The following is a 1,153,433-nucleotide window of genomic DNA, read 5'->3' on the forward strand; positions in this document are numbered from 1 at the left end:
GCCACAAGTACTCCTGTTCTTTTTTCATGTAATCAATGACTCTGGGAGCTGGGGCATTCGGGAAAACACCAAATAATGCAAGACTCATAAAATTACAAAAGTTGAATGAAATCCATGAAGATTGTGCACAATTCAAGAAAGGCAAACAGAACCAAATCTCTTACTTAATTTTGTTATGAAGATTTTAGAAGCCAATTATTTGCTAGTGAACTGACATTTACTCTTTTTCCTGTTGTGCTACAAATTACATTGGAGGCCACTTACAGTGAATTTGGGAGGAGTGAAACTCCACTTTATGCTAAAGTAGAATGAATCTCTCCCCCCCTGCCCTCGACTGTTTAATGGATTGCATCATGCAAATTTCAGGTCTAATTCTGTGATTCATTTCTGACAGGGAACCTCTGTCTGGGGCAAAGTTTTTCTATGAAAAGTAGAACTTCAGTATAAAAGACTCCACTGTGTATATAGCTGTACTTGGAGCTTCTGAGCAGGACACATATGTTCGATTTTTTTCTCCTCTAATTTTTATTTCACAGATTTTTTTACTAACACAGAATCCTGCTCTTTAGTTCTGATAATATTTTGCACATGCTGCATGCACAATGCCTGCTGCTGTGTTCTAAAGGATAAGCCAAGCTTTGATCTCAAGGTTCTCAAATTACTCAGAATTCATTTCCATCAGGACATTGAGCCATAGGACATGGCTAAACATTCAAGAACCTTTCTACATTATCGTATAATTTACTAGGCAGTACAAAGGTATTAATTGCTGCTAGGTTAAAAACTAGGGAACGAGGTGTTTGGTGAGCCTAAAATTTTTTTCCCCAGTTGGAAGATTTGATTCTGAGACTGTAGCTGAAAAGATGTTTTCACAAAGATCAGGGGTTTGTTGCAATCACTGGGCCTGATTCTGCTGTGATTTTCACTGGAGTAAATTAGAAGTAACACCACTGACATCAGCGGGATTCTACCCGCAAAAGTTATTCTCAGAAGTCTCCGTGATAAATAACAGCATCCTTAACTGTGCAAAGAAATGCCACTCAAGCTATTACTGTTTGTAGGGAGGTTACAGCAGAAACAAACATCTAAACCACAAAGCTCTCCTTTTTACTTTTGACTATAGCTGAGAGAAAGCAAAACCCTGTGTCCAAATGATCCTCTACAGCTGCAGAGTTCAAAATAGGCATCTCAGTTTTGTGGTTTGGACTCAACTCTATTTTTGCCATTCTTGTTTTGTTCTTAGAAATTCAAGTTGCTGAGATGGGTGCTGAGTATTTACTGTAGTGTATTTTTATATTTAATTTTACTCTAAAACTAAGAAGTAATAAATGACCCTGACCAAATAGCAGCCCTAATTTATGCATATATGTTTGGGGTATACGATTTAACATATTGCATAATTTAAAAGGTTTATTTCATAGTAAGTGCTTCATCTTCCTTTCCTCTTTCTGTATCTCAGATCTCCCCATAGAAACCCTGTGCCTCTCTTTTCTCCTCTTCTATCCCTACACATTTTTGCTTCCATCCTCCTTCCGCCCCCAAACTTTTAAAATTTAAATCTTCATTTTGGTCACTTTCTTGTGGAAACATTAGGTGTTGAACAAATTTTACTGCTACTGACTGTGGGCTCGACCCTGCTCCTTAGTCAGTAAAAGGATGTAAGGAACAATTTTACAGGCCTAGTACAGGTTTTTCTGTATTATAAACAGACCAGTCAAAACAAAACTAGAGTCAAACTAGAGTCAAAGGTTGGGCACTCTGTCCATTACATATTTTGTGAGCTGAAATGTTACATCCCTAGTATGAGTAAGGAGAGAATATTTAGATTTATTTGTTTTAACCATTTCAAAGCCAGTCTATTCAGTTACTTTCTAAATGGCAAGAGTGCAAACAGCCTGAAAGTTTTCATTTCAAATGTTGTTGGTGTTTGAGTTATTGAAACACAGCCTCACTGCCAAAAGGCAAAGCTGCAGAATCCAGAGGCGCAGGGTTGAGAGGCAGGCAGGCCTAAGTTCTAATTTTGGCTCTGTGTCACTAACTCACTGTGTAGCCTTGAACAACTCATGCTACTTTCCTGGCTCTGTTTCCCTGCCTGTGAAATAGAGATAAATATACTAACCTGCCTACCTCTCTGGGTGCCGTGCGGACTCATTAGTTAATGTTTGGACAGTGCTCTATATAAAATGCTGCAAAAATGCTAAATAAGTATTAAAATCACATTTGAGTGGACAAGTGGTTCATAATGGACTAAAGACCTGATCCTGCACCATTGGAGTCAATTGGAGGTTTGCCTTTGACTTCACTGGGAGAAGGATTTGAATCTAATGCCTTTGTTTATTTTTAAAGGCAATTTAAATGGCCATGGTTTCTAATGCAGAAAAGCTATGACACATGTGCAGTAATATTTTCCATATGCACTTTTAAAATTAAAGGCTACTCTGTGGTGTTCGATACCTGGGTACCCCTAGATATAATATTACGTAGCAATTCTAAACGTGTCCCTCTAGGTGATCCAAGGATGACTGACGTTTCTCATATAGCTTTCTGTCAAGAAGTAAACAATTAAAAAAGGAAATAAAATACAAAAAGTGTGTGATTTTTAAATAACGCTTTATTAGAATTTGTGATAACATATAGAAATACACAGGACATGAAAAGTCAATTTCTCTCCTATAGGCCTGACAATTGCACTTCACTACAAGTCTATCCCCAATTACAGATCAGGACAAAATTGTTCAGCTGATTAACACGTGAACTAATCTGTGATAGGTTAACATTCATGCTTGGACTCACTACAATATTTTCTCAAGCAGTCTCTTTATTTTTGAACTTTGGAGTACATTCTGCATTGACTCACAGTTGTGCCATCTCACTAGCTTCACTGGGAAGGAGCAAGTGGGCAACACAGGCTGAATTTTGATCTTTGGAAGTGTAAAACAATCCCAGAATTTAGGCCTGACCCTTCCCATGTTGACATAAATGGCAAGCCATCGATTGACTTCTTGATCAGACCTAAATAAATAAATAAACCTGATTGGATAGAAAGAGGAGGAGTGGGAAGAAAACACATGTAACAATTAAAAGCAAATAAATGGTTATTTATCCTTCCCCTTCCTTCCTTTGCCACACTGTGTACTGAATTCAGTAAATTAGTGTCCTAGCACATCAGCTGTATTCTTTAGGAATTTGGCAAGCTCATCCCATATAGCTCTAAACTCAGCTGAGTTGTCTTCTAGCTAATTGTTTTGTATGCTGCCATCCCTGCTAAATTCAAATACCCGTCCTTGTAATTCTCATCTCTTCCCATCTTCTCACTAATAATCTCTTTGCACTTCATAGCGCAGTTGCTACCCACTTAAAAAATCCTATAGTTTCTTCTCTTAATACCAAGTTAACATACTTGCTGTAATAATGCAGTCTATGAAGGTTTTCACTTATACTCCAAAAGTCATGAAAGCCAGGGTTAGGCTCATCCATTCATGCCTTCCATCTTGTTTACTGGATTAATATGAGAACAGTTCCATGATCTCATGTATCATATTGCGATGCCTTTACACAATGACATGAATGAGGAACAGCATCTGACTCATTTCCACTAGAATAAAACAAAACATTCTTGGGGGGCCTTCTGTTGCTAAATGAAAGCTGAGGTGACGGAGGCATTTATTGAGAGTATTTCCCAGTGAGAGAGCGAATGTTTCCCTGTGGTAATGTTCTCTTACTATGACTCTTATTTATTTTTGTATGCCTTTTAATGATTGACCTTTTTGGAATCATTTTTGTCTGACAGAATTTGTTCTAGCAGAGGGATATCAAACCACTTTCCTATTGTTAGATTTGGTTCATTGCAGTTGTCTTTCTAAAATGGAATTTTTCTCTTCTTCTGTCAATCGGTAACCAATCTGTTGATAAACAGTACAGGTAACCTCCTACAGGCAGGGACTGTGTCATCTTCCGTGTCTAGTACCACACCAAGCATGCCTGCAGCACTCAATGAATAATAATAAAAGAGCAATAATTAATTATTTAAAATGCTAACTCCTCTCTTATGAATAGGCTGTTTTCTGATAGACTAAAGTTCCCGTGTTTTGATTTAGTGCTAAAGAAGGTTAAATGTTCTGTATAGGGTGGACTGATAGCTATTTCAATTGGTTAAATATTTTATGCTTGTTTTAAAACAGTAACTGTTTCATTTTATTTTATGTATTTCTCAAAAGGGTTGCCTTGTAGAGCCTTCCTGCTTTTAGGTCTACAACATTTTTACATTAGGGAGAAAATAGTCTATCTGTACTTGAATAATTCCACTGTATATTCTGTGTTGCTGTATCTTTGGCTGACTGTATTTGTAAATGGAAAACAAAAATGAAATGAAAGGGGAAAAAAACCCACAATTCCGAATGCCTTATCATGCAGACGCATTTCAAAACACTCCACGGCCATGATAAAAATTTAAAAGAAAAACCAGTTCATCCTTCAAAATTCATAATAATTTGCAACCAGCTAATGGCCAATGAAAACTAATGTGTCCTGAGTTTAGACTTTAAACCCAGGGAAGGTAGCGACATTGCTGATGTCAATAGGCAATGAGCTCCACGTGCACAATAGCTGAAAGAGCGACCACCCAAAGTGACACATTTTGGTATTGAAGATGCACAGAGACCTGTATCAGTTGACCCCAGCTAACCAGAAGAGGAAAGAGTTACTAACTCAGAAAGGTAACTTGGGCCCTGCTTGTGAATGGTTTTGTAAATCAGCATAAGCGCCTTATAAGTAATGCAAAACTTTCTCGGCAACCCAGTGCGACTGGGGTGGGATGGGTTGGCAGGTTTCACATGATCAAACCTCCTCATAACAAATCCTAGCTGCTCTATTAATACAGTACCATTTGCAAACTATGTTGGCGCATCCATACACAGTGCAACAGTTCCTTTGACAGTTAATGTGTGCAGCTTCTGTTGTCTTGACACCAATAGCAAGAGTGTCCATGTGGACCTGTGTGTGTGAGCAGAAGCCTTAAAATATGGGTAACAACAGAGGGAAAACATCACATTTATACCTAGTCATCAGGAGAGTGAGCATATGCTGTTTTAACAGACAAACCTGGATCTTAAGCTTCTTTGGCATGTAAAGACTCTTTGTGCAGCTGGGAAATCCTCGCATGCTTTTCCAAACTCTGAACAAGTGTCCTTGGACTGCTGAGAAAAAATGTTTATTCGCTTAATTTATGTCACCGTTGATTGTGCTTTTTGGCCCTCAGAGGGTTTTAATTTGTTTGTATGCGGCAGCTGTATCGCAGCTGCAACCACAACATCCTCTGTCTTTCTTTTGTGTCAACAGCGGCTTTTGCAACCTGCCCTGCGCTGCGCTGATCCCGGTGTTCTCCAAGCATTCAGGAAAAGCTTTTATTTCACTTAATTAATGTATGTGCATGGAGCAGTTCAGTTCTAGCTCTGGCTGCCTCTTTTTGACCCTCACAAGCACTTTTTACATTTTCACTTGTGTGACACCATTACAGCCCCACTTCACTTGTTCTTCTAATCTCCGTAGAGATCCACAAGTCACCTATTATTAGCATGTGAATTGCAGAGTTACTTTTTAGGTACCTCCCCTAAGAAAAAGAGGGTCTGTCTCATCATGGCTTTGGTTTTAAACTTGGTACAACTCTGTTGAAATCAATGAAGCTACATTAGTGTAAATTGAGGATAACACAGCGGTGAATCAGGCCTAGGATTTTTAGTGAATGTTATCCAATGTAAGTATGTACAATCATGTGCCAGTAAGATCACTAATATATTTTATTATAAGATATTATATTGACAAATAGTCATCCTGATCTCATATTCTTTTACATAAACTTACTGCCTTCTTTTTTTAAGAGGAAAAAAGAGGAGCAGCAAAAAATAAGAGTGAAGAAAGACTTAGATAATCCTGTGGAAGAAAATGAATATTGAATGATAGGGGGGTTTTCAAGTTAAGGACAGACCCACAACTGTTGTAAATTGGCATAGATCCCATTGTCTTCAATGAAATACACAGATTTACACTACCTGAGGATTTGGCTCTAAATTTTTATTCCTTTCTTTACCATTTCCCACACCAAGTTTACAGAACATCCACAGAGAAAGAAGGCTTTCAGCTCTTGACAAAGATCTGAAATGTTGCAGTGCTGTGTAACTGTCTAACTGCTCAACAAGGTTAACAATGTATTCAGCGTGCACACATGAGGGAAATCTTCAACAAATGAATTTACAAAAATGGGCTAAATGGGCAATTGCTAGTTGGAAGACAATTGCTTCAAAAATATTGCTATAAAAATAAATGTTGTATTAAACCTCTCTGACCATATTCAGATTTTGTAAGGAGAACAGATTACATGCTAAGAAAGTGAAGAGTTAAAGCAGAATCTCACTCCATTGTGCCTAGGTGTTAGAACTCTGGCACATAAGAAACTGATGCAACTGAGTGGAGAATCAGGTGATACCAATAAACCAATGGAGTTATACCAGCATAAAATTGGGATAATGCAGTGGAGAATCAGGCCTGGTAATGTGGCATGGAATAAGAATCTTACGGTACCTAGACGGGTTGAGTTAAAATCAGTTTTCATCCAGAACTCTGAATTTCCTTTCTTTCTCTGCATAAATTAGTCCTTAACATTATCTGAAAGTATTATATGAGAATTGGCACCACAGATCATCAGAGCCTGTTTAGACCTGTTATCGTCTAGAGCAGCGGTTCCCAAACTTGTTCCGCCGCTTGTGCGGGGAAAGCCCCTGCCAGGCCGGCGGGTTTGTTTACCTGCCGCGTCCGCAGGTTCAGCCGATCATGGCTCCCACTGGCCGCAGTTCACTGCTCCAGGCCAATGGGAGCGGCTGGAAGCAGCGCGGGCTGAGGGACGTAGTGGCCGCCGCTTCCAGCCACTCCCATTGGCCTGGAGCAGCGAATCGCGGCCAGTGGGAGCCATGATCGGCTGAACCTGTGGACGCGGCAGGTAAACAAACCGGCCCGGCCCGCCAGGGGCTTTCCCTGCACAAGTGGCAGAACAAGTTTGGGAACCACAGGTCTAGTGTATAAATATGTAAGATTTGCCAATAGGCATTTAGGCAAAAAATGGTATATCATTTACTCATTCTTCATAATCATAGTTGCACAGAAAGAGCTGTTTTATCATATAAATTCATCTTTTTTTTTTTTTTAAAGAGGAGCACCGTTTATCTGGTAAAGACTGTGCTAGATTGTGATTTCAGGCACCAATCTACATGTAGCAGCTGGAGGCATTGAGCCTCATTGACACACCTGAGACACAATTCCTTCTCCGCTCCCTCCTTGCTGGTAATAATTTACCTCTAAACCAGTGGGTTTCAACCTTTTTTCATTTGCAACCCTAAAATATTTCTAATGGAAGTGCAGACCCCTTTGGAAATCTTAGACATAGTCTCTGGACCCCAGGGGTCCGTAGTCCATAGGTTGAAAACCACTGCTCTAAATGATGCCAGCAATAGGTAACAAGCCCCATGCCAGCAGGCAGAGGGGGATGGACCCAAGGTGCCAGCTATTCCCCATCCTTTTCCAGGAAGGCAGTAAGTGGGCAAATAGACCCACTAATTTGTATATTCCTGGACGCAACTGCCTATTCCCTTGCCTGCGAGTATAGTCTGAGTCACTATCTAACCTATTAAGAAAAATGTAAAGCCCAACATTTCTATACAGAGTAGTTTAATACTACCTGTCAACATCTATGGTTATGGAGGAGTTATAAATCTCTGCAACCATGGGGTTTATATTGGAAACAATATACAACTCTTATCATTGCCTTTACTTATACAGGGCTGCTAACTGGTGTGGCTTTGGGCCAACATTTTCAAACCTGGGTGCCTCAAGTTAGGTTCTGATATCCATCATTAAGTATCTAACTATTATTTAGGGGCTTACCTCTGGGTTTAGGAGCCTAACTTTCAGCACTCAGGTTTGAAAATGTTGGCCACAATAAACGTAAATTTGTGAAAAGTGGCAATGGTTCTATGATACGTGCCTGATACAAGCACAAGAAATTGTAAGTTCTATCAACAGATGCTGCATGTCTGATTTACACTAAAGCAGTCCTGCTATCCTGGCTTTCAAAAGTCATGAACTCACCCCTTCTTCCCCTCCCATCATCATGAGATTGGCTTAAAAAACACATATGTGTTTTTTAAAATACATTTTGGGTTCTTTTTATTCACTCCCTGATTTTTGAACCTTTAGGGTATGCTTGTGTCATGTTTACAAGTTTTCCCTCTGCAAACATAAAGGCTAGAAACTTAATCTTTTTAAAAAACAAAAACTGACATTCTTAAATATCCTCATGATTCCAGGAATCGGGGCATTAAGAAAAACATCCAATATTGCTAGACTCGTGATAAAATTGTGAGAGTTGCCAAACCTGCTAAGGCCTCTTTATACTGCCGGAGCAAATTACATTTACATCCACTCTAAGGCTCCTTTACTGCCAGAGAGGGGGGCCCTTTGTGTAAATGAGAATCAGGCCTCGTATTTTTGCAGGTTGTTTAGTACAGCATCAACAGTAAAGATTGTTTCAGGCAGGTTCAGATTAAAAGACCTTGGGGCAACAGAGATATTCAGTGACTGAGCTATCAGATATCTGCTTCTAATAGGGCTCTATCCATTTTTTTTTTTTAAGAAGTATGTCCGATGTTTCCCTTTAACTTGGCCCATTGAACCTGCCTATCTCCAGTTTCAGGATTTCCACTAGAAACCCCTTGTGGTATATAGGCGCCCAGCCAATGTTTGGGAAGTGTTGTGTAGATGTACATTTTTGCATAGCAAGAAGGAAATTCATATTCTGTCCAGCCCTATTTGAGATAATGAGATATTAAAAGCTAGGCACCTACCTCACAATGGGAAACCAAGAGTAGCTAAGCCTAGATTCTCCAAGGTGCCTAAAACTATATGTTGGGGCACTGGGAGGAATGATGCCTCATCTAGGCCTTCAGGGATTACAGGATATGGGCTTCTACATAAGCAATGCACAGTGAGTTACCTTTGAGGTAACTAGTTTCCCCAATGTATGCTAGCAAAGAGAAGTGCCTGCATTCAAGAAAATGTGTGGATTATGATTGTGGCTGGTCCTGGGGACGTGGGATGAGGAAAGGAGGGAAGGTGCTTGAACCCTCACCTGCCCTATCACACCTACATAGGGGCCAGCTACAGTCTACTCCTAGGAAATCTATGATGAGGTATTAGAAGATGTACAGCACTGTTAACGGAATACTGTGCTTTTGACCCCTGGGTCACTGGTTCAAATCCAGCCCAGACTGATAGTGATTCAAAGGCATTACTATCTCATGGCTGTTGTGGGAGTCTATGTGGAATGAGCTGATGGTAACAGTCCATTTCTCTCTGAACTGAACATGACATCACAAGAGTCACCAGCACATTTGCCACTGATTAGAACCTTTTACTGGAAGCCTCAGCAGAGAACTCAAAGAAGGAGTGGGCCATGTAAACAGCTCATCCTCTCACGTACAGAGACAGTCACTTCACGTCCCTTGGGCATGTTATCAGTCAGTGGAGGGAAGATTGCAGTGCCACTGAATGGTACTGTATTTGTTCTGAGGATAAGGCAAGTGCTACATTTTCCAGGGTTGTCTATCTGGCATGGGCACTGAAATTAAGTTCTGTACAAAACAGGAAGAAAGCAGGCAGGTGGGACCTAGATAGTCCAAGACCCAGAGCATATTTTTCACCTTAATTGAATTTCTTTGTTTTGAATGACTTGTGTACTAATCTTAGCATTAGTTACATTGCCTTTTTTTTATGAGAATCTATTGAAATGTTTAGTAACTGTGTAAATAAAGACAATTATAGAGAAATGTTATTCTAAAAAGTTGTAGTTTTAAAGCATCTTAATCTTTTTTGTCACCACACAGAGTCCTTTTAAGTCCTTCTTGGAGCTGGAAAGATCGCCCCAGTTTTTCATTTATTTTCCTTTTCAAGCCCTACAACACTGTAACACTATCTAGCAAAGAATTCAACTCCTTCTGGAGTCCAGTACTTCTCCTAGAGTCAGCTGGAGGAACCAGTAGGCAGTGTCATGAATCCAGATCTGCAAATCAGGGCCTGCCAACCCCTTATTCCACCCACTTCCTGTTTCAGAGACCATCAGTAATCATTCAGTCGGGGACACAGGGTTTGTCTGTACATAGAACAAGTCATGGTTACACCTCCAGACCCAACAGCTTCTCACTGAATCTTGTGAATTGTGGGGGACCTGCAGAAGACCAGAACTATCTGTGTGCAGGTTCTGTGCCTCGGCATTAGCTGTAGAGCATCAATATCCTCTCACCCTCATCTCCAAACTCCCTGGCATGTATCTGGCAAATCACACAGGATTTTATTGCACTCTCCACCTGTGAAGCTATGCCTGGCTACCAAGATAGATCTCTGAGCCTTTGTTTTGATCAACTGATGAGCGTAAGCAGGGTCTGAATGATCTCTCCCTAACATCTAGTGACGCACTAGGCAAAACGACATCAGGAGCAGACTATTTCAAAGATGCATCTACTCTGCCTTGGTGTTTAGCAGGCAGACCTACTTTGCCAAAGCGATCAATTTTGGTTGGTGCTAGATTAAAATTCACTTTAGTAATGAATGCAGGGAGAGTGAAATGTTCTTATCCTTATTATATGAGTAAAGGGCAGCAGAACTGTACTTAGCATGCCCTGACTGAGTGGGTCACCCTAAACTGAACCTCATTCACTGAGCAGGGGGTAGCAATGCCCAATCCCACTGATGATGCTAGGGGGATGGGGACAGGTGTTCCTACCTGCTGGTGTGGATTCTGACTAAAGAGTCCTAGAAACCATCTTACCCTCCTCTCTCCATAGTTTAAAGACAGAGCTGATTACACTCAATCAGAGGGGGTGCTGGGGCAGGGGGCTTGTATGGGCTATAGCCACCCCAAAGTTTGCAGTATCACCCTCTTGAAGACCCGCCTCCCCCAGGGCAGCTGTTGCTCTCTGGCAGCCCAGTTCTGAAGGCAGAGCTGAGAGAGCAGCAGCTGCTAGCTGTGTGCTGCCCACGGCAGGTGGAAGGTCTGGGACTCCCCACAGTGGCATGACCTACCTAGGCCCCATCCCCCATGGGCTCTGCCACCCCCTGAGCCAGATCCCCCAGTGAGCAGCCAGCAGTGTGCACTGCCCAGCTCTGGCTTCCGGCCTCTGATGTGGTCAGGGGGGTGGGACCTTGGGGTGGGGGGAGATAGGAGGAGCAGGGGTGGGACTCGAGTGAGGGGGGGGCTAAGAAAGGCCCAGCTCAGCCCTCCCACCACCAGAAAGAGACTGGCGCTGCCCTTGGACTCAATTGAGAGTCCTTGTTTCACTAGAGCTGAAATCCCTGATGAGCTTAGCCCTAGACCTGCATGGGGACGATGCTGTAGTGAAGGACAATGAAGAGGCGGCTGCACAGAGGTTCCCCGCTACCCAGGGCAATCACTAAGAGCTGGACTATGTGGCATTGCAGAAGTGGTATTAAGCAGTAGCAGGGATAACAGCCTCTGGCTCTTCAGGGATTAAGGACAACCAACTCTGAGTGGAATGCAGTGGAGGGAAAGGGGAGTGGCATAGTAAACAGACATTCGTCAGGCTTTCACACTGCAAGGTGGGAAACTGAGGCAAAGGACACCGCCCAATGCACTGTGGAGCGGTGTTTGCTTATGGTTACACACTTTTGTGGTATTTTCCCAGATTAATGCTTGGTTCCCTTTCCCTTTAAATAAAAGTTTTTTCTTTTATTATACACAGACTCAGTGCTTGCGAGCAGGGAAGTATTGCCTCTTAGAGGCATCCACAGGTGGTGTTTAGCGTCCCCAGATTACTGGGTGTGGGCTTGTGTTAGTTCTGTTTTGTATTGTTAAGAGCAACCCCTCGGAGTTGATCCTAGCCCTTGTTGCTGCTGAATCCACCTGGCAGAAGGGTTTGGAACATACTGAACAAACCTGAAGCTCAACAGAAACCATCAGCCACTTATCTCATCTGTACTGTGTAGTGTTAACTCATCGCAAATGCAAACGATCGATACGACTTGGGGCTCAACAACTTGTGTACTTTCTATCCACCCGCTAGTTAGATAATTTCTAGTAATGGTTACATATTATTCAACAACTAATGTATTTGCTAAACCTTGCCACTATTTACAGAATATTTTTTTGCACTATTTTCACAGCTCTAAATATCATCTAGGATCTCTAAACGGTACTGCCTGAAAACACTGCAGGTAAGCAGAGTCACACTGACCACAGCTGACCCACAATCTAGTAGCAGTTCAGTGAAATGCAGCTCTCCTCCAGGAGTGCAAATGTCAGTGTAGCAAAGAGGTTTATGAACAAGGCGAGGCCAATGGCCATAATCAGTGAACCGTAATATATCTAGTTCACTGCTGGAGTGAGGACTGCAGCATGCTTGATTGAAATGGCCTGACTTTTCACACTGGTGGCATTAGGTACTGAGATTAACACTGCTACCAGGATGTAAAAAATGTACCCTATTTTGTCTGCCACAAACATAAGTGCTGAGCTGGGGATTGCACTGCTAATTAATTAACTGTTGGACATGGTCTGTAGTCCCCTGAACCAGAGCAGACTCATTCTGGCCAGCTATGAATACTGTACTTCTTTCTGTAAAAATTAGAGCTGTTTGGACAATTTCCAGTGGAACTAGTTTCTGTTGGAAAAAGCTGATTCAACAAAATAGAAACATTTCACTGGAACGTATTGATCCTGTTGAAATTTTCAATGAAAAGTTATTGAAACATTTCATTACAATGAGGTCAAAGTGCTTCATTGCTATTTTATGATTTCAACTTGAATAGGATAGAATAGTTGAAGTGATAAAGTCAAAATGAAGCCCTTTGATAAGGTCGTTTCACTATTTCTGAAACCATTTTTTTTCAGAAATTTTGTTTGAAGGGAAATTCTGCCATTTTGACTTTTTGCTCTGATTTAAGATACAAGGGAATTTTAAAATGTCAGAATTTCCACGGGATGGAAATTCCAAGTTTTCACCAGCCCTAGTAAACATAGTTCTGGCCCAAGAACAAATTGCTCAGATATGCACAGTATGGCTATTTCTTCCACAAACTCATCTTGAATTTTGTCACTGGGTATCTCCTCATAGAGATATGTAAAAACAAGTTCCTATCATGTAGCAACACAACCCTCCATAAGTTTATTGCCCTCTGTGTGAACACTGGAGAAATGTGTATCTTTCTCTGATCACACATGCTTTGAAAATGAAAAGTTATTTAAACAGCGTAGTAGTACGGACTGAAACAGCACAGTAATATGAAGTATAAATCCGGCCCTACCAATTTCATGGCTGTGAAAAACATGTCACGGACCATGAAATAAGCCCTTCCCTGTGAAATCTGATCTCCCCATGCTTCTGGGAGTGCCCCAGCCAGGGGCTCCTAGCTGCTAGTCCTGGCTGGGCTGGGGAGGGATGGCACTTGTCCTTCCCCTGCATGGCCATTCTGCGTGGGGAGATCAGATCTACCATCAGAGGCAGCGCAGCAGTGAGGGTGGTAAGTCCTCACTTCTGTGCTGCAGCAGCCCTGGAGCTGGGCTTGGGGCTTCTGGCCCCCACAGCTCCAGCTGCAGTTTGGGGCCCCCAGGCACGGGGCTTCTGCCCCGAGGCTCCCGGAGCACCCTTGCATTAATCCACCACTGGCTGGGGCTAGCAGCTAGGAGCCCCCAGTGGGGGAGCTCCCAGCAGCACAGGGAGATGAGATTCACCTCCACCTCTGGGAGCCTTTTCCCCCTACAGGAATCTCTGGGGCTGCTGCCCAGTTATGAAGGCATCACAGAAGTGAAGGTGGCAATCCCATGACTCCCCTACAACAGCTTTGTGACCCCTCCCCCCATCACAATCACCTTTTGGGTCAGGACCCCCATGATTACAACACCATGAAATTTCAGATCTAAACATCGGAAATAGTGAAACTGACCAATTAAAAAACCCTCTGGCTGCGAAATTGACCAGAATGGACCTTGAATTTGATAGGGCCCTAAGTATAAACTATAAATTAGCCTTCAGAGCCCAGGCAGTCAATGTAGCATCAGAAATTGATACCTGGCACCTAAAAAGTCATGCCTATTAATGGGAAGAACATAGGCAGAAAAGCAAAAAGAGGTTAAGTGGGACAGTCGCAATAACCATTACCAAACTATTATACACTACAATTAAGACACAAAAACAGCCTTGTTCAGCAAAATGACTTTTTAACCGAGGAAGTTCTCAGTAATAACAAAAATTATAATCCAGTCACATCAACACATGAGTGTACGCCACTGCCATCTTCTAGCTAAATGAAAAAGGTAACTTAGATCATAACAATAGGCCATACACTATTTCAGAACCTTGGCAAGAATTTGGTCTGCGTTCATTTTTTGAAACAGGTGAAGAGTTGTGCACAGGTATGTGGGAGAAGAAGATGGTATCCAGTTTCTAAAGCTGGTTTGCCCATGTCTAATTTCCTAGTGACACAGTTCAACAGGTTACTGGCAAAATAAAAGATACTGGAAAATATTTTGCAGTCCTAACTGCATCTCCTATAAAAGCCATCACTGCTTTAAAATGAATTAGCTTGTATTGATCTTTGGTAGCTTGCTATTCATTTGGAAATACTTTACTTTTCAAAGACGTATGACGGAAAGACAAATAATTCTAAGGTGAATCTGGAAATATATACCAGGTATTTCTATCTATTCATCTTTATTTTCTATTCATAATTTCTACATTGTCTGGAAAATTCTTGCCATTGCTTATGGCAATCTGTCTTTATGGCCTTTTAGAGGTCACAAAAGTACATTTAACAAAGATATTGTGAAGGATTTCTGCAACTCAGCAGCCACAGCATTCTTTATGGCCAAGACACATGTCAAAGCAAAATGAGATCCAAGGTAGCCAAGGACCTGACTTGACATCCCTAGAGGCAGTTCATGACCTTTGTCAAATGAATCAGTCCAGATGCCTGCCACAAAATGGTGAATCCTTTGTGTTGCTGCTAGAAACCATTGTTTCCAAATCTTACTCCTATGTCAGAAAACAACAAAATATGCTTCTCAGGTGATATAATTGTTAAATGTGAAAGTCTCTGTATTAGTTCAAGAGATACCCTCCTAAGTTCTGTTCATGTCTCAATAACAACATTTGGAAGCCAGAGGCCAGCCTTCTAGTCCCAGCCATCATTGCCCCAGTTAATGACAGAGGGTCGAATCCTGCCGGTAGAAAAAACTTGGACAGTAGGCAAAAAGTGAACTAAGTTAGATATGCCACATGCCTGAAAAAGGGGCTAAAAAAAGTCCCCATTAACTGAAGCAAAATTTGCCGCCATTAACATAACTTGCTCTATTTAGTGACCCAAGTTAGGGAAAAGCCCCTGGCACTGCCAGGCATGTGTGGTGATCCACGCAGAGAACACATTGCAAAGACATTGTTGGAAAACATACACAAATATATTGTAAAAGAGACATGTATATTAACTACCATAAAAATATCACCTGCAAAGTTGAAGGCCAGAAGGGCCCACCAGCTTTTCTAGTCTGACCTGCTGTATATCACAGGCCACCAGCACCATGCAGTACCCACACACTAAACCCAAAAACTGAAATTAGACCAAAGTATTACAGCTCATGGCTCAGGAGAGGCACCTAGCAAAAACTGGCTCCATTGGGAGTCCCGGGTGACTAAAGGTTGAGAATTGCTCTACTAGAGCCAGGGCCAACACTAGAAAGATCTGCTAGCTCCTGCCTTCCCCAACCCCTGCACAGCAGCATATGTGTCCATGCTGCTCATTCATCTCCTATGGAGAGCAAGCAGAAGTGGAGAAGGCAAGGCAAACCAGCATACATCATACATCAGTGCATACATACAATGCGCTCAGCATCATTTATACCCAGAATCTCTCTGTGACTGAGAGACAGAGTTTGCTATGGGGAGTGGGTATCACTTCAACACTATTCTGCTTGTTATGACATCTCCCCTTCATTCTTTCTGATCTCAGGTCCTGTACAGCACCTGTGGCAGGGGTCTGTGGAGCTGTAAACACTCTGCAGGGCTCATACTCTCGCTTCTGCACCTTTGTCCCTGACTCCATGAAAGATGAAGCAAGCACTAGGCCATCTGAACCTCACCTCTGGCAAAAGGAAACAAAGCGTTTCCCGATTAAGTAATTGCTTACAGAGCTCATATAAATGTGACATCTCAGGTATGAAATGTGGTTCTCTCGCTCACTGTGCGAAACAGACTATCAGATCAGTTCCAGGATTTGGCATCTAGAAAGGATTGCCTCTGCTTCAGATGTTGAGAGAAATGAAACAAATATTAGGAGATTTTTGTTTAAAGAAGATATTCTTGTTACTTCCACGGGAATCATTGTGGGACTAACCAATAACTTGTATCAAGTACTTCAGCTTTTTTGGCTTCTGTAAGTTTTTGCATTGGTCCATTGTTAACAGTAATTTACCTGCCTATCAACCAATTGCTCTGCTGAATGTTTTTAACTTTAGCGCAATCCAAGCCACAGGTCCTGCAAAGACTTACACACATGATTAATTTTAAGCACCATGTGTAGGCCCACAAGCATAAAGTTCAGGACCCAATATTTTAGCCTGATAATAATATGCTGCTAGATAGTAATAACCATTAGCCAATTACATGAAATGCATGTAAACATTACTTCTAACTAAAATAATATTTCCTGACATGTATTCTTGGTATTTTTTGCCATAAACAATTATTCACTCCTATTAATTACAAAGCAGTTTCCACAAGGTCCAGTGTTTCAAACTCTCTGTAAATTACAAGACAAAGAGAATGAGTGATCATTTCTGCTGTGAAGTAGGCCTTTTCTCCACCAGTTGCTGAGACTCACAAGTCTACAGAACCACAGAAGACTAAAATGCAGGCATCTTAATCTAGACACCCATTTTTTATTTAGAGAAGCTGATGGTAAGTTTCTCTGTAATTTTAAAAACACTCATAACACTTAAAAATAAGCCTCTTCAAAAGTGACACCGTGGGCCAAACTCATCCCTGAATTGAAATCCATTGATTTCATTAGGATTATACTAGGAAAGAATTTCATCCTTTACTTATATCTCAGCTACCTGTTTAGGAAATAGGTTATCTATTGAATGTTTAATCAAATATATGTGGTATTCATACCAAATTTGACAACGATGCTAGTTAATTCCACTACTGAAATACATAGTGGAATATGACAGCTAGCTTTTTCAATTTTGTACATATCTGAAGGTACAGCCATGCTTAAAAAATATCTAGAGGGATACAAGAGTGCCCAATTCCTTTCAAAATACAGAAAATGTTTTTTTTCTTAAATGCATACCCTGTAAAGGATCCCTATAATGTACTGTCATAATACATTGTTTCTAGCTAAAATCATATTTATAGTAACAGGGTAGAAAATTATTATTTAAAGGAAATGAGAAAAAAAATAGTAGAATAAAGTAGAAAATAGAACAAAGGTCATATATCCCCCTCTAGAGGTGAAAGTCTGAAGCATCCATCTCATGAATACAAACACTTTCTTGGACTATTTATGCTAAACAATCTGTTCCACCTTGTATGTAGCTGTGACACTGTAAGCATGTTTCCCAGACCTGCAGAAGAGCTCTGGGTAAGCTTTAAGGCTTGTCTCTCTCACCAATAGAAGTTGGCTCAATAAAAGATATTACCTCACCCATCTTGTCTCTCTAATGTGCTGGGACTTTTGCAGGCAGAACACCACCGCATGAAGCCGCTGTGATGGTCCACAGCTTTATAGCTGCTACAACACTAATATGAGTAACAGCTTCAGTCCATATTTATTCACTGCAGAAATAACAAGGCTGATTCTCCAGTGCCTTGCCCCTTATAGAGTCATTTACTAAGTGGGTATAAACTCCTACCATTCTGCTCTGGTAGCATTTTAGATACCCACTTTGCACAAGTGTAAAGAATTACACAGGATGCGGAACAGTGGTGAATCAGGCCCAGTCAGGGACAATATACATTAATTAGAAAACGTCATGTTCTATATAAATAATAATTGTTCATATTTCATAATAATTTTCTTTTTTTTTAGTTAATCTAGTTAATATCACTGTTTGCCTCTGCCTGAAAGGAACCATTACTATGCTTGGCTCTTTTATTCATTAATCACATACATAGTAAATATGGACAGTCACTTAATCCTACATGATAGACACCAGGGGTTCCATCAGACAGAAACTAGTAAGGTGACATGCGACCACAAAACAAAACAGTGTCTCTGGTGCCCCCTAGAGTTAAATCAAACAATCTGCAGTTGTCTGGATTTCCCTATGAAATCACTGTGGTTGTGGGAATGTGTTGTGTGTGACCAGATCTCAAACCCAACTGACCTTTGTAGGCTTGGAAGTAGGGTGACCAGACAGCAAATGTGAAAAATTGGGACAGGGGTGGAGGGTAAAAAGACCCAAAAATCGGGATAGTCCCTATAAAATCGGGTCATCTGGGCACCCTACTTGGAAGTTTTAGTGGCATAAACAAATGTAAACCATTGTAGTCTATAAATGTCTCCTTTAAAATATAAATGACATCAGTGAGGATGTTTGGCTTTCTTTTACAAGAGCTGAAGGCTCCAAAAACATTAGACTAGTGAGTTAAGTGTGCTGATAATTATCTTTCCTGAGACCTCTGTGGCAGCTAGATTTCCTGCAACACTGAAATCAGGAATTTTGCCCTTGATTTCTGTTGGGAATAGGCTCAGGCCCTAGGTGTGTAAAAACAAATAAATACACTCAAATCAGAGGAGGGTCAAGGCCTGGCATTAGTTTCAGGAAGGCATGCAGCAAACAGCAACAGCTAGAAAGATTAAAAGGGCCTGGATGGAAAGTGTTTTGAATGCAGAGGGCCTGCTTTTCTAAGCTGAAAATATGAAATTGTATATGCAAAAAATGTGTGCAGAGCTGCATACCAAATTTGGACAACTAAATCTATAAGCGGTCAGGTATGCACCCAACTGGCCACTTGCTGTTCAATTGCCTGTTCTGAATATAGAATCACATTTGTTAATTTTATGCACAAAGGATCTGATTGTGAGATTCCCTATAGTGAGCTCATGAGGAGCTCCACTTAAGTCACCGGAGTAAAGGTTGTATAAACCCAGGCTCACCAAGACCAGAATCAATCCCACAGTTTAGAAAATCAGGCCTAGAACCTTTTTGAAGTTCTCCCGTTTTTAGGACTCTGATTTTTTCCAAGATGGCAGCACATAAGTCCTGATCCAAAGCCTATTGAAATTAATTATAAGCTTTCAATTGACTTCAGTGAACTTTAGATCAAGCCCATAATATGCACGCACATTAAAGGAATATGCAAAATGTGGGGGCTCAAAAACCCATTACAATTTACAAAGAGCCTTATACTTTTCCCCACTGTACGGTGCAAAGGGGAGAAAACACTCAGGAAAAAACCATAGGAGGCCTTTGCCGAGCAGGGACAGTATCATCTTTTCTAGCTGCGATAGTCTCTGCAAAAGATCTGCACGGCCCATGGGCAGCAGAGAAAAAGATGTGTGTCCAGGGAGAGGCAAGAAGCTGGTGAATAGGTGCTCTTGGTGACTTCTTTCCAGGGTCAAATGGTTTGTGTTACATATTAGAAGTTGTTGGAAGCTAATGCTGCTTGTAGACTTTACGTGTGCTGATAATGCTGGTAGCAGCGTTAACTCCCTTGTGCATTGCGGTAGGGCCAGTCGATAGCACCAATGTTTGATAGAACGATGTTTGTGGGGAGAAGAGCCCAGGGAGGTGCACTGAGGGACAGCCCCTCCTTGTTTCTGAGCCAGAGATGGTTCAGACAATGCGGCCAACTCTAAGGCAGAAAGAGAACCCCTGGATCACAGAGATGGCACCTCACTGCTGCCAGTCTGAAATCTTAGTGTAACAGGAACCTCTTTGGGGCAGGGACTGTCTTTTTGTTCTGTATTTGTACAGTGCCTGGGATCCTGGTCCATGACTAATGCTCCTGGGCACTCCCACAACAATAATAAATTAATGAATACCACTCAGTCTCCAATGCCTCCTAGTATAGAGTACACACTGATAATCATGTAGAGACCCCCTCCTCAGCAAAACACTCTCTCTCTCTCTCTGTCCACATTCCCTATTGCTCTGTCACCAAAATAACAGCAGTTGAGGTGGCAAGGCAGTTTGAGGTATGCTTTAGGAGAGAGAGGCTGCACACTGAATCTTGGGCCTTGCAGCTGGTGCCTTTACTGATGAGGGCTCCTTTTGCTGAACTGGCTGTGATGGGAACTTAATTTCCCCATGAATCCCTGGACTCCGAGCTTCCCTCTCAGAAGAGAGCCTTCAGAAAAAACTCCCTGAGTGTGGGGCTAGCCCTTGCTCCAAGTTCCTGGACCAGGATACTGGAACAATCAAAGAGACTGCCCTTGGGTTTTACACTGAGCACAGTGCATGTTGTTGGGATGGGCATTTGGAAATGCAGGGTCTGAGCCAAAGCACATTGAAGCAAATTCTGTTTGATTAGGTAAATTGGAAGGAACATCCCTACTCCCCATTTAATAATTTATATCTTCTCTAATACAGAAAGATTACTTTGAATCCTTTCCTTCAGCATTTCTTCTACAGGGAGAAGATAAAGGAGGTGTCAGTCCAAAGTATGAATGGGGATATGAAATTGCGGTAGGCTACAAAGGCTAATCTTGTGCTCAGACGTCTAGGGCGGGTCTCTCAAAAACAAAGAAAGAAAAGGGGTAAAATATATTTTCTATAACTTATTTTAGAAAATGTGGTTCAGATATACCTACCAGGGCTAATCAGTGTGAAGAACATGAGAAAATATTCACCACCTACACACACATACACGTGGCATTAAAGACTTTCATGTAGGAAAGCAGAGTGCCTGGTTCTAAAAGGAAAAACTGGACATTTAAGTGATTTTGCCTGGCAGTGGAAGTTTCCCCAAAGGCAACATTATATCTGGCCAGGAAATATGATTGCATGAAAACATGCAGTTCTCTCAAAGTGATCTTATGTTCATATCAGGAAGTTCACAGGATCCTCTCTCAGAAACTCTTCTACTTCTCTGAATTCTCAGAGGAAGGTTAACATGAAAGAAGATTATGTTGGACTTATGCCAAGGGTCCCCTTACAGCACCATTTGTTCTCTTCTGAATAGAACCCTTCACCATGGTTTTTTTTTTAACATTTTATATCAAACATTAAACTATTCTAAAGGAAAATTTAATCAATTTTCTCAACAAAATGGAATGAGAAAATGATTTATTAGAAAGCAGATATACTGTGTCCTATTCCAGTGTGAAATATGCCTGTTTTAGGCTGAGAATACATTAATTTACAGAAGAGTTCTGTAGTACAAAGGAACCTAATCATGTGCTCCTATCTACACTATAGCTATGATATATAATACCAAAAACACACTGGGTCTGATCCTACATTCTCTGTACACCTTCTATTGTACGTCTGTTATTGAGGTCAGCGGGCCAAATTCTACCCTAATTTATAGCAAATGTAAACTCATTGGGTTAGATTCTCATCTCGCACCACTTTTATACTGCTATAACTCCACTGACTTGAATGAAATTACTGCTGCTAATTTGCAACTGTATAAGTAATAGGAGAATCAGGTCCATTGAAGTCAATGGAGGTACAGTAAGTGTGAACTGAGTAAGGCCTTGAGTTAGTGTTTCTGATTCTCCCGTTGGCACAATTTCTGCCATGACTTACACATTGTAAGCTAGATCCTTAGCTGATATAGATCCATTGGCCTTAGGGGGGGATCAGGCATGCACTGGACGACCCCTACCATTGGAGCTTGAAACTCTGCAAATGGAACACAAATTAGACACAGCTTTAGCTGTTTCTAACTCACATACCTGACTTTTTCTTCTGAAAAATAAAATGCTTGACATTATGAGAGTCTGAGCAGGATGCTCCAGCCTGGTTGTGTGTGATACATTCCTAAGATACATAATGACAATCTGTGCAGAGAGACAAAGGTTTAATGAGTTTCAGAAGGAACGTGGATTTATTTTAGGTGCATTAAACACTCTTATGAATAAAATACTTAGAAACCCCAATGCAAACAATGTGTAATGCTTTTATAAATCTAGCCCATAATTGTTAACATATGAAGCACACTTATTTTACTGCTACTTGACTTGCACACTATGAGCTTGATTCATTAAGGCATTATGCAATAATTATGTGGGTTTTCTGTGAACTTAACCAATAAAAAGTGCAGAACGGACAAGTATGGAAGTTCCACTGGTCATTAAAATTGCAGAACTTTGCAACACACACATAGTCAGAAAACGTGGGGCACTGGCCACTGCCCCACTTGCTTCTTTCTGGGAGGGAATAAGTATTTTAAGTACAAATTTACACACGATTACATTTCCTATAACATTAAAGTCCCAAAGGCAAGGCCAGTGGACTCAAAAATTATCTACCTGCGCAGTCACTGGCCATTTCTAAAATACTGATGGAAGCCTGACGGGAGAATGAGGAGCAAGGCACGAGGGACATAGTTACTTCACTGAAGTCATGCCTTCAAAATATGAATGAAAAACGTCTTGGGCGAATGGGGGTAGATAAAGGGGTGGGTGGTGGAGGTGTTGTAACCAGCTGGTGTCCCCACTCTGCTCTGAACAGAATCTGCTCTTAGTTGGCTCAATGACCAGGTCCAGCCAACCTGTACTCAGCACAGGGCCCAAGGACCTGGAAAAGGTGTTTTGACATAAGGAGTGCAGGCGTTCTTCTCCACAGCAGGTCAAACGGAGCATACACCATTCACTTTCCTAATAATTTTGCAAGCAATTAATTATTGTTGTTGGTACATTACCTAACACAGGAGCTCGTCTTCCACCAGCACACAGGGGAGGTATCAGAACAATTCCCACTAACACTAAATAGGACTCTGTGTATAAATCTCTCATGCACTGACTCTTCTTTCAAAAGCTTGAGGGATGCTCTGAGTTATTACCTTAAATATTGTTTACTTGTTAGGTAAGATATTAAAAGCTATAACACAAAACACTTTCCATTTCCAAAGCACCTTACAACCATGCACAGATCAATCAGTTCCAATTGGTTAACTGCTGATAGCACATATCTCCACATTGCACACCCATTAATCTTCATGGGAGTGCTGCAGATACTCTAGGAAGAGAATATATCCCATTATGTGTGAGGCTCAGGACCAGATTTTTAAAGGTATTTAGGTGTCTAAAGATGCAGATAGGTGCCTAATGGGATTTTAAAAATGCCATCACCTTTTTAAAAGGGAGATGTCATTTATATACAATTATCCTACAAGGATTTGGGTAAAAATTAGTCATACAAGTGTTCGGCTAATATAAACATTTTTCAAAAACTGAATAAAAATGGATGTTTTCAAAGATACGTTACATATAATTAATTATTTTTTTAAAAACACAAAGGAGACAGGTATAACAGAAACCATGTCACTCTCGTTTTACATGTCCTGAGAAGTTTTTGCATAGTGCATGTTCTAACCCATTCCTTCTTGTTTATTGCTGGTAGTCATAGAATGTAATACAGGATACTCCCGATTTTCTGAAACCCTACTGTCGGAACCTCCACATTGTCCAAATCCCCTCCTTGTCCCCATGCCAGATAAGGAAGGGGTTTGGATAATAAAGCAGAAACCCCGGGCTGGGGGGGGGAGGAGAAGTGAGTGGCTCCGGAATAAGGCTGCGAGTCTATCACAGAGGTCACAGATGTCATGGATTCTGTGACTTTCTGGCACCTCCGTGAGTTCTGCTGCTTCAGCTGCCCTTGTGGCTGACCCCAGGGCCGGCCGAGCAGCTGGCCGCACCGGCCACTGCTGGAGCGTCCCCGGCCAGCTGGCCCCCAGGCCGCCCCTCCCTGCAAGCACCAGCGGCGCCCCGGGCCGCCCCACCCCAGAGCAGCAGCCCCGGGGCTCCCCGGAGCAGCTGTGCCCCGCGACCCCAGGAGCAACTAAGATTAATCAGGGGTGCTTATAGTAAAAGTCATGGACAGGTCATGGGTCTTGAATTTTTGTTTATTGCCCATGACCTGTCCATGACTTTTACTAAAAATACCCAAGACTAACTCCTAGCCTTACTCCAGAGGCCGTGCAGAGAGCCCCCTGCATCCCGCTCTCGCGGGAGTGAGTGGGGCCATGACAGTGGGGCTGCAGAGGGCTCCCTCTGCTGCTGCAGGGCAGGTGACCCCCAATCCCTGCAGGCACAAGGTGCAGGGAAGGCTGCGGTCTTAGCAGAGCAGACCTGGCTGGGGGGTGGAGGAGGGGTCTCTGCTCTGGCCCACAGCCTCTCCCTGTCCCTGCCACAACTGTGCATGCAATTATTTGGAGGGCAGAAGTGGGAGTGCATGGAGCTGCAGCCCGGGAGTGATTGAGCAGGGACATGACAGCAGATCTGTGAGGGCTCCCCTGCAATACTGCTCTTACCCTCTTGGTTATCCAAACTTCTGATTAGCCAAATAAAATCCATCTCCCCCAGGCTATTCGGATAATTGGGGTACACTGTATAGGTAACAACTTGATCAGCATGGCACTAAGAATAACGGTAGGTTCTTTTAAGCTTTGCTGTACGGAGTGCCTACTTTCTCCAGTATAGACTACGCTGCTGTTGATAGCAGTATTGCCCACCCCGAATGTTCAAAAATCATGAGTGAGGGTCACCAGAAATCATGAGATTGTGTACAAATTATAGATCTGGTACCCTTTTTATCTGCCTTCTGCTTTTTGAGCCTTTAGGGTGCACTGGGATCACATTTGGAAGCTTTCGCCACAGCCACAAGGGCCAGTGTCATGGGGTAGGCACATCCCGTCACAGCTAGAAATTTACTTTTTCTTTAAGAATGAAGGCTGAAATCATCACATCTCCACTTGACTCCAAGAGCTGGGGCTTTAAGGAAAACAATCATTATCATGAGACTTATGGCAAAATCATGAGAGTTAGCAACATTATACTGTTGTCATAAATATAAAGGGAAGGGTAAACCCCTTTGAAATCCCTCCTGGCCAGGGGAAAGCTCCTCTCACCTGTAAAGGGTTAAGAAGCTAAAGGTAACCTCGCTGGCACCTGACCAAAATGACCAATGAGGAGACAAGATACTTTCAAAAGCTGGGAGGAGGGAGAGAAACAAAGGGTCTTTGTGTCTGTCTATATGCTGGTCTTTGTCGGGGATAGACCAGGAATGGAGTCTTAGAACTTTTAGTAAGTAATCTAGCTAGGTATGTGTTAGATTATGATTTCTTTAAATGGCTGAGAAAAGAATTGTGCTGAATAGAATAACTATTTCTGTCTGTGTATCTTTTTTGTAACTTAAGGTTTTGCCTAGAGGGGTTCTCTATGTTTTTTAATCTAATTACCCTGTAAGATATCTACCATCCTGATTTTACAGGGGGGATTTCTTCATTTCTATTTACTTCTATTTTTATTAAAAGTCTTCTTGTAAGAAACTGAATGCTTTTTCATTGTTCTCAGATCCAAGGGTTTGGGTCTGTGGTCACCTATGCAAATTGGTGAGGCTTTTTATCCAACATTTCCCAGGAAAGGGGGGGTGCAAGTGTTGGGAGGATTGTTCATTGTTCTTAAGATCCAAGGGTCTGGGTCTGTAGTCACCTAGGCAAATTGGTGAGGCTTTTTACCAAACCTTGTCCAGGAAGTGGGGTGCAAGGTTTTGGGAAGTATTTTGTGGGGAAAGACGCGTCCAAACAGCTCTTCCCCAGTAACCAGTATTAGTTTGGTGGTGGTAGCGGCCAGTCCAAGGACAATGGGTGGAATATTTTGTACCTTGGGGAAGTTTTGACCTAAGCTGGTAAAGATAAGCTTAGGAGGTTTTTCATGCAGGTCCCCACATCTGTACCCTAGAGTTCAGAGTGGGGGAGGAACCTTGACAACTGTACACGATATACTGTACAACATTGCACACTGTATTTTCTAGTGGGCATATGGGAATGAGGTCCTTAAGACATAAGCACCATTTTTAGTATTCCCCCAAATCCAAAGCTATAATGATGTTGATATCATGTTTATACCCTCCATGGACTTGTTCCAGCCTACCTCATAGACCTTTAGCTTCACTCTCTCCCTCCCCTCCATGTTTGGTCCATCTGCTTATCTAACACTGGGCTCTTCTTTGTTCCTTCACACAATCTTGCCATTGTTGGTGCAAGAGTCTTCTCCCCTGCAGTTCATGCCATCTGGAACAGACTTTCTGTATCTTTCTGCCTCATTGACAGTGACTCAAGAGCACGAGTACTAAACTCAGGGCAGGCCATTAAGAATCAGGGCACAAACACCAAATTGGTGGTGAATTCTATACTTAGATTTCACCAACCAATTAACAAGTGTAAACTCCTCAGGCATTATTAACAACATAACCACAGACAGTCATTTTGGGTACTCCTAATCTGTCTTGCCACCCAGGTAAGCATACCTTTGTGATGGATGGTCTCTTACACCAAGAATCACAGCAATATTCAGGTTACTCCCAGTCCCGAAGAATCAGTCACTTACCCAGTCAATTGCACTTTAGATCTCACACCAAAAACAGTGTTTGTACCAGTCCTATAATAAAATATCTAAAGGTTTATTATATAGGAAAAAGAAATAAGAGAGTGATTTACAAAGTTAAAGCAGGTAAACATATACACACAGATGAGTTCTAATCTTAAATTTCAAAAGGTAATAGAACCTTCTATAATAAGCAAACTCTATATATCTTTTAGGGCTATCCCAGGCTAAGCACTACGGATCTTTTGCTTATGCCTCGTAATCCTGGTGCCCCCCAGTCCAAGCAGCATAACGATCTAGTTCCTCCTTAGTAGGAGTTTTTATTCCCTTTCTGCCTGAGATGCTCTGGTGGGGCAGCTGCCCCTTACTGGCAGAAAAGGGGTTAAAAGCAGCCTGAGAGAGGCTGTGCTGGAGGCAGCCAATTAGAAAGGGGCTGAGAGAAGTAGCCAATCATGGCCCAGCAGGCTCATATAAGAAGGGCTGCAGGTAGAGCAGAGTTCAGGAGCTGACTGGAGCTTGAAGGGAGAAGACTAGGCTTCTAGCAGAAGGAAGAAGCTCTAGCACATGGGACAATTCAGTACTGCAAGCAGGGACTGGCTGAGGGAGCTAGACAGAGCTCCTGGTGGGCTGTTAAGGCCTGCAGGCTGAGGCCCTGAGGTGAGGGTGCTGAAGCTGCATGGGAAGTGGCCCTGGGACAATGGACTGCAGTTGCCACTGAGGGAAGTGGCTGGGCAGAGATTGCAGGTCCCCCAGAAGTGGGGAATACAGAGAGTAGATCAGCTGGAGGGCAGTGTCATGAAGAGGATGCTGCAGTCCTGGGAGTCACATGGGTCCAGGAGCAGAGGTGGTGGTGGGTGAGACACCACCAGAAGAGGGTGCAGAGCTAATTCCCAAGACAGCTAATAGGAGGTGCTGCAGTGGTCACAGATGCCAAACTCAGCTGAGGAGGACTTTGCTCTGTCTCATCTTCATGGGGTGGGGAGGGGGAGAGTAAACAACAAAGTCTTTTGTCCCTTTTAATGTTCCATTCTAGTCTGTCTGGCATCAATGGGCCTTCCTTGTCAGGCAGGACATAACAATTTCTGTTGGAGACCAGCATGTCACACTAGTTAATGTTTCTCTGCTGTCTGATTTACAGTTACAAAGGCTTACATGGCAAACATGCAAATATTACTTTATAACATGGGGTCCAGATATTATAAGTGAAATCAATGCAGGCAGCAACTTACAAGCTTTCCATAAAGTCTAAACACTGAACACATTCTTATCAATCTAAAACCTATTTGAACAGTACTAACACCCAGGTGAGCCAGACTGATTTCAGTTGAGGCATGGGGACATTGGCCTGAGCTGGCACCTGGTCTGCCAGGGTAACAGATGCTCCATCTAGTAAGTTCAACAAGCATGTTTTTTCTCCCTTGTCTTCACCTCTTAATTTCTCCCTTCCTTTGCCTTTATTTGTTGCTGAACGAAATGTGGGACAGTTAACTCCCCAAAGCATTTTGGGATACACTCCTATGACAATGTGCCACCAGATAACGCTGTATTTAGTGTCTGCTGTGCTCTTGAAACTTATTTTTTCAGTTCAGAAATGACAGGCCCATAAGGCACAAATACCCTGTTAATACTGGCGGTCTGTTTTTTATATTCAACTGGATTTGGAAAACTTATCTGAGGCACTTTTAATAGCCTTTTTAGTCACAGACGTAATGGGAACCATTTTAGAGACTCTCTAGTGTCATGCACAATGTGGCACATGTTTCTCCCTCATTAGGTGCCAATACCTCTTATAGATGCTGATGGAAATTACATGTGTGCACTGGTGGAGAATACGGAGCTATATTTGTTAACCCCTTCAGAAAACAAATTTACTTTCTGGACATGGGTTTTGGAGAGTTGAGCAGCTGTCTATTTCAAGCAGTGTTCTTTGCTTACCACTTAGTAAAGGAGAGAGAGAGGGATATTTGGGTTTTATAACTGCCCATAAAAACAACCAGAGAGGATAAAAGCAGCAGAATATTGACTAGCTTCAAATCCACTGCTCGCTTCTGGTTTTGATATCGTCAGTCCAATTACTTGTTTACTTGATGGAGTTAAAGTCTGACTTAAGGTCATTCTTTGCTTGTTAGTAAAGAACCAACAATAACTACACACCAAAGGTAACCATGCAACTAGATCACTTCCAGATGATAAGTCATACTCTGATGGTGAAAACAGACTGTACAGTTTCAGTGTGCCAGGTAATATATGGCAGTCACCCAGTTCCTATTAAGTTTTTGTAATATATACCCATACTACTCAGAGTCCGATTAGGGCTTTTTTTAATGGAATGCATGCACACAGTTGCACATTGCTGAGTTTGGTTGAAATTAGAAAAACATAATCAAACTAGGCAAGACATTTCTATATTGTCTATTACGCCCATAAAACTGTATTAGAAGAACATTACTAAGGCTGCAAATTCAAGCACTCTGAAGTTAGGAAATGCCAGAATAAATGTTGTGTGTACAGCCTTAATTTGGTTCCCTTGTACGTATGTTTTGATACCGTCTTTAATTATAAATCTGGTACTATTTTTACCACAGGATCTCTGCCCCTCGTTCAGTAGCAGCATGGATCCTGCTCTGGGGATAAATCAGGGCTGTGTAACAAAGGAGATTGCTGGCTGTAGGACCCCCTTCCTCATTTGTTGTAGAAGTTGGAAGGTGTTTTAATGAATGAAGCAAGGGATTGTAAGGAAGGGAACAGATGGTCTCATGCTTAAGGCAGTTGAATGATGCCATGGACAACTGGATGCTATGCTTGCCTCTGCCACAGTGTTTCTATGTGATGGTGGATAAGCCACTTAAACCAAACTTTTCACAAGTGGTCACTAACTGTGTTCCTCAATTTCTGGGTACCTGACTTTAGACCCTGGGGTCAGATCTGCAGATATATTAAATGCTATATAATGCTAAGTACACTGAAATATCAGGTCTCCTAGGTATCTCTAACTGGGCATACAAAATTAATGGAGACTTTTTAAATTAATTTCTCTGTGCCTCCATGCCCCATCTGTAAAATGGGAATAATAGTAACTCCTCATCTCACAGGGGTGTGTTGAAAATATATTATGTCATGTTTGTGATGCACTCAGAAACTTTAGTGATGAGCGCCACTGAAAAGCCCAGGAGGAACTTAATAATGGTGCAGTCCGAGCAGGGTTTGAATAGTGTGCTGTGGTACATAAAGCCAGGGGCCACACACACTGAACAATGACAGGAAAACACAATATTGACTAGCCACCCCAATCCCAGCTTCCCCATCCCAATCTCCAGCCAGTGCCAGTCTCCCACCCCAACTCCTAGTCCCAGTTTCCCTCTCCCCACTTCCCCCAGGCTCCTTGTCCAAATCTACTGCCCTCACACTGAGTCCGGCTCTTGTCCCCTCTACATTCAAATCAGGCAGTTTCCTCTTCCACGCTATCTGGGCACAGCTGGGGTGGGGGTATTTGTGTTTTAGATATGATACGAATGCACTTCTTCCTGACTGCAATAGGAGAAATGAAAGTGTATGTGGCATATATGTAGGTGTCATGGGATGGAGCCCAGATCGGTGTGCACCAGTGAGGAGACAGGGGAAGCAGAGATAATGCCTTGTGTTCAAACCATAAGGAACGGATCTTGTTAATGCTTTTAATCTGAAGCCTCAGAGAAGTGGAAGTTTACTTCACAGCTGAGGACCACACAAGGGACTGTGCCTCACTTAAACCCCATTTAAGCCCATAATCAGAGCCCAGCACTCAGACTGAAAGCCAGGCCAAGCGCAGGGTGGATGTCCATTGTAAAGCAATACTGTAGCTTTCATAGAAGCAAAACTGTGCTCACGTTACCAGAGGCTGTCCAGAAGAAAAGAGCTTCCACGTTCCGAGTGCAAGAACTAGTCCCACCACCTTTCTGTCCCAGCTGGTCCATCCATTGGAGAGAACATAGCACAACTTGAATATATGTTGAGTCCTTGGTAGGTTATCAAAAGCGCTAAGTCATGCAGGCAGTCACAGTACCTCTTCATGGCTTATCACTCTGGATGTAAGAGCAAGAAAGTAGCGCACACAAAAAATCACTGCCAGATGAAGGCCAATTGTATAGTGGAATCGTATAGCCAGGAACATGGGATAAGCAGAAGGTAAGGCTTGATCTTCTGTACAGACTTTTATGAATGTTACAAGTTGGATCAGGTCTCCTCCTAGGATGCTGCTGACAGTGATAGAGGGTCTCCCCCCCCCCCCCCCAGAGGTGCTGAAGTAAACTTAAAAAGATGCCTCTACCTGGGAGGGAAATGATATCTTTCCTTATCAGTTTTAAACCTCTGTGACTGCCTTCCATTATCTATCACTTCTTCCCCCTCTGTTCCTCTGTATACATTGGTAGTTACATCTCATTCTGTGAGTCTACTGACACTTGCCCTCAAGTATAAGAAATTTGTCACCTTTACCTGTAAATTTCTCTTCTTGGAGACAGTATGTCAGGCAGCCCTTACCCAACTCACTTTGGATAATAATCTTGGCAGGCCAGCTCAGGTTGCTGTGTTAGAAATATGTTTCTCTAACTGGAGGTGTTTGGGTCTAGAACTGCCTTAATGATGCCTGTGTTTTAGTGATTTACGGCTTTCTAGTGGGCTTTCAGGGGGCCAGTTCATATAGGACCAGGAGGACTGCTGCTGGGCTCATTTCTGAGCCGCTGCTGAAGAATGCAGGAAGAGGTCCTACCCATTGTGAGGGATTGCCACACCTGAAATGTGCAGGTAAAGGAAACAGATCATTTTGCTGGTTCTGTTAAAATATTTCTTCATTTGTGAATAACCCTTTACATTTTATATGTGATACAAACTGGAATATGACTGTATATACACACACTCATTCAGAGTTCAGATCTGTATTCTTCACTCAGACCAAACTGCCACTGAGTTTAGTGGGTGTGTTGCATGGAAATGAGTGCAAGTCTGGGCCTTGATGCATTTAAGGCTAAGACCAATTCCATTTAAGTCAATGAGAATCTTTTCATTGAATTCAGTGGGAGTTGAATTGTGTCCTTAGTCCCACATGCCTACATATACCAGATTCTAGGGGCTCAAGAAGCTAGCAACAGCACATAGAGTACCCATAGGTATTTTCTCAGAGAGATGGCTGCAGGGTCATCTCTTCAGGGGTGCCATGAAAAACTGGCTATTCGTTAATTTTACTGTAGACTTTGCACTGTTTCCCATGACATGTACAGGAAAATCAAACTCTGCCAATCACCTTTTTTTAAAAAAAACCCTGCACTCTGTGTGCCTGACTTATTTATGAGCTCACATGCTTTTATGAGCAAGTATCTAGAAACCTGTTGACTAGGAACAACCTACCTAGTCTTCCAAATGTTCCAAAAATTGTCAAAAGAAGGAAAAAAATAATGATCTGAAGTTACTTCAACGCAAGTTCAAGATCAGCCTGGATACCGATTAGAAAGCTAAAATATTTCATGAACTCCACTTTAAAAAAAAAAAAAGGGAGCTGGAAAGTGAGCTGTTTATGTGCCTCTTCCAAACTAAATTTGGAGAAGAGCTTAGTAGGCTAAGCAGGTCCCAAATGGTTTCTGCTGATGAAATAGTCTATTGATGCTTTGCTTTTCCCCTTATATTTTCCATTACGTAAAACACTATTTGATTTTTTTATTTTTTTAGCACGGGAAGGGAATGAAAAGACTATGGAATAATTTATAGCAGCTTCAGGAAGTAACATTCCATGTAAATCTAAATATTAGGAAGATGCATTTAAATATTGGGATATTTAAATATTTAAAGGGACATGTTGTGGTGTAGGTCTTTAAGCAGAACTTTCATTGATTTCAAGGGGAATTCTACTTTAAATCTGATGGAACAAGGTGGCTGTACAAGTCAAATAATCTCTGGGCCTAATTTCAGTGGCAATTTGGCATGCAGCTAACTAAGTTTCCTTTGAACCCCCTGCTGCAATTGATCCAGTTATCTTTGGTCAACTGTATGATTGGAGGTTTTCTCTGTTTACATTTGCTCTTCTCCTCCTTTTCTTCTTCAACCACTTGGGTGCTCAGACTCTTGAGTTTGTGTGTGTCCACCTCCCTGGAGTCAACATTCTCTGTCAAAATACCAACCCACCAGCTCCAGATGCCTAGATTCCTTCCTTCAAATTTTGTAAATGGCTAAAGACATTTTCAAAAGTGATTGCTGCTGGGGTGTCTCCAAATCTGGGACATGACCTGATACCCCTCTGGGGCAAGGGCAATATGTAATCACCAACCTGCATAGTCCCTGAGTGTTAAATATTTACAGCCATAGATCAAAATGTCTCAAAAATGTTTTCTTGTGCACTCAGACTTGATTTCCATGGGGGGGGGAAAGTGATTTTTTAAAAGAAAACATTGCTTTGATTATTTTTATATATTGTATATATTTGTAGCTCTAAATTTTGTCTTTATTGGGGAGTTTTTGCCATTAAACTCAATGTGCTGGAAAAAATGACAATTTTGTGAAAATATTAATTCCTTTTTATTTCTGTTATTAAATATAAAAAAGATATTGTAAGCACTTAATGAGTTGAATATGTGGTTTGGCAGGAAGCCATAAATGGAAGAGTCTTGAGCACTGTCTCTGCTAATCGGGCACTTCCCAGCCTCTGTAGATAATTTTGTAGGTTTTGCTCTGATAATTTTCATTGGGTATGTCTCCACTGCAATGTAAGCTGAGGGTTAGCAGGACTTGGTCAGCTGACCTGTGTTATGGAACCCTGGGCTTGAGCATCTACATTGTATTTTAACCCTAGATTAAGAATTTTCTGACCTGTGCTCAAACCTACAGCTCTGGCGTCCACACTGCAGAGTGCAGACCCCAGTCAAAGTAGCATATCCCAGAGTGTCTATGACTTCCCTGCCCCCACAAAATGTGGCCAGTGTAGCTCTAGGAACATGTGGCTCACTTGACAAAAGACTTGCTTTCCATGGCAAACCCAGGAGGCTCTCTGATAGTGTACTGCAGATCGGTGATCAGAACAGAATGGGTTAACACTGACCTGAGCTGCTGCCATTTCTTGGGGAAGGGGTGGGCTTCTATTTTCAATAGCGTGGGTTACAGATTGTTGCGATAGAGAGGACTAAGGAAGAGGTCCCATGGAATTGTGGGATGCTTCTGGATGAGTCCTGGGACTTGAGTCAAGCTGGGTGAGGTTACATTGCAGAGCTATAGGGCTCGGACCCTGGGTCTTGGCTTAACTCTAGCTCTGACCCTCCAGCCCTGCATGGTCCTGGGACCTTGAGTCCAAGTCCTGGGTTAGAACAATTTGCGTGTAGACACAAGGGAAGTTAGCTTTGTGCCCAGGCTCAAGCACAGGCCTACATGCAGTGTAGACAGATTGCGTATCTTAATGGTGTTCTTACAAAAAATAGAAAAAAATTAAGGGTGAATGTTTCTTTAGTGTACAATGTCCCCCAAGCTGCAAGCCCTCTGCAACATGAGAATTTTCCATGCCTTCCTTTTCTCATATATATGCTTGGGGATAGATTAAGACTAAACAGAGGCTGGTCAATACAAATGTCACCTTCTTGTGGCTCTTGGACAGACATTTTGACACAACACATCCTCCACCCTGGATGGACTCTGAGATCTAACCCTTTCAAAGGCTCTTGTCATCTTTCCACAAGTCACCTGTGGCTTTCTGGTCTTCCTCCCAGCTCATTTGGGCTTTAAACAGACTCTTCCTTCCAGCCACCCAGACATATTTCTTGATTTTCTCCACGCAGGCAGCCCAGTTGCACCCTGGCCACCTTGTGCAGGATCCTTGTTTCACTTTCTCTGGCCAGTGACTAGCCAGGGGAAGGGCAATCCCTCTCCTGGTCTAGTTCATTGCCACACCTGGGCCCCACCAATTCATGGGACATAGGTCCCAGGGATTCTTCTTTAATCCAACCCTGAAATCTGTAAGTCTATGTTGCAAATAAACTATGACTGTACATTCTGCATGGAGAAATTTAGCCTGATACATATGATTGTATGAAAAGAAATAATTTGCCACAGTTGAGTTTCTCCAGTAGGTACTCATCAACCCATATCCTACCAGCAATTACGTTCCCACTTATCTTGTCTATCCAAAGGGAAGAATATCATGCAGTCAGATCTGCTGAAACATAAAGAGCATGTGTGAATAAGCAAAAACTCAAACAAGGTTTCTAAACTAGGTGAGTTATTCTTTTTGTTTTGAACTATGTAGCCACAACCTGAGGTGATATGCATATGTTTCATTGTCTATTTCAATTGTGTATATATTATTTAAAAGAAGTAGGTGAGGGAGGGAAAGTGCTGGCACTCTGTCTAAACTCTGTCCAATCTCGGTCTCAACAATCCCAAACTCCACACACAATACAAGAGCAGTTGATTGCTTTTGCTAAAATTATCAGCATTTACACAGTTAACAATAATGACTTCTAACCTGTCATGCTGGGGCTTCAGTGTTAACAACCTATTGAGATGAATGATGCAAAATAATCTCTCTTACATATATCAGAACAATGCTTAGCATAATGGGGCCCAGATCTCAGTTGGGATCTCTAGGCCCTTCTGTTAATAACAAATCCTCATCCCTTTACATTTTTAGCCCGTCACATAGTCTTTGAAGTATTTATAGCATTTATTTCCTCCAGCCAGATGTATATTTGCACTGTATCTCATTGACAATCTTAGCATTATAGAAGAAAAATATGTTGATGTGATACTACACTGTATTTTCTTATGTTGAGCTCAATTTTGCCCACAAATGAATTTGTGCAGCCCCCATTGGACTCTAAAGATCTCAAAGAGCTTTTCAAACATTCAGTAATTTGCACAAAGTTCTGCCAGTTGGTTAGTATTATCTTCATTTTACAAAAACCCACATTCAGTCAATCTGCAAACAGAAATGGCACAGTGAGTTTGGGCGTTAAGATATTTAACTACCCAATTTGCATTTAGAAAACGTAAGGTGAAAATTTAGATGCCGTTTTTTGAAAATTTGGTTCCAAATCTAAGTCTTCTTTGAAAATAGAATCTGGACATGATCTTTCCCTAGCACACGGAAGCCTTTATGCTTATCTCTCAGGTTTTACAATTTGAAATGTGAAAACATATTGCCCTACTCCTTTTGTCCCTTTTTCTTTCTTAAATTTCTTATTAAGCCAATTTAGGTCCCAGTCCAGCAAAGAAGCTAAAATCATGTGCTTAACTTAAAGCATATGAGTAGTCCATTCAATTACTCACATGCTCAAAGCTCAGTACTTGGTTTGACTGAACAAAATTTGTTCTTCTGTCTTTGCTTCTTTGTTTGCGTATGAACTCCTCCTGTTTTATCAAAGCCAGACTGAGCCTGGCCTTTATTTGGGAATGCAGCTGTTGGGGAAGATTTCAATGCGTCTTTACACCCTTGCATGGCTCATGTAAGGGTCAGCACACTTGCAGTCCCTGCACTTCCTCTATATCCCCCCAGGGGCACACAGCATCCCAAGAGGTGAGGCAGAAGGCTGGGTGATGACTATACCCCCAACTTCCCCTCAGGGGACTGAGACCACACCCATGGGGGAGTGTGGTGCACCCCATAAAAGAGTGTAGCAGGAGTGCATGCCCTCTAAGTGCCAGAGAGCTCTGGGAGGAATTATGCTTCACTTAAATAGTTCCTTTCCAGTAAAAGCTCAATTGTATCTTTAAGACATAGCCACTACTGGTACAAGTGAGCCTTTACTAATGAAGGATAACACACAAGCTCAGGTTATAAAAATGTTAGTTGATTTCCCTGAGGTGGCCCAACAGTGTTCTTATTGCTGACTATTTGTACAGCAATTGAGACCAAAGGCCCCAGCCAGGATCAGTTTATTGCTGTACAAACACACAGGAAGACACAGACCCTGCTTACAAGATATTGAAGCCCTACATATGGGCTGTTTATGTCATTTTGTTAGTTCAGGGTGGCTGAGCTAGAGGAGCCAAGGGAGACCAGGAGATACATAGATGAGACTTTCCAGGACGCAGTAGAACTGTCCCACTCCCTGGTCTGACAGCCTCTGTGTTGCTGAGGAGGATGAAAGCCTCAGGGAAGGAGAATTTCCAACCTAAGCAGAGGGAAATGATCCCATAGTTGAGACCCTCCTTTCAGATGTTGTGGTATCCTCTCACGCTGAGGATACCTCTCCGGGGGAGAGAACTCCAGTTACTAGGAAGAGACAGGTATTAGTAATCGGTGATTCGATCATCAGAAACATAGATAGCTGGGTATGTGATGACTGGGAGAACCGCATGGTGACTTGCCTGCCTGGTGTGAAGGTTGCAGATCTCTTGAGACATCTAGATAGGCTAATTTGTAGTGCTGGGGAGGAGTTGGTGGTCATGGCACATGTAGGTATCAGTGACATAGGGAAGGATAGAGAGGTCCTGGAAGCCAAATTTAGGCTGCTAGGTAAGAGATTGAAGTCCAGGACTTCCATGGTAGCATTCTCTGAAATGCTTCCAGTTCCACACGCAGGGCCAGTTAGACAGGCAGAACTGCAGGGTCTCAATGCGTGGATGAGACGATGGGGTAGGGAGGAGGGGATTTATTAGGAACTGGGGAAACTTTTGGGAAAGGGGGAGCCTATACAGGAAGGATGGGCTCCACCTAAACCAAAATGGAACCAGATTGCTGGTGCTTAAAATTAAAAAGGTCATAGAGAAGTTTTTAAACTAAAGGCTGGGGGAAAGCCAACAGGTGCAGAGGAGTACGTAGTTTGGACATGCCTTAGGGGAGGATCTATAAATGGAGATTCCCTGTGTCCTAATAAGGAGGAGAGGAAGGAAGATGATGAAATACAGGTAGGATCTGATGAGAAAAACAGTCAAAAGAAAAAGTCCCATTCAATTACATCATGTAATGGCAGACAGCTAAAAAGTGGCAAGTTTTTAAAGTGCTTATATACCGATGCGAGAAATCTAAATAATAAGATGGGTGAACTAGAGTGTCTCGTATTAAATGAGGATATTGATATAATAGGCAACACAAACTTGGTGGAATGAGGATAATCTATGGGACACAGTAATACCAGGGTACAAAATATATCACAAGGACAGAACAGGTCATGCTGGTGGGGGAGTGGCACTATATGTGGGGAAAAAAAGCAAATGCAGTAAAAATATTAAATGAATCAAATTGTACCACAGAATCTCTACGGATAGTAATCCCATCTTCTAATAATAAGAATATAGCAGTAGGGATATATATGACAGACCACCTGACCAGGATGGTGATAGTGACTGTAAAATGCTCAAGTTGATTATAGAGGCTATTAAAATAAAAAACTAAATAATAATAATTAATAATAATAATGGGGGATTTCAACTATCCCTATGTTGACTGGGTACAGGTCACCTCAGGAAGGGATGCAGAGATAAAGTTTCTTGACACCTTAAATGACTGCTTCTTGGAGCAGCTAGTCCTGGAACCCACCAGAGGAGAGGCAATTCTTGATTTAGTCCTAAGTGGAGCACAGGATCAGGTCCAAGAGGTGAATATAGCTGGACCGCTTGGTAATAGCAAACATAACATAATTAAATTTAACATCCCTGTGGCAGGGAAAACACCACATCAGCCCAACACTATAGCGTTTAATTTCAGAAAGGGGAACTACACAAAAACGAGGTTAGTTAAACAGAAATTAAAACGTACAGCACCAAAAGTAAAATCCCTGCAAGCTGCATGGAAACTTTTTAAAGACACCATAATAGAGGCTCAACTTAAATGTATACCCCAAATTAAAAAACATAGTAAGAGAACCAAAAAAGAGCCACCATGGCTAAACAACAAAGTGAAAGAAGCACTGAGAGACAAAAAGGCACCCTTTCAAAAGTGGAAGTTAAATCCTAATGAGGAAGATATAAAGGAGCATAAACTCTGGCAAGTGAAGTGTAAAAATATAATTAGGAAGGCCAAAAAAGACTTTGAAGAACAGCTAGCCATAGACTCAAAGTAATAGCAAAAAAAAAACTTTAAGTACATCAGAAGCAGGAAGCCTGTTAAACAACTAGTGGGGCCACTGGACGATCAAGATGTTAAAGGAGCACTCAAGGACAATAAGGCCATTGAGGAGAAACTAAATGAATTCTTTGCATCGGTCTCCACAGTTGACGATGTGAGGGAGATTCCTAAACCTAAGCCATTATTTTTAGGTGACAAATCTGAGGAACTATCCCAGATTGAGGTGTCATTAGGAGAGGTTTTGGAACAAATTGATAAACTAAACAGTAATAAGTCACCAGGACCAGATCGCATTCACCCAAGAGTTCTGAAGGAACTCAAATGTGAAATTGCAGGACTACTAACTGTTGTCTGTAACCTAGCATTTAAATCAGTTTAGAATTGTAGAATATCAGGGCTGGAAGGGACCTCAGGAGGTCATCTAGTCCAACCCCCTGCTCAAAGCAGGACCAATCCCCAACTAAATCATCCCAGCCAGGGCTTTGTCAAGCCTGACCTTAAAAATGTCTAAGGAAGGAGATTCCACCACCTCCCTAGGTAACACATTCCAGTGTTTCACCACCCTTCTAGGGAAGAAGTTTTTCCTAATATCCAACCTAAGCCTCACCCCACTGCAACTTGACAGCATTACTCCTTGTTCTGTCATCAGCTACCACTGAGAACAGTCTAGATCCATCCTCTTTGGAACCCCCTTTCAAGTAGTTGAAAGCAGCTATCAAATCCCCCCTCATTCTTCTCTTCCGCAGACTAAACAATCCCAGTTCCCTCAGCTTCTCCTCGTAAGTCATGTGTTCCAGTCACCTAATCATTTCTGTTGCCCTCCACTGGACGTTTTCTAATTTTTCCACATCCTTCATGTAGTGTGGGGCCCAAAACTGAACACAGTACTCCAGATGAGGCCTCACCAATGTTGAATAGAATTTCTGTACCAAATGACTGACGGATGGCTAATGTGACATCAATTTTTAAAAAGGGGCTCCAGAGGTGACCCAGGCAATTACAGGCCGGTAAGCCTGACTTCAGTATTGGGCAAACAGGTTGAAACTATAGTAAAGAACAAAATTGTCAGACGCATAGATGAACATAATTTGTTGGGGAATAGTCAACATGGTTTTTATAAAGGGAAATCATGCCTCACCAATCTACTAGAATTATTTGAGGGGGGTCAACAAGCATGTGGACAAGGGGGAATTTTGTGTATTTTGATTTTCAGAAAGCCTTTGACAAGGTCCCTCACCAAAGGCTCTTAAGCAAAGTAAGCTGCCACGGGATAAGAGGGAAGGTTCTCTCATGAATTGGTAACTGGTTAAAAGATAGAAAGCAAAGGGTAGGAATAAATGGTCAGCTTTCAGAATGGAGAGGTAAATAGTGGTGTCCCCCAGGGGTCTGTACTGGGCCCAGTCTATTCAACATATTCATTAATGATCTGGAAAAAGGGGTAAAGAGTGAGGTTGCAAAATCTGCAGATGTTACAAAACTACTCAAGATAGTTAAGTCCCAGGCAGACTGCGAAGAGCTATAAAAGGATCTCTCAAAACTGGGTGACTGGACAACAAAATGGCAGATGAAGTTCAATGTTGATAAATGCAAAGTAATGCACATTGGAAAACATAATCCCAACTATACATATAAAATGATGGGGTCTAAATTAGCTGTTGCCACTTAAGAAAGAGATCTTGGAGTCACTGTGGATAGTTCTCTGAAAACATCCACTCAATATGCAGTGGCAGTCAAAAAAGTGAACAGAATGTTGTGAATCATTAAGAAAGGGATAGAAAATAGGATAGAAAATATCATATTGCCTCTATATAAATCCATGGTACACCAACATCTTGAATACTGTGTGCAGATGTGGTTGCCCCATCTCGGAAAAGATCTATTGGAATTGCAAAAGGTTCATAAAAGGGCAACAAAAATGATTAGGGGTATGGAACGGCTGCCCTATAAGGAGAGATTAATGGGACTTTTCAGCTTGAAAAAGAGACAGCTAAGGGGGGATATGATAGAGGTCTATAAAATCATGACTGGTGTGGAGAAAGTAAATAAGGAAGTGTTATTTACTCATTCTCCTAACACAAGAACTAGGGACCACCAAATGAAATTAATAGGCAGCAGGTTTACAACAAACAAAAGAAAGTATTCTTTCACACAATGCACAGTCAACCTGTGCAACTCATTGCCAGGGGATGTTGTGAAGACCAAGACTATAACAGCGTTCAAAAAAGAACTAGATAGCTATTGATGGACCTATCCTCCATGAATTTATTAGCCAGAATGGGCAGGAATGCTGTCCCTAGCCTCTGTTTGCCAGAAGCTGGGAATGGGCAACAGGGGATGGATCATTTGATGATTATCTGTTCTCTTCATTCCCTCTGGCATTGGCCACTGTCAGAAGACAGGATACTGGGCTAGATGGACCTTTGATCTGACCCAGTATGGCCGTTCTAATGTTCTTAGTTATTCACTTCTTGGTGACAGAACAAAGTTGTTAAAATAATAGCTATTTAGAATCCAAAGGATCTCACTAATTAGGGGCCTATTCTACCTGAGTGTCCTTATTAAAAAGCTAAGCACCCAATATACAAAAAGTCCAGTGGAACCAAATCTGAACTAGACCTAAAGCGCGGGACAAAATTATTGGTATGGCTTTTTCCGTATTTTTACCACCTTCGATGTTAAAGTTACATTAAAAAAATAAAGAAATTCACTGCAGTGAATTTGACAGCCCTACACGTGCATGGGCATCCGTGACCAACACCATCTTTGCTAATGCAGTGGAGATTGAACCAGGGACCTCCAGAGCTAAAAGCACCAGCTCCTACAGCTGTAGCTAAAGAACCACAGCTTCCTAACTGGGGAGGGGGAGTAACACCTCATATCCTCTGTATAGCAACACAGAGTGGGAGCTGTAATAAACACACAGTGGTAGGTTACATAGCCTAGGATAAACTTGCCCTCATATCTTCCAAAATATTGCATACGAGAGTCACAAATTCCAATGCAAACAAAATAACTCTTTATATTTTAGTTACTTCATATTTTTATGCATGCAGCTCCATATGTCATTCAGTGACTATTGAATACCAGCTATCCTATCTAGTTTAACCAGTTCTGCACTACCACTGACTTACTTTACAAATATTTGGGCTACAATGAAAAGTCAACAATAAAATAAAGCAATGGCGAGTAAAGAATCTCAATCATTAGTGCATTGACAATGAAAAAAAAAAATAAAACAAAAAGGAATAGGAGAACCCCGAAGTAACATTTATAACTTTCTGTAACAGATCCTAAGTGCTAGAATTAAAAGTTAATCAGAACTTTTAAAGGTTTTGTTCCATTTAAGAACATTAAAAGTGTTTCAAATCTTGAAGAATAGATTTAAAAGAAATTCTAAATCAGAGTCTCTAGATATTAAGTGGAATCCCATACTTTTCTAGATTCTTCCATCTCTAGAAGAAATGTACTTGTCTGTACAATCAAACGGCCAGTCCTGCACAGGGCTGAGCTGTGTTTGAGTGAGTACACTCTGATGTATTATACTCTAGAGTATGTGCTCAAGCATGCTCTGTTGATGCCCAAAGTAAACTTCAGATCCTTGCTCATTGTTTACTCATGCCCAATGCTAGCTGATTTTGTTACCACAAAAATAACATGGAGATGAGGAGATCTGGGGAGAGAAGGGTGGCTGGAACTTGGAAGAACTGGATTATACCAGATCCTGGGATGCATGTACATGTGAGTAGTAACCATTGTTTATAGCAAAATCTTATTCTTCTCAAGTAGAAGGTCTCTACTTAGATCCTAGCACTTCAGGTTCTGGTCATGAAGTGGAGGATAGGACATACAAAACAAAGGACACAGAGATCTAGTTCTCTGCCCCCAATATGTCCTTCATTTCTGACTGTTTTGTGAGGTTTATGACCCCATATTTGGGCTGTTAATCAATTAACACAATACAGGGCGCTCTGTCCACAGTACAGAAAGCCTGACCAGCACATACTCACATAACCAGTAAACAAGAAGCCAGAGCCAAATCTGAGGCTGCTGATTGGTGCAAAACATACCATAGGCACAACCCTCCCGCAGCCAGAGATCACATGAGTTACAGGCTATTGAATAGGGCTAATCATTATTCGCATTGGTGTCAATGAGATTAGGATCAGGCCCAGTGTTCTCTTTTCAAAGTGCAGGCTCAGGCCCTGATTTGTAATTGCAAGTGATTATAGGATTATTAAAATATGAGTTATAGCTAATAGCTACTGTACTGAGTGACACGCTACACATCATTGAGTTCCCAGTCCCGTTGTTTGAACTGTTACTAAGTTACAGTATTGTTACGCACATTTAATTTTAATACCTATTATGAACATAAGCTTTAGTTGGTGAGAGGTAGCTCTTTCCTTGCTATTTGGCAAGCATTTGTTCCGGGAATCTAGCTCGTTATTTTCTAGACATAACCTGGACTGAATGGCTAAACACAGCTGCCTTACAGTCACTGTAAACATTCTGTACAAAGGGCAGTTTGCAGTGGAGGCCCCATGGAATGTGACAGTTTGATACCTGGATAAACCTGGGCTGAAATGCTATTTCTACAGCAAAGCTACAGTCACCTGTAGATGTAGGCAAGGAAACCCTGTACTAAGTGTTTCATTCAGTGCTGAGTACCAGCAGAGCTCAGTACCTTGCAGTATGAGGGCCCTATGTGACTGAAATGGGGACAATGAGAAAACAGAAATCTACCACCGCTGGCTATAGAAAGAGGATGAACTGCGTGCAGAAAGTAAGGCAGCAGAGAAAAACTACGACTTGAATGGCCAATTATACATCTTAATCATTCTGCTGTTGCATGGGAACGGAACAGTCACATGGTAGCCATATAAACTCATGCCTGTAAGCACACATGCCTGACCCTGCAGACCTTGCACGTAATCCTACAATCCTGACCCACTCAAGTAGTTCCAGTGGGTAACAGTTGCAAGACAGACCACGCTCCCTACCTCCAAATGTTCACATATAGCTTTCATTGACTTCAGTATTCTGAAAGCCTAGATAAATCTGCAGGGAAGGTAAATATGAAACATCCCAATCTACATTCCTTTCTTCTGTTAGGTCAACATCAAAAGGATTTATCCTCTTGTTTCCTTTAAATAAAGCAGTAAGGTTCTTCTAGGCTTCTGGTTATTCTTTTGGTTCTATTTTTTTTAAATGTTTTTAAAATGAGACATTTTCTATGTATCCTTGTTAAACAAGCCTATTACATTTTCCATAAGTACGTCATTTGGGGCCTATCCTGCAGCCCCTACTCATGTGAGTAGTACCACTAAAGCCAATCAGACCACCCATGTGAATAAGGAATGCAGTTTTCGGCTTTTGTTTTAAAAATTCTGTTTAATTTGGTCTTGTTTATTATATAAACTGCCTGTTGCCTTTATCCTGAAATCAGAATATTTGTAATGCAAAGTCAGTGGCTAGAAAGCACTCTCTGACTCTCAGTATTTCCTTTAATATTTGGAATCACAAAGAAGCCTAAGCTAAGATGTGTTCTGAGAAAATATATTAAGGATCAACATTAGTAATAAAGAGAGATCCTAAAGAAAGAAATGAAAACAAAATAATATCGGAATAGTAATCATAGGCCCAGTCCTGCTCTCAGAGAGCAGATAGCTCTTTAATCTACCTGACAAAGGCGTAACAAAATCCAATGGCTGGAAACAAGCTAGACAAGTTAATACTAGAAATAGCAGGCATATTTTTAACAGTGAGAGTAATTACTCCTTGGAGCAATTTACTAACAATGGACCTCCTTGCTAAGTAAGGTACTACTCCCCAAGACTAATGGTGGCAGAATTGGGCCCATAGGGATTCATTTTTGGAAATTATAGGGCTCACCAGGTGAGGTTCTGAGCAACTCACAAGAGGGACCCTACATCCCAACACCCTTTGACTGCAACACCCTCTGAGGGCACTCAGCAATTTGGAGTCACATGCTCAGCAGGTCCCATGACTGGGCCCTGAGTCTGCAAAAAGATACTATAGTGTTTGAAGAGGTGGGGTGCATGGGGGCATTTCTCGGAACTCTAGTGGCATTCCTTCTGCATGCTGTAATCCACCCCTTCCAAGGACGGATCACTCTTAGGCACGCAACCCCCTGCTCTGGGTGTCCCTAACCTCTGACTGCCAAAAGCTGGGGCTGGATGACCGGGAACAGATCACTTGATAAATTGCCTTGTTCTGTTTATTCCCTGGGAAGCACCTGTCACCTGCCACTGTCAGAAGACAGGATAGTGGGCTAGATGGACCATTGGGTAACAGCTGACTGACCTAGTATGGCCGTTCTTATGTTTTATCCTTGGGTCATAAGGATAGCTCTAGACAAAGCACAGGTTTTTGCCCTTTGCATCGCATTGCACTCAATATTTTTTTCATTTGGGGGGATGTATCCAAAAGCTTCCCAAAAGAACTTCATCCGAATGTCTGCAAATCACTTCAATGAGTAGTTTGTCTGAGGATGATGCCTAGTTCTGTGCATTGTGATCGACTGAAAGGGGCTGTCTTGCAATGTATTGGAAGCTGGATTTCCACTTTTGGGGCCCTCCGGTACAAATGCAGGCACGTACAATTCACTGGAAACAGAGGAAAGACACCTCTTCTCAACGCCTAGAGAGCACTCCAGACAACTGGCTGGACCTCTAGCCAGGACCCCTGCGTGCAGCGCTGAGCCCCTGAGCAATCCCACGACAGTCAATGAGACTGCAAAGGTAAGAAAGACAGAGCCCACTAACATAGGTGCCCTTATTGATTTGGGAGCAGTCTGTTTCTACGAGGCTATTTAAAAAGAGCACAGGGCTATTGCTGTGGTTCTAGGCTTGGGCATGGGAAAGGAGCCGGCGAAGGGAAAGAAGTCAGTGAGAGCCTCGCCATTACTTTAAATGTGTATCGCTCTGGTTTCCTGCGGTCTTGCTTTAAAGTAAATAGACGAGGCACTCATGGTCACCACAATTATCCTGGGATTCACACTCTTTTACCCGGATGGTGCCGTGTGTAAATGGGATGAATTACAACGCTTTGCGCGATCTTGCAGGATTTATTATTCTCAAAGCTCTGGGGCTGGGATTCCAGCGCAGGGGGGACTGTCCCTCGGACGCTGCTCCGAAAGCTGCACCGAGCGCACGAGTGTCTGTCTGCTCGGTGACGGAGGGACCGGTTCTGGAAGCAGCCGTTCCTGGATATTTGCTTCGCATGCACTAAACTGCTCACTGCGTTACAAGTCTGTCCCGGACTTGATCCCGGCATTTCTCCACGAACGCTGTGAATGAGTTTCATTACAAGGACACACACATGCCCCCACATATGTACACCGAGGACTTTTTCCGTGTCGATGATTGATCTAAACCAACCGGATTCAATGACTGCTACCAGGATGGCACATGCTCAGAGTAATTAAACTCCATTACCTTTTTTCTGTCCTGAGCTACTTGGCAGACAGCTTGGCTTTCAGTCAGCCCGGCAAGCTGAGCTTCTGGTGGAAAATTAAAAGCGGCCGCTGATCTACTCTTAATCATGTAAACAAGCCGTTAACCGAACCGCCTGTTGATGGGTTCAGATCGCATTGCAGTGAAAAGGTCAGAGCGGTCTGCAAGCTTTATCTCTGGGTCTGTGTTTGTCTGGCTACGTGTGTCAGCCTCCTGATTTAGTGAGATCTCCAGAAAGTCAGCAGAAGGGAGGACAGTGACAAGGGCTCTAACTCCGGGGAAGAATTAAGTAGCTCGTAGCCTCCCTGTGTGTGTTTCATCGAGAGAGGGCGCCCCAGCCCGCTGATCTTTCCTGGGGGACAATGAAAGGAACACGCGGTGGGAACGCAGCTGCGGGGGAAATCTCGCTTCGCTCCCTCGCCTTTCCCACTCGCGGGGCCCCATTCGAAATTCACCTTCCCAACAGGACCAGGGGCCAGCGCGCGGCTTTTCCAGCGAGGCCGCGGCTTGTCCCCCGCAGCCCGGGTGGCCGCTGTTTGCGGTAATGCATTCCAGGTGACGGCCGCGCTGTCAGGATGATGGACGGTGAAGTCCCTTGTCCTGCTTCTCCCGACAGCTTGCCCGCAGCCCCATGTATATCAGAGACATGCACACATCGCCTCGGCCGCTTTTTGCAACCGGCTCGAGGAAAAGAGACCAGAACAACAACAACAACAAATCAACGACCAAAATGGGCCTGATTCTTTCCTGTCCGGCTCTAAATGGCAACCCACTGATTGCAACGACAGGGACCCCTTCATGCGCTGCTTGTTTGTTCGTTTGTTTGTTTCTATGCTGGGTGACCTTTTTAACAACTCTGGTCGTTTACGTGCAGTCGCATAAATCTACCCCACCAGGCAGGGTCTACACGTCTTTCCGAGCTGGACATGCCCTGGTTTTCTCCTGGGGGCAATCCATTGTTAGAGGCGGTTTCTAACCTATTAGTGTGGACAGCCGTGGTAAAGGGCCATTTCTAATTGATGTCCTCATTGTAAAGCACAGCTGGCTGTGTCAGAGCAATGCATACCCATGGGGAACTTGATTTTTTGCATAAAATCCCTAGGTCCTCCTTTGAGGGAAGACTTGTTCTAAGCGCGGGGGCGGGGAAAATAAATCCCCTCTTCCCAAAGAAACAAATATCAAGCACGGGAATCTAAAATCTGGGACATGTCCCGCATCACTTTCCTTTCTATATAGGGCCGATATGAAGTAGGTTTTTCTTAGCAGATAATAGAGCAAATGAAAGCTGTCTTGAAGTCAATACACTGTCTATATGGATATTTTGCTGGGTTAATTTTAAGGGGTTGCACTCTCCAGGTATTTCAAGAGTCTGTTAAATCTTGATGCAAGTGAATTAAGAGCTAGATTAGCGCTCCGGTCTGCAGTAGAAATAACACATCTTCTCGATGGAACTGGATCCTCTGTGGCCGTCTGAATAAGCCCGTGGGGGAAACGACGGTGCGGCTCTTAAATGGGCAAGGCTTTTCCTGAACTGCCAGGGAGTTTTGCCTGAATGAGGGCTGCACGCTGGGCCCCTTCGTCGGTGATACACTCGCTTCTGGCCGGGTTAGCAAAGAACCACTCATCCCGCGCGGATTTCACACCGCTTCCACGGTTCTGCAAGGATGCGCAGGAGTGTCCGGGCTCCCGGAGCTAACGTGGGAAGAGATTTCTGCCTTCCCCGTCGCAGGGGGCTTTGGCGCACAGGTTCACACAGAAAGCTAGAGAGCCCCAAGTGAGGTGGATGCTCGGGTGCATTTGCTGCTGGGCTCCTGTGCTACAAACAGCTTGTTTGTGGGGTCCAAAAAGCCGCTAAGCGGATCACTTGCCGAGAAAACAAAGACGCGAGAGCAACTGAATTCTGGTTGGTTTGTTTTTAGCAAGCACGGCTGGAAAGCTTCCTAACTGGAGAACTAGGGGCTGCTCCGCTAATTACTTCGGCCAAAATCCGCTTGAAATCACAAGAGCCATAACGCACCATCAGTTGACTCCATAAAACTCTTCCCTGCGCGTTCTGCTAAGAAGCGGCTGGGGTCCTGGGGTCCCTAATGCGAACAGGCTGCAGGAGCGGCCCTTGGCGTGTTCAAAATGAAAAAGCAGCCAGGATTTTGTAAGGCACAAAAGCGTACCGAGTCCTCTTGTCACGGGTGCCCGGCGTCTATTTTGTTCATGGCTTGGCGACGATTTTAACGCTTAATCGTATTAAGAATCTCATTTACAGTCGTCTAACTCTTCAATTAATTGGGACAGGTTGGTCTGGCTAAATATGGAGAAGCTGCCTTTGTCCAAACACATATACACATATATGTATCTGATGGTGTGCCTGTATATATAAACATATAGTCTTAATTGTTGAATATAAACAAATACACAGTCTTAATGGCTATCATCGCTAGGTCATAGAATCATAGACTATCAGGGTTGGAAGGGACCTCAGGAGGTCATCTAGTGCAACCCCCTGCTCAAAGCAGGACCGATCCCCAATTTTTGCCCTAGATCCCTAAATGGCCCCCACAAGGATTGAACTCACAACCCTGGGTTTAGCAGGCCAATGCTCAAACCACTGAGCTATCCCTGCCCCCAAAGTCATGAGGCTTTGTGACTTCATACTGTAAGCATTTTGTCGTATGTCATAGAAGTCAAAACAGAAATGGGGGAGGGGGGGAAGAGTCTGTATTAACTATCCAATACCGTATAGATCAGCTTTGGGCCCTTGATGGAGGAAACCCTTCCGATACAATGTATGGAAAGGAAAGTTCCTTTTTCTGACCAGGAAAGGAAACTACTCCAGTATAACAATATAATTCCTGGTTCCAAACACACATATGAGTAAATGCAGTAAAGGTTCTTCTCCTTGGGGACTCATTGACCTCACATCACCCCTAGTTACTCTAATGGCAACCCTTTGTGACGTCAAAGGGATGCTGAGTCCCAACCTGCTCCCACTCAAGTCAATGGTGGGGGGTTTACTTTTGTTCTTAGCAGTGCTTTGCAACAGATGCTTTGTGGGGGTGCTTTCGAGCCATCCTGACAGAAAGGTAGTGTGTTAAGGTATTAGAGGTATTGCTAAAGGGCTTCTCTGCGGGTTAAAAACAAAACCTTTTGGCGGGGGCGGGGGGGCACACCTATGCGGAATAGATTGGTCCGCGGTTCAGCAATGGGCATTTTTAAAAGTAAACGCCCCCCACAAAGGGCCCGATGCTGAACCAACAGTTGTGGGAATTCAGCACCAATCAGGGCAGCGCCAGTGGCGGGGGGGGGGGGGGTTCAGATCCTTCCATCATAGACTAGTAGTCATTGCGTACCCCCCACCCGCCCCGCAGATGCGCTCTGTTAATATCCCAGCACTCCATGGCGACAACAACTCTGCAGAGGAGATCTGCGATGGACGAACAGGCCGTTGATGTCTTCCTCATGGGTGACACTATCAGCCATAGGGCCTCCCTGTTAGAAGAGTTTTACCATCTGAGAGTCAGAACTTGGTGACCAAACTCTGCCCAGTCTTGAACTGACCCGATCGCATTCCAGTTTCAGTGTTTCCTGAACACACTTTCTGTTTGTTACTTGGGTGTGTGTGCGCAACAACACAGAAAAATGAACCCTCCAGCGTTACCGACATAGCGCGAAGGTCGGCAGATCTGGCCCTCCAGCGTAAGGAAATGCCAGAAGCCAAGGTTTTACCCGCCACATTAACTGGGCCACCTTTGACGACCTGCTTATTTTATGGACCGGCCCAACAACACAATATGTCAACGTTGACATTTAACACAAAGGAAAAGAGTGTGGATGCAACCTAGCCAAGTAACGTCGCTATTTTCGAGCGTTTGAGCTTGCCACTTTCATGTTGCATTTGTGCTTGGTTTTGTGTGTAATGTTTAAGGAAGGCGGACGGGGCTTGCTGGAAGTTTAAAGGAAAGAAGAAAAAGGGAACCTGGAGGTAATTCGCCAGGGCAAAGGAGCTTGCAAGGCCCTTTCTCTTCAGCGAGCCGGCTTGCTTATTTTACAAACTCCAGGCTGGGCCAGTCGCGCTTGCCATTTTCTTTCTCCACAACAATTTGCTGATACAGTCGTCTACGCTTGTAAATTCCGGTCTCCTTGTTTACCTTGCACATCTTGACGCTCCAGTGATTTTTACCAGCAAAATTTGCCATTTCTTTGAGCCAAGTGAACCCGTAGCCGTGTCATGTTTTAATGCGCACCTGTAGATTTACAGAATAAATAACTACTGGCCATGATGAGTGTGAAATTCTAGTCAACTCAAAACCTTTTTTCTAGCCAAGCAGACACTTATCCTCTTTAGCGAGTCTAAATCCTTGTGAAGTTTCAAGTCTCAAAAATCAGCCATTTTTATTCCAGCTCTAAATAGTATTCTTAGATTTTTGTTTTTAAATGGGAAACTGTATTTTCCCCACCATATGAAATCCCAAAACGTCTTAAAGGAACTTTGTCCAGCCTTTCCAGGGGAAAAAAGGTATCTTTTGCAATTGAAAATGAAAATTGAAAATTCAGCCCCCAAAGGCAAAGGCTTTTAGCAAGTTGTCAGCATGGTACCCTAAGAAGATATTCCCGACAGTGTTTTGCAGACTCCATAGAGTGGGCATTAGCAGGTGCCTAACTAAAATGTGATCAGGTATTATTAATAAATAATAACTCATTAATCATTGACGGTGAGCGGTAATTCTGGACTGTAATGGTTTGAGTCTTCCTTTTTTGAATATTCTCACGCATAACCTCACAACTTTCTCCACCGTGAAGGGAGTGAAATTTATACTAGATTATATTTTTTGACGGTCACAATTTACTTGTGAAGGCTGCCACAGGGTTTTAAGCAGAAAAATTAAAATCCTGCGTAAACTGACCCTGTGTACTAGCCTGCGAGCATAGTTTTTTGGAAAATTCTGTTTGCCAGAGACCACACGGAAAACAGCAGGGTATTGTTTAGCTTTTTTTAAAATGTACGTCCATATATTATCCTGGATCGGTGCACACGATGTTTGCACTTGATGATGGGAGATGCTATGTGGCTCATAGCGAATTGTGAGCTATTTGCACTGGGGAATGCTGGGATTTTGACACCACAGAGACATCAGGTAATCCCTATATAGTTTATTTAAATTCATTTACACGGGTACCTTAGTCCAATTGCTTAAATAGCTGTGAAAGCTGGTATGGAAAATGGTGTATGTACTTGCGACGCAGAGCGCTGGGTGACATCCCAGCGTTACACAGTCACTACCCAGCAATGAGCTGTTGTTCCCTACAGCTTGCGAGTTACTCACCTGGCTTAGGGGTTGTGTCTTGGACCTGAAACGTGCTGAGGTCCAATGAATTTTGGTGAGTTTTTGGCTACGCCCTACCCCAGAAACCAGATGAATTTTGCCTGATTTGGGATATTAGTTTGGCATCAAGCGGTGCAGGACCCCCCCCCCCCCCGCCGCCGCTTCAAAAAGCCCTCTTTGCCAACAGCCTCTGGGTAAGGTTCGGCCTTAACTTTTGACTCCTCCTGTGGGACTGAGGGGTTGTGTCTGGTGGCCTTCTATTGCACCCTCGCCATCTCTCTTCAGGGATGCTGCTGGTCCAGTCCTTCACCCTTCCTCTCTGCAGAGCCAGCTAGCAGAGTCCTTGCCCCACATATGACCACACATGGCACAAAGTTCCCATCTCCGTCCCCTCTGCCCCCTCAGTCAATAATATAAGGAAGCTCCCCCGGGACGCTAGAGCGCTGCAGCTCCAGGATATGTTCTCCAGCCCCACGGCTGTGCCCATAATCGCCCTTCGACTCGTTCTGGGGGGGCTGAGATGTCGGGCATTATTACATCACGCTTTTGGGAAAGGGCATTTTTCAGCCTCCAGAGTGAGGGCAAGTTCCATGGGACGTTACAGTAGCGGGCCTGGAGGAGCACATCCTAGGCCTGCTGAGCACTCCCACTGGGGGGCGCGGGGTCAGCCAGCACCACCGCTCCCCCTCACCAGGGTGAGGGGTCTGCCTTCAACAGGTAGCTCAGTGGAGGAGCATGAGCATTACTGGTGTGGCAACACTAGGGTACAGGAGTTAGTCTCCAAGGGGGCAATCTTCTCCCTTTCTTGCAGGACTGGAGGCCGGGGTTGGGCAGTAAATCTGTCTGTCCCAGGGCGGTGTTATCTGCACTCTCCTACCCCAGCAAGGGATGAGCTGAGCCCATTGCATTGCGCCTTAAACTGCACTGCAGACTAAACAGAGACCTTCTTCTCCCAACCGCGTCCTGCTTCGAAGCAGGGATAGGGAGGCAGGAGGAGGAGAAGCCCCAAGATCAGCCTGCGGGGTGGTGGGGGGCATTGCTTGGGCGAGTGAAGGGGAAAATGGACGTGTACATGGATATGCCGATTTACAAACAAGGAAGGAGCATTCCTTTCTGGCAGTACGGGGGCAATCGTGTGCGGCTGTCTGGGGCCTTGCAGATTGTTTAGCTCAGGATACCTACCGCTCGCAAGCAGGAGGCAGCCTACCCATTGGCTTAAACGATCTTTAAAACGTGAACCCCTAAAGGAAAAGCTGCGGTGATCTCAGGTTAAGGCCCCGAACCTGCCTCCCTCCAGCCCCCCACCCCGCGCTTCCTCTGGCAGCTCGTGGTCGCTCTGAGTGTGCCAGGAAGGTTCACCTGGCTGGGCACAGAAGGCTCCGCAAACCCTGGTTCTGCTGCTAGGTGGCGAAGAGGTCAGACAATGGCACTGCGCGCCCACTGGCTGCGTGCCGCCCAGCGGTGCTCCAGAATGGCTCTGTCTGTGGCCACACATCTAGCCCTTTGCGATGGAGTTGGAGGGCCCGAGGGTGGCAAGGCTGAGGCGGCAGCTGGTGGGATCCGCCATTACACAGATTCTCCGGGCAACAGAGAGGGGATTGTTGTTGCAGCCTGTGACCCCTGGCGTGGACTCTAGAACTGGTGCCCGGCGATGTACTCCAGTGGTTGAGCGGTAGTCACCGGGCACCAGTACTAGATCTTAAAGACCCCTTGTGCGGGGGCTATTCACCTGGGGGGCCAGAATGGAGCGCGCCTATCCTTTTCTACCCGAGACTGTAGGAAATAGGATTTCTGTTTACATTGTACCACGCCGGGGAATCTCCTCTCTACCCGAGACTCAAGATGCAGGCTGTGCTTTAGCCCGATTCTACTCCTCAGGGACTCACTGTAAAGACTGTATCTATTGTGGATCTGAGCTGTTGAACTCCGTATCTCTGTCCTGTGTTTTCAACACGCAGCCCTGAACCGCGGGGGGAATTCTCACGGGCTACAAGTAACAAAGGAGAAGCAGAACAAAATACCGCTTCGCTGGGCCTTTAGATCCTGTCGGTTGAAACAGTAAGAAAGATGTCAGACAAACAAGCGTTTCAATACTGGTGTTAATGGGGTCAAACTTTACAGAAATCCTTACATGTGGTCACACCGATTTTCCAGCGCTACCCATATATTGCTGTTTGTCCCTGGACCTAGACAGACAAAGTGAAGGTTTCATTCCGGATCTTTTCGTTGCATTTAATGATTAATCCTTTAGGGAATATCCTGCGCTTTTGTGTAAAGCAAACATAAAACAGAAGCCACTAATAAAAGTCGTTTTCTGAAGCCGCTAGAAATCCGAGCAGCAAATAACCTCTGTATTGAATCAATGGCTGACTCGAGTTCGCAAAGATATAGTATCATGCTACCCCCAGGAGTTATTTACATTTGATGAAAAATCACTTTATGTAATTAAAAACATGCAGCTGTAATAAACGTTTCATCAATAGGTTCGCTGATTTAGCTAGACAGAGAGAGATCTGTCCTTTTCAAAAGAATTAGTGTAGATGTTATTTCCTTCCTTTGCCGTAAGAAGCAGATTGACTCTCACATATAAGATAGTTGGTTTAATTTGCTGCCACTTTAAACTATTTTTCTCTTTATAATTGTAACACTAACTCTCAGGAGGACAAGTTTAAGCTAATGCAAAAATTTCCCCATCAACATAAAAGGACTAGTTTCTTTTATCCTTCCGGAAACAGCCAGTCTTGCGCAATGGAATGAACCCCGAATTAAATATTAATTATAATTAATTGATTAATGATATTAATTATAGTACATTATTATTTATGACCTAGAGTCTTTCGTTGGAGGTACTTAAATGGAGACGAAAGGTATTTTTAATGGGGTGACCCTGTGTGAGAATCAGCACTAAAATCTGTGTTCTCTCCTTTCTGGGCCAAATGTGTTACTTTACATGGGCTGGTTTTCTAACCAATTTCCTCTCTCTCCCCCCGCTCCCCCTCCTCAATTATTTGTAATTACAAGCCACATAAGCAATTAGACCCCTCGTAGCTAGATAAGTAAATTGGACAACAGCACTTTTTCTGATAAACCAACCGAACAGGTTACAAGTTTAAATTAAGCGGAGTATTTGTCTGTAATGCCATAAATAAACTCTCATTTCAGTCTTCCCCATCCCCCAGTGAAATCGGAGTACAAATGTACTTTTTGCACTACAACTTTGGAAAACACCGTGAACCTAACTTCGGAATTGTTCAAAATATGGATCCAGGCCCTTGGGTTATGAAGAAAACAATAACGGACACTGGAATCCACATCCGGGGACACCTTTGTTCTTTTATACGACAAATTAGTAAGTGTATGGTTAAAAAGCAATAGCCCAGGAAGAGTTCAGGTGAGTGCAATGGTGATGTGGAGCCCTCTTCATACCAGGTAAACCAGGCAAGGCAAGTATGATGCCACATAGCTAGAGACAGAGGATTTTATTTGCTCTCAAAAGGACTTTTTTTTTTCATAAAGAAAAAGAATTAACCCATCTCTTAAATCGGGAATAACTGTATCCTGCCCAGTTTAAAATTTTAAACGGTAGCTATCCTATAAACACTACAATGGTTAAAAGTCTGGGCCTGCAGGCCAAAATGTTATTTAAAAAAATTGCTTGGAATTCACCTTTCAAGTCATATGCCATTAATCTCGATTTAATAAAGAAGCATTTTGCATATGCACAGTCTCCACAATGTGCATATAACAGGTGGAAGACAAAGATAGGAAAGCTGCTTGCTTGCTTTCCTAATGCCTTTCCTTCCACTACAAATCCCTTTCTGTTGCAGTACTCAGCAGACCTTCTCTGTCTCCTACTCTTCCCTACAATACCCATCTGTATACGCTGCAGCATTATTCAGATGCACATGTACTCTTGTTCCCCAGAGTGCATACATACCTCGTGCTATCTCACTTCACACTAGTCATTGTAGATAAACACCAAAAATGCTGAATCATGGGTTTCTGGCTAAGATACTAATCATTTTGTTTTAAAAGCACCTCTCCTCCAGAGGGACTGCATAGTAAGAATTGAAATGCAATGATATATCTATATTTTAAAACGTATAAATATAATGTAAACCATTAAAAACCTTCCGATTACTATAAAAGAGAAAATTAGAGGGGCACTAATAGGAAAAAAAAAGAAAAAAATAAATAATGGACCAACGACGATCATAATAAACAAACATCTCAGCGGGAAATAGTTTTAAGGTGCAAAGTTCAACAGTTGGAAAGGATGAACTGAGATAAAAGTCCAGAGAGAGAAATTTCACACCAGTGGAACTCATGGGGGGGAAACACTATCACCTACCCCCTATAAAATCCGAAAAAGTCTAATGGTCTCAGTGTATCGGGATTTTGAATATATGGCTAAATTCTGCTAATTCCCGGCAAACCCACTGGAGTCAATGGGATTACATAGGTGTAAATAAAGACAGAATTTTGAACATAGTCAAGGCCTGCTCCACTGAAGACTTGAAAAGACACACTAGGCTTTTTTTCTCCCTGGATTGTGGGACATTCTTTATATACGATAGAGAAGCAGAAAAGGCCTAAAACTTCTTACACTTTTTCCTTGCAGTTCACCTTTAAAGTAAAACGTAGAAAAATAGACGCAGACAAATGTACACGTTGAAATTTTCCATCACGGATATATTTCCCTATCCTGCTAGTTTTGTTGGGTTCTTCCTTTAGAGTCTTTGTCGCTTGGGTAGACCTCTCATTTAGGATTTAGAATTGTCAGAGCGGATTGTCTCTCCCAGTTACCCACAAAACCTCGCCGCATAGTTGTGTCTTCCCTTTCTGGAATACCTTGTGCACGGGATATAAGTGAGATACTTCAGCAAAGTAATTTCTTTTTGCCTTTGACTTAGTCAATGGCACATACCTTTCCACCTGTCACGGCACAAATGTGAGGGAGACTCTCAGAAGGAACGCTACAAAGATAAATGACATTTTCTGCAGCCTCAGTGTTCTGAATGGCAAATCTGTTAGCCTCTAAGGTGCCACAAGGACTCCTGTTCTTTTTGCGGATAAGGACTAACACGGCTGCTTCTCTGAAACCAGTGTTCTGAATCAGCACCTCTCTCTCTCTCTCTCTCTGTAGAACTGAAAGATAATTTATAGGATCATGCCCTGAAATAAGAATGTTGCAAGAACAGTCATCTGAAATGTTTCCGTTTTGTTTTTAAAACTACTTGAGGAGCTATGTATTCCCGTAGATGGCGCTCTTACTAGGTGTTCTGGAAGGAACTGTAAAGATGGGGAAAATTACCTAGAAATTCCCAATTGGTTACTGTAATCTAGTACAGAACAATAGAGGGATTATTTTCATTTACTCTAAATTAATATAACGTGACACATGCAAACCTGATTTCTTTATTAGAAAAGAATATGTTTTTAAAATCTGTCTTTTTGCTGTTTTATAGCCGTTAGAATTGCCTATTTCCCCTTAGAGACTACGGCTGCTACTCTGAAACCTATTTCCCCTGGTGTCTTTAACCAAAAATCCTAGTGCAAAGACAAATTAACTCAGCACTGAGCATTTAAGTCAAATGTTTTTTCACAAGGAAAGCCCTAATGAGGCACTGTCTGGTTTCCACGGAGTCTGCTAAGAACAAAGTGATTAAAAGGGCCAAAGAAACTAACACATCATTAAGACAAACCGACAAATGGATCTGGATATTCAAACTAGAATGCTAGGCAGTAATATCGCTGCCGTGATCCCGGATCATACCACTTAACCCAAGTAACTAGCTCCTCCAGAAGCCTCGCCTTAAGCACCCACAGCCTGCTCCAAAGCCCACAGAAATCAATGGAAAGACTCCCACTGACTTCCATGGTTTTGGATTTGGCCTTAGCTGTAGCCACAGTGTCCTTTCAGCTGGAAGAAAATGTGGCATCGATAAGCTTAGGGGGGCCATTCCGTCCGCGTGGACAATTTACAATTGAAAAAATAAGGTTTTGGATGTATGTTACCCGCTTGTTTTTCTTAAAGAAATAAAGACATTGCACAATGGAAAAGCCTGGTTGCGTCCTCATTGAAATCGAAGGGAGAGTTGTCATTGCTTTCAGTGGAGGCGGGATGAAGTTCTAATGTAAAACGAATGGGTCTGAGTGAGCTCTTCCCCCTTCCCCCTCTTTAATTTCCCATCTCTTTACTCATGGGGAATGAAACCGATTAACTTATGCTAGCGCTAGCTGCTTGCTGCTCGCCTCAAGGTGCCTTGACTTTCATCAACGTTATAAGGTACCTACAAACTGTGTCCCCGAGGACTGATCAAGGCGATCTATTATTACACACAATAACACGGCTGAAATGAGCGAACCCCTATCAAATCGATATAGACTGGCCTTCCCAGGAGGGCTTTTAAGCTTCCTTCTCACTTACTTACAGCCACGATTCTATCCAGATCCCTTTTGGGACACTCTTTAAGGACATTACAGGAGGACTCAGGTTTAGGGCTGAGTAAGGAACCAGGCGATGGAAACTGTGAATCACAAAATCAGAAACGTCGGTCCTTGCACCGAGGTGGGACGAAATTCACCTTCGGTAGCAAACGCATCCGCAAGCCTGCAAATCCTGCAGCCCCTTCCTCGGGCAAGCATCCCACTTTGAAGTCAATGTGAGCTTTGCCCGAGCAAAGGCGGAAGGATTTGGCCCATACAGATGGCCTTCAGGAAAGCACAGGCTGAGGGCTCCCTACAAATCCTGCGAAAATCATATGCAACAAATTTACTCTTAAAAAGCGGAACAAATCCTCAGGTTTTTTTAAAAAAACTACCAATCCCTCGTGAGCTCGCAAAGTGCGCTTATTAGCCAAAGACCTTTACCCCCATAAATTCTTTGACAAGAGGGAGAGAGACTCCTCATTTATTGGCCGTTACTTTCCCCTCCATTTTGAACTTTGTGACTAAATAGATGAGTTTAAGATCCAATTCGATTTTGATTATTCTCCGAATGCGAACCAGTTTCCTTCGCGTTGTAACACGAGGGTGGAAAATGCAAGGTTATTGCTCAGATCTGATCTGGTTTGTGCCTTTTGAGATTTCACTCAACAAAAGCTCATCATATCAAGTCGCATCATGACACTTAGCCCTGAAAGCAAATCGATTCCTAAATGGGGGGTGCGAGTGGGGGAGGGGAAGTTTTTTTCTTCAGAAAGGATGCTTAGGGGTCTATTAAATCTGAAGTTCATTAATTGTTACACCCCAGTCTTTGGAAATATTTGCTTATACATTTGAATACTAGATTGTTTTCGATGAGTCACGTGTGTATATTATCCCTATACACTACTTTCCTCTAGGCACGTGTATTCAGAGAGTGCACATGGATTCATTTCAAAACAAAGAAACTACACGTGTGCACATGTGTATTCCTCACTGATGCAAAGGTGACTGCAGTGTAGAATAGAGACAACAAGAGAACAAAAAATAGTGAACTGAAACATGCAACCAGGATTACTATTACTTTTTTCCCGCACGAAGGCCTCTCCCCAGAAGACTAGAAAGCCATCCCAGTGCCGTATTAACCAGCCCAACTGAACTTCAGGTTTGTGGGGACTGAGTGATCACTGCAGTAAATACCTAGTTTGCAGCGTTCCGACCAAGAGAGGAACTCGATTTTGAAAATCCCCCTCCCATGATGTCGAAAGCCACTTTCAGCAGCAGGGGTCTGTCAGGGACTTCCTTGAAGTGCATTTTGTCTAAAGACAGCGGAGGAGGATTAGTACCTCTGAGAACTCTGTAAAAACACCGAGCTCGGGGAGTTCCCAGGCGGCGGCCGAAAGACTAGAGAGGCCCTGGGCGATTGCACAGCAAGACCCTTGGATCAGATCGCGCTGGTTCGCGAGGTGTCGTCTGCTCCGCATGCGCGCTCTCCCTCAGCCTGCCGGCATCCGGAGAGGTTCCGCTTGGAGCGGATTTCTCAGTATCTCAAGCACGGTACAGTGCCCGAGATCCCGCGACTATGCTGCGAGAGACCTGCTTTTATATATATATATATATATATATATATATATATATATATATATATACACACACACACACACACACACCCAGGTTAGCCACTGAAACGTGAAAGCCATTTAAACGCTAGACATTCCGGTCACCGGTGGAGCAAATGTTCACACTATTAACTCATCGCAATCCATATCTAACAGAAAATGCCGAACATAAAGGGGAGGCGCTGTTCACACTGGTATTTAAAGGAAAAGTCCCGTTTTATAGCTCACTGTAGAGACATTTTTAATTGCCTCTGCGAGCGGACCCGGCAGCATACAGTCCCACTCGTTCAGGGCTCGGTCGCTTTTCTAATGTGTTGGCAACACACCTTTTTTCTTTTTCTTTTTTTAAGGGTTCTAAGGTTTTGTATTCCTGTTTGCTAAAAATACCAGCCCTGTTTATTCATCTGCACGCTGTGGGCATATTTACACCACTCACCCACTGACAATGACAAAACCGAAGGTGTGGCTCTCCCCTGCACCTGAGAAAGCTAACCTGAGCACAGGTTTGCCTTGCCTTTCCCCCGGCACCAACCCTGTCGAAAGACTCCACAAACGCTCCCCCAGGCCTTCCCCCCCGTCACCCCTCACCCCGGTTGCTTGTTTTGGTGGAGTTTGTAATAACACTGCTCCCGGAGCAGCTCTAGGAAAATGTCTGTTAGGAGATCTCAAATACACACGCATCCTTGTCAGTTTCATCGAGCAGTGGCTGGGTGAAGTGTGCCCTTTTGATTGTATAAATCAATCGTCCTGAGTAGCATTTCACTGCAATAAGCTCACTCCCCGGCATGAATATAATATCTATGTGTCTATATATGCGCCAGGAGTTTCGGTATTAGCGGAATGACACCACATGAACGCTTTTTCTCTGCGGCCCCATGACATCCAGCCTTTAAAACACACATACAGGGGGCTTTGTCCTTTCTGAAGGTCAGATTTAGGCATTTTATGTACAGAAATGTTCTACTTACCATCCAATTATCCCTATTTGAAGGCGTGCTTTTCAATCGCTACGCTTATTGGGGAGTGGGTTGGAGGGGATTTAGTTTCTGTCAAAAGTCAATCAACACATAATGAACAATTAAAAGTAATTTTGAATGGATCGCTGGGGTGACTGTTTTATTTTACTTAATTTTTAATACGGTTGAAAAGTTTGGGATTTAAATCTCATTTAAACAACAGGGAGTCCGGTGGCACCTTAAAGACTAACAGATTTATTTGAGCATAAGCTTTCGTGGGTAAATATCTTAGTCTTTAAGGTGCCACCGGACTCCTTGTTGTTTTTGTGGACACAGACGAACACGGCTACCCCTGATAAATCTCATTTGGTGTCTGTTGAAATGTCATGGTGGAGAAAAGTATCTTTTTAAAGCAATATTTTTAAACATAGATTCCGGCTGAGATCTCTACAGAAAACGATAGACTGACAGTGTGAGTGTGGATGTGTCTTGTGTCACATGCGTCTGGGTTGCCATTCAAAACTAAGCAAGCCTCAACGATCTAGTATGAGGGATTGATGTGCATTTGGTCTTTAGTAGCCAGAGCAAATTCTTCGTGCAATTCCAAGTGGAGGAAAGATCTCGAGTGAGAACAGGAGGGAAATGCATTCACTAAGGGTCTGATCGAACTCCCATTGAAATGACGGGGAGATTTGCCATTTACTTCAGTGACTGGATCCTGTTCTAAGCCACCGGAGTTTAGGTGAGTAAGGACTCCTGGATTGCTTCTCGGTACCAAAGATATCGATGAAGGCCCTTCCCAAAGGCACTCACCGCCAGTGTGTCTATGCCTGCCCCTATCCGTCCCTATTACTGAAAGATGGATCCAACCAGGAGGCCAGATCCTGCATGCTCTGTGACCTCCAAATGCCCACTGACTGCCATGGGAGTTTCGCCCGAGTTCGGCTAGCAGGACTAGATCCTAAATTTGTAATTGAGAAGGATCAGACTTAAGACAGGAGGCGGGACCTCATTTTGGTAAAATAGGCAAAATCAGATAAATAGCAGCACTATGGAATTACTCCACCAGCCACGGTGCATGGGAAAAGATGATAAGAAATACTGTCAGGCACTCACTAGTGCTAATTCGGTACAACCTGTTTCCTACCGGAAATACATTAAAACAGGTATTGAGAACTGGACAACACAAAAGAGCCATGTGTAGCGAGACAAGACCACCGCACACAGCCTGGCTTAACTGTAGCTCAAATGCTCAACAGAGCAGACCCGTGGAAGCCTTTACAGTGTGATATTAGTATAATATATGCACAGACGCTGACCTTTCAGGGGAAACCATCCATTTAAACGTGGGGATCCCGTCGATAACCTGCGGGTGGCATGCAAAGAAAATCACTGGTCAGTCTAACGTCTTCCGCAGATATAATATACAACAACTTGGGCCTGATCTAAGGCACCCGCCAAACTCCCCTGGCCTTGAAACGGGAGCAAGATCCGGCCCGCACGTTGCTACAGCACGGTGCAGTTAAAAAGAAACAGATTTATTGCATTAGCCGGCCGGGCTTTCGCGTGTCACCCCTGGACATGCACCCACTCGGCGTTTCCGTTGTTCTTAGGTGCGTGTGCTGGCTGCTTTTCTACCCCACCTCTCTCTTATCGGTTCCCAGTAATATCCCTGGGATCAGCTCTGCTCCTGAAGCGGTGCGTTGCACCGATGCAGGTTTGCCTAACTGGGACTCTCCGACTGCACAGCTCCACTGGGAGCAATGGGATTTATCCGCTCTTTGGGTCTAACAGCCCCCTACATTCACAGTTATTCCGCTTGGACGCCCCCTGCGCTTTCCCCCAGGCGCCCCACGGACTGCTCGGACTCGAGCAAGAGCCACTTGTCCTGTTTTCTTTCCCGTGTGCAAGCCTGCTCATCTCAGCCCCACCACCGAGCCGCACAACGGCCGGGGAAACTTCCCAAGCGAGCGGCGGTGGTACCCGCTGCCGGTGCCGGCCTGCTCGGAAGGAAGCCCCCTTCCTTCAATTATTTAATTATTTTGTACCTGAAATTAATCTTTTGCCAGGCAGTGGTCAACAGGCTGTTGTATATGATCATGTTTTCCTATTCCTCTCGGTTCCCCCTGCCCTCTACCGACTCACTGTGGCTGTGACCTTTGTTATTTCAGCCCACACTCAGCAGTTAAATGGAAACAAGTTGAGCACGTTCACTTCTGATAAACATTATCCTTAAACCACTGGAGACCCAAGCAGAGTAAACGAGCTTTTCCGACAGGACCACATCAGGAACACACATTGAGAAAGGAAAAGAAACCGAATATCCAAGGGATCAGAGGCGGGGTCGGGGGGGGGGGGGTTAGACAGGTTGGAAGACACTGAGAGAAAAAGGCACAATGCGAATAAAATAGTCCACACACAGACCTAGATTGGGAGAAACACAGGCAGAGTTGGGGAGAAGACTCTAATGAAGTCAATGGGAGTTTTGGGGTGCTCAAGGAATGCAGGATTGGGCCCTAAATCGCAACGCTAACTGCTAGGACAACTCAGTCTGACACTCTTCATTGTCTTTATAATTAGAATAAGAAAAGACACCAAGAACTAATGGGTAACAACACAGAAAACGATCACACATGCGAGGAAACCTGAAGATTATCTGTGCACTTCGCCATACATTGTGTAAGGCCCTAGTTAGGTCATTACTTACACAGACATTTAGCAACGATCTAGCTTATTTAAAATACATTCAGTTGGTTAAAATGAAAATTGTGTTTGGAGAAAAAGCCAGTCTTGTAATGGATTAGTCTATATATTAGATTTCGGAAGGGAGTAGATAATTAATTCAGATCGGAAGTTTTCTGTACATGCACTCCAGTGTATTGTTAAATTACATAATTAGCTTTGATTAATGCTGTATAAGTGTTCCACACATCATTGCCTTCTCTTTTAAAAAAATACACAGAGCACATCAACATACAGTGGCAAAAGGACTTCTGATTCACATTAAAGCCTCTAGAAAGATCAATTTTAACAGCATGCAACGGCGATGGTAAATGTGTGAGAATTGTAGTGTGAGGTATTGGTGAACTTTCACAAACTGAGGAAATCCCACAATTTACAACTAAGATATTTTGAACGTGCAAATCACATTGCTGGCACATAAACGCAGTGCAAAATACGTATCAGAGATCAAATGTATCAATATTCCGAATCTTTTCAAAAAGTCCACAAAGTGACCATGATCGCCTCCCCTCCATCAAGAAATAGTTTCAACGTGCAATTGACTCCTGTCTTGTTTCCGGTATTATCCTACTCATTCCTGATTGTGCAGATTCACTAGGGTTTAAAATAATACTGCAAAGGAAGACCGAATATCCATGGAAATTCTATTCTGTCTTCTCACAACCTGCCGCCTTAAAAATCCTCCTCGTTTAATATTCCGTTTGAAAATGATATTTGGAAACAGTTCCAACACACTGCCTTCTGGGCCGATCCGATTTCTTTTATTTTCCGAGTTTATGTTTCAGTCTAATTAACGGATTCTATTTCTTCTCCATTATATAGCATTTACACATCCTATTCCTGCTAGATTCTACTTCTAAACGTAAATTTGAAAGGACAATATCAGAAAATCCTGGCTGGAATGGGAGAGTGCATAATCTATGCGTGTAGTATGACATATGTGCGGAGTGTGTGTAAGTATGTACACAAACGTATCTAATGAATCAGACAGGCAACAATGCCAAACAAAACACATTCGCACACACACACCCACACCGCATGAAACGCAAGTACTCCAGCGCCTACCAACTTTTTCTGGCGATTTTCTTCTATTAATACCAGTCTTAGTGTTTTTGCTAAAGTCAAAATCAGGCATTTACATCTTACAATTAAACAGAATGGAACACTTAAAATAGGAATGAAAAATATAAATTGTCTTTTTTTTTTAATCACGCAGCACGAGTCTATGGAGGTCACACACAATGATCCCCCTCCCCCATCTGAACACAGACTGTGGCATCCACGTGTTATGTATACAACTCACAGATTCATGTGGCTTTCGTACATGCTTTCAGTTCATGACAAAAATAAACTTACCTTTAACAATCACAACTCTCTGGGACGTATGCTAAATAATATATTCACTTGTTAAAAGGCTTTTATTTTAAAATTACAGCAGAATCATGTAAAGACACACAAATCTCCATTACCTGCAAAATAAATGATAAAGAGCTCTGCATTTTTCAAGACGTCGCTGTTATTCCTCGGTGAAACTGCTGACTCCAGTTATTGGATATCAACATCGACGTACTTCTCTGTCTGGTCATTCATTGTGCAAATAGCAATAGCCAGAGAAAACTTGCATGAAAGAAAAGGCAGGCGTACCTACAAACTTTGAACAGATTGCTTTCTCTAAAGAGATATGACCGAAATATTGGCACCGATGACAATAGCCTAGGAAAGGTATCACCAGCCCCGCAAGTATGTAAACTCGAACTAACAGATCGGATACACACGTAGAGACAGGACCAACTGATTTTTCTACAAAATAATGCCTTACTACAGTGCTATCATTAAACTATTCCTCAAATTTCCTATATTAATTTCACTCTCTGTGCGACTTACCACTACGTAGGTATTTAATATTCGTCTCTATTGTATTAGGAATCCAGGTGCTGAGCATGCCTGCAAAAGAAAGCGGAAGAGCCTTCCAGGACTATGCTGTCTATCATCATCGAGCACCAATTGGGAGCCCTCTTTTCCTTGGCTCCGCCCCGTGGAGGGGGTGTGCCTCTGGTGACTGATAGACTGAGATGCCCGGCCCAGCTCAGCCCAGCCCACGTTGCTGTGAGATTGAAATGCAGAACTCAAGTCTCTTTCATCGGGAAACAGACTTCCTTTTAGCCTTTTTCCTTACGTTCTTGCTATCTCCTAGAGTGGAAATCAGAGGGACCCGTGGACTTTTCCAGCCGGGATTGCAGGAGGCCGGGAGACTGAATCTGTTGTTAAATTCCCTTTTGGAAGATTAGTCTCATTGGTGTCCTGCTCAGAGCAATGGGTAAGTGGCTGGAAACTGCAGGCGGGTTCAAGGGCTGTCAAAAGGGAGAGCACCAGTGTGAGATCATGTGCAGCCGCAATTTGCTTATTGACTTTGTTCGTGTTCCTACAAGTTGTAGGAACACGTTAAGGGTCAGCAGCACAGAATGGAGCAAGCTAATGACTGGTTGGTTTATTATTAATGTTATTATGAGAGTACTGGACGGTTGCAGCCTAACGGATGATTTGAGCCTGTGTGGCACATTGTATATTGTTGCTGACATCGATAGCGCAGCGGTGTTAAAAAGTAACACGTTTGCTTCGCAACGCGGGGCTAGTCGTGCTGCTAACAAAGAAGTATGAACAGGAACAAACAGCACTAGAATTGATCTTTTTCTTTAATTACTACTTTCAGGTTCCCTCACCTTTCACGTTTTTGCAGAATTGTCCACTAATTTCGCTGGCTTTCCCCTCTCTTTTTAGGGGGGAGATAAAGAAACTTGTCTGCTTGGGTGATCTCATTTTTCACCTCTGGAATGTGCATTCTGGACTATTTTTAATGGCACAAATCAATGTGCATTGAAAATGTTGCCACGGATTTTTTTAAATGTCAGCCGCATTAGATTAAAACCATTGTAAGTGAAGTGACCGTGGCGCGTTCCCTCTAACCGGTGACATCTGCCTTTTGAGGATTAATAGTCGGGTGTGTTAACCGGCCCCCCGTGAACCGTTTGCCGTGTCAAATGTGTTTGTGTGTGTGTGTGTTTGCTTGCAGAACCTGCCTTTGGGGAAGTGAACCAGCTCGGAGGGGTGTTTGTGAATGGGAGACCCTTGCCCAATGCCATCCGGCTCCGGATTGTGGAATTGGCCCAACTGGGCATCAGACCCTGTGACATCAGCCGACAACTGCGGGTTTCCCATGGCTGTGTGAGCAAAATCCTGGCGCGCTACAATGAGACTGGCTCCATCCTACCAGGGGCGATCGGAGGCAGCAAGCCTCGGGTCACCACCCCTACGGTGGTGAAACATATCCGGACCTACAAACAAAGAGATCCGGGCATCTTTGCCTGGGAGATTCGAGACCGACTGCTGGCAGATGGTGTGTGTGACAAGTACAATGTGCCTTCGGTCAGCTCCATCAGTCGGATCCTCCGGAACAAAATTGGAAATCTCTCTCAGCAGAGTCACTACGAGTCCTACAAACAGCATCAGCCCCCTCCACAGCCTGCTCTGCCTTACAACCACATATACTCCTATCCCAGCCCCATCACTGCTGCAGGAGCCAAAGTGCCAACCCCGCCGGGAGTGCCAGCAATCCCCAGCACCATGGCTATGCCTAGGACCTGGCCCTCTTCCCATTCGGTCACGGATATCCTGGGGATCAGGTCCATAACAGACCAAGGTAAGAAAAGAACCGAAGACGACACTTCTTAGTCACATAGAAATACTATGTTGATAACAAAAGAGAGCCCCTTAACGCCTAATTTCTGGGCATTTTTCTTCGAATATTTCGACTTTTCTATTTCAAAGCAGGAAGTCTCCAATTCTTGCAACGTTTAGTGATACTTTCATTTATTTATCTCCACAGTTTGTAAACTATATTTTCTCCAGCACACACTAAAGATCAGGAACACATTTAATGGGCTTATGATTTTTGGACGTATAATACATAATGCAATGACAAAGGTTGACTTCAGCAATGATAATTTAGCTGAAGAACAGACAGCGTGGGCTAAAAACATTGGCACGTCCACATTAACTCTCTTTCTCTATATCATGTATCATCACATCTATGGCTTCCTTATCAGTCATTAATGATATAATGAGCTCGCATGCCTTCTGTGTATTACATATATTTGTTACCAAATCAGGCATTCGTAAGTGAAAGCATCTTGAAATTACAGAGAAATTCAGTTTCTCTAGTTTTTGCAATCAGGCCAAATTTGCTCAGACGGGAAGTTCAAATGTCACCTAATTGCTTTCATTCTTATGTTTTACTTTGTTTTCCTCCGAAGTGGTGGTCCAGGAAAACGAAACCACTGATACTTAACTTGTATTTGTCCCTTTCCAAGTGACTGCTTTTCTTCTACGCTCCTTCTTTTATTTTCGCTAGAAACATTAGCTTCTCGCTGAACAAGTCTGTGATCTGCATCAAAAAAGAACATTTCCAAGTTTAGTTTTTGTCAAGTAACAAACATTAAATGGGATGAAAGGAGTGTATTTCAAAAATAACTCTGGGCTGTAGCTGTCTCTGTGTCCTGCTCTTGGAAATAGAGTTTGGCTTTCTATTTTCATGGCATGTTTTCAACTACACCCGTTGACTTCACAAGATATCAATATAACACACGCTCCAAATGCATTGGTGTCAGAAGGTTTTTACAAGCAAAGGCAGCCCCCGCATGTTGGACACAGTTTCAGAATATAACCCCCCCCCCCCGAAACAAAAAAACAAACCAAACGTATATGCGTGTGGAGCTGGATTTAGAAAATATACATGCTAGAGTATGTTCATTACACGGTGGGTGGAATGTCTGAAATGAACATTACAGGCAAAATTAAATTAGAAATTGAGAAGGTTTTCATGTTTTCTTCCTTTATTAACATCAGATTGGCAACAGGGCCTCTTAAGGTACCATTGAGTGTTTAGATTTCTTTCCTCCTCTGTCAGACTTTGGGATTTACAAGATTTACTACAATATACATTCTCCTCTCCCCCAAGCCACGGTTTGGACTGCTGAACAGCAGAAACTGCATACGAGGGTTGTTTGCTCTTGATTTGTAGGATAAATTGACCTTGCTGACATTTAAAGGAAGCCCCTATTCATGGGAAAGTGTGAGATCAGCAGAAAAGGGGGCTCGCGGAGAGAGCTCAGTTTCTTCAGACAACTTCAGGCTTGTGCCACGGACTGCATTTTCCCTTGCAAGTTGGTTAGAGAGGTAGCTTCTGAACAGAAACAGTTTAACACGAGAGCTCGATCCAGCTCCGACTCAAGTCAACCAGAGGGTTTGCTTTTGATTTCAGCGGGAACAGGCTTGGGATCGCAGCAAGGCACACTTCACCGCTCGGGGAGGAGGTGTTTTCGGAGAACCGGTACTCCGGGTCACGCCGAACAATTTTCGTTGCATGTAAATGTTACAGCCCCGCGAATCCCTAACAGAGTCATAGGCGTTTCAAATCAATGCTTTTTAAAAGTTTTTTTTTACTGGGGAGGGGTCATAATTCCGCAGTGCCAGAAGTGCGAACAACACGGCTCTCTTTTCCCTTTGGGGAAAAAAAAGTTACATTGTTCCCTTAAATCTACCTTGGAAATAATTATGTCAAGCACCCAGTTATTCTTACGCAATTTTCTCCTCTGAAATGACTTGGTGTCAGGGAAAGGTGATGATGAATGGTTCGAAACAGCCCTGGGGCTAGTGCTAATCGGTTGATACTATATGGGTTTCTTTGTATTTCGATTAAATACGGAAATGAAACTTTGAAGGTTTCGCCCCTCTAACTTATGATCGATCTTGTCTCCTATTGTCTTTCTTTCCCTTTGTCTCTCCTGTTTGTCAGTCTTCAACCCCCACCTCCAAAGAGAAACCCAACAGATTTTCTATAGAGAGTGGGGTGGCAGGGTGGGGGTGTACACACCTAGAGGTATGCACGCCCACACACACTTATATATACCAATTTACACGTACAGCGATTACATGTATGTAAAATATATGTGATTTACACACATGCTATATACTTTACACATCAAGTATTTGTAAAATAAAATGTTATAAGGACTTACTCCTTTTTCCAAACAAGCACCAGAAGTCTCCTTCACATTACCGAAAGCTGTAACTCGGTTTCGGGCCATTTGGGGAAGACGAGTACCGCCTATTTAGTACAGAAGTGGAAATGCTATTAAAATATCTTTGAGGTTTAACTTCATAAAGCAGGAGACGTGCATACGTACCTGCATCTCAGTTTTCTCCCCAGGTTTTTTTTTATTCTGGGAGAAGAAGGAAATCCAGCTGTTGTAAATGTTATAAATAGGTGTCCGCTGGTGTCAGGCCGGATCAGTTCTTTTTCTTGATTGCGTGGATAGAAATAGGGAGGATTTGTCACTCAGCTGAGACGGTCTTGCCAGGAGCTGGAGCAGGAGCCCTTTTTATAGTGGGGGTGGTGAGAGCCATTGAACCAAACTGTAAACCCTGGCTATGATGGAAACCACTTCAAGTAAAGGGGCGCTGCAGCCCCCCCCCGCCACCCCCACGAGTTCCAGCACCTATGAACGGGAGTTCTGGCCTCCGGTTTACTGGGGTTCTGGGTCACAAGTACAGTTTCAGAGCGATTTCTGGTGTGTGTGTTTGTTAGTGGTGAGCAGAAGGCACAGCCTGTAATCACACATAGCAATTCCTGCCACAAGCCCACTGCCTTGGCACTTCCCAGCTCGTTTTCGGAATCTCTAACGAGCCGCGCCTGTGTCTCCCAACAGTGAGTGACAGCTCGCCCTATCACAGCCCCAAAGTGGAAGAATGGAGCAGCCTGAGCAGAAATAGCTTCCCCCCTTCGGCCCAGCATGCTGTGAATGGACTGGAGAAGAGCTCCCTGGAGCAGGAGGCCAAGTACAGCCAGGTAAAGGAGACAGCGCTTGCTAACCTCAGGCGGGAGGGCTGCACGGTGGGGGGAGCTTTTCTCCTTTCTGTCTGCAAGAAGGTTGCCCGGCTGGATTTCTAATGGCTGGCTGCAGACGGGCCCAAACTCTCCACAGGCTTCTGGGCTCAGCCTGGCTACAGTCTCAAGTCCCAGATCTCAGCACTGTGCTGATCTCTCCTTATTCACTGCTGTGTTCTGTACTGGGCCGGTTCCCAGGACCGTCCGGGCTGCTGCCGAGTCTGGGTGTCGGTACGATCCCTCCTCTGTACCCTGCCATGTTAGGTGCTGGCTTGTTTAAATGTGCATGAAAAGTCCGGGGAAGAATAATTATAACGCTCTGTAAAGGAACAAGGACCCCGTTCTCCCCCACAACCAAACCATAACCCAGCTGCCAGACCCTGGACTGGAGTCCTACCGCTTCCCAATCCGCCTCGTTACCACGTGCGGGAGTCCCCGTGGATCATGGCCCAGGGGGTGTCGAGCTGTATGTGGCTCAGGCTAGGCTCTGATCGCTGCAATGATAAATAATAATAATTAACAAGGTGCCTTTGCCCAGGCGTCTGCACTCTTCAGATTTAATCTCAGCCCCAAGGCCCGCTCCAATGGAGGGGGGAAGGGGGGTCAACTGCACGGGCGATGCGGACTCCGCCTTCCGCACAGGGAGCCCTGGGGAAGGGCCGGTTCAGGCCGCTGGCGAAACGTCACGAGGCCACTCCTCGGTGCCGGGCTGAAACACCCAGCTCGCCTAGGGCCCGATCCTGCTCCCATTGAAGCCCCCGGGAAATCTCCCCCGGGAACAGGATCGGGCCCGGGAGCGCGGAAATCCCGGGCGCCTTTCCGAGCCCCTGGGCGATGCTGACCCGACACATCTCGGGGGTGGTGTTAAGAAGGCGGCCTCCAGCTGCTTCCCTCTCCTGCCCCCCAGGCCTGGGCAGCGGTGGGACAGCCGCGGCGCCCCTGCAGCGCGTAGGAACCAGACACATCTTAACTCCCCTCCTCCTGCCCTTGGCGCAAAGGTCCCCGAGCTCTTCTGCGCCCCGCGCCCGCTTTGCCAGCCGGCCAACAGGCCGAGCTCGCTCCAAGCAGGGCCCGGGGGTTCTCCAGCCCCGCTCCGTATTCACGGCAAACACCCGGGCCCCGTTTTATCCGCTTCCGAGCCGCAAGCTCCCTTTGCCCCGCACCGAGCTCTGCCCTCTCCACTGCAGCCCGCACAGCGCGGGAGCCTGCTGGCACCCAGGGCACGCCAGCAGGGACCTGGCCTTGCAAGGAATCAAAAAGAAATAGCCGTCCCAAAGCTTGCTGGGAACGTGGGAACGCCACCCACAGGCAGTCAGTCCCCTGGGAAGCCGGCAATAGCCAGATCGGCTTGTGGGCATTTGTATAGCGACCAGCGGCTTCACCCCCTATTGTGAACTGGGTTGGGGGAGATGCACAGCGAGCAGCTGTGAGAGAGGCCAAGTTCCTACTGTCCATCTATCAATACACCTCACAGTTGGATGTTCACTAAGTGGATTTACCTAGAGAACAGAGCTAGATTTCTGACCCCAGGTATTTTAAGGGTAGCTTGGTTAGAATTCAGACTCACTGCCTTAAAAAGAATCATTCCCAATATGCATTTAAACATATTGAAAATTCAGGCCATATTCAGCAGGCGATGGAATAGCTTGGAAACAGGGGATACAAATTGCTTCTTTGTTTGGTTAAGCATTTTTACTCCTAAATATTCTATTTAATTCCTATGCTTTTTCTTACAGAACAATATTAGAAACAGTTGTCCAACTTTTACATTTGCTGATAAGGGATCAAATCATGCCCCCAGGGATAAGCTTTAAATATGACTGACCGGGGTAGCACATTTGTAACAACATTTTTTACACACAGTAAAAACACATTTCGAAACCACAGCGCATTTCCCAAAACATGTTAATTCTGCTCTCTGTGCAGAGTCTGAAATTCATGCAGGGGGTGACTCTACTTTGTTTTGGGAAATTCATGTCCTATATTCAAATTTTGTTATAGTTGGAGGGCAGCATTTTCAGAAGCGTTCAGTAAAGGTGTATGGCTTCATTTTTGGATGCCCACTTTGAATCACTTTTTGCCTGATTTTCAGAGCTGAGAGTTCTCCACCCTTTTGAAAATCAAGCACGAGGTGACTAGAGTTGGGCATCCGAAATGCGATGCTCACAAAATGAACGAACGCTTCTGAAAACATAACTGCATAGGTTTAATGGAAAAAGCGGTAGGCCCCAAATGTGAGCAACTTTTTTATTATGTTTGCTAACACTATGTACAGTGGTGCTGGAACTAAGGGTGCTGCTGCACCCCCTGGCTTGACACAGTAACAACAAACACCAAATACATGGTTTCCATCATCAGCACCCTCAATATAAAAAATGTTTCAACACTTCTGACTATGTAAAGCTTTTCTTAAAACTAGACTATTTTTCCCAATTTCAAATAATGCTAGCAGCCCAACTAAGAGTTGTGATTAATGAAAAAAGCTTTAATGAATTAATTTAATTTCCAAGCTTCTAGTTTTATTAAAATAAATAGTGCATATGCAAACCAGTTAGCGAAAAATATCTTGCCATTGTCCTTTTAAGAACAGCTCAGCCCTGTATATAATGGCTTAGGCCCCCGATCCTTCACACACTTATGCACATGGGTAACTTTATCGTGTGACTAAATCCACAGAAGTATTTGCAGGATTAGACCCTGGCCTTGTAAACTGCTGCTTCTATTAGGTTTTCAGTCACCTTAACAGATGAGCTAAAGAACCGTGCAACATAAATTGAACCTTACAATTGTTTTCCACACGAGCGTAGGAAACTGTATTTTATGTCTCATCCTTTCACTATATATGCTTTTGTATATGTATATAAATGTTCTGGTGGAAACACCAATATTATTTAAAAGTTACAAACAACCTAGAAAGTGGACTACAAAAATTACTTTCAAAATGTAGAAAATAAAAAAAAATGGGGGCAAATTCTACACTATTAATAAAGTTGTGTCCACTTAACACATGTATATTGTCCACAGGATATAAAGGCTATGAAAGGCCAAAAAATAGTTAGCAGTTGTGGAAAATGTCATTTTCAGAGCCGTGCATGTTCAAAAATAAAATAAAAATAAAAAGTACTGCTGAGTACTTTTAAAAATATCTTTTTCCTAGAATAGTTTGTGTAGATTAAATCTGTTTTTGGGAAGCCCTAATTTATATTCTGGGCTACTTACAGTATAGTGTTCTTGCTTGTTTACCATAGTATTAATGAAAATGTGTATAGCTGCCTTAATTCATAAATTGGCTACTTCTGTGACCCAGAGTATCCTGGAAAGGAAATAAATGCCCAAGAAGAACGTGAATTTTTTTTTTTGCAGTTTTGACAAGATTCGTGGTTTGAACAGAACTTTTCCAACAAGGTACAAAATGGATTTCAGATTGAAAGCTCAATGCACAGGCAATTTTCGTATCCGTTTGTTCATTTGGGTTGAAATTCACCCAGCGCGATATGTCTGTGGTAAACATTCTGTGGCAATTAAATCCATCAGCAAGACTGTGAGGCATCTCCACACCTGTTGCAAAGGGAGAACTGCCTGAGTAAACTGGCATGGGCAGGAGGAGAGACCCTTGGGTCTGCACTTATGTGGATGCAGGGTGAGGGTACCTAGAATCGATGGAGTAAGAAGTTTCAGCCGGTATTCATGCTGCACAGAGACTACAGTGAAATACATGCGCTGCCTGTGGGCTACTGGGTGAATGCCATTCCAAGGGGTTCCCTGCACAAATCCTGTTTACTGAAGCTCTATCCAGAGGGGGATGAATGTGCATTTTCACCCATAGAACAGAAGTGATTGGTCTAAAATAAGAGATTCAACCCTGTGCTCCAGTTTTACACCAACATAACTAAAGTCAACAGTGCTTCGCTGGCCTAAAACTAGAGTAAAACAGTGGGGAATCAGGCTCTAATGAGAGTTTGAATTGCAGAACAAGGGTGGGGAGAATGTGCCACACTGCATTTCCATAAAGGGTTGAGTGGGCGATGAGAATACAGCTATTACTGATTATCATTATTTATAATTTGTTACGCACCAACAATGTACAAGACACAGACTGTGGTTCCCCTTTGTACCATTTGCACGGGGGAGGGGGGGAGAATGCCTCAGTCTGATTGGCTACCCTTACTCCTGTGGAGTGCTTCTTCACTCCACAAGTAGACCAATGGAAAGTCACTCCACATGAGAAAGGGTGGCAGAATTAAGCCCGAAATAAGGTTTTTGTATACAGTGCTGCAGTTTTTGCTATATTTACTTGTTCCATTCTTGTATAAGCAACAGAGTCATTTTAATGGGCCAGATCTTGCAGCTTTTATTCAGGCAACACCCTTTGCAACATGTAGGTGGTGCAGAGTCTCCTTTGCATACTGCCCTTCAGTCCCCACTCGCCACACATCAATGGGAATTTTGTCTGAGTAAGGACTAAAGAATGAGGCCAAAAATCTCCAGATTTTTTGTCCTTAGCCATCACATGCACTTGAAACAAAATCTACTTTTCACATGTACAACATTTTAAGCTCTCCACATTAATAATTTTCTTGTGTCTTTGGAACCCAAAACTGTGTCCTATATTTGAGCTTTGACAGCTTGAAAACTTTGGCTGGCACGTTCTGATTTTGCATCAAAAGTTCCGTAGCAAATCACAGAGATGTCTAGTAATGCTCCTATTGATTTTTAATTAACTGATACCTCCAGTCTTAGATTGTATGCAAGCAATTGAATTATATTTTCCCAGTGCATCATTTTACACACTTTTATAGCCAAAGCAGCTTTGCAGACAGCACAGTCTGAGCACAGTGGAACCTGAAGTGGAAAATAGATTTTTCTGGGAATGTGACAGTTTTGGTTCACAAATGCCTCACATCTTTAAACTCAGCAACACAACCACATATATGCATGAAAACATACTTTATTAAGTGTTGAGGGTAATTATTGTCTGTGGACATTGATACAAAAAAGTGAACATACCGTGCATTTAAAGAAAAGTGATTTCAGGGTTAAGCCGCTTGTATACACAGTTGCTTTTAGGGAAACTAATTGAAATCCTTGTGGAGCTAAGATAAATAGAATTCCATTTGTACATTGCATTTGAAATGAAGATGTTTTATAAGCATGAACAGTTTGTAAACTGCAATATTAAAAGGCCTAGGTCTTGAACAGACTAATTTTATGGAAGCACAAATTGAATAGTACTAAAGTTTGTATTTGCACTTCTATAATAAAATTAATGCAAGGATTTGGGTTAGGTGTACATATAATTAGTGGAGTGTTAGGCAAATATTATCACAATACTTTTCTCAGAATTTATTGTTATGGATATTGCAGAAAGAAGACATGCACATTTGACTAGAATGGCTGCTACTTTCTTAACAGGCCAACATTAAGGACTAGTGTCTAAGGACAGCTATCCTGCAAGTTAATTCTGTTGCGGTTTAAATACAAGACAGCACAAAGCTTTAAGCAAGCAAACAGGCTGGTTTGCCAACGGACTGGTTTTGTTAGCTTTTTATTTTTTTTTTTTTATATTTTTTTTGCGCATTACATTTTTTAATAGATAAAAGGAATACATTGACTTTGTTTAATATTTTTATTTATTAATTTTTATTTACTGCATTTTTTGCTTTTGGGCCTTGAGCCCAGTTTTGGGAAGCTTTTCACGGTTTATGTTATTTGGGCGAGATTTTAAGGTTTATGCCTTTGAGAGGAGCTGTGTGTGCACTGCTCCTACACAACACTCCGGGTGTGCCCTGAATGTTGCCAAGTGCATGAACCTTGTATGAATTCTACATAATTCTGTTCTAAGATCTGATTCAAAACCCACTGGAGTTAGTGAAAAGACTCCCATTAACTTAAATGGGCTTTGGATCAGGCCCTGAATAAGGCCCCACTCTAGCAAATCAGAGACACTATTAACGGCTAGAGCTTACACATACTAATATGTAAGAAGCCCTGCTCTCATCCTGAGAGCTTCACTCACCCACAGCCAAACCTTTTATCAGCTATTGAGCATTCACTTTCACAGCCAAACCTTTATCAGCTGTTGAACATTCACTTCTGGAATTTTCAGGAGTTACTGTTCCATCCTCCCAATTGCACCGAGATTCGGAGGTCATGAACTCCAACCTCTTATATCGTAGGGGAGAAACTTTCATATCCAGGCCTCCATTTTAGGGCAATAGAGGGCAAATAACTGCAGATGCAATTCTGCACCCATAATTACTTGCACCAACAGTTTAGGCCATGTAAATATCTAGGATCCTACTCTTTGGTTACAGTGGACAGTGTATTGTGGGTGCGGTGGGCACAGCACCACTAATTATTTTCATCCACAATTATTTGCACCCACAAAAAATGGTGACCCTAGTAAGAGTGAGCTGAATATTTAGCCCTAAATGTTTTGGCCTATTATCTAATCCTCTTACAAGGGTTACTTGCCACAAAATGCCACCAGCAAATTAGTTAGCTGGCATCCTCCACTCCTAATCAGACCCTGAACAGCTGGATTCATAAGTGAAGGTCCAGGGATAGACAAGTCCCTGCTAATATCCTAGAAATGCACTTTCTCCAGGCATCAAGTGTCCTGGGCACTCAGAACATGTTCCCGTTGGCTTCCCTGCCCAGTTAGCTGAAGGGATTATGCTGCCTATTCCTCCCTGAAAAGGGAGGAGTTTAGACCAGAATAGTCTGGCCTGGGGAATGACCAGTCCTGCTGTACTCTGATTAATTGCTCTACACTGGTTCCCACCATCAGGACATTGTCACCAAGGTGGATGATGGTGAGGTCTAGGCATCCATGTCATTGCATGTTGTGGATGAGCGGCATGAGCTGATCCCACTACATACACCTGATTCCTTCCCAGGTGGTCTGGATCGCACCCCATTCGAATCCTATTTGTGAGACCTGCCTATTACTGGCCACCTGCTTCCACGCCCAAAACACAGTGCCCTGCCCAACAATCCACATGGCTTCAGGGCACTCCACCGGGATGAAACTAATAAAGAAAGTCAGAGAGGTGAGTGAATGGTTGGCACCCAGGTTGGCTTCTGAGTGCCAACTGCTTATTGCCTGGACATCACTGTCTGGGAACTCAGTCATGGTAGTCAAGATCATGGCACCTATTCTGAAGGAATGATGAGCTTGACTGTTGAGGGATCCTCATCAGGACCAGATCCTCAGAAACATGGGAATTTGTTAGAAATCCCATAAGCCTTCCTGTGTTTGGAGTGCAGGAGAATGGAGGCAGGAACCTACACCTTGTGCTTTACGGCTGCCATGGCAATTGGGTAGCCAGTTGGGATTGCCTATATTCCCAGTCACAGGCAGGGGGCTCTGATGTCACCCTCATCAGTTTGTCAGCACCTGATAATTGCCCCTGCAAGCTTGGAGCCTTGCTGGACAATGGGAATGCTGGCTTTGGGTGGCGGGTCTCCACTGGGAGGGCAAATTAGTAGCACTGTTAATAGCTCTCCCACCACTCCTATGAGCCAGCAAGTCCTGAGGGAGCCCCATCTCCCTTATTTTCTCCTTCCTGCTGACCCCAGCGTGGTCTGACTATATGGTTAAACATACTATATCAGATAGATATTTTCTATAGAACTTGTGAGAACAATAGACTTTTAACTATCAATGTAGACAAACAAAACATTCGTTCTTTACCACGTATTATACAGATTTCATGGAGGTGCCAGTTGCAGTCCCATAGTTGGGGCTGAGTTTTAAACTTCTAGCATATCTAATTTCTTTGGAAATTTCATATAACTTTGCATCAAAGGGGGTCTGTAGGTTTACTAGATCCATCTTAGGTATTGGGAGAGCACCCAGCAGAGTTTCAAAGAAGAATGGCCTCCACTTCTATTGTATCATGTTCTGTAAATCGGATTTTGAACTGAAAATGCACACTGGAGCGAATGCACAATGCTCATATGTCACCTGCCTTTTAAGAATGCCACTGTCATGTCTGATGTTAGTAAAGGATTCAGGACAGAGAATTAGAATTCAAAATGATCTGGACAAACTGGAGAAATGGTCTGAAATAAATAGGATGAAATTCAACAAGGACAAATCAATGGTGAGTTGGAGCCGGTTCGCACCGGTTCACGCGAACTGATTGTTAAATTTTGAAGCCGGTTTAGAGCCAGTTGTTAAAGGGGTAGGCAAACTCTGGCCCGCGGGCCACATGTGGCCCGCTGGACCATCCTGTGCGTCTCGCCTAAGCTCTCAGCTGGGGAGCCCCCCCTGTGAATTTTTACACACCCGAGCCTTCGGCAGCACTTCGGCGGCACTTCGGCGGCGGGTCCTTCAATCATTCCGGGCCTTTGGCGGCAGGTCCTTCAGTGCCATCAAAGACCCGGAGCGACTGAAGGACGTGCCGCCGAAGGCTTGGAGCGACTGAAGGAACCGGTTCTTCAGCTTCTGGCAGCTCATCACTGGGACAAATGCAAGGAAAGGAATAATCAATGGCACAAATACAAATGACTGCCTAGGAAGGAGTACTGGAGAAAAGGATCTGAGGGTTATAGTGGATCACAAACTAAATATGAGTCAACAATGTAATACTGTTGCAAAAAACCAAATATCATTCTGGGATGTATTAACAGGAATGTTGGAAGAAAGACATGAGAAGTAATTCTTCCATTCTACTCAGCACTGATAAGGCCTCAATTGGAGTATTGTGTCCAGTTCTGGGCACCACACTTCAGGAAACATGTGGACAAATTGGAGAAAGTCCAGAGGAGAGCAATGGGTCCAAATGATTAAATGTCTAAAATACATGACCTATAATGAAAGGTTGAACAAAAATTGGGTTTGATTAGTTCAGAAAAGAGAAGATGAAGGGGGGACATGATAACAGTCTTCCAGTGTGGAAAAGATTGGTATAAAGAGGAGGGTGATAAACTGTTCTCCTTAACCACAGAGGACAAGACAAGAAGTAATGGGCTTAGATTGCAGCAAGGGAGATTTAGGTTAGACATTAGGAAAAACTTCCTAACTGTAAGGGTAGTTAAGCACTGGAACAAATTAGCTAGGGAGGTTGTGGAATCTCTGTCTCTGGAAGTTTTTCTGAACAGATTAGATCATACTTTGTCCTGCCTCAGCGCACAGGACCGGACTTGATGTGTGATTGAGGTCCCTTCCAGTCATACATTTCTATGACTCTATGACTGACCTTACCTGTGGTGGACTATAAGTGTGGAATCCACTCCACTGTGAAATCCACATTTCTTTTCTAGAAAAAAACACCCTGACGATATTCAATCCCCTTTCTCTCTCCTCCAAAAAACCGTAAGTTTTGTTTTTTTTATATGACCAATATTGGGTCTCATATGTGTTACCCTTTTATCCTTTATTTCTCTTTTACTACACTGTTGTTGTCATGCTCTCCTTGGGTCTGTTTTTAATGTGTTTGGCTTTTAAAGAAGGTGGTTTCACTTTTATTTCTGTTATATTTTGTTTTGGTGATGTTGTGCAGTGCCCCTGGAAACTTTGGGAGGGGGCTGTTGTTGGTGTGCAAATCAAATTTATTATTACTGTTTCTGAGAGAAGCTTTTTGCTCCCCTAAAGAGACTCAAACTTGGAATTTGATAGCCAAACGTAATTAAGACACGTCTTGATGAATATTACAACTGTAGTTACAAAATTCAATTAGTCTGATCCGACTTTATGTGTTATTTGGTGCAGCTGGAGCTGTCTATGAAAAAAGGGAAACAACTTTAAGTTAATAAAAAAGTGCATTAAATATAGAGGGTGGAACCTGCTCATTATTAAGAGAGTGGACCACATTTTATAATGAAGTAGCGTGAATGTCTCTTGGAGTTGCATTACAAAACATTGCATATTGAATTCTAGTTACTATGAACCTATACTGACAGTAAAGTTCTGTGAAAAAAATTACCTCACTTCAGAGAGATCCACTGTGTCTGGACAGCTAGTTAATTAAATACTTGGACCCTGCTCCTGCAAACATTTAAGCATAATTTTATTCATCTGAATAATCTTGTTGAATTCAAATGTAGGTTTGTTAACCTTGCTCCATGTCATGTATATATAAAGAGTAAACCAAGTAAATCCCAGCTCCTGAAAAGCTGTCTTCAGTTTTCACAGCCAGATACTTTGGAAATCAATGCAATTACATTTCCCCTGAGCAATAGACCAAATATAAAGCTACCACACTTACACTGTTAGAATTTTTAAATAATCTAATTTCAAATCTATTGCAGTCTAATATATTTACTGTGCTGAAATTGAGGTAATTTGAATTTGAAGACAGTGTTCTACCTCCTACTAGATAATCCACATTCTTTTCATGTTGAAACTTTCTTTTGAACATTGAAGTTGTTGAATGAAAATTTCCTTCCCCAGTTTTTAAAACAAATCTTATCCTGCTCCCAGTGAAATTAATGAGCATTTGTCTTTGACTTCAGTTGGAAACAGGAGCATATCCAGTAAAGGTAACTATTTCCAATATGCTGGATACACTACATTATAAAATACGCATAGATTTTTGGATCAAGCATAGTAATGAAAACTCAGCAAATATGGGGTTGCAGAATCCACTCTAAATAGACTACGCATGTATATCTGGCTATATTAGGGGCACAACTTGTGGTCAAAATTATTTTTCAGAAAAGTTCTTTTATGACGAGCTTTGTCATAAAAAGGCCAAGTACTGCAGTCCTTACTTAGAGCTCAGCTCTGTAAACTCTTACTCATGCAAGTAATTTTGACTTACATGAGTATCCCCCATTAACATCAATGGAACATTCATGAGTGTTTGTAGGATCATGTAATTTCTCCCACCAATGCCAAAGGCCTTAGTAATGACTGCAGAATTTAGCCCTAATTCTATTTACAACAATCACAACCAAATTTTTATTTTATGTTATTTATTTTAAAAGGTTAGAAGAAATGTATTTGTATTAATTGCATCTTTAGGCAATCCACTCTCCTAAAAGATTTCCATTACATACCTGCTGATGATGTTTTACTTGGAAAATTTGTTTACCCGTCCCTCGGGGATCCCATATGTTAGCTTGATTTATAAATCATATTTACCATCCAATTAAAGGGAGTGATTTAGCATGTTTGCTTCCTTTATATTTACAGTTTGCTTTTGATTGCTTCTAGTCACATTCCTGTAACCTCTCTGACTAGTTATACGTACATCAGGAAATACGTTAAACATATTCGGGGCATTTAAGATGATTTACTCTTACTGTCGGAAGACTAGATATGCAGCCATGCTCTCTGCTGTAGTTTTCCTTTGCTGTGGAAAAATTTACTCCTTCAGCAGCTACTTTGCAAATGTGTTTTCAGCACATTGGACGCACATTTCCAGTTTGCAGAAATTGCTCCAGCTTTTCATTTTGAAAATGAGCAGTGAGAAAATGTATTATTTGTGGAGTTATGGTAGCATGCCTATAATTAAGGTTGCTGGCAACACTCCCTTCTAAAGGCTAACTGCTGCTCTTAGAAAACCTAGTGTGATAACTTTGATAGTTTGTTTAGTTTGCTTTTGGGCGATGGCTCTACACTGGAGGATAATGTTAATGTGTAAAGTTTGCTGCTCCAAAGAGAGGCATTACATCCACACTGATATTGTGGTTGAGAGATAGCAGCACTGTTTACCAGAGATCCATTCCTATTGACCTGACACAGGCAAAACTGCATCTGATTTCAGTGGTTTGAAGCAAGACTACTGGATCGAGCTCATTAGTGTTGATAAACTTGGTAGTCGAGGAAGGCACTGTTTGCCCATGAAAAATGTTGTTTCTCAAGGAAGTTACAATTTGTTTTTCATAGGTGTTTAAAACACCTCTTCAGAATGAAAGCTCCAAAAACACCTTAGCCTAATGGAATATCACAGCAAGCACCAGAAGGATGGGTTGATGAGACAGAATAATGGAGGCAACTCTGTGAAAATAATAACCACTGATATTGTCCATCCAGAATATTATGATTTACAGTAACAGACATGAATGTACTGCAATAACTTTGCATGGTATTTTGCATACATTTTAAATAGACACAGTTCCTGCTCTAAAAAGCTCACAGTCATAGAAATCAACAAGGAAGATTTTGCAGGATCAGGCAATAAAGCAGGCACCAACAAACATATGTGTAACAGACAGACAAGGGGGTAAGGGGAGAAGGGATAAGAATTAAATCAAGTAAAAGTAATTGGAATAATTCACCGGTGGAACTCTGGATTTACACTGGGGTAACTCAGAGCAGAATTTGGCCCATGTGGTTTCTACAACCCAAGACTGGAAAAAATGAAAACCATCTAATGGAGATGGTGGAGACTGTGAGCTAAATAGGAGGGATTGTCTGAGGAATTTGTTCCTTGTCGCTTCAGAAAACACAAGCTAGAGACTGACCCTGCCTCACTGAAGTTAATGGAGTTTGTCATTGACTTCAATAGGAATAGGGTTGATTCTTAAGTATGTCTACACTGTAATTAGACACCTGCAGCTGGCCCGGGCCAGCTGACTTAGGCTCACAGAGCTTGGGCTAAGTAAGGGGCTGCTTAATTGCAGTGTAGACATTCGAGACAGGCTGGAGCCCGAGCTCTGGGACCCTCCCACCTTGTTAATTAGTCTGAACCCTGTGAGCCTGAGTCAGCTGACATGGGCCAGCTGCGAGTTTTTAGTTGCAATGTAGACATACCCTGAGTGGCCAAATGGCCAATGTAAGCTACTTGTTCCAAAGATTATTGAGAGTCAAGTGTCAGTCATTGGCCCCAATGTAATCTCAAATATATATATATATATACATAAAGCAAATAAAATGATTTGGCCAAATCCTCAGCTGGCAAAAATAAGTGCAGCTCTGTTGACTTCAGTGGAAAAATTCTGAATTGCAACAGCTGAAGTGCGATGTGGCCAACTATTTTTAAATTATTTTTAAATTTACACTAGTGTAAATCAGGTGTAACTCAGAGGAGCTGCACCTGTGTAAATTTGGTGGAAGCCAGAGCAGAATCAGGCCCTGAATCTTACAAGCACAGTGAGAGAACTTGTTTTGCTAAATTTACAAACCACTAACAAATCGTGGGTTCTATATTTTGAACATAACTCAGAATTGCTGAGGTTCTAGTTTCATTTTACTCTTGCAAAACATGAGTTCTGGGCAGATGCAACATTGGAAAGCAAATGTTTCCCGGGGTCTTCCTCAAAACAGAGCAGTAATTACCTTCCAATGAGATTATTATTTGTATAGCATAGGTTTCCATTCAGTTAGAAATACATTTGTTTGTTTTTAAAATTAAATGTCCCTTGAAAAACAATGGTTTAAATTAAAAGAAAAATATTTTTGAAACTTAAAAAAGTTTCATGAAACTCAGTCCTTTAACAAAGTTCTAAAGGTTTTGCAAACCCATAAACACCACAGGGTTCTCCCCCTCCTAATTATATATGTTTGGATTTTGGTGTTCATTTCCTCCTATTGAAATACACAGGTTGAATTATTCGTCCAATGCATACAGGGTCATGGAATGTAATCCCTTCCATTTAATTTGTAAGTGAATGTAGTGCTTGTAAGAACTGCCAGATTGACAGATGGAGATTCAAGCTCTCTGTTAACCCATACAAAGCAGAATACAGGCAGCATCAATGAAAGCTTCCTCTCACTGCCCCACCTATGTGCCTCAAACCTAATTTGGGAGTAGACCCATTTCCATGACAGTTTGATCCTTGGTCTCTTTGCTGAAACTTTGGATTAGAGTGCCAATTAGTGCCTACGGTGATGATGGTTTTGTGAGACAAAGACTGGTTAGTTAGGAACTAAAATGAGGCCAATTCATTTCATCAAAGAGGCATCAGATTGTAACAGTTTTTCAGTCATTATCAAACCCTAGGAAAGGTTTGAACTGGTGACCAATAGGTGAAAGGCTCCATATTGGACTACAAGTCACTAGTGCAATTACATTTTAAATCCCAAAGCAATGTGTTTGGGTAATATTATAATATATCAAATCATCAGGGGTGGGGTTTAAGACGGGGGGGGGCATGCGGGCTTAATTTGACTTTTACAAAATCAGGGTATATTTTTATTATTTATCTTTTATAAAAATGAATGGATCTGTAGTCAAATTTTGTTAATGAACCACCCAGGTAAAATATGCAGTGTAATTCAATAAAACACTGGAACCCTTTCAATAATTAAAATCCATGATTGTCTGTTTTATTCACTGGCATGGTATCATGCTAGGGAAGGTCAATGTAATGATATGTAAGAAGATGAAGTAAGTGTGCATTTGGGCCTAAGCATTTATAAAAAAAAAACCATGCAGTCACCTATCCTTGAATAATGCCTGACAAACTTATTTTAATGACATGGCATATTTTATTTGGTTCCAATTCTACTTACAATGCCAGATTTGCCTCACACAATACACAGTATTCAGTTCTGGAGTGCCAGTCCAGACAAAATTCTCAGTGACTTCAATTACAGTTTTGCCTAGGCAAAGCCTGTAGGACTGGACCCAACAGACAGTGGTTCTTGAAGACCAAAAGTTACACTGCTACCAAGCATAATTATTTTTAATTGTGTGTGAATGGTGTGAAAATAATCACCGTCACTGTAAATCGAACAGCGCATTAATATAGAAATGACAAAGTATCAGAGCACATCTTTGAATGACACCTTTGAATTCTAATCATCTCTTTTTTCCCCCTCAAGTAAGATGATGCCTCATGCAGTAGAATCTTCAACATATTTTAAGAGGCACAAAGAGAAGCAGTCAGCGTTTGAGACATTCTCTGAGAACATTCTGGAGAATGATATTCTGTACAGCAGATGCTAAACATTCTGTTGTCTTCCTTGTTCACAAAACTGGAGCCTTGTTGTTTCCCCAGATCTGCACACTGTGGGGAATCTGCCTTGGCTTGTGCAGAAGAGGTGGGGAGGGGAGTGAAGTGGTGATGTGGGGGATTGGTGGGAGACACCTGTTACCCTCTAAAATCTGTGGGGAATCCTTGGAAAGGGAATATAGACTTTGGTTGTATAACTTCTGCACAGAGCCACTCATACTTTTAAAGGGAAGAGTTCCAGAGGAAGCCCCCGGAACAGCATTTCATAGCAGGTTTCAGAGTAACAGCCATGTTAGTCTGTATTCACGAAAAGGAGGACTTGTAGCACCTTAGAGACTAACCAATTTATTTGAGCATAAGCTTTCATAGCAGTGCAGCTTTACTTGGAGCTGTACTGACTGGGAACCATTGAGGGGCTCACTGGGTTCCTGAGCTAGTGCAGAGGCATAGGATATCCATGTTTTGTGGTTTCATGGGAGTTGAGGGATTGATGACCAGTTTTCCCCATGTGGTGGGCAAGCCCCACACTCTTATCAAAAGAATTCAGAGGAAACTCCATGAGGGGCAATTGTCAGAGCTCTTCTTCCCCCTAGACCCCTGTCAGGCACAATTTCCTTCTCCCCATTTTATACTCACATTATGTATCTTTGTGTTTCAGAGCTTTATAATACATATCTAAGGGCTCCCCTGCCTGTTTCACTCTGGCATGGTAAAGTGCTTTCTGTTACCTTTAGGAAAAGCCCAAGAACATGGTGCAGAAGTGCATTTTATAACACCAGAGCAGGCATGGGAGCCCTCAGATACCAGAACATTAACTGGGGCTGAATTTCAGATCAAAATTTAGATTTGGAAAAAAATGGCAAATTCAGTGTCAGTTAAACATTTATAAATTTGAAAAACAATATGTTATTTCCACAGCTGTATAATTTGTGTTAATATGCCTGTTAAATACACAAGGCTGGATTCCTCTCTCTCATGCTGGTTTTACTGCTGTAAAACTTTAATTTGACTTCAGTGGATTCACTCCTGAATTTGATTAGTGTAAGAGACAGGAAAATCAGTCCTAACGGAGTTACACTGGTGCTAAATATATATGTGTGAGATCATAACCAGACCTTTACCATTTAGAAAGATCTAAAATGTAGATATAAATCTGAAATTTGGCCAGATGAAATCCAGAGAAGAGAAAAATAGGCAAAGTAGAAAATTTTAACATTATGTGAAGTTTTATTCAAAACAAAAGTCTGCCCCCTTTCTTACATCTCTGTGTTACACAGCTTGGCCCTAGTTCTGCAGAGCACTTAAGCACGTGCTTAAATCTAATTGCAGTGAATGGAAAAACAACACATGCTTACGTGCTTTGTTGAATCAGGACCCTAAATGCAGTACCCTTATATTTGAATAGAAAACTTCCTTCCTGAAAAAAACAACACTGACACGAAAATAGCACTACATGAATCAAAACCTGAGCAAGATAAAGGACTTCGCTTTGCATGTACTCTGATGAGGAGGCATCTGCAGTGTGTGAATTAAAACATTGACCATTTTTTCATTTAAAAAGGGTGGCATTCCCTTGTGAATTCCTCCTGTGACAGACTGAATGTCTCTCCCTTTTTATTTTAAATAGAAATCCTTACCATCAGCCATAAGTGCTGGAACTAAGGGTGCTGCCAGACCCCCAGGCTTGAGTGATTTCCATCATACACAGGGTTTACAGTTTGTTTCAATGGCTTTCAGCACTCCCACTATAAAAGTTGTTCCAGCACCCCTGCCATCAGCCTATATAAGCACCTAGCAAAAAATGGTAAGGCTCTTGCAATTGCCCTGTAATTGTTCTGCTCACTAAAGTCCCATTGAAGTTAATGGGAGTTGTGAGTAAAGATCATTTGCAAGAGCAGGTCCCAAAGATGTAGAAAAGGTTTAAAAAGACACCACGAATAATAAAACTAGGCACACAGATATCACTTTTCAGCTATACATCTAAACATACTTTACAAAGGCAGGTAAGTATAATTATCCCCATGTTCCAGATGGGAAAACTGAGGCACAAAGGGTGAAATCCTAGCCACATTGAATTCAATGGGAGTTTTGCTATTGACTTGAATGGGATCAGGAGTTCACCCAAAGCAAGCTGAAATGAATTGTCTAAGGTCACACAGCAAGTCAGTGGTAGAACCAGGTAGGTATAGAACCCAAATCTCCTTATTCTCTCACTCCAGTATCCTGCCCACTGGCTCTATCGACATGTGTACAAGTTCACGAGTATTAGGAGTTCATTCTTTCTGAAGCAGAAAAAAAATGTATCTTTATATTTTAGAACCTTTTTTTCCCTCTTTCCCTTTCAGGCACCAAATGGTCTTCCAACGGTCAGCGGTTTTGTCTCAGGACCAACTATGGCGCCTTACCCTACACCAGCCCAAGTGTCCCCTTATATGACATACAGTGCTGCCCCTTCTGGTTATGTGACCGGCCATGGTTGGCAGCATGCTGGAGGCACTCCGCTCTCCCCTCACAACTGTGATATTCCTGCGGCACTGGCATTCAAGGGCATGCAGACAGCCCGAGAAGGTAGTCACTCTGTCACAGCCTCTGCTCTCTGATACGAAACTCATTCTAGAACAACTCTACCTTTTCCCTTTCACTGGCTCAGAGACTGATCTTTTGTGTTGGTGACATTTACAGATTTCTCCCCATGACTTTTCTCCCACAAAATCTTTGGATTGAACTAGCCAAAACAACATAAGAAACGGATCCATGGGTTGTTGCCCTTGCACTGTTTTAAGTAAAGAAGATCTTACATCCCTCAAAGGGCTCATGGGACTTTCATTGGTAAAACCACCCATATTTATTCTAAGTCAACAAGAACTCTTTAAATGTGCAATTGTCGTTGAGATTGTGTACAAATCAATAAAGAAAAATCAATAGGGAAAGATATGCTATGCCTCTAATCAACAAAAGTGGCCAAACAGAAGTTATTTGCTGATGATCTGTCTCTAGAGAACAAATCATTTATCGGCAAGGTTAAGTGATCCACTGTTATTGTTAAGATATTGTGGGTTTTTTTGTTTATCAAATATAGAACCAAGGCAATATGTGGCTCTCACATTCTTCCTGTATTTCATCCTGTTACAAAAACAGTAAGGTGTTTTCATTTCTATCTATTTGTAAATATAAGCTTTGGACAGCATCTGTGTTTTCATTCCACAGTACATTTCTGCTACTTTTTTTATGTTAAAAAGTGACTTTCTAGGTCGTTTCTGTTTCTTGCTTGGTGTTGGCAAGCACCTCAGGTGACTGAGGTTGAGACAGTTCTTTTGGCATGTTTTGTGCATACAATGGAGGCTTCAACATCTTAAGAAAGACATTTTGTTTCTTCAGCAGAGGACTCAAAGGCAATCGACCAAATAACTCTCCCAGGTCATACCCATCTTCCAGAGTCATGACACAACCACACATGTGCCAAGTGTACAAAACAGAAGCAGGTGGAAAATAGCTGAACAAAACCAAGAACTGTAGAGGAAAGTGATTTAAAAGTTTAATGTGAAACTTGTGAAACTTAAAAGAATCAATTTAAGTTAACAAAACCACTGTGAAACAAAACTGTACTGTCATTGTTGGCTTCCCTGTGTTCAGCAATTTCAGCCCCAACATTATGTTGTAACTTTTTGAAAAGAAAAAGCTGTCTTAAACTTTCTGCTTTATTGAATGTAAAAATGGCTCCCGATAAAGTTTACATTGTTGTACATAAACGTGTTTCACTCGTAGGTATACTGGTGGTGGTCCGACAAATACAAATTTATTTAATGTTAAACTCCCTTTTGGCGTTTCTGTATCTACTGGCAAGCATTCTGTCCCAATGATTTTGCTTTAAATTTTTCTACTTGACACTAACCCCCCAAAAGCTAATATTTTGGTCTTTTCAAACTTACCTGTTTTCCAAGGGCAATAATAAAGTTCTGAATATTACTCCAATAAGTCTTCCACATGCTTCCAGACATGTGTGGAACACATGCATGAAAGAAAAAGATTTGAAAATTGGTGTGACATTTCATATCCTTAATAGAATATTAATATATTGTGTACTTTTAGAATTCTTTTGTGCAATAACTTAAAAGAACATCACTAGATATAGACTTTAAAAGACTGCATTAATTACATCATCTTGATTTCTTCTTAGATATATTAAACATTGCTTCAATGGCATGATAAAATCCAGTACCTACTATGGGAATTTCATGCTTTTATTTATAACTCAAATGGCCATAGGCAGATTTCCATGGCACTGTAAAGGAAATAATGAGTAAATAGCTACATATGCCATATGATCAGCAATCCTACACAGAGGTACATACTCTGAGTAGTTCATTAACGTCAATGGGATTGTTCACAGTGTGTAGGTCTTTGCAGGATCGGGGACTAACAAGCAGCTTGAAACTTTGTGGAAAGCTTTCAGAAAAACATATTTCCACAGTAACCATTTGTAATTTCATAAACAGAATGAGGACTACAGATTAGGAATAATCAGCATGGCAGATGGACTCTAAGGGCTGTAGTTAGCTTTGATCTTTGCATAAAAAGACAGTTGAATCATCAGGACTTCTACACACAGAACACAGATATAACCTGGCCCTAAAGAAACAAAGATCCTGGAATTCAGCAAAACATCCACTGATTTAGGCCCCAATTCAGCAAAGGACTTCAGCAGTTGTTTAACTTTAACAATGTGCTTAAATCCATCTCTATTCAGAAAAGCATTTGAACATGCACTTAATTTTAAGCACATGCTTAAGCCCACTAAAGGCAATGGGATTTAAGCATATTCTTAAGTGCTTTGTTGAATTGGGAGGGCTTGATTCTGCTCTCATTTGTACCATTTTTACATTGGTAAAACTCTAGTGACTTCAATGGAGTTATTCCATATTTATGCCATTGTAGCTCAGGTCAGAATCTCGCTCAGAGATCCTTAATTCCATGCTAAAGATAATGGTGTCTTAATTCCAGGCAAATTCCCTATTAAAAAAGTAAAAGGGAGAAGAAAAAAATTGGGGAAAATGATTAATAAAAGATTTTCTTGGCAACATGTCATATTTTCCAAGTTTTTTAACTTTTAAACTAATTCTTAGACAAGATACTATAAACATTGAATTAAGAAGCCCATCTGTAATCAGCAACATACTAACACAAACAAGGCACAAGAAATGAAGACAAAAAGAGGAAAAGCCTTCCTGAACTACAGATTTTCCATCCCAAAGCATTAACAGGTCTGTGATAAAAATGCCCCTGTTTCAAAAGGCTGATTCCCTTTCTTTTCTGATCCATAGAGTCCAAGATGGTGTCCCAGTTGAAATAAGAGACTGCTTTCCTGTGACTCTCATGAGGCATGAGTGTGTCTTTAAATGATACTTAAAGGGTCAGATCCTCAGCTGGTCTAAGCTCTGTTGACTTCAGTTGAGGATATGGCCCAAAGTAATTATTCCATGTGTGGAAATGCAACTTTAATGCAAAGTTTTTTCCTGTATCTGCATTCCTTTGTTCAGGGCCAGATCTCGGTACATTTACTCACTCTGAATAATACCTTAATCTGTGAGTGGGAAGTCAGTAGGACTATGTGTGGAGTAAGGTGCTACTCAAGGTGAGTAAAGGTATCTGATGTTAATCCTTATTGAGCTGTTTATAATTGCTTCTTGGGGTAGTAGGGAGGTTAACATTGTTTTTTGATGTAAAATTACCATGCAGAATTTTCCTTTATCCAAGGACTTTTCGTACAGAATATACATATTGGTTAAACTGAAAGACTGTACATATTAGCTTAATGACCTAACACCTTTAAATCACTTTTAAAGACTAAATCCCCATTTTTATTTTAATGATAAATGGGTCAAAGTCTGTTCTCAGTTGCACAGATGTAAATCTGGAGTAATCCAAGTGGAGTTAATTTGGATTTACACCAGCATAAATGAGAGCAGAATTTAGTCCTCTAACAGTCAACATTTCCCACACTGTGCACATGAAGGGCCCAATCCTGAATTCTCAGAGTACCCAAATCTTTCAAAAGAGAAGCCTGGTGGAGCACCAGGAATAGTGAATAGTGTGGGCTTGAAGAGGTTAAAAAGACACATTTAAAAAAAAATGATTCCACGTTTTCTGCTAATGGTCCTCGTTTTACCAAATGATCAGGCTGAACTATAATTAAAAACTAATAGATCATGTTGAAAAATATGTACAACAGAAGGCTGTGTATGTATATACTGAATGTTAAAAGCCTTTTATTTTTATATTTTGAATGCTCTAAATTAATAAAAGAATAATTATAATGTATTTGGTTTTTCTTTTTTCAAAATGTTCCAAGCACTATCTCTTACACTGCGTAAGGGCTGATAATAAAATGATCAAATGAGGAATACTTGCCTAGGAATTGTAATAAAATTAAAAAAGGACCATATCTCATTTTGTTGGCTTTAGCCACTGAAGTAACACAGCTTTGAGATGTCAGTATGGTCAAATCCAGACAAAAGAGACATTTTCTGTGTGCATGTCAGTACAAGAATGCTTGAAAATGCTGAGAATGCATTTCTATTCTAACCTTTTTCCGTTTATAATGCATTTAAAAAAAAAAACATTGCAGATGCCAGACTTCACACCTGAGTTGTCCTTAAAAAAATAATCTGCAAAGATATTCTTCTAGGATTGCTGAAGAGAAAGTTTTGCAATTATCTAGAAGGAAGAACATCTAATATTAGCCAGTACAAATAATGTGTACAGTGATAACATAAATGTTTCCAGCCATTTAAAAATATATAGACAATAGTCAGCAAAACAGGACTAGATAAAGGTAATTGTTTATTGTGAACGAAATACAGCCCTTCTAGTATTTAAGAAGACAGCACTTGAACATCAACAGAGAGGTGATACACTACGTGAAGTTAGACTTTGTCTTCAATAAGCATGACAGAAATGTAGTATATCCTATTTCAAATAGCAATTGAAAATAGAAAAAAGTAGGAAAATATATTTGAAATATGAGCTAATTTATACTGAATATCTGGGAAAGCAAACATATTTAATTTCATAACAAAATTCAGTATTTGTTTTTCAGAAAGGCTTATGGTTATTGAATTAAGACTGCATATGGGATATCAGTATAGGACACTGTTTCTTAACCACAAGGGGGTCACGATAGGCAGTCAGGGTGGTCGTGAGGTGTTGAAACATTTATTACAATCTAAAGAAAAGAAAATCTTGATCCCCACTCCTCACCCACCTTTACCCTTCAAGGTCAAGTATTCTCTGTCAACTTCTTGAAACATATACACACACATATACACTGAAATGAATTATATAGGCTTACTGATATATTTTTTATTCTCACATTTACAGCAAATGAAAGGGTGTTCATGATCATTATTTCTCTTGTATCTTTTAATTTGATTTTTTTAAATCTGGAAATAAAAACACTTAGGGTGAAATGTTGGCCCCCCACTGACATCAATGGGAATTTTGTCTTGACTTCAGTGGGGCTAGGATCTCCCCTCTGAACATTTCTGTGAAATTTTCAGATGATTACTGTTGGGCAGGAGTCAATGGGACTACTCATGTGAATAACTGCTCACAATGTGAGTTCACAATCTGGCCTTATATGTCCAAAATGAATTAAATTACCTGTTTGTTTGTTTATTGTCTACTTCACTGACTTCTTTGGTTGTTGTACAATTTTATGTGAGGACAGAATTTAGGTAAATTGAATTATGCTCATCATCTTTCTATGACCTGTTTGAAGTAAGGATAATATTCAATGTATAACTGAGACTATGCAGAATGTTTGACAGTAGGTATTATTTGAGGTATGGGGGCAATCCATCCATCCTTTTCCAAGCATCACTCCCATACTGTGTTAGAACTGCATGATTGGACCCAGGATTTACTTCAGATTTGCAAAGTATGGGCCAGGTCCTCAACTTTAAAGTCAATGGAGCCATGACAATTTATACCAGTGTAGGATTTGGCCCAACATGATTAATGCACTTCTCCTGCTGAGTTCACCTATCAAGAAACTTAACCTGACATTTTAACAATCACTAGTTAAAAAATGGATGCATTTACTAAATGACATAATTTACTGCCCATTACATTTGGTTTGTTCTAGAGAAATTAACTTGTTCCTGTGTTACCTTTATATTTTTTCTTGATCACTGGGGCCCTGATTCAGCAAAGCAAATAAGCACATCAGTGCTTAAAGCTAAGCCTGTGCCAATGTGCTCTGCTGGATCAAGGCCATAGGGCCCAATCTTCCAAAGTGATCAGTGCCTTCAACTCTCATTCATATCAAAGAGAACTGTAGCATGAGTTCCTCTTATATTTTGCTTTATCTATGTCCTTTATATCATAACGTGAAATTTATCAGGTATACAATTTCAAACAGTACATTGTTTTAGAAGCAGTACTTCTGATCACCAGTTCTCCTGAAGCCATGCATAAGCATATTCATAAACCAGAAGCATCACTGCACCACCTAGAAAAGAGGACATTATCTTAAGTATCAAATTAGATCCCTTCGATATTTTGCAGGACATATATAGTGTCATTTCTCCTGAACTGAAATTATAAATTGAAATATAATGAAACTGCATTAGCAAAAACTCTCTGGATTCTACCCAATCACCAGTTCTTAAACTATACAAAATTTACCTAACACTGGAACACAAAGTCAATGTGAAAAGCTTGTAAATTAAACCAAGAGCACCCTTACTTTTAAATGTAATTTTCTTACATATTTTTCATACTTTGTTCTAAAAATTTTCAGCAGATGTTTATTTTATTTTTTTAGCTATGGTACAGACAAAACTCTTGATCTGCAAAAATATATATATATATATATATAGGGAGAGAGAGAGAGAGAGAGAAAGAGAGAGAAAGATTTGGACATGAAAAGAATTGAATGAAAAGACACAAATTCTTCACCAGAATTGTGAAAATCCTTGCAAGTAAGATTTGAAAAGGCTTATCAAATGTTTTGTTTGACATTTGGGTTGGATGGTTTAACAGGACCTGTTGTTTGAAAATCATGGTACTGGTATTGAATCTAGTCTTCCCATGGTTCTATCTCATGAATCCACAGGCAAAATGTGGGGTTGATGGATTGATATTGGTAGAATCAAAAGTGTGACTAAGCCCCAGTGCTAATGCAATGAGGGAACTCTGACCGGAGAGAAACAAGCATGACATTCTAAGACTGGGCTATAATTATTATGCAAGTTAAATAAATAGACCCGACACAGTTTCTAACAAGGGGGATTTTCAGAAGGCCTCTGCGTAGCCTCTGAAGAGGCCTATACATTGGGGAAATTATGAAAGATAATTGAAAGATTCTACCCAATACAAGTAAATGTAGCACAACCTCGACTGTAATAACCGAGTAGGGCCCAAAGCTTTTCTTTTTTCCCTAATTTTGCCTGTTGGATCAGATAGCTTAATTAGAATGCAGCATCTCTGAAAAGCCAAATAAAAACATCTTCTACTGAACTGAGTTGACCTTTCTGTTCCCATGGGATAGGCTCAGACAATCAGAGACATAGAAATGCCATGTGACTTGTCGCATGTGACTTAGTCCAGCAAACCATGCTCAGACTTGAAATACACTACAAATAGCAGCCTAATAAAGTTCACAGATAGCCAGACCGGGGAGCGGGGCGGGAGGAGGAGGAGGAGGAGGAGGAGAATTGCAAAAAGGCTTTCACAGACAGTTTGGCAAAGCCATACTAATTTGCAGTCACAAAAAGAACAGGAGTACTTGTGGCACCTTAGAGACAAATTTATTAGAGCATAAGCTTTTGTGGGCTACAGCCCACTTCATCAGATGCATAGAATGGAACATATAGTAAGATGATATGTATATATACATACAGAGAAGGTGGAAGTTGCCATACAAACTGTAAGAGGCTAATTAATTAAGATGAGCTATTATCAGCAGGGGAAAAAAACTTCTGTAGTGATAATAGCTCATCTTAATTAATTAGCCTCTCACAGTTTGTATGGCAACTTCCACCTTCTCTGTATGTGTGTGTATATATATATATATATCATCTTACTAAATGTTCCATTCTATGCATCTGATGAAGTGGGCTGTAGCCCTCTAATAAATTTGTTAGTCTCTAAGGTGCCACAAGTGCTCCTGTTCTTTTTGCAGATACCGATTAACACGGCTGCCACTCTGAAAACTGTCATGTGCAGACATAGTTTGAACTCACGCCAGGGCTGATTTCAAGTACTTAGAGAGTGTGAGTTTTTCGTACAGCTCTCTTACACAAACTATTTATGTTGTAGACAGATGGACTTACCTTTTCAGCCACAATTAAAATTGCTTTCTTATTTCATTCAGACAGCAAAACCTATATATTAGTCAATGGGACTATTCATGGGCTTAAAGTTAAGCACATGCTCAATTGCTTTGCTGGATCTGGGGCAGAGTGGTAGCACCTTCTGGAATCAAGTTCTTCATTATAAACTTAGCTACGCTGGCTGGAACAAGGAAAGCGGGGATCTTCCTCCTCCCTGCCCATTGTGGGGGCATTAGGCAGGAGAATGCTGTGTGCTCCCTGGATTGTATCTGGATTCCCTGTGCCCCACCTTTCTATGAAACTGCACAAAGGCCAGGCACAGTCTAGCTCCTGGCTGGAGAAAATCATTTACAGGAACACGCAAGCATTTACAGGAAAATCTCATACATTTTTTATAATGAAAAACACGAAACGTAGGCAGAACAGATACTGTTAACAGACACAGTTACCTATTGGCTTTTAAATCTGTGTAACCTTGCCTATTAAACCACCTACTCCAACTGGAAACACTTGTTTACATGGGAATAAGATCCTGGTCTATTTGCGGTACCTGCACTCTCAGCCAGGCGTGCCCGCTTGGAATGGCAAAACTCGAAAGGCCCCAGATCTGTTCAAACTTACACTCTGTTTCCCATCATCCCTTACAGGCACTGGAAGCAGAAAATAACTAGAGTTCAGTGCACTTTGGCTCTGCCTCTACATGTCTCTGATTCACCCCCATGCTAGGCTGGTGTAGAGCCCTTATGCCCGTACTGACCTGGCCAGGGAGGCTCCCTGCAGAAAGGGTGTTCTCAGGGAGCCACTTACGCCAACTTTATGGCGCCTTTACACTATCAAAGAACATGAAGTAGCCTTAATGTAACAGAATCAGGCCCAAGGGGTGAGGGACTGACACTAACTGTTTCTATAAGCATATCCTTCAAGGGTCTTCAAAAGTGTGCCTGAAAAATATGTGGACACATCCATTCGCACATACAACCGAACCTCCTTGTGCTTCATGATTTGTTCACTGATCAGGCATCTGCAGGCACCTAAGGTCATTGGGTGCACAGTATTCCAATTTAGACATGCAAATATGCTTTTTTGAGGGCAAATTTAGCACAACAAATCCAATTTTTTTAAACAAAAATAATGTAAATATTAAGGGCCAGATTTATGTACAGTATTTCATTTGTTTTATTGTTATTTATTGAGTCTTAAATTTAAATGGAAACAAGACACAGAAACAAAGAATAAAGAAGAGACAAAAATAATGGAGGCAAAATTACCTGGGCCAAGCCTCATGATCTTGGGAACCAACCCTTTGTACAAAGCCAGGAACCTGTAGCAGAAAGAACAAAAGTTTCAAACAATATTATTTTTCTACAAACAGAATGGAATTTTATCTTATGTTTGCTGAGATACTGGCATAGCACTTACATGCAATTATTTGGAATGACACATGTCCAATACCAGACAGTATCTGGATTTTAACATTTTGCAGAGGTAGATCAGACAAAGAGAAAAAGTTAATCAATGTTCAGTACAAAAGCTATGCTGTGATCCCTCCAATCAGAATCATGACTTTAATCAGTGAGATGCTTTTTACTTTCAAGACAAGTCTGTTAACAACAGCTGCATTACATGGATAAAATGACTGCTATAATTGAATATCAAAGCCACAACTCATTGCTCACTTGAGAAATATTTAAAAAGTTGGAGAAACTTATTGCCAAAAGGTTCTGTCCTCCATTCACTCATTTCATCAATCATTCTCAATGTATAACTGTATTCAGAAATTGCAAGTAGAGATTTTAACTGTGAAATGTTCTGTTGCTCTACTGATATTTTGCATTTGCAAAGCAAAGAGTCAGTTTTATCATTACCAAGCAAAAAATGCTGTGCTTGAAATGTAGTAGGCATGTATTTGTGGGTCATAAATTTCAACAACATAACAGTAGTTTTGCAAATATTAAAAAAGAAAAACCCTATAGCTGAAATAGGAAGAGGTTTCTTCTTACATTTAAAATACATCTCTAAAATGTTACATTGCACTCTCTCAACACATAAGTGCAAGGTAGCTTCATGTTCCTCATCAAATCTGACATATTACAACATAGCTTTATGGACCCATTTGAACTAAAACAGAGGCCTGGACATTTTAGTAAAATAAGAATGTTTTACCCTTCTTCCTTATAGACTGTTGCCATAGTTTTAAAACAGGTTCTATACTTGATCTCGCCAGGCTCTGGCTGTGGCCCTTGAATCCTACTTTTTGCAACATCAAAAGGGATATTAACCATTGAGGCTATTGTCCCTGAGACTAGCCCAATTCCAAATTTTCTCAAGAACTCCAAAGTTGGCTCCTAAAAAGAAAGAATGAATGAATGAAAAAGGAAACGGAAGCACCTAAATAGGTTAAACACTACAAAGTAATATGCATTTAATCAGAAAACTTGCACAACACGACACACTCATGTTATTCTAGCGGAACACATTAGGATTTCCTAGGCTGGAACTTGTTTTCTTGACAATCCTATTGGCTATGTTTTTACACATGGTCTAAATTGCTGAAGTACACATTTCCTCACACAGGATTTATAAACACAGTTCATAAAGAAAGACTGGTATGGCATATGGGGATGATTTGTATAATTGGGCTTCACAATGTACTTAGTATTACTGTATCAAAACAGGAGAAATCCAAGCACTCTATTAGCTAATTGGCCAGAATATTTTACAAATGACAGCAACTTCCACCATGAAGCCTACTAAAATGCTCATTTGTGTGTTGGACCCCCAAATGTTAAATTAAATAAAGGCTAATCTCAGTCTGCTGCCATTCCCCTCCAGGTTTTTTACATTTATTTTCAAGTGTAGCTGATCCACTGTACTGAGAAGTGCTAGCTTCCTGTTATTAACAATCCAACTTGGTGCAACAGCAAAACAGCCTTCAACATTCTGTGCATTATAAACAGTAGTAACTCACTAAACTAATTGGCTGAAGAATTTACAACTCATTGTTTCTAAACCCTACTATTCTTTCATGATAAAAGATAGAAACAGATTATAAAGCAGACCTTAAAACATTTTGTTCCCTCTCTGTTTGAGTCTAGATGATCCAATTGTGCTTTACTGGATTCCCTTAGAAAATCTTTCTACCTTGGCATTCTCTATGACATCAAAGTACTCAGTTTATTTGGGAGTCAAATTTTCTTTAACAAAGTCTAATCCCATTTCTGTGAACAGTGTTCATCACAGTGAACTCTGTCATAATGAATTTTCTAGGCTGTCCGCATAACTTTTTATGCCCCTGTTCTTCCATTCTACACCAACAGAGCAAAAATCCTTTTATATCATACCATGCACTGCATTCATGTTTTGCAAGAAGGCACTCAACACACAGCAAATCAATAGTAAAACAATATAGGATGATGCAATGTCATACATTCAGCTTAATATTAAAAATGTAATAATAATAAAATAAGAAGAAGAACAACAACGTTTCTTTTAAAGGTGTTGTTTGAGCCATACACATTCCTGAGGAAAAGAATTCTAAAAAGGAGGTACATAGTGACCTTACATTTGTTACTGAACATAGGAACAGTCAATAGGTTTTCCTTTGCAGATTTGCAGCTAGGAAAATTAGTTAAAACTTCATAATATAAATTGGACTTCCACGTGTTGTAAGTTTAAAGAGAGGCTTTTAAATCAACACAGTGCTTATATTTAGTTACAGAAAAAGTAACTCCATAATTTCACAATAGAGGGCATTTACTTGGATAATCCTTTTTAAACTAAAAGTAAAACAGCTTTTGTTATAATTAAACATTACACAAAGTTCTTGCCAGAATGCTAAGCAGCAAATTATTGTCAAGACTATCTGTACAAATCCAAGCTGTGTGCATGCAATTACAATTAAGGCGGGGGGAACCCTGCAACATTTCAGGTTTTACAAAACTTCTAAAACCAACTGTAGCCAGGAGGCGACAAGTGGCACATTTGTATTCAGGGCTGTAAAACAGTCTGAAACCCCCTTTGGGGAGGTAAGCTCTTTGGGGCAGGTACAGTACAGTACAGTACAGTTTGCATGACACCTAGCACAGTGGATTGCTATTCTAGGTGCTACTGTAATACAAATGTTAAGCAATAATAATTATATATTAAATGTTGAACCTGGGGCCAACTGCATTTGTGCTGTGTCCTGGCAGGTCAGCTCTTTTTGAAATGTTGAGCGTTCTCATGTGTATTGGGGTGTTTTGAATTTCAGGGTTATATGCTTTGGGATTAATAGTACCACAGATGCCATGATGCACCAGAGTGTAAAAGCAATGCAAATCTAATCAAAATATGACACTTTTATTTCAGAATAAGAGAACTCCTTGACTGAGATGATCCCAACTATTGAGGGAGACATCTAATTCAAAATGCAGCACTTCTGGATGTACCAATGGAATAACTGAAAAATCATATTAGACTATATTTGCCTGTCTTACCTCGAATACTAAATGTCACATGTATAATGGTGTTCAGAAACCAGTGTGGGAACCTGAACAACATGGGCATTCAAGAGTACTGCATTCAGAGACTCTGATTCTGCATCAAGCTGACTACTTGTGGAGAAAGGTCCTACTCAGTGTGGATAAAGATGACAGAATCTGTGCCAAAGAATCTTTAATTATAATCAAATCCTGTTTCTAGGCAAAGGACATGGACCTTACTGTAACTGTGGGAAGTGTTATTTTGTTATTACTTGTCTAATTGCAGCCAATATTTTTAAAATTGTCACTGATTTTGTGATTCAATTTTAGGGTGTTCCTCTTGAGACCCCTTGCTGATTTTCTGAGTGCTGAGGATGAACAGCTTAGAATAAATAATACTTTGCATTTACATAGTACCTTATATGCAAGGATGTCAACATGCTTTCCAAGCTTTAATTAATAATTTTTAACCCCTCTGGATTAAACTGTAGAAGAATGGTCTTCTGCTGTAAAGAACTATGTACAATTATGACAATATACATGATGAATAAATAGTAAGAATAAATTAGTATTACAGCCTGGTCTTTTCAAAGGAACCTAAAGGAATAATACACCAAACCCACTGATTTTCAATGGGATTCGGGCATCTAAGTCTCTTAGACTTCTTTGAAAATTCTAGTCATAATACTCAAGAGTTAAGTAAGACACAAAAGTGTTAAGTGATTTGAAATAAGTCATAAGAAATAAATACATAAACTAAATAAATTTGCCCCAGGTCACGGAGTGGGTCAGTGGAGAATCCAGGAATAGAATGTAGAGGCCAGACTCCTTCATTCTCTGCTCTATACATAGGACTACACTCCCTCTCTCTCTATATTTACGACTTGGTGCTATGACTCTACTAGGGATCAGGATAGGTCCATCAAATTAATTTTCACTCATGATCTGATCAGGATTTGAATCAAAGTTTCTAGAGCTGCAATATCAGTACACTGACCTTGCACCATCTAATCACCGTTGCCTGACTTTGAAGGGAACAGCTGTAGCAGCATGTCAGATTGAACCCACTATTTAAGGGAATTATTGGTATAAAAGAAGGAAGTTTTCTGATTTTTTAAAATATGAATGGACGAGACCAAATTCTGCATTGGTGTACACACAAACATTTCTATTGAGTTCAGAGGGATTGCAGAGGTATAAATCAGTGCAGAATTGCTAAAACAACTCTTCAAAGTTTTAAACATGTACTATATGTTCCAAAATTCAACCAAGAAATGAACCAATTAGGTTGGGAAACATTTGACCAACTCTGAAAAAAAGTTTTTCTTTAGTCTCTCAGATCCCTACCTTGCCCACCTTACAACATCCTAAATAATAGGGAGGTAGCGTAATCTAGTGGAAAGAGCATTGCACCTGGGCAAGTCTCTGAATCTTGGTTCCCTTCACACCCTTTGTCTGTCTTGTGTATTTACACTGAAACCTCTTTGGGGTACAGGCTACTGTGTGTTTAGTCAGACCCTCTAGGAACTAGTGGAATATAATAATAGTAAGTGAAAGCACCATGGAAGAGACTTGGTAACACAAGGTCTCCTACAATGCTCACTATTGCACTTCTATTTGCAATGAATGCTCTTGCTACATTTGTGCCACTTCAGAACCCTTCTTTGAAAGTCTCATTGCTAAAGTTGCTCATTTAAATTCTCTAAAATGACCGTAAAAAAAACAAACTGTGAAAACAGATGCACAACAACCTTGGGGAATGAATGTACTGCAGATACAAAGCTGTTGTCACAATCCTCAGAGTAACATTTCCACTTGCTCCTGTGGTGGACAGCTGCAGCTTGCTGGCAATCCACTCAGCCCTGGTCTACACTAGGAGTTTAGGTCGAATTTAGCAGCGTTAAATCGATGTAACCCTGCACCCGTCCACATGATGAAGCCCTTTATTTCGACTTACAGGGCTCTTAAAATTGCTTTCCGTACTCCACCCCTGACAAGTGGATTAGCGCTTAAATTGGCCTTGCCGGGTCGAATTTGGGGTACTGTGGACACAATTCAACGGTATTGGCCTCCGGGAGCTATCCCAGAGTGCTCCATTGTGACCGCTCTGGGCAGCACTCTCAACTCAGATGCACTGGCCAGGTAGACAGGAAAAGAACCGCGAACTTTTGAATCTCATTTCCTGTTTGGCCAGCGTGGCAAGCTGCCGGTGACCATGCAGAGCTCATCAGCACAGGTGACCAGGATGGAGTCCCAGAATTGCAAAAGAGCTCCAGCATGGACTGAACGGGAGGTACGGGATCTGATCGCTGTATGGGGAGAGGAATCCGTGCTATCAGAACTCCGTTCCAGTTTTCGAAATGCCAAAACCTTTGTCAAAATCTCCCAGGGCATGAAGGACAGAGGCCATAACAGGGATCCGAAGCAGTGCCGCGTGAAACTTAAGGAGCTGAGGCAAGCCTACCAGAAAACCAGAGGGGCAAACGGCCACTCCGGGTCAGAGCCCCAAACATGCCACTTCTATGATGAGCTGCATGCCATTTTAGGGGGTTCAGCCACCACTACCCCAGCCGTGTTGTTTGACTCCTTCAATAGAGATGGAGGCAACACGGAAGCAGGTTTTGGGGATGAAGACGATGATGATGATGATGATGAGGTTGTAGATAGCTCACAGCAAGCAAGCGGAGAAACCAGTTTTCCCAACAGCCAGGAACTGGTTCTCACCCTGGACCTGGAGCCAGTACCCTCCGAACCCACCCAAGGCTGCCTCCTGGACCCGGCAGGTGGAGAAGGGACCTCCGGTGAGTGTACCTTTTAAAATACTATACATGGTTTAAAAGCAAGCATGTGAAAGGATTAATTTGCCCTGGCATTCGCAGCTCTCCTGGATGTACTCCCAAAGCCTTTGCAAAAGGTTTCTGGGGAGGGCAGCCTTATTGCGTCCTTCATGGTAGGACACTTTACCACTCCAGGCCAGTAACAGGTACTCGGGAATCATTGTACAACAAAGCATTGCAGTGTATGTTTGCTGGTGTTCAAACAACATCCGTTCTTTATCTCTCTGTGTTATCCTCAGGAGAGTGAGATATCATTCATGGTTTCCTGGTTGAAATAGGGTGCTTTTCTTCAGAGGACATTCAGAGGAGCCCATTCCTGCTGAGCTGTTTGCCTGCGGCTGAACAGAAATGTTCCCCGCTGTTAGCCACGGGGAGGGGGGAGGGTTGAGGGGGTAGCCACGCAGTGGGGGGAGGCAAAATGTGACCTTGTAACGAAAGCACATGTGCTATGTATGTAATGTTAACAGCAAGGTTTACCCTGAAAGAGTGTAGCCACTGTTTTATAAAATGTGTCTTTTAAAATACCGCTGTCCCTTTTTTTTTCTCCACCAGCTGCATGTGTTTCAATGATCACAGGATCTTCTCCTTCCCAGAGGCTAGTGAAGCTTAGAAAGAAAAAAAAACGCACTCGTGATGAAATGTTCTCTGAGCTCATGCTGTCCTCACACACTTTTGACAGAGCACAAACAAATGCGTGGAGGCAGACAATGTCAGAGTGCAGGAAAACACAAAATGCCCGGGAGGAGAGGTGGCGGGCTGAAGAGAGTAAGTGGCAGGCTGAAGAGAGGGCTGAAGCTCAAATGTGGCGGCAGCGTGATGAGAGGAGGCAGGATTCAATGCTGAGGCTGCTGCAGGACCAAACCAGTATGCTCCAGTTTATGGCTGAGCTGCAGCAAAGGCAGCTGGAGCACAGACTGCCACTACAGCCCCTGTGTAACCAACTGCCCTCTTCCCCAAGTTCCATAGCCTCCACACCCAGACGCCCAAGAACGCGGTGGGGGGGCCACCAGCCAACCAGCCACTCTGCCACAGAGGATTGCCCAAAAAAAAGAAGGCTGGCATTCAATAAATTTTAAAGTTGTAAACTTTTAAAGTGCTGTGTGGCATTTTCCTTCCCTCCTCCACCACCTCTCCTGGGCTACCTTGGTAGTCATCCCCCTATTTGTGTGATGAATGAATAACGAATGCATGAATGTGAAGCAACAATGACTTTATTGCCTCTGAAAGCTGTGATCAAAGGGAGGAGGGGAGGGTGGTTAGCTTGCAGGGAAGTAGAGTGAACCAAGGGGCAGGGGGGTTTCATCAAGGAGAAACAAACAGAACTTTCACACCGTAGCCTGGCCAGTCATGAAACTGGTTTTCAAAGCTTCTCTGATGCGCACCACACCCTCCTGTGCTCTTCTAACTGCCCTGGTGTCTGGCTGCGCGTAACCAGCAGCCAGACGATTTGCCTCAACCTCCCACCCCGCCATAAACGTCTCCCCCTTACTCTCACAGATATTGTGGAGCACACAGCAAGCAGTAATAACAGTGGGAATATTGGTTTCGCTGAGGTCTAAGCGAGTCAGTAAACTGCGCCAGCGTGCCTTTAAACGTCCAAATGCACATTCTACCACCATTCTGCACTTGCTCAGCCTGTAGTTGAACAGCTCCTGACTACTGTCCAGGCTGCCTGTGTACGGCTTCATGAGCCATGGCATTAAGGGGTAGGCTGGGTCCCCAAGGATAACTATAGGCATTTCAACGTCCCCAACCATTATTTTCTGGTCTGGGAATAAAGTCCCTTCCTGCAGCTTTTGAAACAGACCAGAGTTCCTGAAGATGCGAGTGTCAGATTTTTTAGATAAAGGTAACGCAGTGGATCTAATTTACTTAGATTTTAGTAAGGCGTTTGATACTGTGCCACATGGGGAATTATTAGTTAAATTGGATAAGATGAGCATCAATAGGAAAATTGAAAGGTGGATAGGGAATTGGTTAAAGGGGAGACTACAACGGGTCCTACTGAAAGGTGAACTGTCAAGTTGGAGGGAGGTTACCAGTGGAGTTCCTCAAGGATCAGTTTTGGGACCAATCTTATTTAATCTTTTTATTACTGACCTGGGCACAAAAAGTGGGAGTGTGCTAATAAAGTTTGCAGATGATACAAAGCTGGGAGGTATTGCTAATTTAGAGAAGGACAGGGATACCCTACAGGAGGATCTGGATGACCTTGTAAACTGGAGTAATAGGAATAGGATGAAATTTAATAGTGAGAAGTGTAAGGTCATGCATTTAGGGATTAATAACAAGAATTTTAGTTATAAGCTAGGGACGCATCAACTAGAAGTAACGGAGGAGGAAAAGGACCTTGGAGTATTGGTTGATCATAGGATGACTATGAGCTGCCAATGTGATATGGCTGTGAAAAAAGCTAATGTCGTCTTGGGATGCATCAGGAGAGGTATTTCCAGTAGGGATAAGGAGGTTTTAGTACCGTTATATAAGGCACTGGTGAGACCTCACCTGGAATACTGTGTGCAGTTCTGGTCTCCCATGTTTAAGAAGGATGAATTCAAACTGGAACAGGTACAGAGAAGGGCTACTAGGATGATCCGAGGAATGGAAAACTTGTCTTATGAAAGGAGACTCAGGGAGCTTGGCTTGTTTAGCCTAACTAAAAGAAGGTTGAGGGGAGATATGATTGCTCTCTATAAATATATCAGAGGGATAAATACCAGAGAGGGAGAGGAATTATTTAAACTTAGTACCAATGTGGACACAAGAACAAATGGATATAAACTGGCCACTAGGAAATTTAGATTAGAAATTAGACGAAGGTTTCTAACCATCAGAGGAGTGAAGTTTTGGAATAGCCTTCCGAGGGAAGTAGTGGGGGCAAAAGATCTATCTTGCTTTAAGATTAAACTCGATAAGTTTATGGAGGAGATGGTATGATGGGATAACATGGTTTTGGTAATTAAATATTCATGGTAAATAGGCCCAATGGCCTGTGATGGGTTTTTAGATGGGGTAAGATCCAAGTTACCCGGGAAAGAATTTTCTGTAGTATCTGGCTGATGAATCTTGCCCATATGCTCAGGGTTTAGCTGATCACCATATTTGGGGTCGGGAAGGAATTTTCCTCCAGGGCAGATTGGAAGGCCCTGGAGGTTTTTCGCCTTCCTCTGTAGCATGGGGCACGGGTCACTTGCTGGAGGATTCTCTGCTCCTTGAGGTCTTCAAACTACAATTTGAGGACTTCAATAGCACAGATATAGGTGTGAGGTCTTTTTTAGGAGTGGTGGGTGAAATTCTGTGGCCTGCATTGTGCAGGAGGTCAGACTAGATGATCATAATGGTCCCTTCTGGCCTAAATATCTATGAATCTATGAGTCATGTACCTTTCCCGGCCATCCCACATTGATGTTGGTGAAACGTCCCTTGTGATCCACCAGAGCTTGCAGCACTATTGAAAAGTACCCCTTGCGGCTTATGTACTTGGTGGCTTGGTGCTCCGGTGCCAAGATAGGGATATGGGTTCCGTCTACGGCCCCACCACAGTTAGGGAATCCCATTGCAGCAAAGCCATCCACTTTGACCTGCACATTTCCCAGGGTCACTACCCTTGATAGCAGCAGATCTTTGATTGCGTGGGCTACTTGCATCACAGCAGCCCCAACAGTAGACTTGCCCACTCCAAATTGATTCCCAACTGACCAGTAGCTGTCTGGTGTTGCAAGCTTCCCCAGGGCTATCGCCACTCGCTTCTCAACTGTGAGGGCTGCTCTCATCTTGTTATTCATGCGCTTCAGGGCAGGGGAAAGCAAGTCACAAAGTTCTATGAAAGTGCCCTCACGCATGCGAAAGTTTCGCAGCCACTGGGAATCGTCCCAGACCTGCAACACTATGCGGTCCCACCAGTCTGTGCTTGTTTCCCGAGCCCAGAATCAGCGTTCCACAGCATGAACCTGCCCCATTAGCACCATGATGCATGCATTGGCAAGGCCCATGCTTTCAGAGAAATCTGTGTCCATGTCCTGATCACTCATGTGACCGCGCTGACGTCGCCTCCTCACCCGGTATCGCTTTGCCAGGTTCTGGTGCTGCATATACTGCTGGATAACGTGTGTGGTGTTTAATGTGCTCCTAATTGCCAAAGTGAGCTGAGCGGCCTCCATGCTTGCCTTGGTATGGCGTCCGCACAGAAAAAAGGCGCGGAATGATTGTCTGCCGTTGCTCTGACGGAGGGAGGGGCGACTGACGACATGGCTTACAGGGTTGGCTTCAGGGAGCTAAAATCAACAAAGGGGGTGGCTTTACATCAAGGAGTATTTCAGGCAGGACTTCACGGAGGGTTCCAATAAGAAATGGTGCACCTAAGTTATTGTTCTTATGGGAACAAGGAGGTTAGTCTGGCCTCTGATTGATACATGGCTAGATTTACCTCGCTGCACCTTCTCTGTGAGTGACTGCAGTGTGACCTAGAGGAATGAGTCCCCTAGACGGGGGAGGGGGAAGCAAATGAGTACAAAACAAAACTGGTCTATTTCTTGTTTTGATCCATTCCATCTATCTTTTACATCTTTGGCTGGCAGCAGACAGTGCAGAAGGACTGCATGCCATCCACATCTCATGGCTGCTCGGCAAAAGATGGTGCAATACGACTGCTAGCCATCCTCATCTCTTGCCTGCCCCGCAGAAGATGGTACAGTACGACTGCTAGCAATCCGTATCGCCTGCCTGCTCACCATAAGACGGTTCAATAGGACTGACTGCAGGACTAAAGAGAATGACCTGGTCAAGTCACTCCAAATTTAGTCCCTGCGCCCATGTCTGCCCAGGCGCTCCTGGCTGACGTGGCCAGGAGCACCTCGGACATGACGATGACAGCTACCAGTCATATTGCACCGTCTGCTGCCAGAAGGCAATGGGTTGCTGCTGCTGTGTAGCAATGCAGTACCACGTCTGCCAGCACCCAGGAGACATACAGTGACGGTCACCTGAACGGGCTCCATGCTTGCCATGGTATGGCGTCTGCACAGGTAACTCAGGAAAAAAGGCGCGAAACGATTGTCTGCCCTTGGTTTCACGGAGGGAGGGAGGGAACGGGGGCCTGACGATATGTACCCAGAACCACCCGCGACAATGTTTTAGCCCCATCAGGCATTGGGATCTCAACCCAGAATTCCAATGGGCAGCGGAGACTGCGGGAACTGTGGGATAGCTACCCACAGTGCAACGCTCTGGAAGTCAACGTTTGCCTCGGTACTGTGGAAGCACTCCGCCGAGTTAATGTACTTAATGCACTTAGAGCATTTTCTGTGGGGACACACACACTCCAATATATAAAACCGATTTCTAAAACACCGATTTCTATAAATTTGACCTTATTCCGTAGTGTAGACATACCCTCAGAGTGATTTGTTTTTCAGCCTTGGGAGTTTCTCACAGTGCAAATTCCCAGTGAAATACACAACTCCTTTCTTTTTAATCCAGATTTGGTATGAATTCAGTTTATTATTTATATTACTGTAGAGCCCTGGGAACCCTAGTCATGGACCAAGGACCCCATTGTGTTAGGTGCTGTACAAACACAGAGCAAAAAATTGTCCCTGCCAAAAAGTGCTTACAATCTAAGTATAAGATGAGACAAGAAATGAATACAGACAGACAGATGAGGTAGTACAAAGAAACAATACTGGTCAGCATGGGTAAGGCAGTGGTATCAATGCACCAGCAGCATGACCATTGTCAAGTTTTTTGTTGGAAGTAATGAAAAGGAAAAATAGAAGAAGGGAGCATAAAAAATATAAAAAGCAGGGGTGGGCAACCTCTTGCCCTCACAGCCATCAAAACCCTTTTGGTGCACTGCTCCCTGAGCCCATCAAAATCAATCTCTCCGAGTCCCCTCCACTAGAAAAAATGCCCTGGTTTTTCCACCTCGTCACCCTACATCCTATGTCCCTGTCTCTGCCCTCTGTCTCCAATGTCCTTGTGCAGCTGGTCAGAAAACAGAGACCACATTTTTTAAAAGGGTCTGGTTTGCATCCAATTTTTAGTTTGTCAAAATTTCTCTCTCCTCTATGCCCAGCTGTGCTTTGTCCTCTCCTTCCCCCATATGGCTGTGGGCCTGATTCTTCTGCTTTGCCATGCTCCTTGCCTAAGTAACTCTGTACTGAGACATCGGAACTGGAGTAACTGAGGCAGAAGCACTCACTAGCCAGACTCTCTTCCCTTTCAATATAGCATCTCCTGGTGGGGGGAAGACATGTTTGCAGACTTAAAGCAACCCAGGCTGCAGCTGTCACAGCTTGCAGGACGGTCGTGGACAAATGAGATGGTGGGTGACTATGTTTCAGGTACAACATTGTCTTAGTCCTGCTAATTCACATCACATGTGGGAATTTCAGGGTGGGCTGTAGCTCTGAGAAATACCATTCCTTTCCAGTCTCCTCCAGCATGCCTCATAATCATCCTCTGCCTCAGATTTTTTACAGCACTTTGCACCAACAAGAATTTCCCCCCCACATTGGGCTTCTCTGTTTCTTAAAATGTCCTGGGTAGCGTACAACTAAAAGAAAATTCTTCTGCTCTCATATTCTTGCATGACTTTTATTGTTTTTCAAATTTAGCACTCAGGTTTTGCTGCCTCTTCTTTGCGGGCTGAAACTGAAGCTCAACCTGAGCAAGACAGAGCTGATACTGGTGGGCAGAGGAAAGCATTCTGCAGAATGTGTGGCTCTGTTGATGGACGATACACACCCACAAATGATCAGTCCAGTCAACTGTCTAGGAATATTCTTGGATTCCTTGCTGGCACTGAGCTTTCACATAGCAGCATTCACAAGAATTGCTTACTATCTTCTTCTCTTGGCTAGGAGACTCCGTCCCATCCTGGAGGACAAAGACATGGCCTCTGTCATTCATCCCTTTGTCACCTCCCACTGGATTACAGAAAAGCAATGTATCTGGTCATAAAACCTTCAGCATTTAGAAAACGCCAACTAATATAGAATGCTGCAGAGTGTCTCCTCAGCAACACAGGCTCCTGTGAGTACATCAGACCTGTCCTCTGCTCTCTATACTGGCTGTCCACAGAATCAAGAATCAAGTTCAAGGTCTCAGTCCTTATCTTCAAAGTGCTCCATGGTCTGGGGAATCTAAAAGATCTGGGATGAAGACCGTGGTCAACAACTATGCTTCTCAGGCACAATGGAACTCTGAACAATAACAGTAAAGTTTGTCTGTGCAGAAGAAAGAACTTTCTCTGGGGGTGGTCGGAGACTGTGGAATGAACTCCCTCAAAACTAAGGGTCAGCACAAACTTCACCACTTTCTGCTTCAAGTGCAAGGCACATTTGTTTGACCTTGCCTTCTCTAATATAAACACATCACGACAGGTATAGATATATTACAAAGAACCTCCACCACACTATCAAAACAAGACACCCTCCTGAACACACTTCTCCCTCTGGGAAGCCAATGAGAGAAAAAAATGCCATGTGACAGATGTGTAATCACATTGCTTAATGCACTGTTGGAAGGTGCTCAGATACCACAGTGACGAGCACACTATAAGAATCTATGTAGAATAGAATAGATAGGGGAGCCCTTTCTGTGACATAGCAACTGACTCATCAGCTCCCATATCTGGGCACAAAAGCCCCTTTAACAGGTGACGCAGCATACACCTGCAGCAGCTGGATAGATCAATTTGTGCCCAGAAATGAATTTTTTTGGTGGCCACTTTTTAGGACTTATGAGAGTCTTAGGAATGCAGTGTTAAGGTGGGTGACTGCCACTTAGAGGTAGTAGTGAGCAAATATTTTACTTGTTATTCTGAAATTAACATTTACCAACAGATCTAACTATGATAAAAATAGCAAAGGAACATCTATTGGAAGTCTATGAAATGTGTAGCATAAACAAACTGCTATAAAATCAAGAAATTTCAAGGTGAAATAAATTACAAACCAATTCAATTGCTAGTGCAGATGTATAGAAGCTAATACTCTGTGGTGAATAGAACAAGTCTGATTTATTCTGTTTTTAGTAAACAGAGCAGGAGGTTGATTGTAAATGGCGTGTTTAACAAAATAGACTGAACATATGAAAAACTATTCACTTTGAAGACTTACAACCCACACATGTCATTTATATCATTCAGGCACTCAACACAAAAGATTTATTGTTTTTGGCAAAATAAGCTGCAAACATCCTTAATTGGGATGCAAATTTAATGCATAGCTTAACACTGTTGACAGCTAAAAGGCTTATATGGAGATTTCGATACATTTTTCCACTTACGTTACAGATGGTAAGCAGCAGATATATAGTAAAGAGCCAGAGCTATTTAAAAAGTGTACCATTTTTATTTCACAGTTTTTATATGCTTGTCAGCATTACAAGACTTACTTTGAGTTTTTCTTCTTGAGAAGCATATGAAATGAAAAAATTGGTTTTCACGATGAAATACTTGAGAATAATTGAAAAGATGAAACAGTCTAAACTTTTCAGCTCCAACTGAGAAACAGCTTATTTTATCAAGCCCGTCAGACATTTGATAATTGTTGGCATCTATATTGCTTTCCCACTGATGAAAAAGGATTAGATTACAAATTACAAAGAATTATTGATTTTTTCTGTTCTCCAAATGTTGGAGTTCTTTGTTCACGAATATGTGAGACATAACGCTTGCATATTAGACCACAGCTGGAATTTTAGGCCTGATCCAACTTCCACTGAAATCAGTGGAAAGATTCTCACTGACTTCAATGAGATTTGGGTCAGACCTATTGTGGTCAGGCCCTGTGCAAACTTCTCTACACAACTGTAGTTAATGCAACCTAATCCTGTAACTGGCTACACCCTTGAAGATGTCTGTCTTCTGATTGTGGTGTATTTGTACACTGAGGACAAGTAGGTGGATTCTGGCCAGCTGACTCACTTCCCTTAGATTTAAAATCATACATAAAATATATGTCTCCAGATCTGAATAATTCATTGCATCATACAAAATCTATACAAACTCTGAACTGTCCTCTCCCTCATAATGCAATAACAGCTTTTTATGACATTTTATTTTACTCTAAAAAGTTAGTAAATGGTTGTTATGCCAAATCCTATCACTATCCCTTGACTAGCAGGCAGGAACTCTTCATTATTTCCTAGAAGACACACCTGACCCTCCATGTCCTTAAGAGAATCTGACTTTTCATATTTTGAAATTTACGATACTCTAAAAATATGTAAACTGGTGAACGGTATTCAAACTAAGGAGCGCAATGTAAATATAAATGTAATTTACTCCCATTTCTTAGCATCTTTATGCTGCCAGAAAGGTGCAAAATGGCCTTCATGTAAATGAGAATTTGGCCATTCATATTTTAAAGAATTCCTTGTAGCTCACTTTGCTTAAAAAGTGAGAATTGCCAATTCTTGTTTTGCTACAGAAAATAATCTTTCTAATAAAACTTTGTAGGACTCCCAAAAATAGACAAAATGAAGCAAAATGTCTCTCTGAAAAGATCACAGCTTTGCAAGGAAAGGTAGAATTTCAATTAAATTGCCCTGTTTATGACTATCTTTTTGTCTTTCATACAGTACAAAACACTTACCTCATTGACTGGAATAATGTTTTTGACGTTGAAGTAGAATCCAAAGTAAACCATATTAAAAACTCCATGGCGGCCCAATGTTGCAGTAAGGCCTTTGTTGAGTCCACGGAATCCTAAGCCATCAGTTGTAATAATTCGCCGTGCTTGGACAAAGGTTGATGGTTGCTGCACATGTAAAACAAAAGAAAGAAGAAATAATTTTTACAAACAGTAAGTGTAGTAAACTATCCACAGAGCCTCATTTCAAACCAGACCACTATCAACGTGTTACCAACTCTTGTGATTTTATCACGAGTCTCAAAATATTTGGTGCGTTTTCTCAAAGCCCCAGCCCCTGGAATCTTGAGGTTATGTGAGAATCACAACTTTCATTGAAAAAAAAAAGTTTCTAACCCTCATGATTGCAGAGAAAAGCTTGAAACCATGATCCAAATGTGTCCTAAGGGCTCAGAAACCAGGAGGTGAAGGAAAAGACCCCAAAATTCTTATGTTTTGAAATCTCATGATCCTTATACCAATCTCATGAATTTTTGTTGTCCAACTCATAATTTTTGAATGCGTGGAGTTGGCAATACTGTTATCAGCAGAGACGCTGTGTTGCTAAGGTTGCAGTAGATGAAAAGCCACATACAAAGTGTATTTGAAAATGCCTCTGTATGGATTTAAGAGCCTAACTTTAGGCAAATTATTTTGAAAATCTTGGTCTATATTTATTATAAGTATATTGAAATTAGTGTTTGCAATCTAGTCAAAATGGTTCTCCATTTTCCTGCTTACACGTCCTAATGGAAATTATGGTTTGCCTCTCTAATGAAACATTTTACTTTAATGGGAGCTGTTGGATTTTGAAAATCAGGCCACTTATTTAAATTCCCTAACCTGGATTTAGGAATCTCATTTAAGATATCCTGTTCTGAAAATCCTGGCCTCAAGGGATAGAAACCTTCTTAGTTCAGGGCATAAGACAACCACTAACTAATGGACGCTAGGAAGAAATTTCCTCTATGGGCAGGTTATTACCTAAGTATCCATTACAAAGATTCTAGCACCTTCCTTTGAGGTATGTGGTATTGGCTGCTGTTTGACAGGCCATCAGAATAGATGCACATTTGATACCACATGGCAAGTCCAGTGTTCCCAAATGTATTGTACTAGATTTGGTACAGTGAATTACTTTCACAGGTTAACATTAACATTTTAGCTCTTTGCTTTAAGTCACAAGTATTAAAAAGGTCATTTAAAAAGCCTGTTTGCTGACTTGTCCTTGGTTTTCACTAAAACATAATGCCACTTTTGTATAACCAAATATTTAATCAGAAAGGCAAAACATTACTTCCACTAAGATGCTTAAACAGGAAAATGTAGAACAGTTTTGACTAGAACTCTGTAAACACTGCTGATGTCAATATACATATTTGTTTAATGGGCTTCCATTTTAAAATATCACCCTGGCAGATCAACATCATCAGCCAAATGATCCCAATTATACCCAACACAACAGGTTACTGCTTATTTAGGTTACAGCCAAGTTTTCTTTTCTTTTACTATTTAGGTTCATTTGTCCTTTGCATATTTAGTAACTAATATTGACCCGCTGATGCTCTGCTATCCATCTCTGTCTGTAGAAATAAAAAACAAACCAACCCTATTTTATCATAATGATTTACTTTTGTAGCTACACACAAAGATATCAAAGCTCTTTACTATAGATGAGCATCTATACACTGAATGCAGATATTCAAACTGGAATTTGATCAGGAGACTAGGATTAATGTCTTTGCTCTTGGAAAAATTCAGACTGGATCTTTAAAGATAACCAGCAGTCATGAACTCAGTTTCAAGTCTCTGCTAAAGAAGGCAACTTCAACAATACAGTGCCCACTGGCATTAAGCTGGATTATTGATTTACTAATGACTCAGAGGGGAAGGGATGCCAGCTGCTGAACACCTGATGCCAGTTTTGGCAGCAGAAGATTTTCGTTGGCAAAGCACAGCTCTGACCTTGGTTAGCTTTTGAAACCTGAAAAGATCCAATGTGTACGGCTGCTAGCATTTGGCCATTGATAAATACCCACTGCAGTGTTTCTATTAGGGGAATTCCATGATGTCAGAGTGCTGGTGTGTCAAATCTGGGGGTCTTCCTCTTTAAACCAACAGACCCCAGAAAGATGCTCAGATATCACAGAACTATCCAATGGTCAGCACACTATTGGTGTGCAGTCTCCCTTGTTCCTTGAAACAGGCTGTATTTCTTATTTAAAGGTAACAGCCAACATAATATGTAAATTGAATTAAGTTTCATCACATGGCATGAACTACACAATGGGATAAGTGCAGACACTGCTTAATCCTTTTAGAAAAACGCTGCGTTGTTACAGAGTGAAGCCACATCATATAGTAGGTAGTAACAAGAATATGCTACTCATGAGGAAATAGGTCTGGGTTTTGGTAAGTTAAGAATTTTTAAAAGAAAAAATATAATGTCTTCTATTTCTGACATCTCTTTTAGCATATCCAAACAGGAATGTGACAGATCCTCAACTGGTAGAAGTCAACACAGCTCTATTGAAGTCATAAAATCATAGAATAATGGAACTGGAAAGGACCTCGAGAGGCAGGACTAAGTATTATCTAGACCAATGGTGTCCAATAGAAATTTGATGCTAGCCACACTGCTAGCCATACTTGTGGTTTTGAATTTTTCTTATTAGCCACATTATAAAAAAGCCACATGCATTAGCCACAATTCAATAGCCTACTAGCCACATGTGGCTAGCGGTGAACGTATTGGACACCGCTCATCTAGACCATCCCTGACAGGTGTTTGTCCAACCTGCTCTTAAAAATCCTCAATGATGGAGATTCCACAACCTCCCTAGGCAATTTATTCCCGTGCTTAACCACCCTGACAGTTAGGAAGCTTTTCCTAATGTCCAACCTTAACCGCCCTTGCTGCAATTTAAGCCCATTGCTTCTTGTCCTAACCTCAGAAGTTAAGAACAACAATTTTTCTCCCTCCTCCTTGTAACAACCTTTTATGTTCTTGAAAACTGTTATCATGTCCCCTCTCAGTCTTCTCTTCTCCAGACTAAGCAAACCCAATTTTTTCCATCTTTTCTCATAGGTCATGTTTTCTAGACCTTTAATAATTTCTGTTGCTCTTCTCTGGATTTTCTCCAATTTGTCCAAATCTTTCCTGAAATGTGGCACCCAGAACTGGACACAATACTCCAGCTGAGGCCTAATCGGCACGGAGTAGAGCGGTAGAATTACTTCTCATGTCTTGCTTACAATATTCCTGCTAATACATTCCAGAATGATGTTTGCTTTTTTTTTTTCAACAGTGCTACACTGTTGACTCATATTTAGCTTGTGATCCACTATGACCCCCAGATCCCTTTCCTCAGTATTCCTTTTTAGGAAGTCATTTCCCATTTTGTATGTGCGCAACTGATTGTTCCTTCCTAAGTGGAGCACTTTGTGTTTGTTCTTTTTGAATTTCATCCTATTTACTTCAGACCATTTCTCCAGTTTGTCCAGATCACTTTGAATTGTAATCCTATCCTCCAAAGCACTTGCAACCCCTCCCAGCGGTATTGTCTGCAAACTTTATAAGTTACTCTCTATGCCATTTTTGAAATCATTGATGAAGATATTGAATAGAACTGGACCTAGAACTGATCCCTGCGGGACCCCACTCGTTATGCCCTTCCAGTATGACTGTGAACCACTGATAACTACTCTCCGGGAACGATTTTCCAACCAGTTATGCACCCACCTTATAGTAGCTCCATCTAGGTTGTATAGTGAATAGAGTTCAGCCAATTTACACCAGTGGAATATCTGGCATTATATTTTTAGTTACATAAAATGTTAGTAAAACTTACAAAGCACCTAAGTGACTCAGTCCCATTTACTTTTTTTTTCAAGAGGACAAATAAAAACTTATTTGATTTTCAATGGGAATTAGGTCCCTAGGTGCTTTTGAAAATTTTACATGAATGACTATGACATAACCATAGTACTGCAATTAGGGCATTGTTAGCATTTTCATTAATCATCAGTGTATTTTGATTCCTTTTTTTAAGCTCAAGAGCTTTGATTTCAAAAATTGAAGCTTTGATTTTCTAGAACAATTACTATGAGGAATATCACTGATTTTTTTATTTTATTTTTTTGAAGATCAGAGGAGAAAAACGTAGAGGATATAGGTTTCATTTGGGGGGGGGGTAATAATTAATTATAACTCACTGCAAAGAAAAGCAGTGAGGTGGATTAAAAACCCTGTGAGGGAGAATAAAGTCTCTGGAATTTATGTGCGGAGAGGATGTTGTGTTCCCATTTAGTGCTGCTGGAACTAGTTTGCTCACAATATGGTATTAATACATTTATACTCAAAAGGAAAAGTTTGTATCGAGGCAGGCCAATTATATCTGCAGAGGTATAGAGAAGGTCTGATTATTTGTTCATGGAACTGACAGATTGTAATACTGGTTCACGATTTTTTCATATTACAGAGCACGTCATACGAGAGAACGAGAGAGAGAGAGAAAGAACTTTTCATGAATCACCTTTCCAGCTCCCCAATTGCTTTACTTTCCATACAGTATTCTCTGTGGCCCTATTGACCATGGAGGAAGGAGGGTCCATGGGTTAGAGTGTTAACCTAGGCTACAGAAGACATAGGTTCAAGTCCCTGCTCCGTGTACTTTCTGTGTAACCTTAGGCAAGTCACTTAACCTCTTTCTATGCCCCAGTTCCCCATCTGTAATATGGTGATAACAGTATTTTCGTATCTTATATGGGTGTTGTAAGAGCATCACAAAGAGGAGTAAAACATCTGGCTCCTAATGTGCAACTAGGTACTTTCCCTATATTTATTATTTTGTCAGCAAAGTTTCCTATTCCACCTTTGTTAAAATAGCATTGCTTAGAGGGAATGGCATTATTTCATCCAAACAGCCTCAGAGAAAGTTTTCTACAATGAGCATAGAGAGTCTGATTAAATATTAAAATTAACTTTTAAAGTATTTCTTATATTTAACAAAGTATTGAAAAAATAATGGAATAGTTACCATACCTCTGTGAAAGCATTCCGATTTGCCTGTAAGCTAACCTTTACTACTTCAAATGGGTTAACCACAACTGCTTCTGTTAATCCAGATCCCAGACCAGCAACTGCAAACGTCTAGGGAAATTAAATCAATCAATACTTAAAAATCAAGTTTTCATGAGCACTGTTGTAAAATGTCTCATACATCACATGATGAAGCTGAATGATATGATGAAAATGGAGAGACCTTCACTAATGCAGCAGTATACCATTACTAAACAGCTTTAGCCCTTGATTCGATGTTGACAGTTCATGAAGAAGAAATTACAAAAACCAAAACCACATTCCAAAAATTCAAAATAAAACGTCAAAGTCCTATCAACAATGAATTCTCTCTAGCTGGAAGGAAAGCTGTGTTACTGATTTAAGATGCATACATGGAAAAATAATGTTCCCATGTTATATTTGGGTGGAGTTTGAATGCAATAAATAATAATTTTGGTTTTTTAAAATATAGATGTAGCTATGTAATACTTAAAAAAACTTCTGTGTATTCAGCATTAAATCAAATGCACTTAAAATATAGTAAAAGTAATGAATATTCCAGGCTAAATTGTGAAGCACTTACTCAAGCAAAATGCCCACTTAGAAGGAAAATTCTCCATAGGTAAATTTCAACCCTGAGATGACTTAAGTGGTACTTAAGTGGTGCAGAGGGCTGGTGCTGGCCCCCTTCACTGGGGTGAATTCACCCCATCTGCTCAAAAGATCAATGGCACAGTATGGCCCTGAGTAAGGCCTGTGCTTTGCACTCAGGTAGAATACGCCAAATTTAGAAAGATAAAAAATGGTTTACTTTGTTCATAATCGATAAACAACAGCTAAGTTTCAGAGCAGTTAAGAAAATTCAAAATAATTAATCTTGGGCTGTTTGTTTCTTTATTTTAATCTCCAGTGCCAGCCACGTATAAGCCACTCCTCTACCACCTTAAACCCACAGCATAGTATATGAGTAAACTGGCTGAAATAGGAAAAGAACCATGGTGGGAGGAAAGCAATAGTCAGGAAAACTTTCCATTCAGCTCACAGGGGGCCAGACGGTGACTGACTCTGAATGTTCAAGAAGGGAGAGGGTGGCAGGAGCCTTTAACCCTTTGTTCACTTATACAGAGGCAGTCTCTGTCCCAGTCATTCTGCACCCGGAACACTGGCCATGCTGCCAGTAGGGCTATATTTCCCTCATGGGATGGGAGCATGGCCCCACCCCTTCATTAGCAGTTGTCGGTCTGAAGCCAAGGGGAAGAGGGTGGGAACACTTGTTTCTCCTTTTCAGTGGGACATGAACTCCACCAGAAGACCTGGTGGTATTCCACTTGCCTCAGCCTGGAGGTATATAGAAAACCTCTAGGATTCCTCTTCTCCTCCCCACCCCCAATGGCTATGGCATTTAAGACACAAGAGAGCCCTAAGTGTAACTGAAAACGATAGCAATGTAATGAAAGCGGCATTATTCATTAAAAAAATTATTGGGATGTTTGTTGCCCAGTACAGCTGCTATACGAATCAAAGCTGCTCTTTGTTAAGAACGTACGCTGTTATGTTTACTAGTTTTCACCATGCTGTTCTTGGAAAAGGGTGGCAATACACCAAAAAACCTGAAACCTGCTCTTTCCACTTGCCAGGGATGCAAATGACAGCTTCTCCATTGTACATTAAGAAAGGGGGAGTTTGCTGACAACATGAGGGGACTGTAAACAACCATGGCACCAATGGAGTACTTAGGAGGAGGAAGTTTCATGTGAAGAGTTTACCGTCCTGCATGAGAAGGGCAAGAGCATGTTGTTTCACACAGACAGTACCTGGGGTAACGATAAACTAAAGGTTTCCTCTCTATTTTTACACCCTTTAGCAGGCACAGTATAGTCTAATATAGGGCACTTATTCTTACAAGACAAGTAACCATATATTTTCTTTGTCTATCACAAACTTCCATCCCAGGAACCAAAACTGTAAAAAGAATTCTAATCCCAAACTCACCTGACCACAAAATCTATAATCCAGATGTTCAGGATTTTATTATTTATTACATACCCTTTTCCAAGTAGTTCACATTTTTTTAGTCTTGCTTAAAACTCAGATACATGGATTATTATAAACAGAATACAGGTGTCTCTACAAAGTGTGAGGTGTTTTATGCATGCCAAAATCTTTTTAAAAGGGAGTAGACAGGAGGCAAGAGATTAAAAGTAGAAACATCGAAATGAAATCTGGTTGAAATTTTTCAGACAAAAATTTTCAATTAAAAATAGCCTTTAAAAAAAAACCATGAAAATTGTTGACATTCTTCATTTTCCCCAGAAAACAGCATCGTGCCACTTTTTCACATTTGTTATTGAAAATATTATAGAAAATGATATAAAAATGGTTGTTGACGTTTTTTGTTTACCAAAAAAAGTTGCTGAAAAGGTTAGCAAGATCTTCATTTAATGAAAAGCTGGGTTTTGATAATCAAAAAATGTCAATAACCATTTCAATCACATTTTCAATGGTGTCTTTGATAAATATATTTCCAAAAATATTGAAAAATAAACAATGTTTTGACCACTTCAAAATGAAAACTTTGAAACTTAGAAATTTTTTTACAAAATGAGTTTTTCCATTTTTTGACCAGCTGCAACTGAAATGTATTTACTATGGTAACTTATTGATTTTTCCAAGATATCACACATTATACTTTTGGACCCTTCCCATGTTTTCCAAGGCAACACCTTCATTTCTGCTATCTGCAGCTCAGATACCTGGCATGTTTTTTCTGTTGTATTTCACACGGGCATCACGCTAAGTATCTTGGTCCTTTTACTTTTGGGGAAGGGTAGAGGGACATCCAATATTTCCTTAAATGAACGAAAACCCTAATTATGTATTCACACTTACCAATCCTGGTGATAGTGAAGCATGTCCTAGTAATTTCTTGTATTGTTCAAAGGTGAAAAACTATAAATTAAATACAGTTACATTTAAAACTCAGCATTGTTTAGAAGATTTTATTACAAGATATTTATTTGATTTAGAAAAAAGAGACAATGAAGGCCTGATTCTCCACTGTCTCATACCCTCTGTAGGTACAAGTGTAAATGACTACATAAGCTACAAGGTAGCGGAGAATCAGGTCCTTCAGATGATTTAATGAGTAAATAAGGCATAAAGTTAACACAAACGGAATTAAAGACATTGAGCTATTGTACACAAGAGAAGATTTGCAATACATAGTTCTTGCTTTCAATTTACTAACCTTTGCTCTAATGGCTCATTTTCAGATGTTTTTATGTAAGTTACAGAATAGCTAATATAATCTTTTTTGTAATAAATTAACTATATTATTTCCATTTTTGTATGATATTAGTACACTTCTCATCAGAGAGATGCAAACTGATAGAATTGCAGAATGGAAGTTTGTGTATCTTTCTGTAGTCTTCCACCATGAAGTGATATTTTTCTTCCAATTTCTTCCCTCCTTTAAAAATAAGTCTCACACAGAACTGTTTAATTTTGCTTAAGGGACTGTCCTCAGAAGTGCTGGGCATATACAACTCCTCTGAGGATTAGTTTCACAATCAGTGCCTTTTGTATTGTAACTTGAGGGGAGAGATTGGAAACTGGGAAAGCAGGATTGGTCCTGCTTTGAGCAGGGGGTTGGACTAGATGACCTCCTGAGGTCCCTTCCAACCCTGATATTCTATGATTCTAATTTAGTTTTTCCTGCACCTCATTGTAACGAGCCAGCCAGGATTGAATGATACCCATTGTCACCTAAAACTTTCCTTGGATGTTTCAGCACACCAATTGTCCAGTGTTGCCAGATTCAAAGACAGAACAACTGGAGGGCCTTGTTCTTGAAAGAAGAATACACAGGGTGAAACCCTGACCCCACTGAAGTCATTGACAAAGTTCCTGCTGACTTTAATGAAGACAGGATTTCAGCCACAGTTCCCAACTTCTTGGGTGTAAATTCAGAAAGTTCCAAATCATCTAAATTTGCAAATGTACTGCTGAAATAATGTTTCATAGAATCATAGAAGATTAGGGTTGGAAGAGACCGCAGGAGGTCATCTAGTCCAACCCCCTGCTCAAAGCAGGACCAACCCCAACTAAACCATCCCAGCCATGGCTTTGTCAAGCTGGGCCTTAAAAACCTCTAAAGATGGAGATTCCACCACCTCCCTAGGTAACCCATTCCAGTGCTTCACGACCCTCCTAGTGAAACAGTTTTTCCTAACAGCCAACCTAGACCTCCCCCACTGCAACTTGAGACCATTGCTCCTTGTTCTGTCATCTGCCACCACTGAGAACAGCCTAGCTCCATACTCTTTGGAACCCCCCTTCAGGTAGTTGATGGCAGCTATCAAATCCCCGCTTTACTCTTCTCTTCTGCAGACTAAATAAGCCCAGTTCCCTTAGCCTCTTCTCATAAGTCATCCTTTCTGTAGTGGGGGCCCAAAACTGGACACACTATTCCAGATGTGGCCTAACCAGTGCCGAATAGAGGGGAATAATCACTTCCCTTGATCTGCTGGCAATGCTCTTACTAATGCAGCCCAATATGCCGTTAGCCTTCTTGGCAACAAGGGCACACTATTGACTCATATCCAGCTTCTCGTCCACTGTAATCCCCAGGTACTTTTCTGCAGAATTGCTGCTTACCCAGTTGGTCCGCAGCCTGTAGCAGTGCATGGGATTCTTCCGTCCTAAGTGCAGGACTCTGCATTTGTCCTTGTTGAACCTCATCAGATTTCTTTTAACCCAATCCTCCAATTTGTCTAGGTCACTCTGGACCCTATCCCTACCCTCCAGTGTATCTAACTCTCCCCCCAGCTTAGTGTCATCTGTAAACTTGCTGAGGGTGCAATCCATCCCATCATCCAGATCATTAATGAAGATGTTGAAGAAAATCGGCCCCAGGACAGACCCCTGGAGCACTCCGCTTCATGCCGGCTGCCAACTAGACATCGAGCCATTGATCATTACCCATTGAGCCCAACAATCTAGCCACCTTTCTATCCACCTTATAGTCCATTCATCCAATCCATACTTTTTTAACTTGCTAGCAAGAATACTGTGGGAGACCATATCAAAAGCTTTGCTAAAGTCAAGATATATCATATCCACTGCTTTCCCCAGATCCACAGATCCAGTTATCTCATCATAGAAGGCAATCAGGTTGGTGAGGCATGACTTGCCCTTGGTGAATCCATGTTGACTGTTCCTGATCACCTTCCTCTCCTCCAAGTGCTTCAAAATGGATTCCTTGAGGACCTGCTCCATGATTTTTCCAGGGATTGAGGTGAGGCTGACCAATCTGTAGTTCCCCGGATTCTCCTTCTTCCCTTTTTAAAAGATTGGCACTATATTTGCTTTTTTCCAAACATCTGGGATGTTACTAGGTTGCCTCCCTCATTCAGTAAGGGTCCCACACTTTCCCTGACCTTCTTCTTGTTGCTAACATTCCTGTAGAAACCCTTCTTGTTACCCTACACATCCCTTGCTAGTTGCAACTCCAGTTGTGCTTTGGCCTTCCTTCCATGTCCTGTATGCTCGAGCAATATTTTTATACTCCTCCCTATTCATCTGTCCAAGTTTCCACTTCTTGTAAACTTCCTTTTTGTGTTTAAGCTCATCAGAGATTTCTCCATAAAGCCACGCTGGTCGCCTGTCATATTTGCTATTCTTTCTGCCCATCGGGATGGTTTGTTCCTGCACCCTCAATAAGGCTTCTTTAAAATAAAGCCAGCTCTCCTGTACTCCTTTCCCCCTCATATTAGCCTCTTAGGGGATGCTGCCCATCAGTTCTCTGAGAGAGTCAAAGTCGGCTTTTCTGAAGTCCAGGGTTGGTATTCTGCGGCTCCCCTTTCTTCCTTTTGTCAGGATCCTGAACTCAGCCATCTCATGGTCACCGCTGCTGATGCCATCCAGAGTAACTACTTTAAGAACAGTAAATTCTTGCCAGAATGATGAAGTAGGACAGGAGAGAACTTTCAGGGATAGAGAGGGAAGGAGGGGGTCCAAGTTTCAGGTAGAACTTAGAAATATTACAAGTAATAGTCCATATAAGTTTCATGGTTTTATATTTTTGAGAGAGATGAGAATATGCCAGGCTTAGAAGGACTATAAAGCTCACCAGACTTGAGTCTCCCATAATTATCAAACAAGTGTCCAGTACTTCCCTGTCAAAGGATGGTGACTTTGACATGAGGCTTTCAGTACTGAGGGAAGAATAAAGCAACGAAAAATGGAGGTTCTCAGGGCTTTACCACAGATGTATTCTGGGACTTTCTGAACATTTATCAGAAACATGGGGCAAAAGTTACAACCTCCCCACCTCTAAAAAGTGAGTAACCAACAACCTCTTATCTTCCAGACTCCTGCCCAATGTTCCTGCTGCAGTGCTGAATGTGCCCTAGCATTCCATTATTTTTACGAAGCTGATTCAAGCCAACGTGGTATCTCTTGGACCGCTGTTCAATTGGATTCCAACTACAAGGCAAAGTTTGTGTGTGGAATCTTCTCCCACCCCTTCATGTGCAGCCAAACTATTCTGCCATGTCAAGGGAAGCAATGGGAAATGTGTCCAGAACTGATATATGTTTCTTGAGAGACACAGGGAATGGAGTTTTCCTGTTAAACACAAGGAGGTGCTTGACCTGTAATGTGCCCAGACCAAGGGAGACAACCTGATACCCCAAGGACTTAGTTTATCACAGAGCTCTGCATATAAAACAACACTTACTCTACAACACGTGTCACTGGAGCATAAGCAGTAAATACAACACTGGCATTTCAACTTGTTCCTGGTGATGTGGGGTCTTCCATGACTCAGGGCCCTGTGCTGCAGCAAGTTTGATAGCATTTTCTGGACCAGATCTGTTTTCTAGTTTCTAGAAAATTTACTAGAATCACATCAGGTACAACAAAGGACCAGACATGAATGGGCTAATGTAACAATGCCAAACTTAAAGCTAGAATAAAATACATATTACATATCTATGACGGCAAATGTAACCCACACACTTCCTGGGTGTGGTGTTCTGTCCTCTCTAGTGGCACCAAGACCACTTAGAGATTAATTAGTCTGTTCTACAGCCTTAGCTAAAAGCCAGTTGGCTTTTAGCTCATGCAGTAGAGACTCATGCACTAAGCTCCAGAGACCCCAGGTTCAATCTCGCCTGACGATGCCCGGGATCTGTCAGTGTTACACGCTGTTGAAACTGTGAAATCTTAGAGCCTGACACTCCAGCCACAGGATACAAATAGCTTCCTCTGTATTCAACAGGAATGACTCTTAGACTCCAGCAGGAGAATTCAGCCCCTAGAATTTAATTGCTTTCCAGACACTGTATTGACTTAACAGCAATCTACAGCACTTAGTGCAAATATGTTTAAGATCAATGCAATAGGTCTGTCAATAATCAAACAAGATAAAAGTGTTAGGCATAAACCTATAATTATCTTTATTGCTAAGTTAAATAACCATGAAATACACCTCTCTTAAACAGTATGCCATAATTTCCAGAGTCAATTTTACTTGTATGGCAAAAGAAAATCTCCGGAAAAATCTCAAGTACCGCAGGGTCCATTATGATACTAATTAAATTCATTTCTTATTGTTGTAAAGTTGCTTTATTCTCTCTCCAGTGTCTTTCTGTAGAGTGCTACCCTTCCCACCTTTCAAGGAATTTCTGCTATTCCATAATGTTTTCCACAGTCTCCTAGATCTGTGAAATGGCCATAAAAAAAGAAGAAATATACTACCTGGAAATGTTTTGGTCTTAAAAATTTTACCTTAGAGTACTGATAACTTCCTAAAGTCCCAAATAAAAGAACTGCTTAATAGTAACTCTTTCACATTATGTGAATAGAGGTTTTTTTTAAAGAAAAATAATCAATGCCAGTAAAAACTTAATATAAAATTTAGTTGGACATACCAAAATGACTCTGTGTGTGAATAATTTTGTCAAAAGGCTCTGCATAGATAGACAGGCTTCTATGTCCCCAGTCATTGAAAGGGATGAGCACCCGAAGTGCCTTTAATAACATAGAATGAAGTAATTTATTTTACTATACAATTATATTAACAGCTATCCTCACAAAGTCCAAAGAAACATATATTTAAAATATATGCATTCATATATTTAATAACCAATACTGCCCATCTGGCAAAGATACACTTAAATCTATGTTACACAGAAAAAAGCCAAAGTACTTACCATATGTCTCAATAACTTTAAGGTTAAAATATGCTTGAAACAAGATGTCTGGGAACATATGCACAATATACATTTTCCCAAAAAGTTCATCTGTTAACCATTGTACTGGCACCACCGATTTCTGTTATCCAAGCCCAAGCTAACTCAGGGTTATAAAGTTTTCATCCTTCAGAAATACCAGCTTTCTTTTTAGAAAGGAAAAAAGAGAGATGGAGAGAAAGAGACACAAAGACAGACAGACAGACAGACAAAGGATCAAACTTCTTCAAAGGTGAACCCAGGTCTCTGGCACCTAGCTTTAAAGTAAAATATTGCATCAGAACACTTTGGTTTTAATGGCTTTATTTTTACATGCAAATAGATGTATCCAGCGAATACATTATTCCATGCAGACAATGTTACATTTCTTCTCAGCAGGAACTCTGCCTTGTTTGTTTATCTTGGTGATCTTTAATTAGTGCAGTCATTTCATAATTCAAGACACCCTTCCTGTACAATTGGAGCTGTGAAAAATATTCACCACCAAACCAGAAACCACACTGCCAGAAACCAGAAAATGCCCTTCCCACTGTTGAGGCTCCCTCACTGATGGTGAAAGGGAAAAGCTGGAGTTTCCCTAGTTACTGCTCAAGCCTCAAAGTCTTTTGCATGGATGTTGTGGTCCAGATCACCAACAGTTTCACAACCCAGCATACCTAAATGGGAAGGATGTATCCCGAGGCCTGTTAGAGTGAGTGGGGGCTACTGAGGAAGGGAAGGAGAAAAATGAATCTAAGAAACCAGTGATCTTCCTTGGTGTTTCTTGTTCATATCCAAGAAAAGCTAAAGGAATTTTGAATCTACTTAGATTCTCTTTAGCCCAATGTCCATGGGTTTCACAGAGCTCTAAGCAGGATGCTATAACTTGTGCTGTCTGGTAACAGTTTGCAGCAAGTTGCTCCATCAGCCAGGATCTCTGGAGCATATTGCACTCCTATCCTGACCCCTCCTGCCACTGAAATGCCCCCTCTGTGGAATAGTGCTGCTGCATTTAGGCAGCTTTAGATCCTTTTTATGCCCACAGGAGCCGTGCAAAGGAACTTAACGGAAGCCAAGGATCTCAGCATTGCCAATTCTCACAATTTTACTGAGATTCTTGTGATAGTCGGTGTTTTTCTTAAAGCCTCAGCACCAAGAATCCTGTTATTATGTGAGCATATCAGCCTTGATTTAGCAAAAACAAAAAGGTGTAAGTTTTAGCTCTCATGATTATCAAAAGTATGTAGAAAATGTGCATCCTAACAGCTCAAAAACCAGAGAGCAGAGAGATCCTCACATTTATTATTCTTTAACATCGAATGATTTTTAAGACAATCTCATCACTTGGGGCCGGCCTGACTCATGACTTATGAATGATTGGGGTTGGCAGTACTGGAATCTAGCCCAGTGCCTAAACCTACCCTTTTACTAAGTATATACCAGTACTTGTGCTCAGAAGCAACCATCAGACTGACTTTCTGACCTTTTATCAAGTTAATGTGAAGAAAAGAAAGCACATGATCCAAGTCATTAGGAGGGTTTCAAAATTTCAACCTTCGACTCTGTACTGCAATTCCAAATTAAATACAGCCATAGTTTTTCTTTGTCATATTCAATAATTGTAAGAGACAGTGATTGTCTCATTTGTATCCACAATGATAATAACAGCAGGACTCTACCAAGAGATCTTCTTTAGGATTACGCGATGGGGCTACATTCTATCATTTTACACACATGTAATACCTACATAAGTGAAAGGGAACATTGTGTAATGACTGATGGCAGACTAAGGCCCAGATTGATCTGGGGCCTTTGGGGAAAGTAAAACAAAAAAGAGAGAAAATCCAATGAACAGCATTATGCACAGGAGGTCCTTCTACATGTACACATTCAACTGAAGAACCAAAAAATATTAATGCAGAAAACTCCACAATTGTGTGGTGAAAGGTTTTAAAACATCCTAATAAAAGTAAAGTTGTAAGAAGCAATGTAGAGAATGAGGGAAGCATATCAGAACAAATAAAGTTATCATTTAATAGTGAAGGCAATTTGATAGGCCAGTATTAATTTATTTCTACTATAACAGAGCTAAAGGGCATAATAACTGTTTGCAGGATTGGGATTTCTGTCTATTAATATGGGTGACTGTAATACACAGAAGGGTATAGGAGGGCTTGTTTTTTTTGAGTGATTGTTCTCAGAGTATAGGAAAACAGCAGGAAGAGGGCACTTGAACTGCACTGACATAATGCTTAATAAATGTTTACTTTGAAGAGTTTCCTTTATGTTTGCATTCATACACATACATATTCCTAGGATTAGTTCTTTTGCATGTTGCTGAGGATTCATAATGAAGTAAAACTTCTATAAAAAGCAAAACATATTAGGATAAAATATTACTTTGAAGTCATAATTTGTTCTTCAGTAATGTCATGCATCTTGCTTAACTATATACTTAGTAATTAAGAGCTTGATGCTTCAGTCCTTAATCAGGCAAAATTTCCATTCTGTCATCAGTAAGTTTTTTTTCCTAAGTAAAGACTAGAGGATCATGTCTTAATTCTAATATCAATCGGCACATTTCTTTGGTGAGGGACAAATAGGACATTTTACTGTTACCGATGTTAGTTACTATAACACTTATTTTTAAAAGGAGGAAATATAGTGCTTTACCTTCACTGCCCTTTTGGGTGTTTCAGCCATGATAGGAGGGAGTATGCCTTTGTAGAAACCAAACCATCTATTGGAGAAACAAACAAAGAGTTTTTTGTACACATGTATGAAAGAGCATTAGCCAACAGGGAATTCTATTTTCATTTCAGAATAAAGTAACTAATCTCAGAGCATTCCTAATTATTCAGAACAACCCTCACTGTCAATAGTGAAACTCTGTTTTCTTGCTTATTATGTAACTAACATGCTACCATTTCCATTATACAGTGGTGGAATGACAACTGGAAGCAGCAACGAGTTAACAAAAATGCAATCCACACAGCCAGTATAGTTTAGAAACCTGTTTAAAAGAAAAGAAGAAACTTCTTGTCAATGAAGAACAATCATTTTAGTTTAATCGTTCTTTCTGAACTTCTTAGCTACCCCTTCTTTCCACAGTAACGATGAAAATAGAAAAGTTAGGGCCAAAAATGTGGATATGAGGGGCAAAAAGCATATTCAGAAAGTTGCACACAAAAAACGGCAGGCCCTCGTTCAGAGGCTGGATAAAGGCCAATTTGGTTCTAAATGTTGGTTGAAATGTACTAAGGACATTTTATTTGATAATTTAATTTTAAAGATAAAATTTGTAACTACTTCAAAAAAGCATAACAAAGTTAGCTAGTCATATGGAATTGACTGAAATGCAAATTTTTCATCTTAAAAATTCATTTGGGTGATATAATGTAACTCCCTTAGTGTGGATCTTTGTCCCAATCTAGTGGCTGGTCCCCATAAGAGGTTAATGAGTTGTACAGCTAGGTTTGGGACTTAGTCCCAGTTTAAGTGATAGAGGTTTCTACTTTTTGCCCCCAATTTAGTAAGGCACTTATACACATGCATAATTTAAATCATGTTGTTAGTCCCATTGCTTTCCATGGAACTACTCACATGCTTAAAATTAAGCACATGCTTAAATACCTTGCTGAATTTTGGCCTTCATGCTTAAGACACAGGTTCAAACCTCACTGTAAGCCCAAGTGAGCTCAGTTACAACTACATAAACCTATATAAATAGTGTTGTTCTTACTGGTTTTAATACATCAGTTTTCAGTTTATACAAAAATATTTTAAATATGGTAATAATTAAAATTCATTCACCAGCACAGACTTTATGGTTTTTTCAGTGTAGTGAGAAGATACAGAACTAAAGGAGAGAAAGTGCTCCACAGATCCATTCCCAGATCTGCCTCCACCATAGAGAAGGGAGGAGTGCCATCTCTGCCAAAGGCCCTCTTTGTTAAGAGCTGTGTAATCAGGTAGCCATTTGCAATGGACAACAACAACTTTATTGGTCTTAAAAACTTATGAACGATGTTACATATTCTTACATGCCAGTAGATGGTGCTCCTTCTATGAACTAGTTTCATATAATCACATATATACAGTTATATACATAAGTCCTATCACACTCCCTGCCCTTTGTAGGCCTAGGGATAAGTGTGAGGGGAATGTGCATGAGGAGGATATGGAAGTAGAGTTGAAGGGAAATGCATTTGTTCCCTTAGCAGTGGGGAAACAGGTTAGGAAAACAATATTCTGCTATGAATCAAGCAATTTTCAGTTTCACACTCCCGGTCACACACTCTCCCTGTCCCCCCGCCCCCCACCTTAAGTTGAAAAGCAGCTGTCAATCTAGTAGGATGCCCATGGAACGATCGATTGAGAAACCTGCATCATGTGATGCTGTACCTGCCCCATGAGGCATTGCAAACCCTTCCCAAAGCATCCTGCAGCCAGTTGGACAGGGGGATAGCTACCCACAGTGCACTGCTCTCTGTGTCAATGCAAGAGCTGCTAGTGTGGATGCACATTGTTGACACAAGGAGCATAGAGTGGACATGCAACAGTGATTTAATTAAAGTGGAATAACTTTTGTTGACAAAACTCTGTAGTGTAGACAAAGCCTTAGATGCAGGCCTTCATCAGAAACTGATATTCAGAAAAATTACAGAGCAGCAGCGACAATCATTGCAACATGTAGTAAAAGAGAGAGGAAGTGACATCAGATCCCAAATTTGGGAAAATTGGAAAGAATTAAGAAGTAAATGTCTAACAGAAACATAACTACAGTGTTTTATTTTGTTTCAGCATTAAGGATCTAAATGAACATCACCATTCAATTGTATTCTGGGCAACAGCCCAAACTCATCTTTGGAATAGTTGATTTTGAAACATTACAGTCAATCATATCTTCTCAATTTGTTCTTCTTTCAGGCTTTAGGCATCCTTCTGGTTTCCATTTCTTGTTTGGAAGTCTTGAGTCATCTATCCTGGCAACATGACCAACCCAAATCAGTTATTTTCTCCAAATTATATTGAAATAGGGATCTTGCTTCATTTGTTGTTTTCTTCCCGTCTTTCACATAATTTTCCTTTTAAGGACCTAATACAAAGCTGAAGGCATGCATACAATATCCTCTTTCTTCTGCTGCTGTCAAATCCAAGTCTTTTACTCACATAGTTCTATAATTGAAACAATGACACAAAATACCTTTAGGGTCCTATTCCGCCTTCACTTACACTGCACCAATCTCAGAATTTGAATGAAAGGGCTGGATTTCATGGCTCTGTCATTTAAGGTTGGCAAGATCTGCAATGTGAATTCACAAAATTTCAGGCATCTTGAGGAGATGGTAATTTAGGTGGGATGCAGATGGATGTCCTTCAACAAAGGAGGGAAACATTCCCAAATGTGGTGAAAGTTACCTAAGTCTTTGCTACGAAACAAGGTGTGTTCTTATCTTGTGCTAGCTAACACATTGTACATTTACAACTAACACAAGGTAAAACCCTACTGATGACAAGGCAGTTGTATTTTTAACATGTGTTAGCAGGTTGAGGCAAGCTCTAGAGTTTCTCCCCTCCACTCTGCCCCGATCTCTACCTCAACTTGCAAACATGTATGAAAAATACATGTTATATGTTACCACGTTAGCAACCTAAGACAGCAAGTTACATAGATTATCCTATTGATACCATTTTAATAGAGACATATCAGTTAAAGCTTTCATTGACACATGGAGCCCAGAGTTAGTTAGTTCCCTTAGTTCTACCTCATAATTCCACAATCAAGACAGCCACAATCTTAGATACTTGTAAACAACATGACAAGTCATTTTTTTTCTTTTTTATGTACTTACATTGCATTTATTTGCCTTTAAGACATCATTTAGTTTATTATACCAGTACTCTCAACCTTTCCAGACTACTATATCCCTTTTCAGGAGTCTGATTTGTCTTGCGTACTACCAAGTTTCACCTCACTTAAAAACTACCTGCTTACGAAATCAGACACAAAAATACAAAAGTGTCACAGCACACTATTACTGAAAAATTGCTGACTTTCTCATTTTTACCATATAATTATAAAATAAATCAATTAGAATATTACTATTGTACTTATGACACTGCACCCCATATTGTTAATAAAATGTTATGATATGAATATGGCATAACTGAGATATGTTTTAAGCAAGATGGGTCATGTGAGGTATCATTGGAAAGTTATGATTTGCTGAATGTGGTTATCCAATTTGTATTCATGTATGAGTCCTGTATCTGAAGTTAGGAATATTGACTATGTAACAATTACAACTGTGTGTGTACTTGGGGAACACCCACAAGACAGTAGGCAATCAGCCTGAACAGGCCATTAGGAAAGACAATGAAATGGGTCTTTGAAGATGCTCCCATCTTCCTGGAGTTCCTTTCTTTGCACATTACAAGTAAACCTTGTCTCATGGTTGCTTTGACACTGCAAGATCATGTCACCTGGTACAGGGCACCATCTTGAGCTGGTACTTTTCCACTGAAGGGGATGGGGATCAGACTGGGAAACAAAAGGTTCCCACCATATGTAAATCCTATTTAAGGATGGGAAGGAAGTTAATCAAAGTGGCCAGCTCCTCTCCACTGCCTCCCCACCCAAGAAGCACTGGAAGAAACAAAGGAACTAAGCTCGGGAAAAGCAAGGGCTGAGTCCAGACTAAGCCAGGGGTCTAGCCTGTGAAGAGAAATAACTGGAACTCTAACTGCAGAGACTCTGCAACCTGCCTAAAACAACATTTAAGGTGAGAAATTGCTATTTGTAACTTGTTTCTTTAGTGAATTAAGTTTAGGTTGCGTGTTTTGTTTTATTTGCTCAGTAATCTGCTCTGTTCTGTTTGCTATCCCTTATAATCACTTAACGTTTACCTTTATAGTCAATAAACTTATTTTTGTTTATTCCAAAACCCATTTTGTGCAATTCATATTGGGGGCGGGAGGGGGGGAGAGGGCTGTGCATATCTTCCTCCACATTGAGAGAGGGGGCGATTTTTATGAGTTTTTGAGGGACAGATCTCTCTTTTCAGCTAAATCCTCCTACACAGAGCTGATTTCAGCCTGTGTCTACAGCTGGGTGTGGCCTTACCTGTGTGTATGCCAGAGAAGGCTTGAGGGCCTGGCACAGCAAGAACAGGGGGAGGAAGCCCGAGCTGGTGGAATGGGTGGGGTCAGTGGGACCCCAGCATATCAGGAGGCATCCTGGGTGGGGGGGGGTCCAACCCGTCACAGTACTTACACTTCAGTATCTAGTACATAGAGCAGTATAAACAAGTCGTTGTCTATATGAAATTTTCATTTGTACTGACTTCACTAGTGCTTTTTACGTAGCCTGTTGTAAAACTAGGCAAATATCTTGATTAGCTGATGTACCCCCCCGGAAGATCTCTGCATACCCCCAGACGTACGCGTACCCCTGGTTGAGAACCACTGTACTATACAAGCTTTCATGCAGCCAAATAAATATCAGTTTCAGGGCAGAAGATTAAAAAAATATCCACAACATATTTAAAGAATTATAATATGTGTTAACACAATCCTAATCTTTTAATATTGTGAACACAGTGCTATAAAGAGTCTTACAAAAAAGAACACAATTTATTTGTGTGACATTTTTTTCACTCCAGAAATACAGTTCAGAGGTATGTATAATATAGGAGGTGCCTGAAAGCCCATTTCCCGGAAAGCTGGCCTAATATTTGTAGTAGTGTTAATGTTGTGTTATATGTCCACCACAACACAAATGTCCATGATATAAGAAGCAGGGGAATCAATGGAAGAAGCCAAAGAGAAAGAAATAGGGACAATGTACAGCATGAAATAAGCAATAAAAGAAGGCGAGAATATCAATTAAATGTATTCTTAAAGCACTTCAAAAAATATAGAGCTTTGGAGGAAGTGGCTCAGAAACCATTGGATTGTCCATCATACAGATTAATAATCAGCATCAATCTATTTAATTCATTCAGAATGAAAGTCAGCAGTATATTCACTGCACGCAGGGCAGATTATGAAGTTGTTGAGAACTATCATCCATGTGACTTTTTTTTATTCTTGAAGAGAAATAAGTCCCTTCTCCATGAATCTTAATTACCTCTCAATATCTAGCTCAAAACTCTTGTTAATTTTTAGCTTTCTATACTGTACACTGAATTTAAAAGGGCTAGAGGACTCACCCATAAATAAACCCCAAACAATATGGAAAGATGAGAAACCTGGACCTTCCTCTCTTTTATCTAGCACAACAGAAAGTGAGAATGGAAAAAGGAGATCTATATTAAAAACTGGGCAATGTTCACATTAAAGTCAATTCTTCTCTCACACCATATATTACTCTCATATGTTTTCCATGTTTTGCCATACTCGAGTGCTTATAAAAACAATCCAGTGGGGAAAAAGTCTCATGATCTCTACTCTGTACCTCACAACATACCCAAGACATTCACTAGTGCTCAAAATGCAGATCTTATTCCGGCTTTTTGTTTCTAGGTTACTTATATTTTTTGCTTAAAACTTAACTAAACAATACAGTAAGCATACATTGTTAAAGTAGGTTTCAGAGTAGCAGCCGTGTTAGTCTGTATTTGCAAAAAGAAAAGGAGTACTTGTGGCACCTTAGAGACTAACAAATTTATTTGAGCATAAGCTTTCGTGAGCTACAGATCACTTCATTGGATGAAGCTCATGAAAGCTTATGCTCAAATAAATTTGTTAGTCTCTAAGGTGCCACAAGTACTCCTTTTCTTATTGTTAAAGTAGAAGCTTTCATGTATTTTAAATGTATTCTATATTCAAAAATATTTGTAAATACTTGCTTTAAAAAGAGTTATGTTTGAAAGTCTGATAAATTTAAATAAATGACTATCACAAGGCATATGATTTTTCTAATAAATAGGTCAGTCCGTCATGGAACTGAAAGCCATGACCTTCCATGGCTGCTGAGACTCGGCAAGGCTAGAGGCCAGATCTTCATCTGGCATAGATCAGCATATCACCATTTCCTTCAATAGAGCTACACTAATTTACACTTGCTGAGGATCTGGCCATAGGGTCTGGTGCAGCTCCCGCTGAAATCAATGGTAATCTTTCCATTCATTTCACTAGGTGTTGCATTGAGTCCTTACAGATCTCTTGTCTGGATAAAAGCACTGACTAGCCTGTAGAATGGGCTGAAATGCCTCACTTCTTTTAATGCACAGAGTTTTGTTCCCACAATAGACATTTCTCTAACTTCCCTTCTGTTTGCAGTAGGAACAAGTTATAGACATGCCAAAACAATTTTGCCTACAGCTTCTAAAACAGAAAAATGCTTCTTTACTGTTCAGTTTGTCAAAACTGGCAGAATGCTTCATTTGTTCCCTATGATTTTTAGCTGTTCAAACACTAGAAGAGAATTTAAATTAATTTCTTTCACCCTTCTGCTAACAGTACTGCCTTTTGCATAACAGGTACAACAGGAAACAATCACTGTTATAAAGCTGCACCACACCTAGATCTATTTAAGCCAAAGAATATACAAAAATACTTTCATTATTACTTCTTGTTACTAAAGGAAATTTAGGTGCTAATGGTTACGTTTATAGCTGTGTATCTATGTCTCTGACAGCAAAATAATTCAACATTGAGGGTACCTGCAGATTTGTTTTCCAGAATGTTTAAAGATAAGGGAGGGAAGTTCCACAGTTATCTAAAAAAGACTTTTGTTTGTCACTTTCCATGAAAAATGATGGCAAATAAATGTACATTTTGAAGTGTGACTGTCTTCATTGAAGATCTCTGAAATTTAGCATTATTTATGCATTTAAGAAGCTGACAACATTTTGTCTCTCCTAATCTCTAATGCCATCTTCTATAAAAGGTAGTTCTTATTTGCACAGTTTCCCTGTTTGCATTAGCAGCACCACCTGTTCTAACCAATAGTGAGATAATAAAAATACAACATTAAGCTGTTTGGAATCATCAGAAAAGTGTGGATCAGAAAGGAAAACTGTGATTGCAAGTTAATTCTAATCTTCATTGGAATAACTCACATTCTTCAGTATCCACATGTGTAGTCACTAGGGAGTTCTCTGGCTACATGTGTTCTTTCCCATCTGCCTGCTAAATCAAAGATCTAAAAGGCACTCAGAGTCATTATACGGATTTGTGACACTCCCAGGAGGATACTGGTTCCATAATGCAGTGAGTAATTTACCGAGATATAAAGCCGGATTTTCAGACAGCAGCCTCCATTTTTGTGGGCACAGCTTTGCACCTGCAATTATTTGTGCCTGTAATTTAAGTTACTTAGATGTCTCCAATTTGCAGGTGCAATCATTGATGTAGATGTCTAAATAATCTCAATTGCAGGCAAACAGAACTGCAGGTGCAAAATTGTGCCTGCAGTGATTTTCACTTTCAGACACAGAGACCTGCCTGAGTTCAGAATTAAAATTGGACCCATAGTATTTGCATCTATACCAAAAATTATCTTGCTTCAGTATTTTTCATGTTAGGTCAAGAAAACTGTACTTATTTCCTTCACTTTTAAATGGAAAAAGAAAGAAGTGCCTTTTGGTATGAACAAACTAAATATACATATGATAATTAATATGGTGCCATCTTTTCAAACTTTGTACTTTCGGGTACTGTTTTCTCTTAATTTTTGTTCAGCATCTCTAAATTATGAAAGATTCATGATCTTGTAGTAGTACTGCCCTCAACATCTGTGTTCCATAGAGGGTGACATGGTCATATATGCTTAGGGATTACAGTATTGTAGGCTGTGTACTAGTATTTAGCCAATAGAGGGCAATATGATCATGCACGCACATGTACACACACATTTGAATTTCCAACTACTAGAGGGCTGCGGTACACAGGGATATTGCGGGAGTAAAGCCTGTTACTGTACAGATGTGGAAGAAAACCCACAGTAATGGAAAATGTATATCAAAAATGTGAGATGGATATTTGTGGCATCTGCTATGCATGTCAATGAAATCAGATTCTACTTTGAGTCTTTGATCATTATATTAAAAATATAAATGTGTCTTAGATAGTGCTGTTCGTCATAAGGAAAATTATTAATGTATTTTCAGATCAGAAAAATTTCTAGGAGGAGTGTTGTGTGCCCTGAGGAAAGAACATGACTCTTCGAATGAACAAAAAGTTCACACAATGTAGTCCCAGATCTAGGGCTATAACCACATTGTGTAATAATGGCATGATATATAAAAGCACTGGTACAAGACTGAACTTAAATTCCTGACCCTACTCACCTGACTTGGTTCAGAGTTAAAAAGTTTAACAATTCTGTCACATGAAAGGGCTCATTATGCACTGAGTTTCATGGATGCACACATAACTGAAAGGTCAAAAAATGGAGCACACATTTGCAAATAATTTTGCTTAATTCTAGTTAAACCTAAGGCACAAACAGAGTAGATTGACAGTTATTAGAATTACACTTATTTTAGCTTTTTAATCATGATACGTTTCTAGTCAAGCAGCTTCATTTTCAGGCCATAGCCAAAAATGCTACTGAGGGACTTCTAGAACAGTCCACAGTTTTGAATTCTTTCCCACCTCCAACCCCTCCCTCAATTTGGTTATACTTCCCTTTTCTTTCCTTCTCACACAGTTTGTAAGGAAAAGACACCCACTACTATTTCGCATGACATGGGTTTCCCCTGGACTTTTTGGTAATCTTTTGGGCTGAATTTCTCAAAGAGGAAGAACACAGCCAGAGCAGATTTAGATGACGCAGCAGTAGTAAAAGCCTTGTGCCCTCTCTCCATTAGTGTCTGCCAGCTGGTGGGGAGGGAGAGGAAAAACTGGGCTAGAGGTGAAAAATAGATGTCTTTTGGTGTTTCTTATGTAATCTATGACTAAGCCTATCCTCGGCCTGCAATTAATTAAATGTTTACCAAAGAATACCAACCAAAGTTCTCTGTCAAGCTGTTAGAAGAGGAACTTAACCATATCATATTTGCAATTTGTAACCTATATTCATTACTCTAGATATTAGCTGAGCATTGAGTATATAACTCTGCATTACAGGTCTGCTAATGCCTTCTGCAGCCAGATTTACCAGCTGAGATGCAAGTTTGTGAAAGGAAAAGTCTGTAGAAGTTTGGTGGCCCTAATTAAAAGATATACTGATAGTTTGATGTAAGCCATAGCCCCCTCAATTGTAAAGCACAGAGCTTCCCTTTGCATGTTTCTTTCAGAAAGTAATGCAGTTTGTATCTCAGTGGTGACACATCACACCATGTGATGTGGCAGTCCTTAATGAAGTCTTTATTTTTTAAAAAAACCCTGCAATCTTTTCTTTGAGTAGCAAACCTGCCTTGGCAGGCCTAACTTGAACATCCCTTTTGAAATGTTTTCTTTTCTTCCTGAATATACTTTTTTGATCAGGCGCCCTTTCCAACTCAACCACTTTGGTGGAAAAGAAATGTTGCCATCTCAGCATGCAATAAAACAACTTAAATTAATCTTAAATGAGCATACAGTACTTTACTCAACAAACAACAACTGAAAATGTGTCACATGGCAAACCGTGTAAACTCATGACAAGCTCTTCTAACATGTGCATCATGCATTTTTATTCAAGTCTTTTTTTAATATCTAAATTGATAACACACTTTAAAAAGCAAGAATATTTCAAACTGAAGTCTATTTGAGTTTGTGTGATTTTTTTTGTGAGATTTCTATTTGAAATCTATTTTTTTCTCTGTGTGTGAAGGGACAATTTCTCTGTTCCTTAGTATCAGTTAACCTGACATGTCACAAACATCTGACTAAACTTGCTCAGTAATCAACTCTGTGCATTTATAGCAAAGCTAGGTTAGCAGCAGATTATCTTTCTAAACAGCATATAAAATGATCTCACAGACTGCAAGTGTAACTGCTGTTAGTAACCACAATGCTGTCATCATCACAGACCATTACAAAGCCAATATGATATTTGCCAATATGATATTTGGCATCATCACAGACCATTACAAAGCCAATATGAATAGTATTTCACTAGGCGTGACTAAATGATTACCTGTTATTGTACAATATTGATTTAGAGACATGCAAAAAGTTTGTCCACCAACAGTAAAACCAGAGATGCTGCAAGAACACTTTTGTATCATTTTGCCAAAGTAACAAGCACTTATAGATGCAATTTCCTTGCAAGCCCAGGCCTTTCAAAACTAGTGGAGTGAAAAACAAACACAGACTTGTATGGCAAGGGTGTGTCCATAGTTCAAAATGCCATGTTTTGTATCATAATTAAAACTGATCTTGAAGGACAAGGTTACAAGCAACTTGAGGGCTGCACACTAGGGGCTCCCACTGAACCTTCCCAAGGAAATGTGTGAAATGTTCTCTGTGAAACACACCATGAAAGACTCATTTAAGTGATGTGTTTTGTTATGAGCTTGAAACAGCTCATATCTTTTGAAAGGTCGGCAAATGTTTGTGCGTCTTCAGAACACCTGTGCACAGTTTCAGAAGAATCTGGATCACTTATGATTTTATATTGAAACCATGTGAAACTGGCAGTTTCATATGGCTTGGAGACTAAATCAGGTGAAACTCAACAGTTTTGAGAGAGTTTCACACTGTGTTTTGGGTTCAGGAAACTCAGAGGATGGTGTCAGCTCATGTGGACTGAAACTGAACTAAATACTCACATTGACTCTCTGAGCCATAATTGCAAAATTTACCACAGTTTTGATCTTTAGTCCCTGCATAACATGTTAAGTAGCTCATCCACTTGTCTAGCTGATGACTGGCATGACAGGAATTATAGTTCTTCTTCTTACTTCTTCATATGTGAAAATCAATAACTGAGTTTCAGGCTCTTACAGCATGATTCACCACCCACTAACATCAATGAGAGCCTTTCTCTTTACTTCAGTAGGCTTCAGATGAGACCTTTAGAGAGAAATTCAAACTTTTAGAGGAACCTTGAAATGAGTTTTATGGTAAGTTTAAAATCCCCTTCCTTTTCCTGACCACAGATTCTCTTTAGCAGCATAGGTTCCACTAGGTTGTCCAAGTTCTTTCCAGTTGTTTTCATATCTGATCATTTCTTCTTATTTTAGTTCAGCTTCTTGAGAAAGCTTGTGACTCCCAACTCTAGGTAAATAAATGGCCAGAAATAGAAACAGAGCTTTTTTGATGTCCATAGTTACCCAAAAACACAAACATAAAACAGAGCAGGCTAGTGCAATCAAGCACTAAGCAAAGTGTACCATACATCAGTGAAAAGTAAAGTGCAATCATGGTTTAGACTAGAGTGTAAAATAGAAATACACTTTGTTTGCTGAGTTGTGAGTTAAAGTGAAATTCTGATCATGAATATGTAAAACTTAGACATGATAATGTAAAAAGCCGTATGCAACCAATGGAGAGCAGAATGGTAAATGTGATTCTTTCCATTGTCAGTGGGGTTACTCTATTTCCATCTGATTACTCACCTTTTCAAAATTATACAAGCCTCTGGGTACACAGCCTCCATACAAAATTTATACCCAAATTGTACTACACCACAGCAAGCCAAGCACATAAAATCTGGTCAGAGATTATTCATAATTAATTGAACTCAAGAATTTTCCGCCTCCCTTTATCTCTCCATATTTGTCTGTGACGATGTAGTAAAAAACAATGACAAAAGAACCCTTGAAAAACAACCAAAAACACCAAACCAAACCAAACCAAACAAACATGCTTTGGATCTCAGTTTTAACCTTTTTATGGAAATCTGGTGCTTGCTGCTTAAAGTTTCCTTATTACCAGGGTCATTGTAATTCTATAAGAGCATATCTGGGCCAAATTCTGTAACAGACTTTAGTGAATTTTGTATCACTGGAAACATCTGCAGCTGTGTGCAGTTCCATATGTGTAGAATCTCTGGGTAGATTTTACAATATTCTTGGTCTTTTTACATTTCAGTGGCCATGTAATCACCCACAGATAATGAAAAATCTTTTCAGTACATTGTCATCTTCATAGAATGGCAGCATGGAAAAACCTCAAATTAGGCCTAAATTGGAAAATTCAAATCGCTAAGATTGCATTTTTGTTACAGTTGTCAAAGAAATAAAGGATTACACAAGCCTTATGTTTTTAAAAACACCCATGTCATTTGGGGATTTTTACATATGGGTGGATTGATGTGATGGTAACAGTTGCTCATTTTCACTGACAACCTTGAGAGCTGCCAAATCAGTCCTTTGGCTGCATGAGAAACTAAGAGTAACAATAACTCACCAACATCCTGCATCAGCACTGGACCAGACTAATGATCTTTAATTCTTCTCTGCGTGGTGACTTTTTTCCATCATCAAAGGTAAAAATAACTGATAAAGTAGTCATGGATTCCGACGTATCTGTGCCATGTGGTTAAGATGAAATCACTGAAGTTCACCAATTTACATTGGGCTGGATTTGGTTCAAATCTCTGTTGCGCTCAAGGTCATTGCTAGACCTAGGCTTCATTTCCAGGTGTACGACACACCACTGGCTGAGCCATTTAGACGAACCAGCCCAGCATGTTTGGTTATTTGCTAAGTCACAAGCAAGCCCTGTTTTATGCACAGGGATGGGCAAACCGACTCAGATGAAGTCAAAACTTCCCCTTCACCTTGCTGCTCTTCTTCCTTCTCTTCTCCATCTGCCCCTCTCGCCACATGCGCGCCAAGGACACCACCACTTATTTTTAATGTATAAACCTGCAGGATCCAGCAGCTTTGGCAGCCTCTCAATTCAAATATCACACACGTGGGGATTTCCTTATCAGGATTAACCCACAGTGAGCTGCATGTGAGATGTGCTTCCAACATGACAGCTCCAACACAAAGATTGTCACACCTAGTGAGCTCCAAATCTTCACTGATTTTCATTGTCCAGGTGCAGTAAGTGAGCAATGGGCATAAAGAGTGGCAAAATGCCTTCACTTTTAATAATCCAAGGCAGTGGCTATCAAACATTTTCATAATCTGAATAATACCTTGAGAGAAAGATTATAACATAGACCACCTTCTCTCCATTTCATGGTGACATGAACCACTTCCCTTCCCACTTGTGAATAAATAGCATCCCTGTGGTGACAACAGTACTGTAAATGTTTACATGGACACATAACATTAGGAATAATTTTTTTGCGCAGCTGCTGGAAATGAATTGAAGAGCCAGCCCCATGTGACCAGCCAGCTCTTTGAAGATCACCAGCAAGATCTCTGTGGACTATGATCCACAGTCAACAGTTTGGAATCAATCATCTAGATGTTACTAATAATAAAGGTAAATAAAGTGATTTGTTTACAACATACAAACTTCAAGCTGACAACATCCACTATTATTTCTACTGTTCGGTTCTTTGATATATTTTCTACTCATGTGCCAAATGCAGTTTTTTTTGTTTTACATTATATTTTATGCTATACTTAGCTGGACATAAATCAGTATGTAGGCTGTTATGTCTTCCTTCTTCAGTTGATTTTCTGATGTGTTCATTTTTTGCTGTATGTTGTATCCATCCAGCTATGCCATAACAATAGCTTTTTTACTCTCTCATCTAGCGGTAATTTTGAATGAAAAAGCCTCTTCTAGGGATTTCTTCTAAAGTACAACACACATACTTCCTCCTGAATGTGGTAACTGATACGTCAACATTCCACAGTGATAAATAGGTGAGGATGTGGGCTTTCAAGGATAATCTCTTGCCAGTTAATGCTTCATTATCTGACAGACTATTTGATCCCAAGTCTGACACTGCTATGTTTTTGAAGACTCCCAAACTATAGGGAAATCTTCAGTTCCCTATACTTGATTATTGCCTAATATTTCCATTAATTTGTAAATCACAGAAGTTAAAAGCAAGAGTCTTACAAAAACTGTAGAAGGCAAATCACCATTCAGTCATATGCTTGTCATTGTTATTTGTTGATGAGAGTCAAACAATGGATTTTTCAATGTTACCTGTGAATTCAAAGTATAGCATGCTCCATTGTTATCAGAACAAAGATCACTGACTTTGAAAGGTTCAAGATATGTAAACACAGCTGGCACCAGTGACTCAATTGGTAATGCCAGGCAACATACTGCTATGCAAGAAACCCCGGTTCAGGTATGACCTCAGGACTCTTGCCACTCCAGCTATTGGAGTTTGGGAGTCTTACAGAGATAATGTTCCTAGTCCACCGGGAATATATGAGGAATCTCCTTACTGGGACTGCAACAGGAAACCTTTGAATTGTAAATAAGAATCTCTATTGGATATTTCAGAGTAGCAGCCGTGTTAGTCTGTATTCACAAAAAGAAAAGGAGTACTTGTGGCACCTTAGAGACTAACAAATTTATTTGAGCATAAGCTTTTGTGAGCTACAGCTCACTTCACCGGATGCATTCAGTGGAAAATACAGTGAGGAGATTTATATACACACAGAACATGAACAAATGGGTGTTACCATACACACTGTAAGGAGAGTGACAGACTCCAATGAGAGATTGCTGAATTTGCAAACTGGATACAATTAACTTAGGCTTGAATGAAGACTGGGAGTGGATGGGTCATTACACAAAGTAAAACTATTTCCCCATGTTTATTCCCACCCTCCCCCCACTGTTCCTCAGATGTTCTTGTCAACTGCTGGAAATGGCCCACCTTGATTATCACTACAAAAGGTTCCCCCCACTCTCCTGCTGGTAATAGCTCACCTTACCTGATCACTCTCCTTACAGTGTGTATGGTAACACCCACTGTTTCATGTTCTCTGTGTATATAAATCTCCTCACTGTATTTTCCACTGAATGCATCCGATGAAGTGAGCTGTAGCTCACGAAAGCTTATGCTCAAATAAATTTGTTAGTCTCTAAGGTGCCACAAGTACTCCTTTTCTTTTTGTGGATACAGACTAACACGTCTGCTACTCTGAAACCTGCTATAGGAAAGGTGTCCTCAGGTACAAGCTCTTATCTGAAAATGGGCTCAAATGAAGTACAAAGTAAATGGGACTTCTTATTTTCAGTAAAGAGAAAAAACACAAACTCAGTGGGCACTTCTGACATCTCCATTAGCCCTATTAAACGTTACCAAACATGCATCTAAGTTGTTCCCATTTTTAGGGCTTTCTTCTGTCAGTTTTGTGCTTCTCCTTTGTGCGATTGATAAGAAACTAGCACGGGCCCCAATCTCACAAAGACACACATACTTCCCCTCTGACTGCAGTGGAATTACTCTCTTGCTTAAAGTTAAGCACACGTGTAACTGTTTGCAGGACCAAGGGCATTGATTGTGTACAACTGAACTAGAAACACACTGTTTTAGTGAGGTAGACAGAGAGACTGTCTTTTTATAAATACCAATGAATCGCTAGTGAATGCTTACTTTTAGCTAAAATATTTTTGCTGCTAGGGCTTGATCCTGGAAGATACTGAGTGCTCGCAAGCTTAAAACAAGAATCAGCGGTGACTAATTTTGTCTGGTGTTCAGTCTTATAAAACTTAGTGGATACCACAGTAACTGCATTAGTCGTGACTGAAGATACAGTTATTTATTAAAGAAGAGGTTCAAAAGTTCAGTATAAATCTAGATGCCCAAGGATATTCTACAGCTAAGTAAATATAAAACTCATAGATCAAATTCTTTTGAGCAAAGATGCTGCTCAAAATAAGGAAAATGCATAAATAATCAATTAACAGGAATGTTCTAAATCCCCATGTTCCTCTTTTTCCAGTTTCCAACATGCAATGTTGTTGTTTTTCTGAGAATACCCAAACCAGTAAGGTTCAAATTCTGCTCTCCAATGCTTGTTTGTGGCACCTTTTCCCAATACTGTGGCATCATCTCAAGCAAAACAAAAATATAAATATCAGCAGGTTACTAGACAAGAGAGACAAAACTGTTCTGAAAAAAAAAAGCCTCCACAATTAGATTAGATTGATGAGAATCACCCCTGGCTTAAATTTTATCCTAATTGTTCTGTACTGGTCAAGCGATACATGACAAAACAGGGCACAGAAAGTAACTCGGAAACCATAGTTTCCCTTGGCATAATATTATTCAGAGTCTAAGGGATGCCACTGAATTAGAGCCTATTTTTCATAAGCCATAAAGATACGATGATTCTATTTTTGGAACACTCAGGTAAATATTTGGCTAGAAATTTTGCCGGACACCACATGTGATTCTTGGTAATGAGTAGGCAGTCAAGGACTCATTTAGATCTGAGCTACACAGGGGGAAAGACGGTGATACACTACCACAGCTGCACTGCCTAAAGAAACCTGGACAGAGGAACCCCTTGCTACTTCTGTAGCGAGTGCTGCTCCCCACAGTGCAACTCTACTTTCATAGCGATGTCACGCAGAATCTCCTCTCCCGAGGTTGCAAATGCTGCCAGTATTCCAGTGGTCCCAGCTCCAGCTCCAGCTCCTTGAAACCCAGTCGGGATTGCACCCTTTGCTGGTGCGCTTGGTGGGACAAATTGCTCCCTGTACCCTCACCCCCAACCAGTGCACTTGCGCCAGAGCAACCATAACTGGCCCAAAGACTCTGCTGTTCAAAGGCTTTATGACTCAGCATCTGAAGTGCTATGATTCAGCATCTAAAGACTTTAAGGGCTTCGTTCTTTAAGACACACATCTTCAGCACACAGTGGATTCAGCACCTGTGTGTTTAGGGTCCAGAAGGGTGTATATTAATGGGAGAAACAGGCAGAGGGTATCTGGGGACAGGAAAACCTTGGAAGAAGTAGCTGGATGCCTTCTGACAGTAGTCAAAGTACTTGCTACCACATGGGCTGAATTGCAGAGTTCAGCATAGACTGTCTAATTGGGCATTCTGTGACTGCTACAGAAGGTATTAGAGGGACACGGTGGGTGAGGTAGTATCTTTTATTGGACCAACTTCTGTTTGTAAAACAAAAACATATCACTTCACCCACCTTGTCTCTCTAATGTCCTGGGACCGACACGGCTACAACTACTCTGTGTATAAAGAAGGTATTGTAATCTACATCTATTCAGTGTGGGGCTCTGTCCCCCTTTGGCTGTGGCTGGCTGACATAGAGAGGTTGATGACGCTGCTACGACCTTGGTTAATAGACCTGGTTCTTTTAGGTCAGATAGTAGAGGTTCATGCTTTAAGATACAGAAATCCTAGATTCGATCCCTGGTACTGACAATACACCTAGAGTTGTGGCATTACAATATTCACATTCATTACTTTTGGAGCAGGAAGAGGACTTTGCAGCTGTGGCAGATCCCTGGGCCATGAATAGTAGAGACTCAGTTTACTTTGAAGGGATCTATTGTTAGAGGGGGATTTACCTTTACATCTGAGGGACTTTGTCTTACCACTGACAAATGCAAACTTTCACTATCATTGGAATGGGAATGACTATTCATTAAGCTGCACGTGCTGTAGTACACTTCAAATATTCTATTTCATTCAGGGTCTTTATACCACACCCGTGGTTGTGGGAGTAGAAAAGTGAAATTTCCTGCAGGAGGGATTTATTAGAAGGTAGGAAATCTGACAAAGAACTGATGAAATCTGAATGACAATATATTAGCGAGTGGAGGGAAAGTTCCTGTTTTGGAGAACTCTGAATTTAGTAGAAAACACTGCACATTCCCATGAAAGAAATATTAATTTTCATGATATTTTTTCCTCTGAATTATTATTAATTATTATCATTTTGAAATGTCAGCTATGCTGACAAAAATATTGTTTGGAAAGAACAGCTTGATTTTGGTTAATTTTAACTTCTGTTTGGATGAAAGGGATTATAATGACAGCTTGGAAGATTAGTGGTTGACAGTCTGTGACAGTAGTGGTGTATAAATTCTACATGAAGGTATTTTCAGACTGGCTGACCTGTGCTGTCTGCAGAGCTGGAGTTTTGGGTGGCTTTAGGACAGCTTTGCAGCTCCCCAATCCAGGGGCTATTTTCGTTCAGAATGAAATTTAGAGCAGTTTTAGGCCTGCTGTAGATTGCAACATGCTATCTGTGGCCTCAAGGGACTGTTTCTGCAACTGGGGATCATCAGAGTACAGTAACGCTCCTTTCCCCCCACAACACTATGCCAATACCAGACCACTCAAGGCTTTCCCCTATATAGGGGGATTATCAGGAGGGCAGCTAAGCCAGCTTTGAGGTCTCTTTGCACTTCTATAGACAAGGCAGGATTTTATCCCATATGTTCAAGGAGGCTTTCTGTGTTCCACTGAACAGAAAATTGCTCCTTCTTTTCTTTTCTTTTCTGCTGAAATGATTATCAGGCACACAATACAAACTCAGTAGCAAACCTTGTAGGCTACCAGAACTCAGTTCAGCTGGTATTCAGCTGATGGTGAAGCCAGTGTCATTTAAGTATACACATTACTGCAACAAAAATATATCTGTCTAAGTGTTCTATAATTAACTTTTTCCTGTGAGAGACTTCCTATTCAAAGGTGTTTATAAAGTCGTCTCAGATGAATCACAGAAGCAGAAGCTCTGGTCATGCATCAGTTAAAATCAGAAATGAAGCAAGGCAAGGTTAATTGGAATTCTACTAGGCATGCTCATTTCCCATCATTGTTGAAAATATTTTAGATAGCAAAGACAATGGAAATCTTTCTAATGAGCAGGCAGGCTGAGGTCCTTTAATGAGATATAGGAATTGAAGGGTTTTAAAAGAAATGATCATGTAAGATAGTAAATAGAAAATTATGATTAGTTCAAATGTTTCAATTAGTTTCTATGTGGTTTTATTTGGACCCAGACTTCATGTATTTTACATCTGTTGTGATTTCAAGGGTGCAATCCAGACCAGAGAGGGGTTGTGTCACTACTTGCCCTGCATCCCTGGGTGCCTTACAATGCTTTGGTGCTGTAAAAGCACCAATGGGGGGAGGGGGGGAGGAATAGCTCAGTGGTTTAAGCATTGGCCTGCTAAACCCAGAGTTGTGAGTTCAATCCTTGAGGGGGCCATTTAGGGATCTGGGGCAAAAATTGGGGATTGGTCCTGCTTTGAGCAGGGTGTTGGACTCCTGAGATCCCTTCCAACCCTGATATTCTATGATTCTATGTAGCTCCCAGCCTGGACTGCTCAGAACTAACCTATAAGCATGCAGGTCAAACCCTGAGTGTCTGCATGCTAGACAGCCCTGGTTTAGCAGCTCTGACCCCAGCAGCTTGTGTACAGCCCTACCGTCCCATTCTGGCTTTCACTAGCCTTGGTTACAACCATCAAGCTGACCCCAACACACTCCCAGTCCTGAATTTCCCCAAAACCATGTGCCCTGAAGTGTCCAGTCCTCTGCTGGATAGCTCACAGAAATAATAAGATTCTTTACTCCTTTGAAGAGACAAAAGCACATTACAGTTTATTAACGTAACTGAAGTAAATACCCTTCCCTTCAAATACTGCACTGAGTTGGTTTATAGTAAAAATAAAACAAATTATTAACAATGGGACTTAGGTTAAGGGATGCCAAGTAAAAGGACTAAAGTTAGAAAGGGTTACAAGCAAATAAAAGTGAAGACACAAATCTAAAAGTCTAAAACTTAATTTGACAAGGTAAATGCTTTATTCAAGATGCTTTATCTCACCAATCTTCCTTCTTCCCAGCCATGGCTGATTTTCCCCTCAATCAGGACCTTCACAGAAGCACAAGATACTGGCTTCCCTTGTCTTCCTAATTGAAAGATCTTTGCCTAAGCAGGTTCCTCACCTATATTCAGTTCCCAGAGACTTCAACTCCCTTTCCCCCTTTGTTGAGGGACGTATCTTTCTCAGCTTGCAAGAGTTATGTTCCCTTGGCTCTTTCTAGTGATGTATGCCAAAGATGGCTCCTATCTTTGCTTATATCTTCCAAAGTTCAGTGACCTTGTTTCAAGAGGCAGGATGACCTCATACTGTTTTTCCCTTCCTGTGGGCTTCCAATCCCCCTGTATCTAAGTAGGGCTTCCTTTGGTTTGATTCCATCATGCTTAATTTACATAGGAGACAGGTAAATATCTGTGACATCTCTCCTGTCTGGAAGAGACCTGTTTCTCCCTTTGTTTGGATACAGACTGTAAAGTCTAATATCAATAAGTATCCATAATTCCTTCTATAGTGGTAATACATACATTTTACAATATTAATCACCAGTGTGTTATCGGTGTTCATAAAACACCTCAATTGATAAACTTTTATAATACAATAATATTGTATACAATTAGTTGTTTCAATTGCTTGTCACTTGAGATTCAGACCCCCATCTTTATAGCCCTGATAAAGTTTCTCTTCCCTGTTTGAAGCTGTGTCCTCTCCCACTTGTTAGCTTGATAATTTTGTTTACCTAATATGTAAATGGACCTTCATCATCTCTGCCTGATGACTGGGCTCCGAGAAGTAAATACACATTCATTTGTCTAGACCCACCTGTTTACCAACTCCCCATGACATGCCTGGTTTAAATACATTTTAGTCATCATTCCAGCATATATCCATAACTCTTAATACACACTGCATACATACATCACACAAGAATATTAATGATCAGTGAGTTATGAGCTTTCTGATGACATATTACACGACACCTTTTAGATACAGATTATAGCCTAGTGAGTTAGGGTATAATGAATTGATCAGGCAAGCCGAAACTCATTACCTGACACCAGTGACACCCTGGTCCTGTGGCACTGAGATGCTCTTAGGGTCACACCTCCCCTCTTACAAAGCTTCAGGAAGGTTAGTCACTGGCTGACCTCAAGGCAGCAGGTCAGAGCCCTCTTTCTTGCACAAGGCATCTGCCACCATATTTTCTTTTTCTTTTACATAGAGGAAACCTGTTTTGTCACCTTTGTCTGTTCAGTTTCAAAAACAAAATATCAGAGGGTATCCATAATTTCATCTATAGAGTTGCTATAAACATTTCACAGTGACATTAATGACCAGTGTGTTATTAGATCTCAAACAATATATTAGATGTCATCTTTCACATAAATATCATGACACCAGTATGTGAGGTGCAGTAAGTCAGGTCTGACAAGAGTTGCTGACACACAGTAGTGAACTGCCAATGGGCCTGTGGCACACCATCATCTGCAGAACTGCACATTAAACAGACACCAGCTTAGCATAATATATGTATAGTATTTATGGGAGAGAATTATATATGTCTAAATTCTGCTTTCCATTATGCCATTGTAAATTCAGAGTAATTCCACCAAAGTCAAGACATCTGCCATTTAAAGTCTTCTTAAACAAAGATTTAGATAATATGCCACAAAAATCTGTGAAAGAGTAATTCAGATGATTTTAGCAAATACTATGTATTTTTGTCATTAATGAATGCAGAAAAAGAATACTGTCTATAAAGATTGCTGAGGTAGCCCGTGACACTATAGACCACAATGACCATCTGAGAGGATATAAGGAAAATTCACATTGGGGCGATGCAGTGTCTTAAAAGGTAATAGGAGTTTCATTTTGAGCCAAATGAATTATCCAGGATGGGAAGAATCAAAGCAGGTTTTAGACAGAAGATAAGCAGCAAAAGTTTGTACAATTCAAAGGTGTTAGATTTTCTTATTGGAAAAATTAATTGGAAAGCATTACCATAGCCTAAGCAGTTGAATATAAAACATTATTAGCATTTTCACATCTTGAGTATATACTGTATTGACTATTTTCCTCTGCTTTAAAAGGCCTAATAATACTGTTTACTTGATTCATAAAGAATCCTGAATCACAGCTCTGCTCCAGCATATATCTCTGTTCACCTTTCCCCCTATTCTCACTTCTTACGTTCCTTTCAAGTCCACTTCCTGAAAATCTTATTTCTACCCTTCTCCAACTATTGGTTTCATGCCTTCTTCCATGCCATTCCTCATGATTGGAACTCTCTGCCAGCCCTTAAGTGGCAATCATTAGCTCTCTTCTCAGTCATATATGCCTCCACAAAACTTCTTCCATGAGGTCTTAGCATTAACTCATCAAACTGTCCACATTTTATGTGCTTTTCCCCCCACACACTCTATTGTCTAGATTTGATTTGTATGTTAGCTCCTTAGAGAAAGAGAAGTTTTGCTCTAGGTCAACTGGCATTTAATAAATAACTAGAAAAGAATAAATCCTTAAATAATACTACTATCAGTTTTTCCAAAAGCAGTGGGGCTGTCTGACAATTACCAGTTCAATTTATGAGGACAAATTACGTGTCAATTAAAATATAAAGTTGTAAATTTAGACTGTATATATTGTTGGCTGTATTATATTAAAATGATATACAGCATCCCAGATGTGGGATATATATTATATCACTTGAAGCAGGAGCTGTTATGACAAACATAGCAACTACTAAATGAAACAGTTGTACAAAACTTTTATGGATGTGGCCAGAGTGAACACTGGATCAGTCACTGTAAGCCTCTCTGTTTTAATCAAAACAGTTGTGAAAAACATAAAAACCAAGAAGTTAAAATAAAACAATAGGTGTATTAGGAGTAGTATTTTGTAAAGATTATTAATAGGTATAAAATATGTGCATAGTGAGAAAGGGGAAAATGTATTTTAATTACATACTAGGGTTCTGTTTCTCAAAAGAGAGGAGAATAAGGGCTTGATCCATAGGTCATTAAAGTCAGGGGAGGACTTTCCATTGACTTCAGTGGCCTTTGTATCAGGTCCTACAACAGAAACTTTTTCAGTGCTTCTAAATTTATTGTACTTCTTTATTTTCTTAAAGCATAGCAGCATCCATTCATCACACTGGAGTAACAAAGCCGTAACCCGATATATGACAAATATTACAAGCTTAATGGCTGATGTCCATTACTGATGGGACCTGCTTGCTATTTAGAAAAGTTTGGCATTGAAGGATTACTGAGCAAACATAGCACCTGAAGAAACTTGCAAGCAGGAGTCTGTCATCAGGTGTGTGATCGAGGGCATTACCTGAGAACGCTGGCTCTTATCTTAAGTTGGAAACTTCTGCAATTGCCAACAATTCTCAACAAAGAGCTCCTGTCATGGAAGGTTGATACACCGAGTCAGTCTGATGGTGGTTTACCTTCCCAAAGCTTCATTCCTCTTTATGGATCACCTGAGACCAAGCAGCACACTAATCTTTAATAGCTTAAATAGCAAGACAACCTAACAAAATGATGACAATCAAGAGAAAACTGATCTCATGTGGTAGAAAGACAAAATACCAAACATTCCCTCATGATAACTATGAATGATCTACCACTGAAACTGCATTTCCCCCTATCATTTAGCATAGTATTGAGGATAAATCTTCTAACATATCACATCTTAGAATTTTACAAAGGGTGTTGCATTCTACCAATATTAAAATTACTATTTTTCCATGAAGAGGTCTTCAGCTTCCCTCACTTAGAATTAAGTTTTCATCACTATCCCTCATGAAAAATAAGTCACCTTTACCACAATTTCCCTACTGTAACACTAAAAGAACCAATTAATTTCTACGGTATTTCTGAGAAAGCCAGAGAAACATGGCATTTTTATAAATATGTACAATTATTTTCATTGCCCTCTTACGCAGCAGCACATAACATTATTGTTCCAGTTATGTAACAGCATTTTATTATTTATAGTTTATTAACCTAAGTTGTGAGTAGAGCTGGTGGAGAAATGATTTTTGTTCCTGTGAAAATTTTTCACAATAATGAAAATTTTACATTTTCAGCAATGTTTTTCTTTGAACACTTTTTAAAATGACAATTTTTTAGTTTATAGGTTTTCAGGCTTTTTTTTTTTTATGAAAATCCAAACATTTTGGATGAAAATTTATTTCGGGGTGAAAATATCCATTTTAATCAAAAATCCATTTTTTTGCTGAAAAAAGTTCTGATGAAAATTTTTGAACCAGCTTTAGCTGTGATCCAATAAAAGTGCAAGTGTGAGTAAATATATGGAATGCATACTTTTAAAATTTTCAGATATAATGTAGAACCCTGCTAGAAACAAAAATTGCTGCCCATTAGTTGATACTTTTATTTTATCTATAATATTGTTTGATCATTTTAAATTAAACGTTAAAAAAAATGGGGGGAACGGAGGGAGATAAATACAGGCTGTGCCCTGCAAACTTGTGCTATCAGGCTAATAGAGCTGGTCACAATTTTTCAAACCATTTTTTCTTCTTGTTGTTGAAAAATGATCTTTTAACACATATTTTATGAAAAACTGTTGACATTATAAAAATGTTTTCCACAAAAGATTTTTTGAATTGATATTTTTATGGAACACATCATCAAAATTTATTGTCCACAAAAATCCTGGATTTGGATCAATGAAAAAGTTTAGTTTGTTGAAAAATGGCTTTTGGAAAATGAAAATGTTGGATGACTATTTTAGTACTGTTTTATAATATTTTCCATTAAAAATATTTAAAACACTTGAAAAATAAATAATTATGAAGGGCTTTTTTGAACCCTTGAAAATGGAGCAATGTCAACATTTTTTGTGAAGTATTTTTTGACCAGCTATGCTTCCTTCCTGACTAGTCCCCTCGCCTGTTCACAGTGTTAAGCGCTACCCTCAACAATAAGTAGTTGCAGGATCAGGCCCTATGATTGGCTCAAGAGGCATCAGAAACACGAAGATATTTGTCTGTGCCACAGCGTGCAACTGATACAGGAAAACAATGATTAAGTATTTTGGTTTTGGCTACCAAATTCCTACTACGCAGAAGAGGCAGGTTATTATTGAAAAGTCCATTTATCATACAAAACATTCTAAACAAAAAAAACCCTGAATGTCACTCAGTCGAAGAACAACACATAGGCAGGTTCAGGCAAAAACAAAGTATGTCAACATGCATTAAGGTGGAAGACAGGCTTTAAAGAACACCCATTTTTTCACACATGGGAACAGATCCCATGTGCATAGCCAGAATCTGAGACTTTTAGTAACAGTTTCTGCCTCACATGATACATAAGAACTTTAAAAAAACTTGGTTCTGGTTTACAGTGAAAGAGAATGTTCAAAACGAGATCAGAGTGACAGAAATTGACAACATTGTTTAATTTTGTGTTTCTGAGTATATGTTCCAGTGAGACGATGCAGTGTGTTTCACATAAATGTGTTGCAGAAACTGTTACAGTGTTTGTCATATAAATAATAAAAATAACAAAAGAAAAAAAATCAGAAATACAGAATTAAATAAAATAGTGACTACAGCAAAATGGAGCCCCATTAAAAATATTTCTCAAAATCATTTTTGAGTGTTGAGGTATTTTAGCCATTTAAAACAGGCTAATACCTTATTTTTCACAATTTGACTCCAATTATTTTTAGAATGCACAATCCCAGTGTGCTGCGGAGAATGATTTAGTTGTACATGGAAGAAAAGTGCTTCTATAAATAGGAAAAGGAAAACAAAAAGAAAACCCCAACAAACCCTGCATAAAATGTGAACTCCCCATTTTATGCCCTTTTGTTTAGTGTAAATTCCATTGAAAACCTGTGTGATTGTCATGGATGTATTACTAATTGCACCCACATTGTATTAATGTCACTGTCTTCTGATTTAGATTAATAGTCCTCCTTCAATGGTCAAGCATGAATATTTTTGGGATTCCTACAGAACCTGAGGGGTGAGATATATAATGTCTTCAAATGCTGCCCAACTTGCATAAAGAAAATTACAAACAGAACAGCACTTTGGAAATCTGGTCAGAGATGAAAGATTAGCACACTTTTAATAGTCATTGCTGCAGTGACTGCTGTATCTCTCAAAGGAAAAAAAATCTGCATGAGAATATTTGACTGACAATGACTCTTTCCTTTAAAACAATATTTTAGAAGTGTCTAATATGTGGATTAATCTCTAAACATTAATAAAACAACTAGCCCATTTACTGGAACAAAACAAGATGATACATATGTTTTCATTGTATATTGCATAATCCAAAGGCAACAGTTCATTAATAAAGGTATTTTATACCTTCTGAAAATTGAAAAATGAAATGTACCAAGAATGTGTATTGAAAGGTGACAGTTTACATTTCAGTATTATGAAATTTTTTACAATGTACTACTTAAAACAGGGAACAAAGTTTTTTATAAAATGTAAATCTCAAGTACATCTATTAATGTGAAAATGTGATCAGTGAATACAATACTACATTTTGCATAGGAACATTCATATACATTTCATCCCAAAATGCATTTTAGAATTAAATAATCAATTACTCTACTGAATTAAATAAGCACGGCAATGACAAATTGAAAATTATTATAGGTAGGGGAAAGCTGCTATGTTTTCAGGTGAGATTAGTAAAGAAACTGAAATGGTGGAGACACAGAGACTGACTAGAGGGAATTGTAATAGATTTGTTACAAATATACTTTAAGTCCGAAAACAAAAGGAACACTCTGAAATTATGTCTCCTAATTAATTTGATCAGAATATATAAAAAATTGATCAGCAAATAATTCCCCCCCCAACAAAAATATTTGTATTCCGCACCCTTTTACATACACATTTATGAAGTTTTAATTGAATTTCACAAAACATTGCCAAACATCCCTTTGTAATTTAAAAGGAAGGCTCTTCACCTAAAAGCAATGACTGTTGCTCATCATTACTTATATGCTTCCTGTAAGCTAAATAAAAGTGCTTTGCTTTATGTTCAAAGTACATTCTACACTGTCTGCCAGGTATTTCCTGTGCACATCCCACCTAAATTCTCCTGGCCCTAGTAACTAATGTCTGTGAAGAAAATACTGGCATAATTATAGTTCTAAGCTTCACAAGCAGCCATTTTAAACAGAAAATTGGCTTAGTTGTGTTGACAATCACATTTAAACTGATTCTTTCCAGATGAAAAGATACTTTTTCAAACAATGTAATAAAAATGCAAAGTCAGCTGTTTTAAAAGACATAAAAGTGATTTACAGTACATGTTCTGTGTGTACTGATTTCTTTCCCTCTGGCACAATGGAAGATTTTTTTAAAGGAAAAATTAATTATTAAGAGCTAGCAAAACCCAAAATTACAGAGGAATAAATAATATTGCTTCTTTTAAAAAAATAACATAACACAGGTTTGAAATAAATATTGCTTTTCATTATGTATTCTCTATTGCAATTATGTTTAGAAAATATTAAACATTAAGTTATAATTTTACACTGATGTAATTACACTGAGATAATTAACAATATGGAATATGGCCCCATCATTAGGTTTCAGAGTTACCACCCCAGTGAGAGGAAAAGGGCAATATACAGTTTTCAGAACTATTGTTTCAGCGGTCTGCAGACTACTTAGAAGCAACACTGCATTGGTTCAAATTTGAGAGGGTTTCTTCATAACCATTAGGGCTAGATCCAGTTTCCTTTCCTTTTAAGTGTACAACCTTCAGAAACTGTTTGCAGCACCAGAGATGCACAGATGTATGCAGTTTCAAAACAACAGAAGACATTTAATCATTTTGTTTCCAGGGCTCAACTGAGTTATTGTGCCACAGCCTGAAGTAGAGAATAGTTTGGAGATGACCTGCCCCATGTGGGAGCTCCAGTCAGCAGGACCAGCTCTAAGCACTAGCAAAGCAAGCACGTGCTTGGGGCGGCACAATTCCAGGGGCGGCCTTCCGGCTACCGGGTTTTTGTTTTTGTTTTTTTTTTTGCTTGGGCAGTTGTGCACTTGGAACTTGGGGCAGCAAAACACCTACAGCCAGCCATGCCAGTCAGGAGTATTATGCCAATTGAAGAACAGAGGAAGTGTTGTCACTGTACCACATTTGGAAAGCATGCACTTCCCTCTGTGGAGCCAGGGGCTGGGGTGATAGAAATTCAGGGACATTGCCCTGGTCTGTCTAGGAAGTTTAGGATTGGCAGATGTGCCCTTGTCCTTAGGAGAGCACAAGGACCATTGCACAGCTCTTGTACAGGTTTGTAAAGGATCAAGAATCACCAGACTCAACCAAGCCTTAGGGGCTGTCTCCAGATTTATGTCATGGAGTTACACCACTGTAAAATTAAAGCATTTAAAAACATGTCTGATAATGGTCAAAAATCTTTTCCAGTGTTCATGGAATGTGTGCTTTCTCTTGTTCTTAATTTGCATGCAAGAGTCACATGCTGCGGTGTAAACAGCAGCTTGTTAGAACACACTAAGACTATTTTATTAAATAAGAAAGGCAACTTTCAGTCTAAAATTTTATACCATTTTGGCAAATAAAACCTCTAGTATGTATTAAAAGTAAAGCAAATTCACTGTATTCTGTAAATATGCCAGGTTAAAAACAAAAAACCCACATAGTATAGAGAAAAAAAATCTAAATTATGTACAGCTATTAGAATATAACGTACCCTCTGTTATCCATAATGAATGGAAGCATACAATATATGAGCCACCTGCAGAGGTCAGGAAGGGATTCCCTCCCACCCCCACGTATTCTGATTTGTTTTTGAAATCTCCTTCTTCTGACGCATCAGGGATGTCTACAGTTGGAGATGGAACATTGGATGGGGTGAGATGGGGGCTCTGAGGTGGCACCAAGCATGCTCTCTCGCAGCTGCTTGGCTGGCTGGTTCTTGCTCACATGCTCTGGGTCTAACTGATCACCAAATGTGAGGTCAAGAAGGAATTTTCCTCCAGGTCAGACTGGAAGTTATCTTGGGGTTTTTTTCCACCTTCCTCTGCAGCATGTGGGTGCGGATCACCGGCCAGGATTACCTAGGTGTATCTCAATCAGTTTCCTGCCACTGGGGGCAAAGAGAGTGGAAGGGGGCTCTGGCATTGCTGCACCTTGGTCCCCACCTATCCTCTACCTGTGGCACATAATAATCTGGTCCCTGTGAGTTGTAATACTTTGGTGTAATTTCAGTTGTAGGGGTTACTGTGCAGGTGCTGGGTGGTGTTGATATAGAGGAGGTCAGACTAGATGATCTGGTGGTCTTAAACTCTATGACTACGTAGGGTGACCATATTTCCCAAAGAGAAAACAGGATACCCCCAACCGCTTGCCCGAGAGCCCCCCCATGCTGTTGTCTGGTTGCGGGAACCCTGTCTCTCCCCCGCCCCAAATATTAGGCTGTTGCCCAGTCATTGGAACCCTGCGGGGCCCCCACATGCCGAAACACTGCTTCCCTCACAACCCTGGCTCCTGCGGGGGGCTGGCATCTCTGCTTGCCCCCTCCACACCACACCCGACTTTTTTGACAAAAGTTGGCAGTCCTGTTTGCTCTTGCCAACTGATCAAGTCAGCAAGAACAAACGGGACAAATGCCTCCTTTGGGGGGAAAAAAAAACCCAAACAGTCAGGATGGCCAGGACAGAGCCTGTAAAAGGGACTGTCCCAGCCAAAATGGGATGTTTGGTCACTCTAACTCTATGATGACACAGACTGATCCTGCAAACCTTATGCATGTGAGTAACCTCACACATCTGAGTAGACCCACTGAATGCACCCATATGTTATCCACTTGCAGGACTGGGACCATAGATGTTAGGATCTTAAACTTGTATTCTACAGCCTGGCTTCCAAAACACAGAGCTTAATTAGTGCTATATGTTTTGTTTGCAAACCAAGCTTAAACTCATTGATTATAACACATAAAATGTTAATAATATTGTTCCTCTGAAAAAAGAAAATTCATACTTGAAAAAAATAGCACAACTAATAACAGCTGGGTCTATGAATAGATAAAATAATGTTGTAGATCATTTCTATGCCTGATTCAAAGGAGGGTTTGAAAGCACAATTATAGAATGAACCCATTTAAATAAGATGGCAAATACTGTGCAGCTGAGACAGATTAATTAACACTGTGTAGATAAAAATATAAATGTCTTCGTATAGCAAAATTATAAGCAAGGAGTGTAAATGAAGTGCTGCTGATGTTTTACTAAATACTGTAGATGGGAAAACTACCTTGTAAGCTATTTAAGGCAGGCACCATCTTTTTATTATGTGTGTACACAACTCCCAGTACAACGGAGCTGATCTCTAATTGGGGCTTCTAGGGGTTATCACAAGGCACTACTAATAAATGTAGGTCAGATATATGTTCTACTGATGCATTTGTGGAGGGCTTGCATAGAAATAGTTAGCACATCAGCAATATTTAACAGATTTTTAAAGATCTGATTTTAAAAATGTATGAAACTAAAAAAAATATAAGCCAGATAGCTGGTGTAAACAGGCATATCTCCAGTCACTTAATTGTTGTCACAATGATTTACACTGAACTCACATGTCTCCAGTGAGTTGTAATTACACCGACTTACACTAAACTGGCATATCTCCAGAGACTTTGTTGTTGTGAAACTAATTTGCACTAACTTGGCATATCGCCAGTGAATGCAATGTAGTTACACCATGTCACGGTTCCTCCCCCACTCTGAACTCTAGGGTACAGATGTGGGGACCTGCATGAAAAACCTCCTAAGCTTATCTTTACCGGCTTAGGTCAAAACTTCCCCAAGGTACAAAATATTACACCCATTATCCTTGGACTGGCCGCTACCACCACCAAACTAATACTGGTTACTGGGGAAGAGCTGTTTGGACGCGTCCTTCCCCCCAAAATACTTCCCAAAACCTTGCACCCCACTTCCTGGACAAGGTTTGGTAAAAAGCCTCACCAATTTGCTTAGGTGACTACAGATCCAGACCCTTGGATCTTAAGAACAATGAACAATCCTCCCAACACTTGCACCCCCCCTTTCCTGGGAAATGTTGGATAAAAAGCCTCACCAATTTGCATAGGTGACCACAGACCCAAACCCTTGGATCTGAGAACAATGAAAAAGCATTCAGTGTTTTACAAGAAGACTTTTAATAAAAAATAGAAGTAAATAGAAATAAAGAAATCCCCCCTGTAAAATCAGGATGGTAGATATCTTACAGGGTAATTAGATTCAAAACATAGAGAACCCCTCTAGGCAAAACCTTAAGTTACAAAAAAGATACACAGACAGAAATAGTTATTCTATTCAGCACAATTCTTTTCTCAGCCATTTAAAGAAATCATAATCTAACACATACCTAGCTAGATTACTTACTAAAAGTTCTAAGACTCCATTCCTGTTCTGTCCCTGGCCAAGACGACTACAGACAGACACAGACCCTTTGTTTCTCTCCCTCCTCCCAGCTTTTGAAAGTATCTTGTCTCCTCATTGGTCATTTTGGTCAGGTGCCAGCGAGGTTACCTTTAGCTTCTTAACCCTTTACAGGTGAGAGGAGCTTTCCCCTGGCCAGGAGGGATTTCAAAGGGGTTTACCCTTCCCTTTATATTTATGACACACCAATTTACACCAGCTGAGGATCTGGCCCATATGGTCCTAACAAATATACACAGATATATATATATATATATAATTTCACTGCATTCTGTTCCAGTGGAAAAACAAATGAGCATATTGAAAGGAGCACTGATGTATTTTGTCTTTCAAATGTTTGATTCTCCAAAGTTATTTTCTAAAAATGGTGTCCTTGTTTATTTTGCCTCTATGACTTCCAGATCAAATTTACTCATTTTCACAGTAAAATGTTTTTCCTAAATACCACCCTTCAAAGCCAACCTAGAATCTGAAAGTTGACCTGTGTTCTGTTTGGTTTGCATATTCCATCCATAATAAAAATTCTGTGAACCAAATTCTGCCCTCAATTATATCTGTGAAACTTCATTGTATTTAGTAAGGTTGTACAAAATTGAGACTAGAATTAGCCCTCAATCCAGAGTCAGAGCAGAATATTTCTCATGTGTTCGAGTGTTAATATTTGAAGGTGGTGTCAGGCAAGCTGTGGGCAGCAATAGAAGATAAATACTCTACACCTAATGACGAAACCTCCTGATAATAATGCCATTGTGAACAGTTAACTATTTGAAGGCAATGTGGCCCATTGGATCTAGACAGGGACTCAGAATATTTGGATTTTATTCTTGGCTCTACTACCGGCCTGCTGTGTCACTTCACTTCTTTATATCTCCGTTTCTCCATCTGTAAAATGGGGATAATTATAGTCTTGTAGCAAAGCGTTCAGAGGTCTACAGATGAAAAGAACTGTAGAAGAGGTAGGTATCATTATTATTGTTTCACTACTGATCATTTTAGCAGAAACAACCAACTATTCTGGGTTTGTTAGCTGAGCTTCTCTTGATTATAAATTCTTTTTTCTTTCCTTTCCTTTTTTCAGTAACAGACCCACACTTGCAGAAGGGATCACTGTGATCATTCAATTTGACCTCCTGTGTAACTAAAACACACACACACACACACAATGGAACATACTTTTCTATTGTTTGAAAATAAAAAAGTCAGTCAAGATTTTTTTGAGGTTTGTAATATCTGTGCGTGGAAATAAGAGACAAAATTGCTACATAAAATGTGAGTATGAATTTTCACAAGAGAGCATGGTGTTTTTCACCTACCTTACTAGGCTTGGCAGAATGTATAATTCTGACTGAGTATATCAATGTTTATTTTAAAGAATTTTCTATTTTTATCAATTTTGATTTTCACAGTTGCAGGAAATTATGGGAAGGTCAGGCAATTATTTAATGACAGAAAATGTTGAAGTTCAAAAAATTAAAGTTTCATGACGGTTAAAACACAAATTTTCAATCATATAAGACAAAATAGAAAAAATAAATATCACTAACTCAAAGTCTAGTAAGTTCTCAAGCAGCATTTTTCTTACTTTGCTTTTCTGTAAATTTCTATTATTGTTGATGGAAATATTTTTTCATGTGTGTGTGTACAGTGAAATTGACATTTACTGACTACCAAAAAATTGAATCTTTCCCAAACCTACACATAATCTAAAAATGTGTTCCTCATGCTAGCTACATTTGCTCTAATTTTTTCAAGCAACATATAAATAGCAGTCTCAAAACACAAAGAAAACTCTAAAAATCACAGAATCTTTCCACTTCCTTCCCCCAAAGTTAAACCTAATTTTAATACCCTCATAGACTCTATGCAATGCTTTAGAGTGGTTCTAATCCAAGAGTTTGACATTCATTCAAGCAGAGAATGTAAATGACATGGAGAACACACAATTCTAAAAAAGAGATAAACAACCAGCCAAAATGGAAAACAGGAATATCATCTGTATACCATATTGCATAGGAGTCTATTTAAAGCAGGGATGCAGATATAGCGAGTGCAAGGATATTGGGGAGTGTACTGAGAAAAATTACATCACATTGCAAACATATACAGAAACATTGTGAGCTATCTTTAAAAGGGCAACAATTTTTGTTAATTTTCCATCAGGAAGGCTGCAATTTCTTCCATAAAATGACACCAAAAAGCTAAAATCCATGCTATGGCATCTATTTTCCTTTCATTGTAAGAGCACATGATAAGGCCCCAGTCCCGAGATGGGATCCACATGGATGGATGCCTTCATTCCATGTGGAGCCCTACTGAAATCCGGTTGTAATATGAGGGTCTTAATTTTGAAAGGAGAACTGGAGAAACAAATAGAGATCTTCATTTCCAAGTGGTTAGTTTAAACACAGCTGAACATTTTCATTATGCACTAAAATAACTCTCTATGTCCCTACCCATAATTTGCAAGCATAAATTTCCTGTCAATAAATTCATGCTCACTGAAAATATGCAAACACTCATCTCATCCTGTGCACTACTTCTTTAAAGATATGCAAAGCAAGCACAAGGTTTTGAAAATTTAGCCCTAAGAGTCAAAGTTAAATCCACAAAAGCACAAGGTTCATAGTTAAAGCTGACATTCAGCCCTTTACACTTCCTGTTATATTTACTTACCTCACAGGGGTGTTCTGAGGTTTAATTAGTTGTTTGCAAAACACCTGGAGATTTTCAGGTGATAATATTTTACACATTAATATAGTTGCCATTTCCAATATTTCAAATCACACTCCTTTCGATGAAACCTGTCATTTCTGCAGTAGACACAACTGTATAGGAGAAGGATACATGTGCAGGTTATACAGTGGGTAACCCCCACACAGAAAGGTTAACAAATGTGCAAGGGCAAAGAGAGGGAAAATTAGCTATACGGAGAGGATCCAATGAGCAGTTTGGGTGGGTGAGGAGGCCAGGTTAATGGTCTCCAGGCCTTCTCAGCACCACACCTCCCAGTTCTGGGTCTATCCCTCTCCCACCAGCTGGGGTTAAACGAGTAGCACAAGTTGCTTAGGTGGGAAGTATACCAGAAGGGAGTGGGGAAGGATGGATCTTGGTCTGGTCTTTGGATTTCCGTGAAACTCCTGCCCCTGTTCAGTGGAAGTAAATCCCCGCTCTGCAACAGCCATTGAGGGGAGGGGATTTGGGGCATGGTTTTGCCATGCCACCTCCTCCGACTGGCAACTCCATTTAGGGCTTTGTGCATAGGGCAGCCAAGTGACATGCATCTGGTGTGACACTCACTCATTTCGCAGCTGTCATGCATTCCCACAGCCCAGCTGAGATGTCACACATCCAGCTGGGCTGCAGGAATGGGCAGCAATTATTGCTCGCAGCTGCCAGCAGGCTGGTAATCCCTCTGTCTTTTCGCTCTCTCTGCTCCCCTATTGGATCACAGTGAGGAAGAAGATGAGAGGAACAGCCAGAGCCAGTGGGGAGGGCCACACATCCAACTCTTATCGCCACCCCTATCTTCCAGGCACACAAGCTCAGTTTACCCCACAGCCAGCTCCCAGTTTAAACCCAGCTCCCCAGACAACCCCTACTCTCAATTTTATACCTACACTCAGCTTACCCCACAGACAGCCCGCCCAACCCCCACCTTACCCTGCAGATGGCCTAACCAGTTTCCACACACAGCTTTCAGTTTCTCCTCAGACAGACACCTCCAACTTCCCACCCAGCTACCTCACAACTTCTACCATGCATCTAATCCAAGAACTCAGACTCTCTCCAGCAGTTCCGGCCATCCTCCACCACCCACCCTCCTACCCAGAACCCCCAGACACCCTCCAGCATTCACCCACCCACTTACCTACCCCAGCCAGAGCTGCCAAGATTTGTGCAGTTCCATGTCCTACCTCTGCCACTGCCTGGGGCAGTTTATGGTCATATGCAAATTGCCATATACAGCAGGCTGGCTTGATGGACTCAAGAACAAGGCAGACATTGTTCTAAGGCTTCCAGATTCTGCAGACATGAAGGCAATTCTGAACAGAACAGCCTTGAGCATCTTTTGAGCCATATATGCTTAGCTTACTAACACTGTCAGCACTGTGCAGACCCAAAATGTTGTAAGTAGCTCTAGAAGATCAAGCTGGATTGTTTTCTGCCTGAAGGTATAATAAAAAAAAATTGCCAGATAAATTCTGGCTCCAGAGTTTTTACTGCTATTGATGTTCATGGAGCATGTATAATGCAGAAAATACACACCTTGATTTTCAGATAAACAGGCTTGGCAGTGGCACATTTAAAAAGTGACCAAAAAACCCCCCCGAGTTTAGAAGGGGCTTGTTTTGGCTTGCAGACTGTGAAAATTTGGTCTGGAAGTCATTGCTGGTAAATAAATATATAATACCAAAACATCCTTGTTCTCTAACACCACTTTAAAGGATGTAGTTTTTGGCTTAACTTAAAAGTAATGTAAAGAGTTTAGCATCTAACTTAAGCACCCAAAAGCAAGGAAAATTAATACTTATGTCTTCATTTTTTATGGTAGTGCACAGTTTCAAATCATTTTGTTTCATTGAGATCTCAATGGAAGTCTATAGAAAGCATAAGATAAGATGGTGTTTCCACTGAGATCAGAGTTTATCACTGTGCAATAAAATGTTATGAAAAAATAGTTCCCGCAAAAGCTCAGTAGCTGCTTTCTTTTAAAATTTATTTAATTTATTTAGTTTATTTTAACATCTTACAACATAGGAAAATGATCAGGGTTATATAACAGGAATGTAATATTATCATTAAAGGCAATTATGAGACAGCACAGTACATAATTCATCTCAGTTGTAGTGCTCGATATATAATTTTTTCCCCTTGAAGTCGTTAGTCCTGAAAATAAAATCAGAATTGTGGTTCCAGGTCTACACTTGAAACGCTTTACCAATACAGGTATACTTGTATACTACACTGGCAAAGCACTCCTATTATGGACACAGCTTATACCAGCCAGCATAACTGTCCATTAGAGATCATACCTCTTCACAACCCTGACCAACATAACTATGCCAGCAAAAGTTTGTAGTGTAGACCAGGCCAGTTGCATTCAGGTCCATCTGTGTATAATGTAAGCAAAATTTATCTCACTCAGCACACTGTATATAAATACACTTCTAAAATGAGCTACCAAATATACAAATATGCAATAAGTCATCTTTTCAAGAAGCTATCATCTTTTACAAGAGTAACACATCTAAGTTATCATTAGTTTTGGTAAAAAGACAGACAACTGAACCCTAAGCAAACTTTATTTCTATTCCCTCTCCCCCAAGTCATTTTTTAAAAAAAACCAACTCTAATCTTAGCCCTAGTGTAACTCTACTGAAGTCATTGGAGCCGGACCAGCAATAAATATGGCTCAAAGCTTAATGAAACTAAAAACAGATTCAGAAAGTGTTCCTTAACCAAATAGATTCAACGTCTAATGTCTCCACCAGGAATAAAGTCTTAAATAGACTAAGAGAAACAATTTCATTTTGCAAAAAGAAAAGGAGTACTTGTGGCACCTTAGAGACTAACCAATTTATTTGAGCATGAGCTTTCGTGATCTACAGCTCACTTCATCGGATGCATACTGTGGAAACTGCAGAAGACATTATATACACAGAGACCATGAAACAATGCCTCCTCCCATCCCACTCTCCTGCTGGTAATAGCTTATCTAAAGTGATCATCAAATTGGGCCATTTCCAGCACAAATCCAGGTTTTCTCACCCTCCGCACTCCCCACACAAACTCACTCTCCTGCTGGTAATAGCCCATCCAAAGTGACCACTTTCTTTAAAATTAATTTCTTTATCATACACATTTTCATACACATTTTAAAGAGAGTGGTCACTTTGGATGGGCTATTACCAGCAGGAGAGTGAGTTTGTGTGGGGGGGGCGGAGGGTGAGAAAACCTGGATTTGTGCTGGAAATGGCCCAACTTGATGATCACTTTAGATAAGCTATTACCAGCAGGAGAGTGGGGTGGGAGGAGGTATTGTTTCATGGTCTCTGTGTATATAATGTCTTCTGCAGTTTCCACAGTATGCATCCGATGAAGTGAGCTGTAGCTCACGAAAGCTCATGCTCAAATAAATTGGTTAGTCTCTAAGGTGCCACAAGTACTCCTTTTCTTTTTGCGAATACAGACTAACACGGCTGTTACTCTGAAATTTCATTTTGTACTCTCCAAAGACAATCCAGATTCAAGAAAGACTAAACTGCATGTCAAATTTTAATTTTTTACATTCAATGTTTTACTAAATTGGGAACCCATAAAAATTTGACTTTGCTCTCTTCAGACAAATCAACCAAAGTAACAGACTCCTCGACTGAGAACCGGCCAGTTATAGCCCAGAACAATATTTACTGATAAAGTTACAAACCCATGAAAATCCAGGTTTATAATAATGTTGTTACTCACAGACCTTAAACAATAGCATCTATAATTTTAATGCTTTTAACTCAAAATTAGGACAGTGCAGATGAGTATAATTTCCAATGTTTAATATCAGACATAATCCCAAGTGTGTTTAAATACATTTAACATATATATTCCAATAGACTGTTGCTTTATTCTTACATTTCATATTCAAATCGAAGTCACTATCAATAACATAGATGGATGCAGTGGTGAGGAAGACAGTGACAAAAAAAAGTTCATATAATTTGATGTAACCTCATATCTGGAGTCTGAAAAGAATGATTTTTTTTCTGCTCAGCAGTTTCAGTTAATCCTCTGTCTAAACATTTGCCCCAATAAACATCAGATTATTTTTATGTTGGCTATAAACCTGTCAGTCCTCAATAAACAGATATACTCATGGTCGTTTTACTTCTGCTGTCAAAGAACTGTCAATATACACACCAACTCTGAAACTAACCCAAACTGAGAAATCCAAATGTACAACTATTAATTAGATAAACAGAAAGTTGTTCACGGCATGATAGGATTCAAGAAGCTCTGGCCACCATACAATAGGCAGCAACTGGAAGATTCCAACAGAAGTTAGCAAAAGCCCTGAAGTTAATACTCCAGCTTCTCTTTAATAGAAAGCTATGTGACCTTTAATGCTCTGTCAGACGGAGCCCTACTTTAAGTAAATCTCAATTAAATTTTATGTTTTGTGGCTCCCGTTTTCTTGTAAGACAAGAAAAAAAAGTTCAAGGGATGGATCCTACTTTGAAGATTTTAATTCCCTGTGGGGACAATTTATTTCCACCTAGAGGGCCTTTCATAGATTTTTTTATTTCCACTTTTGTAGTTGTCAGACTATTTTGTGGATGGAAAGAATCTTGAAGGCCTTTGAAAGTGACAGTGTTCTGCAATTGACTAAATTTGAAGTGCTTTTTCTGGTGCTCTGACTTTTCCTTCTATTTGAGAAGAAGAGTGGAATGATGAAAAGTGAATGGTTAAAGAGACCATGGAGAATGTTTATGATGAGGTAGTGTTCTGTGCAACCATGACATTTCAATTATGATACAGCAGTAGCATAGTAGGGGTAACTTTTCATTAAACAGGCATGGCAGTAAATAAAGATGTAAACACGCTGGTAAATATTCAGAACATTGAGCAGCATTTTAGGGACTGACCCTGAAAACACAAACTCTTGGCAGAGGGTAGATCGTAACCTTTGAATCTGTCCTGAGTAAGAGATGGTGTGCAGCTGCACATTGCCTCAGGAGCAGATCACACAGTTACTCCCTTCCCAGGGCAAAGTTATTTTATCTCTTTTACATGGCAAAGCTTTCTTGCCCCTATGGGCACAGGCAGCTACTCTGTCCAGCAAGTGGTGAGGTGGTTGGTGGTGTTAGGGATGTGGGGAGTGCTGGATGAGTAGCCTCTGCTCTCCTTCCTATCTCCAGTGTCACAATCTGAGCACAGCCAAACGAGCAGGGCAGTACGAGGAGCTTACTCTCCCTTAATCCTCTGCACAGGCAAGTAAGGGCTGTGCCACTCTAGCTCACGGTGATAATGACTTGAATAAATACTGAGGATAGCAAGCACTGTGGCCAGAACTAAACATTTGTAGAAGCAGGCCCTTAGTAACAACATTTTGTTTACCCTGTTATTCCCTGTTCCCCATTTGGTTTATCCACTATGTTTACCTACCTTATGTGTAGTTACATTGTCAAAGTGTATTGGAAAGAAATGCCTTCTTTAATACGAGCAAAACTGAAAAGCAGTAATAAGCACTGATAAAGACAGTGGCTGGAATACAGAAGAAAAAAAGACAGGTAGAATGACTCACATGCTTTGGCTAATAAAGCTGGTCACATTTACTTTTTAAAAAGTAATTGAAAATAAGGGGGATTGGTAAAAGGCATGCAGGTTGCGCAGCTGAAGAAACTGCACCCAAAATTGGCAAGGTCAGATCAGTGCTAGATGCAATAAAAGAGGTTCTATAAATACAATGAGAAGAACTGGCTAGCCAAGATATGGGATTTTTTGAATGGGTAGCTCACGTTGCATAAATCAAGCTAATGCTTTGCACAACACCCACTGTTTGAAGTTCCAATTAATTCTTATTTCAGAAAACAAAAATCTCATGTGTCTTAATTACAAAACTTTGGACTTTATACACTTCAGGAGACTATAGAAAAATATAGTACTTGCCTTTAAAGGTCAGTCAGTTAAAAACATTCATTTGCATGACTTTTTAATTATTTATTGGTTCATGGAAGTACAAACATTGCCTAATTAAAAAATCTGGCAGTAACAAAACATAATGAAATTTAGCCTATGAAACAATTAAAATGACATTTAAACAAAAAAATAAAACCAGGCCACAACATATCTTTTAACTTTATGGTATTTTAATTTTTTAGATTTACAAAGAAACGTGCAATGAGCTAAGCATAGTTTCATCTGCACCCCAAAACCAGTTTTTTGGGGTGTTCTCTGCCATTTTAAAAAATACACACGCAGGGCCAAATTTTCAACTGAACAGCACCAATTTACAGAAGCAGAGAATTCTAGCCCTTAGTCTTTTGCTGTTTGATCCGACCAATCCACAAATCAAATCTGCATTGAAACCAAGGAAAACCCTTAAAGACTGTACAAACTGGTAATTTATATTTTATTTATGTACACAGCTTCTTTTTTATGAGATGGGCCAGTTGGGAAGTACTGTCACCATAGTATTTATTAGGCAGAAAAAAAATCAACTGCATACTACGGCATCTGGTCAAGATTTTGTGACCACATATTTCAACATATATTTCAATTATATCTGGCAGGATACCATTTTCTCTAAGATCTCAGCTCAGTGATTATTCAGTCAGAATAGCCTTATATGGCAAGACTATAAGGCCAGGAGATCACATGGTTTAACGATTAGAACAAAACAACTGGGGAGTTCAGATCAGTGTATCTAAACTTGGCTGACTTACCACGGGTGAAATTTGCTCCTGTGCAGAGCGCCAGCATAAGGCCCATGCACCATTTAAGTCCCACTTAAGTCTTCAGAATAGCTCCTACATAGCATTTAAGTGGTGCTTTTCATTGGCCGACTTCACAGAAGGGAATTTCTCCCTGGGTGAACTCAAATATTTTACTCTGGAATGAATCTTTCTCTGTCTCCTCTTTATGATTTCTGTCGCTCACGCTGAGCGAGCACTCTCATAATTTCTCTTTGGGCAGTTGCCTCCAGACTTGGGACTGACAGAGCAGCTCCTATATCATACATTTTTTTCTGGGTTATTTGTTGATATCTGTTTATTTTAAGCCAAAATTGCTGACTGTGTCTATCAAACTGTCTTTTCTACACCTTCTTCTCTCAGTTTCTTCCCTCTTTAAGCTGGTACTCATGGACAGATGACTGTGACAATGTGACCTCCTGCCTCCCTCCACGCCCCTGGAAAAATGGAATAATTACTTTACAGCTTAGGCATTTCATTTATTACTATAAAGAGCCTCTGTTACAGGGCAGTACATTTATTTTTTGTACATGCTGCTACTTCAGTTACTTTTTCGTACTCTATAAATTTGCTCCCTCCATATCCTCTTCCATACTTCAGTGCCATAGAACAACTGATAGTATTCATTGCCATCCCTCAGAAATAGCTTCTTCTTTGGGGCACTTAAACTGTTACTTCTTATGATCTGTCTACATTAGGGGATTTTTGCACTAGTGTAGTGCAAAAATCCCTAATGGAGACAGGCCAGTAGACTCATAGTTGAACAGAGCTCTGAGAAGAAATTATTTATTTTTGGTCTGTTGGCAACCCGCCCATTCCCCTCCCTCCCCAAATCATTTTGGATTGACTCAACAGGAAAACATGTCAAAATTTCCAACAAATCGAAAAGTCAAGAACATTTTTGTTTCAGATCAAATTAAATGTTTTGTTTGACCCTTTGAGTCTGAGCTTTGACTTTAAAAAAACCTGAAAGAAATTAAGAAACAAAAAACTCATCATTGTTTTGATTTTTCTCATAATCTTATTGTATCATTTTTAGATTTTTTAAAAATGTTTCAGCAACCCTGAGTCTGAATTTTTCACCAAAAAAAGTGTCAGCTGAAAAAATTCACCCAGCTCTACTGTTGAAGACTCAGGATGAAATCCGGACTCAGCTGAAGTCAATATAAACCCCCTTGTTTATCCAATCATGTAAGATGGGACAAAGGCACTGAGGGGCAGACTTTAAGTCTTTGAGCCTTCAATGCCATTTTAAGGACCTGTCTACATTAGAGATATTTGTTCTTCAGTTACAACACGAATCTCTACTACAGATAGACCATAAGTGGAAACAGTTTAAGTGTTCCAAGGTAGCAACTCTTTGTGAGGAACAGCACCGAACAATACCAGTTGTTCTATGTCACAGCAGAGGAATTACAAAATAACATCTCCAACCTTACCAGGGAATACTAGAAGGGCAACACAAAATGTCCTTTTTCAAGCAAACAATAGATTGACAAGAACACATGCATGCTTGATGTTGGATGAAAGAAGCTCATACTATAGAAAGTGTTCATCCCGTAAAACAATAAATCCCACAATCTTGCCTGGGTCATTTTCAGCTTTTGTTATTAGCTTGTTTAAGGTCAAAAGAAGGATCAGGTGAAATTCATAAAGAAATTTCATTTTTTTGCCTCTGAAAATCACCTTTTGTTTCTGCCAAAATATTAGAGACGAATGTAATCACGGTGTTTCACTGATGGCAAGAATTTCTCTCATAGCTTTAGCTAGAACCCACTAGAAACTCCGCGCAACGCACTAGTAGATTAAAATCTTAATTTAGAACCTTTCCCTATACAGTGCTCAAATTCTACTTCTGCCCACAGGTTCAAACATTAACACTTGAAAACATCAGAAATATTTTGCTCTGACTCCAGACTGAGGTCAACACACTTTCAAAATTAGAAAAATTCTCTACATTTTCTTCTTGTTAACACCACATAACTGAGATCCCTAATCAGTTCTCTTGAGATAATACCACTATCAAGGTTTTCCCTTATTGTTTGTTATCAGTTAAGCCCACCAAAGGACATGCAACAAAGAAGAAAACACTGGGTAGCAAAAGGCTATGGCAGCAGTATTAGGGATGTAAGTGTTATGGTCAGTTGTCTGTGATGTTGCTGATAGAAGAAAGACTGGGAGCAGATCTATTTTGAAAGTTATTGACTTTGTATTTCATATCAAGAACTAGAGATTTTGTAAAGTTGTTTTTGAAGGCAAGCTGCACCACAGGTGTCATAAATATAAAGGGAAGTGTAACCACCTTTCTGTATACAGAACTATAAAATCCCTCCCGGCCAGAGGCAAAACCCTTTCACCTGTAAAGGGTTAAGAAGCTAAGATAACCTTGCTGGCACCTGACCAAAATGACCAATGAGGAGATGTCATAAATATAAAGGGAAGGGTAAACCCCTTTGAAATCCCTCCTGGCCAGGGGAAAGCTCCTCTCACCTGTAAAGGGTTAAGAAGCTAAAGGTAACCTCGCTGGCACCTGACCAAAATGACCAATGAGGAGACAAGATACTTTCAAAAGCTGGGAGGAGGGAGAGAAACAAAGGGTCTGGGTCTGTCTGTAGTCGTCTTGGCCAGGGACAGAACAGGAATGGAGTCTTAGAACTTTTAGTAAGTAATCTAGCTAGGTATGTGTTAGATTATGATTTCTTTAAATGGCTGAGAAAAGAATTGTGCTGAATAGAATAACTATTTCTGTCTGTGTATCTTTTTTGTAACTTAAGGTTTTGCCTAGAGGGGTTCTCTGTGTTTTTGAATCTAATTACCCTGTAAGATATCTACCATCCTGATTTTACAGGGGGGATTTCTTTATTTCTATTTACTTCTATTTTTTATTAAAAGTCTTCTTGTAAAACACTGAATGCTTTTTCATTGTTCTCAGATCCAAGGGTTTGGGTCTGTGGTCACCTATGCAAAATGGTGAGGCTTTTTATCCAACATTTCCCAGGAAAGGGGGGGTGCAAGTGTTGGGAGGATTGTTCATTGTTCTTAAGATCCAAGGGTCTGGGTCTGTAGTCACCTAGGCAAATTGGTGAGGCTTTTTACCAAACCTTGTCCAGGAAGTGGGGTGCAAGGTTTTGGGAAGTATTTTGGGGGGAAGGACGCGTCCAAACAGCTCTTCCCCAGTAACCAGTATTAGTTTGGTGGTGGTAGCGGCCAGTCCAAGGATAATGGGTGTAATATTTTGTACCTTGGGGAAGTTTTGACCTAAGCCGGTAAAGATAAGCTTAGGAGGTTTTTCATGCAGGTCCCCACATCTGTACCCTAGAGTTCAGAGTGGGGGAGGAACCTTGACAGGAGACAAGTTACTTTCAAAGCTGGGGGGAGGGGGGACACAAAGGGTCTGTCTGTTTGTGTGATGCTTTTGCCGGGAACTGAACAGGAATGGAGTATTAGAACTTGTTAGTAAGTAATCTAGTTAGAAATGTGTTAGATTTCCTTTTGTTTAAATGGCTTGTAAATAAGCTGTGCTGAATGGAATGTATATTCCTGTTTTTGTGTCTTTTTGTAACTGAAGGTTTTGCCTAGATGGATTCTCTATGTTTTGAATCTGATTACCCTGTAAGGTATTTACCATCCTGATTTTACAGAGGTGATTCTTTTACTTTTTCTTTAATTAAAATTCTTCTTTTAAGAACCTGATTGCTTTTTCATTGTTCTTAAGATCCAAGGGTTTGGGTCTGTGTTCACCTATGCAAATTGGTGAGGATTTTTATCAAGCCTTCTCTAGGAAAGGGGGTGTAGGGCTTGGGGGGATATTTTGGGGGGAAGACGTCTCCAAGTGGGCTCTTTCCCTGTTCTTTGTTTAACACGCTTCGTGGTGGCAGCATAGGATTCAAGGACAAGGCAAAGTTTGTACCTTGAGGAAATTTTAACCTAAGATGGTAAGAATAAGCTTAGGGGGTCTTTCATGCAGTTTCCCACAACTGTACCCTAGAGTTCTGAGTGGGGAAGGAACCTTGACAACAGGTATGGTATATATTCTGAGTAAGGTAATTTACCACACATTTCCTTGCAAATCGCAATAATATCAGCATTAACTGAGTTATATTAATGGGATAAGTAGTCTTTGTGTCTTTGAGAAATGATTGAAAGTACAATATTTATGTGACAAAAACTCTTGAACAACAAACATGTCTGAGTCTCGCTGCTGAAGAGAAACTCCACAAAGACATATATAAAAAAACTCATTCTAAAGAATATTAGAAAGGGCTATTTACTTGAAATTTATGGTAGGTTATAAATTTGAGGGAAAAAGTCTACCTTTTTAATGTAACTTAATTGAAATGAATATTAGTTGTTCCTTTTCCAAATAAAAATACAGCAGGGTGAAGGGTTTGTACCTCCAATAATATATTCAAGTTCATATAGTCTCTGTTACTTTACACCCCTGGACTGGACAAAACTACCCAATGATAGAAGAGTTAAAAAAAGGCTCAACGTTGGCTAAATAGGAAACATTTTATTCACTTAGTCCCTGAACCTCCAGAGACTCACACACATGCTTAATTTTACACACTGTGAGTTGTCCCACTAAAGTCAAGAAAGACTTCCATTGACTTCAGTAGGCTTTGGATCAGACCCAAAAGACATCAAGCTTCCAGTCCTGCATTCATATCACACCCAAATGCCCACTGAATTCAAAATACTGAATTACTGGTGATTTATACCTGATTTATGCTTTTTTTTAAACAACTAGATGAAGGGATTATACATTTTTCATTTTTCTTTCAGAAGGGATAAAGAATAACACACACACAAATCAGGAAAAACCAGAAATCCTAATTATTTTAGCAAACTTTTGAATGTTTTTTAAAATGTCACATGTCTGATAGGTGTGATGCACAGCAGTTCTTCACCAGGAATCAAAAAGTAACAGAAAGCAACATAATCACTGCAGACGGATTTGCAGACTTCTATCTCACAAACTTAATGGAAACATTTGTAAAGATTTCTTCACTTAGTGATTGAAAACATTAGTTCTGCTACTCTGTACTTATGTAAAAGCACAATTCTATTTAATCCATAGTAAAGTCAAGTACTGAAAATCCATACAGTATAAAATCAGGTTTCTACTGTATTTTCAAAGTTCTTGGGAGTAAGCCTGCAAGCTGTATAAAACTGGGATTTGGCTAATTTGAGTCCCCTCTATTAAAGGTAAGCATCAATCATGCAGAGGTCCTGTTGCTAATGTACTTAACTTTAAACTTGTGAGTAATCCCACTGAACTCACTGGCATCAGTGAGACTGCTCATGTATTGAAAGTTAAGCACATGCTTAAGAGATCTGTTGGATTGGGGTGAGGAACCCTAGAAAAGATCTTATATGCTCCACAGAACCAAGAAGTTGCTCCTGTGGAGCATTAGTTAGGGCAACTGCTGGGAAGCTAATCCACCTTGGCTAACTTGAAATGCCAGATAATCAGAGTTCAGGAATTGGTGCTGCACTGGATTGGATTATATATTAAATAGAGAGGATTTTAATGACATAGGTTCTAGGCCAAATCAGTATTACCCTATTGAATTCAGTGAGTCCATATTGGTGTAACAAAGAGCATAATTAAGCATCCTGCATCTAAATGATGTGTAAGGCATTTCAGATTGTGTTTATTATGTCAAATAAAATGTTTGCCAAATTCTGACCACAGGAGAAAGGGTTAATTTAAAAGCAGTGTTCCAATGTCTGGAAAGCTGGGTGATTAGAAACAGCCACATAAAATTGACAAATATAACATATGTATTCTTACCCTTCGGTCCGGAAAATAGTCCTAAAACTGTCCCCCAAGCTCTTGTAACTGGTTGGATCAGTTTTCCCTCTTTGAATTTGGAACCTAAAAAATACAATTTATAACAGCATGTGAAGTTAAGGATTTTAAAAGCCACTTTCAGCTTTCCAATTTCTATATAAAAGGGATTTTAAGGTTTATTGATATATCTTATTCATTATTATAGACTGTTCCTGATATTTATTCTTATTAACGCTACTTTCATAGGAGTTATTAAACAAAGGAGAAATACAGTTTTAAAAGTAACTTTTTAGTAGTTCATAGTATTCAGATAGCCAACACTTTTACAATTTACACCTCTTTCTTGTTGTGTAAAAAATAAACTGCTAATCATGGACTTGATCCAAAGTCCATGGAAGTTCATAGGAGTCTTTCAATGGTCTTTGAATCAGACCCTGTTTTCAGAAATCTGAAGTAGCATATTGTAATGCATTTTACCACTGTGAAATGAACCTACCATACAATTTCTTATTTTTAGTGTCTGATCCAACTCCAACTGAAATCATCAGGAGATTCTATTGGAAGTTAGATCAGGTGCCTAACAGTCACTTTTGGACATTTAACACAGAGGCGAACAATATAAAATGCAGCTATCAATACTTTAATTAAGTCACCTTTCTTCTGCTCATATTTTGACACATAATGAGCATTCAGCAGCAGGCTGACAATGCTTGCAGCACACCAGCCTTAAGAAAAACAACAAGATTATGATTTAAGACTGCAAACATACATGCCAGTATTTATAAACTCTGGATAAAGGTGGTCAGCATAACTCACTGTGTTAATCTACTGAGTGCTCCAAATGGGGGTACACCTAACTTCTCAAAGTGCCAATAGAGAAAAGGAAAAAGAGGCTAGAGCGTACATTCCCCATCCCCTCCACCCTTTGTTTTAAAAGTGTGTATGCGGGGTGGGGGTTGGGGGGATCATGACATCTTTTTCCAGTTTGAGCCTTGGATATACTGTGCTTTTGTTCACAGTTTGATTACACTTAGAAGTCTTTGGCTACATCCTACACAATAAGGGGACTTTGTAGAAAAAATTATCATCTAAAACCAAAATGTGTAGTCTTTCATTATATCTCATTTTTAAAACTGTAGAGCTACAAAGATGCTCACTTGAGTAGCCTAGCCAAGTTCCACATCAAGGGAACTTCAAACAGAGTTGGAAGAACATAATTTCTTTTTCGATTTTTTCAATTACTATCCAGCATCCAAAACAACACAAACACAAATGTTAGTAATCTCAGTTCAGAATAGCATTGTTTGAGGCCATCTACAGACTGCCATTATAACTCATGTAACATCAGCCCTGTGCATTAAATAACGCCTGCTTCAAAGAATCATTCAGACATTAATTATTATAATCAAATACTGCTGGAAGTCCTAAGCAAAAGATAAAACAAGCATGTTTACCTTTTTATTTATATTCTTCACACATAGCATACAGTGTTTTAGTGTTTTAGACAGAAAACATACAAATATGGCTTCTTAGTCTGATTAGACACCATCAGCTTCAAATAATACCACCAACTAGTACAATTTTAGTTAAATGATATTAAACAGCAATTTTCTCTTCCATCTCAACTGGATTCAGCAGGATCAAAAAAGGTTTTCACATTTTAGCAAAAGGCATTCTTAGTTTTGCCTATCAGTGTTTCCTAAGCTGTTTGCACTAACAAATCTAAGCATTTTCTTCACTCTGGAAGACAAATTTCCAGTGATGTAATATAATTCTTTGGGCAATTATGAAGGCAAACCCACATCTTTTTTGAATGCATTTAGAAGGAAATGTTGGATCGCTCCATAGTCCTAAGAAAAGCAGTTCAGGCACATGTGGGATCTCCATCTGAGGTAACCTCTTTTATTAGTGAGAGAACTTGCTGCCAAGTTGGCAAAGCAGAGACTGCTGTTCTAGAGGTTTACACTCATGTGAGAGTTGATGCATAACATTTTGTCTGAAAAGAACCCTTGGGAAGGTTAATAGCTGAAAATGCCTCAATGGCATCGCACAAAGTCCAACAGTAATAACAGCAACGGAATGTTGTAAGTTGTTACATTACACTAGCCAAGAAATCAAGACTGAAAAAAAATCTTAGCACACACACACATGTAGGATTTATACTAATATTAGTATGTTTAAGCCTTGATCATTTATACCTCAAAGTTTAAATTCAAAAGTGATGGGCTCCATTTGTTGTAAAAAGAAACCTTGTAAAAATTCACTAGTAATTGAAAGAAATTGTAGACTAGTATTTACATAGAAAGACTGTCCTAAACCATAAAACTTTTTTCAGAAGTTTTTAAGACTTTCGTCCTAAGCAGAAATTTAGAATAAAGGTGATTGTTTCTAAAATACTCTTGGAAAAACGTAGGCCCCTATCCTGTAAATACCTATGTATGTGCTACCTGTACACATTCACATTATTTAACAAGACTACTCATGTGCATAATTTTAAGCACATGCATAAATATTTGCTGGATTGGGGCCTTAATCCTGGGCTACCCCAACAGAGATAATATATATTAAAATTATTTTACTTTAGCTTTATCCTATAGCCACATACAACTGTCCTGTATATTTCTTAATTCTTAATATTTCTGCTCATAAAATGCAGAAACCGAATAAACACTTTAATAAAATAATAGTTAATTTATTTGTATCAGTTTATGGGGTAAAAGGATAACTTCTTACTAAAAATGTTAAATAATATTTTTTACATTTATTTCAATTTCTTTTTTAAAGGGAGAGAAGATCTTAGTATTAAGTGAGTCCATTTGTAACACTGACACAAACAACATATTCCTTCCTTTAGGGTTTTTGGATTAATTCCTTCCCTAGTAAATCTTTTTAATAGCTTTAACAGCAATCCTAAAATATATGCCAATTATGTGCTCTAATGTAGATCTGTGAACTGGGTTATTTGATTTGGAATTGCTTGCCTCAATAAAATAAGGTTTAACTTTTTAATGTACTAGCTAACTGATCACCAGTACTTGTTAGAAGAAGCTAGAGGAAGAACTGACAAGATGTTTATTTGTTTTGCTGGGGGGAGGAGCAGCAGCCACAGCAGCACCCTGTAGTTGTACTAGTAATAATAAAGAAGGGTGAAAGCATTCACTTCAAAAACAACCTGGTCTGTTTTACATTATTCACTAGGGGATTGAGCACAACCTGGAGACACACAATGCTTTTTTTCTGCTTCAAATCTATTTCTCTCTGAAAACAGTATTAACTAAATGCTTATATTCAAGTGAATTTCTTGCGCTTTGGAAACCGGAAGACTGTGTCTTATACATTATTGGCTTGTTAGAATTACAGAAGCTAACCTGCCTGACTAAATAGAAAGGAGCACACATTTCTGGTCTGGTTAAGATTCCGAAGTCTAAAAAGCAAAACCTGCAACTAAACATTTTTCAGAGTCAGAGTGAAAGGACGCTAACAAGATAAGGCCACAGTCCTTTTCTAGGGCTCCATATGGGCACCTGGATCTGCCCATGCAGAGCCCTTTGAAGCACCTGGGTTAAGAGTGCATTAACAACGTTGCCACACAACAAGAAGCAATAGACAGTGGATGCTGCGACAAGGTGCAAGTTTATTGAACGTATCACTAGAAAAAGGTTCAAACAACTGACATTTTCCTCAACTGTAACCTCTTCTCCACCAGCTTTGCTGATTCTCTAGTCTGTTCAAAATGCTGCAGCAATAATTATCTCCCTCTCTCTCCTAAGTCTACCACAAAGGCTTCGTGATGTTTGTAAGAGGAGGCAGTAGCCACTGTCCTCAATCCACCCCAGAAGATTACATAAGAGGAGGGATTCCCAAGCTAGTTGAGGACAAGAGCCTGAAAAGGGAAAGGAAAGGACGGGTCCAGGAACGGTTATGGTTTCAGGTGGAAACCATGTAAAAATAGCCATTTTAAATGCTTTTCTTTTTGAGATTTTTGGTGTTTATTCAAAACCTAAACTCCAAGTTGTAAACCTCTGTGATCCAAAATCAAAGAAGCTATGATTAAATGACCCATATTTGTGCAGCTGTACAACTGCTATTTGTAGGACAAATAATCCCAGGTCCTTCTCACCTGGACATCGTGAAAGGGGTAATCTTTATGGACAGAAACTGCCCTTGAATGACTCCTCTAATGTCTTTTGCTTCATCACTCCATGAACCCCCTGGGGAATTAAATCCAGATAGACCGCATGGAAATGCTTGCATAGGTATTGTAAGCAGTTGATCAGGAATTTGTCTAATCATCTCTCTGCCAACAAGTTCCTCAGATCCATAATCCACATGTCTCACAGTTAGGTTGTTACCTTTTATGCTGCTAACTTTTGCTCTGTAAAGTTTTCCATCTTCACTATACTTTGCCATGCAAATATCACCACTTCTAATACTAGATCTGTTAGGCACAAATAAACTCCTCTTCAACACAAAGGATGCCCGTTTTCTTTTGCCATCTGTGCCAGCCATTTCCCATTAGTAATCATTGTACCATTCTGTGAAGCAGTTTCTGTGCAAAACCCTCTTACGTAGAGTGATCATATGTCCCTGAAAATCACACATCTGTTTCCACGGTCTGTCCCACTGTCCTTGCTGTTTTTACAAAATCCAGCGTTTTCTCCCAGTTTTTGTAAACTCCCGCAGTCCCCATATGCTTCCCAGTGACCCCTCCCTCTGCAAAAGTTTGCAAGCCAGTTTTACCCTGGATGCAGTGAAATCCACAGGATGGTGGGGAAAGAGAGGCTGAGGTGAGAGCCAGACACCTGGGAAAGAATTATCCGTAGAAACTCAGCACCCTCTCCATCTACTGCCCCATCGCCAGCTGTTGGAGATATTTGCCACAAGCTTTTCAATCAATGTTAAAAATACTATCATTTCCTTATTGTCAAAAAGGGGTAAATCAGTATTTGATATCTGTATTTAAATATACTGTCAGCAACCAAACCTTGTCCACACAGCACAGACTCATGGAGTCAATCCTGGCTCCATTCAACTCAATAGAACAGGGGTGGCCAACCTGAGCCTGAGAAGGAGCCAGACTTACCAACGTACATTGCCAAAGAGCTGCAGTAATATGTCAGCAGCCCCGCAGCAGCTCCCCCCACCTGCTCCCAGCTTCTCCCACCCACCAGCAGCCCTGCTGATCAGCACCTCCCCCTCCCTCCCCACACATCCCAATCAGCTGTTTGGTGGCGTGCAGGAGGCTCTGGGGGCAGGGGGGAGGAGTGAAGGCACAGCAGGCTCAGGGGAAGGGGTGGGAAGGGGTGGAGTGGGGGGAGGGCCCGTGGCAGAGCCAGGGGTTGAGCAGTGAGCACCCCCTGTGACACATTGGAAAGTTGGCACCTGTAGCTCCAGCCCCAGAGTCGGTGCCTATACAAGGAGCCGCATGTTGACTTCTGAAGAGCCGCATGTGGCTCCGGAGCCACAGGTTGGTCACTTCTGCAATAGAAGTTTTGCCCATTGTCTTCAATGGGGCCAGGATTTCACCCATGAATTCCAGAGATTCTTGGTGCTCAGTACTGTGCTGCCAATGTACCAGTTCTGCTGCTGAGAAGATCAAAGGGAAAGAAAAAATGGGTGCTTTCTCTCTCGCAAGAAAAAAATAGCATTTGGACCATATTCATGATCTTTGTTAATAGGTGAGTCTTCTGTCTCCCCTTTAACTTACACACCCTTATTACGTCTAACTGAGATGACAGCTGCACCGTGCAATTTTAAGATGTGAATCAAATCCTTGATATTTCCTTCTCTGACTGCAAAGTATGAAGGAGGGAAAGCATTTATATGCATACTGTAAATATATAACTTTGGGTACTCAGTCAATTTAGATGATAGATGGAAAATTGTTCAGCATAGTAACAAAAGCAAATTAAATCTTCTGTGCAATGTAAATTCTAAAAAAAGCTTTTAAACATGTATAGCTTTCTGAAATGTAAGGTCAACAGCTAGAACTTATACTTTAATTAATTTCCTGTGATTCCAGACATACATCATTGCAGTTGCTCCTATAAGCATAACTAGATTTGAAAATTGATAGTCTGAGGCTATATTTTTAGCAGTTTACATGCTTATATTCAAATATAACTAGATCACAATTTAAACAGCTATCAAATTTGTTAACTTAAACATTTACTCTGGTGCCATTTGTTAGGGCTGTATATGAATGCAGATTTGCACAACTACTATAAAGGCTGTATATGGCATTGCTAGTGCTTAAATTTCATGTGAAACCCGATATTATAAAATGGACCTTGATAAGGTAGTTTATTCTACTATTTGGCACAAATTCTTCAGGTTGTTTATATTACTTATGGGATAATAACTAAATTGAGAGTATAATTCTGCCGTTTATTTTAACAGTAAATCCTTCTAGTCACACAAGCTGTTGAACAAATGAACATTACGTTTCAGAACAAAAACCTAATTATTTTAAGCCATAGATATAAATTATGCAATATATGTGGTTATATTTTAAGTATTATAGGACTGCATTGATGATATTTTAAGTACAAGGCCATAAAGAAACATAGCAGAACAGTAACATTATAGAAACAGGCAAGGGGCAGAATTTTTTTAAAAACCATTTTGCATTTTAGACCTATATTTAGTTTTTACTCTCTACAGAGCTATCTCAGTTTTCTCTACTGTAAATTACTTGCTTCACAAATGATAAATCATTAGTACAGATAGACAAATACTACAAAAAAGTGTATTCTAACATTCATTTCAATAAAAACTTCATTCACTTTGATGGGATTCATAATCCTTCTTATTTACTTTCTGTGACATTTGGAGGAGCAAATATTTGTTTTTGGAAAGGCAAATTTTTTCAGTTATGTATACAAATATGTATTTGTATGAATATTCACAATGGACATACTTGTATAGCTATCTTGAAAGCTGAATGTGGGTTTGGGAATCCCCTAATTTGGAAGATGAATTCTATGCAGATTAGGTGACCAACCACAGAGTGTGAATAGCAAGTTACAAATACAGTAGTGAAAACTCATAGTAGAGTTCACAACCAATTCACAGATGGAAGTATTTTCTTGTCAATGAATAATTTCAAATAATGAACAAATCCTGAAAAAGCAAAGTCTGTTCAGAGATAAATTAGCTCCTATTTCTATCTAATAATATGTAGTTCCCTGTGAATAGTTCACCCAGTTCCAGTCATGAGAGTGAGATTACAGAACATTTTCTTTATGCACAATAAATTGATCCCACTTCATTGTAACCTTTTTGTATTATTACACTTTTTGGAGATTTTGTTGCACATCAGTTGCTCAACAGCTTGAGTGGTATTGCATGGTAGCTATCACCAACTGGTGTGCATGGGTTTTTTATCTGGGCAGGGAGGAGGACTGGATGTGAAGATATGTACTAGGGGTAAGGCCAGTGAGACGAAGGAAAAGTAGCAGTCATATTCTTGGGTAAAGGGTATTGTAAAAGTTAGGTGAATTACAAACAACTTAAAAGAGAGCACTGCCCCATATGGTGTCGGGGGCAGAGGGGAGGACAGAAGAAGTCAGGCTGAGGAGTAGCAGCAGACTTAATGCTTTTGTTTTTTGTTTTTTCCTTTGACTGGTAGTAACTACATGACCTGGCAAAAAGGTTTACAAATGTAAGTCACAACACTCAGCTCCAGGTCAAATCTTCTCATGTTCAAAAAAAAAAATGGACAGTGATAGGTGGCATGGATCTGGCAGAATTCTGGATGGTAAAAAATGGAGGAAGGGGCAGGAGGATTGCCTCAGACCTAGCAGGAGTGGAAAGATTCTTCCTGGAAAACAGGCAGGATGATCTAATTAAAGCCCAGGACTGGGACTCAAGAGGTTCTATTCCAGCCTCTGCCATGGACTTCCTGTGTAGCCTTAGGCAAGCCAATCAATGTGTCTTGATTTACCCATTTGCAAAGCACACATAATGCTTTCTTTCCACACAGGAGTGTACTGTGGCCTGATAAGTACTCTGAGAGATCCACGTGGAAGGTACTAGAGACATGTAAACTATAAATCAAACAATACAAGTAAACATTTGCCATTATTACATTCTCTTGCTGGGACCTGACTGAAAAGCACAGTGGTCAGTCCCAATGAAGAAAACAAGTTAAGAGGCTGAAGAAGAAGAAGACCCAGTTCCTGTAAAGTGGCAAAAAATTAACAATATATCAGGATAAAACCAAGCACAATTAGGTCTCCTCCGAAGTAACAAAATAAGGTTTAGAACTTGTATTCTATTACTAGAGCATGCTGTAGAGACTTGACATACCATCAGCAGGTTTCACTGAACTACTGTATATTTTATGTTTTGCATATACATGTTTGAGTATGTGCTTGCATATTCAAGGAAAAGAACATTTAAAGACATCTGAATCTGCCCTGGGATGTGTGTGGAGTTTGTCAAACCACAAACCTTGGTTCAGATTTCAAAACAAGGGCACAGAGTTTACTCTTTTATTTTCAGACTATAAGAGAACTCTGAAACCAATGCCCAATAATCACTCTGCACGGTGTTCATCAGTAAAGGAGGCAGCTTATTGTGTTGTTGTATATTGCACAGGAATTTTTAGCTTTATGGCTGCGTGGGAGTGCTCCATCAGTAAACTACTCATCACTTTGACAGATGAACTAGCTCAAAGGCAACATAATAACCAGCCCAAACAGTCTCCCATCCTGCATCGAAATACTAACTCTAACTTGTGCATACAATTTAAAAACAAAAAATTTTGTCTGGGAGAAATTCATCTCTGTGCAGAAGCAGAAAAGGCCTCTGCACCACCAAACTCCTTTTCTGAAGTTTTAAGTGGCTCAGCGGTGCGTGGAGTTGGCTCTCTGCATAGGGGTGAATTTCACACTTTGTAATTAGGTGCAATAATCTTATTCAGGAAGGTTCCTCATCCCTTTTATATTCCCCATTCATTTTAAAAACGCCTTTCCTTTATTCTTTGTGTTCCAGCTGAGAAGTCTTTTAGTCAGTGAAAAATCCAGGTGGGAGAAGGAAACCAGCACCGACATTTCTTGTCCATATTATGATAAATCAGATCAATTACTTTGCTCTTGTCCCTTCCCAGTTGAAGAGCCGTGAGAAGACGCTTGTTACAAACAAATCTTCTGACAACCTGAGATAGGTGAGGAGCAGAATTCATTCTGAAGTTCTCTTGGGCAACATCATGGTAATTTAAGTTATTTTATTTACTGCTGCAATACTACATGGATAAGGGCTCTAAAAATACCTCCGATACAGAGACAAATTTACAAATCCAAGTCTTCTCCTAGATGTTACCCTATCATAAACCTGACTCATTAAAAAACAAAACAACAATATGAGATCACCAGGAGACAAAAAAGTGCAATGACCTTCTGTTAGGATTGAAGCTCTGAGGAATTATTAAGTCTTTTTTTCTCCACACACTAATGTGACTTCTCCTTTATGTTGCACAATGCAAGACAAAACATACAGTAGCTTAAAAGGTAGAACCAAGAACTTTGTTCAAAAATAATTACAAAGCACTTAGAATATTTGGCAAAAACAGAGATGCATGAATTAAACCTGCCCAGGAGCAGGTCTAACTTGCCCATGGAACAGTTCCATGGAAATGTGCTACAGTAATTATGCTGAGGGCTAACAAAAGAAATAATTATAGCAGTCTCACCAGTTCATGACTCTCAAATATTTTATCATCTTCCTGAGAAAGAAATACAGCACAAGCCTCATTCAAACCATACATGTTTTTAATAATCTCATTCAGGAACTGCATTTTTCAAAACTAAATAACTCAAAGTTACCACTATTTTATTCCACATCAAAAACGGGCCAGAAAAATATCAAGCAAACTGCTAGCTGTGATGTTGTGCAAGTACGTTTTTAATTTTGAGGAATGAAATGAGAACATTGCTCAGTACTCAGTCAGTGCTGGTTATACAGTAGAAAAGATACCATATTACAATCTTGAACCTGCAAGCATTTGAGCAAAGAATCTACTGATTTCTATGAAGAATAGAACTACTGTTTATTTCCAAGTTCTGTACTGCACTTACAAAGAAAAGCTTTAACCTCTTATGCTAATTTCCTTCTTTGCAAAGAAAAACATTTAGGGTATGTCTACACTATGAAATTAAGTCGAATTTATAGAAGTCGGTTTTTTAGAAATAGGTTTTATATATTCGAGTGTGTGTGTCCCCACAGAAAATGCTTAAGTGCATTAAGTGCATTAACTCGGCGGAGTGCTTCCACAGTACTGAGGCAGGCGTCGACTTCCGGAGTGTTGCACTGTGGGTAGCTATCCCACAGTTCCCGCAGTCTCCGCTGCCCATTGGAATTCTGGGTTGAGATCCCAATGCCTGATGGGGCTAAAACATTGTCGCGGGTGGTTCTGGGTACATATCGTCAGGCCCCTGTTCCCTCCCTCCCTCCGTGAAAGCAAGGGCAGACAATCGTTTCGTGCCTTTTTTCCTGAGTTACCTGTGCAGACGCCATACCATGGCAAGCATGGAGCCCGCTCAGCTCACTGTCACCGTATGTCTCCTGGGTGCTGGCAGATGCGGTACTGCATTGCTGCACAGTAGCAGCAACCCATTGCCTTGTGGCAGCAGACGGTGCAATAGGACTGGTAGCCGTCATCGTCATGTCCAAGGTGCTCCTGATCGCCTCTGTGAGGTCGATCAGGAGCGCCTGGGCAGACATGGGTGCAGGGACTAAATCTGGAGTGACTTGATCAGGTCATTCTCTTTAGTCCTGCAGTCAGTCCTATTGAACCATCTTATGGTGAGCAGGCAGGTGATACGGATTGCTAGTGGTCCTATTGCATCATCTTCTGCCGGGCAGGCAAGAGATGAGGATGGTTAGCAGTCCTATTGTACCATCTTGTGCCGAGCAGCCATGAGATGTGGATGGCATGCAGTCCTTCTGCACCATCTGCTGCCAGCTAAAGATGTAAAAGATAGATGGAGTGTATCAAAACAAGAAATAGACTAGATTTGTTTTGTACTCATTTGCAAACCCCCCCTTGCCCCCTGTCTAGGGGACTCATTCCTCTAGGTCACACTGCAGTCACTCACAGAGAAGGTGCAGCGAGGTAAATCTAGCCATGTATCAATCAGAGGCCAGACTAACCTCCTTGTTCCAATAAGAACAATAACTTAGGTGCACCATTTCTTATTGGAACCCTCCGTGAAGTCCTGCCTGAAATACTCCTTGATGTAAAGCCACCCCCTTTGTTGATTTTAACTCCCTGTAAGCCAAGCCTGTAAGCCGTGTCGTCAGTTGCCCCTCCCTGCGTCAGAGCAACGGCAAACAATCGTGCATCTGAGTTGAGAGTGCTGTCCAGAGCAGTCACAATGGAGCACTCTGGGATAGCTCCCGGAGGCCAATACCGTCAAATTGTGTCCACAGTACCCCAAATTCGACCCGGCAAGGGCGATTTAAGTGCTAATCCACTTGTTAGGGGTGGAGTAAGGAAATCGATTTTAAGAGCCCTTTAAGTCGAAATAAAGGGCTTCATTGTGTGGACGGGTGCAGGTTTACATCGATTTAACGCTGCTAAATTCGACCTAAAGTCCTAGTGTAGACCAGGGCTTAGAGTAATGAACAGAGGTAGTGTCAGCACACTCAAAATGAAGGGTACAGATCTAGCTTTTGTCAAATTAACTCACAGCCTTGGGGTGCTTTTTGGCTCTTTGTTGTTCCTGGGTTCCCTGATATAAGCGGGGGGCCTTCAACAGCTATACCTGTCCAGGAAGCATCAACCATTACTTTCAGATGTGAACCTGAAAACTGTCCACAACTTGATTACCCTTTAGAAACTATTATAATGTTCTACCCCTGAAGTCCACCCAGATGCTCTAGACAGCGCAGATGAGGGAGGCTGAATATAGAGGCAGGCGGCCGAGGCAACTGCCTCGGGTGCCAGGCTTGCGGGGTGATGAATTCGCAGATTTATAGATCCTAGCTGCAAATGTATTGTCTTATATGACAGGGATAAACCATGCATGCAAATAGTATATCAAAGTTGTGAAATGGGCTACAAATGCAATAAAAAATAAGGTATTCAAAAGGTTATTCACAGAGGTTAGGGATCTATTTCAGGAGTAGCTGAGGTTCTGTGGCCTGCAATGTGAAGGAAGTCAGACTGTATGATCACGATGGTCCCTTCTGACCTTGAAGTCTATGAGTCGTGGCAGGTAAGATCAAGTGGGAAGCACTTGTTGTAAGAACCCTAGTCGTATTGGTTCCAGGATATCACAGAGATAAGGTGACTGAGGTAATATCTTTTATTGGACCAACTTCTGTTGGCCAAAGACATAAGCTTTCAAGCTGCGCAGTACTCTTCTTCAGGTCTTTACTAACCTAAAGATTATGTTGACACTATTGGTTGCTTCAATACATAAATAAACAAATAAATAAATAAATAAAATCAAAGCTATCCTCAGTTATTCTGAAAAGCCTGCTACCAACAAAGGCTGGTCTACTTGTAGGTGTCTAAAATAAAGCACACCTTTGATGAACCACTAGACTGCTGGCAAGTTATTCTAGTGTTCATACTGCTAATTATTTGCTAGTACATTCAAGCAGGAGATTCACTATGAAATTATCTCTAATATTAGATCAGTCAAAATATTAAATTATGTATCTCTAGTAAATCCTAATTAAGGTTTATATCCAGCAAGGAAAGGTTTCAGATTTATTTTAATTCTTACAAAAAGGGCTATGTATTTCTGAATCTTTTTCTTTATGAGGTTTCAATTTCCCTTTTGGTAATCACACAGCACCTTTCCATCTGACTCGGAGAACAGGAAAATGGCTGCTAGTCGATGGTTTTCTGGCAAGAGATTTTTTAAACTGCTATTGAATGAGAAATTAAGATCCCTTTTCAGTTTTCATTAACATTCTGAGTTCTTTTGTGAGATCAACCCCTCTACCCCCTGGTGCATTACTATATTTTTTCATATTGCAATGAATCGGCAAAGAAGAAGTTGTACACCACAACACAGCACATATTAAATTCACTCCCTACTGCCAATGCGGTATAGTCACATGAAGATTTTTTTCCCCTGCAAAAGAAAAGAAATAAGTCAAGACATTTTAAAATATGAAAGCAATATAAAATATGAAATGCATTTTAAGTGAAAAATTGCCAAGAGCAAGCTGCAGTAAGTAAAGTACTGTAAGTAATGTTAGTTTGAGTATTCACCCTGCTTTCAAAAGCTGTACTGAAAAATATATTTCAAAGGGGGGACAGGTTTCAGAGTAACAGCCGTGTTAGTCTGTATTCGCAAAAAGAAAAGGAGTACTTGTGGCACCTTAGAGACTAACCAATTTATTTGAGCATAAGCTTTCGTGAGCTACAGCTCACTTCATCGGGGGGACAGTATCATTAAAGTGTCGTGGTTGAGATTTTCAAAGCAGCAGAGGGGATTTAGCCACATACTGAAATGAGTCACTAAATCCCATGCATAGCTTCACAAATCTTAACCTGAGTGTCTATTGTTATCAAGAGACAAACCATTTTAAGTGACATACAGTATTTTACATAACTTATATGTTGCTGAGAGCAGTGGTTCTCAAACTAGGGCCGCCGCTTGTTCAGGGAAAGCCCGGTTTGCTTACCTGCTGCGTCCGCAGGTTTGGCCCGTCGTGGCTCCCACTGGCTGCGGTTCGCTGTTCCAGGCCAATGGGAGCTGGGGGAAGCGGCGCAGGCCGAGGGATGTGCTGGCCACCCTTCCTGCATCCCCCATTGGCCTAGAGCGGCGAACCGCAGCCAGTGGGAACCGCGATCGGCCAAACCTGTGGACGCGGCAGGTAAACAAACCGGCCCAGCCTGCCAGGGGCTTTCCCTGAACAACGGTGGCCCTAGTTTGAGAACCGCTGGCCTAGAGTAATCATGTTTATATTACTCGCTCTCTCCATAGAAAAATTACCTTTGTTTTTTATTATTAGCTGTAGATAGTTGAACCACCAAAGACACAATTAAAATAAAATTATAACTCTGAAACGAATCCCCTAAAGCAAGGAAATTTACCATTAAAGCCTGAAATTCTATTCTCACCCACCCAGCTGTGCCCCACTATTACAACTTATATGATACTCGTTATCAGTTTGTGCTTAGCAGCCGCACAATTCTTACCATACAGTAGGGCATAACAAGGCAAGTTAAGGGTAAAGTTTCAGGTGAAACTCAATGCCTTCCTTTGCTGTGGTGAATTTAAGTCAAACTACTAACAATATCTAAACAGTTTTAAAGGTTCTCTTATATATAATTTTACTCTACTTTTTAAAAAAAACCTCTAAGGCATTTTATTAGAATTGAAACAACAGATTACCTGTCTGTTTTAGAATGGATAGATGTGTAGCCACATTTTAAGGGAATTTTTTATGCAACAAATTCAATTTTCTCCTACAAAGTCACTAAACAAACCTCTGACATCATACATGATAATATCACATTAATCCATAGCATGAAGACATTACAGTGTTAATGTAGATGGATACTAAGAAATATAGTGGGGAAAAGATACTGTGCCAGAGCAGTGGCCAGCTACTTTTAGACTTCAGTAGCCCTGCTTGTATTGAGTTTTTTCAAAATTTCCCTTTTCCCGCCCCTCACAAAAAACCCCACTCAAGATAATCCAGTCCAGGTTGCACAGAAAATTGCAGTTTTAGTACCAAATGGCCAGAAAATTGCAGTTTTAGTACCAAAAACTGTTTGAATCACAGTTGCTAAAAAGGTGTCAGGGTATTATTTTTTCCACAAACAGAACTTAAAAAACCTCACCAAAATGGAATTTTTTGTTATTTGTAAATACATTTTGAAAACTATCAAAGTTCAGCCTTTTATGTTTTTTTACAGCCAAGTTATAAACTCCTGAAAACAGGACTTAATATCGTAATGGAAACACTAACAGACCCCTGACAACAGCAGAGCTAGCCTGCACCTCTATAACACAACACACTTTCCCAGCTGAAAAAACTAGCCAGTTGCCCAGGACAGTGTTGAAAAAGGAGCCCTGTTATTTTAGGAGAGACAGTTACTTGAGAATTGGCACAAAATGGTGAAAATTAAAAAGGAAGGGTTTTTTTCCCCCTAGTCAACCTAACTACTCCATAAAGTAATGCACAAATCATTCATTATAATGAGTCATAACAATGATTTGTGATCTTCCAAGTTTTCATTTTATGCCCCTCTGTTTTTCCTTAAAGACAGGAGGAAAGACAAAGACTGGAAAGTTTGGGTCATATGGATCACGGCACCACTGCTATGTCTGGAATTTTCTTATAAATATCCTATTGCTCTGAGGTTCATAGGCCTGACTGAAACAGCAGGGACAATCTCATTTGTACTTTTATAGTTGTAGAGGGATTTGCAAGAGTTAACATAATTTTCCATAATATTTCTTACTGACTTCAGGAATAAAAGGAGAGTTCCCTTTGTAATCAGTATCTGAAACATTGTGAAACCTAAAGAAAAACAGGACTTCTTTTAGGTTTAACAAGATTTTTCAAAGTGCTGATAATTTTAAAGGTACAAACAAGATAATTTTTGAAAAAGGGAAAGGATTACAGCCAAATGTTTGTGGGAAGCAGCCACTGCAGTATCTGAGGGACATACTTTGCAACAGGTTTTACTGCCTCTTTGCAACTTTATGTCTTTTTTAAGATTTTTTTTTAAACACTGTTATGCGACTGTTTCTAACCTCATGAAAATCTTCACATCAAAGAAACATCTTAAGGCTCCATTCACAATGGTTTTATACCTCTTTCACCCTCAAAAAACAAAATGTGTTATTTTAGTCATCAGCTGAAGTTGAGCACTATCTCACCCTTTTTCAGATTCACAGAAGTCTTTTAAAACCACTTTGTTTGTGTTCTTCTTCAGTCCTCTCCTGTGGATAGCCCACACAAATATGGTTCACTCTTGTCAGTTGTTAGTCCCATCTGCGAAGAATATATATATGCAAAGCTCATTCAGATGTTGGCATGTAACATTTGTAATGGACTAATGGTTTCTCCTGCTTTGGTTCTTCATCACATTCAGTACTTGTACCATCAACCCAGTGAACCAAACCCTGTGGGATCAAGTGGGTCAAATTAAAGATTCACAGATAAAGCTGCAGTGATAGTAACTCATTATCTTAAAAAGACACATACTTATTTTAAAAGCGATATCTGAAAACTAAATATTTCTACTTGTTCCTACTGGGGACAAAATATGGCTAAGAAGTGTATAAGGAAGAGAGTGGTGGCTTGTTGGCATGTTACATTCCAACCCCCCCCCACGCACACACACTTATGATAGAAGTGACTGGTCAGAAAACGGGAGGTGCTTCACCCCATACAACTTATGTGACCAATTGCAATATGAAATAATTCTGCTCATTGCAGTTAACTTCCTTTCTGTGGCTCCTCAGTTTTGCTGAGAGAGAGAGAGAGAGAGAGGCAGCGTGCAGTCGTGAATGGGAATCCAGTGGTACCACACCTTGCAAATTCACTCTGCTTCCCCAGTGAAGGGTTACAAGAACAGGGTAAGGGATGGACTAATACTGCCGATAAATGTTGTAAAATATTGGGCAAAGGAGGAATCAGATGGGCTCCATTTCTGCAGCCATGGGACCTAAAGATCCCCTGCCAATTTTGCAGTGTATCTCAAAGAACAATTGCTCTAGCCTTTCTCCACATCCTCAGGCTGGCCCTATTCATAGTGGGGTGATAACCGTGGACAGGAATTGGTTACACTGGGAAATCTGAGGAATTGGGGTAGCAAAACCATCACCACCTTTTTTTAAGGCCTACCCAAAAATGCTAGGCCAGCTCTGCCCCTTTAAACTTTTTGAACCTTTCTGGTGCCAGGACTGAGTTGGCTGCTGTTCACTTTGTGTTAGATTGCCTCAGGTCTCTGAGCAAGTGGACAGAGGCATGGGGGTGCAAGGAGTCTGCTTTCCTTGTGTGTCCCATACAAAAGCCAAACCAGGAGAGAGCGGAGGCTACACCCTGCTTCCTCCCTGCTCCGATTATTACGTCCATTCCTAAGGGAGACTTCAGGACCTGTATCCTTTGTACATCACTGGGTGGGAGCATGTATTGCTACAGAAGGGGCAGGGAGGAAGTGGGACATGGTCCTGTCCCTTCTCCACACTGGTCTACAGATCAAGCTTGACACACACATCCTTGTGTACCCAGTCCCATTACACATACACACACACACACTCTTATATGCAGGACAGTGTCTAATAAACACAGCCTAGCCCTCAGGCAGCTGCAGCACCATGGGTATTTGTCTATCATGGCTGCAGCAGCTACTTCAAGAAGAACTTCTCTCCTGCATCCTTTACTTAATGCCATTAAGGTGGACAAAGGGGATGCACCATGTAGATTCTCCCTTGCCCCACACACTCCAAAAGCTGCTCCAGCGGAATGATGAGAAGAGGTTGGGGCAAGCTGCAGCTGTACTGAGCTACAGTTGCTGCCATTTGCCTCTCTCCCTGCCTGCCTAGCCCCAGTCTGGAGTTTGAAGAGCTGGTACTGGGAAGGAGCCTGAAACTCCATTCCTCTGATCCTATACCACCAACCAGGAGAAACTTGCTTCTTCTCCTACCTCCCCACTAGGAATTCCATGCCAGCTTGGAGAGCTCTTTCTAAGTCCCCACCAAACACCCAACATAGGTTATGGGAGACAGTTAAACATCAGCCTCACAAACTTAAGGGGACACATTCCCCAAATGACCACTCAGCCCCACCAGCAAAGAAGATCCCCAGTTTCCAGAAGCTACCTAGATCTACTATACATCTCTGATCTTTACATGACATCAGCTGGCAGCTTTAGTATATCTTAAATTATTTCTTGGGATCAAAGTCACATCTTTTGCTTATCAGCCTCTTTAACATTCTCCTGTAACCCACTTTTTCCTTCCTAACACCCCAACACAAAAGGCTTGTTTAAAGGATCTAGTAAAGTAAGTTTTTAAACGATAGTGTCAAATGAGAATGTTTGCAATAAGTTCTCGACAGGATTTGCATCGCAGACATTATGGCCCACGTTGCACTCTCACATGAGGAGGAAAACACCAAGGTTCCTAATGCGTTTTCCTCACACTATCTTCTCTGGTGAGAAAGGCTTGGGAGATTGCAGATTTGGGAGGCTGCATCCCCACTCAAACTACAGACCTGAGTCCTCAGGACTGCACAGTTGGCTCCTGCTGCTTCACTGGTCCCCTGTCAGCATAGCTCTTGCAGAATATGCCTCCTGCTGTTGTTCAGTATTAACAGATAACAGAAGGCTATGACATCGAAATTGGATTGTAAAGCAGGAGATGCTGCCCTCTAGACCAGCACCTTTGCGGTTCCATCCCTTCTCCCTTTGCCCCCACCCCTTAAGAGGTATTCCTGTGTGGCGTTCCAGTGGAAGAGCTTTTCTGCAGGGGAGAGGGATGGTGTGGCAGAGGCAGTGCTTATTCCCTTCCAAATAGATAGGTCTTCAGCATGGATCAATATGAGTCGTTCTGGCCATGTATAAGGGCCAACCAAATCTGGCATCCTGCCTCTGCTTGTGGACAATTTCAGTAGAAGGTGAAAAAACCCACAGAGCACCTAGCCAATTGAACACCACTGTGTATAGAGGAATAAACCCTAAACCTCTAACTTATGGTTAGTTTCCTAACACAGAAGGTTTGATTGCTCTTGTTTTCACATAAGAAACTATATAAGTCTGGTTAGTCTTAAAATTATTCATCCCTTTAAAAAAAGATCACCCGCAGTATTGCTTTCAGTAATCTCTAGTAGCACTTAACTGCACTAATGCTATAGGTTTTTTGCTATGAGTGAAGAAGTACATCCTGAAAACTGCAAGCAGGCAGAACCTGCTAGTCGTTAAACGTCATCAGTTCCCCACATTCTGATCTCACCATTTCAAAACTTTTTCATGCTGGATATCAAAAAGATGTGCAAAACACAGTATAATCTATAAACCACAAATTGCTTCAAATATAAAAGACAGGGAACCCTGACAAGTTCAGAGATGCTTTTAATTTGGGTACTTTTATCTATTTTTTTTCCTTTCCTTTCTCCCCACAATCACAATAAGCTCTGTTTTAAGGCGTATCAGAAAAGAAAGGGTTTTTAGGGGTTTGGATAGAGAAAGGATGGTGGCCGGGTGAACATGTTACCACTTTAATATTACAGTTCAAATCTCCAGCCTCTTTGTTCTGCTCACCATTCTCTTATTCATTAATGTTACTCATCTAAGCATAAATCAATAGATTGACATGTGCCACAGAGCTTAGATACCAATTTAACACCTCTGCATAAATTTAGAGAGGAGAATAATAAAATCACTTAGAATTTATTATTTCTAGAATAAGCAGACACAAGTCTTTGAGGATTAATTTCATGCTGTGGGTTAAATTTCACTCTCACGATAGGCCAACTGTTGCCTGGGGCTCTACAGATAATGAACCTGCCAAGGGATTTGCAAGGAAACACTTGTGTTGTTATAAAGCGCATACACTTCCCTTTCTAACCAAGTTCATCCTACATGGCATTAACAAATTACTCTCTCTGTGTCCACGTTTCAGTATAATGTGAGCCTGTGAATGACCCTGAACCAATAGGACATCAGATAAGATCTTCTCAATGCATAAATAGCTATTAAATTTGTCTGAAAGACCCAAACCTCCTGGAGTGAAAACATGAGACATTTTATCTTTTCGGAACTTTATAAGAGCCACAGAAATATTTTCCATGTAGACACGTCTATAGTATGTCAGCTGGCACAATCTAAAACACCTTAAAAATAATTGCAAATGCATTAAATGCAAATGAATTAGCTGTAACGTTGGAACAATAGAGATTTTTTTGGAAGAATTAACCTACCCTAAACAGTCTAAGTTAATCTAACCAAAGAAGTTAAGGATTTGGCATCACTGTTTAAACAACTGATTTGCTAAACAGATCAGACACAGTAATTTCTAATATCTCTCTCTCTCTCTCTCTCTCTCTCTCTCTCTCTATGTATATATATATATATATATCCTACAGCAGTTTGCATGATCAGTGACCAGAAACTATTTTATACTTTTAGACTAATTGGAACATTAGCAGTGAAAATACGGACCTTTTTCCTATTCAAACCTTTCTTTCTTTTTAGCAAAAATCTTTAAAAGCTTCACCTATTTTTTAAAAAGCTTGTGTAAAGCCATTTCAGATTTTCCAGCCACCCTGTGCTGCTCTGTGTCAGTACGCACTGATAGTGAAGGTGCATTAGATTATTAGACTAGACTTAACCTGATATTATGGGCTAGATTGTGAGTGGCACCTATACAACCACAAAGGGGCAGAGGGACAAGAAAGAAGCTCCCCACTTTGTGCAGCTGCACAAAGCCTGCTCACAGCAGCCATCCCTGTGCCACCTGCATTCTGGGGACAGCAGGGACTCAGAGCCAAAAGGGGGTGGAGTCACGGCCCTGCAGCTCCTCCTACTCCAGACTAGGGTGACCACCTTTTCAAAAGGCAAAAGCAAGACATATGTAGGAGCCATACCCCCTCCATGGCCCTGCCCCCACCCTGTGTCTTCCCCTGAGGCCCTGCCCCCTGCTCCTCCTCTTCCCCCCGAAGTCCCACCCCCTGGTTGGAGGCTGCTCTCAGGCACTTCTGTCCCCTACCCAAGGCAGGTGGAGTATCCGGGGTTCCCCACAGCAGCCCAGGCTCCCTGGGCAGTTCTTACCACTGCCTGTCTCTGGCTTCTGGCCTGACCAGGTGGCAGGGCCTTGTGGCACGTTGGGGCTAAGGCCCACCTCAGCCCCTCCTCCAATCAGGAAGAGGCTGGTCCCTGAGTCTCGTGCTGGCACGGAGCGGCACCACAGGGAATCTGGGACAAATGGTATCCCGAAGTAATTCAGCTGGGGACTGGGACTTGAACTCTGCATTTCAGATTTGTCCAATTCAGTGAGCAGTTCTTGCTGGCGGGGGGCACACACTGCTACTCTTGGAAGAATAGAATGTGTGTCCCCCTCTCAGCCACCCTCAGTAATTCAGCCCTGTGCCATATGAGTCAGGCCCACCACATGGCTGGTATCCTCTGCTCTCCTCATGTGGCCAAAGAGAGGACAGGCCAGATTTTGCCCAATGTGCCACATGAAATCATTATGCATACATAAATAGGACCAGATCCTTGGCCTCCTCAAGTCTTTTTGCATAGCTCTAGCAGATTTCTAGAGCATAGGGGACTCCTTGGTTGGAAGAGTGAAGCCTATTGCAGCCTGTCGTGTTGCCAACTCACCACCAATATAGGAGGTACTCCAGGGTGGGGTGGTAGGGCCAAGCAGGATTAAGAAGTCCAAAAGATTCAATAAGGTCACTTATAGCTCCCCTATTCATGTGCTGTGAGTACTGCTCTGGGCTGCCTGGGGCTGCAGTCTACAGTCTTCTCAGCCATAGTTTTAAAAATACGTATACAGGTGCAGTTTTAAGCAAACACAATTTAACAACTACAGAGATTTCAATTTCTAATATTTATATCTGAGGCTTTGCAGATCATACATCTTAAGAATCTTTTTATTATTCACAAGTCAAAATCTGATGTTTGATGCACACGTCACTCCCATTTAAATTAATATAGTTATACTTCTAATTCATTCTATCTATGGTTTTTCTAATCCACTGATACTTGCTTCATGCTAGTGACAAATTCTGCCCTTGGGTACCTGCATAGCTCCTATTCAGGTAAATAATTCATTGCTAAATAATTAATGACAGCCAAGTATGTACATCTGAGAACTGAGACTAAGATTTTCAGAAGTGACCACAGTGATTCTGGGTGTCTCAATTTATGGATGCCTACATTAAGACCCTTTAAAGGGGACTGATTTTCAGAGGGTGGGTGCTGAACACTTTCTGAAAATCAGGCAGGCCCTTCAAAATGTCTAAAGTTGGGTATGCCAAAGTTGTAGCATCCGAAGTCTCTAGTCACTTTTGAAAACCTTGACCAGAATTTGGCCCTAAATGTGGTTAGAAAGCAATATATATTAGTAGTTAACAAAGCATAGTTAGGAGTTACTTCAAGCAAAAATGCATTATTTGCCTATTAGCATTATTAAATATGATTATTATTGTGGATATGCAAAAGCATTTCACTTTTCACAGCTTTAAAGTCATAAAACGTACAACCCTCTTAATTCAATATTAATCTTTGAGATCAAATTAACTATTACCATGTCCTGAAGCAATTATGTTTCATTTAAGCCAATCAAGGTGATTATTTTAGACACAGTTTATATATATTAAAGGACATTTATCCTCCACCGCAATTGCCTGCCTCACCCCAAGTTCTGTCAATATGGCATCTTTATATTTTTTCTAGAATAGGTTCATAGGAAAATGCTATTTTTCAAGGATCTACCTATTTAATATTGTAAGACTGCATAATCAAACAGACAGTAACACAAAACAGCTCTAACTCTTTCTGTTCAGTATTTTAATGCAATACAAGACACTGACAAACCACAAATGATATGGAATCAGTTGACATGACCCCTGAAGAGGAAAAGAATGTAAAAAAACACTAACAAGACACATGGTCTCCAGCAGGCTGGAACAAATGAGATTTCCTTTTTTCCTTTTACAGAACGAACATGGTTGGCATTAAGTTTTCCCAAAGTCTAACCAAAGTATCACCATCATCTCTATCTTCACTTCTTCCTGTATTAATTAAAAACTACAGATTACAAACATGCAGTTTTCTTCTGTTCTTGGGGGGGAAATTCACCTTTGTGCAAAGGACCGCCCAATGTCCTGTGCACCATCTAAGCCCTGAGTTACAGGGTTAAGTATTTCATAGGGTGTCATGCAGGCCCTGTGCACGAAGATGCCTTCCATGCTAATGCATTAGCAGATGTGTACTCCCTGCCCTCCACCCCAATACATTTATTCTTCCTATTTACTTCGAGTGACATCTTTCAGGTTATTAAAATGTACATTACACTACAGTCAAAACTCTGCCTCCAGACACTTGCGGCGCATTCACACTAAACTCAGTGGACGCTGTGTATATATACTACTTTGATTGTGAATTCTTTGGGGCAGAGACTCTCTTTTTGTTTTTCACAGGCCAGTGCTTGCTTACAGACAGCCCCCCCAACCTGAAGCAAATACTCACCAACAACTACACACCACACAACAAAAACACTAACAAATCCCTGCAACAAATCCCGTTGCCAACTCTGTCCGCATGTCTATTTAAGGGACACCATCATATGACCTAACCACATCAGCCACACCATCAGGGGCTCGTTCACCTACACATCTACCAATGTGATATATGCCATCATGTGCCAGCAATGCCCTTCTGCTATGTACATTGGCCAAACCGGATAGTCTCTATGCAAAAGAATAAATGGACACAAATCAGACATCAAGAATTGTAACATTCAAAAACAAATAGGAGAGCACTTCAATCTCCCTGGACACTCAATAACAGACTTAAAAGTGGCAATTCTTCAACAAAACCTGCAGAACTGGAATTGATTTGAAAACTGGACACCATCAAATTAGGCCTGAAAAAAGATTGAGAGTGGATGGGTCACTACAAAAAGTAATTTTCCCTCTGCAGATACTCACACCTTCTTGTCAATTGTTGGAAATGGGGGCAACGTCCACCTTGATTGCATTGGCTTCATTAGCACTACAAAAGTAATTTTTCCTCTCTTGATATTCACCCCTTCTTTGTTGAGAATAGGCCACTTCCATCTTAATTGAATTGGCCTTGTTAGCACTGACCACCCACTTGGTAAGGCAACTCCCATCTTTTCATGTGCTGTAATACTTATACTGCTCACTGTATTTTTCACTCCATGCATCTGATGAAGTGGGTTTTAGCCCACGAAAGCTTATGCCCAAATACATTTGTTAGTCTCTAAGCTGCCACAAGGACTCCTCTTTTTTTTTGTTCTGTGTTTGTACAGAGCTTAGCACAATGGGGACCTGGTGCATGAATGGAGTTCCTAGGCCTTATGATAATATATGTTTATGGTCACATACACATAAAATCTCAACTGCCTGTTCTCTCAATCTCATCTTTCTCTAGAATATAAAAATAAATGCAACCCTGTCTTCATTATTATTCTCTTACTGCACTGATATTAGCCTATTATGCATTGATACTATTTTTGTTAATATATTTGCATTACTAATAAAAACCTTAATAAGAACTTAATATAGAAACAGATACAAATCACCAATGACAATGTTAATTTCAATGAACCATTATGCTACATTTATATTACCTGTGGGACTATTTCATGATGGAGCCTAATCCAACCCAGACCAATTGTGTTTCTTCTATTCCATTTACTTCTAGGCAGAGGACTGCCTAGTTAAGGTTGTCTAATACTTTCTATTATAAGACCCTGTATTCAGTTTCTGATACCTCTGACACACTTTTGGGCTGAAATTTTCCCTGCAGAGTGTCTGCCTCAGGTTGATATATATATACACATTATTTTCCCCACATTAAAATATTCTTATAACTGTTTTGATGAGAAGCTCCAGTGTCTCCATGCTCTGGAGCAGAGACTTGAAAGTTGGCAGGAGAGTGGCTTTTGTATCATGTACATACCTTTTGCTGTTCCCATGAAAATTCATTCAAATGTGGCCACGTTATAAGCCTCCGAAAAATCTCAGTTTGCACATGCTCAGTGGAGACTTCTTTGGCAGCTAAAGTCTCCAAAGATTCCAAATGCATTGGGCAGGTTCCAGCCCAGAGCTGCAGGGGCCGAGCAAGACTCTCCCTACAATTGCTCCTTCCAGTAGCCGCGGGCACAGGAACTGGGAGCAGGGATACTGTCTTTCCTATGCTTTCAATGCTCTTCCAACTTGCACCCAAACAGAAAGGAGGAAAAGGAGGAAGCAGCCTGACTGAGATGCAGAGGGGTGAGGGAAGAGGGGGTTGCAGGAACCAGAGAGTGGGAAAAGCATAGGAGGAGGGGGACAGGACCTAGTGGGGTGGATTGGAGAGGAAGGAGAGGGAGCTAGAAGGTATATAGGTACAAAAGGGAAGGGGGCCAGAATCCAGGGTGGGTGGAGTGGATTGGAGCAGAGGTGGAGGTTGGCAGGAGCTGAGGTGGTGGACAGGAACAGAGAAGGAAGGGGGCAGGAGCTGAGGGTGGATTGGAGAAGAATGGGTGGGAAGCAGGAACTGGGATGGGAGGAGGATGCATATGAGGACAGGGGGACAGGGACAGGAGTTGGGGTGAGGCTGACAGAGAGAGGCTGGGAACACAAAGGTATATAACCACTGTGCAACCATAATTCGCCTCTTTTTATGTACGCACTATGATACAGACTTTAATTATATGATCACACACTATTAGAGGTGGCTGGAGAATGACAATTGCATTTTGTGACAACTTTCAAGGTTTCAAAATTTGTTTTTGTTCTGCATTGGAATGAAAACAAACCCTTTCAAATGTTTTCAGGAAACAGAATTGTGTCCAAAAGGTCAGTTTTTCAATCTTTCTCACTGTCACTCTTTTTTTGGAAGTGACCAGCAAGTCCGTACTGGATCTCAGAAACCTTCCCTGGAGAAAACTTTGTCAAAATTGATACATATCTGTGAAATGATTTGGTTTAGATGAAACAGCATTTTTGGATGAAAAAAGCTGAAAATATTCCACCAGTTCTTCATATTTTTTTTTCTCTGAGATCCCTGCCTCACTCTGTGCACAAGGTGGACAGCGCTCTGCAAATGAATCCGGGTTGTGTCATGAACGAGGTTGTATGAAGCCCATGTAAAGAGCAGAAGACAGGTTTGATGTGCTCACAAGAGCGTGTGTTGTTGAGACTCATTACTGAATAGTTGGCATTTCCTGAGGTATGATGGCTATATGTTCAGGTATACTGCACTGCTGTAGTTCAGCTAGGCGGTGACAACTGTGTGTACTACTGAGTCCAGGTCATTGTTAGATTATCAAATCCTATTCCAATGTCAAAAGAATAAAAGTGCTTTTCATGTTGAACCATTCTACTTTCTCAGCGCTGATTAAAAGCATTGTTGCCCTTAGCTCAGACAGTAGTAAATTGAAGAAAATCAAATTCATGTTTTTTCCTACCAGGAAATGGAATAAGAGAATCAAGAAAAATTTCCACTTGCTAACCATCACTCACTACCACCTATGTTTTTTTCAAAGGGAAGTCATACTCAGGTGAGTTGTATGAGGGAAAAGAACAGCCTTCCTAGGAAGAAATCTGTGATGGGTTGTGCCAGTTTGTTGCCATCTGATCAATTTGAAAAGCCACTTTTGACATTTATAGACCATGAGCTTTCTATCAGTGTATGCCATGTACAGAAAATGTTTTTCAATGGACGATCAGGTGGTTAAGAATCTTATTAGTCTCCAGATTAATGGCCACTATAACCCACTGGTACATTCAATCTAAAGCAATATTTACAATGTCGCATAAACACTGAAAACAGTAACTGGACAGAAGCAAAATAGACTCAAGACAATGTTAATTAAGTTTATCAAAATAAATTACTTAATTATCTGTGTCAGGTAAAAATAATTTCCCCAGCAACCTGTTTTTTGTCACGTTTTCAAATGTATAGCCATTCTAGCAAAGAGCTAGGCATCACTTGACAAGCTGAATTAATGCCTCTATAAGCATTAAGTCCATGCTACACAGTGACATCTCTCCAGTAGGTAAACTGCCTCGGAGACTAATGTGTCTTCACTTATTACTTTACTCCTCCTCGCCTAAGCGCTGACATGTCAAAGGGATATAAATGATCTTGTCCTCAAAATAATGTAAAGCTTGCTGCAGTGTAAAATGGAAAACAGAGTGTGCAAGGTCTTGTCAAAATGAAAATCAAGAGCAAGTATTAGGAGGCAGAGCCAGCTCTCTGTAATTTGATCCTTCCACACATCATAATCTCCATTTTATTTTGCCTAATGAGGCAGGAGTTGAAACAGTTGGCTTGATCAAATTCAGATGGCAGCCCTAGAGGAGTGAGCCCCCTGCTGTACTCTTGTCCCGACACCCTTTGTTACCTCCAAGTGAGCTGAGACCAGGCTGTGAACCATGTAAATAGGAGGTTTCCAGGTTAATGAAAAGCTGCAACACCATTTAAAAACCTGGACGGAAGGTTATGCCTTCCTAATCCAAAGAAACTTTCATGCACCTCAGTAATAAAGTTTAATGAATGCTGGTCATTTTGAATCATGGAACTAGAAGCTGAACAAAGGCTAATAGTTTCCTTATAAAATCTCTTTAACTTGTAACCAGTGCTCAGCATTACATTAAAAAGGTATTAATTCATTATCTGATGCCAAAATCAAATATATCAATTAAAAAAGGAAGTCTTTGAAAAGGGTAGTTAATGTTTCTTATGAACTGATGTTTTTATTAGGTGATGGCATGTTTTGTGTTTCATTTCATTAGTTATCTCCTAAGGATCTGCTTTCAACACCAAATCAGAACCTACATGCTACAATCATGTAATATAGTCAATGTAGGTCCACTTGCAGCTTTCAAGTATTCAGAAATGTAAATAAAAAAACTTATTTGCAGCTATATTCGAACAAAAAGCAATAAAAGTTAGCAAAATAAACTTTGGTACAGCTCCTCAGCTATTGTAAATTGTCACAGCTTCACTGAAGTTCAGCTGAGGGTCTGCCCCTTGATATGTAATGAAATAACACTTAATGTGAAATTATTTATGCCTTTGACACTAATATTTAATAATGGGCAGAATATAAATACTGTATAGATCATCTTCCAGTGTACTTTACAAATTAAGAGACTTTTACACAAAGGATGAAGAAATTGAATTCGTCGGTTCTCATCCTGCCTCTGTCACTCAAGACAGGATCCCACAAGATGCTGAGAACCCTCAATTCTGTTCCTCATCTCAGTCATCTCCAAAATGGGTAGAAAATACATAATCCCACAGTGTTTTTGTGAGGTTTAATGAATATATTTAAAGTGCTCTGAGATTCTTGGATGTTTATACAGTGCTTTGAACATGTAAGGAGCTAAGTGCCATGAACATTATCCTGTATAAAACATTAAACCATATAGTAATGTGTTGGTGCCGATGTGCCAGGAAAAATTTTAAAGGTTTACCCTGGCCTTGTGTGTGCATAGTTATTTTCTACATTGAAAATATATTAGTTTGATTAACTTGAGGAAAAGTAGTGCAGGCTTTTTAGTCTCAGTGTTTCCTTTTTGGGGGGTGAATGTTAATGTTTTGCAGGGTTCCCATTTCTGTGGGCTGTATTTGCAAAAAAAATCTCTCTTGTGTCTTCCCCAAAAAGATGCTAGTGACCCTATTTCCCAGAAATTCAAACTATCAGTTCTGAAGTCATTCATCAGTATTTCAGAAGCCAGTCTTGAAAAATGAGATACATGTGCTCAATGTAAATGAGAATTTGGTGATTTATGATGTAGGTCATTCTGAAAGCCCATGAGCTCTTCTCCAGTGACTTGCCAGAAATCATAACTCTTACTACAGGGCCATGATCTGTTTATTATACAGTTTATGGGTGGCGTGCAATGTCTAATTCATTTTTAATGTGTTACATTTTTTCTGGTCTATTTTTTGAAAACAAAGATTTATAACACTTCAGAGCTTGACAAGAATAGTAGACTGATGGTTAAGCAAATATGTTTCTAAAACAGTCCAATTAAACTATCAGCCTGTTTGAACTCAATGTTCCAACTAGGAGGGCAGTATTGTTTTATTTGTAACTACAACATTCAGCGGTTCTACAAATCATGTGGTGTTGTGTGTTCCTGAATGTCACTCCTTTCAGCCTGGGTCATGGGAGGAGACCAGTAGGGAGGAAAGTACTCCCTGGGGTCCTGGTCCGTCTGCAGAGGGAAAGGGGTGCCCACCCCTGTAGACACTGGGAGGCCTGCCTGCATCCCTTGTACAAGAGGAGAGCACCTGGGCAGGTTGGAGCAGATGAGCGGCTGTGGCAATGAGGACAGAGTGGTGTGCTTTCCCCATCCCTTCAGCTCCTGATTAGCTGGCCCTAGGGAGGCAGGCGAACATGATTGGTCAGGTGTACGCCTGCACCCTTCAGCTCAGAAAGCCTTCCCCTTATGCCACCTTTGGTGGTACCTGAGCAGCTCCAAAGTACCCTCCCTGTGAGTTAGTAGTCCCAAGAGTGGCAGAACTGGGTCTCCTGGCATGCTGTAGGCCTTGAGAGATCAACCTTTTGGTGGGGCATTGCCCCCTCACATTAGAACTGGCCATGGACAAAGGGCTTTTCATCATCCTCACAGCACCAGGGATGCCTGGGTGGGTATTCAGGGCATTAGAATCATGACAACTTTTGTCCAGTGCAAGGTTAGGGTAGGTGTCAGTTGGTCAGATCCTGGGGTAAAACAGAGCATAGAACCCAGGAGGCCTCTAACAAGTTTGGTATTAGTAGGGCAGAGGGAAGTCTCTTAGTCTAGGACAGATTGAGGCACCCCATCTCTCTACGGTCACTCCCTTGCACGAAAGGGCAGGTATTGGGGAACTTAGCAACTGGCTAGTTTTGTTGAGTGTTTATTGTGTAAAGACCTGCCCTCCCACACCAGACCACTCTTTTCCCCATAACACTTTGCAGTACCATTCATCCTGGTATTAATTCAATATAATAGAAGTTGCAGCCTGCTGCTTAGATCCCATCCTCTGTGTGTTGTGTCTTCATTCACATGCATGTCTAGGTCAAATGACAATTTTTTCAGTGGATCTTATTTTTTTCAATCACGATTTTCATGTACAGTAACTACTGAGAAAGTAAATCCCCAGACCGAAACTATACCTATTGCATACAGGGCCAAAACTACATAAGTAGCATTGATGCTCAGGATTTACATCTTCACCCAGGCATACCTCAAATGTAGAAATGGGCTAGAGAGCAGGCACTAAATTAACAAAGCTCCTCTGAAGTCCTAGTGTGCTCAGTATATCTCCTCCAAGTGGTATTGGAGATATATTGAGCACAGTAGGACTTTAAGCTTTAACGGCATAATGTGAAGATCATTTTTGTTTATGAGGGTCCTGTAACTTCCCCCTGCTCATGCCCATGGATCCACCCTACTTCTAAGGGTCATTCAAAAGAAATTTAAAAAGGTAATAGGACACAGATAAATAACCACATTATAAAATCAAAGATCCAAATAATTTCTCAGGCACCATCACACCTTATTATGACTTGTGTATGAATCTTTCATTTGTACATACGGGCAAGGAGAAACTGTGCTGTGAAGTGATTGCATGTGTAAGAGAAACCCCTTCTGTGTTTTACATATCCCCCTTTGTACCTGATCCAAAGAAAATGAAAATCTCTAACAACTCTCAGCTTCTGAGTCTGGCTCTTTAGCTTGAGATGTAGAGACTTAGGCCTGGTCTACACTACAAACTTATGTTGACGTAAGTTGCCTACTTACCCATGTCTCTACACTCAAATTTGTCTCCAGCTGATGTAAGCGGCCCAGGATGATGATGCAGTAAAACCACCTCTTAGAATGGCGCAGAACCATAATCGAACTACTTTGGTTGATGCAGTGCAAATGTAGACACTGCATGATCTGTGTCATCCCTAAGAGTCTTCCAGCCACTGTCTCACAATGCCCCAGTCTCCATTACTGTGACCACTTTGCTCACAGTTTTAAAATCCACTGCCCAGGGATCACAGAGACCGGAAGCTTGCTCCCCAACCCTGCTTAAAAAACCCAACATGTTTTTAAAATGCCTTTTCCTCATTGCCCACCTTCATGAGCACACCTCACTGCTCACCTTTGTTTGTGGCCAGCAGACCTTGCTGGCTCCATGCACCCATAGGGTTGCCAACTTTCTAATCACACAAAACCAAATACCCTTGCCCTGCCCCGTTCTCCGCCGCTTCCACAAGGCCCCACCCCCATTCACTCCTTCCCCTTCCCTCACTCCCTTCGTTGCTCAGTCTCCCCCACCCTCACTCACTTTCATCAGGCTGTGGGGTGTGGGAAGGGGTGAGGGTTCCAGCTGGAGGTGTGGGCTCTGGGGTGGGGCCAGAAATGAGGGGTTCAAGGTGCAGTAGGGGGATCCGGGCTGGCATAGGAGGTTGGGGTTAGGGGTCCAACAGGGGGTGCGGGATCTGGTGGGGGCTGGGAATGAGGGGTTTGGGGTGCGGGAGGGGGCTGAGGGCTGGGACAGGGGAGTGGGGTGCATGAGGGTTTGCAGGCTCCAGCTGGGGGTGCGGGCTCTGGGATGGGGCTGGGGATGAGGGGTTTGGGGTGCAGTAGGGTGTGTGAGGTGCAGGCTCTGGGAGGGAGTTTGGGTTTAGGAGAGGCTGAGGGATGGGGTAGGGCATTGGGGTGAGGGAGAGGGTGAGGGGTATGGGCTCTGGGAGAAAGGTAGGGTGCGGGAGGGGGTTCTGACCTGGGGCAGGGGGTTGGGGTGTGGGAGGTGGTTCAGAGTGCGGGCTCCGGATGGGCAGCACTTACCTCAGATGGCTCCCGGAAGCAGCTGGCATGTCCGGCTCCTAGGCAGAGGGGCCGGGGGCTTTGCATGTTGCCTGCACTCGCAGATGCCACCCCTGCGGCTCCCATTGGCCACAGTTCCTGGCCAATGGGAGCTGCAGAGCCGGCAATCGGGGTGGGGACAGCACATGGAGCCCCTGTGGCAGCCCCTGCGCCTAGGAGCCGGACATGCCAGCCGCTTCCAGGAGTCGTGTGGAGCCAGGGCAGGCAGGGAGCCTGCCTTAGCCCCGCTGCACCACTGCCTGAATTTTTAGCAGCTTGTTCAGTGGTGCTGACCAGAGCCACCTGGGTCACTTTTCAACCAGGCATTCCAGTCAAAAACCGGACGCCTGGCAACCCTCTGTGCACACAGAGATACTACGTGTGCTTCTGCTTGGAGCAGACAAGAAGTGTTGGATTTCGTGGGCATGTGGGGAGAAGAGGCTGTGCAAGCACAGCTATGGAACAGCCATAGAAACATGAACATCCATGGGCAGATTGTACAGGGATGCTGGCAAAGGTGTACAAACAAGCAGCAGTGTCATGTGACTGTGAAGGAACTTCGCCAGGTGTACCACTAGGCAAGGGACAGCAACAAGAAATCTGGTGCTGCCCCACAGACCTGCCGCTTTTATGAGCCATATGGCATACTAGGCAGTGACTCCAGCAGCACTCTGCAGACCACCATGGATATCTCGGAGGGGCCCAGACAGAGACTTTGGCCTTGAACAGCGAAAAGGAGGAAGAGGAGGAGATGGGAGATCCGGTGAGAGACTCAAACCCTGCAATGAACCAAGACCTATTTGAAAGTCAGCAGAAGTCTAGCCAGTTCCACCAGGTGAGCACAGATCATCCTGCTGATTAAGTGGAAGGGAGCTTGGGTAAGTGTGAGCATGCATTTCTCCTTACAAGGTGAGTCGCATCATACGCGCATTTAACTTACGCAAATTCAACTATACGTGCTCGGCAAAAAAAAAAAAAAAAGAAAAATATCAAGATACTTGTAAATCGTGCGGGTGATTCCGCCCACCATTCCACTCAATGTGCATATGCCCCAGAGTGAGCGTGAGATGGGAGATGTGAATCTGCTGTTCCCTCAGTCAGTCTCAGTTCCCGTGTGCTTCTCATAGTGTGAGCATCTCACCGCGCTGAGTGTGATTCTAGTGTTTAAAGATACTGTATGTATTTTTCATACAACATGGCCCCTTAACGCAAGCCAACTACTTCATCTGGTGCTCAACCAAAGAAACAGCGATCTGTTCCAACGCTGGAGGAAAAACTGGCTGTGTTGGACTTACTGAGAGACGGTATGTTGGTCTCCAACATGGCGCACAAATATGGCTTCAATGAATCTAGCATCCGTGCCATCAAGATTTGAGAGATAGAAATTTGTTAAGCTGTGGCATCAAGTGCTCCAATAACCGCTAAGGTGATGAGCCAGGTGCGTGATAAGACTTTAGTGAAGACTGAAAAGGCATTAAACTTATGGCTGGAAGACATGAACTGTAAATGTGTGCCTATCGATGGCAACACATTGCGAGAAAAGGCTCTTAGCCTCTACGCGCTGTTCAAACCTCCCGCCAAAGAGGGACAGCCTTCTGATGAGAAGGAATTCAAAGCCAGCCAAGGTTGGCTTAACAGTTTTAGGAACTGTTTCAACCTCAAAAACGTGCAGAGTACTGGTGAAGCTGAATCTGCCAATGAAGAGGCAGCAAAAGCCTACCCTGAACAATTAAAGAAAATCACAGCAGAAAAGGGCACAAGTTTTTAATGCTGATGAGACTGGGCTCTTCTGGAAAAAAAATGCCCAACCGCACTTACACTTAGAAATCAGAAAGACAAGCACCTGGCTTCAAAGCATCTAGAGACCGTGTGACTGTGTTGTTTTGTGGCAATGCGGCTGGGCATTTAATAAAGCAGGGCTTGCTCTACAGGGCTGCAAATCCCCGTGCCCTAAAAGGCAAGAACAAAAGTCTCCTGCCTGTGTTCTGGCAATCAAATAAAAAGGCTTGGGTGACAGCAGCATTATTTCTGGATTGGTTCCACAAGTGTTTCATTCTGGAGGTCAAGCAGTACCTCGAAGAGAAAGGACTTGACTTTAAAGCGTTGCTGATCATAGACAATGCTCCTGGCCACCCTGTGGCACTCTGGTTTGTGCATAATGACATTGAAGTCGTCTTTCTCCCCCCAATACCACCTCCATCCTCCAACCTCTCGACCAAGGCGTGATTCGCTGTTTCAAGGCCACGTACACAAGGCTTACGTTCTCACGGATACGTAGCACTATGGATGCTGATCGCAATCTTAATGTGATGGAGTGTTGGAAGTCCTTCAACATTGCTGATTGCATCACTTATATTAAACAGGCAATGGATGCAATCAAACCTGAAACAGCCAATGCATGTTGACGAAACCTATGGAAAGAATGTGTGAATGATTTTAAAGGTTTCCCGACCATTGACAAAGAAGTGAAATGCATTGTTCAGGGGGCCAGGCAAGTGGGTGGTGATGGCTTCGTCAACATCCTTGAGGAAGAAATTGAAGAATTAATTGAGGGCCATAGAGAAACATTGAATAACAAAGAGTTAGAGGAACTGATAAAATTGTCTACAGAAGGCGAAGATGATGACAACGAACAGGAAGAGCCAACAAGTTGGAATCTTCATAAATTTACTGAAACACTTCAATTGCCCTGAAACACTTCAATGATTTAATTTCTGAATACGATCCCTCTATGGAATGAAGCCTCAAAATCACACGTAGTATTATGGACTATTTGAGACCATATCAAGAAATGTTTGAGCAGCTCAAGAGACAACAGTGACAGCTGCCGATCACCATGTTTTTCACGGAAAAACAACCAGCAGCAGATGAGCCTACACAATCAACTTCTTGAGCTGAACCAGAGCCAACCACTTCGTCTATGACTCGCTCTCCATCACCCAAGCTCTCCGTCACCTCCGTCTCCTGGATCGACATCAAGTCCTGACGACCCCCTGTAATTACCCCCTGTAATTAAAAATACAGTACTGTAAAATTATATTTTGCATATGTACTCTTTATTATATACTGTACATTACTGTATACATTATACATTTATACATATTACTGTACAGGGTTGTATACACAAAACCATGTACAGTATACTGTACTTTATGGGCGATTTAAGGGATTTTCAAGGGCAATTTTGACTATATGCGATTTTCGCCTTACTCGCTGACTTTAGAACCTAACCCCCGTGTAAGATGCTACTCCACTGTACAATGTTTTATTTGCTTTTACTTCCTCTCTCTTCCCCCTTACCTCAACCATTTAAAGTTGGTGCTTGGTCCATCCTCCAAGATAAACATATTGACTTTTCATTGCTTTTCTCATATATTGTGAGAAAATAAAAAGAAAGTAAATTCAAAATACATTTGTGAGCATTATTATGGCAGTCTGATTACATGCTCCATATCAATTTTGTGTCCTGTGCTCAGGTAGAAGTGGAACAAACAGAGGTAGAGTTGGCATCTGTTTTTCATACCCTTGCTGGGCTAGGTAGGTGACGGTGTACGTGGAGCATCTGTGTATGTGGACAGGAATGCCTCTCTTATCTTCCTGAAACATCTCAATGAAACGTTTGTGGAGATACTCTGCATCCTCTCCCAAAGGTTTCCAGGGATGGTGTCCTTATTTCTACTTGCACAATAGGACACTTTCCTGTGTGATTAGCAAAGAGGCTAGGAGCATGTGGGCTGGGCAGCTTTGGGACACGAGTAGCAGCCGGGTTCTTCATGCCTTTGTGACCCTCAGGAATAAAATATCAGCCAAACTCACCATTGCCTGTGAATAACATTGCCATCATTCACTGCCATAGCCCTGTACTTGTACTCATGGAATAGAGGACAGAATTTTATAGCTTTATGCAACAGAAAATCCAGGCTCCCTTCTCTCTGCCTGGCCACCCTCATTATGGGTCGAGCTGGAGAGCGGTGCTGTGCTGAGACACTCCAAAGCTGAAGTGCCATAAACATTTCTTATTAAAAAGTATTTAGGGGAATAAAGGAAGGGAGTTTTGAAACTTATCTTTCCCTTTACACTGTGACTAAATCTAATGGTGCATGTGACTCTTTTTATCAACAGCCTTTGGCATGGTGTCTTGAGGGGTGACCCCTCCACACCCACAGAACATCTGACCCTGATGAGGAGAAGGAAGAGGACAAGGAAAGAGATCCTACAAGCAAGTGCTCCATCGCCCTGTGAACAAAGAGCTTGGAGAGCCAATATAACCGAGAGCATGGAGGAAAAACAGGAAGGCCTGGGAATCCCATCAGGAGAAGGAGTGGGAAATGTCTACACTGCATTGTAAACTGGGGTTCATACTCATATTTGAGCTCAACCCCCTATCGTCCACACACAAATCTGTCTGACTTGGGTCAGCAGCACTCAGAACCTAAGTCCTAGGACCCACCTGGGGGCAGTGGGTCTGAACCCGAGTCCCACTGAGACTCAGATCCAAGCCCTATCATTTTGCAGTGTGGACACAGCTCAACCCACAGACCTGAGTCAGAAGGTCTGTGTATGCAGTATTGACATGTTGGCATCGTTGTGAGACTCAGGTCCAGCAGCTATAAATCCAGGTTACAATGAGTGTGGACACTCAAGCAGCTTGGAAACACTGCATGCAAAAGTGCAGGTCCCACAGAACAGTGTAGATGTACCCACTGAATTTCCTCAGGCAGCGACCTCAAATGCTGAAGACCCTACAGATGGATGACCTACAGATCCAAACATCCTGGACTCAGCCCTTGCACTCAGTGTAGAACTCCATGGTCGCTGCTCCTTATCTCCCCTGTCCCCAAATACCATATGGGATCATAGACCACATACTTCCCCTACTGCTCCATTCTGGGAGACAGCCAGGAAAAACCACAGCTTTACATATGCTGACCTGTGAAAACCACACATTAGTGTATGAGTAGCCACAACAAATGACGGAAAACTACCTTTTTATTTACATGAATGGATATAAATGCTTACTTTCTTTTTAATAGGAACCCCGTTAAGTTATAGTGGAAGTTTTATAGTTGTTTGTCGGCATTGTGATTTTGCTCTTTGTACTCAATCAACTTCTGTTTTTGGAGAAGCAAAGTATCTTGATTCGTTCACAACAAATGTTACAGAATGCACATCGGACATCAAGAAATCGAATAGTACTTATAAATGCCCATGAAGCACCACAGAATGCATGGCCTTGGAAAAACACCCAGCCATATATATAATGTACAGCCAGCACCACACAATTCACAGCAGTAGGCAATGCCCCAGATCCAGCAGTATTAATAATTTGCAGCAGGCACAATGGAATAGATACCAGCAGCAAAACAAAATACATAATGTAAATTACACAAGAGAGACATTATCTCAAGACAGAACACTACTGTGGCTGACTGGGAAAATAAAACTTTAATGTCTCCATCAAAAACATAGCTCCATATTGGCTCTTGTAATAGCCCTGTTATCTGGCTGTTCAGAGTCAGCAGACAGCTACTCCACCTCACTCCTCCTCACTGGGGGCAGCTTTTCCCTCTTTGCCGCACATATATTATGAAGTACACACCTTGTAGCTGTAGCTGTCGGGATGTGGTAGTTGAACCTTTCACTGCTTGGGAAAGAACATCCCTGCATGCAGCTTTCTGGACAGACCTGCGTTCTCAAAGATGCGAGCATCATGCACCTTCCCTGACCAACCCACATTGATATCAGTGAAGCATCCCTGGTGATCAACAAGTGCTTCCGTAACAATGGAAAACTATCCCTTTCTGTGATGTACTCAGTAGCATGGTGGGCTGGTATCAAAACAGGGATATGAATACTATCTATTGCCCCACTGCAGTTTGGGAACCCATTGTTGCAAATCCATCATTATTTCTTGCACATTGTCAAAAATCATAGTTCTGCGTAGCAGGGGACGATTAACAGCCCTACATATTTGCATGACAACAGCCTCCACCATTGATTTCCCAAAATGATTTCCACTGACTGGTAGCAATCCCCCATTGCCAGCTTCCAAAGCATGATCACCACACACTATTCTCAATTGTCAGTGCAGCTCTCACATTGGTGACTCTGTGCAGGAGGGCTGGAGCAAGCTTGGCACACAGATCCAGGAACATGGCTTTTCACAGTCAAAATTTCTGTAGCCCTTGCTTGTTGTCCCACACCTGCATTACGATGCATTCCCTCCAGTCACTGCTTATTTTTCAAGTGGCGCTTCACTGTCTGAAGCTGCTCTGTGAATGCCCCCAGCACCCCGGAATATTTTTCTCCATATGTCCATCAACAAACTCTCCCAGTAGATATCTTCATTTTCCTCATTGTGATCCCAGCTGTTGTGGAACTTCCTGAAGATGTGCAATTATAGGAGAATCACATGTCTTGTATTTGCAATGTTCATGAGAATAGTGCTGAGCTCTGTGGGCTCCATGCTTTTGTCAGAGATGTCAGAGACCAAAAAGCATCTTGTGGGTTTGTGAGATTTCAAAAACATGTGTGAAAATTATGGGATGTGGAATGTATAATGGGATGCATCCAGGGAAATTGACGCCTAGCTCTTAGAAATCCCTAGGCAAATCATTATGATCCCACAAAATACTATGAAAGTGTCCCAAAAGTATTGCACTGGACAGTGGCGCATGGCACAGTGGGATACCTATTCATGGTTCAATGCAGTCTACATTGATGCAAGTACTTCTGGTGAATACTTGCAGCAGTGACGCTCGCAGACAGATATGCCTGCACCTGAGCAATATGTAAACTTTGGTGGCTGCAAGACAACGTAATGTGTGTCGACTGAATTTTGTCATGTAGACATGGCCTTAGACTTACCTCTGGAGGTCCCTTGTTCAATTCTGGTGAAGCCAAAATAGCCCCAATGACAGATATTGCAACCATTGTATTAAATTCCTGAATGGTTTACGTATGACTGTGTTCTACTGCATGGGGAAGGGTCACCACAATTCCTCCAGGAACTAAAATCACTGGGGGCTGATTAAAGTGAGTCACTAAGATTAAACAACTTCAGAGAAGTTCCACCTGGGGGTGGTTTGCATATACTGGTTCAAGCTGGGCTTTCCAGAGACTAGGAAACAATGAAAGTGCTTTTGGTATAAAAGAATGAGCTTTCACTGACTCGTGGCCTTCATTTTGAAAAACAAATCTCTGTGCAATGGGAGGTCCCAACCCTTGCTGAAAGTTTGGAAGGGACACTGGCCTGTCTGATTCTCCATGTGGAAAACTGGTGATTTCTGGTATGTTTCGTATAGGGCTTAAACTTTGTTTTTTTAATTTGTTGACTCTGTAATGCTTTTGCCTTCTAAATAAATGTGCTTGCCTGGAAGAGCTGTTTGGTCACTGGTAAAAACCCTGTTATTGTCCTCTGAAAGAAAGCAATGTACTGGGGCTGCCTTCAGGCAGACTGGTTTTCTGGGGCTACCACAGTGGATGGCAGGGGGCTGTGCCCTTAAAACCCCAGTCAGGAGGAAGAGATATGTGGGTCTCTGTCCAAGAGAGGTGAAAACTAGAAGCCTGAAACCTTAAATGAGTGCCCTTGAGGGACCCTGGATGGGGAATACAGGTGCAGTTACCCTGAACCTGTAACAGCACCCATCACATAAGAATAAAGACCAGGTTCAAAGGAGCAAGAGCAAACATGCTGCTACATTTTCCACTAGCTGAAAGGCTTGGCTTACGGGCAGCCCAGAGCAGAGGATGTTAAAATAGAACAGCAGTGATATAACAATCAGGATTTCGATTTATAGTCACCCAAAAGATAATAACAATGTTAACTGCTTGGATTTAAGCAAGCTGGGAGAATTAAAAGGAGCTAAAAGGATGCTATTGGGAAAACTTTTATGATGGGGCATTAGCTATCATGTACATTGGGTTCCACTCCAGTTCAGCTTCTGAGTATTTAATAGCAATCTTACATTTACACAGCACCTGTAATGTGTGCATGGGATTTTGGGGGGGTTAGTAGGAGAAACTTTGGGCAGCAGGAGGATGCCAGAATGATCCCATCCAAATTTCTTCTTTGTGAGAACACTCCTGTCAGTTGTGTGACTGCAGGGATATGTTCAGGCTTCTACTTATCGTTGAAAAAGCCAAATACTGCTCTCAGGGACTCTGGGACGATTGGATTTGCCTTTCAATCAAGAAACTAGCAGGGTCCAGTGGGTGTCTGAACACCGAACTTCTGTAGACTGGTGTGGGTGAAAATTATTCCTCCCTCAACTTGGCTAGGGGGAAAGGGAAGCTGTGTTTAGGACTGACTTATCTAACAGGTCTGGTTACCCTGATAATATATTTAGACTGGTCTCATCTCAAAAGGAAAGGGTCTTAGAACATTAGCCAGCTCATGTAGGAGTCTTGCCTATAACTTGGTTGGTCTTTGTTTAAACTACTTATTCCTTTGGCTTGAGTTAAGTTTTGCTAGCTGTACGAGGAAGAGTGATTCAAAACATTGATATTTTTATCTGAGTCACTAGCAGCATAGTACATGCAAACCACAGGAAAGAACATTTACCAAAATCTCTTGTGAGCTGCGTCTATTCTGCAATGCTGATCTTGGACCGTCTAAGTATCTTTTATCCCAAAGACTCCAAAAATGCTTTGCAAAATAGCCATTTAACAGTGCACAGCAGCATTACATAAAAGTTTAGGACAGGAAGGAAAGACAAATGACGTGGTCAGACTTTATATTAAGGTTACATTCATTAATAATTTATAAAGGGCTAACAAATAATTAACAGTTATAACCGTATTACAGACCACAGTAGTATGTGTTATAGAGGGTTAAAGACACATCGCTCAAAGGCGGTATAACTGATTATAAGCCATTATTATAGCTGATTATAAACCATGATAAAAAAAACTGATCGACCTGCTGGATTCTATAACAATTTAACCTTATTTCAAAGTGTGACCAATAGCTTATACAGCTGAAATTCCAGGCAGAATATAGGAACACAGAATAGAATGTTACTCAAATTAATATGTGACCAGAGCAATGATCTTTGTCTCTTTACTGACCACATGTAGCCACGACGTGGGTTTTTAAGTCTCATCTGAAAGATGTTGCCATACTGCCATCAGCACAACATCCTCTTTACTCTTCCCTACCAGCAGCATGCTGGGCATTGACAAAAAAGTGATTGAACGCCATCAGTGACTGAACCAAGGCCCCAGCGTAGTGCTGAAGGGTTGGGGAGGCACTTTTTACAAGTACAGAGGTACTAACCTCAGGATTCTGGTCAAATTTTCTAGATCAGGGTGCAAAAGCATGAACACCATTCCTCCTGACACCTAGGACTCACCACAAAACTGGTTCATGTAACAGCAGCAGGGCAGTCTCCCTCTACTTATTGTGGGAGGAGTTTCCTTTTGTAACTTCTTTGTAGTAAGGAAATTTAAGTAAATATTTTCCATGTCAGAAATTAAATTCAAACGGAAGAATCAAAGTATGCAAAAGACGGGAGAAACGAAGTAATATTATTTCTATTTTATAGATGGGGAACTGAGAGGATATGTTATTTGTCCAAGGTCACCTAGCAAATCTGTAACAGAAGTGGAAAGTGAATCTAGGTCTCTTCAGTCCCACACCAGTGCCTTAAGTATGAGACCATCTATCCTCCCTTAATTTTTACTACCTATCAAGCAACAAACATATGATCGGTAGTCAAGCAGCACATGACTGATCGTGGGCCAATCACAATTTATTTCAGTGACCATCGGGAAGAAGGACAAATAGAGCAAACTACAGTCAGATTCTGTTTAACAAAAGGGCAGAAACCAAAACAAGCTGGAGGCAATTCTTAGCAAATTGATCAGAATTCCTTTACCTTAACTACGGCTTAACTAATACATTGACTTCCATAATTTTCTGCAGTCAGCCTAAATGTATTTAAGAAATTAATGAAACATTTAATCTTGAAGTGTTCACTAAATCTTGAGCAAGTAACTTTGAAGAACATGTTACATATTTTTCCCCTTTTGGCACAGAGACAAACTAAGTGTTTTATAAACAAACCTTGTTAACTGAACACACGGACCAACAGGTAAAACATGCTCCTTACTCATTTTGATGCAATAGGGTTAAGGTTTTCTAATTTTCACTACCCACTTTCATAATGCTTTTTTGTTTTAATGTAGGTGATGTGGAAGCTTTTTTTGAGATATTAGTAATAAATCCACAAAGCATTTGAAAGAACTGTACATGTTTTGATGTTTGCTTTCCTGCCAGTGCTTTCTTTATAAATACTGTTTGTCCAATAGACCTTTTCCCCTGGATGGATCTATTTCCTTTAAGAGGCTTTTTCAAATCCCATACAAACAAGACATTCTGGAACCCTCCCAAACGTATTAGAATTTGGAAGATTTAATTAAAACAGGTTTCAGAGTAGTATCACACATTTTTAATGAATCTGATGTGACTTTCTTTCACCATTTACCAGATTACTTTTGCAGTAATAGACTGGCAAAATCTGAAAGTAATAGAAATGTGTTATTCACTATATAAATGTATATACTAAATTCTTTTTTTCCCTAGAAGCCCATGGTGCAAATCCTCCTAAGGGACAAAATATAACAAGAAAAAGATGGAGTCTGAATTCAAAGCAAACATAAAAGCCTTACTTACAAAAAAAATCAATTACACAGCCCAATTTGTTTTTACCAGCAGGCAAAGGAAAACCTAGTTAGCATGTTGCGGTATCCAAACACCTTCCCCGGATCTACATGTTTCATCAAACATTACATGATGGCTATTCTTAAGAAACAAACTAACAATTAGACACACCTGTTTAAAGTGCCTGTGCTCTGTTCACACTTCATGTGGTATCTTAAAGTGACAGCATATTAAAATGTCAGTGCAATTCTTTTGCATTACTTTATTATTTTTAACAGAAAGTGCAATTAAATTCACCACTACCATATAACTCTACTCTACTCATTCAGCATACAAGTGTTATAAGGTGTCAATATAGAAAATATATTGAAAATAAATATACATAAAAGCAAAACATACTATAAATTAATATATTTAATTTAGCCTGTGTATAATTCAGTGTCTAAATCCAAAAGTACATAATCTTATATCACATTCATTTAAGAAAAGAATATGGTCTGTCAAGATACTGACAATTATTATGCAACAACTGCCTGTTTATCTATGAAGTTTGCAAGGAAATGAAATAGAATTACAGTGAAAATATGTATTCTAAATTAGGCCTCCAAAGGTATGCCCACACAGCAAAGAAACACATGCAGCACCAAGTCTCAGAGCCCTGGTCAATTGACTTAGACTCATGGAGCTCAAGGTGTGGAGCTAAAAATAGAAGACACATTCCCACGCAGGCTGAAGCCCGGGTTCTGAGACCCTCCCACCTCACAGATTTTAGAGCCTCGGTTCCAGCCTGAGCCCAAACATCTACACTGCTATTTTTTAGAACCATAGCCCAAGCCCCATGAGCCTGAGTCAATTGACCTGGGCTCTGAGAGTTGGTGCCATCAGAGGCAAATTAGGGGGTTGTGTGGCCCTGGGCCAGACCAAGTGGAAGCCCCTCCCCACTCCTTCTGCCTGCAGCCCCTCCCCGTCCCCAACCTCCAGTGCTCCTGCCAGGGAGTGGGATCGGGGTGTGTGGGCATCCCCCCATTTCCCAGCAGGAACGAGGGGTAGGCGGGCAGAGTGGGGCAAGCCCTTGCGCCCCGACCCTGCTCCCCAACAAGAGTGCTGGGCGGGTGGAGCAGGTCGGGGCGCACCCATTTTTCCGGTGACCCCCTGGCATGGGCCCTGTTGGCCCACTGGCTAATCTGCCAATGGGTGCCGTGAGTTTTTCTTTGCCACATACACATACCCTAAATAGACAGCAGGACACAATATATACAATTTGTATGTGTTTGAATTGTACCTTGATATCCACCACCAAACCTGGAGCCGAGGTTTTTGTGTGTGGAAGATAGCTGGGTTAGGGGCAACATCCAAGTAAGAGCTTGCATTAATTCTGCAGTGAAGACATACCCACATGCATTATTAGTGGAGCTTTCTCGTAGAGAACTCTGAGACCATGAAACTTTGTTTGTAGCAAAGCAAAACGAAAGCTCTAGATTGTAATGTGCAAATTACAGTTCTGTTTGAAGTTTTTCTAAGAAAAAAACAGCTTCATTTTCAGAGGAAGGTTCCACTGAATATAAATAGCGACATTTATTAAAAATGAATTTCTCCACATGAGGTGATATTCACCTGTATGCAGAGGGCTAGCATAAGGCCTATGCACTATTAAAATCCCATTTAAACCGATTTGGAATGGGGTTTAAGAGAGATTTCAGTGGTGCTGCATACTGTTATGCTGGCTTCCTGAACAGGCATGAATTTAGCCCACAGTCTGTTAAGAAAGTTTCCTGTTTCAATCTACTGGAACTGTTATATGGACAATATGGATTTTAAGAAGATTCCTCAAGTAAAGTTGATCTCTCAGTACTGTATGGGAGTCTATCTGGTCTGCAAGGCCAGCCCTCAGTATATTGCTGCCCAGGGTGGAAAACATTTTTAGCACCCCTACCTCACCCAGCCAGGCATGCTGGTCTGGACACTTGAGTACGAGATTGAGAGAGCTCCACTCCTGGCTCTGCCACTGCAGGCTGTGGGCAAATCATGTCACCATTCTGCCTCACTTTTCCCCGTTTGTTAAATGGGGATAACATTTACCGCTCTTGGAGGAGTGTTGTAAATATTGTTTGCATTGCCCTCTGAATATGTGAAGTGCTTAATAGATGGTAAGTATCATTCTTTCTGCTTGTTTGCAGTGTCGGTGTAGCTATGTTGGTCCCAAGATCTGAGGTAATATCTTTTATTAGACCCCTTGGGGTTGGTGAAAGAGACAAGCTTCACAAAGCTCTCTTTCACCAACAGAAGTGTCCACTAGAAGATATTACCTCACCCAGCTGGTCTTTCTCATTATTTCTGTAATTTGACGTACACTGCCCAAATAGTAATGCTATTGTTTTGAACCCCATGAACATTATTATGGAAGTTTCAATAGTTGGTGTCCTAATTTCAACGAACGTTTCACTGTTGTATACTACTATCCCTGTTTACTTGAAGCATGGCTCATCAAAACTCTTGTTAACCAAAGCTTGTTTACGTCTCTCTGGTTTGTATTGTACCCTGGATAAGAAAGCTGGCCTGTTTTTCAGATACGGCAGCTTTCAAGAGGCTGTGCTCCAAGAAATTCTTGATTGAAGGCATCTGACCTCTCCTGGGACTATTGGCTAAATGGGGTTGCACTTTACCAGCTTCATGATTTGACTGTCCAGATGATTCTGCATTGTAGTCAAGCCATACTTTTAAGATGCTGTGGCAATTCAGCATTCTTGGGCTGGCCAGGGGCCCAGCTTGAACTTAATCACAAAGGGCTGTTCTGGCTGCCAGGACTAGTCAGAGTATAGAGATGTTTCTCTGTGGACTTTTCCCCACAGCAGTCCCCTGCCCCCTGTCAAATCCTGTGAGGGGAAGGAGATGTAGAGCCATTAAACCATCTCTGTATCACCCTGGGATTTTCCCTCAGTGGGGGAAATTCTCCAGGGGCTAAATCTTCTTCATTTTTGGGTCCTTTGTGCTTCCAGCATGGCATAAAAGAGTGGTAACAGAACAAAGAATCGGGCCCTCTATCTTTAACACATCTAGCATTCCCAATGTATACATTTCTTCAAAGGTTGCAAAGCATATAGATAACATTCTGCATGTAGTATCATTAATATATTCTAATTAATCTCTAAACAATGGTGAATGTCTCAACAAAACAGTGTCCAGGCTTTCACTAATGGTTACCAATATCTTGCAACAGCAGCTGGTCATTCAACAAATTACTTAGATCTCTTGCAAAATATTTGTTTCTTTTTTGAGCAATGCTCTGCCAGGCAAGGTGAACTTAGCCTGTTTACCACACTGAACTCTACTGACTGTTAGCTTTTACTTCTGTTGCTCTGGTGAGATTATCTCTTTTCCCTGTGCATGCTGTCGTTATACTTTTAAGGTTATCCAGGTGGCAACACTGCTTTCATCATCATTCTCACTACAATCACTTGTGTGAAGATTATTCACCCATATTTTTCCCTTCCTACTACTAAGAGCTTGTTTTTTATGTTTAGGCGCATACTTATCTCGTGTGTCCATTTGTATTTTCTGGGCATGAATGGCAGATTGCCTGGATATGGCCTATTTTCCTCATAAGTGGCTACGTGTTTCACAGCTAAATCAACGGCCCCTTGCAATGTGTGATAACTTCGCACGATATGAATAGGAAGTAACATGGTGCAATTCTGTTTATTTTATTCGCAGGCAACTGAAGAGAGTCTTATTCTCTTTTGTTTTCCAGTTCAGCAAAGTATTTAAGTACAGCTTTAAGGTTTACAACATTTAACTAAGCATGAGCTTAAGTGCTTTGTTGAATAGGGATGTATTTACTTATGAGCTTAAATGCTTTGTTAAATCAGGGTCTGTCTCTAGCTACATTACAGTACTGTATATACCTAGAATCCATGAGATATGTGCCACACACTGTCCTGCATGCTACAGGCTGCCATTATGAGTAGAACTAAGGCACTGCAAGCTGCTCCAGTTTTTTGGTTTGTCAACAAATGGTTTAGACACTAAAGCAGCATTGCAATAAAAAATGAGGAAAGGGGGCAAGGGGAAAAAAGGAAGTACACGATGACACCTTTAGGAGACAATGCACCTTCCCATGACCAAGCTAAGAAAGCCTTCCAGCACAACTGACATTCTGGAATTATTTGCTACTCATCTTTAAGGAATGGGGATGGAACTCAAACAATGTCCTTAGAGAAAGAACACTTTTGTCCAAGTGAATTACTTCAATGTTTTCAAGATGTGTTTTAATAACAGCAGGTATAATGCTGTGAAATATTGGCAATCAGGCAGGATACAGAAATTGGTGGTTATGTAAACTAGAGTCCTTATTTAATCAAATCAGAGGTAGAGTGAGATACGTGCCATACAGGCATTTGTGTGCACTGATTCACTTACCGGGGAACTGCAAAGGGAAAGGAAAAATAGGTTTCACCCTTTTTTGCTTCTTTATGATTTATAAGAAAGAGTGGAAAAGTGTATTTTCAACCTTTCTTTCCTTCCTACCTGTTTTTTAATTTAGTAATCTCAGGAATATCTAGTCTGGTCTTTCTTGGTTCTGCTAGTAGCCTCATTGGGATTCTCAGAGATGCATCTTATCATCTTTTTCAGTTGTTAACTGAAGGAAGGGAAGTGTTGAATCTTAACGATAGCGATCTTTCCCCTGCAAGTATTCCTCAGGCTTTTGAGTAACATAGGCATTGATAAAAAACAAACAAAAGTGAAGAGTTTTAAACAATCTGGATGTAACCTAATTTCTAACTCAATGAATCAGTTTTCACTTAGTGAGCAGCTGAGATGATAATCTTGCCAGTTCTCTACAGGTCCATATTGCTTTCAAGGCTGAAAAGACCAGAATTTCTAATGTAAGAAACATTGAAAATATAAAATTTCATTTTCAGAGAAAGCATTTCTACTGCCTACATTCAACATAAATAAGCAAGAAAGAGTTACAATCCCCCTTTTGCCTTTGCAGATTAGATCCAGGTTGATAATTGGCCAGATTGCCAGTGTCAAATGATGGTTTCTTGAGCACACACATGCTTCTTTAAGAGTGGTTGGCACTCTGCCCTCCTTAAACATTCTCCTCCAGCCAAGGATGTTGCACTGGCCCGCTAGCCTATACCAGCCAGGAAAGACACGTGGCCAAAGCACAGGGTTGTAAAATGAAGATTTGCCAGCCCAAGAATGTTGCAGAGGTCTTAACCCATGCGGAAAAGTCCTGGTCTTCATGCCGTGCAGATGAACAGCACAGCCTGAATCACAGTAGTTTTCTCTAAAAAACAATAAAACTAAGACACGCTGCTTTACCCAGGAAGCACTTGAATCAGCTCCTGGGAGAAAGCAGCCTGGATTAAGCCACTGCATGGAATGAGATTTGTGTAGATGCTAGATCGTTATTACATGAAGTAGCAATTTAAAAGGTTTCTCACTCTTCTCAATGACAAATATTGGGTCCGCTCGTGGCCCCGCATATGTGGCAAGGATATAGTGTGATGTAGGACACCCTCCTCCCACAACACTTCCACTGCAGGGTATAGCAGAAAGTCAGCAGGGGATGCTCATCTATTATTTCACCCCCAGCACAGGTGCACAGGGAATGGGCAGAGATGGGTGAAGGATGTCTGAGCCTTGGCTAGCGTAAGTAATTTGATACAGATATGGACCAGCTGTTCATTATGAAGGGAGGAATTGTACTTCAGAGAGGCATAATTCCCTGCTTAGGGTGATCTTGGGGTAGAACAGCTACACTTTGCCCCTTGCTCAGTGTAGGTTGTTATAAGCACAGTCTAGCCCACTGGGCTTTTAACCAGAGAGCCATCAGCTTACTACAACATATTACAGCGGTTAAAAACTTGCAGATATTTCATTAGAAATATTTTGCAACCTCTTGAGAAATAAATAAAAAACCAGAACTCTGTCTTGCCAAGATTATTTTGGATATGGTATTTTTATTTCCATGAAGACTCTTGTTTCTCAAAAACCCCTCTAGACCTAGAATACACACTGATACATCTGCTAGTAAAAACACACAACACATAGTTCCTCAAGTAAGATATTATCTCTATTTATTTATAGATTTATTTGGAACCCATTGGTCAAATGTAGTTATTTTTAGGGATATACAGTATTTAAACACAATATTAATGGCCAACTACTTTGAAAGAATTATTGGCCTCACTACGGTTATATTGTGTTTCCAACAGCTTTCTTCTTTTGGATCAGTAGCTTCCAAAAGTCAGCTCACCAAATAGTTAAAAACAATACTATTGTAAAGCGGTCAATAATTGTCCTTCTGTTTATTGTGCATGAAATTGTTAAGTAGTGGTATTCTATCCTTAAATTATCTCAGTAGTATTGCCACATGACCAAACACCAATAAAAATAAATAGAGTTTTTTGCTATTTAAAAAAAAATAAAGTGGTTCCTTGCTTGCTTTATTTCTGGCATGTTCCATCCATAGTTAGAAATCAGGCATGACAGTGGTCTAACCCTAAATTTTTGTCCCTGAGTTAGAAATCAGGCATGACCATGGTCTACCCTGAATGTGATCTTAATGTTTCATACCACTGACAAATCATTAACATCTGTTAATAACCCACCCATCTGCTCTGTTAAATTGTTTTTTTAAAAAATCATATGTATAGCATAGATGTCTCTAACCCATGGCCCATCTAACCTTTCCCAGCTGCTAAATCCTAATTTTAAGTATTCCTTTAAAAAAATAGGATACATTTTAAAAACCATTCCCTGTTCAGTTGTCTCCAGCCTGCTATTCTACATCAACATCTGCTCATTTCCACTCCCCAATTCCCATTTTAAATACTTAATTTAAACATATATTTTTCTTGTTAATATAATCCCGTGTCCTTTCCCAACACCTAGCCCTGTGCTTTCTGCCTTCCTCTCATTTATAACTGTCCCCTATGGTTTCCTTTTAAATACTTATATTTTAAATAGAAGATTTACATGCAGAGAGGATTTTTTAGTAAGCCTGTTTGTCTGATCAGCTCACCTTCATAAGGGGTTGGGTGAAAGAAAATGGGCTCATGCTAATAGTCTACACATATCGGGAGGATGTCAACACAAACGTGGGAGAAGAGTGATGTAGCATAGTAAAAGGGAATTACTAGCAGTAATGGGATGAAATTATGTTATGGAAAGTTCAGCCCAAATATTAGGAAAAAGCTTTCTAGCAGAACTGTATTAGACTGTATAATAGCCTCCTGAGGGACATGGTGGGAGCTCTGTCACTTGGCACATTTAAAACTTGACTGGACAAAACACTAGTAGTTGTACAATTGACAACAATCCTGTGCTAGCAGATGGATGGACATGACAATCTAATAGGCATCTCCCAGCTCTAGAATCTATGGGTCAAATTCAGAAATGATATATAAGGTGGTCTACATTGGATTCCATTACATTCAGGCTCCCCCAAACCTAATGACACCAACTCTGCCATGGAGTAAGGGGGGTGGTGGTCTAAATTGGTGTAATTTACACAACAAGGAGTTAGACAACGGTTAGACAAAGAAATTGACACCACTTCTATCTACACCTTCTTCTAGTTCCTTGGTGTGTAAGTTACACCAGTTTGGACCCCGTTACACAGGGATAGAATGGGCATCATCAGGTCTGAAGGAGTCTAAATGAGTCAAATAGAATATAATGTATACAACCCTACATATCACTTTTGAATTTGACTCTATGAACCAACCTAGCTGCTCAATCTCATCCCTTCTGACCAGACTCTCATTCCTCTCTTTTCCTCCACGATCACATTCTCTGTCAGAGGACAAACACTTGTATTATACCTGCATTGCTTTGTGACTCAATACCAGCAAGAATTCATCTCTGTAAAGGTCATTAATGACACTGTCATCATATGTTAATGTGTTTAGAGAGAGAACTACTTACCTGGATCAAAGTGCTATACACAAATCAAATGAACAATCAAAACTAAATAAGACACTGCTTACCAAATATATTTTTTTTAAAATCTTGAACTGGAAGGTAAATGGCTCAGGGGATTTGTAATGGGATATAGAGCTTGATCATAGCTAATTCACTGGTTAAAACCTACCTCAGGTAGATAGTGATCAAAAACTGATATACAATCTGCCAGCTATTGTGTGTTCTACTTTAAATTAGTTTGGTGGTCTCGATATATTTCCTAGTGGAATGGTGATACTCTAGAACCCCCACTATAACTGCCATACCTGTTATCAGTTGTAGTAGAGAGGCCAAGGACTAAACAGACTATAGAAACTGAACACCCATCTCAACCCTAGAGGTGGTTTCCCATAAGAACGGCCATATTGGATCAGATCAATGGTCCATCTAGCTCACTATTCTGTTTTCTGACAGTGGTCGGTGCCAGATACTTCAGAGGAAATGAATAGAACAGAGCAATTTTCAAGTGATCCATCCCCTGTAGTTCAGTCCCAGCTTCTGGCAGTTGGAGGTTTAGGGACGCTCAGAGCAACTTCCCCTTCTGAATCAAGGAGGATACTTTGTACCAGTGCAAGCATGGGGTTGCCATGGGTTTACCAACCCATGGATTTCCTGAGATCTGTCTGAACCTTGAGACACTACAGAAAGGATTGTCCAAGTATCCAAATGGCTCCACACTTCATCCTTTCCCTTTCTTTCTTGGTAGCATCACTCCCAGATGATCCCTGCCTGCAGCTGCATCAAAACCTTCTTCAGAGACTGAAGTGTATGGAGGTGGAGATATTCCTGTTATTTGTGGGCAGATTTCTAACTGGGAATGCTGCCATTCTCCACAGGGGCATGTTTTGGAGAGCACCTGCTCTCTGGCTCCTTCCCTTTCCTGCATCTGCCCTCTCAGAGCCACATATAGGAATTCTGTCATGTCTGGAATCAGGATGGGGCTGTCCCCTACTACCACAATTTTGGGCCATTTTTGTCACAGTCATACATGGCAAAGGATGCTATGTAGCCCTACATTATGAAAGGAAATATTTTCATGAACTTAAATTAAAAAAAAACAACAGAATTTTTTGGACATATACCAGGAGTACACAATGTGCAGTCCATGGAATCATAAAATGCAGTCCATGGCCGCCCTCTCCTTGTAACTGCAATATGAGGATAGAGCTAATCAACTGCAGGTTTTTCCACTGCGAGTGAACTCAAACATCAAGCAATTTCCCCTTCTGTATCAAGGAAGACACCCAACAACACAAGCAAACGGGTCTGTGTGCTTTCGTGTATATATATATGCAGATTATAGAAGGGAAACCCTCAGGCTCCTGTCAAATTACTAATGCTGCCCTAGCTGCCAGGAAATGTTAATACAAAAGGGGTACCTGATCTTTGCAAGTACTGGAAACACAAACATATAAAGAGCATTGTGCTACTGCATTAGATTGAAAGCAAAACATGCTTTAAAGGGAAGTAACATGGGCTATTCTAACTGTATTATCCAATCTGAGTGAAATGCAAGATAAAAAGAGCATAAAACTGTGAAGAGCAAATTCAAAGTTTAAAATTTACCCAGTGTCCATAATCTAAAGTCTTGTTAATGGTAAGCCAGGTAAGGAATTTAAAAAATACTGACTTGTTGAAAAAGGGTCCTTTTAGCATGCTTTCAATCTGTTCCCGGATCATCTTCAGTGAAGAGTACTTCGAGAGATAGGCCAAGTGTGCAAAAACCTGGCACTTGTGGTATTTTAAATAAAGGGAAAAGGGTGGCAGAGAGAGACCGAAACAAGAGCCCCAAGTCCAAATATGGCCAGGTTTGATTCAGAGCTCTAGATCTGGACCACTTCCTCTGGTTTAGGATTCAACAGGATTCCAAAACTGCAGGGGGACTTCTACACATCCAGGTCTGTGCTGGGGAGGAAATAAGTAAGAATAACTATCACTGATGTCTTGCCCTTAGTCCCAGCACTTGCTCAGAAATCCCCTTCCTCTTGCTCCTGTGAGAGACTTTTAATCTACTTCCCTTCCTCCCAAAAAGCTTACCTCACCACCTGCTAATGCGTCTCTCCCCATTTCTCCCAAGGGGGGTGTCAAGGTTCCTTCCCCACTCTGAACTCTAGGGTACAGATGTGGGGACCTGCATGAAAACCTCCTAAGCTAACTTTTACCAGCTTAGGTTAAAACTTCACCAAGGTACAAACTATTTTACCTGTTGCCCTTGGACTTTCGTTGCCACCACCAAACGTCTAACCAGGTTTATTATTGGGAAAGAGCCATTTGGAAACGTCTTTCCCCACAAAATCCTCACCAAAACCTTGCACCCCCCTTCCTGGGGAAGGTTTGATAAAAATCTTCACCAGTTTGCATAGGTGACCACAGACCAAACCCTTGGATCTTAAGAACAGTGAAAAAAGCATTCAGTTTGTTACAAGAAGAATTTTAATAGAAGAAAAAGTAAAAAAAGAATCACCTCTGTAAAATCAGGATGGTAAATACCTTACAGGGTAATAGATTCAAAACATAGAGAATCCCTCTAGGCAAAACCTTAAGTTACAAAAAGACACAAAGACAGGAATATCCATTCTATTCAGCACAGCTTAATTTCTCAGCCATTTAAAGAAATCCTAATCTAACGCATATCTAGCTAGATTACTTACTAAATTCTAAGACTCCATTCCTGTTCTGTCCCCGGCAAAAGCATCACACAGACAGACCCTTTGTTTCCCCCCCCCAGCTTTGAAAGTATCTTGTCTCCTCATTGGTCATTTTGGTCAGATGCCAGCGAGGTTATCTTAGCTTCTTAACCCTTTACAGGTGAAAGGATTTTTCCTCTGGCCAGGAGGGATTTTAAAGGTGGTTACCCTTCCCTTTATATTTTTGACAGGGGGTCCCTTCACTTGCTTCCTATCCTCAGTGGCTTCCCTTCCTGTCAGTGCAAGGAGACTGGCCACCTGTATATTTCTAATATGCAGATATCTGTTGAGGATTCTGGAGTTTTCATTTATTTTATGGCATTCCCCTGACAGCCCTAGAAACATGGGAAAGACCCTTTAAAGGGGAAATGGAGATTATTGTTCTATTTTGAGCATGTCAGGTGTGTGCAAGGGATATTTGTCAGACACTTCACATTGCTGCAAGTCACAGGTGAATCAGGAAACTAAAACCAAGGGTGTTTTTTGTTTGGCCATTGTAATGGCAAAATACAACAATTGAGGAGTTGCCAAACCCAAAGCAGAGTCCTGTGAGCCCTTTATCTCTAAAAGGAAGTGACTATTTTGCTAGATTTATTTCAGTTGTTCAGAAAAGCACTTATTATTTATAAAATCACACACTGAACAATAAATCTCCAAAACAAAACACTACATTTGAGCACTGTCCACATAAGGACCCCCCGCCAATAAAATAAAAGTCTCCCCCAGCCATCCCAACTCACTCATCACTCATCCCGCCCTGTCAGGGAAGGCCTGGGAAAACAGGTCCAGTAATGTAAACTGAGGGACAACGAATCTAGCTTCTTTTATAACAAGGGGAAGTAAATTCTAGAATCAAGACCCTGTGATAGGGTGCTATCAGCAGCACCCTAATGGCTGACATTGCTGAAGGCAATTATACACTTTCTATTGGGGGATTGTGAGCACCTGGGTGACAATCACTGGGTTAACAAGGTCATTGTGGGAATATAAGGGGACGAAACAAGAAGCAACTGGCAGCACAAGAGGAACTCAGAGTGTGAGCCTGGGCTGGAGAGCCCAGTGTGTGTTTGTAACTGTGAAACCATCTCAACTGGCTAGACAGTGAGGTTCTCCAGGTAGCAAGGGAGGTGCCTTGTGTCAGGGCTCTTCACCAAAAATACCCTGGTTTTAAAAAGGCAACTGTAAAGCTCCTCTGTTTCTTGATCACAAATGCCCCAGTATCACATGAACAGATGAGAAACCAGCATTTGTATTAACTACATACATGGTATGTCTGCGCATACAAACAGGAATCATTTTGCCCAGCACTGAAAAATGCAGCATCTGTTTAACAGTGCACACCAATACTGTTCTTCAGTTCTGGGCAGGATTTAAATTGGAATAGCATATCTCATTGGAACTATTAGTCCATATGCCCTTATTAATTCCTAACAGATTGTTTTCCTTTTTACAAAGCGCAAATGACTGAGCTCTGGAGCACATCCACATCAAAATTATTGTTAACTTGAGATAAGTTCTTATTACATAAAACCTGGCATGAATAATCTGTAAGGAAACATTCAAACTATTTAAGTGCTGAATCCTGAATGCCAAAACCAGAAGATCAACTACAGCATGCATGAGGATCCCATGAGTGAGTATATCCAAGTTCACTGATAAATCAAGAAAGATACTAGTGAAAAGCCTTGCGGTTTGGCAGAAATAAGTTGGTTAAGAACCTAATCAAAGCTGGTTGGTCAAATAACCTGAACCAAACCCAGGTCAACATGAACCAAGTAAATTATGATCATGTACTGATAGTAATATTGGGTAAGGACAATGCACTCAGGTACGTTAGAAAGAAATGGAAGTCAGATGACAATTGTTATCAGTCTTTTACTCTAAGCCAAGGCTTTTCAGAACAGGCTCCACTACTGCTCACTTGAATGAAAAAGACCCGAAATCAAAGAGGAATTAATGATATAAAAGGAAGGAGCTCTTGCAAAACAACAGATGGAATGAGATCGGAAACACATGTAGTAAGCTGAACTCTTCTAATATGAGCAGAAACAACAGAAATTGGAACAAGAGGCAGGGGGATGGAATCACCAGTAGAAAAGTTTCTGACTGGAGCTAGGAGAAAAGTTCATATCTGGACTTGGATCCTCTCTTAACTTTTCCAAAGCTCAGGGGGTTTTGAATCCAGGGTGTTGGTTTAGCTCGTTACAAAGATAACAGTCACGCATGAAAGCTAAATCACAAAATGGATCAAAACTTCCCCAAAATTTGTGGGCTGGAGTTTCAGTCTCAGGTTTTTGATGCCGGCCTGTGTCTACTCTTGACCACATAAGAGACAGAAGGGCATTTTCTCATTTACACTGAGGTGACTGTAACACGGCACCCTTTATCACTGTCCTCTGATCCGATGCCACAGAAACCCCTCAGTGATAACTTTGTGTGAATTTATTTATATTCCCATCACCAACACCAGTACAGCCCTGCGCAGCAAAGTATTTTCAGTGATTCTTTCCCACAGGACCGGGGAAGAACAGAGGGTCTCTCTTTCTCAAGATCTCAGAGCATACTGGGCTCAGCTAGCCCAGGGTCTTCTCCCCTTACTTCTTTCCTGTGTCTGCTTTTATATCCCACAGCTGATGGCTAATTGGTTCCTCAGTTCTCCCAGACTGACTAGCTAGTTAGCTGCATATCCCCAATGAGCCTTCTCCAGGGGAGCTGTTTGGTGCCTAAGAGATCAGAGTGCTGGCTCACCTGTTAGCTTCCAGCCCTCTGTCACACATCTTCCCCAATTGTCGAACGCTGAGGTTCCTTTTCCCTCATGCCCTCCCTTCTTTAGAGGAGGCACCAGGTGCCCTTTTCCTGCACTTGCCTCCAGGGTGGTTATCTCATCTACACCCACAAAAGTCACATTTCATAGGGGAGGAACATCCTCATAATTCAGTTTCAGTCTACTGGTCTTCATACCAGAGGCAATTCGAAGATCTAATCTCCTCCCGTTCACCCTTTTTATTTTGGGTCAGGGTGAATCCCTTCATCTCCTTTCTCTATGGTCTCTTGTTCTCCTAGTCCAGGGGTCAGCAACCTTTCAGAAGTGGTATGTCGAGTCTTCATTTATTTCCTCTAATTTAAAGTTTTGCATGCCAATAATATATTTTAACATTTTTAGAAGGTCTCTTTCTATAAGTCTATAATATATAACTAAACTATTGTTGTATGTAAAGTAAATAAGGTTTTAAAAATATTTCAGAAGCTTCACTTAAAATTAAATTAAAATGCAGAGCCCCCTGGACCAGTGGCCAGGACCCGGGCAGTGTGAGTGCCATTGAAAATCAGCTCGCGTGCCATAGGTTGCCTACCCCTGTCCTAGTCCTACCAACATATCTCAGGGTTCCTCCTCTCAAAACCATGGCAACAAACATTCTGTGGACAGCCCATCCTCCTCTGATACTTTTGGGCTTCCTTTCTTGCCTCCCCCACCCCCAATACCTGCTTGGCCAGTTCTTCCCTTTTTCCATTTTCTTCTGAGGAACGTTCATTTCCCTCTTTCAACCCCTGGCTTGTATCCTGTTGTCCAGGGTTCTTCTGCTTCCCTACTTCAAGCCATTTCTTTATCTTCCTCGGTGGCTCAGTTCCCTTCTGCTATGGACCCTAGATGCCTACTTTGTTCCTAAATGGGAAGGAGTTCCAGTTCATCCCTAATACCAACAGATGGGACAACCTAACCACAACTCCAAGTTGTTTCTATCTCAAATTAACCTGGACCTTTAGGGGTATCTTGACCATTGGGTAGAGTCTTCTCTCCACATGGATGCACTCCAGATTCAGCCTTTCCCTGGTAGGATCCAGAGTGACTTTACCACATCTTTCCTAGCCAACAAACACCTGGCCACTCTCTCATCTCCTCCCCCATCTTCATCAAGATGGTTGCTTTTTTTCTCTGGCATTCTCCCAAGGTTCCAGTCCAACCACAAAATTCAGACAGCGCAGAGTCTGTATAGGGGCCTGTCTCCCACACTGTCAGCAGATAATTTCCCACCTCCCCAAAGGAGTTCCTCTGTTCTCCATTTTCTTCTCTGCAGGCTTCACCCCTGCCATTTCCCCAAACTTCTTTTCCCAGTTCAGGTTTATTAAATGGACAATGTACCTGTCAGGGAAAATCTGCTTCCTCAAACTCCTCTGTCAGTTTGACCTTCTCCTCCAGGGTTTTGAATTGACGCCTCCTAACCAACCCAGGCATGGCCTTGTAGAAATTGCTCCAGAATTCTGGAGTCCATAATTTCAACCACACTCTGCATATCAGGCTTTAACCAACCGTTAGGCCAATCTGCTAATCTCTGAGCAAATATCTTGGGTCATACAGTTATGATTGCCCTGATAAGGAATGAGGTATGGTTTCCGTTCCCTGATAGGATGATTCACAACCATATGCAAAGCAAATACTTACACCCTAATCAAAAGTTCACAATTTCTGTGAATACTTGCACTTGCAACTTTGAAATTTGCTTTACAGGAACACTGATGCCAGTAAAACACAACTGCACAAATATTTGTGGGAGTGAACAAAAAGAGAGCAAGCATAGAGAATGTGAATGGAATTCATTTATAAATCTGAGCAAATATTAACATCATTTTTTATTTTTATTTATTTATTTATTTTGCATTGTTTACCCAGCTCTAGTCACAATCCCTGTGCATTCTAATGCTGCAATGTTGTTTTTGGATGTACCATTTCTTTAAGATGGTATATCTGAGAATGATGAAATTTCATGGTGGTGCCCACGAGTTGGAAGTTATTGGGCCTAATTCACCACTTTTTACACATCAACTTTACGCTGACAGGATTCCATTAGAAAATCTGGAATGGGGAAAGTGAAAGTTTTGTGCGGGTATTTTCTTAACCCTTTCAAACCTGTTTGTGAGGATGGCCAAAACTCTAACACTGGATGTAAAGCTACTCAAACACTGCTAAGTTTGGACCTCCAGTTACAGCTTGGCCTAACTTTATTTATTTGGCCCAAATCCTCTTCCTCCCAAACAATTTTCCATTAGCATTGGAAATTCCATTTTCCCCCCCAATTTCCCCTAACTAGCTTAATCATCCCTTAAACGGTTTCTGTCAGTTGTTGCTCAAGTGTCCATTTTCCCAACAATAAAACATTGTGAAGTTATGACATTGGTACATTTGTTTGAACTAACACATATACCAATCAGGCACAAACTACAGCTTTCTAGTTGGAAAAACACTTTACTATATCTACCTCAAAAATAATGAGTATTACAAAATCATTTCTTTGTCACACGTTGGTAAGTCTGATGGGTAAAAGGTATGATACCTCCCTTCAATCAAGGCTAAGCAGAAGGAGAAGCAAAAGTGATTATTCATTCAGACTAGGATACCCGTCAGCTCGCCAGTCTTCCATTCAAGTGATATCATCAAGGTTTATTAGTCAAAAAAACCTGACCTTCTGTATTTTGACAGCAGCCCTATCTGGAAGTTCTTAGCAATTGGAATCCAGGGGCTGTATCCTCACTCCCTACCCACCCAGAGGATACAAGTAACTTTTATTGACTTTAAGGAAAGTTTGTTGTTGCCATCAGGGAGACTATAGGGACCCAGTACTTTATTTATTCTACTGACTGCTGCATCTTCCATAAGGATAATCCAGTTAAGAAAAAAAAAAAAGGTAACAAAAGATTTGCTGTGAGATTAACAAATGCACCATGGGCTGTTTAGGCCTTCTTTTATTGGAAAGTACAGCAATAATCTTCCAACTGGGTATATCATTTCATTTGGAAGAGGAAGTGGGATGCACTGGGCTAAAATAACAAAGAGAGAAAGAGAGAGAGACCTTTCTGTTTTTTTAATATGTATAGTAATTTAGATGAATTCCTCAGATTTGAGATCTTCTTTGGTGTCCTAATGCAGAATGAAACACAATTATTTTCAAATGTACATTTAGCAAGAAATAACTCCAATGAGCACGTTGCTTGTTTATATTTTACAAGAACATAATTTTATATCTCATCCCTTCTCCAAAACCTTCCATGGATAAATGATCATATTATTATTGTACAGTACAATAATAGAAAATTATTAAATACAGCAGATATATTGCAAAATATTCTCACAAAAAATCCAAACCATTATCATAAGTGTTTCCTGATATTCAAAATAATCTCAGGCAGGAACTTCCTTCTCCAACGTATTTATTAAAAACATAGTCAAGCAAACAGAAAACACATAAGAATCAAGCAAGGATACACAGCCACAAATCCACAAGATGTGGGCCTCTGGCATTGTCTTGATGTTCCTCTGGAGTGCTAACCCAGTTCAACCAAAGATTCACTAATCTTAAAAAGTCACGTTGTCCCCTTTGTAAAAAATGTAGAGCAGAAAGTGCAGAACTCCACAAAAATGCACACTACATAGCAGAGTTGCATCAGTTTATATATGTACATAATGTTCCCATCCAGTCAAGAGGAAAACCGTTGTAGTAACTGAAAGTGGCTATGTTACTGAAGAGACCAAGAATTGTGGATACTGTGCTGAGGAAAATTCAGAGAAAATTCCTAATATGGAATCACTTCCTTCTCCACAGTCCTTAGCGTAATTATAAAAAACAAGCAGAAAATATCTTTACAAACTTTCAATATCACTGTAAGCATCCCAGAGAACTGCTGTCTCTTTTTCCTACTTCAGGCACCTTCTTCAATTCTCACTTTTCAACTGGCAATGCTAGCGCTTTACTACAGTCAGTTTCACAAAAAGTTGGTACTAGTAACGTCTACGTAGATTTGTTACATTATGAATTCAGATGTCAAGTTCCAATAGCCAGAAATCAAATACCATAGATTTTTTTTCTTCTAAATGAACAATATGATAGAACAGAAATTTTAGGACAATTTTTTTCAAAATTGGTTCACCATGTGTACTCACAAAAACACAAATTTGTATGGCTAATGCAGGAAAATGGAGGGAAAAATATAGTTGACGTGAAATAACCAATTTTCATGTGCTAATTTGGGGAACATCCTTTTGTACTAACTTTTGAAAGCATGACCCATTGCAGCAGGTCTCAAAATATTTCTAAGGCAATATGGCATTTTAGTTTAAGCAAATTTAAATGTTCAACTTTTATTTAATACGATCTCCTTTTGCTATTATTTGAAGACTGTATTTCATAAAAAGTATTTAACACCTTCAGATGACCTCTAACTAGAAATGCATCATGCCATTCAAATTCTGTCTATCAAGTGCTATAAAAAACAGTAAGTAAACACAAATGCCATTAAATGGAGAAGTTATCTTACTTGAACAAGTTCTAGCATTTTATTTTCTGACAGCTCCCAATTTGGACAGTTTCCAGTGTCAATAAAACTTGTTCAAGCACAACCTTACCTGGTTTTCACTACATCAAGAGGGTGCATGAGGCAAATTTCTACAAGACCTGTAAGATGATAAAGAAGAGAGACCTAATCAACATTTGTAAAAACAGCAGTCTTTGTTGTACTGACCCCAATAGTTTTCTAAGTGTGAATGTGAAAATAGAAAGCTGAGTACAATGAAGGAAACGGAGTTAAAAGCCGAAGTACAAAAACATATATTACATAGTAAAGATGCTCTTCTGAAATATATTGTATTTTAAAAAAATATTTATGGAAAAGTAAGCTCTTTCCTCTCAAAAAACTAAATAGATTAACTTTCAATGAACACTCAATAACAAGAAGACATAAATAAACATAGGGACTGAGTATTACTATTAGTATTAAAAACTCAGTGTACTGAACCATTATTCCCAAGAACTAAACTTGTTCTATGGTAACAGTTTTGATTATTTTTAAAATGACTGCTCTCAGCTTCATCATTTATAAAAGTGAAAGTTCTTTTTCTGTACCATTTTGGCCAATATAAATGCAACACTGAGATCAGAGGGCAGACCAAAGATGTCGTTAGTAGTCACCCTAGACACATTTTGAGGTAGTAAGTTTTGGTGATGAGCTATTCATGATAACAGTGGGAAAGTGGAGGATCCAAACTGTATGCTCCAGTTTGGATCCCCCACAGGCACATGTAGTCAGTCATTCCCAGTGCGGCTGCAATTACTGACTCTTGAAGTAAGAGCACTTCTCTTATCTACAAGTTGTTATACACTCTACTCTTCTAGCACACATCAGAGCTCCTTGACATCTGCTTGCCATTTTCTACATTCACTGCTCCATGCCCACCCATCCAGACGCCTCCATTCGAAACAACAACATACCAGAAACCACTGTACTGATCGGTCCACAACAAAAGTGCATTGCTGGGATTGTTCTAATGTCTATGAGTGAAAATTTAATTTTTAAGTGTTCACAACTCAAAGTATTAAACCAATTTAATGTAGCATTGGGCCTTGATGGTGCAACAGATGCAGCATGGCTGGACCCGTCAATGGGGCTCTGTACAGGTGTAGAGGTCTGCTTGCATGAAGTCTATTGTAGAATCGGGGCTGTGAGTTGTTTTTTCCCCAAATATTGTCTATAAACCAAGCTCAGTTCAATGTTTCTAGCTTCAACTACTTCTGAGCTATTAAAATACAAACTTTCAAGTAGAACAAATCAGAAAAGTGTATTTTCTTCACACTTGAGTAAATAAAATTGGATTCAAACTCCAGACATTATTTTCAAACTTCCCATAAAATCTAGGCATAGCAGTTCCTACATACAATATGATATATAACTGAGCAAAACATTTAAACTATTAAACAAATAGCATGGAGGAAATTATTTCCATCTTAATTGTTTTGTCAGCTGCTACACCATGATATCCTAATTTCCTTGTGGTTAATATAGAAGTACGGAGAAAATGCATAGCAGTACAGTATTATGGTATGGTATGATTTGTCCATGAAATTAAGGGACATTTTTAAAACATGACCTTTTGTTTTCCACCCACCTGACCAACAATTCCTCTCTGTCCATTTCAGCTAAAAAAAAAAAAAATCGTATTTTCTGTTGGTATATGTGCCTCAAAATATCAGAGATTTTCTATTTATATAATAATACAGATAATAATTCAGGCTCCAATCCTGCAAAGACTTAAGTATATACTTAATTATAAGCACATGAGTAGTTCCTTTGTGTCAGTTGCAGGACTGGAGCCATAAATCTGAAGTAAAGAAAGCTAATCACAGACACACCTGTACACCCCCATATGATTAGAACTTCCATCCTCATATTTGTTTCACATTCGAATCCAAAGGCCCCTTCAGGATCAGAGCTCCACTATGCTGGTGCTGTACAAATTAAGAGCTTAATCCTGCCCATATTTATGCAGGTATTCAAAGTTATTATGAACATAAATGGTTGCAGAATCAGGTTCTAATTAACGAAAAGCTGAGACAACTGGGTGTAATAAAAAACAGAGAAGGCACACAAGAAATTAAGACAAGGGGAAGAGTAATAGGAACACGTGGTTAAAAGACTAATTTAATTACATTGCACTGATTCTAAACTAGATTTTGTGGACTCATTTTATTTACTTTAGATTTCTTTTAAAAAACCTGCACACACTTTATTTTATACTTTTATTTCAAAATAATGATTACTCCGTATTTGGAGATACAAAAGTATTTGTTATATTTCCATGAAATATCATTTGTTCAAAATCTTGGTCAAAGTATTAAGCAAAACATCTCAGAGCAGCTGTTTTACATACTGCTGTTGAGGTATTTAAGTCTGTACACCTACACCAATTTTTGGACATACTGACAAAATAACAAGGTTTCCTCATTTCTCAATTATAGCTGTATGGGAAATTTATGGAACATACAAAACTTGCTAGATAGCTATTTTTACCTCAGTCATCAATACTATATCTGAATGCCTACATAAATTAATATTTAGTTATTGTTTTTTCATACTTTCTTCTCCCCTCTCCACCCCCACCCCCATATAAAATTTTATTTTTCAAGGCTGGATTAAAGGGAGAAAACACAAGTAGTATATGCCCAGAATATTAATATATACTGGCTGGGACATGCAGTAAAAGTAGCAGCAGTTCAACGTTGTTTTTAATCATATTTTTCTGGAAAGCAAGAATCGCACTGTTATTCCTAAGTCAGCTAGGTTGCTTATTCCCCCTGACTCCCCACTTATTATAATTCTCATTGCTCATGCCTTGCCTGTATTGCACTAAACTAAGAACCAAATTACATGTCTGATGGGGGAACCCAGAACCTAGGTTTTCTGTTCTTATTCTGTCCCACCTCCTGTACAGAAATGCTCCACAGCTGCCAACAGGTGCTTTACAAGTGGAGCTGCAGAAGAGTGTTTCAGCATTGGTGGGAGGGGTATGGCCTATGACTTTTCTTTCCCTTCCCCAATTTTTGATCTTCCATCTTGCACTGGCAGGAATGATTGGTGGTAGGGGGCCAAGCATTTGTTCACCCTACCCTGTTTTTACACATTAATGTCCATTTTGGGAGAAAACTGTACTGTGCCAGAATTTGGTTCTAGTTTCTTGGTCCTCACAGGACAATTTTTAATTCAGGCATTTTTCCAGTAATTGAATCCCATGAATTCCAAGTTCTTTGGCAAGAAATATGTTTTGATAACTTCAAGATTCTATTAGTTATCTGCGTTTCTCAAAGGATAAAAATCTTTCCTTTGTTCTCATCAATTCATTATGCACAAAGTTTTAAACAGTGCATAGGTAGTTTCACCAGACAGCAGTCTGCAAAATAGCTAAGGATTGTTACATAGTTTTCTAAAAAGCACTAAAAAGAGAGAAAACTGCAAGACTCCAATGGAACAGCTACAAACACAAGCTACATTTTTCCATTTACCATAGTAGTCATGCAAATCATTACAACATCCCACTTGATAGCTTGCCCAGAAATTGTGGTGGCCCTACTAAATTACAAGCAATCTGAGATGTGCACAGAAATAAAATATATTGCACTTTGTCACAAAACTTATGCACATTAGCTGGAGAAAGTCTGTCAGTGCTATGAATAACTAATTCGCTAAATATGCAATCCCACGCTGCAACGTAATCTAGCTATTCATACTAGATAGCTGCTGTTTACCAATTCTGATTCTATGATAAGATGGTATTTTAAGACTGCTAGGGACACAGATAGTCCAAAAGCATACTCTGATTGGCCTGTGGGAACAGTTTAGTGATGTCACATGCATCAATTAACAGCGGTGCACAGATGGAATCTCATCAGCAAATAAAGGGGAATCTACACAGGGTGTTAAAAACATCCTACTGATTATTTTAAAGGTTAGACCTGACCCTCTTCAAAAGTTCCTGGTCCGCCTTGGCATCATCCTGAGGAATTGGCCAAGGGAACCCTGTGATAGCCATGTCTGGCAACGATGAGGACGATGATGGTGCCCCGGGAACCTCCACATCCATTGGTGGTCAAGCAGCTTGCTCCCCTGGGTTCTCCTGGATCTGCAGGGTCTTACCCCCTGAAGTCTCCAGCACTGGACGGGGATGGGATACCAAGCCCGCTGGCCTCTCCAAGGCTCCTGACACTGATCGGGAAGCCTGGGAAGACTGGGTGAACCCCAAGGGTTCCACTGGTATCATGGCACTGGCCACTGCATTTGGGGCCATGGGGCAGGTTTCAGTGCTGATAATATAGTCAGCACCATTGGTACCAGCGGAGTGGTCAGTTCTGGGCGACCAGGATCAGGCTGAGCAGTGGCTCTTGTCCAACCGGTGCCGGTGGCTGCATCCCGAAGCCGACCTGTCCGAGCGAGACTGTGTTGGTCTGGCTCTCAGGGATCGATGGCATTAGGCAGATCTGCATCGGATATTCAGCGATCCACGCCTCACGCTACTCGACCGGTACTGAGACATCGAACGGGACTGGGTGCTATGATGAGCGAGTTGCTGGGAGGATCGTCCTGAGTAGGGAGACCTTCCTTTTGGAGATGGGCGATGACAGCCTGGCAATCGGTGGTCTCTGGTACCCGATGGGTCCCAGGATCGGTCCTGGGCCCTTGAAGATGGTTGGGGCTGGTCCTGGAGTTCTTGCCGGATGGCACATGCCTCAGGGGGTCTGCGCCAATCTACCGGTGAGGTATGCCTCGAGTCCCTCAATCGGTGCCCCCAGTGCAGGGACTGAAGAGGGCGCCACTGAGCCTGTCAGCTGCGAACCAGATGAGCGGCAAACAGCAGAGAGGCTAACAAAGAGGGAGTTTGCCTGGGATCTGTCTGAGAGGAGGTAAGCTAAGGGCTGTATTAGGGAGGCTGTGTTGGTGAGTATCTGAGTATCTGTTGTGGAGACAGTTTGACAGTGTGCTTGATTGGTTGTTTGTTTGAAAAGTTTGAATTGGGAGTGCTTTGTTCCAGGTGAGCCTTGAGTGGGCCTAATTGTTATAAAAAGCCAGTCAGCTGCGAACCAGCTGAGCGGCGAACAGCAGAGAGGCTAACAGAGGGAGTTTGCCTGGGGAGAGCCCACTGAGACTTACATCTTGCTGGCTTCTCTGAGTAGTTACTACAACTCCTGAGCAAGCTCGTAGAAGGAAGGTAATATGGATGGGGAGTGTTCAGCTGTTGTGACCTGCACTGGATGTGCCATGTTTGTCTTTCTTCCTCAGGACAGAAGCGACTTTGTCTGTACAAAGTGCAAGCTGGTCTCCATATTGGAAGAGAAGGTTCAAGGTCTGGAGAAACAAGTATCGACCCTGCGTTGCATAAGAGAAACTGAAGATTTCCTGGACAGATGTCAGGATATGCTTCTACAGACACAATGTTCTGAAGATTCAGAGCAAGCCGCGCAGCAGGGACAGGAGGACGGTGAAGAAATTTGGCAGCACGTGACCTCCAGAAGAAGAAAGGGGAGCGTCCATGTACCAGCAGCGCAGATACAGGTAAGCAACTGTTTTCATGTTCTCTCCACAGGTACTAATGCGGAGAGTGGACTAGATGATACATCTGAGGGAAGGGAACAGAAGGAGACTCCGCCAATTGGAAGGCATGAGATGCACTGTCCTAGGGATGGGGGTTCCATGACCACCGCTCCCAAGAGAAGGAGGTGGGTGGTGGTGGTCAGGGATTCTCTCCTCAGGGGGACTGAGTCATCTATCTGCCGCCCCGACCGGGAAAACCGAAAAGTCTGCTGCTTGCCAGGAGCTAGGATTCATGATGTGACAGAGAGACTGCCGAGACTCATCAAGCCCTCAGATCGCTACCCCTTCCTGCTTCTCCACGTGGGCACCAATGATACTGCCAAGAATGACCTTGAGCAGATCACTGTGGACTACATGGCTCTGGGAAGAAGGATAAAGGAGTTTGAGGCGCAAGTGGTGTTCTCGTGCATCCTCCCCGTTGAAGGAAAAGGCCTGGGTAGAGATGAATGGCTACGCAGGTGGTGTCGGAGAGAAGGCTTTGGATTCTTTGACCATGGGATGGTGTTCCAAGAAGGAGGAGTGCTAGGCAGAGACGGGCTCCACCTAATGAAGAGAGGGAAGAGCATCTTCAGAAGCAGGCTGGCTAACCTAGTGAGGTGGGCTTTAAACTAGGTTCACCGGGGGAAGGAGACCAAAGCCCTGAGGTAAGTTGGGACGTGGGATACTGGGAGGAAGCACAAGCAGGAGAATGCGAAAGGGGAGGCCTCCTGCCTCATACTAAGAAAGCAAGTTATCTCAAGTGCCTATACACAAACACAAGAAGCCTGGGAAACAAGCAGGGAGAACTGGAAGTCCTGGCACAGTCAAGGAATTACGATGTGATTGTAATAACAGAGACTTGGTGGGATAACTCACATGACTGAAGTACTGTCACGGATGGATATAAACTGTTCAGGAAGGACAGGCAGGGAAGAAAAGGTGGGGGAGTTGCATTGTATGTAAGAGAGCAGTATGACTGCTCAGAGCTCCAGTATGAAACTGCAGAAAAACCTGAGAGTCTCTGGCTTAAGTTTAGAAGCGTGAGCAACAAGGGTGATGTCGTGGTGGGAGTCTGCTATAGACCACCGGACCAGGGGGATTAGGTGGATGAGGCTTTCTTCCGGCAACTCGCAGAAGCTACTAGATCGCACACCCTGGTTCTCATGGGAGACTTCAATCACCCTGATATCTGCTGGGAGAGCAATACAGCGGTGCACCGAAAATCCAGGAAGTTTTTGGAAAGTGTAGGGGACAATTTCCTGGTGCAAGTGCTGGAGGAACCAACTAGGGGCAGAGCTCTTCTTGACCTGCTGCTCACAAACGGGGAAGAATTAGCAGGAGAAGCAAAAGTGGATGGGAATCTGGGATGCAGTGACCATGAGATGGTAGAGTTCAGGATCCTGACACAAGGAAGATAGGAGAGCAACAGAATACAGATCCTGGACTTCAGAAAAGCAGACTTTGACAACCTCAGGGAACTGATGGGCAGGATCCCCTGAGAGAATAACATGAGGGGGAAAGGAGTCCAGGAGAGCTGGTTGTATTTTAAAGAATCCTTATTGAGATTACAGGGACAAACCATCCCAATGTGTAGAAAGAATAGTAAATATGGCAGGCGATCAGGTTGGCTTAACAGTGAAATCCTTGCTGATATTAAACACGAAAAAGAAGCTTACAAGAAGTGGAAGATTGGACAAATGACCAGGGAAGAGTATAAAAATATTGCTTGGGCATGCAGGAGTGAAATCAGGAAGGCCAAATCACACCTGGAGGTGCAGCTAGCAACAGATGTTAAGAGTAACAAGAAAGGTTTCTTCAGGTATGTTAGCAACAAGAAGAAAGTCAAGGAAAGTGTGGGCCCCTTACTGAATGAGGGAGGCAACCTAGTGACAGAGGATGTGGAAAAAGCTAATGTACTCAATACTTTTTTTGCCTCTGTCTTCACGAACAAGGTCAGCTCCCAGACTGCTGCACTGGGCAGCACAGCATGGGGAGGAGGTGACCAGCCCTCTGTGAAGAAAGAAGTGGTTCGGGACTATTTAGAAAATCTGGACCAGCGCAGGTCCATGGGGCCGGATGCACTGCATCCGAGAGTGCTAAAGGAGTTGGTGGATGTGATTGCAGAGCCATTGGCCATTATCTTTGAAAACTCATGGCGATCGGGGGAGGTCCCGAATGACTGGAAAAAGGCTAATGTAGTGCCCATCTTTAAAAAACGGAAGAAGGAGGATCCTGGGAACTACAGGCCAGTCAGCCTCACCTCAGTCCCTGGAAAAATCATGGAGCAGGTCCTCAAGGAATCAATTCTGAAGCACTTAGAGGAGAGGAAAGTGATCAGGAACAGTCAGCATGGATTCACCAAGGGCAAGTCATGCCTGACTAATCTAATTGCCTTCTATGACGAGATAACTGGCTCTGTGGATGAGGGGAAAGCAGTGGACGTGTTGTTCCTTGACTTTAGCAAAGCTTTTGACACGGTCTCCCACAGTATTCTTGCCAGCAAGTTAAAGAAGTATAGGCTGGATGAATGGACGATAAGGTGGGTAGAAAGCTGGCTAGATTGTCGGGCTCAACGGGTAGTGATCAATGGCTCCGTGTCTAGTTGGCAGCCGGTATCAAGTGGAGTGTCCCAAGGGTCGGTCCTTGGGCCGGTTTTGTTCAATATCTTCATTAATGATCTGGAGGATGGTGTGGATTGCACCCTCAGAAAGTTTGCAGATGACACTAAACTGGGAGAAGAGGTAGATACGCTGGAGGGTAGGGATAGGATACAGAGGGCCCTAGACAAATTAGAGGATTGGGCCAAAAGAAATCTGATGAGGTTCAACAAGGACAAGTGCACAGTCCTGCACTTAGGACGGAAGAATCCCATGCACTGCTATAGACTAGGGACCGAATGGCTCGGCAGCACTTCTGCAGAAAAGGACCTAGGGGTTACAGTGGACGAGAAGCTGGATATGAGTCAACAGTGTGCCATTGTTGCCAGGAAGGCCAATGGCATTTTGGGCTGTACAAGTAGGGGCATTGCCAGCAGATCGAGGGACGTGATCGTTCCCCTCTATTCCACAATGGTGAAGCCTCATCTGGAGTACTGTGTCCAGTTTTGGGCCCCACACTACAAGAAGGATGTGGGAAAATTGGAAAACGTCCAGTGGAGGGCAACAAAAATGATTAGGGGATTGGAACACATGACTTATGAGGAGAGGCTGAGGGAACTGGGATTGTTTAGTCTGCGGAAGAGAAGAATGAGGGGGAATTTGATAGCTGCTTTCAACTACCTGAAAGGGGGTTCCAAAGAGGATGGCTCTAGACTGTTCTCAATGGTAGCAGATGATAGAACAAAGAGCAATGGTCTCAAGTTGCAGTGGGGGAGGTTTAGGTTGGATATTAGGAAAAACTTTTTCACTAGGAGGGTGGTGAAACACTGGAATGTGTTACCTAGGGAGGTGGTGGAATCTCCTTCCTTAGAAGTTTTTAAGGTCAGGCTTGACAAAGCCCTGGCTGGGATGATTTAGTTGGGGAATGGTCCTGCTTTGAGCAGGGGGTTGGACTAGATGGCCTCCTGAGGTCCCTCCCAGCCCTGATAATTTATGATTCTATGACAGCTATGGGCAGGTGAATGCTGGTGGGACATCCCTCTTGATGGGGAATGGTACCGCTGAGGTGGGGACACATGCATAGGTCCCAATGCGGGTTTTCCCTGAGACCGGGGTACTGCAGGAGCCAGCGAGGGTGGCACTGGAAGTGTCAAGATCTCCTGAGGTGCTTGAAGGGCTTCAGGAGTCGAAAGCACCTGAAGCTGGCTGGGGCCTGCACTGCTCTCTGGAGTTGCAGGTAAGGCATGGGATGTTGCCCGACATGGGTCGTGGCTCGCCCCCTGCCCTCTTCTTTCCCTGGTGGGAGGTAGCAGATCTCCCCCTCATAGTCTTTTTCGGCTTCTTGACTGGAGCTCATGGATGGTGCTGGGGGAGCACTGCGCATGGAGGCCATGGTGCTCGGTGCCAAAGCCATTAGGAGCACTCTTAGATGGATATCGCACTCCATCTTCGTTCTAGGTTTGAAGGACTTGCAGATACGGCACTTGTCACTTTATGTGCCCTTCGCCTAAGCACCTTAGGCAGCTGGTATGGGGATCTCTGATGGGCATAGGCTGTTTGCTGTGATTGCAGGGCTTAAAGTCTGGGGACCGGGGCATGCCCTGACCCCTGGCTGGGTCCCGTTCAGGACTAACTAAGATTTTGAGAACTACTTCTAAGGGTAACTAAGAAAACTACTATGTATAATTATTTTACAGGATTTCAAAGTTTGCAAGAACAGAGAAGAAATCAATGTTAGCCAAAGAATCAGATGTTCGAGCACCGTCACTGGCGGCAAGAAGGAACTGAGGGTGGGGGAGCCGGCGGGCACCACTCCAGAGGGCGCCAGAGCTGGTCCCCTACTGATACCTCTGAGGGAAAAACTTCTGGCACTGGTGCATGTGGCGAGCACACACCCCTAATATGGAATGGACATGAGCAACACATCTTGAAGAAGAGATGTGGTTCCACTCCAGTTGCAACACAGCACATGCCTTTTCCCTACTAAAAACTGTTTTCATTCTGGAAGGATACATACCCTTCCCAAATTGGCTGTTAAGATGTATTGTAATTTATATTTAAAATGAGCAAGCTACAGATGTCAACAGCAATATGTCACTCCATGCTGTGTATTAGTTAGTGATCGGTGTACATCTTGGATGATTGACTTCCCTCGGCTTTTATCCTTCTGCTTTGCAGCACACCTGAAGCTAACACCCATATAATGCACGACCTGAAGTGGTTTATTGCTGTATTAAAGGGGCTGGGAACATTGTGATTATGTGACTGGCTCTCTGAGTCTTTTGGATGATGTCATACTTACGAATGCTACCGATTCCCAATACTGCTAAGCTAAGAGCTCATCAGTGTAGAACTACGGGAACATAATGCTCCTATACACGTTATATTAATTGAGTAGGGAAAAAACAAACAAACAAACAATAAGTGGGGAATATAGATAACAGGAGTAGGTGGATTATACACATTTCAAACATGGAATTCTTTATGCTTCTCTTTATTCTTCTCTTGGGACAAACTCTGGCTCTGAACTCTGCATACACTCTAAAAGCTGTGGCCAGGAGGGAAGTGTGGGGTACAATTGATGCACATTAATATTTGCTCCTCAAAAGACTGTACTTGAACCTCCCCAGGCTTTCTGTGCATTGTTCTCTGTAAAGGATGCTCTACTGCAGATCTGAGCGTTCAGGGAGCATCATCCATGTGTTTTAGTGCAGACACCCCATTTAGTGCAGAAGTCATTAGACACCCTCCTCACCGTGTGTTACTCATTTTCCTGGAATAACATAGTCACCAAGGAAACACAACAGAATGGAGATTGCTCATAGAAAATGTGGCAATAAACACGCCAGACACTGTATAGCTGGAACACTACATATTTATCTTGGCCTTCGCAGAGACACAGTTACGATATAAGAAATGATAATAAATATTTTACTGTGTACCTTACATTTCCTTCTAAGAAATATGTCTGACACAAAAATCAATCCATCAAACAATCCTAAGGAAGTGTGAATTATATTGATCTTTCTTTCCTAAAAAAGGAAAACACAAACAAAAACAACTGTTACACATTTCCTTCTTAAAATCAGCTTACTTGTTGGCTAATGCTAGTTATCTGACAAGACAAATACTTCCAGCAGCCTCTAATTGACTGTAAAAAACATTGTTTGGAGAATAATCAATGTCTGAAACACAAGGGTCCCAGCAGTCAATCTTCCATTATGAGTTCTATCCAGACTACATTTTTTTCATGGCTGCTGGCCCACGGCATCTGTGCAGACACATAAAGCTTTAACCTGTTCCATCTCAGAAGCAGCCATAAAATGCCGTTTTCAGCTTTATAGATATGGCTGTCAAAGCCCACTCCATCCACATATTGTGCCTTTCCCGGATGTAATATGTGTTAATTAGGCTCAAAAGTAAAGAGTACAGGGATGCTCTGAGCATGTTGGAAAAGATTTACATGACATTCACCTTCATTTTAAAAAATGACATTTCCTTCAACTCTTGCCCATTATTCTGGTTAGCGGTGGGGTATGGGATTAGCTAATGGGACCCTGGAGCTTCTGGCAAACATTAATTAATCTTTTAGGTAATAAGCCAAATCAATCCTTTCCTTAGAAAAATGGGTATAAGTGGAAAGTTCTTTTAAAAAATGCTCCGTAATGGCAGTTAGCATTCAAGTAGAATGCGATCCTCAGAGGCCTTGACTACACTGACATAATGCATCATGGTAGAAAACATGTCAGCTAAGAAGATACTGAACCCAATTTGTCCTTAGCATGGACAAGAATGTGTAAGTCCCAGCAGGTCTAAAATCCCATCCTAGAGAGCTGCCAGGCAACCAGCATCTCCATGCTGCCATCCAGCAGCAGCTGTAACCAGCTTGTGCTCCACTACGCATGACCCACTGTCGGACACGGCCCATGGGAAGTCCCAACTCAGGAAGTCTGACAGGCAGCAGCCTCATGGCTCCTGCTCACTGCCTTATATACACCCCAGGGGCCTTCCAGGAAGTATCCAGGTAACTGTGTGGATTTCTTGCTGCCATAACCATTCCTTTTCCTGAACTCCTGGCTTCAACCTCAGTTTGATTTGGACTTTGTCTCCTTACCCAGACCCTGAAACCCGACTCAGACTCTAACTCTTGAAGTCAACCCTGGCCTGGAACCTGCAAACTCCTTCACAGTGTGGACACATATCCGGACACAGTCTTCCTCCCAGAATTTTTTAATGAGGACCACCAAAAATGGAGGGGATTTATAAACCAATGCGGCCTACTGTTTCTACTCCACCTCCAGTCCTACCCCACTCACCAAGCAAAAAGTAGGACTCATTATTAGCCTCCTGGTGGCAGATGCATTGGATTGGGCCTCACTAATACTCAAATGAGCGAGCTAGATGAAATTCCTCAAGGCATTTTCTGCCATATTTGACTGTATTCGCTCGGCAGAGGCAGCCCTGTGCAAACTCCAGCAGGGGCAAGGATCGGCTTCCTCCCATGCTGCCCACTTTTGGCAACTAGTCTCTGACACCAAGTGGAACAAAGTGGCACAGCTCTACCAGTTCTGTTGTGGACTACACAAGGAGAATAAGGACAAGTTAGCTCATGTGGTGGCCTGATGCCTTCATCAACCTTGTCCTACACATTGTCAATAGGGCTCAGGAAGCAACATGAGGAAAGGAAGCAGTCTGTGTAACTACCTGATCAGTGCCCCTTGGTACCTGTCTCCAAACCAGAACCAAACCATGCATCTGCATAGTGCCAACCACCATGTGACCCCTGAGGAAAAAGAGCACTGTTGCTGCCATGGGCTACGGGTCCACTGGGGAGGATCTGGCCATGGTCTTCCCAACTGCCCGCCTTGAGCTCTAGCAAGACGCACTTCAGGAAATTACCACACCCAGGACTGGTAGAAGGGGTTGGCCAGGATGAGCCCTGAGATAATGACCCCTTACTCTTCACTGAGACATACCCAGTTCACGGTGAGCTATCCCTGCACCTCAAAGTCCAGGTCTGTGTCTGGGTTCCAAGGGAATCTTACCGAATCTCACCAGAGTGGGCACTGGTGCATTCCAGGGCAGTGAACAACTTTATAGATGCTGAAATAGACCATGCCCTGGGTATTCAGGTTCAACCAAACAATCTCCCTGACCTAGTGAAAACTACAGATGGCTCACTCCGGTCATTGGGGCTAGTGACACAGAAGACATGGCCAAGGAAAACTACAAGTGGTATACTGACTGCCAGTGCCTAGAAGGCCCAGCATTCACCGTTGAGCAAAAAGTGTGGCTCTCAGCCCAAAACTTCTGCACCAACAAGCTGTGTTGTAAATGGGACTACCATACCATGGGCCATATTCCATCAGCCAGATAATCAACCCGGAGACCATGAAGCTTCTGTTACCCAGCTCCCTCAAAATACACCTAGTGTTTCACACATACTTGCTAAAATCCTCCACTGACAACCCCTTCACTCACTGGGGTCAGCTGCTGCCCCCTTGGGTATGGATCCAAGAACACAATGAGTACAAGGTCCATGGACTCAAAAATCAGACAGCTCCCTCTGGTACCTTATAGGCTGGAAGGGTATGGCCCAGAAGAGTGATCCAGAGAGCCCATCTCCCTAGTCCATGCCCCTGATCTCATGGTAGCCTTCCATGCATCCCATCCAGACAAATCCAGGCTGGTGGGAGGCATCGGTTATGTAAGACCCAGTTGGTCTATGACCTGAGCCTGTTGAGCTGCCAGGCAGCAGACATTTCCATGTTGCTACCCAGTGGCAGCTGTAAGCAGCTTGTGCTCCACCACTTGTGACCCACTGTGGACACAGACCATGGGAAGTCCTGCGTTAGGGGGTTAGACAGACAGCAGCCTCATGGCCCCTGATTGGCTCACCACCCTATATAATCCCATTGGGCATTCCAGGAAGCGTCCTGGCTACAGTGCAGATTTCCTGTAGCTGCTACAACCATTCCTGCTCTTGAACTCATGGCTTCAACCTTGGCTTGATTTGGACCTTGCCTCCTGACCCAGACCCTGAAACCAGAGTTGGACTCTAACCCTTGGTATCGACCCTGGCCTAGAATACAAACCCCTTCACTACTCCTAGTCTCAGGTTTGACCCTGCTCTGACCCTTGACTTCCACTGTTCTTGTTGGGATTTTGATAGGATGGTTAAGTTTAAAAATATTAGCTGATCACAGTTAACACTACAAAGATCATTGGTTAACCACAGCTAGCTAACACAGGTGCTAATACCAATATGGTACATTTTACCAGTGTAGACATGACTATAGAAAGTAGGGTAGAGTGAGTAGTTTCTGCATGAAAAGTGATGATGGCCTGGCCTCCTAGCTACACAGAGCCCAAGGATCAGTAGGAAATACTGGCCTCAGACCTTCAGCACCTGGGCCATGTACACTGAGTGCCAGTCCCTTTGCACAATGTACTAGGTCTTCTCACTCCAATGGCAGGACAGCCAACTTTGTGGCTGTGTTGCCATTGCTCACTGGTTCTTGACTGAACAGTACACTTCCACTTCAGTCCCCCAAAGGGGGGTTAAAACATAGACTGGAAATCAATGATAAGGGGGTCGCAAACTTCTGGGGAATTTTACAGCAGACCTTCCAAATGAGTTGACTCATGGAAACAACTGAAAACCAGAAAAGAGTTTCTCTGGGCAGCATGTCATCTAGTGTGGCTGTTTCTCCATTCTGACATTCCCATAGCATAAGCTGCAAATTGTTCATGCTTAAGCTCTATCGTCTGGCTTTGCTGGAAGGACAGGAGACACTGGATGTGGTTTAATGTTAGTCTCTAAGGGGCCACAAGTATGCCTTTTCTTTTTGCGGATACAGACGAACACAGCTGCTACTCTGAAACTTTATTCTTAAATGTCTGGTAGTACCCAGCAGATAAAAGTTTACAGTGCAGATAATTCCATAATCCACTCAGTATATACCAGGGGGCTTGCGTCAGCCCTCCCATTTACCCATCCTGTTCCCCAGCCAACCCACTGCTGAGACCTAACCAATCCCCCCTGCTGTACCAGTCATAGGAACCCTGAACGACCCCATTTCTGCTCCTTTAAAGAAAACCTTCTTTAAATCCTTTGCCAATCCATTTTATCAGATCACCATATCCCTTCCCTAGGGAGGACCTGCAGTGGACATCTGCCACAAGGAGGTGCCAGCAATTAGCTAGGCTGCCTCCCTTCCATAGCTACCTGGGTTCCCAGACATCTCCATTGCAGAGCGATGAGAGAAGTTTTAATGATTTTATGCAATTTCAGGATCTGGAAGGCTTATCACCGATATGGCCCATTACAGAGGAACGTGTGCTGCAGTATGTGGTGTCGTTAGCAAGCTGAGGACTGGGATCCTCAACCATCTCCACTCACCTATCGGCCCTTACGTTTGTCAGCAAGCTGAATGGTTACCCACATCCTTGCAGCAGTTTTGTAGTTCAAAGGTTTCTAGCAGAGTGGTCTCAAAGCACCAGCCCTAGAAAGGATACACGTCCCATCACTGTTAATACACTCAGGGATCTGGTGTCGATCTTGGAACCCATATGTCATTGAGGGCAGAAGGTGGCCTTGTTCAGGGCGACATTTCTGGTACTTTTTTTTGAGCTTTTAGGATTAGTGAGCTAGTGCCTGGGTCCTGTAGGGACCCTTCTGGAAGGCCTTTGGAACTGAGGGACATACAGTGGGAGGGGCGATTATTAACCTTATTAACCTAGAGGAGGTCAAAGATGGCTCAAGGAGGCTGGGATGAATCCATTATTCTGCAGGAGGGTGGTGAGCCCAGGATCTACCTGATACTGTGAGGGCACAGACCTATATAGTCCCCCACCCTCTTCCAGTCACCTCGGGGAGATAGGTCAGCATCTCCTGCTGAGCTGGTCTGCAGCTGCAGCAGAAAGTCACTGCCTGGCTCTCTAGCCCTTAAAGGGACACACACTTTTTCGTGCAAGCAAAGCAGAGGGAAGCATAAGATCCACTATTATTAACCACTAGTAAATTGGTCAGTTATGTTGCAAATAAAGCATGAGTAAAAATTCCTGTTCCGTGTTTGACAGTTGGAGTATTGCAGCAAAATGCAGAAATATAGAACACAACCTGGATCTTCCAAAACACCTAAGGCATGATTACAAGGCACCATACACTAAGCTGGCATTGCACCTTGCACATGTCCATGGAAATCTCACACTTACAAGTGGATCTTCAGAAAGGGAGAATTTGGCTTGTGATACATATAAAATTAGCTAAATGGTGTTATAGGAGTAACGCAGCATTTATACTGCTATGTTTGAGTTATTAAAAATATGACTAAGGTCTTTACCATGCATCTTTACTTAAATGTACATCAGACCTGGTTTGAAAGCAATAGGAAAATAAATAAAAGAATCTCTTAAATGACGTAAGCTTAGTGCTGCATTTTACCCTGGAATTCTGTATCGTATTATATTTCATCATCTTAATTCCCTTGTTGCCCATCTGCCAGATTTGTTTTATTTTTGTTGAGACTGCTTAAAAACTGAGGGGAATGTTCCTATTGGACTACTCTGACGTCCTCCTAAACTAGATCTACTGTAGGTAATTTGCATTATTTTAGCTATTTCACAGTAAAGGTAATATATGTAGATTTAATGCACCTGTGACAGGTGCAACCATGCTATCCATTATCTTTTGGCAGTGATCCAACAATATATTGCTATCACCTATCTGTGTGGCTCCCAGAAGCAGCGGTATGTCCCCCCCTCCGCCTCCTACATGTAGGGGCAGCCATGAGGCTCTGCACACTGCCGCCGCCCCACGCGCTGCCGCATAGCTCCCATTGGCCGGGAACCGCGGCCAATGGGAGCTGCAGGGGCTGTGCCTGCAGACACAGCAGCACGAAGAGCTGGAGGAGGGACATGCCACTGCTTCTGGGAACTGCTTGAGGTAAGCGCTGCCTGGAGCCTGGACTCCTGGGCCCCCTCCCGTGCCCCAACCCCCCTACCCCAGCCCTCATACCCCTCCCACCCTCTGAACCCTTCCGTCCCAGCCTGGAGCAACCTCCTGCACCCCCAACCCCTCATCTCCAGCCCCACCCCAGAGCCTGCACCCTCCCTCCCTCCCCCACCCCAACCCCCTGCCACAGCCTGGAGCCCTCTCCTGCACCCCGAACTCCTCATTTCTGGCCCCACCCCATAGCCCACACCCCAACCCCCAATTTCGTGAGCATTCATGTCCCGCCATGCCATTTGCATACCCAGATGTGGCCCTCGGGCCATAAAGTTTGCCTATCCCTGATCTAAGGTGTAGTCAAAAGAAGGCAATAACCATGGCCATATTTGAAATTCCTGCCTCTTCACACCTTTTCTGAAACCCACCCCTTGATCTTAAGGATCCAGACATTAAGTATATCTACAGGACAGAATACCATTAAGAGAGTGCACAAGTAGGTAATTGTACAAGAGATTATGGAGAAAACATATCAAAAATTAACAATAGGTCAGAACCGCAGGCAGTGTAAATTGGTGTAGCTCCACTAAGGTCAATTGAGCCACACTAACTAACAGCAGATGAGACGATCTGGCCCTAAAAATCTTTATGTTCAGCTCTACTTGACTATGTCTCAAGAGTGCCTTAACTTCTACTGACTATTGTTGGTATGACATTATATGCTCTTCCATAAGTCTTTACTTAACATGTTATTTAAAATTTGTTTGGTCAATGCCAAATCTGAGATACAAAATGAAAAATATTGGCAATAGTAAAATATCTCAGAACATGCATCTCACTCAGCTGACATTTGAACACTGTTTATGTGCAAAAATCACAGGTTTCCTAACGTGATTAACAATAGTGGTAAAAAGGCATTTATATGTCAAACCATTTTTTTTTCTCCAGTAATTAGACAGTATTTATGGACATTTTAGAGACTGCCCGTGTTGGCCTTAAAGATTTGACTTACAAAATAAATATCTGCATTTTAACATATTTAAGTACCGGAGTCTCTGCACACAAGTGAACTGCAGTTTATCATGTAACATTCTCCATACATTTCCCAGCAAGCATTACATATTGCTATGTGGCTCACAGATGACATATTCTTTCTATCATGTGTGACTGAAAAGGAAGTTTTTTAAAACATGATTGAAGGGATCAGTGAGGTCAACACTGGGTTACACTGTATTTGCGCCATGACAGCTTTTGCTGTTTCAGTGCATACTGAACCAATATCCTTGCAATGGAAATGTGCAAGCTATATTTTCTTTGCCATTATAGTAAAATGCTTCTCAATAAACGTGTTTTCACAAGAAGTTTGCCCACTCATGTGTCCCAGAGCTGTTGTAATCTTCATTGCTCAGGCTGATCTAAGAGTAGGGACATTATTCTAATTCTTGACATGTTTAAAGTTCTCTAATGAATAAAGCTAACAGCTTATGGCTTCTTGGACTGTCACTCGATTGCCCCTGAGCTCTTTAAGGTCTTTAAAACAGGCCTCCTAGTTTGTGTTTAACTACCTTGTCCACAGAGGTCTGAAGAGTAAAGCAGATCAAAGATGTGCTGGAAACATAAAGAGCAGCTGTCCTTCATTTACCATTAATTAACTACATCTGACCTGATTCTTTATGACCTCCTTGTCACACATTCAACAGGCTATAAGCCTTATGACCTGTCCCTAAGTACTGTACCATTGCACAAGTTTCAAGGAAATATAAATCTAAAAATATTAAATGTGGGACAGGAAAGAAATTTTTGGTCTCACACCATGGGGTTGCTGTTTAAGGAAATACAAGGCTTGACTCTGGATTTATATGCAACTATCACAGGCTGCTCAGTTGTTTGGGGAATCAAAATATTCTTTCAAAACTGGATGATTCTGGAATTTAGAGTCTACATTTTATCTATTTTATTTATAGGCCTTTGTATGTTACCTATCACTGAAGGATATGAGTAAAAATGACACAACAGGGATGCCTAAAGGAGACTTAAGACTAGGGCCATATCTGGAAATATTGGCCAGGATTCTGTGCTGGAGCCTCAGCACAGAAAGCCCTGGGGAAATAGGACCAAAGGTGGTTTTAAGCCACCTTTATGCTCTTCAGATTCTTGATGGCTGTGGTGGCCAGTACAGCTCCAGTGTAAACTAGAGCTTCTAGAAGCTTCTCTACTTTATGATACCCTTCCATACTGGGCTGTTTATGCCCACCACAGCTGAAAATCCCCCTCCAACTCTAACATGCCCCCTACTGTACCCACCATATTCCTTTTTCTGGGGCTTGTGAGGGGGTCTGCATAGGGCTGCCTGTGGCTATCATACACACTGCTGGTGTTGGGGAGATTCTCTCCTGGCATGATAAGGAGTTTTTATGGTCCTTGTACTACTCTTCAGTGGCAAATAGGGGCCCAAGCAGAAAGGTGAATCCTTCTTAATGTCTCCTTTTCAGTAACCAACAGGAGGCACTGCTTCAGGAAATGACGATTCAGTGTAACGATGCAGATGGACTGAAATAGTTATAGATTGGGAGTTACATAATTCATAAAATCAATACAATTACATAGATGAGAGTAATATGTTTCTATTTATCACTCCTGTAATTATTCTGGCAAATTACTGACAGGGTGATTAGGAAGGCAAATACCCCCTTTGCAGGCAATAAAGACTAGGGGCCATAACCTCAGTAGGTGTAAAGGTACATCACTCTACTGAAGACAATAGAGTTACACCCCTTTATACTAGCTGAAGATTTGGTCCTAAGAATCTTTATGTTCAGGTCTACTTGACTTTGTTTCAAGATTGTCCTTATTGGTTCTATGGTTAAAATCAAAATGCCCTTCAAGATCAAAGAAATAAATCCACCACAACACTGGCTTGGTCTGACATCTTACTACTATGAAATGGAATTTACAAATCCAAATAAGGCAATTGTTAGGCAGATGAATGTATTGATGTAAGCATGATAGCCAGTGCCCTGCAAATCCGTGGGTATCCGCTTCATATCCAGTGGACCATTTCTGCGGATAGCAACGGTGGATGCAGATACAAATTTAGTATCTGTACAGGGTTCTGATGGTAAGAGCCCAGCAGACAGCTGTGAGGAACCATGGCACAGATCCTTCACCTGCCCTGGGTGGGGGGCCTGAGGGGCAGGGACACTGGGCGGGAGCTGCTTGGGCCCCATGCCTAGGGCAGGTGGAGGGTCTGCCATGGCTCCCCACAGCTGCCTGCCCAGCTCTTACTATGGCCAGGCTGTGGCTCCGAGCCCCTAGCTCCCAGCCAGAGTTGGTTTGAGGAGACCCATGTGACAGCTGTGGGGAGCCTGGGTCCCTCCACCTGCCCTGGGTGGAGGGGCCAGGGGGCAGGGTCACTGGGTGGGGGGGCAGGGACATTTGGTGTGGAGGTCGGGGGGCAGGGACATGGGGTGGGGGGGCGCTGCCCTTGGCTGGGCTCTGGGTGTGGTGTCTGGGGGTCTGGGGTGCAGGGACATGGGCCGTGGCTGCTGGAGCACTCTGCCCAGGGCAGGTGGAGGGTCTGCTGTGGCCCCCCACAGCTGCCAGCACGGCTCTCCCTGGCCCGGCTCCAGCCAGGGAAGCTGCAGTCTGGCCATGGTAAGAGCTGGGCAGGCATCTGTGGGGAGCTGTGGATGACCCTCCATCTGCCCTGGGTGAGGGGCCCAAGCAGCCCTCGGGCATCTCCATAGGTCTCCCCCCCTTCTCCCAGCCAGGCCAGTGTGCAGCCCAGCTGGGGAGCCGCGGCAGACCCTCCACCTGCCCACGGTGTCGCATGTGTGTGCTGAGAGCAGTCCCTGGCCGTGTCCCTGCCCCCCAGGCTCCCAGCCCAGCCGAGGGCAGGTAGAGGGTCCGCGACTCCATGTGGGCTCCCCACAGCTGCCCACTCGGCTCTCCCTGGTGGGGAGTGGGGGGATGCCTCAGAGCCTCAGCCCAGCCCCTGGTATAGAGCCCTGCAAATCCGCAGATAATTTTTGCAGATAGCAGATTGCATGCAGATATGCATTTGTGTATCCATGCACGGCTCTAATGATAGCGAAAGAGGAAGTTCTATTCCATCTGGACCAGCAGTTTGCTTTTGGAAAATGTAGTGATGATAATAATTTGTTAGTGTGGACAGTCATGCTGTGGTATAACACCTCTCTGTCCCTACCTACCCAGAAACATTTCCAAACCCTGGGCCTGTTCTAAGGAAGATTATCTAAAATTGTCTGGGGACAGTTCCTGCAGCCCTCAGGCAGGCACAAATCCCACAGATGCCAATGGAAACTTTGCCTACACGAGGTCTGAGGGATCAGGCACTTTGTGAAAGATTCACATCTCTGCTTTTCAACTCACTTTTTTTGTATAGGTGCCCAAACGTTCAGTGGTCTGCCTGGCATCCTTCCTGATGGTGGTCTGTGCAGATAATGCCCTATAAATCCAATCAGCAGGGCAGCATCAATAAACGGGTTTTGTGCATCATCAGTAGCTAATAAGTGGTTTAGTGCACTGCCTCCCTCCAACAGCATTGTACTGTCTCATTGGTTCAGGAAGCTGCTGAGTGAGACATTTTGAGATTACATATTCTGCTACATGATTTAACATAATTACTGATAATTAGCCACATAGGGCCTGATCTAAAGTCTGCTGAGGTCAGTGGAATTCACCATGTTTTGGTTTAGGCCCCTATTCCCAAAGCATTAACTGAAAAAGATAAAATGAACTAAAAGTTACATTAATAAAAGGAGAGCTTTGAAAGCTGATACTGCAGCTTAAACTGTCCCTAGATGTTTTTCTGTATAAATCAGTTCTTATGTAATCTTTTTGTCGAATAAGAGTCCAGTGCTTTGCCCACAACTGTCAATCTTTCAGTCCTTTCCTAACAAAGTTCCAATTAATTACATCTCTAAACAAGTTAATAGACTTTCAAAGGCAGTCATGCAAATGTGTATATACTGGTAAGTATCATTGCTTAACATAAACATAATCAACTCCTTTTTATAATGGTTTATTTTCATTCACTGACATTTTACTATACAATAAAAACCTACTCAAGAGATTTTTGGAAAAAAGTAACTGGTAACCTATTAAAGGACCATCATAATTTATTGGGAATAATTTACCCTTTTGCTTAAAAAATATTTGGCAAGATCTCTTGATTCAGACTTTATGTTGACTATCTTGTTTTGTTAGTTAAAGTATTCTAAATAGGGTTGCCAACTTTGGTTGGATGAATTCCTGGAGGTTTCATCACATGACATTATCTTTATAATTAAAAATTAATCTTCAATTCCTGGAGACACCAGACTAATACTGGAGAGTTGGCAACCCTAATTCTAAAGAAAGCAAAACTAAAAAGTAACCAATATGTACTGATTTTTGTCTTTCACACTTAGGGCCAAATTCAGCTCATTGGCCTCAGAAGAAGGTATCTACATGTCTTAGTGGGTATAATTTGCCCTCAAGAAAAGAATAATTGTGTATAAAGCCATAGATGAATTCAGCGATTCTACTTGTGTTAGCTCTCAACGTGTCTGGATAAACAATTATATTAGCTAAAGGTATTGACTTAATGACAAAGTGAAAAAAAATTCCTTGTACTATATTGTATGTGAGCATTAGACTTTAAAATATTTCCTACAATATTTAAAATTGTGCTAATGTTCAGTCTTTAAATCAGGAAAAGATGGAGGAAGCTGTAAGCCAATATCTTTTCTTAATCCCAATATTCCATTTTTTCTGAAAATATAGAAAACAAATTTGAACAATTGCTTCAAAATGTAGGTTACAAAAATTAAGCTGGGTTTAAGAACATAGTTTCTAATAATAACAACTTTTAGCTGGACAGTATTCCAAAAGTAGACATGCCCACTACTTGTCATTGAGTATGTACAGCAACTAGCAAAGGGTTATGGCTAACAGCCGACTTCCATTTTTCAAAGAATGTCCACTTATCAATGTGAATGGTAAACCTCCTTCTATACTAAGAGCCAGGAAGGATTACTAACACACAAACTTTATTCTTCAGAAATCAATCCTCCTTTCTAAAAAGATACAAAATAGTTGGCCCAAACTGTATTGTTGAAAGCTATAATTATCCATTAGTTATTTCAAGCTGAATACATACTTCCCACTTCAGTTCATGAGGTTTTTGTCGAAGAAAAGGAATAAACTGTACTACCGTCCACAGTTAAGCAGGAAACTATGTGTAGGTATATACACACCCAAGAAGCGTAAAAATATAGTGGTGTTACAAAACTGCATTCCATACTTTTACCTTTCTTTACATTTTAGCAAACATTATTAATAGGTTAACATCAACCATCAATACATTTATTCTTTCAACCACATTTTGAACCATCAACATAATGTTATAATAAAAAATCTGGAATAGAGAACATGCTCATGCAACTGTAAATGGTGGGTCCTTTGTCTGGCAGGCCAGAAGAAAAGGGGTTGTTACCATTATAAGGGCTTCATCTCTAGTTGGTGGCAGAGTGGGAGGAAGGCAAGGGTTTATCTGGACAAAGCAGGGAGGAACAAGAAGTGGCTGGGCCAGGTGGAGGGGCATTCCCCTTCCAGATGACCATAGGAGCTGGGTAATTATACCATAGGCAGTTCCAGAGAAGACCTCTCTCCCTGGGATTGGGGTGGATGCACCCAAGATTACAGCAGGGATTGGGGACCAAAACCAGGGAAACAGGAACAAGACAGGCAGGGCTGGATTTCCACCTTACACACCCCTAGGTACAGCATTTTCGGCACCTCCCCACCACCAGCTACAGCTGACCTTCATGTTGCACACAGTTTCAGAGAAGTAAGGGGCCCTTGGCATGTGCCTGCTGTGCCTAATTGGAAATCCAGCCCTGAGCACAGAGTGGCTGCAGCCAATCTGTCAGCAGATATTGCAGACAGGCCTGGCCCAGGGTGGCCAAGATCCTAGCTGAAATTTGGGAAGCTGAGGAACAGCCCAATATGGCTGTATCCAAGATTCATGTGGAAATTGGGGAAACTGTGACATAGCCCAGTATTGCTACAGCTAAGACCCCAGCCAAACCTGGGGAAACTGAGGCATGGATTCCACATTACATGTGAAGCAACAAGGAGGCTGAGGTGTATAATAGAGGACTGTTTACAGAGGATTGCCATGGACATTGGGGGACACCTCAGTCAAGGGACCATGACTCACCACACACACTTAGGCAGGGCAGAGACAGGAAGCTATCCCTGCGGAAGGAAAGTAGGATTAATCCAAAAGAGGGGAGATGGTTTCCTCATACACACAGCCCAGGGGTAGAGATAAAACTCCAGAAAAGCAGGGTATAGAATCATAGAATATCAGGGTTGGAAGGGACCCCAGAAGGTCATCTAGTCCAACCCCCTGCTCGAAGCAGGACCAATTCCCAGTTAAATCATCCCAGCCAGGGCTTTGTCAAGCCTGACCTTAAAAACCTCTAAGGAAGGAGATTCTACCACCTCCCTAGGTAACGCATTCCAGTGTTTCACCACCCTCTTAGTGAAAAAGTTTTTCCTAATATCCAATCTAAACCTCCCCCACTGCAACTTGAGACCATTACTCCTCATTCTGTCATCTGCTACCATTGAGAACAGTCTAGAGCCATCCTCTTTGGAATCCCCTTTCAGGTAGTTGAAAGCAGCTATCAAATCCCCCCTCATTCTTCTCTTCTGCAGGCTAAACAATCCCAGCTCCCTCAGCCTCTCCTCATAACTCATGTGTTCCAGTCCCCTAATCATTTTTGTTGCCCTTCGCTGGACTCTCTCCAATTTATCCACATCCTTCTTGAAGTGTGGGGCCCAAAACTGGACACAGTACTCCAGATGAGGCCTCACCAATGTTGAATAGAGGGGAACGATCACGTCCCTCGATCTGCTCACTATGCCCCTACTTATACATCCCAAAATGCCATTGGACTTTTTGGCAACAAGGGCACACTGCTGACTCATATCCAGCTTCTCGTCCACTGTCACCCCTAGGTCCTTTTCCGCAGAACTGCTGCCTAGCCATTCGGTCCCTAGTCTGTAGCTGTGCATTGGGTTCTTCCGTCCTAAGTGCAGGACCCTGCACTTATCCTTATTGAACCTCATCAGATTTCTTTTGGCCCAATCCTCCAATTTGTCTAGGTCCTTCTGTATCCTATCCCTCCCCTCCAGCATATCTACCACTCCTCCCAGTTTAGTATCATCCGCAAATTTGCTGAGAGTGCAATCCACACCATCCTCCAGATCATTTATGAAGATATTGAACAAAACCGGCCCCAGGACCGACCCTTGGGGCACTCCACTTGATACCGGCTGCCAACTAGACATGGAGCCATTGATCACTACCCGTTGAGCCTGACAATCTAGCCAGCTTTCTACCCACCTTATAGTGCATTCATCCAGCCCATACTTCCTTAACTTGCTGACAAGAATACTGTGGGAGACCGTGTCAAAAGCTTTGCTAAAGTCAAGAAACAATACATCCACTGCTTTCCCTTCATCCACAGAACCAGTAATCTCATCCTAAAAGGCAATTAGATTAGTCAGGCATGACCTTCCCTTGGTGAATCCATGCTGGCTGTTCCTGATCACTTTCCTCTCATGCAAGTGCTTCAGGATTGATTCTTTGAGGACCTGCTCCATGATTTTTCCGGGGACTGAGGTGAGGCTGACTGGCCTGTAGTTCCCAGGATCCTCCTTCTTCCCTTTTTTAAAGATTGGCACTACATTAGCCTTTTTCCAGTCATCCGGGACTTCCCCGGTTCGCCACGAGTTTTCAAAGATAATGGCCAATGGCTCTGCAATCACAGCCGCCAATTCCTTCAGCACTCTCAGATGCAACTCGTCCGGCCCCATGGACTTGTGCACGTCCAGCTTTTCTAAATAGTCCCTAACCACCTCTATCTCCACAGAGGGCTGGCCATCTCTTCCCCATTTTGTGATGCCCAGCGCAGCAGTCTGGGAGCTGACCTTGTTAGTGAAAACAGAGGCAAAAAAAGCATTGAGTACATTAGCTTTTTCCACATCCTCTGTCACTAGGTTGCCTCCTTCATTCAGTAAGGGGCCCACACTTTCCTTGGCTTTCTTCTTGTTGCCAACATACCTGAAGAAACCCTTCTTGTTACTCTTGACATCTCTGGCTAGCTGCAGCTCCAGGTGCGATTTGGCCCTCCTGATATCATTCCTACATGCCCGAGCAATATTTTTATACTCTTCCCTGGTCATATGTCCTACCTTCCACTTCTTGTAAGCTTCTTTTTTATGTTTAAGATCCGCTAGGATTTCACCATTAAGCCAAGCTGGTCGCCTGCCATATTTACTATTCTTTCGACTCATTGGGATGGTTTGTCCCTGTAACCTCAACAGGGATTCCTTGAAATACAGCCAGCTCTCCTGGACTCCTTTCCCCTTCAAATTAGTCCCCCAGGGGATCCTGGCCATCCGTTCCCTGAGGGAGTCGAAGTCTGCTTTCCTGAAGTCCAGGGTCCGTATCCTGCTGCTTACCTTTCTTCCCTGCGTCAGGATCCTGAACTCAACCAACTCATGGTCACTGCCTCCCAGATTCCCATCCACTTTTGCTTCCCCCACTAATTCTACCCGGTTTGTGAGCAGCAGGTCAAGAAAAGCGCCCCCCCTAGTTGGCTCCTCTAGCACTTGCGCCAGGAAATTGTCCCCTACGCTTTCCAAAAACTTCCTGGATTGTCTATGCACCGCTGTATTGCTCTCCCAGCAGATATCAGGAAAATTAAAGTCACCCATGAGAATCAGGGCATGCGATCTAGTAGCTTCCGTGAGCTGCCGGAAGAAAGCCTCATCTACCTCATCCCCCTGGTCCGGTGGTCTATAGCAGACTCCCACCACTACATCACTCTTGTTGCACACACTTCTAAACTTAATCCAGAGACACTCAGGTTTTTCTGCAGTTTCGTACCGGAGCTCTGAGCAGTCATACTGCTCCCTTACATACAGTGCTACTCCCCCACCTTTTCTGCCCTGCCTGTCCTTCCTGAACAGTTTATAACCATCCATGACAGTACTCCAGTCATGTGAGTTATCCCACCAAGTCTCTGTTATTCCGATCACGTCATAGTTCCTTGACATCACCAGGACCTCCAGTTCTCCCTGCTTGTTGGTATAGCGAGGAGTGAGGGAGCATGAATCCCTTCCCCACCTGACACTGGATAATTGAAGTCCGGGTGTTACAGCTTACTTAATATCAGCTTTGTATGTGGTAGACCATTTGGATGCACTTTTGTTTGTAGCAAAGGTTGATTACAAAGATAAAAGCCTATTGACTTCATTGCATGTTGGCTGGTAGGTTAGGAATACTGCCAGCAAATGAAATATAGAACACCTCCCCGCCCACTAGGCTCGCTTGTCTGGAGATAAATTAGAAGGCAGGTATCTCTCTATTCACTGTTAAGAAGCTGGCAGGATCGTGGGACTTGAGGAAGAGGGCTGAGGCATGAATGATTACTTTGCATGAATGACAAGTTTGGCCATCTTCAATATCACACCTCAGGTGGTGCCCTTGGGGAGCGTGTTTTACACTTGGCAGTGAGCTGCCTCCTCAGTCACAGCCAGACCTGATTTACTGAAGAAAATTTAAGAAATGGAGGTTTTTACAATTCCTTAGTCTGGGCAATAGAGTTTCCTTGAAGGGAGGCTGGGGTGCCACACTGAGACCTGAAAGTTGAGTGGTGCTCATTGGATCTTGGCAAGGATGGGAGCATAACCTATGGCAGCTCATTCCCAGGGGCAAGGGAGGTAAATTAAAGAGGGGTGAAAACCCGAACCATTTTTCTGAGCTCCTTATCCTCAGATCACCACCACCACCAAAAACAACAACTTGGGGAGTTTGGCTACAAAATGGGATCTAGTTCTGAATAATCCTCATGGCATAATATGTGAAATCATTGTCCAGTCAAGTTCTGCAAAACCAAAACCATCCGCAGTTTTGTCCCATCTGTATTTTGAATGGAACAAACTATTTATAAATAAACATAGTACAAACCAACAGAGATGAAATAATGTTTTCAAACACTTCCACTCATCCATTGAAACATAAGGTGGCCCTTGGATTTGAACCACCCTTGGTTTTGGATCTGCTTTCCAAAACAAAAACGGCTGACAGGGTTTTGAAAAAACTAAGCTAAAACCAAAACCACGTCTGGTTTACGCTCTCTAGTGAAAACAGATTTCTGTTACAAGCTAAAGATATAAAACGTTGGTAAGCTATTGCAGTACAAATGCAATAGCTGATTTCCAGATGGATACTGAAAGATTTGATCCTTAGCACAAACAGCCTCTTTCTGCATTTTAACAGTGAACATTACATAAGAGAGAGATTTGGGGGAACATTTTTTCCCACAGTCCAATTGCCATAACACCAGACTACAATGGTACTGTCTTCATTCCATTTGACCTTTGCTATCAAAGATTGGATTTTTTGGGGGAATGGGTGGGGAGGGAGAGTTCCTGCAAAAACATAAAGTGACAACAAATCAGAGATAATTGCACCAAAATGCACTTGTACACCAGAAAAAATCCATCTTTTATAAAGAGCCAACACTAGTGTGTTCAAAAAGTGATGTCTTGCAGGAAACATTTTACTCTATCAAAAAGTAGAAAGGCTCAAGCTATAACAATTTGGATTGTGACCCAGAGTTTGAATGTCCTGAAGTTTGGACAGGTTTCACCACCAACATTAATTACTATCATGCCCTATCATGGAAAGATTTATTAGGATTAAAATTAGGTTAATACAGTATTGTTTATAGGTATGGGTATTTTAGGGGAGACTTTGGGTCAGATGTTGTATGCAACTCCCACTTATTTCACAGCTTGTTGTATATAAACCGTATAGGACCCAGAGGCTATTACAGAGTGATTGCTTTTGCAGAACAAAGGACCTGAACTTAGAATCATAGAAATGTAAGGCTGGAAGGGATCTAAAGATGCCATCTAATCAATTCCCCCCACACTGAGGCAGGAATAAGTATACCTAGGCCATCCCTGACAGATGTTTGTCTAACCTGTTCTTAAAAACCTCCAGTGACAGGAATTCTACAACCTCCTTTGCATTGCTTGCACACCTAAAATTCCCACTGAAGCCAGTCAGAGTGTCACTGTTGCAGAGTGCAGGATCAGATCCCAAATTACTGATCTATGCAAGAAAAAAAAGTGTGGACTGCAACTGTGAATGAAGACAAAATAGTGTAACCATTTAGAATGCAGAAGCCCAGTCCAGCAAACAAATCTGCATGCACAGTTCCTTATTCCCATCCAATGTCCCATTGATGTTAATGACACTTGCTGTGGGCATAAGATACATACATATGATCCACTTACAGGATTAGGTTCAAATTAATAGTTTGGGAGTGGGGGAAGACACTATGAGCCAAATTCTCTGCTGGCATAAATGGGCTCAGTTGCAATGCTTTCAGAAGTATTTCCACTGATTTATACCGGAAGAGAATTTGGCCCTGTGTGTTAAGGTTACAAAAACACAGTTTCTAACTGCGCCATTGTAGATTGAATACAAAATGGTAAAATATTTTCCTGATGATGACTTGCATACACAATGCTGTCAAATAGGCAACAGTCTTCTCTTTGCATGTGTTTTTTCCTTAAGTCTGTGTTGTGGCAACAGGTGATGACAGCACTACTATTTTGTGTTATTTTAGCAGTCACTGGTCTTCCTAGTATTTTTCACCACTCCCATTTGCTGGCAGTGTATCACGGCCGAGTTTCAACAGAAATCTACCATGAGCTATGTGCTAACTGGGAAATGTCAACATGCAAAGCCATGTCTAGAATTAACCTGTCTTTAACATTGGTAGGCTCCCACACCCTCTCTCTTTTCTGAAACTTCCACCAGCGTCACAGCAGCGTGTGCGGGAGGGGCGAGACATTGTTTTATATAACACAAATGTAGAGCAGTAATCCTTCATTAATCATGAACATTACAGCAGAGACATGGATTCACAATGCCGACCTTGCCAAGGAGCAAACTTCTTCAAGGAATAGCAATATGACCATCCAAGGAAATAACATACCACTGAAAAAAGTGAGGGGATTTAATACTCGACACTGCAGTGATGGATGTGCTAGCTTCTTCTGACTCTCATTGAAGGGGCACCAGATGTTCCTGCTGTACCATGATGAAAGCAATGTCACCTTCCTCATCTGAGACCTTCTTCCCTTGTGTTTTATATAAAGAGATCAACTTCCAGAGCAAAATGAGGCCTTATTGTGAGGGTCCTCCTGGCACCTCCACTTAATTTTGTGATACAGGTTACTAGCCAATGATCAATAATGCCTTACAAGGCCACATCCCCTATAGCCAGGCCATGTAATTTGATCAGCACCTCAGAAGTATTTTGCAGATCCAAATTCAAAATGTTATTTCCCATTTCTAAAAAGTGTCTAGCCTGAGACATATCCCCAGCTCACAGCTAATGATACTTCAGCACAGAACCTCACTACATTTCACATCTTTGGGCCAGATTATGCCTGCTTCTTACATGAATGTGCAGAGAGTAAGAGACAAGGTGTGGGGTACTCATAAGCATCCTCCCTTCTCTCCATATGGCCAGCATAAAAGCCAGGCACAATTACAGACATGGGTGTGCAGAGATTGTTCCCTCCTTATTCCCCCAAAGTAGGAACCAGGAGAAGCCATGGCCCTACTTCTCTGTCTACATGGGCCCATGGAGCACGATCATCACAGTGGCGGCAAAAAGCAGCTGCAGGTGTATTCTCCATGCACACAGGAACTCAGCATTGCACCATTAAATGCAAGATTGTGCTTAAGTGGGATCATTGAGCCCTCTATTTATTTTCTTACTACTTTGCATGATCTTCTTGTTAACCTACCTCTATATTTTTTCCACAGAGCCGATATACTGCCCATTTAAAAGTTTGTAGAGCTTCTAAAGCATTTTCTGTGTAACTTGAGAATAAAAGAAAATAGGGAAACTCAGCAAGAGGACGAGAATAACTTGAGGGGACTGAGAGCTGATCAGAAATCATCAAGTATCGCTTGATGTGCATTCAGAGGTTATAAAATATCCAGAGCTTTGGCTGAGGGAACCGTTATCAGTTGTAGGGTTTTAGGCACCGACCACTTGAGAATGTGAGCTCTGTAAAGGGAACCGAAGAAATGCTTTTAAAAAACAGGTACTATGTTTTGTCCTGATTTGGACTCATGGGCTCAGAAACTAGAGATGGGCCAAACATGTGTATGTAAATGAGGCCAATATTAACATCCTCTAAATTTGAGAGTTTAAATCTGCACAAAGCCTGGTGTATTCCAATGTAAAAAAAATATGAATATGAGGATAATAATTATTTATAGTTTCCAATCAGTTTTAGATCTATGGATGCCACAGGGTCACTTCTCTCTGAATATAAATTAAAAATAATGTAAGATTTGAACAGGCCCATGATATTCCTACTTTACAAATCCAAAAGCACGATGAATTAATTACAGTTCAGTCCCTAAACAATATTAAATGCATATTTGTGCAACCAAACCTACCAGGGATCTGGATTTAACAAATTTCACATACCTATTACAGATGTTTATAGCTGATCTAACATTTCTTGTAAAGCTCTCTTTTATAGTTAGTAATGACCAACAGTTTATGAATTTACCTAGTTATCATATAATGGTTTGACATTAAAAAGCTTGTATAAGCAGCTTCAGACTCTGACTCCCAGGCTCCTGAATGAGTTATTTTCATTCAACTGCTGGTTGCTATTTGATTGCATTCTTTAAAATTGGACATAAATTAGTCTTTCAGATTTTCCCATTTAGATTTGGATAAGAAGAAATTACCAGGGATTAATCACCTTAAATCAGGAATTTTACTATAGATCGATAGCTAATCAATACTGAAGTCAAAGTGCCATATGTCAGAAGCCATGGGCCCTGATTCAGTAAAGTCCTTCAGGAACATGCATAATTCTAAGCAAGTGAATTGTTATATTGAAGGCAATGGGAATACTCCTATGCTTGAAGTTATGCATGTGCCTACATACAGGCACAAGGCCCAATCAGGTCTTTAGGGAGCATCTTCTAATATTCCTTATTTTGCATGTGACCTTGATTCTACAAATTAGCAATCTCCTATCTAGCATATTTATTAGAACTGACCAAATCAACTGAGAAGAGGAATCATTTTAGGGTACATTAAAACATTGTATGTAAAGACTTTCTGGCATTTTGAGCACCAATTCTATTCTCAAAACTGATTTTCTAGAAATCGTTTAAGGAGCTTGTGCCTGGTCCACCATATGACACATAGGTCTTCAACTCATTTTAGGCCAAACCGGGTCATAAAGTTAGCGTTGGCTATGATGGATATTTTTCAGTGTAGACAGACTTTTGGTTCCCTGCTCCACTGAAACATCTATTCCTTCTTCCTCTTTTACTTGCATGCTTCATATCACATGTTCAGGGTGCTCACAGCCTCCTTTCTGTGCCTTCATCAGCTATATGGACTCCCAGCTACTTATTTTGCAATAAGCTACAGATCCTTATGATAGCCTATGGGAGATGTCCAGTCATCAGACCACAATACATATAGTGGCATCAGGAGGCAGGCTACTGCTGATCACAGAATCTGAGACTCCATCATAGGACCAGGCGGTAGACTCAGAGAACCCAACCATTGTTTGTGCCTCAGGCAGAGGATCCAGATGGACCAGCGCTTCTGGAAGTGGCAGAGGAGCCCATAAGTGAAGTGGTCTAAACACTGCAGAAAGAGCATTGTATTTATCACTCCTGCTCCACTGACAGTGTAGCCAAACAACAGAAAGGCATGCAAGTCATTGGTGGTGACAGAGGAGAGTACCAGAACTGCCAGCCACAGTGCAGTTCATACAAGCACTGAAACACCTATTGTGGCAGTATTGGGCAGTGCCACACATCAAAGTAACATTAGGCCCCTGTAAATACAATTGTATTAGTGTAACTAGGTTGTGGCATATTCATCTGACCAGTTACGACAAACACAATTGATGCAGACACAGTAGTGAAATGAGGATAGGCACATGCACGGAATTAAGCAGAAGGCCACAACTTTTATTAAACTTTAGCATAGGGGAGGGGCACTATCCACCCATCATCCATACTTTCTTATACCAGACATTTGATTGGTTCCAGTGCAGGGATTACTGGGTTCCTTACCACATAACCCATAACTAGTCCAAGGGTTGCAGGGCTTCTTACCAGATAATCTGTAACTCGGGGTACACTCTCCTCAGCCTATCCCTCAGGACTCAGCTCTCTCTGAGACCTAGCATCCTCCCCCCACACAAGGGGGAAAGAGGGTACAGAAGTGTATTAACTATGCTGGATCATTTTTAGAGCCATGTTCTTAAATGGTACATATGCATGTAAAATTTATGGTGTAGACAGGGCTTTAGTTCTGGACTGGGAAATTATCTAATGAAGATTAGCTCAACCTTAAATTTAATTCTGGGGATTACAATGGCTGAATACCATATTTTAAAGTGATATTATGCAGAAAACTATTTTAGGTCATACGTAACATTGTAGCATTCATGGAAACTGCATTCTGTTTATATAAACCAAATCTTATATTCTTATAATTCTTATATGCATTCTAAAAGAGCAGATACAAAAACTGTGAAAACAAACTGACCTATCACATACCTTTACTGTTTTAATGGAAAACAGTTAACATTCTGCAAGGGATATTGTACAGATCTTTTTCAGATCTGCCTTTTAAGTGTAAAACACATAAATGTATTTATTTATTTATTTTACAACTCTCCTTCTTTGACATAAGATTTTATTTTCAACAACAGTATGGTAACTAAGCCTGGTGAAACTGACAGGAATTTGGGGCACATCCATGTAAAGGTCAATCAAACACAGAGACATAGGTGAGTTCCTTAATTACACAGCTGAGGAATTATCTTAAGGAGATAATATCAAGGAACTAATAATGCTGAGGCAAACTTTCCTATCCTCAGAACTTACCACATCTCTATAAAAAAGGGTAAGGGTTGGTTTATAGAAGAGATGCATGTGTGAATTCACATATATCTCTAGAATGGAGTTAGGGATTGTGTACATATATAACTGAAAATAAATAGAACTCAAACAATTATGTAGAAAGACAGCCAGGATAGGTTTTATTTTAAATGATGCAACATGATGCATAGCTATCACCATCCTGATCACTTTGCCTGTATATGTCTGCCTTATGCCCTCCTTCGTCTCTCTTTAGAGAGAAAGGTCGTGAGATATATCTTTCATTTGTTGGTGACAGAGACAAACTTTCAAGCTTACACAGAATTCTTCTTCAGGACTTTGTCTCTCTCACCAACAGAGGTTGGTCCAATAAAAGCTATTACCTCACCCACCTCTTCTCTCTAATACCCTAAGTCCAACACAGCTACAACAACACTGCAAACGTCCACTTTCTTTGTCTTTTTGGATTGCAATTTTTGGGGTGTAATGACCATATCTTTCTTTGTCTTTGGAAAGTACTTAGCACATTTTGGACACTACCCAAAACTAACTAAATAACAATATTTAATTTTTAAGCTAATTTGTTTCAACCATGTTTATGCAAAGCTTTTGACACAGTCTCCCACATTATTCTTGCCAGCAAGTTAAAGAAGTATGGGCTGGATGAATGGACGATAAGGTGGATAGAAAGCTGGCTAGATTGTCGGACTCAACGGGTAGTGATCAATGGCTCCATGTCTAGTTGGCAGCCGGTATCAAGTGGAGTGTCCCAAGGGTCGGTCCTTGGGCCGGTTTTGTTCAATATCTTCATTAATGATCTGGAGGATGGTGTGGATTGCACCCTCAGCAAGTTTGCAGATGACACTAAACTGGGAGGAGAGGTAGATACGCTGGAGGGTAGGGATAGGATACAGGCGGCCCTAGACAAATTAGAGGATTGGGCCAAAAGAAATCTGATGAGGTTCAACAAGGAGAAGTGCACAGTCCTGCACTTAGGACAGAAGAATCCCATGCACTGCTATAGACTAGGGACCGAATGGCTCGGCAGCAGTTCTGCAGAAAAGGACCTAGGGGTTACAGTGGACGAGAAGCTGGATATGAGTCAACAGTGTACCATTGTTGCCAGGAAGGCCAATGGCATTTTGGGCTGTACAAGTAGGGGCATTGCCAGCAGATCGAGGGACGTGATCGTTCCCCTCTATTCCACAATGGTGAAGCCTCATCTGGAGTACTGTGTCCAGTTTTGGGCCCCACACTACAAGAAGGATGTGGAAAAATTGGAAAATGTCCAGCGGAGGGCAACAAAAATGATTAGGGGACTGGAACACATGACTTATGAGGAGAGGCTGAGGGAACTGGGATTGTTTAGTCTGCGGAAGAGAAGAATGAGGGGGGATTTGATAGCTGCTTTCAACTACCTGAAAAGGGGTTCCAAAGAGGATGGATCTAGACTGTTCTCAGTGGTACCAAATGACAGAACGAGGAGTAATGGTCTCAAGTTGCAGTGGGGGAGGTTTAGGTTGGATATTAGGAAAAACTTTTTCACTAGGAGGGTGGTGAAGCACTGGAATGCATTACCTAGGGAGGTGGTGGAATCTCCTTCCTTAGAAGTTTTTAAGGTCAGGGTTGACAAAGCCCTGGCTGGGATGATTTAGTTGGGGATTAGTCCTGCTTTGAGCAGGGTTTGGACTAGGTGATCTCCTGAGGTCCTTTCCAACCCTGGTATTCTATGATTCTATGTGATGGCATCAGGGAATGAACTGCGGATCTCCAGAGTTAAAAACATAAATCACCACAGCTTGAGCTAAATATGTAGGCACTGTTGCCATTAGCTGTAGCAGACTGTAGCTTGCAACTAACAAATTAATCTGGCAGAAGTAAGGCCCCACCAAATTCACAGCCATGAATAACACATCACGGACTGTGAAATCTGGTTTCCCCTGTGAAATCTTGTAGGGGGCCACAGTATTTCCACCCTTACTTCTGTGCTGCCTTCAGAGCTGGGCAGCCAGATAGTGGTGGCTGCTGGCCAGGCACCAAGCCCTGAAGACAGCACCACAGCCAGCAGCAGCACAAAAGTAAGGGTGGCATGGTATGGCATTGCCACCTTTACTTCTCCGCCGCTGCTGCTGGTGGCACTGCCTTCAGAGCGGCGTTCCTGGCCAGCAGGCGCCACTCTTCAGCCACCCAGCTCTGAAAGCAGCGCAGAAGCAAGGGTGGCAATTCTGCGAGGCCCCCCTCTTTTGGGTCAGGACCCCCACAGTTACAACACTGTGAAATTTAAGATTTAAATATCTCAAACCATGAAATTCAAGATTTTTTAAATGCTATGACCATGAAATTTACCAAAATGAACTGTGAATTTGGTAAGGCCCTAGTTATAAGAACAGAATATAAGTGCCTAATACCTGATAGTTTAAGGTTTAAAGCAGAAATGCAAGAAAACTACAGGCTTAGACCTATAAAAACTTATTTTAATCAAATTAGGATTTAGGATAAATTAGCTATATTATAAAGATAAATTAGCATAAGTAAATTGTTCATAAATCTGCTGATGTTAATGTTTGTAATATACTGATGTTTTGAAAATAACTGCCGAGTTTGGATAATAATGTCTACAATAGATTAGTAGATACCACAAGATGACCATTGGTAGCCAGGGTGAAATGTTAGAAACTTCCTCAAGGTAACCACATGTTGCTATGGTGATAAGGTGACATAAATGCTAACGAGTTAAAAGGAGAACTATCCAATTGGCTTAGCTGGTGAAAAGTCCCGCAGTACTACTGGGGTAACAGTCCCAAAAATGGACATGAAAGTTTCTACCTTCATGAATATTAACAAACTTTGAAGGCCATATGCATAACTTATTAGAAATGAGGGTTGGCTGATGGCTAGAGGTCATCGTTTTCATGAACCTCAACAGGAGCTGGCCACTTCCACTTTTCTTCAGGATTTCATATGGATATGTGAGTAAGAAAGAACTGGAAACACTGGTGGCTGGACACTTTGTACTTTCCAACTATTGCAATCTGTGTGGCAGTTCTATTAAGTGGGTTTTTCTGTGTGATAAGGCTTTTAATAAAGGTACATCTAATTAGGTGTGATATGACTGTTGTTTCTCTCATGCTCTTCAAGTCTCCAACCCCAACAATGATGCTAGCCCACTTTGGAGTTCGCCGTAATGTTTTGATTACTGGAGTAGCCATGGAGGTTGGACTTTTGTCTGATATTAGGGTTTACAGGGGTTATCAGTATAATTCAATACAATAATCAATAAAGGACACAAGACCCAGATCTTCTGTAGATTGAGGGAAGATAACACATATTGACAATCTGGTTACACACTCCCTCTGGACAGCAAAAGATCATCCCAAGCATGTGAAGGCCACAGAAGTTCAAATCTCAGCCCAGCCCCACTTTTGGGACAATTGCCACCTTGGTCAATATTGGGCACTGAACGGGGACCTCTAGAGCTAAAAGTGCAAATGGCTACCTCTTGAGCCAAAAAGCCAACCTTTCTAGCTAGAGGTTGTAAACTGGGCAAGAGGCGAACGTGCAGCAAACACTGACCAGCGGGTTACAATTAGTCTTTTTGGATTCACCTTCTGCAAACATTCAAACAATAGCTTTACTGGCGTAAAAGTTTGCAGAATGCAACTTTTAAAAGTTGCATGTGTGAGTATTCACAGAAACTGGTTTTTAGATCCACATGCATAAGTCTCTGCAACAGAAATTCTTGCTCATCTAATCAAAGAACAGAAACAATTCTATGTATCTTTCTTACCTAACCAGCCAAAACTAAACACAATTTGAATAGCTCTTGCAGGCTGCAGAAACAGTCTTTATTTTGTGTCTGATAACCAAGATTTTTCTGCTGTTTGTGGACGTTACACATCCTATGGCTCTCTCCATACAAACAGTGGCTTGCCCTGGGCGAAATGTACCTTCTCCCCAACCCACTGTTTTGCACTGTGGCGAGGGATCAGCTGTGCATTTGTCTGCTGTATTCTATTCTCAAGGTGGCAGCACTTTAGGATTAGGAAAAGTATAGTGGGTGTATCTTGAGCACTTTATGAAGGGATTTATACAGAAAGGAACTATATACAAAAGTCTGCATTTCAGCTAATATAGTGATGAGCGCAATACAAATGCCTAGGACAGATGGAGGTTTTCATATCTGTCTGTCCATCTCTCTGTCCCTTCATCTGAAACCTCCTCTTACAACTTATGCTCAGACAGCTTGAAAGCAGAATATATTTAACTTAGTTTCCAATATGCCAAAATACTTAATATGTCAAAAATAGCTATTAATTCATTTATCTAGAATATTTTTAGATGAAACAATTGATTTATATGTTTCATTACCTTTCAAGTGGATGTTACTTGATTCCAAACATACATATCATCATAACAAACTTACATATCATTTATGGAAAATATATTTCCATCCAAGAAGTCTTATATTTTATTAGTGAAAATAAAAATATAATGTAGTAAAAATAAAGTAGAGATTACATAGAAGATTATATCTTACTTAAAAGTTAAATAATGATGATAATCAAAAGTTCATTTTTCTAGAAAGCTACCGTCAAATCTTCAAGCCCCTAGAATCCTCTCAGTAAGTGAAATTACAACTATTTTAAAGACACCTTCAGTTATTACAGATACACTATAAATATTTCTATTGTAGGGTCTCCAGAACTTTCTTCTTGATTGCTCACTTCAACTTTTTCCCTTTGGAACTCAGTCAGGTAAAAAAGTGGTATAGGATATATGGTTGAAAACAATTTTAATATACCTCCTTCTAGACCTATTCTGGTCCACACCTTCCCCTTCTGCCGATTTTTTTTTATTAATGAACCTCAGCCTGGGCACAACCCCCCACGGCAGTGCATGCTTTTGTGTGGTAAGAATAAAGATCACCAGGCTCTGTGCCTGTCAATATGCTGGATACAGGACCAGATTCTGAAGCAAAATTTGCTTAAGTTGTGCAAAATGGACAAAACTGCCCACAAATCGCCAGCAGGGTTCCCCTGCACCCACTGGTGGAGGCGGTTGCACTAGCTGTTCCCTCGTCCCTTGGTGTATAGGGAGGGAAATGTTGTGTGAGGGCATGCTGGGGAGAAGAGAGGCAGAGTAGAATGGAGCTCTTCCAAACCCAATCTTTCACTGGTTTAAAGTCACAGAAGGACCTTATATCTGTGGTGTAAGTTAGCGGTGCTCCTCAGCAACTCTAATTTACACTGGCGTTTGGACACATGTGACCAGGAAGCTGCCACCATCTCCTTGATTCTCACTCCTCCACACAAGTCAAAGTTTTATCCATAATTAACATGCATCAACATTTTTCATAAGATAATGCCTCTGGGTATGTCTGTGCTGCAATAAAAGATCTGTTGCACTGAGTCTCAGAACCTGGGCCAATTGACTTGGGCTCAGGCTGCAGGGCTGAAAATGGCACTATAGACGCTTGGGCTTGGGCTGGACGCCTGATTGGGCTTGGGCTCTGAGACCCGCCCAGGTTTCAGCCCCTGGGCTTCAGCCCAAGCCCAAACATCTACACTGCAATTTTCAGCCCAGTAGCCTGACTCCTGCGAGCCCAAGTCCACTGACCCTGGCCAGCCACAGCCATGCATCAGGTATTTTATTGAGGCATAGATGTATTCGCTGAGTACAGAGAACAGAACATATATACAAAAGCATTCATACAGATTAAGAACTGATTAGCAGCGGCATATTATTATACGTGATTCCTTATAATAAGTGAGTCACATACAAATGAAAAGCTGCTTAGCAGAAAAAAATCAAACACAGAACAGATTCTTTATAAACATAGAAAGTCACTGCTAAATTATCTCATTACAGACATGGACAAGAAAACAGTTGCATAGCTTCTGGGCCTCATCTTTATTACACACTCAAAGTTTAGGGTGCAATGATACAGTTCTCAAGATGGTACTGACATGGCCTGCAAAATTTCGGTAGGTCCAAATTGGTAAGAAACAGACTCACGGATCCCTGGCCTTCTGCATGACTAGAGCCTTACTCTACAACAGTCTTGGGCCTCACTTCCACCTTCTAATAACATTTTGGTATCTGGTCCTCACTCTGGGCACATGCTGCTTTGAGTTATAAAAACCACAGAAGAAGTTACTGCTATTTGGGACAGCAGTAATGAAGGATGATAAAAGCATCAAATGTTGAGCTGTCAAATGTCAAGAGGTGTTTTATGATTCTTGAGAGAACTAATTCTCAGGGTAAACTAGAGAAACATGCTGTCGCTTTGTGCTCACACGACGCACCAAAGGGTGAGAACTCATACCCTAAGGCTTAAACAAATTAAATGAACTGTTAATTATAGTTTCTGCATTTTCTAATACTTACAACTATCTCCAGCTTCAACACTTCAACTCCAGCACAGATTCTTTTTTCTGCTTCTCCTCATCACCTTCCTCACCCAAGACCAGGGGGGAGAAGACAGAAATGGTGATATTCCCTTTCAGCTCTCCCAACAATTCTTACTCTGCTCACAATCCTAAACCAGTTGGATATTTCTGCATGAGATAATTAAGAATGCTGACTTGACATTATCATTATTAGGTTTCAGAGTCAATGTCCAATGGAGAAGAATTGCTCTCAGGACCAGTGCTGAAACCCAGGTAAATAAATGCAATTTTTGTGGAGGATCTAAGAGGCTTTGAAGGAAAATCCACCCCTGGAACTGGTGGATCAGCATGGACCACTTGGACAGTCTCTCTTCTGCCTCTATGACTGCTTCAGCAGCAGCCAAGGACTCCTTGGAATCCATTATACAATTTAGGCCTGAGGATCCACATAGCAGTGGATCTATAAGCCAGTCATGTGCCCTGTTCCCATCATGCCAAACTCCTCCATGTAGTGTCCCTCTCAGAAGCCTATTCTCCCCAACCCCATGCCCAGCGCAATAGAACCATCATACCTCTCAGACAGCCCTCATTTTGAGGAGTGCTATTCATTTTATTCCCATTTATCTATGTTCTTCACAGATTTGGTGACCCCATACTTTTATTGTAGAAAATTATTTCCCTCAGAAAGAATCATTTAACTGAGGTTATAAACAGAATTACTTATACTAAGGGAAGGAATCCTACAGCATATTAAATGTCACGCATGAATACTTTTTTGTCTTCCTCATTTTGGGTCTTTGTCACATATTGTGTCCCATATCTGTGCCTTGCCACATTGAGAGGTATGGGAACATGCCTGTTCTCATGTAAGATCTTCATTTCCAGTCAACATTTAGGCCTTCTACATTTGTTTTGATCTGGCTGTAGGCCCAGCACTGCATTGGTTCACATCCAGAACAGTAACCTGGCAATCTAAAGGGCTCGATACATAAGCCAAACTTTTCAAAAGTAACTAGTGATTTTTAGATGCCCCAATTTTTGGTGGTCCAGCCTGAGACTCCTTCAAGGACCTGAATTTTCAGAAATTGATGAGCCCTCAATCAGGCCCTTGTTAGTGTCTCAAGCTCAGCACTCCAAAATTGAGGTACTCAACATTACCAGCCGCTTTTGAAAATCTTGGCCTTAATTTTTTTTAAATGAAAGCTTAAATATGGCAGAAACTTTGAGGCCAAAGTAGAAGTGTTAGCACAGCGTGCCACTGTGAACTAGTGCAATATGGCACCTTTCCGGGAACCTACTAATATCACCCGTTACTGTATACATCTCCTGCCTACTCAACCAGACTGATTCCCTCTAACCCCAAATCCTCTCCTCTGCCTTCAATTCCCTCTTGCGCCAAATACTTTCCAGACTATGAATGGACACCACAGCTTGTTATGAAAGAATGGTGGATTGTTAATAGAGTGTCCCCCAGAAGTTACAAAACTATTACATTTTTATATATAAACAGGGTCATGTGCTTCAGATAAGGTTGCAATGCAATTTTCATTATAATCCCCTTCCAACCTCTTTTTAGATGTTGATAACTAGAGTTGGTTGGAAAATGGAAAGAAAGGTTCCTCAACAGCTTTTCCATTTTTTGGACAAAATATGTGAATGAAAATTTCCCCATCAGCTTTACAGCTGGCTGGAAAACAGAATATATCATAATGAACGTGTGCATGTACCTACCACAATATTTCATTGCAATGGAAATTTCCCAGCCAGCTCTTCTCAGAACTTTCTAATGCATCTGGATTCTTTGGTCCTAATTCCAAGGTAATTTTTAAAAAAAAAATCAATCGAAATCCCAGACTATTTATGCCAGACTACCACTGCTATCTCATAGTTCCCTAGACAAGGGGGATTTTCCTTGATACATACTGCCCTGCAGTCACTGTTGGAGCCAGAATTGGAGCAACAGTAAACATATGGGCAAAGAGAAGCTTTCAAGACTTTCCCAATTACTGTCTTAGCTTCCTGCTGTGAGGGCGTGCTTTGGCATATTTCTCCACTTCTGCTGGACCTTTGCTCACCATTTCTCCTGCTTCTTCCTCAAACCAATCACAAAGCTGTAATACTGTACAGACAGATATGCAATTACATTAGAGGCTGGATTTTTAAAAATACCCTTAAGCAAATGTACTGAGAATTAAAATGAAGTGGTCAGCTCTCCCAAGTGTGTCAGACCATGGGGTTATCTTGTTCTTTCACTTCCTTCCAAGTTACTGTTAGGTATTTCAGCTCAATAAAATCACCTGGTATGTCAGGGACAGGTCACAGGAAGCCAGACCTAGTGGTCAGAGCTGCAGTCCACAGTCAGGAGTCAGCCAGGTCAGGAACCAGGAGGTCAGAGGCAGGAGACAAACCAGAAAACAGAACTACAACTCAGCACTCACAATGCCAGGAAGTCAAGCCAGGGGAGTGGGAGCTACAAGGTACACAGTCCAGACTAGGGTGGATCCCAGTTGTTCAGACAGCTTCCTGTTCCCATTGCTGGCTTAAGTAGGGCCAGTGAGCCAATTGGCTGCTCTGGGATGCTGCCAATGGGGCACTGGGGATGGAGCCTCAAACTGGGGCTGGGCTTCATGGGTCAGCAGTTGTCAGCAGGCAGCCAAGTGGAGGGTTGTCGCATGGCTGCTCCTGTGGACCCAGGTTTGAGGCACTTCAGCAGACCTCCCAGAATCTAAACAATCTGTGTACTACACAATCCTTCTACTCAACAGTGACAGACATTGCAAAACATGTGTGAGGATGGTTTCTACCATGATGCCCACAGAATTCATCCGGGTGCTTTTGGCTCGACACATGGTGAGCCACATTGTGCATACAGCTAATTCATGCAAAAACATGGGGCCTGGGTAGCAGTCTCTGCCCCAAACTCTCCTCATCGCTCCTCATCCTCCCTTCCTCCCCACCCCAACCTGTTTATTGTTTTTCCACCCAAGACAGACCAGTCCTTGCCTACAGACAGCCCCCCAACCTGAAGCAAATACTCACCAGCAACCACATACCACACAACAGAACCATTAACCCAGGAACCTATCCTTGCAACAAAGCCCGTTGCCAACTGTGCCCACATATCTATTCAGGAGACACCATCACAGGGCCTAATAACATCAGCCACACTATCAGAGGCTCATTCACCTGCACATCCACCAATGTGATATATGCCATCATGTGCCAGCAATGCCCCTCTGCCATGTACATTGGTCAAACTGGACAGTCTCTACGTAAAAAAGTAAATGGACACAAATCAGATGTCAAGAATTATAACGTTCATAAACCAGTCGGAGAACACTTCAATCTCTCTGGTCACGCGATTACAGACATGAAAGTCGCTATTTTACAACAAAAAAAACTTCAAATCCAGACTCCAGTGAGAAACTGCTGAATTAGAATTCATTTGCAAATTGGATACAATTAACTTAGGCTTGAATAGAGACTGGGAGTGGCTTAGTCATTATGCAAGGTAGCCTATTTCCCCTTGTTTTTTCCAACCCCCACCCCCGGCCCAGACGTTCTTATTAAACCCTGAATTTGTGCTGGAAATGGCCCACCTTGATTATCATACACAATGTAAGGAGAGTGGTCACTTTGGATAAGCTATTACCAGCAGGAGAGTGAGTTTGTGTGTGTGTGGGGCGGGGGGTGGGGGTGAGAAAACCTGGATTTGTGTTGGAAATGGCCCAACTTGATTATCATACACATTGTAAGGAGAGTGATCACTTTAGATAAGCTATTACCAGCAGGAGAGTAGGGTGGGAGGAGGTATTTTTTCATGCTTTGTGTGTATATAATAAGATCTTCTACACTTTCCACAGTATGCATCAGATGAAGTGAGCTGTAGCTCACGAAAGCTTATGCTCAAATAAATTGGTTAGTCTCTAAGGTGCCACAAGTACTCCTTATCTTTTATTGGACCAGCTTCTGTTGGTGAGAGAGACAAGCTTTTGAACTCACCCACCTTGTCTCTCTAACATCTTTGGAACCACATGGCTACAACAACTGCATACAATAATAATACTCCATTTCAGCTTTTACACTCTATCTTGTACCCTATTTGTTATTTTTTTCTTTTCAGTTTAAGGCATAATTTTTCCTCATTGGCAGTAATTTTTTTCTCATTTATTAGATGAGACACTGCGTAGTTCCCCCAAAACACATTTGTTTAAAATATGCATATTCTAGTTGATCCATCAAGATTCCTAATCCTGAGCATAGAGCATAGTGCCACTTATTAGATTACCCCAGGCCTTTACATTACCACAGACTGTACTTACACTGGCCCCCTGCCAACCCTGACTATGGTTAAGCAATGTTCAACTTGAGAAGGCCCCCTTCTCTCCCACCCCCTTAACGAATATGACAACCATTCTGAAGAGCAGCTTTCTCACCTGGTATGTTAAACTGTGGAAATTCACTGTGAACATTGATGCTGTGCTCTCTATATTTAGCACTGAAAACTAAACTATTTTTTCAGGTGCAATAAGATCCACATGAAAGCCCCCTAATGTGTAGAGGCTCTGTACTAGTATTTTTAATGGAACGGGTCCATTAAAGTTATCTAGGAGTGTTAAAAATAAAAGCCTGGAAAACAGGCTTTGTTAATTGAACCCAGTGTTTATCATTGGATAAAAACTCACACACTTGCTATTCTGCCAAATACCATGTGGTACATTTCTCTTTCTGAATATTATTTCAGTTGTTTGTAATGTCATTGTTTCACTGCTGGCAGTTTCATGATTTAATTCAATGTTTTCCTTTTGTACACCGACTTTGACAAAAAAGTGACATAAACTGATGTTTTTACAAGTCTCTGTAATTCGGCCCTTCGGAAGACACTTCCTAAGGGCTGAATTACAGAATGCCCTCAGAATTACAGAATGCCCTCAGATGCATGCACATGGCTGCCATTTAAGTAAAGGGCAAATATTTGGCCCTAATTGCCTGTGGGCTGCAATGTCGTTTCTTATTATTTCTGCATATGCTAGAAAGAGCAAGGAGCTAGTGCAAAGGCACAAGTCCTTTGTACAGGCAGAACCTCAGCTGTTTTCCCTCAACAGAAATATATGCATCACAAGCTCCATGAGTACAATTTGGGACTAGCTGCCTATGTAGGGAATGGTAGGGCTCTGTTACTTCTGTGCTAAAAAAAATGTATATTTCCCAGTTGGTTTTCATTCATCTTTACAAGAACTATACATTTCAGTGCATATGTTTGTCCCCTCCACTACATTTTTAGGATGTTTGGAAGTTCAACGTAACAGATCATGCTGATTTAATTAGTTAAAGTATTTTAAACACTATGAAATGAGCTATTTTAATTTGGAGTCATCAAATGTTCATTATCATCAGCTTATTCTAAAGAGACATTCCAGGATTCCTTCTGCTACTGGTATTACATTTTTATCTGCTACAGCCTCAGTAGTATCAGTTTCTAAGTGTTTTCCATCGGCTCAATTCACAAGCCATGAATCACATGAGATAAAGACCAGATAGCCACATCAATGGGAACCAATACTAGTGGGGCACTAAACACCAGAAGTAAATCCGCATCTGCCTTTACCAAGCTGAATCACAAACAGACCCCACCCACTATGATCCTTCTTCAAATAATTTCCTCATTTACCTGAGGTACACTTCCTGAAAGTAACAAATAGTTTTGACTTGAGTTATTATCTCATTAGGACTTGTGAAGGAACTAAATGGATTGGAATGCTTTTCAATAAGACCCTTCCTTCCATCTCCCATAAACTATTACCTATGCTTGTCCTGATGTTTGCCTTCTCTTACTGTTTTCTTACTGGCCTTTAAACAGATAGGCTTTTTAAGCAATTACCAGTACTCTGTATTAGCTTTCCAAGTGGAATATGGAAATATATTTGCTATATATTTGTTAATGATGTTAAATAAGAAGCTAGAAGTAGATTTTCAAAAGTGTTCAGAACCCAGCAATTTCCCAAGTAAGCACCTAAAAAAAGTGTCCATATTTTTCTTAGTGGGTGCCAAACTCTTGAAAATCTGTCCTGACTGTGGGTGCTAAGCATGTTTAGAGCTCTGGGTCCTAAAGTCTATATGCACATACCTAGTGAGAAAATGGTATGTTTCAGGTGAAAACCTAAGTGATCAGTGTAGTTAAATTATCATTCAATATACTCTAAACAATAATCAAAACATAAACATGTATTTTAAGATACATATGTAATTTATGTGAATTTGTAGTTCCACCAGGACACATCCCATTAATTCCATGCTTAATTCTGATGCATCCTACATTTTAAAATGAACTTCTGTATAAACAGGAAAAAATCTATTTTTCTCATCATATTAGTATGCCTTAGGTAGAATTTTTTCTTTCACTCAGTAAGGGTAGATAAATACCATCTGAAGAAGAAAATAAGGCAATAACATTTAAAAATAGCCTTTTCTATTTTATGGCACTCATTATGGGTTTCACTAACAATGTGTCTGAGTTGCATGATGGAGCGGTCCCAGCCATCCGTTACTTTGTAGAATTTTTTAATGAGCTGTAACTAATTCTGATACACAAGCAGCTTACAAATTTACATAGGGCCAAATTTACATAGAAATCTCAAAGAATCTACACATTTACAGCCACATTTTTGCTTGCAAGTTCATTTCTGTCCGCAAGAGAAAAAGCGTATGTAGAAGCAGCATTTGGTATGCAATTCATTGTAGCTACTGTAGTTAATATGTCATTTGCATACATAGATTGAGTATTTTTTTTTTTGCAGGTGCAAATTTAGAGACTGTTTTTCAGCATGTGGTCATACCGCCTAAAGTTTCTGAAAACTAAACAGTGTATTGCATTAGACATTGACGTACTGTACCACTAAAGAGAAATGTGAACAGAGAACATCTTTCAGGCACTTTTCTCTTTTTCCCCCTCAAATTAGAATTGGCTCCCTCAACTTTTCTCCCTTTGCTACATTTCCTCTCTCCCCTTCTCCCTCCTCCCATCTCTATATCTGGCTTTGATCACTCTGTATCTTGTCTGACCACTGACTAGTATACCTGAAGGACAGAATAAAAACTTTGATCTAAAAATATCAATCTGGGGGAGAAGCTAAGGCATACAACACTCATCTGGGACACTTTAGTATAGCAGCACTTCTATGAAGTAGCAAATAATCTAAAAATGGGATCCATCCCTACAGCTATTGCAGTTGGGGCCCAACCTTCCATTATCAAAACCAGTCAAAACAGGTTTGGACCCTTATTACAGAGGAGCTTCCAGCATTATATGATAGGGAAGTGAGAGAGAAGCAATGGTGTCTTCTGAGGCTGAAATCACAGTTAAAGGCTGAAGGCTGAAATCACAGTTAAACTGAAATGAAGAAGATTTAAACATTTTTACATCAATAGTCTAAATATTTCCCCACGTTTGCACCCACAACATAGTAATTTGTGCATTCAGAAAGCCTGCATTTTTATGTACAAGTGGCACTTGTGGGAGTACAGGGAAAAGAGAAGATAGATGCCTGCTTTGCATGCAGAAGTACCTTTTATTTGAAAAAGAAAACACACCCAACATCTGGATGGAAATGATTGCAAGCGCAATCTTGAAGGCGGGGCTGAGGCCTATTCAAAATTTTGTCTCAGTGTGGTTAATTCCTCTGACCAAAATTCATATAACCTGAACAGTGAAAAATCAACTCTGGGAGCTACAGAAAAGAATTTCTGCAGCCAGTGCATAAAGAGACCTTAGATTCAAAAGCTGCAAGATGAAATCCTGTTGAGGCAGCATTGCTGGGAGTGCTGTACATTGACCACATTTTTATATTATTTATTTATTTATTTATTTATTTTTCATGGCTTACAGAAAGCCTACGGCTGTTTCATTGTGTACCCAATGAAATGCTGTGGTTGTTTTTGGAATGTCAGTTAATATTTTCGTTCTCTGGCTTCTGGACTTATTTTGCACCTGGACACTTGAATCATTTTTTTCACCTGTAAATGAAGTGTGCTTTTATATCACCGTTGAGCTGTTTGGGGTCATTCCTTACCTAGTCATTCCTGGATTGATGGGTCTGAACAACAGTTTATTCCCTTTGCTTTCTAGCTAATAATGGCACACATATTGCAATGCCAAACAGATTCAGGCACAATAGACCCAACTATAAAATAACCAGAATATGGTACTAAGTTTAATGACCAATGAAGTGACTCCAAAAAGATACATAACAGGAGTACGGTTAATTTAACTCTTTTGGCTAGCCCTAGGGATGTGGTCAGAGTGAGGGTGCACCTGGCATTCACTTGCTCATGGAACCCCACTGATGACCAAAGTCACAGGGCTGAGAGTCAAGATAATAATTTCAATTTTTTTAAATATAAAAATGATAGGGATGAAGGTCACAGGAATCTCACTGAAGTGGTGAGATGTGGGGAAAGAGAAAGGAGTGTGTATATGGGGAACTTTCTGATGGGGAAAGGTAGGAAGGTGCCCCCAAAATGGGTGAAACTGGCACTGGTAAATATTATAGTAATATTGTTACACTCAAATGGGTAGGTATAGGAAAATATTAAATGACACATTAAAATTGCCTAGGGTGACAGGTTTGTATTGTTTGAATTGTCACACTAGTAATATCACTCGCTCTTAACAGGCTGAAATGGGTCTGAGTACAAGCCACATCTGAGGCTGATCCTTTATGGAGTGGGGCCTGGAAGGTGTGGCATAAGAAGAATGTGATAGAATCTATGCCATCCTGATCTCAGCGTTATCCCTGCAGTTTACACATAGATCTAATCTTTTAAGTAAAAATTTGTGGAAAATCTATCCCCATGAAAAGTGGAACACTTTCCAGCTGCTATCATGCGACTGGATTTTGTTTCCAGCATTTTGCCTCCAGTCATCATTGGTAGTAACAGTACAGAAGTAAATTTTACATTACTAAATTCTTTTGAATATGAGCTTTCTGCCTTTTCTTTTTGTGGCAAGTATAGCTATAATGTGGTTGAATATGACCTGTCAAAGAGCAAATAAATGCCTAAGACAATATTTTCAGATGGCTATTTTCCAATATATTAAAATAGATAAATATATTTGCTGCCCCATCTTACTGTACCGCTTCCACATGTTTCACTCCAGTGCTTTGTACTGGGCTTGTCCTCTAAAATGTGATTACCTATTTCACAAAAAGGGATGCCATAGCACACCTCCCCTCATTTTTTAAATTTGGCAGAAATGAGATGCAGAGTAATGAGGAGAAGAAAGATGGTCCAGTGGCTAGGACTCCAGTCTAGGACTTGGGAGTCCCTGCTTTACCACAGACTTCCTGGTATGACTGCATGACCAGTCACTTAGCCTTCCTGTGCCTCAGTCAAAGGGGATAATAGTAATTCCCTACCTCTCTGGGGTGCTGGGAGGATAAATACCTTAAAGACTCTAAGGTTCTCAGAAACTACAGTAATGGGGGCCATATATGTATCTCAAACCAATAGGTTTGGCATAACAGCTGCTCCTGTCCCACCCAACCCGAGTATTGTGTTACTGTTAATAGTTCATGACAGGTTTCAGAGTAACAGCCGTGTTAGTCTGTATTCGCAAAAAGAAAAGGAGTACTTGTGGCACCTTAGAGACTAACCAATTTATTTGAGCATAAGCTTTCGTGAGCTACAGCTCACTTCATCGGATGCATACCGTGGAAACTGCAGCAGACTTTATATATATACACAGAGAATATGAAACAATACCTCCTCCCACCCCACTGTCCTGCTGGTAATAGCTTATCTAAAGTGATCATCAGGTGGGCCATTTCCAGCACAAATCCAGGTTTTCTCAGGGAGGGGGGGGTGGAGGGTGAGAAAACCTGGATTTGTGCTGGAAATGGCCCACCTGATGGTAATAGCTTATCTAAAGTGATCATCAGGTGGGCCATTTCCAGCACAAATCCAGGTTTTCTCGGGGGGGGGGGTGGAGGGTGAGACAGTGGGGTGGGAGGAGGTATTGTTTCATATTCTCTGTGTATATATAAAGTCTGCTGCAGTTTCCACGGTATGCATCCGATGAAGTGAGCTGTAGCTCACGAAAGCTTATGCTCAAATAAATTGGTTAGTCTCTAAGGTGCCACAAGTACTCCTTTTCTTTTTAATAGTTCATGTGACACAAATATTACTCATCCTTTCTCTTTCTGTCAGAATAGTATTTTTTTCTGTAAATATCAACATTTATCCAGCTATGTTTTTAGCAAAGAAGAAATAACAATTATAAAAAATAATTAGTTCTCTTTAAAAAATAAAATTGTATAGAAACCTATGGATGTTGATTCAACAGCATGAAAGTGCAACCTAATATAGAAATACAAGCGCAGAAAATATATAAAATTATAGATAACTCCACAGAATCAGAACACAATCCAAGAGTGACTTAAGTACATGCCAAACTTCACTTAGGTGAAGCTAATGGGACTTCTCACAGGAGTTGAATATGTGTGTAAGTATTTACAGGATCAGGATCTAGGGCCTTATTCAGCACCCATTTAAGCTGATGAAATAATTCCCATTGACTTCAATGGACATAGGTTAAAGAACCTCTATCTGGAACAGAGATACTCTATTTTGTCATTTCTGCTGTCAGGCATAAGCATAGCTGATCTGATTCTCTCTCAAAGTGGTATAAATCAGAAGTAATTCCACTAAAATGAATGGAGTTACATTGGTGAAAAACCAGTAAGATAAGCAACAGGTCCAAAATGTACATACAAGGGGCCATGTTGTAGAAGCAGCTTTTAAAGAGAACTCCCTACTGACTTCAGTGATGGCACGATATAGCTCACTGAATTTTGCTTCACAAAAAAATTACTGGCAAAGTAACGTGATTGTTTTTCTCAATTAGTATACTCAATAGTTAGTTACCATTGGTATTTGCTAAGAATTAATGGCTTCTAAAATTTCATTTAATAAAATTTAACTGGCTTTAGGTTATAGGTCGACAGAAATGTGTCTGAAACCACTAACATTTGTTTTTGTTTTCTTACAACTTGAAAAGGCAGAGCTATTTTTTCCAAATGTCTACTAAAAATTTCACTGCCAAATAAAGACCTCACAGCCTAGATTGCTTATTTTTTAAATGTCTGAGTTGAATTATAAACATCTCAACATAGAGGTTTATAGTGGAAATGACAATTTTAACTATAAAGGTAATGTCACAATACTGAAGCCTAAATCAATCTCAGAAAAACATAATGTATTGTAAATACATTTTGTTTACATTCTCCTAAGAGCCCTTATACGGTTAACAGTGCAATCATTTTTTCTTTTAAGAAATATAGGGAAATTATAGACATCATGGTTACACAATAGCTTACATTTTAAGGAATCAAAAACAAAGTAATCGCTTTGTGGTTTGGGCTAAATTCAGTATTGAGGCCTTTGTATTTTGTTTAGCTCTTCTACAAATAAATGAAAAAATTGAGAAGAGTGTCCAAGGTAGGTAGAATTTTATCGCAACATTATGTGGTGCAGACAAAGGATGCAGTATTTTGGCACATGCCTAAAATAAATTGAAAAAAATAAGGCAAGCACTTAGGCATTATATTCTATAATACAGTGTATCTGATCTTTCCTATGTTCTGAGACTAAACAGAAGACTCTGCTGAAGATTAAGAAGGATTTAATTTTTTTTTTTTAATGAAATGCTCTTTCACATTACATGTCGTAATGGGACCACAAGTAACAGAAATATATAGTATGTAGTAAATGTATAGAGAAATTGATGTCTCAAAAATGAACCACAACCGTTTTACTAGAAGTGTTGAAATGTGCAACAGCATTTAATGTCTCTAGAAATCCTAGCTCAAAGTACAAAGTGAACCTTTGTAATGCTCTATCATAAATTTTAAATGTGTAACACTTTCGTAGTCCTCAATCATTAAACATAATGGGCCAAATTCTGCCCTACCTTGCACCCTAATGGGGGATTACACGGAGTGTAAATCATAGCAAAGTTTAGTCCAGCAAGTGTTACTGTATGTCATACCGATGAAAATGTTCTTTTTCTTTTAAGAATGATGTTTTCTGAGTTATGTAGGCTCATGATTATAATTGGTTTTTGCTAAAATGTTTAAAATAGATTTTTTATAAGGTACATTTTGAAGGTGTTCTGTAAGAAAGTGTGTGTTGTGTATATCAGATCATTAGTTTATTTAATTTTCACTTTTCATTAAATTGTATCTTTTATTACTACTGTAAAAATGTTCATTTTGCTTATTATATTTTATAACTTTTGGGAATTAGAATTTTTTAAAAAATGGCTATTACTTTGTTTATTATACAGAGACATTTGTTTCCAGAATGTAATAATACCATGATAAAAATATGTCTGTTATGCTATGAGAATAGTTTTGTTCTTTCCTCTAATAGGAATCAGAGGTTTGTCAGTATTTACAAACAATATTCCAAGTGGTTTCAGCATTGCATTATAAATTAAAATAGCCTCTGCATACCTATATCATTCTAAAGCTCACTCTAAAATCTCACTGTAGTTACAAACACAAATGTTTAGTTCTTGGGATTTTTTATTACTTTACATGGCTCAGAGGAATAGTATAAAATATTGTAACTATTAAATTATAATTTTATATATTCATATCATCACACAATATGAGTAGCATGTAATTTTTTTTTAGTGTATGTTTTATCTTGTACATGGTAGTGGTTGCAGGACTGATCCTGTAAACATTTAGCCGTGAAACTTTACTCATGTGACTAGTGTCAATGAAATGCATGTTTGAAGAATCAGCCCTTAGAACATACAAAATATCACACTCCAGCACATTTCGATATACTATTTTTCCTTTACCCTACCTCCAGGATTTGTTCAAATAAAAATACCTTGAGAAGTATGCAGATGAAAATGGGTAGCAAAGGGGAACTCTGTTTTATAAAATTTTCAAATACAAAAAGAAACATTTAGTTTTATTGTGCATAAATTAAATATAAGCCATGTGGCAGAGTACAATGGAAATGCTGAAAATTAGTAATTTATTTTCATTCTTTTTAAAAACAGTTTAAATAACAAGTCATCTAATTCATAGTGTAACTGTTTATTAAAAGGGTTAACAATACTGTACATATTATTTTATTTAAAAGGAAACTTTAAAAATCCATCTTTCTTCTTGGAGATCACTGCTAAGATTCAGGGTTTATTTTGCATATCTTACTTTCAGCTGTCAAAAACGGGTTCATTTTCAGTAACTTTCAGTATTTATGTTTTCCATAGCTATTTATCAGTCTACAATTAAGATAAAATGTAAGGGGTCTTTTGGTTAAAAACAAACAATAGCTTTGCTTAATGATAAAGAACTCCTTTATTTGCATTAAGCAAATTAACTTATGAGAAATATTTCCTCACAATACCAAAATTATAAACAAAAAATTCACACAGAGTACATATTAATTTTCAACTGCCAAGAATATATTCTCAGAAGTTGTTTACATTAACTTTTTTCTTTTGCTTCAATCACCTGTGGATAATAATAAAAAAGGTAAAAGAGTTGTACTGTCACCTAGTGGATAAAGGTAGTAGAAGAGTCCACCTATAATATTACCGCAGCTACTTCCAGTGTTTAAGAAAAATAAAACACACACACTTACATATTAATTTCCTAGTGGAAACAATTTAAGATCAAGAATCAAACATCAAGGATCAAACAAAACTTGACTAGCTGCACTGGAGTTACAACAGCAGAGAATTTGGCCTCTAATGTACATTTTAATGATCCTTTGTTGACTAGTAAATCTTTAGTAATATTAATGTTATATTTCCATTTTTCAAGGGCCTGCGCTTGTAGTGAAGAAGCTAAGTAATCATGGAATTGGGAGAATGACACTAGAGATAGGAATAAGGTAAGGAGATGCAGTCCTACTTTTTTTCATCTTCTACACTGACCTACAAAACCCCGTTAAGCATCTACACTAACAGAAACTAAAGCCATCAAACTCAAATCACTTATTATCTAATTTAGAACTGCATCCATATCTCCATAGACAAAAGGCTGGATTAGTCCATTGCTTCCATCATTTTCTAAATTCTGAATTTTCAGCCAAAGAAGTTTGTTACATGTTGTGGACCTGCTGCTGTAGTCATAGATGGACAAACTCCCATCCCATTGAAACTTTGCAAATTTTGCTTACATTAGGACATCAGGTTTGGGACCAAGGATGAAATTCACCTAAGGATGTTGGTGCCATAAAAACCTTCCAGTGCAACAGAACCATAGTCAAAAGCTGCAGAACAGGTATGCAGGGGGACACCACTCCACATAGCTCAGTATGATGGGAGGTAGGCAGGTGACATAAGGAGCAGTCCAGGGGTGGGGACATGGCTGTTGGTTCCACGCTTAGTGGAAATAATTTAAAAAAAAAGAAGGCAAAGTATTATCACAGAAAGTTTAATAAAATGTGTAATTGTCTAATAATTACACACAAGGGTCTGTAACAGAAGCAGTGGAAGGGCTTTGGAGCTGCTTTCCCCAGATGATCATTTCTTACAAAGTTCTTGCTGCATCACACAGTGAAAACTCACATTCGTTTTGTAACAGTTATATAATTCTGTGGGAACTCACATTGGACCATGTTACCACAAGCTATTATTGTCATAAGAAACAATGGCATATGCACAGGAACATTCTCAGAAACGCCTCCTTGGTGTTGTATTACCTGCCATTAAAACATTTCAGCCAGTTTGCCTTAAGTGAAGCAAACAATCTTTTTATCTAATGCTTTTGTCTGAGTATTTATTCAATCAACTAGGATCAAGTTTGGAATAAATGACAACACCACACTTTTTGGAAGCCTCAAACTTGAAGTCTACAGCTTTCTTGTGACAAAGAAACTGAAAAACACCAACTGCAACAATAATAATAAAAAAATAGGTTTCTCTTCATATACACTATTTCTGTGCGTTTTAAACATAAAAAAAGAACCTTAAAACCGAGCTGGAATGGAAATTCAAATAAGACCTGAAATACAGATTTTGGATTCAGATTCCAATTCAGACATATCCGATAATTTAGGGATTTTCGGAACTGTGTTTTGGTACAGGCTCATCTCTGAAGAGAAAAGTGAGTTTTCAACGTACATATAAATACATTTACTAAAAGATCATTTCTCATACTTCATGGGAAAATTTTCACAAATTTATTTATGGCATAACATAATCATATTAGTCCCATCAGAATTCTTTTTTTGTAGTGGACATGCATCTCCTACATGGTAGGACACGTGGTTAGTTTAATGAAATTGTTTCCATAGAAAATCCAAAATACACAACTTGGAATAGAGCTGAACAGACTACCAGCAGCAAACACATTAGTCACTGAATTTAGAGCTTTTTCTTTTTAATTAATTAATTGTCCATGAACACAGAGTAATTCCTATTACCAGTAATTTGTTCATTGTTCAGAATTACTTAACAAATGCTAATAAATGTTTTATGCAAACATATTTCAGCCTATGGATACCACAACTGGTTCATGCATGTATTTGTATTTCCAATTGGAAATGTGTGCTGTTTTGCTTGATGATTAAGTCACATGGTATATTTCTTTGCATTTACTTGGTTGAAAATTTCTCCTAAATCAGATGGTTAGCAAAAGGGCTTGTGGTTACAAAGTCATAATCCACTTTATCCAAGTATTCAGCACTATGTCCTTACAATTTGTTCTTTCAATGAGTATTCCTACAAGTAAACATGTTTGCTAAAATATTCATGGAAAGCAAGCATCAAAGAGACATGATCAGCCAAACCAAATTTGTTGAAAAGTTTGAAAAAGTGCTCACACATTCTCTTTTGCAGCATTCACCCAGCTCATATCTGGATTCTACAGAATACATATTTTAAACTATATTAAAATACAGAGAGGTAGTCTGCATGGGTAGATAATTCATATATCTAAAAAGTATTGTGTATTATTTTGCAACTAAATATAATCTGTCGTTGGTGGCAGTATAGAGAATTGGGACACTTTAGATCTTTACAGTTCAAGGTGAACAAAATTCCCTCTTCAGTTTCTGCTTCTTGCCCACAAAAAGATAAGGAGAGCAATAAATGCCAACAGTTGCTCTTAACTAACCCCTTCCCCAAACCAAAAAATTGAGAAAAAATGTAAATGCAAACAATGTCTTGTTTTCTATTTTTACAGTATTTTGCGGCATACACAAGATAATTCAATAGAGCTGGATACCCTTTTAATGGCTGGAGTAAATGGGCCTGGAAACAAATGGGTGGAAGGAAAATAAATTTTGATCTGCTAGTGAAGTTGACTAGTGAAGTTGGACTGCTAAAGTTAATAAGTCCTGGACTGAACCATGAAGTAAATGCTAGTAGAACTAATGAAAGTTACAGTACCTGCCGCAGATGTGACTTATTCACCAGAGTTTTCTGAAATTTATAGAAAAGATATTTCGGGTAACTTTAATTCCTATGGATCTGGCTAGTTGCCTCAGATGCACATTGTCAGGAACTGGGAGTTGGAGATGTTACTTTTTCTGAGATATGTGAACAGTAGTTCACTCAGGCCCAAATCCTGCAACCCCTGAAGCACATATACTGAGGCTCAAACTGGCATAAAAGCTGCAGGTTTGCTATGCAGAAGGGCCAAATCAGTGGGGAAGATCAGGTATTAGACCCATTTCCAAGGTTCTCTGTATAGAGCAGACAAATGTGCCCAGTGTGTTTCTGCACTGCACATATCCAGCTGACTGTGTCCACAGTTCCTCTCAGTAAGTTGGAATGGTTGTGACTGGACTGTGGAGGCACCTAGGAGTGGATTCCTTTACTTTCAATCCCTGCACAGTTTCTGTGAGTAAACATTTTTTACTCAGATTTTGCTCAGGGTTCAGGATTTTAGATCTGTTTCTTTCCTCTCATACCTGATTAAAAGGCCTAGGGTTGAGAAATTGGGCTGAAAATCTCATAAGAAAAGACTTTCCTGTGAGATTTCCTGTCAGTGCTGATTTCAATAAGGCTGAACAGATTACAGGAGCAATTTTCTCATGGTATTTCCGCCTACTGTCCCAGCCAAACCAAAAAGTGCAGAGGCATGTGGAGAAGAAAGTTAAATAAAAGGGACATTTAGTAATCTTTAGGAAGGAAACAAAAACAAACGTGCCTTCCACCCCAAAAACAACCACCACCACCAAAAACCCAACCAGTTTCAGTTCAGACTGGATGAAGATTTAGGACTCTTATTTTATTCGAATGGACTCACCCATCTTTAAGGAGGAGCTGACCCTGAGGTGTTCTGTCTTACCTCCAAAGTGATGGCAGAGAACAAGCAGGATCAGATGGTATAGACTGGTGGATAATCCACCCTAAAATTTTACATAACATTATAGTTATTTTAAAAAAAACCCTATCCTCACAAAAGCCCTGGATGAGGACAAAAAGTAACCAAAGGATTGATTTATGGACATAAACAGTGCATAGAGCACCACACTGGGACTCAAGAAACCTAAGTTTAGTTCCCAGATCAAACAGAGACTTCCTGTGTGATCTTGGGCATGTCACTTAATCTATCCCTTATTGCAGTTCCTTGCCTAAATAATAGGGATGAAGTTCATTAATGATTGTGAGGCACTCAGATACTATGATGAAGGGGGGCATATGAGTAGACAGATATCTAGGGATGGTAGGGAATGAGTGCTGCAGTGTTTGATAAGGCTCAGAATAAAAATCAGAACTTCCGTAAGTGTGGGTATTTAGAAATTGCAGAATCTTTAAGATCTCCCATCTCTAGTACAATAAATAAATGAAATTAACTAACAACTTGTTAACGAGCTGATAATTATATAAACTTCTAACACAGAGACCAGGAAAGTTGTAAATACAAAATTACTTTTTGCAACTGTGTTAAGTCTGGACTTAGCCTATAATAATTTTAACAACGAACTAAGTGTAATTTATTCAAATGTGCTTGCCTTTTTATAAGTTCTGTCCCTGACACATATGTGATAAAAGACTGGTGTTAAAAGCTTTTAAAGCAGAATCAGGATCTAATAAACTGCTGATGCCTGCAAGGCTTTCTTCTACTTCCTAAAAAACACTTGCATTAGCCTGTGTAACAGACCTATCATCATTTTAGAAGATGACATTTTCAAACACTGAACAACTGCAAGTAAGATACAAAGTTAGCTGCATATATACAAATCAGCCATTTAATTAGTGACAAACATCTTAAGATGCAAAACATTTTAACTATTGTTTAAAACATATTTAAACACAAATAAGCAGTTGCAATTTTGCTTTTCTGTGTTTTTCTTGCCATATTTTTATTAGTGTTAATGAAAGGAATGAAAAACAGCACAGGGGTGAAATTTAAAAGAGTATCATCAATACTGGGATTCATTAGAAATCACCAGAAGTGTTCTGGGAAAACAATGGTGGGAATCAATTAGTAGCAGGCCAGGGTCTAGCTCTAACCAACAGACAGCTTATCTAGAGATACATTTACACTTCATATCAGTGCAACAGGTCAGTGGAAGAGGGCTACACTTCAGCAATCTGACTACATACCTAATATGCAGCCAGAGTATCGCTGCTCAGGCACTGGCTCTGTTTTGATAGATGTTCTTAGCATATTGTTAACGCAGGCTGACTTGCCCCGTCAAGCCTTTAATATTTCATGTATGTCTCTTCATGTTTCATTACATAACAGCTTCTTTTACTCATCTCACCTCTGATGACACTGTCAATAAGGAACCTATTTCCTCAGTAATAGAAACCTGTAAGATTCTCTTGAGTCAAAGGTCAAACACAGTCAATTTATTCTTAAAAAGAGATAGAGAGAGAGAGAGAGAGAGAGAGAAGTGCTCAGTTGCAAGTTACTGAAAGTTAGTCAGTACTTTACTCCAAGAAGTCTTATATTTTTACTCGTCCTTTGAAACAACCCGTAAGTGATAATGAAATGCTTAAAGGCAATAAGAAAGGGAATCAGATTTCATCTACCTGGACAGTCTGGCAGCATACTGTGCAACAATAAACAAGTGTTCTTAAGTCACAGCATTGCACTGGAAATGAGGCAGAACTTGTGTATTTTAACAGCTTTTTACAACTAGTAACCACTAGCGAATTTATTTTACTTTCTCAAGGAAGACCAGTGAATGTCCCTAATTTAAACTAAAGGGCCTTTCAGCCTTGAAGACAAAAAACACTTCTGCTTAGCACCTGAGTAATAACATGGAATATGTACAGGTGAGTCAAGAAGACTGGAATCAAAGATAGTTTGTCTTTGGCTAGTCTGAAAAGTCTGACTCATTTCCAGCCCTGTGATCATTTATTATCCAGAAAAGAAAGGCTGGCTTTTTGCTCTGCAAACACAGTGGTGGTCTTCAGCTCATGATGAATAGATTTACCATGTCCGGTCTGAAATGCATGACATCGAGTTTTCCAGAAGTGTCCAACACACACATGCACACAAACCCTGATGATGTTTTTAACGTATGTTTTAAGTTCTGCAGTATAGAAAGAAGTGGATATCTACCTACATGTAATTTTTCCTCAAATTATTACATACAATATACATTTTTGTAGGGTGACCAAATAGCAATTGTGAAAGATGGGGGTGGGCGTAATAGGTGCCTACATAAGAAAAAGCCCTGAATATTGGGTCTGTCCTTATAAAACTGGGACATCTGGGCACCCTACATTTTTGTGAGATATTATTTAAAATAACATTACTTAGAATAGTGTCATATTTTTCACAAATTATTTTGCTGGGTCATCACTGGCCAAATATAACATTTTCCCCTTCAGCCAGGAACTACTTTTAAATTAGTTAGAGCTTCTATTGAAATATTATTCTTTTTTAAAAGAAGAAAATAGAGCTTCTAACAAGCAAAATGCTAATGTAAGAAGCATTTTCAGGTAGCATATAAACTTGTGCTGTCAGATTTATTTTAAAATAAAATAATAAATAATAAAAAATGCTTACTTTTTAGTGCCAGAATCTGGTCTCATATATCCAGTGCATTTCACAGTTCATCTTTTAAAATCATTTCTCTCACATGTATCCACACAGATAGTAGCTAACGTCACAACATATACTTTAACTGATGTTGTAATTTACTATCACCACAGGTGTGTGTGGCACTTTGAAGACAAATTAAACAAGACAAGGTCAGTCTCTGACCTGAATATTTTACAATCCAGGATATAATACATCATATGTTTGAGACCGGAATCCTGTTGCCTGATCTAAAGTCCACGGAAGTCAGTAGAAGTCTTTCCATTGACTTTAGTGGGCTTTGGATAAGTTGGTAAAGCTACAACTTTATTATAGCTAAGATGCCCACATTATCAAAATGAAGGGGGGAAAAAAACCCAGATACCTGGCACTCCTTACCCAGTGAGGAGCCTGTTCTCTACATTCACACCCTCTCCTGACCTCCTGGGTTGGGGCTGCCGCCGGCTAGGCACCACACTTACCAGCCCTCAGTGGTGGTGCTGCTGCTGTTCTCTGTCTAGAAGAGCTCTTGCTGGTGCTCTCCCAGGGGCTAGGGTTGGGGCTGGGAAGAATGCTTCCCGAGCCCACATCAGCACCGTCTGTTGGGAAAGGTCAGGAAAGCTGCTGAGCATAACCGGGACATTTAGGTGTCCCATTTTCAGACTTCAAATTTCCAGAACTGACCACTGGAAAACTGGACATCTGGCTCCTTTTTAAACATCAGAGGACCAAACTGCATGCATCCAGTTAGGGCTCCCAAACACCTCAATGGATATGAATAAGTTGGTGGCACGTATATCTAAGGTGAGTGCATGTCCTTTTGAAAATCTGGCCCATTTTCTCCTTTTAACATGTAGTCAGTGTTTTGTGGTGCTCTATAACAACTTCCATACATCATGGAAATAAATCTGGTGTTGGTCCTAAGTGTCAGTTCTAGTATTTTAAAATTACACAGTGTACAAACTTTGCACAATGTTTGGATATAGATTTGCGCAGTAATGCTAAAGTAAGAGATAGTAGTGACTCCCTTGTCCAAGAATCAGCAACACTAGCAGTTTTCTCTATAATAATTTTATAAATAGTTGCAAGGACAGCAGATAGTTGTTCCTGAGCTTGCCAGGATGTGCCAAACGTAGTTTTGCAAGAGCTTCAACTGCTAATTAAAATCAGAGTTCTCCCCACAGGCATAATATCACAGAACTAAGAGAAACTTAACTGGCAACAGTTTACAGTTGTCAGCATGATAGCTTAACTGTTCTTTGCAGTTAGGATCATTTTCGTCAGTGCTTTGGAAGATGACAGTACCTTTTAATTTCAAAGACCTTTGTAGTTTTTGTTTCTTATGCCTTAAATCACACATAACCCAGGATGGACACAGGGCACCAGAAAAAAAATTCAAAACTATATAATCAAAGATTTTACGAATGCAAATATACTCTCTTGTTTTAAAAATCCTTTGAATTGGAACGAGAAAAATACAACTGATCACTAGGTTTCCAAGTAGTCTCTGACAAATTGGGGTGGGAGAAGAAGGAGAGAGAAAATCAGAACACTGTGTAACTATATTAATAAAGACGTAGGAAAATACTACAGAATAAAACAGATTGTGGTTTTGTCTACTGTAGCTCCTTTCATATCCAACTGTCTCAAATAGTAACCTCTTAATAGAAAGACATTTTTAGAGCAAATTCTGTATATTCATTTTGATTTTGTAATGAAACTTGTTTGGTAATTGATCACATGTTGGTTCTTCTTGGTCCAATGAATGCCAAAGATGTCAATCCATACAAAAAAAGCCAAAAAGTAGCTAACTTATTAAAGAAAAAAAAACTTGAGTAATGCCAAAATGGATCAACACTAGGGAGTTCCACACGGCATTACTCAAAATATTTAACAAAGTAATTTACTAGAATTTACTAGAACAAAGTAATTTACTAGATATAGTAATATTATATAATGTTAGCAAAAAGAAGCATCCACTGAGTGTTCAGCAATGTCGAGATGCAGTGTTGCACATCTATGCAGCATACTGAATACTTCTGGTTTCAATACTTTTATTTTAATCCCTGTACCATTTTTTTATTAATATTTCATAAAGTTAACACTTATTGATTCTGCTTCCAAGTGCAACTGAATTTGGCTCTTAGTTAAGAAACAAACTACCCAGAACATTTATATTTTCTATTTTAAAATTTCAGGTAACATTTATCAGTAAATGTAAACCGAATAGTTACTTTCTAAAGGAAGGTGTAAGTACAAATGTGTTATACTGTCCTACCAATGACCTGAGTTTTGCTCTAAAAATTCTACCTTTGTAAAGGCAAAAATGCACTATCCATATACTCTGCAGGTAACTTTTACCCCCTTTCCCAAAATACTTTTACAGATAAACCATTCCAAAGTTTTGTCAAGGATTTAAGTTGAGTATTACCCCCATTATCTCTCCATCCCTTACTCCATCCCCTATTCACACAACTTAATAATTTCCCTCCCAAATTCTAACTTTTTGTTTCTCCATCTCCACTATTCTCTCCAATCTCTCCAGCTGTCCACTGCACAAAGAGAAGGATGTATCTTGGGTCTTAGAGGGAGTGTTTTTTTTTACTATCCCTACAAGGCTGTTATCTGCATCCCCATCCAGAAGCCATTCTCTCACCTCTGAAGGCTGTTGTAGTAAGACAGGGGCGGAAGCCAGACAACGTCAGAGAGAAGAGAACGAGGCTAGAGAATGCCAGAGGATTTCTTTCCAAGCTCCTGGCTTTAGATATATGTTGGGAGGTTAGATGGGAGAATGATTTCCTAGTTAAGAAATAAAGGAGACACTACTTGAAGGAGAAAACTGAAAAACTTAGCCATGGAGAACCAGTTTCTGCTTGTGGAAAACCAGATAAGCAGTTTTGAAAACTAGGATCACAAGCTCCCACGTGAACTGAATGAAAACCATCAGAACCTGACGGACATCTGGATGGCATTCAGTAGGTTCAAAGGAAATCTGAGTACACAACTTTTAGAATTAAATTAAGACCTAGGTAGGAGGGTATAGACTAGATAGAAGATCATGTGGAAGAATCTAATTGCCAAAGGGTGAGACCAAACTGGAAAGCTATTAATGGTATGTTAACACTAAGTAAGCTAAGAGCTGAAGTGGCTGACAGCTGGCCATTATAAACCACATCTGCAATAAATCTAAGAATGTTAAGGAAAGAAGTCTTACATGCTGAAGTCTCTGGAACCTACTCCAGGCGGAGATGGTCTCCCAAACACCAGCGGAAAAAGGGAATTCCCTTCCTATGGGAATAAAGCATGGTGGAGAGGACACAATCTGAGCACCTCAGTATTTTCTAAAGGCTCTTCATAAAACAAGCTTTTAATCTGAATAAGGCCTGGAATGAAGAATGGGACCCTTATACAGGAAGTCTCTTTTTTCTAAGAGCTGAGTGCTCTGGACAAAAAAGAGGCCCACAGACCTATAACTTCTTGCATATTCTGGGGCCATTAGCATCTCTGTGGTTTTATGAGGACTTCCCAGGTCATGGGAAGCAGAAGGAATGTAAATAATATCTCCTTGGTCCAGTGAACCGAGACAACATCTTGGACTCATGCTTTAGGGTTTTCAGTATACCTTACAGTATCTGGGTAGGAGTTAGATGCAAAGTGGACACTCAATGCTCTTTGTGTATTGTTACTTATCCATTAGAATAGCTCCTTGTGTGACAAGACAATCTTCTTGAGTATATCTGGGCTTCTCTGAGCTAATCTACTTAAATAGCCTACTACATGAAAAGTTGTTCTGGATTCCAGATTTTGCTGGACCATCTGAACAAAGGGGAGTATTCTTTAAGAAGGGACTAGCTCTTGGTCCTTTCCATCCATGCCTCTGACAGGTCAAGTATGCTGAGACTGCTGAGTTGTCTGACCTAATGACAATATGTTGGTGGCCAAGAGAGGATTCAAATAGAAGGGCCAGGCATATTGCCCTATAGCTCCAAAATCCTGATGTGCAGCTTTCTCTTACTGGAAAAATGATTCCATTAGTTTGCCTTGATTGAGGAATGAACTCTCTAGCCCAAGGGACTGTCATATGTTGTGATATAAATGCAAGCCCACCCCAGGAGACTCAGAGAAGACAGAGTCAGAATCGGTTGCAGCTGACCTTAAGGGGCAAGGCTGGTATTAGGATTTGTGGGTCTTGATAGATTTTCAGATTTTACAATGTACCTAGTATCTTCCAGAGAAGGAGGTATTAGTGAGAGCAGTGAAAGATCATTACCCAGATTGGAGTAAGGAATGTGTTTTTCTTTTCAGAGATTTTTTTTAAAGGGTAATGTCAGAGTTTTGACCTGGTATCCAGGATCTATGAACAACCTGAGCCAAAGAAAAATGGATAAAAGCACTTAAAATGTCTTCATATTTCCATTTCCCTCCTTACATTAGCTTTTTTGTCTAGATTTAAGTTTCTGATGTCATTTGTCCCTTGTTGCCATCAAATATGTCTTTATTTTTTTTACTATTATCACCATCAAGTAACATATTAAAAAATACCACCAGCTAAATTCTGGCCCCAGATGCATGCACAGGGTTTATACTGACTTCATGGTATCCCTGTCCATACATTCAAGAACAGAGTTTAGTCCTAAAATTACCAAGACAATTTGTTCTTGTACACAAAGAGATCAGCTTATCCCATGAAATGTTAAATGGAAACGAAGACATTTCATCCTATTCACTCAAGTGGGCACATGAAAGACACAAAACTATTTTCATTACCCATTTTCCCAATTCCCCCATTTGACATAACTAAGTGATATACATTCTCAGCATTTTCCTTAAGTAAATTTCAAAAGAAAAAGTCCTCCATGGAGAAAGCATATCCATTTATACTAAGTGCTAATAACTGTAATTTTTGCTTTCAGTATAAATGTATATCACTTCAAACAAACAAATCAAGTTCTGTGACAACTGACATAAAGGTCAATCTTAGTATGCATTCTATAAATATTACTTGTTCTGAACTATACATCTAACATTATCAACTTTGGTAAATACTTTTCTTTTTAAAGGAAAATACAATTATGGAAAATAATACAAATAAAATACTCTAAGGCAACTACTGGTGATCAGAGGGGGGGAAAGAAAGAAAGAAAGAAATGATTCTAGAAAAAGTAGAAGAAACTCAGGCTGTACAAAGTCCCAGTTTGGTCATACATTTTGGTATTGGTCCGTAAACTAGACCACCATATTTAAACAAAACATTCCATTCAATATTATGTCAACCTTTAACAAAAAGTTTGTCATTGTAAATTAATGTTCTATGCACCTGTAAAATCTGATGTGCATTCTTTCAAGTTTTTATTTCAACACTATGTCTGTCTGAATTATCCCCCACAATAAACTTATAAATTAATGTTAGAAGTTTTCCAAATGTCAAAAATGAATTAGTATCACACTGAGCCAAAGAGTTAAAAGAGACACCATGTGCATTCATGTGTTTTCCCTACTGTAATACTGACACATTTATATCATTTCCATGTCTGTTTCAGGTCTGGCAGAGATGGGTTGTACGTGCAGATTATTTTGTTAGAACACAGTCACAAAAATAGAATGTTATTTGCATAAAGTTTGTTGAAAATGTGCTGGCACAAAAAAACTAAAATAATTTAAAAAACCCACTAGCCATAGTAAATCTAATAAAAGTTGTTGTGGAAAAATATGAAAAGTGTAGACTTTATTGAAGGCTCAAATGAGGTAAAGTACACATTGTGCTCTACATTGTGGTTCTAATAAGTAAAAGTTGGTTATGTGGTTTTAATAAAAAATACAGGCCAGTTAATGTCAAAGCAGTTCTGGGCCTGTGTCAAAAGTTAACCTGTTAAATATATTTATAAATTTTTAATCTACACATACATTCTGTGTATTTGATAATAACGGGATATTCCGTCTAGCAGACAAAGTTATAACAAAAATCAATGGCTGGAAGTTGAATCTGGACAAATTCAGATTAGAAATAAGGCACACATTTTTAACAGTGAGGGTAGTTAAACACTGGAATGTAACAAGGGTTATGGTGCATTCTGCACTGGAAATTCTTAAATCAAGATTGAATATTTTTCTAAAAGATATGCTCCAGCTCAAACAGGAATTTATTCAGGGAAGTCCTATGGTCTGCGTTATGCAGGTCAGATCAGATGATCACAATGGTCCCTTCTGGCCTTATTATCTTTGAATTTATATTTATTTTATGATTTGGATCTTATGGTTTTGGGGATTTTTTTAAATTAAAGCTTTACAGCTCAATTTGTTAAAGTATAAATTTCACTCTGTGAATCTAGTATCATTTTTGTTTTAAGAAATTAGCATTATTAGAATATTAATTACTAGAATAGTAACTAGATAACACTTTCTAAAACTGCCAATCATTATCATCAAGGTTTAGGGCGGGTTGTGACCTTTAATGTTTATTTTCCAAAGGTTACAGGTGGCATGCAGATATGTAAGAATAATAATTTAATCTGTTGCAGCTATAACATATGTATATAAGTAGGAACACATTATTACAAATAATTAGCAGGAGGTGAAAAGGATACAAACAAGTTGTGGGGAGGGAGACAATATCATTTTAAAGAAAAGTGAATGTTTTCCATTTAAGGCCCTGATGCAGCGAGGTACATAAACACATGCCTGACTTTAAATATGTGAATAATCCCTTTGATTTCAATGTATCGCATGCTTACAGTAAGATACGTGACTTAGGTCTAGACTACACCACCCGCTATTTTGGCACAGCTGCACCAATGCAGCTACGATGCTGTAGCACATCTGGTGAAGTCACGGTCTACTGATGGGAGAGCGTTCTCCCATCAGCATAATTCCTCCACATCAGTGAGAGGCAGAAGCTATGTCAGTGGGAGAGCGTCTCCCGCCAACTTAGAGCTGGTGTGGACAGCGCTTAGGTCGATATAACTTGCATTGTTCACGAGCGTGGCTTTTTCACACCCCTGAACAACATAAGTTACATCAACTTATGCGGTAGTGTAGACAAGCCCGTAGTACCTTGCTGAGTCCTATGCTATGATTTTATTACATAAAACCCAAGCAGTGCATCGTGATATTTTCCTCACAGTACCTGAAAACATATGCTGTACTCACTGACTTCCTCACCATATATACAATGTAAAAAAATTCCGAAAGCAAGCCTGTTAAATTTATTAATAGATTTGAATGTCCTATAATCTGGATAGATTTTCTATTTGTGTTATATGATCCTTCTCTTGCACTACTAATTCAATAATCTACTAGGGCAATCTATAGCAGTCATAAATTTATAGCAACTGAATGGTTACACTTTCTTCAGTCTTCATTTTGTACTCTACGCAATCCTCATTATGGAAAAAGCCGAGTCCTAGACAAATGAATGTTGATCCATATCTGAACTCTACTAATCTTTTTACATTGACAGAATCAGTAAAATACCTTAAGGTTCAGATCCTAACACCCTTACTCAGTTTTTACTCAGGCAAACTTCCAAATCCCATTGACTTCAGTGGGAGTTTTCCTGAGGAATAACTTAGTAAGGGCTTTAGAATTCGTCCTAAAGTGAAGAACGGTCACTTACTCGGTAAGAAGGAATGGACAATAAATAGATACAATGCAGGTATATAAAAAACAGAAAACAATGCCTCTGAAAGCAAACTTTATGACTTATCCGGTTTATGAATTCTTGCCTGGATTTTGGAATTGTTTCACTCAGACTATGTGTTAGGTGTCTCTCTACAGCTGTGTGAATCCTGCCAAGCTCACTTCTCAAAATGAACTCCTGAAGCTTGAGTCACAAGGACTGGAAGGGAACCAACTCTTCTTTGTTCACTTAGAGATTCCAGCTCACGGTCATCTCTTGATTTCTTAGCAACTGTGTTACAAGGTTCACTCCCATAATTCCTAGTGTGTGAATGCAAGGCAACCCCCAGGCATTTCCCAGATGCATTTATAAGGATTATAACTTATAGGTCTTCACAGCCCTTGAGCTCCTTAAGGAGCTGATTGGAAGCAGGAGGAACAGGAGTGATGTCCTGCTCCACTGTACTGTTGAGAGGGTTGAGGCCACACACATTCAGTCTCATCAGCAGAATCTGATGGATTTGTAAGGCAGAATGACCAATACTAGTGAACCCCAAACCAACTGATTCAAAGATCCTGAAGTGGGGGGGAATGACCAGCTGCTGCCCTCTGCAAAGCTCACTGAGAGAGCTATCCAACCACAAGAAAGCAGGTAGAGACAAGGACTCCCTTTGATTCAGAGAAGTTAAAGATTGGAAAGATTTATTAGGTTATCCAGACCACCACCAGAAAAAATTCTCTTAAAACACCTAAAATTAGCAAGAAGACTGTGAGGCTTCTTCGGTGAATAAAGGGGTTGACCGGGCCATTGGAGTTACAGGTTTTCCAGCAATGGGAACAGCCTCAACCTTTTTGTGAATTTTCACAAGCACAGACTGAAGTTCTCAAAACCCTCAATTCTCACACCCAAAGATAAATGCAAGCGAATTGAAGGTTTTACACAAAGCGTTTGCGCATCTTTCTCTCCCCCCTTCCTTTCTTCAGCCAGCCCATTCCAACTGCTTCCTCATTTCCTCTATTTTAGGAGACTAAAGATATGCCAAATAGTCCCAGTTCAGTACATATGCCTGAGCAAGTTAGTAATGACTTTTAGTTGATTGTGTTACTAACTCTGTTGCCTGTGGCTGCTTCATATCACAGTTTACTAGAACCAGTAAATACAGTATCAAATAAGTAATTTCTTTCATCCATCCCTCATACCTCTCACATCATCTAATTAAAGTGAAAATAATAGGTTACATTTGTAAATCATCTGTGCACCAATACTATGGCTAGGCTATGACTTACACTCACAGATCTCAGTATCAGATCACTCACATGCAATATTGGCTTCTAGCATTTCTACTAAAATGTTTGCAAAATTAGACAGACAATAATTGAGGACCCCCCTATCTTCCAATGAATGGGCTTGGGTTGAGTGGAAGATGAGGATGACCTCTTTCAGTGTGAACAAAATGTGTGAGCAAAATGCTGCTGTATATACTCTGGTTTCTGTTCATGCACAATCTTAACATTGCAGCAACCAAGGTGGGTGGAAAGACTTCTGAGATTTTGGACTCCAACAAGATAAGTTAACAAACAGTGGAACTTGAGGAAGTACACAATCCCTTCTCTTCTTGGGTCAGGAGAAGAAAGGAAAGAAAGGGTCCTTAAACTGAATTTTTTCTAATCTCACAATAAAGGTGCAATTGAAATGATGGGTATGATTTTAAGTGAACTGGTTTTCCTGTCCCTAGTGAAAATTTTCCACTTCAGTAGCTCGTTCAACCAGATGACCTCCAGACTGAATTATTGTAATATGCTCAGTGTGAGACTGCCTTTGAAAACCACCTGTAGACTGGAAATTTTTGTAAAATATGTCCATGAAATGCACTGATGTCTGCATTCCATGAACTGCACTAGCTGCCTTTTATTAGAAGGGAAAGCTCTGAGGCACTGAGAAATCTTTTATTTAAGATCAGTCCATCTGAGGAGCTGCCGACCCCACCACAGCAACAGATCTACTAACTCTCCCGAGAGACAACTGAAGAGGATGAGGGACAAATCCTTTTCTGTTGAAGGCCCACAGTCCTGGAAATTTCTATTGCTAAGATTCACCTTCTGCCTCATCAGGGCAAAGAGTTTTTGTTTCCATTGCAATTTTGTCTATGTGTTGGAGTTGTAATGGCTTTGTATGCTCCCATTCCAGAAGTTATGTGGTACTTGTTAGCCTCTGTGTGTGTGTGTACTATTTAATATTAAATTAATTTATGTTAAGGTGTCCACAGGTCCAAAGGGCATCAACACAGTGATAACAGTAAAAAATAAATATTAATTTATTAAGTCCACCTCTCCCCCAACATAAAAGGTGGGAATGCTGTTGAATCTTGGTTTTCATATTGAAAATTCCCCTCATGGTATAATCTGTCTGACACAGTTAAGGAAAGAAAACATCTCAAAATAGAGTCATTAGTTATACTGCTAGATAAAAATCTGCAAGCGGATACTGTACTAGAAGTTGCTTTCCTAACATGATAGGAATGTTGGTATTCAATCAGCTTATTTTGACACAGTTCCTGGAAGCATATGTGTTGCAGTATTTTTAATATTTTTTCACTGGAGACTGGATGCTGCCCTCACCATATGTGGGTGGACGGAAGACTACTAATGTGAATATATGATAGGGAGCATTTAGGAGGTATAGAGGAATACAGCAGAAGTGTTGCATGCTTCCTCGTCTATGTAAATTCTGTGTAATTAGAGCTTGAGGTGTTTAATCATGGTGAATCATCTATATCCAGTCATTAGCACTTTTGTTTTCTTTCTAAGGGCTAAATTTCGGTAATTGCTCAGGGCTGGTAGGTAGGGGAAGAGAGGGATAAAGAAACTTTCCCCAGGCATTGCAAAGCCATTCAGAAAACCTAGGCAAAAGGCTGCTACTAGTGTTTCTTTAGTTCTAGGGGAGGGTGGTGTATGTGTCCTGTAGCAAGGATAGAAGGATAGCAAGAATAGAAGTTGATAGAGTACAGGTAAGAACTACATCACATAATGGCAGACAAGTAAAAAGTGCTTGTACACAAATACCAGAAGTCTAAATACTAAGATGGGTGAACGCGAGTGTCTGGTATTAAATGAGGATTTTGATATGCTAGGCGTCACAGAAACTTGGTGGAACAATGATAATCAATGAGACACAGTAATTCCAGGATACAAAATATACAGGAATGACAGAATAGGTTGTACTGGGTGATGAGTAGCACTATATGTGAAAGAAAGCAGAGTCAAACACAGTAAAAATCTTAAATGAATCAAAGTGTATGATAGAATCTCTGTGGATAGAAATTCCATGCTTGAACAATAAGAGTATAGCAGTAGAAACATACTACTGAGCACCTGACCAGGATGGTGATGATGACTATGAAATACTCTGGGAGATTAGAGAGGCTATAAAAATAAAAAACTCAATAATGGGGGATTTCAATTATCCCCATACTGACTGGGTACATATCACCTTGTGATGGGATGCTGAGATAAAATTTCTAGACACTATTAATGACTGCTTCTTGGAGCAGCTAGTCCTGGAACTTACCAGGGGAGAAGCAATTCTTCATTTAGTCCTAACTGGAGCACAGGATCTGATCCAAGAGGTGAATGTATCTGAATCACTCAGTAATAGCAACCATAATGTAATTAAATTTAACATCCTTGTGAGAGGGAAAATACCAAAGAAGCCCACCACAGTAGCATTTAACTACACAAAAATGAGGAAGTGAGTTAAATGGATATTAAAAGGTGCTGTCACAAGAGTGACATGCCTGCAGCTTCATGGAAACTTTTTAAAAACAAAGTAACAGAGGCTCAAATTAACTGTATACTTTAAATTAAAAAACAAAGTAAGAGGACCAAATAAGTGCCACTCTAGCTAAACAACAGAAATGGTTAGAGGCACAATGGCATCCTTTAAAAATTGCAAGTCAAATCCTAGTGAGGAAACTAGAAAGGAGCATAAACTCTGGCAAGTCAAGTGTAAAAGTATAATTAGGCAAGCCAAAAAAGAATTTGAAGACCAACTAGCAAAACACACAAAAACTAACAGGAAAAAAAATTGTAAGGGCATCAGAAGCAAGAAGCCTGCCAAGCAAACAGTGTGGCCACTGGATGATCAAGGTGCTAAAGGAGTATTGTCTGGCTATGCTGAAAGAATGACAGGAGACATTAGATATTGGTTTAATCAGGCCGCAACTTTATTAGATGTCTGGGACTAACCTCGCAGATAAAATGTGTAGTGTGGGTGAAAACTCCCACAATTCACCGGGGGGGGGTGAGTACTTTTTTCAGCACCCTCCGCCACCCCCTCACCTTTCCGTTCATGTTCCTCCAGCAGATCCACTGCCAGGAACCTCCGGGAGGAGGAGGGGGCTTCCAATTCTGGGGGGAGCTTTCACCAGCTCCCCCCCCTTTTTCATCCAGGTCCCTCCAGCAATTCCTTTGCCAGGACCTTACCGATCACCCCTGCTCGTAGGAGGGGTTAAGGTGGACTATAATGATTGGGGGTTGGCTCCCTGCTGTACCAATCAGAGGAGTCCGCAGCTGCCCCCAGCTTGCTCAGTTACCAATGACCTCTCCTTAATGCCTTTTCCAAGCTATTTCCCCCTTTTTTTGTGTCTTAGTTTATGGAGTACCTGTACTGAACATCCGCTATACACTTAAATAAAGAGTTGAGATATATGGCCTACCGCCCGTCATGCTGTGCATGAACAGAGCCCACCTGAACCTGCTGCGAGGAAGGTGAAAACCCCACCACTGCCCCTGGCCAATATGGTGGTAAGGGAAAAATTCCTTCCCAGCCGGCCTTAACAGGGCGGCTAGTGTAATGCCCACAGCAGATATAGCTAATCACCCGGCATATTTCTGACATAAACAGGGAGGGAGGGTAGGTGCTGCCTAGCCTGTTTCAAGTGATGAGGGAAGGGTCCAGGCCTAGGATGACCTTTTAAAACCCCTCATTCCTAGGTGGTGAGTCATTCACCATGCTGACTGCTTTTCCAGAAGTTTTACGTCCCCCCTCCTCCCCCAAGCCAGAAAGCATTGCCCTCTTCTCCTGGCCAGCCAGTCAACAATTTAAAGTACAGGGCGGTGACTGTAGGAAGACAAAGCCATTGCGGAGAAGCTAAATGAATACTTTGCATCGGTCTTCACTGCAGAGGATGTGAAGGAGATTCCCAGAACTGAGACATTCTTTTTAGATGACAAATATGAAGAACTGTCCCAGATTGAGGTGTCAACAGAGGTGGTTTTGGAACAACTTGATAAATTAAACAGTAATAAGCAACCAGGACCAGAGGGTATTCATTCAAGTGTTCTGAAGGAACTCAAATATGAAACTGTAGAATTACTAACAGTGATATGTAACCTGTTGCTTAAATCAGCCTCTGTACTAGATGACTGGAGGATAGCTGATGTGATACCAATTTTTTGAAAAAAGGCTCCGGAGCTGATCCTGTGATTACAGGCCGACAAGCCTAACTTTAGTACCAGACCAATTGGTTGAAACTATAGTAAAGAACAAAATTATCAATTACATAAATAAACATGATTTGTTGGGGGAAGAGTCAACATAGCTTTTGTAAAGGGAAATCATGCCTCACCAATCTATAAGAATTGTCTGAGAGGGTCAGTAAACATGTGGACAAGGGTGATCCAGTAGATATAGTGTACTTGGACTTTCAGAAAACCTTTGACAAGGTCCCCCACTCAAAGCTCTTAAGCAAAGTAAGCAGTCATGGGGTAAGAGAGAACATCCTCTCATGGATAAGTAACTGGTTAAAAGATAGGAAACAAAGGGTAAGATTAAATGGTCAGTTTTCAGAATGAAGAGAGGTAAATAGTGGTGCCTCCCAGGGATACCATGATCATGAAGATTTCCCCAAATGAGGGATCTGTAGTGGGACAAGTCCTGTTCAACATACTCATAAATGATCTGGAAAAAGGGATAAACAGTGTGGTGACAGAATTTGCAGATGATACAAAATTCCTCAAGATACTTAAGTCCAAAGCTGACTGTAAAGAGTTACAAAGGGATTTCACAAAACTGGATGACTGGGCAACAAAATGGGAGATGAAATTCAATATTGATAAATGCAAAGTAATGTACATTGGAAAACATAATCCCAACTATACATACAAAATGATGCGGTCTAAATTAGCAGTTACCTTTCAAGAAGGAGATCTCGGAGTAACTGTGGATAGTTCTCTGAAAACATCTGCTCAATGTGCAGTGGCAGTCAAAAATGCGAACAGAATGTTAGGAACTGTGATGGGGCATCTGTCCCACACTAGTCCATAAAGGGTTAACAGAACCCTAGGGAAGCTGTGCAACAGGCAGCTAATTGGTGAGGACCCTAGGGAGGCAGTGCAGGACATAGCCAATTCGAGAGGGCTAGGAGGAGCAGCCAATCAGGGCCAGGCAGGCCAATATAAGACAAGCTTCAGGGCAGAGCAGGTCAGTCACTTCCTGCAGCTCGGAGAGGAAGAAGGACTGGCTACCTTTCAGGTAGAGGGCAACTAGCACCTTCGACAGAGCAGTGCTGGACAGGATCAGGGGTGTGAGAGTGAGCTCTCAGCCGACTGCTGACATGCTGGGGTCCTGAGACAAGGGTGGAGAAGGTGCTGGAAAGTAGACTGTGGGGCTAGAGGGGATACAGCACATGGCTGCCATCTACAGGGTCCCTGGGCCGGGACCTGGAGTAGTGTGCAAGCCCAGGTCCCCCCCACTGTCCCCACTCACCACAAAGGAAGTGGCTGGACAGTGGACTACGGTTCCCGCCGAAGGAGGGAGAACAGAGTGTGACACAGCCAGAGGGCTGTGTCCTGAAGAGTATTCTGTGTTCTTTGGGACAACACGCTTCCTGGAGCAGATGTGACATGGCAAGACATCACCAGAAGAGGGCGCACTGGCAAACTAAGCTAATTCCCAGCATTGCCGGCAGGAGGCGCCACAGTGGTCAGTCAAACCCCATCATAGGATAAAGGAGTTTGAGGCGCAAGTGGTGTTCTCGTCCATCCTCCCCGTGGAAGGAAAAGGCCTGGGTAGGGACCGTCGAATCATGGAAGTCAACGAATGGCTACACAGGTGGTGTCGGAGAGAAGGCTTTGGATTCTTTGACCATGGGATGGTGTTCCATGAAGGAGGAGTGCTGGGCAGAGACGGCCTCCACCTTACGAAGAGAGGGAAGAGCATCTTTGCGAGCAGGCTGGCTAACCTAGTGAGGAGGGCTTTAAACTAGGTTCACCGGGGGAAGGAGACCAAAGCCCTGAGGTAAGTGGGATACCGGGAGGAAGCACAGGCAGGAATGTCTGTGAGGGGAGGGCTCCTGCCTCATACTGAGAATGAGGGGCAATCAGCAGGTTATCTCAAGTGCTTATATACGAATGCACAAAGCCTTGGAAACAAGCAGGGAGAACTGGAGGTACTGGTGATGTCAAGGAATTATGACATGATTGGAATAACAGAGACCTGGTGGGATAACTCACATGACTGGAGTACTGTCATGTATGGTTATAAACTGTTCAGGAAGGACAGGCAGGGCAGAAAAGGTGGGGGAGTAGCACTGTATGTAAGGGAGCAGTATGACTGCTCAGAGCTCCGATACGAAACTGCAGAAAAACCTGAGTGTCTCTGGATTAAGTTTAGAAGTGTGAGCAATAAGAGTGATGTAGTGGTGGGAGTCTGCTATAGACCTCCGGACCAGGGGGATGAGGTGGATGAGGCTTTCTTCCGGCAGCTTGCAGAAGCTACTAGATCGCACGCCCTGGTTCTCATGGGTGACTTTAATTTTCCTGATATCTGCTGGGAGAGCAATACAGCGGTGCATAGACAATCCAGGAAGTTTCTGGAAAGCGTAGGGGACAATTTCCTAGTGCAAGTGCTAGAGGAGCCAACTGGGGGGGGGGAGCTTTTCTTGACCTGCTGCTCACAAACCGGGAAGAATTAGTGGGGGAAGCAAAAGTGGATGGGAATCTGGGAGGCAGTGACCATGAGTTGGTTGAGTTCAGGATCCTGACACAGGGAAGAAAGGTAAGCAGCAGGATACGGACCCTGGACTTCAGGAAAGCAGACTTCGACTCCCTCAGGGAACGGATGGGTAGATCCCCTGGGGGACTAACATGAAGGGGAAAGGAGTCCAGGAGAGCTGGCTGTATTTCAAGGAATCCCTGTTGAGGTTACAGGGACAAACCATCCCGATGTGTCGAAAGAATAGTAAACATGGCAGGCGACCAGCTTGGCTTAACGGTGAAATCCTAGCGGATCTTAAACATAAAAAAGAAGCTTACAAGAAGTGGAAGGTAGGACATATGACCAGGGAAGAGTATAAAAATATTGCTCGGGCATGTAGGAATGAAATCAGGAGGGCCAAATTGCACCTGGAGTTGCAGCTAGCGAGAGATGTCAAGAGTAACAAGAAGGGTTTCTTCAGGTATGTTGGCAACAAGAAGAAAGCCAAGGAAAGTGTGGGCCCCTTAATGAATGAGGGAGGCAACCTAGTGACAGAGGATGTGGAAAAAGCTAATGTACTCAATGCTTTTTTTGCCTCTGTCTTCACGAACAAGGTCAGCTCCCAGACTGCTGCGCTGGACATCACAACATGGGGAATAGATAGCCAGCCCTCTGTGGAGAAAGAGGTGGTTAGGGACTATTTAGAAAAGCTGGACGTGCACAAGTCCATGGGGCCGGACGAGTTGCATCCGAGAGTGCTAAAGGAATTGGCGGCTGTGATTGCAGAGCCATTGGCCATTATCTTTGAAAACTCGTGGCGAACGGGGAAGTCCCGGATGACTGGAAAAAGGCTAATGTAGTGCCAATCTTTAAAAAAGGGAAGAAGGAGGATCCTGGGAACTACAGGCCAGTCAGCCTCACCTCAGTCCCCAGAAAAATCATGGAGCAGGTCCTCAAAGAATCAATCCTGAAGCACTTACATGAGAGGAAAGTGATCAGGAACAGTCAGCATGGATTCACCAAGGGAAGGTCATGCCTGACTAATCTAATTGCCTTCTATGATGAGATTACTGGTTCTGTGGATGCAGGGAAAGCAGTGGATGTATTGTTTCTTGACTTTAACAAAGCTTTTGACATGGTCTCCCACAGTATTCTTGTCAGCAAGTTAAAGAAGTATGGGCTGGATGAATGCACTATAAGGTGGGTAGAAAGTTGGCTAGATTGTCGGGCTCAACGGATAGTGATCAATGGCTCCATGTCTAGTTGGCAGCCGGTGTCAAGTGGAGTGCCCCAGGGGTCGGTCCTGGGGCCGGTTTTGTTCAATATCTTCATAAATGATCTGGAGGATGGTGTGGATTGCACTCTCAGCAAATTTGCGGATGATACTAAACTGGGAGGAGTGGCAGATACGCTGGAGGGCAGGGATAGGATACAGAGGGACCTAGACAAATTGGAGGATTGGGCCGAAAGAAATCTGATGAGGTTCAATAAGGATAAGTGCAGGGTCCTGCACTTAGGACGGAAGAACCCAATGCACAGCTACAGACTAGGGACCGAATGGCTAGGCAGCAGTTCTGCGGAAAAGGACCTAGGGGTGACAGTGGACGAGAAGCGAGATATGAGTCAGCAGTGTGCCCTTGTTGCCAAGAAGGCCAATGGCATTTTGGGATGTATAAGTAGGGGCATAGTGAGCAGATCGAGGGACGTGATCATCCCCCTCTATTCGACATTGGTGAGGCCTCATCTGGAGTACTGTGTCCAGTTGTGGGCCCCACACTACAAGAAGGATGTGGATAAATTGGAGAGAGTCCAGCGAAGGGCAACAAAAATGATTAGGGGATTGGAACACATGACTTATGAGGAGAGGCTGAGGGAACTGGGATTGTTTAGTCTGCAGAAGAGAAGAATGAGGGGGGATTTGATAGCTGCTTTCAACTACCTGAGAGGTGGTTCCAGAGAGGATGGTTCTAGACTATTCTCAGTGGTAGAAGAGGACAGGACAAGGAGTAATGGTCTCAAGTTGCAGTGGGGGAGGTTTAGGTTGGATATTAGGAAAAACTTTTTCACTAGGAGGGTGGTGAAACACTGGAATGCGTTGCCTAGGGAGGTGGTGGAATCTCCTTCCTTGGAAGTTTTTAAGGTCAGGCTTGACAAAGCCCTGGCTGGGATGATTTAATTGGGGATTGGTCCTGCTTTGAGCAGGGGGTTGGACTAGATGACCTCCTGAGGTCCCTTCCAATCCTGATATTCTATGATTCTATGATAGGAACCAATAGGAAAGGGATAGATAATCAGACAGAAAATAACATAATGCCATTATATAAATCCACGGTGTGCCCACTCCTTGAATACCATGTGCAGTTTTGCACATCCCATCTCAAAAAAGATATATTAGAATTAGAAGAGGTACAGAGAAGGGCAGCAAAAATTATTAGGGATATGGAACAATTATAAATCCTTTATAAATTATGAATGTTGTGGAGAAAGTAAATAGGGAAATGTTATTTACCTGTTCACATAACACAGGAACCAGGAGTTACCCAATTAAATAAATAGGCAGCACGTTTAAAACAAACACAAGGGGGTACTTCTTCACACACTCACAGATAATCTTTGGAACTCGTTGCCAGAGGATGTTGTGAAGGCCAAAAGTATAACTGGATTCAAAACTGAATTAAATAAATTCATGGAGGATAGGGCCATCAATGGCTATTAGCTAAAATAGTCAGGGATGCAACCCCATGCTCTGGGTGCCCTAAGCCTCTAATTGCCAGAAGCTGGGACTGGATGACGGGATGGATCACTTGATAATTGCCCTGTTCTGTTACATAAGAATATAAGAACGGCCAGACTGTGTCGGACCAAAGGTCCATCTAATCCAGTATCTTGTTTTCTGACAGTGGCCAATGCCAGGTGCTTCTGAAGGAATGAACAGAACAGGTAATCACCAAGTGATCCATTCCCAGCTTCTGGCAAACAGAGACTAGGGCAGGGGTGGGCAAACTACAGCCCCCGGGCTGTATCTGGCCCATCAGGGCTTTGGATCAGGCCCGCGGGATTGTCACCACCCAGGGCGCTGTGGGCCCTGTGCTGCTACTGGAAGCGGCTGGCACCAAGTCCCTGCGGCCCCTGGGGGAGGAGGGGCAGTGGGCTCCATATGCTGCCCTCGCTTCTAGGCACCGCCTCTCACAGCTCCCATTGGCCAGGAACGGGGAACCATGGCCAATGGGAGCTTCGGGGGAGGTACCTGCAGGTGAGGGCAGCACACGGAGCCCTCTACTCCCCCTCTCCCAGGGGCTGCAGGGACATGGTGTTGGCCGCTTCCGGGAGCAGCATGGCGCGGCGCCAGAGCAGGCAGGCAGGGAGCCTCTCTTAGCCCCGCTGCGTGCCACTGCCACCCCAGACCTGCTCCAGGTAAGCAGCACCTGGCCAGAGCCCAAACCCCTCCTGCACCACGCACCCCAACCCCCTGCCCTGAGCCTGAGCCCCCTGGTACACTCTGCACCCCTCCTGCGCCCCAAACCCCTGCCCTGAGCCTCCTGCTGCACTCCACACCCCCTCCTATACCCCAACCCCTTCCCTGAGCCCCTTCCTGCACACCGCATCCCCTCCCACACCTCACACTCCCTCTTGCACCCCAAGCCCCTGCCCCATTCCTACATTCACAGCCCGGCATGCAATTTCCCCACCCAGATGTGGCCCTTGGGCCAAAAAGTTTGCCCACCCCTGGGCTAGGGACACCTGTCCATCCTGGCTAGTTCATTTCCTCTGAAGCATCTGGCATTGGCTATTGTCAGAAGACAGGATCCTGGGCTAGATGGACCATTGGTCTGACCCAGTATGGCCATTCTTATGTTCTTAAGACAGAGAGGAAAAATGGAAAAAATGTAAATGTATCCTTTATAATCAGTTTAATTTAATTAGGAAGTACAAACTCTATTATGTGCTAATCATAAATCTGACCTTAATATGTTTGAATTTCTTTTAAGTTTAACCATAATGTTGAATTTCCAGGGGGTTGTTTCACTTATTTTGGGGATAACTGCAATAACTCTGTGATGTTTTTACTCTGAAGTTACTAAAATATACTCAACTTTAACTCCAGTTTAACACAGGCTTGATCTACACTTAAAAGTTTAGCCAGTAGAGCTAAACTCCTATAGTTATACCAGCAACCCCCGCCCAGTGTAGACAGGTTATACTGGTAAAAACAGTGCTTTTGCTAGTATAATTTATACTGGTTCGATGAGTGAAGTAAGCTATACTGGCAAAAGCACTTTTATGCCATTATAACTGCATCTACACTAAGGATTTTCCTGGTATTGAAATTCTGAAAAAATATCATACACCTGACAGTGCTATACCAGCAAAAGTTTCTAGTGTAGACCTGGCCACAATTTTTATCCTGGTGTATTATTAATTTTGGGGCAATCAGTGGGGATCTTAAAAGAAAATTTTATATTAGCTTCATGTATTTGAGGAGTTACTGACAAGAATCCCATGGAAAGGTATATTTTAGAATGAGTGTTCTTTTAGTGTTATTTTTCCAATCATTTCCTGTGACATGTATGAATGAAAGATCCAGAATATGCATTGCAGTCGTCTGTACTGAGATGTCAACATTTATCACATAGTTAGCTCCGTTTTTAGTCTATAATTAAAATAGGAAATATCTCTGTAACTGTTGGCAAATGCTGCCATTTTAATGGGAGATCATTACCACTTATTACTACAGAACTCCTTAAGAATACATCCTATTTTGAGAACTATTTCTGAAATATATATATATATACACACACACACACAAAATGTTATGGCTAATAAAAACAAACAAAAAAAAAACAGCCACACAAACAAAAAACCCCGGAAATGTTTTTTTATATACAGAAATGTTGGCAAATTCAAAAGCATTTTAAAGTGGTGTTTGTTCATTTCATAAAGATTTGATTTTTTTAAAATTTTTTTAAAATTTCTACTGAATATTTTAAACACTATTTGGTTTCAAAATCAGGTTTTTTTATTTTGAAGATAAAAAATTCTGAAAACAAAATGATTTTAATTTTAAAAATGACCCACCCATAGACCAAAAAAATTGGCAACATAAAAAACAAAAAATCCAAAGCAGAAACAATAACTCGAAAAACATTTTTTAGGAAAATCAATAGACAAAAATAGTCTCATTAAACTTTTCCATCAGAACTTTGTGAAGAATACAAAATTTTGAAAAAAAAAATTAAATAATAAAAATGCTTCTTCTTAAATGAGACATAAACTAACACAATTCCTTAATTAGACAGAGAATTAACATTCATGTGAGCTAACAGGAGCTCCAAATTTAGTTGGAATTTTAATATTTTTTTAAAAGTACGTGCATACTTTAGAACATTATCTAATATTAAAAAGCAAGGAGTAATACCATGTACAATAGGTTTAAAGTAGACATGGGCCCAGATTCAGACATTGACTGAATATTGATGAAACTTGGATCTGGATCCACACTTTACGGATGTGTCCTTCACCATTTTAATGAGCCAAATTAAAATTCTGTATCCAAATACATGAAAACTTTAGAAAAGTTCAAATAGAGATCTGACCTTGGACCAGTTCCTAGTTAAAAGTACTTGCTGCTTTTAAATTGTAAATGGCTTATTTAGAATACTATTAGGACAAGGAATAAATTACTAATTTAACATTCCTATCATAAACCACAATGAAAATCACACATTGTCTGTTTTGGTATAATAAAACCTGAAGCCACTTTTTTTGTTTTTAATTCAGAATATAAATCAGGCAAAGGGTAACCAATATTTTGAAACCAAACTGGGTAGAGAAGAACTCACAGCATACCATAAGGAAAACCTCCCTGGCACAGGAAGTCCTTTCACTTTTCAGAATGTCATCCATCATGCTGGGGAAACTGCAGGAAAGTAACCTACTACTTCTTAATAGGCTTCTGCACAGAGAGTTGCTTTGAAGCCACAGCTGCCCATAGTAAATTTCACTGACCCTTAGAGCCTTTCTCCAAGTTCTCCAACTGTTTTGTCTCCCAAGCTACAACTCAGTGTTAGGTCCAAGTCAGAGCACCTGACAAAACTAAGGAGCCCCAACAACATGAGAATTTAAAGCTTTCAGTGATGTTGTCTTTTCCATATAGCACCAACAGAGAGACGTGATGCCATTACATCTACCAACAGAGTGAATTCACTCTCTGAGAGACAGAGCTCAATAAGAGACTTTAAAGTAAAGGATGGTATTTCATTGTACACATTTTCACTGTTAGAAAATGTAAAATGCATACAGGAATCAGTGGCTTCTGTCCCTTCCCAGCCATCGTAAAAGTTAACATAGAATTGAAATCAAGGGCATGTACCAAACTGAAGAAATAAATTATTGAAGTGTAATAATACTTTGAGAACTTCAGATGCAAGGCATCATAAAAGTGCTTTAAAACATCAGTTAATTAAGCCTCACAATACTAATTCAATTCCTTCTTCCTGGTCAAGCAGAATTCCTGTACTTTTCATTCTTTCTGACTCTTTTGCCCTCACTTCTGGCTACCTGTATTCACTCCCTTTGACTAACTCCTTATGTCCCCTCCCCTATCTTGACTGTGTGAAAAAGATTGACAAGATCCAGTGTGGCACCCCCACTATATCCTATTTCTCCCTGTCATAGATGCCAGTGTTTCTTGTCTCCTTTCCTCTTCCAAGCCTCCACCTGTCCCAGTGACCTGATCCTTGTCCCACCTCATGATCTCCCTTGATGCCATTCATACATGCTTCCTCCTTCCCCTTCTTAATATAAACATGCTATGGTCTCAGCCATCTTTCAAATGTTACAGGCCAGCGTTAAAGATGCTTGGGTGACATAACTGTGCAGTTGCTCATTTTATCATGTTTGAATTTCTTTCAAATAGAACCCTAACTCTGAATATCCTGGGTTTGTAATGTTTGTTTTTAGGATAATTACCACACCCCTGTAATGTTTTTAACTCAAGATATAGATCTGTACTCTTCACCTTAACTCTATCTTAATCTACTAAACCTGACAAATGTCCTATATATCACAACACACCACACAGCTTCCTTCTAGTGTAAACAAGCCATTACATGCTTGCTATTTTCTATCAATGTATATATACTAATTTGTTAATTGTGACTAATTATGAAGTTCTAATGGCCGAATTCTTAATGAAATGTAAGAATTGGGGATTTTTATGAACATATGCACTTGTTTCTGATGTGCTTTGCTGACCAGAATTTTGCAAGTTTTTCCCACTCGCAGCCTCCATACTTGAATAATATTTGAGTTTTACTGTGATTGCCTCTATAGTATTCATTTTATTTTGGACTAATCACAGGATAAAGTACTTTTTAGTGTAAGGATGCAGAATCTAGACCATTATAATTGTTTGGCAGGCTTATGCTAATGTTGAAATATTGACAACTCAATTAATGCTAATGGTTAAGGGGTTTGTACTGAATATTTCTATTTTTAATTGCACAGAACACCAAGAGTATAAGATCAGCACACTTAGGGCAAGATCATCATTTGCCCTTCACAATCACACAACATGTGATTAAGGAGTAAGGATTAAGGACATGGAGTAAGGAGATGTCAAGTGTCACCCTACTACCCTATATGGGCTACCCACATGTTGGGTCACACCTTGTGTAGAGTAGCCACTACAGAATCAGCACTCCCCATCCCTCACAAGTAGGCAGGGAATGGATTCCACCCCATTACACACCAGCCAACATAGTGGGACTGGTGGAGAGAAGGAAGCAAACTGCTACCAATATAGACAAGTAGCAGTTCATTTCTTCCTTGAACAAGGGCGAAGATGTGGAAACAAACTGTGACTCAGAATCATAGTTCATTGCCTTGTCTATTCCTGAGGCAGTGCAACTTTCGGCTGTCATCTATGCAGTGCACACTGTAAAGATAAAATCTAGTTCTAAATAAATAAAATGTGAAATTTTCTTCCTCCATTTTTTCTTCTGGAAGAGGGTTGAATGAACTGAAGAAATTAAAAGGACAGAACAACAACAAAAAAGAACTGGAAGAATTTACGAATGGTAGATTTATGCCCCATAAAGTTCCTTTATTCCAGAGCAGTCCTGCTGGCTGTGTAGTACAGGTCAGGTTCCTTTGTAATGGTCATAGGTTGTTATTATTACTATTATTACTTGTTTCATGTCAGTGTCCAGAGGCTCCGGTCAGGATCATAGACCCCCTTTGTACAAACACACAGGAAGGCATTGTTTCTGTCCCAAATTGTTTACTCTTTAGTTTAAATAGATTGGATCCCTTGCTGCAAAACGTTGTCCAACATAAGGACTAGAGCTGGAGGAGTATGTGGGCCTAGAGGCATGAAATGGATCAGCATTATCTTATAATGTTGCTGAACAGCCAGCAGGACTGCTCTGGTGCCAGCCCCCTGGAGGTGGCATTGGCAATACCTCCTCTCCCAGCACATTTTGAAGGCCATGCCTTTCCGTAGGCACAGTAACTACATCATCCTTCCTCATGATGAAAAACAAAGAATTTTCAGAACATGCTGAAAATTAGTCCTTCGGACAGGATAATTTTGTTCCTGATATACTACAACGATCTACTCTTGAGGAAACTTGGAAGCCATTCTTTTCTTATAAAATGGGAAGGACCTCAGATGCAAGAACTATGAAGGAAATCCGAGAACAGGTTATAAATAAATTTTAAACTGATCCTTAAATCTATTAATTTTACTTATATGGAGCTGGTTCAAATAGCAGCAAACTAACTCATGTATGTAGCTAATTGTAGGCAAATCAGAAATTCCCTTTTAGACATCCTGTGTCGATTTTCCAAAAATTTTGGGACAAAGATAAAACGGCATCTTTGTTTGATACCAGTGTTTGTTTTTCACCTCTCTTTAGTAATCAATTAGATACAATACGAACAATCAGTCTCTATTTCATGTATATCTGTAATTACCACAATATGAAAGACCTTCAACCAACAAACCTAAAAGCTGCCAACTCATGGAGAATGAAAAAGCACCAAAATCATTTGCAATTGTGGGTAGAAAACAGACAAGCTTTCTATTTATTAATCTTTATCAAGACTAAACTTGGTTTCAATTATGATGTCAAGTTAATGTCAACCCACAGAAAAAACATAGAAGTTCAAGGCCAATGTGTTATCCATTTTTCCAGTGACACAAATGAATACAGCATTATAAATACTTTCATGTAAAAATTGGTTTAATCTAGTGCTTCAAAGAATAAAAAGTAAATTCCTTAATTTTTAAATTACTATTAAAGTTATAGAACATTATAAACAGCAACAAGCTAGCCTACTTACGTCAGCATTGAATTTAGCACTTACTGTAATGTGACCTCATGATTAAACAAAGAAAATGTCTCTGAAGATATGAATTGTGGACAAATTCTTTATTCACAAAAGAAAATTTCTACACTTTATTTAATAAAGAAATGAAACTTATGCCCCAACAGCTGGAAGAGATGGGCGCTCCAGGGAGAGGCACACTTAAGTTTGGTGAAAAGAAGGCAGAAGAAAATAGGTTCCTTTAAATTGCATCGGAATTTTCAGTCTGTGATTCTTCCTGTTCCTATTCTGGCTACTAAATGACTAAGTACAACATGGTGCAAATTAAAAACATGATAAAATGGGCTATACTCTACTCTCAGTTACAGCCTTGGAAACCTAAAGTGGCTGAATGCTCACAAGCTCTACCTTAAGCGCTCAGGATTGCTAATGGGCATGATATTCCTAACTCTTACACTGTGCTGACAACATATTGCCTGCAAGACTGTTCTTGTTTCGGTCTTACCCATCTCACATAGAAATCCTACTGCAGTTTCCTTGCACTAGAATCCTATCTTATTCTTACAGGAAATTACACAGAGTATTTTTGTATAGAAATTCAATTTCTCACAATAAAACAATAACAGGACCCCATAAATAGACCCTGTGTACAACAAACTTCTACTAAGAGGTATTTAAGAGAGCATTATGAATACCTTCATGTCAGAGTCAGTAAAAATCAAGTGCTCCATAGTGGATAAAAATTAAATTAGTGTTACAGAAAATATGACAAAAATAACAACAGAGGCTACATATTTAAGGAAGCTTGCAAATTTCACAGACATTTTAGTACTGAGATCTGAAGTTAAAAGTTTAATTAACTATACATAACTTTACTTAGAAGTAAACTAGTCATGCTAACAAAAATAAAGTTTCCTTTCTCTTTTTTAAGGAGGGAAAGTAAATAGGAAAGATGACTACGTATTTCAGTTCACTATGTACAGAGGGTGAATCATAACAATGGTGGAAGCCCAAGCCAGGTACACCTGTCCTGTTTCATTACAAATACACACCGACACCAAAGAGAAAATTATTGAATCTGATGATAATGATATGGCATTTGTTACAAAGTCCCAGGAGGGAGAGACTTAGAAGAAAAAGTTCAAGGCACCCAGTAGGAGTGAGGGTCACAGAGGGAAAGAGGCTAAACAAGAAAGTCACAAAGAAAACATCTGCATGTAGTGCTACTGTTGAGGGAAGAGAGGGAGGCACATGCTCACGCACACCATTGCTAAGCAGCCTGAAACTTAAACCAAAACCACTGGTATGGGATTTTTCTTTCTAGATCAAAAGGACAGCAGCAATGCCATCTGCTGTTTGCTTAGAAAAATTGTTAGAGCAGATGCTCCAATGTGAGGGCTCTCATCCTTCTACAAAGAAGCCACTTGAAAAATAACCATGAAATAGCATGGGAGAAACATCTGCACCCTGTAGAGCAGCAAAGGAGAGCCAAGAGAGGAGGAGAAACAGGACTGGAACAATTCAAGCACGTCTAAGACTAGATCAGGGACAGGCTCCCCATTGAGTGGCATAACCTCCAAATGTATACATATGTATTACCACTCACTGGTTGTCTTTTCCTTTCCTTACTCAGCAGGAGGAAGCCAGATTTCTCACCCATCAACCTGAGGCAGGAAGGCACTCAGAGTGCAGTTTAGAAAACTCTGAACGCCACAAAGAATGTGTTAAAGGAGCTGCATGACAAGGCCTGAGAGAGCCTTATTCATTGCTTTCTCTTTCTACCTCGGTTCATTGCCTCTGGCACAATAAAAATATGGTATTGTGTCATTATAGATGGGGAATTGATTTGTTCGCCACATTTTAAAAACTGCTTTCATTTAACAATTTGTGAAATCTGAAGCAGATAAAGGAAAGTAGAAAAGTGCCTCCTCACTGCATGCAAACATGAGTCATGTCATTCCTCCACAGATGAGTAATACTTCAGCAACAGGTTGGCTCATATGGTACCTTCTATATCTTTATATAATTCTTTGGAGTTCAATAATTGCATGCACCTAGATATTAGTTCATTAATTGCATGCACCTAGATTTTATGGTGATTCACACCCTATAAACATCATAGATGGATGGATGCCTTTGTGATGCTGCAGAAAGAGGATAAGAAGGTCACTCTGTATCTAATTGTTCTGGAGGAGACATGCCTCATATTACATACCACAACAAAAGGCGTGCTGAACATTCTTGAGACTAGATAGATCGATTGTCTATTTGCTTGATTAAAATACATGCAAAAACATTCTGAAGAGCATGTGAAGGGATAGCAAATGATTTCTACTAAAGAAGACACATACAAAGTGATGCAATGTAGTAAAAAGGATTTTGAGATGTCACTGAATTGGCATTTAGTGGCACACGTGAAAAAGTGCGTTTGTTAGCATTTTTTTCAGACCACATAAAAAGATAAGTAGTAAATCCCAGTGGAGACATCAGAGTGGATTGACCACTTTTCTTGATCTTATCACCTCATAAAATTTTAAAATAATAAACATATTTCACAATAATCTATCTAGCAATACATCTGTTCCTCATACTTGCTATAAGACATTCTGGTTTGGCTTGTGTGGCAACACAAGGGAATAGGGAACATAAGACTCTCAATTATTTCCTTGTGCTGGCTAATGGAATGGGAGGGGTAGCAAGCTTTGCAGAGCTGCTATGTCTCTCATTGCTACCTTGGCTTCATCTTTTAAAGTGCCTGAGAATGTGGCTATGCCAGGTGTAGATCTGGCAGTTACTCTCTTCCTGGAGGAGCAGGGAGACCAGGAAGGAGATTGAGATCACATGAGCCACAATATCCTTACAGGGCTGCTGCAGAGACAGCACAACAATGTGCTACTCTTTACTCTGGATATATTGTTAAATCATAGTCTAGCCCAATGTAATGTCTCCAGCCTCCTCTTCATATGGTGTGATTGAAGAATTGGTGGCTTTTCAACCCCAAGGTGTATCTGGATGCCACCAGTGATATTCATGCCTGTAATGTTCTCAGTTTGGGACCAGATGAGGAGGCAGCTCAGACAGAGGCGCCAGTTCAACAAATAGAGCTTCACTGCAGCTTTTGAGAAGTCAGACACTACCTACCCACAACCAGTTCCAGCTGGTTCACTTCCTCATGTGTTCTCTTGTGGATCTCTGACTGGCACAATCCACTACAACGATATCCTGGATATATTCCAGTCTGAGTTAAGACTTTTTTTTAAATTGAGACTGCACTCATCAATAAATGATGTCCTCCTGACTTCACAAGGTGGCCACTTCATCATTTTCGCCATACTGGATCTTTCAGCAGCTTACGACACAACGGATCATGGGTTCTTGCTTCAGCAACTAAGGAATATCTTTGGTGTATCTGGGAGTGTCCTTCAATAGTTCTAATTAATGCCTGGAACACAGCAGTCAATTAGTAGCAACAGATGTGCCACCCTCCAAAGGTTCTCAGAAGAAGCAGCCTGCACAGACCTATATAATCTTTCCTGCTCTTCAACCCACATCTGAGGCCTTTTGTGCAGATGATTTCTAAACGAAGTGTGGCATATAATCAGTACAGTTTATTTCTTGACCGCCTGCACTGCTGCCTGCCTTGAAATAAGGCTTGGATGATATTGTGAAATAAATCTATCAGAATCAGCTCTTTTTCAACCCTGACAAGAAAAAGAAATCTTGTTGGTAAAGGGGTCATTATTAGGGACTTGTTATGTCCTCAGTTGAGGGAGTTTCATGAACATAACCATTCATGAACCACATTAAGAATCTTAGCATAATTTCAATAGTGCCCTTGAAAGGTAGTACAATATAAACAAAGTAAAATTATATTATTGTTAGCAATAGGTACAAGAAAGAGCCCCAGAACCGAACAACCTCAAGTTTGGGGACTGTTTGGATTTGGGTTTGAACTTTGCAGGCAAGGTCCATCTCCAAGTATAATTATTATGATAGGGACTCTCTTTGTGGAAGATAGATAACTGAATTTTTTACAGGTGAAATTACTTTTGGATAAGAACAATTTCCCTACCCATGTTTTAAAGTATTGTCTTGTCCCAATGCCATATACACATCATAGAACTTTTTACAGCATAATTTGAAACAATACAGTGAAAACCTAACCTGGGCTAACAAGCCTACTAATACAGTTTCATTTGGGGCCTGATCAAAAGCCCCATGATGGCAATAACAGTCTTTGGATCAGGGCTTTACAGAGGAAAGTATTCCTAATTTTGAAATTGATCTAAAACAGAAAGGGAGAAAACCCCCAAACAGAGGACACACTGGAAGTGGGAAAATAAAGATATTACAGTTTCAAGATAATCAGTTGCATACCACTAGGATACAATCTAGTAGATGTGAAATGATAATATATCATTTCTCCTTAGGAATTTTGACTGTTTGCAGTAGTTTGTGCATCATGCACACATATATGCATAAATACCAGCTATAGCACAAGTGTTAATAAAAATTTAATATGTCACTAAACAATAGAATATGCCACACAATTTACAGGAAGTGCAAAGCTGACTCACTGAAGTCCAGGGATGAATTTGACCTATTATGTTTCAGAGGAGTATCGCTCATGAATCTCTCAAGGATTACATATGAGCCAGTTCTTCAAGTAACAATAGAGGGCAGAACGCCACGTATACATAAGACTGTGCAAAAAAGGAAATACGATCAATTTAAAAGAATACGTTGATGTATGACATGGTACTCTTTCCACTCTACCATATCCAACTTTCTTCTCTGTATCATTCCCCTCTCTACAGATCCCCCCTATCTTCTCCATTAGCTGTTCTTCCTTCCTTATTACCCTTCCTGATGATTCTTTCTTTCTTTCTTTCTTTCTTTCTTGTAATGGTACAAGAGAGATCAAAATCAGCTTCACATTGGACCATGGTAACTACTGTAATTACTGAGAAGCTATCACTTTTCCTTAATCTCTCTCTCTTTGTCACATGCACACACACACACTCTCCTACCCCTTCACCCCACACCTGCACAGCCATAACAGGAAGCCTGATCATCAGAGATCCTAAAACAGATGGCTCTACTATCACCTGAGCGAAAATAATTGAATATTGTGATCTTTCAAAGATACAGCCATCTCATACAAAGCGATCTGCTCACATACATTCAGGGCCAGTTTTGCAAGAGTTCAGAACCAGATATTCAAATACTCAGCATGCAAAACTGGGGCCAGATTCTCAACAGAAATCAGCACAGGTCAACATCCATTGTGACACCAACATGCTGAGCTCTTTTGAAAAACCTGGTAATTTATTTTAATGCCTAAATAGGAACTCTTAAAAATCTGGTCCATGGTGCCCAATACTACTAATGTAATTTTTCCAATACGTGTTAAAGACGGGAGAAAACAAGACTTTAAAATGAAAGCTGGATGCAACTTTAATTGCCTCTAAATAATATGAATGGTATCTTCAGTATTTTATTATGTAATTATGGGGGAAAGAGAGCAAACCTTGGCTAATGCATACAATAATTGTACTAGTTTACTGAATGTAGAGAGTTTTTAAATACTTTTTATACTCATACACTTTGCACAAGTTTTCAGACATTTAAAAAGTAAGTACTTAAACATTATTTCCTTATGATATAATGTTTACCTGTAATTGTTGAACTAATACCATAAACCAAACAACTAGACACAATATTACATATGTATATTACATTTATATTTCCATCAATGGATGAATATTCAGGCCACAAAGGCAAGTGAGGGGCACTCTTAGTTCCATAAAACACATCTTCCCACCTAATAGATCTAGCCACAACACTTCCACTTACCTGTTAACCTTGCAATCTGCCCAGTAACAAGGAATTTTACCAGTTTCAAAAGGGAATAAGTGACAAAAAAGTGACACTTTTTGTGCCAGAAGATATTAGTTTGTACACGAACGCAAGGAGCCAAGATAATAAAACGGAGGAACTAGAGCTCCTGGTGCAGGAAGTGAAACCAGATATTATAGGGATAACAGAAACATGGTGGAATAGTTGTCACAACTGGAGTACGGGTATTGAACGGTATGTGCTGTTTAGGAAAGACAGAAATAAAGGCAAAGGTGGTGGAGTAGCATTGTATATCAATGATGAGGTAGACTGTAAAGAAATAAGAAGTGATGGAATGGATAAGACAGAGTCTGTGTGAGCAAAAATCACATTGGGGAAGAAAGCTACTAGAGCCTGCCCTGGGACAGTGCTTGGGGTGTGCTATAGACGGCCGGGATCCCATGTGGATATGGATAGAGACCTCTTTAATGTTTTTAAAGAAGTAAATACTAATGGGAATTGTGTGATCATTGGAGACTTTAAGTTCCCAGATATAGACTGGAGGACAAGTGCTAGTAATAATAATAGAGCTCAGATTTTCCTGGATACGATAGCTGATGGATTCCTTCACCAAGTAATTGCTGAACCGACAAGAGAGGATGCCATTTTAGATTTGGTTTTGATGAACAGTGAGGACCTCATAGAAGAAATGATTGTATGGGACAACCTTGGTTCAAAGGACCATGAGCTAATTCAGTTCAAACTAAATGGAAGGATAAACAAAAATAAATCTAACCAATTTATTTGAGCATAAGCTTTCGTGAGCTACAGCTCACCTCATCGGATGCATACTGTGGAAAGTGTAGAAGATCTTTTTATATACACACAAAGCATGAAAAAATACCTCCTCCCACCCCTCTCTCCTGCTGGTAATAACTTATCTAAAGTGATCACTCTCCTTACAATGTGTATGATAATCAAGGTGGGCCATTTCCAGCACAAATCCAGGGTTTAACAAGAACGTCTGGGGGGGGAGGGGGTAGGAAAAAACAAGGGGAAATAGGTTACCCTTCCCCATTTCCCCTTGTTTTTTCCTACCCCTCCCCCCCCCCCGACGTTCTTGTTAAACCCTGGATTTGTGCTGGAAATGGCCCACCTTGATTATCATACACATTGTAAGGAGAGTGGTCACTTTAGATAAGCTATTACCAGCAGGAGAGTGGATTTGTGGGGGTGGGGTGGGGTGGGGAGAAAACCTGGATTTGTGCTGGAAATGGCCCAACTTGATTATCATACACATTGTAAGGAGAGTGATCACTTTAGATAAGCTATTATCAGCAGGAGAGTGGGGTGGGAGGAGGTATTTTTTCATGCTTTGTGTGTATAAAAAGATCTTCTACACTTTCCACAGTATGCATCCGATGAAGTGAGCTGTAGCTCACGAAAGTTTATGCTCAAATAAATTGGTTAGTCTCTAAGGTGCCACAAGTACTCCTTTTCTTTTTGCGAATACAGACTAACATGGCTGCTACTCTGAAAAATAAATCTGTGTCTAGGGTTTTTGATTTCAAAAAGGCTAACTTTAAAAAATTAAGGAACTTAGTTTGGGAAGTGAATTGAATTTGTGGATCTAAAGGCAGAGGAGGTTTGGAATTACTTCAAGTCAAAGTTGCAGAAGCCTGAATCCCAAGAAAGGGGGAAAAATTCATAGGCAGGAGTTGTAAACCAAGCTGGATGAGCAAGCATCTCAGAGAGGTGATTAAGAAAAAACAGAAGGCCTACAAGGAGTGGAAGATGGGAGGGATTAGCAAGGAAAGCTACCTTCCTGAGGTCAGAACATGTAGGGATAAAGTGAGAAAGACCAAAAGCCAATTAGAGTTGGACCTTGCAAAGGGAATTAAAAGCAATAGTAAAAGGTTCTATAGCCATATAAATAAGAAGAAAACAAAGAAAGAAGAAGTGGGACCGCTTAACACAGAGTATGGAGTGGAGGTTAAGGATAATCTAGGCATGGCCCAATATCTAAACAAATACTTTGCCTCAGTCTTTAACGAGGCTAATGAGGAGCTTTGGGATAATGGTAGGATGACAAATGGGAATGAGGATATGGAGGTAGATATTACCACATCTGAGGTAGAAGCCAAACTCAAACAGCTTAATGGGACTACATTGGGGGGCCCGGATAATCTTCATCCAAGAATATTAAAAGAACTGGCACATGAAATTGCAAGCCTGTTAGCAAGAATTTTTAATGAATCTGTAAACTCAGGGTTGTACCGTATGACTGGAGAATTGCTAACATAGTTCCTATTTTTAAGAAAGGAAAAAAAAGTGATCCAGGTAACTACAGGCCTGTTAGTTTGACATCTGTAGTATGCAAGGTCTTGGAAAAATTTTTGAAGGAGAAAATAGTTAAGGACATTGAGGTCAATGGTAATTGGGACAAAATACAACATGGTTTTACAAAAGGTAGATCGTGTCAAACCAACCTGATCTCCTTCTTTGAGAAGGTAACAGAGTTTTTAGACAAAGGGAACACAGTAGATCTAATTTATCTCGATTTCACTAAGGCATTTGATATGGTTCCACATGGAGAATTATTAGCTAAATTGGAAAAGATGGGGTCAATATGAAAATTGAAAGGTAGATAAGGATCTGGTTAAAGGGGAGACTACAGTGGGTCACACTGAAAGGTGTCAGACTGGAAGGAGGTTACTAGTGGAGTTCTTCAGGGATTGGTTTTGGGACCAATTTTATTTAATCTTTTTATTACTGACCTTGGCACAAAAAGCGGGAATGTGTTAATAATGTTTGCAGATGACACAAAGCTGGGAGGTATTGCCAATACAGAGAAGGACCGGGATATCATACAGGAAGATCTGGATGACCTTGTAAACTGGAGTACTAGTAATAGGATGAAATTTAATAGTGAACAGTGCAAGGTCATGCATTTAGGGATTAATAACAAGAATTTCTGTTATAAACTGGGGACGCATTACTGGAAAGTAACAGAGGAGGAGAGGAAAGACCTCGGAGTATTGGTCAATCACAGGATGACTATGAGCCACCAATGTGATATGGCCGTCAAAAAGGCTAATCTGGCCTTGGGATGCATCAGGCGAGGTATTTCTAGTAGAAATAAGGAGGTGTTAGTACCATTATACAAGGCACTGGTGAGACCTCAACTGGAATATTGTGTGCAGTTCTGGTCTCCCATGTTTAAGAAGGATGAATTCAAACTGGAACAGGTACAGAGAAGGGCTACTAAGATGATCTGAGGAATGGAAACCTATCTTGGTTTGTTTAGCCTAACTAAAAGAAGGCTGAGATATGATTGCTATCTATAAATATATCAGAGGGATAAATACCATGGAGGGAGAAGAATTATTTAAGCTCAGTACCAATGTGGACACAAGAACAAATGGATATAAACTGGCCATCAGGAAGTTTAGACTTGAAATTAGACAAAGGTTTCTAACCATCAGAGGAGTGAAGTTCTGGAACAGCCTTCCAAGGGAAGCAGTGGGGGCAAACGACATATCTGGCTTCAGGACAAAGCTTGATAAGTTTATGGAGGAGATGATATGATGGGATAGCCTAATTTTGGCAATTAATTGATCTTTGACTACTAGCGGTAGATATGCTCAAGGGCCTATGATGGGATGTTAGATGGGGTGGGATCTGAGTTACTACAGAGAATTCTTTCCTGGGTGTCTGGCTGGTGAGTCTTGCCCACATGCTCAGGATTTAGCTAATCGCCATATTTGGAGTCGGGAAGGAATTTTCCCCCAGGGCAGATTGGCAGAGGCCCTGGGTTTTTTTCTCCTTCCTCTGCTGCGTTGGACACGGGTCACTTTCTGGAAGATTCTCTGCACCTTGAAGTCTTTAAACCACAATTTGAGGACTTCAGTAGCTCAGACATAAGTTAGGGGTTTGTTACAGGAGTCGGTGGGTGAGATTCCGTGGCCTGCGTTGTGCAGGAGGTCAGACTAGATGATCATAATGGTCCCTTCTGACCTTAAAGTCTATGATTCTATACTCTTGCTTACATAGAATGCCAAAATGACAAAACTCTATTTAAAGGAATCACATCTGTAGATGATTATTGCTATCACACTATCAATAATGACCTTTTGTCCTGTAGGGAAGTTTGAAATGTATCTTTGAGAATAAGATTCTGGGAATGGAGATCAATAGATATGTGTACATTGTTAACAATAGGCAGACAAAAATAATTGATTTCAACAAATTCACATAGTCTTTCTTTAAGAGTCTCATTAAGTATTAAGCAATAAACTGATGATTCCCAGTGTATAGAAAGAAGGCAAGCAATAACAAATGAAATTTAGTATTATTTTGGTATTATGGAGTGCTGCACTGAGACTTCCATATTATGAAATGGCACTCTGCTTTTACTCATTCAACAAATTTCTAAAGCTTTTCCCTTTTTCTATTTATTACCTTGATCCCGAGCTCTCGTTTTTTCTCTCAAAACAGCTTCCAACAGATTGCAGAAAGACAATTTTCTGTTTCTTTGGCTTTTAGCACAATATGTAGTGTTAATGCTTCCTGTTCACGCTGCTCACATGGCATTTCCTTAGTCACAAGAGACTATACTGGAAGAGCATGGAAAAATATAATATACAAGATACTGATAATATGCTATATATTATTGTTGATGAGGAAATGGGGTACTCTAGGTGATATTTGGAATTAGTAGTTCTAATGCTCGGGTTACAGTCTGATTCCAATCCTAATATTATCCAATTTGGAATCAGTCTGAACATACAAAACCCTGCTCAAAATATCTTTCTATATGTGGACCCTCCTCCTCCAGTTATCTGAAGTTGTATTCTGGCAGGAAGGGGACAGGCAGAGTAGCGGCTGCTGGCAGCACCATGGGCAAGTGAAACATATTACCATGTGAATTCACACACATGCTGATGGACAAACATTGCCGATATTTGCAGTATTTGGCAAATTGTACATTTGATTTGCACCTCCCTACGATCTACAAGAAATGCTGGTATATATCCTTGATCTTCCCTGTCGTCATTAATCTGAAGGGCCTCAGCTGGGGATTTCAAACTGTGAAGCAGATGTCACTGATCCTTCTAAAGGGAATGAAAACTAGCCAGGATGAATACTGGTGCCATTGTTTGCTCAGCTTCCTTATTTCTGCTATTGTGCAACCATGTTCTTGTCAGCCCTAAAAAACTGTGTTAAAGTTGGAAGCACTGTCTAGTGGATGTATACAGTAGGTAAAGCAACGCTCTTTGAATTGGTCTAAATATTTTGATCAAAAAACTTTTTCAATTAAGAATGGTCATTTTTGGGAAACAATTTTTTTTTTGTAGAATTACTTTAATTTTGATTTATTTATTTTGAATTTTTCCATTTTTTGCAAAAGGAAGAAAACCAGAAACCAAATATTTTCAGTTTTCAAAACAACCAAAAATTGAAAAAAAATATTTTTCTTTAAAAACACAGAAATTATACAAAAAAGAAGAAAATGACAAATCTTTATTTCAAAAAAATTACAAAGAAAATACTTAACATTCTCCAACTAGTTTTAATCTCTACTATCTGACCATTCACATAAATAGAAAATATTGGTTGTATGGGGACTTCAGTATGCCATTACACAAGTATAATATATTTAGAATGAAGAAATAGCCATGTTTACACTTGCACACAGATGCCAAAAGATAATTTAAATTGTTGATTGCAGGTAGGATCTCTCACCACAGTTACTGTTTCCAAGCAATAATTTACCAAAACATTCATGATATACCAGACACTAAAACACAATTCCATAATTTCAGTTCAGTTTAAACTGGCCAAAGATTGTTCATTTTTTTTGTTAACCTTGGGAGCCACAAAAGGGGGTAGAAAGAACTGGACCATATGCAGAACCTTAAGTTCAGAAAAATTTGTGTTTGAAGAATGTCATGAGTCTAAGGCCTATAAGCAAATCAGAGATGATGAAGCAAAATAAAAAGCCAATGCAATAAGAGCACATGATGAATGTGTCTAGCCATGTAAGAAGTCCCATCTGGTTCCATAACCCCTCTCCTCTCCAAGTCTGGTAACTAAAGAATAGCATGAATCCTTGACACAAAATTTTGATTACAGAGTTTACACCTGTAACACTTGAAAATATGCTCCCACAACCATCTGATTAAGGATACTATAGTAGAATGAAAACTAACAGCTGGATTGGACATCCTACTATTGTGGCTGAACTGAAAATAAAGAATAGAATAGAATTAAATACTAGACTGTACACTAATTAATATGGTTGTAAATTCAATAATCAGACATCTGAGTTTATGTGGCCAAATAAATGTTTTAATTTAAAAGTTTAAACTGTTCAAAAATCAGCAGAAACCCAAAAAAGGATACTCATGAGACCAAGATCTGACTAAAGAATGGTCTGCTACAGATAATGAAGTTAGTATAAAATCATTACAAACCCTGCATTGTTATGTACTCCGCCATATTCATATACTTATCCTATTGCTATGATTTGAGTGAGTCCAATTTTGTAAAAAATTAAATTTCAAGGTATAAATTGTTTTTCTCTGGATATAAAATGGCATCAAGACCTGTATTAATATTTCAGTTCAACAGAGAGTTTATCATTGTGCAGAACCTGAAAATATCAGTTCCCAACAATTTCTAACATATATGAAGTAACCATGAGTAAGGCACTCCTTCTATAGCACTTCTTTCACTCAGTGTGTAAGCTCTGTCAGGGATCACTTTGTTCTTGGAGCATGCTCAAACTTAACCTTAATACAGAATGCATGTGAGACATATTCTGCCTAAGACCAGCTTCCCTGGACTGAACACCAGGTAGCTGTTATATAATATTAAGAATGAATTCACCAAGAGGTTGTCATACAGACTTATCTGAACAGGACCTTTATATACTGATTTGCTACGATTGCTGTCTGGAAGCAAAGCAAGAATTGTCCCGAGTACTCACACATGAGAACAGCTAGCCCAGGAGCTGAGTGAGAGATTTTATCATTGGGGAATGTGCTAATGTTTGGCCAGTCAGACACTATCTTCTTCCATCTCTCTTCTGAAACAAAGATCGTCATGGGCAATACCTTAGATGCTGGAGTTTTGTGAGGGCTTCCACTTGTTTGTTCAAAGCCATATTTCTGAAAGCTTTTAGCAATAGCTGCTGGGCCCCATATAACAGATTGAGAAGATCAGATTGTCCAGTGTAGATATGTATCCTATTCACCTGAAGGGAGGGATGATATGGCATTTGTGAATACCCGTGGAGAAGTTATGAGTCCACAAAGGAAGTACTCTATATTGAAAATGTTTCTTGTAGCAAAAGCTAAGGGATCTCTAGATGACTCTCCTCTATTGTATCTTCAGTAGATCTCCAGAAGTTTTATTTTCATATTCTGAAGTTTTGGGAAGATAAAGCTGCAATAATGCATTTCAGTATTTTCACCTGGAATATTGATGATCTTAGGGACTTGCTCAGAGATCTGAGATATAAAATGGGATGCATGCCATTATTCTGCGAAGAACTCTTTCCAAAATCTCTCTCTTGCCACAGAACCGGTTCTGTCATTCCAATGCGCAAGAGCTGGATTACTGCACCTTTCATCTTTTGATGCTACAAAGTTCTCACCGATAGCGTTGGTTTACTTTAATTTACTTTGGTGAAAAGACAAACTTGTCCCTGGGACAATGAGTGAATTCTATTGAATATCCTTTCCTGATTATCTCAAGCATCCATTTTCTCAGGTTGTTCATTCCTAGGTGAGGGCTCACCCTGAAGCACCCATCATAGGACTGGGGCGTTGTGGGGAGAGAATCAGACTTGGGAAACCCAAAACCCAGACTTGGGAAACTCAATAATCAAGATATGCATTTGGAGTTAAATGGGTTTCCAGAGAAGACTCCTAGCTTTGACCTTTCAATTCTCAGGAAAGACAGCAATAACTTCCTCCTGATGCGCAGTCTCTATATTGGAACCTGAAGGAGCAGCAGCTCCAAAGGAAACACCTGCTGAGACAAGGTAGTTTGAAGATGCTGTCTCTGGGGAGTCCTATTCCCCGGTCAAAAGCCTCAGGCTATGGCTACACTGCAATAGAAGACCTGCAGTACGGCTCTGGCTTGCCCAGATCTGCTGACTTGGGCTCACAGGGCTTGGGCTGCGTGGCTAAAAATTGCAGCATAGATGTTTGGGCTCTGAAACCCACAAGGACAAAGAAAGGTTAGTGGGTTACAGTCTGGCACGTAAAATTGCTTGAGGCCTTTCCTTTCTGCCTGATTCAGGAGGTTCCAGTGAAGCATTTCGGTGGAACTGAATTACATCTATTTTCATTATGATTTTCCATGCTGTTTCACACATACGATTATTAATCATACAGGACCACATAAGGGACTATAGTCCAGGAAGACTACACTGTAAACATGAGATATACTTTTCTCACAATGAAAGTCCAACACAGAGTCTACGTAGAGATTTAAGAAACTAATCCTGAAATGTTTGAACATGTTTTGAGTTCCTAATGCGATGGGCAATGCTGTAAGGAAATAAAGGCTTAAGATTTCTTCATAAGCTTTACTATATTGGACGGTATTTAAATCCATATAGCTTAAACTCAGTTTGTTCTCAACACATCACATAGCAAAAAAACCCTGAGATTCTATTAAAGTCTCATTAAATTCTTCATTATATGATGTATGGGAACTCCATTGAATAAACAATCAAAAATGACATGGTATAATGCATTTTAGATGTTAGACTAGGGAAACATAAAAAGAAAAGGAGGACTTGTGGCACCTTAGAGACTAACCAATTTATTTGAGCATAAGCTTTATGCATCCGATGAAGTGAGCTGTAGCTCACGAAAGCTTATGCTCAAATAAATTGGTTAGTCTCTAAGGTGCCACAAGTACTCCTTTTCTTTTTGCAGATACAGACTAACACGGCTGTTACTCTGAAACCTGTCATTATGCTAGGGAAACATAGTAGTCAAACCCATAGTATATATAGATCAACATGCATATATGTAATTATGGTAGAATAAAAATAACACCATATACAACAGGAGCCAATAAAAAGTAATTTGTCAACAGTTATCACAGAAACAATGGTACCTGAGATATAGGTTTGCCTATGCTTAAGGTAGGAAATAACTGAGACACTTGTTGATACACAACAATCTTTAAATAATATTACTTTTTAATAAATAAGGATAAAATAGAGAAACAAATAGTTCTAGCTGTAGAATACAATTTTCAAGAGCACTCAGAAAGCTTATGCTCAAATAAATTGGTTAGTCTCTAAGGTGCCACAAGTACTCCTTTTCTTTTTAAGAGCACCTATGTGATTTAAGAGCATAAATCCCATTTTCAAAGTGGTTTAGGCACTTGAGAGCCTAAGTCCCATTGACTGTCAATTTTACTCCATATTGTTATTGAACAGTGTTCATCAAATCAAAACTTCAATGAATTTAGACTGTTTTGGTTTGCAAATCATTAACAAACTATTCCAGGTTTCTGACAATTAATTAGATATTGATCATTATTCACATAATAGTTTAGACAAATAGTTTTCTAATTATGGGTTCTTGGGAATTGTTCCCTTTAAATACGTTATTTGCCATTCTCAATTCATAGTGTGTGGTTGGTCATGTGCTATATATTCTGCTCCCGATTGGATGTCAAACTTTTCAATGGGAAGATAATGAATAACAACACTGAAATAAGAATAGCAAATAGTGCATCAGATTAACAAATGCTATAAACTTGAGATCAGGGTGCTGGAATAATTTTTATAGTCGGGGTGGTGAGAGCCATTGAACCAAATTATAAATCCTGCATATAATGGAAACCACTTCAAGCCAGGAGGTGCAGCAGCACCCCTAGTTCCAGTACCTACGCTTGAGATTCATGAATATTTGTTTCTGCCTGAATACAAGTGATCATCAGAATACTTGCAAATAACTATTATGACAACATAAATAGACTTCAATCTTTTGTAAGAGTTTATTCATGAATCGGTTTAATTATTCATGAGCTCAAATTGGATATTTCTATTGTACTGCGTTCCCAAAGACTTATTTTCAAACATACAGTAGAAGCAAACGTGTTTGAATAACAACCTTATTTAGGAGTACTTGTGGCACCTTAGAGACTAACAAATTTATTTGAGCATAAGCTTTCGTGAGCTACAGCTCACTGCATCGGATGCATTCTTAGTCTCTAAGGTGCCACAAGTACTCCTTTTCCTTTTGCGAATACAGACTAACACGGCTGCTACTCTGAAACCTAACCTTATTTAGAAATCTGCTAAACCAGTAAAGCAATATTTACCTGCTATCCATAACAAGCTGCCCTTTCCCAAAAGACAGGCCACATATACTAAGTCTATTTGAAAGGTATTCAGAAGAAACAACTCTCTTCAGGGGTTCTTGTAACCTTCCTAAACAATATCTTCATTGTTAAATGCTCAACAGCCAGATTAGGCTAAATCAAAGCCAGGAATGATTTAACTCACTAGGAAAGAGTGCTGGGAGAGTTGTGTATGTTCAGGGGTGAAAGTAACTTAAAGGACTTGCCGGTACTCCGGAGTCCTGAGTGGGCGGGGCCTCTACCGGAAGAGGCGGGGCCTTTAAATCCCTGGGCTCTTTAAATCAGGATTTAAAGGCCTGGGGCTAGGGCTTTGGTAGCAGCAGCTGAGAGCCCCAGGCCCTTTAAATCACCCCCTGAGCTCCCAGCTGCAGAGGTGGCTGGGAGCCCTGGGGCCCAGGGGCGATTTAAAGGGCCTGGGGCTTTAGCTGCCACTACTGCAGCAGGACCCCGGGCCCTTTAAATTGCTGATGGAGTCCCGGGGGTCCAGCAGCAGGGTCCAGGGCTCTGGCTGCCACTACCCTCCAGGGCCCTTTAAATCGTCCCTGGAGCCCTGCTGCCAGAGCCTTGGGGTAGCAGCGGTGGGGCTCCAGCAGCTACTTAAAGGGCCCAGGGTGGTAGAGACAGTGGGAGTTCCGGACCCTTTAAATAGCAGCCGGAGCCCCGCCGCCACTACCCCAGGACTCCGCCAGTGGGGCTCTGGCAGCAATTTAAAGGGCCCTGGGCTCCAGCCACTTCTGGGAGCCCCAGGCCCTTTAAATTGCTGCCTGGGGAAGCTGGTCTGCCCTGGTACGGCGCACCGGCTCTTGCCGGCAGGGGTGGCAGGTTTGTAGAAATTTTGGTGGTGCCCAGAACCTGCCCCTTCCCAAACTCTGCCCCCACCCAAACTCCACCCCACACTTTGCCCAGGCTCTGGGAGGAAGCTTGGGTGGGGGAGGTCTGGGGTGCAGGCCCTGGACTGTGGCAGGGGATTGGGGTGCAGAAGGGGTGCAGGCTCTGGGAGTTTGGGGATGTGAAGGGGTGTTGACAGAGGGGGTGCAGGTTCTGGGAGGGAGTTTGGGGATGTGGGGGGTGTCAACAGAGGGGGTGCAGCTTCTGGGAGGGAGTTTGGGGATGGGAAGGGGTGCAGGGGTGAAAGCTGTGGGATGAGGCTGGGGATGGATTTGGAGTGTGGCTGAGGATGAGGGGTTTGCAGTGTCAGAGAGGCTCAGGCCTAGGACAGAGGGTTGGGGTGTGGGGGGATGAGGGCTCTGGCTGGGAGTATGGGCTCTGGGGTGGGGCAGGGCTGGGGATGAGTTTGGGGTGCAGGCAGGCTGCCCGAGGACTGGAGCCAGAGAGGAGGACTCCCCCCAGCCCTCTCCCTGCCAGCAGCAGTGAACTCTAGGGTAGGGGCCCCCCTCTCCACCCCGGCAGCACACTCATCCCCACCACTGTCACTGCACATGCTCCTAAGGCCCCTCTCAGGTCCAGGAATCTCCCTTGCCTCCCCTGTGGTGGATGCCATGGCCAGGGGAGGGGGGGAAGAAGTGGGCTGCCATCACATGTGCACCTCGTCCCCTGCTGCTGCCCCTCACTGTAGCCTCATTGGGGGTGGGGGATGGGGCTTCCCCTTGCCCAGCGTGGGGCAGGAGTGGAGACTGCGGACAGGGGGGCGGCTGTACTGGTGAAGGGTCCAGCCGCAAAATGAAAGAGTCTGAGGGGGAAGGGCAGGGTAAGGGCAGCCTGTCCTGCCACTAGTGGCTGGGAGGCACTAGGACCCCGTGGCTGCAGTTCATGCAGGGAGGCAGCATGGAGCTGCAGGGGAGAGACAGGGACACTCTGCTCTGAGACCCAGGGAGGTGCGTGGGGGGCAGCAAGGTGGGGGGGGGGGTCAGGAGACACTCGGGGGAGGCATGGGGGGGCAGCAGGTGGGACCAGGGGGGATACCCGGCCCTGAACACTGGTGGAGCCGGGCCCCTGGGCCCTCAATATTGCTGGAGCCATGAGCCCATATAATTTGCCTCTGCTGCTTCCTGGTACACTGTCCTGGGGTGTACCGGCTTACTCTCACCTCTGTGTATGTTACAAACTTTTTCCATTTTGGTTCTTCCTTGGACAATATATATAAAAGTAAATAATCTATTTCAATAAAATGAACTATTCTCTTACACAAGTCCTCTCTGATTGAGCTCCATTTAGAGTATCTAGTTTGAAAGACATATAGAAGTTATAAGTAAGGTCCCACATTTCATCAGATAGTACACTGATATGTAAATTGGATAGCAATGACTGCCTTCTTTACAAACTAAGGGTATGTCTTCACTATCCACCGGATCGGCAGGCAGCAATCAATCCAGCGGGGATTGATTTATAACGTCTATTCTAGATATGATAAATCGACCCCCGAGTGCTCTCCCGTCAACTCTTGTACTCCAGCGCCGTGAGAGGCTCAGGCAGAGTTGATGGGGGAGTGGCAGCAGTCGACTCACTGCAGTGAAGACACCATGGTAAGTTGATCTAAGTACATCAACTTCAGCTACGTTATTCACGTAGCTGAAATTGCGTAACATAGCCCTGGTCTACACTATGAGTTTAGGTCGAATTTAGCAGCATTAGATCAATTTAACCCTGCACCCGTCCACATGACTAAGCCATTTTTGTTGACTTAAAGGGCTCTTACAATCAATTTCTGTACTCCTCCTCGACGAGGGGATTAGCGCAGAAATCAACATCGCTGAGTCGAATTTGGGGTAGCATGGATGCAATTCAATGTTATTGGCTTCTGGGAGCTATCGCAGAGTGCTCCATTGTGACTGCTCTGGACAGCACTTTCAACTCAGATGCACTAGCCAGGTACACAGGAAAAGCACCTGGAACTTTTGAATTTTATTTCCTGTTTGGCCAGCGTGGCGAGCTCATCAGCAGAGGTAACCATGAAGAGCTCATCAGCACAGGTGACCATGCAGTCCCAGAATCGTAAAAGAGCTCCAGCATGGACTGAATGGGAGGTACTGGATCTGATCGCTATATGGGGAGATGAATCCGTGCTATCAGAATTCCGTTCCAAAAGACAAAATGCCAATATATTTGAAAAAATCTCCAAAGGCATGATGGACAGAGGCTATAACAGGGACCTGCAGCAGTGCTGCATGAAAATTAAGGAGCTCAGGCAAGCCTACCAAAAACCAAAGAGGCAAACGGCCGTGCCAGGTCAGAGCCCCAGACATGCTGCTTCTGTGATGAGCTGCATGCAATTCTAGGGGGTGCCCCTACCATTACCCCACCCCTGTCCGTGGACCCCTGCTTGGGGGGAGTCTCATGCAACACGGATGAGGATTTTGGGGACGAGGAAGATGAGGAGGAGGAGGAAGAGGAGGATAGTACACAACAGGCAAGCAGAGAAACCCATTCTCCCCAACAGCCAGGAACTGTTTATCACCCTGGAGCCAATACCCTCACAACCCTTCCAAGGCGGGTTCCTGGACCATGAAGCCAGAGAAGGCACCTCTGTGAGTGTATCTTTGTAAATATAATACATGATTTAAAAGCAAGTGTTTTTTAATGATTAATTTGCCCTGAAGACTTGGGATGCATTCGTGGCCAATACAGCTACTGGAAAAATCTGTTAATGTGTGTGGGGATGGAGCAGAAATTCTCTAGGGACATCATTAAGGGGACATTCAGAGGCGGCCGTTCCTGCTGGGCAGTTTGCCTGTGGCTGAAAAGAAATCATCCCCACTTTTAGCCATATAGGGAAGGGTTGGGGAGGGCCCATTCACGCTTTGGCTGGCAGGGATCTTCCCTGACACTAGTCAAGCAGTGGGAGGAGGGGTGAAGCAATCATCCCAGAGAATTAGCTGGGGGGAGCGGTTAGTTGGGTTTGTGCTGCACATTAACCCGAAAACCACAGCCCCTCCTTTTAAATGGCCAACCCAATGGGTGCTTGGTATGGGAAAGGAGGGTGCTGCTGTTCGAAACCATTCCCACATGTTATGAAGGTTGAAGAAGCCAAAAGATTGTGGCTTACCATGGCTGCCTGCAAGCCAAATTCTGTTGCCTGGCTCCGAGTGTATGATCTCTCACACCAAACCTACAGGCCTTCAATATAAGAGGCAAAATGCGATCTTGTACCAAAAGCACATGTGCTATGTAATGTTAACAGTTTGGTTCATCGTGAAAGAGTCTACCCATTGTTCTCTAAAATGTGTCTTTTTAAATACTACTCTCCCTTTTTTCCTCCCTCAGCTGTAAATGTTTCAATGCTCCCCCTATCATCTCCGTCCTAGAGGCTAGCACAGATAAGAAGGCGAAAAAAACGCACTCGCAATGAAATGTTCTCTGAGCTCATGCAGTCCTCCTGCACTGAAAGAGCTCAGCAGAATGTGTGGAGGCAGACAATGGCAGAGTCCAGGAAAGCAGAAAATGAATGCGAGGACAGGAGGGACGAGCAAGATGAGAGGTTGAGGGAGCAAGACGAGAGGTGGCGGCAGCATGATGAGAGGAGGCAGGATGCAATGCTGGGGCTACTGGGGGATCACACTGATATGCTCTGGCGTCTGGTGGAGCTGCAGGAGGGCAGCAGGAGCACAGACCGCTACTGCAGCCCCTGTGTAACCGCCCGCCCTCCTCCCCAGGTTCCATAGCTTCCTCACCCAGACCCCAAGAATGCGGGGTGGGGGGGTCCTCCAGGCACCCAACCACTCCATCTCAGAGGACTGCCAAGCACCAGAAGGCTGGCATTCAATAAGTTCTGAAGTGCAGTGTGGCCCTGTCCTTCCCTCCTCCACCACCCCACCCCGTGCTTCCCTCCTCCCCCACCCCCTCCCAGGCTACCTTGGCAGTTATCCCCCTATTTGTGTGATGAATTAATAAAGAATGCATGATTTTGAAACAACAATGACTTTATTGCCTCTGCAAGCGGTGATCGAAGGGGGGAGGGTGGGTGGCTTACAGGCCAGTAGAGTGAACCAAGGGGGTGGGTTTTCATCAAGGAGAAACAAACAGAACTGTCACACCATAGCCTGGCCAGTCATTAAACTGGTTTTCAAAGCTTCTCTGATGCGCAGCATGCCCTGATGTGCTCTTCTAATCCCCCTGGTGTCTGGATGCGCTTAATCAGCGGCCCGGCGATTTGCCTTAACCTCCCACCCTGCCATAAACGTCTCCCTCTTACTCTCACAGAGATTGTGGAGCACACAGGAAGCGGTAATAACAATGGGAACATTGGTTTCTCTGAGGTCTAACTGAGTCAGTAAACTGCGCCAGCGCACTTTTAACCATCCAAATGCACATTCTACCACCATTCTGCACTTGCTCAGCCTATAGTTGAACAGCTCCTTGTCCAGGCTGCCTATGTATGGCTTCATGGGCCATGGCATTAAGGGGTAGGCTGGGTCCCCAAGGATAACTATAGGCATTTCAACATCCCCAACAGTTATTTTCTGGTCTGGGAAGTAAGTCCCTTCCTGCAGCTGTTGAAACAGACCAGAGTTCCTGAAGATGCGAGCGTCATGAACCTTTCCCGGCCATCCCACATTGATGTTGGTGAAACGTCCCTTGTGATCCACCAGTGCTTGCAGCACCACTGAAAAGTACCCCTTGCGGTTTACATACTGGCTGCCAAGGTGATCCAGTCCCAAGATAGGGATATGCATTCCATCTATCGCCCCACCACAGTTAGGGAATCCCATTGCAGCAAAGCCATCCACTATGACCTGCACATTTCCCAGAGTCACTACCCTTGATAGCAGCAGCTCAGTGATGGCATTGGTTACTTGGATCACAGCAGCCCCCACAATAGATTTGCACACTCCAAATTGATTCCCGACTGACCGGTAGCTGTCTGGCGTTGCAAGCTTCCACAGGGCTATTGCCACTCGCTTGTGAACTGTGAGGGCTGCTCTCATCTTGGTATTCTTGCGCTTCAGGGCAGGGGAAAGCAAGTCACAAAGTTCCATGAAAGTGCCCTTACGCATGCAAAAGTTTTGCAGCCACTGGGAATCATCCCAGACCTACAATGCTATGTGGTCCCACCAGTCTGTGCTTGTTTACCGGGCCCAGAATCGGCGTTCCACAGCAAAAGCCTGCCCCATTGCCACCAGGATGTCCAAATTGCCAGGGCCCATGCTTTGAGAGAAGTCTGTGTCCATATCCTCATCATTCTCATCACCGCGCTGCCGTCGCCTCCTCGCCTGCTTTTGCAGGTTCTGCTTCTGCACATACTGCAGGATAATGCGTGAGGTGTTTACAATGCTCATAACTGCCACAGTGATTTGAGCGGGCTCCATGCTTGCCATGGTATGGCCCCTGCAGGAGAGCAGAGTTGCAGCGGAAGTGGTGGCTGATGATGGATGCCACGAGAATAGATATTTATATAGAACGACGAGAGGACCTGCGAGGTGGATTCATGAGAGCAGCAGAGCAGAGTTGCAGCGGAAGCAGTGGATGACGATGGTTAGCACCGCACACATTTCCCGAAGAAGAACACATGTACCTGGGAGCCCATTACAGACAACATGGAGAAATTCGCTATTGAGACAATAGCAGCAGAGCAGAGTTGCAGCGGAAGCAGTGGATGACAACTGTTAGCAGTCCTACTGCACCATCTGCTGAAAGCAGTACGGCATCCACATGGAAAAAAGGCGTGAAACGATTGTCAGCTGTTGCTTTCACGGAGGGAGGGGTGACTGGTGACATATACCCAAAACCATCCGCGACAATGTTTTTGCCCCATCAGGCATTGGGAGCTTAACCTAGAATTCCAATGGGTGGTGGAGACTGCAGGAACTGTGGGATAGCTACCCACAGTGCACCGTTCCGTAAGTCGATGCTAGCCACGGTAGTGAGGACGCACTCCGCCGACTTAATGCGCTTAGTGTGGACATACGCAATCGACTGTATAAAATCGATTTCTAAAAATCATAATATCAACCTAATTTCATAGCGTAGACATACACTTAGATCGATCCCCCACCAGTGTAGACCAGGGCTAAGTTCTTACAAGAAGAGGTCATGTGCCACCCAAAAGGAAGAAACCTTATTCCTAGCACTCTATAAATCAGCTGTCTTTTCACTGAGGCGAAATATAACAAATTGGAATTATCTAATATTATCCTTAAAGGAAAGCTCTTAGCATACATTGGTACCTTAGGCTGAAAAGGACAAAACAACTCCACAGTTAGAGGCCTCACTCCTCTTACATGGTGACATGCAGCTGGTCTTCTAGCAACTCATAGTTAAAATGAGCAGTGTTACAAATTCCAAGATCCTGGCAAAAGGAGAAATGGACCTGTCTTTGCAATACTCTGTGTGAAATTAGAACAGAAGACAAGAACACTGGCATGCAACTAAATCTGAAAAAATACCTATCTAATTGTTCATTATTGGTTACTGAACATCAAGTAGTAATGCAACATGAAACAATGCAAGTGACTGACAGCCTTAGAATTGGTCCAAAGTCTATTCTGAATGGCATAGTTACTGCACACTTGGTTTGTCCAGGAAGCACCAACTTACCAAAATAAAATAAAAAATGTTTCAAAAAGGGGCAATGAAAAAAAGAGACATGTCTGACAAATATATGAGTCAGTCATATCAACCATAACAATAACAAAATTCTTTAGTCGGAAGGTCGGAATATACCTCTATCCACAATTAGTAAAATATTGATTTTGCTGCAAGAAATAAACTGAATTTGCTAGATTCCTATCAGCTCAACAAACCCAATCCAACATCTCCAATTTGTTTTTAACTTGCAAGATGTTGCTTATCTTTAGGAAGGGGAAGATGTGCTACATTCTAACCTGACACTGGATGTTATAGAACTCTGAGCCAGTTATGTACACACCACCACTTTGAATAATAGTCATAATATATTAGAAAGTGACACAGATGGTTTTATCCTTCTTTTGGATCATTTTCAAATTTAATTTAACAGTGTGGATCATGAAAGGAACAACAAAAACAAAAATTCAAATATATTTCAATAAAAGATGTGTTTCAGGAAATCTATGGTTTTGAAGAAGCCCCTCTATAGTTTCAAAGCATCGTGTTTATTGTTAGTAATAACTGTTTTATAAGATGATCGCAGACCCTGGAGACAATCGGAGTTTCCTATCTACAGCCCATGCCCTACACTTTGCAAGTTCAGCTCTCCTGATGATCCTCCTTTTTCCAATCATGCAATCCCATGTACTTGAACATCCTCTTTGTGCCAGTGTGTCTGCAACTTCAATTCTCCTCACTTTTCAGATACCATTATATGGCCTATCTGCACCCAGGTCTTAAATTCAAACATTGTCCCTAAATTTTTAAGTTTAAAAAACAAGATATACATCTTGTTTCATATACATCGCATCATCTTTCACTATTTAAACCCTCACCCTCCCAAGCTATTTCATCCACTTTCAGATAACTGTCAGCCTTGCTGTCATCTCTCTCTTATTTAGGCTGAAAATTACAGTACTCAGGATGAGCTTCTCATCATTTGTATGTAAAGTGCTCTGTATCTCAATGGTGCTGTAGATGTTAGATAAGAACCTTCTGCTGTGGGACCCAAGGCAACCCGCATGAAGAAAGTCAGGAACAGAAGCAATAGCAGAGGAGCACAACCCCCCACTCCCCAACATTTCTACAAAGAGAGGCCTTATTATAACCAAATGGCCACAGTCAGGGTCAGAGGTCACACTGTGGCTTCTTCAATGATGGCCACCTCCCAGGAAGGTAGCTCTGCCCACTGACCTCAGAGAGCTGATGCCCAAAAGCTTAAGTTTAATAAACCACATAGAACCATAGGGTTAGAAGGGACTACAAGGGTCATTCGTCTAGTCCCCAGGCAAGATGCAGGATTTGTTGTGTCTAAATCATCCAAGACAGATGGCTATCCAGCCTCCTTTTGAAAACCTCCAGTGAAGAAGCTTCCACAACCTCCTGAGGCAATCTGCTCCACTGTCCTACCGTTCTTACAGAAAGTTTTTCCTGAGATTTAATCTAAAGCTGTTTTTCCTAGTTTGAACCCATTGCTTCTTGTCCTGCCCCGTAGCAAGAGAGAACAACTTTTCTCCATCTTTTTAATGGCAACCTTTCAAGTATCTGAAGACCCCTATCATATCCCCCCTTAATCTCCTCTTTTCCAAAGTAAACATACTCAGTTCCTTCAGCCTTTGCTCATATGGCTTGTATTCCACCCTTTTGATCATCTTTGTTGCTCACCTCTGGTCCTTTCCAGTTTCTCTACATCCTTTCTGTACATTGGTGACCAAAATTGGACACAGTTCTCCATCTGAGGCCTAATCAGTGCCAAGCAGAGCGATACTATCACCTCCTGTGACTTGTGTGCTATGCCTCTGTTAATGCAACCTACAATTGCATATGCTTTTTTTGCAACAGCATCACATTCTGACTCATGTTGAGGTTGTGATCCACCACAACTCCCAGATCCTTCTCAGTAGTGCTGCTGCCTAGCCAGTTTTTCCCTATTCTGTATTTGTGCATTTGGTTTTTATTACTTAAGGCTAGCATCTGTCTTTGTTGAATTCCATTTTGTTGCCTATATCCCAGTTCTCTAATGTATCAAGATCCCTCTGAATTTTAGCTCTTTCCTCCAAAGTACTGGCAAAAAAGGGAGGCCCAATCAGTCAGAGAGGCTCAAGTCAGAGCTAGAGGATCAAGAGCTAATTTTTAACACAGCATAAACCTGCTACTGATACCACTGAATTTTTAGAAGGGGAGGATTCTTTCTGTGTGTTTGTTTGAGATGTTATTGGAAACCGGCATTTTCATTCTGTGGAAAATTTGACATTTTGGAAAAAAATTGAATTTCAAATCATAACAAAAACCAAAGTTTCAAATTTTCCACAAAACTAAAATTCTAAAAAAATTCAATTTGGGATCATTGTATCATTATATTTTGATAACATTGAATAATTTTGTTTCAACAAGGCAAAAACATTTCATTTTGACTTTATCATTTCAATTCATTTTGTTTCAAAATGTTAAATACAGTACAATATACTATAGTGGGGCTGGTAGCACCACCTGTTATTAAGGTTACCCATTATAAGACCTTGTTTTGAGTTGCTTATAACTGTGCCAAACTTCAACCATTTGGGCTGAAATTTTCCATTCTGGGTATCTGCCTCAGGTTGTATACTTTTGGAAAATTTCAGCCAAAACAGAGAATGTGGTTATGGAAAAATACATTGTTTTTCAATATAACACTCTAACCACAACACACCTGTGATTTAGAACATGGACTTGAAATAGGGAGGAAGGTATCATTTGTGTCAGGAATGTGCCTTGTGCTGTCTCTGTGAAAATTCACCTGAATTTTTCCAAGCTATAAGCCTTTAAAAAATTGCATTTACACACTCAGTAGAGACTTACTAGAAATTAACAGCTAAAATTTCTGAAGGTTAGGTCCTCACAGCTCCTAGTGCTGACCAGTCTGTGCATGGGCCATCTCCACCGAGCAAATGAGCATAGGCCATCTCTTCACAGCTCCTACATTTGACTGGACTGCACATGCCCAATCCCCACAGAGATAGGACTTCCTGGGCAACGCATGTGTTCATGTAATGAAAGACCATGCATAAGCACCTAGGGGCCCAATTAACGTTGCCCAGGCAGTCTTAATTCTGTAATTTCTTAATTTTTGAGGGCTGTACTTTGGGACCTTATTGTTCTTTTGATGTGTTTTTGCATATAATACTATATATCATATTTAACATAATAATATATTACCGTCATGATAATATAAACATTGAAAAAAATAATCTAAATACAAGTCAAAATGAAACTCTTTTATCTTATCAAAATGACATGCTGTTAGCTTATCAAAAAAATTCATTTTCAGTTTTTCCCAGCAAAAGAGAGGTGAAACTTCTCTCTCTACTCCCGCAACTGGTCTGTATGACAGTTTATTAAAAGAGTAGGCAAAGTTCAGGTGTGAATGTTATGTATGGAGAGATACTGCTGATCTGTGTCCAGCCTGCTTGACCTGATCTAAGTTCTACTCTATCTGACCTGTGACCATCGTTTTAATGCCAGTCTGACAAAAATGCTGGCACACAATTTACTGATGCTGACCTTTGATGACTTGGAGTATTACAATTCTTCTCACCATCATTTCAGCAAGGTAGATCTGACACAAAATGTGTATATGAGAACCTGGTCTGGCACAAAAAGTTAGACAAGGAGAAGGAGAATCATCTCTGTAACATCAGCATGATGCCAGGCTGTGCATGTGCAATATTAAAAAAACCAGAACATATTTTGCATATAGTCCTTTGCCTCCCCCCCCAGTTTGTACAACCGATGAATATGGACTGGATCTATTTAAGTGTGTGACCTCAGATAACAGGGAGATTGTGATGGGTGGGGACGTGTTTATGTGTGTATCCTAATGTGTACACGCCAGTCTTCCTTTCTGAGAATTCCAGAATTCCAGAAATTCAGAAAATGGACCACTTCTGGAAAAATAAAATTTAATCCCATTCATGTATACCATTGTGGATACATTCTCATTCATTAATTTTTTTAAATTTGGCTCCAAAGGTTAGATGTTTCGGCCCTATAAACACACGTTGCAGACCATGTGCCTCTATGTGAGCACTTGGCCAGGCGGATTTTTCTAAATAAGATATTGTTCTATTCTCACGATTCACATAAAAGAGCTCATACCATTGTGGACAGTTAAAAGGCTATCCAGGAAAATACCTAACTATGCAAAAATGTCTGCTTAATGTATGGATTCATTTTGGGACATCTTGGGAAACACAAGACCTAAAAATATCTTACCCGTAGGCTTTATGTTCACATTTCACGTGTACTGGGAGTGAATGACTGTACTAGAGGCCCTTGGTACCTACTGCTGCAGTTTCTTTACTCAGTATTTTTCTTGGATTGGATTTGCAGCCAACTGGTTGTAATTGACCCTCTATTGGGACAAGTTAGGATATGAACATATGCCTTTCCTTAAAAAAAAAAAAATAAAAGAGAGAGAAAGAAAAAGAAAGAGAGAGAGAAATACCATCAGTATTTATTTTAAGTTGCCTCCATTTCCAACTTTTCTGGCAGAAAGTCAAGCTTCTGTCATAAAGCAGAACTCCATCTAAAAGCAGCTCCTGGAAAAAAGACTATACATATACTTCAAACCTAAGTGAAATACAAAATGTAATGGAGCAGTGGAGTAATTTCTGTCCTTTAGGGTAGACAGTACACCTGAGTATTACCATAAGATTACTGCCTATGAAATGCCAGGCTGGCATTTCTCTTTAGGGCACTCATTAGTCAATTTGTCATACATCATGCAAACACAAATTACTAAATTATAACTGCAGATGTGCAAACCTCCAATGATTCTTTACCTCAGGCCAAGTATTTCCAGGCTAAACAAACTCGACACCAGGCTTAAACAGCAACAATCCCACAATGATCTCAATAGGAGTTAGCTGCTGTACCATGTGAAAATATGCAAATTCTACCTAGCTTTCCATGCATGCCAAAATGAAACTTTATTTTTGTTAAACTTTTACACAGAAAAAACATAAAACCTGATCAATATTATTCTCTGTTTACATTAATTAACCTCTGTACCCTAGCCTGTACAGTAAGCTTTAATAGATGCAACTGAAAACGGCTATTGTCTTGTCTCAGTTGGTGAGGTCATATCAACACTTATTTCATTCTGATTTTAAGCAGGTAAAGTGAGCCTTCCCCTGAGTTCTGCAATTTCATGCTCAACGGACTGAGTGCCCTCTGCACCTCCCAGAACCCAAATACAAACTGGCAGGAGTCATTCTATTAGACAGCTTCCAGGTTTCCCTTGAAGTTGGTGTCAGAAAGTTAAATGCTTCTGAAGTGTATTTTAAAATGATTTTCTTAATACAAAAATAATTATTTTAGCACCTTTATTGTGAGGCTATCAGAATGTTTCAGACTGTCGATTCATGCCGGGGCAATGATCCAATACTCAGAGGGCAGACAACCACCTTCTGAATCACCAACAGCACTTCTTGCAGCACCCACGTGTCCCTTGAAAGTAATTAATCACAGTATTAACCCAGCATGAGCCTGCTTAGCTTAGCACATTTCTGCTACATGAAAGGGAATATCTGTCATAACTTACTGGGAACATTGTACAGAACTAGGGTAGTCTAACAATGCGGCAGTAAATAAAAGACAGCCATTTTTACTCATTTTAGGGTCTATCCAGCTGGAAATATTTTCTATTTTCAAGGGTGCAAATGGCTGTTCTGCAACTGATTTATCCAGGGGAAAGTTCAGCCCATTGCAGCAGGCTGATAAAAGGAAAAGAACCCTATTTCCACAGCAGGTAGTTATAGAGCAGAGCCCACGTACTGTAAATGAGCTTCCTACCTCCTGCACAACTGCAGCTCCCTGTGCTGCAGTCATCTGTCTGTCTTCGTCTTTCCATTCTCCACTACTCAAGCTATGCAACCTGCAGGAGTTATGACAGAACTAAGACTAATATAACCCTGTAGGAGACCCCATCATGTGGGGTGAGGGCAGAGGGAAACAGACAGACAACATCTGGTCAATTTTGTTTTAATGTATCAGTCAGTCATGGAAGTACTTGCTCCCCTAATTGTTGTTGGGAGGCTAGGGACGGCCTCAGCATTGACAAAATTCCCGTGAGCCGGATTGCCATATATGGAGCCTGTGACTCCACCCCTGTAAGAACAGGCATAGAAAGCCATGCAATACCAGTTTAGGTATTATGCCTCTGCTACTGATGGAGAAACAACTTCCTGAAGGAGGAGTCGTCTTCACAATCTCAGCCCTTCATGGAGACTGTTTTAATCTGGAGAGTGTCCTACATGGATATTTTAACCTTAGATATACTATAAAAACACCAACTATATATAAATTCGCCCCAAATGGTTCTTCTGATCACTCTTTGCAGTGTAGGTAGCTTAGGGCAAACAGAAGAATGTTAGAATATACAGAATGAGAAACCGTCTCTTTTTTTAAAAGCAGAAACTTAAACCCCCTGCCTGTAACAAATTATGGCCTTAAATTCATGGAAGAGGTTATAAGAGCTATGTTATCGAAGCTGGAATCATCAAGAAATTGTATCAGAAGACACAGTGTTTAAGTATAAGTCTAATTACTGCAATCATTTCTTTTTTTGCTTCCTTTGCATAGATCCACTTAATCCCATCTCTTAGTGTGGGCAAAAGCTGACAGTTGCATGACAAAGAATGTTTCCCTTTATAAAGCCTACTTCCTCTCTATGTAGTTTTAGCCTAATTGAAATGTTTCCTATTAAGCTCAATCAAGGCAGCAACTATCTAATTACTCACTTATGCTTTTCCAGCCAAAAATTGCCCAAACAAGCATATTAGATTGGCTGGATACATATTTATTATTGTTTTTACATGTGTCTGTCTGGCTTTAAGCAACAATCAAACATTTTTTTACAGTTTTTTTTTGTGCTGTCCCTAATTCATTTTGCTTGGTTTTTTTTTGGTAGAAAATAAGTGCAGATCACCATATAAATGGTATGAGGCTGTGTCTAGAAATTGTATAGTAGTTAGGGGATCCTTTTAAAAATATGCTATTACTACAAAAGATAACAAAATATAGCAAATAAATTACAAACACAGCCCAGATCTAGAAAACATTTACTCATATGAGTCGTCCTTGCGTGAGTAAGGATTTGCGAGATTGGACCCAAATGGGAACCCACATAGGAAACCTTTAGAGCTTTGTAAATTAAATTTTTTGACTGAAAAAATTACAGAAAAGATTGGGCTCAACTCAGAGAGTAATTTTACAGGATCTTTTTTTAAAAAAATGTGTCCCGCATGTCCTGATTTGTTCTTTAAACAAATCCCTCAAATCAAGATGATCAACACCACAAGTGGTCTCTATTGTGTGTTTATATAAATTAGCGGCATCTCTCATTAAAAGAGAATTTTAGAGTAACTGAACCTGAGATCACCCATGATTAACTTCATATTGATAGGCGCTACAATAAAGTACAGAGATTACAGTATATATGAAACACTGGTAAACCGTATTCCTCACAAGACAGAAAATGTCTCACTTGTTAATGTTTTGTTTAGAAAGGGTAATATTTGTATTTTGTTTCAAAGAGTTTGGTTGCTCTTATATTAACTATAGTGACAATTATCTTTGTATTAAAACGTATTTTCATTTACTGTAATATACAATATGTAATCCTTGGAATTAATATGTGTTGATGTAGTCTAAACGTTGAAAAGTGACGAGTGATTTTGGATGCCTTTATTTTCAGGTGCCCAAATTGAGTTGCTTTAAAGCAGTGGTTCTTACATTTTTGTACTGGTGACCCCTTTCACATAGCAAGCCTCTGAGTGCGACCCCCCCCCCCACCTTATCAATTAAACACTTTTTTATATATTTAACATGAATATAAATGCTGGAGGCAAAGCGTGGTTTGGGGTGAAAGCTGACAGCTCGTGACCCCCCCCATGTAATAACCTCGTGACTACCTGAGGGGTCCTAACCCCCAGTTTGAGAATGCCTGCTTTAAAGTATTTAGATTTTCAGAATTGGTGAAAACCTGTGCTCTGAAGCTGAGGCTGCTTTCAGATATCTCAAGGTGGGTACCCAGAAACTGAGGTACCCAAAATAACTGATCACTTTGGGAAAATGTCATAATATTTATTCCCCCAGTGTGCAAACATCTTTGCTACTATCAAAGCTAATTATCAATGTGACTTTGGAGACTGATTGCAATGCTGGAATATGACTGACTGGTTGGGCCACTTGGGAGACGTCCTACCCATGTATATATCCCCCTTAAAAATACAGTATTATATCACCTGTCTGATCTTCACATCAATCATTTCTGTAAGTAGTATCTATACACCTACTATGTAAATGAGATGGATGCAGGGAGATAAGGATAAATCCTGTTCTGTGTGACATTGCTATACCAGATGGGCAAAGAGGGCATAAAAAGCTTCTTTTCCTTCCTTAAGGCCTGATCAAAAGTGCATTGAAGACTACTGAAAAACCCCCATTGACTTCAATGGCTTTGGATCTGATCCATAAGCAACTAGGCAGGATCTCTACATAGCATTTGAGAGCACCAGGAATAAGGGAAGATTAATACCCCAGCCCACTTTCCATTTCCACAATGTGGTATGGTCTGTATTATAAAGCCCTCTCTCCCCCACAGTAATTGTTTGCTAGGGGAAAATGCTATTCTTGTTCATAGGAGTGGCAGAATGAGCTCTGCAACATGTCTTCCCCAGCCAGCTGAGAGGAATCTTGCCCTGGCCTGTAGAATTTCTCTAACAGAGAGGTTTCAGAGTGGTAGCTGTGTTAGTTTGTGTTAGCAAAAAGAATGAGGAGTACTTGTGGCACCTTAGAGACTAACAATTTTATCTGAGCATAAGCTTTCGTGGGCTAAAGCCCACTTCACCAGATGCATGCAGTGGAAAATACAGTAGGAAGAATATATATACACAGAGAACATGAAAAAAATGGGGGTTGCCATACCAACTCTAATGATACTAATCAATTAAGGTGGGCTATTATCAGCAGGAGAAAAAAAAATGCGTGCAATGATAAGCAGGATGGCCCATTTCAAACAGTTGACAAGGAGATGTGAGTAACAGTAGGGGGAAAATTAGCATGGGGAAATAGTTTTTAGTTTGTGTAATGATTCATCCAGTCTTTATTCAAGCCTAATTTAATGGTGTCCAGTTTGCAAATGAATTCCATTTCTGCAGTTTCTCGTTGGAGTCTGTTTGTGAAGTTTTTTTGTTGAAGAACTGTGACTTTTAAGTCTGTAATTGAGTGTCCAGGGAGGTTGAAGTGTTCTCTGACTGGTTTTTGAATGTTATAATTCTTGATGTCTGATTTGTGTCCATTTATTCTTTTACATAGAGATTGTCCAGTTTGGCCAATGTACATAGCAGAGGGGCATTGCTGGCATATATCACATTGGTCGATGTGCAGGTGAACAAGCTTCTGATAATGTGGCTGATGTGATTAGGTCCTATGATGGTGTCCCTTGAATAGATATGTGGACGCAGTTGGCAATGGGCTTTGTTGCAAGCATAGGTTCCTGGGTTAGTGTTTTTGTTGTGTGGCGTGTGGTTGCTGGAGAGTATTTTCTTCAGGTTGGGGGGCTGTCTGTAAGCGAGGAATGGCCCGTCTCCCAAGATCTGTGAGAGTGAGGGATCGTCCTTCAGGGCAGGTTGTAGATCTTTGATGATGCGCTGGAGAGGTTCTATTTGGGGGCTGAAGGTGACAGCTAGTGGCGTTCTGTTACTTTCTTTTTTGGGCCTGTCCTATAGTAGGTGACTTCTGGGTACTCTTCTGGCTCTGTCAATCTGTTTCTTCACTTCCGCAGGTGGGTATTGTAGTTGTAAGAACGCTGGATAGAGATCTTGTAGGTGTTTGTCTCTGTTTGAGGGGTTGGAGCAAATGTGGTTGTATCTTAGAGCTTGGCTGTAGACAATGGAGCGTGTGGTGTGGTCTGGATGAAAGCTGGAGGCATGTAGGTAAGTATAGCGGTCAGTAGGTTTCCGGTATAGGGTGGTGTTTATGTGACCATCATTATTAGCACTGTAGTGTCCAGGAAGTGGATCTCTTGTGTGGACTGGTCCAGGCTGAAGTTGATGGTGGGATGGAAATTGTTAAAATCATGGTGGAATTCCTCAAGGGCTTCTTTTCCATGGATCCAGATGAAGAAGATGTCATCAGTGTAGCGCAAGTAGAGTAGGGGGTTTGGGGACGAGAGCTGAGGAAGCATTGTTCTAAGTCAGCCACAAAAATGTTGGCATACTGTGGGGCCATGCGGGTACCCATAGCAGTACTGCTGACTTGAAGGTATATATTGTCCCCAAATGTGAAATAGTTGTGGGTGAGGACAAAGTTACAAAGTTCAGCCGTCAGGTTTGCCGTGACATTATCAGGGATACTGGTCCTGTCTGTGACATCAACTCTGAAATCATAATCAAAAAGGCTGACAAAGGAGGTGCTGTCATCATGAATAGGTCGGAATATGAACAAGAAGCTGTTAGGCAGCTCTCTAACACCACATTCTACAGGCCATTACCCTCTGATCCCACTAAGGGTTACCAAAAGAAACTACAATATCTGCTCAAGAAACTCCCTGAAAAAGCACAAGAACAAATCTGCACAGACACACCCCTAGAACCCCAACCAGGGGTATTCTGTCTGCTACCCAAGATCCATAAACCTAGAAATCCTGGATGCCCCATTATCTCAGGCATTGGCACCCTGACAGCAGGATTGTCTGGCTATGTAGACTTTCTCCTCAGGCCTTATGCTACCCGCAGTCCTAGCTATCCTCGAGACACCACTGACTTCCTGAGGAAACTACAATCCATTGGTGATCTTCCAGAAAACACCATCCTGGCCACTATGGATGTAAAAGCCCTCTAAACCAACATTCCACACAAACTTGGACTACAAGCCTTCAGGAACAGTATCCCTTAATTGATTAGTCTCATTAGAGTTGGTATGGCAACCCCCATTTTTTCATGTTCTCTGTATATTTATCTTCCCACTGTATTTTCCACTGCATGCATCTGATGAAGTGAGCTGTAGCTCATGGAAGCTTATGCTCAAATACATTTGTTAGTCTCTAAGGTGCCACAAGTACTCCTTCTTCTAACAGAGAGCTGACTGGAGATCATCTTTTCCCCCCTCTCACAGCAGTGGCCAGCTTTAGATTAAGCCCATTGTGAAAATACAATTTTCCAGTATTTTTTTTAAAGGCACATTATACGCTTTAGTAACAAAGACTGTTTAAAAGCTATTGGGGATTTTGATTAATTGTTTTAAACAGGAGGCGTAAAAGGAGTAAGAAAAATGAACATTCAAGAAAACAAAACTAGAAAAAGTCCCCCAAATGAAGCATATGTGTCAGGCTGCAATAACTAACTTTTTCAACTAGCAGGCCATGCTGCTAGAATTATGATCACATTATCCCCAGTGTAGGAAAGCATGCTCACTTACATGTACTGCGGCTTTAAAGCACATACATACACAAGCCGTCTGGGAAAGCTTAAAGGTAATTGTCTTCACTGGCACACAGCAGACCCAGCTTTAATTCCTGGTCTGAGGACAGTTGGGACAACAGAGATACGAACTGCCATTCATTATACAGTTGATCTTGATTAAAAGATTGTAGTCCTTCTAATTAAAATGCTGTGAATATTCTTCTGTTTCTTACTTTTAAGAAAGTAGGTAAAAGCTATTAGGTAAAAGCTTATTTTACGAATAATAAGTAATGTCAGAGCTATGTTGTCATAATTAGGATTTAATTGGATGCCTATACAGTATTTCATAATTCATGAATATTTTATTTTCCTCCATACGTAATGAACTGTTCATATATCAACAAAAATACAGCTATCTGGGATTTTTGCAGGATATATGTATGTAGCACAGGCTCTCACCCCATATATATGGAGGTGGTATCCAGGTGAAAAATTAAAGAGGAATTTGATATTCATGACTGCATCACCTGCCCACTAATCCATCTCCCTGGGAGATATTCTATCTTCCAACCCTCCTGAGCAATTTCAAACACCTGCCAGTAATAAATATTAATCTAACAGAGATATATTTCCTTTTCCCTCCCCCACTTCCATGTAGTTTTTCCACAAAAATCACCCATGCTAGAATCCTAAGATGAGCAAAACTGAGTTCTGAGCTAGTAACAATTGCTCACTGCTGTATTATCCAATCTAGATTTTTAAAGTTAGTACTGGACATATGCCTCAGTGCTGACTATTTAAATACTTTGCACTTTAATCTGAGTGGAAAAGTAGCAACTGTTTAAAATGGGGCAGTGTGGTTTTTAACCTTTATATAACTTAAAACTGACCATGATGATCTTGTTCAAACAGTCACATGATGTGAATCATTCACTTCTTTTGTTGGATGGGAAATGGTTTTCCTGTCCCATAAGAATTTTCCAGATTTTGAAAACATTTCCCATCCAGACTTAATCCAAAAAGTCAAAATCACAACATTTTTTGGTGAATTGATAATCCAAAGAAAATTTCAGAGCAAATCAATGTTTGGTTTTGATAATTTCAAAAATGTTTCATATTGATTTCAACATTTTAACCTTTTAAAAAATTGTTTAGTATAAATTAATTAAAATTGCAAAACAAAAAAATCATTTGAAACCAAACAATGAAACTTCATTTAGAAAATATCAAAACTGGACATTCTGAGAATTTTGAAACTTTCTTTTAAAAAAAAATTTGAATTGGGAGATTTGTCAAAACCAACCTTTTCCCATGAACAATTTCAGTTTTAACAAATCAGCATTTTCAGTTCCTGACCAGGAAATTGTTATTATGAGAAGTTCTTAACCTTAAAAAGCATTTGGAGATTCAGAGTTCCTATTATGGAAAAAAATGAATTTCATATCACCACACAAGAAGCACAGGAGAGTGCTCTGACTATTAAAGGCCTTTCATGTAAGCACAGAACATACAGGGACTTCGACTAAAGATCACAATTAGAATCACAAAAGAATAGGAATAGCAACTGTGAAACATATGACATATACAGTCCATTCAGTTCCTTAGCAAGACCTTAAAATAAACATGTTCTTGCGCCTTGGCCACAATGGGCATGTCTTGACCAATGAAAGCAAGGTTCCCGTTACAGTCAATGAGAATTTGGAGGAAAGAGAAACAGAATCAGGCTCTATCTATAAACCAACTTCAGAGAGAATATGATTTGGACAGTATGAATAATACATTTCAACACTTAGCATAAATAGTTTGGGATAATCTTGCTCATGTTGAATACTATCCTACATTATGAGTACATCCACTGAAGTCAATAGGACTTCTTGTGGAGTAAGGAACTGCTTAGCCTGAACAAAGGTATCCCAATCTGGCCCTAATATCTTACATTATCAGTAACAAATAACAAGTGCATCATTTTATGATGGAGTTTGCTACACATTAAAACTCTAATCCTGCAATGTCTGAGTAATTCAGCCATAAGAGTGGTCCCACTGAATTCAAGTGGCTGAACCATCAGAAGCAGTATGATTTAGTGGACAGGGCACTGGATTTGGCATTAGAAGATCTAGGTTCTATTCCTGGATGTGTGTGTGTGTGTTACTTCACTTCTTTATCCATCAGTTTTCCCTCCCACCTTTAGTCTGTCTTGTTTATTTAGCTGGTAACTTCAGGACAGGGTTTGTCTCTGCTATGTGTTGGTGTAGCACCCATCACAATGCATTGGTTTGGGCCTCTGGTTGTTACTACAATACAAATAAAAAATAATAATCAGAGCCTAAAATAGGTCACAAAAAACCCTACCTACACCCAGCTTGAGCAATGCAAGATAGCTGTTTTGTTTGTTCCTCTAATTTCTTTTGTCTTCTTAAGAATCCATATCTCCTATGGCAGTGAAACAGATACTGGTATCCAGAAACTCATAAAAACGTAAAACTTTTTAGATTATAAAATGTAATGTATGAAAACCATTAATAAGGCTATTATTTATTCAAGGCTAAAAAAAAAGGCTTTGAATTATGAAATAAATGTCACTCCTTTCCCAAAATTCTAAATACTTGGAAAATGGTCTGGTTTAAGCTTGTTAAAAGTTTAGAAGAAAAAACAATGTAACCTAAAAAATACAATCCAAAACACAACATTATATCCCTGTATTTTATGATGATGTGGGTTGATGTGAAGGCATTACTAAAATAGCTGAATCGGAATCCTGTTTTTATGGCACACAGTAATACTTAGAGATTTTAATGAATTTAATTAGGACCAATAGCTACAGTAATACACAAAGTAGTATTAATTAATCCTTACAAATTCTCTGTATTGCAGAACACGTGCAAAAGAAATAAAACTACAATATTTATTAGAAGTAGCTACTGATCATTCATTTTTCTTGAGACACCATTAAAATCAAAGGTAGAAATGAAAATAGTATAAAGGAAAAAGTCTAGAAAAATTTAAATCCTTAAAATCTTTAAGTCATTATGAAGTCACAAAGCCAAGTAGGGATTGAGATCATTAAGAAAGAACAGTGAAAAATCCCAACTGTTCATACAAAATAAAAGAATGAATACAACATATGTAAAACCTATATGTTTTTGCATCCAGGGAGCACTGTTTCAATTATTGCTCTTCTGTCTGATTAGCAAACTGCTCACTAGTAAGAACAGTAAAGGGCTGGAAAGCATGATTTGTGCAATTTATCATACTGACTTTCAAGAAAAACATGATGTCAGAATCTTGATTGTAGGTGGTCTTTGAAGGCAATATGTCGATTTCATATAACACAGATTCAATTTTAAATATATGTAGAAACAGATAATAAATATGCAAAGCACAAACCACAATACATTACTGATGTACATAGATATGTAACCAGCACAAATTCCTCAAAATTAAAGGTTAAATTGCTCCCAGAGGAAGCATTGTCTAGCTAGTCCCACAGTCATATAATCACATGAGAGACCCAAAGGCAGTTCAAAGCCATCAGGAGACCAGCCAGTGAGATCCACCATACTGCTAGTAGCCCATTTTTCCACAGAAAAGAATCTGTTCCCTTTAAAAAAAAATTCTAATCTGTATTGCTATAAATGCCAAATTTAAGCTGAAAGATGAGGTGGCACATCATCATAGATAGAGCTGGCAGACACCTATAAAGGTCTAGCACCTTTGTCAATGAGGGATTGTTTCCTATTGTCCTAATCTTTCATTATACATGGGACATTATTGCACTTTGTTGATCTTACTAGGTGAAAGATTTTCCTAATTCTCAGCTCATGTATTTCATCTCATCACTTTACTTATCAATATCTTAAAAATTCTTCTCCCTCCTTGGTGTTCAGATCTTAAAAAGACTGATTTCTTTACTCACATGCATTGCTTAACCATAGGGCTGATTGCAATGGGGTTGCTTGTATAAGGACAGTAGGATTTGGGCCATGGTGGGTATTTTTCAGGCACTTGAAACAGTTTGGGTAGTTTAAGCCTATACTAAGACTGTTTCTCCATTAGTCTTATCAGGATTGATGTGGAGTGAATGGGAACATTTTCTGTGCAATTGCAAGGTTTGCTAGACACTGTTTGGGGGAAGGAAAAATATTTGGTGGTAACAGTGGTATATGCTGACTGACCATACACAGTATGAGTTTACCTAACCCACTGTCTGTTCCTGAGGTAAATCTGTACAATAGTTATAGTGCAAGAGGTCAAGTACAGAAGGACTCCATTCCAGTTTGACAAGTTGCTCCCTAAGATGTGCAAACACACTGAAAAGGAAATTCCACAAAACATGTACTGGAGTTCCAAAAGTTTCTTTAGTGGCTTTGCATTCAACTTGGCATAGGAGCTTCACTCTTCTTTGCCAGATTGTTTTTCACCAGTACTCAGAAAAACGTTGCTCCCAGACATTTTTTCCTCCTCTGCCATCCTATTCACTTACTTCGCCATATATTCAATGCACCACTCTTTCCATCTCACATGGGCCTCTTAAAACACCTACTCCTCTCATAAGGAGCCATTACTGGGGTTCATTATAAAAGTAATATTTTCTTAAGAATTAGCCTAAATGTGAATATTTGTCCATTAATACAGAAAATGCCACGGTATATTAAAATGTGATAACTGAAACCGTAAACACACAAAAAGAAAAGGAGTACTTGTGGCACCTTAGAGACTTTATTTGAGCATAAGCTTTCGTGAGCTACAGCTCAGTAACTGATGAGGTAAAGAAGCTAATAATTTATTCCCTTTCCAGGCACTTATTACAGCATAGACCCAATATTATGTATTCGCATATAATTTCAACTATGTCTAGAAAAAACTTTCAGCTGACAAATATGATTTAAAAGGGACTTTCACAAAGGCACTAGGGATGAGGGCCCTCAATTCCCATGAACTTTAATGACAGTTGAAGATTCTCAAACTCTCTATCTTTCAAACTGTTTAGGTAGTTGAAATGCACTCATCACTGTGGTAGCGGAGTATTAACAAACTTATATAAAGATACAAGCAGTACCTGTGAGAAGTAGGCAAGCCCACATTATCCTCACTGGATGGAAAGGCAGAGTATGAGATGTTATGTGGCGTTCCCCAGTAGCTCCTAGTCCTGCATTCACACCACCACAATAGGCTCTTGTTAACTTTATCAGGTTTTTTGTACACCTCACAGAAGTGCCATTCTTCATTTCATATTTCTGACAGTTCATCCAAAAATGACTAGAGAAGTTATCATCTATTACATTTGTTCCACAATATTTAGGGTACAAAAAGTTCTGATCACCATAAAAAAATATTGCCAGTTCCACCTCCTTTTCCAAAAAAAATGTGACACGATACTTAGCAGCTTAATGAGCACACCGCATGTATATCAAAATTACCTTAAAATAATTAAGATTCAGCTCTCTTTTCATCTTTGAGGAAATTAAAAGGAAATTATGTGAATTTTTTACTCCCAGGTTCCCAGTTTTGCATGTATAATTTAGAAGTCAAAAAATTGGCCATATATATTTTGCACACTGATCTGTATGAAGAAAAAAATAGTTTTCAAATACATTATATTATATTTATGTGAAAAAATAATTACAAGTCCATACTTAAATATTCTAGGTTAGATCAGATTGGCGAACACCAGTTTCAAGGAAAAAATATTTCTCTCTCTTGCTCATATGTTCTAGCTACCAGTCCTTACAACATTGAATTAGCTTGCTGTAATGAAATAGGCTCATTTGAACAAGCTGCTATAAACACCCCTGCTGCTCCAATTCCTTCACTGACTTCCATTCTAATACTGGGGATAGCCACTAGCTGGGAATTGAAGGAATACAGTATTTTTCAGCCACATCCATTCCTGCCCTATATACCAGGAGCTGCAAGTGTGGATGCAATGGGAACTGCTGTCTAAAAATAATTTAAATACTTGAGCTGTATGAATATAAGGGTCAAATCATCATTATAGCACAATAGATAATACAGTAATTGGGCCATACAAATTCATAGATTTGTGTATTAGATTCATAGATTCATAGAGCAAAGCCTACAAAAAGCAGTTTAATATAGATATTGTAATGGGATTCCCCATCCCCACTAGCTGGGTTGTACATAGATTTGGCATATTTTGGGGGGTGCCACCACCTGTTGCCAGCTCTAGGGAAGATAAGCACTTTTGTGTGAAGGCTCTGGCTGCATTAAAGTTAGTTGAAGTTTTTTATTTTCAACAATGTGGCCTTCACCATTCATTTGGATAGCCTGATGCTAGAGTATTATTAGTTAAAAGAAAAAGGGGAAGTATTTATTTTTGTCGCCTTATAACTAAAAATGGCTGAACAACTTGTTATACAGATTCAAAACAAATATTCCGAGGTGAGAACTGTACCAGATTTTAGCCTGCTGTGATGTGATATATGGCAGAGTTGTAAATCCTTGCCTATGTTTGGTTGCTGTCCAAGTAGAAATTGATCTCATGCCTTGTCTTTTTTTGAAGGGTGGAGGTGGGGGGGGGGAAATAATCCCTATGTCTTGGCCAACATTTCCTCTCTTAATAAAAAAGGACCTAAATACGTCCAAAGCTGTGTGAGAGCCTATTGCTCAGCTCAAGCTGGGTGCCACATTTGCCTACCCAGCGTACTACCAATAGCTAGCATGTTGCTTTGTAAAAGACTTTGGGATCTCTGAGGTTTGAAAAATAGTATATAAAACCAAATATTGTGTATATAAATCTATAAAATGGCTTTTTTTGAACATTTGCAGTTTTGTGTTCATAGGGCCCCTGACATATAAATTGTAAAAATAAAAGTTAAAGGTATGTTCACATTCCCAGTTCCTTATAGAAGTGGATTGCTAAAGTTGTTTCCAATAGTTTGTCAGTGTTCATTGTAATGGATAAAAATAAGTGGTGATTATTACAAAACAATGAGCCACATTTCAAATAATCCACCCAATCCGTGGTAAGGATTTTAGGCCTCCTGTTTTTTATTTGTGTGCAAACAGCTGTATTTCATTTTTCAGCTTCTTTGTTTTCCAAAGCTTTTTCTTTTTTTCAACTTCTTGTCAGATAAAATACAGTTGGTATCATGGCCAACACACTAGTAAAATTATGGGGGGGGGGGGGGGGGAAGTCCTTTAGTTGAGGTTTTGTTAAAAAAAAAAGAATCTAGAGAAAATAACAATAGTTGAAACAAAACTGCTTTTGAAAATTGTTGCTAAACACTGGTTACTGCAAAATTGCTCCAGTCAATATTGAATAATACATTACTACTGCTACCTAGATAGTCTGTGATATAACATGACAAATACATACAGACTTGGTACCTTGAAAAACAAAAGTCCCCAGCTTCCTAATTTTGACTGTACTTCATTACTTCCATGGGGAAAAGTTTGGATTTTTTTTTTTTTAAATACAGCAGAGCTGGGAAAGAATGAACGCTGGAAGAACTCCAATTACTTTCCATGTGCTTCTTAAAAACTAAAAATAATGACATATATGATATTTCTTTAAAGGTTTATTTCCCCTTTTGAGATTTACCTTAGAGTTTATTACTCTATAAAGATCTGGATAGCATTTCATCTGTAGGACAATGAGTAAGGACTTGACTGGTTGGAAAACAACATTTCTGTTTCATGAAAAATTCTGAGATTTGGAATTTGTTTTCATTCCAATTCAGAACAAAACTGAGTCTTTTTGAAATATTTTGCAAAAGTAAGACAGAGACACTACAGAACAGCCCAGTCAATCTCTCCTTTGGAGTTGTTCCATTGTCCAGCTATACCAAAAAGATAGGAGACATTTGATATAGATTTAATCAGGCCGCAACTTTATTATTAGATGTCTGGGACTACCCGGCAGATGAAAGTGTATAGTGTAGGTAACCCCATGTTTATTCCATAATTACCTGGGGGGCTTCTGCCAGCTCCCTCTTTTTTTCCATCCAGGTTCCCCCCCCCCCCCAACAATTCACTGCTGGGAACTTACTATGCATCTCCCCTCCCCCTCGTAGGAGGATTAAGGTGGGCTATAAGAAAGGGGGGTTGGCTCCCTGCTGTAACCATCATAGGAGTCCGCACCTCCCCCCTTTAACAAACCTGTCCTTTTTAAGTCCGTTTCCAAACCATTTATCTGGTCATTGTATACCTTCCCTATGGAGTATCTTCACTGTCACATACTTACCTAATGAGTTGCGACATATAACCTACTGCATGAACAGAGCCCTTCCTGAGCCTGCTGTGAGGAAAGCGAAAAAACCCCAACTGCACCTATGTCAATCTGGTGGTAAGGGAAAAATTCCTTCTTAGCCCCCCTAAAAAGGGGCGGCTAGTGTAATGCCCACAGCAGGTCTTGACCGAACCTGATATTTCACTACCTAAAGGGGAGGGAGGGTGGGTGCTACCTCAGCCTGCTCCGTGTAAAAGGGGGCTTCATGCACAGAGCTGCCCCCTTTAAACCTTTCTGCCCATCCAGTTCCCAAGAGATTATTCAGTTTTGCCAGGTTGGCCCCAGTCTCCTTTTGCAGCAGTTTTCCTCCCCCACAGGCCACCAGCCAAAAAGCACGGTTTCCTTCATTCGGCCAGCCAGCCAAATTCCCCACCCTGGCCCTTAAAGGTGTGGTGCGGTCATTTTGCATAAATAAATTAATATTCATTGGTCAGAGAGAGCTATAGTCCTAATCACTAGGCTATTGGCTATTCTGGGGTGGGTTTCTTTCTCACCAGAAATTCCACCGTGGCCCCAAGAATCCTTCCTTAGAAAAGTTTAGTCAAAACAAATATCTTTTCACAAAAAGTTTTAGTTTTGATGAATCAGCATTTTTGACAAAAAAAAGTTTCATAAAAAACTCCCAACCAACCCCCAGCTCTTCCAGAGAAAAGAGTCTAAATCTACTTTGAGCTCCAAATTAAAATGAGTTTGGTGTTCTCAATTTAGTCCCAAGGGGACAACATTTTATTTCAGAAGATTACGGCACATGGGCATGATCCAATCAGTGCTCAGCAAACAGGAAACTCATTTGCAGGTGCTCTGCATGTGGAGCGCTTGCTGTAGCAAGCTTATACTTTAGTATTACTTTAGCAATTCTGGAAAGGTGCAAGAAATGGATGCTTGGAAGATTTACATACTTCATATTCCGAAGGGGGTTCTGGCAGGTCAGATAACTGGGAGTGTGGGAGGTTCATGCTGCAACGTCTGTACACAGATATATCTGCCTTCTGCACTTCTTTTTAAAGGAATTCAGTTCCCATTACTGGAGAATATTTTTTGAAGAAAAGAAAAATTTTAAAAAGTAAATATTTAAACACTATGGGCCAAATTCAGTCTTCAAATGCATGCACACATAGCTCCCACTGACTTTAACAGGAGACCTGCCCACACATCCATAAGCAGAACTAGAACATAGGTTTTAAACACAGAGCTTCATCATTTTCATTAGAAAAAATTCAGTAAAAAAGTAATTTTTTTCAAATCTCACATCTCGGATATGGCCCGAGCTGACCTCGAATTCCATTGGACATTTTGCTACAGAAATGCAAAATGTACTTGTTCAAAATTGTTTATGTAAAATTGATTTTTTTTAATACTGAAATTTGGTCCATCTGTTGAGAAAACAAAATATTCTGAATATATACAAAGAATGGAACGGCTTTATTCCACTGGCTATATCCTGTGGTAGATGCATTTTCATCAGTATGTTTGTCTTGCAGACAAAATGAATATCAGATGGTGGTTTTGAAAAAGGGCAGACTAAGATGAGGTGATTAGTTTCAAAAACAGATTTTTATTCTTGATAAATTATTACCAAATACAATCATCCGTTGATTGAGGATATAAAACAGATTGGTCATACTATAACCCACAGGTTAAACGAAAAACGGAAATAATAAGTTTACTTAACATGGTCTTGCATTAAAGTTCCCAGCAGTGAAACTCTAAGGCAAATAATTAGATTTTCAATTTAAAGATATACATTTGTTAAACCAGACATTTCTTGAGGTCATCTATTTCTCTGTTGGCCACTATACTGCCTTTATATAAAGAAGCTATTTCCACATAGAACTCATGATTACTATGCCTTGTGTGATATAATTATCAACCAGAATTGCCTTTGCTGTTTTATTTAATTATAGTCTGTTCTCTGTTACACGTGCTGATTATTTGTGAAGACTGTTGATGAATCCACTAGCCCTACAAAGAAATTGTAGAAAAGTATCACAGACTAAAAGAAAGTCATTGCTACAGGAGTAGGAACAACAGAAGAAGAGAAGAACTTTGATTTATTAAAAGCAGCTATTCAAAATATACATCTAGTATCCCTTACTAAGTGATGGCATAATGAATACAGCCTATTTATTATGAAAGTATTTGTACTAGTGACAATTGACTTCCTTTCTCTTTAAGACAACTAAAGCTCTTCTGTGCTTACCTTCAAGTTAGAAGAAAGAAATGGAAAGAAATGGCCTTTACCTGGGAAAAACTCACCTGGGCTTAAATAGGAATGTTGCTTAGGTTAGTAGCCAGAAAGACTTGAATTGTTTGCTACGATCAATAGTTATTTGCTTTTTCATAGTAAGTATATTTTGTCATTTGCATTATATTCCATAATATAGGAAAGGAGTACTTGTGGCACCTTAGAGACTAATAAATTTATTTGAGCATAAGCTTTCGTGAGCTACAGCTCACTTCATCGGATGCATTCAATGGAAAATACAGTGGGGAGATTTATATACATAGAGAACAATGAAACAATGGGTTTACCATACACACTGTAACGAGAGTGATCACTTAAGGTGAGCTATTACCAGCAGGAGGGGGAGGGAACCTTTTGTAGTGATAATCAAGGTGGGCCATTTCCAGCAGTTGACAAGAACGTCTGAGGAACAGTGGGGGTTGGGGGGCAGAATAAACAAGGGGAAATAGTTTTACTTTGTGTAATGACCCATCCACTCCCAGTCTCTATTCAAGCCTAAGTTAATTGTATCCAGTTTGCAAATTAATTCCAATTCAGCAGTCTCTCCTTGGAGTCTGTTTTTGAAGGTTTTTTGTTGAAGAATTGCAACTTTTAGGTCTGTAATCAAATGACCAAAGAGATTGAAGTGTTCTCCAACTGGTTTTTGAATGTTATAATTCTTGACTTCTGATTTGTGTCCATTTATTCTTTTATGTAGAGACTGTCCAGTTTGACCAATGTACATGGCAGAGGGGCATTGCTGGCACACAATGGCATATATCACATTGGTAGATGTGCAGGTGAACGAGCCTCTGATAGTGTGGCTGATGTGATTAGGTCCTATGATGATGTCCCCTGAATAGATATGTGGACACAGTTGGCAACAGGCATTGTTGCAAGGATAGGTTCCTGGGTTAGCGGTTCTGTTGTGTGATGTGTGGTTGCTGGAAAGCATTTGCTTCAGGTTGGGGGGCTGTCTGTTAGTGAGGTCTGGCCCGTCTCCCAAGATTTGTGAGAGTGATGGGTCGTCTTTCAGGATAGGTTGTAGATCCTTGATGATGCGTTGGAGAGGTTTTAGTTGGGGGCTGAAGGTGATGGCTAGTGGCGTTCTCTGGCAAACATATTCTCTTTACAATTACAGATTCTTCTGTGGAGATCACAGATCTGTATATAAACATTCAGAGTTCAGTAACAGATTTCTTAAAATGTTATTTTGCAGACTTTAGGCAGATACAAGGAAAAATCATTATGAAAGTTCAAATTACAGTACAACACAGTGGGAAGTTTTTGGAACCAAAGCTATTAAAATATTAGAAGTTTATTAGCCATCCATTCTATTAATAGAAAACAGAGTCTACAGACTGCAAATATTTTGTTGTAAATCAAAATTTCTCAGGTCTTTGTTTTTCTTGTCTTATTTCTTCTCATATTTTAGAAATGGTAGCCTGATCTATAAGAAACCACTGTTTACTCCTGTTTCAGATAATTTTTGAGATTTTCGATTACGAGAAAATACCACACCTTTCTGACTTCAAGTTGTTATCACCAGGATCTCTCTTCTCTCAAAATTCTGCAGAGCACACATTAAGGCTATTAGACAGTGCAAGGGCACTTCTGTATTCTGGAGTAGCTAGGCCTCTTTAATTTGGGAGATCCAAAAGTACTCTCAATGCCACTTGTATTTTCACTTTTCTTATGTTCAGGTTGAGGTTTAAAGTCCTTTGCTTTGGATCACTCCCACAAATATGGATAAAATGTTAGGCTTATTCCAGACTCTCCAGCCATCACTCAAACACATCTTCATAGATTTCCATTAACTTGTAGGGTGTCAGGTCCACTGAAATAGTCACTGAAAATGACATGCATCCGATGAAGTGGGTGTTCACCCACGAAAGCTTATGTTCCAATATGTCTCTTAGTCTATTAGGTGCCACAGAACTCTTTGTCACTTAAAATGTTTCTCTCTATCTCTCAAACCCAAAATACCAACAAACAACCTGTAACTCTTCTAACACTTTGGTAGCTATTTCAATTGGAACTATGCGAATAAAAACAATCTTTGGGAAAAGGATAATTTTTACCGATATTATTAGCTTGTCCCATTTTATTCAATCATTCTACTTTTTTCAATAGAGACATGTAACATGAATTGCAGAATTTTTCCAGATGGGAGGTAATATGGACACTTACAAGCTTTATCAAGGTTTTTGCCGAATGGAATATAAGTTTTTTCTTGCACTGACTTTTAGGTATCTTGGTTTATTCCAAACGCTATTACTTGGGATTTGATATAATTGACTCTAAAGCCCTGAGATTTTTCTGAATGCCATCATTTGTTTCAGAAGACATGAGGCTCTGAGGTAAGGCAATCTGCAATCATCATTAGAACATCATGCACATTACATTAGTTCATTTTTTTCTCCCAAACCATCTGTACTGATTCCCAAGGTAGTGCTATTTGTTTCTGATCTTTTTGTGCAGGAGGATGGAAGCATTCCTGCTAAATGTTTAACTGAAGGGCAATTGAATGGAGCAAAAAGGAGGATCCATTTGCCTGAAGGTTTCTTATCTGGGTACACCATGATGGCCTTTCTGGGTTCCAGCGAGGACTAGAAACACTGAAAGGAGGTGTCCTGGTTTGGTGAAAGCAGAATAGGACTTTAAAAAAAACAACAACCCTAGGAGAGGTGCTAAGGACCATCTTGTGGCTATGGGTGACCAAATATGAAGGACTATAGGACAGCAAAGAGAGAGCACACAAACATGGCTGCTATCTAGAAACTATCTTCACAGTAAAGAATTGCAAAGCTACCAAGCAGAGAATCTTGAAGAGAGGTTCACAAAACCTGAGGAGGACTGGGTTCAGCCTTCTAGAGACATTAGGGAGCTCACTGGACAGTGGAGAAAAGTGCCTTCAGGAAATGGGACAGCAGGGGAAGATCTCACTGTTCCTTCATCTCCTGGACACTTAGCACAGAGAAAGCTACGGGAATGGATTTAGCCCTAAAACCCCAGGTATTTCCTGTTAAGTGTTTCTGTCAGTTAGCTGGAAAACTGTCCTGAATTGTATGGGAAAAAAATCACATGCTACCAATAGACACAGAAAGAGCAGAAAAGAAGAGGGTGCTCTTAAGAGCATGAAACTTGTTCACTGTAATTGGTTAACATCCTGCCTATCAGAGCGGGTGAGCTGTTGCAGGGTGAACCACAGAGTAAAAATAATGCAGCCCGAAATCCAGCAGCAGAGTGGGGGCTATACAGTTTATTGCACAGAATGCAGAATGTATAACTACCTGCTCTGTGGACAGTTGGTGTATGTGTGCATTCAGTGCAAGTAACTCATGGTCATCAGAGACTGAGTGTGGGCTCTTAAGACCACAGTGGCTGAACTGGAGGAGCTGCGAGAGACAGAGAGGTACATAGACAAGACTTTCCGGGACACAGCAGAGCAGCCCCTCCCCAAGCCGGACAGCCTTTGAGCTGTTGAGAAGATGAAAGTCTTGAGGAAGGAGAACATCAAGCTGGAGTTCAGGGAAATGATCCCATAGTTGGAACCCTCCTTTCTGATGATATCATGGTATCCTCTCACACAGAGAATATTCTTCCAGGGGAGGATATCCCAGTGATTAGGAAGAGACAGATAATAGTAATGAGGGACTTGATTATTATAAATATAGATAGTTGGGTATGTGATGTAGTGAATTCCCTGCCAGGTGTGAAGGTTGAGGACCTCTTGAGACATCTAGATAGACTTATGTGCAGTGCTGGGAAGGAGCCAATGGTCATGGTACATGTAAGTACCATTGACAAAAGGGAAAGTTATGATATGGGTTCTGGATGCCAAATTTAGGCTCCTAGGAAAGAGATTAAAGTCCAGAACATCCATGGTAGCATTCTCTGAAATGCTTCCAGTTCCAAGCACAGGGCCAGTTAAACAAGCAGAACTACAAGGTCTCAATGTGTGGATGAGTTGATGGTGCTCAGTGTATTTAAGTTTATTAAGAACTGGGGAACCTTTTGGAAAACGAAAAGCCTATACAGGAAGCATGGGCTCTACCTATTACAAAACAGAACCAGACTGCTGGCTTGTAAAATTAAAAAGGTCATAAAGGAGTTTTTTAAAATAAGGGATGCAGGAAAGCCAACAGATGCAGAGGAACACACTGTTTAGACAGAGACATCCCTTAGGGGAGGATTTATTAAAGGTGATATTCTATATCCTAACAAAGAGGAGAGGATAGAAGTTGATAAAATACAGGCAGGTACTGAAGAGAAAGAGTCAAATGAAAAAAGAGTCCTATTCTATTACATCACATGAAGGCAGACAACTAAATATTGACAAACTTTATAAGTGCTTGTATACAATGCGAGACATCTAAATAGTAAAATGGGTGAACTTGAATGCCTGGTATTTAATGGTATTGATATAGGAGGCATCACAGAAATTTGGTGCAATGATGATAATCAATTGGACATAATAATACCAGCATACAAAATATATAGGAATAACAGAGTAGGTCGCGCTGGTGGGGGAGTGCCATTATGTACGAAAGAAAGCATAGTCAAATATTGTAAAAATCGTAAATGAATTAAACAGTACCATAGAAACTCTATGAATAGAGATTCCATGCTTGAATAAATAAGACTATAGCAGTAGGAATATACTTCTGAGCACCAAACCAGGATGTTGATGGTGATTGTGAAATGCTCTGGGAGATTAAAGAGGCTACAAAAACAGAAACCCAATAAAAATGGTGGATTACAACTATCCTCATATTTATTGGGAACATGTCACCTCAGGATGGGGGTGCAGAGATAAAATTTCTAGACACCATTAATGACTGCTTCTTGGAGCAGCTAGTCCTTGAACCCACAAGGGGAGAGGCAATTCTTCATTTAGTACTAAGTGGCGCACATGATCTGGTCGAAGAGGTGACTATAGCTAAACCACTTGGTAATAGCAACCATAATATAATTAAATTTAATCCTTGAAGAGGGGAAAATACCAAAGAAAACCATCATAGCAGAATTTAACTTCGAAAAGGGGAACTATACAAACATAATGAAGCTAATTAACAGGAACAGTGACAAGAGTGAAATGGCTGCAAGCTGCACGGAAACTCTTTAAAAACACCATAATAGAGGCTCAAACTATATATAAACCCCAAATTTAAAAAGTGGTAAAAGGACCAAAAAAAATGCCACCATGGCTAAACAGAGTAAAAGTGGTGGTTAGTGAAAAAGTCGTCTTTAAAAAATTTGAAGTAAAATCCTACTGAGGAAAATAGAAAGTACATAAACTCCAGCAAGTCAAGTGTAAAAGTATAATTAGGCAGGCCAAAAGGGAATTTGAAGAACTATTAGCAAGAGACACAAAAACTAAGAGCAAACAAATTTTTAAGTGCATCAGAAGCAGGAAGCCTGCCAAACCATCGGGGGGGCGCGGCGGTGTGACTGACTAATTAATTAATTATTGTAATGCCCTACTGAGGTATGTAAGTAATAGCCCCAGCTCATCAAAATGTAACTCTAGCCCCTGTAATACATATGTGAGACCTACTTTTATCAAATATGAAAATGCCAGTTATGGACATCAAAATTACCAACTTATCTCCATCAGAACTTTTCAACCAGTGGGGCTGGCCTGGAAAAGAGTCATACCCATTTCCTGATTGTGTCATCATGTGCATAATTGCCAGGCCATTGCACCCAAGCATATCTGTGGTGTGAAAGGGTGTAGCATGTTGCAGTTTGTGGATAAAGCACCATTGCCATTCCCCAAAAGGGAGAGATAAGCCAGATAAATTGGGGGCAAGAAAATAAGACAGAGGGTGAATTTTGCCATTGACTTCAATGGGGCCAGGATTTCACCCAGAGGGGTTAGTTTTCATCATCCCTTTGGCCTTACAGGTGTACTTAGTTTTCTAAATCTATTACGTGTATTATGTAACATTTATACTAGGTAATGAAAGCATGAAACCAAACAAGCTGCTCAAGAGCCAGTTAATAACATCATAAAGAGCATGCTGGGAAACTTACAGAATTATTTTTAAAAGGATGCTAACTGCCCTCAAAAAGCAGAAAAGTACTTTTCAAAAGGTTAACGCTGTTTCAGAAAAAAGTCTTAACGTTTGCGGTATGCAGTGTTGTCGCAGCTGAGCCCGTGCCAGGATATTAGAGACATAAGGTGGGTGAGGTAATATCTTTTATTGCAGCAGTTCTCAACCAGGGGTCCGAGGTCTCCTGGGAGGGCTGCAAGCAGGTTTCAGGGGGTCCACCGAACAGGGCTGGAATTAGATTCACTAGGACCCAGTGCAGAAAGTCGAAGCCCTACCACCTGGGGCTGAAGCCGAAGCCTGAGCAATTTAGCTTTGCGGTGTCCCCTGTGGCACGGGGCTCTGGGCAAATGCCCTGCTGGCCTCCCCAGAATGCCAGCCCTGGCTTTTAGATGCAAAAAGTTAGTTGTTGTGGCAGAGGTGGGCCATGGAATTTTTATAGCATGTGGGGGAAGTGCGTGGGGGGGTTCAGAAAAAAAAAAAAGGTTGAGAACCCCTGTTTTATTGGACCAACTTCTGTCGGTGAGAGGGACAAGCTTTTGAGCTACACAGAGCTCTTCCTCAGGTCCACGAAACATACTCAAAGTTTGCGGTCTGTAAGAAATTGTTGAAGAAAGGAAACTTTGCAATGGTTGAGGGGCTAATCTTACCATCCATTACTGAAGCTGCTGAAATGATGTCCCACACACATGCACAAGAGAAAAAGAAATTGATATAGTGAAAATGTTACCAATCTCCAAGATTGCGGTCATATGCCAAATGGATGAAATAGGTCTTGTTGTTCAGTGTCAAGTGAGTGAAACACTACACACCGTAAAGTAATTTCCACTGCACCATGCTGAATCTCCTGATGTTGCTGTATTAGCAGAACTTATTGCTTTGTTTTTTGTTAATAAATTATAGTATTTTGATCATGCAGACCAATCCATTCAAAATTAAATCCTTGCTCCCGGGAAAATTTGATTTTTTTTTTTTTAAAGGAAACCAAAAATCACTGGGAATGGCATTAGTTTATCTGTACTAATAGTGCGGAAGATGGGGGAGAGGAGAGAGAAAGGCCTTATCACTCATACTGAGACCGTCCATCCTCAAATATAGCGGGTTCATTACACTATGCACAAAAACTACTTGCAGAAAAGCAATTGCCTCTTCAATTAAGCACAGCGTAATCAGATGCTGTAAAACTGGTACATTTTATCTATATACTTTGTGAGAAAATAGGGTATAAGAACCAGTTGCACCTTTTCCTTATTGATGGCTTTCACGAGGAAGTTTTGAGCTGGCCAGTTGAACTCAGAAATGAGTTATTCCTCTAAGAACATAAGAACGGCCATATTGGGTCACACCAATAGTCCATCCAGCCCAATATCCTCTCTTCTGACAGTGGCTGGTACCAGATTCTTTCAGAAGGAGTGAACAGAACAGGACAATTTATCGAGCGATCCATTCACTGTCCAGTCCCAGCTTCTAGCAGTCAGAGGTTTAGTGACACCCAGAGCATCTTGATCAATAGCCATTGATCCTTCATAAAATTATCTAATTCTTTTTTGAACCCAGATATACCTTTTGGCCTGCACAACATCCCCTAGCAACGAATTCCACAGGTTGACTATGTCTTGTGTGAAGTAGTACTTCTTTATATTTGTTTTAAAAATGCTGCCTCTGTACTTTTTCCAATTCTAATATATCTTTTTTGAAATGTGGTGACCAGAACTGCACACAGTATTCAAGGCATAGGCATACCATGGATTTATATAGTGGCATTATGAGATTTTTGTCTTATTTTCTCTCCCGTTCCTAACATTCTGTTAGCTTTTTGACTGTTCCTGGACATTGAGCAGATGTTTTCAGAGAACTATCCATAATGACTCCAAGATCTCTTTCTTGATTAGTAACAGCTAATTTAGAACTTATCATTTTGTATGTATAGCTAGGATTATGTTATTCAATGTGCATTACTTTGCATTTATCAACATTGAATTTTATCTGCCATTTTGTTTCCCAGTCACCCAGTTTTGTAACATACCTTTATAGCTCTTCACAGTCTGCTTTGGACTTAGTACTTTTGCAAATTCATATCAGAGTTCCTTCAGAACTCTTGAGTGAATACCATCTGACCCTGGTGAATTATTACTGTTTAATTTATCAGTTTGTTCCAAAACCTCTGCTATTGACATTTCAGTCCAGGATTGTTTTTCAGATTTGTCACCTAAAAGGAATGGCTCAGGTGTGGGAATCTCCTTGACAGTGAAGACTGATACAAAGAATTCATTTAGCTTCTCTGCAACAGCCTTGTCTTCCTTGAGTTCTCCTTTAACTCCTCAATTGTCCAGAGATTAAAAAAATGTAAAAAAAATTTTGCTCTTAGTTTTTGTGTCTTTGCTAATAGCTCTTTAAATTCCCTTTTGGCCTGCCCAATTATAATTTTACCAGTCCCACTGGTTGAAAAGTTCTGATGTACATAAATTGGTAATTTTGATGTCCATAACTGGCATTTTCATATCTGATAAAAGTAGGTCTCACACATGTATTACAGGGGCTATAGTTACATTTCGATGTGCTGGGGCTAGTGCTTATGTACCTCAGTAGGGCATTACAACAATTAATTAATTAATGCTTGGAAAGAGATTTGAAGCGGAGAAGTGTTATGTAAGTGCTACAATATTGATATTTAGTGCTTCACAGCTGCAAAGACAAGCAGCCAAGAGAGTCAGGACAAGTTAAAATGCTCCTCCTCCTGAAGAGGTGCTGACTTCACCTAGTATGCTGGAACACAAATAAGGAAGTAAACAGAGTACAGCCTTGCTGGGTGAGCTCCATAAGGAACCCATGCAATTCACATTTACCAAATGGAAAAGTGAAAATCAGAAAGCAGGGAAATGCTATTTTCAAGTTTTTAAGAATATTATAAACAATGGAGTGTAAAACCAAATTAAAAAACTATTTGAAGAGATGTACTTGGCAGTTTCCCTTTCCTTTGTCTGCCTTCCTAGTGGATGCATTTAGAATATTATAACAAAAAGCAGATTAAGACAACAGAAGCACTATTAGAATAATAATCACCACCTTATCAGAAGTCATCTTGACTCTGCAGACTGAAACACTAGCTTCAGAAAAAAAGTACATTGCCAAAATTTATTTTACTTCCAAACCTGAGACCTAGAATTCTTTTTACTTCCTAGAGTGTCCAATTTGTTTCCATATTAGAACTAGGATGTTTACTGAACTTCCATGTTACATGTGCGATAGTGGGGTGTGTAACTAACTGGAAGAAACCCTATGGAATGTTCTGCTTTTCAGTGGCAGTGTTTGTCCTGTGGTGCCCCCCTGCAAAACTCAATTCCGGAGCCCCTACTAGAGTGGCCACCCATCACACTGGTTAGGCTATGCATCACTGCCTCACCATGCTGGGCAGAGTTTGCATTTCACTTGTAACTGAGGCCCCATGTCAGGTGGCCCCCATGCCCCTCACCGCCTTGTGGCCCCCTGTGATTGCATGGGTTGCAGGTCCCTAATGCTGCCATTTGCTTTGGTGAGAGGGGATAGAATACATTGCACTAAGGGTGCCCAACCTATGGCCCACAGGCTGTACATGGCCCTCCAGAGAATTTCATAATGCCCATGGCCTGCTTCAACACAATATACTAACGGATGATTCATTAGCATTTTGTTGTCATCTTTACATCATTTTATTTTACACTAGTGTGTAAACAGATAATACTGTACCCAGAAACAACTTATCTAAATACATATGAAACAAGCTGAACTTAAAATATAAATAAATACAGGTGACTTTAAATCTTATTAAAAGATGTAGAATCTGTTTGGCCCACACAAGTGTCTGCTTAGGTATATGTGGCCCTCCTGGGTAATAAGGTTAGGCACCACTGCATTGCACTATAAGTACAACAATAATGATCTAGAGCAGCGGTTCCCAAACTTGTTCCGCCGCTTGTGCAGGGACAGCCCCTGGCGGGCCGGGCCAGTTTGTTTACCTGCTGCGTCTGCAGGTTTGGCCAATCACAGCTCCCAGTGGCCGTGGTTCACTGCTCCAGGCCAATGGGAGCTGCTGGAAGTGGCACGGGCCAAGGGACATACTGGCCACCACTTCCAGCAGCTCCCATTGGCCTGGAGCAGCGAACCGTGGCCACTAGGAGCCACGATCAGCCGAACCTGCGGATGCGGTAAGTAAACAAACCGGCCCGGCCCGCCAGGGGCTTTCCCTGCACAAGCGGTGGAACAAGTTTGGGAACCACTGATCTAGAGATTCTGGTTATCATTACATATAATCTTGGAATCCATAACAGTCAAAAATATGTTCATACAACCCAAAGTAAAAACAATAACAGAATGTTTTACTTCTTTGTATTCTCCTACCAATAACACTTAATTCAAATAAAGATAGTTCACTAGGAATGCCACAGTGCAGTGGTCATTTCAATTTCATGGTAGATTATCAAAAGAGGTCATGTCTTCTTGTTTAGGTTAAGGTTTGGGGTAGAGGTTGAATAAGGGTCAATGTTCAGGGTCATATTTGATAGCACCAAATTCTTGTGAAATTTCAGTTAAAGATGGTGGAAAGCTCATTATATTTGTTGATCTTTTGTGGTGATCTTGTAAGATTTTTGGGTGCATCCAAACTGAAATCAGAATGTAGACCCATTATGGTTTTGAGTTGAAAACCACAAGAGTAGGTTCAAATCTGAGCAGGTAAATTTGAACACTCCTATGATCCACGGAACTCTTAATGTCAAAGTGGTAGAGGGAATAAAGGGTGCATGAGGGTTACCAGAACACTTGGGATCTGGTACTTACATTCTGGTTCACCAAAAAGTATTATATGAGGTCTGTAATAAAAGCCTATGTCACACTGGTCATCAATAACATGCAAAACACATATATGGATATTGTGTACAAAGTTATGTATAGACACTGAAAAATTATGTTCATAGGGTCTGTATCTCGGATCTGGTCATTAGCAAAGGTGAAAAGCAGGTTTTCTTTCAGACAAGAAATGTTTATCTGTCTTTTTACATGTTAATTAAATATTTTAGGGTTCACAATGAGCCTCCACTCACAAGTGTGAGACAAATGCTAATGAAGGATTGTGAAATCTTCAAAGATAGGAAATTAACAGGAATAGGTGAACAGTAGCAGTTATCCTGTTTAGGGGTACCACAATGAAATTAAATGAATTTTGGAACTATATTTGGGTTACAGATGAACCACTAGGAACACATTCAATCTGTGAGCACAAGTGGTCAGTAGGCTTGATCTTATTGGAAGGGGTCTCACACAAGCTAATTGAAAACACCGAGGAAAGACTTTAGGGTAAGTTTTCTTGTAGGAGATATCTAACAAGGTATTCTCCTAAGTTTAGTCTCTAGAAAGTGTGTTATGATTTTGTTTAATGTGTAACCATTTCTTTCCAATATTCTCTCACTATCACTTGAATTTCTCTTCTTTGGTAATGAACTTCTTCTTTTCACTATAAATATATCTAAGAGCTGTGTGTTCAACAGAACTGTGTTCTTAGGTATAACTAATAAGCTTCAGTACTCTGTTACCTTGGGAACAGCAGGCTTGGTAATTCTATTAGTGTTCAGTGGATACGGGGCTGGGCACTACAGGGAATCCTTGAAGGACTCTGGGGTTGGTGTATGCCTATCACTAAACTGTACAGAGACAACGAGGCATGCAGAGGCCTAGAAGGTAATTGCCAGAGGTTGGTGGTGTTAGGGAGCTGATCCACAGCAAGCACAGAGAAGAAAGACAGCTTCACAGTAAGGGCAGGTGATGATGAGATGGTGCCTCACACTCTGGATACCCTTGGGAAGTGTCACAACCCCAACATTTAAAGTGGTTTGGATTCAAGGTTACAGTTTTGGCCCATCCGTTCAGTAAACATATTCACAACAGTGACTTGTCAACATCTGCAAACGGATTTTTCTTTTCTTAGTTTTCAGAGGGGGATGTAGAAATGGATTTGGGATTTCATTCTACCTGCATTGAAACTTCTACCTCTCATGAAAATAGCATTGACATAAAACTCAGCAGTAGCTCCCTAGCATGCTGAATGACTGTGACAGTTCATGCATACAATTTTATAGCAGGCAGCAAACAAGACTGGGAATTCAGGGTTAAAAACTCAAGTAAAATTTTGTATTCTACAGTAATGAAAGTTGACCAAGAGAGTAAATCAAATGGATCTCTTAACAAACTGAAAACAGCTGTTTGGCTGAGTTTGTTTCTGATTTAGGTTAGGTAATTATTGCCCTAGTGTGGTTCAAGGTTGTTCTGTATTAGTGAAATATGATATCATATGAAAATCATCCAACTTCTTTATTTACTGTAGCATCAGAAATTCCACTGCATAAAAAATTCCAGAAACGCAATCTTCTAAAAACGTACCTCTAAACTTTTTTAAATATCAATTTCTGTATTATTCCACCACATAATTACATTGTTATAATAAGCTAGAGTAATTAAGTGTTATGTATCTATACTGAGGAAATGATATTTTGATTCTAAACTGCTAAGTCACTTAAATTTTGTTTTTAAGCAATATATATAAACAACAACATTTTAAAGAAATGCAGCCAATATACACTATCTGGGCTTAGTCACCTAGTCATTCAATAGCTACTTTCAACCTTAATTTTGAAGAAAAACAACACTATCATTCTTACAATATATCACTTATACACTAGAAATTTCTTTTACAGGCTTTGCGTGCCAACAGTAACAAAAAATAAAGAGGTGCTAAACTTAAATGTTCAGAGTTAGAGAACCATTCTTTAAAGAAAATATGTTAAATGTTAGAGCAATTTAAAGTAAATTAAGTCATTCAAATAATTCCAAACTCCATCTTTGTTTCAGGAGTTACTACAGTATGATTAGTTGCTTTAGCACCTTTATTACCTACAATCAATATTCTGGCTGTGCTGGTAATTAAATTACTATTTTACTTCAACTATTTTATTGACTTGGCTGTTGGACACCATACAGTGCACAAGTATATGAAAATGTTTAAATGGCTGAAGCATCATTTTTAAATGACTGAATGGTAAAGAGACACCATGTGTGTTCTAAGTGCACTGTACTACAATTTCAATTCTGGAAAGTCAACAAAAAAATTGGCTTCCATTCTCATATTGGCTGCAATTTCTGAGTCAGTAACGATTACTGTATATTGCTAGACTGAATCTTTAATTTAAAGCCCAAGAAAATAACACCAAGAAATATTTTAATAACTATAATATAATCCCAGTAAAGTGCTACAAATTGAAGTGCTTATTTTTCTGAGGCTTCAGTTTAAGACCAACCAAAAGTTTCAAATAAAATGATTTGGGGGATTTCAGGTCAGCTCTTGGCAAACAGTGACTCAACATCAGTAAATTAATATACAGAAATCTGACTTGGAGGCTGAAATGGTCAGGGGACTGATTATGGATCCACATATTAGGAGTAAGCTTACCATGCCCAGCAGATAATACTGTTTTATTTCCAGTATTGCAATATTTTCCTAACTTTGATAAATGCTAACAATCCTGCTAAAACCAAACACAATAGAAGAAAAGTGCAATTTTCGTATACAAATATTGCAGTCTAATAATTCTGGTAATTAGTGTGTACCTCCAGACAACAAAGGAAACATCTTTCATACATTGTACACATTCAGTTGCAGTAAATTGTTCCATGCAAACGTCCCAATGAACAACAGAATCTGAAAAGGATTAGACACAAATTCAAGCTAAAACAGCATTAAAGTTATCTTGTTATCAGCCATTATCTTGCTTTTTAAAATATACAGGGCAACATTATACTTTTTTTTTTTTTTTTGAATATCCAAGCACAAGCAGGAGAATGGAAATCAATCTGAAACCCTTTCTGCATGATTCTCATTGTCAGAGAGATTCCCAGATCTAGGCTGTTTAAATGAGGGCCAAAGAGGTGCCTGGAGTATAAACTGTAATGGACAGGAGCTCCCAGCCAAATCCCCCCAAAATAGATATAGACAAACCCACTGGAAGCAGGTGAAGTTCCTCTGTTCAAAGCAGGGTTGGGCCTCATTCTTGATGCAGCTGAGGCAAAGAGGAAGGGAAAGATGAAAATATGACTTTAAGCCATCTTTCCTATCTCCTGATCCTGAAAATTACACCACTATCCTTTAGGCAACCTAAGAGACATCTCTACCAACAAAGAATCAGCCAGAGCACAATGAGCTCCAACCCTGTCCCTAACATGCCCCCAAATAGGAATTAAAGGCAGATGACATACAGCTGGCTCTTTCAGCTTCATGCTGCTTGAGAGATTGCCTTGCATCAGGAGAATCCTCAGCTACCCCTTAGGAGCAGCTTTCCAGCTGCTTCACACACTGAATATGATCTAGACTCAGCCATTTTTATAGTTTGGCTTTATTAGTCACTTAATCAACAACAAAACAAACTTCAGCCTAAGGTTCGTCCCCAAGTTTCACTGTCCTAGGGTCTTTGCTGCAGGGACTCTTCTATCCCACCACCTACTCCCCTCTGCCGAAAGAAACACTCCATGCACCTCAAATCAAGATGCCTCAACAGATATACTATAGGACTGCTGCAAATATTGAGGCAACCATATCTACAGAAAGGCAAAATTGGCCATATATCAACTGTGGTCCTTGTACTTTGATGATGGGCCCATAAGAACTACCCAGATAGATACCAATAGGCCACATCCTGCCTCTTTTCAATCTGCTTTGCATGACTGGCATCACAAAGCAGCCACAGCTGGTCTAAATTGTCAGATGAGGATTCTTCTACATAGGAGAATATTTCAGTTATGAAGAGCTGACTCAGCCAACCTGATGCCATCCCTCTCACAGCCTAGGGTAATGAGGCATGGCTGGAGCACTGCTGTGCTCTGGTAATCCCCAGCTCTTTAAATGGCCCTTTGGGACCATTGCAGCTGAGTGTAATTTAGAGCAGCCTTCAAGATACTCTACATTGGGCTGGGGGCTAAACTGACCTCAGAATCAGGAGGAAGGGTGCATAAAAGGTGGATTATAGACATCTTTGCCCCCATATACTCCAAGGCCCTGTATCTAGTGCAGCTCCTTGGTCAAGGATTGGGTCCAACAATAATATTCTTCTGCTGTGCCTGAAAATATCTAAAATCAGGTTTGTGCAGAAATCTTGTAGAATCTATATAATGAACAGCTAGCAGAGAAAACAGCTAGCAGAGTCTGCGGTAAGCATGCTCCTTTATGCAATATTTTACATAGACTCTCATCTCTATTGCTTTTAAAAACACTGCTTTTGCATTATACATCATTTAATAAATATATTTCACTTCTGCTGAGAAACTGATTGGCAATTTACATAAACTGAGTCAATAAGGTTTTGGCTTATGCTACCACTAATAAAAATAAACTGGCCATGTTAGAAAAATATCTTTCCTCAAGAAAACTAATGTAGTGCCAATCTAATTCAGAGGAAGTCATGCCACTGTTATATCCCTAGATATTTCTGAGTCCTTTATAAGATTAGGACATTCAAATCTGAAGTGAATAGAAACACAGATGTAATAAAAAGCAAGAATAATTAATTGCTTTAACTGCTAATAATGTAATGTACAGTTAATATTTTTGTTCTGTTATATTTACGTGGTGCCTTTCACCTGAAGGATCACAGTGGGGATTGTTTGTTTGTTGGGTTTTGTTTTTTCACACACTAATATACAAAATTATACACACAATTTTCCAAGGTCAACCTCAGTTTCTACAGATGCAGCCAACACAGTCATTGAAATGTCCCAAAGTCTACTACAGAACAATATCTGCATGAAGAGCAGTTGGCTCAGACTCAACTCAGGCAAGGCAAAAGCAATGCTAGCCAAGAGAAGGAAATGCTTTAGAGTGGTATGAATCCTCAAGGTCTTGGGGGTCTCACCTCCAACCCTGGGTGAGCAGACAGTGCAGACTGGCAAATATGCCTTCTTCTACCTTCAATTACTTAGGTGATTTAGCCCTTTTGTCTCACTTGAGAAGCTGACCACAATGATCCACACGTTCACCCTCTCCAGACTGATTACTGTAATTCACCATGTCTGGGGCAGAAGTAAGGCAGAGGCACCAGCATGGGTAGATTTCAGCAGCCTACCTTCTCAAGGATCATCTTAGCACCTACAAAGACAGATCGCCCTGACGCATCCAGCAACCTCCACGGGCTCCCAGACCACTTTAATTGCCAACTGGAAGTAGCCTCAATCCTAATTTCCAACACCATCAGGACCCAGAGAGACTTTAGGCCATGGCACGCTAAGACAGATCTGTTCTTCTGGCACAATATAGCTACCAGAACAAAATGAAGTACAAGACTGGAGACAAAGGGTTCTTGGTTGAAGGAGTTCAGCTATGGAATGAGTTAGCAAAGAGGATGAGATTTACCAAAACTGACCACTTCTACACACAGTGCAAGAACCTCTTTTTTTAAATAAAAATGTTTTCTATATATTTTTTAAAATAGATGATAAACATGTTCCAAGCAGAGCTTCCTGGAATCTGAGAAGGGTGAAAACAGAAAACTCCGTCAAATCTACTATTTACCTCACTATGCAAATCTAAATTACTATTGCAGTGCTCAGAAAATATAGAGGTGGGCTCAGAGAAGAACCTATAATAGGCCTCAATGTTTCATCTTACCTGAAGGATGGTACTTCTAGTAGTACTTCTCGTGTTAGTGCCCTCTAACACCCTAGTGAGCATTGGCTGATTCAGTACAGCCTCAGGGGAAGCTTGCTACTTACTAAATCACCAGAATCACTTTCTGAACCAGATGGTATTTACCTGCAGGTCTTCAATCTGACTAGCCTAATCCTGTATAGCATGTGAGAGCAGACTGAATAACAGCAGCACATGATACTAGCTGTAGGCCATACCACTGAACTAACACATTATTGCACATATGGGATGTCAACAGGAGTTGTGCCCATGTGTATGATGGTAGAATGAGAGCCATGGTACTTTTATTTAAGTCTGACATATTATTTAAATTTTTCAATCATGAAAATACAAATCTTATAAAAAAAACTAATAAAATTGTCAATGAAGAAGGATTGTATATAAAACCCAGCTAACAATGGGTTCATTATATCTGTGTTTTCAGCTTAAGACATTTTATTTTAGAACAATGACATTTTTTCTGCCAAACAAACACATATTTAGAAGAATGTGTATGGATAGCTGTACTCTAAAGGGTTACAGAAAAAAAATTAATAAAATAATAATTAAATAATAATAATAATAAATTGCAACATCCAGTATTCACACAAGTCACCTGAACAGCTCTTCACACTCAGTTTACAACCTTAGATTCACCCATTTCAAAACATTGAATTACGGTCAATTTTTCCTTCTCCAGGTTTTTCCTGTTATCTACAAAAATTCTGTTATCATTACAATACATTAATTGGTCTCCAGTTAACTCTTTGCTTCCAGATCACTTATAACTATACTCTGGGCAAGATCATCAGCCGATGTAAATTGATTTCTGTGGAGTAAAACTAATTTACATCAGATTTGGCCATCCTCAGTTTTCAAATTTCAAATGAAATGAGGCCACGTCAGCAGCTTGATATACAGTTTGAAAGTAATGCTTTGGGCAAAAATAAAGTGTGCTGACTGACTGTACAGATATGAACCCTGATCCTGCAATCACTTATGCTTGTGAGTAACTTTACACAAATAGTCCCACTGAGTTCAATGGGGCTACTTGCGTGCAAGGTTAGACAGGTACGAAAGTGATTGTAATACAAGGGCCATGGTGCTGGACCACATTCTCATCTGCTTGGGTCTTTTACTTCTCCATCTCTTCCCCTCCCACCACTGGTTTCCCCTCTACTCATCCCCTTGCAACTCCATTTTGTTTCTGAAGTGTTCACTCAGGAATAACTGTATAAGCCAATAAGCTATCTCCTCTATTAAGACACACTTTAAGCCACAAAGCTCTAAGGAAAATGGTCACTTCATCCACCAGTTAGCCCATATTTTCTTTCTCACACACTCTCAATGTACCCATGCTATGAAGAATTATACCCTGTGCTATTTGTGCCAAATATTATGTACGTATATCTGTAGATATAGATAGAAAGTTATATAGTTATAGTTATATAAACTCTCTCTATATATTCTGATATATATTTATTTTATTTTTAGATAGAGAGAGAGATAAAGTGTTATTTTTATTTTTGAACTTTGATAACTATAACAGAATATAATGCTATGATATCTAGCAATCTGAAAAGGAAACAATTTACCTCCTTTAAACCAAACTTAGATGGGCATTTGAAAGGATGTAAATGGTAACGAGGTTTCTTGTCACTGGATAAGGTCCACAGGGCAGACTCACCAGGACTAAAAGCAACGAGTTTTTTAGGAAGTGTCCAACTATTGCTGAATATCTTGGGCCTGATTCTCCTTTTATCTCCTTTTACTTTCACCAACATAACTGCATTGATTTCAGTGAAAGGAGAACAGGCCCCTTTACCACAAGTGTAATGGGAAAGCTTGGGCCGAGCCCAGTCATAATTTGCTCTAACTCCAGAAAACCCTTGACTGAGGAGATCCAAAGATCCTCAATACCAATAAATGTACTGTAATACAGTGATGCACTAGAACTTTGAAATACACAGTACATGAATTAGAGATGGACCTCAGTTAATAAATTCAGATCCACATACTGTATATACAAAGTTCAGGGCTGTCCACATGGAAGGGTTTAGTTTTGGCTCAGTTCTATTGAAGTGTGTATATTCATTAAAAGATTCAGACCCACCCACCCTACTGAAAACATACATTTTATGTGGCAACTGAACATACTAAGGGCCACATTCTATTTAGATTCTGCAACTGTCAATTACATAAGCAGTGCCACTGAAGTTAATGTGGACTGGATTGTCCAGCCCTTACCTCCATAGGCAAACAATTACTTGTACAAATAATCCTAGTGACTCAAGTGAGTCACTGGTCTCTAGTGGGAGTAAAGCAGCTCACAAATCTGGCCCTAATTAAGCAAGTGCTACCTGTGACAGTTTGCCTGCCCCCTCCCCCCCCCCGCTTCCAGAATGCCAACTAATGTACAGGGGTTCTACTGAGCCCACCTGTTCCACCAGCCTGGGCTCCATAACCCTGTCTTGCTGCGCACACACACACAGGTAGGAACACACCCAGCTGCACAATGACACCGATACTGAAATCAGTGCTGCATGGGAAGGCTTTCAGTGAGGGAATTACCCAGCACTCATGTACACACAACTTCTTGAGTGTAAACCCAAAATTATATTGTCTTGCACTGCAGAGAAATCTATACAGCATAAGCGCATGAAATCCACCCCTTCCCTCAGTGTGGAGGAAAATATTCACAGCTTTTTGCCCGCCCACCCCCATTCCCAGTTATGAATTACACAAACTCGTTTTAGAATAAACAAAACACAAGTGTAGTTAATTAACTATAAAAGGTAAATTTTAAGTCATTATAAGGGACAGCAAATAGATCAAAACAGATTACTGAGCAAATAAAGCAAAACACGCAATCTAAGCTTAATACACTAAATTAACTGGTAAATAGTAGCATATTCTCACCCTAAATGTTGTTTTGTATAGGTTGCCGAGTTTCTTGCAGGTAAACTGCACTGCTTGCCGTTTAAATCTCCATATATTCCTTTCACAGGCTAGACCTTCTTGCCTGGGCTCAGCCCCTGTCCCTCCTAGCTTAGTTCCTTTGACTCTTGTTTTCAGCAATCTTCCTTCTTGGGTGGGGAGGCAGTGGAGAAGAACCAAGATTACCTTACTTCCCCAGCCTTAAATAGGATTTGCATATGGTGGGAATCCTTTGTTTCCCAGTTTAACCCCCAATTCCCCTTAATGGAAAAATACCAGCAGTCCAAGATGGTGTCCAATACCAGATGACATGATCACATGGCCCTGCAGTGTCAAAGCAGCACCCCAGGAAACTTCTCAGGAAGGAGGGAGATGAGTATCTTCAAAGTCCTATTGTTCTCCCTAATGGCCCATTCCAGGCTCATTGCACAGTGTCTGGTGGGGGTTCCCCAGGTGAAAACACAGTTGTAATTGTTACATAATCAATGTTCCTAACTTCAGGTACACAAATGACACATGCATACAAATAGGATAATCACATTCAGTAAATCATAACCTTTCCAATGATGTCGCACATGACCCATCTTGCATAAAACACATCTTAGTTATGCTATATTCAGATCATAATATTTCTATAAAGAATATAGGGCATAATGTCACACTACCCGACATAAAAGATGAAAGAATGTGTCCTTAAATTTGCAACAGTTCTTTTTTTCAGTATTTCTTTCTTTACTTAAAAGAAGATTAAGGCTTGTGCCAATTTTTTTAGTTAACACCCCCACCGTAATACCAATACCTTAAAAAAAAAACCAAAACAGTTGATTCACATATATAATGTCAAATATAACTGCTGCTTCCTAACAACTATGAAACAAACTGAAGGTTTCACAATGAGACATACACCATTATTACAGTAATAGCTTCTCTAGTGGATTGTTCTTTTTTCTATTGGTATTCTATTCAGTGTTTTATATTTTCTCTTATAAAATAATTAGAATATATTCTATAATATAATGCACCTGAATACAATCACATGTATTCTGAAGAGTTGTGAATTATTGCAGAATTCAGTACTTTTGAAAAGCAATTTTAACTTTGCATTCTTACTTTCTATGTTAAAATTAAGGAGAGGTTGAGGTCCAGTTGAAAGTGTTTACTATAGAAAACTTGGTCAAGCTGGTGTTTGACCTTTGACAAGAGGCTGCCCTCAGTCCGGCTATTCCCAACAAACCAGGCCCAAGACAATAAGCTGCTTTATAGCTATTAGCTAGGCCAGTGTGTTTCTCCAGGAAGACCTCAAGCTGAAAAGCCAACATGCCTGACAACCACAGCCAAGGTACCAAGGGTCCAAGCACTAGACATTGGAAAACAAATGGAAAAAGCACACATGGCTACATCTGGAATCCTAATGGGCCACCAATGGTTCCCAGCTAAAGGAAGAATTACCAGTGTTATTTTATCATCCCTTGTGCTAACTTAGCTGTTTATGTACAGCAATAAATGATTTTTTAAAAACATATTTGGGTCATTATGTCATATACCACCAGCAAGTAGGGTTGTTTTATTGTGCTTGGAGTCAAAATACATTGCTATACCCAGATGTGAGGGAAGTTCAAAACCTCTAGTCCTGCTGTATTCATTCCTGTTGGACAAATGGATTAAGTTTTTAAAAAGGAAACTGAGAATTTTTATGGCCTGTAATCCCATCTCACCAGTAAAATTCACACCAACATTTTTTCTATATAATTTTGCCTTGCCAATGATAACACTAAATATTAACATAGTAAGCAAAGCAACATTTCAACCAACAGGAAATGCCAGATATCATTGCAAGACATCTCTCAATTCTCTTCTGCCAGGGCCACACTATGCAACATTCAAGAAACAACTTCTGGCTGAAATTTTTTTTGAATATTAGAGCATATGCTTTGTACCTGAGCATGACATAAAATTCAGAGGGGCGTGGGGAGGAGAGATTTCTTATTGTGGCATAAATATTTTAAAATGTCTATCCTATTAACATGCCAAATCATTAAAGGGGAACTCCTCAAAAGTGGCCCTAAATTTAGATCTTGTAAAAACAAGCTCTTCCAAAACCAAAGAGCAACATACTATACTTTCTTTCAAAATGCGCTGGAAAAAGCAGTTTACATAAAATGTACCTCCTGCAGGATTTCTAACCCAAGCATTCCAGTATTGGGAACCTGAAAGTGAAACAGATTATAAAGAACAGTGAAACCAGATTCATTGGCACTCCCTGCTGAAGTTGGGAGAAATGTCAAAAAATGACCACGCAGTATAAACAGCGAAAAACTAAATTGGATTTTAATTTTTTTAAATTGTAATTAGTTAACAGATTACCAGCAAGGATGTTTGTTTAAAGTAAGATTTCTGAATTGACATATCGGCACAATTTGATCCAACTTCCATCAGTAAATACATTCTGCCATTACCTTTCACTTCACCCTCCTTCAATAGATAGAGATTTGAGCTGTTTAAAGGTAAATACAATTTAGGCAGCAAGAGCGGGGTCCAACTCCAGCAAAAGTAAATGAAAAGATTCACATTGATTTCAGTGGAAGTTTGATCAGGGCCTAAGCTAAGTATATAAAATAATTCTCAGTCCCCTGTCTGTTTTTATTTTATTTATTTTTTATCTGTTCCACTCAGTTTCCTTTTCTCCATTTGTTGTCTACTCCTTATTCTGTTTTTCTTTCCTGTCCTTTCTCAATTTCCCCCCGTTTTTCCAGTGAAACAAGTTATGTCTTCACAAAAAGAAAAGGAGTACTTGTGGCACCTTAGAGACTAACCAATTTATTTGAGCATAAGCTTTCGTGAGTTAGTCTCTAAGGTTAGTCTCTAAGGTGCCACAAGTATTCCTTTTCTTTTTGCGAATAAAAGACTAACACGGCTGCTACTCTGAAACCTGAAGTTATGTCTTGCAAGTGATTCACAAACAGAAAAAAAAGACATGTAGTTGCAGACTAGATGACTATATGTGGGAACAGGGTTAGTCTTGCTTTTTCAGCACATGGTCTGTAAAATGACCTTGAAATCAGATTTAGAGAATAACATTTTACATGTCCCTCCAACACAGAATAATTATCATACCCTACATAATACACTATATTAAACAACAGGATAGGGGACAAAGGCAACTCCAGATGAATGAGCTGGTCAATAGCCTATAGTAAAGTTAAATTAAATTCACTTTAGCTGTAGGTTTTAAAGTAGGACAGGAAGGCTTCACTAAGTAACTTTTCATTCCTGTAGCCCACATCAACAAGAGAAGGTGTGATTAAAAAAATATTCACAGCAACTTAAATGCTAAAGTAACTGCTTTTCAAAACAGTTCTTCCTCCCTGTTTTCCCTTTCAAAATACACTCTGAGTAACCCTCATTTGCCATGGAAAAACAGACGTGAATTTGATACTCTGTACTTGTTGATGTGTTTTTAAAGCTGACTAGCAAAGTGCAGAATGTGAAGTTTTCTTGTTTCTGGTGCCACATGACAGATTAAAAACACAATTAAGTAAATAGCTAAATGTCTCTCGTGATTTCCAAGAACAGCAGAAGTATTACGTTGTACTGAAAGAGAAAGAAGAAAACCAACTCAAATTACCCCTTGATATTATCAAAAATCTGTTTCAAAATATCTATTTCTTGTGTTTGGGAACAAAATAAACTTATATATTCAAATGTAACAGTGTCATTAACTGCCAATTTTCAATATAATGGAACAGTATAAAATATATAAACCTCCCAAAGTTAATAATTAAGTAGAAAACAGCTAAGCAGGCTGCATTAAGAGTCGGAATACCTTTTTCTCACCACTTCCCCAGATGTTTTCTTACTTAATGAAAGGAGCAGAGCAAGGATTAGAGAACAGTTGCAAAGAAACACAAAACACCTTGACAAATACTGAAAAAAAATAATAAGGCTTCACTTTGTTTATGAAAATTATTTTCTATACATGTTAATTACACCCTGGTTTTGTCAGTATTAAGAAAATCCTGTCCTTGAAAAAAAAAAAAAAACTATATGAAATGCAACTCACTATGGAAAAAAGAACAGGAGTACTTGTGGTACCTTAGAGACTAACCAATTTATTTGAGCATAAGCTTTCGTGGGCTACAGCCCACTTCATCAGATCCATAGAATGGAACATATAGTAAGAAGATATATATATACACATACAGAGAATATGAAAAGGTGGAGTAAGAGGCTAATTAATTAAACATGAGCTATTATCAGCAGGACTAAAAAAATCCTTTTGTAGTGATAATCAAGCTGGCCCATTTAGACAGTTGACAAGAAGGTGTGAGGATACTTAACATGAGGACAGTCACTTTACTGACGCAAGCAAGAGTGCAGAAAAAAAATTAAAATGTACTGTACAATCTAAATAAATGGAAATATTTTGTCATTTTATGTTACAATTTTCCTTGATATATAAAAGTTATTTCCCTCTTCTCATCCCTCATTCTCCTCCCACCCCCAAACCAATCTCAAAATAGAGGAGAAATTAACTGGTGCTGACAAACAGGTTGAAACATTCTCTTGTGACAATGCTCATTGAAGCTAAGGTTTATGAACTAACTGCACAAGTGATTTTAAATGGCATGTCTGGTCAGCGAAATCTTGAGGGTGAAAGTGACCTTCCCATACTGACTCAGATCCTTGTGCAAGGACCCGTGCATCTCTTAAGTACTGTCAATTACACTAAAACAGCGTTTAAATCTGTGTTTTTCAACTACCGTTCCATGGACCAGTGCCAGTCCCTGAGATCTCCCTGACATAGCTTAGGATGACAGCAAGCTGGTCCCAGATATCAAAAAGGTTGAGAAAGCTGGTTTAAGTAATAGGGAAGACTTGGAGCAAAAGTTTTTCACTAACAAGAGTTTCACCATTGGTTGGTAACTTTTGAGAAAACCTAGATTCACAAATGATGCTAGTCTTTCTCTGAAGAGGCCCATGTGTCCTTTCCAAGCTTTCTGTGTTGCAATAGTATAAACTAACTAACTGAATGAACAATGAACAAATGGACAACAAACACCTAAAACTAGAAAAAAAAACCATAAACAAGGAACAGAAGCACTTTTCTTAGTGAGCTAAGAGCACTGAGGAACAGGGGCTCTGACTCTGGTCATGCGGTGGTAAGAGGGAACTGGAGCAGTGTCGATGCACCATGCGGCCGACGCATGTGAGGGTCAACTGACACTACTATGAACAGTTCCGGCTCTGGAGCATAATGCGCATGTGCACCGATGTTTGGAATCCACATAGGGACCATCGCTCAGAGAAGAACTACTGTTTTTCACTACACTGTATCAGCTCAACAAATGGAGAACTCCAGTTTCCATTTCTATTAGTCTGTCATTTTTCACAGAAACTGCATTTCATTGTGGAAAATGTCCTTTCCTTCTAATTGTGAACATTTGGCACTAAAACTGCTAAAATTGCTCAATTTTGTTTACTTCTCTTTATGTCCTAGGATTGCTAACAAAGTTAAAAGGAATGTACCAATTGGACAAGACTTACTTAAAAGCGTGATACAGAACAGCAGGAGGTGGTCACTCCTTTTCAGAATTTCTCTATGAGGATCTGAGCTGGTTATTTTCCTGAGAAAATAATTATTTAGAATTCAAGTACATTCCCTACTAGATAAACAAATCTAATTTAGGTTTAAAGTATGTCTAAGGTATATACATTTTAAAAGCATACTATATATTTGCAAAGTGTCATTTAATATTTCCATAGTGATTATTTCATATTAATTTTTGTGGTCAAATAAGATACTAGAGCCAAAAATATTGTAATTGTAAAGCAAAGCTTGTTGCAGCCTATTCCTTGGCAAGCTCTTCATACAGCAGATGTCGGGATTCCTTCCCAAAGCACTGCACATATTTGCTGATGCTCTTACGTTTTCATATTAGAAGTCCTGTATTTAGCAGGTTTCCTCAGTAGCAATAAGCAAACAGTTCATAAAGTCAGTTTTCAAATGTAGCTGTAAACATCCATTTTTGCTTCACCCAGCCATTTGTTTCATGCTCCCCTTTTGCCATAACAGGCGCAAGGCAAGACAATTATCTCTGGATGGTCTGTATCTTATGTTGAAAAACCTGCTCAAAAGCCAGTATGATCCTAAGTAGGATCTTGATTCAGCAAGGCACTCAAGCACATTCCTAACTTCAAGTTTAAATATAGGCATGTGTTTAAGCACTTTGCTGAACTGAGGCTTAAGTGCACCATCCATAAATAAATTTGTCTTACTGGAAATGAATTAAATTTTAGTCATCCAGAGATTTTCTAATTACTTTTTTCTAAAAATCACAGTATTTGGAAAATATTTAATAATAACAAATAATTGTTGATGTATTGAAATAACAAGAGTGAATCCAGAAATCAGTATACAACAGTATAGGAGTTTGCACTGCAAGTTAAGGTGCTTTCTGACTTACAGGCTATAACTAGAAGGTGAGATTTTCAAAAGTGCTCTGTGTCCGCCTAATGCTGCTCCCACTGACATTAATTGCAACGCAGGTGGGGGAGACAGAGTGTTTGCGTGTGCATGTACGCATATGGGGTTGTGGAGTGATATCGAGGTTTTATTGGAATTTGTTTGAGATGATATGCATAACTTACTAATGGCTTCACAACTCACGTTTAATGCATCCCCCTTTCATGCCAATAAAACACCTATACCACATTATCGTGTATTCTCTGAGTGGGATTTTCAAGTGGGCTCAGTGTTGGCTTAACTCTTCTCCCACTCAAGTCAATCCCATCTCCTGTAAACTCCAGCTCCTTTAGTATCATAAGTGCCACATAAGAGGGATAAAATTTATCTAAGTGACCTAAAATAGATTATTTTATACCTATAAATGTCATAATTTTAAAGTCTAATATCTCAAGAACTCCCAGAGCTAGAAGCAAGTGTTGTGCATCTCATTGGAAAGCTGAAAATCTCTTTCCAAAATGTATAACATTCCCATTTCTAGAACTAGTGGATTGCAAGGTATCAGACCTTATCACTGGTGTAGAGTTGATTATTGCCCATTGTGGGGCCCAACTTAGGCCAGTATAATTTTTGAGGCTGGGGTGATTCTTTGCTGGGATGCAAGAAGAAAATTTTTTTCTGACAGGTTGATTTTCTTTAAAAATAGCAGATGTTTGAAGCTGCTCCAAGGTTTGGAATGTTAGAATAAATCCCAGTGGAAATGGATTAGTGGGCAGAGAGCAGGTGAGATGGTCAAAGGTGGATGTAAATACAATTTATCAGATGACTGCAATTTGTCACACTGGTATCACCACCCCATATGTGGCATATATACAATTCTTTCAAGCAAAGAGCTAACAGTTTCTGTGCCCAGCATGCTCAAGGATGAATTACACAGTAAACCAGTGATGTGGTATCAGAATTTTAAACAAGGAAAATTCCTTCTTAGCTTATAATAAGTCTGTATCCTAGAATGCGTATCCTTGAAGGGAGGGAGGATAAGGGACAGGGGAATCTACTCATTTGTTTTTCCATTTAAATAATAAAAACACTCTTTCCCAACCATGGAAGCTGGCAAACAAACTTAGGTGAAGTATACTTTTTTTGGAAACTATTTATACTGCCTGAAAAGTATACTGATAGTATGCAGTCCCAAAGTCCTCAGTGATGAGACCCTTGTTGGCAGCATTTAGGGGTATTCTCCTGTGATAGGGTGTATAAACCCAACACAGACCAACGATGGGTTAACAGGAGCCTGAGAGCCCAATTAGCTCACCTTGTTCTACCTGGAGGCTGTGTCAGGCTCAATTTAGGAACACACCTAGAGGGGAACGAGCTGGGTAGTTACCATAAAGGAAGGCATTTAGAGCAACATTAAGAGGATACCCAGGGTGGGAAGGCCTGAGGAAGAGGCAGAGTGGAAGTCCTCTCCTGGGTGAAGAGACTGAAGAAGGACTCAGATATTGGTGGGGAGGGAAGAGAGGAATAAGCTATAGGAACCAGGATTAGTTTCTGTGGTGGGCCCCTAGAAAGTGGGGCGGGACCCAAGGGAAATGGCCCTGCAGGTCAGTGTCCTGACAATAGGACAGAGGACAAAAGGGAATCAGAAGAGAGACTAAAATCCCAAAGCAACAGGGGTAGAAGTGAGGTGGTGTTATCATTTTGATGTCAGTCGGTGAAGATACTGGAACTGAAGACCCACAAAGGGGGCAGAAGTCTTTATGGTTTGCTACTTGTGTTTTAAAAACTGGTGAAGGACATTATGTAGGACATTAATGCCCCGAAAGGGGCAGGACTCTAGAGGGACCTGGTCAAAGGGTTATGTACCCACTACATGAGATAGACAGCAATGCCAGAAGATGGTGCTGTGGGATGGTGGGTGACAACAATGCCATGAGGAGGTGTTCTGGGATGGTAAAGTCCATTACAGCTTCCCAGAAGCATTTTTGAAAATTCTAGCATCTGATGCCATCTGGGCCATTCCAAAAGCAACAACATTACTTTCAAGACCTGGGATAAGTCATTATTCACCCACTCTTGATCAGTTCAGTCCATAGTTTATGAGAACTCCTGGATTCCTCCCTGACACTAAGCTCTCACAAAGCAGTGTCCTCAAATAAAGCTTTTTACCATTTCAAGTTGGCTAGGAAATTATCTTATGGATAATGATCTGACCTGGCCTCAATTATACACCTCTCTCTCTCTCTCACACACACACACAGAGTGGGACTACAAGAAGGCACTATACCTGAGCGTGAAGCCACCAGCCCTTAGCCCTACTACAAAAAGCCATAGCACATCTCCTCAGCAAACAGGCTATCACAAACACATCAAATCTGTCCTCTGCTCTCTACTCTGGCTTCCCACAGAATATAGAGCCATATTCAAGGTCTTGGTTCTTATCTTCAAGGTGCTGAAATGGCCTGGGCCCAGGATACCTAAAAGGTTGCCTAAAGTTTTGGGACAAGAGCCCTAGTCAATAATTTATCTCCTCAGGAACACTGGAACTGTCACATCTGTACAGCAGAAAAAGCCTTTATGGGGGCAGGTATACAAGTATGGAATGAACTCTGACAGGAACTAAGAACCACCAGACACTATCATCTCCTATTCCAAATGCAAGATGCACGTCTTTAACCTTGCTTTCTCTAATGTAAACACACACAACTGTATACATATAACTTTTCTGATACCCACCAAAACAGAACACCACACTACTCACATAATTTTCCCTTTGTGAAGAATATGAACTGAATTTGGTGATGAAATTTAACAAGGAAATCCCAGGAGCCTGTAAAAGCCCCTGTCCAGCATGTCACTGGTTGTAAACTATTTTACAAATCAGTATAAAGATCCTGACTGTGCAGTAACATGATTATAACAAGGTTTATTCCACCTACGCATACAATACGGTTTGGTAAGACATCATCATCATACCAAAACAGTTTTGTTAACGTAGCTGGTCCCAGTAGGTTAGGGTGACCAGATGTCCCAATTTTATAGGGACAGTCCTGATATTTGGGGCTTTTTCTTATATAGGTGCCTATTACTCCCCACCCTCCACCCCCTCTCCTGATTTTTTCACCCTCGCTATCTGGTCACCCTACAGTAGGTTTCTCTAGATCAGCCAGGACAACCATGTTAGCACCTTAATTTCAAGAATGTCCCAGAACAGTTTGACCTTAAGTGTAGAAAGAGGCTAAAGAGAGAATGCCTCTCTCTGTATGCCATAATGCTACAGTTGAGATCAGAAGAGCCACTCGAGCTGAAGCTCAATTGGTATAAACAGGAAGGAGCTACTGGCAAGGTGTTCTTGGAAAGAGCCTTGTGGACATTTTGAAACTCACTCCCTGTTTTGGTCTGAAATAGCTCAAATGTGGTGACCTTCTTGGCACATTGCAAAGCTCATCTTTTTTTCCCTAGGGGAATTGTAAGGGTGGGGTATTGCTGGAGAGGAAGAGGAAAATGAGTTTTTAAATTGCCTGCCCTATTGGCAGCTGTTTATTTTAAATCGTACTGCTACACTTAGGGTATTATTTGTGATGTATTTTTAAGTGATGTTAAGGGTGCTTAGACCATGTATATGGGAGCCCTATTTTTAGCATTTGCATAAATCTAAATATATCAAATAAAGGGCATGAACACTTTAGAATGGAAATTGCACATTGAGGAAAATAAACTGTACTTTCACTTGGCAGTTTATTTTTATCATAATGTGCAATTTCCATTCTTTAAAGTCCACCTGTCTCCAAATCAAATAACCTTGTCTTTACTCTTTTCAGTAGTCCCTTCCCACTTATATACACACTCACCTCTTTGCTAGGCACTGTTTCACTCTCCCAAAAATAAGTTACTATAGTAGTCTTTGAGAATTGCGGGCCATAAGTGCATCTTGTCATCACTTTTTTTTTTTTAATGGAAGCCTCCCACTGACAAATGAGAGTTCTATTTGTGAAATTATGGCAGGACATTGCCCAGTGTTACATTACTATATCTGGCAACAAAAATACACCATGAGAGTATGAGTAAGGAAGGAAAATATTAAATGAGAAGAAAAGAAACCTAGGAATTAAGAAGTGACATTTTAAACTAGCAGCAATAATTAATCGTTTCACTGTTAATAGTGACAGAAAAGTGGAAGAAAAAGAACAAGAGCAGAGATAGTTACTGTATGTTCTTAATGAATTTGCTCTATCATTTGATGAGGCTTACATTTTTGGTAATGAAAAACACATCATAGAAGGTAAACATACATTATACTTCTAGCAGAAAGTCCTCTGCATTTCAGAAATCATGATTCAGTTTTCCTTTGGGGAAGCTCTCCAGTGGCAGCATTTCAGCTTCTTTGAAATGCCTTTCCCTAACGCAGACTCTGGAAATATCGTCACAAACAAAAGCATTATATTAGACTGGCAAATGCTTCCATGGGAAAACGGTCAGCTGTAACTTGGCTCTGTTGCAGAAAAAGCTGATGCATTGCCTTGTTTTATACCATTGTATCAGTGAATTACGTGGTGAACTGTGAAAAGAAACAGAATATTCTGACAACAAGAAACACTCACCCTGCGACTGATACAAATTAAAAAAGTATAAGATATTTTTGCTAATTTTAACGTCTGCATAAACATTAAGAAAGTTACTGCCTGTATCACATACATAAAAAGGAAATTTGACTATACAATCATGATGAAAGTTATGAGGAAAAGGAGAAAGATATGTTGTTCCTCTATGATACCAGAAGTAATTGAAGTACAGTAACAACAGTATTCAGACTAAGCTTTTTATGCATTCATTTTGTGGAAATTAATGATGCTCCAAAAACAGAGTACATTTCATTATTTTCGTATTGCAGTTAAAAATGTTTTTCTGTAGATTTATACTCTGACACATCTTGTAAAAGTGCATGTGAGAATGGAAATTATACCTTTATTTGTGAAGATAAAAAGTGAGAAAAGAAGTCCCATATACACTGTATTACTATTACTTTTTTAAAATCTAAATGAGTCTCGGGCTTCTTCTTCTTCTTTTTTTTTTTTAACAGGAATAAATTATGGAAGCAACTAATTCACATTGGGAGAGACAAAGAATGCAAATAACTTTTATTCATTAAAATACTATACAATTGATTCTATCACATTTCCAGTTTTAAAAAATTAAGAGATGAAGGAGGTTTCTCAAGAACATTTGCAAATGATCTGGTTTACATTAAACATTTCAAAAAAATATTTCCATTTTTTTTTAAACAATTGTGTCTTAGAGACAAAATTTTATTTTTCAGACGAACCCAAACACACTGGCCCAAACTTCATTACCTGTGGATGGCTCAGACATGGCCTATGTAATACAAATTGGGGGTCTCTATGCAAGTCCTAGCCAACTGATGTCCATGTCATGTATTTATTAAGGCCACAATCAGAGATCAGAGCCCCATGATGCTAGGCGCTGTACACACAGAATTAAAAGATGGCCCCAAACAGTTTATCATATAACTAAAATACATGACTGCATGAACTAGTAGGCCATGAAGACACTTTCATTAAAGAGGCACAGGACTGAATGGATATAGATATTTGGGAAGGGATAACTAATTGGGTTCATGTCATATTTTTATTTAGAGAGACTATTTATTTGTATATTTGAGAATATCTAACTTCAGAAAAAATACAGAATTGAAATAATGCGGTAAAACGTGAACAATGCTGGGTAGAGCAATGAAGTCAACAGGTACATCACAAGAGTCATCCTGAGGGAAGAGACAAACTGAGATTTCAAATATATATTATAGTTTTCTGTATCTTTCATTAGATAGTCATGGTAGCAGTGAGAGAGAAGAGAAACAGGCAGATTTAAAAGGACAGTAAGATGAGCAGCAGCAGCAGCAAAAAAGCAGACCAGGATTTTAGATTTTTCTTTTAATGATCCAAGCATTACACTGTCAATTATGTGACCAGGCATGATGCAACATCCATCCCAAAGATATATATCAAAACTCCATCAGTAATGGCAAGTACAATGCACAACTACACTGGCTCTCAGGGAACTAAGTAGTCCTAAATCCTAAAGCCTAGTGCTACAATGTGTCTGCCATGTGTCATTCTGCTAGGGGGCTCTGTTATGACAGATTTTTATTTATTGAAATATTTTATTAACTTTTGTAGGCCTCAATTCTTTATTTTCATACATAAGAAATAGGAATTACAAGATAAAGAGTATAGGAAAATTGAAATTGTACAAGTTACTCTATATGGAAACTGTGGATTCTGTGCATCATAAACATGTATGTGCACCTATGTGTGAATGCAAATTTGACTTTTGCACTTATAGTAATTAAGTGTGCAAATACACCACCTGTGCATGCAAAAATTGCCCATGCAAAATTAGAGGCCCAATTACAGGTCAGCAGATTAAAAGGCAGAAGAATTTTGTCTTAAAATTAAAGACATATGACCCTCTGGACGAAACCGAATAAAAGAGTCCCTTTCTGCAACCTCAGGGTCTAAAACAATAACTTGCAAACTAAGCCAAGCAGACTAATAGAGCAGCTGAACTTCACCCAACTCTCACAAGAGCAACCACCAAAACCCGGAGAGCAAGATGCAGAGTTTCCTGGCATGTAGGTGCCGTGCTGTCTGAAGTTTTCGTATCGGTCTACCTAGTGCTAATACTGCTCACCAGTGCACTAGCACTACAGCCAGCAGCAGAGACTGAGAAAGTGCCCTCTTCCCTCAGATCCTCATCTTATGCTATAAAAACAAACAAACCCGAGAGGATTGTGTGGGAGGAGGAATATTATAAAACAAAGGGGCATGTGGAAGTTTGAGAGAAAGTGAGGCTTTTTTCCTCTCTGCTTCCATCTTTCAGACACGCCAGCATCCAAAATGAGTGAGAAATGACTGGGAAATGGCTGTTCTACATGATGATACATTCTACATCTAGCTACTGACTAGACAAAATAGACTTGAATGTAAGACGTGAAAGTTTCCCTTGAACCCTTATTGCTAGTTGAATGAACATGCTCCCAAATATCTGTCTGCTATCTGGAAACACTTGCCTGACCAAACAGGTATAATTCTTGCCATTTGGCAAATTAATTATTCAGTTGGCCCCTTCTTTATGGAATCACATAAACAGTGCTAAATGCCAATGCCGTGATTGCCTTTGTTATGCTTGCTCTGGGGAGACAGAATATCAGTTTTTGGACTATCACTTCATAAGTGTTTAATTCACATAACCTCTTTTCATGGACGCATTTTAGAACCTCTCACATATAGATCATCATCAGTTTATATATTTATTAAGGACTTAAAATGTTTGTTGAAAGTAAAGTATAACACTAGAAAAGATTATCAAGGCTGTAAAAAAATCTCTATTATAAAAGCCTTTATAAAACCAACATTTTAGAATAATTATTTACAGGTTTAAAATGACTTTTCTGGAGCAATGCAAAGTCACATTATTTTGAGGTAATATAAAAACAATTAGGTTTAATTTTTACATTCTGAAAACATACAAAATATTTAAGCTGTTTAAAATTAATCTCAAAAGATCTAATCAGATAGGCTTTTGAAGGATTCAGACACTGCGTGTCTTTCAGCATTGTGCTTGCAAAGAGATACGGCTGGTTGTTTAACCACACAGATATCATTTAGTCTATAACTTAAACAAGCATTGATAAAGTTTTTTACATAAAGATGCTATCAATAAAACAAACAGGGTATTTTGTATTACTTCAAAGCTTATTTATAATGTGTTTAGGAAAATTCAATGGAAGCAGGAAAATAATGTCTTGATTTTCTAAACTTTTCAACATCTGCTTTTACTTACTTGAAGCATTGTAAAGTTCTCTGCCTTTTGAATGTATAACTTTTTTTCTTTTGTCTACTCCTGTATTTGAATATCTTCACATTATGTTACTCAGAAGATCATGTGTATGCAACCACAGGAAAATCTCTGATGCTTTTTAGCAATGGTGAGCACTGGTTAACAAAAATGTTTTAAGCAAGCACACTAGAAATATAATAAAAGTTATTTTCCTCAGAAGGCTAACATTACTATATCCTTATATTTTTCTCATGCACATATGTAACATTAGCAGAGATATTTTTAAGCTAAATATAGGACTGTTTACACAAATTCCCCCTCCCAAATGTGTATAACCCACATCAATTTCTATTCAAGGAAGTATCCTTTTTACAAATGGACTTCTTTTTAGTGTGCGCCATTACCCAAGCCAAGCTAAAGTTCCAAAGCCATGAATTTCTTCCTTTAAGGTTTTTCCCTTCCATAGTAATTTCCAGGTTGCTTCATGACTAGTCTACCCATAATCATCTTCTATTTTTGATTACAAATACTAGAAACTTAAATTCTGTGTAATCTTAGGAAATTAACACAAATAGAAAGAAACAAATTCATGAGTGTATCACGATTCAAACAGGTTGCTATGACCAGTTTGAATACTTAACTATAAACATATTATATGTCAGAGAACAAAATCTATTTAAGTTAAAGTTTAAATGTGTATCCAAAGGGACTTTAAACCATAGTAACAGAGTGAGAAATCAGGTCCAATGTCTTTAATTACAAGTTAACGTACTATTTGATAAATACATTGTAAGATAATATGTTCTTTCCCTCTACAGGCTTAGATGCTGGCATATAAGAGTATCTACTGTTGTTGTGTGTGCCTGACAGACCAAGACAGTGAAGGAGGCAAAGTTTCCTGTGGAGCTCTTGAATATGCAAAACCATATTTTATACTCAAGCTCTTAAATAAATGTACAAATGAACAGCTTGATGTATCTGAATACATATCTCCCTCCCTTTGACATTTTATTTCCATAATTGTAAATACTTAGTTTTTACTGTAACATTCCTCTTAATATTCTTCATAGGTATGTGTGGAATAGACTATAAAATGTATTGTTTTATATGGTCTTCAGTAAGGCATATAGATATAATTGGAATAGGTGACTTATGTGTCAAAAGGAGAAATGAGGTGGAACCAAACTTCTGGACTGGACCCCCTCATCCTGAATGTGTGTGAGAAGGCGGATTTTTCATCCAAATTCATATTTATATCCAAAGTTCTCCCTTCAGTCCATCACTTTTAATTGTAGCTGAACGAATATACTGGGCCCGTGCCCCCTAAAATTTTGAAAAGGTGTGGACCTCCTCTGACCCATGGCTAGCTAAAAGTGAAAGGGTTTTTTGTTTGTTTCTTTTAAATGACTTAGTATAACTCAATCCATAGAATGATATCTATAGCTTGGAGGATTGAATTAAGAAGACTTCAGGAATATCTAACATGAATTTTCACACATTTAGATGTTTGAGAGAATGTTTAATATTCTTGGCATGTAGTTTTCAATTATTAGGTTACTTGCAAACTAGAAGTTTAAGCTGAGTGTCAGGGAATTTCCTATTTTTTGTTAATGTATTATTGTCATGGAGCTGGGCCAACAGTTAAGGTTGTATTGGAAACTGCACTGCAACGGGAGGTTCTGGTGCTTTTACAGTGGATCACACAGGTATGTTGGAGAAAATGAAACATGGAGTCTCTTGTGATCTGAGGCCCAGATCCTCAAAGGTATTTAGGCTCCTAACTTCCATTGATTTCACTGGAAATTAGGAACCTAAGTACCTTTGGGGATCTGGGCCTGAGTGCTTTATTTTTTGAGGGCAGTAACACTTCCACAGGAGTTAGACAGTGTCTGTTCTTTGAAGAGAGAAACAACAGAATGTGCTGGAATTCAGCATCTAATCTCAGCTGCTGCAGAAAGCATGTGACAGGGGCCTGTTTTGTGGAGTGTGTGTGTGTGTGGGGGGGGAGGCGGGGCTCCTCTGATCTTACACTGTGTACCTAACTCCCTATAATGCATTTCCCCTCTCCTTGTCCCTCAAATAACTGATGGACTCTAAGCCCCCTGCATGGATTCCCACTTCCCCCAATCAGGGGACGTGGACTGTATTGCAGGATTGGACCTGGATGGAATGGAGTTCTGCAGTAGTTTGGGGATGTGGAGGCATAAGCCAGGAAGTTCTAACATCACTGGAGAGGCTAGAATTAGGACAGCCCAGGTCTGGTATACATCAAGGGCTTTCCTAGTGCCATGCACTGGCTCAGAATTGTCCAGCTGCAGTCTCCACAAAGATCTCTGGATCCCTCATCTCAGCCATCCCACCATCCACAGAGCCCTGTTCCCTTTCATTCCAGATCCGCACTTGACCCTCAGAACCAGCCTACAACCCCTCCATTATGAGGATGAGGGCTGAAGGAATGTGGGTTCAGAGATGACAATGCTGAGGGAAGCTGAGGCAGGAACTGGGAGTCTACAGAACATATGTGGGACAAAAGGAAAAGAGCAGAGATGTTGAAAGAAGGGGAGAAGAGTGGTATGAAAAGTGGTGTGAAAAGAGTGGTGTGGGCTGATGAAGTATAAGAAGTGGAGTACCAGTTATCTCTGCTCTGATGAACCAATGATGATTCATAAAAGAACAGAGAACAGATGTACCCACAAAAAGGTCATCTGACAGACAATTTGTGTGAAACATTTTCTCTGACTCATCAATCCTCAGATCCTCACACATGAGCCTTGAAAGGTTTACCAGGGTAGAAATAAACTATCAGCCAGTTCTTGTACTTCGAGAGCCTTCAATAAGCCCCACTTCCTCAGCATCTCCCTTACAACTCACCATACTACTGGCCTGCCATGCACTCCTGCTGTCACAGAGAAAGGCAATGGCAAAGCTGGGAATAGAATCCAGAATTCCTGACTTCCAGTCCTGCACTTTGACCACTAGATGGGTCTCCCATGCTAAACAAATAAATTCAACTTTTTAAACTTAATTCTGTTTGCTTCCTTTCTTTTTAGTTCACCTTCCTACATGTCCAATGGAACAGAAGCCCAGAGAAGCCAAACTAGCTCAGTTTACAACTTCCATTTATACAATGTACCAACATCATCAACAATGTCATGAGACACGTCCACACCCCTTGGAGTAGAGTTTGTTACTTAACTGTTTGTGGCTGAGTGGAAAAGCAGTTAACATATTTATTTTCTTACCGTCACATAAAAATAGCGGTTATTTAAAAAAAAATTCTCAGGTATTGTGCCAATTTAAAAAAAATAAAAATAAAATATTTTAAAAACAGAAGACTTAACCAGAATGGAATTTTGTTTTTTTTCCCACTGTCAGGAAGGGTACAAAACTGACAAAAAATGAGTACCAACAACATTAGCACACTACAATGACTGCACCTCACATTCAAGTGGGGGGGGGGAAGGAAGGGGGGGCAGTATTTGTCTGGCTGGCCAAATGAAGGGAACAGTGCTTTATGGCTTGGGGGTGGGGGAGGGAATGAAAACTGTTGCAAAAGGGGTCAGTGTGGTCGCTGACTCATCCACTAGGAATGCAGGGTTTAAAAGGGGCAGCCCTGTGCCTGAAGCCTCCCTTTTACAGGGAGCAGGATCCACCCTCCCTCCCCTTTAGGTGGTAAAATACCAGGTTTGGTCTAGACCTGCTGTGGGCATTATGCTAGCTGCCCTTTTTTTAAGGGGGCTGGGAAGGAATTTTTCCCTTACCACCATATTGGCCTAGGGGCAGTTGAGGTTTTTTCATCTTCCCCACAGCAGGTTCGGCAAGGGCTCTGTTCATGCATGGCATGACAGGCGGTAGGCTATATGTCGCAACTCATTATTTAAGTGTAAGGCGGATGTCCAGGGCAGATACTCCATAGGGAAGGTATACAGTGACTGGATAAATGTCTTGGAAAAGGACTTAAAAAGAGGTGTTTGTTAAAGGAATGAACAGGGAGTGGTGAGGGACTCCTATGGTTGGTATGGCAGGGAGCCAACCTCCCGTTCTTACAGCTCACCTTGACCCTCCTACAAGGGGGCGTGGATGATAAAGTCCCAGCAATGGATTTGCTGGAGGGTTCTGGATGGAAAAAGATGGGGGCTGGCATAAGCCCCCTGGATAATTACAGAAAAAACGTGCGGGTTACCTGCACTGTATACTTTTATCTGCTGGGTAGTCCCAGTCATCTAATAATAAAGTTGCAGACTAATTAAACCAGAGATCGGCAACCTTTGGCACGCGGCCCACCAGGGTTCAGTGGGAGCTGCAATTGGCCGAAGCTGCAGACGCGGCAGGTAAACAAACTGGCCCTGCCCACCAGGGGGCTTACCCTGGTGGGCTGCATGCCAAAGGATGCCGATCCCTGGATTAAACCGATGTCAGAAGTCTCCTGTCCTTCTTTCGGTATAGCCAGACAATATAATATTGGTTTATCCTAATCCTATTACCTCATTATTCATGTACTTGGTGGAACAGGGGAAGATCATGCAGAAATGCCAAAGCACATGGCTTGCAGCTCATTATATGCCCCCAAATCTTCACTATTTCCTACTGAAGTACAATTACAATACATTTTTTTCCAGCTAAGTTGCAGAATTTGGGCATGGGGAGGGGCATATTTGTCCACTGCTATCACCAGATTGCAACACTGCTTAAAGCTGGTCAGATCTGGGGCATAAGCCATTTGATAGCACCCCTTTGGAATACAACATGCTCACTGAACAGCAAGTACTTTTGGTTCTGGGTTCTCACAGTTTATTTTATTATATAACAGCATTTAAAACTTTAACCTAGGAGGATGTATGGAATACATAACCTATAGTTTACATTCCCCTGCAAAAGTTAGACAGTATGAATTCCCACAAAGGTCTTTGTCAAAGTTAAAATCAAGGACAAAAGATATTTAACATTGGCACATATGGGTAAACATACTCCGGCCAAATCCATTCTTCCCCACCCACTGCTACTTCTGGGCAAGGATCACAGTGAGTTCACTCCTACATTAACTGAACCAAACTATTAGAGTTGGTTAGTGTCATTTTCTACACCTTTTAATAATATTTATAAACATTGATGTGAACAGAATTATGTTTGGTGAACATGGCTGTTCTTCATGTAAATACCAATATCCACACACAAAGAGTATTTGCCATTTGTTAGTCACCATTCTCCTTTAAGACATCTCAGTCATTGAGTTAGGAGCAGAAACATCCCATTAGAAGCAGAAACAATACCACATGCCTGAGCTGACCACTCACACAGTAGGAATATTGAAGAGTCAAAGTAATCATCTCAAGCAATCCAAAAGCTGAAAATTATTCACAAATTGCTTAAATAATTATGAAGAGAAAATACATTTATTAAGAAAAAATCAGTCTGCTTGTAAACAAAAAAGTGTTGGATTTGTCAGATAATTTATTTGCAACAAATAATTTGATCAGCACTACTCACAAACAGAACATATGGAATCAGATAACTAACATACAAGCAACAAAGGCTATAATCCTGCAAACTCTTAACACATGCTTAATTTTTCTCCATTGACTTCAGTAAAGTTATTCAAATGAGTAAAGTTAAGCATTGTAATCATTTGCAAGATTGGGACCAAATTAATATTTTTTCTTTGTGATGGGCCCAAACAGAAATTTCAGATCCAAGCAAACCTTCCTGAATTACAGGGAATAAAGACCCAAATTTTGTGGTTGTGCCATATAGAATCTCTGCAATTGGTTGAGTGAAATCACAAATCTGAACAATCCTGAATGTTTTCAAAATCGTGATCCAATTTTGTATTTGAATATAGTTGTTTCTACAGTTGCATGTGTCTTATAAAAAGCAACTTGTAACATAATATATCAGGCCTTTGTCTAAAAAGTACCAGGAAAAAACACAACATTCAACTATTGGCAAAATAATTTGATCCACATATATGTTCAATATTCAAGAATATTAATTAATACAAAAACCAAACCAAAATGTAGATCATACAAAACTGATAACATCATGTTCTTAAAAATAGCATTTTTCTTGCTCCACTGATTTTTCATATTAAAGATTGAGATTTTACTTTGTGCAACAGAGCAGCTATGGATTGGTCCACTGTTATTCTCAAGAGCATATTTTATTTATTTTTGAAACACCCATTTATCATTTTAATTATCTGTTTTTGCATTAAAATTATGCACCTCAACCTGACATTGTTAATGCAGAAAACTTATATTTCTTTTATATGCTTTTCTCTGTCTGTCAAAACAAAAAATGCTTATGGGACTGACTATAAAGGCTGTTAACCAGAAAACATTTAAAAATCCATATCATTTTGTTTTAACCATTTTACCAATAATATTGTAGCTAATTATCCTAACAGTACTGTATTCCAAATATATTATAAGAGAGGCTACTAAGTCAGCACTGAAGAAATTGCTAATGTGCCTCAGACATCCAAATTAAGATTTGTTGAATGCTCATTTTATATCAACCTGCTGTGAAAATATTACTATACCTGCTGATTTTATGAGGTTGTTTTGGTTTTGTTTTGTTTGTTTTTTTAAAAGGAAGCTTAGGTACAAGGAAGTTAATGCTATAATTTTAAGATATTTAGCAAGTGGCTTAACATTTCAAAGGCAACTAATTAAGCTGCCATCTAATTAAGGTCATATTACAATTTATAATTTTAAAACTTTTCAGTTCACAGTTCATCTATTTTTTTCTGCTACATGCTTTTCTTTCCCTCAAAGGTAGAAATATCAGGACTTGACTAAAACTCTGCTAAGTCTCTTGAAACCTGTGGTTCAAAAATCTTAATTATCAGGAGGTAAATAAAGAGCATGTTGAAGCAGACCAGAGTTCTAATGAGTTAATGTAAAAAAAAAAAAAAAAAACAGAAAAACACCCTCATGCAAAAGCAATCTGCATCAAAGCTAGCAAGCTATAACCTGACAGTCATCCATCAAACCAAAAGTCTCCTTAATAAATGCCAATTATAGGGCAAATATGCACAAACGTGGATAGCATAAGCCATGGGATCATTTCCTTCCGAGAAAATTAGTGACCAGCAAAACACCCATGCAGTGTAAACTACCAGACTGCCCTACAGCAAGGCTCACTCCTGATCTGAATACTAACTACTATTATCATTTCACTCCTTTTTATTTTACTTCATGTTGTGCTGTTGTAAGAGTTTAGAACCACACGGAATTTTATTTGGGGTTATACAAATTCTTTCACAATTTGTATAGAAGTCTAACATAACTTTTTAAAAGCCATGACATGCCTATAATGTATACAGAGTCTCTGACTTCCGCCGTAAGCGAGCCTTTTTCCTAACTTAATCATACTCAAATTTCACCCCTTTTAAAGATCCTGATTCAAAAATGTTCACTCATTCTCCACAGTCCACAAATTTATACCATCTCTTCCTGTGGTATTATATGTGCATAAATTAAAAAAGAATGGTATTGAATAAAGCCTAAAAACTTGACATTGGTAGGTTTTTCTAAATTTAGATTTAGTTTACTAGGGAAAGTGCTCAATTATATGTTCTTATAAAATTATCTATTTATGTATGTAAAGGATGTTTTGAATTTGAGCTGAAAAAGTTATGATCCCAAATCTAAAACAAAGGGTAATATTGATACATAGTACAATATGTAGAAAATAAACTCACTGAACAGTATTAAATGGTTCTTCATTATTAACTATGCCAGACAACTGATTATTTTCAGGCCCTTTTGCAAACATCTTCTGCAAATCACACTTGACCATACCATGCTTTAGATTTCCCAACAGCAGATTTGTTGGTTTTATTGTAACTGATAAACAGCACACTGAAAAGTAGCAAGTTGTCTCATATATAATGTTACAGGTCCACATCCTGGCATTATAGTTAAGCTCCAAAAACAAAGAAACATCATGTTAATAAGGAAAAAAAAAGCTTTCCAAGTATTAATATTGTATACTAGTGTAATGACAGAGAGAATAAATTTCTTAGATGAAAATGCTCATGTTTGCTATATTTATACAAAATGGATTAGAAAATGCTGCATCAGTTCCCGGTTGATGTCTTACCTAATTGACCTCTAAAGTGACATCTTCCATGGCACAGGCTGGCCCGTGCTATATTCATTTATTTCCATCTTGCCTGAAATTATGATGAATGGTCTGAGCTCCATTCAATTATTGAAAATGTGCAAAGAAACAGAAACAATGAAACTGGCAAAGTTCTCCGCATTCTTAGGAACAATTTAGGCTAATTAGCATCAACTTCTCTCCCATTCATCATACCCCTTTAGAAATATAAACAAACTGTCAGCTCTAACCTAACAAACAGATCACTGAGCTACTTAACACAAATTATTCTTACATGAAAAGCTCCTTCTCAGGCAATATTCTCCTCTAGGGCATCTGGGAAGCTGAGCTATTAAAATTGAAGACATATGTTTTAGTCAAACTTAACTCCCAGATTGTAGTGATCACTGTTGTGACAGTTTTCAGTCAGGATACTGGCTGCTGGCAATGTACTACACATTTAGATGAAATGATGCAACAACAGATCTAAATGATTCATGCTCATTTATTGTAGTATTGATACTAGGTAATTAACATTCTGCATCTATAAATGCAAGTATTGATTTTTTCGGTAGAGCTCAAATCTTGGATTTTTTGGCTTATAAATTTCGTGTTTTCTTTTCTGCTTAATATAGATCATTTTAGCACTCATTTCATAGGCTATGGGACTAAGACACTAGCCTGTCAATTTGGATCAAGCAAACACAGAGGCTATGCTCTGAAGGGGCCAGATAAGGGAGCAGCTCTGGCTCGCCTGCATTCTAGCTAGACTTCTCCATATGTGCTACAGATAAAATGATAGCTTTTCAGGAGGAAGAGCAAAAGAGGAATCTTAACACTCAGAATTCTTCTGAACTGTTGAAAAAAATCCCAGTGTTACCTCCAATCTTAAAAGGATAATGAAAATATATTTTTAATTTATTCAAGTGCATGAGTAATTAAATGTGGATTCCTCCTTCATCTGACTACAGGCCTTTATATTCAAACCTTTAACTGAGAAATTCTTCGTTATTTCAGTAATGGTTCCAAATCCTGCAGAAGGGAGAATGAAATGACCTCTTTTCTACCTCAGAATGCTAGGATTGTGTGTAAAGGCAGTGTAATAGTTCTTTTCAAATCCAGTAACAGTTTATGCTGAGAGAGGCTGTACTAGGAACAGCGTTAACTGTTGCATGCATGAGAGCAAGCATAGAAAGGGAACTTCCAATATCACCTTAAATATGTAGTAGCTACAGGCGCTATTTTCAACAGGGTTGTTTTTGTTTGTTTCTTTGTTATTTTAATATATTTTTTCCTACTTTAAGTCTTTTCTTCTACTGTATCCATCTTCCCTGGGGTGGTTATATATGCAATGGGAAAACTGAGAATTAAGAGGAGAGACTCTTCAATCCCTTCTCCTTTGAACTTTCTGCTTTGCTACTTCTTCATGGGACTAACTCTGTTTTGTTCTGAATTGTTCTAGTGAATTGCTGGGATGGTCTGCTTTGGTGGGAGTGTCTTTGAGAAGGGTTTTGATAGAGGTACAGGAAAGCTGGTAGTTAAAAGGGAAGAAAAGGATACATATACTCCTTCTGCCACCATACTTCCCCTTCCATAATGAAAATGTGGGACACATTACTGTAAACAGGATGGAAGAAAATCGTTACTTTTTTCTCCAAACCAATGCCCCTCCCACTCACTCTCCCCCTTCCAATGTAACTCTTATGTTCCTTTTTCCTCCTTACCTATATATACTACCAAAATTCATGAACACACACAGCCCATTCTACCAACACGCCCCCACACATTCACCTACCATTAACTCTGACAACCCAACCCAACTCAAACCCTCCAACCTCACCCCCCCCACATCCCAGCAAGTTCAGAACACACTCAACTCCCCTTCCCACCTGATGTTCAGCATCTACTGACAGCTCAGACCCTCCGTCCTGTCGCTAAATTAGGTCTAGTTGAACATTTGCCACTGAAAATTTTTTTCAAATAGAAAAAAAAATTGATGGAAAGATTCACTTTCCATGGAAAATTTAATGTTTTCATAAAAAGATGAAGAAATATTTCTTTCCTGAACAAAAATATTTCAATTTGGATATGCACCCACAGTGTCTCTTGGGAGTTGTAGTTCAGTTGTCTCATGTTCCCCATTCTCCTCAAAGGACTGGGCTGTGTGATTGAACTACATCTCCCAAGACACCTCTACTCAAAATCCTGATACGGAGACCATGATGCACCATGGGAGATGTAGTCCAGCTAGGGAGCCTAGCCTATGCAGGAGAATTGGAGCATGAGGTACCCATATTAAAACTCCTATTAGACAATACAGCAACATTTCCAAATTGAAATATTTTGATGAAAAAAAAATCTAAATTTTCCATGGAAAAATATCTTATCAGCCCTACTCAAAATCCTTGCTGGCTCAACTCACCTCCTGCCCCCAACCCTTATACTTACCAAAAAACAGACTTCTCAAGACTCAAAAGTTTTTCCCTCCTGCCAGCCCCTCTTTCCCCTGAAGCAAGAGCAAAGACAGCACAAGGAATGGAGCAGTGATTGAAGGGAGCATGTGCAATTAGCTCCGTACCTTGTTTCTGTGGAATTAAATTGAATTAGCCCCTCACAAGCCTGCATTCCCTGCTCTGTGGCCTAGAAAGCATATAATGTGGTGAGTTGGGTTGACACCAGGATTACAACCACTGGAATCAACACGGGCAGAAGAAGCTACAAGCCCTCCAGGTATCCCCCAGTGGCAGCATATGGAGCTGCACCCAATACAATAGCCACATTAGATACTACAATGTCTATAATGTGACTGTTAGCTAGAATATAATATTTGGGACTGAATCCCAACGGTCTCTAATTAATAGCCCACCCTAGGATATAGGGAGGCAGGGAGATACCGAAGACTGAGAATCAGCTTGTTACCTCAAGAATGGTTACACCATATCCATATACGTTTTCTGTCAGGTTGGTGCAGTATGTCATGGTATTATGGGGTGTACTGGGGCTTTTGAGGCCCCCAGCAGGAGGCCTCCCAGTCCTACCATACCCTGTCTCAGAATAGGAGCAGTAAAGGTGGGTCCTCTAGGCCTGCCTAGAAAGGCTGCAGGGAAATTGCCAATCAGAGCCCAGTAGGCTCAATTAAAAGGAGGGCTTGAACAGGTCATTTGTTGGCTGGGACCAGAAGAATGAAGGAGGACTAAAAGGCTGTGAAATTCCACAAGTAAACAGACTGAGAGAAACCCTGCTCAAGCAGGGACAGGACTAGGAAGCTCTCCAGGCAAAGAGGCCTGAGAGAAGACCCTGAGACGTCAGGACAGAGAAACTCTCCAGGCAAGGAGGCCTGGGAGAGATCCTGCTCAAACAGGGAACAGAAAGAGAAACAAAGAAGGTGATGGGACAGAGTGGGAGGCAGCCCAGGAGATGCAGTAGTAATTAAAGAAAGCAACACGTGGCTGCTATTTGTAGGGTCCCTGGGTTGGGACCTGGAAAAGTGGACAGGCCTGGGTCCCCACAAAACAGAGTGGCCAAAGCCCTGAAAAGGAGAAGATGTTGTTTAGAAGCCCAAGAAAGCTAGAATTTAAAGGGGCTCAAGGATAGAGCTGAAGACCATGCAGAAGGCAAACCATTTGTTGAACTTTGTTACTCCCAGAAGGGGACTGAACTTGAAGGAGTGAGCAGGCTGGAGAGCTGGGGCGATAAGAATTGATGAAGGCAAGGAGTCCCCAGGGAGAAAGCCCCAGGGGCACTGCTCTATACCAGGGCAGGCATGGAATTAAAGCTAGCCCCGAAGAGGCTAAGGACTGAATCCAGAGACAAGGCTAAAGACATTACCAAGGGCACAAGGACAGGCCCTGTTGGACCTTTTACCCCAGAACGGGTTCGTTAATGCATTTGACTGTGTGACTTAGCTGGAGGCCTGCGCCACTGCAGACCTGCCCAACAAGGGCAACAGTTGACAGGAGGTGAGCATGCACCTGGCTTTGGTACATCTGGCTTTGGAAACAGTAGTATGGTTTGTGCTACATGGGCACAATCAACATGCCAAAAAGCACGTTTCACGATTCACTTTTTAGTATTTATTTCACAGTGTAATGGGTGTGGAAGTATAACACTGTATAAGTATAACGTTGTATAAGGGGACATGCTGGATACATTGTATATGAGAGGGCATGCCAAAACATGTTACAAAGTATCTGAGGGAGCACACATAGGGACAGTTAGCTTTTGAATGGAGAAGCAATTAAGATAGAGCCAGCATGTCTAAGAAGCAGGCATCAGAATGGAAGGTGTGAAGGGCAATTAGTTCAGTTAATTGTTAAGATTGTTAAGGGTGGCAGGTAATTGAAGATACGTGACTGGTCTCAGGGATCTCGAAGGGTGGTGACTAAAATCTTTTTCTTCTTTTGTCTGTAACTTCTCTGGAACTTGTTCTCCAAAAAACTGTATAAATTAAAAGACACAAGCCCCACTCAGGGGGCTCACTTCTAAATGTATTAGCAGAGCAGCTTTGCTAATAAAACAGAGTGGTCTGATAAATTGTGAGTCTGAGTCAAACTTTGACAATTTGGAGGTTCTACCGAGATGGCAAGTGGCTTCACTGAGGCTGTGTGATCCCTGACTGCCTTGCAGGACGATCGTGGCAGCCGGTGCCTGGACGCTTAGTCCAAGCGATCCTCCACAAGACAGAAAGGTACAAAGCAGCAGCGCAGTCTACGCCATTGAACTTGTTGGTTCCCACTCTGTTCGGGTAGGGGTCTTTGGATCCAGCTTCCGGAATCAGACGTCTCAGGTAATTATTATTTTTGTGCTTTAACCGGTTTGAGGACTGTCTTGTCTTTTTGTCTATCTGTCTTCCCTGTGGTGTGTGTGTGAATCTGGGAGCCATCTCTGTCCGGAGACTGGCTGACCAAGGGGTCCCCGTCCCCACGGTCTGAATAAGTGGAATCTGCACAGCTGCAGCCGCACCACGCCTTGGGTATAACCCCTGGTGTGAAAGCAAGGGCAGTTGAGGCAGTAGCCTGTGGGCTCCTTTCTGTGTGTTGCACCGGGCACCGCTCTGCTGAGCCTGAATTTCCTTCTTGTGTGAGTGCTGTGTGAAGTCCTCCTGGATGGGTAATCAGAAGTCTAAGGTAGAACAGTTCCCTAAGGGAACTCCAGCTTATTTTATGTATTTTAGGAGGGGTCCGGACTCTTGTAGGTTTCTTGAAAAATGGTCCAAATTAGCTCTAGAGAACCCCAAATTACAGTGGCCACTGTTAGGTTCTTGGGACAAGGATCGAGTGGACGCTTTAAAAAGCAAACTCGTCCTCCCAAAAACCAAATTGGAGAGAGGAGAAGTAGACTGCTTCATGCAGTGGTGGGAAGAGGCAAATTGTAGATGGACTGAGTCAAAACTCACCTCTCTTAAAAATTCTATCAAAAAACTAACAGTTCAATTGGATGCAGTCTCTCCCACCACTAGTCCAAGCGCTCCCCTTTGCCCAGTCCTGTGCAATGATCCGGATCAAACCCGACCCCCACCATACTCCTGCGCAAAGAAATCAGAAAAGGAAAAATCTTCATTGACTACAGATAATGAAAGTGAAGAAGATACCTTCATTGGCCTCGCAGCTCTGCAAAATATTATGAAGAAGAAATCCAAAGCAGACTGCAAAGATTCTCTTGACATCTCTTCTTGGAAAAGAGAACCTGATGGGAGGTTAATGAGAGACTCTGATCAAACTGTTGTGGCACCCTTACGAGTCCTTAAGATGGGAGAAAGTGAGTCCATATGGGTTTATAAGCCCTGGACTCGTACGGAACTTTTATCTATAGTTAAAAGTTTTCCCAAACCACAGGAAAACTCTGTCAAATTTGCTGAGGAGTTTCTGTTAATCTGTGAAACCTATGAACCCTCTGAGACAGATCTCCTCCAACTGTATAAATTGTTAGCTCCTGCCAGTTATTATGAAAAATGGTTGGCTGCCGCAGACTGGCCAGCTGAGGCACGCCACTCAACCATAAAAAGTACTGGCCCAGATTCAGCATACAGAGACCAGTGTATGGCTCTTTGGAAGCGCCTGCATCAAGCCATTCCCAAAGTGTGGTCTCCTAAAACAAACTGGACAGCAATACGTTGCTGTAAGCAAGGGCAAGGAGAAAGCCCAGGTGACTATAGGTCCCGGCTAACTGATATTTTCCTACAACATTCAGGAATACAAGAGCCCGATGTAAATGGGCAGGGGCCCTTGGCACATGCATTTGTTGATGGTCTTCTCCCTGCCACAGGCAGCATGTTAAAATGAATAAGTGTGGGATGGGAGACTGAAACCATGGACAAATTGCTGGCAGTAGCAGAGCATTGCCACCGCACTTTAAAAGGAAAGGAGGAACAGTCCTCCCAAAAGTTAATGGCTCTGCAGATACAGCATTATTCAGGACTAAGCAGACCACACCGGGGACAGGGACAGGGTTGCGGAAGGGGGTGGGGGGCTGGATTAACTGGGGTTTGTAACTACTGTAAACAGCCTGGACACTGGAAAAAAGAGTGTCCAAGACGACCTAATAATTGTATGGGAAATCAAGTGAACCCCCCGCTGGTTCCTCCAGCTGATCCCCAACCCTATTTTTCACCCCAACAATGACGGGATGCTGGGGAACCTCACAAAGTTTTAGCTCCCTTATTACCTCTGTCCCCTACTGGAGAATGTGTCCTGACTGTAAATGATCTCTCTCTCCCTTTCCTTGTTGATACTGGAGCTTCTCTTTCTACAGTCCGCACCACTGACTTGCCTGAGGTTCCCCGATCTGGAAAATCTGTGTCTGCTGTTGGCATTACAGGGATCCCTACCTCTTTTCCCCTCTCAAAACCTTTATCTGTTCAGGTCGGTCCCCTCTCTGAGGAGCATGCATTCCTCCTCTCTGATTCCGCCCCTGCAAACCTTCTGGGACGGGACTTGCTATGCAAACTTGGCTGTTCTATTTACTGCTCCCCAGATGGTGTCTATCTGCAAATCCCTCAGTCTTCCTTATGTGATTCTGTAGCCTCCCTGCTGTCTGAAACTTCCCTCTCCACTCCGGTCCCTTGCTGTCCCTTAACTCCATCCCTAGAGCACCTAATCTCTCAGGTTCCTTCCTCCCTATGGCCATTGCACCCATCTGAAGTGGGCCGATTAAATACTGACCCAGTTTGGATTACTGTAGACAATTCCAAACCTCTGCCTCGCCTGTCTCAGTATCCTTTGAATCCTGAGACAGAGGCTGGGATTGCTCCAGTTATATCTGCATTAAAAGAACAAGGAATTATTGTCCCTTGTTCCAACCCCTGTAACACCTCTATCCTCCCAGTTCAAAAGGCTGATGGCAAATCGTGGCGATTTGTTCAAGACCTTCGAGTTATTAACCGTATTGTTATACCTTCTTTTCCAGTGGTTCCTAACCCTGCTACAATACTAGCGTCTATTCCTCCAAATGCAACCCACTTTACTGTTGTAGATTTGTGCTCCGCTTTCTTCTCTGTCCCAGTTCACTCTGAATCCCAGTATCTCTTTGCCTTCTCCTACAAGGGTCAGCAATATACATGGACTAACCTTCCCCAGGGGTATACAGAGAGTCCATCCTATTTTTCTCAAGCCCTCGCCAGGGATCTCGCTGGTCTGGTTTTCCCATCAGGATCCACACTGATCCAATATGTGGACGACTTACTCCTGTGCTCCCCCTCTCTGTCTGCCTCAGAAACTGATTCACTAACACTTCTCACAGCTTTAGCGAACAAGGGTCATAAGGCTTCTCGCACAAAATTGCAGCTCTGCCAAACCTCTGTCACATACCTAGGCTTCCTTCTCTCCCAGGGCTCCCGTACACTCTCTCCAGCCCGGGTACAAGCCATCCTTAGCTTTCCCCAGCCTTGCTCTCCATGCCAGGTCAGAAAATTCTTAGGCATGACAGGGTTCTGTAGGCAATGGATTCCCCAATATGCTTCTCTGGCTAAACCACTCCAAGAACTCACTCGATCCTCTGTATCTAACCGCATGCCATGGCCACTTGAAGCAAATGCTGCTTTCATCTCCCTTAAGCAGAATTTAGCCTCTGCCCCTGCCTTAGGGTTACCTAACTATGACAAGCCTTTTACCCTTTTCTGTCACGAACAATCTGCTTGTGCCCTCGGGGTTCTTAGTCAGGAGCACGGTGACAGAAATCGCCCGGTGGCCTATTTTTCTGCAACCTTGGACCCTGTAGCCCAGGGTTTACCCCCTTGCCTACACACTGTAGCTGCTGTAGCGCGCCTGGTCGAGATGTCTGAGTCCCTTGTCCTCCGCTCTCCTCTCACGGTTCCCCATTCTGTGGAAACTCTCCTTCTGCAACGCAACACTGCTCACCTCTCTTCTGCTCGCCTCACTAGGTATGAACTTTTGCTGCTTTCAGCCTCACATATCACTATTAAGCGCTGTTCCCGGTTAAACCCTGCTACCCTCCTTCCTTTACCTAGTGATGATGAACCCCATGACTGCCTTGCAACTGTCTCCGCTATCACTGTCCCATGCCCCAACCTTTCAGATGTACCTCTCCCTAACTCTGACCTGGTATTATTCACTGATGGGTCCTGTTATAGAAATGACCAAGGCCACCTTCTTGCAGGGTACGCTGTGGTCTCTCTCTCTGAGACCATAGAAGCTGCGCCCTTACCCTCTGTGACCTCTGCCCAGGTGGCTGAACTGATTGCTCTAACCCGTGCCTGCTTTCTAGCCAAGGGGCTCTCTGCCATTATTTTTACTGATTCTCGGTATGCCTTTGGGGTTGTGCATGACTTTGGCACCCTCTGGCAGGCTCGAGGTTTTCTTACCTCTACTGGTACCCCTATCAAGAATGACCCCTACATTGCCGCCCTCCTGTATGCAGTTTTACTACCGTCTGCCTTAGCAATTGTTAAGTGTACTGGCCACTCAGCGGCAGACACCGAGGTGGCAAAAGGTAATGCACTTGCTGATGCTGATGCAAAACATGCTGCCACTATAAAACCTTCACCAGAAGTGTTTCTTGGTCCCCTCTCTGTCTCTGTAATGCCACCATCCCTGTCTCATCTCGCTCAGCTCCAGGATTCTGCCCCAGAAACAGAGAAAGACTCCTGGAGAGCTTTGGGTTGCTCTTTGAGTTCTGATTCCCTTTGGCGATCGCCCACCGGTACCTTTGTAGGCCCCCTCTCACTCTACCCGTCTCTAGCCGCCCTGCTACATGGTGTTTCGCATGTCGGCAAGGAGGGGATGGTCTCTGCTATGAGTAAGGCGGGTGGTGGGCTCCCCATTTCAGCTCCTTTGCAACCCGCCACTGTGCCGCTTGTGTTACTTGTCAAAGCCACAATGTAGGCAAATCTGTAAAAGTAACACAAGGGTTCCGGGGTTTGCCTCAAGCACCTTTCCTACACTGGCAACTTGATTTTGTACAAATGCCAAAGTGTCAGAAATATGAATTCATTTTAGTTATAATATGTCTGTTTTCAGGTTGGATTGAAGCCTTTCCCTGTCGCAAAGCTGATTCATTGTCCGTTGCAAAATGTCTGTTAAACCACATTATCCCTACCAAGGGAATTCCTGCCACTTTGTCTAGTGACCAGGGAACACATTTTACTGGAAAAATTGTTCAACATCTAAACCAGGTATTACATGTCACCCACCTGTTGCACTGCCCTTACCATCCACAGAGTGCAGGGGCAGTTGAAAGGCGAAATGATGTGCTTAAAAATAAGCTGGCAAAAATCTGTAGTTCCACAGGGTTAAACTGGCCAGCTGCTTTACCACTGGCCCTTTTGGAAATTCGGTCATCCCCATCCCAGAGACACAAATTGAGTCCATTTGAAATCATCATGGGACGCCCTATGCGAACAATGGCTACTATTACCCCAGCCCCAGACCTAAACCTAACTCACAGCACGCTCCTCCAGTACTGCAAAGGGTTAATGCAAGCTGTGAGCTCCTTCCATTCGCAGGTGCGAGCAGCTTGGCCGACGGAACCCACCTCTGCTGCCTGTCACACTCTTGAGCCTGGTGATTGGGTCTACCTGCGGCACCACCTTCGGAAGCACGCCTTGGAACCCCGGTGGAAGGGTCCATACCAGGTACTGCTCACCACCCAGACAGCAGTGAAATTATCCGGCATCGCTGCATGGATCCACGCCTCACAGTGTAAGCCAGTGCCACCTCAAGGGGACCAAGCACCTCTGCAAGACCACGCAGAACCAGCTTCAACCCCAGAAGACAAAGAGGAAAAGCCTGCAATACCTTACAATCTGCGCTCTCGTAAGGGTTGCCAGAAGCAGAGGGTAAGCAGACAGCAGGACCCAACAAACAAGAAGCAGTAGTGAGCCTAGCGCCTGCTGCCTGGTGGACGTAAAACCGTGACTGCGGTTCCCTCGAAAGGGGTTGTCGGAACCAGAAAGGGTCCTGCTTCCAACATGTGTCCTTTGAGAAGCTTAATCCTCAGCTACTGTGTCCTGAGGGTCTGGGGAATCCAGAGTGACAGTGACAATTCTTTCATCCAACAATAGGTGCAGATAGCCCAGATCCTGAATATTTCTAATTGCTGGGTCTGCAGCCACATCCCAGCTCACTCACTAGCTAGTATCCCCACCATGGCAATCCCTTTGAATTCCTCAGAGCTTGCTGGAGAACCCTATCCACTTAAAAGGACATGGAAGGAAAATGACACTTGTGGGCTGGGAAAAACATATGTTCCTAAACTTATAAGTGTGGTGAAAGGAAAGGGCCACTGGTGCTGGGTGTGTAATGGGACAGGGCTGAATCTAGGGAGGAGCAGCTGTCTCCAATACATCGTGTCCCATGGTGTATGGGACTATTCAAACAAAGTTGGAGAATGGCGAACCGGGTATGGAAAGATAAACTTCCTCTCAACCTGGGACCAAACCAAAGATTCAATCTCTTGCTCCCCCTACAGCCTCCCTGAGAAAAACAGCACCATCTACAAATGTCATGTGAATGCTGCCTTTTCTCCCAGTAGAAAATCATCCTGTGCCCTTTGGGGGATACTATTCCTCCTTCGTAAATTCTTACATGTCAAAGGGTTGCAGTCAACCCTTCCCAGCTTTAATGGGACATCATTGGGTTTGTGGGGAAAATGCTTACACTGTGTTACCAGCAAATTGGTCAGGTATCTGTTATCCTGCTCAGCTTTTCCCACAATTCCGGGTGCTTCAATCCCTCCCACGAAATCGCCTCCGTAATTTCAGGTGAAAAAGGAGGGACTTGCCAGATGCTAAATGGTATGTGGATAACATAAGCCCCATAACTTGGGAAGAAGCTGTTGGCATTTCTTTAGTCCCAGTTGGGGGGGGGGTAATCCACCATGCAAAAAGGCTTTTAAGGTTACAAGCGGTGGTTGAGATCATGCCCAATGAAACAGGAGAGAGCTTAAAAGCTCTAGCCAAAGAAGCAGGAGCAGTCTGACAAGTGGCCTTCCAAAACCGTCAGACATTAGATATAATACTGGCAGCCAAAGGAGGGACCTGTGCTCTAATTGGAACAGAATGCTGTGTATACATACCTGATAATACTAATGAGGTAGTAAATCGTGCTAGCCATCTGGAGCAAATTGCATACCTTCCCCACGAAGAACCAAGTTCCTTGTGGAAATGGATAAGTAACTTATTCAATTTCTCTAGTCTGGGAAACTGGTTGTTTCAAGGAATCCTGACTATCCTATTTGGAATTCTAATAATCTTTGTGTGTTTTCAATTGATTTCTTGTTGTATCCAAAACTGCACAAGACACACCATCCATCAGGTTACCCCTAACCAGAGTGCTAATCTAATGTTGTTAAATGTCACCAGTGAAAGTAATGAAAAAGAACGATTGATGTATGGAATCCAGTAAGTCATTGGTCATGGGCGTAGCCTTGACCAAAAGGGGGGATTATGGAAGTATAACATTGTATAAGTATAACGTTGTATAAGGGGACATGCTGGATACATTGTATATGAGAGGGCATGCCAAAACATGTTACAAAGTATCTGAGGGAGCACACATAGGGACAGTTAGCTTTTGAATGGAGAAGCAATTAAGATAGAGCCAGCACGTCTAAGAAGCAGGCATCAGAATGGAAGGTGTGAAGGGCAATTAGTTCAATTAACTGGAAGCTGTTAAAGGAGATTGTTAAGGGTGGCAGGTAATTGAAGATACGTGACTGGTCTCAGGGATCTCGAAGGGTGGTGACTAAAATCTTTTTCTTCTTTTGTCTGTAACTTCTCTGTAACTTGTTCTCCAAAAAACTGTATAATTTAAGAGACACAAGCCCCACTCGGGGGGCTCATTTCTAAATGTATTAGCAGAGCAGCTTTGCTAATAAAACAGAGTGGTCTGATAAATTGTGAGTCTGAGTCAAACTTTGACATGAGGTATATAAACCCCACCCTGGAACTGAAGGAGTTCAAAGGAGAAACTCTGGGTCAAGGCCAACCCTCCCATCCACACCTGCAGAGAATGCTCGAGCTGCAGGTCGAACTTAAAGGGAATCAGCTAGGGCAAAAAAAGAGAGAGACCTACCCTGCGAGCTCCTGCCTGCTGAGCCCAGAGGGGCTGAAGGTTCAGTTACTCTTTTTCTTTACTACTTTCTTTACTACTTTGTATCAAAGTGTAAGACTTTGGCAGGAGAGTGGGTAGTAGAAGGTGGCCAAGGGAGGCAGCCTTAAGACACTCCTGGGTGCTGGACATTGTTGCCTCTTAGAGTGTCCTGGGCTGGAGCCCAGAAGAGTAGGAGGGCAGAGGCTCCCTACCAACCCCCGTAGTTATGAAGTTACCCTACCAACCCCTGTAGTTACCTTCACCTCCAGATTTCTCCTTGGTGAAGCAAGGGCAGGGTAAAGACTTTGAAAACTGTGTGGCTGGGGGACTGGACACCTGCAGGGGTCAATAGATGGAGTGATAATCCCCCACAGTGGTCAGGGTGTGGGACCCCATATCTTCCTGGAGATTCTTTTAGTACAGAGAGAATTAAGGATAATTGATTACCTGACCAGAGGATTGAGTCAACACCCACCAAAAGGCAGGCTGCCACAGCATGTGACAACGGCCAGTGAGAGACATTGGAGGTAGGACAAGTAGAAACCTAGTAGCCTAACCATTAGGTGATGCTGCCAGTGAGCACTGTCCATCACACACAATATCAGCACTTTAGGCAGTGCGCCCTGTCCAGAGAGTTAATTTCCCCTCAATGGGATAGAATTATTGGGGGTGCCTACTAGAATTTCAGAAAATGCAAAGATCAACTTTCCTGAAAATTAGGCATCAATCTACCTTCTGTGCCAAAAGGATGTTGAATTTGCAAGGTGGCCAGAGCCTTTGTAGCAAGTTTCTGGGACTTTTTTGTCTAGTGTCCTATGTGGACTGATTAGAGAATTAAGTTTAAGTCATCTGGTTAATCCTGGAACATGTTAGGACACTCTGGATTCAAACAAAGAAAGGATGGGGTGAAGTGGGAGGGTCAGTGATAGCCCAGAGATGCTGTGGCTGTCCCTTCATTCACTACTGCCAGGACAGATTTATTACATCAAAACAACTCCTAAAGGCAATTTTAAGAAGACATGGCCACTGAGCCACAAGTTCTAATGTTTGTTTCTCGTTGCCCCCCTTCCATTTACAAAATATGTTTATCTTAAAGTTCAGTTGTTCTTTCACTGGTCTCTGGATTGTGCACTATCAGCATTGTTTAAAGTTTTTCAACTTTTTTTTTTAAATGACTGTGGTTCTTCTGTTTTGTTGTTGTTTTTAACCTTCTGCAGATGCCCAGCACAGAATAGGGTAGGTTGCCCCTATGTATGTCATGTGATTAGACAGATACCTGATATGAATCCAGGTTGGCTGCCTCAGCTACACCCAGCAAGATGATGCTTATGACTTGGTTCCGTATGTATAACTGCACTACTACTAGGTTTCTTTTACACAAATACTCACATAACTAACCTGTCAGGGGATCTGGATCTGAGACAATTATACCAGCACAATCCAATGAAACATTTCATACTAAGAATACGAGAGGGTTGCATACATTGTTGATTCAGTAGGCCAAGTACATTGCACACACCAGGAGCTCCTTGCATTACTTCATTCCACCTCCTCCCCCCACAGCACTCTGCATACCACCCTCTCATCCCCCTCTATTTCAGGCGTTAATGACTCCAATAAGAGGTTCTTTGATCTATAGAAAATTACACAGGCAGATGAAATTGCTGGCTCTGGTAACCAGATGTCAGGGGCTATGTGCCCCCCAAATCCCTCTTTTCGTTTTTGTCCATCAATCAGTAGGGTTCTGCCCACTGGTGCCTAGAACATCCCTTTAAATTCAGTAGTTGATCTTGTATGGCATGCAAGTTATCGTATTACAGAAGGACGGACAGAGAAATCCCATTGCGTTGAGTGTTAGATATTGCTTTGCTCTGCCAACCAGTTTATGAAACAAGATTACATTGAAACTCTTCCAAATTAACTGAATATTTGCTCAGAAAATGTTTTCTTTAATGAAATATGTTAGCAGTCTTTTATAATGCCTTGCATGAAAAGGTATTTGTAAAAAATCAAAAGACTGCAAGTCTGTATATAACATGGTATATTGCCGGGGTTCTCAAACTGTTGTATGCGATGTAAGACATCTCCAGGAGGCTACATGGGAGAAATTATGTAATGGTGGATTTTATGTATTAATAATTTTATTTATTGCATTTTCATAATAGGCTCAGTGGTAATTTGTTATATAAAATAGGATAGTTAATTTACTTTGGGATGGACCAATGAGCACACAGTTACACAGCTTCTGACGTACAGAACCTCCAATCACTGTACAGCTCAGGTTCAGTTACCCAGCAATTGTCCAGTCTACCTGAGCTCAGAACTTAGGGGTCTTTTTTTGGTTGTACACGTCACACTATAACTATATCTTTACATAACAGTGAAATATGGACAGATGGCTAAAGACAGGTAGTGTTAAGAACACACAAAGTATCAGTGATAAAACGCAAAGTGATGAAATTTGTCTTCTTAGTGCAAGTGCACTTGCTGAAATTGCTGGTGAGACAATGACTATTGACTCAACAAGTGGCTCTCAACCTATGAAGCGAAACATTGACACGAGGGACAAAACAGGATCTACCTCAAACAGACATAAACATGACGAAAACTACAACAAAAAGGGATTTTCTTAGACTGGTGACAGTGAATACACTCAGCCGCAGTGTGTGTTATATGGTGAAGTCCTGTCGACTAACAGCCTAAAATCATCTCTTCTATGCAGACACTTGGAAAAAAAAATGAACACCACAAGGACAAACCAGCAGAATTTTTCAAGCAGATGTAGGTGCAGATAATGGGTGAGCAAGAAAGTTTTGTGCTCTGCTGCTAACAATATTAAGGCCCTTGAAGCATCATACTTAGTGAGTTACAGAGTTGGAAAGTCAGGAAAACCTCCCACCATAGCAGAGGAATTAATATTACCTGTGGCTGCAGACATAGAAAGCACTATGCTTGGAGACAAGGCCCAAAAATTAATTCAGTCATTATCAAACAACACAGTGTTGCATCAAATTGATGACATGGCCAATGAGGTCCTAACTCAGTTAGTGAACTGTGTCACTAGGGGCCAGTAATTTGCTCTGCAGCTGGATGAATCCACAGACATGGTAGGCTTAGTTCACCTTCTGGTGTACGTGCAGTACATTTACGAAGGTACAATATAGGAAGACTTTTTTTGTTTTGCCAGTCATTGCCTACCAGAACAACACCAGAGGAGATTTTCCAGTTGCTTGACAGCTTCAAAAATCAACATATCATCATCTGGTCATGATGTATTGGCATCTGCACCAATAGAGTAAAGCCAATGACTGGTAGGAATAGTGGAGTAGTGACAAATATCAGAGCAGTCACTCCCAATGTGATGTGGGTGCAGTATACATAGGGAAGCACTTGTTGCCAAAAGCATGCCCACCAACTTGAAGGTGTTGAACAATGCTGTGAAGATGGTAAGCATTATTAAAGCTCAACCCTTTAATTCCAGAATCTTTTCCACTCTATGTAATGAGATGTGAATGCTCCACACGGAGGTTCGATGGCTGTTGCCTAGGCCTGGAAGCGACCAGAATTTTTTGTGATCTTTCTTGTATGGCAACCAACTATCACTAAGTTCAGCTTGCCTGGGTGACAAGATAGACTGGAATGTCCATGGGGACTGTCTGTGACTCCATGGTAAGACTGTTATAGTGCTTCAGGAGGTCACATTTGTTACCGGGTTGGTGAAATTTAATTATAGAACACACAACCAGTTTGGGGTGTCTGCCCTGCCTTTTGACAATCTGCCCTGAGGTTGGCACTCCCAGTTGTGAACCACTCCAGACACTGACAACTGGCGTAGTTGGGAGGATTCACATGCCACAGGTCAATTGGGTTTATAGATTATAACCCCAGCACTGTTAAAAGTTTAAATTAGATATTGAGAATTTTTAAAGGTTAAAGATTAGACACACTGAGTGAACCACTCCAGACAGCATGACAGAAGCAGAAGTTTCTGAAAAACCAATGGTGTTGTTCCAGTCTCACAGTAAGGACACTACCCTCTAATAGTGAATTAGTGGCCATGTCCCAGGCCTGGGCTACCCTGGGGCCGGGTTCGAACTAAGATATGCAACTTCAGCTACGCTATTCACGTAGCTGAAGTCGAAGTATCTTAGTTTGACTTATCTGGCCGTCCTCATGGAGGTGAGTAGACTGCGGCAGCTCCCCCGTCGACGCCACTTACTCTTCCTGCCGAGGTGGAGTACATGCGTCGATTCGGAGATCAATTTATCACATCTAGACGAGACGCGATAAATTGATCCCCGATAGATCGATCACTACCCGCAAATCTGGAGGGCAGTGAAGATGTACCCCTAGAAAGGGAAAGTCATACAACAGAAGATAAAAAGCCAAAGGCGTAATTTTCCAAGATGGGGATGGATTATGTATTTTTAGTAGGGTGGACTATTATAGTCAAAGCATCATTTCAATTTATTTTCACTGGAAGCAAGGAAGATTTTCCTTCCTGCTTAATATTTAGAATAATTATTAGATTTTTTTTTTTTTACAATTTATAGTTTTTAAAACAGTTTATTCTTTGACCAGAATTATATTTGCAACAAGACCAGAAGCATTTTATAATGAAACATTTGCACTGCAATAGCTTTTGACTTCTCATTACTCTAATCCTAACATGTCTAGTTTGACCATTATTTGTTACCATTTAATAATCTGATTTGGAGTAACAGTACCATTCATAAGTAGGAAGCTAAGCAAAAAACACTCCAAGTTGGAAAGCCTGTCTAAATGTGACAACTTCCTAACAGTTAAATCTATAGTCTGTGAAATAGGCTCACAAGTAAGTGGTGAAAGCCTCACTACTTGGGACATTAAAAAACATTATAAAATGTAATAAAAGGAACAATCCTGCATGGGCAGGGATATGGACTAATAGGTCATTTCCATCTCTAACTTCTATGAGTGAATAGTACTATTAAAAAGTTCACTACCACTCTTCTTAATAAGGGTTTTTCAACATTAGTCACATGTTCACACACCAAGACATCCAACCATCAGCTAAAGTAGAATAGAGAAGCATACAAGTACTTTTGTTTTAAATCATGTGGACATTGGAATAACAAAGCATATAGACAAGAGAAGTTCTTCTTAGGGCATAAGGAAGACAAATGGTCCATTGGGCTACCTGTGCCACAAGAAGAAAATATAAAATGGATTACAAATTGCATTAGACAAAAAAAGCACCAGAGTTTTCCAGTATGGTGCTGACACAAGACAGAGAATAGGTTAATAGTAGTCTTCACATGCCAGGAGGGGAGCACAGCTACCAGAAACTTTCCTAGGTTTATCTAGCTTTCACAAGGGCAGCAATACACTACAATCTGCATCCAGTCTGTTCTACCTCCTGCTCCCTGCTGGTGAAGGAATCCCCTGTGTAATATCTCTCTTCCACTTATTGGGACAAATAGTTAAACAAAATAATTTCAAAATATTTGTAACAACATCATACAAGAGGCTGTACTTACAAAGCTCAATATACAGACTATCCAGCCAGTTAAAGACACTTACTATTGCTGTGTAAAGGGTAGTTGTTGTGTGATGTACTAATCTTCATGATTCCCAAAATATGGATAAAGCTTTAGAACAACCTTTTCCTATTTTCTATATTTGACAAAGAGAAGATGAAGCTCTGTCTCTGGATTATGGAAAAATACTTTACATAACACAGTTTATAGATGCCAGCTTCACTATTGTAAGACCTAAGGAGCTTTCAGGGCATTCAAGGCTTTCTACTGGAGGTAGGCTTGACCTAGAAAATTCATATCTAGTTTGGGGTTCAATCTTTTATTACCCTCAATGTTAGCATACTCAGATTTGGAGTTCCTAGCCATGGCCATAGAAGCACATATAGCTCAAGTAGAGCTCTCTTTGCCTGAACACTCCCCAAACTGTTGTAGTGGGGGTCCTCCTCACTCGGCCCCAAGTGCTATTTAAGCCTTTTGTGTCAGAACAGGGTCCCAGTGGCTGGGTCTCTAGGCAAACTTTTGAGGTGTAGATCTTCTGTATATTACCCCTCCTGTGAGCTGGGACCCCATGGTCCAACTGCCTATCCCTTCGACCAGTTTTAACCCCACAGACTTCCCCATAGCTTAAACACACCCTCTCCCAGAACTTCAGCCATGTAGACACTCTTGGTTTGCACTTTCTCTTCAGGACCACATGATAGAGAGCCAACAAAACAGACTTTTACAAGATTCTAAAACATTTAGAAATTTAGAACTATTTAGAAAAGCTGGACGTGCACAAGTCCATGGGGCTGGATGCGTTGCATCCGAGAGTGCTAAAGGAGTTGGCAGATGTGATTGCAGAGCCATTGGCCATTATCTTTGAAAACTCATGGCGATCCGGGGTAGTCCCGGACGACTGGAAAAAGGCTAATCTTTAAAAAAGGGAAGAAGGAGGATCCTGGGAACTACAGGCCAGTCAGCCTCACCTCAGTCCCTGGAAAAATTATGGAGCAGGTCCTCAAGGAATCAATTCTGAAGCACTTAGAGGAGAGGAAAGTGATCAGGAACAGTCAGCATGGATTCACCAAGGGCAAGTCATGCCTGACTAATCTAATTGCCTTCTATGACGAGATAACTGGTTCTGTGGATGAAGGGAAAGCAGTGAACGTGTTGTTCCTTGACTTTAGCAAAGCTTTTGACACTGTCTCCCACAGTATTCTTGCCAGCAAGTTAAAGAAGTATGGGCTGGATGAATGGACTATAAGGTAGATAGAAAGCTGCCTAGATTGTCGGGCTCAACGGGTAGTGATCAATGGCTCCATGTCTAGTTGGCAGCCGGTATCAAGTGGAGTGCCCCAAGGGTCGGTCCTGGGGCTGGTTTTGTTCAGTATCTTCATAAATAAATGTTTTGTTCAATATCTTCATAAATGATCTAGAGGATGGTGTGGATTGCACCCTCAGCAAGTTTGCAGATGACACTAAACTGGGAGGAGAGGTAGATACGCTGGAGGGTAGAGATAGGATACAGAGGGACCTAGACAAATTGGAGGATTGGGCCAAAAGAAATCTGATGAGGTTCAACAAGGACAAGTGCACAGTCCTGCACTTAGGACGGAAGAATCCCATGCACCGCTACAGACTAGGGACAGAATGGCTCGGCAGCAGTTCTGCAGAAAAGGACCTAGGGGTTACAGTGGACGAGAAGCTGGATATGAGTCAACAGTGTGCCCTTGTTGCCAAGAAGGCCAATGGCATTTTGGGATGTATACGTAGGGGCATTGCCAGCAGATCGAGGGATGTGATCGTTCCCCTCTATTCGACACTGGTGAGGCCTCATCTGGAGTACTGTGTCCAGTTTTGGGCCCCACACTACAAGAAGGATGTGGAAAAATTGGAAAGAGTCCAGCAGAGGGCAACAAAAACGATTAGGGGACTGGAACACATGAGTTATGATGAGAGGCTGAGGGAACTGGGATTGTTTAGTCTACGGAAGAGAAGAATGAGGGGGGATTTGATAGCTGCTTTCAACTACCTGAAAGGGGGTTCCAAAGAGGATGGCTCTAGACTGTTCTCAGTGGTAGCAGATGACAGAACAAGGAGTAATGGTCTCAAGTTGCAGTGGGGGAGATTTAGGTTGGATATTAGGAAAAACTTTTTCACTAGGAGGGTGGTGAAACACTGGAATACGTTACCTAGGGAGGTGGTGGAATCTCCTTCCTTAGAAGTTTTTAAGGTCAGGCTTGACAAAGCCCTGGCTGGGATGATTTAATTGGGTATCGGTCCTGCTTTGAGCAGGGTGTTCAACTCGATGACCTCCTGAGGTCCCTTCCAACCCTGATATTCTATGATTCTATGATCATTACCCTTTACTTAGTTAATGTAAGAGATATACATATCTATAAAAAAATAAACACACCCATATGTGTTTTCCTGCCTTAGGTTCCTCACCACTCTGGAGGTTCTCTGGGCTTGGGCAGAGCCTACTGGTGTGTCCTGGATCCTTCCCCTGCAGCTTACAGCTTCTCCTCAGAATGATAGAGCCTTTTCTAGGTCTGCTAGTTTTCTCTGTTCTTGGTTAGTCATACAGTTAAACTGGACCCCCTTGCTACAAGAGTACGCCTGCCTCTTCCTTGTTCCTGTCCAAAACTTCCTGTCCCTCCAAAAGCCTTCCCCATTGTTCTTTCTGATTCCTTTTTAAATCCCTGATTTCCCACCTCTGTCCTGTTTGGGACTGTTCCACTCTCCAATTCTCCCTCTCTGAAGACAAGTTGAAGGAACTAGCTTCTCTCAGCTCCAGCTAACCACCTCAGCATACTCATTGTCTGGTCACAGCACAGTCATTAAGGTTAATGACTCTCCATTGTCCCTCGTCTGGAACATATGTGCTACTGCCCCTCTGAGCAAATAGTGGAATCCATGTAGAGGCATTCTGTGACATAATAATTTCACAATGACTTCATAACATCAATGAGAATTCGTAAGTTGTACATAGTCAAATTTCACAGGTGGTCACAACTCCATCTCTACCTCTTACAGTTTCAAATCTTTATAATTTATAAAATAAAAACCATAAGTGCTTCAGTATTAACCTGGAAATTAACAGTATTTCTACTATTTTCTTAAAACACATGGAAAAAATACAACTCTAACCTAATTCCACCATAAAATAGTCTGTTCCAATATATTTATTGTATGTTCTCGCCAATGGAAACAAACATACATTATAAATTATACTCTAGAAGACACAATGTGCTATGAGGGATCTATTCCCCGCCCCCATCTGACTTCAAATAATCTATTTTACAGCTCTAAAGATAAAATTCTTGTTGTAAAATCACATTGACTAGAATTTTATTTAGAACCATCAAAATAAAATAAGTATTCCATTTTTCACATAATATGGAAAAGAAAAACTATAAAACTGTAAATTATATATACACACCTTTCACTAAAGAAAATAAAATGCACACAAAACAAGTTTCTCAAGAAGATATACTTGCAAATGTTAATGGCTCAGACTCATAAATACCTATAATAACCCAGCCTAATGCTAATATATATTATTAAGATCATATTCAGGGAAAACATCAGAGAAACAAAAGGCAGAGAAGGAAAGAATAAAAATTATGTTTTTAAAAGCTGTGAATCAAATTCTGCCCCTACAATAGGATTGTCTGAGTGTAACTGAGAGCAGAGGGCCAAATTCTTTTTCCTTTACTTAATAAAGCAGCCCCCTGAAGTAAACTGGATTACTTCCATAAGAAAGAGAATGGGATTCATTCCAAAATTTGTCCCACAGTGTCTTTAGGACTCAATCTGTAACCTTTTAGTCAACAGAGTAAGGGGCTGCAGGATAAGAGTCCTTTATTTATAAGCGTGCTCCAAAGATTGGTGGAGGATTGTAAAGTTATTTTTGAAGAATTTAAACAAAAACGAATTGTGATAGGGCTTTAAGTATGTAATAATTTATTTCATTTATTATGCTTCTTTATTGTGTGTATCATGATTATTTCTTGAACCACAATGTCTGATTTAATGTGAGACCATGTTTTCTAAAAATGTTTTCTAAAAATCTGTTCAATACTTGGGGAAAACATAGTTAACAATCCCATATTGTTATATAAGAGCGTTTTTGTGGGAACATCAGGTTACTTCTTCAGACTTGTTTAATCATCCTCTGGGGAGCAATAGCACATTTCCTGTCTACTTCTATTACCTGATGCTGAGTCCTAAGAAAGCACTGCAATGAGGCAAAAAGCAACTTCTGAACTACAAAAAACATTTAAAAATGTAAAGAAAAAATGGAAGCAACAGAATTGTGAAGGAACAACTCATACTGAAAACTAGAAACTTAGCCTTGAGCATTACAAGATTATTCTACATGTATTTAGCAATAAAAAATAACATTTCGTAATGTTTGCCTGTTTAATATACAGCATGATAAAAATCTCACATATGTAAGGAACTTACATATAGATAATTTTTAGTTAGTATTAAAAGCTGTTAGTATCTCCATAGTACAAGACTGTTTAAAATTAGTCACATTTTCAGCTGCAGATACAGCAAGTAAAGCCACAAAGACACACCTACTGTACACACAGAATTGCATGTTTACATGAACACCTAACTGATCATATGCAGGAATCTTTGGTGTGCAAAGGTGTGGTTTCCCACAAATATGTGTGTAGGAATTTTCGCATAGTCCTGTTGCACTATCAATCCACAAAAACTCAACGGAACGAGATGTCTCACTACAAAACTATAGGTTTCCCATTCCTCCATATGAATCTAGAAATGCTAATTAGCGTATTAAAGGGATTGTTCTCCTGTTTACATCCCCATATTTGATATACCAATAGTTTAAAAAAATGTATAATCTTATGTGAAGAAGTTTATCCAGGATTTAAAGCACATCATACAGCAGAGATACAGTGAAGCTTGGAAGGATTAGATTTTTACTGGCAAGTGTTGATTTCACAGTACACACGAACCTCGGAAAAAATATTTCCATCTTTGCTAATCAAAATGTATAGATAGGCTAAGTAAGAAAAATGCTACTTGAGAACTTACTAGAGTTTGATTTAAGGATATTTATTTTGTCTTTTAGCGATTATAAAGTTTAAACTTTTTGAATTATTGAATATCTGCGAAAAGAAAAGGAGTACTTGTGGCACCTTAGGGTATGTCTACACTACGGAATAAGGTCGAATTTATAGAAGTCGTTATTTTAGAAATCGGTTTTATATATTCGAGTGTGTGTGTCCCCACAGAAAATGCTCTAAGTGCATTAAGTGCAGTAACTCGGCGGAGTGCTTCCACAGTACTGAGGCAAGCGTCGACTTCCGGAGCATTGCACTGTGGGTAGCTATCCCACAGTTCCCGCAGTCTCCGCTGCCCATTGGAATTCTGGGTTGAGATCCCAATGGCTGATGGGGCTAAAACATTGTCGTGGGTGGTTCTGGGTACATATCGTCAGGCCCCCCTTCCCTCCCTCCCTCCGTGAAAGCAAGGGCAGACAATTGTTTTGCACCTTTTTTCCTGAGTTACCTGTGCAGACGCCATACCACGGCAAGCATGGAGCCCGCTCAGCTCACTGTCACCGTATGTCTCCTGGGTGCTGGCAGACATGGTACTGCTTTGCTACACAGCAGCAGCAACCCCTTGCCTTGTGGCAGCAGACGGTGCAATAGGACTGGTAGCTGTCATCGTCATGTCTGAGGTGCTTCTGGTCGCCTGTGTGAGGTCGATCAGGAGCGCCTGGGCAGACATGGGTGCAGGAACTAAATCTGGAGTGACTTGATCAAGTCATTCTCTTTAGTCCTGCAGTCAGTCCTATTGAACCGTCTTATGGTGAGCAGGCAGGCGATATGGATTGCTAGCAGTCCTATTCCATCATATTCTGCCGGGCAGGCAAGAGATGAGGATGGCTAGCAGTCCTACTGCACCATCTTCTGCCGAGCAGCCATGAGATGTGGATGGCATGCAGTCCTTCTGCACCGTCTGCTGCCAGCCAAAGATGTAAAAGATAGATGGAGTGGATCAAAACAAGAAATAGACCAGATTTGTTTTGTACTCATTTGCCTCCTCCCCTCCCCTGTCTAGGGGACTCATTCCTCTAGGTCACACTGCAGTCACTCACAGAGAAGGTGCAGCGAGGTAAATCTAGCCATGTATCAATCAGAGGCCAAACTAACCTCCTTGTTCCAATAAGAACAATAACTTAGGTGCACCATTTCTTATTGGAACCCTCCGTGAAGTCCTGCCTGAAATACTCCTTGATGTAAAGCCACCCCCTTTGTTGATTTTAGCTCCCTGAAACCAACCTTGTAAGCCGTGTCATCAGTCGCCCCTCCCTCCGTCAGAGCAACAGCAGACAATCGTTCCGCGCCTTTTTTCTGTGCGGACGCCATACCAAGGCAAGCATGGAGGCCGCTCAGCTCACTTTGGCAATTAGGAGCACATTAAACACCACACGCATTTGTATATGCAGCACCAGAACCTGGCAAAGCGATACCGGGCAAGGAGACGACGTCAGCGCGGTCACGTGAGTGACCAGGACATGGGCACAGATTTCTCTGAAAGCATGGGCCTTGCCAATGCATGCATCATGGTGCTGTGGAACGCCGACTCTGGGCTCGGGAAACAAGCACAGACTGGTGGGACCGCATAGTGTTGCAGGTCTGGGACGATTCCCAGTGGCTGCGAAACTTTTGCATGCGTAAGGGCACTTTCATGGAACTTTGTGACTTGCTTTCCCCTACCCTGAAGCGCATGAATAACAAGATGAGAGCAGCCCTCACAGTTCACAAGCGAGTGGCAATAGCCCTGTGGAAGCTTGCAATGCCAGACAGCTACCGGTCAGTTGGGAATCAATTTGGAGTGGGCAAATCTACTGTTGGGGCTGCTGTGATGCAAGTAGCCCACGCAATCAAAGATCTACGATATCAAGGGTAGCGACCCTGGGAAATGTGCAGGTCATAGTGGATGGCTTTGCTGCAATGGGATTCCCTAACTGTGGTGGGGCCGTAGACGGAACCCATATCCCTATCTTGGCACCGGAGCACCAAGCCGCCGAGTACATAAGCCGCAAGGGGTACTTTTCAATAGTGCTGCAAGCTCTGGTGGATCACAAGGGACGTTTCACCAACATCAGCGTGGGATGGCCGGGAAAGGTACATGAAGCTCGCATCTTCAGGAACTCTGGTCTGTTTCAAAAGCTGCAGGAAGGGACTTTATTCCCAGACCAGAAGATAACTGTTGGGGATGTTGAAATGCCTATATGTATCCTTGGGGACCCAGCCTACCCCTTAATGCCATAGCTCATGAAGCCGTACACAGGCAGCCTGGACAGTAGTCAGGAGCTGTTCAACTACAGGCTGAGCAAGTGCAGAATGGTGGTAGAATGTGCATTTGGACGTTTAAAGGCGCGCTGGCGCAGTTTACTGACTCGCTTAGACCTCAGCAAAACCAATATTCCCACTGTTATTACTGCTTGCTGTGTGCTCCACAATATCTGTGAGAGTAAGGGGGAGACATTTATGGCGGGGTGGGAGGTTGAGGCAAATCGCCTGGCTGCTGGTTACGCGCAGACAGACACCAGGGCGGTTAGAAGAGCACAGGAGGGCGCGGTATGCATCAGAGAAGCTTTGAAAACCAGTTTCATGACTGGACAGGCTACGGTGTGAAAGTTCTGTTTGTTTCTCCTTGATGAAACCCCCCTGCCCCTTGGTTCACTCTACTTCCCTGTAAGCTAACCACCCTCCTCTCCTCCCTTTGATCACAGCTTTCAGAGGCAATAAAGTCATTGTTGCTTCACATTCATGCATTCTTTATTCATTCATCACACAAATAGGGGGATGACTACCAAGGTAGCCCAGGAGGGGTGGTGGAGGAGGGAAGGAAAATGCCACACAGCACTTTAAAAGTTTACAACTTTAAAATTTATTGAATGCCAGCCTTCTTTTTTTGGGGCAATCCTCTGTAGTGGAGCCTTTGCTGCAGCTCAACCATACACTGGAGCATACTGGTTTGGTCCGCCAGCAGCCTCAGCATTGAATCCTGCCTCCTCTCATCACGCTGCCGCCACATTTGAGCTTCAGCCCTGTCTTCAGCCTGCCACTTACTCTCTTCAGCCCGCCACCTCTCCTCCCGGTCATTTTGTGCTTTCCTGCACTCTGACATTATTTGCCTCCATGCATTCGTCTGTGATCTCTCAGTGTGGGAGGACAGCATGAGCTCGGAGAACATTTCATCTCGAGTGAGTTTTTTTTTCTTTCTAATCTTCACTAGCCTCTGGGAAGGAGAAGATCCTGTGATCATTGAAACACATGCAGCTGGTGGAGAAAAAAAAAGGGGCAGCGGTATTTAAAAAGACACATTTTATAAAACAGTGGCTACACTCTTTCAGGGTAAACCTTGCTGTTAACATTACATACATAGCACATGTGCTTTCGTTACAAGGTCACATTTTGCCTTCCCCCACCGCATGGCTACCCCCTCAACCCTCCCTCCTCCCCGTGGCTAACAGCGGGGAACATTTCTGTTTAGCCACAGGCAAACAGCCCAGCAGGAACGGGCTCCTCTGAGTGTCCCCTGAAGAAAAGCACTCTATTTCAACCAGGTGACCATGAATTATATCTCTCTCTCCTGAGGATAACACAGAGAGATAAAGAACGGATGTTGTTTGAACACCAGCAAACATACACTGCAATGCTTTGTTGTACAATGATTCCCGAGTAAATGTTACTGGCCTGGAGTGGTAAAGTGTCCTACCATGAAGGACGCAATAAGGCTGCCCTCCCCAGAAACCTTTTGCAAAGGCTTTGGGAGTACATCCAGGAGAGCCGCGAATGCCAGGGCAAAGTAATCCTTTCACATGCTTGCTTTTAAACCATGTATAGTATTTTACATATTTTATAGTATTTTATAGTACACTCACCGGAGGTCCCTTCTCTGCCTGCCGGGTCCAGGAAGCAGCCTTGGGTGGGTTCAGGGGGTACTGGCTCCAGGTCCAGGGTGAGAAACAGTTCCTGGCTGTTGGGAAAACCGGTTTCTCCGCTTGCTTGCTGTGAGCTATCTACAACCTCATCATCATCATCTTCTTCTTCGTCCCCAAAACCTGCTTCCGTGTTGCCTCCATCTCCATTGAAGGAGTCAAACAACACGGCTGGGGTAGTGGTGGCTGAACCCCCTAAAATGGCATGCAGCTCATCATAGAAGTGGCATGTTTGGGGCTCTGACCCGGAGCGGCCATTCACCTCTCTGGTTTTCTGGTAGGCTTGCCTCAGCTCCTTAAGTTTCACGCGGCACTGCTTCGGGTCCCTGTTATGGCCTCTGTCCTTCATGCCCTGGGAGATTTTGACAAAGGTTTTGGCATTTCGAAAACTGGAATGGAGTTCTGATAGCACGGATTCCTCTCCCCATACAGCGATCAGATCCCGTACCTCCCGTTCGGTCCATGCTGGAGCTCTTTTGCAATTCTGGGACTCCATCATGGTCACCTCTGCTGATGAGCTCTGCATGGTCTCCTGCAGCTTGCCACGCTGGCCAAACAGGAAATAAGATTCAAAAGTTCGCGTTCTTTTCCTGTCTACTTGGCCAGTGCATCTGAGTTGAGAGTGCTGTCCGGAGCGGTCACAATGGAGCACTCTGGGATAGCTCCCGGAGGCCAATACCGTCAAATTGTGTCCACAGTACCCCAAATTCAAGCCGGCAAGGCCGATTTAAGCGCTAATCCACTTGTCAGGGGTGGAGTAAGGAAATCGATTTTAAGAGCCCTTTAAGTCGAAATAAAGGGCTTCATCGTGTGGACGGGTGCAGGTTTACATCGATTTAAAGCTGCTAAATTTGACCTAAAGTCCTTGTGTAGACCAGAGCTTAGAAACTAACAAATTTATTTGAGCATAAGCTTTCGTGAGCTACAGCATCCAATGAAAATACTCCTTTTCTTTTTGTGAATACAGACTAACACGGCTGCTACTCTGAAACCTGAATGTCTGCTGTCATTCAGTAATTACTGTCTCCCCACCCCCAATTTCCCACAACTGTGAAAATTTAAATTGATAAAATTTAAAAATGAAAATCAATATTATCCATCAAAATTATAAAAAAAACACCTGCATTTTGCCAAATCTACAGTTAGTTGATAGCTCCCTCTCAGACAGAAAGTTTAGATGTGAACTTCCTGAAAGTTTGAGGATATTTGGATCTATGGGGTTTAGATTTTGCCCATCACTAACAAAATGACATTATATGCAGAAACAGAAAAAAGATATTTTAAATCATTGACTCATATTAATATGCAAAACAGTAATCAAATGCTGTTACTTTGCTGTAATCATACCAAAACATCATGGTCTGATTCTGATCTCACTTACACAGGAATAATCTTCAGTAACACAAAGGAAATTACACTGAAACAAGTGTAACTGAGATCAGCAACAGAATCAATGTGTATCTCGTTTGAGCTCTTCCTAGTTTTAAAACACGTTAGTATGTCCTCAAGCAAAGAAGCAGCAATTTCTGGAGTGCAAGGCAGTCTGTGATCACAATTAAATTTCCAGAAATTTTTTTAAGACTGCCAAAAAATGTAACAATAATAGTTAAGAAACAGAAGTCATGAAAGGCAGTCACTTTGGCTATGGCAGCATTAGAACAGCAGCAAAACAAAATGTTTGCCTAGTAGGGAGAAGAAAAAAACTGTTAGAGAAATAGATGCAAAGTTTCAAAGGAGATATGTGTGAATGGTAGACAGCAAAAAAAACCCATGCATGCACAAAAGAAGGAAACTTCTTTAATTTTAAATATTAAAGTCTTGGGGAGAGAGCCGAGTATATTTGATGCAACTGTGCAGAAGTATTCCTTGCTCCCTCAAGTTTAAGTTTACATTTATCTCTGGGCAATTCTTCTGAGCTGCTGAAGGACATGGACCAAAATCTGTGCAAATTTATACATATTCTTTCCATGTAGGGAACTTTAAAGGCAACATGAAATAGATCTTTATGTAGGTGTTTACCCCATCTTTTCTTTGGCCTGGCTGAGTCCAGAGCTTCTCACTACCATAACAACAAAATACAAACTAGACATAAGTTTCTTCAAAGTTTAAAAGTAATGCTCAAAATTGTTCTATCCCTCAAATTAATGACCTGATCCAGAACTAAATATCCATGCCTTCCAGGCTGCACAAGCCTCAGAAGACAACAGATGCAAGCTTTATAGCTAACCGAAGCTCTAGGGGAAAGCCAAGAAACTGCTAAAGTATTCCTACTCCTTGGTCAGGAGCTGTGCAGTTCTCAAAAGCAGGGAGCAGAGATGGAAAATGACAGCTTATGCAAATACCTCCCATGCTATGAAAGTCATGATTCCCAGGGAAGGCCATTTCCTCACTTGGGGTTACACAGCCTGAGCAAGCATAATACCTCTGAAAAGCCATGACTGGAGAGGCATGTTCTGGGTCAGCTTCTGGACAGAGATTGCTTTTATTTGTCTTTTAAAAAAAACAAAACAGAATACCCATCACTCGGGATAAGTGCAGGGAAGATGGGTTCAGGCCAAGGCATGTTTACAATTCCATCCCAGCTGACAGATGTTCCTTGAACCAAGGAAAACACCACTTATGCACTGAAGAGCTGATCTAACCTCCACTGAAGCGAATGGAAGTCTCCCCATTTGCTTTAATGAGTGCTGGATCAGGCCTGAATATGTCAGAGTCTCAATAAACATTATTCTCAAGTTTACAATTCCCATTTTAGTAACTATTTGCTTAGTGCCTAAAGCTTGCCAGGTATGTAAAAGAGGACACAACCCCTGCTCCGAGAGGCTTACAATTTAAGCCCCCAATCCTGCAATCAGATTTGTGCAGTCAGACTCTTGCATCCATAAGCAGCGTCATTCACTTCAGTGGAACTGCTCTGGATATAAGCATATGCCCATGTAATTTGACTGCAGGATCAGGGCTTACATTAGATCCAGACCGTACCCTGCAAGACACCAGGTTAAATCTTGCTCACCTTCCTCTCACAAGACTCCCACTGAAGCTAAGGGGAATTGTGCGAGTCAGGCCAGCAAGATTTTGTGTCCAGAATCTCAAACATACAAGACAGATGGATTGAGATTGGTATAGTAAGAGAAAGGCTTTTCAGCAGAGGTGATTGGCCTGGAAAAAGCATGACCATAAAATGTCTTCTCTGGCATTCTGTGGGTGCTAGAGGTGAGGGACTTACCTTTTAGAATAGGACAATGGCCTGCATGGCTGGCAAGCACAGGAAGTTCTCAGAGTTTCTGTTGACCAGCAGTCAACATGGTGGAGCCTTTCAGTTGGATCAAGCCAGAACTTCTCTGCACTGACTTAAATGTTATGACTATTTGGGAATGTCTGTACAAGGTATGAATTCTGTGTAAGATTATTAACTCTGTGTATTATTACCAAGCTTCAAACTCCATTCTAAATGTGCAGCATTTGGTTTCTTTATGGTCTTTTTTCCTCCACGTTGGGTTGAGATACAAAGGCTGGCGGCAAAAGAATAACAAAAGAGTCATTGACTTAAAATGCTTTGACTATTGAAATGTAACTGCTCTAGATAACAGACTGGCTCCCAACCAGGGGAACAGGTTTAGCAGGGGAGAGGTCGCCTTGGCAACAAAGTCACCTGGCAGAGGTTTGTGCTCATACAGGTGGATGGCAAGGATGTCACCTGACAGAAGGGGCTAAAAGGTTTTCAAAGAACAGAAACTGTTCTGCTCCAGGGCCAATTTTGCCAATACATGAAGGAGAAACCACCCAGCATGGGGAGCCTGCCTTCATGCCTGGACCCAGATGGTCTCACAAGGAAAGGGTGAGCTAGTGAGGTACAATGGTGTTAGAAGTTTATTGTTTTGTATCATCTGTACTCTTGTGCTTTATATGATTAAGTAAAAGAGCATTAAGATGTTGGACTCTGTGCAAAGTACCTTTCTCTCTCTGTGTTAAATACTTCTCATCCACTGCATGTGTCTGGAGAAAGTTAAATTGTAACCACACGCTCCATACCTTTGGGGTAGAGTTCTGGGACAGGATGCATTTAAGCAATGGGGGTGTCTTTGGGTTCAGCACCGGTCCTAGGAGCCTAAGGTACATGGGCTGCAGGACTATGTTTCCATGATAGGGTTGCAGACAGAGTAAGTGGGTAAGAAATATGCCAGAGAAGCCAAGGGAAGAAAGAGAGCCTGCATGATGTCTGCTGATGCTCCATAAGCTTAACATACCTAGGAATCCAGGGAACACAGAAGCTTGGATTCCTTTCAGAGCAGTCCAGTGAGTGGCTAGAAAGGAGTACCTGTCCAGATCTGTGACACATGTATCCAAAGCAGTAAGTTCTAAATAGCTACTGTACACCTGAAAAATATCCATCACCATCCAGTAAAACATCTAACATGTCTGGAGAAGAGAAAACCACTTTTTCTCCTACCTCCCCTGACCTCCCACCAAACACACAAGCGTCAAAAACTATTTTAAGAAATCTTGACTATTAACTGGGAGAAATCTAATAGTCATTCTAGGTAAACTTTCCACACAGATTCATAGAATATCAGGGTTAGAAGGGACCTCAGGAGGTCATCTAGTCCAACCCCCTGCTCAAAGCAGGACCAATCCCCAATTTTTGCCCCAGATCCCTAAATGGCCCCCTCAAGGATTGAACTCACAACCCTGGGTTTAGCAGGCCAGTGCTCAAACCACTGAGCTATCCCTCCCCCTAAAGTCATTTTAAGTGCCTGGACATGCTGATAGACACTATCACTATAGTCATAAAAGTGTCTTCTGAAAACCCTCCTCCTTCCAAGATGCCTACCTGAAATGAATTTCGTATTTTAACTTTTAAAACTATAATTTTTATTATAGTGCATATTTTTAAATTTTAATGGAACCCCATCACAATGTAGATAGGCCAATGCCACTCTGGCTAAACAACAAAGTAAAAGAAGCAGTGAGAGACAAAAAGGCATCCTTTAAAAAGTGGAAGTTAAATCCTACTGAGGAAAATAGAAAGGAGCATAAACTCTGGCAAATGAAATGTAAAAATATAATTAGGAAGGCCAAAAAAGAATTTGAAGAACAGCTAGCCAAAGACTCAAAAAGTAATAGCAAAACATTTTTTAAAGTACATCAGAAGCAATAAGCCTGCTAAACAACCAGTGGGGCCTCTGGATGATTGAGATGCTAAAGGAGCACTCAAGGACGATAAAGCCATTGTGGAGAAACTAAATGAATTATTTGTATTCTTTGACTTCTTTGTGGCTCAGGATGCGAGGGAGATTCCCCAACCTGAGCCATTCTTTTTAGGTGACAAATCTGAGGAACTGTCACAAATTGAGGTGTCATTAGAGGAGGTTTTGGAACTGATAAACAGTAATAAGTCACGAGGACCAGATGGTATTCACCTCTACACACACAAGTTCTTTTTTCAATTTATCTTATCCCACTTTAATTTGCTTTGGAAGTGACATAAATATTCCAGAATAATTATACAGTATGAGGTTCTAGTAGACACATCTCTATTTCGGACTAACTATGCTGCTTCTGGCAGCCCTTCTCACTATTATCCTAGAGTACATTGCTTCACTTCTGGATTGGCCTGCATGCCCTCTACTGCTCCAGGGTTATCCTGAGCAGATGTCACCTCCCCATTTAATTGCTGGCATACAGACAAATGTACACATTTGCAATTCTAGTTTGTGACAAGATCCCAAACCCGGAGTAGCATACACATTATAGCAGCCATGCCCTGTGCTTCTGTGTGATCCCATCAGGAGGTCCTTAACTTCCTTTTCCTCTTAGGAAAGGAGCTTGTCCAGTCCCATCTGAACAACAGTCATCAGAACATCAAGATCTACAAGTGGATTGCAGAGCAAGTGAAGAAGGGATATGTCCAGGACATGGAACAGTGCTATGTCAAAGCAAAGGAGCTTTGGCAGAGCTACAGGGGACAAGGACAGAACCTTTGGTAATGGTCCCAGCTACCTACTGAACTGGATTTTTGCAGAAGAGGCCACCACCAAACTCTAGCCTTAACTATGAATTAAGAATTAGTTGAAAATGCCCACTGGAAGCAAAGTCGGGGAGGTAATATGTTTTATTGGACCAGCTTCTGTTGGTGAGAGAGACCAGCTTTTGAGCTTACACAGACCTCTTCTTCAGGTCTGGGAAATGTACTCAGAGTGGCACAGCTAAATACAAGGTGGAACAGTTGGTTTAGCATCTGAAATTAACACATTTTGCAAGAAACTATTCAAGGTGAAGTGGGCAGTTAGTATCTCTGCAGTCAAAAGTCGGGGAAAATCCAGTGTGTCTATTCAGTCCATGATTTTTAGTGTCTAGGAAAATTATGAATTTAAGCTCCCAGGCTTGTCTTTTGAAGGTGTTGTACAGCTTTCCTTTGTGGATGAGGAGTAGAGGCCACCTCACCACTTTACACTAGCCCTTCTCTTTTCACTTAACCCTCCATGTCTTCTCTTCCTCCAGTATCAGACATGGAGGTATGTTGCCCTACCTAGATAGAATTGTCATGTTCTAGAGCAGTGATACTCAGATCTCAGTGGTTCAGGAGCCAAATTAGAGATCAGCATTACCCAAAAGAGCCACAGTAGTGTGAATTCATTGTTTTATTTACTATATATATTATTCTCATGGCAAAATGACTGGCCAAGTATTATTTTATCAACTATAATTGGTTAATAACATAGTAAAAGAATCTTGATTGGTTAATAATGAAATCACACAGTGTTTTAATATCACGTGAGGCAAAGAGCTGCAGGAGACACACTAAAGAGCCACCTGCGGCTCTCGCGAGCCTCAGTCTGAGTATCACTGTTCTAGAGCCTACCCTAGAAAGCAAAATAAAGTGAAAGACACCATAAATGGTTCTAAATTGGAGTTTCAATTGTCTTGTCTAAATATTGCTGGGAGAGGGTTTGGAGTTCTTTATTTTGGACCCTAATTTTCCTCTGACTTTTCTTATTATTTAAGGAGGATGCAATTACTACCATCCCATCCCCCATGGGAGGGCTTTAATTCTCCCCGCCACACACACCCAAAAGCCCAGAACTATTGTTAATTTAATTTTGTTTCAGGAGTACTCCATATTTATGTTTTAACATATTTTAAACAAAGTCTTTTTGCAGATGTGTATCTTCCAAATCCAGGCAGGTAAGTGTTAAAGGCAGTGGAGAAAAAATCAAAGGTTGTACAACTATGTGATGCAATAATAATGCTTAGCATGCCCTGACACTCCACTGTATCCCCCCTCAGACATCTAATTGTTTGCTTTTCCTCCTACATACAATAATTAAATGAACTACAATCAAAGTGTGATGACAAATGGTCCCAGGGTTTGCATTCTTCTGAATATATTGGCATTTGTAAACTGAAAAAAAAAATAGATGTAATCAACCACCCTCATACAAAAGTAGGATCTGGGGGAATATTCTGGCAAAATCTTCAAACCACATTAAGCAATAATTTGAAACTATGTTTGAAAGGAAGAAAGCACTGCATCTAATACTGGTTTATTTGTCTAACAACAACTAAAAACTGAACCCGCTAGACATATTTTGAAAGATGGAAACAATTAAAATACATTAGTGATCTAAACAGGCACAGTATTTTAAAAGGAAAAGAACTTTAAACAACCAAGGTTACGCATACCACATTGTGTGTGCTAATCCCACACCTTTCCTTGATCTGCTAATAACTCAGTAGTTTACTAATATTATATGAAAATGTTGCATCTTTGTTTATAACACAAAACCGTTCAAACAAGAATGTCACTCAAAAGCCTAAAATATCTGTAGAGTCAGGCTATGCGTACACTACCGCAGTAAGTCGACCTACCCTACGCAACTCCAGCTACACGAATAACGTAGTTGGAGTCGACGTACCTTAGGTTGAGTTACCGCGGGGTCTATACCGTGGGGGGGTAGATGGGAGAAAATCTCCCGTTGACTTAGCTTACTTTTCTCGTCGGGGGTAGAGTACAGGGGTCGACTGGAGAGTGATCTGCAGTCAATTTGGTGGGTCTTTACTAGACACGCTAAACCGACTGCCAGTGGATTGATCTCAGAGCGTTGATCCCAACTGTAGTGTAGACGTGCCCTCAGTGTGAAGCGATAGAAACAGCTAGAAGTATGGTCGAGAGCTTTTTTTGTTCAGACTATCCCAGGATCAATCATCACTGGCTTTTGTGGTCTATTACCATCCATTTTTTAAGTTTTAAGTGACTTTACAAATTACACCCATGCAGCATACTGCAAAAGTAAGGCATGTATCTATACCATGCCATCAGAGGTAACTCAACCAATCACCACCCTTACTCTACAGGTAATTTCCATGCAACAGTTTAATTGGTTGTATGAGGGAGAGTGCACAGGTGGTGGATTACTTGGCCCAAGTGCCACACCCATGCACCTCATTGCCACCTACACAAATCAACAGAACCAGCACAACCCCCCATAAAACCATGCACACAATAACCCGAAACTCACACAGCCCCTCATCACAGAACACACCCCACACAAATCAACAACTCTCCCAGCACAACATGCACATTCGTCTTCCTCACTCACTCATATTGTCTGTGAGAATCAGAAGAAATGTTGGAGTCCAAAGGCCCTGTGGCAGTTTGAATAATATAAATGCAGGGCTGAAAGGCAGCTTGAGAGGTCATCAAGTCCACCCCCTTTTGCAGAGGCAGGACCAAGTAAACCTATACCATACCTGACTATATTTGTCTAACCTATTCTACAGAAAAAAAAACCCCGCCAGTGATGGGGATTCCACAGCCTTCCTTTGAAGCCTATTCCAGTGTCCTGGTAGTTAGAGAGTTTTCCCTAATATGTAACCTAAATCTCCCTTTCTGCAGATTAAACCCTTTATTTCTTGTTCTGCCTCTTTATAACTGCCCTTAACATATTTGAAGACTGTTCTCAGGTCCCTCAGTCTCCTGTTCTCAAGACTAAACATGCCTAGATTTTATCATGCTTTCCTCATAGATCAGGTTTTCCAAACCATTCGTAATTTTTTGTTCTCCTCCTAACTCTCTCTAGTTTATTCACATCTTTCCTAAAGCACGATGATGCCCAGAACTGGACATAGAACTCAAGGTGAGGCCTTACCAGTGCCGAGTAGAGTGGGACAGTTGCCTCCCATCTTACGTATGAAACCCTATTAACACACCCCAGAATTTTATTAGCCTTTTGTGCAACTACGTCAAGTTGACTCACTCAATTTGTGATTCACTGTAAACCACAGATCTTTTTCAGAAGAACTACTGCCTAGTTAGTTATTCCCCATTTTGCAGTTATGCATTTGATTTTTTTTCTTCCTAAGTGTAGTACTCTGCACTTGTCTTTATTGAATTTCATCTTGTTGGTTTCATATACTTCTCTAATTTGTCAAGGTTGTTTTGAATTCTAATCCTGTCCTCCAAAGTGCTTGCAACCCCTCCTAGCTTGGTGTCATGCACAAATTTTATAAGCACACCATCCACTTCATTATCCAAGTCACTAATGAAAATATTGAATAGTACCAGACCTAGGATTGACCCCTGCTGGACCCCACTAGATACATCTTTCCAGTTTGACAGAGATTCATTGATAAATACTCTTTGGATATGGTCTTTCAACCAAATATGTACTCACTTTATTTTAAAGTAATTTAATCTAGATCACATTTCCCTAGTTTGCTTATGAGAATGTCATGTGGGACTGTGTCAAAAGCCTTACTGAAATCAAGGTATATCACATCTGCAGCTTCTCCCCTATCCAGTAATGCTGTCAAAGAAGGAAATTAGGTTGGTTTGGCATGATTAGTTCTTGAAAGATACATGCTGGCTATTCGTGTATAACCTTATTATCTTCTAGGTGCTTACAAATGGATTGTTTAATAATTTGTTCCAGTTATGACAGTTGATCAGAGATGGTGAGAGTAACACCTATGTGGGGTAACAATTAGGTGGTTGTGCCTCTAAAAAAGGGACAGCTCTGGGAAACAAACTCTGGGAAACACATACTTTTAAGTTCTCAGTCATTTTGACTTTATAAATTATATCCATGTAGTGTACAACTTAGTCCTGTATCTATGCAATTCCAAGAGTCCTAGAAAAACCATTGTGATATTAGAGGTAACTCAACCAATCACAACCCTTACTCTACCATTAATTTGTGTGCAGTAATTTCATTGGTTGGATGAGGGAGACTGCACAAATTGTGCATTACTTGCCCCAACTGCCACAGCCGTGCAACTGTGTATATACTAAAGGTGGACTTCTCACCCTGGGAACGGTACACCAATTCAGCTGAAGAGTATCAATTGTTCTTGACAGTCTGAGATGAAAACATTAACATACTGGTCCAAATGCTGGGTCATGGCCATCCTGCTATATATCATCACCTCAACCACTAAATATTGTATTAAACTTACTACCAAACCAAAACAGGTAATGTGTGGTGTAGGGACAAGCTGATCTCACACTTGTATTCTTTTCTTCCTTGGTAACATCCTGACTAGGAGAGGAGGCTCAGAATTCATAACGAGTTGTGAGTCTAGACAAGCAGCGCTGCTGAAGGTTCCCATGATGCATGGCTTCAGAATGTGTGTCCTTTCTGGTACTCTTCCTCCTCCTAGTTACTGGAGTGCTACAGAGAAGTCTGGCAATGCATATGGAATGAACAAAAAGCTCAAGCAACGGCCAGCAGAGAGCACAGTTAAGCACTGCTTAAGTCCGAGGCACAGGAAAGGCAGGAAGGAGAGAAAGCTAGCTAATTTTTACCTCATTATAACAGCTCCTCAAGAGTAAAATTATTGACTATTGTGTAGATATTACAGCCCTAAAAATCTATAGATTAGGCCAAATTCAGAAATTTAAGTCAATGGAATTGCACCGGCTGACACTAGGTCAGACTATGACCCAATATCCCTAAGGATCAAGGTGTTCATGTGAAAATAATGACGAAGTATTTCCCAAACTTGTGAAAGCTGAGAATCCATTTAGAAGAACAAAACTAGTCATGCCATCCTGAAATCCCAGCATATATTGTTAAAGGCCTAACCATCTTATTTTACACATCTTCCCAGCTCCCCTCTAGCAAGTCCTTTAAGACAACCCACCCCCATGTGCTCCTCTCCCACCCCCGACACACTTTAGGAAATGCTGGTGTAGATCTTCATAATACGATATTTCCTCTCCTTTCTTACATGCTTTGATGAGTAGCAAAATTGTTAACAAAATGTTGACATTTAAAGTATTATCATTGACATACAAGTTAGCACTTATTGAAATGAACGGATAGTTCACAACCCAGAGCACATTTCCAGTTCTCTGCAAACTCAGGCAGACATCATTGTATTGGCTAGAATCACTTCAGATTTTGAAAGTTTTCTTTGCATCCATAACAACTAGAGACTGACTTTTATTTTTCTTTAAGAAGAAAGAAAAGCTAAGGTTTGTCCATACCTCCCCGGTTAGTTCTTTGGCCCCTACACTTTAGGAACCCCCTGTTCTGATTTATTAGATTTGGAGGGGAACATTTTCCAGCTGTTTCAACAGCAAGACAATGTAAATATTTCTAAAGGCCATGTTTAAAAATGTATGGATTCTACCCATAAGCATCTCTTGCAACTATAATAGCCAAAAGAAAAAAATAGTATTTCTGGTTTTAAAATTAATATTTTCTTTGCAACCAACACATGATTTTTTAAAAAGCAGAACTAATGTTGCCATGACAGTAAGATTGCTATTTATTTTCTTAAATTGAAGTTAAGAAAACTGTCAGTTATTACAGTTGTAATAGAAGTTGTAATAGTAAGGGTTAAAATCTTAAGATGCTGATAACATCAGATATACTTACTTCCACCTGTATAGACTAGACTACCATAAGGGTATCATCTAATCTGAAAGAAAAGCAAACAGTCTCATCGGAATATATTTCACATTATTTATGTTTTGAAAGTAGTGCTACATCTTGTTACCTAATTGGCTAAAGCCAGTTGTCAGGAAATTCCTGCTTCAGCAGAAGAGAATGGAAAAAAGTAAAACAGACCTTGAATAAGTTACAAAGAACCAGGACTAAAAAATCTGAATGATGTCACCCCTTAAATACCAATCAAATTTATTAAGGTACATTAACTGCAGACAGACCTGCAGTTGTAAATACAGTTACAGCCATTAAAGAAACAAATAGTATATACAGAACATAAATGTATCATACTCAAGCCTTTCCAACTCTTCTCATGTATTTGTGGCTCTTCAAATGCCTAAGTATCAAAGACTTCACTTGTAAGATAAAATAGGCCAGTTTTGGCAGTAGTATAAACCCTGCCTGTGTATGTGTATGAAGGGTTACGCTCTTGCATCTACCATTTATGTCAATGGCAGATTCAAGAGGAATAGATAGCTCTAAAAATGCACGCACCACTACTTATATATATGATACATTAATCTTGTGTACTGTCTGCATATCATACTATTTCTAAAATATTTGATGTTGTTATGTTACACATGGTCTAACATGACTTTCAAAGTCATGCACTTGTTACTGAAGTCTTTTAATGGATACCTTTCAAAGTCACTAGACTATATCCTTTCAATAATAATTATAAATAAACCCACAAAGTTAAAAGAGTAATACCTACAATGAAAGAATCCAGCTGAGAATAAATTTTCTTGTGGGTTAAAAACAATCATTAAAAATATCCCAGAACAACTTGAAATGAAGATGTCATTACCACTACCATATTAGAGAATTCAAATAGTGTTGCCTTAGCTGCATTAATTATTGGTCAAATGTAGCATCAATTTAACAGCTCATCAAATATGATGTAGAGAAAAAGCTCTACTTTCAAAAACTGCAAAACTAACCAAATATAGTTGTTCTACCATATGATTTGTTAGCCTTTAATTTCAGAGGGAGTCATAATTGATAGCTTTAAAAAGTCAAAGGAGGCTCCACACAAGCAGACCCCTAGTTCAGACCCCCCTCTTGTCAATGGGACTCCAGGTGCAGGGGTCAGCAGGTGTAGAGCAGGTTGCAAGACTGTGGTCTGATATATTTCAATATGGGAGGTCAACATTTCAAATGACAATTAGTACTACTGTGGTTCTATAAAGTTTCACTTAAGACAAAGCATTGTATGAATAACTGATTTTTCAGTTTGCTGGCAGTTTCAAAAATTAAAACAATCAAACATCACCTTTTGTTTGTAGGCTGTTCTGAAATTATTTTATTTTTTTACACCAAACCAAAAAGTTAAAAATTTTTATTTCAGGTCAAACAAAATGTGTTGTTCAACCCAAAATGAAATGTTATTTTGAGCCTTTTTAAGGTTAATTTTTTAAATAATATGGTAGGAAACTTCAAACCAAGTCATTTAGAATTGAAAAATCAAAAACCATTTCAAAACAGTCAAAATGTAATGGTTCACTTTTTTTCCAATATTATTATTTTGCCTCCCGCCCTGAAATAAACAATTTGGTGAAATTGCCACAAATTCAATAAACATTTTGGCATCCCCAAATCTGTATTTTTTGCCCCAAAAAAGTTTTGGACAAAATTTTTCCCCAGCTCTATTTAAGCCAGGCTGTATTTTCAGCTTGGGTCTCCCATAGTTGGCTCAAAATTTAATATAGTAGATATTCAAGTTGTTTTTTTCACTGATCACCCACATTAATCATAAGGGAAAACTTTTTTTAAAAAAGACAACTAAAACTATTATAGAAACTTTAAGTTACTAGGCTATGAACACTTTGAAACTCAGAGCTTTCCTGTGTGTTTAGAACTACCAAAAGGAAAACTTATATGGAATAAAATTAGTACTAAGTCTTTTTGAAATATTTTAAATTATTATAAATGTAATACAAACAGATCTCAAAAGATTTTTATAAAGGAAAGAAAGTTAACCTTTCTTGACAAATCCTTTCAGAAACCATTTCAATTAATGAATTATTCTCCTTCCACACCAGGGTTGCAGAGTGGAGTTAACTTTTAAAGAACTATTTTCACACTTGTAATAATTTAATAATCTTACATTTATTGCCAGAAAATTAAATGATACTCAATATATTTTATAGTACAGACTACATATATACAAATACCTCCAAGTACTGAAGCTTCTGTATGCACACATGAATTCAGCAACAGCAGTTGCCAAAGACAGTCCCAAGAGGTAATACTGAACTTTAGCCAACTGGTATGTTACTTGCCTTTACATCTCAGGAAAACACAAAGATAGTGAACAGACAACACTGCCATCTCCATTTTAAATCCTGAAGTACAAGTATCATAGGCATAAAAAGAATAGTGAACATTTTAAGTTGAAATGTTCTGGCAACACAAAGCACCTTCAGAATGCTAACTTTTCTTGTGTGAATCATTTAAAATGGCAGGTAAAAATAGCAATGGCAGGTAAAAATAGTTTAATCAAAAATTATTTTTGAAAGTGTTTTAATTTAATGCTCCTAACAAATGCCAGATTAACAGACCAGAAGACTGGGGTTAACAGAGGAGGTTCAACACAGGCTACTCAAATCTCCTCGCACTCCCAACTGCCCTGGAGGAAATGGGGTCAGTGAGGAAAAAGAGGAGTGTTCAGTCTCAGTGTGCTTTCCTTCCTTGGCTTCTCGGCTAATATTGCAGATTAGTGCTGACCGTGATGGTGGCTTTTGTGATACAGATGCTTATGCATTGCGAAGCAAGATGAGACCACCAAACACATTCTACATTGTCAGCAACTAGTTGGCAAATGATTTCTAAATATTTTCAGTTTCCCACCCCATTGCATAAATTAATGAGCCAGCCCATACTTTGCTGCTGTCTGTGTTAAGCTTCACTGAGGTTCAGAATCTGGTGAAGTACTCCTACCACTCAGACCTTTATATGGAATTACCCAGCTGAAAGGGGACTGTTGAACTTTGGCATTTTCTTTTCCTCTAATTTATGCTGGTCCAAAACCAATGCATTAGCTTCTGACACTATGTCACGTCGCCCTGGTAAAGGGTCATTTTCTTCTAATTCTGAACAAGAAACTTCTTTAGATTAAAAAAACTCAGTATTATTCTAAACATGAACTTCCTCCCTCACACATATATACACACACTGTTGTTCTTGCTTTCCGTCTGCTTCACTTTATAGGTTTTGCCTAGAACTTTCCCCCCATCCATGCCTGTCTCTCTTCCTGCTATGGATTTAAAGAAACAATACACATTCTCACATAAGATTTCTAAGACAACTGTCCTCAGAGGCTAATTATTTCACCACAGAAATATAAATTAGATATGTAATAAATAGAATGATTTTAAAATGGGAAGAAAATTATTGCAAATTTATGGTATGTGGGAAAGCTGACTTCAAGAAATTTACTTCGGGGAGAAATTCATGGAATTTTTATTATTTATCGTAGAGCATTTGCCAACAAATTTTGCCTTATCTGCATATATACATGGAGATGCCATTAAACAGGCGAATTTGAATGTTTTCAAATGACTTTAAAGAAAAATCCTAGTAAACAATGTCAGAAGTCATGGATAATTTATTTAACACTGAAATAGCCATTTCCAATTTAAAAAAAAATCCCCTTTAGCTCATGTTTCATGGCATTTTACATATTTATGTGCTGATAACATTTTCCAGTCATTTTCTATCTTTCACCACTATATTCACAGTTACAAAGCAAAGTTTTGGGGAGAAAGCTATATATTTGAGTTTTAAAGAACTATAATCCATAAACAATTTTTTCCTTTTAATGTGTTCCTTTCTAAAACTAGGCACTTTAAAGGCAATAAACATGGCATGTGTGACAGGGTCTCAGAATAACATGGTGATATTTTTAACATGCTGTCCTATGGTCCCCAGCTGTGTTTTTGGGGCCCACGGTCAGAGTCTTGGGAGCAAAACTGTTGGCACTTCCTTTAATGATCTGGAGAATCATCTTGTTATGTTAGAGACTGTTATGAGAGCGCTCTATAAAAGAGATGTCTATATATGTGATTAGTCAGTTAATAGATAACGTGACTGTACATGGTGCCCAAGAATATGCAACTTTGTTCCTGGATTTTGTAGGCCCAGTAAAGCTGTTTGTTGTTGTGCTAGGGTTGCCAACTTCCTAATTGAAGAAAACTGAACACCCTTGCCCCACCCCTGCCGCAAAGCCTCGCTCCCGTTCACTCCATCCCCTCTCCCTCTGTCGCTAGTTCTCCCCCACCCTCACTCATTTTCACCAGGCTGGGGCAGGTGGTTGGGGTGCCAGAGGGAGTGAGGGCTCCAGCTGGGGGTGCGGGCTCTGGGGTGGAGTCAGGGATGAGAGTTTTGGGGTGCAGGAGGGGGCTCCAGGCTGGGGCTGAGGGGCTCTGGGATGGGGCAGGGGTTGGGGTGTGGAAGGGAGTGTGGGCTCTGGGCTGGAGGTGTGGGCTCCAGGGTAGGGCCAGAAATGAGGGGTTCAAGGTGTGGGAAGGGGCTTTGGGCTGGGACAGCGGGGTTGGGTGTGGGAGTGGGTTTGGGATGCAGGCTCCAGGCAGTGCTGACCTCAGGTGGCTCCCAGAAAGCAGCAACATGTCCCTCCAGCTCCTAGGTGGAAGGGAGGCCAGGTGGCGCCGCCCGCTGCCCCCGCCTGCAAGTGTTGACTCTGCAGCTCCCATTGGCTGCAGTTCCCAGCCAATGGGTGCTGTGGAGCCGGTGCTCGGGGTGGCCCCAGCAGACTGGGGCAGCGTGCAGAGCCCCATGGTCATCTCTCCACCTAGGAGCCGAACATGCTGGTCGCTTCCTGGGAGCCACATGGAGCCTGTGAGCCCTGCTGAGCTGCCAACCGGACTTTTAACAGCCCGGTCAGCAGCACAGACCCCTTTTTGAGCGGGTGTTCCAGTCGAAAAATCAGACACCTGGCAACCCTATGTTGTGCACTGAAAATGCTTGTTGTGTGCAGCTCTTTACATGAGACTCTGAACAGGGACCATGTAAACCAGCTTAATACTTATGACAAATTGCCCTGATGATATTTTCCCTCTTTATTTACCCACAGGTTTAGTTTCTGTATCCACCTCTTCTGGAAGGACCACAGAGAAAGAACAGAGTAGACCAAGCCATGTGTACTGGGAACTTTGCTATCTAGAAACTGTTAATAGTCATTAGAGAGACAGGGTGGGTGAGGTAATATCTTTTATTGGACCAGTTTTTGTTGGTGAGAGAGACAAGCTTTCAAGCTACACACAGCTCTTCTTCAGGTCTGGGAAATGTACTCAGAGTGTCAACTACAAGGTCCTACAGATAGCATATATGCTAACTACTTATGCTAAACTAAGAAATCAGTCAAGGTGAAGTGACCCATTAACATCCCTGTTGTCAGAGGACAGAAAGGAGGTGTAGTGGGTTATAAATTGTTGTAATAAGCCATAAAACCAGTGTCCTCATTAAGATCATGATTTTTAGTGTCTAGCAAAGTTATGAATTTAAGCTCCCAGTCTTGTCTTTTGAAGGTAAGGTTTTGTGCAGGTTTCCTTTGAGGATAAGGACTGAGAGGCCAGAGCTTTGTGATCACATAAAGTGATTGCTTTGTGAAGTGTTCACTGAGAGGTAATAAGGTGTTTTTGTCTTATTTTCCCATGTGAGTTCAATCAAGATCATAGTGATTGGTTTCACCCACATAATTGTAATTGGGGCATTTAGTACACTGGATGAGCTATACCACAGTTTTCATTAAAAAAAAAAAGTTATTCTGTGAACGAACACACACACACATACACACACACTTTGTAATCTGAGGGTCTACATGGGGACATAAACTACTTACAAAAATGTTTATTCCCTTCTCTTCTCTCTGAAATGTCACATCACCCAATATGAAGTAGTCACCTCACCATGCGACATTAAAACCAGTAATGACATACAATCACCAGATTTGGAGATCTCCTCCTCCAATTTTTATCAGAGCTGTCAAGTGATTAAAAATTATTTGCAATTAATTGCATGATTAAAAAATTAATTGTGATTAATCACACTGTTAAACAATAATAGAATACCATTTATTTAAATATTTTTGGATGTTTTCTACATTTTCCAATACATTGATTTCAATTATAACACAGAATACAAAGTGTACAGTGCTCACTTTATGTTTATTTCTGATTACAAATATTTGCATTGTAAAAAAACAGAGTATTTTTCAATTCACCTAATACAAGTACTGTAGTGCAATCTCTTTATCATGAAAGTTGAACTGAAAACTGTAGAATTATGTACAAAAAGAACTGCATTCAAAAATAAAAACAAACAATGTAAAACTTTTGAGCCTACAAGTCCACTCAGTCCTACTTCTTGCTCAGACAAACAAGTTTATTTACATTTGCAGGAGATAATGCTGCCTGCTTCTTATTTACAAAGTCATCTGAAAGTGAGAACAAGCATTTGCATGGCACTGTTGTAGCCGGCGTTGCAAGATCCTTACACGCCAGATGCAATAAAGATTCATGTGTCCCTTCATGTTTCAACCACCATTCCAGAGGACACGCGTTGATGCTGATGATGGGTTCTGCTTGATAACAATCCAAAGCAGTGCAGACTGACACATGTTCATTTTCATCCTCTGAGTCAGATGCCTCCAGCAGAAGGTTGATTTTCTTTTTGATTGTTTGGTTTCTGTAGTTTCTGCAGTGGAGTGTTGCTCTTTTAAGATTTCTGAAAGCATGCACCACACCTTGTCCCTCTCAGATTTTGGAAGGCACCTCAGATTCTTAAATGTTGGATTGAGTGCTGTAGCGATCTTTAGAACTCTCACATTGGTACCTTCTTTGCATTTTGTCAAACCTTCAGAAAAAGTGTTCTTAAAAAGAACAACATGTGCTGAGTCATCTTCCGAGACTACTATAACATGAAATATATGGCAGAATGCGGGTAAAACAGAGACATACAATTCTCCCCAAGGAGTTCAGTCACAAATTTAATTAACACTTAAAAAAAAAAACGAGCTTCATCAGATGGAAGCATGTCCTGTGGAATGGTAGCCAAAGCATGAAGGGGCTTATGAATGTTTAACCTATCTGGCACGTAAATGTCTTGCAATGCTGGCTACAGAAGTCCATGCGAATGCCTGTTCTCACTTTCTGGTGACACTGTAAATAAGAAGTGGGCAGCATTATCTCCCATAAATGTAAACAAACTTGTTTGTCTTAGCAATTGGCTGAACAAGAAGTAGGACTAGTGGAGTTATAGGCTCTAAAGTTTTGCCCTGTTTTGTATTGAGTGCAGTTATGTAACAAATAAAAATCTACATTTGTAAGTTGCACTTTCACAATAAAGATATTGCACTACAGTACTTGTATGAGGTGAATTGAAAAATACTATTTTATCATTTTTAGAGTGCAAATATTTGTAATAAAAATAATATAAAGTGAGCAATGTACACTTTGTATTCTGTGTTGTAATTGAAATCAATATATTTGAAAATTTAGAAAACATCCAAAAATATTTAATAAATTTCAGTTGGTATTCTATTACCATCACCCAATATGATTAACATTGCAATGAACATGGTGATTAATCACAATTAATTTTTTAATCACGATTCATTTTTGAGTTAATCGTGTGAGTTAACGGCGATTAATCAACAGCCCTAATTTTTCTGTGATTTAATCATTGAGTAAGACTAAGAGAATCTTCAGTCTAATGAACCACCATCAGCCACCACCACCTTTTGTCCTCAAGTACAAAGTCGATTATTTGTATTTTTCCTCTTTCTTTTTCTGTTCCTGGCACTTGAGCCTGGTCTGGGAGCGGGCCGCCACTGCTTCCCAGCCAGACTGTCAGGCAGAAGTGGCTCTGTCCCGTTCCCCACCCGGCTGTCAGGGAAAATGGCCGAACATACTGTGGGGAGGGACAGAGCACCCCCCCATACACACATGCACAAAACAGGTAACCTGGGGTGGGGAGAGCATGGTGGCCTTGGGCTGGACACAGGGTGGAGAGGTCACTGGGCAGAGGAGACATGTGGGGTGGTCACGTGTCCACCCCTTTAGATTGTGCCCCACCCAGCATGGGGAGGCATGAGTTGTCTATGTTTCTGTCCATCCCACACACTAGCTTCTCCCTCCCCCAATTTCTTTATCTGCAGTTTCCAGCATGATTCCAACTCCTGATAACCAGATGCAGCAATAGAATTCTGCTACCCGAGTATTGGGAGAAGAGAGATTCTCACAAACAAACCAACCAAATAAAGTCAAGTGAGCAATGTAATAAATTGTCTACTGTACAGTACAACCTAGGGCTAGCAGCTGAAGTTGGTTATTCATGTCATTCACCACTTGGTACTTCCCATGGCACCATTCCTCTGAGATAGCTTTTAGGCTCATTTTGTGGGGAGGGAAACCACAGAAGATAGTGATGGCGTGTGTGTGCAGGAGGATCTGGGTAAGTTTCTGGTTCACAGGCATGGGCCCCATGCATTCAGCAGGGATGCCTACCACACAGTGATTTTGGGAGATGTGTAGCCTGGGTGCTATAAGTAATCCATGGGTATGCACCTGGGCCTGTGCTTGGGAGAGAAATGGGAATTCAGGTTAGGATCCCTGAGCTCAGTGTCTATCCTCCATTTTAAGCCACTCTTGAAACTTTCAATCTTGGGAATCTAAACATAGGCACTTAAATCCATTTATATAAAAGCTGTCTATTTTCACAAGTGTCAGGCACCTGCAACTCCTATGGATTTCAGTAAGGGTTCTGGGTAAAAATCAAGCCTCATACTTAAATACCTAAATATGGCTGTAGGGGCCTAACTTTAAACCCCAAATTTGAAAGTTTTGACTTAGTCAGAATATCTTGTATTACAAGTTTAAATACTGAAATATTTACAAAAGCAGTTAGCAAATACACAAATAGTTCCAACCAAACTATAAAATCCAATACAATAAACAAAAGTGATTTGTTATTCTGTCTGAATTTAGTTTCTTAATCTAATAGTCTGTAGGCAAGATATAGACAAAGCAAGCCCACAAACACTAGCCATCTGTGCTGAATAAAATTTTTGCAAAATGGAGAATTACTACACATTTACATAAACTTCTATAAATGTCCCTGGGTAGAAACTTACAGAACTTCAAAGATTAGTCATCAAGTACTGTATTGTGGTGCAATTCAATAAGCTATATTTATGTTTGTGCTCACATTATTCTTATGTTTCAGAGTAACAGCCGTGTTAGTCTGTATTCGCAAAAAGAAAAGGAGGACTTGTGGCACCTTAGAGACTAACCAATTTATTAGAGCATAAGCTTTCGTGAGCTACAGCTCACTTCCTCAGATGCATATCGTGGAAACTGCAGCAGGCTTTATATATACACAGAGAATATGAAACAATACCTATTCCCACCCCACTGTCCTGCTGGTAATAGCTTATCTAAAGTGATTTCCAGCACAAATCCAGGTTTTCTCACCCTCCACCCCCCCCCCCCACAAATTCACTCTCCTGCTGGTGATAGCCCATCCAAAGTGACAACTCTTTACACAATGTGCATGACAATCAAGCTGGGCTATTTCCTGCACAAATCCAGGTTCTCACATCCCCCCCACCCCCATACACACACAAACTCACTCTCCTGCTGGTAATAGCTCATCCAAACTGACCACTCTTCAAGTTAAAATCCAAGTTAAACCAGAACATCTGGGGGGGGGGGGGTTAGGAAAAAACAAGAGGAAACAGGCTACCTTGCATAATGACTTAGCCACTCCAAGTCTCTATTTAAGCCTAAAATAATAGTATCCAATTTGCAAATGAATTCCAATTCAGCAGTTTCTCGCTGGAGTCTGGATTTGAAGTTTTTTTGTTTTAAGATAGCGACCTTCATGTCTGTGATCGCGTGACCAGAGAGATTGAAGTGTTCTCCGACTGGTTTATGAATGTTATAATTCTTGACATCTGATTTGTGTCCATTTATTCTTTTACGTAGAGACTGTCCAGTTTGACCAATGTACATGGCAGAGGGGCATTGCTGGCACATGATGGCATATATCACATTGGTGGATGTGCAGGTGAACGAGCCTCTGATAGTGTGGCTGATGTTATTAGGCCCTGTGATGGTGTCCCCTGAATAGATATGTGGGCACAGTTGGCAACGGGCTTTGTTGCAAGGATAAGTTCCTGGGTTAGTGGTTCTGTTGTGTGGTATGTGGTTGTTGGTGAGTATTTGCTTCAGGTTGCGGGGCTGTCTGTAGGCAAGGACTGGCCTGTCTCCCAAGATTTGTGAGAGTGTTGGGTCATCCTTTAGGATAGGTTGTAGATCCTTAATAATGCGTTGGAGGGGTTTTAGTTGGGGGCTGAAGGTGACGGCTAGTGGCGTTCTGTTATTTTCTTTGTTAGGCCTGTCCTGTAGTAGGTAACTTCTGGGAACTCTTCTGGCTCTATCAATCTGTTTCTTTACTTCTGCAGGTGGGTATTGTAGTTGTAAGAAAGCTTGACAGAGATCTTGTAGGTGTTTGTCTCTGTCTGAGGGGTTGGAGCAAATGCGGTTGTATCGCAGAGCTTGGCTGTAGACGATGGATCGTGTAGTGTGGTCAGGGTGAAAGCTGGAGGCATGCAGGTAGGAATAGCGGTCAGTAGGTTTCCGGTATAGGGTGGTGTTTATGTGACCATTGTTTATTAGCACTGTAGTGTCCAGGAAGTGGATCTCTTGTGTGGACTGGACCAGGCTGAGGTTGGTGGTGGGATGGAAATTGTTGAAATCATGGTGGACTTCCTCAAGGGCTTCTTTTCCATGGGTCCAGATGATGAAGATGTCATCAATATAGCGCAAGTAGAGTAGGGGCTTTAGGGGACGAGAGCTGAGGAAGCGTTGTTCTAAATCAGCCATAAAAATGTTGGCATACTGTGGGGCCATGCGGGTACCCATAGCAGTGCCGCTGATCTGAAGGTATACATTGTCCCCAAATGTGAAGTAGTTATGGGTAAGGACAAAGTCACAAAGTTCAGCCACCAGGTTAGCCGTGACATTATCGGGGATAGTGTTCTTGACGGCTTGTAGTCCATCTTTGTGTGGAATGTTGGTGTAGAGGGCTTCTACATCCATAGTGACCAGGATGGTGTTATCAGGAAGATCACCGATGGATTGTAGTTTCCTCAGGAAGTCAGTGGTGTCTCGAAGGTAGCTGGGAGTGCTGGTAGCGTAGGGCCTGAGGAGGGAGGCTACATAGCCAGACAATCCTGCTGTCAGGGTGCCAATGCCTGAGATGATGGGGCGCCCAGGATTTCCAGGTTTATGGATCTTGGGTAGTAGATAGAATATCCCAGGTCGGGGTTCCAGGGGTGTGTCTGTGCGGATTTGATCTTGTGCTTTTTCAGGAAGTTTCTTGAGCAAATGCTGTAGTTGCTTTTGGTAACTCTCAGTGGGATCAGAGGGTAATGGCTTGTAGAAACTCGTGTTGGAGAGCTGCCGAGCAGCCTCTTGTTCATATTCCGACCTATTCATGACGACAACAGCACCTCCTTTGTCAGCCTTTTTGATTATGATGTCAGAGTTGTTTCTGAGGCTGTGGATGGCATTGCGTTCCGCATGGCTGAGGTTATGGGGCAAGTGATGCTGCTTTTCCACAATTTCAGCCCGTGCACGTCGGCGGAAGCACTCTATGTAGAAGTCCAGTCTGCTGTTTCGACCTTCAGGAGGAGTCCACCTAGAATCCCTCTTTCTGTAGTGTTGGTAGGGAGACCTCTGTGAATTAGTATGCTGTTCAGAGGTATTTTGGAAATATTCCTTGAGTCGGAGACGTCGAAAATAGGATTCTAGGTCACCACAGAACTGTATCATGTTCGTGGGGGTGGAGGGGCAGAAGGAGAGGCCCCGAGATAGAACAGCTGCTTCTGCTGGGCTGAGAGTATAGTTGGATAGGTTAACAATATTGCTAGGTGGGTTGAGGGAACCATTGCTGTGGCCCCTTGTAGCATGTAGTAGTTTAGAAAGTTTAGTGTCCTTTTTCTTTTGTAGAGAAGCAAAGTGTGCGTTGTAAATGGCTTGTCTAGTTTTAGTAAAATCCAGCCACGAGGAAGTTTGTGTGGAAGGTTGGTTTTCTATGAGAGTATCCATTTTTGAGAGCTCATTCTTAATTTTTCCCTGTTTGCTGTAGAGGATGTTGATCAGGTGATTCCGCAGTTTCTTTGAGAGCGTGTGGCACAAGCTGTCAGCATAGTCTGTGTGGTATGTAGATTGTAGCTCATTATTCTTATGGTAACTTTATGCGAGTCTACTATGTTCAATATTAGACTGAGTTCTTCCGGATGTAACCCTTCTGCCAGATGTTGTCATGAACAAAAAGGGCCAGGTTCAATTTTCTAGGAGTTCCTCCTGAAAACAAACACCAATTTGAACCCCCACCCAGAAACCTGGCAAACTATATAGAATACCATAGGCACCCTTGATAAGCGATACTTCCCCACTTGCAGCACCAGGTCCAGGTGTCTAAAACAAATAGAATTTTACTTGAGGGGAAGAGAAGGAGGAACAGAGACAACTGAATGAACTTGGGAAAGCCGACAATTAATAAATTAATATTATCTATTAGGTAAAACTCCTCCCCCACTGCATCTTATCATTAGTAGTCCCAAACTCAGTTCACTGGGCTTCTCTTGCAGTTGTGAGTGGCTAATGTGTTCTAGGCATTTCCTGCCACCCCAGCTCCCCACTCAGTCTCTTGTCCAGGCTTCTTGCAGTCCATCTCCTCCCCCTGAGGAGTACTGCCTGGGCTGCTCCAGGAGCCCCAGCACCTGACCCAGCTGAAGCTATTTCAGCTTTGATTCCTGGATAGGGGGCCCAAACTTGAGTTCAGCTTGCAGGCTACTGCTCTTCATAGCTTCAGCCCAAGCCACTCAGGAACACTTCTGTGTTGTCTGCTATCTCACAGCCAGCTCAGCCCATTGACTTAGTTACTTCAAAGCTACCTCAGCTCAGCCTGCAGCCATCCACTATGTTGAAGTTGCGGCTATGCTGACTCTTTATAGAAAGTGTCCTTACAGAATCCTTAGCAGCAGCAGATCACTCCCAGAAGATAGTGGGAAGCCGTTTCCACTCTGTCCATTGGCATCGCTACCCAACTATGCCAAACTGTTGTTTTGGTCAGGGTGAACCCTCATCCCAGGTACATTTGGTGTAGTTCTCTTGTCAGTTCATTTCTCAACAGCATTTGATTGCTCCCAAACTCAAACCTGCCCCAAATGGTCATATAATTTAAATGCAAATGGCCCGTTCAGTCATTTCCCCTTGCTCATCAACAAATGTTGGCATGGAGCTCCCTCCCCTATCGAGCCCCTGTCCATCTGGAGTTCTCAAACAGTTCTGGGCTGCACTTTTCACCAACAGGTGCCAAGAGTGACTTCCCTAGTATCCAGGGCTTCAGGGCTTCCATGGTTATTAAAAAATAAATAAATAAATAAATAAATAAATAAATAATGTTCAGATTTCTGGAGAATTACTGTAATATCATCCCAGTGAAATGATTTTGTAGTTTCATAATAGGCTGTACAGCTCTTATAGTTGAGAAGTGTGTGACACTGTGGTTCAAGAGCTTACCACCCCCTCTTTAAAATAACTTATTTTCAAAAGATAGTAACTTTTATGAGTTGGAACGTAATCTAATCCAACTCTAAAGTAAATTGAGAAATGCAATTCCATAATAAATGCAAAGCCACAAAGGAAGCAGAGCTTGGGCAGCCAGTCAAAGCTCTGTATATGGAAATTAAGCATTACAAGTACTTAAGAAGTCCCTAATTTGCAGAAATAGTGCAGAGAATCTAAAGGACATCTCTTTTGTTCAGTTTCACTGTATACAGAGACCTCTAAGTAAGTCTTTTCTTTCCAATAAAAGAATATCCTGGGAATACTCTGGAAGAGCTTAAGTTTACATTCTTCATAGTGAATTTCATATAATCATTGATGCTTCTGTCCCTTAATTTGAAAAAAAAAAGTGGTTCTTAGTGCAAACAGTAGTAGTAGTTTATATATTACAGAAGCAGAAAGGTGCTTCAGCAGAGCAGCAAATTCCTGTGAAAAAGGAATATGAAGAGTGAATAAAATACTATCAGTTCTCAGATTCACTGGACTGTCTCATGCAATCAGAGGGGATGGGAAAGAATTTCAAGTTACACTGAGGTCGCCTTAATTCAAAGAGTGGAATTAAGTATAGAAGTTTTTCTTTTAACTGCACTGCTTTTGAAATACGGTTTCATACCATGAATAATAGTCAATTGTAAACTCTTTTGTTCCTCCATTGCAACAGCAGACAGAGAAATTTAGCTGTTCAAGCTAAAGGGAACAAGCATCTGTATTTACTAGCGCATACTCCCCTCCAGAATTTGGAATAGAATCCAGGAATAATGGAATCTCAACATTCCTCTGCTGTCCAGCAAATAGCTGTGAAATCCACTGACAAGGTATGGGTCTCTTTCTCCTCAAGTGGTTGGCCACACAGTGGAAAACAGCCTATTACTGCTGCCGAGTTTCTCCATTATCTCGGTAGGTATAGGGTTGTAGTGTAAATCTAAAGGTTCCAATCATGATAATGAGGCCGGGGGGAGGGGTGAGAGAGGAGGAGGAAGAGGGAGAAATCCATAAGGTTCTGCATTATGGAATTTCTTTTTTCCAGTCTTTTTTTTTTTTTTTAATTTCAAGATCTTAGAAAAAGCAGAGAGGGAGACTGAAGGAGCCCCAGCTCAGAATATCATATAGCTGAGTGGTTAGAGCACTCACCTGAGAAGTGTGGGATACCCTTGTTCAAATCCTCTCCCCCCATCTGGCAAAGGTGGGGAATTGAACCTTGATCTCCCTCGTCCCAAGAGAGTGCTCTAACTACTGAGATAAAAGTTCAAGCAGGCACTACTAATACCTCCAGAAAGGGACCTGATCTGCTAGGCAGCCTCTGACCATGCCTAGTGGATTGGGCCCCCTGGGTGAGATATACGTTCCCCCGCCTATCTTCCCTGGGTTTGTGGAGTGAATTTAGGCACCTACAGGGTAAGGCAATGTCTGAGCAGGGATTTTGTGTATCACCGTGGAGCCTAACACTGGGAATTAGGCCCCTAAGTATGAGTTTTAGGGACTTAAGTACGTTTGTGGGTCTGGGCCTCAGATATCATGGCAATAAGCTCTCATTAGGGTTGCCAATTTTGGTTGGATGTGTTCCAGGAGATTTCATCATCACATGACATAATCTTTAATTAAAGATTAATCTTTAATTCCTGGAGACTCCAGGCCAATCCTGGAGAGCTGGCAACCCTAAGCTCTACAGAAAAGTACATGAGAAAGTTAATAATCTTTGTTCATTGCAGGGTTTGAATGCTGTTCAGTAAAGATGACACAGGGTAAATATTGACAAGGATAAATGAATTATTGACTAGCTAGCCATTTAGTGGGCATGGTCCATCCTGTGCACCAAATGAGGCAAGTGTGCTGTGGAAGAACTAGTCTGTGAAAATGTGTGTATGTATTATGGTACATTCTTTAATTACAAGAAGGCAGAATCAAAGTTAGGGCATCTTCAATTCTGATATTTCCTAACTTTGGAGTGCTTGGCTTTGCAACCATAAGATCATTTTAGTGCAGTGTTCTGAGTTGGGATGGGTTTTTTTTTTTTTCCAAGTAATAAACAGTTTTCACAAACCCTGAAAAAAAGTGAACAGAAAAAAAGCCAGTGCTATCCATTAAAATTAACAACTTTTGATAAAACAGCAAAACGATGAGCAGCCCAATTTAAAAAGTCATAGAAATTTATCAATATTTTGTTGTACTGTAACTGTCAGATCATTTCTGAAAGTTAATCTATCTGGATGTTAATATTTAGATTCTACTGATTCCTCAAGTTTGGGTATCAATATAATCGAATTTCTTTGTATTGAAGGTTGTTCACCTTCGTAACACTAATCCTGATAACTGACATGTAAAATATTTTTATTGTGTGTTTTTGAAAGCTTGGCTGTTACTTAAAGTTATGAATGAAGATTTTGGAAGATAAAATAATTCTGCTGAAACAGAATTTTTAATTAACTTTTTTGTCCTTTTACTTCTGATGAATATCCATGGGGAAAAAAAAAAACTAACTTGTGTTTAGAGTTTGTGTGCTCCTGTTGCTTATTCCCCACCTGAAGTTATATTTGTAATATGTTAGTTGCTAGATGTCAGCAAAAATTATGGAACAAATTCAGAGGAGACTCTAAATTGGTGTTATTTATACCTTTTTCCAAATCAAGACATGCATCTTATATTAGTAAGTGTAAGGAAGTTTAAGAGAATCTCAAATATAGGCCTGGTTTACACAATGAGTTTATGTCAAATTTAGCAGCGTTAAAATCGAATTAACCCTGCACCCATCCAAACAACGAAGCCATTTTTGTCAACATAAAGGGCTCTTAAAATCGATTTCTGTACTCCTCCCCGACGAGGGGATTAGCACTGAAATCAACATCGCCGTTTCGAATTAGGGTTAGTGTGGATGCAATTCGACGGTATTGGCCTCCGGGAGCTATCCCACAGTGCACCATTGTGACCGCTCTGGACAGCGCTCGGAACTCAGATGCACTGGCCAGGTAGACAGGAAAAACCCCGGGAATCTCATTTCCTGTTTGGCCAGGCGAGCTCATCAGCACAGGTGATCGTGCAATCCCAGAATTGCAAAAAAGCTCCAGCATGGACCAAACAGGAGGTACTGGATCCGATCGCTGTATGGGGAGACGAATCTGTGCTATCAGAACTACATTCCAAAAGACAAAATGCCAAAACATTTCAAAAAAATCTCCAAGGCCATGATGGACAGAGGCTACAACAGGGACGCAACACAGTGCCGCGTGAAACTTAAGAAGCTCAGACAAGAGTACCAGAAAACCAAAGAATCAAACGGACGCTCTGGGACAGAGCCGCAGACATGCCGCTTCCACGCTGAGCTGCATGCAATTCTGGGGGGGGAGGGGGGAGGGGCGCCACAACTACCCCACCCCTGTCTGTGGACTCCGATGATGGGGTACTCTCCACCATGCCTGAGGATTTTGCGGACGGGGAAGATGAGGAGGAGGAGCTTGACGAGAGCACACCGTTCTCCCCAACAGCCAGGATCTTTTTGTTTCCCTGACTGAAATACCCTCCCAACCCAACCAAGCCGGAGAAGGGACCTCTGGTGAGTGTACCTTTTTAAATATAATACATGTTATAAAAGCAAGCATTTTTTAATGATTAAGTAGCCCGGAGGATTTGGGATGCATTCATGACCAGTACAGCTACTGGAAAAGTCTGTTAACGTGTCTGGGGATGGAGCGGAAATCCTCCAGGGACGTCTCCATGAAGTTGTGCTGGAGGTACGGTAAAAGCCTTTGCAGAAGGTTTCTAGGGAGAGCAGCCTTATTCCGTCCTCTATGGTAGGACACTTTACCATACCATGCTAGTAGCAAGTAATCTGCTATCATTGCATGACAAAGCCTGGCAGCTTATGGTCCTGGTGTTTGCTGGCATTCAAGCAACATCCGTTCTTTATCTCTCTGTGTTATCCTCAGGAGAGTGATATTGTTCATGGTAACCTGGCTGAAATACGGGAATTCAGCCTGTGGCTGAAAATAAATCCTCCCTGCAGTTAGCCAAGCGGTGGGGGGGAGGGGCGGGCATTGGCGCTGAGCTGTTTGCATTTGGCTAGCAGGGATCTTCCCTGATACCAGCCACATGGTGGGGGGAGGGGTAAAGCGATCATCCCAGAGAATTGGATTGGGGGGGGGGGTTAGTTTGGTTTCTGCTGCTGCACGTTAACACGAAAACCGCAGCACTAAACGGCCAACTCAATGGGCTTTGCTTGGTATGGGAAAGGAGGGCATTGCTGTTATGAAGGTTGCAGAAGCCGAAAGACTATGGCTTACCATGACTGCTTGCAAGCCGAATTCTGTTGCCTGGCACTGCATGTGTGATCTCTAACACCAAAGCTGCAGGCACTCAATATAAGATGCAAAATGCGACCTTGTACCGAAATCACATGTGCTATGTAATGTGAATAGTGCTGTTCACCATGAAAGAGTATAGCCATTGTTCTATAAAATGTATCTTTTTAAATACTTCACTCCCTTTTTTTCCTCCTGCAGCTGCAAATGTTTCAAGCCTCCCTCCTCCGTCCCAAAGGCTATCTCAGATAAGGTGGCAAAAAAAAAACGCACGCGCGGTGAAATGTTCTCTGAGCTCATGCAATTGTCTGGCACTGACAGAGCTCAGCAGAATGTGTGGAGGGACACAGTAGCACAGTACAGGAAAGCGGCCAATGAACGTGAGGACAGGAGGGACGATCGAGATGAGAGGTGGTGGCAGGAAGGTTAGAGGAGGCAGGATGCAACGCTGGGCCTACTGCGGGATCAAACGGACATGCTCCGGCATCTGGTGGAGGTTCAGGAATGGCAGCAGGATCACAGACTGCTGCTGCAGCCTCTGTTTAACTGCCCTCCCTCCTCCCCAAGATGCCCAAGAACGAGGTGGGGGGAGGCTCCGGGTACCCAACCACTCCACCCCAGTGGACAGCCCAAGCAACAGAAGGCTGTCTTTCAACAAGTTTTGAAATGGCCTTTTCCTTCCCTCCTACCCTCCTCCCACACCCCACCTGGGCTACCTTGTGAGTTCTCCCTATTTTTATAATCAATTAATAAAAAAATACATGGTTTTTAAACAATAGTGACTATTTCCTTTGCAAGCAAGCGGTGATTGAACGGGGGAGGGCGGGTGGCTTACAGGAAATTAGAGTCAACCAAGGGAGTGGGTTTTCATCAAGGAGAAACAAACAGAAGTGTCACATGGTACCCTGGCCAGTCATGAAACTGGTTTTCACAGCTTCTCTGATGTGCAGTGCTTCCTGCTGTGCTCTTCTAAATCGCCCTAGTGTCTGGCTGCATGTATTCAGCGGCCAGGCGATTTGCCTCAACCTCCCACCCCGCCACAAACGTCTCCCCCTTACTCTCATAGAGATTGTGGAGCACACAACAAGCAGCAATAACAATGGGAATATTGGTTTCACTGAGGTCTGAGCAAGTCAGTAAACTGTGCTAGCGACCCCTTAAACATCCAAATGCACACTCTACCACCATTCTGCACTTGAACAGCTCCTTACTACTGTCCAGGGTGCCTGTGTACGGTTTCATGAGCCAGGGCATTAAGGGGTAGGCTGGTCTCCAACGATAACTATTGGCAGTTCAACATCCCCAACAGTTATTTTCTGGTCTGGGAAGTAAATCCCTTCCTGCAGCCGTTTAAACAGACCAGAGTTCTTGAAGACGCGAGCGTCATGAACCTTTCCCGGCCATCCCACGTTGATGTTGGTGAAACATCCCTTGTGATCCACCAGGGCTTGCAGCACCATTGAAAAGTACCCCTTGCGGTTTATGTACTGGCTGCCCTGGTGGTCCGGTCCCAAGATAGAGATATGGGTTCCGTCTATAGCCCCACCACAGTTAGGGTATCCCATTGCAGCAAAGCCATCTAGTATGACCTGCACATTTCCCAGAGTCACTACTCTGATAGCAGCAGCTCAATGATTGCGTTGGCTACTTGCATCACAGCAACCCACACAGTCGATTTGCCCACTCCAAATTGATTACCGACTGACTGGTAGCTGTCTGGCGTTGCAAGCTTCCACAGGGCTATTGCCACTCGCTTGTGAACTGTGAGGGCTGCTCTCATCTTGGTATTCTTGCGCTTCAGGGAAGGGGAAAGCAAGTCAAAGTTCCATGGAAGTGCACTTACGCATGCAAAAGTTTCGGAGCCACTGGGAATCATCCCAAACCTGCAACACTATGCAGTCCCACCAGTCTGTGCTTGTTTCCCGGGCCCAAAATCAGCGTTCCACAGCATGAGCCTGCCCCATTAACACCATGATCTCCAAATTGCCAGGGACCGCGGTTTTACAGAAATCTGTGTCCATGTCCTCACTCTCATCACCGCGCTGCTGTCGCCTTCTCACCTGGTTTTTCAGGTTCTGGTTCTGCATAAACTGCACAATAATGTATGAGGTGTTTACAATGGTCATAACTGCTGCGGTGAGCTGAACGGGCTCCATGCTTGCCGTGCTATGGCGTCTGCTGGGGCAATCCAGGGAAAAGGACATGAAATGATTCTCTGCCGTTGCTTTCACGGAGGGAGGGTTGACTGACGACATTTACCCATAACCACCCGTGACAAATTTTTGGCTCCATCAGGCATTGGGAGCTGATCCCAGAATTCCCATGGGCAGCGGGGACTGCAGGATAGCTACCCACAGTGCACCGCTCAGAATGTTGATGCTTGCCATGGTACTGTGGACGCACACTGCCAAATTAATATGTTTAGTGTGGACGCATGCACTCGACTTTATACATTCTGTAAAATCTGAGTAATTTCGTAGCGTAGACATACCCTTAGACATATTCCCTGTATTTGGCCCTTTGCTTTTTATGAGAAAAGCAGGAACAGATGAACTCTTAGGACACTATAGATCCTGATTTCCATGCAAAGCTATTAATAAGAAATGAGGGTAAATATTAGGAAATTATTTGTAAACAGAATGTTTGCCAATATTTTTCAGCAGATATCAGCATCTAAATCCCAACTCTTGATTCCCACAGGAAAAGCCTGAGCAAAACCTCTTTGCCCACAGAAACAATGGTAGGTAGACACTACATTCACCCTCTCTCTCCAACCAGCAAGTGGATCCATGCTCTAGAGGAACCTACCGGCCATATTTGATACATCTATATTTCACACACCTGTAGTGAGCCACAGAAACATGATGTACAGAGGATGCAAATTCCCTCTGGTTTGGGTTTCTGGTGCTTTGTCCTTTGTGTGCAACACACATATAGCTTTTATGATGTTTTAGACACTAATATGCCTTTTTAAGTGAAAGAAGGGTTTAGCCCCAAGAATCGTAACATCACTAATGTTTTCAGATAATCTTTTCTTTTAGCTTACAGAGAAAAAACCTGAATCGTTTTATTATTCCAGTAAAATATTAATAATTTTTTCCAGGTAGTAGTGACAAGGATAACTACACATTAATCACTATAGTAACTTTAGTTACAACTGCAAATGGCTAAATGCCATTTATTGAATAACTTCTCTTTATCTAACAAAACACATTAAAAGGCAAAGTGTTGCCTAATGCAAGTAGTAAGTCACTTCAATCTTTTGAAGATCACTATTTTATCTGTCAATTAATACATATCCATATATTTTCAATCGGCCAATTTTGATAATTACTTTTGTTGAAATACTGATGATTTCATTATTATGGGCCACTGAACTGCCTCCCATGTAGAACAATCATACTTACCTACCATGATCTTGATTGTAACCAGGTCGACACCATTGTTCAAAGAAAGCAAATGATAAAATATTTGCTCTCATGGAGGTTTACAAAGCAATCTTCAAGTGATATTACATTATAAATCCTGTTGCAGGCTTTTACCAGCTTTTTAGGGAAGGTATAAATGACATGGTAAATTTGCATTTAAATTCATGGAATTTTAAAAATCTGTTTCCCATTTAGCTCTCCAGCCAGAAACAATATTTTCATTTGTAAACAAGCTGTTTCATAATCAGACCTTTTGTAGCATATAGACTCCTGGAAAAAAAACCTCTCTTTTATAGAAATACAGTAGTATCTTTCCAATATAAATTATTGATTACTTTCTGCATCCCAAACTACTCTAATATATAAGGAAAGATTTTAAGCAAAATTTAATCTGCTGTCCAAATACAACATTACTTTAAACATGAGGTCATCTAAACATCTGTCTCCAATATATCCCTAGGGATTTAAATCAAAAGTCTGCTAAACATGTACAATCATTTTGAAAATAAATAACAGAACAAATTTAGTCTTGATTATGATTATCATCCATTTTAAGAGGAAACATTTATTCTAATAAGAAAAGTCTGAACCAATTTAAATGTATTGACATTACGGTAAAATAGTTTCATACCCTAAAGACAACTTTTTTTTTCCATTTACTCTGATCTTTAGCAATATTCAATGTTTAATATTTGAGAGGGGAAAAAATGTCTGTGACTGTTTCCTCACAAATACCATTCTCCTCCTCCCCTTTATAGATATGTAGTGAACAACTGCTCAAAGAGACAATTTTAATATTTCTCTCGTCTATCACAAATACTGCGTACTGGCCCAAATACTTGCTTACAAGCTCCCTCTGAATTTTCCTTCCCTTTGGGCAACCACTACATGAAAGAAAAAAGTTATATATATTCTTTGTCAACATTACAGAGATATCAAATACATTTAGTGATCAATCTCCATTTTGTTCCGATGGGAAAGAAGTGAAGATGCAGGGGGTGGAGAGGGGAGTGGACACTACTTTAACCATTCACAAAGAAACAAAATATTGTGCAGGTTTTCTCAACGAAGCACCATCTCATGTCCCCATTTACATCCCAACTTTGATATATGATCATTTTAAGAACAGATACGAGTTAAATAAAGCTGCTATTTGTTCCTCACTCACTTGCAGCCCTGCTCTCATCCATGAGCAAAGATGCGGGGAAGGAAGTGATCGCCTCTGCAACATAATCCCCCAATCCCACAAAGTCCCCCTGCATGGTTCAGGCTTTACAAACCAAGCAATGAGAGGGGGGAATTGAGACAATGAAAAGTAACTGGGCTCCTCTATTGAATCTTCTAAAACCCTTTCCTCTCTGCACAAATTAATATATTCCAAGGCTACATTAACTTGTACTACTTCCCTCTCCCCTCTTTAGGTTGCCTCTTTGGTAGGGACCTGTATCAAAGGGCAGATGTAATCAGGGTACCTAGCGTAGCTCTGAGAGGAGCTTCTGGTACCCAGAGCAAGCTACCAGATATTTAGAAGAGACCAAATTATCCCCAACACTAACTCATATATCTACCCAGTTTAAGTATTGTGTATTTCACATATTCACATTACCACATTTAATAAGTTAGTAATTAGCACTATTTTATGTGTATATTTAAATACACACTTTTTTTTCATTTTTGTGCCAGTATTTGTCAGATTTTACAGAGAAGTAGCATCTTCTGTACTAGACACTTGGGAATAGTTTCAATAAGCATTAGGATGGTTATTTCACACTAGTGCTTTATTGGCCTCCATGAGACCAATATTTCCTTTATAGTGTATCTGTATTTCCACTAGCTCCAAGACAGCATTCCAAGCTTTGTCTGTAGATTATATCTTCATAGCTCCTGTTAATTAAAGCCGTAAATTATTACCAACCCAACCAGTCAAAAATCATGACTAAGACACTAAAAAAACAGTATCAGATTGACTTAATTATGAGATTTTTAATAAATAAATACATTTGAGGTTTTATTTGTCTTCTGTTTTTTAAGACTTTAGGGTTCATGCTTTCAAGCTTTTGTCCACAACCATGAGGACTAACAATTTATCTTAAAAAAACAAACAAACTAAGATTCTTACATAATCACATGACTCTAGCAGCTGAGGAAAACACCAAATACCATGAAACTCATGATAAAAATCACCAAAGTCAGGAACACTGCCTGATAATGTGGTAGTAGAACCAGAACAGGTGTAATAATCATTCTCTCATGGAAGATCAGTCAATCAAGGATGGTACCTGATGTCAACTGAAAGACTAAAGTTAATCTGCTCTTCAGTTTTATGAGTACCCTACAAATAAATATACATTTTGCAAACGTAAGCAACATTACACGCATTTTAACAAATAAAAGTTAAGATTTGCATTCAAAGTTGAGTTTACAAGAGAGCAGGGAAGTTTCCCAGTTCTGTGATAACATTTACAGAATGAGCATTTGAATATAAGTTAAATATGAAGACTTAAAAAAAAAAAGTTTTAAGCACTGGGAAAGCATCACATTTTGTTTTTGTCTGGGTGGGTCCTGGAGGAAACCAGTCATCAACACATTTCAGTGTAACACAAACAGAGTAATGTCAAGGAAACCATGAAAAGAATGTCCCAAACTGGGAAATGATCTATTAAATGAAGGATGAAAAGTGACCTGTAAATTACATTTCCTACCAAAATTAAAATTGAAGAGGGTCTAGAGAACAAGAACAGCAGCAACCATGTAGTCTAATGGATTGAACACAAAAGTCTAAGAGCCAAGAACATATGAATTCTAATCCTACAAAACAATTTTCAGGCACCCCCAAACAACATTTGTCCAGGACTACACCACTATACACAAGTTGGCCTAGGGCTTTGGAATGTCAGTGAAACAATCTTTGGGGGCATCACTTTTTAACTGTCTTGAGCTGCAGGAAAAATAGAGGCCACATGCTTGCATTGCAATCTTTGTATAACTGCCAGCATAAATAAATAAATAAATAAATAAATAATATAGTCCAAGGGACAAGCCACTAAATAAACTGGGATGTGCAGGCCACTAGACCTTCAGTCATGGAGAGTCTGGTGTTTACAGTGGTGAAATTTAGCACTTGCCATTAATGGCATTTTACAGCATGCTAGATGCTTAGAAGAACCAGCTTAGCTATAGGTGCAATCAAAAGCAGACTAAGACCATGTCTACACTACTAGAAGTATAGCTGTCTAGCTACGGCACGGTAGCTATGCTGGCATAACCGCATAGTGTAAACACAGCCTACATCGACAGAAGGGGTTTTTCCTTCAGGAATTTTACCTCCCTGAGCAATGCTAGCTATGTTGACTGAAGCATTCTTTTCATTGATCTAGCTACATTTACACTGGGAGTTATCTCAGCACAACTACAGCACTCAGGAATGTGTGAGTGCTGTAGCTAGTTGACCTAAATTTTAAGTGTTGACCAGACCTTAAGGGCACTATTACTCACAAACTGGTCCATGCTTCCCTTCCCCCCATCCCCCTTTGTTTTTTTAAGCAGATTCAGTAAACTTAGGCATAAAGTGTCAGGAACTCAGCTGCCTCTAGGCTCAGTCACCTAGCAACCCAATGAGTTCATCTTAAGGTTGCCAGGCATCCAGTTTTCGATTGGAACGCCTGGTCGATAAGGGACCCTGGCAGCTCTGGTCAGCACTGCTGACCGGGCCGCTAAAAATCCAGTCAGCAGCGCAGCAGGGCTAAGGCAGGCCCCCTACCTTCCCTTGCTCCGCACGGCTCCTGGAAGTAGCCAGCATGTCCGGCTCCTAGGCGCAGGGGCGGCTATGGGAGCTCCGTGCACTGCCCCCACCCCAGCACCGGCTCTGCAGCACCAACTGACCAGGAACCACAGCCAATGGGAGCTGCGGGGGCAGGCAGCGTGCAGAGCCCTCTGGCCACTCTGCCTAGGAAGGCGACATGCCAGCCGCTTCCAGAAGCCACCTGAGGTAGGCACCGCCTGGACAGAGCCACACCCCGAACCCCCTTCCACACCCCAACCCTCTGCCCCAGCTTTAAGACACCTCCTGTACCCCAAACCCCTTATCCCCAGCCCCACACAGAGCCCAAACCTCTCTGCCCCAGCCCTGAGCCCCTCTTGCACCCCAAACCCTCCAGTCTGGAGCCCCCTCCTGTACCCCAAACCCCTCATCCCTGGCCCCACCTCCAAGCCCGTGGAGCCCTCACCCCCTGCTGCACCTGAACCCTGCCCCAGCTAGATGAAAGTGAGTGAGGGTGGGGGAGAGTGAGCGATGGAGGGAGGTGAGATGGAGTGAAAGGGAGCAAGTCTTCAGGGAAGGGGAGGGGCCTTGGGGAAGGATCAAGGGTGTTTGGTTTTGTGCAATTAGAAAGTTGGCAACCCTAGTTCAGCTAGGCCCAATAAACCCGCACTAAATGACTGTGCTCTTGCCTGGCCAGAAGAGCCAACTGACCACCATTTAAGCGGCGGTCCTCAATGGGTTCCAGGCCTGCAGCTGCACTTGATTGCTTCCTGTCCAGCCCTTGCTCCCCCACCCTTGCCTGCTCTGCTCTAGCCCTAGTCCCTGCCACCCTCAGAACTCGATTCTGACTTGTCTTCTGACCCTACCTTTTGGTCCTGTTCTGACTCCTGATCAACTATTGGCTTGTCTCCTGACCATGCCTCTGGTTTTGACCTCTGATTCTGCTATGACCACTAAGTCAGCTTCCTGCTCTGACGGCCAGGTTGTGCTGCCTACCCATTGGTGGGTGACATAGAACAGCGGTTCTCAACCAGGGGTACATGTACCCCTGGGGGTACGCAGAGATCTTCCAGGGGGTAAATCAACTCATCTAGATATTTGCCTAGTTTTACAACATGCTACATAAGCAGTAGCAAAGTCAGTACAAACTAAAATGTCATATAGACGATGACTTGTTTTATGCTGCTCTATATATTATACACTGAAATGTAAGTACAATATTTATATTTCAATTGATTTATTTTATAATTAGGTGGTAAAAATGAGAAAGTAAGCAATTTTTCTGTAATAGTGTACTGTGACACTTGTATTTTTATGTCTGATTTTGTAAGCAAGTAGTTTTTAAGTAAGATTAAACTTGGGGTGGTACGCAAGACAAATCAGACTCCTGAAAATATCGTAGTCTGGAAAGGTTGAGAGCCACTGATAGATTAAGTGATTTTTGAAAGGTCACATGAAGTCTGTGGCAGAACTAGGTATAGAATCCAAGGGTGAATTCCTACTCTGTTAAAGTCAATGCAAAACACCCACTGATATCAATGGAACCAGGATTTCACCCCAGGTGTCCTGGTTAATAAAACAGTATCTTAATCACAAAACCATCCTCCCGCTTCTGGCCAATTATATATTACTATGTTATGTGATCTTTATTGTAGATTTGTTGTAAAACAGAAAATTTGATGTTGTCACTTTTATCTTCACAGTATGAACTTTTGGGGGAAAAGATATTGCTGTTTCTTAGACTGTAGAATTCCTAACAAAACAGAATGTTTAACTTAATTAAATTTAGGTATGCGTATATACACAGAAGATTATGTAGTATGTGTGTTTGTTTTCAGGCCCTATTGATTATGTATATGAACTTTTCGTTCCTCTATCTTTACAATAATTTTTCAAACATTTTTCATCTAGATTGACATATTGAAATTTTATCTCTCACCTGCAAAGGCTAAGTATACAACTTAATTTTTGTTCCTTCCATAACCAAATACTACACATTTAAACACAAGATGGCAGTCTTACACTGCCATCTTGTGGATAACGCAGAAAATGAGTGGCAAAAGTAAAAGCAGTTTTTTGTTTTAATATATACCTTAACCCTTTAATTTCAAGATTCCTTTTGCTATATACCCAAGCTTATTGTCGGTGTTTTTTTTTTAAAAAAAAACAATTTTACCTTCAATATAATTAGAGTCCTTAATTAGGAAGAAACCCCAACCCACCTGAAAGAATCATATTAGCTCTCTGATGTTTTAACATGTAGGTCGGACTAAAGGTATAAAATTTTAGGGACAAATGCTCCCTTCTGTCTGCATGAAGGAACCCAAACCTGTAGATCCTGACCAAGGAGTTGCCCAGGAAGTACGGACATCATTAGCTAACTTTGTGCCCAACTAGTTACTCCCTTTTCCCTAAGATCCCCTCTGTAAAGGTGGGATTAGGGATGTCTGGCTGCAGTCTGCTGCATTCTTCCCCCCTGCACCTCTTCAAGTCCACAGGAGGAAACAGTACAAAGTAAGACTGACTTAGTCATCAATACCAATAATGAACCTGCATAATCAGCTAGAAATTGTTTAGTGCAGATCACCCCCTGAACGCTGCCACACTTATTATTTATATGTGTTCGGAGCTCTGGCAGGTGGAAAGTTATGCAAATATTTCAAATATCAGTTTGTAAACTACTTTCCATAATTCCTTTGTGCATATAATGTACTGTTCAGAAATAATTGCAGACTCTGATCACCAAAGGGCAAATAGTCCATTTTTTTAAATGAACATGTGATAAGAAACAAGGTTGACAGTTCTGTGTAGATTTTAAGACGTATGTTGGAGTATGGACACTGAACGTACTAAAATCAAACTCTAAAATCAGTGGGACTCTCCCATGCTTAAAGTTAAGCGTTTTGCTGGATCAGAGTCTAACAGTGAAAGCTATGATGTTGTGGGAGGTACTAATCTCATTTATTATTGTCTTTAGTTTCCATACTTCTAAACACATTCACTTCAGTGGGACTACCCATGTGCTTAAAAGTAAACAGATGTTTGTGTGCTTTGCTGGATCCGGGTCTTAATGACATTATTTGCAGGGTTGTTGCAGCCATGTTGGTCCCAGGATATTAGAGACACAAAGTGGGTGAAGCAATATATTTTATTGGACCAACTTCTGTTGGTAGAAGGGACTAAAGCTAGAGGGCATACCAGGAAATTGTTCAAGGGCAATAAGTAACTTGTATGAGAAAAGGGATTTTAGCTAATATGGAAATGTAAAGCCTGAAGTCACATCTTTGTTTATTTTCTGTGTAACTTTTATACATTTGCTTTCCTTTACTATTTCATCTTTGAATCTGTGGTTTTTCTATTAAATAAACCTTTTGTTTATTCTTACCCAAGCAGATCACTGGTGTGCAAACTGTATGTAGTGTGTGCGCGCCAAACTGATAACTGACAGACGGTTTTCACACAACGGGGTGATGAACCAGAGGGGAATGGTATGAATGTCTGGTAGCTAAGAACTTGGGGGAGCATGGATTTTGGAGAGACTTGGGAAGAGAAGGGCTGTTGGTATCACCCTGCAAGGAGTAACAAGGCTAGTGAGAGCCAGGGTGACACTTTGTGCTTCTGGGATGGCTCCTGGTGTCAGGCCCCAAAGCATCCCAACGTTACAGGGCACATGGAGACAGAACCCTTTACCAGGTAGGGTTATCCCCAAAATGTCACAGCTTGTCCCTTCCACCAACAGAGGTTAATCCAAGATAAGATATTACCTCACCCTCCTTGTCCCTCATGATTTATATATGGATTATTTGTACATTACCATAAATGGTTTATTCTGTTCTATTTGAAGTACTGGAAAGAATAGACTTTAATGGTATTGCAAATGTATTGGCCCTCAAACTCTTTCATATCAAAATTTCCTCAGCTTATAAGAAAAATATGCTTTTGTGAACTGCCAACTTTGCAAACTCAACAGGCATCAAAGCCAAAATGAACCCTCTTAGGCTTAAGTGAAATTGCACAGGGGTTTCTGAGGATGGAACTTCACTTACAGCACCTTAAAGTGTAGGAGATTATGGTGCAGATGAAGGAAATAGCCCAGCTTGACTTTCAGATCCTTTGTTGAATTTGCAGGGCTGGTAGTTGGATGCTTACCAGGTCGCTGTACTTGCATTCACAACTCTGGCTCAGGGTCTTAAGATGCACGGTCAGGGTACAGATCCTCCATCTAGCAACTTCTGACAGACAGGACTCCTCAGTCCAATTGTGTACATCCTGAAACCAGTACCAGTTCTCCTAAGCCTCTCCAGTAGCCTTTATGGGCTCTCAGAGTTCCACTGAAGCTGTGGACCTTCCAAATTCCAGCTTCCACCTTCAAGGATACATGACAGTGAATGCAAGGGGCACTCAGACTTTGCAACAGAATGTTTAAATGAACCATACTTTACTCAAAGACAAAGCACAAGAGATATATAAATATGTAGAAAGTAAGAGACCTGCATGCAAAACCCTGCCTGTTTCCTCACCACTTTTACAACCCTTTTGGGTTTTGGTCAGTATCTTCTAGGGAGTCCAGGATCATCCTTTTCCTTTTACACAGCCTTACCTGGCTCTACGTCTTGTCTTCCTTCCCCCCACCCCCCCTGTTTTCCTTCTCATTCCTTGGCTCCTTCCCTTGATATGGATTCTTGGATAACATAATCCACTCACATGGTATGGCAGAGCAAAGCTGGCCCTTTAAGAGGGGATCAATTTCCAGCTCTGCCCTATTCCAAGTTTTACCCAGAGCACAGACATTGTGAGGAACAGTTGTTTCCAGGGTACTTGGGAACCGAAGGTTTGATAGCAGGCCAATCTAGGAAGAGAAATGAATCATAGAATATCAGCGTTGGAAGGGACCTCAGGAGGTCATCTAGTCCAACCCCCTGCTCAAAGTCCAATCCCCAATTTTTGCCCCAGATCCCTAAATGGCCCCCTCAAGGATTGAACTCACAACCCTGGGTTTAGCAGGCCAAAGCTCAAACCACTGAGCTATCCTTCCCCCTGGATGGTATAAAAGCATCCTTCTTTTCCTTATAGATAGATAGGGAGAAGGACTTGCTGTGATTCTTTTACTAGACAAAAAGTGAAATGTGCAGAAGAAGCACAAGTTCCTGTGGGCAGCAACCAGAAAAGCATTTAGTGGCTCAGAGGAAGCTCAGGGAAAGGTTTCTCGAACAAGTGGTTAAAGGAACTTTTTATGTCTGTTGGAACTTGATGTGAGGAGCTCGAAGTAGGAGACAGACTGGACACAAGGCGAAGGAAGCAACCTTTAGGAAAGTGTGGGCTTGTGGCCTAGAGTGGGTCCGCCTGGCTACTTTACAGGGACTTAAACTGGAAATTCAGAAGGCGGAAGTTCCCCTTCACCACTTCCAGGGAGAAGTCCATGACCCAGCAAAAACTGGGGTAGATCTGGTTGTGACTTTAGACTTTCAGTATACTCTCAAAAGGAGTAGAGCTTTCAGTCTAGCCAAAGAGCTAAATTATTTCAGCACCAAGAAAACCAAAGCAATGACTGCATCTGACATGGAAGAGGTAAGAAATCTTGCCACACATGAGTTTAACTGATGAACTACACAGGTGACTCAAATGTAATTCTGCACCTATCTCAGCCGACTTGCTGTCACGATCTAGATGTACACTCCTAATCTTTCCTCCCCATAAATCTTTGGATTACCTTCATTTTCCATTACAGGTGATCATACCTCTTCTTCCATTTCACCCTGGCCTGCAACCGGTGGGGGGTGGGTCATGTTTGATTTCCCATCCCCCTTCTCCTCCTCCCTTATCAAGGCCATGAGCAAGACCCAACACATCTGTCACCATGCTTCAAATTCATCCCTTCTTTTCTGTCCTGACAGCTTCTTTTTGTCTTTATCATTTTTCCATCTCACCCATTGGAGTCTGCTCTACTCAGGTCTTTTTGACACTAAAAACTCCCCTCAAGTCCATCCAACCCGCTGATACCAAAATAATCTCTCTCACCTGTTACTTTGACAATGTCATCCCCTCTGAGTCACTTCACTGCCTCCCCACTGCACAGTGCAATTAGTTCAAACTTCTTCTCCTGCTCACATTCCTACCCTCGTCTCTCTGCTCTGCCAACACCATCAGCTTCTGTGTCCAGTTTCCTTTTCTTATAATTGGCTCTATGCCTTCTTCCCTGCTGCCCTTTCTGACAGGAACACCCTTCCAAAAATATCTATGTACCAAAACACCAACCTGACTTTATTCAAATCCCCCGTAAGAACTCAGCTCTACAGCATCACCCACAAGAAGAATACTTTTACATTACAGTAACTCCTCACTTAGAGTTGCATTTTTCAGGACCATAACTACAATGTTAAGTGAAACTATGTTAAGCGAATCCAATTTCCCCATAAGAATTATTAAAAAGAAAAAGGAGTACTTGTGGCACCTTAGAGATTAAAAAATTTATTTGAGCATAAGCTTTCGTGAGCTACAGCTCACTTCATCAGATGCATTCAGTGGAAAATACAGTGGGGAGATTTATATACATAGAGAACATGAAACAATGGGTGTTACTATACACACTGTAACCAGAATGATCACTTAAGGTGAGCTATTACCAGCAGGAGAGTGGGGGGGAGGGGGGGAGGGAGAGGGGAACCTTTTGTAGTGATAATCAAGGTGGGCCATTTCCAGCAGTTGACAAGAACGTCTGAGGAACAGTGAGGAGTGGGAGGGGGGGAAACATGGGGAAATAGTTTGACTTTGTGTAATGACCCATCCACTCCCAGTCTCTACTCAAGCCTATGTTAATTGTATCCAGTTCGCAAATTAATTCCAATTCAGCAGTCATTCATTGGAGTCTGTTTTTGAAGGTTTTTTGTTGAAGTATTGCAACATTTATGTCTGTAATCGAGTGACCAAAGAGATTGAAGTGTTCTTCAACTAGTTTTTGAATGTTATAATTCTTGATGTCTGATATGTGTCCATTTATTCTTGTATGTAGAGACTGTCCAGTTTGACCAATGTACATGGCAGAGGGGCATTGCTGTCACATGATGGCATATATCACATTGGTGGATGTGCCGGTGAACGAGCCTCTGATAGTGTGGCTGATGTGATTAGGCCCTATGATGGTGTCCCCTGAATAGATATGTGAACACAGTTGGCAATGGGCTTTGTTGCAAGGATAGGTTCCTGGGTTAGTGGTTCTGTTGTGTGGTTGCTGGTGAGTATTTGCTTCAGGTTGGGGGGCTGTCTGTAAGCAAGGACTGGCCTGTCTCCCAAGATCTGTGAGAGTGATGGGTCTTCCTTCAGGATAGGTTGTAGATCCTTGATGATGCGTTGGAGAGGTTTTAGTTGGGGGCTGAAGGTGACAGCTAGTGGCGTTCTGTTATTTTCTTTGTTGGGCCTGTCCTGTAGTAGGTGACTTCTGGGTACTCTTCTGGCTCTGTCAATCTGTTTCTTCACTTCAGTAGGTGGGTATTGTAGTTGTAAGAATGCTGGATAGAGATCTTGTAGGTGTTGGTCTCTGTCTGAGGGGTTGGAGCAAATGCGGTTGTATCTTAGAGCTTGGCTGTAGACAATGGATCATGTGGTGTGGTCTGGTCTGGATGAAAGTTGGAGGCATGTAGGTAGGAATAGCGGTTAGTTAGGTTTCCGGTATATGGTGGTGTTTATGTGACCATCGCTTATTAGCACCGTAGTGTCCAGGAAGTGGATCTCTTGCGTGGAGTGGTCTAGGCAGAAGTTGATTGTGAGATGGAAATAGTTGAAAATCATGGTGGAATTCCTCAAGGGCTTCTTTTCCATGGGTCCAGATGATGAAGATGTCATCAATATAGCACAAGTAGAGTAGGGGCGTTAGGGGACGAGAGCTGAGGAAGCATTGTTCTAAGTCAGCCATAAAAATGTTGTCATACTGTGGGGCCATGTGGGTACCCATAGCAGTGCCACTGATTTGAAGGTATACATTGTTCCCAAATAGTGATGGGTGAGGTCAAAGTCACAAAGTTCAGCCACCAGGTTTGCCGTGACATTGTTGGGGATACTGTTCCTCATGGCTTGTAGTCCATCTTCGTGTGGAATGTTGGTGTAGAGGGCTTCTACATCCATAGTGGCCAGGATGGTGTTTTCAGGAAGATCACCGATGGATTGTAGTTTCCTCAGGAAGTCAGTGGTGTTCGAAGATAGCTGGGAGTGCTGGTAGCGTAGGGCCTGAGGAGGGAGTCTACATAGCCAGACAATCCTGTTGTCAGGGTGCCAATGCCTGAGATGATGGGGCGTCCAGGATTTCCAGGTTTATGGATCTTGGGTAGCAGATAGAATACCCCAGGTTGGGGTTACAGAGGTGTGTCTGTGCGGATTTGTTCTTGTGCTTTTTCAGGAAGTTTTTTGAGCATATGGCATAGTTTCTTTTGGTAACCCTCAGTGGGATCAGAGGGTAATGGCTTGTAGAAAGTGGTGTTGGAGAGCTCCCGAGCAGCCTCTTGTTCATATTCCGACCTATTCATGATGACGACAGCAGCTCCTTTTTTTTTTTTAATTATGATGTCAGAGTTGTTCCTGAGGCTGTGGATGGCATTGTGTTCTGCACGGCTGAGGTAATGGGGCAAGTGATGCTGCTTTTCCACAATTTCAGCCCGTGCATGTCGGCGGAAGCTTTCTATGTAGCAGTCCAGTCTGTTGTTTCGACCATTCAAAAACCAGTTGGAGAACATTTCAATCTCTCTGGACACTCGATTACAGACCTAAAAGAGGCAATACTTCAACAAAAAAACCTTCAAAAACAGACTCCAACGAGAGACTGCAAATTAATTCCAATTAAGCAAACTGGATACAATTAACTTAGGCTTGAATAGAGACTGGGAGTGGATGGGTCATTACACAAAGTCAAACTATTTCCCCATGTTTCCCCCCCTCCCACCGTTCCTCGGACATTCTTGTCAACTGCTGGAAATGGTCCACCTTGATTAACACTACAAAAGGTTCCCCCCCTCACCCCACGCTCTCCTGCTGGTAATAGCTCACTTTAAGTGATCACTCTGTTTACAGTGTGTATGGTAACACCCATTGTTTCATGTTCTCTATGTATATAAATCTCCCCACTGTATTTTCCACTGAATGCATCCAATGAAGTGAGCTGTAGCTCACGAAAGCTTATGCTCAAATAAATTTGTTAGTCTCTAAGGTGCCACAAGTACTCCTTTACTTTTTGCGAATACAGACTAACACGGCTGTTACTCTGAAACCTGTCATAAGAATTAATATAAAGGGGGAGAGGCGTGTTAGGTTCCAGGGAAATTTTTTTCACCAGACAAAAAACTTTACATAGATACACAGTATAAGTTTTAATCAAACAATTTAATACTGTACACAGCAATGATGATTGTGAAGCTTGATTGAGGTGGTGAAGTTAGAGGGTGGAACAGGGTGGGATATTTCCCAGGGGATGCGTTACTGCTAAACGATGAACTAGCATTCGGCTGATCCCTCACGGGTTAACACATTGTTGTTAATGTAGCCTCACACTCTACAAAGCAGCAGTAATGGAGGGAGGGGAGACAGCATGGCAAACAGAGACACACACGCTCTGTGTGTGTGTGGGGGGGGGGGGGAGAGATGCGCATTGCCCCTTTAAGTACATTGCCTTTTTAAGTACATCAGGAAGTTGAGACAGCAGCTGCTGTGAGCAAGCTCTCTCCATCCTGAGCCTTGTCCTGTCCCCACCCTGCCCTATATGGAGAAGGGATAAGCGGGGGGCAGGAGCAGGGGGGAGGGGCTGCTCTTCCTGCAAGCAGTGGACAAAGCAAGTGGCTGCCAAACAATGTTATAAGGGAGCACTGCACAACTTTAAATGAGCATGCTCCCTAATTCAGTGGTCTCCAAACTGGGGTGCGCGCATCTCAGGGGGTGCACGAGATGATCCCGGGGGTGCACAGCAGCAGTAGTGCCGCCGGACGGCACTCCACCATTTTTCCGTTCGGCGGCAGCTCTGCACATCCACAGCTGGTGTACCCTGCCTGCAGCAGGTCTACCGGTCTTCTTCCATAGGCAGCGCGCCTGCGGCAGGTCATCCTGGGGGTGCGCGAGCCAAAACGTTTGGCGACCACTGCCCTAATTGATCAGCAACGTAACAACGTTAAACAGAATAACTTTAAGTGAGGAGCTACTGTATATGAAAGTGTTTTTGAACCACCAAGGGACATATTCTGTTCTAATACAATTCACAAGTTCCGTACTTCTCTTCCTTTTTTTTTCCTTCCGCATCATTTTTAATAGTCTGTAATGCAAAGAAATTGGGGAAGCTTTTCTGATCACAGAAAATAGAGATTGAAAAGACCTATTCAGTCATCCACTCCATTTTCCTGTCAATGGTGGATAGTTCTGAATACATATTCTAGGGTTTTGGGAAGTCTAGTTTTAGATCCCAACAAAAGGGTTTTCCTCTCCCTAATTGCATCCTGTAGGTCCTAGTTATACCCCCTTGTACCACGCTGACAATATTCTGTCACCTTGAAGTTTATACAAGGGCCCTACCAAATTCATGGTCCATTTTGATCGATTTCATGGTCAGAGGATTTTTAAAATAATAAATTTCATGATTTCAGTTATTTAAAACTGAAAGTTCATGGTGGTGTAATTGTAGGGATCCTGAAGCAAACAAAAGCTGTGTGTGGGCAGAGTGGTGGTGGGGGTTGCCAGGTTATTGTAGGAGGGGGTTGTGGTACTGCTACCCTTACTTCTGTGCTGCTGCCTGCAGAGCCGGGCCCTCAGTCAGCAGCCATCACTCTCCGGCCACCCAACCATGAAGGCAGCAGCGCAGAACTAAGGGTGGCATGGTAAGCTATTGCTATGCTTTCTTCTGTGCTGCTGCTCACAGGGCACTGCCTTCACATCTGCTGCTCTCCGGCCACCCAGCTCTGAAGGCAATGCAGAAGTAAGGGTAGCAATACCATGACTGCCCCTAAAATAACCTTGCAACCCCACTGCAACTCCCTTTTGGGTCAGGACCCCCAATTTGAGAAATGGTGGTCTCCCCCGTGAAATCTGTATAGAGTAAAAGCATACAAAAGACCAGATTTCACAGTCTGTGATGTGTTTTTCATGGCTGTGAATTTGGTAGGGCCCTATTTATACCCTTCAGATATTTGTGGATACTTATGCCCTACTTTCCACACACCCAACTCTGACACACACACACTCCGCAACTCGTCACTTGCCAAATTGCATATTTAGTTTAAATCAGGTTGTTTTCTTTTCACAATGTTCTGCCCAATTAGATTACATTTTTCAGGTATATGAGGTGTCCACAAAGGAGTCAGGGTTGCCTTCAAGGGGTGGCGTAGGGGGGATAGACGGAGGTAGAACAGCTGGAAAAATTATCTAAGGCCTTGGCTGAGTAGGGGGCCTCAGTCCTCAGCCAGTAATTTAAGGTTAGATATTTACTCATGTTTCTGGTGGTAAAGTGCATCTCATAACTCTAGGAATGACATAGCTTTATTATTTTTCTGCCAAACTATTAATTCTATCTAAGGAACACTGCATGTATTTATTTTTTTTCAAATCAAGGATGGTAAATGAGTGTTATCTGCTTTAGCAAAGATTAAAAACAAAAACTAAAGAAAAAAGTGTGATAGTCAGGAAAAGAAAAATCCATTATATTTGGATAATGATCTGCGAGGGAAAAATCTGCTATTCCAGACTAACTGATGTTTGTTGTGTGTACGTGGTTTTGTTTTTGACTCTGTTTGATTTATTTATATTTGTCATATTTATACTGTATATTGTGGGATTTGAAATTAAACATTTATATACTGTACTATATCAGGGCCTAATAGACCAGTGGTTTCCAACTGCGGGTCATGGAATGTAAAGCACTGGGTAGCAGCGGCTCTAGTCAGCACTGCCGACCAGGCCACTAAAAGTCCCGCCGGTGGTGCTGCCCGGCTAAGGCAGGCTAGTTCCTACCTGTTCTGACACTGTGCTGTGCCCCAGAAGTTGGTCTGACTCCTAGGGGAGCTGGGTTGTGGGGGTGGGGGTGTGTGCCTGTGGAGGAAAACCACATGGAACCACTTGTGTGCCTCCGCCTAGGAGCTGAATCTGCTACTGGCCGCTTCTGGGGCACAGCGCAGACCACGGTGCCAGGACAGACAGGAAGCCTGCCTTAGCACCCCTGCTGCACCGCTGACCAGGAGCCGGCTGAGGTAAGCCTATGCTCCAATCCCAACCTCCTGCCCCAGTCCTGAGCCCCCCAAACCCAGAGTTCCCCCTGCACCCCAAACCCTTCATCCCCAATCCCACAGTCTTCACCCCCAGCCGAGAGCCCTGACCCCCACACACCCCAACCTCCTGCCCCAGCCCTGAGCCCCCCCAAACCCCCTTTTGCACCCCAAACCCTTCATCCCCAACCCCACTGCCCTCACCCAACCCTCTGCCCCAGCCCTGAACCCCTCCCACGCCCCTCATCCCCAGCTCCATTAGGTTGCAGGCATCAACAATTTTCCTCAATTGGGTCATCAGAAAAAAAAGTCTGAAAACTACGGTAACAGACTATAGTACTTCAATGACAGATTAAGCATTTTAAGCCAAAAAAAGATACTGTCTACTAGTTTAGGTCTAATAAAAAAAATATTTTAGACCACCTAATTAAAATACTTACATGATTTAAATAATCTAACTAAAAAAAGTAATATTTTCTTTAGACATGAGTGCACTCTGCACTATTTGCAACCCAGCACTGAAATATTCTACTACATGACAATCAGAAACTAGAAATACTGTCATTGTCCAAGCTGACTTAAATGCAAAAACTGAATATCATAAATTTGTGATATTTAAAGTTTACAGTTTGAATAATCTAATGAATTAGTGATCGGTAAATTTTTAAAAATAATGTTATTGATTATTATAGGTTGATTTTGTTAGTTTAATGCTATATTTATGTCAGAAAAGTGTAAGATGTTACTTTAATTTCTTCCTGGAGATGCAACAGTATATCTGATTTTAAAGATTACTGCTAAAGTACAAAGAGTAGTACAGTGTACTTCCATTTTAAATAGAGTAGTTACAGTTTCAGTGCAGTGCAATTTTTACTATTAATATTTCAGAATTGTAAACCCTGAACTACATAACTTCAAGTGCTATTAACAATGTGTCATAATAGTCTAGATCAGTAACAACAATCCAGAATCTATTTTAACTTAATAATATCAAATGTGCTACAAAAATGCTACATAAAATAAGTTTCTGAAGTTTAACACTGCTTTCTACATGGTATGAACACTCCAATAAGGATTTATAGACGATCATAGTATGCAAATATGGAAAGATATTAAATTAAGTCCATGCTTCTGCAAGGAAAAGATAAAGCAGTCACTTGTTAGAAGAGACTACAGTGGGCCAGTAGCACCATTATAGTTAAACAGTAAACCGATCTAAATCTTAGCAGCCTTTCAAACATAATCATGGTGCACTATATCCAAGCTTAGTCCAAAGTACAGCAGAGTCCTCAAAACCTCAGAGTTCCAGAAATTGGAACTGGAGGATAGGGGATGGATCACTCCACAAATTGCCCTCTTCTGTTCGTTCCTTCGGAAGCATCTGGCATCAGCCATTGTTGGAAGGCGATGGACCACTGGTCTGAAACAGTATGGCCATTCCTGTGTTTTAAGTATTTCACAATTGTTCCATAATGGCCTAAAATACTGTTGTAACACTATTGTAAACGTAGCTTTTGGGGCCTCAGACAGAATACTGTAATTCCTCGCTTAGTGTTGTAGTTATGTTCCTGAAAAATGCTACTTTATGCAAAATGATGTTAAGTGAATCCAATTTCCCCCATAGGATTTAATGTAAATGGGTGGGTTAGGTGCTAGGGAAATTGTTTTTGTCAGACAAAAGATTTTTTTTTTTTTAGTATCTATACATACACACACACACACACTATAAGTTTTAAACAAACAATTTAATACTGTACACAGCAATGATGATTGTGAAGCTTGGTTGAGGTGGTGGAATCAGAGAGTAGGATATTTCCCAGGGAATGCCTTGCTGCTAAATAATGAACTGTTAATGTAGCCTCACACTCTACAAGGCAGCAGTAATAGAGGGAGAAGACTAGGGTGACCAGATGTCTTGATTTTATAGGGACAGTCCTGATTTTTGGGTCTTTTTCTTATATAGGCTCCTATTACCCCCCCCCCCCCCCCACGTCCCAATTGTTCACATTTGCTATCTGGTCACCCTAGAGGAGACACAATAGACGCATGGCAGTGGCTGCAAACATTCCCTGTGGAAACTGAATGTGATGATGAACTCATGTTATCCCACTGGAGCGCACCACTCCCTCCACTTTCCAAAGTGCCTGGGGATGCATGTGTGTGAGAGACAGACATACACATGCACATTGCCCCTTTACGTATGCTAACCACACTCTAAGTACATTGCCTTTTTAAGTAGATCAGCAAGTTGCAACAGAAGCTGCTGCCAGCAAACTCCCTGTATCCTGAGCCCTATAGTGTCCCCCCTGGTCTGGGGAGATTGGGTACAGGAGCAAGAAGCAGAAGCGGGTAGAGGGGGACACCCTGACATCAGCACCCCTTTCCCCCCCCCCCACCTCCTGCACAGCAAGCAGGAGGCTCCCACCAGCAGCTCCAAGGCAGAGGGCAGGAGCAGCACACAGCAGTGCGGGGAGGGACAGCTGAACTGCCAGCAATTGATAGCTTGCTGGGCAGCTGCCACACAGGGAACTTAGGGGAGCTGATAGGGGGACTGCCAGCCCACCTTGGTTTCATGACCCCACCAGCTAGCTGCAATGGGCTGCTCTTCCTGCAAGCAGTGGACAAAGCAGGCGGCTGCCAAACTAGGAGGACATTAAGTGAGGAGTTACTGTATTTTACCAGCAACCTACAGTCCACTGCTATATATTGCAACAGACACTGACAGGAGAACACCACATGCTAATTTCTACCCCCATGCAGTTTGTTTGTAAAATCAAAGGAGAGGAAACCTAGTCGGTTCTTCTGGGTTAAGAGAGCTGCATCAGAACGCCAAGGGGGCTGGTTTAAACTTCCCAGACAGGGGAACTGTTGAAGCAGGGAACCAAAGAGCAGGCTGTCACCTCGCCTCCTTTAGTCAGTGCAACTGGCTGCAAGCACACACAGGGGGAGGAGCAGCCCACAGCCAGCGAGTGGGATGAGACTGGGCACTTGATCAAGGCTTTTTGGACTCCAGGGCCAGGACACATTTGGGGTGGGGGGAGGAGGCGCAGAGTGGGTTTTCAGATGCCCAGGCTCGGCTTCGCAGCGCACACACCAGGGGAGGTTGTGCCCACGACTAGCCAGAGTCAGGAAATGTTGGTGAACTGAATCACACCCTCCAATACATAATAATGAGAGAGCAGGGAGCGCAGAGTGCTTGCGAGGAAAATGTCTGACTTACCCGCTGAGCCGCCGGCCGTGATCTGGTGAGAAGCCTCCTGCAAAAAGCCGCCCGGCTTCCTGGACATCTTCACCTGCGCTGGGGAAGCAGCAGAGCGGTCAGTCCCGAAGTACCCGGCAGAGGCGGCCTGGGGGCAGAACTAGCGCCAGCCCCAGTGAGGGGAAAGAGCCCGAGACAGTGGGAAGTCGGGGGGAGGGGGGACTGTCGGAGACCGGCTCCTGGCAGAAAGTGGCAGCTGGAAGGGTGAAGCGCGAGCGCCCCTCCACCCTGGGATCGTGGCTGGGCGGGAGGGGGAGGAGGAAGAGGCAGAGGCTATGCGAGCGAGGAACGAGCCCAGCTACACGTGCAGGAACCTGCCTGTTGCGTGCGCTCCCCCAGCCCTTCCCCCGCAACCTTTATACCTAGTGGGCGGGGGGCAGCTACGGGCCAGAACCTGGGCCTAGAGTCCTTGCCCTGCTCGAAAGGCCAGGTCCCCTGTTGCTTTGCAGTCTGCAATTCAGCCCCTGCTGGTAGACTGAGAGGGAGCAAGTTTGGAGAGTGGAAAGGGGGAAGTCCTGTCACAAGGGGCAGGGAGGCAGGAGGTTCAGTAACTCCTACTTAATGTGGTCCTGGTTAACTTGTTATGTGGCTGATCAATTACAGAACATGCTAGTTTAAAGTTGTGCAATGCTGTCTTATAACAGTGTTTGGCAGCTGCCCGCTTTGTCCATTGCTTGCAGGAAGAGCAGCTAGTTGGCTCAAGCTGGTGGGGGCTTAGAACCAGCGTGGACTGGCAGCCCCCCATCAGCTCCCTTAAGTTCCCTGTGTGGCAGCTGCCCAGCAGGCTATCAATTGCCCGGCAGTTCAGCTGTCCCTCCCCCCACTCCCCTGTGCTGCTCCTGCCCTCTGCCTTGGAGCTGCTCCTGGGAGCCTCCTGCTTGCTGTGCAGGTGGGGAAGAGGGGTGCTGATGTCAGGGTGTCCCCACCCCCCCCACGTTCCTACACCTCATCTCCACAGAGCAGGTGGGGACAGGACAGGGCTCAGGACAGAGGGAGCTTGCTGGCAGCAGCTGGTATCTCAACTTGTTGATCTACTTAAAAAGGCAATGTACTTAGAGTGGGGTCAGCATACTTAAAGGGGCAATGTGTGTCTCTATCTCTCTCACACACCGTGTGTGTCTCTGTTTCTCTCTCTCTCACACACACACATACACACAGATGGGTATGTGTATGTCTGTGGAGGGAGTGGTGTGCTTCAGTGGGATAGCATGGGTTCATCATCACTGTTCAGTTTCGCAGGGAATGTTTGCAGCCACAGCCATGCATCTATTGTGTCTCCCTCCCTCCATTACTGCTGCTTTGTAGAGCATGAGGCTACATTAACAATAATGTGTTAACCCTTGAGGGCTCAGCCGAGTGCTAGTTCATCATTTAGCAGCAAGGCATTCCCTGGGAAATATCACACCCTCTTCCACCCTCTGACTCCATATATAAATGTCTTTTGTCTGGTGAAAAAAATTTCCCTGGAACCTAACCCACCCACCCCCCAACTCCCTTTACATTAATTCTTATGAGGAAATTGGATTTGCTTAACATCATTTTGCTTACAGTAGCATTTTTCAGAACCATAACTACAATGTTAAGCAAGGAGTTATTGTATAGGCAGCAGCCCCAGTGATGGTGATAGGACAGAGCATCCTAGTAGCCAGTGGAGCAGAGAACAGAAAGGGCCTCCACTTTCTGGTCTCAAACCCAATCAACTGAGCCAGCTCCCCTGCTCTTCTTCCCCGTTCCCCCCTGTCCCACCCCACTGTGCCAACTCCCTTGCTGACCCCAGTACCCTCCTCAGATTTCTAATCCCCAAATAACTCTGTGCTCCCTGGCTGCCCCCAATCTACTAGCACAACACTCTGCCCTGCCCCTGACCCCGACCCCTGCATCTGGCTGCCCCACCCCCTTTCTCCTCCAGTTGACCCCCATACTTTTTGTAACCCTTTTGCCCACATCCCATAGCTCCCCTCTCATGGGCTAGACATGGACCCCTCAGGCTTCCATCCCCACAGAGCCACACAAGCTAACCCAAAGCCAACCAACACCTATTTCATCACCCTGATGACTCTTGACCCAATTTGAATCTACAGAGGGGAGAGGCAATGCCTTTTGTTTTCTGGGGATGTCTGTCTAACTTCCTGTCTCCCACCTTCAGCTAGGTGATACCAAACCTCTTCCTCTAGTCTCTACCTGCTCAGGAGTCAGGCCTGGCAGGGCTTCTATATCCTGTACTTGTTTCAGATACACAAGTTGCACCTTCAGGTAGTTTTGAATGAAATTCAGTCATTTCAGCATACAAGCATCTGCGAGGTCCAAACTGCATATATCAAGTCACTCTCTTCCAAAAAACAGAACAAAACAAACAGAAAACAAATGTATGATTATCCTTACAGACACTGAGAATTTTCTTTTGCCACATGGAAATTGAGCTGTCTGTCCACCATGATAGGCCTCAGCCCTCATTTTTTTTAAGGATCAGGAAATACATATCCATAGACTTGATGCCTTTCTTTTCCAGGAGGGATTGGATTTCCTGAAATTTCTTATTGATTTTGTTGATCTCAAATATCAGAGGGGTAGCCGTGTTAGTCTGGATCTGTAAAAGTCGCAAAGAGTCCTGTAGCACCTTATAGACTAACAGACGTATTGGAGCATGAGCTTTCGTGGGTGAATACCCCTTCGTCGGATGCATGTCAAATGCATGTTGATCTTAGAGGCACTCTTGAACATAGCTCAGATGGTGAATTTGGTGGAATTTCTTTTAACTGAATTCTGTAGCCTTCCTTGGTAAAGCTGAGGGACTATTTATCCAAGGTGACTAGGGACCATCTGGGATAAAAAGCTTCCTATTTTCCTTCCATGAGGGACACCCTCGAAACTGGATACCAACTGACTATTAATTCTTTACCCTTTAAAACGCAAGAGGTTTTTGTTTCTTGGAATTAGGGATTTAGGAGGCCCTTTTGGATTATCTGAAAGGGATGATGAACACCCTGAACATGAGTGTCCTGACTCCAGAGGTCTAGGTTGGCTAGTGGCTTCTGGTGAAAGGACTAGATGACAGACATGAGGGAATGAAGGGTGGCTTTTGTCTCTGTCACTTTGAAGCTCTTAACTTCTCCCTCAAAAGGTGCTCACCATCATACAACAGGAACCCTAGCTTCTGCTGAACCTCTTGAAGACAGAAAATATTTGTAGCTGTGTGTGTCTGCATGCTCTTGCATCCCAGCCACCAAAGACCATCTGAACCTTAGTGCCAAGTCATCTCCAAGCCAAAACAGATCCTACAGTGGAGTTGCGTCTTATGTGGGGGTTAGGTTCTGAAGTCAGTGTGTAAGGCTAAAATTGCATATAGTCAAAATTACCCTTGAAAATCCCTTAAATCGCCCATAAAGTACAGTATACTGTACATGGTTTGTGTATACAACCCTGCACAGTAATATGTATTAATGTATACAGTAATGTACAGTATATAAAAAAAGAGTACATAGCTTGGGTGATGGAAAGCGAGTTGTAGACAAAGCGGTTGGCTCTGGTTCAGCTCGAGAAGTTGATTGTGTAGGCTCATCTGCTGCTGGTTGTTTTTCCTTGAAAAACAGGGTGATGGGCAATTGTTGCTGTTGTCTCTTGAGCTGCTCAAACATTTCTTGATACGGTCTCAAATCATCCGTAATACTATGTGTGATTTTGAGACTTCGTTCCATAGAGGGATCGTATTCAGAAATTAAATCATTCTTCATTGGCAGATGCAGCTTCACCAGTAGTCTGCACGTTTTTGAGGTTGAAGCAGTTCCTAAAACTGTTAAGCCAACCTTGGCTGGCTTTGAATTCCTTCTCATCAGAAGGCTGTCCCTCTTCAGCGGGAGGTTTGAACAGTGCATAGAGGCTAAGAGCCTTTTCTTGACACGTGTTGCCATTGATAGGCACATGTTTACGGTTCATGTCTTCCAGCCATAAGTTTAATGCCTTTTCAGTCTTCACTAAAGTCTTATCACGCACCTGGCTCGTCACTTTAGCAGTTATTGGAGCACTTGATGCCACGTCTTGACGAATTTCTCTCTCTTGAATCTTCATGGCACGGATGCTAGATTCATTGCATCCATATTTACACGCCACTTTGGAGACTGACATACTGTCTCTCAATAAGTCCAACATAGCCAGTTTTTCCTCCAGCATTGGAACAGATCACTGTTTCTTTGGTTGAGCACCAGATGAAGTAGTTGGCTTGTGTTTAGCGGCCATGCTGTATGGAAAATACGTTATCTTTAAACACTAGAATCACACTCAGCGCGGCGAGATGCTCACACTATGAGAGGCATGCGGGAACTGAAACCGACTGCGGGAACAGCAGATTCACGTCTCCCATCTCATGTTCACTCAGGGCATATGCTCATTGAGTGGAATGGTGGGTGGAATCCCCACACTTTTTATAAGTATCTTGTTATTTTTCTTTTTTTTTTGCCGAGCGTGTGTAGTTGAATTTGTGTAAGTTAAATGCACGTATGATGCGACTCGCCTGTATTTTTAAATTCTGCCTGCTTTCTTTTTGGGTAGAATTTCCTTTTGGGTAGAGCTGTTTTCCATATTCTGAACTGGTATTTACCCTTGTATGACTCAATAGATTGGTGTCAAAGTGGGTGGTACTAATACAGTGTTTCATTTACCTCCTGGTGCCTCTGATATGTTCATTCAGGGTGCCAACTTCTTGTCATAATTATGTGGCACACCAATAAAAGGGCAAGGCAGCTTTCAGGTGCTTGCCCAGAGATCTGCCAAGCCACAGTGACTTATAGGGTGAAATTCTGGGTGAAGTCAATGCCACTGATTTTAGTAAGGCCAGGCTTTCATCCAAAGCAGTTAGGCCCAGTCATTGCAGATACAGTGAGCCACAAGATTCACCAAACACCGGTCCTTTTAGCCTGCAGTGAATGTCACCACACATGGAAGAGTTTTTGAAGTCACTGTGATGTTTCTTCTCTTCCTTTTTAGCAGGATTTTGGAAGACATGGCTAAGGAATTATACACAAGACAAGTTTTAGGGAAAACTAGATTATTTTAAAGAGAAAACGTTCACATCAGAGGACTAAGGCACCAAAACTTCATTGAGTAAGTGTGAATAAGAGGCGTGTAACAATAAACAATGTAGTCACGCAACAGAAAGTAAAGAACACTTGGAGACACTTGGAAATTGCCATGGGATGTGGTAGCATGTGACACTCTTGCAGGAGATAATGACGTTAGACTACTTTAAAATGTGAGAGTTATGATAAGTCTGCTGCTAAGAGTATGGGCCCAAGTGTGGGGTTAAATGAAATCTGGTAGCTTTGGAGAAAATAAATAACTTTTCTTCTCCCTTCTTATCTGGAATGATTCTTTGGGTGTACAATCTGATAAATATATTTAAAGTGAAAAGTGTAATATTTTTAATAATGATAAGTATTTCTCTACCTCATAGGGGGTGTTGTGAGGATGAATACTTTAAAGATTGTGAAGTGCCCAGAAACTGTGGAAATAGGGTAATATAAGTACCTACACCAGATAGTAAGATTACAGCACAACTTAATTTTGTATTCAGTATTTCCTACAAACAGCACCCCAAAATGTTTTACAGAGTTAATACCTTCACGGAGTTAAATAATTAGTAACTGAGGAAAACTATGTTAAGTTACTGGAAAGGGAAAATATATTTTGAGCTAGGATTAAAGTGTCACAATAATGGCAAAATGCAATAGAGATAAAGGAAAGTTGTTTCACTTGGCAGGAGTTGCAGAGACGGTTCTTATACTACCAATGGAGAGATCGTATGGAAGGACTGTGAAGAGGCTAATCTTAGATTTATATAGGGAACAGGAAGGGAAATCAAGTTAGACTATTAAATCATTAGAAACCAAAATTCATCTAATTTTACCATTTTAGCCCATTTATGTGGCAGAAAAAGCAGGTCCTCTACAAGCAAAAAAGCAATATTTTTTAGACAAGTGGTATGCTGAAGAAGATACTTTAGTTGTCTATAGGTAGTTATTGTGCATGAACTTCTGAGATAAAGCACATTTTTCCCCCAGAAGCAGGCCTTTCTGAGAATTTGTCAAATCTCTCCAAAATGTGTTCTGCTACTTGGAAAATGACTAGCTAGTGTGTTATTACTTAGAAGCCAAGACCTGAAAATATGTTGTTGTTAGAAAGATATTTTCACCAAGCTACAGTACAATTCTGATAAGTTCATTTGCTGAGCCTCTCTTCTTGTGATAAAGTGTTACCAACAAGTTCTGGAATAAGTAGACACTTATTCCAATACAATAAGTAGACACTTATTCCAGCACTGTAAGAAAATGTAGCTGTTAATTGCTTTGCAAAACCTGTGATTGTCACTATACAGTATATGAACATGGATAGTATTAATTATATGTAAAAAAATTAATGCCGCATTAAAGCTTGAGATTTTAATTGTAAAAAAATCAGGAAATTCAAAATTATTCTTCACACAGCAAACATAGTTCGTCCCCCTTGCACGTATCAGGAAACAAATAGTAATGTGAATTCTTTAATATATGCATGTTATAAAGACTGAGTAATCATTGTGATGGGGATCTAGAGTAACTCCCGTAAGATAATAAACTTTGTTTGTGGTGACCTTCAAGTAATTAAAATCTCAACATTAATGTTTCATTAACATTTGCATTAGTTCCCTTGGTTTTTCTCAGTGAGAACATTGCTTGATAAATACTGCAGGATCATCAGGCCCCCAGTGTTCTAGGTTGTCAAAGAACTACTTGAGCATCACTGCTTATCCAGAGATGGAGAATCTACTGTACAAGATCCCCTTTGATACAAAGAACAGAAATAGAATTAGGACGGACTAACTGTAGCAGTTCAGCCTAACAGTATCAGCCGGGGGAGGGTCTACAGTTGATCAGATCTTTCTTCAGCAATAAGTACCATTGCAACAAAACAGGAATTTGTGTAGAGAATTTGTATATGTCTACAGAATAAAATTACATTTCAAAATAAAATACCCAAGGTGTACATAATTAACATTGAGATGCGTCTGTTGTGGATCCATGTCCCCATAATGTCATTCTCTTATATAAAACATTAACTACTACTTTAGGAAACCTTAAAGAGGATCTGCAATATTAAAATAAAAACAAATCCATTATCACTTTCGTACTAGGTGTCATATACCCCAAACAAACATGGTTAAACACCCCTGCAGGTTACTTTAACTTATAACATATACCTTTTCTCCTTTGACATCTATCTGCTCACACTCTCAAAATACTAATGGCTGCACCTCCACTGGACAGAGTTCCCGAAGTACTACAAGGTTTAATCCTGTGTTCTCATGAGCCTTGTCTTCTCCTGCCCTTCCCAAACACTGCGTCACCTGTGTTTACCGGGACCACAACATCCTCCTCTTTAAAAGAACTAGTTCAGTAATATTATTATCAAAATACAGTTTATTTGATTATTTCCACCTTCGAAGGTATCTGGGGTGACCATATTTCTCAAAGTGAAAACGGGACACCCAAGCCACCTGGTGTCACCAGTAGCCCAAGCCTGTTGTGCATGGCAGGTATCTCCTTTTCTCTCCCCCTCCACACCACACCCCCGCATCCTGATTTTATAGGGACAGTCCTGATTTTGGGGGCTTTTTCTTATATAGGCTCCTATTACCCCCCATCCCAATTTTTTATACTTGCTATCTAGTCACCCTAGGCACACCCCACTTTTTTGGCAGAACTGGGCATTTGTCCCGTTTGTTCTTGCCAACTGATCATCAAACGGGACAAATGCCCACTTTTGCCAAAAAAAAAGTCAAGATGTCCAGGACAGGGTTTAAAAAGGGGACTGTCCCAGCCAAAACAGAATGTATGATCACCCTAGGTATTAAATTATTAGTGAATGATCCCCCCTCTATACACACACACACACACACACTTCAACCAACTTTACTCTTGAAACCAGACACCTGTCAGGGCCTCCATTCCTGATCTCTTCAGACATTCCTCACATGCCATTAGTAAGAAACACATCAGATTCCTCCGGTCCCGTAACGTTCTTAACGTTCTTAACAAAACAAACAACAGTAGCAACACAAAAACAAACACCAAGCAGACAAACACAGGAACTTTGTCCTCTCCCGCCAACCCCACCCCCTCAAAAAAACCCCAGTGTGCTCCAGCCCTTTCCCATTAGCCATCTCTCAGAAATACCTAGCCTATGCATCCCTTCCCCCCAAAATCCCCCACAGGTCCACCACCACAGCACTGTCCAAAGCAACAAGCTACCAGCAATCACTCTCAGCCCCCAGTAAAAACATCCACCGAAGATTCCAGCCCCTACTTCCTCACCAGCTTCAGTAAACAGCTGATCAAATCCTAACCGCCGTCTCTAGCCCTGCTTCCCATCCTTGCTTATGCTCCTGCTCCTCTTTCCCAGCTGGGGCTCACCTTTCGCACTCCCAAGAGTTGTATGCCTTCCCCCCTCCACATCGGTGTCTCCAGAGCGTGCCCGCTGTCCTTGTCTGCCTGTGCTTGGGGCTTTGTTTGTTTGTTGGTGAGCTGGTGCCCACGAACATGGAGGTGGCAGTGTGGAGCTGTGGGTGCACACATGTTTCCCTAGAAAGGAACTATCACCTCCCTGATGATGCAGCCTCTTCCCATAGATCACTTTTATTTTATTTTTTTTGCTGCTCCGCTGCCTAGGGGATAGCAAATGAAATGTGATTTTTCTATCACCCAGTGTTTCTCCTTGACATCTAATCAGCTTTTTCTCTCTCATTCACTGTTTCACTTTATTTCTGTTCTGAGTTATTAGCTTGCCATTTTTTGTCCATATTTCTAGCTTCGCTGGTTCTCTGTGCCATTTCTCTGTTCTCACTGCTATTTGGTACCCTTTCCAGTTCAGTACCGTCTGAAAATTTCACTCTTGTGGAATTTACTCCTTTTTCTCAACCATTAATGAGCATATTAAATCAGATCAAACTTACCATTAATCTTTTTGGCATGCCATCTTGATACATGATAGTGTAGGGGTTGCTGTAGCACACTGTTATTGCCCTAAAGGAGAGTGTGTGATGTTGCTTCTATAAGGGTTCAAAAGTCAGCTCTGTTCTTGTGAAGCTCTCAACTGCTCACTCCTCTAATTTGGTGGAAAATTAAAGGAGAAGCTCGGCTTTCACTTAAATATATTAGCTTTTCTTTCCCCTCCCCATGTGCAGATAGCCTTGTGAATGTAAACTGGTCACCAGAGTTGGGCTCAACTTCTGCTGCAGGAGGCTGAGTGCTTAAAGTTTTGTCTCACCTGTGTGACCCACAATTTTATGTAAAACAAGTCAATTGCTTTTGATGTATATCCCCAAGCGTCCTCTGGCTAACTCTTCCCAAAATCATTAGGCCATCTTTGTGCATAGTAGTGTAGGCAGGAAACAGTTACATTTGTGGAAGGAGGCCAGTGGTAAAATATATTTTGCAGGAGCACCCAAAAATGCAAAAGCATAGCCTGTAACATGTTAGCTCAAACCTCTCAAACCTGTGCTGAGGCTTCCTTTCACTTGTGTGGATTAGTGACTAGTTTAACATTTATTTTAAAAACTTACTTTGAGACTAACGCTTATTTTAGTAAATTTCATCTCACAGCAATATTTCAGCAGCTAAATACTGTTGAAAAGAGGATTTCTGGTTTTGCCTTTTCCCTTCTCTTTAAATGTAAACTATTTGTGAAATGTCATGTAAACATCAGTGGAGACTGAGAAGTTCTGTTTATTCACAGAATAGATACAGCATGGAAAGCATCAGTGTAAGTTCCTTCATGCTTTTCCATCAGTATGCCTCAATGCTACCGTGGGTCTACCAACTCTTAAGCATGAGAGGGCAGTAACCATGCTGTCGGCTAATATAGTATTCCTTAACATGTACAATATATCCACTTTTTGTAGTTAAAACACTTTATAAATACTGATTTGTACAAACTACCACCAAGGATGCTTATCGCTACCAAATTGATTGTGGTTATTCGTTGTGGACTCCTATGCACTACGAACTCAACAGGAAAATGGGTGGTTGTAATGGAGATATTAGTAATATCTTCAGTGGACTGGCTTAGGTATGTTATAGAAATTATATGGATATAGTTAGATAACTTAAAATTAGAATGGCTAAAAGAGTATTGTGAACTTGAAGATGGCAGGAGGTGATATTTGATTATCCGTGCTGATATTAATGAGCTAAATAATATTAGTTGAAGTTTTAGTATGTGCTGATTTGTGCAGATCCAATAGAACAGAAACAAGTTAACAAATGCTTGAGAGTTTTTTACTGTAGCTGTTCTGTTTCCCTTGTAATAGGTGCTGTACAAACACTTAAGAAGACATGTGACCACATACACTGAATACCAAAGGTTATGTATTACAGAGCTGTTTGTGGCTTTCTTTATACTTAGAATGGCAAATAACAGTGACGCTGAAGTAAATTTAATTATGGTGGATGGTAAATATCATTCTTTTAATTGCACCAACTGTTTACAACATGATTGAAGGGATTTTACTCAAAATTTTAAAAAAATCACCTTTGAATTTAGAATAAATGTATTTTTAGTGTATAAGGATAACTTTTAAGAAATGTCATTAACAACTGAAAACCAGGTATTTGGGATTGTAACAGGGTGCTGGCCAGGAGGTCCTGGCCAGGCCCCTGTTAGCTCAGCTCCAATTAAGGGGCATTAATTGGAGCTGGCTGGGTATGGCTTGCCTAAGGGCTTGATGAGAAACACCTGTAGACCTTATTAGCCAGGGGCTATATAAAGCTGGCAGGAAGGAAGCAAAGGGAGGAGCCTGTGGCTGTAGGTCCCTCCTGGCTGAGGGAGCTAGCTGTCCCTCAGGGAGCAGTGTTGAACAGACTATATATAGATGGTGGTAGGAAGTGACACTGTAAATAAAAGGGCACTGGTGCTTGCACTCTAAGCCGTCTCCGGCTGATTTGTGGCACGAGCAGTGAAAGGCCTTCCCCGCTCTGAACTCTAGGGTACAGATGTGGGGACCTGCATGAAAACCTCCTAAGTTTACTTTTACCAGCTTATGTTAAAACTTCCCCATGGTACAAACTATTTTACCCTTTGCCCTTGGACTTCCCCTGCTACCACCAAACTTTATCTGAGTTCCCGAGAAAACGTAGTTTGGAAACGTCTTTCCCCACAAAATCCTCCCAACCCTTGCATCCCACTTCCTGGGGAAGGTTTGGTAAAAATCCTCACCAATTTGCGTAGGTGACCACAGACCCAAACCCTTGGATCTTAAGAACAATGAAAAAGCATTCAGTTTCCTTACAAGAAGACTTTTAATAGAAGTAAAAAAGAATCACCTCTGTAAAATCAGGATGGTAAATACCTTACAGGGTAATTAGATCCAAAATATAGAGAATCCCTCTAGGCAAAACCTTAAGTTACAAAAAAGACACACAGACAGGAATATTCATTCTATTCAGCACAGCTATTTTCTCAGCCATTTAAAGAAATCATAATCTAACACATACCTAGCTAGATTACTTACTAAGTTCTAAGACTCCATTCCTGTTCTGTCCCCGGCAAAAGCATCACATAGACAGACACAGACTCTTTGTTTTTCTCCCTCCTCCCAGCTTTTGAAAGTATCTTGTCTCCTCATTGGTCATTTTGGTCAGGTGCCAGCGAGGTTACCTTTAGCTTCTTAACCCTTTACAGGTGAGAGGATTTTTCCTCTGGCCAGGAGGGATTTTAAAGGGGTTTACCCTTCCCTTTATATTTATGATAATACCCCTGACTAAAACTTGGGCCAGGGGGCTGCAGGTGCTGCGGGGTGGGGGGCACCGTGGGTGCTGGGGAGAGGGCGACCTGGCCCCCCTGCTGGGAGGGGATGATTGGCGGGGCTGGCAGGCTCCTTACCTGGCTCTATGCAACTCCCCAGAAGTGGATGGCATGTCCCTACAGCTCCTAGGGAGAGGGAAGGCTAGGGGGCTCTGCATGCTGCCCCCTCCATGAGCGCTTTTCGCTGGGAATCGCAGCAAATGGGAACTGCAGGGGCATGCCTGCAGGCAGGGGCAGCATGTACAGCCCCCTGGCCCTTCTGCCTAGGAGCTGCAGGGACATGCCGTCCGCTTCCGGGCAGCCCCCCGAGGTAAGCGCAGCCCCCTGCCCCAGCCCTGGGTCCCCTCTGACACCCAACTACTGCTGCTGCTGGAGGGGGTTGGGGGCGATGGCCAAAGACTGCCCCACCAGCAGCCAGGGCGGCTGGCCCAGGGCAGCCCTGGATCCAGCTGCACCAGCTATTGCAGAAGTCACAAAGTCACGGAATTTGTGACTTCTGTGACGTCCATGACACACACGCAGCCTTATTGTTAATGCTTGTAGCAAACTATTATACTGTCATGAATGAAAACAAGTTACTCTGCATGCAAACAAATAGTGACTTTATTCTTGGGACACTTTTGAGAGAAAGCAGAAATAATGATTGTTTGAAATCTTCTAGAGCTGTCAGATGATTTTAAAAATTGCAATTAATTGTGAGATTAAAAAAATAATCACAATCACAGTTTTAATCGCATCGTTAAACTATAATAGAATACCAATTTAAATTTATGATAAATGTTTTTGATGTTTTTCTACCTTTTCAAATATATTGATTTCAATTACAACACAGAATACAAATACAATACAGTGCTCACTTAATATTATATTTTTACAAATATTTGCACTGTAAATCTAGAAGTTGAAGCATGACGGGGCATACAAATGTTTAACATATCTGACACGTAAATACCTTGCAACGCCGGCTACAACAGTGCCATGCGAATGCCTGTTCTCACTTTTAGGTGACCTTGTAAATAAGAAGCAGGCAGCATTATCTCCCATAAATGTAAACAAACTTGTTTCTCTTTGCAATTGGCTGAACAAGAAATAGGACTGCGTGGATTTGTAGGCTCTAATGTTTTACATTGTCTTATTTTTGAGTGCAGTTATGTGGAAAAAAATTCTACATTTGTAAATTGTACTTTCATGATAAAGAGATTGCACTTCAGTACTTGTATGAGGTGAAGTGAAAAATATTATTTATTTTTTCTTCTGTAGAGTGCAAATATTTGTAATCCAAAATAATAATATAAAGTGAGCACTGTACACTTTGTATTCTGTGTTGAAACCAATATATTTGAAACTGTAGAAAAAAATCCAAAAATATTTATCATACATTTAAATTGGTATTCTATTATTGTTTAACAGTGTGATTAAAAACTGCAATTAATTGTGACTATTTTTAAAATCTAATTAATTTGTTTTGCATTAATCTCTTGAGTTAACTGCAATTCATTCACAGCTCTAAAATCTTGATTTAGCTCGTTCTCATTTCTTCCTTCCAGTATTGAGTTTTCATTTCAGAAGGATGTGGGTAGGCTAATGCACAATTGAATTGATTCTGAGGTTGGAACCAGGTGTACTCTTTCTTTGGTGTGTGTAAATTAATGAAAATATTCTATTTAAAAAAGAAGAGGCTTATAGTTTTATTGGCATCAAAGAGGTAATGGTTACATGCAGGGCTTTACTTTCAATATGTGGTAGTTCATTATCCCGCTTTAAATCTCTGTTTAAAAGTAGAAGAAAAAGACATGCTGAAAAACAGTATGAGCAGTCATTGCTTTTCTTGTTTCTGAACTTCATTAAAAAAAATTCAGTGTTGAAAAGGTTCACAGAATTTTGTTGTGACTTTATTTACAGGAGTAGTTGCAAGTATTGTTAAAATGTTGTTCTCTGTTTTTAGTAGAGAATAAGGCTACTAGACTGATATTATAGATCTCCATTTGATGTCTACTTCCTAGTGAGGAAAACTGATATGCATACATCACAATTTATAGTAGTTGAATTAGCAAATTAAAGGCTTGATCTTTTTGAATTCAGTGGCAAAACTCCCATCAATTTCGATATTGTGGGACTGGGTCCTAGGTATGGAAGAAATAATAGGTAATGAGTTAATCTTCTCGCTGTCAGTATGGTTTTAATGATGCAGAATTTACCAAAATCCATATAACATCATAATGTCCAAATTCAACCCTTACTTTCATCCTGGGTAACTCCAATGAAGGCAGAATTTTGACTTCGTGTAATATGTTAATTTGAATAGCAATGTTGGAACCAAATCTGCAGTAAATTAAATGATACGCATTTCTAACAGGCAAAAAGGCAAAATCTAAATCTCTGCCAGTAGATTCTCTACTGCTAGTACAAAATGTGATGCTTTTGGAATGTAAAGATAATTAATATGTTAATAGAATGGGGAAAAAAGTTTAATTCCTTGATCATGAATGCCACTTACAAAGCTCAGTACTGAGTAAAAGCACAGGATTTTTTGGTGTCTGGTCTGAGTTTGTATCCAAATGCGAGAGAGCTTAATAGAAAGCTTCTTTGATGGTCCAGAATTGTGTACTTGAAGTACATTGGCTGAGTTTTTAATAGTATTTAGTAAATATGGAGGATTTCTGGTGATTTCTGCTTGCTCTATATTTTAACTTTATGAGGAAAAGGTGCAGTAAGCTCTGAAAATCTTATTGATCAAATTTCTGCATGGAATCGATTACTTAAATATTTTAAAGATACCGATTTAGCAAATGGTACCAAGCTTAGGGTATGTCTACACTACGAAATTAGGTCGAATTTATAGAAGTCAGTTTTGTAGAAAGCATTTTTATACAGTCGATTGTGTGTGTCTCCACACAAATACTCTAAGGGCGGAGTGTGTCCACAGTACCGAGGCAACCATCGACTTCTGGAGCGTTGCACTGTGGGTAGCTATACCACAGTTCCTGCAGTCTCTGGTGCCCATTTGAATTCTGGGTAGAAATCCCAATGCCTGATGGGGCAAAAACATTGTCGCGGGTGGTTCTGGGTACATATCGTCAGGCCCCTCCCCCCCCGTGAAAGCAAGGGCAGACAATTGTTTCGCACCTTTTTTCCTGGGTTACCCATGCAGACACCATACTATGGCAAGCATGGAGCCCGCTCAGCTCACCGTCACCATATGTCTCCTGGGTGCTGGCAGACGCGGTACTGCATTGCTACACAGCAGCAGCTCATTGCCTTTTGGCAGCAGACAGTGCAGTATGACTGGTAGCCATCGTCGCCACACTCCAGGGTGCTCTTTTAGCTGACTTCGGTGAGGTCGGTCAGGGGCGCCTGGGCAGACATGGGAGTGACTCAGCCAAGTCATTTCCCTTTTAAGTTTCATCTCATGGAGATTCAGTCCTGCCAGCAGTCATACTGCACCCTCTGCTGCCAGCAAGATGTATAAAGATAGATGAAGTGGATCAAAACAAGAAATAGACCAGATTTGTTTTGTATTCATTTGTATTCATTTTCTCCCCCCTCCCTCCCTCCGTGAAATCAACAGCCTGCTAAACCCAGGATTTTGAGTTCTATCCTTGAGGGGGCCATTCTATTTTTCCTTGATGCAAAGCCACCCCCTTTGTTGATTTTAATTCCCTGTAAGCCATGTTGTCAGTCGCCCCTCCCTCCATCAGAGCAATGGCAGACAATCGTTTTGTGCCTTTTTTCAGTGTAGACGCCATAGCACTGGGAACATGGAGCCTGCTCAGATCACCACGGCAATTCTGAGCACTATAAACACCACGTGCATTATCCAGCAGGATATGCAGAACCATAACCTGCAAGAAAAGCGAAACCAGGCGAGGAGAAGGCGACTGCAGTGCGGTGATGAGAGTGATGAGGACATGGACATAGACTTCTCACAAAGTATGGGCCCCTGCAATGTGCACATCATGTTGTCAATTGGGCAGGTTCATGGCGTGAAACACCGATTCTGGGCCCGGGAAACAACCACAGACTGGTGGGACTGCATAGTGTTGCAGGTCTGGGATGATTCCCAATGGCTGCAAAATTTTCACATGTGTAAGGGCACTTTCATGGAACTTTGTGACTTGCTTTCCCCTGCCCTGAAGCGCAAGAATACCAAGATGAGAGCAGCCCTCACAGTTGAGAAGTGAGTGGCAATAGCCCTGTGGAAGCTTGCAACGCCAGACAGCTACCGGTCAGTCGGGAATCAATTTGGAGTGGGCAAATCTACTGTGGGTGCTGCTGTGATGCAAGTAGCCAACACAATCACTGAGCTGCTGCTATCAAGGGTAGTGACTCTGGGAAATGTGCAGGTCATAGTGGATGGCTTTGCTGCAATGGGATTCCCTAACTGTGATGAGGCAATAGACGGAACCCATATCCCTATCTTGGCACTAGAGCACCAAGACAGCGAGTACATAAACCGAAAGGGGTACTTTTCAATGGTGGAGGAAGGAAGCACCGAGTGGGGTGGTGGAGGTGGGAAGGACAAGGCCACACAGCACTTTAAAACTTATTGAATGCCAGCCTTCTGTTGCTTGGGCAATCCTCTGGGGTGGAGTGGCTGGGTGGCCGGAGGCCCCCCCCCACCGCGTTCTTGGGCATCTGGGTGAGGAGGCTATGGAACTTGGGGAGAAGGGCGGCTGGTTACACAGGGGCTGTAGCAGCAGTCTGTGCTCCTGCTGCCTTTCCTGTAGCTCAACCATACGCTGGAGCATATGAGTTTGATCCTCTAGCAGCCTGAGCATTGAATCCTGCCTTCTTTCAGCAAGCTGACGCCACCTACCATCTTCAGCCCGCCACCTCTCCTCGCGGTCATACTGTGTTTTCCTGCACTCTGAGATTGTCTGCCTCCACGTATTTTGCTGTGCTGTCAGTGTGGGAGGACAGCAAGAGATCAGAGAACATTTCATTGTGAGTGCGGTTTTTTCGCCTTCTAATCTTCGCTAGCCTTTGGGAAGGAGAAACATATGCAGCTGGTGGAGGGGAAAAAAAGGGAGAGTGGTAGTTAAAAAGACAGATTTTATAGAACAATGGATACACTTTTTCACGGTAAACCTTGCTGTTAACATTACATAGCACATGTGCTTTCATTACAAGGTCGCATTTTGCCTCTTTTTGAGGGTATGCTAGTTTGGTGTGAGAGATCACTCATGCAGGGCCAGGCAACAGAATTCGGCTTGCGGGCAGCCATGGTAAGCCACAGTCTTTGGGCTTCTTTAACCTTCATAACATGTGGGAATGGTTTCAAACAGCAGTGCCCTCATTTCCAAACGAAGTAGCCGTGGGGTTGGCCTTTTAAAATGGGTTGGCAATTTAAAAGGAGGAGCTGCGGTTTCCGGGTTAACGTGCAGCAGAAACCCAACTAATCCCCCCCCACCCACCCACACACACAATTCTCTGGGATGATGGCTTCAGCCCTCCCCCCACCGCGTGGCTAACAGTGGGGAAGATTTCTGTTCAGCCACAGGCAAACAGCCCAGCAGGAACAGGCACCTCTGAACGTCCACTTACTAAAACCACCCTATTTCAACCAGGTGACCATGAATGATCTCACTCTCCTGAGGGTAACACAGAGAAATAAAGAACGGATGTTGTTTGAATGCCAGCAAACACCGGGACCAAACGCTGCAATGCTTTGTTCTGCAATGATTCCCAACTACGTGCTACTGGCCTGGCGTGGTAAAGTGTCCTACCATGAAGGATGGAATAAGGCTGCCCTCCCCAGAAACCTTTTGCAAAGGCTTTGGGAGTACATCCAGGAGAGCTTTATGGAGATGTCCCTGGAGGATTTCCACTCCACCCCCAGACACATTAACAGACTTTTCCAGTAGCTGTACTAGCCTCAAATGCCAGGACAAATTAATCATTAAACACTCTTGCTTTTAAACCATGAATAATATTTACAAAGGTACACTCACCAGAGGTCCCTTCTCCGCCTTCAGGGTCCGGGAGTTTGCCTTGGGTGGGTTCGGGGGGTACTGGCTCCAGGTCCAGGGTGATAAACAGATCCTGGCAGTTGAGGAAACCAGTTTCTCCGCTTCTTTGCTGTGAGCTATCTACAACCTCCTCCTCCTCATCATCTTCCTCGCCCCCAAAACCTGCTTCCGTGTTGCCTCCCACTCCTTGGATGGAGTCAAAGCACAGGGTTGGGGTAGTGGTGGCTGCACCCCCTAGAATGGCATGCAGCTCATCATAGAAGCGGCATGTCTGGGGCTCTGAACCGAAGTGGCCATTTGCCTCTCTGGTTTTTTTGGTAGGTTTGCCTGAGCTCCTTAATTTTCACGCGGGTCCCTGTTGTAGCCTCTGTCCTTCATGCCATTGGAGATTTTTGCAAATATTTTGGCATTTCATCATTTTGAACGGAGTTCTGCCATCACGGATTCTTCTCCCTATACAGCGATCAGATCCCGTACCTCCCGTTCTGTCCATGCTGGAGCTCTTCGGCGATTCTGGGACTGCATGGTTTCCTGTGCTGATGGGCTCTGCAGTGTGACCTGCGCAGGTGAGCTTGCCATGCTGGTCTAACAGGAAATGAGATTCAAAAGTTTGCGGGCCTTTTCCTGCCTACTTGGCCAGTGCATCTGAGTTGAGAGTGCTGTCCAGAGCGGTCACAACTGAGCACTCTGGGATAGCTCCCAGAGGCCAATACCATTGAATTGCGTCCACAGTACCCCAAATTCAACCCGACAAGGCCGATTTCAGCACTAATCCCCTCGTCGGGGGTGGAGTAAAGAAATCAATTATAAGAGACCTTTAAGTTGAAAAAAAAGGCTTCGTCGTGTGGACGGACGGGTGCAGGGTTAAATCGAGGTAACGCTGCTAAATTCGACCTAAACTTGTAGTGTGGAGGAGGCCTCAGACTAGCTTGGGAGAAGCAGAATAAGGCTCTTTCAAGCATGCTAGTGGATATGTGTGAATTTTAATTTTAAAAATTTGTCACAAAATTTGTACAATTAAAAAAATTATCATGCTGCATTCCAATTTTCAATGCATAAATCTTTTCAGGACAGGGGTCTTAATTGGCGTTTTCATAGTTACAATAGTTTATTTTCTTTAGGAGAATTGAGTTTCACTTCAGTTTTCTTGCCATACTACATTCAGCGTTACATACTAAGTACAGGATTCAAATGTGAACCCCTTCTTTGCATTCTACTCCATCAGCTAGTGCTAGTGAGTGGATTGCCCCATTCTTGGATGTACTAATAATACTTCTGACATAAGAATAAAATATCTTAGCACATACTTTGTTTTTTTGACAATTTTCCCCTGTGCATTGTAGATTAGCTTAATTTTGAGAGCTTGTTTGATTGGCAGAAAGACAAGTTTATAGACAGACAAGTGGCTGTTTCCCCGCAGAGTTGGAATGGATTAAAATAACATTGTGGAAGGCTCGCATTCATGTGTTGTTTCACTGGTGCAAGCACACCTCTCAGTGGCCTTTCAGTTCGTTGCAGCAGGATGCATATCTAAACATTTCAAAAGTAGGAAATGCTTACCAGCCACCCTCCATATGGGGAAAGTGTTACTTGCTCAAGTAACTTTATTTGGTTTGGTTTGTGTTATTTTAATTAATTTTATTCTGATTGTGTGATGGAGCAGTTTGCAACGTAAGAATTTACTGAGAAGCATGAGTTATAATATCCTGCTGTACAAAAGTGTTTGTGTTGGAAGTCTTATTCCTTCATATTTAGTTACAACATAGGCCTTTGTCTTGTATCAAATTAGTATTAAAGCACTTATCCTACACCTCATCTTGTATGTTTTGTTCTTGCTACATTTTTAATACAAAAAACTATTTTACAAATGTTTTAGACACTATTTTTAAGGAAGTGTTGTTAGAACTACTTTGTGTAATCTCTTCACCTGTAAAGCTAGCATGCATACTGTGAATGACATAGGACTTGGAAGAAGATAAAAATAATAATATGAAGTATTTGTTCATATCTCTTAGGTACATTACAATAAAATCATAATGTTGTGATGTTAAAATCCAGGATCTTGTCAGGGCAAGAAACAAGTGCTATAGACCATTGGAAAGAGGTGAACCAGCTCTCCCATTTTAAATGACTTTCCCATGGATTGTCACTCAGGATTCAACATGAGGCCGTCAGCACGAAAAGCACAGGCCTCTACCATTTGAGCCAGAGGAGTAACAGTACAGTATGTAGGAGCAATAGTAGGTTCTACTCTAGTCACTAAAGGGGGATATGACATGGTTATCCTGCATGTTACATGTTGTATATTTATTTCCAGACCAGATGGTTCACAAGGTACTGAATGTTAAATATTTTTCTTGCCCAGAACTAAATGCTGCAAGTACTGGATATCCTATTTTTGGGTGGAAAGAAGTAATTTTGTAGTATGTTATTTTCTGAAAAATACATTTATTTTCCTAAATGGTGGTATTTTACCTGAAAACTGTTTAGAAGCATACAGTGTAAGCATGTATGCCATGTGGAATGGTTTATTTTATACATTTTTAAGAAAAGAAAAGAGAAAATAGTTCTGGCTAAGGTGGATTAGAGGGTAGTGTGCAAGCAAGGTATACATGGTGATGCCATTTATTGCCTTCATGTCAACACAGTATACAGCTAGGGTTGTCCTGGAGTCTCCCGGAATTAAAGATTAATCTTTAATTAAAGATTGTCATGTGCTGAAAACTCTGGGACTACGTCCAAGCAAAATTGGCAACAGTGTAAATAGCATATACATGTATTATATTATGGTGGAGCAGTAGCTAAACTATAGGCAACATTATATCAGTTTTCAGTTCAATAGGAGTCTTTACCCTTTATATGATGTGTGTACTTTTGTATATATTATATTAATTTAGTGTATAGATAATGTATGTAACTATAATAAAATTTACCAATGCTAATATGAATGCTGGGCTTCAAGATAAGTGGCACTAGTTTCCCATCAATACAATTCTCCTTTTCCAAGGTTCTTGATCTGTAGTTGGATTTTTTAGAGTTCAATTCTTCAAGGTACAGAACTGCAACTCACATTCAGGTCAATAGAAATTTTGAGGTTGTTCAGGGCCTTGCAGTATTGGGTGTTCAGCAGTGATGGACCTACAGAGAAATTGGTTGGCTGGTTTTAGATGCAGTCCCAGTGAGTGAAAGTAGCAATATTTCTCATCCAGTTTATTTTGTATATATGTATTTATCTCCTCTGTTTTGTTTTTATTTTTCAGCATTATGTGTATGGCATTTATATCACAATTTTTCCTGTCTTGTTATACATAAATGCCATTCTCTGTTGCAACAAAATTTTGGGACATGGTTTCCCTTGACAGAAAAATCTCTGATAAAAACATCATATGAGCTGCTTGCTTTGTGGCAATGTGTATTGTAATTAAGGTATTGTGAATGAAGAAAAGAACATAAAATATCAGCAATAATTTCAACATGTATTCAATACATTTTGCCTAATTTCAAACCCACTCAAGTATCACAAGTTTGAAACTAAGAACAGAGCTTGAACCTTCTGAGGCTTGCGTTCTGTTTGGCACTGGAATTTTGCCAATTCCTGTCTTTTTGCTATCAGTACCTTGCCGTGGGCTAAGACACGTGGATTTCTACATCTGGCAGGGCACTAACTTTCATCCCATCACATAGTTAAAAAGGGGAAGAGAAGCATCTCCATGACCTTTGGGTAGGATGACAGATGAAATGCAACCCTTTTCCCTGCCCTATGTCAGGAAGAGATGGTGGAGATCCATAAATGCTTTCTGTCATTCAAGGGACCAGGGAGTGAAGTTCTCACAACCCTTGAGAGCCATGTCCATCTGCACTCACCCACCCCAAAAGGCTCCAGGTACCATACCCACTTTCTTACCAGTGTTGTTCGATGGGTTGGGTGTAGTTAGCATTTTATGTTCCCCTCTAGCACTTTCTATAGGACGCATATTGCTTTACCGCGCATTTTCTGTCTTCAAGTAGCCTGGCAAAAAGTCTACTACACCCTACCATCAAAGGGAGACTGTTCTGGTGAGCAGGCAGGGGAGGAAGACTGGTCGTTCAACACTTCATCGAGCAGCAGCAAAACACGGGAAAATAATTTTGACTATGTTCCACAGTGCTATGAAAAGCCCCAAGAGACCAAGGCAATTCATAGTGTATGAGAAGCTTAGGGAGATTGGGCAAAGTGTTGTGATATATTCACTCTTTTTTTTTCTCCAGCATGACTGAGGGTGCAGTGCAGTCCTTCCCTGCCTGATGATGGGGGCTATGGGAATGGTTTGAAAGCTTTGGATTTCCAAAAACACAGACTTACTTTGTGAAAAACAGAACTCTTGGAGAAATAGTTGGAAATTTTTACAAGGTTCACTTGTTCCTATTTAGATTTTTTTTGGAAAAGTGTTGATTTGTTTTTGTACTTTAAAATAAAAAAGAAAATTAAACCCTACAAAAATACAATACAATACTGTGGTGAAGGAACAATGTTAATGCCACAAATGAAATATGAACTTAAATGAAGATGTTCCTTTTTAAAATAAGTCGTATGGCTTGACCTAAAGTCCATTGAAGTCAGCGGAAAAACTTGCATTGACTTCAGTGAGTTTTGAAATAGGCCCTTTGTGAATTATATACAGTGTAAACCCAGGATTTCAACTTTCAGTAGTTTTCTTGCTTTTGTGAGAATAATTCAGGTACTCTACATTATCTAGACATAGTTTGGTAATTTAAGAAGGTCTGTGTACTTAAGTGTGCTATTTTTTGTGTGTGCACACTCTTTCACACCCTCTGGGCATATTAGTATGTAAATGCATACATTTCAGATAACACTAATAAACCTGTGTAACTTGTCATTGTGTAATGGTAAAAATGATGGTACGCTATGAAGCATGCTTGAAAGCCTGGTAAAATAATCCTATCTGGTGTATCTATAAAAATATATTTTCTCAGGTTAAATTGCTTTTGTTCTCACAAATATTATCTTTGAATGTGTAATAAAGTTAATACCCTATTGGATACATTGCTTTATAGTAATTAAAGTAAAATATTCAAGTATTTAGCCATTCGATTTTAATCTGTTTACAAACATGTTAATTCACAGTTGTTTTTCGTTGCTTGTTATGTCAATATTTCATGAGTTTGTTGACATTATATTTTATTTTTTAACAAATCTTAATTTAGAAAGATGCAGTTAAACATTTCAGTTGGCATGATTGTCTTTAAAGAAAAGCAAACATAATTTTTTTTTATAAATCTGCATTCTTGGCTCTGTCTCTAAAACTGTTTGTTTTTATTAGACCACAGGGAACTTTAAAGTTAAGCTTCTATGTTTGCACCTGACTACATATCATGAAAAAGGATATAGTTCCACACCTATATCCTTGTGAAGTAGAATCCTTCCTAATTTCACTGTGTTCCTTAAAGGAACAGTACGTAGAACAACAACCTTACGATTATTGCTACTCACATTTTAAAAATACTTTTTAGAACAAACTACAGTAATTTTAAAATGCCAACATTCGTGTTGAGATATTTGCTTGTCTTTAACTTAACGCCACCCCGAAAAAAAACAAACTGCAAGTTTTGTAACCTGTGATCTGATACTGCTCGTGTACCTCACATCCCAATTCTCTGATTTACTGTCCGCTACCAAACAGCAGATTACTTATGTGTTGAGCATAAGCAAGCAGTAGAAAACAAGTGTAGCACACTTTTTACCTGTATATGAGGAAAAATATTAAATTGGGATCATATTTACTGTTTTAAAAGGTAAATGCATGTTATGGAAGCATTTGCATTTCTATAAATTTGAAGAAATGAAGTCCATATGTGTCTAGAACAGTGCTACTGTGCCAATAATAGTTATCTGCTGTATGTATTTTTCTAGGACATATTGAACTTTACATGTGCATGAGGAATGAATACTTTATGATGGGTTTCAGAGTAGCAGCCGTGTTTGTCTGTATTCGCAAAAAGAAAAGGAGTACTTGTGGCACCTTAGAGACTAACAATTTGTTAGTCTCTAAGGTGCCACAAGTACTCCTTTACTTTTTACTTTATGATGGTTCTCATGTCTTGATTTGGGTACCCGTTAGACTAATGGTGGTAGTTTAGGAGCTTCTTGAAATACATTTTGAGAGTACATTTATTGGGAACAATAAAGGAGATCATACACTGATGAAGATTGTCATTTAACCTTTTTCTTTTGTTCAGTTGTTTTTCCGAGGGCCGGGCCCTTATTACCACATTTGACATGCTGAACTGTTAAAACATCTTTCAACAAATACAGCTTTTTTGAGAGTTTCTTTAGTATCTTTAAACACTAGATGGAGCTATGTGCCAACAGTGGATCTCTAAAATAACAGGTGACAATACTGGCTATCCAGTCTCCCAGAAACCCCGTATATATAATTGAAAGTGCTTTCATGCCTATGATTCTATATTACATGTTCAAAAAACGCATGAAGTATTAAAACTTTTTTTGAAATGTATTGTACAAGTCATGGACGCTGATCCTGCACTGAGACACTAAGGCCTGGTCTACACTGAGGGGGATCGATCTAAGATACGCAAGCAACTTCAGCTATGAGAATAGCGTAGCTGAAGTCAACGTATCTTAGATCGACTTAGAATCACTTGCTTCGCGTCCTCGCGTCACGGGATCGACGGCCGCCACTCCCCTGTCGACTCTGCTTCCTCCTCTCCCCCTGGTGGATTTCCGGAGTCAACGGCAGAGCGATCGGGGATCAATGTATCGCGTCTACACTAGACACGATAAATCGATCCCTGATAGATTGATCACTACCCGCCAATCCGGCGGGTAGTGTAGACGTAGCCTAAGGCTCTGATATCCATTTAGCCTTTGAGTTTTTAACTGAAAATGCAGATACAACTGCAGAAAATAGGTCAGCAAAAAACTGCGCACTTTGTTGTGCCTGATGCATATTCATACCCTCAACTTAAAAAACAAGTAGTGTGAATAGGCTCGAATGAATTTGGTTTGTTACCAAATGAAGCTAAATCCATATTGACCACTCTTAACGTGATTTAAGAGTGTCCACACAAGGGGAGTTATGCTAATTTAACAAAATACATTTTGAAACCAATTTAGTTAAAATGGTGCCATTTCTGTGTGTTGACACAAGCTATGAGAGTGAAACAACATCTAAAGAGCAGGATGATGTGGTTACAGTGATGCTACAGTTCTTTTATATTTTTACTCGGAGGGGGGGAACCAAGGTTTTCTTGAAATTGCTGTCTGAAAGAATGTAAATATATAGTATTGATTGGAAAAAAAATCTGTCGTTCTAAAGATCAGTTTCTAAAACTTTAAATTTGGACTGTTTTGGTGTTTTCTGAAAAGAAATTAAATACAGTGCATCTCTTATTTGATGCTCTTGGTCATTCATATTTTTCTCAGAAAATCTGGAAATTGATTGAGTCCCAACTGTCCTACATCTGAATAACATCATAGTACAATAACACTTTTGTACAGTATCTGATATCCCAAAAATAAGGGATTCATTTATGTCCAAATGTTACAGATTTGGGTTACTACTGTGCAGTAATAGTGAATTGCAAGCTGAAGTAGTGTCAGAAAGTGAGTCTCTGCACACTGCTATTTATGCAAGTAAAACAAATACATTCAAGGCATGATGTTACACATGAGACAGTGAAAGGTAATGTTTTGGCATTTGTCAAAAAGAAATTTAACAGAACAAGTTAGTTTTCTCAGAACACCATCTTTGGTTTGTGTTCTTTGAAGGTTGAAGCACACTTGCTTTTACTCACATATTACGATTTTGCAGACTAACTTTATGGAATATTTTTTGTAGCACAATTCAGTGCTATTTCACAGCAGCATTAGCCAGTCATATTTAGGAATTTGTTACTTTGAATAGAGTTTTGGGGTGAAACTATCATGATTTCTTATATGAAGCATTTCTTATATATAAAACATCCTTGTGCATGGGCGGGCAAGTGAAAAATGACATTTAACATTTTTCTAGGAGTGAAGTACAGAGACGTTTTTCTGGAAAGCATACTATTCTGAAAAGCTTTTCAGAACTTAGAAAAATGGTTTTAGAATTTTTAGTTGCATATACATCTTTTCTTAGAGAGAAGCTTATCTTGGAATGAAAACGAAGTATAAGGGTTTTCTTCCATTATTTCTGGCTTACCTTTGTCATAACATCACTACCTCTGGCTAAATGTTTTTTGTATTTTGTGAAAATAACAAAAGACTCATACCCAGTAGTTTGTCACCACTTAGATGGAGCTTTAAAAATCCCTAATGTAGCATTCATTCTAACAGATTTATTTGCCTGATTTAGAACCAAACAGGATTCAAAATGACTGTTTTTCTTCTTGGATCATAGCACATACTGCTCTTTTTCGACAATAATATGGTATGAAATTTAAGTCAGATGTTAATCTACTAACTGTATGCAGAGTGCTGCCCAATAACTGGAGGAAAGAACAATCTGAACATTATTATGACATCTTCAAGGCTGTAATATATTATTTGACTTCATTGTTCTGCAAGTTGCGAGTGAATTTAATGATTTTGAAATTGGATTCACTAACTGCGATGGCTTGGCGTAGACAAATGGCAGAGATACTGGGCAAGCTTTCCCTCTTAGCTCTACTAATGTACTTGAATTTTGACCTATATTGTTGGTGTTATTGCAGTGATAATCAGTTGTGTCAATTTTCTACATGTGGAAGTTCTGTGATGTAGAGACCTTGGATGAGGCCACAAAATTCATTTTTCATTTATCTTTAGCATTGACCTTGTGTGAAAAGATCACCTAAAATATCATCACCACCTAATTCCTCACGCAGTGTATGTACGTACAATCTAATGGGGAAAGGGTGTTCTTACTTAAGGAATTACCAGCATTTGTAGGCCCGGTATTTTCTGTCCCAAAACTACCTGTGGCTAGGCTACAGTTTTTGTAAAGTACTGGTATAAGGCACTGCCCAGAGGCAACACTAATTAATTATTTATTTTAGATTTATATGCACGTCCTAAAAATGAGCATCGATATGTATGCAGTAATTACCCCGGACAAAGGTTAAACTTAACTCCAAATTTAGTTTAGACAGGCCAGAAAAATGCAGGTTGATTTCTTGTCTCTTCTATGTTATTACAGAATTCCACTCCAGGACTTTCTTTAATGAATCTTTCTTAATTTGAAAAGAAAATTGCAGAACCTCTGTATCACTATCTTTTATGCATAGTCTAACAGTAATACTAAGAATAGATAGGTTTCAGAGTAGCAGCCGTGTTAGTATGTATCCGCAAAAAGAAAAGGAGTACTTGTGGCACCTTAGAGACGAACAAATTTATTTGAGCATAAGCTTTCATGAGCTACAGCTCACTTCATCGGATGCATTCAGTGGAAAATACAGTGAGGAGATTTATATACACAGAGAACATGAAACAATGGCTGTTAGCATACACATTGTAAGGAGAGTGATCAGGTAAGGTGAGCTATTATCAGCAGGAGAGCAGGGGGGGAAAAAAACTTTTGTAGTGATTATCAAGGTGGGCCATTTCCAGCAGTTGACAAGAACATCTGAGGAACAGTGTGGGGGAGGGGAGGAGGATAAACATGGGGAAATAGTTTTACTTTGTGTCATGACCCATCCACTCCTAGTCTTTACTATCTAACCTAAGAATAGATAGTATCAGACACATTCCCGCATCAGTTAACACTATTTCATTGTTTTCAATACTGTCTTTTGCAATAACCTAATATTTCAAAATATGGAATCGTCTATATATGTAAGGCTTGGGTGAGCAAATAAATGATTAAAATACCTTGTATCTTGTAATTTTTAGAGGTAATTAGGAAATGAGTGTATAGTTTTGGTTTGTATGTTTTTGTGGATTGGGTGTGAATTAATCACAAATATACAGTTCTGGTTTGAATGCTTAATTATTCAAATTAGCTCAATTCCTGTTTCATTATTTTATTTAAATGGCAATAGTTTGAGCAGGTCTTTTCTCTGAATAGTCTGAAGTGAGCTGTCATTGGAAAAAGCTTTAGTATGTTCAGGGTAATGGAAAAATTGCTTTCAGTACATCCTAGCAAAGATCCTGTTTAAAATGGATGACAGCCCGTCACATTCAGTAAAACATCAATCATCAGATTTATTCTAATTCTTTAAGCTGAACATTTCATTCAAGCTTGTAGCTTGTCTTGTCAAACAACCAAGAGCTTCATAGCTTTACCATGGAACATAGAGTTGCACCAGCAGTTCACAGATAAATGCTAAGCTGCAAAAATATTGTTTGTTTTTTTTAACCTTTTCTTTAGTTAACTACAGTGTTCTTTCATACTATTTCTCCCTCTCCTTGTTGGGTTTACCACTAAGGAATTCAATGGGCTTCTTCCTAACCATGCCTCACTCTGACCCAGGGCCACTTCAGACTCAAGGTCACTCATTCTTGGGAATGCTGTTTTTATTCAACAGTCTAGACCACCATGGTTATGACATTCCTCCTGCAACCAGGGAGGCAAGGTGAGCAGCCTCCTTTGATACTAATGCAATTACCAATCCACCATTGGTGCACAAGTGGCATTTACACAGCCAGCTTCCTTCCTTACCCCCTTCCCTTATCCATTTTAATGCCCTACAGCAGCAGTTCTCAAACTGTGTGTTGGGACCCCATTTTAATGGGGTTGCCAGGGCTGGCTTAGACTTGCTTAGGTTCGGGGCTGAATCCTGAGCCCCACCACCCGGGGCTGAAGCCTGAGGGATTCAGCCCTCAGATCACAGGCCCCTTGGCTGGGGCTGAAGCCCTTGGGCTTCAACTTTGACCCCTTCCCTGCCCAGGGTGGTGGGACTCGGGCTTTGGCTCCCCCACCTGGGGTAGTGGGAATCAGGCAGACTCTGGCTTCGGCCCCCACTCCTGGGGTCGTGTAGTAATTTTTGTTGTCAGAAGGGGGTTGCGGTGCATTGAAGTGTGAGAACCTCTGAGCACTACTTGTCCAGTTTCATGACACATAGCATTGTAGCCAAGCCACAGAGCAGATCTATTCTTCATTTTTATTTACTCAAGATTTTTTTGTCCATGCTGTTTGAGGACTTTCTATGACATCAGCACTGTATTTTTGTGTGTTCGAAGGGTGTGCCTAAATGGGGTTAAAGATCAAGCTCCTTGCCTTCATTTTTAAGGCTCGACTCAGCTCTGCCTTAGCCTACCTTCCCTCTTTCAAGTTTTTCTCCTAACTGCTCCTTTTTGTTGTTTCCTCCTGGTATTGGCTTTGTACTTTCTTTTATGCTAGCTTTTATGCCTCAAACTTCCCTTTATGACTTACTCACTAAGGACTAGATCCTTGAGGGTGCTGAGAAATCATATCAGGATTCTGAACACCCCCAGCTTCCTCTGAAGTTAGTGGGAATAGAATGTATTTGGCATCTTGGATCATTTCCCAACTGACCCCCCTTTCCTCTTTCATATAATTTTTTGAACAATACTTCTCTTGTGAAGCCTTCCAATGGTGGATTTTCCTCACTGATCATGCCAATGCCACCCATGCACCTCAACTGTTCACCACTGTTAATGCCTGAGCTAAATTGTAAGCTTCTTGGACAAGGACCATGCCTCCTCTGACGAGTGCTGTGTACATGTAGAGTCCTATATATAATTATGTAATCATAACATGTGTACAAGGTCATGTACTACAAGTTTGAAAAGGGCCATGACATTTTTGTAAAAATTGAAATTAACAAGATTGGCAATTTTTGCCCCCCCCACCCCACTCCCCCCCCAAAATTGGAAAACGGACATTTTTTATGTCATTGAAGGTTCTTTGTACTAGCTTCTGATGAAAATATTCTATTTAGAAATATGTAGAGAAAATTTGGAAGGACTATAAACCCTCATGCTTTGGAAGGACTATAAACCCTATAATTTGGAAGGACACTATAAACCCTCATAAGTCAGCCACTAATTGAGAGGGAAGAAACTTTTGTTGGCAGCTTATTCCATAGTCCTCTATTTTGGTATTTCATGTATCTGTACCTTCCTCAGAAGCATCTGGTACTGGCTGTTGTCAGAAGCAGTATACTAGACAGAGGAGGCAGTATGTTGTAGTGGATAGAGCACTGGACTGGGCTTCAGCAGATCTAGGTTCTATTTCTGGCTCGGCTACTTGCTTGCTGGGTGATATTGGGAAAGTTATTGCCTCAGTTTCGCAATCTATAAAATGGGGATGCATGATACTTGCCTCACTTTGTAAAGCTCTTTCAGATCTACTGATAAGAGCTAAGAATTGCTATTAAATGGAGCACTGGCTAATCTTATGTTCCTAATTGGGGAAACTTCTAAAAGCAAGGAAATCAATCAAAGCCAGTTTCTCTCTTTAATTCAGTTTGCTGTAGGCAGATGTTGAAGTACACACAGTATTCGGGATCATTGACATGCAGCACTACATATTCTTCTTTACTCTGATTTTTCCTTTACAATGAATTCCTTTTATTTCTTGATACTGTATATTTTGGTTTGCTAGATGGGAAATGTATTCTTTTAACAGGCTTATTCCTTGAACAGGTATTCTGGAAGAGTACATTGTTCATGGCTAAAAATCAACTGTGGGGTGGAAGCCCTAGATAAAGTAAAGCCTATGTATATAAAAAATGATTGTTAAAATGTCAAGATAATGAAAAGTCAGAAAATAAATTATAGCTGTTATTAATTTTGAATTGTATTCAAATATAGAAATGTGTAGCATAGACAAAAGCTGATTACAGAGAGATAAAATTCAATTTTACTCTAGGATAATTGTTTTATGTATTTTACATTTATTTATAAGATTAGATAAAGTCTTGGAATTCTCAATATAAATCACAGTATGGTCCTGATGAATGCCAAGGTCAGTAGATAGAAGCACCTTCATTTGCAAAATACATTTCTTTTGTTGGAAATATAAAGTGAATAAAATGAGATTGAAATACATTGCCCTTGTTATTATATACACTCCACATTTATCGTAACATTACAGAGTCAGGTATTTTCAGTGTTATAAGGGAGTGGAGATGTATTAATGCCCCTAGTGTCATCCCACATATCATTTGTAGCCAAAAATAAAGTATCTTTATTAAAAAGAGATTAACGTACATTTTGCTGCAGCACTAAGGCTGTGGGGGGGACACTTGGCCAGGACCACCTAGAGAAGATCAACTATGATACTTGTACAAGGTCAGTCAGGATCAGAGACTGCTGTTGACTGGATCAAATCTAGTATGGGCAGGTACAGCCTCTGATTTAAAGATATATTTACAGCAGGTTGCTGCTGTAAATATATAACAGCCTTTCTTGCAGAGAGGATAGCATTGCTAATTACAAGTTTGAGTTTTGGGAGAATATCATCGCTCTCACCATACACCAGATTTGAAGTTGCAATACAACCACTCCCCTTTGGAAATAGTTCAAGTGAACCAAATTCTGCTGAAAAATAAAACTCTAAGCAGTTGATGCCAGCAGACAGTAGCATCAGGTAGGCTTCCTGAAAACTAAATCTGATCACCTGTAATTTATATATTCCCTTCAATAATAGTTACATACTTGTTAATATTTTTAAGTGTTCCTGTATACTGTTACTGTATCCCTTTAATAGATCTCTTTTATATATACCATTGCCACATTCTTAGCCTTCTTTACAAGTTGCCAAATTAATGTTACCTGGAGTCAGACGGCTCTGTGAAGTTGTCTATCAGCATAGCTCAGTGAACATTATTTTACGAGGAGTGTGATTTCAGGTAACACGTTGCACGTAAGCACAGGTTCTTGGGACATGATCCTTCATCTTTATTTTGTCAAAAATTTGAGAGAGATATGTTGGTTCATATGCTACTTGTAATCCTTGAAGTAACACATTTACATGTTTTGCTGTGGCATTTTGGCAAATTATTTTTAACTAAAAAATGAAGAAAAAAAAAAACCTTTAAACTTCATAGTGATGTATTTCTTTCTTGATAAATATAGAACAACTATTGAGAATGACAAAAGTTTGTGCCCTCTTTTTGGTAGGAGCAATGATATGAGGGGGTTCCCAGGAGCTCACAAAGAACCCTTATTAATAGATATTACCTGTAAGCCTGGTAAAAGAGAATCAGTTGGGTCTGATAGAGAGAGCCTTGAAAACATAAACTGGTGTAAACTGATGGCTAAGATTGAAAAGAATTTGCAGCTCTGCTCTACTTCTGCAGCAGGAAGCTATGGGGACTAAAGATCCCCTCTGCATGTACCATTTTTGACAAAGAAGGCAGTTAAGTTTGAGGTAGATTCCAGAGAGTCACCTCTCTCACCCTCCACACAGTCCTTGAGTTGGCCCTGTGCACAACAGTGTGACAGTCATGGACTGAAATAGCTTACATTTTTGGGGGAGACAGCAAAAATTGCTTTGCAACCAACCCAGAATGCCAAGGCTGGCTCAGCCTGTGAAAATACAAAGCACTTGCTACTTGTGTGACCAACAGTTGCTTCAAATGTAACTTGTTTCTTCAGTCCCTGGCTGGTACCTCTAGGAACGAGTGAAGGATATTCAATCATATAATTCTGCTGTGCACTGCCCTTCCACTGCACCTCTCACACTGCACAGGCAGCTGGAGGAGAGGAGATGGAACAAAGCCTGCACTGCACTGTGTCCCATAACCACTGCAGCCCACTTTCCTTTCCGCAGGCCCAGCCTGGAGTCTTATGATACTGGAAGGATACATATGATACTGAAGTCCTGTCTTCTCCCCCTCTATACCAGATAGCAGAGACCCTTTCCCCTGTCACCACGTGTGCTGGGGTAGTGCCTCGGTAAGTCAGTGGAACCCACTTAACATTTGGCACTAGGATCCACACATAGTAATGGGGTAGGGTGTTCCAGCAAACACGAACAGCTTATCACATACCTTTTCTTCCTCTGCCGTACCCCATATCACGGATATCTCCATATTAATAAAACTAAACCTCAGGGAAAGGATGAGTTTGGATTCTGTAGACTGCATACTCAGGTTGGGAAAGGCCACCTACCTGCTTGATTTCTGAGGCTAGTTTACTGTATATTAGGGCTGTCAAGCAATAAAAAAGTTAATTGCGATTAATTGCACAATTAAAAAAATTAATTGAGATTAATCGCACTGTTAAATAATAAGAGAATACCGTTTATTTAAATATCTTTGGATGTTTTCTACATTTTCAAATATATTGATTTCAGTTACAGCACAGAATACAAAGTGTGTCGTGCTCACTTTATATTGATTTTTTGATTACAAGTATTTGCACTGTAAAAGAACAAAAGAAATAGTGTATTTCAGTTCACCTAATGCAAGTACTGTAGTGCAATCTCTTTATCTCTCTTGAAAGTTGAAATTAAAAATGTAGAATTATGCACAAAAAAACTGCATTAAAAATAAAACAATGTAAAACTTTAGAGGCTACAAGTCCACTCAGTCCTACTTCTTGTTCAGACAATCGCTCAGACAAACAAGTTTGTTTACATTTTCAGGAGATAATGCTGCTCGCTTCTTGTTTACAATGTCACCTGAAAGTGAGAACAGGCGTTCTCATGGCACTGTTGTACCCGGCATTGCAAGATATTTACGTGCCAGATGCGCTAAAGATTTGTATGTCCCTTCCTGCTTCAACCACCATTCCAGGGGACATGCTTCCATGCTGATGATGGGTTCTGCTTGATAACAATCCAATGCAGTGCACACCGATGCATGTTCATTTTCATTATCTGAGTCAGATGCCACCTGACTCAATTGATTTTTGGTGGTTGATTTTCTTTTTTGGTGGTGCGGATTCTGTAGTTTCTGCATCGGATTGTTGCTCTTTTAAGACTTCTGAAAGCAAGCTCCACACCTCGTCCCTCTCAGATTTTGGAAGGCACTTCAAAATCTTAAACCTTGGGTTGAGTGCTGTAGCTATCTTTAGAAATCTCACATTGGTACCTTCTTTGCATTTTGTCAAATCTGCAGTGAAAGTGTTTTTAAAATGAACATGTGCTGAGTCATCATCCGAGACTACTGTAACATGAAATATATGGCAGAATGCAGGTAAAATAGAGCTGGAGACATACAATGTGTAATAAAAAATAATAATATAAAGTGAGAAGTGTACACTTTGTTTCTGTGTTGTAATTGAAATCAATATATTTGAAAAAGTAGAAAAACATCCAAAAATAGTTAATAAATTTCAATTGGTATTCTATTGTTTAACAATGCGATTAAAACTGTGATTCATTTTTTAAATCACAATTAATTTTTTTCAGTTAATCACTTGAGTTAACTGTGATTAATCAACAGCTCTACTGTGTATATAATAAATTTGTTTCCATTTAAATACAAAAAAGTCCTCTCCGCTGTCCTATATTCCCTGGCAGTTTTTGAAAATCACAATTCACACAGCAGGCTAACATAAATCTACACACAACAAAATCAACTGCACTGGTCAGTAATTTTAAAATTGCATAATATACTTCAGGTTTCAGAGGAACAGCCGTGTTAGTCTGTATTCGCAAAAAGAAAAGGAGTACTTGTGGCACCTTAGAGACTAACCAATTTATTTGAGCATGAGCTTTCGTGAGCTACAGCTCACTTCATATACTTCATCTCCCTTCAGAGCCCCACCGTGCTCATATGCCCAGTCCTCCCCGCAAGTCTTAGCAATTGGATGGTCTTTGCTGTAAGCACTGATGAGAGAGACCTTTGAACTATTTCACACTGAGAAAGAAGAAACAAATTCCAGAGTCATCACTGAGAATGCTATGCTGGCAACTGCCTTTCTTCTAGAACAAGCTGGAGCACTTGTGCACCTAAGTTGATTATAACAATGGCTCTCCCTAGGTAACTAGATCCCAATGAGGCTGTCATATTTTACACCAGCTTGTGAAAAAGTTACAACTATAGCTGATATTTTTAATTTTGAAATTTCAGCAAAATTGGTGGGGTGGAAGAGAAATGGGGCAGCAGCTTGAAAAAAAATTTCCTCTGTTCGCAACCAGCTCCAATCACAATCCCCTAACCTTCCACAAAACTAATCTGGTCCACTTTGTAATATGGTCATCTAAAAGCTACTGGGGATCTAAAGATCCCTTCTCTTTACCCTCCAATCCCTTTTAAGATGTGAACTCATGCAACTAATGGTGGAAGAGCAACTTCAATTAAAGGGGCAGAAGTATCTCTGCCATATCCTCCTGCTGCTTCCCCCAACCTAGCATCTTTGCCTCAGTTTTGTATGGGTAGAGCTTTGGCCAGTTTACCTTCATCCATGCCCCAGCCCCAACAGTTCTAGCCCAGGGTGCCTGTATGAGTTGTCTGGTTCATGCCTTTGTAAGCTCTCTGGTTCCACACTTCTAGCTTGCTGACAATTACTGGCTCAAAGCCTCTCTTGTTTTCTGGACTGATGTGAAGGTATGAGCTTCTGTGAGGTCAGTGACTTGCCTCATCTAGCTTGCTAGGCAGAAGTCAGGAGATGGTGACTGTGAGACCTGTGGCTTGGCAACTCTGTATTGCAGATCTGATGTCTACATGCAGACACCTCTGTGAAGTTTACTAGCAGAGCGGCCACAGCTTGCTGCACTGGGTTAAAGATATGGGCCTTGGTGGGGGTCCACTGGTTCAGCTCACTTAGGTAGCTGGTCTGATGTCAAGGCAAGAGGAGTCTTGCTGACTTGGGACCTGTAGCCTGTTGGTCTGACATCAGGGACAGGGTTCTGTGAGCTCTTGGACTGAGGATCTCTAATTTGCTGGGTAAATTTCAAGGTTCACGTTTCTTTCAGGTGTCTGAGGCAGTTCAACATCTGTAGATAGTGGTGTGATGTCAGTACCCAGGCCTCTGTGATGTCACTAGCTCAGGAGTTTTAGCATGCTGGGCTGATGTTACAGTTCAGGTCTCTGTGATGTCTGTGGCTCAAAAAGTCTCGCTTGCTTAGATGACACAAATGCACAGACTTTGGCGGTGTTGCTGAGCCAGCAGCCTCATCACCTTGCTGGATTGTTGGGCAAATGCAGTTCTGTGTGTGGTTACTGGCTCAGCACCACACCTCCATGGTATAGTGGAATTTCCTTCATCAAAAGAGAGTTTCTATGATGGAATACAGTTGCTTTAGGGCCACCCTGAGACAGACTTTATCCACTGCACCAGCCTCTTGATGCCACTGTGGCAGCAAAAAGGGGGATGGAATAGCCCCCTGGAGATTTCTCCCAGTGCAGGGGTTGTTTGGGATGGAAAAGTGAGTGGAGAACACTCTGGTTATTCTGGGCTGCAGAGCAGCCTACGGGCAGTCATAGAAAGGTGGTGTAAGTTTGTTTGCCGTCCTAGAACTAGGGTGGCACTAAAGTGACTTGAAGCCAATTTTACCTTCCTGCCCCCTTCTTGCTGGGGCTCCAACTTCTGTGCTTTGCAGTGGCAGCCAAAGACCTTTGTGGAGTGTAACAGTTTTTCTCTCATTGCACTGAAGGTGACTGCTGTGTGGGTGTACTAGGTAACACTAATTAAAATACAGTTTCGCCTTGAAATGTAATTTTATTCCTCCTCTTTGCTGTCCTATGCTAGGCTAATATTTGTCTCTAGACTGTTTTCCAGGATTTGAAGTGGAATTACAGTAGCTGAAGGTTACTAAATATTAGGAAAAAATGTAATTCTGTTCATATTTTGAAAGTATCTATTTCACATTCCAAAAAAAGTTGGTGTGCATAAAATATTCCTGGTAGACATTCACTGTTTTTTCATATGTAACTTTAGCTGTGGGTCACAAATAGACCACAACATTATGTTTGAATATTTAGTAGGAAATTTTACTTGATGCTAAGGGAGCCATCATGACTTTGCCTGCCGGTACTTGTTTTTTGTTTGGTATTATACAGTTGGAAATCATATATCTTAACTGCTTAAAGAAATGGAAGGATATATCTATACTTTCACTATTGATATGAAAGTTCTAAAAGTTACATGAATTTTTCTCACTAGTATCCAGCAATAATATTGCTGTCCCACCCATTCAGAGGGATGAATGAAAATTAAAGAACTTGTCTACAGATCTACAGTTTTAAAATTCCACTTGTACTATAGAAAAAGATTGTCTGTTTTACAGGAATTCAAAGGTACACATGGTAATTCATGTTGCATTAAAAAAGTGGCATTTTTGTAAAGACAGTATAAGTGGTTTGGGTTGTTAATTGGACTCCATTCAAACATGCTTTCAATCTTAGCTGTGTGTTATTTAAGTTTTTATTTTTTGTGATCCTCTGAATGTTTTCAAGCTCATTCATAAAAACAATGCAGTAGTTTTCTTCTAATTGAAGAAGTAGGGGGTGTGTAATATGTAACCCATGCATCTAGCAATGAGCACCTGTGAGCAGGTGCCTTTCTCAACCTACTGTGACAAAGTTCCTCCTCTAACTTGGTGGGTCTTGCGCTTATTGGCAGATTTGCTCGCCTCGGAGATTCACGGCAGCCCTCAGTTTGGCCGTTTTCATGAACCCACAGTCCAGGTCAACTCCTCCTGTGTCTGACTAGGAGTTGGGAAGTTTGCGGGGAACCCAGGCCTGCCCTCTACTCTGGGTTCCAGCCCAGGGCCCTGTGGAATGCAGCTGTCTAGAGTGCCTCCTGGAACAGCTGTATGACAGTTACAACTCCCTGGGCTACTTTCCCATGACATCCTCCCAACACCTTCTTTATTCTCACCATAGGACCTTCCTCCTGGTGTCTGATAATGCTTGTACTCCTCAGTCCTCCAACAGTATGCGTTCTCACTCTCAGCTCCTAGTGCCTCTTGCTCCCAGCTCCTCACGCACACGCCACAAACTGAAGTGAGGTCCTTTTTAAACTCAGGTGCCCTGATTAGCCAGCAGGTCTAATTGAGTCTAGCAGCTTCTTGATTGGCTGCAGGTGTTCTAATCAGCCTGTCTGTCTTAATTGTTTCCAGAAAGTTCCTGATTGTTCTGGAACCTTTGCTGTTGCCTTACCCAGGGAAAAGGGACCTACTCAACCTGGGGCTAATATATCTGCTTTCTATCACTCTCCTGTAGCCATCTGGCCCGACGCAGTCACACTACTATAAAACAAAATTCTGACAATGCGTAGTATCAAAATCTTACCCCTTTCCTCTGACTTGGCTGTATGTTTTAGTGAATTTCTTTGTTAATAAAATTCAGCTCAAGACTTCTCCCCAGGCTTGGCTATTCCTGGAGTGCCTACATCAAGAATGCTCATCTCAGGAAAAGATCCTTTTTCTGATAGCCACTCTCCTCTTCCTTACATTTACTTCAGTAATAAGCCACTTGCCTCAGTGAGGAAACTGAGCTCACTTAACCCTTTTCCAGCAGAATCATCTTCTGACAGGGTGAAACATTTTAGGCAAAAACTGCCAGCTTGTTACAGTGTCCTCCATTCTCAAGCCAGCCTGCTGAACAAGTTCACAATCTGGGAGTTCAACAAAGAATACTTTTTTTAGATAGCCAAAGAAAGGGCATTGGCATATTTTCTTACAAGGCCAAACCATTTATTAGATGATACTGTCCTCAAAGTCCTGAAGAAATTCAAAGAATGGGGCTAAGATCCATTATAACAGCTCTGATGGCCTTACACATATTCACAGATCGTCTCTCAGACAACTCGAGTTCCTTTGCTTTAAAGTTTAGTTTTTGATAACCAGATAAGATTTGTGCTAACAGCTTGACAGTTTGGTTCATGAAAGTGAAACTTTTTAAAGAAATGTTGACTCCCTGGATAAGTGATTTAAGAATTTATCTCTTGCATCCCCTCCTCCAGTTTTATTGTGAACTCAGGGTGTGTGGTTTGATCTGGAAGTCTTTCATCATGCTAAGACTTGTCCTCACGACCATTTGAGACCATTATTGGTGAATGTTGTATATAGTCTCTTGTGCTTCTTCAGGATGGTTGGTAAGATCAAACCTAGAGTCCAGCAGATGCTGACAATGCAAAATACCAATATGTTTCTTAAGTATTTGGCCTCTAAGCTTGATTTTCCTTGCATTTCTGTCCTATAAGGTAGTATTCCTAGTGCTGTAGGCCTGGTTTTTAGCGATGCTGAGCAAAGGGAGTGGTGGATGCACAAAACCTCTGAAAAACAGGCTCCTAATGACTGACAAGGTTCAGCAAGACAACTCACACGAATAAATAATCCTCAGCATGAGTGAGGGTTTCAGAATTGTGAGCTGATCAAGGATCTACTTGCAGGTGGAGAATAAGCAGATATACAGCTCTCTCCTCCCCAAGAATGTACTCTTGCTCCACAAAGAGTAATTGTGTGAAGGTGCTTTGATATTGAGGTAGTAGTCCAAATCTTCAATCCATCAATACTTAATTTCTCCCTTTCCCCATGATGCCTAGGGCACTGCTAGTGAAAACATATCATTGTAGCTTGATGAAAAGGACAATCTCTATTTGTAAACTGGCCTTCTATGATTAATCAATACGCAGCTTGCTAAGCTGACACTATAGTTACAGGATAGAAGAGATTGTCCAACTTCTCTTTTCTAGGCAAATTTCAAGTAGAGAATCTTGCTGAAACAAGCTAAGTTGTCCATGTCTCAACAAGAAAAATGTTTGCTTCCGTTTGACTGTTTGCCATAACATATTGGTAGCAAAAACCTATTCTGTTTGGGTTTGAGGATCTGAACCATAGAGAGAAATTTCTCTGGCAATGGTGTATCCTAAAACTTATCTATACTCCACCATCAGGTAAATGACCTCAGAAGAATACTTTAAGGGGTTTTTTTTAATTCATTATGTGTGAATCATGATTTTCTATTCACATTTCTGGCCCAGGAAATATGCTTGTCGTGTGTGTGTGTCATATGCACCTTATAAAGGCTTGCAATTGATCTTTATTCAAGGCGCAATAAAGGAATGTTTTAACAAAGCAGGTCTGTTCAGCTTCTTCATGACCTAGGTTGTATAACTTTATAAATGATGGAAGAATCATGTAACTAGAAGGTTCCATTTATTCACACTATGTATTGCAAATAAGATTTAAATAATAAAATTTAATTGAGGATAAAAAGAAAATACAGAAATCATGAAATGAATAAATAGTTCTGTGATAGGTGGTGCTGGTAATGTCACCGATAGTTACGAGTGCCCACTGGTTCCCATTATAAGATTCTGTTCAGTTGCTTATAACTCTGACAAACTTTAACAATTTAAGCTGAAATTTTCCATGCTGGTTGTCTGCCTCCAGTAGATTTTTTTTTAAACCTTCAGCTCAAAAAGGTGTATCTTTTTCCAAGTATAAGATTAGGAAAAAATCCATTGTTTTACACGTGTAAAAAAATCATGTCATTGAGGAGCTCTAGCACCTCCATGTTATTCAGCAGCGGATGAAATTTGGCAGAGAGATCATTCTAGTCTTCAGGACGCACCTCTTGCTGTCCCTGTGAAAGTCTTCCTAAATTTGGTCAAGTTCTAAGCCTTTGAAAACAAATCTTTGTTCACACGTGCTCAGTAGAGGCTTGTTTGAGTTTCACAGCTAAATTATCTGAAGATTCCTTCTGCACTGAGCATGCTCCATTTTAGGACTGCAGGGGATGAGCATGGCTTTCCCTGTAATTGCTCCTCTCATCTGCCAGGTACCAGAACTGAGAAGAGGTAGATTTTCTTTTCTTTGCTCTCTGCTCCCCTTCCTGGTGTCCTGGCAGTGGGAACAAAGAAGAAGACATGCTGGAATTCAGAGAGGTGAGAAATGGGTAGAGACTAGGGGGTTGTAGAAGCTGAGGATGTGGAAGCAGCAGAGAAGGGATGGGAGCTGGTGGATTGGAGCAGAGGAGGTTTGGTGGGGCACTATAGCTGTAGAATGGGGAGCACGCACCAAGGGATGGGGTTTGGATATGAGCAGAAGGGGAAGGGGTTACAGAGCCAAGGGGCAGTTAGGGGCAGAATGGTCTATATCCACTAGAGAACACTCCCCTATAAAGCCTGAATCCAGGAGTCCTTCGTCTCTCCATTTGTCTGTTATCAGCAAATACTGGTGAGCACACAATCCATTGTCTACAGCCAAGCTCTAAGATACAACCTCATTTGCTCCAATCCCTCAGACAGAGACCAACACCTACAAGATCTCTATCAAGCATTCTTACAACTACAGTACCCAGCTGCTGAAGTGAAAAAACAGATTGACAGAGCCAGAAGAGTACCCAGAAGTCACCTACTACAGGACAGGCCCAACAAAGAAAATAACAGAACAACATTAGCTGTCACCTTCAGCCCCCAACTAAAACCTCTCCAGCGCATCATCAAAGATCTACAGCCTATCCTGAAAAATGATCCCTCACTCTCACAGATCTTGGGAGACAGACCAGTCCTCGCTTACAGACAGCCCCCAACCTGAAGCAAATACTCTCCAGCAACCACACACCACACAACAAAAACACTAACCCAGGAGCCTATCCTTGCAACAAAGCGCAATGCCAACTCTGTCCACATATTTATTCAAGTGACACCATCATAGGACTTAATCACATTAGCCACGCCATCAGGGGCTCGTTCACCTGCACATCTACCAATGTGATATATGCCATCATGTGCCAGCAATACCCCTCTGCCATGTACATTGGCCAAACCAGACAGTCTCTACACAAAAGAATAAATGGACACAAATCTGACATCAGGAATCATAACATTCAAAAACCGGTAGGAGAACACTTCAATCTCTCTGGCTACTCAGTAATAGATTTAAAGGTGTCAATTTTGCAACAGAAAAGCTTCAGAAACAGACTCCAATGAGAAACTGCTGAGCTTGAATTAATATGCAAACTAGATACCATTAACTTGGGTTTGAATAGAGACTGGAGTGGCTGGGTCATTACACATGTTGAATCTATTTCCCCATGTTAAGTATCCCCAGACCTTCTTGTCAACTGTCTAAATGGGCCATCTTGATTATCACTACAAAAGTTTTTTTCTCCTGCTGATAATACCTCATCTTAATTAATTAGCCTCTTACTCCACTTTCTTCTTACTATATGTTCCATTCTCTGCATCTGATGAAGTGGGCTGTAGCCCATGAAAGCGTATGCTCACATATATTTGTTAGTCTCTAAGGTGCCACAAGTACTCCTGTTCTTTTTGAGGATACAGAACAACACTCTGAAACCTGGCAAAGTGTATGTCTCATCCCGTTCTAGTTCACATTATAGGGGATAACAGCCTATTACTGTTACTAGTTAATCTTAACTGCATAGTTGAGGTCTGTGCTGTAGAAATGAAGATCAGAACCCTGTTGATGAACTGGGGATCAATATGGTTTAACATGATGGAATTTATTTTTCCAGTTTTTTTAGGAAATCACATTGTTGTTTTTCTCAAAGTTAACCAAATGTGAAGTTTGTCAAGTCAAACATTCCAAAGCTACAAAAATGCCAGAATTAAGGACCCCTGCCTTATTCAGTGAATGAGTAGTCATTCATGAGACAACTCTGGTTTATTCCCAGAGCACTGAGGTAGGGGTCCTGTGGAAAAAATAGTATGTGATCATTTAATTAAATACTGTATCATAATGCATGTGCTGATAAGGGTGCCAGATTAATGTGGCAGAGGTAACCTTAATTCTGGCACTTCCTTACTTTTGAGTGCTTGACTTTATATCCTACTGTTCTTTTAATGCATTTTTATGTAGTAGTAAAGTATATAGACAAAGTATTGGGCTGAGAGGGTGGAAAGTAAAACTTCATTATGTACCAACATGTTGGCTTTGTAACCAACTGCATTCACTTACTGCACTGACCTTTAGCTTCATTGTGTTTTAAAATACCATAATTACCTTTTGACAGGTTTTGAATAAATGGACACAAATCAGATGTCAAGAATTATAACATTCATAAACCAGTCAGAGAACACTTCAATCTCTCTGGTCACTCGATTACAGACCTAAAGGTCGCAATATTACAACAAAAAGACTTCAAAAACAGACTCCAAGGAGAGACTGCTGAATTGGAATGAATTTGCAAACTGGATACAATTAACTTAGGCTTGAATAGAGACTGGGAGTGGATGTGTCATTACACAAAGTAAAACTATTTCCCCATGTTTATTTCCCCCCCACCGTTCCTCAGACGTTCCTGTTAACTGCTGGAAATGGCCCACCTTGATTATCGCTACAAAAGGTTCCCTCCCCCCCCCCGCCCCGCTCTCCTGCTGGTAATAGCTCATCTTAAGTGATCAGTCTCCTTACAGTGTGTATGATAACACCCATTTTTTCATGTTCTGTGTGTATATAAATCTCCTCACTGTATTTTCCACTAAATGCATCCGATGAAGTGAGCTGTAGCTCACAAAAGCTTATGCTCAAATAAATTGGTTAGTCTCTCAGGTGCCACTAGTACTCCTTTTCTTTTTGCGAATAATTACCTTGTGAGTCTGAAGTCTTGGTGGCAATGATGGTGATTTCTAGATTCAGGTTTTCTTTATCATTCTCTTATCAGCAAGAAATACAGCCTTGTAAAAAGACATCTGATATACTTCCAGGTTTAACCCTACTAAAGGCAGGGTGTGTGAAATTACAGAATGTTGTTGGGGTCTTTTAAAAAAAAATGTCTTCTGTACACAGTCTGAAAGATAGATACCCCCACAATATGTGTATCTCATATACTATGTATTTGATATTCCTTTAAGTTAATATATATGTAAATAATATTGGCATGAAAATTTACCAGCCCAGCCAAATATTTATTCACCTACCCTATACTGGCAGAAAGCCCCTAACATTTAATTTGGCCATCAAAAAAGTATTGCTTGCAAGTGGGTGAGTAGGATTGTGCTAGGCTGGTGTCTGTATGAATATAATATTATTATAAAAAATGCAATGCAGGTCTTGAAAAACTTCTCAGAAACCTACTATCCAGGAGAGAGAGAGGGTATGTTTACACTGCAATTAGACATCCGTGGCTGGCCAGTGCCAGCTGACCTGGGCTCAGGCAAAGAGGCTGTTTAATTGTGGTGTAGATGTTTGCGCTCAGGCTGCAGCCCAAGTTCTGGGACCCTCTCACCTTGCAATGTGTAGAGCCTGGACTCCTGCCCAAGCCCAAATGCCTGCAGCACAGTTAAACAGCCCTTAGCCCGAGTCAGGTGGCATGGGCCAGCTGCTGGTTTTTAACTGAAATGTAGACATACCCAGAGAGATCATTGGCCTCACAGGGAGGTCCAGCAGAAATGCTCTGGTGATAAGCCCAGCCCCCTGCCTTTCCCAGCTGGATGTTGGGATTACTATCAAGGTGTTGTCTCTAGGCCCTGACCAGTGGGGAAGGAGGAAATGTGATAGTTCTCAGGATAGCCAGGACTGAGAATCACCTTGCTACTCTCTGCCTCCAGCATGAGGAAGTCTTGCTTTTTGCTTAACTGGGTGTCAGCTCCCTGAGACCACTAGCCTGTTAGCCACTCAAGCACAATTCATGGGAGGTTCTTCTTTTGTATTGGCTTCCGGCTAGTAGATGTAAACCTGAAGTTTCACCTGACCTTTTGCTGTTGCTGCTGTGGGACAACTCATGGCAATATGTATTTGCAGGATTGGGTCCTTTTGATTTTCATCATCCATTTAAATTCTGAACACTGTTTTCATCATATTTAATTCCTGAAGAGATCCAGCACTTATCTGCTGTTTTCATTAGGCTCTAGCTTGCTTTAAAATATCTGATTCTCCTGGGATGGTCCCAGACTGTCCTCCCTTCCCCCCCGTCTAAAGGTGTTCTTATCCAAGTACTTTTCCCCTTTTCCTTGTTAGCTCTCTTTAGTGGTATGTATAGTCTGTGAGAAACATCTGCGTTACATTTACAAAAACACTAGTCTGCTTATCATAGCTAAATAAGCAACAGCACATGACAGGGCATGTGTTATACCCTTTGCCTTAGGTGTGATATAAGGCACAAGGCTAATGTAGAGTGTTTTCAACACCTGTGAAGTGTTGTTAATGGAGTATAACACATGGACCCTGAAATGCATTACGCTTTTCATAACTTTGTTTTTTCTTGCCAATTTTAAAATGTTGGGCTATTTTTGTCATGAGTGGGGGAAGCATTTACTTGCTAGATGTGTTTGCAGTACTTATCAAGCATCTTAAATTGAGGAGAGGAGCCCAATAATTGCTATTGAAACTTTACAGATCTACAGACAAACGTATGCTTTCATTTACACCAGTGCACTCCTGTTGGCTTCAATGAGTCAGAAGTAGCATGTAAGTGAGGGAAGAATTCAGCACCTAAGTTTCTGGATTTTTTTTTCTCCTCAATCATTTAGTTCAGAATATGAAGTCCAAGTTAATTCTCCTCACAAAGCCACTTCATTTCAGTGGTAGTGTCTTTTTTTACTTGCCTGTGCCTCATTCCCTCTATAGATTTTGAATGACTGATTTAACTCTAGTGTGGCTGGCCTTTATAAGTGTAGTATGCCACAGAAATTGAGAGGATCAACCATTCTGGATATGTCCACTGCACATCCAACAGTTTATGATAAAAAAAGGAAGTGCATTCTTATTTGGAAAACCACCTGGAAGGCATGTGAGAAATACTGTTGTGCTGATTGTAAGGGATACAAAAGGGCTTCTAGTTTTTCTGTTCTATATCTAGAATGGATTGAGTACATGTAACATGACTGTATGTGTTTACAGTTAGTGGCAATATAGTTCGGGTTGCCAACTTTCTGCTCGCACAAAACTGAACACCCTTGCCCGGCCCCTCCTCCAAAGCCCCACCCCTGCCTCACCCCTTCTCCAAAGCCCCACCCCCACGCACTCCATCTCTCCTCACTCTGTCCCTCACTCACCCCACCCTCACTCACTTGCTCATTTTCACTGGGGTTGGGCAGGGCGTTGGGGTGCGGAATGGGGTGAGGGCTCCGGCTGGGGATGCTGGCTCTGGGGTGGGGCCAGAAATGACGGGTTTGGGGTGCATGAGGGAGCTCCAGGCTGGGGGGTGGAGCCGAGGGATTCAGAGTATGGGAGGGGGCTCTGGGCTGAGGCAGAGGGTTGGGGTGTGGGAGGGAGGTGTGGGCTCTGGGCTGGGGGTGCAGGTTCTGGGGTGGTGCCAAGAATGAGGGGTTCAGAGTGAGGGAGGGGGCTCTGGGCTATGGCAGGGTATTGGAGTGTGGGGTGGTGAGGGCTCCGGCTGGGGGTGCAGGCTCTGGGGTGGAGTTGGGAATGAGGGATTTGGGGTGCAGGAGGGGGCTCCGGGCTAGGACCAAGGTGTTCAGAGGGTGGGAAGGGGATCAGGGTTTGGGCACGGGGTTGGGGTGCAGAGGGGGTGGTCAGGGGTGAAGGCTATGGGCTTCGCTTACCTCAGGCAGCCTGGAAGCAGCGGCATGTCCCCCATCCGGCTCCAATGCAGAGGCATGGCCAGGTGGCTCTGTGTGCTGCCCTGTCAGCAGGCACCGCCCCCACAGCTCCCATTGGTCATGGTTTCCGGCCAGTGGGAGCTGCAGAGCTGGTGCTTGGGGCGGGGACAGCGTGCGGAGACCCCTGGCTGCCCCTATGCATAGAAGCCAGAGGGGGAACATGTCGCTGCATCTGGGAGCCACGTGGAATCAAGGCAGGCAGGGAGCCTGCCTTAGCCCCGCTCTGCTACCTACCAGACTTTTGACGGCCCTGTCAGCAGCCAGGGTCTCTTTTCAACTGGGCATTCCAGCCAAAAACAGGACACCTGACAACCCTAAATTTAGTGCAGAAATTAGAGACTGTTCAAGAACTGCGTGTTTGTTTTATGTTTTTAATAATTTGGCTTTCAGAAAAATGGAAGATTATTTGTAAAGAGGTGATTATGGCTGAAGAAAATTTGGATACTGTAAGTTTAGCCAGTAGATTTGCAGCTCCTCTACTTCATTTCTAAATTTGTCGTCTCCCCCCTCCCCACGTCTCCTCCAAATTTCTTCTGTCTCTTGAAACTACTGAAAATGACTGTGTTGTTTTGATTGTGAATTATAGGTTGTCAAGGTTCCTCCCCCACTCTGAACTCTAGGGTACAGATGTGGGGACCTGCATGAAAAACCTCCTAAGCTTATCTTTACCAGCTTAGGTCAAAACTTCCCCAAGGTACAAAATATTACACCCGTTATCCTTGGACTGGCCGCTACCACCACCAAACTAATACTGGTTACTGGGGAAGAGCTGTTTGGACGCGTCCTTCCCCCCAAAATACTTCCCAAAACCTTGCACCCCACTTCCTGGACAAGGTTTGGTAAAAAGCCTCACCAATTTGCTTAGGTGACTACAGATCCAGACCCTTGGATCTTAAGAACAATGAACAATCCTCCCAACACTTGCACCCCCCCTTTCCTGGGAAATGTTGGATAAAAAGCCTCACCAATTTGCATAGGTGACCACAGACCCAAACCCTTGGATCTGAGAACAATGAAAAAGCATTCAGTGTTTTACAAGAAGACTTTTAATAAAAAATAGAAGTAAATAGAAATAAAGAAATCCCCCCTGTAAAATCAGGATGGTAGATATCTTACAGGGTAATTAGATTCAAAAACATAGAGAACCCCTCTAGGCAAAACCTTAAGTTACAAAAAAGATACACAGACAGAAATAGTTATTCTATTCAGCACAATTCTTTTCTCAGCCATTTAAAGAAATCATAATCTAACACATACCTAGCTAGATTACTTACTAAAAGTTCTAAGACTCCATTCCTGTTCTGTCCCTGTCCAAGACGACTACAGACAGACACAGACCCTTTGTTTCTCTCCCTCCTCCCAGCTTTTGAAAGTATCTTGTCTCCTCATTGGTCATTTTGGTCAGGTGCCAGCGAGGTTACCTTTAGCTTCTTAACCCTTTACAGGTGAGAGGAGCTTTCCCCTGGCCAGGAGGGATTTCAAAGGGGTTTACCCTTCCCTTTATATTTATGACATAGGTTGTGTTTAAAATTATGGCCCACATGCATGTAGACATGTTTGTTATGATACCAACACTGAGACACCTCTTTGTGTGCTTGTGTGCGACATGATACCATGCTATGATGCCATCCTATTGCTTTAATTTCATTCTTTCAGTATATTGGGGTCGGGGGGGAATAAGACAGTATTGACTTGTTTTGCTGGTAGCGGAAGCTGTAATTAGGAGTATTAGGACATCTTAGATACTCTTGTGATCTATTGTACAGTGGATTTTGCAAAGAGAAGATAGTATAGCCATATTATCAGATGTCTCCTAAACCATTTCTAAAGTTTGTTTTAGAGTTTCACTTTAAGCATATCAACATTTTTTACCGGCTTTCATTTCAGTCTTTCTCTAAGATACAGTAAATGGGAAAAATCTCTGGACTTTTACTTTAATCAAATAGTTTCAGAAAGTCTGGTCAGTATTTCAGTTCTGTCTGCATCAGAGGTCAAACTGGGCTAGTTCATGGCTGCCCTACAAACCAGTATTCTTGGGGTCTGGTCTCATTACTCAGAAACTAACCTGACAGATCACTGTGAGAAGCTGATATTTATTGGGAACTCTGTTGATGGACCTGCTAAAACAGTGTTCGAAACAGTTACAGATTAATGCCCTTATTTCATGATAAAAGAAATATCACACACAGGTGGAAGAGTGTCTGCCATGCCATGTTACATGTGTCATCTTCTCATCATTTCCTATGATTCTTTTCCTCTACTGCCTTACAACATAAAGCAGAAAACAAATATGTGTTATTATTGTATGTCAGGAATATGACTTTATATTGTATCGTTGTGCTTGTTGTTAATTGTCAATAACTGGAATTTGAGCTGTAGCTCACGAAAGCTTATGCTCAAATAAATTGGTTAGTCTCTAAGGTGCCACAAGTACTCCTTTTCTTTTTGCGAATACAGACTAACACGGCTGTTACTCTGAAACCTGGAATTGTTATGTTACGCTTGTTATTATGAAGGGAAACCAAAACATTTAATGCTTAAAAATTGTCTTTTGAGCCTTCAAGGTTGCAGAGACGATTGTCCGGTTGTGGGGACAATGGAAACTGATGCACTAAGGCCTGTCTGACTGCATGACTGAAACAATAGCTTTGAGAATTTTCAACTGCCCATTTTCATCTCAAGGGGTGTTTTGCATTGAAGCCTAATGATGCCCATTTAGATGCTGAAATGGACTATTTCACGCTTGATCAAAGCAGGTTATGACCTCAGCAGTGGTTTTCCACACTGCCCTGGCATGGAGGATTTGGGGGTTTATCCAAGCTCAGATGCCAGGAAGCTCTTTGGGCTAATACTTGGCCAGATTGGAAATGTGGAGAATGGAGATGATGAGGCCTAGCAGGAAAAATACACTTGAGGGGGAAAGTATAGGGAGAGAGAAGATGGAATTTAAAGTAGGGATAGACTTTGAGGGGAAAGAGAGTAAAGGAAACCGCACAGACACCTCTTTCAAAACCTCAGGCCAGCGCTTGTTTGGAGGCAGGGGGAGAGAGGAGCAAAGAGCAGAAGACAAAGTGAGAAAAAAACAAAATAGGAAACAAAAGAAAATTCAGGAGAAGGAGGGCAGAACATATGGACAGAAGAGAATTAATGAATAAAGGTGCAAATGGAGTTTGTTATGGGGGTTAGAGGCAGAAAGGAGACAGAGAGTGCAAGTTTATGGTGTATAGGGTGTTTTTAAAAATCCCTTCCCCCCCCAAAAAAAACACCAGGGACATGAGGGGTCCTGATTTTAATATATCAATAAAATAGTAAAACAGTTCTATTGTATGTAAATGAAAACTTGAGTCTGGTGTTTTTTATTATATTTTTGATATGTATGTGAATTAGTTATTATAATTGTTTCTTATAATTTTTTTCTTTTGAACAATAGGGACTTTTCATACCAGCTGTCTTCATAGATTGATCTGAACTTGCTTTGGGTGCTTATAGACTTTTGATTTTCTGGTAAGTTTGTTGGTTCTATGGAAATATAAGCCTTTTGTGGAGGAGTGTGTCACTTCATCAAAACTTGGCTTCCATGTGAATACAAAAAAGCAAAACAAAACAGGCTGTTTGTTCCCTGGGGAAACTATTCTATAAGCTGACTTTTGTTTTTATATGCTGTACCCTCCTAGATTAAGTGATTTAGTTTACCTTGGCCTGGGGCAAAACGTTTCAGGATATTTTAGAAGATCCTGGTATCTAATTAACCCTATGAAAATAATCCTAAATTTCAAACTTTACTTCCTTATCAATAGAGCATATAATCTTCCCTCTTCTGTATCCCTCCCTGCACCCTCTAATATGTCAATGGTAACTGTCACTTACATCCAAGGTACAGGACAAATATTGGCTTGGAACTATTCCAAATGTATAGTGGCCTGATGAGGCTGGGTTGTTTTTTTTTTAAGTCTGTGTAAACTTTTCCTTTACTGTGCGATATCTAGACAGATCTACAAGGTCTTTCCAACATGGCAAGTAGCAAAACTGTGGCTGGTGAAAGCACACCGAGCCTTTGCTTTTATGGGTGGATGGTGTCAAAAATGGGGAGTTCTAGGTAACAGAGCATGTAAGTGCCATCCACCTTAGCATCAGATACTGCCACCTTTTCACAGGCCCACGGAAAGCTCTCCAGGTGGAATTGATGAGTCTGCAGTTTGGGAGAAGGCAGAGCTGGGGGGAGGATGGTCATTCAAGCACTGTGGCGGCCCCTTCCCCCCCCACGACCCCTGCAGGATTTTTGCTGGTAAGACAGTGCTAGCCTTATCAGCATTAACTTACACCCAGTCCCATGAGGTGGTTCGGGGGCAGCAGCAGCAGCTATCAGGAGGAGTCTCTACTCCAAGGCTGTTCAGAAACGGTGGTGCCAAGGAGCAAGAGCGGCCCTTGAAGGCACCATAGGTGGGAAAGGGCTGGAGGGCTGCATTGCTCAGCATTGCACTTTATGTCTACACTGCAGTTAGACACCCATGGCTAGCCCATGCCTGCTGACTCAGGCTGTGGGGCTGTTTAACTGCAGTGTATACATTCTGACTGGGGCTGCTGCCCAAGCTCTGGGACCCTCCCACCTTACAGGGTCCTAGAGCCCAGGCTCTAGCCTGAGCCCAGATGTCTACACTGCAGTTAAACAGCACTGCAGCCCAAGCCTTGCGAGTCTGAGTCAGCTGGCACAGGTGAGCTCCGGGTGTCTAATTGTAGTGTAGACATATACACAGTGTCTCCATTTTAAGTGTCCTGCTGCCTAGTGGAATTCACAAACCTAAGTTAGGCATCCAGGCTCCCTATACAATGCCTAGGGGAGAGTTAGACGCCTAAGAATGGGATTCACAAAAGCCAGCGTGCTTCCTCGGGAGCCACCTAAGCTAGCCAGGAGAAAATGCTGAGGGGAGAGGCGAAGCCTAACCCTTGCCTCTGAAAGGGACTTAGGTGCTGAAGTTTGGGACAGAAGGAAGTGTCCATTTCCACCTGAGGGTTCACTGTTGTGAATTCCTCCTGGAGTTTGGTGCCTAATCCAGGTCAGTTCTTTTCCAAGAAAAAATGAGAAGGTGGAGGTTGCCCCCTCCTTATCGCCTTAAAACCAGTGGATGAAGCACTCACCCAGGATGTAGGAGACCTAAGTTCAAATCCCCCCTCTGCCTGATACAGAGGAGGGATTTGAACTGGGGTCTCCTCCTTCTCAGGAGAGTGCCCTAATCACTGTGCTGTGGGATATGGTGGTGTAAGTTTCTCTGTGTCTTGTGTTGAAGCTGTTCCACTGTGTAGAAATACTTAAATATTCTTTGGGACAGAGGGAGAGAGAGAGAAAGAGAGATTGACTCTATAGCCCAGTGGTTAGAGCACTCACCTGGGAGGTGGGAGAATAACTTCAGATACCTGCTCCACATCAAGCAGATGGGGAATTTGAATTCAGCTCTCCCACATTGTGGGTGAGTTCTCTAACCATTGGGCTAAAAGTCATAAGGGCACCACCACCACCTCTTCTTCTTCCATGGATTTGGGCATGCTATAAGCATACCTACTGAACTGGGCCCCGAAGGCAAGATAAGTGGAGAATTCCTGATTTGTGAATCCCACTGGGGCTTAAGCATGAGTTAAGTGCTGAGCTACTGGGCAGTGTCAGGACTTAGTGACTATGTGCATGCCCAGATGCTCAGGACCCTTTAATGATGGAAACTTAGGCACCTTGGGTTAGGCAACAGCTGAGCAGGAATTTTCTCAATGCCAGTTGTGGCTAATTGTTGGACTTAGGTATCTAAGTTCCCCTTGTGAAACTCACCCTACGCCTCCACGTGGATGGTAGTAGCATTGGTTGAATCCCCAGAAATCTGCTGAGTTTAGGGACAGAATTCCAGACCTTTCTAACTCAAAATCTGCATTCTTCTTATCCCTTCTTCACCAAGGGAAAAATGCACTGGAAACTATATGAGTGCCAGCTCAGTTTCCTGTCACTTAAACAGGAGTTGTTTGCTTGAAAGACAATAAAGCCATGGAGGAGTGGCTGAAGATTAAAAGGTGTTTGTAATATGGGGTTATCAAGTTCATTGTGGAATGCACAAATTAAGTAAACTTTGTATTTTGCCCTTTTTATGCAAATATCTTCTTCCATCTAGTGGCCACATTTTCATGGCCAATTTGTAGTTCTAATGTTGACCTACGTCCATTTTTTTCTTTTAAGTACAAACTGCTTAGAATTTCACACTTCTGAAGAATGTTAGCATCTATTAATTTTATAGCACTGCATGTTTTAACAAGATCTACTGAGCTGTCTGTGGTATTTTCCTAGAGCATACAGCATTTCTATCAAAGATGTAACCCCAAGAGAACGTTTGTGTAGAAACAGCAGAATTTTACCTAGTGCAGGGGTGGGCAACCTTTTTTCTATCAGGGGCCACTGACCCACAGAAAAAATCAGTCGTGGGCTAGACAGCCCTGTGGGACAGGGGCATGGAGGCTCAGGGCTTCCCCTAGGCTCTGAGTGGGGCCAGAAATGAGGGGTTCAGGGTATGGGAGGGGGCTCTGGGCTGGGGCCAAAGGGTTTGGAGTGTGGGACAGGCTCAGGGCTGGTGTAGGGCGTTGGGGTGCGGGAGGAGGTTCGGGGTGTGGGTTCTGGGAGGGAGTTTGGGTGTAGGAGGGGCTAGGGCTGGGGCATGGGTTTGGGGCATAGGGTGCAGGCTCTGGGAGGGAGTTAGGGTGCAGGAGGGGGTTCCAACCTGGGGCGGGGGGTGCGGGCTGCGGTCAGGCGGTACTTACCTCAGGCAGCTCCAGGTCGGTGGGGCTAAGGGAGGCTCCCTGCCTGCCCTGGCTCCAGGCTGCTCTCAGACGCAACCACCATGTCCAGACCCTAGATAGAGGGGCCAGGGGGCTCTGCACAGTGCGTGCTTCCCACGCCCGCAGCTCCCATTGGCCACAGTTGGTCAATGGGAGCTACGGAGCTGGGGCTGGGGGCTGGGGCAGGATGCAGAGTTTCCCTGATCACCCCTCCGCCTAGGGGCCGCAGGGACATGCCGTTTGCTTCTGGGAGCTGTGCAGAGCTGACCAGACTTTAAATGACCTGGCAACCCCAGTTTCCTTCTGCAGCGGGCTGAGCCGGCACTCGCAGCTCCAACCCTGTGGGGGTGGCGCCAAGTCTCAGGGATTCCGGCCCACTGCGCAGAGACTTGCTGTGGGCCAGATGAAATGAAGCAGCAGGCCGGATCCAGCCCTGGTGCCAGAGATTCCCCACCCCTGACCTAGTGTAATGAACAATCTCTGGTCACGTATATAGAGGGAATATTAGCTAAGTATACACATTAGGAGTACAGTTCACAGCTTTTTGGCTCCAAACACACTCTACTTGTTCAGATAATGGAGCAATTCTACTAGTTCATTCATTACAGAAAAAGGATAAATACTTGATTTCAGTCAAAGCCTTTTAAGATGACTTGAGAATCACTATATTGAGTCCAAGGTTCTGTTTCTTGCTTCATGGGCTGGCATGGGAAGGCAGCTCATGTAGACTTGGGGTGGAGGGATGGAGCACTTATGTTGCTGTCTAGAGACAGCTGGTAACCACAGTAGGATAAGTTTTGGTGAGCTTTGAATGAAATCCTATTCAGCCTTACTCTATCAAGGAAGGTAATATGGCAGGGGGCCACTCTCTGTATGTAATTTCAGATTTTTCAGTACATGAGGAGGGTTATGTGACTTGTGAAAGGAGTTGGAGCCCACTATCAAGGAGAGAGGAGGAAAGGAGCGCTCCGTAGAGAATCCTGTCCTTTTCCAAAATAACTGATTGAGATAGTTATTCAAGAGACCGCAGTTAGACTGTCTGTCTTTGTCATTTGGGAAGGGGACATTGAGTTTCCCTGTGGTAGAGATGATAGAGATGGAAGCTGCAAGTGAATGCCCATTTTCACTTTTCCTACAACTCTCTCCATGCTGCCATGCCACCTCTTGCAAATGTAATACACTTCCTGAGTTAATCCATCAGTTAATCCATCCACTCTCTCCTTCAAACCACTCCTCAAGACCATAGGTGCTGCTGCACCTCCTGGCTTAAAGGGACTTTTATCATACACAGGGTTTACAGTTTGGTTCAATGGCTCTCAGCACCCCCATTATACAAATTGTTCCAGCACCCCTGTTCAAGACCCACATCTGGTGTGACAGCTAAAAGAAAATCAGCCAACTAATGACAGGCTGACCAGCACTTGCAGCGAATATATATATATAAAAAACAACCCCAAACAAACAAACAAACAAAAACACAATTCAGGAACATAAATATGTGCACATAAGATCACATGGTGACTTGGCTCACCTATAGCTTGTTTCAAGTTAGATGGTAAGCTCTTCAGGATAAGGACCATGTTTTATTGTGGGTTTGTACAGTGCCTTGCACAGTGGGGCCCTGATCCTGATTGGGTGTTTGGATGTTACTGCCATATGAACAGCAGTAACAAGAATGGTCTTAATACACTTCAAAAAGAGAAGCAGAATCTGGTACAGAAAATGTTCAAAGAAAATTATTTGTTGTGGATTTTTTTTTTAATCTTAAGCAATAGCACAAATCTGTGGTATCCGTATCCAAAGCGTGGTCTATGGATCACTTGCTATGGGTGTGTGGAGACCTGGCTGGTCACAAGGTGCTGCCGCCAGCTCCTCCTTTGTTAACATGGCTATATCACTGTCAAGGTAGTTATAGATAAATTAAAGGCTTTCCGAATATTTTTTATATAAATGATTGCTGTGGTTGCCCTGGCGTGCTATGCAGTTCTGAATGACAGAAGAGGTGTCCATGAGACACACTCTCGTAAGACCTTGTTTACATCTAAGGTTTTAAGAACCCCTGGCATGCGTCTCTCATAAGTAGTCAGTTTGGTTTAGGTAAATGGGTTTTGTCAAATTGCTTGGTCAGCCCACACATCCTAAATGAATTTGACTGTATTCCTTCTAGCACAGGAGAGTAGAACAACTGTGCAGAAATCAGTAGATCACACCTCTTCACATACCAACCTTCACTCAAAACAGTGCTTTGCAGGGTATCGGTGGTTCACCAATGTACATTCTAAGAGCTCAGAGCCCAATATGTAATGATATAATCATGTAACGGTACACGAAGAGACCAGGCCTAACCTTATACTGATACTGCCAAAAACATATATCTCTACTAAGTGAAATAAAAGAGTACTCTGCTAGTTCAGACAGTAGGGAAAACAGATAAGGAACCAGCTCAATTTAATAAGTCTGCAAAGCACCTAGCATGTTGTGGGCACCAAACCAATAAAAATTCATACTATAGTGAAGGACAGAGATATGCATACAGGCTGTAGAAAATCCTCATTAGCTGGAAAATTAATTTGTTCATACGTTGTAGAAAGTGACTGAAGTCTAAAAACAAATCATCCTCAGAAATTATTTACTCTGAAAGTTTAAACATTTTAAAATATTCTAACATATAACTTCTTCTGATAATGAGTGAATTAAATAATCTTGGTGATTAGTAAATCTAATAGTTAAGGCCCTGTTCTTGCAATGGAATCCATCTAAGCAAACGTTTATACCTAGGGCTAAAGATTGAAGGGGTCCCTTTGCAGGATTGGGCCCTAACTGAATGAGGTAAGTGATGCTTCTATTTCATATTGCATGATGAAAATAAAGTAACTTTTTGTTCTGGCTATAACACAGGACAGTTTGTCCCAATTTTTCAATCTGATGTCTGACAAAGCTGTACAGAACCTCTAGTGCATGTACATAAATCAGAGTTGCCCATGCATGTAGCTAAGGATTTGTTAGTTGAGAGCATGTGTGTACTTTGGCGTGACCCTGTTAGAAAACTTAGGCCATTTTTGAATGAGAACAGAAGTACACCAGATAAATGTTAATGTTGTTTAATTTGGGTGTCTGAGTATGGTTTTATATGTATTAAAAGATTGAAATCATTATACTTAAACTGTAATAAATGCACTGTGTGCATGTATTTGGTATTTAAATGTACATAACCAAAGATCCATCAATAGTTATTTTCCTTTAGGGAAACTTTAGGAATTCTTTTTGCAACTCTAAAACTCATATACATGAGTTAAGACTATATCATCTGTTGTTTAAGGTGAGTGTAAGGACAGACATTAGTATTTTATAATAGATCCTTAATCCTTTGTTCTGGAAAGTGTTGAAGTTTTCATTAGAGTTAAAATATGTTGCATGTTTACAGAAAGGTCCACATATTATGATTTCAGGCTATCGGTTTTAATTATTTGAATCATTAGATCATCTAATTTTTGCTTAAGAATACACAAATGTACCATTAAATCTGTTTTTTAAGATTTTTTTCCAGTTTAATATCTGAATCCAAATTCATAAAGAGTTGGAAAAATGAGATGTCTGAGCTATAGGATTCACAGGGATTTCATATGAAGCCTATTTAATCAGGATAACACTGTTATTAATATTCATAAAGTCAGCTGGAACACAAATGACAGACTATGGGGCCTAAAAAATTTTACTTGGTGAATTTATTAAAAGCAGCTTAAAAAATTAATGGAATTTAAGTAAAGTTGGCAAAAATGAAAATCTTATGTTAGCAGAAAAGAATCTTTATTAGAACTTTCTTTAAGACCATCTTGCATTGATATCTCTGACAGATTTCATCGGTACTTAAAGAAGAAAGATGCATGAATGGTCATTTAAAAGGATTTAAACACATTGGCACATTAATTTTTACATGAATAATAAGTAGTTTCCAAAAGCAATTAACTTACAGTGTACAAGATTTGAATAGAAAAATAAGACTGTGACATCAAAGGGCAAAGCAAGTGTGCTGTACATTTTAAACTTGGAAATGTGACTTCTTAAAAGAATTTGATTTATTTCATCTCGACAATGAGTATAGTGTCTGCAGATATTTGTCCATGGCCTCTGCTTGCTTTTAAGTGTGTAAAGATCAATAACAGAGACTTATTTTGCTAGCAAGAAATCTTATTAGTAAGGAACTATTCAATGTCTTAAAGAGCAGTAATCATGTTTTTGAATGTACTTTTTGTAAGTTTAGTGTTTGTGGAAAAGACCATATACAGGACATTTGCAAATACTGTTTACATATTCTCTGTACACTTTACTAGAAAGCAATATGTAAAGACAGGTTAGGGCTGGAATTCGTTTAAAAACTGGGACGTTATTAATAAATTTATACTCAGGTACATAAGTAACTTTTCACTTAAATTTGCAAAGCTTTGTTTTTGCAGTTATTGGATGTGGCATGCCACAGTTACAGTCAGTTTATAATTTTCCTTGCTTAATGTCCTGGTTAGTTGCTGATGTGTACAGGACGGAAGCTGTAATAGGATGTCATGATTATATCAAAACAGGATATGTATAATTGATACCACCTTGAATTGAAGGATTGTGAATAAGGAAAGAGCATTTTAAATCAATCTTGAATTGTGTCATTGAAATATGTTGTTTTGTGGCCTTAATTTCCTCTTACCATTTTTAGAATTTGATTTAACCTTTTCCCCAGTGGTATACTGTCACCTTCTTCTCGCCTTAGACCCATCTATATGGAATCGATGCTCTTTGAGTCCTTCTTCTTCATTCCAGTCTGTCTTGCAGCAGTTCCTTGGAAACTCTGGAGCTAATCAAATTCTTTTGTGTGACATCCATCCATCTAGTTTTGCCCCTTCCAACCCTTCTCTTACCCTTCGCTTCTAAGTTTAACACCCTGTTTCCTGTATATTCTTCCACTATTTCTTAAATTTTGATTTATTTTGATTATCACTTTAATTAGGTTAACCAGAAGACTGTTTCCTTAATAAAAGCACTCAGTGATGCCTGCGGTAGTAGATCAGTTACAAAACTTTCATTTCATTTCAAAAAGGAATTTAAGTAGAACACTGTATTGCAATTCTTTAGTGATTCATTCACAAAGAAACTTTTATGACCATGCCCAACTTCTTGTTGATTTGTATGAGTTACTCAGTGCTGTCAGAATGGTAGCATTGTAGTTAGTTTTGTTACTCAATGTCACTTAGAGTACCCTATGGAAACATATATTGTCTTGCTTGCAAATATTGTGTATAAGCTACGTTTTATGGTGGATTTTTTTAAGAATAAGCCTGGACACATACTTAGCAAAATTGAATAATGAGATATTTTGAAAAGTAATATTTTGTTGATAACAGAGGGAAAAAAACAAATAAAAAAACCAACTGCCTGGAAAAATCGTATTAGTTGACTTTTACCAGTAAGTTACCCAACATAATTTGATCACCATAGTTGACTTTCTCTCTATGTAAAACAAAACAGTTTCTATTAATTAATTATGGGTATTTGTGTATCATATGAGAGAAGCTACAACCTCTAAAAGTTATGCCATTCTCCAAGTTATGGAATTGATTATTCAGTAGATTTATTATTCACTATTATCTCCAGGAGAGGGCAGCCTTTTCCTACAACAGGTACATAAAAGAACATGCCCTGCTTAGACTGTCAATGTTTCTTGTAATTACTCCCAGTATATTTGTTGCTTGCTTATGAATTAACTTGCATTTATGGAACTAAATCATTCCAATCATTTAATTACACCTGAGGAGCTGAACTATAATTGCTTGCTTCCAGCTAGGATCTGATATGGCTTGAGCAGTATTAATTTGATGTTTACTTTTCTGAGTGCTAAAAGCATTAAAATGATTGTGCAATGGGATTACATTTTACTAATTGCTGGCATTCATTAGCTGGGTAAATCACGAGGAAGAATGACTGTATATTGTACAGGGATAAAATTATGGTTTTAAATAGTATATTACTAGGCGCATTAAGGCTCTAAGACATGTTTTAAAATACTCTGGAGGTTATTAAAGACTGTATTTTCTTCATGTCTTGCTATATGAATATCTTATTAAAAGACTGCAATTATTATGAATCTTTTTGTGCAATATGTAGGGAAATGGCTTCACTGACTGAAACATATTTCTTTGATATTAATAACCTTCTATATTTTCAGCTAATCCAAAAGTAAATGAGGAACTTAGAAAAAGGTTGCCAACTCCAAATCAACAGTTATACAGAATCTAAAAAGAAGAAGCTTACAGCTTCATTTGAGGACTTTTGTAAGGCACTCACTGTTCTAGGTATGCGGTAAAGTTATCTTTTCTTTCACTCTTAAGAAGCAAGCACATCAAATAAACACTTGCACTGCTTTCATCGTGTACACTTAGACTTAGGACAAATATGAGCTAGAGATACTACTAATTCTTGAGTGTTTACTGTAAATGTTAGTCTCAATAAATAAAGTCTTATCAGTTGTCTTCAGAATTAATTTTTTATAATCTCAAATGAAAAATGACAGACCCTTCAGTTTTTGATGTAGCATAGAAGGAAAACTCTCCTCCCCCTCCCCCTCCCCTTCTTCACTAGTAAGTGGGGAGGAGGAAAGAGAAACCTTTATCTTGGTATCATTTACTGGATTTTATACATTCACTTTTAAGGTTTTTCACCCTACATCAGATTTATTTGCAGAGATGGTAATTCTCTGTGCATTTTCATTAGCCCATACATTACCTCTTCACACTGTATTTTTAGACAAATGCAGAATACAATATAGTATTTATTTTTGGGTGTTTCACCAACACCTGTACTTGAAGGGTAAAAAATTGCTGTTGCTATAGATAATTTAAAAAGTTTATGGTAAACTTAGATGGTAAACAAAAAGCAAAGCTCATAAATAAAGTGTACGGTAAAGTGTTTAGACAAAGTATCATAAGATAATATGTTGTATGTAAAAATGAAATAAAATATTTTATAGAGAGAGTCTTTAAAATCCATCATATTAAATAGTTCATGAAAATCTAAAGAAGTAAAAGGTCTTATCAATACAGTAAATTTACCATTAACCGTAATTAAATATTGTCATGACTAGTTGAAAAGTTTTGTTTTATATTACAGTATATAATATGGAACAGTATATATACAGTGCAGTTTTTTTTATTATAGAGGTTTGAATTGTCTTCTTAAATATAAGCTTAAAGTACAAGTTGAAAATGTTCATGGTTATTTTGTGTGTTTCTCATGAAATTCACAAACGCAAGCACATTATAAACAGCTCAAGGACTCAATTCCGCAAGTACTTACTAGCACGAGTAGCACTTGCCACAGTGGTGAACAATGCCTTTGCCTTCAATGGAACTACTTGCTGTAGTAAATGCTGCATTTGGTAGCATGTGTTTGCAAGATCAGGACTTGAACAAGGAGGCAAACTAATAAATACTTCAACAAAGGCATTAAACTCAGCAGAAAGCTGAATAAACCATTTTATAAACTAAATGTGTGAAGAAAAAAATCTTTTACTGAGAAGCATAGCTTAGCATTAACTGTTAAAATACACAGAGTTTATTGTCCTACTATAAATATTTTAAAAATCATTTGTCTTGTAAATTCTCTGTCAAATAAAGGGTAGGCATAGGTGTGTTCTAATATATTGTTTCAAGTTTATTTATCTAGAGTTGGCTTTATTTTAGCTCTACAATCTTGGAGCAAAAACCAGAGTGAGTGCCAGATCAAACAAGTTCAGAAGTACAAATGGAGGACTGGTCAAAAGGTAAGGACTTTTAAGGTGTTAATGCGTAACCCCAGGTGATGTACCAGTGCTAGGTACTGACTGGAATGTATTTGTTCTTGCTGATATATTGAAGTGACTTTTTTTTCCACAATCATTTTGCTCTGCCTCTTGGAAACATTTGGGGTGAAAGAAAAGCAGCTGCAAGATTATGTCTTTTAAAATAGAATTGTAAAACTTCCATGAAAGACAAAATGTGTAAATCTTCAACCAGTGTAGTTTTTTGTAGATTACTGTAGCTTTTTGGTATTTTGCAATGTTAAGGGACTTCAGTTAAACTCTCAGTTGTGATATTCAGTATTATTATTACTTATGTGTATTACTGTAGTGCTAAGGAGTCCTAGGCACGGACTGGGACCTCATTGTGCTAGGCACTGTGCAAACACAGAACAAAAAGACAGTCCTTGCCCTCAAAATGCCATTACTTTCTAACTTAGTTCTTTCACGAATTTAATAAAAAAAAGTTTATCTTAAAATTAAGAGTCATGGTATTTTTTCTGTTATTCAGACCCTCATTGTGGTGGGAATCAAAATGTTGTTATTAATATTTAAAAAATTCTTAATATTACCTTAGTTCAAATCACATGACAGTGTAGCATTTGATCCAACAATGTGCAGTGTCTCCCCTGTTGACTTCAATGGGGCTTTGAGGGCACTTGGCACCTTGTTAGGAGTTGGGGCTCTTAGAACATGTCTACACTGCAGCTGTGAGGTGTGAGTCCCAGCACAGGTAGCCAGACTTGCACTAGTTCAGCTTCAGTTAGCATGCTAAAAATGTCAGGGTGGATGTGGCTGCACTGGCAGGGGCTTGGGCTCACCGACCAAGCTTGGACGCAAGGGGTCGGACGGTCTTGGACTCCGGGGGCTATCACAAGCCACTGCCATTGCCTCAACGTCCCCACTGCTATTTCTAGCAGGTTAGTTCTAGCTGAGGTAGTGCAAGTCTACCTGTGCTGGGAATCACACCTTCCCGCCGCAGTGTAGACATATCTTTAGCCTCCTGATTGGGAAAGGGAAGAGTCATCTTATATTGGAAAGAATCAAAGGGAGTTCTCAGTGGTGACATAGAGAGCTCTGGGGCAGAGGGTTATCTCATGGGGGAACTGCATGAGAATTAAGTGTCTAAGGTGGTATCACATGAATGAGCTAGATTCTTCGTAGGAACAGAATGCCTAAAGGGTCTAATGGAGAGATGGTAAGTCATGAGTGGCCCATATATCCTGAAGAAAGGAAAGGATGTGGGAGGAAGAGCCCAAGTGTCTCATGAAAGAGAGGAGCTCACAGGCAAATGACCATTACTGTGGGCATAGAGATAGGTTAGGAAGAGTGGGGCAGAGACGAATCAGGCCGCTAATGGCCTCAACCACAAAGACCTCTGCTATGGCAAACCCTAGTGGCACCTCATGTGTCTGTGACCCAAATTTTCACCTACCCACTGTTTCTCCAAAGAGAATAAATTTCAAATATGCCATAAAACCAGTCTTGCATTTGCAAGGCAAGGCAGAGAAAGCATTCTTTTTCTTTTGGGGGAGGGGATTTGCTTCTTACTGGTTTGGAGATTCCTAATTTTCTAGGAGTGATACTGTATGTAAAAACAATCTACAGGCATATTTTAATCCCCATTATGAAGAATGCCTGCTGAGGTAGCTGAAAAATATTTCGGAACCAAAAACTTATGAGATATTCTCAGTGCAGTAGCTAAGTGGAAAATTGGAGAACTGGTCTTTCACTATACTATATTTTCAATTTTATGTAGCTAATTCAAATGTAGTACCTTTAGACCTTTAGGGGTCAGCATACCCTAAGAAAGGTTCAAAAGGTTAACTGTTCCAAAGTAGCTAACAATGAGTACCGTAAATTTACTGTGCATTAAACATTTCCTGTCAAATTTCAAGAAATGGTATTAATTTCATAGCTTACAGAATCTTTAAAAAAACTGCTGGCTATTTAATGAGTTCCATTTATTTGAAATATCACTTCTGATTAAAGGATTTCAAAGTTTTATATTGCTTAGGAAAGGACATTATTTCATGCAAATGTTTATGTATTTGTGGGTCCAATAAAAGATATTATCTAACTTTATGAAATATTGAAGATGAAAGCATGTATAGCATAACATAGAATTAAGTTGTAATTAGTAATTTACAAATCGTATGATTCTTATTTACTTGTATCCATAGGAAAGTTAAGAAAGAGGTACTTACTATGAACAGTGTTCATAGTTTTTATGTTGTGATTTACGGAGATCAGTTGGACATACAGAGCTCCTTGTCATCACTTTGGTTTAAATTGAAAAATATTATTTCAAACAAATAACTCCCTGAAACTGTTTTCCAGTACTAAGAGTCTAGATACTTTATTGGAGTAATTGGCCTGGTTGCCATATTGGTAACAGGTAAAGGCCTTTTATGTAACCAAGGTGAACATCTGATTTTTTTTGGATGACCCACTACATCCAAAACGACTTCAGGTGTTCTACCTGGATAATTAAAGTAGTAACTTGCCATTGTTTGTGTACCTCAATCCTCCATGCTCTCCTCTTAGCTGTTTTTCCTTCCTGCATTGGATACTATACTGCCTCCAATATTCCCCTCCACATAGGTTGCTTCTAGAAATAGCTCCTAATGACTATTTCTGATTCAGAACCTGTTTTACAGCATAAGCAAATACCATTAGGCATGGCTGAGGTTAAATTCATGTGGTTAGAAGAAACTCAACCAAACAAAGAGATTGGAAAGATAAGTTATTACCTCTGGAGAAATGGCAGTTTTAATAATTACATGGTACATTGGGCAATTTGTTTATGTATTCCAGCAAATAAAACATTTGAGAGAGCAGTTTAAGCAGGACACTGTATTTTAAATTTTGTTTTGGAATTCAGTTGGTCTTTGAAACTTCCAGACTGTTTGGATTATAAATGTCTTCATGAATTGAAGACATGCTTTTGCCTCTGTTCATAAGTATTAGACAGGGTTAAAAACTAGTCTGTGTGTAAGGATTACCGTTTTGGTCTTGGGTCTAATTTAAATTTACTGTTTATGTCCACAGGACCTCGTTTTTAATAGGGGGATAGTGGTTTCTCACATATTTCTCTCAAGTATTCTTAGATGGAATGGTTTAGGATCATTGGCAGCTGGCCAGTGAAAACTGTTTAATTTCCAGATGAATGCTCAGATTCCAAGCCCGAAAGCATAGGACTATAGTCTATTCTAAAAAGAAATTTAATCTTACAAATGTATGTATAAAGTTTGCATGAAAATTAAAAGAAGTTGTAAATTGGGATGTAAAACTTTTATCTGGTGATGGCCTAAATGTGTGGCAAAGCACCAAAATATGGAGAACACACAAATATAAATAAATAAAAGCACATGAGGAGGCTTGGAACGGCATTGGCTCCTTTTAGGTATATAGGTTTCTGTGACCTAAACTTCAAGATTCAACATTTTTATACCAATTCACAGGAAATAGCAGGATTTGGAAAAACGGCAGGTAAATTTACTTGGAGGTAAATTTGTGTTTGAATTGAGTGATGTCCCATGTGAAGAGCTATATTTGAAAGGTGTGCTTGAAGGGTTCGGGGATGTTTCATTGTTAACTATAAATATGTTCACATTTCTTATACTTTTTGCAGTTGTGATCTTTTTGTCTATGTTGTGTTTTTGTGTGTGAATTTATTTGGTTTAAGGAAAGGAGGGAGATAACCCTTCTTGGATATGTAAGGTAGTTTTTGATTTCTTAACCAAAAATGACAAGAGATATTCTATCACTGACTCCAAACTGGAGAAAATGATCATGATAATCTGATTGCTGTGCATCTAGAATTACTAACTTTGTAAAAGTATGTAACTTAATTTGTCCCTTTTTTGTTGCTTTTAAAAGTGGCAAAGTGATTTGTTCACTTAACGGGCCAAAGACTTACAAAGCTTGTGGTTTTTGCTTTTGTTTTTTAATTTGGATTTTTTTAAAAAAGATTACATTTTATTATTGGAATAACTGAATTTCAAAGATACAAAGAGTCACCAGACCAACAACTTCTTTTGCCCCATATGCTTACACAGTAAAAAAAAAAAAAAAAATTAGTATGAGAGTCGAGTTACCAGCATTGTGTTATCAAACAACCCTGGAGTTTAAACTTCTTAGGAGAAGGAATTGTCTTTTAGTAAGTGTGCATGAAAATTAAAAGAATTTTCAGCATAATGAGGGCCTGATCCCTGATTTGGATGTATAGGTGCTACTGTAAAATAAATAATAACTCCCTCATTTATTTTATTTGTGAGAGTGGCCAAAAAGTATCCAAAGTTTTCACCGCTGTTTTCTATAACTCACATTCTGATTATTTGTATTTAAAACTTTATTTTAAAACAAATTATGATCCCAGATGGAATCTTGCATACCCAGTTTCTTTCTGGAGAAGGAGTTATGAGCACACAGTGTATAAGTTCTGAAAATAGGAGTTTTTAATTAACACCTTCAACTATAGTTATATAAGTATCACAGAATAAGATCAGTAATATAGTTCCCTCTCATTTTACATGTTGGTATAGTGAGCTAATGAACCAGTGTTTCAAAAGATCGGGTGTCAAATTCTAGTGTGGTGACAATTAAAATGAATACACTGATTTCATCTTAGTCCTTAGAGGACATTTGTCTGCTTCATCAAAAGCACTTTAATTTGTACCAAATTTAGCATGCATGTCACTGACTGTTGAGAGGCCCACAATTTAATCAGGTTGTGATGATGTAGGTTGGATTTGAGTTGCATTGGCATAGCAGCATGTGGAAATTGCCATAGAATTTACTGTGTGCTATGCTCATTCTAATTTACTATCATGTTCAAGAATTTCCCCCCTCACCCCCAGGAAAAACAGAAGAGGGGTGGAGGGAAGTAATAGACATGTGGGCCAGATTATCATAGTTAGATACATACAGTTCTTCAGATATATTTGTGTGTGCCTGGTTTATGCATTTAAATACTTAGTGTTCATGTACAGCTGCTTTGTGTGTGCACATATCATCTCAATAAAGATAAACTGGCATTAGAAAAGGTTCAGAAAAGGGCAACTAAAATTATTAGGGGTTTGGAACTGGTCCCATATGAAGAGAGATTAAAGATGCTAGGACTTTTCAGCTTGGAAAAGAGGAGACTAAGAGGGGATATGATAGAGGTATATAAAATCATGAGTGATGTGGAGAAAGTGAATAAGGAAAAGTTATTTACTTGTTCCCATAATATAAGAATAAGGGGCCACCAAATGAAATTAATGGGCATCAGGTTTAAAACAAAAAGGAAGTTCTTGTTCACTCAGCGCACAGTCAACCTGTGGAACTCCTTGCCTGAGGAGGTTGTGAAGGCTAGGGCTATAACAGGGTTTAAAAGAGAACTGGATAAATTCATGGAGGTTAAGTCCATGAATGGCTGTTAGCCAGAATGGGTAAGGAATGGTGTCCCTAGCCTCTGTTTGTCAGAGGGTGGAGATGGATGGCAGAAGAGAGATCACTTGATCTTTACTTGTTAGGTTCACTCCCTCTGGGGCACCTGGCATTGGCCACTGTTGATAGACAGCATACTGGGCTGGATGGACCTTTGGTCTGACCCAGTATGGCCATTCTTATATGTGACGTCTGTGCATTTCCTTCATGTATTTGTACATGCATGTGAGTTATACACATGTTGTTTAAGTACATGCAAATTTTGGTACCTAGCATTGAAAATCGGGCGCTTTTTCCTTATGTCAGCAAAGTTATGATATGTATTTCAGTATATTTATAAATATGTTGTTCCATTTTATAGCATACTGAAAATGTATTAAGAAATGAAACCTCTTTAGAAATATATATCATGTATGTATTGCATTTACTTCACTTGCAGATTACTTCCATTAGTTATCAATAATCCCAGATAAATTCATTGTAATTGATATGTACAGCTATACACATTTGGAACGTAGATGTAAAATGGGATTAAAAGTTAGCCAAGACACATTTGTTGTTGACGTTTTTATTAAAAGCAAACAAAGAAAACCCTCCATTTCCATGAAAGATATAGACCATGTTAGTAAGGAGCTCTGTCTGATTGCGGTGATTTCGTAGCATAAAGATTTTACTATGATTTCTTTCTTTCTAAATGGAATGAAATGTAAGTCCTGATGCAACGCTGAAAAGAAATACTAAGCCACTGAGGGAAGTCTGTGCTATTATCCTTGTGTTCCTGAAACTCCCATTGCATTAGTTACATATATAATTAGATGTAAATTGTCCAATAGACTGAGTGTGGGTCTGGGAGCCAGGAACTGCTGAATCCAATCCCACATCTGCTATTGACTTGCAGAGTCACCTTGATCTAGTCTCTTAATTTATCTGTGTCTGTTCCCCTCTCTCTGTAAAATGAGGATAGCACAAAGCTCTAAGTTGGCCATGGAATTACAGGAACTGTGTGGCTGGAGTCTCTGTGGTAAGGGATGATGAGCTTGTGCTCCACTGCCACTTAGCACTTTAGCCTTCTAACTTACTCAACGAAGCTCTGGGGGTAAGACACGGCTGTAAAACTGCTTCTCACCTCCAGCCAATGCCCTAATTGGCTCAAGAGTCGACTGGGTACAGACTTGAGGTGATGCTTCTTCTTTCTCCGAAACACACAGTGCTGCTGCGGCTGTTGTGGGGAGGTGGTGACTGATGCCCCTCATTCCAAGAGTACAGCTGATGTGTGGGGGCAGAGTGGAACCACACTCAACATGCTTGGCTCAGATCTTCTCCCTTCGAACGCTGCAGCAGGAGAAACCGCAGCCGTTTCCTCCTCTCATTCTGCCTTCAGAGATGGGAAACCCACCCTAGTGCTTACATCAAGATAAAGGGACCTCCAAAGAGTGAGCACAGGGGGAGCAGGATAAGCAGCATGATGTTAAAAGCAGAAGAGGCACAAGGGGCAAGACAAAACAACACAGGTGGAGGGGGTAGAAACAACGGGGCAACAGTGGACATAAGGAGGGAGACAAAAAAATCTCAGGTTGAGGAATGTGGAACAGGACACCCCAAAAGAACCCTGGGAAGAGAGAAGACATCTGAAGGTTGAGAGATCTAAAAATGAAAGTGAATTTAATTTTGTGAGGAAGTTGTTTTGTTCTCTTTGATTGTTAGACTTCTAGCCACACTAAATGACTGTCTGACTGACTGAACTCACATATTATCTGATCTGCCCTCCAAAAACAATCTTCCCTCCCCCTCCAGCCACTCATCCCCCACCCCATAAACTTTAAATCACTAAACTGGAAACTGTTTGCAAGTGTGTTGGATGGAGCATGGGGGCTGTAAGAGTGTCCCTAACTGCTCTCCACCAGACACAAAATTAAAGCTTTGCAACATTTACCTAATTCTCAGAGCAATATTGTGAAGATTGTTGTTAGTGATTATACACTGATTAGAAAACTCAGTGCTTTATAAGTACCACGCATTTATTACTTGGTTAAAGGGTTGGGTCAATGAACCCCTTAAAATATTTCACTTTGTATCATTTTAGTCTTTAAAATTGGGGGTACCGCTAACTTTAAAAAGACTTTAAATGTCCGCTCAGGGTAGTGGCAGTTATTACCACAGCCATCTTTTATACTATGCCTCAGAATCAGCTTTAGAAGAACTATCACAGGTACAAGAAGAATTGGTTGTTTCCTTCTTTAGAAACCTTCATTGCTAGTATTTTATTATCAACTGGTATGAAGCTTAAATCCAGAACAGGCCTGCATTAGCACAGGTAAGATGAGAAAAGACATAACAAAAAATTTCATTAAAAAACAGCCCTTGTTCTCTGGGGAGTGCATTGGAGACTAGCGTCAGAGATTTCACCTGCATCTTTAATAGACCATTTGCTCTGAATGATTTTTATTGGCATTTTATTGCCAAAAGTGACCTTTCCTTTCTTTTTTTTATGGTGGACACCTACAATTAAAAGAAATCTTTAAAGGAAAAATCATTTAAAGAGTAGTGTGTTTTTGTTTTGTTCAGAATTCTAAATACAATAGAACTTTAATTATTCAAATGTGATGGGGAACGTTGAATATATTGGTTAATACAGATAATTTTCAGTGTACTTAATGACCCTGCTGTAGATAAAAGGGAATTGTGAATAATCAAGATTTAGCTAATTGAGTTGGTCATATATAAATTGTAATTTTCTGGTATCACAATAACAGCAGAAAAATGAGATGGGAAGATTTACTTTATCCCATTTATGTTTTCAGTTGTTCTAGAAAACATAAATACTAGGGTGCATGAATAAACCTCTGCCAGTCAGTGTGTTTGGAAATTATGTAATAACTCCATATAGGCTGTAATGATATCCTGAAACCCTGTATTTAAACTAACCTGAATTACAATGAGAGATAAACAGAATATTTACCCATCCCTTATGAGCTGCTGCTGATATGTAAATTTATTCTTCTACTTTGCACAAATATACTTTTGAGCTACTGCTTAAACACTTCAAGGTCCTTAGCCAAACAGTTTTAATGATGCCTCCAATATTATGAAAGTGTGACATTTGATGAATGCCTTGTATAGTTGTGATATCGGGGAAAGTGTAAACAAAAAACGCACATAAAGTCATCGTGCAACACCTAGATAATTTATAATTTTACTGTTTATATCCATCTTGACATTTTTTATCTGCCAAAGGCAGGTTTCATTTGGAATCTTAATCTGAGATTTATTTGGTGGATCTGGAAGTCATAGCTAGAGTTCCCACAGGAAATGGTCCATCTACCAACAGATTAAATGGCAGTCCTGCAGTTGTTAAGGGAGCTCTGCATTTAACACACATGCATACTCATTCAGTCAGCACTGTGGAGAAAAATTAAAGTAGTAACCCAGGTTTAGGAACAATGTAGCTAAAAAGTCCCATATTTGCTGAATGACAAAGGGTTATATAGCAGCATTTCATTTTATTATTCGTGCTTGAATTTCTTGTTTGCTTTGTTGAGTCTGCTGACGAATACTAATAAATGCCTGCAACAATCCAGACGAGAGATGCCTGGCAACAAAGCTATGCGGTGGACCTCCCTGATCTTCTCCAGTTCACAACCTGACCTTTTGAAAAATTGGCTGGGCTAAGCTGCAGAATTTGGGTGTAATGGTTATTGTTAACTCCAGCTTTAGGATTTATTAATTTGTGTGATCAAGACTTACCTATACTTCAAAGTTTCAAAAGACCAAACACAATCATCCATCCATTAGAACTAACATTGTGTTTCAGTGAATCCCACTTAGTGTCTGACTAGAGATTCTGCTATTTTGATGTGTTCAGAATCTAAAAATGCTTTTAGAGTAAGAGAGAAACCAATCTAACAAAAATCGTTTTTCTTCTCAAATGCTAGTATTTTTTTTAAATGTTAATTGAAAAATGAGAATGGAATGCCAAAGGAAGTATGTCATATTTACCTATTAATATTTGCATCATGATTAACTGCAGTGAATACCAGACGTGCTCAATCTTGTAAATATTTAAGTCTTCCCATTTACTTCAGCATTTTGGATGCAAAGAAAGATAGTAAAAGGCTAATAATGAGAGAGAAAGAGAGAGAGAAAATATAATAGCTAAAATAACCAGTGTCCTTGGAGAATTGTAAAAATTGCCATTCTGCCAGAATAACTCCAACAGTTCTTAAGCTCTCTCAATTTCTTTCTTTCTAAAGGATGTTGCCGGGATTCCAAACAAGTACAGGTGAAATAAAGAAGCATTCTAAGTAACACAGATGTCCTTCTTTAAATTACTTACAGAGAATGAATTCAGTATTCTCTTTAGATTCCATCAAGATTTAAAGAAATGAACCATTACACTTTGAGTTTTGTCTATATTCTAGAAGACAAAGGACATCTGACTTTTTCAAAAGTTATTTTAAAAGTTTTTTTATCATGTGAAATAAAGTGACATTTATTTCAGAATAAAACTTATACAAGTTTTGCTTTGTGAACTATTAGCAAAAAACTTCCTTGTTTTAACAAAAATTTCTGTCCATTTCATCACCATTTTGGACTCTTAAAAATGCAAACCAAAACCAGAAAAGCCTCAGCCCTTAAACTGCAGTGCTGTACTAATGCAACTATCTGTCAAAGCAGTTTTGGTAGTTGAAAAGTTATATGTTTGAGAATTACAATTTCATTTTAATTAAGAGGATAATTATTTTTACACAAACCATTAAAAATTATAAAAAGTTTGTAAACGTGCCTCTTGGGTTTTTTGTGACAGATCATATTGTGATCTGGCATGTTCATGAAAGTTATGGCCATCCTGAGTTTTGGAAGAATACCACTATAATTATTTGAATTTCCTCTTTATTTCTTGGTAGGGAACCATTATTCCATGTTCACTGTTTAAAAAAAAATCATTATTCTTTGACTCCATTTTGTTGTGTCTCTTAAGGTCCTAATGAAGCCAATGAAAAAGAAAAGAGAAACTGTGGGAGTAATCTCTAAATGTCACCAGAATAGAAGGGGGCAAGGAGAAGGGCCAAAAATGAGGTAGTGGACAGAGCACTGGAGTGGAATTCAAAAGACCTGGGTTCTATGCCCGTTTCTGCCACTGGCGTGTGGGTGACTTGGGGCAAGTCTCACTTCCTGTATTTGTGCCCCAGTTACCACATCTGGAAATCGGGATGAGACTGACCTTCTTTAATGCAAGAGCTTTGATTTCTACTGATGAAAAGTGCTATCTATAGAAGAGCTAAGTGGTATTATTATTAATGGGTCCCTGTCACAGAGTGACTAGCTCTTTCAGGGGAGTCAGGGCCAGCCTCACTTGTGATCCTCCCAGCTGATCCTGATGGGCTAAAGATCAAATGACCCTGTTCAATTATTGACCCAGCTGGGAAGGAGTCAGAGGAATGAGGAATCTAAAAAGAGTGAGATAGAGCTCAGTTAGTAGAGGAGCTGGCTCCTCTGACAAGCCCTGGAGAAGGGCAACTCCTAAGCAGATGGCTCTGAGGAGGAATGAGGAGCAACAAGAGGGAGACGATGGTCAACTCTGAAGCAAGATGGACTAAGAGGGATAAAGAGGAAAAATCTTGTATCTGTTTCAAGGTTTTGCCTAAATTGTATTTTTGGAGAATAAAACTATGCTTGAATAAAGACCCTAGGTGTGGCACTGAATCCTCCATGGGCAGAGATGACAGGCCATCAACCTACAGCTTCTTAAACGTGTGTGTTTTCAAAAGAAAACAAACAACACACTAAATCTGCCTTGCATTGTGTTTGGAGGAATTCCTTAAGAGACCCTCGCCTGTCCCAGTCAATTGCCGGGGATTTTAGAGTCTTCAGCTAATAGGGGTCTCTTCTCCCTGACTAGCACCAGTTGTGAACCAGGTGACTGTCTTCAGGCCTTGTGGCCTGTTCAGTCTTTACCGGGCTGACAATTAGGGACAGATGAGGGAACTGGGATATACTGCACCTGCGCAGCACTTTCTCTGATGTAATTCTCAAGGGCCTGGCTGTCATCTGTGGAAGTCAGTCTAGGTGGAGTTACAGGAAAGGGAAGGGATTCAATTAAGTGACACATTGAGTGTGATACGAGCCCCCAGATGTCCCTAAACTTCTGTGGCTGCAGATCCCAGCCTCCCCATGGAGCTGCTCTGAACTCTGCACAGGTGATGCTATTAGGCCTCGTATGGAGTCCTAGTAAAAAGCATATTTTTTTAGTAGTCCCGATACAAGGAAGATACGTAATAGGGCCAAATTAAAAGAGAGTGTCAATGAAGGACAGTTGCAGGATAATAGCCTGGTGCTCCTAGACAAATGCCAAGTTTAGACACTCAATACTATGACTATTAGGTCAATAAAATGATCAACTTAGGCCAGTCTATGCTAAAACCCCTAGGCTGAGGTAACCTGTGGCTTTTATTTTGAAAATGGGAGATGTTGATCCTGTAGCAATATTCTGTATTAAATGCTTGAGCCAGCTGTTACAATTTTGCCAAACAGAAGTTGGAATTACTTTCATTATCCACTTGCACTGAATTTCCCAAGTCCTTCTCCATCTTCTCACTAATTTATTTGGGCTGAATCTTGAAGACTTCTGGTTTGCACACACATAAAGGACAACAGTACTGAGAAAGAGGCATGTCAACTGAGTAGAGGACATCAAAAAGTAGTAGAAGCTCTTTGCCAAGGTACTTTGCAACCTCATACATACTGCGCTTGTAATGACCCCAATGGGAATGAGGGAGGAGAAAGCACGCATATGTAGATCCTTGCATACAGCCCAAACAAACCCCGCCCCTCCCCACCTACACCAAGCAACGGAAGTAGATTCCTTCCCTCAGTGTCATTTTGTTTCACTGCATGTTTATTCAAGTAAAACCCTTTTATATGAGCTTTGCCCTCTTTTTCAGGATATAGGACCTCTATTCAGGAAGGGGGTGAGCTGTTTAGCAATCTGGTTCTCTTGCAGACATTCCGTTCGGTAGACGTTTCAGAGGTAATATGTGTATATGTTGGCCTTGACAAAAAATGCTGATTCATTCCTTTCTGATCCTTAAGTTACCCAGCCATGGTACTGGTTTCTTTTGCATCTATTAAAAATGGGTTAGTTACAAGTTTCAAGCTGAAGTGTTGTCTTTTCCATAAGACTTAATATATTGATTAGTAGAAGTGCAATAATGTACAGTCAAATTGCATTAGATTAGATTAGGTTCTGTAGCTAGGACAAATGGTCATGCTTATTTGGTGAATAAAATATTTCTGAAATTGATAAAAGTCACAATACACAGTAAACCTGACTGCATTTACAAAATTTTCCTCAAAGCACTCTGGTCCAGACGCGCTCAAATGAGGACAATGACATAGTTGTAGTGCCTTGGCAAAGAAAGGATGCAGCTTTATTGAACAAGCAACAACTTCACCCTTAATGCCCCATGACAGATAGTCCTTCCAATTCTGAGAGGGGGAGGCTGCCACCTTTCCTTTCTGTCTTATAAAACCAGCAAGGAAAGACCAGGTCCCATAAGCCGGATCAATTACAGGCCCTAAGACCAGCTAATTGAAATGTCCCATGCAAATTTGAATCCATTGCAATGATGACTGGCTTTGCTGATGACTCAAAGGAGACATAGATTTCCAAGTCCTAACCGCACCTAGATTGGGAATCAGAGAGCACCACCCTACTAGTGCCCTAAACAGTACAGTTCAGCTCACCCTCCTGCAAGAACTCAGTACATCCATTGATGAGGTTTAAAAGCTGCAGATGTGAAAAATAGGAAAAGGAAAACCTCTGCTATCGATCACCTTATGCCCTGGAGTATGAGAGCTGAGATCTCTTGAAATTTTGATCTGTCCCAGTGTAACTACAAAGGCTGATTAGCTTGTTATATACTTGGATGATAAGTATTTTAGGGCAGGAACCATCTTTTTGTCCTGTGTTTGTACAGTTCCTAGGGAGTCCTGATCCATGACTAAGGCTTCGAGGCCCAAAGGTAATACAAATAATAAATAGTAGGTGTGTGGTGGTTGGAGAGTTCATCGCAGTCACTAATCCATCCCTGCCTGAGGTGCTTCAAATAAATACTAGTTATGGAGTTTACTGCTAGAATACAGAAAGAAAATAATTACCTGAGATTGAACCAAACTATTGAGAGCAAGTACGAATTTCAGTAATGCAGCACCCATCCTATAATGTGCAGGGGGGTGGTTTGTATTACTTTGTATGCAAAGCAAAGGGTATCTAAAGTGGGAGAAGTGGAGGAGACAATGCATTTGCAGACAAGATTCGTCAATGTGTACTTTGGTAGATAGGGAAGCAATTAAAGGTAGTTCAAGGAGAACTCCCTTTAGTGGTTACACAACCAAAAGGGATTCCACCCCGCCCCCCACAACAAGGGTTTAAAGGCAATAAAAACTCCCATTACCTTAGTTCTCTAGCTAATAGTGACTGAATATACCCAGAATGTCCCACACCCTAGTGGGGGCAAGATCTGTACTCAGTGTCTCTGCTCTGCCTTGTTCATTACAGCGAGGTCTTCCTTTGCTATGTATTGTAGCAGGGAGAAAGAGGCTGAACCACTTTCCCCCAATAGCTCATAAATCCAGCAGCAGTTTCAATGAACGGCCAGTCAGAAACCAGGGGTGCGTGGGACAATGAGCACTAGTGCATACCTGATTCAGGAGTCCTGCCTGTCCTGCGTAAGTTCCGTAATAGTGCTGCGATAGCCTAACCTGAGGGAGCAAGCTTCAACCCCAGTGCTGAGGCAGAGTTTGCAGCAAGTGACTGTGTGTCATTGCTATTCCTCCCTCAGGAAAGAAAGAGTCCCACAATTTCAACAGATTTTAGGGAATTACTTTGAGTATTCTTGGATTAAAGTCTCTGCTTCTCAGTTTTATATGCAGTACAGTATCCTGGGTTTGTTTAATGGCTATTTTAAGGCTATTCATAGAACAGTAACAGGGCATAGACAGTTTTTTCTTGTATCTGTTTTGAGGGGAAATAATGAGTCCGATCAAAGTACAGTATGTATAGAATAAAAGTAATCTTAATAAACAGTGACACAAAACAAAAACCCTCCTCAAGAAGTTTTAGAAATAGAACTCTTAGTAGTCTCTATTTAATCTACATAAAACAGATAGCTCAGAGTATACCTGCTTCTGAAGATTTGCAAATATTATTACACTCTCTGGGTGAATGATGCACTGACATGCACTGGCTGCATATTCCAGCAGACTTCCACAAATTGTGGTGGCAAAACTATCATAGCATATGCTGGAGTATCATATTTCTATAGAAGCTGGAGAGCTGAGTGGAGCCAGGTGCTTTGGGAACTAAGAGGAAAATTAACATAAGCTTTGAAGTCAAGAGGCCTCAGTGTAAATGAAAATCAGGCTCATAACGCGCTGTAATACAGGCTTACCCTGGCTATTGCAGGTCATCTGTCAGGACCAATGATCTATCCTGTTAATAAGTAATTGAGAGGGAAGAGAAATCAGGAAATGGGGAGCAATTTTTGACTTGCATGTGAAATATCCAGTAAAAATCAGTAACTCCTGAATATGGACTGATCTCCTGAGTCAGTGCTTTGGATACACTCCTCTCCTTTCATCAGTAGGATGATGAGGGAGCAGTGGATCTAAATTGGTATGTTTCCTCCTTCTGTTACAAAGAAAAGTGTGGGTGGGTTTTAAAACTTCATAAATTATTTTAAGTGTATGCGTTCCTTCAATTTAAAAGGCAGTTCAAGGACAACTTTTTGTTAATTTTTATCTTCAAATAGAAATCTGTAGTCTGGAACAGCAAAGAGAAGACTTTTGTCCGAAATTTCAGCTTTATCCAAGTTCTTCAAGAAGCCTACAACCACAACATGAATTAGTCATCCAAGGCAATGTTGAAGCAATGAAGCTGTCAGATTTGCCAACAGCCACCTCACTCAGTGTTCAGAGTGCTAGCACCCAGAATGTGTGTCTAGATCATGTTATTGCCCCTTGTACTGCTGAAGAATCAAGGTAAATACAAGCTTCTTTTATATATTTTTCCTGGATTGAGAATATTTCACTATTATGGGTAAAATTTTCAAAGGCGATGAAGGGAGATAGCTGCCCAGGTTGCATTAAAATTCAGTGGTGTTTGGGTGCCTAACTCCCTTAGGCTTTGAAAATTCCAAAAATATGGAGCATTTCTGTGTAATTTGGAATGAGTGTAAGGCTGTTTATGTGTTGGATTCATAAAAATGGTCACCATGCTCTCCCACCCCTAGGCCATGTCTCCTGGAATCCAGTGTGTCTCCCACTCCTTTCAGCTGTTTCTCCTCTAGCACTAATCCAAAGCTATTGTGGTGCTGATAAATATTTACCTAGGGCTATAATAAACCTGCACAAAACACTACTGAAATTTAAACAAGGCATGGTCACTGCCCCAAAGAAGGTAAAATCTGCATCAGACAAACATTGAAAATGAAGCTAACTGTAGAAAAGGAGGGGTAGCAAAATGAGGTGCAATGGTTAAAACAAAGTCTCTTTATGTCACAAATGAAGTTCTCAAAAAGAAAAGGAGTACTTGTGGCACCTTAGAGACTAACCAATTTATTTGAGCTTTCGTGAGCTACAGCTCACTTCATCGGATGCATACCGTGGAAACTGCAGCAGACTTTATATATACACAGAGAATATGAAACAATACCTCCTCCCACCCCACTGTCCTGCTGGTAATGAAGTTCTGACACTAATGAAATGAAGTTCTGACACTAATTACAATTGAGTATTGGGCTGGGCAGCAGGAGAGAGAGCTCAGCCGTGTAGGTCACTTACGAAAACCAAGGCAAAAGAAATGGGTCTTGGAGAGAGGGCTTGAAGGAAGAGAATGAGGCTGTTGTTGGGTGCACTGGAAAAGGGGCTTTCATTCACGAGTGAGTTGAGTTTATGGGAATTAAGACAAGTGTAGGAAGAGGAGTAACCAAGGGAGCAATGATGGGTGAGGAGTGGGCAGACCACCTGGTGTGAGTTGGGGGAGCAAAGGCAGATAGGAGGTGAGATGTAGGCAAAGCCTTACAAGTGAGGATGAGGATTTATAACACTTTGGAGAAAGCACCCACAGAAGGAATCTAGGGGGCTATGGGAGAGGGAGGAATGGTCTGTGGAGTGAGAGAGAGATTATAACGTGGCTACAGAATTGTGGATAGATTGAAGATGGGAAGATCAGGGAGGCTGGGGATTAGGTGGTTGTATTATAGTTCAGGTCAGAGAGAGGCAGGGTGTGTGAGGCAGGGTATTAGCAATGGGGACTGAAAAGAAAGGATGGTTTTAGAAGTGGTGAATACTGGGGTGTGAGAGGAGAGAAGTGAAAGGGTCAAATGCAACTCTTAGATGTGAGTTGGGCAAGTGACTAAATTGTCAGTAGCAAAGGTGAAAGGAGGGGCAAGTTGATACGTGTTTACATCTTTCTGCCTTCCATGTAGATTCCCTCTTATCTTTTTCCAGTGTTAATAACGCTTCTTGTGTTCACCTTCATAATACCAACTTCTTACGTTGGTGAGTCCAGTTGAACTGATAACTGGTCCTACCACTTGCACAGCTTCCCTCTTGCTTCAGTGCAAGCTACCCTTGTTTGACATAATTGTGCTAACATGCTACTCAATATGGATGTCTTTGATAGAAAGTGATGAATCAACTGCGGTAACCCTAGAATTCCATGAATAGTCCTCTCAACACATTCCTGGGGGCAACTGATCTCTCCATGGCTCTATGGATCCAAGATTTGTTTCTTTGTGTGCTGGAGATAGGATCCATAGTTTCATCCTTGATCTATTCATGTTTATATATAATAAAAATTTCTGGGGTCTGTATATGTTAATCATTGTCTTAATGCAGATATTCTGTAAGGCCTTTAGTAGACTTATCCATATTATTTTCCATTCTTTATTTGACCTGTTTTGAGTCCCATGATAATCTATATTGCATTTTCATTATAATTAGAATGTAAAACGCTCCTTCATGTAATCATGTGTGTATGTACTTATGAGAAACTCTGATTTATTTACTAGGGGTTAAATTTTCAAATGCACCCTCATGACTTTGGAGCCTGAATCCCATTTCCAAAAGTGACTTAGGCAATCAGGAGCCATTGATTTAGGAAGTCTCATTGAAAGTCAGTGGGACTGTAGTGTCTAAGTAAATTTTTGAAAATGGGATTTCGGCTCCAAAGACACTTAGCCACATTTGAAAATATTTTGCTAGGTCTTCAGCTGTCTGGGAAAGATCACCCTTGGTTTTCTCCTATTTATTTTTGGGAAATGTATTGTATTTGAAGATAGCGTGCACAAAAAAAGTTGCAGAGTTGGTATGTCAAAGGTAATAGGTTATATTGTATAAAACTTAAGGTTTCTGTGCCTGTTACTTATAATCCATGAATTTCTCCCCTAATCCATGAACATGTCTACATTGGTTCTGCATTAGAGCTAAGATCTGAGTTATCTGGAAATAACAGGTGACAGAGTAAAAGGAATTTTTTAAATCTTACTTTGAGTTGGGTCCTAGAAAGGTAGACTACAAGACAATATTTTGTAGACATTGGTATACTGTTAATGAAGCCTAAATTTTTGTCTGATTGGTATAGCAAGAGTGCCCAATTCAGTTTTTAACCAGGAAAGGATTTCACCCCTTGTTATCAGCTCCCTACAGTAGCTGGTATCAGACCTTAGAAGCAAAATAGGTAGTATAAAGGTTCAGCAGGAAATTTCACCACATTGTATTCCAAAAATTAACCTTTTCAACTCTACCTTATCTCTCTTCTTTCCATCACTAAATAAATGCTCTTGGAATAGGGTGGTATAAAGTGGGAACATCCTGTGGTCTGATATAATATTCAGAATAACATAAAATCATTTTCTAGAATTCCAAAAATATGTTTTCCTTTGTCTCATATCTTTTGAATATTTTGAATATTTTGAATATATTTTGAATATTTTCATTTCTTTTCGTTGAGTGACCCATTCTCTTGGAATACATACTTTATCCTGAGCATAAATTTGATCCCCCAATATTTTCCTTACATTATCACTCCAGATTAAGCTCAGGATTTTTGATCTTTACTTCCTTTAAGCATTTCCAATTTATAGACTTCATAGCTTATTTAGCTTAGTTTATTTTATATACTAGCATTTTAATACATTTATTATTTCAAATACTGCTGCTCTTGTAGGTTTAAAAGGTGAGAAATAGCATTGTCCAGCTCTATGGCTAATTTATAAATCCTAAATCTGTGATAGTTTTGTAAACTTCAGATGCAGGTAGTGGATGTCTTGCTGAATGAGAGAATTTCTATTCTATTGATTGATGAATTTTTTTAATCTTTTTTTAAAAATCATAGTATTACAGAAAAACAAGGTAGAATGCTCTCTGACCTCATGACTTCTTGGAAGGAGACTGGAGACCTAGATAAAGAGATGAATATTGCATTCCTTTTAAAAGAATTGGATGTTGTAAGGGCAAAGAATAAAAAGGTACAATAGAGATATTCAGATTACAGTACTTGCTGTTTTATTGTTTCCCATTAAACCTTCATTTCAACCTTTTCTAATATAGTTTTTTAAATTATTTTATTTTATTGCATTATTAATCAATAGATCTCTTGTCATTTCTACTCTTAGTATTTGCATAATGAATGTTTCCAAGGAAGTGAATAATCTTTTATTTTTTTACTTTTTTAATCAGTGACATCAATTCCTATATCATAGATATAGATGCAAAATAAATATATCACTGTAGGGCCATTCATTAACATTTTACTAGGTTTCAGTCAGACTTGTGGAGACTGGGGAATTTAGAAACAGAAGGGCTAATCTGAAACCTACTGAAATTAATGGAAAGACTCCTGTGGTCTTCTGTGAGCTTTGGATCAGGGCCCACACTGGGCTAGTTTCATGTCAGTCATTCACGCTAATGACTGGGAGATCCAGTACAGATCACAGAATTTTGCAAATGAGTGATTAAGTAAGCACAGTACAAAAGCGAGAATAATGTGTCACAAAATGTGCTTTGTCCATTTATTTTTACAATAATTTGATATTTCACAGCAAACTAGTAGTAAAGGTATCATACAATATTTTGAAGAAGTAATAATATTTAGTAACATGAAATCTCACAACAGTGCACTCCTATTAAAACTTTTCTGAGAAGAGGGGAGAGACCAATGTTTTAAAAGCAGAACGTAAATAATTAGACATAGCAAATTGTTTCAGGCCCCAATCCAGCAAACATGCATATGCTTAACTGTACTCATTTTGGTTGTCCTTTTGAAAACAAGTACAGAAATGTTCACAGATTTGAGGGCTTAGTAAATTCCGCTGTATTTATTTTCCCTTTTTATTAGCATTTCCCCGTTGTCATTTAATTAATGAATTTCTGCATTGCAGCTGATTGACTGAACTTGATTTATTTAGCAGCAGTGCCTCTTCAGGTCTGTTACCATACCTGGCCTCTAACAGCACCTCTGTTTGTTTAATGCTGACCACATTTTTCCATCCCAAGCTTTAATTATCTACTCTCTCACATTCCCTCTCCTGTTTGCTTAATTCCACCTTTAATTAGACTAATACCAAAATAACAATTGCAATCTCTACATATATTTCTCCAAATTTCTCTCATTTTAGATAGAAAACATTTGAGATTTTTCCCCTACTCCCTCATGTCTTAATCTTGAGGGAAACCCTAGAGATTGTACAAATTCTTAAGCATTGATCATTTTAATATAACCTCTGCGTCCCTCTGTTTGTGTACTGTAATCTCCATTGGATTTCTCTCTCTAGAATTTGGAGGAGTTTGAGACTCTGAGAGTTCTTGGTTCCAAAGTTATTCTATCTACCAAATGAACCCCAATCCATGTTTTATTAGTGTTACTTTAATTCCCTCAGCCTCCATCACTACCTTGTCTTGGGTTTGGTTTTGTTTTTTTCGTGAAGACTAGACTTCAGCCTTCTAATATAACGTTGATGGTAGAGAGTTTGAATGATGGTGCTTCCACATTTTTATGAAAAGTTTGAAACCTACTTTCCAGAATGGCATTCATTTAATCTGTTCTGTTAAACAATTTATCCCCATGGATTTTCCCCCATTCTCAGACAGCTCAAGCATTTCATGACGCTATTATCAGCTGTTTGGCATAAACAGTGGCTAGAAGCTTATAAATAAGAGCAATAATTTATAAACTGGAGCTCTTGCTTTATGAATATAGTCAATCTGATAGGCAGGCCCAAATGTCACTTTGTTGTTTTAATGTAAGTTTTGGGGTAATTTCTGTTATTGGTTACACCAGGGATCGGCAGCCTTTGGCACGCTGCAACCTTTGGCAGGCTGGGCCGATTTGTTTACCTGCTGTGTCCACAGATTCAGCCAATCGCAGCTCCCACCGGCCGCGGTTCACCACTCCAGGCCAATGGGGGCTGCGGGAAGTGGTGCAGGCCGAGGGATGTGCTGGCCGCTGCTTCCCGCAGCCCCCATTGGCCTGGAGTGGCAAACTGTGGCCAGTGGGAGCTGCGATCGCCCAAACCTGCGGACGCGGCAGGTAAACAAAACAGCCTGGCCCACCAGGGGGCTTACCCTGATGGGCCGTGTGCCAAAGGTTGCCAATCCCTGGGTCACACGCTGCAGAGGTTTCTATTGTCAGTGAGAGTCACATGTGCATAACCAAATGGCAGATTCTGACGTTTCTGCAGGTACATTTTTTTACAGTTAAATGACAGCCACACTTTACTGTTTCCCAAGTACAGATCCAATTGATTCCCAAATAAAAGAAGGGCTCAATATGAGGAGAAAGAGTCAAAATTCTGGCTTGAAAAGAATACAGAAAAGAATGTATTGCACCTACAATCTTGGCCCAAACCTTTCCGTTTATCTGAACTGAACACCATTGCTATGAAAGGGCTGTAAGCTGAAAGAATATTCCAGGGAATAAGATGCATCATTCATCCCATGCTGCTTCTGAATTTCTTAATGTAACACTGTTACAGCTAGTAGTTTCTGAGTTGGAGTGTCCCAAATAAAAACAGTGCTGTCTGTCGTACAGAGTAGATGAAAACAAGGGGGTTGAAAACAGATGGTATTTTCTGCTTTAGTGTTTTAAATAAATAGAAGTACGTTAAACACCTGTGTTGTTTAATATTTGTTTTCTTTGGAAGGAAAGGAATCATTTTATAATGGGAAATTTTTATTTTGCTGAAGATTAATGGACAGGGTATATTTGTCAGACAAGAATCTTATTGTCCATTTGTTCAATTAAGCTTCAGGATAAGCTGTCTGAAAAAGACAAGGAGCTGAAGACAATAAAGCTGGACTTAGAACTGCAAGAGAGAGCTACAGAAGCTAAGATTGCGGAAAAGACTGCAGGTACAGTAGACAAGCATTTAACAGATGGCCCTATGGATCATACAGTACCCATGGTTGCTATATGACGTGGCCTAGTGACTGTTAGCTATGTTTGCTAAAGGAGGGAAGATTTGATAATTTTTTTTTTATGTGTGGCTGTTTAGAGTTGCTTAGAAAATAGGTGGCTTTAACATCCTGGTACTGGTATTAGTGAGAGCTTTACCTGTATTCATACTGATTTGGGCATTAAGTGCATTGTTAACACCATGTCAATCCAATCACAAAAAGGTTGTTTGTTTTGTTGGAAGGTCCTGAACAAACAAGAAGAAATAATGATTACCAGTGCCTCTACCTTTCAACCAGCAGTTCAAATACCACTTATTGTTTTAGCTTGTTCAGAGCAATACTACCCCCCCCGCCCCCCCTTTGTATGGAGATAGTCACATATTCACCTCAACTGGAGACCTGCACTTTACTTGAAAAATCTGTTCTTCTGGTAGTTAATGAATTTTCATCTCATGACATTGATGATGGTATGGCTCCAGAGGATGAGGTTTATAAAAGATTTCCAAAGTGCAACGATTTTAAAGTTTACAGTTGAAAGTGACTACTTTAAAATAGATTTTAAGAACAGTACAGATGTGAATATATTTAACCATTGTTCTCTGGGTAGGTATATAAAAAAAAACAGTTACCTTGTTAAGTTGCAAAAAGTTATATTTTAAGTAGAATATATTTACATTTGACAGTGATTTCTTATATAGAGCCAGTACACCGTGAGGCTAAAATATTATAGAAAGATGATGTTTAGTACCATAAAGAAAGATGACAACGTTCTTTGAGATCTTTCTCCATGTGATTTAGAGTTAATTGCACCAGAATTTTATGAAATGCTTCACGCAATTTATTCTCAGCCATATTTTATTAGGTTTAAGTTAGGTGCAAGGTGTAAAATTATGTGTCTAATGACCTGTCTCCAAGATATTGGTACTGAAAGGGAGATTAATCATCACCAGAAAAATAGTGGAAAAGAATGTAAGTAAACTCTCCAACTGAAAAATCAGATGGTTGGCTATCAGTTTAATGTCAAGCTCCTAAGAATACGATATTCTTTTGTGTGTGTATATTACAGATGGAAGAGGAGGTTTATGGGGATGAGGAGCTAGACAGTGTGAAACAAAATAAGAGAAATTCTGGATATTATTAAACTCTGCTAGTTTCTTTTTTTGAATGAACCCTCTTGTGTATATTCAGAAGAAACATAAATCTTCTGTGTGTGTCATGATAACATCTTTTGTTTGCATTAAATTCAAAGTTATCTGTTTGTTTTCTGGATGTTTGCATAGCGTCTTACCTATTGTATATAATACAGAAATATTCTATTTAAAGTAAACCTTCATTGCTCATTAAAGCCTATAGGGAAAAAGCCCCTGTAGATATAAAATACATAGTCAAAATCCTAATCAGTTTCCTGTAAGGATAAGAAGAAACAACTATTGGCAATCAGTTCCCATCTTAAGTTTTTAATTTTCTGTTTACTTTAGTAAATTTATTAATGATATCCTCTCAGAAGGATATGACATGATATGATAACTAGATATGGACATAGCAATAAACCATTGAAACCGAATGTGAATCAAAGCTTTGAAGTCTTAAGAACATTAGGTAACTTTTTAATAAATTTTCCCCCTCTCATCTTTTCTTTGTTTCTGCATCTCCTGTTCTGGAAGAGCAGAAGTGTCTAATTGCTGGGAAACTGGGTGTCCTTTTATTTCTAGCCTGACTGGAAGAAGAAAGCCTCCAATATCTCTCGAGTGTTTGCTTCCTGCTCGGTTTTACCAGTGTAAAAGTTTCAGATAACTCCAAAATTTGGAGTGCTTATCCAAGTTATCTAAACCAAACTGAACTTGTGGAGGTTTGCCGATTTGTCTAATAAAAACTTCAGGGGCAGACCTACTTTATCATTAAAGAGCATAATAATGAAGATTCAGTGTATTTAGACAAATGATTTTTTTCAATTTGTTAAGTTCATTGAGAAAAGGGGAACACATGGTGTTATGATTTCATGTAACTAGTTAATGTTTAATTGCTATTGTATTTAACACATCAAGAATGAAGCTTAGAAATATGGGTGTTTGCATTCTTCCTATTGCTTAGTATTGACTTTGTGATAAGAAAATTACTCCAGAAAAGTACATTGTAAAAAGCATCACATAAGGACATCATAAAAACATTTACCACCTTCTTTGGGAGGGATTACAATTCACTTTTTAAAAATGAACCTTCCAATTTATAGAAGGCCTTGCTGATTTAAAACCTGTGTCAGAAAGGCAGAAAAAGATACCTGACATCTCAGGCAGTCCAGTTTCTGCACTGATTATGGTACTTCTTCCCAGGTGATGGCAATTCACTCAGTGTTCTCACTTCCTGTGCCAGATCTTCCTTTGCCTTCCTTGCTTTCTCTTTCCTCTTTCAGGTATGCAATTCAGTGTTTGCGTAGCATGTTTCCCATCTGCCATGTGGTGTTCACATCCCAACCACCTGAGCCGTCTTACTTTTATAATATGTCCTGCTCTGTCATCAGCCTGGTCCTATAAATCCTGGAATGGTTACTAAGTCCAATCTGGAATCAGATCTACGTTTCTGTGTCCTTGAACTTTTCTCTTGCTAGAACACTGTCTGTGTGTCTTCATGATCTTTGAGTTTAAGTTGTAATGTGGACATTAAAATATAATGATCTGAGCCAACATCTGCTCCTCTGCTGACTCTGACATCCCTCAAAGAATATAGCACATTTTTGGTATACACACGTGCTCTGTCTGATGGATAGTTGCATAATCTCATGATCTCCATGTGACCTTGTGACTCCTCTTGTCCTCCTATCTTTAGAGTGTTTGTGCCACTGCGAATCGAGACCTATTCGTCATTATCAGTTTGGATGCCTTCCGCTGCTCTGCCTGTGACTACTTCCCAGCCAGTAGAGTTGTTACCAGTTTGTGCATTGAAGTTGCCTATCATCACCTTGATTTTGTGGGTAGGCACATCGTCCAGTTGTTGCTGCACCTCCTCATAAAATGTATCTATTTCACTGTGGCCTGCTGTGTTTGTTGGTGCATATACTTGTACAGGTGTCCTGTCTTGTTTGCAGCATGGCTGTCGTTATTCTGTCATTCACTGCCTCCCAAGTCAGCAGAGTCTTCGCTGTGATTTTATCCAGCATAATTCCTACACCTGAGTATAAGATTGTAGTACTATCAAACACCATCTTGCCACCTCCTGCCCATCTCATTTCACTGATATTAAGTATGTTCATATGGTATTTTCTCGTTTCTTATGTAACTTATGCCAGTTTTTCTGTACTATACAAAGTTCATAATTCCATGCACCTGTTCTTGTTACAAATTTGATCATGAGGATTTGATGTCTTGATTCTAGCTTCCTTTTGGCTTTCACTGAGATCTGTCGTATTTGGGTTTTAAGTTCCATTTACATCTACCATCCTCGATTTTTGGTTCAAGACAGGGGTGGGCAAACTACAGCCCATGGGCCACATCCGGCTTGCCAGCCAATTTAATCTGGCCCTTGAGCTCCCACTGGGGAGCGGGTTCTGGGGCTTGCCCCACTTCCGTACTCCAGCCAGGGAGCGGGATCAGAGATCACTCTGTATGCACATGCTGTGGCTCTGTGTGGCTCCCGGAAGTAGCGCCATGTTCCCCATCCAGCTCCTATGTGTAGGGGTAACCAGGGGGCTACACACTCTGTCCCTGCCCCAAGCACCACCCCCGCAGCTCCCATTGGCTGGGAACTGTGGCCAATGAGAGCTGTAGGGGTGGTGCCTGCAGATGGGGCAGTGCGCAGAGCCGCCTGGCCGCGGCTCTGTGTAGGAGCCAGATGGGAGACATGCTGCCGTTTCTGGGAGCTGCTTGAGGTAAGCGCCACCCGAAGCCTGCACCCCTGAGCCCCTCCCATGCCACAACCCTCTGCCCCAGCCCTGATCCCGCTCCAGCCCTCTGAACCTCTCAGTCCCAGCACAGAGCACCCTCCTACACCCCAAACCCCTCATCCCCAGCCCCACCCCAGAGCCTGCACCCCCAGCCGGAGCCCTCACCCCCCACATGCCCCAATCCTCTGCCACATCCTGGAGCCCCCTCCCACACTCCAAACCCCTTGGTCCAAGCCTGGAGCACCGTCCTCCACCCCAAACCCCTCATCCCCAACCCCACCCCAGAGCCCACACCTCCAGCTGGAACTCTTACCCCCCGCCCCAGCACTCCAACCCACTGCCCCAGCCCAGAGCCCCCTCCTGCACCCTGAACTTGTTTCTGGCTCCACCCCAGAGCCCGCAACCCCACCTAGAGCCCTTACCCCCTCCTGCACTCCAGCGCCAATTTTGTGAGCATTCATGGCCTGCCATACAATTTGCATACCCAGATGTGGCTCTCAAGCCAAAAAGTTTGCCCACCTCTGGTTTTGCCCACCAACTGTTACTGTTGCAGTAAGGCTTTACCTTAGTGGGTTAACATAAGAATGACCATACTGGCTCTAAGGTCCATCCAACCCAGTATCCTGTCTACCAACAGTGGCCAATGCCAGGTGCCCCAGAGGGAGTGAACCTGACAGGTAATGATCAAGTGATCTCTCTCCTGCCATTCATCTCCACCCTCTGACAAACAAAGGCTAGGGACACCATTCCTTACCCATCCTGGCTAATAGCCATAAATAGACTTAACCTCCATGAATTTATCCAGTTTTCTTTTAAACCCTGTTCTAGTCCTAGCCTTCACAACCTCCTCAGGCAAAGAGTTCCACAGGTTGACTCTGCGCTGAGTGAGGAAGAACTTCTTTTTATTTGTTTTAAATCTGCTGCCCATTAATTTCATTTGGTGGCCCCTAGTTCTTATATTATGAGAACAACTAAATAATTTTTCCTTATTCACTTTCTCCACACCACTCATGATTTTATATACCTCTATCATATCCCCCCTTAGTCTCCTCTTTTCCAAGCTGAAAAGTCCTAGCCTCTTTAATCTCGCCTCGTATGGGACCTGTTCCAAACCCCTAATCATTTTAGTTGCCCTTTTCTGAACCTTTTCTAATGCCAGTATATCTTTTTTGAGATGAGGGGACCACATCTGTATGCGGTATTCAAGATGTGGGCATACCATGGATTTATATAAGGGCAATAAGATATTCTCCGTCTTATTCTCTAAACTTTTCTTAATGATTCCTAACATCCCATTTGCATGTTGGACTGCCGCTGCACTCTGCGTGGACGTCTTCAGAGAACTATCCATGATGACTCCCAGATCTTCCTCCTGATTAGTTGTTGCTAAATTAGCCCCCATCATATTGTATGTACAGTTGGGGTTATTTTCTCCAGTGTGCATTACTTTACATTTATCCACATTAAATTTCATTTGCCATTTTGTTGCTCAATCACTTAGTTTTGTGAGATCTTTTTGAAGCTCTTCACAGTCTGCTTTCGTCTTAACTATCTTGAGCAGTTTAGTATCATCTGTAAACGTTACCACCTCACTGTTTACCCCTTTCTACAGATCATTTATGAATAAGTTGAATAGGATTGGTCCTAGGGCTGACCCTTGGGGAACACCACTAGTTACCCCTCTCTATTCTGGAGAGGAGTATAAACCCAACTGCAGAAGCCTCCTTTTTTATCCACACTTGGGACTGGCACTGTTGTTAAAAAGAGAGTTCATTTTTAAATGGAAATTTCCATAGAGTTCAGCAGCAAATAACCCAAAGCTTGTCACTTTATACTTTTCATTTCTAGAGCTTTGTACATGCATGGGAAGAGGTAAAGAGGAAGAACAGAAATATCTGAGGGGTTAATGGGAGAATAACAAAAGACTAAGTAAAAAAAAGTGAGGAAAGAAACACAAGGCGTGTGTTTGTAGTCATATATAAGAAATAATGTACTGTCAAATATAGTCTTTATCATTCCTTTTTGCAGCCCTAATGGTGAGTTTCAATCTCTGTCTTGGGTTCCTGTCTCTGCCCCAAGTAGCTGGGACTAGAAATAGGGAAGAATTTTGTTGTTGTAGTTCTTTGGCCACTAGAGGCTATTATTCCTGCTGCTGCTGGTTTCCATAGGCTCTGTCTCTGTCTCTCTCTCTCTCTCTTCTAATTCTTTACTATTCCCCCTGCCTGATTCTCTCTCATCTAAGCCATCATCTATGGAGGTATTGTTCACTTAATTATCCCTCGGGAGGAGGAAGTAATTGAAGAGGCAACAGGTGAAGGCAGAGGAAGAGAGAGCCATATAGGGATTGAGTGTAGGGTGATGGAGAGGAAAACAAGGAACTCTGTGGGAGGGAAGGTTGTAGGAGAGGAAGGAGGAACCTCACAGGAGGGGCTGTGAAGAGGAAGGAGAAACCTCTCAAAGTGGACAGAGGAAGGGATGGACACCAAAGGTGGAAAGGGAGAAAGGAAAGTTGCCCCCCAGGGGTGGGAGAAGGGGGGACCACACCAAAAAAGGTAAAGGGAGAGTGGAAAGTAAGGGTGGAGACACTGCAAGGAAGAGATGGGGAGACAGAAGGTGAATATCCATTCAAAGGTGTGAGAGGAGGGAATGGATCTCAGTCTGAACCAGGATGATAGTCCACTAGACCTTCCCCAAGAAGAAACAAATAGATATATAGGGGGCAACCATTGTCTGCTAACAGGAAGGAGCAGTTCTGTGTAAGGGAGAGTTTCAGCGTCTAGTTGAAGCCCCCATTGGTTTGTAAAAACTTCCTAAAGTGCCAGACGTTTGAGGGTTGCTCCTTCACTGGTTTTGTACTCTAGGTATATTTGCTATATAGAGAGTCTTGCAGGTTCTTTATTTTAGTAGGGCTACATCACTGCCACAAAGTGTTACTTAGTGACACAATGTCATGCTGCAGTATAAGGGGGCTAAGCATGTAGAATAAGACTGATGACCAAGAATGGCAACAGTGATGTCTGTTCTCAAGTCTCTCTAGAAGGTCTGAGCTTCAGGCTCATTGCATCACAGGGTTGCTCAAAACAATCTCATGGCCAATACAGTCTCTCTCAAGCACAAAAATACTTTTTCTCTCTCAGTAGATTAGCCTCCCCACTTGGAAATGGGAGATGAGACTTGGATCAATGACCGTGAAGAGTAGAAAATTCCTTCAGGGTGAGGAGGGGGAAGAGTCACGTCTCTGAACTCGTACTTTCCAAAAGGGGCAGTCCAACCATGCTGATTAAGCAAGTGGTCAGCATACTAATTCTAAAAACTGACTGGCTATTTTGACCAGCCATAAGAAGGCTTCCAGGTTATCTGCTCTATTCAGTGCATCTTGGACAAGGAGTGGTCTGTTCCTACATTCCTTTAGATCATGTAAATAACTTTCTCTCCCTCTCAAAGAAATAGGCCAACACATTTCTTGGGTGCCACTTTGGCGATCCTGTTATCTAGGTTGGCAAAGGAGGAGAATGTAGACTGGGAACTTCTTACTTGGTAACCTAGTTTCTCCAAGTCCTGACTATGCAACCTGAAACATCGTAACCTGTATTTGTTGTGTTGATAGGGTTGAAACTGTTTTTCTGAAATGCGAATAAATGAAATATCATGCTAGGTCAACAAAGCAGGGTTACTCAGCTTTACTAAGGGAGTGACATTGCAATCATTTTGCTTGTAGAAGGACTTGTATGTCACCCCAAACAATGGCTATAAGGAAGGACATGGAGCAATACGATAAACAGAGGGAATTACCACTAGCCTTTCTTTTGTGTTTTAATACATCATCAAAACCTCGTAATATAACTACAGCTTTGATGCACAATTTTAGATTTTGTGAAGTTTTAGGTTCCTTGTTCTGTGTTATGGAAGACAAACTTATTTTGAAAATGTTGGTTTATTGGGGGGGGTTTAAGAGTTGCTGATGAAGGAATTAACTACTGTTGGATGTGTGAGGCATGGCTGGTTGTGTTTTTATTTTCTGTTCTGGTTTTAGCTGTTTACTTGGACACGTTGCCTCACCTTAACATTAGCAGGCAGCATTTCCAATCTGCTCTACAAACTTGTAAAGTCTAACGTCACCCCCTTCATGGAACTCAGCTTTATTAATGAATAAAACAAGAAGATACTATTAAAGAGCTGATGAAACCTTGGTTCCTGCAAGGGTTCCTCCATCGCCACTGCTCAGCCCACTCCTTAGAAGACTCTTTATCTTTGAGAGCCGCTCCCGTTCTCTTATGTCTACATAGGGTAACAAGACACATGCCTCAGTGAATCAGCCAAACCCACTTATCTCTTTCTCAGCTGTATTAACACTGGCTAACGTGGTGAAGTGTTTCAGATAAACACTGCCAGCTCATTACAGTGAATGGTTGAAATCTTGGCCCAATTGAAGTCAATGGCAAAACCCCTATTGATTTCAGTGGGTTCAGGATTTCACCCACTATATTTCATTTAGCTATGTTGCCACTGGGAAAAAATTGCTCTGTATACCTTTTAAATGACAATTGCACTAGAATTGCTATTAATTAACAAAATTTACAATAATTTAACTCTTTTTTGGTTAGTTTTTATTGTATGGAAAATCTGTTCCCTTTCCCTCCCCGTACCATACACAATCCAAACTAAGGGCAGGTCTACACTACCACTTAAGTCAATCTAACTTACATCGCCCAGGGTGTGAAAAAGATACCCCCTGAGCGATGGAAGTTACAGCAACGGAAGTGCTGTCTGCACTAGCCCTATGTCAGCGGGAGATGCTCTTCCACCAATATAGCTTCCGCCTCTCATGGAGGTGGAGTAGTTATGCCAAAGGGAGAGCATGCTCCTATTGGCATAGGGCATCCTCACCAGACACCCTACAGCAGCTGAGCTGATGTAGTGCTTCTAGTGTAGACCTGCCCTCAGTTATCATGAATTCAGAAAGTGTGAATCAGCAGCAGAAAATAATTTGTACCATAGAATCATAGAATATAAGGATTGGAAGGGACCTCAGGAGGTCATCTAGTCCAACCCCCTGCTCAAAGCAGGACCGATCCCCAATTATATCATCCCAGCCCAGGCTTTGTCAAGCCTGACCTTAAAAACTTCTAAGGAGATCCACCACCTCCCTAGGAATGCATTCCAGTGTTTCACCACCCTCCTAGTGAAAAAGTTTTTCCTAATATCCAACCTAAATCTCCCTCACTGCAACTTGAGACCATTACTCCTTGTCCTGTCATCCGCTACTACTGAGAATAGTCTAGATCCATCCTCTTTGGAACCACCTTTCAGGTAGTTGAAAGCAGCTATCAAATCCCCCCTCATTCTTCTCTTCCGTAGACTAAACAATCCCAGTTCCCTCAGCCTCTCATCATAACTCATGTGTTCCAGTCCCCTAATCATTTTTGTTGCCCTCCGCTGGACTCTCTCCAATTTTTCCACATCCTTCTTGTAGTGTGGGGCCCAAAACTGGACACAGTATTCCAGATGAGGCTTCACCAATGTCGAATAGAGGAGAACGATCACGTCCCTCGATCTGCTGGCAATACCCCTACTTATACATCCCAAAATGCCATTGGCCTTCTTGGCAACAAGGGCACACTGTTGACTCATATCCAGCTTCTCATCCACTGTAACCCCTAGGTCCTTTTCTGCAGAACTGCTGCCGAGCCATTCGGTCCCTAGTCTGTAGTGGTGTATTGGATTCTTCTGTCCTAAGTGCAGGACTCTGCACTTGTCCTTGTTGAACCTCATCAGATTTCTTTTGGCCCAATCCTCCAATTTGTCTAGGTGCCTCTGTATCCTATCCCTACCCTCCAGCGTATCTACCACTCCTCCCAGTTTAGTGTCGTCTGCAAACTTGCTGAGGGTGCAATCCACACCATCCTCCAGATCATTTATGAAGATATTGAACAAAACTGTCCCCAGGACCAACCCTTGGGGCACTTCGCTTGATACTGGCTGCCAACTAGACATGGAGCCATTGATCACTACCTGTTGAGCCCGATAATCTAGCCAACTTTCTACCCACCTTATAGTGCATTCATCCAGCCCATACTTCTTTAACTTGCTGACAAGAATACTGTGGGAGACAGTGTCTAAAGCTTTGCTAAAGTCAAGGAACAACACGTCCACTTCTTTCCCTTCATCCACAGAACCAGTTATCTCGTCATAGAAGGCAATTAGATTAGTCAGGCATGACTTGCCCTTGGTGAATCCATGCTGACTGTTCCTGACCACTTTCCTCTCATCTAAGTGCTTCAGAATTGATTCCTTGAGGACCTGCTCCATGATTTTTCCAGGGACTGAGGTGAGGCTGACTGGCCTGTAGTTCTCAGGATCCTCCTTCTTCCTTTTTTTAAAGATGTGCACTACGTTAGCCTTTTTCCAGTCGTCTGGGACTTCCCCGGATCGCCATGAGTTTTCAAAAATAATCCTCCCCATGCTGTGCTGCCCAGTTCAGTAGTCTGGGAGCTGACCTTGTTCGTGAAAACAGAGGCAAAAAAATTATTGAGTACATTAGCTTTTTCAACATCCTCTGTCACTAGGTTGCCTCCCTCATTCAGTAAGGGGCCCACACTTTCCTTGACTTTCTTCTTGTTGCCAACATACCTGAAGAAACCCTTCTTGTTACTCTTAACATCTCTTGCAAGCTGCAACTCCAGATGTGATTTGGCCTTCCTGATTTCACTCCTGCATGCCCGAGCAATATTTTTATACTCATCCCTGGTCATTTGTCCAATCTTCCACTTCTTGTAAGCGTCTTTTTTGTGTTTAAGATCAGCAAGGATTTCACTGTTAAGCAAAGCTGGTCGCCTGCCATATTTACTATTCTTTCTACACATCGGGATGGTTTGTCCCTGTAACCTCCATAAGGATTCCTTAAAATAAAGCCAGCTCTCCTGGACTCCTTTCCCGCTCATGTTATTCTCCCAGGGGATCTTGCCCATCAGCTCCCTGAGGGAGACAAAGTCCGCTTTTCTGAAGTCCAGGGTCCGTATTCTGCTGCTTTCCTTTCCTCCTTGTGTCAGGATCCTGAACTCAACCATCTCATGGTCACTGCCTCCCAGGTTCCCATCCACTTTTGCTTCCCCTACTAATTCTTCCCGGTTTGTGAGCAGCAGGTCAAGAAGAGCTCTGCCCCAGTTGGTTCCTCCAGCACTTGCACCAGGAAATTGTCCCCTACATTTTCCAAAAACTTCCTGGATTGTCTGTGCACCGCTGTATTGCTCTCCCAGCAGATATCAGGGTGATTGAAGTCTCCCATGAGAACCAGGGTGTGCGATCTAGTAGCTTCTGTGAGTTGCCGGAAGAAAGCCTCATCCACCTCATCCCCCTGGTCTGGTGGTCTGTAGCAGACTCCCACCACGACATCAACCTTGGTGCTCACACTTCGAAATCCACAGACTAAATCACACTTTTTAATCCACAGACTCTCAGGTTTTTCTGCAGTTTCATACCGGAGCTCTGAGCAGTCATACTGCTCTCTTACATACAGTGCAACTCCCCCACCTTTTCTGCCCTGCCTGTCCTTCCTGAACAGCTTAAATCCGTCCATGACAGTACTCCAGTCATGTGAGTTATCCCACCAAGTCTCTGTTATTCCAATTACATCATAATTCCTTGACTTTGCCAGGACTTCCAGTTCTCCCTGCTTGTTTCCCAGGCTTTGGGGGAGAGAACGTTGGTGGTGAGAGGAGAGGAACAGGAATGTAGTAAAGAGATCCATATCCAGTGTACTGGCTGGGACAGATAAACTAATGTTAGGCTGGGATTTTCAAAGAAGCCCTTGAAAGTCCCAACCTGGGTCATTCCTTGGACTGTTCTTGTGAGTTTAAAAAAATACATTCAGAAACTGTTACAAAAATAAAATAGGTTGGCAAGTATTTCATACTTACATCCAGTTTTTGACTGTAGCAGTGTTCTTAAAATAGGAGACTCGTAATGTGAAGGTAAAATTTTTCACAGCTCTAGAGCACTGTAAGTTGTGAGACAAGTGCTTTGAGATCCCTGAATTTTCAGCAGGATAAATTATTTTGTTATTAAAAATCCAGTAGATAATTGCAAAACATTTGGTTTTGTGTTTATATATGAATGTATTGGAAAAAGATTGGTCCGTGAATTTTGCTATATGAATGTTTAAAATATTGTTTTATGTAAATTGTGAACTCTTTTGGAGGTTTTTCCTCTCTCTCTCTGCTTTTAAAAATAAAAAAGGAAAATTTCCACCTTTTTCTCAATCTATTATTTGCTGTTTGTGTTCCATATCACTTACTGTTATACTTGTTTTGCAGCTTTATATGTTTGTCTGTCTCTCTTTTTCTCGGTCTCAAAAAAAAAAATGTAGCAATGGAGTACAATACAGGAAAACTTACGTTTTCGTTTAGTCTGTTCAAGTAGTTAATATTGTGTATTCATGTTTGTGCAGTTCTTTGGAATACTCAGATGTGGTATAGGGTATGAACATCATGAAGTGCAGAGCATTATTGAAAATGTCCTTAATTTACTTGAAAAATTATAATTACTGAATAAATGTGCAACAGTTCAAACAGCAGAATTGAAGAAAACAAATCATCCAATAGGATGCTAGGCTAGACTTAAAGTTTAATTTAACATTACTTATTTCCTCTTACTTAAGTGGTCGTTTCACTAATTAAGTGCCAATGGTGGTTATTTCTAGCACTGAGAAAAGTATTTTCCATTTCTTTAAAAGCTTGCTGTAGAGTCCCCTTTTTAGATGTTAGTTATTTTTCTTTCTTGCATGTCATCCATTAAAGATTAGCTGAGGAAGGTTGGAGCATGGAGAGATTATGAATGACAGAACAACTCCTGTGGAATAATAATCAGTTTTTGGTATTTAATGCTGTTTGACTTTTGCAGACACATTTCTTATTAACCTTTGGTACAAAGAGAAATCCAGGTTCCTGATAACTCATGGAGAAGATGAATTCAAGATCCTCTTCCAATTAAACTGAAATAAGGCCAATATTGGGCTTTAGCCAAAAGAACTCACTAGTTCCCAACCCTTATGTTTATAAACCTAAATACATATGACATTCTACGTTTTTAAAAAGTATGTAATGCATATACTTTCACTAATTATTCAGCTCTCTGTGTATAATTATTCACTGTGTATACAGTATACATAATTATTTCTTGGTTTTCTTGTCATTAATGTTGCATTATGTAAACCCACTTTCTAAATGTTTTATCAAAATGTATCTTTATACATAGTAAAATCTTTAAAGAGACAATAGTGTTTGACTTACGAGAATGGGAAAGTACACAGCTGTCAAAAGAACAGACAACGTAGAGTTTTCTTTGCAACTCTGATGACTATTGGCAACATAATGAACGTTTCACTTTAAAGTTTACGTTGAAATGCTCAGAAATGTCAATAGTCTAAAAACAATATACAGGTCACAACTATCTAAAGTATAAAATTTGATTGGATGGAACAAGTTCAGTATTTTAGTTATTAAGCCATATACAGTTTTGCTTTTATGTAAAAATAAATCCAGCATTTATTTCAGATAAGGCCCTGTTAGTGAGTTTTTGCTCCATGATGCCAAGTAAACCATAAATATAAGATCTGTTTTTCCTTTATACACAAAAGAAAGGACTTCAAATCATCTTTTTTTTAGGGAATAGCGTGGACTACACCGGCTATAGTTGTTGAAGTGTAACACCCAAACATGACCATAATGTGCTTACATTTGTATACATACCCATGTTACTTACCAATCCTTTTTCCATTAAAATAATTAAATAAAGCTATTCAGGAATCAGTTACTCACAGAAAAAGGCTGAACAAGATTGCTGTGCAGTTTTTGAAAAGTCAGCTGTGTGGAATTCAGTATGTTGAAAGCAGAGAGGTTAAAGTTGTACAAGGATTAGCTTTCACAAGAGCCAGGTTAGGCAAGTCCTGTGGAGAGTCGGTATCTAAACCCACAAAAATTCTTTTTTCTTTTTTCACTGAATTGGATCTGAGTACACAGTGAAACCACGGTACAGAGCCACATTTGATAAGTGCCAACTAAATAGTTTTAGCCATTTAGTTAAATCAGTGTGTTTACAGCATTGGAAATTTAGGAGCAGATGAATACAACAAACTAAATACATATAGCAAACACAAAGCAATAAAAGTGTCAGTGCGTCTATCTGTGTTTGTACAGATTGCTTTATCTACAGAGTCACATTTATATGTAAATAGCTTGTAGTCGGTAACTCCTAGTATAGACCAGTCAAAAATGCTTTGCAATTTTTGTTCATCAGCATTGTGCTTCTAATTTTTAGTTACCTGACAAAATTTAAAATAAATTAATGGTAATTTTCAAAATCGCAATGAAGAACCTGGTCGTGTTGTCCGTTTCATAGCAGAACGTTAAAGATCATTTAAAAAAAAAAAGTAAGACATGGGAGTTTTGCCACTGAGTTCAATGAGAGTAGAATAGGTCCTTTAGGTTTACAACATTTCCAGGGATTATCAGCATTTTGCAATGTGTGTGTGTAGGCAGATTAATAGTACATTTTAATGACATTCACAGTAATGTAATTACTCTGTTTCAATTTATTTGACTATTATAAGTTCAATTTCTAAAATAAGAACTGGGGGTTAATGACTAGACCCAAACCTGAAAAAAGTCTGTCAATTTATTTTGATTTCTAAAGTAAATGAATAAAGAAAAGATTTTTTTAATGGAAATTGAGTTTTGGCAAGTGTTTTAAAACAAATATCAATAGTAGTGGTCCATCTAGAAATGGCATAGACAGGCTCCAAACCTACTCTGACCAGAAGGACAGGGCACCCCAATGCTGGGGGAGGCTGCAAAGGTGAAAATGAAGGTGGTTCTTAGTGACCCTCTTCCCTGTTTTTCTCCTTTCTTTCCCCACGTTTGCCCTCCTTCCAAAAACAAGCAAACACAAAAAAACCCAAAACCATTTACGCCCATTCCCCGGGATAAATTTCAGCTGACAGATCCTTCACAGAAACAACTAAGCAGAACAAACAAGAGACCCATTACTGGAATCTTAAATTCAAAGTATGACTTTACCAAGTGTTTCCTGTATTTTACTTTCACTTTAATATATGTTTGGTGGGGAGGGCGAAATAGAAAATACATCATTTACTTTAGAGACTAACAAATTTATTTGAGCATAAGCTTTCGTGAGTAGCTCACGAAAGCTTATGCTCAAATAAATTTGTTAGTCTCTAAAGTGCCACAAGTACTCCTTTTCTTTTTGCGAATATAGACTAACATGGTTGCTACTCTGAAACCTATCATTTACTTTGTTTTCTGACAAACTAAATCTTAACTCTCTATAGAGCTATATGAATTATCAGTGAAATCATATAGTAAAAAAGACTTAGAAATATTTTATTTTCAGATAGTTCTGAAAAATTTTAACTTTTAAATTTTAAGGAAACTCCAAGCATTTCTTCATAAAAATGTACCCTGTTGCCCCCAGCATTGACTATAACATTAAAAATACATACTATGCATAACCATTAAAAGTGATAATTCCAAAGCCAACTCTAAAGAAAAGCTTAGGTCATGCAGAGTTCAACAGCCACTAATCTTGAATACTAAATCCAAAACCCAAAGAACCCTCATATCATCCACCAATATATTAACAGCAAGTTGCTTTTGCCACTCTTATTCCATGAAAATGCCCAATAAACAATCACAACTAGAGTTAGTAACAAAATACTAACAAACAAATAAAACCTTTCAGTACTTCTTAGAGCTTTTGGTTTTTGTTCTGAGAGAGACATACACACGATTGTGTGTATATATATATATGGCAGAATTTTATTACTTCATTTATAAAATACCTTATAAAGTTCCAAAATACTGTACTGGTATATTTCATAACAGGGAATTATTCTGAAAGTCAATCCTTACAGTGTTGTAATATTTATTATATCTTCTGAGATAGTACTGTGGATAGCGATCTCATCTTTTTGTTATAAGGTCTTGCCTTTATTCTGGCTTTTTCATTTTTTTGATAGGAGTAATGTTAAGTGATTTCTGCTGAGGTAGATGTTTTAAATCCTAACAATTTCTTCTTTCTTGCCTTTCCTATTCAGCTTTTCTATTTACACAGATGACCTCTAGGAAATCAGCAAACAGTCTTCTTTCCTGGGAAACGTACTCCTTCCCTTCCCCCAAAGTTTTGTTGTTTGGAGAATCATGAACTAATGTTTAAACTAGAATGATTTCCAACACGCTCTCTTGCTACTACTGTATTTTAAAGGTAGTTTAAAAAGTGTGGAAGACAGGTTTGCCAACAGAATCAGGTTTAACTAAGAAAATATGTACACTACTTTGACTCAGTAAACTCATACTTGGTATGGTTCATCTTCTTCATATTTACTTTCACCCATATTAGAAAACAATTAGCTTACTAAACAAATTTGAGTATTTGGGGAAAAAATCTACTTTGAGTCTCTCATTTGACTAAGAATTACAGGATATTTGATAAGCTTGTTTAAAAATGGGCATATCCAAATATTATTGTAAACACCCAATGATTTGTTTTACCTGCAATATAAGTATTTTACTTAGCTGGCTTACATAGTAGCTAATAATATTTGTTAATGTAATTTAACTGCTGTGAACCTTTACTGAACAAATATTGAAATTTATACAAGTTAAAGAAAGAGACTCTCTAATGACTTTTGTAAAAGCTTCCATTTAATAGTTAAGGAGAAAAGTTTATATGACATACCAGAAGCAATTAACAGCAGATTTTACATTTAATAAAAAGAAAGAAGCATATGTATTTGCTTTATTCATTCCATCATAATTTGCATTAGAGCTGTGGGTGTTTAATGAGCAAATTCCAACTAAAATGGTATATTGATTTTCTAAGTGAACTTTGTAATAGCTATCTACCTTACCAAAGCTCTCTGTTTACAGTTGTTTTCTTTACTAAAAAATAAAAATGTTTTAGAGTTGATGGACTTAGCATAATGATCATTTTGAAATAAAGAGCTCCAGTATAATAAGTTTTTTGGTAACAAAGACAAAGATGTTATTACATTATTCCAGAGCAGATAAAATTTAGCTGTTCAATGTACTATATAAATATGTTTCAAGTACGCTTTTAGTAAGCATTGGAGAACAGAAAAGGAGTACTTGTGGCACCTTAGAGACTGTCTCTAAGGTGCCACAAGTATTCCTTTTCTTTTTACGGATACAGACTAACACGGCTGCTACTCTGAAACCTGTCATTGGAAAACAGTTGGGGGTGTTTTTTTCATTAGGTGAATTTTATCTAACATTGCAGGAATAACCTCTATTAACTCTTGCATGTCCTGAGATATACATGCTATTACTAAAAAATAAGTCTTCATTTTACCTTAATGCCTGAAGATACATGTTCAGTTCATGTATCATGTTTCAAGGGGGGAAATTGTATACAAAATTTTATTCTTGTTGGTCAGCTCTTGAGATAAACAGGGGAGGGTTGGTTGGTACTTCAATGGCAGGCTTCCATGGAAAACCCAGGAGGGTGGATTAAGTAGCTGGTTCTCATTTCTTAGAGTCAGGCACCGAATTAGTGTGCTAGCATGGAACTATGGGCCATTGTGCTGCTGGAGGTGCCATCTTTTGTAGTGGACATAAGAACCCGATTGCTTATGTTCATTCACAATCCCATGACACTTTTCATAAGCATAGATAGGGTTGTGGATCCTGATGTTCCAAACTGGATAACTGCATCCTTTCTGTCAAAATATCTCCCAAGGAGTTTTATTTGGACTCTCATTCTTCAGATCCTGTCCTAAATATAGCATTAAAATGTTGTGCTGTTAAACAGATGTTCTGTTTCACTCCAGAGGTGGCTGTGTTTCAGTGGGTGATGATTTCTTTATAAAGTTTGTAAAGCATTTTGAGATCCTTCTGGTTGAAAGATGTGGTATTGCTGATAGTGGTATTTTTCTGTAACAGAATGCTAAATTATATAAAAATACTCTCTTTTCCCTCTTCACTCTTTTGGTCCTTATTTATAGAGCTGTTTTCGATAAAGGAAGGTGATAAGTATAAGCCACTTACAAATGACATAATGCTTCCCAGAATTCTCCAATGGACACAGGTAGCATGGCCACCGCAACGGCATGTGAGGGTTCAGTGTGCCTTGCCCCTGGAGTGGGTGTGGCCATGGCTCCTCCGGGCCATCCGTGGGGTAACTGGTGTCATTCAGTCCTAGTCCCCATAGGATCACAAGGACTGAGATTAGCTCAACCCCTCCATTGGAGCTGGGGGAGGGAAGGCATACCTTGTCCCTTGCTCCACACTCTGTGCACATTCATGCAGGGGTAGTTCTAGAAAAAATCCTTTTTTGCTTATTTATCTTCAAATATGAGCTTGATAGTGGGTGGGAGATTTTTTTTTTTTTTTGCACAGTTGGGTGTTTCTCTTCGTTATTAACTTTGAAGAATTACAATCTTATCCTCCAGCTCTCCTGAACTCAGTAGGGCTCTGTGCAGCTGCAGGAGTCTGCCTTTGCCAAGTAGCTTGTAGGAGTGGGGCTGTACTTCTATACACGACTGTAAAGGAGCGGACACACCCCTCCAGCACCTCCTTCTGGTTGTTGGAAATTAGCTCTTTCAGCCCCAGAGCACCCTCTGCAGGCTAGTGATCCGCACAGCTCTGGCCACTCTGTCCCTCACAGCCCCCGGTGCCCCTGGCAGTACCCCCACACTCTGCCTCTGGGTCTCCCCTTCCTGGGGAACCCCCAATCCACTATCCCCACCTTGCCTCAGTCTGGGCTACTCCCAGTCATCACGAGCCCCTGCTCAGCCTGCTTCTTCCCCAGCACTGCACCACCCTTAGTACCTTGGCAGGCAGGCAGGCAGGCAGGCAGCCAAGCCCTGCTCTCTCCCAGCCTGGAGAGAGACTCCTTGGGCCTCTGGCTCACAGCCTTTTTATACAGGCCAGCTGGGGCCTGACTGGGGCGTAGCCCAGCTGCGGCTGCTTCCCCAATCAGCCATCCCCAGCCACAGCCCTCTCCAGGGCTGCTTTTAACCTCTTCTGTTTTAGGAGCAGGGTGGCCACCCCGCTACAACGACATATCAATAACTCTTTAAAATGTTGATTGTTGCTGTGAAAATAAATTTCTCAGCCCATTTAGCTACCAAAATAATTGCACCCTGTATGAAATTAAAGGATTTTTAGAAAGAAATATTGATATAATTGTAGAACTTTTTAAATTTATGAATACTAAAAATGATCTGATATGGTCAGAAATGAATGTACAAGTTGAACGTGAAAATATGTATGTAGAATCAGTAGATGATCTGGCCAGCAGAGAAATCTGGCAGATGGCATATAAGGCTTCTACAACCAGCCAAGTGAGTTCAGCAAGAGACACAAAGGCTCTAATGTAAGCCTCTGCAGTTGGCATCATGATGCCATCACAAATTTCAGAAATCTTATGTCCCTTTGGGAACCTGATAGGTGTAAGGACACAGTGCTTATCTGCGCCACACAACTGTCCAGATGTCAGAATCATTCTCCGCATGTGCTACTAATTCTGTCATCTCCAAATCACATGTGTAGATCTGGAGCTGCACGCTCTGCCCATCCACCTAACTTTATCCCTGCACAGTAGCAAGGATATCATCTCACAAAGAGACAGGTATCGTCTGGTGTTGTGTCTACATCCATCTGCAGCAGAAAAATTCTTTTCCTCTTGCCACCAAACAATATTCAGGTTGAAGATATCTAAATGAGTATTTGATGGATGCTCCAAATCTGGGCAGAATATTCTTGGACAATCGGGTATGGTTTTTCTTATGATACAGAAATTATTTTCCTGCCAGAAACACAATTTGGCATATATCTTCTGTGACCTCTCTAATGTGACTGAGTTGAGGGCTCCTCTTCAACCGTGAACAAGAGAGTAGACCATACCCCTAGAAGCAACTTGTGTAGCTGTCCCCATTCTCCTTGGCCCTCTCACCCTACCCTCAGAAGCACAAAAATCACATCTTTCTTTCTCCTTTCATCCACTTCCCAATAATGCTTCTGGTTCTGCTCCAGGGGTGACAGAAGTATTTCAACCCAGAATTCCTTTCTAGATGATCTGTCAGGATTAATTCTTCCACTCCTTCCCCCAGTGTCCTACATCTCTCAGCTGCCAAAGCTGCTCGTGGAAGGGGTCAAGGAATCTGCAAGTTAAAGGGTATTCATTGTATAGACTACATTTTCATCGAAATGTTTTGATATGCTTGTGGTTAACCCTTCAAATGACCTCATTTATTGAACAGTCCTAATGGCACAGTAGGCAGAACTGTAGAAATCATGGCATTTGTGATGCTCTATCTAGGGTGACCAGGGTAGGAGTTTCCCCTATGTCAAGCCTCTGTGGTTTGGACATTCTAGATCTTCCCTGCTCAAGTAATGCCAGGAAATGAATTGCTGCAGCACTTTTAGTGACCAAAAGAGTCATTTTATGAAAATGGATATCAGCTTCTTCCCATTTCATTCTTTGATTGGCTAACTGACCAAACCAACACCACCCTCTTGGAAAAACTGACATTAATCTATGGAGACATAAGATGCAACTATGAAGATGTTTGGTCTTTCATGAGAGTATTACAATTGAATCCAGGTAGATTAGGTGTCTGATGCTTCTCCACTTTTTTAGTTTTGTGGTGGGAGGTTGTTAGGGAATTATTTATCTTATAACACTCAGGAATATTTATCGGTGAATATTTCATGCTGTGATAGTGTTAAATCCATACTCCTGCTGTTTTCTTTGTCATTGTACTTGAATATATCTGTATGGATATATTAAAACTTCTGAAAAATAACTAAAAAATGACATTTCATCATGGGGTATTTTCTCAACAAAATTTAGTCGCGAGCAACAGTTTGTTCTGGTATTTTTGACTGCAGTGACATTTTATTGCTAGTTTGTCTTTTAAATATTTTCTGTAAATATTTGTAAATGTATTTATTTGGTACCAATGATATAAGTGCAGTAGTAAGCAAAAAGTGTATTATAAAATATAATTACAATTTTATAAAGTGCCATTCCCATGAAGTATCATAAAGTGCTTTATAGTAAATTGGATGGAGCCACTTTAATACAGACATAATAATAATGTACAAAGGTGAAGCAGGAAAAAAGAAACTAAGATAGAAAAAGCAGCAGAGTTGGCTCTAGGTTAAAGTGAACAGAATCTATTTAAGGTGAGACTTGAAGAAAGGAAATGACTCATCCGTGACGCAGAGAATGGGAGGGAATTCCAGATAGAGGGGGAAGGACAAATGCAATTGCCTTTGACTCAGCAGAATCTTGAGAATACTGGAAAACATGCCAGCATTTGGAGGCGTCAGAGTTGGGTGCAGGAGAACTATGTAAATTAAAGATCAGTTCATTAGAGTGAAAGGGGCCCACGGAGAACTTTGAGACCCAGGGGAAACAATTTTGATTTGAATTTGGAGATTCCATTCCAGTGCCATGGTAGAAGATATAGTCCTCCTTGGAATAAGAGTAGTCTCACTGCAGCGTCCTGAGTGCCCTGAAGTTGAGAATAGGGATTTAGGACGACTGCAAAGAGAGATCTGCAATATTAGAGAGGGGGAATGACGAAAGTGTGTGAATAAAGATTTTAGCAGAAGCAGGGTTGAGGTACGAATTCTGACGGTGTACCAGAGATGATGTCAGCCATGTTGACAAGGGAGATGCAGGAAGAAAAAGTAAGCCCAGTGTGAGGAATGACTTGAAGGTTTCTGTCCTTGGGAGCAAACTAACAGTAAATCTTAGTTTATTGGCACTTAATGCTCAAAGGTCCCTGAATGCTTTAACAGATAATAGAACAATATATTAACAATAAAGTAAAGGCTTGACAGGGAGAGAGGGGTGCTGACCATGTTATCTTTGTAATACCAGAGAGGCATCGTGCAAGAGCTAAATTGTGCACCACTTTGGGGCTAGTTAAAGGGTGGTGTTAAAAGCACCTTCAGGAGATCTTTTCTCTTAACCTGATGTCTTGCTGTAAGAGAACGGGGTTAGTTGTATCTGATATGAATGTGTGCATCAGGAATTAGCTTTGTATTCAGAGTCACTGCTTCAAATAAGTGATGGTTTCCTTGTTCTGTGTGATGAGTTTGAAGGTCAATCTTGAAACCTTGTCCCTTCCTTATTCCTCTAGGTATGTTAACTAGCAATAGCACTTTGATATTCTCAAAACTATAAAGCAAAATCTTGTTATGGTATCTTCACATTAGCAAATATTTTGTATAGGAAGTACAGTGAAGACCTGATCCAAAGGACACTGAAATGAGTGGAAAAACTATTGATTTCTATAGGCGTTAGATAGGGCCCCATGTGAAGATACAACTAAAGCAGTGCTAAACACACTGGTCATTTTGCAGCACTCGTGGAAGAAGTTTATACAGCTCAACGAGAACGTGATGAAGCTGTCATGGCTAGACTTAGGTTAGCCAATGAAGAGCGAGATGAAGCACTTCTTCGAGCCAAGGATTTGGAGCAGTCCCTTAAAGAGTATGTATGTTTTTTCTGCTATATGTGAAGAGATGGCTATTTATTGGAAGCCAAGGGAAACTTGATAGTACTCAAAAGTGAACATGTGGTAAATCTTAACATGAATTTCAGTGTGATAGAACGTAAGAGGATATCGATAGTCTAAATATTCCAACTGTGTGTGTAGGTTTTTTAAAAAAAAAAACACATGATCAAATGAGGTCATGTTTTTCTCCCCAGATGGAGAACAAGGTGAATGATTCTGGTTGCAAAAAAGTAAAGAAAAGAAAGAAGAGAGAGAGAAAAAGATCCACTATTGATTTATTCAGAGATAAATTAGGGAAGTGTGACATTTCATACAGTGGTTTCTTCACATGGAGTACAAGTTTGTCGGTCAGAAGTTGCACTGTATAGGAAATCAATCAAATCTTTTAGCCCACTAGACATTTCTTTTAGCAAAATATCTACTAATTACAGTGGAAGTGTGGAAAAAATTATCTGCATTACCCTCCTACTTGTTCTCATTTAAGCAAAAGTCATTCTTAATTTAGGAAGAACTATTTTAATTTCTCATTCTCTTTCTCTTTTCCTTTATATTTTTTTATCCTTCTTGTTCTCTTTTCTCTTTCTTTCTTCCTCTACTGTTTCCTCTTCTCACTTTCTTGCCCATCCCTAATTTTCTCCTTTTCCCTGTTTCCCCAGTACATCCTCCCTAGCTTGCCTTTTATTTCTCATTTGCCCAACAATTCCCACCTTCCTCCCACCCAAATATGCATGCTGTCATGCATGCATACACACATACCCCTCTTAATTACTCCCATTCCAGGATAGACCAGAACCCAGAATGCTGTTTCTTCATAATTATTGTTCTCTTCTCCTTGTGTTTTTTTGTCTCGACTAGTCTGTCAAGCACAAACTCGTTGGGCACAAGACTAGATTCCTCTCCCACTACTGCTGACCCCCAGGCTAGGCTCCAAAAGCCAGGTTTTTTTTAAGGGTTTGTTAGGGTCCTATGTCGCCACTGCCCATGGGACCTCTATCTTTCTGAGAAGACAACCTAGTATCAGAGTATGAGCGCTAGGGTTGGCTGGAAAACAAGAAATCTATTTCATGAAAATGTTCTTGGTTTTTGGTCCACATAGGAATGAATCAGAGACCTTTTTGAAATATTTTATGTAAAATATGAGAGCGGCTGTGATACATTCTGGGCCAATGAATCTTTAAATATTTATATAAAATGGAACAGCTCCAACAGGACAGATTGAGAGACTGGATCTATGGCCTAGCACAGAAGTGGGCAAACTACGGTTAGGGGACAGGGAGCAGGGGGGCTTGGATGGGTGTGGGATCCCAGGGGGCAGTCGGGGCAGGGGTGTGGATAGGGGTCGGGGCAGTCAGGGGACAGGGAGAAGGAGGAGGTTGGATGGGGCAGAGGTTCTGGGGCAGTCAGGGAACAGTGAGCAGGGGGAGTTGGATAAGGGGTGGGGTTCCAGGCGGCAGTTAGGGGTAGGGGTCCCAGGAGGGGGTGGTCAGGGGACAAGGAGCAGGGTGGGTTGGATGGGTCGGAGGTTCTGAGGGGGGTGGATAAGGGGCCAGGCTGTTTGGGGAGGCACAGCTTTCCCTACCTGGCCCTCCATGCAGTTTTCCAACCCTGATGTGGCCCTCAAGCCAAGAAGTTTGCCCACCCCTTGCCTAGTGGTTAGGGCACTGACCTGGGTTGTGGGAAAGACTGCCAGAGGCAGAGCAGGGACTTGAACTTGAGTCTCCCATGTCCCAGGAGAGTGCTATAACTACTGGTGGGGAGGTGTGTCTGACCAGAAACTGCATTCTGGACCTGAGGACCCATCCGAACAAAAGTTTTATTGAAACCAATACATTTAGACAGATCTGCATTTTCCAGTGAAAAAACATTCTGTCAAAAAATGCCAGCTCTAGTGAGCAAACGAGGCTAGTGTTTCCAACCATAGAGAGTGGCAGACTAGCTAAAGTGGAATGACAGAATAGGTAATGCTGGTGAGGGAATGGCATTATATGTGAAGGAAAGCATAGATTCAAACATACTAAAAATCTTAAATGAATCAAACTACACCATAGAATCTCAATTCCATGCTGAATTAATAAGAATATAGCAGCAGAAAAATACTATCGGCCACCTGACCAGGATGGTGACTGTGTTTGGGAAATGCTCAGGGAGATTGGAGAGGCTACAGAAACAGAAAACTCAATAATAATGAGGGATTTTAACTATCCATATATTGATTGGGTACACGTCACCTCAAGACAGGATGTAGAGATGAAATTTCTGGACACCATTAATGACTGCTTCTTGGAGCAGCTAGTCCTGGAACCCACGGGGAAGAAACAATTCTTGAGTTAGTCCTCAATGGCACACAAGATCTGGTCCAAAAGGTGAATGTAGCTGAATTGCTTGGTAATAGCCACTATAATGTAATTAAACTTATCCCTGTAGGGTGGAAAATACCAAAGAAACCCACCACAGTAGCATTTAACTTCAAAAAGAGGAACTACACAAAAATGAGGAGGAAATTAAAGGAACAATCATGAATGAAATCCCTGCAAGCTGTATGGAAACTTCTTTAAAATACCATAATAGAGGTTCGTACTAAAGGCACAACACCATGCTCTGGATGTCCCTGAACCTCAACTGCCAGAAGCTAGGGACACGATGAAAGGGGATGGATCCCTCAATAAATTGCCCTGTTCTGTTCATTCCCCTGAAGCATCTGGCACTGGCCACTGTCAGAAGATGGGAGAGTGGGCTCAATGGACCATTGGTCTGATGCAGTGTGACCATTCTTTTGTTGTTATGAATGCAGAGGTTTAGTGTGGGTGGGGAAAGATGTAGGACCCAGATGCCCCCCAATACACTCTCACTCTTTCTCTCTCTCTCTGCAAATGTGCTGTTGCATCTGAAGATAAAACAATAGTTAGCTTATAAGCCATTCCCCTTCCCTCTTTGCTTCTGTTGTGGACTCTGATGGAGCACATTGCAAGAGCCGCTTGTGTATGGTTCCAAGTGTCAGGCTCAGGCAGCAGCTTTACTCCTTTCATGACCCTTGTTCAGCCCTGGGTTTCACCAACAGACAACTCTCACAACAGCTGCATAAAGGCTTCTGGTGCGAGAGGACATAGGGAAGGGGAATAGAGTACTAGAAAGGAGGAGGGTATCGGGGCATAAGGGAAGAAGAGCCAACAAAGCACATGTAAAAGAGCAATAAGTTAAAAGGGTAAATAAAGAAAAAGTATACAGAAAAGAGAGACAAGAAGGGGGGGGGGAGCACATGGGAAAGGAGAAATGAGAGAAAATAGCCAGAGAGAAAGGAAAGATGACATCTGCTGAACTGGCAGTAGAGAGGTGTTCTAACAGAAAAAAGTTGGGAACCACTACTCCAGGGAGCTAGAGAGAGCCCTAATCATGTCTGTTTGTATGAAGCCACTAAAGGGCTCCATGTATCAGGCAGGTAAAGAATATCAAGATGATATATCTGACTCTATTTCCCCAGTATGATCCCTAGGATTGGTCCTTCTTTGCAGAATGAGAATTGAGTATTGGTCCAAATGTTCACAATTCTGGAAATTGTGCTGCAACTTGAATTCATCCCAAAAATACATTGTATCACTGAGAACAGACAGTATTTCACAGTAGCAAGGATAGTATCTGTAAGTGTTGTACCACATAAAGTAAAAAGAAAAGGAGTAGTTGTGGCACCTTAGAGACTAACCAATTTATTTGAGCATAAGCTTTCGTGAGCTACAACATCCAATGAAGTGAGCTGTAGCTCACGAAAGCTTATGCTCAAATAAATTGGTTAGTCTCTAAGGTGCCACAAGTCCTCCTTTTCTTTTTGCGAATACAGACTAACACGGCTGTTACTCTGAAACCTGTCACATAAAGTAAGTACAACAGATTTTGCATTGTACTTAGTTGCTACTTTTTAAATATTTGACCTTAGTAGAAAACCTCATTAACTGTTTCTTTTCTCTAGGACAAAATGGATATCTGCCTCTTGTTGGGTATTTTTATTAGCTGGCATTTTTTTCTTACTCTAATGCCCTAGCATAAATGTGGTTTCTGTATCACAGATAATTGGTAGGAAAGACTTCATTAGAAAAACTATTCTCATGAAGCTTCCCTTACAAACTTTTTTCTTGGTGGCACTGCTGATTTTTACACAGTAAACAACCTGCATTTTTCCAGACTGAAATGCCCCCATTATTTTTCCACTTTTGTATTCAACCTCTTGGTATTGAGAGTTGGCAATTTGCATTCATGCTTTGTTGTTTGTACTTGTTGATTGCATTAGAGAATAAAGCTGGGAAATGCCAGTTGCCACTGGCCAATGGGTTAAAATAAAACTAGATCCCTTGCAATAGTATGGCTGCCTTTAATGTGTGCTCTGTTAGTCAATTGATTTTTACAAGTTACTTAAGTATCATTGCCCATAAATCTGGCCCAAAATCAGATTTAGGAGATAGCCTTACCCACAAAGGGTAATAATACTCATTTTTCCCTTCTAGTCGGCTGGGTTCTACCGTTGACCCACCCTGTTAGCAGGTGTTGGAAACGCATAGGGAGCTGCCAGTTGAATCCTGCTGACTCACAGTGGCAGATGTAGATCATTTGCCTGCTCTGGAAATGATGATGGCCGCATTAGTCAGAGGAATCTAGGGGCTTGGACTGACCTGTTTGAAAGGAGTAACTCTAGGAATAACTAAGCTATGAGTGAGAGTTCAGGCTGGAGTTTACATTTTGTGTGTAAACTTGTTAATAAGGTCAAATCCCATCAAAGAGGTAAGGTTCAAACCTACTCAGCACATGTTTATTGTTTTGGGGTATGCTGGGAATACCATCTGCTCAGAACCTCCCAAATAAATGTCTTCCACTGCACAGCAGCAATAGAGCATTCCTTTCTGAATTGCTTCCCGTGATTACAAGAATTCGGGTGACTTTGTCTGACTATGAACCTGTACAAATTGAACAGAAAACACAGAGGAAATTCACTAATTATGATACTAGGTAACTGCACTAGTATTAAATGTCAAAGGTCAGATGGCAGGAATGGGTTGAGTTCCTAGCTTAGTGTGCATAAGAGGCTATGCCATATTTAGGGTCATGAAGACTAGTGCATTCAAAGGCACAGGGTTAGTACACTGTCAATTGCTGTGTGGCACAGGGATGTTTGAAGGGTGATCTCTGACAACAGCATCACAGTACAAATTACACCTAGTTCTTTGGCAGACATTGGAAGTGTGATGATTGCAGTAACTGTTTTTGAAATGTTACATTACAGCCTCTGCCAGAACTGCTTTTTCTTAAGCTACTTAATATGTACTGGATCCACCACTTGCTTAAGTAGCCATGAACTGGGAGAGGCTGCACTTCTTTAATGTTTAATCTTAATTTTTAACAAGGTATTAATCTCTGTATTTTGGACCCCCAAATGTTCTGTAAATAATCAGATGTTTTGATATTAATTATAATTAACTTGTTAATTATTATAGAAAAAAGTGTAATTTCCTGTTTAATCATCTCTGTATGCAGAAATTTGTGCTATTACTCATTGCTGTTGCAGAGCACAATAGCAGTTGTTCGACAAAGCAGTAAAACTGTTTACTGCTTCTTTACATATGAGTAAATGTGCCAGTGAAACAAAGAAGGAAAGAGTTCAATATTTTTGTTCCAGAATTAAGGAAGGGCACCACCGGAGGCTTAATTTAACTCCTATATTTTGTGATAGGATAAAACAAAATTTCTAAGTGAGGTTTAACTAAAATGTTTGTCCTCCTAGGTGGAGGGGAAGAATGACATTTTGTTAAAACAACCCCAACCCCAACCCTCCCCACCCACCCCACCCACCCACCCACACAAACCTACTGTCCCATTGCATTTTGGGGTGCAATAAAGACAACACGAATATAATTTCAGGTTAAAGTTGTAAGTCCAGAAATAAATAAAATAAGAGCACCAACGCCTTCTATCACTAGGGAACTTTCTTCATCTAAGCACATATGAACAATTGATCCTTGTAGTCATATATAGCAGTAAACATTAATAACTTAACAGTCTGAAGTCAGTGCTGAAGATATGGAGCATTATTGAAAGATGGAGTCAAGCAGGTGGCACTTTAATATGTTCAGTGTCATGGTTGACTCTAAAGACTAGTAGAATGAAATTACTTGAGGTTCTAAAGATTTAAAAAGCGAACTCATTTTGCTGCACTAAGGAAATGCTACTGATCAGGCTTTCTGTGTCCCTTTTTTCTAGGCTAGAAAATATTAACCCTGAAGAAAATGACATGGTAAGCCATTCTCTGAGGAGATTTCTTGATGTCAGTCTTATATCTTAGAGGCTTAAGTTCAATTGAGTGGGTTTCAAGAACTAAGATGTGGGAAAAAAGAAGAATTGACACACTAATAATGTACATCTTTGCTGCAATATGAAAATTCAATAACTTCACTCAGTCAATTTACAATTCACATGTGCCTATTAATTAAAACCCTATATTAAATAAAATATATTAAAACTTCATGTCTGACTAACATATAATGCTGTTGGTAGACATTACAGGAATTACTGAACAGAATAAACAATGCAGACACAGGGATAGCTATACAGAAGAATGGAGCTATAATTGTGGATCGAATACACAGGACCAAGGAGCGTAGAAAGAAAATAACAGCTGAGGAAATGAATGCAGTGATAGAAGAACGGGATGCTGCTTTGTCTCAAGTAAGTCCCTACTAGTCTATAAAAACATTCAATGCCAAACTCTCTCTCTTCCCCCATGTTTGGTGAAACAAAGTCTTCCATGTATGTTTCCTGTTCAAAGTTCACCTTTTAAAAAGTCCTTCCACATAGAGAACTCATGAACACTATGCAATTATTGTAGTACCATCGGAATGCTATTTAAAATGGCTTTAACAATGTTTGCAAGCCACTGTTCAAAGAGAAAAGATTATTTTTTTGCATCTAACACTCCTGGTTACAGAAGATGCTTCTCTGTGTTTTTTTTCTTTTTTTAAGTACAGCTTCCAAAGTACTAACCTTTATAGAACTGCTAAGAGCTCAGTTGTGCAGCTCATTGTCCGGCTATGCCGAAAGAAGGACAAGAGACATTTGACATGGATGCAACTTTATTATTAGATATCAGGGACTACCCAGCAGATAAAACTATACAGTGCAGGTAACCCCATGTTTATGCTGTAATTATCTGGGGGGCTTTTATCAACTCCCCCTCTTTTTTCCATCCAAGTCCATCCAGCAAATTTATTGCTGGGACCTTATCATACCTAGGGGCTCCCACCAGCTCCCCCTCTTTTTCCATCCAGGTCCCTCAGAAAATCCAATGCTAGGAATTTACCATCCATCCCCCTCGTAGGAGGGTTAAGGTGGGCTATAAGAATGGGGGGTTGACTCCCTGCCATACCAATCATAGGAGTCCCCAACTTCCCCTATTCATTCCTTTAATGAACATCTCTTTTAAGTCCTTTTCCAAAACATTTATCTGGTTACTGTATACCTTCCCTATGGAGTACCTGCCCTGGACATCCGCCTTACACTTAAATAATGAGTTGCGACATATAGCCTACTGCCCGTCATGCCATGCATGAACAGAGCCCTTGCTGAACCCACTGTGGGGAAGGTGAAAAAACCCGAACTGCACCCAGACCAATATGGTGATAAAGGAAAAATTCCTTCCCAGCCCCCCTAAAAAAGGGGCGACTAGCATAATGCCTACAGCAGGTGTAGACCAAACCTGGTATTTTACCACCTAAAGGGGAGGGAGGGTGGATCCTTCTTCAGACTGCTCCATGTAAAAGGGTGGCTTCAGGCCCAGAGCTGCCCCTTTTAAATCCTGCATTCCTAGGGGATGAGTCAGTGACCATGCTGACCCCTTTTTGCAACAGTTTTCATCCCTATTCCCTTCCCTACCCCAAATCCATAAAGCACTGTTCCATTCACTCAGCCACCCAGCCAAATTACCCCCACTTAAAGGTGCAGGGCGGTCATTGTGATGGTGTAAATGGGCACACAAGGTGCAGGGCAACAGTGCAGTGAGTCCTAAATATTTGTAAAGGGATAACCATTATAAATGGCAGAGAAATCCTGTCACATATAGCTACTCTTTAAGACAAGCAAATTCTTCCCTAGGGTTCTGCATTCAAGAGCTAAAAATCAAGTCCTTGATATACAGTCCTGGTATTCCGTGTCTTTGCCTCTTTTACTATACTCGGCAGAAGTTTGATGCCCTTCCTGCTCCTGATACCTCTGAACACACAACCCCTTCCATCTCCTTAACTCCACAAAAAAACACTGTTCCCCTTCCCTGAAGCAGGCAGAGAGCCCTCCTCTGAGAGAACTCAGTTGCTTCCATGGGCTACCAGTCGTACCTCACCATAGAATCGCTTTGGGTTCTGTGCCCAGTCTTGGCTGCTCCTAGACTTAGCACCTGATATGACCTGTTTCCACATTCCTGGGTTCTGTCCTTTGGGATCAGGTCATAGGAATAGGCAGATCATGTGGCAGCTGGGAGAGAATAAGGGGACTTTAGGTGGGGGGTACATACAGCCATTAAGCACTCATCTCATGCAAGAGCTGTGATCTGGCCCTGCCTCTCAGAGAGCCAGAAATCCAACATGCTCCCTGAACCTTAATTATCTAAATTATCCAGTCTCCAAGTAGCATCCATCTGGGGATTAACTAGTTTTTAAAGTCAGTTTATGGTCTTTGTTGGTGCAATGTAGATTCAACTAATGTTTTCAACAAGAAGCTACCAGGTAGGAGAGTGTCCTCTCCAAACCCTGAATCTTCCTCCTCTTCTGCTGTCACATCTGTTCTTATGTTCTACCCTATTTTACCCTGGCCAGGACCTCTACTTGGCATGCAGCCATGTTCATGTAGTTATGGAATTGCCACTGGCATTAATGTTGGGTTCCTTTATTTTTTGTGTTTTTGCATTTCCCCTCCACAGTATTCCAAACACAGAAGACAAACATTACAAAATAAATAATTTTTCTTTAAGATGAAATAATATCTCTGGGAATCTGGAAAGTTGTATTGCATGAAATGTCATGAATGAGCCAGGTGATTAAGAAATTGTTCAGAGATTTTTCACTACGCTTCCCTTGTCTGTTGGTTCATTCTTTGCTCAGGACAGATATATTAAAACGAGATAATTTCTGAGAACATGTGTTGGAGCAGTTGCTTTGCAGCATTGGATGGTGTGAATATTTTTTTTTATTTTTTTAGTTTCAAGGGGAGTAGGATCTGTGTCTTAATGTATATATCAAATAAATGATAGGCATTTAGAGACAAATTCTGCTCTTACTGTGCAAGAGGTTTCTGTGCAGGGGGTGTATACACAATGCAAAGAGAGGGCTCCTGCATCAGAGAAAGGGGTGGAGTCAGAGGACCTACTTCTATCAGAGTCTTTGTTCCTCGTTCCTGTTGCGGGAGCCTGCTGGAGCCACACAGGGCTACTTCAGTCAGTCTCATAAAGATGTCCAGAATCTATGTACCATTAAAACCACATGGTCTTGTGTTGGCCCTCTGCACAGGTATGGGCATCTTTCACAGACTAATGGGGTTGGGGTGTTCTACAGTAAATGGATAATAACTGATAGAGTACAATGGATAGACTAGCCGAGGAACACGTGTGACAAGAGTTTCAGGTAGAATTATAAAAAGTTATTTGAGCAAAGCATAAATAGTTTGTCAAATCACCTGTATTTGTATTGGCTTCTCAACTATTTTTAATTTGTTGATTAAATTTATACAAATTTACCTGAACATATCTCAGTCATTTCTTTCTCCTCAGTCCATCTTTGGCTGCTTCCTGTCTCCTCCATTCATTTGCCATTCCAGAATGTATTTGATTATATTTTGATTTTTTAAAAAAGCTTAGTAGCAGCATAGTTACTGGTGAAACACCCAACAGTCCTATGAACATTTTATGCTTGTTTTTTTTATTATTATTGACTTTTCTTACACAGGACATTGACATTTGGGCAACCAGTAAGAGAAAAGATTTTGGCAAAGGAGGAGAATATGTTTGGTATTTTTATTTTTGGTTTGTTGCTTTTATGGGTTTTTTTTTTCGTCCTTGTCCTTTCACATAGGAATTGTAAAAGGTCAGTAAAACCTATAAATTCTTGAATATCACCATTTGAGTGATACGGTGTGCACATGCGCCTATATATATATATATATATATATATATATATAATCTTTTTTTTTTTTTAAATTGCTTGTTTGAATAATCTCACAGAATCATGTATGATATGTTGCTCTCCCAAATAATTAAAGTAAGCATTAATAAAAGGTCAGTTATTCCACATAATAATGGTTTATGTGCCAAGAGCATCAAAGGCAATTTATACATCTGTCAGCATAATACACAGGTAGTTTTAAGTAGATCGTGCAGGTCATAAAAAAAATTGTGATGTGAATTATATTGTACTACCAACATTTGATGCCAAGCAGTACTGCTCCACTTGATGTTCATTAAAAAATGCTTCTGCTATGAATTGTAAATAATTATTACGAATAGAACTCTATGAAATTTACTGATGGAAAACCTAACTTATATTTTTACACGTAGTTTTATAACTAAAACTAATATTCTAGAATGTGTAAGAGAAATCTTAGAATTGTGGCCACCATTTCAAACCACATTTCTTAATTGATAATGGTTTGGGTACTTGTGCAATATACAAATTACTGGTCTTTTGTTAAGATTGTAATAACAGTTATTACAATTTATCAGCAAGAAGAATAGGAGAGGGAATCTTGCATTAGAGCACAACGGGACTGAAGGTAACTCAGGCAATATCTATAGTTATACTATAATAAACCCAAATTATTGTCATTTAGACCTGGCCCTGCCACAGGTGTTGGTAGCATCCGCAAGATGAGAGCTCTCCATTTTCAGTGGACATAAAATCACATTCACACAAAGGCACATCATAAAAATTGAGCCAAAACAGGGGTTACAATCAGTCACACCCATAGGGAGACATTTGTAGTCTGTGGTTGTCCCCTGGAGTGCAGCATTTAAGAGCTCAGTATTTGTGAGGCTCTGTGAAAGTTACATCCTCCTATACAACTTGCTAGTATCTGGTGAAGGAGCAACACTGCCACTTGAGTTACCAGCATAACTGATTTCACTTCCTCCCTGCTTTCAGGGTTTTACAGGGGGTATGTTTAATTAAGCTAATCCATTAACCTTCTGAATGAGTCCCTTCACAGCCTGACACTTGACTGTTAACTACAATTTACCTGAACAGCATCTAGCTCTTCTGGTATTATTGATAGTTTTTCAGATTTTCTGATTGAGAAACTGTAACACAGAAGACCATGAAACTTTAACTTATCAGTTTCGTTTCAGTTGGACAATATTTAATATTCTTAAATAATGGATGCACTGTAATAAATTGGGTGCCCTCTATGAGCATGTAAATATAGGCTGTTTGAAGTAGTCTTTCAGGTGTGATTTTTGCAGTACATTGTGGTGGCTCTATTGTATTTATTTAATTAGACTGCTATTGTACACATGCTTGACAATAGTTAATTAGTTATATTTTGTGACTTAGAATTTTACTTGCATATTTCACTGCTGCACAAACTAGAAATGCTCACTAATTTTTAGGAAATGTGGTTTTAAAAAAAACCACCCCTTTGTGAACCACAAATATCTAGATCACCATGTCTTAACAGAAAGCTGGACACTATTATCACCGTATTGAGTAGCACACATGTACGCAATCTTAGATCATTCACTAGATCGCTGAGCAAATACACAAACTACATTTTGTATGTGTGAAAACAAATAAAATGATATAAACTCAAATATTTGATACTACTTTTAGTATGTATTTTCCAATGAATAAAAAACAAACAGCTAAAGTATGGCTAAACATTGACATCCCTACCTTCCCACCCCACATACCAATGTCAACCCCCTTTTTACAAAAACCCAAACACAACGCAGTGGTTGCATTTGCCAAGATATATTTGTTAGTGAACAGATACTGTGTTATGGTGTGGAACTTGTATCTGTTTTATGGCTGCTCTTTAAAAAGAAAACAGAGATGCTGACTGCCATGAGAATGAAGAAATCAGTTTCTTGATTTATTTTCAGTTTAACCTTAACCCATTCATGGAAATATCCTGTCCATTCAAATGTTTGTAATGTAGTTCTTGTATTTCTTCGCAAGTCTTGCTTGTTTATTGAGTAATCAAATATATTTGTGATTAACATTTAATACAAATATAACACACTGTAGTCACAATTTGGTAATCTTCATTAAATTTTGGTAATCTTCATTAAATACTTTAAAGATAATAGTTACCAGCAGGAGGCAATATGGTGTAATAATGCCTCAAAGTAGCAACTGGCTGTAAGCCATTTTACACCTTCTGGACAGGAATGTTAATATGATTAAAGGTTTGGCAGCTGAAACTGGGGCACTGAGTAAGGCATTGCAACTTTTTTTTCTTCCCTTTTGAGGGACAAAAAGAGATGTTTTTATCAGTGCAGCTTGAAGGTGCTTTTAAAGGTTGTAAACCAAGACCGTGGATCATACTACAGAAGGGTCATGTATTTATTGTGTTTTCAGCCCTAACTTCCATTGAGTAGATATTTTGTAATCAAGGTATAGCCTGTTGCTACGCAAAGTTTAATATTAAAGGTGTAGAATTTGTTGTAGAAGAAAAGCAATAGTTTCATGACCAGTATAGCATTGTCTGTTTAATACCCTGGATTGAAGCAGTAACGTAATTGGCAAGCAACCCTGGTTTTACAGTTTTGAATAGTTTGATCACATCCTGCTGTGCAGGAACATGCTTATGACTGTTCATGTACAAAACTGGCACACTCCCAGTTGCTCATCTGAAACAAGTTAAAGTGCCTTTCTCCATTTCAAGGCACTGTTTGGCATCAGACAGTGTTTCATGGTAATTGAGAACAAAGATTAGAAACAGTACGCTTCACTGCCTACCATTATCAATTTCAGCTAACGACTAATACTAATAAATGTCAGTAGTCTCAGTGGGCCAACTTCTTATTAACCTTTCTGAGGCTGTTCTCAAACCGTTCTTCTGGTTTTAAACCAAATAAGGTGTAGAGCTCAGTGTTTTCTGTGGTTCCTAGAGCATTCAAGATTTCTTACCACACATCGGTGAACATTTCTCATTTAAGAAATACGCCTTGTGAGCTGCAATAACTTTAAAAACCACAAAAGAAGTGGTTATTTGAAAAATAGGTTGGGGCTGCACTCTAAACTAGGGAATCTGCATCCTCGGGTTGAGGGGGGCAATCGCGCATGGCCACACTGTTAGAACAGAGGAAACTACCTTTTGTTTTTTATTTTTATTTTTTTTAAAACACGAAATCTTTCACATTAGCATCTCTGTTTTACACTGTGGTGCTTATTCTAGCCTTTGCCAACACTTGCTGAGTTCACTTTGCTGGAGTTGGCATTAGCGCACCAGAAGGTACATCTGACAATGATCGAGCTACTGTGCTAGGACACTGCTCCTTCTACCCCCTCTTCTGCTGCCTCTAATACTAAGAGTCAGAGGAGAATACCAGATTCTTAGGTATGATTCACACTTGTCTGTGTGAAGCAGACAGCTGTGGGGGTGGGGGTGATTTTTCAAACTCACTGGCTTGTGTGGAGTGTGATTGCAATTTGATTAGCCCTAGGACTATCTTGGTTCATTTCCTCTCTTGTGCCAGCATACAGCAAGATCCCTACACCCACACATTTCCTGTGCTTTTTCTCTAGCTGGTAACAGGCAAGAGAATGGGAGGAGGAAACTACCACCAGGAAGAGTGAGCAGAGGGAGTTAATGCAGTAAGCACAAGAGAGTCAGTATAGGCTCAAAGACTCTGCCTGCAAGATGCCCCTTTTGTGCAGCTCATATTGGAGTGAGCCCTGCTTTCGGTTAGAGGGGGATAAGAGCTGGGGGAGATAGCACTTTCATTTTTTATTCTAATCTAAAAGGTGGGATTTAACTCCAAAAAATAACCCTCTGGGAGGGTAGAACAGGGGAAATGGCTACTAGACCCAAGTCATCTTTCTCACAGGTGGCTGTAGGGATACCTCCTTGCCCCCTCACTCTGAAGCCTAAGCCCATGAAGCTGGGCGGCATGCACCCTTCTAAGAAATTCACCAAAAAACAAAGCCCGGTCACACAAACAGTGATTTTTATTTGTAAGTTGGGCTCAGTTTTCCATTCAGTTCTGTTCCACAGAGTTAATGGGGTAAATACTTTAATTACACTGCAATTCTAATTATTTTTAAGAGTTTCCTTACAAAGATTCATCAAAACCTTCATTTTTGGGAAAGGTGAGTAGATCAACTGATTTATTGTCAGACAGCCAGAGGCAGCAGGGGCAGTCTTGTAGGGACACACTGGACACAGCTGATCCTAACAGGGGCTGCCTATTTGACTGTACTTCTTGATTGGTGGAGGGGTGGAGCTAACTACGATTTAACCCAACAACAGCCAGAAATGGCTGGCTGCTCAACACATTCCTGGTCTGCAGCTGCTCTTTGTCCGGCTTCCTGTGCCTGCTGCTGCCGCCTGCTGTAGCCCCTATCCTTCTCCATTCTTGACACCTCAGGCTCCTTTTCCTGACCAAGTCTCTGGCTCACCCATTGTCTCTGGCATTTGGCTTCTGATCACTGGTTCTAACGCTCAGCTCTGCTCTCGACTATGTCCCCAGGTGTCCCAAGGCCATGATTCTTGACTCCAGCTTAGCTCTCCTCTAGCCTCCAGGCCTAGCGACCCCCATTGATCTAACCATTAGGCCTGACTGCCAACATCCAGTCATGTACTTGACAATTTGAGCAGTGCAAGAGAGAGAGACTGAAGACTGTTCAGCTGTGGGTTTGACACCTGTTAAGGCCTCCCTCTTTCCGATGGATATAATGAACACCTTGCAGAGGCTGCAGTCCCAGATCTCAGCCTTGTAGGAACAGATCTTCCTATCTGGGACCCAGATCCCTCAGGACCTGAAGAGTCTGCTGCCAGCCCAGTTTGACGGTGACCATGGGAAATGCAACTTCATGAATCGATGCCAACTCCTGTTCATGCTACATCCCTGTCATTTCCCACTGATCAGGCCTGAGTGGAGCTCATTATCATCCTGTTAACTGGGGAGGCCCTGGCCTGGGCATCACACCTCCTGGAGACTTCCTGTCCCTTGCTGAGGCAACTGGAGGAATTCAGTTGAGCCATAGCAATTGTTTTGGATGATCTGAACCATTCCCATTCTGCCGAAAGCATGCTTCGGAATGTATGCCAGGGAAATAGACCAGTCACCAGGTTCGCTGTGGAATTCCAGTGCTTACCGGCCAACACTAGGTGGAATGAGACAGCGCAGAGCTACCATTTTCAGCATGGCTTGAATGAAGAGCCAGCACAGGTAAAGCCAGCATCTGACTTAGATCCCCTGGTCAAGCTGTACCTGAGCATTGGTGATCGCCTGGCTGAACAGTGACTATAAAAGGAGACCAGTTTTCGATTCCCCACAAGCCAACCAAATTCAACCCTGCCTTATTGATGCAGAAAGGAGCCACCAATAAGCCATAGACTTATGCTTATATTGCAGAGAACCTGGGAACTATGTCCAGGGGTGCCCCGGTAAGACTTCTGTCCTGTCCCAGTCAGGAACAACCAGTACCCTGGCAATGGCTGGCCAGCAAGCCTCCAGCTTCCTTTTTGGTTATGATAAACTGCCAGGTCTGAGATTGGGCTGAGAATGCTGGTGGATTCAAGGTCCTCAGACAACTTCATGGACATAGATTTTGCTTGGACCCATAACATCCCCACTCGACGTAACTCGATCCCCAGTTTGATAGAATCCATTGATGGGTCCCCACTCTCCTCTGGCCCAGTAACTCACCAGACAACACTGTTGACTGTGACCACCCTCCAGGGCCAATAGGAGGTTCAGAAATTTCAACTGATCTGCCCCCTCATTCCTCTATCATCCTCAGTATTCCTTGGCTGGTTGCCTATGACGCACATCTAGTGGAGCTGAGTCATGATGCCCTTTACCACAAGGTTCTGCTGCCAGTCAGGTCTTCCAAGGTTAAGTGTTAGTCCTTAATCCTCTTGCAATGCAGTTGCTGAAGGGGGGACTTAAAAAATAGATGCCACCATCTCTGTCACCCTTTTATCCCCTTCAGATATTTTAGAGAAATATCAAGACTGTGCTGATGTCTTTGACAAAAGGAGGGCAGATGTTTTGCCACTACTTTACACTGAAGATTGCCCCATTGACCTGCAGCCCAAGTCTGACATTCCCTTTGGCCATATTTACTCCCTCTCAGAACTGGAATTCCAGATGCTCTGGGACTACCTCCATGAGAATTTAGAGAAGGAGTTTATTCATCTTTCTACTTCTCCAGTGGGGGGCATCTATTTGTTTTGTTGTTTTTTCATGGCAAAAAAGATGGCTCCCTGTGCTCTTGTGTTACTAGCTCCTGACTAGAGTGACAGTTTGAAATCGCCACCCTTCGCCACTTATTAAGGAACTTTTTGAGAGACTTTGCTTGAGTAGGGTTTTGCCTAAACTAGACCTTCACACAGCCTATGGGCTGGTTTGTGTGAAGGAAGGTGATGGGTGGAATACAGTGTTTCACACTTGACAGGGACATTTTGAGTATTTAGTTATGCCATTTGAGCTATGTAATGCTCCAGCTATATTTCAGAGTTTGTGAACAATGTTTTATGAGATGTGATGGACCATTTTGTTATCTATTTAGATGATATCCTTGTGTTCTCTGAAAACCAGAAGCTACATGACACACTGTGACATGGTTCAGTCACAGAGACCCCCTTGGGACTGTCACCTGATGTGCTGAAATTACCTCTGAGCCCATTTTCCCTGATGGCTTGGGACTCCAGAACCCTGCCTTGTTGAACCAGACACACTAGCCTGCTGCAACACAGACCCAGGTCTGAACCACACCCCCAAAGCTCCAGGCTTTAACTGAGAACCACTCAGCAGGTTACCTATCTCCAGCACCCAGACACCCAGTTCCCAATGGGATCCAAACCCCAAATAAATCTGTTTTACTCTGCATAAAGCTTATACAGGGTAAACTCATGTCCTCTATAACACTGATAGAGAGATATGCACAGCTGTCTGCTCCCCCAGGTATTAATCACTTACTCTGGGTTAATTAATAAACAAAAGTGATTTTATTAAGTAAAAAAGTAGGATTTAAGTGGTTTCAAGTAATAACGAACAGAACAAAGTAAGTAACCAAGCAAAATAAAACAAAACATGCAAATCTAAGCCTAATACATTAAGAAACTGAATACAGGTAAATCTCACCCTCAGAGATGTTCCAGTAAGCTTCTTTTACAGACTAGACTCCTTCTTAGTCTGGGCCCAATCCTTTGCCCGGTTAGCTCCAGCTCAGGTGGTAATTAGGGGATTTCTCATGACTGGCAGCCCCCTTAGTTCTGTTCCACCCCCTTTTATAGCTTTGGCACAAGATGGGGATCTTTTGTCTCTCTGGGTTCCCACCTCTCCTTCTAAATGGAAAAGCACCAGGTTTAAGATGGATTCCAGTACGAGGTGACATGGTCACATGTCCTGTGAGCCCCAAGCCTCCATTCTTTCTGGCCTGACTCCCAGGAACACAGGAAGTCTTACAAGTAAACAGAGCCATTTACAACCAATTGTTCTAGTTAATGGGAGCCATCAAGATTCTAAGCCACCATTAATGGCCCACACTTCATATAATTACAATAGGATTTCAGAGTAATACTTCATATTTCTAGCTTTAGATACAAGAATGATACATTCATACAAATAGGTTGAACACACTCAGTAGATTATAAGCTTTGTAATGATACCATACAAGAGACCTTTTGCATGAAGCATATTCCAGTTACATCATATTCACACTCATTAGCATATTTCCATAAACATATGGAGTGCAACGTCACACACACATTCTCTTTGTCCTTGACAGACTTCACCAGGCTCGTCTCTATGCTTAACTGAAGAAATGTGAATTTGACAATGACACTATTGAGTTCCTCAGTTACAACATTTCTCCCAAAGAGCCTAGCAAATGACCTATGGAAAGTGTCTGCCATCACTAGGTGGAAGGCCACAAAAGATATTAAGGGAGTTCAGCATTTTCTTGGATTTGCCAGTTTTTATCCACAGTTCATTAAATGATTCTCCCAGCTAGTGGCACTCATAACTGTACTCCTCCAAAAACAGGTTCGTTTTGTCAGGTCAGAGGAGGAAGTCAGCCTTCAATCAGCCAAGAAAGCTTTCACTTCAGTTTCTGTTCTTGTGCATCCAGACCCTGCTAAATCTTTTACTGGGGAAGCAGATGCTTTGAAATTTGCAGTGGGAGCTGTACTTCTGAAAAATGTAGGCCACATAACCAACTCCATCCTTGTGTGTATTATACTTGTAAACTTACACCTGCTAAGGAAAAACTGTGATGTCTGGAACAATGAGCTGCTGGCAATCAAAACCACAATTGAAGAATAGAGACATCTTTAGGATGAGTCTCAGTTCCCAGTCCAGGTCCTTACTTATCACACGAACTTAGAGAATCTTTGAACAGCCCATCATTTTGAACAGCAGCAGATCCATTAGTCACTTTTCTTTAACAAATTTGATTTCATCATTACCGACTACCCTGGGTCATGAAACAGGAAAACTGACACCCTTTCCTGCAAGGATGAATAGGCCGAAACAAACACAGCTCCCTGAGATACAGTGCTATGCCCATCTAATTTTATTTGTGGAGCCATAGCCTGGGATTTAGTGTTCCTTATTCTGACATGACTCCCAAAAGACCTGCAAGTGACCAAAGTCTGTCAGACACTTGATTTCTCCCAACACACTGGCCAGCTCAGCTTTCTATTTGCACAATGGTCTTCTGTATCATGGGAAGTCTTTATATGCTAGAAGGTCAGCCCAGAATCAAAGTGTTGAGAATGTGCCATGATATGCTGATGGCCAGCCATTTTGGCTGCCATAAAACTCCAGACTTGGTGGTACAAAATTCACTGCTGGCCAGGGGCAAGTACTGACGTGAAAAAAATATGTCCGCTCCTATGACCTGCACTGTCGGAACAAGTGCCCACATGCTAAACCGTACTCCAGGCTCATCCCTTTCCACCTGAATCCTGGATTTTACTGTAGAACTATCTTGTTCCCAAGGTTGCGCCAACATCCTAGCAGTTGATCTTTTCACTAAGATGGCACTCTTTATTTCTTTTCACTCTCTCCCCACTACTCAGGAAACAGCTTGCCTTTTCCTAAACTATATTTTGGTTCCACGGATTGCCAGCCAGAATAGTGTCTGATCAGGGCCCGCTATTTACTTCCCAGTTGTGGTGCGAGCTCTGTAAACTCCTAGGAATTGAACTCTTTACCACCTCATCCTGTCACCTGCAGACCAACAGGCAGACAGAACAGGTAAATCAAATGCTCAAGCAATGCCTTCAGTGCTTCCTTAACTACTGCCAAGAGGATTGGGTCACTCTCCTGCCATATGCCAAATTTGCTTAAAATAATTCCATCCATACCTGCATCCAACACAGTCCATTTTATGCCAATTACAGTTTTCACCCTCATTTCCATCTAGTTGCACTCGCAAGTTACTGTTGTGACAGATCTCATTACCCACCTTCAAGTTCACCAGGAATTTATGGAGCATCTGGAGTCTGCCAAGGAAACATAAGCATCAGTCCCACTACAGCTGCCCGAATGTCCATCCAGTTTTTTGTGTGTCCCCCCTGAAGCCCTACACAGAAAATTACTTCCCTGACTGCTCTGCTCCATCACTTTCCTTCAAGGACAGGAAGAATGCAAAGTCAGAGAAATCCTGAATTCTAAGCAAATCAGAAGTCGACTTTACTACCTGGTGCAATGGCAATGTTGTGGCTTGGAAGAACGATCTTGGGAACCAGAAGGGAATGCCTATGCTCCTGAGCTTGTACTTGCCTTTCACCAAAAAAATCTGGGCCTTATGGCCCTTAGGAGTTGTCTTTGCGGGGAGAGGAGTGGTACTGTATGGGGAGTCTTGTACAGCAGGGCAATCTTTTAGCAACATACTGGACTCCTGATTCTAACAGGTGCTGCCTGTTTCCACTTCTTGCTTGGTGGAGGGGTGGAGGCAACAACTATTTAACCCAGCAACAGCTGGAGCTTGCTGGCTGCTCAACACTTTCCCTGCTCGCAGCTGCATTTGGTCCTGCTTCTTGTGTCTGCTCCTGCCCCACCTGCTCTTGTGCCCACTTCAGTCCCTGTCCTTCTCCATCCTTGACATTCCTGGCTCTGCTTCCCGACCAAGTCTCCAGCTCAGCCAGTGGCCCTGGCATTTGGCTGCTGATCACAGCTCTGCTCTCAAGTACGTCCCCAGGTGTCCCATGGCCCTGATTCTTGACTTCAGCTCAGCTCCACTCTAACCTCCTGGCCTGGCTGCCCCCAAGGCTCCAACCTTTAGGCCAAACCACCCATTTCCTGGTCATGTCTTTGATGTTTATATTCTGTGCTACTTCCCTTAGGGAGTAAAATAGGTAAAATGAGCCTCTTTGGCTGCAGAGTTTACAGAAGCTCCAAACTGGCTAGGTTCCTCAGAAGTAGCAATAGCCTCTATGGCTGTGAAGCACAGAATACCTACTTCCCTCATGCTCATGCTCAAATAAATTGGTTAGTCTCTAAGGTGCCACAAGTACTCCTTTTCTTTTTACTTCCCTCAAGGTATCTGAGGTACTGGGAATGGCATCGGAGAGTTGCCCAGTCCCCCAACATCTTACCAAAGGTCAGGTTCTTTCATACCTGACTGTATGTCAGTCTGTTCTTCAATAAATAGAGGTGTTTTTTATTCAGGTACCAAAAAACAAAAAAAAAATCAGAAATGGTCTCTGATAAACAAGCCAAAACATATGTGATTCTGGTATTTGTCAGTGTGGTTTTCTGCTGTATGAGTATGTCATGGAGTGACGTGCAATTAAACCTGAATGTTAGCTCACCCCTTGCTCTTTCCTAAATTTTGAGTGACATTGTATTAGATCACACTGAGTAAATGTGCAAAGTGGTGGTGGTGGGGACGGGGGGTTGTTGTTTTTAAAGTGATCTATAGTCCTCTGGAGTCTTGTAGTAAGTGAACTCACCAAACTTAATCCTCTCTATACCGTGGATTGGGTATGTTCACTTGTAATACCCCCACCCCCAGAGAAAATAATATTCACTTCAGTTTTCATTTAGTAATGTATTCAATCATTGCATATAGTTCTATAGTCTCAGTTTATATGTTGTTGCATAAAGGGAGGAAAGCTGAGACTGTCCAGAGGGAATAAGAGATCCTTAATACTTCCAAAAGGAAGTATTTTTTCACAATGCACAGTCAGTCTGTGGAACTCTTTGCCAGAGAATTTTGTGAAGACCAAGACCATAACAGGGTTCAAAAAAGAACTAGATAAGTTCATGGAGTATAGGTCCATCAATGGCTATTAGCCAGGATGGGCAGGGATGGTGTCCCTAGCCTCTGTTTGTCGGAAGCTGGGAATGGGCGACAGGGGATGGATCACTTGATGATTACCTGTTCTGTTCATTCCCTCTGCGGCACCTGGCATTGGCCACTGTCAGAAGACAGGATACTGGGCTAGATGGACCTTTGGTCTTACCCAATATGCCTGTTCTTGTGCCCTAGTAGGGCAGTTTGAGAAGATTTTGAGATCTGTATCTTTGGAATCTCAACTAGTTTCCTCACTTTGACATGGTAGAGGCTGTGATTTCTGTATTGGCAGATTTTTTGTGCCTTGCCATGAAACCCTGGCCCTGTTGAACTCAGTAGCCAAACTCCCATTGACTTCATTGGAGCTAGGATTTCACCCTAAGAAAGTGAATCTGTCACACTATCTCTGAAGCTATCCTCTCAGTTGACTACAGGTATGGCATTGACCCATGCCATTGGGAACCATGTTCCTCAGCTGGAAGGACAGGTCAGCATGTAGGACATGGAGGGAGTGAAAATAGAGGATTTGTAAGGATTTTCTAATCTTCCTTCAAGAAGTTCTTATAATAGACTCCTGTATCTAGTCTGAATGCTCAATATGAGTAAATATGTGAATGCATAACTTCCTTGAAAAGAGGGATTAAAATTTGTCTTTTTGAACTTTTGAAGCAAAATTTTAATTAATATTGCATTTTCTCCATTTAATGTCACAAACTTTTGGCTGGATTCTGCCCTGAGATACATCACTATTTGTATTGTTAAATCACCTGTTGTGCTTATGCAAACAATGTGTTGTGTAGAATTTACAAGTTACATATCTACATAGTATTTGAGGGCATGATTAAGCCTTGTATCTTTAATTATAAGCTTTAATAAATTTTCAGCTGGAACATTCATCTTCTATTCAGTACATAAAACACCTTCCCTTTTCGAAAATGACAGTAGGTAGTGCCCATAAATTTGCATACAAGCTTGTTTGATTAATTGCTGTTTGACTCATCTATCATAATGCTAAGCTCTAGGATCACACAGCTCAGACTCCCAAACCACTTTCTAGAATTAATTTAAATATTTAATGTCAAAACCTTAGGATGAAACAGGAAAAAATGGTTTATCATTGGTGGTCTGTTTCATTAACAACCTGTAGAGGAAATTCCCAATGTGTTATAAGTAACATACAGTACTTAGTCCGAGAGCAGAATTGTACTCACTGTGGTTGAAATAAGTTGTATAGGTGCCTGAAATTATATGCTTAGATATTTTTAAAGTAATGTTTCTACAGTACTTAGAAGATGTAAAGTGCTGTACACTTCCTAAATGTTAGGCCAAAATCTGATTTGCTTACAGAGCAGGTAAAAATCACATTGACTTTAATGAAAATTTTCCTTGAGTAAGGACTCAGGTCTTTTGGATTTGGCTCAGTGGGTATTACTTTTAAAAATATACATTATCCAAACTGCTGGGGAGGTTTTCCTGTTAAATTGTAGTATGCACAGGCAACATGCTTATGAAATCTGCCTACAGAAATACATTGTCATACATTTGAATTATCTCTTTGTTAAAAAAAAGAAATTATAAAAAAGATTGGTTTTGTTTTATTTTTATTATACACTCCCTTCCTAATAACATAAGTGGAATCCAGTATACGCATTTATATGGAAAAATTGGTACCTACATTGTGTGTGTCTGTCTTTCTATTACCCTATAAAAGATTTCTGAATGTAAAAAAAATTTGCATCTTTATACTCAGCCACCATAAATCCTGATGTCTATTTAAATAGTAATTGATTATACGTTTCTCAATTTAATATTGCATATGAGTACACTTTAGAAGTGCAAAGCATCATTATTTATTATTATAGCAATGAAAACTCGATCCATTTATTTTATGAAGACAAAAAATAACTAATTATATCAAGAGTTCTATATCAGTCCTGCCTAAATGAAATTAGGAAGGAGAAGGTGGGAAATAATTTTTATTTCCTTTTGTCGTAATGTTTTTTCCCCTCTTCTCCCCTCTTTGTTTTAAGTTATCACTGTTTATTCTAAGAATGAATCCTAAAATATTCCATATTTGCCATTTTTATTTTGAAATCTATGACTTGTATAAGAGGCTGCTTTTGTGGTCATAATTATCTTTCTGGTGGACATTTAGGGCCATATCCTCAGCAGGTATAAATCAAAGTTGTTCTATTGATTTCAGTGACTCATAGTTTTTCTGAAGTAATAGCAAAGTGAACAATGGATGGAGGCACCTTCAAATAATAGTGGCCAAATATATCTTTGTTCATGCTGCTATCATGCTGTTACATCTATCAGCTATCTTTGATATGGGTCATGGGGGTGATGGGGTGGAGTTGATTTGTCTACAGATCAAAGCAGAAAAAATGGATAGAGCTATTTTCTGGTAGCAATATTATTTCTTTTGAGAGCTCCCAAAGTGTAGTAATGTCCCGGTGTTGCTGCAGAGTTCTCCTTAGCCATCTTTGCTCTTCAATATGCCTGTGAGCCTATTAAGAGACTGAGCGCAGAAGTATTAAAAGAAGATTAAGTGCCTTTAGTATGTTGGTGACAACTAGGTTTATATCTCCAACTCATTTACAGTAGAACCTCAGAGTTACGAACACCTCGGAAATGGAGGTTTTTCATAATTCTGAAATGTTCGTAACTCTGAACAAAACATTATGGTTGTTCTTTCAAAGGTTTACATCTGAACTGTGACTTAATATAATTTTGAAACTTTACTATGCAGAAGAAAAATGCTGCTTTCCTTTTTTTTTTTTAAGTAATTTATGTTTAACATAGTGTACTGTATGGTCTTTGCTGCTGCTTGATTGTGTACTTCCGGTTCCAAATCACATGTGTGGTTAACTGGTCAATTCGTAACTTTGAGGTTCTACTACAGGGAGTGTGGCCAGGTGTTTTTTTATCATTGTCTGGGTGAGATTAGCTATGGATGAGATTGAGTTGGTTGAGACTGGTAAGAATGGGGAGATGATGATAATGACTTGGTGGAAACAATAGAATATATAGCAGAGGTTATATAGGCCTCTTTGATAGGTGACTTTGCAACTTGGGCATGTTCTTAAATTCCCACCTGTTTTTAAGTGGCCCGATAGAATAGTGACCAAGACATCTGCTATTGGTAAGGAGGTTGTGGCCCCTTCTCTATTCTTTGACCAAAAGACCTGAATGACTTGAGACCTGCCTACTCATGGGGACCCCACTCTTTCCTATGATAATACTGCAGTTGCAAACAATGGAATGGTTCAAGCTGAAGTCTCTCTGGCTCATAAGGAAGAGAGTTGTTGACAGGCTGTTCTCCATGAGGACTTGAGAATTGAATTCCCTCTCCCTTGGTCCAAAATGACTTGAATTGATCTGGACATGGCAGTAAATGAGGAGAAACACAAGCATGGATTTCTAGTGGCAAGCCGCAAGTTTATTAAACTTAACCCGGGGCAGAGTGCTACCTGCTCTGTTAACCATATTCTCAAATACCATTTTAAGTGGTTCTAGTGTGGGGGTTACAGGTCTACTACCAGATAACCCACAACCCAGGATAGACTCTTCTCAGCCTACCCCTGCTTGCTCTTCTACCATCTCCACCTCACTCTGCGAGGGGGACAGAGGTTAACTAAAAGGGGATCTCTGCCCAGGAAGGCCACAAGCTGTCCCTCTATACCGTAAGAACAAGGCCCATCAGCAAAATCCCAGGTGTTTTACTTCTGGCTACTGTTCCTCTGAACCATAGTGGAAACCTACTGTAAATTGTGATGAACCAACATCCTCACCAAGTACTACCACTAACTACTAAACCCTATTCCTTGTCAACTTAACTGTGCCTCTAGGGTTCTGTGAGGAAAGCAACAACCTCCTCAGGCCTCTGCCAATTTTGCCCTTATGGGAAGAAAAAAATTTCTCCTGTCCCCAAAACAGTCAATCAGTCACACCCACAGTATCTACAAAACACAACTCTGAAGCTATCAGCACAGGGTGGAGTGGCTGAAAAACAGCAAAAACAGGCTTCATGTGGCCTGAGCTAAAATTTGAAACTAATGAAAGGGGAGGCTGAGGGACCAATCAGCTTCTTTCCTTCAGTTGGCCAATTAGTGGCTAGAGATTCTGCTAGAGGAGGGGGCCACCCCTGCAGCTCCCTCAGCATATGTTCTCCTCCTCTGTTCAAATGGGGTATTCCAATCACCACCTGCCCCAACAAGTTTCCCACTTGATGAGGTGGATTGGTGGAATTGGTTGAGACGAATATGCAATCCTATCTGCAAATACTGGCCCGCCTTCCCCATTTCTTTTTGGCTAGGTTTAATGTAAAAGAAAGCTTGCACATCTTTATTAGAAGCAGTTGCCATCCTGCCCTGTATTGTGCATTTTTTACCTAACATATCAATACAGTATCAATTCTCTTTAAGGCAATTATAGAAACCCCTACACAATGAACACTTGGTTTTGTGTCCTATTTCTGGGACATCAACAAGTTGGAGAAACATTGGAAAACTACAAGAAAATGATTTACTGGTTAGATTGGGGTAGGCAAATTTTTTGGCCCGAGAGCCACATCGGGGTTGTGAAACTGTATGGAGGGCTGGGTAGGGAAGGCTGTGCCTCCCCAAACAGCCTGGCCCTGCCCTCCTCAGCTCTCCCGACCCATCCAGCCCCCCCTGCTCCTTCTCCCCTGACTACCCCCTCCCCGGACCCCCGCCCCTAACTGCCCCCCCAGGATCCCATCTCCTATCCAACCCACCCTGCTCCCTGCCCCCTGACTGCCCCAATTCCTATCCACACCCCCACACCCTGACAGCCCCCCCGGGACTCCCACGCCTATCCAACCCCCCTTGCTCCCTGTCCCCTAACTGCCCCCCAGGATCCCCTGCCCCTTATCCAACCCCTCCTGCCCCCTTACCACGCTGCTCAGAGCAGCAGGAGCTCACAGCCCGGCCAGAGCCAGCCATGCTGCCCACACTGCCCAACAGGAGCAGAGGGCCAGAGCACTGGTGGTGCGGCGGCATGGCTGTGGGGGAGAGAGGACAGCAGGGGAGGGGTCAGGGACTAGTCTCCCTGACCAGGAGCTCAGGGGCTGGGCAGGACGGTCCCGTGGGCCGGATGTGGCCCGCGGGCCGTAGTTTGCCCACCTCTGGGTTAGATGACCATCTAAGGTTAATGGTGACTTATGAGAAAAGGCAATCCACCTAAACTATTTGAAGGACATAAACAGTAAGGAAGAAGAGGAAGTGTTTAAGGTGGTAAAAAAAAGGGAGGGAGGGGAATATAATTGTGATGGAATAAAACTGAGCAAAAGTAAAGTTAAGTTGAATATCATGAGTAATTCCAAACCGGGAAGAATATTAAGCCATTGACTAATCTCTCTTGAGAACCTGTGGAAGCCCCATTATTTTAGCCATTTAAAGTTAAATAGCAATAAAGACTCAATTTTAGGGAACAATTCTACACTGGCAAAAGGACAAACCTACATGAGCTAATATTTATTTTCCACCTCTAACTTCTATGAATTCATGAATGTTGTCCTGGGAAGTCTTGAGTCATGTGTAAACTTTTTTTTTTTTTTTTAATTCTTGGGGGGATACTGGTTCTGCCAGGTATCCACTGGAAAAACTGAAAGGAGGAAGCATGTAATTGTGAGAGATTACTGTCTAAGAGATTTTGGACATTGTGCTCTATGCAGTTTTTATCACCATTCTTTTCTGTAGTGTGTTTTGACACATTTAGCATGGTGTATGCTATTGGTACAGTAGAAACAACAAATTCTTTTTTTAAAAGTTTTTTTAATTCAAGTTTATATATTGGTCGCTATAGTAAAACTATGATTTGCCCAATTTTAATGGACAAAGGTATTTGAAAGATTCTTAACAAAAGGTAAATTTGAAAAGTAACATATCCTCATTGACATTAATATTTAGAAGGCAGTAAAGGATATTTTAACCTTTAAGCAAAAATAACCGAACCATCTGTTAAATCTTGTATGTTTAGGGTCATTATTGATTTTACATGTAACTACAATAATTGCTTTTCACAATCATATAACAATGATCATAAATATTTAATATCTGAGGTAGCTAAACTAAAATACTGTAGCATAGACCTTATACTGTAGTACTGGATAAATATCAATAATATTTACTTCAAATTTTCTATGCCGTTGATAATATAGAGTGTCTCTTTGGAAGAAAAATTCAGCCATAATAAAATTTTTGCCCCAGAATTAATAAATTAAATATAATAAATATATTAACCAAAAGTTTTACTGGAATTAGTGTTTGACTCGTGATTCTCCTTACAGTCATTCACAAAGTTTCTATTTTCTTAGGTAATTTTGATTTTGTTTTTCACCCTCTTCTGCAAAGTAATTGAGCCTTAGGCATTCATGTCTAATTATTACTAAAGTTCACACACAACTAGAAAGCAAAGGTGAAATAATTATGTTGAATGAATGAGATCAGTTGTTTTACAGTCTCATTGGAAAGGTTCTAAGTTGTTACTGGTCAAGTGTTCTTTCCACGTAATCTTCAGAAGGTGGTGAGCTGATTTCGTATCCCAAAAGGGGATTACAGTGCACTGTGTGGACTGATGCGGTGTTGGGTAGAAGAGGAAGGCTTCCACTCCCCCTCTGCTTGAAGCGACTTGGATATCTCTGGCCTCCTGCTATCAAGCCTGCTTTGGGGAGCTCTGGTCAGGAAGTGAAAATCTTTATCCCTGTCAAGGTTCCTTCCCCACTCTGAACTCTAGGGTACAGATGTGGGGACCCGCATGAAAGACCCCCTAAGCTTATTTCTACCAGCTTAGGTTAAAACTTCCCCAAGGCACAAGGTCTTTGCCCTTAAATTAGGTAAACACTGCCACCACCAAGTGATTTAACAAACAATCAGGGAAAGGACCACTTGGAGTTCCTATTTCCCCCAAATATCCCCCCAAGCCCTTACACCCCCTTTCATGGGGAGGCTTGAGAATAAACAAGATGAGCAAAGACCAGCCTTGGATTTTTAAGACCCAAAAAACCCAATCAGATTTTTAAAAAACAGAACTTTATTAGAAGAACAAAAAAAGATAAGAGAACAACTCTGTAAGATCAGAATGGAAGATAATCTTACAGGCAGTCCGATTCAAAACATAGAGAATCCCTCTAGGCAAAACTTTAAGTTACAAAAAGACACAAAAACAGGAATACACATTTCCTCCAGCACAGTGAATTTTACAAGCCAAAACAAAGAAAACCTAACGCATTTTCTAGCTAGATTACTTACTAACTTTACAGGAGTTGAAGGGCTTGCATCCTTGATCTGTTCCCGGCAAAGGTATCACACAGACAGACAAAAGCCTTTTTCCCCCCCTCCATATTTGAAAGCATCTTGTCCCCTCATTGGCCATTTTGGGTCAGGTGCCAGCCAAGTTACCTAGGCTTCTTAACCCTTTACAGGTAAAAGGACTTTGCCTGTGGACAGGAGGGATTTTATAGCACTGTATACAGAAAGGTGGTTCCCTTTATATTTATGACAATCACTTTGTAGGTTGCTTCCTCTACCTTCTCAACTTCTCTAAGCCCAACTATTCTTTATCAATCTAAAAGCACTGGTTATAACCCCACTTCGGAAAGTCCCAATGACAACTAGAACATGTTAGGGTTTTGCATGGGGGTAGGGACGTTAATTTAAACCAATTAGCAAAACCAGGCTAATAAATCTCTTGATGAAACTAATGGCATCTAGCAGCTTCTTCTTAGATCTTTCTTTATTTCTCACTTGTAACCAATACTCAGGCCATTCTGCTTTCCATGCTGGGGCCAAATTCTTACTTAGACAGCTGCTGCGTGTCTCATTACACTTTCTCTTTTATGTGCTGCATACTGTCCTCCATGGTATATAGACGCTTCTCAACTGTTGAGACATTTATTCATTTTGTTTGTTTTGGCAGATGGATCCACCCCATTGCTTTCAGGAGATGTCATAACATTCTGTAAGCTTTCTGTTTTGCTTAAAATTTCCTCAGATCTCCCTCTACTTAGGGTGTCTTTCCCTGTAAATGTGAATAATGGAATTGCCTGGAGACCGTGAGGTGGGTGTGGGTGCTGGGGGTTGCACATGTTGCAGGCTGCACTTCAGAGAAATTCTCTCTGCTGCTTTTTAGTGTAGACCTGGCTTGACATGAATAACTGGACATGGGTGAGGCATCATTTTTTGGGATTAGGGAGGTAAACGAATCAGCAGGCTGGAAACAGAATATCTGTTCTAGCTAAGATAAAGGGGAACAGCCAGGGAAACTATTTACAATGGACAAGATAACAATGGATAAGTCAGAAATGTAAAGATGAGGTAAAGAGTAAATTGTACATGGTCAGTGTGTGGACAGAGCATGATGTACAGGGATTGGTTCCTACAGATTAACCAAGGCAATCCCAATGATGCAAGTATAGTATATGCAATGTAATGCCTAAATGTGTATAGAGGAAGAAGTTTTCTGTGTAGCCTTGGATGTGTCATACACCCTATGCTCACCCCCTATGCTCAGTGGTGCTGGAACATTTTTAATAGTGGGGATGCTGAAAGCCAGTCCCCTTATCCCTGTCCGTGTTCGCCCCTCCCCCGGAGCTGAGGCCGGGAGCAGGGCTGTGTCTCTGGGAGTGGGGACCTGGACAGAGGTACAGGGGCCGGGTCCACAGCTGGAGGTGGGTATGGGGTCGGCAGCTGGGACCCCACGTAAAACCTGGAGGTGCTGCTGCACCCCCCCTGCACCTGTACTTCCCCTGCCTATGCCTATGCTTCAGTCTGACCAACACCGCATAGCTTTGCTGTATCCAAATAAAACACCCTGAGTGATGAGACTGAAGTTGAACTGAGTTCTTGAGGAAACAAGTGAAGAGGTCTTGAGGGAACCACAGTGTTTAGTTTTAGGCTTTCTGCCTCTGTTAGTGGTCTGAAAGCTTTTAGGTGGATTTTCTGAAATAACAGCAAATTTCCATTCAGAACTGAATGCTCTCGGAAGCCCCCATCAGCTTGGGTAGCTAGTTCCATCCCCACAGATATAACATTAATGAAACAAGATTTTTTTAAATACATACACACACACACATTGTATATACATACACATATATAATAAATCTCATGTTGATAGTATACACTATTGTTGAAGCTGAGAAGGCTATACATTCTAAACCTATCTTTTCTGTTTTATATAATTTTTAAAAATATTTTCCTCATTTGATGTAACATCACAGGATTAGTCTCTCCATTTGTCATTCATTTTGAAAAGTTTGAGCAAAATTGATAAGTTTTGACCTTTGCTTGTACTAGAAAAAATGATTTTGGGGTGAATTTGATCAAATTTGACAAAAATATCTGAAATTTACATGTTCAGTTCTGTCCTTGTTCAGCTCTCTGTAAGGAACAACTGCAGTAATGTTCTGGAGAAAAAATGATTTAATAATTTTAAAGTTTGAAGGTTTATAGTTGTGTGTTTATGCATGCAGAGCACCTTTTCTTCTATATAATATAAGTTCTTGGCCTTTATGTAGCATTATGTAGAGTGTGTGTGTCAGGGGATAGGGGCTGTTTTCATTGAGAATAATGAAAGCAACATGTCCTATGTCTCCATTCCTCATTCCAAGGAGAAAAGAGGAACTACTCTTTGATTGTTCAAAAAGTACCTGTTACCACTGTTAGAGCCGTTGAAACTTTCCCTTCTAATATACCTAGTTAGTTATCTTGGCTTAGATCCTCATAGCCTGTCTTGTTTAAAGTAGCCTTTGTTAGGGTTTAAAGATGTTTGGGGAACACACATTTTCAATGAGAAAATCAAGACCAGGCACTTAAGCAATTGACAGCTCAACTGAGAGTACAGTACTTATCATCATGACAAACAGCTAGTTTGTGTACCATGAGGAAGCACCTGTGATCCCAGGATTATAATAACCGAACAAGGAAATGAATAAACTATGGCTATTGCACAGCGATCCCTGATACTTGTTTCCTGAACTAATGTGGTGGTATTTAAAAAAGGACAAGAAGCATTCTTGTCTTTTTATGTAATAATTGCCAACTTAACATTTAGGCAATAGTCTTGTTTGCATATGGATTTCAAGAAAATCCATTGAAGCTTATTTGAAAACCAGCTCATTAGAATGACACATTGTTTACAGAATTTTGTTTTCCTGTCCATCAATTTACATTAGTTGCATTCAGTAAAACAAGGTTACAGTTGTACAAAAACATACCTATATCAACAGCGGAATACTCTGCATTAGCCTGAGAATTAGATTCCTCATTCCTAGAAATAGGTGGAAAAGAGGACGGATTACGCTGGATGTTTGCTTCTATAGCCCTGAAATGTCTATAGAGAAAAGGCTAGTCTCGAAATGTGTTGCTCTAGCCAACCATTTAAAACTGTGGTTACCAACCTTTTCCAGCAACTCCCCCAGTTTACAAGGCTGGAACTCGGGTGTCCCAGACTCTGTCCACTGCCTCCATTCAATTCCTGTGAACAATGCTGGTATAGGTTGCTCAACTTTTTCCCCAGGGGGGAGAGGTAAAGCAGCTGTGTGTAAGGGGAGGTGCTGTGCCAAATGGTGACAAGCTGCCTCCTGCCTGTAAGCCCTCTGATTGCAGTGGAACCAGGCAGCATAACATGTGGCCACCAGAAGCAATAGCTAAATATCATATAGTCTAATGGGCTAAGCACAGTAGTGAAAGCAAGGGTCTTGTGTGTACTCATTTTAGTTCTAACATGGGATCCCTTTGATTTAGCCACTTGAACCTTCTCTTTTAACTTCCCATCCCATAAAACGGGCAAGTATTGCTGGCCCTATCTGCTAAACTCAGAAGGCTGTTGTAATGACTTATTAGTTTGACAGTCAGCTGCTATAACATTGGTGCATACTGTTGTTATAATGAGAGAGACTTATGAGGGAAGACATATAATACAGAGAACATCTGTGGGGATAGGGAGAACAGATTAGAGAGACCAAAGGGAAATAGACATTGTAATGTGGGGAGCACGGTGGGGTGGACAACACAAGACAGGGTGAGGATGAGAGGAAAGAAGATGCTGCTTTTCAAAGGAAGAGAGACAAAAGAAGAAAACAGACAAAATTGGGAAGAAAAAATGGGGCATCTGTGATTCACATATGGAAGGAGAGGAAAAATGAGATAACATAATAGAAGGGAACGAGCAAGTAAAAATGTACACAATTTGTAGGGTGGTGAATTTAGATGAATTTATGCTCCTTTCTGTTCTTCTCTGTCAGAAATCTCTGTGAATTTGAGGGAATAGGATGGAATGACTACTTCGATAAGGTCTGTTATATTAATATTGCTGGATATTCTGATGTGTGTACTTAAATAATTGGAGGAAAAAGACAATCTCAAATGTACTAGTTTGTGCATGTACACATCCAGTTGTTTGTGCTGTAATAGCCCTTCAACCCATAGGTTATTTGAAGAATTGTCCCTTGAAACTTTTAAAAACATTAGCAGATGTGAACGGAACTCAGAACAAACAGCTGGGCTCCACTTTTTCCTGCAGCAGAGGAGACTACTAGCAGCCTGAAGATCTTCACCTCTCTCTTATAGAAAAAGAATAATTTAAGTTTATGGGGACTCAAAACATGCTCCCTGAAGTCCTAAGGCTGGTCTTTTGTATAGTGCTGTGATCATGATGAACCAAAGTGAGTTAAGTTTTCAGGAAGTTAGGAAGTAGTTTTGGAGGTCCATTCCAAAATATTACAGCTACCTAACATCCCAACACAAGGAGTGACGTTTGCAGCAGCCATAACTGAATTTCAAAATAGTTTACAGACAACTAAATGGGGATAACTGATACATAGCAAATAGAATTCTCACAAAGGGTTTGTCTGCACTGAAGCTGAGAGTGGGTTTCTTGCTTTTAGCTTCTGGCTTTTAGCAAGCTCCCAGCTGCAGTTTAGATGATGTACCCCAAGTACCTGATTCTGATACCCATTCTCAATGTGCATTGCATTTTACCCTGCAAGTAGCCCCTTGCAATGAGACTAATGAAGTAAGGGTAGCAGAACTGGGCCTTGAGTAGTCAGTGGATTTATAGAGTATCAATACTGATACACATGTCAGTGTCCAGAAACACATGATTTACTCTAAGAATTAATTAGTATGTTAGACATATTTTTATCATTATATTCTTTAAACATTTTAAACGGTTAGTGCTGTTTAATATTCCAAGCTAATTACATTGGAATTGTTTTTTGTTCATGCTGAAATTCTTTTTTTGAAGTTGCTACTATGCATTGAATGTAATAAAGAATTCCCCAGCAAATATATTGTACTTCTAGACCTCTATCCTGTGATCATGATTTTTGCTAACAAAGATCTACAAGTTGTTTGGTAGAATAAATGTTTGTGCTTCATTATCAGTGACAGTGATGAATAAAAAACTTTGATTTTTAAATTATTGAGCCTTTTTTCTCCCACGATGAACTCTTAATTAAAATGTACAATTGGCTGAACTATTTGGGATCATTGGTAATGTTTTTTGTTTTGATATGTACAATGCAGAGAAGTATAAACTATTAAAGTTCATTGTACTATATTGATTTCCCATGCATGAGCTTACTAACCTATTACCATGAGCACTACTTATCAGCTTACATGTTTAGTTTATTATTTATTAGAATTATAGGTATGAAATTAGAAAATTGAATGAGTAATGTGACCTCCATGTAAAACAGAAGTCTCTTATTTATTTATATATGAGATGCACTTAAAAAACCTTAAAGATGGGTGAACATATTTTTGCTTAATTTCAAACCTTTGTGTGTAAAAGTTTCACTCAGATTCTGGAATTATTACTTTTTGCATTCTGCTTAGAAAGGACTATGAAGAAAGTAGCAGAGGGAGGGCAAAGAAAAAACTCCACTGGGGGATAAAAGGTAAGAGAGGAATATAATCCAGAGAAAAGATATGCAATATATGTGCCAAGTAGAAGGCACCCACTTATTCCAGCATTATTTGAAGGGAGTTTGTCTTTTTCCAGTACAGAGTATAGGATTCTCCTTTGCTAGAAAAAACTTATTGCTTTTTGTCTTTTAATTGAACGTTCTTAGGTAAATTGCAAGGGTCAAACATTCAAATGAGTTTTGCAACCCCTAAAAACAGTTTGAGAGGTTGCAAATCCTAGAACTTCACTGAGTTTACCCATTCCTTATACAAACCATTTCTATATACTGTGTGAAGAGAGAACACTGAGTTACATCTCGTAACCAAGCCCAAAATGCCAGAGAATTGAGAAGAATTACATTAATAGTTAGATATCATATATGTGGAAGTGAGATCCATGTGATAAATGGAAAAGTTCTGTGACAAATTGCACATGCATATGCAAAGTTTTATACCTGTAATCTCATTACCTACCCACTAAGACCCCAGTCCCACAAAGACTTATGCATGTGCTTAACTTTCTAGGAGTGGGTAGTTGAGTGAGACTGTTTACATTGTCTGAGACTAACATAAATCTTTGAAGGACTGAGGCCTAATCCATCTTCTGGGACTTCACCATTCCAGATCACTGAGCTGCTTCAAACAACAGCAATTAGTTTGCAATGAAAATCTTGTCTTTCCACCAAATGTGGAATTTCCCTCCAAATTACCTAGGTCCCCAATGAGTAAGATTCAGATGTGGGCCAGTGAAAGTTTTTCTACACCTAAAAATGACAACACTTGAAAGTCAGATACTTCATGGCCTTGTGGGGCTAGGAATAGAAGCAGTACCCCATTGAGAATGAGAGATTCCCTATTTTCCATTGGGACCGAGCACACCAGTTTTCTGTTCTATTACTTGCAACAAAATGTGAGAGTACTCTCTTCTCTTCCAGTGGATACTGATGCAATTATTTTATCTTGTGATAGCATGCATACAAAAGTATACATTGTATCAGTGCAAGAAAACAGACAAAAGTAATACACCTGCTGTGAAGGTTGGTGGTGTATGACCTGAGAATATCTAGCAAAAGACCTGTAGACTTGTCTCCAATGGATCAGATGCTCAAGTGGACCGAGCCTAGGGGCTCTAAACCATCATTCTGCCTCCAGGATCTTGGGGTCACTGTGGGCCCAAACAGCTTCTAGATAATTTAGAGCAGCATAAGACCTGTGGAGTTTGACCCCATACCCTCCTAGCTGTTATACGCTGCCAAAATCCTGACATGCCCCCTGAGCCAGAAGCTCTGCTGGCTTTATGCCAGGTTTGAATTTCCCTCACACTAGCCTTAGCAGGAGACTGATCTCTGCTTATATTGTTAATAGAATTAGATGTAGCTTTTTATTCAATCTAGCATATACAGTTTTTTTTTCAGGGCATGGCTAAAGATATTTTGGGTAGAATTATGCTCTGTTTATATCCCTGTAGAAATCCATATTAAATCCATTAGGCTTAATCAATAGTTTTGCTGTCAGACTAGGAGGATGTATGTGGTGAGGTCCCCTGGGTCGGTTCTGGGTTTGGCACTATTCAATATTTTCATTAATGACTTTGATAGTGAAAATTTGTCGGTGACATCAAGCTGGGAGGGGTTGCTATCTCCTTGGAGGACAGGGTGAGAATTCAAAATTATCTTGATAAATTGGAGAATTGGTCTTAAATCAACACTATGAAACTCAATAAAGCAAGTGCAAAGTACTACACTTAGGAAGGAAGAACCAAATGCACAAACACAACATGGGGAATAACTGGTTAGGCAGTAGTACTGCAGAGAAGGATCTGGGGGTTATAGTGGATAACAAATTGAATGGTTTCAGAGTAACAGCCGTGTTAGTCTGTATTCGCAAAAAGAAAAGGAGTACTTGTGGCACCTTAGAGACTAACCAATTTATTAGAGCATAAGCTTTCATGAGCTACAGCTCACTTCATCAGATGCATATCGTGGAAACTGCAGCAGACTTTATATATACACAGAGAATATGAACCAATATTACCAGCAGGACAGTGGGGTGGGAGGAGGTATTGGTTCATATTCTCTGTGTATATATAAAGTCTGCTGCAGTTTCCACGATATGCATCTGATGAAGTGAGCTGTAGCTCACGAAAGCTTATGCTCTAATAAATTGGTTAGTCTCTAAGGTGCCACAAGTACTCCTTTTAACAAATTGAATATGAGCCAACAACATGATGCAGTTGCAAAAAAGGCTAATAACTTTCCAGGGTGTATTAACAGCAGTGTTGTATGTAAGTCAGGGGAGGTAACTGTCCTGCTCTGTTCAGCACTGGTGAGTTCTCCAAACTGGAGAATTGTGTCCAGTTTCCCGCAGCTCCCATTGGCTGGGAACAGCGAACTGCAGCCACTGGGAGCTGCGGGGGATCATGCCTGCGGACGGTCAACATAAACAAAATGTCTCACGGTCCACCAGCCGATGAGCCTGATGGGCCGCGTGCCGAAGGTTGCCGACCCCTGACCTAGGTTTACTTGATCCTGCCTCAGTGCAGGGGGCTGGACTAGATAACCCCTGAAGACCCCTTCCAGTCCTACATTTTTATGATTCTGTGGTTCTGTTCCTGAAAGGCCAAGATACAATGACCTCTAGTTTTGTGGCCTTTTTAGACCTACAAAAGACTATTTTAGGTAATTTCTAGAGATACTACTTTTTAAAATTATTTTTTCTCTCCTTTTCATTGAAAGTCAATGAGACCTAGACTCCTAAATGCCAAATTAACTTTTGAAAGTGGAATTTAACACTAACTAGGTCACTTGGACCTTGCAACAATAAATGGAGCAACACTGAAAATTGGGGCCTGACACCAGTTTTGACTCTGTTACAGGCCTACTTAATGAAACTTTTCACTCATAGAAATAAAGTCTTCTGAAATAGCCTGTACTTGCAAGTCTTCGATCCTGACTTCCAGAACTTAACGGGTTTGGTTAAGCAATCCAAGCTTTATACTGCTTATTCAAATCAAACTACCATATCTCTTTAGGTTCAGCCATTACCAGTCTTTGCCCTTTGCAAGAACAAAGATAGTTTTGATCATTTCTAGGCCATGATTGTGGTCCTACATCATAGGTTTGACTCTGTCCCCACATTGCCAAATGTTGAGGGCTCATTATAATATGGTAGAAATGTACATTGAGAGCTTACTGAAGAGAAAATTTATCTTGTCATGGATCTTCCAAACTTCATCCTGAAAGGGAAAAAAAGCTGTATAACTACATAAACGTTACAGCTAAATTACACTTGAGGCCAAACAAAATTGCACAGGTGTGGCTGGTGGCACTATTTGGTTGTACCTATCTAGATTTTTAATGAAGAAGGACAGAAGTACTTAACCTACATCACCTGTGTACATCTTGTTTTATGGTATGAGTGTGACTATGGTTCCTTAAAGTATTCCAAAAAAAAGAAATAAAATCTTGATTTGCTGTTCTTCGTCATGTTCATAATTACACATTTTGTGAGGTTCATTGTGTATTATCTGGTTCCTTTAATCTGCCAGGCTCCAATTGGCTCACAGTAGCAATGCAGACGAAGAGTGTTTCATCTGTATTTTAATGTTTCTTTTGATGACTTCTGAGTGAGCAAGACCCCAATGCACAATTGCAAAAAATGTTTCTAGCTTGAAATGTTTCTCTTACTAATCAAATATAATTTTTTTTAAGAGGCAGCTGTTTCTGAGGCCTAAGCGCTATAAAAGCACTTCTCTTTCTTGAAATTCCGGTAGTTTTAAGCTGCTAGGCATTGTATAAATAATCATTTAAACACATTTGTTGAGTGTTTGCCAAGACTTTGAAGAAAACCTTTTCTTTCAGACAGTAGAAAATTTTAATTCAAAATTATAGTTTAATGGAAAAATCCTTCTAGGGATTATTGTATAGAAACTCATTTATTTTTTAACAAAAATAATTCTTCTACATGAAAAAAGATAAAATCTATTTATATAAATATAAGTGCGTCCAAACATCTGCAGTTCAATGTACATAATTCACATTGACACCAAAGGTTGGTTTGTGTTTTGACTGGAAGAGTTTGGTATTATTTTTGTCTGCAAAGGAAAGAGTTGTGTAGCATCCAAGTGGCAAGATGTTTGCCTCTCAAGCAATCATGATGAATTTGGGACAAGGAGCAGACTGTTCAAAAAGAAAAAAACTGTCAAAAACTAAGAATGTTTGCATTCCATTAGGACTCTCAAGTTGGGTGCTATTCTCATGTGAAGATCTTTTAAAAGAAAATAAAGAAAAAGATAATAGAATAATAAAACAAAAGTAAAATCAGTTAAACTGTTTCTGTCTCCTTCATATTATTGTATTCATTCATGTCTATAGATGACTGAGAAAAAAAATCACATGTAAAAAATAGCCATAGTTTCAAAAAAATATATTTTTCTAGTGCTTCATGTACAGATTGTCTGTGAGTTGCTTTTGCTACTGATGAAGTGATTGCTATTGTAAATCCTAGTATTTGTCACTTGCAGAAATACTACTCTGGCCAGTAGGAACATGATATTCAAAGGTCTGTTTAATTTCTCTCTTGTATATTTCTATTGAAATATATCAAAATTTATTTTTTAAATTGCTTTTCTCCGTGCAGAACAGTAACATTCTCTTGACTCTACATAAGGAGATAAATGCAATTCTGTCAAAATGACGTACATACGATTGTTTAAATGAACACCTAAGTTGACCATAACTGAAAGACATTAAAGAGGGAAATATTTCTCTCCCCTTATACATATTTACTTTGGGTATTGGCTGCAACCTATATGGTGACCAGACGGCAAATGTGAAAAATCGGGACAGGGGGTAGGGGGTAATAGGAGTCTATATAGGAAAAAGACCCAAAAGTCATGACTGTCCCTATAAAATCAGGAATCTGGTCACCCTAGCAACGTGGTTCTTGTCAGTTTCACTGCTTCACTTGTATTTCAGCAAGGTATTTAAGAACAGGCCTAACATAAAGCACTGAAGTAATCCCGTTGAGTTTAGGGAAACTAATTGCATGCTTAAAGACCGTGCTGAACTGGACCATAGTGATTTTGACCTAAATCCTATATCAGAATGCATCCTGCATCTATATGGAGCCTCAATGAGGTCAGTGCAAGATTGGGAATTTAGATTCTCACTTGTTTGAAAAAAAAATCCACATAAACATCAACAAGGGAGGGGAAAATATGCGACAGGGCTTTTTTTTTTTTAAGCAATTGTTTTATATGTCAGGACATACAATTAAGTGTATTCTATCAAACTGGATTTTTTTAAGTTATCAAATTTAAATAAATTTATTTAGATAATTATCCCTGTAGGTGCATTAGTATAATTCAGTAAAATGGCTTAGGTTAGTGACGATCACTTTTTATCTTTAAGGTTAATAAATATTATTGTTTTTTATCAAATACATAAAGAGAAAAAAGAGAATTACTATTCAAATATAGGGTCTACATCAAGATGGGACTGCAAATGCAGAACTAGTCACAGAATTATCAACAGTGTGGGTTCAGACAAAGACTGCAGGATCTGCTCCATGGACATGATATATTTTCATAGAAGAGCTAAATAAACAAAGGCCTTTTTGTTTTTGTTTTTAATTGCATTATCAATCTAATCTATCTCTTTTAGGTATTTCTGCTGAACTCCAGATATCAATAAAGAACTCTGGGCCAAGTTCTGCACTGGTTTACACCTGGTGCAATTTATTTAAACAAATGACATTGTAAACAGGTGTCAAATTTTAACCTCAAACCTGTGATTAAAAGGAGAAATCTACTCATAATTTGTGTCGCATCTGAAAGGTACAATGCATTTTCTTCTTTTGGAGCATCTTCCCATAACTGCTCTTTCCATTTTAATAAAAGCCCCACTCTGCACAAAAGTGTTGTGCAGCAATATAAAAAACATAAACAAAAGTTAGCAGGCTCAAATAGCCCTAAAAATTATATTTCCCCTCACACTACAAATAGTTTTCTTACCACAACCCCCTCCTATTCTGTTCAGCCTGCCATATTATTGGGTTGCTTCTCCAGCCAGTAAAACCTGGGTCTTCTCTGGGTTGATCTTAGCTAGTCTTAGTTGTCGTTCAGCCTCTGTATTCAGATAAGAAATTAGTAATTTGGTCATCTGCTGCATCTGGTTTGATGAAATAGAGACATAGGTCCTCATCCAGCAAAGCACTTGGACACATGATTATTTTCAAGCATATGACTAATCCCATTAAAGTCAGTGGGACTACTCATACTCAAATGTTTTGCTGAATCAGAGCTATAGAGCTGTGTGTACATTGCACAGGAGGGTGACAGGATGGCTCTTAATCCTGTATAAGCATTGCCTTGTTTCCCCCACACTTAAAACAACTAGTGACTTTAGCTGTTTCTCCAATTACTTTCACATTTCTCTTCTTCCCTTTGTAACCTTGTTGGTCTTAACTTTATTTTCTAGTGAAGGCATGTTAGAATCCAGCTTTGAGGACTCAGACTCAGTAATGTGATAGAAGCAATTTAGCAGTCAGTGTAGACAAAAGAAAGTGGTGTGTAACACCATGTTAGCTAGTTGTAGATAAACCGTGAGAAAGAGAATGCTGGGGGCTTCCCTCAGGTCATGCTTAACATGTTGTGTCAGCTGATCAATTTGTACTGACTATAAAGTCATATTTAGCATCATGTTAATGCAACCTCATTTTCTAGTGAAGACAAACAACATGAGATGGTTCCTTTGAATGCCTCTCCTCTAACACACCTCTGAGCCTATTCCAATCCATTTCCACCCCCTCCGTGCCACTGGAACTGTCATTACCGTAGTTCTAATAATTTCTTCCTAGTATCTAGGACTCTACACCATGCTTATCCTTCTTAACTTTCTGATGCTGTCAGTCTGTCCTTCCTGAGCATTTTGACACTGTCCTTACCTGGTTTTCTTCCTATCCCAGACTGTTCCGTCAATGTCCGCCTTCAGCAGTTCCTGCTCTGCCCTGTTCCCCACCTCTGTAGGGGTCTTCCAGGCTCTGTTCTCAGCTTTCCCATGTTTTCCTTCTACGCTTTTTGTCACTGTGTCCTCATTGGTTTGTGTGGGTCCAATTACCTCCTCTGTGATGACTCTCAAATCTACCTTTCCTCATTAGACCTATCTCACTCTGCTGAATCTCACATCAGATGCTGTCAGGTGCACAGAAAGAGCAATTGACCTGTAAGGGCCTCTAGCACCCTCAGAGGTGCTGGGGGTGCTTCCACACCCCCTTTCTTGAAGTGGTTTTTATTATATACAGGGTTTCCAGTTTGATTCAATGACTCTCAGCCCTCCCCCCCCCCACTATACAAATTGTTCCAGCGCCCCAGGCACCCACAGGAGTTTCAAGTAAGGGGAGGAAGAATAAGTATTTTTTTTAAAACATACTCTGTCTATTCCCTTCTCCCCACTCTGAATCCGTCCCCACCACTGCGTCTCCCTGGTGTGTGTGGGGGGGTTCTCAATGTCTTTTCTTCTGTCTTTGTACATCTCAGCTCCCCACAGTACTTCTCAACCTCCTTCCCGCCCCCTCTGAGCTCTCTCACTCTCGGATACATACCAGTTTCTTTCTCACACTTGCTTACATTTATTGTTCTCTTTCACACACAGTTGACTTTCTTACTCTGTTTTACTCCTGTGATGCTGCAGTACCACCACAGGGAAGATCCTCAATCCCTCCAGATGTGGGATGGGATATAGCCTCCGGAGGATGGAGACACACGCACACCCCCAGCCAACCCCCTTACTCCAGATCTGGAGGATGTTCATCCCCTTCCTGAGGGAGGGACTAATCTACAATGACCGCTCTTCCCCAAGCTCTGAGTTGGCACACAGCAGGGACACACAGCAGGAGTATCTCCACCTGCCTCAGGCCTGATAGAGGGCAAGACCTAGGACTTTCTTTTCCCTTCAAGGCGTAGTGGTGAAAAGCTCTCTGACGGATCCTTTTGCACTGCCCTGCTCCAAGGCCCTAGCAGGAGGGAAGAAGACTGGCTGAGCTGGGTGGGACTGCTTCAGCCCTTTGATGCATGGGGGATGGGAGACTGAGTGGCAAATGCTAATTATGTTGCCCATCATATCTGTCCCTTTCTCACTACCTCTCTGAAATTCATGGGTGTAAAACTAAAGCCCTCTATACATACGTAATTCAGAAGGAGGAATATAAAAATCTTGTCCAAAGTGATTACTTTTTGAATGAGTGTGTGGTGATCACCGTTAAAGTGTCACCATATTCCAACACTTACCATGCAGTGGTTCTCTAGACACTGCATTTGTTTCCTATTTTAATTATAGAAGAAAACTAGTACAATGGTGAGTGGCAAGTGTTGGGAAATGTTGCTGTTTTACTGGCAACTGCTGTACAAAACGGAAAGACTTATTGCTAAGGGAGCAGAGCTGGGGGGTGGAGTTAAAGAGGAGCACTGTTTGGGTTAGAGGCTGTTGGTGACATCGGCAAAGCCGACTTAAGCGTGGTAATTTTAGAGCTAATGTGTAGATCCAGATTTTATAATAGTTTGTTCTTTAGGAAAATGTCTCCTGTTTTCTATCAAATCCTTTCACCCTTTTTTGACATTACACACTTGATCTCTGCATAGGTGATGCATATCTTGACTACGCAGCTTTTCTTGGTGGTAAAATCCATTTACATGAGTGAGCTTTGATCTTCAATGGGTTACTTGTGTGAAATCTCCATGAAACGAGACATTCCTTCACCAAGGCTCTAATGACCCCTTCCTAGCTAAGTCTCTAGGAGTCTACTTCATGCTTATCACCCGCCCCCCAGCCCTCTTGACCTGCAACAACACTGTGCATATGTGCCATAATTGTGTCCGAAGTATGTAAGATATTCGATCTAGGAAAGAAACAGAATCCTAAATGATTATTGCCTTTTACATAATCTAGTAAGTAGCTTAATTCAGGATTTCCTCTATGTGAGCAGTTTTCTTTCAAATAAGAATCTGTAGACAGTCTAAAATCTACTTTAGTTGATATATCATTTTCAAATAGTTTTACATCTCTGATATTGCTAGGCTATAGCTTGAATGTTTCACAAATAAATATCTTCACATATTTGATATGGCAGGGTTTAGAAATTCTTATTTATAATACTAAAAATAAAAGACTTCCTCCATTAGGCCTTAAAGGCAAACATCTGATGCTTCCTTGTCAGTATTAAACTGGGCATGTCTTCTCTGCCCTACTCCAAAAAGATTTTTATATATGTTTTTAGAAGGAAGTCCAGTTTCATCCTTGCAGCTGTTGGCATCTTTCAGCAAAGCAGGGAACCAATAAAAACACATGTTCTTTTAAAGAACATCTATTTTTATTGGATCCTGCTAAAAACCAACGACACAGAAGTCAAAAAATGTTGGCTGAAATGAGTAGAAGGCCCACATTGTCTAAAACTGTTCTTAATGCTACTTCCGAACAGCAAAAATATTGGCTGCACAGAAATTCCAGATACTCTTGCCCTTGTGAAAAAGGAGTGTAGTTTTAGTACAGTATTGTTAATGCTAAAAATATTCTAACTGTACATTTTTGTAAAGTGATGATTTTTATGCCATATACACCATTAACATATAAATACAAAATTGTCACTGTAACAACAGTCCTTCATAGACAAGGCATATCTAGGTGCTATTTCCTGGACTGGTGAAAATAAATTTGATTTGTGATGTACCTGTGATAGGTCTGGTTAATGAATTATTTTAAATGTATCAGGTGACTTGTGCCTTCTACTTGGGTGACACTATCATAGATTTAATTAATTAGACACTTTTTCTCCTGTGATATGTAAATTAAGTCGCTAACTTTGTTTTGTTTTGTTTGGGGTTTTTTTTATGATACCCCTAAAATGGATTCTAGCAACACTAGTCCTGATTTTCTATTGTCAGTGTTTTTAGTGAAAATGAGATCATTTTATCCACTGAAGATGGAAAAGTGCACATCTAGCATATTTAAATCAACTTAGACACTGTTGAGATTGACATACATTTAATTCTACCAGCTGCTTTAATGTGGGGGTATGCATGCTTTGTGCTGCTTCTCTTTGACTTGCCTGCTTGCCCTGTGAGTAGCTAGGATAGTGCAAGAATCTTGCTGTTTCTGTTTATGTCAATATCCTGTCTTCATAAGAGTGGAACAAATAGAGTAGAATAATATTATGAAGTGCACACAGATGCCTGCAGTTGTGCAAAACATCAGGCCCGTGAGGTTTGTTATTGAATTATCCAATAACTAGTTTTAATATTACCCATGTACCAGCGTTATTTTTGGAGCCAGGAGGGCAGCGTGAATAAAAATGTGTGATATTTTTCAGATGGATTAAATTTTTGGCCCATCTCCTTATGTTACCCCAGTGTGTTTTAAGTGTCATTGGTACAATGAGTATAATGTTAAGAGATTTCAAGACAAAAGATTTTTTTTTAAAGGAAGGCATTTTTGAAAGGTTGAAATGGCAATTTTGCTGATGTTAAGTTGCAATTGAAAACTCATGATTTGTGATAATGAGTTAACTAACTGATTTTTAAAACTCTGGTGTTATGAGTCTGCCTGTCAGAGAAACTGTACCCATATATACATGGATTTAATTAGAACTGATTTAGAGTTGTTGGAGTTGTTTTCCTACCACCTTACTTCTCGCACACTTGTTATGAAAAGGCATTTTAGGGGCATGACTTGTGATTGCTATTTTCTATAAAATGAGCATTAAAATTATAATCAGTACTTGAACCATTGCTTTATACAAATAAACACAGACATACACAAATCAAATCAAACGTATTAATATGTCATCTTAGCCTTAGGCTTTAACAAGGAAAAAAAATCCACAACCACCATCCATCATGGTGCACTTTAACAGATTTTTTTTTCTTTTCTCTATCTTTTTCTCCTTTGTTGTTCACTATAAAAATGAAATAGCTGTGATACAGTTAGCACACTTACACACTGCCACCACTTCGAGAGAATATACTAGTTCCAGAAATATTCCCTCTTTTTAAAAAGGAGAAATTCAGTAGAGCTGGTGACTTTTTTGAGCTCAGGTTTCATATGCAAATACATAAAATAGACACCCAGATACTTCATTTGGGTGCTTAGATCAGCCCTTATTTGCCCATTTTGAGCAACTGCCGTTATTTGGATACCCATGCAAGCCTTGGGATTTGGCGTCCAGTTTAGGTGCCAGTGTTTGGTAATGGGGCCCAGAGTCCATTATTTGTAGTTAAGGGTTTAAAGAAGGAAATAAAATAGTGTTATCTAAACTTGTGTTGGAAAATGCACTTTTGGATACAGTTTTAAAATTTTATTTGGGACTGTAGATAGACTCACTTGCCTGTGGTCTTCTGGTTCAGAACCACTTACCCTTTTTAATCATTGGGGCTCACATGACCCATGCTTCCTTACTCGCTAGTCCTGCATCATGACAGATTATAAATTTGATAGGAAATTTGATTCTTTACATAGCTTCCAAAATAATCCAGAATCATATCTGTCCATAGTAATATTATTTGAGTTTAAATTTTTAGTTTTGAGATCACAGTGCTAGTGGCCATTATATCTTTGATCTTCTCCCTTCCCTTCATGTGTACTCTGAGTATCAGCAGAAGATGTTCCTCATCTTTGAATATTCAGATGCTGTGCTGTCAAGCTCCTCCATGCTTTGGTTTTCAATGGTGCTATCATAACTCCTTCCTTCTGCTTCCCAGTAATATGGTGTATGCTGAAAACATTTTGGTTTTGCTAATGTTTTCAGCTAATATGCTCTCTTACATGCCCATAGTAAGACATCTCTAGTTCCCCTTTCCCTATTTTTATAAGAGTTTTTTTCTGCTAACTGTTTAATTACTGTGGTAAGCCAGGGTAGCTGGGTTTTGCCCCTCATTGCTATCTTGAAAACTGGTTAAATCTGCTTTGGGTACCAATTTGAATATCCTAAATATTTTGGCCTTTAAAATACTTATTCAAGTTAACTCCTTTAAGTGTTTGTATGCACACACTCAGAATAGGAAAAACTAAAATTTTCTATCCTGTTCTTGGTTATTTTAAAAAGTTGATTATTAAAAAACAAACATTTTTTTAAAAAACTAGTTGTTGTCCAAGATCTGGTATTTGGGAATGCAGTCTCTGAGTTTTATTAATATGTACTGTATAAATCTATACATATATTTCCTTATTAAAAAGTGAGGGGTTTTGTGAAGGTACACGCTTAATTTTTTCATATTCAATTATATTTAAATATATAATGGGGCAAATTCTTCTCTGTTACACTAGCACAGCTGAGACCAGAATTTGGCTTAGTGTCATATTAATTTGTAAAATATATTTAAATATTATTTGGCAGAGTTTCTTGATATACTATACCTGATATATGAGTTTTTCCTTCAAACAATTGGATCTGAACAAGACAATGAATAAAAGATTGATTTACATGTGTGTGTGTGTGTATATATATATATATATATATAGTATAGATCTAATATGATTTCATCTCTTTGATTACAACTTGCTTTTGTTGGAAGCTTTTTCCGCTGCAAAAATGGTGATGGTGTTATTTACATTAATTCATTTGGCTTCTTGGGAAAAAAAATATGCCCCATCTCCTTTACTTAATGGAATTCTTTCCTCGTTGCAGTGCAAACGGCTGGAGCAGGAGCTTCATCATCTGAAAGAGCAGAACCAGACTTCAGCAAACAACACGAGACATCTGACTGCTGAAAACAATCAAGAACGTGCTCTGAAGGTAAATCTCCGTTCCTTCTTGCAGGCAAATTAAGGTTGTAAGCCCATGGTGCCAGCTTTCCGTGCTGCATATATCAATTGTGTACATTTCGGCAGAAGTGAGCTGTGCTGTTTGCCAACAACCCCTTCTTTAAACACAGATACAGCACCCTTCTGTTATGGTATTATTTTATTTTGTGTGTTGTATGAAAACAACAAGAAAGAAATAATATATTCTCCAAATCAATGGGCTGTGTTGTGGTAACTAGCACTAGATTTGGTTTTGGTTCTGTTCTTGCAATATTACATTTTTATCATGTGTAAAAAACTGCTGCTGTTTGTCTCAATTGCACAAAACTAACATTTTAAAGTACGGCTGTTTGATCTGCTCTCAGCAGCATGTGCTATATTAATAACATTATTGACCTATACTACTAGTGACCACATAGTTGAGACTACTATTTGCAAAAGGGTAGCTTATTTCAGTTGGAATTGGGAGGAAGAATAATAAGCCTTGTCAATAAGAATAAAAATTGGGAGAGTAGGAGGAGGGGGACAGAGAAAAGACAATGAAAAGATTTGACAGGGTTTTTCTACTTTGATTTGAGAAAGTGGCATTGTGACGTTGTTGAAAGTGGTAGCTGCCTAACTGCAGACACCATTACTTGCCAGCATAAGAGAAATTGCCCGGTGAAGATGCAAAAACTTGTAAGTGTGTTCAACCAATAAAATGTTCAGAAATCTATTTCCTGTTTATGTGTGAAGGAATGAAAATAAATCTTAAGTAGAAGCCAGTATTCCTTTATCTCTTTAATCTTGTCACTTTAAAATTGTGTTTTATTTAGGCAGAAGGAAATGAACATATCTCATTATAGCCAAATGTAGCCCAGCCTCTTTTGTTACTCTTGAGAGCATGAGAGAATTGTCATTCTTGCTTGGTAGATTTGGTCAGCTCAAGACAACTCATCTTAGATGAAAATAAAAGGAATACTTTTGGCACCTTAGAGACTAATAAATTTATTTGCGCATAAGCACCACTGAATGCATCCGATGAAGTGAGCTGTTGCTCACGAAAACTTATGCTCAAATAAATTGGTTAGTCTCTAAGGTGCCACAAGTACTCCTTTTCTTTTTGCGGATACAGACTAACACAGCTGCTACTCTGAAACCTGTCACCTTAGATGGTTTCTCTCTCTTTTACCCTTGGTCACTTTCAGGATACAGTGACATGTTCAACCTTCATGCTGCAACAAAGAAATTAAGAGTTGACCTTTCTGTTGACAAAAAAGTGGATCCACGGTTGTTTACTATGGAATGCACAAAAGGCACTTGAGTGTGAAGAAATTTGAGATCAAGTAGATCATAGTGACTATCAGCTGATTTATATACCTCTTGTTTAGTTATTCCTTCACTAATTACAAAAAGAAGGAACAGCACTTTATCACTGTGGATGTAGAGGGCTGAATTTTCAGAGCAGACTCCACTTAGTTTCTAAAATTTTGCATACATATATATTTGTACATGAAAACATTCAGATTTGCATGTAAGAATGAGAATAGAGGTTGCATACACAAATCCAACTTTTTGCTTGAGCAGAAACTTGGCCATATAAAACTGCATGCACATGAATTTAGTAGCCAAAAATTGCTGTGCAATTTTTGAGGATATTTTTGGAAACAGATTTTTATTAAATAGACTAGAAAAGACTTTATGCCACATAAATACCAAGTGTTGCATGAGCTTAAGGTTACCAGTAAAATCTTTGCTGAATATTGCAGAATGAAGTCTATGCTATCAAAAGTAGTACAGCCTTCTTCAAGATAACTGATGGTCATCATAGAGAGAAACCGTAGACTCCAGAATCATTTATGTTCACAGTAATGCAGGTGCCTTGAATCTGGAGTCACCACAAGCTAGTGTTGGACAGATACTCTGTTGAGTGCAAATAGGAAATGTTTAAAAAATATTAAGTAATTTCCCATAATTGTACTAAGTTACTTATTTAATGGCATTGAATAGTTACTGGCATGGGTGCTGGAACTAGGCATGCTAGGGGTGCTGCTGCAGCCCCAAGCTTGAAGTGAATTCCATTTTATGCCAAGTTTACAGTTTCATTCAATGGCTCTTAGAACCCTTGCTATAAAAATTGTTCCAGTGCCCCTGGTTGCTGGAGGGATTCTTTCCATCAGAAAACAATATTTTTATTGAGATTACAATTTTTCCTTTTAATATTATCTGAAATGATGCTTACTGTATAATTTTATTTTCAGAGCCATAAGAGAGACCTAATAGTTCAAATTGAAACTAGATTTTATTTTTAATCCTGCTATTGCTGTCCCTGTACCCAGTCCTCAAAGAATCTAAATTCTGCCTGGCCTTTTTCAGGCATATTTCATTTTGCAAAGTTAGAGGTTAATTGGTCAAGTTGTTTTGGATATATGAAATGTGGAAGGCTTTTCACTTTTGGAAAAGCTGCTTTTGGGGTCTTTTAATATTATATCTCCAGAAATCTAGTGAGTCCAGATTTGTTGTATTTTGTTGTCCTCAGAGAGAACTTGTCCCTTTTGAATACTTTTTGAAAGATTGGGTGGTTAATTTAAGTTAGGGACTTAGAACCTTTGAAAACTCCCATCAGGAGTGCTTGTGATCTTTGATATGTAACTAAGCTTTCATTTAGAACAAGAAGCTAATCAGCCCTTTTTCTGGTAAAAGTAGAAAATGTAAACCAAACACTAGATATAAAAGTTTATATCCGTGACTTTTCTTAAAAATCACAGATTATTCTCCTGCAGGTGCTCTTCTCTTGCCACTGCAATCAGAACCACCTGTCCCTATGACTATTAGCACCAGAGCTCACTGTGACAGAATTTTCACACACACCCTACTGGGAGACCGAGCATGACTGAAAATATGCTCCCATACTCCCCCCTCCCCCTTCTCATTCCCAACCACCAGGTCTCATCTCTGGTACACTTCTAACAGTGACCATAAACCTTCACCACACATAGAGTAGTTACAAATCTAAGAGCCCCTTCACATCAGCCACAGAACATCCTCTAGGTCACCTGACTGTTTTCAGAGAAGCATACCATATCTTTTATCCATACAATGTACAGCGCAAAAACAACATCCTCCCAACTCCTACTGTCCCACTCTGATCCAGGGAAACAAATTTACTTCATCCACCCTGTCACGGTGTCTGGAGTGGTTCATGACTGAGCGTGCCAACCTCCGGGCAGATTGTCAAAAAGCAGGGCTGACACCCCAAACTGGTATCTTGTGTGATTAAATTTCACCAACCTAATAACAAATGTGAACTCCTGAAGTGCTATAACAGTCTTACCATGGAGTCACTGATAGTCCCCATGGGCACTCCACACTATCTAGCCACCCACGCAAATTGGACTTAGTGATAGTTGATTGTCATATGCCAAAGATCACGAAAGATTCAGGTTGCTTCCAGTCCCAAGAGACCAGTCACTAACCCCAGATCAATTTTGTACCTCAGACAAAAAGACAACACCACACCACACCAAAGACAACACTTGTAGCCAATCCTATAGTAAACGAACTAAGCATTTATTAACTAGGAAGAAGAAATGAGAGAGTTATTTACAGGTTAAACTAGGCAACATATATACACAAATGAGTTACAGTCTGTGGTTCCAAAAGGTGACCGAGGTTTGTAGTAATTTGCCAGCACTGAATGTCTTTTAAGGCTAACCCAGGTTGACCCTGGGGATCTCTGCTTCTGTTTCCTAGCTCCAGTGCTGTGAGAGTCCAAACAGCAAAAAGAGAGAGAAAATTTTCTTGTGTCCCTGTTTTATCCCCTTCTTCCAGCATTCACGCTGATGGGACAGGCTTTCTTGCACATAGCAGCTTCAAGGGTGTGAGAGGGCTGTTAAGCACGTTTTTTTATTGTGATGTTCCACAATGGCCCATTTAGTTTTGATAGCCCTTCTTGACGGGTGGTGGACCATTCCTTCTGACTGGGTTCCCAGGTTCAGAGCAAGCATTTTGACAGTTATAAAGCAAAACTTCCATATCACCTTATAGCATGGGATATAGACATGACAAGTGAAATCAATGCATGCAGCGACTTGCAAGCATTCTATAGCGTCTAAACACTAAACACATTCCTGTAAGTCTAACACCTGTCTTGAATAATACTAACATACAGGTGAGCTGGTCTGGTTTCCAGCTATGAATCTGTCTATGCCCAGCTGACACCTACAACCTTGGCAAGAGCTGGCACCTGGTCTGCCAGCATCACATGCACCCCATATATAAACCACCATGTATATACTTAATCCATCCTCCAAATACGGCTGTAAGACCTCACACTGCAGAAACAAGGCTTATGTCCACCTTTACTCTGTCTACTCTGCACCAATTGTTTAAAAAAAAAGGGGGGGAATTTCTGTATTTTTCTAACTCCCATAAATTTAACTCTTCTCGTCCAATTCACCTCAAATTTGCCAAAATAATCTATTCTGATGAGAATCAAAAAAAAAAAAAGATGTTCATGCCTTTTGGATTTTCCTTTAAAAATAAAGGAGGGGTCAAAATCAGGGTGACAACAGAAAGATAGTTACACCCTTAAGTATAGAAACAATGGAGAGAGCAGGAATATAGGATTGGAGTTAAGGTTACTTATTGAACTTTTGTAATGAATTTTTCTACTTCCAATTTACTCTTTATAGTCCACATGCATAGTCAGATTGGGTTGAAAATTGTTATGACAATTCAGGGCCTGAGGTAGAGTTTGTGATACAAAGTTGAGATCATTTGCTCACAGGGTTTCTGAGATAAAACTCCTCAAATAATAACCGGTTTTTAAAATATCAGCTTCCTTACACTTTGTTATTCAAAGAAAGGGAAAAATCCATGAGCAATGCCGCCACTAAATATATAACACTGGATTGATTGTTGAGATTTAGTGATTGATACCTAAAACAAGCTGCCAAACTTCATAAACAATCATTCAACTTTATTTCCAGAGTAGTGAACAGGACTGCTGCAATCCTTGCTTGCATGGAGCACCAGCAGTGTGCAGGGACTGACTGAAGGAGAGGAGGATAAGGGGAAAGAGATAAGGAAAGAGCCTCTTAGCCTAGTGGCAGGTGCTCTGATTTGGGATGCCAGGGTATGGGAAGCAGGAAGCACTGTTGTGTGGCAGCAACCATAACTCTACCTTTGAGTAAGCGAATACTTGTTTTGTAATTGAGCAACTCTTTCCTTCATAAGATGAAAGGAGAAAATCTGCAAAATAATAGTAAGGCCCTGATCCTGCAGACACTCTCAAACAAGTGATTCTTCAAATGAATGATCCCACCGACTCATTTATGGAAGTAAAGTTACTCATGTGCATAAGTGTCTGTGTGATTGGAGCATTTCCTTACAAATGAATGGTAATAGTTCATATAAAGGTGCTGAGTTAGTCTCAGAGAAGGGCTACGAGGCCTCTGGTGTGTTATTGCTAAAGTAAAGAAGTGGGGGATTAAGAAAGTGAATGTACAGTATAAAGGCTTAATGGGGTTTTTTCTTCTTATGGATGAGCTAAAGAACCTTTCATACTATCTCTGCAAATTGCAAAGCGGGGAAGACAGACAGGGAATTGCAGAGTGCTTTAATGCTTCCCAGTAACGTCTCCCATGCCTTGCAAGTCTCTCTGGCTTAAAAAAAAGATTGGGTGTGTAATGTCTAACTTCATAAATGAGATAGAAGTACATAATTTAAAATGAATGTCTTCTCCTTCACTAATAGCTACTGAATACGCTTTCTAATGTGGGTCTCTTGTGAAATGGTTGTTTCTGTAAGATGTTTGGGGCACAGGCCACCTTCAGTAAGGTGCTAATTACCCTCACGTACTGGAGTGGGTTTTGAGGACTTTCAGCACTTCCTAGGATCATAGCAAAGGAACTGAATGGGGCAGAAGGCTGCTGTAAGTTGTGCTGGGGTGAACTACGCCCTAGCCAGCCCCAAGATCAGGGGGACACAAAAGTGAAGTAAAACCACCCTTGTGAGCCCTTAGGTCTTGTCAGACTTGAGAATCGTGCCTCATGTATGAAGTGTGACGTTATTGCATGTATACAGCTTTCCTCTAGTTCCATATCAGTCATTTACATTACCTTACGGTACAGTACATCTTATCTTCACCTTTTGGGTAAGGTAGTTGGTTTAAACCAATCTGTCTCATGCAGATCAGTTTATGGGGTTTAGGATTTACATGACTAATTAGTGTAATGGGCCAAACGCTCCTCATGGTGACAGTGATCCAATCCCACTGATGCCAAATTTGTGCTCTGAATTTTGTTTTACATTTTTTTCTCCACATACTAGAGGATTACACTCATTTGAATGAAAATGTCGGTCCCAAATCCTTCTCATAGTGACACCCAGAGTTGTGCTGATGCCACTGTGAGGAGAATTTGGATCAGTATTTCCATTTTAAGGTAATATAATCCTCCTCTATCTGAAACCATTTTAAAAAAATCTCTTACAATATTCCAGATTGAATTATATCTAAATCTTTTAGGAATAATTACTTCCTAAAAGCACAAATGTATATAGATCCTTTGTACATTTTCATAAAATAAGATCTGCAAAGTGCTTTACGGGACTAATATGTCAGGGTCTATATATAAGATTATTCATTTGTGTTTGGCCTTTGTAATTAACACTTGGTCTTTACTGATTCTGATAAATGTATTCCCACATTACACTGAAATACCTGACTCAGTTAAACTGTGCAGTTTTTCAGGAATCACCGTTTTGATCATCAGTATTAGAATACCACCTCGAGTTATTTTGTTGTTGTTGATTTTGTAGTTGATAGCTGTGGAGAATATGTTCAAAAAAAGAAAAGGAAATGTTTCTGCCATGCCTCAGTCACCATCATCATAACATTTCTGTATTTTTATGTGAATATCCTCTTTGCTCTGCTAAAGAAAAAATAGAGAAGAAGTCCTGTGAAATCATAAACTTCATGTGAAAACTCATGCAACATATTTAACTGGATTTGAATATGAAGTTTGGAGAGCTGATTTTTTTTCAAAGGCCTATGATTTATGTTGCAAATTTTAATTAGGTGGCCCATTCTTTGTAAAGCTGCTATTAATCTGCTTTAAACACGAAAGAGACACACTAATTTACTTTTAAGCTAAACCCTTAAAATGGGGAAAGGGATACACAAATCAGGTGACCTTTAATGACTTAATGAGTTTATTCCAGCCAAGTATGATGTCAGTAGACTTTCTAAAGGTTATACATCTCCTTCAAAGCTGTTAGAATGCTAATATTTGGCTGTGATTGTTTTATCATATTTTATTGCCTGGCCATCTCTCTAGTTGTAATTTTATGTAGAATTCATCCTATACACTTTCATGATTTTATTAAGAACTTAATACATTCAGGCCACATCCTCAGCTCCTGGTCCTGCTGCACAAGGGAGCCAGAAAGCTGCCCTAAAGGAGAAGTCAAAAGATTCCCCTGGAGTAGGTATATCCTACACTGCCTGGCTCTACACCTCCCGTTTCCTTCGCTCTGTGTGTGGTATGTGGCATGTGGCAGGGACAGGAGGCCCACTCCAGGTGGTACAATTTAGAGCACCCCTTAGGCTTCCCCAAGTTGTGTCAGAGGCCATTTTGGCCCCCAGCGTCCCAAAATTTTTGGAGTGGAAAGGTGTGCCAATCACCCTTAGTTATGCCAAGCACAAGAGCACCGCAGCTGAGCATTCAACCAATCGAGTGAAGCACATAACCCTTGACTTTATGATGAATCTGAAGGATCAGCTGTAACATAAACTTTAATATGCTCACTTCTATTGGAATTATTGTAATGTTAAGTAATATACAATGTGGAATATGATTCTTGTTTCTGAAGAGAGATTGTATTGCCTGCTTCTACCTTTAAAAAAAATGACTACAGTTAACACTGTGGGCACACATGGCCAGCAAAGCTTCACTTTTAAAGTGTCTAAAACTGGGTTGTTACTGCAAAGCAGCGGAACTGATATCAGTAAAGTGTGTGTGTGTATGAGAGAGAGAGAGAGAGAGAGAGAGAGAGAGAGAATGAATGTGTCTGACTCTGATGCCTGTAGCCCAGGTGAAAGTTCCCTGAGCTGGGAGAAAGAAAAGGTGAGATTTGAACTTCTGGTCTCCTAACTGCTGTTTAAATTCCCATGCAACTGACGATAGCCAATAACCCTAACCTAGAAGATAGTTCTGGAAGAGCTGCTGAACACTCCATTATCCACTTTTTTTTAATAAGTGATCAGAGAGCTTATGTAAGGCTGCTGCAGGCCCACATCCCAGGTCTGTTCCATGACAAAACCCCATATTGAATATCTAGTCAGTTTTGATTATCCTGGCTCTAACTACAATAAACTATAGTGCTCGCCCAGAGTCAGAGATCAAATCCAGGGTTTCCAATCACCAATATTCTCCTGCTGACAGGTAAATAGTTGTGTAACCCACTGAGAAGTTGAGTGTCAAGTCTTCCTCAAGTAGTAGTTCTACAAAAGGGCTGGCAATTACTCCTTCACCTCAAATAGTAAGGGTGAAAGATAGGGATCTGATCCAATTCTTTTTTGAGATGGGATGACCACATCTGTTGCATGCTGTATTCAAGAGGTGGGCATGCCATCAATTTATATAGAGGCAATATCATATTTTCTGTTTTATTATCTATCCCTTTCTTAATGATTCCCAACATTCTGTTCGCTTTGGAGGTTGAGATGTATGCTTCATTCTGCCATGGAAGTGGGAGGGCAAAAGGCAGATCTGCTGGTGCAATGCAGGAATGCACACCCTGCTGCTGCAGCTGCACTTGGCTGTAGCCAATTTCCAGAAGTCTATGAGAGGTGACAGAGAGTATTTTGGGAAGTGAGTGATTACATAGACTTTTTAATGGAAGTTTCTTCTGTGAACAGTTATGTTGTCATTGCCCATCATGGTGGATTGCTCTTTCTGTACTTATGTTGAGGACCTTTTCAATGGGGATGGAATGTTATAGACACAGAATTCACTGAGACATGTTACAACCTCTCATGCTCTTCAGCAGGATTGACAGCAGCAGCTTCAGTTTCTCCCTGATTCCCAGGCAGGTGCAGCTTTTCTTCTCTAGGGGAGCTATCCAGTGAGGTACACCGAAACTATGGAAGGCTTTCACTTCCATCTCAAACAGATACTCAAAAGCAGTATGTACCCCAGTTTAAGGCTTGCCATATGAGTGTAAGTTTAACAGAGATCTCAACAGTGTTAAGGCAAAATAATTTCACAAATGCACGGAATGTGTGACAGTCAGATGTGCTGATCTGTTGATATAATTAATGTAAAAGCATATGAGATCACTGTTAAGGTTTTGCATTATAGTGTAAGTTTGTTGAAGCAGGGATGCATATTGCTTTTGGGAATCTGCTGCAGATGGAAGTTAAAGCCTCGTAGAGCATGGGAGTGTGTTATTGATAATGTTGTAGGAATATGAAGGTGGAAAGGAATACACTCATCTTTTCCCTTAACTTTTTATTTCCATGTTTTAAGGTTTTGGGTGGATGGGGTATGTCCTGCCAGAACCTTAACGGTGACTAAATATAATGTTTGTTTGCTAGTAGACTAAGTTGTAATGACATGCTCTGTGTCTGTGTGGGATGTTACTACATCTAGGCCCAATTTGGTAACCCTCACTCAACTTGAATAGTGCTTACATGATCAGTCTTACTGAGTTAAATGCATTAAGTACTAGTCAACATGATTAATGGTTGGACTCTATGTAAGCAGTTCTATTATGCACTAGCGGAACTTTAAAGACTGTGCAATCTACAATTACTGGCATAACAAATTGAGTACATATTCAAGACCAATGTGAATTGAGTGTGTTTTCTTCTTACTGTCCTATAATTCCCATTAAAGATATGTCATAGACTTTTGGCAACCAGCCCGTGCATCATCATACACAGTGTGGCAGAAAATACCACCGATAACCACACAGCTTCAGGGAATTCTCTATCTATGTGGATCACTGAGTGGAGAAAGTTTGAGCATCAGTTAGAGCTTCCTCTGCCAGCAGTGTAAAGTTTTAAACACATCAGATACCATTCACCTGCTCTCCAGCTTCCTTAGCCCTGTTCCCTGGTCAGTTCGACTCCTGAGATCCTCAGCTAGTTGATTTCTGTCCCAATCCACTGTCATATACATATGTCTGGAACAACATTTGTTTATGTCTGTTATCTATGCACTAACTAATGTATCATATACATTTGACCATCTCACTTAATTCTGCCCAATAATCCATCATCAGTGGGATATACTCTGGATATTCCAAGCCTCCAAGCAGTTTTCAGTTAGTTTCAGTGCAATACAATCCAAAACCTGCTAAAAAAATGTTTCTTCCCTTCCCCCAAATGTAGAATTGCATTTCAAAATTATGCTGATCTGAGGTACAGGTCATGCAATTTTCAGTCTTCAGACAGGGGCAGGTTAAAGTCTAATATTTCTTGAAGTTTCAGGGCTAGAAATAGGTTCTTTATATCCAGGGTCTCTCCCCCACTCACCTTTTTCAGCGGTGTAAGGAATGTTTCCAGCACTAGTAGATTACAAAATATTGGACTTTACAACTGTCTCATTATTAAGCATGGAAGTTACTTTTCTATGTGATCTTTAGAGGAGTCTAAAATGTATCAGTTAACTTGTTCCTGTCATTCAGACAGCTGTACAGTTGGACTCATACTAACTGAGACAGACTTGCTTTATGTGGGAAGGACTACAAGAAATTTTCCCAAAATCAAATTTTAGAGCTTTATCTCGGTATAATATTTAAAAGTACCTAAGTGTCTCCTAAGCCACTTAGGTGTTCTGAAAACTTCCCTTGATCTTTGTTCTTTGGGGTTTTTGTTTTTATTCCTAACCTTCGAGACAAAAGCCAATTTGATGAGTCTGGAGCCAGTATTTGATAAAATCTGATAATTCTGAAGGTGAAGGACTTAACTTTAAAAGCAATGGTAAATTGGTGATTGCAGCAATGAAACAATTGTAATGTCACTCCAGTCCCAGACGATGCTGTGGCTGTCAGACATTTTTTATTTGGTACATCATTGCTAGAGATACTTGTCATGACACACACACACATGTGCATCGTTGACTGCTTCCGATACTTGTCACCACACACACACACACACACACACACACACACACACAAATAAAATGGGGATTTAAATGTCCTGGCGTAGGGGTCCTGACTTGATATGGGTTTGAGACAGCATGGAAGAAAGAAGACTGAATAGCATGAATCAGTCACCCCCACCATATCTTAGTCACGATAGTATAATCCCATCCTGTTGGATTAGTAAAATATTGAGTGCACCATGGTGTGCAGCTGCTTGCAGTTCTTCACTTTGAATATTATAGGTACTGTGAAGCTTTTGAATATTGTTGAAATCTGGACTTCTTTTGCATTGATTGTGTTTTATTTCTGCTCTTTCATGATCTGATCCTGAAGTAATTTCCTTATACTGGAATTTGGATAACTGTAATCACTTTGGGGATTTTCCCCTTTATATGAGCTATGATTGTCAGGTGGGAGCAGGTGGATGTGGCCATCTGGCTTTGAGTCATACCTTGTGCTAAAACTTTATAGAGCATTTTTTCTTACTGTTCCTTTTTTTTTTCCTGTTGCTGTAATGTGTTGGCTTTACTTCTTTTCTTTTTATTGAATAGGTCCATCACAAACAAACAAACAAAAATGTTTAGCTCAGTCTTTATTTTCCCTTTCTCTGAGGCTTCTCCTGGAGACAAGGTACCAGACCTATGTGAATGGCTATGACAAATAATATGTTGCTGTTAAGTATTACTTTATTTGTTTCATAAAACTTAATTTTGTATGTAAGTTTTGTTTCCATCCACCCCTGACAGTGCAGTGGATCCCAATTTCCATGTTCATGCACCCTTCTCATGCCCTATTTTACATTGTCAGCTTACAGGATGCATAGAGAAAATAACTTTTATTTGAGCAGTAACTGTAAACAACATCTGGAGCCTGAGTGCATGATGATACATTGGTTATTTGTCCTACAATAAAATGTATAAAAGGTAGTAGTAACCTAAGCCCTCACCCAAAAGGAGCGTTAAATAGCAAAGGTCTTGCTCTGACCCACCCATGACCTCCTTATCTGAAAAGGCTCTCAGAGTTAATAGAATCCACTTTAGGTCTGAGGTAGACACTGAGGAGACATGGGGGTGGGGTATCAATCTAAATATTTCTGAGTTTTACACATTTGCTAAAATGTCTTCTGGGGCTTCTTTATCTGAAAATCTGCCCGGTTTATCTCAGTCTTATGCACTATTGGATAGGCTTTTTATTGTGGTTTAAGAACCAATTATGAGGTAGTTTGAGTAGATGAGGGGGAGTTGGCAGCAGATGACACTAAAGCACAGGGCCCTAATGCAGTCTCAAGCCTACAGATCAGTCTTGCCTCAGAAGCCCACAAGATACTATATATCTGCTCCTACCCATCTTTCTTTCTCCCCTAATCAGAAGATCTTGTCTGTTCTGCTGTTGTGAGTGGGGAAGATCCTTTTGGTTTGCATACATAGATCAAGTCAGAAGGGCTACATCTAGGGTTGCCATATCTGAACATTCAAAAAAGAGGACACTCCACCCGGGGGGAGAAGGGGAGTATTTGCTCGCACCCCCCCCACCCCAACTCCACCCCTTCCCTGCCCCCATTCCAACCCCTTCCCCAAAGTCCCCGCCCCAACTCCGCCCCCTCCCTGCCCCATTGGACCCCTTCCCCAAATCCCGGCCCCACCTCCTCCCCTGAGCACACCGCGTTTACCCTCCTCCCTCCCTCCCGGCTGCACGAAACAGCTGTTTCACGGCGCAAGCGCTGGGAGCTAGGGGGGAAAAAGCGGGCACTCTCTCGAGTGATCAACATTCACTTTCTTTCTCGAATGATCAACTCTTCTTTGGGGAAAAATAATAATGGCAAAATCCCGGACATTTTTAGATATTTAAAAATTCCTCCTGGACAGTGATTTAAGAACCAAAAAGCCAGACATGACCGGGAAAATACGGAAGTATGGTAACCCTAGCTACATCAGAACTTGCAGTTTGGTTCCCAGTTGTCACTTATTTGCAGAAATAGCTTCTTGAGACCCTAGTTACCTCACCTGTTTAATTCAGTCTGTTTGTTTGTCCCATGTATTGTGCAACATTGGATAAAATGTTGTGGATAAATTGGATAAAACTTGTGCTCCTAAATCACTGAAGCACTTCTGAAAATCCCACCCATTTGATCATAAGTAAGGGTTAAATCCCACCTTTACCTTTGTGGGTGTGTGGGAGGAGTGCAGTTCTACTGTGTAAGTGTTTGAGGGTGCTACATGGGGGACATGCACACCCTGAAGGCTATGGAGTCCTGTTTTATAGGTGCTTCCTTCACAGTAGCACACAGGATGTGTGGGGCTGGGTGAGGGATGGAGTGGGGCTAGTGGATTTGCCTCTGTGTTGATCCTTTGGTTTTCCCTCATGGAGGGGGCCTGGGTGATGGACTCTGGCTTTGCTCCTAATAGTGAGCTTTTTAGAATAGTAAACATTTAAAAATGCAAGTAATTGAGCTGGGTGAAATTTTTCAGACAAAAAGCTTATTTGCCAAAAAATGCAGTTTCGAGTCAACCAAAACTATTCACAAATACAATATGAGTTTGAGGAATAATTTCAGTCAAAAAAAAAATTGGGTGGGGCGCAATTCACAATGGGCCATAGGCACTATTCAAGGAAGCTGTGATGGTAGTGTTGCCCTATAGTCCTGGGGTTAGCGCCCTCACCTGGGATGTGGGACACCCATGTTCAACTCCCCATGCGGCTTGATTTGAAGCAGGACTTAAACTTGGGTCTCTTGCATTTTAGATGAGCTGAACCACTTTGTATAATTAAGTGTTCATTGGAGGAAGTCCTGGATCCCAGGTGAGTCCCAGAACCACCAGGCTATTAAGTTTTCATTCTCTCACTCCGACCTGTCTGTATCTTCACATCCCAGGTGACTGCTCTAACCTTGGGGCCATGGGATATAATGGGGGGAGGTTCAACCGCCTCCACCAGTTTTGTGAAGAGCACCTTTGTGAAATTACCAAGAAAAAAATTCTTTGGCTGAAACTATTTGTTTTGTTTGACCTAAAATGAACTATTTTCTGACTTTTTGTGTCACTGAGAAAACTGAAAAAAATTGTGTTGGGTCAATCCAAGACAAAATTTGTTTTTGATATTTTTGGTTTGGCCAGCAAACTGAAAAATTGATTTGCATAACTCCAGTGAGTAATTCTATGAATGCAGTAGCCCTATTAACTTAGGCCTTGATCCTGTAAACATTCAGGCGAATGACTGTGCATGTGAATAGTCCCACTGAGTTCACTGGCACAATTCAAAGGCATGAGTACGGCTCTACCAAATTCATGGCCATGAAAAGCACATCCCGGACTGTGAAATCTGGTCTTTTGTGTGCTTTTACCCTATACTGTACAGATTTCATGGGGGGAGACCAGCGTTTCTCAAATTGGGGCTCCTGCCCCAAAAGGGAGTTGCGGGGGGGGGGTCGCAAGGTTATTTCGGTGTGGGAGAGGGGGGGTCATAGTATTTACACCCTTACTTCTGGCTGCCTTCAGAGCTGGGCAGCCAGAGAGTGGCAGCTGTTGGCAGGCGCCCCACTCTGAAGGCAGCACCCCACCCAACAGCAGCTCAGAACTAAGGGTGGCAATATCATATCATGACATCTTTACTTCTGCGCTGCTCCTGGAGGCGGCTCTGCCTTCAGAGCTGGGCTCCCCGCCAGCAGCTGCCGCTCTCCAGCTGCCCAGCTCTGAAGGCAGCACCACCGCCAGCATAATTCAGAAGTGTAGCAGTACCGCAACCCCCGCATACAATTACCTTGTGACCCCCACCTCCCACAGCTCCTTTTTGGTTCAGGATCCCTACAATTACAACACTGTAAACGTTTGGATTTAAATATCTGAAATCATGAAATTTAAGATTTTTAAAATCCTATGACCATGAAAGCAACCATGTGAATTTGGTAGGGCTCTAGGCATAAGCTTTGGCAGGATTGGGACCTTATTTTTTTTTCTACTTGCTTTGGAGTATTAAAGTTACTCACACACTTAATTGTTTGTAGGCATGGGCCCAGAGTTTATAAGGTCTTCAGGGAAGTGCCATGCACATTTACATTGGCGTAGAAAAATAAACCATTTAATATCCAGTGACATCATTAGAAGCTATGTGTAGACCTGTGTAGTAAAGTACATATGTATGTTGTACAATACTATTAGTTGTTGCTAGAATAAGTTGTGGTTCTATACAATTTTCAGAAAGGGCTCAGGAGAAGTAGGCATTTTATTGAGGAAAATGCTATATTCCAAAGTTAAATTACTGATCCAAGTCAGTATCCATTTCTCAAATATAAATATTGTATCACTTCAAACCTTCCCATCCAAAATGTCATTAGGAACCACTCTAAGTACAAATGGCACTCTTTGTTCAGTTAGATCTTTTATTCACTAGTTTGTACAAAAATAAAGTATGACTACTTAAAATCAGTTTCGGTCTAAAAACAATCATGTTTTCACTTAAAGATGTATAGCTGAGTGGACAGTTTGAGTACTACACTAGGTGTTAACCTCCTGCAGTTTTAAATAGTTAAGATATCAAACTCTATCCTGGGAGGTACAGTGCTCTATGTTACATAGTATAGAATATGGATTGACACTAAAAACATTATGAAAAACAATTTTTGCAGTATGTTTAATAGAATTTATAAAAGTAGTTAATGACCTATTAAAAAAATCAAAATACCAAATGAAATTTGTCAACTTGAATTGCTTGTCTACTCTTATTTCTCACCTTTGAGCTATACTTACCTTAGATGTTGGAGGTGTGGGGGGAAGTGTGAAATCTTGAGTGTGTGATTGCTAGGAATTCCAAGTAGAAGCAGTTATACATCCAACAATAATTTTCTGTACTAGATAAAATAAAATCTGTTTATCTAGCCTACTAGAGCTGTGTGCCAACTTTCAACCAGATGCAGTTTTAAGCTGCGTAGATACTTAATCCTGAAATATTCAATCTAGAAACAAAAAAGATGACATCAAACATAGCATTGCTACTACACATAGAAATGGTGCATATACTCTATTCACACACACTAGAGAAATGATTGTGTTTGTGTGTGTTGCTTAGGTTTTTTTCTTATGTTGGAGTATTAAAACAGATATTAAATTTTATCATTAATGCAGTGCATGGTCTCTCTTCAAATCCCCTTAATTACAGATTGACTCCAAGGATTAGACAGCATAGATTTTAATTTTAACTGAAACAAAAAGAAAAGCCGCTTAAAAATTATTCTTGCAGAGCGACTTGTTGGACCACAAAACAATGTTAACATCTTTTGACATGTAGCGTTGTCAAGTTTAAAATATTAGGACAAAGCTGAATGCACCTTTAAACTCATTGTGTCATGTCTACTTCCAACATAAAATGCTTTATTAGCTTTATCCTTACAAAGGAATGTCTGCCTCTCATAGTTTTGTTTTTTCTGTTATTCTTCAGGAAAAAAAGAGAGAGACTTGCAGTCTTGCTGGGATTTGTTTATGTTTGTAAGAAAATGACATCAGACTTCGTTTCCTCTCTTTAGTAACTTGAAAAAAATTGCCCAGCAGAGCTGACGTTCTAGCAGCAGCATAATTCACATTACTGAATTGTTTCCATTTTAACCCCCTATCTTTTGGGCTTAAGAATTCAACAGTAAAAACTTCATTCCAGACTGAAACTTAGAATAGCACGTCCAAGTCCAGAAACAACATTTTCACGAACTGGGGCCTAATTCAGTAAATTTCACTCATGGGATTATTTGTGTGAATAAGTATTACTCAAATGTATAAGACTTGCAGGACCGGGGCCTTCATTTAAAAAATCAGTTTGATGTTTTTTCTTGTTTCTTAAAAGATAAAATCAGCCAAGCATCTAAGATGGTTTTCTGTCATTTATTAAAAACAGTTTTGTTTTCATTAACAAAAATTGATTAAAATTTATTATAATATCTTACTTTATTCAGCACCATAGTACTGTGCTTTCAAGACACGTAGAAAATGACCAGTCTCTGCCCAAAGGTAATTTACAGATATATCCAGTAATTAATCAGATGTGCTGAGTATTTCCAACCACGGTTAAAGTTAGTGGCAGTTGTGAGTGCTCAGCACTGCAAAGGAGCAGGGCAGGAGTTTTTTTGCTTAGAAAATTGGTTCCTTTTGTGCACGGGTAATAACTTTGAGCACAAAGGCTTGGAAGGACTTAGTTTTCATCCAGGACGGCTGCATGGTGCATGAAAGATAATCATTCATTATTTAATGGTAGCCAGTGACTTGGCAAACTACACCAACTCCAGTCTGTCGGATTAAAAATACACTTTTAAAATGTTTTCAGACATACAGGTAAGTAATGGACCATAATTGCTGCTTCTCTCCGCTAGGTAAATATCACACAGTTTAAAACCACTGTTAAACAGTCATTTGTAAATTCTCTTGTACTTAATCCAAATTTTTTAAATTAGAGGTTTTTTCTCTTTAGCATCAAGTATGCATATGAGAGATGTGATTCACAATTCACATTGCATCTTGTAGTTCTATAATGTGAATTAAAAAAAATCAAAGAAGCCTGAAAAACCATCTTGTGGTTTTTTTCTATTAAAAACTCCCAGAAAGAGGGGTTGTGAAGACATAAATCCTTCTTATGTTTATGAAAAATTAAGTTTAAGACCAACCAATAAAACAAGCTAACTTATATATGTAAACTTGACATATTCTCCCTAACTTTTGCCCCATTATGTGCAGCGGTTTCAGGGTAGCATGTGATATTACAGACCGTATGTCTTATGCTTGGTGCAGGGGGCGGAGTTAAGGACAATTAATGCTAAATGAATTATTTATTTGCTGTTTATGGATTAGGTCACAACCTTAACATTATATATGTTTTGTCTCTTAACACCCTGCATGTGTGAGGTGATGCAAGGCACGGATGCTTCCCTGCAAGATGATGGAATTTTTATATTTGTTTTACTCTCATTTACATTCTGTTGCCTCTTGTTCCTGACAGAATGCATCTTTGAAAATACTACCCCTTCAGACTTTTAATACCACATTAGAAAATAATTCATAGGTTTTGTGAATCCAGCTTTCCATGAAAAATCAATATCAATCTAGCATGGCCTAAAAATGACTAAATGTGATAACTGATTTGTCTTGTATAATTTAAATTTCAGGAGTTACCTAGTGATGCTCTTTTAAGGCTTGATGTGTGACATGCTGAGCACCTTTCAATTCCCAGTTAGGTTAACTGAATGGGAGGGTGCTAAGGATCACTCAGCCAGATCTTTTGAAAGCAATATGTTCCCTTCACCATACTGAGAAATTCAAAAAACCCGACCCCAAACTGCTTGTGTTCTAACATAAATAAATGTATGCATGAGCACTGTCTATGTCATGAAGTACTGCACATGTTTGTTTAACTTAGAACACAGAACACACAGTAAGTCTGGTGTCTGGTTTATAAAACTGTTCAGGGCGTGTAAGCATCTATTTCCAAAAGAAAATTGTTCTGGAGTCCTGATGTGGAGACTGACCAGAAAAACCATCCTTTAAGATAAGTAATATTTTACCTCGTTTTGATAGGCATTGTTCTTTCAACAACACTAATTTTTGAAGTATGTCAGCTGCTTATGCAAGGAGGAGAGGAAGTTTTATTCAGTTTTGAGTATAACATTTACGGATGTCTTGGTTTATCTGCCGTATCTTTTCATATTTAGGTTATGAACCAATTATAGACTTTGTGGGGAGTGTTGATGGTTTTGGTCCAGGTTAACCACATTTGTTTAGTTTACCTATTTTTGAAGGTGAAATATTAAGTCTCTTTAATAGCTATTACATTTTTAAATGATTTTTTTAAACATCTTGGCTGCCTAAGTGGAGACTAATTACATAATTGGTGGGGAATTGTTCTACTTTTATTTACCATAGTTTTTTGCTAACTAGTGCCAATACCTCTTTGTGGCTGTTAAACAGGATGTGCAAATTCCTGGGATAGCTGACTTACAACAAGTTAGTACTTTTACAGTGTTGCATCTGTTCTTGCACAATGACCAAAAAGCCATGGATTTTTTTTATCTTCTTATCCATTGGATTAAGTCTATCTGTTAGGCATTGCAAAATTCCTTCTCATATTTTCTAGCTGAAACTGAAGCAAGCAGTCTAAACTGGTTTTAGGGAAAAAAATATTCAATTTGCAACACAGTGCTTGCAGTTAAACCAGAAAACTTATCTTGAAAATAAAATAGAAATAAAATGACTTTATTTTTATGTGGATAATTTTTAATTGGCTACATTTGAAAAGAAATGAAAAAATGATCTATTTGCTTGAGATTTGCCAAACAATGCTTTAAGCTCCAAGTTATTTTGAGGTGGTGAAAGGTGAAACATTTGACATTTTCTTTTTGGGCATTGCTTTAAAAAAAGGGAGGGCGGGAAAGAGGCGTTGCCACATCAGAGTTGAGGGTGTTTGTGGTTGTCCCTGACAGCGGCTCCAGTTTTAAAACACCTGTGTTTACTTTCCAGCTTTTCTCAATCTGCCTGAAAGTGGCCTAAGAATGACACAGACAGACCTGCATGATGGCTGTGTTGCCTTTGCAATACAAAAAAAAAAAAGAGAGAGAGAGAGAGAGATAGCAGACCTCTTTATGCAGCTAATCATTAACCCCAAGTTGAAAACACTTGGATTTTTTCTTACATTTAGTAGGATACCAGATCATATCTATCTATGTAGCTAATTTTAGTCTTACCAATATTTTATTCCTTTTACTAACATTTTATGTCTCTATTTGAAATTTTATTGCATAAAGTTGGGGACAAACCATGGATTTTTTTCTTTTTTTTTTTTTAGTACCTTACAGAATTGTATGGTAAGAATTAACTGTATCTTTGTCAATTTTATTTTTTAGAGATGAAATAAGAAAATATCTAAACTTGGCTTTCTGTCGAATGTTGAATATCATATCATAGTATTTTCAAAAGGTTAATTGTACACATTATCTTCCAGTAAAAAATTAATCTTGAACTCTTTTTAGAATGGAGAGTTTTATTTTAAAGAAACATTTTTTTAAAATAATGGGTAATACACCTGCCTCTATTTTATCATGTAGATGATATTTTTTCTGTCCTTTGTCAGTCAAAGAATTAAGCTAGGTGCCATCTGGATTCGTTTATCTCTTTAAAATTAATTACAGTACCCCTTACACTCTTTAAAAATTGAAATTCAACAGGTATTTTTAATGGTGTTGCTGGAGCTTTGAAAATGTTTTGTTTTGGCTTATTATTTAGAAATTCATATTGTGATAGGATGAAATTTTTGTCTATTGCTGCTTCCAGTTGCCGTTTATTGTTATTTTAAAATGTTGCTGGTGTGGTTTTGATACTATAGTTTTTTAAGAATTGCTTTCTTTAATATTTTGTACTTAATTAGACCTCTATTTTGCCTTTCTACAATGCCTAGTATTCTTGACTATAGAATTTGTTGTCTCATAATTGTAGTAATAGTTGTTTCTTAAGAACTATTCAATCTAGGTCAAGTTCTGTGCTTTTGAAGGAGAGTGAAAGAAAAAGTTACTTTGTTGGTCTTAGCACTATGCTCTGTATCCCTCTTACTCTTTGTTCTCCTTAGAATTTTGTGTTTGCTCGATAGTTTCAGGGTCAGTGTAGGGGAAAGAACAACATGAAACCCTTGATCAAAACCCATAGGCCAGAACACAGTTACTGTAATATTGTTGGTCTGACATCTTAATGGGACAACAGTGGGGGAATCTGCTGAACATCTTAGATATATATTCACAAATGCAAAGGAGTATGTGGAATAAACATGAATAACTGGGAGTCTCGGTACACAAGCTAGATTATGATTTAATTGGCATCTCAGATGACTCGATGAGATAAATCTCATGACTGGAATATTGGTATAAGAGGTTATAGCTTGTTCAGAAAGGACAGGCAGGATAAGAAGGGAGGAGTTGTTGCATTATACATCAAAAATATATATCATTGTTCAGAGGTCCTGAAGATGATGACAAGCAGACCAGGTGAAAGTTTCAGTGTGAAGAAAAAAGGGGAAAATAACAAAGGTGATGTCATGGTAGGGGTCTACTACAGATCTCCAAATCAAGAGGATGAAGTCAGTGAAGCATTTCTAGAACAAACAACAGAAATATCCGAAACACAAGACCTAGTGGTAATGGGGAACTTTAACTACCCAGACATCTCTTGGAAAAATAATATGGCAAAACACAAAATGTCCGTTAAGTTCTTAGAATGTGTTGGGGACAACATATTTCAGAAGGGGGAAGAAATAAACAGGTGGGCAGCCATTTTAGAATTGATTCCAACTAACTTTGAGGAATTGGTTGCAAATCTGAAGGAAAAAGGCAATTTATGTGAAAGTGATCCTGAAATGACAGGTTTCAGAGTAGCAGCCGTGTTACTCTGTATTCGCAAAAAGAAAAGGAGTACTTGTGGCACCTTAGAGACTAACCAATTTATTTGAGCATAAGCTTTCGTGAGCTACAGTCCACTTCATCGGATGCATACAATGATAGATTTTGTGATTCTAAGGAAAGAAAGGAGTGAGAACAGCAGCATTAGGACAATGCACTTTTTAAAAAAGCAGATTTTAATAAACTCAAGCAACTGGTAGGTAGCATCCCATGGGAAGAAAATCTAAAGGGAATAGTTGTTCAGGAGAGCTGGCAGTTTCTCAGAGACAATATTAAAGGCACAAAATCAAATTATCCCAGTGAGAAGGAAAGAGAAGAAAAAGTCATCATTGTCGTCAATGTGACTTCATCAGGAGCTCTTCAAATTAAATGGCCTGCAAATTAAAAAGGAATCCTTCAGAAAATGGAAACGTGGAAAAATTGTTAAAGGGTAAGTACGAAAGAAGAGCACAAGCACAAAGGGACAAAATCAGAAAGGCACAAAATGAGTTACACCTAGCAAGGGACATAAAAAGCAATAAGAAGAGACTCTATAAATACATTAAGAGCAAGAGAGACAAGGTGGGTGAGGTAATATATTTTATTGGACCAACTTCAATTGGTCAAAGAGTCAAGCTTTCAAGCTTACGCAGAGCTCTTCTTCAGATCTGAGAAAGGAACTCAGAATGTCACAGCTAAATACAGGGTGGCACAGATGGTTTAGCGTAAGCAGTTAACAGAAAAGAAAACTTTTTAGGTGAAGTGGGCAGATAACGTCTCTACAGTCATAGGACAAAAGAGGGTTAGTGTGTTACACATTGTTATAATTGCCATAAATCCAGTGTCTTTATTGATTCCCAGATTTTTAGAGTTTAGCAAAGTTATGAATTTAAGCTCCCTCGCTTGTCTTTTGAAGGCATTGTGCAGGTTTCCTTTGAGGATGAGGACTGAAAGATCATATATGGAATTATCATTTTTTGAGAAGTGTCACCCACAGGTGATACTGTGTTATTTCTCTTTTATTTTCCTGTGTGAGTTCATTTGAAAGCATAGTGATGTCTGGTTTCACCCACATAGTTGTTATTGGAGCATTTAATGCTCTGGAGAAGGTACACCACATGTTGTAATGGGCATATGTAGGACCCATAAATCTTGAAAGGTGTGTTGTGGGGGGTATTGATTATCATAGCAGTGAAGATATGTCTGTTGGATTTGCATCCATTGTCTTGGCAGGGTCTGGTGCCACTTTGAGTTGGTGTGTCGTGGTCTGTAGGGAGCTTACCTCTGATGATGAGCTTGGTGAGGTTTGGAGTTGTTTGAAGGCCCCAAGAGGGGGTACAGGCAGAAGCAGATTAAGCTTTTGTGGGGCCTGGGCCAGAGCAAGTGGGGACCCCTACCCACCCCTTCCGCCTGCATTTCCTCTTTCCCCCCCACGCACTCCTACTGGGGAAATGGAGTTGCGGTGCAGGGGCTTCCCCCATTCCCCAGCAGGAGCGCCAGGTGGGCGGAGCGGGGCAAGCCCCCAACCCCAGTCCCTGGCAGGAACACTGGGCAGGCGGAGCGGGTCGGGGCATGGAGGTGCCCATTTTTCTGAGGGCCCCCAAGTGGCCAGGGCCCCTGAGCACAGGCCCCGCTGACCCAGTGGCTAATCCACCACTAAGTACAGGAAAGATTTATTTCAGGATGTTGGCCCCAACAAGTATGGTTTGTAATTGCTTAATGATACCCTGTATGGGCTCCAGTGTAGGGTGCTCGGTGACAACTAAAGGGGGTGTTGTCAGACGTTTTTATTTTTTCTGTATTGAAGCAGGTTCTCTTGGGATATTTGGGTGGCCCATTCCATGATCCAATCTACTTCTCTGGTGGAGGTTCCTTTGTTTGGTGAAGCTGGTTTTAAGTGTGTTAAGATGTGTATCCCAGACTTTCTCCTCAGAGGACACCTTTTGGTATTTGAGTGCCTGACAGGCAATTATCTGTATTTTTTACAGATAATTCATTTCTTAATGTGTTTGGGGTGGTTACTGGATCCGTGAAAGTAAATGTGGTGACCAGTGAGTTTCTTGTATATATTTTTCTGTAGGCTTACATTGTTGCAGAGCATTGTGGTGTACATAAAGTTGATGCTGGTGTCATAGTGTTCTAGAGAGATAGTTTGATGGATGGATGGTGGCGGTTGAAGTTGTGGAATCTATGAGGGATTTTAGATTGTCTGTCACACTGATATTTTCATCCTTTGAGCTGAGAAATTTCTTTGCTTTTGTGATGCATTTGTCCAGAAATGCTTCCTCGAGGTGGCCTATGAAGAGGTTCGCATACTGGGGAGCCATTCTAGTCCCCAGAGCTGTTCACATGGTTTGCACAAAATGTTTGTTGTTGAATGTAAAATTGTTACGGGTGCGGATGAAATGGATGATTCTGGCAATGTGTTTGGGGTGGATATCTGAGCGGTGTCCTTTATCTTGTAGACATGTGTTATAGAGAGTGATTCTGTCATTGTGAGGGATGTTGGGGTACAGGGAGGTGACATCTGTGATGGCAAGGATGGTGCTCTGAGGGAGGTTGTTAATGCTGCAGAATTTCTGAAGGAAGTTGGATGCCTCCTGCAGGAAACAGGCCTGTTGCATAGTAAATTGTTTGAGAATGGTTTCTTTGAGTCCCAATATTCCTTCAGTAAGAGTGCTGGGGCCAGTGCCAGGGTCTGCCTGGTTCCCTGGTTTATGCATTTGAGAAGCATATTGAAGGTCCCTGAGGTGGATTCTTGGGGCATGAGGGTGTAAAGTTTCTCTTGGAGTTATTTGGGGATTATTTCATGATATCCTTAAATTCCTAGGTGAGTTGTGATGTGGGGTTGTCTTTGAGATCTTCATAGTAAATGCTGTTGGAGAGTTGTTGGTTGGCCTCGTTGTCATAGTTGTCATGGTAGAGGACTATGATGGTGCCCCTTTATCTGCTGGTTTGATCACTATCCGATTGGTGGATTTCAGGGATTGTATAACTACCCTCTTAGCAGCGTAGGGGATGTGATGTTTGTTAAGAGTTTCAGACATTTTTTTTCCTTTTAAGCAATCAATGTAATGATCAAATGGGTGGTTTCGTCCAATGTGGGGTGTCAAGTCAAGTGATTTTTTTTTCTTCTGACTGACCATGGGGGTGTGGTAGTTGTGGTGGTGTCACTTTGCTGTGAAAGAATTATTTGAGGTGGAGTCAGCGAAAGAACAAGAGAAAGACAAAGGAAAGTCCCCTACTTAGTGGGGAAGGAGAGCTAAATAATAGATGACACCAAGAAGGCTGAGCTGTTTAATGCCTGGTTTGCTTCAATCTTCACTAAAAAGGTAAATTGTGACCAGATGCTTAACACAATTTAATATTATTAACAGGGAGGAAGGAACACAAGCCAGAATAGGGAAAAAGACAAGTTAAAGAATATTCAGAGAAATTAGATGAATTCAAGTTGACATGGCCTGATGAAATTCAACCTAGCGTACTTAAAAAACTAGCTGAAGCAATACTGGAACCATATCTTCAAGAATACATGGAGGACAAGTGAGGTCCCAGAGGACTGGAGAAGGGCAAACATAGAACCTATCTTTAAAAAGGGGAACAAAGAGGACCTGAATATTTATAGACCAGTGAGCCTAAATTTGATAACTGGAAAGATGCTGAAACAACATATTAAACAGTTTGTAAGCACTTAGGGATAATAGGGTTATAAGCAATAGCCAACATGGATTTGTCAAGAACAAATCATGCCAAACCAACCTAATTTCCTTCTGCGTAGGGCTGTCAAGCGATTAAAAAAAGTAATCATGATTAATCGCGCTGTTAAACAACAATAGAATACCACTTATTTTAAATATTTGTGGATGTTTACTACCTTTTCAAATATATTTATTTAAATTACAACACAGAATACAAAGTGTACAGTGCTCGCTTTATATTTATTTGTGATTACAAATATTTGCACTGTAAAAAAAATGTATTTTTCAATTCACATCATACAAGTACTGTAGTGCAATCTCTTTATCATGAAAGTTGAACTTAGAAATGTAGAATTATGTACAAAAAAACTGCATTCAAAAATAAAACAATGTAAAACTTTGGAGCTTACAAGTCCACTCAGTCCTACTTCTTGGTCAGCCAATCACTCAGACAAACAAAGTTGGTTACAATTTTCAGGAGATAATGCTGCCTGCTTCTTGTTTACAATGTCACCTGAAATTAAGAACAGGATTTCGCATCACACTGTTGTAGCTGGCATTGCAAGATATTTACGTGCTAGATGCACTAAAGATTTATATGTCCCTTCATGCTTCAGCCACCATTCCAGAGGACATGCTTCCATGCTGATGATGGATTCTCCTTGATAACGATCCAAAGCAGTGTGGACTGACGCATGTTCATTTTCAACATCTGAGTCAGATGCCACCAGCAGAAGGTTGATTTTCTCCTTTGATGGTTTGGGTTCTGTAGTTTCAACATCAGAGTGTTGCTCTTTTAAGACTTCTAAAAGCATGCTGCACACCTCGTCCCTCTCAGATTTTGGACAGCACTTCAGATTCTTAAACCTTGGGTCAAGTGTTGTAGCTATTTTTAGAAATCTCACATCGGTACCCTCATTGCTTTTTGTCAAATCTGCTGTGAATGTGTTCTTAAAACAAACATGTGCTGGGTCATCATCCGAGACTGACATGAAATACATGGCAGCATGCGGGTAAAACAGAGCAGGTGACATACAATTCTCCCTCTCCTCCCCTCCCCCCAAAGGAGTACAGTCACAAATTTATTTGACGCATTATTCTTTTAATGAGCATCATCAGCATGGAAGTATGTCCTCTGGAATGGTGGCCGAAGCATGAAGGGGCATACTAATGTTTAACATATCTGACATGTAAATACCTTGCAACGCCAGCTAAAAAAGTGCCATGCAAACACCTGTTCTCACTTTCAGGTGACATTGTAAATAAGAAGCAGGCAGCAGTATCTCCCGTCACTGTAAACAAACTTGTTTGTCTTAGCGATTGGCTGAACAAGAAGTAGGACTGAGTGGACTTGTAGGCTCTAAAGTCTTACACTGTTTTGGTTTTGAGTGCGATTATGTAACCAAAACAAATTCTGCGTTTGTCAGTTACACTTTCACAATAAAGAGATTGCACTTGAAAACTTGTATGAGGTGAATTGAAAAATACTATTTATTTTATCATTTTACAGTACATATATTTGTAATAAAAAATAATAATATAAAGTGAGCACTGTGCACTTTGTATTCTGTCTTGTAATTGAAATCAATATTGAAAATGTAGAAAAACATCCAAAAATATTTAATAATTTTCAATTGGTATTTGTCAAGGTTCCTCCCCCACTCTGAACTCTAGGGTACAGATGTGGGGACCTGCATGAAAAACCTCCTAAGCTTATCTTTACCAGCTTAGGTCAAAACTTCCCCAAGGTACAAAATATTACACCCGTTGTCCTTGGACTGGCCGCTACCACCACCAAACTAATACTGGTTACTGGGGAAGAGCTGTTTGGACGCGTCCTTCCCCCAAAAATACTTCCCAAAACCTTGCACCCCACTTCCTGGACAAGGTTTGGTAAAAAGCCTCACCAATTTGCCTAGGTGACTACAGACCCAGACCCTTGGATCTTAAGAACAATGAACAATCCTCCCAACACTTGCACCCCCCCTTTCCTGGGAAATGTTGGATAAAAAGCCTCACCAATTTGCCTAAGTGACTACAGACCCAGACCCTTGGATCTTAAGAACAATGAACAATCCTCCCAACACTTGTGTCAAGGTTCCTCCCCCACTCTGAACTCTAGGGTACAGATGTGGGGACCTGCATGAAAAACCTCCTAAGCTTATCTTTACCAGCTTAGGTCAAAACTTCCCCAAGGTACAAAATATTACCCCCGTTATCCTTAGACTGGCCGCTACCACCACCAAACTAATACTGGTTACTGGGGAAGAGGTGTAAATCCCTCCCATTGCTGCTTCACCAACTGCAATGGCCCCTTAACCTCACGGCCATATACAAGTTCAAATGGGGAAAACCCTAAACTGGGATGTGGTACAGCTCTGTAGGCAAAGAGCAACTGCTGCAATACTAGGTCCCAATCATTGGAGTGCTCATTTACGAATTTACATATCATGGCCCCCAAAGTTCCATTAAACTTCTCCACCATGCCATTTGTTTGATGATGGTAAGGAGTGGCAACCAAGTGATTTACCCCATGAGCTTCCCAAAGGTTTTTCATAGTTCCTGCCAGGAAATTAGTCCCTGCATCTGTGAGGATGTCGGAGGGCCAACCTACCCTGGCAAAAATGTCTGCTAGTGCCTGGCACACACTTTTAGCCCTGGTGTTGCTTAGAGCTACTGCTTCCGGCCATCGGGTGGCAAAATCCATGAAAGTCAGTATGTACTGCTTTCCTCTGGGTGTCTTTTTCGGAAAAGGACCCAGAATATCCACAGCTACTCGCTGAAATGGAACTTCAATGATGGGGAGTGGCTGGAGAGGAGCTTTGACCTGGTCTTGGGGTTTTCCCACTCTTTGGCACACCTCACAAGACTGGACATAGGTAGAAACATCCTTGCCCATTCCCTCCCAGTGGAATGACCCCCCCAAACGGTCTTTGGTCCTGTTCACCCCAGCATGGCCACTAGGGTGATCATGGGCTAAGCTCAAGAGCTTGGCCCGGTATTTAGTTGGAACTACCAACTGTCTCTGAGGATGCCAGTCTTCCTGGTGTCCCCCAGAAAGAGTTTCCTTGTATAAAAGTCCTCTTTCTACAACAAACCTGGATCGATTAGAAGAGCTGAGAGGCGGTGGGTTGCTCCGTGCCGCCGTCCAAGCTCTCTGGAGGCTTTCATCTGCTTCCTGTTCGGTCTGGAACTGTTCCCTTGATGCTGGAGACATCAGTTCCTCATGGGATTGTGGACCTAGGCTTGGTCCCTCTGGAAGCGATATAGGGGATGGAGCTGTTTCTGTTGACTGTGAACCGCTCTCCGCTGGTGCACTATGTTGGGATTCAGGCTCCGGCTGAGCCTCTTGTGTAGGGTTATCGGCTGCTGCCAGTTCAGGTTCGGTGGGGCCCTCTGGTGTTGAGGTTGCAAGTACTGGATTCAGTGCTGACACGGGGTCTGGTGTTGGTTGTTTGGCTGGTTCCGGTTCTGGGACTGGTTCCGTCTGGGTCTCCGGGACTGGATCCACTACTGCTGTTGCAGACATTGGCCTGGGGTCCAGGTCCATCACCTCTGACTGGGTCCTGATAGAAGTTTCCGGAACAGAGCTAGGCCTCACGGCTTGTTTAGCCTGGTTGCGGGTGACCATTCCCACCCTCTTGGCCTGCTTCACATGATTGGCCAAGTCTTCCCCCAACAGCATGGGGATGGGATAATCATCATAGACTGCAAAAGTCCACATTCCTGACCAGCCCTTGTACTGGACAGGCAACTTGGCTGTAGGCAAATTGAAAGAGTTGGACTTGAAGGGTTGAATCGTCACTTGGATCTCTGGGTTGATTAAATTGGGGTCCACTAAGGAAGCATGGATAGCTGACACTTGTGCTCCGGTGTCCCTCCACGCGGTGACCTTCTTCCCACCCACACTCACAGTTTCCCTCCGCTCCAAGGGTATCTGGGAGGTATCTGGGCCTGTGGACCTCTGGTGTGATTCCGGTGCAATGAACTGTAATCTGTTGGGGTTCTTGGGGCAGTTGGCCTTTACATGCCCCAGCTCGTTACACTTAAAACATCGTCCAGCTGACGGGTCACTGGGGCGAGGAGGGTTGCTGGCGAACGGGGTGGTGGGACGATAAGGGGTCTGGAGGGTTCTTTGGGAGGTAGGTGGGGCTTTGGGCGGCCCCCGGTAATAGGGTGTGGTCTGGGGTGGTCCCTTCTGGTCTCCGCTCCAACTGCGACCAGTTTTCTTCTTCTCTGCCACCTCCACCCATCTGGCTCCAATCTCTCCTGCCTCAATTACAGTTTTGGGTTTCCCATCTAGGATGTATCTTTCTATTTCCTCAGGAACACCCTCTAAGAATTGTTCCATTTGCATTAGGAAGGGCAAATTTACTGGAGATTCAACACTTGCTCCTGATATCCAGGCATCCCAATGTTTTACAATGTGGTAGGCATGTCGGGTAAATGACATGTCTGGTTTCCACCTTAGGGCTCTGAACCTCCGACGAGACTGCTCGGGTGTTATCCCCATTCTGACTCTCGCCTTGGATTTAAACAGTTCATACTTGTTCATGTGTTCTTTAGGCATTTCAGCTGCCACCTCAGCTAAGGGTCCACTGAGCTGCGGCCTCAGCTCTACCATGTATTGGTCAGTAGAGATGTTGTACCCAAGGCAGGCCCTTTCGAAGTTTTCTAAGAAGGCCTCAGTGTCATCACCTGCCTTGTAGGTGGGGAACTTTCTGGGATGGGAAGTGGTACCTGGAGAAGGATTGCTAGGGTTTGTTGGTATATTCTGCTGGGCCTTTATCCTCTCCATCTCCTCCACATGCTTCCTCTCTTTTTCCTTCTCCTCCTCCTTCAGCCGCATGAGTTCTATCTGTCTTTCATGTTCCCTTTGTTTTTCCTCAGCCTGAAATTTGGCTAATTCCAGCTGTAGTCGAGCTGAGGATTTGGCCATTCTAACCTCTCTGTTTTTAACTAACTTTACACCCGAGGTTTAGAAATAAACAAACAAAACTTGGCTGTAAAATTTTGCTGTGCTGGAATAGAATACCTATTCTCTGATAGTGATTGTCAGCCTACAGAAAAAGACAATTCCCTTGTCTCTGCTCTGGGCCCAAATTAAAGCAAAAAACCTCCAACTACTTGGAAAACTGCTTACCCAGCCCAAAGAAAAAAAAAATTTCTTTTCAAACCTGTGCTCCTTGTAAAACAAAAAAAAAATCAAAATCCTAAAAAAACCCTGCCACTTTTGTCTCCAGGCAAATGGGTAGAGCACACACCCCCTATTTACTTTTAGGAAGAAAAGAAAAAAAAACCTCTGGGTTGGAAGACTGTGAATTTCCCTGCAGGAGTTAAGTACCCTGCCTCCAGGCAAAGAAAACCTGCAATTCACAAGATAATCCCCTTTTGTCTCTGCTTGGCCACAAAGCAGAGAGAAACCAAGCTGCTTTCAGTTTCAAAGCTGCTTCTGGACTTCCTAAAAATTCCTTTTTAAAATCTGTATTTCTAGTTCAAAAAATCTCAACTGGATCTCAAAATGATTTCAGGTTAATCCCACCACTGTGCCACCATGTCAAGGTTCCTCCCCCACTCTGAACTCTAGGGTACAGATGTGGGGACCTGCATGAAAAACCTCCTAAGCTTATCTTTACCAGCTTAGGTCAAAACTTCCCCAAGGTACAAAATATTACCCCCGTTATCCTTAGACTGGCCGCTACCACCACCAAACTAATACTGGTTACTGGGGAAGAGCTGTTTGGATGCGTCCTTCCCCCCAAAATACTTCCCAAAACCTTGCACCCCACTTCCTGGACAAGGTTTGGTAAAAAGCCTCACCAATTTGCCTAGGTGACTACAGACCCAGACCCTTGGATCTTAAGAACAATGAACAATCCTCCCAACACTTGCACCCCCCCTTTCCTGGGAAATGTTGGATAAAAAGCCTCACCAATTTGCATAGGTGACCACAAACCCAAACCCTTGGATCTGAGAACAATGAAAAAGCATTCAGTGTTTTACAAGAAGACTTTTAATAAAAAATAGAAGTAAATAGAAATAAAGAAATCCCCCCTGTAAAATCAGGATGGTAGATATCTTACAGGGTAATTAGATTCAAAAACATAGAGAACCCCTCTAGGCAAAACCTTAAGTTACAAAAAAGATACACAGACAGAAATAGTTATTCTATTCAGCACAATTCTTTTCTCAGCCATTTAAAGAAATCATAATCTAACACATACCTAGCTAGATTACTTACTAAAAGTTCTAAGACTCCATTCCTGTTCTGTCCCTGTCCAAGACGACTACAGACAGACACAGACCCTTTGTTTCTCTCCCTCCTCCCAGCTTTTGAAAGTATCTTGTCTCCTCATTGGTCATTTTGGTCAGGTGCCAGCGAGGTTACCTTTAGCTTCTTAACCCTTTACAGGTGAGAGGAGCTTTCCCCTGGCCAGGAGGGATTTCAAAGGGGTTTACCCTTCCCTTTATATTTATGACAGTATTCTATTGTTATGTGTGATTAATCGCAATTAATTTTTTTTATTTAATTGCGTGAGTTAACTGCGACTAATTGGCAGCGCTACTTCTTTGACATGATCCTGGCTCAGTGAGTCAGGGGAAGCTGTAGAGGTGATGTATCTTGATTTTAGTAAGGCTTTTGACACAATCCCACATAACATTCGCATAAGCAAACTAAGCAAATGTGGTGTAGATGAGATTACTGTAAAGTATCTGTGCACAACTGGTTGAAAAAACATACTCAAAGAATACTATTCAGTATTTTTATTAATGACTTGGACAGTGGAGTGGAGGGTATGCTTATAAAATTTGTGGATGATACCAAGCTGGAAGAGGTTGCAAGCCCTTTCGAGGACAGGGTTAAAGTTCAAAATGATCTTGATAAATTGGAGAATTGGTCTGAAAGCAGCAAGATGAAAGTCAATAAAGACAAGTGCAAAGTACTATGCTTAGGAAAGAAAAATCAAATGTATGAATAGAAAATGGGGAGTAACTAGCTAGGCAGTAGTTCTTCTGAAAAGGATCTGAGTATTATAGTGGATCACACACTGAATCTAAGTCAATATTGTGATGCAGTTGAGAAAAAGGCTAATATCATTCTGGAGTGTATTAACAGGAGTCTCATATGTAAGACATAGGAGGTAATTGTCCTGCTGTATTCTGCACTGGTGAGGTCTTAGCTGGAGTACTGTGTCCAGTTTTGGGTGCCACACTTCAAGAAAGATGTGGACAAATTGGAGAGTCCGGAGGAGAGCTACAAAAATGATAAAATGTTTTTATAAACCTGACCTATAAGTAAAGAAGACTGAGGAGGGAAACCTGATAAGTCTTTTAATATGTTACATGGTGTTTTAAAGACGACTGTCATCAATTATTTTCCATTTCCACTGGCAGTCGGACAAGAAGAAATGGGCTTAATCTGCAGCAAGGGAAATTTAGGTTAGATATTAGGAAACATTTTCTAACTACTAGAAAATTAAGTACTGGAATTGGTTACCATGTGAGGTCATCATCTGAGGCTTTTAAGAACAGATTAGACAAACACCGGTCAGGGATTGCCAAGCTGTCCTTGGTCCTGCCTTAGCGTGGGAGGGATGGACTAGATGACCACTTGAGGTCCCTTCCAGCCCTACATTTCTATGATAGCTCAGCATAGCAGTGTGGTAGCATTCCAACCCTCCATTCCAAGCATTCCAAAAAACTTACAGGTTGTATCACAATTATCTCAATTTACCAACACAGGAAAGTGGGAACATTTCTATTATGTTCCAGAAAGTGATTAATAATATAGCAGCCGTGATACAAAAAGCACTGTGTTCTACTTTGAAAAGTAAAGTGATATTAGTATTGGCAAATGCTTTGATGAAGTTTTCTCCAAGTTGCAAAGCAGCCAAGCAAGTGGGCTGCAATCTTAATTTACTGCAAGGAAAGGAACTCATGGAAAAAATTAAAAAATGGTTCCCAACCGAGTCAAATGGAAGGTTGTCAAAGTGACCCGTCTGAATCACCTTCGGGCATGGAGGACACATGATGGGCCTGATCCTCAACTGGTGCAGATCAGTGTAGCATTGTTAAAATTAATGTTTCTGTGCTCATTCACACCATTTTAGGATCTGATCCAAAAATTGGATTGAGAGCTAGGGAGAACAAAAAAAAAAAGAGCACTTAAACTCAGGAAGGGCTCTAAGGGAATTTAGGTGAAATGTCTGTATAATTAAATAAATAGCTAATAAAAGTACCAAGTGTAAAAGGGAGCAAGGTAAGGACAATATCTGAAAGGGAAAATATTCTTATGGACTGCAACTGTTACTTTAAAGGCTGGGTCAGACATAGATAGGTTTTAGAGCCGGATTTCCTAAGGCATTTAGGTGCCTAAAGAGGCAGATATTTGCATAGTGGGATTTTCTAAAGGAGGTTAGCTACCTTATGCCTATTGAAATTAATGGGAATTAGGTGCCTATCTTGCTTAGGTGCTTTTGAAAATCCCATTAAGCAACTGTGTGCATCTTTAAGCACCAAATATCTTTCAAAATTGGGGTCCCTGCTCACTTCCTGCTCACCATAAGTGTTGACAATGAAATAAGGCTGTCAGAGAACCTCTTGCCATCAAATGCGAGGGCTATTGTGCCATAGCATTTAAAATTGGAGTGGCTGTCAAATTGGAATTGCTTCTAAAAGATCATGAAATCTGATCTATTTGATTTCCATTGGGTGTGTTAATTTGGCCTGCTAGAAGTACAACTCTGAGCATGTCCTCAGGATGTATTTCTATAACTGACGTTAAAGCAGAATAAATCCATGTATTTTCTTATCATTTTTATAAATGTGTATGTTGCTTACATCATTGCCTATGTGAACCTCAGGTTGTTTGATCAGGTTTCTCATAAACAGGTCTGTTTTTACAAGATAGGAACACACTATGTAGCTAAATAATTCTGTCATGAACGAATCAGTCTCTTTTAGTCTGTTCTTCAGTGTAAGCTTATTTAATAGATTTTCCTAACTTCCATTCTCACTCTGCATACAGTAGTTCAGTCTCTTTTCTTCCAATACATAGAAAAGAAAGCCAAAAGCCTAAAGACAATTCTGCATCTCCTCTCCATACAGGTAATATCAGACTCGTCACATAAAAGATTCGGAACTTTTCATTCACTCTGCTTCTTGTTGAAGAAATGTTGGATTTGAAAATTAATTAGAAAGTTAGAAATTTCCTACATGTTCAAGGTGGATTCCATACAGACACTCTAGTTGTTCCTCTGTGGAATTTCTTAGCATTCCCATTCACCAACATGCTTATCTGTACTTGCGGATTGCTCTCCAGCACCAATTTTATCTTCCAGTTCTGCTTCTGCAATCTATACTTCCAAAACTAAGATCCTTCCTTTTGCTTCTCTTTAGCCCCAGTGTCTTTACAAATGCATGATAATTTTAAGAGAAGCAGTTAGTCTTTTAAGAAAAAGCACAACTTTGCTGACTCTACTTCAGACTTCTTGAAGTCTTAGATGACTGTCTGTTGTGCAACTCTTTGCATGAGATGCAACCAGTAGTGTCCAGGCTTTGTCTGTTCTGGTTCCTAGTTTTAAATCTCATCAAGAATTTTCACCTGGGAATCCAGTTCCACACAGAGGCAGCCTTAGCATTTGTGGCGGGCCTGTAAAACAATTTTTTGGGATCCCTTCCTCTCAAACTTTACTGACTCTTTTCCACCGTGATTACATCACTATTGAATGACCTCTTCTGTTGAAAAAAAGACAATTAAAGTCAGACATCCAGAAGTTCTATGCTCTCTACAGCATTGTTCACATCATCAGACAATGTATCCTGCCTTCATTTACATGTATCCTGCTCAAAGTAATCCTCTAGACTTGCTCACAGCTCTGACCTCTACAATTGTTTTGTTTATGAGCTAGAACAAATTAGAAGCCGAAGTTGGACAAATAGATAAATATTTCATGATAAAATGTTCTCATGGTGGATCCAAGACTTCAATCTATTAAAAGGAGAAACAGCCAGGAATCAGAATTTCTGTTCCATGAAGAAACCTGACATTGGTGGGGGGGAGGGTTCTGAATCAGAACAAAAAGCTGAAATTTCCCATTAAATGAACATTTTGGTTTATTTTATTTGGGACCATCAAGAAGTTTCGTTTCAATAAGGTAAAAATGTGGCATTTCAATAGGGTATAAATATGTCATTTTCATGAAGTCCAAATGAAATATTTTACCTTATTTGTTTTGACTTTTAAATATATAATGTGTATAAATTATATTTAATATTAAATATCTGTACTGTACAATTTAAATTAATATTTAATAGAATATAAAGTTGAAACAAAATCAAAATGATAAAGTTGAAATGAAATATTTTAACCTCATTGAAACAAAATGTTTTGACATTGAAATTAAAATGATTGAAATTAATGAAACAAGAAAGTCAAAAGAATTTTCTCAAAATGAACACATTCCGACAAAATGTTTCAGTTTCAACAAAACTGCATTTTCTGTGTTTGACTGATTCTGGGACTTCTATTAAGTCTTCGAAGAACTTTTATTGCAATAGATGCAAATCTGGCCAATTGTAGGGTCAATGACAAAATGGCTTAGAGAAAATAATTCTGCTTGGAAGCAAGGTTCTAGATACTTGTTCTGGAGATATGAGCTAAAAGAGATGGTGCCTCATGAAAATTGTATCAGGCAGGCCAAGGTTAGTCTGGACAGAGAATATATCTGTAATAGCATAACTTAACCAACAGGAGGCAGTTTTTCACATGAACTTCCAGTGACTAGCTCTGACAGCCCAGTGCATAAGAGGTAACTCTTCAATGTATCTCTAATTCTGACTAAGATTCACTGAGACCCTACTAAAATCTCAGGTGCTGTTCTATGTTCTTTTCCCATTCAAGAGTTTGGAAGAGATTCTAATGTAGAAGTAAGGAGAGATCCATTAAACCTACCAAACCCTCTCTCAGTAAGGTCCCAGGCTTTTTCCCAACAGGTTTTTTATGAAGGTAATTTAATCTGCTCCTTGAGGCATCAGCTTTGGGGATGAATAGGGACACTGCTCAACAATATATTGGTAATCATATTGTTTAGAAGCCCTAGTTCCATTTAAGCCTCCTGTGAACCTGGTATATCCTCTTTGCAGTCCTCATTTGAAGATCCTTTTTAAATGTTTAACTCTTAAGGTCCCGTTTCGAGTTGCATTTGTCTGTGCTCACTTGGTTTTTGAGATGGCCGCCTGCAATGCAGCATGCAAGCCACCATTCAAGGCAGGAAGGGGTTAATGGGTTACAGAAGGTCCAATCCACCCAAATTGAGATACCTGGAATAGAAGGTAGTCTTCCAGGGAGTAGCTTAAATAGAAGAGACCTGTGCAGCAGGAGGGGAGCTGATGTGGAGTTCTCACTACAGGAGAAAAGGCTGACTAAGGTCACGGACTGGTGGAAGACTGGTGCCTAGAAGATCTCCCAGAGGAATAGGAAGAGTTTTTATATTGCTTCATACTTGTGGATTTTGAGTATCCCAGAAGGGTTAGAAGTGAAAGTGACCTAGCTGAAGGACTAAGTTTCTGCAACCCAGAAGGCATTGGAGGTGGTGCAGAGCAGAGACCAGGTGAGCTGAGGCACTACATAACGTGGGAAGTGAGCAAGCTGGTAAGGACCTGCTATAACACACCCCTTTTCTACAAACATAGTTTTGTTTGTTTCTTTTTTAAGAAACAATCTAAATTTTCCATGTGGACAAAGTTGTTCTGCATACTGTTCCAACCGTGGTGCACAAGGGCCCTCTTCATATTCATCAGAATCAGTAGGTTGTCCTTCCTTCATTATGTCTATCTTCCTATAAGACTGGGACACATCTCCAGTCCTTGATGAGAGAAGGGAAATGAAATTCTCTTTAAAGAAAATATGACTTCCATGTTTTTGTGTTACTTTATTCAAAATAAATAAATTAACTGAAAAAGGCATAAAGCATGTACTGTGCCATTCAGGGATATCCTTGCCCCACAAGGATTACAGACCCTTTCATGAGAAGTTACTGCCTTTCTTGATTCTTCCTTTATCTTTTCCTCTATGACTTGACATTCAGGATCTTGTAGTGGGCCTGCAAATTTAAAGCTGCCAAGAGGTGTATATTCACAGTGAAGAGCTTCAGTCATTTCTTTATATTGCTCATTGTATGCTCCTTTGAAATTGGTGATATTAGCATAGAGTGAGGTTTCAGATTCCTATGAAATTCAAGTCTGCTTTTCATTTGTTTTTATGGCATAAAGAACAAGAGTACTTGTGGCACCTTAGAGACTAACAAATTTATTAGAGCATTCTCTAAGGTGCCACAAGTACTCCTGTTCTTCTTGCAGATACAGACTAACACAGCTGCTACTCTGAAGGGTCTCTAATCCTTGTGGGGCAAGGATATCCATGTTTTTATGGCATAATCATTGATTGAACATTGGCATTTTTTTGAGGCTGAAGGTGACCAGAGACACTTCTACCCTGCTCTTTGACTTCTGTGGACAAAGGTTCATTCAGTGACACTTTTGATCTTGAAAAATCTAAAGAACCAATTATGATTTTTTTTTAGAAGAGCACAAATCCTTGCTATTAATTTACCATTTTTGACAATGTTTACTTTTTATTTTAGAAGAATAATCTGTTTTCATTACTTGAGTCTATTCAGTAACTTGTTCTCTGCACTTCCTTTAATTTTCTAGGAACGTTGGGCCAGATCATAGAATCATAGTGTTAGAAGGTTTCAGAGTAACAGCCGTGTTAGTCTGTATTCGCAAAAAGAAAAGGAGTACTTGTGGCACCTTAGAGACTAACCAATTTATTTGAGCATGAGCTTTCGTGAGCTACAGTGTTAGAAGGGACTGTAAAGGTCATCTAGTTTTGCCCCCTGCCAAGATGCAGGATTTAAGATAAATTCATACTGACATTTAGTAATCACTAAATATTATTTGCCCATTTTCTGTATTGTAGCTTTCACATTTACTGCTGTTTAAATTGAGAAGTCACCACCTAGTGAATCCAACACTGAAGATGGAATTCCATCTACTTCTCTCCCTTGAATATCCACTTACAGTTGATTTGACTTGCTAAGCATGCCCCTCTCCAATTCCCAGTGATTCCACCATTCTCTTTCCTCTCAAGGCTTCTAGACTATTCCAAAACTTTTAGCCTAAAAGATGTAACAAGAACCTTAATATTTTATCACACCCCTTTTAACCATTAAGAATTGTTACTTGTCATTAACAGGTTACAATAACAGTCTAATGACCAAGCTTTTAAAAAATAATTCCAAGTTTGGCTGTCTAGGTTGAGACACTGATTTTCAGATTCTGGGTGCTCAGGAAAATCTGAAAATCGGGTCCATCTAAGATGTTTCAACCTGGACACTCAAAATCATGAGCCATTTTTTAAAATCTTGACCAGTAAGTCTTGTATCAAAAAACTTTCAAATCTATTTTATGTTCATGTAAATACCTCAGAGTGAAAAAGAGCACTAAAAACATAAAAAATCTGATAAAGCTGAATAGGTTTATTTATTATTTAAAGCACTTTGCATATCCCATTTTCTTTTCTCACTAACTTCCTTCTGTTCCTCTCTTTTTTTTTTTTTTTTCTTTTTGGCCCAGTTTTGAAAGGAAGGTGGTGTTGTTTACTCGTCCCTCTCTCTCTTTGCCCTAAACCTTCACATCATCTGTTTGGCACCTCTCAGGTCTCCTTTATTGTCCTCCTTGAAGTGTTCCCTCCCACATTCCTTCCTTGTAGGTTTTCTCCTTTGTTCTTCCTTTCCTTGGGTTCTCATGCTCTCTCTCACTGGCCCCCATCTTCCTCATCCACAGCCTACCCAAATATTGGGCCAGCCTGAACACTCTAAAGACCTTTCTCCCATGCTGGGAGCAGCAGCTAATACACTGGTAGTTTTGTTCCTCTTAGCTGTGCTGTGAAGCACAAAGATCACTTCAAGTCCACACTGAGCAACTAGAAAGTGGCCGGCAGTGGGCAGGATGAGAAAAACCTTCTGGTGTCCACTGGACACACTGTTGTGCTATATTCACAGTGCAGAAACCTCAGGGGACTTGAGTAGTGTAAGACAGGATGGCCAAATGTTCTTGGTTTCAGTAACCTAACTCTTATATAGTATATTTCATCCATAGATCTCAAAGTGTAGTAGAATTATTCACACAGTTCCTCATTCTCAGGAAAGCAGGTTATCTGGTCATATTATAAGTATCCTGCAGATTATGACTACCCTGCATGACTATCCAGATTATGACTATGTGTGGGTGAGTAAAAACTATGTTGAAAGAATGTTGTTATGGTTGCAAAATCAAGCACTCCTAGATTAGGAAATGCCACAATTAAGGTTGCCTTTTCAACCTTAGGCCCCCTTGTGTCAGGCTCTGGGTTCTAGATGATCAGGCCTGGTGGTTGGAGTGGTGGTTGAAGTCAGCCAGAGTTGGGACTGGGCCAAGGGCAGTGCTGAAACTGGGATCCGGGGTCAGGCTGTGGGTCAGAACCACGGTCGGAGTCCATGGACAAGCCAAAACAGGATTGTAGTCAAGAGCAAGGAAGCAAGTCAAAGGTTGAAGCCGGGTTGATCCAAAGATCTGGGGTTCAGAAGGTGGGTACATGGCTGGAACAGGCCAGGAACAGGGCTGGAGCAGGGTTAGGGTAAGGTACGAACAAGGCTGAAGTGAGCTGGAACAAGGCACAGGCGAGGCTGGGCACAGGAACAGGAACTGGATCAAGAGCAGGTTGGAAGCCTAGGAGTCTGTAACACTGCAAGGTAGCAGGAGGATTCCTGGCCATGTAGTACTGTTGCACAGATGAACTTTCAGCTCTGGCAGTCAGTGTAATACCTGTGCCTGGGGGCCATCTGACCGAGGGTCTGCTCAGGGATAGGCTGCTGCAGCATGCCTTAGGGCTGAGTCACTGCAGGCTGTGCTGGAGGGATGAGTCATGACAGGCAAGTGAGCAGTCCTGGTCTAGTTGCTGGTTTGCCTCATACCGTGTCCCTGTACGTTATTATAGTTTTTAATTACATGATTACATACTCTTTTTCCACAGAACACATGACTCATTCAGTGCACAGGATGGACGGTGCTCACTTAGTGAGCAACTATTCAATATTTTGTTTTATCCTTGTTCTTTGTGGCCCCAGGCTTTATTTTACTGTCCACTATTCAAATCATGCTCTGAAGACAGAATTATTAATTTCCTCATATGTCTATCTTGTTCATCACTATAGTATCTGGGTCCTTCATAAATATTCATGAATTTATTTTCACAATACTCCTGTTAGATCAGGATGCGCTAAAATCTCCATTTTACAAATGGGGAACTGAAGAAAAGAGAGATTAGAGTCAAAAGTAGCCACTAATTTTAAGTGCCCGATTTGAGACACATTAGACCTGATTTTTCAGAATGGTTAGCATTATATAGCACTTTGTATGTTCAAAGCACAGCTCCTACTGACTTGAGTTGCAACTGTGAGTGTTCAGCACTTCTGAAAATCAGACTTTAGGGTCTTATATCAGGCATTCAGAAACTGAGTGCCCACCTGTGAAAAGTTTGGTTTAAGTGACATCACATAGAAATTCTGTGGCAGGTGCAAGGATATAATCCAGTTCTCCAGAGCAGCATTGAACTGCCTTAACCATGAGTCCATCCCTTCTCTTCCTACAATTCCCTGCCTCAGTTGCTACACACCTTCCAACTACTGCAACAAATGAAGCAGTGGTCCTACAGACAACATCCTTCTTTACTTCACAACTCTGATTCATCACTAGAGCAGGTTAAGCCTGTGCACGGAATAAGGCAGGGGTTTTGTGGAAAAAATAGAATGCAATCATATAATTAAAGACTGTGCCATAATGTATACGGACAAGGGGACTGAATTAAGATTGCACAGGCAACCTTAATTGTGGCATTTCCTAACATTTCAGTGCTTGATGTTTCAGTCTTAATAATGCTTTTTAAGCATTATTTTTGTGTGCGATATATGTCTCTGTGTGTGTATATGCACACATGTATATATTCATCTACGTACATACTTAGTGTGTTAGCCTATTACTATATTTTATAGTAATAGTGATTTTCCGAGTTGCAGTTGAAGTATATTTTAGATCAGGCCTCAGAAATAGTACTTCAGTCATCCTATATTGAGCTGTAGAATCTAGCCCCAGTCTTAATCTGCTTCCTTAGTGTCTGGAGAGAACCACTTCTGTCCCCCAGATAGTCTCAATAATGTGATATGGTTATAACACTGATAAAGAGATTATCCTGGTTGATAAAGAATAGTATTTCACTTTGAATAAGCCCAGGGGTTTCAGGTGGGTTGTTTTTAATGGGTTTATATCTGAAGACTGATAACTTGTTAAACAATCAAGGAATGTCTGATTTCTGTCCTTCATTGTTTAAAATGAAACAAAGACAGTATGGTAAGGTGTGCTCTCTGGAAATCCAGTAGTATGTTTATTTTTACCTTAATCAGTTGCCAAATCTATCCACTTTTATAAGACATATGTTTAGAGGATTAGCCTAACCTTGAAACAGGTTTATTTAGCATTATGCTTCCTTTTTCTTGTAATTATAAATGTTAGGTACAAAAAGCATTAATACCTTTCTTAACAAAATGGTCGTCTTAACCATAATTAAAATCTAAATTGTGAGGCTAAATATGTCGTGATGTGGGCTTCTTCAAATCTATACACTGCACAAGAATTAATGAGACAATTTTGTGGCTCTAGCAAAAGATGATCTTTTTGTCTCTTAAGGTTTGTGTGTAGGATGAAAGAGTTTGTGTGAGATCAGCTAAAACTGAAGTTTAGATTAAATCATTTGAGGAACTTTTGGAAACCTCATTGTAAAATGAAAAATCCTGTGTTTTTGTTAATTTCTTTGACCCACTGTTGAAGCAAAAACTCTACACGATCGTTGTATCAGAGAGTAAATGTTTACTTTCTGTGTTTTTTCCTTAGTGGTAAAGTTTGTTGTAGATGCTAACTTCCAATTTGCAGCAATAACTCTCTCAGCCTAAATCTTAAATGGTGGTGGTAGTGGTGGTGATGATGGTTTTTAGCAAACATTAATGTCAGTCTGTTGATATCCAAAGACATTTTGAGGGAAGATTGCACAGCATGTCCAAAAATTAAGGTACCTTAAAAATATTAAAGTTGTTCAGAGACAGTAAAAGCAGTGGGCGCTGCTGGGAGCTCAGTCAGATGAGTGGTTATCTGGAGGTGAAAGATTGCTACCTATTATCAGTTTCTTGAGGTGGACATTTTTCGAGTAGTAATGTAAATTCTTTATTCTGTAAGTGGATGTGTTCAATGAAATCACCCATTTTCCTGGAGTCTTGATGCTATAAAGATGGGGGTGGGAAGGGTTGTGGAAGATTCTTAATCGGATACTTACTTTACAAATTCCCCCCTGTTTAAAGAGTACCACCATGAAGCAGATTAAAAAGAAAGCTAATGAGTTGCTACAAGAGGGCATTTTAGAGACTGGAGTCATAATAGATATTAGTATTTAAATAACGCTGCTGTGGCTGGAAAAGTATGGTATCCTTTTAATATGAAATATTAATGAAGCCTTGTGGAACATTTCTACTAATGTAGAAGACCCTTATTAAGTCTAATTTTGGGAATGTATGCAGTGTAGTTGTAGCCATGTTGGTTTCAGGATATTAGAGAGACAAGGTGGATGAAGTAATATCTCTTATTGGACCAAATTTTATGGTGAGAGAGACAAGCCTTCGAGCAACTAAGGTCTAAAGAAGAGCTCTGTGTGACTCTAAAGCTTGTCTCTCTCACCAATAGAAGTTGGTCCAACAAAAATATTACCTCACCTACTTTGTTTCTCTAATTTTGTGAAGACCATTGCGAACTAGCTAGGAAGGGCCCAATCCTGCTCCCACTGAAGTCATAGGGAAGACTTGCACTGACCTGAGAGGGAGTAGAATCAGGCCCTAAGTTAATAACCCCTGCAAAAGAGCAAATATATTTGGCTAACTTATTTTGACAATCACAGTTCAACTTTAATTACTTATGTCAACATTCCATGAAGTAGAATTAAATCTGTAGTATATTTTGTAAAATTGTACTCTAGCCTCTATCCATTAATAAATCTTTGCTGACAGGGAAAAATGACCAGTATTTTGTGTGCACTCCGAAAAGTGTAGAATAAATAGCAAGGTTCTAATGTAGTCAAAGAATCCATCTAAATGGCAGAATCTTTTTGAATAGAATTGACAGAATTTCAGTAGCTTATATATAATGAAAATGGGGATTTTAATTTCAGGGGGAAAACAATTTAGGGGTCTAACCCTTACTTTTGCAAGAATCTTTGTAGTAATTAACTTAAATGTAAGGTTTGCTTACTTTATTAAGTGCAATACTTGAATTATGTTTAGTTTGCATGTTTTACAGAAAATTCTGAAATGCAGTTATAGTGCATAGTAAATGTAACTTCTACCAATGTTTCCGTAGCAGTGTAAAACAGCATAGCATTACCTGGAAGCATGGAAATTGACATTTTAAAACTTTTATATATGAACTATGAGTCAATCATCTTGTGCATGTAAGAAAAAAATGCAGTGGTGAAGGATCTAATCCATATTTCACTATTTTTGTTCTTTTTTAATTTATTTTCTTTGAGGCTTCTTTGCTGCAGTGCCTCTAGCAATAGTAGTCCTGGATGTTAATACAATAGCAGAATTCACCCAAGGCTGTTGATGATTTAGTCATGCGAATCAACTTCATCTAAACAGTGTCACTAGGATCTAGTTCCTCCCTCAGAGGGGTGTGACCTTTTGATAGACATATGTAAATCTAGAAGCTCATTTATTACCAACACACTACTAATTCCTGTTGTAACCTGCAGAACCAGGAATTGAACCACACTTTTCTTAGGTACAGTAAACATTCGGAGCTACAGTATGGCATTCTCTTTACTGTCTTGATAGACTCAAACGAAGGAAGATTCAAATCAGTGAAGGATTTTCTTGCCACATTTTGCAAATCAACTTCTATCATATATTGATAAAAAAAAGTGTCCAAAACATCAAATTTACTTCAGCTTTTAACATAATGTTGAATGCAGATACACTGAATCTTAATTTTGATTGATTAAATAGTACTAAATCTACTATTTTACTAATACTAAAATCTCTCCTTTGTCCTCTTTATCCTTTGCTCACCTTTTCATTCTTTGCATGTCAATTATTAACATTGTGACGTTACCTGTTGCTGCAGTAACTTTGTTTCAATGCAGCTGTTGCCAGGTAAAATTTGTTGAGAGCTTGATTGATTGGAACATTTACCAACATTTGATGAGATATCAAAAAGGATTTGTTATAGTCACAAGCATCAGTTTAACATTTTATTAGGGAACTGTTCTTATTGTTTATGACATACTATAGATTTGGATAAATAGGATAACCCCATAGTGTGTACAGTGCTGACGTGTACATGTTTCATTAGCAAGGTAAAGATTAATTTGAGTACAAGAGATATAAAAATGCATTGGAATAAATTCAATGGGCCAGATTTTGTTCTGAGCCTTATTCAGTGGGATTGCATGAATGTAGCAGAAGACAGAATGTGGTCCGGTTGAGTATGAATTCAGAGCATATCATAGAAATGTTGGGCTGGAAGGCACCATGAGAAGTTGTCTAGTCCAGTCCCCCATGCTGAGGAAGGACCAAGACCATCCCTGACAGGTGTTTGTCCAACCTGTTCTCCCTTGGAAACCTATGCCAGAGCTTAACTATCCTTATAGTTAAAAAGTTTCTGATAATATCTAACTTAAATCTCCCTTGCTGCAGATTAAGCAAATTACTTCTTGTCCTACCTTCAGCTGAGTTCAGTTGATCACCATCCTCTTTATAACAGTCCTTAACACATTTGAAGACTGTTATCAGGTCCCCCCTCACCCTTCTTTCTCAAGACCAAACTTGCCCAGGTTTTTTTTTTTAACATATCCTCACAGGTCAGGTTTTCTAAACTTTTTATCATTTTTATTGCTCTCCGCTGGACTCACTCCAGTTTGTCCACATCTTTCTTAAAGACACATTTCTGCATCCGAGGCCTCACCAGTGCATACTGGCTCACAGCACAGTGACATCACGGTCTTATGAATGGCACAACTGTTAACACACCCCAGAATGATTTTAGCCTTTTTCTCAACTGCATCACATTATTGGCCCATATTCAATTTGTGATCCACTATAATCCCCAGATCCTTTTCAGTATTGCCTAACCAGTTATTCCCCATGTAGCGGTGCATTTGATTTTTCCTTACTAAGTATAGTAGTTTGCACTTGTTTTTACTGAATTTCATCTGGTTGATTTCAGATCAATTCTCCAATTTGTCAAGGTAGTTTTGAATTTTAACCCTGTCCTCCAAAGTGCTTGCAACCCCTTCTAGTGTGGTGTCATTCACAAATTTTATAAGCATACACTCAATTCCATTATCCAAGTCACTAATGAAAATATTGAACAGTACCAGACCCAGGACTGACTGCTGTATGACTCCACTAGATATTCCCTCCTGGTTTGACGGCGAACTCTTTATCCTAATTTCATCCAGATCACCTTTCCTTAGTTAGCTTTTCATGTAATTCTTAAGGCTAAGAAGGTTTGTCTTAATTGTGCAATGTTGCCTTAATTGTTCCAAGTTAGGGTGTGCCTTCCTGGACTATTAGGGTATGTCTACACTACAAAATTAGGTCGAATTTATAGAAGTCGGGTTTTTAGAAATCAGTTTTATATATTCGAGTGTGTGTGTTCCCACAGAAAATGCTCTAAGTGCATTAAGTGCATTAACTCGGCGGAGTGCTTCCACAGTACCGAGCAAAGTGTCGACTTCCGGAGTGTTGAACTGTGGGTAGCTATCCCACAGTTCCCGCAGTCTCCGGAAATGAGATTCAAATGTTCGTGGTTCTTTTCCTGTCTACCTGGCCAGTGCATCTGAGTTGAGAGTGCTGTCCAGAGCGGTCACAATGGAGCACTCTGGGATAGCTCCTGGAGGCCAATACCGTCAAATTGTGTCCACAGTACCCCAAATTCAACCCGGCAAGGCCGATTTAAGCGCTAATCCATTTGTCAGGGGTGGAGTAAGGAAATCGATTTTAAGAGCCCTTTAAGTCGAAAAAAAGGGCTTCATCGTGTGGAGGGGTGCAGGTTTACATCGATTTAATGCTGCTAATTTCGACCTAAAGTCCTAGTGTAGACCAGGGCTTAGTGCTCACCGTAGGACTGTTGCAAGCTATGAGGCCTCTAAGTCCAGGTGCCTTCAAGTGTCCTAGTAGTATGCTAAGGGCCAAATAGTACACATTATAAGGTAGCTTGTTACTGTTGGATTATGTTTCAGTAATTTATTCTATAGAGGTAAAGTGTTGGTTATAATAAATTCATGCAGGTGGTTTGGTAATCCCAGTTTCTAAGAACTTTAGAATGTTAGGCAGATCTCCCCAACCCCAAAAGGTATGCATCTACAGTCAAAGGTCATGGGTCCTGTCCCTGCTTAGGTGTGACAACTCCTAATGCTAATGGTGAATTCCTCGTCTTTCAGCTCCCACTTACTACTGCTGTTGCTGCTGCAGCCGTCAAAAAAAATAATTTTTTTTAAAACTGATAAAACTCGAAAAATGTCCTGATAGCAGCAGATCTAGCCTAATTTAACTAAAGTATCTTTCAGTCTTAGGTATAATCCTTCCCTGAGCTCTTCCTAGGGACTAGTAGTCCTGTGCTGTCCACTTCTCCACCAGATATCCCCTCCCAGTACCATCTAGATCTTAGTAATTTCTTAGCAGAGTGGAGCCAGGCCACAACTTGTACCCTTTCCCTCTCCTTGTCCCCGTCAAATCATACATGGATATAAAAGAGAATGTAGGGAGCCAAACCATGCCTTCTGAGGGGGAAAGCTATGTAACAGCCCAGAAACTGCAGGGATGTGTACTGTAGGGGAGAGGCATCTATGCAGAGGGAGGAGAAAAGAGAATGAAAAGTGGTGGTTTAAAACAGCTTATTTACCCTTCCACCCCACCCTCAGGAACCTTTAGGCAGCAGGTGACCATTTGTGACCATTGTGCCATTTTCAGATGTCATTTCCTACTCTAAAATCTAACTTGGAAGATATTTAGTATTCCTAATTTCATTTCTACAATAGAAATGGCTATGAAGAAACAAACTGCATCTTAAAGGTCAGCAGGAATCATGAGGAATAGGTACAAGAGGAGGAGTCCAAATAGTTCAGGCAGTTTGGGGAGTGCAAAGAAAGAAAAGTAAGAATACAATAGATAAGAGGTCTGTGCAAGCTCCAAAATAGTAAAGACAGAGTGTATTTTTTCCCAACTTTTTTCTGTTCTGTTTCTGCCACGAATCATGTTTTGTATTTGAAGTGTTTTGTTTTGGTTTTTAACTTCAATTACATTTAAAGTCTAATAGCAATGTCCCATCAATATGTGTATTAGTATTATTAAGCATTTGATACAATTCTTGGATGGTTCAAAAACACCTTGCTGTGGCTTATTGTTGTGGTGTTTGTCTACTCTCTAACACTGTACAATTGTTCCTAATGGAAATTAAAGTAGCTGAAGGGGGGGTTACTTTGTTTTAGGCATTCTTCTAAAAACAGAAAACTGATATTTATACTCATGCTTGATCGGGTGTTTCTTTTACAGTATGAACTGAAAGCATATTAATGGATGTAAAGGTGTATGTGCAGAGATCTGTTTCCATGACTCTTGATTCCATTAAAAGCACTTCTTTTTCTTTTGGAGTGGGAAAGTGGGGATTGGAATATACTTTGTTTTTACTTTAGGATTCTGTACCATGTAGTTTACAATGCTTCTTGCTTTATAAGTATTTAATATAGAATTAATATATTTGCAGTTTTACAAATACATTTAGATGAAACACTTTTGGTTGGCTGATTTCTTTAAGTTTCCTTAAAGTTTCTGTACTTCCTATGAATTGCCCCAATGCCTACTGATGAGGGCAGAACTGGTTGTCAAGCTTCTCTACTTAAAGCTGAGTGAACAAGCTGCTTATGATGACCCAACAGAGACATAAGGGAGGTCTATGAAAGGGCAAGTATTCAACCAGCCTTAATCCTTGTTTTCAGTAAGGCAGTGTCTTTAAGTGCAGACTAATTAGTGAATAGACATGGTTGTACATTGTTGTAGACATGTCTTTTGTTGGCCTGAGATGAACTGCCTGGCTAATATAAATGGTCTAAAAACTATTATTTTCCATTGCTTTTCTTTTTTTAATGCACTTTAATAGGCCATGGAGATGAGAAAATGTAAAACAAAGCAGGAACAAAATGAAATAAAAACCATATGACTATATACACTGATGTAGTATGATTCATTCAGAAATTTTCTTTTATGCAGGTGGCCACCACCAGTGTAGATCTGAATGGTGTTATGCCACTATATGGTCTATACATTTTGATCCTTTTGATCTACTTGAATTAGAGAAAATATTTAATGTCCCTTCACAAAAGCATACTGTAATACTTTGCATTTATATAGCACCTGGTAGACAACAATCTTAAAATAGTATACTAAACTGGGCAAGCATTATTATCCCATTTTACAGCTGAAGAAACTGAGCACAAAGTAAATTATTTGCCTCAGGAGTCAGTGGTCTAGTTTGGTCTCTTGAGAACCAAACCACTGCCCTAACCACTAGACCACACCATTTTCATTATATGTTGTATAATGCTATTTCCTAACACCTAGAATTAGTGTTTATATATATATATATATATATATATTGTTTAAAAATCAAGTGATGTACAGTGAAGTTAGGGAAAAGGTATATGGTAAGGATGTCCATTAAATGTAAATAAAAACCAGTCACAGAGCCAGCTGAGAAAGAGAGAACAGCCCTTAAAGATAAGCAGACATTTCAAATATGGCAAGCTAGTGAAAAGAATTTAAAGTGTCTGTTTCTGCTGTGTATTCCTCAGTTAGTGTTTGCATGACACTTTCCCCTTAAATGATATAATGCACATGGCAGCCATAACAAGTTACTATTTTTCTCATTTTCTAAAAATAACCATAGATTCCAGTAATATGTATTAACAGTGCCTTAGTTATTGAAACTCATAGATATAAGCTTTTTATTGCCTTTATCACCTGTATTATTGATTGGAGATAATTACTGCAAGGCAGCTGGCTGTTGGTTTTAGGGAGCATCAATTGTTCTCCTGCCCCAGCTGTTGGCTAATAAGCACAGTCAACACATCTGTTTCAACAGCTGGTAATTAACAAAAGCCTAATTGCTGCAACTCTTTTAACAACCAATCTATGAAAGAGTGAGGATGTGGAGGAATATTATTTACTTTGTGCTCTGCACTTTCTGTGACCAGTTTCTTTTTTCTTTTTCTACTTTGAACACCACTGCCTTTGTCTGACGCATTGAATAGCAGTAGAACACAATATGGTAATCCAGAGCTTAAGTTTTTCAGATCTTTGTTGGTGTTTCTTATTGCAACATTTCTTTGCTAAGTTGCAAGATAAAATGGATCAAAAGCATTTTGTAGAGTTCCATACAATGGCTGAAATCCACAGCGGTGTGCCTAGGCAATAGGGCTGCCAACTCTTGCCGCCTCCAAAAGAGGATGGTGGGTGTCACCTTTTCTATATATGTTTTATATCATTGGACCCCTTTCCCCCACAAAAAAAAAAGAATGTTGTCATTCTAAAGGGCTGGTCATCTGAAGAATTTTACTCTTGCAGTCCAGGTCCTTCATAAATTGGGTTGTGCAAATGGACCCAGGATCTTTTCATCGCTCCATAAAATCTATGTGTGTTGGTCAGTTTAAAAGTGAAAATCCTTTACCACTGTGGAATAGATAGCATCTCAGCTTTCATAATATAGATTTGGAAAGAATTCTACAGTCTTTACATTTATAGTATCTGTTAGTAAACATAAAATCAGAGAAAGAAAGAGAGCATGCACACATATCCTATCCTATCTATTTTTCCCTTCATACAATACAGCATATGTATATTTATTTGATATATCTATGTCTAAATAGAAGTTGTGTGAATGCATATGTAAGTTAATGGCAAAACTCCCATTGACTTAAATGGGGCAGGATTCCTCTCTCAGAACCTAATTTTCTTAAATCGAGGCTAAGATTTGCATGCATTTAAGTACTTGCTTCATACATGCAAAAGAGGTGCTCAAATATTAATGGATCTTGTGCCTCAAGTATTATGAAAGTTAGACCCATATTACAGATTGTATAGCCTGAATTAGACGACAAAATATTTTCCATGAACCATTATTTAAAGTTAATCCTTATACATTATATTTAAAACATTCAGCTAATGCTCAAAAACACTGCTAAAATGTCAGTGAAGATCACTTGATTAAACTGGTTTCCCTAACTTTTCAGTTGGCAAATATTACTATACACTCAGTTCTTTAATTGTCTGTTGGTTATGTTGAAAGGTATCGAGGAAATTCTACCCAAGTGCTTGCCATTGATAGAATACAGATTGCATAATTTTAAAAAATTTTGTTGGCAAGACCAGTTTAGTTGCAGGTGTTCAGGTGATGAAGTGTACAGTAGGTGCAGTGAGAAAGTATGAGACATCCTTTGAACAAACAAAAACAAAACTGTTGGCTAAAATTCTAACTATAGAAGGACACTGTTATATCGGGAAATGTTTACTGTGTGGGTTTAACAAGACATGACTTTTTCACACTGTAATTTTGTCTGTGGTGACTGAAATGGGCTCAATAGCATTTCACAAGTCTAATGCAAAAATTATGCCTTCTGCACTGGATTATAGATATGGAAATGTGTCAGAGCATTTGACAGTTCATTAATAAAAGGATTTGTTTTTCCAAATGTGTTTGCTTGGCTTTGCAAAACTGTAATTTTAAATAGAATATATTAACATTTTGTTTTTTTCACCTTCCAAATTTCAAATGCTTATAAGTGTTATCAAATACGCAGGGATTCCTTCTTTCATTGCTGAAATGTACCCATGCGTTGAATGGTGACAGAGGTTTAACAGTGCACAGCAACTGCACACCACAGCTAAGGATAGCAATTGAAAAAGAAAATTGTTTTCAATTGAAGCTACATGGAAATTTAGTAAGGAAGAATGCAGTTACCGCAACTGAAATTTAATTAAGGACATATCCACCTTTCTCGCAAAAAATGCCAGGAATCTTTAGCATCAGAAGCTTGTTTTTATGTCTGATCTATAAGACTGCACTTCCTATAGTATAGTGCTCCAGAACCCCATATGGAGATGTTTATCCCGTATGGATTCAGGAGGAAGAGTGTCACCTATTGAATCCTCAGTAGCATCTTCTGCAACAGCTAAATGTTTTTTGGAGGGCTCCCATAATGTTTTAATAGGTATATCTTAATCAGAATTCCTGGCTGGACTTGTATTTGGGTGAGGGAAAAAAAGCATAATTCAGAATAAAGATTTTGGTGATATTTATATTCAGAACAGGTCATGATAAATCATAAAGGACAAATCCATAGCCCCACTATGATTGGTCCTTTTGTATCACTGGAATGGTGCAAGGAACCCTAAAGCCACCATAAATTGTCTGTAGAGGATTCCTGCAGCATACGAGACATTCCAGGGGCCTGCATAGATTGTGTCTCATCAGTCTTTAGTTTAACCAGTGTCATTATGAGATGGATCAAGTTAATGCAGCCCTTAGGCTGCTCTAAACTGAGTCAGGGATCAGTTCAACCCCCAGCCAGTCACAGAATTGGGAAAGCAGAAAGATGGCTTAAAGCTACTTTTTCCTTCCTTTTCCGAATATGTCAAGCAAGATGGCGCAGTTGGGGACTGAGCTCAATGTTTCGCTAGGTGGTCTGATTGGAGCCTCAAATATCAAAGGAGAACACACATACAAAATGGGCTCCTATACAAGTCCATTGCAAAAGAAGCTCCTATAGTGACAAGTGTCTTGATACTTGCAGAATGCTCACCTCTGTTGTTTATCTGAGATATAAACATTGACTCTTTACTAATCCTAAATTTCCTAATCACAGATATATTGATTCTGTGTTGATAATTTCTTTGCTCTTTTCTTAAGAGTGACGTATTTGTCTAAAGTCTTAGTATTAAACTCAGCATTTTGATTCTGTGTTATGTATAGATGATAATATCTAATTAGATTTTTTTTGTGTGCCTGTGCATACTAATAGCTCAATTTCCCTTTCACGAACACAGGCCGTGTATATACAAATAGACATTAACTAAAACTCCCCCTCCTTGCCTACCCAAATCCTGCAAAAAATTACTCACGTGAGCAATGCCACTGAAGTCAACAGGCCTACTCATGTTTGTGATTCTTTGTAGGATAGTGATCTTTGTGAACTGTTCATGATGTAACTGAATTTTTTGGTATGGTCTCATTTAATAGTTTCAAATAGTCAATATAAACAACAACAAAACTCTGACACTGTTGTTCTCAGCAGAAGCACCTCAGAGTGGTATATATGATTTTGGCACTATGAATGAAAAAGTACTACTTTGGGATATATTAATTATTTGTTTGCTCAATGAAATTAGCAAAAACTATGTTTTCCCATTTAGCATAAATTGTAAGCATTCAACACAAATTGGTTAACTGCTTTTCATTGAGTACAGTATTTTGCTTAATTACCTGAATTGACTTTTTGTACTTGAATGAGGAGTGAAGAATTTAAATGTGTGGATTTTTCCTTTCAAAGGGAAATTTAGTGATTGTGAAAGATATTGGACTAACAGCTCTGAAAACTGATACTTTGTCTACAACACAGATATAACTAGAGTTGGCAGAATTTGATTTTTATTTTTTTATAATTTTGAAAGATAGTATCCTTTTATTTTTAAGCATTTTTTTAGATTATCAATTTAAATGTTCACAGCTGTGGGAAATTATGAGGGGGTGAGACACTAAGTATTTAATGACAACAGACACTGAGATTTTAAATGTGAAAGCTTTATAACCATTAAAACACAAATTATCAACATCACATTAAAAAACACAAATTAAACCTGCTTAAATCAAACTCTAACAAGTTCTCAAACAGCATTTTTCTTACTTTGCATAACTGTAAATTTTGATTAATTATTGATGGAAATATTTTTCATCTGTTTGTTTGTGCGTGTACAGTGAAATTTAAGCCTAATTATAACCTATGACAGCAGCAGTGTTAGCTTCTGTAGGTCCCCCCACCAATGTACTTCAACCCTGATCTGGATGCTAGAGGGATTGTTCACTTATTGTACATGGCCATTCGGGCCTAAGTCACTCTCAAGATTTCCAAGAGAGATGTGTGGTGTATTTTGGAACAGGGAACGATGAACAAACTTAGGTCCAGATTTATAAAAGTATTTAGGCATTGCTTTGCTCAGCACTGCAACGTCTAACTGACTTAAGAGCCCAAGTCTCATTTTCAAAAGCACGGAGGAGCCTAAGTCCCATTGATTTTCAGTGCTTAATTTACTTTTGAAAATGAGACTTGGGCTCCTAAGTCAGTTAGATCTTGCATTGCTGTGGGAAGCTACACTTAAAAACCTTTTAAAGTCTTGGCCTTTGTGCTTGTGATAGGTGCTAGCTTGATGTCACGGGAGCCCTTTCTTTGGACAACAGGTATCAACACTGAAACTTTCCCACACCACTTTGTCATCTGTGGTACCAAGCTAGCACCTGGCATAAGCACAAAGATCCAGACTTTAAAAGGTGTTAAAGTGGTGCTTCACTCAGCACTGCAAGGCCTAACTGACTTAGGAGCCCAAGTCTTGTTTTCAAAAGTGGCTCATGCACTGAGGAATCATAGAATATCAGGGTTGTAAGGGACCTCAGGAGGTCATCTAGTCCAACCCCCTGCTCAAAGCAGGACCAATCCCCAACTAAATCATCCCAGCCAGGGCTTTGTCAAGCCTGACCTTAAAAATATCTAAGGAAGGAGATTCTACCACCTCCCTAGATAACGCATTCCAGTGTTTCACCACCCTCCTAGTGAAAAAGTTTTTCCTAATATCCAACTTAAATGTCCCCCACTGCAACTTGAGACCATTACTCCTTGTTCTGTCATCAGCTACCACTGAGAACAGTCTAGATCCATCCTCTTTGGAACCCCCTTTCAGGTAGTTGAAAGCCTAATAGAGATTTGGGCTTCTAAATCAGTTAGGAATAACTGTTTGCTGATATATGCAAATGGCATCTGTGGTTTTCTCACCTTTTCACAGTTTGTGTTATGATTGGTGATACAAGAAATTACTTGCTAGGCCTCCATATACAGGATTCTTGTTGTTTTAAAAAATTGCCTGCAGCTAGATTTCATAATAAAACTATTTCTGCCTGGAATCTGTTGTAATCTCTGCATATAACATTACCTGCCTGCAGAAACCAATCTGACATCTGGTTTTGAATGCACTACTTGGTGCTGTGACAATTGAAGCACTTTTGTTGACACGTAGGGTATGTCTACACTACGAAATTAGGTTGATTTTATCTAAGTCAATTTTATACAGTCAATTATGTATGTCCCCACTAAGCGCATTAAGTCGGCGGAGTACATCCTCACTACCTTGGCTAGCATCGACTCACGGAGCGGTGCACTGTGGGAAGCTATCCCACAGTTCCCGCAGTCTCTGCTGCCCATTGGAATTCTGGGTTAAGCTCCCAATGCCTGATGGGGCAAAAACATTGTTGCGGGTGGTTTTTGGGTTCGTGTCGTCAGTCTCCCCTCCCTCCCCCTGTGAAAGCAACTGCAGACAATCATTTCACAACCATGCAGATTCCATAGCACGGCAAGTATGGAGCCCACTCATCTCACCGCTGCTGTTTGAGAGCATTGTAAACACCTTGCACATTATACTGCAGTATGTGCAGAACCTGGCTAAGAGTCGGCAGCACAAGGACGATTATGAGGACATGGGACACAGACGTTCCTAAAAGCACAGGCTGTGGCAATTGGGACATCATGGCGGCAGTGGGGCTGGTTGATACAATGGAACACCGATTAGCATTCAGCTGTGCCCTATCAGTGCAGGAGGACTGTATGAGCTCGTAAAACATGTCATCACGAGTGTGGTTTTTTCACCTTCTAATATGCGATAACCTCAGGGACGGAGATGATAGGGGGAGCATAGAAACATTTGCACCTGCAGGGGGATAAAAAGGGAGAGTAAAATTTAAGGTGATACATTTCTGAGAACAAAAGGGAGACTCTTTCACAATTAATCAAGCAATTCACAGCAGACAGCACATGTGCTTTAGGTACAAGGTCACATTTTGCCTTTCATATTGAGCGCCGGCCGGTATGGTGACACATCACACATGGCTGGGCAACAGAATTCGGTTTCCAGGCAGCCATGGTAAGCCAAAAGGTACTTGGTTTGGCTTCTGACGCCTTCATAACATGTGGGAATGTTTTCAAACTGCAGCATCCTCCTTTCCATAGCAAGCAATGCCAGTTGGGTTTGCCATTTAAAAGGAGGGGCTGTGGTTTTCGGGTGGATGTACAGCACACACCTTCCTCCACCCCTCCGTGTGGCTATTTGGGATGATCCCTTCACCTCTCCCCCCGCCGTGTGGCTATGGGATGATCCCTTTTAGGGGAGCGCTACTGTTCCCTTACAAAAATTCCCTTATTTCAACCAGGTGACCATGAATGATATCACTCTCCTGAGGCTAACACAGAAAGATAAAGAGCGAATGTTGCTTGAATGCAACCAAAACCCAGGACCATTCGCTGCCATGCTTTGTGCTGCAATGATTCCAGACTACTTGCTACTGGCTTGGCGTGGTAAAGTGTCCTACCGTGGAGGACGAAATAAGGCAGCCCTCCCCAGAAACCTTCTGCAAAAGCTTTCAGAATACCTCCAAGAGAGCTTCATGGAGATGTCCCTGGAGGATTGCCACTCCATCCCCAGACACGTTAACAGACTTTTCCAGTAGCTGTACTGGCCACGAATGCATCCCAAGTCTTCAGAGAAAATCAAACATTAAACACTGGCTTTTAAACCCTGTACTGTAGTTACAAATGTGCACTCACCAGAGGTGCCTTCTCCGCCTTCAGGGTCGGGGATCCCGTCTTGGGAGGGTATTGGCTCCAGGGTGATGAAAAGGTCTTGGCTGCCAGGGAGAATGGATTCCCCGCTTGCCTGCTGCCCATTCTCCTCCTTCTCTTCCTCATCCACAAAATCCTCCTCCTTGTTGTGTGAGAGTCCCCCTTTGCAGGTGTCCACGGACAGTGGTGGGGTAGTGTTAGGGTCCCGCCCTAGAATGTCATGCAGCTGATCATAGAAGTGGCATGTATGGGGCTCTGACCCAGGGTGACCATTTCTCTCCTTTGTCTTTTGGTAGGCTTGCCTGAGCTCCTTGACTTTCACATGGCACTGCTGTGTGTCCCTGTTGTAGCCTCTCTCCACCATGCCCTGTTCGATTTTGGCATATATATTAGTATTTCTTCTTTTTGATCGGAGTTTTGCCTGCACAGATTCTTCTCCCCTTACAGCAATCAGATCCAGTGTCTCCCGTTCACTCCATGTTGGAGCTCATTTGGATCTAGACTATTCTCAGTGATAGCAGATGACAGGACAAGGAGTAATGGTCTCAAGTTGCAGTGGGGGAGATTTAGGTTGGATATTAGGAAAAACTTTTTCACTAGGAGGGTGGTGAAACACTGGAATGCGTTACCTAGGGAGGTGGTGGAATCCCCTTCCTTAGAAGTTTTTAAGGTCAGGCTTGACAAAGCCCTGGCTGGGATGATTTAGTTGGCATTGGTCCTGCTCTGGGCAGGGGGTTGGACTAGATGGCCTCCAGAGGTCCCTTCCAACTCTGTTATTCTATGATTCATTTGCGATTCTGGGGGGACTGCATGGTCACCTGTGCTGCTGAGCTCACCATACTGACCAAACAGGAAACAAAATTCAAAAGTTCCTAGGGCTTTTCCTGTGTACCTGGCTAGTGCATCGGAGTTGAAAGTCCTGTCCAAAGTTACAATGGAGCACTCTGGGAGCTCCTGGAGGCCAATAACGTCAATTTGTGTCTGCACTACCCCAAATTCAACCCAGCAAGGTCAATTTTAGTGCTATTCCCCTTGCCGGGGAGGAGTACAGAAGTCGATTTTAAGAGCCCTTTAGGTCGGCGAAACGGGGTTGCTTGTGTAGATGCATTCATTATAAAAGCGACCTAATGCGGCTAAATTCAACCTAACCCTGTAGCGTAGACCAGGGCTAAGATGGCCTTCTGCCTGAAATAAACTATCTAGTTTGCATATGTAATAATCCATATGTGCTGAATAGATTACATGTGACTTTTGGGTTTTAGAGATTATGTGCTTAAATCCACAGAAACTAAGGGTGAAATCCTGGCTTTACTGAAGTCAGTAGGAGTCTGCCATTGACTTCGGTAGGGCCAAGATTTCACCCTACGCCTCTTCTCTATGTGATTAAAACAGTCCTTTGGTTTTCAGAAATACCATATGCAATAAAATATTTCAGGGTGGTACATTCCATGTATTAATCACGCGTATTTGCCTTGGATTGCACTTGAGATAACTAACTCATTTTACCTCTGCATTTGCAATATTTCAGGTATTTCCTAAAGTATAGGATATTAAAAAATGTTACTGCAGATACTCAGGAAATGTTATCAATGTATCTAAGGTAAAATAGGCAGGTTCTTAAAGTAACTTTAATTCAGAGGAATGTGAACTTTTCATATATCAATTTGCCTCCATAATGTGATAACATACTAGACTTAGCATGTAGTATTTTTATGGGCACATAGTTAGCTCCTACATGTAAAATATTTGCTATAATAATATTTTATGCCACACTCCCCAGTGTGAGGTGATCGTGTAAGGGGAAGACTATGGAACTAACGTCATAAACAAAATGTTACAACACACTTTTCTTTACATGGGTTAACTAGCATCAGGCTCAATTTGCTTTTATTACAATGAAACAAATCATGTGTGCACTACCTGCTCAAAATTGCTGTTCAGCCCTTTCCTTCTCTTTGATAGAGCAATAAAAGCCATATTCTTCCCTGACTGTACTATCTGGAAAATGTTTGTTCTGGCCTAGATCCATAATACTGAATCAGGACTGAAGTTTTCAGAAATGAATGATCATGTGATGTAGCAGTAATATTCATGTGAGACAGACAGGGCATTCTAATGCAGGATTTGTTGTCTGCAACCTTAAGACTAAGGCAAAACCCAGACCGCTATGAGCGTTGTCATTTACATGTCTGCTGCAAATATCCCTGGACAGTATTAAATAACAGAGTAAGGATTGGGTTGGGGAGCGTGGTATTAGATTGCAGAGTGAAACAGTTTAATTTGCTGTTCCTGCTGATTAAAATTTCTAGATACGAACTAATAAGAGTTATATTCTCTATTGAGATCTATCCCGTTTGTGCCCCTGAGGAATGTCAGCCAGTCAATGGATCTGAACCACCCCCTAAATCCTGCCATGCCCCCTCCAGCAAGAGGGGGCACAGGTGGTATAAGCCAGCTACACCAACTTTGTTCCACCCAGGCCAGGGGGAATCTTCAGCTGCCCCTTTAGGATTAGGTTAGCTTTCTGGCTGCTTTGATCTACCTCAGCAATGCAAAGCAACCAAAGGCAGGGCTGAGGATTTAACCCTAGATATGCAACCACTTGAGGGCTGGTTACACCTCTTTCCTTGTACTTTTCAGAAATTGTGCCTGTGGCAGTAGAAAGTCACAGTTGTCCTCTCCGCTTGGGATCTCTATTATACGTTCTGCAGTTAGGCCCCGCTTTGGCCAAGTACTGAAGCATGTGCGTAACTTTCAGTACGTAAGTAATCCTGTTAAACTCAATGGGACTACTCAAGGACTTAAAGTTATGCACATATTTAAGTACTGTACTGGAGCCTTATTCCCCATGAGACACTTTCCTTGATGTCAAGAGGAGTTCATCATGTGGTGCATGCATGTAACATGCCATAGATGTCCCATAGTGCAGATAAGGGGTCGGAATTTTATTCAGTATGTTGAGCATTTTTTAAATAATTAGAAAGCATCCCCTGATAATGCAGTATGCAGGGTCCTTTATTTTGTGACTATCACTTCGGTCATTAGGATATACACAGCTGAATTTTGGTACCACTTTCAAAATTGAGGAGGAAAGATCAGCACTCTGTAAAATTTGCTGCCTACGTCAAATTAATGTTGATTTTCCATGCCCTCTTCTCTCCTCAGCTTAATCAAAATTCTGTTGCTGGAACACAGTAACAACTTTCCGTCCTGTTCAAACATTTCAACTATTTTTTAAGTCATAAATGTTTATGGACACCAGATCTCGACTGGGCACAGGAGAGTTGTGCCAGGGAGCCAGTTACAATATCGTGATTCTCAGGCCAGCTCTAGCTCTATTTCTGCTTAGATCTGTTGTGAGAGAGGTCTAAATCCCTATACTAGCGTTTGGCCCTTAATAGACCTTCTGCTAGTGGAGTATAAATGCAGTGCACCCCCACATCTTAGGGGGGGACAGTGGGTGCAGGGCATGGAGCCAGCACACCTAGGCCAAAAAGGGAGTATCTGTAATGCAGGGCAATTCTCTGCTGGCTATGTGCTGCCAATTTTCATTTAGCTCAGGATTGAGGGAGTAGAAAGGTAGCTTAGACTCATATGCCCTCATCACCCCACAGCTGTACCAAGCGTAAACAGTTGAGCCTCTCCACTACTGAAACAATCTTCAGGACTTTCTCTTCCACTATATAATCTCCAAATTAGTCAGAACAAGGACTTGAACCCACCTCTCCCACATCCTAGGTGAGTGCTGTAACCATAGAGCTATAGAATCAGTCTTTCCCTGGCCTGCTGAATGTTTGATTACTTATACGAGTGGAATAGCTCCATCAGGTGCAATTGAGGAGAAAGACCACCCCAGAATAGCTGGAGCAAGAACTTGAACCGGTCTCCCACATCCCAGAGAAGTACCCTCACTGCTTGGTGCTTGCTCTTGCCTTCTCTCTCACCCCACTCCCAGCTGAGTCCTCCTTCCCTGTCATGATCACATACCCAGGCTGAAATTTTTTGTTATCCACCCCCACAAATCACATGCGAGAAGATTGGCAACATGCCTATTACTTTTCTGTTTTTGTTGTTTTTGACTATATTGAGTCTAGTGAGCTGGATTCTCCTCTCATTTATGCTGGTGTAAATCAGGTGAAACTCCAATGAAATCAGTGGAGTTAGACTGGTACAAAGTTGGCATAAATAAGAGTCTCAAGCCCCAATGTCTTCTGAACTTTGTCCTGAAAAGCGTGACTTGAATGGTAGGTGTACTTTTTTGTATACTTCCCTAAAGAGACTAGCCGTTAATCTCTCTGTGCGTAGGTGTGTCTGCTGCAAACATTTCCTTCCAGTCTACCATTTCAATCACACTTCACAGTACACTGAAAATTGGCAAGGATGTTAATTATTGGCCTCTAGAACAAACCACCTACTTTGATTTGAGCATGTTTTTTCCAATTTTTAAGTATGTTGTTTCACCGACAGTACGGTATAATTATAGAAAATCACTTAGTTTGGCTAACATTCTTGTGTTCTGTGAGTTCTCTTTGCAAAGCTGTAAGCAGCACCAGGCTCAGGACTTAAACAGCTCACCTGGAGAGTACTTTAACCTCTTAGTGCCACGAGTTAGGGCTTGCCAACTCCAAGTGCTCATGCAAAGTGCATTGCCGTTCAGCATCAGGCACTCTAAATCAGTGTTACTGAGAGGTTAAGCATTAATATGCTTCACTTTCAAGGCTAAAAGAGACCATGTGTGTAGTAAAATAGTCTGTGCTTGTTGTTCTCTTAACAGCTTATTATAATTTGTTTATATTACAGTAGCACCTAGAGGTTCAACTGATATCAGGGCCTCTCTCTGCTGTGCACTGTACATATAAATATTAAAAGACAGTGCCTGTCCTGAAGAGCTGCAGTCTAAATACACAAAAGAAAGGGGGATGAAAGGAAGTATTATTATCCCCATTTTTACAGATGGGAAATTGATGCACAGAGAGATTGAGTTGCTCAAGGTCATACAGTGAGTCTGGCAGACCTAGATCTACTGAGTCCCAGTCCAGTGCCTGAAACATATCCTTCCACTCTATGTATGCACAGCTCATCTATTGTGTCTGGAATTCACCAAGACTTTTTTTTTTGTAGCCTCAGAGAGTTGGTGGGTGCAAGGCCAGGGACACTGACAGAATTCACACATAGTAGTACACTGAGGAGTTGCACACACACCCTTTTGGGTTTTATGTCCTATGACTTCTGGTAATTGGTTGATCTGCAGTAGCTGTATAATGTACAATATAATAAAAAATATATTGAATGGTAGGGAACCCTGCCTAATGCAAGCCCAGTCTTATTTGTAGTTAAATCAGTTAATCATCCTGTGAGATATTAAATAAATGATATGAAACCTGAGTACTCTGGGGAGTCCTAAATCACTATTAGTACTAGATTTTTAAATATTCAAAGTGATTAAGCTATGGTCCTATATTAAACATACGTGCACTTATTTCTCCATACCTCTTCTCAGACAATTACAGGAACTGGTCAATACCCTTACTTAGCACTCTAACAACAGTACTTTAGTTCAAGATTTAGCATTCTGAATACCATGTAAATATATTTGTTGGCAAACAGCTGGATAAAATTGAAGAAGAAATTAATATGGGAACTGGGAATATAGAAAAGCAGAAGGGAAAAGTAGGGAAATTTGTTTAGAACATTACCAACTGAAAGATGTCAATACTTACAAACAATTACAATAGTATACCAACTAAATAAGAATGTTGTAATAATGAACAAATGGGTAATATTACAGAGGACTACGGTTTTGTGTATAATCAAACCTACAACAGAGCTGAAATTAACATTCATAAAGGATTGCTGTATTTTTTTCATTGTGCTTAAAACAGCACAGTCTTCTCTTAAATAATTATCACCTATCTATTTGCAGGCAAAGTTGCTAGCTATGCAACAAGAGCGAGAGACTGCTGTTCAACAGAATAAAAACCTAGAAGAAGAAATTCAGACGCTACGTGTTTATTACAGGTAAAATCATTTATATTATTGTAAATGTGATGACTCATAGGGGAAACTTTCTGCATGGCTTTATAACTGTAAGTGAGGAAATGGCCTTACTGCTTAGGTATTTGTTAGGAACATGTATAACTGCCTTGGGTTATACATATTCCATGGGCCTTAAATTCCAAAGAGTGTGAAGCTAGCAGATTTCTTTTCTAGATTTCCCACCTTTCTGATCTTCAAGCCCTATTCCGAAATGCAAGGTGTCCTCTCCTGTGATTGTTGGTTTATTAACAATGACTCAGTGCCATGAAGTATCTTTTTATAAAGATGGTCGCATGGCTAATTATTACCAACAGGAGAGTGGGTTGGGGGGGGGGGAGAAAACCTGGATTTGTGCTGGAAATGGCCCACCTTGATTATCATACACATTGTAAGGAGAGTGATCACTTTAGATAAGCTATTACCAGCAGGAGAGTGGGGGGGGGGGGGGAGAGAAAACCTTTTGGAGTGATAATCACCCATTTTTTCATGGTTTGTGTGTATAAAAACATCTTCTGTATTTTCCACAGTATGCATCCGGTGAAGTGAGCTGTAGCTCACGAAAGCTTATGCTCAAATAAATTGGTTAGTCTCTAGGGTGCCACAAGTACTCCTTTTCTTTTTGTGAATACAGACTAACACGGCTGTTACTCTGAAACATGGCTAATATAGTTTCATTTCAATAGTCCTGCTCTTTATTCCTTTGGGTTTTTTTCTGTGTAGTAATTCTCACTCAGTGTTCTTGATGAAATTCAAAAAGTTAGATGCAGCAATGCATTCACTAAAAAACAGATAGACCCATATGTGCTGGAACTAGGGATGCTGGGAGTGTTGCTGCACCCCGTGGCTTGAAGTGGTTTCCGTCATGGTTCAGTGTCTCCTGGCACCTCCACTATACAAATTGTTCCAGCACCGCTGGACAGAGCCTATTTCTTACTTGATTATCTGCACTTACCTAGCTTTATCTGCATTGATTTAGGAAACACAAAATCTGTTGAATTCTAGAACTGTGTTTTCTTTTCTAGACTCCTACATAATGCAGAATTTTGATTGCCTTATATTCTACAATAGTTAGTGGCGCGGACAGCCATTCTCTCATTAATTTTGGAGGCCTGTGAAAAACTTCTCCATGGATCACTGGATTTGTTTAGTCTCTAAGGGAAGGCTGTGTGGTCCAGTGAAGAAGTTAGGTTGTTTTATGGGGGAGCGGTTGTGTTACTATTTCTCTTCATCCTGACCTCCTAGTTTATCAGCCTACAATACGGGCAACAGATTAGGTACAGAATTCTTGACATCAGTACAAGAAGAAAGTCTGAAAGTTGAATGTATAGCTATTGCAAGGGACATGGTCTGCAGAAATAATACAGTGATACATGACTGGTGTGTTCATTTAAAATTTAAAACAGAAGGGGACTTGTTTGTTACAGCTGAAAAAATAACTGCAACGACACCGCATTTTTCTTGTGTGTCTTCTGTATTTCCACACAATGTTTCAGCTGAGACGGAGATTCCATTTGCAGGTTTCTAGTAGCTGTTAACGCTTCCCTTGTTCCTTATATTTATTAAAAACTTGTATTCCTAAATCTCCTCAGCATTTCTGAAAACCTTTGCTTTGGTTATTAGTCAATAGAAACTCCAAGGAATCTTTTAGTATTTCTTTTAACTAATTTGTTCAGCATTCAATGAAAAGTTCCTAGATACACTATAGTAAACTAGAAATAATGCATTACAAAACAGCATTAGTCACTTAGAAAGGACTTGAAAAATAGTAAAAATAATTTGATTTACTTCAAAAATTCAAGCTCAGAATTTACGAGTTGGTCTGTAAGCATAAAGACGAAGCACATTTTTATTCTAACATGAAAAAGTTCCACAGGAGCAGACGTTAAAGCAGACAGTAGACTATAGTCTGTTGATGCAAATACTTCCAGTCACATGAATATTACCTCCATATCTGAATATACCACATAGTTAACTAAGTTCTGACCTTTAATTTCACCTAACAGTTTAGTGCTAATTTGATTATGGTATTTGATAATCTATGATGATTATGGTCTGGTATCATTAGATATATGAAATTATAAACTGAATTAATATAATATGCTCTGACTGTAGAGCTTTCAGTACCAACTAATAACTAGGTTATAGAGCCCTTTATAAGGTTAGAAATAGAGAACTTTGACCCGTAAATGCCATTTCTCCCTTGATGTCTTAAGTGGTTGCTTTTTTCTAGCACATTTAGAATTCAGTCCCATATGTATACGTACATGTCATCAAGAAAAGATACAATGCAGCTTTTAATATTATCTCCAAAACTTTTGTAGAAGTCAATATAATAATAAAGAATAAAAAGGGATTAAGTTTACTCCCGAAAGTTACATTGAACATTTCTGCAGTTTCACTTCTGTTTATCATTGGGGAATAAATTAACTTATAACAGCAGTGGATAGCCACTTGTATTAGTTTGGGCCTGAACAAATTCACTGAGGAAGAGAATGTTAAATTTAAAGGGGTCAGAGTCATGTTCAGGACATGATTTATTTTTTTTGGTCACAAACTAGTAGCACTACATTCCAAGACTCAGCCAGTATAATAATGACATCCTCTTCTGTAATAAAGAGTACGCCTAAGTCTCTCTGCTGATTTGCAGTGCTTCCTTATATTTCCTATTGTTGAGAAAAAATGCAAACTGAAATAATCAAACACTGATCAAATCCTATTGTTTGCTGCCATCAGAACAAGATTTATTGTGTTAAATAATAACAGTGATACTAGCAGTTCAGTGTTCTTTAAATCTTTGTTAGAGGGTGTGTCTAGTTTTCACAGTGCACAGTATGCTACCTTTAGTAGTAATCTCAAATATGAAGTTTTCTGTTGACATGTTGGACACAAGTTCATTAGAAGGTGAAGAGGGGGTATGATATTTTCCCTTTTTGCTTCCCATATTTTTGTGGTAAAATGAGAAAGGTCTATATAAAAGAATGTACAAACTTGACACAACATGAATTTTCATTATTTTCACTAGCAAAAATAGTTATTGGGTGTACAAGTGTCAAAGCCCTCCTCCCTACTCCGTCCCACTTCCATTCATCACCCTCATCTCCTTTTTCCAAAACCAAGGTTGGGTAGGGCCAAAGTTATGAGCAGATTCCATCTGCATCTATTTTGAGCCAGCAATTGGGCAAATTCGGTGGGTTCCCTGGATGGTTTTATATACTGTTATACCACTGTCTCCTTGGATGTCCACGGTCTCTCTCACCATGCTATTTACTCCTGGGAGAATTCTGTGCCAAGAAATTAAAAATCCTGCACACAGTATTAAAATTCTGCATATTTTACCTGTCAAAGTAACACAATATAATCATGCCAGTTTCAATTATTTTGGTAGTTTATTTCAAAATACCTGTCAGCAAGTATCTCTGTAACAATACAGACAACAAAAAAAGATTCAAGAAATGTTTTTTGACAAATAGATTCCTTACTAGGCCTATTAATGCAGAACTTTTGAGTAATAATTCATTTAAACTACAGCACAGAACTGTATTTCCCACACCCCTCAGAAGCAGTGCAAAGACATGGGGGAGTCAAGGGTAACAAAGGAGCCGTGGGAGAGGGAAGTAATTGCTGGGAAGGAGCCTGGCAGTGAACCTGGAGGGTTGTTGGGTGTGGGTGGGAGAAGTATGGAACAGGTTTTTTTTGTGGGGGGATTGTTAGGGAATTGGGGAGCCTCCCCCATGCAGACCCTGGCTGACCCCTAGCCTCTCCCATTCAGCCAGGCATATCTGCACATATCCCCATGTGGCCCTGCACCCTCCCACCCCCATTCAGCCCCTGGCTCAATGTTGTCATCCCACTAGTTCTTGTGCCCCCATCCCAGTCTGTACTCTCACTAACCCTTCTGAACCCCAGTATGTGCAACCCCCCCACACCAGCCCTGTGTGCCTTGGTCTGTCCGCCCCCTCCCTGCCATATCCCACGCCTCCTTACCTAGCCCTGCAGGCAGGACACTGTGAGGAAGGCAGCCTCTGCCCCCTACCTCTCTGCAGCTAGCTGCTCTGGCCTGTGAGCAAGCTGCCCTCTCTTCTGGCATCATATCAGCCCCTGGTGGGAGAAAAGTGTAATTGCAGTTTCCCTTTACCTACCGGTCAGGATAAATTGTTATGTGTCGGGAGGAAATCTGTAGGGGACATTAATTCTGTGCTTGTGCAGTGGTGCAGAATTCCCCCAGGAGTATCTCTTCCATAGCGATCAATTTTAGGCAATAGGTATGGAGTTGTCCTAGCAACACGGCCAAACCATTGCAGTTGGCGGCTTTTGATGGTTGTAGTTACACACTATGCTTTCAGTCTTTTACGGATGTTGTCATTTCTTAGTCTATCTAGCCTTGTCATGCCTAGAATATGGCACAGGCACTTCTTTTCAAATGTTTGCAGCTTTTGTTCCGGATGCTTTGTAGGCACCCATGTTTCACAACCATAAGGGAATGGAATATATAATTTGGTTTTAGGTGTCATAGACACTGACTGGAAATTCCAAACATTTTTTATTCAAGCATACAAATGTTCTGCTGCAATAACTATCCACTTGATGATATCTTCATCACAGTGACTGCCATGTGTTATGATGGAACCCAAATAAGCAGAAGCTGTCTACTTGTGTGACATCTATATCATAAATTACTAATTTAGCCTGTTTCTTGATTTTTGATATTTCTGTTATTCTTACCTTTTGTTCATCCAGTTTTAATCTCCATTGTTTGGCTGTTGTATACAGATTGTCCAATGCTTTTTGGTTGTATTCCTCTGTAGACATTATCATTATGATATTTTTTGTGAAGTTAAGATGATAGATAATTTGCTCCAATATCATCAGCCTCCATCAATGTTACTTAGGGAGTTGGACAAGATGTTTTCTAAATATAAAGCAAAACGTATTGAACAGAGTATGCATCCCTGTTTAACTCCAGGTTTCATTTCAAACCACTCAGTCAGCTTACCACTGACTCTCACTGCACACCAAGCTATGCTATACAGATTCTGCCGTATTTGAATCAGCCTGCTGCTAAAACCATACCATTTGAGTACTTTCCACAGAACCTCTCACTTAGTGGAGTTGACTGCTTGTATAACTAGTCCAGGACTAAAATATTGTTCATTCTGGAAATTGGGCTTTTCTTAAGGGAAGGAGTGTAGAAAGAAACACAAATGTGGGGAGAAAATAGGAAACACATTTGTAGCAGGTTAGTTTTATTTTAATGTCAACTGTCTAAAGCTGTTCGAAGTTTGGAATGTTACACATCTCCCATGTTGGGATAGATTAGCAAGCAGATGAGGCTGTCCAAGATATGTGGCAACTCCAAGCATTCAAACATCATGATTTCAGGCCTCCAAAAAATCACAACATTGGCTCAAAATAATGAGATTTTAAAAAATATAATACATTTTGGGGTTCTTTCTGGCCAAGCGAACAAGGACACTCAGCTAAGTGTATTTCTCTGACTGTCTGCGTCTTTGTTTGTCTGCAATGTAATTGAACCCTGAATCTGATAATTTTGAAAATTTCAGGAAATGTTCTAGGTATTTATAGACAGAACCCTACTGATTTTGGTGAAAATTGGAAAAATTAAAAGGTGAAAATGGGGGACACACAGAACCCCTAGCATCTGGTTAACAGACTCACCAGCTTTAATCAGGTCTGTAATTATCTAGAGGTCAAAGAAGCAGTTGATGATGACCCTTAGCACCTTTAGCATAACACCCCCCATCTCAGTTCTGCCCATCTTCTGAATACAGCTTAAAAACGCTGACACCCTGGAAGACTTCTCTCCAGACAGAAAAAGAATGGGATACACACAGAGCACCTGGCATGGGGAGAAAGAAGGCACAATGATATGGGGGTGGGGGACATGGGGGACACAGTATCCTTGGCATGTGGTGGGGGTGGGGGGCACATAGAGCCCCTGGCCTGGTCAAGAAAGGGAGAATTAGGGGTATGGGGAGAAATGAGGGGGGAAGGTGGAGATGAGGGGCACTCAGAGCCCCTGGAATGAGTGGGTGGTTGCAAGGAGTCCCTGAAATAGAGGGGGTTGGGGGAGTGGCACACAGGGAGCTTGGGAGGGGAATGGAGGAATGCAAGGGAGCCTTGGTGTGGTTACTGCACTTAGCCTACAGAAGCAACAAAGTGTGCAACCCTCTAGTTATTTGTATTCTGGTTTCAGAGCTTTTAGAATCCCTTGGTTCATGTTTTCAAACTTTCTTCTGCAACCATGAAGGAAACTTGTTTTTTAAAAGGAAGTTGAGATTTTCACATAATCATTTGACTCCCGGAACTGGGGATTTAAAAAAACAAATACCATTAGACTCATGAAAATAATGAACATTGGGAGCAGTATAAATGTATGGCTCAATGATTTATAACATGAATACCATATATGGTGTGTGTGTGTATTTACACACACACATTTGATGTGGACACAGCAGCAAAATGAGGACAGACACATGCATGGAATTAAGTGGAAGGCCTCAACTTTTATTAAACATTAATAAAGGGAAGGGGGCGCTACTCCTCCATCACACATACTCTCCTATACCAGGCATTTAATTGATACCAGTGCGGGAGTTACAGGACTCCTTATCACATAACCCATAGCTTGGGATAGACTCTCCTCAGCTTACCCTCCAGGACTCATCTCTCTGAGTCCTAGCACCCTGTCCCATGCAAGAGGGATAGAGGGTGCATCAGAGTGGGGACCTGGTCCCACGAAGGCCACAAGGTCTCACCCATGGTCCATCACCAAAGTCCCAGATCTTTACTCTCTGGGATCCACTCATTTTATTCTCTTATCTTCACTGGAAACTGGCCACAGGGGGTGCCGGTGACTATCTTAGCCGCTCCCACACCCAACCACACCACATGGTGTCATAACACCTGCCCAATATATGCCCTTACATTCCATAGCCGTATGTTAGCACTTCCATCTAATAAATGTACGCCATCATCCCTGAGAACTTCCAGCTGTTTGTAAACAGATGTCCCTGTGCTGTATCACTGAACTCCGGATCTCCAGGAATAGCTTGGTGACCTCCCTCTTTACTTGCTTTCTAGCCTTGTCCACGTAGGCTCCCAGCCCTTCCCTGTCTATGAGTGCAAAAGTGGTATGAGCTGATCCCACTGCATGTCTCCTCTGGATGTGAATAGCTTGAGCCCTTAAGTGCAGCTGAGCTCCGGCTGCCGTCCTAGCTGCCCAATGCACTACACAGTGCCCGCAAATCCAAATGTTGCGTACGCTCTGGGTAGCTTCTGAAACAAACAAGCACATTGGGGTAGTTACATTTCGCCCTTCCCTGCCATCTTTTCCTTGGTGCGGACATAAGTCCTGTAAGACCTTGATTTCCAGTGCCCTATTGCCTCCACCTGTCATTGGCCAAAACCCTCTGCAGCCACTGACATCACTGCCCTGATCCTAAAAGAATGAGTACCAAATTTATCCCGGTCAAGACCTCAGAAGCGCAAGGTGTTTCTCAGCAGCTGCCTTCACCATGTGTGAACAGCAGGCCCAGATGCTGGCCTGAGGTTTTTAGTAGAGTTCTAATCACCTTTAGAAGGCATAAGCACTCATCTGCACATTTCTTGAACACCACATAAGCCCCCCTTCCCTTTTTGTCTGTTTCTGAGTACCTTCAGCACAGGGACACCAGTCCTGCAGCCAGTTGCACATTGGTTACTTTTAATGCATGCTGGGACCTATCCACAGCTGCCATAAGGCACCAGTTCACTCGCTCTAAAAGCACCAAAGAAGGCAACAACAAATGCTGCTTTAAATAACATGGCCTCCCTCTGACAGCTGTAGACCCACAGCAGAGCCTTTGACAGCTCTGTCATGGGTTTCCTGTTTCTGTTTTGGGTTTCTGTCTCTAGCATCCACTCCTGCTGGACCACCCTTGTCAGAGTTTCCATACAATGAAATGCCCGTATGGGTCTGGGAAACCCACCAACCTACTCCAGTAGGACAGGCCCACTAACCGGCCAGAGATAGTGGAGGGAGCCAGCCCGTGGTGAATCAAAGGCACCACATATCGCACCACCAGGTGCGTGGGGATGGTCCATCCACAATAAAGTCCTTCATGTGCCCTAAATTCCACAAACTCCTTATAGGACCTCAGAGTCTGAGATAACACTGTGTCCTCAACTAGTCCCACAGCTGTCATAAGCCAAGGTCCCATAGTTGTTGGGACATCACCCATGGATCCCTGCTGGCCAGTGGGTCAAGTTCCCGGAATCAGTCATCCTGAAATTGAGAGAGCATCAGCAACACCATTATCCACTCCAGGGGCGTGCACTGCATGAAAAAAGATATTAAAAAACCACAGGCAGTGTAACACGAAGGCATTTAAAGAGCAGCAGTGCCCCTCCCAAGAGACTCCCTCAAGCAGGGAGGCAGGAAAAGCCAGGAAAGCACCTCTTGGCACTCAGAGCTTAGGGCAGGGAGCAAGGGCTGGCAAAGCAGAGAGCCATGCACGAGCAGAACAACCAGGCCCCCAGTAAGAGAGCTACAGCATTCAATACCACGTACAGGGGTGCGGGGCGGGGAGTGTAGTGACTGTGTATGCATACATATCTAGTGGTGAGTGAGTACATGTGTACACGCTTACTTATAGATATATAGGGCCTGATTCTTCTCTAATGTACATTCTCTAACTGAACTAATTTCATCACACTCATGTTATAATGATATAAAATTGATGTGGAAGGAGATCAGGTTTGTGTGTGTGTGTACATTCACCTACAAAGTGGGAGAGGAGCTGAAGCACCTTTGAAAAGCAAACGTCTGGTTTAGCGAGAGGAACAGATTGCTCCTGCGCCTCTAAGATGTCTGGAAGTCGGAGGACATAGTCCTAGAAGGAAATCTGCCTACCATAGTGATTTTTTCCTCCCCTCCTTCACTGCTTCCCCCGTCCCCAGCAAATGCACAGAAGATAGGGAGTCCTGAATGGTCTATGCTAGCAGACAGGGGCCTAGGAACAGAGAAACTTAGGGTATGTTCAGAAAACAAAACCCAAAACAGCAAATCTCAGGGCCCAGGGCTGCAGATTAGGGCTCACACTCCCGCACTAAAAATAGCTGTGTAAACATTCCAGCTCAGACTGCAGCTTGGGCTAGGAAGTCCAGGGAGTAGGGTGGGTCTCAGAGCCCGAGCCTGAACATCTGCATGGTTATTTTTTAGATCCAGGGTGCAAGCCCAAATCTGCAGACATGGCCTCTGAGATTCATTGCCATGGTTGGTTTTGTTTTTGCTGGTTTTTTTTGCAGCGTTGACATATCCTTGCTGGCAGAAACCCCTGTCCTTTCACTGGTAAGGGAGGAGGACAGAGGCAGCCAGTCCATGTGGCATGAAGGAGAGGAGTTACTTCACCTCTCTTGGGTGGCTTTATAACCTAACTGGCACTGACCTTGGGTAGAGTACTGCCCCTTTCCCTAGCAGCAATTTTCCCTTATGCACCCTCTGCTGACCCTCCAATAGCAATGCATCTCCTGTTCCCTCCCAGGTCAGCTTTCTATTTAGTTTAGTGGGGACGTATTTCTCTCCCAAGTTTCCCAGATCCCAAATGTGTTGGGCCGCAAATGCTATCTGCCCTCCCTTCCACCCTTCTAAATATCTCAACGTTTGAGCCCCTGGCAGTGCTTCCTTTTCTTCCCTGTGCATATCATGTGATCAGGCTGCTGCTGTTTTGAAACTATTATTTGTTTCTCTGCCAGAAGCCACTGTTGCAGGCCATGCTCCCATGCAAAGAACATGGAGAGAAACTCCTAGAAGAAATGAGTTTTAGAAAGGAAAGAAAATGAAATTTTTTTGAAAGACCAAAATTGATCATCTATTTCAATTTGAATTTGAGTTTTCTGAAAACTGAGGGTGAGCAAAAATTGATTCCATCATGCTTTAAAAGGAAAGAGAAATGAGAAAATATATATATCAGGAATCAAATTCAATCATACACGCCAGAAGAAAGTTGGCTCAGAATGAAGTTAGGCAAGTTCTTTGTCTCTCTGTTTATTTTTTTTATATTGTGGCTCAGAAGCAAAATCACAGTTTCTGATGCATAACCTGGAAATGTGAGTCTGAAATAAAAATTTGCATAACAGTTCCGAGTTAGTGTTCCCAACTGAGTTATTCTAATTCTTTCACAACTGTATCCTTTAGGCTGAGGATTAATGCAAATCATAGAAAATTGAGTGACATGATGAAGGATGTGTTAGAATAATCAGTTTTGCACTATGTAGAAGAGTTACATTACTGTCCATCCTCTCAGATTGTTCTACTGTTTGAATTTATCAAGTATATTTTTCTTTCATTTGCATAATTTTAATTGCATGATCTATATCAGTTTTGTACAAGCAGTTTCCTTTTAATTTTATTTTTATTTAAAAGTCTATATAAATCAAAACAGCATTTCACATTTTACTACCCATTTTGTTGTCAGGGCTTTCTATTTAACTTCCACAAGAATGTGTGGTTTCAGAGTAGCAGATGGGAGTAAGTCTGAAAATGCCAGATTTCAAGTATTGGAGCTGGGAGCTGAAGCGCTGGCCGATCTTGGGGGGCTTTTCACAGCTGAAACTCTGCGTCTTGTTCTGTGTGAGTGGAAGTGCGGCTCTTGGTCAGGACTCTGTCAATTGCCACTGCAGGATGTAACAAACAGTGTGCCCTGGTTGTCACAGTTCAGAATTGCTGAACAGTTGCCCAGTCCATTTTTCTCCCCACTGGCTTAAACTGGGCCACCAGACAACCCAGGATTTCCCTTGTTGGTCCTGCTTCCATATTCTATGTTAGTCCCTAATCTCTGAGAATAGAGAAATGAAAATGAATCCAGTCTTTGGCTCTAGTCCCCAATTCGTTGGCCTTCTGAGGCATGGAAAGAGCAAATGTCCACCAGCCCTACTTTCTCACTGCTCTGGTAGTGGGGGGGGGGGAGGAGTGAAAAACCTGCTTCTGGATTTACCCCTGATTTTTCTGGGCCCAGAGAATGAGAGATCCTGCTGCTGATGAGCTCCACCTCCACACAGTTCTGTGCTATTGAAGGTGCTGGTAGTGACCCCCCATAGTTAAGGTTGGAGGACATATCCTATTATAAAACCCCATTTTCAGTTGGCTATAACTTTGCCAAACTCAGACCGTTGGAGCTGAAATTTACCATGCTGGCTGGCTGTCTCAGGTGGACATTTATTTAAAGTTTCAGCTAAAACAGTTCAGCCATTTCGGAGAAAGAGGCTAAGGAAACCTATGCTATTTTTTTCCAAGTTAAAAAAATTCTTACAATCATTTCACTGAGAAGCTCTAGCACCTCCATGCTTTGGAGCAGGGACTTGAAATATGTCAGGGTGGTCACCCTAATGTCAGAGGTATATCATTTGCTGTCCCTATGAAAATTTGCCCAAGTTATAAGCCTCTGAAAAACTGCAGTTTGTGAATACTCAATAAAAGTTTGATAGAGGCTGGCAGTATTATTCACTTAAGTTTTCATATGCACTGAGTATGCTCCATCCCCAGAGAGTGACTGAGCATGCTCCACCTCAGGGCTGCAAGGGTTGCATTGCTCCTCCTGTCTTCTAGGGCTGTTGTGGCACCAGAACCAAAGAGCAAGACTCTCTTGTGCTCTCACTGCTCCCTTAGTAATTTGTAGACATCAATGAGGAGAGAGAAGTGCAAAGGAATGAGAAGCAGAGGGGAGGAGGAGGGATAGTTGCAGGCTGGGAATAATATGTCTGAGGGGGACAGGGACAGTAGGATCAGAGGATAGGGACTGAATAGGGCTGGTCAAAATATTTTTGAGATAACTTTTTCCAGTGTAAAAATGTTGTTTTGTCAAAACAGAAATGTTTCATAGAAATACAATGTCATCAGGAAGGTTTCTCAGGTCTAGGATCACTGTGGTCAAAACAACAGCAACTGACACTTTCTCTAGCCCCGTGCTTAGGGCACTGGCCTGGACTGTGGGAAACCCAGGTTCAAATCTTTGGTGTGAATCAGAGCCTTTCTTTGTTTCACAAAAACTTTTGCAAGGTCTCCTTTGTGTTCTGCATTGGATTGAAAACAAATTTCAGAACCTTGAATTTTTTTTGCAATATGGAATTGTTGTTTTCCAGTAAAACCTAAAGTTGAGGGACACAGGAACAGAAGCTGGGGAGGGAGAATAGGCTCAATGGAGGGAATGAGGTTCATATTTCTCTGTAGTCAGCTGTGAGCCCACTGGCAAAATGTGTCTCTTTTACCCCTCTAACAGCCAGTCCCCACAGAGGATAACCGCTTGTACTACTACCAGTTTGAGGTTCTGTAGAAAAAGATAGTATGTGATCATTTAATTAAAGATCATCTGTGATGAATTGGGGCTATATCAGTACAAATTATGAATTCTGATTGACATTGGAAAGTTGTATTATGAAAAAACTGCTGTATTATGAGTGTCTATACGTATGTGGATACACCATTGCTGACAGGGCTTATAGCAGATACACACCTGGCAGGAACAGTAGGAAATACTTAAGGTTAGCAACAGTATTTAGACCTCATAATGCTAAAAAGCAGCACTGGGCTTGAAAATCCAGTTTTAGGTTAACCGCTCTTCCCCCCATCTTCACCCCCCAAAGGGCAGGGGGAAGGTAAGAGTAGTGGGAACTTACCAGGACTAAAACAACAGAGACCAGTTGACCGGGCGGGGCGGGGGGGAAGGGTTAAATAAAGAAACACAGAGAAATGGGGGTAGCCACAGAGGAAGAGCAAAATGGGGCAAGAGGGAGCAAGGTCACAGAAACTGGGTAATGGGCTCCAGAAAGAAGAGGGCACTAGCATGGGGCACAAGGCCCTACTTGCTTTCCTGAGCCAAGATGGCCTCAAGGATTTTGGCAACCCAAGAGACTCAGACCCAAGCCCAAAGAATGCCTGGAGTGTTGAGAGAATTGAGGCAGGGACATGCGTTTAGTGTTTGGTATGTTCTGTGCTCTCCTTTGCTTTGCATGATTAAGTATAAAGGAACATAAAGGTGTTAGACTGAGCAAAATATGTCTGCTGACTGCTTTACACCTACTGTGTCCCCTGAGAGACTTGAACAATAAATTAGAAGCTTCACACCTTTGGGATGGAGCTCTGGGATAGGGGTGTATTTAAATATCTGAGGTATCTCTGGAATCAGTGCTGGTCCTGGGGGGCTAAGGCAGGTGTTCTGTGGAGCCCCATTTCTGAGAAATGGTAGCAGACTGAGTCAGGCTCCAGAAACTTAACACATATAGGAGGATCCAGAGCACAGAGGCTTGCATTCCCTTTACAGCAGGCCTAGGGGGTGGCTGGGAGGGAGTGCTCGCTAGGATCTGTAACGCTATCATAACGTATATACATAAAGGGACCAGATAATTTTGGCATTTCCAAAATTTTGAGTGCTTCACTTTGTAACTTTAACTCTTCTTTAATGTGGTTTTCTCTGATGTAATAAAAGATCTACACATACCTACAGAAAGGAGGTGTTAGGTACTATAAAGAGTTCCATCTCTTGGGATATAAGAATATGCAACATTGTTGATAAGTTTGTAGGATCAATGAAGTTGTTGTTATGCAGTACAAGTAATTAATTGATCTTTAAATATTCATGGTAAATAGGCCTGATGGCCTGTGATGGGATGTTAGATGGGGTGGGATCTGAGTTACCCAGGAAAGAATTCTCTGTAGTATCTGGCTGGTGAATCTTGCCCATATGCTCAGGGTTTAGCTGATCGCCATATTTGGGGTCGGGAAGGAATTTTCCTCCATGGCAGATTGGAAGAGGCCCTGGAGGTTTTTCACGTTACTCTGTAGCATGGGGCACGGGTCACTTGCTGGAGGATTCTCTGCTCCTTGAAGTCTTTAAACCACTATTTAAGGACTTCAGTAGCTCAGACATAGGTGAGAGGTTTTTCGCAGTAGTGGTGGGTGAGATTCTGTGGCCTGTGTTGTGCATGAGATTGGACTAGATGATCATAATGGTCCCTTCTGACCTTAGTATCTATGAATCTATGAATCTATAAGTAGTTTCCTGAGGGCAGCTCTTAACACTCACCACATCTAATGGAGGAGATGGCAGGCTGCTGAGTTTCCCGATGTGGTGGTTGTGGGGTTGAAAGAGTTTCTGGCTAGGGAGTAAGCAGCTGGGTTGCAATGGTTACAAGGAGATGGTGGGGTTACAGCAACAGAGCATGTGTGGATGCTGGGTGAGGTTAGAGAAAGATTGCACTGTTGATAGGTGGTGATAGAGGGCCTCAAACCAAAGGTTCTAGCTGGTTGTGCCCTGCTGTTAATATGATGGCTCCTCTTCAGATGTCATGAGATCAAAGCCGCGCCTCTCATCCCAGTGTTCAAACAGAAACTGAAGGCAGGGACTGCAAAACCAGAAAACCAGTGTAAAAATAAGCAGGTAAAGCAAAATTATGAAACATTAGGGGGTTATTATATTAAGCTTACATATTTCAAAAGTTACACTGTGATCAGAAACTGTGACACTCCATAATCATATCATTCAGTCCCAACATCTGGAGGTTAACATTACTGTTAACTGTACACACTATGTAAAGTATATATAAACTCATGTTAATATATGTTATCTTGCAGTGAGGCTACCAATGGCAAGGCTGGGCCCTAATGTAGGATTTAGTGTTTTAGTTTATTTTGTTTTCTTAAATGCACCAGCAGTAACTTAACAATAATTTAAGGGTGCAACAATAAAAAAACTTTTTACCAAAAATGTTATAAAAAAATTCTGTTTGTAGTATTGTTGTAGCCATGTTGGTCCCAGGATATTAGAGAAACAAAGTGGGTGAGGTAATGTATTTTATTGGACCAACTTCTGTTGGTGAAATGACAACCTTTCAAGCTTTCACAGAGATAGGGTTGCCATGTGTCCGGTTTTTGACCAGAACACCTGGTCAAAAAGGGACCCCAGCGGCTCTGCTCAGCATGGCTGACAGAGCCATTAGAAGTCTGGTCAGCAGGGCAGGCAGGCTGCCTGCCCAGTTCTGTGTGGCTCCCGGAAGCGGCCAGCATGTTTGGCTCCTAGGTGTAGGGGTGGCCAGGGAGGCTCCATGCACTGCCCCAGAGTGCCAGCTCCGCAGCTCCCATTGGCTGGGAACATGGCCAATGGGAGCTGCGGGGGCAGTTCCTGCAGACGGGGGCAGCGTGTGGCTCCTCCCTGGCCACCCCAGTGCCTAGGAGCCGAACATGCCCACCGCTTCTGGGAGCTGCCTGAGGTGAGTGCCACCCAGAGCCCACAGCCCAACCCTCTGCCCCAGCCTGGAGCTCCCTCCTGCACTCTGAACCCTTCATTCTGGTCCCACTCCGGAGCCTGCACCCCCAGCCCAGAGCCCATACCCTGTTGCACATCGCAACCCTATGCCCCAGCCCAGTGAAAATAAGCAAGGATGGGGGAGAGTGAGCGACAGAGGGAGCGGGGAAGGAGTGAGCGGGGATGGGGCCTGGAGGGGCGGGCCTCAGAGGAAGGGGTGGGGCCTCAGGGAAGGAGCGGGGCAAGGGTGTTCAGTTTTATGCAAATAGAAAGTTGGTAACCCTACACAGAGCTCTTCTTCAAGTGACCTCTTCCTGAGAAGAGCTCTGAAAGCTTGAACGCTTGTCTCTTTCACCAACAGAAGTTGGTCCAATAAAAGATATTTCCTCCCCCACCTTGTCTATCAAAATTTTCTTGCCACTTATAACTGAAATGTCAAAATATCCAAAACATTTCGTCCAGCTCTAATTAACAGAAAGAAACTTGATTTTATTGTATCAAATTGTCTAAAGAGCAGACATTTTTCAGGTGGTACAACTGCATTACAATTAACGTTCCTCTAGAATAGGATTTTTTTTAATGTATAATTCTGTCACCAGATTGAAATGAAAAGCTTAGGCAGCCATGTTGGTTGTTGGCATATGAGTAGTGAGTCCTGAGGGCAGTAACAAGTCAGAGTGTAGGGATTTACATACTGCACAGTCATGAAAACAATGTGCTATTAATAGCCAGGCAGAGAGCAGAGAAGATATCTTGACTCATCTGTGTTGTAGTTTTCAAAAACCACACAGCAATAACCTCAGTGGAATGATTCACTATATAATAGCAGTAGGGCCTATAGTAAATATTAATAGAATCAGCCCCTTAATTAGTACAGGTGGCTTTCTCATGTGAATTGTTGCAAAGCAACTCCTTAACGAGTCCTGTTACTTTTAAGAGTTAAGTACTTCCGAAGAGATTTATTCAAATTTTAATCCAAAAGCAGCTAGAGATACTATTTCCACACTTGAATAGCTTTCTTTTTTGCCCTTAATTTTCTCCTGCTATTGTATTTCCTTAACCTAGTTTTATGATGTAGTTACTCCAAGGGCATTTCTATAAAGTCAGCTCCTGATGCTTCAGTTAAGCTAGAATTCATAGTTTAAGTGGCATGTGCAAACAGTCTCAAAAACAATTAATTTTATGGAGTTTTGCATATTTTTCTGCAGACTATCTTGTACAGTGACATGAAGGTTGATATTCCTAAAGATTAAAATTAATAGACTTGAAAAACAAGGGAACCAATTTTTTTTTCAATTTCTTCAAGTGACAGAAGTAGAAGCGTAGTGTAAAGGAGACACACCAGATTTTAATTTTAATGCTACCACTGACCCACACTATAACAGGAGAAATAAAAGAAGAAAGATGCTTTATGGGGTAGTATTTGCATTCTTGGCAAAACTGAGGCTCTGTGTACAATGGTACATGTTTAACTTCTTATATTTTATAGCTTCATGGTCCAAATTATGGATTATTACACTGAAATAGGATTACTTCGGCCCATCATAGTACTTGGATTCTGTGCACCAATTGATACATTACTGCATGATTTTGTGCCCAGTTACGCAATTCCCTACACACTGATTGTTCGGACTCTGGTGGTATATAGTTGTGTGTAATTTTTCAATAATCATATCCTGACTGTATTTTAATTGGCTGACAATCATTGTATTAGCCATTCAGAATACAGGGATTAGCATAATTAATGTATGGTTATTTCTCAGTAGTACTGTGAATATGCAAATCTGTCCAACTCAGCTCTAGCTGATTCCTGTACTTAGATTTTTCAAGGTTTTTTTGCCTGCAACAAAGATGCTTCCTCAGCTTCTCACTCTTTTAAACTGAGGTGGAAAAGTGGCAAAATTTAAAAATCTTAACTAAAAAACTATATTTAAAAAGAAATATTTTAAAAGAAAAAGGTTGACTCTCTTTACTCCTCCTTCCCACCCTCCTACCCTTTTCTCCTCTCCCCTACAGATCGGTCTCCATGGCTTTAAAAGCGTTTTAGTGTGGTTGATTGTAATCATGAAAGAATAATAATAATAATAAAAAAAGACTAGTTCAAACAATTATACTGATAAATAATACTGTTCTTATTTTTCATTCTGATTTTGTGGGAGTTCTTTTTAGTACTATAGAGACTTCCTGTCTTGACTAGTTTTCCATACAGTACAGACATTCTTGCCTCCAAATGTTCTTCTTGTGCTTATAGTTTCAGGGCACAGGAGGGAAGGATTCTTTTTCTGCTCTACCAAAGTGAAGAGGAGGTATTTGTTTACATGCATTATGCAGTGGGACACAATGTGATATGTCTTGAGTTATTCTCTTCCTGTGAAGGAGCCTAACCCACTGCAATTTGATATAACACAACTCATCTAGAACAATAGAAGTGTAAGGAAATGCTGGGTTTTTTATTTCTTTCATTATTTTAAAAAATCGCAGGTACCACCTATGCAGGATACCATGTGATGTGTCTTGGTTTATTCTCAATCTGTAAAGTCCCATTGATTTCAGTGGGAGTTTTGGACAATGCAAGGAATGTAGGCTTGAGTCCTTACTTTGTTAAAAATACATGATTTTTACCTGATGGGTCACTAAAGCAATTATAGAAACGTTGAGCAAGAGAGGCCACTCACAATTTCCTGAAGGTGTTTCATAAGTTTCCAACTTCTTGATGGAATAATGAGTTGCCTCATGACATCCATGTAGCAAAGACTTAATCAAATGAAAGCTGTAGTCCACTTCCTGGTTACCTTTTCTGCAGACTTGATTTTAAAGAATTGTTTCAATTCAGTGCCGATCTTAATTGTTGTATAATGCAATTTTAATTGCTTACTGAATATTATGTATTCTGGAAGTTTACATTTTATACCTTGTATTCTGCTTACTCACCTACTTTTAAATCCTCTGAACAATGTCAGGTCTATAAAATCCACAAGGCAGGGACCTAGCATTTATCTTCTAGTCAACACTAAGGCAAAAGGCAGTCTCAATCTGTAATATTCTGTCTTTCATCAGACTGAACTATTCAAGGGAAAATGTTAGATTTTTTGCTTTTTAGTAAATCTAACTAGAAGGATTTTTTGCCAGTTTTGCTGTTGTAGATTTCTTTCAGGTGGTCATTGAAGTGCTGTCTTGGGTCATTAGTTGACCTGACAAAGGAATTGTTTGCAATTGGATGCTGATGTGGTTGCATGGTTCTATTTCTCCCTTCATACCAACTTCCTGTTGTACATCTAATGGAATTCTCTTCCTTTTTTTCTCTGTGATTTTTCATTATTGACTTTGTTCTTAATCAGCTTTTCCATTATAGACTTTTCTTTGGTTTCTGGGGGCTTGTCTACATGGTGCATTAGCCCACACTACAAGAGTGTACGTTCTAGTGCCCACTAGCATGTTGCACACTGACTGGCCCGTGTGAACCCTGCTGGAGCTTTAGCTTTGGCATGCAACTAAAAAGAAGAAAATCTTCCACTTCTACTTCCTTGATTTGTAAATACAATGCCTCCTTGCTCACAGTCTATGACAGTTATGTTATTGCTCATCACATGAGTTCTTAGTTATTTGTTCCAAGTGGAAAAATCATTGAAATGATGAGACTTTGCACCACTTTTTGCCACATCTGTCTGTGAGAAAGATAGTTCTTGGGCAGTAAAATAGCACAAAAATGGCTGAAAATTATGGTGATATTTCTGTCCAAACTGAAAAGATTCCTTTTTTGTGATAGCCCCAAAATATTTCACAAGTCTTAGATTTCACCCACTCCTGCTGTCATGCCACCTAAAAGAACACACCATACCAACAGGCTTACATCACATCATCTCTCATTAAAACTCTCTTAAACATCAGCCTCAAATTTTTTGTAGCCTTAAATAGATGACTAAACTCAGTGTACAATGTTTTCTTTTTCTTTCCACAATTCTTGAGCCTACATTCCAGGTGGGATTGTATGTCTGCACCAAAACCAAGATGGGAATTATGTTTACCATCACCCCCACAACCTACTGTCTTTAAGGCTGCTGCTTTCATGTGGGGGTTATTTCTTGTGCCTAGGAATTTAAATACTGTTGTGTAATGTGTCTGGCTTCTTGGCTGTTTCCAGACTTGCAGCAAGGATCAACTTATGTCCACACCTCTCAGTAGTGGCCAATAGTGTTTGCCACACATTATACACAGCAAAATCTGAGATACCAGATTTTTTCTTTATACTTGAGTTAGGAAATAACTGTGACAATTGTGTAAAATTTGTTGGCAAATGTTGATTTCTTAGTGGCAATCATACAACTACAGCAAACTCTCCCTTTTTAATCTGTTCCTTCCATTTGAATTCCATGTTGTTGGGTTTGGGCCAGTATGCCCAAATAAGATTCAATTAACATTAGACTAAACTACAAATACAGTAGTTTATTTGGGATTGTTGTTTGTTTTTTTCTGTGTTTTTTCTTGGAAAACCAAGAAAAAACATACTGTGGAGTGTTTATTCCTAATATTTTGTTCATACTGTTTTGCTTTTGTGTTAGTATTTCAGTGGTTTGCATCAGAAAAGCGATTTTTATTTCATTAGCCTATTCTTTTAAGGTAGAATAGTAAGAAAGAAAAGTGTGGTTTAGGGGATGACCAGTGTGAAGTCACAGTAGGATACCTACTGTTATAAGATAGGAGACAACAATAGTATCTCTTAAGCTTATCTATGTGTAATCACTAGTATCATTAAAACTAATGATGTGGTAGATAATAAAAGTAGTCTTAGCAGATCTCCAGGTTTTATAAGCAGGGGTTCACTGACCCCAGTTTTTCAGTGAACAGTGTGTCAGAGTTGTCATGTCCCTGGGTTTCCTGTGATTTTAGGAATCAGTCTTGAAGTCAGGCAACTACAATTTGGAATGCTTTTATTCTGCCCACAGCCTTTGTAGACAGATAGCTGCTAGCACTCCAAAATGATTAATATATGTTCCAAGTAAGACTTGATTTGGGTACTCAACCTGTCATTAGTCAATAAAAGTTCATGAGGTGGAAAATCATAACTTTGAAGCCAGTGAGGATGTTGGCTTGCTCTGGACAGTCTGGACAGTCTGGACAGTCTCTTTAGATTTGATAGCACAGAATCCAGTGTATTTTAAGGCTTTTTTTAAAGATCTGTTTACAAGGGGGTTCTGAGCACATCTGACCGTAAAACCAAAATTTTCAAACTTGGATGCATAAAGTTAGGCACCTAACTCTGTATTTAGGGACAAAGGCCTGGTCTACATGTAAAATTAAGGTAAAAAATTCATACCCTAAAAGATATAAGTAAGCTGACCAAAGCCGTAGCTTGACAGAAGAATTTGTCAGTCAACCTACCTACCACCTTTCGAGGGGTCGGATGTATTACAGTGATGGGAAAACCCTTTCAGTCGCTGTAGCAAGCGTCTGCACTACATTACTACAGCAGTGTAACTGCAGTTGTGCCACTCTAGCACTTGCAGTGTAGAAATACTCTTAGTAAGTAGCTTGTGGCCTGATTTTCAAAGGCGCTGACTTAAGTGGGAACTGCAAGTGCACCTCTGAAAAGCTGGCTGCTCATTTAGGTACCAAACATTAGGCTCCTAGGTATGAACATTTTGATCTCATCTTACTTTTGTTAAAAAAGCCTCATAAATTAGTCGAGTGTAAACACCCAGAACTCCTACTGCGTGCTTAACCCCTTGATGCTGGCATGTCATACAAGTAGTAGTCCAGAATTTCTAGCAACCGTCATCATCAAATGTTTTATAGTGCCCACAAATGTGCTAGATGCTCACTGTATTATCAACATATACGGGTCAGTAATATTTAACTGATATAACTCATGTTTACATCTTCAGGAGTCATATTGACCATAGAGCACAGCACCCACACGGAAGTCAACTGAACTTCTGTTATTGACTTCAGCAGAAGCAGAATTGGAGCCATAATGTCTAGATTATGCAAATAATGTTGAACACCAAATCTACCTGGTGCTCTGCCGTGTCTGAAGGACACTTTGATTGTATTCACCCTTCTCTTGCCTAACTGAGAGTTATATAAGAAACCAGTCGTGGGCTTATTTGAATGCAAACAATCTGTAACCCTCTCATCTCAGAGTGATTGTAGTAGCAGTAAACATCTGTTTAATGTGATATTAAAGAACCCAAGGTTTCTGTTTCGTCTTCGGTAACAGTGCTAGAGAAATTTGTTCTCACAATTTTAACACAGCAGAAGTTTGCAGTGTAACCTTGTTGCAGAAGGCTCGGCATTCCCCACAAGTTTTACAGTGTCTGGATGTGTTTATTCTCCCAATCCCTTCAAATTTTTTAAAGCCCGTTCTGGCCCGCTGCTAATGTATATAAAAATAAAAGGAACAACCTTAAAATAACATTAAAGTTTTGACATACACCAACCAAAGCAAAAAAAGTCAGAGTGATCCCATTAGCTCAATGCGATCCCATTAGCTGGATTGTTCAGTCTGCCTTCTTTCATCTAAGGGATAGTTCTCACATTCCATTTGTCAGTACTTGATGAGGCAGGCTGCTGAAATTCTTCTCTACACCATAGTTACTTTGAGAATTACATACTCTGCTTCTCTTTTCCTTGATCTCCTTGTTAAGGTTTTTCAGTATCACGTCCCAAATTTAGCAGCCAATCACTTTTACTTCTGTACTTATTGTAGAAGTAGGCAACATATTACTCTTATTTTAGCAAATTTACAGCTGTGAGACTCTAGATTCTTTCATCCAGAATGATTGTTTAAGAGATCTGACTGATATTTTTCATCTGTGCATTGTGTACACCAGATCTTTTGTATACCATATAAACAATGCTGTCATCTGCTCTACTGTGACAGATGACTCCTGAACCAGGTTACTTTCATCCTGAAAAACATATAGCTCTAGGCACATTGGTTGTTCACTCTCTGCTCTTTGGATTCTGTCTGTGAACTTTTTTCAGAGTAGCAGCCGTGTTAGTCTGTATCCACAAAAAGAAAAGGAGTACTTGTGGCAACTTAGAGACTGTGTGCCACAAGTACTCCTTTTCTGTCTGGGAACTGTTTTCTTTTCCAAAGTTTTAGATGGTGCTAAAAGCTCAACTTTGTATTTTTCCTGGAGTGTGCTGCTTGGGTCACAGACCACGAAGCTATGATGAAAGCACAGGACACAACCAACATGCCTCCTGATTAGTGCCAGTATACAACCGTCCTTTCCTTCCCCTATGAATGCATACGATCATCTTAGACCATATCCAAAGCCTGTTATAGTCAGGAGGAATCTTTCCACTGACTTCAATGAGCTTTTCAGCTCTACAACTATTTGACAGTATGTAAGGCTCATAGGACACTGGGACAATTTGAGATAGCAGCCACCTAATTAAGGTCACAATTGAAGCAGGAGGGGAAAAGTCAAGATGATTATCCCAATGTTGTCATTTTAAGACGTGATATTTCATGAATAACTAAGGCTAGGGAAAAATAAAAGGATTCCTAGCTTTCCATTAGTGTATAGTGGTTCAGCCAGTACATCCCTCGGCCTGCGCCGCTTCCAGCAGCTCCCATTGGAGCCTGGAGCAGTGAACCGTGGCCACTGGGAGCCGCGATCGGCCGAACCTGCGGACGCAGCAGATAAACAAACTGGCGCGGCCCACCAGGGACTTTCCCTGCACAAGCGGCGGAACAAGTTCGGGAACCGCTGGTGTCTAGCATTAATTTTCTGGTGGCTCCCAAGATAAATTACTTTAAACTTTAAATTAGTCATCAGTTCATCAGACCAGGCAAAATATAGGTCATTTACTAGGCATGACCTGGGCCTGGTCCAGAGGCGGCTCTACCAATTTTGCCGCCCCAAGCAGTCGCCGCCGAATTGTAGCCGCCACAATAACGGCGGACCTGCCACCCAAAAGCCGCTGCTCTGGGAAGAGCAGCAGAGCTGCCTCCGAATTGCCACCGCAGGACACGGACGGCCGCCCCGTTCTAAACGCCACCCCAAGCACCTGCTTGGAAGCTGGTGCCCGGAGCCGGCCCTGGCCTGGTCAGAGACAGATTCTTTGAAATAACATTTTCATTTCTAGAGAGTTTGTATAAAGTGGTATATGTAACTTTAAAAGCACAAAGAGAATCTTTGCTTAGGCTGTGCACTGTAAGCAAAGCTCATTGAGGCTGCGCTCTACTGTGCCATTCCTAAACTTACCACTTACTGAGAGGATGTCACATGACACTCAACTAGTGCACCAGAATCTGAGGTCTCCAGAAGAACCAAGCAGTTCTTCAGGGATGGCATGAACCCAGAGCTGCGTGTTTCCTACATGCCCCAGAGTGATTTGGAGTTCTCAACTAGAGAGACGTTAGGTCTGTTGTTCAGAGTTGCTGAGTACCCTCATCTTCCAGGGACTTACATTGAGCTGTAGGTGCTCAGCACTTCTGAAAATCACGGCCAGGAAATCTCACGTTGGGCATCCAGAATCAGAGGCAACTTTTGAAAATGTTGTTCTTTTTCTCTTTGCATCTCAGTCTTCCTAGCTGTAAAATGGGAATAATGACACATTCACCATTGGAAAGTACTGTGAGAGCTATATAAATTTAAGTATTAGTTATTAGACTCTGTGCTACAATTTAGGTGGGGTAAAAAAGTATTCTATGGCAGCTGTTGCTTTGCATCCAGTTTTCCAAGACTAGAGAATGCTAATCTGCATTTTTCAGGCAAATGATGCATTGTGAATGACTAATTATTATCTGCGATGCTTAATGACCAACAGTTCCATCTGGTTTCTCTAGATTACTCTCAAGATACAAATTACAATCAAGGTAGGTACAATCAAGGAGGGAGGTGTCAGCTCACCATCATGCATATGGGTGGGGCCTGTAGCATCCATCAGTTGGAGTGAGAATTTATTTCCAGATATGTCTAACATTTCTTCTACATATGGACAAGGGGTGTTTGAAACAGCCTCATTTGAAACACGATGTTGTTCTGAGACAGAGAAAGAAAGTCTGCACTCTGAATAGGCGAGCCCTATTATTGTAGAAGTGCAGGTCTGGAAAATGTTCATGGTCTGTCCATGAACATATGTAGCACTTGGTTTATGTCAACAGAGCTGAGTTCTTTTTCTTTGCTAGGTAATGTGGTAGAGCATTACTGGGGGGAAACTAGTTGAGAGAAGGAGGGGTTGAACCTGCCAGTGTTGATGGAGGTGGATTTGAAAACCAGTTTAGCGTGGGATGGCTAGACAAGAACTGAAAAACTTGTAAAATGAGTAGGTTACTGCAGAATTATGCTTGCTGGGGCAAAACAGGCAAATTGTTCTTGGGTTTAAAGATCCTAAACTTACAGATTTAAGTCAAGATGTACAGTTTGAAAACAAAAAGCTAACAGTGTCATGGTCTCTCTTTTGGGGATTATTGTGGGGGAGTTTATAAAAATGTAGAACTCTTAAAAAATATTGATTCCACTAATGCCTCAGTAATGGACTTAATTCTAATACTATTTAGATTTATTTATGGACATTTATTTGTGGATTGAGTGCAGTCCGTATAATCAAGTACTTATAGAACCAAATATAATTACTGCTGATGAAATAATATTACGCAGTTTAACAAAATTATGTCACCTGTTTATTCACTGTAAAAGTAAACCTTGCTTAAACGTGAATTTACTTAGCTTTCTCCTCTAGGGGCATCGTATGCATTTCTGAGTCATACTTTATCTTCATGGCAACCTTTCCTCTGTAACAGCTTTTAGTACAAGTTATTACAATTCTTTTTGCATAAGATAGGTCATATGAAGTTCAGCTGTAGGTGGGGCAGCCATAGTGGGTTGGGGGACAGTCTTAATAGATCCATTTCATTAATTAAGTCATGCATTTTTTTATTAACGAAACCTGTATGTCAGGTTTAGCCAGCTGGGAACTGTTCTCGTGGTTCTTTTTGTCAGAAGGAATATTGTGAAAATAAGGAATTGCTGTACATGTTTTAACTCCTGACTGAACAGAGGAATGACATCAGTTTCACCCACTATCCATGAAACAATAACTTAGGGACATATTATCAACTTGATTCATGGGCTCTGAGCTGTGCACCTCCCATTAATGTAAGAGGCCTGCATATAGAGTACAAAATATGCCCCTGAGGAATTGTGTCATTGTCATCTCTTGGCTATTAGGAGGTAAATGAGGTTAATGTCAAACTCCGAGCATCTAGACTTTTAGTAATTCTTCTTATTCTTGAAAGAACTTTTTTCATATTGCCCCTCTTTTTGGATTTTTTAAAATGCTTTTAGAAGCATCAGAATTGTTCCCTTTAGTCTGGTATTCTCGTTCTAAGTGTGGCCATTCATGAAAGATTAAGAGGAAGGAGTAGAATTTTCCATAATGCATCTAATTGTATTATACACAGAGCCCAACAAAAAGAAACCCTGATCCTGACTATGACTTTTAGCCACTAGGGGAATACAAATAACTAATAATATAATGCTGGGAAATTTTTCTTTGACTTCAGAAGGAAATCCACTAATGACCTACACAGTGGTGACAGTAGCTTGAAACAGGATGGGGCGCTCTCATCCCAGTAGGCAAAGAGAAAGGAGAGATGTTGGAGATTGCAAGCCAAGGGGAGGAAGAGAGCTTTTAGCAGAGATGGGGAGTCGTGCTCAACCCCTCTCCCCATTCCCTGTCCCATTCCTCCTGCTTCCCCTTATTTTAACCCCTGGATCTACAAGACTGAAAGGATTGTAATTTTATCCACGCTTGTCTGACTTCAGATGCTATGTGCCTCAGGAATATTTTGCAACAGTGAATTCCACAGGCTAAAGCTGGTTCCTAAGATTTTTGATAGAGATGCGAGGATCCATGTTCTCCCTTTTAAAAAGGGAAAACTCTAACTCTGTCTAACCAAATGAGCCTGATAAGAAGCCCATCTTCCTACTTCCATTTTAGCTATAATGGTAAAACAAGTGGCCTGTGATATGGTTTCAGTTCTACTTCTTGAGCGGTTTTATAATTCCAATAAGAAAAAAGCAAAATCCTGATTCAATAAGTATATTCTAGGTCATGTTCATACTTAGCTTGTTCCGTTGTCCTCTCCCAAAAGATCTGCAGTGCACACTGCATTGGCTAGATTTCAGGTGGATCCTATTCAGCTTCCTTGTCATGGTCTCAGAAATAATTAGCCATTTGGTTTAATGCAATGAACACACTTCCTTATATTTATATTTTACCTACAAGTTACGGAGAAACGACCTGCAGTTTTTCATAAGAATTCTTGCCTCATTAAGTACATATAATATGTCTTCCTGTTAACTCAGACTTGCTTATAGTACATGACAGCATAGGTTTTTCCCCACATCATTTAAACAGCTCAGCATTCAGACTCAGCAGGAAAAAAGGAAGAGAAGAGCAACTGTCTTATAAGCTCCAGGATACAAGATCTGTTTTCAGCCCCCTTCCAGCATTTACTTCCTGGAGCCTTCTACTGCTGCTTCTCTGATTTTCTCTAGCAATAGCAGACTGAGTTCATATCCTATAAGCTACCTGTGAGTCACTAAGGCCGTGATCCTAGAGTGAATATGTGTACTCAAGTCTTCTCATTGTTAGTAATAAATTGTATTACAGTGGTTCCTAAAGGCCCCAGCCACAGTCAGGGCCCCCATGTGCTAGGTGCTGTACATATACACAGTAAGAGACAGTCCTTGCCTCAGAGAGCTTATAATCTAAGTAAACCAGACAGCCAAAGTGTGGGAGAAAGGAAGTATTATTCCCCATTTGAAGAAAGGAAACTCAGCCACAAAGAGGCTGTGGCTTGCCCAAGGTCACATAGAAGGCATGTGGCAGAACCAGGAATTAAACCCAGATCTCTGAATCCTAGTCCAGTGCCTCAACCACAAGATTATTCTCCCACTCCAAGTCTTCGAATAATGCCTTAGCGTTCAGGAGGATGGCCCAGACAAGTCTGCCAATTGTCTCAGTAATGGTTGGTACGTTGGTGAACAGACTTTCAACAAATTAGATTTCCCAGGCATTACCCCTCCCTTTCGTCGTTTTGAGCTGGCATTTAAGCTGTCTTTTGTTTCATAGATCTATATGTCCACTTAACAAAGTGGCTTCTATGAGCAAGGGTTTGGCAGGAGCAAGCCCTAGGTAAAATATAAGGATTAAAGTGCAGTTGACCTTCATTGCATGCCTTTGAGCAGGTGATTTTTGTAAGGGCTCGTCTACACTACCACTTAAGTTCATGTAACTTATGTTGCTCAAGGGTGTGAAAAAGCCACCCCCTGAGCGACATAAGTTACGTTGACTTAAAGCAGTGTCTACACTGTGCTATGTCAGTGGGAGACGCTCTCCTGCCGACATAACTTCTGCCTCTCGTTGAGATGGAGTAATTACATTGATGGGAGAGTGCTCTCCCATCAACTTAGTGCGTCTTCATCAGACGCACTACATTGGCGCAGCTGCATCAATGCCCCTGCGCCGCTGTAGCATGGTAGTGAAGAGAAGCCCTCAGACACAGTCCACACAACCTGGTTAGCATCAGAGCTTGCTCCATCCCTGGGACTTGACTTTATTGATAGAGCTGGGTGAAAAATGGCGGGAGGAAATTGTGAAAAATACCAAAATTTCAAAGTTATTTTTGTTTTCCAGGATTCAGAACCGACCCTTATTGTTGGAGTGTTTTTTACTGAAAACATCAAAATTGTTATCAAAGGGGTTTCTGTAAATGAAGAATTCCTATAATATCTTCAATAACACTTCTGATGAAGTGTCATGCATATTTTTTTTTAAACTGACAATTTTTAGTGAAAAATTTCATTGTCAGATAGGGCATTTTTAAATTTAAATACTTAATTTCAAAAAGTTTTGACCACTTGTATTTATTAACAAATGAATAATAAGATAGCGTAGTTCAGTGAAAGTCTTTCACCCAGGCTTGGCTACCACTGGAGTCCCTGTTTCCGGGCTGCTCAACCCACCCACTGGGTCATCTCTGCTCAAACTCAGTATCTATTTGGGCAGCCTAGCTTTGAAGTACGTTTCCATCTTTTTTATTCTCTCCATCTGGAGAGACTCCTGCCTTCCCCTTTCCAGGCTTGATGTTGATGGAAGGCAGGGCTGGTTTTCAATCCAATCCATTAATTTCTTTCTGCTTTGGTTCAGGGTCAGATTTAGCAACTTCACTGCAATGCCCAAACCATGAGACCCATAATTTCACCAGTGACAAATATTTTCTTATGCTTGATTTGTATAACAGTAATAATGTGTTAAGTGCAAAGCATTTAATGACAATGATTTCCTTCAACTACTCATTCTTTCCCATAAAATGCCCTGCACTTTGTTATTGTTTGATTGATTTATATTTTTTATTATTTTATTAATATTGTTTTCTTCTTAGATAATTATTGATTTGGAAACTCCTGGGTGGCTGATTTACCTGTGTATATTGGAATCATTCCAAAATATAATGAATCAATATTTTTATCTGTTGAATAGCTAGCTTCTAGAGCAGTGAAGAGGTCCTTTACAAATATAAATATAAGGGCTTATACTTCTTTAGTGTTCTAGTGTTTTAAATTTCAGAGGCAGAAGCACTTTCAATTTTATGTTCCTCAGACTGTTGATGAATCAATGTCTTCAAAACACACAGGTTTACCTGATGGTCAGATCCTCTAATGGCAAATGTCTAAGTCCTGGATCCTGCAACAGATATCACATTGGTGTACCTGTGCAAACCCCTTTGAAATCAATTGAGTACTGGGCAAGGTGTACCAGCCAGCCCACATACTATTTTTTGATGTATCGGGGCTTAAATGCTTGAAAAGTCCATACATGCTGCTTGTATAGAGAAAAACATGACAAATGGGAGACGTCCAAATGAGATTCGGTGGCTAAGGATGTTTCCAGTTGATGGGGGAACATATCCACTGTCTGTATGGGATGGTCATGGGAAATAAAAATATGCAGGAACTAAGGCAACTGTTGAAAACTGGATTTTTTTTGTCCCCTATATTGGCTAAGGGATTAAAATCCAGGCCCGTTCTGATTCTAGAGGGTCGTGGAGATTCTATAACAAGAGAAACCTTGTCAGAGAACCTCAAGCGTGCACTCGTATAACAGGTTTTGAACAAGTCTGATGCAGTATTTACTACTGAAGTATAAAGGGTTGGGTTGGTTCCTGTGTATTTGGAGCTGGCATTTTACCAAGGAAGTAAACTTTTTGATTTTTCATTGTTATTTTGTGACAGCAGAGCTATTTTCATTATTTCACCACACAGAGTGAAACTCAGTATTCTCTCTCCAAAGCACTGATTTGAATGCATTAATGTAAGTGCTTTTGCATCAGGACTGTATGGTAACAGAACAAATTATTTATGCAGAGAGAAACAAGATAAAGTTTCTTTTAAGAGTTCTTTAACATATCTGTTTGATAAGAGTCAAAACACCTTTACTGCCATTAAATATTTACCAAGACTTGGCTTTTGGAAGAGGGGCAGTTCAGTGCAGTGTGTTTGGCTCCATGCGATGCTATTGATTAGCTATCAGAAGGACATAGTTAATGAGTAACTTGAGGTATTACAGAACACTCCACATGCTTGTCAATTCTTTTCTCTGAAGATGACCTAAAATAAAGTCAGTTACAACTGGCATTCACCCTGCCACAGATTGCACAAGCGCACCTACGGTATGAACAAAAGGTTCAGGAGAATCAGTTGATCAGTGCTTAAGCAATCCTTTCTAGTGGTTGTTGTCATCGCTGTTGGACTTTAGAACTGAACATGTTTACATTTAATTAGAGAGGACATACGGTTTACATTGCACAGTAGCTACCAATATAGAATCAGAATTGATTTCCGCTGTCTCTCCCAAATGACTATTTCCTTCAAATTAATTAAAAAAGGCACATAACAATGACTCATATAAATTTTAAAGCAAGGTAAACAGTATTCCCTGGAGACAAAAATAAAAGTAAATAGCACAGGATGGTCATTAAGTTGAACTTGTTTTTAGGCTATTCTGCTTGTGTTATTATACGTTCCAGTGTTATCAGACTGCTGATATATCATAAGTATCACTTTTAACTGAGTGAACACTTTACTGGGTACTTCAGTTTTCAGAGGCAATATTCTTATTCCTTTCATCTTTATTATTCTTATAATTTATCAAATAGAGCAAAGTGATATGCTATTATAGACAGACAACTCTTTTCCAGGGAGGGCTTTTCCTATTTAAAAAAAAAAATCTTTAAAACTATTCATGAAGTGAGGGTTGGTTTTGTTTGTGCCCTTTATTTTTTTTATATGCAACTCCTAACAAAAAGCAAATCTTATTTTCCATGTGTATATTTTCCATTTGGTTTTCTTAGGTATGTGTGCTGATGTAAAGTCAAGCAACCATGACAGCACAGATTTTTAAGGCCTCCGACCGCATATGTCACGGTGCTGGACCATGACCCAGCAGGGGAATCAAGGTCCAAACATGCAATTTGCTGAGCACTCTCAACATCCCGTGAAGTCAGTAAGAATTGAGGCTTTGCACCCCCAGAACACATTCAACACCTCGTAGGATGCAGCTCTGGGGCTTGAGCCTCACATGATCTAGAAACAGTTTGATCAGGCTCATAATAAGGATAAATAAAGGAGGGTAATATCTACTACTTTTTATTTCATACCAAGTTTAATTTGCGTTAAAATAGCTGTAATATTTTAATATATAACCAGGGTTTTAAAAAAAATTGTGCTCAGTTTTTAGAAAAAATATGCGCTGTTTTTGAAACTAGTGTAGTTAGAACCACACACTTAGTATAAAAAATTAACCTTTTTAAACCCCTGGGGTAGAGCCTCAGACCCCTTCCAGAGACTTTGTGCTGCTGTAAACCCTTGACATAGGCAAATTCTCAGTTGACATAAAGCCAGTGTAGCTGGCTTTACTCCACCCATTCACAAAGACTTCCCTATGTAGGGGGCAGTGCCACAATACGTTGGCCTCTAACAGTTCTAGTTAATGTAGTGGCCGCCACAAGCCAGCAGAAGTTAACTTGCACTTCCATTTGACCCCGGTGAGCCTAAGCTCTGGTCTGGTGCAGCTGTTAATTTAGCCCTTTATGTGTAAAATAATCAGGTTTGTCTGAGAGATTTTATACATGAAAACATCTTAAACATCTTTTTTCTTTAAATAGTGAGGTCACTCTTAACTACCTTTGATTAATAGATAAGGTTACCTCAGTATTTGTTGTATTACCTAAACAATTAAATGATTGCAAATATTAAGTTAAAGTCATTTAGTTACCAAAAGCAATTGGTAAGTATTTAAGGCAGACTAGACTACATGAATTGACAATAAATAGTAGATAAAAGATAGGAAAAATCTTTTCTATAACTTTTAATGGTGGGATAAAACAAAGACGGCACGATTCAAAATGCAGCCATTCTGCAAATTTAAGTTCAGTTTTACCTAGTCAGAAGGGGTATCTCAAAGATGCAGCAGCGGAGTCACATGGCTATGATGTAGCCTTGGTGGCACATAGAATGAACTTCCATCTTGAACAGTCTCTTGCAAGTCTTTTTCCTGTGGCAAAAGTCAGTAAGGAAGGAATTAGGCTTCTTAAATCCCTCAAAATTGCATCTTCCAACCTCATTCATGGTTGGCCTCCTGCTCTTTGTTCCTTCAGCCTCAACTCTATAAATTTTCTATAGAAGTGTGCCTTCCTCTGTAGGTTGGGCATGAGTCCACCATTGCAATTGTCTTGTTCTCAGTTGATGCAAGACTGCAACGTGCCGGGATTGTCTGAGTTTTAAGGATGCACAGATTTGTGAATGCCTATACCAAACCCTGTATGCAGCTACCCTACTGTTGTTGTAGCTGAGTTGGTCCCAGGATATTAGAGAAACAAGGTGGGTGAGGTAATATCTTTTATTGGACCCATTTCTGTTGGTGAAGAGCTTTGTGTAAGCTCAAAAGCTTGTCTCTTATCACCAACAGAAGTTGGTCCAATAAACAACATTAACTCACCCACCTTGTCTCTGTACAAAACCCTGTATACTTTGTTTCTTATGAACATTATGAACAGCCAGTTCTATATCAAAGCTCAACAGAAACATTCAGATTATTCACAGAAATATGTAGGTGTATAGTGTAATAAGTAACAATGGGCACCTACAACAATTGCAGCTGCACTAATTTGAAAATAAAATCCACAAATGTGGAAGCAAAGAAACATTAGAACATATGAATGGGTGTGCATTGCAAATAACAGGTACACATGTTTAGAGGCTCTTTAAAAATATATCACTAATCTGAACACACGCACACAGAGAGAGGAAAATTCAGAATTAAGGCAGCAAATCCAGAATATCCTGTTCTGTTCTATATAGGTGCTTATACTGCACTCATTGCCATAGTATCCAAGCATCTCCAAGTAGTGCATTAACCAATGTGACCAACATCTGTCACGTGTTTGTTCTCTCGTCCTGTTCCCAGGGTTAGAAGTGTGTTCAGTCAAGCATTTTGTTTTGGATTTTTTTATATAATATATAGCAACAGATGAATGTGTATATATTATTGGAGAAGGCAAGGTCAAAGAAATGTGCCTAGCACTTAGAAGTCTAGGAGTACTTTGGGGTCTGCTATTGTGTGGTTTCCTCCACAATTACATGAGTTAAGGTCACATTAACAGTCTGACCAACACTGGAAAGAACACCTTGGATACACTGGTTCTAGTCAACTGCTTTTCAGTGTGTCAAACTTCTGTTCCTGAGCAAGCTCATAAAGAAGCTAGCCAACGGCCATTTTTAAGCTTATCTAATTGAAGCGAATATCCTAGACCTGGCATAATCTGAATTCAGGCCAGGACATGGAATCAAAACCGCTTTAGTGGTACTGGTGCATGATCTGCTGTCAATGGATAGATGGCAGATAATCAGTCTCGTCCTTCTGAACCTCTCTGCAGCATTCAACACTGTGAACAGAGAGATGGCAGGGGTCCAGAGTAATGCACTAAAAATGATTTGATTCCTTTCTAGAGGGATGCATCCAATGAGTCATGATGAGAAAATGCACCTCCACTATTAGATCCCTCACTCATGGAGTTCCACTAAGAATTCTCTCTCCGGTCCTAATCAACATCCATATGCAGCCACTAGGGGAAATGGTGAAATGAGAGACTCAGGTGCCAGCAATATGGAGATAAGATACAGGTCTATATCTTTTACCACATACAACCACATGATTACCACCAAGATGACTTTGTGCTTGGAAAAGATCAGCTCATGGACAAAGAACAGCTGACTGAAATTGAACCTGACCAAGATGGAGGTGATGCTGATAGGCAGAGGAAACCACCTGAAGAGTTTACAAACCATGTTCAATCTTCGCTTGGAGGTACACAGCCACAACTGGTAAGTTCTGTCCACAGTTTTGGCGTGCTCCTGGGTTCCTCACTGACACTAAGTTTTCACACAGAAGTAATTGCTAGTGATGCTTTCTACCACCTCCACTTGGCTAGGAGACTCCATCCCATCCTGGAAAACTATCTTTATTCATGCTTGGCTACCACAATGCAATATATCTGTACATGACACCTTCAGCACTTAGGAAATTTGAACTAGTACAGAATGCTGCAGCAGATCTCCTCAGCAACTTCCTGCAAGCTCATCAAACCTGTCCTTTGCTCCCCCTACAGTGGCTTCCTGTAGGACATCGAAGGTTTTGGTCCTTATCATCAAGGCGCTCAATGGCCTGGGTCCAGGGTATTTAAAAGATTGACTAAGGTTCTGGGATGAAGACTGTGGTCAACAACTTCACTCCTATGTCACATGGGAACTTTCTACAATAGAGGCAAAGCTTGTCTGTGCGGAAGACAAAGCTTTCTCAAAGGGGCTAATTGCACACTATGGAATGAGCACTACAAGAACAGAGGATTATCTGTGGCAGAAGTCCAAGATACCAGACTGTGGCAGAGGAGTCCACTCTAGTGACTGATTAATGGCTGCTGGACTTTCAATTAAACATACTTACATTTAATAATCCAAATTTGACCAATTTTTAACCCTCTTTTGCAGCAAAAATAGCTCAGATGCATGTGCCTTGTAGGCCTCGTAGGTTCAGGCCTGAAGAAATCTGTCACAAAAAGTTATCAGAGAGACTTACTCCCTTTGGGATACTATTCCATCAGCTCCTCAGATCCTACCTTAGCTAATCACTTGTTATCTCAAGAGTCTCAGGACTCTCTTCACAAAGTTCAAAATGCAAAAATGTTATCAAGACTAAAGAACATACTGAGATCTCAGGTCTTCTGGATGTTGCCAAATAGAGTGATCAATAAGACAAAGGTAATGCATTGATGTAGAATAGGTATAGGGCTAGATAGATGGCCATGAAACAGCAGTGCAAAAACACTCTAAATCTCCCCTTTATGGGCAGGTGAGGATTCCCCAAAATGTTGTCATTTTTGTTTTATTTTATTTTATTTGTATTATGATAACATTAAACAACTGTATGCCAAGGCCAGCAGTGCAGTTCTCATCAGTGGCACAACAGGAGAGAGGTTTCGCACCACTGTTGGAGTCTCGCAAGGCTGCCTTCTTTTGCCCACACTGTTCAACATCTACTTGGAACTCATAATGACTGATGCCCTGGAAGATCACATATGCACAATCAGCATTGGGGGGCGAACAATCTCAAATCTTCGGTTTACTGATGACATTGATGGCCTGGCAGGCAGCGAAGATGAACTTGCCAACCTTGTGAAACGATTGGATGGAACTTCCGCAAAATATGTCATGGAAATCAGTGCAGAGAAAACCAAGCTGATGACAAACAAACGTGATGGGATCAACTCACATATCACCGCCAGTGAACAAGAGCTGGAGACAGTGAAACAGTTCAAGTATTTGGGGGCAGTCATCACAGATGAAGGATCCAAGGCAGAAAATCAGGCAAGAACTGCGCAAACAGCAGCAGCAGTGGCAAAGCTAAAGCCAATTTGGGAGGAATAAGAACATCTCCCTGGAATCTAAACTGAAACTGCTGCACACATTGGTCATCTCCATTTTTCTGTATGAGTGCGAGACATGGACCCTTATGGCAGAACTTGAAGGGAAAATACAGGTAGTAGAGATGAGATGCTTCCGTAAAATCCTGGGTAGCTCCTACTTCAACAACATCACTAATGAAGAGGTCCACAACATCATCACCCAATGCGCTGGGTCATGTGAAGACCTCCTGACGACCATGAAGAAGTGCAAGCTGAAGTGTTACGGCCATGTAACAAGATCATCTGGCCTATCCAAGATCATCCTCCAAGGGACAGTACGGGGAAAAGAAGAAGAGGTAGACAGAAGAAGACATGGATAGGAAATGGACTTTCCCGTCCATAACAGGACATAAAAGAGTGGACAGGAATGGACTCCATGGAGACTGAAGCACTGACACACAATTGTCAGGTGTGGAGACAATTGGTTGATTGCTCATCACTGATGGTGCCCCAATGACCAATGAGGTTATGGGAGTGATTATGATAATTATGATAATATCTAGGGGGCCCAGACATAGATCAGGGGCAGTACTTAAATACTGACTTAAGGTATGTCTACAGTGCAGTTAAAAACCCGCATCTGGTCCGTGCCAGCTAAGGGTCTGTTTAATTGCAGTGTGGACATCGAGGCTTGGGCTGGAGCCTGGGCTCTAGAGGCCTGCAAGGTGGGAGGGTCCCAAGGCTTGGGCTTCGGCCCAAGACCAAACATCTACACCACAGCCCCTTAACGTGAGCCCTGCGAGCCGAGTCACCTGGCACAGGCCAGCCGCAGGTGTCTAATTGCAGTGTAGACATACCCTGAGGGGCTTAACTTTAAAGGCTGCCACTTTTGAAAATCTTGGCAGAGGAGTATAAAAATGAGCAACAGCATCCTCAATTTGCAGCTTTTAGCACTACTTCCAAATGTTGTTGTTTACTTTTTCTAGTAGGTCTCAGTAGTTGCCCACTAGAATAAAACATCAGTCAATATATTTATTATGCAGCTACTAATATGATTTTATTTTTTTAATGCCTCTCCTCTGTGGATTTGTCATGTCCCTTCATAAATTATGGATATATTCAAAATGTCGTGATTTAATTGAATAGGTGCTTCACACCATTTTCAAACAACCTCAGGTGCTAGGTGTAATGACGTACCTGTGTTCTAACCTTTAACTTTTCAATTTCTATTAATTCATCCATATTTTACTTCTGCATGTATATTATATTTTAATTTGTATGTGATTTCGCTATATAGCTTGACGGGGGGATGTTTTCTGTATAAATGTTTTAACAAAAGGAAAGGGAAATAAATATGCCACTGCATACCAGCACCCTGGATGCAAAGTATGGCTGGCGTGTTTTATTCACCCTGCATTTCAGATAGGAGACTAGGACAATACACTTTAAAGAATGGTTGATATTTTCATAGTCATCATTCTGTCATGACTTCAGGTCATATTCATCAATATGGTAACAGCTTTCATAAGTTTCTAGTGTACAGGCAGCAGTTCTGAAGTACTCTAAACTATGATATAAACTGGCTACTCATTATAATGTTTTTATTTCTACCACCTCGTTGTAAATGTGCTCCTTGAATTTCTTCTACTTTTGGTCCCATTTCACACACAGGTGAATGATAGAATAATGGAAAATAGAAATGGAGCAGACCTACTGTCTAGTCCATCACCTGGTCAGTGCAGGGATGTTCCCTACTCAGCATTTGAAACGGGAGTACATCAAAGCACACTACAGAACTTTTAGCACGTGGTTGCAGGGTTCACATGGCCAGTTAGTGCTCAGCAACCTGGTGCACTGTCGAGTCACGCCCTGGCTTGCTGCACACTACATCGCAAAGTAGACAAGCCCTTAGTTATTAATCAATCTCCTCATCTGGTGTTCTTTTAATCTTTTCTCATAAATCAGTCCCTTCAACTACATTAGGTAAGTCTACTCAGCAATTAGAAACCCGCAGCTGACCCATGCCAGCCAACTCAGACTCGCTGGGCTGAGGCTGCGGGGCTGTTTCACTGCTGTGTAGTTTTCTGGACTCAGGCTGGAGCCTGGGCTCTAGGACCCTGTGAGCTGGGAGGGTCCCAGAGCTTGGGCTCCAGCCAGAGCCCAGAAGTCTAGACAGCAATGAAACAGCCCCACAGTCTGAGCTCGGAGAGACAGTAAGGTTTGCATTGAAAACCCTTTTAGCTGCAGCTCACCTATTGCTTTGGCTTCATATCCAGACAGGTACTCTTCACATTAACCTTTGTTCTCTTCACACCCTACTCCAACTTTTTTCAGAAACAGGATGACAGAAACAGTCCTGCCCCTTCCACTATTTCCAAGAGTTCAAAGAAATCCAGCTGGCACAAGGACAGGGAGAAATACAAGATAGCGTCTTTCCCTCTCCTTTTAGTGTGAAAAGCTCCTATTTTTGTTTTAATGTAATATTAAAAATGGAAATCCCAACCTGTAAGCAATTGAAGAAATAAAGCCTTTGAATCATGCTGGGGGGGAAAAAAGCCCAAGTCAGCTGGCACAGGCCAGCTGCAGGTTTTTCTTTGCTGTGCACATATAGACACTTTTGTTGCTGCTTTTTAAACTCTGTCCGTAGCTTCCTGGTACTGAGTTGCTGAATACTGTATACCAGATCTTGCAATGAAGGATTATTACCACCATGCTCCATGACTTAATGTCTCCATGAATACAGTCCCAACGTCATATAAAATACAGTGGATGAATGCATAGCCAGGGCTGATAGAGGTTTTTCTGTGTGAAATAGTTGCTAAAGGTGATTTACTTATTATATAAATGAATCCAAAATGGTGGCTGTGGATGGCTTGGCAAGAAATTGTGGTTACCATGATGCAAGGAGCTATGGATATGGAATTGGCCCAGTGATTGCCATCTGATAGTGATAAGTAACATATTTCTACCTAATATAGAAAAACTTATTTAAGATCAGTTTATCCTTATTTATACCAGAATCAGGAAGGATTTGAGATTTCTGACACTGAAAAGTTGACTGAGATGGTTTGGAGTTGGGCTAGCCTGTGCAAACTGTATTTCAGAAAAGCACATTAATTTCATTAATTTATTTTAGTCAGTTGTATTTTTACTCCCTTTGGACCATATTCTGATATCCTTACCCATGCTGAGTCATAACTTACTTCACAAGTAATCCCACTGAAGTCAATGGGGCAACTCATGCTGTTCAAAATGAGTTAAGGGCATCAGAATCTATCCCTCTGTTTCATTCTACTCACTTATTTCAATATTTAATGAGAAAACAGCTGACTCTTCCATTGCACACTCAGTAATTCTTGGTGATTAACTCAATTTCTTGTAAATCACACATTCAACTTTATCATACAACCTATAGAAAAATTATGCTTAAATGTGGCACAGATCTTATTTTTAAAGAGTTAATTTTGGGATGTATTCTATTTTTTTTTTAATCTGAGTTTTTCACGGTTTTTTTTCTTTTGGAATTTTTAAATATCTTCTGTACACTTGAAAAGAAGCTTTTAAAATTATATGTTGTTTTTAGTTTATAGGTTCATTGAAATTAATATAAAGAGATTTTCCAGCTCAGTGTTACATCTCTGCATTTTCAGTCTTCTTGTTTTGTTCTATAATAAAGATCTTGCTCCAGAATTAGTTTATATTGATATACGTGTAATATTTTAAAATACATTAATATAATTTAAGTGTGGTATTCTTGCAGTTCAAACTCAAAGCTTATACTGTGAGTCAATCAAATGTATATTTTTGTTTTCCCAGTTTACACAAATCTCTGTCCCAAGAAGTGAGTCTTAAGGATCAGTTTAACTGTACTCTTAGTACATATGAAGATGCACTGAAAAGCAGCGAGGATATTGTAACCATCACACATCGCCAAAATGAGCAGCTAGCTACCCAACTGCAGCAAGCCCTAACAGAGCGAACAGACATGGAATTAAAGCTTCAGCAAGCTTTAGAAGCTTCACAAGAGGCCAACAAAAAAGTTCAAACGTAAGTCAGTTGTCTTTACATTTGGAAGAATGTCATTTGACAGACAAATGAGACATTATTCCTCCTGATGGTTACAGTGTGGTTGTAGTCACAAAAGTGGCTGTTTAAAAGTGGCTTCTCACAGATTGGCTTCTTGTTGTAGTCAAGAGTCACTTCTGCTGCTTTAGTGACAAAACACTACTACTGCTTACTGCCTTAGCGCTTTGTAACCAACCTGCCTCTGGGAGAATGACCTCACTGCACGTTAAGGGGTAGGGGTTGTTGTTTGGCTTGTTGGAAAACGTGTGCGCCCCTTTAAGGGCTAGCGAGCTAGGGAGTGACTTTCTGCGGCAGCTGTAGACCAAGTCAGCATAGGGGCACTGACCCAACAACCCCCATGTGACCAAAAGAGAGGGGGGACTATGTAAGTCCGTGCCAGTGGAGAAAAAGCCCTCTTTTACCTGGACCAGACAGAGCAGCACCCACCCTCCCACCCATGAAATGGTGAAAGACTGGGTTTTGTTGAGATTCTCTATAGGCGCTGTGCTAGTGCTCCTTTCTCGGGGGGCTGGGAATGAATTTTTCCCTCACCACCAGATTGGGAGTTTTTGTCTTCCCCACAGCGGGTTTGTGGGAGAAGCGGCTTATCTGGGGGCAAACATGAAATGGGAGTTAGTCTATGATGTTGCAAATCATTATGTAAATGTGGGACGGGTGTCCAGTGCAGGTATTCCACAGGGAAGGGATATAGTGATCAGATAAAATGGATTGGTAAAGGATTTAAAGGAGGTATTCTTTAAGGGTGCAGAAACTGGGGGGAATGAGCTGAATGGGATTTGCCTGTTCCAGTTGGCCCAGATCCAGCAGCCATTGATCAGCCCCATAGGTTTTTATGTTCTCTAGATTCTAAGCAACTTGTCTTTGAGTTTTGTAAAACCACTCTTCAGTTTGGGACAGATCATTTTGGATAAGTGACTGAGCAAAATTAAATCCTCGCATGCCAGAACTCTGACATCCATGGCTACAAGTGTTAAAGGTTTCTAGATGCTGATTATTTCAACAGCATTGTAATGAAATAGTAGGATTCATGATGTGCTTTCCCTTAATGTCATATGGGCACTGCTTTTATACATATACAAGAGGCTTTAAAGTATTTTCTGTTAGGTTGGAATGGTTTTCAGTGTTCTTGGAACACATGGAATCCCTGCTACAGTATTATATTTGCCTTTAGAGCTACATGAGACAACATGGGTGAGGTAATATCTTTTATGGGAACAACTTCTGTTGGTGAGAGAGACAAGCTTTTGAGCTTCCACAGAGCTCTTCACCAACAGATTTTGGTCCCATAAAAGATATTATGTCATCCACCTTGTCTCTCTAATATCCTGGGACCAACGTGGCTACAACAACACTGTCTACAACAATTTATAGTTACATGTGAGAATATTTGCAATGTACATATATATCAGTTTTTGTCTGGTTCATACCTAGTACATTTCAGGCCAGGTGTTTGAGTCTGATCCAAATCCTATTGAAATGAATGGGAAGACTCTTGTTGACTTCAGTGGGCATTGGATTGGACCCTGTGTTCAGGTAAATGACAGTGCTCCATAACTTAAGACTTCTTGTTAAAAGGCTGCTAAACTCTGAACCCTGGAGTTCAGCTTTGTTGAAGTCCATTATAAGTTCCCTTTTAACAATGTACTAGTTAGTACACAGACAATTCTATGCTCCATTTAGCAGGTTTTTAGAGAGGAAACACGGCAAAGCTGACCAAACAAACTTATATAGTGAAAGTGGAATATGAAATATATCTTAGTGACAATCACTGTACAACACTCTGGATGAAAACCTGGCTCCACTGAAGTCAACGGCAAGCCTCCCATTGGCTTCAGTGAAGCCAGGATTTCACCCATGAGATCTTACAGTCATAATGACTAGTCATTTGGATAATGGTTAGTTACAAGCGATAGTTGAATATTGGGTAATAACTAGCTGATAAAACAAAGATATGACTTTGTAGTCAGCTTTAAAATAATGTACATAGAATTATTACAGCCACTACAAGTCAAACTCAACTTGTGAATTTAAATTAAACTATTTGTATATACTCCTAATATTTGCTTTAGTATATGTTTCACAAGTTTCAAGATTATACACTATCCAACCTGTTGTTATAAATGCTCCTCTAACAGACACTTTTGGCCTTGTGAGAAATAAATCACGCAGACAGAAAGAATACAGTATACTGTTAAGAGGAAAGTGTGCATGTTCATTCTAAATTTCTGACTTTATAGTCTCCAATGTGAAGACTCCAAATTTACTCTTGCTCTCATTGAAATCAAAGGGGATTAAACTGTTGTTCTCTGAAGGTACTGTTATTTCTCAGTGAAGTACACTCACCCACCTCCTCTGAAGAAAGATGTGATCTATTTTGTTCCGTCTTGTTACTTTCTTGATCATATTAATGTTCTGAGATCAAAACATAGGTCTAGTGTTATATATTGTATATACAGACAAAATCCTAAGAGTTGTCTTTTTATTTATTCTACCTGTAAGTTCTTTGCCCATAATTCTCATTGCTGGATCAGGGCAAACGTGCAGACTATACCTCTTCATTGCTTGGCCCAGCTCGCACCTGTATGACACCTGGGGGTTCCAAAATGAACTCCCTACAAGTTTTTTAGGTGGTGATGCCTGAATCAGGGCAACATTTCTCCCTGTTTGTTCCACATCTGCCAACAAGTTTCCTAGTGTGTGTAATATACTCACTTAGCAACCAGAAATTAGTCCATAATTCGTTTCAGGCATCCAATAAGTTTTTTTCCCTGTTGGGTTAATCTTTTATATATATTAAGCATGCATATACTTGGACTATTATTAATTAAAATAATTAAAATAATTAAATAAATAAATTAAATAATAAATTACAGTGCATAATTAAAATAACCTTATGAAAAATAGATATGGTGCATATGCAGGAGTTGCTTTTTAATATCATTTTTGACAAATTAATATAAACTATCTATATTATTTGTTCAGTGTCAACACTGCTCAGTGCTGTACAGAACGTAGAGGACTCATGGTCCATGTCCAAACATCTATTAAATCTTCCTTTGCACTAGCATCATTTTCAAGCTGTCATGCTATTGTTTTTCATTTTAGTTGAAAAAACACTTGCTATTTGTAAACTGGGAATTTATAGGCCAATATTTGTCCCAGATAATATTTTTCAGTCATGTTTTAATCCCCTGAAACCACAGTGGTCAGAACAGAAGTGCAGACACAACTTGAACTATAGTGGTGCCAATGCACTGCCATAATGAAAAGAATTCATTCAATTTAACATGCTTAACTACTTGGGAAATTTTTCAGGTTATTGCTAAAATCAGTCCTCTAGCAAAATTAAACAGTTGGTTGAAGTCTTTTGATGACAATAGCATGCCCTTTTTATCAAGAAACTGTGGAAATGCTCAGTGCATCTTCCCAGCACCCAGTCATCCACCCCCATCCTATAATTCAACCTGCAAACAGATTAAGCAGCTGAGTTTGTGGAAAGTGTGTTTACTCTGAGCTAAGAACCCTTGTGTGACACTATAGAGATTCCACTGACACCTCTGGGAGAACTACACAGACAGTTCCTGCTCATCAGCAGGGAAACCAGGCTGAGAATTCACAATTTCTTTGTAACCTCAACTGCTTCATTCAAATCAGTGTTTGGCAATTAGGCAGGAACTAGTTTGTTAGCTTTACATTTTTTTTTTTTTAAGATGTAGGATGTTCTACATTTCAAAAAGGACTGACAGTTTTAAAACCTATCAGCTGAAAGGCTTTTTGCTATATTAGTATTTATTTTTATCATTATCCTATAGAGATTTTTATTTATATTTAAAATATGAAACTAAATTTCATAGCCCAATTGAGAATTCAAAGTATAGGCTTACCTTTTCTTCTCCATAACATCTTAAAAAACTGCCAAAAGAAAGTGTAATGCTGATTTGTGAGTGAAGTATTTTCTGGTGATGTGCTAGTTATTTTATTTTTTCAGTGTTATTTTATAATTACATTAGTAATGGATTTACAGTTAAAAAGGGAAATAATCATGAGCTTGATTAAGGAAGAATGTAATTCAGAGCATCATGTCATTAATAGAAGTCAAAATCAAGTCTGGCAAGCAAATCTTTCTTTCTTAATGTCATTGATTGACATATACCACACTTTAGATGACCGGTTCTTTGACATTACTGAAGAATGAATAAAAAAATTAAGATTTTAAAATAAATCTTAATTCTTACAATATATGTTATGTCAACAGTTTAGAAAACAGCATAGCTTTCATTTCTCCATCGAAGGTGGCACTATTGGGTTTAATTCATTTGTGTATATATTAAGTTACTTACCTGCAATTGACAGGTTTCAGAGTAACAGCCGTGTTAGTCTGTATTCGCAAAAAGAAAAGGAGTACTTGTGGCACCTTAGAGACTAACCAATTTATTTGAGCATGAGCTTTCGTGAGCTACAGCTCACTTCCACGGTATGCATCTGATGAAGTGAGCTGTAGCTCACGAAAGCTCATGCTCAAATAAATTGGTTAGTCTCTAAGGTGCCACAAGTACTCCTTTTCTTTTTACCTGCAATTGTTGCTCTCTAAATGTAGTATCTCACATAAATTAGTGCTCTGTCCTTTGGCATATGGACACAAAGCATCTAAAAAGTTTCTGGATTCCACCCCATGTGAAGCAGCAGTTGTGAGCCAGAAAGGGGATACAGTGGAATTTGCTTATAGCAAACCTGGATATAGCAAAAGTACAGTTTTATACTTAGGTAGAATGAAATTCTTACTTTTTTTTTCAATGCATTGCAATATATAAATAGCAATATATGCAACAGAGTAAACATTAACTTAATAGATAAGATCTATTATGTAGAGAGCTGGGCAGAAATTTTTGAGCAAATTTGTTTTTTTTGCCAAAAAAACAGATTTGGCAACACCGAAACATTTTGTGAATTTGTGTCAATTTCTCCAAATTGTTTCCATTGTGGGGAAAAAAACTTTTTAAAAAATCCTGTTTAATTTTGACATTTTCAAAACAAAAAGGTTTTATTTTTTAATTCAAACGTCTTTTCATTTCAAAGCATCCTTTAATTTTCTTTAATTAAAAATGTTAAATTTTCTAAATGAAGTATTTTATTTCTGGGTAGAACTAAAGGTTTCATTTGATCCAAAACAAAGCAAAAAAGTTCAACTTTTTGTTTTGCCAACAATTTGAAAAAAAATTGTTTTGGGTTCAACCCCAAGTGAATTTTTTCCAATTTTTTAGAATAACCAGTAAACCAACAAATTTTTTATTTGCCCTGCTCTGCTTAGGGACTTAAATAATATTTAAACTGTCTGCAACAGTATATGTAATTACCAGACTGTAAAAATAAATATAATTTTCTATAAATAAATTTTTTATTTCATTTTGATCAACAAAGCATTTGGGGCAGTGGCATAAATCCACCTGAAATGGTGACACATAGGCAGAAGGCCCCTAAAAATTTGCTCTGATGGTGGGCCCAGATGTTGCAGCCCCAAAAGGGAAGTGGGGTTGACTTGGAGGAGGTGGGGCCAAGCCAACTGGAAGATGCTGTGAATTAATTTGTGCCTCTGCCAACCTGGATCATATGAAGTCCACGCTGGATTTTAAAGTGGTCCGCCCTGGTGGAACTAGTGGGGATTGGCAGTGGCTGTCGAGTTCATTAAAAGCAGGAAGAGGTCCTAATATAGTGTTAAATCAATGTTAATAATTTATAGTAAAGACTGATGTGGTTATGATATATTTTCCCTAGAAAGAGCTCCATTTCTATAACATTAGTCTTGAGGATACTGTGAATTTAAGTGTATGAGATTTTAGTTATGGGTTTTTATTGGTAAAAGAGTAATTTAATGACATTGGATAGATCAGTAGGGTCTGACTCTGTGTGTGTGTGTGCGTGTGTGCACACAAAATATTGCTACACATACAACTGAAATGACATACATACAATTAGAACGGAAATTCATTTTGGTTATTAACATATAAATCTAAGAAAATAAACACAAACTGTGATAAATGCTTGTACATACATTTTGCCAAGTTAGTTTTCTTAATGGACTAAGAAAATATAAAAGTGATAACACTCTTAGTTGTTTTCTCTGTAATTGTTTACTGACGCTCAGTTCTTTTCTTAAAAAAAACCCTGTTTCTGCTTTTAAATTGGAAAAAAATGCAAGACAAAATTAAAGTACATCATATATAATTAGGTAATTTCAGCAAAGGGAATTACAATACCCTACACAAGATATATTTAATCTTACCAGTGATTTGCCTAATTTTTTGGTGATTTTTTTTAGTGTAAAATAGAATGAGAATTCCTGCATGTTCCTTGCCAACATAACCCTTACTGTTAATGGAACATATCCATTTTGCACAGTCCTGCATTTTCCCATTGCATTTCTGGTGTGCAAGCTCTTTATGTTTTCAGGTATTTTACTATAAAACTTTGTTTTGTTTCTTTGCTTTGTATGATAAATATGTCCATTAATGAGAGACACAAAAAGGAATATTTCTCTTTTCATTTTATACTGGCATTTGACACATGAAAAGAATGTGAAAATGAAAAGAAATGAGTACTGAACATTTAATAAACGTTAGACTCCTCTGCCTCTGAAAGTAAAACTAATCTGCCTTCTGAGTATAGGAGTTGTGTGCATTTCACATCAATGTCCAAGACGTTCTCTAGTGCCCACTGGAGGGTCTAATCTTTCTCAGAATGATCTGAGCAGAGCAGTTCAAGAACAAGAATGAATCTTTGAATAATCACACCACAATGTGAGGTGACCCCCAGACAGGGGACTGACCAGATACACATATGGGTTTTGGGAAGACGCTCTGATGCTCTTTTTTAACACAGCTGTGAGAAGAATGTGACTAAGACCCAGTAGTCTTTCTGGAGTATAGCTGGCAAAGGAAACCATGAGGAGAAGAGAATTTAACACATGGGTGTAAGAGAGTCCGCTTCATTGATGCGATCTGAGGGGAATGCCTAATGACTGGAAGAATCAAACTTGGCAATGAAAACACAAAGCTCTTTTCATCAATTCAAACGCAGACTCTAAAGCTGCAGATGGTTACCTCCAGCCTTGCCTATTCAGTGTGGGGTTTTATAAAATGGCACTTTGGTGAATACTAACAGATCAAAACAAAGATTTAATAACATAAAGATGTGGTGTTCATTTTTAAATGAGGATACAGGTCAGTGTCTCAGAAAAGGATAAAATGGGTATCTTTTATTTGTAGGTCTAAAGTCTTTTGAGATTTTTAACTGCAAGCATGATATCTTTAATGTACAGATTATATTCTGTAGAGTACAATTTCTGTTAAACAGGAAACAGATAAAAACTAGACTTCAGGATTATTATGCTGATTGAGTCTTTTTCTTCCTATAAAAATCATACCTAAATATATTTAGTTGAAGTATATCCGGTGGCATGTATGCCTTCAGTCATTCTTCAAAGATAAGGATGGGTCTAGCTAATTAAAAATTACAAGCAGAAGCACTGCACAAAAGAAACAAGTTGTACATTCATGGAGAATAAAAGCTATTTGTTTTGGAGAAATCACCCAATATCGGAGAACTCCGCTGGCTTTACTTTAAATATCACCAATAATTTTCTCTGTTTTGCGGCTTTCACAACATTTGGTTTGTTCCTGTTAGTTTAGTAATATGTTTAATGATTACATGTTCAAATTCTTCTATTATATTTAGACTGGATTCTTCCCCTTAATTATAAAACAGGATTTGGGGGATGATAGGACCAAATTACCTAATGGAGTAAATGGGAGGAGCTCCATTCATTTTAATGGAGTTTCACCCATTTATGCCAGCAAAGAATTTGGCCCATAATGTCAAAAGTGGTTTTGATCTTAAAGAAGAGTGCTATAATTCTGTGTCAGTGAATGTTTGTACTGGTGCTGAATAATCAATAGTATTTTTAACATTATTGTGAGAGTAATTGTAATGAGTTCTGGTGTTCTGAAACATAAAGAAAGCTCTGATATTTTATGGAAGAATATAAATATAGGGCCAGCTGGTATAAATAGGCCTAGCTTTATCCAGCTGAGGATCTGACCCATAGTTTATAGTGAAACAGATAGTCTATACTCAAAAAAACTAACTAAAATAGACAACTGAGTAAAGGTTGAATGTGGAGAGGTTCTACGAACTTTCTACTGTTTTTAAAGACAATAGAGTTGATGTCTAGTGTCAGTAGTGTCTCCCCCTGTGAAAGGTCTATGATTGATAAGATTAGTGTAATACTGACAGTGATGAAAATTAACAACTTTATGGAGTTTCATAATTGGATCAAAAGTTATTGGGTAGGATCTGTTAGGGAGAAAATGCTAGGTGAGGACTGGTGTCCTGAAAGAATGCAGTTGTTAAAAGCAGGTTATGTATATTGTATGATCAGTGTAGATACTACCTCCACCAATAGGAGCAAAATTGTTTTGTTTTGATATTATGATGTATCTTTTTGGGGAAGGAGAGGTTTGAGGAAGTTTTCAGTCCTGCCTGTATGTGATGGAGTTATTACTTGCAGTGTCCATATAAATCTATTGATTTCTGCAAGTGACTATTGCAATATACGCTTCATGGGGCCCATGATCTAATCTCCCCTTGCTGGCTTTTACAGAGTTTGGGAAGGCAACACTAGTCAGTAGCAAGATTTCCAAATGCATAAAAATACAGTGCGCCCCAAAGGAACTCTGCAAAGTGTGGCACAGCTGATGCAAGCTTTCTTAGGCCTGCGTGGCATGGATATGTACATGAGGAAGTCTGAAATAGAAAAAGAAACATAAGTAAGTTTGAATAGAGGGAGTGTAAAGTCACTAGATTTTGTGACAGCGGGTATGGAAACTCTGTCTGTTTTAGGGTTTAAGATTTGTGAAGAATGAAGAGTAATTGAAATATATAAAGAAGTTCATGTGTGATCTAACTGAAAGCAATTCACAGTACTAACAGAATTTATTTAGGTGTTTAAAACTAATTGCACACATCACAGTTGTTTTAAACCCTAAAATAATCCCCATTATTACTCCACTCAGCAAAATTCCATTTACACTGATAGCAGTATGCAGGAGCTAACATGCATGGTGAAATTACAACTTATAAAGAAAGTCAGTGAACCAAGTATCTAGGTATATCTAATTGTAGTGGTAGAAAAACCAAACAAGTTGGTGAGGGTATGCCTAGATCTAAAGGAACTTAATAAAGCTATAAAGTAAAAGCAATTTTCTCTCTTAGCTATTGAAGAAATAAGTAGTAGACTGGACTGGAGCTGAATATTAATTTGTGTTAGATGCATGCAGTCACTCATCACAAATTTGCCTGGATAGTTAGAGAATGTTCTGGGTATAATACATTTCCAACATCTCTTGGTAGATATTTTTTCTCTCAGTATATCTAGTGTACTGTTCATGTTCCATAAAAAGTAGAGGTCATTCTTGCAAAATTCTCATGAAAATTTACTAGCCCAGGCATAAAATCTAATCACCCATACTTTGCTGTGTTGACTGAGGATAATTTAAAAATATTTTACTTGCCTATAAAAATAAATTGCTTACCCCAGGTGAGTGTCCAGTTAGAATTTTGTAGTCTGTGTTAGGAGTAGTTGATGGTATCACTGATGCTGTTGATTTTGTGGCCTAAGAAAGGAATACAGTATTAGAAATTGTGGCAAGGAAATAGGGCTTTAAATTTAATAAATAAAGGCAAATGCTGCAAAGCCAGCAATACGGGTAAAACATTTCCATCTGTATTAACTAGAAAAGTCACTAAGCAGGGTGACACTAAAGTAGAGGCTATCACTAAACTTCTAGTAACTTTCAAATAAATAGGAATGACAGATTGGAATGCTTATGTACTTTCCCAAATTCCTGCTACCAAGTTCCACAGCAACTCTGCCACTTAAAGAATTATTAAGGAAGTACTGTGAATAACTATGGAAATTGAAACACACTAAAATAGTGAAGAAATAGTAAATAAAAGCCCTTATTTTGCAATATTTATATCAAAACAAATGGACTGGTAGGGGCTGCCTAACAAAGTGGATAATGCAGATTGTTGCTCCATTTCTTTTTGCTTCCATACCGATGATTCAAAGAGGAGCAAAAAACCTCCCCGTCGTAGAAAAAAGATAACTTGCTATAGTATTTCGGTCAGAGAGATTTCATCAGTACATTTATGGGAATGAATTCCTGGTACAAATTGAGCATAATACCTTAGAGGCTTTTGTTTAAAAACGTTGAATAAGTACAATATATATGGTTGAGCTTGCAAAGGTATCAGTTTAACCTAAACCATGTGCCGAGTGACATCTTGGCTGCAACATGTGCACTATTTATGGCATAATTACCAGAACTCAAATTTATTACCACAGTCATTTACCTTTACCATGGACCACTACACAGCAGTACAAGTTAACGCACATTCAAGTCTCTACTGGTAGATGCAAGAAACTTGTGTGGCTGCAAAACATGTTCTGAACAGGATGATACTTGAGGCATCACTAGAGGCAAAGAGAAATGGCTCATCCCTTCTTTGCCGATTTGTCTGTAATGCAGTAGCTGCTCTTAGTGATGTAATTTTCAGGAATAAAATGAGTGATCTCATGCAGACTGGGGAACGAACCTTCTTGAAGAACTTGTGGTTATGGAATTATATAAAAGAAGCACCAGAGAAAACATTTACTGGCCTGTATGAGCAAACAAATGGTTGTTACGGTTTGAAAATCATACTTATCAAATGTTGTTATCCAAAAAACCTAAAGAATTATTGTATCCTCAGTATATACGAGAAAAACTTGGTAAAGCTGATACATTTTGCCTTTGAAGGCAAGACCTGTTTTATAGAATCATAGAAATGTAGGGCTGGAAGGGACTGTGTCACAGAGTATGCACACCCCGTCCTATTTCAGGGTGAGATGGGGTTGTGATATCAACAGGACTACCATCTATCAGGCGATCCTTAGGCTGAAGGCAGCATGGCTCAGTGGTCAGGGCCAAGAAGGCTGCACTTGGGCGAAAGGCCGGGCAGCCTAATTTCTGGAGTCTATGCAGCTTCCTTTGGGTTCAAGGCTGCACGGGCTAGTGGCCAGAGTCAGTACAGCTGCCCTTGGGCTCAGGACTGTGCGTCCTAATGGCCAGAGTCAGTGAAGCAGGCTGCCACCTAGGGGTGGGTGGCAGCTGGGGTAAGGGGACCTGGTCCCTCTCTCTCCACCGAGTCCCAGTCCAGGGCCCTATTGGCACTAAGTATGGTCACCACCCAGTCATGGGGATCCTACCACAACACTCCAACTTTCCTCCGATGGGAGATACCACTCACCCCACCTCCCTGGGCTACTTCCTACTGTGAGTCCTGAAGTTGGGGTCCATTCATCACTGGGGGCTTTGAGCTCCCCAGTGCTGTTAGCTTATTGGGACTCCTGTCGGCTGGCAGTAGGCAATCGGTCTCCTGTCTGGGGGCCTCAGGGTTTCTGGTTCCTGCAGTCAGGGGCTGAAGTGGCTCCTGGACTGGAGTCTCCACCGAGCATCGGCAGTCAGCCCAGAATGAGCTGGGCAGCTCCCTTTTAAACTGAGGCTCATAAGATGGGGTTAACTCTCGCCTAGTGTAGGGTATGCAAACCCCGTGACAGACTGCAAGAGATCATCTAGTCCGGCCCCCTGCACTAAGGCAGGACCAAGTAAACCTAGACCGTCCCTAATAGGTGTTTGTACAACCTGTTTTTTAAAACCCCCAATGACAGGAATTCCACAGCCTCCCTTGGAAGCTTATTCCAGTGCTTAACTACTCTTATAGTGGGAAAGTTTTTTCTAATATCCAATCTAAATCTGCCTTGCTGCAGATTAAGCCAATTACTTCTTGTCCTACCACCAGTGGACATGGAGAAAAATTTATCACTGTTCCCTTTATAACCCTTAACATATTTGACGACTATTATCAGGTCCCCCCGCAGACTTCTTTTCTCAAGATTAAACATGCCCTGATTTTTAAATTTTCCTCACAGATACAGTTGGTAGGATTAGATTTGTATTGGTAATTGGCTATTTCACCAGACACAAACTGATGAAAAAATATTTCCATCAGTAATAATAAAAATTTACCAATAGAGTCAAAGTAAGAAAAATGCTGCTTGAGAACATACTAGCATTTGATTTAAGAATATATACTTTGTATATTTTGAAATGCAACGTTGACTTGAATACAGCTAACGTATCTAAATAGTCTTTAATCCATTCTTTTCCTATTTTGGTTTGTATTCCTTCCCCCTTGTTAATGTTATTTGTGTTAAGTATCTGGTCACAATTCATCTTTTTAGTGAAGACTAAAGCAAAAAATACCTCAGCTTTCTTGGTGTCATCCATTATTAGCTCTCCGTCCCCACTAAGTAGAGAACCTACACCATCTTTCATCTTTTTCTTGCTCCTAATGTGTTTATAGAACTTATTGCCTTTTATGTCCCTTGCTAGAGATAATTCATTTTGTGCCTAAGCCTTTCTGATTTTGTCTCTACATGCTTGTGATAGTCTTTCATACTCATCCATAGCAATTTGTCTATGTTTCCACTTTTTTGTAGGATTCCTTTTTGATTTTCAGGCTTAGAGAGCACCTAATGGAACCATTTTGGCCTCTTATTATTCTTCCTGCCTTTCCTTTGCATTGGGATAGTTTTCTGTTGTGCCTTTAATATTGTCTCTTTGAGAAACTGCCTGCTCTGCAGAGCTCCTTGTTCCCTTAGATTTTCTTCCCATATATCACTCATATTCAGGCTACTTTGAGCTGAGTAAAACAGTAATTAGTCACCTGAAAATCTATCTTTGCAAAGCATGAAATTCTTGATCAAATGTGTTCAAATAATGTTCTGCTACATACTAATACAAAATGCATAGCATTTGTAAAGTAGTGGGCTTCTGTGCATGTTATACCCAGTTCAAAATATCCAAGGTCAAAAGGATTAGCAGAAAAAACTGGTCAAAAAATATACTCAAGAAAAGAGAATAATCAGAATCATCTGTCCAACTATGAATGGGTAGACATCTGAAAACAAGACTTCCCGTTGCAATTAGCTTATTTAAAATAAGCAAGAGAGACTGTACCACAAGATAGAAGTTGATAGTTCATAAATAGATGCTGAAAAGTTAATACAGTGGGATGATAAAGTTACTGCCCTCCAGTAAATGCTGGTGTTCAGAAGAGATACATCCAGGAGGTAAGTTGAAACTTTCTCAAGTGTTGGTCAAAGAAAATACTCCCAGATCCTGTACAGTACAACTACACAGTGGACATGAGTTCAGAAATAATTTGGAAAGCATATTGAAGGTACCTGTGGACTCTGAAACATACATATACAGAGGAATTCACTGATGTGGATTCTACAGCTGATGTAAAAGACACAATTCAGGATCTTTCCCCAACACCTGAAATGTCTGAGTGTTCCAGGAATAATGCCTTAGTGTTCCAAGAATAAAGCAGTACTTCTGATGGCAGACTGTCTGTGTTGCTATTCAGGAAGTAGTATGTCTCAGCCCTGGCCTATCTTCAATGTTAATACAATTTGATACATACTGATTAAAATTAACTAGGTAGAGTCTGCTACATCACCTTGATATGATTAATCTAAGTCAACAAATCAATTCAAAATATTTAAAAATGAACTAAGGTAAAATGAAAACTGATGCATGTGCTGAATGCCTCCTCTGCCATCTACTAGCCAGATTGTGGAGACCTTTCAGCAGAGAAATAAATTTGATCTAATCTGTTTCCCATCTCTGAATCCCTCCTGACACTTCCTGCTTCTTTGAGGATATCCCATAATACATCTGTCTTTGAAATGTATTTGGTATTTGGTATCAAATACCAAAAGTCTCATTGCAAGCCTAGTCTCTGGGGTGTCACAGAGTGACCTGTCATTCTGGGATATCTTTCTCTTGAGATCCCCGATGCCATGGGTTGAAGTGAGATTTCTGGCATCTGATGGCTTGTGTTGAATGACAACATTATGTTCAGTGATCTACATAAGAATGAAGTCAAGAGACTCTGTCCTCAAGATATTTACAGAGAGGCTATTTGCACAGCCCAAACTTACATAGCCTTCATGGAATTTCGGGTGCATATGGGATGCAAAATCAAGCTCAGAATGTAAGGGTTGGTGTACATTGAAAAGTTACATGTGTCATAGCTACATGTCTTGGGGGTGTGAAAATCCACACCCCTAAGAGATGTAGTTAAGCCAACCTAACCCCCAGTGTAGACATTGCTAGGTCAATGAAAGAATTGTTCCGTTGATCTAGCTACTACCTCTAGGGGTGGTAGATTACCCACAGTGATGGGTGAGCCCCTCCCATCACTGTAGTAAGTGTCTACCACACTGACCGCTACAGCTGTACAATTTTAAATATAGACATAGCCTAAGTCAGGTATTTATCTACTTACTTGTACATATGATTTAATTTACTTGTCTACTATAAAATATGGCCTGCAACACCAATCCTCACAATAATTGTTTTTAAACATGAATAACTAGGATCTAAACCCATATATTTATTATCATTTGAATATTTATCACTTTAATGTTCAAGAAAATGGAGGCAGTGCTACAACTTATTTTACCTAAACAGTAAAATGTATGAAAATCAAATGTTTTCAGAGTCAACATAATCACAGTATTCCATTTTTTGACCCGTGTGTTCATTTACAGTTTGCTTATAGCTGCTTCACAGAGATGGAAGTTTGTACATTACAACATTGTTCTATTGATTTATCAGTAACAAAATATACTAAGTATACTCAGTAAACTGGAAAAGCTAGCTCTAAGGCTAGTATTGTATAACATCAGCTTGTTGTGGAATACTTCAGAACAAAATCAGAATGTTGGCATTGTCAAGATAAATGGTGTAAACCAGACTAGCAAAGACTAATATTTAGTAAGACCAATAACACAAACAAATTAGATCTTGGAGTTGTACACTTTGTCCAGTACCAAGAAGCATATTTACATAGCATTTTAAAGCATATAGTCAACTGTTCTATGACAAACTACTAAATTATCTTTTTGACAACACACTAAATACCCCTTGAAGACAAGTAAGAAAACATTTTTGTGGAACTTGCTTTTTTTCCTAGGTGAAAAAGTAAGTCTCTCAGTAAATAATCATTAGCTTTTATCATTTCTATCCAAATAAAATATACCCATGGCATTTATATTGCTGTTACTAAATGATATTTAATTGTCTTGCCAGAGCCATTTATCAAAAAAGGTAAAAAAGTAATTTAATAGTGAGTTGGCTGTTGGAATAACAATAAGGGTATTTTTTAATAATATTGAAATTGTTTCTGAAAATATGCAAAAGATTGAATGTTGTAGCCAGATAAATCTGTGTTTGCAAAAACTCAGGAAAAATTCAGACTTTTTGAGGCTTATGAATTACTTCTAAGGTTTTACTGAAGGGCTAGTCACTCTTGTTTTTTACAAAGCCAATGGAAATAACTATTGCCCCAATCCAGCAAAGCACTTCAGCCCATGCTTAACTTTAAACAGACTTGAAATCAATGGGACTACTCACTTGCTTAAAGTTAAGCAGGGCTGTAAGTGCTTTGTGAAAATGGAACCTACCGAATTTTATGAAGAAAAAGTAGTTTTTCATATTTCTAACCCAATATTAAGTGACTAAACTAACAGCCAGCTTTTCCCATAAGACTTTGAGCAGGTTCTAGTATTTTAAATGAGGAACTCCTGTGGAGAGGCAGCATGTCTACAGCATAATTTGAGGAGAGCTCCATGCATGTGCAGATGGCACATTTTGCTGAGTAATGTTAATCCTCAAACAATGCTTTTGCAATCTTTTTTCTACTGCGTGCAAGTGATCACCTCCGCATTCTTGTCTGTGTTTGCACAGCACCCAGCACAATGGGGCCCCAATTGCCATTAATTCTCCATTAATAATGCCCATCCGAAATATTTTAAAATATTACAAGAAATAGATATTGTAGGTAGAGAAATGGTTCGTCCACAGCATTTTCCTTACATTATTGAGAGACTAGTAATAAATAATCTGCGGTTGTTTTTTCAAGAAATGGTTTGCAGGATTTGACCAACTGTCAGTACCTCCAAAACGAGAGGTACTGAAAGGTCTATGGGCAAGGTGTATTGCTCGGTGTGTGCCATTGGATTCTGCCAGAAGGTTGGGCAGTTTGGGCTACTCGTCTGTCGCCTGTCATGAGGGAGATATCACAAGTGAGAGCTTAACTAACTACTTTCCTGTGCCTTCAAACCCTTTCCCATTGTCATTTGATCTTTCTATGGCACCATCTCTTCCATTTCAGCTTGAGCAATATCACCTCAGTTATGCCAGGAAGGAAAATCAACTAAACCACATCATGCCTATATAAAAAAGGGTTTTTCTAAAAGTATATTGAAGGGGAATTGATGGTGGTTTGGGGTGGGGGGAAGGGGAGAGTTTGCTCCACAGACTCCGCATTGCTCTCAGTCATAGTGGTACGGCTACCTACAAGGAGATAGAAGAAAAATAAGAGCTATCTAGAGCCCACGGAGTCTGCATCAGTGTTTGCAAAATATGCACAGAATCAAGAAAGAACACAATCTTGTCTTCGTTGTTTACAGTGTCAAGAGGGTGTTTAGTGTTTTAAGCAGGTACCGCCCAAAACTACGGCTTGGTGGGATGCGTTTGAGAAACAGAAACCTGGGCAGTGTAACAGTGTTTGCAATTTTGCAAACCTCATTATAAACAAGTCTTGACTAGGGCACACATAAGAGAGGTGGAGCTGACCTGGAATAGACAGACAGGAAGGTCAGATCTGGTCTTACAAGGAGGACTTGTCTGAAGCACGCCGAGAGGCATTAGAATGATGGCATTAACATTTAAAGATAATCACAGCTTCCCTAGAGACTTTTAAAAATACACCATTTGGCTTACTGTGTAACTAACAGAAAATACTCTAAAACAGATTTTTATGCTTAAAAAAGTTTTTACAGTTGTCAGTTAATCAGTTTTTGAGGTCATTTTTGAGTATTTCTAAAGAAGGCCAAAATCTCCAACAGAAGATATTATTGTATTAATTCCAATTCCTGCAGCACATACCTTCTGACACATATCATTAAGAGTGTTCTCAAAACCTGGAAGCATTCTAGATCCCCAAGTACGAACTTGGTCCAATAGATAGGCCATGGGACTGGGAGCCAGGAGAGACAGGGTCTATTCCCAGCGCTCTCTTCAGTCCTGATCCTGAAAACACTTATGCATGTGCTCAACTTTGCACACATGAGCAATCCTGCTCAATAAGACTACTTCTGAATAAAGTTAAACACATGCATTAAATGTTTGCAGGATTGGGGCCTTACTGGTTTATTGTGTGAGCTTGAGCAAATCTCTTAACTTCTCTGCCCAAACTTTTTCCCATCTGAGAAACAGAGCTAATGTTACTCACTCGCCTTTGTAAAGTACTTTAAGTTTTATGGTAAAACGAACTCTAAGTGCTAAGTAGTGGTAATAGTTAAGGCTACGTTTCCGTCACGGAGTTCATGGAAGTCACGGAGCTGATACCACGGAGTTCATGGAAGACTCTGGAGCTGATACCCTGGCAGGGTTCCAGCGACAGGCAGCAACAGGGGCACCCTGCAAGGTTCCAGCGACAGGTGACAGACTCCTGAGGGGGCCCCTCCTCATGGTTCCAGTGACAGGCGACAGCCTCTTGTGGGGGGAGGGGGAGGGAGCACCTTGGGCGAGCAGCTGGGGGGTGTCCTGTTTTTTCTTTGGGAAATATGACCACCCTGCAGCTCCCAGGTGCCGTGGGCAGAGGGCTTCCAGCTGCCTCAGGCGAAGGGGGATCCCCACAGCTCCCAGCTACCACAGTGGCGGGGTAAACCATGGAGCCACAGCAGCAAAAGTCACAGACGGGTCACGGCTTCCATGAATTTTTGTTTATTGCCTGTGACCTGTCCGTGACTTTTATAAAAATAACTATGCCAAAGACTGAGCCTTAGTAATAGTGCATTTTATTATTAGAAGCTCCTCCCACGACTAGTGGGGGACTAACATGCATCCCTGGAGGGACCGGTGTTTTGGAACAGGGATTGCTGTCCCATACAGAATAATTGCATGGAGCAACAAAACTTTCAGTATCTGCTAGTGTGGGTCACTGCAGGACGTTTGCCTATTCCACATAAGAAGCCCTGGAGCTAGCCCTGCATTGAAAGGGAGAATTCCCAGCTCGCTATGATTGTACTCACATTCTTTTCCAACCCTCGTGTTTGGGAGACCATGGGCCATTAAAATCTGTCACTGTCCCTCAGTCTAGCAGGCACTGATCCAAGACTGAATATAGCAACTACTGGACTTGGGAACAAAGAAAATGTCAAACCCTGCTCTTGTGTCTTGATCATCTTATTCTTTTTCAGTGGTTTAAAAACAAAAACGAAAATGAGAACCTCATAGTCTTGATTTTATTACTTTACAAAAATGTGTATGGCTTTATTAGCTTTCTCAGCTTTGTACTGGTTCAGTTTATTGGTTAGCAGGCAAGCTTTCTCACTATCAGTCTCAATCTCTGTGATCACAAACCTCATCTCTTATGGAAAGAAAAACATCCACATACTGTTCCATGATTGTTCCATGACCACATACTCTAACCTAGAGTTTAGAAATACTCTGCATGGTGACAATAGGCACAGCAGGCTGTGTTAGTCAGTTTTGATGTTAAAAAGAGAGAGAGAAATGGATTTTTGGCATTGCCCAGCAGGCTAAGCAAGGGCTTACCTTTGGCTCCATTGCAGATATGTACTATCTATTCTGTAACCTAATACTACAGGATCTAAAGAATAGTTCTTTAAAACAGCCATGCAAACAAAAAAAAACCTCATCTGGGACCTTGCAACCACCTCAGTCCTAGCTTAGATTTGAACGATCCCACAGAGCTACTGCTATCCCACATCATTCTTCCATCTTGCCAGTAACTTGCCTTTATCTGTGTGGGTATCTGATGACACTTGTCAGCTGGCCTGCTTTAGCAGCAGTAAATACAACTCTTAAGAAGAATGTTGGTTGTCTTGCTAAATGGATTGTATATAACAGGACACTGCAGAAAATAAGTGACCCTGTCAGAAGTATTATTGAAATAACTCATCAGCTGATGTAAATCATCATAGTTCTGTTGGAATCAATATGCTGATTATGCCAGCTGAGAATCTGCCCTTAAACTCCGGGCTGCACATGAATATCACAGCTATATACACATGCAGCTTTTCTCTTGAGAGAAGGGTGGGGAGCTGTTAGGAGAGAGACTGAGCCTTTCAGGAGTTCATGACTTTTTAATAACATCAAACAACACTACCAAAATGAAAGACTAGTATTCTTCTGTGGTTGATGGGAAGTAGTGATTTCTCCTCCCTTCAAACCAATAAATACTTTGGCACAAAGGCTTTCTATGGTAAAGCTATCTGACCTGAAAAGCAAAACTGCTAGTTTTTCTTATGCATATGACAGAGAGAATTGTTCCAGTAAATATTTGGTATGTAAATTAAATAAACCCCCAGTTAATGTAAGCAAAAAAGCTGTGAAAATGTGGTCATTCCAAGACACATGTTCTGATGCCAGGATTTTTTAGACGAACTCTACAAGAAAGAGAACAAACTATGGAAAAAAATTACCTGAAGCAATAATTGTCAGTGACAAACTATCATGGAGAAACCAGCATAAAATAAGTCACACATAAAGAAAGAATTTAGAAAATGGTTTCTAATACACATGTGGGATCAGAAGGTCACTACTGAAGCTACCGTACAAGTTATTGGGCTCCACAAAGGGATAACCTGATGAAATTCTCTGGCCAGGAGGATCTAATGGTCTCTTCTGGCCTTTAAATATATGAATCTATCATCTATTCTAATTATTATTATTTGTTTAGGGTCAACAACTTGCGCAGAATGGTACAGTACAGCAAACAAAGACAGTCTTTGCTCCAAAGAACTGGTTGTACTGAAACCCAGTTGAGGTGGTAAATTAGTGATTTCAGGGGGGTTTGTCTTATTTGTAATAAGATAATGTCTTGTGGGCAATCAATAAATGCTCTTAATAAGCATTCTAAAATAGGGGAAGAGCTGTACCCTTAGCAAGAATGACTTAAGTCCCAAATACATACACGGGGCCTAATTCAATACAGACTAACACGGCTGTTACTCTGAAACCTGTCATTAGGAGTAAAACACTATCAAAACAGAATGGTAGTGTTTTACACTCACTTTTCCTTGATGTAAGTGATGGTAGAAGGTATGTGGCAATGCTGATGTCAGGTTCATAATCTTTGAGACAGAAGGTATAGGGGAAACTATTTGGCGAGATTAACTATTGTGGGCCACAGAACAATATTTAATATTTTAGCCAAGGCCCATGTAAACCAGGTTTATTTTGAAAGGAGCCCAACTGGCTGTATTTACCTCTAAGTTTAATCCAGTACAAAATTATTCTTTCTGGTAGAGAAGATGCTGAAGGAGTGAAGAAGTATGAGGAAATCAGCATTGTGCCTCTAAACCATATCAAGGTGTTATCCGATAAATAATCTATTACAGGATTGTAGCAGATCTGCACTTGGTCTGTTAAACACAGACATCTCCCGCTCTTTCTGTCTACTGCCTCTTACTCATCACGGAATGTGTCAGAACTGTTGGGTTTGGGAGAGGCCTTAATGTCAGCAAAATACATTCCACAAGAAGCCAGCAAGCACCCAAGTAAGGCCATCTTCATGGCCTGAGCCTAATCTAATCTGTTGGACAGATAACCAAAGGTTAGAGTATAGGTTTATAGGCCTTTATATAGTATTTCAAAATCCACAAGGGTTTTGTTTTTATCGCTTTTATCATCCATCTGCAGCTAGAAGCTATTGTTTTGTCCTAGTCTATGTATTGCGTTGCAGATTAGGACATAAGGCTAATTGAAGAATGCTATTCTCTAGTAGAGGTATATTTTAGGTAGACCTGAGCTGTAATCTTCCCAGTGATCCCCTTGGAGCAGTGCAGATCTACACAAGCCCTTACTCAAGCTTTGTGGCTAAATGCTACTGTCCACCATAAAATGGGCAGCCCAGGCCAGAGAAGGGGCACAGGTAGGGAAATGCGCTGTTTCAGCACATCTCTTAGCCTTCATCAGTAGATCTTAGAGTAAACTCAAACCCCAGTTTAAAGCTGTATTCCTTCATCTGGTCTCCTGTGCGGGGGGCAGTGGTGCAAAAATTGCACACACACACATCCATAGTAGAGGGGTGAACTGAAAGAACAGTGAATAGAGAGCCCTATAGCTAATATTAAAAGTTCTGTCATCAAGAATTTTTAAATATATTTTAATAAGGAAACTTCCAGATAATTCAGAATTATTCAAAATCAGAGTAGACATCAGACTCTGGAAATCTGGAGCCCACCTCCAATGTATGGCAACCCAAAGGGAAACACCAAGGAAGGGAAATCCATAAATCTACTAAAAATCAAAGCAGTCAAGCACTTAGAACTGTCTAACCACATCCAGTATTCAAATCAGAACAGCATGCATAAGGGACAGGAGAGCACAAACCTAAAGTAACTGCATAAGCAAGCAAGCAGACTATGTCTTGGAAAAGAAATACCTGACTGCTTAGGCAGTCTGCTTCTGTAGATGGGACCTTCTTCTCAAAGATTATGAACATTTCATGAAGAATTTATTCCACCTGATAACATCACAGTAGCAGACCCCACTAGTAAAGCTGTTTGCTGCTACACTCAGCCACAGATTTCCTTGCTTTTGGCCTAGAATTAACTCCATATAAAAAAGAGCACCATTAGTCTAGCACCACTCAAGAGTCTTAAAGGCAATACGTCTATTGCTAAAGTAAGAAATACTCATGTACCAGCTTTGCAGATGTCTTTGCCTTTAAACTATAGGACTTTTCTTCTTGTGCAAGGTTATTAGCAGAAGCACTTAGATAGGCACTATAGAAATAAGATAAAGATAAAGAATATTTCTCACTCCTTTTTATGCTCCTCAAATATGGCAAATTTTATCCATCCTTTAAGCATGGAATTTATTGCCCTTGGAATGTGCAGCTCAATATGACTAAAGGCAGAGCAATCATATCCATATGAGGACATAATTTGGCCCAGTGTTTTTTTTCCCTTTTAACATGGGTCTTTGAATACATAGATACAATATAGCAAAAAGAAATTGCACACCAGTAAAGTAATATTTGTAAGGTGAATTAATCTCATAGAGCTAGATTTTCAAAGGCATTTAGGCATCCAACAAGGCAGATAGGTGCCCTGTGGAATTTCTAAAAATACCTAAGCAGGTTAGGTATCTGTCCTATTGAAATCAATGTGAGTTAGGTGCCTAACAAGATTAGGCACTTTTGAGAACTCCACTATGAGCCTATCTGTTATCTTCAGGGCCCTAAATATCTTTGAACGTCTGGACCTTGGTCACTAGAGTTGATTTTTTTCCACCAGTCAGTCATGCATGTTCAATCTTCACTAAAAGGTCAGAAAAATCTCTGAAAGCTTATGCCCAAATAAATTTGTTCGTCTCTAAGGTGCCACAAGTACTCCCTCGTTCTTCCTGAGGATATTCTTTGGGTAGCTTCAAGAGGTGAAGCAAATTGGGTCATTATCCATGCTTATACTTTGGGATAAGCGTTGTCTTATGCATCTTAGTTATCCTCAGAAGAGTACCTCCTCCGCAAAGTATTTCTTCACAGTATAAGACTCACAGCAGTGAAAAGTTTAATTCATCCTGTTTTGCAAGATCATAGACAAATGTAATAAATGTGTTTGCAACTTAACTAAAATATATCAACACAAATATACAAGATGAATAAAAATGAATACATATGTATTAGGGCTGTCAAGCGATTAAAAAAATAATCGTGATTAATTGCGTTGTTAAACAATAATGGAATACCATTTATTTAAATATTTTTGGATGTTGTCTACACTTTCAAATATATTGATTTCAGTTACAACACAGAATACAAAGTGTACAGTGCTCACTTTATATTTATTTTTATTACAAATACTTGCACTGTAAAAAATAAAAGAGAGTATTTTTCAATTCACCTCATACAAGTACAGTAGTGCAATCTCTTTATCGTGAAAATTGAACTTACAAATGTAGAATAATTTATAAAAAATAACTGCATTGAAAAAGAAAACAATGTAAAACTTTAGAGCCTACAAGTCTACTCAGTCCTACTTCATCCAATCGCTCAGACAAACAAACTTGGTTACAATTTGCAGGAGATAATGCTGCCTGCTTCTTGTTTACAATGTCACCCGAAAGTGAGAACAGGCGTTTTCATGGCACTGTTGTAGCAGGCGTCGCAAGATATTTACGTGCCAGATGCGCTAAAGATTCATATGTCCCTTCATCTTCAACCACCATTCCATAGGACATGTGGCCATGCTGATGATGGGTTCTGCTCAATAATGAGCCAAAGCAGAGCAGACCAACACATGTTCATTTTCATCATCTGAGTCAGATGCCACCAGCAGAAGGTTGATTTTCTTTTTTGGTGGTTCGGGTTCTGTGGTTTCTATATCTGAGTGTTGCTCTTTTAAAACTTCTGACAGCATGTTCCGCACCTCGTCCCTCTCAGATTTTGGAAGGCACTTCAGATTCTTATACCTTGGGTTGAGAGCTGTAGCTGTCTTTAGAAATCTCACATTCGTACCTTCTTTGTGTTTTGTCAAATCTGCTGTGAAAGCGTTCTTAAAACAAATGTGCTGGGTCACCATCCGAGATGGCTATAACATGAAATATATGGCAGAATGCAGGTAACACAGAGCCAAAGACATACAATTCTCCCCCAGGGAGTTCAGTCACAAATTTAATTAATGCATTATTTTTTAACAAGCATCATCAGCATGGAAGCATATCCTCTCGAATGGTGGCTGAAGCATGAAGGGGCATACGAATATTTAGCATATCTGTCACGTAAATACCTTGCAACACCAGCTACAAAAGTGCCATGGGAACACATGTTCTCACTTTCAGGTGACATTGTAAATAAGAAGCAGGCAGCAGCATCTCCTGTAAATGTAAACAAACTTCTTTGTCTTTGCAATTGGCTGAACAAGAAATAGGACTGAGTGGACTTGTAGGCGCTAAAATTTTACATTGTTTTGTTTTTGAGAGCAGTTATGTAAAAAAAACTACATTTGTAAGTTGCACTTTCATGATAAAGAGATTGCACTACAGTACTTGTATGAGGTGAATTGAAAAGTACTATTTCTTTTATCTTTTTACAGTGCAAATATTTGTAATAAAAATAATAATATAAAGTGAGCACTGTACACTTTGTATTCTGTGTTTTAATAGAAATCAATATATTTGAAAATGTAGAAAAACATCCAAAAATATTTAATACATTTCAACTGGTATTTTATTGTTTAACAGTGCGATTAGTCGTGATTAATTTTTTAAATCACGATTACTCTTTTTTAGTTAATCGCGTGAATTAACTGCAATTAATTGACAGCCCTAATATGTACAAAATAATGGGGTCTAAATTATCTATTACCAGTCAAGAAAGAGATCTGGGAGTCATCATGGATAGTTGTCTGAAAACATCAGCTCAATGTGCAGTGGCGGTCAAAAAAGCTATCACTGTTAGGAACCATTAGGAAAAGGATAGATAATAAGACAGAAAATATCGAGTGTCACTATGTAAATCCATGGTATGCCCACACTTTGAATGCTGCATGCAGTTCTCAAAAAATATATATTAAATTGGAAAAAGTACAGAGATGGACAACAAAAATGATTAGGGATATGGAAAAGCTTCCGTATGAGAAGAGAGCAAAAAGACTGGGACTGTTCATCTTAGAAAAGAGGTGACTAGGGCGGGGATAGTATAGAGGTATATAATGAATGTTGTGGAGAAAGTGAATAAGGAAGTGTTATTTACCCCTTCACATAACACAAGAACCAGGGGTCACCCAATGAAATTAATAGGCAGCAGATTTAAAACAAACATAAGGAAGAACTTCTTCACACAACACACAGTCACCTTTGAAACTCATTGCCAGGGGATGTTGTGAAAGCCAAAACTATAACTGGGTTCAAAAAAGAATTAAGTAAGTTCAGGGAGGATAGGTACATCAATGGCTGTTAGCCAAGATGGTCAAGGACACAACCCCATGCTCTGGATGTCCCTAAATTTCTGACTGCCAGAAGCTGGGACTAGATGTCAGGGGATGGATCCCTCAATAAATTGTCCTGTTTTGTTCATTCATGAAGCATCTGGCAATGGCCACTGTTAGACGACAGGATACTGGGCTAGATTGGCCTTACTGGGTCATACCAATGGTCTTTCTTATGTTCTTAATATTACTTCCTATAGGTTATTGGCTTCCATCCTTTTTATGAAAATTTACCAAAATTAAGAGATCTGGTGTACCCACTAGTTTCCTACACCTCCCATTCAGCTATGCATGCACAAAGGAATTTAGGCTACTATCTCTGCCATAAGAATGGCATTTGGAGCAACAAGCTCCACCGTGGATTAGACGGCACAACCTTGAAAGGGAGATAGGAAATATGCAGCAGCCCATCTGAGCTAACAAAGAGGCTGATCATTCAGGGCCCAATTTTGTCACCTTTACTCACTCTGGGTAATACCTTACTACACAGGTAGTCTCATTACTTTAGTTGACTATTCACAGAGAAAGGTGCTACTCTGTAAGTAAGGGTGGCAGAACTGGGCTCTGTGATGGACAACAGGGACATAGAATTATAGTTCCCAAAAGTGAGTCCTGGGGCTTTTACCAGGGGTTGTTAACCACTGATTTAGGCCATAGCACTATTTTATGGGATTAAGAGGTATGTTAGGGGTACAAGTAGGCATTTTGCTGGCTCTCTGCACAGGGGTGAATTTCACCCTCTTTGTGATTTGATTTATAATTAGCTGTTATTTTTTATTTCACAGAATTGTTTAGATCCATGTTAGAGATGTGGTTTCTTAATCTCCTACGATTAAAAATTATTTTTTCTAATAATAAATAAATGCAAATCCATACAGGACTGACATAAAAGGCACATAGGCTCTGCATAGTTTGTACTTGTTGCCAGATACCTCATTTTGATGATTGCAGTCATCATTCATCAGAAGAGCAGAAGCTATGATTGTTAAGCCTCATTATTTTCAATGAGGCCTGACAGTTGCAAGGTTAAACAGAAGACAGCAACTTTCATCCTACTGGTATTTCTTTTCAAATATGGGCAACTCTTCACTAACTTGTCTACTTTGGTGTCCTCTGCCATTGGTTGATCACAAAATTGTGATCATAGCTACATATCTAAGCACACCTGCAAGAGAAAGTTTAAACATTGATCTCTATTCCATATTTATCTTATGATCTTAAAGGTACTTAAATAACTGAAACCATTGTAGTTTTTTCCCCATGTGTGCAGCTGCACAGCATTGCTTTTAATACAACACTGATTTAAATAATCACGCTATCAGGTGTTTCTGTTTTCCAAAAAATAATGAACCCTCAAATCTCAGACTTTCAGTGTGTCAGATTAGTTTCTTCATCCCTTTTGTTCCATAGCAGGGGTTGTATTATCCTGGGGATAAGTACTAGTATGAGAGAGATTTTCATAGGTGCTTAAAGTGGCTGAGAAGGTTGTTGTGGTGCTATTGAACATAATAAATAAGATACCTGTGAAATCCAAAGGTCCTAGCAGCTGCTGAAAGTAAAGGGAGATGAATGATAACATCTAAATGAGGCCTAGCCTCCTTCCCTTTCCATATTGCTATAACACTGAGCTTTGTGGGCCTGAACAGGTCTAGAGCCAGCAACAGCCCGAGCCATTTTGCCAGCCAGGACAGAAAATGTTTTAGGACCATGCCTCCCGACAGCAGTTGAAAGTGGGAGAAAACACAACCAGCCAATCAGGATTAGAGTGGGGCAAAAAACCAGCACAGCACTTCAGTACCCCTGGAAGTTGGCACCCAAGACAACCACCCTGCTTGCCCACCCATAGAACTGGCCCTTCCTACAGCCCCTATTCGTGAAGATTAAAAATGTCATCTTAATCCTTAACCTGAAAAAGCCATCAAAGGAAAGCTACTCTTCTTGGATATCTCCCAGATCTTTTGCAGAGACATTAGGCAATTCCTGGTTGGTGAAGGTTAGGGAACTGATGTCTATTCCATGAAAAAGGGCATATTTCCTGCAGATGGAAAACAGATAAGATACAGTGGGTCTGATCCTCAGATGATGTGAATTGGTATCACTCCATTGACTTCAATTGTTCAAATTAGATGTGGTTGAAAAATGGAATTCCTGTCCCATGGGAAAAGATTTTGAAATTGTGTTTCATCCTGAATTGGGACGAAAAGTAGAAATCTGGGAATTTTTTTGTGAAACTAAATAGTTAATTTGGACTTAATTAAAAGATTTCATTTCAATAAGGTCAAAATGTTTTGTTTCAACTTTATCGTTTTGACTTTTATAATTTTATTATTTTGACTATTATAAAAGTTGAAAGATTTCATTAATAACATATTTGTTATCAAAATGATGAAGTCTGAATGGACTGTTTCATCCCTATGAAATGTTTCAATAATTCCCCATCAAAAATTTCAACAAAATAGATGCAGTCCCATGAAATGTTTTGATTTTGTCAAATCAGCATCTGCTAACAGAAAAACATTACATCATAAATTTTTCAACCAGCTGTATTCCAAATTATTTTAATATTGTCCCTGAAATAGGAAATGATAAAATATATGAACTTCTAAGTAAGAGGGAAGAAAAATATGGCATATCATGTGAAAGCTATGAGGTAAAATCCTTAGATCTTCTACGACCTAAAAGCCACTCACTTAACCAGCCTGGAAAAGTATTTCTGGTTAGAGTAAACTGCATAAGAACTGACTTAAGAGAGTTGTGTAGATCATGGTGGGTAAGTTGTTTCCTGCCGGATCCTCACCCCCAAAAGTTTGATGAACTCCTGTAGATGCATGTGTTATGGTAAATAATGGAAATTATAGCAAATAAAAGACAAAAGAAAAAATGACAAAGGTACAAAGATATATAGACAAGCGGGAAGGGGAAGAGGAGGAATAGTTAACCTGTAATGATACTACCTATGCTAGTACTTAAAATGTGAAACTACACAGACATAAAAACTGCATCTCCAGTACCTTCACCATGGAAAATGCAACCAGTACCATCTGCATTTTCCATGTGTCATTTCCTGGTGCCTGTCGATAATCTTCCCCTCAGTTGTTTTTGGTAGTGAGTTCCTAATCTAGTTTCAGGATTTAAGCCATCTGAATAGCACAATAAAAGGTGTAGTTTCATGGTACTCAGGGGTTACTGGAAAATGCGAGTGTTTCAGTACCTAATTGTACACATTAGTGATTATCAGATGTTATAACTTGTGGCAGTAAATCCAAGAAGCATGAACTAATTCTTTTGCACTAAGTCACTAATGCATCCATTAGGTCAAATGCATTTTTCAGCTTTAAGGGGGTTAAATTATTTTTATATTGTATTTATGTTCCAGTGTTGTGCAGTATACAACACATATACACACAACATTTTCTCAGACCAGAAAAGATGGTGAACCTTCAGTGTTGTGTGCAGCTAATTGGACTCACAAGTCACAACTCTTGTTAACTGGCATAGGCACTGAAAATATTCCCTTTCCCTCAATGTCCAGCTTTATGCTCTGTGTTTATTTGTGGGAGAACCTTCATTGGAGTATTACATTTAAAAAAACAGATTAAACCAAGGAAATAGCTAAATACACTTTCCCTGGAGTGCTTAAGAAAAATGCATATGACTGTGAACTCCTGGAAAAAATTTAGAATTTGGGTTTGGCTGTATGCCAGGAAGAGTCTGATCTTGTGAGGCACTGAACACCCTCGCTCCCACTGCATTGGAGTCTATGGGAACTGAGTACTCTGAGCATTTTGCAGGATTTGACCCCAAATTATGGTATGCTCTTGTTTGTATCATCAATTCAAAACATGTGAACCCGTGTAGACATAACATCTTATACACTCTCAACTCAGAAACTGGACTTTTATCATGTATTTTGAAAAGAGATTTTCACACATGGGATTTTTAGAGATAAACATACAGTATGTGCAAGGCACATTGCGCAATTGAGCTAAGGCTTAAAAATTAGATCGACCTAGCTACAGTGCTCAGGGCTGTGACAAATTTGGCACCCTCAGCACCTTAGTTAGGTCAACCTAACCCCCACTGTAGGTGCAGCTAAGAATTCTTCTGTCGAACTGGCTGCTGTCTCTCGGAGAGGTGGATTAACTAGTGACAGAAAAAACCCTTTCGTCAATGAAGGAAGCACCCGTGCCACATCAGCATCGCTGCAGTGCTGCAGACTTGCCCCTGTACCGCTTGTAGTGTGCACATAGCTTTAGTACCACGTGCTAGTTTTCTTTTAAAGAAGACAAGACAATTAGTATTGCGTTTAGTGAAGGCAACAGCCACCGAGTCGGGTTGTTTTTTTTCTCCAGGAATTGAATGTGCTGCCCGTGTATCGCGGCATATCTGCAGCAAGATTTATTCAGACAGTCCTGTGTAAACTAGTGTGTCATGGGGGTCTCAGACACCGTATGTCCTACACAGAGGGAAGATGAGTTGATAGACACCTCGGACTGTGACTGGGTTGGGCTGTAGGTTAAAAGTTTCTCTCACGTTGTCGGCATTCTGCCCTAGTGTCTGTCTTTTACAGTAATGCTTTGTTTCTTAGCATGACCACCACCAGGACAGCTTGGTTCAGTGCAAACACTGTCTCTTTCAGCCAGAACATTCCTAATGTTAGCTTCCTTTTTATTTTCTTCCCTCCCTTCCCCACATTGCCCGCATCTCAGGTTGGAAAGACTGGTGGACGTCCTGAGGAAGAAGATTGGAGCAGGGACCATTAGGACTGTGATCTGACTGAAAGCGCCAGCCTAGGGAAGTATTCACATCTGGTGACCAGGCTGCTTCATTCAGCACTATGTAAACACTAAAGCCTTAACTTAGCAAACAGTTGTTAGAAGTGGGACACTCCAATGACATTCCAGACTGAGATAAAATCAAATCATAAATGTTTAACCACTTCGCTGCTGAGTTGTGTTATTTGTCAAACTGTATCTCTGCAAACATGTATTTGCTTTAAGCAGCTGTATTGTGGTATGGTCAGTGAGTATTGTGGAAATCATTTGTGTGCTGTTTTAACAGTAGTCTCTTCTCTCAGTTAACATTGTCGGACTGCAATGTGCTGAAAGACATAGTCTGGTCATGTTGTTACATACGGCCTGCTTCAGGGGCCAGTCCTACAAAGCACAGTCTCAAAATGTAAATCTACTGTGCTATTTATCAGTCTGCAAACAATTGAATATTTTAATGTTGAATGTATTTCTTAATTGATAATAGAAGTTCAGATTCAATGTTCTATGTATATTAATATCATGGAGATGTTTTCCTTCTGATGCACACTCATAATCCCTCTATATTGTAGTTTGTTAATCAGAATTATGTAAATGCATCATGGGGAAGGTATACACATGGCTTTAAAAAGAATTTCTGTAGCTAGCACAGAATCCTACTATAGATCAGTTTCAGCTCCTTATATACATGTATGTACAGTTAGATTTCACTAAAAGAGTAGATTCATTAAATTGTAAAAACATAGTTACATTGATTAGTGTTGAAGCTGTAGAGAAGATTATTCTGATTGTTATATGACACTCTTCTTCCCTCTCCTGTGAAAGAAAATCTCTGAGGGGTTAATACTCCACCTTGCTGGGGCAAAGGAACTGCCATTCACCTCCACTGTGTAAGGCACAGCCTCACCTCTTCTATATCAATCCTCTTGCCTCCTCCTTTGAAATGGAAGCACTGAACCGTCTGCTCAGCCCCCCTCGTCTGGCTTTTGTGTGTTTATGCTGTCTTCTCTCTTTAGTGATTGTTTTTATAGATACAATGAAAGAAGAGAATAGAAGAATGAAGGAAAGAAATCTGCAATATGCCGTTTAATGTGGAGGGTCAGACTCAGGGTCCATCTTTCTGGTCAGACACTGCAACGTGCAGAATGCAGAATACTCTGCATTCTTTGTCTGCAGACCTAGGCTCCTTTTGGTTTCAGTATGCCAACTAGGCCACTTGCAGAGGAAGGTACGTTTACCTACAGTTCATAGTACTTGTTATGCCCCAGGAGACTCTATGAGTGATTCCAAACCACCCACTCTGCCCCAAGACAGACTGTGATTATTGCTTCTGAACCTCCATAGTCATGAAACCACAGATGACCCTTTAATGCTTCCAGACCTGGAAACTGGTAAAACCCTAGAGGAACCAATGACTGCTGCACCAGGCCCTAGTTCCTCTTGTGCGCAAAGTGAGCCTGTAATTACTCTCTTGAGGATGCTGCTCTCACTAGATTGGAAGCAACTACTAACCTATTCTAATACCCTTACTGTACCCCCAGTGGTGTACTGAGTGGCATGCCACATGCTGTGGACACCTCTGTGCCAATTCTGCTTGAGGGAAATGGCAAACAAGGAAGGAAGAAGTTTTCGTCCATGCTTGAGTGACCTAGGTGTCACTTTCACATTTATCCAGGTATATCTAGAATTTTCCCCTTGATTCTCTCTTAAGGGTAGGGCTTCTGATTTTCAGTTTTAACTGATATAGCGCTCTTAGTGCAAAAAATGAAACTGGTGTTTATCCAATGAACAGCAGAAATGGTTACTTGTATCAAAGAACTTGCCTACGTGGAGCAATAATGTGGACTGTGGGATGTGATTTCTAAAGCGCACTAATGTTTTACACATTAATTGGTCCATGTAGACATGGCTGGCATGCACAAAAGGTTCCCTAGTGCGCTATGACATAGTGCTCTTTGAAAACAGTACTGTGTTAAAGTTCACTAGGGAACATTATAAAGAGATTAATCATTACAGTGTATGCTACTGTAATGAGTAATATATATAATATACATCACTCATTGCAGTGTATATAAAGAGGCAGCCCACAAAAAAATCTACCCTGATTTTTGGACAGCTACATAAAACTAAAAAAAAAAAAATTCCTAAAAATAACCCCCCCCCCAAATGAAAAACAGAATCCCTAATGAAAGAGCTCCTAATCCTTTACATGCAGACTTTACATGATCATGCTTCCATCCTCCCTTTTTATCCAGGAAAGTAGGATTGATCATACAAGATCAGATCAGTAGTCATTAAGTCAAATATACTCTTTCTGGTTGTGGCCAATAGTTGATTCTTCAGAGCAAGATGATGACCATCCATAATATAGTTGTGCCATGTTGTATATGAGGGAAAATTCCTTCCTGACTCTGTGTTACCACTTATACCATGAAGCATGAGATCGGATTACCTTTTAGCATGGATTTTTCGCACCCTTGTAGTGCAACTACAAATGACTTTTATTCATTGTTAAATTACCCATCACTTTTTAAAAAGTCAGCTACAAATATTTGTCGTCTTTGGGAAAATGCTTGGGAAGGCTCATCTAAACGAGAAGGACCCCTTGAGTTCTAATCCTGTCCTGCTACTGGCTTGGTGTGTGGCCTTGGGCAAGTCATTTAGGGCCCGATTTTTAAAGGTATTTAGGCACCTAGTGGGATTTTTCAAAAGTGCCAAGGTATAGAATCATAGAATATCAGGATTGGAAGGGACCTCAGGAGGTCATCTAGTCCAACCCCCTGCTCAAAGCAGGACCAACCCCCAATTTATGCCACAAATCCCTAAATGGCCCCCTCAAGGATTAAACTCACAACCCTGGGTTTAGCAGGCCAATGCTCAAACCACTGAGCTATCCCTCCCCCCAATGGGTAAACTCCCATTGAAATAAATTGATTTATTCTCCTGCTCCCATTGAAATGAACGGTTAATCCCCCCAGTGACTTCAGTGGTATGGGATCAGGCCTTTAATCTCTGTAGTGTAGGTGAATTCCTGGACCCATTAAAATCAAGGGGAGTTTTGCCATTCACCTTTAATGGGGGGCAGGATTTCACCCTCTTAAGTTTCCCCATCTGTAAAATGGAGATAATAGTATTTTGCTTTTGCTTTTCCTCCCAGAATTGTTGAGCGGATTGATTAGTTAATGTCTGTTCAGGTGTAAAATACTGTATAACCGCAAAATAGACATTATTTATTAGTCTCCTAATTTATGGGGAAGGATGAGACTGTGTCAGATTACATCCCAGTAGTGACAGTGCCTTTACCACCAGTTCAGAGTAAGGGCTTGTCTTCCATAGGCAAAGACTATGACAATGGTAATTACTGGTGTAAGCAGTGTCACCATTACTTTGATGTAGCATGGAGATATATGTACATTTCATATCCCTCCTGAGATTTTGTGCATTTCTCTGATCATGCAGCGAATGACAGCACTGGGAGCCATTCATGATGCATGCCATGATAAAATATGTAAATAGTGTCACGTTGTCTCCGGATAAGAATGTTATTAATGCTTTTCAGTACTGTAATTATATTCATAGTAAGCCTTCCCTAAGCCCTCACTAATTAACAATATTGTGACAAGTCAACTTTAACAGAACAGAACTGTGGCCCTTTAGTTATTTAGTACTGTTTTTCATTCAACCCACAGCCAAAATCTCACCGCATAGTTTTGTACATTGGTGTCAGGGAAGCTGCTGATAGTTGAAAAGTTCATAGCCCACTCAGTCTTGTAGTGGGACCCTATCGATGAAATCAGTTATAACCCTCTTTAAATATATTCAGCTGCTAGGCAGACTCATTAGTTAATTATTAATGTATGAGAATTTGAAGACAGCTTTTACAAATAAGCTATCATATTGAAATAGTTTAATAATGTCAATGCGTTGTCACAGAGACATTCCATTTTTTTCAAATTATAGGATAGTTTATAAGATTTTCATTCACTTTAGTTTCCACATTAAAATGGTTTTATAAAAAAATCTTATTAGGTGACCTTGAATTGTAATTGCTTTAGTTCACACACAACAATGAAGTTGCTATCTAAATGTAAGTTTCTACATGCCTTTGTTTGTCTTTGTTTAAAATAATGCCATATGAAAGCTGCTTTTTGGGGGTGCTGTACCCCATGTACCAGCATAAAACAATTTACTGTGAGGCAGAGAAAACTCTTGCAACAAATGAATGGCAGTTTTTCTGGTACTATACTTGACAGCGTTGCAGCATTATGTGAAGTTCATCTGGCTTTTATAATTACACCAATTAGCATAAGGTCTGTGCAAAATATTCCTTTTTCTTCCACTGCACTGGTAAATAAAAAATGTATTCGCAAATCCAAGAAACAAAGTGTTTGTCTTGTTTTAGCTTGATCGTAAGTCAGTTGCTGGGCTTCAGTGGTCTAAACATTTCATTCTCCAGTTTTGTAGGGAGCGCACGTGTTCTGTGAGGCTTTTAAACAAATACTTGGAATGGTTGAAAGATCTGCATTGCCAGTGCCTAGCTAAATATGTAGTCTTTAGAAAAGATGTGGTTTATTTTGGCACTGTTTAAAAAACTCAAATATTTTAAACATTTGTTAAGTTCAAGCTTGCACATTTGAACTAGCCGTATACATTCCAAAGTTGATTCTCAAGTTACCTGTCTTTGTTTTTTGTATTTTTAATCCCTTCATTAAAATAGTCTTTGTAAAGGTTTTTTTTAAAAAAGTAACATAAAATATTGTTATTAAACTAATGAGAGTCAAAATTAACTGCAATGGCTGACATGCAATTTCAAAAATGTCTTTTAGAATCTGAAGCGTCATGTCAGTGGCCCAGATTTCTTCCTCATAGAATGAATAAAATATATTAGGGGCCTAATCCTACAGACCCTTCCTCTTTGGAGTAACGCTTACAGTGGGTTAGTAAGTATTACCCATAGTACTTTGCAGGATCAGGCTATAAGCAGACAGTTTGCCTGTGTAGTCTATTGATAAAATAGAATAACTTCAGAAAAAAGAAATCCTTCTTTTCTGTTTCCAACATGTGATAGGGAAATTTTTATAATTTAAAGTAAAAAAAACTAAACTTACTTTGAATTTTCTGGCTAGTTTGAACCTGAAATTCATAGTGAAACTCAAGAGATGAAAACCACTGCAAACTGAAACTACCATGTTTCATGTGGCTCTAGTTAGACGTAAAACGTAATCCCCAAGTCCACACTTGCCCCCTTCCGGGGTGGGAGTTTAACCGCAGTCTTTCCAGTTTGCTCCTGCCGCAGTGGCCAACCACAACCCCATGAGTCTAGCCCCTCTGTTCAATGGCCGGTTGCAGTCTGTCATGGCCACCCTTCCATGGCCAGATGCTGTACAAGGAGAAAGGGTGAGACCCAGGCCCACCCACTACTCTGGGTCCCAACACAGGAACCCTCTAGTGGCAGCCTCCCTTCCCTCCTTCTCTCCCCTTGTCTAACTGTCCCTGGGCCACTTCCCCTCTGGCCCTTCGCACCCTCTAGGCCCTTTCTATCAGGGCCCGCAGTCTGACAGGTATTGGGCCAGAGCCCTTCTATGCTCCCCGAAGCCTGCCCAGCACTGCTCTGTCTGAGGTGCCTGTCTCCTGCTCTGTCTCCTTCACCCATGAAGGTCTGGGACAGACTCCCTGCTCCCTTCCTGGGCAGCCTTTATATAGGGCCTAGCCTAGCCCTGATTGGCTGGCTGTAATACTGGCCCTGATTGGCTCCCAGTAGGCCTTTTCCTGATTGGCTGCCCTTCTGTGCAGCCGCTCTGGCCTACTCTAGCCCTATCTCTCATAGGGGTGGGGCAGTCGCCCCACTACAGGTAGAAACTCTTATATGGTGCATTTGTCACAGAACAGATATTAGCTGACCAAATTTCTGAAGCAAACCTTTTCAAAGAGACTTCCATAAATTAAAATGCACGATAAAATAAATACACAAATAAAGAAATAACCACTACCTGGGAACTGCTCTAACTTGCAGATTGGAGACCTAGAGTTTTGTTTTTCAGTATTTGACTTTCACAGACGTAGTTATATTGTTTCACAAATTCTTTATGTGGCACAATGGGTGTGTTCTCTGTATGCTATTTATAAAAATCAATCTCTGTAATATCAGGCCACAAACTGATGTCTAAGCAGGATTTCAGCTATCAACAGGTTAGAATCGCCTTCCTTTCACAAAATAAAATAACTGTAGCCATTAAGTTGACTTGGTGAATACACTTTACACTTTATTAACCAACAAAGCAGCAGTGTATCAGAGTATACGTCTACCAGAATATACTGGACCCAAAAGAGAGTAACTAACGGTGGGAAAACTGCATGAGCTCAGATTTTGCATTACCACTATGCTTGATATCTTAACATTTCCAATAGTATCATTATTTTTGTTTCATCCACTTCACACATTGGAGCAAATTTTACTTTCACCCTCAGATTCTAACATAATAAAACTGATGACGAACAGGAATATTATTAGTGAAGATCACTAAAGACTAGTAGTTACACTGTGCTTTTGAAGAAGATCAAGAACTGACAGAGATTGAAGCAAGATCAGCTACTGCCTTGCTGTGTCAGTTTGTAGTAATATGAAATGCAGAGGGTGGCGGATTTTATGCAATGACTCCAGCGTGTTTGAAAACAAAGGAGTGAAAGACTAATATGTTTGTGCCTGGTATTGATAGAAAACATGTTGTACTTAATAAACTGGAAACATTGTTTGTTCTTCCTTGTAATAATATTTCTCCTCTAATAGTGCCAACATCAGTGAGTGGTTATTACTGGCACATAAAGTATTGGCCATGTAAATTAGCTTGTGGAGGTCAGATTAACACTTCCCCTGACTTTTGTAAATCCTCCTTTTTTGTTTATTTGGGGTAATTTTTCTTCCTGTTTTCCATTCACTTTTCAGTTTGCTCATCACAGCAGTGTATACCACTAGAGGCCTTCTTGGTAAGGAGTCTCTGAAGCCAAAGCAGTTGATCAATCCAAATTAGTTTGAGCAAGACATCAGTGTTGTGATAATGAGTCTTCCAGAGTCTGAACTCTCTGCTATGTCTGATATACCCGCAGTCCTATGGTTTATAATCCTTGCTCAATCACCAGTTCATCCATTTTGCTTTAGCGGGTATTCCAGAGGTTTGGCAAAACTTGGGGCAGATTACTTTTGACCATTGGGTTTCCCCACTTGGCACTTATAAGAATCATGATTGACACAATAGTTTGTTGAGAAAAAACATAAGCAGTTCTTTCACCAAAGTCTTTTTTTGAATCATTTACAACAGATTGAACTGGCATGTTCATTCTTTCAGTTAATTGAGCTCTATCTTTTTTTGGAGTCTTGTGTTCTGCAAAAGCATCTGCTTATGTAAGTTCATTAATTCTGTTGTAATTATGATATCTATAGATCAAAGATTGAAATGTAAAGTCAAAGAACGTGAGTACATTTGATTGCCAATCGACAACTTTCTATGCAAAGATGACCGTAAAGCAGTTGAACATGTGAACATCAAAAAAACTCACTAAAAGAGACACTTCATAACTCATGAAGGTTTATGGTGCAAAGTCTAGAGCCAATATGCACGTCGGAAAAAACAAAGCACAGTGTCGTGTTGGGATACGGCAGAAATTGGTGCCTCAAGCAGGCACAATAAGTCGTGGAGTTTCAGGGAGTGTGGAAGTTATGCCATTAGTGAAGAGGGTGCATTATCTATGCTGCATGCCACGCCATAACTGCCCCTGTGGGCACTAGCCTCAGCACTAGTCCAAACATTCACGGGAGAACAAGAACCACATTGTGTTCTTTGGATCCAGTCCTACAAGCACTCATCAAGTGGAACACCCAGTCAGTTCAGTTCAGTGGGAGGAGAACGCTAGGAATTCTGCAGTTTAAAATTTGAATCTCCAGAAACTGGACTCTTTCCTATGGACAAGCAAAGTGCTAATCCATATAGCAAAATTACCCCACTAACAGTGAGGAATGCACTTGATACAGCAAGTACAAGTCACAAATTAAACTTCATCTGGAGAACAATCCCACAGCAAACCACGCAACTTCTGCATGAGAATGCAAACTTTGTTTGTTTAAAACTTAAAAATGGGATGAAAAGCAGTTGTTTGGAGACTTAAATAAAAGTGGCCAGCTTTTCAGAACTGCCAAGCGCTGGCAAACCCCATTGAAGTCAAAGAGAGTTGCAGGTGCTCTTTTACTTAGATACTTATGTGGATCTAGGAATCTATTTTCAGGCACCTGGGTTGAAAATATTGGCTATCTATGTTCATTTTCTTGATTTACTTCTTATTTGATGAAACAGGCAAACCTAGTTCCATATTTATAATAGAGTAGGACCTTGCTCATTCACTTTTTGCTGGTTCAGATGCTTCATTATTGGTATAAAAAGCTGTCAATCTCTCCACAACTTCTCAAAGATTGACTAGCTAGGGTTGCAGTGAGTCACCCTATTATTAAGACTTCCATCCTGTAAAACACTTACTAGTATGTTGTGATGTATTATCATAAATAATTAACATTGAATTATAATTTTAAAAATATCTAGTTCTTATGTAGCATTTTCTTCAGTAAATCTGAAAGTGCTTTACAAAGGGTATCCCCAAATTGGCAAAATAAATCCTAAAAGTGCATTTGGTGATCTATTTGCTTGCTTACTTATTGTGTTTATTCAGATAGGGCCTTAACTGAAACCTATTGATGTCAATGGGAGTCATTCCACTGATTGCAGCTGGCCAAGAATTGGGTGATTAGAACCAGATTTTACTATTTTCCTTGATGTTGAGTAATACCATACTCCATGAGTAGCCCCGCTGAGACGGGGAATGAGGAAGGGTCATAGAATCTGGCCATTACTAGATTGCAAACTTCAGTCATTCACAGTTACCCACTCCATCATTAGTATTAGTTAGTAAAGAAATATTGTATTAATAAACCTCTCTATAGATCTTACTTTTGTCATTGTTGATTATCTGTTATATTCTATACTATGTTTATTTGCTAAGCAATTAATACATCCTCTACTTCTAACATTTATCAAGCCATAAAATTGGATTAACAAATATATATCGAAACTTGGTGAGTTTCACACACTCAGGGCAAGAAAAATGGTCTTGTTTTCATTTGATTTCATTATAGACTAATAATGAACCACTGGGCCAGAATATGGTGCAGCCTAACAAGTCTGTGCAAAGTATCCTGCCAGAATTTGACCTTTGATTATACTCCAGGTTTTTGCAAACTCCGTACTAGTGTGAATAATACATATATTGTTCCACATTATCAAACATTTATTAACCGCCAGAGACAGTCATCATAAAGTTCTCTGGAAAAAGTCCAGAAAGCTTCACAATTACACTGTTCTTTGATCACACACCTTGGAAATCTGTATCAAATGTTTTTCAAAAATCTACGTATGTTGCTTTCTCTTCATTTTGCTTGTCTACCCATGACAGTTTTATCTTCTAAAAACTCCAACAAGTTACTAACGCCCAGCTTCCCTCAAGTAAATCTATGTTGGCTTTATCTAATCAAATTATGCCTTTTGCCAATATGTTTTCATAAATCTCACAGAATAATTTCCAATATTTCCAGGCATCCACATATCTGACTGTCTCTTTTTGAAAAATGGAATAATGTTTGTAATTATCCAGTCATTGAGATACTGAAAAGTACTGCTAACATTATCAGTGAAGTATTTCTTATTTAAGTGTTCACTCATTTGTGTCCTCATTTCCTTTAAAAATGTATGTTATCATGTGGACCTGCTATTTTGTCTCCTATTATGTATGTCTAATATTTTCACAGGTATTTACATTTTTATGCTCATATTATCTAAATCGTCTCCTGCTAGCAGAAAATATAAACCTGGTTTTGGTGCCTCTTCCGTTATATAGATGTATTTATTATGATTGATTATTAATTATTATAATACATGTGTGTATAAAAAATTTCTTTGCTTTTAGAGGTATTCCTCATTTTAAGTTTAAGGAATCTTTCTCTATCTGGTAGGATATTTCAAAATGAAAAGAACATTTGAAGTGCATCCATTTTCTTTACATTTAAGTGTTTTTCTAATTCACTCACCACTGGGAAATCCAGACACCAAATAAAATTTCATCTAGGTTTTCAATAATCACAGCATCCTTGCAGCTATATCAGGGGATTGTAGATGGAAAGGGAGTCTCTAAAATAGCTATGTCCAGCCCACAAGGAACTCAAAAGATTAGGACGAGGACCTTAATGTGTACCTAGAATTAAATGGAGAGGCAGTGGAGAGCAAACTGTACTGGTATGATGTCCTCTTATTGGTCTTAAAGGTAAGGCTGCTGCATTGCACAAATTGGGGCTCCTGTGTGACCTTCACAGTTGTCATCTGATATAGTGAGTTGCAGTTTTCTGACTGAAAGGTGATGCAAGTACAGATAACAATGGCTAGTTCCTTTTCAGAGAGGAATGGATACAATGGATGCAAAATGTTGATGTTACAAAACTGGACAGGACTGAAACCAGCCGTCAAGCCCTTTTGTTCCTCTCCATCCTCCAGCTACTGACTCCACCTCCTGCTCCAATATACATCCACCTGTGACAGTCTTAACCAACAGGTGGTTCTATGGCTCTATCTAGGGCCACTCAGTGTTTTTGAAGACCTCCTCTTCCCCTTCAGCATTGTTCTGCTTCCAGCAACTTACCTAGAATTAGCAGGGAGCAGATTGCTCTATTTCCCAGCTGAAATGAAGCCTATGTGGAAAGCGGGACAGGAAGAGACGTGTTTCACTGCCACACTCACTATCACCATGTGCCAGCAGAACCCTCTCACTGCCATGTAAACCCAGCTGGGGAAGCACAGAGAAAAGGGAGAGATAATGGATGGCAGGAGGAGAGATAAAGAGGAGGGAAAACAAAATGATGGAAGAGAGAAGAAGGGGCAGGGTTTGCTTTCTTAACCATGAGATGCTGTTACAGGAGGGAGGACTGCAGGAGAGAGATGGGGTCCACCTGACCAAGAAGTGGAGGAGTATCTTCACACACTGACTCACCAAGTTAATGAGAAGGGCTTTTTAAATTAGGCTTACAGGTGGCAGGTGACAAAAGCCCAGAGGTAGGTATAAAAAAAGTGACTTTAACCGAGGACTAGATGATGGGGACGGCGGCTGGAAAATTACACACCAACCATGTATGCCATAGAGGTTTTCAAACTTATGGTGACAGGGCAGTACATCTTCGAGTGGAGTGGGCTGATGACCTACAGAGGATAGCCTTGGAAATATGCACTTCCCCAAAATGTGACTACCTATCTGGAGTTCCTACTACATCGGCACCTGGGATTGACTCAAAATTCATGCTGGCATCAACAGGATGCTGCATTAACATCCACATGGATGGCTGCCTCCCTGTGGCTCCATATAGTTCTCAACGTAGGCTGCTCTGAATGCATCTGCCCAGGGACTGCATGCAAATACGCACGATCATAAGGACTCTACAAAAACTACCCAACCATCCTCCCTCCCCCAGCACATTTCTGGATTGCATACAACCTCCCAGCCACACTCTGGACATTGATTTAATCACCCAGGGATTACATTTAACCTTCCACCCCCCCAACCTCCACCTCGGGACAGTTTTTTCTTTACAGAAGCCTCATTATGTTGTAGCCTGATTTGTATGGCTATGCATACTAAAAGGGAAGCCAACAAAAGTCTTACTTTAAATACATAGGCACATCTCTGTAAGTCAAAATTTAATTGTGAATGCTGCTTTCACTTGTTTGCACTTCCCAGGCTCCATTTTGAATTCCACGTGATGGTGGTGGCAGGGGTGATAAGGTGCTGGCTTGCAATCCGCCATTAACAGCTACACTCTACTGCCTGTGATTCGCCATAAATTTTGTGTTGGGTAATAAACTGAAAATCGTTCCCATCCCTATATCAATAACAACAAACATGGTACCAGAAACGTACCAAGCTCAGGGGCTACTTCTTCCTTTTGTGTTACTGCTGGTTCCACAGGGGGCAGCTCCTGCAGATTAAATGTGCCTAAAAGACTGAGGGAGAACCTGATTAATATCTTCAAATATGTTAAGGGCTGTTATAAAGAGAACAATGACCATTTGTTCTCCATGTCCCCTGAAGGTAGGACAAGAAGTAATTGGCTTAATCTGCAGCAAAGGAGAATTAAATTAGATATTAGGAAAATCTATCTAAGTATAAGGATAGTTAGGCACTTGAATAAGCTTCTAAGAGAGGTTGTGGAGTACCCATCATTGAAAGCTTTTAAGAACCAATTAGACAAACACCTGTGAGGGATAGAATAGATATAGCTGGTCCTGCCTCAGTGCAGGGGGCTTAGATGTGGCTGGATTTCCAATTAGACACAGTAGGCATGTGCTTAGGGGTCCCTAAAAATTCAAAGCTTGACACTCCCAGGTTCCAGCAGGGGGCGGGGCTGGCTGAGCGGGAGACAGTGCCACGCAGGCCTGCTGAAGCACTCCTGCCAGCTGGGAAGGCAAAGCAGCCCCCTTTGGCAGGGGAAGAGGTCAGCAGTCCAACGCAGGGGGCCATGCTGGGCAAGTGGGTCCTGAGGGAGCCCAGCCTGGGCAGGCCCTGATCCTGCTCCAGCCTGACGGATCGCGCTGCTCCCGAGGGGCCCAAGCGATCCCCAACCGGCCCCAGCTGTGCTGCCAGCTCAGCCTGGCGGACAGTCACCTGCCAGCAAGGCTGGTGAGTGTGGCTGGGGGGCAGGGTGTGGGGGAGTGGCTCTCTGGGGAAGTTTGTGGGGTGGTGGTGGGCAGTGGGGGGCTCTGGACAATAGGAAGTTTGTGAGGTGGTGGTGGGCAGTGGGGGTTTGTGTGGGGCACTGGGCAGTTGTGGTGGTGGGGCTGTGTGGGGGGCACTGGGCAGTGGGGGGGTCTGTGGGTGGGGTGAGTGGGTGTGGGGTACTGTGCAGTTGTGGTAATGGGGTCTGTGAAGGGTCCCTGGGTGGGTGGCACTGAAGATGCTGTGCCTAGGGGTGTGTAATGTGTAAATTTAGCCCTGGGCTTAGAGCTCCATTTCTCTGATTCTATTACAGAAGAGAGAGTGAAAGAAAATGTAGAGGTACCCAGTGAAGAAGAGAAGAGGGAATCAGAGCACCAAAACAGGAGGTATGCTTGTGCATTTCTGTAGGGGAAGGGATGGGGGTCCACAGATGGAAGGTGAAATGCATTTTGGGAAGAAGCCAGCGATAAATGTTGTGGGGCTGTATGTTTGTAGAGATGTGAGGGTTCAGAGCCAGACTGGAGATAAATATGTGTGTTAGTTAAAGGTCTGTTCCCCAGGTGTGGCGATATCAACATCATCCTCAAGCTGTTCTCAGCATTGAGGGAGCAAATAGAGTTCAAAGAAATTCTGGGAAAAGGAACAGATTAATAGATTTTAAGGCCAAAGGGACCATTATAATTATCTAACTTGATCTACTGTATAACACAGGCCAGATCTTGAATCATTATGAACCTGTTACAATTTTTCAACATCCTTTTTGAATTGTGGACACCATAGGCACTGACTTCTAGTTTTCCCCGGGGGTGCTCCATCCCTGCCCCGTCACCCTGACCCCCTTCCCGCAAGGCCCAACCCTTGCTCTGCTTCTTCCCACCCCTGCTCCATCCCCTCCCCCGGGCCCCCCATCTTCCCGCCACTCTCCACTCTCCCCAAAGTCCCTCCCCTAGCCACCAATCAGTTGTTTGGTGGCGTTACCAAACAGCTGTTTGGCAGCACCCCCCATTAGCTCATCGGGGGCACTGACGAACAACTGTGGCTGGTGGGTGCTGAGCACCCACTGGAGCACCCACGGAGATGGCTCCTATAATATATGGTGCAGACTATAACTGGACACAGTATTCCAGTAATGGCTTCATCAGTGCTATATACAGAGATAATGCCAACTTCCTTCTATTTGATTGTTCCCAGCTTCTATATCCAAGGATTGCATTATCTCTCTTAGCCATAGCATCGCACTTGAAGCTCAGGTTTGGCTTGTTATCCACCATGACCTCCAACTCCTTTTCAGTGCAACTGCATTCCAGGATACAGTCCCCCACCTGTAAATGTGACATACAATCTTTGTTCCCAGATGTCTACACTTGCATTTGTTTGTCTAAACCACACATTCACATGAGCCCACCTTGCTAAGTGATCCAGATTGCTTTCTATAATTGTTGGAGGAAAGCTAAATTGGGAGACTTGGAGGGGAAGTAGCAATGGGTGAAGGGAAGGAGAAAAAGATAAGGAGGACTTTTCAGAAGAGAAGCAATGAACAGAATAGGAAGGAAGGTTGGACAGAAAAAAGCACAAAGGAATGAAAGATGGAATATAAAAGAGATGGAGGAGAGGGTGCAAAAGAGCCAAACAAGACAGGCTACAATGAAAAGAAGAGAAAACAGATGAAGGGGGTAGCATGTAAAGGGAGACACCACATCATACCAGAAAGCTGGGAATAGGAAAAGATAAACAGAACCGGGGGAAAGGAGAGACAAGGAAAGACATGAAAACATTACATAGAAAACAAGGAAAATAAAATGGTAATGGAGATAACTAATGAAAGAGTAGGATGGAAGATGGATTGGCAAAATAGGAGTAAAACAACCCATGACCTAATGACCTTTGTTTTATTTATTTATGTATTTATTAATTACTACAGATGATTTTTTTATTTCTATAGCACTGCTGCTGTGCCATGGGGCTTTGCAAACATGTAAGGATTGCAAAGATCCCACAGTTTAAATAGCCAAAGTCAGAGAGATGGACAGAAAGGATGCAACATAAAAGCTAAGTGATTGAGCAGTTAATCTTATTAGCTTGGTTTTGTATTATGGTGATTTTAATTATACTGTAATCTGAGCTAAAGCAAAGGATTATTGGGTGACGTATTGTAAAATCAGTGGGTGGGCACTTGCTAGTGGAAGGCAAGCTGGAAGAAGTAATTTTCGGGAGAGATCTGAAGGAGGACAGTGATGTTTGCGTGGCATTTTAAGGAGGGGGAAGCTATTCTTGGCATAGAGAAGAGGGTGAAAAAAGTGTGAAAATGTAAGCTTCTGAGAGGCAGGCAGAGTTGGCAGGTCATAATGCATCATGGGGGTGTAGTAAGAGAGGAGAGCCAAGATGCACGCAAGAGCAGCACTGCAAAGAGCACTAAGGGTGAGGTGAAGAAGCATGAAATTGAGGTTGAAACCCAGTAGGGAAGCCAGTGGAGGGACTCATTAAGGTAGGGGAGGGACATGAGCTGAGTGGCAGCGAAGAAATGTAATGGCAGTGTGTTGAATGGGCTGGAATGGGGAGAGATCAGAGGCAGAGGGTATATTTACCCTGCAGTGTAAGCCTGGACTCGCACTCAGGCTCAAGCCCAAACCCGCTTCTGTCTATACACAATTCTGTCTGGCACAGTAGACCCAGGACCCGTTAGGTAGAACCCTGCGCAGATACAAAAATGTGGATCTGCATCCTATCCGCATCCGCCAGAATCAACATGCATCCGGCTGGCAATCTGCTAGCTGTCTTTTATGTGTATCTGCATCCGCAGCAGCAAGCCAGCCTGCTGGGCTAGCAGGGGGGTGGAGTCTTGAGGAGAAGGGGGACGTGGGGGCAGGGGCTGGGGGAACGGGGCATTGCATCGCGTGCTGCTCCCATGTGCTCGCAAGCAGCGGTGGCAGCAGTGCATGTTGCAGGACAGCAGGGCAGAGGGGTGAGGCCCCAGGGCCCCGCCTGCTCCAGTCCCCACAGCTGGGGCAGGCCCCGCTGCCCGGGAGCCAGCGGGCCAGGAGTGCGGCCAGTGCTAGCAGGTCATTCCATGGTGGGCACGCTGCCACTCCCCAAGGGGCCCAAGCTGCTGGACAGGAAGTGGCACAGCCAGTGGGTGGGGACAGCTCCGACTCCAGCCTGCCGCCCAGCCACTGGCTGCTGGCCACAAGCCCCAAGCATGCTGTGCCCCCCCCGGGCTGCCCAAGCCAGATGCCACAGGCCAGGCACCGCCAGTGAGTAGAGCCCTGCACAGTTGTATCTGCATCTAACCCATATCTGCAAAAATGGTCCACAGATATCCACGGATTTGCAAGGCTCTACCCTTAGGGCTGGGGGATTTGAGACTGAATCCGGTGGGGGCAAGGGACCATACTCCATTGTTTTGCAGTGTGAATGCAGCTCAGGTCCAGGACCCCCAGACTTGGGTCCTGAGAGTCCATCAATGCCATTGTAACAATACCATGGGCCAGTGTCCTTTGTCCCTTCTATCCCAAGGAAACTCCCAGGAAATGGAAGCACATTTAAGCACAAAATGGTTTAAGAACATCTGTGAGGTGTTTAACCCTTCCATTTTGTTCTGACTGCTGAGCTGCAAGCAGAGTGAACCTACTTCTGCATTTGTAATGGCCACTGATATGAAGAAGCCCTTTACCGAGCATGCTGCTAGCTGGTCCCGGGAGCACAGCCAGATTTTGATTAATCTCTCGTGCAAGGCAAGTGAACAGTTCAACTTTAGCAATGGTTCCAGGAAGACAATGTGGACCAGCTAATAGCAAAGAAGCAGGCAACATTGGGAATTCACCAGATGGAAGGAGAGGATTTTGTGGCTCAAGACTGACTACCAGAAAGCCAGGGATGTAAACCACACCTCTGAGCACTCACCATCATCCTGCCCCTTTTACAAGGAGTTTGCTTGGGTACCGTGCCAAGCACTTTGCCGCCAGCACTTCACAACAGCCTCACTTGAGATGATCTTTCAACTTCTGTTGGTCCTTCCACCTCAGCAGCATGGACCCACTCCAGCAGGTCCCTGGGACTCTGAACTGTCACAGACCGATCCAAGTGGAAGCATTTCCATGATGAACTTATGGTGGCCATTCTGGACAGAGCCAGCAAGCAGAAGGAGAAGGATTTAAGGGAAGTGGGAAGGCACAGAGAGGCTGCAAAGTGAAGACAGAGTTTCAGCATGCAGGGAGAGGCTTGCATTGCAGTTTCTGGAGTAGGAATATTGGCTGAGGGAAAGAGATAGAGGCCTGCAGACAGACCTGTTTGAGAGGCTGCTTTCACTTATGACCTCCAGAGCACAGGCTCCTGCTGCACCCACACCATGTCCTGAGTCCCTGATACCATGTGTTGCAGACCAAGAACACTCTATTCAGTCCATGATTGTGAGTGACTAGCAAAGTTATGAATTTAACTCCCAGGCTCATCTTTTGAACGACACTTTCAAAAGAGCCTGAATAGAGACATTGGATGTATGGTTTATTAAAACAATCTATAACCCACTAAACCCCACCTCCCAGTTGTTCTCCCCCACCCTCTGCCTTTCCTTTCCTCCCTATGACAGGAGGGGTATTAACAGGCCACTTAACCTTGAATGGTCTCTTGAAATATGTATTAACTACCTATGCTAAACTATCTATTCCATCTTGTAGTTAGCTGTGACACTGTAAGGCCAGGTCTACACTACAGACCTATATCAGTATAACTACATCACTCAGGATGTGAAAAATCCACACCCCTGAGTGATGTAGTTGTACCAACCTAACTTCCTGTGTAGACAGTGATATGTCAATGGGAGAGCTTCTCCTTCTCACATAGCTACCACCTCTCAGGAGGTAGATTAACTGTGCCAACGGGAGAAACATACTAGCATCTTCACTAAAGTGCTGTACGTGAACACAAGCCCTGAATAAGTTTCCCAGATTCGAAGAAGAGCTCTCTGTAAATTCAAAAGTTTGTCTCTCTCATCTACAGCAGTTGATCCAATAAAAGAGATTGCCTCACCCACCTTGTCTCTTCTCGAGCTTATTGATACGTCAGATTGTAATGTCTCCAAGGTTTCAGGATCCATAAAATAAGATGTCCCATATGAGGTCTTGTTATGGTCCTGTGGACCAAGGTTTTGCCCAGAGCAGGATCCTCTGTGTTTTTAATCTGAATACCCTATAAAGATTTTCCATCCTGATTTTACAGAGATGATTCTTACCTTTCTTTTTTTTTAAAATAAAATCCTTCTTTTAAGAACCTGACTGATTTTTCCATTGTTCCAAGATCCAGGGGTTTGGGTCTTTGATGATTTTGTAACCAATTGGTTAGGATATTATTCTCAAGCCTCCCCAGGAAAGGGGGCGTGTAGGGCTTGGGGGGATATTTTGGGGGAAGACGTCTCCAAGTGGTCTTTTTCCCTGTTGTTTGTTTAAAATGCTTGGTGGTGGCAGTATACTGTTCAAGAAAAAGGCAAAGTACCTTGGGGAAATTTTTAACCTAAGCTGGTAAGAATAAGCTTAGGGGGTCTTTCATGTGGGTCCCCACATCTGTACCCTAGAGTTCAGAGTGGGGAAGGAACCCTGACATGGTGGCAGAGCGGTGGGATCATTTTGAACCGGAGATCATTCTGAACCAAAAGCACAGACCTGAAGAGGTTTTTTTTTAAGCTGAGAGCAGCTAGGGGGTTTTCTGTCTATTTGGCTGGAGACAGAGGTGTTTTTTTACGAAGGTATTTTTCTTTTTTGAGCTGGAGTTTTCTTTACCTAAAGGCAGGATAGTTAACCTCCTGCAGGGAAATTCACAAGTTTGGTTTTTTTTCCTAACTCTCGAGTATAGCTAGAGTTAAGCACAAGAAAGCAGGAAAATGACTACAAGTGAAGCAGCTAATAAATTAGAGCTGGCCAGATTCGAAGCTGAAGAGAAGCAAAAAGAGCATGATAGACAGATGGCCTTAAGGTGTTTGGAGGTGGAGTCAGAAAAAGCCAGGGTGGAGGCAGAGGCAGCTGCCCACAAGAGAGGTATGAAGGCAGAAAAAGCCAGGGTGGAGGCAGAGGAAGCTGCCCCCAAGAGAGCTATGGAGGAGAAAGAAAAAGAGAGGAAGCATGTACTGAAGATGGAGAAGGCAAGGGCTCAGCAGAATATACCAACCAACCCTAGCAATCCTTCTCCAGGTACCGCTTCCCATCCCAGAAAGTTCCCCACCTACAAGGCAGGCGATGATACCGAGGCCTTCTTAGAAAACTTTGAAAGGCCTGCCTTGGGTACAGCATCTCTACAGACCAGTACATGGTGGAGCTGAGGCCGCAGCTCAGTGGACCCTTAGTAGAGGTGGCAGCTGAAATGCCTAAGGAACACATGAACAGTTATGAACTTTTTAAAACCCAGGCGAGACTCAGAATGGGGCTAACACCCGAGCATTCCCGTCAGTGGTTCAGAGCCCTAAGGTGGAAACCAGATGTGTCATTTACCCGACATGCCTACCACATTGTGAAACATTGGGATGCCTGGATATCAGGAGCAAGTGTTAAATCTCCAGAAGAGTTGCCCTTCCTAATGCAAATGGGGCAGTTCTTAGAGGGTGTTCCTGAGGAAATAGAAAGGGACATCCTAGATGGGAAGCCCAAAACTGTAATCGAGGCGGGGGAGATTGGAGCCAAATGGGTGGAGGTGGCAGAAAAGAAAAAAACAAGTAGCAGTTGGAGCGAATATCAGAAGGGGCAACCCGAAACAAAACCCTACCACCGGGGTCAACCCAAGGCCCCATCTACATCCCAAGGAAAACCCCAGATACCTTAACGTCCCACCACACCATTCTCCAGCAACCCACCTCGCCCCAGTGACCAGTCAACTGGCGATGTTTTAAATGTAATGAGCTGGGGCATGTGAAGCGCAACTGCCCCAAGAACCCCAACAGATTACAGTTCATTGCACCAGGGTCACACCAAAGGTCCTCAGGCCCAGATGCCTCCCAGATACCCTTAGAGCGAAGGGAAACTGTGAGTGTGGGCGGGAAGAAGGTTACAGCATGGAGGGACACTGGAGCGCAGGTGTCAGCTATCCATCAGACCTTAGTGGACTCCAACTTAATCAACCCAGAGGCCCAAGTGATGATTCAACCCTTCAAATCCAACTCTTTTGATTTGCCTACAGCCAGGTTGCCTGTCCAGTACAAGGGCTGGTCAGGAATGTGGACTTTTGCAGTCTATGATGATTATCCCGTTCCCATGCTGCTGGGGGAAGACTTGGCCAAGCAGGTAAAGCTGGCCAAGAGGGTGGGAATGGTCACCCGCAGCCCGACTAAGCAAGCTTCCACACCTATCCCTGTTCCTGAGCCTTCCACCAGGGCCCCATCTGTGTTACCAGAGACCCAGATGGAGGTGGTGGAACCGGAGACCCTGCCAACGACTGCAACGGCCGTAGTGGATCCAGTCCCAGAGACCCAGCCAGAGCCAGTCCCCGAACCTAATCTGGTGAAGCAACCAGCAACAGAACCATTGCCAGCACTGAGTCCAGCGCTTGCAACCTCGTCTACAGCTCCAACACCAGAGGGCACCACTGAGCCTGCACTAACAGCAGCAGCAGATGACCCTACACAAGAAGCTTAGCCAGAGCCTAAAATACCCCATAGTGCACCAGCGGAGAGCGGTTCACCATCAGCGGAAACAGCCCCATCACCTGCATCACTTCCAGAGGGACCAAGCCCAGGTCCACAATCCAGTGAGGAACTGATGTCTCCAGCATCAAGGGAACAGTTCCAGGCCAAAGAGGAAGCAGATGAAAGCCTCCAGAGAGCTTGGATGAAGGCACAGAGCAACCCACCACCTCTCAACTCTTCTAATCGATCCCGGTTTGTTGTAGAAAGAGGACTTTTATACAAGGAAACTCTTTCTGGTGGACACCAGGAAAACTGGCATCCTCAGAGACAGTTGGTAGTTCCAACTAAATACCGGGCCAAGCTCTTGAGCTTAGTCCACGATCATCCTAGTGGCCATGCTGGGGTGAACAGGACCAAAGACTATTTGGGGAGGTCATTCCACTGGGAGGGAATGGGCAAGGATGTTTCTGCCTATGTCCAATCTTGTGAGGTATGCCAAAGAGTGGGAAAACCCCAAGACCAGGTCAGAGCCCCTCTCCAGCCACTCCCCATCATTGAGGTTCCATTTCAGCGAGTAGCTGTGGATATTCTGGGTCCTTTTCCGAAAAATACTGACTTTCATGGATTTTGCCACCCAATGGCTGGAAGCAGTAGCTCTAAGCAACACCAGGGCTAAAAGTGTGTGCCAGGCACTAACAGACATTTTTGCCAGGGTAGGTTGGCCCTTTGACATCCTTACAGATGCAGGAACTAATTTCCTGGCAGGAACTATGGAAAGCCTTTGGGAAGCTCATGGGGTAAATCACTTGTTGTCACCCCTTACCACCATCAAACAAATGGCATGGTGGAGAAGTTTAATGGAACTTTGGGGCCATGATACGTACATTTGTAAATGAGCACTCCAATGATTGGGATCTCGTGTTGCAGCAGTTGCTCTTTGCCTACAGAGCTGTACCACATCCCAGTTTAGGGTTTTCACCATTTGAACTTGTATATGGCCGTGAGGTTAAGGGGCCATTACAGTTGGTGAAGCAGCAATGGGAGGGGTTTACACCTTCTCCAGGAACTAACATTCTGGACTTTGTAACCAACCTACAAAACACCCTCCGAACCTCTTTAGCTCTTGCTAAAGAAAACCTAAAAGATGCTCAAAAAGAGCAAAAAGCCTGGTATGATAAACATGCCAGAGAGCGGTCCTTCAAAGTAGGGGACCAGGTCATGGTCTTAAAGGCACTCCAGGCCCATAAAATGGAAGCGTCGTGGGAAGGGCCATTCACGGTCCAAGAGCGCCTGGGAGCTGTTAATTATCTCATAGCATTCCCCACCTCCAACTGAAAGCCTAAGGTGTACCATATTAATTCTCTAAAGCCCTTTTATTCCAGAGAATTAAAGGTTTGTCAGTTTACAGCCCAGGGAGGAGATGACGCTGAGTGGCCTGAAGGTGTCTACTATGAAGGGAAAAGTGATGGTGGCGTGGAAGAGGTGAACCTCTCCATGACCCTTGGACGTATGCAGTGACAGCAGATCAAGGAGCTGTGCACTAGCTATGCGCCGACGTTCTCAGCCACCCCAATTAGAGCCCAATTAGAGCCCAACCTTACCGGGTCTCTCCTCAAGCTAAAACTGCTATAGAACGGGCTTGGCCAGTCTACAGGCCAGTCAGCCTCACCTCAGTCCCCGGAAAAATCATGGAGCAGGTCCTCAAAGAATCAATCCTGAAGCACTTACATGAGAGGAAAGTGATCAGGAACAGTCAGCATGGATTCACCAAGGGAAAGTCATGCCTGACTAATCTAATTGCCTTCTATGATGAGATTACTGGTTCTGTGGATGAAGGGAAAGCAGTGGATGTATTGTTTCTTGACTTTAGCAAAGCTTTTGACACGGTCTCCCACAGTATTCTTGTCAGCAAGTTAAAGAAGTATGGCTGGATGAATGCACTATAAGGTGGGTAGAAAGTTGGCTAGATTGTCGGGCTCAACGGGTAGTGATCAATGGCTCCATGTCTAGTGGAGTGCCCCAGGGGTTGGTCCTGGGGCCGGTTTTATTCAATATCTTCATAAATGATCTGGAGGATGGTGTGGATTGCACTCTCAGCAAATTTGCGGATGATACTAAACTAGGAGGAGTGGTAGATACGCTGGAGGGCAGGGATAGGATACAGAGGGACCTAGACAAACTGGAGGATTGGGCCAAAAGAAATCTGATGAGGTTCAATAAGGATAAGTGCAGGGTCCTGCACTTAGGACGGAAGAACCCAATGCACCGCTACAGACTAGGGACCGAATGGCTAGGCAGCAGTTCTGCAGAAAAGGACCTAGGGGTGACAGTGGACGAGAAGCTGGATATGAGTCAGCAGTGTGCCCTTGTTGCCAAGAAAGCCAATGGCATTTTGGGATGTATAAGTAGGGGCATAGCGAGCAGATCGAGGGACGTGATCATTCCCCTCTATTCGACATTGGTGAGGCCTCATCTGGAGTACTGTGTCCAGTTTTGGGCCCCACACTACAAGAAGGATGTGGATAAATTGGAGAGAGTCCAGCGAAGGGCAACAAAAATGATTAGGGGACTGGAACACATGACTTATGAGGAGAGGCTGAGGGAACTGGGATTGTTTAGTCTGCAGAAGAGAAGAATGAGGGGGGATTTGATAGCTGCTTTCAACTACCTGAGAGGTGGTTTCAGAGAGGATAGTTCTAGACTATTCTCAGTAGTAGAAGAGGACAAGACAAGGAGTAATGGTCTCAAATTGCAGTGGGGGAGGTTTAGGTTGGATATTAGGAAAAACTTTTTCACTAGGAGGGTGGTGAAACACTGGAATGCATTACCTAGGGAGGTGGTAGAATCTCCTTCCTTAGAAGTTTTTAAGGTCAGGCTTGACAAAGCCCTGGCTGGGATGATTTAATTGGGGATTGGTCCTGCTTTGAGCAGAGGGTTGGACTAGATGACCTCCTGAGGTCCCTTCCAACCCTGATATTCTATGATTCTATGATTCTATGATTCTATGAACGGGAGATCCAGGATATGCTACAGATGAGTGTAATCTGCCCCTTTGGCAGTGCATGGGCATCTCCAGTGGTTCTAGTTCCCAAACCAGATGGGGAGATACGTTTTTGCATGGACTACCGTAAGCTAAATGTTGTAACTCGCCCAGACAACTATCCAATGCCACACACAGATGAACTATTGGAGAAACTGGGATGGGCCCAGTTCATCTCTACCTTGGACTTAACCAAGGGGTACTGGCAGTTACCGGTAGATGAATCTGCCAAGGAAAGGTCAGCCTTCATCACACATGTCGGGCTGTATGAATTTAATGTGCTCCCTTTCGGGCTGAGGAATGCACCCGCCACCTTCCAAAAACTTGTAGATGGTCTTCTAGTGGGATTGGGAGAATATGCAATCACGTACCTTGACGATGTGGCCATATTTTTGGATTCCTGGGCAGAACACCTGGAACATCTACAAAAAGTCTTTGAGCGCATAAGGGAGGCAGGACTAACTCTTAAGTCTAAGAAGTGTCAAATAGGCCTAAACAGAGTAACTTACCTTGAACACCAGGTGGGTCAAGGAACTATCAACCCGCTACAGGCCAAAGTGGATGCTATCCAAAAATGGCCTGTCCCAAAGTCAAAGAAACAGGTCCAATCCTTAGGCTTGGCCGGATATTACAGGTGATTTGTACCACAATACAGCCAAATTGCCGCTCCACTGACAGACCTAACCAAAAAGAAACAGCCAAATGCCATTCAGTGGACCAAAGAGTGTCAGAAGGCCTTTAACCAGCTTAAAGTGACACTCATGTCTGACCCTGTGCTAAGGGCCCCAGACTTTGACAGACCTTTCCTAGTAACCACAGATGCATCCAAGCGTGGTGTGGGAGTAGTTTTAATGCAGGAAGGACCAGATCAAGAGTTCCATCCTGTTGTGTTTCTCAGCAAGAAGCTGTCTGAGAGGGAAAGCCACTGATCAATCAGTGAAAAGGAATGTTACACCATTGTCTACGCTCTGGAAAAGCTACGCCCATACGTTTGGGGACGGCGTTTCCACCTGCAAACTGACCATGCTGCGCAACAGTGGCTTCATACCGCCACGGGAAATAACAAAAAACTTATTTGGTGGAGTTTAGCTCTCCAAGATTTTGATTTCGACATACAACACTTTTCAGGAGCTTCTAACAAAGTGGCTGATGCACTCTCCCGTGAAAGTTTCCCAGAATCAACTGGTCCAAATCGTCTTAAGATGTGGGAAATATTGTTAGTCTTTATACAGTTAGTAGTATATTTAGAGATACATGTGTCTTATTAACTCTGTTTTCTCCTAGAGCTCCAGGAAGAAATCACAGACAGTGTTTCACCCTACCTGTGATTTGGAGGGAGGGAGGTGTGTCATAAATATAAAGGGAAGGGTAACCACCTTTCTGTATACAGGGCTATAAAATCCCTCCTGGCCAGAGGCAACATCCTGTTACCTGTAAAGGGTTAAGAAACTCAGCTAACCTGGCTGGCACCTGACCCAAAGGACCAATAAGGGGACAAGATACTTTCCAATCTTGGGGGGGGGGAAGGCTTTTGTTTGTGCTCTTTGTTTACGTGGTTGTTCTCTCTTGGGACTGAGAGAGGCCAGACAGAAATCCATCTTCTCCAACCCATCCTAATCCAAGTCTCCAATATTGCAACCAGTATAGGTAAGCAAGGCAAGGAGGATTAGTTTATCTTTTGTTTTATGTGAATTTTCCCTGTGTTAAGAGGAAGGTTTATTACTGTTTTCTGTAACTTTAAGGTTTTGCCCAGAGGGGGATCCTCTGTGTTTTTAATCTGAATACCCTGTAAAATATTTTCCATCCTGATTTTACAGAGATGATTTTTACCTTTCTTTTTTTAAATAAAATCCTTCTTTTAAGAACCTGACTGATTTTTCCATTGTTCCAGATCCAGGGGTTTGGGTCTTTGATGATTTTGTAACCAATTGGTTAGGATACTATTCTCCCAGGAAAGGGGGCATGTAGGGCTTGGGGGGATATTTTGGGGGAAGACATCTCCAAGTGGTCTCTTTCCCTGTTGTTTGTTTAAAACGCTTGGTGGTGGCAGCATACTATTCAAGGACAACGTACCTTGGGAAAGTTTTTAACCTAAGCTGGTAAGAATAAGCTTAGGGGGTCTTTCATGCGGGTCCCCACATCTGTACCCTAGAGTTCAGAGTGGGTAAGGAACCCCGACAGGACCCCATAGTTATTTTGTGACAATAATAATAACCCATTTTGTAATGTTTTTTTTCCCGCAAATGTAGACTTTTGATGGGGGGGAAAGTGGAAATATTTTTCACAAAAATTTAAAACGCTTGACATACGTATATATACAACGAACTGGCCTTATTATGGGGGGTGCTTGAGTGCAGATGTTTGTGAGTATTTGCCTGTGTCACATGTGCATGTGTATTTTATTTCTTACTGGGCAAGTCCAATCACACAGTCACAGACCACCCTGAATATAGTGGAGCCAGTGTAATTCCAATGCATAGGGGGAAGTATGTGGGGCTTGAACCTGTAATTTTTTAATTGCTGTCACTGACTTCTTTGGAAGCTGAGAACACATAGCACCTTATAGGACAGGTTGTCAGCATCTTGCAGGATCAGGACCAGAAGTCCATTGACTTCAGTGGGACTTATTTACACCAAAAAGGGGCACAGGATCAGGCCTATTCCTGCCAGGTGCTGAGTTTATTCAACCTGCTTTGACTGTACTTGGAGCTGAGGGTGCTCAAAATCAACCCTTAATGAGGAGGAAGACTAATTTGATTTCTTCCACTGCTGAATACTTCATTCATATGAATATGTATAGGGGTTTTTGTTTTGTTTTGTTTTAAACTAAAAATGATGTATTTTAAATCCTCTTCCTGGAGAAAAAAGAAAAAGAAAAGGACACTCCCCTTGGAATGTAACCTTAATTTGAACCAAGATCAGTGAAAGAAAAGCACTTCTAAGTGCATTGTTCACTTGCTCCACCCATACAACCCCTTATCTAACCTGAGTCTCGATTACCAATAGCTTTATAACTTTTGCAGTAGTAAACTCTGCATGCTCTTACATGCTTTAAAATGGACTTCTAGAAAAGAACATGAATATATAATATTTGGAAATAACCTATTAACCCTGCTTTTATTAAACTATTCCTTAGACTGTGAACTCCTTGGAGTGGGGATTGTCTGTCTTAATTGTTTGGAAAGTGCTTAGCACATAGTGGGCACTACTGCAAGTAAATAATAAAAAACAATAAAAATTCCTGACCTGTGGTAAAGATGATATTTTAAAAGTACAGTTTTGCCAACAAGTACTCACAAATCATGAGTCAGAGCCCCAAATCAGGAGATATTTAATAAATCAAGTTTTTAGCCTGACTTCTGATTTTTTTCATCTTTAGGGGAAGCAGCCAACCCCCATTTTGTGTGCAGTTATCTCAGAGTCAAAATGTAGCCTTACATACACACACAAAAAGCAGGCTTCTCTGTTCACTATTCACAGGGAAATTCCACTGAATTACTGCTATCCTCTGGAGTGCGGGGAGCTGCCATTCTATTGCTGTGCTCTCTCTTTCCCTTCCTGGAAAGGATAGGTAGCAGCCCCATTCACATTCTGTCTCCATGCTCCCCACTCTCTCCTGTCCCCCGCCTACTCCCTACATTCACTTTCCCCCTGTATGTCCTTCCTTTTTTTCCTTCCAGTTTGCTACCCATTTTAGTCTCTGCCTGCCATGGCACACTGCCCTGTGTACCTCCTCAATCTGCCTCCTGCTCCCTGCATTTAGCCCTCTCAGTTTGTTTCTGGCTCTCCACTTTCCCCTGACTCTTCCCTGTTTATTGTTCAGTTTCCTAACACATTCCCCCTCCCTCCTGTCCTGGTAAACTCCTTCCTGGCACCTACACATTATCCTGTCCTTTCCACGGCCCTCACAGACAAGGGCCACCATATTCTGTGAGAGAAGTCTGGGCTCAGCCCCATGGATAATAATGGGAGACAGTGGCCATCTTTTCTAGGGGCAGTCTCGACTTCACCTGCAAAGTGGTGGCTACCTTGCTGAGGGAAACCTGAGGTGTTGGTCCTATTGAGAGTAATGGGAGATAGCAATCATTTCAGATAAAGGCAAAATTGAAAGCAGAAAGCAGAAATTAATCAGAATGTTTAAAATGAAAGCAAAATCTTGTGAAATGTTGCCAAATATGGATGGCAATGCTAAAATGCTGTGATAATTATAAAATGTATCAATTTTTTTACATGTAACTGGCTGCTTTTGTTTTATAAACAATTATGTCAGACACTTGTGTCTTTGAATGAAAAAAAAACCAGTAATAAAATTTTTCAAAGAAATACTGCTGCCTACAGCATAGTTGTTATATTTGTAAGGGCTTCTTGGAATTGTTAATCCCAAGGAGATTGGAAGGAGGAAGCAGGAAAAAAGTCTAAATAAGAAATATCTAAAAGACACTGTCATGCATGAAACATTTGGGGCTTTCAACTGAACCAGAAGCAAGATCAGGTTTCACAACCAGTCCCTCCCCAGACTTGACTGGCAGTTTTCAGAGACACTCAAAAGGAGAGTTCAGTTGGTTTCCTGCTTGTTACAGGCAGGATTAGCTTAAATTTGTCCTAAAAGTTAGGTTTTGTAAAAATATTTTTGGACAAAATTTAAGATCAATAGAAATATTTTCCATGATAAAAAACTTGTACTGATGGGTTTTTTAAACAAACAAACAAACAAACAAAACCAGAATACTTTCTTGTAGAGCTTACAACTCAGACCTTAGGGCACTAAGGACCTGAAAGTGAAACTGACTGCAAAGAAACATGAAACTGACTTCGATGTTTTTCATTGTCTGAGTTAAAGGAAATGCAAAAAGTGACCACAGAAAAGTGTAAGGGAGTATTAAACGTTCTTTCAGTTTTAATCAGGTATAGGGTGTTATTAACAGAGATGAAGAACTGTGTGTGTTTACTATATACTGTTTTATTTTATTTATTTATTTATTTATTTCATTTTTACAGGAGCCCTTGAATAGGAGTAAATAAAGAACTCGGTGTGCAGTTAGTTCTGGGGCCCTTGCGCCCCCAGTGGGGAACTCCACACTCCCTTTGCTAGAACTGAGCAGGCTGCTGTCTCCAGGAACAGGAGAGATGAGCCAGACCTGCCTCAGCATCCAGAGACTGAGTGGTGAGGATAGAGTGGAGGGGGACTAGAGCCCCCATGTTTTCTATGGAAACACTTGCCCTCAGGAAATGGAGGAGGAAAAGTGGCTGGGAAGTTGAGTGCCATTGAAGGAGACTTCATCACAATAAGTTTCAATGTGTGATAAGCTTAGAGGAGCCTCCTCCCCTCCCCCATGGTTTTGCATCCTTGGCTCTATCTATAGGGCACCAGTCTCCAAAACCTTTCAGGCCAGTCCCCACCCTCATTTTTCCAGGGCAGCTTATCCCTGCTGCTGGAGATTGCAGCCGCCACACACTGGAGTGGGGGGGAATCCCTATAGCGCTAAAGGCACAGGCTGCCTAATGTCCCTTCTGTATTTCAGAGCAACATGCCCACAGGCAGCACTGTGCTTATGTGCGGTGTTAATAAATAACTACTGGCCAAATCTTCCAGTCCTTACTCAAGTCAATGTGCTAGTTTCACCCTCCCAGTCAGTCTGATTGAGAGATAACTCTCTCGCAGCAGTTTCAGTGAGCCCCAGTGAGCCCCTCTGCGGCCTATGCTTCTCTGAGCATCAAAAGGAGATGAAGCCTGATTAACCATTTTGAAACCGATCGGATGAGGAGCAGTCCTTACAAAACAACTTTTTATACGCTTTAATTAAAAACGTGTTCCGGCAGCCCGAGCTGAAAGGGGTTTAGAGGGGATGGGGGAGTGGACAGGGCTGAGCTGGTTGCTATAACTACGCCAAATCTTTTCACTCCTTGTCTTCCCCAGCACACTCCGTCTCGCCCTCTCCAGCCATTAATTCACATGTGTATCTGTCTATTAACCCTTCAGTCTGTCCATCCAGCTATCTACTCTTGAGCCCACACCTGCTGCTGCTAAGCTAACTCATCTCTCTCTTTTTCTTTTTCTGGCCTTTTCTAAAAGACCCATCCTGTGAGATGTTGAGCAGCTCCATCCCCTATTGAGATCAGTCGGATTTGGTGACACTCAGCACCACCCAGGAGCCAGGCCCATACTAAATGCTGTCCTCCCTCACCCTTCGCTTTCCAAGCTTCAAATTCATATTTTGACAGGGACGTAATATTGAATATTTATTTTAGACCTTATGAAAAATTACACTTGAAATGTGATTTCATTTCTCATAGAATAATTTTGAAGCCCCAGTGTTCAATAATCTTAAAAATAATGTTACAATTAAAATGAGGGTAGCATTTTAAAAAAACACTTTTTTCATTATTGGTCTTTAATTTTCAAAGTTTCTTGTTAAGCTGATATTGTCTCAGGTGTGTTATATGTATGCATAGTCCACATAGTCAATAAACCACAGGCTCTTGTAGATGAGTATATGTATATTAATGTAGATCTGTATATTACTGGGCATATATATTTACACACTTTTATAGGATTTCACGTGCAATTCAGTGCTGAATATATTGGGAAAATGTATTTTTTAAAAGCTAATTACATTGTCTATATTTCCATTTGTATTTATTGCTAAAGATATTTGCATTAAAACAGGATTGTTGTACTTTATTAGTAGTGAATCTAATCCTGCTCCTTATTGCTTATTGCATAGGGCCAGACTCCACAGTTTATGACATAATAATTTCCACAGCAACTAAATTTCCACATATTTAGTCCAAAATAGGTATAATCTATTCAGTTAAAAAGTGTTTTGTTGTATGTTATTTACCTGATTAAGTAGAATGTCTCTCTTCCTTTTCAAAATTAAAATCGATTACAAAACAATTTAGCTCATATCTAATAACTACTTTCCACAAAGATTATTTTCCTTATCATTCTATCCCATAGCTTTTGTTCTAGATAAGCATTTCCACAAAAAGGAATACAAATTTGTCCTTTAGAAAAGTATACTAATACATATTTAAGTGTGCCAGTCTATCCAGGACAGAAGAGACATTGTAAAAACTGCTTACGTACATATTTACACTCAATAGACCAAACTGTAAATGCTCTCATTTATCAGATAAATATCTATTTGCCAAGGAGTTCCGGACTCTTGAGCAAATAATCCCCATTTTACGACCTCTCATGAAAGAGATAGTCTTCTGTTTTTCTTTTTGAAAAAAATCCTGTATGTTATGTGTAAAACTGGATTTTTATTATTTTCATATCTAGATGAAACTTCAGTAATCTATACAGTACATAACAGAAGTGTTTAAGATAGTACAAGAGTCCAAGCAGTTGTTACAAATTACTGATATGTGACTTTGACAGCAACCTATATAGGGCTCCATCCTGCAAGGTGCTGATCAACTCCTAGAGGTACTGAGCAGCATTGTTTATTTATTTCATGTTATCATTTATGTGACAATAGTACGTGTATTGGGGCCATTGTGCTACATGCTGTACAAATATACAGTAAAGAGACAGTCCGTGTCTTAAAGAGTTTACAGTCTACAATAGGACTTGAAGGCACATAGCACCTAATAAAACCCATCCTTCTTCCACTGAAATCTCTTGCAAAACTCCCTTTGACCTCAGCAGTAACCTGTGATACCCATAGTTCTTACCCTCAGAGCCTGTCTGATGCATGGGCAGTGTAACTTAACACTTAGGGTTCTGTGCAGACTTTGCAGTTCCTGGGCTGCTCTGATTCCACCTTGGCAATGGGACGAGATAGGAAGGGACCTCACCACCCTTTCAGATTGCCCTAACTTCCTAAAAAGAGCAAAAGGAAGAAAACAAACCCTCTGATATATCCTGCTGGCTCTAGAAGAGTGGAAATTAGTTGCATCACAATCCCTCTCCTGCTCTTTCTCAGTTCCCTAAGGCACCTCTTTGGCTACTTTAGCCCTATAGAGGCGAGACCAGTATATTCCTCCCAGTAATTGGTTTTCTCCCCATACTGTTCTAGGGGGTAGGGGAAAGTATTTTAAAACTTTTGAACCAGGAGGTAGAGGCAGTAAGATACTGTGTTTTCATTCATTGAGATTTTGCTCTCTGTGTATAGCTTATTCATCGATTCCCTATCTATCTAGGTCCAGACATGGTGCCCATCACATTGGTATCTGAGCCCCTCCCAAAATTATGCAGTGTAAATACACATATGATTTCTTTCCCTATTTTTCGCTCCCCCGCCCCCTCCATTTAGCAGGAACTGAACTTTGGTTACTTTTTAAATGTCAGAAGAACCAATGTTCATCTTTAACATTACCCTGGCAACAAAAGACACCAAAACAAAGAAATTCCATGTTAAGAGGGGAAAATTTGAGGGATACAATGGTGAAGGGGGAAAATCTATTCTGTAAGTACAGTGCCAGCAGGTATTTCCCATGAGGTTCCTCAAAAGGAAATTATACCTTCTGTGTATTGCTAGTTTTGTTCATTTTTCTTAATGGACAGAACTGAAAATGAAATTAATGGGCAGCAGGTTTAAAACAAATAAAAGGAAGTTCTTCTTCACACAGCGCACAGTCAACCTGTGGAACTCCTTGCCTGAGGAGGTTGTGAAGGCTAGGACTATAAGAGGGTTTAAAAGAGAACTGGATAAATTCATTAATGGCTATTAGCCAGGATGGGTAAGGAATGGTGTCCCTAGCCTCTGTTTGTCAGAGGGTGGAGACGGATGGCAGGACAGAGATCACTTGATCATTACCTGTTAGGTTTTACTCTCTCTGGGGCACCTGGCATTGGCCACTCTCTGTAGACAGGATACTGGGCTGGATGGACCTTTGGTCTGACCCAGTATGGCCATTCTTATGTTCTTAAAAGATAATGTGAACCTTAAATTAGAATAATCTGGCTTTAGTCAGGTTGTAACAAACAATCTTAATGGTAATTTAAATACAGGTTGATTGGGCAGGTTGTTTTTGAAAAAGGGAAAATGCTTAAAATGCTTTCATACATACTGCATTTGATGGTTATATCTTTAGATGAAAATATTTTGGACACTAGTATGCAGGCAAACTACCAAATGTGATGTATCAATGTAAATTTCCATATTTAAAAATCAAGAGTATGTGAAGCCTAAACAGTAAGGGCATCATCCCAAAAACCCTTATTCACATGGGTATTCCCACTAAAATGAAGGACTACTCATATGTATTTGCAGGATTGGGCCCTTAACAATATCCCATTGACTGGTAGCAGTTATTTTACAAGCCTCTGGAGTAGGAAGGAACTTCCTGTTTTAAACATTATGGTTTAATAAAATTTGGTGTGTGTTGGTGCTTGAAAAATTCAGCTATCAATAAAAAATGGAAAGAATATTTTAAAAATAAATCACCTTTTACTGAATTTATAGAAAATAGCAAGTTTCTAGCTCAGCTTCACTCATTCTTTGCTGATTCGTGATTTTTTAAAATAGTGATTATGTTTAATGCAATAGCTTTATAGAAAGAGGGAAATCTATCTTATTTATTTTCACTGCATAGTGTTCTGTGTAACTTGTAGTAATATGGAAAAACAAGGCCAGTTTAAAAAAAAACCAGGGCCATTGGTGCTGTAATTTTGCTTTCAGGTATCCAGGAAATGAGAATGGGGTCACCTCCTGCTTTTTGTTAGTACAAACTGTTGCATGAAAACAGAATCTGTGTTGCTTAGGGTTTCTTATTCCTCACCTGAAAATCATGTTTGTGCTGTGGCATAGGACAAATTATTTCTCATAGACAAAGGGCTCCCTTGTAGCAATTAAGGTCTATTGTGTAAATGCCTATTTAGAAAATGTGTGGTGGAATATTGACATTCAGGGTAACTAGCCTTGTAAAAGACAGTTCTTGCACATGAAGTATGCGGTCATTTAATATATTTTGGAGGAGTCATTATACGTAATGAGGCAAATCATATGCACAGTAAAATCTGTATTTTACCAGATGAAATATATTCATGTTGGCCTATATATACCTACCTCAGTGTTATGAATGTGAGGTCTGCTCCCATAGAGCATAAGGCGAGTTTTGCCACTGCCCTCAGTGGGAGAAAGGTTAGGCTCCTATTTATCTCATGTTTTTTGTTTTGTTTTGTTTTTAAATATCTAAGCAACCTAAAGCACTTTACAAACTATGGGAAAGATACTGAACTTCCTGAATACTCTGCACCCCCTCTGAAGTCAAAGCAGGTGTGGTTCCAAACTCACACTTGGGCCAAAAAGAAAAAAAAAATCCCTCCAGGGCATACCTGAGAGCACAGAGTGGGAATCCACATACAATAATCCTGTCAAGGTCAGCCCTATTTCATGAAAGGAAAGATGACAGGGTCAGCTTTATTGCACATGGGGAAATCCCCACAGGTTTGGAAGAAGCTATCTCTCCCCTGACCCTGACCTCTCCCCCACCCAGCCAAGTAACCTAAACCAGTCCTTGCTTAGGCAAAACTCCCACAGAAGTCAATGGGAATGGGAGGGGGTTTTATGGGGGGGGTGTTTTGTTTTTCTAGAAGGATGCAGAATCTGGCCCTCATTTAAAGTAGGAACTGAAGGCTGATTCTATCATATTCAACTGGAACAATAGGGGGGTTTAAGAAGGTCTTGGTTACCTAAAGTGGAATTTGGCCAGGGACCCCTGCTCTTGTGAAATGTGTCATAGGGTTGTTAATGTACTGCAAGTGGTCAGGACCTTGGTTTTTATGTCTTATCTAAAGGACAAATTAGCCTAAAGAGGCAGTCTCCTGTTTAACTAATACATGTTTTATAACCTTCCATGAAAGATTTAAAATATAAAAGATAACTCCTCTTATGAAAATGAATAATTTTTTTAAAGTCTGACTAATACATGGAAGCCAGAAGCTTCTAAACTATGCCTTAGCAGTTGACTTTCCTTCCAGTTATCAGTTAGATTTCCCCCTACAGACACACTCACGTTTTTGCCCTACCACCACCATGAAAGTAACTCCCCTTAACACTAGAGAGAATTGCCTACACAATTATAACATTATTTAAGTGTTGACTTTCAAAGCACTGGAATTTTAGCAATGATCTTTCCCTTCTCCCCACCTCCAAACCTCCACACCCCCACTTCCCCCCCTTGTTTTTTAAATTTATAATAATGGTGTCCCCTAAAGATTGTGAGGCCTGGCTTGTTAGGGGCCTGTCCTCCAAGGTACTCATCGCCCCCAAATCCCATGGCAATTAATGGGCTTGACTTCCATGGGAGCTGAATTACTTCCCGGGGTGCTCAGCTCCTTGCTGAAAGCACTCAGTACCTTTTAAGGTCTGGTCCTCACTCCCTTCCTCTCTCCATTTATGGCTTGACATTGCAATGGAGATGAGTGATGGTTCTTCACATGAACCTTGCTCCAAAGACAGCCAGAAGGGGTGCTAAAGAGCTGTAGAAGAAAGGGACTCCTGTGCAGTGAAAGAAAACCTAGAGCAGGGGTTCTCAAACTGGGGGTCAGGACCCCTCAGGAGGTCACAGAGTTGTTACGTGGGGGGTCACGGGCTGTCAACCTCCACCGCAACCCCACTTTGCCTCCAGAATTTATAATGGTGTTAAATATATAAAGAAGTGTTTTTAATTTATAAGGGGAGATTGCACTCAGAGGCTTGCTATGTGAAAGGGGTCACCAGTATAAAAGTTTGAGAACCATTGGCCTAGAGCTAAGGAGAGGGTCTTATTATACCATCAATATTTAAGGGGGAATGGAGCAGGGGGATGCAGAACTCCTCATGGGTTCCAGCCAGTTTTGCTTAGAATTGGATGACACCATATAGCCCTGAGGGTGAGTCTTGAACTCTGAACCCTTCTTTATCCTACCATTATCTGCTATGTGCCAGTTTCCCTGACTTATTCCTCAAAGATTTTAATTACATATTTACCTTATACAAAGTCATAATCTTATTTAAACATATTTATGTATGGGGGGAGGGTTGGCGGTGTGAACAGAGGATGTATATCCTCTGTTCACACTGCCAAACCCCTCACAAATATAAATACACACACACACTATTTATTTAAACATTCATCTCTATATTGGTTGGCTTTGAAAGGAAACCTGCTTGAATAACATCCGATAGAAAACAACCACCCTATAAACAAAGAAGCAGGGAACTCTTTTAATCCCTCATTTTAATCTAGTCGTTAGTCTTGCCCACGACCAAGTGGAGTGGTAGCTGAATTTGATCAGAACAAGGGCTGGCTGTTCCTGTTTTCTCTGGAAGCGTTAACGTCTGATTGAGTTTGTTTACAATCATTTGCCTCAAACTGTGCCGCGTTTAACGGTCTATAATGTTTGATGTCAGGCTCTGTGCTTAGGCACATTCCCACCGCCCTGATCTCTCCTGGGCACACTCCTGAGTTTTGCTCTGCTCAGTGGAGCAGCAATTCTTACAGAGTTCAGTCTGTTGGTTCTAACGCTCTTCTGCAAAGTTGTGGGGGTAAGACTGGGTGTCTGCGGGCCATCCCCTGCAGTGAGCTGTCGGTCCATTCATGTGGCACTTAAAACAGGAGCGGTTAGCAATGGCAGGTTCAGCCGGGTAGGATCCTTTCCCCCTCCTCCAACCTCAAGCCATTCTGGAGTGCAGCATCTAGTGCCTAAAATGCGGTCCGTTTACATAGGAATTGCTGTAAGGTTTAGATGAGGAGGGTCCACAGCCGGGTCCCTGATCCGGACTTGCACCTCCCAACGCCACCTACCTATTGCTAGGAGAGAAATGTCAGGAACCAGTTTAGCGTCGGCTCCGCCAGCAAAGGCAGGAATGCGCAATCGGACCACCAGCGCGCCCTGATCCGCGCAATGCGCCACTTAATACACTTCTGTAATTTAAAGTGCCGGGGACCCCCACTTCCAAGCCGATTTTCGATATAGGTGTTTTCTGCTTTCCCCCCTTCGCCTTTGAAATGTCTCCACATCCCCCCTCCCTTTCTTCTCAGCCCCCTCTAATTCTAGATGAGTATTACTTTGCTCTTTTCGTTGGCCAAGCACAATTGTGTTATTGGAGATAATGAATTCAATCCCCATCAAAGAGTATTAGGAGCGCCTTGGCCCTGTAGTGGCTTTTTCAAACTCGGAATGAAAGGCCGGGAGAAAATTCTCTGGGTAGCCTCCCTGATAGCGGCTTTTGAAGTGAAGGGGGTCGAGCATTGTTGTTCAAATTTTTGTCCATAAGGCTGAAGAAAGACCGGCGGCTTTTGATGAGAAGATGAGAACCGCCTCGTAAGTTGAGCAACAAGTTAGAGGGCAGCGTCTTACTGCTGCCTACTGCCTGTGGATAACATATGTCCCGCATTAATAGGGGCTCAAAGGGAACAATTGGGCAGGGGGGACGCTAGCCTGGCTTACACCGGCTAAAGGCTTTTTCTCGGGACCGCTGTGCCGCTAAGTATGGCTATTGGAGGGGAGATGGATGAGGTTCTGCCTGGCATGCTGGTTTTGAATCACGCCGTCTACTTGGCCAGCTGTTTCGGTATGAAAGGGCAGAATGTTTCTTCCACAGGAGCAGACCGTATTGTTTCAAGGCAGGACTCGAGGGCACCTTAGAAAACTCACCGTGGCGGCTGTAAGGCAGAGATTTGCCCCTAGCCGTCGGGTGGCCGGTTAGTTGGGCACCAGCGCTTCTTTTGGTCTGGGGCTCGGCTTGCGCGGTGGGTGTCTGATGGCGAGGGCGAGCCTGCGTTTCTTGGGCGGACTTTGCTTTTAGGTAGCTACGAAACTGAACGTAGAGCTTATGCTCAAATAAATTGGTGCGTCTCTAAGGTGCCACAAGTCCTCCTTTTCTTTTAGCTAGGGTATTGCGTCCCTTCCTCGTTTTGTACGCCGTGGTTACACAGCTACAGGCTGTGAGGGATCTCCTCAGCTAAAGCAGCCAGACAGGGGACAAAAGGAAGAGATCTTAGTCACATGAGATAACCTCATCACTAGAAAACTTCTTGCATATAGTTGAATGAAGTTCGGACGTTCTCTTATTCCAAGCCGCACGCTCCTCCAGCCATGGAGAGATCCCCCGCCCCCCAGAAGTTTCTTACGCTAAAGGAGCCCATTTTAACTACGGAGAGCAACTATGGAGAAATCCCAAGTTTTCATAAGGAGGAACCCCACCTCCTAGTTACCAAGATGCTTACATTTTTTGCCAGTCATAAGCAGAAGGGCATGTATGCCCGCTGCCCAGGCGCGGCTGGCTATGAGACGAGAGAGGATAAAGGGACCGATGTATGTCAGCTACCGCGCAGTTCGTGTCAGCTTTAGATGGCTGGCCGGCGAGGGTTTGAAAGTCTAACACACAAAGGCAATGTTTACAATGGCTATGCAGCGCCTAGGCCAGATCCTGCTTCTACTGAAGCCGAGAGGGAGTCTGGCAATTGACTTCAGTGAGGGCAGGATCTGCCCCAGGGGGGTCAGGCTCCCAGCTGCACTTTTGTGCCAGGCTTATCGTGGCCGTCAGGCGTTGCTGCTCGCCGGAATACGCCGCTTCACAAGCACAGAATACGTGCCATCCACCGCTCCGATTCCACCACAGTGCGGGCTTTATAAAGCCTCCTGAATCCGCATAAACGGAGACAGACCTCCGGGGTCACGAGGCACCCAAGTAAACACTCACTGCAGGGACATTTTAAATGTTCATTTATAACGCCTCGAAGGGAACGGGGAGCCTATATGCCCCTGCCTTCAGCTTCGGAGCGTGATTTCATTTCAAATAACGACTAATTCTGCTTTATTGAATCGGTATGAAGTAGCTGATCCAGGACAGAATCCGCAAGCAGAAATGAGTTCAATTAAAGTCACCTGGAAACGTTCTCAGGTGGTCTCTGGGTATTATTGGCGCCTAGTTTACAAGCCAGCTCTTTCGCCGCAAATGATTCTCAGGGTCGTCAAATCTATCAAATGGGGCTAGTGGCATTAAAAATGGGGAGGGGGGAAGGGAGGAATCGCCTTTAACTGATCCGTTTCCCACCTGATGATAAATCACATTACTTCAGTGCAAAGGCGTTTTGCCTGAATTGGGCAGGGTTTGTTTCTGGCCATTCAATCTAGTTGCCCATGTTCCTGGAATACAGTCGGAGTGCGCTGTAGTCGCGGCGTGTTCTATTCGGATTCTGGTTGCTGCGGCGTAAGAGAGCTGCAATGCATCATCGCAAGGCAGCTGATCTCCAGATACTGCCGTTCTTGCGTGTCCAGCTCGCTAGCGATCCTCTGCACCGCATCATGCTCTCAGGGCTCCAGCGGAGAGTACATAGTACAAGGCTGAGATTTGGGACCAGTAACTATTTGAAATGTATTCCGCCCGCGGGGGGCGGGGTGGGGGGACGGGACGACACTTTTTAAAAAATAATTCTCCATCTGCGAGAAGCTCTTTTGGAGGAATGCAAAGGTTTGAGAATGATGAAACGCGTTCTCTTGACAAATTAAAACATAATTGTACAACGATCAACAATTGTACCCAGCTTTCTCTTAAATTGTTCAGTTTTGCAAAGCCCATTTGACAAGTGAAAATGACCCAGTCGTGCCATAATAAGAAAATTTTGTTTACATTATTTAAATTTCATTTAATAGTTTAGGGGAGAGCAGTATGAGGGGATTGAAGGTTCCCATTTTTATTAATTATTATTATTATTTTATTATTATTTTTACCTCAAACCCAGCTGGATTTTGTCAGGAGACTGCATGTGTTTTAAATCCTAAAGACTGAAAACAAAGGTGAGGGCTGATAGTTTAAGCTGTCCAAAGTTCAAAGATGTGAAATCTCAATGAGTTTCTATTTGAGGCGAAGAGGAGAAACACAAACAGCATGGAATGTCTTGGGCCAGAAAGTTGCACTATATTGAGAATGAAATGTGAGGTTATTTGGACTAATCTGTCTTTAACTGTTACTCTGTCACAAAGGGTAGAATAATTAGTGGGGAATAACCAGCCGGAACAAAGGCTGTGTTTTTCCTTATCACCCTTCCTTTTTAACTCGTTTTTCAATCTTTTGCCTTCTGAAAATTGACCTTTAGCCCTTGGAAATTATAGGCAATTGTTCAGTCTATAGTAATTAGTTATTACACTGTATTTGCTGGGAAATGGAGACTCCCGTGCTTTGATTAAGGAGAAATTACCTGTCTTACTGCATCACCTGTAAATTTAGTCACCAAGTTAATTGATTTTTTAAGTTATTGATCGGCAGCAAACATTCTATACCACAATCTGCCTTAGGAATGGAAAATCTAGCCTTAACTGCGCACACCAATCAGTCTGTATACGCTATTGTCATGTAATGCTACTTTGTTTATTTGTCTATATTTCCATTGCATGTGTTTTTCCGGTGGAAACAAATTCATATTAAATATATATGTTACTACATGCAATGCAGGCATATGAATCCTATTATCCCCAGAAAACATTCCGCTCTCGGTATATAAGAGGGTAATTTTGGTTAAACATTAAGTCAAAATTAACAGCCGAACGTGCACTAAAACGTGTGTTTTAACAAGTGTCTTTCCTCTCTTGCGTGTTTTTTAAAGAAACTGGTTTCCAAATGGAGTATTTTAAAAAAAAATCTAGAACTAATATTGTTTCATAGCAAAAAGGAACAGTTATGTGCACTGCTCCTGCAGCCAAGCGTTTTTACATACAGTATTGCTGCAAAATCAACCCCCATTCAATTGATTATTTTAAAGGCTAGTTATAGTTACAGCGGGGATGGTTCACTTAGTTCAGGATCCAGTGGTTTGTATTGACTGATCATTGACCAATAAAAAAAAAAAAAAAACCCTCCCCCGGTCATTTTAAAACCTGGCATGGGCATATGTTAAAGTGAGATGTGTTTTCTAGGATTTGACTATATTTATACTTTATTGATACAGTAACATGTAAGGCAAAAATAACAGAAAATTCTATTTCTCTCATGATTCCATATAGAGGTTTTAACTCATTTATTTCAATAGATACCCACCCTACAATGGTTCTGCTGTTACATATACCAATATTAACCTGATAGATCAAACAATACCGAAGGGATATTGTTCTATTCCTTTCCTGACACCGATGTGTCTGTCTTCCTGCCCATTCGTTGAGTGTCACGATTTCATTCCCCTTCAAAGAAAAATAAGGATTTCCCCGTTTTAAAAAGTGATGCAAATTTAGGGCTTGATCCTGATCTCGCTGCAGTTACTAGTACAGCTCCAGTTGTCTTCCGTGGGAGCAGGATTGGGCCCAAATTGCTTTATGGATGGGAAAAAAAACGTATTTCCTTTTAGACCTGTGACAATCTGGGCATGTGTTTCTTCTCATTGCTTATAAAACTTGCCAGAGGTACGAGTTACCTAGCGTTTTAAAATGATGAAATGAAAAAGTTACTGACACTAATCCCAGCCCCTATTCGCTGCGAACTCAAAAATTCCCGTTCAAGGAAAGCGCGATCCATTTCCAGATCTGGATCTTTCAAACCATCTAAAATCCACTTAGACCGTTTAAGAGGTCCCCTAATATACTGAATTACTCCCTATTTGCATTTAATTAGGTTAAAGGAACCTGACGGTTGCCAATAGTTTTAGCTTTCTAGCATGTGGTTGATTAAAGATAATTGCATTTTTAAAAGGCAGAAATTCCCAGATAAACTGGAATACAGTAATGTCCGAAAGTCACAGCGCGACTAATCCTGAATTCACCCATTTCCTTGGCTTCCTATAAGGCAACAGGGCTAAGACACCAGGCGTTGAAATGTAGTAAAATCATGCTCTGTGTAGTGAATTTGATCGTGGCAGAACAATAGAACTGGCTGAAAATAAAAGCATGAAAGTGGTGCATTGCACTCCTTCCCTTGCAGTCCTGTCTCGAGCTTATTTTTCTGCTGTTACTGAAGGCTTCTTGAGGAGAGGTGTAAAGAGGAGAAGAAGCAGGAACAACAGAACTTGATAGATGAGCATGGGGCAGAAAATACACGACTTTCCTTCCTTTTGGTGACTCTGTCTTGAACTAAGCACATAAGCTGTATTCGCTATATTTGTTAAAATATACTTTTTTTCCATGCTGGCAATTAATAATTTCCCCTCTACTCCATGTATATGGTTTCCCCCATCGTAGTCACTGTTGCTCTTATTATAGAAAACAGAGATTCTAACGTTTATCATATTTAATGCATATCCTGGAAATATATATTATTTATAATATAGACTGAACTAACTATAGCTAGATACCTAGATAGCCGGATAGATCATTTTGAACCAGAATGGTCTGGTTAATCATTTTACATTTCTTCCAGGTCAATTACATCCTGGCTGTATTCCACAGCTAAGGTCTGAATCCTAATATTTAACCACTGTGGCTCAATTTATATTTTCTGTTCAAAGCCCCAAAGCACTGCATCCATGTTTTCATTTTGAAGTAGAGTGTTATCTTATAGCACTGTTCTATGGAGGACTAGGTACATTCTACTTACAATGGGTAGTAATTGCTGGGGTAAAAACTCCCTCTGACAGAGTGAGGTAGGGCGGTAGACTAGGGCTCATCTGGCCTGACTTCCAGTGGTGCTGAGCAGCCTGCAGCTCCAGGCGGCATAGACAGTCTTTTGCGTCGGGGCAGCAAAGTAATGGCATCTAGATACACGGCTAAGCAGCTCATGTTGCTGACCAGGCCGAGATTTGCATTTCCCAGTGTTCCAGAATACGTGATATATCATTTGGAAAACTCATTTTCTAAATCTATATTCGATCAAATATAAGTATGTAGCAAAAGGTGGAATGTATTTCACTCTGTGTGTCTGTGTCCTTAAACCCCCGTCAGAGTAGTGGCTTCAGTCAGTGAATGATCAAACTATTTTTTTAAAAGCCCAGAGCTGCTTGCCTTTTATATATTTTCCTTTCCTTCCTGGCTGGGCCGCAGGGTTTGAAGAATTGGGTTTTGCTATGGGATTTCCGTGGTTTCTCTCCCCCCCATTTAGTTTGTCTCCACTTTCCCCGACCAGTCAGGGGGCAATTATGTGATAATTAAGAGAATCACACCGTTCTTTTATCTCGGGTTCTTGTATGAAGTAGCTTGATCAAAGTAAAATCTGTTCAAGTTCATACCCCTCGCGATGATGCTGTTCACAAACAAGTGCTGCTTGCTGGGGATCAGCGTTTGCCAGAGCTGTTGTTGTTGTTGTTGATGTCAATCTGAGCAAAATCCACAAAGAAGTAGGTGGACTGGAAACTGAGCCTAGGATCTGAGGAGATTAATGATTTTTGTGATTTAGAGCAGCATTTTGGTGTGAAGTTGCATTGAAGAGATTTTCTTCAAGTGTAACAATGACCAACAGCTTAACTCCTGGAAACTGCGTCTTTAGAAGAATAGGTACCAAATGTGTTTCTACAAAACCACACTGCTATGTTGCATTCTATACTGCAAATAGTTCTGCTGCATTTCAGCACAGAGAGGAATGCACACTGGCATACATAACAATATCAGCGAGAACCAATTAATATTTAGGAACAGCGGTAAGAGGGACAAGCACATTTTGTTAAATTAGTTATCCACAGTTGGACTCGGAAACATCTGCATAATTTGCAATAAATACAGATTAAATGTACAGTAGGGAGCATCTAATGGCATTTAAAATAAAAGCACACTCTGCGGTGGATTTTTACCTTTTAAATATTGTGTAAAATGTTAGTTTTACTTTCCTAGTAAACAGTACACACACTGAGACATACTTTCAGTTTCTTTCCCGCCCTAAAATGACAAAAGATTCACAGCACCGGTTAAGATAATTTCTGTAGTCTTAAAACGCTAAAGAAAAAGGATATTATACTTTCATCTAACTGCAGTTTTTCCATAGCGAGTGAATTTTAAATTCGAGGTGGATGTTTATGCATGAATATATTTACTATATAGAGAGAGCTTGTGTGGTCTATCTATCTATCGAATAAAGCAGATATCACTTTCTTTATTAACGCCAGCATCCCCATTCTGGTTCACAGTGTTAAGAGTTCTTCAACATTTAATAAGTCTTTATCATGCCTTCATATCCACCCTCTTTTTTTTATATTTTATGTAAGTCTATTCTATCCTTCACACATATGCAATCGAAAGAAAATAGCAGAAATCATTCATTGTTAACATTTGATTTATTTAAAGTCCTTAACTGCAAATGATCAAAAACATACTTCACGGCTTAAATTCTCAGTTATCATTTTAAATCAAAATATTTTTCAATTACAATCACATTTATAAAATTAACATTTTTTTAAAAAATTCATGTGTAATTTCTTGCTGTTATTTAAAGCAATTTCAGCTGTAAAGAAAGAAAATATAAACCATGCAATAAATTAAGAACATTGAGAAAGCGAACAGGAATAATAAAACCCGTCTGTCTATGCTAACACCGTGTAAAACTGTGGAAAGTGCATTAACACTGGATGAAACAAGCTAACAATGGCAATAATTAAACGGCCATAAAAAATTCTGGATGTGTCAGTCTGAAACAGATAGAAGGAGAGAGAGCTCTCTCTCTCTCCTCTTTCTTTGCGTTGGGTTAATATTCAATATTTTCTGGGGGGAAAATAACGTTGTTATACATATATAGGTCTAGTTTGTACACAGTGAAGAGACTCAAATGAAATAATCATGTCATCCACATGTTGAAGAGAGTTCCTGATGAATGAGAATCTTCAGTAACAGCCTGGGAGGAAAAAAAATCCAACTGATTGTGACCTCTGTAACTTTATATTAAATCCCAAGACAGGTAACGCTTGGAAATATCTGGCCCAAATTCTGCGCTCCAAAACTCCCCTTGACATCAGTGAGAGTGCAGGATCCGGCCCATAGCATCTGTGTTGATGCCTGTGCTACCAACCGACGAGTGTTTTGCAAGTATCAAAAGGATAATCTGAGAAAGTAAATGGTTTTCTTGTTGCTTAGAGATTAGTGTTTTGCTACTTCACAGCAGTATTGTCCTTCAAAGTTTTTTAATTAAAAAAAGAACCTTATATGTCTGCTTGCTTGCTTCTTCATCTCCGTATTGTTAAAAGTATTGCCACATACCTGTAAACTTGCTTGAGATTCTAGAGCACAGAAGGGGGGAGTGGGTGGGGATGGAAAGCACAAACAAATAGTTTACAAGCTTAACAACCTTTTTTTTTCTCTCTCTCTCTCTCTCTTGTTAATAACACCCCGCAGAGGCGACAGCGATCTTTGGAGGGGCAGAGGCGAGGGGCGGGGAGTATGTACAATGGGGGTTCGCTCAACTTCGCCGGAGGGCCAGTTTTATAATAACATACACAACGCGTTGGAGCACAATAATAAAGTAACAGTCCTTTCGCACGCAGCGTGCGGAAACGTGACAGTTTTGTTACCGGGCTAGAGACAGGGAGAATCAGCCTCGCCATGCGGGAGGTGAGGGAGCAGAGCTAGGACGTGTTTAGCACGGGTCTGGAATACACACCTTGATAGTAGGACGGCTCCAGTGCCGAGGGCTCAATACCACTCCTACCGGCCATGGAGGCGCTGCTCAGGGGCAGCCCGCCTGGGATGCCCGCCCCGTAAGAAGAATATTGCAGAGCCTGCTCGTAGGCTTTAAAGTCCAGCTTGTGCTGCTGTTCCGAGGAGGACATGAGGTTGTTGATAGAAAAGGGGTGGTTGAAGGAATAATGGGGATCGCCTTTCAGGTGGAGCTGGGACTCGTGGGCTAGGGAGTGCGGCGGGTGGGGGACAGGCGCCAAGGCTGGGACCGAGCTGATGGCGGAGGGCGCCGCGGAGGCCGAGGGCTTAAGCTCAGTGCTCGATCCATTGTGGTCCAGAGACGGGGGGCTGGTGGGAGGGTTGGGGTTGGAGACGGAGGTTGTTGCGCTTTCCAGCTGGGCAGGTTTATTGTGACCTCTGTGTAAAGGGGAATTGGAGCTGGAATTGGAGGCGCCGGAGTGGTCTTTCCTGCCCTCCTGCCCGGCTTTGCCGTTCGCTTGCTTTTCGCACTTGAAGCGCTTCTGCCGGCGCAGGTAGCAGCCGTTTTCAAACATGTTGCCGGAGTCGGGGTGCAGGGTCCAGTAGGATCCTTTGCCGGGCTTGTCGGGCGACCGGGCCACTTTGACGAAGCAGTCGTTGAAGGAGAGGGAATGGCGGATGGAATTCTGCCACCGCTGCTGGTTCTGCCGGTAGTAGGGGAACAGATCCATGATCCACTGGTAGATTTCGCTCAGCGTCAGCATCTTGCTGGGAGCCTGCTGGATAGCCATTGTAATCAGAGAGATGTAGGAATAGGGGGGTTTGGCATGGGGGTAGCTTCGCTTAAAGGTCTTGGTGTCTCTGGTCCTGGTGAGGTTGGACTGAGCGTACGCCATGGGACTCATGCATGGGTTCATGCTGGCATAAGGGCTCAGGCCGTTCATTGAAGCTTGCTGAGCCGACATGGCATTCATGCTGGTCGGGGTGAGCGCTGTCCCCATGGCCGTCACCCCGGCAGTCATGCTGTTCATGGCGCCTGTGGGGCCCCCAGACATGCCGGCCATGGTGCCCGGGCTCAGGCCTGCCCCCAGCCCTGTGTTAGCGTAGGACATGTTAAAGGAACTGGATGTCATGTTGCCACTGGTAGTCATAGTGTTCATAGTCATGTAGGTGTTCATGGTGTTCATGGATCCCAGTCCCGAGTTCATGTTGCTGACGGGAACAGAGGAATAGGCCTGCAGCAGGGACACAAGATTAAGAGCGGCGGTTAGCAGAAGAGAAGGCGGGACACTTTAGGAAAGCGACCCCCCGCCCTCCCCAGCAAGAGTTCATTACACGAGAGGCCAGGGCAATGTCTCCCTGCCTTACACAAAGCAATAACGCCCCCGAACTCCAGGAAAGTTACCACGGCAATTCTGGAGGCGATCTGACTGTCCGGGGCAAGGCAAGACACTCAGGCTTCATTGAAACAGATTTGCTCCTATACCTCCACCCTATTTACATATACAAAGCAAAAATATATAAAAACGTGTATTAGCTGACGTGTCTTACAAACGGCCAGCCAACGTGAATGCCTTTTTGCCTTTAATATTTTATTACTGTCATACTGAAACGATGCTATCTTTATTTGCAGCCGTTTTGTGCACAAGGTAGTGGGATGAGAAGGCTAAATATTTTTACTCAGTGCTTATTTGGAAAAGGCGCCTGTATTTGTATCCCCAACGGCTGATGCAGTACACAGTTACGTTACAAAGTTACGCTAAAGTACAATCTCACCTTTTCATACCAAAGCCATACTTACAAATAATGGCAAAACAATTGGCTAAAACAGGATAGATTTTACTCTTAGACTGTTTCCATATTACTAATGTTTTGATTAGTTAATAAAAACTAATACAACTAATAAAAATGAACAAACTTGTGCATTGTCAGATTACATTTTAGACAAGGCGGAATTAAATTGCCTAGGTTTTGCTACAAAAGAATCATCATACAGATGGCTGCCATGTACTTGAATTTTTTGTTAAACAAACTAATGATATACTATTACAAGAAATTCAGCAGTTCCTGCTCAGACCGTATTATTTTACTTATACATTTCTGAAAGACAACGCATGCACCGTTATTTGTTTTATATCTAATGTGTCACATTATTTAACATTAAAAAACACTTCCCAAAGTATAAATACTCTGAATTCTATACTGTGTTTCCTTATGATTTTCTATAATCTTCTTATGTGCAATATAATTACGACTTTGACATATTTCAGAACTATGATAAAAATCTATCACCAAAATTAGTAAAGGTATATAAACCGGTACTAAATCTAATTTAATAGAAATGGGGTCAAGGCCTTTTTCGTTCATTTACAATTAAGAGTGAACAAATGCAACTCTGTCAAGTAAAAGCTATGTTTAATTATTTTGTTGATGTACTGTAGTATTTGCAGCTACTTATTATAAGCAACCCTGCCTTTTTCTCTAAAAGCCTGGTTTTAATTTAAATTGAGGTAATTATTTCACAGAACAGTTTAAAACAGGAATGCGTTTCCCTTATAAAAATATGTACAGTGAGTTTATTATAGTAACAAATAAGGATAAGCTATTGTCTCTAACATAGTAAAAGGGAGGCTTCCAGGACTTTATGGTAGTGAATAGTAAATACAGAAAAGCTAAGTATTTAATATGACTCTTATTTTCCCCTTCATTAAACACATATACACTCAAAAATGGGTGTGTAAATATTTAGCATATATCCCGCATTTTAGCCCTACACATTTACAATTCGGCTGTGAAGTGTCTCCTTTTTATGTACTAATCTGTGCATGACTTTAGATATTCTCTAATGCTAACTGTGTTGTGTTTCACAAACATGCCAGTGTGAAAGCTGCACGGCCACATCCACAAATGTGCAAACAGCAATCGCTGTTGTGTTTTAATCCATATTCCAAGGGGAGGTAAGTCACTCCGTAATGGTGATTTATTTGCCCTCTATCATTGTGCATTTCTTTATGTTTGATCTTTTCTTTCTGTTCCTTCTGAGCATAATTGTAAAAATAAGAACAACACGGAAATGCAAAGGGAATGGAGAAAGAGACAGGTTCCCCAGTGCCAGCCTGATCCGACTCTCAGCAGCGCCACCCTCCGGTTCCGGGCAGAAGCGCACCCATGTTTCAAAAATCTTGTTGCAAAGTACAAACGCCTGATTATTTTGCCCAGTAAACCACCAGAATTAACAGGTGAGGCCGTTGAAAACTGTGGGACGAGAAGGCCTTAAAAGTCAAGCTCGTCCACGGCGACGGAAGGCGCTAGTGTTTTCGAGGGTTTTTGCAACTCGTGGCCCTCACACTGCACCATCTGGAGAGTCCAGGGCTGAGGGCGCTCAGAGCTCGGGCACAGTCCTGTGCACCGAGCCAAGAGTTTACGGGGGGCTTTTGTTTGTGCAAAAGTACAAATGACGCCTCTTAAACGAGCTCGCTAACTCCCCCCTGCACCCCCACTCACTCCAAGCACAAGCAGCAGCCCCATTATCATGGGGCTATTGGAAAGCGTGGCGGTTTCTTTATTGCTTGGCCGGCTTCAGTGTTGGAAAAGGCACGTTTGCACTGGCAGGATCTAGAGTGCAAACCGCTTCCCCATATTGTTACACGCACACCCAGCCTCCCCCCCACGCCCCCCCCCCCAGCCCGCTACAGCGGCTCAGGGGCAGCAAACAAGGGAGCTCTTATGATTCACTCACCTCCTGATTGTCGGTGTAGTAGCTGCTCCAGTCGCTAGTTTCATGCCCTTCCATTTTTACAGCACCTAACATCATGGAGCCAACCTGCCCGGTGTAACCATCCAGCCTTTTTGCAAGAGACAGGCAGCAGGAAAGGGAGCTTGACACAGCCCCAGTCTAGCAAGAAGCCAACTCGCGGGGCGCGGGGGAGGAAGGGGGTTGAGATCTGGTCTATAATAAGCCAAAAAGGAGGCAGGGAGCGGTGTTGGGCGAGACACTTGAGAAAGTGAGGAAGTGCCGGCTGGGATGTGAGTGGAGTTGAGCTGATGTGGATCTTACGTCGCAGAAGTGCCCACCTCCTCCTCCTCCTCTCCCCATTTGTCCGCCGCACAAAGACGTTCGCACCTACAAAGCCGGAGATGCACCTGCAAACAAGGCAGTTCCACTCGCTTGTAACTCCCCCGGGGCGTCACTTTATTTGCAAAGCAGTGTAATTGGTTTAAGCTACGGGGAATGAAGGAGAGACCGGGGTGGGAGGAGGGATGGGGGGGAAGAGTAGGAAAGGAAAATACCGTCCTTTCAAATGGCCAGTAGAAATGCTAGCAGGGATCGTTGGAAATTACACGAAGTAGATAAGGAAGGGCAGCCCTCGCTGTGTGACTAGAATACAAAAGGCCACCCAGCCTCCAAACCCGGAGATTAGCAGGCTGTGTTTACTAAAGTACAGTAGATGCTCCTTTAACTTGACGACCGGCATATATTTCAAAGTAATGACTGAGCACTGCAGCCAACATACACCAAGAAATGAGAACTAGTCTTATGATCACACCACACAATACTTATCCCCACCCCCACCCCCCGACTCACCAAGGCAAATAACTTTGGGGCTTACAATTTCAATCAAGGTTCTCGAACATATGTTTCCAACGTTCTATTGACACGTTCATGGGCTAAATCCAGTCCAGTCCTTCATACAAGGCTTCTATTTCTGTATATTTTATTATTCTCTTTTGCCGTGTCACACGTTTAGAAACCATGCCATGTGAGTCACAGCGGTGAGACATGACGCTAAGCCATCCAATAAACACGAACACCAGCTTGAATGCGGATCCACTGACATTAACCTATATTTGACAAACATCAGGTGAGTCACTGAAACCATTTTATATCTTTGTTATAGAAAGCATTCAGCCCAGAAGCTCGCTTGGAAATAGTCACCCAAGAATAGTGATAACAATGGGTAGCGGATGCCTGATTAGTAACTTAAATTGTGCATTATTCTGACTTCTTCCAAGAAATGCGGGTGCCTGCCTGACAATGGGCTTACTTGGCTAAAAGGTGGAAAAGCACGTGAGCGATCCATCCAGCCCTTGTAGGGGGGTGAACTGGGTGAACTAAGATATCAATTTCTAGCTTTTGTGATTCTCTGATCTGATGTCAAGATCACAGACTCTTCCTGGGTTTCTTAGCAACATCCTTTATGTTTGTCCCCATGACAGAACTTGTATTACTTCGTTGTAAAAAAGCTTTCGGGGAAAGGCAGGGGGCCGGGAACAAACCACCTTGCAATTTCATGAGCGTTTGAAAATCGATTATATACGAATCATAGCAAACCTTAAAAATACACTAGTGAACTGAATTTCTTTACCAGTTGTTTATCAGATGGGACATATACAACGGCTTTTGGTTGCTTCCACATTCAACTGTCCTTGGTTTTTTTTTTTTTTTTTTTACTAATAATGTGGTAAATTCTAGTGGATCACACCTTAAACAACTTTCTTATTGAAGCACCTAAAAATAAATTAACATTCTAATATATAGTCTCATATATAATATCTCTGCTTTGAAGAAATATGTTTTAACTTGTCTAAGAAACGCGGTATCCCTTTCTTTGTTATTTTTCTTTCCCTTTTTTCTTTAAATCTGGCGACAGAATTAAGTTAAATCCTCGAAACAAACAAAACGCTGAAAACAGCAGGCGAGAACAAGGGATAAAAATGTGCCGTTAAAGAAATAAAAAGATAAAAGCATTGGATTACAATCCACTTTTTAAAATGGTCACACTGTAAATAAAAGATTTAGGCTGAAACAAAATCCACATGGAACGTATTAAGAGACAATATCATTACACAATGCAGTATCTATCTATCTATCTATCTATCTATCTATCTATCTATCTATCATATGAGTACTAATCAATCTATGGATTAGTACTTTTTGAGTCACGTGCTTATTTCAATATTTTTGGTTCTGTTTGGATAACATACAAGTACACACAAATGCACTATGGAACTGGCAGTTTTCAGCAGCAAAAGGTCCTCTTTTTTTCAGGTGACTATGCTACAAACTATTCTTCTTTTGAGTGAGATAAGCAAGATAGTATCCTATTTTCCGCAGTAATGTAAGTCTAGTGAACAACTGCCTAAATATATTCGCTCCCAAAAGAGATCAGTTAAAACCCACGAAAAGACGACTGCCCACGCCACATGTTTGCTAGATACACTTGCAAAATTATATAGACACATCACAAGGCAAAGTGTAACAGAAATATCACCTAGCTCGAAAGTGAGCCTGTTTAAAATTACATTCTCCGTCCATCCAAAAACCGTAAGCAATGATATCAGCACACAAAACTGATTAAAGAATCAGCCCCCTTTTTAAACGTTTAAAGGTTTCCTCTGCTGAAAGGCAATTGTAAGACACTTGTTTCACTGAAGTTATAGGTGTATAGGAGACTTATTTGATTGAACAAAGTCACAGCGCCTCCTGTTGTCCAGCTGCTACGTCAAACTCACATACCTGTTTTAAACACAGCTACTGGGTACAATACCACATGAATAACTGCAGCTTATAATCTTCTTACAACAGTTTTTTCGAATACTAATCAAGCTGCCTGAGGCAAAGAATCGGCCGCTACTGGAAATTCCCGCAATGCCCACCCCCCCTTTACTGCACTGCAGCCTGCTGCTTGAGAGACTGGCTTCCAATATACTTTCTTGAGTGAGGCGGTGGATCTAACCTCGAGGATCAGGGCGGTTATCTTTTGCGGGTATTTAAAAAGAGTACTTTTCAGTCGATCGCTCTAGCCAGCTAGCTGTTGCAACTCTATGTAATAACATGCCTGATGATCTGGGCGTCTACTGCATTGTGCCGTACTTTTAAGTCACTCCAGGCAGGAAAGAAAGGAGACTCTTCTTAGGATGTGAGTGGGTGACTCCAGATAAAACCTTCTGGGATGAGTCTGGTTGCCAAAGTGTGTTTGCTAGGCTATAATCGTGTGCCCCTGGTTCAAGTGATAGGGTTCCTCTCCTCTTACCGATCTAGTGCGGATTGTGCCTATTTCTAACGAATCCGTGAAATCGTTTTCTTCCAAGATAATTTGTTTTGCAGAGTAATAATACAGAACAATAATACAGGGGAGGGGCTCTGCTTTGAATTGTCTAACTGGGGGTCAGAGTCTCAATTCCTGTCAGTGATTTCTCCGCATCAGAAATCGGAGGATGTTGCAGATTGGGGAGGGGCGGGGGGAATAACAAGATTAAAACGAGAAATATGTTAATGTAAATTGTTATTATAAGCGAGTCACGACTTATCCTACTTATTTTACAGAACACACACAATTTTTGAAGCCAGTTTGTGCAATATTTCTGAGTAACGGTATTCCAGGCAGGCCTTAGGTAGGGAAATAATGACAATGAACCAGGTGAAATGGCATATTTTTGGACTATTTGCCATCTCATTTACTGAAGAATAAAGTTGGGGGAAAATAGAGTTTGCCATTCTTACTAACTTGCCAAATATAAAAGTTATTTATGGATTCCAACCTCTCCACAGTTTCGTTTCTCCACAAACCGGGTAACAAACGCAGAAACAAAGCTTTAAAATATCAGGAGTTATTTTAAAAAAAGAGAGAGGGAAAAGCTGTTTAATTGTTTTTCCTAGAGCAGAAGAACGTTGCCGCTTAATTTAGGAGAGACTGCGTTTGAAATGGACAGGACCTGCAGGTAATTCTTCAGGTTTAATTTGAAGTGGCCACTTGGTTTTTAGCCAAATGAGATCTTCTGATCGACATTAAACAGATGTTCTGTTAAGGGACACATCCCTAAAGTGCATCTGTTTCAATCATCTGTCGCTTTCCATGCAGCTAAGGATATTTTTCTTCTACGTTACTATATAGACTTCGTTTTATTTTCCTTATATACATTTAATTGCAGATCTGCACCCTAGAATTGGTCATTATCACAAAGGATTTCCATATTATTCGAGTGTTATGGGGAAGGGTTAAAATTGTTTTGTCTAAACTTGGTGATGGTATCATCTATTTATCTATCTATCTATCTGGAAAAATAAGCTTACTTCTCTTCTACAGAAAAGAAGCAGAAACAGGAAAGTCCTATTACTTCCATTCATACAAAACCGCACACGAATGGCAATAAAACGAAAATCCTAAAATTGCCAGATCGCCAGGTGTAGCAAGTGTTTCTTTTAAATACTGGGCAGAGACAACACAAATTGTGAAAGCCTGAATCCTCCTTTCTCACTCCCAGAAAGCACTTCGATTAATTTAAACAGCATCTGGATTCCACGAAGAATCCGGTAAATACCAAGACAAAATGCAATTTTATGGAAGGTTTCAGAGTAACAGCCGTGTTAGTCTGTATTCGCAGAAAGAAAAGGAGGACTTGTGGCACCTTAGAGACTAACCAATTTATTTGAGCATGAGCTTTCCTGAGCTACAGCTCACTTCATCGGATGCATACTGTGGAAACTGCAGAAGACATTATATACACAGGTTTCAGAGTAACAGCCGTGTTAGTCTGTATTCGCAAAAAGAACAGGAGGACTTGTGGCACCTTAGAGACTAACCAATTTATTAGAGCATAAGCTTTCCTGAGCTACAGCTCACTTCATCAGATGCATCTGATGAAGTGAGCTGTAGCTCAGGAAAGCTTATGCTCTAATAAATTGGTTAGTTTCTAAGGTGCCACAAGTACTCCTTTTCTTTTTATTATATACACAGAGACCATGAAACAATACCTCTTCCCACCCCACTCTCTTGCTGGTAATAGCTTATCTAAAGTGATAATCAAATTGGGCCATTTCCAGCAAACCTGGATTTGTGATTTGATTTGGATTTGGATTTGAGAAAACCTGGATTTGTGCTGGAAATGGCCCAACTTGATGATCACTTTAGATAAGCTATTACCAGCAGGAGAGTGGGGTGGGAAGAGGTATTGTTTCATGGTCTCTGTGTATATAATGTCTTCTGCAGTTTCCACAGTATGCCTCCATGAAGTGAGCTGTAGCTCACAAAAGCTCATGCTCAAATAAATTAATTTTATGGAAGGATCTAGACAGAATAAAACCACTTCGGCAGTTTGCAGCATTGATTGAAATGTAAACAGTGATTAAACGGTTCACCATAACAATTTTTGGGCAAAATATAGCCTCGTGCATTTTAACACCTCCCAGGCCAGCCCAGCATATGACATCTCTTTGTTTTAGAAGTATGCCTCAGACTCAGACGATACCCATTTGGAATCTGTCTTTGATTTAAGGGTTGAACTCTGAGTCGCTCAGCAGGAGGAGTTCACGACCAGGTGAGATGCGATAAGGTTGCATTTACTTTCCTCTCTTTTGGGGATCAGTTTACCTGCCTAGACAGGTAAGAACACTTTATTGGGTCAACAGCTTCTTTTAGTCTTTTCCACATGAACTTTTCTTGCCTCGGATTTTGTCAGTTGAGTAGTTTTTCCTTAACTAATGACCTGCCTTGAAATGGAGAGCCTCTTCCCCTAGCTTCTGCTTGTTTTGTTTGTCCTGCTAAATTGTAAAAAGAATTTTCTTCTCCTTAAAGTGAACATACGGGGAAGTAGATTTTAAACGTTGCTGAATCACTTGTACAAGTGACATTTAACTACACTACATGGTTCCGTGATCCCACTCACACGGACAACACCCTTTTTCGTTCTGAACTGAATCATTTATCTCCTCTGGTGTCTACAGGCAAAAGCCCATTTCAAAAAAATGAATCTCGATTAAGCTAGTCAAATGAATCGATTTTTCTTCCTTTAATTTCAGTCTTATGCAAATAAAGGGGTATGACTGTAAGATACAGGATTACAGCAGAACTGTTGTCAACCGCCAGGGATTAGTGCTATTTCCATATTACAATAAATCCAAATGGAATGGGCGCCTATAAATATAGACGGTGACAACCTATACAGTCTAGAGTCACTCCTTTAAAGAGGAACTATATAAAAGTATAAAGGGGACAAATTATATGAGAAATTCGGCAAAATTATCAATATTTTGGACTTCGCATGTTATTAATAATGGGGAATTAACTATTACCCGTAGCTGGATTCTGGAGAATTGCCAGGAAGTCTGATTAATGAAATCAACACAAATGTCACCTGGGAACTGGCGTCTTTCGCCGCCATCCTCCACTCCTACTCCCGTTTTTGTCGCGCCAGTTGGGTGACTCGCAGGTTGTCCGATAATCGAGTAGTCTCCAACATTACAACCTGTTTTCTTGTATTCCCCCCCCCCCCCGACACCCCAAACTAGACAGTATGTTTTCCTGATAGATGAAGCAAAGAATTTGTAGCGCAGGTGCATACGAATTCTTCCCCCCACGCAGTAGCCGGGGCTGTCGAGTTCTCTATTTTGAATGAAGCAGATAACTGCAAATTGAAGGTTCGCCGACACAGGGCTCGATCCTGCTGCATTGCAGTCCGTGAGAACAGGATCCGGGCCATCAGATTCATGGAGTATTGGGGGGAGGGGGGAAGATATAAAAGAAGACATTGGTTTAGGAGACAGTCACGTCTGGTCCCGATCCTGATCGGTACTGAGCCGCTCCTGAAAGATGTTGAGCATCCGCAACAACACCGCTAAGGATCCAGCCCTAACAACCTCGGATTCTTTAATTACTTGATTGTGACAATTTAGTCATGTCACAAAGTTCTTTTGCCCACAGTCATAGGAGATACCGCTTTGGACATTGTTGTAGGGATGCTGTACTGCCAGGATTTTTTTTTTTTTGTCCTATGATTTGTATTGATAGCATCATAGCGTGTTAGCATCCATTCTTTTTCTAGATTTAATTCCGGTGTAATTTAGGGATCAGAATACATTTGGTTACATAGTTCATATTCCTGCTCTAAAACCGACCAAAATATCTGTGTACTAAACCAGTTAGGAGGGGGACAAATCTTTACAATTAAAACTACTAATAAATAGTGTCTGTCCAATCATTACAATTGGACAAAAAGACCATTGGGTAGTAAGGAAATGTATGTCTTATTTGTTTAAAGCAACTTTTGTTAAATACTTTTTGTTAAATAGTTTACCATCCAAATTAAGCTATGTAATAAATACCTTACCTTAATTTTTGGGAATGCTACTAGACATATACATGTTATTTGAATAGTTCAAATTGTCAGGATGCCCACATTTATATGTGGTCTGGGGTGGATCTTTTTAAGTATGGGAACAGACCTATTAAAATACATTGGCTTTTTTTTTCACCAGTGTCAAAAATAAGCATTTATTTTGAATGTTGGGTGCAATGTTTATATTATAATGTATGGAACTGTAAAAATAAATGTTTATCTTGTATATTGGGTGCCCTGTACCCAGTCTCACAAATCCAATTTTCAAAACACATTATTTATTTTGAAAGTTAATAGAGTCATAATTGTTTGCAGTGTTGTTGTAGCCGTGGTGGTCTCAGGATATTAGCAACAAGGTGGGTGAGGTAATATCTTTTATTGGACCAGCTTCTGTTAGTGAAAGAGACAAGCTTTCAAGCTTACACAGACCTCTTCTTCAGGATTGAAGAACTCTGTGTGAGCTGGAAATCTTGTCTCTTTCACCAACAGAAGCTGATCCAAATTACCTCACCTACCTTGTCTCTGGAGTTATAATAATATACTAGCAGTAGCTAAGGAGCGAATTTAGGGAAAACATGCACAAATCCCTATGGTTTCCTATTTGTGGAATCCAACTCAAACAACTAACATGATCTTTCAGGGTTCAGGTGGGGCTTTCAACAGAGAACTAAGGAAGCAAAAAAATCATTGTTATTGAACTGGACCTCTAGCCCTAACAAATGACCTATTAAATAGGCAATATATGTGGTTTTCCAGGCAAAATTTTGAATCCTAGAATTGCAGCAGGGTTACCTACCCCAGAGAAAGGCTGGCTCAACTTTAAAGGCCATAATAAATCAAATAATTCCATACCACTCTGGGCACAAGCTCCAGAACTGACTGTGGCTGGCAGTGCTTATGCAAATACTACTAACTCTAGGTTGAAATGGCTCTTCTTGAGGGAAGGGTGGGTTTGGTAGCTCACATTTTGAATGATGGGGATTGTGGAGGGTTCTTCCCTCTCCCCCACATTTGATAGTTCTCCCACCCCACAGGACTGTTTGGACCTTTTTTCCTGGGCTGATGGGGGTCTATTCTTTAAGTCAGCTAGGGAGACAGATTTAATTCAGCTGTGTGCCTCTAACTCCTCATCAGTATTCGAGGGATGTGTGGTAGAGACCAGTGGCTGTCATAAATGGTTGTCCTGGACTGATTTCAGTTTTGAATTCACAGTAATAGAAGAGCTGAATATAACAAAACACAGGGGTGGTTTATTTAAAGTTCCTTCCTGTGTGATGCTACCAGAAATGCTACTCATGCATTTCACAGTTCATAGAACACAAGACTTTCTGCTACAAAAAAGTCAGGGCCCTATCACAAATGAGATAAAGATGAATCTCCTTGAGCTGAGTTAGCAATGCTCATGCTCTGTAGATTGTAGGGCAGTATGATCACATATGCAGGAGCAGGTGTGATATTTCATCTGTCAGAGGAACACCCCCCACCACCACTAGCCTCTGCAAAGGAACATCTGTACCCCACTTTGAGCATGCCCAGTGGAGTCCATGGAGTAAAGGACTTTACTGAGGGGAAGTGAATGTCAGTGATATTTCCGTAGAATAGGAGTCCCAGTGAGATTCCATGGCATAGTATGCAGAGGCTGGTTTTGGTTTGCTTGGGGTTCTATCCAGCTCATTATTGCCCCAGTGACTGCAGGGATCACCAAAGTTCTGTGAACCTCCTGAGCACCACAGCCCTGCTAGCTGTTTCCTATTCTGAAGGTTAGTTCCCCCCTGTAGCTGGCTGGTGAAGCAGATTTTGGCTTTACACAGCTTCCCCAAACCATCCCCTTCAGAGAGATGGAGCTTTTTACAATGCTCAGGATCTAGGAAATCACATCAGAAAAGGCACTTACCACACTAGGTGCCTTGCCTTCCCTTCCCTCCTCACGCAGCATCAGTTTTTCCTTGGCTAACAGGCAGTCAGTGAAGAGTCAAGCAGCATGAGACCCTCCCCAAGGCTGACAGCTCCAAAAGGGAGCTCTCTTTAAAGAGACTTTCCGGAATCTACCCAGCTTCAGATTTCTTCCTCTTTAAATGCTGAGTGAGAGAAAGCCCCCAACACAGTGATGGTGTGAACAGGAGGGAACCCAAACTTCTCAAATAGAACCCTTCCCAACAGCAGTGATTAGGGACTATCTCCCCCACTCTATTTGCAGGATTGTGGACAGAATCTTTTTCTTATTATCATCTGTAGGGTTGGGGGAAGAGGCCCTTTCCCCACCACCTTTTGCAGGATCACTATCAGGGAGTCACTCTCATACCAAACCTCAGCCTTTGCAGGCTCACAAACAGAATCCCCACAATTCTTTTTAGCAGCTTTGGCCTTGGACTCTCCAACCTCTCTGTACCGCTGGAGCCACAGCAGATTTAATTCCCTCTATGCCTAGGGTTGACCTTTTAATTGCATAGTCTGCACGTATGGGGCTTGTATGCCCCCAGAGGCTGAGCTTTTCAGCTATGAAGTCAATGAGAACTACACACACATTATTTCAAGGTCAAAATGGGATGCTTTAGGAAGCAGATGAAATGGACTGGGACTGAAATCTGGAGAATTTGCCAGGATAACTCAAAGAAAGTGGAGAGCAGCCAGTCATAAGGTCAACCTTTAAAAACTAAATTAAAAGTTCAGGGCCACATCTAGCAAAGATTTCTGCAGGGGCTTAACTTTAAACTCCTGAGTAGTCTCATTGAATCAGTGCACGATTAGAGCCTTAGATAAATAGAATAGCACATTACCTACGTGAAAATGTTTTATTTTTACTTATTGCTTTTGGCGTCTATCAAAACAGGGGAGGTTCTGCCCTTCTCACTGTAAAGATTATGACTAACTTGTAAAAGTGAATCAGATATTTTTTCTTTGGGTACGTAATAATATTACACTTATTTAGATTATGAATAGCACAGTGAAAATCTGACAAATATAAACTTTTGGTTTGTGTTCACTAAAAGTGGTCATAATGTCTCATTAAAAATATTGCTTAACAATTAAAGGTCATCATCAATTTTCCAACTTTTTGATCAACTCTGCTGCTGTCAAGGACATGTCAGTGTTTAAATAATATGTTTAAATTGGCAAACAAATAAAGCCTAAACACTTAGGAGGAAGAGATATTTATTTACAAAACTATTTCTGTTGATATAATGTTGGCAAGCTCAGATATTCTGGAACCACAGAGGAGCTTATCAAAGAAGAGTGTGAATATTTGTTGTGGGTCAGAGATACGATATAATGATTAGAAGAATTACAGTTTTCTAAGTCCCATAACTCTCAGAAGGTAACGGCCTGAGCTACTTAAAGTAGTGATTCTGTAGACACTTACTACTTTTTATTGTTATAGGTAATCCCAATAGGGGTTGATCAAATACCCATACACTGACAATGGAAAAGCTACCAATGCCCTATACGTCAATGGAGCTGGATCAGGCTTTTGTAGTTAATGGGACAACTCATAATAGTAAGTACTACTCTCAACAGGTAGTATTTACAGGTTTGGGCCCTAAATCAGATAATTTGAATACCACTATGTATTTTTGCCTGTAATATAAAGTACATTATTTTACAGTCTACCTTCTTGTAATTCATCAGTTATTAAAAACTGCAATGTCATTGCAGCTATACACAAGCAATGACAATAACATTGTTTTCCAAGGATAGTTTGTTTGCTACAATAATTATTGTAGGCCAAATATTGATTATGAACTTGCAGTTCCCATTAAGGTAACACACAGAAGACATAATTTAGTTCTAAATCAGACAATTTACAAATTTATGAAGGAGCACTTTTGCTTGAATTCATGGAATACATATAATGCCATGTAGAATAGTCATAATAAAACCCCATTTCAGGTGATAATGATTTTGAGGCAGAGCAGGTCTCATTGCAGGATAGATGTCCAACTCAGCCCCTTTTTCCAGTGCCACAGAAACTCCCTTGCACAGCACAAGTGGCTTCACTAAAACACTACAGATGAGGTAGTCTTAAATTACAGCAACTAGGAACGGATCAGTTTCCTAAGGTTAAACTGGATAGTGGTTTGTTTTGTAATGTATTTAGCTAGTTACCACACATATGGATTATGGTATTTCCAGAGTTAATATTCACTGTAGTTATGTATTAATAAGAAGTTGTCTTTGGGACACTTATGCTTATTTTATTTGTATATATGGGAAAACTGAAATATTAAAACATAGTTATTGGTTTATTTAAACAGCAAATATAGGATTAACATCTGAGTAATTTTATCAGGTTTTTCTATTTATCTGAGATAGAGGATGTAGAAGAGAAGCACTGTACTAGAAGTTAGGGGACACGGATTCAATTCTTGAGTTGACTATGCCTCTCTTTGTGGCATTAGGAAAGTCATGTAATCACTTTGTACCTCAGTTTTCCATTCTTTACAATGGGGATAATGTTACTTAGCCTTCTTTCAGATTCTTAGTAAAAATAATATACAAGTGATAAGGAATATTATTTATTATTATAGTAGTTGGTTATAGACAGGTGGTTCAGTGTAAACTTACTACTTTTTGCTACAAAGCAGACAATTTCTTTTCTTTTAAAATTATTACTTTTTAGCTTTCCTAGGAATGTTTCTTTAAAGAGCTTGTGTTAATTAGAAACAAAGGAAACTAGTTTGCATTTTCTCTCCAGCCAATTGAACACTTTTCTTTTTAAAAGAACAAAGCCTTCCTTGTAGTAGTAGTAGCCTGCTAGAAGGTACAGTGTATATGAAGTTAGAAAGCTTAGTGATATGGTGAAGTATAATTTAGAAAAATAATAGTGTGTACCCAGGGACTAAACTATGCAAGGTTTCCCAGATCTAGAGCCATCTACATGTATCGAGATTCATCTACTGATTAAATCCTTGGACTAAGCAGGCTACAGAGACGAGGATTAAACTGTTCGACTAAATGGCTTACACTAAAAAAAAAGAAAAAGACTCTTCTAGGCTTCAGGTATGACTGTGATGGCTAAGAGAGGTTCATAAGCCACACACTAGCTTTTGGGGAGAGGGGATATCCCCCTCCCAGTGTCCATGCGTACAGAGGACTCTCCATGCACAAAACTTCAATTTAGGGGTGAGGTGGAGGGGTGTCAGCTGCCTCCATGACACTGTACCTTCTGTCCTGGTCCCCATAAAGGCCCCTCATGGAGTGGTAGATCTGTGAGTAGAGTGGAAGTAGAAGGGGGAGGGCTGTCAGGATGTATATCATCCCCCAAGCCCTGCAGGGAAGTCTGGGGAAAGAAGGGGTTCCAGAAACTGTACTTTCTGGCAGTCAGGGCCTGAGAGCCAGAGCCTCCTGTGTAGATGGCCCTGGGCTTCAGAGAGTTGTATGGGTCTTGAGGGAAAACAGAGAGTTAGGAGGTAAAAACCATTCCCCCTCCTCCCCAGAATTCTCTCCTTTGAATTTTCTGCAGGAGGGACTATTAGACACTTATTAAATCCTATCTAATTGCCCTGCCACTCCCATTTAAATCAATATGAATTTTGCCATTGATTTCATTGGGAACAGGATCAAGTGGCTTAGTGCCTATTGCAGCCTAACTATTTATAATAAATTACCTCTAGCCTATTGCTCAAAATGAAGAATAATCTTACAGTACTAAATAAGCCACATCACTTTTTTCTAGATAGCGTGTGAAACAAGAATGCAGAGTGTCACAGAATGTCATTAAGTACATTCAGGTATAACTTTTATAGTATACCTAATGAGAAAGGGCTCAGTCCTGTAGTCCTCATGCAGGCAAAACTCACCAACTACAGTGGAAGTTCTGTTTGGATTATATGTTTGGGCCCAAATTGGTGCTTTGATATAATTTCTTGGAATGAAAATTGTAGCAGTGGCTACTATATACTCTGTCCTGTGTCAACTCACTAGGGCTAGGAAATACAGATCACTTTCTTACCAGAATATATGTATGTCATACTTTTCCTACAAAAAAACTATGCACAATTTTTTATGTGATTGTCCCCAGGATGAGTACCATGGAGACAATTCACTGCAATATCTAAAGCAGCTATGTTAATCCATGGCATGGAGAAAGCTATTTTCAGCATTATTTTACTTCTCTCTGTTTCAGTGAGACTCATCCATGTTATTGTTTTATATGTTTTTATTTCAACCGACCTGTACTTTTGATAGCCTTTTGCCGTTATTCCTCTTAAAATGAATCAATGGATCAGTTCAATCACCAGTTGCAGTCGCATCCATAAGATAAATGTCCTGCTCAATATTATTACTAACTTTTCTGATTTTTTTTCCATCACACCTCTGACTTTTGCCTGGCTCTTAATCCAGGCATTTGTTCTGCAATTTCTCTTAGCTGTTCCTAGAATCTGTTACATCAAGCTTCTCAGCACTATCTGTATCTTCTGCTGAGTGCATTTGGTTAATTTTCATATCTCTGCTCCTCAGGTAAAATGCCTTCTCTTCAGCTGAAAGTCAAAAGCTGCAGAATCTTATTTGTTTCATTGTGTCTAAATTTCTCAAGATACTCCTGACAGCTCTGAATCCCCTGCCAGTCATTTCCATTATTTTTTTTTATTCCAGGGCTCATTCTTATTCACTGTTTTATGTCCATGAACATATGCTTTCTCTGGTAGAGTTCTTTCAGGGATTGTCTTGTTGGGCTTGCACTGCAGGATAGTCTCAGACTGGCAAACAGCAAAGGTAGCATGGCCACCCTTAAGCAGATGAAGAAAGGCAAGGTGCTTTCAGAAATGAAAGTGAGAGGAAACACCTGGAACTGATGAAATCACAGTAGACATCTGAGAGCTGACTGTTCATATTTTTGCTAAGCTTCTCACAGTAGGCCAGATTCTATCCTTGTCATTCCACATGCAGAACTCCCACTGTTATCAATTAGTTGTAACACTAGTTGTTCTTTTACGTGTTGGCATATGTTTTTCCCATTCCCTGCAAATTTCTTCCTCAACATTTTATTTTAATCATAGTTTTTTCCGCACTGTTAGATATATCATATATAAGTGATTCTCCCCAGAACAATCTCCTTTGGATGCTTTCAACCAGGCTCAGTGAGCCTATATACAGCTCTTAAATTTAGACTGAGATCTAGGTTTAGACACTGGATTGAATTTATGTAGACAGAACCTTTTGATACTATTAAAATCACTGGTATAAAAAACAGAGCTTAGAAGAGTGTCAGCACAGGGTTGTGCCCTGTCCCATCTGCTTTTCACCTTGGTAATGGCATTATCTGCCTAGAGGATAAGAGACAACCCTAATATAACTGAAACAGAAGTATAGAAAATAACAACCCATGATGTGCATAATACCTTGTTGATAACATCCCAACAGCCCTCTTTCTTCTGGAGTTAGTCCATGAAATGCAGAGACTGTAGTGTCTGGAATTCAAGTAAATCACTAGGTGATAAATTGGCAGCGCTGCCTTTTGGACTAGCCTCTGAGGACAGCCCTACTCACAAAGGAAACTAAATGATATTTGCTATTTAACTTGACATTAGCCCCACAAATGTTTTGCAGTGTTTGCTTTTATCTTTCCATCCTTGGTGCCGTGGGTGCTGACCCCAGCTAGCTTGCATGGCATTGAGGCCAGGTGGAATAAGGGGGAAACATATGCAAAGTAAATCTTGGGCCTTTCTTGCAGCCTAAATGAATACTTTTGAAGGGGATCCCAGTTTTGCTTGAATCAGTCCCGAGAACAGAACAGATACAGGATGGGCAGCATAGAATGCTAATTTTCCTGCAGTGCTCCACCATTGTATCACAACCCTGACCTGGAAGAAGCAATCTCTAAGGTTTTCCCCTCCTTCCTGAAGCTTCCTGATGCAAATACCTCTTTCCATTCAGTGCCATCTTCCTAAAGCTTCCTGATGCAAATACCTCTTCGTGTTCAGTGTCCTCTCTTCCATCCCCCACAGTGACTCCTGCAGAGAAGAACTATCAAAGATAAAGTGAGATGCTGATTTATTATTTACCATTAGGTTAGTTTGAGACTGAGCTGCTTCCTAGAATCCCAACTATATGACTCAGCTAATGATTCTTACCTCAACAAAGAAAGCAATCTCTATCAACTTTTGCTTGCATTCCTATTGTGCAGAATAGTAGCATGATGGCTTGAATGATTAACTAGGTTACTGCACCATAAAACAAATAGCTATTTATTAATGAGTGTATTGGGGAGAAAGGGAAACAAATTACATAGCAAAATAATGGGCTGCAGAGGGCATCCTACATTGGTAGACTACCCCATGCTGAAGTCATGTTCCCCAGAGCAAGCAAAAGTTCTTAAAGCTTTAATCAATTACTTTGCTAGTAGAAGGAACCCTTCCAGTAACTCTGGACGTAATGTGACAGGCTCATGTTCTCTGTGCTTTCACACATCCTTTGTTGCCTGAAAAAAGTAAAAATCTACCTTCTAGCTTAGTCTAACCTGAACTATTTTCAAGAAATACATTTGTTACTCCCTTGAGCTACAGGAATACAAACAGGTAGAAAAGGCTTCTCAAGGCTATAGAACTCAGAAGCAGAATAATCTGAAAAGATACTTACCATATAAAGCCATTATAACTTTGGTTCTGTGCTTTTCACTGCCTCTCTGCCACTTGGGTCACTAGTTTGAATCTGGTACAAGTAGCTTATCACAAAAGTTCATTATTATCAGACAGCTGTTTGCAGACCACGACGGGTGAAATAAAAGCATCCATTTATAGCGACAATCCATAGACATGACCAGATTAGGCAAACCGGTATGCAAATTTGCTGCAGCCACAAGGCTCCTGGCAAGTTGGCTCTATGTCACAAAAGTGGGACACTTGCCTGCTTATATGTTGATGCTGCAGTGCGCCAGGAGGCCTGGGATAACTGGACTGTGGACCCCCTCCCCCCCGGGTATTATCTGGTATGTTTAATGTTTAATATCAGGAGATTATTTTAAAGGGAAAAATTAATAAAGGACTATGGAAAAGCAGATGCAGGGTATAAAAGCCAGTGAATTATCTGAACTTCAGAAATTTGGTGCTTGGAGCAACACAGTAAGGTAGAGGTCAGGTAATTAGAATCCTGTTAGAGTGCAATGGAATTGCTGCCTCTCCAGGGAGTGGAGAGTACCAAACCCTTCACCTAAATTCAGATTATGGTAAATTATGTGGGGCTTTGCTTTGTATATTTTTCTAATGCATTTGTGATGGCCACTATCTTGGCCAACACTAGAGACTGAACTGATCTGGAAGTGTAAATCTCTAGAGCTTGGGCTAAAGAGCTCTGTAGCTGGGGCCTTAGCAGACTCAAATCCTCTGTTGATCCAGCCCAGGGGGGACCAGTAACACACACTGACCTTTCCCCCTGGGTTTCCCAGCAACCTGATTTGTTTTGTACATAAATATTAATGAGGGTAAGCACTGTGGTACATAGCAAAACCATTAGGTTGAGAGCCTTCCAAACAGTTTGCACACTAAGTGAAAATAGAAGGAATAAGTATAAAAACTGGAAGGACAGGTATTCCGCTCTGTATCTGTCACTTGGGTTTGAATGTCTCTGAATTAAGTGGATTCATCACCAAACACCTGATGCCTGTCTCCCAGATGTTGTGAACCAGAAATGTTTCATCTATGATTCTTCTAGCCTGAAAGAAACAACACTTGCTGAGGCAGTTTCTTTGGTACTTCTTGTTGGTTTCTTTCCCCTGCCACCTTAAAGCTAAATGCAATGAATGATGACAAACCCTCTTAGAGGTTTCAGAGTAGCAGCCATGTTAGTCTGTATCCGCAAAAAGAACAGGAGTACCTGTGGCACTTTAGAGACTAACAAATTTATTAGAGCATAAGCTTTCGTGGGCTACAGCCCACTTCATCAGATGCATAGAATGGAACATATAGTAAGAAGATATATCTATATATATATAGATACAGAGAAGGTGGAAGTTACCATACAAACTGTAAGAGGCTAATTAATTAAGATGCGCTATTATCAGCAGGAGAAAAAAACTTTTGTAGTGATAATCAAGATGGCCCATTTAGACAGTTGACAAGAAGGTGTGAGGATACTTAACATGGGGAAATAGATTCAATATGTGTAATGACCCAGCCACTCCCAGTCTCTGTTCAAACCCAAGTTAATGGTATCTAGTTTGCCTACTAATTCAAGCTCAGCAATTTCTTGTTGGATTCTGTTTTTGAAGCTTTTCTGTTGCAAAATTGCCACCCTTAAGTCTTTTACTGAGTAGCCAGAGAGGTTGAAGTGTTCTCCTACTGGTTTATGAATGTTATGATTCCTGATGTCAGATTTGTGTCCATTTATTCTTCTGCCTAGGGACTGTGCGGTTTGGCAAATGTACATGGCAGAGGGGCATTGCTGGCACATGATGGTATATATGACATTGGTAGATGTGCAGGTGAACAAGCCCTTGATGGCGTGGCTAATGTGATTAGGTCTTATGATGGTGTCACTTGAATAAATATGTGGACAGAGTTGGCATTGGGCTTTGTTGCAAGGATAGGTTCCTGGGTTAGTGTTTTTGTTGTGTGGTATGTGGTTGCTGGAGAGTATTTGCTTCAGGTTGGGGGGCTGTCCGTAAGCGAGGACTGGTCTGTCTCCCAAAATCTGTGAGAGTGAGGGATCATTTTTCAGGATAGGTTGTAGATCTTTGATGATGCGCTGGAGAGGTTTTAGTTGGGGGCTGAAGGTGACAGCTAGTGGCGTTCTGTTATTTTCTTTGTTGGGCCTGTCCTGTAGTAGGTAACCTCTGGGTACTCTTCTGGCTCTGTCAATCTGTTTTTTCAAATTAGCAGGTGGGAATTGTAGTTTTAAGAATGCTTGATAGAGATCTTGTAGGTGTTTGTCTCTGTCTGAGGGATTGGAGCAAATGTGGTTGTATCTTAGAGCTTGGCTGTAGACAATGGATTGTGTGATGTGTCCAAGATGGAAGCTGGAGGCATGTAGATAAGTATACTGGTCAGTAGGTTTCCGGTACAGGGTGGTGTTTATGTGACCATCGCTTATTAGCACAGTAGTGTCCAGGAAATGGACCGCTTGTGTGGATTGGTCTAGGCTGAGGTTGATGGTGGGATGGAACTTGTTGAAATCATGGTGGAATTCCTCAAGGGCTTCTTTTCCATGGGTCCAGATGATGAAGATGTCATCAGTGTAGCACATGTAGAGTAGGGGCGTTAGGGGATGAGAGCTAAGGAAGCGTTGTTCTAAGTCAGCCATAAAAATGTTGGCTTACTGTGGGGCCATGCGGGTACCCATAGCAGTGCCCCCGACATGAAGGTATATATTGTCCTCAAATGTGAAATAGTTGTAAGTGAGGACAAAGTCACAAAGGTCAGCCACAAGGTTTGCCGTGACATTATCGGAGATACTGGTCCTGATAGCTTGTAGTCCATCTTTGTGTCGAATGTTGGTGTAGAGGGCTTCTATAGCCATTGTGGCCAGGATGGTGTTTTCTGGAAGATCACCGATGGACTGTAGTTTCCTCAGGAAGTCAATGGTGTCTCGAAGATAGCTGGGAGTGCTGGTAGTGTATGGCCTGATGAGAGAGTCCACATAACCAGACAACCCTGCTGTTAGGGTGCCAATGCCTGAGGTGATGGGGCGTCCAGGATTTCCAGGTTTATGGATCTTGGGTAGAGTACCCCGGTCAGGGTTCTAGGCATGTGTCTGCCCCGATCTGTTCCCGTACTTTTTCAAGAAGTTTCTTGAGCAGATGGTGTAGTTTCTTTTGGTAATCCTCAGTGGGATCAGAGGATAATGGCCTGTAGAATGAGGAGTTAAGAGAGCTGCCTAGCAGCCTCTTGTTCATATTCTAACTTATTCATGATGATGACAGAACCTCCTTTATCAGCCTTTTTGATTATGATGTCAGAGTTGTTCCTAAGGCTGTTGATGGCATTGTGTTCAGCACGGCTGAGGTTATGGGGCAAGTGATGCTGCTTTTCTACAATTTCAGCCCATGCACATCGACGGAAACAATCTATGTAGAAGTCCAGTCTGTTGTTTCGACCTTCAGGAGGAGTCCACCCAGAATCCTTCTTTTTGTAGTGTTGGTAGGAAGGATTCTGTGGGTTGGTATGTTGTTCAGAGTTGTGTTGGAAATATTCTTTGAGTTGGAGACGTCAAAAATAGGATTCTAGGTCACCACAGAACTGTATCATGTCTGTGGGCCTGGAGGGACAAAAGGAGAAGCCCCGAGATAGGACAGACTCTTCTGCCAGGCTAAGAGTATAACTGGAAAGATTAACAATATTGTTGGGTGGGTTCAGGGAACTACTGTTGTGGCTCCTTGTGGCATGTAGTAGTTTAGATAGTTTAGTGTCCTTTTTCCTTTGTAGAGAAGCAAAATTTGTGTTGTAAATGGCTTGTCTAGTTTCTGTAAAATCTATCCATGAGGAATTTTGTGTGGAAGGTTGTTTTTTTATGAAAGTATCCAGTTTTGAGAGCTCATTCTTAATCTTTCCTCTTCGAGGGGGGAGAATCATTTTCCATCTCGGGAGTAAACATCTTCCTGAAAATAACAAGGCATTTTTCTGGGCTTAGATGGACTATCAAAACAAACAATGGAAGGGCAGAAGTGTTCAAATTTATTAATCTGTCTCTCTGTTCTGTCTTTTGGGTTCTCTTGTGGGAAATATTGCTCTTCTTTCATTTTGAATGATATATAAACCTTGGTGGTGAAGACCATTTACAACAATGATGGGCCAGCCTCAGAGATACCCAGGTTCAGTTTGGATAAGTATCTAAAAGGTTTTGCTATTGCATTGGGCATGATTATTTTAAGGAAGGGATCCCCATCCTCCCAAATCAGAAATACACAAAAGGATTAGCGTTAACATGGAACTCTCAGATCTTAGCTATATCAGGTATAGTGGGTACCTCTATGGATAGGAAACTAGGCTATTATCCGCAACCGCAAGCACAAGGAAGGCTCCATTCACAACTGTTTTCTCTACTTTTGACTCCCGTTAGCACTGCAAATTGGATACAGTTCTAGGAGCCAGGACTGGATTCTGTTCTGTCCCACGGGTCCTCAGCCACCTTTTTAGTTAAATTCCAGTGATCGAAACTTTATTGCTGTTGATGAATGAGCCAGAAAGATTCAAGTTTGACCTTCAGTTCCAGGCTGAGTTTGCAGGGCTGGCAGTTAGACAGAGGTATTTGGACTTTATCTGAAAGTCTCTGAGAGATAATAAATATGAAACACCATGAATGCCATTTTGACAGTCAGGCTCCGAGTAGAAATGTCATGGAGCCAGTGCACAGCATCAGCGACCGCGCAACGGAGTTTTCTTTATACGGAGAAGAAAAGAGGCTGAAGGAAAATCCAGGATCAGAGTGAGAGTTGCTTGCTTTCGTGGCTGGGAGACACCCGACCCTGGTCGCTGCCCCTCAGCCAGCGGGTAAAGTTCCCACAGCTGGATCGCAGCTACCAGGCTTCCCGTTCCGTCCGCACGTGGGGCTGGGGAGGAGACACAGCTCACACAGCCCGGCGGCCAGACCGCTCCGCCTGCCTCGGCAGCCAAGTGTCCCCCTTCGTCGGGTGACCCCGAGATGAGCAGAGCAGGGGCCACGTTGGCGGCTGGCCTAAACGGGTGCAGCTGCACCGACTGCTGGAGGAGCTGGACCCGCTCCGCAGGGAGTCCAGCACCAATGCCCCGCAGCGCTACTCGCTGAAGCCTGGATCTCATCAGCTCGAGCTGCCTCGCCTTTTGCATCCCCGCCGAGACCAGCCCTGGCTACCGCCGGGGAAATCCAGCAGGGACCGGGAGAGGTTAATCCGGGCAGGGCTGGAGCATGCTCCCCTCCGCCCTTCATTGCCTCCGGAAGGCGCGCGGCGCTGGACCCTCCCCGGCTGCAGGGGGCGCTCTCGGGAAGCAGGCGCCCCGCGGGTCCCTCTCTTCTCCCGCCGGGCCGCATGCACAGAGCCGAGCTGGTCTGTTGCTAGGTTCCCGAGCGCGTCCCCCCCGCCCCTGGCCCTGTGCCTGGACAGAGCCGCCGCCCCGCGGGAAGGGCTGTGGCTGTGGGTCTCCCTCCCTGCCCAGCTGTCTCCCTGGGGGCAGGTGAGAGAACTCGATGTAGGGCCTCACTGACCCTTCAGCGCCACGGCGTCAGGGGCTGTCCTTTCGCCTGGGGGCGCGTTATTTTGGGGGGAGGTCAGGGGGCATGGTGGTATCTTTTTGAGGGTGTCTTGGGGCGGGCCAGGGGGTGTCTTTGGGGGCTGGGTGGGTGCTTAGGAGGGGTCCCATTTGGGGGACTTGGGTGGTATATTTCATGTTGGGGAGGTCAGGTTGTATCTCTTTTTGGGGGTAGCTGGTCTCCTTTGGGGCTGTGAGTATCTTTTCCAGATACTCGTTTAAAGGGAAGTTTCTTGGGGGGGGATCTTTTTCTTTGATTGGAGAGAGTACTGTCTTTTTGGAGGGGGATAACTTATTATTGCAGGTGAAGGCCATCTTTTAATTTTTTTTGCATTTAGCACTTCCATATTTAGGCCTTCTCTATACTAGATTTCCAGCAGTTGCTAGCAGTGGTAGGAATGGCTCAAGTTGCTGTAGATAAAGTGCTAGTGGCTGGTCAGACGTGCTTAACTGTACATACTGTGAGTAGTTCTGTTGAAATGAATGAAACTACTTGCAGTGCATAAAGTTAAGCATGTGCACAAGTCTTTGCAGGATTAAGGGGTCTATGTTTGTATATAACATATATAAACACATTTCTGTTTTGCTTTACAGGCCACATACATTAAAAGGAAATGGCTAGAAAACATGAGCACTTTGGACTAAGTTATCTAGAAGAACTAAATATGATTAAGGAGCGTGAGATTATATGCAAGGAATCTCGGAAGGATTTTCTTAAATTCAAACAAGCAGTAGCTACTGCTTATACAAATGTGAGCACTCAGCCTTTACTGGAAGATTTAACACCAGATCAGTCACATCAGTTAGAGCAGTATCATCTTCAGAGGTCAGAGAGTCCACATAAGCCCATCATTAATATAAATAAAAATGTCCCTAATGAATTCATTGGCAGTTCTGAAATTCACAGAAAAGTAAGAATCTCTCCTGAAGTAAGAGACGTGAAAAAACAAACTCGTGATCTCAGCACGATGACTCAAAGGAATAAATCTTCTGTAAAAGAGGACAGTGCTGACAAAAATCAGAAAAGTTACTCTGAAAAAATAAATGTGGAAAATAGTAGTTGTAGTCATGAAAGTACAAGTGTAAAGATGCCAGTAATAGCATCTTTAGCAGGTACCACTAAAAAAATCACTATGTTAAAACAACCAGCACCACCTCGGAAGCCTAAATATCGCAAACTCATTCTTCATCCAAGACTAGTAACTTATAAGCCCCCCATTCTGTTACAGAAAGTCAAAGATACTAGAAAAGTGCAGGCTAGAGCCCATTCTCTAAAGATAAACATTCAGGTTGTAAAAACAAATAGAACCGAAGAAGCTAGCAATGACAGTAAAGAAAGTGATGAATCTAGTTCTACAGATTCTGATTCAAGTGAAAAGGCTTCTAAAAAGGAAATAGTTATTAGGAAAAAAGATAAGAAAGTATGCAGAGAACTTTCAAAAGCAAGTCAACAAGATTCAGTTGTTGAGCCGGGAAGAGCACTGAGTAAAAGAAGCAGTGTCTCCTGCAGCCATCCAAGTGTGAGGTCTGCTTCAGAGCAGTTGGAAGAGGCTAGAGACATAACTAGACCAGACAGTTCAAAAATATACGAGAAGAACTTCCAGCAGAGCAAACCAGAAGAGCTTACTTCCACACCAAAGTTGCCTGTGAGAGTGGCTGCAAGGTCTATTGATGAAATAATTGCTTCTCTGCAGTCTACTTTTCAGTCTCCCTCAGACCAGATGATCAAAGAACTCCTGGAGAGTGTTCTTGGCCGGAACTACAGCATAAAAATGGAAGTAGGTGAACCAGAACAAGAGCAATATTTTCTGTTGAGTAAATATTACTTTTAGAAAAGTTGTATATTTGTTTTTCAGATCCTACAATGTGTTATAACACAGAGGCCAGACAAAACAAATGGATAAAAACACTGATGTGTTATAGAGCTTCCTTCATTGTATCTTACTGTCAATTTGCAGTGTCCTTTAAAAGTAAAATCAAGCCAATGTTAAAACCAGTTAAAATATAACTTCATTTAAGGGCCTCTTTTTGGACATTGGTCCTTTACATTGCTTATTATTTAGATGGTTTTTCTGTTTCCCTTTTAAAGGGATATGTTTGATATTGACAGATTAATAAGTGTTAAATATTTATAAGGTAACAATATTAAGGGTGTCAGTTTTGAGTTATTGCTCAGCATTGTGAAATCACAGAAAAACTGTTAATATGTTATTGTTAGATTTATTAATGTGGTGTTAGAGATTCCTCTCATCTAATGTGGTAATGTTTACAGTAAAAGACTACAATAAGGCATCAAGCATTAAAAAAAATGCTACAGAAGACTGTTAATTGGATACAGAGCCTTTTTACTTGGTGATTACTGATTCAGTTTCTAACCAGGACTTCTGTAGTTCTGTCTTCTGCAGTTTCCACGGTATGCATCCGATGAAGTGAGCTGTAGCTCACGAAAGCTCATGCTCAAATAAATTGGTTAGTCTCTAAGGTGCCACAAGTACTCCTTTTCTTTTTGCAAATACAGACTAACACGGCTGTTACTCTGTAACCAGGACAGTAGATATTACTGTCAGATGGCTCGTTGGCCTGTGTGAGATAAGTTGATGAAAGAAGATCTTATTCCATTTCCAAGTGGTCAGGTGATCACGCAGAATCATTGAAATTCAGGCTGGAAGGAACCTCCAGAGGTCATCTAGTCCAGCCCCCTCACCAAAACCACTATTGCAACTGGCACCCGTGTTGGCAATATCATCAGAGAATCCCAGGAATAAATGGGCATGGAGACTGAACTACTCTTTCATGCAGAGGTGCTTGCCTTAGAACGAGGTGAGGCAAATTAGTGGAGCTGTGTGACTGTATGCATTTTATGGGTAGGCAGAGAACATCATTAGTCTGCAGAAGAGAAGAATGAGGGGGGATTTGATAGTTGCTTTCAACTATCTGAAGGGGGGTTCCAAAGAGGATGGATCTAGACCATTCTCAGTGGTACCAGATGACAGAACAAGGCGTAATGGTCTCAAGTTGAAGTGGGGGAGGTTTAGGTTGGATGTTAGGAAAAACTTTTTCACTAGGAGGGTGGTGAAGCAATAGAATGGATTACCTAGGGAGGTGGTGGAACCTCCTTCCTTAGAGGTTTTTAAGGTCAGGCTTGACAAAGCCCTGGCTAGGATGATTTAGTTGCGGATTGGCTTGGCTTTGAGCAGGGGGTTGGACTAGTTGACCACCTGAGGTCCCTTGCAACCCTGATATTCTATGATTCCCTACTGCTGTCAATACAGTTAGGATCAATAAATTCACTTGAGATAACCAACATCATGTAGTTTGATTAAATGCAAAAGTTAGAAGGAGAGCAACAATAATTGTGTAAGTTAACTGAACTTCTATTTTAAACAGTAGTATATGTGAGCACATCCCATTGTGACTTCCTGTTCAGTTTGCAATAAAAATTATTATTAGTTTTATGCTACATTACTTTTAGTCACCTATTTATAAGAACTACACATGTCTTAGGCCCAATTTTCAAAAGGGCCCAATAACCTATAGTTCCTATTTAGGCACCTAAATAAGTGGCCAGGTTTTTAAAAAAGCTCAGTCCCCAGTTTGAGGTGGGGAGGAGAGATTCTCCATTGTTTTCAATGGGAGTTGCTGGGCGGAGAGCACTTTTTAAAATCTGTACAGTGATCTTGAATTCCTTTCACTTAAAACTTTTCACTGACAGGTTCAGGTTTAAAAAAAAAAATCTAAAATGGAGAGTCTTTGCAGGTCTGGTTGTTCTTTAGCATTTTCATTATCTAGAAGATCTGAGCCTTAACAAGGGTGAATGCTGCTCTAACAATTGTTGATTAAGTTATGTAAAGTCAAAGGCAGTTGCAGCATGTATTTTCTCAACTGAAGTAACTTTTGAAATAGGATGAAGAGTCTAGCAATTATTTTTAATCTGTTATGCACAACTTATCTCATATCTTTTGCTGAGTTTCAGTCCTTGCCTTTACAAACAAGGTATGAAATTTATTCTTTTAGGTGAAATCGAAATATCCAAGAAATACATGTAGTGAAATGAAAACAAGCTATTGTAATTAAATGAGATTTTATTTATTTACATATTTCCCCTTCTTATTATCTCATTCTTGATTGGCATTGGCTACTTAATGTTGTTAGCTTATTATATTGTTACAAGGTTGACCACAATTTACCCAGCAGCCTTAAAAAGACTACTGTTATCCAGGGAAAAGTATGCCAGCCCAGCAGCGGGACATGACCCCTCAACCATGTTTTCTTTGGATTCCTCAAGGGGAACTAGTTATGAATAATAGTTCCCACCATGTTTTGTTGAGAAGTAGAATTTTAATTATAATTTTAATTTGATTGTCAGTGCTTGCTAACTCTTAATATACTGAGTTACCAAGTTACTTGTTGACTTTATATTCAGTTTATATTCATTGCAGAAATGTATTTCTTTTGTTCAGCATTAAACAACCTGCAGCTGATCATCTTTATTTGTTACAGTACAATAATTCTTTGGCGGTCCAAATAACTTTTTGGGTTATATGGATAGAAGAAAAACTGTTTTGTTAGTAAAATAAAAATCTTGGTAAAATAACCACAAAAATTTGAGCATGCAAATATTGTTACTATACAAGAACTATGTAATGAACAGTATCAAACCAACACCAAATACACAGTATTTTTATCTTTTTAACTTATGTGTGTGTGGCTGTCTGTCTGTCTCTGGGTACTGTGAGTCCATGTCAGAATGATGGCCTGTTGTGATCTTCTCCATTATGCTTAATAGTTTGGCTAATCACTTACTGTGCTTCAGAAGTGGGTTGGTAAGGGTTAGTCACTGTTGACCAGGTCTGTTTCCCTTTGACATTTACATCTATTCATGATATTTATGTCAGTTTAATGTTTGCTATTTACATTCTTTATGTTCTAGTTGAGGTTTAAATTATAGTTCGGACATAACTGGCTTATGCTTTTGGATAGATCTATGTATGGTGCACCATTAGTTGAGAAGCAATTCTTGTAGAAGATATAAATACTAATACTATACCTGCAAGCTTAAGCGGCAATGCTGAAATTGACTGAGCATACATTTTCCACCAATTTACCAGCAAGCAATACATGAAAGGTGGTTAAGTGAGAACAGTTTCATACAGACACTATCAGCAGATTTTTTAAACTTTCTCTTTTTCACTGTTTCCTTGAGGCCCAATTCAACTCCTGTAAAGATAATGGGAGTCTTTTCATTGATATGAATAGGATTTGGATCAGGCCTTCAAGCAGGAAGGTCAGACTTTTCTCATCTTTATTTTTCTGGTTACTTGTGGACACAGCTCTTACTTGGCTCCTCACTGTTCTTCTGTAAAAGAAACATAATGTTTTTTTTCATTACAAGTGTGATTACAAGGGCTATTGGTTGTCATGGAACTGATGTCCATCCTTTTCTTGTACTGCTTCTGCTTTTTTGTTTAATTGCTAAAGGAATGGTAACATTATTTTGGAATGCAGATCTGAGCATCCATTTCAGACTGTGTCCAAATGTTGCTGGTCCTTCCTCTATAACATATCTAAGATTCAGTCTTTTCATTGGTTTCAGAGTAGCAGCCGTGTTAGTCATAGAATCATAGAATATCAGGGTTGGACGGGACCTCAGGAGTTCATCTAGTCCAACCCCCTGCTCAAAGCAGGACCAATCCCAATTTTTGCCCCAGATCCCTAAATGGCCCCCTCAAGGATTGAACTCACAACCCTGGGTTTTGCAGGCCAATGCTCAAACCACTGAGCTATCCCTCCCCCCGAATCCGCAAAAAGAAAAGGAAGACTTGAATAAATTTGTTAGTCTTTTCACTGTTGTTTAGGCTCTTTTTCTTGCCCATCTTGATAATTGCAACCTCCTTCTCTCTGGTCTTCCTGACACTCACCCTCACTTCCTGACGCTCACCTGAGGTATATTCAAAATACTCCTGCTAAGGTCATCTTCCTGACCTGTATGTCTGAACACAGCACCCTGCTCTTTGAGTCCTTCCACTGGCTTCTCCTTCAGAAGCTGTCTGTTCCAGACTTGTTAAGGCCCTTCTCAATTTAGACCCATCCTTCTTATCTGTACATGTACTTTATTGTGTCAACGCCCCATCTCCTCTGCTCTACTAATAATGCTATTCTTTATCCTACATTGCCCAATTATTCACTTGCTTCACAAGCACCATCACACAATCTTCCATGCAACCGTTATGCATGGTATATTGTCCCTGAAATAGTCTGGTAAGCCACTACACTTTCCTCCAAATTTCTCTTCAATACACACTTCTGTCATGATGCTATGGGAAATTGCCTGGTGATGGTGGCCTAGAGGTAGGGACCTCTGATGTTTAACTTATTTGCTTAAATCTTCTATAAAAAACCTAATCAGCTCAAAATAATCTTATTGTGCAAAGAGATGTTCTATATAGACACGTGTTCTTATTACTGTTTCCCTCATCCTTAGTGTGCAGGTCCTGCGTGCTGTTGGTGGCCTGTGATATATACTCCTGGGGGAATTCCGTGCAGAATTCATGTCCCTTGCAGATTTCTTTGCTTCCCCGCAGAAAAATGACTTTCTGACAGGGAAGCAAAGGGAAGCTGCAAGAGCAGTCAGGCACCACTCTCTAGCTGTGCAGGTAGATCATTTCAGGCACCTGGAGCATCAGCAGAGAGAGAAGTCACCACAGGGCTGGGGACTTCTCAGCCAGTGGCTCCTACCCTGAGTCGGGTTAGGTGTTAATCCCGGCTGGGCTGGAGGTAGGTGAGGACAGGACTTCCTCTTCCCCTGTGAAGGGGGGAAATATGTGCAGGTGTTGCAAAAGGAAGAAGATTGTGTGTTCCAGCTTGGGAAGATGATATTGAATGTATTCTACCTGTTCTTATATGTCAGGAGCTATTCTCTCATTCCACTGCTTTAAGATACACCTTTTGATCATTAGTAGGAAGAATAGCAACATCTTTGTATTCTTTTATTGGAAACCTATACCTTTAAGCATACCTACTACTCAAAATGTAAGTGTTAGTGGGATCTTCATGTTGTATATTCCATGTTATGACTTCCACAGAATGCAAACATGTTTTGGGCCAGCTCTTCAGCATGTGTAAATCAGTGGTGCTATCCTGATTTAGTACAGCTGAAGTGCTGGTCTTTGGGTTTTCAGGGCATGCCTATTTACTGCATATAAATAGAATATAAATTAAATATAAATATAGATTCTTCCTTAAACTTATTTTAACATTTTCTATCTATTGAAGAACAAATGTGATCTCTTAGGTAAAATAAAACTGCTATGTAAAATATGAAATTTTCATACATATTGAAAAACATTTATTAAAGGTAGATAACATTAGCAGGACTTTAAGAATTAAAAATAGAACTGTGAGATTAAACAGAGGAATTTATTTTGGTTACAATGAATTCTCTGCACAGTTCAGTTCCTTGCCTCTGAAGCAGGGAAAAACTACCTAATGCCTTGAAAAGCATAGTTTTTCCTTTGTCTGTTGTTGCAAGTCATTGGTGAATTATAAAGGTAGTTGTAATAAACATATATCAGGGTCCCTTTCAGAGCATTGTATAGCTTTTCATTGCTTTTCAGATTAAATTTGTGGGATAGTAGTCGACCCAGCTCTCTTTTTCTTGGCCTCTGGGCAGCTTTTTTACTCAACATCATTGATAAGTCAAAATTTTGAAAATACATGGTCTCTGATGCTTATTTATTAATGTACTCTCAATGAAATGTTACTTGGTAGATTAAAATTAAATTGAGTATTACATGCAAAAAACTGTTTGCTTGTATATTTTAAAATCTTCACTATACTAGATTGAAAATGTATCCAATAAGAGAAAATTGCATTGTCTTGAAAAATTGTACATTTAACTTAAAAATAAGTGGTCTCAATCCCAGTAGGCGTTTTGTTGCTGAAGGGTTCTTTTTTCTTTTCTTCCATTTTTGGTCTCTAACGTGTTTTGTTGAGGGCTTTAATGAGCTCTTGTATTTATTTGCATCTGTGAATTGTTTAGATTATAAATGTTTCCAATTTCTTTGTGATTTTTAAAGCATGTTTTATTTCAGAACGTTTCTTAAATATAGCTTTAGCTATGAAACTCACACTAGCTAGTGCTGTCTTTAGGACTTGACCCCCAAAACCCCTATATGTCACAAAGGGTAAATGCACACTTGCTGAGTTATCTGCACATACTTGGCAGATGCATAGGAAGCAACCATGTGGAGTAAAGAAATGCACACCTTACTTAACATGGTGAGTTGGTGCTTCTACTTTGGTGCACCAGAAACAAAATGGCATATGTTGAGCACAGACATGGTGTGGCTCCACACCCCAACTTCACAAGAGGATGAGTAGTTCTGCAAGGAGCTGAGCATCCTTCTAAACCCTGTAGTAACTCTTTTGCTGGCTCTGCCTGCAGAATTCTGCATGTGAGGTGGTGCATCAAGAAATTACTCAACATCCTGCTCTTTAGGGCTCTGATCCTGCAAATGCTTTTGCTTGTGCTTAACTTTACTACCATAAGTAAGTCCATTGAGGGGCTGCTCATGGTAGTAAAATTAAGCATGTGCAAAAGTGGTTGTAGGATAGGGGCCTAAGATCATTTGTCCATAAATGTACTTACTAGTTGCAAATTAATTTATCAGTGTTTGCAGTGAAAAACAAAACTCATGCTTATGAGAATATATCACTTTGTTGGTGTTTTGTTCTGTAGGATAAAAATATAAGTCATAAAATCATACTTAATTTTCTTTCTTGTTTGCAAAGCAGACATCAGCTGAATCTCAGGAAAAGAAGACTGAATCTCAAGCTAATGAAGAAATAGTGACAAGTTTTCAGGAGCCGAGCCTGGTAAAGTTCAGTGTTATCTAGGAATGTTACAACATAATAATTATTGTGCTTGTGTTTGCTTGCTGTCTTGCTCAGATAGGCAGTTCATGTTTCAAATTGATAAAAGTGGAAGGAAACTAAATAGTGTTTTAAAACATTTATAATACTCCATAAAAGTCAAATATGCAATTCTTTTCCTCTGTCTCCCCCTGGATCTCATTCTCCTACTACTGGACATATCCAAAATCCCATTGAAATCAATGGCAAGTACTTTTGAGGGCCAGGACAGTACACTACTCTGTTTGTACAGTGCCTAGCACAAAGGGGCCCTGTTCTTGGTTGATCCCTAAGTGCTACAAATAATAAACATGATTAATCAACTATTCAAGTTAAGTGCTTGTATTGAGTGGGTCCTTGAGTAAATAAAAGTTCTTATATATTTGTGTGTATATTTTGTTTTTCTGTAACATACAATCTAGCTATATATGGTTACACATTTAAGCTTAGACAAGTTCTTAGTGTTGCTCACAGTTGTAAACTGAGCAGCTGAGAGATGTATAATGTATTTGAGTAGTATATGTCTTTGTTGTATATCTCTTTTCAAGTTTTCAGGTCACATGTTGTAGGAACCATAGACCAGATCATGCCATCAATTTTTGAGCAAAAATCCCCATTAATATTAATAGTTAGTGCAATTAATTATAGTTCCTTTTGGTTTCTATTCCACCTTTCTTTGTAAGTCCATTTATTCATAGAGGAATTGATTGCTTTTAGTCTTAACTGATCAAATATTGCAGATGCTGTATAAAATAAATATAGGCAATGAAGAAAAAATTGCACAGCAGGAAACATTATGTTGAGAAATTTGCCTTATAGGATACAAATATCTGTAGCCCAGTGTCTCCTGCAGTTCTGGATGCCTGGGTGCTTACATCTCTCTGCAGCTCATGGAGGCGGATCAGTATTTTGGCATTGCCTGGTATGGCCAAACTCAGTGTACTTCTGCTTGCCATCAGATTCTTTGCCTCTGCAGCAGAAGACAGTAGCAGTTTCGTTTGCTTCCATCCTTACTCCTTCTGTTTTAACTTTTCTGCTGAGTTTTCTGGATAGTGGGGAGCAGTGTTCTCCTTTCTCCGTATTCCTCCTCCTCCCTGGGTTGGTTAACCTCTCTGGTTTAACCGTCTCTGAGTTTCCACTACAGTGTCTTCCCTGCTGGCTACTCTGCCCCTTACAGGCATGGCAGAGCAGCCAAGAAAGCACCAGGTCAAATCCAAGTGGTGCTCTATGTATGAGGCAGCCTTCTCAGGCTTGGAAGATAGTGAGTTGTGCTCACCCTGCATCCAACCTCTGTTAAGTCCCGTGACTACGAGTCAGACAGGTGGGTGAAGGTCACTCAGTCACTGAGGCAGCCATGACTCCAATTGGGGAAAAATGGATCAGGAACCCCAATGCAGAGCTGGGAGAGGCTCCAAAAGCGAGGAGGACCTGGACCATTCGACTCAGGGGTAAGTACCAGGGGACCACTGCAGAACAAAAGGGGGAGGCTTTTGGGGCCACAAGTCCTGTCTCCCAGAGTCTTAAAGTGGGTCAGAGCACCGTGGAGAAAGAAGCAGGGCATTTAATCAGCCCCCTCCCTCCCAAGCTCAGGAGGGCTCTGACCATGAGTTTCCTCCTCCCTGCTCTCAGAGGAAATGGGACCCAATAGGCAGATTCTGAGACAGACCTCTTGAGAGGATTCCAGGCTCTAAGGAAGGCAAGCCACAAAAGTCCTAACCAAATCTGCAGCAGAGCTTCTGTGCTCCCAAAGTGCACAAAAAGGTTTAAAAAAAAAATCTAAAAAGCATAAAAAGGGAAAGAAAAAGTTAAAAAAATCCAGGCGATATAGGTTCCCTGACTCCTCTTCCTTCTCTGAGGAAGGTGGGTTGTCTGCCTCTGAAACCTGAGCAGGTTCCTGAGAGTAAACCCTAGAGTCAATTTCTCACCTCAAAAACTTCCCCTGAGATGGCAATACCCCTTCACTCTGCCTTCGATGAAGTGATTAGGGATGAATGGAATGAGTCTGATAAGAGCAACCACATTAACAAGAGCGATCTCAGGCTATATAATACTCAAGAACCAAAGGGCTTTATTGCAGAGACATTGAAGGTGGACGCTGCTGAAGCATCCCTTGCCAGGGATATGGTATTCCCTCGGGGGAGTTCTACCTTATGGACCTCACAGATAAGAAGATGGAGACCACTCTCAAAAGGACTTTGAAGCCTCCTCTGAGTGTCCCTGTCAACTGCCTGCTTTGTAGGAGCATCTCGTTCCTGGCTGAACGATCTCAAAGCCTTAAGGGCAGAGCTCACCCTGACTGTGGCTCCACTTTAAAGAAAGTCTCCCTAGCAACAGTATTTGCAGGTGACGCATCAATGGATGCTATGAGGTGCTCAGCCTGCTCCATGGCTTCCAGCTCACTAGCTGGGCACACCTATGGCTTTGTGGATGCTCACTCTAAACAGGTCCTATGTTTGGCCAAGTTTACAGGCTCCCTGCATTTTGGAGAAAAGCTGGAAAAGGTGGTGCCTGACGATACAAGAATATCCAAACAGTCTCTCCATCCCCACTAAGGACCCTCAGGAGAGACTATAGACCAGCCTTCAGCAGGAGTCACTCCTTTCTCTCCTTGTCCCTTTGCTGGTACCACTGTGCGGACAACAGATTCCCCAGTGGAAAATAGTGGAATCAAGGTCTTGGAGGAAAGTCCAGAGGGACCTCAGCCCTCCAGAAAAATCCACTTTGACAAAAATCACATAGGCCTCTGCCCAGAGCAGAAGCTATGGGGCAGGTTTTCCCATTTCCTAGAGGAATTTTTCATTGACCACAGAAAAGTGGGCCAGGGAAATAGTGAACAAGGGATGCACCCTGAGTTGCAGGCTCCACCCCATGCATTCTTCATACAGCTACAACGACGCCATATAACACAATCTGATCCAGAATTAAATATCTCATCTTCTGGATATCCGAATAATAGAGAGTGTTCCCTCAGAAGAAAAGTTCTCTGGGTTCTACTCCATCTTCTTCATTGTGCAGAAATGCATGGGGGGTATCAGAGATCACCTCAAAAGGCTCAATTAGTGGGGTGAGGGGAGGAGACTTCTTGACTTCAGTAGATCTAATGGTGCATATCTCCATATTCCAATCACACCATGCCACTACAGCCTTCTGAGATTCACCTATGTCAGGAGACATCAGTACTGAATGCTCCGTTCAGCCTGTCCTTGGCCTCCAGGATTTTGATAAAGATACTGGTGGTGATAATAGCCAGACTCAGGTTGCAAGGAGCTCATCTGTACCCCTTTCTGGATGACATCTGATCAGAGCTCCATCAGAGTCAGCAGTGCACAGGCCCCCACGTTGGATGTTGAATCACCTCCAGGTGCATGGCTTCATCATCAGTGCTAAGAAAAGTTCTCTGATTCCACTCAGTAATTTATTTTCTTTCTCCGGAGTCGCAGGAGGCCCACCATAGAGCTATATCTCAAACTGCTAGGACTCCTGATGTTATGCGTAGGGATTGCTCCATGGGCAGTCACACATCAGAAGCCTTCATACTAAAGGTCTGGGGCCACTCTACAGAACCCATGAAAGATCAAGTATGGGTTCCAACACAGGTGTTCAACTCCTTACCATGGTGGTCAGACCATGACAAGGTCCGTAAAGGCATGCCGATCTACCTTCCAGATCCTTTAGTCCTCACAACCGGTGCTAGCGCGGAGGACTGGGACGCTTACTTGGAGATCCAAGTAGCCAGGGGCCTCTGGAGGGAAGAGGAAAAGGCTCACAGGATAAACCTCATAGAGCTGAGAGAGGTCAAGCTAGCACTGAAAGGTTCCAGCCACCTTAAAGGGAAACCACATTCTGGCTCAATCAGACAATACAACTAGTGTAGTGTATTTAAACAGTCAAAAGGGAACAAAGAATCTGACACTACACACAGAAGCAATAGAAATAATGAGGTGGGCAGAACAGTTTCTCCTTTTTTTTTTTTTTTCAGAGTGATCCATATCATATGGGATCTGGACCAAAAAGCAGACTGGCTCAGCAGGTGTAGGGTCAACAACTCCGAGTGGTGCCTGAATCAAGTTTTCGATCTCATTGTTCAGATGTTTGGCCTCCCTTCAACTGACCTGTTCACAAAAAGAGGCCAAAATATTTTGCATACAAGGCAGACCCCAGAGCCATGGGAACAGTGCCTTATCACACAGTTGGCCACAGGGCCTATTTTATGTGTTTTACCCTTTCCTCTACTGCAGAAGGTGATCCAGAAAATAAAATGAGCACATGAGAGGTAATACTGATAATTCCCCATTTGCTGAAGAGACCTTGGTTCTCAGACCTGATAGAGCTGACATGAAAGCTCCCACTCCAGGTTTCATGGAGACCGGACCTTCTCTGGCAAGATCCTCTCCTTCATCTGGATCTTAAACAGCTCACCTAATAGCCTGGCTATTGAAAGGGAAGTACTAAAAGGTCTTGGTCTGTCCTCCACTGTTATTAAGATATTGCTTTAATCTACGAGGGTATCAACACTAAAAGCGTACTCTTCTATCTGGTCCAGAGTCGTCAACTGGTGCCAAGAGCACAATGCAAATCCCAGAAATTCAGGAATTCCAACTGTTTTGGACTTTCTACAAGAAGGTATAGACAGATTAGCCCTATACCAGTGCACATCAGCTGTCTGCTCTTACTAGCATACTATTTGCAGGATCCTTGGGCTGCCTGGCAGACAATCCACAGGTAGCCAGATTCTTTTGAGCAGTCAGTTAGTCAGGCCACTCTTCCCAAAATGGGACCTTCCACTAGTTTTGAGGGCCCAGCCAAGCTATCCCTTTCAGTGTTTGACTTCAGTGTTACTTTTTTAAAAAATAATCCATTAAGACTTTCTTCTTAGTAGCTGTCACATTCACGAGGCATGTGTAAGAGCTGGCAGCCTTATCTATACAGGAGCCTTACTATGTGTTCCATGAGGACAAACTGGTGCTCAGAATACTAGAATCCTTTCTTCCTAAAGTAAATTCCTCCTTCCACACTTCTAAAGCAATTGTGCTTCCTTTATGTCCAAAACCACAAGATACAACTGAATAGGCATGGCATACCTTAGATATCAGAAGAGTGTTGAAAAATCCATCTCAGGCATGCAGAATCCATGGGAGGATCAGGTTCCCTATTCATGTCCTTTCATGCGAAATTCCAAGTCCTCCACTGCTAGGTGGATTAGTCTATGTATTGTAGAATCCTTGAAATCAGAGGTTCATGTCTTAGAAGGGATCAAGGCACACTACACGGGATCTTTAGGAGCATCATGGGCAGAAAGAACAGGTGTGTGCACTTCAGAAATTTTCAAAGCAGCCACTTGGTCTACAGCTAACAACTTTATTATTCACATAAAGGTGGACCTTCTGTCTTCTCCAGAGGCCTTCTTTGGCAGGAAGGTGCTGCAGGAAGTAGCCTATAAATAATACAAACTTTTGCATGACCTCATAAAAAGGGGGATACTTTTTTCCTACTAAACTTTTGTCTCATAACCCTTCCTACTTGCTGCTCGCTACTTCTCAGTCATTGAGAATTGTGGGAGAAACTGGGCTTCAGAATGGAAAATTTCTTAATGATAATTTCCTTTCGGCTAGTAGCATCTCCCACAGTTCTATCCACCCTGGATGGCTCAAGAACAAAGGGTTAGATATTAGGTGGAACCATTACCATATGACAGTCTTCCTTGTTCTAATGTATTAGTTATTTACTTATCTCTGGAATATTTGTTGATAATGGTGTTATGCAAGTTTTACAGCATGGGAATAACTCATCTGGCAGCATGTGGGAGCAGAGTGGGTGTGGTCAGACCATATGGCACCAAAATACTGATCCACCTCTGTGAGCTGCAGAGAGAATATTTTAGATGTCAAATGTTCAGAATTGTGGGAGATGCTCCAAGCAGAAAGGAAGTTATCGTTAGAAAATTTCCAGTCTCAGCACAAAATACATCTCAAGCTAAAAAGAGCTATCAATAGATTTTCAGCAACTGAAACAGGTGAAGTTCAACACTATTCTGGAGGGGTAGTAGAATTTCCATAGTTTAGGTTACAGACAGGTACTATAAAAAAAACCTTATTTAAGTCCCCTCTGTAATATTGGTTTAAAAAATTAGTGTGGCTTTACAATTGTTATGTGTATTCTGAAGGCAAAAAAGAATATTTTCCAGTACAGGCCCTAGATTTGTAAAAATTTTTGGTAGGGGTCAGAGAGCAAAGGGGAGTAAAGGACAGAGTCCCTTATATTTGGGTGTCTGGGGGAGGGTGGAGCCTCCCAGGTGGGCATAAAATTGGAAGATAACTTCTGGACCTGCATCCCTGCTCCAGAAGGAGAGATGGCAGCTCAGTAACCTGAGCACAACCCAGGGGGAACCCTTGGCCTGGCTTCCCACTCCATTAGGAGAGGTCATAGAATCGTAGGACTGGAAGGGACTTGAGAGGTCTTCTAGTCCATTCCCCTGCACTCAAGGCAGGAGTTAGTATTATCTAGACCATCCCTGACAGGTTTGTGTCTAATTTGCTCTTTAAAATCTCTAATGACAACCTCCCTAGGCAATTTATTCCAGTGCTTAACCACCCTGACAGTTAGAAAGTTTTTCCTAATGTCCAACCTAAACTGCTTTTGCTGCAATTTAAGACCATTGTTTCTTGTGCTAATCTCAGATGTTAAAGAGAACATTTTTTTTTCTCTCCTCCTTGTAACAACCTTTTAGGTCCTTGAAAACTGTTATCATGTCCCCTCCCAGTCTTCTCTTCTCCAGACTAAACAAACCCATTTTTTTCAATTTTCCCTCAGAGGTCAAGTTTTCTAGACCTTTCATCATATGTGTTGCTCTTCTCTGGACTTTCTCTAATTTGTCCACGTCTTTCCTGAAAAGTGGCACCCAGAACTAGACAAAATAGTCCAGTTGAGGCCTAATCAGTGCAGAATAAAGCGGAAGAATTATTTCTCATGTCTTGCTTACAACACTGCTGCTAATACAGCTCAGAATAATGTGTGCTTTTTTTTTTTGCAACAGTGTTACACTTTTGACTCCTATTTAGCTTGTGGTCCACTATGACCCCTAGATCCCTCTCCAGAGTACTCCTTCTTAGGCAGTCATTTCCCATTTTGTATGTGTACAACTGATTGTTCCTTCCTAAGTGGAAGGATGGTGGCTTGGTAACCTGGGAAGACCCCTGGGGAGTCTCCAGACCTGGCTTCCCGCTCTGGAAGGAGAGATGGAAGCTCAGTCACCTGGGCAGTCTCCAGAGGAACCCAGGAGCATCCCCAGGATTTGGATCCCTACTCAGCAATTACAGGTCAGAAACCCTGACTTCAGTACTGGACAAGCTGGTTGAAACTATAGTAAAGAACAGATTTGTCAGAGACATAGATGAACATAATTTGTTGGGGAAGAGTAAACATGTTTTTTGTAACGGGAAATCATGCCTCGCTAATCTACTAGAATTCTTTGAGGGGGTCAACAAACATATGGACAAGGGGGATCCAGTGGATATAGTGTACTGAGATTTTCAGAAAGCCTTTGACAAAGTCCCTCACCAAAGGCTTTTAAGCAAAATAAGCTGTCATGGGATAAGAGAGAAGGTCCTCTCATGGATCGATAATTGGTTTAAAGATAGGAAGCAAAGGGTAGAAAGGGTAGTTTTCAGAATGGAGAGAAGTAAATAATGGTGCCCCCAGCGTCTGTACTGGGACCAGTACTATTCAACTTATTCATAAATGATCTGGAAAAAGGTGTAAATAGTGAGGTGGCAAAATTTGCAGATGATACAAAACTACTCAAGATAGTTAAGTCCAAAGAAGACTGCCAAGAGCTACAAAGGGAGCTCGCAAAATTGGGTGACTGGGCAACAAAATGGCAGATGAAATTTAATGTTGATAAATGCAAAGTAATGCACATTGGAAAACATAATCCCAACTATACATATACAATGATGGGGTCTAATTTAGCTGTTACCACGCAAGAAAGGGATCTTGGAGTCATTGTGGATAGTTCTCTGAAAACATCCACTCAATGTGCAACGGCAGTTAAAAAGCGAACAGAATATTAGGAATCGTTAAGAAAGGGATAGATAATAAGACAGAAAATATCATATTGCCTCTATATAAATCCATGGTATGCCTACATCTTGAATACTGCGTGCAGATATGGTTGCCCCATCTCAAAATAGATATATTGGAATTGGAATTGGAAAAGGTTCAGAAAAGGGCAACCAAAATGATTAGGGGTATGAAATGGCTTCTGTATGAGGAGAGATTAATTAGACTGGTACTTTTCAGCTTGGAAAAGAGACGATTGGGGTGGATATGATAGAGGTCTATAAAATCATGACTGGTATGGAGAAAGTAAATAAGGAAGTTTTATTTATTTTCCAAACAAAAGAAAGTATTTCTGCACACAACGCACAGTCAACCTTTGGAACTCTTTGCCTGAGGATGGTGTGAAGGCCGAGACTATAACAGGGTTCAAAAAAGAACTAGATAAATTCATGGAGTATAGGTCCATCAACAGCTATTAGCGAGGATGAGCAGGGATGGTGTCCCTAGACTCTGTTTGCCAGAAGCTGGGAATGGGCAACAGCGGATGGATCATTTGATGATTACCTGTTCTGTTCATTCCCTCTGGGGCACCTGGTATTGGCCACTGTCGGAAGACAGGATACTGGGCTAGATGGACCTTTGGTCTGACCAGCTCTTGTGTTCCAATGAGTGAGGGCGGCTCATTAAATGAGCCACCATCTCTACTTCTGGAGCAGTGAGCTCAGTCAGAAGTACCAGACTATGTTCTGGCTCCCCAAAAAAGTGCTGGAACACTGTTACACAGTGTTCTGGCACAACATGAGCTCTGGTATGGGCCTTTTTGTGTTTACATTCTATATTTCAGAAAAGTCATATTAGAAGTATTAACATGTCATGTCTACAAAAAATAAAATTTTAACTGTTTTCCCCTTCTTAGATCAAAGAATCACTTAGTGGAACAACTCCTTTTGAGGCACCAGGAACTTCATCTCCACTTTCAGAGGATATGCCTACTTCTGTAGAAACTGAGGAATATAAATTAAAGTTGTCTTCTTCAGACATTCCATCCTTATATGAACCAGCTTTTCCAGTGCCTAAAATTTCAGAGGATGTAGAGAGAAAACAAGAATCACAGACAACTGTAACATCTCCTTTAGAGGTAACATTTGTATATCTGATTAATTATAGTTTTAGAGGTGGATCGTGTTGTGCATCTCTGGCTATGTCTACACTGCAGCTGGGAGTGTGGGTCCCACATGGGCAGACTGGCATGCGCTAGCTCTGCTTGAGCTATTGTGCTGAAAATAGCAGCATAGCCAGCATAGCTGAGGCAGCTTGGGCCAGACTCCTGAGTACAAACCTGCCTGAACCCCTTGGATGCGTATTCTATGTAATCCCCAGATACTCTGCTATTTGTAGTGCGCTAGCTCAAGCAGAGCTAACATGTTTGTCTACCCAGGTCGGGAAGCACACTTCCAATCTCAGAGTATGACTGCACTACAAACCTAAGTCAACCTATATTAGGTTGACTGTGTAATTATTGTGGTGGTGCATGTCCACACTACTCTCCTGGGGTTGGTGGTGCGTGTCCTCCCAGGAGCGCTTCCACTAACCTAAGAGGGGCAGTGTGGGGAGCTGAGAGCTGGATTTCTCAGCTCTGCTGGCAGCTCCCTGACAGAAGCCTGGCTGCCTCATAGGCTCCTGGGCTCCTGGCAGGCTCCCCCCCCCCACCCCGCAAACTCCCTGTTCGCTGCAGGGAATTGGGGAAACCACCCGGGGTTTCCCACCCCTTCATTTCCAGCCAGGAGTGGGAGGGAAGCTCCCTGGGGTTTCTCTCCTCCCTGTTCCCCACGGTGAAATTGACAAGATAGCTGATGTAAGCTGCGTCGCCCTAACTACACCGACATAAGCCTTACACCTTTCGTGAAGGTGGAGTCAGTGTAGTAGGGCACTTACATTGGTGGGTGGAAGTCTGAAGTGTAGACACTGACATAAGGCAGCTTATGTTAACCTAACCGGCCCTCAGTGTAGACATACTCTCAGAAAGTGCAGCCTGGGAAGGAGCATGGCAAATTTGTGTCTGCCAGATTCTGGATTTCCCCTGGAGCTGATGTAACAAGTGGAGTAAGTTACAGCAGTCACTATGGCTACTCTAATTTATAGCAACCTTAACTGTGTGCTATGGTTTGCTCTGAAGTGTAGAATTGCCAGAGTTCAGAGTACTTCAACATGGATAAAAAAAATCCATATAATATTTAGTTTCTCATAACATTGTTTTTACCCTTCAGTTTTATTGCTTTTTAGGCTATATCCTCAGACATGCTACAGGTGAAAGGAGAAGCAATCATAAAGGCTAAACCATTTGAAGTTCAGCAAAAGTTATTAGAAGAAGATCTCCAGCTACAGCAATCACTGTCTTCGCTGTCCACATGGAATCCAGAGATCAAGTAACTTTTAGAACATTTCATTGTTATGAAGTGAATATTATGGAAATATTTTTGCAGTTATTTTAAATACTTGGAAAAATTAGTATAGTACATGTTTAGAGTAGGCATAGGGCCATTTAGAAATCCTAAATCTGAACACCCAGAACCTTGGGGAAGTTCAGATTCAAACTTTGTAGCTCAGAATCAACTGTAGTTTGAATTTTCTGTTTATCTCCTTAAAATAGTTTTCAGTTACAACTTTTTAAACCTGTAGAGCCAAATTCAGCCCAGGCATTGACTCAGCAGGAGTTGGAGGCACTTATGCTGTGGTAGAACTTGGTCCATACAATCCCAAGCATAATCTAATTAAAATATTTAAAAACAAACAGTGGAAAATACTACAAATGTAATGTAAACAATTCCGGATTTAAGCCATCTTCTTTACTTATGTACTAAGAATTCGTTGACTTGTATTTGTATTATAGTCAGTGCTTATTATTTCAGATTCAGCAGTAGAGGCGGGTGAAATTTTTTGGATGAAATTTATTTTAGATAAATGTAGATTCAGATTGACTGAAACTTTCTTGCATTCATGTCATATTTACCATATTAAACACAAATTCAGAAAAAGTCTAAATATTTTGTTTCGATATTTTTGAAATAAAACACATCTTCATATTTTGGTTGGAAATTATTTTTCATTTCAGATTTTACCTGCATTTTAATTATTTTAAAAAGGAAAAAAAAACCCACAACCCTCAAGCAAAATGAAATGATTTATTTTGGGTCGAATGAAACATTTCACTCAACTCAACACTAAATTTTTTAGACGTTTTTGGTTCACCAAAAAGTTTGTGTTTTGAGTTGACTCAAAACAAAAAATTTTGTTTGTTTTTTGTTTTGGTTCAGCTAACCAAAAAATCAGATATTCGCACAGCTCTATTCAGCAGTTTTTAGTTGAAGCTGTAATTTGAGGACAGCTCCTATTTATTCTGCTGTTGTCATAGGTGGCATATGTCGTTCTGTAGCATGTGTGCAGATATAGAAAGAAGTACAGTTTATGCACTAATTTGTCTGATCCTGTTCACTTCATGACAAGTGAGATTCTCTGATTTTACAGTCTTCCCTGTCAATTAGATCTTTATGGCCAGGTTTGTTTTGGTGTACCTTAAGTTGCACCTCCACTTCACTCTTTATTGAGGTGAAAAAAAAAAAAAGCTTTAATTATTAGCTTTTGTTGGGCTTAGGGCCCTGAAAGGTTTGCTGGACACAGAAGAGAGCCTTTTTATGGCAGGCCTAAAGTTTGTAAATGGATATTACTTTCAATTAAGTAGCCGAGACTAGACTCATGGGGAAAGAATGCCTAAGTTTATGAAACAGTCAAATTGGCATTTAAGTGACCCTCTGCATGCCATTGCTTATCTACATGGCTTAAAGATCATTTGGTTAGCAAGATTATATATTAAAACAAATAGTGACTGCAGACAATGAGTATTTTACCTTCAATAAATAGTTATTGTCAGATTATCAATGGTTCAGAAACTGCATGATTTTCTAAAAAAAACTTTATTTAGCGCATTAGATGAAGGTAATGTAGGCCACACACACAGTATTGTTTTTTCATGTCCTCTTTTTCAAAGAATGATAAATAGCCAGTCATCTTAAGGGAGACTGTGTGCTGTAAAAACACACCTTTACCTGCAACATGCCCCAAATATTTTAGTTTTTATTGCTTATACTTCCAGCTTGTCCATCCAGTGAAATGATAAACTTCTGTACTAGAAGAGTAAGAACATGACCCAATTAAATGTATACTTTGCCTGTTTTTATCTATTTTAAATAAGTAAACAAGAATTTCTGATCAATGTTCTGGGACAAATTTTCAGTTATTTCACTTTTCTTTATTTACAGAAATCACTGAAACTATTATATTTTAAAGAAAATTTAAGAAACTCTTTGCCCATAGAAGTCTTATCTCTCTCAGTTATTTTTTTAATTTGCAGGTGAATTGTACTGTGGGGAAAATGTAGTTTTAGTGCACGGATTTAAATAAGCCAGGCTATTGCATACATTTATGGAGTATATTCAGTATTTCCCCCTTGTAGAAATACTGTGTGAAATCTTTCTTCTCTTCTCTAAAATAAACCAATATGTAAGCTTCTCGTTAAAATATTGGTCTGCAATTTCACTCTCCTGAATCTAAGCTGACTCTGCTTTCAATCCTACTATACTGCAAAACTTATGAACTCTTGTCCTGAAAATGTCCCCTCCACTGCTTGGGTTTCCAGGGGGTATCCTTTAATCCAGACTAGCCCATTCATCTCATGTGTGCCATGCCTGTGAATCCCCTTCTTTCATGGATACTCCTTTCTTTTTTATCCTTTTAAATTTTATCCCAAAGGCTTGATCCTGTACTCTTTATGCAGGAAAAGTTCCCACTGAGTTCAGTGAGCTTTTGCTTGGGTTGTAGGATCTGGTGAAATTTTGCATTGTTGCATTTTGCATTGTTGAGGGAACTAATGCCTTGTCTACACCACAAAAGTTGCACTTGTTTAACTAAAATCAGTTTTTAAATTATTTTAGTTAAACTGGTCCAAACACTTTTGGGGGTGTTGGCTGAAAACTATTTATATTTGTTTAACTTGTGCCTGTACATTTACTGACACATGCTAAATCAATATGAACCAGATTTAAAATGACGAAAGAGTGTTCATGCAGGGTTTTGCATTAATTTAACTAAATAATTTAAAAAAACACTTCTTTAGTTAAACCTAACTTTTTTGCACAGAATAGACATAGTTTGTTTCCCCCCCAAAGTGGTTTCTCTTTCATATAACAATTAATTAAAACATATTGAAGTATATTCCCAAATAAAAATTAAAATGTAGTTTAAGGTTTTTCAGATATTGACGAACTAAGTGGGTATTGCAGTTTTCTTTAAAATCCATTGATGTCACTGCTGGACTGTATAATAACAACAATTTTCTGATTCTTGAGTTGTATTATTTTCTTCTGAGTGGTGTTATATGTTGTGCATATCCTCTTGCCTTCATTTTCTATGGCTGCTTTATCTTTCCTCTTTGCTTTCATTCTTTTTGTAATATTATTACAACATAAATATAAAATATTATTTTAGAACATGACAAACATGGCTCTGTGTTACACTAACCTCTGTATTTTTCTGATTTAATTGTAGTAGTTAGTGCTGCTTTCCCCCTTCATAAAATAAAAAAACGTTACACTCTAGCTTGTGGAGTTAGGCACAGCCCTGAGCAAGAGGGTGATGTGTAAGCTTCATGACTCCAGGGGTAACCCTGCGAGGTATCAAGAAAGTTACTCAGTGTAACTTTAACTTTGAATTTCCAGCATTCTCACACAGATGTTCCCCTTAAGTAATTGATAAACTGGAATTAAGTTTGTAAATACTTCATAATTTTGTTTCCCTATTAATTTTCTTAGATCTTAAAATGAAAACAAAAAACAAAATATGTAAGAACAATTCAGTGAAAGGACCTTTGGTAGAATTTGTAACCTGCACAGGGATGGACTCTGCTTCTTCCTAAAAATCCACCCTCTCTAAAATCCACCCTTTCTCTCACTCGCACACACTCTCCGACCAAATGACTCTTCTCCATTAACCCCTTCATGGCTCTAAGCTACCTATTTTCTTTCTTCATGGTGAAGGCTTTGTTGCGTCTGGTGGATGATTGGGTGCATGTAACGTGGATATGTGGGAATCACTTGAACCATCACTTGGACCCTCTTTACTTCCTAGACCATCCTCATTCGCTCCAGGTGGTTTCCTGCCTGCTACCCGCACACCCCCCCCCCCCCGCATCATAGCTGTCTGCATCCTGGACATTTATTAACTCTGTGGAGCCCATAAAATGGGCGGAAATGCCTTTTAGGTCCTGATACATTGCCGGTTAAGTTAGTAGAAAGAGTCTCATTGACTTCAAGGGGTTTTGGATCAGGATCTTAAATGGTGGAAGTAAATTTTAACTTTCCAAAGTTAATCAATGGCATCAGGTCTTACAAAGCCAAGAGATGAAAACAAATGTGTAGAGTATGGGCCAGACTGTTTTGGAATTATGAACTGAAAGAAGTTAGGAAAATGTTCAAGTGAAGATAGCACCTCATTAACATAATTAAGTCCAAAACTTTATAAACATTATTTCCAAGGAACTCTGTCAAAAGATTTAGGGTTCACCTGCACTGCAGCTGGGAGTGTGCTTCCCAGGTAGACAGATACTCCGCTCAAGGTAGTGCATGAAAAATAGCAGTGTGGCTGGGAGTAGCATGGGTAGCAGCTCGGGCTAGCTGCCTGAGGACAAACCCACCTGGACTCCTTGGTTACATACTAGGGTGGCTAGCCCAAGTTGCTGCTCATGCTACTTCCAGCTACACTGCTATTTTTAGTACTCTAGCTCCAGCAGACCTAGCATGTGTTTGTCTACCCATCCTGGGGAGCACACTCCCAGCTGCAGTGTAGACACACCCGTAGTCTTACTCATGAGTTCGTGTAAATGTTTCAGCATATTTACATATGTGTACAATTTAGGGGTCTTATCCTAAGTACTTACACAAGTGAAACTCTCAATGAAGCTCATAAAAGTTGTGCTTGAATCAGGAGAGTAAGACTTTGTCCTATGTAATTAATTTCTACTTTAAAACTACTGTCAGGGATTTTAGCATCTTCTTTTCTTTTCTGTTAATTGTACAATAATTTCTACTAATTATATGTATTAAAACTTCAAATACAGTCTGTGTGATTCTAATGCAGTAGTAGAGTAATCTGTGTATGTGAAATCTAGATGTCAGAAGACAGTGAAAATGCTAAATAGTTGATTTTTTTTGTCCCCCAGAGGTCAACATTATCCAGTTATTCATCACCTGTGTACTGCTTCTCCTAGTTTTGCACTGCCTGCTGATCTACAGCTGGCTTCAAGAGTATGTCATACTTTCAGCAGAAAAGGGCATTATCTTTTATTTACAGCAAAGGATCTGGACCACCAGGAGGAAGCATCACTCTGCTCAGAAAATATTACTTTTGAAGAGCAAATTGAAAGAAATAGGTATGAACCTATAATCTGTTTTCAGTTTTAGTTTTGTAATTATAATTTAGTTTAGATGAATATTAGTTAAAGAATAACTTTTCTGAAGGCTTCGTTATTTTAATATTTTATTATTAAAGAAATGTTCTGGACACAAAATGTCGTAATAGATTCTGTATTAGGCTGGCACTACAGACATATTTTAATATTCTTGTTTATATTAATCTTTAAACCACAAACACCTAGAATTCATATTGCTCAAAACATTAAAGATATTGTTTTGCATTTGACTTATTAAAACAAATACATTTTTAGTCAGGTTTTCAGTGAATATTGTGCAGATTTGACCTCAGTCTTGAAAATGCTTATGCTCATGCTTAAGTTTACAAACTTTAGCAGTCCCATTATTGTCAATAGGGCTACTTAAGGGAGTCATGTTATGCATGCCTATATGAATTTGGACTTTAAAGCTCAGTCCCGCAAACCATTACTCACAGAAGACCTTACTCACACAAGTCCTGATTCTGGAAGCACTTACATTTCTGTCTACCTTTTAAGCATCTGAGTAGTTCCATTGATTCCAATGGAAAATTCATGTACATAAAGTTAAGCACAGCTTGTGAGTCAACAGGATTACTTTTATGAATAAGGGCTACTCGTGGAAGAAAGCGTTGCAGGATTTTAACCTTTAATTTGTGAGTAATTTATTTAAAATGAAGAGACTGTTATGTAAAATATTTTTAAAAAATCCAGGTTAACTATGATAGTACAACATACCAAACAACAGGATGATCTGTCAACAGGTAATTTGTTTTACAAGGAACAATGATGAAACGTTAACAGTACTCTGCTTTGTTGTCCGCCTACTCATGTTTTATAGTGTTGTTACATCACTAATTTATGTCTTTCCAGTGTCATTCAGATTAGTTCCTAAATCTCTTTCTGATTTTCATACAGGTTTTTGCAGTTCCTTTCTCTTAATTGAAAAAAAGTTAAATATAAATAAGAATTAACTTTCACCTTCATTGTGTAGTGATTATTTTAGTTACATTTTTGCTGTATTTATTTGTGACTTACTGTGTTCTGTTGTTGATCGGGGGATTTAGGATTGGATACCTAATACTTTCAGATATTCCTTCACAATTTTCAGACTGGTTGTTCGCTTCTTATGGGCTGTTTATATCTCCAGATCCAGTCATACTTACAAAGATATAAAATCATTTCTGATAAGTTTTCAAATGACTCAAACATTTGTTAGAATGGTAAATAATGACGACAGGTCAGTTCTACACAGCAGTCTGGATTGCTTGCTAAAATGGGCTCACTTGAACAACATGCATTTTTAAAAATACAGGCACATGTAAGGTTATACTTCTAGGAATAAAGAATATAGGTCATGCTTGCAGGATGGGGTACTATATTTTGGAAAGCAATAACTCTGAAAGGGACTTAATAGTCATGGTAGATAATCAGCTGGAGATGAACTCCAAAGGAATACACTGGCAAAGACAGCAAACATTATCCTTGGATGTATATGCAAGGTGATATTGCATAGATGTAGGGAGGTGATATTACAACTGTGTATGGAATTAGTGAGACTATTACTGCAATACTGCAGTCCATTCTGGTGTCCACACTTTTTAAAAAGGATGTTGACAAATTGGCTCAGAAAAGAACTATAAGAATGATTCCAGGTCTGGAAAACCTCTTGCCTTATAGTGAGAAATTAATGAAGCTCAGTCTATTCTGTTTATCCGAGAGAGAGTTAAGAGGTGGCCTGATCAAGGTCTATAAGCATCTGCATGGGGAGAAGGTTTCGAAAGAGAGCCTTTAATTTAGCAAACAAAGGAATGTGAGATTCTCAGTCACTTGAAGTGTTTAAATCAAGACTGAATATCTCTGAAATATAGGCTAGAGCTCAACCAGAAATTATAGACTTGATGCAAGAATCGTTTGGTAAAATTTTATGGCCTGTATTATGCCAGAGGCTCAGACCCGATGATCATAATGAACTCTTATAGCCTTAAAATCTGTGAGTCTGTGAAAACTCTTGTGTAAAGATTTCACTTGAGCTATCAAGATGACTTAGTAGTTTTCCTTGAGTATTTTTGTCAGGCTACTGTGTTAGGCCCTTTCTTTCATTTTGATCTGTGCAGACTTCTTTTCCTCCCAGTAGACTAATACTGCTCCTTTTGATTTGAGTATTCACCAGAGGTGAAGTTCTCTTAGAACCTCAGTGAGTAAAATTAGCAAAATAGAGAAGATTTTGTGTTTGTCTTCCCAGATGTGGATCTACCCCAATGAATGTGTTCATCCAATTCCATATCTAATCAATCATTTCCATAAAGTAGATAAAAAATTCCTAACAGTGTGAAATATCTGACTCTGTTTTTGAATGATGACAGCTAGGATTTATGAGGCTGTCAGTTACCTGGAGGTATGCCACCTGGTGAAACTTTGTGAAGTAAATGGTGAAGGAGGAAAAACCTTCTGTAAAGTAAGCTCTCTAACACATGACAGGTGAAACTTTCCAAGCCTCTAAAGTTTTTTTGACCCCTAAGAGTCATGGCTAGGAAGGCATGTCATGCCCCTTACTGTTGGCTGCATAACACCCATAAACTAAACTCTTTCCTTGGAACCATTCAGTCAATTCCTTTTAGACCATAATTAGAAGGCCATTTTACAATTATTGGCTTAATTACCACATGGAGCCAGAGGCAGATTAAGGGTTTGTGGGGCCTTGGGCCAGAGCAAGTGGGGGCCCCTGAAGTCCCCCCTCTGTCTGAAGTCCCCCCTCCCCTGCCTGGCACGCCTGCCGGGGAAGTGGGGTCAAAGCGCTGGGGCAGCACCACCTGCCCAGCGCCCCTGCCAGGGAAGGGGTCAGGGCGCGGGGGCTTGCCCTGCCCTGCCTGCCCGGGGCTTCTGCTGGGGAGCAGGGTTGGGGTGCAGGGGCTTCCCGCACCCTGACACCGCTCCCCGGCACGAGCACCGGGCAGGTGGAGCGGAGCGCAGCGCAGGGCTGCCCATTTTCCGGGGGTCCCCCAATTGGCTGTGGCCCCTGGGCATGGGCCCCATTGGTCCAGTGGCTAATTCACCACTGCATGGAGCATTGGCCTTCTCACCAGTGCTGCTGGTACCTTGTGTACTGAAGAGCTCATTTCTCCTAGATCTTCCATCACTACCCAAATTGGAGCAGAGTGGTGACCAGGGAGATGGTGATTGCTGCTTGTACTCTATTGGGCTGATGTTCTAATCTGTTGCCAAATATGATTCTGCTGCAAAGAAGCAGGAGGATAGGGATAACAACTCTGACAGAGGGTTTGACTTTCCCCCAGTTTTTTAAAAAGCTGGCTATGTTGGCTGACCCAGTTAGCAGTGGGCCAGGGATCTACAAGGGTTGTAGCCAAGTGATAACTGAGCCATGCAGTGGGAATGCTGTGACTTTGCAAAGTATGTTGGACCAGCTAGTGAAGCATTTATGGCTGTCATCTTGTACTGTCTCCAAGGATCTTCCCTGAGGATGCTGCCAGCTATGGGTCCTTCCTTCTGCATGAAAGGATAGTGGTTGAAATGGCCATGGTCTAAGGAAAGGCCAGCCAACTATGTGGTACTACACCTCAGAACTCTGAGCTTGAGTCATAGGATTGATTTGGAGTAAGGGGTTTACCACACCATAGCTGCATCCCTTCCTGTTGTGGTCTGTCTTGCCTTCCTAACTAAAAGGCAGGTTAATGTCCCTCAGAACAGAGAGCCTAAAAAGCTAGTTTATGAAGTTGTAGATCTGGCCTGACGCCAGGCATTGGCACTCCTTGATGGGGGTGATACAGTACAGAAAATTATTGATTCAGGCTGATGCCAGCAGGTGCACTTGGTTGCAAACTTCTGCATTCCACTGGGAGGTTCAGAAAAATCTCAAAAGCCTATTTTAGTTCATAGAGAACTACTTTGGGTAAGAGGTGAAGACCTCTGTACAGAAGGCAAAGGAGTTGAAAATGCTTTACCTAGAAAGGCTTTCACATCAGTAGTTGGTTTCAGAAGACTCACTATCCCAGTGAACGTGGCATGCAGCTTCAAAAGCAGAAACAAGAATTTCCTAAGCCATTAGCTATAATACTTCTTCCACCCCTTCATTTTCTTTTTAAGTGACTTCTGGAAAGATCCCAACAGTTTAAGATTTGCGAGTCAGAGAATGTTAAGTAAAAATATTTATCAATATATGATGCTTTTGTATCTTAGATGCAAGAATCTAGAACAACTTTTGATGATTTTAATATTTTCAATAGTTGACTAATTTTCTAGATTTCTTGCTACTCAATTTGTGTTATGGCCTCAGTTTTTCACTTTTTTATTTACTAGGCGTAGAAATTACCATTATATTGTATGTTTATGTTTTATCTATATGTCATTGACATTGATGGAACAACTTGCATGCTCAAGTATTTAAGCATATGCCTGACCTTGCTGAATTAAGTATAGAAAACTGAATCCTCTGGAGCACTGCCATCTTGTGGCACCACCTACTGCTTTGAAATTGCCTGGTTTTAAATCTTTTAAATCTACATGCCATGTGAACCTACAACCTTATAGGTACAATTTGTCCTAACACCAGATAAGGCTTCTTTCAGAATATAATTGCACACACTGAACTACTGAGACATGACTAGCTCCTGCATTTGACAAATTCTACAGATACAATGAATCAAATTAGAGCAAACTCGTTTTTCTGTGCAACGGATAGTCAAAATCAAATTATACTGATGTCTGCAGTTATAACAACAATAGTTTAGTTCTCTTCATTTGTTGGTGCTAGTTTTAAGTACTTAGATTGACGCTTGTTTGTTGTAACAAAGACCAAGGAAATCTGCAGCGGTCTATTATAGAATTTATAGACGAATGGATCAAGAAAGCTATATCTTCAAGTTTGCCTAAGCTAGTAATGCTTATTTCATTCTTCTGTTTATCTTATACACCAATATGTTCAATTTAAACATTAAAAGAGGTATTTTGTCGCCCCATTTCCAGCAAAAATATCCTACAAGATATTGTAAAAAATGTCATATAGTATTGTATTTTATAAAACTCCTTTCAGCAGGAATTCCTGTACTTCTCTGGGAGTGCAGATTATACTTTTTTTGCCAGCAGATAGAAACACAATACTGTTACATCAGTATTACTACTTCCTAGCACTTTCCCTCAGTGTGTTTTTGTCTCCAGAAGGTCAACAGTCTGTAAGGCATTTCAGGTTACATCAGCTTTTTATTGTTTGACATAGACTTCTTAATCTGAAAACTACTTTGATCAAAAGTGCAGTATAAATAGTGAATAATTGTTTTTGTTGCTCATTTCAATTACTTCTGAACTCGGGTGTTAAGTGTGTTTTACTCAAGGGTGTTTTATATCTTTTATCATTTTAATTTATATTCATTCTATACAAACTCTCAATGGGAGTCAGAACCTGCAAAGTCTTAGAAATAAAGAGGAAACTTTAACAGGTAAAAGGCCAGACACTTGCCAAAAAGCTAGTTTTTCCCGCCATCAAGTTAAGTAACAGATCTTTCGTTAAGACTTCTATTTGAAGAAAGAGAAATCTCAGATATATGTCAGAGACTGTTCAAGATCATATTACTTTCAGGTCCAAGGCCTTTCTCTCTGAGGCCCTAAGTAAGAATTACAGGTTCTTTTGTTCCAAAGTTACCTTTTTTGGACTCCTTTCAAAAATTAATCACACTTCAAATTAGAAGGCACTTTGTTTTAAACTGATGCTCAGGTATGCTAAAGCCCCTTTACACTGCTCTGGTAGTGTAAAGAGGTGTTAAAATGAGAGTAAATTATATATCGTGTAAATGAGAATCAGGCCAACTATATTGTATGTGTGTGTCAGTTAGATTACAAAGAAATGTGAGATGAAATAATAGAAACTTAATTGTATGAATTAAAAGAGAAACGTATTGTCGTAGCCACATTGACACCATGATAGAGCGACAATGTGGGTGAGGTAATATCTTTTATTGGACCAACTGCTGTTGGTCAGAGGCAAGCTTTCAAGCTACACACAGCTCTTCTTCAGGTCTGGGAAAGGTACTCAGAGTGGCACAGCTAAATACAAGGTGGAACAGATTGTTTAGCATAAGTAGTTAACACAAATATTACCTCATTCACCTTGTCTCTACAAAGAGAAATGCCATTATTAGTTTAGCCCAGTGGTTTTTGATCTGTGGTCCGTGGACCCCTCTGGGTTCACGTGAAAGGTTGTCGTTACTATAGAACAATGGTTTTCAACCTGTGGTCCGTGGACCCCTGGGGATTTGCAGACTATGCCTAAGATTTCCAAAGGGTTCCACACCTCCATGTGAATTTTTTTAGGGGTCCCCAAATGAAATAAGGTTGAAAACCACTGGTTTAGTCTTTTCAAAAACCAAAACTATATAAAGCCAGCAGATGTCACTCTGAGCATGTACTAATGAGGTTAGAATGCTCAAAAGTCAAACATAATATATATTTTTGTGTATACATAGGTATTTAGCAATAAGTTCTCTTTCCTATGTGTGTATATATACTACCTTTCATCATTTCCATTTAGTTATATATTTTTGTGATTGTATTATTTTCATAAAGACCAATTATAACCAAAACGTTGAGTATTCAGTGTGTTATGAAATCATGACAAAAATATAAATTAAAAGAAAAATATAAATATAATCCTTACTTTCTATTAAGTTAATATATTTAAAAATATGATGCAGAAATTCTCTATCGGTATAAATTCTCTATCATTTATCAAGCTGAATGCCTTTTAAAAATAGCTACTTAGCTGATAAATATTAATCAAACCTGGAAGAATGAAAATAGTAGTGGTTTTTGGGTAACCCTGTCATCCCCACTCCAAATCTGTTATTGACGAGGTACCAGGCACAAAGTGAATAGAGGTAGAGAATGGCAAAAATGCTTATTCAACGTGACAGTTTTATATACATTATGTAAGAAGTGGTTAGTAAGTTTTAATCTGAAACATCTAGACACATGGCTTTTTACTTCTTATCTTACATACTTGAGAATGTTACTTTCTAAAGTGAGATGTTCCATTTGTGTGGCATTTGCAGTAGGTGATTTTATAAAAAAACAAAAAACCCTCCCAAAATCAGAATCCAAATGACAGGATAATCACTTAGGGTATAATCCAAAACCCACTGAGGACAACGGAAACTCTCCCATTGACTTTACTGCACTTTGAACTTAAATATGTTCCTACTGTAAAGTATGTCAGTAACTCCATTGACTTCAGTGGGACTACTCTTTATGTTTAAAGTTATGCATGCACTAGTTAGGCCTCAATGCTGCAAACACATGCTTAAATTTAATCCTGTTAAAATAAATGGGGCTACTCACATGCTTAAAGTTAAGCATATTCATAGGTGTTTGCAGGCTCAGGGCTGTAGGTCCAACATGCATGGGAAACACTAGTGTGGCCCTCTTGTGTCTTCACATAATGTACATCATGGGTTTGATCTCACAAGCTTTCCTGAAATCACTTCTTTGAGTGTTTGCACGTGTCCATTCCATTGTGGGTGTGGGCGTGGACGTGCACAGTTGTTTGAACATTTTCCCTCGATGGTACCCACTGGGGCGGCTCAAATGCCCCCATCACCATATACCACTGCATGCTGGTATGAGAGCATGGAGCTGTCCCCAACTCCCTCAGTTCCTTCTTACTGCCAGTGATGGTTGTCGGAGTAATCTCAGACTTGTTGTAGTTAGCTTCCTTCACTCCTTTGTATATATACTCTCTGTTATTGTTAGGAAGTAGTTAGTTGGTTAAGTTTGTTAGTCTTAGTGATAGATTTTAGTCGTAGGTGTTTTTGGACTAGTTTTCGTCTTTCAATACTGGGATCAGTACCGAAATGATGCCGAATTTACCAGGTTTTCAATCCTGCCACACTTGCACTAAATCTGTGCTGGTCAGTGGCCCACACCCAGCCTGTTTGAAATGTTTGGGAGAATCCCACAAAAGTCACATTTGTAAGGGATTTAAGCTCCGCTCAAGGAGAGTTGGAGTGGTGAGGCTTAAATGTTGCTCTTAAAGGCAGCATTTTGCCCCCCATCGGACTCGTCTCATGCAGAGAGAACCCCAAGTACATCAGCCTCAGTATGGAGCACACAGGAGGTGTCTGCAACTCCTCGGTCCCATTCGCTGGTACTGAAGAAAAGGCTTACATCCTCCTCAGGCTTGGTACCTCACTTGGGGATGTTGATGCCGAAGCCTAGTAGAGTTAGAGACTTTAAGCGATAATAAGGGTAGAGTCTCTCACTGGAGCACTCTTCAGCTAAGAAGAAGGGATCGCCACCTCCAGAGCTGTGCCAGGTCCTTTGAAGGCATCCCCTGAAAGATCTCTGCAGCAGAGCCATCAGTCATTGCTGCTCCCAACCACCCCAGAGGCATAAGCAGTCACAAGGGACCTATTTAGCCTCTTGGTACTGGTATCCGCGGAGGTGTAAGAAGGTTTAAAATCAGTACTGATGCCTGTGTGACCTTCCTCTCCATGTCAGGAACTCACAGTATTGTTACCTCCAAACTTCCACAAAGGCTGTTGCAGTCTAAGGGCAAGCCTCCAATGATATCATCAGTACCACATCCATCCTCTCCAAGCTTGGGCTACCTATCCAAAGTCCCAACTGGTTCTGCACCCCCAATGTCAGATGTTTCAGATTCTTCCTCTTCGTACTCAGAGGTGCATTCCTCTGTGTCCCATCCAAGACAGAGGGCATACACTCCATCAGACCTTGGGTCACGCAACAGTCACAGCACTGGTCTCCTCCTCCTACGGAGTAATGGCCCAGTCAAGGTGCAGTTCCAGGCCCATATCAGTGGTCGTTCTGGACACTGTGGGGTGTCCCTGCTCCTGCTAGGACCTCCCCGCAACCATCTCATCTTTTGTCATTGAGATTGCTCTGGGGGCATCGGCACCAAGAGTATCGTTCTCCAGTACTGAGCACTGAGGTCACAAGTGTGGCTTCCTCATCACAAGTCATGGAGCAGCTACCACCTTGGAATCCTGTGCTGTCCTTTTCCTCACTGCCAGACAAAACTGTTGAGGTGCTTTGACTGAAAGCATAGGCTCTCGCCATGGCACACAGATGCTTCAGCCTCCTGGGTCGCATGTCAAGGTGTACCTATGTGGGTTAACACACAGGCTGCATCTCAGAAAGCTGCATGCATGGCTAGCGTCAGGGAAAGCCCCAAGTAATCATCATTTGGATAAATGGTTCATGTACCAGTGTCAATTTTGTTGTCTCTGGATTGGTGGATGGACCCTCTGAAAGTCTGTGTGGAGGTCCCTTTTATCCCTCTGCTACGAGCCCACACTTTAGTCACAGATGCATCAGCTCTGGGTTGCAGGGCCCACATGGGGTCCCTGCAGACGCGGGGTCCCTGCAGATGCAAGGTCTCTGGTTGTCTTGGGATCTGATTGCTCATATAAGTGTCAGGGAGTTAAGAGCTTTGCGACTAGCCTGCTCAGCTTTCTTCTGACATATAGATGGAAAGAATTTGTTAATTCTAACAGACAACTCTGTGATTATGATTTACGTAAACAGACAGGGAGGAGCGCAGTTGACCCAGGAGGCAATGCCGGGAGGCAATTTGCTTCTGGGACTCTTGTATAACCAATTCAGTTAATCTCAGGGCTGCTTACCTTCCAGGGAAGCAGAATACATTAATAGATTGATTGAGCAGGACTTCTCTGATCACCATGAGTGGTCTTTATGCCCTGATATCGCCAGATCCATCTTCCAGCTCTGGGGGACTAGTAACATGGACCTGTTCACAGCAAAGTCTAACAGAAAATACCATTGGTTTTGTTCCGGGGAGGTATCAGACCAGGCTAGTTGACATGTGTTTTCTGTTATCCTAGAAGGACCCCCTCCTGTATGCCTTCCTTCTGATTCCCTTGCTGTCCAGAGTTTTGTTCAAAGTCAAACAAGACCATGCTCATCTCATCCTTATAGCACCAGTGTGACCTCGACAATACTGGTTCTTGACCCTACTGACCTTGTCAGTCAAGCCCCTGTCTCTCCCATTGGATCTAGATGTGATTTTGCAGGACCGCGGCTGCCTGCTCCATCCTAGCCTAGAAGCCCTCCAACTGACAGAATGGATGCTTCATTGCTAATGCATTGTTAACACAGCTTTGGAGAATCCTGTTCTAAGGATGTCCCTGAAGTGCTTCTGAATAGCAGAAAACCCTCAACTAGGGGCATGTACCGTAGTAAATGGAAGTGCTTCTCCATTTCATCCTATCAGAAAGGCATATCCCCAGAGCATGCACCCCTGAATCTTGTACTGGACTGTCTTCTATACCTAAAGCATCAGAGTTTGGAGATTAGCTCTGTAAGAGTACATCTGGCAGCTATCTCAGCCTTCCACATTTTGGTGGATAATAAATCCCCTTTCTTCAACCCATTGTTACCAAATTCCTAAAGAGTTTGATCAGATTGTACCCACATGCCGAAGATCCTATCCCTCCTTGGAATCTGAACTTGGTTCTAGCAAAGTTAATGGGACTGCGATTTGAACCCCTTGAAACTTGCTCTCTATGAAGGTAGCATTTTTACTTGCCATTATCTCAGCCAGAAGGGTGGGCAAGTTGAGAGCTCTAGTGTCAGAGCTTCCCTATCCAGTTTTCCATAGGATAAAATTTGTCTCTGCCCTCACCCAAAATTTGTCATCAAGTTAGTCTTTAATTTTCATGCTAACCAGGCAGTCTTTTTGCCTACATTCTTCCCGATACCCCATGTGCATAGAGATGAGGAAAGACTTCATTTGTTCGATGTGAGAAGGGCTTAAGCTTTTTATCTGAAGAGTACTACGTTCTTTAGAATCTCCACGCAGCTGTTCATTATGGTTATGGACAGGGTTAAGTTTTCACTTAGAGAATCTCATCCTGGATCTCTGTGCATTTGTTTATGCTACCAGTTGCTGGAGTATTGATGCATTCTATTAAAGCATAGGCAACTCCAGTGGCTTTCTTGACACAAGTGCTGATCATAGCTATTTGTAAATCAGAAACTTGGTAATCAGTTTACACTTTTGCTTCTCATTATGCCATTTCCCATCAGTCCAGGGACAATACCATTTTTTGATAGGTGGTCCTTCAATCACTATTCAGGTAGACTCCGAGTTCACCTCTATGTTTGTCTGCTTGTGAGTCACCTACAGTGGAATGAACATGTGCAAGGACTCAAAGAAATAAAAACTGTTACCTACCTTTCTGTAACTGTTGTTCCTCGACATGTTTTGCACATGTCCATTCCACGACTTGCCCTCCTTCCCCTCTCTATCAAAATCACCTAGTACGAAGGAACTGAGGGGAGTTAGGGGGAGCTCCGTTCTCTTATACCAGCATGCAATAGTGTATGCAACAGAGGGAGTTCAAGCCGCCCCAACAGATACCACTGAGGAAAAAAGTTCTCCGACAACTGTGCATACAGTGCACACGCACCTACAGTAGAATGGACACATGCAACACATCTTGAAGAACACCAGTTACCCAAAGGCAGGTAACCATTTTATTCCTGACATCTCCCCTTCTAAGGAAAGAACTTGAGTAATTTTATTTATTTATTCCTTCACCTTTGGTTTAGTCACAAGGGAAACTAATTTAAAATTTGAATTAAGTAACATTACATTATTTTTCTTAATATTTCAAGTAACTGATATTTGAGTAGTTTATTCATGTTTTATTCCACTTTAGAATTTGTTATGATGGAGTTCCTGTTTCAGAACTATATCAGGATAATCAGAAAGATGGAATTAATGTTTTGCCTCCACATACATCAAAAAGTCTAACAGAATGGCAAAAAATAGCTGCCTATTATGTTGAAAAGCCACGACTGGAACTGTTAGGAGAGAAAGTAAGAACTAATTTTGATAAAAATGTACACTGTTTGTGCGGTTTTACAAATAATTACACAGAGCCTGAAAACAAATTCCTAAATCATTTTGTTAGTGTGTGTCATTCAGGAATTCAATGACACACACTAATGACACATTTTATGTGTCATTTATATGTTGTAATATGCAGTCTTTTATATGCTGTAATAAATCACCCTCATCCCCAGTTCTTTATATGAAATATTATTACATGGGGACATAGGAATTTCCCTACTCGATCAGACGTGGTCCCAGCATTCTGTTGCAGTCAGTGGCTAGTACCAGATGCTTCATAGGAAGGAGCAAGAATCCTTGGAACAGCTGGTTCCTAAAGAGGCTTCCTCTTAACCCCCAATAATTAGAGGTTGGCTTGTGCTCTGAAGTGTGAGGGCTTATATCCCATCCAACACTTAATTCAAAAAATATAATATCCTAACATAACTCTGGATATTATTGTTATCCATACATTTTTCTAAACTTTTTTTTTAATCCTCCTAAGCTGTTGGCCTCAATTATATCATGAGGCAATGAATTCCACATGCTGTGTGTGCATTTTGCTAAAAAGTATTTCTAAAATCTGTTTTAAATTTGGCAACTTATTATTTAAAGGGAAACTGCACTGGTTTTGGTTGCATTGAACAACAAATATTTAAGATGGTAAGAAATATTTGAGGCCATAGATAAACCAAAATGTTTGTTTTAAAGTAGGGCTGTCAAGCGATTAAAAAATTGATCTCGTTTAATCGCATGATTAATTGCACTGTTAATAATAGAATTCCATTTATTTAAATTTTTGGATGTTTTCTACATTTTCAAACATATTGATTTCAGTTACAACACAGAATACAAAGTGTACAGTGCTCACTTTATATTTATTTGTGATTACAAATATTTGCACTGTAAAAAACAAAAGAAATAGTATATTTAATTTGCCTAATACAAGTACTCTAGTGCAATATCTTTATCGTGAAAGTTGAACTTACAAATGTAGAATTATATAGAAAAAAAACTGCATTCAAAAATAAAACAATGTAAAACTTTAGAGCCTACAAATCTACCCAGTCCTGCTTCAGCCAATCGCTGAAATTTGGTTACATTTGCAGGAGATAATGCTGCCCGCTTCTTGTTTACAATATCACCTGAAAGTGAGAACAGGCGTTCGCAGGGCACTGTTGTAACCGGCGTTGCAAGATACTTATGTGCCAGATGCACTAAAGATTCATATGTCCCTTCATGGTTCAACCACCATGCTAGAGGATGTGTGCCCATGCTGATGACTGGTTCTGCTCGATAACGAAAGCAGAGCGGACCAAAGCATATTCATTTTCATCATCTGAGTCAGATGCCACCAGCAGAAGGTTGATTTTCTTTTTTGGTGGTTCGGATTCTGTAGTTTCCACATCAGAATGTTGCTCTTTTAAGACTTCTGAAAGCATGCTCCACACCTCATCCCTCTCAGATTTTGAAGGCACTTCAGATTCTTAAACCTTGAGTGGAGTGCTGTAGCTATTTCTAGAAATTTCACATTGATACCTTCTTTGGTTTTGTCAAATTTGCTGTGAAAGTGTTCTTAAAACGAACATGTGCTGGGTCATCCTCTGAGAATGCTATAACATGAAATATATGGCAGAATGTGGGTAAAACAGAACAGGAGACATACAATTCTCCCTCAAGGAGTTCAGTCACAAATTTAATTAATGCGCTATTTTTTTAATGAGCATCATCAGCATGGAAGCATGTCTTCCAGAATGGTGGTTGAAACATGAAGGAGCAGATGAACGTTTAGCATATCTGGCATGTAAATACCTTGCAACGCTGGCTACAGAAGTGTAATGCAAACGCCTGTTCTCGCTTTCACGTAACTTAAATAAGAAGCAGGCAGCAGCATCTCCCGTAAATGTAAACAAACTTGCTTGTCTTAGCGACTGACTGAACAAGAAGTAGAACTGAGTGGATGTATAGGCGCTAAAGTTTTACACTGTTTTGGTTTTGAGTGCAGTTATGTAACAAAAAAATCTACATTTGTAAGTTACACTTTCACAATAGAGATTGCACTTCAGTACTTGTATGAGGTGAATTGAAAAATACTATTTCTTTTGTTTATCATTTTTACAGTGCAAATATTTGTAATAAAAATAATATAAAGTGAGCACTGTACACGTTGTATTCTGTGCTGTAATAGAAATCAATATATTTGAAAATGTAGAAAAACATCCAAAAATATTTAATACATTTCAGTTGGTATTGTTTAACAGTGCAATTAATTGCGATTAATTTTTTTAATCACAATTAATTTTTTTGAGTTAATTGCGTGAGTTAACTGCGATTAATCGACAGCCCTACTTTAAAGTTTTATAAAGCTAAGTTTTTAAGTAGAGTGATCATGTCTGAGCCAAATGCTGGAACCTGCCATCTTCTGAAAAGCTATATCATTTGTAACAATGGCAGTGTGTGAGACATGAGAATCTGCTAGTCGGTTTCTTATCTGCTTTAGTATTGATTTAGCAATAAGAAGGAAAACTTCTAATATTTACAACTGAAAATGTTTGTTTTAAGTATTAGGGTTTCTTTTAATTGTTAAATTATTAGTAAAACAAGTTAGAAACTTGTAGTTCCTTCTTGTTGCTAGTGCCAAAAATGACCTCACTTTTCTGCATGATAGCCAATGCCAGCATTAGGTTGAGAAATGCCAATTAACAATTAATTAAAAATTTTAGAGAGCTACACTGAATAGTTTATTTTGGCGTAGAAGTGTGTTTCATCTCTTGAAATTTCATTATTCTGGTTGCAGCTTTCCTCAAAAGCATATTAAGTGAACTTTGGCATTTTTTCACCAAACAGTTATATTCAGATAATAATAATATAAAGACATTTAATGTTTAGCTTGGTTTTAGTAGCTAACTGTAGTTTGTTGGTTTTGAAGGTTTCTGTTTATCCAGGAACTCTAAAAATGTTTTGGGCTCCAGCTCCACCAAAATTTTCTGCTCCACTATCTTTCATGAAGGAAACCTTATTTCCTACGTATGAGGTAAATATTTTAAATGTTTTCTGTGTATTGTTACCTTTTGAAGATGTATACCACTCTAATTGTAGTTATTTATACTACTATTTGTATTAGAGTTTCTGTATTAATATCTATAGATGATACTATGTATGATCTGTTGTTATAGTATGTATTGCATAATTTGCTGTGGTTTTAAGTTCAGTTTCTGAAATAATAGAATTTCCAGTAGTAATTATTCTATATGTTATAGTGGCCACCTTTGATATGGTATAGTGTTTATTTTAATTACATTGTAATATATATGACCTTTACCACTTAATGCTTTTATATGCTAGTACGTTGTTTTTAAATGTGTGTTTTTTCTTTTAATAAAACTTATAAAGCTACTTTACATGAAGTCGCTTGTACAGAATCCTATCACTGGTTCCTATTAAAATGTGATAACCCCTCCTCCCCGCTCCCCAGCATTTTAGACAGAGAAAACAATTTTAGAAAATGTCAGTGTTTTTTTTAAATTTTGTAATGTTGTTGTACAATAAAATCTTCGTAATGCAAACATGTTTGACAGCCGACATGCCATCCAAGCTAATGGGCATATCTAATGCCTGGTGTTGGCACTCAAAGTCATTACTCTGCACCTTTGCTGGGACCAGTGGCTATAGAGAAGCCAGCAATCCATATACAATATCCAGTGCAAGAGATGCAGTAAAAAGAGGCATTCTTTCTTATGCATAGGGGAGTCTACAGCAGGAACAGACCTGGGATAGTTAGCTCCTTTGCCAGTCCCTCTCAGTCTCATCATGAGGGGGTACAGCCAGAGTGAGCTGTGCTCTGCCTATCCCTAACTGTTAGTGCGTTGAGGACCATTTCCTGTGGCATAAATTACTAAGGCCATGGAGGAGCTGTTTAGAGAATCAGGGAGCACCAGCCAGCTTGGTGGTAGCTTCACTTGCTGTCACACCAAATAGATTTTGACCATAACAGAGAATCTGCCTGCAGTGTCTGCACATCTTAAATGTGAACTAAATAGCAATTCTATAAAAACTTTAGTAGGGTTGTCGATTAATCGCAGTTAACTCATGTGATTAACTAAAACTGGAAATCATCTTCTGGAAATCATCTAGAAATCCATCTTTCTACATTTGGAATTCCATCAGAAATCCATCTTTCTACATTTTCAAATATATTGATTTCAGTTACAACACAGAATACAAAGTGTACAGTGCTCACTTTATCTTATTTTTTATTATAAATATTTGCACTGTAAAAATGATAAAATAAATAGTATTTTTCAATTCACTTCATACAAGTACTGTAGTGCAATCTCTTTATTATGAAAGTACAACTTACAAATGTAGATTTTTTTTGTTACATAACTGCGCTCAAAAACAAAACAATGTAAAGCTTTAGAGCCTACAAGTCCACTCAGTCCTACTTCTTGTTCAGCCAACCACTCAGACAAACAAGTTTGCTTACATTTGCAGGAGGTAATGCTGCCCGCTTCTTGTTTACCATGTCACCTGAAAGTGAGAACAGGCATTTGCATGGAACTTTTGAAGCTGGCATTGCAAGGTATTTACATGCCAGATATGCTAAACATTAATATGCCCCTTCATGCTTCGGCCACCATTCCACCGGACATGCTTCCATGCTGATGATGCTCGTTTAAAAAAAAAAGCGTTAATTAAATATGTGACTGAACTTCTTGGGGGAGAATTGCATGTCTCCTGCTCTGTTTTACACACATTCTGCCATAGATTTCATGTTATAGCATACTCGGGTGATGACCCATCACCTGGTCATTTTAAGAACACTTTAACTGCAGATTTGACAAAATACAAAGAAGGTACCAATGTGAGATTTCTAAAGACAGCTACAGCACTCCACCCAAGGTTTTAGAATTTGAAGTGCCTTCGAAAATCTGAGAGGGAGGAACATGCTTTCAGAAGAGTTAAAAGAGCAACACTCTGATGCGGAAACTACAGAACGTGCACCACCAAAAAAGAAAATCAACCTTCTGCTGGTGGCAATTGTCTTAGATAATGAAAATGAACACGCATTGGTCTGCACCGCTTTGGATCATTATCGAGCAGAACTCGTCATTGGCCTGGGCATATGCCCTCTGGAATGGTGGTTGAAGCATGAAAGGACATATGAATCTTTAGTGCCTCTGGCATGTAAGTATCTTGTGACGCCGGCTACAACAGTGCCATGTGAACGCCTGTTGTCGCTTTCACGTGACATTGTAAACAAGAAGCGGGCAGCATTACTGCCTGCAAATGTAAACAAACTTATTTGTTTGAGTGACTGGCTGAACAAGAAGTAGGACTGAGTGGACTTGTAGGCTCTAAATTTTTACATTGTTTTATTTTTGAGTGAAGTTATTTTTTGTACATAATTCTATATTTGTAAGTTAAACTTTCATGATAAAGATATTGCACTAAAGTATTTGTATTAGGTGAATTGAAAAATACTATTTATTTTGACAGGTTTCAGAGTAGCAGCCGTGTTAGTCTGTATTCACAAAAAGAAAAGGAGTACTTGTGGCACCTTAGAGACTAACAAATTTATTCCACTGAATGCATCCGATGAAGTGAGCTGTAGCTCATGAAAACTTATGCTCAAATAAATTTGTTAGTCTGTAAGGTGCCACAAGTACTCCTTTACTATTTATTTTGGTTTTTTACAGTGCAAATATTTGTAATGAAATAATATAAAGTGAGCACTGTACACATTGTATTCTGTTCTGTAATTGAAATCAGTATATTTTAAAAGTAGAAAATATCCAAAAATATTTAAAAAAATAATTAATTACAATTAATTGCACTGTTGAACAACAATAGTATACAATTTATTTAATCGCTTGACAGCCCTAAACTTTAGATTAGCTATAGTATGTTCTTTAGTAATTGGCATATTGCTATATTTACTGTAGCTGACTAAAATTTTAATAGTAATGTAAAATTAATAGTAAATACGTTAATATTACAGAGCAATGTTATTGAGGGTGTTGTAACTGAAGACTTTTCTGCTGACCTTCAAGATGAAGAAGACTCAGAGTCTGAGGATGATCTTGACATCTACAATTATATGGTGGTATGTATGTATCTCAGTAAGATAGCTTTCAATTTAAATTATTTCCAGTTGCTTCCTTTTCAAGAGTTAAGGGCTTACCAAAAACATTTGTAATCTTTGGATAAATCTGTTACACTCAAAGATACTTTTTGTCAGTCAACTGTTTCCCTGTCTTTCCCCCTTCTGGTCCCAGCCAGGAACTGCCATGCTTAGCCCCTGCAACTCCTTTTATCTGAGGCTGCTGTGCTCTGATTGGCTTCTTCCCTGCAGTCTTTCTAGGCAGCCTGGAGGACCAACCTTCATTGCTCCTTTCCTGGGGCAAGGTGTGGTAGGACTGAGAGGCCTCCAGCAGGGAGCCTCAAAGGTCCTGGTTCACCCTGTCACACTACTATAAAAGTATTATATGATACTGTAGAATTCTCTGTAATGCAATTAACAGTTGTTTTGGAAAGAAGTGTAACTGAAAGGAGTTTATCATCCAAGGTTTGTCTTCACTAGAAAGGTAGGTTGTGTTAGAACACAATTTTGAGTCATGTTATCTCACGTGCTGTTAAGCATGGCTTTGCAGTCAAGGATCTCTGTGTTTAACATTGTGTCAGCTGATTGTGGGTAAACTACTGGAACCATATATTTAACCATGACAAGCTGACACAATGTTAAACATGCCTTGTCCCTGAGTTTACTGTCTACTGCAAAGCAGCATTTAACATCAGGTTAACTAATACAACTCCTGAAAGGCATGTTCTAACTTAATTTAATTTTCAAGTGAAGAATAGCCCTTTAATGACATCACTGCACATTCTGGCCTGACCAGGCGCTCAGCAGGCATACATGCTGCTGCTGGGACAATTGCATTAGCTCATTGGAACATACCTACTGAAAAGTAGTATATACCTGAGCTTCATCCAACTCAAGCTCACGTGCAAAACTGCGATGGTAGTCTCAACAGAATTAAGGCAGAATAATTTTCCAAATGAATGGTCTATGTGATAGTTAGATGTGCTAATTGGTAAATATAAAACATATGAGGTCACTATTAAGTTTTTGCATTAGATTATGAATTGGATGCAGTTGCTTTTTTATACCTGTTGAAGTGAATACCCTATAGACTATTGGAGTATGTCATTGACCACATTGTAGGTAATGTGAAGGTAGGAAGGAATGTTAGAGACTTTACCTTTAGCTTCTTATTTACATGCTTTCAAGATTTAAGGGAGGTGAGTGTGTCCTCATGCAACCTAAGATATTAAACTAACTAAATATTTTGTTTGTGGTAATATTTTATGGTGTGTACTTAATAACATAACTAGAGCTATATTAAGCTCTATATCTAACAAGAAAACCAAGATTTGATGATAAGAAATATGTGTAACATAGTCACTTAATGTTTTCTTGCTCTTGTTTTAATTTTAACTTTGTAATCCTAGCGTTGTGTTAACATAGTTTTTGCATAAATTCATATTATAAAACCAGCTCTAAAACAGAAAATTTGTCAGGAAGAACTATCATTCTTATTGAAAATTGTGTAATTAAGAATGGAGTAAATGAAGACTCCACTTTTACTCGGCATGGACTATGATAGACCTATTTTCATTTTATTTTATTTGTAGGCAAAAAGCACACTAAGAAGAAGCCATTCCTGCCTAGATTTTTATGCTTCTGAAAAATTAAAGGTACTGTAATTTAGTCACTTTTATTTATTTTTTCCTTTAGATTTTATAGACCAGCTTTTATCCTTTTGGTGCTTGATTGTTTCAATCTCCAGTAAATTTTAAGAAAGAAAACTTCCAGCATAATAATTCTGTATAAGAAATATTTACAGTTAACTGCTTTTCTAAAGTTTTCCTTTCTGCTTAAATTTAAAAAAATTAGATTAAATCAAAGTTCTCTTTCAAGTGGATTGCATGGAATCTTTTAATATCAAAATAGAAAGCTGGAGGTCTGTATTGAGAGTCTCCTGTTGACTTCAGAGGGAATTGGCTAATGCCTTTATTCATGTGAGTAGTCTTTACCTACTTAATCACATATAAGTTGGACAAGATCTGTGAGTAAAGGTTTGCTTCTTAGATTCTAACCAGATTGGAATAGCAACATTGTGGATTTTTTTATATCTGTAAAGTGCCATGCATATTTAAGGTACTATAGAAATAAATAATATTTCTAGCAACCTGACAAATTGCATAAGACAGCAATAAATTATGCATATTTTGTTTACCAATCATGCAACCTATGCAAGACTTTGACCTTAACAGCATTATAAGGGTAATATTTTATTAAGGCAGATCAGTTTGTGGACTCTATTTAAGATGACGCTTTCCTGCCAGGGAAGGGATTGTGAATAGATTGCAGGGAATGTAACGTGGTGCCTGGAAGGGGTGTGTGTGTATGGTGGGGAGGAGAATGTGAAAGCAACTGGCAAGAGGTAGGGCTTCCCACTTCCTTGGGAAGTCAACTCCCAAGCTGGCTTGGGAATCTTGGTGCTCTGGGGTACCCAACACTGGGGCAAGGAGCCTCAGCAGTTGCTTACTGAAACTGACATTCTTGTTAGTTTCACTGCTGCACTACTGCTGGACCTGGGAATTTATTTCATTTCAGGAACACAATATGTTGCTGTTTCTGAAACATTTTTTAGGGTTTCTGATTTGCAAGAAATTTTTAAAAATTTGGTTTTGTTGTTCAGAATTAAACCAAATATTGAAATGCTAAAATGTATTGGGTGTTACGACGCATGGTTCTCAAACCCAGGCCTGCAGCGTTCATGGTAGCAGCCAGTTTTCAACCTTCCATCTAGCTGTCTGCTGACAATCACTCACCTGGACCCATAAAGCTCATCCCCAGTGTGAGGTTTGGAACCTGAGGTTTGATTGGCAGAGTCTCAGAGGGGCTGATTGGCCTGCTCCACCTTGCTCTGGACTTTCTGCCTTGTGCTTCCTGCAACTGCTCCGCCTGCTTGATTTCCTGGCATCCTGACTTGGCTTGACTCCAGGCATCTGACTTGTGGTTCCTGGCTTATGGTTTTGCTTCAGCCTCTGACCCTCGTGTATCCTGACCTGGCCTGACTCTTGTTCCTGATTCATGATTCTGATGTCCAGTTTGTCTTCTGTCTCTGATGCCAAGGTATCCTGACCTAGCCTGACTCTGGTTCCCAACTTGTGGTTCTGATCTCCAGTTTGCCTCCTACTTCTGATCTCCTGGTATTGTGGCCCAGCGGACTTTTAACTTGTCTTGTGACTGCCGACTCTGGCTCTGACCACTAAGTCTGGCTGCCTGTGACCAAGATGTGACAGGTTATTTGGACCAGACTAACCCTGCAGAGCAAGAAGGATGAAACCCAGCAGCACCACCAGAAGCACCGGAGTTGCTCAAATGGGCCCTCTCCCTTCAGGCAGATCATCAAGAACTGCAGGCCCAAGTTGCACCGCTGACCTCAGACAACCAGCAGCTGCAGGAGCAAGTGAGGCAGCTCAGTATGAAAAATACTGTGCAGCTAACACAGCCTGCAGTGCCTTGCCCTGAACAGGGGCTTGTGATACCCTTGCCTGAACGGTTCGATGGGAACCCCCAGTTGTTCCAGGGATTCATGAACCAATGGTGCCTTATGTTTCTGATACATCCCCAAATATATGCCTCTAATTGGGCCAAGATAGCCTTGGTAATCAGCCTGCTGACAGGAGATGCATTAGACTGGGCCTCCCTGCAGCTGGTAGTCCCATATCCCAGTGCTGTCAAACTGGGTTGGCTTTTTCTATTTGATGTCAACCATCTTCCATGACCCAGCTCAAATGACAGAGGCCATCCTGAGGGACTCCAGCAGAGGCACAGCACAGTGGCCTCCTTAGCGGTGCACTTCCACCGCCTCCCAGCGGATACAGAGTGGAATGAAGCAGCGCAGCTGTACTAGTTCCAGTTGAGCTTGTGGGAAGAAATCAAAGATGAACTGGCCCACGTAGAGAAACCTACAGGCTTAGATGCCTTGCGGACCTTACCATCCACACAGATAATTGGTTGCAAGAACAAAGGGAGGAGAAAAGAGGTTTCCTGCAGCCCTCCTATCTGTGAACTGTGACTTTCTCTATTGCCCGTGAAACCAGTCTGGCTCATCAGTGATTTACAGCTGAAGAAAAGGAACAGCTTCGTCAATGCCATCTGTGCTTCTACTATGGTGAACCTGGCCACCCTATCTCAGCCTGGACAGTATGAATGCCGAGGAGCATGGGAAACAAGCTGGTCCAGGCATGGTGGTGGGAACAAGCTTGGGCCTTTAGAGAAGAGAACTTCCCCATATCCTAGTCCCTTACTGACACACATCCTGAGCCCTATCCAGGGGCTTCTCATTTGCGGTGCCTGTCCAGCTGCACATCCTGGGGGACCCACAACAGATGTCCCTTGAACAGGCCCTCATCAATTTTGGAGCAGCAGACAATTTAATGGATGCAGCTACAGCTTGGGCCATACAGATTCCTGCTGCACAAGGCCATGCCTGACATGATTGAAACTCTTGATGAAACTGTCTTCATGTCTAGTTGTGGAAGATACTCTCCCAATGGAGACCATTATTGAGGGATACAGAAAAATAATGCAATTCCCTGCATGTTCCCAGATCTTTGGCATCTCCTGGCTGCATTTTATTCACTGGCGAGAGCAGAAGGTCATTTTCCTGTCAGAATTTGGTGGACAGCATGGTCAGGGACAAGTGAATGTTGTATCCAGACCCAAGTAGGCTCAAGTAGGTGTAGTCGCCTCCATTGAAACACTTGCTGGGGGAATGATGGAACTTACCTCCCAAGCACCAGAACTATGTCTTTGAGAATAACAATGCAGAAAGCCTCCCTCCACGTTGGGACAATTACTGAGCCCTAAATATGATAACAATCTGGAACCATTACCCACTACCCTGATCCCTGAGTTCTTGGACCATGTGGAGGCTGCCCGCATATTCACTATACTGGATCTCCAGAGAGTTTACAGTCTCATCTATATCTGAGAAGGGGATATATGGAATACTGCCTTTCAGACCTGATACAAGACATGATACAAGCTTTGATTGTGGAAGCCATTTCTAGTATGGCAATCGGGGCAGTCCTCTCCCAAAGGCATGAACCTGAAAAAATACTGCACCCCATCTCCTACTGTTTGAGGAAGCTTACCCCTGCAGAGAGAAACTATAAAATCTTGGAGAAGCAGCTCCTGGCAATTAATACTGCCTTTGAAGAGTGAGGACACTACTTGGAGGGGGTCTGTCTTCAGATCCAAGTGTTTACTGATCATAAGAACCTGAAGTACCTGTGCCAGGCCAAGGCCCTAAACCAACAACAGCTTTTGTAGGCCCTATTTTTCTCCTTGTTCAACTTTATCGTGACGTACCAGTTGGGAACTAGAAATGGCAAGGCCAACGCTTTGTCCTGAAGATGTGGCTGTGACTCAGCAGGGCCCCAGTCCAGAACCAGCCAACATACTCAAATCCCATAATGATGTTCTATTCTATGATTCTTTGCATGGGTTTACCCTCTCTGGGTGAAACCACCTGACTCTGCATAAACTATGTAGTCTGCCTTCATGGTCTCTAGTATCACATCACTTCTGACTTGGGACCACAGTTTACTGCCTGTTTCTGACATGAAGCCCTTCATTAAACAGGAGTCCATGTGCACCTGTCCTCTGCCTACCATCTTCAGTCTAACAGCCAAACAGAAAGAATCAACCAGATCCTCAAACGATACTTATGATGCCACATCAACCATTACCAGGATAACTGGTCTTCACTGTTTCCCTGTGCTGAGTACTTGTACAGTAATGCAGAACATGCATCCACAGGCCACAGCTCCTTCTTTATCAACTGTGGGTACCACCCCTGATGTCACCATAGCTACCCACATCTTCCGCCAACTCTGCATTGGACCTAGTACAATACATCTATCGCATACAAGATGAAGTGATGGGACACCTTGAAAAGGTGAAGGAAGACTACAAAAAGCATGTGGACAAGAGTAGATAACAGAGCCCTGCATGATCTGTAGGACAAAAGGTATGGCTTTCTACAGAGCACATCTGCATGGACAGATCCTCTCAGAAACTAGACCACCGATTCCTTGGCTTGTATTGGATATGGTGACAAATCAACCCAGTCACCTTCGAGCTCCAGCTCCCTTGATCCCTCAGAGTTCACCCCATGTTCCATGTCTTGCTTTTAAAACCATGCACTCCATAGAACCCAATCATTGCTCCTACCGGTGAAAGTACAGGGTCAGGAGGAATACATTGTTCATTAAGTTCTCGAGTCTAAGATCAAGTGGGGCAAATTATGGTACTTAACTGATTGAGAGGGTTACGGCTCAGAACAATGCACTTCGGAGCCAGCTGAAAACATTCATACTCCCATCCTGGTTTGGGTCTTCCATGGGAGCCATGCTGAGAAACCTGAACCCATGTCTCCTGGAGAGTGCCCTTGGGGGAAGGGGTGGTGATATGACCTGTGAGTCTTGAATCCAGGCCCACAGGGCTCATGGGAGCAGGCATACTTCAACCCTCTACCTAGCAGCCTGCTGACAATTCCTTACCTGGGACCCACAAAGCCCAGCCCCAGTGTGAGGCTCCATCCCTGAGGTCCAGCTGGCAGAGTGGCTGATTGGCCCACTGGACTTACTTAAGTCAGAAGCAGGAACAGGAAGCTGTCTGAACAGTTAGGCTCCACTCTGCTGCCCACTTCCCCAGCTTGATTTTTCTGGCATCCTGACCACGTTTGATTCTTGGCATATGACTTGTGGTTCTTGACTTCCAGTTTCGCTTCTGCCTCTGATGCTCTTGTATTCTGACCTGGTCTGACTCTGGTTCCTGACTCGTGGTTCTGATCTCCAGTTTGTCTCCTGCTTCTTACTTTCCGGTATCCTGACCAGCTGACTCTTCACTCCTATCTTGTGACTGCAGAATCTAGTTCTGACTGCTAGGTCTGGCCCACGACCTGGCCATGAGATTGGGGTTCTCAGGGCTTCCCAGCTTCCAGCCATAGAACCAGGAACTGAGCCCCAGTTAGAATCAGGGCTTCCAGGCTCCTTGCTGAGGAGCTGGGAGCCCTGGAAATCCTGAGAGCCCATGCCTGAGTCAGGTTTCCTGGACTGCCAGGCTCCCAGCTTAGCAGCAGGAAGCCTTGAACCCCTTGAAGCTCTGGCATAGCAGGGCTGCGCTTGAGCTGCGGACACTGGAAAGCTGGGGTACCTGGCCGCAGGGCAGGGCTACTCAGCAGTCTGTGTACATTTTTAAAATAGACCAGTGAATTGGTATTAACAGTGTAAAAACTTATGGCAAAGCATACTTTTATCACTGCAAATTGTACCTGATTTATAATTGTTCAATTTAAACACCAGCGTGTAACAGCTGGTCTGTATCCTGGATGTAATCAGGTTGTGGTTTTTCTGTTTACACAAACTATAGCAGTGTACCGTTCCCCTCAAACTTTGATTCCCTGTAGCACAAATTGCAATCCCTGCAACCTCAAGGTGGGGAGACTTTGTCTGGACTGGTGGGGAAGAAAGGGTGGTAGCTCCTTAAGGGGTACCCCCCTCAGATGTGTGGGGTCGGGGGAGAAGGCATCACCTCAGATTCTATTGGGATCCAGGAAGTGGACGGGTGGAAGCCCGCCCACTGCTAAAGGGTCTCCCCCCAGCCTAAGGGGGGGATCCACAGGACCTGGAAGCCAAGTGATTTCGGGGGACAACTAACAAAATAAAAGGAACAGGAGTGCGGTCAAAGGGTCAAACAAAGGGAACCTGATGGGGACACCGAGAAGAGAACCCCAGACAGCGCCCACTGCTCCTTGAAGGCGTCAAGGGAGTTAGTGGATGCTGCCCAGAGGAACTCTGCCCGGACACGTGAACGGACGGAGGATCGGAAATAGGCCCCACAGTCACAGGAGTTTCCATTGGCCAACCTCCTCTCCCTGGTTTTATAGATGGCCATTTTAGCCAGAACCAGGAGGAGGTTGACCAGGAGGTCCCATTGCTTTGTGGGGCCACGGATAGGGAGTGCATAGATAGGGAGGTGAGGGGAAAAGTGTAGCCAGAAATGTAACAAAATATTTGTGAGGAGCCGGAATAGGGGCTGCAACCTGGCACACTCCAAGTAAATGTGTGCCAGGGTCTCCCTCGCGCTGCAGAAGGGGCAGGTGTCTGGGACAGGGGTAAACCGTGCCAAATACATGCCCGTGATCACGGCCCCATGAAGGAGCCGTCAACTGATATCCACGGCAAGCTTCAGGACCAGGGTAGAGTATAGGCTGGTCCACCAGGGTTCCTCACCCTTTAAAGGTGGCAGGAGGCCCTGCCACTTTGTGTCAGGGCGGGACACAAGGGTGAGGAAGTGAAGGGTGTGGAGCACGAGCGTGTACAGATGTTTCCTTGGTGCGGTCTGAAATGAACCAGCTGCAAGTCATGCAGTCGGCTCACAGTGAAGGGGTGGGGGGGGGCAGTTGTGTCCACTGCGCAGGAGCCCGATGAAAAGGTCCGGAGGGCCTGGGGTGGAGGGTGGGCAGGGTGTGCCCTCTTGCAGGACCTGGTCGAGGTGGGCCCGAGCAGATGGTGGGCAGGCCAGTGGGGCTAAGATAAGCCATTGTCTTCTGCACATCTAGTGGAGGGTATATAAACCTTGTCCCTCCAGTCTGAGCCCCCTCCTATGCCCAGTTAGCAGCTCCCCACCCTCCCATCCCTGGGATTAGTAGAGGAGTGAGTTTTTGGTCTGCTGTGAGCATTGTGTTCTTCACCTTTTTGAGGACAGGAAAGGGATTTTTCTCTCACGGCCAGAGTTGCTAGAATGGGGTGGGATTTTTCATCTTCCCCAGGGCAACTCAGAGACCTAACAGGGTAAGCCTGGAGGTATGGGTCAAGTTTTATACAACTTAGCAGGTATAGGGTGTCCAGTGCAGGTACTCATCTCAAAGAGCATCCAGTTTCCTGATAAATCAGAATTGGAAGTGGATTTAGGGGAAGGATGTCACAGTTTAGGACAACTGCACTTGTATTCACCCTCTGTGGTCACTTGAAGACACCCACTCTACTCTCCCGGCTCCTCAGCCATCACCTCTCTTCCTCCTGACTGGGGTTTTTCCAGGCTGTATAGTTCCCTGCCTATACTCTGATATACCCAGCAAGCCAGATTGCCTTACCAGACTAGGGTCTGTGCTTTGTTTTCTTTCCAAAGGTTATGAACTGCTGTAATTGCCAGCAGTTACAAATTACCACAGCTCTTTCTAAGCAAGCACATTTAATCTTAAAGTGAAAGCATTAGAGAGAAAACATATTCAAACAACAAAAGAACCTATGTGTATGCTGATAAGCGTACCAGAGATCACCCCCAACTGCAACAAGGACTCTTATAGGAGCCAGTCCTTCAAAGGGGTTTTTCTGTGGTTACAAGTTCATACCAGCCTTGGCTCAGAATGGGAACAACTATGAATAGTGCAGTCTTTTCTTGATACAGCATGGATCGTTGATGTTGGCCTCATGTAACAGGTGACCAGCAGGCAAATACCCTCTCCTCAGGGGGTAGCTTCAAAAGGCTGGGTATTTGCATAATTGGAGGTGGGGAATTTGCATTCATCTCCCATAGATACTTCCCAGAAAATTCACTTCATATGTCCCAATAGACTATTTTTGTCTGCCACACTGTTCAATATAGTTTTGATCATCCAGACCCACAATAATACATGAACTTTGCATTAATAAAATGTACTCCAAAGATACATACACTTGATTCAGTAAGGTTTTTCAAGGATAGTGCAGGAAATTGCCATGTCTTTGACAAACACATTCCCTAAAGTAGCTGGGGAACAGGCTTGGGACTCCTAATGTCTGGTACAATGAGGAGACAACCCTCTTTCCCCAGCTCATTAATCCTCATACAAGGGACAGTGATAGGGGTCACAGCAATGGGCTGAGACTAGCTGTGGAGGGGTAGGGTGGCTGATGGCAGCACTCGACCAGGTAGAAATCATTAAGGTAGGAATCATGGCCTGCATTGTACAAATTATCACCAGGTAGTTCCCAGATAAGTAATAAATTTTCGGCCTAATTAAACCACATTCCTCTCATCTTGTCTCTCTTTCCGTGTGTCTAGGACAAACAGTCTCTCACTAGTCCTGATTCCATGCCTGCCTCAATACACGTTTCTATGAATGGTGGCTCCACTGGTATAAATCTTTTGGTTTGAATAAAATTAAACTTGAATAAAAGAGATGAATTTTACATCTTCATCTCTGGTTCCTTGTAATACTTTGCTGTTAAGATTAACATCTGTCAGCTTCAAATAATGATGTATTACTGCATAGGCTTACATACTTTCAAAAACATGTTGACAAATGTAGATACAATGTAGGTTTTTTTAGGTTAAATACTATTTTAAAAATGTTTTGAATAGAATCGCCTCTATGAAACTATGTATCTTTTTTATTATTTTTAAATTAAATACTAAAATCCAATCTACTAAAATTGTGTAAACGTAATACATAAATATTGTTTCAAATGAACATCAAATAAATTCAGCTTTCTTTTTTCTAACAGATAAGTTTTATTAAAAGATCAGTCTCTGCACCAGATATGTCTGCTTTCAAAGGCAAAACAGTGTTAAAGATTTCTGCTAATTTCAAAACCAGCATGAAAGAGTTGAAGGTTATGAAGGGACAGCTATCTGAGCGAGCGGCTGAGACGGAGATTGAGAAAAGCTCCCCTTCTAAGCACCTATTGACTAAAAGCTGTGATGAGTCTTTACCAGCACTGGTAGACTTACCAATGGAAAGAATACCTATTTTTAGAAGAGAAGAGGATACTGATGATGACATCGTTCTTGTTGAGAAAGCTCGAAAAGCTGGGATGAAGTACATTATTTTCCCAAAAAGAAAGAAAACAAAGAAATCAAAGAAAATGATAGACCGTGGAAAATTAGAAGCTATGGCTGAGGAATTAAAACAACCCTCAAAGATTCTTAAAAGGTTTTCTTTAATTAATGCATACTGCATTTGTAAACCATTTATTTAAATTTGTGGTCATATTTTTGATTTTTGTATTTAATCTTTTTGAATGTGAAGTGTTACTCTGAAACACAGGAATTATGTTCAGTTCATTAAAAAGGGAATCCTATACTTTAATTAATTAACTTATTTATAGAACAACAGTAGCCAGTGAATACTGAAGTTTAAAAAGTAATGTGTTCAAAAGCTTAATCTAGTTGTTATAACAGCACAATTTAACCTGAGATTTCTTTCCTCTGAAAGAATAGAATGAAATCCTAGGCTGGATTAACGTCTTGTGTTCTGTGAGGTTGCACAGTTTATATCCAAGGGAAGGGGTTCTCTCTTTACTCTTCAGACTTCTTGCATCACTCTAAATATATTCATTGTCATTGCTTATTTTTATTCATTTTATTATATAGGATATAGAAGAGATATGACTTTAGGAAGCTATCAAGGATTTAAAAGGCCACAGATGCAGTAAAAGAATGTTAATATTCTTACTTAACAGTTTTGTATTAGTATATGAAATGGACAACAAATTAATTCTTAAGTCTGATGCATAGATCTTCACTTTTGGATTAAGTTGTGTGTGTGTGGGTTTGGGAGCTACTGAAAAAATGTACACTACCCGCTTGTGCACTGATTGATGAAAAATGTACACACACTGTATATAAACGGGTGCTCAATACTGGCCTTTCAGTTCAGTTTCTTCTTCCAGCTAATTGTTTGTCTCTGTAGCTATCTTTCATGGGCTGTTATGAGTTTGTGTTTCTTTTTTCCTTATGTTTAGCTCTTAGATTTTTCTCAACTAGCAAAACTGAGGACAGTGTGATTTACTGTGATGGTATGTTGAAGTGGTGGTAGGTTTTCAAGATAACCTTATAAACAGAAAGAAAAGGAGTACTTGTGGCACCTTAGAGACTAACAAATTTATTTGAGCATAAGCTGCCGATGAAGTGAGCTGTAGTTCACAAAAGTTTATGCTCACATAAATTGGTTAGTCTCTAAGGTGCCACAAGTACTCCTTTTCTTTTTGCGAATACAGACTAACACGGCTGCTACTCTGAAACTTATAAAAAGAGGTGCTCTCTGCTTTTTGTTGACACTGAAGTTTTCATAGCCCTTTTGCTGAGAGTCAGGGCTTTCTACCTCTGTGTGGTGTCCTGCATGTCCTTCACCTAGAGGTGGCTACATTTCAGTGGTTTGTATATAATTAGATATGGTTTTAATTGGGATTTTTAAGATGAAAGAGTCTGGATAAACGTAAAATATTATCTCAACATTCCATTTTAGAACTCTGTGTTTTGGTGACAGAGATAATATTACAGCTACAGATAAAGACTTTTATATTTCCTTGGCATTGAGTGGCTTGAAATAGGTCTTAAATCTGACACAATCAGCAGATTTTGATGTTGAACGTTGTCGAGGCTCTCAGCTTGGAAGCTATGTATTGTCTTTAGAAAGAAATGATCATTCTGGGCTTGGTATTGGCACCGTCGTTGGCGATTAGCATGTTCCATGCATTACAATTTGGATGATGCACGTAGATCTATGTTCACTGGCCTCCTTAGAATCCCATTAGTGTGTCTCATCCATCTATTTAATCTAATCTTTTAGGTTATTATGCAGCTCTTGAATTTGGTCCTTTTCTCAGATCTAGCTTTGTCCTTATATACGTCTGTTGAGAACTTTCTGAGGAGGTGTGTGTGCTTGGAACTAAGCAGCAGGTGCTGATTTATTTTGGAGTGTGAACATCATTTATCATACCTGTGCTCACTTGTGACTAATTTGTAATTATATTGTAATAAGTGGCTCTTAGACCAAAAATATTATATAATTATTAATTAAACTAATTAAGTGGTTAATTAAATATTTATTGATTGCCAAATTCTCCGTATCATCAATACAGCTAAGAACCTGTAGTTAACGTCATCATTTTTCCCCCCTGTTTCAGCTCTGTATCCCTTGGAAGACTGCATCTACAGGATAAATTCAGTATCAGAGTATCTCCGGCAGTCCAACGTTATCGAAGTCCCAGTCTCCCTTGTTTGTTAGATTTTGAGAAATTTGAAAAAAGTAAAGGTGGAATTCCAAAAGACCTTGGTGTTTGTGAGTGGGTCAGAGGAATCTGGGATAGCTGGTTTGATGAGGCTTTCCCTCCTAGTAGGGCTTCTACTGAGGAAAAAGATGCTAAAGTACTAACAGACACTAAGAAGGTGGACTCTGCAGAACAAGGAAAACCTGATCTAGAAATAGAACTAATGGACTCAGTGAATCCTGCTTTGGTAGAAGATATTGCTGAAATTGAAGATTTGGAAACAGAAATCAATAGACTAACAGTATTGATTGAAAAGGAAGAAAATTCCTCAGCATTTCACTATTGTAGACGTGGAGCAATAAACAGGAAATTAGGCAAGTTAAAGTCAGCCATGGATGATTTAGAAAAAGTAAGTTTAATACAAAGTTTGTTTACTACCAAGAAGTAGGTGTTTTTTATTTCCTTGTTGGGCATCTGAGTTCTCCCAGGGCTGGTAGAAAGCTGATAGCCAGCCTCTATGCCACCTTCTTTTGCCTCTCTCCCAGAATGGGATGCTCCCAGGTGCATATTGGGGGAATGGAGATGCAGGGCCAAAATACGCTGTGCTCTAGCACCATAATGTTTCTTTGGAGTCCATAATAGCTGTCTCAAGCTAGAAAAGTTCTGAATTGGGCCCTGGCTGCGAAGAGAGAGTGTAGAAAGATGGCAAGTAAGGTTTTTTTTTTTTTTTTTGTTTCCAGCTGTTCCAAGTACTACTTTGGGCACAGCTGATGATCAAGCCTTTATTTTCTATAAAGTGCAGTATATTTATTACGCATAAGTAAAATAAATGTTCTTACAATAATTAATATTTATAAATTAACATTGGTATTTGGTATGTTTTTGAAGATTAAGTCTATCAGTAATTTAGAGGGTACCCACTTCATAGAGAAACTCTTCACCTCCACCCAAGAAACTACACAATCTAAACTAAGCATAACAAAAATAAATTATAAACAGCAAAAATAAAAAGATAAAATCTAAAGTACATTACTTGAAGGTAGAAGGTGTATTTAATGCAAAAATCTTCACTTACAGCCAATAGCATAGTTCTTCATATTTATACTTATCTTTTACTATATGTTTGCACCGCATCTAACATGTTGGGGCCCCAACCTGCTTGGTGTCCATACACTATTGGAATATAAATGTTAAATCATGATTATAATGATGATAATTAATCTCAGCCCCCTCAGTATAAATAAATTGTTTATATATGTGTTTTAATCATCTGTGCTGTCCTGCTCTCTCAAGATCTACAATGTGAGAAAGATTTACCCTCCAGTCTGTCTTTGTTGGAGGATCTTATTCTTCATTAATTCAAATTCTATCCAAGCAGCGCTCCTTCAATTTACTTATCTATTTTAGGTATTTCTAAGGTGCCTATCACCAGGACGTTTCTTGATGAAATAGTCTTCAGATCAGGAATAGTGTTTATTTTAGATAGGTGCAGTAATTATAAATTCCAAATCCACATTGCTCATCTTTCACATCACCTGTTCTCATTATGCATAGATCCAAAGCATGTGGGTAAAAATCTTTTTACCTGGTTTTGATACTTCCCCACAAAATGTGCCTGTTCTGGACCCAATTTACATATTATCTCCAGATTCCAGTAAACATTTATAAAACATTTTAACTTTAAATTTGACTTACTGTTTTATAATTAAGAAACTAGACTTTCCATGTAAAGTGATACATAAGTGTAAAGTATGTATTTGTTTAATTTATTTTGATTTATAAAATAATATAGGTATCTGTTACATGTTCTGACTCTTTACAGTACATTATAATACACAATATCACCTATAATCTCTTAGATATCTTCTAGACTGTCTAAAATTACCTGCACAGGACATTCATTTTATTCTTTTAATTCCTCATCTTTATCATCCTCCAAAGCCTTAGAAAACAGGTGAGCCTTGCAGTGTGTCTTGACAGTTTACAAGTCCAAACTCTAGCAGACCAGTGGCAGATATGTATACTCCTGTAAATTTTCCCTAGACTTATGTTAGATTAATATTATGAGCACTATGAATAAAATGCATAAGAAATTATTTGCTTGGTGAGATCTCACTGTCTAAATAATAAATTATTATTTATTTCACATTTTCTTTTGTAGGCCATAAGCTTAGAACCACTTCTACTTAATGCTTATTGGCACAGACATTTGATTTACCTCTTTCAAGAAAAAAATCAAGCTGCCTTGGATGACCTGAATTTTATAATTAAGTGGAACAAAAATAATGCAGGTATGTATCTACTGAAGTATGACTGATTTTTTTTTTTAAAACAGTTTTTTCTTACAAATGCTGTTTCTTCAGTTGTATTAGGCCCCGGTATCACAAAGACTTATGGACATGCCTAACTTTATGCACCAAATAGTCCCATTTACTTCAATAGGATTGCTTGTAGTTTGTAAAGTTTTGCATGAGCACAAGTCTTTGAAAGATTGGGGCCCAAATTTCTAAAACAATAACTAACTGTTTTATTTCAATACATACACAATTGTCATGACGTTATATCCATTAATATTTCTAGGAAAGCTGGTAATGACCCTGCCTAAAGATTTCTATTATAAAGTGTTCTTTCAACCTTTTATTTTTTTTTGGTTTGTGAAAGGAAAGGAAAGCCAAAGGAGCTGCAGTGGATGCTACTCAAAGTGCTTGGGAGCTCCCAGAGCAGCTGCAGCAGGTTGGGTGAGGTGGGAGGGCTGGGTGTTCTGCTCCCAGCCTCCCCCTAGACCCAGGCACTACATGCAGCAGGAGATCCCTCAACTCCTTCAGTGGGGAACACAGAAACACAGGCTTTCCCAACTAGCCATCTGAATCCAGCATGTGGCCCGAGCCATCCATCCACCGTCCTCCCAGGGCACAGTATGGATCAGGAGATTCCCCACTTCTGGGGTGGGAAGTGGAAGAGAGATAAGCCAGGTTCCCCCTAGTCATTATCTGGGCCAGGAAATGGTCCCAGAGGTTCATTCCCTGTTGTGGGGGCTCCACATGGGGCAGGGGCTCTCCAACTCCCAGGAAGGGTGGGGGAGTGAGAGAGGGAGGTGGACCAGGCTCCCCCAAACCATATCCTGTCCCCAGTGGCCTACTCCCTCTCACCATCTGCAATTTCAGCCTTCTTCTGCCACTGACTAATGTTATTCTTGTAGTGCAAATGATAAAAGTCTGTGCTGTAGTACAGAAGGTACAGGGTTCAAACGTGCTCAGGGTAAGTTAGAAGCATAGAATCATAGGACTGGAAGAGACCTTGAGAGGTCATCTAGTTCAGTCCCCTGCACTCAAGGCAGGAGTTCGTATTCTCTAGACCATCCCTGACAGGTTTTTTTCTAACCTGCTCTTAAAAATCTCCGATGATGGAGATTCCACAACCTCCCTAGGCAGTTTATTCCAGTGCTTAACCACCCTGACAGCTAGGAAGTTTTTCCTAATGTCCAACCTAAACCTCCCTTGCCATTTAAGCCAATTGCTTCTTGTCCTGTCCTCAGCGTTTAGAAGAACATTTTTTCCCCTTCCTCCTTGTAACAACCTTTTATGTACATGAAAACTGTTATCATGTCCCCTCTCAGTCTTCTCTTCGTGTCTTGCTTACAACATTCCTGCAGATACATCCCAGAATGTTGTTTGCAAGTGTTACACTGTTGACTCATATTTAGCTTGTGGTCCACTATGACCCCCAGATCCCTTTCGTCAGTACTCCTTCCTAGGCAGTCATTTCCCATTTTGTATGTGTGCAACTGATTTGTTCATTCCTAAGTGAAGTACTTTGTATTTCTCCTTATTGAATTTCATCCTATTTACTTCAGACCATTTCTCCTGTTTGTCCAGCTGATTTTGAATTATAATCCTATCCTCCAAAGCACTTGCAACCCCTCCCAGTTTGGTATTGTCCGCAAACTTTATACTCTTTCTATGCCATTATCTAAATCGTTGATGAAGATATTGAACAGAACCGGACCCAGAACTGATCCCTATGGGACCCCTCTCATTATGCCCTTCCAGCATGACTGTGAACCACTGATAACTATTCTCAGGGAGCGGTTTTCCAACCAGTTATGCACCCACCTTATAGTAGCTCCATCTAGGTTGCATTGCCCTAGTTTGTTTATGAGACGGTCATGCGAGACAGTATCAAAAGCTTTAGTAAAGTCAAGATATACCACGTCTACTGCTTCCCCCTATCCACAAGGCTTGTTATCCTGTCAAAGAAAGCTATCAGGTTGGTTTGACACCATTTGTTCTTGACAAATCCATGTATTATCACTGTATTATCCTCTAGATCTTTGCAAATTGTTTGCTTTATTATTTGCTCCATTATCTTTCTGGGAGCAGAAGATAAACTGGTCTGTAATTCCCTGGGTTGTCCTTATTTCCCTTTTTATAGATTGGCACTATATTTGCTCTTTTCCAGTCTTATGGAAGATGGGAGATTCCAGGACTTTTCAAAGATAATGGCTAATAGCTCAGATATCTCCTCAGTCAGCTCCATTCTAGGATGCATTTCATCAGGCCCTGATGACTTGTCTAAGTAATTTTTAACTTGTTCTTTCCCAGTTTTAGCCTCTGATCCTACCTCATTTTCACGGTCATTCACTACGTTAGAGGTCCAATCACCACCAACCTTCTTGGTTAAAACTGAAACAAAGTAGTCATTAAGCATCTCTGCCATTTCCACATTTTCTGTTATTGTTCCCCCCCACCCTTATTGAGCAATGGACCTACCCTGTCCTTGGTCTTCCTCTTGATTCTAATGTATTTGAAGAATGTTTTCTTGTTACCCTTTACGTCTCTAGCTAGTTTGATTTCATTTTGTGCCTTGGACTTTCTAATTTTGTCCCTACATACTTGTGTTATTTGTTTATATTCATCCTTTGTAATTTGACCTAGTTTCCACTTTTTGTTGAACTCTTTTTTTGAGTTTTAGATCATTGAAGATATCCTGGTGAAGCCAGGGTGGTCTCTTCTCATACTTTGTATCTTTCATATGCAGTGGGATAGTTTGCTCTTGTGGCCTTTGAAAAACTGCCAACCGTCTTCAATTGTTTTTCCCCTTAGATTTGCTTTCCATAGGATCTTACCTACCAACTCCCTGAGTTTGCTAAAGTCTGCTTTCTTGAAATCCATTGTCTTTATTTTGCTGTTCTCCCTCCTACCATTCCTTAAAATCATGAACGTTACCATTTCATGAAAGTGGAAGTGCCGCTTGGGTGAATTTGATCAAAATCTCAACCAGTTCCTCCCTATTTGTCAAAATAAAATCTAGAACAGCCTCTCCCTAGTAGCTTTCTCTACCTTCTGAAATAAAAAATGGTCTCTAATACATTCCAAGAACTTGTTGGATAATTTGTGTCCTGTTGTGTTATTTTCCCAACAGATGTCTGGGTAGTTGAAGTCTCCCATTACCACCAAGCCCTGTACTTTGGATGATTTTGTTAGTTGCTTAAAAAAAGCTTCATCCAACTCTTCTTCCTGGTTAGGTGCTCTGTAGTAGACCTGTACCATGACAGCACCCTTGTTTTTTACCCATTTTATCTTTACCCAGAGACTTTCAACAAGTCCGTCTCCGATTTCCATCTCAACCTCAATCCAAGTATATACATTTTTAATATACAAGGCAACACCTCCTCCCTTTTTTCTCTGCCTGTCCTTCCTGAGCAAGCTGTACCCTTCTATACCAACATTCCAGTCATGTGTATTATCCCACCAAGTCTCTGTGATGCCAGCTATGTCATAGTTGTGTTTATTTATTAGTATTTTGAGTTCTTCTTGCTTATTCCCTATACTTCTTGCATTAGTATACATTTAAGACACTGATTTGATTTCATGCTCCCCCCCCCGAGTTCTGTCTTGTCTCTCCCTTATCCCTGCTATAACAGCCCATGCTCCCACCACATTCTGACCCTTCTCTCAGGTCTCCATGTTTACTTAACTGTGGGGTTTGGTCACCTGCCCCCTTCAAACTTAGTTTAAAGCTATCCTCACGAGGTTAGCCATTCTGTATCCAAATATGCTCTTCCCCTTCCTCGATAGATGGACCCCATCTCAGCTTAGCAGTTCTTCTTCCGGGAACAGCATCCCATGGTCAAGGAAGCTGAAACCCTCCTGGCAACACCATCCTCGCAGCCAGGCACTCACCTCCAGGTTGCATCTGTCTCTGCCTTGACTCCTACCCTTGACCGGAAGGATTGAAGAGAACACCACCTGCGCTCCCAACTTCTTCACCCTTACTCCCAGAGCCTTGTAGTCACTCATGACCTGCTGAAGGTCATACCTCACAGTATCATTAGTGCCCACATGGATGAGTAGCAGTGGGTTGTAGTAAGAGGGCTGGATGATCCTCGACAGTCCCTCAGTAACATCTCGGATATGGGCCGCTGTCCCTTAGCCATACCTTCCAGGATGCCATGTCAGGGTGACAGAAGAGATTCACCAGCCTACCCTATGTTTCCTCCTGGGACTGGTGGCTGCGATCCTCCCAGCCTTGTGGGTATATGGCTTCTCCTCCTCCACATTTGGGGGTGATTCCTCATCGCTCGTTGCCAGGGCAGCATAATGGTTTTCCATCATCATAGTGGGCAGTTTGGGAGTAGGGGGTGGAGCACTGCCTGTTGCCAGAAGTAACCAGTGTCCTCCCTGTGACAGAGCCATATCCTCCTCCCCTGGTGGTGTGACATCAGTCCTTTGAAACTGGATAGCTTCCTCAGCCTTGGATGTCTCCATGTGGATACTCTCAAGGAATTCTTTGTGGGCATGGATGCTCCTCAGCTTAGCCACCTCCTCCTATAGCTCTCCCCCCTGCTTCCTGAGATTCCACCAGCAGGCACCTTTCACGCTGGATGGTCCCCCCAGCGTGGCTTTCTGTGAGTGGGGAAATGCAGCCCACGGTCTCTTCAAATCCACACCAGGATCTGGGTAGAGGCATCCATGCTTAGGTGGTTTGTCTGGGTACAGGTGCAAGTGGAGGAGACTGGAGCAGTGTTGGCACTGGCGATGTGTCCCTTCCTAACCACAGCTCCCGCCCACAAACTCCCTCTCAAACTCCCCTGTTTGTGGTCCCCTTTTTGCTAGCTCCCCTGGGTCGCTTAGCCTCTGGCTTTTAAGGCCTTTTCTCCTAGGTCAGCTCTAGCCCATTGTTAATCACACAGGGGGAGGGGTGATCGCAAGGCTGATTGAGGCTAATCAAAGATGATCAAGGATGATCCAGGGAACAAAGGCTCAAACAGTCCCCAGACACAATCTCAACTGACCCTGTAACTGAAATAACCTGAAAGAGAGAAAAAAAACAAACAGCCAAACAAACTCACTCACCCCAAGATTAGTACTCGCAACTTGTTCTTTCAGCAGGGGGATCTCCTTCTCCCTCTCTCAAACTCCCCTGTTTGTGGTCCCCTGTTCACTAGCTTGTGGCAACAAGCTCCCTACAAATACCCCTCACAGGGGCTCTGTCATAAATATAAAGGGAAGGGTAATCACCTTTCTGTGTACAGTGCTATAAAATCCTTCCTGGCCAGAGGCAAAACGCTTTCATCTGTAAAGGGTTAAGAAGCTAAGGTAACCTCTCTGGCACCTGACCCAAAATGAGGGGACAAGATACTTTCAAATCTGGAGGGGGGGGGAAGGTTTTTGTCTGTCTGTGTGATACCTTTGCCGGGAACAGATCAAGGATGCAAGCTCTCCAACTCCTGTAAAGTTAGTAAGTAATCTAGCTAGAAAATGCGTTAGGTTTTCTTTGTTTTTTGGCTTGTAAATTCGCTGTGCTGGAGGTAATGTGTATTCCTGTTTTTGTGTCTTTTTGTAACTTAAGATTTTGCCTAGAGGGATTCTCTGTGTTTTGAATCTGATTACCCTGTAAAGTATTTACCACCCTGATTTTACAGAGGGGATTCTTTTACCTTTTCTTTAAATAAAATTCTTCTTTTAAGAACCCAATTGATTTTTCATCGTTCTTAAGATCCAAGGGTTTGGGTCTGTGTTCACCTGTACCAATTGATGAGGATATTATTATCAAACCTTCCCCAGAAAAGGGGGTGTAGGGCTTGGGGGAATATTTTGAGGGAATAGGACCCCAAGTGGTCCTTTCCCTGTTCTTTGTCTAAAACTCTTGGTGGTGGTAGCGTTTTACCTAATCCAAGGGCAAAGACTTTGTGCCTTGAGGAAGTTTTTAACCTAAGCTGGTAGAAATAAGCTTAGGGGGTCTTTCATGCAGGTCCCCACATCTGTACCCTAGAGTTCAGAGTGAGGGTTCCATGACTGACAGGCCATGACTACTCCTAACCCCTCCCTCCTCCTGGCTCACACCCACCCAGGCACTGTGCAGCTGGAGGGGAGCGAGACAAACCAGGGACACTCCCCCACCTGTGTGCCCCAGGGGTATGGCTTGCTCCGCCCTGACCCACAGCGGCGATGGCTGAACCCTCTGCAGAGTTTCCCTCATGGCTACAGCTGCTTCCTGGAGAAGAAGATAGAAAATTGCAGTAATCGGACTTTTGGTGTCTAGTCAATACTTCTGACTGGAGACTATACAGGTCCCCTTAAAACTGGACTTTCTGGTTCAAAACTAGACACCTAGCAACCCTAGGTGAGATTGTTTTTAATGGAAGATAAAAATTTACAGCAAACAGAAACCTAAGGGATTGCATACAATAAAACCTGCATGAAAAGAATGTTACTTAGGGTGCACTTGAAAGTTAGGAAACAACAAATTTACGGTTGTCCATGCACCCTTAATTTTGTCCCCTTGTATGTTAGTTAAAATGTAATTTTTATGATTAACTCCCTTTTTTTAACTGCTCTACACAGACAAATTCATTTTAGGTTGCAGTTTTCCATGCTTGATGATTGCCTGAAGCAAATTGTTTTTGCAAAGTTCCAGCAAAATTTGTTCAATGTTTTGAGGTGTGCATGTGTGTGTAAACACTGCCGTAAGTTTTTTAATCAGGAATTTGACACAAACATAACTAACTTGTGACTGATATTTTTTGCTCAAACTTGCTTTGTTTTGAGGAATACATTCTAAGGGGAGCTAAGGAAACATGCTGTGTTTGAAATAAATTGGTGTAGTAATTTAAGTTGCTGGAAGTTTTTTGTGCATGCACAGTTTTTTTTTTTTATTTCATCTCTTTGCTCAATCTACAGATTAGAATGTTGTTGAGAAACATCAAAATAGGCCTGTTAGGTTATTTTACTCAGGCTAAAATGGCTTTGAACATTCGGATCACTTTGAAGTGTTTTACGTTAATCTGAGTTTGCAAAGACTTTCAATAACTGAGAAATCTTACACAAGCTATCTGTCGGGAGGACTATGGAGTTAGAGGTCTGAGCACAGAGCTGAAGTTCCAGTACTTTTGCCGTGTATCACCCAGAGTGAAAAAGAATTGGTCATGCTTTACTTTCATGCTTGTGCTATTTTTCTACAGATGGCAGATGAATCGTAAATATTTTGTGCTGCTAAATGTATTTTATATTTTATTGGTTCTAGATGCATATCTGTCAAAGGCTGAAATTTACAGAAATCAAGGCAATAATGCATTGGCCATCATAAATTGCACGTTAGCAGTGAAATGCAACCCTACAGATGATGACATTTATTTTAGGAGAGCTGAGTTGTTGGAAGAGAAACAGGACTTATTGTTGGCAATGGATGATTATGCCAAAGTAGGTTTTCCTTTTTGTAGTGTAACATTATTATAGTAACAACACTGAATTACAAATATTTAGATTTATCTGGCACAAATTTCTGAAAGCTATGTATCCTTTTAAACAAACAAATCATTCAGTGTGATGGAGTTAGTACATATTTTATGTAATTTATCCTGGAGAGTGATTCATAGCTAAATTAAGAGTCAGTTTATAAGATTGCCTAGTTGGTTATGTGTTCCACTTTTACAATTGAAGGGAAAAGAATAGCAAAGGAAATTAAAGGACAAGGAAATTTTTTTAAAAGAATGGAAGATTTTTTAAAAAAATATATAAACTAAAAGTTTATACTCTTTGGTACCTTTTCATTTCAGATTTTTAATTTGTAGGAAAATAAGTATAACTATTATGCAAATATTATGTGCTTCTTAAATTTTTCAATGTAGTGTTTTCAATATAATCCAAAAAGAACAGATGCATTTATGAAACATGGAATACATTTCTTTGAGAAATCAGTTTGGACTATAGCTCTTCAGGATTTTACAGCTGTGATTAAGGAAGACCCCAGCAATGTTGAAGCAAGGTAAATATATAGTCCGTAATTATTATTTGATTTTTAAAATAGCTTTTAAAAATAATATAGTAACATCTCATCTGCAAACACAAATTAAACTACCATCTCTATGCAGGGACTGACAGATCTCTGTCTCTACTCCAGACCTGTCTGTCTATCCAAACTAAAATCTCAGCCTGTCTCACTGACATCTCCTCGTTGATATCTAACAATTAATTTACGCTGAACGTGGCTAAAACAGAGCTCTTAATCCCCCCAAAGGTTGCCAAGCCTCCAGGATTACCCTGGAGTCTCCAGGAATTAAAGACGAATCTTTAAATAAAGATCATGTCATGTTATGAAATCTCCAGGAATTCGTCCAGCCAAAGTTGGAACTCTATTCCCAAGCCTTTTCCGTTACCTTTTTCTTGACCATGGTGGAGAACACCATAATTCTACCTGTTGTTCAGGCCCGTAATCTGGGTGTCATCTTTGACTCCAGCCTCTCTCTAGGTCCTCGCATCCAGGCCAAGTCTAATTCTTGCAGATATTTCAAGTGCTTGTATATTGATGATTATACTGTAGGTGTGTGCATGTCCCAGGCACCGGTGGTGGAGAGTTTTCCCTTAGTGGTACATATAGGGGCAGCCCCCCTCACAGCTGAGCTCCTCATTCTCTGAAGTGAGGGTATAAAGCGTGGAGCCAACCCTCTGCTCCTGCAGTTTCTTGTTACCATCCGTGGTTGGTGGTCAGAGCATTTGTGTTCCCTGTTAACAAAAACTTTTAGTCTACTCTGTAATACCTAATGGTACTCCTTTTTGTCACTTGATGCTTTTAAAATTTTTTATTTCATTTCAAAAATGTTTAGTTCTTAGTTTTTTTTCCAGTCAGCAGGGCATCCAGTCCCTACTTGGGATCCGGGGAGCCTGTGCCAAGATCCCTGGGTTTTTAACTTTGCTCAGGCTGCGGAAAGCCTATATCTGTCAGTGACCCTCATTTGCCTTGTCTCAAGTGCTTAGGCAAGGATCGTGTTAGAAATAAGTGCTTTATTTGTTGTGGTTTCAAGGCCAGGACAGAGAAGCTGAGGAAGGAGCATCTCCATTACATCCTCATGAAGGCTGCCCTTAGAATGGTGTTGGAACTTCCTCAGTTGTCCAAAGGCAGTTCTTCGATGACTCCTTCCTGAAGTGCTCCTGCAGCTATGCCCACAGACAGGAGCTGCAGGAGAGTTCTGTCTCCACGACTGTCTTCTTTGAAGTCCAAGACTCAGAGTAGTTCTGGCCTCAAAAACACAACAAGAAGATTGTTCTGGTACTAGTGGTACAGTCTGCCCTTTGGCTTGCTGCTTCCTTGTTCTGGCTCATATAGAAAGACCTGAGCCATCAACCCAGGTGCCCTCCCAGGGACCATTGAGACTAGCTATCTCTCCAGCTGCAATGGAGCAGGCATTTCTGCTCACTGTGGGACAATAGCCATGTTTGTACTGACTACACCAGAGGCTTAGGCCATAGCAGGGACTTATGTCCATTGCTACCACAGTCACCATTGTTTCAGGACAAAATCTGTCATCTGGCACTGGCAAAGCTGCCAAGATGTGGTATTAAAGGTAGTCCTGCCTATCAATGGAGGACATTATGCAGCTGGCTAAAACACTTTGGCAAACCCCTTCCTCCATTCCCCCCGTGGCCAAATGAATGGAATACCAGGTTCTGACCCAGTGGTTTGAACAGTTTTAATTACATCCCACACTTGGCTCTTTGATAGTGGCTGTAGTGAATGAGAAGAACTGGCAGGACCAGGCCAAGGCTGCCCCCAAATACAAAAACACCAGGAAGCTCAACCTTTTTGGTAGTAAAACTCATTTTATGGAAAGTTCACACCTCAATATTGTCTATCACTATGCTCTCTTGTCGAGGTCTGACTTCTCTAACTGGGAGGCAATATCTCAATTTGTGAGCAAGCTGCTGGAAGGTTCCAGAGAACAATTTCAGTCACTCATTTTTGAGGGCCACCTTGTCTCTCAATCAGCTCTTCAGGCTTCTTTGGACATGGCGGATTCTACAGCCAGGGCTATGGCAGTGACTATGTGCTGCTCTTCCTGGTTGGAGTCCTTGGGGATTCCTGTGCAGGTGTCACAGACAATTAAGGACTCCCCTTGAAGGAATGTGCATTGTTCTCACCTAATATAGATGAGGTGTTGCACCCACTAAAGAACTCTCGGACCCATCATAGACCTTTGAAAGCCCAACAAATACCTCAGGAAGATAAGATTCTGTATGGCATCCTTGGCTATGATTATCCCCTCCATAGATCTGGGAGGCTGGCATGCTTCCCTTGACTTACAGCAGGGGTGGCCAACCTGTGGCTCCGGAGCCACATGCGGCTCTTCATAGGTTAATATGCAGCTCCTTGCATAGGCACTAACTCTAGGGCTGGAGCTATAGATGCTAACTTTCCAATGTGCTGGGGAGTGCTCAACCCCACTCCACCCCTTCCCCCAAGCCTGCCATGCTCTCGCTCTTTCCCCCTCCCCACCAGAGCCTCCTGCGCACTGCATAACAGCTGATTGCGGTGGGCAGGAGGCGTGGGGAAGGAGTTTGAGTTTGTCTTAGTAGATGACCATTACCAGATCACTGTCTTACCCTTCAGCCTATCGTCAGCATCGAGGGTCTTTACCAAGTGCATGGCAGTAGTGGCAGACTGTCTTCACGGAAGAGACATCACTGTTATCCTTACCTGGACAACTTGTTGATTTGGGGTCACTTCAGATGCCAGCTGCATGTTATGGTCCATCAAACTCTGTGTCTGTTCAACATTCTGGGCCTGAAATTAAACAGAGAAAAGTTGATATTATTGTCTTTGCAAAGGTAGAATTCACTGGGGAAGTCCTGGATTTGACTTCTGTCAAGGTGTTAGTCTCTTTCTAGATTTCAGACTCTCTGGGACCTCTGAGCATCCTTCAAGGACCATCCTGTGAGGAGTTGCTTCAGGCTCTTAGGTCACACTGGTTCACGTATATGTGTGACCCGCCTCAGAGGACTGCAGGCATGGCTCAAGTCAGTTTATTATCCTCAGATTCACTGTCTAGATAAGCTGGCATGCATTCCTGACAAGGTGTTGTCACCTCAGTGGATGAGCCAAGGGAGTCCCTTTCTCTCCTCTTTTCCCTTCCAAGACTTTGGTAGCAGATGCTTCAGCTTGGAGCAAATCTGGGCATTTATCAGGCTCAAAGTTTATGAGCTGCCCATGAGGCCAGGTTACACATAAGCATACTTGAGTTGCACACAATTTTGCCTGCAAATCAGCAGTTCCTGCCTCACATTCAGGGCAAAACTGTCCAAATGCTCACTGACAACACCACAGTAGTGTATTATGTGAACAAGCCAGGGGGTGCCAGCTCAAACAGCCTTTGTCAGGAAGCGGTAAAATTGTGTAACGTGCATTTGGAGCCCAGACACTCTCAGGGCATCTCGCTTTGCTGGGGGTTCAAAATGGTCTAATGGCTCGTCAGAACAGAACTTTCAGTTTAGACCACAAATCGTTTCTCAACATAAACATTCTAGCTTGGTTGTTCCACACAGGGTTTTTTCTGTTGGTGGATTTGTTTGTGACTTGGCAGAACAGGAAGTGTTCCTGGTTCTATTCCAAAGCAGGTCATAGCCCCGGATCAATATCAGATGCTTCTCTGTTTCCATGGGACAGAAGTCTGCTGTATGCATACCCAGCTCTGATTCTCAGCAGTACCTCTGATTCCCAGGATAATTCTCAAGTTCAAGAAAGATCATGACAGAATGAGCCCTATAACTCCAGCCTGGCCAAGACAGATTTGCTATTCAGAGCTCCACAAACTGCCCACGCAGGAGCCCATGCTATTACTGATAACTGGCCTCATAACACAGAATTGTGTCGGGTGCTGCACTGAAGTCCCAAAGTGCTGCATGTCAGTAGTTGAATGCAGAAGAGGCACATTGCTCTGTGGCAGTCGAGAATATTCTTCACAGCACAAAACCTTCCACAGGAGTTACTTATTGAGTAAGTGGAAGCCTTTCTGCATTTGGATGGCCAGCCTCCATAATGTGTCTCCCCACTTAGACTAATATTTAAACAATACTGGACTGTTTCTTGCAACTTAAGGAGTCAGGTCTAACCATCAGCTCCATATGGATGTGTCTTGCAGCCATTTCAGCGGTCCACCCTTGGACCTTCCACAGATGGTAAGACTTTTTATTCATCATATCATGAGCAGAGTCCTGAAAGATCTACATAGATTTTTCCTATCAAACAGGGACCCAACTCCTTGTAGTGTAGTCTGCCCTATGGATTCTCTTTTCAAGCCTTTAATATCATGTTCACTTCTACAACTGTTAGTGAAGGTAGCTTTCTTAGTGTTTTAGGAGGGTGGGAGAACTAAGTACATTGGTCACTGATCCACTCTACACAGTTTTCTACAAGCAAACTCCAGCTTAGACCACACCCTAAATTTCTCTCAAAAGTGGTATCTGATTTCCATCTGAATCAATCTATACACCTGTCAGTTTTCTTCCCAAAGCCACATACACACAAGTTCAAGTGAAGGCTCCACTCTTTGCATGTTTGTCGAGCTCTTGTTTTTTACCTCAGTGGGACAAAGCTCTTTTGAGTTTCTTCCCAGCTCTTTATTTTTTAGGCAGATTGTATGAAAGGTCAGTCAACCACAATGCACAGACTCTCAAAATGGATCACCAGCTGTATTTCAGAATGTTATGCTGTCAAAGTGGTCACGCCTACTGACAGACTCACAGCACACTTAACCAGACAGCATTTGGCCTCGGCAGTGTTTGTGGCACATGTTCCAATTATGGACGTCTGCAAAGCGGTGATGTGGTCTTCCATTCATACATTTACCAGACATCATTCACTGCCACTGCATCAAAGGAAGATTCAAGTATAGGGAAAGCAATCCTACATTCCCTTCTGTGACGAGACTCCCAGTCCTGCCACCTGGGATAACAGCTTGGGTGTCAATTACAGTATAATGGACATACGCGAGCACTTGAAGAAAAAATGATTACTCATCCTCTTGTACCTGTTGTTCTTAAAGATGCGTTGCATATCTCCATTATATGACCTACCTTTCTTTCCCAATGCATTGAAGTCTACTAGGGCTGTCGATCAATCGCAGTTAACTCACGTGTTTAACTCAAAAAAATTAATCGCGATTAATCACAGTTTTAATTGCACTGTTAAACAATAGAAGACCAATTGAAATTTATTAAATATTTTGGATGTTTTTCTACGTTTCATATGTATTGTATTCTGTTGTAATTGAATTCAAAGTGTATATTTTTGTAAACAAAAGAAATAGTATTTTTCAATTCACCTCATACAAGTACTGTAGTGCAATTTCTTTGTCATGAAAGTGCAACTTACAAATGTAGATTTTTTTTGTTACATAACTGCACTCAAAAACATAACAATGTAAAACTTCAGAGCCTACAAGTCCACTCAGTCCTACTTCTTGTTCAGCCAGTCACTAAAACAAGTTTGTTTACATTTACAGGAGATAATGCTGCCCTTTTATCATTTACAATGTCACTACAAAGTGAGAAGAAGAATTTGCATGGAACTTTTGTAGGCAGCATTGCAAGGTATTTACGTGCCAGATATGCTAAACATTCGTATGCTAAACATTCGTATGTCCCTTCATGCTTCAGCCGCCATTCCAGAGGTCATGCTTTCATGCTGATGATGCTCGTTAAAAAAATGCATTAATTAAATTTGTGACTGAACTCCTTGGGGGAGAATTACATGTCCCCTGTTTTGTTTTACCCACATTCTGCCATATATTTCATGTTATAGCAGTCTTGGATGCTGACCCAGCACATGTTGTTCATTTTAAGAACACTTCCACTGCACATTTGACAAAACACAAAGAAGGTACCAATGTGAGATTTCTAAAGATAGTTCCAGCACTCCACCCAAAGTTTAAGAATCTGAAGTGCCTTCCAAAATCTGAGCGGGATGAGGTGTGGAGCATGCTTTCAGAAGTCTTAAAAGAGCAACATTCTGATGCGGAAACTACAGAATCCGAACCACCAAAAAAGAAAATCAACCTTCTGCTGGTGGCATCTGACTCAGATGATGAAAATGAACATGCGTTGGTCTGCTCTGCTTTCGTTATCTAGCAGAACCCGTCATCAGCATAGGCACACATCCTCTGGAATGGTGGTTGAACCATGAAGGGACGTATGAATCTCTAGTGCATCTGGCACATAAGTATCTTGCAATGCCGGTTACAACAGTGCCCTGTGAACGCCTGTTCTCACTTTCAGGTGACATTGTAAACAAGAAGCGGGCAGCATTATGTCCTGCAAATGTAACCAAACTTCAGCGATCGGCTGAAGCAGGACTGGGTGGACTTGTAAGCTCTAAAGTTTTACAGTGTTTTATTTTTGAATGCAGTTTTTTTTGTATGTAATTCTACATTTGTAAGTTCAACTTTCACGATAAAGATATTGCACTAAAGTACTTGTATTAGGTAAATTGAAATATAATATTTGTTTTGTTTTTTACAGTGCAAATATTTGTAATCACAAATGTAAAGTGAGACTGTAAACTCTTTGGGGCAGGGACTGTTTTTTGTTTCATGTTTGTACAGTATTTTGCACAGTGCGGTCCTGGTCCATGACTGTGGCTCCTAGGTGTTACAGTAATATAAATAATAATATAAGATTGACAAATATGCATTAAATAATAAAAATAATTTAGTTTCCGAAGAGATTTGTCATAGAAGTTGAAAAGTAAGTCTTCTAGGATAAGATATTCCTTAGGGAGTTTCAGAATGCCGTGTTAGTCTGTATTCGCAAAAAGAAAAGGAGTACTTGTGGCACCTTAGAGACTAACCAATTTATTTGAGCATGAGCTTTCGTGAGCTACAGCTCACTTCATCCGATGATGATTACTTCATCTGATGAAGTGAGCTGTAGCTCACGAAAGCTGATGCTCAAATAAATTGGTTAGTCTCTAAGGTGCCACAAGTACTCCTTTCCTTAGGGAGTATTTCCATTGGTTTGATGGACTTTGGATCCCGATTCAGCAAAGCACATAAGCATCTGCTTAAATCCATTTGAAGAGGTAACTACAGAGTTAGCTGGATTTAACCACATGCTAAAGTGATGAATGGGGATAGATTTAAACACCTGATTAAAGTTAAGGATGTACTTTCATCTTAGTTGGGTACCTAATTCCCTCAGGTTACCTTGAAAATTCCAGCGTTAGTGCTTTTGCTGAATTAAGGTCTTAGTTCTTTAGTATTTCTTTTTATGGAGCATCAAAATCCAAATTAATTTTTCTTTGTTTCTAAGTTGTAGTGGTGGTTTGAGTTTTGTGGATTAAGCAATGTTTTTGAAAATATAGAGTTTGCTCTCTCTCTTAGGTATCAATCACACTCTGGAACAGACTCTCCACAGTGGACATATGCTGACAAGAAATGTCTAGTAGAGAACTCTCCACCTGCAGAGGGGAGCTCTCCAGTGGTGGAAGGGGCATAGCTGCTTCCTGCACCAGCCACTCCGCATCCCCCAGCATAGGGGACATGGTAGAGCAGAGATCCCCTACACTCAATACTCCTCTGGCGTATGGTCACTGAGAGACCTTATGCCAGTGATGTAAGTTACAGTTGCTCCTCAGCAACTCTAACTTACACTGGAGTAAGACTGTGCAGCACCAAGAACTACAAGATCCCTGAAGTCTGCCTTCTCCCCCCCACCCCCCCAAAGTTCAAGAGGCAGATGAGAATTTAGCCCTATGGCTAGTCCCATTGACTTCAGTGGGACAACTCACTGTATGTACGTAAAGTAAAATACATGGTTAAATCTTTAAAGGAACACAGTCTTAATTTGTGCATCTTTTTAATAGGTCAGGGTTAATACATATTTTAAGTGACCTTTCTGAATAGAAGTAAAGTACTTTTATTATGTTTTATGGAATGCAGCATACGTCCCACTGGATGACATAGCAATGGAAAACTTCCCAGAAAGAATCTTAACTGCATGGCTTTCCAGTCAGCTCTGTTTCATCTGAGCCTGCAGTTTACTTAAGTATGTTGCTAGTTAATTGAAGTTAAGGTAGTAATACTGTGAAATTAAGAGGCATAGATGGGTCCCAATTCTGTAAACTGAATTACCTGAAGGAAATATTGAATGACAATAAATGTTTATAGGCAGTTTTAGTGGTAGTAAGCAGAGCTCCATTTCTTTTCTTTTAAAAGAGTGTACTAAGTCTGTATGAGTCTGATCCTGCAAAGTGCTCTGCATAAGTGTTCAGTTGCACTCACACAGAGCCCCACTCGGGTCTGTGAAGCTCCATGCAGGTGCACGGGTCCATTATGCAGAGCCCCATCAACTTCAGTGGGGCTTTGTGCTGGTGCATGCAGTAGACTGCCCATATGAATCCATATGGAGGATTTGAACCTCTGAGTTGTTTTGTGACTGCTGATTTAAACAAAAAAGAAAGAAAGAACTTCTGACAAAAGAAATAAAACTCTTACTACCACTAAAACTACCATTAACATTTATTCTATCCTTTGACATTTTTTTCAGATAATTACTTTAAGATATACAGCAAAGAAACAAATTAAGTACTATTAATGCTAAGCTGATCCAAATATTCAAATTTTAGATAGCATCCTATGGCTTCATTCTGTAAATATAATTTTTGTATGGAAAACTGTAAATAAAGAGATTATTTTTTCTGTACTAGGATATATCGAGGAAGAACATATACTAAACGACAGCAGTATAAAAATGCAGTGGAAGACTTTTCTGCTGCAGTTCATCTAGACCCTTTTAATTGGTTAGCATTCTATTGCAGAGGTTGCATACTGCGAAAGATTGATCCAAAGAGAGCGCTGCAGGACTTCAGTGTTTCTGGTATTACTGTTTTTTAATTTTATGTTGATGAATGTCAATGCATTGTTGACTTTTTACAAAACATTCTCCATCAGTTACCAGACCACAGTCTGAGATATCACAGTTATTTCCTAGTGTCAGTACTGAAAGGGAGAGAAGTAAATAGCAGAGTTGCTCAGAGTTCTGCACTGGTACCAGTCCTGTTCAACATATTCAAAAATGAGTTGGAAAAGTGGGTGAACAGTGAAGTGGCAAAATTTGCAGATGATACAAAATTAGTCAAAATAGTTAAGTCCAAAGCTGACTGCAAAGATTTACAAAGGCATCTCACAAAACTGGATGACTGGGCAAGAAAATGGCACATGAAATTCACTGTTGAATATGGAAAAAATAATCGCAACTAAACATACAAAATGACGGGGTCTAAATTTAGCCATTACCACTCAAGAAAGATCTTGGAACCATCATGGATAGTTCTCTGAAAATATCTACTCAATGTGAAGTCGCAGTCAAAAAATGCTAATAGAATGTTAGGAACCATTAGGAAAGGGATTGATAAAAAGACAGAAAACATCATACTGCCGCTATGTAAATCCCTGGTATGCCCACACCTTGAATACTATGTGCAGTTCTGGTTGCCCCATCTCGAAAAAATACCTTAGAATTGGAAAAAGTACCGAGAAGGGCAACAAAAATGATTAGGGGTATGGAACTGCTTCAGCGATGACTAGAGGGGTGATATTACAGAGATTTATATAATCTTGAATGGTATGGAGAAAGAATAGGGAAGTGTTATTTATTCCTTCACATAAAGAACTAGGGGTCACCTGATGAAATTAACAGCAGCAGGTTTAAAACAAACGTAAAGTAGTACATCTTCATACAATGCATAGTCAACCTGTGCAACTTATTGCCAGGGGTTGTTGTGAAGGCCAAAAGTATAACTGGGTTCAAAAAAGAATGAGAAAAGTTCCTGGAGGATAGGTCAATCAATGGCTGTTAGCCAAGATGGGCAGGGATGCTGTAGTCACTCCGCACTTTGTGATGACTTTGTCCTTTTTAATTTGTATTAATTTAGTGTTAGTATTGGATGTTGGCTGTAAGCCATTTTCAGTTATTTCCCACTGTTTCCAAATTCCCCCTTTGTTTTATTTTAATCATTTGAGAGTAGAAGTAGTAAAGTATAATTATATACTTGTATGTACATGCTCCATTTTATACATACCATTTTTCATGTTACATAAACTAGTTTCTTTGCATGGTAGTCCCATCAGTTAGTTTATACTTCACTTTATATTCACTTCACTGATATTAAGTATAACAGTAAGAAAGCTAGAATAAAATATGCAGATAAGCTATATAATAAACTACAATTTAAATGTGAATATCAAAAAGTTACAATTAAAATATATTCTTTTTTCCTCAGTGCTCCTCAATGACTCTTATGAAAATCTCAGTTCTTTCATTCACCGTGGGATCTTATACACAGAACAGTGTCAGTGGTCACTAGCAATCTGTGACTTTGAAAGTGCTCTAGCTCTGGACAGGTGATTGGACTTTTAATATAGATTGTGTACACTTTGAATTAGCTAAGGCGGAAAGTTATGTTCATTTCTCTCAATCTATGTCTGTCATCTAAGTACTGCTATGGCCCCCATCAGTGTAGACTTACAAACATTTATGAATTTATCCTTTATGAAACAGGAAAGCATTATTATTATTCCTATGTTAGAGATTGGGAACTGAGCAGTAGAGAGATTGAGTGGGATTTTCAAAAGCGTCTAAGTGCCTTAAGGGAACCTTTTGAAAATTCCGCCCTCATTGACTTGCCAGAGATCACATGAGAATTCTGTGCCACAGCTGGAAATGAATAGGGTCTCCTACATCTCAGTGCAGTGCCTTAAGCACAATACACCTCTATCCTGATATAACGCGATCCAATATAATATGAATTCAGATATAACGCAGTAAAGCATTTCCCCTCCTCCCCTTCCCAGGCTTGTGCAAGCCTAGCAGGGAGGGGGGAGAAGCAGAGTGGCGGCGGTGAGCTCAGGGGGGGAGGCAGTGGAGCGGAGGTGAGCTGGGGCGGGGGGGGGTCGCAGGGAGGGCCACAGCAAGTAACCTGGGGGTGGGGGGCGGTGGGAGCAGAGGAACTGCTCCGCACCCCAGCTCACCTTTGCTCCGCCCCCTCCCCCGAGCATGCCGCCACTCCGCTTCTCCCTCCCTCCCTCCCTCCCAGGCTTGCCGCACCAAACAGCTGAGTCGTGGCAAGCCTGGGAGGGAGGGAGGGAGAAGCGGAGCAGTGGCAGTGTGCTCAGGGGAGGAGGCGGAGCGGAAGTGAGCTGGGGTGAGGTAGGGAGCTGCCGGTGGGTGCTCTGCACCGGCCAATTTTTCTCCGTGGGTGCTCCACGGTTGGAGCACCCATGGAGTTGGTGCCTATGGAGGCAGCGTGTCTGGCTCAGACATGCTGCTGTAAGCGGCGTGTTAAGGGCTGGGGCCGGGGGGGGGGTTGGATAAGGGGCAGAGGGTCTTGGAGGGCGGTCAGGGGACAGGGTGGGTTGGATGGGTCGGGGGTTCTGAGGGGTCAGTCAGGGGGTGGGAAGTAGGTGGGGGTCGGATGGGGCGGGGCCAGGCTGTTTGGGGAGGCACAGCCTCCCCTACCCGGCCCTCCATAGCAAGTTCGATATAACGCGGTTTCACATATAATGCGGAAAGATTTTTTGGCTCCCGAGGACCGCATTATATCGGGGTATAGGTGTATTATCCTTCCTCTTATTTGTTGGAAAACTATAAGTATTTTTGCAGCCCACCATCTCCCACAATTGTGGACATCTGAGCTGTTCACCTCTGTCGGCAGCTTCGCAGAGACAGATCAATGTTTTGGCTCCACATCCCTCTGCTCCTGCTTGCTGCCAGATTCTCTGGGTCCATGCCAACAGACAGTGGCAGTTTGTTGCTTCTGCTCTTACTTTGCAATTTGAACTGTTTCTGCCCAGCTTTTGGGCAGTGATGACAGCATTCTCCCTCTCCAACATTCCTTCCCTCCCTGGGGCAATTAACTCTTCAGGGATTTAACCCTCTCTGAGCCTCCGCTTCAGTGTCTCACTGCTGGCTCCTCTGTCCCTTGCAGGTGTGGTGAGTAGCCAAGAAAGCATAGGGTTAAATCCAAACAGTGCTCTGTTTGTGAGGCAGGCTCTAGGATGAGTGGTGCCCACCCTACACCTGGCCTTCTGTCCCTATCTCTGTTAGGATTCAGGGCTACGAGTCAGACAGACAGGGTCCCCAACTCATCAGGCAGCCCTGACTCCACTGCAGGAAAATGGACCAGGAACCCCAGTGCAGAGTAGGGAGAAGCTCTAAAAGGAAGGAGGACCCAGACCATTCGACAAAGGGGGTAAGTCCCAAGGGACCACTGCAGAACAAAGAGGGGAGTCTATGGGTCCACAGATGCCCCCAAGTCTTAAAGTGGGTCCCAAGCATCTTGAGGAAAGAAGCAGGCCTTCTAGTCAGCCTCACTCCCTCCCAAGATGACCTGGAAGGCCCTGACTGAGGAGTTTTCCCCTCCCAGGGGGTTGGACACAGTGGGGAGGATTCTGAGACTGACTTCTTGAAAGGGCTCCAGGCACTAAGGAAGGCAAACAGCAAAAGGCCTCATCAGAGCTGCAGCAGGGCTTTGTAGCAGAGCGAAGACTCACTGGTGCGGCACCTCCTGCTGGTTGTTTGGGAATTAGCTCATCCAGCATGTGAAGCGCCTCTTGGTGGCTGGTGTCTCGCCCTTTCAGGCCTCCTGGACCCCGGTGCCCCTTTCCTCAGGGTTCTGCCCCCCCCAGCAGTCCCCATGCTCTGGGTCTCCCCTACCAGGGGATCCCCCAACCCTCTGCACCTACCCTGCCTCAGTGGCTACTGCCAGTCATCATCTATTGTAGCCCCCCTTATTGGGGCAAACTGCAGTCTGTAATGGCCACCCATCATCGGTAAGGGGGTTGCACCAGCTGCCTCTGCCTATTCCTGGGCTGCACCTCCCAGTCGCAGTACCTGTGTAGGCCTTTATCAAAGCCTCAGCCTGGGGAGTTGCCAGGCTGGAGCTGAGCTGAACTCCGCTCCGCTCCCAGGCAGCTAGGTCCTTCTCTTTCCATGACTAGAGAGAGACTAACCCAGCTCCTCGCTGAGCCCATATAACAGGGCCAAGTATGGCCTGATCGGGACGTGGCCCCAGCTGTGGCTGCTTCCCCAATCAGCCTAGCCTTTTTCTACCAGAGTGGGGTAACTGCCTTGCTACAGGCTTCTACAATCCCAAAGTGTGCAAAAAAGTTTAAAAAAAAATTTAAAAGGAACAAAAGGGAAAGAAAAAGCACAAAAAGTCAGGAAGTATGAGTCCTGTCTCCTCTTCCTCCTTATTCTCCACCACAGAGGGTAAGCTGTCTGGCTCTGAATTGAAACAGGATGGCGGGGGGGGGGAATGCAGGAAAGATTCCCCCCCGCCCCAAGAAATGTCAAACTATATGCAACCAGATTGTTTCCAGGATTCACATGCAACCTGGATAAGCCTGAGTAAGTTTCTCCCCTCAAAATTTCCCCCTGAGTCAGCAATACTCCTTCACTCCTTCTTCAGGGAAGTGATTAGTGATGAATGGAACAAGCCTGTTAAGAAATTAACAAGAGTGACCTCAGGCTATATAACATTCAAGAACCAAAAGGCTCTGTTGCTAGTTACCAAAGGTGGATGCCACTGTAGCATCCTTCACCAGGGATATGGTTATTCCCTCAGAGGAGGAGATCTGCTCTAAGGACTCCATGGCTAGAAAGATGGAGCCTACTCTCAGAAAGCCTCTTCCACCACTTTCTAAGCATCCCTTGCAGTTATATACACTGGGTTCTACTATATCTTTTTCGTGGTGCAGAAATGCATGGGATGGGGGCGGGGGTAGGGAAGTAGTATCAGAGCTATTGCTGACCTCAAAAGGCTTAATTAGTGGATGAAGAAAATGAAGTTTCAGATAGAGGCACTGGCCTCTGTGGTGTCATCCCTGTCTCAGTGGGATTTCTTGACTTCGGTAGATCTAACAGATGCATATCTCCATCAGATCATGTCACTGCATACTTCTGAGGTTTGCTTATGTTAAAAAATGTTGCGAGTACTGAACACTTCCGTTCAGCCTATCCTGGGCTCCGCCAGTTTTTTTATGAAAGATGTTTGCAGTGATAGTAGCCAGACTCAGGTGGTAGACCCACCTGTACCCTTTCCTGGATGACATTCTGTTCTGAGCTCCGTTGCAATTAGCAGCACAACTTGTCACATGTTGGAAGTTGAATCTCCTCCTGGAAAATGGCTTCATCATCAGTACCAAGAAAAGCTCCCTAGTTTCATTCACCAGAGTAACCCATCTGGGGATGGAAATAGACACCTTGGTAGCAAGATCTACCCATCATTAGAAAGATTTCAGAAAACCTAGGATTTTATCATCTTGCTCCAGAGCTGTAGGGGACCTACCATAGCATTATGACTCCAATTGCTAGGTCTCCGGGTGTCATGCACAGGAATCATTCAGATCAGGCAATGCAGAAAGGCAGAGTCCAAGTACCAACTAGCAGACAATGGCTTGTTGCTCAGACAAGGCTAGAAAGGAAGCAGGAAGTTTATATATGGTCACCAACCAATCCGGGTCAAGATCATGTGGCCAGTCAGGAAGCAGGTTACAGAATCCTGATAGCTGGCCCACCTAAGTCTGTGAATTCCCTGATAATTGGATGAGTTGGCAGGGCACAACAGCCAAGACTGCTTCCCCAGTGGATCTAGGTTCAGGACCAGGGTTTGAGACCACATCCTGCACCACATAGTAGGCATCCTGTTCAACAGGATTAAGATGGACATCATTGTGTGCTTTGAAAAAAGTGAACTGGGTATAAACATGTATTAGTTATAGTTGATTACGCCATCTGCTATCCCAAAGAAATCCCACTGCATACCCCCAATGCAAAGACTATTGCAGTGGAACTGCTAATTGTCTTTGCCAAAGAAGGGATATTTAAGAAGATCCTCATTGATCAAGGCACCAACTTTACATCTCATCTGCAGAAGGAGGTGTGTGGTCTCCTAAAAATAAAGATTATGTACCTCTGATTATCATCCGCAAGTGCTGGTTGAACGATTCAGCTAGATCCTGAAAAGGATGTTAAAGAAGTTTATTGCTCAGGATCCCCTATTATTTGATGTTTGAGAAGTTCCACAGTCATCTACTGGGTTCTTCCCATTTGAACTCTTATATGGGAGACAACCCCTGGGAATTCTTTACCTGGTGCATGAGATATGGGAGGAGCAGCCTCCTAGCATGGAGAATATTCTATAGTACATTCTGGGAGAGGCCTGAAACCCTTTGGACCTTTGCCAAAGAAAACTTACGCAGTGCTCAATGGACCCAGGAACAAGCCTATAACAAAGGAATGCATATTTAAGCTGGGTGATTGGGTACTTCTACTCCTGAATGAAGAGTCCAAGTTACTTGCTAAATGGCAAGGGCCATATGAAGTAGTCCACCAAATTGGGCCAGTTAACTACTAAATCAGGCAGCCTGATAAGAGGAACCTAACCCAGGTCTACCGTATTAACCTTCTGAAAACATGGAAGGAGAGGGAGAGCTCTTTATCACTCTTTATCCCCATGAGCCTGAGCTGGGGCCTCAAGTGATCCACCTCACTGATCCCAGACCCTATGTAGATGGGGGAACACCTCTGCCTGGAACAGAGGGTACAGGTAAGAAGCCTAGTAAAATCTTAACAGTGTTCATCTTCCAGCTGGGGCGGACTCATTTCATGCAACACCATATCCAGACAGAGCCTGGGAGAACCCATGGCTGCTCTCCCCAGAAATTCATGAGGCTGTGTGGCAAAAGGTCCAAGCAATGTTGGAACCAGAGATCACTGAAGAATCCCTCAGCAGCTATACCAAAGCTTGATGGCTGGACAGCATTATCTGGTTTTGTATAGACTTTAGAAAGGTCAGTTCTGTCTCCAAATTTGATGCCTATCCCATGCTCTGAGTTGATGAAATAATACACCAACTGGGTGAGGCCTGATATATCACCTCGTTAGACCTAACCAAGGGATGCTGGCAGATCCCACTCCACCAGAATCATGGGAGAAAAATGCCTTTGCCACGCCATTTGGCCTAAGTGATTTTAGGACTATGCTTTTGGCCTCCGTGGTGCCCCAAAAATGTTTCAATTGCTCATGGATCAGTTTCTTCAACCACCTGGCTTATATGTAGCAGCCTATTTAGATGATGTGGACATCCACAGCTGAGATTGGAAGGAGCATCTAGGTCAAGTCGCCTCTGTACTTCGGTTCCTATGGGAGGCTGGGCTAACTGCAAACCCAGCCAAGTCTAAGATTGGAAAAGAAGAGACCACCTACCTAGGATATACTTTTGGGAAAGGACCAGATCCAGCCTCTTGTGGACAAAGTCCAGGCTTCAAAGCATGCCCTATCCCAACCATGAAGAAACAAGTCCAGAGATTTTTGGTACTGTCAGGTTACTACTGCCGATTTGTACCAAGTTTTCGATGTTAGCAGCCCACCTCACAGATCTAATTAGGACAGTAGCCCCAAGAAGGTTCACTGGTCAGAGGCCTATGAAAAAGCCTTTCAGAAGTTGAAAAACCACATCTTCAAAGAGCCTGCCTTGCTCAATGTTGACTTCTTCAAAAGAATTCATTTTGCAAATCGATGCCTCAGAAGTGAGACAAAGAAAATGTTGGCCCAGGAAACAAATGGAGAGGAACTTTTTGTACTCTATCTGAACTGTGAGCACAGAGTGAGAAGAGCTCACCAAAATGCTGATTTTTTTTATTCCCCCCCGCACCCCCTCCCCGAGTTGGGGGCAGTGGAGATAGTCTGCTGGCTCTGGTTCTCCAGGTACCATCTGGAGTGGGAGGGTATGCAATGCGGTATACAAACTCCATACTGGACAACCAGGGGCTAAGGAGCTGCTCTGGGCCTAGGCAGTTCAGTCCTATCACACTTGTAAGGCATGCATAGATTGGAGGAAGAGCTTAAAAGGGGAACAGAGTAGCTCACTTGTTGGCAGACAAGGGAAGACAGACCTTCAGCCTTTCTCAGCTCCTGAGGAAAGGGCTAACTGAAGGCAGGAGCTTCCCAGATGACCACTTGCCTGAAGGCCACTCCCTGAGGGAAGGAAGGGCCAGATTCTGACGCATCCTGAGAGGGAATCATTCCCCTCTATTTCGTATTAATTCCCCTTGCTTTTTGTTCATGGACTACCCTGGAAAGAGAGAGACTTTAAAGTGACCTGACTGGAGGGCCAAGTCACAGGAAGAGGCAGTCCACCACAGAGGCAGAGGAGGCATCGGCAGAAGACACCCAGTAAGGAGTGAGCTGCTATGCCATGCCCAGCCACAAGGAGGTGCTGGTGGTGAGTCAGCCCATTCACAATACCCCAGGTGGGGCAGTGGCACTTCTTGGTCTATGACATCAAAGGCATCTGATAAAATAACATAAGAATGGAGACATGGTGGCAAAAAATCAACAACCAAAGAAACTAATGAACCCTCTGTACTAAATTCAGCCTTTAAACCAGACAGACAAAGTCAGAGGAATGCTGATGAAACTGGACTTGCATATCACAGACTTCTAATAAACATCCACCAAAAAAGGTGCAGTCCGTGTTTTGGAGAAGTCACTAATCATGCATATATACATCTACCAGTGTTCAAGGGAATTAAAAAGGGAATTAGTAATGCATTTGATGTGTGTTATGCAAGCAGATAGGTGTAACTCAAAGCCTACCTTTTGACTACTTACAGATGTGTTTTTATAATACTATAGTAATTAGATGAAACATGTTGTATTGGACATTGATGTATACATCCAAGTGTTTCATATTGTATGACAAAATGAAAAATAAGATCATCTTTATTCTTTTTTAGTGGTATTGCCTTGGCGTACATAAATATTGGCTTGATATTACTGTTACATCTGGAGCATTACTATGAAGCTATTCGGCAGTTCTCTAAAGCCATTGAAGTTGACCCAACAAATATTAGCGCTTATATATGTAGAGCTCAAGCATATCATCAGGTATTTTATCCTTTTTGGTCTTTTATATCATTATAACACTACTTTTACATTTTATAGTTGCTATGAAAAGCATTTTAATAGATATTTATGCCCTGGTCCTTCAAAGACTTACATACATGCTTAACTTTGTGGACAATAAGTACCCATATTAATTTCTATGGGACTACTTGCAATGCATAAAAAGCACATATGTGAATCTTTGTAGGGTTGGGATCAAAGGCAATAACAGATAATCCCATCTGTAGTAATTGTAGTTTTAAAGACTTCCTCCATGAGCTGTATTTAGAGCTCTGTATTTAGAGCTCTATGGGCTTTTTAGGGCCTTACCTTGCCATCTATCAGTCCTCAAAAAGTGGAATGGATAAAATAATAGTAGTAAGAGGTAAGATTAATAGATAAGCTTTTGTAAAATATTATAAAAGCAGTTTAGGAAGTTTGCATGTTTGTATCTTTTGTCAGGATTAAGGATCTCTGTGCTGTTTGGCATTTGTTTTAGTGTCACCATTAGATGTAGGGAGAATAGAAAATCCTGAAATTGGGTGTTGGTAGATAAGTGAAGCAGAAGCTGATTAGCAAATATTTTATTTTAAAATGTATTTATTCATGATGTGCAAGTCACTGTGTGTATTCTACTATTATTTAAAACCTAAAGAAAAGGACAGTGTAGCCATTAATTTACATATTTTATTACAAAGAAATCTCTTGTGGAGAAGAATATACTCAATGGGGTAGAAAAAGTGATTAGAGAGTATGTAGGAGTAACTGAATTTTTTTTTTAATAACAGCTGCACAATTTACAGCGTGCATTAAGAGATATAAATCGAGCCATTCATCTTTATCCAACTGAATCCTATTTATGCATAATAAGGTAGGAAAGTTATCATTAGAACTTAACAAGTATTCCACTTTACAACTGTTTTCAACAACAGTAGGCTTGTTTAGTAGATGTGTTAATATAGCTGATATTTTTAGTGTGTTTCAATGTAGAAAAGTATGGGTAATGGTAATATCCTTTACAAATTATATCCATGTAGTAGCAAAAGGGCTTTGGAGCCCGGAGCTGGAGCGCGGAGCATATCCGGAGCAGTGGAGCTGCAGGTTTTTGCCTGGAGCTGGAGCGGAGCCGGAGCACAGCTCCAAAGCTCTGAGTAGCACCTCACTGGTGTTACCTCTGGGATGGAGAGAAGGATCCAGCATGATATACAGGCTGCTGCGTGATAAAGTACATGCAAGGTCTGGGGACGGGGGAGTGTGAATATGGACAGTGACAACAGAGCACACCTATACTCTTCTAAATTCATATTTTAAATGTCCATTAAGAGTGGATAAATATTTCAGTGTCCTATCTGAAGAAATGACACAGTAAAATAAGGGTGAAGTGCTGAGTCCAGCCTTTCCCCTAGGCTTGAACCTATGAGTTCAGAGAGAGTAAATATTTCAAACCTGATATTTAGCTGTTCTCTCCAGCTTAGCCTAAAAGCTCCATTTCAGTGTAGCTTCACTCATTTTCTCTGTAAATCTGTTTCTCTCTTCAGAGAAAATAATTTTGCTAAAGATCTTCCCTCTCCTAGTCTCAGGATTCTACCACCATTTGTTCTTTTTCCTTTTCTGGTCTTTATTTGGTCTCAAAAGTCAAATCTGAGCTTCCCAAACTGTTCGTGAATGTCCTTAGTATTTTCTGCATAGTTGGTGGTTTTTTTACAAGCTTCTTAAGGCTTGTCTAGAACCAATGTACCATTTGGCATATCTAAATCCTGCCTGTCACTTCAGGCACATGCAGTTTGAGAAACTCTCCTTTGGCTGGTGTGGATTTCCAAAACTCTGTGAAAACTGACGTATTGACTAATGAATCCATATAGTTCCTTAAGTATGCATAAAATACATTTTTAATCATGAACTAATTCCTTCACTCCACTCCTCCCAAATTAGTGAAAGGTACCACTCCTTACTAAGTCAAACAGATAAGCCAGTTTTCATCTGAGAGGAACCAAATAAACTGTAGAAAATGTTTAAGAAGTGAGAACATCTCATTGTCATCTCATCTCAGTGCAGAAGGCCAACTCAATGCTCTATGCATCAATTAAAACTCACATTAAGGACTTAAAGTGAGGCTGTACTCTAAATAGTGAATATATAAAAATGTTGCCTTAATCAATATTCCTTGTGTGCATGTCAAGTCCTCTCTGCTTACTTTAGGAACAACAATAAGTTTTTACTGCTTTTTGCTCTTATCAGTACTATAGAGCCGCAACAAACTTAAGAAGGAATGGGCGAAAAGTTCATCCTTCTTGTTCATCATCAAAAGAGTTTACTAAGTTTCAGTCAGTCCCACCTCTGTTACCGCAATACCAAGAATGGGGTGGTGCAGGTATCTCTGAAGGCCTGATTTGGCTTGCAAGTACATTTACTACTAATGGTGATGCATGGGAAAGCAAGAAACCTAGCTTGGCCTTCAGAATCAGATTGAATTTACCTACAACCACTCTATGGTAAAACAACATTGATTTTAGAAATAGCATTATTAACAATATTTACATGGTTCTAGAGATAGTGTGTGTGTGCTATTAGCTGTGGAGCCCACAGAAAATGTGTTTTTGTGAGCTTTGCCATTTGAATAGCTATGCATTTTTAAAATTCCTTGGTGATAGTGTTTTTAAAAAGTATGTTCAGAAGGAACAAGAGGAAAAACCTGGATGGTATTCCTTTGAAGATGTGATTCTTACTAGAAACTTTAGACTTTTACTTACTCCTGCACTATTTGTACTTTTAAAATACTGCTTAAATAAGAAATCTTAGCCTGAAAAAATGGTTTTACAGTGACAAATTACATACAACAAAAATCTGTTTTGTTACAGGGGACAATATTTAATTGAGATGGAGGATTATAAACTTGCAAGCTTCTGTATTCTTCAAGTATCAGAAATGGGTGAAGGTAAAATCAGTTTAATTGTCTAGGTTCTTATTAACCATAGTATCTGAGCCCTAACGTAAGGAGTAATTTAACTACTGTAATTTATTATAAGGAACTCTGACACTTCCTTATGTTGCTTGCAATTCTTTCACTTACCTTTCTTTACTTGTGCTGTTTATGTTTATATTTTGACTTATAAATAAGGCTACGTTTTAGTAACGTTTTAGTAAAAGTAATGGACAAGTCATGGGCAGTAAATAAAAATTCACGGCCCGTGACCTGTCCATGACTTGTACTATATACTCCTAACTAAATCTGGGGGTGGGGGCAGCCCGAGAGTGCCAGGGTTGCTTGGGTAGGGGATGTCACAGGTACCTGGGTTTGGCCCAGGACCGTGCTGCGGGGGGAGGAGGGGAGGCTGTGCGCCACTGCCCAGGAAACCCGCAGGCACTGCGGGGGGGGAGGGTTGGTGGAGCTGGCAGGCTCCCTACCTGGCTCTGCACCTCCCTAGAAGCAGTGACATCCCCCTCCCTCAGCTCCTAGATGGAGGCGCGGCCAGGCAGCTCTGCTCATTGCCTCCACCCTGAGCGCCGACTCTGCAGCTCCCATTAGCCAGGAACCATAGCCAATGGAAGCTGCAGGGGCGGTGCCTGCAAGTGGAGGCAGCGCGCTGAGCCCCCTGGCTACGCCTTTGCCCAGGAGCCGAGGGATGTCACCGCTTCCAGGGAGCCCCTGAGGTAAGCGCCGCCCAGAGCCCTCACCCCCTCCCGCATCCTAACCCCCAGCCCTGGGCTCCACCCCACACCCAAACTCCTACTGCTGCTGGGGGAGGCGGGTGCAGTGGCCCAAGACTGCCCCAGCAGCAGCCAGTGCGGCTGGCTCAGGGGCTGCCTGAGCTGCTCAAGCAGCCCCCAGGCAGCCGCACCGGCCGCTGCAGAAGTCCTGGGCCTCCGTGACAAATTTGCAGCTTTACTTATAAATATTGGTAATAGAACTTTATGTGGAATTTATTGTAATACTTTGTATTTACTTAGGACCTTTCTTACTAAGATATCAAATGGCTTTACAAACATTAAGCTTCATAACACACCTGTAAGGTAAAATACTGCAATGGCTATAGTAACTCTTGTGGGTTGTAATAGTGGTCTCGGAGTGGCAGAACAAGTGCCCCATGCCCTCAGTGGGGACGATTCTATTGCCCCATTGACCCCTCAGCAATGCCTGTGTAGTAGTTTGATGATGTCTTTTTCCTTTTTTCTTTCTTTGGAGAGGGGAAGTTTGCAGATGCCCATTATTTGACCCTAACTTCGTTGCTTACAGTTGAAGTTTTCTACCCCAGGCTTCGATGTGAAAGGATTAAAACTCAATTCTTAAAAAATTGTTTATGTTTTGGTATAGCGGTTAGAGCAAACAACCTTGGAGTCTCATGGATTTTTGAACAATGTAAAGTTTGTTTATCCTATGAAACTATCTTATATTTAGAATATGCAGTGTGAAATAATATAATATAATGTGACCATTGTTTGTTTGTTTTTCTTATTTTTAGTATCCCTTAAAACCTCTCCTGTTCAGCAAGCACTCGTTCAGTCATTTTGTCAAAATCACAGTAAAGCTATAGAGTGTTTACTTGAGGTTATTGCAAGTCAGCCTGTGCCTTCCATATTTGTTCTGCTAGGAAAAATACAAATGAAAGCCAAGAAAACCAAGGTTAGAAAATTATTTCTAAACTATTTACAATAAAATGCCAAGCAATACAATGTCTTGGTTTCTTGTTGCTTTACAGAGTATCTCATTTTATCAAATATTCCCTGCACTTCAATGTTTAAATTACAAAAGGGAATAGTAACACTCTTTTTAGCTTAATGCTCCTGCACTAATGTTCCAGCAAGTGTTACACAGTGTTGTTTAAAACAATGTAAAATTTAGTTTAAAAGAAATAATTATGTAGACTGGAGTTCAGTTAAATTTCATAATGTTGCTTTTTTCAAAACATAATAAGAAAGCAGTGTGCAAATACTGTACTATCTAATGGAGCTAGAGGCAATACAAAAGTTTGGTTGTTTCATATTTGTAGAATGAATGTATAAGAATTTTAAGAGTGATTATAACTAGTCCCTCAGCTTTGTGAATACTGTACTTGCTTCCCATTGTATGTTACCAGTAGAAATATCATACTGTTGGTCCTTTGATCCAAGCAGTTAGACAATAATCACGGCCTTGCAGAGTTATTTTCGTTAGGAGGAGAAATAGATGATACAAGTCAGGCATGTATTTTGGTGCAATCCTGTTTATTTACAAAGAACGTACAGCAAGCCCTGTTTCCTCAAACACACTAGAAACAAACTGTACCTGGCAGTTTCCTTGTTCAGAAATCCTCAAAAGTCTGCCTCTCTAGCAAGTTCTGTGTCCAAGAAGCTCCATCCCTCTGCTTTGTCTCAGGATTATGCTCACAACTGCTTCTCTGGCTTTCTCCTGTATTGCACACACATGCACATAGCTTGCAGAAAGAAAACACTTACATCCTGTGTTTCCACTAGGCAAAACCCCTTGAGCCACATCATCATACAGCCTAGTGCCTTAGGCAGTAGCCTCCATTATTACATCTGTCTCACCACAGAAAAGATGCTTAATGTTTTCCTTATACTTCACCTGAGAGAAAGGTAATTAGCTCATCCATTGTCTTTAACCATGGCTGTGATAGTTTCTGGATCAATGACCCCTTGATGGTAGCCATTAGTAACTTTCAGCATAAGAAAAGGAGTACTCTAGGCATTAGGGATAGAGCCTGAAAACATGCTGTCATGGTTGCAGGTCTATCTGCACCACTGTCCCCTTTCTGGTCTCTCTCAGTGCACCGCCTCAGATGTCAAGCCTTGTGCCTTTACCTCTCCCACAGTGGAATTCTGCAATTCTCCCACTCTTAAAGTGGTCCCTGTGTTACCATATCATTTGTATTGAGCATGCTTGCTGATAAGGTCTGACTGAGTTCTGGCACCTTTGGGAGTATGTGACCAGTGGTATACAGTGACCAAACAGCCTTCTTAAAACCAAAGTACTGTTTATTTTAACAGTAGGAATAAAGCATTTAGAGCGAGAGGTTTTTAAAACAACAAACGGTCTATATGCATGTCTGTCCTACCACTCAGATACCATAGAATTTTCTCCAAGGAAATGGCCACATTTGCAGCACTTACAGCGACATTGGGAGCGGTGCATTATGGGCGCTATCTCACTGAGCACCTCTTCCCATTCTGGTGCTGTGGCTTGTGGGAAGAGGGCGGGGGTGCGGGGCATTCTGGGTCCTGTCCCAACACCCTGTGATGCATCGGTTTGCATCCCAGCAATCCCTGTGCTTTCGTCCACGTTTGGCGCCATCTTTCAATGTTTTATGTACTGCGTGCTCTGTCTTCCCCTTGGGAAATGAGCCCGAAGTACTGTGGAGTATGATGACAAGTCTCGCCAGCACGTCATGTTTGGCAGTTGTTATTCCTTATGATCCAAAGTGACAGTGAGGGCTCCGACAATGATATCGACTTGAGTAACGCATATGACATGAGTTTGCTTGTGGCATTCATGGACATGCTCACCACCATGGAACGGTGCTTTTGGGCTCAGGAAACAATCACTGAGTGGTGGGATCACATCATCATGCAAGTCTGGGATGACGAGCCGTGGCTGCAGAACTTTCGGATGACAAAAGCCACTTTCATGGGATTGTGTGAGGAGCTTGCCCACACCCTGCGGCACAAGGACACGAGATTGAGAGCTGCCCTGACGGTGGAGAAGCAGGTGGCTATTGCAATCTGGAAGCTGGCAACTCCAGACAGCTACTGATTGGTTGCTAACCAGTTTGGAGTGGGAAAGTCGACTGTTGGAATTCGTGTTGATGCAAGTTTGCAGGGCCATTAATCGCATCCTGCTCAGAAGAAACGTGACTCTGGGTAACGTGCATGACATTGTGGATGGCTTTGCACAAATGGGTTCCCCTAACTGCGGAGGGGCGATAGATGGCACACACATTCCAATTCTGGCACCAGCCCACCTAGCCTCCAAGTACGTTATTTTGCTGTGGTTCTCCAGGTGCTTGTGGATCACCGTGGGCATTTCCTTGACATTAACGCAGGCTGGCCTGGAAAGGTGCATGATGCACGCATCTTTCGGAACACTGACCTGCTCAGGAAGCTGCAAGCTGGGGCTTTTTTCCCAGACCATAAGATCACCGTAGGGGAAGTCGAAATGCCCATTGTGATCCTTGGAGACCCTGCTTACCCTTTAATACTGTGGCTCATGAAACCTTACACAGTGAGCCTTGACAGCAGCAAGGAGCGGTTCAATAACAGGCTGAGCTGGTGCAGAATGGCTGTGGAGTGTGCTTTTGGCTGTTTAAAGGGCTGCTGGCACTCTCTGTATGGGAAGCTGGACCTGGCTGATGACAGCATCCCTGCGGTTATATCTGCGTGCTGTACCCTCCATAACATTTGTGAAGGGAAGGGTGAAAGATTCACTCAAGCATGGAATTCGGAGGTTCAACACCTGGAGGCTGAATTTGAACAGCCAGAGAGCAGGGCTATTAGAGGGGTCCAGCGTGGGGCTGCAAGGATTAGGGATGCCTTGAGGGAGCAATTTGAGGCTGAAAGCCACCAGTAATATCTGGTCCCCTGCACAGGAGTGAAGTGCAGTGGTTCCAATGTTAGTAGGAATCTGTGTTTAGTACTCTGACTTGCAGTGCCTGTTTCTTTCCTGGGCTAAGGTATCTTTTACTTTATGCAATAATAAAAAATGTTTTCAAAGCCAAAAAATCCATTTATTGAAAAGAAACTCAACTGCTTGGGAAACAGAAAGGGCAAGGTGCTGGGGTGGGGAACAGTACAATCACAGATTTGTGTATGTCCTGTTATCATACTCAGCCTCCCTGTCTGGAGTGCTGTGCAATGAGTGCTGCACTTCAGGATGGTTATACTGCATGGTGATGGGGGTTGAGTGCAGTGGGTAAGGGTTGTAGTTTTCAGAGCTGGGTGGCGAAGCTACAGGTGTTGGAGGCAGCTGGTGGTGGTAAGAACCCTGATGTTGGGGAAAGTGGGTTGGAGGTGACATGGGGATACAAGGGAAAGAGTTTTGGGACAAGGGCTACGGGGGGGGAGGGGTGGGCACGGTAGTGCTCCGTCTGCATGGCTATGAGGGCCTGAATAGAGTCTGCTTGGCGCTCCATTATGCTTATCAGCCGATCCATGCTTTGCTGCTTGAGCACCGTGCTTTTGTGCCGGCGCTCCTCATTCTGCTGGTGGACCAGCAACATGTCTTCCTTGCTTCTACGTGGCCTCTTTCTGATTCTTTGGAGTCTTTCAGCCAGTGATAACATGGACGGCTGAGAACTCAAGGTTGCATCTGTAATGGCAAAATGCAACACTTAACAGAGGCAGCATTGTTCACACCAGACAGAGCAATGATTCCCCCATACTTAAGGGCAAGCACAGTCTACACAATAGCATAATTTGCCCGTCCCAAAGCGAGCGCACATAACTCACGGGAGCCCCAAAATGGTGAGTAAACATAGGGTCAAGCGTGACTGATTGTTTCATGGCTGTACTGTCCTCTGGGTTTCTGTGCCTTGGGGAGAGCCAACAGCTGCAGGGGGCCCCTATACTGAACACTGTCCCCACATTTTCCACAGGAGTTCGTCCTGGAAGATATCTCGCTGCTGAGGGTGACCTGGGAAGCAAGGGAGGGTCTTCTACTGCAATGCGGCTTCCGCTCTGGCCCATATGCAGCTTGCCTGTGTGCAGCAATGGTCCCCCTGCCCCTCACGGCACAGTGGGGCAGACAAGTTAGCCTTACTGGAACAAGGACCACAGTGGCTCTCCCAAGAAACCTGCACAAGCGCATTGCCCAAGTTCTGGACGAGACCTTTGAAGAGATCACTGAGGCCGATTACTGTGATGTGAGAGAGCACCTCAATGCCCTATTCCGCATTTAGGCATGCATGCAGCCCGAACTCTCCTCGCCCCAAGATCCCGCTCCGAATAACTTCCTTCCCAAAATAAAAGCCGCTTACCGGGAACCTCCTTTGGTGTTTGTCCTTCACCAAGCACCGGCCGCCGTGACTGGCTACCTTCCTCCTGGCTTGTGAACAGCTCCTGGCTGCATGCATCTAGGGATTCCGGAATGTCTTCCTCTGCTTCAGCACCCTCGCTCCCACTTTGGTCCTCCTCCTCCTGCCTTGTTGAACTGGGCTCTGAAGTGTCCATGGTGGTACTCGGAGTGGAGGTGGGGTCGCCCCCAAGTATCGCATCCAGCTTTTTGTAGAAACGGCAGGTCACAGGGGCAGCACCGCAGTGGCTGTTTGCCTCATGGGCTTTGTGGTAGGCATTCCGCAGCTCCTTCACTTTAACCCTGCACTGCAGTGCGTCCCTGTCATGGCCCCTTTCCATTATGTCCCTTGATATCGTCCCGAAGGTATCGTAATTCCTACGGCTGGAGCGCAGCTGGGACTGGACAGCTTCCTCCTCTCAAACACTGATGAGGTCCAGCATCTCACCATTGCTCCATACTGGGAATCACCTGGCGTGTGGAGGCATGGTCACCTGGAAAGCTTTGCTGAGAGCACTCCACGCCTGGCTGAGCAAACAGGAAGGGGATTTTCAAAATTCCCAGAGAATTTAAAGGGTGGGTCTGGGGGTTGGTCACCTGAGAGCAGGGCAGTAGAGTTCAAAGTGATGACCAGAGTGGCTATAACAGGCATTGTGGGGTACTTCTGAAGGCCGATTAGAGCACACTAACAGACCAGGGCGTCCAAACTGGCACCACGGCGCTCCAGCAGGGGCACACAAAACGTTATTCCACTCGCAGAGCGCTGTAGCCATGGAGACAGAGCACTCTATGTGCCTTGCCAGTGTGGATGGGTAGTTAGCTAGTGCGCCCGGGGCTCCTTTAATGCGCTGTAACTCGCAAGTGTAGCCAAGCTCTTAGTTTCTCAGACCTGAAGAAGAGCTCTGTATAAGCTTGAAAGCTTGTCTCTCTCACCAACAGAAGTTGCTCCAGTAAAAGATATTACCTCACCCACCTTGTGTTACCTAAAGGCTTACCATCCCCTGATGGTCTGGTTCCTCAGTCTGGTTCCTCCAAACAACTCCTTCACTCTCTTGAGAAAGTCTTCCTTTTAAAACTGCTGTAGCCCTTTTTGTTCTTCTGAGTACCTAGGTTCTGTCCTTGCCTTCTGAACCAAACCAGTCTGTATGCTGAACAGGAGATAGTCAGTCTTCCAAACCAGTGGCTCTGTCATTGTCCCTTAGTAACTCTCAAGTGTTTTCTGAGGAGTGGCTTAGCTCGTACCATTCTTTAACTTCCTATTTGTTTCACCTTGTAGCCCCCCATTAAATTAAACCAATATTTTCAGACAGTAAACATTCCAATAACTAAGTCAACATACAGTATTCATAAATTATTACAGAATAGCTCCACATCCATCACACATGTTATGTGAGTAGCTTTATTCAGTGAGATTACTCACTTGAGTGAAATTACCTCTGTGTATTTGCAGGATTAGCCCTTAACCATTGTATTATAAGTGAGATGTTTCATGGCTATAAATTGAATATTATACATAGTTTATCACTGTTTGCACAGAAAACCCGAAAGGAAGTATTTAAAATGTGACCTGAAAAGTGGGACACATTGGGGTTTTTGCCTCTGCCTGATATATAAGGAAGGCCTAAAAGATTTGGCTTTTGTTTGTTGGCATGTTTTGCTTGTTTGCTTTAGAAATTCAGGTGATGTCTCACTGGAAGAGTCTCTACTGACTGGAGCATTAGTCAAGTTATGACATCAAAGATTAATAGATTCCAAGGTCAGAAGGGACCATTGTGATCATCTACTCTGACCTCTGTATAACACCGGCCATAGAACTCCCTCAAAGTAATGTATGTTGAACTGGTGTGTGTGTGTGTGTGTGTGTGTGTGTATATATAATATATACATAAAAATCCAATCTTGATTTTTAAAACTTGCCAGTGATGGAAAATCCACCATGACCTTCAGTAAATTGTTCCAATGGTTAATTATCCTCACTGTTAAAATATTACTTCTTATTTCTGCTGTGAATTTGGCTAGCATCAACTTCCAGCCATTGGACCTTAGAATCATAGAATATCAGGGTTGGAAGGGACCTCAGGAGTCATCTAGTCCAGCCCCCTGCTCAAAGCAGGACCAATCCCCAATTAAATCATCCCAGCCAGGGCTTTGTCAAGCCTGACCTTAAAAACTTCCAAGGAAGGAGATTCCACCACCTCCCTAAGTAACGCATTCCAGTGTTTCACCACCCTCCTAGTGAAAAAGTTTTTCCTAATATCCAACCTAAATATCTCCCCCACTGCAACTTGAGACCATTACTCCTTGTCCTGTCATCTTCTACCACTGAGAATAGTCTAGAACCATCCTCTTTGGAACCACCTCTCAGGTAGTTGAAAGCAGCTATCAAATCCCCCCTCATTCTTCTCTTCTGCGGACTAAACAATCCCAGTTCCCTCAGCCTCTCCTCATAAGTCATGTGTTCCAGACCCCTAATCATTTTTGGTGCCCTTCGCTGGACTCTCTCCAATTTTTCCACATCCTTGTAGTGTGGGGCCCAAAACTGGACACAGTACTCCAGATGAGGCCTCACCAATGTCGAACAGAGGGGAACGATCACGTTCCTCGATCTGCTGGCTATGCCCCTACTTATACATCCCAAAATGCCATTGGCCTTCTTGGCAACAAGGGCACACTGTTGACTCATATCCAGCTTCTTGTTATACCTTTGTCTGCTTGATTGAAAGCTCATTATCAAATATTTCTTCCCCATGTAGGTCCTAATAGACTGTGATTGAGTCATCCCTTTGCCTTCTCTTTATTAAGCTAAATATATGGAGCTCCTTGAGTCTATCAGTTTAAAGCATGTTTTATAATCCTTTAATCATTCTTGTGGTTCTTCTCTGAACCCTGTCAATGTCCTTCTTGAATTGTGGACACCAGAACTGGACACAATATTCCAGCAGCAGTTGCACCAATGCCAAATACAAAGGTAAAATAACCTTTTTACTCCTACTTGAGATTGCTGTTTATGCATCCAAGAACTCATTAGCCCTTTTGGCTACAGGAATCACACTGAGAACTCATGTTCATCTGATCATGCACCATGATTTCCAAATCTTTTTCAGAGTTGCTGCTTCCCAAGATAGAGTCCTCCAAAAGTGTCAAGAGGCTGAAAGTTGCTAAGCAACTGCAACAGGAAGAGATTATTAGTCAGACTGCTTAAAGTTCTACTTTTTGTTTTTGTTAACACTTATTTAAACCAATGACTAATGAACATTTTGAAAAAAAGTTGTACTTAATCATGCCCACACCTTCAATTACAGCAATTCAGAACTTTCAGCAAAACCAAGGAAGACCAGACTTCACATTTCTTAAATTTATAAGGCTAAAAAATCAAAAGTACTTTTCAGGTCTTCTTTACGTATAATAAAGAAGCAAAAAGGGCACAGGCCCAATTAAAAAAAATTCTGTGTATGTCACCTTTAAAACTCAGACTTTTTTTTTACTAACCATGTTTTACAAATATTAGAATAATATCCTTTGTTATTACAGGATGCTGTGGAAAGTTTTCAACAAGCATTAAAGATACTGACTTCTTCAGCACAAATCTTGCCTCATACATTTGAGGCTGCAGAAATTTATTATTTCATGGGCCTGTGCTATATGGAGCAAGTCAGTTTATTACCGGTATGTATTTATTAATTAGAACATATTAGCCTTGTGGCTTTAAGAGCTGGAAACAAGATTGACTAAAAAAATTAAATATTTTAAGGGTTACTTTCCACTTCTTTTTACATATTTTTACTCTTTAGTTTTTATCAGACCATCTTGCAAATGTGTAAACAATTTTTTCCATGCCAGTATTACCATATTTAATTAGTTATACATACTTTTTGCTGTGTTTCTAATGGAGGTGAAATCAACATGAATATCTTATTTGTACATTAATGTCTTCACTGTTGTTTTAAGCAATGTATGCCACGCTAGGGATAGCATTTTAGTTAACGGATTGTTGTACTTTTACAGAAGTTAAAAAAAATCCCTCAGCCAACCAATCCTATACTAGTTCAGTTTTTGGCATTTATTTTACACATGATATAAATTTTTTTTTAACTAGGTATTTTTTGTTAGGTAATTTAATACATTTTTCTAGGTGCATTTTAATATTAAAGGACTTTTTTGTTCTTTCTATGTTTTTAACTACAGTTACAGGCTTGTTCATTAACAGTCTGATCCAAAGTCTATTGCAATCAATGGGACTCCTTTAGTGGGCTTTGAATCAGGCCTTATATGAGTAGGATCCATTTTGTATATGAATAATGCCAACTTTAAAAAGCTTATAAACCCGAGCCTTCCCCTCATTTTGAAGTGTTACAAAATTGACATTAGAAAATCTTTTTTAAGAGTGCCTTTTCGCTTATCGTTGCATCCCTTTTCTCCATTCTTTCCTATATTCTATTTGTAGAGCCTAGTCCTGCAAACATTTATGCACATGTATAATGTCTTTGACCTCAGTAGGATTAGTTATCATCATATATTTGTATTTCAGTAGCACCTAGCGGTCCTAAGCGTGATCGGAGTACATTGTTAGGCACTGTTCCAAAACACAATAAGAGATTGTCACTACTCTGAAAAGCTTACAGTCTTATGTAAACATGAGAGACAAGCATGGGTGAAAGGGAATATTATTATCATGCTCATTTTACATATGGGGAACTAAAGAACTGAAAAATTAAAGCCTTGATTCAGGAAAGCACTTGTTAAGTTCATTCCTATTCAGCAAAACACTTCAGCATATGCATAAGTCCCATTGACATCAGTGGGACCTAAGCAAGTGCTTAAATGTTTTGCTGAGTAGAGATGGGCCTATGCATGTGTTTACAGTAAAGTTCATGCCTACCTGCTTTGTTGTATCCGGGCCTAAATTTACTTGCCAAGGTCACTTAGAAAGACTTTGGAAGAGCCAGGAATGTATGCAGAGCTCCTGAGTCCCAGTTTGGTGCCCAATCCACTAAGCCAACCTTCCTTTCATATGAGTAAAGTTAAACAAATGCATAAGTGTTTACAGGACTGGATATTAGAGTGGTATATCCTTAGGTAGGAACCCTATTTTTGAATAGAGCCTTGCATGCTTCAAGCATTATTTCAACAATAACAATATAAACATTAATAATTTCTTTAGTCACAGAAGACCAGTGAATAATATCTACAGTATATTCAAAGTAATTTTATATGACTAAAATTTGAAATGTCACCTGGAATAGGAACTTCTCTCATAGTAACTGTTCTATTTTGAATAGAGAAGCGTGTAATATTTGAGCTGAATGGTCCTTGTCTTCTGTTTTGTGGTTTACCTCCAAAATGGATCTGTTAGCCCAGGTTATCTCTAAATCTTCAGATCATAGCAACTTTAAATTCCCTGGCTGACTTGATGTTTAGTTGTGAGGACAAGAGCTTGTCTCTGTATTACAGTGTTGGGAGACTCACCAAACATAGTAGTATCACAACATTATTTTTATAACCCTGTTAGCCTCCTTTTCCAAGACAGTTATAAATGATAGTCAAGAGTGGCTGAAATACCTGATGTGGCATACCCTGACCACTAGGAATGGGTTACTTTCCCTTTAGAATATGTGGCTGCCACCACATTAGCAGATCCCCGAAAAATCTGTGTTTTTGTATGAATAAAAAAAATCTGCAGAAGGACCTTAAAGAAATCACATTTTAGGTGTTCTCTAATGTAGCAAATAATTTTAGTATGTTAATCATTGATGGTCACAGGACCAAATTCTGCCCTTGGTTATACTAATGTAGTCCCACTGAAAAAAATGGACTAAGATAAGTATTAAATGAGGGCAGAATTTCACTTATTGTGTTTGTCTCATATGTTGTATTAAAATTTTAAAAAAGTAGGAGTAAAATAGTGAAAACACAAGAAAAAATACTACTTGGTTTTAAAAGTTGATATTCTGCCTATGGTTGCAATTGTGCAAGTAGATTACATTAACTCAAACCATTATGTCATCTTTTAGGCCCTTGAAGCTTTTAGCCTTGCTGTCAAGATATACACAAATTATTCTGATGCTTTTTATCAGAGAGGGCTGTGCAGAATGCAACTCAAACAAGCTAACTGCATCCAAGATTTCAATCGAGCACTTGCCATTAATCCAAAACATTTTCAGGTAATACTGAATTTATAATTCTGATGGTTTTCTTTTGGGTAGATTTTGAGAGCAGTTTTAAAGAATTCTGAAGTCAGGGCCAGTTAGGCAGGCAGAACTGCAGGGTCTCAATGCATGAATGAGATGGTGGTGTAGGAAGGAGGGGTTTAGATTATTAGAAACTGGGGTACCCTTTGGGAAAGGGGAGCCTATGCAGGAAGACTGGGCTCCACTTAAACCAAAATGGAACCAGATTGCTGGCACATAAAATTAAAAAGGTCTTAGAGTGGTTTTTATACTAAGAACTGGGGGAAAGTCAACAGGTCTGGAGGAGCACGTGGTTCCAACAGAGACATTCCTTAGGGCAGTGGTTCTCAAAGCCAGTCTGCTGCTTGTTCAGGGAAAGCCCCTGGCAGGCCGGGCCAGTTTGTTTACCTGCCACGTCCGCAGGTTTGGACAATTGCAGCTCCCACTGGCCATGGTTCGCTGCTCCAGGCCAATGGGGGCTGCGGGAAGTGGTGTGGGCCGAGGGATGTGCAGGCCGCCCTTCCTGCAGCCCCCACTGGCCTGGAGCAGCGAACTGCGGCCAGTGGGAGCTGCAATCGGCCGAACCTGCGGACGAGGCAGGTAAACAAACCGGCCTGGCCTGCCAGAGGCTTTCCCTGAACAAGTGGCGGACCGGCCTTGAAGACCACCGCCTTTGGGGAGGATCTATTTATGGCGATTCTCTTTATCCTAGTAAGGAGGAGAGGATAAAATATGGGTAGTGTGATGGGGCAAGGCCAGATGGCTATAGAAAAGTAGTGGGAGAGAGATATATTAGCTCCAGGCTAAACAAATCCCTGGTACCAGGTTAAGTGAAATGGAAGCTGCTCCAGGTCAATTAAGACACCTGGGGCCAATTAAGAACTTTCCAGAAGGCAGGGAGAAGGCTAGGTTGATTGGGACACCTGAAGCCAATCAGGGGCTGGCTGAAACTAGTTAAAAGCTTCACAGTAAGTCAGGTGGGTGTGCATGTCAGGAGCTGTGGAAGGAAGTTGTGCTATTGGATGGAGAGGCTGAGTAGTACACACCATATCAGGCACAAGGAAGGAGGCCCTGAGGTAAGGGTGAAGTGGAGCTTGAGGAAGTGAGGGCTGCTGTGGGGGAAGTAGCCCAGGGAATTGTACATGTCATGTTTCTAAAAGGTCAGCTACCATAGCTGATACTATTAGGGTCCCTGGGCTGGAGCCTGGAGTAGAGGGTGGGCCTGGGCTCCCCCTCCCCTTGTCCCCTGATTAATCACTGAGACTGGGAGACAACAGAGACTGTGCAAGGAAGGATAACTTCTCCTCACCTCCCTCACTGGCTTATGATGAAAATGGTTCAGTAGACTGTGACCCTTGTCTCTAGAGAAAGAAGGGTTACGTGGAGGGTCACAGTGAGCCTCTGAGGCTAGCGAAATCCGCCAGGAAACACGGTACCCACGGAGGCAAGGACAGAGCTTTGTCACAGTAGGATCTGATGAAAAATAATAAAATGAAAGAGTCCAATTCAATTACATCACATAATGGCAGACAGCTAAAAAGTCACAATTTTTTAAAGTGCTTATATACAAATACTAGAATCTAAATACTAAGATAGGTGAACTTGAGTGCCTCATATTAAATGAGGATATTGATATAATAGGCATCACAAAAACTTGGTGGAATGAGGATAATCAAGGGGACACAGTAATACGAGGGTACAAAATATATTGGAAGGACAGAATAGGTTGTATGGCTGAGGGAATGGCACTATATGTGAAAGAAAGTGTAGAGTAAAATTAAGTAAAAATCTTAAATGAACCAAACTGTACCATAGTATCTCTATGGATAGTAATTCCATGTTTGAATAATAAGAATATAGCAGTAGGAATATACTACCGACCACCTGACCAGGATGGTGACAGTGATTGTGAAATGCTCAGGAAGCTTAGAGAAGCTATAAAAAATTAACTCAATAATAATGGGTGATTCAGCTATCCTCATATTGACTGGGTATATGTCATCTCAGGACGGGATGCAGAGATAAACTTTCTTGACACCTTAAATGACTGCTTCTTGGAGCAGCTAGTCCTGGAACCCACAAGAGGAGAGGCAATTCTTGATTTCGGTGGCACCTTTAAGACTAACAGATTTATTTGGGCATAAGCTTTCATGGGTAAAAAACCCACTTCTTCAGATGCATGGAGTGAAAATTACAGATGCCGGCATTATTATACATGAAGAGAAGTGAGTTACCTTACAAGTGGAGAACCAGTGTTGACACGGCCAATTCAATCAGGGTGGATGTAGTCCACTCTCAATAATTGATGAGGAGGTATCAATACCAAGAGAGAGAAAGTTGCTTTTGTAGTGAGCCAGCCACTCTCAGTCTCTATTCAAGCTCAGATTAATGGTGTTAAATTTGCAAATAAATTTTAGCTCTGCAGTTTCTCTTTGAAGTCTGTTTTTCAAGTTTTTTTTGTTGAAGTATGGCTACTTTTAAATCTGTTATAGAATGTCCAGGGAAATTGAAGTGATCTCCTACTGGCTTTTGTATGTTACCATTCCTGATGTCTGATTTGTGTCCATTTATTCTTTTATGTAGAAACTGTCCAGTTTGGCCAATGTACAGAGGGGCATTGCTGGCACATGATGGCATATATCACATTTGTAGATGTGCAGGTGATTGAGTCCCTGATGTTGTGGCTTATGTGGTTGGGTCCTCTGCAAATTTAACACCATTAATTTGGGCTTGAATAGGGACTGGGAGTGGCTGGCACACTACAAAAGCAACTTTCCCTCTCTTGGTATTGACACCTCCTCATCAATTATTGGGAGTGGACTACATCCACCCTGATTGAATTGCCCTGTCAACACTGGTTCTCCACTTGTAAGGTAACTCCCTTCTCTTCATGTATAATAATGCTGGCATCTGTAATTTTCACTCCATGCATCTGAGGAAAGTGGGTTTTTTACCCACGAAAGCTTATGCCCAAATAAATCTGTTAGTCTTTAAGGTGCCACCAGACTCTTTGTTGTTTTTGTGGATACAGACTAACACGGCTACCCCCTAATTCTTGATTTAGTCCTCAGTGGAGCACAGGATCTGGTCCAAGAAGTGAATATAGCTGAACTGCTTGGTAATAGTGACCATAACATAATAAAATTTAACATCCCAGGGGGATCATCAAAGCAGTCCACCACGGTAGCATTTAATTTCAGAAAGGGGAACTACACAAAAATGAGGAAGTTAGTTAAACAGAAATTAAAAGGTACAGTGCCAAAAGTGACATCCATACAAGCTGCATGGAAATGTTTTTAAGACACCATAATAAAGATTCAATTTAAATCTATACCCCAAATTAAAAAACATAGTAAGAGGACCAAAAAAGTGTCACCATGGATAAACACCAAAGTAAAAGAAGCAGAGGCAAACGGGCATCCTTTAAAAAGTGGAAGTTAAATCCTATTGAGCAAAATAGAAAGAAGCATAAACTCTGGTAAGTGAAGTGTAAAAATATAATTAGGAAGGCCAAAAAAGAATTTGAAGACTGGCTCTTTTCAGCTTGGAAAAGAGATGACTAAGGGGGGATATGATAGAGGTCTATTAAATCGTGACTGGTGTGGAGAAAGTAAGGAGAGAAGTGTTATTTACTCCTTCTTATAACGCAAGAACTAGGGGTCACCAGATGAAATTCATAGGCAGCAGGTTTAAAACAAACAAAATGAAGTATTTCTTCTCACAACACACAGTCATCTTGTGGAACTCTTTGCCAGAGGATGTTGTGAAGACCAACACTATAACAGGGTTCAAAAAAGAACTAGATAAATTCATGGAGGATACATCCATCAATGGCTATTAGCCAAGATGGGAAGGGATACAAAACCATGTTCTGAAGTGTCCCTAGCCTCTGTTTGCCAGAAGCTGGGAATGGGTGACAGGGAATGGATCACTTGAGGATTACTGTCTGTTCATTCCCTCTGAAGTACCTGGCATTGGCCACTGTCGGAAGACAGGCTACTGGGCTAGGTGGACCATTGATCTCAGACAGTATGGCCATTCTTCTATTCTTATGAAGTTCTTCATATACTGGTATATGTGAAAGACACGGTATCGATCTCTTTTATGTATTTTCCTGACAGTTATGTCCTCCATGTGTTAATCACTCTTACTTATTTTTCTGCTGTGCTTCTAATGGAGAAATAATTAAGATTTGAGGATTATGTTTACTTTTCTGTCTATACACCAGCAGCATAATTTCCATAAGAATATGTAGTGCTCTCAGTATGTTTTAGTTAACTATTTGAAGCAAAGTAGCAGAGGGAGTTCACACATTATGTTTTGTTGTGTTGCACAAAACAGTTATTGTTTTGTTGCAATAGGGTGATGGATATTAAAAAATCTGGAGCACATTTTCCATCAGGTTATAACTGATGTTCCCAATGGAGGTGCAAGAACATGAGTAACAAACTCAGGGCAAACTGTTAAAAAACCAGGACACAAACCGCAAATTGTAATTCTAAACTTAGATTTCACCAACCAAGTGCAAACTCCTCAGGCATATTAATAGCCTTAAACGAAGTCACAGACAGTCTCCTTGGGTCCTCTGGTCTCTCCTGTCACTCAGCTGAGCATATCTCTGTCATACATGGCTCTTAAAACCAAGAATCACAGCAATGTTGAGGTAACTCCTAGTGCCAAAGAACCAGTCACTTACCCCAGATCATTTGTGCCTTAGATCTCGCACAAAGGACAAAGCTTGTAGCCAATCCTTTAATAAATTATATGTAGAGTTATTAAATAGGAAAAGGTAACTAGAGTGTTGTTTACAAGATTAAAGCAAGCGAATATAGACACACAAATGAATTACAGTCTTGGTAAGGTAATAGAGGCTCTTCTAATCAGCAAGCTCTTTTTGTCATTTAGGGTTAATTCATGCTAAGCAACTGATGATCTCTTGCTTATACCTAGAAAACTCATTGTCTCTCAGAGTCCCAGCAACATAGAGATCCTTAGTTCCTTTTGCTTGTGGTTTTGATCACTGTCCTGCCATATGCTCTCAGCTGCAAAACTCAGCTGATGGGAGGAGTTCACTTGCATGACTCATCTTCACGGGGAGGAGAACAGAACAACAATAAGTCTTTAGTACTTTTGTTGACGGTTCCTCAATCCAGATATAGGGAGTGTCCAGTTGTAAGAGCCAACCATAGCCTGTCTGGTGTCGATCGGACTCCTCTTTTGGGAGGGGCATAATGATTTCTGTAGAAGAGCAGCTCTTCACACTAATTAATGTCCCTCTCCTGTATGTCCCTGTATGTAATTAATTCCCTATTCCCCAATACCTGTTCCAGCCTACAGGTCTTCATTTTAGCTTTCTCCTCCCAATTCTTTTTGCTACCCAGAGACACCCCAGTTCCCATACCTCACCTCCAAGGGACTACAGAATTTTTCTTGTTGAATCACCATTCCAGTCCTTGAAGCCCATCTCAATAGGCATCAGGAAGTGGCAGGAATAGCGGTGAAAGTGGAGCTGACCCATCAACTGTATGGTGATTCATACAGTCACAGAGGCTCCCACTACACTCACTCAAATAGTACATTACAATATGGAATACAGATATTACAAGGAAGATCAATGCATGCAGCAATTCATAAGCATTCAACAGAGTCCAAACACTAAGCACTTTCTTATATTTATCATATTAATATTAACGCACAAGTGAGCCAGAGAGGTTCCAGCTATTTATCTGTCAGTGTTCATTTGAGACATGGGGACCTTGGCATGAGCTGGTGTCTGATCTGCCAGAGTCACAATAGCAATTTCTAAATGGTAATTTTTGTTATTAAACAGCTTAGTAGTTTCCCTTTAAGGGATGACTTGGATATCATGAGTATTGTTTTGTTAAAGTCTGTTTTATCTGTGTTTTTGTTTTTGTTTTTTCTTTTTGCTTTCCAAAGATCATTTTCCTGCATTTGATTTTTGTTATATCTAATGGAATATAAGTTATTTCTTGTTTCAATATTCATGTTGTTTTCCATTATTATAACCAAGGTACCCAGTGTTCATTTAATTTGCTTGGTTTTATGACCGCGAGACTTAGAAGTTTTAAGTTCTTTATGAAAAAAGTAATTTATTACCTTTACTCAGTGGTTGTCCAAAGTATTATCAAAGTTTTTTTAGTACTTGTACTGCAGCATGTTTCTGTCTTCATCTATAAAGGCATATTTAAGTCGTGCTGCTTACTATGGTAGCAAGGGAAGATACTCCAAGGCAATTATGAATTGTAACGAGGCTATCAAAATTCATCCTGACAGTGTGAGAGCCTATCTCTACAGAGGAACTTTGAAATATCACAATAAGGTAGAGATGTATTTTATCTTTTGGATGAAGTACATGAAATATTTTTGTTAGTCACCTGTAGAAAGAGATAAAAGCGGGGGACCAATGCTACCCAGGCTTGTGGGGAATTCCACCGATATAGCATACTTCTAGTTTCCCCAGTGCCTTGGAAGCCACTTTGTGGGGGGCTCTGTGGTTCTGGAGAGGGTGCAGTGGGGTGGGTTGGCTAAGCTAGCTAGATTTATCTCTATTTTACCTCTCCAGGACCCATGGAGGAAGCTCCCATAAGTGAATTTGGCCACAGGAGCAACTGCAGCTCCGTAATAAACTACCATCCATGTTAGGAGATGATACAAAGTGATCATGAAAGGGTCAAAGAGAGGGTAAAGAATAATATAGCTAGATAACATTAATGATTGACTAAGTAATAAAACCATGACAATGACAAAAATATAAAATAATAAGCCTCAATTATGCAGTCCTGGTCCAGTCAAAATCCCGTAGAAATCCTACCTAAGGGAAGACTACAATAACTGGCCCATATTGTCAAACTGATATGAGAGAATGCCTTCCAGTACTGATGAAGAGACAAGAAATGTAAAACTGTATGGTCAAATTTTACACTGTTGTGTTCTTTAGGACAGAACATATGATGCTGTGAATTATACAGTGGTTTTATACGCAATGTTTTTTATGTGCAGACATACAAAAATGCCATTGAAGACCTAACCAAAACTATTGACTTGGACAAAATCTGCATTTTGGCATATTGCAACAGAGCAATCTGTTATCACCAAATAAAGGACTTTAGAAAGGTATTATATCCTTTTATTCAAGAGCACTTGATTATGCAATTATTCAGAAATGCTAATAAACTGTTTCTGAACATTAGTAGCAAGCTTTCCTTTTTGCATCAACAATCCTTTACAACTGCATTGCTGTCAGTTGAAGATCTAAGTACCTGTTTTGTGGGTATAATCAGGTACTTGGATGTATACATGACAATACATTTATACAGTGAAGGCCAGGTTGAAAATCTGGCCTTTATATCACTAACATTTGCAGTGATTATTTCAGGATGTAGTGTTGTTCAGACATATGCATTTCTGCTGCGATATGTGTATCTCACACACATGCACGCCCACCCACCCACCAAAATCTTGCAGGGGAGTTCAGAAAGGGGAAGGAAAGAAGGGGAGCATAGAAGCAGAACAGGGCAAGATTAAGGCAGTAATGGGTATTGTAAAAATTTGAGCCCATCTCTATCTTGTGGGGTTGATCTGGTCCCCTGTGGCCTTGTCCATACCCACTGCTCAAAGGAGCAGGATTGGGACAGAAGCTCCACAAAGCCCACTTCATTTGGGAAAAAGACACATGGGATCGCCACAGAGGTGGGGTTGGGACTTCATCACCATAGAGGTGGGACTTGGGTGTCAACAGCCCCACAGAGCCTTTTGCTTGATTACTTCCTCCCTGCAGATCTTTTTGCTCCAGAGGGAACTGTTACCCCATATAGCTTCTAAAGGTGCAAAAATCCTTAGTACCCTGAGCTCCCTGCAATACTTATTTTGCCTCTTAAGGCTTCCCCAACACCTGTTCCAGCCTACAGGTCTTCATTCTAGCCTTCTCCTCCCAATTCTTTTTGCTACCCAGCGACACTTCAGTTCCCATCCCTCACCTCCAAGGGACTACAGAATTTTTCTTGTTGAATCACCATTCCAGTCCTTGAAGCCCATCCCAATAGGCGTCAGGAAGTGGCAGGAATAGTGGTGAGAGTGGAGCTGACCCATCAACTCATGTAGACTCTCAGGAGTTAGGGATGGAAAAGACCTTTTAGATTAATCCAATGTTTGCTTAGTCTAGTTTTAAATATCGCTAGCAGTAGGACTTCTCCTGGGAGACTATTGTGTCTGTGCCACTGTAGCATTTCTAGTGTAGATAAATCCTAAAGTACTAAAGGCCTACTTCTCATTTACACTATGGCCTCTTTACACCAATATGGCAGTGTAGAGAGGTCTTAGTGCAACCCACACACCTTCTGGGTGTGGTGTTCTGTCCCATCTTGTGGCACCCAGACCACTTAGAGATTAATGAGTCTGCTACAGCCTTAGCTAAGAGCCATGTGGCTTTCAGCTCATGTAGTAGAGGCTCATGCATTTAGCTTCCCAGGTTCATTCCTGCCCTTCAACAAGCGGGGTCTGCCTAATACTATCAGGAAGCCTTTCATGATATGAAGGCCTAAACTGTTCTAATTATCCCACATTAGTTATCACTTGACTTAAGGCATATACTTTATTTTCCATTTTAGGATTGGTGAGATACTGTCCAACTTTGATAAGTTTGTGAATTGATACCTGCATTTCCATTCCACTTATTCATGCCATTGTGCTCTCTACTGAGATTTAGTTAATAAAACTAAACTAATAAGACTTTCCAGTATAGTCTTAAATTAGGTTTTGAGACATTTAATTTTCAGAAGTTTCTTAACTTTATATTAAAAATGCTTGATGCATCTAAAGTGAAGTTAAAAAAATTAAAATAAAGTTTAAACACAAATATGGGAAACAGCAAATTAGATACAGAAAGAATAGCAGTTTTATCTCTAAACATAAATCGTTTGTAGCCTCAGTGCAGACTTAGTCTCTTTGCTATTGTGTTCTGCAGACAGGGGTGTATATATAAGTACAGAAAGGAATAGGCAACACTGTGAGAAGAAAATAACTGCTGTATTGTGTTCCTCTTTATCATTTAGGCCCTAGTCCTGCAAACATTTAAGCATGTGCTTAACTTTTAGCATCTTAGTAGTCACACTGAAATCAGTAGGACTACTCAGGTACTTAAAATAAGACATAAGTGTTTGCAGGATTGGAGCTTTAGATTGTAAACTTAAGTATCATTGTATGCTTCTCAGTAAAATTAAATATTTTTAATTTTTTTTTTTTTAGGCTTTGAAAGACTATGGAATTCTTCTTCTTCTTGAATTGACTAAGGAAATTGTCTTGACAGTGTTAATTAACCGTGCACTACTCTATGTGGAACTGGAAGACTACTCTAATGCATTAGAGGTATAAGATTCTCTTTATATACAAAATTTCACATTTCATGTTTATTTTATGACACATATCGCTGACTTGAAGAATAATGTGCAAATTTAGAGCAGGTCTACACTACAAAGTTAGGTCGGCTTAACTACATTGCTCAGGGCTGTGAAAAATTTCACGCCCTGTGCAATGTAATTAAGCCAGCCTAAATCCTGGTGTAGACACTTCTAGGTTGACAGAAGAATTCCTTCATCAATCTAGCTGCCATCTCTTGAAGAGGTGGATTTACTGCAGTGATGGAAGAACCCTTTCTGTCACTGTAGTTCAGTGTTACATTAGCATGGGCATAAATGACAGTTACACTCTTTTTGCTGCACCTTTACACTGCCAGAGTGGTGTAAAATGGCCACAGTGTAAACAACAAACAGAACCAAAATATGCAAGTTGTATATTAAGTTAAAAAGTGAAGGCCTGCCTCCACTGCCTTGCACCGTGAATAGTCATTTTCTGTTTTTGCAAGGTGAGTGTAAGCCAATGCCACAGGTGTAAGTGAATGGAGGATTCTGATTTGGTTTTGTTTTACATTCTCTTTGCAGAAGGTGAAATGATCACTCAAGGTTAAAGTTACAGGAGACTCAGGCCTTGAGTTTTTTTTTCTTCAGGTTTTCAGAAAAAGGATTGCAGTCTTGTCATTGATCCATAATCCAGACTCCCCTCTTATTCATTGGGCGTTCTGCCTGCAAAACAATAGCCGAACTGAGGTTTAAACATATTAAATAGTCTCATAGATACCGTTTTTCATTCTTAAAGTATAATTTCTCAAAAACCTTCAATTGTTATGACTTAAAGGAATACTTTTCTCAGTATTATTTGTGTTTTTATTTTGGATGGGTAACTTTAGGCTTTGAATTTTTTGTTCATGTGACAGGAATGATTTCAGCATGGGCACGCTACAAAATTGGGTAGTATATTTGTTTCAAAGATAGATATTCTATGTAGATGCAAGAATGATTTAACTGGGAATTAGTCCTGCTTCGAGCAGGGGGTTGGACTAGATGACCTTCTGGGGTCCCTTCCAACCCTGATATTCTATGATTCTATGAAGATGGATACCTTTGTGATGACCCAGAAATGTCCCACTAGAAATGCACAGGAAAAAGTCCTTCACACTTTGTAGACCTTGGATAGAAATAGCTGAAATAGAACAATTACTGTATAGGTCTCTGTCTTATGCTACTAAATGTAATTCATCAAAGAGGCTCAACGGAGAGACTCAGATGGTATATATTTTGATGTGTAGGGGCTCCTAAAAGGAGAATAGGGACTCATAGTAATGCGGTAGAAGCAACATGATCAGGAAAAAGTGTTAATTCCTGAATGAATTTTAGAGAAGAGTGATTTACAAAATGAGAGTTGAACATTAGAGACTCAAAATCCTAATGCATCCCGTGTAGCTAAATATTTTCACAAGATTATGTTTTTCCTACATGTAATTTAGAGAATCTGGTGTACAAATCAGTTTTGTTAGTGTGCTGCTGGGGGGAGCTTTCAGAGAACCCACATGTACTATGCCTGTTGTGTCAGGAGGTAGTCTTTTAGGGCTCAATCCTGGAAGATGTTTTCTGCCATGATCTAGCAAGAGAGCCGAGGTGGAAGAGGTAATATCTTTTGTTGGAGCAACTTCTGTTGGTGAAAGTGAAAGAGAAGCTTTCGAGCTACACAAATCTTTTCTTCAGGTCTGGGAAAGGTACTCAGAATGTCATAACTACACACATTGTGAACAGATTGTTTATCATAAGTAGTTAAAACTTATAAGAGACCAATCAAGGTGAAGTGGCCCATTAAAACCTCTGCAGTTATAGGACAAAAAGGGGGGAGGGGAAGTTAGTAGGTTACAGATTATTGTAATAAGCTATAAATCCAGTGTCTGTATTAAGACCGGTTTCAGAGTAACAGCCGTGTTAGTCTGTATTCGCAAAAAGAAAAGGAGTACTTGTGGCACCTTAGAGACTAACCAATTTATTTGAGCATAAGCTTTCGTGAGCTACAGCTCACTTCATCAGATGCATACTGTGGAAACTGCAGAAGACATTATATACACAGAGACCATGAAACAATACCTCTCTGTGTATATAATGTCTTCTGCAGTTTCCACAGTATGCATCTGATGAAGTGAGCTGTAGCTCACGAAAACTTATGCTCAAATAAATTGGTTAGTCTCTAAGGTGCCACAAGTGCTCCTTTTTCTTTTTGTATTAAGACCATGATTTTTAGTGTTTAGCAAAGTTATGAATTTAAGCTCACAGGCCTATCTTTTGAAGGTATTGTGCAGGTTTCCTTTGAGGATGAGGACTTCTAGATCAGATATGGAGTGATGTGTAGGCAAGGTAGGGGAGTGGTTTGAAGGCCAGAAGAGGGGGTTCAGGAAAGATTTATTTTAGGATGTGGTCTCCATAGAGTATGGGTTGTAATTGCTTAATGATACCCTACATGGGTTCCGGTGTGGGCTTGTACGTGACAGCTAGGGGTGTGTGGTTGGAGGTTTTTGGTTTTTTTGTTTTGTTTTTTTCCCCTGTATTGAGGCAGGTTCTCTTGGGGTATTTGAGTGGCCTGTTCCATGATGCAATCTACTTCTCTGGTGGAGTGTCCTTGTTCGGTGAAGGATATTTTAAATGTATTAAGGTGTGTATCCCAGACTCTTTTCTTGGAGCACAATCTGTGGTATGTCAGTGCCTGGCTGTAAATAACAACAGGTCTTTCAGTGTGTTTGGAGTGGTTACTGGATCTGTGAAGGTGAGTGTGGTGATCCAGCAATGCAGTTAAGCACTTGCGCAAAATTAGCAATGTGAGCAGTGCCATTGACTTCATTAGAACTATTTGTGTGCTTACAGCTAAACACGTTTAAGTGCTTGGGTAGTTTGGGCCAGAACGTCCAGCCCTGTTTAGAGTGGGCCTTTATTTTACAATATTTTAGTTACACAAGTAAAATAAAATTGTCACTACAAAAGAGAGGTTTTACTAACGTAGTAGCACATTTCTGTACATATGTGTATATCTCATTACAATGTCAGAACAATGTGATGATAGTCTCTTGAATACGAAATCTCTATAGATAGTGAGATATTTATTTTTTTCCATTTGAAGAGCTAGAAAATACCCTCTAAACCAGGGGTGGCCAACCTGTGGCTCCGGAGCCACATGTGGCTCTTCAGAAGTTAATACGCGGCTTCTTGTATCGGCACTGACTCTGGGGCTGGACCTACAGGTGCCAACTTTCCAATGGCCCAGGAGGTGCTCCCTGCTCAACCTCTGGCTCTGCCACAGGCCCTGCCCCCACTCCACCCCTTCCTGCCCCCTCCCCTGAGCCTGTAGTGCCCTCGCTCCTCCCCCTCAACCCAGAGGCCCCTGCATGCCACGAAACAGCTGATCAGGAGGTGTGGGGAGGGAGGGGGAGCAGCTGATCGGCGGGGCTGCCAGTGGCAAGGAAGCGCTGGGAGCAGGGCGGGGAGGAACTGATGGGGTGGGGGGGATGCTGACATATTACTGTGGCTCTTTGGCAACGTACATTGGTAAATTCTGGCTGATGAATCTTGCCCATATGCTCAGGGTTTAGCTGATCGCCATATTTGGGGTCGGGAAGGAATTTTCCTCCAGGGCAGATTGGAAGGCCCTGGAGGTTTTTCGCCTTCCTCTGTAGCATGGGGCACGGGTCACTTGCTGGAGGATTCTCTGCTCCTTGAGGTCTTCAAACTACAATTTGAGGACTTCAATAGCACAGATATAGGTGTGAGGTCTTTTTTAGGAGTGGTGGGTGAAATTCTGTGGCCTGCATTGTGCAGGAGGTCAGACTAGATGATCATAATGGTCCCTTCTGACCTAAATATCTATGAATCTATGAATCCTTCTCAGGCTCAGGCTGGCCACCCCAGTCTAAACTATTTTTCCATTGAGTGCATCAGTACAAGTGCTGTTTCAAAGCCAAACTGTTCCTGTAATTATATGTTGATGGGAGGTGCTGTAGACTGTATAAAGGCTACTTTCCCTTGCAAGGACTTAATCTACTTCCTTATTATAACGTTAAAAGGTGTTTTCTCCATATCAGAAACATCCAAACAGTGTTTTCCTTTTAAATCTTATATATCAAAAGCACACAGAGAAAGTATTCCAAATTTTAGTTAAAAGAAGAGTTAGAAATCCCTAAACTAGTGACTTATAATGGAAATATTGACACATCTTTAATTGGAATATTATGAACAGGAAACTCTCTAACCAAAGAATCACTCAGTTCAATCCTATCATTTATTTTTAAACTACTTGAGTTTACTTGTTTATAAATACTGTAGCAGAAGCAAATGAAAAAATGTTTTTATTATTAAAATGTTTTTATTACTGAATTTTATAACGAGATTGTGTATCAGAAAATAATATACCCTTAATATGTATGTTTAATTGCAATTATATAGGTGTTTCTATAAAAAATACTGGAAGTAATATTGCATCCAGCTCTGTAGGAAATACCTGGATGTCAAATATATTGTCTGACTAGAAAAACTATGTTCCCCCAAGAACCTGAGCATTAATTATGGAATGGAAAACAGTGCATTAACTCTCCAATTCTACTGAAAACATACTGTGTTCTTGTTTAGGTTTCATCCCCTTGTTGATATAAATTTGATTTGCTAAGGCCATGTTATTGAAGCAAAACAATACAAACATATATAATTGAGTATCTTTTTTTTCAGGACTTTAAAGAGGCTTCATTGTGTAATCCAAGTAATAGTGAGATCTATCAAGCTATTGGAATCTGCTACCACAGGTATGATATGTGGTTCGGTATGGCATAGGGTAGGAGAAGAGAAATAGAGGGGGAGCTGGATGATGTTCCAATGTATCTTTTAATAACTGTCCGAGTGAGGACTGGATAAGAGAAGAGGAAGAAGGGAAAGAAAAAAGAGAGATGAGTAGGTATTTGTCAGATTTGCCATTGATGTCCCAGTCTCACATGGGATCATTCATTACCTAGCAATAAGACGTTTATAGCAGCAGAGCGGGGGGAAAAGGTACAAGAGAAAAAGTAAAGCTAAGAGAACCAAGAGGGATGAAATAGAATGAAAGGTGGTGAGGAGGTAGAACAGACCCAGTAATGCCTGTAATTATGGCACCGTGTTAGTGTCTCCATAATTTTAGTAGTGACACAATTTCCATTTTAAGTCTATGCGCCTTCCTTTTTACAAAATCACCTCTGACTTTTTAACTTGAAATTTTTCATGTTTAGTCTCAGCTAGCAGAGATATATTCTGAAAAGTTCAAGTAAACCTATTAATCATTTTAAAAGTATATAATTTAGAGGCATTAGAGTATACACTTAAGTTATTCTATTTTATCATAGTGATAATCAGTAAGAATGGGAAGTCTCTACTTTTTAATGTGGAAAGGGTAGGTTATAGTATGATGTTGGTTGAACTATCTATTAATTTACTCTTATCTATTCTAGGGTTTTCTCTAGCACGCATCACTGTATTATATAAGTGCTGCTTAGGCCCTCTTTTGGTGGGCATATTTAAGATCTATCATCATGAGTCTTGCCTGGCTATGGCTGATTTGTGTTGCTCTGGTGATATAACTGGCTCCTTGATTCTCCTTGTATCGGGAGTTCTGGGAGGGCATAGAGCTGAAACAGTGGCACTGTGTTTTCTGGTGTACCCAGGTGCAGTGGGTGTGACTGGGATGTTCCTATGACTAAGAGATCCTCAGCTTCTAAAAGAGCTTCTCAGGGCCCATTATCAGCTAACGCAAATTAGAAGCTGTTCTAAATTGCATCTTGGTGCTGGTCCTATAACTCCAGAATCAGGGAGTCCCCGTCCCTTGAGCTTACGTGAGTGCTAAAAGGGCCAACTGAGAGATTGGCACTATGGTTTTAATACAGTTTTTTACTTTAAAAAAATTATTTAGATTTATAACAAAATCCTTGTCCTGAATCCTTGTAGTTGCATTTTAGCCATATCTGTTAGAGCTGTTTCTGTGTAGTAAAGAATTCCGTCTATGCTTCAGGTAGAACATGGACATCTAGTATATCTTTCAGTGTCTCCCTGGTAAAATGACTACACACTTTGGCACAATTTTGACCTCCATACATAAAAGAGCTTTTGACATAAATTAGAGTTCCATGCACAGATTGTTTGCAGATTTGATCCCTTTAAAATACATTAATTTATGTCACCATATGAGTACACATTTTTGTCATTTGCAGATAGGGTAAATGTTTTGTTTTCATCTGTCATTGTTAAAGGGCTAGCTGCACCTCTGTCTCTTTTCTGGTCTCTATCAGTGCACCTCCTCAGATATCAGGCCTCCTGCCTTTACCTGTCTTGGGGTGGAATTCAGCAGTTCTTCCACTCTTAGTCCAGACCCTGGGCTACAGTATCCTGTTTGTTTACAGTGCTTACCCAGCCGGTCCTACACATTTCAGGCTTATGCAATTCTTCCCTTCTGGAATCTGTGACCAAACAAACTTATTTTTTTTTGTGCAGTGGCAACAAAGCTTTTAAAGAATTTTTTTAAAATAACAAACACTCTACACACATGTCTGTCTTATCTAAAGACTTATCATCCCTATTGGTAACCTAGGCAGGCCTATCTTTTTCAGTGGGATCTTTTGAATAGGTTTGGTTCCCCTCCTTCTTCTTCCCTGAATAACTAGTGCCTTTTTCTTGAGAGAGTGACTCTTTTTATCCCTGCTCTTGTTCTTTTGTTCTTCTTTGATTGCAGGCCTTTTCCTGTCGTGATCAAAACCAGCTTTGTAGGTTTGCTGGAGACAGAGGCAGAATCATCGAAGCACTAATAGTTTTGTCATTGCCCCTTAACAACTCATGTATGTTTGCCAAGAGGTGGCATCTTGAGCCATTCTTTTCTTTCCTGCATGTTTTTCCAGACAGACTCCCATTGTGTTAAAACAATATAGTCATACAGAAAACCCATGTTCAAAAAAGATGAATTCAAAATGGAACAGGTGCAGAGAAGAGCTACTGGAATGATCAGGGGAATGGAGGACCTATCTTACGAGTGGAGACTGGAAGAGATTTCTTGTTTAGTCTAGCAAAAAAGTCTGAGATGGGATATGATTTATCTCTATAAATACGACGGTAGTGGGGCGAGCGGAGGAAGGAATACCAGGGTGGCAGAATACCAGGGTGGGAGAAGAGCTATTTAAGACAAAAGTCAATGTTGCCACAAGAAAATGGGTGTAAATTGGCCATGAACAAATTCAGGCTGGGTTGCCAGCAAAAAAGTTTGAAAACCACTGGTCTAGTCTCCTGTATACTATAATACTTTAGTCTAATTTTGGTTGCTGGATTTAGTGTGCAGGTGGTGTCGGTGGCCTGTGTTATACAGGAGGTCAGACTAGATGATATGATGGTCCCTTCTGGCCTTAAACTCTATGACTACAAAACACCCAATAACCAGGCCAACATACAGTATTTATAAATTATCACAGGGCAGCTCCAAACCCATCACATCATCCATACTAATAAGAAACACACAAGACATCAAATGCTGGTTTTGAGCAACAGCTCCAAAAGCTTGCTTTAAAGTTACTAATATTAATAAATTTGAATTGCCTCAAGGGGTGTCTGCACTTTGCTTTTTTGGCCTCAAATTTTCCCTGGTTGCTTACACTGTTTCACCTCTGGATTAGTAACAAGGGGAGGCCTAATGGAGCCAGAGCTCCAGGTGGCTACCAGTGTCTTAAGTGTTGTGTTGTCTAATCCTGCCCAGCGCAGGTCTGTGTGACATGGGGCTTTGAAACGTTAGCTGACACCAGAGCTTTGTCTATCCCAATGCTCCCACTATTGATGGCACCAGTGGAGCTGAAACTCTAGTGGCAACGCTGCAGAATGAATTTTAAGGAAATATTCCATAGAGTGGACAAGAGTTAAGGGTGAGGACAGTATAATCATTGAAACATCTTTTGTAATCATACCATGGAAAGTTTTCCTGTTTGGTTTGTATTTATTTCCCCTTTACTTTTTTTGTTCTTGGAACTTTGGGAATCATGACTTTGAAGTAGGCGGTAGTGGTTTCTGGTCATTTTCTTGTGGTTGCTAGGAGACAACATCCCTTAGGCAGCATATGTGACTCATAGACAACTCGTGCCTCTAGATAATACTGGGGGGACACAATCGAAAGGGGAGGACACGTGACTGCCCCACGTGTCTCTCTTCTGCCTGGTGACCCCCCGTCCTGTGCGCAGCCTGGGGCTGCCGTGCTTTACCTGCCCCACCAGAGTTTCCTGCAGGGGGCAGGGAAGGGAAGAGCTCTGTCCTTCTCCCACTGCGCCTCCCTCCCCTTCCATCTTCCCCCGGCACATTCAGCCTCTCTCTCTGGCAGCCGGCCCTGGAGAGCAGGATGGAGCCACTTCTCACGCAGCTGAAGCTGGCTACTCTGAGTCGCTGACTCTGTGCAGCGCGGCGGCTTCCTGAGCAAGAGCCTGGCTGGGATGGCAGCCCGCCCCACCAAGGCCCAGCTGCCGGGGACAGTGGCTGAGCAAGCTGGTGCCTCCCCACCCCCCAGCATGTTTCTGACTCGCTTGTCCCCTGTCCCTGGCAGCTGGGCCCAGGTGGGGAGCAGAGGGGGTGGGGACACTTCCCCAGCCAGGCTCTTTCTCAGGCAGCCGCCATACTGCACAGAGCAGTGATCTGGAGTTGCCGGCATGAAAAGTGGCTGGTCCCACCCCTTCCACTCTCCGCCCAGGCCCGGTTGCCAGGGTCAGAGGCTGAGTGTACTGGGGGTAGGTGCAGCAGGAGAACGGAGCCCCTCTTCCTCCCCCTTGGCAGGCCAAGCAGAAATCTGGGGGGGCCACTTGATCCCACATGTCCCCCCCCCCCACATGTTGCCTATAGTATGACTGGTGCCAGATTTGGCAAAGCAATAGGCTTGTTATACACATGATTATAAAGTGACTTCGACAAATCATAGAAAAGGAAAAATCTCTAAGGGTCTATACATGTGGCTCTGTGCACTGAGTAAAGGTCCTCGTCTAGGCACAATAAATCAGATGTTTCAATCATAAACGTTACTGTTCTTAACTAAATAGGAAAGCATGCTTGAAGATTTTATTATTGAATGCTGAAGATCAAATTCTGTACTTTTGGATGTATATGTTCATAACAAGCATTTTGGTGGATCTCAGCCCAGGACAATTGCACAAAAATGTGTGTCACAGCCAGGAACTGAACCCAGTTCTCAAGTCCCAGTGCCTTAAATGCAATACTATCCTTCCTCTCTTTTTATTATTTGAGAGCTTTGTGCACACCCAGAGCTGTGCAGTCATATAACAAGACACAGCCCTTACCCCAAAGAGTTTACAGTATAGTTTAGAAATAGATCAAATAGTTCAGATATTTTTAATGCACTGGGAAATTGTATTTGTTGAGGTGGGGCAGACGTTATAGCTGAAAGTCTTTGCATAAAGTGTATTTGAAGGAGAAAAGGTAGTCTGAGGAACAAAATAAGTGGGAGTCTTAATGGGCATTGGATCAGGACTAAAAAGAGGGAGTCAGTTCCAAATTTTACAGGCTGTCATGAAAAAGAAGGGGCAGAGTTGAGACTGGGAGAAAGATGAAGAAAGGAATTGGTGAGAGTGAGTCTTGGAGGAGTGAAGAGAGTAAGATGAAACAGGAAGAAGAAGGTTTATGGTAGAAGTAAACTATGCTTGGTTGAAACGGCTGAGTCTGAACAGACTGGCACAAAGTGTGTTCGGTCTTGAAACTGGGCAGTGTGAATGGTTGAGCTGGAAATCTGAACCTGAACAAACCAAGCCAAGTTGGAATCTGCTGAGTGTAATCCTGGCTCCACTGAAGTCAACAGGAGTTTTGACATTGACTTTATTGGGGACAGGATTTCACCCTAAGTGTTTAAAAGTTCAGACTAACAGCATTGGCCTCTGTAATGATCAAGAAAAGGACTGTGCATGGAGAATTAATCACAGTCATATTTCTTTAACCATTGTCCCTGGTTGGGGAAGTGTGCACTGCCAGTGCTATCTGTTTAGTGGATGAAATGAGAACCTAAGTCTCTAGAGTTGTAAGTCTGGCACCTTTCATTAAAATGACTGATTTTAAAAAAAAATAAAAAAACAAAACACTGACCATCAAGTGCATATTTATTTTTAGACTTGAGCAGTTGGAAGAAGCTGTCAATTCATTTACTCAAGTGCTTAAACTAGATCCCTTTTCTCTGGATGCCTATGTTGCAAGAGGAAATTCATACATGGAATATGGTAATGAAGCTGGCAATACCCTAGCACAGAAAGACTTCCTGAAAGCACTGCATCTTAACCCAAAGTATGTGAAAGCCAGAATTTGCTTAGGATACAATTTGCAGGTAATACACCAAAGATCATAGTCTGTAATATTGTGTGACAAAGAGAGGAGCATTATTTTTCATATATAAAATTTAGTCCATGCTCCATACATAGTAATACTGCAAACTAGTTAAACACTGTTCAGCCAGATAAAATAACTGTATCTTTAATGTATCCTTTGTTATTCTCTGTTTTCCCCCTACTCACTTTTTTTCTTTTCAACTAAAGGGATAGGCTGCAATTCCCTTTGACATTTGTCTGTGCTGCATCTTACTTGATTATTGGATTTACTCTTGAGTACCAATAGACTTGATCTCCTTAGTCAGCGCAGAGAGAAATAGAGCGTTATTGGTAATCATGCCTAGATACCTTGTATGGTATTGTAATCAATAACACTAGAGACTAGGCCGCTACATAAAAAGTGACTTAGATATTTTTGGTGAATCTTATGTAAAAGGATTAAGTCAATCCAAAACAAAATGTTAACATTTGTATTAAGCCCCTTCAAAAAGAGCTTATATATAATGAAATCTGAAAACCACTTAGCTATACCCCAAAAAGAACAATCCTGCATTAGCAAAGTCATGTATGAAATGACATATCATGTGTTTTCCTCCTCTCTAATTCCCATGATTTTACAACACTGTTATTGTGCTTTGTTGTTATACCCATTTGTCTGACAAAACTTTCCAACAAAGTTGTGAGTTAATTTTGTGCCTGTGTAAATGAGGGACTAATTTTATCAGCCTGCATCAGGCTTACTTGGATAGGCCTTGTGCAAATTTCCTCACACAGCTCTGCCAATATGTTTTAATTCTAATTAATGTTTTCACTGACCTTTATAAAGTACTAAGTGCTGAGTGTTATCATCAGTCTTAACAAGGAGCCTTCCTGCCATTGTTTTCAGTCATATAAGGAAGTCTCTTTCAACAACAAAGTGCTGGTTCTGCTGAATGAATCCAAATTGTGTGACTGTTTCTTGGAGAACCAAAGATTACCAAACTTATTTGTACTTGGTCAAAATTCAAATCCAGGTCTTCCAAGGTAGAATATTAGTGAATCCGTGAATCAGTCATCAGAACTTGAAGAAGTAGGGTCTAGCCATTTATTTCCCTCACATCTTTCTATTCTCCCTCACTCAACAGCTTATCCTGCCCCATGCATATTTCCATCCCCTTTTTGTCTAGCAACTCTTACTACTCCACAACCAGTGGGGCTGGGCCTACTTCCAGTCTGGGGATAAAATATCAGATCACTCGTCCATGGGCAGCTAAGACCTCAAATTTGGCTACATGACAATAAAACATAGCTGTCCCAATTTTAAGGTTATAGGCTCATATTCACAAGTAAATGAAAATGAGATATTGTTGCTGTCTAACAGAATTTCTGTGCTTTCTTCATATACTGTTTTGAACAATTATGCTGGTGTTTCTCATTTTTATTCTGTCGTATTTAGTGAGTGGCTCTCACTAGGTCTTACTTATTTAGTTTTGGATAGTGTGTAACCCAAGGATGATTGTTGTTGTTGTTTTAATATCTCCAGGGAGAGAGGGTCACACCAAGACAGTTTGATGTTATTGTGGGAAGGCAGGTGCATAGAGATGAGTCTTCACTTCATTACATTATCATACAGGGCCAGACATTTAAAACTTGAGGCCAGAAGCCGAGGTACAAGAGCAATTACGTGTGCAGTTCCTGCAAAGGTAGCATATAAATCAAGTAACTGCCCATGCAGTGGATGTGTGGATATCTAACTAGTTATTTGCATGCATCTTTTCCCAATTTGTGCACAAAATTAAATAACTGAATGTGGCAACATGGGGGCATGTGCAATTTTCCCACATGTATATAATTTTTGAAAATATGTCCATTGGTATGTGGTACATTTAATAATATTCATATGTTAAAACTCATTATAGGCCTTTGGAAAGTTTCAGAAAGCTTGGAATCAATTTACAGTTGCCATTGACATTGATCCAAAATGCCATATTGCCTATGACGGACGAGCTGTGGTCTGTCTTCAGATGGGTGATACTTTTGCTGCATTTCAAGATACAAACGCAGCACTAAAGGTAAATGTTTGGTTTTCAGTTGATTTATAAATATGAACCTGCTATTAGGCCACTGAATAATGCACATAAATTTGAAGAACTGTGTATGAATAATTGTAGGTTTAGATTAGGAGGTACTTTCTATTTTTATACATTTCCTTTAAAGAAAGAGTCTTGTTATTAATGTAGAAATGTGGAGTTTATTCAAATAAGAGTGCATATATTGTTACATTTCAGCTCACTACCAATGCTCAGCTGCTTACAAACCGGGGTGTCATTAACCAGTTTATGGGTCACTTAAACTGTGCTATGAAAGATTATCAGCAAGCAATTTCCATCAACCCTGGCTATGCTTTAGCCTATTTCAATGCAGCAAATATCTACTTTCATCACAGGCAATTTTCACAGGTAGGTCTTATGTTCTATTTTCATACCATTCTTAGAACACTTTTCCTTGACTAAGGAATAATGCTATTGATACAAATTAGTGTATAAATGTAAGCTTTTACTTGAATCTTCTTACAATTAATCATTTAGCTGTACTCTGATAGGGTATGAATTAATATATAGAAATGAGTAATACATAATACTACTATGTTCTACTACTGTCCATTTTATCTGACGATCTCAAAATGCTTTACAAATATTTATGAATAAAGACTCATAACAGGTGATTTTACAGATGGGGGCCAAAACCTTCAAAAATTCCTAAGTAATTTAGAAATCTAAATCTCCCTCACTTTCAATGAGACTTAGGCTACTGAATCAGCCAGGTGCTTCTGAAATTTTTGCCCTGGAGACTAAGGCAAAGAGAAGTCAAGTAATTGTCCTAGTTTACACAGTAATTCAGTGACAGAGTGAGAAGTAAAACCCAAATCTCCTGTCTCACAGGCCTATTCTTTAACTACTAAGCCAGGTTTTCTCTCTGTTGTAATACCCTCAGAGTCCTGAATCCCCAGTCCCTTCTGCAGAAATGCCCTGGGGAGGGCCTGAGGTAATCAAACACCAAAGTTCCCCTTGCATTTTCCTAGTAAGCTCTTTGGAGGCAAGGACCATTTCATACTCTCTGTACAGCCTCTAACATAGTGGAAATAGGGTTGCCACCTGTCTGGTTTTCACCTGGACAGTTTGGGTTTTGGCTTGTGTGTCCTAGATGCCATTTAACAAACCCCAATGTCCATTTTTTAAAAATCTGGGGTGAAAAAGGCGGAGCAGGAGTGGGTACTTGGGGGGAGAGATGGAGCAGAGCCAGGGCCTTGGGGGAAGAGGCGGGGTGGGGATTTGGGGAGTCCAGTTACCAGCCATTAGAAAGGTAGCAACCCTAAGTGGGAACCCAATCCTGATTGAAGCCTCTGGGTGTTACCATAGTACTACTAATAAATAATAATAAATCATTCTGTTGCAAAAGAGTGGCTGAATTCTTCTTCTCAAAGATCCTTGCAAAAATCTTGTCATTCTTGCATAAATCCTGTGGATTTCTGCTACCTTGATTATTAATGCAATATAAAAATATATACAGCATTTCAGAAGTTTACATGGTGCATAATATCTTCATTTTATATATTTCACAGGCCAATTCATACTATTCCAAGGCATTACAGCTTGACCCACGGAATGAATCTGCAGTCCTGAATCGAGCTATTACAAATACATTATTACAAAATATCGAAGAAGCAGAAGAAGATTTTGAGAAGGCAGTTTGTCTCTGCCCTTTCTCTGCAGCAGTGTACTTTAACAGGGCAAACCTCTATAGAACATTAAAGCAATATGAGCTAGCTGAGAAGGATATTTCAACAGGTACTTAGTTTCAGTTATAATAAGAACAACAAATTATTTTGGCTCTATTTCATAGTTCGGAAAGTATTAGCAACTATTTCCATTTATGTATTTAATATATTTATTTAAGTTCTTAACTTATATAGGAGAGGCTATGAGATTGAAAAGGGAGTTGTAATGAAAATGCCAGCTAAAAAATATTATTGTTTTTCTAATGAAAATTAACTAGAGAGCTGGGCAAATTTTTTTTTTCTGGACAAATAATTTTATTTGCCAAAAAATGCAGTTTTGGGTCAACAGAAACTATTTGTGAATTTGAGTCGAATTTGACTGTGTGTGTAGCGGGGGGGAGGAGTTAGTAATTTTTTTTTTATTTTTTACTTTTTTTTGGATGGGGGAGATGGTGGTTTTGGTTTAAAAAAACATCTATTATGGATTCACCCACAATGATTTTTTTTGAGAGGGGGAGAAGGGTTCAGTTCAGCCATGAAAACCAAAAAATTCAATTATCTGTTTATTTCCAATTACTGATTAGAAGTAAATGTGTCATATGTAATATGTACCGTAGCAGCTGAACTCTGAGCCAGATTTTCAAAGAAAGTTGTAGCAGAAAGATGTGCATTCATGCTACCCTCACAAACCCTGAGGGCATCTGAGTTCATTACCTACTCAGTCACTACTGCTTTAGCCAATTACAGATAAAGATTTTTTTTAAATTAATTTTATAATGTATACATAGAGCTAAGTTTCACAAATACCACATTTGTGTGTGCAAACCAGCCAAGTGCATCCCTATTTGCTACCCATCTTCAACCACACCAGATTCAATTCCTGTCTTTCCATCTCAGCTACCAAATCCATGGTCAGGCTGTCTGAATGTTCCTAAGATGAAGTTACTTCATTGGATTTTGATAGCAAAGTCCTTGAGTCAAAGCCCTATACAAACTAGAGTACCACTGTTATACTACTGTCTGTACTTTGAACCAATTAATAGTTGATTGCAAGTGAATAATTTTTCCACCAACAATAAATATGATCAAGTCTTACTGAGAAGTTAACCGGTATACGCTTACAATATAAGTTTGTCTAAATTATATGAAAACATGATTTGGGTAAAGATGTATAGAATTCCTTATTTTCACTATGAATTTTTTCCATTAAAAGTAGATTTTCATGATGTCAGAACAGAATAATTATGAAATCTTGTCTAGGGAATTGATGACTATAAAACAGGGAGTTTGCTGGGACCTAGACTCTTTAAACAACAGATTAAACACTTGCCAATAGTAAGTTATTTAAATACCTTTGAACAATAGGAAATCTGACTCTGAGACAATGTGCATTGCTGACACCAAGGAATAGATTGATAATGGTTTCCTATTGCTTGATATTTGTTTTGGTGTTGAACCTGATTTGGGAGGGAGAATGTGGCTTCTGATGCTTCAGCAGTTGCTAGAGTCAGATTTATAAACATGCCATGATGATATCTAACATCAAGAGGAGAAAAAGGAGAGTCAAAGGGAGACAGTAAGATTGTAAATATCTTAACAAAATTACTTAGCTCCTGCTATAAAAATATGAATTGGACATATGTATTTCCTATTTAGATCAAAACCCACATGCTCTCTACTTTGTCTCAACTTTCAGATGGGCTTTAGCATGTGCTGTTTTTTATAACAATCGTAACAATCTTTTGAAATTTAAAAATGCCTTAACATTTATTTTTCATTTTTACAGCATTGTCAATTCAACCTAATGATGCTTTGATGTATAAAGTTAGAGCTGATGTTCGTGGTAAAATGGGATTCAGTGAAGAAGCCATTGCTGATTACAAGCAAGCAATCAGCATTCAAGAAATGATCGATGCAATGTGAAAAGATTCCAGTTCCTGCAAAACATGGTAACAAGTTGGGTCTATTTACAGAGATTTGCCTTATTTAATTAAGAGATATTTGTTTAATTATATCTCAAATACTATTTAGAAGAATGTATTATGTTAGCACTAGACTTGGCACAAAAGGTTAGTTTTATATACAAGGAAAAAATTGTTAATACTGTAATAATCCATCTTCATTTTCTTCTGCACATATGTTATCTTCCTGAATAATTTAATTGCTTGATTCAGTGCAAAAATTGTGCAAAAAACCCAGAGCTATTTAAGAACAGAATGCTAACATTAAAGAAGTAATTTCACAAAGCGAATGTTAGATTTTCTTTATTGATTGGCACCAAATGGCTGTTGGAGAACAAAACACAGACAAAGGAATAAATATCATTGGGGAAGGCCTCATCTTTATTTACTTGGGTCCAATGTGACGTTAAATGGCAAAATAACCAATATTTAGGTTTAGCCCCCTTTCATCCAACCCTTAGGATTCAGCCTACCTCTGATTCCTCTCTCCCTCTCCCAGTGAGAGGGAATGAGCGTACACACAAGGTGTACCTGAGTCTTTGACTTCAGGTCTTCCTTCTACCTTAGGTTAACATGGTCCACCTGCCACCTCTTGGGCCTCTTACACATTTGCCCCTGAGAGCTGGCCCCTTTGAGCTTCTTACCTACACTGGACACCAGCTATAAATTGCAACAAAATTTACAAACTCCACTTGTTAAATTTACAATGTGTAAATTACTGTTCTTTCTCTAAACTAACCTAAATCAGGCCTCCAGGATGCTGCTGGTGACCTAGTCAGACTCATTGCAGTTTTGTATATAGTTTAAATTGTATTTCCCTCAGTTAAAGGGTGGGGGAGCAAAGCAGTAACAGCAATAGGATGGCTGCTGCATGCCAGTGAGGATGGTGCTGTATGAGTGCTAGTCAGCTATCCCTTCCTCCTACAGTCCAGCAAATGGGCAGCAGGAGGAAGCAGAGAAATCTGTCCTTCCCTGCCCTCCCCAATCTCTACACAAGTAGCGTCCATGTGTATTATGGGCAGGGAGGGTGTGGGGAAAAGTTCCAGAGCAGCCAAGCCAGCCCCTCCCTTCCTCCTCTTCCTAGGACCTGGAGTTTGTCTGTCCCCTGCCAATTGGCTCAAACATCCCCCCCATCTGAATGGAGGATGGGGATCATTGGCTAAGGTATAAATGTGTCCTAATTATTCCAAATTGAAATCTGAAACACAGATAATTTGTCCACTTACCCACATCCCATGTTGGAAAAGGTTGATGTCATTGAAAAGCAGATTAAGAAAAAGGATTTAAGAACATAAAATAAAAAATTGACATGAACACTCAGCATGTATTTTGTACTTTTCTTCAAAGTGAATTAAATAATAGATCACAGTCTTGGGGTATGAGCCTTAAGAATGAGATTTAGAATGTTGCTTTGATCATGTTCATTCAGATTTGAAACTTAGGGTATAACTCCACATGAACAGAAATAAAAATATGTCAACCCCCAACCTCATACATTGAAGTTAACAAGTTTAGTCCATATCTAGTTGTAACGTACCGCTGAGTTCTATACAGCTATGTGCTCGGATATTACTTTGAGGTGGGTGGGAAAAGAACTTAGCTTTCGCTGAGAACAGAAAACTTGCTACAATTTCTCAAGATAGGGGGAAATTTTCAATGACACAAATCGCAGTTAGGCACCTGACTCTCATTGAACGTTTATGAGAGTTAGACACCTACCTGCCATTTGTGTCTTTAAAAAGTCCCCCTTCGCCTTAAAATAATATCCATTTTCCTCCTGAAATATGAATTCAGAAAGGAGTCTTCACTGTGAAGCTGATAATAAAATGCTAGTTCATGATTATCATTACATTGTCTTCTCTATGTAAAATAAATCACTCAATGGCAAGGAAATAATTTACATTCACATTCATAATAAGAAAAAATATAATTTGACATAATGTGAATTGATTATTTAATGGGTCTCACAGTTCTATTTTCACTTCCTGACAACTCCCAATAGATTTTTCATTGCTGAGACCGGAGTAAAAACGTCAAAATTACTTTGCCTAAAGCATTCCCTTTTTCGAATATTTCATACAATGCTATTCACCCCTTTATTTCTGCATAAAAATTTTTTATTTGTTTTTTCCCTTGCCCAAGCAATCAGTGTTTAGCTAATATGGCACAATGATGCAAACTGGTTTTATAGCTGTCTTCTCTAACTTTCTGCAGTTGTGACAATAGGTTCCACTGCTAAAATTCTCACTTCATGATATTCTGCTTTTGAAAAATGTTTTTGTAAAATAAACTTTCATTGGGGTGGAGAAGTGGAAAAGATCATAGCTAAGGCCACAGTCCACAAAAGTACTTAAGCATATGCTTAAGTCCATCTCTATTCAGCAAAGTAGGCATTGTCTACGCTGGCAAGTTTCTTTGCAGTAAAGCAGCTTTCTGCGGTGTAACTCCTGAAGTGTACACACTGCCAAGCCACTTAGTGCACAGAAACTCCTCAGTTGCAGCATTGCAAAAAAACCACCTCAACGAGAGTCGTAAGGCTTACAGCGCAGATGCTTTTGTGCTACATTGCCAGTGTAAACTCATCAATTACTTTCAGCGCTGTAATTGGCCTCCGGAAGTGTCCCATAATCCCTCAAGTGGCCACTCTGCTCATTGTTTTGAACTTGGCTGGCTGGCTGCCCTGAAGGCATGCGCTTCTCCCCTTTCAAAGCTCCGTTTCTGACAGCTGTTGCATGCTGTGCTGATCTGCTCCTGATGGTGGAGGGCAGGGTTTGGCAGCCGTACGGTCCCTTCCACCTTATGTCTTATGTTCCTAAATGTTCATGCTTTGGGACTTCAGATATTCCCCTATAGGGGTCAGGAAGGGATTCCACCACTTTCCCCAGTGTATTCTGGGTTGTTGGGTTTTTTTGGTCTGCTGCTTCTGAAGTATCAGAGATAGCCATGACTGGAATGGGATACCAGACTGGGTGGGCCAGTGCTCTGAGATGGCACTGAGCATTCACTCTCTTATGTGCTTGGCTGGCTGGTTGGTTCTTGATCACATGCTTAGGGTCTAACAAATCACCATATGTGAGGTCAAGAAGGAATTTCCCCTTGGATCAGGTTGCAGTGAGTTTGGGTGTTTGTTGCCTTCCTCTGCAGCATGTGGGTGCAGGTCACTTGCTGGTATTATTGGGGTATATCTCACTTAATCAATTCACTGCCTTGCAAAGGCCTCAGGCATTGGAGCACCTCCGTCTGTCCCATTCTCTGCTTGTGGCACATAATAGTTTAGTCTTCTGTGGGCTGTAATATTTTGGTCTAATTTTGGGTTGCTAGGTTTAGTGTGTGGGTGCTGAGTGGTGCTGGTGGCCTGTGATATACAGGACGTCAGACTTGATGATCTGGTGGTCCCTTCTGGCCTTAAGCTTTATGACAGTGACAAAGCAAATGGTGAAACTGTTGCTTATTCCAATGCAAGGAAAAAAGGATTTTTATGTACGAGTTAAATTTAGAAATTAAATGTAGAACCTATAAAATATTAGCTAGACTTTTGTTCCAGTAATCTTCAGCAGATACAGTTCACATGAAGGACAACTGTTTGTTTTTAATGGGTGAAATCCAGGCTCCATTTAAGTAAATGGTAAAACTCCCATGGACTTCAGTGGGGCGAAGATTTCTCCCACTATGTTTCAGCTGTACCAATATGGTGCCTTTTGTTTTGTACTGTGGAACTTCACAATACAGAGGCACTAGAATATTAGAAGCATAATACTTGATGTCAGCAGCACATCACCCTGTATAGATAGTTTAAATTGGTTTCCACTACATTAGAGCTTTAATTAGTGGACATTTATTTGGTGGAGAAGCTTTTTGTTAAATCTAAGAGAGAATATATGCCAGAGAGGTAAAAGTGGCTGTCAGCCTAGTTTATTAGAAAAGGGGAAGGTCAAATAGCAATTCATGCCTCCAGCTCTGCAGTAATAAATAAGAGATTTATAGTATTTCTGCAATAGCCTGTAGAATTCTTAGGTTTCTGACAGATGACAAAGTCAAACAGTTTCTCTAGAGTTTGTAACTTCAATAAAGAGAACTCCTGAGACTGACATTACAAACAACAAATTTTTGTGGCTATTAGGAAATAAATTAACTTCCCAGTATCATAGTAGCATAGCTTTCTGTGGCCAGTTCTACTCTTCAGAAGTTTCAGTTTGACTCAGTGACAATGGCTCTTTTATTACTGGTTGTTTGCTCAGCCCAGGATGGGCATACTCAGTTCTGATCACTTTGGGGGGGGGGTTGCCCCATTTTCTTGTTTGTTTTTCCTCCTCTACAGTCTCCCCACTCCTGCTTTGCTTTCCTATGAAAAGATGAATATTGAGTGATGGGTTTGTGATAATAGAGACCAAATTTGTGAAGGGTAATGTCCTCTTTCCCGCCCCCCGCCGCCTGAGTTTACAAAAAGTGAGTATACTTGTGCCCCTATTGGTGTGTACAATTATAATGATTGCATATGCAAATAAGGTTATGCACCTAATTAACCATATATACACACATTCTCAATTTAACAGTGGTAATGGGGTGTACAAATAAGCATTCAAAGGTATTTTTGCATGTTTCATGTTACTGTAACAGCAGTTTTTTGGCTGGTGGGTTGTTAAATCATGTGGTATCAAGGCCTTGTCCTTTCTTACTCTTTTCCTCCTTCCACACCCCTAAGAAAGGCTCAGTTATGGGTCATGAGATTGTGACAGTCTCCTTGTGGAAACTGCAACATCAGAGTTAAATCAAAATGAACAGAAATCAAACCTTTCCCTGGATGCTTTCTTTGCACTATCTACAGTAGATTTTTTTTAATTTAGTCTTGCCATCACCATGGGATGAATTTAGCCATGGACATTTTATAAGCTCTTTGATTTACATTTAAAAACACTTCAATCAAACTCTGTCAGTTATGATTAACTGGACAAATTTCCCTTTGCTTAATATTGGCAGGTTCCAGCTATTTTGAATAATGCTGGCTGAGTGTCCTGTTTTTCAGTTTGTTTTATCCTTTATGGTAGATACTGTAAATTTTACAAAACCGGAATACTGAAATATTTTCACTTCTATAATTGGCTAAGTAATGATTCATTTCAATACATTTAATCTATCACACAGTACTAGGGGTATGGGCTAGCCTTCCTATTTCTATTTTCTGTATGCATCGCTGCCATATCACTGACAATTAAGGAAGTATATCGACTGCCTTTAAAATTAAACAGGAAATAGTTGATGATCTTATTTTTCATAATAGAGCAGCGAGTGTTAAATTGTGGTTTGCGATCCCAAAGTGGGTCATGAATTCGTTTTAATAGGGTTGCCTGGGCAGGGCCAACATTAGACTTGCTGGGGCCCAGAGCAGAAAGCTGAAGCCCAAGCCTTGCTGTGCGGGACCAAAGCCGAAGCCTGAGTAACTTAGCTTCACAGGGCTCCTGTGGCATGGGGCTCTGGGCAATTGCCTTCTTGCCACCCCCAATGCCGGTCCTGTTTCTAAGCATTTTTTATTTAAAGTATTAACTATTCTGGGGTCATGTAATAATTTTTGTTGTCAGGAGGGGGTCATAGTGCAATGACATTTGAGAACCTCTGTATAGAGCAGTAAAACCTTGAGCTACATAAATCAAAGCTCACGGACTCATTTGAAGCCAAGTGGCAAGTTTCTGGTAGCTCTCAGGTTCTTTTTCTTCAGCTCTTATTTTGATTATGATCCAAATAATTTTTTTTAGAAAATTTTAAAAAATAGTGGAAAGGTTTATATGACGAAACTAATTTCAAATCTTTTGAACAAATTAAAAGAGACCAAGTCTGTGATACTTCTAATAGCCATTGCTGCCACTTACAAATTAAGGTTATTTTTGGTAGGCTATGGCTATGCAGTAGCATTTGTGACCTCTTGGTGGAAGGGACTATGAATGATGCATACCATTCTGAATTTTGCCTAACCTGGTATGATTTGGATTCCACGCAGCACCACTGTGATTATTAAAAGTATCATTTTTAATCAGTATTTATAGCTAACTTTTTTTCACAGCTGTTTTTTTTCCGTTGGATATTTTACATTTTTTTTCCTCGTTGGGCCAACAGCACACACTGGGTATGTTTTGACAAGAAAATAGATTGTATTTAAAAATATCTGAGCAAACACATTTTAACTACCATGTTTTTAAACACTAGTGTAGATAGAGTTGTCCACAGTATTTAAAAACATAGTAGTTAAACTATATTAGGTAACATTTTTTAAAATGACCTATTTTCCTAGTCTAGACAGGTCTTACAGACTGTTCAGTCCTCCCTTAATGGTGTTCAGAAGCAAAAACATTGCATTGACTCTATGGAATTCTGCAGGTCTGACCTTTCCTTGTTGTTCAAGCACTTGGCCCTGTGTGGATCATATAGAATCCCATAATGATGTGATCAGATTGTACCTGACCCCTGTATAGCTGTATGGTGGGGGTGGATAGATGCAAGGCACCTTCTGACTCATTGTGATTGCTTCCTCATGCAAGGACCAGGAAAAATCCCAGCTTTTGCATTCAAAGAAAAGGTTCAGTGAGGGTGCTGCCCCTGAATCTCTCCAGCCCACAGGACATACTGCAGCTTCTGAAATACAATCCATCACAGAGATCTCTCCGGGACAGTGCAGCTCTGCACTGCCCTCTACTCTGGGCTGTGGCTAAACACCACAGTCTAGCCTTATATGTAGTTTGAAATGGGGAAAAATACATTTTCTACATACAGGAAGATCTGGTAGAGATGTGTGGGAGGTTGAATAATTGGAGACAAATCCTGTAATTCTCACTCGGATCTCACTCAGATCTTACTTGGGCTGCAGCGGCACAAGAGCCAGCAAACAGAGCTGTAAACAGGGGAGTTTCAGTGGGAGTTCTGTTGGAGGAGAAGTTATTTGTGTTTGGTTTTGTATTTTTATTATTTGTATGTGTAGAGGCTTGTAAGGGCTTTGTGCTGGGAGAGAAGCTGAGCCCTGATTAGGGGGTGGGGCTTCTCTGGCTACCTTTATAGGACCCCTACTCAATCAGGCAGCGGCACAGACAGCTGCAGCGGCACAGGAGCCAGCAAACAGAGCTGTAAACAGGGGATTGTGAGTGGGAGTTTGTATTGCGGTGCTCATTTGGGGTGGGTTTTGGTGTGGTTTGTTTCCCAGACTAACCGGATTTAGGTGGGAAGGCTATGACAGATACAGAGGCAGCAGTGGTAGTGACCCAAGTAGTGGAAGACACAATGAAGATGACTGGATGTGGAAGCTGCGGTATGTACATGATCCTGGAGGGGGTACTTGTAAAGAGTTTTGTCTGCATGAAGTGACACCTGATAGAGCTGATGGAAGAAAAGATCCGAGGATTGGAGATGCAGGTGGAAAGTCTGGTTGAGTTAAGAAGGGGGTTGGAGCAGATTATGGAGCAAAGACACAAGGCGGCTGAAGGGAAGAGCTCAGACTTGCAGATGGAAGCAGGACTGAAGAACTCTGAGGGGAGACTGCTGGGTGAAGAAAATGGACAGTGGAAGCATGTGAGTAAAAAAACCAGGCAGAGGAAAAGACAGGCTAGTGAAGGAGAAATAGAGCTCAAGAACAGGTATGCAAAGTTAAAAAATGAAGAAGGGGCACAACAGGTGATCTCTGAAGGTGAAAGGGCAAGGAAGAAAAGAAGAGCAGCTAGTCCTACAGGAAAAGGGGAAGAGTCAATGGAGACAACACCAAATATGAGCCCCAAGAGGATACAGGATGGGTTGGAGAGGATTACAAGGGAGAATAAGAATGGAAAGAACTTGCAGCCAGAGGGAACAGGGAATAGACCAGAGAATCGCACCATCACCAGGAAAAGGCAGGTCTATGTGATCGGGGACTCCCTACTGAGGAGAATAGACAGTCCTGTAACCAGAGCTGATCCAGAGAATAGAAGGGTGTGCTGTCTACCGGTGCTAAGATATGGGACGTGGACCTGAGGTTGAAGAGGATCCTAAAGGGAGCAGGAAAGAATCCACTGCTCGTCCTTCATGTGGGAACGAATGATACCAATAGATCCTCACTGGAACGTATCAAGGGAGACTATGCCAGGCTGGGGAAGACACTTAAGGAAATCGAGGCTCAGGTGATCTTCAGTGGGATTCTGCCTGTTCCAAGAGAAGGGCACCAAAGTGTGACAAGATTATGACTATCAACAGATGGCTCAGGCACTGGTGCTATAAGGAGGGCTTTGGGATGTATGGCCACTGGGAGGCATTCATGGACAGAGGACTGTTCTCTTGGGATGGACTTCATCGGAGTAGGGAAGGAAATAGACTTCTAGGATGGAGGCTGGCACAACTGATTAAGAGAGCTTTAAACTAGGAATTTGGGGGAGATGGTTAGGAGATGTCCAGGTAATCTCCACGCCATTGTCTTTGAGAGGGAAGAAAACAAAGTAATAAAGGATACAGCCGTGGGTAGGAGAATGGACATAAGGAGAAAGGGCAGTGTGGATACCAGTCTAATAGGTCATACTTGTGGTAGAATGTCCATGCCTAATTGGGTAGAGAATGTGAGCAAGTCCAAACAGCAAAAATTAAGATGTTTATACACCAATGTGAAGTGCCTAGGTAACAAAATGGAGGAACTAGAGCTACTGGTGCAGGAAGTGAAACCAGATGATATAGGGATAACAGAAACATGGTGGAATAGTCGTCATGACTGGACTACGGGTATTGAAGGGTATGTGCTGTTTAGGAAAGACAGAAATAAAGGTAAAGGTGGTGGAGTAGCACTGTATATCAATGATGAGGTAGAATGCACTGGAATGGATAAGACCGAGTCCGTCTGGGCAAAAATCACATTGGGGAAGAAAACTACTAGAGCCTCCCCTGGGATAGTGCTTGGGGTGTGCTATAGACCACCGGGATCTAATTTGGATGTGGATAGAGTCCTCTTTTTAATGCTTTTAATGAAGTAAATACTAATAGGAACTGCATGATCATGGGAGACTTTAACTTCCCAGATATAGACTGGAGGACAAATGCTAGTAATAATAATAGGGCTCAGATTTTCCTAGATGCAATAGCTGATGGATTCCTTCATCAAGTAGTTGCTGAACCAACAAGAGGGGATGCCATTTTAGATTTGGTTTTGGTGAGTAGTGAGGACCTCATAGAAGAAATGGTTGTAGGGGACAACCTTGGTTTGAGTGATCATGAGCTAATTCAGTTCAAACTGAACGGAAGGATAAACAAAAACAAATCTGCGACTAGGGTTTTTTATTTCAAAAGGGCTGACTTTCAAAAATTAAGGAAATTAGGTAGGGAAGTGGATTGGACTGAAGATTTTATTAATCTAAAGGCAGAGGAGGCCTGGGATTACTTCAAGTCAAAGCTGCAGAAGCTATCGGAACCCTGCATCCCAAGAAAGTGGAAAAAATTCAAAGGCAGGAGTTGTAGACCAAGCTGGATGAGCAAGCATCTCAGAGAGGTGATTAAGAAAAAGCAGAAAGCATACAGGGAGTGGAAGATGGGAGGGATTAGCAAGGAAAGCTACCTTTATTGAGGTCCGAACATGTAGGGATAAAGTGAGAGAGGCTAAAAGTCAAGTAGAGTTGGACCTTGCAAAGGGAATTAAAACGAATAGTAAAAGGTTCTGTAGCCATATAAATAAGAAGAAAACAAAGAAAGAAGTGGACCTCTAAACACTGAGGATGGAGTGGAGGTGAAGGATAATCTAGGCATGGCCCAATATCTAAACAAATACTTTGCCTCAGTCTTTAATGACGCTAATGAGGATCTTAGGGATAATGGTAGTATGACAAATGGGAATGAGGATATGAAGATAGATATTACCATATCCGAGGTAGAAGCGAAACTCGAACAGCTTAATGGGACGAAGTAAGGGGCTGTCATAAATATAAAGGGAAGGGTAAACTCCTTTGAAATCCCTCCTAGCCAGGGGAAAGCTCCTCTCACCTGTAAAGGGTTAAGAAGCTAAAGGTAACCTCGCTGGCACCTGACCAAAATGACCAATGAGGAGACAAGATACTTTCAAAAGCTGGGAGGAGGGAGAGAAACAAAGGGTCTGTGTGTCTGTCTATATTCTGTCTTTGTCGGGGATAGACCAGGAATGGAGTCTTAGAACTTTTAGTAAGTAATCTAGCTAGGTACGTGTTAGATTATGATTTCTTTAAATGGCTGAGAAAAGAACTGTGCTGAATAGAATAACTATTTCTGTCTGTGTATCTTTTTTGTAACTTAAGGTTTTGCCTAGAGGGGTTCTTTATGTTTTTGAATCTAATTACCCTGTAAGGTATCTACCATCCTGACTTTACAGGGGGATTTCTTTGTTTCTATTTACTTCTATTTTTATTAAAAGTCTTCTTGTAAGAAAACTGAATGCTTTCTCATTGTTTTCAGATCCAAGGGTTTGGGTCTGTGGTCACCTATGCAAATTGGTGAGGCTTTTTATCCAACATTTCCCAGGAAAGGGGGGGTGCAAGTGTTGGGAAGATTGTTCATTGTTCTTAAGATCCAAGGGTCTGGGTCTGTAGTCACCTAGGCAAATTGGTGAGGCTTTTTACCAAACCTTGTCCAGGAAGTGGGGTGCAAGGTTTTGGGAAGTATTTTGGGGGGAAAGATGCGTCCAAACAGCTCTTCCCCAGTAACCAGTATTAGTTTGGTGGTGGTAGCGGCCAATCCAAGGACAAAGGGTGGAATATTTTGTACCTTGGGGAAGTTTTGACCTAAGCTGGTAAAGATAAGCTTAGGAGGTTTTTCATGCAGGTCCCCACATCTGTACCCTAGAGTTCAGAGTGGGGGGAGAACCTTGACAGGGGACCAGATACTCTTCATCCGAGAATATTAAATGAACTGGCACATGAAATTGCAAGCCCATTAGCAAGAATTTTTAATGAATCTGTAAATTCCGGGGTTGTACCGTATGACTGGAGAATTGCTAACATAGTTCCCATTTTTAAGAAAGGGAAAAAAAGTGATCCGGGTAACTACAGGCCTGTTAGTTTGACATCTGTAGTATGCAAGGTCTTGGAAAAAAATTTTGAAGAAGAAAGTAGTTAAGGACACTGAGGTCAATGGTAAATGGGACAAAATACAACATGGTTTTACAAAAGATAGATCATGCCAAACCAACCTGATCTTCTTTGAGAAAGTAATAGATTTTTTGGACAAAGGAAATGCAGTGGATCTAATTTCCCTAGATTTCAGTAAGGCGTTTGATACGGTGCCACATGGGGAATTATTAGTTAAATTGGAAAAGATGGGGATCAATATGAAAATTGAAAGGTGGATAAGGAATTGGTTAAAGGGGAGACTACAGTGGGACATACTGAAAGGTGAACTGTCAGGCTGGAGGGAGGTTACCAGTGGAGTTCCTCAGAGATCGGTTTTGGGACCAATCTTATTTAATCTTTTTATTATTGACCTCGGCTCAAAAAGTGGGAGTGTGCAAATAAAGTTTGCGGATGACATGAAGCTGGGAGGTATTGCCAATTCAGAGAAGGACCGGAATATCATACAGGAAGATCTGGATGACCTTGTAAACTGGAGTAATAGTAATAGGATGAAATTTAATAGTGAGAAGTGTAAGATCATGCATTTAGGGATTAATAACAAGAATTTTAGTTATAAGCTGGGGACACATCAATTGGAAGTAACGAAGGAGGAGAAGGACCTTGGAGTGTTGGTTAACCACAGGATGACTATGAGCCGCCAATGTGATATGGCCGTGAAAAAAGCTAATGCAGTCTTGGGGTGCATCAGGCGAGGTATTTCCAGTAGAGATAAGGAGATGTTAGTGCCATTATACAAGGCATTGGTGAGACCTCATCTGGAATATTGTGTGCAGTTCTGGTCTCCCATGTTTAAGAAGGATGAATTCAAACTGGAACAGGTACAGGGAAGGGCTACTAGGATGAGCCGAGGAATGGAAAACCTGTCTTATGAAAGGAGACTCAAGGAGCTTGGCTTGTTTAGTGTAACCAAAAGAAGGCTGAGGGGAGATATGATTGCTACCTATAAATATATCAGAGGGATAAATACCAGGGAGGGAGAGGAATTATTTAAGCTCAGTACCAATGTGGACACAGAACAAATGGATATAAACTGGCCATCAGGAAGTTTAGACTTGAAATTAGATGAAGGTTTCTAACCATCAGAGGAGTGAAGTTCTGGAACAGCCTTCCAAGGGAAGCAGTGGGGGCAAAAGACCTATCTGGCTTCAAGATTAAGCTCGATAAGTTTATGGAGGAGATGGTATGATGGCATAACATGATTTTGGCATATTGACTATTCCTGGTAATTAGGCCCAACGGCCTGTGATGGGATCTTAGATGGGGTGGGATCTGAGTTACTACACAGAATTCTTTCCTGGATATCTGGCTGGTGAATCTTGCCCACGTGCTCAGGGTTCAGCTGATCGCCATATATGGGGTCGGGAAGGAATTTTCCTCCAGGGCAGATTGGAAGAGGCCCTCGGGGTTTTTTGCTTTCCTCTGCAGCATGGGGCATGGGTCACTTGCTGGAGGATTCTCTGCACCTTGAAGTCTTTAAACCATGATTTGAAGACTTCAATAGCTCAGACATAGGTGAGAGGTTTATTGCAGGAATGGGTGGGTGAGATTCTGTGGCCTGCATTATGCAGGAGGTCAAACTAGATGATCATAATGGTCTCTTCTGACCTTAAAGTCTGAGTCTGAGTCAATGTGCATGTTGCCTGGGTAACAGCTGAGTAAGGATTTCTGTTGCACAACTTCTCTCCTCATTCATTATTCAAGACCTAATGCCCCTCACCCATAGAACTTGGAGGTGGTTCAGTGTTGTTACTGGAGACTCCAGGACTAGAATTCTGTTCTTCAGCTCACACCACCAGATTTTCTGCCACCAACATTGGAACAAGTTGGTGGTTCAGTTTCTCCCTACCATTTAGTTTTAAAACCTGTATTTGTATTTGTTTTCATGTAGTTACGACTTATAATCTTCCACCCCTGGATCGAGTAACTAGCAGCATTGTGGTTTCAGACACTTGGATCTGCTGCTGTAGCACCTCTGTGCTGGCCTCCTCTGTCCCCACTCAAGCACAGCAGAGCTGTTCTGCAAACACCTGATGTAAATCTAAGCACTGTTCCCTTTACAGGCTCTACAGAGGTTGAATTATGTCCTGCCTGTGGCCAGCCACCTGACCCTTGCACTGCCAGGGTAGGGGACTCAAAGTCCAACTGGTTTGTTGGGTCCCCACCCTACCAAGGAATCATGGCTCCAGCAGAGAAAAGCCCAGTCAGTAGCTTCTGAGGACAGGCCTGGTCTACACTACGAGTTTATGTCAAATTTAGCAGCGTTAAATCGAATTAACCCTGCACATCCACACAATGAAGCCATTTTTTCCGACATAAAAGGGTCTTAAAATCAATTTCTGTGCTCCTCCTCAATGAGGGGATTAGCACTGAAATATACATCGCCGTTTCGAATGAGGGTTAGTGTGGATGCAATTCGACGGTATTGGTCTCCGGGAGGTATCCGGCAGTGCACCATTGTGACCGCTCTGGACAGCACTCGGAACTCGGATGCACTGGCCAAGTAGACAGGAAAAGCCCTGGGAACTTTTGAATCTCATTTCCTGTTTGGTCAGGCGAGCTCATCAGCACAGGTAACCATGCAGTCCCAGAATTGAAAAAGAGCTCCAGCATGGACCGAACAGGAGGTACTGGATCTGATCATTGTATGGGGAGAGGAATCCATGCTATCAGAACTACGTTCCAAAAGACGACATGCCAAAACATTTCAAAAAATCTCCAAGGCTATGATGGACAGAGGCTACAGCAGGGACGTGAAACTTAAGGAGCTCAGACAAGCGTACTAGAAAACCAAAGAATCAAACGGACGCTCCGGGACAGAGCCCCAGACATGCCACTTCTACGCTGAGCTGCATGCAATTCTAGGGGGGCCACCAGGACCCCACCCCTGTCCGTGGACTCCGATGATGGGGTACTCTCTGCCATGCCTGAGGATTTTGCGGACGGGGAAGATGAGGAGGAGAAAGACGAGCTTGAGGAGAGCACACAGCACACCGTTCTCCCCAACAGCCAGGATCTTTTTATCACCCTGACTGAAATACCCTCCCAACCCAAACAAGCTGGAGAAGGGACCTCTGGTGAGTGTACCTTTTTAAAATATAATAAATGTTATAAAATCAAGCATTTTTTAATGATTAAGTAGCCCTGAAGGCTTGGGATGCGTTCGTGGCCAGTACAGCTACTGGAAAAGTCTGTTAACGTGTCTGGGGATGGAGCGGAAATCCTCCAGGGACATCTCCATGAAGCTGTCCTGGAGGTACAGTAAAAGCCTTTGCAGAAGGTTTCTGGGGAGAGCAGCCTTATTCCGTCCTCCATGGTAGGACACTTTACCATGCCATGCTAGTAGCAAGTAATCTGTTATCATTGCATGACAAAGCCTGGCAGCTTATGGTCCTGGTGTTTGCTGGCATTCAAGCAACTTCCGTTCTTTATCTCTCTGTGTTATCCTCAGGAGAGTGATATGGTTGACCTGGTTGAAATAGGGGAATTTAATTAAGGGGGCATTCAGAGGTGGCCGCTCCTACTGAGCTGTTTGCCTGTGGCTGAAAAGAAATCCTCCCCGCAGTTAGCCAAGTGATTGGGGGGGTGGGCATTGGTGCTGAGCTGTTTGCATTTGGCTAGCCAGGGATCTTCCCTGAAACCAGCCACGTGGTGGGAGGAGGGGTAAAGCGATCATCCCAGAGAATTGGATTGAGGTGGGGGAGGTGTTAGTTTGGTTTCTGCTGCTGCACGTTAACAGGAAAACCGCAGCACTAAATGGCCAACTCAATGGGCTTTGCTTGGTATGGGAAAGGAGGGCGCTGCTGTTATGAAGGTTGCAGAAGCCAAAAGACTATGGCTTACCATGGCTGTCTGCAAGCCGAATTCTGTTGCCCCGGGCTGCGTGTGTGATCTCTAACACCAAAGCCGCAGGCACTCAATATAAGATGCAAAATGCGACCTTGTACCGAAATCACATGTGCTATGTAATGTGAATAGTGTTGTTCACCGTGAAAGAGTATAGCCGTAGTTCTGTAAAATGTATCTTTTTAAATACTTCACTCCCTTTTTTTCCTCCCGCAGCTGCAAATGTTTCAAGCCTCCCTCCTCCGTCTCGAAGGCTATCTCAGATAAGGCGGCAAAAAAAACGCACGCGCGATGAAATGTTCTCTGAGCTCATGCAGTTGTCTGGCACTGACAGAGCTCGGCAGAATGTGTGGAGGGACACAGTAGCACAGTACAGGAAAGTGGCCAATGAACGTGAGGACAGGAGGGACAATCAAGATGAGAGGTGGCGGCGGGAAGATCAGAGGAGGCAGGATGCAACGCTGGGGCTACTGTGGGATCAAATGGACATGCTCCATCATCTGGTGGAGGTTCAGGAATGGCAGCAGGATCACAGACTGCTGCTGCAGCTCCTGTTTAACCGCCCTCCCTCCTCCCCAAGTTCCATAGCCTCCTCACCCAGACGCCCAAGAACAGGGGGTGGGGGGGAGGCTCCGGGCACCCAAGCACTCCACCCCAGTGGACAGCCCAAGCAACAGAAGGCTGTCATTCAACAAGTTTTGAAGTGGCCTTTTCCTTCCCTCCTACCCTCCTCCCACACCCCACCCGGGCTACCTTGTGAGTTCTCCCTATTTTTATAATCAATTAATAAAAAACACATGGTTTTTAAACGATAGTGACTTTATTTCCTTTGCAAGCAAGCTGTGATCGAAGGGGGGAGGGTGGGTGGCTTACAGGGAATTAGAGTCAACCAAGGGGGTGGGTTTTCATCAAGGAGAAACAAACAGAAGTGTCGCACGGTACCCTGGCCAGTCATGAAACTGGTTTTCAAAGCTTCTCTGACGCGCAGTGCTTTCTGCTGTGCTCTTCTAACCTCCCTAGTGTCTGGCTGCACGTTTTCAGTGGCCAGGTGATTTGCTTCAACCTCCCACTCCACCATAAATGTCTCCCCCTTACTCTCTCAGAGATTGTGGAGCACACAGCAAGCAGCAATAACAATGGGAATATTGGTTTCGCTGAGGTCTGAGTAAGTCAGTAAACTGTGCCAGCAACCTTTTAAATGTCCAAATGCACACTCTACCACCATTCTGCACTTGCTCAGCCTATAGTTGAACAGCTCCTTACTACTGTCTGGGGTGCCTGTACACGGCTTCATGAACCCAAGGATAACTAAAGGCATTTCAACATCCCCAACAATTATTTTCTGGACTGGGAAGTAAATCCCTTCCTGCAGCCATTTAAACAGACCAGAGTTCCTGAAGACACGAGCGTCATGAACCTTTCCCAGCTACCCCATGTTGACGTTGGTGAAATGTCCCTTGTGATCTACCAGTGCTTGCAGCACCATTGAAAAGTACCCCTTTTGGTTTATGTACTCACTGCCTTGGTGCTCCCGTGCCAAGTTAAGGATATGGGTTCTGTCTATGGCCCCATCACACTTAGGGAATCCCATTGCAGCAAAGCCATCTAGTATGACCTGCACATTTCCCAGAGTCACTACCTTTGATAGCAGCAGCTCAATGATTGCGTTGGCTACTTGCATCACAGCAACCCCCACAGTCGATTTGCCCACTCCAAATTGATTACCGACTGACTGGTAGCTGTCTGGTGTTGCAAGCTTCCACAGGGCTATTGCCACTCACTTGTGAACTGTGAGGGCTGCTCTCATCTTGGTATTCTTGCGCTTCAGGGCAGGGGAAAGCAAGCCACAAAGTTCCATGAAAGTGCCCTTACACATGCAAAAGTTTCGGAGCCACTGGGAATCATCCCAAACCTGCAACACTATGCAATCCCACCAGTCTGTGTTTGTTTCCCGGGCCCAGAATTGGTGTTCCACGGCATGAGCCTGCCCCTTTAACACCATGATCTCCAAATTGCCAGGGACCGCGGTTTTAGAGAAATCTGTGTCCATGTCCTCATCACTCTCTTCACCACGCTGCCGTTGCCTCCTCGCCTGGTTTTTCAGGTTCTGGTTCTGCATAAACTGCACAATAATGTACGAGGTGTTTACAATGGTCATAACTGCTGCGGTGAGCTGAATGGGCTCCATGCTTGCTGTGCTATGGCATCTGCTCGGGCAATCCAGGGAAAAGGGCGCAAAATGATTGTCTGTCGTTGCTTTCACGGAGGGAGGGTTGACTGATGACATTTACCCATAACCACCCGTGACAAATTTTTGACTCCATAAGGCATTGGGAGTTCAACCCAGAATTCCAATGGGCAGCGGGGACTGTGGGAACTGTGGGATAGCTACCCACAGTGCACCGCTCAGAACGTCAATGCTTGCCACAGTACTGTGTACACACATCGCCGAATTAATGTGCTTAGTGTGGACGCATGCACTCTACTTTATACAATCTGTTCCCAAAAATTGACTTCTGTAAAATCGGAGTAATTTTGTAGTGTAGACAAGGCCCAAGGATGAAGAGGAAGCTCTGTCTAGTTCGGGAGGCAAGTCCCACATCAGATCTGGGCTGGAGGGGGAAAACCCTGAAAGGATCCAGAATCTCCTCTCTGATACTGAAGTGTGTCCTAGCTCCCTGGGGAAAGAAGCAAGGCTCCTACACAGCTCCCCTTCTGTCCACTGTGAACCAGGGGAGTCTCATGATACTCAGAGGTAAGGCCTACAAATCCCACAGACTCCACAAAAGGCAAAAGCAAGTGTGTCCTTCACCCAGCAATGATTAGTATTGTTACTGAACAAGTCGGGGTGAAAATGAGGGGTTAAACCCCTTCTCCTCTCTCTCTCTCCCTAAGGGGTGCATCTGGGGCTTTTCTCCTACACACAGCCCCTTTCACAGTGCTCTGTGTCAGAGCATTGGGCAACAGCAGCTGAGCCAGCACTCTGGTCATTGCAGTTCTAGTTACAGCAGAGGCTGAGCAGATCTCATTGAAAAGAGGTGCGCCTGACTGAGCTGAGGAGAAATAAGAAGCTAATTAAGCCATTAGGCAGATGGTACAAAAGACACAGGAAGAATGTGGGAAGCAGATAGCTAGAGAGAGAGAGCGAGATCACTTACCAGTCGCTTGCTCACTCTTCCCTGTTTGCCTCAGGAGCTGAGGGCTCCCGAACTGTAGGATTGAAGCTATATAGAGTACAAGGGTGGTGGAAATTAATATTGTAAATAAACTGGACTGGGTGTTTTACCAGCAAAAAGGTCTCTGAGCTGTTTGTGGACTTGAGCGGGTGGGTCCCGCTACACATGCACACTGCCCCTTTGCTATCCTGACCTGAGCATGTATAGGCAGTCTGATTAGGGTAGCCAACTGTCTAACTGCACAAACCCAAACTCCTTTGTCCCGCCCTCTGCCCTGCCCCTTCTCTGAGACCCCATCCCCCGCTCACTCTCCCCCACCCTTATTCACTTTCACTGGGCTGGGGCAGGTGGTTGGGGTGTGGGCTCTGGGCTGAAGGTTGGGGCCCAAGGGTTCGGAGTGTGGCAGGGGGCTTCGGGCTGATTCTGGAGCAGGGAGTTGGGGTGCAGGTAGGGATGGAGGAGGGGGGTGCAGGCTCTGGGAGGGAGTTTGGGTGTGGGAGTCTGGAGCAGGTAGTTGGTGTGAAGGAGGGGTTTGTGGTGCGGAATCTGGGAGGGAGTTTGGGTGCAGGAGGTGACTGGGGCAGGTGGTTGGGTGTGGGAGGGGGTGCAGGGTCCGGCCGGGTGGTGCTTACCTTGGGTGGCTCCCAGAAGGGGTGGCATGTCCAGCAGCGGCTCCTAGGCTCAGGGGCAGCCAGTCAGCTCTGCGTGCTGCCCCAGCCCCCGCCCCCGCAGCTCCCATTGACCGCGGTTTCCCGTTCCTGGCCAATGGGAGCTGTGGAGTCGGCGCTCAGGGTGGGGGCAGTACACAGAGACCCGCTGGCCCACCGTGCACCTAAGGGCCACAGGGACCTGTGGGCTGCTTCCAGGAGCAGCACGGAGCCTGGGCAGGTAGGGAGCTGCACCACTGGACTTTTAGTGGCCTGAAATCTCCCGATTTGGCTTCAGTAGCTTCTGGGAGATCAAGCCCAATACCGGGAGACTCCCAGCCAAACCAGGAGGTGGGACATCCTCCATCCTATCCATCCAACCCTAACTTGGATGCTAGCCAGCTTGGTGGGGCAGGCAGGCAGCCTTTCAGCCCCCCGGGGACATCTAGCAAGCTACTTCCACTACTGAGGTATGGGTATCAATGCCCTTCCTCTGTTGTGTGGGCTTCATGCCAGGATGAATAGTGTACTACCTCCCCTCTGTAAACAACCAGGGGAAGAAGTACCACACATGTATCACACATAACCACCACAACCAACAACTAAAACCCAAACCACAACCGTTTGCCAGGACTTTTCCAGGACAGTGATTCCATCTAGTCCGGTATCTACTCTGTGACCATGACCGCTACCAGCTGCCTCAGTAGAAGGTGCAAGAAACCACATAGTAGGCAATAATGGTACTCACAGAGGAAGTATCCTCCTACTTCCTGTTAGGGATTGGCTGATGATTGATGCATGAGTGTTTAATCACTTCCATAGCTAGGAAGTAACCAGAGATCAAAGCTTCTCTGTGGCAATATAAATCATGTTCTGGTTAGAGAAGAATCTGCTCCCTTTCAAGACCGTTCCATAAAGGATACAGAAAAGAGGAAAAAGAAGAGTTGTGGTTCTCCTCCTCATCCTCCACTGGCCCAGAAAGCACTTTGGACTTGCTAAACAGCCAAGGACCCCACACCAGAAGACACTAGAGCTCCTGACACAGGGACTCTTTCAGTCAGACTGGGAACACCTACAGTTAACAGCCTTGGCATCGGAAGAGAAGTGTATTTCAGCACATGGATTCTCCATTAACCTATCATACAGTTTGGTATCCAGATAAATAATTATGCTTGTTGAGTTCTAACAGATCTGGTCAAATTTCCATTTCAGGTGTGGGGGAGGGAGAGCATTTTGTAGATGGACACATTGGATTCTTCATTTGAGTAGCAGGTGCTAAGTTCTATCACAATGACAAATCAGACACGCCTGTGACTGACCTTTCTAGTCGCTGTTACCTCTGTAAGGCAAGTTTTGGAATGAGTTCCCATAACCTTACAAAAACCACACTGCCTTTGTCATGAGGAAAAGATTATTCTTATAGCTTCAGAGACCTTTCTGTTCAAGGTAAGTTCCTCTTTTCACAATTCCTGGGAAACAGTTCTCCCATCGTTTTGTTCTAACCTTTGGAAGGTTGTGGCATAAATGGGCATTCCTAGAACTCTACAGATGTATCTCAAGCATATGGAGTACATATGCCAATTGTACCCTGTACCATCTCATTCTCTCCATGATGCCAAGTCCTTTGGGTCTAAAGGTTGCTGTAGGCAAGATGTATAAATCCTGTGCCAGTTGACATGGTAGGCATCTGGGAAACTATTCACAGAAGTCTCTAGAAACACAGGGGGAGAAGTGTATGAGGATCATCTGAGGAAAATCTGCAACCAAGCTTCCATTCCTCTGCAAAGACATCCTTTGGTAGGAACGTGCTACTGCGCTGGTTCCCACATAACCCCTTAGTTTATAAAGCTCTTGCTTTATCGGGGGGAACTTCAGTTCCTGCCTATTACCCTACTATAATAATTAAATTCTGCTTGTCCTTTCCCTCCCTACTTCTTGGATTCACCGCTCGCTACTTCCCTTGAGTAAGACTAAGATTTTGTCATGGTTATTTTTAGCAAAAGTCATGGACAGGTCCTGGGCAATAACCAAAAATTCATGAAAGCCCGTTATCTGTCCCTGACTTTTATTAAAAATAACTATGACAAAATGGGGAAGGAGGAGGGTCCAGCACCCACCATTTCTGGGGCTGCAGGGTTCTCCCCACCAATGGTGGCTGAGAGCACGGGGTCCCCCTTTTCTGTGGCAGCAGCTTCGAGCCATGGGTTCTGACCTTGGCATCTTGGAGCTACAGGGTCCCTCCCTTGCCCCATGGGACTGGGAGCTGAGGGATCCCCCCCTGATGCCCACTGCGGCAGCTTGGGGCTGCGGCATCCCCCCAACACCCATGCAGGAGGCTATGGAGGTCCCCCTGATGCCCACACTAGCTGGGAGCTTCAGGGTCCCCCCGCTGCCCAATGGCTTGGAGCTGCAGAGATCCCTGCCAACCGCAGCAGCAGCTTGGAGCTGTGGGGGTCCCCATGATGCCCGCAGCAGCGGCTTGGGCTATGGGGTCTTCCCGTGGCAGTCACTTAGAGCTGCCAGGGGCCCCTGCTGCCTGCCGTGGCTGGGAGCTTCAGGGGGACTCCACCGGTTGACAGTTTCAGCCCCACCGCCCTGGGTCTGAAGCAAAAATGTCACAAAGATCTTTGGAAGTCACAGATTCCGTGACTTCCATGACAAAATCACAGCCTTACCCATGAGTAATGAATGAGAAGAGAAGCTGTGCAACAGAATGAGAAATTTCTCACCTGATAATTTTTGTTCTGCTAGCAGCTTCTCTCTAAATTCAACCCCCCAGTAGTCTGGTAAATGGACAGACTATAAATGAAAGAAAAAGAAAAAGAAAAACAGACATATATTGTTTCAAGGTTAATTTAATACATTATATCAAGTTTAATACATTATATCAATGCTAATAATTGGTGGCTGAAGTGTTTCTACAGCTGTGGAAGTACTCTTCTGCTGGCCTGAGCTGAAGGGCAGAGCCTAGTCCTGGAGCCTCCAGCAACAATGTTGGACTGCCTCTGAATTCCATAGGGGGGTGGGCATTAGCCCATGCATACTGAATTTGGAGAGTAGCTGCTAACAGAAAATTATCAGATAAGTAATTTCTCATTCATGAGTTCACTGAGAGTTTTGATTGGAATGAGTTAGGACTTCACGATTTAGTCCATTGCAATTGCATGAAAGGATTTCCGCAGACTAGACTAAACCATTCAAAATCAACTGCAGGAGTGTCTCTGCAACTTCAGGATGTTTACTGAATTAGAAAAAATTGGAACCTTCTTGACTTCTTCTGTAAATGAATCATTCATTTTCTGTTATCCCAACACTTAGATGCAAAACTTATATCTGAGGTAAAGATGTGGGGGTATTTTCTATCTCCGTTAATAAATTATAGATCCAGAGATTTGCTTATTGGAAGTATCAAAGTGATTTTGCTTTTCAGATTTACTTAGTATAAGAGAAGATGGTGATCATCACCAAATGATCATAATGGTCCCTTCTGACTTTAAAATATATGAGTCTCATTGTGATTTTATTTTCCAGCTTCTTCATTCTTATTTTCTCCAAGTAGATAGAAAGCCAGATTTACTAAGAAGCTTTGCCTTTGCTCAGATAGATAGGGAAACTGCCACTGTAAACATTCTGCCTCATTTAACTTAAGAAAAGTGAAGATATATAAGTAGTGGCAAATCCTTCCCATTCAGTAGCATATTCAGTTTTGTCTGGTGCACTTAATTCATTGAGGATTGCCCTTACCTTTTTTCCAAGATATTTTACTAGTCATTTTGTGGTTATAATGCTGTCATTTTACTTCATTTTGTATTTGATCATTCAGTAGAAATATCTCAAAAACAATTTTCCTATGTAATATGCTTTATCAAGGAAATGATATGAGAGAGGTATTGCATGTTATTGCTTCAGAAAAATGATCCCTGTGATTGTAAGTAAGACCAGGGGAAAAAATAAGAGTTTTCAGCTTCATATTGACAAAGAAAGACAGAAATGTCAGCATTTTTCGGTTTTACATGCATGCCATAGTCATCGTGATGTATAGGCCTTATAAAAACCACAGTTTCAAGTAGAATAATTCCCTGCTTACTTATGCATAAGTATTCAAGAAGTTATATCAAATTGGATAGAGGAGATTGGAGGCATCACTGAAAAGGATCTTTGTCACCTAAATATAGGTCTATGTATGTAAAGGACTGAAGCATCTCTTCATCACCACCACCACACACACACTCTTTGCTTTAAAACACTGATATATATATATCAGCAGAAAGCCAGTTGCTCTGAATTAATGAGTGATTGAAAATTAAGTTAGGAGGTATTGGGAAGAAGCAATGACACCAGCAGGGTAGAGAAGAGGCAAATAAACTTGCACTTGTTTCTTAAATGCTGGCCAGACAATACAGAATGTCATTACAATCCTGGATCAATACCTGCCTCTGAATTTAGGTGATATAAGGATCTCATTGATATGATTCAGGAAGAAGACTAGAATGTTTTATGAGAAGCTACTCTAAGTTGATAGAAATATCAGTCTTCAGCTCTACAATAGATCATAGTAATCTAGGAGATTAAAATACAATTAAGGCTTTGGGGTGAGGCTAAAGGGTACCAGGGGTGCAGGATTAATTTATTGTATTGATTTATAAAGTGCCTATTGCTGAAGCAACTAGACCTAAATCCTCCATGGTTTTGAAAGCAATGGAAGTTAGGAGCCTAAATATCTTTGAAGATCTGGGCCCTGGGTGCTTATTTACAAAATTATAAACATAATGACAATCGGTAGCATTAAGGAACTACTGCTGCATTGTACAGAAGTGTAAGCAAACTCCATGATCATTCTGGATATTAATGTTTTCCGTAACTAATGGGCAGTGCCTTAGTCTGCATGGATGTTGGACACACCTTTGTCATCTGGATTTGTGCACTCATATTTTATAGCTACATAAACAACATAATAAGAGAAATATCATTAGTGGCTATCTGGGCACATGGGAAATCCCCATGAACATATTTGGATATCTGTATCTCCTAGACTATTTTAAAAATAATTGAATCCTTTGGTTCAGCTTGTGAGTGCCTGACATTTTGTCTGTGAACAAGTGTACTAGGATGTTTGAAAGCATTTCATGACAACCTAATGGTTAAGGCGCAGTAGTTATTATTTCGTTCAACACTGTAAACCAAAGAAAGAATATTGACTGAGATAAATTGCCAAGGATGCATTAACTGTAATGGTTGTAGTATGAGTCACACCTTAATTGTAGTTAAGTAGAATACCCAGACATCTGTTAGTTGACATCAGCTAACAGATCGGGATGAGCTTATGGTTAAAGGGTAGAATTTGGAGATAGATATGGGTTCGCTGTCCAAGATTTACTGTGTGACCTTGGTCCAGTCACTTAATCTCTTTCTGACTCAGTTTTATTGCCTGTAATATAGGGATAATAATACTTCACCAACTCTCCAGGGGCATTGTAAGTCTTAATATTTTTAAAGCATTTTAAGAACTTTGGCTGGAAAGTGCCACAGAAGTGCTTTTAATTAGAGTTGATAAAAAATGGAATTTCCATTGACTGAGAAATTTCAGAATTTTGAAAATTGTTTTCATCTCAAATTAGAATAAGATGGTGAAATAGCTAAACTTCTTGCAGAATAAAAAAAGTTGAAACAAATTTTATTCTGAAATGTCAAGGCACTTTGTTTCAACATTTTTGATCAAAGTGAAACATTTTGACATTCCTTAATTATTTAGATTTTCCTGATGGAAAAAGTCACCAAATCTGATCTTTTCCCACAGAAAATTTCAGCTTCAACAAAATCCCATTTTGTGATGGGAAAATATTTCATTTGAAATTTTTCCAACAAGCCCTACTTTTAACATTATCAGTTAGGCTAGAGTCACATTTTGTGAACATAATTTTAATAACTCCATAAACTGATTTTCCCAACTCCAACATCTAATTTATTCTGTAGTTCTATTTAAACAAACAAACAGCAAAAATAACTTTGTCTTCATTGAGGAAAAAAATCCAGTTTCAGAGGGAATACCACTTATATTCAATGACAAATAGCAGCCAGACTCTGTCTGAGTAAAACAAACAGGACTTGCAAGTTCTGCTTTTTCTTTCTTCACAGTACACAATGGCAAACATTGGCTATTTTCTCACCCAGTGACAATTGCTAATGCTATCCCTTTCTTTGTGAAATAAAGTGGATAACATTTCATTCAGAAATCCTTTAAAATATCCCTCTTGGTGAAAATTGTTCAGGTTCATGGCAGTTTAGCTTGAACAGAGTGATAAGTTAGTCCATAGGTGACAGAAATATAGCTGTCAAAGGGAAACGGAAGTTAAAGAAACAAGCCAAAAACTGCCAATGTCAACAAACAAAACAGAACAAAAGCAAAATAAAATGTCACCGCTTTCTCTATGGGGCCATTTCTTGCTCGCTTGTGATTTGGATTTTTTTCTAATGAAAAGCATAGCTAGAAGAGAGGAGACATGAGGAATAAAAAACAGGTGCCGTCCCACCCACGCATCTGGAACAGGAAACCTAACAACTAAGAAAAATAACAACGTAAATTGGTAGCTGGCACATAGAGGTGTCAGCTCTGCAAGATTGCCAAACCTTTAAAAATGAAAAACACATGAAAGTGAACTAAAAACACACTGACTTGGCATGAAAAAAACTCATGTAGGGTAAAGCTGCCCTGGGGAAAACACCCTTATTAAAAAAAAAAAAAAGTGTACCTGGCAGTGGAAGAGTTTTATAAGATCACCTGAGCAACACAGTCAGTGTTTATAATCAATAGCTAGAGCTACAGCTAATCTAGTGCTAGATTTGAACTTTTTGTTTATTTCAGCCTGTGACCAGGTGCCTGGGACAGACCACACTGAGAATGCCACACTCAGAGCAGATTGCAAGAAATAGGACAGACAATCCCCCCCAAACTGGTGGTTTATTTTATAATTTGACACCAATGCAGTAACAAAAGAGCTTTTGCAATACCACACTGGTTAACCAGAAGCCAAACACAGTCCCCTTTAGGCATTCCAGTCCTTGGCCTCCATCCAGACAACCCAATCTAATATAGTGAGAGGTTACTGAAAACTCAGTTCCCCATATGTGAGGTTCTTTCTAATCCCAAAGAATCAGACACTTACGCCCAGGTTAATATGAATCTCAGATCTTATCCAAATATCATGCTGTCAACCAATCCTTAGTAAACTACCTAAAGATTTATTAATAAAACAAAAGAAGAGTTATAAATGGTTAATAGATCATATACATACAAATGATTGCAAAGTCCTTATATCAGGGTTTGTAGCAGTGACTGAACAGACTGCTGGCTTGTAAAGTTTCTCTGGTAACGTCCAGAAGATTGGAAGGTCCTCAGTCCATAGTTCAAGAGGCTACTTTTAGTTGTAAATCCACAGTCCAGAGAATTAGAGCAGGAAAGAGGCAAAATGGAGGTGTCTCAGATGTCTTTTGTATCCTCTGCCATGTGGCTGGAAATGTACTATCCCAAACGAAGCCCACACCTCAGGTGCATGGAAAATTATTGGCCCAAGATGGAGTCCAGAGTCACATGTCCTTATCACATGTCCTTACATGGTTTTTTGAATCACAGGGGGTGGACACTGGCTTCTTGCTGTTTGAGGCATCCTTAGGAAGAGCTATCTGGATGGGATGAGTTTCTTCAATGGACCATTGTGAGAGTGGAGTATCCTTGATGGGCCGTCCACACATAGATGTCTAGCCCTAATGTAAATTCTATCTGGGGCTGTCACCCAAGAACAAACATGTTTAAGATACAAGTACATATCCAATATTCATAACTTCAGATACAAAGATGATACCTGCATATTAGCAAGATAATCATACTTAGCAAATCATAACTTTTCCATTGTTATCTTACATGACACATACTTTGTACAAGATTTGTTGCAATTATATAACAGTGGTAATATCAAAATGTTCATCTTTAATCATACAGCATCACACAGCCTACCTTGTTTGGGCCTAAAAATATACAAAAGGCTGTAATGTACTACTGGCTTTGTGTGTATGAGTGAAGGAAGGATGTTGCCCTCTAGTGGCTGTCTCACAAGACGCTACAGCTACAGTCTTCCTCTATAGGTCAAGTGGTAAAGGTTTGTGTTTTCAAAGTGGTCAGGTCAGCATTCTAGTCCCTGCTCTTCAACAGTGGCGAATTAATGCATAAAATAACTAAGCTACAGCTTAGGGCCTCACAATATCAGGGGCCTCTAAAAAAGAAAAAAACGATCCCATTTCAAATGTTTTCAAAATCAGTTGATAAATAAAGGAGATATGGGGAAAAGAAGATTCTCTCTAAATACAGACATTTCATTCAAATATGACAAAAATACACACATCTGGCAACACAAATACCCTTAACCTACCCTTACCCTTCACTAATTGTTAATTATTGACAGGCAGGAGGCCAAGGCTGAGAAAAAAACCATAATTGTACTTGTAAAATTAGTATTTCTACGAGTAAATCTGCTATCAGTCTCCTAAAGCAGCGTTTTGTTGGCCAGCTGCTACTGGTAAAATTCTGACCCCATGCCTTCATAACTTATTTAAATAAATGAATAATCCAACTGCTGATAAAATCGAACAAAATGTGAGGTTGGAGACTGCAGTGTCGTGAAGCCATCGTGCTAAGCTCATACTCACATGGGACGTGTCCTAGGAGTGCCATCATGTATAGCATCCCCCTTGACGGGGAATAGCCGAAAGAATGCCATCTTTTGTTTACGGTCCAGCACGCTCAGGCGTACAGTGCCTTTGCTCCTGTTTGAATTCGTTTTCTTAAAGTCTTAGTGTTAGTTTCTTCTTTTGAGCTGTGCATACAGCTGTGCTGTTGTGTATTTTAGTGTGCACGCTGCTTTCTGCTTCATGCACTACCCATGCTTCACATGATGGAGTTTGCAGGTGATCGTCTTATGGCCTTGGATCGAGTGGATCTTGAGGAGGATAAATTTGTGTTGGCTTCTCTCTGTCAGTTTTGGGAACTTTGATAGTAAATATCAGAGAGTGCTGACAAAAGGATAAATAGAGGGTTTTGAGAAAAGTGAAGGAAGATATACATATATATTATAATCTGAGTACTTGGTGAGCAATTATTTCAAACTATGATTTATAGGCTATTAAATATTCATTCTAATGTCTTGAATATAGGCTAGTTTTTCTCACTTTCTCAGTGCCTGTCTAGAGATTACCCGTCTTTTTTCTGGTAAATTCTTTCTCTTTCATGCATATAGCTTGTTGTCACTCTGTGTATCCGAGGTGTTCACTCGAGATTAATTAGTGGTCATGGGGGAGACAGAGTATAGAGAAGTGAACACGAAGAGAGATGTGTGCCTAGAAAAAAGACTGGGATTTTTTGCTTGGCAGGTTTGGAGCGCTCAAGATAATATTTTATTATAGGTAGTATGCTATGTAAAAATTATTGTACAGAGTTATAAATCACATATCATATGCATCATACATTGTATTTTTATAGTATGGCAAAAGAAAAACCCCAACAATTCACTGTTTCATAGCAAAAATTAAATCGGAATAAACATTTGTAAATATATTTTGTATATAGTGTGGATAAACTTTGTATTTCCCTAACAAATTAATCAAGCGTTTTTTTCATTTATTCATATGAAAAGTAGGATAATTTTCCTTATTCATGGTGTAAAAAAAAAGATATATCCTCTCTTGTTTTCCTGTGAGAACATAGACAAAATAGCACTAACTTTCACAGAAATATCCTGGTAAAATAACACAGGTTTTCAGCATGCATATATATATATATATATATATATATATATATATATATATATTATTTGTTGTATCGATATATAAATCTCAATATTTATAATATAAATTTTTTTTTACTGGTTTTTGAAAGTGATTTTGTGGCTTATTTTTAGTCTAATTGTAACAAACTGCTCAGGAGAAAGCTTTTCTTGCAGCATTGTTGTCTGCAGTTCATTCTTGCTATAGTTCAGTTGCAAAAATGAGCTATCTGCCCTAAGCATTCTGTGAATCGAAAGTGACAAACTCCATAGCTTATCGTTTGAGGACATCATCAATGACTTTGCTCTCCAAAAATCATGAAAGAAAATGTTTTAAATGTCAGTGTTAAAATTAACGTGATGTGCAAACAGACATACTCAGGTTGTACTGCTTCCATTAAGTAAGCTGGTCTGTGTAACTGTAATTGCTTTTATGTTTCTGTAGATATAAAGTTTTCATATCTATGATTAAGAAATCATAGATGAAAATATGTTAATTTGAAACTATTTTATAATGAAAACAGGCATTTTGCAAGACATGTATTTTAGTTAGATTATTATTCTATTTTTACAACTTCACCTTTGTATATATGCAAATATAAAGCTTTCATGTTTATATATTCAATGTCCTTTTTGAGAAAATAATAAATTCTTTTTTTTTCTAGTACGGGGACTCTTACACTTGGCATAGTTTAGGGCCTCAGAATGTCATAATCCGTGCTTTTCAGGTGTGTGCATGTGATTTGTCTGCCTCTGTCTGCTGCACAGAGACTTTTTTGTTTCAGAGTGGTAGCCGTGTTAGTCTGTATCAGAAAAAACAACGGAGGGTACTTGTGACACCTTAGAGACTAACAAATTTATTTGGGCATAAGCTTTCGTGGGCTAAAACCCGCTTCATCAGATGCATGGAGTGGAAAATACAGTAGGAAGATATATATGCAGAGTACATGAAAAGATGTGGGTTGCCTTACCAATTCTAACAAGACAATTCAATTAAAGTGGGCTATTATCAGCAGGAGGAAAAATCACTTTTGTAGTCATAATCAGGGTGGCCTATTTCAAACAGTTGACAAGAAGGTGTGAGTAACAGTAGGGGGGGAAATTAGCATAGGGAAATAGTTTTTAGTTTGTGTAATGATGCATCCACTTTATTTGTGAGGCTCCCTGGTAAATCTACCTGAAAGTATAACAGGAAATATTATCTCAAGAACATTTCCTTGGCATGAAAGCTCATACTTGTCAAAAGATTGCAGGATGACAGTATTTAGCCAAATGAAATATCACAAATAAGGCCCAGCAGTATTTAATAGGAAGGTTGTCAGTGTCTAGTGCCCTTTACTGGGCTGATCCCACATTTCTTTAATTGAAATGCACTTAATTTTAATGAGAAATTTGGGTGTATATGGTGTGCAGGATTGGGACTTGCATGTTTTCTACTAAATATTCTGTGGATGCTTCCAAACACTAGTTATATACTTGGTAATTCAGAATACCCAGTTCTTGTGCATTATTCCCTTGGGAGTGCTTGCAACATTTTGTTTCATGTGTCAAGCGCATCAGAAGAGCTAGAGATATTTCACACACATGCTTGAAGACCGTGGTAAATCACCTATGCCTGTATCATGCAACTGCTGACTTGGAACATGACACATTCTAGGTGTCTTGCCCAGTCAGAAAACGTTATTTGACACTGCTATAGATCCACTGCCATGCATGCCACATACTAGTATACAACATCATGGACCTTTTTCCGTAAGCAGTTTCCACTGTGGTGTGTTTGTTTGCTCCAGGATGGTGTTCTAAAACAGTAAAAAGGAAACTTTATTCATTTTGCTTATTCCAAATCAATAAAGTTCCAAAAGATAATGATTAATCCACTCTTATACAGTATGTTCTGTCTTTTTACTGTCTTCATGCTTGCGTTTCAGTCTATGGAAAGTCTCTCCATGGAGTATCAAGAAAATAAGTAAGCTTTGAAAATGTGCATTGAAGAATACACTGTGAGTAAAGGACAGAATATTAAACTTTGTGAAAGTTACATACTGTGACATCCACAGAAAGAGTGAATTACAGCATAACCACCTGTAGTGGCAATGTGGAAGCTCTACTAGGACAACCTGATGAGCTGTATAATAAGAGATGCTGGAGTCATAAATATCAGTTGTTGGTACTGGAGCTATTCTTAGTAGAATGTTACAGTATAATGTCTCCAAGTCCATTGAATATATGGTTCTCTCTCTGTGTCTGATATACAGTATAACGTTATTTGATATTTAAAAACGAAACCAAAAACAGAAATGAAGGCACTGTAGGTCTGACATAACTACTCATTTCTTGCTATGATTTCCTCTGCCTAGCTCAGATTTATTGATCTTTCCGAAGAGAGGGATTCAGAAAGAGAAGGAAAACAGTACAGAATCTTCTAACCATCTCCAGCAGTTATATTTTCCAGGCTGTTCTTTTTGATTCATTGCCCCAGTGGCTGTTTTATTTTCGCAGAAAAAGAAATCACATACTGCACCCGAAGGAAACATAAACAGAAAAAAAAAAACCAAAAAGCAAGTAAAAAGAAGAGAAAGAGAGCTCCTTGTCTGTGAGGCAGCCAGTCTCCCTGTCTGAATTGTCCATCCTCCCTTTCTTGCCACCCCCGTCCCCAAAAGAGATAATTAAAAGGGGATGACTATTACTGATTGATAGTAATGCTATGCCAGCTGCAGCTGGTTCTCCTTTATTTTACTTTACAGAAACAAATCTGGCTTAGTGGTTTCTCTTTTAAGTAAAAATAAATATCCTAGAACGGAAGCAGAGTTTGATACCCTCCCTGAGACTTGCTGTCAGTCCTTAAAAACAAAGGGAAAACAGGTATTATACCTACTAGAGGCAGCAATAGAAGTTCAGGGACCTAGTGTCCCTGCTGAACAGCACTTTTAGCTGTGCTGCAGTCTCATTTTTTTGTAAACAGGCGCACACACAAACCACCCATTAGGATTCTGATCCAAAAGCTATTAAAATCAATGGGAAGACCCTTAATGACTTCAGTGATCTTTGGATCAGATCCACAAACTGCAGATTAACAACAAATACCCACCCACATTTTTGAAAGTGAAATGGACAGATTGAACTGTCAGTTGAAATGAGAATGTTATCTATCCTCTGCCCATGCTGACATGATTGATTGTGGCCCTGTGTTTGCTGAGTGTTTTAATCTCTGACACAGTATTCATGAATGCTGGGTGTGCATGTGTTTCAGTCATCAGCTCAGGAACTCTGGAAGGATCACTAAGGTCACAGTTGAATGCAAGTGAATGTTAAAAGCGTGATTCTTCATAATGTTACACCAATTTTATCCCAGTGTAATGCCATTGATTTCAACAGAGTTATACTGATGTGGTAACACAGTGGAGAGTCAAGGCCTCTAACTCCTAATTAATCCCCAAACATGGTAGATGGTACCATGATCCCATTTCATTTTGCACCACCCAGTCAAGCAGAGCCAAGGTGGGTTTAGGAGAAAGTGTACAGGCTGTGCTCTGTTCAAAGGGTTTTGTTCTGGCAGCAGCTGTGTGCACTGCACTCCTCCAGCAGCTCCCAAGCTTCAGGCCCAATGCCTCCAGGAGCTGTTTCTGGTATGGAGCCCCTCCTCCACTCCCAGCCTCACTATGGGCTGTGGCTTAAAGGACATGGTCAATAGAAAAAAAATCACACTTCTACCTGAAAATTCAATACCAAACTGTATTAACAAATAACAGCTCAGATGACAAGTGAAAGAGATTAGAGCTAACACCTGAAAATCTTCAGTTCTCTATGTGATACAAAGTGGCTTTAAAATGGCTGGATATGGCTAGTGGAGTATTTTCCCTGTGCGGTACATTGATAACTGTGCTGGAACTGCAAGATATCACTTTAAGGGCGGGGGAGCAGTTTCTGGCCATGCTTGAGGGCTAAGGGTCTGTGTCGGAAAGCATATGATAAGAGTCATTCTGACTCTTGGAAAGAACTGACTTAAAGCATGGTGGGGTCAGTGGTGCCTTACTGCCCTCGGGAGCAGCTTGTTTTCTCTCTCTCTGCTTTTGGTTCTTGTGTGTAATCCTTCTGAATTCTAAGAAATAAAATAATGTTTTGTTGTAACCTTTCAGCAAGAGTAGTATATGTTTTTATCTAACTTTCCTATGTGTACATCACGAACATAACACCTTGTGTAGGTGACCTCTCCACCTGCAGAAAACTGGTTGTGCAGGACATGGGTATGCTGCCTCCTGCTAGATGCCCTCACACCACTAATGCTGGCATAAGGGAAAGAAAAGGTGGTGTTGAGGACATGACTCTGCTATGCCCAGTCCTCCCCTAACTTTCACCAGAGCCGATGACTACAGAAGAGAGAGCCACTCCATGCAGTTCCCCATCTCCATTCACTGGTCCTCCATCAGGAACCCTTCATATCCCTGATAAAGTATTGATACATAATAGATGATCCAGTATATTTTTGAACTGCTTAGATTTCAAGTTGATGGTGTGCCTTTTTAAAAAAAAAAAAATCACAGATGTTGAAAAGTAGATGTTTAGGTTAAGTGCAGAGCTTCTGGCTGAAGTTTTCTGAGTTTTAGTTGGGGGGCAGAGGGAAATGACCCTGGGAGCCCCTCTAGGCCAACTGGGAGAGGATCCATCACATTGTAACTCAAATCAGGCCTGACATTAGAGTGACCAGACATCCTGATATTATTGAGACCATCCAGCTATTAGGGGCTTTATCTTATATAGGCAACTTTTGCCCTCCCCCCAAAAAAGAAGTGTCCTGATTTTCCATACTTGCTATCTGGTCACTCTACCTGACAAATTCATTGCCCCAAACATATAATTGCCATAATATGTAGCTCAAAGGTGTCATGTAAAGGATCATATGTAAACTGGTAACATGGTGGTCTCAAAAAATCAGTGTGATGTATGTATGGGTTGTATGCAAAGAGTTATAAATATGTGCTGGAAATATATTCTTCAAATGTGCTTGGGAGACAGAGCTTGAATCCAGGCTGCCCAAGACGAAGGAATGTGTCTTTACCTGTCTGATTGGCTTGATTACTGACAGAGGACAATGAAAATACATTGATGTATAAGGTAAATAAAGCCATCAAGCTAAATGAGCTGGGGAGAAGGCAGTTTAACAATCATGAGAGGGGACAGAATCTGCACCCCACCCCCCCAGAAGCCTTCCTGGTTCTTAAACAGAGACAATGGACTTTGACTAATATAAGGTGAGCAAAAAGACCTTTTAGTTATCCATCACTGATGGGACATAGGGTACAGCACCCTCCGAGTCTGACAAAGTTAGATCCCCTCGTCTGGATGGCTAGAGATGCTGATAACTTGATGTAAGTTAGAAAACTGCTTATGCAAAGATTGTAACTTGCTAAGATTACTTTGTAGTCACCGGAAAGTGTGTTTTGTTTTTGTTTGTAACAAAACCTGTCTCTTTTTCTCTTGCTTAATATCAGTTAAATCTCTGTTCTTTGTTAATAAACTTATTCTTATTTATGACAAAACCGTCTCAATGCTGTGTATTAAAGTGAAGTGTGAGTCTTCAGCTAACCTCTCAGGCTGATGTGTTCTCTGTCTCTTTGGAGGCAGCAAACTTTTAGGGAACCCAGCCTATTCCCTACTGTTTTAGGGAACCCAGCCTATCCTCTAATGCCTTAACTTATGAAGCCCTACCTTGATGTGAGGACACCTGGCAGATGAAGCTGTAATTAACCACTGAGCAGTTGCAGGATCATTATAGAATGTGCATTAGGTGGACTGAAGGAAAGATGGCACTTCCTACAAACCCATTTGGATCCCAGTGTGCCCAGTACTGTACTGTTCATATTATTGGGGCATGCTGTGCACTGCACAACATATGGAAGGATCAGAGGAACAAATTTAATGACTGGAACTGTGTAGTGAGCTACAAGGAGAGTTGTAGAAAATTTGTCCTGCTCAGGAACCTCATGGATCATCTGGAGTTCCTCCTCTATGAAAAGTTCTTCTGTATCATCACACAGCAGTGGAGTAAAGTTCAGGGAACATAAACATGTTGCTGAACTCGGATGCAGAATCTTGCTTACATGAGATATACCTTTGCAACCTCTTTTCTGCTCTTTACAATTCCACCTGTGATAAATGGAAAATGGCCTAGTAGTACTAAGAGACTTTGAAAGTCCTCTGGACTTAATACAGCCACAGGTCATGCAATGGGACTTAAAATCTAAGCTTCCTCAGATAATGCTTTAATGCCTGTCAGTGTGAGGAAAAGCACATTTCAGCATATAGAGAGAGATGCACATATGTGTGTGCATCATGCATCCTGGTGTCTGCAAGCGTTGCTTGGCTTGTACTAGTGTTCTCTGCTTTGAATGCATGCAGAAGTGCGTGGCAGAATAAATCAGTAGTTGCATGTTTTCTCCTGGTTGGAATCTATCGTGGTTCAGATGTGTCTGGGGAAAGGGTATAGGAAGAAACGGGGAGCAGAGATATGGCATTTCTTTCATCCTCAACTAATTTGGCCCTCTGGCCAGGTCACCATTTAGTCCATCCCTTCTGGGGTTATGAAGTCCAACAGGACAACTGTGCAAATGGAAGATCGTGTTCAGCTTCTTTTCAGGCTCTGTGACACTATACCAATGGCTGGCAGGAGAACGCAAGCCTGCCCACTACATGAGTTCCAGCCCAGGTATCCTACAACCAGTAATCCAGGTTTGCTCATTCCCAGTCCCGGTTTCCTTGGGCTCCTACCTGCCCGGCTTCTCTATCTTTTCTTGCCTGCTTCTGGGTATACTCAGGCTCTACACCCTGTGGCTGCTTCGCTCCCCACCCCTTATTAGAGTCAGGGCAGGTTCCCAGGACTTACTCTCCCCCTAGACTTTTTTCTTGTTCCTGGAGGCCTCCTTCCTCCCAGGAAGCAACTGCAGATTCCTTCCCCTTCAGCCCCCATCTACTTTCAGACTCTGGGCTTTACAGTGCTGGGCTTCACTCTCAATTAACCCTGGACCTCCTTCTCTGAGGTGATGCCAGGTAACCTAATTGGCCTCTGAGGCCCTGGTTTACCCTATCAGGGCTGGTGTGGGATGCATACCCAATCACAGGCTGTTAGAGCTAACATTCAAGTAAGAGCCCATGCTAACTCTGCAGCGAAGACATACACTTAGAGGCACAACATGGAATTTCCCCCTCTTTCTATTTGTTTTTTACACCATGCCCATCACCATGGTATCTGATTTGCCATAGTAGTGGCTTTTTCTAGAACAATATATTGTTGTTGATATTTCTATTTTGAAATGATTGGGAGGTGCTGGATTATTATGAAGATGGAGGCCATATAAGTGCCTAAAGAGATGGACAAAAGTGGCTCTCCCAGGTACATCTGCAGTACTTTCTGTCAGTCACTGAGAACAAGGCTCACTTGTAGACGAGCCCACTCAACCTTGCATGAGGCTTCACAGTTCACTGGTTCTTGCTGCTAATTCTTCCTCTGCTTTCTGGAAAATGATAACAGGTGGATTACTGGGTTAGAATAAACAGAGAGGCCAATAACACTTCACCACCAATAGTGTTGATATCCTAATCACTCCCTGGCAGTCCATTAGGTCAGTTATTGACATGACTGCTTTGCCAACTGGGAATGGGCCATGCAGTCACATGTGGGTGTTGCAGCTTTACCAGCTTCTGTTCTGCAGACTAAATTGCCAGCATTCCCCCCCAAATAGTTTATTTCGTCAAACAAAATGTAGAGGCAAAAAAATAAACCACTGAGCTGAAGATGAGAACATTTTTCAGGCCCTCTCTGGAAGGGAAGAGAAAGGAAAGTTCAAGATGTGGTGACAAATTTAGTTTTAAGGTAAAATTTTCAAAAGCACCGACATGACTTAGAAGCCCATGTCCCATTTTCAAAAGTGACTCAGGGCCAGATTTTCAAAGGTCCTTAGGAATGTAGGTGTGTTTGAAAATCCCACAAGGGCCTATCTGCAGCTTTAGACACTTAAATATCTTTGAAAATCAGGCCCTTTGGCTCCTAAGATCCTGTTTCACTGAAAGTCAATGAGACTAGACCTGGTTGGGAATTTTCTGACAGAATGTTTTTCTACTGTAAAATGCCAATTTATCAGATGTGAAACATTTTGTGGAAGTGTCCATTTGGAGAAACTTTCATGGTGAAAGAGAATGACCTGAAATGTTTTTCAATCTTGACATTTCAGAACAGAACATTTTGTTTTTTCATTTTGAATTTTTCTGTTTAGAAATCTTTTAATATTATTACAAAAAATTAAACATTACAAATTAGAATGACATATTTTAATTTGATCAAAAAGAAATATTTCAACTGACTTGCTTTTTTTTTTTATTAGGTTTTTGCTTCACAGGAATTTTTTGTTTTCATTCTCTTTTCATTTTGTTTTCATTTTTCTGTAAGGGAAAATATTTTTCAAGCCCATGGAATTGCCCATGTAACAGAAAATTTGTTTCCTGTCCAGACTTAGGCATTTTTAAAATTTTTACCTTTTAAACTTTTAATTCTTTGGCTGTATTATTGACAAGTCACTAGTATTGTTGGTGTCTTGGCCAGTGCTATGTCCCCCTCTACTACATATTCTGAATACTGTGTGGTCCTTTTCTTTTTAAAAGTTAATGACGTATTTATAGTGTGCTACAAACTATACTTATGTGCATAAAATTATTATTGATTCTATTATTTCCATTCCCAATATAGTTTCTTTTTGTGAATTGGGACACATGGTAGTATATAGAAGAGCCATTAGAACACAGGAGTCTGCATCAGGAAGAAATCAAGGTTACTATGTGACCTTGGGCAACACACTATTCCCCCCTGTACCTCAGTTCCCCAATCCATAAAACGGAATAATAGTTTCCATTGAAAGCACTTTGCATCTGTATGGACGGATGTCTTTCATCCTGGCAAAGTGGTAGCATTATTATTTATAGATTGCCTCCAGTGATAGTTATAGGGGGACACAGGGTGATAAAAATACAGAAAGATTAAATTAATTTGTCTATGATTAGGCTTAGGGAAAAAAGGTAAAGAATATGCTACACAAAAATCTTATTTGCATAATAGTACCAGACAGCAAAGTGTCCTGATATTTTTGTTATATTATCCAGGAGAAACAGACATACGGCCTAGAATAAACAAAACAATGAAGAATCATGCCTCACAGGAAGTAATATCTACGGGGAGATCAAAATAAACTACCATAGTTGTGATAAGCATATCTGACGTTTCACTATGATGAAAATATTTATTTTAATTAGTTAAACGCTATGAATAAAGAAGGCTTAGGATCTAGCACATTTATTTTTGGTGCTAATTGAGTTTTACTTCCATTATTTCAATCACAGATAGAAACCAAATTTGATGAAGTTCACTGGCCATCCACATAACAACATATTTTTAGCTATTTGTAATTCTGTTGTTTCTTGAATACAAGTTTATTTAATCTGCTAATGAATATATTATTAGAATTAATGAAAGTCGAAGGGCATTGTGCCCATAAATGCAGATTGCAAAGTAGCTTAATGGTGTTGCATGCTGTACATATTTATGTCAGGCTGAGGTCAGTGTTTGCATCCTGTATTTCTTGCGCCAGAAGCTAGCACAATGTTTATTGTAGAGATAATGCATTCGGCTTCTGGCAGTAAAGAAGGTAAGAACTGCTGATTTATACATGAACCATCTATGATTGGTATTAAGGATTATTAGATGTAAGTGAAACCTGAAAAAAGGAGTCACTTATCTAGACTAACTTAATGGTAGATACGAAAGGTGTTTTCAACTGGCAGCTAAATTGGGGAGATAAACTCTAAATTTAGTCTCTAACCTATTTTTTATAGAAAAAATATTGAGAAACTGGATATCAAACATACTAATGATAGGTTTCAGAGTAACAGCCGTGTTAGTCTGTATTCGCAAAAAGAAAAGGAGTACTTGTGGCACCTTAGAGACTAACCAATTTATTAGAGCATAAGCTTTCGTGAGCTACAGCTCACTTCATCAGATGCATATCGTGGAAACTGCAGCAGACTTTATATATACACAGAGAATATGAACCAATACCTCCTCCCACCCCACTGTCCTGCTGGTAATAGCTTATCTAAAGTGATCATCAGGTGGGCCATTTCCAGCACAAATCCAGGTTTTCTCACCCTCCACCCCCCCACACAAATTCACTCTCCTGCTGGTGATAGCCCATCCAAAGTGACAACTCTTTACACAATGTGCATGACAATCAAGTTGGGCTATTTCCTGCACAAATCCAGGTTTTCTCACATCCCCCCCACCCCCATACACACACAAACTCACTCTCCTGCTGGTAATAGCTCATCCAAACTGACCACTCTTCAAGTTTAAATCCAAGTTAAACCAGAACATCTGGGGGGGGGGGTAGGAAAAAACAAGAGGAAACAGGCTACCTTGCATAATGACTTAGCCACTCCCAGTCTCTATTTAAGCCTAAATTAATAGTATCCAATTTGCAAATGAATTCCAATTCAGCAGTTTCTCGCTGGAGTCTGGATTTGAAGTTTTTTTGTTTTAAGATAGCGACCTTCATGTCTGTGATTGCGTGACCAGAGAGATTGAAGTGTTCTCCGACTGGTTTATGAATGTTATAATTCTTGACATCTGATTTGTGTCCATTTATTCTTTTACGTAGAGGCTGTCCAGTTTGACCAATGTACATGGCAGAGGGGCATTGCTGGCACATGATGGCATATATCACATTGGTGGATGTGCAGGTGAACGAGCCTCTGATAGTGTGGCTGATGTTATTCGGCCCTGTGATGGTGTCCCCTGAATAGATATGTGGGCACAATTGGCAACAGGCTTTGTTGCAAGGATAGGTTCCTGGGTTAGTGGTTCTGTTGTGTGGTATGTGGTGCCATGTACATTGGTCAAACTGGACAGTCTCTACGTAAAAGAATAAATGGACACAAATCAGATGTCAAGAATTATAACATTCATAAACCAGTCGGAGAACACTTCAATCTCTCTGGTCACGCAATCACAGACATGAAGGTCGCTATCTTAAAACAAAAAAACTTCAAATCCAGACTCCAGCGAGAAACTGCTGAATTGGAATTCATTTGCAAATTGGATACTATTAATTTAGGCTTAAATAGAGACTTGGAGTGGCTAAGTCATTATGCAAGGTAGCCTGTTTCCTCTTGTTTTTTCCTACCCCCCCCCCCAGATGTTCTGGTTTAACTTGGATTTAAACTTGAAGAGTGGTCAGTTTGGATGAGCTATTACCAGCAGGAGAGTGAGTTTGTGTGTGTATGGGGGTGGGGGGGATGTGAGAAAACCTGGATTTGTGCAGGAAATAGCCCAACTTGATTGTCATGCACATTGTGTAAAGAGTTGTCACTTTGGATGGGCTATCACCAGCAGGAGAGTGAATTTGTGTGGGGGGGTGGAGGGTGAGAAAACCTGGATTTGTGCTGGAAATGGCCCACCTGATGATCACTTTAGATAAGCTATTACCAGCAGGACAGTGGGGTGGGAGGAGGTATTGGTTCATATTCTCTGTGTATATATAAAGTCTGCTGCAGTTTCCACGATATGCATCTGATGAAGTGAGCTGTAGCTCACGAAAGCTTATGCTCTAATAAATTGGTTAGTCTCTAAGGTGCCACAAGTACTCCTTTTCTTTATACTAATGATAATTTCCCTTGTGTTTTGTTACATCCCTTTTTTGATTTTCATTATAGGAAGTATCTTAAATAAAGGATCAGATTACCAGATGCCTTTAGGTAACTGCAGAACACATAAATGTTAACTGATTCAAAGATTCTGATTACAAACATGTAAGAAAACAGAAATATTGAATGTCATTGCCAGGTAAAACAGGAAACAGTTTTGCATTTTAGCCTGATTTCTTTGTGGCAATGCAGTTAATTCTTTAATTATTTATTTGAAGGCCATTCCCTTTGTTTGACAATTTACAGAGTTCTTAAATCTATCTTCCTTAATAGACATCCACCGTCCCTTGCTTAGCTATAGTAAGTAGTGTGCACAATATAAAATATGTTATTCCCCACTTTCAGTAAGAAGGTGGTTCACTGGGCAGTTTCAAAGAGAAGGTTATGACAGTGCCTTGTTTGCAGAGATCCAGAGTGCTACCATAAGAAGGATTTGCCACATCAGTTTAAAATGTGTTTGGCATTTTTGGGAATAAGATTGATCATGAAGATTCACATGCATCACGTTTGTGGTGATGCTTATAGTTCTTCAAGTGGCTCTGCATAGTCCCACTTATTGGTTTTGAGCCACCTGGTGGTGCCCAACGATAGAACCTTCTCCAAGCAATGTCTGTTAGAATACACATGTTGTACCCCTCTTCTCAGTGTCATCAAATGTTCTCAGTCCAAGGCTATTTAAGGGGGTAGTGCACCTCATACTGCTTCAGTTCCTTCCAGCTTCTGCAGCAGTTGGAAGTGAATTGGTCTGGTGCATTTGGATCTCAGATTTTTCTCCACTGAGCTTGTCTCAATAGTCTGTAGTTTATAGCTGTTAATTTAGTTTACTGTTCAATATAAGGTAGTGTTAAGTATAGATAGTTTTGTGTAGCTTGTGGAGTTGGTTCCGTGTGATAGTGGAACTACGGAAAAATGAGTCATGTTTTAAGAGATCCTTTTCATGCCCAGATGTCTTCCTGGTATTAGATGACTATTGAGGTACCTTAAATGCCTGGGTGAAGGCCCTTCTCCGTGTGGGTGTTCTATTTGCCAGACTTCCATGCCCAGCACTCGCAAGGAGAGGCAGAACAGACTGCAGGTGATCTACTTAAGGAAACCCTTGCTGCTCAACTGGTTCCAGAAGGTCATTGGATCTGAAGTCCAATAGGCCTGTTTCAGCTCTAGTAGCTTCTTTCAGCAAAGTTAAGCTGTGTAAAGATTCCCAGTCATTGGGACCATTATGTATTCTGGCTCTGGATCGTTCTTTCCAAGCTGTCAAGTCTCTGAAGGTCCCAATGGTGGAAAAAGGATGACTGCCACATCATCAGCTCCAAGTATATCATTTTCCAAGAAGGCCAGGGAAAAGAGAGCGACTGTTAGCAGTAACGGATCATGTGCATCAGATTTACTAAAGCTGTCTGATTCTGACATGACCTCTGCGGTTCCATCTCTGAAGCCCAGGTCAGTTCTGGTTTTAACTTTGAAGATCAGAGGTGAAGTACTGAGTATTTTGCCTGATCTAATACTCTCCAGGTCTCTTGGATGCCAAGAAAATCTGATTCCCCAGTTTCACTTTCGGTTTCCTCTATTTCAGAACGTTTAATGTATTTGAATTTATTTAAATCTATTAATTTACCATTTTTACTAAGTCACATCCTAATAAAGGGGAATTATTGGTGTTACATACTTTGGATACTAGAAGGATTCTGGCACATTATTTAAAAAGAATTAAGATTTTTAAAGGGATTTTATTCGTCTCTTATGCTAAGAAACATCTGAGTAATAGTGTGTCTATTCAGACTAACCTTCATTTTTATTATGGTGATAGAGACATGAATTTGAATGAAAAATATGTGGCTCTATCCCCTGGATGGCTATGAAAATCTCCATCAAGTTTGCTTCAGACTCTGTAGGTAGTCTGAATGTCTTGTTCCAGGGTCAGAGTTAAGGATGTTTGGGTGCTGCTTAATGAGAATTATTTCCTCTTTAACCATCTGTGTCTAGGAACTGAATATTAAGGTTTGTGTCAGAATTGTTTCTGTAACTTAGCTTGTGATCTCCATACGTTTTAATGTTTGCATGTTTAAAATAATATGTTTAATGGGAAATCTTTCTTGAATAGCATATAGCAAACTGAACTATAATTTTAAAGGGTTGTTGGTGTGAGGCATTGGCTCAGTTTCCTATTTTTCAAAACATTTAAAAAATATATTAGTATTTAAATGCTATTGTGATGCTGTATAGAAAGAAAGATGGCCATGTGTACACTAAGGTGCAACCAGTGATGTACCACATCTGTTGCACAATTCTGATAAATTTTATACAAAGTATTACTTGTAACGTGTCAATGAAAATGTTATGAGCTGCTAAGTATTATTATACTGTTTAAATCCATGTGTCATCATTGTATCTGAAGTAATGAATATTTGCTATATGTTTGTATTTCAAATGTGTTGTGTTCCTGGGTTACACCCACAAGACAGATTTACAATAAGGCCAGCCAGCCATGGTTGATGGGCCATTAAGGAGAATCAACTCTTCCAGTGGGCCCCTCCTGAGGATACGCACAGGAAGAGAAAAAGGTTAATCATGCCCTGCAAGCTCAGATAAAAGGGAGCTGTGGGGAAGAGTAGGGTCAATTGCTGCTGAGAGCCCAGGGAGTAAGGACTGCATCCCCAGAGGACTGAAAGAACTAAACACGTTGGACGGAGCAGCTGTTAGAAGGGACCAGGGGAGTGAGAGGGAATTCCTGACTGGCTTCTGGGACTGAGCAGCTGAGTGCCCTGAGATGAGGGCGAAGAAGGTGCTGGGGCCATGGGGAAGTGGCCCACGGAAATATAGCAGCATTGATGGGGGTTACAGAGGAGCTATTACAGGGTCCCTGGGCTGGGGCCCAGAGTAGAGGGTGGGCCCAGGTCCCCACAACTTACCACTGCGGAAGTGGCTGGATTGTTGGACAGAGATACCCCACACACACAGAAGGAGGAAACACAGATGACGACATGGCAGGAGGGCTGTGTTTCAAAGAGGATGCTGTAGTTCTTGAAGCAGAGAGAGGAGCCAGAGGTGGGAGTAGATACAGAGTGCCGGTGTGCAGACCACGGATGTGGGCATCAGCCTTAAGCTAATCCCCAGCATGACTAGGAGGAGGCACCAGTCTGGCAGTGAGGGCTGCACCCCATGACAACATGGTGGAGAATGCAGGCATTCAGTTGCCTCTGAGGTAAGGGAACGGTGCGAAGGACTGAGCCCTGGATAAAGAATTGTATAGGACAATTGACCCTGAGGAAAGGGAACTGAGAAAGACAGTATTGCATGGTCACCGCTGACACAAGGGAGGAGCGTGGTGCAGTGCAGGAGAGACACCCTTAAGGTGAGGGGGGAAGAGAAAAGACTTATAGAGTCACTTTGGGCAGAGGCACTCTTTGCAGAGGGCAGCAAAACCCTCCCAGGCTCGGCTCTGCATTTGCTACCCCCAACAAAGAGGATAGACAAGTAGTAAGGGCAGATCTAGGCCCTGCTAATGCAGCTGCTGGAAAATGAGCAAAGACTGTGGGAGGCAAAACAGTACCTGTAGGAGTACTTACTGGAGATTATGGCACAGCAGTGGCATTTATTGAGGTGTTGGAAGAAGAAAAATAGGAAAGGCCATAAGGGCTGGGAACGGGGAGGAAAGCCTAAGGCCTGGATCCCAGTCAAAATTATGTTATGTCTGTGGCCAGAGGGGACGCCTACAAAGGCAATGCCCCTATGTGAGTTGTAACGAAGAAACTCCCCAGAAAGGGAAAAAGCAAGAGTGCCCAAAAGAGGCCCTCCTGCTAAGAGACTGGGGGGCAGGTTCTGTTTTTTATGTGGGGAGTTGGGGCACAGAGAAAGGAAGTCCCTGCATAGGAAGAAGAGGAATGGCTCAGAGAAGGGTAAAGTTCCTAGGAAGGGGGAACAGGAAGCACATACTGGGAGTGCAGAGAAAGTGGGTATAACCACAGAAAGGACAGAGGCTCCACCCACGCACTTGTCTGGGAGTAAGAAAGAAAGGATAGACAAAAAGATTGAAACAGAATGGGCCCAGAAAGATGTAGGGGTGAACCCAGTGGCACAGCAGGCTATGGTGGGGACCCAGACCCTGGGGGAAAAGGGACTGGGGGACCCAGAGGGGCAGGTGAAGGAGCTGTGGGACAAACTGGCAGCTGTTGAGGAGGCCCTGCAAATAGTGGAGGGGAACTTAGAGTTCCAGAGAAACCAGGTTTGACGTGCCAAAGAGGAGAAAGAAAATGTATGTTTCCTGCTGAAAGGCGTAGAGCAGGAGAGGGATGACCTACGAGCCCAGCTGTGGCAGATACAGGGCCGGAGGCAGGCGTGAGCTGGAATGAGTTGTTAAATTTAGAAGCCCTTTTAGAACCGGTTGTCCCTCATGGTTCTAAAAGGGCTTCTAAATTTAACAACCGGCCAAAAGTGGTGCCTTAGGCGCCACCTCCATGGGTGCTCTGGGGCTGGAGCACCCATGGGGAAAATATGGTGGGTGCAGAGCCCCCACCGTCAGCTCCCCACCCCGCGCCCGGCCCCAGTTCACCTCCACTCCACCTCCACCTCCTCCCCTGAATGCGCCCCGCTCTGCTTCTCTGCCTCCCCCCCCCGGCTTCCCGCGAATCAGCTGTTTGCATGGGAAGCCTGGGAGGGCTGAGAAGCAGGCAGCGGCTTCGTGCTCAGGCCCAGGGAGGCGGAAGCCAAGCGGAGGTGAGCTGGGGTGGGGGGGGCGCGAGGAGGGCTGCCTGCGCCGCAGCAGGTAACCCGGGGGCAGGGAGTGCCCAGAGGAACCGCTCCGCGCCCCAGCTCACCTCTGCCTCCCTGGGCCTGAGCGTAAAGCTGCCGCCTGCTTCTCAGCCCTACCTGGCTTCCCGCGCAAACAGCTGATTCGCAGGAAACCGGGGTGGGTGGGTGGGGGGAGTGTGTGTGGACAAGCAGAGCAGGGCGGTGTGTTCAGGGGCAGAGGCGGACTGGAGGTGAGGTAAGCTGAGGCCGGGTGCGGGGCAGGGCAGGGAGCTGCCGGTGGGTGCTCTGCACCCACCAAATTTTCCCTGTGTGTGCTCCAGCCCTGGAGCACCCACAGAGTCAGCGCCTAAGGCGCCACTTTTGATGTGATCAGTGGGGGGAGCGGCTGCTCCCCCTACTCCCCCCCAGCTATGCTTCCCCGCCCCTAGGAGCCAGAGGGACCTGCCGGATGCTTCCTGGGAGCCGCCCCAGGTAAGCACCACTGGGACTCCCCACTTCATCCCCTCAGCAGGTCCTTCTGGCTCTTAGGGGCGGCGTGTGGTGGGCACCCACTACGGTGGCCCACGAGACCCTCCTGCCTGGTTCTGGGGGCAGTCAGGGGACAGGGGAGGGGGGTGAATGGGGCAGGGGTCCCAGGGAGGGGTGGGCCACGACCCCCTCGTGGAGTGAGGAGGGAACCGGTTGTTAAGATTTTGGCAGCTCATCACTGGCCGGAGGTATCCTTACCCCCCATACCTCCTTCAGAACTCTTGGGTGAATACCATCTGGTTCTGGTGACTTATTACTGTTTAATTGATCAATTTGTTCCAAAATCTCCTCTAATCTGGGACAGTTCCTCAGATTTGTCACCTAAAAAGAATGGCTCAGGTTTGGGAATCTCCCTCACATCCTCAGCCATGAAGACCAATGCAAAGAATTCATTTAGTTTCTCTGCAATGACCTTATCTTCTTTGAGTGCTCCTTTATCATCTCAATAATCCAGTGGCCCCACTGGTTGTTTAGCAGGCTGCCTGATTCTGATGTACTTAAAAAATATTTTGCTGTTAATTTTTGAGTTAATATCATTGACACCTATTTGAAAATGTCTTACAAATAGAACTGTCATGTTAGTTCTGTGGCTATTTGTCCATCCTGCTTTTTACTAGTTCATTCATAAAAATGTTCTTCAATAGCAAATGCTTTACAAATTCTAGAAGCAGAGAATTCCTGCCAAAAGTGCTTCTATAGATGTTTAGGGTTTTTTTATTTTTTGCCCAATAGATTCCTCAAGCAATTGTGAATATTTGCAGATAATCAAAAAACAAATACCCCCCTCCGCAACCTTTTGAAGCTTATTTTATCCAGGCCTGGAACAGAAACAGCACCATGTAACTTAAGTGACCCAATTGCAAAATAACAAATATCATAGTGATGGTCACTCACGTATTTTCTGACAATTACCTAAACCAAGTGCCTGTGTTTCTGTCTCGTTCTCTAAAATGGCATAATGTACATTCTAAGAAAAATCATTTCAGTAAAGGCATGTATAGGACTATTTAACATTCAATTTGTCTGTTGTAAAAAAAATCAGAGTTTTTTCAGAATTGCAGCCCACATGTTTGTTTTCCTTTTATGATTCACATAGTTATGTCACTGTTTCTTCTGTGAATGGCTTTTGGGAATAGATATTTTGGAAAAGATATTTCCCCAATAAAAACTTACATTATCTTTTGACAACACACGAAAATTAACTCAGCTTCTGATCTCCGAAGGTTTCACTGTCTTAGGGGGGTGATTTCAGTGCAATGACAGATGTACCACTTAATAGAACTGCTGTATAGTTACCCTAAGGTACAAGAAGACTCAGGAAAAAGGGCAGAAATGTACTTTGGTACTTTATACATGGCAAGGCTAAAGAATTGGCTGAAGCATAATTACATGTAATCTGTGTGTGCTCTTCCTTTCACAGTATTTCCAGGTATTTCACCATTATGGTGCTTATGTTATCAGACACAGCCCCCCCCCCCCCCAAGTCTTTCTGAAGCTAATCTCTTTTCATTATGCTTGTTGCATTATCTGGCAACTTTCTAAATATTAGTGAGGATTTGGGGAAATTAACTAGCACTCTAATTAGATGGAAATTGGAGGCCCTGTCACTTAATTAGTGCTGCCATAAACAGTCTTTGGGGCATTACTAATTCAAAGGAGTCTCAAATGGCCTCTCATATGAACATGTCATTGATATAGTTACTATCTGGGTAGAGAACAAAAAGAGCATTAGGAAAGTACAACCATAGACACAATTAAATGAAAACGTTATTTATGTACTGTATGATATAAAATTATAATTTTCAAAGCTTAGTGCAATATATTCTTAAATTGTCCAATATCTCAGATGCTGCAACTAAATCAAGTGCAATAAATATTCTTTGAAATCTACTTTTCCTTCATCTTCCTTGAATTTTCACCACATTGACAGTGTTGTTCTGGCATGTTTTGCTGCTGGGACACATCCATGTACTTGATCATTCATTAGGGGACTATTAAATGTATCAAAATTGATCACAGCTGTTGTTCTTGTACAGGGCTTTCACATATTACAGGTAGAGAGGGGCCAAACCTAGAACTATTTTTCAAGCCCCCATAAATTTAAGAGGAATTTATCTCTGCCTCTTTCACAGCCTCTCATATATAGAGCAAGGAACCCAACTGCATTCAAATAAAACTTTCAAACTTGCAATTTCTGAGTAGCAGTGAGCACTGTACTGTAGGACAAACCTGGAGAACTACCCTGCCCAGAAAAATGAAAAAATAAAGATGAACAAATGTATCTTTTAAACCATTCACAGCTGTTAATTTAACAGAATGGGCTTCTAGATGTAGAATCCATGATGGCCCAGAGAGTGTGAAAATGAGTAAAGCCTGAGGTTAGGGCACTCATCTGGCAGATGAGACCTTGCTCCAATGAAAAGAAAACTATCCCAGAATGCCCAATAATGCAGTGGTTAGGGTACTCAGGTGGGAGACCTGAGTTTGAGTCCCTACTCTGAATCAGACAGAGTGAGATTTGAAACTGGGTGTCCCACATTCTGCGTGAGTACACTAACCACTGGGATATTGGGTATAATACCATCACCACTGTTTTTTGTGAGAAAGGGCTCACCTGGTTTAGGTGCTTAACTCCAGGAGCAGGTTCATAGCTGTAAATGTCAAGCAGAGATAGGCACCTTCCTCCAGTCTGGAGTTAGGGGCCTAAATCCCATCTCTTTTCAGGGATTAGGCCACATGCCTCTCTTCAGTATTTCCAGCTGGCCAAATTAGGCATCTTCCTGTTCTGTGTGCTGGCTTCTGTGACACCTATTCCTTCGAGCCTAATACATTGATTGGGAGCCTGGGGGCCTAACCAGGGTGCCTAAAGTTAAATGTTGCAACCCTGAATCTAAGTCACCTTTTTTGGATGTTACCCTGAGGCTCTAAACCATCAGAAGCATCAGAACTTTGTTGAACAGCCTGGAAGCTACAGCAGAACAGCGAGCGGCCACAAGAAGAAACATTCTCAAAAGTGCCTGTATGTACTACACATAAACACATTCCTCTGCGGGGTTCCAAAGCAGCAGCACAATGACATCACTGCACTGCCTGTCGGGCACAGCAGAAGCACTGAGGGGCACTTTCAAAAGTACCCTTAGTAAGAACATGTAGGAAGTTACAGAGCTCAACCCAAAATCTTAACTAAGAGCAGCTATTCTTGGGTGGGGACAAAACTAGGCCAAACAAGTTCACGCAATCCCAATCAAAACCACCCCTGCTTTTGGACAGGGACCAAATGGCTAGGCAGCAGTTCTGCAGAAAAGGACCTAGGGGTGACAGTGGACGAGAAGCTGGATATGAGTCAGCAGTGTGCCCTTGTTGCCAAGAAGGCCAATGGCATTTTGGGATGTATAAGTAGGGGCATTGCCAGCAGATCGAGGGACATGATCATTCCCCTCTATTCAACATTGGTGAGACCTCATCTGGAGTACTGTGTCCAGTTTTGGGCCCCACACTACAAGAAGGATGTGGATAAATTGAAGAGAGTCCAGTGAAGGGCAACAAAAATGATTAGGGGTCTGGAACACATGACTTATGAGGAGAGGCTGAGGGAACTGGGATTGTTTAGTCTGCAGAAGAGAAGAATGAGGGGGGGATTTGATAGCTGCTTTCAACTACCTGAGAGGTGGTTCCAAAGAGGATGGTTCTAGACTATTCTCAGTGGTAGAAGATGACAGGACAAGGAGTAATGGTCTCAAGTTGCAGTGGGGGAGGTTTAGGTTGGATATTAGGAAAAACTTTTTCACTAGGAGGGTGGTGAAACACTGGAATGCATTACCTAGGGAGGTGGTAGAATCTCCTTCCTTAGAAGTTTTTAAGGTCAGGCTTGACAAAGCCCTGGCTGGGATGATTTAATTGGGGATTGGTCCTGCTTTGAGCAGGGGGTTGGACTAGATGACCTCCTGAGGTCCCTTCCAACTCTGATATTCTATGATTCTATGAGCTCTATTTGAAACAGAATGGCCCAAATCAGAACCAAAGTTATCCAGACATCTCCTTTGTCCCAAAATTTGGGGTCTGGCATAAATGGGACTCTGGTTTGGGTTTTGTACACTGAAACCCCAAACTGAGAGCCAGTTGTCTCCAGTTCTGGCCATCTCCTTTTACAGCTCTGCATTATGAAACCCAGATTTAATGCCCTGTTTTGCCACAGGCTGCCTGTGTGACTGTGGGCAAGTCAGTTGGGTACAGATTTTCAAAAGGCAATAAGGCACTTAGGAATCTGAATCCCACTGACAGTTAATGGGATTTTGGCACCTAAGTGCCTAACTCTCATTTGAAAATGAGACTTAGGCTTCTAAATAAATTACTGGTAGGTGTTGCAATGCTGAGCATAGCAATGCCTAAATACCTTTAAAACTCTGGGCCTTATTGTATCTTATTATCCTCTCTATAAAGTGGAGATAAAGCACTTCCAGCAAGTTGTCAGTGTAAACCCATTACAGATTTTGAGGTGCTCAGATACTGTACTTTTGTGGGTCACGTAAGTACCAAAGCGAGAGCTAAAATTTTACCTAAATTGTAAACTCTCAGGACACGGATCATCTTTTTGTTATATGTTTGTACAGTGCTTAATACAATGGGGCCCAGGCCGCTAGGGACAACTATAATACAATTAATAATAATCACCACTGGCTTCAATACAAGATTTAAGGTTAAAATGTTTATATTCTGAACGTGTATATTAGAAGTAGGACAATCCAACTATTACTATTTGGTTTCTATATGTAATTGCTCACTAGGTGTCCTCACAGGATCACGGTTGTTGGATATTTTCATGATCATGTATTGGGGGCTGTTATATTTGCCCTACGCTGGATGGTTATGAGCTATAAACTGACACTAGGGATGTATATTTGTCAGCAATCGAGTTGGAAGATTTTGAAAGAAAGATAGAAGGGCCCAGCTTTACATTAACATTTATTACACTTCAGGTTTAAATCCTTTCTGGCTTTCTCTGGCTTTGCACAGACTCTGCTACCATGTAAGATACTGAACTCAGATATATAATTATCACTTGACAGAAGCTAAAAACGCATTCAGTCACTAACAGCACAAAATAAATGGTTGAGAAGTAGGGGAATATACTTTAGATGACATGTAGAAAAGCTGAATGATATTAGTCTCAAATTAAACATATTAGTTCTTCAGGAAAATGTTTTACATTATACAATAATAGTATTACTATTTTGCTTATATGGTAAATTAATACGTGTTCATTTTATGGCTTTCTTGATTACACAACTGTTTAACTTTGGTGGCCATCAGTTAACTGAAAATGATTGCCAAAATTGCCAGCCTATCTCTGACTTCTTCAATTTATGCTGCTTCTTCTTCCCCTTCTCAGGAGACAATATCTTTGAGCTAATCTGCTATATAATATAGATCCACAGATTTCAAGGCCAGAAGGGATCATCTCGTCTGACCTCCTGTATCACATGGGCCATAGAATTTCCCTGTTACCCCTTGTGTCTGTCAGGGGTCAGACCAGCTAGGACAGTGATCCCCAAGCTTTTCATGTTGCACCCCCCCCTTACTCCAGTATGCGTACGCCCCCCCAGCTGCGGCCGGGAGCGGGACTCTGGCTCTTGGGAGGCGGGGTGGGAGGTGCAGACAGGGGTTGGGAGGGCAGGGCTAGGACCGGAAGTGGAGCCACCACCGGGGACGGTAGCCGGGGCCACGGCCAGATGCGGAGCTGGGGGTGGGGGCGGGGACACAGCTGAGGATGGGGCTGGAGCAGAGCTGGGGGCAGAGTGGAGCTGGGTGGCACTGCCTCCTCATCCCCCATGGGGGCTGGCCTCGGCCTGCCTGCTCCCTCCCCACCCCCCAACGTTCCTCCATGCCTACCCCACAGTTTGGGGACCACTGAGCTAGGACCAGCTACTGGCCTGCTTCCCTGCTAACTTCCCTGCTAGGCAATTAATAGGCCCAACTGCACAGCCCTGGAACTGCCTGATTAATCACAGTGCCTGATTTATAAGCCCAGCAGCAACAGCAGAGCTCTGGCTGCTCAATGCACTTCTTGCCTGCAGCTGTGCTTGGTCCTGTCCTGTCTAGCCCTGCTCCGGCTCTAGCCTGTTACCTGCCCCAGTCTCCAGCTCCGTGCTGGCTTCAGACTCCTAGCCCTGATCCTCAGCTACACCTATGACTGTGAAGCCAGTTCACCCTTCGGCTTCTGACCCTGGCTTCTGACTCTGGCTTCTGACTCCCAGTCTGATTCTTGGTTATACCTCCTGACCACTACTCTGGCTTACCCTTCACCTTAGGCTTTGGCTTTGACTCCTGCCCTGACTCTTGGCTCCACTTCAGGACCTGCCCTTTCTGAGTTCAGCTCTAACTGGCTGGCCAGACTCTTGCTGTAACCATTAGACAAGACAGCCCATAACTTGCTCACTGACAGGGTTCCACTAAAGTACATCTTCCAGAAAGGTATCTGTTCTTGATTTGAAGACATCAAAAAATGGAGAATTCACCACGTCTCTTGTAGTTTGTTGCAATGGTTACAACGTTGTAAACAGTCAATAAATGGAAGCAATCATTTGTGCCTTTTGTAGATAACTCTAAATGGACATCTGGAAACTTATATCAGGAAAGAGCACAGGAGTCCACATTCTTTGGTATGGCCAAGATGTTTTTGGTGCAGGACTGGTGTTAGGTGACTGATAAAAGGGTGTCTCTGTGCCACATTTGCAACTCTTGTACCTGAGTCCAGCTAAAGACCAATCTGGTCTCTGGTACAAATTCAAACAGCCTAAAGACAGTCCAAACTGTGGTATATTGAAAATTGTATTAAAATTACAAGCTATCACTTTAAATTCTCAGGGACTTTCCTGCTCCTGCTTCCAGACTCGGGGATTCTGTAAGAAAGCCTGAGATCTGGGTCTTTGTACTGTCCGTCTACAAAGAACCAGCCTAGAGCAAGTTAGGGTGAGTTGTGTATCTCTGTATTAAGAAGCTGCCTACTTTTTCTTTCTCAGTTTTTGGTTCTTGTATGTTAAGGTTCTGGATTTTAAGAAATAAGGTACTGTTCAGTTGCAATATCCACAAAGAATATTTTATGTTTTTATCCAGCTTCTCCGTTTACATGCCATGAACATAACATATACCAGTCATGCTCTCTGTGCAGAGGCTAGGAATAGAGTTGGTGCAGAGCTGCTAGACTGGCTCTTGCTGCCTGGAGTCAAGACAGCTTTGCATTTGCTTTATACCCCCAGAATAGAGACCAGAATTTGCCTTCTTGGGACACTCAATTACTTCCCATTGGTGGCTGTCACCACAGTATCAGCCATAACAGAACTAGGAGTAGTGCAATAGAATTGCCCTCAATAAAGTTCTTAATTATTTACACTGTCTGACAAAGTCCCTGGGTTGCCTTGAAAATTGTTTCCAGGAAATATCACTAGTATAACATACACATTTTTTTTAATAAAAGAGATGTTTTACATAGTAGGGAAGCAAAACAACTGGCCTTCAATAAATGTAATTCTATCAAAGTTGATTTTGTTGGATAAATGTAAAAACACAATTTGTTGGAGAAGTCAAAATAAGTAGCTATTTTTAAAATGCAGTAAATAGAGACATCTCAGTTCTTATAAAATACAGGGATATCCTGTTCTTTTCTATTGAGGTTTTTTACTGTGGCTGATACTAAAGTATCTGATCACCTTCCAATGATTAGTTAAACAATATGACTAGCATCTGTCACGTGGTTCCTTCTCCATCCTCTCCAGGGGGAAAATTGCATTTGGCTTTTTACCCCATGTACTGTGTACTTTAATTTGAAAAGGCAAGAGACAAAGTTGTATTAGATCATTTGGAATGAAACTCTTGACTTGAGATATAAATCTCCAGTGGGAGCTGAGCCATGGTGAGAGTTTGCTGAAATTGAAAAAACCGGTAAAGCACTTGAGTCACTGTGCACTTTTAAATCTAATGCAATAGATCTGTCTAAAAAGTCAACTGGATATATTGGGCACAACAGTGATAGCTTCTGAGGGGCTTCTTTATAGATTATCAGTACAATATTTTAGATTACAAAGGCAGTATGTAATATTTTTAAATACAGGTGTTAGTAAAAGATTTTAAAATCACAGGTTAACCAATAATAATTATACTTTGTTCTTGTCTAGCAGGATCTCAAAACATTTTATGAACATTAACGAATCCAGCTACAAACCAAGTCTGAGAGGTAAATAACTATTTCATTTCCAGTATGTAACCAGAACTAGTAATAGTGAGAATGGACTATTAAATTGACTGGTAACTTCTTAAAAACAAACCATAGGCTATGTATTGGCAGTGATTTATACTGATCTTCTCAAAATCTTACTAGACAATTTAATTCAAATTGGCTTGGATAGAAGCCTGGTCAATTGTATTGCACCATAGCTGAGAAAAGGAAATAAAGAGTAATGATCAATGGCAATACATTTAACTGGGGCGATGTGTACAGAGGATGCCATAGGGAACACTATTGGGTCCAGTTTAATGGAACAAATTTGTAAATGATCTGGAAGTAGGAAATAGCTCATCAATCCTCTGAAGATGTCAGATGTGGCTAGGGCCTGGAAATCAGTGCACAGGCTGAGTAAACAGGAAATGCATTCAGGAAATTAAAAACAAAAAGGTACAGAGCAGAGGTGTTCCATGGTCAAGCATAAAAAGAGAGAGAGCCAAGGCAGTGCACATTCAGGTTTTATTCCCTTCTCCACATGTACTGTCCTCTCTCATCAAGCCCTTCCTGAAAGTACAGATCTCTAAGCTCTTAAACATTATCCTATACCTAAGGAAACTATCATGTCTCTTATGGGGAAGCCATTGTAGCAAAAGGGACAAAATCCTTGGTTCCAACATGCAATAGCCAGTGCTCATCTGGTTTACAGCTGCTGTTACAGGACACAGAGAAGGGAGTAGTGGATCCATCCCATTGCTTCTCACTTTCATGGGGTTTGGCAATTCAAATTGTGCATGGAGTCACTTACCACACTGCTGCCATTCTCCCAACATACACACCCTTTCCCTTGGAGTATAGAAAGAATACTGCAGTGCACAGGAAATGGTGTAGGCCTATGTACTCTTTGTTACCTGGACCCTAGTGTAGCAGGAATGAGGTATTTCTACTATATCTGGGCTTTGTGTAGTTGTACAGGGCCACTAATGTAAATATATGTATAGGATGGCCTACTAGAGCCCTGAGATGTGGCTGCAGCCTTCTGTTTCTCCTCAGGGTTATGGATCCTAGGTTCACTTATAAGGGTGCCTTGTGCCTCCAAGCAATCAGACCGCTCCTAGTGCGGAGAACACAGAGGGCTTGTTCCTTGGGAAAATATTTAACACACAGTTTATTACAGAGGAGTGTAAGTGAGCACAAAAATAAAATAGCTATCACAATTCCCAGAGTAAGACAACTGTAACCAGGGCTTTATTAGGTATGGGGAACTCAGGATAGGGGACAATGGAAGAAGGGATCAGGATAATAAAAGACAAAAATGGCAATACTAAACTCGACCCTTCCCAAATGTACAGCCAGTACAAACCACCCTGTTCTCCCTCCCAGTACCAGCCTAGGTAAACAGTGAGTTTAGGCCAAGTCTTTGACAGGTGGTGCAGGGCTGAAGTCCAAGGCTGGATTAAAACAAAACAACAAAATAACTAAAATGCAGTGTTCTTATAAAGTATCCACGCCAAGGATGGTAAGATTGTCCTTGTGGCTCTCTTGTCTGGATTCCAGTGTGCAGTTAAGCTGGCTCTTCATAGCCTAACCATGACTCTTTAGCCTCCCGAGTTTCTGGTCTCTGCTGTGATGACACTTTTCAATGGCCCAGAAATCCCAAAGGGACTCAAAGTCTTCCCTTTAGAAGGAATGTGGCAAGTATAAGGTCCTTCCTGGGTGTGACGCTTCTCTCCCTGCTACACTCCAAACACAGCCAAAACTGAAAATGAAACCAAACCATTTGTTTCTGAGTTCTGCTTATGATTGCCTAGGATCCAGGGACTGTACTACCAGAACCAATCTGGGAAACGGCATCCTAAGCCTCTGTAGCTATTGCTGCTGTAGTCCAAGGGTGAGTCCCCTAGAGGCTCAGTGTGGTATTTCAAGAGCACCATCTCCAAAGGGGTTAATAAATTTGGCTAGAAATACAAGAATAAAATAGGTTTCAGAGTGGTAGCCATGTTAGTCTGTATTTGCAAAAAGAAAAGGAGGACTTGTGGCACCTTAGAGACTAACAAATTTATTTGAGCATAAGCTTTCGTGAGCTACAGCTCACTTCATCGGATGCATTCAGAGCATTTCCTTTAAGGGTTAATTATGTTGACAGATAATGCTAAACTTGGAGGTGTTGAAAACATCAGGAAAGCGAGCAATTCTACAAAAATAGAAAAAATAAATTGAGGTACTTCCTGGAAAATGCAATTAGAGAAAAACTGCATGAATCACAATGGGACAGCAATACCTAGGCAGTCATGCTGGATGACTTCCTCCTCCCCGCTAAAACAAAAAAACACACACACACAAAAAACCAAACAAACCAGAGCTGATAATGATTGACAAATTAATGATGAGCTTGGAATGCAGTAAAGTACCAAATATAAGAAGAAAACCGGATGGAAAGTTTGAGTTGCAGATACCAAAATATCCCATCATGGACTAAGAGGGGAAATGCCATCTGTAGAGCTGGGCACATTGATTCCAGAAAGATGTAGCTGTTACATTCCCAGACCAGGGACAGTTTTGAAACTGGAGATTTATTACATTTAGTAGATTAAAAAAGTACAGCTTTCACAAGCACCATTGCTGCTCAGTCCTTTCAGGGCACACAGAACTCTGCTGTTGCAACCAGTCCAAAAGTAAGCCTTTTGACCCCCTCAGCAGACCTTCATTCCTTAAAGGGACAGGGCACAAGTAAATCTAACCCTGATATTCCCTTATGCACGCTACACTCCCCCTTTGTAAATGTAATGTCAGCCTGACATTTCTATTAACAAAACATAACTTAGTGTATTCATTTGACTTATTAGCAGTAGTCCATGAGTTTCACAAGCTGATAACTCATTTTCAACTGAGTCTTTAGGTTTCTCCTCTTCCACAAGTTCTGGTATTGATGGTGAAAACATCTGCATCTCTCCCCAGTTTATTTCACATTAAGCAGAACGTTTCTGCGGCAATCATAGTTCTGCTACCCCCAGAAAGTTAAGCCAGTTCTGAGTAGCTTAAATTCCAAAATATATTTCTATCTTATGAAATAACAGTTCGGATATGATCAATGATATAACTACATCATTCAAAGTCAATGGGCATATGGCAAGCTATTAAGAAAAGAATCTACTAATTTAACGTAATAGCAAACTATCCAGACCTATAAGATACTTTATTTAGAACAATATCCATAAATCAATATCACATCATTTACAAATATTACATCAGTCTTGGACAGAGATCAGGATAAGGTACAAGAGTAGGTATTAGCCATGTGACAGACATAAGGACAACCCCATGGTGTATTTCAACTGTTGGATTTAGACACTGATAAGCAGACGTTTCTAATTGTTCTTATATCAATGTCTGTGGGGCTATTCTTTCTGTAGTTGGATGATCTCGCATGTCAGTGGATTGTCCTGGTGATCTGTCCTTTGGTGCACTACTGATTTCAGGTTCCATGGTCTCATTTTGGCATTCATGTCTTTCAGTGGATGGTGTGAACGTCACATCAGTCTGATCAGCAGTGTCCAAGTTTAAAAGATCAACGACATCCTCATTTCCCAGATGTGGATAAAATGTTTCTGCCTCTCGATTCCAAGTCTCTGTGACATGGACAGTATCTGGTGCCATTACGTAATGAAGGTCATCTTCACTCTCACTGTCAGAATCACTGGAGTCTGAATTCCTGTCCTCATTTTGGTCTCTTATTGAGCTAGTTAGTCTTGTTCTCTGGATCTTCTGCTGTGGTGGTTTACAGGGTAGTGTTATCTCCAAGTGTAAGAAGCCACTGGGAAGTAAAAGGTTGTGGCAAAGAACACTAACACATCCTTTTTCATCTTCTGCTTTTACTTTATAGACCGGATTATCCCTTTCCTTTCAAATATTGCATGAGTTTTATCTTCCCAATAGTATCTTAGTATCTGTGGTCCTCATCTTTCCGAAAGATTCCTGCCAAGTACTCTGTCACCCATTAAGAGTACAGCACCATGCACTTTCTGGCATAGTGATTCTTTCCACAAGCAGCAGATTTTTGAGAATATTTTGATGCCAGCTCATATATTCTTTCAATTGATGTTCCCATTTCTCAGCGTAATCATTATGGTCCCCAGATGCAGATTCAAAGTTAATAGGTAGGGCCCTACCAAATTCACGGTCCATTGTGGTCAATTTCACGGTCAGAGGATTTTAAAAATAATAAATTTCATGATTTCAGCTATTTAAATCTGAAATGTCGCAGTGTTGTAATTGCAGGGGTCCTGACCAATGTTCCCTCTAATTTTTGACAGGCCGTGTGCACAAAAAATTTCTTCTGTGCAAACTGTTATGCTTCTGTGCAAGTTTTTGTGCATGCGGTGTTTCGGATCTGTGTGCACATGCACACGCACCCGGCTTAGAGGGAACGGGGGTCCTGACCCAAAAAGGAGTGGGGGGGGGGTTTGCAAGGTTATTGTAGGGGAGTTGCAGTACTGCTACCCTTACTTCTACGCTGCTGCTGGCGGCGCTGCCTTCAGAGCAGGGCAGCTGGAGAGCGGCGACTGCTGGCGGGGAGCCCAGCTCTGAAGGCAGAGCCACCGTCAGCAGCAGCACTGCAGTAAAAATGGCATGGTATGGTATAGTCACCCTTACTTCTGTGCTGCTGCTGGCAGGGTGCTGCCTTCAGAGCTGGGTGCCCGGCCAACAGCCGCCGCTCTCCAGCCCGCCAGCTCTGAAGGCAGTGCAGAAGTAAGGGTGGCAATACTGCAATCCTCCTAAAATAACCTTGTAACCTCCTGCAACTCCCTATGGGGTCAGGATCTCCAATTTGAGAAACGCTGGTCTCCCCTGTGAAATCTGCATAGTATAGGGTAAAAGCGCACAAAAGACCCGATTTCACAGCGGGAGACCAGATTTCATGGTTCATGATGCATTTTTCATGGCCGAGAATTTGGTAGGGCCCTATTTATAGGTAGACCAAATGCTATGTTAATGAGCAAATGTGATGATCTTCCATATGATAAATAGAAGTCTGTGAACCCTACAGTTTCCTTTCATGTACAGTTATAGGCACTTATTAGGAGAGTTCTTCTATTTTGACTTTTGTTCTTCTAGGAAGGTTCTCAAGATAGCCAGCAGAGTTCAGTTCAGGCTTTCTACTTGCCCATTGCCCTGTGGGAGATATGGGGTTATGCAAGATGTTTCAGTTTTATAGTGGTGCTATACCCTTCTAAATAAATTTTCAAACTCTGCCCCTTTGTCATGATTAATTGTTTTAGGGAAACCACATTTTAAAACAAAGTAATTTGAGCTTTCTAAGGTGTGTCCTTGGGAGATTATCTTCCGTTCACTGACTCCAGCCTATGTATGCCAGTGTCCTATAGGGCATGAATTTTTATTTTGTTGAGGAAATGCCATGTCATCCATCTCTTTTCAACCAAATTAGCTACTGTAGATTGCTGCTTCAGTGTTAGATGGCAAATGTAAACCACTCCTGGTAAATCAGAGACAGTGTCTTTAGTCTTTACTCTCTTGTGATATTCCTGCATGACATCCTGACTGATAGAGTTCTTTACTGCCACATATGAAACAGGAGTCACAAGTACCTCCTGTGCCAGTTGCCTGCAGCTAAAACATCTTCTCTCTGGGGTTGCTTGCTTGCATGTCTGGTAATTCATTACCAGTGCTTTTGTTATGCACCTAGCCAATTTGCTTTAATATGTTAATTTTAGTTCTCATACTTTTGAGTTCATCAGCACTGGCCTTTAGTTCCCTTATCTCATTCATCAATGAGTCACTTTTGATACACAAGGTGGGTGTGGTAATATTTCTTATTGGACCAGCTTCTATTGGTGATAGAGACAAGGTTTCCAGTTTACACAGAGTTCTTATTCAGGTCTGGGAAACTTACTCAGCATGTCACAGCTAGTAAGTTTCCCATACCAGAAGAAGAGCTCTGTGGTGCTCAAAAGCGTGTTTCTCTCACCCACAGAAGTTGGTCCAATAACAAATATTACCTCCCTCACCTTGTCTCTCTAATATCCTAGGACTGATATGGCTACAACACTGCATACAACATGGAAGATACATCATTTTGAGACTTCTTTTCCCTTGGGAGAAGGTGCTGCTTTCCTCTCTGACCTGTGCTGTGTGTAGGGCAATTGCACAGCATTACAAACTACTGCCTTAGCATCAGTGCTCCATTCCTAAGCTTCTGCTACTGCTCTACCTCATCACTTACAGAAGTGTGCAGGTTCTCAAACCAGGTTTCATCTGCAACCTGATTAGCTTTTAAATAAGGTTGCATCGCATTCTGAATATTGTCATTCTGCAGTGCTGGCAGGACTTAATGAAGAAAAACATTTTGTACAAGGCTAGGGTCATATCTTAGGTCAGAGTCAGTGTTGTGTGGGGCAAACTTACTGTCTCAAATCAAGTGCTCCAAGTGGGAAATCCTGAGGTGTGTCTTCTGACTCTTGTGCCTCTCTTGAGAGCTGCAGGTAAAAGTTCACTTGTACCTTTTTCCTGATAATAGGACCTAAGATGCACCTCCATTTTGGCAGACTCAGATTAGTTTTTCCTTCCAAGTAGCTCCTGAGCTCAGCCCTGAGCAAACTGCCCTGATTACAGTTTCCTTTATCTCTGCCTTGGTGTACCCCCTTTCACATTAGGTTTAACCTCTCCTTTTGGTGGGAGTTCCCAATCTGTCAGGTTACTTTAAAGCTTTTCTTTAAAATTGGTTCTGTTTTTGGGGCAGGGTGATAGGGATAGATTTTCCTCAGTGGTTTTGCTTTTAATTTCGTCCTTGCTTTCCTGAAACTGTATTTCAAGCAATTTGAATTTTTCGGCATACTGTCTTTGAATTTTCTCTACTTCAGTTGTTTTGGTTTGTGCCTCTTTTGCTGTAGTAATGAAGTGTAAAAATCTTATCTTTTAATGCCAGCAATCAGAACCGGCACATGACATAAGCAGAATTGCTTATGGCCCTGAGCAGGTCAAGCGGCCCCCTATTAATTATTTGTGTGTGTGTGTGTGGCGGTGCAAAATATTCCTGCTTATGGCCCCCAGTGGGCTAGCACCAACACTGCCAGCAATTTAGACAGTCTCTGATCCTTCAACTCTTCCTGCTAATATAAGTGGCTTCTTATATATCTGATTGAAGCAAAATGGCTTTTTGCTGCAGTTTCACTGTGACTTGTCCCAGAAATGCCCACAGAGTCAGACTTCTCAAAAATTCTCGTCCATTAGCTGGTATAAAAGTCCTACTACTTCCATGTGCAGATTCTCTAATGTTCTCCCTGCCATAGTGCTTCAAATAACTAAATCTTCCCTGGCAGCTTTTCCTGGAACAGCTTACAGCAGATTCCATGTAGTTTTGTCTCTCTGAGAGGGTGGATTATTGCCATATAGATTCTTGTGCTTGCCAAATATTACACTGCCAGGCAAGGGATAGTTTTAAAAATGGAGTTTTATTAAACTAAGAATTAAAAACAAACAACTTGCACATGCCCCACTGCCACTCAGTCCTTTCAGGAACCACACAACTCTGCTGCTGCAACCAGAGCTTCCCTCTTTAACCTGATCAGAAGACCTGAATCCTTAAAGAGACAGGGCACAGATACATCTAACCCTGACATTCCCTTATAAGCGCTACATGGACAAAGTAGAGAGAATCCAGAGAACAGCACTATATAAAATGACGAAAGGTCTGCAGGGATTGATTTATGAGAAAAAATGTAGTCTGAATGACTCTTGGCTATGACAGGTTTCAGAGGAGCAGCTGTGTTAGTCTGTATCCGTAAAAAGAAAAGGAGGACTTGTGGCACCTTAGAGACTAACCAATTTATTTGAGCATAAGCTTTCGTGAGCTACAGCTCACTTCATCAGATGCAGTGAGCTGTAGCTCACGAAAGCTTATGCTCAAATAAATTGGTTAGTCTCTAAGGTGCCACAAGTCCTCCTTTTCTTTTTCCTTGGCTATGAGATCACTAAGGAAGATGTGATAACCATCTACTAGGATTTGAGAGACAAGGTGGGTGAGTCGGCTACAACTATACTGCATACTAGGGTTTGAAGCAGGTAAACACAAGAAGGGAAATAAATTGTTTCAAATAGTGCAGGTGCATATAATCATTGAAAATGAGCAGAAGAAAATGTAGCCAGGGTATCAGAAAAAAACTTCTAACTGTAGGGGCTTTCAGATTACGAAACCATCTCCCTATGGAAGTCATGGGTTGAAGTTGCATCACTTGAGTCATTTAAAAGTAAACTGTGCAAAGTCCTTTGAGACCACGCTGTAAGAAACAATTGTGCACTAGTGGGGTATGACTTACATAACCTAATACATCTAGATCTTTGCTATTTCTAATTTTTGTTATTTAAAATGATTAGTAATACAAGAGTCAGGGTTTTTTTTTGCAATTTTTAACTTGGTTGTATATCCCCAAATAGTGGGGCTTATTATTAGGAGTGGGAAAGTCTTTAGCTGGCTTGCTATTAATTATGCTGTAATTTTCATGGGCTAAATCCTTGCTTAGTCAAATGGCTAGTAACATTATTCAGGACACAAATAATGTAACAAAGGTCTTCATGTTAAATGTCAATGATTATTTTCAATTTAACTCAGAAAATGAAACAATTGCCTCGTTAAAAAAAATCCAAAGTCAAGAAGGAAGGAGGGGACTGGTCAAGAACTCTTAGAGTATTGGAGAGTAGGAATTGTAGCCGCCTTAAGGATTATAGTCATCAGAGGGGAGATGTCGTCATTAGTGAATATCAGCCTTCCCTGGGGTGGAAAGAATGGTTTAATAGATATGGCATTTGGCTAGAACTCCGAAGATGTGGGTTTAGTTCCTGGCACAGGCAAAGATTCTCTGTGCAAGACTTCTTTAGCGAATCACTTAATCTATGCTGTACCTCAGTTCCCCGTGTGTAAAATGGGGATAGTACTTCCCTATCTCACAGGAGTGTGGTGAGGATAAAATTCATTAGTGAGTCTGAAACAGGTATTATGGTAGTGATAGGGGACATATAGGTAGATGGGTGGATGGTCCTACTGCAGAACAGTCTGGTAGCACATACTGCTTCATCTGCAGCTTGTTCTTTCTTGGATGTTGGTGAGAGAGGACTTGTAATTGTTATAGTTTTCAAAGGATGGAAAAGTTGTACTTTAAAAGCCCAAGGCTGATGGCAATTCACGTGTCTCTTTCTATCCCCTGAGCTTTGTTCTGGACTTGAAAATAAAACTTTTGTTCTTTTCAACTGTCTACATCGATTTTTATCAACTATAAACATTTTTCACAAAAGTAAACACTCATGCTAAGTGCTGCATTGGAGTTCAAGCCGTGTGTGTTCAACCCACTCGCCTTCATTGCTTTTCTTATCTTTTTATCTCTGGTGCCGTCATCAATTTGGCCTCAGGAAAAGTCTTATTTTAAACCAAGATCACAATGTCTCAACCTAATGATGAACCTGAGTTTTCATTCCAACGGCTTATAAGGCTGAAATGTTAAAAGTTTGTTTTCACCAACTCAGAATCATGATGTTTAAGGTTTTCTTTATGCTCTTGATTAGGATCCTTGGGGATGGATTCTGGTTTGAAATGAACAGTGCCCACCCAGTGACATTTGCTAAGCAGATGTTCACAAGTTTTATGTGATGAGTTTGTTTGAGATCACTGGTGTGCCTAACAAGGCTTACCAGATGGAATTAGACAAACATAATAAGGCTAATGTTTACTTATTCCATTTGTAGTATTTTATAAACATTCTAGTAAACTGCCAGATATTCCACAAGCAAATTCCCTAATAGTACATACTCTGGCCCCTTCTCCTTTCCTTCTAGAGATCATTGTTTTCCGTTGGTTTACAATATTAGCAGTTATTTACTTCCCATAAAGTAATATGGGAAACAAGCATAAAATACTGCATTACAACAGCAGAGCTATTTCTAGCAGAATTTATGACCTTGTAGGTCACCAAATGCTCAGTACCCAAATGGTGCGTGTTCTGAGTTTTGGGAGCATAAAAATCCATCACTGTGTCCTAGGAGACTATCTGGAAAATGTGAATCAGAAGGACAAATCCCCCTAAGCACCTGTCTGCATATTTAGGTGCATAAATACCCCCCTCAGCTGTGCTGGAATATTTTTGAGCCACCCTGTTGGCACGAGGTGACCCTTAAGCTGTCCTACTAAGACATAGGAAAACCACCTTAGGCTAAGGAATACTCCACTGTTACAGAGCCAGCCTTGTGATTCATATATCACTCCACCTCCTTGTGGCCAACCATGGGTCATGGCTGGGGAAAATGGGTCTGGATAGAGTTTCCCTGTGCCCTGGCTGCCTGAACTTGAGTGGACTATGCAATGCCCATTAAGGAATTCAGTGAATACTTTGACCCTGTGGGGAGGTTGTGGTCCCCTGAGTCCCCACCAGACCCCAATTCAAGTTGTTTATAATATTCCTCCCTTGTTCATGGCACATGAGGGGTCTCCAAACAAAAGAAATGTCCCTTTCTCTTTCTTTCCCTTGAGAGAGGGGGGAATCAGTGTAAAAGAAAAGAGAGGCAAAGGTGGTGTGCTTCTTAGGTAGTCTTTTGGGGTTGTCCCTTTGGGGGTTGGCTTATCAGCTGACACAGTGGCTTTAATTAGGGTCTACCTCCAGCCCTGCCTCTTGGGGCACCCTGCTTTATAGCTGGTCCCTGCAGTTCCAGGGGCAGTGAGGGCTGGGACTCTCTCCCCCTTGGCTGATCTGTATCTGTGGTCAGCAGTCTCTGAGGTACAGCAGTCTTCTTCCTGTTCACTAGCCCTTCCCATGGCAGGTTTTTCTCTTTTAAGCTCCAGGTACATCTGGCTAATTCTGAATGAGCCCAGAATAGTTTGTTAGTCTCCTCTCTGCTAGAGTGAGGGTGTGCCCCTTCACAGACCCCAAAACTAAACACTTATTATCACTTGTATATATTCTTACAAGCAAGACAACAACACCACCACCACACAAGCTATTAAACACCTTTCACATCTGGCTACCCCAGCTAGCTACTATGTGCATCTTTGCTGATGAGGACATAGAGAGGAAATCTCAGAGAGTCCTAAATTGTGCCTCTTCAAGGCTACAAATATGGGCTTTAAGAGAAGAAGCAATGATGCTCAATGACCTCCTCAACATTCTGTGCTTCTGAAATGTTGTGGTGCTGTATGCACACCCCGTCCCCTGCCAGAATGGATTATGGGTGTGTGGACACCTCAATTATTGTCTACCCGACTGTCTCAAACCTCATCACACTGAGGTCCAAGGGTCAGAGTGTAAACAGTGGCCCTTGTGTTCAGGGCAGCCCAACCTAGTGGCCAGAGTCAATAAAGCAGCCCTCAGATACAGGGCAATATGGCCTAGTGGCCAATAACTGAGGGGCCACCACCAAGGAGTGGTGGCTTGGGTAGGGGGACCTGGGCCCACCCAACTCCACCAGGTCCTGACTCAGAGCCCTATCAGTGGTGGAGTGGTCTGCCACTGGGTCAGCGGGGAATCTCACCAAAACACGCTGACCTCACACGGGTGGGAGATACTACTTGCTCACCCTCCATGGGTCACTTCCTACTGTGCTCCCTGAAGCTGTAGTCCATGGGGTATCGGGGTCTCTGGGTTCCTCAGCATGGGTAATTCCCTGAGGCTCTGTTGGCCAGAAATATCCAATCTGGTTCTCAGGATTTCCAGCTCCTGCAGGCAAGAGCTATGATGGCTTCTCAGCTGGAGACTCCACCAACAGTCCTCCCTCTCTAGCAGTCAGTCCAGGCTGAACTGGGCTGCTCCCTTTTATACCGGCATAGCACTTGGAGTCTGAGGGACCAGACTTCCTCCACCCACAGTGTGGTGTTAACCCCTTCCGGCCCAGTGCGGGGTATGCACACCCCGTCACAAATGTCAAAACACTGTAAGCATCTGGTATCAAGAATAAACCACAATCCTTAATCAATACGACATAAGCAGCAAATCTGAGAGACAACAAAATGGCTCACTATTACAGGCTGTACAAGGCTGGGCAGTAAGTATGTGCTGTAATGTTGTGGTTCCTCTCCTCATCTAGGAGGACGTTCATCCTCTCTAGCAGAGGAATAATCTGCATATCCCACGGCAAGACCAACTACTTTGTATGAGAGTCTATAGGTCTCAAGACTCTTGGAGACGGTGAGGGGAGTTGTATCCACACTGAAGTTCCCTGGTATTTGGAAAGGAATGTCAAATTTGATAAGTAAAATTGCTGCATGACATAATGTTTATCCCAATGACAGAATCCGAACCCAAGTCAGGAAAAGGGAAGCCATCTGCTATGGATGAGACAAATATAAAGCCAAGCCAAATATAAAGGTACAGGAACTCCAGGCTGGTCTGGAAATGGTGACAGAAGGTCATGATACTGACTCAGAGGAAACCAAACACAATATCTTACGACTAAAGGAGAGCTTGTGGCCTGCCAGAACCGCAGCGCTCTGAAAGCAGAACTGTAAGAATAAGGGAGCTTTCGGTATGACAGCAGCATTATCTGGACGATGCTCATGTGAGAGAGAAACACAAGGACAGTTATGCTATGAAGAAGAATTTGAAGAAACTGAAAGATGTTGCCACAAAGCAGAATAGAGATTTCAAGCAGTTACAGGCTGAACGGGAAGTGTTTGAAAAAGGAGTCAAGAAGGTATAAGAACAAATTGACAAATTTATCAAACAGAATAATAAAAAGATGTTAAAACACGCAGCATCTCAGATTGCCAGTGCAGCTGGGTAAACACAGACAGAAAACAAATAACACGATTGTTGGAGCAACTCTAGATGTCCATTAACAGTAAAACAAAGAAAAGGCAGAACCAGGAAGACAAATATAGCCAGCCTTCCATTCCACGTCATTAAGGGAAAACAGGGAAAAAGGGGGTCAGAGCCTCAGCTAGTGTACATCAGTGTTGCTCTACACACTTCAACACCATTACTTTTTTAACCAATTACCACCTTATTTGCTGTGGAAATAGAAATCATGCCCGCAAGTATAGGCTCCCATACAAAAGCACAATATTTGGAGGAGGTAATTTTGGTGGATATTTTGCATCCCATATGGCATGCACATATTCACGTAGATTGCCCACACAGCAGCACTGGTTTCTTCTGCGTTGGTGATATGCTCCCAAAACAGACTTTTCAAATCGGAATGGAATCAAGTGACTGGTTTCCTGCCGATTATTTGTGTGTAATTCCTTGAGGATGATGGAAAAGAAAAAATATCACTTTGATTTCTGATATGTGGGTTCAGTCAGATGCTCTCTGAAGATTCGGGCCTAGATCCTCAGCTGTGTCAGAGGAGCTGTGTCAGGAGCTCTGTCAATCCTCAGCTGTGTCAGAGTTCTGCTCAGCACAGCTGAGGAAGTGAAGATGGGGGAGCCATGGTGCTGCTAGGGGCTAGGTTGACCTTTGCCATAATTTGGAGCTGCCTCAGATCTGCTCTTCAGATACATCAATACTGCACTCTTCTTTTTGGCAGCGTGTAGTGCACATACACAGGTATAAATAGCAGTGTAGATGGTGAGGCACTGTTTCGGAGAGTAAAGACACCTCTTAAGCCTGTTGATATGTACGCAAGTACATACCCTACATAGCTCTCTACTCGCCTAAGCATCCCAGCAGTGTAGTATCCCACTACCTCCCATTGCTGGAGTCTCCCTGATGGAGGGAAAGACTCCAGCAGCAGGGACAGGCTTTGGCAGGCAGGAGACAATACAGAAAGGGTCCAATGGTTCCCCTCCAGCAGCAGTTTTTCCCCACTGCCAGAGCCTTTCACTGATATGTAGCTACACTCCAGTGTGGACACAGCTTGCTTTTCACTGCGGTGTGGTGCTACACAAATCCTATATGCTGCTGGCACTGGTGTGCAGTGTAGTAGCCTAAATTACAGTTCACAGCATACCCACCAATGGGTCATTTCACAGCTATGAGTACTCAGAGTATAGTGTGTGTGTTGTGCTTCCTATATCCAGCTGTCAGGATTTCCATTACAAAGAGTCAGGAGTCAAGAATCTGAGTCCCTATGAATATAAAGTGCATGGTAGAAACAACAATTTTTATACCTGTGTTGCAGATTCTTCCTTCACTGTCTAGTCAGCATTCTGACACTGCCTTTGATCTAATTGGATTCATGTTGCTAACACCGAACATGTGCCCTCATTACTAATATATTAGGAATGAAAAGGGCAGATGTTTGCTTCTCTGAAATTTTGCAGCAGAACTGAACACGTGTGAGGCATTTATGAAACACTGTTATTACACCAGTTGGCAAAATTCCTTTTATACATATCCTCTGTGATGTACAACTTGCACTTGCCCTCACTGGAAGGTCTTTGAAAAGATAATTTTGCTGGAAAAAATGGCACTTCACTTATACCAAAATCAGAAATATTGAAGCTTGCAAACCTGTCAATAAGCCAAAGGCCAAAACTTTTGTTGTATGTTTCATCTTTTGAAAACTACCTCCTGACACTAAACTAAATCTGAATCTTTACTGCATTGTCAGACGTTGCTTATGTCACGAATGGGGCTCTGCCATCCTTGTCTACCCTTGGCCCTTCTCTGCAAGTCCTCTATATTGTTAAATCCCATAAGTTTTCCCACACTAAGTCCTATTCTATGGAGGAATTCCTTCGGTCAGCCCCTTTTGCATGTTCCTCCAGCTGCCAAATGACATGCCTGCCATGGGAGGTACTCTGGCTTCATTCTTAACACATGTTCCAGATATTTCCTTTTTCTGTTCTGGATACTGTTAGAGATAAGGGGTTGTTGAGTTCTCAGATGAATCTCCTCAGTTATAAATTCATTCCATTTGATAACTAGTATTTCTCCAAGTCACTTTTTACACAACAAAATAATATTCAACTGTATCAGTACATTAATTTGTTTCTTCTCTCCTATTACTTTTTTTGAGCATTGGTGCTAACATTTCTGTCTCTGGCCTACTTTAGGGTGCAGTCATATGAAGAAGACTGATTAACTAGACTTCAGTTATATCTGCAACAAGGTAACGTAGCAAGAGAACAATGCCAGTAGTATGAAATAGTTTTGGGGTTTTTTTCAGATAAACACCAGTGGGAGAGTCTGGAGTGAATCTGGAACACTGTGGACCGGATTCTTTGTGCTGCTCCAGCAGCATAAAGGAGCCATAAACTGGGCAAAAATAGCTCCCCGGGAGTGTGTCTAAACCTTCCCACAGCATGATCTCCTCTCTCCCAGCACACACAGCTTCCAATGTCCTTGCAGCTGCATAGGTGAAGAGACAGTCTGTCACCACTGCTGGAGGGAATTTTTTTCCTGGCAGGACTTCTACTATTTAGACTGAAATTTTCTCACTGTATGTATGTCTTTGTGTGACAGCCTGTACCCCTATGTTCACCATTTTTTCAAGTCTATGATCATTTTTGTACAAAGTATGCCTTGTAAGGCATCATCTGAAAATTCATAATTCTCTGATTATTATTGTCCTGGTAAAATATGTGTGGCAATATTGTATGTAAAGTTATAAGATTCTACTGTATGATATTACTAAGACATATTCCAAATTTGGGGAAGCATCCCAAACCAGTTCCTCAGAGACAAAAACAAACTGATGCCTCAGCTAGGTGTCAATAAAATCAAATGAACTATCAACTAGGTAAGTGGCCATTCTTTGGCAAGAAGAAGGTGTGAGCGAGAAATCTATGTTTTGGCAACAGAACAGTTGGGGTTCCCATGTAAACAGACTGGTTGTTGCCTGAATCGCAACTGGAGATGATTCTCAAAGAGGAGGAAAAGATATAAAAATGAGGAACAGAGGCCCCAAGTCACCTCTCTTCCCTCATCTTTACTCACAGCATCAACAACTTTTGAAAGATAAAGGAAGCATCAGTGAACTGGGAGGGTGGTCCTGACTCAAGGAATCCAGCCAGACTACTGGGCACATATGGTTCACTTAGCTTGTTAAGTTAGGTATTAGTTTGCGTTATATCTTTTATTTCTTAATAATCAATTCTGACTTTTATGCCTCATTACTTGTAAATATTTAAAACCAATCTTTCTGTAGTTAAAATGCATGTTTTATTGTTTTATCTATACCAATTTGTTTGGATTGAAGTGTTTGGGAACCTCCAATTGAGATAACAGGGTTTGTGCATATCATTTTCTATTAATGAAATGACAGACTTTCTATGAGCTTGTATTGTCCAGAAGGAGAGAGCTGGGTGGTACAAGACACACACTTCTGGGGACAAGTCTAGGACTGGGAATTTGCTGGTGTCTCTCTGAAATATAATTCAGAAGTGGCTGGCTAGAAGCACTCATATACTCAGTTTGGAGTAATTTACATGCTGGAGGCTGTGTGTGAGCAGGCCAGGAGTGGCTACTCTCACAGCAAAGCAGTGTAAAAGGCACCCAGATTGGAGAACTGAGGGGACACACCTGTTCAACAATCCCGATTGTACCCTGGGGCATGTCACAGTTTGTGAGGAGAATAATAGTCATTATAACAAAGTTCTGTTTTATGTGTGCCCGGGTATATCACCATACCTGACGACGACCCTTATGCAGGGTCTCTGGGGCAGATTATTTCTGCTCCCCACAGGAATAATCATATCAGGAATACTCTGCCCAGGAAGGGGGAGTAGTGGCATCAGTGGCTGTGAATGGGGCCCTTACTGGCCAGAGAATAGGTATATGTTAATTCTGCACATTTTGTGAAGTCCCAGACATGCATAATTTTGTAAATATCAACATGATTGACTACCGTGATGGTAATTTGCAAGGTGCGCTAATAAATTACATCTAGGCAAACTGAGATGTGTGGGTGTCCATCTCAGGGTTTGTGGGTCTCTTCCTCTCATTTTTTTTCTAAATCAGATGAGTAACTTGGAACTAGTAACTAGAACATCGGAACAGTAACTTGTTCATTTCAGCAAATTTAATCTATCTTTGTTTCTTCCTCCAAAGTATATCCTGCTAATTAATTTATTCTTCAATACTATATATTATGTATGTGCAGTTTAGAGTCCCATTCCAGGTGTGCCCTTATTAGTGCTGTTTTGAAAGTAACTATCTTCTGTCTGGTTTGTGACATGATGCCCAATATGGCATCAACTTTCTTTGTTTCACTACCTCATTGCAAGCTCATATTCTAATGTGTTCATTATCACCCCTAGATCTTTTCAACGTTATTATTATTATAATATTATTGCTATGATATAGTATTTCCATTGGCAAACACTGTAGTATATGGGGACTCTACTTTGCATTTATACACAGTAATGAAATTAGTTTCATAACACACCTGTAAAATATCTAAGTTTCAGTCTCCCACTTCTGTATTGAGAAAACTGAGATGCTAACATATTAAGGGTTCATTTCAAATTTGCATGTTTAATGTTAGGCACCTAAATACAGGGCTTGATTTTCAGAGATGTTGAGATATAGACTTCAATAGCTGTGGATGCTCAGTACCTCTGAAAATCAGGCTACCCATCAAACTAAATGCTAAGCCAAATTCAAAAATAGTGGCCTAAGTGATTTGTCCAAGTGATTTGTCCAGGAAGTCTATGGCTGAACTGAGAAGAGAACCTAGGTCTCCTAATTCCGAGTCTTGTGCCTTAACTACAAGACAGTGCTTCCTCTTTTCCCACATTATTGCTATCTAAGTATCTGCGTCCACTGAATATTAGATTCCTTTCAAAACATTTATCAATTTACTTTTTCATAGGTGGATTTTCATTGTTACTTTAGTATTTCTTCTAATCTTTCTCAGTCCCCTTGTGTTATTTCTTTATCTTCATTAGAATTTGTAATCCATTCCAATTTAGTTTCATCTGTGGATTAAGTTAATGTGTTGTTTATCACATTTTCCACATTATTAATAAATTCATTTGCTAAGTTCAGGTCAGCCCACTGCTCTGTCCAAGTAGGTGCATCAGACCAATGCTTCAGATGGAAACATCTCTGGAATGACTAAATAGATAACTCAAAGTTCTTGGTAGGATTGCATGTTTGGGGCATCCTTCCTGGAAAAAGACTCCCATTGATTTCAACAGGTTTAGAACAGCCCTTAGAAATATGGATTTTTAACATCTATTTTAAAGTTGGGAGAGAGCTATTCCAAACTTATTAACAATTTTAGTTGTTTGGTTTATTGGTCTCTAAAAAATATGGGACCTCATTTGGGGGAGATTTTCAAAGACACAAATTAAAAGTAGTATCTCCCACTGACATTCCCTTAACTTTTTTGCTTCAAATATCCACTTCTCCTTTAGGAGGCTTTTTTCTATAGGGTATCATACATTTCCTTCAACCAAGGACAATGGTTTTACAGTGTTTTCTCTCTTTATATATTTTAGCTCCTTAAACTAAAAGAAAAAGAAAAGAAAAATATTAAGGGTCTGATTTTCAGAGGTCCTGAGCACACCAACTCCTTCCTTTTGTATGTCAGCACACCTGAAAATTAGGCCCTAAATGACTGCTCCACTCTGCTTCAGCTTTTTGTTAGATTATTGTGACACAGACTACGAAGTGGAAATGAGGGGCAATATTAATAATAGAGAGCTGTGGAACTAGCATGTCTATGCCAATTAACATGTAACCTGCTAAAAGAACAGGGCACGCTTTGTGAACCAATCACTTTAAAAATAGGCTTCAGGAGTGCTCACCCCAAAGTGTAAAGTGGCACAAAATGCCTTCTAGTCATCACCCTTTTTAGATAACTTCTTTCCTCTCAGAAATAATTAGTCTTCATCTCCCTGAGTTGGGCAAAAAGAATTGTGCTACTTACCAGCTACAGGGTTCAATCTGTAGCCAAAGCCTTTGCTGATAGATCTCCAACAGGAGCATCTTAATTACAATAACACCTTCCATTTATATAGCACCTTTCATCTGGAAGGAAACCAAAACACTGTACAAAACACACAAAGGAGTCATTTTTTATCCACCATTGAAATGCAGCTACCTCTGATAAGGAACTTGGCAGCTGTGTAACAGCACACAATAAAACTATTAACAGCGTAGGTCAAGGAGTGAACAAGAGTACCCTGTCCAATTGGATATATTGAGAGCATTTAGCCAGGTGGAATGCAGAATTGAAACTTGGCCACTGAGGCGAATTACTCTTTTGTGGGGCCCTGGGCCAGAGCAAATGGGGGCCCCTTCCAACCTCTTCTACCTGCAGTCCCCCCCATGCCCCTGGTGCTCCTGGGGAGCGTGGTCAGGGTGCAGGGGCTTCCCCTGCTCCCCAGCAGGAGTGTCAGGCAGGCAGAGCAGGGCAAGCCCCCATGCCCCAATTCATAGAATCATAGAATATCAGGGTTGGAAGGGACCCCTGAAGGTCATCTAGTCCAACCCCCTGCTCGAAGCAGGACCAATTCCCAGTTAAATCAGGAATGCCAGGAGGGTGAGGGAAGCCCCTGTACCCCAACCCTGCTCCCCAGCAGGAGTGCTGGGCAGGCAGAGTCGGGCAAGCCCTCACACCCCAACCTTGCTTCCTGGCAGGAACACTGGGCAGGCAGAGAGGGTCAGGGCGCCCATTTTTCTGGGGCCCCCAATTGGCCAGAGCCCCTTGGCACGGGCCTGTTGGCCCAGTGGCTAATCCGCCACTGCTTGGCCAAAAAAACCGGTGGTAAAACAACACTGTTCTTGCCAACAGTGCAATGGAATCTCTTTTTGACCACAAGTGATCAGGACCTCTCTGGACCAGTTTGCCATCCCTCTGAAAGAACACAGTGCTGCCTTTTCACACTATCCTGGTGTTTTTTCATGCTTTGTGTGTATATAAAAAGATCTTCTACACTTTCCATAGTATGCATCCGATGAAGTGAGCTGTAGCTCACGAAAGCTTATGTTCAAATAAATAGGTTAGTCTCTAAGGTGCCACAAGTACTCCTTTTCTTTTTGCGAATACAGACTAACATGGCTGTTACTCTGAAACATGTTGTATCAAGACATCCTAAAGTATTTCTTTCAATGAGCCATGTTTTCTCATTCTTGCCGTTGAAAATCTTCTTTTCAAAATTGTCACATTTCATGAAAAGCCAATAACAGAAATAACATTAGACTTATAGAAGGGTTATGAGACTCACCGTGTTCTCTTACTCCCCTGAAGAGAGACAATCCCAGCTTGATTACATGAAACAGGAAGCATTCTTGTAAGTGGCAGCACTTACACCATATAAAGATCTGTGAATTTGAATACATTGATTTACAGGGACAAGTTTTCAGGTATATACATCTATTGCAAATTGCATCCATAAAATGTGCATACATGGATTCAAACAGACAGGGGCCCACAGGCGGGAGTGGAGGCAGTTTGCCCTGGACCCAATTTGAGGGACTCCCAAATGGGCGGGGGGATGGGTCCAGCCCCACATGACAGGAGCCAACCTGCAGCTGTGGGGTGAATGCTCTCCAGCCCACCTCACCCTCTAGCCTCTCCTCAGTGGTAATCTTTTGGAATGGTGGGTGGCCTCAGTTTCTGATTTTGCCCCGGTCTCCAAAAAACTTCCGGGTGGCCTTGCAAACAAGTAATTGCTTGTGCAAAAGAGAAAATATGTTTTGGGCACACCCATAGGCTGTGCCCAAGCAAATACATTTGGAGGTAAAATTCAGATGCCTATTATTGAAAATTTGCTACATAAAGGATTCAATTTTGCAAGGTGCTGAGCACTCTGTCCCCAACCCAGCACAGCAGGTAAGTGTATGCTTCATTTTAAGTATGTGAGTAACCCCACTGGAACTCAAATTGATTTTGGCTGGAGCTGCAGATGCTCAGCACCCCTGAAAACCAGGCTCTAGCCATCATAAATAGGCCATCCAAAAACAGAGATAACAAATATCAATAGACTTTTTTGAAAATGTAGGCCTTAGCCCCTGTGTGTGTCAGTTAACCCATTTCTATAATCGGGATAAGAATGTATGCTCAGTGTTGTAAAGCAATTTGAGATCTACAGAAGTTAAACTAGTATATGAATGTGAAGTATTATCAACAGGGGTCGGTCCTTACACACAAAGGGACACATTTTTAAAGAGCGAAGGGTGAGATTCATGAACAAAAATGCACATAATAAGTCCATCAGCTGTGAGTGCAAATGATTTGTTACAGATGCAAATGGCTATTTTCATGCGTTATTAACTGTGATGCAGTTAATGGATTTGAATGCACAAATGCAGGGGTACATGTCCTCAGACCTCCGCCTTTGCACTGGCCCATTTCTAGCAACTATGTTTAAACCATGAAAACATTTGTTTCTTTCATAGGATAAACACAAAAAACAATAAGTCCAATCTTTCTTTTTACCCACTGCCTAAATAGGCATTTGCATCTGAACTCTCATTCAGTCCTGAAGACGTTGAAGGTACCAAAGAGACAATCCAAACTGCAACCTTCCTGTACATTATTCAATTTTTATTTTCTCCCCATCTTGGCCTGGGATATAATCTACCCCCATAAATGTCATTGTATTTACAGAATATTCTGTTATTTTCTTTGTTAGGCCTGTCCTGTAGTAGGAGACTTCTGGGAACTCTTCTGGCTCTATCAATCTGTTTCTTCACTTCCGCAGGTGGATATTGTAGTTGTAAGAACGCTTGATAGAGCTCTTGTAGGTGTTTGTCTCTGTCTGAGAGTTTGGAGCAAATGCGGTTGTATCGCAGAGGTTGGCTGTAAACGATGGATCGTGTGGTGTGGTCAGGGTGAAAGCTGGAGGCATGTAGGTAGGAATAGCGGTCAGTAGGTTTCCGGTATAGGGTGGTGTTTATGTGACCATCGTTTATTAGCACTGTAGTGTCCAGGAAGTGGATCTCTTGTGTGGACTGGACCAGGCTGAGGTTGATGGTGGGATGGAAATTGTTGAAATCATGGTGGAATTCCTCAAGGGTTTCTTTTCCGTGGGTCCAGATGATGAAGATGTCATCAATATAGTGCAAGTAGAGTAGGGGCGTTAGGGGATGAGAGCTGAGGAAGCGTTGTTCTAAGTCAGCCATAAAAATGTTGGCATACTGTGGGGCCATGCGGGTATCCATAGCAGTGCCGCTGATCTGAAGGTATACATTGTCCCCAAATGTAAAATAGTTATGGGTAAGAACAAAGTCACAAAGTTCAGCCACCAGGTTAGCCGTGACATTATCGGGGATACTGTTCCTGACGGCTTGTAGTCCATCTTTGTGTGGAATGTTGGTGTAGAGGGCTTCTACATCCATAGTGGCCAGGATGGTGTTATCAGGAAGATCACTGATGGATTGTACAATTGCATCCATCGGTGATCTTCAAGCATTCTTACAACTACAATACCCACCTGCGGACGTGAAGAAACAGATTGATAGAGCCAGAAGAGTTCCCAGAAGTCTCCTACTACAGGACAGGCCTAACAAAGAAAATAACAGAACGCCACTAGCCGTCACCTTCAGCCCCCAACTAAAACCCCTCCAACGCATTATTAAGGATCTACAACCTATCCTGAAGGATGACCCAACACTCTCACAAATCTTGGGAGACAGGCCAGTCCTTGCCTACAGACAGCCCCCCCAACCTGAAGCAAATACTCACCAGCAACCACATACCACACAACAGAACCACTAACCCAGGAACCTATCCTTGCAACAAAGCCCGTTGCCAACTGTGCCCACATATCTATTCAGGGGACACCATCACAGGGCCTAATAACATCAGCCACACTATCAGAGGCTCGTTCACCTGCACATCCATCAATGTGATATATGCCATCATGTGCCAGCAATGCCCCTCTGCCATGTACATTGGTCAAACTGGACAGCCTCTACGTAAAAGAATAAATGGACACAAATCAGATGTCATGAATTATAACATTCATAAACCAGTCGGAGAACACTTCAATCTCTCTGGTCACGCGATTACAGACATGGAAGTTGTGATATTACAACAAAAAAACTTCAAATCCAGACTCCAGCGAGAAACTGTTGAATTGGAATTCATTTGCAAATTTGATACAATTAACTTAGGCTTGAATAGAGACTGGGAGTGGCTAAGTCATTATGCAAGGTAACCTATTTCCCCTTGTTTTTTCCTACCACCTCCCCTCCTCAGACGTTCTTGTTAAACCCTGGATTTGTGCTGGAAATGGCCCACCTTGATTATCATACACATTGTAAGGAGAGTGATCACTTTAGATAAGCTATTACCAGCAGGAGAGTGGGGTGGGAGGAGGTATTTTTTCATACTTTGTGTGTATATAAAAAGATCTTCTACGCTTTCCACAGTATGCATCCAATGGAATGAGCTGTAGCTCACGAAAGCTTATGCTCAAATAAATTGGTTAGTCTCTAAGGTGCCACAAGTACTCCTTTTGATATAACATCGCTGTCTTAAAATGTAAGGCAGTGAAATATTTATGAAGGTGACAGCTGAAATGTGTCATTCCCTGCAGCGAAGGGTTTATGAAATTCTACAGGGGGTCAGGAAAGTCTGCATTACAATGTAGTGTTTCCCACAGAGAGGGATATTACAAAAATCTAACATAAAATTGTAAAGTCACTCTAAGAGACTAGCAACATCTAAAATAAAGTACACATCTTTTGCCTGTAGCAAGTATCAGGACTCTTGTCTTCATCCTGTGGGGATCACATGGAAAACCCAGAAGAAAGAAAAGGAGTAGCACGTTTCCTATATGTTCGATATATGTAGCCATACCACTCTGGCTTGTGGTCTCATAGGCTAAGCAGAGCTTAGCCTAATCATTACTTTAACTGGAGATCTTCAAGGAAAAACTATATACCCTGGTTTGTTTTTTTCCAGATTGTTTACTTTGACAACACCCTATATACAGTCAATTTCTCTGTAGCTATATAATCAGATGGTTAGTTTCCTGTGAGGTTTTGTGGGTCTTTCCTTCAGCAACAAGGAAGGATTTTTTTAGTAGGACAATGTAAGTGTAAAATTGGCAGGGGATTAGTAGATTCAAGTTGACAGTGTACCCTTAATTTAGATCAATAATTAGTAATATGATCACTTTAGAGAAAAGATGAATGAATAGAATGAAGTTATCATCTTTTGACAGTTCTACATTTAGTAGTAAGCTGGTTATCACACATTCTGCAACATATGTGCTATATATAAACTGTGTTTGGCAGTTCTTGGGCTTCTGGTTTAGCATCAACATTTAAGTCATCTTTGAGCAGCAGGAGCTAACTTATTTTCAAATAGTTCTATAGAGTCTCACTGTCTACCTGAGACCAGTTTATAAATAACATAATTAAGACAAAAATATAAAACATTTTTGGGAGCACTATCAAGACACATTGTACCTGCAGTCACAAATATCATTCTACCCATATAAAAAGAGTTTATGATGGACTAGGGGTAGTTGCGTCATAAAAAAGAAGGAGATAGAAAAGGCACAGGAAATATTTTCTACAAAAGTTGAATTTGACAAGGGGTTCCTAAATTAGGACTCACTAAAGATTACATGTTCATCAGATTCAAAAAATACTCTGATTTTCTTTTGCCACTTTGCAGCGCATGCATGCTTGCACAAACACATAGTACTGCAGGAGACAAATAAAGCTTAGTTTATTGGACTTCCCTACCCCAAACCTATTTTTATGCTTTTTCATTTGATGCCAGTTGCAGCATGTGCAGCAGCACTGGGTCTCGAGAGAGCCCGAAGAGGAGATTTGGCTTTCGCTACATCCTCATCCCCATTAGGGAACCGTTGGATATCCTACTTGGGAACCAGGTAGGGTGAATCTGGGGGCATTTATCCAGGCCTTGATTCAGCAAAGCACTTAAGCATATGCTTAACTTTGAAACTTCAATGGGACTTAAGCATATGCTTAAATGCTTTGCTGAACTGGGAACCCCTTTATTCAGTGGTTTGTTGAGGATGCTGTTTGGGATGATGGGTTGTTGATAATAGCTAGAGCTGGATGAAATATTTCACACAAAACTATTTTTGGTAGAAAAAAAAGCAGATTCAGCAACACCAAAACATTTTGCAAATTTGTGTCTGTTTCATCAAAGTGTTTGTATTGGAGGAAAAAATAATCTGAAAAAGTGGAACCATTTTGTTTGGTCGTTTTTGAAATGAACGCTTTCAATTGTTTCAGTTCCAAATTACTTTTCATTTCAAAATGTCCTTCAATTTTATTATTTTAACATTCAAAAACACTAAACATTGAAACAAAACGTTGTGTTTGGCCCAAATCTATTCATTTGTTTTACTTTTCAATTCATGGAAAACTTTTGCAAAAATTAATTTTTGGTTTAACCCAAATGAAAGTTTTTTTCTGAATGTGTGGGGGGCGGGGTGGGGGGATTGCCAGTGAACCAAAAAATCCATTATTCACACAGCTCTAGTGATAGCTGAGGGCACTTACAGGTTCCAGTACCAACAGGACTCAGTATTCTTCTCGCCTTAGACACCTGAGTTCTAGGAGCAGAAAAGGAGCCTTGAGTAGGTGCCTCTCCACACAAGCAAGTCTGAGAAGATGGACTTTCATCCTCCTCCCAAGCAATTCAGCCGTAAGCAGTGATCATGACATAACTTGGGTATTAGTGCTACAACAACCTACAGGAGAAGGGTTGTAGAAGTAGGCAATGTGTGGTGGTCAGGTTGCTTTGTGAGGAGTGGTGCAGCCTTTCACAAAGAGCATTGTGCACACTGGAGGTGTGAAGCCTGGGCAAGCAGGCTTCTAAGGTGAGATTTCTGAAGTGTGGCCCTGTCATGCAATGTGCTGGAAATGACTGAAGGGTGGGGAGGATCCTCACTTGCTCTCTGGCCATTGCCAGGATGTCTTGGTCTGCAATTCCCATTCTTTATTCAAGGTAGGGAGTACTGGAACGCCTTTCATTTGGCTTACTGCTCCCTGCACAAATGCCAACATGGTGCCCTCTTTGGCTTAGCTCTGAGCTTCAGGTCCCTTCATTTTTTTGTCCTCTACCTGTCTACCACCGCCGCCATTGCATTGACTTTGTTGAGGATCTGACCTCTCACCTGCTTTTTTGAGACTCCAGGGGTATTCTTGGACTGGAGACCCAGAAGAACAATATGATCTGAGCAGCAGGGTGAGGACATCAGCTCTCCATTTCCGGGAGATCTAATTTTTTCTTTTTAATGCAAAAGTTTTTGAAAGGTAGTAGTCACCCAGATAACTAAGAACTGCCTGTGACCTTAAATGTCAACTTAACTACTTATTTGTGTGGTAACAGAATAGAATTAAACTATCATAACAATGCTACACATGAACAACAGCTGGAGTTAGATTTTCTTCTTAGTGTACAGCCCACTGACATTTCCAGTTTTAGAATAAATGGGCCTGACACAGCAAACTATTGAGTAGAAAGACTGCATGCATGATTTGCTACAAAAAGGACTATGGTGCTCCCACTGAATCATTTTCAGACTTACAGACATCACTTTGCTTTGAGCTCCTCTTACACAGATGACGTGCTGAGCAAGATGAAAGCAGTCAATGTCTTTTTGTGAAATTTCAGGAGAAAATACTGAAAATTTTTCACAGCCAATTTTGCAGCCCCAGAATTTTTCATAAGCAGATGTGATGTTTTTGATATTCACTTAAAATTTTTTATTTTTGAGCAAAAAGTACCCCCGCCCACACTTTCATTGATCTTCACCAATACTGAATCAATGTTGTGACATCAAAAGAAAAATGTTATTTTATTGTTTGTTATGAATATTTCCCATGCCAGTTATGCACACCTAATAACAATCTCCCTGTTCCTGCTCTGCCTTTTCCTGTCAGGAGCTTAAGGCATATTTTAGATCAGTGCCCTATAACTTGTCAGAGCTTTAAAGAAAACTTCAATGCAATACTTCTAGCTAAATATAAGGTGTGAATCTTTGTAAACTATTCTGATACTGTGAATCTTTTAAAGAGATATTTTGGACCTTTTAGCACTATAGTAAGAAGACGGGGAGGGAAAAAGCCCATTCATGTCATTTTAAAAACATTTGAATCTTTTATGAGTCAAGTTGTATGACCTTTAGGCCATTCACAATGAAAAAAGATCAGCTTTGCATGCAGGGTAACTAGACAAAAGGATACAAATTATATACATGACTCCTTAACAACAACCTCAAATTTCTCCAAAATATTTTCATCTGCTGCCAGTGTCTACAATTTCATGTCAAAACTCTGTCAATGGTACGACTGGTGTGATTAATGTTAAGGACATGTGTAAGTGTTTGCAGGATCAGGACATAAAAACATTAGCTGATTTGACGAGGAAAAGTAACTAAGGAGTCTGGCAGGGCAGACATCTTTTCAGCCACAAACCACCTAAGATGTCCAGGAAGGGGCCTTCTCTCTTGCACAGCTTGGCAGTTTCAGAGGCAGTTCTCTTTCCACACTTTAGGAGAAGTGTATGTCCTGCTCACACTTATGAGGTTGACAGCAGAAAATAGTGCCCGTTGCATATATCCAAAGTAGGGGAGCCTTGGTGTTGCAGACTTTGTAAGCTCTTCAGGAGAAGGTCTCAGCACCTGAGCAGCTTGGGTGAAATTCATTCCTGGTGCTCAGAGCCAGTGCAAGTCCTCCACACGATTATGCCCTGCCACCATAAGGCTGGTGACTGCAGGGGCATCAGTCAGTTAACATTCACATAGAGGATAGTTTCTGCTCTGGCCTATGCATGGTATCCTTAGTTTAGTGATTATTGAAAGGGTAGGCTATCCCTTTGAAGATAGGCCTCAGACCCAGCACTCTTTCTAGTCTGCTGGCCCAGGATTAAGCATTCTGGGAGGGTTTTAGTTCCCAGAATGGCTGATGGGAGCTGTAATGCCTGATGGGAAGGCTAAGCGTTATATAAATATGCTATCTGTTTGAGAAAGCAGAGACATGGAGCAAGAGTGGTGTTCTGGTGAGCAGGGGACCAAGGACTGAGCAGCAGAGGGCGTGTGGAAGGACTATGGAGGGTATGGTCTCTGCTACTGTGGCACTGGGATGTGGTGGGGAATACCCCAGACTTAAAGAGGGGTTTACCCTTGTAACCAGCAGTTGGATGTCACACAGGCCCTAGAGACAGTCTGAAGCTCAGAAAGGGTGAAGTTCAGTATTATTTGAAGCCTTTTGTTTTGTTTGTTCTTGTTTACATTGGATGGGGGGAGAGGTTGTACCCTAGCACCTAAGAGGAAAATGAACTTAAAGCAAGAAGGATAAACTGAGGGTAGTGGCTGTACTTGATGACAAGGAAGTAACCTGCCCACCTGTAGATGAGCTGGGATGTTCCGAGGGGGTGGGCCATTGACCAGTGGCCCCGGTACTCTGAATGATCAGTGAGTAGGAGCAGTTGATGCTATTCCATCCCCTAACGTGAAATTGCAGCTATGAAGGAGCTGTACAGCAGCCTCACAACCTGGTCCTGGGTTGAGAGGGGTGCTGCACCTGCTTGGAGTCCTAATACTCTGTGGATGAAGAGAAAATCACCTTGTTCAGGGTGCACCATTGCAGAGCAACTGCCTTGCTCCTCTTGCTCACTTCAAGAAGCACACAGGTGGGGAGTTCTAATTTTACAGAACATAGGTCCATGGCAATGGGGCTTCCCTGCTGAACACCTACTAAGGTTAGGGACACTAGAGGTTGTCTCCTGCTGATTTTATGAAGCCTGCAGAGAAGAATAGAGCACTTGCATAAATGACCTTAACTGGTCTCTTCCATCCCTTTTAATGCTTTGGGTTTATTTTTCATACAGTGCTCTTACTCTAACTAGTTAGATTATAAGCTCTTTGGGATAGGGACTGTCTTTTGTTCTGTGTTTACACAGTACCTACCACAATGGAGTCCTTGTCCATGATGAAGGCTCCTAGGTATTGTAACAATGAACTTGTCATATTTTATATAAGGATTATGTTATGTGTACCTATACAGTAAAATGTATAATGCACTTTCAGGAACTGTAGATATAACTTACTAGTGTTAGCTTATCTGTAACTTTATAGGCTCTTTTGAATATGAATGTATAAGAACTTTAGAACAGCTGTCCAGATTTTAGAAATAGACTTAAAACCCATTGGTCTGATTTAACTATTTAATTATTTGTATTTTAATATAAACTTTATTCAAATCCCTGGGGGCACTCCATCAAGGGTGCTTTAGAAACGCACAGTGAATGAAGTATTTAATTTGGCACAGCATATTTACAAGCATGAGAACAAAAATTAAATAATCACCTTTTTTCCCCACATAAACAGCAATTAATATGTTAAGGGCTTTAATGTATCATTCATTATGTTAATGCAGAAGAGTCTCATTTCACAAGCTCAATCTCCCCACTCATAAACCACTATTATATATTAATTCTGCTGAAAAAGTCAAAGTATGCAAAGAAGAGAAGTTTATAATACCTGGGAAAATACAACTGAAGCAATCCACCACCTGGCAGATATTACTGAGATGAAGCTCACTTTCATTTAGGCAGAACAGTCATAATAGAAAGCTTCAAGGTGTCATGATATATTATCAGCCATCTGTTTAAAGAAAAGTTAATTACTGTCGAACAAAAATTACAGTCCAGCAAATTAGCTGTAAGTAAAGCAACTGGTAAATCATTCATATGATGTTTCAGATTGAAGTGTAGCTGGAAATTATTATTGCAGACAGTCCACCTGGCACACAGTAAAGCAAAAGTTTATTAAAGGCCAGAGAAAATGAACAATTAAATGCAGTACAAATTGCTCTACAGCTAAGGGAAAAGGGAAAGACTGTGACATTTTGCTAACAGCACAACATATTTGCTTTTTTTCTTTCTAAACTTCATCTAAAGCTTAGTTAGGTACAATACAGCTGTAAAATACCAAAGGAAATTTTATATGTTTACATCAAACAAATGTAAAAATGAAAATGGCTTGACAAAAATGTGTGTGTGTGTGTATATATATATGTGTGTGTATGTATGGTGGCTTACACTTGTAAAACGTGGATAAAGTATAGAACTGCTCCACATTTTCATACTTCAATAGCTTTCTTTAAAAGGCAGATTTAACTGACAGTTGATTAACTGTCCAGAAATATTAGCAGAGTATTTGTGACTTACAGTGGCTGGTAAGGTTTGTCACAGATCCTAGGGAGCGCCCCTTCCTGGCCACCCACTAGGACTGCTGTATGGAGAATCCAAGCCCTGGGTGCTCTCGATCATCTGGAGTATATTAAACTTATAGAGCCTGAGCAGAGTCTAGGCACTCCCCCAATCTTGGGGTCCCTAAGCACACTCTCAGGGTGCAGGCCTATTTGGCACCCACCTTCTGAGTGTTGGAACCCACTGTCCAACTGCCTACTCCCTCTGGGCAGAGCACTGACCCCTCTGACTCTCCAGTACTTAAACGCATCCCTGTCCCAGAACTGCCCAACAGGTTTGAAGATTCTGGTTTACAGTTTAATTCCCCCAGGGGCACATTAGTTGTGAAGCAGTCAATACACACACACTTCAGTGTATCCACTTTGTGCTTTTTATATTTAATAATATAAAGTACAGATCACACAAAACAAGGAAACATCCTAAACACAGGGTCCCTCACTAGCTCACCGTTCCCTTGGGTGATCATCTATGTTCCAGTAGGCAGGGTCTTTCACCTCATTGCCTACCCTGCCTCTATTGCAGCCTCTGTCACCTTACTCTGGTGCAAGATGGTACTTGTTCCCAGTTCCCCCTTATGAGTCCCTTTATAGACTCCTCCTGGGGTCACCTGCTTGTTTTGTTCTCCTGCTAACTTTCCATTACTTCCAGCCCAACCCCACCCTTCAGACAAGAGGAGCAAGTGTCTTCTCCCAGATAGAGCAAACCCATTGTCCCAGGGTGCTTTACTTTGAATAGAGAATGCTGATCACTCACCGTTGTCTCTGGCCTTGCAGAGACATGCCACAGCCCTGCTTACTCATGGGGGATCCAAATTCATGTAGACTTTCCATGACAATAATTTCATAATACAATTTCATTAAATCATCCACAAGTCAGAAGAGACCAGACAGAGCCCCCAATTTGTCACAAGATTCACAACAAGTACTTGTTTCCTGTATAAAGTGCATATCTCTGTAGATATGTCAAAAAAGCCAGCTCTGGTTTTTTAATGCATGCCATTCTGACTTCATTTTTTCACAGCTATCATTGCACAGAATATAATCTCAGAGGAGACATCAGAAGTGGAATGTAGTGAAGAACTCAAATCAATCTTTTGTTCTTCTAATTTAACTGCTTAATCCTTCTGACCACAGCGCAAAGAATTCTTTACAGTACTGTGATTATTTTTTTTACAACAACTTATCAACAAAGATTGCCAGGGTAGCTTCCTTTACTTCTATTTCTTGAACTGAGTAGCTTTTATCTCTCTGCTCTCAAGCTACTTCCAACGCAGGGCAAGGAGAACAACCTCTTCGTGGCCTCTTAGGATATCTGGCAGTGATCCAATGCCCACGCAAGGCTCAGTGTTGGCTTCAGTGCTGTTCAGGGTTTATATTCTTTCACTAATATGCTGACAAACCATCTTAAGGGCATCTGAAAATAGGATGTCTCAAACTAACAAAAATTAAGAAGATCTTTGTGTAAGCTCAGTAGCTTGTCTCTCACCAACAGAAGTTGGACCAGTAAAAGATATTACCTCATCCATCTGGTGTCTCTAAAACTTAAATTCTCACATAATGGAAATTCTTCTTTTTGCCTTGTCTGTTTACTGTGAATATAAATTCTAAACAGGTGGAAAGGGAAGCATGAGAGAAACCTTCCTTCCTGCTCTTTAGTTTTCCTCAAAGTGAATTTTATCATATTGAAAAGCCAAGTGTCTCTGATACAGATGACAGTCTGGTACTAGGTGCATTGCACAGGGATCTCCCTGTTGAAAACAGCATGTGGTGCAGTCATGGAGCACACAGAATAGAATTAGGAAGGGGGATATCTAGCCCAGTGTTGTCTGCTGAATAAAAAGTTTCCAAGTGTGAGTGCTCTCCTGGGCTACTCAATAGATTCTCAATAATTAACATACCCGTAACTGGGATAGTAGCTTTATCTTGAGCAAAACTGTTACAAAGGGCACACACACAAAACACCATATTAAATAAAACAGATTTATCTCTTTCAGGAACAGCCAAAACACAGGAGACAACTTGTTAACAGGTTTCAAAATATACTAAACAATCCTTACACTACTTCCTATACTCAGATGAAAAAAACATACTAAACTATTTATTCTATATGTATGTCAATGGGTTATTTATGACTAGGTATGCTATCAGGTATTAGGAAGAGGATCTACAGATGGATATTATATCCAGTGTGACAAAGCTCTGTCCTTGCCTCCATGGGTCCCACATTTCCCAGCAGATTTCGCTAGCCTCAGAGGCTCACTGTGACCCTCCACATAACTCTTCTCTCTCTAGAGACAAGGGTCACATTCTACTGAGCCATTTTCATCATAAGCCAGCGAGGGAGGTGAGGAGAAGCTATCCTTCCTTGCACAGTCTCTGTTGTCTCCCAGTCTCAGTGATTAATCAGGGCACAAAGGGGGTGAGGAGCCCAGGCCCACTCTCTACTCCGGCCTCCAGCCCAGGGACCCTAATAGTATCAGCTATGGTAGCTGACCTTTTAGAAACATGACATGTACAATTCCCTGGGCTAATTCCTCCCCACAGCAGCCCTCACTCCTCAAGGTCCACTTCACCCTTACCTCAGGGCCTCCTTCCTTGTGCCTGATATGGTGTGTACTACTCAGCCTCTCCAACAGCACAACTTCCTCCCACAGCTCCTGACATGCACACCCACCTGACTAACTGGGAGGCTTTTAACTAGTTTCAGCCAGCCCCTGATTGGCTTCAGGTGTCCCAATCAACCTAGCGTTCTCCCTACCTTCTGGAAAGTTCTTAATTGGCCCCAGATGTCTTAACTGACCTGGAGCTGCTTCCATTTCACTTAACCTGGTACCATGGATTTGTTTAGCCTGGAGCTAATATATCTATCTCCCACTACTTTTCTATAGCCATCTGGCCTTGCCCCATCACACCATCACACAGCTTCCAAAGACTGTTAAATCTCAGTTAATATGAATAGTAATGATAGTGTTCATTCTCTATTATAATTTGGCTTCATGTCACTTTTGTGCATCTCAAACTCATATTTTCCTAGGATTAGTAAAATGTCATGGTATTGAAGACTATAATTGATGTTGGGGGATCATCCAGCTTAGGCTATGAAACAGCCAATGCTATATCTGTGCCATAACTGTGAGTTTGAAGCTGAGTTGTACCTTTGCAATTCTAATCATGTGAATGTGTGAGAACATAGGGAGTCTGTGATCGAAAGCACCCGTGTATTCACAGCCTACATATTATTGTAATATGCCTTGTAATATATCGTTTGAAAACTATTAACTCGCTGGGCAATATTATGTTGAAATGACAGACTGTATGTAGCAATGTTATATGTAAAGTTATGAAATCCCTCTGTGTGATGATATTAGCACATGTTCAAAACCACGCAGCCATGCAAAAGTTGTTAAACAGATCTAACCTAATTAAAGGAATGTGTGTTTACTTCAATTTACATTTAAGTAGTAAACAGGGTCCTGAAGACAGAAGGAGACAAAGCAAATTTTCATTTTAGTAAGCATAGGTGAGAAGAAGGAGCATGGAGCTTCCTTCACCATCAGTGTGTAATTTTTCCAGGTTACTGGGTGAGGGCTCAGACTGGTTCTATTGTTGAAAAGGAACCCCTACATATTGAACCCAGCCATGGTTGCTGCCAGCTTCACCTAGAAGAAAGGTTACACTTCCTTGAAAGGTTACACTTCAAATCCTATCTTCTTTTGTTTTGTTTTGTTTTCATTTTTTTTTAACTTAAACCAACCCTGTGCTGTGTTTAAACTGAACTGTTCGGTAACTCCAGTGAAAGTGGCAAACTGTTGAATATTGACTCTTTACAGGAGCAACAGATTTTAATATCTGAACTGTCCAGGAGACGCCTGGGAAAATTTGGGACTGGAAGTATGATGAGGTCACCATGCAAGTAGTAACTAAGGCTGATGGAAACCGGAGTCTGACTGGCATGTTGCTGACAAGATGCTGGGGTCAAAGCTGCTGAACCAGGGCTACAGCTGTATACAGACACTAATGGTGTGACTTATATGCTGTTTGGCTGTTTTGTGAATGGCCCAGGTTGCAAGCTACAACGGCAAAACACTGTGAGGCACCTAAGGTTGTAGGGCAGGTGGTGATAGAACCTCTCACAAGTCTGGATGACACTCCAGAATGTGACAGTCTTACATATAATTTTGTACCATGCATTTGGTGTCTTGAAGGGAAGTTGCAGAACAGATGGCTGCAGTCTGGATCCCCCACTATCATATATACAGACCACCAGGAGGCGTTGGGGAGGAAGGAAGCTTCTGAAATCTGCATGCATCTTATGAGATAGCACAAGATAAAGGTCATCCACACCTGGTGTGGGAGCACCTGTCCACTCTTCAGCTTCCTGACAATGAAACACATTTGAAGCTGTGCTTCCAGAATTCCCCTATTAGGGAGAGACCCCCATCATCAAGGTTGCTCTCTGCAAAAAGTAGCACAGCTTGGGACTCTGTGTCTTGTGGAGTGGATTTACAGATGAGCACGGAGATGCTTTCCCCAGCTGTGGTCCCGCTTCAGGCCCTCTCCTTACAGAGGAAAGGGCAGTAGTGCCAGGGAAGTAGCATATCCCCTCAGAGCCTTGGGAAATCTGCAAACAGCCCCTTCTGCATGTGGCTACTGGGGATACGTTCTGGGCCCAAGATGGACATGACACTTTCAGGACCTCCCTGGTATGCAGTGAGAAGGTGTGGCATGCATTCCCCCCGAGACCAATCAGAGAGGGAATGTGCAAACCATGGCCCTGCCTCTTTTTCACCTGAGTGTCTAATGCTCAGGACAGCACATGGACTGTAATTGGCTGCTGCTTGTGCAAGGGGTGGGAGAAGGTCCTTTGAGTGTTACCCTTTGCAGGAGCCAGCAACAACTTCTACTAAAGAATTCCATTAATGAAAGGAAAAGGGTCCACCTAATTAGAAATACAGGACAAATACTAATATACCCTTGAGGATTATCTGTATAGCTGCTGCATTGAGTACTGCAAACATCTAATAGAGGGTCCTGATTCTGAAACCCCACTCATGATTAGCATTTACTTGCTATTCACTGTGAGTAAGAATTGCAGTATTGGGCCCACAAGTAACAACGTGTATGATGGCTGATCAAACTTGAAAGTGGCATCTTAATGGATTTGCCATAGTCATGATGGAAATATTACCTGTCATGCTTTGAAAGCAGCCTCTGCCTCTGTGGTAGTCTGAAAAGCACTAGAACATTTCCACGTGGTTCTAACATTAAGGTAGTGCAACTGCAGGAATCTTTTCCCCAAAGATTTGAATTTTTGTGACTAATCCCCCTCCAGGCGTATTTAGAAATTCTCACAAAATGACTTCCCTTTGCCTGTGAGGCTGGGGATGAATAGCAAACTGTGCTAAGCCTTTGCTGACAATTCCAACTGCTCTAAGTCTGGGAATGAATAGAGCAATTCCCAGTCTGCTGACGCAAGGCGACAGAAGAGAACTCAGAATAAGATTATTGTATCCTACCTAATCTCATTCTGACGTGGATTCACTTGCTCTGCAGGAGTATAGAGTCTTAAAATTAAAAGCTTACAAGTTCCTAAATATTTTTTAAAAAATTCTGGGACCATGCAGGCAAGAGAAGACCTTGGACTGGTGATAGGACCCAGGGCAACCAAAATTCTCTGGAGCATCAGATTTTGGCTATAAATAACTGGAGTGTTTACAGTCTTCTGGAGGATGTGCTGGCCTTCATTTTGCTATTCTGAGGGTCCCATATGACCTAGGGCCACCCTTGGTCTGAGATCCCATCATAGATAAATCATGCCACTTTCTAATTTTAGTTTGTTAAAAACAGGAGAGAAATCAGAAACCCAGATAGAACATTATTTAATAACTGTTTTCTTAAATTTCATACATTTAAAATGTAAGGTATTTATAAACAAAACATTTGTTTTCAGTGTACTCAGTTCTGATTAGTTCTTTATTATTTTGATAAAATAAAGTATTTAAAATATATCTACATTGAAGTTTTTTTCTCTCCCAACTACTTCCACACTGGAGAAATCCTATAAATTCACTTTAGATGATATTACATTTGAAAACGTGTGTTTATGTAGATACTCTCTGGTAAACATGATGGCCTTGCCTAAAATCTTGCCAATTGCCTGAGACAAGACTCAATACGATGAGGTGCTGAAAACCTCTTGGGGTGGGCGGGGAGGGTAACAGAAGTACCAAGCAGCCTCTGCTCCCACTGAAGAACAAGATACTATTCCATGTGATAAGGGTGGCAGAAATGAGTTGTAAATGTGCCAATTTTTCAAAACTGGCTTACTTCTGTGTCCCTAAAAATATCAGGATGTTTTAAGGAAATGGCAGAAGTCTCCAAATACCACAAAGGATGTTGTTCCTGCAGAAATTCCAAATGGACCAGAATCGGGAAGCACTGGAAATTTAAGAAGTGCCTGTTTATATGAGATTTGCAACTCAGTTTAAAGACTCAATATATTTGGCAAAGCAGCAGGATGCTTATCTGAAACAGAGCATAGCTCTGGGCTAGATTCTCTGATCCGCTGTATCCTTTGCATATGAGTTAACTTTTGGGAGAGGAAGGGAGGACTTTCCAGCAGGGGTAGAGCTGGTGTAGCTCACTCCTACATACCTATTGCACAAATGGTTGGAGAGAGATGTGAGGACATGGATGAAGTAGTGAGGTGGGGGAACTAGCTGAAATTCTTGGCACTTTGCCTATCCCCAGTTGATGGACTGTCTTTTAGGGGCTTTTGCCAGCTGGCATGAATTAGAGCAGTCTACAGACTTAGACTCTTTAATAAAAGGTAATACAAAAGTACAAAGCATTATTATTATTTATAATTATTTTATTATTATTTAGCTAGTTTTGAGAACAGCTTATTTCCCCCTCCCCCCACTTCCACCTCTCCCCAAAATACCGAGTGCAGTCTGGTTGAAAGAGAGTTTTCCTCAAACTTCAAATGCATTTTAAATCTCGGAGTTAGCTCCTATGTTTTCTTAGTGGTACCATTTTTAGCCTGGGTCCATGGTTGTGTTAAGGTTATTATCAAGTTGTCTTTACTCATTTATGTGAACCATTAAAACAATGCCCTTTCCTGCCTCTGATACAATGAGCACTCATCAACCCTTTCCTCTTAATTACATGCCTCAGTGGGCACTTCTTGATTGAAATATTCTCTTGCTTTTTCCTTTGCTCTGTGCAAGCTAAGTTACTACTCAGGTTTGAAGAAGTTATGTGGAGACCCATAGCGTCTGTTCCTACAGTATGCTGTCTGCATTTTTGTGCCCTTTGAAATGCTATGCTCCATGGCCAAAGATTACCTGGAAGAGGCCGGGATAATAGTAGGTGCTTCATCTGCCCCTCAAATCCTGCCAGTGAGGGTGGGATCCCATGGGGCAAGAGGTTATGGTAGGTCTCATGCTGTCTGGGCAGCAGAGAAGCCACCGAATGCATTATGCACCTCCTTCATGTTCTGTCCTGAGCCAAGTCTGTCACGTTACAGAATAGGTTGCCTGTGAGGGACAAGTGTCTGATGCCAACCAGCCATCATGTTTTCAGTCTTCCGGGAGATGGTTTTTGCTCCAGCGAAAGCAGGATGGAAAAAGTGCGGATGATTCTCACAGGGAAGTGGGTAAGCATTCGAGCAAATGAACATACCACCTTAGATAAAATTGAGTGATGGTTTGAGACATCAGGACATGTTTAGTTACAAAATAGATCTCTAATTCAACTTGAATTTCTACCATTTGATGTTTCAATCACTTGAAGATGCTTTGGGTAGATGGTGACCAACTTCTTTTCAATTCTGACAGTAAAGGGCCAGGTTTCAGTCGCACAGGTCAGGACATTCACCACTGAAGCACTATATATCCTCAGCTCTGTCTCTCTACTTATCATAGGGCAATAGGATAAATGGAAAGGATGTGCAGTAGGAAGCAATGTGGGGAGGCCACAGATAGTGTATAGTGCTCACTGAAGCGTATCTGCTAGACTTACTATTTTTATTGCATTAGCGGCTAATGATTCCAAACAAAGACTAGAGTTCATTATACTAGGCACTGTACAAATAAACCACACATATTCCCTGCTCCAGAGGGCTCATAGTTTAGGATTTATACCATGCACACTAGATGAATAAACAGAGAAATAAGGGGAGGAAAGGCAACAGCAGGGACACCTATGTTAGTAAGTTAGTAGTCACTAACCAGTGGTACTCAACTTTATTTAGTCGATGACTCACTAGATGGCCTATCCCACAAGCAGACTGCACAGCCCCTTGATATGCAGCTTCTCTTGCCTCTCACCTGAGCGTTGTGTGCTTGGTGGGGAGGGGAAGTGAGGAGTGTTCAGATTAGGGTGGTGTCAGCCAGAGGAAGGGGAAGAGAAGAAGTTCTTCCTCCCACCCACCTCCCCACCTTGGTTCCCATTAGGTCTTAGACCTAAGAATTTTGCAGCTTTGAACACATACCTGCAACCCACACTCTTGGGTCATCTCTCACCAGTTGAGAATTGCTGAGCGGGGCAGTGGCAGGGCTGTCCACGTCCCTGGCTCACAGAACTAGCTTCTGGTGGCCACAATTGAATATGCATGGTCTGGTACAGGAGCTGGATGATACTCATTGCCATTTCTAGAGGGCTAGGGAGAACGCCTATCTGCTAAAATGCTTCAGGAGATGCCCGTGGCTTGCCCGGGAGGGGAAAGGAGGTTGATGTGACTGGAGTTAGGAGAACTGTTCGAGAGTAAAATACTTTAATTCACTGACATGTAGTCCTACTCAGTGTGTATTTTTATAAGTCAAAAGAGAGAGCTCAGTTTTTATTAAGAAACATTTCTGCCCCTTTCAAATTGTTATGTACATTTCGAATCATATGTTATATACTTTGCTGAGCTTCATACTTACTCTGTTTTACCTGTAACAGTTTTTAAATCCTCCACAGCTAATTAGTTAGTCAATAGTATAATTATTTTAGAAGCTTGGAAGCAGTTGGCCATGGCTTTTGTTTTTTGTTTTTTATCTTTTGGGAGAAGATGGTTGGCCACTTAATTCTCATAAACTGACATCTTATCCTATGGGCTATAGTAATATCTGCTTCATAGTAAGGGCGGGATTCAAATCTTAGATGTCAGCTACAATGTTTTATATAAAAGAGTCAGCATTTACCAACAATTATGACACTTTGGTATTTTAAATTTTGCAGTTATTTCCTGCTTTGTGTATGAGGGAAAACTCTAGTATCCCAGATAACAATGTAGGCAAACAGTAATAACAACTTCTAATGGCAACCTGTGCACTTAACAGCTATTGATTTTGGAAATCAATGAACTGTGAAGTTCAGTAAAAACTCCTCTCAGCTGAGAGTGGTGGTTTAGTCCTATGGTTTGGTTCAGGCTGTTATGGAATTTAGGGCAAGCTGAAAAGTTCTTTAGGGTGGATAGTGATTTTACATGTGTGTGTGTGTTCTGCCTAGAAGAAAGTGGCCCTGCCTATAACTGGGCCCTTTAGACACTACTGAAGTACAAATAATAAAGTTCAGACCCAAACTTTCCCAGCGATATATTGGTCTGTGTTCTCAGAGTTTCTTCATTTAGTAATGTATTATGTATAGGTCTATAAGACACAACCTAAGACAAGATTTCCCATAGTTTGTCACAGCACATTTCTGCCCTGTCCTCATAAGCCTGACAAAAGTACTTTGGCTTCTTCTAATGTAAAAGATTTTTTAAAATTCAATCTGCACTTTTATCTCGTGTGTTGAAGAGGAAAAACCTAGAAGCTGCATCCACCGGCAGTGAAAACTATTTTTGAATTGTCCTTCATTGTGGAGTTCTTTCCTTCTTTCTTTGTTTCTGAAAGGCGGAACGAAGCCAACCCATATTTATAGATCAAAATGAGATGCTCACAAGTCCTTGAATAGTGAACTTCATTATGGAGATGGAAACCTGCCAGCACCCAGGCACATTGTACTTGCTTATATTAGTTTGTTTGAATTATTGGAGTCACCTTCACAGTGGTTAGGATCTATGCTTTGGGCACTAAACAGGATCATGTTTCCTTCTTAGAAGAGGTAGACTGGGCTCTATATTGGTAGCAAATCATACAATTGGCTCTAAGAGGTGAGCATATGATACTGCCTTTTAATTAACAATTTTTCAACTAGCTAAATAAGTATGCCCTTGATGTTTTTCGGTAATAATGCCATTAACCTAACAGCTTTTTCTTAGAAAAAGACATCATGCACCCACAAGTATACTCACCAGTGTAGGAGGAAAATAATATCAAGCAGGCTGGTTTGCTTAACAAAGCCAGTGATAAACTGTTACATGTTTTCAGTTGCCAGAATTCAATCTTTCTCCTAGCTGAGGCGTTATTCAGGATATCTGTGACAAAGAAGCTGCAACAGACCAAAGCTGAGCTACGAGAGTCAGAAAACAATTGCCAGAATGCATATTCAACAAGCTATGTGTTAGTACTAACCTTTTAATAGCAACCACTCTACTTGCCCTGCAGTTTCCAGGGTTTTCAGAACCCAAACCAGTGGTAACTTAACTGTTTCATTCCAAGTGGTGTCAGGCATAAATCAATGGAAATACAATTTCCATCTGATAAATGATTAATACAAGTAAGCGTGCTTTTATCTAAAACTACAATTTATTAGATTTAAGCAGACACAGACATAATCAATAGGTACCCACAAGTCTGAGATGGTTTTGAGTAATCACTAGCAAGACTTCAAGGGGCCCTCTTTCCATCCAGCTGATGGGGAGTTTAGATGTCAGCTCCTTTCCTGGAGAAAGCTCCCTCGGATTGCTCTGAGGTATTTACTTTTACCTAACCTTTTATAGCTAACTCTAACAAAATATATAACCTATAGTGACTCCTAATGGGTCAGCATAATAAATTCTACTGGATCACCAATTCTCCTAATTTCAACAAACTACTCATTTTCTCAAAGCATTTCTAATATTTCTAGCCATAACAACAATATATCCGGGGTACCTAAAACCAAGGTTGCTATTCACTCACTCTCTTCTATAACTTTCTGTCCCATCCTCCCATTCTGATTAACAAACTACAAATATGCAGCTGGCTGGCCTTGTCTCACAAAGGCCTAAGATTATTTCTCGCTATGTGATGTTTGGTTTTCAGCTAGCAATGGCTGAATATACAAAATAGCTGACTGCAGTACTGTCAAGTTCTGGAATACATGGAGGAATGTCAGATTCCAGGGCAACAACTACACAGGAGGTATCTGGTATTGCCACAGTTTTCCCCCTATATCTATAAACTTCCCGTTCTGTAGTATCTGTTGGTAAATGCAGACATTAGGAGGGATCACTCTGAATGCCCACCCACCTGACCATATGCCTGACCGTAGCTACTTCCCCACAAGTTGGAATCTTGTTCTAATAACACACACACTCCCATTTTAAGCTAATGATAGAGAAGGTGAAATAATAACCTTAAACAAAACCCCAGATAATTTCTTATTGATATTCTAGTACTGTCTAGAAGCCTCAAGCAAAATCAGACTTGTTGTACTAGCTGATGTATGAATACATATAAAGAGACAGTTCCTGCTCAGCCTATAGGAAAAAATGGAGGCCCCAAAACAATTCCCATAAGGCACTGCATGTAGAAGGAAATACAGTTTAATGGTTTATTGAACTGATTTGAAACTAAACATTTTAGGTCAGTTGTTTTTTTTTAAAGAAATATTCCTAACTGGGTCAAACCAACCTGAAATTAAATATCCAATTTCAATTTCCCGACTGAAAATAAATAAATAAAAAATGTCCCCGATCCATGCATTGCCTTATGGAATTGGTTTTTTGGGCCCTCATTCTCTCCGACAGGCTTGGCTTCTTTGGAGGACTATATCTTCCCAAACTGCAATGTAAATTGTCCTCTGATTGAGTTCCATGGTGCACCACGGGAGTCACATAACTCTGCTCATATTATAGGCTAGATGTAGTCTGGCCAGGGAGCCTGACCAAACAGGGGATAACAGGGCCATCAACCACAACTCCCATGAGGCAATGTGCCATTATGGGGAAAAACGCAATTTAACATTTAACTGACTCAAAACAAAGCACTTCCAGTCACTTCAATAAACTGAAATAAAACTTCTTGATTTCAGAAATGCTGAAATTTTTCATTTAGGTCCAAAATGTTGAAATGAAACATTTTGACATCTCTGAATCAAATTTATTCAGAGTTTCTGTCCCACCACATTTTTGAAATTTCAACTTTTTTGTCTTAATTTTGGATGAAAACAAATGGTGAAATTTGCTGTGGAAATGCTAAATTTTGCTTGCTTCTAAAAAATCCCACCCTGAATGTCTCTTCTAAGGCCACAGAGGAAGCCTGTAGTTGAGCCAGAAATTGATCTCAGATCACATAAGCCCCAGGCTAGTGACTTAACCACAGAACCATTCCTTCTCCCTGGAGTTGTACGTCTTCTGCAACACCTGTTAGAGGTTCTACATTTAGCAATGAAGATCCTGGATTCAAACCCAGCTCTCCACCCAAGTGGGGTCATTGTGCTTATTGCCAATCACGTCATGCAAACTTTGGCATGCACCCTACTGAAATTCTGGGCAGCATTGTACTAGCTGGTCATGTAATGCAGTTCTCCATATGTGGCTTCCCCAAATAAAATGTGGATGTTTTTTCCCTATTTAGTATATGTCCGTGGACCAAAAAAGAGTAAAAATTTTGAGGAGCAGCAGAGCCTTGAGCTGCATGCCTGAAACTGGTAAATATTACTAAACGATCTGGGCTCTGGCATGTTTTCGTAGGTCAAGTAATCAGAAGTACTGAGATCGAGTAGATGGCTATTGCAGCTCAGAAAAAATAAGTCTATGTGATTCTCCTGTGACTGAATCTGGAAGTTTCTTAGCAGTTGCTCCCCATTTTACAGGTAGCTGAGTTATTGTTGTTTTGGGGCATATGCTGACAGTCTTGTTTAAACACTTTCTAAAATGAATAGTTTATTTGGTAAACATGCTAATTATGAGCATAAAATTAACTTCACTGAATTTCTACAAACTTTATCTTCCACTGCAGTTGAATTGAAACGCTTTCTAAGTGGCACTTAATAATATAAAATAGACTTTTCAGAAATCTGAGCCATTTCAGATAGTATAAGAGTTATTGAGCATGCAGATGCTTCTTTCTATATTTATTAGCATTTCTTTTTAGCCTTAAGAGCTATAGTATCACCTATTAATAATTATGACAGTTTTTCAATTGTGCTCCTGGAATTTCTTACCAGGTGTCCCTGCCCAACACCGTTTGTTCATTTGTTATGTGCTAGGAGATAGAAATAGAATTACATGTTCAGTGAGTCAAGATGTATATTTTATTAGGTGGGTATTTCAGTTTTCTGTGGTCCTTGACAAAATAGAACAGTGTCGTTAGTAATTTGCTGCCCTTGAAAAATGCAAGACATGAAATTGAGAACTAAAATGCCTTTGGCTCAGTTACGCAATATTGGGAAATAAAGCCTCATTATCTTTCACTTTGGGTGATCACCTAACCCTTTAAATCAACACCAGTTGGACAGAGCTAATTTTTCACATGCAAGCTAAAGTTTTCAGAGTGCTCTATATGGTACAAGGACAATGAATATGAATCTGGGCTCCCACCAATGTAAATCAGGAGTAACTCCACTGAAGTCAACAGCGTTATGATAAGTAACCATGGTATAAATGAGAGCAGAATGTGGCCTGTATCTTCCCTTCAAGGATATATTAATTACCTGATGCTCACCTAGACTGACAGCATGGAAGAGTTCCATCTCTCCATTGCAAACTGTGCCATGCCTCACCTGAGAGTTCCATGTGCCTCCCAGACTTCCTCTCTGCAACAGAACATGTGCCGACTACTACCAATTGCTTTGTGTTTGACCCAGACACTGCATCTGTCCACTTCCCTAATGAAAGGTCTGTAATGAGGAACCTCACAGAAGCCCAAAAGCTCATGTACTGCCTCCATCTTCTAAGGGCTGGTCCACATTAGAAAAGCTACACCAGTATAACCATGTCGATTGGGAGTGGGGGGGTGACTTTATTTTACTGATTATAGTTCTACCACTAGAGGGCTCCAATGTGGATGCAGTAATACTGGTATAAAGTATAGCCTATAGGTCAGGGGTTCTCAAACTTCATTGCACCACGACCCCCTTCTGATAACAAAAATTGCTACACAACCCCAGGAGCGGGGACCGCAGCCTGAGCTCTGCAGCCCTGGGCAGGGGGCCAGGGACAAAGCCAGAGCCCCATCGCTCTTGGTGGTAGGGGCCAAAGCTAAATCCCAAAGGCTTCAGCCACAGGTGGGAGGGCCTGTAATCTGAGCCCCACACCCCCAGGACTGAAGCCTTTGGGTTTCGGCCCTGGGCAGTGGGGCTCGGGCTTCAGCCCTGGGCCCTATCAAGGCTAATGCCAGCCCTTGGCAACCCCATTAAAATGGGATTGTGACCCACTTTGGAGTCCCGACCCACAGTTTGAGAACCGCTGTTATAGGTATTTGCTAGGTGAGGCACAGGTATAAATTAAGACAATAATGCAACGAGTCTACAAGCCTCAAGGCCTATAAAACAATCGCTTAGCTAAACTAATTAAGGCATAAGGCCCCAAAAGCCTTAAGTATAAGTGGCTAACCGCGAGTAACCCTAGATCATAAGATATCACAAGATAAATGCTGTAATGACTCAACTGCTGACAGGTAAACAACAAGAGGCTAGTTTATACCAGCTTGGGATATTTTATGCTAGGGACATCAGCAGATGTCTAACCATAAGAATGCCATGGTAACTAATAGACATATATTTTAATGAACTTGAGGTAAAGGGACTAATAATCTATGGGAGAAGGGCACCCAAACATTAGTAGGGTGAGAAACTGCAAATACAGAAAAGAAGCTGAAACTTCTACTGAGTATGCATTAGGCATGGTAGCATCAGTATAAGACATTATCAAAGCTGTATCCTGGCCTGTGTGCCTGGGGAGATGCCAGGATGATGACCACTGATGATGGGTGAGGGGAAAGATTGTTTTGCAAGGGATGGTCTAAGTATATAGATGATCAGCTCATTCTATTCTATCTCAACCTACCTTGCTGGGTTGGAGTGTTTGTATCTTTGCTAACTGTGAAAATACAACTATTACGTTTACAGAAGGTTTTTCCGAAGTGTGAGTGTTGTCATTTCTATGCATATAGGGTCTCCCACCTGAGCAGTAATTCTGATAATACTGGGCCTGATCTTGGGAGAAGAACCTACAAAATTTCAGAGTGCTAATTGGGGAAATTAAATCAGTGATATAATCAATAGAGTAGGAAACAAAATATGCTTTATACCAGTACAACTTATTTCATTCCCCAAACAGTAATAAGCTATACTGGTCTAAGTACTCTCTTCTGCTTCAGCCATATCAGCTATTGTTAAAGTGGCAAAACTTTCTAGTGTAGCCAAGCCCTAAGGAAGATTACCTAGTGTTGCAAAAGGGTATTGTCTGTCTCATAAGGGCGCCACTCCTGTGGAACATCTTTCTCCCACCTGAGCTTTCCAACAGCCCATCCCATGTCATCTTATCCTTGGAGCCCATGAGCACTCAGCCTGAGGTAAAAACAATAGCTTTGACTCTGGAACCACTTATCAAAGAACAAAATTCCTCTTTATAGGACTGTGCAGTGGGGCGAGGACTGCTCTGGCTCTGAAAGGGTTAAAAGCCAGCCCTTAGAGAGGGCTGGGGCTGAGATCCAATCAGGAAGAAGTGGGAGGCAGTCAATCAGAGCTGGCCAAGCCTGTATAAAAGAGGACAGACCAGATGGGGTAATCAGCCTTGCTCCAGGTTTGGAGAGAGATGGACCTGGCTGCCTGAAAGAGCGTCCAGTCCAGGGGAAAGGCTGGGGGAGCTCCAGCCTGGCAATCCCCCAGGCAGAAGCCTTGCTGTCAGGGTTGGAAGAGGTAGTAGGGCTGTGGGGAGGAAGCCAGGGAAGGAAGAGGCAGCAGCTCCAACGCCCTGGCTGATGATGAGTGGCCACTTCAGACTGCAGTTTGCCTCTGAGGGAAAGGGCTAGAAAAAGACTGGCAGTGGATCACTGGGGTGAGGTGGGCTTAGGGAATTGGGGTTCCCTGGGGAGGACCCTGAGTGTGGAGGCACTGCTGGGGGGCAGTACCCAAGAGAAGGGGCAATGCAGGCTGGTGAGGGACATGGGGCTGAAGTACAGTGGTGGAGATTGATTAGGATGCCAGAGATAAGATAAGTAGTGACAGCAGGAGAGACACTAGCCAGCAGGAGGTGCTCCAAGGCTGGGATGAGCTAATTCCTGAGGTAACCAGCAGGAGGCACCGCGGTGGTGAGTGCATGCCCTGTTTCAGGCTATTGTACATTTGAATGTGAAAAATTAGCTCTACCTACCTGTGGTGATCACCCCTGAGTAAAATTAAAATAGCATGTTTTTAGTCCCCTTAAAAGAGCAGAATTACCTATCCTTAAAATCAAAGGTAAACTGTTCAAAGGCTGAAAGTAAAACTACATGAACTATTTGCAGTGAAGAATTTTTCTGAAGAATTGAACTCATTTTACTGTTTGAAACGAACCCATAAATGGACTTAGATTTTTAGGAATTTTTTAAATATTGAAAATCATTTGAATGGCTTAGGTAGATATATTTCAGGGGATAATCTTTTCACAAAATAGTCACTATTGCTTCAAGTATTCACTATTTATAATTCATTGTCTACACTGTGTGACTGGTCAGCCAAGGCAAATGGTATCGGTATTGGTTTTCATCCTTGCGTGGATGACTCCTAAAAACAAAGCTGTCAAGTTAGCTGCTGAACACTTACAAGTGAATATTCATGCAAACATATATTTGCATGTGTCTTCACAGTATTTTTCCTCCTGAAAACACTTTTGTGAACAAAACTTCAGCCATACAAATGTCCTTGAAGTGAATAAAAACAGTCACGAGTGCCATCAAAGAACACTTATGCTTTGTATCTAAAGCAATGCTCATGACAATTTCAGCAATATTTCCCCAGATATATGGGAAAGTAAGTTTCAGGATTATTAGAGCAACATGGTACAGTGCATTGGATTTAATTCCTTTCAGGCTGAATTTAGATTTTTCTACCAGTATTTTTTGGATTGGGAACCCTTTTATATTTTTAATTAGATCTTTAATGTGGAGAACAGAACTATCTGGCAGAGCATAACCAGTATTAACATAATGTAAACACAGACAATGTGACACATCTTGGCTCCTTACAAGCAGGAACAAAAAATATGATCTTCTCACCAGATCTGTAAGGCATGCTACTTCCTTGTCAGTGGGTTTGCTAATGGCAGCATTCCATTTATCTGGCTGTGCCCTGACATCCCCCTTTCCTCTTTGAGAAATCATTTGGAAGCTCTTTTTGCCTTCTGTAGCATGTTCTTTTGCATCTGCTGTAGCCTCAGGTTCTTAGATTATGGGACAGTTCCTTAGTCTATATCAGAGAGGGCAAAGTGGCAAGGACTTTTGAGTGGCTCAGGAATGAGTCCTAGTAGTTATTGTCCCAACTTTAAAAACTGAAGTACATATCAGAAGCATCTTTACTGGGACATGGTGCAGAGCTTCCCTTTCTAAACTATTGGTCTCATGATCTGAGGTTAGGAATGTCATAGACCCCACTGCTAACTGGACAGTTCAATAGTTAAACAAAGAGGCAAACCACAGGAACTGAAAACAAAATAGGCCCCCAAGATCTACTAGGTAAGTCGCAAGAGACTTGGAGGAATTCTGAAGCAGACAAAGGCTTCTGGGTGGGCAATGGTTGTTCAGGTGCGGAGAAGAAATATTGTGTTGACATAACACCCTCCAGCACTAGGCGTTCCAGCCCCCTCAGTTATCAGACCAGCAAGCCTACTCTCCCTAGACCCAAGTGACAAATTCCTGAATAGCTCTCCCTATTATTCTGGTTGTGATCTTCAGCATTCTTCAAGTGATAGGCCCTATGTGTATTCCACAGTGGGTGTGCATGCACCTAAGATCAGAAGATTGTTGCTAGCAGTGTCCATTGTTCTGTACCTGTGCCCTTCTCTTCCTCGGGCTATGAACTGAGGGCATAAGGGGTGGTGCAGACTGACTTCTTCCCAGTTCCTTTCTATTGCCCATTGGCTGAGATGGAACCTCCTCAGTGACCATATTGTTAGCTAGCTTCTTCTGCATCTAACTGCAATTATCTGTTTTTTAAATCAGAGTTTTAGCTAGTTAGTTTCCCCCCAGTTAAAGGTAGTTTTTAGTAGTTTATGTCCAGGGGCAGGGGGGGGTCTTCCCCAACCTGAATCTTCTCCCGCCTCATATGCGGTGACTACTATGCTTAAGATCCTTGGAATCAAGAACTGTGTATCCTGCCTTCAGGCCTTCCTGGTCAGTGATGACCACCTCAAGTGCCTCTACTGCCTTAGAGAAGTTCGAATCACCTCAAAGTACAGCATTTACCAAGCCAAACCCATCCGGCCCATGAGTATAGGTGTCAGAGATTCCTAACTAATCATGCTCTGAGGCCCAAGTCAGGGGCAGCAGGTTTGTAGACATTTTGGTGGTGCCCCGAACACGCAGAGCCTGACCACTCCCCCCCCCAAACTCCACCCCCCACCTGCCTAAGGCTCTGGGAGGGAGTTTGGGTAGGGGGAGGAGGTCTGGGGTGCAGGCCCTGGGCTGGGGCAGGGGATAGGGGTGCATGATGCAGGCTCTGGGATGGAGTTTGGAGGCAAGAGGGAGTGTGGGAAGGGGGTTGGGTGCAGGCTCTGGGACAGAGTTTAGGTGCAGGCTCTGGGCTGGGGCAGGGTGCAGGAGGGGGTGAGGCGTGCAGGCTCCAGGCTGGGGCAGGAGGTGGGGGGTGCAGGAGGAGGGTTTGAGGGGTGTAGGCTCTGGGATGGAGTTTGGGTACGGGCTCTGGGCTGGGGTGGGGGTGCAGGCTCTGGGAGGGAGTTTGGGAACAGGAGGGGGTGTGGGAAAGGGGTGGGGGTGCAGGCTCTGGGAGGGGGTGGGGGATGCGGCGCTTACCTGGGGCTCCTAGGCAGGATGGGCTGGGGGACCTCTGTGTGCTGATACCCCCAGGCACTACCCCTGCATTTCCTATTGGCCACAGGGGTGCTTAGTGCAAGCGAGCAGGCAGGAAGCTGCTCAGCTCCACTGCACTGCCCTGCCGGTGGTGGGTGGGAGCCCCTGGCTGTTTTAAATCTCCCAGGGGATGCATGGGAGGGAGTGCCCAGGGGCAGAAGGCGGGGCCAAGGGAGAGACATTGCTGGAGCCAGGCCCCAGGGCAAGAATGTTCCTGGTGGCCAGGCACCACAGCCCTGTATAACTCGCCGCCCAATGGCCCTAGTCTGACCCTGGCCCATTGCGGGTCAGGGCATTGGGCAGAGGCATTGAGGAGTGCCTGTCTGAGCACAGTGATCTCTGGCTCCAGGGCTTATAGGACTAGAGCTAAGGACTTCTCCAATCAGGGACAGGAGGAAGGTAAGAAACAGTCTCAAAAGAAACCAGAGAAATCCCCCTCCAATTCCTCATTCAAGAAGACCTCTTCTCTTACACCCTCTGAGTCAGGTGATAAACTGCCAGGAGCTCACAAGGAGCATGGTACTGTTTGCCTGCCTCTGAAAGGCAGAAGAACCCTGAAACTGGTGCTATCCACCAGAACAGGCCCATCTCCAATACTGGCAAGAGAAAAGTAAAAGTGGACATTTCCTAAACAGATGGTACCAATGCACTATGAAAAGAGTTGTTACCAGCACCAAAAATTGCAATGAGATTAATTCTGCTGGTGCTGCAAAAAGAAAGGAGCCCATTCCATTCCCTTGCATCTGGCGATAGATGTTGACATCCTCTTGGACCTGGAATCCCCAATCCTGTCAGAACTGATCCTGACTGGGGAGATTCCCGCATCATCAGTCCAGGTATGCAGGAACGGTAAAGTCACTCACCAGTACCATCGACCAGCAAGGGCATAATATGACAGCACCCCGGCATTTGAAGCCTCCTCCTCTGACAAGTCAGTTGTTGGTAAGAGAGCATTACCACTCCCACTGAGACAACGACAGTCCAGATGGAGGATCCTGAGTCTCTTGGGCACTGTCCCCCTGTCATAAGAAATTATGCATTTTGGAACCAATGGTATCCTACTCTGTGTGGACTGTCCCAGTTTCCTTTGGACTCCTCACACTGGCCTTACTGGGGCCCATGGACTCCATACATGCACCATCCCAAATCTATACATTCCCACTGGGAATCTTGACAACCCTCCCCTCGCAGAGATGATCCTGAACCTCCTCTAGAGCTGAGGGAGGAGGAGGAACCGAATCCAATGGAACCACCAACTCCGACAGGGTTGTCCTCTTCATCCCCGGATGAGGCAGTATCACCAGCCACACCTTTACCACCTGATGACTCTAGGCAATGTCAAGACCTACTGAGGAGGATCACAGACATGCTCCAGATCCCTCTGGAGGAAATGCAGGACACCCCTCGAACTGCTGGACATTCTCCAGTGCGTTGGTCCTGGCAAAGTTGCCCTTCCCAGTAACAAAGCCATCTTAGAACTGACCAAGACAGTTTGGCAAACTCCAGTCACTTGTGAACACCCTCCCTCCCCCCACACAAGAAAAATGGAGAAGGAATGCTTCATGCTAGCTAAATAGCTAAAAGAGCAGATTTTTTTAATCATAACTTGCTTTAAATTTGTTAGTAGTTCAAGTTGTCTCTGAAAGAGGCAGAAAACATCAACCTAGATCCACCCCTTCCAATAAGGATGCTAAATGCCTAGACCTCTTCTGGAGAAAATATTTTACTTCGACCAGCTTACAGTTCTGCATAGCAAACGATCAAGCTTGAATGTCAAAATGTGATTTTATTAATTATACTAAGCTTGTGGAATTGACTGACAAACTTCCACAGCAGGATAGGCTGCAGTTCAAAGCATTTATTGAGGATGGTAAATTGCTAGCCAGATCATGCCTCCAGGTCTCAGTTGATGCAATGGATACAGCTTCCTGCTCAATGGCAACTTCTATGGTCATGCATAGGGCATTGTGGCTCCAATCCTCTGCACTTCCCGAAGAAGTACAGTGCATAATGGAGGATCTGGCCTTAGAGGGAAACAATTTGTTTAGTGAAAAGACAGATGAATTGTTACATTCCTCCGGTGACTCAAGGGCAAGCCTCTGTGCACTTGGCATCTACACTCCAGTGCCACACAAGAAATACCACAGATCTCAGCCCTACAGACAGCCAACCAGGAAGTGGCAGATTGTGCTTGTTATATGAACAATGTGTCCCTCCCCATCCTCATTCCAACCCCAGCCTCCCACCAGAAAATACTTTTGATGGGACCTTTGAGAGCTGCAGATTAATCCCTTTACCACATCTCTGTTCAGGAGTCCTGTACACAATGTGATGGCAGCATAGCTCACGTTTCCGAAGCCTGGCGTCTTAGAAAAGTGGGTTCTGGAAATTATCACTATAGTTACACCATACAGTTCCCCCACAATCCCTCTTCAGGGACCCATCTTACAAGAGCATTCACTGACAAAATGTAGATTCCCTGCTTCATCTGAAGGATGGAGACCCATTCTAGCTCTCAGGCAGTTGAACATCTTCAGCCAGTGCTTAAAAGTTCAGGATGATCACCCTGGCCTCCATAATTCTCTCATTGAACAAAGGTGATTGGTTCACAGCTCTTGATTTGAAGGATACTTATTTCCAGGTAGACCTCCATCCTGCACACGTGAGATTCCTGAGATTCACCAGTACAGAGTGCTCCTCTTTGGCCTCATGACAGCACTAAGGATATTCACAAAGGTGCTACTAGTAGTGGAAGCCCACCTCCACCACCAGGCTTCATCAGTTTTCCCCGTTTTCACTGGTTACTGATGAGGAGATCTCATCGGGAGGCATAGGTGGCTACGTTGTCCCTGTTCAATCTCCTCTGCTCATTGAGACTTTGAGAAGTCCATTTTAGGGCATGTCTACACAATCAAATATTTTGGAATCCAGAGGTCAGGGGTATTAGTTGGCCAATTAGCTATAGTTCACAGCCAATTAACTGGAATCCCACTGGAGTCTGAAGAATTTATTCATATGTATGCTGCTGATGTGAGATTGTGCTAAGTATTCCCCTTAAAAAAACAGGAGTACTTAGTACAAGATACCGTTTGCACAGGCAGCGTACAGCATTCTGGGGGGCTCCAAATGTGGTGTTTGACTGTGAACTATAGATAACTGACCATTAACAGCCCTGGTGTTCCCCAGTGTCAGAAATATTTGATTGTGTAGACATGGCCTTAGATCCCAGGTGACCTTGGACTCTATCAGGGCCAAAGCTTACCTACCTCAGGACAGAGTCCAATGCATAAAGGATCTCATCACTCAGCTTCAGCTGAGGCCCCAGACTACAGTTCACCTCTGTCTCATTCAGTTAGGTGATATGGCTTCATGCACTTATGTGATACCCGTCACAAGACTTTGCCTTCCACATTTGCAGGGTTGGCTATGGACTGCTACACTCTCCATGCCAAGAAAGCACAGTCTGGACAAACTAGTCTCTCTCCCCCACATAGCTCTGGCTTCTTTCTCCAGATGGGAGAACAGGGAGACAGTGTGGGTGGGTCCCTTTTGTCCCTCCACATACCCACAAAAAGACAAACCAAAGACACATCCTTAGTAAGGTGGGGAGCTCTTCTGGAGAATGAACCTAGAAAAGGCATGCTCAGAAGTGGTGGAATCCATCCATAACAATAGTAGGAAGGACAAGGAAGTCCTGCACAGCAAAATGGAAAAGGTTTTCTATCTGGTGCCAACATCATTAGATAACCCCAGAGGATGATAACATCCCTGCCATTTTGGACTACCTTATTTCCTTAGACTTCAGGACTATCCCTTAATTCCCTGCAGGTGCACTTAGCAGCTATTAGTGCTTGTCATCCTCTGGTGGACAACCACTTATCTTCACCCATCCTGTTACAGTACGTTGACTAAAAGATATTGTCAGAACCTCTCCTCCAGTAAAGTAATCTACTCCAATTATAAAATCTCAATCTAATCCTATCTGCATTAATGAAGACTCTTAGCCTCATGTTCCTCAGCCCAGGGTTACCTTTCTGGTTGCCACCACCTTAGCCGGAAGAGTAGGTGAACTGAGAGCCCTCATGGCTGATCTGCCTTACACTATCTTCCATAGATACAGTTTCCATGAGGTTACATCTGAAATTCACCCCTGAGGTAATCTGAGTTCCAACTAAATCAGACTGTTCATTTAACCGTCTTTCTCCCAAAGCCACCTGCCACCAATAATAGAAGACATCGCTGTTCGTGCTTTGTAGGTAGGAGAGCCAGGGCTGGACAGATGTCCAAAGTCCTTTTGGAAATCATGTTCTACAAAGGATATAAATAGTCTAGGTATGAGAGGGGAAGCAATCTCCTCTCAAGAGACTGTCCAAAGGCACTTTGAGCTGCATCCTGCTCTGTTAATGGCTACCCCTCCTCCACAAGGTCTGAGGACTCATTCTACTAAAACCCAGTCTGCCTTGGTAGCCTCATTTTGAGAGATCCCTCTCCTGGAAATATGTAAAGAAGCAATGTGGGGCTTGGGTCACACTTTTACAAGACATTATGCCTTGGTGCAAGCTTCTACAACTGATGCATCCTTTGGCAAAGCAATTTTCCAATCAGTGGTACAGCCAGGGTCCTTATGCCCTCTTCTCCAAAGAATACTGTTTGTTAGTCCCCCACAGTGGAATACACCAAAGGACCATCACTCAAAGAAGAAAGAGGTTACTTACATTGTATAGCAACTGGAGTTACTTTGAGATGTGTGGTCCCTATCTGGATTCTGCTATCTGCCTTCCTTCCCCTCTGCTGCAGAGCCTTATGCTAGGGCTATTTATAATAGAAAAGGGACTGGAAAGGCAGTTGGTCTGCACTGCCACTATTGCCCAAGGTCAGTGTTTTTCAACCTTTTTTCATTTGTGGACCCCTTTGGAAATCTTAGGCATAGTCTGTGGACCCCTAGGGGTCTGTGGGCCACAGGCTGAAACCACTTCCCCAGGTTTAGAACATGAGGCGAAGGGTGCAGGCACAGATGGACACTGCCAGCAAAAATCTTCCAGTCCCGGGCACGTGGCGTGCGTGTGCTCCCACGGAGGAAGACAGATAGGGACCCCACATCTTGAAGAATTCCAGTTACTGTGCAAGGTAAGGTCCTTTCTTGTTTAACAACAGTAAATCAGCCCCGTACCAGTCAATGTTAGTAATCCTGTTCTGTATCTTGATGTGTGCAAATCACAACTCTTATTGCTATAAATGGCTATCTGAGAGCACAAAGAGGAGAAGAGACTAGTTCGATACTGTGTTTTCCAGATTGTACTGCCACGGCTTGTCATTACTCTCCAAGGAACAAGCAATGCTGTATTTGTTATTGGGACTGAAATCTGCCTGGCACTACTAATGGTATTGGCTCTCTTCACTGAAGTCTGAACATGAAAATAAAGCAAAGCATCCTAGGAAAATTGCATCAAAGACCATTGTGAAAACTATCATTTATTTTATTACTAATAATGTTGTTCTTTCATACATATGTTTCATCAGCTCATTTTCTTGTGCAAGGGACAAGTTCATAACTCCCAGATTACATTATCTCCCTAATTGTGGTGGGTGCTCAAATGGCAACACTTCTTAATCTTCCAGAGGGAAGTGTCATGACAACAGCTGCGAAAGTAATCTTCATATTAAGCCATAAGCGCTGTTCCAAATTGAACATGCAGCATATGTTAGTAGGCAGATTTACAATAATCCGCAATGATCTTGTTTAAAACAGGCTTTAAATGAGGTATTTATATAAAACTGAAATTCTTTTTATTAACAGAACTCTCTTCACTGAAACTGAAAATATGTCACACACTGAAATGATTTTGTAAATGATTGTTATACCCCTTTGCAGTTCATAACTTGATATTCATGTAACATTAGGCTCACAATTATAACCACTAACAAGATCAAAAATCTCTCTTAAATGTATAGCATGATAATCACCATAGTTTCTAAGCACCAAAACGCAATAAATGAAGAACAGCAAAGAAAATCTAGTGTCACTTTCCTTTGGGATTTGATCACTTATGTTTGAATATTTTTCTTCCTTCTCTCTCTTCTCCATCTCTCCCTCGTCCTTGCTTACTCCTGTCCCTTTTTCTCCTTCCTCCTATCATTCTATTCCTGTTTTGGATAAACTTCTGAAAAACTGAATTTTGCCTTGCACTTTGAAGGTGTTTGGGTTACAGCACACTGTGCCTCTTTCAGTGTCATGTTCCACAGTTTTAGTGCAAATTAAAGATCTCTTAATCTCAGCTTGTTCACATTGCACATGTAGGACACAATTTTACTCTTGCATGCATCCATGCAACTCCCACTGAAGGCATTCTGGAGTTCTTTCAAGTATCTATCTTTTGGCTTTAGTATCTGAAGAGTCGTGTTATGTACTGTAATGTTAGGATTAAATTAAATTGACACAGGGAAACACTTTTAAGAGGGGAAAGGCAAGTGCACCTGTGACCAGTCAGCTGTGTTTAAGGGCTTGGCTAAATTTGTGAGTTAGAGCACATTAAAGCAGCCCTGGGCACTCTAGCTCACTACCCATCCACACTGGCAAGGCACGTAGAGCGCTCTGATTCCACAGCTAGAGTGCTCCTGGTCCTCCACCTCGGCGAGCAGATTAACGCTTGCTGCGCCTTGGGGGTCAGTGTGAACTAGGTGTTGCATTACTGCGCTCTGATCAGCCTCCGGAAACGTCCCCTAATCTCCTTAAGTCAAGTGGCCACTCATTGTTTTGAACTCACTGTAGGAATGTGGATATGCCCTTTGAAAGCTCCGTTTCTGACAGCCGGCTGCTTATCTGCTCCGAGACAAAGCACCCATTACTGTGGAATGCTGTGTGTGTGAGAGAGAGGCGGGGGGAGAGGGGCTCTGCTGATGTCTGAATTTACAAGACAGCATGCTGAAATGCTCTCAGCCCCTCCCACAAAAAACCCTCTCCCCCCACACAGATTCACACTCCACCCTCCATTTGAAAAGCATGTTGCAGCTACTTGCATGCTGGGATAGTGTTAGCCGACGGCCAAGGATGTTTGGTGAGGTGCCAGCTATGCCCGTTTATACCATCCGTGACTTTAACCGCTAGGACACACTGTCCCTTCGCGGCGGGCAGCCCGGGCTAGGCTGACGGATGCCCCAAGGTCCTAACCACCCGTGACTTTAACTGCTAGAGCTCAGAGCTCCTTCGCAGCGGGCAGTCAATACTGACTGACAGGTGCCCCAATGGCAGCACTAAGAGCCTCTCCACACCCGTGACTTTAACTGCTAGAGCTCAGAGCTCCTTCGCAGCAGGCAGCCAGGATTGACTGACAGGTGCCCCAAGAGTTTGCCCCGTGGAGGCGGCACAACTCAACGCTAGGCTCTTAGTACTCTCACCTAATGGCCAGGCTTTAGAGCCAAAACGGCTGAGGTTCTTTAATTGTGTTGGCTGCTTTACAGTAAACCAGAGAAAACAAGTCAGGCTTATGCATAAATGGTTACCAAAATTTATTAAGCTAGATTCTAATCATGTGGTTACAAAATTGCTAGTGCCTACTTATTTAAATGTAGAGATGTTACACACACAAACAAGTTACAAAACTGAAGCCACAATCCCAAAGAAAGAAAACAAAGTATAGAGCTCTATTTCAAAATATGTGTACACTAAAGATAGAAGATCAGGTGTGGGTGCTTCTTACCCTCCTTGCATCTCTCGATTCCAGCGGTGCCAAGCCAGGATTGGTCACTCAATTCCGCAGAAAGACGAATAAGGGACAAGGCGTAGGGACCCTCTTAGCTGCAGAAGCCTTGGGAGGCTGTCACTTATCTGACCAGCAGATAGATAGTGAAAAGCACTCAAAAATCATGGTGCTGTAGGTCCCCTACTTATACCTCTGTACTCCTTTATTCTCTTTCTCCTTTCTTATGCCAAATTGAGGCTGGTCTGTCGGGGTGACGCCAGCTTTTGCAAGAGTAGTTTACACTTGCAAGGGAGAGAAACAATAAGTTTCGACTACTGGACATTTCTTTTATCAGGGTAAATATTTTCCCACCTAGGATGTTGGTGTGTGTGCATCACGCTATTTAGTAGGGGCTAAGAGCCATGTCTGTCACAGGGCCTCTGCCTGCTGTGAGCTTAATCGTTGTATCTGTTCCCAGAGGCACATTGTAGCAGCACACCTGTGCTTTCACAGCTTCAAAGGCTGTGCTGGAATATATGTTAAGTGCCCTGTTCCTGCTTCCTCCTGTGTTTCCAGCAATGCTGGTCTGAGGGAGGGGGGGGGGGGGCTGGCTGTCTGGCTACAGATAGCTACCCCAATGCACTGCTCTCTGTGGCCATTGCAAGAGCTACACTAATGTGGCCACGCCAGCGTGCTTGTAGCTGTCAGTGTGGACAGATTGCAGCGCTTTCCCTATTGCACTCTACAAAGGCTGGTTTAACTCAAAGCACTCTACATCTGCAAGTGTAGCTATGCCCTTAGAGAAGTCATAGTTGGGGGAGGAGAAGGGACTGACTGGGTGAGTCAGGCTTGACATGTGGTGTTGTAGCCTATGGCTGAATGGGTGTTAACAGGCTACTTAACACATTTCAAGGGACCATTCATGGTGAACTACTTATGCATCCGATGAAGTGAGCTGTAGCTCACGAAAGTTTATGCTCAAATAAATTGGTTAATCTCTAAGGTGCCACAAGTACTCCTTTTCTTTTTACTTATGCTAAACAATCTGTCCTATGTTGTATTTTGTTGAGACACTGATTAAGTTTCCCAGACAGGAAGAAGAGCTTTGTGTAAACTTGCAAGCTTGTCTTTCTCACCAACAGAAATTGGTCCAATTCAAGATATTACCTCACCCACCTTGTCTCTCAGGCATTAGAGTCAGTTAGGAAGGGGCAGAGAGAGCAGACAGGAGGCTCTCATTGTCTGAGAGAGTTTTCAGAGGGCAGAAAGCTCTGTAGGTGTTTCCTGGGAACAGAGAGACAGGCCATTAGCCAGGAGGCCTGGGCAGAGGGTAGAAGACTCTGGAGCAAGAGGAAGGCCCTGTGACCACAGTCCTGTACAAGGGGTAGGGAGTTGGGAAAGAACCCAGGCGGGTGGGAGTCAGGGCACCTGAGAGCCCTTTAGTCTGAAGGATGATTGAGACTGATGCAGAATCTGGAGTCACCGGAAGTGGTGGAGCCCAAATCTTTTGAGTTGTGATATTGAACTTTATTTTGTGATTTGAGATTCCCCATATTAACAAATTACCACGGCATATGGGTGCTATTTGCTTAAAGTCTTGGAGAAGCATTCTTGAGGAGCCATGAGAAGGAGTTGGGGGGGCCTGCAGGGTCACCCAATGCCATGAGGGGGCACTCCAAGATTGCTATCCTATGACATAACCTTTCAGTGGCTGTCTACAGGAGATCTGGGAATGGGTCACAGGGCATGGATCACTTGATGATTACCTGTTCTGTTCATTCCCTCTGGGGCACCTGGCATTGGTCACTGTCAGAAGACAGGATACTGGACTAGATGGACCTTTGTTCTAACCAGTATGGCCATTCTTATGTTCTTATACAGTGCAAGGAACATCACTCTTGTGAATCATGGTAAACACTAGACAGCAATCCCCATGAATTAGGGAAGCATTAGTGAATGGTATGGCTCACACTATACAAAAGAACTATGCAAACAATGTATGAGGGAATATTGCTACTACCTTGTGTGTGTCTGTCTATCTATCTAATATACAATTTCCTGATGAATTAGAGAGGGAAGGTGACAGACTGAAGCAAATTGTCTGAATTCTTTGCTTGTGACCACGCCCTCTCGATCTTCTGCAAATTGGCTGTTTCCCTTTCGCTGCTTTTTAGCTAGCATCTTTGTCTCTTTGCTTTGGGCTTGAATAGGGACTGGGAGTGGCTGGCTCACTACAAAAGCAATTTTCCCTCTTGGTATTGACATCTCCTCCTCAATTATTGGGAGTGGACTACATCCTCCCTGACTAAATTGGCCTTCAACATTGGTTCTCCACTTGTAAGTTAACTCCCTTCTCTTCATGTGCTGATATATATTTATGCCTGTATCTATAATTTTCACTCCATGCATCTGAAGAAGTGAGTTTTTTACCCACGAAAGCTTATGTCCAAATAAATCTGTTAATCTTTAAGGTGCCACTGGACTCTTCGTTGTTTTTGCTTTGGAGAACTTTCAGCCCCTGAGTCAGATATGGACCATCACCCTAATCCCTCAGAGTGACATTAATAGGGGCCATTCTTGAAATGCTTAGGAGTTCTCAATATATTGGGTGAATAGCACCCCTTCCTTTCCCAAACCCTGACACTTCATGCTAGTGGGAACCAAGCCATTACAAATCAAACATTTACTTTGTTATTTTTTCCCCCATGTGGTATGGACACCCGCTTAGGCAATCCACTTGAATAAGGATATAAGAAAAATAACTAGCTCTAAGCAATAAGCTAACCTATTAGCTCTAAAAACTGAGGAGTAACCTCTTTAGTGTGACAGCTTTGGCAGTCATTGACTGGAGAGTTTGCAGTAGACAGACAGTGAAGGAGAAGCTACCACCAAAATTCTAGCTCCACCCCTGTTTGTCAAAGACTGACTGGAACTGAGTAGGAAAATGCCCAGAATTTACAGTGGAGTTATCACATCATAGAGAAGAATTAACAATGTAAACAATAGTTTTTGTCATATTTTTCTAGGCTTACTCAGCTAGCTATTGTGGATTCCACCTTTTAAAAACAGGTGGGTCTGGATTTAAAACCAAAACTAGTCTTCTATTTTAAAAGAATTGAATGAAATGTCTACATGACCAATTAGTTGCATTTAAAAAAGGGAAGGGTTACAATATTGTGAATAGATTCTCCATCTGTCTTTACCAAAACTGAAATTAATATTCCAGAGCCTTGTTAAAATGATAATCTGGAGGAAAAATAGGAGCTTTTATCTAATATTTCTGAATCTTTAACACAGATAAATTTCTGAACACCATTAAATTGAGTTATGGAATGGTACATAATATATGCTTTCAAAATCTTACTTATTTCATTATGAGGCATATGCTGTTTGAGAGGTTTAAATTAATAGCTATATGAGGGAAATTATAGAATAATTACCTCCTGCTTATTCTTCATTTCCTTTTTAATTTCACTCCTTCTGTTATATGAATTGATTCTTTTCACCCTGCGTGTCCTCTTGTCAGTCATCAAAGTAGATCTGAGCACCTATGGAGAGTTTTATGCTTACTTTTTTAGATATGAAATATAATTTAGCACAATTTTGTTTATAGATATTCATTAAGATTTATAGGCAACTTATTAATAGTTGAAACATTTAAAGAATTTACTTATAAACCTCTCTAACTTAAAATAAAAATGATTGTAAACCTTCAGTTGGTCAATTAAAAAAAACAAAAACAATCTCCAGGTCTTATAGCAATGCTCATATTAGCATTGCTATATCTATGTAATGTTCTCTATGTAGCTGGGTAGAAAAGTTTTCTATAGTGTTTTTTTTTTTGGTTAACACTTCTTCTAAAACAATAAAATGACACAGCCACATCAACTATTCTCCAAACTTGGAATAGAGCCATAATTCATAAAAGCAAGTAACTCTGTCTAAAATAGAGTGTAGCTACTGAAGTCAACCAGATATGAATAGCATGATTTTAACATCTGGATAAATGTTGACTTATTCAGATAGGTAGACATTCTGCATGGATACAGGATATTTTATTTTAACATTAATAATTATGTATCTGAAATTGCACTTTGCCTTTATGTACATTTTTATGAAAACGTTTCTTCTTCCTATCTATATCGACTATTATCTCCTTTGGGTCACATTAAAAAGATGATGAGTGCTGTTAGTAACCCTGACAATGAGTGTAAAACTGCCAGTGATAGACAGGTCTCCATTGACTTTCCGTTTCTGTTGAGCAGAGAGAAACTCAGTGATTACCTGAATGTGTTGTTGTAATGCATTTGGGAATTGAGTAAGGCATTTAGATAAAAGCGTCTGACACATGTCAAAAGCAACCAATTTAGTGTGCTAAATGGATTAGGTAGTGTTTAAAGACCTCACAGTGGACTGCCTGGGAATCATAGTTGTGAATGCTGGTTTGTATGGGACCAGGTAGACACTAATGTTTAGTGGAAGGTAAATCCAGGCATACGTACAAGTACAAGGCCCACATAACATACAAGTTTATGACAAGTGTGTACCTGAAGTTAAGTTTCTAAGTCCATGTGGCGAATCTGATTTTTTGAATTGGCCTGATTTTCAGATGTATTAAGCATCTACAACTCACAATGACTAGAACAGAATTTTTGGGTGCTCAGCATTTGAAGTTAATGGTACTTCTTGCAGTGTGTGAAGTTAAGCAAAAGTGTAAATCTGCAGGATCACAGCCTTAGCATTGCCAGTTTGGGGTCATTACTTTGTATTCTTCATGCCAAAGAGAGGCTCAGTTAGGTTTTATTGAAAAGCTGAATCGCCTTTTATGATGAGATTACTGGTTCTGTGGATGAAGGGAAAGCAGTGGATGTATTGTTTCTTGACTTTAGCAAAGCTTTTGACACGGTCTCCCATAGTATTCTTGTCAGCAAGTTAAGGAAGTATGGGCTGGATGAATGCACTATAAGGTGGGTAGAAAGCTGGCTAGATTGTCGGGCTCAACGGGTAGTGATCAATGGCTCCATGTCTAGTTGGCAGCCGGTATCAAGTGGAGTGCCCCAAGGGTCGGTCCTGGGGCCAGTTTTATTCAATATCTTCATAAATGATCTGGAGGATGGTGTGGATTGCACTCTCAGCAAATTTGCGGATGATACTAAACTGGGAGGAGTGGTAGATACGCTGGAGGGGAGGGATAGGATACAGAAGGACCTAGACCAATTGGAAGATTGGGCCAAAAGGAATCTGATGAGGTTCAATAAGGATAAGTGCAGGGTCCTGCACTTAGGACGGAAGAACCCAATGCACAGCTACAGACTAGGGACCGAATGGCTAGGCAGCAGTTCTGCGGAAAAGGACCTAGGGGTGGCAGTGGACGAGAAGCTGGATATGAGTCAGCAGTGTGCCCTTGTTGCCAAGAAGGCCAATGGCATTTTGGGAGGGTATAAGTAGGGGCATAGCGAGCAGATCGAGGGACGTGATCATTCCCCTCTATTCGACATTGGTGAGGCCTCATCTGGAGTACTGTGTCCAGTTTTGGGCCCCACACTTCAAGAAGGATGTGGATAAATTGGAGAGAGTCCAGCGAAGGGCAACAAAAATGATTAGGGGACTGGAACACATGAGTTATGAGGAGAGGCTGAGGGAGCTGGGATTGTTTAGCCTGCAGAAGAGAAGAATGAGGGGGGATTTGATAGCTGCTTTCAACTACCTGAAAGGGGGTTCCAAAGAGGATGGCTCTAGACTGTTCTCAATGGTAGCAGATGACAGAATGAGGAGTAATGGTCTCAAGTTGCAGTGGGGGAGGTTTAGATTGGATATTAGGAAAAACTTTTTCACTAAGAGGGTGGTGAAACACTGGAATGCGTTACCTAGGGAGGTGGTAGAATCTCCTTCCTTAGAGGTTTTTAAGGTCAGGCTTGACAAAGCCCTGGCTGGGATGATTTAACTGGGAATTGGTCCTGCTTTGAGCAGGGGGTTGGACTAGATGACCTTCTGGGGTCCCTTCCAACCCTGATATTCTATGATTCTATGAATCCAGACTTAACATACCTTTAAAATATTTTGAGGTCTGTCCAAAGCACCACCTGCTACCTTGTTTCTCTTTCAACTCACTGTCGGTTAATTTTAAACCTACAGTAACCCCTCACCCAGAATATAGGCATATTCATTTAGTAATTCAATAATTACTACTAAAGAGTCAAATGTATAGTAAGTGAGAAATCTATGTTGAAACCAGAACATTTTTAAATAATACATGATTTGTGCATAATAGGTCAGCAGGAAAGTCATTTTATGGCTGCATAGCTTTATTTTTAATGAATTAAGCCATGCAGGGTATGAATGTTAATGCTGTACAGAGAGCAGCAAGGAACAGAAATTGAAGACACACAAGGGAGACTGTCAACTGCTTTGACAATTAGGAGTAGATTAATGCTGAGTTGAGCTAATGCAATTTTGGAGACCTTCCCAAGTTTCAGCCTTGCCACCAGGCTCTTCAAACGAACTGTCCATAATAGATGTGTCTTCTGACCCTCAATGCAGCAGCTATATCTTCCGCCTCAGTTTAACACCTCTTCATCTTCCTCCAGAAGCCTCCTCTGTGCTGAGCTCCTTTATTCTCCCTTCATCACACATACATTAAGAAGTTTACATTTTTCTGGACATGTGGCTGGTTGGATCTGGCTCCTCCATTGGATGGTGGGGTAAGTAGCGGGGAAAAGGATAAGACTGAGTGGAAAATGAGAAGGTGGCTTGGTGAGATCTGAGAAAGGGAGGTCTGAGTAGGATCTGAGGAAGGAGAGGACACATTGGGGCAAAGAGGTAATAGAACGACTCCTGCTGTTATAATAGCTGACAGCACCAAACAAATCACTGGCTGCTTCACCTCCCTACTTCCACCACCAGGGTCATAACACATGATCACTATGGAATTACCCCCACATGTCCAGAAGATCAGCACCATTATGAGACCGAAGGTGTGTCCCATAGATTCCAAGGCCAGAAGGGATTACTGTGGTCATCTGACCTCCTGTATAACACAGGCCATAGGACTTCCCCAAAGTAATTCCTAGAGAATATCTTTTAGAAAAAAAATCCAGTCTTGATTTAAAAATCATCAGTGATGGAGAATCCACCACAACCTTTGGTAAATTGTTGCAATGGTTGATTACCCTCTCACTGTTTTAAAAAAAAATTACACCTGATTTCTAGTCAGAATTTGTCTAGCTTCAATTTCCAGCCTCCAGACCATGTTATACCTTCCTTTGCTAGTTTGAAGAGCCCATTATTAAATATTTGTTCCCCGTGTAGATACTTATAGATTGCAATCAAGTCACCCCTTAACCTTCTCTTTGTTAAGCTAAATATATGGAGCTCTTTGAGTCTGTCTTTATCAGGCAGTTTTTCTAATTCTTTAATCTTTCATGTGACTCTTCTCTGAACCCTCTCCAATTTATCAACCCCCTTCTTGAATTGTGGGCACCACAGCTAGAGACAGTACTCCAGCAGTAGTCACACCAGTGCCAGATATATCGGTAAAGTAACCTCTCTACTCCTACTTTTCTGCTATTTATGCATCCCAGGATCACGTTATCTCTTCTGGCCACAGCATCACACTGGGAGCTTATGTTGAGCTGATAATTCACCATGGTGCTCAAATCTTTTTGTGAGGTGAGTCCTCCCCTTCCTCTGCATTTTTTGTGGTAAGAACTGTGGCAAGCTTTCTGGCCTCCTGCAAGTATGTTGATTCAGGGAATGTCTATACGACAAGCACTGCAGCTGAAGCACTGAAATTATGCCACTGTAGTGTAGACACTACAGCAATGGAAGAGGTTTTTCCGTCACCATAGTAAATCCACACCCTCAGGAGGTGGTAGTTAGGTCAACGGAAGAATTTTTCCGTCAACCTACCAGTGTCTACACTGGGGCTTAGGTCGGCCTAACTGTGTCTTTTGGAGTCTGAATTTTTCACACCTCTGAGCGACATAGATAGGTCAACCTAGGTTTTAGGTGTAGACAAGGCCACAGAAGGAGTTTAAGGAAGTGCTGCTCTTCAGAGCGCTTAGATCTTGGCTGCACAGCGGATAGCAAACCCACTGTGATGGAATGAAGTATGTTGTCTCCAACAAATATTTGCACTTGTTGTGAATCACTTCCTTTCAAGTGAGCTAAAAGAGCTTCTCCATTAGCTCAACTGGTTAAAGCGTGAGGTTTTGGATCCAAAGGCCATGAGATCTGTTTCTAATGGTGTATAAATGTGGGTATCAGAAAACTAATGATGGCTTCTTTGTTTGCAGTTAGTCAAAAAACATTACATAGCCTAAATCTACTTTAATTTCTCTGCACTGAATCTTTAATGCTGACAAAATAAGAACTTTTGAACGAATGTCAGCAGCTCTAGCTGAAGCCCCCTTTCTGCATGAGCGGTGTTGACATTCTGAGAAGTAGGAGTTCCCATTGACATAATGAAATAGTGTAAATCCACATGTTCTAAGACAGAAGCCTGTGGTACGCAATATTTTTCTCCCATTACTTGTTCAAATATCAGGGTGCCTGTTTGCACACGTGCCGGTCTCATTCCCTTTTGAAAGACCGATCAGAAAGTCTCTAGCAGTGACAAAATACAACAGCAGCAAATTTAGTTTTAGCAGCTTGTTCTGATTATGATGCAGCACGAAAGGCTCTGGCACAGAATGAAGTATTTAAACTGGAAGGGCAAGCAATGATGATGAACTAAATCAGCTGTTGTAGTGTTAGTGTTGAAATGCGGGGGCTGGATCCCCACCGGTACATCAGCATGGCTTTGTTGGCTTCAGTGGAATATGCTGTCTTACACTAGCTGAGGATCTGGCTCTTTACAAATACTAATTCCCTCCACAAAACTGGGGGACTCTCCAAGTATTTATTTCTTCCAAAATGTGTGTGTCATTGGAATCACTAGAAAGTGAAGCTTTTTAAAATGAAAATTGCAAACTGAAATTGCATTAGCTTTTAGTGTTTCTCTTGACCGGCTACCTCAAGAAATCTAAGGACAGAGTGACCCAGCATACAGACTTGGAGGCATAAAGCAATCAACTCCATCAAGAAAATATTTGGAGATATTTCATTTTCATATGTTACAAGCATACTTTGGCATCCCTCTGATATGATGTCTCAAATGACCTTGCAAGTCACCCATACTCATTGTGAGGGGGAAAATTACAGATATATCTTGCCTGGAGACACTATCTGCTGCTCTGTGCTTACAAATGGTTGGTTCTCATATTCTGCCAGCTGTCAAGTTGTCTCCTGATTCCTCTGTTTTTGTTAAGTTGTAGACGCCTCGGACTCCACAAAATACAAGCTGGGGGCTGCTGAATGATTCTTTTTTCCTCCCACAGAAGATCTTCAAGTTCTCCAGTGTTCTGTTTTAATTTGCATAAGTAATTGACGTCTCATTAAGTAATTGGAAAAACCATGTGATTAAAAACAACTCAACAGAGGAGACAGTCTCCACTTGTAAATTACATTAGCCACTGTATTGGATTTAGAATAATACATCAGAAAACAACCTGATGTATTATCTGGAATTCAGCTGAGGAGAAACAAATGTAAAAGTGTATTTTAAGACTTACATTTAAAATACCTAAGAATAGGATTAATAATATTTTTCTTTCTAAACTTTAATACAAATACAGCACTTTTAACCAATTTTTTCCATCTCTAAGTTATATGACTTGATGATTTTTGTTCAACCTTACAAAAACAAACCAATTTGGACTTAACAAAATTTTGTTAAGGAACCAAACTTCAGTTTCAAGTCTCAAAACAAGGATTCTTATTAAAAAATAGTGGATAAAAATCACTAAACACAACCCTAAATTACACTAAATCCAACCAGCACTGCACAAAAGTATTAATGTGATTTTTATATATTAATCAAAAGTGGTTTTTGTATGTGCTGTTGGCATTATGCTAAATTTGATTATCCTAGTGATTATTTAGGGCTAGAATGAAATATTCTTAACATGCAGTGAAGGTCACACTTAAACACACATGTGTGATGTGCTTACTTCACAAGTTGCTCTGCTGACATCAGTGCAGCTGCTTATGGTGTAAGGCACTGCTACTCAAAGTGGTGGTCCGCTGACCGGTGCCAGTCCGCGATCCATCGGCTGCCAGTCTGCGCGCACATTGGAAAAAAAAATTGCCAGTCCCCCACATCAGATAGCTTGAGAAGCACTGGTGTAAAGGACTATTCAACATCACGAAAGATATGACGGTCTGAGCCTTAATCTGCACCACTCTGTGGCTTCATGCCTACTCATCTCTTCTTTTCCCCTTGTTGATGAGTAGCTGTTTGGAGATTTTTAAAGATTGCAATTGCATTTAATTCAGCCTGGCATGACTCATGTTGCTCTACTTAGTACTATTCTGGTGTGAATACTGCAGCTTTGAATTATGTTGCAGGAAGCCATTATTTTATAGTAAATGATATAACACTAGTAGCTATCTGTGTTTTTTAGGCAAACATTTTAATTTGCTCTACCAGGTCATTCCAAAAAATGTGTACAAAACCATACTACAAAAATATAGTTGCAAATATATTGTTGCAATCTTTCAGCTAGCAACATCTTGATTCATGGCCATCATCTTCTGAAGTATTCCCAGTTCAGAACTGAACTATAATTGGGTCTCCTATTCCCTATTTATCATTTGCTATTATGTTGTAGGAAGGGACTCTTCAGCATATGGAATTTTTTCTGCTTCGTGACTGGATGACTCTCAAACAAAGAGCTTTCAAGATAGGCAATGCATTTTTACATGTATTCATGGCACTTTCCTTTTCCAAAAAGAAAAGGAGGACTTGTGGCACCTTAGAGACTAACCAATTTATTAGAGCATAAGCTTCGATGCTGTAGCTCACGAAAGCTTATGCTCTAATAAATTGGTTAGTCTCTAAGGTGCCACAAGTCCTCCTTTTCTTTTTGCGAATACAGACTAACACGGCTGTTACTCTGAAACCTTTCCTTTTCCAGACATTCTTGAGAATAACAGTTTGTTTGCACAAAGGTCTGTGAAAAATGAATAAAAGGGGCCAAATATAAAACTGAAGCAAATTCCCCTTTTTTTTATTAGAACAAATATCAGTGAATACTTTTTTTGCAGTCTTCAACCAGCTCTTATTACAAATTTCATTTTCAATTCTGTGGCTGGGTATGCAACATATGCATAACTTAGGATTCAGCATTTCCCATGTTTTGCATTTAAAGGTATGACTCTGACCTTAATGAATCAAAAGGCTAATGTGTACACAACCTTCCTTTTAAAAAAAAATTTCTAACAAAAATATCAGTATATGTAGGCGGGATTTTCTGTTCCACTAAATCCACTGTGAAGCTGGCAGTGGAAGGTGGGACACTTTTTAAACAAGTCATGATCTTTGTCACCACAGCATGGCTGTTTGGAACATGGATTTTTAAATGGGTTTAAACTGTTAGTTAAATATTAAATTTAAACAATTTTTATTGTAAAATGAAGGGCATTTTCTGACTTTTCTCAATTTCCTATACCAGACAACTGTGATTGAAATGTAATGTGCCATTACTTATTCTTTTTTAAATTCAAACTCTGACTTTTTGGCCTGATAAAACCCAGTCTGGCCGTGACAAAGACTTGTGGTTTTAAAAAAGTTTTTTCCATCTAAAACTGATCTGTCTATTCCCTTTTTAACTACTCACACATGCATGAAATTTCTTACATGCAATGTTCTAGTGCAGATATTTACATTTCTAGTTTATTTCTTCTGAGTGGCATAGGCGCCGACTTCTGCTCCCGGTGGGTGCTCAACCCCCGCTCAGCCTGTAGCCCTTCCCCAAAGTCTCCGCCCCCTCCCTGCCCCTATTCCAACTCCTTCCCCAAATCCCCGCCCCAGCCCCGCCTCCTCCCCTGAGCGCACCAAGTTCCCACTCCTTCCCCACCCTCTCGGAGCAGCCAAACAGCTGTTTGGCGGCAACTGGGTGGGAAGCGCTGGGAAGTAGGCAGAGGAGTGGGGACGCAGCGCCCTCAGGGGAGGAGGCAGAGGAGGTGGAGCGGGTGGGAGGGGAGCTTGGCTACCAGTGGGTGCAGAGCACCCACTAATTTTTTCCCATGCATGCTTCAGACACAGAATACCCATGGAGTTGGCACTTACGCTGAGTGGCTGCAATGAGTTGCTGAAATTAATCATCTCTGTCTCTCACCCCTTCTTCCTCATGAGTGGCTGTGTTTCAAAGCTTGGTCTCTCTCCAGTATTGTACAGCATTCTCATGGCTGGATATTAAATGTATATTGAATTTATATATTTGAATTTTAAGACAGTGATTTTTAATTGTTTTATGATCTGTCTTATTATGCTGTATTAAACCCTGAATGTCCCAGGAACACAAGGTTACAGGAACACCCCCCACCCCCTTTTTTTTTTTCCAGTTAGACTTTGCACTGAAATTTGAGATTCCTCAAACTCTTTGACTTGACCAGTAGTTCTCAAAATTTTGTACTGGTGACCCCTTTCACATAGCAAGCCTCTGAGTGCGAACCGCACTAATACATATAAACATTTTTTTAATACATATTTAACACCATGATAAATGCTGGATGCAAAGTGGCGTTTGGGTTGGAGGCTGACAGCTCGCGACCCCCCCCCATGTAATAACCTTGCAACCCCCAAGGGGTCCTGACCCCCAGTTTGAGACCCCCTGGACTAGACTCAGATTCAAGCCTGAACTACTCCAGCTTCATCTAGCTCAGGTAAGCACATCATGCCATATGAATGACAGCTAAGAATGAATTGCATGTGTAACTGTTTGGAGGAAAGGCAAGGTCTGATCCTGCAAGGCTTGCTCACATGCAAGCTACTGCAGCCAGGCAGATCGGGACTGGGCACCAGAAGTACCATGCTTCCCAACCTCTTAATTACATGGGAGAAGGAAGGAAGAGCAGGAGCTCCAGAGTGAATAATTGGTTTCTTTCAGTTCAGTGGCCCAACCAAAGAATTGGGGAGGGGGGGGGGATTTCATTTTTGAGATGACCTTTCATTTTGAAATTGTTTTGACATTTTTCAAAGTTTTTGATTGTTTTGGGTTGGAACTTTGTCCCAAATTTGACTTGCATCGAAACTATTCGTGGATTCACTGAAAATACACTTTTCAGTAAATTTACTATTTGCTGGAAAAAAATCACCCAGCTCTATACCTGAATGCAGTGTTTTCCCCTCAGCGTGAAGCTTCCCTTTAGCAGGGGCTATGCCAGCGTTGAGATGAGGCCTAGCCAGCTCATCACTTGACCTGTCCATACCCTTGCAGCCCCTAGAGCTGAGGGATATGAGATGTAGATCTGGGCAGAAACACTTTACCTTTTCTGTGAGAATTTTCAAGATTTCAAAAAATTTCCTGTCCTGAATAGGACAAAATTCTGATGAACCAATGATTTGGGGGGGAATTAAAATTGGGTTAAGTGAAACATTTTGACCTCTTAAATTATTTTAACCTTTTTTAGTGTAAATTAATTAAAATTCTGAAACAAAGTCATTTGAACTGGAAAATGTTGATTAGAAAATGTCAAAATAGGATCTCTTGCCATTTCAAAACTTATTTTTTTCAAAAATGTTTCTAACTGGGGGATTTGTCCATATCAACCTTTTCTCATATAAGAGAGTTAAAAACAGAAGGCTGAGGGAAGTGCTACAACTTACTATAAATGATCAAGATGATTGCATACCTTTTTAGTTCATTGTCTAGTTTTGTATTTTTATTATACAGCAGGGCTAAGGTGAGGGGGGAATGGTAAGATGTGAAATGTAATATGATCATCAGAGTAGGAAAAAGGAAGGAAAGGGAAGGAGGGGAGACTAGAATAGATCAGAGAGAGTGAGATTGGCAGTAGAGGAATTGAGGAAAAGGGGAATCTGGAGAAGCAGAACCAGAAAACTGAAAAGTATGTCCAGAGACCATTTGTAAAATATAGTCTTCTGTCTAGAGCTAGTCATGAAATTTCCAACTTTTTTTTTGTCAGAAAATGCTAATTCATTAAAACCAAAACTATTGGTACAACTTTTCAAGAGCGGGACTGTTTCTTTCTCTGAAACCACAATGGGTGCACAGTCCAACAACTACAAACAATAATAGTTCAGTGGAACTACTCTATGGAGGTACTACTCTATGAAAGGGTGTCAGAATCTGCCCATCTGAGGCCTGGTCTACACTATGGGGTTAGGTCGAATTTAACCACATTAGGTTGATTTTAAAATGAATGCGTCCACACAACCAACCCCGTTTCATCGACTTAAAGGGCTCTTAAAATTGACTTCTGTACTCCTCCCCGGTGAGGGGAGTAATGCTAAAACAGGGACACACAGCAGTGCCTCATGAAAGTTAAGGAGCTGAGGCAAGCCTACCAAAAGACTAAGGAGGCAAACGGTCGCTCCAGGTCAGAGCCCCATACATGCTGCTTCTATGATCAGCTGCATGCCATTCTAGAAGGGGACTCTACCACTACCATATCACTGTCCATGGACACCTGCAAGGGGGAAGTCTCACGCAACAGGGAGGAGGATTTTGTGGATGAGGAAGAGGAGGAGAATGCGCAGCAGGCAAGTGGTGAATCTGTTCTCCCTGGCAGCCAGGACCTTTTCATCACCCTGGAGCCAGTACCCTCCGAAGGCAGGATCCCCAACCCTGAAGCTGGAGAAGGCACCTCTGGTGAGTGCACATTTGTAACTACAGTACAGGGTTTAAAAGCAATAGTGTTTAATGTTTGACTTGCCCTGAAGAATTGGGATGCATTCGCGGCCAGCACAGCAGCCTCCACAGTAGATTTGCCCACTCCAAATTGATTCCCAACTGACCGGTAGCAGTCAGGTGTAGCAAGCTTCCACAGGGCTATCGCCACTCACTTCTCAACTGTCAGGGCAGGTCTCATCTTGGTATTCCTGTGCTTCAGGGCAGGGGAAAGCATATGCATCTGATGAAGTGAGCTGTAGCTCACGAAAGCTTATGCTGAAATAAATTGGTTAGTCTCTAAGGTGCCACAAGTACTCCTTTTCTTTTTGCGAATACAGACTAACACGGCTGTTACTCTGAAACCAGTTCCAGGAAAGTGGCCTTATGCATGGGAAAGTTTCACTGCCACTGTGAATCATTCCAGACCTGCAACATTATGCAGTCCCACCAGTCTGTGCTTGTTTGCCAGGCCCAGAATCGGCGTTCCACTGTATCAACCAGCCCTACCGCCACCGTGATGTCACAATTGCCACAGCCCGTGCTTTCAGGAACGTCTGTGTTCATGTCCTCATCAAAATTGTCCTCTTGCTGGCATCTTTTAGCCCAGAATAATGCACGAGGTGTTTACAATGCTCACAACAGCAGTGGTGAGCTGAGTGGGCTCCATGCTTGCTGTGGTATGGCGTCTGCAGGAGAGCAGAATTGCAGCGGAAGCGGTTGATGACAACGGATGCCTCGAGAATAGATATTTATACAGAATGATGAGAGGATCTGCGAGGTGGATTCATGGCACCAGGAGAGCAGAGTTGAAGCAGTGGATGATGACGGTTAGCAGTTGTACTGCACCGTCTGCTGACAGCAACACCCAGGACACAACAGCAGCGGTGACGCTGAGCTGAGCGAGCTCCATGCTTGCCATGGTATGGCGTCTGCATGGAAAAAAGGCGCAAAATGATTGTCTGACATTGCTTTCACGGCGGGAGGGGCGACTGGTGACATGTACCCAAAACCACCCACGACAATGTTTTTGCTCCATCAGGCATTGGGAGCTTAACCCAGAATTCCAACGGGCGGCAGAGACTGCAGGAACTGTGGGATAGCTACCCACAGTGCACTGCTCCGTAAGTCGATGCTAGCCACGGAAGTGAGGATGCACTCCACCGACTTAATGCGCTTAGTGTGGACATACGCAATCAACTGTATAAAATTAATTTCTAAAAATCAACTTCTATAAAATCGACCTAATTTCATAGTGTAGACACACCCTCAGTAGAACTTGCAGGACTGAGTCCTAGATGTGCAGTAACTATTTAAAGGTCTTAGTGGATTATCAGTCCCTACTAGGGTGACCAGATGTCCCGATTTTACTGGGACAGTCCTGATTTTTGGGTATTTTTCTTATATAGGCCCCTATTACCCCCCACCCCCTGTCCTGATTTTTCACCCTTGCTGTTTGGACACCCTAGTCCCTACACACTTGAATTTTCCAGTAACTTTTAAAACCTAGTATTCATGATCTTTACACAGTAGTCCCTCATCAGGGGGCTTCTGCTTCGAGCTGCTGGAATGATTATAGGCTGCTGTGATTTGCTTCTTGGAAATTTTATATGTCGCCCAATATTTGCCTTTATTAGCAGAAACAAATATGGTAGCTAATATGCTATTAGAAGTGGTTGGAAATTTTCCAGCTAAACATTTATTTTGTGAAGAAAATATTGATTTTGTCCAAACTGAAACTCTTTGTGGAAAAGGGTCAATTTCAAGGTGTCTCCGATTTGGGTGGGGGGGAAAAAAGTTTTAAATTTTGTCAAAAGATGCTGTTTAGACATTTCTGAAACTAAGTTTCATTTCTGGTTTTGTTTTTCTTCTTCTTATGAAATGTTAGTTTATACTCAAAATAAGGTTAATTTATTGAAAGATTGAAATGGAAACGTTTAAATTTGCTCAATCCAATTTTTTAAATTAATTATGTTCAAATTTTGAGTTCGCATTCTGATTTGGGATGGGAAAATTTGAAATCTCAAACTCTCACAGGATGCAATAACATTTCCTATCTGACAGAATGCTGATATTCTATTTAAGTACCTCTAAGGTGCAAGATTGCAATTTATTATTATGTTGTAAATAAAAATATTGAGCTAGAGGCATAAAAAAATCAAACTATTCTTGCCTTGAACCATCAGAATGCTATTCTTAGACTCTTTCTTAAGAGACTTTGCCACTGTAACATCTAGTTACTAGGATACAACCATGTGACAGGATCTTTATTAGAAATCATGTGGGAGTAAAAAAGGTCAGGAGATTTATTTTTCCAATAACGGCTTGATCAGCCCGGAGAAAAGGGCAATAAGGAAGTCACGTCTGTAATCTTTCACTGTTCCTTTTACAAATCTATGCTCACATGAAAGGAAAACTTTGGTTTTTAAGCAAAGTGTATTGGAAGTTACAGGAACATCACACACACTAAAACTGAGGATACTGATTTATGCGTAACAATACTAGGGGCTGGGAATCTTTCCTTTGACTTCAGTGGGCTTTTGATCAGGTACACAAGAAATAAAATCCCTCCGCCATCGTCCCATGATCAAAAAAGGATTCCTTTTAACATTGGCTATATCATTACCCAAAATGTATAATTTTATTCTTCCTCATGGCCCTCCCACTTCCCCTCCGATGGAATACATGGGAGAGGTGGAGACCACTGCCACCTCAGAGCTCTACTATTCCTATGCCTGGATGGAGCAGAAATGTGCTCAGACTGTACCACTGCCCAGTGTTCGAGCCTAAGAGTTTAAGCCCTGATTCTTCACGTGCATACGTGGTTAACCTTACTCATGTGAGTGAAGTTAAGCACCTGAAAAAATGTCTGTAGGATTGGGACCTTAAATAGTGCGGAGGTGTTGTTCAGGGCCATGCGTACACTGTCTTCACAAAAATGAATTCACCCACTGAAATGCAAATCAGGCCTATAAACTGCCAATTTATATACAGTCTTTTTATTAACAAACAGATTTTAAATCTTCATACTTGTGGGTGAACTTTAAGATCACCCATAACTGTAATTTGTTAGGTTTTACACTCTTTTAAAGCTAAAATAACAACCAAAAATACAGTGTTGCATATTTTTAGAATATTGAACTCTTTGGGCCCTTTATGCAGTTATGATATGACTGGAAGTCAGGTGATGTGCAGATAATTATTCTAGTAATTTTTTACAAGAAATAATAAGGCTGTTGGAAGCAGAGGTATAGTCTTTTGTGTGACAAACTAACTCCACTTATGCAGTCACAATTCTGTTAATGTCTGCTAAATGTGAAATTAGCACTGTTCTCTAGATCATGATTTGCATAATGAAATAGCAAGATAATTAAAGAAGACATTTTAATAAAATAGTAGCACTTGAAAACAGATAAATATTGTACTTTCTTTTTTTTCAGATTAATTGCTTTAAAAGTCTTTTCAAATAGATTTCCAAAGTTTTCTGTTTAAATATCAGATATTTCACTTTCTGCAATTTTTGTCTTAAACGTCAAGGGTGAAATCATGGCCCCATTAAAGACCATGGAAATTCTGACACTGACTTCAACAGGACCAAGATTTCATTCCAAACGTATGTTGCAGAGAAACTCCTAATCTCTATTTATATTATAGAAAAATAGCAATTTAGTTTATAAATCTAAATATCAAAATCATTAAGGAAGAAAAGTCACAAAATACTAAATTTCTTTCTCTGTATTTCATTCTGAAGACCATATCAAGCCATTATTTTTAAGAACTCCTGTTTACCTCAAATGTGTAGTTCTGCTTATAAACTGATGGCTTCCTATGTCCCTAAATTTCATTTGTGCTTCAACCACCTTCACCATTAACTACACACATTGTAGATTACTAGATATAAAAAGGGTCACAAACTGTACAGGAAGAAAGCACCTTGTTCTAATGAACAACATGGATCTAATCCATAGATATTGACTTTCTAGATCCTTTTGAACAAGAGACATGTCTAGAGAGTTGTCATAAAAGAGAGGGAATGCTCACAAGTAGTGGTAGCTCTTTCCTTCTGGGGAAAAGGATGAGTTTGTTAATAACATACAGGGCCGGCTCTAGGCTCCAACTAAGCAAGCTGGTGCCTGGGGCAGCACTCTGGCTGTTCCTGGGGAGGCACTCCGGCAGCAGCCCCAGCAGCAATTCGGCAGCAGCCCCTCTCTGCTGTTTCCCACGGCGGCAATTCAGCAGCGACTCCCTCCGATGTTCCTGTTCTCTCCGGCGGCGGCATATTCGGCAGGTGGTTTTTTGTTTTTTTTTGTTTTTTGGCTGCTTGGGGCTACAAAAAATGTCGAGCCGGCCCTGATAACATAGCTCAATTACTCTACACACTACAGCAATGAACCTCTTGACCTTTTCTCTTCCTTGTTTTAGTCTTGCCTCCCACTCCTAATTGGGTGATAGAAGGAGGCTATATTTCATCATAGAAGGGAAAGAACATGAAACATGGATTAACCTAAAGCTTTTTCTCTGTCATTTTCCTTTCTGTTCACCATTAAGCTGTAAGCAGCACCCAAATATATTCAATACATTTATCTAAGTAGGCTTATCTGTGTGGAAGTACTTAACAACTGAATTTGAGCTTACTTCATGCTGTACATTCATCAGACATGCTAGATAACAAACAACCCTTTAACAACAAGTACATATCAGCTGACCATCACCACAGGTAAACACAATTGGTCAAATTAAAAACATTTTTGCTTGTTGAAATTCATTGGGTAGACCGTTCAGGCCTCTGTGTATGCTTCAAGGTTAATATGTCACCTCCTATACAAATAGTTAAACATATACATGTTAAGATGCAAATATCTGAAACCTAGCCTTTAACACTGGTGTGTGAGCTCCTGAGAGAGATAATTGAATATGCTGTATGTACTTTTCCATATGATACAGAACCTGCCGCTGTCATCCATCTATTTGTCAGTGCCAGATTAAATTACTCCTACATCCTCTACCTTAGGCTATACATCCATCTATTTTTATACTGTACTCATCATCCTGGAGCTTCATCGTCTTTCAAAGTCTCTTGAAGACCATTCCGAGCCTACAGCAGAATACACCAGCCCATTGATTTAGTAGCGTAAGCCTTGGGGCATATATTACACCAATGATTCAAAGACAGCACTGGCTTCCAGTTCACTTCCAGGTGCAACTCAAGGTGTTGATCTTGATCTTTAAAGATCTGCATGGTCTTCACTCTAGCTACCTGAGATACTGTTTCTATCCTTATGTAATAGTAGAGAGAAGCTGATGGGCTCTCCCTCAAAGTCCCTAAATTTAAATGCCTGGTTGCTGGAGAAAAAGCATTTATAGTTGAGACCTTTGCTCTAGCATTAGGTTTCAAGCTGCATTGGGTAGTCATTTACACTTGTGCGAAGGGGCTGCAAAGCACTGCGACTTGGCATGCAATTTGCATGACTATACAAGACGGAAGACAGTGGAGTATTGGACCCTGAATGTAGAACTGGCTGGAACATTTTTGTTGCACAGGCCTGTGATCTGGGAAACCCAGGTTGGAGTCTCTGCTCTGTGTGATTTGGGAGGAAGAACTCTTCTCTGAATTTGGCAGAGCAAAGCCTTGAACTGGCATTTCCCACATCCCAGATGAGTGTCCTAATCACCAGACTACAGAGCATGTGTCTTTCTTTTGAGATGAGACCAAAAAGCCCTAGACTCAAAAAACTCCCTGAACTGAAAACCTCAGGTTTTGATCCAAAACTGGACACCTTGACACAACTCTGCTTTTGTGAACAAGTGTGTTTGTTCAATGTAGAACAAAAATAGATTTTGAAAGCTCACAAGTTGACTCAAAATAGAATTGGTGTTCTCAGCACAGCTCTGCTCTTGTTGTTCTGGCTTTTCCTCAGGAGGTGATGGCAGAATATATTGTCGCCTCTTAAATATAAATATCAGCAAGTTCTGCCTCTGACTTCAATGAGAGCTGAAGTAGGCTCTTAAAGAGTTCATGATGCAGGTCTTGTTATGTCCAGAAGTAGCATCATCTCTGTCTCTACTGGGCTATTACTAATAAAGCACTTCTCTTTGGCCTTATCTATGTAACCCTTCTGCCCGTCAGAGTTGGCAGCAACAAGGGCCGGGTTCAATATCTAGGGGATCCATTCCAATAACACAATGCAAACCGGCTGGAGCCCCCACCCAGTGACCTGGGACAAATATATACCACCCCTGCTGGGTGCCTCCAAGAGACAATACTTCCCCTCTTGCAAGCACATAGTCTGAGTGTAGCAGAAAGCCTTTTAATAACAGAGAGAAACAATGTGGCATTATTTTGGGGAAACACCACCAACAGGATTCATAACACAACCCATGAGCAAAAAAACCCACCCCAAGCAAATTGGGGCATGCCCCTTTCCCTTTGGTTCTTGAGTCCAGCAACCCCAAATCACCCAAAGTCCCAAAAGTCCAATGACCCAAAAGTCTCTGTCCTGGGTCAGGGCAGCCCCAGAGTTCGAAAGTTTATCTGCGGAGCTTTACCTCCCAACCTGGGTGGAGATGGGACGGGGGTAAGAGGCACCTTACATGATCTGAAGCTGACTGCCCCACAGCTCCATAGGCTATCGCTCCGCTCCGCCAGCCGCCCCACGAACTCCTTCGCTCAGCTTCGCGGCCCACAAGCAGCTCCCGCCGTCCCACGAACTGCTCCACATCCCACCAGCAGCTCTCGCCGTCCTACGAACTGCTTCACCAGCCTGTCCACAAGGCACTCCAGCCCTCCCGCAAACTGCTCCACAATATATCTTCAGGCTCCCCCACTACTTAACACAACACTCAGTGATTTCAGCTCTTAGTCAGTTCAGCTCTTTGGTGAAGTCAGCTTGTAGTAGGGGAGCCTCAGTGCTGGTACACTATTAGCCTAAAGTGAGCTCAGCAGCCTGTAACTAAACATCTAATTAAATCAAAATTAGCTCTGATATTCCACAGTGGAGAGAGGAGGAAGTGCAATTAGCATGTAAGGCCCTCACCAAGGGTGCCCATGCCACCAAGTATTAATACTTGTCCCCAGCCTCTCTCAATTCACAGAGTTTTGGAACCCATGACCCTTGCCTAGCAAGTGCCACTTAGTTGATGGTGAGTTCCTCCATCATAACAAAAGGCCAAGTACAGTTCCAAGCACAGTTCCCATAATCAGGATAATAACAATTTATTCTTCCTGCCCCAATAACAGAGACACTGGGGATCCCACAGCAGCCAAAGTGACTATTTGGGCAGCTATGGCCTCATTCTAGGTGGGGTGGTTGTGCCTATGCAAATGAGATCGGCCCCTGAAGTTCTTTTCCACAACTTGCCACACCTTACCACCAGATGTCAGGGTGGAGCTCATCCTGACACTGCTTACATCTATATACAGAACTGCAATAGTTTAATTGAAGGTGTGGCTTTTAAATCTGTTTAGTTAAACCACTGCAATACCCATTGTGGTTTTGCACTTGTTTAAATCACTTAAGTTGGTACAACTTTGAATGTAAACATGGTCCCCATAACAACTTCAGGCACTCTCTGCGCCCTGTCCCAATGACATTTGTTAACACTAATTATTTTGGTCACTTTTCCTCATATAAATAATAGTTTGCATTAATATGGCTTCAAAGCTGAAATGGTCAGAGATTGTAAGTTAAATGTAGCACCCTATTAGTTCATGTAGACCCTCTGTATAGTCTAATTTTACACTAGTAGCTTTATAGTAAAATACTGTTATGTGAAAAGTTCTTGCTATCAGATGTGAGACCACTCCAAATGGCTTTCTAATGATACTGTAAAAGACAATCATCCTTTACTTTAAAGCACCCTTGTGAGTTTAGCTTGCTTTGCTTTGAGTCTGGGTCTCTCTCTCTGCTACTACTAGGGACTAGCTCCTTACCCTTACACATCCTTATGAGGCTGCTCACAGATTATTGTCATTAATTTGTTCAATTCAAATCATCCATTTTTGGTCAACATTGGGTCTCAGACAACTTTAGCAATCTCAGAGTTTGGTTTGAGTTGAAAAAAGGACAAAAACAAAATTATCTTGGTTCTTGTATCTTGAGTAAAAATAAGGATTAAGAGTCAGAGTAGAACATTGCTTATTGAACTTTCTAGAAGAGGTGTAGAAAATTAATACAGCACATGGTATCAAGTTTGAAAGATATGGGTGGTAGGTTCGAGGAATTCCATGCTGTTAACTTATAAATCCAGCAGATGGCAGTGTTTCTCAACTAAAGTTTTACCAATACTAGTGCTCCCCTAAGTTTATTTTTGTTTGTTATTATAAAATGCCATAACTGTGCATGGCACTGTACAAAAATCAGACACCTCTTACTGCAGCTGCTTGGATAAGAAGTTGTAAATAATACTTGTTTCAAATATTGCATTTTCTAAATGGTCAATTTCTGAATATATATTTTACTATCCAACCACCTCTGTAGATGGTCAAATAATTATTCACAAATTATTTCCCTATTATCATGTATTTTATTTTTTATTTGTATTGTGGTAGTGCTTAGGACCCTCAGTGATGGAGTGGGTCCCTATTATGCTAGGCACTATACAAACACCTCACAAAAAGATGCAAAAAGAAAAGGAGGACTTGTGCCACCTTAGAGACTAACCAATTTATTTGAGCATAAGCTTTCGTGAGCTACAGCTCACTTCATCAGATGCATACTGTGGAATCCGATGAAGTGAGCTGTAGCTCACGAAAGCTTATGCTCAAATAAATTGGTTAGTCTCTAAGGTGCCACAAGTACTCCTTTTCTTTTTGCGAATACAGACTAACACGGCTGTTACTCTGAAACCTGTCACAAAAAGATGGTACATGCACTAAATAGCTTAGCTCTAGTCCTTTCCCAAAGCATTTACATTCTAGTCAGAAAATGATAATACGTTTCGGACACAACGCTACGTAGCATAAATGTTAAGTATGCTAGTGGTCCATTGAAAAATATAGTACTAACATTTCTCTATTTCATGGATTATCAATGGAAGAGATGAGTTCTTAGTAAGAATTTAAGTATTCCGAAGGAATTTTCTGTTTGTTGTTGATGACTGACTAACATAATCTTAGCTTGTATGATCTGTTCTGGCCAATTTTGCTTTGTAAGTAAAGTAGAGTCAAACTCTTAGATTATTAAAATGACCAGAAAGACTTTTGTAAATGATCTGGCAAACAAATAAGACAATAACAGCTTTTAAGGACAGTGACAACTTGTATTAAACTCATGAGTTGTTTCTAAGTCAAACTTTTGGCAGGCTGTATGTAATACATTTTAAATATTTTTCCCGCATGCCATACTGTGGCATAAACTCTTTGCAACAGAGGTCACTCAGATTATGGTTTAAGCAGACACATGTTGCAGGCCATGCTTGTCTGCCAAAGATTTTGACCCTTATTTTTCTTGTCCTATAAAAAACAATGTAAAGGGGAGCAATACAAAAATACTCAGCCAGAGGTCTGTAACTCTGTAGGTTTGCAGGGGGTGGATTCAGGTTGCCACCTTTCTAATGGCTGGTAACGATCCCTGAGCTCCAGCCCTGCTTCACTTCTTTTCTCAAGGCCCTGCCACCTTCTCTGCCTCTTCTCCACAAGGCCCTGCCTCTGCTCCACCTCTTCCCCCTCCATAAAAATACTGGACATCAGGGTGTGTCAAATGGGATACGGACAAACAAGCTGAAATCTGGACTATCCAGGTGAAAACTGGACAGGTGGCAATCCTAGGATGGGTCCAAACTGTGCATCAGATGGGTAGATAAATGGAGCCTTCTACTACATAGATCTCAGCCAGCAATGCAGAGGGACACTGCCCTCTGATTCCCCACCAGCCAATGTAATATGACTAAGCTGGCAACCATACCACTGTTACAAGGGAGCTTTATATCCGTACCACTGGCTGGCCTACCCAGCGTAGACTCTGCAACCCTTCTGAGGGAGGCACTGGATGTGCAGGGGATGTAATGCTTTCTTCAGCAATATTCTCTCAGTAAGTCTTTGTCATGGATCCAGACCACTTCAAGTGCTGGTTTTTGGAAGGCTTCCCCCTGACCATGCCCAGGTTTCCCACATGGCCCATCAGCAATGTAGATATTTTTTCCAGAGGTCAGTGAACTTGTTTTCCCTTGATTTTATTCCCCTCAGCAGCACACCATAAGAGAAGCCAAGGCTTCAGACACTAAGCCTAACTGAACACCGTTCCTGTTAGCTTTCCCTGTGCATGGACTTCAGCATTTATTCTGATAAACGATATTAGCCTTCTTCGCTGATTTAAACAAATGTTCCCTAAGGCACAAGAAATGACCAAACTTTCCCCATTGAGAATAAAGCCGCACTGGATTTCAAGTAAACCAAACAAGGTAATTCTTCCTTCAAGATACTGATCACTAAATATCCAAAAAAACCCAAACCAAACCCCAGTGTGTCAGACTCTCCTCTCAATTACATAGATGTAAGTGCAGATGAACTCCACTGCTTTCAACATACTTACCTTGGAAACGCCAGAGTAGCTGAGAGCAGAATTCGGTCCAACGTTCTGTCAGTTAAGATGTAAACAATAAAACAAATAAGAAGCTACTGACTTTTTGTTGGGTGGATTCATCATGTTTGTTCCCTTGTTCAACAAGACAACTTTAAAGGTTTTTTTTTCTTGCTATAACACTTTGGCAAAACGATTACACAATTATATGGCAACTGCGGGAAAGGACTCATCTATTTGGGTAGCTAGTTTGATGCAAGAAAATCCTCAGCAGTTCCCCACACTTCCATTTAACTTAGTCCTCTTTCTTTCTTTCTTTCTTTCTTTCTTTCTTTCTTTCTTTCTTTCTTAACACAATAGAATGACCAAATTTTTAAAAAACAATATTTATCGCTTAAGGCAGAGGAGAACTTGTGAGGTAAGGGGCCCAATCCTGTAAGGTGCTGAGTGCCCCATGGAAGTTACTAAGTACCTTCAATTCCCTTTGAAATCAATGGGACTTGAGGGTGCTCAGCACCATGCAGGGTCAGGCCCTAAATGAATTGCTTCTGTTTTCAATACAAATGTGAATGTTCTCTCTTAGAGATTAACCAAAGGACATGCTGCTTTTCAGTTACAAGATGATCATATCAGCAGAGGCAGATTTAGTGTCAGCTGTAATGATGGTTGTATTTTTCATACGATCATCCAGTGTATTTGTCCCAGGCCAGATAAGGAATAATTCTGCCCTCATATACCCCCGAGCCACCGCATTGACTTCCATGGGTTTTGCGCGGGCTGCACAGTTTTAACTGTTGGCAGAGTTTGGTCCTAAGACCATGGGAGGGCAGGGGGGAAATGGGAAGTTCAAGGGAAGCTGCACCAAATCCATGATGTATCTAGTGAAAATGGCTGAACATTTCCAATGGAACAGTTTTCTGTTGTAAAAGGTATATTGGACAGAATTAAAATGTTTGGTGGAGAACTGTCAATTCCATCAATATTTTTCACAGAAACCAGGTAGGCTCCCTGGATTCCTACCAAACCTGCCTCCCCAGACAGATGCCTTTCCAGGCTCCTGACTCTACAGAAGTCAGACTGAAAATCTTCCAAAACAGGACCTTTTTTCCCAAAATGTCCATCCTGCAGAAATTTTCACATAGCTGACTTTTTGTTCTGCATCAGAAATTATTTTTTTTAATAAAGCAAAGTATTCCATGGGATGGGAACTCCAGTTCCTGCACAGCTCTAGTATGTAGTTATGTAACTCTTAAGTCTCTGCATTGTCTGCAGACAATATCTAAGACTATGCTGTCTGCAGAGACAGGCAGCCATTTTGTGTTCAGAGTAGACCTTTACAGAGGAGGTGCAAAAACCTTACTCTCTTTCTCGGAAACTTTATTTTTGTTCTTTCTTGGTTTTGCTCTTCTCCTAATTGCAAATAAAGCTCACTCTGATTGAAAATGCAGAGAGACAGAACACTGCTGGGATTTCAACCTATGAATCCAGGGAAGCAAGGAGGTTTTCTCAATGTGATGCTTCGTTCACCAAGCTAACTGCTCAGGCAAAAGTGCCCTCAGGATCTTTCCATTCAGCATTTCAACATCTATCCCACAGAGTAATTTTTATTCATCAACCATAATAGGACTCTAGAGGGAGATAAATGAATACAAATGAAAACATAAGGGATCTAGTATGTCTCCATCTGCTCAGAAATCTCCCCCTGGCATGAATGGGATCTGCAGGGTGTGGATTGAGGCTGGTATATATCCCTTATCTATGGACCTAATTAATCCTTGGTATAAATTAATTGACATTAATGAAGTTACACCAAGGATGAATTTGACCCTTGTTTCATTTAATTTATAATGTCATTTAACATGTCGTGTGCTGAGCACTCCCCACAGCTGCAGTAAAGGACAGAAAGTGCCTCTTTCTTTGTATCTCCCCGAACTCCATTATGGGGTATTGGAAAGATGACGTTTCAATATTTCGCCATTTCTTTAAGGCAGAGGTAAAGATAAAAAGATTACTGTGTGTGGTCTGGTGAGTAACTACTTGAGGAACTCCTGTGTTTGACACTGGGTTCAGCTTGGCTTCAAGGATTTGATGCACTATCGTATTCCACTATATGCTTTTAAGAACATTTTGAACAGTCTTAAAATGTCTATATTGTCTTCACCTCTGTTCCTTCCTGAACATGGGACACTTCAAAGCTAATGAAGACTATTAACTGTTTATGTGAATGGATCTCCCTCCATTCTCTTACTTATGGAACTTCAGTACCATTTCAGTCTCCATTTTGAGTTTGTGGGAGGTTCATTTTTTTAAAAGAAGATGACTGTCCTGTCGATGAACAGAAAAAGGTCTGAAGGTGGGAGAGGGTTGGAGAAGGAGAGAGCAGTGTGAGTGGGTGGGGATAGAGGAAATTGGGAGAAAAAGAAGGGGGCTTAAAGGAATAGGAAAAGAGGAATGAAAATGGATGGGTGGAAAGTCAAGAAAGATACATCTGAGAATACTGACAATAGTAACTGCTCCATCTGGTTCTTTTCTTCTTACAGGGTGCTTTGTTCCCACAGCAAGGGGCCATTCAGTATGAGTAAGGGTGGCAGAATCTGGCCCACAGAGAATAAATCCTGAAGCAAGAAGGTGCCATTTTTACATAGACATTTTCTGAATATGACTAAGTTGCACTAAATCCTGAGAGATGCTGAACATTTCATTGCTCAGTAGGTGCTCAGCCTCTCTCAGAATATTGGAATATGTTTAAGAGGTACCTAATCGTATCATATACTTCGATACCTCTCAGCCTTATTGAAAACCTCATTTGCTTCTGAGTAGTTATCTAGCATAAAATCACAATATTAGATCCTAGCTTCTCCCAAAATTATTTCTATTAAAAATGATGGAAATATTTCCTGCTGGTTTCTTTTTTCTATTTTGAGGTTTCATTCATCCAGTTGGAATAGCAACATATGTCAAAGTACTTTAACTAGATAATATTTTTAAAAGAGATACTGTAGTCAGCACATATGTCCTCAGCTTATATTATTATATTTATTTATTATCATTTACAGAATTATTAGAGGTTTCAAACAAAATCAGGGGCGTATTGTATGTATGCATAGGAAGAGATGGTCCCTGAACCAAAGTGTTGATAGGGTAGGTAGACATTATGGGCAAATGATGGGAGAAGGAAGTATTACTATTCCCATTTTATTGATGGGATAATGAGACACACAGAGATTAATCCACTTGCCCAACATCACACATGAAGTCTATGTCAAAGCCAGGAATTTAACTCAGACTTCCTGAGTACTAATTTATTGCCTCAACCACAAGACCAATATTTCTTCCTATACAGTACACTTCATGCAAACATATTGTACATTATGATTTTATCACTGTTAATATGGACTATCACATAGGAACGGTTATTTGTCCTGGCTGGTTATCAGAAGATACAGCTTTCATGTAACATCCTCTGTCCCTGGATGTGGTACGGCCAAATGCAAATGTGAACAGCTCTGTCTCGAAAGCTCAACCTTGTACCTATCACATTCAGGCAAATACTGCTGATTTAGTGAATAAAGAAACAGGGAAGTCAGTAGCACAGCCTCCATCAATAATCTGTCTCAACTCACTGCGTAAAAAAAGATATTACAGAAATAGAATCTTCAAGACACTGCTTACGTTTAATTGCTGTTGAGGGTGTGAGACGGTGAGACTTCATTTGTGTGCTGTCATTTCATTTTCATGAAGAAAATGGGGGGAGGGATAGCTCAGTGGTTTGAGCATTGGCCTGCTAAACCCAGGGTTGTGAGTTCAATCCTTGAGGGGGCCATTTAGGGATCTGGGGCAAAAATTGGGGATTGGTCCTGCTTTGAGCAGGGGGTTGGACTAGATAACCTCCTGAGGTCCCTTCCAACCCCGATAGTCTATGATTCTAAGACATTGCAGACAACACGGTGTCTAACAGAACCAATTTTTTCTTCATTGAAGAAAGTGGACTAGAAGAAAATGATTTACAAGAACAGTATAAAAACTAACAGCATAAATCTGGTGTTTATGAAAATGCATAATTATTACTATAATTAAGAAGGTGCTGGTAATTTTTGGTGATGTCCACCTGATTTAATTTTTGGACTTTCTTGTGTATGTAATCATTTCTCTTGTGAAATATCTGTATGGATTGAGAGGTGTACAGAAGGCACAAAATGCTGCCCAACAATCATTGTACCATAAGTATGTGTTGGTGACCATGTCGGATTTTGGGGGGACATCTACACAAGCAGGTGTTTTGCCTGCTCTCAGGATCTTAATGTCCTACTAATAAAAGGGTATGTGCTGTTCTTTACAGTAAAATAGAGAGCAAGCATGATGTGCAAAGGATATTCACTCTCCCTTCATTCCCCATCTGCGCTTGGTTCACTGCACAGAAAAACGCAGGAGGTTAGCTCTTGTGATTGCTTAGGCTAACTCTAGAAGCTCAGTGGGGACAGCATTCAGAAGTTTGGCATGTCTGAGCTTTTCTGGTCCACACAATTTGACAGGACATCTTATGAGAGCAAAATTGAGCTGAGGGAGAGGAGTCCTCTTTCTCCAGAACCCCCAGAACCAACCCCAGCTACCCAAGCACTATGCAGATAGGAGGACTTTCTCCGTCAGATAAAATGTCTATTGAAATCAAATGGAATTTTGCCAGAACAGGGAGGCTAAAGTGGAGCCCTAAATCAGATACTACTGGTACGTCTAAGGAAATAGATGCACTTGCATAGAATGGCTGACTGCCTTGCCTTCTGTTTATGCTCCAAAAAGAATGTCTTAGAATGTAATCCTGTAATCGAGTCAAGTTTAAAACTCCCATTGGCTGCAATAGGAATTTGAGGTGCAAAACAACAGTAAGATCAGCCATCACACCTGATAAAAGCAACCATTAATTTTTCTTGGTTCAAAACTAACTGGCAATTTAAAGCTCCCTTAAAAACAGAAATAGTCTCAAATCCCCCGAGCAAGGGTTGTAGATTCCCACAGAAGCATATATCAAAATTGCTGACATGCAGCAGATGAGTATCAATAATGATTATTTAATGTATTATTTGTACAGTAATTAAATTGTTTTCAGGACAAAAACAAATGCAGACCCTGCCTCAAAGGCCTTCCAGTCTAGGGGCCTGATCCTGCAAAGAGAACGGTGTGGCCATCCCCCTGGGTCTAGGTGGAGCCTCACTGTAGTCATTGTCTCCATGCAGATGCAGGCATCTGCCCATGTGGTTCTCTTGGCTAATCAGGGCCCATGTTTAGACATATAACATGATGAATGATAATGGACAACAGAAGGTTAAGGGAAAGGAAGACAAGGGGTAGCGTGGAAAGATGATGTGGTTGCTTATCTTTGTTGTGTAGGTGTCTTGGCTTTTTTGTTTGGATAAAGGCTTTAGATGTGATTTTTATTTTTAATGACACATTTCAATAAAAGTTGTGGGTTATTTTTATGTATTGGTGTAGAACTGAGGTGAGGGGGGAGAGGAGATGGAGGATGGGAGGAAAAGAGGATAGTTGCAGATGCCATTGTTGGATAGATTTGGCAGTGGAAAACAATAAACTGAATAAAGCTGGAATACAGAGGGTTAGTGGCAATGCGCAAGCAAAAGAGTTTGAAATTGTTACGGATGAGAGAAGAGCTGCTGATGTCAGAGTGGGGAGAACCAGGAGGCTGCCATCCTTGAAGCCCCCGTGCTGCTTCTCCATGTAGCCTGAGGGTGGTGTGAGCTGCTGTGGTCTCATGCCCTGGCATGGTTTCTACTGGTCCAGTGGAGGCAAGGGAGGAGCAGGGACTGACAGGCTCTGTACTCTCATCTCTGCCAGTGGTGTTGTATGTCTTGAGAGACCATATGGACCATGTTTTTTATATGCCTATGGACCATAGAATAATAGAATATCAGGGTTGGAAGGAACCTCAGGAGTTCATCTAGTCCAACCCCCTGCTGAAAGCAGGACCAATTCCCAATTTTTGCCTCAGATCCCAAATGGTCCCCTCAAGGATTGAGCTCACAACCCTGGGTTTAGCAGGCCAATGCTCAAACCACTGAGCTATCCCTCCCCCCCGTAAGTGAGAGCACAACTGTTGCAGTGTAGTATGGAGCAGGCCCCCATCCATTAGTAAAAAAATCTAGACAGGTACCAAGAAGAAAGGGCTTAGACTGCTGTAGAGTTTCTCTCTCTACTGAAGCAGGTCAAGTGTGTCGTAAGAGTATTTGAAATGGCCTCTAGCAGAACATTCTGCTCTCTGAGATGGAATTGGATTGATATATAGAAGAATAAAGCAGTCTCATTGCCTGCCCTATTGTATATGTTTAAGGGAAGTTACTATGTTTATTATTTAACTCAAGATTACTGATTTGGACCTCCTGTTACCTAGGTTACTTAAACACTGAGCTTTAATAGTGTTGTACATGAGTTTCATGGATTATGTCTGCATCACACAGCACTCACTTAAACACCCTCGGAGCTATCCCAGCAAGCACTGAGTAAAACCAGGAATGGATTATCTGAGGGGCTGTCTCTTCTTTATCCATTCCAAAGTTCTCATCAGGAAACTGGAGGGGCAACTCCAGTTGTTTCTTTCAGCCATTTGTTTTTTGCTTTATCTGTACATTAAAGAGTCTGCAAATAGTTTGTAAGATAGTGGGCATAGTTTTTTATAATACAGAAATCAATGACTGAAGCAAATGACAATACATTCAGATACCTGGTCTCTGTATAGTGGATCTGGAAGTGTGTAATATAGGCAGCTGCACTTCAGATTATTTTGCAGGTGTAATTACTCACAATTTCTTACAGGACAGTTTGTTGATTTGTTTAGAGGTGGATATGTTGTTTAAGATGGATGTAGGAGCTTGCCCAGAATGTAATTATTAAAGTAGCTGTGGCCCTTTTACTATTGTGGATTAGTTAATAAGGCTATACCGTATTTCCATGTGCTGGGGCTCTAGAGGTTCAAGAAGAACAACTACTTGAGATCTTTACCAAGATAGACTGTCCTTTTCCATGTCTTCCCCTGCCTGTCTTTAGGAGTAGGTGTCAATTGAGATATTTCATCTCGGGTCTGTTGGCTTTGTCTTGTAATATTTTCCTTAAGAACACAGATGGTTTCTGGACTCCAATTTCTGCTGTTTAAATGCAAGGTCAATGGTGAATAAAATTAATGCAATCTATATGTTGAAGGGTGAGGCCCCTAACTTTGCACATATAGTAGAGCAATGATACTCAGATTGTGGCTTGTGAATCAGAAGTGGCTCTTTAATGTGTCTCCTGCGGCTCTTTGCAGCACACGATATTAAAACACTCTGATTTAATTAACCAATCTAAGTTATTAACCAATTAGGATGTTTTTACTGTGTTATTAACCAATTGTAGTTGATATAATAATACTTACACACACACACACACACATATACAGTAAGTATTTCCCTGTCATACTGTGTAAATATGAATTCACACTACTGTGGCTCTTTTGGGTAGTGTTGATCGCTAATTTGGCTCCTGAACCACTGAGATCAGAATACTACTGTAGTAGAGTCTTGGCTGGGGTAATATTGCAAGGCCAATATTTTCAATATTTTCACAGATATTTTGGGCCAAATAAAATATTTCACTCCATTCTGTATGAAGCAAGTGAGAATCTGGAGGTGGAGAGATTGTGTGATCATGTCCCACACAGGAGTGTCCCATTCAAAATCTGGAATGAATAGACTGTATCCACCTGCTGTGCGAGTCTCAAGATTGGATTCAGTCTGGAGTATTGATAGTATACATTGCACCAAGAATTCCCTGCTCGAGCTGACTAAATTCTTGCTTTTGATGAGACTGGAGTCCCTGAGACTGATTGTTCTTGGTGTCTTCATTCTTCAGTGGGAAGGTCACTCCTTTGGATTAGCTCAGGATCTTGCCCACCACGATAACCAATCATGAACTACCAGGGGTAGTTTCTGTTTTAGCACACATAGTCAGCCACACTCTAGCACTGCTATTTGAGGTGAAATTAGAAGTGAGGACAGTGGAAATTACAGCCTAATTATGGAGCAGCAATTACCACCTCTGCTTTGGGGTCCAGATGCACTTTTCTGATTGGTTGGATGGAACTTTTTTAATGGAAAGCCCCCAGAGGCTCATGGGACAGATAAGTTTCTAGGTGATTCTGAAGGAGAACACTATCCTGATAATTTACTGTATCAGTGATCTGTTAGGATTTAACTCTGGACCTCAACTATTGATCCAGTATTTCTGAAATGTGATTTTCCTCAGCTTTATCCACACATATCATCATGTTATACACTAAGCCTGTGATGGATGGAGCAAGGGGGAAGAAGGGTAGCGCACCAGTTACATAAGTATCATTCAAACTGTCGTCATGGCCTAAATGACACCACATTTTATATTTTCAAAGGACTACAGGTCGTGGTGAATCACAGTGGTAAAATTTAAAGAAGGAGCTAGCCAATGGAATTTATTGCTCAGATCTTCAGATGGTATAAACTGGCATAGCATCATTGACTTCAAGGGAGCTACCCCATCTTTACACCACCTGAAGATTGGGACTTAAGAATCTATATATTTATATTTGAATGCTATATCAAGAATAAATACAAATGAAAAGTTTCTTCAAAGAAAGCATACATTTATTCATAAGTTATTCTAAACATTCAAAAACAGGCAAAACATTACATGGCGAAAAGACTCACCAAGAATCAAATTAAATAAAAGTCCTGAAGGAAGCCAGTAACAGTCCACTATCCCAGTATACTGTGTGCCTTTTTAATTATATACATACATTGAACTGACGGCATTAAAGATATTTCTACCATAACCTCTGAATCCCACCCCTGGCCAATGCACTGCATAATGGTTCCATTAAATACATACTGTCTATTAGCTTTATTGACCTCAGACTTAATATTTTATATTTGTCTTCATTACACTGCTTTTTCCATTTCCACACCAACTAATCCAGGAGTTCGAAATCCTTCAGAATCTGTCTGTTATGTGCCTTAATAGCTGCCATACTTTCAAATTATCATTGCTAAATTTGACATATTGCATTAGATAGTCTCATTAAAATAGTTAAACATATTTATAAAAGAAGACAGGCTCCCAAAGTAATCTCAGCCATAGTGGTTAATAAAACCAAGACCTTTCCAGCTGGGTAAGTTATTTGCTGCTGCTTACAAGTTATTTTCCAGATAGTTCTAGTCCATATGCACTTATATCATTATTACAGTGGGGTTTTTCACTGGTGTTGACACGCGAGCTGTTTGACATGAAACTGGTGGAACACGTTCTATACCCTGTAAGGGTTAGATACATTCTTCCACTCAGAGCATAATTCATGTTCCTGATCTAAATACCAGTGTGGGGTGAAGACACAGAATGCCTGCATGCGAGTCAGCGAGGAACAAATGCAAGCCCAACCTCAGGGTCTGTGGATTCGAGGAAGCTATACAGAGAGTGAGCACAACAGAGCCCAGTTCTGCAGGGAGTCCCTGCCTGGCAATGTGCAGAGGACAGGTTGACCATGGGCAGGCTGGGTGAGTAGCAGAGCCAGAGAATCCACAGCTGCACATACTATCTGGACTGCCCAGCAAAGGAGTAGCTTCGGGACAAGCAAGGTTACTCTTGGTGGCATGGTATGGTTGTGTCTCTCCTCTGGTCCTTGAAATTCATCTGTGGACTAATACTGGCTTGTTAAAATATTTTTGTTTGTTTTCTGTCAATAAATGACTATTTTTGCAACATCCTAGACTTTGAATTTATTTAGCCAAGGACAGAACTCTCCATTTTTTTCACAGGTGTATGTGAGTTCCAACCTTGACCCTATCAGCTATAATTTTTCTGTGGAAAGCATCTGTCATGGAAAGAGAGGTAGCGTTTGAGATGCAATAGCTACCATTTTAAAAAGTCAGGTACTACACAATAAAACTGTTTTTTAAAAAAAAACAATCAGGAAAATTCATTAAATTGTCCATAATTTCCGTGGAATAAGGCACTACTCAGCATGAGTAAAGGTGGCAGAATATGGGTGTAAATAAGTTGTTAGTGGTCTGTTTCATTACAGGTTGTTTTGTGAGAGTTCTGTGAACAGGAAAATAAATGGCATGTAATAAGCCTTTTACTGGTTACCCCTGAGTTTACATGTGTTTCTTAAGACTAATATTCTCTGTTTGTAAACAGTTTGACTATTCTGCAGTTTATGCCTCAGACTCATACACCCTAATAGATAATTGGTAAGGGTGTGTGTAATCAATTAAAAAAAGACCTTTGCATTTGTTAAGAAGTCATGTCCTTTCACCTTCAAAATAAGTATTTGGAAATAATCATTTCAATATCAGACTTTTATTAAAAAATACTATTGCATCTATAATTTTATAATAGATAACAGTATATTTGTAATTCTTTATATATAACCAGCTTCCCGGAGATAGATTAATTTCATAATCTGCCCTGATCAAAGGGGCAGTGTGTAAATACACCTTTCCAGGTGCAGACCTGAGAACATATTCTGACTCAAAGTCACAGTTCTTCCCCTACTCCTCCTATGGTCTGTGGTAAAGGATAAACTTTCTTCCATCTTTTTTGGGGTGTGGCTTCCTGTGCACCCAGCCAGCTAAGATGGCCAGTTCAGAAATAAAGCTCCACCCTATTCCCACCCTCTCCAGGCCCAGTTTCTCATCAGGTATACTGGACAAGCAGCCCCTGCTCTCCCTTACTGTGGCTGGAGTTACAGCCTAAGGCTATAATCCTCATGAGATTGATCAAGGTCACTGAAAGCTAATCCTTAATTAACTGAACTTCCCCCTCCCCACTCCTCCTTTTCCGCTTCCCATTTCAATAGCTGAGTGATAGGTGACATAAAATGGAGACAGTTCTAAGGCTGAAAGAGTGATCGCACTGATTATTTCAGGGTTCTTGATGACAAGGGGAAATGTCAATATCGTAGTTTTATTTATTTATTCTTTCTGAATTAAACAGGAAAGGTTTCTCTTTCACTATGTTTCACTGCACAAAGCTCAACTGAAGACTAAGATGTTCTAGCCATGGGTATAGATAGGTTGGAGAGTAGAATACACAGCGTGATAGTTTTGAAACATCAGGAATTTTAAATCCTAAAGCATCAGACTTTTGTAACAGCTACATGCAATACATTTCCATCATAAACACCAAAGCCTTTGAAATCATTTGCTAAATTTGGACGCTGCTGCACAATGTTGGGATTGCAGTCTATGCAAATTAATGCTTTCATTTCTTTAAATTACAATCCATTATATCTCTAACATTCCTTATTAGTCCTTGCAGGATAAATTTAAATGGATGTATATATGTGCATAATATGTTCTATATTCTATGTTCTCTAGCATTAGCTTTTCTAGATCTCCGCTTTTGGATAACCCCCACCTTTAATTTCATACATTTCAACAAAACACTTTGAAAAAATAACCCTTGGTATTCTTATGCAAATGCTTTTTAAGTAGAACTCCCCCTCCATTGTTTTCAAAGATTTCAAAAATGAATGGCACAGTATGTCTATGCATCTGTAACTTGGGGACCTCCTATTCTGAAAATAGAATCATAGACGTGTAGGACTCGAAGGGACCTCAATAATTCAGGACTGTGTAATAACTAGACCATTCTGACAGGTGTTTGTCTAATTTGTTCTTAAAAACCTCCAGAGATGGAGATTACACAACCTTCCTAGGCAACTTGTTCCAGTGCTTAACCACCCTGACAGTTAGGAGGTTTTTCCTAATGTCCTATTTAAACCTCCCTTGCTGCAATTCAAGCCCATTACTTCTTGTCATATCCTCAGAGCTTAAGAAGAGCAGTTTTTCACCCTCCTCCTTCTAACAACTATTATGTACTTGAAAACTGTTCTCATGTCATGCCCCGCCACCCCAAGTCTTCTCTTCTCCAGATTAAGCAAACCTAATTTTTTCAATCTTTCTTCATAGGTCGTGTTTTTTAGACCTTGAAGCTCTCTAGAATTTGAAGTGTTTCAAACTAAGAAACGCTCTATGCAGAAGTCAATTTGAAACTCGAGTTTGCTGTTGTAACTGGGACAATAGACCTATAATTTGCTGTTGAGAATTTCTACAGCAGTTTATTGTAAATATGAGTTCCCAGCAATAGTTATATGCAGTGAAGTGGTAGAAAATAAATAAAATAAAAGAGAGATCAAGATTAATACAGTTCTCAAACATTCTGAAACATTCTGACAGCTGCCAAATATGTTGCATAACTAACCTTGACCCTAGTGACTTGTATACAGATACTCTGGCAGGGAGCTTTTATTTGCCTGTCTCTGTGTATTTTGAACAGTGGATTTAAACCTGTCTTTTAAAAATCTTCTTTCCGTGTTTTGATTCACTGTGGCTCCCTTGTTCTATTAACAAAGAATATTTCTACTCCAAATAAGCTCTTTGTTGTTCTGTGAAATACGGTGCAAATTAAAATGATACATTTTCATTTCTAGACTGCAATAGGCATATATATGGGTGGTGATTGGATCTGAGGAGCCTAATGTGCAGATCCTAAAACATCTTCTGACTGTCACTTCATTCCATATAGCACCCTTTCCCCCAAACAGATGCTGGTCATCTCTTTGCCTGCAGTTCTCTTCTAGGGTGATGAATCACAGTGATATTTGGGCAATATTTGTCTGCTGAATATCACTGATATTCTTGCTATTCATAAAATGTATTACTGAGTTTGCCCATACCTCATATTTGAGAGTAGATCATTACGGACGCACACACTCCGGTCTTTGTTAGTTAGCACATTCATCCACATGCACTCAAGATTCAGTGGTTCTGAGTTATCAATAACTCTGAACCAGGTGATGAACATTTTTACTGTCAAGTGCTACTCCCCACCCCCATATCTCTTTCACATACTGTATCCTTCTTAAACAGGCTGTAGTCAGCTATATTAACTTCCAACTTGTTAATAGTCCCACAGGGTTTAATAATGCTATTTATATAAAAGTTCTTCTTAACAAGAATTTTCAGTTTCTCTTCCTTATTATCTAACATTAGAATATAATAATATCTAGCTCTAAGCAACTGAAAAAAAATCTTGTTTTTACCTTCTTTCCTACCTCAGTTCAATTTGTTCACAATACACTGAGTATTTGAGTTTGTACTACATTTGCCTCCTTTGCACCCAGCCATTGCATTCCTTCCTGGCTACTCCCAGGGATGGATTAATGCACAGGCAAACTAAGCATATGTCCAAGGCCTAAATACATTGAGGGGAGAGGGGGGTGCCAGGTTGCAACACCACTCACTCATGATGGAGGGAAGGCTGGGCCAAACCTGAGTGAGCATTGAGATGGCCAGCACTGCTCCTCCTTGCCATTGCTGGGGGACCAGTACCTCCACCAGAGATTCTCATCAACTCTGGGGTGAGGGGTCCCCAGCCTGCCCCACTTGCAGCAGCCCATGTTCCTTCTGCTATGCCCACAGGACTTGCTCAGCAACAGCCTCAAGACCTTCTACAAGTACAGGGAGCTGGGGAGAGTGCTGCACAATGGAGCTGTCTGGGAGAGAGTAGGAGGAAGCCCTTAGGTTCTAGTGTTAATACTCCGTTGAATGACATTAGCTGTTTTTGGAACTTAAACACACTGTTGACTCATATTCAATTTGTGATCCACTGTAACTCCCAGATTCTCTTTAGCAGTACTACCACCTAGCCAGTTATTCCCCATTTTGTAACTATGCATTTGATTGTTCCTTTCTAAATGTAGTACTTTGCACTTGTCTTTGCTGAAGTTCATCTTGTTGGATTCAATCAGTTCTTCAATTTGTCAAGGTTGTTTTGCATTCTAATCTTGTCTTCCAGAGAGCTTGCAACCCCACGCAACTTGTTGTCATCTGCCCTTTCCATTCCATTATCCAAGTAATTAATGAATATACTGAATAGTACAAGTCCCACAACTGACCCCACAGGAGCCCCTCTAGAATCATCCTCCCTGTTTGACAATAAACCATTAATTACTATTCTGAGTACGGTCTTTCAACCAGTTGTGCACCCACTTCACATTAATTTCATCTAGACCACATTTCCCTAGTTTGCTTATGAGAATGTCATGTGGGACTGCATCAGAAACCTTACTAAAATCAAGATAAATCATGTCTATTACTCCCCTCCCCATCCACTAGGCCAGTAACCCTGTCAAAAAGGATATTTGCTTAGTTTGGCATGATTTTCTTGACAAATCCACGCTGGCTATTCCTTGTAATACTATTATTCTCTAGATATTTACAAATGGATTGTAATTTATTCCTGTATCTTTCCATGTATCAAAGTTAGGTGAACTGGTCTGCAATTATCTGGGTCCTTTTTGTTCCCCTTCTTCAAGGTAGGGACGTCAACTGTCCTCCATGAGTGCTTGATGATAATTGCTAACAGTTTCATAATTGCATCAGGTATCAGGGGATAGCCGTGTTAGTCTGTATCCACAAAAACAACAAGGAGTCTGGTGGTGCCACCAGACTCCTTGTTGTTAAATTGCATCAGCTAATTCTTTAAATGAACTAGGATGAATTTAATCAGGCCCTGCCAACTTGAATACATCTAACATATCTAAATATTCTTTAACTTGTTCTTTCCCTATTTTGGCATGTATTTCTTTCCCCTTAATGTTAACATTAATTATCTTGAATATCCGGTCACCATTACCTTTTTAGTGAAGATTGAAGCAAAAAAGACCTCAGCCTTCTTGATGTCATAAGTTATTATCTCCTTCCCCCCTAAGTGGAGGACCTACACTTTCCTTTCTCTTTCTCTTGCTCCTATTGTATTTAATTAACCCCTTAATGCTTTTTATGTACGTTGCTAGGTGTAACTCATTTTGTGCCTTAGCCTTTCTGATTTTGTCCCTGTATGCTTGTGCTATTCTTTTATACTCCTCTTAGCAATATGTTCATATTTCCACTTTTTGTAGGATTGATTTTTGATTTTTCAGGTCATTGAAGAACTCCCGATGGAGCCATATTGGCCTCTTATTGTCTTTTCTATCTTTACTGCACATCAGGATAATTTGCAGTTGTGCCTTTAATACTGACTTTTTGAGAAACTGCCAGCTCTCCTGAACTCTTTTTCCCCTCAGATTTTCTTCCCCTTGGGTCTTTACCTACTAGTTCTCTGAGTTTGTTGAAGTCCACTTTTTTGAAGTCCATTGTCACTTTGCTGCTGCTTTCACTCCTTCCTTTCCTTGGTATCATAAAATCTATAATTTTCTGATCACTTTCACCCATATTGCCTTCCATCTTTAGATTCACAACCAGCTCCTTCCTGTGGCCCAGACTCAAGTCTAAAATGGCCGTCCCCCTGGTTACTTCCTCTATTTTCTGGAATTAGAGGGACCTAGTTTACTTATTTAGAAATTCTGAAGTGTTATGTGATGATCTGGACAGCAATCACCAGTCCCACATTAACTTCTTCCTGGGTCCAACACACTGACTGGACACATTATTGGGTGTAGGTTGAGTGTTTGAGAGATCTTTTTACACTGAACTGCTGAACCTCATTTGCAAAACCTGGAATCTCTTCCATGAGAAAAATATGGTTAGTGTTAGCTTTATTGGCCAATGACCTTGCATGAAACAGCATGAGTGAAAGAATAGGGTCCCTGATCTCACAGCTTACACTTATGTTCCTGGTGGACGATGGGTGCAAGTGAGATTGATATAAAATCTGACCTAACAAATATAATAGATGGATCAAAGTTCCAAGCTCTCACAAGTTTCAGAGTAACAGCCGTGTTAGTCTGTATTTGCAAAAAGAAAAGGAGTACTTGTGGCACCTTAGAGACTAACCAATTTATTTGAGCATAAGCTTTCGTGAGCTACAGCTCACTTCATCGGATGTTGTAGCTCACGAAAGCTCATGCTCAAATAAATTGGTTAGTCTCTAAGGTGCCACAAGTACTCCTTTTCTTTAAGCTCTCACAACTGGTTCCTGTGGGCACAGCACATAATTCACTCCTCTCATTCATCCCAATGTGATGCTGCAGGTGGTGGTGGTGGAGGTGGGGGTGGGGAGCAGGGTTAATCTTTTTGGTTGTAGACTAATTAGAGCAGTTAGGGCCATTTAACTCATCCCTGGGCCCTAGGAAAATATACTTCTGGGCTCCTCTACTGGCCAGTTAAACTCGATGATTCTGCAGTATGGATGCATTAATATTAATCCTGGCTTGGCCAGCACAGCTGCACTAGTGATCTATTATCCCAAGCACATCTGGCTTCCACTGCACAGATGTTGCTTAGTTAACCATTTCCTATCCAGATCAATCAGGATTGGCTCCTGCTGCATGGACACTACCCTATTAAGCACCTGGTGTCTGTTGTATGTAAGACATGGGAGATAAATGTCCTGCTGTACTCAGCACTGGTGAGGCCTCAGCTGGAGTCCTGTGCCCCATTCTGGGTACCACACATTAGGAAAGATGTGGACAAACCGGAGAGTCCAGAGGAGAGCAACAAAAAATGAAAAAAGCCAGATGAATTTGGCTCTGGGCTTCACCTGCTGCACTGCCAAGTGGATGATGTAGCAGCAACGCCTCCTCCAGCAGCAGGAACTTCAGTCTTGGAGGAAGCAGGACAGGGATCAGGAAGAAGAGGAGGACCCTGGGAAGCTGATAGTACAGGACTGGCTCCTGGAGCAGATTCATATCACACAGCACCATTTCTGGGCTCAGGAAACTAGCATGGATTAGTGGACTGCAGACCTGGGATGACCAGCAGTGGCAAATTTCAGGATGGGAAAGGCAACCTTTGTGGAGATATGTGCTGAACTATCCCAGAGCTGCAGAAGTAACGTACCAACATATGGTGCTCCAAGCCCCATAAGGCTAATGGTACCTGAAATGTTTATAGACGTCAAAAATCTTGGCAACTGCATAACACAATATGATGCAACATTGATTTCAGCACTTGAGCTTTTCTCTTATAATTATCACTGACTGAGAGTTAGCCAGCTACCAGATCAGACTCCAGCTGCCCCAACTATCCAGCAAGGAGTCTTAGAGGTATCCCAATAAAGCAGAATGTAAAACCTACAAAATACATGTATGAAATTGGTTCCTGGTGTGACTTCTTGATTTAAAAAGACATAATTCTTATCACACCTCTGTCACTTAACACTGTCTATACTTCCAAACACAGAGGTATTTTGAAGACTCACAAAAATGGTGAAAATTTGACTACCTCAAGCACTTCCTACCACTGACAATTGGTGTTATTTTATACACTACCCCAAGTCCTTAGCCTCTAAGTAATACTCTAAAATGATTTCACATCACTAAAAGCTGCTTCTGAGCTACTTTGATCAAAAATCTGTCAGAACAGCATTTGCCTCTGATACCCACATGTAGGAAAGACTTCAAAGCACAGATATTCAGCGTAGCTAAGGCTGGGTCTATACTTAAATTGCTACAGTGGCACAGCTGCAGTGCTCACTACAGGGAAGGGAAAGGTTCTCCCTTCTCCCGCTGCTGTAGTTAATCCACCTCCCTGAGAGGCGTTGGCTAGGTCAATGGAAGAATTCTTCTGTCAACCTAGCACTGCCTACCCCAGGGATTAGGTCAGTATAGCAACGTTTCTCAGGGGTGTGGATTTTTCACATCCCTGAGAGATGTAGTAATGCCGATGTAACTTTTTAGCAGAGACCAGGCCTAACAGTATTCACATAAGTAGGTGAGTGTGGGTGCCAGAGATTTTGATTCTGACCTGTCCTTAATTTTCATTTCCTTATACTCCTAAATCCACATACGGCTCCGGTTTCCATCAAGAACTGATGGAGAGGGTAATATGGCTACTAACACATAACATAAAAGAAAACATTCAGCATAACATTAAAATTACCCACTACAGTTGAAAAGGCATCTTGTTCTTTTAATTAGAATGTGTAATCTGCTATAATATGCACTGTTAAGAGACTGCTAAAATCTGTGACTACAATAAAGTACTATAAATTACAAAATAATTAATTACCACAAATTATGTTTGTCTATGATGCTTAATATTATTATTAGCAATGCCTCATCCAGGCTTCGAAAGACCACAGAACTACTGAACATTTATACAAGAGGGCAGTTAGAACATAGCTTCTAAATAGCGGACTATGAGTTAGCAATAACTTCAGTCATTTTAGAGTTGTAAAAGAATATGTGCTTCTGATATTTAAAAATGCCTGCCTGCCTAGCCAGTGGGATGGCTTGAAGTTAACGGCTAAAACAACACGAGTAAATGGGTCTTAGTTCCCTGCGCGTCATTGAATCGTTCTTCAGTGGCGGAGCGGAAATTGAGCAACGAGAGGTTGGTAAAAATGTTAGGTGCTAGGCCAACATGGAAAAGAACAACCCCCACTGTGTGTATTTACAATTGTAGGTTGCTGGTGAGGGAGGAAATGTTAAACCATCTGATGGAGGAGAAGAAAAGGATAAGAAGCGATATCCTCGGTGTCTGCGAAACCCGACAAAAGAAGGAGTTGGAAGTCAACTGGAAGGATGGAAGTGCTGTGAGGCTCGGAAAGGGAGATGGTGCTAGAAATGTTGGAGGAGTTGGATTTATTGTCAATAAGGATTGGTCTTCGAAAGTCATATCATGCCAGATAATATCATCACGTATTGGTGTGCTGCATCTTCAGATGGAGTCAAAAGCTACTCTCAAGGTCATCCAGGCCTACGCTCCCACAAGTGCAAGTGAGGACGAAGAAGTGGAAGAATTCTAACAAGAGCTCGAAAGAGCCCTCGAGCAAAAGTCCACTTACACTGCCACGATGGGAGATTTCAGTGCCAAGGTTGGGAGAGGGAAAGCTGGTGAAAACACCTGGTACAAAAAGAAGACTGCAAGAAGGTGGACGTGAATTGCGTCAAACGCGAAGAGCAAGAATGAAATCGACTATATTTTAGTCAATAAAAGGCGCATCATTCAAGACGTCTCTATGGTGCAGACTTTCAACACCGGCAGTGACCAGGAAACCAGGAAGACTTCCTGTGGTGCAGACTCTGTCCCCCAGCATGCTCACTAAACTCTCCCCTCTACCGCTTGTAGCTTGATGGCTTTATTTACCTTATTTGTAAATGTACTTTCATTGTTCTCTGCCTGTAAGAAAGCAAGTCATATGGGTAAATACACATTCCTTTGTCTAGGGCAGGCTAGATGTATGCACTGCCTCCCAAACACATTTTAAGAATATATTCCAGCACACACACAACTCTTTGTACACAAACTGTATGTGCATCATGCAATGATTTTCAGGAAAGCATCTCACCAATTTACATATGATACCTTATAAGACACCTTTTAGATACATATTATGACAACAGTGTTGCAGGTAGTGAGTGTGTCAGGCCAGATATGAGTTACAGCATGGTGGGCAGGCTGCCAGTGGGCATTGAGGAGGTCTTAGGGTCACAAGGGGTTTGTAGATTTTAAGGACCATTATGATCATCTAATTTGACCTCCTGCATAACACAAGCTATAAAATTTTAGCTGGTAATTTCTGAATCAAGCCCAGTATTTTATGAAAATCCCTGTAAAATGAAATAATGCTTACCATGGTTACCCCTTATAACAAAGATTTTGATGCTTATGTATCAGTGGCCCGGTCAGATTCTCATTTCACTCATACTGGTTTTGCAGCAGCGTAACTTCATTGATGTCAATGGAGCTAAATTACTTCTGATTTAGGGCCTGATCAAAGGAAAGACTCATGTTGATGTCAGTGAACTTTGGATCAGGCCTTTTATACCGATGTGTGATCAGACTCAAGCAAGTTGTATGTTGTACTTTACATTTACCCAGAGCTGAATGTCAGTTATATGACAGTCTCTCAAGAGTATTTTTTCTCCTGAAACAAAATACAGAATACAACAGGCAAGAAAATGACACATATTTCATGACGCTAAAAAGCATTTCAACATTTCACTGCCATCTTAACATTTTGAACTAGACTGCATTTTACAATGATTTTACATTTTTTGACAATGTGAACATTAGAACGCTATTCCTAATGTTGCAGACACTTTTTACCAGGCACTATGCATGTTTCCCATAATTCAGTGGGACTGCACAAAGGTAGCACTGTTTCCCCAATCTTGCAATCAGATTTACCCAAGCAGAGCCTTGAAGTTCTGCAAAGCCCCTGTCACGACTGCACAGTGTTACCAGGGTCAGTTCCATAATCTGATTGTACTTACTTTGTACTTTGTTTAAATTTGTATATATTTCTTCTGCTGAGTGTACTACATTTGTAACACTAAGAGCAAATCAGCTGAAAGAACTATTTGAACTGATTTACCCTGCATCTGTTAAGATAAAAAGAAAAGGAGCACTTGTGGCACCTTGGAGACTAACCAATTTATTTGAGCATAAGCTTTTGTGAGCTACAGCTCACTTCATCGGATGCATTCGGTGGAAAATACAGTGAGGAGATTTATATACACACAGAACATGAAAAAATGGGTATTATCATACACACTGTAAGGAGAGTGATCACTTAAGATGAGCTATTACCAGCAGGAGAGTGGGGTGGGGGGGAAGAAAACCTTTTGTAGTGCTAATCAAGGTGGGCCATTTCCAGCAATTAACAAGAACGTCTGAGGAACAGTGGGGCGGGGAGGGGATAAACATGGGGAAATAGTTTTACTTTGTGTAATGACTCATCCACTCCCAGTCTCTATTCAAGCCTGAGTTAATTGTATCCAGTGTGCAAATTAATTCCAATTCAGCGGTCTCTCCTTGGAGTCTGTTTTTGAAGTCTTTTTGTTGTAATACTGCGACTTTTAGGTCAGAGATCGAGTGACCAGAGAGATTGAAGCGTTCTCCGACTGGTTTATGAATGTTATAATTCTTGACATCTGATTTGTGTCCATTTATTCTTTTACGTAGAGACTGTCCAGTTTGACCAATGTACATGGCAGAGGGGCATTGCTGGCACATGATGGCATATATCACATTGGTAGATGTGCAGGTGAACGAGCCTCTGATAGTGTGGCTGATGTGATTAGGCCCTATGATGGTGTCTCCTGAATAGATATGTGGACACAGCTGGCAACGGGCTTTGTGCAAAGATAGGTTCCTGGGTTAGTGGTTCTGTGGTGTGGTGTGTGGTTGCTGGTAAGTATTTGCCACTGAATGCATCCGATGAAGTGAGCTGTAGCTCACGAAAGCTTATGCTCAAATAAATTGGTTAGTCTCTAAGGTGCCACAAGTACTCCTTTTCTTTTTGCAAATACAGACTAACACGGCTGCTACTCTGAAATCTGTTAAGATAGTACACCCTACACAAGACAATGAACCAGAGTTGTATTTTGATTAGAAGTAAGTGTTAGTGGATGATAAAGAGGTGGAAAGCTGCAAAACATTGTATATGAGGCAAAGAAAAGTCTCAATAGTTATTTTAAAAAGAGAAGGGCATTATCAGTCACAACATTTTATCTATTTGTGAAGCTGAATGCACAGGTGCTGCAGAGTGTTATACTGATTGAATGCTGTTACCAAGGGAATTTAGGATACAGATTCCAGACATTCCCTGGGTGAGAATAATGATTTTGACCTATGCTTGAGCTGTTTAATAAATATATTTTACAGAGTATAGGTGCTATACCCATTTCACACAGAGTGTTGAATTACTTGATTTACAAGATATGTAAATTCTGGCATACACAAAAAAACTATTGTAACTCAGGTTAATGGGGCTGATGAAAAAGGGAGCCAAGCTTGTTGTGGGTAGATGAGAGATGGGTAAGACAGCAGTGTGTTCACCTCACCAAGGCTGTTGAGCCTTCTGATTGTACAAACCCTTGGCGATAGAAGGCTAAGCCAACTGGAGTGGGAATGAGAGGAGGGCAGCTTTGCCTGAAGGAGTGCACACAATCCCCTGACTGTCTCTCCCCACCTGTGGGAGTGGGAGTGATCTCCTAACTGTCTCTCCCTGTCTGAGGGGTTGTCTGTTTTGCCCTGAAAGGGGCCTGCAGAACTACTCTGGAAGAGAGCAACTGGCTTTGAAATAGTGAGGAGGTAGCTATGGCGTGGGGGCTTTCTCCACTGTGAGTAATGCCTATTGTTGCTGCAGAGTGGTTTGCCCCCTGGGGGAATCAGCATCCTCATCAGCTTGCCATACTCAAGAACCTTCAGGCCTGCAAAGACTCACCAAGGTAGGTGGGTTCTTCCACATTACAGAGCCCACTAGAGCAGAATAAACTGGAGCCATGAATCCAGGGAAATCTACCCAGGGGTGGTTTACTTGTGGATTGTGTGGTGTTACTGATATACCTACTCCAAAGCAATTTTCTCCTTCCCTTTATATGCTTCCTCTATATTTCCCCTTGTAAATAGAGTGTACATTGATTGTTGGTTCATCCATTACAGAGGTATCAGAAGAATATATGTAAGAGGTATCAGGCTAGTCATAGAGATAAGTACCGAGTCGGGGATAGTCAAAACCATATAGGGATGTAAGATAGGGTTCCTGATTACTGTAATCAGTCAGATGGAGGCACCACCAGTTAGCAGCTAAGAACCCAGGCCAATGAAACCCACTTGAGGCAAAGCAGATGGATACCAGGTAAGAGCGCCACTCTCCTCAAGGGTTAAGCAACCCATAAAAATCCCCTTACTTTCTTGGAGGCAATGCTGAGATTATGAAGAGGAGGAAAAAAACTCCCTATTAGCCCCTCTGTTCATCAGCATAGATAGAGGACAGGTCCTAGATTGATGTGAAGGGGATGAATTAGACTCACAACAGGCTGTAGTCATTGGAGGCTTTGGCAAGAGTACCTCCAAAGCACAGATTGTACAGGCTGTGAGTACAATAAAGACCACAGGAAATGTCACCTACTGGGACAAAGAATGGAAATAATACACCTTATGTTCTGGGTCTAAGAGATCTTATTTGAAGATGATACCCAGTGAAATAATTTTGGATGAAGAGGGGATGTAGTGGACTTTACAAGCCAAATGCCCTCTGCCAATTATTCTGCCTATTTCATGAGATAAGATTTTCAAGGAAAAATTCAACATTTGCTCCAGAGAATGGGAAAGAAGGAAGAAGATCTGAAGGCATTGTATAGTCCTGCCCCCATCTTCTTACCCTCTGACAGAAGATTAATTCCTGAAGGCCATTACCCAGGGCATGGAACAAGTGGTAGGCCTGGAAGCTGGAACTGGCAGTTAAAAGAGACTAAAACTTTTCAGGGCTAAAACTGACCTCTGTACATAAGGGAGAATTTGATGCCTAGCTGGATAATGCTGTTCAGATGAATCAGGAAGGGGTATGCTCTGAAAGGGAAAAAGAATGAGACTAGTGGAAAATCTGCAAGGACGTGTTGCTGAATATATCAGGTCACTCAAGGCCAGTAACTTGGTGGTAACTGTGGTTGAATACCTCTCAGCTTTGGAGGGTGTGTTTGGAAGCACTGGGAGTGGAGAGGGTGTTATATTAAAATTCCAGACCACCTCTAAGGGACCCGGAGAAAAGCTGTCTCAATATCTGGCTCAGCTGGAATGACTCCTGCAGAGGGTACACTATAAAATGGGAGTTGCAGGGAGCAATTTGGATCACTTTAGACTAGAGCAAGTATTAAAGGATGCTGGACTGATACTGCTCCAGCTGTGATTAGAGGACAGAAAGGAGAATCCTCTATCTTTTACTACACTGATGAGAGAAATTAGAGAGTGGGAAACTCAGGACTCTGAAGATAACCCTTTCTGAGGGACTAAAATGAGAGTGTGTACTTTAGACTTCACTCAACATAACACACCCCTGAAAGTGACCATATGATGAAACAGATAGCTGATTTGCAAGAGAAAGTAGCTGTCCTGGAAGTGAAAAAGCACTCTCTATTATCCCTCCAACAAATGACAAGAGGTTAAGGATCTCAACCCTCAGAGCAAATGTAAGGACAACCAAAGAGGTAGGAGGTCAAGAAAATGATAGGGTCTGGTGGAACCCCTGCCTCTTTGACCCCAGTTGTTTGTGTTATTGGTGTAGGGAAGATTGGCAGTACCTACAAGGATTTCTGAATCCTGTTAATGCCAGAAGAGCTAAGGAATGATTTAAGGACATCAGTAAGACAGTGGGAACTTCACAGGGTCAGGTAAGGGAGCACGCTGGGTCCTGTAACCACCTTCATTCCCACTAGCTTGAAGATATGAAGACTGATCATTACCCCCAGTGACACCAGGTTTGCATGTAGAACTGTGTGAACTGAAGCCTGAGGTTGGAGTGACCACTGAGGGAATAGAGCATACAGCTGTCCTAGACAGTGGCTCTCAGGTCACTATCATCTACCATTTTACCAGCAACATCTGCCCTATCTGCCCCTGGAACCCCTAATAGGGTTGGCCATATGGGAGTTAGAAATTACCAGTATCCATACCTGGAGTATATGCTAGTGAAATTAAAATTCCCAAAGGATGTAGTTGGAATTGAGAAAGAGGTAGACACTCTTGCTTTGATCTGTCCATCCACTGGAAATCCAAACCAGGTGCCTTGTATTGTCAGATCAAATGCAGCCATGTCTGAGCCTTTGCTCAGCTATGCAAAGAGTTTGCCAGATCTAAGTACATACAAAGCCTAAGATCCATACATTGTGTTTGGAAGCATATCAAGCTAAAGAAGGAGAGTGAGACCAGTGTGCACTTAGTGGGAATATTCAAACTAAGATAGGGACCTCCAGTTACTATTCCTGCTATGTCAACTCATTTAGTGGATGGAATTGCTCAAGTGGATCTGAAGGACACTAATCAGTTAATCCTGGTTGAAGCCCAAGTTACAGGTGCACTGCTGGGCAGATTGATGGTTAAGAGTAGGTTTCAGAGGAACAGCCGTGTTAGTCTGTATTCGCAAAAAGAAAAGGAGTACTTGTGGCACCTTAGAGACTAACCAATTTATTTGAGCATGAGCTTTCGTGAGCTACAGCTCACTTCATCAGATGTTTACCGTGGAAACTGCAGCAGACTTTATATACACACAGAAATCATGATTTCTGTGTGTATATAAAGTCTGCTGCAGTTTCCACGGTAAACATCTGATGAAGTGAGCTGTAGCTCACGAAAGCTCATGCTCAAATAAATTGGTTAGTCTCTAAGGTGCCACAAGTACTCCTTTTCTTTTTATGGTTAAGAGTAGTGTAGCCAAAATCTCATCTCGTACAAAAGTCTCAGTAAAACTAACCATGGCTAATGAAACTGAGCATCCAATCAGTATCCCTTGGGAGATTGTTTTAGCACAGGTATACTCATCTGAAACAGTGGCCCATACAGCCCCCAGCAGGAAGACCATACCCCTATTTGACCCATAGAAGTTGAATTTGGGAATTCCACGGTTTCTCTGGTGTGAGAGGAGAGACTGAAACAGAAACTAGCACAAATAACCCAAGTGTTCTCTACTTGTGAGTGGGATATGTGTTGTGCCAAGGGAGTTGAACATCACATTTGGCTGAATGATGATAGGGCTTTCCCTGAAAGATCAAGGATGCTAGCAGAAACTTATCCAGGAGTTGAAGTCCACAGGAATCATCGGGAATTCTAGAAGTCCTTATGCCTGCCCAATTGCTGTGACCAGGGAAAACAATGTGGATGTACGCATGTACATAGATTATTGTTCTTTGAATAAATGTACAATCCCTGACCGATATACCACCCCAAGGGGGGATGATGCCTTAGATTACCTAATAGGAAGCTGTTGGTTTTCTGTTTTGGATCTGAGATGCAGATACTATCAGATATCCATGGGACCAGTTGATATGGAAAAGACAGCTGTCATCCGTCCATTTGGATTCTCTGAATTTCTAAGAATGCACCAGGGAATATTTGGGGTCCCAGCCACATTCCATAGATTAATGGAGTGGATGGTTGGCTACATGAACCTTCTGGCAGTCCTGGTGCATCTGGATGACTTGATAGTGTTCAGTCACACTTTGGAAAAGCATAAAGAATGCTTGTTGAAAGTGTTGGACTGCTGCTGAAACAAGGGTTGAAACAATCTCTAGACCACTGCCAGTTCTGTCAGGAAAAAATGAAGTATATTTGGCATATCATCTCTCAAGCTGGAGTTACTACAGATTTGTACAAGCAGGAAGTCTTGAGGACATGGCCAAGACCCAGAACTTTGAAAGTATTCCAGAGTTTCTTGGGGTTCTGCAATTATTATAGATGAGGTATAGACAAATTTTCTGTTCTTTGGCAACTCGTAAATGAACTCATCAACAACAGAGAATTCCTTGACATCTCCCCATTAAAAAAGGTCATGATCTGCATCCAGATGGCAACTACTACAGAGTCAAAGAAGCCTTTGGAGATTGGTGGGTGCTGGATTTTGAGAATGCTTGTCAAATGTCAATAAATGCACTGACACAAGCTCCGGTGTTAGCTTATGCTGATACTAAAAAAATGTATCTACTACACATTGATGCTAAGAATTTGGTGGCGCCCTCTACCAAGAATATCCAGATGAATGGAGACCCGTTGCCCATGCTAGCAGGTATCTAGTATCATCAGAGAAGAACTATCCAGTTCACAAACTAGAATTCTTAGCATTAAAGTGGGCTGTGATTGAGAAATTCCATGATTAACTCTGTGAGTGCCTGGCCCTACCCTGGCCTAGAGTAGCCATTACAGGGAAGGTCTGACTGTGCCCCTGTAGGACTGGGATGGAGGGAGCATACTTAGCTGCTCTGTGGAGATGGCACATGTGCAGTGTGGTCAGCAGTAGGCCCCATGAAAGGTTGAAGATGGAATCTTCAGAGATTTTTTGCCATTAAAATTGAAGAAGTATCTACTGAGCCTGAGATGCAATTTTTCAAAGGTTTATAATTCAGCCATATTTGCACAGATTTTTACAGCAACAGCATACTCCTGACAAAAAGTCACCCCCCCCCCGACCAAATTTCAAGTTCCTGCTCCAAAGCATGGGGATTCTAGTACTTTTCAGATAAAAGGTCATCAGAATGCTTTAGTATGGGCAAAATAATGTATTTTTCCCTAGCCCCGTTCTCAATAACTGCTGAATTGTTTTGACTGAAATTTTCCCAAAACAAACAAAATAAATCAGTCTAAGGCAGACACTTAGCATAGAAAATGTCACCACAAACAGTTAAATATTGGCAGGTATAAGCAACTGAAAATGGGAAGAATCAGGCAAACAATAATAGATGGTGCTACTCACTAGCCCTTTCTGTGACTAAGGCATTTAGAGTTTAATTACCCTATCCAGGTAATTTTTCTTCCCAGGCATTATTCGAAACAGGATCATTTATAAACAGCTAAAAATGTGGTGTGTTAAAGTCTTTGTGTTATCGAATTTATACTCGACTAACTGGAGCCAGAAAACCATAAATCCATCAGGCTTTAACAAAAAGCAAAGAACACTTGTAAGTGTGAATTTATATTTTTCCCCAAGCCCTGCTGCCTTTCTCTGTTACAGTGGACAACACCACTATTCTCCCTGCCAATCAGGTCCAACCTGGGCAATATCTCCAACTCAGCTTTCTCTCTAGATCGTCACATGCAGCCTGTATCTAAATCTGGCTGACTTTTCCTGCTCAACTTCTCTAAGATCTGACCTTTCCTCTCTAACCACAAAGCTAAAACTTTTGACCATCCCCTCATCATCTTGTATCTTAACTACTGTAACCTTTTCCTTTCCAGCCTTAACAATGTAATCTTCCCCCACTTATGTCCACTCAAAATGCCACTGAAAAGGTCATTTTCCTTGCTCATTGCTTAACCTCATCCCCCCTCTTTTTGCAGCCCTCCATAGCCCCCCCATCACATAAAACAGAAACTATTTGCCTTCACTTTTAAAGGCCCTTTGCAGCCCTTTGCTCTCTATCATCTTTCATATGCTATTGCGATATCAGCTGCTTCCACTAGGCCAACTATGTCAGTCATCCTCACCTACTTCTTGAATTTTCAAACAGTCATCTCTGTGCTTTCTCCCATGCTGCTCCTCATGCATGGGAGGAGCTCTCCATAAACATCCACAAATCTACCTCCTTGTCCTCAGTCAATTCCGTCTTTAAAACTCTCCTTGGCTATGATGCTCACAAAACACTTGAAAATGGATATGAAGACAGTTTTCTGAAACTATTCCCAGCATGCTGACCAACACTGTCACATTGTTTCCTTGTACCCACCCCACCCCCCACCCCCCCACCATATGTTCATTGTATCCATCTGCTGTAATCACCTCTTGTCTTATACTTGGATTATCGCCTGTTTGAGGAAGGGACAGTCTTTTTGTTATGAATTTGTACAGTGCACAATAGTCCATGATAGAGACTAGTAGGCACTACCAAAATTCAAATAATATATAATAATTATTATATTTTAAAATGCAACTATTCAAGATGGGCCTGAATTGCAAAGGTCAGATCCACATCTGGTTATGAAATCCTAAAAATTTGGGTATGTTCAGACCAGGGGGTTTTATTCAAACCCATCTGTAGCCTGATATAAAGCTCATTAAAGTCAATGGTTGTCTTTACATTGGTTTCAATGGACTTTGACGGATGTGCTATGTGAATATTCAGTCCAATGGCACATTGAAACACCTTCTATATTTTGCTTTGGACATTGACATTTGAAAAGGTCATTCTGAAAGAATCTTTGAGCTGATGATTAGAAGCCAGAAGGGCTAAAATAATAAAATATGATCTCATAAGAAGCCTATTGTGCATTTAAATATAATGCCACAAAGGAATTCACATTCTCTGGAAACAGCAAAACAAGATTTGAAAATATATTTTAAGCAACACGTTGTGCTTTCACAAATATGTTTCTAATGTCTTTATTAGTATATGGCTTTAACATCTATGAGTCAATAGTGAATGAAATGAACCAAGAGGATTTTTATCTTGATGGTTACTGGAAAGGGATGTTTCAGTCTTTCGAAGCTACTACTTTTAAGGAGAGAAATGAAAGTGATGTGTCCCACAGAAAAGACATGATAAAGGACTCATCAGAGCCAAGAAAATTAGAACTCAACATAGCTCCCAAGTTTACATATTTTTCTTTAAGTATAAAGACACAAGAAAAAATAGTGACACCCCCCTCAACCTATGCCATACTCCCTACCCCACCAAAATCCAACCAAACCACAACTGTATGGTATTTGCATTGTCCACATACCCAGCATTTAATAGCCATTAATATGGAGCAGTTCTTCAGTCACAGAAAAATGGACAGATTCCGATTAGTCTTTTACATGCATTTAAATTGAAAGTTCAAAGTTCTATTTCTGCTACATTATGTGGGTAAAGAGTAAAAGGACTTTTAGAATTCACTGCCCAACAAGAAAACCCAGCAAAGGTGAAGATCCCCTTCAAACAGTTCTTAGTATCTTGATTAAATCATTTCTCTCTTTAAAAAGAGACATGAAACAAGGCACTTTTATTAATAGCCCATGGGCAAATGGGCATGCAAGAATGGATTAATGTGGCATTGCATCATTTTAAGATATCATTTCCCCTCATATAAGATACATTGCACTTAAGGGGAACATGGAACAGCTTCTAGATTCTAAGATCAAATGCACTCTAAAAATTACCGCAAAATTGTTTTCTTAATTTTTTCACTTATTGTCAGGAATCAGGGCCTGCAGCAGAGCAAGTCTTCAGGCAACCTAAAGCATGCAGCTGGCCTTTAATAGGCTGTTTGTTTGGCTACACCGCCTGATTGGGGCAAGAGTCAGGAGATCAGCTCTTAAGCCCAGCTGTAACAGCAGTTTGGTGGCTGCTCAAAGCATTTATCCAAGCTGTGTTAGCACCTTTGTCTGCTTGTTCCAGCCTGTCTCCTGCCATGGACCCAACCTTATCCCTGCCTCGTCTCACTCCAGGTAACCTGGCTTTGACCCACAGCTCTGATTCCTGACTTTGGCTCTGATCCTTGCCTTTGGCATCTGGACTCTGACTCAGGTTCTGATTCTTGGCTGACTACTGACTCCTGCTTTAATCAGTAGGCATGACTGTTCATGTCCCAGTCTCTGACACTTATCAGAACTGGTATGGCCATAGTACCTAAGCAAATTCAGATAACAAAGACACATGTGTCTCTCACTTCTAATAATAACATGAAAGAGATTAACCCACTGTGGCAAGTACATAAATGACAAGCAGATCCCAATGATTATCTTAGGATATTTATTGTCCTATTTATTGTGGTATAACTACCTAAATACAAAAGATTGCCATCTGTAGTATGTGTCAAGTAAGGGACTAGGGGACCATCATTGTTTAATATTTGGTTCAGAATGATTTAGTTTTAACCAGAAGAAATAAAGCAAGCAAGCAATACGTGACCATTTAGAATGAAAAATTATTATCCCTGAGACAGTGTGCTAGATTTATCAAAGGTAGCCAATCTGCACATCTTAAAAGCAGCAGTCCCTGCAAGGCAAATTGGTTCATAAATCAATAAGAACTGAGGATGGCAAAAATTAATATTAATACATTCATTTAAAAGGAAATTAAGAAAAGATGGCAAGGAGCATTCCCCCCACCACCACCACCACACACACACACATAATGATTTTTAAGCTTGAAATTGCTTTTTCATGCAATGAAGGTCAGGCTTTAAAAGAGACAAACACACCAAGGAATATGCACAAATAAACTTTCACAATAGGATTGGGGTCAAGAATATTGTGCTCTGATACCATGGTGACAGGCAACCCTATCAATACTTAGCTCCCTAGATTGCCTCCTCCTGTAGCAAAACTTCAGCTACTGTCTCTGGAAGGAGAGGTTGGGGGTGCCTTGGATCCTGTAGCTCTCATGGCTCCACAGGCCAGGCCCCTTTCCATGCAGTGTTATCATGGAGGGATGGCTTGTGCTCCACAATGGTCATCTCCTCTCTGGCAACAGAGCTTCTGCTGGGGCCCTAATCATAACAAATCAAATAGTGTTGCCTGAGACCACCCTGCAGCTTTCTCTTCAGAGGGGACCCAGCGGCAGGTAATACAACTCCCAGCTAAACTACCTCCTGCTCAAATTTCCACATGGGAATCTGTGAGGTGACCACCTGCAATGCACCTCCCCATTTTCCGACCCAGCTTCATCCTTGTTCTGCTTCTTGCCACTAAGTTCATCTCCGCTGAGCCATGGTGAAGGGGCACTCCGTTAGTGCAACTGAATGATGCCATGGAGGCAGCACATCCCTGTGTCTCACTATGAAAGAGAGATCCCTGGACAGATGTCTGTCAATGCCCAGATCATGAGGGGCCAATTTGGGCCTGAGCATTTTTACCTGTGTCTCTATAACATTTGAGAATCAGTTTAGTTTAAGGGCGAAAGGACAAACGAAGAATATGGCTGGTCCCTGTTTTTTAATGTCCAGCATTCTCTCAAAATTATTAGTGTCACACTTCCAAAAAGGATGCTATCCCTCAAACTGTCCTGAAGTCAGCCAGAGTTTCTTGTTTTATGTTGTATACTTTCATTTTAGGGGGTTGGTTAAACTCTTATTTGGCTTTGTGTATGTTTAAGGGTTGAAAGGCTTTTGTTTATCATTCCTGGTATTTGTTAGTAATGCACAGTATGTAATACAGACTGGAAAATGGGATTCATTTCAAATGCATCTAGATTAATTTATCTATAATGTTCCATCCCCTCCACTGTAGCAGAGAATTGAATTCTCTCTGGTTCTGTCATAAATATAAAGGGAAGGGTAAACACCTTTAAAATCCCTCCTGGCCAGAGGAAAAACCCTTTCACCTGTAAAGGGTTAAGAAGCTAGGATAACCTCGCTGGCACCTGACCAAAATGACCAATGAGGAGATAAGATACTTTCAAAAACTGGGGGGAGGGAGAAACAAAGCCTCTCTCTCTGTCTGTGTGATGCCTTTGCCGGGGACAGAACAGGAATGGAGTCTTAGAACTTAGTAAGTAATCTAGCTAGATATGCGTTAGTCTGATTTCTTTAAATGGCTGAGAAAATAAGCTGTGCTGAATGGAATGGATATTACTGTTTTTGTGTCTTTTTGTAACTTAAGGTTTTGCCTAGAGGGATTCTCTATGTTTTTAATCTAATTACCCTGTATGGTATTTACCATCCTGATTTTACAGAGGTGATTCTTTTTACTTTTTCTTCTATTAAAATTCTTCTTTTAAGAAACTGAATGCTTTTTCATTGTTCTTAAGATCCAAGGGTTTGGGTCTGTGGTCACCTATGCAAATTGGTGAGGATTTTTATCAAACCTTCCCCAGGAAAGGGGGTGTAATGTTTGGGAGGATTTTGGGGGGGAAGACGTTTCCAAATGGACTCATTCCCAGTAACCGGTGTTAGACATTTGGTGGTGGCAGCAAAAGTCCAAGGACAAAAGGTAAAATAGTTTGTACCTTGGGGAAGTTTTAACCTAAGCTGGTAAAAGTAAGCTTAGGAGGTTTTCATGCAGGTCTCCACATCTGTACCCTAGAGTTCAGAGTGGGGAAGGAACCTTGACAGGTTCACTGATAAACTTTATATCCTCTTTTAAAATCATCACCGGGAGAGGGAAAGGAAATAACTGATGTATGATGTAACAGTCTGAAAAAACCCAACATATAGTTTGTAGCAATCTTGGTTACGATACATTATATGTTTTTTTTACTTCAGTAATAATGGTTTCTCATGTGAGTAAGACATTCGATAAAAAGCAAAACACACAGAGATTCTCTTTTTTATCTAATCTAATTTGTTATAGATTTTATAAAAACATGTTGCTCCAATTTTTAAGGCTATTCTCTAGTTGAGTGGCACTCTTCCACTTTCCCTTTCATTACTTTGCAAACAGACGGCCTTACATAACTGGCTTCTTTCTGTTTTTCCCACATCACATCATGTCATAATGTAGCTTTTAAAAACTGTGGACATCAAAAAGACCGAGACAAATCAGTCTGGAAAAATCACTAGCCACAGTCTCTCTCTTCACTGAAAACCAGGATGATCTTCCACACTGAAATAAGAAAGAAGAAAAGAAAAAAAAATGCTGAATTAAATTCTCCCAAGAGTATCAAACAGGTTCATTACAATACAAATGGGCACTTGAATGAAGAACACAAAATATTTTTCCCATCAGTACTAAGTAGCAGCTGCCAATAAGAATTTTTTAAATAAAATAATAGAATATTCCAGCTATTACATTGTCATATTATGCACCACTACTTCTGAGAGGTCAGGAGATATGTAAAAATAAAAAACAATTTTACAAAATTTTTGTCATTTTGAAATAGTTTTTTTTTCCAGGGGAATTTTCATAGAAATTGATATCTTTCAAAATGTCTGTTTTGGTATTTTTTTCACCAAAAATAACTTTTTTTGACTAAAAATTTGGACCAGATGTCTAGATACTCTGAGATACCCAAATAGCAGCAGTAGCCAGAAATGCCTCTTTCTATCTGTTACCAGGAGACTGGATCCCTTCCTTATGGATGCAGAGGTAACTACAGTGACCTATGTCTTGCCTTCAGGCTGGACTTCTGCAATGCATTTTCCTGGGATTGACTGTGAAGGCCACATGGTTCTGCAAAGATATGCCACCGGACAGTCACTCGTGATGAAAAACTTGTGTGTTGGGCTCTATCAGAACTGTAGTTGTAGAAACAGAAATCAGAATGAGCTCAGGTCTTCTCACTGAAGACCTGATTCTGTGTGTACAAGCCCATCTTCAACAGCTATTGCAAAAGGATTCAGTAATATTTCTAATCAAAAATGCTCCCATTCAAGGAAACAGCATGTTAGTGAGGAGTGGGACAGTATGGTTACTTCAGCCAAATTGCTTTGCTTTCATTTGCATGCTTCTAGAAAATGCAGGCCAGATTTTCAAAAGCGCTCAGTGTTGGCCTAACTCAGTTCCCAAAGAAGTCAATGGAAATTTTATCACTGGACAATGCTGAGTGCCTTTGAAAATTCCACCCCATATGAGTGGCCCTTTGGAAATGCATAGGTAGACACAAGGTATCGTAGCAACATTACAAAACTGAGGCTAATGGAGCACAAACTAAATGTGGCACTAGTTAAGAGCAGCCTTTAACTGGCCAAAAGGTGGTAAAACCAGCTCCCTTCAACTCAATTTGCTAATGAAGCAGCACAGAAAATGGAGGGAAAAGACCTGACTGTTTCTCCTATTATTTTTCAGTGTTAATCCACTTTTCTGGAACCACATGGAATCTTGGACCCTGAAGCATCCAACAGCCAGAGGAGCTTGCATTTTATTTTCTGTGTCTAAAATGCCATAGCTGTCACTCAGAGGGGGAGAAAAAGGCTGTTTGAAAATATGCATGTCTTAAATGGAGTGGCTCCCTTCTGAGATGCACAGCTTCAAAGAGGCTGCAGAGAAAGTGACAGCCACCCCAACTCAAACCAAAAATACAGTGAAAATCTAATTGGCTTAAGGCACTGTGATATCTTCCAAAGTCTTCAAGAAAGTTAATTCAGCTGTTGTATAGTAACTCAGGTGGGAAATAAGTAGTGGTTTTCTCTTGATAAAAATTGCCTAGATCCTGATTTGCACACAGAAAACAGAAGGGTTGTTTGGATTTAAAAGTTCTATAGTCACACTATTCTTAGACTCTAACAAGGAATGCACTAAAATGGTTTGAAAATAAATAATTGGTTTAAAAAAAGGGTAAAGATTGGAATCTTCTGCTTAGTTAGTCCCCAGAGCAGCAAAGCATTTAAGCATGAGGGGTTTCATTCACTTCAGTAGGTCAGCTCATTTGCTTAAAGTTCCACACTTGCTCAAGAGCTTTATTAGATTGGAGGTAAGGCAAATTATGGTCAGCCCTGTGTGGGTACAGAAGGGTGAGGGAGTGTGCTGACTTCTGTTCCCTATAAAGGGCTAGCTACAGTTGTAGTCCTTATGCCCAGATAGCACAAGGACTTATTTGGGATAGCACTCTGGGCAGTGCTAAGGCCTCCAAACGGAGCAGGAATGAGGTGAGGCCAAGGAATGGGGGCGCATGCTGAAAAGGCAACACAATTAACTATACATATTGCTATACAAAATGCTACATGTCTTCAAAGGAGTCTGAACTACAGTTGCTTTGTAAACCATGACTTTGAGTTCTCTTACTTTTGTAGATCTGAAATTTGGACCCTGGAATTAGATAGGGTAAGATTTTTCATTGAATATTTATTGGTTTTTCTCTCATTTTGTTTTTTTCTAAAAATGCACAATAAAATGAATGATACTCCATGTTAGGGGGCTTATTACTTCACCCACTTACTTCCCTGGTCCCTCTCGCATGAACAGAGAGCAACAATACCCGAAGTCCAAAGGTGCAAACAATTCAATGTTTATTGGGGTGAACTTCCAGCAAGCATGATTCCAGTTTCCTTCCTTAATTTCCTCCTTCCCAGCTCTGACACCACAGAGCCTTACATCTGTGTCCCTGTTCCCATTCCTGCCCTTAGCAAAACATTATTCCAATTTCCCCACCCCCATTCCCTGTTCCCATTTCCCCTCTTTAGCAAAACATGATTCCCATTTCCCCTCTTTAGCAAAACATGATTCCAATTTCTCCACCCCCATTCCCTGTTCCCATCTCTCCCACCCACGTACCCATCCCCTCACTTCCTAATTGACTGCAGACTATATAGTAAAACTTGAGTTCGGCTTAGCTATACCTTAACCAATCATTTTCCTGAAATTTAACTAACCAATCCTAACATATTATAACATGATTATGTAACCAATTATATCCCACCACCTTAATTAGTTTACACCCAGCAAAATTAATTATACAGCAGACAGGAACAATCACAGAACCAGACAGAGATTATACAGACAAACAATAGCAAAGTGGGAACTATAATGACAAAACAATACAGAAGTGAGGATTTCACATCCCAGTATTGATAAGTGAGTTCTTGCCAGACAGGATGCTATCAAACTAAGTTTCCTTTTACATTTTCTAGGCACTTCCCTTTCTCTGGAGGTGATAGGCACTATCAGGACAGGATTGTATTCCTAACAGCGGAAGAGTACCTTATTTCAGTGTGACTAGTTTGGAATGTGAGGATGTGACCGTTTGTTTCCCAGCTTATGGCTGCCTCTGCTGCTTAGCCAAGGCCTTAGCCTAAGCACAGGGCCACAAACTGTCACAGTAAGAGAAGGCCCTTACACCAGCAGACAGTGATTTTGATTCTTTCTTTTGTACCTCTATAACTAGCAAAGTGATAAGAATACACTTAAATTCTTAGAGTATAGGCCTTTACAGACAGGCCTGAATATCTATATCCTAACACTCCAGCTCTTGACTTATTTGTGCAGCCAGTAATTCATACCTTCTAGCATGTGGATGGATGGCATTTGCCCTTCAGCCTAATTTCTAACAGTGAATTTGACATATGAAGCTAGAATTCATACTCTGCCATTTCTTATTGCTCAGTTTCACAATGATTACTGTACAGCGGAGTGTAAAACTCAAAGGGTTAAGTTAAATTTAAAGTAAGCTGGATTTGTTAAATTAGGTTTACAAGGTTGGTTTAGCCTATCATAGATGGATGACTTTGCATTAATAAATACCATAGAAAGGAATATTGGTGTCATATTTAGAAGATGCACATTGTCTTTTTCTTTTTTTAATTTTGCATACTGAATAGAAGGAGCAGGCCCTTCACAGACCATGACCTTTCTGGAAGTTGCCTTGAAAACTTTATCCTGGTAGCAAGACTAAGTCTAGGGGACAGACTAGATTAGTACAGTAGTGTGTCACCTTTGGAGTTTCAAGCTGAGAAACTGAATTACTTCACTAACCAAACACTCCTTTAGTGAGTTAATCTTACTTACTCTCCATGGGTACCATGTCCTAAGTAGTGCTGTGTCCTTAATTTCATAGAACAGGAGAAAAGTTAAGGTTTAAATGAAACCACAAGAAAGTGGCCTTTTCACTTAGATCTTTTCCTATGAATAAAAACAGTTTAAGGTCTGATCCTGAACCAAAGATAAAAAGATGTCTGAAATTTTAGGGTCTATTTCCCTGTCACCATTACCCAATACCTGCCATCCTGAAAGCCTATGTTGCCAAATGGTGGTCCCTCATCTCTCAGGAGTATCATGAATCATGAGAGAGTGAAACGGTGGCCTTCATGATGCGACCAATATCTTGAATTCCCTCCTTCCAAGAAACAAGTTTTATGGAAACTTTTAAATGCTAACTCCTGGTCCAAATAAATCAGAGCAAAAATTCTGTTTTCATTTGGAATAGGATATGGCACTTTCAATAATCATTTAATCAAAAATAGGAGCAGAAGTAAATTACCAGACCCAGATCTTTGGTGAGTATAGTTAAGACTATCCAGGACAGCATGAAGAACAAATTATAGCTTCCTCTAATTACTATGTGATCTAAACATAAGGAGCAGAAAAAGACAGAATCAAATGTAAGTAAATCAAGAGTGCAGAATACTCAGGGGGAAAGAAATCCACAAGCAAGTGAGATTTGGTGCCCATATATGATAATAATACGGTCTCCTAGACTAGAGACAGATGAAAGACAGACTCAGAATAATCCTCTCAACTACTAAGAGACCTTGACAGCCTAACACAAAACATCAAAGAGGGGAAAAAATGTTGATTTGCTCTTGGTTAAAGTTTAAAGGATTCATACTGCACTACCGTGGTTATGATTTAAAAAGGCAGCATTTGCCCCCAGACATGCAAAATTACCCTACTTATTTCCTATTCTAAGCATATCCTGTGGTAACCATTGGCAAAGCTGACTACTGTAGCTAGAATAAGATGAAAGTTAATTAATGAAAATATATGGGGCCAGAGCCTCTGTTATAGGGTATTCACTTCGCTTCATACCACTTGTGAATACTGGCTTACAGAGTATACTGGCCCTAGGAGGATTACAGTGTGGAAAAAGAGACCCTTCTGTAATGTAGAGATATGGGGTCTGTTCAGAGAAAATGAGTTATGTCAGAAACACCCCTATCCTGAATCAATTCCTGGCTACACTTTCAGGCCCTTGGGGCTGTAAGAGTAGCCTGTAGGCTGCTCTAAATCACCACAGGGATCTGGCCCTGCGCACAGCAGCCCTAGGAGAGATGGTGCAAAGATGAACTTTAGGCCACCTACCTGACTTGTGCCAAATGCTCCTTAGATATAGCCCATCACATTCATGTTTATCAGGTGTATGTTAAAGTCATACAATATTTGCAACAATAATGCCTTGAGGACCCTGAGGGAGGGCGCTAAGCACCTCTTGGGAGTGGGAAAAACGAGGGTTCTTAAACAGGAAGGTGGTAATTCTGGATTAGAATGTCCCTCCCATGGGAAAACTCACTTTGGGGAATCAGGTAAACGAAAACTCCATAAAATATCCTATTCGGGTTTGTTTCTTAAGTCTTCTGTCCAGGAGAGGGGGTTGCAGGGTGCTAGGAAGAATCCAGGATGTGGACCCCAAAATGCATGGCTCTTGGGGAACCCACTGGGCCTCCTCATCAGTTTGAGAGGTCCCTGTCCCCTCTCCAGTTCCCTGGCACTCGCAGCTGTCTGGCACTGTGCTACCAGGGATTGCTCTGCCCATGGCCATGGAAGGGAAGGGGTGTTCTCCAGCCTGAAAGTGCTCTGCAGAAGTTCTATAGAAGTATTCTATAGGCCTGAATTGATATTAACTCTCTTGTAGATTCTCCATAGGGTTAGAGGGGGTGATGACGCAGGGCCTCTCCCCAATTCACTTTCTCCCCATGCATAGAACTAGAACTACCGTTGGGAAAGATCAGGCAAATCTACCAGTGCTCCACAGTACATCAGTTTTAAAAGGGACAAAACAGAAGAAAACAGAACAAAATGATGTGTTGCATTACTGGTCCCTTAAGGTGGGTAGAGATGAACTCAGAACATGAATGCATGAAGATTTCCTTTTCATTTCCTACGATAATTTTATATTAAAAAAAAAAAGTAAAAGGCATATAATACGGTATCTGATCCTGAAACAGATGAAACTGTGCCTCTCACACATAGGGAGGATTTTCCAAGAACAGTTAATATGAATTAAAATGTAACCTCTGTAATAGAGATAGGGTGGGTGGGGTAATAGCTTTTACTGGATCAATTTCTGTGGGTGAGAGAGACAAGCTTTCAAGCTCTGTGTAGTTGGAAAGCTTGTCTCTCTCACCAACAGAAGATGGTTCAATAAAAGCTATTACCTCATCCACCTTGTCTCTGTAATATCCTGGGACCAACACAGCTACAACACCACTGCATACCTCTGTAATAGTTTGTTATACTTAGGCAAGCTAAAGCTCCCCCGGGGGATTGCTGCTCACTGCCACAGCCAGTGTTTCTAAACTTGAGATAGGTGTCCAGTCAGATGAGTGTTTATTTATCTTAAGTACTAATATGGCCCCCATTACTGTGCTATGTGAAGGCCAGATCCACAAGAGGACTTCGGCACCTAAGTTCCACTGACTGCCACCTAACTCCTAAATTCACTCAGCACCTAATTTTTTGCTGTAAAAGTTCCCTAGGCACCTAAATTTCCACCACCAAGCATGCAGGCTGCTGCCTCAGGCAGGCATCTGGGTGTCTGTGTCCTGCCTGAGCCCCAGTGCAATGCTGAACCCCAGGTAAAACAGGCAGAAGAGGCCTGATCTGGCAGACATCCTCTGAGGATGACCAGGAGGAGGGGTCAGCTTGCCTTATCTTTTGCTCAGTGGTTAGGGCACTCATCCAGGACATGAGAGATTGTGGTTCAATTCCCACCTCTCGTCAACTGGATCTGACCTAGGATCACCCATCTCTCAGATAGTCCTAGCCCCTGAACTATAGAGTGATTCTCACTCTATCTTTTGCCTAATTAATAATTAAATATTAAACTAAAAGTGGAATGGCTTCAACAAAAGAGATTGAGAGAGAGAGAGACACATCACACTACAGAATCATAGAAATGTAGAGCTAGAGGGAACGTCAGAAGGTCATTTAGTCCAGCCTCTTATGCTGCTGCAGGACCAAGTATACCTAGATCAGTGGTGGGCAAACTACAGCCCGTGGGCCACACCATCAAACCATTTAATCTGGCCCTCAGCTCCTGCGAAGGAGCGGGGCTGGAGGTTTGCCCCGCTCTGGCACTCCAGCCAGGGAGCAGGGTCGGAGGCTTGCCCCACTCCACATGGCTCCCAGGAAGCAGCTGGCATGACCTCCCTCCGGCACCTACGTAGTACATGGAGGCATGGCCAGGCAGCTCTGCACACTGCCCCATCTGCAGGCACCGCCCCCACAGCTCCCATTGGCCATGGTTCCTGGCCAGTGGGAGTCGCAGGGGTGGTGCCTGCGGATGGGACAGCACGCAGAGCCGCCTGGCCACACCTTGGAGCCCTCCCCCCACTGCACTCCAATCCCCTGCCACAGCCCTGATCCCCCTCCCACCCTCCAAACCCCTTGATCCCAGGCCAGAGCCCCCTCTTGTACCCCAAGTCCCTCATCCCCAGCCCCACCCCAGAGCCCGCATCCCCAGCCAGAGCCCTCACCACCCCCCCCCCGTGCCCCAACAGCCTGCTCCATCCCCGATCCCCCTCCCGCCCTCTGAACCCATTGGTCCCAGCCCAGAGCACCCTCATCCGCAGCCCTACCCCAGAGCCCTCACACACACCCAACCCCAACCCAGAGCCCCCTCCTGCACCCTCAACTCCTCATGTCTGGCCTCATCCCAGAGCCCACACCCCCCAGCTGAAGCCCTCACCCCCCCTCCTGCACCCTACCCCAATTTCGTGATCATTCATGGCCCACCATGCAACTTCTATACCCCAATGTGGCCCTCAGGCCAAAAGGTTTGCCCACCCCTGACTTAGACCATCCCTGACAGGAATTTGTCTAATCTGTTCTTACAAACCTCCAGTAACAGGGATTCTGCAACCACCCTTGGAAGCCAATTCCAGAGCTTAACTACCTTTATTGTTAGAAAGATTTTCCTGATACTAACCTAAATCTCCCCAAAGCTGACTATTTCTTGTCATACCTTCAGTGGACATGGCTAACAATGGATAATTCTTTATAACAAACAGCCCTTACCATAGTTGAAGACTTATCAGGTCCCCATCTTTTCTCAAGACTAAACAGGCCCAGTTTTTTTTAATCATTCCTCATAAGTCAGGTTTTTCTATATCTTTTTATCATTTGTGATGCTCTCCTCTGGACTCTTTCCAATTTGTCCACATATTTCTTAAAGTGTAGCAGCCAGAACTGGACAGAATACTCAAGCTGAGGCCTCACCAGCATTGAGCAGAGCGGGATAATTACCTCCCTTGTCTTCTATATACCACTTTTGTTAATACACCCAGAATAATAATAGCCTTTTTTGTAACTGCATCACATTGTTGGTCATAGTCAATTTGTGATCCACTATAACCCCTAGATCTTATTCTATAGCATTATCGCCTATCCAGTTATTCCCCATTTTGTAGTTTTTTATTCTCCCCCATCCCCCTGTCCCCCCGTCACACACCCCCTCCTCCCCGGCTTCCTAAGTATAGTACTTTGCACTTGTCTTAATTGCATTTCATCTTGTTGATTTCAGGCCAGTTCTCCATTCATCAAGGTCATTTTGAAGTCTAATCCTGTCCTCCAATATGCTTACATCCCCATCCCAGCTTGGTTTCCTCTGCAAATTTTATAAGTATATGCTGGTAGCCAAGTAATTAATTAAAAAATTTTGAATGGCACCAGACCTAGGACAGACCCCTATGGGACCCCACTAGATATGCTATCCCAGTTTGACAGTGGACCACTGATAACCACACTTTGAATACTGTTTTGCAACAATTTATGTGCCCACTTCATAGTTGTTTCATCTAAACCACATTTCCTTAGTTTGTTTATGAGAATGTATGTGGAACTATGTCAAGAAGTCTTACTAAATTCAAGATAAACTATGTCTACTGTTTCCCCTTCCCACTATGCCAGTCAGGGAAAGGAATTAGGTTGCTTTGACATGATTTGTTCTTGATAAATCCATGTTGGCTATTATTATTCACCCTAGTGTCCTCAGGTGCTCATAAATTGATTGTTTACCCCTAGTCCAGTGGTTCATGCACTCCTCTGAGAGGTGGGGAAGCCCTGTTCAAATCTGATTCCTCATTAGGCAGAGGGGGGAATTGACCCAGGGTCTTCCACATCCTGAGTACCCTAACCACTGTGCCAAAGGTTAGAAGAAAGGCCTCCTCCTGGTCATTTTATATAGAGCTAGGCATGCTCAGAGCACACCAACTGGATTGGGCTCATGACAAAGATAGGCATTCCTCTGCGTATCTTTCCCTGGGTTGTGGATCATGCTGGTGCCTCGGTTGGAGACAGGCATCTGGGTGCCTAGAGTGCGGCAGCAGTGAGCAGGCTCAGAGGCAAAAATGGAGGTGGCCAGGGAACTTTCATAGCAAAAATTTAGTCAGAATGAGTTTAGGCACCTACAGGCTTAGGTGGCAGCCAACCAGGGGTTTTGTGGATTGCAATGGCACCTAAAACTGGGACTCAGACACCTAAGTCCCTTTGTGGGTCTGGCCCTTAGAACCTAAGGGCTTGTCTACAGAGTTAGTCCATTCCAGAGGGAGGTGCATTTCAGTCCATAGAAGTGTGCACACGCTAACTAGCCCATTTGGACCCTGCTGTGGTGCACTAAATGTTTTCTAGTGCATGTTTATGTAGCAGTGTTTCAAATGGAACTACATTAATGCCCACTTGGGAACTGGCCAGCAGGGACCCCACAGGCTAGTTAGTGCACACTAAAATGTATATGCTTATGGTGCAGACTAAAGCAATAAGCAGACAAGGCCTTAATGACTTGCCCAAGTTTATGCAGGACCTATGGCAGAGCAAGGACTTGAACCCAGGTCTTTCAAGCGTTATGCTAGTTTCCAAACATAGAAATGATCCTTTCCTATTAGTTATGCCGCATAAAGTGATGGTATACACTATCTAGCAACAGCTTAATCAAGCACCTCTGAAGTGTTGAAGAGAGGATTTTCCCTTAAGAACTACGATTAGCCTTTCTATTTGTGCAGTACAGAAGAACCAGGGCTTTTTTCTGGTCTAGCAGCCACAGAGTCTAAGATTTGCCTTTACCTAACTATCAAGGCATAGTACAGCCAGAAGTAGTAAATTATGGCACTTCTGCAATACTCTCTTCCCTTGACAAACCTTTTCCACACTAAATGTGGTTGTTCTTTTATAGTATAAATTGTTACTCCTGCTATTATTTGAGGTCTCCTTTAATCTGATACAACACCAATGAAATTAATGCCCTCTCAAAAAAAGAGGGACAAAAGGTTTTGCTTATACCTAAGTGTTGCTGCTGTCCTATAGTCCATACAGCCACGTTCTAATGACAGCTTAGTAGTAAAATAATGGCACATTTCAGAGATTTGACAACAGTGGAATATTTTGAGCTTCAGACCTTTCTTCAATTTGTACTATTCTGATTGTCAAGGCGACTTGTAATCTCAGAGTCCTATTTGACTCATCTCTGCTCCCAGATTCCCATAGCAACAGTGACCAGAAATGTGTTTTTTTCCCCCCACCGCTGGCTGGCTAAAAGACTGCACCATTTCTTCTCAGATGCAGCATTAGACATGGTGATCGCTTTCTCAAATACAGTCAAGGTGCTGTGCATGCCACCTGGGGTTAACTTGAAGGCTACCTGGAAGCTGTAACTTCAAAATTCAGTGGTTTGCCCTCTAGTCAGAGTAGATAGATTAAAACACATCACGTTCATGCTCTAAACTCTATATTGGCTGCTAATTCAGGTCCGGAGTCCATTCAAAATGTTGGTCCCTATTGACAAAGCCAAGAATTTGGCTAACTTTGATACCATCTTTCTCTGCATCGCAACTGCAGATGATAGCATTTTCTGGCAGTTGGTCTCCAGGGCAAAACTTGGTGTTCCAGGTGTAGAATGCTCTCACTGGAGGGCCCCACTTTTTAAGTTTGCATGAAAGATGTTTGAACCTAAGTCTTTCCACTTGCAGAGTGCAACACAAAACTTGTTCAGGCTTTCACCTCTGCAAGATGCAGCAGGCAAAATTCACAAAAGGAAGAAAACCAGACATTTTTGTCTGCTCTAATTCCACTTTATAGCTATAGCGCCAAAAAAGATTAACAGTTACATAGTTTTTGTATGTATGCATTTTTCATGCCAACTACCAGCTCTTTATCTCATGAAAGCTACTGGTAAAAAAACATGCTATACTTAGACACACTCCAGGGATAAATGTACCTCAGGGTATATGTGTCCTAGATTCTGAATACTCATGCTTTTCACAGACACATCTTTGTTCTGTGAATGAAATACACTCTGCTGCGATTTGTGTGAGTCTCTGGATGTAGGGCCTAATCCTGCAAACATTTAAGCATACGGTTAACTTTACTTGCACTGAAATCATTGGGACTACTCATAGAAGTAAATTACACTTGTGCTGAAACATTTGCAGAGTTGAAGCCTTATACAGCAGATAGCCCCGTGTTACATTTATTTCTTCATGAGCTTTTGCAGTTACTCTTCACAGGCATACCCATTTACTTAGCATGTTTATTGTCTGAGTATGAAATTTTCATATGCTAAAAACACAGCCTAAGGAAATGCAGATCCATACAGGATCACAGCTAGTCTGTACCTCCATAGAGTATAAAAAAAGCAAGTGTCATTACACATTGCAATACAATGTGCAATCACTAAACCATCATGTAAGTAGCAAATTTATGCCACATTTTCAGAGAGGCCTCAATCTAGGCTCCCATTTTGAACCAGCAAATCATTTAGTTAGCAATCTAGCAGCTATTTGCATTCTCAAATGGCAATTGTGTTAGGATAAGATTAACCATTTCCTTCTTTACATCACTAAAACTAAATTAAACGAACAGCATTACTTTGGGCTTAAAGACCAAGTCTTCAACTGCAGAACACACTCAACTTGTGTTCCCCACAAATGATGGCATCTGCTGCAACTTAGATTTAATTGGAACTTTCCTCGAAGATTCTTCCCTTTTTAATTGTATTTATCTTGAATTAATCTCTCCTAGCAAGCACTGAAAGCCTGTTTCACTTTCAATATGTTAGCCAGAGAGCTACTGTTGTGCCTCATTACTGAGGGTTCTCTGCTTAGCAAAATTGAGATGAGAGAGTGCAACATCTTGATCCAACCATTTTGTCCACTCGCATTTAAAAAACCCAAAAGGAGGGATTTTAAGCAAAGTCCTTCATGTAGAAAGTCACCAAATTAATAGCTAGTGTGCAGACCCCATTAGTGGGATTAATGCCTTTTTTTCCTTTAAATGGTTTAATCTAAAATAGTTGTACATTACTAGCAATATTTTTGCTATAATTGCAATTTATTTTCACTTATTGGAGGAATGTAGCTGTTTATTTTTCCTCCATCCCTTCAACTCAGAGTGAAGAGTTTACCAAAAGCTTTTTAAACAAAGCAGCAACTAAAAAACCTGGAGCCAAATTCTCTTCTGTGTTATACAAGTGTAAATCCGGAGTCACCCTCATGACTTCAGAGATGTCACCCTGCATGTAGTCTGATAAATAAGAAAGATAGTCTTGTGGTTAAGGCATTGAACTAGAATTTAGGAGACAGGGGTTTATTCCCAGCTCTACCATAGATTTCTGGAGGGAACCTGAGCAAGTCATTTAAGACAAGATTTTTAAAAGTTTTAGGCACCTGAAGATGCAGAGAGCCATGTACTGGGATTTTCAAAACACTCAGGCCTTGTCTACACTACAGGGGAAATTCGATCTAAGCTACGCAATTTGAGTTACGTGAATAGCGTAACTCAAATCGACGTAGCTTAGACCTACTTACCGCAGGGTCCACACTATGTGATGTCGATGGGAGACGGTCTTCTGTCAACTCCCCCTACTCTTCTCGATTCAGAGGAATATAGGAGTCAATAGAAGAATGATCTGCAGTCGATTTAGCGGGTCTTCACTAGACCCGGTAAATCAACTGCCAGTGCATCGATCGCCGCTCATCGATCCCCCAGTAAGCGTAGACAAGCCCTTAGGTACCTAATTCCCACTGAAATTAATGGGAGTTTGGCACCTAGGTGTTTTTGAAAATCTCAGTAGATACCTCTCTGCAGCTGTAGATGCAGAAATAGCCAGGGGGACTGGAACAGTTTGTATAGTGAGGGTGCTGAAAGCCATTGAACCAAACTGAACCCTGTATAGAATGGAAACCACTTCAAGCCAGGGGATGCAGCAGCACCCCCAGCATCCATAGTCCTAGCACCTCAGGAAATAGCTTTACAAATCTGACCCCCAATCCCTCTGTGCCTTACTCAGTTTCCCATCTGAAAATGGGGATAATAATGATTCCTTTTCCCCACCCCTCCATCTACTTAAATTATAAACTCCCTGTGGCAAAGATTAGGTTTTACTATGTGTCTGCACAGTGCCCAGAATAATGGGAGCCCAGTCTTGGTTATTGCCGCTGGGTGCTACTGTAATATAAATAATATAGTAACATAGGGGAGAACAGAGTATTTGTTCAGGTAGTGACAAAGGATCATGTGCTTTCCTCCACCAAAAGTAAGTGATGCAGTGGATGTTGAAAGGGCCACATCCCATTGAGAAATGTGGGGAGGGAAAAAGTGGTTACACATCATATGTTTTCTCACACTCACTGCCTAGCTGTGATGTCGGCTTTGCTCCGCTTGGGTGGGGGAGGTTGGAGTTGGTGAGAGAAGTCACAAGACGAGCAGTTCTACACAGCAAAGTCCTCTTCAACACCAAACCAGATTGTGACAGTAAAATTTTTTAAGGCCTTATGATATTTTTGAGAAGTCTATTTAATTTCTTATTCCATCTGATCCTCACAATGGTCATATGAATGATCATGCAGTACCTAACCAACCTAGTTGCCCTCACATAGTTAACATGAGATTGTAATAAAGATGCTCTTTATTAAGATTGAAGCAAGGTCCCCGTTATAATTATTGTGTGAAATTAAGGATTTAATGGAACAATCTAAAGGTGAAGCTGAGAGGAGTTGACACAGTAACAAACCTGAAATTGGTCATAATTACAGTAACAAATCAATTTCACCTGGATTATTGGCATTGTAAAACTGATAGCCCTTAAGAGTAATATGTCATTAAATAAAGATCTGCATCAGTGCTTAGTAACCGTGTAAGAATTCACAGCATTCAACAGGAAAAAGGATTGCTGTCAAAATTATCTCAAAAATCTCCCATATTATTAACTTGAAAGAACAGAAAGACAAAGAAATCAAGGAAGAAAGCCTGATGGGCGTTTGAGGTTTAAAATAAAAAAAGCGGGGGTGGGGGATAGAACTAGCTCTTCACACTACTATCCTAAAGAAGAGATTCATAGATTCTAGGGCAGGAAGGGACCATTGTGATCATCTAGTCTGCCCTCAATCAGAGTGCCCATAACACCACTCTGCTCCATTAAACTCTCAGTTTTTTCCAAGACTATGGGAGCATCGACATTTTTGACACTGCTACCGGAAGCCCAAGGGGTAAGATTGGGATTCAAATCACAAGACGTCAATGTGATTCTTCTGACTGAAACATTATTAATTAGAGCTAAGTGAAAATCAGAATTTCTGTCTCATGGGAATTTCTAATAATTACACCTGGGGTTTTTTTCATCCCAAATCTGGGCAAAAAGTTGAAATATTGAAATTATTTAATGGGACAAAAGTACTAAAATAAAATTTATTTGGAAATGGTGAACTTTCATTTTTACACTTTTGATTGAAATGACAAGTTTCCTTACGCCCAAGTCAAAACATTTCATTTTGGTTTGTTGAATTGAATAGAAACGAGTCAGCTCAATATTAAATGGCATCTCCCTGTGGTGTTGCTTTGTCTCATGGGAGTTATTGTTTGGGTGCCTTGTGTCCCCATTTGCCTATAAGAACTGGGCTCCTTGACCAGACTCCTATGGGAAAATGCAGCACCACAGAGAGATGCAGTTTAATGCAGAAACTGACTCAAAACAAAACATTTCCATTCAACAAACCAAAATACTTTGATTTTTTGCTCAAATCTACCCAAAATGAAAGGTTTCATTTTGGAATTCCCAACAGAAATTTTAGAAACTTCAGAAACATTGAAATATTCTAGTAAAACTGCATTTTCTATCAAAAAATCATATTGATGGACAATTCCTGACCAGTCCTACTATTAATGAATGGCCTTTTTTCGTGGTACTTTTAGAGATGAGTAAAAATAACAATGTGATACTGATCAAGTTCAATCTAGTTCAGAGAGATGACCTGTGTAAGTACTTATCCTTCCTTCAAACTCTTCAGCTTCTATCAGATTTTTTGTAGAATAGTTTTTTCCTCTGAATTGTTTGGCTTCAACGCTTATATTTACTATAACCACTTCTTTCTTCAGCAGTCTCTGCACCAGCTATAACTTATAGCTTCAAACCTTCTCAGCTCACAAGTGACTTTTCAGTGCTATGCCTGCTGTGCCAGTAGAATAGGGTATTCAACCTACTAAATCATTTTGACAGGGTACGATTTGGGAATGTGGGGGCAGGTTTTTGGAGCTGTTCGACCACTTTGTGCATTGGCTCAGTGACCCTAACTACTTCCTGGGCTGATGTGCAAGGACACTGACGTTACTGGCTCAGCAGTAACAATTAGAAAAAAAGTTTATTTTAATGATTAGGTAGTTCTGTTTTAGATGTACCTGGCATAAAAGGGGTGGATCCCAATGTGAGGCAACTTTAAACTAAGTCTGTGGGGGAAGCTGGACCTGGGTCAGCTGACCTGGTAGAGTTTCCCCTAAGAAGTAGTGGGAATTCAAAGATACTAAAAGCCAGACAATATATCTAGGCCAGGCCATCCTGCTTTGGATACCATGACTGCCTGAGATACAGAGAACATCCCAATTAACAGTGGGGTATGTATTTTAACAAGTATATCTTTCTCTCTTCCTTTTGGAACTAACTTTTTGTTGCCTTACCAAAAAAACTTAAGTAGTCTTCAATAATATATTTTTTGGACAATCCATTTTATTTTTCACGTCTCCTTTGTTGCACTGTAGTTTTGTAAACAGGGACAAATTAATTCCTTTCAGACTGCTCTCTCTTCCAAGGGACTTCATCCTTGCAATATTGCCATCCCCAAGAAATCATAAATCATGATTTGGAGCTTCTCAAGGGATCAAAAATAATTGGTCAGATCCCCCCAAAAAATTATGAGCAGCCCAAACAATCATGAGATTTTTTTTCCAAAAGGCTATATTGTATTTTCTTCGTCTTTTGATTTTTTTGAATTCCCCCTGCCCATCCCCAGAGTGTGCTTGTGACAATTAGCATTGTCCATTCTCCCAAATATATTGGGTAAAATGGATTTTATCCTCTGCTGCAGAAGCTCACCCCTACATCTGCCTGTCTCTGACATTAATCCGGTCTCCCAGCCCCTTCATGAGTTCAGTCCCTACCCAGCCTCCACCCCTGCCCAGTTCAGCCATCCCAACTGTTCAACTCCCACCCTATCAGTTCAGCACCCTGATTAGTTCCACTCCTCTTCAATCCCCCACCCCAGTTCAGCCCTCCCTCTGGTCCTCCAGGGTTTTTCACCCCACAACCCTCCCAGACCTTGGGTGGGGGGGAAGAGGGAGAACACTCTGCTGCTCCCCCTTCCAGGTTGGAGTGAGGCAACTCCAGGGACTCTTCAACCCCCTCTGCCCCTTCTCAGGCTGGGCTTCAGGGAGAGAGAGGGGAAAGTATTGCAACCATCTTGTCCTGTTGCTCACAGGAGGGCAGTGGGGAGGAGTAGAGGAGCCATCCTGAGATGCTGGGCAATTTAGCTCCCTCCTGTGATACTCCTGGGGGAATTCTGCACCACAAAATTAAAAATTCTGTGCACAATATTTTAAAATTCTGCATATTTTATTTGTCTAAATAACACAATATAATCATGCTAGTTTCAACTATTTTGGTAATTTATTTCAAAATACCTGTCACCAAGTATGTCTGTAACAATACAGACAATAGAAAAAGATTCAAGAAATGTTTTTTGACAAATAGATTTCTTTCTAGGCATATTAATACAGAACTTTGAGTAATAATTCATTTAAACTACAATACAGAAATGTATTTCCCACACCCCTCAGAAGCAGTGCAAAGGCTTGGGAAACTCTCCCTCCTCCTCCCTGTTCCCATATGTCCCTGCACCCCTCCTCCTCTCCCAGTCCCATGTGTCCCTGCATCCCCACTCAGTCACCCCCATCCCCTATCCCTATATGTCCCTGCACTCAGCCCCTCTCCCCCATATGTCCCTGCACCCCCTCATTGATCCCCACCCCAGTCTGTCTCCCCACCAACCCTTCTGAATCCCAATCTGTGACACACCCCCACCGGCCCCATGTGCCCTGATCTGTCCATTCCCCTCATATCCTGTGCCTCCTTACCTGGCCCCATGGGCAGGGTTCTGTGAGGAATGCAGCCTCTTCTCCTCCCTATCCACATAGGGCTGCTCCCATTTGGGAGCATCTGCCCTCTGTTCTGGTGCCACAGCAGCCTCTGGTGAGTGAAAGGCATAATTGCAGCACCTCTCTGGCAGAATATATTTTCTGGAGAGAGAGAAAAATTCTGTGGGGAACATTAATTCTGTGCATGTGCAATGGCGCAGAATTCCCCAGGAGTACTGTGAGAATGACTGAGTTGCACTGGAGAAAGGGAGGGGGGAGAGTTCTGCCTGCAGCAGCTCCGATTGGTTGTCTGCAGGCAGGCAAGTGGAGTGGGCAGCCAATCAGAGGACTCAAATGCAGACAGGTTTGAGCTTCTCACATCATCTTGAGACTAGACCCACCAAAATCATGTCATTTGTGGGCCCTTGCTGCTCCTCTGGAAGACATACTACCAACAAAATCCTCAACACTGCTTCAGTGTAACCTTCTATGCACATCAAGGGCCATAATGGCAGAGTGATTTCTGAATGGATATGGGGATAAGGACTCTGGAAGGGAATTTTGAGACAATAATAGCTTCAGTTTCTGCTAGATATAGTCCAGTTATCCTATAGAATGCCGAGTACTCTTCACTGACTGCCTGTTCTTAGATAAGAAAACAGCCTCTTCTACCTTGCAGGCATTTTCTCT

General features: G+C 41.2%; 5 protein-coding genes across 37 annotated transcripts; 3 read left to right on the forward strand and 2 right to left on the reverse strand.

The window, feature by feature from the left end:
• Positions 1 to 61,501: 61,501 nt before the first annotated feature.
• Positions 61,502 to 87,558, forward strand: PAX9 (paired box 9). Its single transcript, XM_073350346.1, has 4 exons — positions 61,502 to 61,589; positions 66,236 to 66,862; positions 69,930 to 70,069; positions 87,304 to 87,558. The coding sequence occupies exons 1-4, from the start codon at positions 61,502 to 61,504 to the stop codon at positions 87,556 to 87,558; spliced, it is 1,110 nt and encodes a 369-aa protein (XP_073206447.1).
• A 4,223-nt stretch (positions 87,559 to 91,781) lies between these two features.
• Positions 91,782 to 488,364, reverse strand: SLC25A21 (solute carrier family 25 member 21). 21 transcript variants are annotated; one of them, XM_073349084.1, is made up of 12 exons: positions 235,116 to 235,149; positions 190,732 to 190,977; positions 175,528 to 175,599; positions 174,875 to 174,958; positions 162,290 to 162,441; positions 128,194 to 128,260; positions 120,176 to 120,235; positions 117,269 to 117,376; positions 112,189 to 112,353; positions 97,456 to 97,637; positions 96,561 to 96,613; positions 91,782 to 93,467 (listed from the first exon to the last, which is right to left on the reverse strand). In XM_073349084.1, the coding sequence occupies exons 5-12, from the start codon at positions 162,379 to 162,381 to the stop codon at positions 93,406 to 93,408; spliced, it is 789 nt and encodes a 262-aa protein (XP_073205185.1). In that variant the 5' UTR covers positions 162,382 to 162,441; positions 174,875 to 174,958; positions 175,528 to 175,599; positions 190,732 to 190,977; positions 235,116 to 235,149; the 3' UTR covers positions 91,782 to 93,405. The 21 variants fall into 21 exon arrangements, with proteins under 21 accessions (XP_073205185.1, XP_073205186.1, XP_073205183.1 ...); XM_073349085.1 differs by lacking the exon at positions 235,116 to 235,149 and adding an exon at positions 226,663 to 228,052 and having other exon boundaries at positions 190,732 to 190,846; XM_073349082.1 differs by lacking the exon at positions 235,116 to 235,149 and adding an exon at positions 226,663 to 228,052.
• Positions 487,564 to 776,296, forward strand: MIPOL1 (mirror-image polydactyly 1). Of its 10 annotated transcripts, none has more exons than XM_073349059.1 (17): positions 487,564 to 487,974; positions 492,897 to 493,013; positions 498,253 to 498,305; positions 503,480 to 506,280; positions 537,520 to 537,593; positions 547,108 to 547,234; positions 548,621 to 548,700; positions 563,958 to 564,186; positions 567,545 to 567,677; positions 570,453 to 570,558; positions 592,891 to 593,020; positions 599,286 to 599,319; positions 599,580 to 599,750; positions 640,141 to 640,248; positions 702,473 to 702,567; positions 741,679 to 741,909; positions 771,853 to 776,296. In XM_073349059.1, the coding sequence occupies exons 7-17, from the start codon at positions 548,682 to 548,684 to the stop codon at positions 771,917 to 771,919; spliced, it is 1,323 nt and encodes a 440-aa protein (XP_073205160.1). In that variant the 5' UTR covers positions 487,564 to 487,974; positions 492,897 to 493,013; positions 498,253 to 498,305; positions 503,480 to 506,280; positions 537,520 to 537,593; positions 547,108 to 547,234; positions 548,621 to 548,681; the 3' UTR covers positions 771,920 to 776,296. The 10 variants fall into 10 exon arrangements, with proteins under 10 accessions (XP_073205160.1, XP_073205161.1, XP_073205164.1 ...); XM_073349060.1 differs by lacking the exon at positions 492,897 to 493,013 and adding an exon at positions 543,675 to 543,725 and having other exon boundaries at positions 503,485 to 506,280; XM_073349063.1 differs by lacking the exon at positions 492,897 to 493,013 and having other exon boundaries at positions 503,485 to 504,689; positions 505,313 to 506,280.
• Positions 776,297 to 816,478: 40,182 nt separating this feature from the next.
• On the reverse strand, positions 816,479 to 820,603 carry FOXA1 (forkhead box A1). Its single transcript, XM_073350693.1, has 2 exons — positions 820,529 to 820,603; positions 816,479 to 818,024 (listed from the first exon to the last, which is right to left on the reverse strand). The coding sequence occupies exons 1-2, from the start codon at positions 820,601 to 820,603 to the stop codon at positions 816,759 to 816,761; spliced, it is 1,341 nt and encodes a 446-aa protein (XP_073206794.1). The 3' UTR covers positions 816,479 to 816,758.
• Positions 820,604 to 841,896: 21,293 nt separating this feature from the next.
• TTC6 (tetratricopeptide repeat domain 6) lies at positions 841,897 to 966,623 on the forward strand. Of its 4 annotated transcripts, none has more exons than XM_073349092.1 (32): positions 841,897 to 841,985; positions 842,655 to 843,838; positions 850,851 to 850,934; positions 859,945 to 860,166; positions 861,312 to 861,454; positions 866,299 to 866,508; positions 878,235 to 878,394; positions 881,337 to 881,441; positions 884,409 to 884,513; positions 886,103 to 886,165; positions 895,040 to 895,467; positions 897,443 to 897,935; positions 899,688 to 899,817; positions 907,052 to 907,227; positions 907,656 to 907,792; positions 916,502 to 916,671; positions 918,077 to 918,197; positions 925,593 to 925,743; positions 926,529 to 926,611; positions 928,599 to 928,675; positions 930,201 to 930,361; positions 938,273 to 938,407; positions 940,753 to 940,902; positions 947,108 to 947,248; positions 947,929 to 948,042; positions 950,173 to 950,292; positions 955,011 to 955,084; positions 960,441 to 960,651; positions 962,551 to 962,703; positions 962,920 to 963,090; positions 964,254 to 964,479; positions 966,196 to 966,623. In XM_073349092.1, the coding sequence occupies exons 2-32, from the start codon at positions 842,675 to 842,677 to the stop codon at positions 966,330 to 966,332; spliced, it is 6,015 nt and encodes a 2,004-aa protein (XP_073205193.1). In that variant the 5' UTR covers positions 841,897 to 841,985; positions 842,655 to 842,674; the 3' UTR covers positions 966,333 to 966,623. The 4 variants fall into 4 exon arrangements, with proteins under 4 accessions (XP_073205193.1, XP_073205194.1, XP_073205196.1 ...); XM_073349093.1 differs by having other exon boundaries at positions 850,854 to 850,934; XM_073349095.1 differs by lacking the exon at positions 947,108 to 947,248.
• Positions 966,624 to 1,153,433: the final 186,810 nt, after the last annotated feature.

This window comes from Lepidochelys kempii, chromosome 6, assembly GCF_965140265.1.
Source record: "Lepidochelys kempii isolate rLepKem1 chromosome 6, rLepKem1.hap2, whole genome shotgun sequence".
Taxonomy (NCBI): Eukaryota; Metazoa; Chordata; order Testudines; family Cheloniidae; genus Lepidochelys; species Lepidochelys kempii.

Coding starts and splice junctions, on each gene's coding strand:
- SLC25A21 (XM_073349069.1), bottom strand. CDS start 226,712: ATGATCCGGGAACAGATTGAAAGCATGCTAAAAGGACCCTTTTTCAAC. Junction 174,959..218,340: donor GTTTGGTGGTGGATATCAAG/GTACAATTCAAA, acceptor TGTATTTTTTAG/GTTCCAAATTCAAAGAGGGA. Junction 97,638..112,188: donor ACATTATTCCAGTCAATGAG/GTAAGTGTTTTG, acceptor CTTTCTTTTTAG/GAGCCAACTTTGGAGTTCTT.
- FOXA1 (XM_073350693.1), bottom strand. CDS start 820,603: ATGATGTTAGGTGCTGTAAAAATGGAAGGGCATGAAACTAGCGACTGG. Junction 818,025..820,528: donor ACTACACCGACAATCAGGAG/GTGAGTGAATCA, acceptor TCCCTGCTGCAG/GCCTATTCCTCTGTTCCCGT.
- PAX9 (XM_073350346.1), top strand. CDS start 61,502: ATGGGAAAAGATGATAAGAAATACTGTCAGGCACTCACTAGTGCTAAT. Junction 66,863..69,929: donor CAGGTCCATAACAGACCAAG/GTAAGAAAAGAA, acceptor GTCTCCCAACAG/TGAGTGACAGCTCGCCCTAT. Junction 70,070..87,303: donor AGGAGGCCAAGTACAGCCAG/GTAAAGGAGACA, acceptor TTTCCCTTTCAG/GCACCAAATGGTCTTCCAAC.
- TTC6 (XM_073349092.1), top strand. CDS start 842,675: ATGGCTAGAAAACATGAGCACTTTGGACTAAGTTATCTAGAAGAACTA. Junction 916,672..918,076: donor GCAGGACTTCAGTGTTTCTG/GTATTACTGTTT, acceptor TTTTTTCCTCAG/TGCTCCTCAATGACTCTTAT. Junction 918,198..925,592: donor AGTGCTCTAGCTCTGGACAG/GTGATTGGACTT, acceptor ATTCTTTTTTAG/TGGTATTGCCTTGGCGTACA.
- MIPOL1 (XM_073349059.1), top strand. Junction 593,021..599,285: donor TTGGAGCAGTCCCTTAAAGA/GTATGTATGTTT, acceptor CCTTTTTTCTAG/GCTAGAAAATATTAACCCTG. Junction 640,249..702,472: donor ATCAAGAACGTGCTCTGAAG/GTAAATCTCCGT, acceptor ATCTATTTGCAG/GCAAAGTTGCTAGCTATGCA.